We start from the raw sequence: 1,153,433 nt of genomic DNA on the forward strand, positions 1-1,153,433 counted from the left end.
AATTTTGCCCCCTAATCCCTGTCCAGCCCCTGTGCTGAGGTGTGCCCCCTAGGAGTCAGTTTAGTAATGTTATCCTCCAGTCACTGTCCAGCACCTGCCTAGAGGTATTACCCCAGTGGAGTTAGAATAGCAATTATGCCCGCAGTCACTGTCCAGAACAAGCCCCGAGGTAAGCCCCCATGGGAGTTAGAATAGCAATTTTGCCCTCAAGCACTGCCCAGTACATACCTTGAGGTATGCCATAGGTGGATGCAATTTGCTCCCAGTTACTGTCCAGCACCTGCCCTTGGATATGCTCATGGCAGAGTTAGAATAGTAATTTTGCCCCCAGTCACTGTCCAGCACCTGCTCTGAGATATGCCCCTGACAGAGTTACATTCGTAATAATGTCCCTCACTCACTGTCCAGCACCTGCAGTGAGGTATGCCCCCCACTGAGTTAGTTTAGTCATTTTACCCTGTCTCTGTCTAGTACCTATCTTGAGGTATTCCCCCGACAGAGTTAAAATAGCAATTTTGCCCACAGTCACTGTCTCACACCTGCCCTGAGGTATGCCCCCAGTGGAGCTAGAATAGTAATTATGTCCCACAGTCACTCTCCAGAACCTGCCCTGTACTATGCCCCTGATGGAGTTAGAATAGCAATTTGTCCCCAGTCACTGTCCAGCACCTGCCCTAAGGATATGCCTCCAGCGGAGTTAGAATAGTAATTATATCCCCTGTCACTGCCCAGCACCTGCCCTGAGGTATGCCCCCCGCGGAGTTAGAATAGTAGTTATATCCCCTGTCACTGTCCAGCACCTACCCTAAGGATATGCCCCCAGCGGAGTTAGAATAGTAATTATATCCCCTGTCACTGTCCAGCACCTGCCCTGAGGTATGCCCCCCGCGGAGTTAGTTTGCTTTATTTTACATTAACCACACTGTAGCACCTGCCCTGAGGAAAGTCATACATTAAAAAGCACGTCTAAAATAGTTTTGTTTTTTTATTACTATGAAAATGGTCCAGCTAAAATCTGTATTAAAATTAAGCCTTGGCGAAGCACTACGCTACGCTCGCGTAGTTTGCGAAGTTCGCGCTACTTCGCACTATGCGAACTGCACGTAGCACAGTGCGAACACGCGTAGCGTAGTGTTGCGTAGTGCTGCGGTCATTTTTTGCTTGCTCGTGGTCCTCAACGTCAAGTTGGCAACCGCGAGCAAGCAAAATGACATCCCGGCGAGACTTTTTCCTTGTTCGCGATCAGTAACATCAAGTTGGCGATCGCGAGCATGGGAAATAAACGTCCCGGCGAGATTCCCAACGCGAGGAGGTCAGGTTTCTAATTGCGAGGGGTCGCGTATGCTCGCGACCGCTCGCGATGAGAAACTACCAGTTCGCGTTGAGAAAGCTGCCGCTCGAGTAAAAATCTACTCGAGCAGCAGAAAACTACAGCTCGCACTGTGCAGGATGCCATTTTCAATGATTGCACAGTGCCGGTTGCTTGTCCGCACTGTGCAATCATTGAAAACAACATCTTGCACAGTGCGAACATGTTACTACGCAGTTCGCGAAGTGCTACGCGTAGCTCGCGTAGTGCGTACTTCACTTTGCGTAGCTTCGCGAAGTGCTACTTCGCGAACTACGCCCCCCCTTAATTAAAATACTATACAAACGTTTTATCTACTGCCTTACATTAATAGAATTTCAATAAATGTGGCTGGTAGAGGCTCCGGAGAAAATTTTGAATAATCTGTAAATTTAAAAGAAAATGTTAATATATGTTTATGGAATTTAGCTGGTTTATAGTGTAGGTTTTTTGTGTTAACATCATACTTACTTGTACTGATAGATGGCAGTCTCTCATCAACAAACTGTTGTTGGTCTGCAGCGCAGCTCTCGTTGAAGCATGCGTTCAAGAACAAAGTCAGTGAACAACTGATCACAAAATGGTGGACAGTTGAAGTTATAAATTTTTTTAAGTGGTATTACAAACAAAATATGTTTTGGTGATGCATGTTTTTTATGTGAATTAGAATCTGACAGAGTGTATATTTAATTTGTTAGGTGTATTACGATGTTTATTCGCCTTCCACACATACAACAGCCATTTTAATTTGGGAGAAGCTGCAAAAATATGGTTAAAACAAAGGAAGGAATGCTGTAAGAATGGGACACATGAAATGCTTTAATTTAAAAATTTGGTGATTTGCAACATGATTTTTTTATACTGTTCGAATGTGAAATATTTTTTGTGCATTATTACTGGGTGTCTTATTTACCTTTCCTTTTTGTAATTGGAAATATTTTTTCAGACTTTTTTCACTATTAAAGTACATATCTATGCATAATTCAATATATGAATTGTAGATGTATGCGTGGTATTTGAATGCTTGGTTATGGTATGCATGGTAATGGCACTTTCGATGTATTCATATGTATATTCATGGGAGTGACATGCGTGGTTAAGACATGCATTGTACAGGCAGGTTCATTGTTCAGGCCACGTTGCAAAGGAATGTGTGGTAGGGACAGTGCTTTAAATGGGCCGGTAGTCACCGGTACTAAGTACCGGCACTTCTTATTTTTATTACCCTGAGTACCGGCACTTCTCTACGGCCGTGGAGAGTACCGGCACTCATGGAGGGTAGGTGCATTGGCCTTTAGTGTTGGTAGCCTGTCTCTTTGTTCAGCCAAATCACTTTTATAGCCCTGAGCTGAGCCCCCGCTGAACTATCAGTGTGGGCTCATTTGCATGATATCCCAGTGTTCGCCGTCATGCTGTGTTTGTTGCAAGGAATGGAGGCAGCCCAGTGACAGCACAATGAGAAAAGCCATGGGAGGTTAAAAGGGCTTTAGTCCCACCTGATTCTTATGTGTGTCTGTTTGCCTGCTTGTGTGTGTATGTTTTTGTGAAATAAATATTACAAAATAAGGAAAGGTTAAAATACTATTTGACTTTTATTTTGTATAAGGAATTAACCTGATTTGTTTATACAAACACATTTCTCGTGTGTGCTGCAACTATTATATAAGCCAATAAACTTTGCATGTCTTGCCTTTAGCCCCGCCCCTAGCCCCGCCCACTCGCCACATGTAAATGAGTACTTGCACTATTTTTTCCCATTTAAAGCACTGGGTAGGGTATTTGTTGTTCCATCACACATCTGGTCAAGATGGTTGATCCTGCCAACGCCCAGAACCTCTATTGTTTGGCTGTCTGGGAGGAATACACAAAGGCCAACTGCAACTACACCTAGTCATGTGACCCAGAAAGTAGGCTGCAGGCACCAAAGGGTTAGACCACTAAAATGCTAATTTTCTAAAAGTAGCATTTACAGAATTGTGACTGAAAATCCACCTTTACCATTAAAGTTGGTTTTAAATTACAATTCCTGACACCAAACATGACATTTCTAACCGTTACCAAACAAACGTTATCACTTACTAAATGTAATAAGGTAACCAAATGTTATCCTATTGTAGAGGGAGGCTTTGCAGTATTGAAAAGCAAATTTAAGAGCTATTCACTACCAGGACGTGTAAAACTTGAAAGTAAATGTCCAACTTTTTAAATACAACGTACCCTTCCCTATGGTCTGCTTAAGGCCCACACTAAGGGTGAGTTAGATTTATCAAAATGGAAGGTTAAGGCCTGGTAAAAGGTTTTTTTGCCAGGTAGAAATGGCAGTTTCAAAACTGCATACACGTTGCCATGAGAGACCTAAGATGTTTAAAAGGCTACTTAAGTGGGTGGCTCAATAAGTGTTGCTAGCTCACTGGTACTATTTAAAGTGCAGGCCCTGGGTACATGTAGTATTAGTTTACTAGGGAGTTACAAGTAAATTAAGCGTGAAAATTGGATCTAGGAAAATTTCCAATGTTTTAAAGAGTGAGCACAAGCACTTTAGCAGTGGTTAGCAGTTGTAAAGTGCACAAGATCATAAGGCCAACAAAAAAGAATTCAGCAAAACAGGAGGGGAAAAGGCAAAATATTTGGGGTGACCCTGCAGACAGGGCCAAGTCCAATAATGTGTACTAACGGGTGAAATTATATGTGAAGGGCTGCAGGTGTCATAACTGAAGCTGAGTACTATAGCTATATTTTTAGATACACCAGGTGTATTGGTCCTCCGGTGAAGCTGGAACTTTGACCACCCTAGCCACTAGAGGACCCGAGCAGTGAGCAGGAGTGTGGGAAATGTGTGCTGTGATACTAGAGGTGGTCTTGGTGCTGTACAGTGGATGTGAAATTGTGGGAAGTCTTGTGGCTTGGTTGTGTCACCCGAAATAAAGGATGAAATACCTGGAAGAATGGTTGGGACAATGAAGTTGCCAATGTGCTGTGCTGGTAAAATTATTAGCAGTAAGGTATAGCTATTGAAAGCTTTACCTGAAACTACTAAAACCCCTTGTGACCTCTCGTATGAGAAGCCATGTTAGGAGGCTGCCACTGTTTTTGCAGAGGCCACCCCCATAACGGACGCCGGGGCCCTGTAAGGATCAATGTCCAGCCACCGGAAAGTGCCCCAAAGCAGAAGGGGAGCTTCCTTCGCGGTAAACCCGTGCCAGAGAGGCGCCTTGTCACCTGGCCAACGGGGGGGGTCAGGCAATGTTTTGAACCCCCCCAGTCACAGCAGCCGCCCTTCTCGGCGGGAAAATCATGGGATGGGATAGAAGGCGCTGCTCCCCATACTACAGTTCATTACTACATTGTGGAGCTGGGGAGCGGCGCAGAAGGATTTTCAAAACCCACCCACCCACACCTACGCAGCAGTAGTGTCGCAGTGCTGGCGGGTAAAATGGGTACATTGGTTGGTTATGGAGGCACACCAACAGCGCGGTGTGTAGAGGAGGGCCGATAACTTTGGGATGCCTTACGGCAGGGTGAGTAGGCCTGACAAAGGGGGTAGCAAGTGGAGACGGTGCTCGCAGCCCAGACCTGGCCAGCCGTCAGGGCACAAAAAGAGACTAGCAAAGTAGCCAGTTGGGGCCTAACTCTAGGGAGAGGCTACCCCCCTGCCCCACATACCAAGGGGCATGGAAACCGATACAACAATGTTTTACCCCAAAAGTGGCAAGAAAGGAGATACACCTGCAAAACAGTGGAATAACGAACTGCCAGGGTGATTTACGATTCTATGAAATGCAAATTAGTTATTACCAGCATGTGATTTATGACAAACAAACGATTTATGACAAATGATTTATGACAAGTAATGCAAATGATTTATGACACCAATTTATGACTGTTCATGACGCAAATGATGTATTACCCGTGATTTATGATGAGCAACAAAAATGATTTATGACACCCACTTTTATGATGGTTCATGATAACGATTTATGATCCTGGCCATGAAATTATGTCCAGGGGATTGCTAAATGAGTATACCTCTACTTGTATCTTGTATGCTTATGTAACATGTACACTTGTCACTTTTTCCTCTAGTAAGGTATCGTTTGCTACGTCTTCTTGTATCTTGTTTGCTTTTGTTACTTGCACAATTGTCACTTTTGCCTCATGTAACGTAACATTTGCTTTTGTAACATGCCCACTTGTAATTTTCTCCTCATGTAACCTTACTGTTCCTATTGTGAAGCGCTCTGACACCTTCGGGTAAAGTCCGTGCTACAGAAAAACGCAGAAAATAAAATAAATTAAATAAAATAAAAGTAATAAACTGCGGCCAACAACGACCACAAAAACTACAACGCATGTTGGCTGTCTTTTGGTTATACATGTAAGAAAGTGTGCATGCCATCCGGGAGTGGGCACAGTGCGGTTGTTATTGCAGAGGCCGCCGTTCTCCCCCGAAGGGGGGGAGAGGCTCAGAGGCCGGCACCATAACCCACGCCGTGCCAAAAGGTGGTGGGGAAACCGGTTCTGGGCGCCTACGGCGACCGGAAGCGAAAGTTGGTAGCCCCGCCCGGCCTCAGGCCAGCCTAGTGGCGACTAACCCCCCCCCTCCGTCCAATGGGAGGGCGATGCTACATACAAACCCCCCAATGGGGGTGCGTTACCCGGGCAGGCGGGAAACGCAAGGGACGCAAGGGGGGAATATAAGCAACCGCTCTCCCAAGTAGCTCCTAACTTCGTGGAGCGGGGAGAGCGGCGCACTGGCGAATTCTTGGAACCCACACCTACGAAGCAGCAGTGTTGCAGTGCTGGACAGCAACACGAGCGTTGGCGGAAAACTGTACGATGGTTGGCTAAGGAGACACACTGACAGGACGGTGTGTAGGAGGAGGGCCGCTCACCTTGGGATGCCGCACGGCAGGGTGATGTGGCCTGGCCAACAAAAGGGGGGTAGCAAACGGAGACGGCGCTCGCGGCCCAGACCCGGCCTGTCGGCAGGGCACAAAAGGTAGCGAGTTGTGGGCCTAACTCCGGTGAGAAAAAAGCTACCCCTCCCTACACGCAGAGAGCGTGGATGACCAGCCAAATGGTGGTCTCAGCGATAACAGGACAAAAGAGGACTACCAAGGACTAACCACAGAACTGGTTGGGGTGTCATTTACGAACTGGATGTACAACAAATTACGAATGGGTGGGCAGTTCGCAAATAACCCAATGTGACCGAGGTCATGCCAATATGTGTGTAACCATAATAAAATCTGCGGCCAACAACGACCACAACAGTACAATCCTTGTTGGCTAAGTTTCTTGGGTCGCCAGTGGGGCGGGGGCTGGATAATAAGTTCCACCGATTAGGCGCAGTGCGAGGGTTATAAAATTACAGCACAAGAAATACCAGGTTGCTCACGTTTTGCTGTACACGAACACCGAGCCAGCCTGTCCACGCTACTAACGAGCCCCTGTTTAGCAGCAGTGCATCCTGCTCTGCAGCACGTTTAAAGAGAATTTGCAAGAGCGCTGTGTACGTGCTCAAGCCTTCTCCACTGCTAAAGTAATGCTTTCATGGTTTTGCCAGCATGAGCTGTCTAAGAACCCTAACTGGCAACTGTTACTCTGGCCGGCTTCGGCAGCCCCAGGGTTAACCGCTGGAAGAAAAGATTTTCCCTCTGACTGAATACCGAGGCCGCGCTTGTTAGTAGCAGCTGACAGCTCCCAACTCAGCCTAGTAGCGTCTTCCCTCCGTTCATCTCACCAAGGGGGCTGCACTGGCCGCACAAGCCCCGCCAGCTAGAAACACAAGGGGGCGACACGTGTCCCGCCACTTCTGCATCCACTTACTTTCAAGTGCGTGCAAACGCAGAGGGGCTTCCAGTGCCTGATAAGGCGCGCGCGTGAGGGAGACGCTTCTTCAAACTTGTCAAGTTGAGCGCGCAGAGTACACACAGCCTACCTACCCGTCCTCTGGGGCGAGGCGGCAGCCGAGGTGCGGCGGGTGTGCTCGGTTAGGTCGGTCGTGGATTTTAGGAAGGTGTATCAATGTCCAAGGTTCTCCTGAGGTGCTGATACCATTGGCCGGATGCAGAGCGTCACTGCAACCTGAGCACGCGCGGAGGGAGCGCACGTCTCGACCCTTGGACAACTCTTTCCACCTCAACGAGGGCTCATCAGCTTTGCACGACCCCGCGTTCTAAATATCGTTGTTTTTTTTTTTTACCAAGGGACTTGTGGTTGGCAATTTGGGTCAAAACGAAATCATTTATGTAAAAACGAAACTTTCAAATGGAGACGATGGGGATTTTCCTTCTCATCCTGGCTGTGTCCATGTGTTGCCTGGCGCCTGTAAGTATGTCCTAGTTTATACAATCTTGAGAGGATCGCACTTAGCGGGTTGTTGCGCCGTGTGTTTGATGGCGATACGCATTCCTTTTGTAAACATCGGGGAAAATTGATGGCTGGGAATCAAAACTGACAGTTCAGCGAGTTCAAGATAATCTAGGCAGACAATTGTGTCTTCGTTTGCTAAAAACTAAAATGCGATACATTTGCAAAATAATCGGTTATAGCATAGTGATGTCCGTAGAACATTTGCATAAAGATGTATTGTTATCTCTTTGATCCTTATTATGATGTTAATGGTATCTATAGATGCCAATATTCTATGCTAAACATAAATCCGAAATAGGAGTTTAACATTTGTGAATGTTGAACGACCACCTTCAATTAATATACTCATTTTAAAAGTGATTTTAATAAATCAGCAAACTCTTGTGGGAATAACATGTTAATTAAAGTTGAACAGTGGAACAAAACGTGTTTCATTTCGTAAGCCTAATGGAAGTATGCGCATTCAATAATCAATTATCGCAGTTTGTTCTTTTTAATCTATCACACGCGACCACGGAAAGACATGGTTTTAGCAGCACTGAAAAGAACCGTTAGCAATATTCCCCAAATATATTTTATTCATGCTTCCGCCTAGGAAGGAGGAAAGACAGAGGCAACCCTGCCAGGCTTAACTAATATAACACGGCTTTGACTTTGAATTGATGTTGTTATAAGCTAAGCGTTGATGGTATAGTAGCATGGTAAGCTTGTTAAACTTAATTTGACATGTTTTTAGATTCTTCTCTCCGGGTGCTTTAAAATATAAATGAATATGTTATGATGCAGGGACACCTAAAGACATATCCTCGTGTATTCTACGGAAAGTTATGAAAACTCAGTGAGGGAATCGCTTGCTCTAGAGATCTGTGTAAATTTCAGGTCGCGGGGTAAAATTCTGGCAGTCACGTTCAGCCTTTCACTTATCTGGGGCTAATACCCTAAATATGATTGAGTTGGGAAAAGTGGTTCACCAGTGGAGAAGCCTTAAGAAGCATTCTAATTTGTGCATGTAAGGTCGATTTGGTGGCTGGATTAAAATTGCTTCTTTATGAAGGGTGACTTTCAGAAACTGCCTACTAATATTCTAGTGGTACACTGGTAAAAGTGGACGGCAAACCCTCTAGTTTACTCTCGTGAGAATTTCCTTCACAAAAATCTTTCACAGTACAGGGATATTAGGTGTACACAAGGTAAAGTAGAATCGGTGGAAATCGGTTAGTTGCTCATAATCAGGGCCAGTGGAATTATGGGACAGTGGAGGACCAATTTGTGCAACAAGGTTGACTAAATTATGGAGCAAGAAAAGGCAAACTATGCATGTAATGTAGCGCATTTTGTGATAAGATGACTTATCATTTTGAAATTTTTACACATATTAGCACTGCCTGGGCAAAGATTTCACCTTATTGGGACCAGTTTCACATCCAAATACAGCAATAAGCAATTTAAGGATGACCAATGAGCCTTTGCTAAGTTGTGCAAAGGTTGGTCGCACACTGCTCGCCTTTGCTAAGTGCCTTTCACAGAGGAGGAACATGTGTCGCCATGCTCTCAGCAACTTTTGATCTGTTTAAGCCAGAAACAATTTTTTGTTAAAATTTGCAGGTTATGCAGCAGATGATGGATTATGTAGCAAATGCAGCAAAACTATAATTGCACGGCAAATGCAGCGGCAGAAGAAACGCATAGTACCAGTGGCCCTGCTTATAAAATTACATAAACAATCATATTTTGCTTCGTTTGATGTTAATTAATATTAATATCCATTTAATAGCCAATGCAGTCAGTGCCAGTGTTGTGGTTGAGAAGTGCACACTAAGACACTACTTAGTAGTGTAGTTGTTCTGTGTTTAAGTCCCATCTGCCAGGTTAGCCGATAATGGGAGTGAGAAACAAGGTGAAATCGTTAGGTCAAATGTCAGAAAATTAAGAGACAGTTTGGAACCAAGTACTAGAATTTAGCTTTCATATATTGGGGGGCATGGAATACACTAAAGCCCTTATCACGAGTTACACAGGGTTCGGAATTACGAGTTGTGCGATATCACACCCTACCACGGGGCTTTAAGTGGGATGAAAAAACTGGGGGGTGGTCTCTCAAAGGGGTGTGGCCGATATAATGTAAGTCGTCTTGGCTTAAAAACACATAAACTGAAAATCTGTGCTTAGCAGAGTGTGCCACCTGACTGGTATTTTGCTGCTTCTGTCACTGAATCCAGATATATAATACAACAAGTAACATTATACCTACATCAAGCCAGGACTATTGGCTTTGTCAATTGTTGTTAATTGCACAAGATAAACAAGCAACATCTATGGCTGTGTTGTATATAATATTGAAAATGCTTCAGTGCTGAAAGGATGAGACTGTGAAAGAACAATAAAAAGTCTCCTTGAAGTTGCATCAAAGGCAGTAAAGGGTGGTTTGCTGCAGAGTTAAGATTTATTTTTTTCACCAAGGGTGAGGGTGAAACTGGAGAGCCCAATAGGGACCCGTCTCGTCACCTGCTTTTCAGAACTGCCGTTGCTCAGCACCGGCAGAACCCAGCCCACTTAAAGTCCTGCCCCCACAATTTGCAGTATTTCCATGATAAATTCCGACAGGTCAACTCTGGAGAAATGCATCTAGGGAAATACCCCCCAAAATGTGAAACAGGCAGAATTTGTGTTCTTTAAATAGTGATTCTACGTGATATGCCTAATTTCGCTGTTGAAAACTCTGACTAGGAGTTATTTACCACACGTTGTAAATGCCTCACCTTGTGATAATGATTTCATTCATATGTGGCAATCACAATACTATTGTCCAACCAACTTCCAAGGAAGGGCATGCACCCTTCTTATGGGTGGATTAGAGTTTCCTGACCCTTGTGCAAACCCCACACTAAAGTTGGAATTCTGAGTTGTGTGGAAATGACCACACCCGGTACTATAAAGTCCTCACCCTTCTATAGATTTTGGAAGGTCAAAGCTACCAGGATTTAAAAGGGAAAGGGTGCACAATATTTACCAATACTTGCACATTCCGGAGAAGTAGGCACCAAAAACTGCATGTTACTCACCAAAAACTCTGAACAGGTGCTCTCTATCACTACTGATAAAATCTGAACCTCGGGAGTCAAATTTGTCCAGGTGTGATATATTGCACCCTCCCTTCCACACACTCATTTTAAGAATGAAATATGTCCTTGCGTCCATTTTGGACACAGGGATGCGTTTCGCAATCTACAAATAGCACAAAAAATGCAGCGAACAACAGTCGTTCACATTCTGGATATTCGCTTTGTTCCCATGCTCCTGTAGTAACATTTTACAGTGAACACAGCATGGTGCAATGGTATAATTTCAGGAATTTCGCGTAACAAGCACAACATGAAATTCCCAAATTTACACGAGATTATCCTTGCATAATGGAAATCTTATCATGCGTAATCCTGGGACAGCTGTTAACTGGATGAGAAAATATCGGACCTGGAGATACCTCTTCTTCACAGTGTCAGCATTCCATTTTCCACCCTTCACAAGTTTCTGGGACCAGAATGGGGACTACAGTGGGTGGATAGTATTGATAGATCCATTAGTGCATGGGATAGCTAAATCAGTTGACTTTCGCTGCTGAACAAAGTGTTCAATTCCCTGAATGATCGACTCAGCCTTTCATCCTCCTGAAGGTCGGGAAATTAAGCACCATGGTATTAGTAATAATAACATCTCTGACATAACTGCTCTTGGAAACAGTAAAAGAGCCATACAAAGTGCTCTATAAAAACAACTGACCATTGTAATGCGCTTTCCGATTGCAAACTTTCTCCTTTGCAGACTTAGCCCAAGTTTAAATGGAAGGAAAATGTGCATGGAAAAGTATTATGTTTTACCCGGTGTGTTTCAACACCCGATAATAGAATCATCAGTGTCTCCTGCAGAGATACCACGACAAACCACTTTGCACAACTCAGATTGCGGTCCTGGGTCAGAGAGAGAAAAACACTGCAATGTGGAACACTCAGGAAAAGTAATGCACTCATGCTGTGGCTGGAAAGACACTGAAATGTGGACAGTGAAGTAAATTCACTAGAATGGGGCACATGTAGATTTGCGTTCTGTGCAAGGGAATACAGGTTCAGGTTTACTAAGATTTTCCATCGGGGTTGCACCACATTTTTGGTTCAGCCCCAACACAACATCCATGTTGGTATTTGCCAAGCCACGGAAATCAAGATTTGTGTGACTTTGCGCGGAATTTGATCCCAAAAGTAACACAAAGCAGCGTGTAGCACTCCTTTGCATTACTTTTCATCGGGGAGCCGTAACATGGATGGAGCATAGGTGTTCCCGTGCATCCACCCATGTATTTAGATGCACACACATAAATTAAATAAAGTCAGTAAACAAGAGTTTCCACGAACATAGTGCCTCTTCCCGAGGTTTGTGTAACAAGAAGTATCTTTATTTCTCATTGTTAGTTCCATTTTGCATGTGTGCACCCATCCAAAGAGGAAACAGGTCCAAGAACAGTTTTTGTGCAGGTAAGTAGCCATTTTTTGTCAAAACTATTCAAACCACAACACAGGCACCGTTGCATCTTGGAGTAAGGGTGCCAGCATTGTCACTAGACAACCAGAAGTGCGCAAATGCGACGAGAGAGCAAAACTGTGCCATATGGAGTAGATATGGTGCAATTCTGTTCTCCCCCTCTGAAGCAATGCAGGGTAGCATTTTCCCTTGCTTAGTTGCTTTGTGTCAACGTTTAGTAAATCTGGGCAACAGTGTCACAGAAAACGCTGGGTCAAAGAGACTAATTCACTCAACATCACTGAAAAGTAGGCCCTACTTATCACACTCACATGAATTAGATGGAAAGTGGTAGTGCCATGTGGAGTCCCCATTACTGAGATACCCCAAGACCACACGGCAGCATTCTGCATTTCAAAATACAAAATAGCACCAAGAGGCCCCTATATTGGCAAACGCTACTCTATACAAAACCATGTAGCAAAGCAGTCCACAAATTATCCACTAAACCCCATTTCCGCCCTCCTGTGCTGTGTCATCAGTTAACAGCACTCCATGCTACTCCTGACACTAATGTGTTCTGATGAGCACTAGCTTCCGCAGAAGCGTCCTCCCTCTCTCCCCATTGGCTTGCCATAGCAATACACAAAATTGGCGGGTAAGTGGGCTGGGACAAGGAGGCCGTTTCCCGCCATGCCTCAGAGCTCAGCCTCCACCTGTGACAGGCTCAGCTCGCGGAAGAGTAAATGTTGACGTAACCCTAACAGTTCAGGCAGGCAATAAAACGCGCTCGGGCTTCACTCAGATGCCCACCTTGGCTTTGTCCAACTATTTGCACGGTTAACAATATTCCCGCGAAAATTAAGCGAATACCTCTCTTCCACAGAGATGATTTAGAGTCTCACCAGGGGAACAGCTCAGCCAAAAGAATTTCTTCCACTTTTTGTTTATTATTTTTGTTACGAGCTGTTTGGATTTCGCTCGCTCTAAAATCCTTGAATCACCGTCTATACATAGCGCAGTTCAGGTCACTGTTTATTCACCACCCGAAATAATGTAAACTCTGCTCTGGAAGCAAAAGGAGACCCAAGTTCCCGATGGCATGCAGCTGAACCGACCTGCTTTGAGGGAGAAGATAGCATGGCGTAACAGCTTGAAAGAAGGCGCTCGTTCAGCAACAACATTGCCAAGATGGTGTTCCTGGTGGCTAAAAAATATTTTAAAAGCAGTAAAACGTTTCACGCTGGACAAAACACATATACTTTCTTATACCCCTTACCTGTCTCATATCTCCTGCCTGCTCTTACGTCCAAGCTTGAATAGCTTTTTTTCTCGGAGTACTCTCAATATTTTGCACAATTTAGTTCAAATATTTAAAAAATGGCTATAGAAAAAATGATTTACAACTATAGAGAATGATCAGAAAGCTTAAAATGTGTTATTTCCAGCAAAACAAAATGAGTGGAAGAAAGATTTTGACGATGTTGGTATAGGGCCTGGCGTTTGCACTTTGGATAATTTGAGCCAGTGGTTTCCAGTGCTCGGCACTGGCACTTAATTGCCAGCACTGGGGTTTATGAAAGTCTACCACATGGTGGCGCTGTCTGCCTAATTTAGGTATGAGCAGAACTACTGCTGTTTATTAATTCAATTTACATTTACAATGACTAATACCTGCCACCCAAGCCATTATTATAGCTTTGGGGTCTTGGAATAGTATGAATTGTCACACTTGTAACAGTGCGATGGTTAGTTGTTGTGTTGGCACTGTCTTTGGCAGCGCTGATTGGGCAGCCAATGATGAAGGCTGTAGTGTCCTCCTGACGAGGGTCCTGACATAAACTGTTTTTTTTTTTACAAATTAAGCACTGCTTTGTATGAGTGTATTTGTTGTATTTATATATGTGACCTCTCAACACAGTGTTTGATGCTATTAATAGATCAATGTACACAGAGAGGCTGACTGACCACTCTTTTTCAGGAGGAAGTTAGATTTACACATTAAAAAAAATACACAAGGTACGATTCTATATATTTGCACGATTCACGAAAGTGAGATATATGTGTAAGTGGAACATACTTGTGCATAATGTACAAAAAATGTGCACATATTGCTCAAACACATGAGTTCCCATTGGGGGTGGAAAAGTGTTTTTTTCCCCCCGAGGAATAGCAGAGATTTTGCAGGTAGTGTATTCACATAGATGTTGGCGTAAGGTACATACCACAATTATTTCAACATCTAGCTTACCCCCCACCCTAGATTGGTAGAAACACTAAGAAAGTGTGAGGAATTGCAGTGTGTCAGGACATGTGTAGAACGGGGAGCCATTTAAAAATTAAAAATCATAGTAATAAAAGAAACATGGAGTACTATTGATACTAATGTAAGCATAGCAAACATTGTACACACTTGTTGGGTTAGAAAAGTGTCAGGGCATCGCCTTAGGTTTAAAGAGCTTATGCGGAGCTGTATGGCCAATGACGTGACCTCGCACATGAAATCAATTATTCACACAGTCATTATGACATACGTACTTTGCACACCAGATGAAAAAGAATGTGCATGTAGATTTGTGCAGGAGGTGCATTAACCCCCTGACATCATTTATCAGTTTGTTGTCAGCCATACCACACCAATCACATCATATGAAAACCAGTACTGGAATGCATTGAATAGTTCATGCATCTAAATCTATGTTTTTGTAGCTCAGCCTCTGAGTATTTGGTTTTCATGTGGCTCGAGCAGAATCGTAGTGTTCCTATTATTAGCAAAGGTGGTTGTATTTTATAGAATGAATGAATGAATGAATGAATGAATGTAGAGGTATTTGTAGAGCGCTACTGCTACTTCAGAAGAAGCATCCTGGTGCTTCCACAAGTCACTGTCAAGTAGGACTGGTTGTTATAGCTCACCGAACAGCACTGTTTTCAACTGTGTCTTGAACAGGCTTTCGCTAGAGATGGCATGGAGAAAGAGTGGGAAATCTTTCCAGAAGCCAGGAGACAGAACAGAGAAGGACCTGCCTCCAATCTGGTTTCGCAGAACCTGGAGATGCACAGAAGATTGTGGTTAGAAGAGCGGAGTGCACTTGCAGGAGAGTAGTGTTTAAGCTTGGCTCGTATGTAGCTGGGGCCCTCTGGTGGAGTGCTCTGTGGGTGATCATCAGCGTTTTTAATTTAAGCCTGGACGCGATCGGTAGCCAGTGTAGCTCCTGGAGCCCTTGTCTAATAGACTGACGCTTGGGAATATTAAGGATAACCCTAGTTGCAGCATATGGTACATGCTGCAGTCGAGACAGCAGATTCATGGAGGCTCCTAGATGAAGTATGTTGGAGTAATCCAACCTGGAGGAGATTAGTGCATGTGCAACCTCCTTGAGAGTGTCTAGGGAGCTTTCTTTCTTTAAGAGCTTTCTTAAAGATTTTAGCAAACCAAAGCAAGTAGCTGTGGTGGCCTTGATGTGGGGTTTCAAGGAAAGTGCAGTGTCCATCAAGACCCCCAGATTCCAGACGACTGGGGAAGGGGTGGGAGCAGGTCCTAAGTCAGAAGGCCAGAGACGCAGTGCGTCAAGAGGGGAGGAGGAGCCGAATAACAAGATGTTCATTTTGTCAAAATTGAGTTGCAGACAACTGTTATACATCCATTGAGCAATAGATACAAGACAGCCCTGCAAAGTCCCCAATTACAGTGCCATTAAGCTTATGGAAAGATAGCATTACGTGCCTATTGTCCGCGTACGAAACAATGTTCATATCCCAACTTTGTGCTACTAGAGCTTATGAGGCCAGGTAGATGTTAAAAAGGGTTGGGCTCAGTGATGAACCCTGAGGAACACCGTAACTAATTGTTCTAGACTGGGGGCGGTAAAGGGGGAAAAGAAGACTACCTGTTGTCTGTCTGCTAGATAGGAGCAAAGCCATTCAGAGCGCGGCCCGTAATTACCACCAGCTCCAGCCTATGTAGGCCAATTTTGTGTGACACAGTGTCGAAGGTGGTGGAGAAATCTAATATTATGACCACCATCTTCTACCCTGAGTTAGGGTTGCCCCTGATGTAATATGTAACCCCATGAAGGGCTTATTCTGTGCTGAAGCCAGTACGAAAGCCCAACTGCGTGGGATGAAGAATCTTGTTTTAGTCCACATGGCTTGTGATCTGCCGGTTCGCCTGGGATTCTAGCATCTTGCCAAGGTGAGGAAGGAGAGAGAAGGGTCTGTAATTGCTCAAGGTGCGGAGGTCGGCAGTTGCTTTTTTTAATAGGAGAATCACCAGTGCATTCTTCCAATGTATCGGACCATACCACGTTCTAAGGACAGGTTAAAGAGGGCATTGATTCATGGGTTAATGGGAGGGGCCTCCTTGGCCAGCAAAAAAGGGGGATACGGGTCAAGAGGTGAGTCGGAATTAATTTTATGAATTATTTACTCTGAACCAGCTAATAAAATAAGAGTGAAAGACTCAAACTGCGCCACTATCAAGGCTGAGGAGGTGGTGGAAGTTGACTTGGGATGGGGGGATCGAACAGCTTCTTAAAATTAGCATCGGTTTTTTCCACTTCCGTGTGGAAGAATGAAGAGAGATTCTCTTCCACAGACTGGAAAGCAGGGACACTTTGTTTGCAGGTGTCTGGCTCCCAAAGTGTTTTGATGATTTTAAAAACACTTCTGGGGTTGTTATCAGTGGCTGCAATTTGCATAGAAAAGAAAGCAATTTAAATATTTTAAATATTTCTCAAGAACTGTTTTGAAGATTGTCTTTTGAAACATATATGTAGCGCTTTATGTCCCTGGCCAGGCAGAGAAGGGCTTCAATGTTCCTCCATTCCAGGGAGCCCTTTTCAGAGTGCATGGCTTAAAGGGTGTTAGAATTATTACATTCTATGAAGAATATATTGGTTGAGGTGAATGAGGTTCTGAGACGTGGTGTGGCATGCATCATAGTGCTTAAGCATGTTGAATTGCAGAGAGTTGCCCAACTGATGATAGGGGCATGCTACTCCGATGACATCAAACCACATCCTAATAAATCAGCACTGGATTCCCTTAAAACCCAGAGATATTGTTTATCAAGGCCATTTTTGCAAAGCTTTTACTTCAGCTATTCATGCTACACTTCTGCCTTAAGAGTGAATTACACTTTAGTTTCAACACTGAGTGATAAATTATTTTCATTGATTAGCTGTGTCTTACTCCAAGGTTAGACATGTCTACTTCATATATTTCCTAGAGTAAGATGTGGTCATTTGCAAAGAAAAGCTTTGCAGAGCACAATACATTTTTACACCAGTATGCATGTTTTAATTCTGGATTTTAATGAGTTAGACACATCTAAAGCTAGATGGAGAACGACATAACTACTCACAGGAAATGCAATGTGAACTAGGCCTTAATATTGAGGAGTAGTTTAGATATAGGACAGGAGTAAGACACAACTACTCATAGAAAATGTTTGGTAAATCTTATCCGCAGATGACTGCTCTCCCATCCAGGCTATCCAACCTGCATTGTCTAAAATCTAATTGTCTCTGGTGCCTCTCAAACTTCTGTCAGTAAAACTGTACTGCAGTTGGAAAGTGCAAAATTCAATTCAATATAGCCACTTTGCTCCCTATTACAGGGGCTGCGGGAATACTTAAGAGGATTTTCACACCAAGAAATACAGATTCCATGGCCATCTAGGTTGTGGGAATAGCACCCTATTTGTAAGTTGGTCCCTCAGAAATAGGGAGTAACAAGCATCAAACAGTGTTTCCAGACTGATACTTGCATGTTATTCTACATTTGTAGGTCTTTTTGCAACTCAGCATTTCACCTGCTTTGAGCAAGTGAAATGTATTGGTGGAAACCTGCAAGCAACACTATTCCTACAATACTTGAAACTTCTGTTGTGGCTGGTAACTCCCATTACCAGACACATTTGGAATTACAGGCTTCATATATTGAAAGTCTAAGTCAACCATTGGCAAGCTAATTAGCAAAGAGCTTGCTATTCCTCTTTGTTGAGGAATGAGCATTTACATGTGAGAATCTAACTGTAAATTCTGTGTGAATATCTGCCAACTTGCGACATTATGTGTGTTCACCAAATTTTACAAATGAATCCACCCATGCGTGCCAAAGAAGCCACCCTTATAATTTGATTTGCTCACACAGAAATGTGAATTTAAAAGTGGGAAATTTTGCAGGAGCACATATCATTGTCAAGGGCAAAATTCCACCATTGCTGATGCATTGACTGATGAATAGGATTTTCCCAACATGAATATTGTACTTGCATTGTAAAAGGCACTCTAACTGCGATACAGTTGGATCATCATACTGCTGGGTCCCACTGCCACTGTACCTGCAGCAACAAAGCAACCTCTTTTACCTATCAAACATGCTCTATGCAATTAGTGCACTGCATGACCAGTCCCTGTGGCGTCGTAAGAGTTACCAATGACAGAACCCTTGTGGCTCCTGATGGACTCCATAGAACTGTGACGTAAGTGTTCAAGCGTAGTGAAGTGAATGCAGGTTTAGAACATTGAGTTCGCAGGTACACGCATACGAATAGAGGCGTATTCTACTAAGCTCTGTGTGTGGCGTAGTCATTAGCCGGTGCACAGGTTGGGGAGAATGCTACAATTGGTGACTAGATAGCGCATAAGTAACCCGAAGATCAACAGTGCTCTCCCAGAGAGTTTGCCATGGTCCAGAAAACTGCTTGTGCGTCCCACATGTACCTCAGTCGAAGTGCAGAATCCACATTTGTCGTATGTGGAGTCAAAGCACAACTCCAGCCAGTGTAAAACATTTGAAGATGATGAAAACTTCACTGAGAAGTCTAAACATCATTGGTTGAGAGCCTGCTGGGAAGGCCATAAAGATAGGTACTGCGCTACTACACAACTTAAAGCTCTACATCATATGGAGTGATAAGGTTAAGGCGGATACAACCAAGTTTTGAAAGAGCATCAAATCACGATAGCAAATTGCAAGTACATGCTGTGATCAGAAGCACTGTGAGGCAGAGATCAACCAGGTGTCAGACAGGGCAAAGAAATGTCTAAAGGCAAAGCAAGTCAAATACTAGTAACGGTCATCTGCTTACCAAAACTGAGTAAAGAGAGTCATCATACCACAGCGTTGGGGAAATGGCCCCAAAAAGACATGCTCCGGTTAGTGGTTATGGAGCTTCCATCTGTGAAGCGGTACACCACCAAAGCTGCAGAGTGGAGCTCAGAACAACTCCAGAGGTCTTAGAAGATTGACAGCCGAAAGGGGCAAACGGAATAGTGAAAGGTCCACGCTTCCTGTAACTATCTAAGATGACCCAGAGGCCAGCACGTTGAAGGCCTCAGAGATGGTTTGCATAAACAAGATCACCAAGCAGCATCGGAAAGAAAACTACTTTCCACATCAGTAAGCTCTTCCAACGGTTAAAATGCCGCAGCCTTCTTGGAACCACCACCACCATTCGATACCGCCAAAAAGCAAAATATCGGCGACAGATGGACTGCTTGGATAGAGACATTTGATGATTTCCTTGATGTGATAGAAGAAGCAGATACTAAGAAGTCTATCAAGTAACTTAAGAACCTTGCTGGTGAAGGTGTAAAAGAAGTCATAAAGAAAATGCAGCAAGCTGATGAAATCACACACTGTCAAATCAAAGCAGCCTTGAATCTCAAGTTCAATCCAATGCTAAATGTAGATTACGAAAGATAGATTTTCAGTCAAGAATGACAGAAAGTTGTTTAAACCATCGACAAATTTGTTGAGATACTAGATGCACTCACCAAACACTGTAAGTTCAATACATTTAATGATGAATCTATATGTCTTAGAGTTATTGACGGATGCCTGTCAGAATAATTCAGATGACGAATGCTGAAAGAAACTCTTACCCTGGAGCCAGTTCTCCTGGCTGCCAGAGCTGAAGAACATGCTGATCGACAAGCTACTGATATGGAGAACCAAGGTGCCCAGAGTGAGTCAGGCATGAACATGAAAAGTAAGCAAAAGTACAAGGCAGAAGGACACAGAATGATGTCTCCATCTAAAAAAGAAGTAGTTCTTCAGGTGCGGATTTTCTTTTCCACATGAAGGTAAATGTCCTGCCATTGGACAGATCACCAAACGCCTTGGGAATGAGAACCTTTTTGCAATGGTTTGCAAGGTTAAGGAAAAAGTAAGTGCATCACGGTGTGAAGACAAAATGGCTGCCCGACTGTTCCAGAAGTGACATTCTACGCACGTCCACAAGCTCAAGCGACCACACTAGTTGAAGCAGGTCAGCACCAAACAAAGTTGATCGTCACCTAAATCACCATCAAAGAGTTCTTCAGTATCAATGTCAAGTAAAAAGGGAAAGAGATAGTTATGCAATGCCGATGTTTACCTTAGAAAAACATGTGCATGTTGGACTCACCGCATGTGAAGAGAAATGCAGGTCAAGGAAAAGTCAACATGAAAAAGCACCAAAGTCATTCAAACATTGTCTGAAGATTACACTAAATGGTTGCTCTATTCCGTTTATTATTGGCAGTGGTGCGTCCATAAACATTATGCCTGAGGAGAAATACAGTGATCTATTTCCATTGCCCTGATGGTGATTGTTGAGTTCTACCATTTTCCATTGATAGAAGATCTCTCATCTATCACTCAAGAAAGAGTCATCAAGATCTTAGACGGCATCTTTGTGACATGGAGGGTTCCTGTGATTTTAAAATCTGGCAATGGCCCACCTTTCAACAGTTGAGAATTCAGAGACTTTCTCAGTCATTTAAATGTGAAGCATCAGTAGAGCACACCTTTTTGGCCACAGGCCAATGGCCTTGTCGAAGGTTTCATGAGTATTCTTCAGACAGCTGTCTAGTATGCTGTTTTGGAAAAGCTTGAACTTAAAACTATCTTGGATTCTACTCTTCGAGCTTACCGTGCGACCACTCACTCGAACACAGGTGAAATGTTGGACTTGGCCCTTCTGGCAGGTTCACCCCTGAACGTTTTGCTTTTTATTGGTGACTTGGTGTGGTGATTTTTGGTTTCTGCGCACTTTCCCTGTGTCCCAGGGTAAAGTGCGTGCGCGCTCTGAGTGCGTGTGGTGAGATAGGCCTGCCCTCCCATAGGAATGCATGGGGAATGTATGTGTCCCTAGTAGTTCCTGATGCTTGGGGTGTGCAGGCCCGAGTTTGGTATGTGCGGACTCATGTGATTGAATGCTGTGCGATGATGTGTGCGGCGTGCATGTACCTAGTGTGGAAGTGCCACTTCTAGAAGTGGGCACTTCTGTGTGCAGTGTGTCTGGCGCATGATTGGCTGATTGAGGTCATGTGACGGGCTAGGGATTCCCCAGAGTCAGGATGAGTCACCCAGTGGTGAATGGGGAGATCAGCAGCTAGATGGGTGGGAGGAGTACACCTGGGTCCTGAATAGGGCAGGGTTTTCCCCACACAATGCTGGCTCCGCCCCCTGTGGTGCGACTGACGACCCTAGCCCTGCCAGTGAATAGAGTGAGGGGCTGAGCACATCAAGGGTGCTCCCCAACCAGCTGCGACTGGTTTTCTTCCTCACCCTGAACCCAGAACAAAGGGATTTGGTGTATAAAAAGGGGCTGTGTCCCCTTACAAAATGTTCTTGTTCTAACTCGAATCTACCAGGGGCGTGCTGCTGCTGGGGCCCAGGGGAAGGCTTGCCTCCCTGGGCCCTGCCCAGCCCCTGGATGCCAGATGGACTTACTGGACCTTTTTCCTTTGCTGGGAGCTGCTGTGCTCCAGTTTCTTGATGCCTCCAGGACTGCTGGGACCTTTGGCTCTTTTTTTATTGCTTTTGCCCAGGGCTTTGCTATAGTCCTCCAGCGCCTGAGCGCTGTATTCTGTTTTTTAAACTGGCCCAGCGGAGGGAGAGCGTGGGCTTCGCAGCGCCGAGCTACAGCCCCTGTCGGAGGGAACCCCCGTGGTAGGGATTCCCCGTGATACGAGACCAAGCGGGAGCCCACTCCGCTGGTTATGCTGCCAATTACTTTTTATTAATTAGCAGGTGCCCACCCTGCTTTATATTCTAATTCCGAGGGAGCCTACCCCTCATAGTGCCTGTTCGATGTTGTAGCGGGAGCCCACCCCGCGTTTCACCGCCACGGCCGGGGAGAACCGGAAGTCAGGTCGCGGGCTGCCTGACGTGGGGCGGGACTTCCGCTTTCCAAAGGAAGCCCCGCGCCCACGGAGTCCCCCGGAAGCCGGCACAGAGAGGTGCGTCGAACCCCTCAGCGGAGCTCTCGTGAAGTGAGAGCCCCGCGTTCAGAGGAAGCGGAGCGTTGTATGCTCCATCGTCGGCCCCGCAGAAGTTGAGGCGGGAGCCTACCCCGCCGTGAGAGGCGAGTCCAAGAGAGCCGGTGAGTGAGGGCTCTAAGGGGGTCCGGGCCGCCTTTCGCTCCCGCCGAGGAGGGAGCCGATACCATTCTAAAGTGCCTGTAAAGGCACTGAGTGTAAAGTTCTGGGGCGGCCCCGTCTGTTAGCGGGCCGCTCCCATGGGGGCATAGTGGGTTACAGAGCCCCGTGAGGCTCTAACGCGGGGCAGATTTGTTTAGAGCCCAGTGAGGCTCCAACGAGGCGGGCATCCCTTATTTCGAGTCCAGAGGGGACTCCACCGCCAGCTCATATTATTATTTCAGAGCCCTGAGTGGCTCCAGCACGTGTGCCAGTTGTTCTCTGAGCCAGATGGCTCCAACGTTTGGGCCCCCCCCCTCATTACCTTAAGAGCCAGAGAGGCTCCAACTCAGCATTGTTCGCCCAGAGAGCGCCAGTGCGCTCCACAGTACTTTGGGGCAAGCCACTTTTCTATATTGGTGCACCATTATTTTAGGAGCCCGTGCGCTCCAGGGGGACATGTCATTTTCGAGCCTAGTTGGCTCGAACGTTCTGGATATTGTTTCAGGGGCTAGTGAGAGCCCCTGCCTACTATGTGCCTTCCCCAGCTGCGCAGCACTTAGTGCCAGCTGCAGCGTTTAGGCCCTGTGCTTGTCCCCAGCTGCCCAGCAAGTAGTGGGCAGCTGCTACATTTAGGTTTTGGCGCAACCTGGACTATAATGTGATTTTGGTGCTAGGAAATGTACGGTGTAGTATGTTTTGCGCACCCTGTGTTCATGCTTATGGTGCTAGGAAATGTACTGTGTATAGTATGTTTGGCGCACCCTGTGTCTTGTACCTCTAAATGTGGTTAGTTCTGCCTAGGAGGTTGTTTTATCTGCTTAGGTTGATGGTAGGGAGAAGGTACTTCCCTGTGCGATGTGCGCCCCTAGTATAGTTATACTTAGGTGGTTAGGTCTAATGCGTTAGACCAATGAGAATTGCATAATGTGATTTATGCCCCTGTGATAGATGCAGGATAGGTTTTATACCTGATGCTAGTGTGATGACGCTGAGGTCATTATTGCGCCAGTAGTTGCTGGTTGTGCTCTACAGTTACTTTGTGTTATGTTCTACATTTACTATTGGTGATTTGTGCTAAGTTCTAAAAGTTCTAATTCCGGACAGTGGTCCATGTGGCCCTGTCCCCTGTACATATAATCCCTTTTAAATTCCGCCCGTGCCTGTTGGCACATTGTAAAGTGGGTGTTTTTATCTAATGTGTTTTGGCATAATACAAAGGCTATTTTTATAGAACACCTTGTGTGGAGTTTCCTTTGTGGTGGGCCTTGGGTGTTGTTGCTGGGTGCGCGCGCAAACGCTTTACACATCGCCTCAGAGAAAAGCCTGACTGCTCGTGCCAAGCTACCAAGGGGGTGAGCAGGGGTTATCTTTGGCGTGTAACTCCCCAGCCCTGACTAGAGTGGCGGTTTCTGCCTGGCTTTGGCGCAAGCCTCAGCCAACCAGAAATCCCATTTCTAACATTGGTGATCAGCGGTGGGATTTGGACTTGCGTTTGCGCTGTACCGCAGCGGCAACTGGCCGCACTACAAAACTCTGCATTTAGATAATCACATGGTATAGGGATTATTGTTTTAAGTTTGTTTTTAAATGTCATTTCTTTGGAAATGTGTTTCTTGTGCATTGTGAGTTAGGTGTCCCTAGCTCAGGAGGGTGGATCATCCCCCTTAGTGCATTGTGTTTTCTGGATTCACCAGAGGGTGCGATCCAGTGGTGGCAGCAGATGTGTGTCCAGTGCATGAATTCCCATTCCCAGTTCCAGGGGTAGTGGTACCTGTGTCACGTGGTGGTCAGGTTGAGAAATCAGGGGCGGTAGAAACTGTCTTACCAGTCTTGGGAGGGGTTTGGGGATGAATGTGTAATGCGCTGGATGAATGTGAATGTCCCATTCCCAGTTCCCAGAGTAATAGTACCTGTGTCACGTGGTGGTCAGGTTGAGAAATCAGGGGCGGTAGAAACTCTCTTACTAGTCTGGGGGGTGTGTGTATGTGGATGAATGGTGTGAGTTCTCTGAAATAAGGAGCTTGCTGGTTGATTGGGTGTGAGTTCTCTGGGATAGGGAACTTGCATTGGGGAGTGATTCCAAAAGTAGTGGCTGAGGTGTCTTCCAGCCCAGCATGGTGGAAGAGGTTCAGAGTAGCCCAGCTAGGTCTCGGTGTAGGGGCTCACGTCCTGTCTCTGCGGAGAAGGAGTGGGTGGGACTGCGTGTCTCCAGGTGCCCGAAACCCAGTGTCAGGGCCTGGATGGTTTCTTTAGGGAAAATCAGGTCGGGGGCATAGGCTGTACCAATAGGTCATTTGAGGAGGATCTCCCAGTGTTTAGAGGACGTGGAGTGTCTGTAATCAGAGCTCCAGTAGTCCTGGTGTCTGGCGCTACCGCTCCAGTTGGGAGGGTGCAGAAGTCCAGAGGGAGGGGTGAGAGGGGGAGGGATTCCCCAGTGGGAACCAGTAGGTCAGGGACCAGCCGGGAGGGCTGAGTCGCCACTGAGTGACCGTGGTGTTGCCACTTCTGTCCTGGGGGGTCTGCACGCACTGTCAGATGGACAGGAGGTAGTGAGATCAGCGCCAGGCAGACTGTCACACGACCCATTAGTTATGTGTCACCCTCGTTAAGTCCTGGTTCGCCAGGCATCTGACCAAAGGGTACGTCCCTCGGTTGGGGAGCCAGTAGTCGGTGTTTCCGGATCTGGACGTGAGGGCAGCTGTAGTCCTGAGGGCAGGTGGGGCTCATCTTAGGTGAAGAGACCCTGCTCTACAGTGGAAGGGGGTGCAGAGGGAGGGAGTCCTCGCCTCTGACCCCTTGGATCCCAGGTGGTAGACCAGTTGGTGGAGAGAGGTCCTGAACTGGTGGGAGAGTTGTGTTCTGGTGGGTGCTTCCCTGGGAGGGTGCGGTACCCCAGAAGTAGAGGTAGGGTGGGGCATTCTTGCCCGTGACCTCTGGTCAGCCTGAGGGTGCGGACCCTAGGTTGAAGCATCAGTGGTAGTTGGGAACTACACTGAGAGGGAGAGTGGAGAATGGCTTGTACGCCAGGGGTTACTACCCCCCACTCTGGGTTTGGCAAGGACCAGTGGTATCTGGGTGGCCTAGGGCCTGGTCCTGGCCGTGGACAACTAGGTAGTACCAGTGGGGTAGCCTAGTTGGGCCTGAGTTCTTTTCGGTTGTTTTTTTTTCAGATGGAACCATGTTGATTGAGAATGGCGTAGAACCGGAGAGTGTCCCTGCAGTGCGGGCCGGCGTCCGTGTTCTATCGCCCCAAGCAGGGAAGACCATCACGGTGGTGATTGGTCTGCCCTGCGTTTTGGCTGGAAGGGGGTTGTGTTGGACTTGGCCCTTCTGGCAGGTTCACCCCTGAACGTTTTGCTTTTTATTGGTGACTTGGTGTGGTGATTTTTGGTTTCTGCGCACTTTCCCTGTGTCCCAGGGTAAAGTGCGTGCGCGCTCTGAGTGCATGTGGTGAGATAGGCCTGCCCTCCCATAGGAATGCATGGGGAATGTATGTGTCCCTAGTAGTTCCTGATGCGTGGGGTGTGCAGGCCCGAGTTTGGTATGTGCGGACTCGTGTGATTGAATGCTGTGCGATGATGTGTGCGGCGTGCATGTACCTAGTGTGGAAGTGCCACTTCTAGAAGTGGGCACTTCTGTGTGCAGTGTGTCTGGCGCATGATTGGCTGGTTGAGGTCATGTGACGGGCTAGGGATTCCCCAGAGTCAGGATGAGTCACCCAGTGGTGAATGGGGAGATCAGCAGCTAGAAGGGTGGGAGGAGTACACCTGGGTCCTGAATAGGGCAGGGTTTCCCCACACAATGCTGGCTCCGCCCCCTGTGGTGCGACTGACGACCCTAGCCCTGCCAGTGAATAGAGTGAGGGGCTGAGCACATCAAGGGTGCTCCCCAACCAGCTGCGACTGGTTTTCCCCCTCACCCGGAACCCAGAACAAAGGGATTTGGTGTATAAAAAGGGGCTGTGTCCCCTTACAAAATGTTCTTGTTCTAACTCGAATCTACCAGGGGCGTGCTGCTGCTGGGGCCCAGGGGAAGGCTTGCCTCCCTGGGCCCTGCCCAGCCCCTGGATGCCAGATGGACTTACTGGACCTTTTTCCTTTGCTGGGAGCTGCTGTGCTCCAGTTTCTTGATGCCTCCAGGACTGCTGGGACCGTTGGCTCTTTTTTTATTGCTTTTGCCCAGGGCTTTGCTATAGTCCTCCAGCGCCTGAGCGCTGTATTCTGTTTTTTAAACTGGCCCAGCGGAGGGAGAGCGTGGGTTTCGCAGCGCCGAGCTACAGCCCCTGTCGGAGGGAACCCCCGTGGTAGGGATTCCCCGTGATACGAGACCAAGCGGGAGCCCACTCCGCTGGTTATGCTGCCAATTACTTTTTATTAATTAGCAGGTGCCCACCCTGCTTTATATTCTAATTCCGAGGGAGCCTACCCCTCATAGTGCCTGTTCGATGTTGTAGCGGGAGCCCACCCCGCGTTTCACCGCCGCGGCCGGGGAGAACCGGAAGTCAGGTCGCGGGCTGCCTGACATGGGGCGGGACTTCCGCTTTCCAAAGGAAGCCCCGCGCCCACGGAGTCCCCCGGAAGCCGGCACAGAGAGGTGCGTCGAACCCCTCAGCGGAGCTCTCGTGAAGTGAGAGCCCCGCGTTCAGAGGAAGCGGCGCGTTGTATGCTCCATCGTCGGCCCCGCAGAAGTTGAGGCGGGAGCCTACCCCGCCGTGAGAGGCGCGTCCAAGAGAGCCGGTAAATGAGGGCTCTAAGGGGGTCCGGGCCGCCTTTCGCTCCCGCCGACGAGGGAGCCGATACCATTCTAAAGTGCCTGTAAAGGCACTGAGTGTAAAGTTCTGGGGCGGCCCCGTCTGTTAGCGGGCCGCTCCCATGGGGGCATAGTGGGTTACAGAGCCCCGTGAGGCTCTAACGCGGGGCAGATTTGTTTAGAGCCCAGTGAGGCTCCAACGAGGCGGGCATCCCTTATTTCGAGTCCAGAGGGGACTCCACCGGCCAGCTCATATTATTATTTCAGAGCCCTGAGTGGCTCCAGCACGTGTGCCAGTTGTTCTCTGAGCCAGATGGCTCCAACGTTTGGGCCCCCCCCCTCATTACCTTAAGAGCCAGAGAGGCTCCAACTCAGCATTGTTCGCCCAGAGAGCGCCAGTGCGCTCCACAGTACTTTGGGGCAAGCCCCTTTTCTATATTGGCGCACCATTATTTTAGGAGCCCATGCGCTCCAGGGGGACATGTCATTTTCGAGCCTAGGTGGCTCCAACGTTCTGGATATTGTTTCAGGGGCTAGTGAGAGCCCCTGCCTACTATGTGCCTTCCCCAGCTGCGCAGCACTTAGTGCCAGCTGCAGCGTTTAGGCCCTGTGCTTGTCCCCAGCTGCCCAGCAAGTAGTGGGCAGCTGCTACGTTTAGGTTTTGGTGCAACCTGGACTATAATGTGATTTTGGTGCTAGGAAATGTACGGTGTAGTATGTTTTGCGCACCCTGTGTTCATGCTTATGGTGCTAGGAAATGTACTGTGTATAGTATGTTTGGCGCACCCTGTGTCTTGTACCTCTAAATGTGGTTAGTTCTGCCTAGGAGGTTGTTTTACCTGCTTAGGTTGATGGTAGGGAGAAGGTACTTCCCTGTGCGATGTGCGCCCCTAGTATAGTTATACTTAGGTGGTTAGGTCTAATGCGTTAGACCAATGAGAATTGCATAATGTGATTTATGCCCCTGTGATAGATGCAGGATAGGTTTTATACCTGATGCTAGTGTGATGACGCTGAGGTCATTATTGCGCCAGTAGTTGCTGGTTGTGCTCTACAGTTACTTTGTGTTATGTTCTACATTTACTATTGGTGATTTGTGCTAAGTTCTAAAAGTGCTAATTCCGGACAGTGGTCCATGTGGCCCTGTCCCCTGTACATATAATCCCTTGTAAATTCCGCCCGTGCCTGTTGGCACATTGTAAAGTGGGTGTTTTTATCTAATGTGTTTTGGCATAATACAAAGGCTATTTTTATAGAATACCTTGTGTGGAGTTTCCTTTGTGGTGGGCCTTGGGTGTTGTTGCTGGGTGCGCGCGCAAACGCTTTACACATCGCCTCAGAGATAAGCCTGACTGCTCGTGCCAAGCTACCAAGGGGGTGAGCAGGGGTTATCTTTGGCGTGTAACTCCCCAGCCCTGACTAGAGTGGTGGTTTCTGCCTGGCTTTGGCGCAAGCCTCAGCCAACCAGAAATCCCATTTCTAACATGAAAGCCCTGCAACCTTGATGTTTGGGAGAGCCATGATGACCAAGCTACCTCAATGAACCAACAGAAGATCCTGTACTGATGAAGAAATTCATATAAAAGACTTGGATTGCAAAAGAAAAATGAAGGCCTATTCTGACAAGCGCCAACATGCAAAAGAAGTTACTTTCACAAGAGGAGATCGAGTGCTTGTCCAACAGTCTAGAAGGAGAAAATCTGATGCTCCCTTCGATGCTGAGCCATTTCATGTTGTGACCAGCAAAGGACACATCGTGACTGCCTAGCATCCTAGGAACTTCATTATGCGAGATTCCTCGCATTTCAACATGTGGCTCATCCCTCGTCAGGTGCTGATGTCAATCTAGAGACTGGGTCTAAAAGGACAAGTGAAAACCCCCTGACTTATGTTGTTCCTACATCTCCAACGCAGATCACAGATGATTTTACTGCCTGTCCCCAATTTTTGAAGACATGGTCAGGACATGTGATCAGAGAACCACGAAGACTATTTGAAGAGTTATAATTGTATATATGTTTGTACATTTTTAATTTTTTATTTAACAGAGTGGGAGATGTAGTGTTGTGAGAGTTAGTAATGAGGGAACCTTTGTGGCTCCTGATGAAATCTGTAGAACTGTGAAATCAGCGTTAGAGCATAGAGCATAGTGAAGTGAATGCATGTTTAGGATGTTGAGTTTGCGGTTACACGCAGATGAATAAAGACAGGTTATACTAAGCTCCATGTGTGTTGTAGTCATTAGCAGGTGCCCAGGCAGTGAAGGATGCTACACCCCCTTAACAGCTCAATGTATCAGCTTCCCATTATGATGTAGAAGGTAACTGGTATAAATGTATTCATAAACTAATGCACCATGACCTGCTCATGCCTAGATGGCAAACTATGTATAATTTAACATACAGTACCATAGCAGCTGCCTCAGGCCTGTCTCTTGCTAAATAAATATTGCTCTGGTTATGATGGAGCAGGAATGCAGTAAGATATTTTCCACAGCTGTAAAACATTGATGCTGTAGGGTTGGATTTTTCCTGGGTGCAGCGACTACCACTTTTTCTGAGTTTTCCTCTGGAAAATAGGTATTACATGTTAAATGTGGAACAGTAAATTTCAGCAGTTTAGAGCTGTCAAAATTCATAAGGGAAAAATGGTGATGTGTGGTAGTTACCTCAGTACGTGAAATTCAAAGCTTTGCACAAACAGGAGTTTGCTCAGGGGTCAGAATTTAACATTCCACATATTATCAGCACTTACAAGATAAGGAAAGACAGACAGTCTCAAGTAACAAACTGTAATGAAGACATAGATACAGACACAATACACAGGATGAGTACATTATACTAGCAGTTTTGCACTGGTGAGCGGGTGATTTTGCACCAGCATCTGCACTGACCACCCATTTGATAATGTAATGTTTACTTGGTACAAATGTTGCTCTGACACTGATCAGTTAGTCAAATTGTCACTTTACATGCATAGATCATTTACACCTTCCAACTCACATAGTGCCACTGTTTGTCATAGGATATTGGTTCTTTTCACACGGTCACCTGGTGAGGAGCCGATATTACACATAATTAACTTCCACAACTGTATAAAGAATGTCACTGCCTGGATGAAGGAGACCTGTTTGAAGCTCAACACAGACAAAACAGAGGTTCTAATCTTTGTCAGACACACCGCTCTCTGGAATGGCTTCTGGTGGTCGGTGGAGCTCGGACCGACCCCCACAATGAAAGACCACGCCAGCAACCTTGGCATCATCCTGGGCAGCGAACTCTCCATGAAACATCAGGTCAATGCCATTTCTTTAGTTTGCTGCCACAAGCGCCACAAAGTCTTGAGGTGGCTGTCAATCAGCACCAGGCAAACGTTGACGCAGGTCCTCCTCACTAGTCGAGTAGACTACTGCAATGCACTCTATACAGGCACAACCACCAAACTCATTCAAAGACTCCAGATGATCAGGAATGCAACTGCCAGACTGATCCTCAACCTGCCCAAAAGGACACACATTACCCAGCACCTGAAGGACCTTCACTGGCTGCCCGTCCAGAAGAGGTGCCAGTTCAAGCTTCTGATCCACGCTTACAAAGCCCTTTGTGATCAAGGACCATCATACATGAACCACGGCCTGCATTTCCACTGACCAACCAGGAATCTCCTCTCCACACACCTCACCCTTGCACAGATACCATGTATCCGCCGCTCCCGCTCCAGATGATGATCCTTCTCCCACCTATCCGCCAAAGCCTGGAATGCCCTTCCCCTTCACCTCTGCACTGCACCCTCGCTGACCCACTTCAGGAAGGGACTCAAGATGTAGCTCAACTGAAACCTGTTGAACAGCGTCTGGATACCCTCTAGGGTGATAAGTCATGCTATACAAGTACTACTTGCTTGAATTAACTGGAAACCCCTGCAGAGAGCAGATATACAGCCATTTGTTTGGTTTCTGCATAGGTAACGTCCATTACAGGGTGTGAAATCTTCCCAGGACATCAGCAGCATACTTTAAAGCTTTGTGTTTTTTTATGTTTGCGGGGAGTACCTCAGGCTCTGCTCAGCACAAAGCCCCGCCTCCTCAAAGGCCCCACCCACTTCTCACATGGCAAAATTTTTCACAAGGTGGCATTCCGGTCATTGTAAATAGTGTAAGATGCTATGTTAGAATTCAGGGCTGCACCTGACAACGTTCAAAGTGAGCAGGAAGTTAGGGATCGGTGATCCGGAAGTAAAGGCAACCGAAAACACCATGTAACATCCAGCGAATGAACAGATGTTTTGAATCCCCGATAAAGGGATTCTAAAATTGACTACAAACTGTGTCACTGGTTATGAAAATCAGAAAGAAAACCCCATAATCATAATTTATTCAGTTTTTCGTTAGTAAATGAACTGTATAAACACTAAACATTTCTTGACTTCAGTGAAAACGTATCAGCTCTGTTCATTTTACTTCAAATGCAATGGTGGCAGACTCTCAACATGAAACTGCTGTGCACATTCATACACTGGACGCAAATTTGATTTGATAATGAATATGATGCCAAATGCAAACTCAACGACCTCTTGCCGCCTAAAATTTAAAATGCATAATAGAGTGTTCCTTTTTTATAGGGGGATGAGTGGCAGCTCAATTGCGTAATGAAGGTGCTGTAGCTGCAGTTCATAGATTTGAGTACAAGTGAGCTCATGTATTCTTCTTTTGCAAATGTACAAGAAGAACTCAAGACTGGCATTGACTTTGATGGTATAATTTAGTAATAGTATTACGTGCTATTGATCGTGCTACAAACCGCATTACCGTGGTAGGAAAACATCCGTGTTGATACAAATGACGAATCATTCATTCAAATGTTTTTCAGAGAATCCAACAGGTGATACCAATTGAGATGCTCTTTTCGAATCCTGAACTAAATCCTGGAGAAATCCAGCTAGATTCGGTAATTGCGCTGCTGCTTAGTCGTACCAAAGCCTTTAGCGGCATATTTACGGGAATGGTGGTGCAGGGTAGCGCAGCAAGTTACATTTTAGCGCTGCCCTGCACCACCAAGAAAGGCAAGAATGCACCATATGTATCCAATACGGTACAATCCCGTCCTTTCCCCCCTGCACTGGCGCCGTTTTGGCAACCCAGCTCCAACGCAGACACCCTTGCACCATGGTGCAAGTGTGCCTGTGCTGTGCTTGGTGCAGAAAGGGGTACCGTCCTGCACAAAAACAATCCAAAGAGGTGTTTTCCTTTCTATGTGTGCTGTAAAATGAAGCAAACATAGATTGAGGAAAAAACAAGGTGAAATAATATATTTCTTCTCGGTACGCCTCCCGTGGGAAGGCGTCAGATTTTGACGCATTCCCAGGTTTACAAGTCTTTGTTAATCTGGAAATGCATCAAAACCATGGGAGTTGTTTGGGAACATCCACTGCATCGCCCATTAAACTCCTCCCTTGCGCAGATTAAGGCAAAGGAACGATTTGCTCCGCGTTGCATTACTCCATATTTGTGAAGCCATTCAAAGTCACGCAAAGGTGCTTTGCGAGGGTTCATAAATATGCATGAGAGGTTTGTGGCAGGCATAACTCAAAGCCCTCATAAATATGGCCCCTAGTGTTCTGATGTAAAAAATCAGAAATAACATGCAGTACAGAATTTACCACATTTCTTTATTATTTTATAACTTGGCCATCAGAAGCAATTTGCTTCTGGAATACAGTTGCAACATTTTCATGATTTTATGCAAAATTAAGAATAAACGTCTCAAAATTTGAGGTAATGAATACGAATAGTTTCTTATTTCAGCCCTTTCTGCAGCACTCTAAAAGGACATCTGAGTGTAATAAAATGGTTAATCTAGCGGATGAGAGAATCTGTTTAAATCTTTATTCGGATTAAATTTTACTAAAAGTTGCAAAATCTTGTCATTGACAAGTTTTAATTTATCTTTATAGAGCTAAAACACAAGTGTCCTCTTTATGAGAGTATCAGATTTACTGCGAATCTTATGTGTCTCATCTAGGGACTTAAAGCAGGCAAAGTCTCTGCGTGGAACTCCTTAGAAAAATTAGGAATTACTAAGAGAACTATGTGCAGAATTACTGATTGTTGTATAATTCCTCATTTCTGAAGGTCTGCTCGGGGTTAATCTGGTAATTCCCTGGTATTTCTCCCTCCTGGAGTTACAGCTATCCGCATTATCATTAACGTAGTGGAGCAGTGGCGGCTGGGGACATTTGAAAGTGGTGTGGCGTAAAATGATTGGCATACTGCACCGCGGCTTGCGAGAGCAGCAATCGCGCCCGAACAACTTTCCCCCCGAGAATATTTTGAAAAAAAGAGTGGATAAATGGTGCATTTTCAAGCAAATTTGGGGAAGCAGGAAGGTTAACAGAGCAATACCAGCACTTAGAATATCTGCCCCCATCCATGACTTTCTGAACCATGACAGCATGTTTCAAATCAGCCTGCGCCCACCGCATGGCTGTGCCACAAACTGTTGCATCATTACTGCCTGTGCCGGCACCCACTGCATGCTACACCACAGCTGCCTGCACATTAGCCGCTTGCGCCACATCCCACAGATCTACACAAAGTCTGCTTCTATGCACATATCAATTGCAACTAGAGTTAGACCATGCCTGCACCGGAACGTCTCTGCTGTCCTGCCCGGCTTTAACAAACTACGGCATATTCTGAGAATGTTTTTGAATGTCATGGTGTTTCTAGAAACTTGAATGAAATGTGAGCGTCGGGTCGGGTCGTTCATGGTGGACCAGGCATAAACCAGGCACACTAGTCACGGTTCGCTCGTGAACATAAAAAGAGATTTGCCATAGCACAGATTACACTTAGATGGCAGAATAGCAGCAACGCCTCCCCCAAACATTGTCCACACCACATAAAAACGCTCTTTATCACATAAGAAGTATCCATGCCATGTAAACACTGTCTCCGCTCCTCAGAAGTGCCGGTGCCACACAATTGCGCTCTCATAGAAGAATTCGCTACACCATGCACTTGCTGATTGTACAGTATAAGAACTCCCTATGCATACAGGCATTCTCCTTGCCATATAACAATTCCCCATAGATACATTACCTCCTCGTCCAGTCTTCCTCGTCACAGTATTCACATATGAGCCTCCGGCTCCACACAGAACTCCAAGTAAAATTAAAAGAGCAGCGCTCTAGTCTCCCCTCCCTCCTCCAATATGGCCCCCAGTGGCTTCAGCCAATCCCATAAAAGGACACATACCAACCATCTCGACCTGTTCTTTTTTTCTGCAGGGCTACTCTGGGGGATTCGACGACTCTGGGGGTTTGGCCTCAGTCGGTGTTGTCATGTTCCTCCAACTACAAGGAGCTGAAAGCCGTACTTCTGGGTTTGTTGGATTTCTCGGATCTGGTTCAGGGTCACCATGTACAGGTCCGAACGGACAATCAGGTTATGATGTCGTATGTGAACCATCAAGGAGGGTGCAAGGTTCGATCCCTCAGTTGCCTCAGCCGTGGGATTTGTTTTTGGGCAGAGATACATCTGGAGTCCCTATCTGCCATTTATCTACCTGGCACGGAGAACACTGTGGCGGATTGTCTGAGCCGGGTGTTTCCTTCCATGGGATCTTTGTCCCTGACACATGTGATGTTCAGGAGGTTGCGGCGGATGTTTGGTTATCCGATTGTCGACCTCTTTGCTTCCCAGGACAATTTCAAGATCCGTTGCTTTTGCACAATTATGCCTTGCCGGGATGCATGGAGGGTGGATGCCCTGTCGTTCCCTTGGCCGACGGGTCTCTTGTATGCCTTTCCCCCTGTTCCCCTGATTCCGGCGGTCTTGCAGAAGATCAAGAGGGAGGGATCCTTTGTGCTTCTCATTGCTCCGGGTTGGATGCGTCGCCCTTGGTATCCCCTGATGTTGGAATTGGCTGTGTCTCCGGGGTGGGCCTTGCCATTCAGTCCTTATCCTCTGTTGGGTCCTCTTCTTCCTCTGCCTGTGTTCCGTTCCTTGGGTCTGCGGGCCTGGCTCTTGAGAGGGATTCGTTGATGCGAACTGGCTGTTCATTGGCTGTGGCTGGGGTCATTCAGCAATCCAGGAGACCTTCTACTCTTAAATCCTTTTCGAAACACTGGGATAATTTTGTTTCTTGGTGTCTGTGTCGCGATCTGTCGGTGGCTTCTTTGGATCCGGCTCGCATTTTGGATTTTTTGAATGATGGATTTGTGCTGGGCTTGGCCATTTCGACTCATCGGGCTCAGTGGGCTGCGATTCAGGCGTTCCATGTCCTCCCTTTAATTTCTGTTTCGCCATTGGTTGCTAGACTTTTTAAGTCTCTCTCTTTCCAACGCCCCCGTCTTATCATGTGTCCTCCACCTTGGGACCTGCCTTTGGTATTGCGCTCCTTGCAGTTGGCTCCCTTCGAGCCTTTGGAGTCGGTGGGGTTGAAGTTTTTAACACTCAAGGTGGTATTTCTTGTGGCAATTGCTTCTGCCAGACGTATGGGTGAGTTGGGTGCCTTCCTTCGTTCTGCTCCTTTTTTGTTGGTTTTGTCGGACCGTGTGGTGTTGCGCCCTCATCCTACGTTCATTCCGAAAGTGGATTCTTATTTTCACAGGTCTTCTGAGGTGGTGCTTCCATGTCTTTGTCCTGATCCTTCCTCGGATGAGGAATCCATGTTGCACCTCTTGGATGTTCGTCGTGCTTTATTGATATATTTATCGCGCACGTCTTCCTTTTGCAAAGTGGACAACTTGTTTGTCAATTATGGTTTGTCGCGCCAGGGACTGAAACCATCCCTATCGACGATCAGTCGCTGGATTAAGGAGGCCATTTTGTTGGCGTATGCTTCGGTTTCTGAGGTTCCCTCCCTTACTGTTCAGGGACGTTCCACCCGCTCTGTTGCTGTGTCTTGGGCCTCCTTCAAAGGGGTGTCCATGGAGGATGTTTGCCGGGCTGCTACTTGGTCTTCACCTCATACATTCATGTCCCATTACCGCCTCCAGGTTGGGGGTGGGGGTTCTGTTTCATTTGCATCTTCTGTCCTGACTGCGGGGATGCCTTGAGAGGTTGTCTTTGATAGCTGTACCTCTGTATATTAAATTATGTTTTTCACTGCACTTTTGGTGTGATCCTTTCCTTACATGAAGCTGATTGCTTTGGTATTGGCTCATATGTGAATACTGTGGCGAGGAAGACTGGACGAGGAGGTAATGCCCCGATTACTTACCGGTAATCTTCATTACTCCAAGTCCTAGTCTTCCTCGCCACAGTATAGTTTCCCTTCCCTCCCGGCCCTGGTGGTGGCTTCATGTCTACGGCTTTGTTTATCAGGTCGAGATGGTTGGTATGTGTCCCTTTATGGGATTGGCTGAAGCCACTGGGGGCCATATTGGAGGAGGGAGGGGAGACTAGAGCGCTGCTCTTTTAATTTTATTTGGAGTTCTGTGTGGAGCCGGAGGCTCATATGTGAATACTGTGGCGAGGAAGACTAGGACTTGGAGTAATGAAGATTACCGGTAAGTAATCGGGGCAATATTCTTCATACCACGTAAGAACTTGCCATATAATACCACCTCTACAGAACTACAAGCATTCCCCGTGCCAAATAACCACTCCCTGTACATACTTGTATTCTCCATCACGTTAGAACGTCCTATACATACAAGCATCCTCCATGCCATTGCCATATAAGCACTGCCTATACACTCACGCATTCTGCATGTCAAATAAGAACTTTCATGCCAGGTATAAACCGCCTGTGGTTATTTAAAAACTATCCAGACAGTACAAGGACTTTTCCCGCCTTATATGAGCTCTTCCCTTCATGTATGAACTGGCAAGACTTAAGAAATGTCTCACCGCATAGCAATGGTCCTGGCCATATAAATATTCTAGCAGCCATCTCAGACTTGTCACCACAATGTATGAACTGTGCGTACAATTGGTCAATGTTAAATAAAAATAAAAATAAAACTAACTTACCTGACACTCCGCGCCGCCTCTGGTCCCGGGGCTCCGGCGGGCAGGTGTTGACACGGGGGGATGAACGCCCTGAAGCAGCAGAGCTCGGCTGCCATCCGGGCCGAGGTGCGGCACCGCGAGGGCCTCAAGGCGCACCTCAGAAGGCTCTTCTGGCTGGTGGAGCGGGTGGGGGACCCGCAGCTCAAGGGGGCCCTGAAGAGCTCGCTGCTCGGCGTGCGAGGTGAGTGCACCTGGTGCTGCGCGGGGAGTGGCAGCTCTCACAGGGACATGGTCCTACCTTTGTTGCTTGCATTACTTGTACTGTGTTTGTAATCCTGTACTTATCCCTCCCCAGCTGCTCTATGTCACAGACTGGCTTTTTAACTCGTATCACCCTGCCCTGGGTACTTGTAAGTGGTTCAGTATCACAGTCTTGGCTTTTTAACCCACATCACGTTGTATTCTGGGATTTTGTACTGCTGTATTTAGATCTGTGTGGTACTCGGTGCTGCAAGTGGATGAAAAAGGTATGCGGGCTCTCTGTTGGGTGATTGACCCCATCAAGCCCTTCTTACGGAACTAACAGTGCCCCACAATGTGGATTGGAATCCTGAACCTCACAAATTCAGAAATGAAGCTTTTGTTTACAAGGAGAATCTCTGGACTCTGTAAGCATCATCATTTTTACCATTTTATGGCACCCTTGTCCTAGGCCTATAGCAGTAGGTCAACAGACATAGTACGTGTAAAATATATGAAGCGCCACGCAATTACATTATTAACAGTCACTGTTCGGTTGTCATCTTTGAAATCAGGACTTACACGCCCAAGTCAGGCGCGCAACACCCATTGGACTCACAGGGCTTCAGCCCCCCCCCGTCGTGTGTGGCAGCCCGGGATGAGACACTTTCCCGGGCAAAAAAGCAGCCGCACCCGAGCACTTCACAGGTCTTTAAAAGACCATTTGCATGTTAATGAGGCCTCGCTGTTGTTTCACCCCTTCTAAGAGCCCCTGCAGCTCCACTCTGCCTATTGCTTAAAGTTCAGCCCCCCCCGAAATTTTTGCTCAGCCCCCCCCCCGAAATTTTTGCTCAGCCCCCCCCCGAAATTTGGCTCTAGTTGCGCCTCTGGCCCAAGTGCACTAGCACATCGAATAATGCAGCTCAGTGGGTTACGACACCTGCTGAAGAGATGTGGATTCAGCTATCTTTTAATACTTGTACAATACCTCAGAGCTTAATGTATCTGCCAAAGTGCATTGTGTATAATCTGCAGGTTACGGGTTTGAGTCATAGAAGGTTGCTCAGTGGGTTGCTGCAGATATTCAGGTGTGGGTCACAGGACACATTGCAGGCTTGTGAGGTCACATTTCATTTTACACCTAATGCTCAAATGTACGTATGGTGCAAATGGCACAAGCTTGCGACCCTGCAAAATGAACTTAAGCTTTGATTCTTCTAAGCAGTATAACATTTTCTGTTGTGTGCTATAGCCCTGGCCATTATCAGTAGTTGTATTAAGCCCAGTATATATAAATATGCACTATTGGAAAGATGCACACCTTCTCAAAATAACATTTAAAAAGGGTGTTAAGTGCTTGTCAGCAGGTATGCAGTTACTGAAAGGTCCCCTTGCCATATCCGTTTTAAACACAAGAATGAAACGACCTTACTTTCGCTCTCCATCGCCGCTGTGTTTTTTTGTTGTGGTCTCATAGAAATGGAGGGCCCAGTGGGTAGTCCTGCATTCATAGCTGCCAAGATACCCTGGGGAGCCTGTGACATCTTATTACCTCTCATCACATTTCATTCTGGTACATGTGGTCCAGCCCCTATAGGTGACATATAGCACCAAGCCTTATCTGCTGCAATGTGCCAGTCTCGACTATTTGACACAGGTTACACATTTGTTCATGTTTTTATAGCCATCCATTCAGGTCTAGCGACGCTATACATCTGCCAAGTATATTTTTTAAGCTTGCGCTACTTTTCATTGGGGTGCCTAGAGAATCCTACTCTCCCTGCAGACATGGAAGGGCCCTTATCCTGTGTGCCATCTCAGTAGACTTTGGCCTTTCAGACATCAGCACTTTGGAGTCTGTGACACCCAACCATTATAATGACTTGTTAAAAATGCCAAGCTAGCCCATGTGTGCTGTGATCAGCGTACATAGCTCTGCATGCATTTATGTGACATGCAGTCGTGGTGGTCACACCATAATAAAAGAGACACAAGCTAGATGCGCACACGGTGTTCTGTGCAAACTATAAGCAGCTCACCCAGTCTAGGGGACTCCTTTTCACGGTCTTCAGTGTGCCTTTGCCTTACAAAAGGCAGGCCTCTACGCAGCCGAACGCAGTCAACAGCCTGGATTATCTGGCACAGCGGACGTGGCCCAGTTTAAAAACAGAGTTATACCCCCCCGTTTTGTCAGACGTTCACAAGACCTCCCTATAGAGATGCTCCCTTAGTATGACTCAAGAACCATTACTTGAATGAGATGCTAATGTTATGTTTGTATCAAATGACTTCCCCGGTTGCCGAGGTGCATCCCGTCTGCTCTTGTTGCGCGTTACCACAGAGGCTCGAGGGAGGAACTGGCAGTCTTTCTGGAGATACGTTGTCTCTGCATCTCTTGCGATTTATTCGCACCCACACGTTTTTATTCGCTTTGCATTCTGGGACTGGTGGTTTTGTATTGTCCTATTATAAATTTGAAAGTAATGAGTGCCAGAATACAGTGGACCTTGAAAGCAACTCACACCTTTATATACCAACATGTACACACATGTTCTTCGCAGCCCCCGTCATGCGATGTTAATGATGGGAAGTTTGAACACGAGGGCCCGTACCTGCCGCTACAGAAATAGTACAGACGCGCATTACATACCCAAAGGGTTGAGTGGAGGGGGTGTAGAGGGCAGGGGGCTTGGCTTGCCCACTGCTCCTGGGCCGGGGTCCCACGTTGGCACGTACAGGAACAGCCGCATCACAACCCCTCTCAGCAAATACTAACGCTGCTCCAGCAGCGCCAGGATTGGCTTAGCACGGATACTCGCCGCCCGCCTGCCCATTAGGAGACCGAGGGTTATGGCATTGATCAACCCTTGCTCTCCTAATGTGCGGCCACCAGCCAGACTCAACACTAGTGCACATGACTGGGCTGGTCGGAAAAATTATCCAACTTAAACCCAGCATGCGTACTTGTGCTGCTGCCTGCTGTGCCCTCCGCGCCACACCCTGGCCTGACAATGCATGTCAGTCAGCATGAAGCCGGACCGCCCACCTCCTTCAGACTCTGAAGGGGGTGGGCGGTCCGGCCTCATGCTGACTGACATGCATTCTCAGTTTACTTCAGTCAGCCAAGGGAGTGGGCGGCTTGTGGGTCAATGCCCCAGCACCCTAGTGGACGCACCGCCACTGTATAAGTGGAGTGATACCAGGGGTGGTGCCAGGGCACATGTAATGACATCCCACACCCTTTTCAATGCTGCTTTTCTACATCCTCTTGGCTGTGTTCAATAGGGTGTAACCAACTATCCTAGCTCAAATCGAATCGGGCCGTGAGAGACCATTCTCTAAAAAGCTCGTATGAATACTGACACACTGTTACCAAAAGTGTTAACCACTGGAAAAGTTAATAGGTCTTACCATTGACAAGCATTAGCCAATATGGCTTTCCTAATGCTTGTTGCTTATTGTGAACATCATCAGCAAGAAGAAAAACAAGCATTGGTAAATGGATGAGGTTTCACCTATGTGATTAATAATATGTTTTTTTTTTGTTTGTAAATTTGACCTTCCTGAGCAGTTGGGCAATATCTGTTACTCAAGCTTCATAAAAGTGTTATGACTTGTTTATTGAGAAAGGTAGTATGTGCAATAACAACGTTTTTCACACAATTATGGATTTGCCGCATTTGGTACATAATCCATCAAATGCATAAGCTGCAGATAAAAAAATAATTCTAGCCCAAACTGTTCAAAAGTTACTGAAAATGCAGTGCTGTGTTGCCGCGAAGTGAAAAGCCCTTTGCAAAGGTTGTCTTGTCACCTTTCTGGTGTTTATTGCTATATTTGGGTGTTGAACTGGCGCTAATGAGCTGTGACCTATGCCTAGACACTGCTAACAAGTGTAAAAATGAGCAAAACATTACGCAATACTATCATAAACTGTGACACATAATCTGTGTTTTTTGTCGCTTAACTTAGTCAAACCTGCTGCATATTTCTTCTCTGTCGCATAATTCCAGTGGCCCTGATCTTATACTAGCCGCAACTTATTTAAAGAAGCATACTGTATCACACACGATTTGTCTGATGAAAAATATATGTTAATATTAAAATCTGAGGGTTTATGTAAAATTTTTTGAATTCCATTTGAGAAAAGAAAGCAGACTTTCATCCCTATAAGGAACCATTAATTATTCTTTTGGGGGTCACGCAGATTGGGAAATGTGATCTAATGACGAAGTTGAAGATTTTGGCACAAAGACCCATGTTGCAATACCAGCTTCCCAAATTGAACAAACTACGCAAAGCCCGTCTGCTTGTTAGCACGTATAGATTAATCGAACCGCTGTATGTCCGCTGCATGACATGCTTGGCAGATGCGACCCTCCTAGAGATGGGCCGTCGTGCTTACACAGCACTGTAGTATTCCAGGCTTGAGTTGAAGGGGTTCCCCATGACCTCAGAGTTCAGAAAAGGCATCAAGTGTAGACGGTTACTTTTTAGGTCTCGCCTAGCGTTGCAGCACGAATGCGCTGCAATCGCTTTGCGAGGCATGCAGTATATACTGTAGTGTGGAAGGTTCGTGGAAGCTCCGCCTACTCTCTGCCCATTGGCATTTGTCTTAAATGCTGCCTTCTGATTGGTTTGAGGCTTGTTAGTCCCTCTTCATTCATTATTTGTATCCTTCCACGGCTATTGGCCCCTTTACTCCTGACACTATTTTCTTTTAGTCTCACCTAGTGTTGCAGCGCAAATGCGCTGCCATCGCTTTGCGAGACATGCAGTATATACTGTAGTGTGGATGCTTCATGGAAGCTCCGCCCACTCTCTGCCCATTGGCTTTTGTCTTAAAAGCTGCCTTCCGATTGGTTTGAGGCTTGTTAGTTCCGCCTCATTCATCATTTGTATCCTTCCACAGCTATTGGCCACTTTACTCCAAACACTATTTTCTCCCCTGTCGCCCCACCCTACCGCCCCCTCCCTCAGTCTGTGACTTCTCACCCACCCCCGCCCCCCCACTCCTGTTCGTGTTTTCTTGCCTGCCGGCACTTCCGTTTTCATCTTTATTATTGCCACCTTGAAATATGCAAGTTCAAGATGCATGCTGTACAAATACTTCTTGTATTTATGAACTAGATTTTTAATGTTACTCTAAATATAATAAGACTCTAGGCAACATTTGGGGTATGCATGGCAACTGACGCCTCTTAGTTCACAAATGCCATTGTTGTTGGACGGGAGGAGCGGCAGTGTTTTAACTCATGCTTAAAACTAGCACTTTTAATAACTTCCTCTCAATTCAGTGTTATAATCTTGTGTAATGAGGTGACGCGCTAAAGAAATGCACTTTTTTGAATTCTGACAAGACATTATCGCACATTTATATCATGTTTACTGTATGATTAACATGCCGATCATTTTCACGGCTCGCCCACTGGCTCGTATACGCTTGGCTCGCCTCTGGCTGGCTCTACCTGTTAATTAATATATTGGCTAGCGCACCTCTAACAAAGAGAGATGAATGGATACATGACAGTGAGCCCAGTAGATGGTAGAGAAATAGACTGGTGCAGACAAACAGACAAAGACACTCTCCATTGCCTCACGTCAGAATCATCACTTTCAATAACCTGTAAATCTGCCGGCAACTCCTGCTTGCCCCAACCTCATCCCCCTCACCTATTCTTAGCAGAAGCGGCAGATTCTGAGCTGTGCCCTGCTGGGGCAGAGGAGCACGGCAGAGTCTGTAGAAGCGCTGGAATCCCTAGCCTTTCCGGGCGGGCACCTAAACCTTCCAGGTGCCTTTACGCTCAGGATAAATGAATACATTTTGTTCTGTGCTTTAGTCTCCCCTCTGTGAGCACTGTCTGATAGATGAAGCTCTGTGTTAATAAACACATTCAGAGAGGTGGTTGTGTACAAACAAACAACAACCACAATACCGTACAATTTGAACATGTAGTTAAATACCTGCTCACCGAGTACCTCATTGGCTGATCATTCCATGGCACTACCAAAATTAAATTTGGACTCATTTGCTCAACTGTAAAACACTCTCTTCTATGGGTCATTTAACAACTCGGGGCTTTGGGGTTAGGTAACCTACTTTGGATGCTGTGTAAAAGAGTAAATACAAAAATGAATGCAATGAAACTAAGCAACCAGTACTGTCTAAAACACTGTGAAAACTGACACTCATTCTGGAATTTTGTTTAGTTAATGTCGATTTTCTCATAGATGCGAGTAAAGTACTCTTAACCTCTTAATAAAATCTGCACACTTCTAACTAATAGCACTGGGCGACCTTTGATAACTAGGCAATGAATACATTGTCATGTACCCCCGAAGCCCCCCTGCCCCCCGCCCCCTTGGCACATTTCATTGCCTCCCAGTGTTTGGGGGATAACCAAGACGCAGGAGAGTGAGTCAAATAGTCCAGAAAATGAAAGAGAAGCTGGGATGTGGATTCACATGCTCCGATCCCGATCGCGTTGGTTAGTCTGTAAGCACTACTTTTATTAATGAGTTTTGCATTAGTAAAGCACCACGGTGTGCATGTGTGGCGACACTTCACCCATGAGGTATGTGCCAAGCAATTGTTGACACAATCCACACCTTGCATCTTTTTCAATATATTTATTACGAAGTGAAGGACCTTTACAAGGGATTTTGCACACTACATACATTCACTCCAAAAATAAAACGTGTGGGGAAAAAACATTGCCATTTACAATATCAATAGCTCTAACTCACAAATGCGAGACCTATTTCCATTGCAAATGCTTGTTGTTAGAAGCGACAGCTGACCAAAGTATCATTCCTCCCTGAATCAGAGGGACGGTGATTGTGAGCAGTACTCGAGCCTCTGAATGAGTGCACCGGAGTAAGTGATCCAGAGGGGCTGTCTGAGAGGAACAGGGGTCATCCTCAATATGTATATTAAAATGCTGCATGATGTAAAGCACATTTCCTATGTATGCTCGCAAGAGGAATCTGTTTTGAAGATACTTCTGATGTTATGGTAATGCCCTTAGTAAGTGCTGTAACAGTGCTCACCATAAGTATTGTGGGAGAATATAAAGAAAGGGGTAAATAAAATACTGTGGGAAGTAACACCCATCATATAGACTACCAAGAGTAATTTGCCCATCGTGAATACGGAAACGTTTGAGTTCAATCAAGTCAAAGCCTGCCCACGTTATCGTACTCACCAGCATGGGCCCCAGTTGTAGAAATTATGGCTGTCCTTAGCCCTGGACACCACTCACTCGTACAGACTCACTGAGTAACAAGTACTGAAGTAAATGGCTGCTTGTGCGCCGAGGAGACAGTGGAGTGCATGCGGTGATGAACACACTCAAGTGGGTCGTTGCTTGTCCCCGGGGGTACTAGATAGTGTGTGCTCCATCCAGAGCGCAGAGAAGGAATAAAAGGCAAATCGGAGAATCTCCACATAGATAATAAAGCACGCTGAGCCCACGGCACTCGGGCAGTGTTGTAACTCTAAGCAAGGGTGCATCTCTTGTAGTGACAGCAGAGTGAGACACTTAAAAGAACTTCTACTAAAACAGATGAGTACAGTACTTGGCCGATGGGAGACTGAGAAGAGCACATAAAGAAGAACAGGAAATAGTATGCCAAAGCCAATAGAATCAGAGAAAAAGTAAGTGGTGGGTACATGAAGCAATGACAAGCAAGGGGGCGGAATGTAAGCCCCTTTTTAAGATTTATATTGAATTAAAAAAAATCCCAAGCACAGTGATGTGCAGGCAAAACCTCAAAAATAGTCTTCTCAATACTGAAACTAAAAAGCAGAAATGTTCATCCAGAGGGTGGTGATGTATACGTTCACATACATCACCACACATGCTCACATATTTATTACGACAATGCTACTGTCATTTTTTCTCAGTGTGATCACATATATGTGTAAATGCATCATCATATGCAGATATGCCTTATGAAGCTGGAGCAGGGATGAAAAGAGGAGGCGAGCAACGAAGGAGGAAGGGGAGTAACTGAATGCAGCAGTGGGGAACAACGGTGAGCAGGGATGGGTAGAGAAGCAACAGAGGATCTGGGGAACAGAAAAAAGCTGAATGTTACAGGGAGGGAAGCCAGGTTGGGAGCAGCAGGGATAGCTCAGCGGTTTGGGAATGTAATGAATTAGCAGCATACAGGAAATGGAGAGCAAGAAACACTAGAAGAGGAAGGAAAGCCATTGAATAAAAAGCAAGCAAATGAGACAGGTAAGATAGCCAATGAATTATTGGCCCGGCCAACCCAAAGCCCACTCTAAGGAGTGGAATTGTATACAATAGGTCTTTAGTCAACACACAGCGATAGGGGATCTAAAAACGAGGAAAGAGTGTTTCCGCAGGTGCTCGCTTTTGATTAGGATTGCCCTAAGTATATTCACTATTTCCAGTGCTATTACATTTTTATATCATTGTCCATCTAAAAATGAAAACACATGATCTGTTTTGCATTTTTATATTTATAAATGATACACAATTGAAGTAGCAAAAAATATAAAACATTTTAGAATCCTAACTTAATGAAGCGAGGCCACCCAGAAGTTAACCGTGTGTTTTCTCAAAGTACAGGGCATAGGTAGACATCCTCACAATATAATTCAAGTCTCCAGACAGCCAGGAAGAACTTGAGCATAGATGTTGATAAATGTGGTGGACAAAACTGTATTTGTTTGCTAAATGTGTGCAATATTTCAAAAAAATTATATTAAATTGGACATATCATGAAAAATGCTTTTGGCCAGCATCTTGTTTGAAAGTGGATACAAGGGCACATCACACTCAATTCAACTGAGATACCAGCAGGAGACTGGGTCAAGAAACAATGGCTCTCCGCTGCAGTTTTCCAGTTCCTACAAGAATTTTTCTTCTTATACTAATCTTTAGTGGGTAAAAATGACACAAAATAGCAGTAGCGGCCCATGGAGGGAGTGCCACGGGGTGACGGGGCGGGGCGGGGAGGGGCAGGGTGGGGGGTAGTAAACTCCGGCTCACGGCCGATCGGAGTAATGTAAATAAATAAATAAATAAAACGAATTTCATTGCACGCGCTGAAACACCAAATGCATTTTAGCGCTCGCAATGAAATTTGTTTTATTTATTTATTTGCAGGTGGTGGATACCTGCACTCATTTTTCATCAGACTTTGATCCAGAACAAGAGAGAGAAAAGCAGAAAAGAGTGAATGCTCTATTACTTACCGGTAATCTTCATTACTCCGGGTCCCGTTGTCCTCGTCTCATTCATTAACAAAGTGGAGATAACCATCTCCCGATAGAAAAAAAGACCAGAGGAATGCTGGGACCCTAATACACCGGGAGTACATAAGCAGTACTTACCCAGCATCCTGCCCGTACAACCAAGCCCACACAGGAAGGCCGGCCGCCCGGGAGGGAGGTAGGGGCGTATGAATGGGACGAGGACAACAAGACCCAGAGTAATGAAGATTACCGGTAAGTAATAGAGCATTACCTCCAGGTCCCTTACGTCCTCGTCCCATTCATTGACAAAGTGGAGAATACCAAAGCAGAAAACTGGCATTTCTGGACCAGCAAGCACACCCAGAAAATCCCACCAAGGCAGCATTCGAGGGAGCAAAAAAAGAGGGGTGCCACAGGAGGCAGCTGGCCAGCAAGCCAGAACCCGCCAGAAAGGGACACAACTAAGGACCGGAAACCGAGTCAAGGAGAACAGAAGGCCACAAGAAGGAGGCAGCCCACCAGAAAAACCGGAAATAGCCCAGGCTCCAGGAAAGAACGGCCAGTACCACCAGGGCCACCAACGACACCAAGCACCCAGCCCAGAAGGAGAAGCCACAGCGAGATCCCAGGAGCAGACCAAGCCACAAAAAGCTAGGGAGAACAGGAACAGGAACCGGCCACACAAGGCCCAAAGAGCCAGCAGGGCCAAAGCCCCACAAGGAAAAGGCCGCAAAACGAACCAGGGCCTGACACCAAACCACGGCAGGAGCAGCGGAAAGACCCCATGGCGCACAGCACCCCAGACCAGGAGACAACCATGCCCGCCCCACCCAACACTGGAGAGGAGAGCCGGAGACGGCCAGGACGAAAAGGCCACAGGCCAAGAAAACAGCTGGAAGCCAGGGCAGAAGACAAGCAAGACGCCGAAGGGGAGGTCCTCGGACCAACCCGCAACCAGAAGAAGCCTACGCAGAGCACAGGCTGAAGCACAGGGCAGGAGGCAGACAGAGACCCACAGCACACAACCGCCAGGCCACACAGAAGGCCCGGACGAAAGCAAACAGAGGCAACCGCCCAAGCAGAAACTGGAGGAGCAGAGAAGCCAAATGCACAAGCAGCACCAGACTCCGGACAACCAGCATCAAGGTGGTCAGAGCCCCCCCAGAGGCAAGACAAACACCATAGAACCGCACCCCCACAGGGGAAGGGGGAGGGAAAGGGGACACGCCCAAGACCTGACACACACTGGGAACAGCACCCGGGGGAGCCAGGGAAGACAGGAGCGGGACAGAACACCAGCACCAGGAAGGACTGGGACGCCAGGCAAAACACAGCCCAGAGCCAGCACAGAAGACACAGAGCAGCCAGCAAGACCAAGAAGGCGGAGGCGGAGGCCACGCCGAAGCAGTAGCAAGCTGGCAGAGCAGGACAACCGGCGGTAACCCCGGACACGCCAACCCAGAAGCCCAGAACATCAGGGCCCCACACAGGCCTGAAAGGCAAGACGCAGCCCATCGGCACACAGGGCGGAAAGCCCCCAGCAACAAGAAGGGCCAACAAAGGAGGAGAACCGGGGCAACGGGGGGAACCCTGAAGCCCAACCGTAGCCAAGGAAAACCCAGCAGAACCAGGCAACCATAAGTGAAGCAAGCCCAGGAAGACAACAGCCAGCAGGAGCAGGCCCAGAAGGGTGCACAAGGACATGGCTGACACCACCGGGGCGCCACGCCCTAGTACCCAGAGCGCACAGGCATGGAGGCAGGGTTGAAGAAGGTGACCAACAGGTGCCGAAAAAACCCACAGGAGTAGGGAAGTCCAAGCGGCCCCCCACCCAGGCACCAGGCAGGCCCAGACCCTGCCAAACGATGGAGAGCAGGAGCCCACAGGGAGAAACCCCACCAGGAACCCAGGCGGACCCCCAACAAGGAGAACCGCAGCGACATGAACCCCGGACCCCCAGGGACCACCGGAAAGGGAAACCAAAACAGCGAACCACCACACAGAAGGCACCCCAGGGGGGGAACGGGCAAAAGAACAACACCCCCCCAGCCCAAGGCGCGCCACCACTCCAGGACAGCAGGACAACTATTCGGGCGCCAGGCACACCGGGGGCAGAAAACCCAACCGCCAGGCCGCGAGAGGGCCGGAGCAACAAGGCCCCCAACGAACCACCAGAGGCAGACCCCAAGCCGCACCGCACACCAAAGGAAGAGCAGGAGCCCAATCACACCAGCCAGAAAAATCCACAGCACCCGGCAGACCCCAACCAAGCACCAACCAGGCTGGACCCCCCCAAACCCTGAGGCCAGACAAGGACAGAAGCAGGCAGGGAGGGACGACCAGAGGCCACACAAGAAACCCAGGCCACAGACAGCCACAACCAGCCCGAGGACACAACCAGCAAAAGGAAGCGCACAGAGTGGGAACGGGACCGGAAGAGGACCAGAGCCGCACACCAGATCCAGCCGAGAAACAGGACGAGACAGGAAGCAGGCAGACGCTGCCACCAGCGCTCAGGGGGCCACAGGAGGAGCAGCCACCAACTGAGCTGCACCACCAGCGAAACCCGGAGAAAGGCAAACCCAGACCGAATGAGAAGGGCACGGCCAGGACCCACCGAAGCAAGCCAAAGGCCATGAGCGAACCAGAAGTTTCGCCCAGGGCAACCCCGAGAAACAAGCGGAGACCCACAGCACCTGGCAAGCACAGGAGGAGACCCAAGCAGGGACGACCCAGGCCCAACCCCACCGAACAGCCAAGACCAGAGAAGGACAGGGGCAGGGAGAGTGACAGGGCCCCAGGCCACAGCAGCAGCAGGGGAACACAAGGACCAAGCCAAGAAGCCAGGAACAGCACAACAAAAGCGCCTGAGCAACCCCAGCACAGTAGAGACAAGCTGCCAGACACAGCACCAGACAGACCACATGAAACAGCCCAAAGGCAGAGGACAAGGCGCACTCGCAGGACGCCCTGGGATAAAAACAGACAGCCCCACGATACACAAAGGAAGAAATCCAGGGATCCCCAGGCCAAACACCGGCAACCCCAGGCCAAACAGGACCCAAACTAGTAGCACACACAGGGCGCAGCAGGGGAAGCACGCAGCGACAGAGGCTGCAAAACCGCACAGGCCTCAGGAGGACCAGCTACCGGAGCGAGGACCCGGACACCAGCCCACCGCAGGTACAGCGGTCCAAAGAAGGAGCAGCCCGAACCCACAACGAGGAGCAAGCAGGCCAAACACCGCAGCACATGAGCCAAGAGAACGCACTGCCCCGGGAAGGCGGAGGCCAGCACCGAGAGAAGACAAGAACAGGAGCCGCCAGGCTGGAAAGGCTGCAGGCTGAGAGTAGGGGAGGAAAAGGCAGATCAGATGCAGGCACCAACACAGAGCCCACGAGCAAGAGGCAGAGACCCAACCACCAGGCCACAGCGACCCACAGCAAAGAGCCGCAGAAGCAAAAGGGCTGAAGGACGAAGACCCAAGCAGCGAAACAGAACAAGCACAGCCAGCACAAGAACGAAGCAGGCAGCGCCCAGAGGGACTAACCAACGCCCATGACCTCATGTAAAAAATGTGCAATGGCAACACTTCGAACTGAGCACACAGACCCATCGAAAGACCAGGGAATGAACACCACATCCACAGAGCATGAGGCTAAGTCAATAGGCCAGAGAGACCCCACAAGGGGAGCATACAAAACAAGCCCCAGAGGCACCGCAACCTGTGGAAAGAGACGCAGAGCAACACAGAGGAAGCCCGACACTCAGGGAGAAAACACCCCCCCTGGAAGCCGCCCAGAAGCACAGGACCCGAGGCACGAACCCACGGCACCCAGCATCAAGGCCGGCAGGCGAGCTGAAAGCCACAACCACACCCCAGCAGTCAAAGAAGCGCTGAAGGACTGTAGATCCATGGGGCCGAGCGGGCAAAGGCATCGCCACCAAACCCCAACCGGGCGCCGTGACAACACACACGCACCAGGTACCGGCACGCGAGGCACCAGACCAGCGCCGAAGGCAGCGAGGACCCAACAAGGCAAGCCAGGCCAAGAAAGTGCCTCAGAGCGCCCCAGGAAGGAGCACACAAGCACAGCACTCGCCAGAACCCAGGAGCGGAAACCCGCCGCATGGAGCAAGTAGAAACACTGCAAGCTGTCACAGACGCCCCCGAAGCACATGTAGGGGAATGACAGACAGCATCCATCACCTCCATGTCCCAAGAAGAAGAGAGACCAACAGCAAACACAGTGAAAAACAGCAAGCTGCCGTGTTCGTCGGTCTCGCAGAGAAATCGCTAGCAACCAAACAGGGACCCTCTCCACGCATTCCGCCAAGGCTGTGGAGGCAAGGAACAGCTGCATCTGGCACACCCGCTGGGAGAAAGGAAAAAAAAACGCTACGCAGGACTCACCCAGAGTGGGGGCCGGATAGCACCAGCAGCAAGGCCCCCACTCCAACAGTGGGAAGTCAGGAACACTGCAAACGTGGCGTGTCTTCCAACCGGCCCGGCCTTAGGAAGACGCGCACGTGACCCAGAAGCACCCGGGAGGCCATGCACTAGCAGCAAAGGGCCAGCCGTCCAGACGGCTCGTCACTGTCCACAAACAGTCCTGTCACCTAGCAAGCCCAGCACGCCAGGAGACAGACCAGGAACCCCCGCGCCCGCACAGCCAGGCAGCCGGGCGGAGGGAAGGAAAGAAGAACGCTACTCCAGCCCAACAGGAGCAGCACCAGCACACCACGTCCATTCTGTTGACAGACAGAAAAAAGAACAGACGGGATGCTGGGTAAGTACTGCTTATGTACTCCTGGTGGGAGGGGCAGTATTAGGGTCCCAGCATTCCTCTGGACTTTTTTTCTGTCGGGAGATGGTTATCTCCACTTTGTCAATGAATGGGACGAGGACGTAAGGGACCTGGGGGTAATGGAGGAGCAACAGAAAATCAGTAAAACAGTAAGAAAGCAGAAACAAAAAGAGCCTTCAAGACCGAACGAAAGATACATGACCTGCAGTGTGGTGGAAGTAAGAGATATGAGATGAACAGAAAACCAGGCAGACTTCATATTCTGCTATCCTTTGCATTGTGCAGCACAAAAAAATCCTGTGGGATCTTGCACTTATTTTTTCACAAATATGGGGTATATTTAAAAAGGGATAGCACCACAAGAACATCACTTCTAGTGATGTTCTGGTGGAGCTATGCACTTCTCCAATCTCTATATTTTCAAAGCGTCATTAAACCACTTTTTGTGGCTCAATGCCACCTTTTAAATATGGCTCCTTTACACGCGTCACTGTGCATGAAAAGGGGCATGCAATGAGTGTTGCTGTGGGCATGCAATAGCAGGCTCTAGAATGGCACAACGAGGAGAAATAGTTTTACTTCTCCTCGTCTTTGCCTTTTCTATGTGTGCTGCATTATGCAGCACACATAGAAAGGTAAAAACTCCAATAATGAATGTTTAAGTGCAGGAAGGTGTCCCTTCCTGCAGATAAACAATCATTAAATAATGGCAATTTGCTACTTCAGCTTACACAGAAGTAACAAATCGCCTTTATTGATTGTTTATGTGCAGAAAGGGACACCTTCCTGCACATAAACAATCATTCCTTGCAACACAGGCACTCTTTCACTATGGTGCAAGGGGGCCTGTGCTGGCACTAGGCAGCTAATTTTTGCACCAGCACTAGGGAAAACACAGGGGTGTGCCGTATTGTTTTAAGTACGGCCATTCCCAGTGTTTTGGAAAAGTCGGAGCACGGCGCTGCCAAATTTGGGGCAGCTCCCAGCTCTGACACTGCCTTGTAAATATGCCCCTTAATTACTGAGCATGCATTCAGCATCTGAACAAATTAAACATCTAGACCGCCTGCCAATTCTCTGATTGTCCTCTGCTCTTTGGTCTCTAATTGATGTGTGATGTTTGTCCGTGGAAAGAAGCACGTTGTGATAGAGGGCATAGTAAAATGAGAGAATTTCATAATAACATTTCAGTAAAATATAGGACACCATTTTTTAGACAAAAGAAAACTTAGTTACGAAAAATATGTCTTCATCACTTGAGTGTGTCGCTTACCCAACGTGTTTAGACAATCAATGATCTATGTTCCAGGAAACTAACGTCTAGTTACTGATCTAATTTTTTGTGAATATCAAGCGTCATGTGCCCTTTGAATATGTAGTATTTTTATGCACACTTACTTTACTATAAGAAAGTTCCTGCCAAATACTGCCATAAGGTTAACGTTATAATTGGACTGTAGTAAAACACGGGTTTATTCATTTACTCACGCCTGGCCTGCATCTAGTTCACAAATTATGAAGTACTATTATTGTATGGGGAACACACACATGGGTTTATTGTGCCGTTATGAAGTTTTTGAATGCTCCATTTACCCCATGTTTAATGTCGTGCCATACACGCATGGTTTGGGCCATTTAATGTGTGTTGGGTTCCAAATGTGAATGCTCTATGTGAACCAACAACACAGTTGCCAAGTAACGATATGACACGGTTAGGTAGTCCAGGATTGTTAGCCAACAACACATTACTTCGTGGAGCTTTTACTGTTTGCTTTCAACATTACAGGCATCTGGCTTAAAAATCCCTTCTTAAAAAGCGCTGGTTTTAAAAACGAGGACCTGCTGAAGATTTTACATATACCTTCGGTCAACTCGCACATATGCATCAAACAAACAAAGCAGGGCTTATTTACGAGAGCCTTGTGTCACATTTGCGCCACGTAAAGTGGTACAGGCGTGACACAGAGCTCTTATAAGGATTTAAGAAGCTTCGTAAAGCCACCCTGCATGGCTTTGAGTGTCCTCATAAATCATGAGTAATGCAACGCAGTCCAAATCGCTGTGTCTCCTTACTCTGCACCTGGGAGTCATCCCATGGGCATTGCTGTGGGTTTTCCCATGCAACGCCCATGGAATATAATAATAATAAACATGTTAACCTGGGGAAGCACCAAATCCGTACGGCTCCCGAGGTTAGGTGTAACGATGAGTAATAACTTCGTTTCTCCTTGTATTTTCCTCTTTCCATGGGTGCTGCATTCTGCAGCACACATTGGAAGAGGTGAATGTCTCTTAAGATTGTTTTTGTGCAGGAAGGTGCCTCTTCCTACACAAAAACAATCCTGCCTGCAACGGAGGCACCATTGCACCATATCGCAACGGCGCCTATGTTGGCGCTAGACTGCCGGAACGGCACCAGTGCAGTCAGAAAAGACAAGAATGCACTGTATTGCTTAAATACAGTGCACTCCTGCCCTTTCACCTTATTGTAGGCCAGCACTGCGCTGCCCTACGACAAAATGCCACAAATGAGGCCCAAAGCATGTTTAGCAAGAAGAATCAGCATAACTATTTGGCAATATTAAAAAATAAGCTTATGTCAAAGGTAAGCTCAGTGCACAAATGTCCTTGGCATCACTGTGCCCACGCAGGGAAAACACTCACAGGACATTACAATGAGGTGAGAGACAAGCCACTCTCCAGGTCACTCAAGCGCACACAATGTACTAAGGGCTCAATCACAGGCCACTTACTAGGCCCTGTGATCACAAAATCCAGCCACCAGGCAAGAGTTCACAGCTACAGCTGTAGTGACCGGAGGACTGATAGCACCTGACAGTGTGATCCAAAGGGTGTTAACCCCTAAGATGACCCTCCCTGGGCACATCCTCTTGCCCCTCCTGTTAGATTCTAGGGGGGTTAGCACATCCACTCCTAGCTATTAAGCTCATAACCGTTTCCCCAAAATCTCCCATGAGGACCATGCAAGCAACTCCTGACAACCCTATCTCTGAAAATGTTGTTGTCCCTAGGTTATATGCTAAGGGATATCCCTGAAGCCTCTCAGTCCTGCTGGTGCTCCAATGATACGGCTACAGCTTTAAGCTGCAGGCACCCTTCTTCCACTCTCGCCTCCACCGTCTTAGGTGTTATCCTCTGAGAGTTCTTCTTCATCTCAGGTCTGTAGCCTGAGCTTGCCTACTGGCTTGAAAGACAACAAGTTCTCAGGTTAGCAGACAGCTCAAACTTTCAAGTGAGGCAAACTCTGTCTGTGGTAATGTAGAAAGTTGAAGTATAATGTAGTGATGCTTGTTCGTCTTCATTATGCAATACTCTCACAATACCCCAAAGATGGTCTTTCAATTCACAATAATAAATCCTTAGCTCAGTCCTGGTAGAGTGGCAAAGAGCAGTCAGGCTTTACTATAGGAAAATGGGTTAAGCATTTCAGAGTACCAACATGGAAGATAAGTAATTGACATTACTCAAAATAAATCTGTCACCAATTTATAAAAATAGAACAGATTGTTATATAAATGTAGACACCAAAACAAAGTCAAAAGGATAAGTATACTAAAGTTATGGATTTTTAGAAGCAAAACTTTAGCATTGCTGTTAATGGGAAAATCGGTCACTTGCAGTTTGAGTTGCATGGAACCCAAGGAGGGTATGGGCGATGAGGGTCTGGGACCAATCCATGACAGTCAGTTCGATTTCATCTGGCGCAAGAAGCCCGGGTATCAGGGGCGTAACACAGGCCCCCACAGCCCCTGTGGTGTGGGGGTACCCCTGAGCTGCAGGGGGGCCCCCTCAAGTTTCATTACAACACTGCCGGGTTTCTGTGGTGCTGAAGCAGGAGCTGCAGGGGAGCTGGTTTTACCGCTTACATAGTGCTGGTGAGGAAACAGGTGCAAAAAGTGTCTAACAAGGCCACTGCTAGTGTCAGATTAAGGTGTTGCAGTGTTCCCTCAAGTTGCAGTGTTGAGGAATGGTGGTGGGTGCCGAACTGGCCACCAACAAGCATTGGCAGCAGTAAGGTCATTAAGAAGGTATTTCGACGTCCGGAGGAAAACAGCAGCAGCTTGAAACTTGCTGGAGGTCAGGACTACAGTTCTCACAATGCATTAGACCCTCTAATTGTGGGCAATCCATTGGAGGGTTTGATGGCCATCAATTCTTTGGGTCTGGGACGTGGTTTTACCTGTGGACTGCAAGTGACTTGTACCACAGGTCCAAGGGAGTCTAGAGTTGTCTTTGGCACTCAAAGGGGTCCCTCTGTCTGAGGAAAGCAGTGTTTGGTCCAGGAAGAGTCACCGTCATGCAGTTCCAAGAAGTTTGCAATAGGTGCAGAGTATCACGCCTTTGTTTTGTGCAGATCCTGTTGTAGCAGACACAGGTCTCTTCTTTGTCCTTTGTTGCAAGTCAGATCAGAATGGAGGTTCTGGTGCCAGGGGTGCCCCTTAAATCCTAGATTTAGGCGTGAATAGCCTTCTTGGGGTGTACACCTCTCAACTACATAATTTTCTCGCCTGCCTGGTGTGCAAATGTTTCTTGTGGCAGGTCTTATTTTTCTTTTGGGAGTCAACCTGGTTGCATGTCACAGGCGATGTAAGCTTTGAAGCTCACCGCCTTGATGTTCCACTTCACTAGCCATCTTGTCACAGAGGGAGGTGTAACCTCTTTCCCATCCAGGCCATTGTTTCTGACACCTGGGAGAGTTCCCACCTCTGAGCAGGGGTCAGATTCCTGTCTTGGCATCAGCAGCTAAAGGCTGGCAGCCAGAGCACATGAAAGTCTTGGGCAACCAGGTGAGCAAACTCTAAGGTGGCCACCTGGGTGCATGCCACATTGTCCTCGACATGAGAATAGATGTCAGGGTTGAGGTGGCATGATGTTGGATACCAAACATTACATATTTCAGCGGTACCATAATGGAGCTAGTGACCTCAAAGTTGCCCGGGTGCCAGCCTATGCAATCCTATGGACTGCTGATCACTTATAGTAGCCCTTAATAGAAAAGGCTTCTATAGGGACATGTAAGCTTTCAATTATATGTCTTCATCTTTAATATAATGCACCTGGGCTCAGGAGGCCTTCTTTAGGGGTGACTGACATATATTAAAAATAGTTCATTGACCTTGCCACACACGGTGAGGGAAAATTCGAGTTCAAGCTGTTGGCACTACTTCTGCAGTCTGCAACGGCAGGACTGCTGTCATCTTTTCAGGTGGGTCACTTAGGGTGGCACAAACAATGCTAAAGGCCCTGGTGACCTTTTTATCTCCCATGCCCTGGGTTACACGGGTCCCAAATACTAAGGACGTATAAGGGGGTTACCAATTCACATGTATCCATTTTAGGGAGAGAGCACTGGGGCTTGGTTAGCAGACTCCAGTGCACGTTCAGAGTCATAAGCATCAGCATTGGAGCAAAAAGTGGGTGGGAGGTGACTATACAAAAACTGCACTTTCCTACAGGCATGGAGAGGGTCTGTCTGGTGTAGGAAACCTGTTATCTCTCACTCAAACCATTTAAACAACCCCTTGAAGTGATAAGGGGCTTTTTCCTTGTCAGTCTCAGGGCCTTTTTCGGTCAGAGTAGGCGACCCTTGGCACATTCCTTACAACACTGCAGATTGCCCATGCCACCTGCCCCCAACATTCTCCTGGATCATCTCTGATCCTTAAAATCAGAGTCAGTACCCTTAGAACGTCTTTGAGGGGCAACTTAAGTGTTCCCACTCCCAGGTTTTCCTCTTGCCTGTGGGAAATCAATGCTAAGAATGTAGTTTGCAGTCAGACACGTGCAGAGACCTACCTCCCTCTGGACAACTGTCCCTTTCAGTTCAGGATGATTATGACCATAGGAAGATCACACTCCTTTCCTTAAATATTCTTACAGAGCAGACCTTTCTCTGGGGAAACCAACCATTCTACCACCAGGCACTGGTAGCCTTTAGTGCAGTCACAGGGACTCAGTGACTGGAGAGATGCTCTCTGACGTGAATAAAAACTGCATGCTTTCACAAAACCTCTTATCTCCTTCCTTCACACAGCAGCACAGAAGAACCATAACGTTAAAAATCATGCAACTTTCAGCTGAGAAAGAAGCCATTGCAGCCAGGTGTGGTTAAGTCTTGTGGGGGCTGCTGTGAGTGTAAGCTAGCTAAATCGCAGCAGCAGCAGTCTGTGATGTTGGGTGCACATTCAGTGTGATAAAAATGGCTCAGATCACATAAAAATAACGAGGTATCTGTCACGGTGGCAGCTGTGTCAATGGAAGGGCTCCTGGCCTCTGCCAAGGGCCAGCCAACTCAAAACTACGGCAGAGCGGAACTCCGCTGAATTCCACAGAGTTTTTATGCAACTGCAGAATTCTGCATAGTGCAACTCCACGATCTCCGCCTACTTTTATTTATAACTCACAACCCTCAGCCATACACAGTGATGGTTTGAGCAGGGTCTGCCCCCGGGGGATGACCCCTCAGTGACAAAGTCTTTGACTGTGCACGGCATGGGTTAGCCACATGGCCAACCACCCATACTTGGCCAACCCACCACAGACACTCATGGTCCCACTTTTTTGTTATTGGTCTTCTGATCCAATGGAACTCTCATGGGGGCCAACGTGGTCCACTGTGCTTCCACAGAACTTACAGAAGTAAGAGGGCTGCACTGGCTCGAGTGGGAGTCCAGTAAGATTGCAGAATCCCCCAAAAATCTTTTATAAATTTGGTCCAAGGGACTAAGTTGGCTCATGGGAAAAACAGCCTATATAACCAATCAGATCCCTCTATCATTTGAACTTGCATGCCCACAGGGATACCTGTGATACTCCCACATGCCTAACCTTCTAGATATCTATACATTTTGAGCCTTAATTGCTCACAAATCCTGAACAGATTTGCATGGGTAAAGATCTAGATTGCCAAATTCAGTGTAATTCCATTGAGCGAATTTTGGTGACAGCGCTCTTTAACTATCTGTATGAAATTGCATGAAGATATTGCATTTGAAACTCTTCTGTTTTTCAGGTGACTTGACAGATCACCCCTAACTTTTCTAGGAAGGTGGTGAGGTGGATGAACTTAATTATGGAAAGTGTAGTAAAGATTTGCCAAACGGCAAAAAGTTATTAGCAAACCAAAAAATCCACTTCCCATGGTAACTAGGTCCTAACTATACCTACACAAAGTCGCCATGCACAGTGCCGTTATCAATGATGTGATTTCATATGACAATAGAGATGTTATCAATGCAGTGGATGAGCATGTCATGAGTGATATAATGGGTGAGCAATTCATGGCATATTTGCTTGAATTAACAAAATTGCATGTACTAGGTCTGAGGAAGGATACTACCAGTTCTGTATCCTCTAATTCCTACAAGGAGCTTTTCCAGAGTTGGTCTCAGTCAATATCACAAAAACTCCCTTGCTTCCACTCTAGAGCTCTACAACAGCATCCTTTCTTTCCTCAATGACAAAATGGTCTCCCTTAAGGCCTGAACCATGGTCTCCATCAGGATATCCCATGTGCAGGAACTACAATTTTCGACAGACCTAGGTCCTATGATTAATCCACCATTGCGCCCTCTATCTACTATCTGTATCCTATTGGAATTTACATCAGGAAGTAAGAAAAATACTGCTCTCCTTAAAGACATCTTCGCCATCATGGGACATGCCAAAGTACCATTATTGACCAACCGTGTAAATAGCACCCTAACATTTGGAGGAATCTCCAGACCCTCAAACATGCAATCATAACATCCATCCTAAATAAATCAATTGCTGATCCCAGAATTATGATTAACTATAGACCAATCTTGGTCCTTTCCAGCTCTGCTTTGGTAATTGAAACACTCATCTTTCACCAACTATCCTACTATCTGTAGCCCTATGGCCTCCTCAGGGACTTACAATCTGGATCTATGCCTTGAAGGAGCACTGAAACTCTGCATACCCTGCCATTACAGCCATTCCTGTTCTTCGATACTACTTCATTCAAACCCTTTTCTTCCAAGTGGGAATTAATAGTATGGCACTAGCATTGTGCAATTAATCCACACACAGCTCATCCATCAAGTCAAAATGGTCCCTTCCTCTCTAAAACCACCAATATCCACTGCAGAGTACCTCTGATTTCAGCCAGCCTTGTCTTCCATCCTGTTTAGTGTCGACATGGTGTCCCTGACATTGATATTGGCTTTCTATAAAATTGGCACCAAAGTTATGCAGATGAACCCAGCCCCACTAGTGGTCCCTACGTGGTGAAAAAACTGAAATCTTGCTCTTTGGTCCAGGAAGTCTACAATCTGTATCTCTTTCCTGACAAAGGAATTGGGCCATCCACTAACTCCTGGGAACCAATTTCAAAATCTAGAAGTGGTCTTCAGCAGTGAACTCTTTTTCATCCCACAGATAAATGTGCTTTGTAAGTCAACGTTTTCCTTGTGCATCAAATAAAAGGGGTCCTACCAATCCTTCATTTTTCTCAGAAAATCGTCTTTATACTTGCTGTTGTCTTGTGCCTGCTGGATCACTATAGTTGCCTCTACAAATGCCTCTCCAGCAGATTCCTCAGAAAGTTTCAACAAACCCAAAACCTGACTACTCACCTTGTGCTGGGTCAGAAACAGAAACAGGATGGCTCCTAGTAAAGAAAAGGTCATCTTTCCAAAATTTCTGTCCACAGCTCTCTACATCGTGCTCTGAAATACATCTCTTGATAATTCTCTCCTTACTGCCTGACTCGTAAAATCAGGTCAGCTAAAAGATCTGCTGACTACCCATCAATTCAGCTATAAAAGATTCACGGACACTCTCTTTGACATCAGAGCTCCTCCTACTGGAACGCTCTACCCTCCATCTGAGACTTAAAATGACTTTAACAAATTCAGGAAATCCTCGAAAACCCATTTTTTTACCTTGGTACTCGGGTAAGCTCATTAATTAATGAGAAGTATGACACTGATACATAAAGTTATAATGCAGTATGCCAAATGCCAGTTCACCTCCCCAAACAGGGCTCAGACTAAATTATATACAATGCTTTGTCATCTATATTAAATGCCAAAGGGACTATCAGTCTTCACACAGATTGCCCCCCTCATGTTCTCCCACTGGTGTCCAGCTCATTATTTACAGGTCACTAATTTGGGAAGTTTTAGCACTTACAAAACTATAAATAATAATAATAGTCATAATAATTTAATTTGAATACAATTATTTAATTATGAATTTGAAATTTATCAGAATTAATCTATTAACCTATTATTCTAGACTTATACATAGTTTAATTAAACAACTATCCTTCTAATCTCCCTATAAAGCCACAGTCCAAATTGAAAATGCAATACATAATTTAGAAAACATATTTTACATTTAAATATAAATATAGCATTAAAAAAATACCCACCCAATACCCTAATGAATGCAACAACCCAAAATTGAAAATTAAAACATAATTCGAAAATGTATTAAACATTCAAATATATAACAATCACAAATGTATATTAATATATACATTTTAAAAACACACTACCCTCTCAAGTCTCCAATAAATATAACAACCAGAAAAACATTTACATTAAAATAATTAAAATAAATATATAAAAATGTAATGTATTTTATTTTTTAAACATAGTGCAATACATAAAACATTGCAGAAAAAACATAAAAATAAAAATGATTGTGCAGTTCCTATTTTAGCAGGGCCAAGACTGAACTGCATATAACTGAAGTGGCATGGTGTGCAAAATACTGATGGATAGGGAGGCAGTCTGAGCAATTGCCAGTTACAGGGGTTAATTCAAGCATTCTACCTATCATTTTTTTGTATGAGTCCCGTACTGGTGTGCCTCTGTAACAAAGCTACTCCTGACTGAAGAGCCTCAATGATTGAGAAATGGGTCTTAGGTTGCTTGTGTTCCTTTACAGGCTGGACCTGGCTTGACAGTTCAGGCTCGATTGCTCCAACTGGAGCATGGCAAGCCTGATTTGTATATGGATGGGTCCCAACTGTGGTGTCATGGAGTACAAAATAATGATGGACTGGGCTGGGGCCCAAAGCAATTACCAGTGGTTAAGAATAGTACAAGGATTCCACCCCTGTCTTAGTTGTATACTTCAGTGAGACACCCTAAATCTAAAGGGGACACCCAACCCTGAAGTCCTGTGCTCTTTTTGCCACTGGACCCAAGCTACACCCAACTAAAGAGCCCCAACCATGGCAAAACTGGTCTTGGGTTGCTTGTGTTTTGGTGTCAGGAGGACCTAGCCTGGCAGTTCAGGATGCCTGCTCATATTGGAGCAGAGTTTAGACTGATTTAGATAAGGCTGGGTCTAGCCTGAGGTGGCATGGTGTAACAAATAACAATGGACTTTGATACAGTAATCACAGGTGGCTGAACTCACTTCAAGCGTTTCCACCCATCAACTGTTTGTATACTTCGATGATCTTATGATCAAACCATATTTTTGGCTGGGACACTTCAAAGGTTCCTTAAAAAAGTATGGTTAAATTGGCCTTTGTCTGAAATACAAAAACTCATAAATGTTCATTGCTTCCACATCACATCATGGATAACATGAAAAATAGCATTATCAATGATATCACTGATTACATTGCATGTGAAATCACCAATTACATCTACAAGGATTTCACAGATGGTTAGTGCCTTCATTGCAAATTCTTTGGCAACATTATACTGTCTATTTCAACCTATACACAGTCCTTTGTTTAATTCTTTTCAGGTTTTTACTCCACTCTGTGAAGCCTAAAGTAAGTTATTTATCAACTAGAATTTATTGTAGAAAACAATTTTACTCAGTGCGATCTTGCAAGTAAATCCATCAATATGTAATGAAGAATGTGACTTTTGGGTCATAAATCTATACTTTCAAACTAAATACAAAGCACAAATTATACTAGTGTTCTCTAATGTGTAGAGTTGTGAGGGAAGTTGCAAGCCATTAAAAAGTAGCTCTAGGAGGTGGAATTCTCTCCAGTACATAATTCAGAGGATTTAAAGTTTAGTGGCACCTCTCTCAGATTTGATTCATGATGTTCTTGGGCATGAAAAAAAGAATGCTACAAGCATTACAGCTCTAAAATTGGGACTTTAGATGCTAGATTTGAAGTGTACCTGCCGGGTACTGAGGAGGCTGTAAGCTGGGAAGAGTAATGGCCAGGGTGGATATAGATAAGTGACACACGAGCTGCAGAGACATGGATGTGAATGTGTATATGCCTGCATGTGGGGATAAAAGTTTGTTTGTTTATGTATATTCCTTTTTTCTTTTTTAAATTGACAGTCTGATATCATGCCAATAAGGCATTACAAAAATGTCATTGATCAAACTATATCAAGCTTCTTAAAATCTCCATTCATTATAAATACATTTTTGACACCTTTTTAAGCACAGTCATCTCTGTCTTTGTGTTTCCGGTTAATTAATGTGTTTGAGTGAATGTGGCAGCCCCATGTCTTGGTGGCAATCCCTGGCATTTGAGGCCACCAGTGGTATCTGGTACCTCCTGAATAAGAATGTAATTTGTGATAAAATTGTGGAAATATGTAATATTTTACTTAGCATAAGCAACAGCCATTTTGGCTGTGGTGTCTATTTCTTTTTCTTCATAATTCTCCTATCCTCTGCTGCTCGTCTTTTCACTCTGCTTGTGTTTAATTATTTTAGTTGACTTACTAACTCAGCTAAAAGCAATGTGCATGCTGAGGGTTTGTAGCTGCCAGTGCACCTGGTCTTAGATGTTAAATGTCGACCATTTACTGCTGCCATAAGCATTCCTGCTCCCCCTCCCACTTTGCTGACCACGTAGTTATTCATCTGCCCTTGTTTGATGATAACTATTTCTAAAACTTGTTCTTCCTACTTCTGCTCACATGCTTACAGTGCAGAAAACCGGTATAAAAGGGGCACGGTTTGTGAATTCAGTGTACTACCTCATGCAGCACTCGAGAGTGCTGTGTGGAAGTGGTCCTACTCATGAGTGATTAATACACTTGTTATTTATTCCAACTCCAGTGCTGATCTCTATTTTGTTGGTCTCTGGACCTGTGAACAGAAGGGTGACCCTGCACCAGTGTACCCCTAAAAAGGTGCATTTCCACCATTGGCACCCGACTCGTGGGGCCCCATTGAAGAATCGGCCGTCTGAAGGAGTGGTCTTGATGGACGATCGAAATCTTACTGAGGAAATGCACTGCACAAGAAGACCTTTGACTTTGCAGGCCGACGTGACTTTTCCGGTTTCCCCGATTTGACCCTCCAGGTGGAGGCCGTTCTCAACTGGGGTTTTCTTTGGCATAATTTTTAAGTGACCATTAGATCGACTAAGAGACCGGCAGGTGGGAGCTAGAGACTTCTGTTTGGTAAGGTCGCTGAAGCGGCACTCTTGATTTGTTTGACCTGGGCTTTTTGTTTAGATTTGTTGTTCAATCATTGCAAAGTTTGAAGGCAGGTAATGTGGAGATTTTTCCCCTTTTGAAATATTAGTTTGGAGTAGTGATATTTTACAGATATTGATAAAACATGCCTGTTCTCAGCACAGTCCGTAGGTGGTGTTGCTGTTTTGGTAGTACCAAAGTACGCTTGGAAAAATGTCAGCCGGCTCCCCCGAGGGGGGAGACATGTATGTCAAATATGGTATTTCTTTCATAATGTACGGTACACTGAGGAACAAATACACAAAGAAAGATTCTGATCTGCAATGACCAGTGAATGGGTTATTAAATTTTAAAAAGGTTGAATATGTGGAACAGTATTTATTTAAAAGAAAAAGTAGACAGGATATGTTTGATTGTGTGCGTATGTTGGAGAAAGAAGTATGAGAGAGAGCGAAGTGAGCAGAAGCTATAGCAGACAAAGAACAACAAAAAATATATCAAAAAGTGCTAGAATTAAAAAATAAAGAAAAGAAGGAAAAAATAGAAAAAGAAGATAGGGAATGTCGATTAGAGGTAACTGGCCAGTACCCTGTTAGGCGCCCTATTTATCCCATACTTAATAATTCTCAGGATGACTGCATCCTATTAGAACGCCCCCTTACCCCCATATCAATTTCCCATTCCGTGTGCCCCTGACGAGGTTTCTGACGATGATCATTTGTTTTCAGATGACAAAGAGCAAGATAAACAAGATGGACGACAGACTCGTTCCACTTTGACTAAAGCAGAAAAAGATATATTAAAAATTGCTGCTAGGGAGGAGGCTTGTTGGCCTCACACTGCATCTGTCATCGTAGCTATGGTTCAACAGTGGCAAAATATGGAGCAATTTTATTTTTTAGAAAAATTTGCTTGGGAGGTAATATTTGATTATAGACACATTTCTCAGGAACAAGAGCCAGCTGATATAAATACTGATTATAAACGATTAACAGAGGGGACTTTCCCTTTTTCGGCCTTATCTGATATGATTAGACGGGTGGTTAAAATACGAGACACAACATTACTTTTTTGAAAGGAGCGAGAATTAGCTAGAAAACAGAGAGGTATAGAAGCAGTTCAAACTCAAGCACAGGACGTAGATGCTCCGGTGGAGGAGGTTGCACCCAGTAGCACTATAGTGGCTATAAAACCTATGCGTGAAGCTGCAACCCCGTATGTTACTCCGAAGGGTGCGGGCACCAATGATGATAAAACTTCGGATGATGCAAAGGGATATTTTATATATAATTGGGTTTACACTCCTTGGAGTACAGCTGAAGTGATGGCTCTTGAAGCTGCTTTGCCCTACCCCCGGAAAAATCCTGCTGCCTTCTATGAGGAGGTGGAAGGAGCTATTAGCTCCTGAACTATGACCTTGCCAGATATTGATATGTTCTTTGGGCTTATTTTGCCTCCTGATATGTGGAGAACGATACGTAAAATAGATGACAATGTAGCATATGGGGATACCTGGGAACATTTTGAACAAATAAATGCGGAAAGGGAGTCTGCACAGAAACCTCAGAAGGAGATATTAGATCTTCCTAAAGCTATTGTGACTAAGTTAAAAACTCTCATACCCCCTAAGAAAATAGATTGGACTACGTTAGCGTCCTGTAAACAGAAAACAGATGAGTCCATTTCTTATCTCTATTCAAGGTTTGAGGAAACATTCCATGATTTTAGTGGTCAGTCATTGGCCAATGATACGGGTAAGCATTTGTTTGCCGATAAATTTGTCGCTAATATGTTACCAGAAATAGCTAGTCGCTTAAAGGCCAGCGAGAGTTCTTGAACCACGTCTTCCCCAGTTTCCCTTTTGACTATGGCCTAATTTTATGAGTGGCAGGAACAGGAAGCGAAAGGCAGTGAGGATAAGAAGGTTAAAGAATTAAAGACAAAAGTTATGTTGGCTCAAATATATGGTCCACCATTTAGAGTAGGTGGAAGAGGCAGACGTGCATGGTATACACCTGGAGTGCCTCCTCTCCCTCGAGCAAATTTGTCCCCTGATCAATGTGCTTATTATAAACAAACTGGGCATTGGCGTTCTGAGTGCCCTCTTTTGCGAGGTCAGCAGTACCACCAGGGAATGAGAAGACAACCAGGGAATTCAGGAAACAGGGGAGGTACAGGAGCTTGTCCTAGGTTTGAAGCAGTTGAGCAAGGACCACATTACTCTAATACTTTTGATAGACAAAATCAATATATGATGATTGATTATTCTGCTGATGCTCTTGCAGAATCCGATTATGCATAGGGATGCCTAGGATGGGGTAAGTAACTGGTTGAGGTGCCAGTAGATCAAATGGGTCCCTATGTTGACGCAAACATCTTGGGATCTACTGGTCGGTTCCTGGTTGATACAGAAGCTACCCATAGTGCTCTGTCTAAAAAATTGGTTCCTATGGCTCTCCTGTCCGCCACAATGATAACATCGATAGGATCCGATGGGACACCTACACCTAGCCCACTTTCACAGCCACTTGAATTCAGATTTGATAAATTCACTGCAGCATGTCCATTTTTGCTTTCCCCTACTACACACGACAACATTGTGGGTATCGATATGCTTAAATATTTTCGTGCCACAATACGTTGTTCTCCAGAAGGTGTGCGTGTTATTTTGAATGACAATCATCCAATGGTTGAGAGATCTTGTCTTATCAATGAGGTTGTCGCTCTGGCATCATTACCCAGTATTTTGTGGGCTAAATCAGATACCGATGTGGGTCAAATGGTTATTCCACCTGTGCATTTTCAAGTAAAGGAGGGTATTTTGTTGCCTCAACTGTCCCAATACAAAATATCCCGAGAAGGTGATGAAGCATTAGCACACATTGTTCAGGATTTTATTAAAGTAGGGGTAGTGGAAGAAGTCCCCTATAACATTTGCAATAGCCCTATCCTTCCTATTTTGAAAAAAGACACTGACACTAAAATCTACAGATTCATTATTTATTTTCAAGAAGTTAATAACATTTTAGTATCCAGTGGTTTCTGATATCACTTCACTTCTCACTAGGGTCCCTCCTACTGCCACTACATTTTCGGTGATCGATTTGAAGAATGCTTTCTTCTCAATAACCATTCATACTGACAGCCGTTATTTGTTCGGTTTCACCCTGAAAAATAGATCATATTGGTTCTGTAGAGCTCTACGGGGCTATAAAGAAAGTCGTAGTATTTACAGTCAGGCTTTAAAAAGATGGCTTGCTTCCTTTCCTGTACCAACAAGGGTGGTTCTAATCCAGTACGTCGACGACATCTTGTTGGCTGCAGATACCCCTGAGCAGTGTGAAGAAGGAACACTGTTATTGTTATCATTTCTTGCCTCACACAATCACAAAGTCTCACGAAAGAAATTGCAATTTTGTGGACAGCAGGTTACCTATTTAGGTCACCTCCTGTCTAAGGAGGGATGTGCACTTACACCAGACCGCATTCAGACCCTTTTAGAAACTCCCGTGCCCCGTACTCAAAAGGATGTCCATGCACTGATTGGCCTCACTTATTTTTGTAGGCAGTGGATCCCCAGTTTTTCACATATTATTAAACCTTTATTGGCCCTTTTGACTAAAGATACTCCGATGCCCCTCCCATGGACTACTGAATGTCAGAATGACTTCCAACAGTTACGCCAAGCTCTTTGCTCTGCACCAGTATTAGGAACTCCAGACTACACTAAGACTTTCACACTCTATGTCCACGAGAGGGAAGGTTGTGCCTGGCTTGGCTGTTCGGGCTGGATTGTTCCTATGAGGCACGGGGTCAAGACTGATTTGCATATGGCCAGGTCTAAACTATTGTGGCATGATGAGAAAAAGAATGATGGATTTAACCGTGATCTCTTGACTGGGGGTGAATGTTTTGATTTGTTCTGCATTCCGTCCATCAATTGTGTCTTTTGGATGTTTCCGAGCAGTGGCAGCAACGGCTGTATCAATACGTCAGAGTGAAGGAATAGTTTTGTCAAATAAACTGCTTGTGTTAGTACCCCATTCTGTGGATGCTTTGCTAAATCAAACGAAAACACAGCATTTGACTAGTGCCAGCTTGACACTATATGAATCAACACTTTTGGCCCCTCATATTACACTGAAAAGATATCTGACCCTAAACCCTGCTATACTTTTGCCATTTCTAGCTACTCAGTCTCAGTCACAAGAGTTACATGATTGTATATTCCTTACTGAAGAGCAAACAAAGGGCCGCGTTCACTTACAAGATACAACGCTCTCTAGTGTTGATGGGGAGTTGTGGGTTGATGGCTCATGTGTAAAATTGCCTGATGGCACCACATCTGCTGCCTATGTGATTACAACACTTCAGACAGTAGTTGAAACAGCTCGCATTCCATGGAAGTCAGCCCAAGCGGCCGAGCTGATTGCACTGACGAGAGCATGTGAGCTTAGTACAGACTTACTTGTTAACATTTTTACCCACAGCCAGTACGCTTTCGGGGTGGCACACAATTTTGTCCGCTTATGGAAAGGAAGGGGCTTTCTCACCTCACATGGGACACAGATAGTGCATGGAGAATTGGTACATAATCTTCTTACTGCCCTAACCTATCCTAAGAAAGTGACAATTGTCACGTGTAGTGCACACAAGAAAGAGACCAAATGGAAGTAACCTCAGCTTACTTATACCCCATGATTCATATGGCACATGGGCCAGCACATGTTGGTGCATCCTCAATGGCAAAACAACTTATGCAAGTTTGGGATCATCCTGATATTGCCGGCACTGCTAAAAAGATAGTGCAGTCTTGTCTGGTCTGTCTCCAGTATAATCCTGGAAAGGGAACACAAACTCCAACAGGAGGGTTTGCAACACCAACTGCACTTTGAGGTCCTGCAAATGGACTACATTCAGCTTGAGCGCTGTAATAACTTAAATTATGTCCTAGTAGGGGTTTGTGCCTTCAGTAAATGGGTGGAGGCGTATGCTACGAAGGATAATACAGCCCTCACTACAGCGAAAGTACTCCTAAAAGAGTTCTTCCCTCGATTCGGCATTTGTCGGGTCTTATGGAGTGACAACGGACCTCATTTCATTGGGCAAGTTGTCGAATATGTCATGAAGGGGTTAGGAATTAAGCAGAAATTTCATGCCGCTTTTCACCCACAATCAGCAGGCTTGGTGGAGCGTTACAACTCCACCCTGAAATTGAAATTGGCTAAAATACAGGCTTCCATGTATTTGAAATGGCCTGATGCCCTGCCCCTAGCACTACTTTCTATCAGATCAATACCACATAAACGATCTGGCCTTACACCATATGAGGTTGTGTTTGGCAGGCCTATGAATATTTGGGGAATACCTAAGCCTCGCCCTATACATGATGTACCCTATGTGTTGATGAGTGACTATTTGTCCCAGTTAACTGACATCTTGTTTGATATTTATCAGCAGGTACGGGAATCCCTTCCAGACAGGTCGCAGGGTGTGGGCCATGATCTATGGCCTGGTGACTTTGTCTTGACGAAGACCTTCCAGCGGACCAGTTCTTTGGCACCTCGTTGGCGTGGACCGGATAAAGTTCTCCTGGCTACCAGAACTGCGGTGCGAGTGACCAACCGGAAGAACTGGGTGCATGCCACCCACTGTTGTAAAGTTCCACATGCCCTTGTGAGCCCAGCTGCGTTGACAGACCACTGCGACATCCTAGTCACCGAGAAAGAACAAGCTGTGTCACCTGAAATACCTGAGGAAGTGTTCCAGGACTACACGATCCCTGGTACATCTAGATATCTGCTTCGATCCAGAAAGAAAGACATTTCATCACAGAAAGAGACTGTTTGAGCCACTGTCCTGGGTGGTTAAAGACTGACTACAAAGGGGGGTAGCCTATTAGTGACTACTCGTCTCAATGTTGGTGAAGAAACCAACGCCTGCCCAGGACCTTAGGGCACCATCTGTTTTGTTGTTTACCGACAAAATAAACATGCCGGAGGAGAAAAAATCGAACGCTGCAAAAGTCTACAGTAAAAATACGATGTTCATTATTGGACTAACTTTGACTGCTGTCATCATTGCTGTAGTAATGTGGGTTGTAGAGGAAGTAACTCCGGCTCGAAGCTTATTGACTGTTACTACTCCTATCCCCACTGAACATTATTATTTTACTCTTCCCTATCGTGAAAAGAAGCACAGAATGTTGTACCTCAATAACACTTTTATACAAAAGTTGCATTATTATCATAATTCTACAAACACTATCAATGGCTGAGTATGTGGAATGATGCCAGCTCATCAGAAGAAGGGTGGAACGCCTTTCATTCCCTTACCATGCCTGAGCAAATCTTTGTGTGAGAGATTAATAAACTTGTTATTTATTTCAACTCCAGTGCTGATCTCTATTTTTTGGTCTCTGGACCCATTGACAAAATGGTGACCCTGCACCAGTGTACCCCTAAAAAGGTACATTTCCACAAAATGATGGCCGATCTTCCCATAAAAGTGTCCATCCCTGACATATTGATAAGCTTGGCACAAAGGTGATACTTCTTGATAGGTTTTGTGTATATTTTGCATAATTGTGCTACAGTTGGCCTAATGATGCCCATCCTTGATATATTTTCAGCATCCTTAACCTTATTCTGGCCACCCATAATGGTGGCCACTGCTGTCCTAATAACAGTCATCCATCACATATTGTGAACATCCTTCTCAAAAAGCGGGTCCACTTTGGCATAATGGTTTACCTGGACAAAAGGTGGCCACTCTTTGCATTTTGGGGCCACCCATGTGCTAATCATGGCCACCCCTAGTTGTGGTGTGTAAGAGACCTGAAAGTATGCAAAAATCAACAATACAGTAAAGTCTGTGGCACCACAAAAAGCACCATTATAAGACAGCATTTCTTTTTCAGACTCTTCCAGTGTAGATTTTCAGAAACTTCCCTATTGGCACTAACTCTATTCCTAAGAATAGAACTGATACTTTTTTAGACAAGCCCAAAAAAATGAGATTAGAAGAAAATACGTGGAACAGGGAAAAGAAGCATTACCAAGATAAATCTATAAGAGAGGACAGAAGAAGTACAGAAGTGGTCCAGGAGGAGAAAATCCAAACACTAGGGTTCAATTCAAATCCATGACCAAAGAAGGAATGAAAGCCCAGAATCCTCATTAATTGTTAACTTGTCCTCGAGGCACCTTACAGATGATGAGAAGAGGGTTCTTAATAAAGGCTTATCATTCTGACCAATCAGACACTTCGACATCGTCAAACTCAAAGCAGACTTCTATAGATTCATCAGGTTGCTTAAACGTAAGAAATATTTTAATAAAAAACCTGATAGACACACTACTATTGAACTAGAACCTAATATCTCTCAATAACATTACAAGATCTATCTACCACTCACACATTAATGAACCTTGATGATTCATTTACACTTGACATTGAAGATCTAGTATATGAGCTTTTCATTGAAGAATTTATAATTTATGGCAGTGGTTCAACTAGAAAGTCTACATTTATCCCCACCTTTTCAAAGAGAATGTGATAGGTGTATTTCATGATTTGGTTGCAAAAGATTTTGATTTATTACAAAAGATGTCATTTAAAAATAATCTGTCCGATAAAGAAACCAAAGTGATGGATAATCTACCTGATGATGATTCTATTATGATCCGCCAAAGAGATAAATGGGGAAATGTTGGGGTGATGGTTTTTAATAAGTATGAAATTGAAGCGAACAAACAGCTCAATGTTATTACTGATTATGTCAAATGTTCACATAAGGTGAATAATAACGCTCAAGACAAAGATCAGAAAATGTTGCAAAAATGGATTTGATCAAGAAGATTACAGATAATTGGTGGTTAATAACCCAATTATACCTATCATTTATTTTTTGCCGAAGATACACAAAGGTGGACCCAGCCCACCTTGTAGGCCAATCATATCAGGGACTGGCTCATGCACTGAGCAGATGTCAGAATATAAAGCTATCTACTTAGCCCCTATGGGTACAGCATTATCATCGTGTATTAGAGATACTAAGGACCTCCTGTGCAAATTATTTGAAATCCTGTGGGAGAGTTCATATTTGTTAGTATCGATGTATGTGAAAAGCCGCTATACGATCTTTTCTCATAAAGATGGGATAAAATCCCTCCAATACTTCTTCTCGTTTAAACCTGCCAGCCAATACAAACATGCACAGATGATACTAGAAATGACCGAATATGCATTGGAAAACAACTACTTTCTATTTCAAAATGATTTATATCATCAAATGTGTGGTACTGCAATGGGTTCCAGGTTTGCTATCTCTTATGTCAACCTTTTTATGGGTTGGTATGAGAGGGAGCATGCCTGGAATGAGAAACTACACATAGGAGATCAAAAAAGCCCTGGTACGGTTGTTTTATTGATCATATTTTCTGTATATGGAATAGGATGGTAGAAGAATGAAAAGAATACCATATCTTCTTGAATGCTAATACTCTCAATGTAGATTTGTCTTTAGAGTACAATGCGCACAAAATAGCGTTCTTAGATCTTGAACTCTATGTGAAAGACCAAACTTTGCATAGAAAATCTTTTCTTAAACCCACTGCGTGCAATAGTGTATTACATTACAGCTCTGGTCATCCCATGAGACAAAAATCTAATATTTCGTATAGTGAACTACTAAGGCAGAAACGCAACTGTAGGGAACCTGAAAGTTAGAATTCTCAGGCGCAAGTTACTGTTCTTAGGCTTTGTGAACGGGGATATCCTTCTAAGTCATTGACAACAGCTCTGAAAAAAGCAATGAGATTGAAATAGCTTAGCTTCTAATTGATAGAATTGCTACAGTCAAAAAGAAAGCATGTACCACAGGGAGACAGACACGCTTCATTGTTAAATTTTGCGCAGGAAACTGCTAGATCTACAAGATTATGTCTAAACTATTGGGACGTACTCAGACTCGACAAGGTATTATTGCCTGATCACCCTCTGATTACATTTAGAAGAGCCAATAATTTAAAAACTATTCTAAGTCCCAGTGACACGGAACGTTATTCAGAAGTTAAAGCTAAAACTTAGTTTGAAAATAAACCAGCAGGATGTTACAAATGTGGTGGTTGTATATGCTTTAAATATATCAAAAAAACATTTTGAATATTTTTCAATCATGATCAGTCATGAATGTTTTGCATTTATTCCTTTATGAATTATAACACTATCTACTGTGTTAAAATCATCATATGTGTTTCTGCACTGCAATATGTGGGCTCTACCCAGAGACCGCTCACAGAGAGGTGGAAGGAGAACCTTGGTGCAATTAGAAATCAAGATATTAAATCTATTGCTGCACACTTTAAGGAAAAGCATAACAAAAAACACACATTAGTCAAATGTCCTTCATTGGCACTGACCATATACCTATTCACCATAGAGGAGAGGGTAGGGAACTTAGACTGAGATGCAAAGAGAGTTGGTGGTTTAAATGTTTACAATCTGTGAGAATTGGTATGACTATAGATCCTGAACTTTATACTTCTCTTTAATGGAACGTTTCTTGATCCACTGTCCAGAGTTTAAGGTCCTGATTGCGATCTTAACGCACAGGGTTTCTCTGTCATAAACTTAATAGATATCCTGTTCGGCAAATTACTATTCCATTATATCCTATGGAACTTGTAATACGACGGACGGGATATCCCTACATTTGTGATGGTGTATCCCATCCGCCAAGTTCGTAATCAGGCTTTTAGTCTGTTGTATCCAAAAGTTGAGGTCCACATAAGAAATTGACTGGCAATGTAGTGAAGTCAGATGTTTTTCATAAAAATGTTGTCTCTTGTTTTAGTGTTTTGAGAGATATTATGCACCCAAATGTATGTGCAATTTGAGATTAGAATTAAAGGTCTTTGCCCTAATGAATGAAGATGTGGAGCTGGTTGAGAATAAGCAAGAATACAGTTACAGATAGTTTTGTTTCAACTCATAGTTTCATAGGTTCTGCACTCTATATTGGAAGGTATATATTGATCCTACAATTCACATAAATTCTTATATAGGCAGACAGTGTAAGTGTAACAATTTTTAGACTTTTCTGTTGATGTTCAAACATGTTGCAGTTCACCCTCGAATTAACATTAAAAACTGTTGTGTAATGGTATTTGCCTTCAGCATTTTGGATTTACATACATAGTTTGTCACGAGTTCAAAACCCAACGGGATATATGATTGGGTTGATTTTATTTCTTGTTGATTATGGGCTGTTTGGATTCAAGATTGTGACTTGCAGCAGTAGAGACCATGAAGAACCCATTTGATCTGTGTAACTCTATTTAATAGTTCATTTCCTTTTGGTACGCAATAGATTGGTTTTGTGCACTAAATGTGGTGTTCCAATACACACAAGACTTTAGTACATTGGTTTATTCCCACATTGCATGGCTTTTAATGTTCAGCACTTTGCGAGTTTGAGATCCGGGTGGTTCCTATCAGGAATACCTTTATATTTTCCCTTTATTAGATTTCTGCCTCCCACTCAAAGATTTTGTTTTTTGCAGTTTAATGTTTGCTGGCTATATACTTCAATAATTAATTCTGCGCTAAAGTGGTGCATTTTTAAAGGATGGTGAAATCGTGTTATTCAAACACCGTGCTAACCAACTTTGCATTCTGTATGATGGAATTGGTTTATTCAATTTCTTTCATTGCATTGACCCAGCAGGTGTGATTAATTGAAAGATAATGAGGTTAGACCTTGGGACGGTTTTTATGAGTTGTTACGAATCCAGGGAGGTTTGAGAGGAAGCTTTTGAAGGTATGTTCAAACATGATGTTTGAGTTATAATTGTGTCTAAGATAGTTGGTGCTAGTTTATCACATTTCAGTGATATTCTCAAACTTTTTTTTAGTAATTTGACAAGGATTTGGATTTGAGCATGTGACCCCATATGGAATAGGACTTTGATTTACTTCGCATGGAACTTGATTTTACCGGTGAGTGCATGCTTGATGGGTGTGGATACTTGCTGACTGTGTGAGTCTGGAGTTTTTCATTGATATGTATGGTTTCTCTGCATGTGCTTACATTCTCATTGCATTGATGCATATTTATCTTTGCCTAGGTTTCTGTCTGTATTAATATGCAGCTTTTAGACCTCTACTCATTGATTTACGTATATGCTATTCATATTATAGCTTAAGAAGTGGGTATAAAGTGGGAGCCTTTTCGAAGACTTGGGTTTTTGACAATTGCAATTCAGCGGTGAATACCGTGTGTTATAAGTGAGTGTGTGAGTAGCTGTGTGGGTGAGTGGGATGCTGTGAGTGGCTATATTGGTGAGTGGGTGTGTCAGTGGCAGTATGGGTGGGTGAGTGGCAGTGAAAGTAGTCCCTGTAAGTTTTGGTTTTTCAGTGAAAAATAAAATATTTATATATATACTTATAAGGCGGTACAAAAGGGGGTGGTGGTGATGGACGGAGCATCAGAACCAATCAAACACTCACACCCAGTCAACAGATCTGGGTTTGATCCATCACCGCTCTTTAGCCCACTCTGCCACCCCAGTTCAGACATGGCCATATGCAAATCAGTCTGACCCTGTGCCTCATGGGAACAGTTCAGCCTGAACTGCCAAGCCATGCCTTCCCTGGACCGGAAACAAGCTTCCTAGGACCGGTTTCTGGTATTTCACCCTTCTTCAGCCAGGCTTGCTTGAATCCAGTGGCAAAGTGAGCAAGGGACTCACGTCTGAGCATACCCTGCCAACCTATGGCGAACAAGGCTGTACAAAAGGGGGTGGTGATGGACGGAGCATCAGAACCAATCAAACACTCACACCCAGTCAACAGATCTGGGTTTGATCCATCACCGTTCTTTAGCCCAACTAGCCCACCACCTACCTCCAGTAAGCACCACATAACTGCGTTGCAGAGTGATGTAAAAAGGGGATGTGGCCTTGGACCATCTCTCTGCAAGGCAGCTCCCTGGCGCTTACTAGAGGTACCTGGTGGGCTAGTTGGCCCCCAGGGACCCTCAGGATTCAAAGGGACCTAATTCCCCAACTTAAAACGGGCCACGGGGCGCGTTTGCATAGTGGTGCAGGGAGGGGGCGGGGCCTGATGTGACAAGTGTACAAATGCACCCTGTGGCGCATTTTAAGTTAGGGGATTAAGTCCCCTCGAATCGTGAGGGTCCCTGGGGGCCAACTAGCCCACTAGGTACCTCCAGTATGCGTCATTGAGCTGCATTGCAGAGAGGTGTTCAGAGGCCACGCCCCTTTTTACAACTCCCTTTGGCACTTACTGGAGGTACCTGGTGGGCTAGGTGGCCCTCAGGGACACTCAGGATTGACGGGGAATTAATACCCCAATTTACAATGTGTCAGGGAGTGCATTTGCACACTTGGTTTGTCAGGACCCGCCCCCTCCGTGCACCAATGTGCAAATGCGCCCCAAGGTGCGTTGTAAATTAGGGGTTTAATTCACTTTGAGTCCTGAGGGTCCCTGGGGGCCAACTATCCCACCAGGTACCTCCAGTAAGCGCCACAGAGCTGTGTTGCAGAGAGGTGTAAAAAAGGGCGTGGCCTCTGAACACCTCTCTGCAACGCAGCTCCCTGGTGCATACTGGAGGTACCTGGTGGGCTAGTTGGCCCCCAGGGACCGTCAGTTTTCAAGGGAAATTAATTTCCCAAACTACAACGCACCAGGGGGTGTGTTTGCTGAGTGCTGCGGTTAGGGGGCATGGCCTCCACCGTGATGCCGGCTTTTTTATTTATTTATTTTTTATCAAGGGGTCTGTGTGGCCTCCCTCCTTTTAAATTATTTACAGCCCTGGTGACCCTATCCCCCAGTGCCTGCTTAAAAAAAAAATGGGAAGGGGGCTGCGCAGACCTCTCCCGAGACCAATATTGGCCCTGGGGACCCAATCCCCCGGGGCATGGCCACATTTTGCTTTTTAAAAAAAAATCTTTTTAAAGGAGGGGGCTGCGTAGCCCCCCTCCTTAGGCCTCAAGTGGCCCCGGGGACCCCATCCCGTGCCTCATTTTAAATTATTATTTTTTAAATCATTGATGGAGGGGGGCCGCGTGGCCCCCTCAGGCCACTCATAACCCCGGGGACGCCATACTCCGGGGCCTGGCCACTTCATTGAGGACTGTGGGGGGAGCCCTAATTCCCCCACGGTCCAGCCAGCTCTCCGCCTCCTGCGGGAGCCGACATTTCTTTTCCACACGGGGAGCTACTAACATGGAACTCCCTTGTGGAAAAGCAATGTGGTTTGGATTTTGTAAGTGAGAGCAGGAATCCTTGCCTTAAGGAGATTTATTAATGGCGGCTCAGGATATAGACTAAAAAGCAGGGTATGTGATGCAACTACTGAAGAAATAATTATCTACTAGTTGTCTGTGTTGTAGGTCTACATGTTTCAGCTCTCATATAAAAATGTGGAGCTTTCGTCAGGACCAGTGCATTAAGTGAGTGGCAAAGTGTGAAGTGCCACGTGGTAAGTGATTTTTTTTTTAAAAAGGTTGTTTACCTACACACTCGCTAAGGTGTGTGGACACAGTGTCGGCGCAATGGCGGACACTGCAGCGCAAAACACTATGGCTGAGTGAGAGCGCTGTTCAGGAATCGGGAGGGGGGCGCTCCTCACAACAGTTTTGGTTGAGAAGCTACCATCGCCTGGCACCTACTGTGGTCTCCCGAAGTCCCGGATTCTTCAGTAGTTGCATCACATACACTGCTTTTTAGTCTATATCCTGAGCCGCCATTAATAAATCTCCTTAAGGCAAGGATTCTCAGAGATATATGTTTTTAACTTTCACTACATCACACTTTTGCACCACGCCAGCTCCGCTGTAGCCAGGCGTCGCAGCACAACCGGGAGGCATTCGGCCACCCGGTTGGGGCCCCAATGATGAAGCATGACACCAACCAGGTTGGTGTGTGAGGGGTCTTTTAACCTACCTTGTGGGTTTCCAAACACTGCCTCACAGTGATCGTACCACACTAGATTGGGCCCGTCCACCATTGACAAAACTTGAATATATATATACCCACTCTCACTCCTGCTTTGTCGCCTTGAATAGTTTTTAAAGGATTTTTAATTGTTACAGAAGGCACTGACGCGTTTTGTCAGTTTACACCATCTTGTTCCACACAACGTAGATGCCATTTTACATACAATTTAAACTGTCGCGGTTTAACCCACTGAGGCATGGACATGGTAGAAACTCTCTACGTTCCCATTTACATCTGAAGAAGAAGTGCTCTGTGGAAACTATGGTAACATTTTAAATAAATGTGACTATATAATTTAAAAATAGCACATTTGTAAAAATATATACCTAAAATGTATTTAGAAAAATTGTAATACATAAAACTAAGCTAGACTTCTAATCCAGTGTGTCTTTTATATTCATCCCAATTGGTTATAGCCAAAGATACGTCATGACTGTCTGGTGCCAGCTGCGGTCCGTGCAGGTAACAGCGGTGGGGCCGTGTAAGGGGAGATTCCGAGGGACGATGCAGAGGGAAAATTAATTATTTATTTAATTTTCCCTCTGCATCTTCCCTCAAAATCTCCCCTTACACGGCCTCCATGCCCTACCACTGTCACCTGCATGGACCGTGGCTGTCTGGTGCCTTAATTTCATCTGATTTGCTGAGGACATTTGAAGACAATTAGTATTTGAGATCACATCCCAAATGGGTAAGCTATCTGAACATTCAAATAAGAATGCACTAAAGTTATCATATAACATACTGAAATAGATCAAACTGATTCCATAACAAAAGTGGGTTAGTAGTTCAATGTTACAGTTAATAAATAAATAATCTCTGTGTGTTTCACTGAATGTAAATCCCACTCATTCTTTCAGGTCCAACGAATCATTCTAAATGAACCACTGTCATTAATGTAAACACTGGATGACCAAAGAAGTCAACATAAACCCATATTAAAAGTGCCCAAACTAAATGAAAATAAAATAAAATAAATGTGTAGTTGGCTACTATGAGATGTCAAGAGGTCAGCACTGAATCTTGAAACTATCTCACAGATTCACATATAATTCCTCATGGAAATTTATACCATTCAGCATTTTGCTGTTTAAGATAATTATATAGCGATATTCCAATCTCCTTAGCCGGAGTTCCCTGTTGCCTCCTGCGACTACGTCTATGACAAAATAGACCAGTTCTGAAGCATTGCGCTCATGTATCTCATGCACATGATGAGCAACTGGGCAGCTCTTGTCTTTATTTGAAATGGCTCTCGGATGTTGAAGCACTTTAACGTGCGCCATGTGAATTGTGCTGCCTACATACAGTTTCGGGCAGGAACACTGCAGGACATAAACAACAAAATCACACCTGCAGTTATATGCACTGTGAATGTGTAATTGGGTTTTGAGTACGTGTGATGTGAGTTCTTTGGTATACCAGACGTATTTGCAACTTTTGCATCTATGGCAGCTTTGAGACTCAGGACTCCCCCTTAACCCAATTTCTAGCTTGGTAATTTCAGAACTGCTGACTACCAATTCTTGGTGCTTGGAATTCACCTGTCTGAAAGTAAGTAAAGGCTTCCTTGGAACAATATGGCCTATTATTGGGTTACTTTTAATGAGATTCCAGTGTGTGGATAAGATTCCCCTCATTTTTTGATGATATACATTGTACCCTGTGATCATTCTCAATTGCCCCAAGTTGGCTGACTTCTTACTTCCTTTCTTAAACAACAGTGTGTCTCTTAGTTTCAGACTGGTTTTCTTCTTGCGCTGTGTTTTGCACTGCTTGGTTATATCTTCTGTCAAAAAATCTGTCATTCAATTCAGACTGTAGTTCCCCTAACGTTGTTTTTTTATCACTGCAATTCTGCCTCATGCGGAGAGTCTCCGCATAGGGAATGCTGTTTTTGAGATTCGTGTCATGGAAGCTACCAGCATGGAGGATGGAATTTCCTGCCATAGGTTTTCTGAATGTTTTGGAATGTTTTTGGTTACCTTTCAAGTATATGATAAGGTCTAAAAAATGTGCTTCAGTTGTACTGTAAATGGTAGTGAAGGAGAGGTTAGGTTGTTGATGTTTAGTTTATCTGCAAACAACCCAGCTGACTCAGTTGTGCCCTTCCATAGTATAAAGGAGTTGTCTGTAAAAAGACTCCAAATGACCATGTTTTCAGACCATTCCTGAGCATAGTCGACCGCGAGCACTTGCTCCTCCCACCAGCCCATATGCAAATTAGCATAAGTGTGGGTGAAGCAGGTGCCCATAGCTGTTCCTCTGGCTTGCCTGAATGTCTCTTTACCAAATAAGAAACAATTATTTTGTTGGCACCATTGTGTCATTTGAAGGAGCATCTATGTGCTTTGGTGCAGGTGAACAGGCTTTGTGTCTAAAAAGTGTTTCATAGCTCTTATACCATCCTGATGAGAGATACTGGTGCACAACAAGGTGACATCCATAGTCATAAATACATAGGAGTGATCCCATGCAATGTCATAAATTCCTCATAAGAAGTCACCTGTATCCATTAAAAAGGAGAGTAAGTTACGAGCATGTTCCCGTAAAAAATGATTGATGTACTGGGGGCTTCTGTGGATTTTTGAGCACTTTGGGAATGAGGTACAGTATGGGTGTTACTGGGTGATCGACTCGCAGGAACAGATATTCCTCCTGTGAAATTAAGTCCAACCCTCTCTGCCTAGATAGCTCACCATGGTATTGAGGTTTAATTTCTTTTATATTAGTTTGGGAGACCTTACAGTAGCAGTCCTTGTCACTGAGTTGTCACTTAACCTCTGCTAAATACAAGGCCACAAAACAATATTGCCCCCTTTCTCACATTTGCGGACTACCACATCTTTCATGGCTTTTAGTTTATTCATCACCTGTTGGTACCTACTTGATTGAGTTGCATTGTCACTCCTGAATTTCTTACTTGACTCTAAAGCTAACCTTTTGAAGTTTGCAATTACCAACTCCGAAAAAATGTTCAAAGAGTCTCTGGCCAAAATAGGCAAGAATACAGATTCAGTTGTTAATGATGTGAATACACATCCATAAATCTATACACAAATAAAAAGGGCCCCTTTAGTAATAAAGGCAGGAAAGCATGGGCAAATAAGCCATATACTACACATGAGTAACATGCCTGAACTACTAGATTGAACGAGAAATCTCATTGAGCTCTACCATGGAATTGACCAATTCACTAGGGGAGGACATTTGCAGCAGTGTATACTACACAAAAGTAACCTGCCTGAACTACTAGCTAAGTGGAAAATCTCCCTGTAATTAAGGAAAACCTCACAGTCACAAAAGAGCCATGTGATTCAGATAATGTATATCAAAATTATTTCAAGCAGAGAGATAGATCTAATTTAATTTTAATAACTTCAATGTTTAATATGAATACATATCAAATAAATATCACAGAATACATGTCAAGAACAATAGATGATGTCTGACAGAATACAGGCTAAATAGTCATAAATACAGAAGATAAACATTTTTGCTCTGAAAACCTCCAAGAAAATACCCCTCCCCTATGAATAGGCTGATTTTGTGGTAGCGCTCATTGGTCTTTTTCCTTCAATCTCTCTCTCCAATTGATCCAATTCTTGCAAAAATTCCATACCTCCCTTAGTCATGGTTTGAGGTCTAATTGCTTTCTTGGTGGCAAAATACATTTGAAGTATGATGTAGTTTCTATAGGAACAGTGTTGTTTCCTTTGCCAATAACTTTGGCGTTGTTTGATGAATCCTCACAAACTTTAATAAACTGGTTTTCCACTCACTACTGTCTTGTCTGTCAAGGGGGGCTGAGAAAAAGGGGGTTCCCTAAACACGTTTTCCCCATGTTAATTTCCATGGGAAACTTTAGATAAGGCAATAGTGCCTTTTTGTGATTTGGTGTAAATCCTTTCATTAGTTGTGGAGTAATTGAAAGACATTTCCAACTGTATATATAAGAAAGCGGAAGATCCACGACCCCTCCCGATTTCGTGCTGAGATCTTATTGACTGCCAACACTTCAAACCAGGAATTTTGGCAGCCATCTTGTAACTCAGCTTAAACCGAGTTACAGAATTGTTTTTTTTTAAATAAGAAAAGGGGGCAGGGTAGAAATACCCTGACCCCCTGGGAGTCTTGGGGGCATCCCAGAGGGATCCTGCAGTGCCAAAAAAGCATTTTTTTACTTTTATTTCAGCGGGATTGGTGGATCCCGCCAAAACGTTTTTTTAAAAAGAAGCACAGACTCCCATGCTCCATTAATTATCGAGCCATGGGTGGGCCAGGTCCCGGGGGCATTTTTCGAATATAGGAGGGCTGCTGCACTGGCCCCAACTCCTGGGGCTTATTATGGCCTGGGACCACCACCTCCCTGGGGCTTCTTTACAAATCAATGCAGGGGAGGCATCCCCTGCTGCTCCAAGGACCCCCACCTCCCCGGCCCTGGGACTGCCACCACTGAAGGTCGGCTCCTACTATGTCCCGGGGTGGCCAGCCTTGGGAAATGACTGTTTGCTATAGCTTGGCAGAAGCTTTACCGCTACTGCCTAGCCCTAGCAAACGTTCCGCTTCTAGCAAGCGAGAGCACTTTATCTGCTCTCGCTTGCTGGAAGTGTAGCAAAATTGCTTTCACAGTGAGGGAGCTGCATGCTCAGCAGGTCCCTCTCTGTGAAAGCAATGCTAGCTCCTGCAGGAGGCAGGAAGCAATCAGGGACCACACGGGCCTTGAGGCTCCCCCGCAGTTCCCAGCGAAAGTAACTGGGTGCCCTGGGTGGGACCAGGGCATCCAGAAGAGAGGCCTCACTCCTCCTATTTTAAAAATGAAAGCAAAAATGCTGGGCATTGGGGGATGGGGTTCCCGAGGCTGAAATTGTCCTGGGAGGGGGGCCATACCCACCTAAATTTACAAAAATTGAAATAATAAAAAAGCTGGGCCTGGGGAGTTGGGGTCCTCGGGGCTGAGATCAGCCCAGGAAGGAGGCCACATGGCCCCCTCCCCTAATAAATACAAATAACTTCCCGGCAAGTCACTGGAGGCCCTGTTCCCTTTCTCCACCACTTTGCAAACACACCTCCTGGCGCACTGCTGGTTTGGGGATGAAGTCCCCCTGGATGCTGAGGGTACTTGGGGGCCAACAAACCCTCCTGTTACCTTCAGAAAGTCACACACAGTGGGATTGCTGAGAGGTCTTTAGAGGTCACACCCCCTTTCTTCACCACTCTGCAAACAGGACTACTAGTAAAAAAAGCATAGAAATAAACTTAAAGAAACAAAGGTTACAGGGATGTTTATAGTTAGGGAAAATATTTTGAAAAACCTTGGAAATTCACAGAGAAAACCAAAGGTTACAAGGACATTATAGTTAGCAAATAGAATGAAAACAATTTGAAATTCACTGAAAAAAACTAGAGTTGCAAAGACATTATAGCTAGGCTCGAATTTCACTTGTACTAAACCTGGCATTGTTTTTTGCTTTGGTGTGGATCCGTTCAGTAGTTTTTGAAAAATTAAGGTTCAAAATGTATTTATGTTTGGAAGGTTGTTTTGTGGGACTCTCACTGGAGTTGCATTGGCATGCAAATTTAAATAATTAAGCAATCTGATTGGCTGAGATGGTCTCTTTCCCTGTCATTTGCCTCACTTACGCAGGAAGTAGGCGCTCCCTGCAAAAACTGAGACATTTTGAGGCTTCCATTTCAGGACATGGGTACTTGGGCCAGTGTTCTGAAACTTTGTTTTTAAAAAAGGTGTAATGGGCCTGGGTAGGGTAACCCTGACCCCTGTATCAGAGGAACTCCTTCAGGGCCAATTGTAAAAAAAATTGTTTGGGATGCCATGAACCCACGGGACTCACACAGGAGTCAGTGGGACCCCCACTCCGGCAAGAGTACCACAGTGGGGGTGGATGCCAGCGGCAGTAGTGGAGCACCTGCCAGAGGCATTGTGTATGACCACACATATTATATCACGCATGACCTGTTCTATGACGTCATTGATAACATCACTTATGACATCTGAAATGACATAATTGATGACAACACTGTACATGGTGGGGGTGTGAGTTATGTTTACTTAAAATAACTATACCTGATGAATTTCTGTGTTTTATTAGGGTAAAATGTTTCACATAAACTGACATTTTCACCTAACTATACCATCACTCCAAAAAAAAAAAGAAAACAAAATATATATATATACCCATATATACATACATATGCAAATATATATCAAATGCTTATTAAAGACCCAAAATGTAAGGAGCGCCTTGTAAAGTTCAACATGTTCTATTACATACGGGGTAAAGGCAAGCATTGTAATGCCATGCATTGTAAAGGTATACATTTGGTGACTAACTATCAAACTGTGTCTCAGGAGTGTAGCTATATGTAAAAATAATAACATTAGGAAATATCACTAACTAATGTTTTGCCAAAAATGGCATTTCCTTCCTTATACAGTGAACTGAGATGTCAAAAGAATGACTTTACTATTTGCAGTGATTACCGTAAATGCTATTGAAGTGTCCATTTAAGTGAACATGTAAATACAATAGCTTTCACAAATTTAAACCTGCAAATCATTTTGAGAGTTTTAATTTACATTTATATACACCGTTTTGGGCTCTGTAATCAATATATATTTTTTTGCTATATATTGAAGTAATAAATTGTTATAAAACACCCCTTTATCTTGTAAAAGCTATTGATCTGCGTAGTGTGTTATAGTTGTTATGGTCTATTAAAGTTAAACTATGATTTTATGTTCTCTTAGACTATTCGATTTTAATATAATAGTACATTTCTCATCTCTAAAAACACATTTGTGAGTTTTTGATCTACATACGTGTGCCAAACATTGTAAGTGGGTACTTTGGGCCTGATTTAGATCTTGGCGGACAGTTTACTGCGTCACAAGTGACAGATATCCTGTCCGCCGATATATAAATCCCAGTGTATCCTGTGGGGTTTGTTTTTTGGCGGACGGGATATCCATCACCGTTGTGACAGAGTAAACTGCCTTCCAAGATCTAAATCAGGCCCTTTGTAAGTAACAGTATTGATGATGCCATCACAATTATTTTACTTACCTTGGTGGGTATATTATGTTGCATTCTACACAGAAATTTCTGAGCTGTATTCAGCAATTTTATTGTGCTGGTGAACTTCCTAGGAGTTTCTAGTACAACATATTTACTTGCAAAACTTGGCAAATATGACTTTTTGATGATAACTATATTATGCTGATACACTGAAAAAATCTAAGAGGAGACATGTTTATAAGATATCAGCAAATACAATTTTGTGTTCATATAATCAAACTCTAGATTCACAAAATTAATATTTTTGTACTTTTACAAATGGAAATTACTCTTATTGCAGCAGAAAATGATTCCTTCTTGTTGAACATTTCTAAAAGAGTATGTCTGCTTCAAGGAATTTTAAGAAGTCTAAAAGGTTTTACAGGGGGTGTTCTATGTTGTTCTGGCAACCATACCAGCCTATGTAAACCTATAAAGTCAAAACTAAATAAGTACTCATAATAATATCACACCATGGTAACACACTAAAAACTATTCCTGCAAATGTCAACCAGGAATGTGGGTGTTTGCAGGGTGTGAAAGGGAATGAAATACCCTCACATTTAATGAGCGTGTTGGAGAAGGTGTTATTTCAGAGTTAAATAGTACATTTGCTAGCAGAGGGAAAAGAACAGAGTTAAGGCTAAACTGTTAAAATCACTTTAGTCAATTTCAGCAAAATGGAAACCAAAATACATCTTAGAGTAATATCTCATCCCAAAGGTAAGATCAGCAAAAAATGCATGACAGGGGGAAGAATCTCTACAGGAACTCTGCATCATTTGCAGACAAACTGTGTACAATCGTAATTGCTACATTTATGCTGGAAGACCTCAGCAAATATGGAGTTTTGCTGAATCCAACATTATTGTTCACAATGTGGAATTATGTTTGAAGGGTTCACAAAGTTCCCAATATGAACACCATTAGCAGTACATCCTTGGTAAGTTTTTTTATTTTTATTCATTGCCATTTTCAACAATAGAGAGAACCAACAACAACAAGGGAGCACAGCCACAGTTGTCTAACCAATAGATAGTCGAAATAGTTTCAATATCCACAGTGCGCATAACATAAATATTATAAAGATGAGACACAATTTGCAGGGTCCACATATGCTATACATTTGTACATTTCTAACCAGAGACTGATACAGGCTGGTTGAGATAGACATTACCATGCTAGCATTTTAGCCGGATGACAAGGGGGATACAGCCAAATATCTACTCAAGAGGGCTCAAGTGATGTGGCCAGGCATTGACCTGTGTGTTAGAGGCTGTGGCTCCGTTGTACCACATAATGGTACCAAGGAGTCTTGTTGACGAAGGAAGGAGAGAAAGGGTTCCCAGATATCATTGGGGTGAAAGCATATGAGCATTATCTCCCAGTAGTTTGTTCATTGTTTCTGGCAGAATGTCACATCCTGCAGCCATATCTTGTGAGTAGGACCAGGCTTACAACCCCAGTGTACCACAATTCTATGCTTAGCTAATAGTAACAGTTCGGGAGTGAGTCTACAACAGGACTCGGAGGCAGGCATGTCTGACACATGACTGAGGAGCCCAACCAACGGGAAGTAGAGTGGCTGATGACCTGTGATGTTGTGTATGGTCTTGTAGACTTGCCTCCAGAACCGCGCCACCTGGGGGTAAAGCCACGCCAAATGTATATAGTCGGCCCTGGGTAATCCACATCACCGACAGCATGGATCATACACCAATTTAATCTTAAATAGTTGAAGCAGTGTGTGATATAGTTGGTGTAAAATGTTTTAATGTATTAACCTAAGTTTGTAGTTGGGGGAAAGTTAATGTAATTACCAGCTGCAGAATTCCCATTGCTTATCTGTCAATGGGGGGAATCAGTATCTGCTTTCCAAGCCACCCGTGCAGCTGGAGCGGTAATCGGCAAGGTGTTTTGCATGCTGCGGTATAAGCGTGTAATAAGCTTGAGCTGGGAAGGGGAGGTGTGTATAAGTTTAAATGCTGGGAGGGTGGGCGGCTGAGTGGGAAATGTGGCATGGATAGTACGACAAACAGTCCTGAGTTGGTAGTAGAGGACAGTATCAAGTGGGCCCGGCTTAGGTTTGGCCCCAAATGGAGTGATAAAGAATTTCATCAGGATAAAGGTATGAGAAGTTTCTAAGGTGGCGCCTATGCGCCCACAACACGGCACTACTGTGCTGGACTACCTGGATCTGAGGATTATGAGTGATTGAGGCGGAGGGGGCATACAAACACTCTAGCCCCGCATGTCTGAGCAGTCCACCCAAAGCCCAACAGACGCACTCTACCATGTCTAATTTGGCTCTTGGTGCTTTATATGGGGCAAACACTGCTGTTGTCATTGGCAAGGGGAAGCCTTGTCCAGTTCTATGGCCGTGTGGGGTTGAAAAGGCATTGAGTGAAGCCAGCAGTGTAGATAAAATCCTTGGTAAGTTAACATTCTCCAGATCAGTCCATCAACTTGTAACATGTCTGCAATCATGCACCTCCTTTTTTTAAGAAACTCATTTTTTGTGTCCTATGTGGCAAACTTAAATCAATGCAGTTTCCACGGACACAAAGTACAAGGAGGGTGACGGATGTGTCAATGAGCAGAACTTTGCCATTTCATTGGCAGGAAATGGACTAAGGGCCTGATTTAAATGTGGGGGGACGGCCCTGGCGCAACCCGTTGTTCCGCCAGGGGGCCGGAGTAAATTACTCCATCCCCCTGGTGGAAGGACTGCCCAGCACAAAAAGACCCCCAAACATGCGGACATTTATAATTCTTCGGAAGGAACCACCAATAGAGCAGTTCCTGCCAATGCATGTTGCCGTTTAGCATTGGGCTGAGAAATACTGACTTAGCCCTGCACCGAATAGTTTTCTTTTTTTCTTTTAAAAAAGAAAATCCCAAAACGGTTTTTCTTTTTTTAAATAAAAAGTGTAATGCTCCCTTCACCATGGCAATCATCTCCCATGATGGGGGAGCATTATTAGCATTTTGCTGTCCCTCACCGTAAGGATTTGCCGGGCGTTCAAACCCTGGCAGTAATGGACAACAAAAAATGGCTATAAGTCAGCCTATTCTGATTGGTTGGGCAATCATATAGCCATTCCTTCAACGGCCCTTACTTCGTCAGGCTGTCGAAAACCTGAGATCCGCCTGATAATAAATCAGTTGAGCGGACTGTTATGGTGCTGATGCCAACATATAAATGAAGCCCTAGGAGTCTTCTAATAGAAATCATTTGATTAACACATTTGCTAGAATATCAGTCCTTTATGCAGCATATGTGGATAAAATGTCTTTATTGGTTGAAAACATTAAATGCAACATATATTTAAACGATATTCTGAGAAATAAATTACTAATGTATTTCTGGTTCTAGAATATTGTGGGCAAAGTGCTTGTCAAAGAACACAATTTTAACATATTTTTATGTATGATTAAACATAACACTGGTTATTTATACCTTGAAGGGTTACTTTGATGATTTTTGGGAGAAATTTGGTCTCTAAAAAAAGCCTAAAAACCAATGTTTTTCCTTCCGTTTGTCTATCAACTGGTTTACCAAAAAGAATGACACTTCTTTGACTCAATTACATACCCTACTTACTAATTGGTGATATATGTCAAAAGCATCATCTTATTCTGGAACATTTCTGGGATATGTTGATATTTTTGCATGTAGTCTCAAACAAGCATTGGCAAAGCCAATTGGTATCACTTTGCCAGTGTTAAGTAAGCGAAACATGCAGTTTGCCAGTGCTTAAACTGCCATGTTAACAGTATAGAAAGAAATACAAATATTGTTTTTAATACTTTCTTATGGCTTGTTGCACTTTATGATGCACTGTGCATTGTGTCAACACATGTTGCCGCAAGCAACACAGCAACGTTTTAATTGATTTCTATACTTTTAACATGGGCAGTTGTCACGAAAGCCTTTGCCAATGCCGACAAGGTTTAAAAGCCTTCAACATTGGCGAAGTCAATAACCACTATCATCCTAGAGAGGGGAAACACCAGAAAGTGCATCATGGAGGGCATTACCAATGCTGTTATCCACCACTTGCTCTATCCCAGAAGAGGGTGCGTGGTAGGGGCGAGACATAGTAAGGAGAATATCTAGTGCATCACCTAAGCTGCCTAAGTTGTGCCTCTGAGGAGCATCTAGGGGGAGAGATAGCTGAGTCGTGATATCAAAGTGACAAGTGCCCCCTCCAACGGCCTGGGTGGCTGAGAAACCTCCTATCCCCATTTCCAATAGATTTCTCCCCCTGGGAGAATATCGCATTAACTGTACCATCTAGTATTGTAATGCCTATACAGGTCTGTACCCCAAGGCTCCTGTGTTGGAACATCGCTGGCATCAGATCCAAGTAACTGGATTCTGAGTGGTTTAATTTTTCTCCCCGGTTTTTTAAAGCACATATATTGTACAGGACATTCTATAAACTGGTTGTTGCTCATAGCGTGCCTGAGTGATAACATTCCTAATATCGGAATATGTAATTAGTTAAACACATTTATAGGCTAATACATTTATGCAAAGGGCTTCCATATTCTCTTTCTAAACCTCATTTGAATTTTTCAACATATGCCTTTCTAAATGGATGGCAGCCAGCACCTGATCCTGGATATAGGTTGAGGTTCCAGCTCATTTTGATATTGATTCCTCTTCATCTTAAGCATCTATGGTTATTTGAGGCCTTTCTGTACATTGTGAGGCTGCTGTGAGCAACTGAGGCTGCATTTGCTATTTGAGGCTGCACTGACCCCCTCACGCTGTAAACACAACTTGGCAGACATATTGGGACTTTTTTGATCATAGGGCCACCCACTGGCCATTATATGCTAAACCTACACATGAGGGGAGAGCACTGGTAAATTAAGGTTAAATATATGCATTATAAGACTCCTTTGAGTATTTGACACCACAATGAAGCATAATGAGGTTATACCATTGTTGGTTGTGCCTGGGTATATGAAGCTGTAACCATGCAATGAGTTTGTCACCACACATTTGGATCTTTACTTGTGGTCTGTCTGTCTCAACATTAAAGATGTATTTGGGAAGATACACACCGTGCCTGTCACTAGCTGGAATCCTCAGGAGCAGTATTTCCCAGAAGATTATAAGTATGACTAGATGAGGGGAAGGTTTTGAGGGGCAGTACATTGATCTGAAACAAGACAAAAGTATTGGATTACTTCTACAACAAAATCAGCAAGTTAGCACATATAGTGCATACGTTCAAGGTTCTTACACCAGAATAATAACCTTTACCTGAAAGGGAAATTTAAATCATGTAAGCATATGTTGCCCGAACGTAGCTCCTTACTGTGCTCTTGAATTGTTTTCCTTTGAACAAAATGCTATAACTTTCACACTTTGTTTCCAAGGACAACTGAATCTCTTTATGAAAATACAGTGTCTCCTTTCTTTCACACTGGGACCAGTAGCTCAATTAAGGTTTGTCCTTTAAATTAGGGTTCGGCATAACTAGCGTAATTCCTTGTAATATAATCATGTGGAATTACCTGAAAATTCTATGAGATTACGAGGAGTAATTCCACATTTAGCGCTATTTCCTAATGCAAAAAAGCCCCTTGCATCCAAAATGAACACCAGGGGACGTGGCCTGACTGGTGATGTGAGCAACCACGCTCAGCTGAGCTCCTGCCGCTAAACGGACTCCGGAGCTATCTGGGCTCAAAGGGGAGCTGTAGATTCCCCCCTCCTCCCTCTGGGTGGCAGAAGTGCCCCAGAACTGCAACAACGTTGCCACAATTGAGTGGAGCAGCGAAGATGGCAGCATGCACGCCACAAACCAGGTGAGAGATTGGGGGCTTCTTCGAAGGAGTCGGTGCCCTGCAGCGGAGATTCTTGTTGCGCAGCAGTGGTGACAGCCACGCAGTCTCCCCCCCTTTCAAAAATACACTATCACCAATACCAGAGACCTGGACTGTCTGCGACTGCAATGTGCAGTATATTCGAAATGGTGGCCAGTGCATGGAAACGGCACTCGGCGGACCGCCAGTCTGTTGGGGAGTGCTGAGGACTCTGGGCCCCCGCTGCTGTATCCACCCCTGCAGCCTTTAGTGTTGGCCTTGTGGAACTGCTGGCTGGACTGTAACTCTGGGGAGATGGAGCCTGAGTGCTGCTGCAGAAGAGTGCTGTAGAGGCCTGATCCCGGGCACTGTGGGGACAAGTGGAGTGTTGACCTTGCGAGTTCCGAGGACGGCTGCAATTTGGGCGAAGACGCTCAGAGGGAACCACCACAGTCATTGTACAGACAATTTTGCTGATGAGGGGCTGGAGCCTGTCCTGGAAGACATATAAGGTCCCCCCCACCCCCCCCCCCACCCCCCCAGGTGATCTGGGAGTGAGGACTGGGCATTTGGGGAGCCAGTACTAAGCTCGGGCTGGGCTGAAGAGGAGACACAGTGAGTGAGTTCTGCCCATTGAAGCCTGACTCTTCTAGGTGCCATTGGTATCTCCATCCCCCCTGGAGGAATGATGGGGAAGCCCTGAACTACAAAGCAGGGAGCCTCAGACACACATGCAGTCTCATTTGGGGTTGAGCAAACAATGATTGGAGAAAGAGATGCTTCTCTGGCAGTGCAAACAGTGACCATCTTGGAGACTGTAATGGACACAAAGGTGTCATTGGAAACATAGATCGCCACAGTGGTAAGCAAAGTGGGCCTATTACGTGAGGATCATTTTAGGAAATAGAAGACCAACTGGGTACTGCTATGCCGAACATCAAGAAACTCACACAAAGGTGCTCCTCAATGAAAAAGGAGGTAAAGACCCTGGCTAACTGACTAGAAGATGCAGAGAGTAGGTCCTTTTGCCATAAAGTGAGAGTAGTAGAAGTCCCAGAAAGGTCAGAGGGGCACAGTATGGAATTGTTGTGGAGGAATGGCTGGACAAAACTGTTCTGCAGGGGCACCCATCACGGTTCTGCTCAGTGGAACGGGCTCATAAAATACTAGCAATCCCTGGGACAGGTCCATGCCTGATCATAGCCCGACTGATGAACTTCTGGGACAGGGATGTAATCCTGCAGGCAGCACAGAAAAAGGGTCCTTGGCTCATAGAAGGACATGAAGTCAACATATCCCCAGACTATACTAATCTGGTCCAAAGACGGTGAGACACATTTATGCTGGTCAAAAGGGCGCTGCACCAGTTGGATCTAAAATAGGCGCTCACCTTCCCAGTGAGGCTATGAATTGTGCATGGAGACAAGGCTAATTTCATGTCAACGGCAAAGGAAGCCTGGTCATGGCTAGAGCACCAGGGTTTGTGGTCAGGCCCATCTCCACAAGGACAAAGGAAAACTGGTTGGCGGCTGGCACCTTGTTGACTAAGGAATAGCAAATGCCCCACTGCCTTGCTGACAAAGGAACAAATTAAGGCAGCACAGCTGAAAACAGGGATGGAAGTCAAAAACTTCAGTGACATTCTTAGCAACAATACATGGAGGGCTTTTATTTCCAAAGGTGAAAGAAGTAGCTCAGAGCAGACTGAGACAGAGCCAGTCACGGGGAGGAGAGGGTCCCGGCAGTCACACCGATGACAGCGGAGAACCTGTGGTACAGGGTGTGTGTGGTCACTGACTGTTGCATGAGGCTGCCTATGAGATATTGTAAGGTAGAAACATACTTTGGGGCCACGATGGAGGCAGGGAGGGCCGGAGTTCATAAAGAACACTGAGACTAACTGGAGAGAAGCATAGAGCTGTGGATTGCTGTACACATATGGCATCAGCTTGCACCCCTGCAACAGAAGCAAGGACTATTTTTATGTATTTGATGTTGGGTCCAAGCATACAGTGGATTAGGGGGGTCAGTTTCAGGATCACTGCACGATAAGTTAGGGTGGAGGGTAGTTGTAGGGATTGTTCGTAGTGCATCAGGGCACCCAGAGACGTTTTACTACATGGGCAAAGTGGGCTCTGGTCCGGTGCCCCAACCTTTAAGGGGGCCCCTGATAGAGTGAGGACTGTTCTGATGAGTCTTACCTGGATGACCTTAAATAATTCTTAAACAGATTGTTTTAAACACCATTTACTTTAATTTATGTTTAATATGGGTATTGTGTGAGAGTCTATTATAGACATTTTGCACAGACATGTGTTTGTTTCATGCAACAAAACTAATAGTGTTCTTGGAGGAGACGCACCTCACCGGCACTCAGCACTGCACCCTAGGGAGGGTCAAACGTAAGCTGGCCTGATTTTTTATTTATTTATTTATGTGTTTTATAGAGCGCGAACTTGACCCGTTAGGGTATCAGAGCGCTTTACAGGGGAGCAAAGCAATATACAGACAGATTTAGAGTCGACCAGTTACAGCTCAAGTAGCAGTATAGTGCAGGAATATATATACACAAAGCATGTATTTACATATTACATAACCGATTACAAAGAGCGACAAACCATATTTACAGAGTACATTTTCAATAATTCTGACCCGGTCCCAAGATTCTGGTGTTTCGGGAGACCCGGTAGTTAGGGGGGAGGTAGTGGGCCGTCATAGGCTATGCCAAAGAAGTAGTTGAGGTAGTGTTAGACGAGAAATTTGCCCATAAGGAAGATTTTGGCATCCTTTTTGAAGTGAGACAGTGAGGGGATTCTTCTGATGTGGGGTGGGAGAGAGTTCCATATTCGTGGAGCAGCCCCTGAGAAGGCCCGATTGTACGTTTTTTTTTTTCCGAAAACGTGCAGGTTGGAGCAGGAAATCCCTGGCGGATCTGGAGTTTCTGGTTCCTCCGGAGATCGTGAGTTTCTGTGTCAGATATGCGGGGGAGTTAGAGTGTAAAGCTTTGTGCGTGATGCATGCTAGTTTGAGCTGTATTCTTGCCTCCAAGGGAAGCCAGTTGAGAGCTTTCAGGTGTGGGGAAATATGATCGTATTTCCTAGTGCCAGTCAGTAGTCTGGCAGCCGCGTTGAGGCAGGCTTTTAGAGGTGCCAGGGAGATCTTGGGTAAGCCCGAGAGGGTTGAGCAGCCATATTCCAGTCTGGAGATGACGAGTGCTTGAACTGCCATTTTTAGGTCGGGGGCATCAAGGAAGGGTTTTAATTTCCTAAGGTAGCTCAGATGGAATCTGGCTGTTTTAGCCATAGAATTTATGTGGTCCCTCATGTTAAGGTTTGTGTCAAGGGTAATGCCCAGGGATTTAGCCGAATTCACAATGGTCGGTGGGCAATTTAAGGCTGTAATAGCCTTGATCCATGATTGAATCTCTAAGTTGGCATTGGGAGGGGAGATCAGGAGAAATTCTGTTTTCTTTGCATTGAGTTTAAGTTGGTTGGATGCGAGCCATTGTACGGTGAGTATCAGGGCTTCGTTCAGGGAGATAATCTCTTCGAGAGAAGAGGTTTTGATGTAGATCTGGGTGTCATCGGCATACATATGATAGGAGATGTTAGCTGCGCGCAATACTTCGGTAAGCGGTTCTAGGTAGAGGTTGAAGAGGGTGGGGGACAGGGTTGATCCTTGGGGGACTCCAACTGTGACCGGCGATGGTGATGAAAGGTTGCCATCAATCAGGAATCTCTGTGACCGGTTATGGAGGAAGGAGCTAAACCAATCTAGAACAGTGCCATCTAAGCCCATTCTGAGTTTGAGGCGTTCGAGTAATTTTTCATGGTTGACTGTGTCGAAGGCCGAGGATAAGTCCAGGAGGATTAGGAGACAAGTTTTGCCTTGGTCGAGGGCTTGGAGGGCATCATCGACTATGTGAAGCATGGTGGTTTCTGTGCTGTGCCCAGGTCTAAATCCGGATTGAAAGTCATCAAGGAGGTGGAAGTTGTTGATGTGGTGACTAAGCTGCTGTTGCACACATTTCTCCAACACTTTGGCTAAGAGGGGGATGTTGGAGATGGGCCTGAAGTTGTCTGGGGAGGCTGGGTCCAGCGATGGCTTTTTCAGGATGGGGAGGACTTGGCCGGCTTTTAGAGAGTCTGGCATCATTCCCTGCTGAAGGGAGGCATTGATTATTGAAGTCCAGCTGGGAATAATGGATTGGGCGACGACCGTAAGGCAGTTGGCAGGGAGCGGGTCATTGAAATGGTTGTTCGGTTTTAAGGTAGAGAGGATTTTGGAGATGGAGTCTTCATCATAGTCTTTGAAGATGGACCAGTGAGCGTGATTTTTGGGAGTGGCCTGTGGGAGTGTCGATGTGGGAGGAGACGGGTCAGGTGGGGGTTGGGGGTATGTGATGGTGTTGAGTTCGTTTCCAAGGGCCAAGATTTTGTCAGTGAAGAAAGAGGAGAATTCTTCAGAGGATATAAGAGATTTGGGGGTTTCTTTAGAAGATTTGGCCAGTTTGTTAGATTGGTGTTTGACCAATTCGAAGAGCTTGTGGGGTCTGTTCTTAGCTTTCTCAAGTTCGGTTCTGAAGACGTCTTTTTTTGAGTTGAGAATGTTCCTGTTGTAGGTATTTCTGGCCTGGCGGAGGAGTTGTAGGTGTGCAGTAGAGGGGTGTTGGCTCCAGGCTCTTTCAGCTTGCCGGAGGGCTCTCCTCTCGTCGTTAAGGGAACCCGTGAACCAGGGGTTTCTGTCTTTGATTTGGGTTCTTTTCAGTTTTAGTGGGGCTAGATCGTCCAGGATGTTTGAGATGGTCGCAGAGTAGTGATCATTGAGGTCACTGACTGATGAGAGATGCGAAGGGGGTGGGAGGTTGGATTTACAGCGGGCCACCAGTTCATTTCGGTCCAAGTTCTTGGTGTCTCTGATCCAGCGTTTAGGAATCGTTGGTTGCGGGGCTTTTGTCTTGATGGTGCCAGGTAGATGGAAGGTGATGGCGTGGTGGTCAGACCAGTCGCATGGGTCAATAGAGATGAGCTGGACAGATGATTCTTTGGAGATGATCCAGTCAAGGGTTGCCCCTTTTGAATGAGTAGGTAGTGAGCAGGCCTGGGTCAGGGCTTGATCTGCCAGGAGGTCTTTGATGGCGTTGACATGTGGGTCCTTGGGATCGTTCCAGTGTAGGTTAAAATCGCCTAAGAAGATATCTTTGGAGTTGGTGGGAGTCTTAGCTGAGATGATTTCCATGAGGTGGTTGGTGAAATAGTCATTCGTACCTGGGGAGTGGTAAAAGATGTGAAGATTACATAGTAGGGTGGAGTTGTTGCAAATAGCGAGAGCGAGGTATTCGCAGGATTCGGTAGAGTCCGCCAGAAGTTCGGTGACGCGGAGGTTGGAGCTGTAGATGCAGGCGATGCCTCCTCCTTTCTTGTTAGATTGTCTATCCAGTCTTGCGATGTTGTAGTTAGGGGGGACTAGGAGGTCCAGGTATGGGGATGAGGAATCATTGAGCCATGATTCTGTTAGGATTGCTAAGTCGAGTTTTTTGCAAAGGATGAGATCAGCAATATCAGCAGCATGCTTAGCTGCCGATCGGCAGTTGATTAAGAGACCTGACAGGGAGGATTTTGGTGGGATTTCGGGAGTCTGGGCAGACTGGTGGACAGGTGCTAGATTGCTCATGATCACAGCTCTGTTGTGGACGGTGGCTGGCCTGTTGGGGTTGATAGTGACCAAGCGGATGGGATGTTCAGACTTCCGGTCAAAGGGAAGAGGGGTAGCTGTGGTGGGGTTATGATCTCGGAGGATGGCCAGTATTTCAGTTTCAGTGAGGTCTAGTGGACTTAGAGTTGGAGAAGCGGTGTAGGAGAGGGCCAGAGCGAGGCATTCTTCCTCTGAGAGGTGGCAAGGTTGTTTACGGAGACGAAGCTGTCTCAAGACTAGAGGAAGAGGCTGTTTCGGGTGCTCAGTTAAGTGCAGGGATGTGCAGACAGGCAGGGACGTGAGGTTAGCTAGGGCAAGTTCAGCGAGGTGGAGGAGGTTCGTTAATTCCGAGATAGAGATGTGAATGTTCTGGGTAAGTTTGGTAGCTCTGGAGAACAGAGAGGCCATGTCCCTATCTAGTGGGGGCGAAAGAGGGCGGAAGTCCCTATCTAGTGGGGGCGATAGAGGGCAGAAGGGCAATGGTGCCGGGGCAGTTAAGTCAGTATGAGAAGGAGAAAAGGGGGGAGGACTAGTGCGGCCTGTGTTATGGGTCGTAGGATCAGAACTAGGGCTCCTCTGTGGGATGAGTTGCGGGCTTGGAGGGGAAACCCGACTGGTGTCAGCGGGCGTTGGGGACATATCAGTGGCATAGTCTACGTGGGGGGATAGTGGGGGGGGGATCAGGGGTCTAGGGGAGATTCTAGGGGTAAGGCCGGGCACCATGTTGGGGAGGGTGAGGGGGTCTGTGTTGGAAGACCTTTGGGGAGTTTGTGAGTGGTTAGCTACGTTGGGTAGGCTAGATGAGGGCTTGTCGGGACGTGACATGGTTCCCCTGCCTGCGTCATGTGCGTGGTTACGAAGGAGGGTGAACAGGTCGGCAAATTTGTCCAAGTTTTTGGCTGAGGCTTGGATCAGGATAATGCCATTATGCACATTACACCTTGACACTGGTGGAATGGGTACCGATTGACACGAAGACTTGTGGTTTGCCATAGGTTCTGGGTGGTAAGAGTGTATCTCGTTGGCTGTGGGATATTTTCAGAATTTTTGTCAAGCATATCGGCTTTGCCATCAATTGGGAGAAATCCTTACTGTTCCCAATGGGGGCTCTGGGGGACAGACAGAGTACTTCCTCCAGCGGTTACGAGTGGAAACTAGGCAGTTTCATTACCTTGCAATTTGGATCACTAGAGATGCTGACTCACATTACGACTCAAACTTGGAGCCTATTCTCAAAGGACTGGACCTGGACGTAAAATATTGGCATAATTGCCTTTCTCATTAATGGGAAAGGCAAACATGTTTAAAATGGTAACACTTTTCTGACTTTTATTTATTTTAAAAAACAGTATCTACAAGGTACCGGATATTCTACAAAGTGGATGCACTGGTGAGAACACTTCTTTGGGCCGGAGGATAGCCCCACATAGCTATGAAGGTCCCCCAAAGATCCAAATATGAGGGGGATATAGTTCTCCCATTCATCAGAAAATATTATGTAGTGGTGCAGGTTAGTGTGGTCAATGATTTGGCATATGTAGACTGGGAAGACCAGGCATTCTGCCAGGATAGGCTGGGTATGGGGGAGTGAAGCATGCACTCTATGAAGGGAAGCTGGATACTACGGCAGCCCCGGGAACAAAGATGGTAGTGGACACCTGGAATTGATTGACTAGAGAGCTGGGCTGGGGAGGTAGGCTGACCCAAAACATCCTTATGGAAGGGCTCCAGACTCCGGCCAGTGGTGTCACTGAGAGTCTTCCAGGGTTGGGATAATGTTGGTCTCTCTAGTCTGGTGGGTGTCTGGGATGTAATTGGGGTGGTACAGTTTACCTTTCTTAGGAAGGAGCATCAGATGCCAGAGTCGCCATGGCTACAATATGGCCAATTTAGACACACATCCATGAATGTGTACTACAGGAGGAGGAAACCCAGGAGGACTCCACCTTGGAAGGGAGACTGTTAGATCGACGAGTGGGCAGTAAACTCATGTCAATGATGTATGTCATGAACATGAGAAAAACTCAAGCCCCCCTTTTCAGACTATAGAGTAGATGGAAACAGGATCTGGTAGAGGTAGAGAAGACTGTCAGATGGCTCTACATCTCCAGCAGTAGTCCCTATACATGTGAGCTATCGACTGATTAAACTCAAAGTGCTCCATATGACAAACTACACAAGAACACGGCTGCACAGGATCGGGAAGGGGAATACCTCGGCCTCTCTAAGTGGTTGTGGGATGGAGGTCCCACTACTGCATACACTATGGAGCTGCCTGATTATGGGCCTTCTGGTAGGTGGTGGACGGTTCACTAGAGGAATCCTCAGGGACATCTCTGGCATTACAGCATCCATTGGCGTTGCTGGGCATATGGGCCCCTTGAGATCTGTCACTCGGCCCAAAAATGGGGAATTGGAGATCCCTTCCTGTATCAAGATTGGGAGGCAGCCATGGAACATTTTAAGCTGGTGGTAAGAGAGGTCTACAAGCGGTGGTGCTGTCAGCAGAAATATGAGAAAACTTTGGGCAGCTGGGGCTGGAGCATTTAAGGGATTTGATGGGGCAGCACTATTAGAGTGTTCACCTGTGTGACACGGGAGAATATGAGAGACCGAGTAGATCCTGCCTTGTCTCAGTGTTCATACACGTGGGTGATGGGTTGGTTTACTACCAGTTGCAGGTAGCAGTGTGCTCATTGCTTGGTCCTGGACTGTTCTATGCGGGGTGTTGGGGGGGTTTGACGGGTACTTGGCGTGCAATGTAGTATGATGCTTGCATTTGCTTGTTTTGTGACGCATAAAATAATAAACAAATTTAAACAAAATGGACAGAAGGATGCCTTTTGCTCTATGAAATAGTGCCAAACGCAGCAGAAACTGAATAATTAACGCAAGTGACTGATTACTAGATGTGCTCTCAAGTTAGGATTTTTTTCCAAAATTTCTCTTAATTGCGCAAGCAGGAGTAATCACGTTATTATCCATAATTCCTTTTCAAAGAGTACAGAGAATTACTGAAATTACTCAGATTACTCTGATGTAATTGCAATTCTGCAAAGGCATATTTTAAATGCTCCTGCCAAAAGTCACTCACAACTTGCAACTTGTTTTTTAACAATGTCAAAATAAAGTTGCAGGCGTGGCTCACCAGCACTTAGTTTTATTCATTAGACTTTCACCCAGAGCAAGAAAGAGAATAAAGGGAGGAAAGGGGCAGAAAGATGGAAAAACAGTAACTAAAGACGAAACGAAGGATGAAAAAGGCCTTTTAAGGGAGAAATAACGGGAAAGGGAGTGGATGAAAGAGGTAAGAGGTGGATTCCAGACTATGAATCTTTAGTATTCAGCAAGCCTGACACATAGAAAAATCAAAACCGAGGAAAAATAAAATTACTTTTCTTCATTGCCCAATCTAATACCTGCTTTTGCATGGCGTTAGTTTTTAGCGCTGCCTCAGATTTACAGATCCTACAGCATGAAAAAGCAATGGCTGTTGCAGTGAAATGCCCACAGCAACACCCATTGCATGACCCTTTCACTCAGATACCAGTGTAAAACAGTACCTTATTTACAAGGTGGCCTTAAGCCATGCAAAGTGGCTTAACAATGCTTTGTAAATATGGTACAGGGCATTGCAACACTGGAACGTTTAAAAAAGTGACATTGCGGTTACGCAAACCCTCTGTACATATGCCCCCAAGGGATTTAAAATTGGGTAATTCACAAAACAGGTGCAAATTATTCTCTTCTGTATTCTATGTTTGCATATTACCTCTTTTCCAACCTTCTATAAATGAACAATTGAACTGAGGAAAATGTATAGATATTATTCTGAATTATTTTTAAAATATTTGCAAAACAAGGAACACTTGGACTGCTGCTGTTGTGCTCTTGGATTAGTGGAAGGATAACACGTTTTTATCATCACAGTTGGCCATGAAAACTTTCTTTTCATGAGCCCTGTGGATCTGGCTAAGTGTAAAAGGCATACTTCTGTATAATGTGTATGCCTCATCCGTGTGGCATTTATTGTAGACTAAAACAAATGTTATAGATTGTTAGAAATGGGGTCTCTAGTTGGCAGTGGTATACACCCTGTCCAAGTGGGGACCCTTCCTTCTAGTCAGGGTAAGGGATTTACACACTCGGATAACCTCTGCTCACTGCCTTAGCAGCTTGGCATGAGCAGTCAGGCTTATCTCAGAGGCAACGTGTACAGTATTGGTAGATAACACACACAGTAGCGCAATGAAGACACTACAAATGGACACCACACCAGTTAAGAAAAATAAACAATCTTTATCCAAACCAAACAAGAACAGAATGACATAAATCCAACACACACAACTCAAAATATGACTTTTTAAAGGGTTCAAGCACTTCTGTCCATAGAACTCTATGAATGTGTGATGTTTACACAAAATACCTTAAATGTATCAAAATCCACAAGGCAAAACAGCTGCAGAGGTGGGAAACGCCGGAAAACACAGTGATGTTTCAGTTCCTGAGTCCTTGGGGAGGCGCTGCAACAGTTCTGCTTCACACAGGAGAAGTGATGTGTCTAATCCGGACTGTAGGGGGAAGTCATGTGTCAGTTCAAAGACGGTTCTGGTCTGTGGGTGTTACATTGAAAAAACTGGTGCACAAGTAAATCCAGATGCACCGGAGGTCAATGAGGCAGCAGCCAACAGGTGCTGCGTCAATTTCTTCCCAGGATGCGTCGCTTCTTTCAGCCACACATTGGAGTCAGTTCGGGGGGTCTCAGACTTCGGAGACACATTGTGTTGAACTCAGGCTGTGGTGGTTTCTCTAGCCGCTGACAGGTGCTGTGTCGATTTCTTTGCCCACACGGCGGCAGTGCATGGAAATCTCTCCTGCATGGCAGAGCTACATTGGAAAAACAGCCGCTGGGATTGTGATGCATCGATTTTTATGTATTCTTGATGCTTTATGCAGCAGGAACAACTTCCAAGGGCCCAGATGTTGAATTGGCACCAGAGGGCAGGTCCGAACTCCCAGGAGTGCAATTCAAGGATGCTGCAGGTGAAGCCTTGTAGCCCAAGTTCAGCACACTGTGTCTCCAAAGTTTGAGATCCCCGCACTGACTCCGATGCAGGCCCTGCAGTGCTGCTTAAAGAATGGATGCATTGTTGGACAGCGGCTGAAGAAATCGATGGGGCATCTGTTTGCTGCGCAGCATCGACCGCCAGCGCACCTGTGCACCAGGTTTTCTGACGCACCACCCGTAGAACAAAACATTTTTGAATCGACGCATCACTGCCCCCTACAGTCTGGATTTTACGCAGCACTTCTCCTGCATGCAGCAGAACTGTTGCATCACCTCCCAAGGCCTCAGGAACCAACGCATCGCTTTACTTTCCGACGCTTCACTCCCCTGCAGCTGTTTTGCCTTATGGATTTTGAAGCATGTAAGGTACTTTGTGTAAAAGTCCTGCATCCACAGAGTTCTATAGACAGATTGGCTTGAAACCTTTACAAAGTCACATTTTGAGTTGTGTATGTTGGATTTTGTCGTTTTGGTCTTGTTCGGTTTAGATAAAGATTGTTTATTTTCTTAACTGGTATGATGTCCAGCTGCACTGTTTCATTGTGTTAGTGTGTGTGTTATGTACAAATACTTTACACATTGCCTCTGAGATATGCCTGACTGCTCATGCCAAGCTATGAAGGGGGTTAGCAGGCCTTATCTGGGTGTGTAGCTAGATCCCTTATCTTGACTAGAAGAAAAGGTCCCTGCTTGGACAGGGTGTATGCCACTACCAAGTAGAAACCCCATTTTTAACATTGGTGGTCAGCGGTAAAGATAGGACTTGTGTTTGTACTTGACATACAGTGATTGGTGTACTCTATTACTGAGTGAAGACCATTACAAAACCACATACTGTTTTTCTTTGTTTGCCTTTTGGATCTTGTTGGGATACTTGGAACTCTGGTTAGTTGTTGCACCTGTGAGGCCTTCACAGAATGGAACTCAACTTCTGGCACCTGTACATCTATAGAACGAGGGAGCTACACATTTTCTACAAGGAAAGAGGGTTGGCTGTGAAGAGAAGGTCCACAAGGGACGATTCTGAGACAGCCCTGTATCACTATGAGGCAAAGTGCTGGGAAGAAACACTTGCAGATGACTCTGAGGAGGAGGATCCCCAGTCAGAGTACCAAGAGAGCAGTGGCCCTGAGAAGGAAGCATTGTGTAAAAGATTGGTTTGCGAGGAGAAGAGTAGGATTCACACTTGTGACCAAAGGCTGAGAGAGCTAGAAGAGGAGCTTGAGAAGGCTGAGGCTGAGAAAGCCTTAGCCAAGGACAATGAAATGTGTGTAGCTCATGCACTGAGCTTGGGAGAGCTGGAGTTGAAAGCTATGAGGGCAGATGCCAGCTAAGATGGTGGCTGCAAAAGTGTTATGTGTTATGTTGTTATGTTACTTTAATTTATTTAGCACACAGCTACTCGGAAGTGTCCCGGCGCTAACAACAGAAAGGCGGCCCAAAAACACAGATGTCCATTAAAACAGCAGAGTCTTCAAGGACTTCCTAAACAAACAAGGATCACAGATAGCCCTCAAAGTCAGAGGAAGTGAATTCCAGGCGAGGCAGGCTCTACGGGCAAACGAGTTTCCCCCCAACCGTTGACGCTTAAATTTGGGGACCTGCATCAATAGCAAAGAGGACGACCTCAGCTGTCCCCTAGGAATGTATCCAGTACTGAGGAAGAAGTGAGCGCACCCAGAGACTTGGTGCCTGACTTGAAGGAAGGGGTTGAAATACACGTGGTTGTTTAGGTTTATAAGGAAGCTCAAGTGGTGCGCAGGGTCCCTGAGGTGGATGGAGAAACTGGCATGGGAAGTCATATTCCTAGTGGTGGGAGGGACACTCTACTGGTTCTAGGTGTGAGTGACAGGGAGAGGTGTTTCCCCATGGTAGAAGCCCTGGAAGTGAGAGATGGAGACACCCCAGAAGAGTGTGGGTTGAATTGCAGGGACAGCCTGGTGCTATCTCACCAGTCTCAGGAAGGTGATGTGAGGTACTTTTGCAAGGCATTGGACGGTGAGGTGAAGGGTAGCCGGGTTTACACATGTGTGGGGCTGTGTGGTCTGATTGTTGGAGAGCATATGTTTAGTTCCTGTTTTACAGAGCTATACCAACACCTGGTGGAGTGTGAGTTCTCTGACCCAGGGAGCTTGCACTTGAGGCAGACCTTTTGGTGAAGTCCAGAGGGTCTGAGGACGCTTTTGGGAGTGATCCTGAAAGGGATGACTCAGGTTTTCCCCAACCCTGTGAGGTGGTGAAGGTTTGTAGTGGCCCAGATAGGCTTTAGTGTAGTGGGATTGGTGAAGGGACCCATGTCCTGTCCCAGAGGAGAGGTAGTGGGGGTGGGCTGAGTCCCAGGGGGCCCCAAACTCAATCCCAGAGCCTGTTTAGTTTCATGAGTGAGACCAAAAGGGGGCCTTATCTGCACCGAGAGGCCATCCACTGAGGTGGATCCCATTGTGTCAGGAGAACTTGGGGGGCGGCTGTCATGAGTGTCCCACAAGTTTTCATGTCTGGCAGCACCACTCTGGGTGGGATGGTGCAGAAGTCCAGAGGAAGGGGTGAAGGGGTAAACAGTCCCCAATGGGAGGACCAGTGGGTCAGGGCTGGAGACCTGTGCCAGGCAGACTCTCACACTACACATGCGGAAGGTGTTTCCCATGGAGGGGGTGGGTGTACTACCCCAGACGTCCTGGCTTGCCAGGCACGGGTCCAGCCTCAGGTTGCAAACCCTAGGCGGGTGAGCCAGGTTCAGGGTGTCCCACTCCAGGTGGGAGGAAGCAGAGCCCCATGAGGGAGGGCAGGCAGAGGGAGGCCTCACCCCTGACTCATATCCAGCCTAAGGGCACAGACCCTGGAGTGGGATACCAGTTGCAGGATAGCTCCTCTAAACTGGTGGGAGAACTGTCCACAGTGGAAGGTACAGGGTGTGAGAGAGCCCAACCTAGTCTCCTGGTCAATCTCAGGGTACAGACCCTGGGCTGGAGTACCAGTCTCAGAATACCATCCCTAAACTGGGGGGATGGAAATTGGACAGAGGGTGTCATGCACCTGGGGCTATCACCCCCCACTCTTGTCACAGAGGTTAGCGAGCTCTGAGAAGCCTGAGGCCTGGCTCTCATCACTGACAGCTGACAGTGGCCATTGTGGCGTGCGGTCCTGGTGGACAGAGTTTCCCCTGGGAAGGACAGGAGTCACTTCCGAGGGTGGCCTGGTCCATACCACTTTGTTAACCATGTGGTACTGTCTGCCCATGGGATACATATGTGAGCAAAGTAAGGTTAGGTGGTGGCACAGATGGTATCCACAGGTGAGGAGAAGGGTTCCCCATGGGTTAGCTTAGTGGGCCCGAGAGTATGGACAGAGGGATTCAACTGGGGTCAGGAAGGAGTAGAACTGGAGCATGCCCCTGCTGTTGCAGGCCAGGATCCCTGTGATATTGACCCAATCAGGGAAGTCCATCAAGGTATTGATTGGCTTCCTCTGGCTTTAGGCTGGTAGGGGGTTGTGTTGGACCGGGCCCTTTTTGCAGGTTTATCCCCAAACCTTTTGCCCTTTGCCTCCTATTTTTTGACCCTCTTTTTGTTAGCTTTAGTACTCTGGGCACTTTAAGACTGCTAATCAGTACTAAAGTGCATATGCTCTCTATGTAAATTGTTATTATGATTGGTTAGCCATGATTGGCATATTTTATTTACCAGTAAGTCCCTAGTAAAGTACACTTGGTGTGCCCAGGGCCTGTAAATCTAATGCTACTAGTGGGCCTGCAGCACTGGATGTACCACCCACATGAGTAGCCCCGTAAATTTGTCTCTGGCCTGCAATAGCAGTGTCTGTGAGTGCAATTTTAAACTGCCATGTCATCCTGGCAAGTGCACCCAATTGCCAGGCCCTAACCTTCCCTTTTTCTACATTTAAAGTAACTCTAAGGTACACCCAAGGTACTCCCATGGGCAGGATGCAGTGTATGTGAAAGGTAGGCTATGTCCTGGTGTGTTTTACATGTCATGATAGTGAAATGCTCGGGCTACGGCAGTTTCTTCAGCCGCTGACAGACGCTGCATCGATTTCTTCAGCCGCACTGTGGCTGTGCAAGGAAATTTCTCCTGCACGGTGGTGCTGCATCAGAAACACAGGTGCAGGAATGGAGTTCAAGGATGCTGCAGGTGAAGTCTTTGTGTCCCTGACACCTCATAATAGGAGGCAAGCTCTACTTCAGTCCCTTGGAGAATCTTCTCAAACTTCTCAGCAAAGTAAAATTCCAGTCCTTTCCACTGCCCACAGACAGAAGCAGCAACCGCAGGTCAACCCAACAAAACAACACACAGCTAAGGGGCAGTTGTCCTCCTGACAGCTCTTCAGCTCTTCTTCTTGGCTGGGTCCTCTTGATCAGGAAGCGTTCTAACAGTCTGGGGTTTTCGGACCAATACCTATACTCATTTTGTCCTTTAAAGTCTTTGCAGTTTACAACTTCCTGTCTTGCCTGGCCTTGGCTCCAGACACACTCCAGGGGGGTGCAGACAGCATTGTTAGAGGACAGATACAGCCCTATTCAGGTGCCAGTGACAGCTCTTTCATCACTCTCGCTCAGGAAGGCCCATCAGCTTGCTGATTGGCCATCAGCATACACAGGGCACACCTCAACTCCCTTTGTGTGACTGTCTAGACTGAATGCACAAACATGCCCCGTCAGTCTAAATCAGACGTTAATTCCACAGGTAGGCAGAGGCACAGGAGGGTTGCACAAGGAAATGCCTTCTTTCTGAAAGCATTTTCAAACACACAATTTAAAAATCACCTTTGTCAAAAGATGTGTTTTTAAATCCTGAGCTCAGAGGCTAAACTCCAAACCTGTAGCTTTTCCCTATTGAAAGTTACGCTTGTAAATTGTTACTAGGCAGCTCCAATAATAGCCATTGGAAGAGCTAGCACTTGCATTCGTGAAAAAGGAAATTGGCAGTATTTTGTTATCAGAACATGTAAAAAAAAAGCACCAGTACATGTCCTACCTTTCACATTCACTGCACCCAGCCCCTGGGGGTATCTTGGGCCTATATTAGGGGTGCCTTACATGTAGAAAAGGGGCCTGGCAAGTGGGTGCACTTGCCAGGCCGATATGGCAGTTTAAAACTGCACTCACAGACACTACAATGGCAGACCTGAGACATGTTATGCCAATCATGGATAACCAATCAGAATCACAATTTACGCAGACAGCATATGCACTTTAGCACTAATTAGCAGTGGTAAAGTGTTCAGATTCCTAAAGCCAACAAAAAGACGGTAAAAAAAATAGGGTGCAAAAGACAAAACTTTTGGTGTTAAACCTGAAAAAAGAGTGAGGTCCAACCTACATTTCCATGGGTTACCCAGCATTTTTCAAATTCATCCGTAGGTAAATCCTGGCTGCAGGAGGCAAATTATAATTGTGCTTGCCCCACCCTATAATTGTGCTTGCCCCACCCTACTAATAAATCATTCACATTTTTGATTATTTGTAGGAATGCAGGACATGGTGTAGAAATATTTGTCTGTTAATCTATGGGGCAAATACTAGGAAATTTGTGTATAAGTCACTCTTACATTGGGAGTAAGCTAAACTAAGAGAAAAGACTATGAAAACAGCTGGCAAATGGCTGAAATTTAAGTGGTAGCAAGGATCACAAAAAATGTAGTAACCCTAATCTTGGTTACAACAGTTAGATGGGAAATCTAAAATCATATTCAAACCACAGTATTAAAAACATGAGCAATTTGCTGATAGTAAACCAACCTCCAAACATCTCAATGATAAAGATTCATGCTAAATGCAAGAAATGTCTTCTCAAGGGCAACAAAATCCCATATTTCCAAGCAGTGCATAAGCAATAAGCCGTAGTCCAAGTAACCTTTCAAATTATGAACTGAGGAGGCTGCTGCCAGCAGTTGCTGCCAGACACTGGCTAGCAAAACGTATATGTATCTATATTTATTTAGGAGTTTTATGTGTCGAGCTGACGAAAGCGATGTAGGGTCAGAGCCCATAGGTGATGTTCTGAGATTGGGACCTCTAACAATCTGAAATATCTATTAGGAAGTATATTTGAATAGATCAGTTTTCAGGTGCTTCCTGAAGCACATGTGAGTGGGTTTGGACCTCAAGGCGGGGCTGAGAGTGTTTCGCAGTCTCACTCCATGTGCTTCCACTAATCTAGCTCTGTGTTTCTTCAGTCGTTGTTAGATAAGTATAGTCTCAGATAAGTGAAGGTTTCAAGCTGAGCTTCAGCTTTAGAGGATTTTTCAGGTACTTTCTTATTTCCTTGCAGATTTTGTGTTCAGTAGAGATAACCTTGAATATTATCCGGGCCTTGACCAGTAACTTGTGGAGTGCCCGCAGGTGAAGCTGGATAAGGTCATGCTTAAGTAATCAAGGACACAGTGTCTTGCTGCTTAGTTTTGTAGTCTTTGTACCCTTTTAATAAGTATTTTGAAAAGGCCAGTCTAAGATGATGCCATTATGTAGATAGCGGGACATGAAGAAGAGGGCCCAGTTCAGTACCACCATATGGTCTGCTCTGAGTAAACGGATTATTTGAGAAAGAATTGAGATCTGAAGATTGATCCCTGTCACCAATTCACTGAATTCCAGAAAGAACGATAGCTCTGGGTTGAAGAAGCTCATCAGATCCTTTGCTTGTGGGATTGTGAAGTTGGAGTGGAGGGCAATTGAAGTATAATGCATTGACGTCACTTTCTCCCAATACAGTTATCTCAGTATTCGTTCTGTTCATGCAGAGGAAGCTCTACTTCATCCAGTTGAGGACGTATTTTAGGAGTTGATAGTATTGTTAGTTTCTATGTAGCCCAAAATGGATTTGGATATCATCCGCATATGAATGTGAAGGTTTACTTGATAGTGCACAAGAAGCTGAGTCAATGGAGAATGAACAGTAGACAGGGAAGAGATGAGCTTCAGGGTGAGGGGCAGCACCGTAGGAGCAAGTGAAAGACGCATGTATATACCTATGTTTGTGTCTAGTAATGTCCGTGTGATTGGGTAAAATTAGACTGATATTCATCGGAAGGGAGTACCTTCAAGGGTCATGTGTCAGGGTCAGCTTGACATACATTTCACATGTTATGATTTGCAAAGCCACTGGTAATCTAATGGATTTACTGCAGATTGGTGTGGCTTCACAGTAAATGAAAAACGTTTCTTATTTATTATTTAGAGTGAGCCTTCTATGGCTAATCCTTCACCCTGTGTCATTTAGATAATGTTAATGTAGAATTTCCATAAACAAAATCAATTTAAGCCTTCCCTCTCGGATCGTAAAAAGTTTATATATGTTGGGTATTTTCTTCATTTTTGCAACACTCAGAATATTTAAATGAAAAACTGTAAACGATCTGACAAGCTAAAACGCCTGTGCCAAATTCCAATGATCAAATCTGCATTCCTATGTAAAACCTTAAATAGCCCCAAGTGGGAAGCCTGCCCATTTGTACTTCTAGTCAAGTCCAATACATTGCTAACCAGACTGCTTATAGCTCATCAGCAAATAAATATGGAACATTTTTACAAGATTTGCAATCCATTCCTAGTTTAATCTTTTTATCAATGTTGTCATGTTTGTATCTATTACCATATTCAGCTATTATGTGAATAATGTTTAGTAGCTAAAAAGTAAAGCTTGCTACTGGATCAGTCCCAAAGTGATTACATTTATTGTAAGACAGATGTGTTGCAAAGGACTGAAACATTTAGAAATTCAGTTTTCTATATTATCTTTCCAGACCATGGATGTACCTATTCATGCTAAGTGTACCGTCAAAAGGGTAATAAGAAAAAGGGACTGCAAAGTATTTAAAACTAAGGCACCATAACACCTTTCTTGTTTTTTGTTAGACATTAGGTCTCTAGTTGGCAGAGGTATGCACCCTCTCCAAGGAGAGAGCACAAGCCTAGTCAGGGTAAGTTAGATAGACATCCTAAATTAACATGTGGGGGCGTGGCCAAGATGGCGTAGTGAGTGGACGTGTTTTGCTTGCGCTCCATCCCCACCGGGCCTAAGGCATCTGCATAGCACCCGCGGCCCCCGCAAATCATCACCGTAGACCCCCCAGCCGAGGTGCCTCTGTGGCCCATCGGGGGTGGCCCGTCTGCACTCTGGAGTGAAACGCGTCATGCTACAGTGCTTCCCGCGGGCCTGTGATACTGCATGGCCCGGAGCAGGGCACCCTTTGTGGCTGGATTGAATCCCTACCTGCTCCTCTCTGCCCTGGCATCTGGGACATCGAGCCAGCTGGGCATTCCAGTGCCAGAGACCTATGCAACACCCGGGGTGGAGAAGGTGACTACAAGAACACGTTCCCACGAAGGTCCCGGGTTCAGAGAAGTACTTCGGAACTCGTAATATGGACACCTCTCTGTAATTACTGACGAGTGTATAATTGGAGAATCTCCAGTCTTTCAATTGATGCAAACACCCGAGTGGGGGTGACAACATGGAAGATAAGGGATCCATACCCAGACGAAGGCCATTGTGACCCGGATGGGCACGGAGCATTGGCCGAAACATGTTAGTTCCTGCAGCGGGGATATAGGGACATTCTTCTCCCCTAAGTATCCCAATTTTAATTTTTTAATCCTAACAAAGGGGACACAAGAATAAAGGTAAATTGTGGTTATCCACTTAGATAGTTTTAACTATATACATCTGCACCTTCTGGAGGGAATACTTTTTCCTCAGTTTTCTTTTCTTTTTCCTCACTAACTTCCCTCACCACTCTTCCTCAGAAAAATATTGCGCTCCGTTCAAGGTGTTGGTCTGCACCTGGATGTTTGATGCGGCCCTATGATGAAGCATGACACTGCAAAGTGTGAGGGCAGTATTAAGAAAAGCTAAGTCTTTCCCTTTTTAGCTTTGCCTCCTACATTTAACATTTTGAGTTATCCCATTGTAGGGACCCACAGCGGATTTACCTTCTCTAGGTACCGTTGGTTTTGCTATTTGTAGTCCTTCTCTCTTGAGTGAGTTTGTAGCCTTGGAAGGGGAGTCAAATAAGGCTCATTCCCTTGTCTCTTCTTGTTGTGATGTATATTGGTGGAGAAGGCCCAGGCCCGGGTCATCCAAGCTACTCTATAAGGGTTTGGTCGAGCTCGCCCGGAGGACGCGACAAGAGCTCCCTTGGCCTGCGAACTGCCTTTTGTGGCTGGGGCCACGTTGCGGGGGACAGCTGGCTGATTCATTGTTGATTGGGCTTTGAGGGCCGCTGAGCCCCCGACTATTGATTCCGGGCCTGGCAGTGGTGGAGAGGGCCCAGGCCCGGGCTGTCCAAACTTCGCAATCAGGGGGTGACTGAGCCCGCCCAGAAGAGGCAGCAATTGCTCACTTGACTTGCGGACTGCCTTTTATTACTAAGGCCGTGCAAGACGGCTAACTGCACCTCTATCGATTAGGGGTTTGGGCGCCGCCGAGCCTTCTGCTACTGACGATGCGGTTCCACGGTCCACGGTTTGCATCTAACCCTGAAGTGGCAATGGGCTGGGGGTCAGTTGACACGGCAAATTTGCAGCCTTGAGGAGTAGATCCCCCCCAGGTCCGCACATCGCATGGATGAGCAAAACTCCCCCTACCTCGAGAAGAGACAGGCTTGCATTGCTTCTCCACCCTTTGGGTCGCACTGAGAGCACTTGGGGCCCTGTTGCTTCACCAGCAATAAAACAGCTACTTCACACGCAAGGGGCACATACCAAGACCAAATCATGGTGAAGGCGAAAAACAAGAACGAACGATCGGTGCAAGATCTCCAACAATTAAATCTTCAGGTGCACACAGAAGACCTGGAGAAGAGGTCAAGATGAAACAATGTCCGTGGTCACGCATTCCCTACAGGCGCAGAAGGTGAAGATCTAGAGAGATACATCCAAGCGCTATTCCGAGCGGTTCTGAATGCTTCATTGGAGTCCACAGTTATGACCGCTGTCATCGAGTGGGGCCAAGACCATCGCCCTCCGGCAGATATCCTAGTCTGTGTGAATGACATCAAAGTGAAGGAGGAGATTCTTAAGGCGACCCACTCCAACCAAACGCTGCAATTTTGAGATCATATGCCACAGCTCTTCCAAGATCTGGCAGCCAGCACTCTACAAAAGAGGAGAGACTTTCGACCTGTGACCAATTATCTGAGATCTACTGGTGTAGCTTACACCTGGGGCCATAATTTTTTGCATCGATGGGAAACTTCACCAGCTTCGCTTTTTAGCAGAGACCTTTAAACTGTTAAACTTAGATCTTGATAACTTGGCCTCACAGTCTTCAGCTACAGAGTTGGGGGATTCAGCAACACGCCACCGGGATCCACAGTCCAGATCGAGGCAGGACCGCTTACGCACTGAACCTGCAACCATGGTCAAAGAACGATCGGAGGTGCTCCGGACTCTCTCTGGCACAGAAGGGGACTCTCTGAACTCTAATGATTGAGGTACTGTTGGTTGGGTGCGTGTTTTAACCTGATCTGGCCTGGGGGGACCGGGCGGGTTTCTTTATTGATGGGAATTGTCCCTGCTCTATTGGCTGCCCCCATATTTTTTGGCCCCCCTTCAGGATGGACACTACGTACTTATTATTCTTGTTTGTTTGTAGACTATTGTTTTGTTTGAACTGTAGGATCCCTCTCCGGTGAGCGTCTTAGAATATTCTCTCCGGGAATGGTTAATCATGGTGTTCTTGAATGATCAGCACTTTCCTTGGTCTGCTACATTTCAGGCGTTCTATAGCCTAGCATACATAGAATCGTTACCCCCCTTAAGCATATGGAGAATAAAATAGTTAGCATCAATGTACGCTGCCTTAACAACCCTGTCAAGCAGAAGGCGATTCTCTTCCTACTTGAGCAATCGGGGTGATATTTGCCTGCTACAGGAGAATCATTTACTCTCAAAGGATACACACAGGATGCAAGCTAGAAATGTGCCTGTCAGTATTGGTCCCTCAGGAAGGGTAAGAGGGGTGGTGTTACCATTTTGTTTTCCAAGCACTTTACGGGTACAGTGCTGGGCTCTGTGACGGTGATCAAGGGGCGACTGTTAACCCTGAGGGTACGGATAGGCACCTTTTATTACACAGCAGCTTCAATCTACTCCCCTAATGAGCATCAGAAAGAGTTTTTGATTGCAGCTATTGCCAAAGTACTTCACACACCTGATCCTGCAGTAGTGGTGAGCGGAGATTTCAAATGTGGTGATGGATCCGGTGATGGACTGCTCTGGCTCGAGGACCGGGGAAGCGGGGGCTCTGTCTCTGTCTGGTAGGGAGTGGCTGGAGGAATATGGGCTTAAATATGTCTGGCGAGTCATGCACCATAGTGACTGGGACTATAGATATTACTCTGCGGCTCATAAATCGTACGCCCACTTGGGCCACTTTCTTGTCACTTCTTCTGCTTGGGAACATATTCAGGCCTCTTCTATTGAAGCCCGATCACTTTCAGATCATGCACACATTACTCTGACTATGCGTATGTCCTCTTCGGCCCCTTCCCCACCACTGTGGGGCTAGAGGGATTCATTGCTCTCATCCCCGACAGTTGTAAATGCGGTAAGAAATACACTGACGGACTATATCACACTTAAAGATGACGGTTCCACTGCACTATCTTCAGTTTGGGAGGCTCCTAAATTGGTTGCCCGGGGGGCCTTAATCGCTAAAGCTGCATATGAAAATAAAATTCGAAGAGCTAAAAGGGAAGAGCTTGAATCAAAGTGAAGTAACTTGAGGTACTTCACAAACGCTCTGGAACCCCTCGGATTTGGAGGCAGCTTGAGAAGGAGCAAATATTCCTCCGGCGTCTAGATCTTGACAGAGCGGAACACTCTGTGGTGTGATTGAAGCATAAGTACTTTGTAGGGTCAAATAGAGGGGGGCGAATGCTAGCACACTGCCTGTGCAGCAAACAACATGCGCAAGCAGTAAAAACGGTGCAGGGAGCCCAGGGGTTAGGCGTCTCCGAAGACTCTGACATTGCGAAAGCCTTTCAGGCCTTTTACGCAGAACTGTACTCTGCTGAGGCCCTGCTCCCTTCGTATCCACACGCCTATGTTAACGGGGCATTGGTTACCCCTCTACTGCCTAGTGAGGCTGAAAATCTTGACACCCCCATACGTATTGATGAAGTAATAGCCGCTATTCCCCGATTGAAGCCTCTGAAGGCTCCAGGTCCCGACAGGTTTAGCGAGGTCTTTTATAAGACTTTCTGCGCTGAGTTGGCTGCCCTGCTCACCCGGTTGTTCAGCTCATTTGCAGACACCGGTACACTTACTGAATTGATGCTCCAAGCCTCGATTACCGTAATACACAAGCCCGGTAAGGACTCTACGTAGTGCAGCTCATATCGCCCGATCTCATTGTTAAATGTCGATGCTAAGTTATTCGCAAGTATCCTTGCCCAGTGTCTGAACCCCCTTATGCCTGGCCTGGTGGATCCAGACCAGGCTGGATTTATCCCTGGTCGACAGTGTGGGGATAACACTAAGCGGATCTGCCATTTAATTGTTAAGATACAGCGGTCCTGAGAGGAGACTTTGTTTTTAGCTGTCGATGCCGAAAAGGCCTTCGACTGGGTACACCGGCCTTATTTGTTCGCTACATTAGAATGCTTCAAGTTGGGCGAACATTTTCGCAATTGGAATGCGAGCATAGATAGCTTCCCTTGCGCCTCAGTAAGGTGAATGGTGTACACTCGAGTGGCTTCGCAATCGGGAGAGGGACAAGGCAGGGCTGTCCCCCCCCCACCATTGCTTTTTGCTCTTTATATGGAGCCTTTTGCACAGAGACTCCAGGACAACCCCAACGCACAGAGTATTCCTTTTGGAGCTGACCGATATTTGATCAGCCTCTATGCCGACGACGTTATATTTTCCATCACCCATTCCCTGACTTCTCTTCCAGTTATAGTCGCGGACTTGCAAACCTTTGGTCAGGCATCAGGTTTTAAAATCAATCTGCAGAAGTCACAAATATTGAACTTGACTTCTAAACAGTCTACTGTAGATACTCTACGGGCTCAGTTTGACTTTGACTGGGTATCCGAGGAAATAACCTACCTGGGACTGGTCCTCATCAAACACCTAGCAAAACCATCTGAAGTCAACTACTCTAACCTGCTCGCACGCAAACGAAAAGACTTGGCACAATTGCAGGTTCTACCGCTGTTATAGTTAGGCAGGCTTGCTGCAGTGAAGATGAATGTCCTACCAAAGGGCTCTATATATTTTTCAGAGCGTTTTTCTGGGGCCCGGTCTACCCTAGGCTGCAGAAAACTCTGTTGTAGTGCCCCAGAAAGGATGGTGGCCTTGCTTTACCTAATATAAACCACTGCTTTCAGGCATCAGTACTACGCAACGCAACCATTACAACGCACAACACTTACAACGAAATTTTTACAACGCAACATCCACTACAACGCATTCCATTACATCGCATGACACTACAACGCATGTTTAAAAACTACCTTTACAGCGCATTCCATTACATCGCATACTACCTTTACAACGCATACCATTACAACGCAATCCAACACTTACCCTACTGTTGCACCCCCTAGAGTTAGAATAGTAATTTTTACCCCTATACTATCCAATACTTACCTTAAATGCAATTTAATATTATGCGTTGTAATGGTATGCGTTGTAAAGGTAGTATGCGATGTAATGGAATGCGTTGTAAAGGTAATTTTTAAACATGCGTTGTAGTGTCATGCTATGTAATGGAATGCGTTGTAGTGGATGTTGAGTTGTTAAAAATGCGTTGTAAGTGCATGCGTTGTAAAAGTGTGCGTTGTAACGACATACATCCGTACTACGATACCTGGTTGAATGGAACCTCCCGATGATGAAGAAACACTGGGTATTTATGGATCAGACACTAGCTGGTAGGCATATCTGGAGGGAGGCATGGTTGCCTAGAGCCTATCGTGCCTAGGGGCTATACTCTTCTCTGATTACGCGGCCAACCTTGCAGGCCTGGGAAAGGGTGTCCCTGTCAGCGAACCTCACAATGTTCCTGCCGTTTATGTCCCCCATATTCTCTAATCCTGACTTTCCACCTGGTATGGCCAAGGGGGTTGACGCACGCTGGGTGAAGGGTGGATGCAAGCAGCTAGGCTGCCTTTTTGACCGTAATGGCTTTATCCCTTTTACACAACTTGCAGTTGACTATGACCTATCTCCGTCAGACCACTTTTTCCACACACAAATTTTACACTGGGTTTTGGGTGCCTCCATCTGTCCTCTGGCGGGCAGACCAATACTCCTGTTCGAAAAATGGCTATTTCATAAGAAAGATGACCAAAAACTCATTTATGAGATATATTAGCTCCTTTCCCAGGGCATCCACAATTTCAGATCTGCTGGACAAAGGCAGTGGGAGGCGGAAATTGGCCAGACACTATCAAATAAGGAATTGGAGGACATTTATTATAGGGCTCATCACACTGCACACTCCAAGGGACATACGGAAACATCATATAAGATTATTTCATACTGGTATTATACTCCCTCCCGATTAACGAAATGGAACTCCCAATGTGATGGACTATGTAGGGGCCCTGGCACTCTCCTTAATTTGCTGTGGAATTGCCCAAAACTTACCAGATATTGGGATAAAATCCTAGATGACATAGACAAGGCCTTCAAAACTTTTATCCCTAGGTTCCCTGCTTATACTATATTGGGTCTGCTTAACACACTGACCTTTCCCTTATGCTCACTTAAAGATAGACAGATGACCCTCATACTTAATGCCACCCACCGAGTGCTCTTAGCGTGCTGGAAGACTGATAGAATCCCGGAGGATACACAGTGGCTCCACCAATTGTGGTCTCTCTTAGGTATGGAAAGACTATCTATGGCCACCCTGGAGGATAAATCCGAGTAGGCGATGATATGGGCCCCATTTATAACTATACTCTCTTCAGAGTTTCGAGAACTAACTTGACCTGTTTATTTGCATATTTTGAAACTGATACCGGACCAGCAGGGAGAGAATGGAACCGTGGTTTCTGGCTAGGATCCACAGGGGGAATGTTAGCCTGCGGCCCCCAGGTGGGACTGTAACTATGCTCCGAGTATTGAACTAAGGCTCACTTGGAGAGGGGTTGGGAGTGGTGGGTGGGGGTTTCTGAGTCCCTCTAGTGTGGACCCAAAAGTGTTCCTTATGTTGTGTTTTTGTTTATTTGTTTATGAAAAGGCAGATTTTTCGATTCAGTGCCTGATGCTTTTGTTTCAGGTCTTATTATTGGGGCATTTTACACTGCCCGCTGCTGGTCGCTCAATTATTGAAGTTTATATGGATTTGGCACTATCTAGACCTCCTTTTCTCTTTGTTGACGCGGCCGGCCCAAGATGGGTTGTAGGCTACTTGCAGTGTATTTTATTTGCATAAGAAATGCCATATCTACCGGTTCCTTTGATATTATATGTTGACCCTTAACACAGCCGGCACATTGGGTGGTAGGCAATGATATGGTGTAATGTTTTAATATAAGTTCTGCTAATAAATACTGATTTAATCCTGAATTAACCTCTGCTTGCCTTCTGGTAGCGTGGCACGGAGCAGTTTAACTCAAGAGGCAATGTGTAAAGTCTTTGTGTAACACTTAATACTGCAAAAAAGTGAAAAGACCATGAAAATACTCCACACTAGTTTAGAATAATGGAGAATATTCTTATGAGTAAAACAAGATCAAAATGACAGAAATCCAATCAGTAGAAGTCAAGATAAGAATAAACTGTTTTGTAGTGCTTAGAAATAAATAGCGCCAACTGGGGCTATTTATCAGATCATATCCAAATGTCCAGGCCGACCAGAATAGATCGCGGCTAAGATACAGGGACCGGCCTTGGCCCGCTGAACAGTACTTGAGATGTGTCGACATCAAGGGGAATGCGTGGAACAAAGGAGGCAATGCATTGCTGTCGATCTCACAGATGTAGGCGATGCATTGGTTCCAAGCTGTGCAAGGTCGAAGATAAGTCGAGAGTCAAGATGTGATGGACATCGGGATGATGTGTCGTCATCAAACCACTGGGCTGTTGGTTAAGCGAGGAGCACAAAGTGCTGCTTTGGCGCCGAGCCGCATAAAGTCAAAGATGCATCGGAAATAGAGGAAAAGCAGAAGCAGCAATGCATCGGTGATGAGAAGAGTGCGCTGGTACCGATCATTGCAATGCCGTCAATGCATGGATTTTGCTGAAAACAGCCAGAAAACCCACATCCAAGGGCCCAGGACATTATTGGCACCACTTGCCAGGGCAGGACTCACAGTTGGCAGAGTCCAGAGGCTGTAGCACGGTTGTTGGAAGTCTTTGATGTCCCCTGGATTCACTTTAGTTCTGGTATGTAGCGAGTGCAGGTCCAGTCCCTCACACTCCCTCGCAAATAGGACAGCAGGCAGCAGGGCAGGCAGAGTAAATCAGGAGTCCAGCAATGTCCAGCAGAGTGACAGTACTTTCAGCAGTACAGCAGTCCTCTTCCTGGCTGAATGTCCTCAGGTTGAGAAGTATACTGAAGTGGTGGTGTCTGAAGTCCTTTTTTTCTACAGTTGTGCCTGTGAAGTGGGGAGAATTGTCTAGAGACATGCATTTGAAGTGCATAGATGCCCTACCTCCTCTGTTGTGGTTCTAAGGTGTCTTGAGTGAAAATGCATGGTCATTGAGCTCTATTGTATTTGGACATTACACGGTCTATTCAGTTATTAGTGAGGCAGCGCTCAGCTCAGCCCCCCCATCAAGCCAGTTAATGGCCCATTAAGGCCGATCAAGTCACACATTAGCTCCCATTGTGTGTGGCTGTCTAGAAGGAATGCACAAAGCCCAGCGATCACCCATCCCAGACGTGTATTCCGAGACAGGCAGAGGGCACAGAAAGGTCAAAGTAAGAAAATGCCAAATTTCTAATTCCAGAGACACGAAACTCAAAATATCAATATTTTCCCAATTGGGAATTACACTTACAAAATGTAATGAGGTAATCTAAATGTTAACCTATGGGAGTGATAGACCTTGCAGTTGTGAAAAATGAATGTAATATTTTTTTTCTACCAGGACATAAAAGTACATGTACTGCTTTTTAAATACACTGCACCCTTTCCTTAAGGCTGCCCAATGTCTACCTTAGGATGTGACTTATATGTATTAAAAAGGACAGTTGGGGTATGGCAAGTGGGTTAACTTATTGAAAGTATGATAGAGTGCACACCTAAAGTCAATATTTATAAACAATGATGAACAATGCTCATGACAGGATTTTGCCTTGTGAACTCAGTTTATGCTTTTTCCCAGTATTATGTAAACAATTCACAAATTAATTGGTGCGCCGTCGCAAACCAGATCCAAGACGCACAGCCATGTGGACATAAATCAAAATAATCAGGAGACCAAGATCCAATTTGGTATGGTATGGTAAAAGTATTTTTAAAGCGCTAACATTCATCCCAAAAGGATATCATGGCGCTAAAAATTAAACAATGTACAGAGAGCTGACACAGGTCGATGATACTTTTAATGAGTGTTAGGGAACAACGTGGTTTTGAGTTTTTTTCTAAAAGTAAGGTAGCTGTCGGTAAGTCTTAAATCTGTCGGTACATTGTTCCACAGGTTTGCAGCTAAATGTGAGAAGGCACGGCCACCCGTCCTAACCTTCTTTATTCGGGTGGTTACCGCTCTTGCGGTGAATTGGGATCTAAGATTTCTATTTGGTACATAGAAGTTGATTCTATATTTTAGGATAATCGGGCCAGTATCATGCAGTACTCTGTGGGTGATGCACAGCATTTTGAAAGAGGCTCTTTCTCTCATTGGCAGCCAGTGTAAGGCTCTCAAACAGCTTGTAGCGGAGTCATATTTTCTTTTGTTACATATGGCTTTTGCTGCCGCATTCTGAACAAGCTGTAACTTTGAAAATAGATAATCCGCCATGCCAACGAATAGGGAATTCCCGTAATCAAGTCTACTAATTAATAGTGACTGGACTAAGATATTTCTACATTCCAAAGGAATCCAGGGAAACACTCTTCGTAGCATTTTCAGTAGCGCGAAGCCTTTACCACAAATAGTTGTTACGTGGTTTTTCATTGACAGTGCATTGTCAATGTGGACTCCCAAATTCCTCGCCGTCTGAGTTGGTTTGGGGGGTGTGCCAAGACTGTTGGGCCACCAAGTGTCATCCCAAAGCTGTTGGGAACCGCCGAACAATAGAATCTCCGATTTATCGGCATTTAATTTCAGGCAATGATTATGCATCCAACTAGATAATTCGGTGAGGCAGTTGAGCAGTCTGCTTTTGGAGTCTTCTTCACCATTTAAGGCAATCATTAGTTGCGTATCATCTGCGTATGAGCAGATGTTGACACCCCACTTCTTCCCAATAGTGGCTAACGATGATACATAAACATTAAATAGTGTTGGGCTTAATGATGCCCCCTGTGGTACACCATACTTGATCTTTCGAGGTGTGGAAGTATAGCTGCCTAGTCGGACAGATTGCGATCTGTCGGATAGAAAAGAGTTCAACCAAGTCAGGGCTTTTCCCTGTATTCCTTTTGCGGCTAACATTCGTGATAAAAGGTTATGGGATACGGTATCAAAAGCTGCTGATAAATCTAACAATATCAGGGCCACCGTTTTACCCACATCAACCTGATTTCTGATGTCGTCCAGTACTACCAGGAGAGTTGTCTCAGTACTGTTGTTAGACCTAAAGCCTGTCTGCGAAACATCAAGCAAGTTATTAGTTTCCCAAAAATTTGACAGCTGTTTATTCACTAGTTTCTCCAACACTTTTGAAAAATATGGCAACTGCGAGATGGGCCGGTAATTGGCTGGATAGTTTATGTCCGCACCCGCTTTTTTTAATAAGGGAGTCACTACTGCTGTTTTCCAGATAGCTGGGAATTCCGCTTGGTCTAGTGACTGGTTTAATACTTGCGTCACTATTGGACCAATTAAAGGAATTAATTGTAAGAAAATGTGGTGTGGGCATGGGTCCAGTGGGGAGCCCGATTTAATTTCTGACATAACTTTGATTACTTCTTCCTCTGAAAAAGGGCCAAAGACAGGACAGCTGGCCAATGAACAAGGCTCTGCATCAATATGATGCTCTGTCGTTTTCTGGTAATTGCTGAAGAAGGATGAATACATTTTATCTATTTTGTCAAAGAAGAAATTGCTGATTTTATTGCATCCCTCCTGTGAAGGTGACAGGTTTGTTGTAAGGCTAGGGGGATTACAGAGTTCTCTAACAATTTTAAAAAGTTCTTTAGAGGAATGTTTATGTTCTAATATTTGCCGTGAAAAGTAGTCTTTTTTTGCTTTCCGTATGGCTGCATTATAAGCTTTCAATTCCTTTTTATAAATGGATCTGTCATTCATGGTTTTACTTAACCTCCATTTATGTTCCAGCGTAGTGCATTTTCTTTTAAGAGTCTTTAGATCTGGGCCATACCACTTTTCCGACACCGTTCGTCTGGATTTAGATTTAGTAGCGTTTATTGAGCAGTGTTCAAGTGCGTCCCCAATACTTTTTTGTAGATGATAAATTTCTTGTTCAGTAGAGGAGCTCGAATTAGTATTAAAATGAAAGTGCTGTTGGCATTTCTCCAATGAGAATTTTTTCCAATTTCTAGCTGTAGCTGGGGTCTGTATCGTTGGTCTCGTATTTTTTTATAGGTAGGCTGATGTTGAATTCTATCCTAAAATGATCAGTCCATGTAAGAGGCACAATGTTGTTAATAATTGTGGTCTCGATATTCGTAAATATCAGATCCAGCCTGTGTGCCGCTCTGTGTGTGTCCTGGTTGACTATTTGTGTTAATTGCAGGATTTCCATGTTGTCTGCAAGATGCTTAGTAAGTGAGTTAGTATGTGACTCAAAATGTACATTGAAGTCTCCTAATACTAAGATGTTTTTATGTTTTAGACAAGCAGGAAGAATCTGAGAGAGAAGCTGAGTACTAAATTCTACTGTGCTTCCTGGAGGGTTATAGATAATAGCTCCTCCCATCAGTAGATAAGTGCCTAAAAAGACTGAGTAAATCATTACTTCATGTTTGCTATCCTGTGTAGGCACTTCTTGGGTGCAAGTGAACTTCTCTTTAAATAGCAAGGCTACCCCTCCACCCTTCTTTTTGGATCTATTGAGATTTAAGATTTTATACCCTATGGGGAGCGCCGTTGCAATGTCAGGAGTACTGTGGGTGTCAAGCCAGGTCTCCGTAAGGAACACTAAATCCGGGTGCATTTGATGTAAAGTGTCCCAAAGTTCAATAGAATGTTTAGGGAGAGATCTTGTGTTCAGATAAATACAGGATATTTCAAGGTTAGAAGAATTTCTTAGAGTTAGGTCGTCGTTAGGTTTATTGTCCCTTCTGCATCTCCGCCAAATGGGCCCATGATGTTAGCGGGCTCCACTTTGGCACATTGAGGGTGGCCCTGTAGGGGTTTGGTATTAAGTAAAATGAGATTATCTTTAGAATAAGTCAGTTGCGGTGTATCTGACCTATCACTAGTCGGTGAGGCAGAGTTTGTAGCCCCTAGTCCCGTACAGGCGCGGACGGGCTTGTCTTTGGCACGTCTTCGACGCGCCGTCGACGCGCCCGCTGCGCTCGTCCGCTGCGCTTCATGTGAGGGGAGTTCATTGTAGAGGTGGGAGGGGCCGAGCACTGTGCCGCTCGCCTACTCCTCACCAAAGATGGTGGATTCCGTTCTAGTCCCCGGCAGCGCCTAGTCTGCTGCGATGGGGCGGGCAGGGTTCGTGGGGCGGGAACAGGAGGAGTGAAGTTTAATGCCCAGGTGAGCGTTCGCTAAGTTTTCAAACAAGTACACAATTACGCTTTTAAAAATTGGGTCTTTTAAAAGCAATTCACATGCAGTACACAGTAACACTTTTAAAAATTAAAACTTTTAAAAGCTATTAGAAATTAGTAAAATTCGTTGTCTCACTCAAGCAGCAGTCCCGGCTTCCGCCTCAGGACCTCAACAATCACGTGCACACTGTCAATCGGTGCACGCGCTCCAAGTCAACGTTTTTAAAGGATTAGGGGTGGGAGGGGCCGAGCACTGTGCCGCTTGCCTACTCCTCACCAAAGATGGTGGCTTCCGTTCTAGTCCCCGGCAGCGCCTAGTCTGCTGCGATGGGGCGGGCAGGGTTCGTGGGGCGGGAACAGGAGGAGTGAAGTTTAATGCCCAGGTGAGCGTTCGCTAAGTTTTCAAACAAGTACACAATTATGCTTTTAAAAATTGGGTCTTTTAAAAGCAATTCACATGCAGTACACAGTAACACTTTTAAAAATTAAATCTTTTAAAAGCTATTCGAAATTAGTCAAATTCGTTGTCTCACTCAAGCAGCAGTCCCGGCTTCCGCCTCAGGACCTCAACAATCACGTGCACACTGTCAATCGGTGCACGCGCTCCAAGTCAACGTTTTTAAAGGGTTAGGGGTGGGAGGGGCCGAGCACTGTGCCGCTCGCCTACTCCTCACCAAAGATGGTGGCTTCCGTTCTAGTCCCTGGCAGCGCCTAGTCTGCTGCGATGGGGCGGGCAGGGTTCGTGGGGCGGGAACAGGAGGAGTGAAGTTTAATGCCCAGGTGAGCGTTCGCTAAGTTTTCAAACAAGTACACAATTACGCTTTTAAAAATTGGGTCTTTTAAAAGCAATTCACATGCAGTACACAGTAACACTTTTAAAAATTAAATCTTTTAAAAGCTATTCAAAATTAGTAAAATTTGTTGTCTCACTCAAGCAGCAGTCACGGCTTCCGCCTCAGGACCTCAACAATCACGTGCACACTGTCAATCCAGGAATCCAGGAAATCCTTGCTAATCTGTTGTACTGCATTTCTTCTAACATTTCAAACTCTGAACAGAGGCTAAGTGATTCCCATTTTCTCAAAATCACAGAAGTGCCCATCCAGGCTTATTTCAGAAGCAAGTCAGAATACACTTTTCATCTTAGTTAGCCATGCAGATATTCGCCCAATGCATTTCAGGCCAAAGGCCCTTCGTCAGGGGTAACTGTAATATAAAAAAGACCCATCAGCAGCCATCAATGATTACATAAACTGGAACATAAATATAAAATTAGCAAAATATAACTTGTGATACATTAAATGAATACTCAGAAACCATCCCCAACACATGCTGCAAAAGATTTCACCCTTAATTTTGTGCTCAAATTAACCGATGAATATTATGCAACACAAAAGCAGAACAATATTGAAAATTAGTTTGCTGGTATTCCAGGCATAGAAAACACCAAATGTGACAAAGGACTCCAAATGTGATAACCTTGAATATTAAAATATATACGAGCAAACTGCACGTGAAACTTATGATGCATCCAGATGCGTAATCTGATTATACTCAATATGAAACCATTTGTGATCGAGGGTGTGAACACCAGCAACAGCATCCAAAAAAGCAACAGAATTCTGCACCAAAATAGCTGATAATGCTTGCGTAGTGAACCCACAGGTGAAACTGATCCTGTTAACCCATACTGTGCAGTTTAAACTCAAAAACGTGACTTTGACACTAAATAATATGCATAAAGGAAATACTTAAGGCCCTGTGATGTTAGAACATACAGAGCTCACCATGCTGTCAGTCCTTTAAAAACCTTGCTGATAAACACTGTTACTAAAAAATGAAAAAGAAAACCATATAAAAGTGAGAATGCCAATAAAAAACCCAAAATGTAAATGCTATCAAAGTGAATACAAACCTGTGTCACCTTTAAAGTTAAGTGTTACCTATAAGAGAGACAGGCCTAGCAGCAGTGAAAAAATAATGTAATAATTTTCGCTACCAGGACATGTAAAACTTAAAAGTACATGACCTGCTTTATAAACACACTGCACCCTTCTCTTAGGGCTGCCTAGGACCTACCTTAGGGGTGACTTATATGTTTTAAAAAGGAAGGTTTGGACCTGGCAAGTGGGTTAACTTACCAGGTTGACAGTGCAGTTTAAAGCTGCACGTACAAATTCTGCAATAGACATGTTTAAGGGGCTACTGAAGTGGGTGGCACAATCAGTGCTGTGGGCCCACAAGTAGCATCTAATTTACAGGACTCGGGCACAGGTACTGAACTTTGCTAGGGACGTGTAAGTAAATTACATGTGCCAATTGTGTATAAGCTAATGTTACCATGTTTTAAGCAGAGAGCATGTGCACTTCAGCACTGGTAAGCAGTGGTAAAGAGTCCTAAAGCCAACAAAAATGAATTCAGCAAAAAGGGGAGTAGGAAGGTAAAACGTTTGGGGTTACCCCTGCAGAGACGGCAGTGTCCAACATGTTTTATGTAAGGCAGAATTGAATCACTATTTCCAGCACACATTCTTAAGAAGAGCATGGATATACTATGGAAATGTCCTTCATGTTTTAGATCTGAGGGCCAGATGTGCAAAGGCTTTTTGAGATCATAAATGAATCTCAGACTCAGGCCTGTTTGCGACCACAAACAGGTTATTTAACCGTACAAAAAGGCAAATTACGATTAAATAAGCGGCGTGCTTATGGCATCCCTTCCAAATATCAATTTGCAGTAGTGTATAATAATGTGTATCCAATGTTCTGATTGCAAACTATTAATACTTTATCACCAGTTCAAAACCTAAGTTAAAGCATTCGCAAATGGGAAGGGCTACCCGAGGGGAAGTAAAAAATGCACACTCTTAAAAAATGAAACTTAAATGTCAAATTTTTTATTTTTAAACTCATCCGGTATACTTTTAAGGAACATGGGCTGCAATTAAAAGAATAAAAATAAATTGCTTTATTGAAAAGCAATCACAGACATGGTGCTCTCCTGACACCAACAGGCCACGATCTCTGTGATGGCAGTCACTCCTAGTGGATCGCAAATTGCAACCTATTTCATTAATTGTCATGAGGGTGGTTGTTGTGCGACCCACTAGAAATCGCTAATTTAAAAAAAAGTTACATACATTAGGATGAGCGATTTCCTAATTGCAATTCGGAGATGATCGCAATAGGAAATTGCTGTTCGTAATATTAGTACATCTGTCCCGAGTCACGGAATCATCCCTGCAAATAAGCCAGACTTCCTAGGAAGAAAAACTTGCTTTCAACATAATTGTGATTCATAAAATGGAGACAGGTATTTTCACTAGGGTGTTTGAGGAGGCATATGTAATCCAGGACGAAATCTCTGGAATCTTGCTCGTATAGATGTTACATCCACCCAGTGTACAACTTTTTTGTCCAGGCATATATGCAATACATAGGGCGTATTGCGAGTCAGGCGGAACAAAGTTACCTTGTGCTTTCAAGCATTCCGCTTTTTTATTTAGGTTTTTTCACGCCCTATTTTTCTGGGGAGGGGGGAAAAATCAGACTAGATTTTTTTCAGTCAGTAAAGTCGGACGAGAAAATCACGTTCGATTTTGGATGCAGCAGCAACCAATTCTCTTTCCCGTGGTTTGTTCTAAGAGGGAAAATCATGCAATTCTATCCCCTTTTAAACGTTTCCCGTTTCCTACCTCATTCTCCCCACCTACCTCCGTCATCCCCCACCCTATTCAGTCTGCAGCATTAATTTGCCCCCTGCTTAGATCCGATGGTAAATGTATGGTTTAAACACCACAGAATTGTGGATTCGCCATCCCAAGTGGTTTAACTCATAATTGCATGGTACCTGGAGGGTTTACCACATGGTAACAGTACATTTGGATTAATATATACCATGTTGTTAATCTGACCAAAGTACAGATGCAACTTGTAATTAGGGCCCTAGAGGTGAGGTGCCATGTGGTTCCAAAACATTTTCTAGTTCTAGTTGAATGCTGGTAGCCTGTCTTTCATCCAACTGTTCCCCCTCACACCTGCGTTTGTGATTGTTTGCAAATGTACAGCTCAATTTGGCTTTTTTTTTAACTTGCATTTTTTCTTAAACAATAGGTCAATGCCTTTCACCCTGAATGCAGACTCATGCTGGAAATCCGTGAAGAAGAAATCAAATGCAAAAACTTCCTAAACAATCAAGCAATGGAAGGTTTCAAAGGTAAGTGTAACAGTTCATAAACTGTTTGGCCTTACATTATGTAAACTGCAAGATAGACGCATAGAATATTATGGCAGATTAAAGTTACAATGCAAGCCAGTCTGTGTATCTCTATGCTTAATCAAATCACATGGACCATTTAATCTCTCCATCTTCACTCCTGCCTTTTACAGAACCTTACTCATTCACATACCCATCCACTTTTTTAATTAATTGTCCTTTTTTAGGTCGAAGCCTACTAGATAACAGCGCTGTCTGGCTGCAAAGACATATTGGGGACTTACCTGGAAATGCATTTCTTCCATTGCTTACCATTGGCTTTGTCTTTTATACCTCTCATTAGTAGGCTTCCTATTCATGTCCCAGCTGGTCAGTCTTGTCTTTTCCCATCCCATGGATCCATTGTCTCTTTACCATTTGTGTTGTATGCCTGGTGTTTGTGCTCGATTCCAGGGAAATATTTTTTATTTTTGTGTAAGCGCTCACAGAGCTGTCTCTCTTGTGTACTTCTCTCCCCCCCCCACTCATTCTGCTGCCTATCCCCATGTGCTTCGCACCACCCCCATCTGTTGTGCTTGCCTGCCTACTTCTCCATGTTGCATCTATTCCTGCTCTCCCCGTGCTGCTTCGGTTTCCCTCTGCTCTCTCATGTGTTCCTTTCGACCACCCCTGATGCTTCGCCCTCTCATTGCTTCTGTTCCCTGTTGCTTCCACTCCCCCCTTCACACTTCAAAATAATTTTAAAAAACAATTTTGTTTTGTTTTAATATATCGATCTGACTTGGAGTGTGAACTAAAAACAAAAGAAAGGATCTGTGTCATTTTGTAGGTGCACGCCCGCCTAGTGCAGCACCTGCAAAATGACATGGGCAGCTGGGCGAAAGTTTTTTGGTTTGTTTTACTTAACCCATGCTGCACAGCATTAGGGATGGTGTGCAGCGTGGCTAAAAACTATTGGCAAAGCCAATAGGTTTCAAACGTGAGCTTTACATGTGGCTTTACTAATGCTTGTTGTCTCTGTCACTTCTACCAGAAAGATGTATCCTCAATCCTCCTTTTTGTTTGCAAACCGTCCTCTATACCCCATACAGATGTTTGGGACATGTTTGCTATGTGTTCAATTTAAGAATTTGAATATGTCACTCTGTCCTAATGCTTCATGTATACCAATGAGCACATGTTCAGTTTAACATTTAAGGGCCAAAGAGATCCCCTTTCTAGGACTTCAACCAATTGCTGTTTCCAGTCTGGTCTTTTTCACCTCAATATGTGGCTATCAAAATAAAATACAACACTAAAGGGCTTATTTAAGGTTTGGTGGGGTGTATAATGCTACCCTGGTGGAGTAAAAGCCACCATATTTAGAGATCTTCTCCAGGAACCAGTAAACTCTGTGCCTTCAGTAGAGCTGCCACCATGTCTGACAGCACACACAGAGGCTTTGCACTGCAGCCACCATATTCAATGAGCCTCCACAGTAACGTTTTCTTTTAAAATGCAAACTTCCAAAGCTGGAGTTTGTTACTGCAAAACAAAAAAAGCTTATAGCCCTGTCACGCTGGTAGTTTTCTCCCCCCAAATGAGGATCTTTAAATTTCTTCAGTTTGTGACCATGAGGCATTTCCAGGAGGTCCTGAACCTGAAGAACATGACATTGGAATGTCTGCTTTCAAGACGGTGGATGGTCTCATGTCTACTGACCGAAGGTCCAATGTAATTCACCCATCGCTCAAAGGTTTCACTGGCGTAGCTAGCGTAGTTTCCGCTGTTCGAAATCTGTCAGATCCTCCAACTCTAAACAGAGCAGGGGAACGGTGAATTTGTCAAACACGGTACAGCGTCACATTTGTGGCAGAGTACCCTGCCTGCCAAACTCTAGGTAATTCACTTTGCTCCAATAACTGCTTACCAGAGTATATTTAGAATGTCAACACAGTATATCAGTTCTCTTACACAATCATACACATTTACATAAAAAGCAATGAACAGGGCAAATTTACAGTAGTAATAATAACACATGAGGTAGAATGGCCACTTTTTTTAAAATGTGGATGGGGCGTGCCGCCCTCCTCCCCATTAAATAGTTGAGTAACTATAACTCTCCCCCTCGTCATGTACTGCTTATTAATCACATATTACATTACTCATGATGTTCTATGGCATCATTGCTAACATTAATGCAACATCTGAAATTACGTCATTGTTGACAACACTCTTTCTGGTTGGCAGGCAAGTTATAGTTACTACAATTAACTATAACTTGTGCATTCAGTGTTTTTTTTTGTTTAAATTGTTGGCTTTTGTACTGCTGACATTTTCATTTAACAATAACGTCACTTTAACCTTTGTTTTTGCCAGTGTATATATATATAGATATATATATATCATGTCAACAAACAACTCCTTCTGGACTCGAGTGGACCCTAGGAGAGTGGTGTGCACGCCGGCGGAGACAACCGGCTATTCCAATATTCCAATTTTAACTATTCCAATAAGCACGCTCTCAGGAATCGAATGACCCAGAAACAGTATAGGAAAAACTGCTGTTTAATTTACACAACGCGTTTCACCAACAGGCTTGATCACGTGATCAAGCCTGTTGGTGAAACGCGTTGTGTGAATTAAACAGCAGTTTTTCCTATACTGTTTCTGGGTCATTCGAGTCCCGAGAGCGTGCTTATTGGAATAGTTAAAATTGGAATATATATATATATACATATATATATGAGTTTGTGTATATGCGTGCATTTGTGTGTGTGTGTGTAAACCCCCACAAAAAGTGTGGTAAAGATCCATGATGTGATGTCCTGTGTAGTAGAGGTCAAGGCATGGTAAATGAATGTGTTGTAATGGCATGCGTTGTAATGTCACATGTCCCCTTCTGTAAATATGTACTTGAGTGCCTACAGCATGTTGAAAATGTTATGATAATCTGTCACTTGGGTTGTACACCTATGACTTTATATCCCCTCACACAGCTGAAATGTCTCCTTGTCTTTAAGTGCATAGGTTTGGAATCTATATGAATTATACATCAAACTTTCCTCTTTTCTGGCTTAAAATGTTGCACCTGTACATATACTATAGCCATGTCGGGCTCGGGACCCTTTCTGTCAATGAATCCCCAAATCTCAGATAGTCAGATTTGAAGGCAGAGCTTTCAGCCTCACATTGTTGGTATAAGTTGACCTTCTGTCTGAGAATCCCACACATTGTTCTAGCTTTTAGAAAACTTTTGAAAAGCTGCTAATTCTCCTAAATTGATAGCACCGTGAAACTACATGTGTGTGCACTCGATAAGTAAGAGTTTGAACTGGTTTGGATTGAAGTGGATAGGGATCTTACTTGTTTTCGTTGAATTCTCCCATACCCTCAATGTCTAAATCCTGCGGTCCGTTTTTGCTACAGAATAACATCCTCTTATGAGGGGACAGGGCGCAGGTGATAGAACAGCATTTTGCAATCTCTGACATACTTGATGGTACCCCTCCCAGAAGACACCTAAGGCTGGTGAAAGGCTCCAAGGGAAGGACTATGCCTCTGTTTCGCCAATGAGTGATTATAGTATTAGAACAGAGGCTTTTTCTGGCAAAAACCTTGTTAACATGCGCAGTTGTCCTGAGTGCAGCAATGTTTAGAGCTGCAATTATTGTGTGAGAGCATTTTTATGAGTTTATGGCATGACTTCATCTTAGTCTGTTAGATCAAGCTCAAAACTGCAGAGCTGCAGACACCTCCCACTTGGGCAAGTACTTACGCAGGTGTTGCTGTAGCTGAGGAGGTTCGGACATTGGTTTGAATACCCGCCCCTGAAACCATGTGGGAGTGTCTCTACCAATCTGAGTGAGCGCTTTAAAAGTGAACAGTGAATCACATCCGATGAAAGGCATCTGAGGAAGGCTATTATGCTGAAATGCATCATGCCGATCGTTTCTGTGCACTGCAATAAAGGGAGGAACTTTCACTTACCTGTGTGGGCTGACATCCTTTCAAGAAGGGGAAGGACGTTTGGTGTGGTGTTAGGAGCTAGCCACAAGCTCTTTCAAGTCCCCGTCCATAAGAGTTCGGCGGTCAGTGGCAAATTGTGGAAAATCTCAAGGCGCTTGGGAAAACGCCGAACCGCCACACTCCGCAGTGAGTTACAAAGCCAGGATTTGCTGGGCCATGACTGCGTGGCTACGTTCATGCTCACTGTAGCGGTGGATGTCTGGGCTCGCTGTGGTGACTTGCGGCTGGATGAAGGGGTGAAAGTTCCGCTCTTTTCACTTCAAGATCCAGGATTCAGTGGTGTAGCTGCAGACACCGCCCACTTGGGCAAGTACTTACGCAGGTGTTGCTGTAGCTGAGGAGGTTCGGACATTGGTTTGAATATCCGCCCCTGAAACCATGTGGGAGTGTCTCTACCAATCTGAGTGAGCGCTTTAAAAGTGAACAGTGAATCACATCCGATGAAAGGCATCTGAGGAAGGCTATTATGCTGAAATGCATCATGCCGATCGTTTCTGTGCACTGCAATAAAGGGAGGAACTTTCACTTACCTGTGTGGGCTGACATCCTTTCAAGAAGGGGAAGGACGTTTGGTGTGGTGTTAGGAGCTAGCCACAAGCTCTTTCAAGTCCCCGTCCATAAGAGTTCGGCGGTCAGTGGCAAATTGTGGAAAATCTCAAGGCGCTTGGGAAAACGCCAAACCGCCACACTCCGCAGTGAGTTACAAAGCCAGGATTTGCTGGGCCATGACTGCGTGGCTATGTTCATGCTCACTGTAGCGGTGGATGTCTGGGCTCGCTGTGGTGACTTGCGGCTGGATGAAGGGGTGAAAGTCCTGCTCTTTTCACTACAAGATCCAGGATTCAGTGGTGTAGCTGCAGACACCGCCCACTTGGGCAAGTACTTACGCAAGTGTTGCTGTAGCTGAGGAGGTTCGGACATTGGTTTGAATACCCGCCCCTGAAACCATGTGGGAGTGTCTCTACTAATCTGAGTGAGCGCTTTAAAAGTGAACAGTGAATCACATCCGATGAAAGGCATCTGAGGAAGGCTATTATGCTGAAATGCATCATGCCGATCGTTTCTGTGCACTGCAATAAAGGGAGGAACTTTCACTTACCTGTGTGGGCTGACATCCTTTCAAGAAGGGGAAGGACGTTTGGTGTGGTGTTAGGAGCTAGCCACAAGCTCTTTCAAGTCCCCGTCCATAAGAGTTCGGCGGTCAGTGGCAAATTGTGGAAAATCTCAAGGCGCTTGGGAAAACGTCAAACCGCCACACTCCGCAGTGAGTTACAAAGCCAGGATTTGCTGGGCCATGACTGCGTGGCTACGTTCATGCTCACTGTAGCGGTGGATGTCTGGGCTCGCTGTGGTGACTTGCGGCTGGATGAAGGGGTGAAAGTCCTGCTCTTTTCACTACAAGATCCAGGATTCAGTGGTGTAGCTGCAGACACCGCCCACTTGGGTAAGTACTTACGCAGGTGTTGCTGTAGCTGAGGAGGTTCGGACATTGGTTTGAATACCCGCCCCTGAAACCATGTGGGAGTGTCTCTACTAATCTGAGTGAGCGCTTTAAAAGTGAACAGTGAATCACATCCGATGAAAGGCATCTGAGGAAGGCTATTATGCTGAAATGCATCATGCCGATCGTTTCTGTGCACTGCAATAAAGGGAGGAACTTTCACTTACCTGTGTGGGCTGACATCCTTTCAAGAAGGGGAAGGACGTTTGGTGTGATATATATATATATATATATATATATATATATATATATATATATATATATATATATATATATATATATATATATATATATATCATGTCAAAAAACAACTCCTTCCGGACTCGAGTGGACCCTAGGAGAGTAGTGTGCACGCCGGCGGAGACAACCGGCTATTCCAATATTCCAATTTTAACTATTCCAATAAGCACTCTCTCAGGAATCGAATGACCCAGAAACAGTATAGGAAAAACTGCTGTTTAATTCACACAATGCCTTTCACCAACAGGCTTGATCACGTGATCAAGCCTGTTGGTGAAACGCGTTGTGTGAATTAAACAGCAGTTTTTCCTATACTGTTTCTGAGTCATTCGATTCCTGAGAGCGTGCTTATTGGAATAGTTAAAATTGGAATATATATATAAATATATATATATATATATATATACATATATATATATGAGTTTGTGTATATGCGTGCATTTGTGTGTGTGTGTAAACCACCAGAAAAAGTGTGGTAAAGATCCATGATGTGATGTCCTGTGTAGTAGAGGTCAAGGCATGGTAAATGAATGTGTTGTAATGGCATGCGTTTTAATGTCACATGTCCCCTTCTGTAAATATGTACTTGAGTGCCTACAGCATGTTGAAAATGTTATGATAATCTGTCACTTGGGTTGTGCACCTATGACTTTATATCCCCTCACACAGCTGAAATGTCTCCTTGTCTTTAAGTGCATAGGTTTGGAATCTATATGAATTATACATCAAACTTTCCTCTTTTCTGGCTTAAAATGTTGCACCTGTACATATACTATAGCCATGTCGGGCTCGGTACCCTTTCTGGCAATGAATCCCCAAATCTCAGATAGTCAGATTTGAGGGCAGAGCTTTCAGCCTCACATTGTTGGCATAAGTTGACCTTCTGTCTGAGAATCCCACACATTCTTCTAGCTTTTAGAAAACTTTTGAAAAGCTGCTAATTCTCCTAAATTGATAGCACCGTGAAACTACATGTGTGTGCACTCGATAAGTAAGAGTTTGAACTGGTTTGGATTGAAGTGGATAGGGATCTTACTTGTTTTCGTTGAATTCTCCCATACCCTCAATGTCTAAATCCTGCGGTCCGTTTTTGCTACAGAATAACATCCTCTTATGAGGGGACAGGGCGCAGGTGATAGAACAGCATTTTGCAATCTCTGACATACTTGATGGTACCCCTCCCAGAAGACACCTAAGGCTGGTGAAAGGCTCCAAGGGAAGGACTATGCCTCTGTTTCGCCAATGAGTGATTATAGTATTAGAACAGAGGCTTTTTCTGGCAAAATCTTTGTTAACATGCGCAGTTGTCCTGAGTGCAGCAATGTTTAGAGCTGCAATTATTGTGTGAGAGCATTTTTATGAGTTTATGGCATGACTTCATCTTAGTCTGTTAGATCAAGCTCAAAACTGCAGAGAATTTTCTGTAATTTACTTTTAAGGAAAGCTAAGGTCTTTAATTCTTGGAAAGTTATTTATAAATGGTTGTCACATGATGAGATTCCCTAAGCTGAAAAGTGGTTAGACACTTTTGAAATTGTGGAAAGTATGAGACCTGATTGTGAAACATACTGTCATGTAAGTTTACCAATGCACAACAAATACTAACTGCTTAACTAATTGCCCAAAGAAATGTGTTGTGGAATTCTTATGGCCACAGCATACAGATTTGAGTAAACTTGCGCACAGCATTTAATGGTGAAGTAGAGTGGACAGTGTAACTTTCACTGAACTAGTCCATTATATTAAAAAAAGAGTACCCAGAGTTTTAGCACCAGCCCACCTCAACCTTTCTGGTCATCGGGTTCTGAACCACCCGTGAGATGGGCAAAATGGAAGGATTATTTTATGAATTACATTGCTGCCATTGATGATGCGGAGGAAATGCCAGCAGAGCAAAAGAAGAAGATTCTACTGCATTTTCTGGGTGCAATGGCTTTTAAAATGTACCCCGATTATCAAAAATGCTTGTTGTGGGCAATAATAATGTCTTTTTAGCTCTTGTGGAGGAATAAATATAAATATTTTGCTCCTAAGGTGTGTGGGCATCATTAGATGCAAATTCTTTCAACACAAATATACCAGAATTGAAACTACAAATATTAGTGGTTGATTGCAAATTTGGTACCTTGCAAGAAGACTTGATTAGGGATCAGGTCGTAATGCATGCTTGCAATCCTGCAATACATGGAGACTCATCACTAAAGACCATTTTAGCAATAGTACAGAAAGCTGAAATGTTGAAGAAATGTCCAGTGGTATTGAAACAAGACGAGAAGGACACCAATTCAGTAAACAGGATTTTCAAAGGGGGTAGTGACAAACCCTAACCTGAGCAAGGCAAATACAAACCTAGAGGAAAAGAGAAGAGCAGATGTTTTAGATGCGATACCAGGGAATACCTTTCTTAAAGAAAAAGCTGTCTTGCACTAAACCAGAAGTGTAGTAATTGCGGAATCAAAGGTCACTATCCAAAGTGTGTAATAAGAAGAAATGTGTGGAGGGTGTGTATGAGAAATTTGTGGATGCCAAAAGGAATGAATAAGATCAGGATTCAGATAGTGACAGCTTAATATGGTTAGTGATGTGAAAGAGAAATTGATGTTAAATATATATGATGATGCATTCAAGACTAAACCAGAGTGTTAAGTGACAATTGATAGGGTGGGAATAAGCATTTATGTTGATTCAGGTTCACCCTACAACATTGTCAATGATAATGTTTGGAAAGAGAAGTTTGTAGACAAAACAGGGGAATCGTTGCTTGAATCTGATATAAATCCAGAAAGGTATGGGGGAGAAAAAATGGATAGCCTAAGTTTCAGGTGCTTAACATTCATATTTAAACAAAGGATTTCACGCAGTAAATTAAATGCAGCAAAAAAAAATGTCCTTCTGTGCTGGTGGGATCAGGACAATTTACATATCATTCTGTACCTCAATAGTAAGAAGCAAGTCTTGATTGTAGATGAAGGCACAGCAGTGGTAGACCTTTTGTTAAATTATTTTCCAAAAGTCTTTAATAAGCAGGGAACAGCCTAATTGGATTTGAACATAAGATCCGGTTAAAGCAAGTTGCATGTCCCAAGGTACATAAGGTCAGGAATGTACCAATGGCAGTAAGGGAAGAAGTCTCTAACAAATTAGAGAAATTTGTATCTTCTGGGGTGATAGAACCAATAGAGACGTCTTAGTGGATTTCTCCATTGGTCGCAGCAAAAGTAAGATAAGGCTGTGTCGATCTGTGTCATTTGAACAATAATATTATTATGGACAAATTTCCTTTGCGTAAGATCAACGAAATGGTCACATTGTTGAAGGATGCAAAATGGTTCTAGTTAATTGACTTGTCTTCTGCGTACCATCAATTTTTATTAACACCTGATTACATAAAAATGCACAGCCTTCATTCCGCCTGATGGCTGTTTCCAATTTAAAACCATGCCCTTTGGGTTATCATCACCTGTGGCTGTTTTCCAAAGAATAATTTTCAATTTGTTTAGTAAAGAACAAGGAATTACATTTTTTCTGGACGAGATTCTGATTGTCAGCAAGAGCAGGAAAGAACATGACTCTAAATTGATGAAGGTGTTAACAATCCTGGAATCAAAAGGGTTGACGGTGGAATTTAGAAAATGTACATGAGTAGAAAGGAGTGTTACATGATTAGGTCATGTAATGATGAATACGGTGTTAAATTAAAACCATCATTGGTTCAAGCTATTAAGAATGCAGATAAACCAAAAAGCAAGGATGATGTAAGGTCATTTTAGGTATTGCTGAATACTGGCCCAAATGTATACCTAGATTTTCTGAAAGATGTTGTAACATCAGATAGTTATTAAAAAATGGGAGCAAATTGGTGTGGTCACAACAGTGTGAGAAATATTTTTGAGACATAAAAGATTGTATAACTAATGTAACTAAGTTATGCAGTTTTGATCCATGTGACAATTGTGTCATGCCAACCAATGCTAGTAACAAGGGGTTAGGTGCCATGCTGTCTCAAATGAATGGCAAGGGTGAGGAGTGCCTGATAACTTTTTCATCAAGCTCCTTAATGCCTGTTGAAGAAAAGTACCATACTATACAAAAAGAGGCGTTGGCTTGTGCTTGGGCTCTGGAACATTTCGATCATTTGCGTGGGCTAAACTAGTAACTATTCATTCTGATCACAAAGCCCTTGTGAAATTACTGACAACAGAGGGTACGGTCAATGCCATCTGCAAGATTTGCTAAAATATTCATACTTATGTAGGATTTTATTTACAACGTTGTGCATGTGCCTGGGAAAGAAAATGTAGTTGTGGCTTTTCTTTCTAGCATGCCAGTACAGTTACAAGAATGTGAGGATGACAAGTGAAATGAGTTTCACATAGCACTCACACATGAAAATGGATTAGCATCAGTAAAAAAAGAAGAATGGAAGGAAAAATACAACAAGTACGTTGTGTTGCAAGAAGCGGCTAAATACATTGCAGGCAGGCGGCCACACAAGAGGAGTCTATCAGATACTATTAAATCCTTTTGCGTAGTAAGGTCTGGACTATCTTTGGATAATGGAGTGATTTTGAGGGATGAAAGAATTGTATCTTTTCTTAGTCTAAGAAGCAGTATTTTGCATTTATGCCAGGAAGGCTTTTTGTTATTTGATGGAGTAAATCAGTGGTTAAGAAATTATTCTGGAGGCCTGGGGTTTAATTCAGCAATAGAACATATGGTCAGGGAGTGTATGTTATGTTCCAGAGCTGTTAAATCCCTTCAAACATTCCTATGAGTGAAGTCAAAACCCTAAAAATATATGGGAGTCCTTTGCCATTGACTTAATGGGAATGGTGGGATCATCCCAAAAGTATTTCATTGTTCTTATGGATTTGATTCCAAGGTGATCAGTGGTAAAGGTAGTGAAGAATGCAGACATGGATTCAGTACTGATGTTTCTTGATCATGTCTTGTTCTGAGGGAATTCCCATCACTTTGTTGAGTGATGATGGAGTGCAGTTTACATCTCATGCCTTCAAACAGTATTGTGACTGCATTGGTGCGAAACTCCAAACCACTTACTTGTATAATCCCAGTGGCAATGGCATGGTTGAGAGGTTCAACCATCTCATTAAGGGTGTAATACAATCTGCAAGTGCTAAGAATAAGGACTGGGTGGTGCAACTGATGAAAGCTGTAAGGGCTTGTAGGATCACAAGGAATGAAGCTACAGGCTTATCACCATTTTTAATTAGGTAGGGGATGAATGCCAGAACCAAATTTTATCCAGTGTGGTTATTTGGTACACGTATGGTACCTTGGTCGGTAGAATCATTGAGAGAAATGATGATAAGAAATCATCTGAAGAGTAAGCTGTACTAAGATTCCAAAAATAGCACAAAACTAGTGAACATAATTTTTGGAGATAGGGTTTGCATAAGGAAACCTGGGTTAGTGGCCAAGGGTCACAGCAAGTTCTATGACCCAGAGAAAATGGTTGAGGTATTTCACAATGCGGTATGTTTAGGCTAGGTGTATCCAACCAGTCAATCGTGAGCCACCAGTAGCACCCAGACACCTTCAGAGTAGCTCGCAGCCTTAAGTTCATTCCTAAATAAGCACAGGGTCACATTTTCGTTCAAGTTAAGGGAAGGCTGTGTTTGCTTTACTTTATTATCATCAGGCTGGAGATAGCAGGACCTGATACTGAGCAGTGCTCAGTCAGATTTATAACCCAGGCTAGGGCATGGAGGTGAAGAACTCAAGCACTGAAGTATCTAACTCTTAAATAAAAGTCTTTGTCAACTCAATATTGGCGGTGAGAACAAAATGATGTTTCTGAATGCTTTTACATTTCAAAGTTACCTTATGATTAAGTTAATTCTTCATTTTAATTTTCTACCATTTTAGTTTGTAGCATTTACAAAAATCAGGCTTCTTGCTTCTAATGGCTACTAGACACTGTGCCATATGTAGAACTGAAAACTACAGGCAGTTTCTAAATGGGAGAAGTTGAAAGTGCCAAAAAAGTCCATGTTTTGAAAGTGTGGGCAGAACATCTTTGTGCACTTTACATTTTTTCCCTTTAAAAAAAAAAAATGGTTCTATCTTTGTGTTGTACGTGTAATGGTGCCACATATGGCGAAATGAATGACCTGTGCCACAAGTACATATTTTCACTGATCAGAAGTAGCTTTCTCTATGGAAATGGTTGGAGACTCTTGGTTTAGGCAATGGCAAGGTGTGGAAACTCAAGCGAGTGGCTTTGGTTAATAGAGAAATATGGAAGGACATGAGTTAGAGCGACATGAGCCGGTGCAAAATGAGTCAGATTATTATTGGACATCGTTGCCATCTAAATTGTTACGTCTCGGACAGTTTGGGCCCTGCTAATCATTTAGAGATGCATTTTGAACATTCATTGCAGGGTGGTTTTTTGGAGAGCACCTTGGCGGATCATGGCCTATTTTATCCTAATATAATGCATGATGGTGATGATGTCCCCACCTTTAAAGGCAGGGGAATGCATTCCACCATTGATTATATTTTTATTAGTGTAGCTCTGACCCCTCGGGTGATAGGTTACACCACTAAGTGGTCTCAGTATAGTGACCATAATCATAGAAGTTTGATACTGGCGGGAGGTCTTAAGAAAACCCGAAAACCTGATAGATTTGTTTGTATCTCTAATATATGACCCAAAGACCAGGCCCGTAGACTCAAATGGTGCTCGGTAGTGCCGGGGGATTTTCAGGTGAACTTGTCGCATACTGTTGGAAGGGAGATGAACCTTTGTCTAGATGACAACTCAGTGGACAAAGAGGTCCTTATGGCATATACTAAAATTTGTACCCAGCTGGCCTCTGATCTTAAACGCCCTTTTAGGGAACATCAAAACAAAGGGGAGAGATGATTTGATCGTAATTGTTCAGCTGCCCATCGAAAGTTGCTAGTGGCCCTAAAACTTAAACCACAAGATAAATGTGCCATAGCAGCTATAAGGAAAACATATAAATTGGCAATAAATAAACGCAAAAAGGAGATTAAACACGAGGCATGGAACGATCTATTGTCTATTGATGTTATTAAAAATAGTGCCAATTTTTGGGAAATTGTTAACAAACCCTTTTATCAAGAATCTATGGTTTCTCCCCTTGACTGTAACATACAGGAGCAAGATTGGCACAACCATTTTAAATCTATATAAGGCGATCAGGATAATCGAGGATCCTCAGGTACCACATTTGAAGTTGAGGCATACACTCTGACGTTTACGGAGTTAGAAGTAGCGGAGGCCATAACTCAAATGACCAGCAACAAAGCCCCTGGACCAGATGGTGTCCCAGCCGATCTTTTTAAGTTTGATATAATTCTTTGGTCAAAAATATTGGCCCATGTTTTTAATATGGCTTGTAAAATAGGACTACCTAGATCATGGTCAGAGTCAGTGATTGTCCCGATCTTTAAAAAGGGTAATAGAGGGGAGCCAAACTGCTACAGACCAATATCACTCATCGACTCTGCCGTAAAGGTACTTGGAAGGGTGGTACTTAGTAAACTCACAGCCTGGTTAATTGAATCCAATACTCTATCAGATCTGCAATACGGATTCAGGAAAGGAAGAGGCACCACTGATCAGTGCCTTAATCTGCACCTAATAATTGGGAAGTACACCATTGCCAAGAAGGGAACACTCTATCTGGCGTTTATGGACCTTTCCTCGGCCTTTGACCGAGTGAATAGGTCCAAATTATGGGTTATATTTCTCAAGCTAGGTGTGGATAGAAATATTGTTCATTTCTTTGCCGATTTGCATAGGGATCTGATAGCCACTGTGAGGTACGATCAAAGGGGGAATTGCACCCAGGGAATATGCATCGCTAACAGTGTTAGGCAGGGGTGTATTCTGGCCCCCTTACTCTTCGCCCTTTACATTAATAACTTGGATCAAGTTTTAGGAGAAGCCAGCAAAGATATTCCGCGTGTGGGGGAGTGATTGATCCCGGCACTCCTATACGCGGATGACGCTACCCTTTTAGCGAGAACGGCGGTTGGTTTACAACTTCTTTTGAACTCCTTTGCTGCTTTTATGAAATCCTTGGTTTTAAGTGTCAATTTCTCAAAATCTCACACAATGATAATTGGCTTCAAGCCTAAAAGGGTTAAACTCTCCACTGCAAGGGTAATGTGATTACCAGGGTCACCACTTTCCCTTATCGAGGCGTCTTATTTGATGACCGAGGCACATGGATACCGCAATTACATGCAAAGAGAAATGTATTGGCTAGAACCACATCTGCAGTTCTAGGCTTTGCACGCAGGTTAGGCACAAAACCAATGCAAGCTTTGCTCAAAATATATATGGAGCAAAATGCACCTCCATTGCAACTTATGGTGCGGATATATGGGGTTTTAGAGAGGCAAGGGGAATTCAAGTAGTTGAGAATAAATTTTTAAGAAACTTGTTATCGGTGTCACAATCTACGCCAACATATATAATCCATCAAGAGACTGGGACTGGCTTTGTGGAGGATTTAATTGTAATAACACCTCTTTTGAAATGGATTTCAACCTGGTTAACCCCCGAACTAGAACTGAATTGTGAAGTTATGAGAGATTGTTAGGCTCTAGATCAAGCGAGTTGTATCCCCTGGCTGAGTCACGTCAAAAGGCTGGCAGTGAAACTGGGACGGCCAGAGCTATTTAATTCACCAGACAAACTAGTAAAGGGTGATATGCAGTGGGTGAAGCAATCATATTTATATATGGCTTCTACGGAAAGAGAAGAAAGGGAGTTGGTAAAATCAACTGTACGCGCCCACCAATTGCTAAAAACGTCTTGTGCAATTGAACCCTATCTGAATGTGGTATCTAATCCTAACCACCGCTTTCTCCTGGTAAGATTCAGGCTGAATCAGCTACATTTTCTCCTTGCTGATCCTCCGGAATGGAGAAGGGTGGAGGACTTGGGTGTATGTTCATGTGACAACTTTTCCACCCAGGACACATTGCATTTTATTTTCATTTGTGAGCATTTTTTGCACATTTGGAAGCGTTTCATCCTCCCAATTCTAAAAGACAAAGGCTTTCTACAAGTAAAACCAGCACTTAGGTATTTACAGTTGCTGTCCAATGTCTGGGAGATTTTTAGCATAGCAAGTTTTCTTACTGCAGCAGTTAGAATAAGGAGGAAAAAATGAGAGCGATTTTTATGATCTAGCTTATATTAATTGATTTCAACGAATCAAGGTTTTTTATAATGTTACATTTTAGATTTACTGTCCCTGATCATTCAATGTTTATAATTAGTGTAATATCTTTGCTGCTAATTAATGGTATATCAATTTAAATTTTGTGTACGGAATGCTTTTATGGTTTTAATTAACCGAATAAAGCACTTTTGACTGACTGAGTCAGATTAGGATTGGTGGTAACATTGATTAGTTGGAAATACCAGAAACTATTTCTGGTATGGGTGCAAGTGAAGCAGTGGAAGGAAAATGAATGGAAGACTCAAGGAGGAAGTCAGAGGTTTGGGTTCTCCAGTAAATTCTTATGAGTGTGAATCACCTCATGCTTCAAGTAGTATCAGTGGTAGTATGAAGTTGGATTATGAACGTCATAACCTTGCACTTCATGATGTGCTGGGTGGAAGCGAATGTGTTGATGGAAAACAAGCTCTGCAGGCTGATAAGAGTCAGGAGACCACCAAAATAGTCAGAAGAGTACATTTGTGAAGGTAATAAGTGATTTTGTTGTTCATTATTGTTATTGGATTTTTTGTGTTTATTAAAAAGAAGGGAGAGGTGTTATGTGCATATTCTGAGTATTGTTCTTGCATTGCTTTGTGGGTTGTAAAATGGGGGGGCGTAGTGGGCTTGTGGTATGTATTATCTTGGTCTTTAGTGTTCGAATTCTAATGATTTAATAGACGTTCTAAGGGGAACAGTTGAAGAGGCCACAGAGCTGTGTGGACGGTATTCCTGTGGGTCTGTACTTTGGAAATAAAGTGTTACGTAAGCAGCCTGTGTGGATTGTATCCCTGCAGGATGGCATAAAGAGAAATGTTTTGTGCGACAAAGCATTGTAGTAGAATCAGCCAAAACCAGAGAAACTTATTCGTCTCATGTAAACTGGGCCAAACATAGAAAATGTATAATGCTACAGCAATGCACAATTGAATATGCTTGATTATATTTACAGTTTTATTCATATTCTTTCTTCAAGAAAATAATTAAAAGGTTATGTTGTCCAAAAGAGTTCACAATAGGAACATATTACCCATAAATCCTTGAGTAGGTCGCAAAACCCACAGGAAGTTGTTATCAATGGCACCATCCAGGAGAAGGAAGTTAAGACAAATAAACAATTTGGGGGTGTGGCCAACTGTCATGGCCATGTGGATGTGATCCACAGAGGCTCCGTGCTACACCCTGTGGTCCTGAAGTTTAATGTCCTCATATTCCTAACCAAATCCTTCTGCCGACTGTGGTAGGGGCTTCTGATTGCCCCGAGGCTGCTCCAATCCAAACGATTGCTGCCTACAGCTTGCTGAAAGCCTGAATCTTCCCTGTGGCTCTGACAGCATGATGACAACACGGCGGCTCCCGGAAAGACATCGAAGCTTCTGCTGTGAGGTGGGAGCAAGTGGATCCCTTTGCAGCCTCAGTCACTCTTGTGACACTGCAGGAGACCAGGTGAGCCACCTTGGAGGCTTTTGGGGGTTTCTGCAGCTTCCTAGGACCTTGTTCAGAGGTCTGCCTGACCTTAAAATGGTGCCTGCCATCCGGCCTGGATGCCTGCATCGCCCTGGGCACTCTTGCGTGTTGAGCCTTTGACCTTCCATAGGCCCCTGGTTATTAAATGGAAAGCCCACACCCTCTCAACTAAGCACCATTCTACCCTTTCTCCTTTAGCCTCAGGGGTAAGGTCTGGACTGGAAATCGCTGGGTAGGTCTGGTAGGAACCGGACCAGCCTGTCTTTCCCAACTCAGCGGGCCCTAAAGCCCATGATCAGGGTCTTAGTCTAGTTCCCCTTCACTCTGCTGAGATCTACTGATCAACCTACTGGTTACCTGCTGGTCTCCTCTACATACAGCTCTGGGGCCTTTCACTCAACGCAGTCTATATGCCACCAAAAAAACCAAAGCCATTAGGGTCTCTAATTATTTCTCACAGGTGTCCGCAAAGGTTCTGAACGCTGCACCAGATGTTGGAGGAGACATGGCCTTGACGAAGGAGGACATATTGTCCTCTCTTCGAGACTTGAAGAAAGAACTCAGGGATGAACTAAGAGCAGTCTTAACCCCCCCTCCCTTGGAATCCCTGAAGGCAGATATTCATTTCCAGATCTCCTCACTGCAAACTGACATAGACTCTGTGGGTGCCTGCACATCTGATCTCAAAACAAAACACCATTAGCTCACTCAGAGGTTGGACCCATTGGAATCTGAGATGATACAGATGAAGTCACAGCTGCAAACGGCCCTCATTAAATGCGAGGATCTGGAAAATCGATCCAGACATGACAACATCCACATCCGAGGACTGAAAGAGGGGCCAGAGGGGGTGGAGGCTCAGAATCTAGAGAACTTCATTGTGGGCATGCTTTCGAGCTTTCTGGGGTAAGACCATGCTGAAGTGCGGCTGGAAAGGATACACAGTGTTGGTCTGCATTTATTGGGGGAAGGGAAAAGTTCTAGGGGCATTCTCACCAAGTTGCATTCTTTTAGAACTAAGGAGCTAATTCTTGCTACGTGCTCCTTGTTTCAAGATATTGCTCTGGCCACCCTGGTGAGACGTTTACAACTCAAGCCAGACACTGATCAGCTACACAAATAGCATGTCAAATATCGGCATAGCCTTTGACTATAAGAACAAAAATGGCATTGGTGGCAGCCGGTAAGAAACCTGTAGGCCCCTCAATGTCACAGTGGCTTGCTCACCTGTGGCAGGGCCTTAACTTGGAAAGCATGGCGGATATTTTAACGGATCCCTGAAAAAGTTTTGATTACATCTGGGAGACACCTGGTGGGGTTTCTGTCTGTCTGCCTCCCTCTATTCTCCTGTCCTACATGCATGAGGGCGCTATACCTTTTCCAGACTTGCACCTTGACATTTGTTGAAAAACCTCTGAGCCAGATCCCTCTCACAACTTGTTGGAATCGCCCGACGTGCCCAATTCCACCTCGCATAGGTTCGATACCAATTTGATCATTCTATACATGCATATATTTTTTTCTTCTTGTTTTCTCCTTGGTTTGAGGAATGTCGGGGGATGGGGTGACCAGGGGCACTACTGTTGGCTATTATAGTATGCTCTATGACGATACTGTAACAAGATATTCAATTTGCATACGTGTATATAGGCTAACCCATATAATTGATGCTGATCTGAACTTTGGTGTTAATGGTTTGAATGAAGTCCTTTTGCCTTGTCATTCTGTACTGTGTATGTTCTGTGCCCAGAAATCAATAAAGACAGTTTGAGAAAAAAATGAACAATTTAGCCCTGAAAAATGTATTTGAGTCAAAAATGGTTGGCTTACAAAATAATGGTGTAATGTGACCACCAACCTGGAGTGCTTGCTGTGCTGCACCCTCCTTATGCGAAATGGGATCAAATTGATTAACTGAAATTATTTTGGAAACAGGATGTTATGGTTTTTTACTCAGAAACAGAATAACACTTATTAAATTAAGTGAAATTTTCTTTAAACATTTAACACTTCTGTTAAAGCATCAACATGGTTACAATGCAAAACCCCAAAACTGCTTAAGTTCTCCGATAATTGTACACAGCACAGCAGTAACTCTCACAATGCACTGCTCTTGAATGACCTTACAGATGATTTCACAATTGACATTTCAAATGACTTCATCTTTAACATCAGTTAATCTTCCTTGAGGGCTGAAGACATCAGTGAAGGGTCTGGTGCAAAGCAGGCAATACATCTACTATGCACCCACACTGTACTTGGCGGAGAAAAAAAGGACAATTACAGTGAGCATTCGTGATTGCGGTGTTAAGCTTTGTGCTTGAGTTTTTGGCCAGAGCTCAGACCTCACTTACATTCAACCACAATGAGAAAAGGTCCCCGACTATGCACTTGCTGGTGAATTGATGATAAGCAGGTAACCAAGCATACTTTATTTGCTCTGTACAATTACAACAACATCAATAATTTTGCGGAAATACAGCGGTGCTGCAGTTCCTAATAATACTACAAATCACCTGGCAGTTCTCAGATAAGTCTATGGCACTTTTTGCAGTATATCAACTACTGTCTGAAGTTAGTTTGTAGTGAACACTTGCTCTTAATATATATGTTTACTCTGATTCCAGTAGGCTTATTGGGTTACCTTGTTGTGTACTACTACTATAGCAGTTGTTGTTGTAAGACAAAGTTTCCAGAATTACTGTTGGAAATAATATTTCTGCTGATTATTACCCAAATTATTAGGCTGGAATTTTAGTATGACAGAAAGAGATTCTGGTAATGGCATTACCAAATCAACCCTTTCCACACAATCAAGACCCAGATTAGCTAATGAATGCAATGAGCAAGAACGTCTGTGTTGAACAAGTAAAGTTTGAACCTACTACCAGAAATAACTAACTGATGGTAAAAGCAGGATTTACTAAGGCATCTCGAAAAACACAGACATAGAAATTCCCAATGAAGAAGGGAAACAGATGAAGCCACGTGTTTGAAAAAAAGAAGATGTTATGATTAGAGTGCACACTACATGCAGTACGAGGCAGGAATGAACATTGCAAACAACGGAGTTCACAAAACAAGAGAGTAGCACACGCCTCTGTGTACACACCTTCAAAGTTGCACCCTTCACCAATAAAGCCATAGGTTTCCCATACTTCCATCAATCTACCAGCAGAACTAATAAAAATAGATACTAACATCACCATTCACAACCCAAGTAGTCCTTGATAAGAAAATGCCATGAACCATGCAGATGATTAGTTACCATGACACATCATCTGCTTTTTTGCCATATAAATCCAAGATGTTCATATAGTTATAGAAGGCATTAGAAGAAGGAAGGTAGTCTTTTAGAGAACAATATTCATGTAAATGGAAATAATCAATGGCTATGACAACTGTTAATATCTACAGAGATCCAGTTTGGCCAGTTACATCATCAACACTGTGCTCTTCCTGGGCACTTCCCAAGCCACATAATAGAAGAACACATGCTATAAAGTATCAGCTGAGATGAAACTGGTAAGTGACCTGCAATACTACACTACTGCATCCCTTCAGAGAGTTATTGTAGATACTAATTATGTCATCTTCCCCCAGACACCATAACTGATTTGGCAAGCAAGAGAGACTTCTACAAAGCCTGTAGCTTCTACTTTCAATAAGGGCCATCAATTGGGCATACCTTACAATCATAAAGCAACAAAGCACTGTGTACCTTTTGATGCATGGTGCTAAATGGGGAAAGGGGCCTTACCAAATTTAAAGTTCTACAGAAAATATTCAATTTCTTCTGTTTAACAATTTCATTGGATGACATTACTCCAGGTCCTTTTGCAAGTTTGTTTATATAATTGGTGTTAAGCAACCAATGAATGACTTCAATTTGTATACTTCATTGGACAATGAAGATCCATATCTTGATGCAGAGAATAATCAGGAGCTGCTCTGTTTCCATCATTATCAACACCACTACAAAGCATAAAGCTTTACATAGTAGGAACATTGTGTGACCGCCACTGATTAACAGCCTTAAACGTTTTCAGAAAATGTTTTTATATTTTAACAGTGACGTCAATCAGATCCGTCTGCATTTTATTATTTTCAAGAACTTGAAAAGCTTAAAAAGATTTTGGTTACTTGTATAGATATTTCTATTCACCACACTTCATTGATTCATTTTCAGAACAAGGGTTCTCATATTGGAGAGAAAATATTTAATGAAATAATTTTTTGTGCAACTAAAGTTTGGCAAATTCAGAGCTCTCATACAACAGACAAAGGAGGTGTTATTGTCTTACTGTCCAAAGAGAACTACGACAAACAATGCACAGATCTCTTATCAGGCTCCAGGTTCCAGGAAGTTCTGAACACCGACCCCACCCCAAGACTACACCGAACCATTGAATTAATGGTTAACGAAGCTGAAATTAATCTATGGGTATCCGAAATGAAGCAGACTTCTTAAAGACAAAATCTCCCAGAGCACCTTACTTCTACTCTCTACCTAAAACACACAAGAACCATACATCACCACCAGGCTGCCCAATAGTCTCAGGCATTGGCTCAATTCTTGAGCCACTCTCTCAGTTCACCGACCACTATCTGAGACCTACTCAACCTCCTACAAGGACTTATGTTCCAAGTAGGATCAATGTGCCTGGTAGGACTAGATGTGGAGAGTCTATATACTAGCCTGCCACAACAGAGAACACTACAGACAATCGAATACATTCTCTTTAATCAAGAGTGGAAGTACAACACCCCAAGACACTTTGAATTAGAATGCTGCCGGCTGGCTTTCAAGGAGAACGTCTTCGAATATAACGAAACATTGTTCCTACAAACACAGGGGACTTATATGGGCAGTACATTTGCCCCAAGCATAGCAGGCCTCTATGTCAGTGATTTTGAAAGTACACATATACTCTGCAATTCCAATCCATACAGAACAAAGATACTATTCTGGAAGCAATACATAGATGACATCATCATGATCTGGAATCACACCCCAGATAGCTTAACAGAATTCCACAACAGGATCAACAGCAGGGACGAGTTCCTCAAATTCAAATATACAGCAGATGGACGCACCTTGGATTTCCTAGACATCACAATATACATAGAAAATGATACCATACAGACAAAAGCATTCTACAAACCGACAGCCAAAAATAGTCAGTTGTTCTTCAATAGCTTCCACCCACGACCCTTGAGGGAGAACCTCCCATACAGCCAGTTCTTATGGATTAGGAGGAACTGCAGCAAACTAAATGACTACAAAACACAAGCGAAAGAACTGAGTCTGCAACTCAAAGCAAGGGACCACCCAGAAAAAGTCATACACAAATGTCAGAAGAGAGCTAGACATCAAGACAGAGAAAACCTCCTAGAGAATACCATCAAAGAACAAAATGAGGACATACTAACTTGCGTAACTACATACAACACAGTCTCAAACACGGTCAAGAAGATTGTAAACAGAAACTGTCGCATCCTAACATCAGGAGCACTGAAATTGCACAAACCCAGATTCGCAAACAAAAGGACAAGAAACATTTGCGACATACTAGTCCATTCTAGACCACCACTAGTAACTAAAAGAAGAACAGAGTCCGTAAGGGAGGCTTGGAAATGAGCCCCTGTAATTGGCCACTACCCCTGTGGGTCATGCTCAGTCTGTAACCTCACCAAAATGACAAAAACATTACAACTGACCCCTGACCTCAAATGGACCCTAGGACAGTTCACAAACTGTAACACCTCCCATGTAATCTACATGTTTACATGCCCCTGCAAACTGAAATACATAGGGATGACCTGTAGAAAAATCCAACAAAGAATCACTGAACACAAGAGCAATATCAAATGCAAAACACCACTACCAAGATGAGCACCCATTTCGTTAACACCAAACACACAGCTGATGAAATCCAGTGGGTCATTCTGGAAACAGTGACCACAAAAAACAACAATGCAGAACGCATCCTCTTTGAAAAGGAACAACGCTGGGTGCACTGGCTAAAAACGTACGAAGTAGGGCACAACGACAATATACTCCATGACAACTCACAAGTAGAAGACAACAGGCGTATACCCCAGTTACAGCTCGCCCTCCCAAATAAGAATTACAGTACTCAGAGCAACATTCCCATTAAAACCTAAACACAAAATGGGGGGGAGCACCGAACAAGGACACAGACAAACAACAGGTCTCCCACACAAGAACTTGGAACGTTCCAAAAAAATACCCCTTAACAAGAACATTACCATACATTAGCATTCAGCCTGATCACCCAGACTGCTCATAAATATAATTCTAGGAATCTCCCCAATTCTAAATAATTTATTCCTAACCTAACTGCGCAATTTACATTTATTGCAGTGCTCAGGTTGACACTCTTCACAATTGTGTCTGGTCTGTAGAGGGAGTCTCTCTACTATGCCCACATATTCAGGGTACATAATGCCACCAAAACCGTCTTTATTCTAGAAATCACTCCAATTCCAATTAATGTATTTCAATTTCACTGCGCAATCCACATTCATGATAAGCACTCAGGGTAACACTCTTCACCCTTTATTTACGTGAATTGCCTGTAGAGAAAGTCTCTCTACCATGCCCATATGCTAATCAGGGTGCTGAATGCCTCCAATACCAGCCCGCGCCACCGGAGCCCGTCAGACGGAGATGACACGAGCAGCAGGCAAGACTTCTCACTGTAGAAGTACGCTCACTCCGCACGCCCTCCTAGGGAGCCACCGAGCCCTTAATTAAGAGTTATAGGTACAACTGACCCATAACACTACAGCGCACTTCTTGACGCCCTAAGTAGAAAGGGTAAGTGCAATTACTTACCTACGCAGGACACCCAATAGTGACTTGCCAATCCGGTCCTGAAGAAAGCCCTCTGACTCAACTGGGCACCCATAGGGCTGAAACATGTCGACCGCTCGACCACCCATTTCTTGACACAGGTGCTATAGATCAATAGCCCTTCTATTGACGCACCACAATTCTTTTTGATCGTGCCCCACCCCTGACTAAATAAATTTAAACCAGGGGCAAGGAGGTAATTTTAAGTTCACTCCACTCTCACCCTCACCACTCCTGATCACCATCCCTGATCACTACTGTGAGTAACCAGTTGGTCTCCCTCCTGATGGAGGAAACCACAGATAAGACCCAATGATGATGCTTTTCACGTTAGAAACAAATGCGAACAACCAAGATATACCGCTACCACGAATAATATGTGAATGAGGGTTTTTTAGACGGTAAGAACCCCAGACCCTGGTAAAAACAGGACAAGTGATCCATTCTCTCCTGATTACTTGATAACAGATATGGAAACTGAATGGATTAGATCGTCTCTCTCCCCTATTTGATTAGAGAAGTGTAACTATTATATCCGTGTAAAGTTGTGCAAAAGATGGCTGTCATGATCTATTTAGAGTGTTGTGAGGGAATATGTGCCAGAATTAAGTGAATACATGGACCTCTTCCTGTGGAGAATAAAAAGTTTATAGCAACAAAGATGTATGGTGCTATAAGAGAAGAACAGGCATATCTGAGAAATGTCTTTCAGACTCTTTCTAAACACATCAACACAATCTCTACTATGATTCATCTGCTTTAAGTCTTTCACATGGTGATTTAAAATCCTCTACAACACGGGAAAGCCAATAGCGACTGCTACAAGTTAGGGGTGGGGGTTGAAAGGAAAAAAAACAAAAAAAGACTAACCTGTGCCGAGGCGCCGGCCTGATGCTGCCTCTCCTCCGTCCTCTTACTTCTTCCGGTCTCCAGTCCCGGCTGCTAGCAGAAAGCACCCAGGTTTCACTGAGCCAATCATTACACTGCAATGCAGCGTTGTGATTGGTCTGAGCAATGTGGTTCAGCGCTCAGACAAGGACTGGGAGACTTTGCATGTTCCTCACCAGGCTGTGCAATGCAGCCTGGTGGGGAAGATGCAAAGTGCGCAGAACTGTTTGGCCAAGCAGTCCTGCACACCTAAGGACTGCAAGCCACTATTCCCACTGCTCTTGCCTGCCCCACCACTGACTCCAATCGGAAAAATAAAATGGCAATAATGATATGTTATTTTAATTTAATTTTGCCTTTTGAGCAGTATGGCGACGCTCCTCCACCTTAGCCGAGGAGCTGCCACTGGGAAAAGCTCAAACACATGCACTGACTCAAGCCAGTTGGGCGCTACAAATGTTTAAATCACATAAGGTTTCATGGTCCCTCATAAACAATTTTGCAATCATTCTTCGTTACGGTCTTACTGATAGACAGAAAACAATCTCTAAAAAAAGAGGTATTCTATAATTTTCTCGTCTCTACAAAAGAGGTATTCTATAATCTTCTCTCAATCGAAAATATGGAGAGCACACTTTTTTCAGTCACTGAAGATCTTATGAAGCTCTTGCATTAAGTAATTTCTCTTCCTATCGCTGCTTTTAATTTCTATTTATGTCAGAAACATACATCTCCCGAATGGTATAAATGCATGCAGAAAACATTCCTACAACATACTTGGAGTTTCCCTTTGAGTACCATTACTTGACAAAAGACAGTACTAATAAGTTATGCCTCATTGTACTTGACTGACGGGACTACATGGCCCAGAATCCTGGTGGACAAAGGAGAAGGCCCTGGTGTTGGCCAGCGCTATAAAGCACATTTGCTTAACCTGCTGTCCGGGTTGCCTAATTGCACTTGGCTGCAGGGGCCACGCGACCCAGAATTCTGGTGGACAAGTAGGGGGCAGAAGGAGAAGGCCCCAGCATTGACCAACACTATAAAGCTATTTTGCTTCACGTGCTGTGCAGGATGTCTAATTGCACTTGGCTGCAGGGACTACGTAGCCCAGAATCCAAGGAGAGGGCAGAAGGAGGAGGTTCCACCCTTGACCAGTGCTATAAAGCACTTTCACTTCACCCACTGCGTGGAATGTACTCATGCCAAGGCTTCACCTGCTGCCCAGAACGCGCTCCTTCAGCCAAAGTGAGCGTACTTTATTTGCAGTTACAATGAGAAAAAAAGGAAAATTCAACTTCTGTTGTGTATTAACATTATTTACAAAATTTAAAACGTGACTTATGTGACCCGAATGGAGTGACCATAACCAAACAGTGAAAATAGCTGTAGTGACAATATTTAAAACAGGGGACTGGTTATTGGAATGAAAAGAATGTCCTTCGGATATCAGATTAAATCATTCATTCTAAAATATTTTTTTAGTATTCTGGGACTATCCTTTTCTCAATAGTCAACGATGTTTCAACCCTCTCTTGTTACGGGGTCTCTTCAGGACCAGGATTCTGGGGACCTGGGCACCATAAAACTGCGTGATTATTTTCAATCGTTTAATGTTAGAGCGGTGGGGAATCCCATTAGTGGATGCATGGGATATCTAAAGTAGCTGCCGTAGTTACGGTAAATCCCTCAGCATCAGGATAGCAGGAGGCATAAGTATTACAATCATCAATAACTGGTATGTTGAGGATCCAAACAAATTGGGTCCATTGGGTCCCTTCATTTACTTTTATGGAAGGTTGCTGGCCTAATGCAAGAACGTGTTGATCCTGACTGGTAGCAATATATCAACATATATCAATCAGTTTCATGTTTGTATGTTTCAGGAAACCTGGTTAATTTAACCCCCCCCCTATAGTCTAGGTTAAAAACATATTTAGTAAGCCTTGGTGGTGTTCGTGGAGTTCCCAATAGCGAAACTCCACGAATTGACAAAAAAACTCGGAGTTCCTCGAGCAGCGGAGTGCGTTTGGGTCATGCCGTTCATTGTGATTTTGAGTGTTGGGTGTTTGTCCTGTGCTGTGAAATCATCACGAACAGCACCATGTGCAGTGCAAGAGGACTGCGCATGGTGCCATCGTTCTCGAGTAGATTTTCTATTCGAGCTGCAGCTTTCTTAACACGAACAGAAGGTCTCTCATCGTGAGTGATCGTGATCTGTTGTGACCACTTGCATTGAGAAATCCAACCACCCGCATTCCACTCGCATTGCGAAACCTCACCAGGAGGTTGATTTTCCTCACTTGCACCAACTAGACCTTGATGACCACGAGCAAGGAAAAATCTTGCTGGGAGTTGGATTTGCCTTGCTCGTGCTAGCCAACTTGATGTTGGCGAGCGCAAGTTTTTGGGAACTCTGCGTGCTTTGCAGATCGCGGAGTGCGGAAAACTCCACGAACGTAGTGAAGTTCCCCACCCAGGGATACTTGTAAGTAGCCTGCTTGAGGGGAAGTATGATGTCATCCTTCGTTGAAGAGTAAAAGTTAGCATCTCTTTATGGTGCCCATTCGACCTGTAGGAGCTCTTTCTCCACCTCCTAACTCTCTCGTGTTTTGTGTTGTATGAGGGTGGACTTCAAGGAAATACATTTCCCCCTTAAGGGCCTTGAAAGCATCCCAGGATCTCTGCATGCTTCGCTGAGTGCCCAGTTCTAAAAACTATGCAAGCTCTGCGAACGGAGCGGAGTTCACCACCCAGGGTTAATATTTTGTAAGTATTACTCCATCCTCTGGGGGAAGACCTTAGGTGGCTTGCTATTTGGGTCAAAAGTTCTTTGAGTGTCCGTATTGACACCTTTTATGTAAACTCTTTAGATATTTTAGGACTCAAAATACCCACCCTGGAATCCCCAACTCTAGTGCTATTGCAAAACTTCCTAAATAGCTTAAAGTCCAAAGGTTCATTAATCATCGGAGGGGATTTTAACATCACATTTGAGCCTCTTTATGGATTTGATTTGGTAACTGAGGAGGAGGATGAGGTGTGTTGTATTCGATCTCTTGACACTATAACTCACGTACTTGCACTGTGGCTGCCCCACAGATGACCTTTATGGTAGTAGCAAATTGCTTATTTGCCTGTAATATAGCAGGTCAAAATCTGATAAATCCGGCACATGTACATTTAAAAGAGGAAATAGTAGGTCCAAAATTGATTACATCTTGATAGATGTCTCCTTATGGGACAAAATGTTGGACTTTAAGAAAGATGCCAAGACAGGTGGTGAGCATCTTTCACTACATCTCATGATGACAAGCTGTTTTAGCAAAGATCTATATTGTATACTCTAAGGCCTTGGCCCCATATAATGAACTCCGGCTACATGGCATTCCAATTGTACATATCCATAATACCATGGTTGTGAATTTATAATCATATCTTACCAAGGTACCCATAAAGAACCTTGATCATTAAACAAATAACAAATAGAGAAATTCCTGGTATTCGGAGGACTGTCGTTTGTCCAGAAATTAATTAGAGAGGGCTTTAAAATATAAATCTCCATTTGACGTTGGCGAGGCCAGTGTTCATTTGGAAACCATAGCAGCAGGAGCAGGTTTGGCAGGAGTGGGGGAAGAGTCAGAGGGAAGAGTTTAAGAAGGCTTGTTTGGAAATAACAAAAAGAGGTTTGAAATGATGCAAGGGAAGGGTAGAGTAGGGAAGAGTCTAGACCACGGCTTCCCTAAGTGTTAAATGCCTATATTAATGCTTAGTCTATAGAGGACGAATAGCACTCGTTACAACGCATGCATTTTCCAACCATGCCATTACAACGCAAGTTGATACAACGATGTGTTGTTACATCGCATGCCATTACAACGCAAGTCGTTACAACGACTTGCTGTAGGGGGGGCACTGGAGTTTGGAATAGTATAATTTACTATTCCAACTCCAGAGTGTGCAACAGTAGATAAGGTTTTGGATTGAAAATCCAAGAAATCCAATACCTTCTGCCCCCTACAGCAAGTTTGTTGTAACGACTTGCGTTGTAATGACATGCGATGTAACAACGTGACGTTGTAACCACTTGCGTTGTAATGGCATCCGATGTATCGCATTCTTTGTAAACAATGTTTCCCATAAAGGACATGTTCTAACTTTTCCGTCTTAGGAATTGATGCAGATGCTACAGAGAAAAGGCAACAAGCTACTTTTTACTCTGTGGATCCTACAACACATAGTGTGATAAAGGCATCATCTCTAAGTGGTCAATTTTATCATGGCACATGAGTTTAGAGCGAAGACAGCCACCATGATGTCACTACACCCCACGTTTTGTCTCAGAAATCTGAAGACCATACATGATGGTGTCCTACTTGATGCCTTCTTTGATGCCACATTACCTGCATACAATAAGCAATGACTACCGCCCTAGAGGATAGAGTTGTCCTCTCGAAACGCTAAGCAAACGTTTGGTATTCTCAGTGCAAAGATTGCTTTTGAAAGAGCTTCTAGTAAGGTCACTTGATAGAAGCTGTACAAAATGTATGTACTAGCATATCCATTGTCATGACGCCATATCACTGTGACTATAAGTTTAACATCCTCAAAGTAAAAAAAAGTCCATCTCCTTACGTGTTTTATGGAAGAAGTTAACTTGTCAAAGAACATCTTCTGAGATTATCAAGAACTAACAACATCAGCACCATAATCATTATATGTCTTCACCACAGAAATTCATATGAATGGTGTGTGGCTTATTACAGCGGATAAATTAACCCTTTCAACGCAAACATCCACAAGGCTGAAAGATCACATCCAGACTTGTGCATCACAAGTTTTGACTGTTCGCCTTCTCCATCTACACAGCACTTCGGAAGAGCTGAGTAACTAAGAGGATTAATGACTTTAACCTTGGTATAAGCGCAATGGATACGTACAATGCAAAGCCCATTCATCTATGGAACATCACTTTTTTAAAGTTTGCTATCAAATCCCTCTCTGATGTGAAGTTACCAAAAGAGCCTCAGCATGCCATCAACCCCTTCTTCACCCCCCATTAAAATACAAAAGTGATTTCATAAATCCTGGAAAATAATATGTAATTTTTCAACCTCACATACATGAGCAGGCCTCTTGAAATGGGAATATCTTTGTAAATCTATACTCTTATTGAACTCAGCAGTCATTCAGGTAATTTCAATGCAGGCTTCTGCTCAGATAGATATACTCAGACTGCACCTATGAACCTTGAAATGATTCAGAACAATCACCTTACAAAGCCTCCATTCAATTGGATACTGTCCATGAGATTACACCAATAACATCTAGTTCGATCCACATTCTGCGTATCATTTTACGCGAAGGAGGCCTTTGTCCCAAATTGATTACTAATTTGTTCTTCCACCGCTCCCTCTGCAGAATTTCCCATATATTGCAAACACAACACTTTACTGCCTTTAATGCTGCAGTTACTTGATCCAGTATTGGCTACTGGAATGGAGTCCCCAGAGGCCACCCACTGAAAGTAATGGGAAAGATCTAAAAAGCACAGCACAGTATGCGCACACAGTGTGCGCATCAGTGTCCTAAGGTAGAGAAATGCTTACAATGGGTCTTGGCTGAAGTACCTTTAATGGATATTAGTAAAAAAGAGTTTGAATTTAAAACCCTCTCTAACTTGCACTGGACACTGCCCGGCCAAGCACCTTAGTATTTGACAGAGCTGATACTTTCTCTCCTGATCGTGAGGACAGACATCCTAAGAACATCTTTTTCTCCAAAAGAAGAGATACAGATGGTCTATGGGAGATGCCTGCAGTCACACTTTCACCATCTAACACGTAAAAATGAAGTTAACTCATCCAACTACTAGCACCAGATTTACCTCTGAATCTAAATAGGTGCCAGCCTGTGGTATAAATGTACTATTGTTGGGGGATTCTTTGGTTTTCACAGAATCGCTTTTCTAAACACATGGTTAAACGTTATTTGCACATTTCAAATAGGGGTGTTTTTACTATTTTAGCTAGTTTTGCATAGTTCATAAGTGTTGGCCTACCCATAGCTTGCCTGATTTCAGATTTTTTCATGCCTGCATCCTTGCATAGTGTTCTCTCACAATTATTATTTGGTGCAATAACACACAAGCATTGGATAGGCTTGTGCAATCCTTGCTTATGTTTTCCACAATAATTCTATCACAGTGGTAAATCGTGAGTATGCAAGTGCATACTGTTTTTAACTTTTTCTTTCGAGTGACTCAATGAAGAATGATACCTATGTACAAGTGTTTGCAAAATTCAGTTTTTCTCACGGAAACCCCTTTGCACGAACTTTGTGTCTTTACTGTGGTTTCTATAGTTTTCAACCATATGCAATGAAAACTCTACATGACTTCCAAAAGCCCTATCTCCAGTTCCTTAATTCCAAGAGACAAAAAAATTACATAGGTTCTCAAAAAATGTTTATACTTATATAGGTTTTACATTAAAATGGTTACAGTTATGTGCCCAAAAGGGCCATGATGGCGGGCGTCTCTCTGTGAGCTCCCTGCTCTCTGAAATTAGCATCCATCATTATCCTGTTGCAGACAGAAATCTGGGGCCCCTGGGATGCCTTAGAATGGCTCACACACTGTAGGAGACTGTGTGGGACAATATTGTGCCCGAGTAGCACCCTCAAAGCAGTGCAGTCGCTGTTTGATGGGTTGGCAGCACCATTCAAGAAGTTGGCCGATTAATTCATGGCATTATCAGCGACCTCAGACTGAATTGCTGAGGGGCCACTGGATGGGCAAGAGATCCCCCTGCATGGCGACATTGTCCGTGTGCACCTGGAGCCGGCACTGATGAGCTGACAAAGGTGCATTCAACCCGCTGAGTTGACCAGGCGGTACCTTTTCATGTAACTGTAAGCAGAGTAGGACTGCACCATCTTCACACCGAGCCCTAATAAAGCTACAGCTTTTTAAGAGAGCTACCATTTAATAGCATCTTAATTCATTTTGACCATTGGTAGTGCTGGATATGAAAATGTTTTTATCAGCAGCCACAAGAGACAAAAAGCCCTATCCCCCATAATAAGAAGTCCAAACAAAGTAATATCCTACCAAAAAAAAGCCCAACTGATGGGGATGTATGTTGTTACAACGCACACTTTTACAACGCATGCACTTACAACGCATTTTTTACAACGCAACATCCACTACAACGCATTCCATTACATAGCATGACACTACAACGCATGTTTAAAAACTACCTTTACAACGCATTCCATTACAACGCATACTACCTTTACAACGCATACCATTACAACGCATAGTATAGGGGTAAAAATTACTATTCTAACTCCAGAGGGTGCAACAGTAGGGTAAGTGTTGGATTGCATTGTAATGGTATGCGTTGTAAAGGTAGTATGCGATGTAATGGAATGCGTTGTAAAGGTAGTTTTCAAACATGCGTTGTAGTGTCATGCGATGTAATGGAATGCGTTGTAGTGGATGTTGCGTTGTAAAAAATGCGTTGTAAGTGTAGTGCGTTGTAAAAGTTGTGTTGTAAAGGTTGTTCACCAACTGACTGTCGACATCGAAAATTGCAGAAAGGCTAAAAAAATACAACTAATGGAGCGGGAGGCATGGTGTGGGAGGCAGCACTCACACAACTGTAGCATTAAGAGGGGGTGGAAAGGAGACATCCTATAGTTAAATCTAAGCAGCTATTGCACCAAAGCTGAATGCAGGCAAACAGTAACAGAGCAAAAATTGTCCCACAAAGAACAGATAAAGAACCATAGCGTAATGAGACAGTACTTAATCCCTGCTGCATGGGAGGAACAGAATAGAAAAAGTAGGGACAAAGAGGCAGGAATGACCACTAGCAAGCAAGGATTTTAAAAGTACACTGAAATAAACAAATCAAAAGCAGGGGGTGTGGGTTTTTAGCCCACAAGAAAAGTTACAACAGGTTTAGAATGCTCGACCTAAAAAGGACGACAGAAACGAACCTGGCAATTATAGACCTATTAATCTGCTAGATAGCCTACAAAAAGTTTGTGTAAGGCAGATTTGAATAAACTGAATGAGTGGATGGAGGAAACAAAGGTTCTGTCACCATATCAGGCTGAATTTAGAAGAAAGGTCATTCCCATAGACCAGGTATTCAGGATCACCATTATTATTTGGAAGTATATAAAAATAAGAGACAGACATCTATGTATAGCATTTCTTGATATGAGGGCAGCATTTGACCTAGTCCCAAGGCATTTGTTGAGGCACTCTATTAGGTCGTTAGGAGTCCCTGAAGCCATTTTTCACAAATAATAAGACTAAAGCCCTTATTACGAGTTTGGTGATGCAATGAAGTGACAAACCCATATTGGCGGTCTGCCCACTGCATTAGGACTGTGGCGATTTGACCACCACGGGACCGCTGCTGCCATTAGGGATCCACAGTCCCTGGTGGTGGCACAGAGGTCTGAGGCCTCTAATATGCTGGTTGTGTCGCTGTGGTACCGCCAAGCACATTAGGAGTTTCCTCACTGCAACACTTTACTTGGTGGTGCAACCGTCATGAAAAGTGTGGCAAAAAAGGCGGCCCTACAGGGCCACCTGTAGCCTCTGTGCCATGGGGTGAATGCAGGGGGGCACATGCTGTGCCCCCCTGTGTGCATGCACCCCCAGTTTCTGCAGGGCATGGACCTGACAGTCCATGCCCTGCAGGAAAAGGCTTTGACGCTCTCATTGTGGTTTCTTTTTCAAAGGCACTGCAGTAGGATCGCCAAAGAACCTCCCACCAGAGTAAAAATACTCTGGTGGGCTGTCTTTAATGGCTTTGGCAGTCTCGGAGTGGGGTGGCAGCTTTGTGGCCCCTCTCCAAGACTCTTTTGTCACGATCAACAATAGGGCTGCAGCTCTTATTGGACAACTTTAAGACATACTGCGAAAAAAAGGGCTGCAAGTTTAATCTGTCTACGACAAAATATATGGTTATAAGACCTCACAAGTTCTTCAGAGGGAACATATGTCTGGGACAGAAGAAGTTAGAACGTGTACATAAATTCAAATATGTGGATATAGTGTCAGACAGTAAGATGACATGGATCTAACATATACAAAAACGTAGAGCTAGCCTCCAACATAGTGATTTAGCAATATGTAAGAGGCATCAGTCAATGGTTTCTAGAGCTCTCTCTCCTGTTGTTGAAGTTTACAAGGCAAAAGCACAGGTAGCCACTTTATATGGTGCAAGAATTTGGGGCATAGATATTGGAAAAATTTACATTGGGAGAGAACTCTTTTATTAGGTCATTACTTCATCTTTCTAAAGCACTCTGCTTATTCTCTTTTTTTTAAGTAGCTTTGAGAAGGGTAGAACACTTGCCAGTTCCAAGACCTTTGCTTTATTGGGTATTTTGACTGTGCAGGAGCTAGCACCATACAGGGAGGGTTTGAAGGAGCTACTAAAGATCAACAACTCCATTACCTTCCCATGATTCCAGCACGTCAAATTTTGTTTGACATATTAGATCTAGGAACTATTTGGAATTAACCTTTCTCCCTGACAATGGCTTCCAAGCAGAGATTGAAGATATTTTACTGGAAACATGTTATATCTAACCTGCATTTATACTCTAGGTTAAGGAGCTTGTCTGTGCAACTTTTGTCTGGCAAACCCATGCCCTCTTTTGAAAAGTTCTTGAACGTTATACAGACTCCACTAGCCAAGACACTCTACACGAAATACCGCTCTGACATCTCAGAAATTAGATTTTTTACATAAAGATGGAAAAGTGGTGACAACAAACCAGAAGATTGCAACAGTATCTTGTGCCCCGCTCACACTAAAGAGAACATACACATGTATTGGGTTTTTTCCGGCATATGTGAAACCTAGAAAAAAATTGATACATCCACTATGCCTTAAGCTTGGTTTTAGGCAATGTTAGGAAACCTTAAGGATACTGGAAAGTGGTACATCCATGCATATAGTTTTTTGTCTGAGCTGCTATGTATTTACAGTGGGGCTCCTGCGGAAGCAGAGGGGATTGTATTCTTAAATTTTTTGATACTCTTATGGGTGATGCTAATATTGAGAGCAAGGTTTATGCTGTGTTATGTGTCATGTGTTAAGATTGAATTTAAATTCTAAGATGAAGTAAGGCAATAGGCTTGCAATAGGGTCATACTAATGTGCTTTTGGAAAGAACTGTGCACAGTTATACTTTACTCACAAATCGTAATTGTTTAATTACTGCACTACAAATACAACTCTTGCAGCTTTAACAATTGTTTAGGGGAATGGTATATATTGGTGTGTCACCAATTTGGGACAAAATGAATGCCACTTGTGAACATATATATTTGAGAAGATCTTCATGTACTAATCCTTTAGGACATTCAAATTATTTGTGATTCTTTCCCTATCCACTGAGCTTGCAACTCTTTGGATCCCAGCCTTGCTTGTGAACTCCTCACAACACCCACGTCTTTTATTCCTTTTTTATCACAAGCTGTTCAGGAAGGGATCCTGTTTAATCAAACTAATGAATCATGTTGGGGGTAAGCCCAAGGTTTGTATATTTACAAACTGTTCAAAAATAGCAAACTATTGTGCTGTTTCATTTTATCCTTCCCCAAAGAATTTCTTTGAAATTGATTCATGGCTAAAGTTAGAGATGATAAATATGCTCTTCGATAAGTTAAACAACCTTGCAGCAGTTTGAACTCAGAAAGAGATATTTTTAACATCTGCACCAGAGACATTTCACTCTTCAAACAACCCATTCCGCCATATTTTGTATATTCAATTTCAATACATTTAACTGATCTATTGCGCAATGCATTCCATGTTTTGAACACAGCTGGCACTACTCATCTTTTTAAAACCACCATATCTGTTTTACTTAATGACCTTAAAACTATTTTTGCATTCATCCCTTCATTTTGTGGTTCTTTGTTTTCAAACCTATTTGAAATATGAACAACTGTGTCTATTGTAAAGTGTGCAATGTTTGGTTTTCAAGTTGAAAAATTAAATCAACATGAATGTGAACACATCCTAACTGTCTGAATACCAATCCTGCACTGCTATTGCAGTTCTGTTTTGAAGCAGAACTGCTTTACAAACTAAGTGTGGACTGGACTCTAAGTATTTCAAACTGAAACCTCCTCAAGCAAGACCTGTGTTTCAATGCTTGAACTGTTTCAAACACATTTTGAACATTCTGTTGGAACAAAAAGCTGTTTTCTCTGTGGATTGCTGGGAACTGACTTGACCAATCAGAGAACATCAGGGATTCTGCTGTGTAATTGCTAACCATCAAACTATGAATCGTCACCTGTGACATGAGTGGGACTGACAATATCACTGTTTTCCTATACACTCGGTGCCACTTCTCAAAGTGCTTCAACTGCTGCCTCTGCATTTTCACCTTCAACCCTAATACCATACTCATCTACAATTTCAATACCTTCGGACTTCAGCCGCATCCTGGTTTGATCCACAGTTGGCAAGAACCAGTATCAATGCATCTAGTTGCAACATTTCTGGCTTTCTTTATAAAAAATGATACTTTTGAACCCCATCATATACATCTGTGAACTCTCTCTTTAATGCTACAAATTTGAAAGTTACCATCTTTTTTCAAAATGATACAAAGTCAGCAAAATAAGAAAAAGACAATGAAAAGTTGCTACTGTTTACCTGTATAGCTGTCTTAAGTCCGCTTTTTGTGTTTAATCCCTTGTAATTCATTTTTGATTTTTAACCATGCCACATAGACAAATTAGACACCAGTCATTTTGCATTTATCAAAGTGCATAGAAGCATGTACGCTTATAGTCATTAGAATTGGTGCCCTATCATTCTGGGGATGATGAAATATTTGCATTTTTCTGCTAACATACATCAATTGAATTTCATATATTTATATATTCATGTATTTGGGAGAATGTTTTCATTTATAAATGCATGCTTACTGCATTTAGTATTCATTACCATGTGTAATATATAACATGTGCTTTGTAATAGTTTGACAGTGTATCAGTTATTCATGTGTATGTGAAAAACGAACATATCCCGGCACTCAAAACGTTAGATCCCTTCTTATGTAGGTCATTTAAACTTAGTACAGACATATATTAGGCAGAAAGGAATCTTCAAATTCTTGGGAGCCCTGAATTGTGCCAGCTATAGCTATAAACATACTCAGTGAAGGTCATATACTTCTTGGAGCTAGTTTGGGTTATCAACTTGCTTGGGAATTACACAACTAAAAATGCAGAGACAAAAAAAGACCTTCTAGAAATACAGAACAACAAATCTGTTATTTGACTAAGATGTGTGGATTAGAGACCACCTCATAAAACTCATGCAGGTACTTTGGGTAATAAGGCTACTTAGCTAGCGACTAGAAGGGAAGGGTTGGTAAAACAGAGACTAAATACCATTCAATTCAAAGAACTTATGGAATACTAAAACAATGTGACAATTCTTTTTAAAATTATGTTAATTGCATTTATTGCCGCTATATTTTGTTTATTTTCAGAGTTACATTTATACAGATTATCTGTGCTAGAACAGAACCAGAGACATTTTAAGGCATGGACAAATGAGACAATTTCCCAGGGCCCACAGATATATGTTGAAGATCATACCAAATTCATGTATCCCAGGTATGCCATCAAAGAAGCAAGCTTGACAAACCCAGATCTGTGCAAATACCCATTATCGTGGCACTTTGCCATTTAGAAAGATAAGCATGCCACAATCATCCTTGAACCTATACCAAACTTTCAAGTGCCTCGTGGGGCCTTATAGCTCCTTGAAAAAAAAATCTAAAAACCGAGGTCTCGACAGAACAAACCCTAATCAATGCCTCTATACATCACTTTTTTGTTGCTTTAAAAAACTGAAAAAGTCCCATGACTCCATGCAAAAAGCTTTCATCATTTGTAATTGTAGATGTGACTGGCATGAAATATTTGAAAAAAAGAACCCTAAGATAACAATAACCCATTTCCAGCTTTACCCAATGTAAACATCATCCACATGGTGATTTCTGACAGTGCCCACCAAAAACCATAACTTTTCTCTTTTTGTAGATTTTGTAGACATCATTCTTAGCCATCATATCTAATAATCATTGTGGCCCTATTTCAGTGACATCCAGCAACACACAATCATTTGTATACATAATAATAGCTATGGGGGATCCTCCCAACATTCGGGGGGGGGACTTTTCACAGTATTAAGAGACTCAAGCAAATCTACATTCTAAAGGGACAACAACAGGGGAGCTAAAATGCACCTCTGTTGCAATCCATCATTTTTTTTTTTTGTCAAACCATTTTTATTGCAGGACCAAGTACAGCTTACAGCAACCAGGATGCATGTCAATAATGCAGGTTTCCCATCCTCCCCTTAATCATTAATCCGTGTAGTATACACAGCCGTACTGCCCACATCCCAGAGGCCGGGCGGCGTCATATAGAAACATGGCACATTAATACGAAACTGTCAGGAGCATACTTCCGGTGAAGAACCCCGCTGCCCGCTTTTGATCGCTGTCCCTCTGCTCCCCTAACTACCTACAGAACTTACAACCTACTTTCAGCAAACCTTAAACTTGAAAACTCCCCCTCCACCCACCCCTCCCTAGTGCCCTCCCGATTGCGCCTGGTCAGGAACATATAGCATGTGTGGCGGGTAACAGGAAAAATGGAGTAATCCCTAATCGTGCGTGCTTGGCAGGGGGGCCAGTGGTACGACTTCGTCCGCTGCTTCCCCAGAGCTCTCACCCTCCTCCCCACTGGCTGGGCTATCTCGCAGGGCCTGCACCATCACCTCCCATGCCATTGCCGCCGCCTGAGCCCGGTCGTCCGGTTTTCGGTGAGCTAGTTGGTACCTGAGTGTGCTCTCGCTAGCCGCCCATTTGAGAAATTCATTGAGCCATCGCCGGTGTGTAGGCCCCGCCTTCGACTTCCACCCTTTCGTCACCTCTCGCTTAGCTAGGAGAAGGCCCATGTCTATAAACTTGCTGGACATTTTATTCTTGGGCGTGTGCGGGAACCAGTGGAGTATACAAACGGCCGCGTCGTATTGTAGGTCCCTATCTGCTACGTCATTCAACGTGTCGCCGACCCCCTCCCAGTACTCCTGCAGGTTTGGGCAGGTCCTCAGCATATGGACCAGGTCCGCTCCCACTCTATTACATCTAGGGCACGCAGCTTCCGCGGCTCCAAAATATTTCCTAATTTTTCCTGGGGTAAGGTATGCCCTATGGAGCACATAAAAGTGTATCAATTGGAATCGCGCGTTTCTCGTGCTTTTTCTGGCTCTGCGCACCAATTGCGCCCAAGTGGTGTCAGGGATGTCCACCTGCAGATCCAGCTCCCACTTGTTTTTTAATGCAGTTAGGGGCTGGAGTGTCTCCCTCACCATCCGCGAGTAAAGGCACGTCACTGCCTTAAAGGTGCCAGCCGACATCATCGTATATTGGCACACCTGTGTCGTTGTAGGTTCAACTAGGCCCTCGCCCCAGTGCGCCTGTATAGCCCTCACCACCGCCGCATGCAAGAGGTAATCCCCTCTCGGGAGGTCGTAGCGATCCCGCAGAGTCTGGAACGGGGACAGCACGCCATCGTCATACAGGTCCCCCAACATCTGCAGGCCCGCCTCCTCCCATAACTGCAGCCTCGACCAATCACCCCCATGAGGGAGTGCCGTCACCATGCCCAGTGGGATTTCGGGCGCATATGGGTGTCTGACTCCAGCTCTCCTCTGCGAGCTATTCCAGCATAGACGGAAGGTGCGCTCTTCTTGGGTCAGATCCCCAGGTGCCAGCCTCTGCTGGAGGGCGATGTAAGCTAGGATATGGCGGGGAGTTCCAGCGTCCCTCTCACTCTCCGGGCCACGGTATACTCTCGCTATTTCCTGCGTGAAAGACTGCAGCTGCGCGGCCAAGTAGTAGAGCTCGAAGTTTGGGACCGCCAGGCCCCCGTCGTCCTTTGGGCGGGTCAGCGTCGTGAGCGCTACTCTGCGTCTGCCTGAGCCCCACAGAAAGGATATTATTAGAGACCTGAGGTGTTTAAAAATCGCTCCAGGCACCCACACTGGAAGGGTCCGGAAGAAATATAGCAAGCGGGGCAAGGCGATCATCTTCAGTAGAGATACGCGGCCCGCCACTGACAGTGGCAGGGTAGCCCAGAAAGACATGCACCCCTGTAGGGCCCGGATGCAACGCCCTATGTTGCCCTCCAGCAAGTCCGGGGCATCATGATAAATGTGCACCCCCAGATAGACGAGGCAGCGAGGCTCCCATCTAATCGACTGGCAAGCGGGGGGCTGCGCCTCCGCGTGCCGCAGGGGGAACAGGCAGGTCTTGCTCCAGTTAACACGGAGACCAGACACTCTTCCAAAGCGTTCCAGGAGCCTCTCCGCACCCCTCACCGCACTGTCGGAGTCCTCCAGGAAGAGAAGGAGGTCGTCTGCGTATAGCGATATATAGTGGCGGTGCCCTCTAAAATCCAGCCCGCCGAAATGGTTGCCCAGTCTAGCCATAGCCGCCAAGGGCTCTATCGCTAATGCGAACAGCAGGGGGGATAGTGCACAACCCTGCCTGGTGCCGCGATCTACTTCAAACTGCTGCGAGACCAACGTACCCACTTTGACGCGTGCCTTCGCCGAGGAATAGAGCACTTTCGTCCAGTGTATGTACTTATCTCCCAGACCGAATCTCCGCATCACCTTGAACAGGTATTCCCATTCAAGGCTATCGAACGCCTTTTCAATGTCGATCGACAGTACTAGGGGCATCCGCGCCTCAGGCGGGGGATCATTTACCAGTCTGATCAACCGCCGGATGTTGTGGGTGGTATTGCGGGTGGGTATAAACCCAGATTGATCCTTGTGGATCAACTCTTGCATGTGGCGCAACAGTCTGGTCGCCAGGATGGTGCTGAGGATCTTGTAATCGGTAGTGAGCATTGACAGGGGCCGGTAGGACGCGGGGTCAGCGCTCTCTCTGCGTGGTTTCAATAGGGGGATCATTATGGCCTCTCGCATGGAGCGCGGGAGCCGTCCTCTGTCCCTGGCCTCATTGTAGACAGTTTGAAGCCGGGGAGCCAGCTGCTCCAGGTACTGACCGTAAAACTCTATGGGGAGACCGTCTAGGCCCGGAGTTTTATTACGGGCCATCCGCTTTATAGCTCCTTTGATTTCCGCCAATTCGATTTGGCCACCTAGGGTGTCTGCATGCTCCTGGTCCAATCGTGGTAGACGCAACTCGTCCAGGTACGCCTCTACCTCTTCGCCCCGTGCTAGAAGCGCACTCTTGTACAAGCGCACATAATAGGACCGAAAGCCGTCCAAGATGGCTGGTTGCGTGGTACCTACACGGCCCTCCCCGTCCCGCAAAGCTAAGATGGGCTGACTGTGTCGAGTAGGATTCGCCAACCAGGCCAGCAGCGTCCCAGCCTTATCCCCCTCGGCGTGCGTTTTAGTCAGGTACGTTTTATAATCGAAGCTACGAAGCCGCTCGACTTCCACCGCCACTGCCTCGCGCGCCTCACAAAGCCTACCCTGCAGTTCGGGGCGGCCGGGGCGCGCCAGCTCGGCCTCTCTCAGCGCGCGTTCGGCTTTGTCTAGGTCATCCAGCAAGGACTTTCGTATCCCCGCATACTTCCCTATGCAATGGCCCCTCACCACGATCTTAAAGGCGTCCCATTCCGCTGCCCTGGAGGCCGCAGTGCCGACATTCTCAGCGAAGTAGTGCCCAATCCTTTCCCCGAGCGCCACCCGGAACGGTGGATCGTCTAACGTGTCCGGCCGCAGTCGCCACGACGGGATCTGCGGAACTTCGTTCATCCAGCCTAGCATCAGAAGTAGGGGGTTATGGTCGGAGACGGTGCGCGCTAAATATTCCGTCCCAGCCACCGCAGGGAGGACCGAAGAAGAACACAGGAAGGCGTCCAGTCGGACATGAAGGTCGTGGAGGCCGGAGTAGAACGAATAGTCCCTCTCCGCCGGGTGCTGAGCGCGCCAAGCGTCAGTCAGGCCCCATCTGTCTTGCCAATCCGACCTAGTTTTCGCCAGTCGGTGCATCGGGGACGCGGGCAGTGGCGGGTGCGACCTATCTAGTGCGGTATCTGCAATGGAATTGAAGTCACCCCCTAACAGCACCGGGCCCGCAAGGTAGCCAGCCAGCACACCTGAGAGACGCGCAAAGAAAGTCGCCTGGTCCACGTTAGGGGCATAGATGTTCCCTAGGACAATGTGCTTGCCCCTAAGTTTACCCTCCACCGCTACGTACCGCCCCTCTGGGTCTGCTATGTGTCGGGTTACCTGAAAGGGAGTCCCCGCCCGTATCCATATCAGTACCCCTCTAGCGAATGCAGAGTACGTGGTGTAGAACAGTTGGCCCCTCCATCGGCGCTGCAGGGCAATGCCCTCCTTCTTCGTAAGGTGGGTTTCCTGTAGGAACGCTATCTGAACCCCTCTACGGACCAAGTAGGCATGCACTTTATGCCGCCGTGCCATGGAGTGGAGCCCCCGCACATTCCAAGTCACACATTTCAACGATCCCGCATTAGCCATTGTCCCATATCGCACGGCATGTAACACAGGTAAACCAACCCCAGGGGCATACGGTGGCACTATCCCCTCCCCCCCATAACACTATCCCTATCCCCCCTCCCAGTACTTCGCCTTGAGCCCCCCCAACTACTCCAGGCCCCACCCCCCCCAGAACAGGACCTGACTTCACAAAAGCTGTTCCCATCCAAACTGTGCTCGAGCACCCGCGCTCTCGCAAACCCGCTAATCCGCAGTCTACACTACGGAGGCCTTAGGGGCCTTGTGGGGCGACGACTAGTCACACGAGTCCAGCCGCTGGCACTTCCCCCCCCCGCCCCACAATACACATGAGGCACACTAAAGTCCAAGCTTACTGTAGTCTGCTCCGGTGACTGTAGCTGCGGGCCCCGGCCGTCGTAGCACTGCAGGGGACACTGTTCCGACTCTCAGCTCTCGATGATCTCTTCCGATGTTTGCGGCGTAACCACCGGTCCCTTCGTGCTGCTTGAGTCCGAGTGCCCCGACTCCGAGTCTGTGCCCCGGTCCTCTGAGCCGGAGGCCCGTTCCGACGGGATCGACGCCGCGCCTGACAGGACCATCACCGCCTGCAACGCGGCCCTCCTGCCGTCCTCCGTCTGGGAGTCAGTCGGTCGTCTGGGCCCCCGCTTGCGCTCCCGGATCCTCCGCGATGCCCTCGCCGGCCGCTGTGGTTGGTGATCCATGGTGCCGCCGACCCTGGTCCCCGCTGCGTCCACCCTGTATGTGTCCCACCAGGACCATGCCTCCTCCGCCGTGTGGAAGAACAGCGTGTTACCGTCCGCTACCACTCTGAGCCTGGCCGGGAAGAGTAGCGAATATTGGAGGCCCACAGAGCGGAGTACTTTTTTGATAGGCAGAAAAGAGGCGCGCTGCTTTTGAGTCTCGAACGTGTAGTCCGGGAACAGCGTAACCTTGCTGTTTTCTACCTGGAAGGGGCCCGCATCCCTGGCCCGTTGCAACAGCCAGTCTCTGTCCTTGTAGTGCAGGAGTTTAATGATCACGGGGCGTGGTGGCTGACCCGGTCTAGGGGGTCTGGCAGGCACCCGGTGCGCGCGTTCCAGCGTGAAGAAGGGCGATAGGCCCTCCGGGGCCACGACCGTTCGCAGCCAACCGTCCAGGTAGCCCACCATGTCGGAACCCTCTACTTTTTCCGGAAGGCCTACGAGGCGCACATTATTGCGCCTGCTGCGATTTTCGGCATCCTCCGCTCTCCGTTCCAAGGCCTGTATCCGGTCCAACGCCACTGTCAGCCGGCCCTCGACCGATTTTTGCGCCGGTATGAGGTCTGTTAGGGTGGACTCCGCAATCTTGACCCTGTCCGCCAACTTGCCGTGATCAGCCCGCAGGAGACCCAGCCCCGTCGCCACCTGTGCAATGTCTTGGTGTAGTGCGTCCTTCGTGGCCGCGATGGCCTCCAGGATACGGTCCTGCATCAGTTGTAGGTCCGTTGGGCTTTGCGGGGTTCCCGCAGGCACCCCCGTGGGGGGGCCCCCGTCACCCCGTCCCCCTTTTGGTTTTCCCATGGTGAGGCGCTATGCACGATCCAACTGTCCCCAGAGTTCCGAGGCTCACGGTATGCTCCTCCCGCCGAGACAACAGGCCACTGAGTGTGCACCCCCCAGCGGGGTCAGTCGCCCAAGGGCCTCACGGCTGCGTCCCCTCGCTCCCACCGCAAGCTAAGGCTCAGGCCCGTCTCCTCGACCAGTTTGCCGCAGCTCTCCGGCCCTGGTCACAGCCCGCAGCGGGGTCAGGCGCAGTCTCAGGATTCCGCCGCAGTCAGCTTAACAAGCGGCCCAGGCAGGAAGTGCGGCGCCCGTAGCCAGAGCACAGGGTCGTGCCCGGTCCGCAGCGCGCCACGGACCACAGGGCCAGTCCTCCGGTCGCGCTGCCCCCAGTCCGCCAGGCAAGGCGCAGGACAATTGAAAGCACACCCCTGTCGCCGCAGGAGGGACTCCGGGGACCCAGCAGCCTCCAGGAGCGCATGGCCGCCCCGGTCCCCAGGGCAGGTATTCAGCGACTCCCGCAAGGGAGAGAAGGAGTAACGGCCGCCTCACCAGCCTCTCTCGGTCGATCGCCGCCCGCCTCCGTGGCAAGGGGACATGACTGCAGGTCACAGCTCCGGCCTCTCAATGTTCTACCACACCAGCGAGGCCCGGACCGACCACCGCATCTCCCCCTCAGATCATGTCGCAGGCCACACTACTTAGCTGCAGGGCAGCGGTCAATCCCCCAGCCGCCAATGTCACCAAAGGAGCCCGGGCAGCTCACGGCACCCACATGTGAGCCAAAGTTCGGGCGGCCGCTGATGAAGATGCGCCGGGGGGGGGGAGAAGGAGAGAAAGATGGCCTGCTCTGCGTGGAAGGGAGGAAGAAATGAGCAAATGGCGGCTCTCACAGCCCCTCCCCCCGTGGCCCGGCAGTGCCGCCGAACCCCAGCCTCAGCTCTGTGCAGGGGAGGCAGCCGCTGTACAAATCAGTCCAAATGCCCTCTTATCCGACCTCTCCCGCTGCGGAGGCACTCACCGCCCGATAATGTCCCGGCGGCTGGGCAGCTCAATCCCACCTCACCGCGTCCTCCGTCGCCTCCTCAGTCCAGGCCGGCCGCCGCACATCCACTGCCGACCTCACATCGGTCGCTCCGCCGAGCCAGGGGGCAGAGAATAATCCCTCAGCCACCGTCGCCGCCACCTGAAGTCACTGGAGCAGTTCGGGCCCGCTACATCCACAGCGGGTGGGGCCAAGATCTCTGTGCGCCTCGCGGCTCCCCCGGAGTGCTGCAAACCACACACCCCGGCTCCTCTGTCGGCCGCTAAGTCACGCTCCAGACCGGCGTGATCCCTCATTCACCAGCTGTCCCAGGCGCCCCAAAGTCACACCGGACATCGCTGTCGGTGTAGTGACGCTGCGGAGTCGTCTCAAGGATCCCCCGGGGGTCGGGAGAGTCAGGATATATGCAGGATTCAAAGCGGGCTGGACGGAGCTTGCTTAGCACACGTCCGCCATGCTGGCTAACCAAGCCACGCCCCCCTCTGTTGCAATCCATCATGCATCAGTGTTTTTGCAAGTAGATTAATTCTAACAGCCATGGAACACCCAGATCCAATTTCTAAAATGCAAGTCTTTTTAGATATTAACCAAATCATTTGGAATACCCCATGTTTTCAATTTCATCGATACAGTAGTATAGTATACAATATCAAACGCATTCAAAAGTTCTATCATGGAGACTTATAGTCTTTTCTTACACATCCCTGCATATTTCTCCATTAATAATCATAATGAGAGTATGTTATCAATAGTACTGCAGTAGTGTAGAAAATTGATAGGACCAAGAATTTTAGGGACATCTTTTGAACCTTTTCTAAATACCTGATGCATCAAAATTCTATGCCATGACTCAGGAATAAGTGATGTAGACAAACTGTATATGAATGATGTAGGAAATTGGGTTGTTGGTTGAAGGGATGAAACCCTACTCAAGCAGGAGCCACAATCCTTTCCAGGGTAAAGCCACAGACAAACCCTAAATTAACCTGTGCTCAACCCTCGGGTAACTTGGGAGAGAGTAGTGAGGCTTATCTCAGAGGTAATGCGTAAAGTATTTGTGTAACAATTCAGACAGCAACAAATTGAAAACACACCACAAAAAGGATACCACATCAGATTAAACAAATAGAGAATATTTTAATAAATCAAAAAAGACCAAAGTGACAAAAATCCAATCAGTAGTCCTAGAGATGTGCAATTTCTACATTTGAGTGAAATGAGCACCAAAAAGCACAAAGTGGCAACTGTGAATGTCTGGTCGCACCGGACCATGACAAGGTCACATGTTCAGGCCGACACGATGGAGCATGGGCCAGCTACAAGAACCCAGCTAGGCTTACTGAACACAGAGTACCTTAAATCCTGGTTTCAGAGCATTACGAGTTCCCGTGTTGAGGATGCGTCGAGCAGCTGAGGTGACAAGTCGGTTTCGAGAAGCTGAGAAGCTGGGATGTTGGTTCATGCATTGTCATCGAGGCTCCTGTCGATCAAGGCTGGTAATGCGATGTCCAGCATCCAGGATGTATCACACAGCTGAGGTGATGCATCTGTTCCGAGGGGCTATGAGGCAGCAATGAGAAGACCTTGTGCTGGGAAAGTCAAGTCCATGCAGCAGAGGCGACGCTCAGGGTTGCGCAGCAGAGGAGATGTGTCGCTTCTGCTGGATTCACAGATGGGCTTCAGAGCACCTTCAGGTCCAGGAGTGTGGTAGCAACACTTGGCAGTGTTGTACTCACAGTTGCAGAGTCCAGGTGTTGGTTGCAAGAAAGTGCCCCTTGGAGTAACTTTGGAGGTCCTGGGTGCAGGTTGCCGGTTCAGTCCTTCTCACCCAGGCAAGGAGGGCAGCAGGTCAGCAAAGCAGGCAGCAGTCCATCAGGACAGAATTCCAGCAGAGTGGAAGTGCTTTTAGCGGCACAGCAGTCCTTCTTCCTGGCAGAGTCTTCCACAAGTCCAGAAGTGTACTGTAGTGTTGGTGTCTCCTTTGAAGTGGGACAAGCTTCCAGAAGTTTCGCTTTGAAGTGCACAGGGTTCCTGCCTCCTCTGCCCTGGCTCCAGACTAACTACAGGGGGTATGCAATACTTTGTGTGAAGACAGGACACAGCATATTCAGGTGGAAGTGAGGCTGTGCCTAAATCTGCACTCCCATCCTGCCAACACCTAAGCTCTCTATTGTGTGTGGCTGTATAGGAGGAATACAGAAAGACAAACTGCCAATTACACCCAGTCATGTGACCCAGAGACAGGCTGCAGGCACTAAATCGCTATGGTAGAAAAATGCTGACTTTCTAAAAATGACATTTTCAAAATTGTAATCAAAATTTCGACTTCACCATAGAAGAGGATTTTTCATTACAATTCCAAAGACACCAAACGTGAACTATTTACCTGTTCCCATTTGGAACTTACAGCTTATTAAATGGAACAAGGTAACTCCAATGTTATCTTATGGGAGAAGCAGGCAATGCATTAGTAAATAACACATTTAGGAGTTTTTCACTATCAGGACATGTAAAACTGAAGATTACATGCCCTACTTTTTAAATGCATTGCACCCTGCCCTGTCAGCTATTTAGGGAATATAGTAGGAATTACTTATATTTATTAAAAAGGCAGGTTTGAGCCCGGCAAAAGGTTTATTTTGCCAGACCGAAAAGGCAGTTGAAAACTGCACACACGGGCTGCAATGGTAGGCCTGAGACTTGATTAAAGGTCTACTTAAGTGGGTGGGACAATAGGTGCTGCAGGCTCACTGGTAGCATTTAATTTACAGGCCTTGGGTACATATGGTACCATTTTGCCATAGACATATAAGTAAAGTAAATATTACAATTGAGTATGAGCTAATTTTACCATGCTTAGAGAAGAAAGAACATGCATTTTAGCACCTGGTAGCAGTGGTAACATGCACTAAGGTCAACAAAAACAAGATCAGAAAAAGCATGGAGGAGTGAAGCAAAATGTTTGAGAGAAGACCACTTAAGGCTGTCAGGTCTAACAAATAAGTTAGTAAACATTTAGGTCTAAATTGATGTTTAAAAATGTAGACCAGACCTCTGACTGGCTTTGAGCACAAGGTGATTTTGTTTGAGATAAAAGGACATGTACTAGGATCCACTTATTAAGTCCACAGACCAGCAGCTCTATGGAACAGTCTTAGCTTTTGTCCCAATAGTGCCCAAGAGGTGAACACATCATAATTGGCACTGTTCTCATGGTATGAATTGACACAATATCTGTTCTAGACTACTGTAGAGACTGCTTTGGACAAGAGTTTTGTCATTGCATCCATGCCGATGATCCTCAAGTGTGAAAATGGAGCAACATTTGAAGGCAAATAGTTTGTGCCTCTCATCCAGCAGCTAGAATTTGGGCATACATGCATTACACCACACTGGTATTAGGCTACTATGGTCAAACTCTTTATACGAGCATTCAGATAAATAGTCAGTATAGCAGAGGCCACCAGTCAAAGCTTCATGGTAGTCTCCAAATAAGTAACTCCTTTATACTTGAATACACCTCCCTAGACATTAACTTAGGCATCAAACACATGTTCTGTCAATAAACTTTTTAAAGAAATCCACACAAAGAAGATTGCTAGCAGTTAGGCAACAGCTGAGACAAGGACGTAGATGGCAAGCCCACACAAACGACGCAGCATCCTCTGTCAGTGTGTCACAAAAGCACTCTGTGTGAGTAACTTAGTGTTAGGTTGCACTGATTCCCTGCCTACCACACTGCAAATACCATTCAATGTAAGATCATACCTGGTGGTATGTGTAAATAATGCAATGGGCACAGAAATGAAAGGATGAGTGATCCATAGCGAGAAATATCTTGCTTTTGAAGAATATTCCCAGATGGCCAGTGCCATCTGTAAGCATTGTGGCTCACAATCAGATTCCACCATACATGGGCAACAATCAAGACCCATTGGCTTACCTGCGGTATGTGGAGACCACGCAACATTTGTCAAGAGCAACCACCACAGAGCAAGACTGTGAAGGGCCACAGGCAACCCCTTAGCCCTTTCCAAGGGCATGCAAGCATTGCAAAGCAGTATTCACTCTCCCGACAAATGCGCAGAGTCAATCACAGGGCATCCTTAGTTAAGGCCAAGGCATTCCCATGGATCCTATCTGAAGACAAAAAACATACAGACATGGTTAGAGTTGAAAGGTCTGTTGGACTGTGAGGGTTGTAATGTATGACATCATACCAGTGCTTAATTTGAGCCGGTGCTTTCCGGTGCTCAGCACCAGCACCTAATCCTCTGTACTGGTGCTTACAGCACCAGTTAAGGATACACTTATTTAGAGTCCACATGATTTTCCCCAGACTCACAGGATGTTGAGCCAACCCAAGACTCGAACCGGGTTCTCCAGCTCTGAAATCGGCAGCTCTACCCATTCAAGCAAGTCCATTCCAGGTTAATAAGTGCTGGGGCTCTAGTCAAGAGGCAGTATGCACCAGCACATTTCTCCTATCAGCGCTGCCTCCTGAAGAGAGCCCCGGCACTTTTTATTTTACAATTTAACCACTGCATCATACCCCCTGTTGGGCACAGGCATGAGACTTTAGAGAAATAAGGATAAAATCCATGTGTGGATCTTACTTTCACCAACTGAACAGTTCCTCATGCACGTGCACCATGCCCAGCCTAGTATTTTTTCATGAGCACGTCTTTCTAACTTCTTTTAGGGTGAATTACATACAGTAGTAAACATCCTGTTGCTCCACACTCACACGTTTCAACTGGTTACAGTTTGCATTATTCTTGTGTTAGTTGTGCACATTAGTTCTTGTTACTGACTTGAACAAGACTGGGCCGGGGGTGCTGTCAATCTGTGTTAACGACAGCGGCCTCTGACATGCCTTCCTCCAAGGTAAACCTGTTATTTACTGTGCTCTGCTTTTAATCACCCGTCTGTAATTTGATCTTGTCATTATTGTTTTCTCACTGCTTCATAATTTACGGAGGCAATTACCTCTCGGGCTGAATGCGCCACTCTTTGTCAATGTCATCTGCTGTGATGGGCTCTGGGTAGTTAGCTCCTCCGCTGCATTCTGGGTATATTACAAGAACACAGAATTGGAAATTAGACCGGTCACAGGAAAGTGACAGTTCGAGTACTCCGCTGCAATATAAAACAAAAAATAAAAACAAGTGAAACGACTGGTGTTAGACTTCGGGTCTGATGAAGTGATTGATTGCCTCTTGCTTCCACCGGGTCGGGAATAACAGTCAGTTATTCATAGAAACACAACAGATCTTTCAGGAGAGAAGCTATAGCAATTACTGATGCAAAATGAGGAATTACAGGGGGAAATCTGACACACACGATCCCAGTTGTAATTCCCCATTTCTCAGGAGATTCTAATGCTTCAGCTCAGAATCACTGTACATTTTGCACCCCAGAGTTAACGAGAACCCCCCAGCATAGCTAATTTCAGGGTTGTGAAATCAACACCCCAACTGAGGCACTCGCAGTGAGACCTATACTGTTGAGATAAATGAAGTTGTGGCATACACGAGAAGCAATTGTTTCAGGGCAGCAGCTTCCGTTGGTGCAGCAGGTGCAGTGGCACTGGGGCACAGAGGCTTGAGGGGCCCACTGAGCCCTGATTATTGTTGTATTTCACGGTTCTAACATCGGCCACAGGCCCATTTCCTTTCTAGCACTAGGGCCCGTGACACACCACTGTATTGTTTTAGTGTTTTGGAAAACACATTTTTGATAGCTGTATGTCTTGATACTGGTATCAAAGCCGTTTGCTATTTCTCCAATTCACATTCACATAAATGTGCCCGAGGTGTCTGGGTCATATTGATTTAAACATTGCTGCACGGTGGACTGCAAGGGACAACGTGCAACAGAATCAATGTTGGTAATTGGGAAAAGGGATGCTCAGGGAGACCTGTCACAAGTAATTCTTAAAGTACGCATCAAATCTAATCAGTGTGTTGTGATGGGTCAATTGGTGGACAATATACATATGATGTTCAAATATGTCATTTTCTCAGCATAGATAATTTCGCTTGAAGCTTTTTTTAGCATAATGAGAGAATTTGCTGCTATTGTCACAGCGATGTTTCAGAGTTCGAGAAATGTACTTTAATTCAGAAGCTGGAGTATTGATTATTTCAAAAACACTTTATCTGTTAATAAAGAATGGTGTTGGGTCACTAGCGGCTTGATTTAGAGGGACGGGGTATTAGGGAATCCTCTCTGAAATGCACCTCTGCCATCTGTCATCTGCCAAGGTGAGAGTGAACTCTACCAACAATGGCAGTGGTTCAACTGTGTAATGTAAGATGGCTGACCTGCCAAATGCCCTGCAGGTCATTTGCAGGTCAATCTAGGAAGCACCATTCAGAAGGTCCGAACATCTTCCATGTCCCCCATACTGAGGGAAGATCTGCCAGCAGAGGAACAGGGGAGGCTCCTCACTAAGAAAGCCCCAGGCCAGAGCTGAAAGATTAAATGGTAACAAAGTTTATTTCCTACCATTTCATTTTTCAGCAACCAACCCGTCTTGAACTGAGTGACAGCAAGGGGCGGGGCCAGTGCTGCCATGCCGAGTGGCAGCAGCAGGGAGCTGTGTGCTTTAAAATGTGCATGTCCTTTTGGCCAGCCATCTTGCGACGGACAGCCAGACATGCTCATTTTAAGCTTCTCTAACTTAGCTAGGTTAGAGAATGCGCAGGCCTTCATTGCTCTTAGGAGCACTGAGTGAGGTTGCTCCCTCCAATCCTGGTGCTGCTCTCATGCTGGTCCCCAGGAAAAGGATGCCCGTTCTTTCCAATTTGAAAAAAAATGTGTCTAGTTGTGCAGGGAGTCTGGCAAGTGCACTGCGGTTTTTAACGAGTGGGCAGGATGTGCAAAAGTGACAAACCCAATTGCTTTTCTGTTTCACTTCTTTCCCTCCCCGAAAAAGTGTGTTGCATATGAAATGGGGTACATACATGCCCAATCGTCTTCATGTGTCCGCAAGGCGCAGTGAGTCTGAATTTGCAAATCGAGTCTCCTTAGATGGGCTTTGGATGCTATATTGTTTTGAAATGCAGGCTTTTTCCTGGAGGTGAGGTGTCAATTTGCCATGACAGGTCACTTAAACCTATAAAAAGCTTTTATTAGTCAATTTTGAAGTAATGTACTGTGTTCTGCAAAACAAATAAATATACTTTATTTAATATTGTGACTATTACTACTCATCTTTTATTAAAGGCCTGACTGGTGTGTAAAACAAACAAATACCTAGTTTAGGGACTTATATAGAGTTTGGCAGATACGCCATCAAAATGTAGCAGATATGCCGTTCTTTATGTTACAAGTGCAATGAGCTATAATGCACTCATAATATGGAAGACGGAAAATCCACCATGTTTGGTGTATTCAGTCACCCAGAAGGATAACATCTCTTCATTGTGCACAAATCTTTTAATCAAACTGGCCCTGCCATTCTGTCTCCCTTTGTGGTGCCCTACGTCCCTTCTAGATCCCTCCGTTCCGGTTCACTGCACCTAGCAACTATAACAAAGGTCACAAAAGCTCGATGGGGTGGCCGTTCCTTCTCTCACACTGCTGCCAGACTTTGGAACTCCCTTCCCCAGGACATGAGACAGATCAACAATCGGCTGGCATTTAGGAAAGCCCTAAAAACGCATTTGTTCGCCAAAACGTGTTAACGCTCTTGGAGCCGTCATAGGACTCTGCTTAAAGCGCGACGAGGCCTCCGGGCAGTTACGCGCTATATAAATATAATTTTTCATTTCATTTCATTTCAGTCCAACCAATGCAGTTGGACCCATTTCTATAACATGCAGTCTTCTTTAAACCTTATCTGCCACGTGCTGTGTGCCACCTCTTGGTTATAGATACAGCAGAGGGTGCGTAAATAACCCAATATAGGGACTGTGTGATCTGATAGTTATATAGCATGGGAACACCAAGAGACTTGGGATCATGCATGGGAGTGTCAAAGCACGGCAAAGAGGGCCTAGCCTAGTTCTAGGGTAGCACCAAAGCAGTCAGTCTTTAGGTAACAGGGAGGAGGTGGATAGGAAGACAGCAGTGTTGTGTTCTTGAGGCACGGATGAACAGAAGACTCAACAAAAGGTAAATTATAACTGATTATGGATACCTCCCCTTTTGTTCATTGTTCCTCTGCTTCTAGGTGAACTTGTCTGCACCCACGCTGTCCCTGTGCTGGCCTACCATGGAATTCTCACATCCTGTCCAGTCCCTAGATCAGTATGTGGTGTCCAGTGTCCTGGTGTAGGACCTGGGTGTACCTGGGAGGATTTTGTACTTCAGTATATTAGTGTCCTCATGACATGAGAGTTGTCACAGCTTTCTCTCTTTTACCGCTCAACCCCTTGCTCCAAGTCGCTTCATTTTATATTCAGTCTATGTTCTGATTCTAGAACCATTATCTCATACCTTAGGCCCTTGTCCTAATGTCAGTGGGACTGGTCTTCATATACAAAGTCCACACTGTTCCCGCTTGGAAGGAGTGTTTCTCTTTTCATGTGGTGCTCATTCCAGCTTCTGAAGGGGTTGTCTGTCATTTTCACATCTTGCTGTGATAATTTAAGAGGAGATGTCCCTCATTTTAAGAGTAGCCTCATCAGTAAGAGATGCTGTCTCATGTTAGCAGGGTTCTCCTATATACTTCTCTGGAGGGTCTAGCCTGATTTGCAGGACCCTCACTCTCACTAATTCTGGAAGGTGCGTCCCTTATTTACATACAGAGCATGTCCTGGAATAGGAAGGTGCCACATTTGTGGAATAGGGAGATGTCCTTATTTTGCGGTGGGGTGTCTGTTATTTTCAGTGTAATACGTCTTCCAATTTGGAGGGCAGCTCTGTATTTGCAAACATTCAAACTGATCCTGATTAGAAGGCCTTGGATGCTGTATTGCGGCAGGGTCTGTGGGTGTCACTAGTTCAGTGCCAGGTGCTCTGTTTTAGAATGCCCTTTCTTGGTGCTGACCTGATTAGTGTTCTGATTTTAAAGTGACTGGCACTGCCATCCAGCCAATGAATTGACTTCAATTTGGAAGCGATGTCTCTCATCTGTAGGTTACCTTGTCTTAGAGGGTTATGCAAACTCTTTAGTAAAGTGGTGGTAAATTGTACACATTTTATATTGTTTGGCCCATATTTACAGAACTGCATCTGTCACTGATTGTGAAAAGTTTGTTTGGCATGTACTTGTCAACAGCCTAACTAATTTTACAAATGAGAACACTTACATTGACTATAAACAAATTAAAATTGAAAAAATGATTTATTGTGTTCATTATTGTTCTAATTTAAGCAATCAAAAAACCTACCATTCCCAAATCTGTTCAGTAAGCACATGAACTCACTGAGCTAGTTGCCTGTGCGATAGCATATCGGGTACGTACAGGAGCAACTGCACTACTAGTGGAGGGAAGGAGTGTGGGTGATTCTGTAAGCTGCCATCCTAAAATAAACTGTTAGATGTTTCTACTTTTCTGAACACATGGACTATTATGCACTCCTGTAGATCTTGAAGAAAGGAAAGTCATCGACGTCTTAGCTTCCCACCTGCAAGGTGTGTGATCTGTGGCAAGTACCAGAAGGAGCCCCAAAAGCTGAATTCAACACTTTAGCTGTGATCTTTAGAGGTGGAGGTAATATGTAAGAAGAGCCCCCAAACATTATGTAAAATGACAGTGGTAAACTCTAAATTGGACATGAAATGCCAGATGAAGCCTCCATAATTCTACAGCAATTAAGTCGAGGTCTCACAGACTGTACTGAATACTAAAAGAGACCTTATCAGCGATGCGTTGACTTTACACTTACACTTAAGACTCTCCACCAAATTGATGCAGTACCAATTCGATGAGGCCCTCATCCCAGGTGATGAAAACAGCAGAGCTACTTTTCTTTCACTGTTTCCGTGCAAAGGGGATGATGACAGTGATGTAAAGTTGTCTGATTTAATGAATGAAGACTCCGAAGATTGTTTAGTGGCTTCTCTAGAAATTCCTGAAACGTAGGTGTGTTCTGAAGAAGAATGGATGGAAGGTGTGAAGGGTGATCAGGCATAAAAACAGATCATGGACCTAGTTAACGGATGTTGGCCTAGAGAGAAAATGTTGTCTCCTTTGTTGCAACTGTATTGTAAGGTGAGTAATTATATTTCGGTTGAGGATGGTCTTCTTCTAAGATAAGACAAGTTGATCCTTCCAGATTCTGTTAGAAACAGCATAATTAGAAATGCCCATGAGGGACACCTGGGGTCTTCCCTCACCAAGCAACATATTCGCAAATCCTTTTGGTGGGCAAGAATGGACCCTGGAGTTGATGGAATGGTGGAAGAGTGTTTTGTTTGCAGGTCAGCTGACAAGAGTCTGAAGGTGGCTACACCACCACTGAGTGTCCCTCAGGGCCATGGAGCAAGCTTGGTATCGATATTATGGGGCTGTATGTTTCTTTGCCAGGGGTCCAGATTCATCATTGTACTGGTGGATTATGGATCAAAATGGCCTAAACTCAAGATGGGCCAAGAACCTAGTGTGGGCACGATTGTTGAGTTTCTTAGAGAAATTTTCCTGAGACAAGGATTTTCGGAATTCCTTTTTTTGTATAACGGCACGCACTTTGTTAGTAAAGAACTGCAAGCGTTCCTGGAGTCATGTAGGGTCAGACATTTGAGGAGCTCCCTATACCACCCTCAAACCAATGCCCTTATGGAGAGGATGAACCGGGTGGTGAGTGAGTGCATCAAGTGGACCAAGAGTGCAAATCACGATGTGGTGAAGTATGTGTGTGGTATGTTGTGGTTCCATAGAACTACACTATACTCTACCACCAAGTTGTTGTCTCCCTTCGAACTGCTAAAGGGCAGGAAGGTGAATAACAGTTTCTGTCCAGTATGAATGGTAAAATTAGAACAGTTGATGGACTTGGTGAAGAAGAAGGTGAGTCTTACACAAGAAAAGCAGAAAGGCTGGGATGACAAAAAAAGGTGTCAAATTGATCACTATGAAGGTTGGGCACATGGTTCGTGTCAAGTTTTCTGTCCATGTGCTGAAAGGGAGGAGTAAGTTCAGTAGTCCTGTCAAAGTGGAAAAGATTTGTGGTGATGCTATTAAAATTAGTGGTAGGCAATGGTGGAATCTAGACCCAACTGTTAAGGTGGGAAAGGTGCCTGCTAACTGTGAATTTGCCCATCACAATAACTGTGCTCCTTCTGACAGGCATGCACCCAGGCAGGAATGTGAACAGCCAAAATGAGTTCAAGATGACTCTGTGACATTCCAGGTCACATCTAGAAGTTTAAGTTCTAGAACTATAGTTGAATGAATGTATGTCTTCTTTGTGTGGTGTGAGTGTCTTTAATGTTTGTGTTTCATCCTCCAGGCGTCGCTGGGTGTTGTCTTGTGTCATTTTGGGAGAAGGGAAGATGTGCAATACTTAGTCTGCAGCTAGAGACTGGTTTAAAAGAGATTCTGGATAGGAATGTCATGATGGGGGAGGTTTGGAATGTTTATGTTTAAGTTCTGACAGTTGAAATTAAGTTGGCAGTAGAGGAGCTCCTGTGTGTTCGTCCTCTGCTACAGTGTAGCTCTATATGGCAATAAATTAACCTACACACTCCTTATGATCCCTGTGAGATTACTGCATAGTACTACTTTTCAGTTAACTATATAGCTCTCACTGCACCCTAAACATTCATCTTGCTGTCACTATGGGCAATGATGCTTAAGGAGAAGGGAAGCTCACATTGGGGTCAATGCTGTAACTCGTCTGGGTGAGTGAGGGAATCTTTCATTGCTGTGGTCTTTGTTGTAACCAGTTTCTTTGAGAGGTTTCCAGTGTCCTGCTGCTGTTTGTATCACATTGGGGGTGCGTGTGAGCATGTCCATGTGTTTGAATCATGCACTGCTGTTATTAACACTGCTCCTTATTTCTGTGCTTTTGAGTGTGTGTGTTTGGGTGGGCACACATGCGTGATGAATGCACACTGCTTCTGTTTATGTTGCATCTGTTTTCGGTGTGCAGGAACCTTGCTCTGCTTGAGACTATGCGGCACCTGTTTGCTTAAGTTTGTGAAATTCTCTCACATACATAAATGCTAAAACAATTGGCTTTGTTAATGCTTTAGTGCTTTCTTATTTATATAGCTAGAGTCTTTACATATGTATTTGTGGTCAGCTAACAGAAGGTGGACACGTGCATTTCATGTGTGCCTACAGCCTCTTTTCGGTTCTCCATTCTATACATGGATGCTATCTGGCTTTTTTAGGCAATATTAGCAGATTACAGAGCATGCAGATCATAACTCCAAGTTTCTCCTGCGTTTTTTGATGCGCCAGAGTTAAAGGGCGGAGGAGGGTGGGTTGGGGGCTGTATCTCCTCACTTTTATCGCTATCAAAGTGCCAGAAGGTAGCTCCTTTTTAGGTTGAGCCTATAGCAGCGCGCATACGCTCCTCTGGCGAGACTTTTAGTAAGGGGCTTTCAAAAGCTCACCACACGCTTGTGCGTGTGTTTTGTTTTTAGTTACAGGCTATTGGGCTTTGCGTGCGTCTTTCTAAGAAAGACAGCACACAATTGGGCAAAGGCGGGTGCATGTCCCGCCTTTTCTTCGCCCACGGCCTATTGCTTGCGGTTACCCGCACGGGCGACATCTGTTTTGAATTATCGTGCCCAGACACGGGCGCGATAATTGAAAACAGATCGCTCGCCGTGGCGGGCGCGCGCGCACGCACCACTCGCGGGCTTGTTCTTTTTGGCTTTGCTGATGCTGGGGGGGAAGCTGCTAAAAGGATTGCTTTATATATTGAATGCCTATAGGAAATAAAGAAAGGAATGTGACAAGCCTCATGATGATTGAGTGTATTTTAGCTGTAATATAGTGTCTCAGGCATTCCAAAGGAAGCACCTCCTGGAAGGAGGAATGTACCAAATAGCCAATAGCACACGGCGGGAGAGTTAATACTCCTCTGGATAGAGCCAAAATCCACCCTATGTATATTTTAAATATGTTTTCAGCCAGCACTGTCAAGTCAGACCTAAACAGAGAGGAGCCTCTCCTCAAACGGTTGCCTCTTTAGTACCTGCTCTGCGATGTTAAAAAGCTGACTTTCAGGTATGGTTGGGCTGTGTCCTCAGGAGAAATTCCATCCTTGAGCAAGTTTCTGCGCTATATATGGGCAGGGACGGTTCTTTGACGGGGAAATAACACGCATCTGCCCATGGTACCCTCTTCCCTGCATGTAAGAGTGCCCCTAACATCATTTATTCATTACTTAGGTCAGGTTGGGGTCAACAAAACATCACCTCACCGGGACCCCAACATTCTTGCTCCAACCTTTTATTTATTATTGAGGACACTCATTCGTGCATTATTTATTCCTGAGTCTCCCCATGTGTTGGTGTGTGTGTGTGCGTGATTTCTGTCCAGGAAGTGAGAGTGGGGTAGTGTGAGTATTGTGTAAAGCGTGAGGGGGTCTAATGGGTCTGGTTTGTGTCCAGGGTAGAATGTGGGATTCTGTGGGTCTGATATGTGTCCAGTTTGAGGGGGTGGAGTTGTAGAACTCCAGCTCTCAATGACGTGCGCAGGATTAGTCCAGAGTGTGAGGGGAGAGGGGTGTGCATCGAACTGCGGTCCCAGAAGTGAAAGGGAGATATGAGTCCGTTTTCTGGCCGCACCTTGCCGGCCCTCCCACTTAACGATTCCCAGATTCAGGGAAGCTGCGCCAACCTTTCCGGCATGTGTTGGCCCTCTCTACCTTGGCTGTGCTCTGAGGAAGAGGGGTCGGCTGACTCACGGGCCCGCTTATCAGAGGACCCCCGCGGCAGGCGTTGACTCATCCAGATGTGGGCTGCCTCCAGCCAGCTGTGCAGTGCAGTGTGCAGGCTTCCCAAGATTGGGCCAGAGGTGGTGGGTGGGCCTCGCTGGAAGCTCGAGGGAAGCCCGAGGGAGGAGACAAAACTTGGACCAATAAACCAAATACCACCATTTTCTGCAACTCCGTTGGTCTCTTTTCCGTGGCTGCTGGATTTGGGTTTCTCGTTGCTGTTCTCGCGCCAGTCCCTTATATACAACATACTGCCTGGGGCAGCAGGGCGGCCCATTTCAGCCATCAGCTCACTTCACTGTGAGTGGTGGCATTCTGCTCTTTCTCCAGGAACAGATCCTAACAAAAAGTAGTTGCCTTATGTGCAGAGACTAGTATGGCAACAATGTGTACTTTTTGGCACTGAAAATATGTTTACCTTTAGCCATTTTTCTGAGGACAAATATTTGCAATGCAATAGGTCTCGCAGTTACGCGAGTTTAAGCTATTGGCATTGTAAATGACACTGCCTTTTATTTATGTTTTTAAAACGAAAACAAAAATAAAAGGCATTGTTATTTGCAATGTCAATAGCTCAAACTCACGTATGTATGTATGTATGTATGTTCTTATATAGCGCTCGACTTACCCTTGGGCATCTCGGCGCTTGCATTGGGAACCCGTCCTGGTTTTTCCCTGTGAGATAACCCGTACTGGGCATCCCCAAGGTGAAAGCCAGGCATCCCGCCGCGGGGGGGGGGGGGGGGGGGGGGGCGTTGTGGAGATTAAGCAAGCTTGTGTAAATGCGCGACCTATTGCATTGCAAATGCTTGTTTTGCAGAGGAAGGAACAAGGTGTTGTGTTACTTATTTTTATTTATCTGAAGTGCGTAGTTAGTTAAAACCGTTTCACCAGTCGGTAGAGCATGTACAGCAGTTAAATGAAAACGGTAATAATGTACAAATTGTGTAAACTGGCGAACGCTGTAAGTTGTAGATGACAGTGATATAATTGTTACAGTCACTAAAACGTTAATGAACGGTAACGTGGTCCATGAACACCTGGCCAGCGGTGGCCAGTACCGGCACTGTAGAGCACGGAGTTTCAGATCAGGGTTCGATGAAGCATCTGGACTTGTTGCTGATCAGTGTACAATAAGTACCAAGAAGTGATCCTTCGAGGCAAAGGCCCACCGGTTCCAGTTGTAAGATGTCTTTCAGGGTCAAGGTTCATAAAGGGGTCAGAGTTCAACTGATCTTTTGCTTAAAGAGGTCAAGATTGTATTTCCGGCCTGTGTCGGTGGTTATTTTCAGCAGCCAGGGTTCTGAGTTCCTGTTTAACTCTTTCCAGGTATTTTGCCAATCTGCAGTTTAGCCGTATATATATGAAGGGTTCAAACAGGCTATGAGTGCCTGCTTGCAGCGGGGCAGCCCCCTGATGCTGAACACTGGTTTTAGTATAGCTTTTCTATCCTCCTTTGTTGACTTGCTTATGCCAAAATGAAGAATTGTATTTTTCATGAAAATCAGACTACTTGGAAAAAAATACTAGACATAGGCTGATACTCAGTTCCAGTATACACAAAAAATTAAATCATCATATAATTCCTAAAATGATATGAATTGTAAGAGTAATTGATTAAATAAAGATAGGATAAAGGGAAAGACACGAAAAAAGACAAATATTCCCTTTTCTATGTCTACTGCAAACCAGAAAGAAAAGGTGCAGCCAGAAACAACTGTAAATGAAGATGATGGCTACAGAAACAAGCATTGGCATAGCCAATAGGTCTCGCTTTTCGGACCTTAGAAGTATTTAGTTATGCAACTGTTGCATGGCTAAACACTTATAAGGTCCCAAAAGCGAGACCTATTGGTTATGCCAATGCTGGTTTCTTTTTAACAGGGGTTAATTGGATGAAGGAGTATCACTGCACTCTGTTCAACTACTGCATGGGTTCTCCAGGTGAGCAAATGTTACCAATGTCCGTGGATGCATGGATCCCAACCGTTTCATTTTGTTGGACACAAGCAGACAAACTGGTCCCCGCTATTGATAGCCTGCTTTCAGTTCAAGCAATCTCTTTTGTGATCACCCCCACTGCACGCTCCAGGAAAGAATCAATAGTTGCAACAGTAGTTACAGGAGCAAACTACTCAGGTTTTCTCTTTCTCATATTAGCAGGGGGAATAAGCCACTAAAATGACAAACACAAAAGGGGGGTGCCCCAGCCTCTTGCGGGCAATGACTGGCGTAGACGGGCCCACTCTTGGCCTGGTCTTCGCCTGGGCATGCGCCCGGGCACATCCCGTGCAGCGGGAGACAGTCAAGCGCTAAACAGCACATGGAGGATGTGGCCCCTCCTCCTCCAGCAAGCAGGCAGGTCTACTGGGACTCGTAGTCCCTAGGCGGCGGCAGCAGCAGCAGCAGGAATGGATTAGGTGTCCTCCCTGTCCATGGTCAGTTGCCCTTTTCTGTATTTATTTTTGTTTGTCCTTTACAAAATATTTGTCATATTTCATAACAATATTTCTTAACCATTAGGAAGCCCACCTTTCTTAAAAACAGCTGAACAGGGAGTTACTTATCAGATTGTCTCCCAGTGCTTGGCATCGATGACCAGCTGCACTTGGAGATTGTCATCAATCTTTTCACCGGTACTATGGGTGATGACCCTGGTGCTGATATTTTTAATTCTGGCGCTCTTTCTTGCATGTCAGAGCTCCTACAGCTCACGAAATTCCTTTAGTAACAGAATCTCGTCTATCTCAGTTGCAGTGCTTACTTAATTTGAGCAGGTGGGTCACGGTGCTCGGCACCGGCACATAATTGTCAGCCCCGGCGCTTATGACAGTCTGCTTGTGGCGGTGTCTGGCTAATTTAGAGATGACCACAACAACAGTTATTAATTCAATATGCATTAAAAATGCCTATCACCTGCCGCCCAAGCCAGTCTTATAGCTTTAGGGGCCCGAAATAGTCCGAATTGTAACACTTGCAGGAGTGTGATGGTTAGTAGTTGTGCTGTACTGTCATTGGCAGCACTGCCAGGGTCAATGTTTGGTGCATGCTTCAGTGATCTTCTGATCAGAACCCTGGCACTTATTATTTACAAATTAAGCGCTGGGTCAGTTGCTCCTACTGGACTCATCTTTATCCTCTTAGGTACTGTTGCCTTAGATCTTTCAAAGTATGACCAATGTTTTTGGGACTAAAGAGGGCCATTGTACGAAAGCAAAAGTAAACTAGGTGGAGCCTGTAGGGTGACGTCAATACCAAATGCATCTCTCTTCTCCCCTAATCCAATAATACCTTACTTGACTACCCGAATAAAGGTCTTTAATTTTTAAATAACAGCTTTTGAAGGAGTTTGTACTGCTTCAGATAGCGAAGGAAACGCTTGTGTTTCTCTCTCCTCCTTTCACCCTCAGCCCGCCCCCTCACGTGACATTTTACTGTAATCCTTGCACACAGGGCCATGCTGCTGAATATGCGATAAGAAGATGGCCCAGACAGGTGAGCGCTTGGCCACCCACAACTGTGCCAGTCACAAGCTTGAATCCGGAAAGAGTCGACTTATTTCCTTATCTTGAATGCCATTAAGCTGTGAAATATTGTCTAACATTCAAGGGCTTGCAACAATTTACTGATAGGTGCGGTTTGTCATTAACATTACTCATGTGAGTCCAGAAGAAAGGCCCTGAGTGCAGAAGATCCAGATAAAGGCTGCTCACACACAGTAAAAGACACATTTTTTCACCTTCTGAGCCCCACTCATCTGTTATTGACGCCTGGCGGTAGGCAGTGGATGAGCGGTGGGCCAGGCTGGCCTGCCTTGGCTGACTGGGGTCCTTGGGTATATAGCCTGCATGCTATGCCTAGAAGAAAACATGCTTGATAAGATGGCTCAGCACTTTAGTGCACCTTCTTGATCTGCAGGTCATGAGTTCAGAATCCTCCATAGCCAATTCGGTGTTACATGCCCAGCGGCCGTGAAAGGAAAGTGATCGCGATCAAACATCAAAGGTGCCGTGCAGCCGCGAAAGTGAAAGTAATGCCGGTCAAGCGCGGCGCGCGCGCCCGCGCACATGCACTGTAGCTCTAGGCTGGCCTGGTAGCACTTTTTGGAGCCCTCTCAATAAGTCTCGCCAGACCAGCGCATGCGCTGGGTCAGGCGAGACCTAAAAAACAAGAAGAAACATTAGTTCATAAAAAGAGGTGAGGAATAGATAGTAGGTGCCTGGATAGGTAAAGTAATAAAAACAGGGAGACAGCCGGAGCAAGAGCCAGACATTGCAAGAGTCAGGAGGGGAGAGTGAAACTGAAAGGGAAGGTAAAAGAAACACACATTGGCAAAGTAAACAGGTCGTGCCTGCTAGACCTATTCACTATGACAATGCGTTTTGATGATGCTGTGCAGCATCAGCAAAAACTATTCCCGATGCTGTGCCATATCAGCAAAACAAAGGCAAGATGACTATGCGGATCAGATCGCTCTGTAGAGGATGCACATGTGTGATGACCTATATTTGCACAAGTATCATCAAGCATACATGCATCTATAGAAAGATGCAGGCACCATGCTCTTTTTTTATTGACAAATCTAAGATGGCAGAAGCGATTTGTATCTGTGCATAACAAAATGACATTTTAAGTGAGCAAAAGCATTGTTAATGCAGTGGAGGGCATGGCAGCATAAGCCAGCCTCCAAAATAGTGGAAATTACTAAAATGTAAATGTCTGCAAGGGGTGCATGAGCAATTGGGGAGTAGGTGGGGGGAAGCACGCAAGAGAGAAAAAGCAGAATACAATGGAGAAAGTCCTATGGAGCACAGGGAACTGATATATGGTGGGGGAGAAACGCACAAGGAAGAGAGCTATAAAACATATGCATTCTTATGGGCTGTTTAACAAAGAAAGGAAAAATTACTGCCCTAAAGGTCAGCAGTGGAAAGATACAAGTTAACCCATAAAATGTATGCTAAAGAGACTATGCTTCAAGGGAGGGACAAAGATAAGGAGAGACATTGAATAAGAAGTAACAACAATTTCAAACAATTGAAGTAGAGGGTGAGCTCTTAGCCCACTATGAATTCTGGATATAGCCCATAAATGTACACAAATAAATTTGCCCAAACTGGCTCTCATTACAAGCCAGCCCTTTATAAAACAAATAGATAAATCATTACATAAAGACAATGGACTCTATTGCAGCAGTACATGAGCATCCCACATTTAAGTGCTGGCTCATGGTCAATCCTTTCTTGCATCTCATCTAATAATCATCTACAGGGCAAAGCGACTTTGTGCAATTAGGCATGATAGGTATGCATCATAAATATTTACGAGGCATCTCTTGGCTGCACACCTCATTGTGCAGAGCAGAGAAATCAGCACAGACATATATTTCCTAGGGAAATCAAGCGCCCATGGTATTTTCAGAACTTGTATGACAGCACAGCTGTTTACAAAACCTACTGTTACCAATTATTTAAAATACACATACAATAGGCTTTCGATCTATCGAGTGGTGTATATTTCTCTCAAACCGCTTTTGGCTAGATGGTGTATTGTTTCAACTCCTGCAGAGTGTTTGCATTTCAATGCACAAGAAAGTATTTTACATCACAAAAAACAATGAATTATGACACATGGAATTCGTTGTCTCTTTACCTCATGAATGCATTTATATAGAAAGCAATCATTATTTGTTTTATTTCTTCGATAGAACAAGTTTTAACAAAACATATAGTCAGCACTCAAAATGCAAGCCAAGCCTATTGGCTTTGAAAAGGCTTGTTTCAGTTTTACAATATGCTAGCTTTGTCTCTTGTTCTTTTTCCCTCTTAGAGATAGGAGTCACAATGACACAATGGATGGCTCCTTTATGCTGAGTGCCTTTGGTGGTTAGTGCAGACACCAGTCCCAGCCTGCATCTTTGAAACTGTCTCCAACTGCATATTTCTCCACTTTGTGAAGTTTGATTGCTCTGTACATGACCCAGCCTTTAAATGCTGTGCAACAAGATAATGGTCTCTTCAAGCTCCAAACGATACAGAACACTGCCGCCAGACTGGTCCTCAGTATCCCCCGACACGAACACATCAGCCAACACCTACTCAATCTCCAATGGCTCCCCATCGAGAAGTGAGTTACTTTCAAGATTCTCACCCACGCCTACAAAGGCCTCCACAACACCGGACCCCAATACCTCAACGACAGAATCGCCTTCCACGTATCCACAAGAGACCTCCGATCCGCCAACCTTGCCCTCGCCGAGACCCCATGCATCCATAGAGCCAAAACATGGGTAAGAGTCTTCTCCCACATCGCGGCCAAGACATCAGACACGCCCCCTCCCTGGACACCTTCAGGAAGGCGCTCAAGACCTGGCTCTTTCACTGAACGCAACAGCCGATCCCCCCCAGCGCCTAGAGACCCTCATGGGTGAGTAGCGCGCTTACCAATTCCTGATTGATTGATTGATTGTAAGTTGCAAGGAACACATCTGGGGTTAATGCAAGGATTTATGGAGCCCTAGGTGAAAGGATACGTGAAAGCGGCTTACATTGTCTGTCCTGCCCCTGTCGATCGGGCAAGGCTTCAAGCACACAGAGACAAAGGCACATACTTTTCTTGACGTTGCACCTTTGCCCACCTATTAGGCAGAAAGTCAACCACTAGACACACAATTTCAGATGCAGACCCACTACCCAAGCACAACCACACTCCCAGCCTCAGAAAGCATACATGCACACCCACTGTAGCCGACACACATGTCCTAATCAAACGCACAACTTCCAGCAGGCAACACACATGCATCAAACATATACACATCCTCACTATACCCTAAGCAGATAAGCCAACACAAAGTCAAAACACCCTTAGCCTGCATAAACACATTCATCTCAGCAGTCTCACACCCCTAGTAAGACCCACAGTAGAGGGAGTAGTGGCAGGAAAGTCAATGTTGGAATTTGGATGCAATGCACTGTGACATCGGAAAGTGATTGTCTACATACGGAAAAAGACAAAGAGAAGAGGAGACATTTGGTCGCAATAATTAACTTAATAATAGAGATTGGAGAGTACTGGGGTGGTTGAAGAGAATTTGCCTTTGGGCTGAAGGGGTGTGGTGTATCCTTTTTGTTTTACAGCGATCATGAGCAGAGGCTGTCTCTATGCACAGGTAGTGCTGGGAGACCAACTAGAGAGCAGACACTGATATCTGCAGGGTGAGACTGGGACAGAAGATAGGTTTGAGCACCAAAATGAAAGTGTCCTACATTAGTTAATTAGGAAGTTAATAACGTGACCCATGATTACAAATTGGAGCAGTTTTGAAGTTATAAATACATGCTGTATAAGTGTTTTGTAAAGTATGGAAGACTGCATGGATTTAAGAGTGCTGCAGGCGATGTTTGTTTTATTATCAGGGAAAGCAACACTAAAAACCAACCCAGCAGACCATAAACCAAGCCAACAAATGGGCAAAAAACTGGCCCACACATTGATTTTTCAGTCCAGCCCATCAGCTGATGCTGCTCGGGTCTTGCCAACTGCTACCCTGCATCACCCTCCAAGTCGCTCTGCTTGATCACCCACCTCTCTTGCTAAGAACATTTAAATTCCTGGAGTTATTACTACTTAATCTGCGGGATATTGAGAGAGAACATGTGAAGGTAGTTAAGAGTAAGGATTCAAAGGCCCAGGAAAGTATGCTCCTCTCTTTAATTGATGCAAGAATTGCAGTTAAAAAACATTTAAGAGAGAAAATGGCCGCAAAGTACAGTAAGCATCGGTTGGAGAGGTATGAGTATGGGGAGCATATAGGACATGTATTGGCATATCAGACTGCAGAGGCAAAAGCCAGAACTAAGATTGATGTTATTAAGGGAAGAAATGGGGTATTGTATACGGAAACATCGGATATCTTAGATCAGTTTTCGCAGTTCTATCAACAGTTATATTCTTTGACATGGACATCTAACCAAGAAGAGATACTAGGCTATATCAATAACAGTGGCCTCCAGCCTGCAGACAATGAGAAAATTAATACATTAGAAGAAACAATTCTGTCAGAAGAAGTTGAATCTGCATTGTCACTACTGCCAAGTGGGAAGGCGGCTGGTTTTGATTCAATACCCTTAGAGTTTTATAAATCCTTCAAACAGATCATACTTCTACCTCTTATCAGTGCAATCCAATATGTAGCTATTTACGGTGAGGTGCCGGCATCATGGAATAAGACACAGATTGTGTTTTTTTTAAAAAAGGGCAAACCCCCGACTGTGTGTGGTTTATACCGGCCAATTTCGCTTATCAATGCGGACGCGAAGATATTTTCTAAGATTTTGGCAAATCGCTTAGCCCCGATTATGACGGACTTAGTCTCTGAAAGTCAGCATGGATTTATATTAGGGAGGGATACTACCGCCCACATTAACACGGCCATTAGTTCATTTGACTATGCAGAGCAAAAGAAAATTGATTTTGGCATGATCCTATTAGATGCTGAAAAAGCGTTCGATCGTGTCAGATGGGAATTTTTATGGGCTATCCTAGCAAAGATAGGTACCGGTAAGCAGTTCCAGTCCTGTGTAAAAGCTTTATATAGTAATCCTCAAGCTAATCTTTGTTATATGGGCTCTAGGTCAACATCATTCAGGATACTGTGCGGGACCAGGCAAGGTTGTCCGCTGTCACCATTACTTTTTGCTCTATATATAGAGCCATTTTTACATATCCTTCAATCTTGTGTATATATTGATCCGTTGGTTTCCGGCACCTCTCAACTTAAGCTCACAGCATATGCTGATGACATAGCGGTTTATGCTACTAATCCAAGTGAGGCCGTGAATAAGATTATAGATGAAGCTGAGAAATACGGTAATGTCTCAGGATACAAGTTGAACGTGAATAAAACTCAAGTGCTTACTACTTCAGGGATTCATAATGTTATGGTTGGGGCGTGCACTACAGTAACTTATTTGGGGGTAAAAATAACTCCTAATGTTAAACAGATTATAGACATCAATTATCTACCACTCTTGCAGGAAACCGCTAGGTTGTTTAAATTTTGGCACAGGCTCCCTTTGGGGCTACTGGGTAGATCTAACTTAATAAAAATGAAAATACTTCCCAAATTTTTATATTTGTTCCGCTCCATTCCGCTGAAAATTCCTAACAATCTGTTTAAAAAACTTGAGGGTACATGCAGTAGCTTTCTATGGGGTTATAAAAAACCCAGAAGAGCAATCGAGCTACTTAAATCTCCTTATGAACAAGGAGGACTGGGTTTTCCGGATTTTAAAATGTATTTCTGGTCTTCACTTATTGTTCGTTTTCGATGCTTGTTGGGCTTGGACCAGTCAAATTCCCTATTCAAGCTTATTTTAGGTAATCAGAGGGACATGTTTTTGTATGGAATAAATGATCCAAACTACTTTAAGAGAGTTAAGTTTAAGACTCTGAGGGATATTGTGCTCATATGGAGAGATATGGCTATTAAGTGTAAGTTACCCAAAATTCATACTAAATTTCCTTTGTGGGGGAACCCACTGCTCCCTAAGATCTTTCATGATCAGGCAGGCAAATCTTGGAGTCAAAATGGGATCTCATACCTGGGCGAAATTTATAATGAGAGAGGAATCATGTCATTTGAAAATTTGCATATAAGGTATAAGCTACCGGTAAATTTTTTTTACAAGTATTTGCAAATAAGAGACTATTTAACTACAACTCTCGCTCCAACTGAGTTTACACAGTCAAATGTTTGGGATTGTATATATGGTACAAAGACCAAGTCCTTAATAGGTATGATGTATATTCATCTATCTAGCTTTAAACCTGATGGTAGCGTAAAATTAGCTGAACGATGGAGTCAAACGCTGGGTATAGCGGTCTCCCCTAGTATGATCAAACAAGCACTAGTTAATGTAAAGGACTCGGTGCACTCTGTCAACTTGCAACTCCAGCAATTACGTATTACTTGTATGCTATACTACACACCGGCTAGAATTGCAAAATGGGATTCAGGTAGTATGATGGGAGATAAAAAATATTGCCCTAAATGCGGATTATACGCTGCCGACTTGTTGCATATGTTTATCTCATGCCCTTCACTGACGGCTTATTGGCAGAAAATTGAACAGCTACTTCAGTTAAAACTCGGCCTGAATCAACCATTGACTGGTCTTGAGATTATGCTGGGTTGTAAAGAAAATAATTCAGGTTTAGCATGTATCTTCTCAATTTTAATGGCGGCTGCTAGACTAGCTATTGCTAGGGCTTGGATTTCTCCCACACCTCCTCAGGTTGAGGATTTTTGGTCGATAATTAAGGAAACTTATGGCTTGGAGGCTGCCTTAGCAAATACAAGAGGACTTCGCTCCTTGGTTAAATTAGAAGCACTTTGGCGACCAATGTCCTTTTGATTAATCTACTATATATTTTATATTGAATGTGTGGTTATGTAATTTGCGATGTAAATGTTCCTGTGTGTCCTTATGATTATATTGCTTTATATCATTTGGCGATCATCTCTATTTGCGATTATATGGTCCTTTCTGATTACCTGCTTACTTTATTATCGCTGCCTTCCTTCTTCTTATGTTATGTCATGTCATATGCTATTTATTTTATTGCCTTCTTGAATTTATTATACTGTTGATGTATACTACTATATATGCTTTTGTTTTACTGTATTTTGTTTTGTGCCTACTGTGATGATGAAAATAAAAATATTTAATAAAAAAAAAAAATCCTGGAGTTATTTAGGCTTGTTAAGGCATGCGTGGTTCCAACCGTGTTGTAAAGGCTGTTTCCCTCATAGGTCATATTGTACCGGTCTATGCATAGCACACCTGCTCAGGGCCGGGTCAGTCACCAATGAGGGTTCTCTGCCAATCACACCTATAAGCCTCTTCAGTGTGCTTCTCCTAAAATCCAATACTGTGCAAGGATGTTTCTTTCAATTTATGCCATCTATTTTTCTTCTTCGTGATTGTGAGAAGTGGTCCACGGGTTGCACAGATGCAGGGCAGCCAGCCGTTCAAAAAGTGGTAGTGGTGAGGGTCTCAAATAACAGACCTCAAAATGCTAAACCTGCAGTGGAAACTTGTTCTCTCTAAGCATCCTTAATACTAAGGGTGTTTCAAGGGGGGTGGCCTGCACATCCCTCTCTCTAAGATTTCATTAGACATAGAGTCTGTAGCATAGCTCTCCATAACTCTAGGGTCTGTAATCTTTGGGCACATGGCGGTACAGTTTAGGGTGCTGTGATGTGTTATTAGACACACATGGTGAAAGGTAGAATTCCCAGCATCTTGAGCTATGTAGGCGCCACTTTTTTTATTTTTGACATTCAGTCACAATTCAAGATGGCACCTCCGGGAGCAGTCAGGCGGACTTCTCAAGGCAATATGGTGTCAGCTACTTTTTAAGCCCTGGCTGCCTCTTCCTGGTCACATTTAGCTATTAAAGAGGAGTAGGCCAGCGGGAAATTATGTCATACGGCTTCCCCTGTACCTGTAGATAGACCTTTTGTACCCTTAGCTCTTCACCCCTGCAACAACTGCACTTGTTGCCTCCGTTTTTCCATACTCCTATGTGTTTTCATATAGGTGCAGCTTTTCAGCTCCAGTCTCTTGGTCCTCATCTCTAATCCATCTCTTTCCGGGTTGCTGTAGGTGTTTGTGCCACTGGCTATTTCCTCCCCCATTTGCAGTTACTATTGCCTATGTCCGATACAATGACTACAAAAAGGAATCGCCCCTTCTTCGGAGTCAGTATTTCCTGGATCAAGGTATATTCGTCGCAGCCAGCTGTTGACACAGAGTTGATGTGCACATGCAGGGTAAGCCTAGCTGAAGTGAGACGTGTAGGACAAGTCTAGGTACAATACAGGACAACTTTCACATGTGCAGTAAGGATGCGTGATAACCCTACACTTCCACAATGTCTTAGTATAAAGAAATATATTTACAGTTTAAATGGATAAGCCAGAAATTACACAGAATACAATATGCAACACAATGTCAATGAATACAGCAGTGAAGGAATATGGTAGAGAAAACAGGGCCCTTGACTATAAATTCTGTATAATATTATTGGTACTGGAACACACCTGGAAAGAAAAAGGTGTACTTGCATGATCTGAATTTTGCCTTTTACTGCATGAAAACCCAAACCACGCAGTATGACCCCAACTGCCTGCTGGTATATCTCTCAGTTATTATTTTTACCGACTTTTAATTGAAAATTTTGTAGCCTCTCTGCTTATCCCTAACTCCTACAAAGTAAACACAGAGCGGTAATCAAGTAATCTTTTCATTTGCTTTGTGCTTTTTATGACCTCCTTTGTTTCCTGTAACAGTGGTACTGCTCTGTAACTATAATGAAGGTAAAAATTAAATAATAATCGGAACATTTAATAGCTCTCATTAATTCTTTTGTAGTCCATCTTAAACATCAGCTTGTAGTGGTTTCAAAGTTGTCAGCATGTTCCTGCAAAAAATGAGTTAGATATTTAAAACAATGAAACACCAACCTGTCTATGAGTTGTAATTAATGTGCAGCTGTCACAAGATGTACTCCTTAGCACCCTAATATTCAGTATAAATGGAGGAACTAGCCATCCAATAATATTGGGACTCGGTTCTTCTGACATCTACAAATCACTTATGTTAAATATTCTTCTAAAGCACAAACAATTACCCGCACAAACAATTACCCGGAGGTGTCTCTGCGATGCCCTTATACAGAGAATGCAAGCCCAACTATGTTATGTTAAATATTCTTCTAAAGCGCAAACAGAAACCCTAGCTGGCCTTATAGGAGCATAATGCAAAGTATTTGAAGCCAATCTCTCAGTGCTAATTTGACCTTCACAGAGCTTCTTACACAGTGGCAGCTGCCCCCTGGAAGCAGAAGTGGGGCTAGGAGGGGATAAGAGGGGGAGAAGGGGGGGGGGGGTGGCGTGTTAAAACAAAATCACTTACCTGCCAGTCGCTCGGTTGCCGCATCTCCTCTTCCTCTCCGTAGTCTTCCTGATTTCTGCTCTCCAAACATGAAGCAGGAAGCACCCGGGCTCCCAGCCTCCCCGTAGCCAATCACGATGCTGAGCGCCGTGGTTCAGCGCTCAGCCAGGGAATGCAGCCTGGCTGGAGAACATGCAAAGTGTGCACCGGCCAAACATTCATGTGCACCTACACCTGAGATATATGTTCTTACCTTGTTTTAGTAATTGGAGTTGTATTCTGCTTGGCACCCTGCATTTTTTTATGGAACGAAAACTGATATCATATCAGCCGTTTTCAACCCGACCATGCTGGCTCCTCTAAATCACACATATTCATGGGCACTTCAGGGTGTCCTGGTCTTTGCTGTTATCACGTAAGTGGACGGAGAGCAGGCTCATGGAAAGCACTATAAACAAACATTTACAATGCAATAGGTCTTGCATTTGCAAGAGTTTATGCTATTGGCATTGTAAATGACAATACCTTTTATTTATCTGTTTTGATAATTAACACATAAATAAAAGGCATTGTACAATGCCAATAGTTCAAGCTCTTGTTAACATGAGACCTATTTCATTTCAAAGAAGCGGCCTGTTAGACCTGGCATCTTTTGGCGTGGTTACCCCTGACTTTTTGCCTCTACCTCCTGTATTTTTGATGCTATGCTGGATGTCGTTTTTACTGGTATAGATGCTTTGGGCACTTTGCCACTGCTGATCAGTGTCAAAGTGCAAGTGCTCCCTAGGGAAATTGTGATGTAATTGGCTATACATGTTTGGCATATTTGTTCTACCTGCAAGGCCCTAGTAAAGTGCACTGAGAGTGCCAGGGCTGGTAGTACAAATGCTACTAGTGGGCTGCAGCACTGATTGTGCCACCCACAGGAGTAGCGCTAAAATGATGTCTTAGGCCTGCTTGCAGTGCCTATGTGCAGTCCAGGACTTCCATGTCGACCTGGCCAGTGCAACCACTGACCAGGCCTTATCCTTCCCTTTCTGTACATGAAAGGCATCCCTATGGTGGCCCAAGGTACCCCCCTGAGCTGGGTGCAGTGTATCTGAAAGGTAGGGCATGTACTGAGGTGTGTAACATGCCCTGGTAGTGAATTACAGCCATTGTCGTTTTTCACTGCTGAGAGGCTATCTTGCCCATAGGACAGAATGGGGGAGGCTGTTTACATGCCTATCTTCCCCTAAAGGCAAGATAGAAAATCCAAGTTTGGTATCTTTGTGTTCAGAATTTAATTATACATCTTTTTAGAAAGATAGTTTTTAAATTCACTGTGTGAGAATAGCACTTTTTAGAAAGTAGCTATTCTCCTGTTTAACCTTACTGTGTGCCTGTGTGCAGATTGGCTGACTGGTGTCATGTGATGGGCTAGGTGGCTCCAGGAGTCTGGATGAGTCAGCAGCAGGGTGAATAGGGAGATCTGCTCAAGATGGGTGGGAGAAGTAGCCGCTGGGTTTGAATAGGGCTACCTCTGCCTGCACAATGCCGGCTCCACCCCCTGCTGGCCAGGCTGAGGACTCTGCCTCTGCCAGCACAAAGAAGGCTCCACCTCCTGCTGAGCGTCCACCGACCCTGCCCCTCACTCTAAAAGGAACCAGGTGCTCCAGGGCAGAGCACACCCAGGAACCGGTTTGAGCAGGGGAATCCCCCCACTGAAACAAAGAGAGACAAGGAGAGGGGAAGGACTCTGCTGTGTCCCCTTCTTTAAATTCTGATCTCCAAGGGCCTGAGAAGAGCTGGCTCCCTATTAGGAAGTCCCAGGAACAAAAGGACTTCACCACCAGCTCCCCTGGAACTCTGCTGAGGGAGTTCTGACCTGCCTTGGAGTGCTTGCCTAGTCTTGGGGCCTCAGGAGGTCGTTTTGCTGTGTTTAGGTAGCTTGGCCTGAGCAGTCTAGGCTATCAAAGGCAATGTGTAACGTATTTGTACCAACACTCAGTGAAAACACCACAGATTTACTTTACACCAGTTTTAGAAAAATAAGGTATGTGTACTAAAAACTTCACAAGACCAAATACTACAGAAAAACCAACATAAAATTAAAAAGGTTACTTTAAAGGTAGTTCCAGAGTTTGTAGAAAGTACTCCAGGATGTAAAAATCAGTGTCCCGCACAATGCGACTCTCAATCCACAAAATGCGACACTCTCGTGCCCAACAGTAACCAAAGGGGTTATCTTAACAGTGTATCCCCCTTTCCCTGACTAGAAGCAATGGTCCCTACTTGGACAGTGGTACCTACCCTGCCAACTAGAGACCCCCAGATCTAACACGGCTGCTGTACATCCACGCAAGGCTGAGTATATCTGTGAAGGGATTTGTAACTATGTGTAGGTCCATGGCCATGTATAAATGCTTGTGTGTATATACTTCAATCTGTGTAAATATATAAAAGCATGTGTACAGATATATGGAGGTCGGTGTACACCTGTGAGGGCTGTCCATTCCTAAAAGGGTGGTGTGCGCATTTACAAAGGGTTGTGCTTGTGCATGTTTATCTGTTCGCCTCCTTGGAAGGCTTTCTATAGACAAGCAGGGCCATGTACTTCTGTGAATGACTGTGGACCTGTTTTCGGATATGTTTACTCTCTGTGCATGCTCGCACAGTTCTATGAAGGGCTGTAGACCTTTGTGGAGTACTACGTACATCAGCGCGGGTCTTAATTGAGCCTCTCTTTTGGAGGGGTGTAGACCCCGGTATGCGCGTGCGCCTCTGTGGAAGACTACACCCGCTGCAGGTTCGCACAGCTGCATGAAGGGCTGTGTGCACGCGACCAGGGCTGTGTGGCACGTGAACAGGGGCCTATCCAGAGCTGTGCACACCTGTTGACCCCTTGGGACGGTTGTGTCCTGTGGAAGGTTGTTTATCTCATGCACACATTCGCAACGAGCCGTGCAGGGCTTTGGGCAGTGCACCTGTGGGCAGAGGGACGCTCGTGCAACCCCGTGTGCTACGTGCGCAGGTTCTCGCACTCGCAGCTCCGTGGAGGGCTGAGTTACTGTACACCTGTGTTCGACCGCCCGCCTCAGGGCCGTGTACTGTTTGCAGGGTTGCACAGTGCAAGGGGGGCTCTGTGGTTTATGAGAACTGCTGCCTACCCAGAGATGTGCAACTGTGGGGGTCCGTGTACCTCTGCGAAAAGTTGTGCCAGCTCCTTTGCCGGATTGTATGGCATTGCATTGTTACTAATGCAATGTTGGTCAAGCGTGTGCACCCCGTGATAAAATAAGAAACATTTTTACCGACTGGCACGTACAAAAACTACGTTTTCGTGGCCAAGCATTCATATCAGTGTAAATCTCTACCGCCCCCAACCCAATCCCTGGTCATTTAGAAAAGAAAGTATAAGTCCCAATTTCGTTTTTTTACAGGAGCGTAAATTCATTGTAAGGGCTTTTTTGACACCACTGGTTATTGTTCGGTGTCATGGGTAAGAGTGGCGTTAAATACATCAAAATAATCATCATTATAATAATTTGCATCCATGAAATGTGTCTGTTTTAAATCTGTGGTGGCAGACTGACAACGCACAACTCTGCAATCCTCCTGCCCTCCGAGCTCTTCTTCTATCTACATTCTCTCTATTTCTCTATTTTCTTTCTAGGGACAGGATCTATTTAAAGATCGTATATGCTACTTTCGAATTGAATACCCTCAGACCCAATTTTTGCTTTTCATACAATGCACAATTTAGCATGTCCCGGGGCCCATTCCTTCATCTTACATCTAGGTCCTCTCCTGTCACTTTTATTTTTCACATTCATTTACTGGTCTGCCCTTGTCCTCTGTGGGCATTCCTATTAAAACGTCCTTTGTGGTTCCTTGTACATTTCTTGCAATATTATTTATAAAGTACAGTGGTTTTCAAGACGTTCGTGTTTGTTTTGTTACGTGGAGTTTTTCGCTTGAACTCCGGCAAGACAGATCAGCGGGTTGAGGCAGTGGTGTTGCAAGGTCAGGGAGTATCCGGTGCGGAAAATTTCTCGTCACCCCCCACTTTGAAATATCACCCCCCGTGCGGAAAATTTCTTGTCACCCCCACATTGAAATGTCACCCCCCCCGCACCCACAGCACCCCCCTTCCTATGCCACTGGGTTGAAGAAATACAGTAATCTATGCGAAGTATACATTAGGGCTCAAATTTGCGCACATCAAACTCAGTTTTGTATTTCTTCAATAAAATGGGGGCCCTTGATCATATTCATTGTTATCACTAATTTGTATAGCAATTCAAACCCAAATGGCCATCCAAGGGCTTGCGGAAGAAGGTCAAAATATGACAATCAGATGAGTTTTTGCATTCACTTGAAGGCAGCATTCATGTGCTTCAAATCACCAGGTGAACAATTACACATATCAGCTTGATTTGAAATGGCTCTACCCCGTATCCACCCTAATAAGTCTCAGAAATGAAATATAACACTTTTAATTGACAAACCCATCTCACAGATGTGTGGTTTCATAGGACCTAAAGGTGACACCAAAGGGTTTCATTTTGTCTCTCACTGCAAACAAATTTAGAGCCAATGATATCTGATTTATTATTTCTTGAAAATAAGATAATTTGCTGAAAAGTCCAAAGTAGTAAATCTCTTTTGGCCTCATTGAGCAAGGCTTTTATTCGTTGTCTACGTTTACGTCTACCTAACAATTCTATGCATGTTAGTGTGGTCCTCCTGGAAATTATATCAAAGATTTAAAAATAAGCTGTCTCATCAGTGAAAGTTTTAAGCCAAGATGACAAAAAAGACTACTGGATAGCTGTGTGCATATGGCCAATAAAAAATGTGTCTAATGCACCCTGTACTCAAGCCAACAATCCAGCGGGAGACAGGCAGAAGAGAAAAAGTTTATCTTCATTCTCTTCAATCTTTTTTTTTAAAAAACTGTATTCACAGCTAAGTCAGAATCTTCCACCACCTCACTAGCTCAATGTAGAAGAAGTGGATAATCAAGGGTATTGAATTCTACTGAAAGACCAAAAACCATGACTAAGGCCAGAACATTTAGACTGTTTTAGAGCATCTAACAGTGCACTTTCTGGACCTCCAAAATGAGACTCCCACTTTCCCAAGATTGAATAAACGTTCTTGAATGTCTCCTTAATACATAAACAAACAAATATGCTGTTGTTGCGCACTATTTAAATGGATCGCAATATTGAATCATTTATGCAAATAACCACTTATCAAACCAACATTTTGCTGAGTACATAATAACATTGCACAATGTGCTCAATACACATGATCCAGGCTGATCCTCGTATCATGTTAAAGTTGCTCCACTGCTCATCAGTGTCTCTGGTGTTGGGTTTGGGAATGTCCTTGTTATGGCTTCAGTTACAACCCATTTCTGTGTCCATTCTTAGCCAGGTTTTGTTCCACCTATTTCCAACTCTGCTCCTGGTTTCAGTCTGCTGGCAAGCATCATTCTGGTTGAATGTATTTACAGACCCATCAGTGAGCTCAGTGGCCTTCACACTTACTCAGTCTTATAGATACCACATGTTAGAATCTGTGCGGTCTTGGACACTAAATCTTTAAATGTCGATAACATGAGTGCAATTGTGTTATTGGACACTAATACCGATTTGCAGGATGTCTGAGATGCCTAGTTTGGTTTACAGCTGGAAAGAGCTTTGTTAATTTTGTAGCTGATGCAATACATCTTATTAGTGATCTTTGGGGATAGGGGGAGCCTGTGCAATTCTTTCGGAGCTGAAGTGATCCTGTTGAATTTTGGGAGCCCTATCTACAATGTCAAGCTGTAGCACATACGACATTCTTGAAGTGCTTAGATTGGTCTCAATAATGCTGCCCAGTAAGGCATTACCTTAATTATGATAGGACAGGACCAATAGTAGAATTAATCCTGCTTCTCATAAGAAGGCATTCACTCTGTGGAACACAGTCAGGTGTTGCCAAGCTGTCTTTGCCTTTTATGTAATGTCATGTCTGAAAATTATGGTGCTACAATTGGGGAAGGCAGGAAACTGTAAGCTGTTGATGAGTTGTGGAACAAGGCTATCTAAATTCATGTACGTTAGCCACATCTGCACTCACTTTTGTCATTTTATCCCACCAATGTCTTGATTGGCTTCAATTGGAGGTACAACTTGTACATTCAGCCTTGCATGGTGGCAATTCAGTGCTTTTGCGCATCAATATCTTGTGTGTCTTCTGTGTCAATGTGGTCAGACCAGTTGACTTGGGCAAGCAGATGATATGTGAGGTTGGTCAAGGTATGTAGACGAGATCCAGGAAATTATTTTTATTATGGAATGGGAGTGTCAGGAAATGTACAATCTCATGCGATGTCATCAAGACAAGAAAAACATATCTCCGGGTTTTAGTTGCTACACCCCCATGGAGATAGATCTGGTTAATCAAATGGAAAATCAAAAAAATAGAAAAAAACACTAAGGGCCTGTTTTTCAAAAGTAAACTTACATTTTTGTGTGCGTTTACTACTTTTCAGTATTTACAAACGATGAGCAGAGTTTTACAGCTCTGCACTCCCTATACTTATGTTTGCAGAGTTTTTTGCACCCAGAGGACCATAATCAGGGAGGAGAACTCTGCACACACAGTATAGGGAGTATGGATTTGTACACTCTGCACATAGTGTCAGAATTGCATTTTGCAGTAGTAAAAAATGTACTCCAAAGTGCAGTTTGCGAATTAGACCCTAAAGTACCTGATGGAGGTCAGAGTTGAACCATGTGAAAATGGCAAAAATGAGGCTGAGCTGCATGGGAGCACAGCAGTACAGAAACAGGGAGTTGTCGGGTTCACAATTTTAATGTTCGTACATCAAAAACGTGTTTGAATCAAAAATTGGTCCACTGACACAAAGCTGAAGTCTATATGCAAGATGGGAATCAGGGCTCTAGATAAACTGAGTGGAAGACTTTGCAAAGTCGCAGATATCTGATATGCAGCACATTGATGAGGAGGAAGGAAATGTTGTTGGCCGATACCCAGCACAACAGTATCAGATACTTGATAAAGCTTTGTTGTGTTTTGATTTAGATACCCGTATATAGGTTTCCCTGAGTCATGTCCTTATATAGGCACAATTCGCTTTGCCATTATTTAGGCATAGAATCCCAGTCCTTATTTAGGCATTAGCCATGCTAACCAAATGCAGGCATGGTCACCTATATCCGTCGATCCCACGTCACAATGATTTCTTAGAAACCAGACCCATAAGCCGAACAGGACTTTCCCTCGCTAAGATTATTGATTTCTCCAAGAATTCATCTATTATGCATGAACTACTATTCCTTAGGGGTTCATCCATGATGTTTTCCTCTGCCCGACTTTACGTCAATGCTAACATTCCTAAGCACCTTCCAGGTATAAATATGCCTTCCCTTACCATGGCAAACCATGGCACGACTCAACATGACTTGTCTGCACGGTTCGCCACGGCAAGTTCGGAAGAGACCATATCCCGGACTGACGCACTGACCAGACGCTGTCATCCCTGCTCGCAGAGAATCCAGCTTCCAGTGTTCTGACTCTCTTCGCGGGGTGTTAGAGTTTGAGACCCGGATAGAGATTCCCACCTCGCTCGTTCTAAAGGTATGGAGCCATCAAGAACGTAGAGGGACTGTTGGCATACTAAACTTAGTATATACCATACTATAGAAAACAGCACCTACTTCTTACCTCGCACTACACTTAGGTTAGGTACACCGGGGTAGGACTATTTTAGAAGCCTGAGACGAGTATTCACTTTTTAGCCTGTGTTATTTATGTATGTGTATATGTGTATATGAATATATGTCATAGCTAAAAGACAATGCTATTGCAGTATTATTTCTTCTTACTGCTTACGCTGTGCGTATTATATCTTGCTTACTGTCTAATGATTGTAACAGCTCACATCTCTTACATGAGAAACAAGACTGCTCAATAAACCCTTTTATTGAAACGCCCGTCTATCTATTTCTGTGTAACTCTGGAGAAACTAAGCATGCACGATTGACTGAGTGAAACTGTTATCTATTGTTTCCACGATTCTGAGACTGCTCCGATTCTAAGGGAAACAAAGTTGTCATGTTTATGCGGTTGTCAGAAATGAATCCCTTCTTGTTCATTCGAGAAGTTTCTAGTGACCTCTGAGTTAGCTGACACACACAAGTAATTAAGTTTAATGTACTCGATAGAAGTATACTGACCTTAGTCCTATGCAAAAACTATAGTGTATATTATTCCAATGCGCAGAGCCTATAAGGGAAATAGGAACTACACTACAGCTTCTCTTATGTTTTCTTGAAGTTCACTTCAGTAGGTTATGTGGGTGGGATACATCCGACTATGCAAGCTCACAGATACCTGTGGTACAAAACATCACTGAGTGGCAATTTAGAGATTAAAAAGTGGAGCAGCATAAGGCTATTCTTGAGTTATATGAGGATGAGCTTGATTGTAAGAATGCTTCTTGGCCCCCTCATTTTTCCGAAACCCAAAATATGCTTCTTCTTTCTACAAAAAGGCAGTAAGTTTGACAAAGTGGGACTCTGAAGACAAGGAAGTTTCTTATTCCTGGTGCGCCGGCCCAATTTCTTGTTTTCCATTAGTCTACAAGAACCCACTCAGGTCGACTGAACCTTTTTACTTGCCCAATAGCGTGGAGGGAGCAAACACAATTATCAGAGAATATCTTCCACAATTTGACATAATTAAGGACTCGAAACTCAATCTCTATTGCTCTCGGGATTTTATTATCAACATAAACATCTGCAGATATAGGCACCTTAGTACCAGGCACAACGGGTAAATAGGCACTAACACAAATGCTACTCTACGAAGAATCCGCATTCGACTAAATATAAACAAAAGTACAACTTCTAAAAGCATGAGGTAGATAACTACCAAGCCAATGTCGATATTAGGAATCATTAATCCAGAGCATCTCTGTCCCTACTCTATGCTAGATGACATCCCTACTTAGCATTTCCTTAAGACCCAAGAAATTGTGAAAAGGTGTCAGAAGTGAAACTCCCTAAGAAGTCTTCACTTAGAGAGCTTCATCTACCATGTTCCTTCTAGCTCCTCGCCCACCTCTTCTCTCTGCTCCTCTGCTCTCTCTACTCTGCTCTCTACCCTCGGGGCACTGTCCCTAATACGAAACCCCAAAACATAGAATACGCCCTCCGACACACCTCCTCGACCAGGTCTTCTACCAGTAATTTTCCATCCAGCGCTGTCCATCCGCCATCGTCCATCAGCTTGGCCTTGAGTCCCAGACACCGTCCGCGCTAGGAGTTGCGATTGGCACATTCCAAAATACTCCCATGTCTGGCTTCCTCCATAATTCAATTCTTAGACAAAGACCTTTTCTACTAACGAACAAACTGTCCTTGCACCTGTGGTGAGATCATGGGATGGAGAAATACTTTGCATCTTTTAACTTTACAATTTACTGCAGCCCAAAACCTCTACTGGAATAAATCATTGCGGCCTACCGCATTCGGCTAACATAAGAAAATACCAGGCCTATCTCCTCTACAATATATATGGACATTCAGGCCTCAACTCGGTAAAACACACTATTAAATCACATTTTAAGCATTAGTGCTTTTACTTTCACATACATGAGTAAGCGACCTACACGAATAAACTTAATCATGTCACACATTTACCTAATACATTGCATTGAACGAAAACTAATCATCATGCATTTTACTGAATACATTCGCATTATGTTTCACGTCTCTAACATTTCTATGTTGCGATATAGCTGATACATTTCTTAATACATTTCACACGACACATCTAAGTATACATTGATTATATGCGGATGCCAGCTAACAGTGAATAAAATGCACCCCTACAAATTTCAAAACCTTTAAGCGCTACATCACTGGTTTCTTTCTAATCAGCCACTGTGAACCCACTTCTGATGAAAAAAGTTAGGGTCTTCGTCACAACTAACTGCAGTCTACATGGTCCTCACACTAGTACATCAAATAAACTGACCGTACCTTGGTGGAAGCCTTCTAACCATGCAAGTGCACAGGCTTCCAAAAGGCAAGTAGAGAACACCATCTGCAGCAGAGATATACCAGGATGTTCTTGGGGCTATGCTCAGCACAATGTCTCCCACGGCTAATAACGAAAGCCATTAGGGTACAAGTCATAATTCCCAAATCACTCAGTTGTGCACCAGCTCCTGTTCTTCACCTACCTAAATACAACAGGGACTGGGAGCAGTGTCTCAAATCAATCTTCATATAACAAGAATAACTTGTATTTTTATGTAGTGCTTTTTCATGCCCTGAAAATAACAGATTATCATTCAATTTATGGTCCTTACTTTACAGACCTTTGGAAGGATGGAAGGCTGAGTCTACGTGTTTGCGAAATCCAAACCTGTGACCTGGCATTGCAGGGGAAATCCAAAGTACAGAAGACAGAATCTCCCTAGAGCCTAAGCACTACCCTTTATCAAAGCCAGTCCTCTCTCCCAAATAAAGCTATTGCAGCACCTCATGGTGACGTCACCAGCAAAGCACATCATCAGGAAGGCAGCCTGTGCCATTCGAGGTCACTCAGGGATATGCGGAGATAAGCACTGGAAAACAAGGCCAGAGGTTACTGGTGAACAATGCATGGAGTGGGGTGTGTTGCCTTTTAATTGCTTCATTTCCTGCTGACAAAAGGACTGGTGTGGTGGTGTGCTTTCTTGACTCTAGACACCATTAGTTTTGAACTGGTGATGTACACCGTGGACAGACTGCCCTTTCCTATGGCCCATTCATAAAATACAAAATGCCCCCGTGTCCACACTGCCCTCGCACCACAGATGAGGACGGTGACCGTCCTTGCTGAAGAGCTGTGCATGAAGCAGAGGAGAAGGCCTCACTCCGCTGCTTGCTCCACTCCGAATGTCAACTGAATCACGGTGGCCAGACCCAGAAAATATTGGATCCATGACACATGCTCACGCACCTGAGCTGATCGTGCGTGGGGGCCTCCAAATAAAAACACAGTAGTCAATATACGCTCTAAAATGTCAAGCACACGTCTGATCAAAGATAGATGAAAGTGCTAAAAACATATATTTGCTACTTCTTGACAGAGCTGGAGATGTCTAATGAGTGAAGTAATTTCCTCAAAGAAATCGTCACGTTTGCTCTGCAGGGTCATCTCCTTGTAGAGTTTATTTAATACTCTCTTGAACTGCGCGATGATAGCATGCTTTTATTTTCCTTACTGAACTGTAGTCAGTGTACTGTTCAATCAAAGAGGAAACATGGTTTTAACAACACGGGGACAGTCAGCAGCCGCAGTTACATCAACACATGGCAATCATTCCAAAGCGTCCTGACAGGAAGCAGTCAAAGACGCTGTAGCCCTGAGGGTGTTCTTGCAAATTGTGGCTCATATTTTTCTTGAACAATTTACAGAAGGGCGGTGTGCCTAGGGCTCTTATAATTGTCCAGAAAGCCACAAACAGATATATTGTTTTCATTTTCTAGGATTCGAGTTTCTTTGTCTACCCACATAGATATGCCTAAAGTGACGCAATGAAACATAAATTCATTAATTGATGGATTGAGTTATTTACTTATTTTCGATTGCTGTAGTGCTGGCAGAATAGAGTTGTGGTCTCATAGCGCTGTAAAATGAACAGGTTGCCAATCGTACTTTGAAATGTCAATATACTGTGAAATACGTAGGCTTTTGAGTGCACTATGAAGATAATTTAAAGCTATTTTGTAAATAATTATAAACGGTTCAAACTTTTAAATGGTTCACACAGTGCACCATGGAGTTGTAAATAAGCGGATGTTTCGCATTCCATTTCTCTGCCCACTCGATGCTTCCAGTGCTTTGCGTGCATTGCGATTTTGCGATAATTTAGGAATACTTTTATGGAAATCAATGCTTCGCCATACTGAAACAAGGTCTACGTGCTCCCTACCAAAATAGCTATTTATTTTTGCAACACATTTTAATTCTTGAATGAGCACTACATTGTTACTTTATGGTTACTTTGGTGTGCTAAATCGTTAAAGCAAATGTGAAAATCGCGACATGCAAACAAGAGTCTTCTATCCACTATCCTTCAATCACTACCTAAGTGACGTACAGCTCTTCATTCAAATGCCACACTGAACAGCTCTTCATTCAAATGCCACACTGAAAACTTACAGTTTCAGACATTTCTTGAAAGGCAGTATTTTGTATTCAAGTTTAGGATTCTGTATTCCAAAACTTCTGCCTCTTTGTTTCAGTCTTTCTGAAGCCTTGTTGGTTGGTCCAATGTGCAGCAGACAAGCAGAGGTCTAATATAGGGGAGAATCATTTTCTGCAAATAGAACCTATTCCTCAGTACGGTTGGTGTATGGTGCTTAGTGGCATGAATTTATTCATTGACACCACCGAGGTCAAATGGCGTGCCCTCAAGGCATGTTTCACATGATCCTGCTTAATGAGGTTATAGCAAATTCTAGCTGCCTAATTCTGCACCGTTTGATTTGCAAAAGAGCTTCGGCAAAGGGTAAATCAAATCTTTCATTTTCCTGGTTGCTGATGGATTTGGACTTTCATGGTTGCTATCAAAAGTGATGATTCATTTTTGCAAGCTGCAGATGGTCAACAAGAAAGAAGTGGAGGGTCACTAGCTATATCCATGTGACTTATATGCTTGACATTTTTAACACAGTCTGTAAAAAGTGGAACATTAGCAGATTTCCAAAGTCTACATATCTCTCGTCTTGCCAGCAAACCCACATAAAAAAACAAATTTCGTTATCAGAGAGCTTGCCCCAAAACCTGCATCAGGGTTAAGCCCAAAAAGTTGACGGCTTACCTCTATCTGGTATCCTGTGACCCCATAGATGAAGATGCATACAGAAATCCAAAATGGGGCAATGAATGATCGGGCATTGCATAAACATTTGCATGTCATCCGCCGCTGGGGACTTACATTTCGGACGTCCAATGTCTCTCCCAGTGATTTTTGAGAGCTTACTTGGTGACCAGTAGACCCTGTGTACGGTAAACAAATGGCTTCTCTTGAGTGAGGCAGGTTTCACCACCGATATAATGTGGTAAAAGATACATGCCATAACCGCCTTAAATTTCCTTCCACAATTCCCCCTTCCCAAATTGTAGTTACGTCCAGCATGTTCTTGTCGTCGGCCTCCAAAAACGCCCAATACCACAAGGAAACGTCATCGTCCTATTCAGCCCACTCTTGGGTTGCCCACCATGATTGTGACTGATAGTATTTGAATCTTGTTAGCTGACCATTAGTACATGCCCTCAACACTTCCCACTCCACCAAACCCAAATCTGCTCTGAAATCTGCCCAACAACTTAGAACAGCAGACTTTAAGGGGCGATGTAGCTGATCTACCAAGCAGTCTGGAGTGCCCGGGGGATACCAGATTGGTGCCGAAGATGTGTAATATGGTATACTAAACCTTTTTCGGAAATATACCCATGTTCTTAATGCCCTTTTCAAAACTTTTAACCTGATTTTTTTTAAAGAATTCCGGGTCCCCGTATTTAAACAAAAAGTGACTCTGCCCTGGTCCACAAAGCATTGCCTCATATAATCTGCCCATAGAGGATCTATAGGGTTTACTGGCAAACATACGAAAGTTCTTAAAGTGGAAAGCATAGCAATACATCTGGAGATCAGGGAGAGCCAAACCCCCGCCCCAAGCTTTCTCCCTAATGCTTTATCAGGCGATCCTAGATCCCTTAGCGGCCCAGATAAAGCTTCCAATTATACTCTGCAGTTTGGCAATATGAAACATATAAGTCACATGGATATAGCTAGTGACCCTCAATGCCTGGAGAGGGTCTGGGTGTATTACAACAAACTAGTGGGTCCAATGATTAAGCCATGTGTGCTGGCCTTCCCTGTTTTCTCCTTCTGTTTTCTTATGTTTGTGGGAGATAACTGTGGAACAGCATTATCTTTGCGGGGTCAGACCACCCTCTCCTAGAAGGAGATGAGAGCTGCGCCAGCAAGAAAGTGATGCCAGGATGTGGACAAAAAAAAGACGAAATAAGCGGAGAGCAGACAGCCATGCTTGGTTATGTGTCCCATTCTCCCCATCCACTTTTGGCAGCAGCAAAGTTCCAGCTGTATACCCTACACACAGGACAGTTGAGTTTGCTTAGCAGAGGACATGGTAGGCCTGGGCCAGGTGGTGATTGTGGTGATGAGGGCTTTGTTCTTGCTTTGTTTTTAGAGTCTGGGTGATGATGCTGAGCTCTCTGTCAGGATATCCGAATCCAGTTGGAGTGAATAGCAGAAATTGATGGTGTAGCATCCTACCCCAGGGTGGGTACTTGTAAATGATCACACCACACACGGAGCTTGGTATTACACATCTTTATTTATCAGCATTTAACTATGAACTGAACATTCTATATCTCAAATTCTGTGGCCCACACCCAGACACTTACGTCACTGTTCTAAGGAGTCTGTCAGGATCCAAAAGGGTGCTGTTATCTCTAACTCACAAGACATTAAATCTCTCGATGTGTTAAATACAAAGTTACAATAATACATATGTACATTACAACTCATCAATAAGTTATTTTGGTGCTCAAATCAATCGCCTAGATCTGGTCAAAGGAGGCTGAACAGATACTGGAGAAGCGTCCATGACTGACAATGTCGAGAAAGGCATTGGTACAGTCATTGGGTTCTCTGGACTCTCAGGTGGATAAGTCTCACTCCTAACATCTTGGAAGTGGTGAAGGTCAAGGCACGTGCTTGAAATGCTAAGAATCTCACATAAGGGACTTCCCAGGATTGTCAGAAGTCACCATGTGTCTTCACTGGTCACAACAATCCTCAGTGGGTCAGCATCAAAAAGAGCATCAGACTTGCGTTTCCGTTTCTGCATTACCATCACTTGGTCTCCTTTGTTGAATACAGTGTTCCATGCACAGTGGTGCCTGTCCACAAAGGTCTTCATGTGATGTTTGTGAGAAGAGTAAGTCCAGCAAAGTTTATAAATATCAATAGATCCCTCATTAGTCCATTGTGGCACTTTGGTGCCTATGGCTGTCCGAGACAATAAGATGGCAGGGCTTTCACCTAAGGTACAAGGCGGAGTTGACCTGTAGGCACAAAGCATCAACTGGATACCTGATTTGAGTTCAAGCTTTTATAGTGAAGCACGCTAAACGGGTTTCTTGAAGGGACTCATAAATCATTCACCCACACTTTTTGCCTGTGGCCAGAGAGTTGTGCTTTTCTGATGTTTGATATTTAAATGAGTGGGAAAGTCTTTAAATTCCCAACTATTGAAAAGTGGTCCATTGTCAGATTTCAAAATCGAAGGAACACCCCAAGCTGAAGAAATACTTTCTAGTCTTTCATTGACTCTGTCATGAATCGTTGACGACATATCGTCCACCAGAGAAAAATGGGAATATTCATCAACAGTTACTAGTAGATGATGTCCATTGTCAAGACGGGGAAACCATACTTGGTCCAGCAAAACTTGTTTCGTAGCAACAACCCAACGGTGTTCCTCATGGGCAAGTTTAAAAATTGTTGTCTCGGACTCTTGGGTATGGCAATTCTTGATCCTCATTAGATGATGCCTGCTGGAGTAACTGAAATGTCCTATTGCACGTTCTTGAATTTCTGATATTCAAGGTAATCTTGAAGAGGGCAAGTGTGTTTGCCACAATTGGTGTGTAATAATGTCTTTGAGTATTAGCAAATCCTTGTCAGTGTTCGTGGCAGAAATGATTTGTTCTACCAATATGGCAGCAGGGATACTGGATTTCACAATGAAATTAACATAGGTGTCAGCCACTTTAGAAGTAGTGCCATAACACTGTATTGTTGAACAAGAAAAGGGTTTAGGCTCTAGTCAGTAAGGCCGTGCCTTATAACAAAAGTAACAATAAAAATGCCAGTACTGATAAACTTTTTTGACTCCACTTTCTTATGTGGGAACATTTCGAAAGAAAACAAAATGAACGGGGGACCTTTTGTTTAGTCGATTTAATCAATCTGTTTATGCGTTTTGTTTCTAATTTCACAAAAACTTTTTTTGTATTTCCACAATTAACATTGAACTAATAACACAAAATATTTACTGTACATAAGTAGACACATTCAACCACAGTCATATCAACATTCATTCCCATACCACACTGGACAGTCCAGAACCAAACATACTATGTATAGACAAACAATCTGAATTCTCTTTAAAGACACAATTTACAATTTGGCCATAGAAAATGATGGAGTCTGTAGGGAACAATATTGAGGGTTCCGAATGATTCTTTTAATTCATTAGGCCAAAAGATAGAGGTCGACGCGTTTCAAGCCCCTTCTAGTACTGGGGCTCTCATCAGGACCTGGGAGCTGAAAGGAGAACACAAAAGGACTCTTACTAGACTGCTTCCGCCTTTTAAGAGCAACAGCCTTGTTATAAAAAGTGAGTTGTACCTGTGGATGATGTCCACCAGATCTTTTGCCGTGCAAAATCTAAGTAAAAAAGTTAGACCCAAAATTAATCCAACTATGTCGTATTGCCAAACCAAAATTCAAAAACCACCAAACATACAAGTGACATTTATACTGTATGACTTACGTGTATAGATGATGGGACAGAATTAATCTAAAGAGGAATAAAGGAACGATGTCAGGTCGTTGTCTTGACAGGCACGGGATATCACACTCAATTACCTGTGATGTATCAGATGCGCTGTGCACGCGGCTCAGAGGTGAATAGCCTACCTTGAATCTCCGGGTTGTAGGCGAAAATCTATTGCTTTTATCGATTGTCATGCGTCGCGATCAAATCACTGAAAGAACCAAACAAGGAGATTTTTGTCAGCGAAGTTGCCGGCCGCCAGAAGCACAGATGTGCTGAAATTCATTAAAGTCGTTTTCGTACCTATTTTCGTTTCTTCTCACGCTTCAAACTCGGAGGGAATGAGCTTCCGTGTTTGTATTCGGAGTCTCGCGTGAATATGAACTTGTTTACCGCGCTGAGTGAGTTCTGGGAGATGTAGTTTATACTGTGTTTGCCGTTTGTAATGGAACATGTAAATGCACTTATCTTTGCGCAAATTGGGTGTCCATGTGTGTGACGGACGGATAAAAAAGTGCGGCCATGCCGTTTAAAATGGAACATATAAATACACTTCTCTTTACGCAATTTGGGTGTCCATGTGTGTGACGGACGGATGAAAAAAGTGCGGCCAGTCTTGTACTCAGAACAAAACACTGTGTGAACCAACAGCGAACTTAGAATTGGTTGGCAGAGTAAAAATCTTGGGGAAGGAGTGTCGAGCTTTTAGTGGAAAGCGCAAACAGGGGTTTTCAATTGTTCTCCACTGCGGTTTATATCAATTCAAACCTGATGGTGTTTGGTCAAAGATTGTAAATTTCGGATAGTTCATTAAGGCCGTTGATGGCTGAGTTAAATTTGACAATGAGCATTGCTTCACGCTGCGAGAGTTGTCGTTCGAGGTCACCACCTCTTGAATCAGGATCCACTTTGGAAATGACAGTCCATTTTAGATCGGTTACTGGATGGTTGTGCGTTTTCCAATGTTGGACCAACGGAGCATTCTGGACATTTTTATTGATACGCGATTTGTGTTGCGATATTCTCACTCTGATTTCTTGGCTCGTTTTCCCGATATACAAAAGTCCACACGGGCAACGGATCGCATAGATCACATTTTTGCTTTTGCAATTCGTAAAACAGTCATGTTTCCAGTATATTGAGTTGTGTGAAAATAAATCCCCTTCTTCTGTTGACGAACAACAGGCACATGTGCCGCATTTATGGTGGCCAGTTATTGGAGGGAGGCCTACATATTCTCTTAGGGATTTGTTAGTTGTTGATGGCATAGAAGCTCTGACTATTTGATTAGAAATGCTACGATCTTTTTTGAACGCAAAAAGAGGATAGTCACTTAGAGAGGGGTCCAGATTCTTGACCAAGTGCCAATTTTGTCTAATGATCCTTTTCAATGGGTTAGAGTTTGGACAGAATGTTGAAACACATACAATCTTCTGGAGAGGCGATTTTTCTTTCTGTTTTAAGAGATCTTCGCGTGGTGTCCACCACGCTCTTTTCATGGCTCTTTTTAGTAATTTTTTCGGATAACCTCGCATTTTTAGGTTATCAAGCAGATTACTTGCATGAAGGTAATACTCATCTTTAAAGGTGCAGTTTCTTCTAATCCTGAGAAACTGCCCGTAGGGCAAGTTCTCTCTTAAGTTCCTCGGATGGCTGCTGGTGAAGTGTAGTGCTTTATTCCGATCAGTTGGTTTTTTGTACAGAGTTGTCACTAGTCCATTGTTCGCTGGATATACCTCTACATCCAGAAAAGGTATCTTGGTCTTAGAATGGTTCATCAAATTTGATATCCTCCGTGCGATTATTGAGCCAGTCATGGAACAGGACCAAGTCCTGTTCATTACTTGTCCAGATCATAAAAACATCGTCTATATAGCGAACCCATTTACCGATGTAGTGGGAGAAGGGGTTGCTATTATAGACGAATTTCTCTTCATACTTGGCCATGAAAAGGACTGCCAGTTCAGGAGCGAAGGGACAACCCATTGCAACTCCTCTTATTTGGTAATAGAAGTCACCTTTGAACTTAAAATAGTTCTTTTTCAGAGCGAAGCTTGCTAGGTCCATAATGAATTCTGTGGGAACTCTCGTTGGTTTTGGTCTACTCTCCAAATACAATTTGATCACTGCCAGGCCTTCTTCCTGCGGTATTTGAGTGTACAATGAAACGACATCTAGTGTGACTAGATGGTGTTCGTTTTGATCAAAGACTGATTCTTCCAGATGATTGATGAAGTCGGTAGTGTCACGTATGTATGATGGTACTTCTTGAATACATGGTCTGAGAAAAAAGTCCACAAATTTTGAAATCGGTTCTAAAAGCGAATCGCAGCCGGAGACTATCGGTCTTCCTGGTGGTTTTGAAGCATTCTTATGTACTTTGGGAAGGACATAGAAGAGGGGGATCCTTGGATTCTTGTTCCTTAAGAACTCAAATTCTTTCTTGTTAAGGAAACCTTGATGGAAGCCTTCTTCAATTAACGGGAAAAGTAGATTTTGGAGCTCTGTTGTCGGGTCGTTCTTGATTTTCCTGTAGCAATTGGTATCTTCAAGTTGCCTAAGCACTTCTTTAGTGTAGTCTAAGGTATCCCAAACAACAATTGACCCGCCCTTGTCCGCCTGCTTTATTACAATGGACGGATCTTTCTGGAGATTTGAGAGGGCCTGTGTCTGGGGCTTTGAAGTGTTGAATTTCACCCATCTTTTTTTCTTTTCCATTTCAGTGATTGCTGATAGTATTGTTTTTTCAAACGTCACCACTTCTTTAGGAATCTTACTCGTAGGTGGACAAAAGGAGGATTTTCTTTTCAAACCCGTGTTTTCAATTAGTTCGATACATGGGTTGAGGGCAAAGAAGGTTTTTAATCTGATTTTGCGGCAAAATTCAATGACTTCCATTTTTAGTCGTACAAAATTGGTGTTCTTGGCGGGTACGAATGTTAACCCTTTTTCCAGAATGCTTTGTTCTTCTTTGGTTAAAGTTTTTTTGGATAAATTGAACACTAAAGATGGTTCTAGTTTTTGTAGTTTTGCCTTCGGGTGGACATTTCCCATGGTTGGGAATTGAATCTGACCCTTCCTCGCGACTTCTGTTGGCCCCTGCCTAAAAAAGGCGTTTGTTGTTGTTGTTGTTGCGGTACAAAGTTTCCTCGTCTGTTGTTGTTTCTATACTCTTCACTATTATCTCCTTCGCTACCACTCGAGGAGGATGAAGTATTTGAAAAAGTGATGAAGTTCTTCGATGATCTACCTTGGTATTCAGATAGGTATCTGCGTGAGTCAACTCGAGAGTAGAAGTCCGACTGCAGGTAGGGGTACACTTTATCAAGTGAGAAATTCCTTTTATCTTTTTCGAATTTGTTCTCTTTTTGATTGACTGTAAAGTCTCTAAACTCTCCAATTTCCTTTTCTACTTTGTCCAGTAAAGCTTTAGAATCCGTAATGATTTGGTTCGTCTTAATCTCTGAATTTGAGTTCTTAAGGAACAAGAATCCAAGGATCCCCCTCTTCTATGTCCTTCCCAAAGTACATAAGAATGCTTCAAAACCACCAGGAAGACCGATAGTCTCCGGCTGCGATTCGCTTTTAGAACCGATTTCAAAATTTGTGGACTTTTTTCTCAGACCATGTATTCAAGAAGTACCATCATACATACGTGACACTACCGACTTCATCAATCATCTGGAAGAATCAGTCTTTGATCAAAACGAACACCATCTAGTCACACTAGATGTCGTTTCATTGTACACTCAAATACCGCAGGAAGAAGGCCTGGCAGTGATCAAATTGTATTTGGAGAGTAGACCAAAACCAACGAGAGTTCCCACAGAATTCCCACAGAATTCATTATGGACCTAGCAAGCTTCGCTCTGAAAAAGAACTATTTTAAGTTCAAAGGTGACTTCTATTACCAAATAAGAGGAGTTGCTCAATTTATCCAAAAAAACTTTAACCAAAGAAGAACAAAGCATTCTGGAAAAAGGGTTAACATTCGTACCCGCCAAGAACACCAATTTTGTACGACTAAAAATGGAAGTCATTGAATTTTGCCGCAAAATCAGATTAAAAACCTTCTTTGCCCTCAACCCATGTATCGAACTAATTGAAAACACGGGTTTGAAAAGAAAATCCTCCTTTTGTCCACCTACGAGTAAGATTCCTAAAGAAGTGGTGACGTTTGAAAAAACAATACTATCAGCAATCACTGAAATGGAAAAGAAAAAAAGATGGGTGAAATTCAACACTTCAAAGCCCCAGACACAGGCCCTCTCAAATCTCCAGAAAGATCCGTCCATTGTAATAAAGCAGGCGGACAAGGGCGGGTCAATTGTTGTTTGGGATACCTTAGACTACACTAAAGAAGTGCTTAGGCAACTTGAAGATACCAATTGCTACAGGAAAATCAAGAACGACCCGACAACAGAGCTCCAAAATCTACTTTTCCCGTTAATTGAAGAAGGCTTCCATCAAGGTTTCCTTAACAAGAAAGAATTTGAGTTCTTAAGGAACAAGAATCCAAGGATCCCCCTCTTCTATGTCCTTCCCAAAGTACATAAGAATGCTTCAAAACCACCAGGAAGACCGATAGTCTCCGGCTGCGATTCGCTTTTAGAACCGATTTCAAAATTTGTGGACTTTTTTCTCAGACCATGTATTCAAGAAGTACCATCATACATACGTGACACTACCGACTTCATCAATCATCTGGAAGAATCAGTCTTTGATCAAAACGAACACCATCTAGTCACACTAGATGTCGTTTCATTGTACACTCAAATACCGCAGGAAGAAGGCCTGGCAGTGATCAAATTGTATTTGGAGAGTAGACCAAAACCAACGAGAGTTCCCACAGAATTCATTATGGACCTAGCAAGCTTCGCTCTGAAAAAGAACTATTTTAAGTTCAAAGGTGACTTCTATTACCAAATAAGAGGAGTTGCAATGGGTTGTCCCTTCGCTCCTGAACTGGCAGTCCTTTTCATGGCCAAGTATGAAGAGAAATTCGTCTATAATAGCAACCCCTTCTCCCACTACATCGGTAAATGGGTTCGCTATATAGACGATGTTTTTATGATCTGGACAAGTAATGAACAGGACTTGGTCCTGTTCCATGACTGGCTCAATAATCGCACGGAGGATATCAAATTTAGTCTGAACCATTCTAAGACCAAGATACCTTTTCTGGATGTAGAGGTATATCCAGCGAACAATGGACTTGTGACAACTCTGTACAAAAAAACAACTGATCGGAATAAAGCACTACACTTCACCAGCAGCCATCCGAGGAACTTAAGAGAGAACTTGCCCTACGGGCAGTTTCTCAGGATTAGAAGAAACTGCACCTTTAAAGATGAGTATTACCTTCATGCAAGTAATCTGCTTGATAACCTAAAAATGCGAGGTTATCCGAAAAAATTACTAAAAAGAGCCATGAAAAGAGCGTGGTGGACACCACGCGAAGATCTCTTAAAACAGAAAGAAAAATCGCCTCTCCAGAAGATTGTATGTGTTTCAACATTCTGTCCAAACTCTAACCCATTGAAAAGGATCATTAGACAAAATTGGCACTTGGTCAAGAATCTGGACCCCTCTCTAAGTGACTATCCTCTTTTTGCGTTCAAAAAAGATCGTAGCATTTCTAATCAAATAGTCAGAGCTTCTATGCCATCAACAACTAACAAATCCCTAAGAGAATATGTAGGCCTCCCTCCAATAACTGGCCACCATAAATGCGGCACATGTGCCTGTTGTTCGTCAACAGAAGAAGGGGATTTATTTTCACACAAGTCACTATACTGGAAACATGACTGTTTTACGAATTGCAAAAGCAAAAATGTGATCTATGCGATCCGTTGCCCGTGTGGACTTTTGTATATCGGGAAAACGAGCCAAGAAATCAGAGTGAGAATATCGCAACACAAATCGCGTATCAATAAAAATGTCCAGAATGCTCCGTTGGTCCAACATTGGAAAACGCACAACCATCCAGTAACCGATCTAAAATGGACTGTCATTTCCAAAGTGGATCCTGATTCAAGAGGTGGTGACCTCGAACGACAACTCTCGCAGCGTGAAGCAATGCTCATTGTCAAATTTAACTCAGCCATCAACGGCCTTAATGAACTATCCGAAATTTACAATCTTTGACCAAACACCATCAGGTTTGAATTGATATAAACCGCAGTGGAGAACAATTGAAAACCCCTGTTTGCGCTTTCCACTAAAAGCTCGACACTCCTTCCCCAAGATTTTTACTCTGCCAACCAATTCTAAGTTCGCTGTTGGTTCACACAGTGTTTTGTTCTGAGTACAAGACTGGCCGCACTTTTTTCATCCGTCCGTCACACACATGGACACCCAAATTGCGTAAAGAGAAGTGTATTTATATGTTCCATTTTAAACGGCATGGCCGCACTTTTTTATCCGTCCGTCACACACATGGACACCCAATTTGCGCAAAGATAAGTGCATTTACATGTTCCATTACAAACGGCAAACACAGTATAAACTACATCTCCCAGAACTCACTCAGCGCGGTAAACAAGTTCATATTCACGCGAGACTCCGAATACAAACACGGAAGCTCATTCCCTCCGAGTTTGAAGCGTGAGAAGAAACGAAAATAGGTACGAAAACGACTTTAATGAATTTCAGCACATCTGTGCTTCTGGCGGCCGGCAACTTCGCTGACAAAAATCTCCTTGTTTGGTTCTTTCAGTGATTTGATCGCGACGCATGACAATCGATAAAAGCAATAGATTTTCGCCTACAACCCGGAGATTCAAGGTAGGCTATTCACCTCTGAGCCGCGTGCACAGCGCATCTGATACATCACAGGTAATTGAGTGTGATATCCCGTGCCTGTCAAGACAACGACCTGACATCGTTCCTTTATTCCTCTTTAGATTAATTCTGTCCCATCATCTATACACGTAAGTCATACAGTATAAATGTCACTTGTATGTTTGGTGGTTTTTGAATTTTGGTTTGGCAATACGACATAGTTGGATTAATTTTGGGTCTAACTTTTTTACTTAGATTTTGCACGGCAAAAGATCTGGTGGACATCATCCACAGGTACAACTCACTTTTTATAACAAGGCTGTTGCTCTTAAAAGGCGGAAGCAGTCTAGTAAGAGTCCTTTTGTGTTCTCCTTTCAGCTCCCAGGTCCTGATGAGAGCCCCAGTACTAGAAGGGGCTTGAAACGCGTCGACCTCTATCTTTTGGCCTAATGAATTAAAAGAATCATTCGGAACCCTCAATATTGTTCCCTACAGACTCCATCATTTTCTATGGCCAAATTGTAAATTGTGTCTTTAAAGAGAATTCAGATTGTTTGTCTATACATAGTATGTTTGGTTCTGGACTGTCCAGTGTGGTATGGGAATGAATGTTGATATGACTGTGGTTGAATGTGTCTACTTATGTACAGTAAATATTTTGTGTTATTAGTTCAATGTTAATTGTGGAAATACAAAAAAAGTTTTTGTGAAATTAGAAACAAAACGCATAAACAGATTGATTAAATCGACTAAACAAAAGGTCCCCCGTTCATTTTGTTTTCTTTCGAAATGTTCCCACATAAGAAAGTGGAGTCAAAAAAGTTTATCAGTACTGGCATTTTTATTGTTACTTTTGTTATATAACACTGTATTGGCACATGTGAGAAGTAGTCAGCAGGGTTTTGATCTTTTCCTGGATGATGTACAATTGTATAATCATACTCCTGCAATCAAAACCACCACCTCTCAATGCAAGGGGTACATCTTGGTGTTAGGGTTTCCGAAAATGGTGAGCAATGTTTGGCGGTCAGTGACAACTACGAAATGTTTTCCATACAGGAACACAGAAAGTGTTCAAAAGCCCACCCAGCTATGCTTTCTGTTTTGAGTTGTGAATAAACATGTTCTGACATTGACAAACTCCGGCTAGCACAAGCCACAATGTGTCTTGGGGTATTGGGATGTCCAGTGTGATGGGCAAGGATGGATACCATCCCCATTGGGCTTACATCAACAACAACCTCCATCTACAATTTCAGATAAAAGTATGCCATTTCATTTGCGATCTCAATTGCATGCTTGATTTTCTTGGGACTTTGTTCACATTCACTCGACCATTTAAGTGGGAGATTTCATTTCATTAAGTCTTGCGATGAGGCACTTACAGTGGCAACATCACGTATAGACCTTGAACAGTAACTGGCCATACCAAGGAAGGATCTCAGCATAGTTAAATCCTGTGGGAGAGAAGTGGATGACAAAGCTTATACTTTGTTTTGGTCTGAAGTTCTTCCCCCGTCAGAAAAGACATGGCCAAAGAACTTGAGTTTGGTTTGATGAAACTCACATTTTGCCACATTTAAAGTGAGATCTGAATCAGCAGGTATACAACACTCTTGTGTCAGAGCTTTATCATGTTTCTTTCATGTGGCCCTAAAAACTAGTATGTCATTACTGTAATTGAAAGCATTTGTAACTGGCTGTATTGTTCAATGAATGACATCCTGAAACAACTCGGCAGTTGATGACACTCCGAAACGTAACCTTTTATATCGAAACAAACCAACATGAGTTGATAAGGTTGTAATGTATCTGCAATTCTTTTCCAGTTCAAGCTGGTAATACCCTTTGTTCAAATCAAGGCAGGATAAGACTTACCGCCATTAAGCTACATAATCATGTTGGCAATGTGCAGAACTAGCAAGACATGAATTGGTACTTCTGCTTTCGTATTTGTATGCTTCATAATGGCTATGAATGAACCTTGACTCTGTAGTGGTGTCAAAGCAGCCCACAGATTCACATGGGTTTTCAAGGGATTTAAACAGGACAGTGGAGACATTTCATTGTACTTCTCCACCGGCATAATGTTTATTGATGCTCCACTGTCTATGATAAAAGGTACTGAGCACCCATTCACTTTCAGTGCAATCTTCGAATAGTGTCCAAATGAATTTCTCACTTTCAGTTGTTGGCTTATTTTGACTGTCATTCTTCCTTCCAAGAAGCTAATCCTACATGTGCATGTAGCCCGGCAGTCAACATTGACATCTCACACTCATCTTCCTCACTGTCGCTCGACAATGATGATGATAAACGTTTAGACAATTTGATGACAATAGACATCGTTCAGTTTCTTCTTTCCTTAACCAATGTTGCGCTTGGTCTTGAGAATATCCATCTGGAACATTTTGTTTGCTCGACATTTCGCACTTAATCTTGCCTCTATTTTGTTTTCTGGATCTGATGCACTTGATCTTTCACTCACTTGGTAGACTATTAGAAATGTTACAAAATGGTTCTTCTCCCCGCCGCCTTTGCATACCTGTCCAATGGCGGGACATCTACCCTCATGTGGAAAGGAAACGCAACTTCTTTTTCTTTGGAGACATTAGTTTATGGTCTTCAGCTTTGTGTTTTGACCTACTTTTCACACTCTGTGCTGATTTATTTTGGGCCATTCAGCCTCCATGTCAGCTGCCTATCTATCAGCTATCTCCTCCGCTCTGGCAGCCATGATTACTTGCTCCAAGCTGAGTGTCTCTTTCATCATTCATCATCTGCAGGAATTGCAGAAGCAACCATTTATTACTTCGAGATACATAGCCTCTTTGTCGTTAAATCCTTGAGCTTGCAATGCTTTATGAATGATTCAAGTCTTTCTACAAACTCATCCATCGTTTCATCAGCTCTCTGCCTTTCCCGACTGAAAATGTACCTTTCATAGTCAACATTCGGCATTGGATTGACCTTGGTGTTTAAATGCTTTTTTGATTTGACGGTACATCACTTCACTGTATTTTCTTAATCACTTCTTTTACAATGTCACCTTCCAAATTCTTTAAATATTTAATGATCTTCTTCTCATTTGCTTCTCCCAGCGCATCAATGAAATCATCAAATGTTTCAACCCAGACAGTCCATCAGTCACCAATATTTTACTTTTTGTGATATCAAAGAGAGGAGGTAGTTTTAAGAAGGTTATGCCGCCATAATTTCCTCGACTTTCAGCAGCCATTGGAAGATCTCACAATTCAGACTGCTGCTCACTGCCTTTCAGTCGGTCCACCGTGATTCACCAGCCTCTTAAGCACAACCCTGTGCTTTTGCTTGGGTTGCGGTGCCTGGTAACTCAAGTTCTGGTAAGCATGAATGTATTCTCTTTGTTTGGTTGTCGCCACATTCTTATGTTTCTCTGCTTTTATCATTTCTTTGCATTCACCTGCTTCTACACAGCGTTCTCTTGCAACTGGCTTCATCACTCGCTGCACTTTCCTTACCTGGTTGTCACTGCCTTTTAGCATTTCTTGATGTTAGAAATGCCTCCGCATTCAGCGCTTTCTCACACTCAGCTAGCACATCCTCTAGTGCTTCTCTGCACCTGGTTGTCGTTGCCTTTAGCATTATTCTACTGTATGAATGACGATTTGGTGTCTAATTGTTGCACAATACCTCCTGTCTCGACTTTATCAGCAAATGTCGAGCCGACGACAAACACACTTTCTATAAGGCCTCACTGGCCTGGCACTGGCTGGATTGTTGCTATGACTTTACATAGGCAATAGTCGATTTTTACTTTACCTAAGTCACACGTGGCATGCACAGGCAGTTTGCTGCACCACCAAAAACTCTGCGGGAGCGCACTCTCAGTTCTTTGGTAGCATCCTACCCCTGCCTGGGTTCTTGTAAATGATCACGCCAACACTGAGCTTGGTATTACATGTCTCTATTCCTCAGCATGTAACCGTGAACTGAACATTCTATATCAGGAATTCTATGACCCACACTCACACACTTACGTCACTGTTCTATGGAGTCCATCAAGTGCCAAAAGGGTCATGTCATCTCTAACTCAAAAGACACTACAGATGGCATTTTGGCCATGAGGAAAAAAAGGAGGACAAGGAGAGCTTCTAGTGCCTGACATCAGATAACCTAAGATCCGTTCTTCACTCTACTGTACTTCTCCTTGTAGGGATATAGTGAAGTGCCTCATGTCTCTTGATAACTGTCTTTCACCCGTAGTGGCAAGACTGATATTTTCCTGTACCAGCTCTTTTTTCTCTGCCTTATTCCTCTATAAAATTGATCTTTTCCAGTGCAGAGGTTTTGTCAAGTTAGTGCAGGTACAGTGAGGAATGTGCTGGCCTCATAACTCCTCTTTCATGCATGTGCACTCAAACCTTCCCAAAACATGTGTCGTTTATATGGGGGTGTGTATAAAGAAGCACACAACAGAAATGTCACTTGGTGGTCACCAGAAGTCACAGCTGCAACCACTGGCACTGATCCTGCAACCCCTTGCCTCTGTGGAGGCAAGACAGCACCAGGGGGAGGAACAAGGGCCCTTTATTGAGAAAAATACCCTGATGTTCAGAAAACAGGCGCTGCTCACGGCAGCAGCTCACTGAGATTGTAACATTTGCAACTTGCATCTGTTACAGTACAGAATGGGGTGGATTCTCCATAAGACTTGAGTTATAACAGCTGTGCTGCATGCTGATGTATGTATTGTTATAGCAGGACTGAGGAGAACAGCAGAGCTGCTTGTGAGGCGCCGTACTAGCAGATCAGTTGTCATCGCTTTGGGTCAAAAGGTCCATAGATGAGCTGCACATAGATCTCAATACTGGAATAGCAGTAGGTGGGGGCTGTAGGTCAGGAGGTGTATGGTGAAGCTGCGTGTGAGTCCCAGTATTAGAGTAGTGTTTGTGTGATGATAAGGAATAAAAAAGGCAGCCACAGAATCACCTAATTTCAAGAAATTCCTTGTCATTAACATCTGTACCCAGCTGCTTTCCAGTCTACTACTTAAAGTATATCTGTCAGGAAAGGCTGAATGGACAGTAAATAAAGATACTTGCATTCTGCATTACTAGTCCTGTGACACAAGGAAACATGACTCATTCCGCTCCTACCGCTGTTTCGCCTGAGTACACATCATGTACAGTACATAGAACTATACAACTACAAGTATACTGCAAGCATCACTGCCACCACTTTATATGATCAGTAAGAGAGGTGGTAACCAGTCTTCAACTCTACTACAATCATGATAGATCAAAGGTTGTAGCAGCAGATGTTGCTATTGAGGGAGCTGGTTTTCTGTATCTCAATCAATCAGTCGCATTGACCTTTGCTCGTCGACAAGGAGAAGTAAGGAGCGATCATCTACATAGCAATAAAGCATTAAAGACATTCAATTCCGTCGATAAAGAGATTTAGTGTGAGTTAAAAAGGTTTTGTTTTCCATTCTTTTACTTTTTCCTCTGTTTATTGATTAGGTATCAAACTTTAAATTTCATCATTAAAAGTTAATATAATCCATCAATTGGTATTTGATTATAAAATAAAACAAAATGTTTTTTAGAATCACAGTATATATAGTAATAATACAAAATTCCATAAAGGAAACTCCCTAATGAGAGAAAAGGTGTCAGCTCAGAAACCAAATGAAGAGTTCTGACGTGAGAAGGAAATCAATGCTCAAGCATGAAGCCTTTGCATCATGAGCTGGAAAGAATTCTCAGCTCAAAGGCATCGGAAGACAATTCAGTAAAATCTAAGTAAGGCAGCCTCTCATAAAGAAAAGGCATGAGAAACTTAAAGATGAGTCACTAGTCAAAGAGTCGTAGAAGGGATCCGCTAGCTACTCTAGTAACAAACACTAATATAAACATACAAATTCTAAGTTGCAACCTTATTTTCTTCTGTCTTCTTCATCCTCCAACAGAATATCAGCAAACTCCTGGTAATATGCAAACTACCCATTTTCTCAGAGGTGCATAGTAGGCTTTCAGACATTGAACCTTGAAAAGTTACATCGTTGATGTTTTGCGGTCTAGTTTTTCCATGAATCCTTCCTTCGGCCACCTCCTCCTTTCTTGGTGAGAACTCACTATAAGTTGCTTAATACATAACAAATGGCTATTCACTAGGTAACAGAAGGCTTTTGGAAAAATACAGCATTTAAAATAAAAAATAGGGTGCACAAACATCTATTCAATTTAGAAAAACAGGCCTTTCAGTGTTAATTCATATTTTTTCAGTTAGCTTAGCATCAACAGTTAGGGTAACATTTAAGTATGATTAGCCACTACACATTTTTCATTTAGCATATGCTTCATTTAAAGATAAACTTTGCACATGATAGATTTTCTATTTACTTTAACTTTTTATATTAGCTATCCTTTCTTTCTTCCATTTCTAATTCCTCTTTCATCTGTCTCTTTCTTTATTCTTCTTTTTTGTTAATTAATATCTAAATCCTTTATATATAGTATATACGTTTATCAAGCAAATACCAATGATTAGTATAGGTCTCAATACAACTCCAAAAAGTCCTCATCCTACAGTTGCAAACCAGTTGCCAGTGGTAGAGGCTCCTTCCCTAATACACTTAGGATTTCTAAAGGTTCTAATTCAGGTTTCAGGTCAGAAATATTCTTTGCAAATTCTTCTATCTTTTTACTCTGGTCGGGAATGTATGAGCAGCAATATTGAGCTTTCAGCATCTTTTCAGACTCTGTCTTTTTCTGCCAATAAAATAACTAAAGCTAATCAATCAGTAAAACCATTGATCTAATAGCCACTAATTCTGTGTTAACTGCCAGCAAGGTACCAGATATACTAGTAGCTAGTTTATCTACTACTGTTGATAACTTTATAATTCTCCCATCATTTAAAACTACTCCTACAGGTGTGTGATTGCCCAAAAATATCTCCCACTAATCGTGTCCCATCATTAGACCTACAGGTGTGTCTATTGCTTGGGGCCATTGTTAAAGTGTCTATGCTATTCACATGATACATTTTAGGAAACAGCAAAGCTACATAGCAAACCCCCTCCCAATAATCAGGCATTTGAACATAGGCATTGTATCCACACACAAAATAAACTCCTGGAATAACTGACTCTTTCCCTGTTCAAATTTGTACAGGTCCTCCCAAATCATCAAAAGTGTGTTCACAATTACTAATCCCAATGTGTATCTTTCTAAATTGAATTCCCCTTTTGTAAACACATAATTTCCCTTTTTTGTTGTCTATCTAATCTTAATTTTGGATAAACCATTTTCTTGTTGTATTCATCTTCCTCCTTCTTTCAAACATTTGTCAAAACATCTTCCTCTTCATTTGCACTACAACAAATTGGAGCTATTCTCTCCTCTAATGTTAACATGGTGTATTTTTCTAATGGTCTCATTAAACAGGTTATACTCTTCTTATATGCCTTAACGGTGTCTATAACTGTGGGAGATATAAAGAAATACCATGTAATTTCCATCTCTTTTGCTTGTGGATGCTGATTTATTCTTTTCTGAAGGGGAACTTTGGATAGAATCATATCATAATTGAAAAAATAATACTCAAAATGTTCCTGTGTATAAAATAAAGAGAAAAATAATACATGTAACTGCACATAATAGTAGGATATGATGATATGTCACTTCGTCTGCAGCTGAAGAAGGTAAGTGTGCACAATCATAGCAGTCCTTAGTTTCTTAAACTTGAGTGTATTCCTGAACTAATCTAGAATAAACATTGGTCAAAAACTCTTCCTATGAAATGTCTACAAATGAAGTCTTCAATTTTGTCTCATCTATTGTTTGTGCAGGTGTTGTAGATGCCAGTGTAGACCTAAGTGCTTCTATCTCTTGTGTAAAACTCAACCGAACTTAAAGGATTATGACAGCTAATAAAACAACTATTAGTGCCACTACTTTACACTTAGCTTTGGTAAGGATACAAATGTTTGTCTACAGTCCGACCTTGGTAGAATATAGGAGTAGGCAGATTCAATATTCTGCATTGACTTCTACTTGCGTGAACGTGCAAAACATTTGATGATCAACTTGCAGTTATTTTATTAAGCTTATATACAAAAATCTTTGTGAGACATCCCTAGCCTTACTCCATCTTCTTCTAAATGTGTTATCCCTACTCATTTACTGCAACTTTGACCTTAGTGAATTCTTCTTATATCTCTTATTCACTTTCATTAATTGTTTATTGTCAGTTTCATTTATCTAAGTCCTTGATTTTTTTCTGCTTGTAACACAGTTTTTCATTTGTCATCAAGGCATAGTTCAATTTGGAATTCTCTAAATAGTGCTTGCCTAGTTCTTGATAGTAATTTGTGTTTCAGAATTCTTAATTGATCAATGCTGTTTCTCAGTGTGGCATATTATAGAGGTTTAAATGTCTCTGATCTCAGTTCATTAGGATTTTGATCTGACGCATTCGGCACATTCTCTGCATAGTGAGTCCATTCAGGTGCAGAATACCTACAACAAGGTAGTCTCGCTCTTTGGATCTCCTTGGTGTCTGTTGATCTTCTTCTGTTTCACTTATACCCCTAGATTCTGTTTCTTTGATGATGGTTTGTCGTGTATGTTCAACTGACACACCTGATCTCAATTGCCTCCCACAATTTGGCCATGCCTATCTCCTTAGGGGTCTTTCTCTTCTCGCACTTGTTCCTTCATCTGGATCATTTAATTGCTTTCATGATGCTTCAACAAATCCTTTATTCTTAGCTCTCAATTCTTCCTCTTAAGTGTTTGTTCCCACACCACTTTGCAAGATTTCCGGAGCTTCCACTGGTTTGAGATTCTGCTGTACTTCAACCCCCTGTGGTCCTTCTGGACATGCAGGTACAGGATATCTCGGATTTGGCTCAAAGAACATTACTTCTTCATGCAGGCACCTTAATCTCTGAGTGTGTGATACATTCACTTAATGTGGTATTCCAGCACATTTAACAGCAGTGTTGGTAATCATGATGAGCTGGTAGGGTCCTTTCCACCTTGGTTCCTGGCAAGATTTTCACACATGTTGCTTCACCAAAACCCAGTCACCCGATTTAAGGTCGTGGCACTGCTCCTGATGTGGACTGGTAGTGATGGCTCCAACTTGATACAAAATGGAACGCACCACATCAGATAATCCTTTGCAGTAATCGAGTATCATGTCATCTGTGTTGTTTACACATGCATTTGCATGTACAGCATGCAATCTCGTATCACAACCCATGAGACTTTCATGCAGTGATAATTCTGTTCTCCTGTCAGGGGTCCTGCACAGTCTCATCAAAACCAGTGGTAAAGCATTAGGCCATTTCAACAAAGTGGATGCACAGACTTTATCCAATAAACTTTAAGAACCCGTTTAACAGTTTCACATTCCTGAAGCTGAGGACGATAGCTACAGTGTAATCTCTGCTCCACTTGAAGAGCAGCACACAGCATTCTAAGGACCTCATTATTGAAAAAGGTATTGGTATGACTCCAGAGAAACCAGGAATCCTAACCAAAAAATAAGTTCACGCAACAGAAGCTTAGCTACAGTGAGACTGTCATTCCCCTGCACTGGGTAGGCTTCTACCCACTGGGAGAAAATGCACACTATAACAAGGACATACTTCAGCCTGCTGCAAACAGGTATTTCAATAAAGTCCAACTGCATCCTGTTAAAGGGTCCTCCTGATCTTCTAATGTGGCTAAGTATTATATGTGCTCTTCTTTATAAATTCCTCAGCTAAAGCTCTGATTCTGAAATGTATCCAATTTTGCCTAAATAGACTAACCATTGCATCCCTTCCAGTGTTTGCAGGCCCATGGAAAGGTTGTGCCATGGGGAACAATAAGTTGTCTGTAAACCCTATTCTTCCATCTGCTGAACCCAATTGTGATTTGCAATTTTAGCACATCCTGCTCTGATTTATCCTTGCTGTCCTGCCTCTGAAACTTCCTCCCTGTAGTCTTTAGATTTCTTCCCAAGTATCAGCTACTGACAACAAAAACAAAAAAGTAGTGTCCTCTTCAGATTTATTAGTATATTTTCTGTGTTAACTGAGCATGCCTCAAGTGCACAATAGCACGCAACTTCATCAGCATATTGATTTCCAACATTGACATAATCATTGCCACTTCTGTGAGCCGCACTGTTAACTACTGCAATCTCTTGGGGTACCTGCAAAGCTTCCATTAATCTCTTTATATAGTCCCCATTTCTAATAGGGTAACCTGAGGATTTCATAAATCCACTTGCGACCATAAATGCCCAAAATCATGGACCACATCAAAGCCATATTGCCCATCTGTGAACACGCTCCTTCTCAATTGAGCTGAACGATAGCAAGCTCGTGCAATTAATGCTGTAATTTGGGCAGAAAGTAACACCTCAAAGCCAGGAGGCTTCTACTATTTCTTGAATTGTGAAGACTGCATAAGCCGCTGTCAAAGATTAGGTAGTAGAGCTCATTGAGAGGTTCATCTTTAATGTCTTGTCTTGGCTTGGTGCATACATCTGTAACACTAGGCAGCCATGTTTGATGTCTCCCCATCAATTTAATTCTCAAGCAATGGTAATGATGTAGCTGGATTGAGTGTCTAACATCTTTTCAAATCAAAGTTCTCGGCAGCAACTATTTGTGTTCATATTTTCTAAGTCTGCTGCAAATACTGTGTCTTTGTACAGGTGACCAATATATCCACCGAGTGAGGGACCATCACTGTAAGAGGTGTCTCATCACTAAGCTCTCATATATCTCATTACGGGCACCAAATGCAGCAACCACTTTAAGGCAGGCAGTCAAAATATGCCAAAGGTGTTTGCGAGTCTCCATGCATATGAGTAAGCATTGACAGAGTGCTGCCCTCTCGCTCCCCACAAAACAATGTGAATATGTTACTGCAATCAGGCATTCCTAGTGCTGGGGCATGACAGAGACTTTCTCCCAGCTCTAGGAAAGCTTTCAAACAATCTTTGTCCCATGGAAGCAGATCAAGCACATCTTTGTGCGTCAACCTCAGTAGAGGTTTAGGCACTAGGGGACATTTTGGTATCTACTGTCTATGATAGCTAACTATTCTCAGAAACATTCTGACTTCTCTCTGAGTTCTGGGTAGACTAATATTTAGAATTGCCTCTATTATTTCCTGTGACACCTTCCTCATTCCCTTCTCAATGAGATATCCCAAATATAGACTTCTTTTTGACAGTATTGTAATTTGCTCTGCAACACCGTGTACGTTCTTAACTATATGATTTAAAAGAACAATTGTGTCCTGTTTAGAAGCTTTCTGCATACTTGATGTCACAAGTTGGGCATCAATGTACTGCAAAATGAACTGAATTGCAAGGCATCTGTAGAGACTCAAGACTATTTTTCAAGGTCTTATTTAAGATTGGAGGACTTTCTGTACATCCCCGTGGAACTCTGCATCATGCCAGATCTCTATATCTATATCTAAACACAAATTTGAATAGGGTTTGTCTGTCCTCATGCATTTAACTCCTGAGGGATACAAACCTTTATTGCCTGCATAAGTCCTGATGACACCATATTGAGCTGTAGATTTGTTACATTTATCACTAGATTTCAACAAGTCTTGGCCGTAAGGTCAGGAGTTGAGAGGCTCTGTTCATAGGCCTCCATAAGAATGATGGCTGTCTCACCCACTAACAACCTTTTATCATTTTATAACTCATGGTTGAACCTACTTACCTCTTAAGGCACCTGAACCATTCAACAAGTCATGGTTACCCAGCCAAGTCCTAAAGCCCCAAAACTGAACTGTTGAGCTCACAAGGCAAGAACAGGGACTGCCCCGCACACTGAGAAGCTTTTTAAACAACATTCTATTTATTCATTTATAGGTTTTTACCTTTATTGCTATGGTTTTAATTAACTGATGCAAATAAAAATAGATTGAACATTGTTTGTCCACATGCAACGGAATAGATTAGTAGGCCTGACAAAGAGCCACAACAGTAAACCACTCTGCAGTACAGGTAATTTGAAATAGTACGGTTGCTGGATTTGGTACCATGGGACTACATGGGACAACTATGTTAATCTTTCAAACATCCTGTACAATCCTATATTTCCCATTGAGCTTCTGCAAACCCATAATAGGTGAATTGCAAGGACTTATGACAATCTCTGTCAAGACCTCTTGTTTTAACATATTTTCAATCACTGGAATTAGTCCAGCCATTGCCTCGGGTGTTATATTATAAGGTGATGTTCTCGGGAAAACTGCATTAGGTGTTATTGTGATTTGGACTGGTTCTACACCTTTAATTAGTCTGATGTCTTTCCCTGAAAAATCTCATACTTCTGGTTTTACATTTTCTCTCAAATCAGGAGGTAAATCCTCTACCATTCTTTTTTTATAGTCAATTTTATTGATTTTTGAAAAAGAAAACCTACAAAAGAAAAGGGAAATTAATAGTGCAGCACAGATGATCATTATCATTGCTTCGCATAATATGTACGTATGGTATCTGCGTCTACAGCATAGAGACTATGAACCACGTTACATATCTAATGTTGCCAAAGAGAGTGTACAGACATGGAGGTTTTGTCAACTTAGTTGTTGCAACCATTTGCCCCATATCCTTTCATGTTTCTTTGGGCAAACCCTGGCTATGAACAGGGGTTTCTCCTGGGCAGCACACCAGTCCACCCCTCGGTGCCATGTAGCTATTCTCGGGGGATCAGATTGTGACCATGTGGCAGCAATGTCGCATTTGGCCACCATGGTGGCTGTCCCCAGGAATAGTATGTCCACCCAGGACCCATCAAGGCCATCCAAGACTCCCAGGATAAGGTGCAGTGGGTTGTGGTTCATATGCCAACCTTGGACATTTGTGAGTTTAGATTGTACCCTACTCCAGTAAGTTGTCATTCAGGGACAGGACTAGACCCTGTGGAGGAAGCCTGCTGGTAGTTGTCCGCAGCGTGTACACGCTGGTGAAGTGCGTAGGCCTGCCTTATGGAGATGTTCGGGGGTGAGATAGGCGGTATGCAAGTAGTATAATTGAAAATCCTCTACTATTCTTATAGGATATAATCCTTTAGCTGTTCCTTGTCAGGCCATTTTAAATTCAACATCTTCATCATGCATTTGAAATTCCTCACCATTCGGTGTACAGTAAATAATGCAATTTGACTTGCACAAAACATCTCTCCCCAACTGATTTACAAGACGTGTATCATATACCACAAACTGATGATCCTTCTCAAATGCACCTATTTTTACAGGGACTTTCTTTGAAACTGGATTAGTTATTTGTTTATTTGTAACACCTACAATTTGGATCTGCTTTCCCAAGAGGGGTAGGTCTGGGACTTCTGCTGTTCTAACAGCAGAACGGTTAGCTCAGGGTGTCGATAAGAAATGACACTCGGAGGCCATTAACCTCTACTTCTACAAGTGGTCCACTCTGGTCTACCACTATGACTTCTCCAAGTGCGTAATCTTACTCCCTCCTCAGCGCACCGTTATTGTGAATTGTCAGAATCAAAGTTCTCATTTCTAAGCACGGGGAACTGTTGAAATGGGTTCTGATATTGGCACTGATATGAGTTTGGTCTTGATACTTGATTCATATTGAATCTGGGATTACCCATATTCTGTAGGGCCATATGGAACTTGTGGGACCTGTTTCATGGGAACTTGTGATTGCATTGGCATCTGCATTCATGGGACTCAACCTAAATTAGAAAAATATGCATATGCGTTTGATTTACCCCGTGCATTTGCCAATCACCATTCACTGGATTTGGATTATGTCTACACTCTCTCTTCCAATGCCCTAGCCTGTTACAATAGTGACAAAGAGTAGATTTCTTTAACGTTGCAATGTCTATTTCTAAATTTGGAGCAACCAGAACACCTCGACCTCTACCCTGTAAAACACCAACTCCACCCTGTGCAATTTGACTTCTAACCTTAAAACCAACACCTTGCATTCCACCAACATTTCCTCCATGCGATTGATTCTGAAATACTTTTTGAGCCAGTTTAATGTATGCAAGCATAAACGTCTCCTTAAGTCTCTTCTGCTTCATTTCCTGCTCATCACTGCAATATTTAGAATACCTCAGGATCTCATGTAGAGGTTTTGTCTGCCAACAAATCACATTCTGTTGTATATGCATAGTGATCTCTGGTGGCAACACAATAAATAACTATGACACAAAACTCCCCATATCTCCCTTTTCGGGACTTTCTTTTCTGCTATGGTGTTTAAACACTTGCAACAATAGTTGATAATATGCATGCACTATGTCTTTTGCTTCTTGGGTAGTTGTCCCTCGCTGGAACATTTTCTTTTAAAAAGGTAATTACCTCATCATACTCAGTCATTACCACAGGTGAGGTTGCACAAGTACGCTCATCTCTTGAAGGCTCGGTATGTGGCCATTGTACAGCTATCTTGTATTAAGCCCAGAGATCACTCTGTACCACAATATCTAAGAAGGTATCCAAATCTGTCCACAAAACCTTTGTTGAAATCTGTACAAACCTGTCAACTTGTGTAGACCACTGTGAGGGATTCACTCTCAACTTTGGAAAATTGTTCGCAAATGTTGTGAGATCACCTCTACTCCAAGGTACATGAAAATACCTTCCACTTGGTATTTCCTTCATAGCAAAGGTTAAAGCCTCGCTTTCATCGGGGGTGCTAGTGGTAGCTTACTATTTGTTTCAGTGGTATGTGTTTGTTTCTTTTTCTTTCCCTGTTTCTTTGCTCACTTACTCTCTAACCTGTCTAAATGGCTCCATTTACGGATGCACTTTACCAGTTCTGCAATGTTTAATCTCATCGTCGAGGACCTCATTGTCACAATAGCTCCATCATCTAGTTGTGCCCTGAAACTTTTGTGTAAAGATCCACCTCATACTTTCCGGCCAATTCAGATAATTTATCAGCCACACATCTTGTACTCTCTTGTCTTGTAAGACTCAGATATACCTATTTATTCTTCTGATATTGATTCAAATGTGAAATGTCTAGGCATTCTCTAATAATCTCTTCTAATTCCATCTTTAATTTTGATACATCCAAAGGTCTGACTCTTTGCTGACTAGTAGATGGTCTCCCTGTTTCTCCCACCCTTTTGTTTCCTGAGGTTTCTTCAACCCATGGGGGAAAAGTCCATTGTTTAATGGTCCTTTCTCTCCCTGTGCAACTGGTGTTGTAAAGCCAATTATTCTCCCTTCTGTCAAAGATTGAACATTCTGTGGTGGTGTCCAGGCAACAGTTTGTGGATTTAGTGGTCAGTATGAACACTGTTGCAGCTACTCCCCCTACAGCATCTTGAACAACAGCACTCACAATGATATTTATTGGTGTAGTGACAACAGAAATTGCCAATGTCTGGGTTGATTCACCTTGTGTCACTGGGGCAGGAACAGTCACATTAGAAACAGTAACACCCGGAGTAATTACAATAGGGGCTACTTCAACATTTACAATTGTAATCAGAAGTACTGGAAGTGGTCTCTCAATCTCAGTTGTATTTGGGTCAACAGGGGCTGCAGCCACAGTAGCGCTTGCAGTTGTAGCACAGTCTATAATAGTAGTAGGGGCCACATATTGTGGTGGATGTGTGGACAACAAGGCATCTAAAATGTCATCCCCCTCAATCACTATCAGTGTCTGTTTTTTTAGCAGCCACCTCATCATCTTTTCTCTGTTTCCAATTATTTTAAGACTTTTCAGTTATAGCTTGGTGCATCCCAGGTCCCTCGACTATTCATTTACTCCACCTCTGATGCCACTCATTCCATTGAGCATTTGCGTGATTTTGCATTGCTCTCTTTGCTCTATTCTTATACCTTTCTCACTCCTTGAAATGACCTGCTCAGCCTCAAGCATTTCATGCTTCATATTATGTAGGCCTAGAAGGTGGCTTCATTATATAATTTTTCCCTTAAGTTTAAATTATATTTAAATCAAAAGTACTGTGTTGTGGAAATGTGAAAGGTTCTTCATTGTCAGTCATCTTACACCATTGATGAAGCCTCAAACACGTACGGAGCCCTATGCTTGTCACAATATAATGAGCTGGCGTACCTTCTGGTGGAGCTTCTTCACCCTCACTGTAAATCGCACACCACCCCTCATCAAATCTCTAAGTGCTTTGAAACATTTTATTTTTGCGAATATTAAACAGCAAATGAACAGTTATCAATTTCAAAGCTTCAATGTTTTGTTCAGTTTACAATTTTGCATACGTCAGTACTATCCTCCAAACTTGTCACAATTCTTCTTTTACAAACCCATCACAGCTCAATACCTGATGACGCACCAACCAATCTCAGTGCAGTACTTCACACCAACTGACGTAGCTCAGTGTGGCCTGCTCTGACATCATTCTTCACTCCTTGCAACTGTTGTCCCTCCTTTAGAACTTTCTCATAGACAAAACACTACAATTCGGAGCAAGCACAATGAACAAATATCTTTTGTCTGCTCCACTAAAGAATTCAATGTAGGCCCTTAATCCAAGAAATAGTCAGAAATAGGCTTTAACGTTCTCCAACGTTTCAACACACATACACACAAATTAAATATTGATATAGTTTCTCCTTTGTGCAACAGGTTTCACTAACACAAATCAATGTTAGCACAGTCACAACAAATTATCCCTATCTCAATTGTCAGCCGAAGGCACCATATAAATCTGCACCACAAAACCTTAGCAGAAAAATAACACCAAACTTCCAACTGTCAACTTTCTTATTTATCTATTCCAGAATCTTGGACTAGTTTACGTCAGATAACAATTTCACCTGCTCAACATATAAGTATAAACACAACTTATTCTATCGGGCATGCCATAGCACAAAATGCACAAACTTCGACACAATGGCATTTCAGGCAATTGCGATGCATAACCTTATTGATACTCACATCTTCACCACTGCAACCACCTTTGAAACCTCAAACTCTTTCAGTCTTCATGTTTGTGCTTTGTGCTTAAGGGACATGGGCAAAGTAATTCGCCTCCTTTCTCCTGTGGCATAAACCGTCCTCTCTCTACCACCTGAATTTTGAACAGGTCGAAACACCGTCGACCCTTGAGCGCAATTCTCGGCGCTACCTTTATGGTTCCATAAAACTAACTGTACCCTTTAAAAAAATGTACTAATGTCTGGGAACCACCAAGAGTTCTTTGTATATGTTTATGTCTTTCTCTTGTGCCGTTTTATCGCTTTATATATTATTTTCACTTGTCACTCGCGCCGTTCAATTTATCTCTCATGAACTCTGATGTGCACAAGTCTGTACAGGTTAAATGTACATTTAATGTAACTGAGTGCTGTTTTTTTTGTCCTACCTTATTTATGCCAATTATGCATAATACACACCAAATGTTGCATTTACTGGTTACAAGTGCTTTTGTTGTCTCCCTGTCTCCCCCCACTTGCAACTCTTGTGTGCATGCTTCTTTAAAAGTTAAATAGCCCTTTAAATAATACCTGTTGAGACAGCATTGTTTGCTATACATATTATCTACCTGTGTCTGAACTGGGTTTTTACGGGTATCCTCCTGTTGTTTATTTCTAAATACAGTATTTCAATACAGCGTGATGTCATTTCTTGTGATGTTCCAACAGCAGAGTCAAAGGTCATGTGATGTCACTTCTTAAGGTGTCATTAGGGTCAAGTAATGTCACTTCCTCTTATGTCAGAGAGAGTCAAAGGGCACATGATATTACTTCTGCCATTTGGGTGAAGGGATGTCGATAGCCTAAACCATTTCAAAATATGCCTGAGCACTATTTTTGCTGAAGTTCGTTTTAACAGAGGCCTCATTATTGTGTTTGATCAATGTCTTTCCAATATAGTCAGAGGCTTCAGGCATGAGTCATGCTGTACCCCATTGGTGGTGTTGACCTGAATTTGTGGTGTTGAGCTATCGCTGTATGATGCAGTTTGATGGACTTTTGCTTTACTTGTTAGGTGCATCTGCAGGTGATATCAAAAGGTATGTAAATCAGACATGTAATATTCACATCTACCAGTCTTTCATTTTTAAATGATTCCTAGGTGAGGGAGTTTTTTTATTAAAAGGCCTTTATTATAAAATTAGCTTGTTTCTTGGCATTGGCAGAGTGGTTGTTGGATGGTTAATTCAACTTTGACTAGAACATGTTAAATCCTTAAGTTGTTCTTCAGGTTATGCGAAAATAAGTATGTGGACAAAATAACACAGTCCATTTCCAGGTGGATGAAACTTACATCTGCACATAGACTCCTACAAAAGCACACACACAACAGCCTGCACACACACTTGCACACAAGTGTTTTCACATCCACATGCATACCTCCTACACACTCCACACACATACACAAACACCTACACAGCCCTACCAACACCCTGCTAAGGTCATTCTAGCAGTGCTTTGTACATACGTATATGAACATGAGCTGAAAGTGGAACCGATGCTGAAGCAAAAAGAAATGTTTTTACCTGACATAACTCTAATCCTATGAGTCCATAGACTACTTTCCAATGTGAGTGTCAATCCACTATTTTTAGCCTGACTGTGGAAGTTATTCAGGGCTGGAAGAATAAGGTTCATTGTGCAATGCAGAGACGTACTATATGTCTCGTCATCACAGAGTTAGATATGGTTCCCGCAAGAGGAGAAATAATATAGTCCAAAGACTTCATCTCACAGGTGACAATTGCCAAAATCAATGGGTCCGCCTTTCCAAATACTGACATACTGACAAATGCAAACAATATTTGTTGTGGACCTTTTTGCATACATTAGCTCATCAAAGACATTAAAGTTGAGTTTCGAAAATGTTTGTTTTATGTTAGTGTCATTAAAGGTTTTTTTTTACCTTTAGTTCCCAGTAGAGAAATCTGTTCCCCTGCAGCCCCATCAAAGTGTTTCATTTCCCTAAAAACGGTTTTAATACTGGTTTTATAGGGGTAAATCTGCAACCGTTTGCCTTGTTGAAAATTACCTGCAAGTGTATAGTGAATATCCACAAACCTGCAAGTGTGTGGGTGTTCACCAGATTTTGCAGGTGGACTCACTGTCAGATGCCCTCAAATCCCCCTCTGTGAGTAGATTTTCTTGCACAGTAATTATGCAATACTGACAGGAAGTTGGTGTAAAAAATCTAATTTATGAGTGAAGATTTACAAAAAACCTGATTCTGAGTCAGGAATGGAAAATTGCATTCGTAAATAGATGTGTTAATGAGCCATCAGAAAAAAAAGCAAAGAAAATGGAGGAATTATGGGCGTTTGGATATGAAGGGTGCTGGAGGGTTTGGTATAAAGGGAAAGCATACTAAAAGGTGTGCCTACATTGTGTAATGCATACAGAAAAATACCTAATTGAGATATCTGAATGTATTTAACTTTTGCCAAACTGAATTTCATTGCTTTATTACTCTGTAAACACAGGATGTACTAAGTTTCTGAACTTTCTATATCAATACTATCATCAATCAAAAATTATTGCATTAGTATTTACGCAAACAATGACCAGTTCTAGATCACTGAACTAGCACCTCAAGTCAATTTGATATATTTTCTAAATACTTCATACACTGGCATTATGTCTTTCTTTAATCAATTCAGAGGATATGGAATAGTGAAAGAGATGGGTAAGTATTGGGAACAATGTCATGCACATTGCAATGTTTGTTCCAAATGTATCTTACTGGTAATACAGCTCATGAGCAGACCATCCAAGAAGTGATCAATGTGAGGAATGTCTCCAAGATTTTCATGCAGGAGTTTCTTTGCAAACCTCTTTCTGTGTGCATGAAGAAAGCTATTACTACCACATTAGCTGAACATGATTCCTTGGGCAAAAAACCTTTGAAGTGCTGCATACAGAGGTTAGTGTGTAGAAGAGATTAAAGGATTGCATAACTTCTGCAGTTGTAAGCTTTCCATGCATGGGTAGATGCCAGCATTCCTTGGTTGTGTCAGATGAGTGGGCAGGGAAATGCAGTGCATATGAGCTGAATACCCACTCCTACATCAATGTGTGAGTATTGACACACACTTTTAATGTATTATCCATACTTATTTGTACTTATGAATGACCCTGATTGATTCATGTCTAAGTTATTTCAGATTTTTATGGTGGCCTCAGAGTACTTTTGGATATGTGAACATATAAACCTACCAAGTAGCCAGAAAGTGTTTTGCAAGTATCTGGAAATGGAGAGCCTGTAGTTCATCTAGCAAAGGTCTGGTATGCTAAGGGCGCCCTCTGTATAGCAAGACCCCCAAAAAGATGACAAAGTTTAAGAGAAAATAAAAAAGGAGAGTCCTGCAAGCCAAGAGTAGGTAGAGCGTGTCTGTCCTAGGCAACTGACAACTGTGGAGGAATAACTTAAGAATTATAGGAGTATCCAAAAAACAAGGAAAACAGGCGAGACTAAAGGGATCTTCTGAAATGATGGATTAATTTTTCAGTTCGAAATGTAGTGGTAGGAAATTCCACGATGAAGAGCCCAGAATATGACAAATTCAGAATGAATGTGTTGAAATACTTTCAGTAGTTTCTAGTTTTAGAAGCAGTGTGCACAAAAGCAAGAGTTTTCATGGAAAACTACATTTTCTAAAAATAGCAAAGGAAAAGAAACATATTTTATTTTTAAAATAAAATGCAACTAATTTCTTTTTTTTAAAGTTTAATGATGCTTTATTAAATATTGCAAAATGAAATATGATATAACATTTCAAGCATTAGGAATATAACAGAATTTGGCAAATGTAATGTAACAAGCATACTAAGAAAATGCTTAATAATTTGAACAGTACAGTAAATGAACACTCTAATGCTTAACATTAGGAAATTTGAACAAAGAATAGAATAATCACATTTTAATTTTCTAAAATGAAAAGAAGAAAGATGAAGAAAAAGAAGAAATGAGGAAAAGAAAAATTAATTCGTAAAAATTAAGAAAAGCATACATATACAACCATTTCATAATATGTTGAGTAACCCAACAGAGACTATAATTACCTCATGGGGGATCAAATGTGGTATTAATGGATCTGGAAGGAGTAACATTCCTGGACAAGTAGGAAATGAGCAAAAGCCAAAACAAGTCTCCTTTATTTATTAGGGGAAGTGTAGTGGCATGAGCTCTATTTAATCTATGATGGCAAAGTAAATTCCACCACCCCAGGAAAATTAATTTTGAAGTATCTTTCTAATTCAATGTGATAATTTGCAAAGCAGTTGCAATCCACACATCTTATACATTTCCCAATTATCATTTGAGAGTGCCATAATGGGGATGAACCTTCTAAGAAAAGATGTACAATATGAAAAAAATATCAAAAGAGAGAGTTTTGTCTATTCTATCCCAAATGAGTAACCAAATCTTCCTTATCAAGGGCCATTCAAAAAAGAGATAACAATTTTCTTAGGCACAAGACCAACACTTAGTTTCTGTAATAAGTTTAGACTTATGAAGGCACATGGGAGTATCATGCAATCTATTCTAAAAGTAAAACAATGTTTGAGAAGTAGCAGCAGAGCAGGAAGTAGTGTGTATCTTAGCCCATATAGATTTCCAAGTGTGGAGAGAGAATTCTTGATTGAAGTCAGATTCCTATTGTAATGGCGTCTTGGATTTTGGTCTACTTAAGGAGAGATACATAATAATTTGTAAATGTAAGATGCCTTTGCGTGTGAAGAGAAATTCAGGGGGGAAGAAAGAAGTTGGGGATTGAGTGATAAATGAGAGGATTGTGAAAGAAGCTGAAGAAGAATAGGCTTAAAGTGATGATAATGGATAGCATAATGAGAAGAGATACCATATTTAAGTCGTATATCATTAAACTCTAAAGGCTAATCGATTGAGGTTATATGACCAATAATTATAATCCCTTTCTGTATCCATTCTTTCCAGGAAGAACTTGGTTATTTATGCTGATATGCTTATTATACCATAGGGAAGTTTGTGTAATGTTTTCTAATGGAAAAATGGACTTAAGAATTAGAGGTGTGGCAATGGAAATAGAGTGTGTAAGTAGTCATCAGAAGAAGGTCTTAAGAGCTTGGGAAATATGGATTGGCTCCGAAGTGTGAACGGTGCGATTTGCTCATGTTCCAATTGACCCCAAGCTGTAAAATATCAAAGGGAGAATTTGAGAAAGAGGTCCATAATTGATTAAAGGTGAAAGCAGAATGATACTGTCTGAGATTTGAGAACCTAACCCCTCCATTTCCCTTGGATGTTCAAGCATTAATAGCAAAATTATTGGCTTACGCTTATTCCATGAAAAAGATATGAGTAAACGATTGATAGTTTGAAAAAATGTGAGTGAAAGTTTAACTGGAAGATTAGATGGATAGAAATGAATTATTGGTAACATCATCATCTTTGATTGTAGCTGTTCTTCCAGAACAGGATAAATAAAGAGGAGACCAATTATGTGGCATATTTTGAAATGTATTTATATGGCCTCATTAAGATTTAATTGAATAGTTTATTATTATTCAAATATAAGACGCCCAAACATTTGATATGCTTAGAGTTCCGAATGAATCCTGTGTCTTTGAACATTTTGGGAAAATAGTTCTTATTTAATGGCACTACCTCTGATTTCTGTATGTTAAGTTTGTATCCTGACATTACGAAATATTCGTTTAAAAGAGAAAAAATCAGTAAGCATAGTTTGTGGATTGGATATAAAACAGAATATCATCCACATAATCTTTCAGTTTGACTTCCATATGTTTATATTTCTAACCTGAAAAAGCCGAAGATCTATGATTTCTTTCTAAAAAAGGATGAAATGAAAAGAAGAGGGGATAAAGGCCTGCCCTGCCTAGTTCCTCGAAAAAGAGGAAAATATGAAGATTGCTTGCCATTAACAAAAATAGAAGTGATTGGTTGAGAGTATAGGTGATGTGTATGCAAGCTAAAACCATGCCTTTTCAAGGCACTGAACATTAAATCCCAGTTAACACTATTGAAAGGTTTTTCAGCATCTAAGGGTAATGGCAGTATATGGGATATTAGATATGGATGCCATTTGAATAATATTAATTAATGTTCTAGAATTATCAGAGATAAAATGTCCCTTCACAAATACTGATTGGTGTTTACCAATTAAGCCAGGAATTACTTGATTGATATGTAAGGCAAGGACTTTAGCAAATATCTTACACTCAGTATTGAAAAGAGAGATAGGTCTAAAATTCCCACAATTGGATAACCCCATACCTTTTTAAGGAAGTAGACAGAGCATTGCCTGAGAAAAAGTGCCTTACATATGCTCTTGAGTTGAAAAATGGGAAATTAGAGATTAAAAGATGTGCAAATTGAGAGTAGAATTGGGCGAAAAAAAACATTGGGACCAGGTGCTTTATCCTTAGGGAATTTATTATGGCTTTTTTGAGTTCCAGCTCTGTTCTCTCTGTGTCCATTAAGGAAAAGTCTCATTTAAGATCTGAGGATTTGGGGATGGATTGAAAAAAGTTGTCTAATTACTCAGCCATGGGAGAGGACTCGGGGTGTATAAGTTAGTAAAATATTGTGTGAAACAGTCTAATATTTTAGTGTCACTAGTGTGGCTAACCCCATTAGTATCTGTAATAACGTGCATTTTGGACCTTTGCTTCCTTATTTTTAGATAATTAGCCAATAGTTTTCACGCTTTGTTGCGGAAACTAAACAATTTTGCATTAACTTTGAGTAAGGAGCCACAGGCGTTGTCCCAAGATTCTTTAATATATTGTAATTTAGCATGTATTTAGACAGAGTATCTGTTTTGAAAGAGGAAAAATATCCATGTTCCAAAGATTTAATTTGTTTTTAATAATTGTGAGGATTGTGAGACATTTTTTTTTTTATTGCAACAATAATTATAATGAATCCCCTTGGAGTCTCTTTAAAAGTATACCAAATAAAATTCATCTGGGAAGCTGAAATAAGATTATCTGCAAAGAATTCATTACAAAAGTCAGTGAATTTCTCAATATGTTTTTGTCTTGTAATAGGGCATTATGGAATCTTCATGTTTTGGGATGAGAAATGTCAGTAGTGGTATCCAAACCTGGTATGACAGAGGCGTGGTCAGAGATAAGAATTTAACCTATCTCAGCATTTGATAAAAGCTGGAGAATATCCTGTGTGACAAATAAATTATCAATTCTGTAATGTGAAAGGTGAACAGGGGAAAAAGGTGAATTCTAGCACATCTACATGAGAGGTTCTCCATACATCTATTAACTCTCTAGAAAATGTAGCCTTCTGAAAGCTTTTGTGCATTTTATTACAAATAAATCTGGCCACAGAGCAGCGGTCTAAGAAGGGATCCATTCTTTGGTTAAAGTCACCCCCTACTATAAAGTTGTCTGATGTATAAGCAGATAAGAAAGGTGAAAAACGATCCCAAAATTATAGATCCACCCCTGGAAGCCCATAAACATTGCAAAGTGAGAACAGAGTATCATTAATCTTAATATTCAATCAAATCCATCTACCTGCATTATCTTTAACTTCATTCAACAATTGAATTGAATAGGCCCAACCCATTTTCTATGCAGACAACCAATATCCTTTCCTTAAGATGCATCTCCTGCAGGAAATACATTTGGCAGTTCAATTTTGATATGTGAGTTAGCAATCTCTGTTTTTTAACAGGGTTACGGAGACCTTTTATGTTTCAAGAAATAATATGTAAATTAGCCATTGAAGATACGAACAATAACCATTAAACAAGAAGACATATATGAACGTATAACTAAGTAACTTAAAACAACAAAAATTGAGTGTACTATGAATTGGTGGAGTAATAAGTAAACCCGACTGCATGTACAAAAAAAAAATCAGCAAGAAATAAGAGTAGAGAACATGGAGAAGATTGAGAAAGAGAAGTAAAGGAAAGGGAAGAGTGAAAAAGAAAAAGGGAGCTAAAATAACTCCCTCGTGTAAGGAAAAATAAATAGATGAGGAAAAGCCAAAAGACTTTATTCATGGTCATCACTAAAGAAGAAAAAAGGTTATTGATGATGAGAGAGGGAATGAGACAAATAGATGTCCAGTTTGAAGAAAGGATAGCCGAGGAATATGATAGATAGAGAACAATTAACGGTAGGAAAAATTAGTAAAAAGAAAGAATTAAATACTGACTACAAATTGACAAAGGAAAAACAATCAAACTTACCATACAACAAAAATAACAATATATCTCTGACATAACGTGAAGACTAAAAAAAGGTGAATACTGATGGACACTACATCAAATCCATTGGACTGGGGGTAATAGAGGATCTGTAAAGAAACAGTAAAGTAAAAGTTAAGAAATTGTATTAATAGAAGTCAAGTTTTACTAATTTCCATTTCTTTACCCATGTGGGTATGTATGAACAGCTTGAGAACCTTCGGTTTGTCCAATGTAATTGTTTTGTCCTTATATGTGACCTTAAGAAAACAAGGGTGAAGGAGTCCATATCGAGCATTCATAGATCTTAGCGCTGATCCTCAAATCCAAGAATTCTTTCCGTTGGTTGGCAGTGGCTCTAGACACATCTTGGCTGAAGAAAACCTTATTTCCCGACCAGAGCATTTATTTGCGTTGTTTGACCATTGTTAGGACTTCTATGAGATCTGAGTATTGTAAAAGATAAAGCAATAACCCTTCTCGGTCTATTAGAGTTAGAGGGCTGTGTAGGACCAATCAGATGAGCCCTCTGGATTTTCAGTTCAACTGAAGATTTTAGGCCAACAATTTTTGGTGTGTGAAGCTTTCGAAATGTAATCACGTCCTGCTCCCCTGAACCCTCCAGAATGTTGTAAATATGCAAATTGTTGCATCTATTATGATTTTCTTTGTCTTCGGTCAGTTCTTTCAGTTGTGTTACTTCCTTAGTCAATAGGACACTTTAGTAGCAATCTCAGTAAGCCTTGAATGAAGAAGAGACCATTTTTATTGAACCCTCTGGAAGGTTGTGCTTGTCTCAGTAAAGGCTCTCATATACTTAAGCTCCTCCATAATGTCCTTCTTTGTTAAGGGTAGTTGTGCTTTCGTAGGGGTGGAAGGATCTTTCTTGACGCTTTAATGGCTCCACCTCCGGACTCTTCACAAGCATTAACATTTAAAATAGAACAGACCAAAGTCTTGGAAGAAAGTGCATTTTCCATTGTGAATGCTCAGCGATGTACCAAAGCCTCACCTGAAGAGAGGTATTGAACCTGTTGATTGTTAGAGATATGATTAAGAGGTAAGAATCAGAAAAAGGAGCCAGCTGACCTCAAAATATTATATATAAGAAAAGGTTGTTTTGATAAAGAATAAAGCATATTATGGGTAAAATACGTCCATTTGTACATTGTGGTCAACCACACTTTTTTATATTGACTTGAGGGAAAAAAAACAAAGAGCGGTCCGAAGACGGCTCAAGATGGCGCCGCACCTTCTGATGTAACAGAAGCGGCAGGCAAAAACAAAAAAACAAGTGAAAAGACCAAATTCAGGTCTAAAAACTTACCCTGCTGCTTATCAACACTTCTGACATCGGATGTATGTCGTTACAACGCACACTTTTACAACGCATGCACTTACAACGCATTTTTTACAACGCAACATCCACTACAACGCATTCCATTACATCGCATGACACTACAACGCATTTTTAAAAACTACCTTTACAACGTATTCCATTACATCGCATACTACCTTTACAACGCATACCATTAGAACGCATAATATTAAATTGCATTTAAGGTAAGTATTAGATAGTATAGGGTTAAAAATTACTATTCTAACTCCAGGGGGTGCAACAGTAGGGTAATTGTTGGATAGTATAGGGGTAAAAATTACTATTCTAACTCCAGGGGGTGCAACAGTAGGTAAAGTGTTGGATAGTATAGGGGTAAAAATTACTATTCTAACTCCAGGGGGTGCAACAGTAGGGAAAGTGTTGGATAGTATAGGGGTAAAAATTACTATTCTAACTCCAGGGGGTGCAGCAGTAGGGTAAGTGTTGGATAGTATGGGGTAAAAATTACTATTCTACCTCCAGGGGGTGCAACAGTAGGGTAAGTGTTGGATAGTATAGGGGTAAAAATTACTATTCTAACTCCAGGGGGTGCAACAGTAGGGTAAGTGTTGGATAGTATAGGGGTAAAAATTACTATTCTAACTCCAGGGGGTGCAACAGTAGGGTAAGTGTTGGATAGTATAGGGGTAAAAATTACTATTCTAACTCCAGGGGGTGCAACAGTAGGGAAAGTGTTGGATAGTATAGGGGTAAAAATTACTATTCTAACTCCAGGGGGTTCAACAGTAGGGAAAGTGTTGGATAGTATAGGGGTAAAAATTACTATTCTAACTCCAGGGGGTGCAACAGTAGGGTAAGTGTTGGATAGTATAGGGGTAAAAATTACTATTCTAACTCCAGGGGGTGCAACAGTAGGGTAAGTGTTGGATAGTATAGGGGTAAAAATTACTATTCTAACTCCAGGGGGTGCAACAGTAGGGTAAGTGTTGGAGAGTATAGGGGTAAAAATTACTATTCTAACTCCAGGGGGTGCAACAGTAGGGTAAGTGTTGGATAGTATAGGGGTAAAAATTACTATTCTAACTCCAGGGGGTGCAACAGTAGGGTAAGTGTTGGATAGTGTAGTGTAATATTATGCGTTGTAATGGTATGCGTTGTAAAGGTAGTATGCGATGTAATGGAATGCGTTGTAAAGGTAGTTTTTAAAAATGCGTTGTAGTGTCATGCGATGTAATGGAATGCGTTGTAGTGGATGTTGCGTTGTAAAAAATGCGTTGTAAGTGTAGTGCGTTTTAAAAGTTGCGTTGTAAAGGTTGTTCCCCCTGACATCATTTGCAGTAGATGGAGAGTTGATTAAGGTGAAAAGCCTGACCGTGGATTACGGCATTCCTCGGCTCCTCAGGAGAAGCTCTAATGAGTGGTCATCTTGTGCTTCTCCCGGAGTGTGCTCTCTCTAACTAATTTCTTAACTCAATGTATTTACAGTTGAGACAACAGAGAGACACATTTTGGCTTTAGGGGTATGGTATCAGAATATTATAACTACAGAATTGTCATATAAAAATATTTTGTTATAAATAAGATTAGTAAAAATATTGCCCTATAGGACTTAATAATAGAATAGTTAGTAAGGGAAAGTATACATCCACTGGAATAATATTTTTGTAAACAATATTTAGGATACAATGTTTCTTTCTGACAATATTTTTGCTAACTACATTCTGACATGCAACTAAGTTAGGAAACGTGATGTGGACAAGGAATATATTGGAAAACCATATGCACATCCCAAAATGTGTAGATTGCTAATAAATATGATGGGAATGTTATAGGTCAGGTAAACCGTCTACAATATCTACACACTTAGGCATATGCCACATATGAAGAACAGAACCTCAAGTATTTGTGACTGGGTGAGCATCTGCTTAGACATATGTATCAATTCATATAGGTCTGTTGTCATCAACCCAGAAATGATATTGTCATATTTCCTATTAGCAATGTTATGTTTAAATGGAAATACTAGGAGAGTACTCAGGAAATAGATTTCTTAGAGGTAATGTTATTTTTGACAGCACCAGTCCGAACATTATCATCCAAGAAGAGGATGGTGATATGACCAGTATACACTGAATCAGGGATATTTAGCCTGAACCTCACCAGAAACAATTAAGCATTTTTTCATCCATCCATCTGCCTGCTCATATTTCTATTTTAAGGGCATATATTGATGTATGTTAATCTAAATGACAACTCTGCTAATGGCTCTCACAGTTGAGGAAATATACATACAGTTATTTAATGTGACAGAAGACAAGGTCTACTGACTCCCATCTAGATTTCCCATTTTCTTCCTCTGTATGTTACATCGAGTTTAGACGGTCTTGACCATTCCAATTGCTTTGTCAGCATTAATGTTCCCAAGTGTCTTCAGAGGGGCCTTTTTAAGTATAGGTTGTGACTTTACAGCTGCCAAACAGACCCAATTAATTAGACTGGGCTTTGTGTCACGTCATTTTTCTCTATTGGTTTTTTCCTGTTCCTTCTGTTTCATCCCTTTGCTTCAGACTTTGCCAAGCATAGATTGGCATAGTGGAGCATTCATCTCTCAGCTAATGCTAGTTATATGCTTCCACCTTAATTTGTGTGCTTACAGCGAACTGCATGCGGGACTGCTTTACATCTTTAGCAATCTCTGGGCCAGATTTATTATAGGCTTGTGTTGCCCTTGAGTCACACAAGAGGTGACTGAAGGGCAACGCAATCCTTGAGTCAAATGTACCAAGCCATACAAGGCCACCTTGCAAGGCCATGCGTGACTTGGTAAACCTCAAATAACGGAAGGCAGCGCAAGCCACTGCTTTGCGCTAATCTGAGCTGGGAAGGCGTTTCAAGGGTGAAGCGTATGTGTTTCCATACATCTATCCATGTATTTTGGAGCATTTCCAGATTTACCAAGACTGGGAAACCTGGAAATGTATAAGATTGTACACTTTCCTGCTAGAGGTGCAACAGGGACAAATATATTTATTTCTACTCAATGTTTCCTCTTTCTAAGTGTGCTGCATTCTGCAACACACTTATGGCCCAATTACGACTCCGGCGGTCGACAGGCCGCCAGACTTTTGGGGGTGCGTTGGTGGTGGTCTCCCTATGATTCTTGCTGGCAGACTGCCACATTTGAAGAAGTTACAAATAAAGATGGAAGGTGAAATGATGCTGTCTCCGCAGTGTTTTTATAAGGATTGAAAAATTATTGCAAGGAGAGTGTAGAGTATACAAACAAGAGTACGAAGTTCCTCTGTGTTAAAGGTAGGAGTAGGGGGGAACTGGGGTGCGATGTTTGTCAATAGAGACAACTACATGTATGCCAGTAAGGGGAGCTCCCCTTGGTGGAACTAGGGCTCTCACACACCTAGCAAGCTAGGTGTCATGCTCCATCATATGAACCTGCCCCTTGTCAGGTTGGCGCTGCAATACCTGATGGGCACCCAAACTGGGGCTCTTTAACAGGGATCTTTTGTTCCTGCTGGTGGGTGCAGTGGGGGTGAGGGGCCTGGTAAGTGTAGATTTGAAGTGAGTGGGTCTAAAATAGGTCAGTTAGTCCTTAACAAACCTTTATTGTGAAGTTAAACTGCCTAGTTTAAAAGAGTGAGAGGGGCACAGGACTAGTGACAATGTGTCTAGTTGTGGATGCCCTACTCAAGTTATCAACATGTTTCGTGCCTTCGGAGTCATATAGATCAGGGCACTTCCTCAGGATCAAGTGGAACGCTATCTACACTACGAAGGTAAGTGAACTCTACATACCCAAATCACAGGTTGTTGACCTAAGGGTAAAGCAAAGAAAAATGTGACTTATTAAAACATGATGTGTGCAGGCATACTGTGTCCCTACTACTCATGCCTGAAAATTATGCTATTTTAAGAGCCAGACGTACTGGTGAGCACTCGATGTGGTCACTGAATCACAGTGTGTGGGACAGTGAACTATGTACCAAATTCATGGGCTCAATGTGAAGGGTCTCACACAACTATACAATTTAAAACAAGGATAATGACGTGTAGGTAACGGACATAGTCCGGACAATGCTGTGACTCACCTGGGCTGCAAATAAGTTATACTTGCAACAGTGAGTCGGCGGTTTAAAAGGACACTGATTGGGTCTTAGGAAAAAGAAATGAAATATATTTTTTGAAATACATTTTAAGTAGGTATAGGCAGGCTTAATGGCTCACAGACCAATTGTCTGTGGCAGTGTCAATTAAACTCCTGGTGTGCAGGTAGAGCACTGAAGGAACTGTGTGGCCTGAGACCTCTGAGGGACCCCACCAGTGGTGTAGAAAGGGGCGGGCACCCCCCCAGTGCCGCGCGGGACCCCATGGATCACGGGGAGACCCGATGAGCCAGGGAACACCTCGGGACAAGGGAGGACAGGCACAACCCCTAGGGCCACACACAACTGACGGGAGTCACTACAAGAGGATCTGGGAACGAGGATGCAGTGGTTTCAGCATACACTCACCTCCGATAGCATTTGTGACAGCTGTGGGAGAGGGAGAGAGTAAGGATTCACTCACCCACATATGAACGCTCCTTGCTTTAGACCTACCCTGCCACCGACACCGGGATGGTAGCCAGCGGCGGGCAGGAAGTGTAGAAGTAGTGTATGTCCCAGTGACGTAGGTGTGGTCACGTGGGGCCCAAAGTTAATGGTGAAATCACGTGGCACAGTTGGAGCATGTGATAGCCAGCTACAGCGTATTACGTGCTGGTGAAAATGCTAGTCAGTGTGGCGGCCATATTGGAATGTACCAGGATTGTATCAGGATTGGTGCAACTACATGAGGAGATCCGCTTGTTGGTACTAGTAGTAAAAGCAGTGAGAGGAATAAACGTGCGGTGACGAAAAGTGGAGGACATTGTTGGCTATACTGAATCATGTACTCGAGTTGTAATGCTGCATAGCAGCCTTCTCATAATGTGGGCACACATCAGTTAGAGTCATTGGTAACAATAAATGTTAATAAGCCAGGTGATCATTGGCTGTGTCTCATCATAGTGAATGTCCACCAATCGTTCTGCATGATATAACCATGTATACAATGGTGACTATAATCGTTGTAATGGCCAAATACCCACCCCCACAATCAATCAACATAGTGGCAGTCAGTGGAGTTACTGGTATCACTGGCATAACTACATCATGTGGACAAGGTAAGCAAGGCTCCTAATATTGGTGATTCAAGTCAGTGAGCCCCATGGTATATCGTCATTGAGTCCAGTGGTGTGTGTGTGGAGAGTATATGGACCCATCTTTGCTCAGCTTTGAACAATGCAGTCTTGGTAATCTGTGAGTAGGTTTCTAACACGATCCAGCGTAGTGTTTCTGCGGTGTGCTGTGCTTCCTTGAAGTGTGTGTACAGTTTTGTAGTGACCCTTTGGCACCGAATGTTGCTTTTATGTTCGGTTATTCGGACCTTCACAGGTCGCATGGTCATGCCTATGTGTTTAAGACCACAAGGGCAGATTAACAAATAGATGTATTGTTTGGTATTACAATTCGAGTGTCTCTTCAAGTCCATCTAAAATTGCACAACAGGGATATTTCTTTTTTTTTTTATCCAATCTGTTTTTATTATTTCAAGAGTACACTCAGTGATAACAGGCATTGCATACAGAAGTTTGCAATCATGCATAAATTGTTAATCAGTACATGGGCATGGGACCACATTAGTTTAACATGCGTTCAAACTTTGCTGCGAATGAGACAATGAATGCTCACCCAAGAGCTAGCTGCACTGGGTTCTGCCAGTTCTGATGCAGTCTCTAAGGTGCAGTAGAAAAGCAGTGTATTAACCTCCCGGTTACTCGTGTGGTCCAATGCTGATTGTTCAGCTCGAGCAATGAAACAGATGAATTACTTACAAAGCAAAGAAACAATAACAATGGAAGCGTAAACCATTTGTATATGTGTAGCTCCCTCCCCCCTTACTCTTGCCCCCACCCCTCACCCCCCAGGGCCACTAGTGTGCTGCTCAGGCATAACCGCGTTAGTGTAGTTGCACTCGTTCCAGGGTAGGGTAGGAGAAAGTGGGACCATGCTATCCCGTCAGTACAGCAGCCTGTGGCATGCCTCCTCCTGCGTGGTCATTACCAGCTTCCTCTGTGTGTCTCATATGGCCCTCCCTTTCCAGCCACTGTAACGCACAGAACATCTGTTCCCAGCGGGCCGATATAGTCTCCTTCCTCAACCCCAGTGTTTCCTCCCTTCGGATGGCAGTCCCCTCTGCCCTAGCCCATGCCTGAAATGAGGAACTCCATGCCCGTGTGTGCGGCGGGTCGTGTGCCTTCCATCTCCTTGTAAGGAGGCGCTTTGCTACCACGAGCCCCAGATCCAAGAATTGGGACGTTACCTTGTCTTTAGGGGACCTCTTAAAGTGGTGCAAGATGTATTTGGGCCAGTCAAAGGGTATGGTACAACCCGTGCTAAATTTGATACTTGTATAGCGCACTACTCACCTGCAAGGGTCTCAAGGCGCTTGTACGAATACCGCTGTGGAACCCATCCTGGCTTTCCCTGTGAGGCGTCCACTCCTGGGCACCCCCAAGGTGGAGGCTAGGCATCCTTAGCGTTGTGGGGGCCGTTGTGGAGATTAAGCAAGCTATTGCCCAGAGTTGCAGAGTGGGACTCCATGATTGGAATAGGCACCGAGGCGAGAATTATCAGGTCCGTGGAATTTTTGAGCCCAAGACCCGCCGAGGCGGGGAATTGAACCCTGGTCCCGGGCTAGACCTCTGCATCAGGGTCTGCCGCTCTAATCATTGAGCCACACTTCTCCAGAAGTCATCATTGAGCCACATTTCTTTAGATGTGATGGTAAGTGGACAGACCGTGCAGGAGCCACATGGGTACTGTCCAGTAACCGTCGGGAGGCCCCACGGTGTCCGCTGTGTGTCAGTGTTGTTTCTCCTTGGTCTTGTATGTATCAAGGTGTCCTTCAGGTTGCAGGTTCTTTTATATGCAAACCTAGGTTTCGCTAGTTGTAGTTCACCTTACTAGGCCCCTCACCCCCACTGCACCCACCGGCAGGAACAAAAGATCCCTGTTAAAGAGCCCCAGTTTAGGTGCGGGTCAGGTATTGCAGCGCCGACCAGACGAGGGGCAGGCTCATATGATGAAGCATGACACCTAGCTTGCTAGGTGTGTGAGAGCCCTAGTTCTGACAAGGGGAGCTCCCTTTACTGGCATACACATAGTGGTCTCTATTGACACACCACACCCCAGTCCCCCCTACACCTATCTTTAACACAGATGAACTTCGTACCCTCATTTGTATACTAGTCCTTGTGGGGTATGTACGCTAGACCTCGGTAAACGTGGTCCCTCCTTTTGTTAAAAAAAGGAGAGTGTATAATCGTTGGTGTCTCATGATGACATTGGATAAAATTGATGAAGTGGATTAAAAAGAGGGATGACTTTCTCACATCGCAGTGCGACAGATGGGTCGCGTCAATGTGCTGTTAGGTATACTTACAGCTTTGCCACAGCCCCCAGGGAACCGCCATTCCCTGAAGGTGTTGCAATGGCTAGGAGGCCACAATATGCTAGGCAGGACCTCTGTGGTGTCAACAAGTGGACTTTTTAGTCCATGCCATGCAGGAACCGTTTTAGGCATTCCCATTGCGATGCCCATTTTCAGAGCACCACCATAAGAATGTACAAAAAAATCCTGATCTGGTGGGAGGTCTGACCACAGCTTTGGTGTGAGGCAGCGGGGCAGACTCGGTGCCTCATTGCCAAAGTCGTAATCAGGCCCTAAGAAAGACGAAAAAGCATATAAGGAATTTCTTTTTTTTGCTGGAAGCTGTTCCCTTCTTGCACAAACAAAATCCTGCTGCAAAGGAGGCACCTTTGTGCCATAGAGCAAGGGTGAATGTGTTGGTGCTCAGCAGCAACAAGTGCGCCATTGCAAGGGGAAAGCAGGAATGCACCATATCTTGATAGATATAGTGCATTCCTGCCTCTCCATTTGAAGCAGCGCAGCAAGTTGTCTTGCTCCATTGCTCTGCACTGCATCAAATTTTGATAAATCTGGCCGTCTATGTGCTCCTGCTGGCTCCCTCCCATATATCTCACTCTGTTCCCTCTACCCTATTCCTCCTTTGCCTGTGTGCTTCACGTCACAACAGCTGCCCCCCTCTTGCATTCCTCCTTCCTTTTATCCCTTTGTACTCTTCAACCACCCTCTTGCATTCTTCCCTCCAGCTCCCTCTTTCCCCATAGTCAATACCTTGTGAGCCACTCTCCCATGTCCCTCCCTATCTCCCCTCCTCCTCTTTCCTCTTTCTCCATGTTTCTCTTTACCTTGTGCACTTTTCCCTCCATGCCGCATCTCATTAGAGCCACAAGGAGCTGTGTTTTTCTCTTTTTTTTCTTTGTAGCTAGAAATGAAAGGCATATTGCATTAAAGATTCCCTTGCCTTTAAGATGGTCATATTTTCCTTTCTATGGCAAAAGAAGGCCAGAAGACAAGGGAGTAGTTGTTATAGGCAAAGGAAGGAATAAAATGTCATTTAAATATAGCTGGTCTGTCCATTTCCTACCTGTTAGTGGCTCATAGTTCCTACAAAGTCAGAATCCTTAATTTTTCAGCAACATTCTTTGCCTGTGTCTTTATACAGACTCTCAAAATAAATTAATGTGCTGCTATTTCTACCATGCGTTCAGTGAAGCAACAATATGCATTCACTATGATTTCTGTAAATATAGGTGTCATTGTTACTCTTGAGCTCCTCTCTACCTTTGCAGGTTACACTCTGAGTTCCAGGATTATAGTCAAAGTAAAAATGGAGCCATCCCTACTTTACCAATTCCTTAGTAATAATTATCAGTACATTCCTGCATGTGCATTCTATCACTCAACAGTTCTCAGTGACATATATAATCTACCTCCCATAAATGAGCAATTTTCAGGTATGCTCAGATGTGCCACCTATCCTTTGCTAATCTTGCACGGTCTGATGGGGAGTCTCTAGTCTGGAAGTATGGAGTGGGCCCTGGTAAAAGACATATTGGGCCTGATTTACAAAGTGCATCCACTCTCATGGTAGAGGTCCTGAAGTCGGGATTCGCCACACTTGAGGCAGAATCTCCACTATGAGAATTTTCATTCCGTAGATTCCGCTTTGAATGTAAAGACTCCCACACGACTGCGGGGTCTCCACCATGAGCGTGGAGGCCCTTTCTGAATCAGGCTCATTGTGAGGTAGCCCCGTTGATACATTATTTTACACACTCTTCAACCACTTTTCTTTAAACATTGTCCATTGGGTGGGCATCGAGTGGAAGTATTTCTTCATTTATTTACCAAAGAGAAGTCAAGTACCAAATAAGCATGAAAACTTCACAGATTCCTAAACATCAAAATGTATTTCCTTCCCAGAAATAGTAGAGATTTTGTATGTGAAGCCAGTGCTTAATTTGTGGGGGAAAAGTGTTAGGCCCAGGATAATTCTCAGATGCCACTGCAGTTTTCACCACCCACGCTCATGGCCAGCCTGCCAAATTCCAGTACCAATGCTACCTATTTACCATCACACTTCTAAGTTTCAAGGTTTTTCAAGGTTTTTGTTTTAAAGATTTAGATCTTAGAAATTAGATCTACAATAAATGATGATAGTTAGTAGAACTTTGAAAACAAGCTTAAAAAATGTAAAAATGTTACAACAAATTAATTAATTCAAAGGACAAATCATCAACTCTGTAGCAGCCATAGCAGCTGTAATTCCATGTTTTATGAAAAGGGGTTTTAAAAATCTTTGTTGGTAGACCCTTAATGATATGTTGGATAGTCTGTATACCAATCTGACATATAGTGCAAATTATTTCCTCTCAAACTACCTTCTGACATGCATCAGTCACAGTTTTAAATGGTAGGCATTTCAACCTACAAAGCAATATACATCTTTGCACCCCATGTTCAAGGTTCAAATTGAAATACGCTTGGGGTACTGTTACTTGACATGATTGAGTTACACACTGGAGCCGTGGTTTCGCACTACATACAATCATATCATTCTCCATCAAAGAGTTTGCCACAGTAAGTTGAAAAAAGCTTTTAAGATGAACATAACTCATATTCTCATCTCGAATTAGTTAGGGAAAAGTGCTCAAGGGTGGCAAAAATATCAGTTATAACTGAACTAGCCTTATTAGAGAAAGGGAGACATTCCATGGCCATAAGGCTCCTTAACGATTTTGCCTTAGCATGAAGGATACAATGATACCATCTTAGAATGGTGGCAAGTCCTCATATATGTACTCAGCAGTCCAAATTCTAGCCTTAGCGCTACTATTGAGACCATGGAATTTAGAAAACAATCGATCAGAGAATCTTCCCCTTCCATCTTATGCATAAAGTGTAATTCCTTAATATTTTTTGTCTCTGTAGCAGAGATGAGGGTCGACAGGATCTTCATTTTATATACTGTTAAGATGATTAAAGTGCCTATTACCTGTTGCTCCATAAAGTGACTTTAGTGCATTTCGGTGAGCATGTGCCTTATTGGACTTGTGTGCGATAAGTTTAGTGTCTGCCAAATTTGCAGTCAACATTCTTCCTAGATGAGGGTACGACTGTACAACTTCTAAGACAGAGTTATTATGGTACCATTTATATTTTATATCAATATGACGCCTTTTTGTATAGAACCACATAATCTTGGTTTTATTTATATTAACCCTTAGAAACTGAGTGTCGGAATAAGGTGACAGCATAACAAGCCGTTTCTGAAGACCTTTGGGTGTCAAATATAGCAGAACAATATCATCTGCATGAAGCCAAATCCCAATAGGATAGGAACCTAATTTTAGGGCATCGCCTGCAGCCTTACTCAGCACATCAGGCAGGTCCGCCATGTAAAGGGAAAAGAGTAGGGGCGCCAACAGGAATCCCTGCTTCAACCCATTACTAGTTGGAATTTTTGCCATCATACGACACCTACCTCATTACATCACATAACACCAGGTAGCTGTATAAAGCTCAATAATGCGTTTTAGGAGACATCCTCGTATTCCTAAGGCGCACAACTTTTTTGAAAAAGTAGGCCTGTCTAAGCGGTCAAAGACAATTGAGAAATCTATGTAAGCCGTGTACAAGATATATTATTCAAGGTCGAGGGAACCACTCTCAGCCCTGCTTGCACCAAAGGAATAATATTTTCCCCCACCGAATCAAGTAGATTAGTTACAACACATTTGGAAAAATATTTCCTGTGGCATCGTATAGGGTGTTTGTAATTGCCAGGAAGGTTTGAGGGGCCTTTTTATGTACAGCATAATAATACTGCCCCTCCAAGAGCTAGGGACCACCCTGACAGGTAACAAAAATGAAAAAGTGGCACAAAATAGGTGATCCATAAGTCCTGATCTATTTCTATGATAGAGGTAAGCAGTTGATCTGGACCTCTTGCCCCAATAGTCCTAGCAGCTTTAGGATATTAAAACACTTCCTGTCTCATAGAGGGAAGAAGGGAAGCACAACTCCCCATTAAAGCCTCCTCTTGAGACTCAATAGTGCTAATACTAGGGGTCTGTGATTACAGGGCATAGAAGGAGGTGATATTCTTTTGCCATTCCATGCTCGTAATTTTGTTTATCTTAGGTTTGGAGAAGGAGCCGCTATGTTCCTCTATAATTTTCCAAAAGGGTCTTTGATTTTTACATTTTACTGCTTCTATTATTTTCACCCAGACTTTATCGCAGCTACATATTTTTTGGATTCTTGCCCATCTAGATCTTCTTCTTTTTAGGTGAGATATCCACTTATTTCTTTCCTTGGAATAAAAGGTGTGTTGCCTTCTTTGCAGTTGATTAATAAGTTTGTTAAAAACAAACAGCTTTTTAAGATTATTAGACTGATTTATGAGTTTCTTGTGGGAGCTACCTGCAGAATTGGGAGTTATCCTCACCAATTTTCCCATGTCTTCCTCTAATATATTTACAGGTAACCATCCTGATGGGGGAGATTTTCAATGATTTTCCTTAATTCTTCTGAGAATGACTGGTTATATTTCTTGGTCCAAAAAACCTTTCCATTAGCTACGCTAAATAACACATCATCACGTTTGGCAATCTACCATGAATCCTCCTCCTCTGGTAAGCTGTTAATGGTAAAAAGAAGAATATTATGATCATTCAAAATATTCTTTACAAACTTGAAATCAAGTAGATACTGAAAGTGCATATATGAACAAACACCATAAATCGAATATTGTTGCTGAATTTGCTGTAATATGGGTAAAATGAACTGGAATATCACCCATTGAGGACTATTTAAGTGATGTTTCCTACAAGCCCCCAGAAGCTTAGAACCTCTTTTATTTGTCCTGAAAGAAGCGGGGAACATGATGCCCAGAATGTTAACATCCTCTTCCCATTCTTTGTCTGCAAAGAGGTATGAGAATGATTAGAGACAGTTGCATTTAGATCTTCCATTATTAGGACCTAGGTAATGCCCACTTTACACATAATCATGTTAATGAAATGGAAGTACTCAATTAACAAATGAGTATTTTCTTGACCTGGAAGAACATAAAGATTATAGTGGATTGCAGAGGCGGACAACGGCGGACACAATGACCGCACTTCACCTGTAGTGTTCCCTTAGTGTGATCGTGAGTCGTCAATTAGGTTTGGTGTGCACAGACTACTCCAGCACCAGCCGCTGTTTGGTGCTAACTGCAAAGCAGAGAGATACTGAGCCCAAAGTTGGAGTGGTGCACCACCTATTAAATGTGAAGGGAATTGTTTCCAATAAGTATCACAGTCTTTTGAGATTTGTCTTTTAAACAAAGTATACTTTCCATCGGAGCGGACGGCTGCTCTACACTTGTTCATACAGATTCTGCAGCACACTAGCCCTTATCGAGGAGGCCCTCGCAGCTGTTTTGTTCATGATCACTACAACTCAGACGCCATAAATATTTTTGCCCTGAAGAAGTTCATTGCTATGAACGAAACGCGTTGGCTGACATTTTCTACGTTTGGATCTTCACAATAAAAGACTGTCTAAAAGACAAATTCCAAAAGACTGCGATACTTATTGGAAACAACTCCCCTCACATTTAATAGGTGGTGCACCACTCCAACTTTGGGCTGAACATAAAGATTATCCAAAATAAAGGGAAAAACTGAGTGCAACGGTTTCTGCCCTGAGAATATAATACACTGTTATAGGTAAGCGTGACAACAGTGTGGCTATACTACTGCTAGCATGGCCTCTCTTTAATCTAGCAGCAGGCCAGCAAACGGTGTAAAAAAGGTTAACCTCCAAAGCAGACAGACCATGTTTCTTGCAAGCAGATTACAGCAGGTCCCAATATATTTAAATTCTTAATTTTACACAGATTGTTACAACAGCCCGCTATAATCCATGAAACAAATTTAAGGGAAGAAGACCCACTAGTCAACACTCTCCTTTAGTACATTTGGGGGTAGCCTGTTTAGTATTGTTTAACCAACCAGCTAACCAGGCCCATTGAGATACATAGTCATTTTTTGCCATCTCCCCCGGTTTCTAGTTGTTGCATGAAACCACCTTAGAACCAGCTTTACATGAGATTAAGGTTAATTTTACGTTGTTAGCCATCTCTTCCTTAGATACAGAACATTCCTGAATAGGGTAAGACAATGGCAAGTAACTTTTCCCCCTTACTGGCAAAATCTTATTTTTAGAGGGCGAGGGAATAATTTCAAGTCCTTGAGATATAAAACATTTGTAGTTATAATAAAGTCCAGAGTTGTGATTCCTCCATTCTCTTTTGCATTTTCGACTGGAAAGTTTGGAGACCTTGAGGGCCTTTTTCCACATGATCAGTTGATATAAGTGGCGCAAAGGTCCAAATCGTTGGGTTAGGAGCAATTGGTGGAGTTTCTATTTCCTTTCTTAAGACATTGGAGCCCCATTGCAAATGAACAGGTGGAGCAAGGTTGCAAGGTTCTTCAATTCGACAGCCCTTTTAACCCCTCCTTATCTGACATAATACCTTTTTTCGACACAGAATCTGGCTCCCCTGTTGGAAGCACCCTATTTAGACAACTTTGACCATGTAGATTCCCAGAAACAGCCACTATTTCTTCTACAAATGTGACAATATTCCTGGCCAAGCAAAGCCGAAAGGATGGTCTGGAGCTGCTGCCATTATTCTTTTATATGTATTATGTATTGCTAAATCTTCCAATGATGTTTAATTTAAACAGTTATAAATATGTTCTGGTAACAAAAAGTAAGTGCCAGTGCCGAGCATTGGCAAAAATCGGCACAAATTAGGCATGCATGAAGCATGAAACTATATGGTCTCCCATCTGTCAATTCTTTGCTTAATCTGTCCATCCACAATCTTGTTGATCTATGTGAGCCTGCACATGCATTTTGTGACTTTATTTGTGTTTTTTCATAGTGATTGTGTGTGCGCATGTGTGTGTGGGTGCACGGGACAAAGATATATATATGATGATGTGAATTATCAACACGTACACGATAATTGAGATTGATTATGTCATCCCCCCGATGTTATTTAATTCGAGGTTCTGAGTACAACACGTTTAGGAAACAAGATAATTTACCAGATCTAAACAAATTGTTGTGACTGAGGCGTATATAAAGAGAATTCAATTTGTTTTGAAAAATTATGTTGGTTTATACGAATCTATAATTTGGTGATTTTTACAGGACTATAATAAATTGTCCAATATTTTGAATTTCATTATAATGAATTAGGATTGAAAATGTTTAATGATAAAAGAAACAAAAAGCCTTTTGTAAATACAATGTGATTTGCAGATTCTAAGATGGCGACTATAATTATATAAATGAGTCCCTCGTCTATTTTTATGAAATGTTGTGTACATATGAACTTCCGCCTCTTAACGCGAGCCGACACTGACGAAAGCTATGGCTGAAACGTGTCTGTTTTTTCATTTGCACGAATAAAATCCCAACTGGGATTTAAACTAACCCGAGTGCTGGTCCTTCTGTTTTTTCAAACATTGGAGCGTTTTATGTATATATATATATATATATATATATATATATATAGAGAGAGAGAGAGAGAGAGAGAGAGAGAGCGAGAGAGAGAGAGAGAGACAGAGAGATTTAGCCTCACTGTGTTGGTCTGTGTGAGCGTGCATATACCTGAAAAAAACATGATTTTTCCTGTCCTGTGTAATGATGACAGCATTGTTTCTGGTCTGAATGCTTGGATGCTTTCAGCTTTGTGTGGATTGGCACCCGTAAGCCTGGTGGGCTGTAATTGTGTTGCTGTGTGTGCGATCAATGGTCTATTGTTTGTTGCTACAGGTGCATATAGGTGTGATTGTCTTGGTCAATGCATAATGTACTTGGTTTTCTTTGCCCCTCTTTTGCTATACGTCTGATCTGATGGCATAATATTATTGAATGATTCTACCATATTTGCAGAGGCTTCATTTATTTATTTATTTATTTATTGTATATCCATATAGGGGTCTTTCTTCACTGAGCACTTTAGTAGGTTGGTTATTATGTGTAACCCGTGTATTCAATATGAATTGATCCACATACCACCATTGCCAGAACATTGATAAACACACATTTATGGCATATCAGCACTTTTTAGTAAGATGATGAAATTATAGAAATGAATTTTATATGATTTTAACAATGATTATCAGGATTGTATTTTTATTGTTGTCAATATTTATTCATTTTCTTTTAATCTTACTGCTGCATAATATTTGTATATATTTCCTAAGAATTTGCACATTTGCACGGTTTTGCACAATTATTGAAAATGCTGCTATGCACTTTTTTGCACCTTAACAGGTCTTTCGTTTCAATATTTATTGAGAATACATAGGAAACTTATCTGTAAGGCTATGTTTTACCTTTCTTGTTGTTTGGTTCATTATTGAGGATGTATCCTGTTATACCAATGTATTTACACAATGAGTTTGGCTTTTAGCTTTTCCTAAACAGAAAATAATATATTTCCGTATTATGCAATATAATGAAAAACCTATTATTATATTTCTTCGGTTTTTATAAACCATAAAGTAATACGATATAGACGTTTTTCATAATACTCACGAAGTCTGTTTTCTTGGTCTATCATCATGTGATCAGGAAGTGGGTGTACACCTTGCAGCGCTTTAAAAACATTCAGTGTGACCTTATTCCGCATGTGAACAAGGGCTCTCGAGCCCGAAACGCGTCATTTTTGTGCTGAGAGAAATGGTTGAATAAAACATCTTGCCTGAAGATTTCCGTGGTCTCCTTCTTCGCCACTTGGAGGTTGTGGGAGTTCTAACGTACTCAATATATATATATATATATGTATAGAGAGAGAGAGAGAGAGAGAGAGCGAGAGAGAGAGAGAGACAGAGAGATTTAGCCTCACTGTGTTGGTCTGTGTGAGCGTGCATATACCTGAAAAAAACATGATTTTTCCTGTCCTGTGTAATGATGGCAGCATTGTTTCTGGTCTGAATGCTTGGATGCTTTCAGCTTTGTGTGGATTGGCACCCGTAAGCCTGGTGGGCTGTAATTGTGTTGCTGTGTGTGCGATCAATGGTCTATTGTTTGTTGCTACAGGTGCATATAGGTGTGATTGTCTTGGTCAATGCATAATGTACTTGGTTTTCTTTGCCCCTCTTCCGCCATCATTGTCATCTTTCCACTCTCTAGGACCCTCAGTACGAATGCCACAGACAATTTGGCATTTAATATTGAACCTGATAAAATCAGACAATGCTATTTATCAGGTATGATTACAATTGCCTATTACAAGATTAACCTTAAAAATCAGTCATGACATACATATGTTGGTGCTTACCCCACTAAAATATGTATACTCTCGTAGTTGGCCGTGGATTTTTCACGGCAGGTTTTATCTACTGAAATGTAACCGGGGATACGGAATGTATCACTTCAAGTAATTATATAAAACTAGAGCGAGACCCCTTTTAACACAAAGGGACTGGAGTACTATTAAATAGTTATAAAGTCAGCTATCCCTTGGAGTATACTTAGAACACATACAATGATCCCATCATCTTATTCAATCATACAATAATTCTGTCTTCTAAAGAACGCCCTTACTTGCTTCTGGTGATATCTAATTTTCAACTCCAAAATTTTGTCACAAAAACACTGCTTTATTAAAAACACATTGTATACAATTGTAATGACATTAAAAATTTCACAACCTGTGTGTGACACAATTTTTTCAAATAAAAACACAATATTGCATAAAGTGCAATACAATTAAAACATCATACAAAACAACATTTCATATCCAGAACAGCATTTGTTATGCAGAGAGAAAAACATTTCTTTTGACAGCACAATTTGCCATTCAAAAAGCATATCGATTGGGACAAATTTAAAGACTAGGCCTTAATGTACTTAATCTTTACACCATTTACAAGACCAAGAATTCCCATGGATTATGCTATTAGTTGCGTCGACGCGTTTCGATGCTTTCTTGTTAATAGTCCATCTTTTTCAAGACCATATTAAATTCAAGTCTCTCTGTGTGTTTCAAACACGCAGAGAGACTAGAATTTAATATGGTTTTACAGTAATTACCAGGGATAATATGCTCAATTTATAATTATGACCAATACGAAAACGGGATTTGTGCAGGGTTCGCAGTTTTCCATCCCCCTCCTTTGAGGGCCTAGGTGTCTTTTTTCTGATTTAAAGCTTTTGTTTTCCTTCATAGATTTTCAAATGCTGCTTTCTGTGCGTGCTCATGTACATCATCCTTCTGCCTGTTGTTGAGCTGCTTACTCCTATCTAGAAAGATAAAGTACTTAGACTGTGTACAATTCCAATAATTAATGCATTATACTAAGTAAAATGCTTAATGGCGTTTCCTACTGAAAAGAAGATTTAGGGGAGAAGGGAATTCTACAGACACAAGAGTAAAATGTACCCTGAAGGTAGCCTTTCATCCGAGCACATCATTCATAAACACATACAAACCAGTCACCAGCACCCAATATATTGCTCTCAGGACTGCCCTGGAAGAAAACATCTGTGCCTGATTTTCGTTGGGCAAAAAGAACAATATAACTTTTGAAGAGTATCTGCAATTTGCAATATATCTGTACTGGATCCTTGAGCTTCTACTCTTTCTATTTTGACGTTATATCAATGTTGTATGGGTGTATTTGTAACTTCACTGCTTTATCACATTCCACTCATCCCTCTCCCTAGTTTCCTATTATCCTTCAAAGGCCTCATCTTTTGGCTTCTACCCCCCACCCCCGCCCTTTTTTTTCTGCCGTCCGTCCATTTCCCAGACAAATTGGGCTTTCTTTTAATGTGTAAGAACGGAAATAAAATAATGTATTGAATGCAACTGAATTCTAAATTAATCGAATCCATTAACATCTTTCTTGCCAATATATTTTGTCCTTTTGTAAAGCATACTTTCGTACTTTTTTCATCACTTTATATGTGTGTCTTTGTTTCTAAATTATGTACAGCTCTTGCTAGAAAAGTGCTATTTGAATCATAAAAAACGGAAAGAGGATATGGTGGGTTAATAAACAGACACAATGTCTTTAAAACACGTAAGAGGCCAGATGCAAGGCATTAATACAGCTCTGTACACATTGTATATTAAAATGTGCACTTGTGTGAGTGGTGGGCCATAAATCATTCGTGTGTGTGCTATTCGGTTATCTTTATTGAGATCTTCGTGCTCGCCCACCTGCTGCCACACATGGAATGCAAAAACCTCCCAGGTGAAATGGGTGCTCATTAGACATTTTAAGTCCTGGAATTGTTTAAAGGTTGCATGAGTCTATGTGTCTTTTTCTTAAAAGGAGCCTTTTTCCTGCAGTACGTCTTTAATATGTATTTCAGTTTCAATATAATACAACCAGTATTTCAATATTAACGATTGACAATTTTTTATATATATACACACACTCATAGTATTTTTTTCTCAATACCACAACATAGAAATTTCGATTTATTTTTAATTACATATGTTATAATATGTATTAACTTATTGAAGTGTGACTCAATTAGGATGATGAGTTTTATATCTCTGCAATGGTATTTAATGGGTGGTTTATTTGTATACTGTAATTTAAATAAAGATTTTGTAATTATGACGTGTGTGCCTTATTTGTTTTATACACTTTTAACTGTGCTCCTTTAAGCTATCATTATTAAAGAACGAAAAAGATATTGTTAGCTTGACTTTGCGCTGAAATACTGAAAACTGGGTGATAGGTGGTTCTACAGCAATATTGAACACTCAAGAGAGAACACTTGTTTAGAAGCAGTTGCCCTTTTTAAATACCTGAACCTGTGACTAGATGCCCTGTTTGGGCAATAATATCCCATTTCTACCAGAAGTTTTGAGGTAGTTTTAACAAGTCAGTTCTTCCTGCTGAGGGGAGGGGGACGGTCAGAAGACGTGCCCCACCCACTGTGCTCTGACAGTTTGTACACTAAGCAGTGATTGTTTTTTAGAAATTACAGCACTATTTAAATACCTGAACTTGTGACTGTGGACAGCAGGGGCCTAGCTTGGTCAGTGAGATTCAGGGGGTGTGAATCTCAAACTAAAACAGTGGGAAAAACCAACACACACTTAGCAGACCTGACTCTGGGCCCCCAGACCCAGCTACAGAGGCAAGAATGTATTTATTTGTGGTGTGTCACACCACAAACAGCCACTCCCTCTTGAAGCTACTCACCTGGTGGGCCCTTGTTTGGGTAGGCAAACACCACGTTGACCTACTGTTGGCAGAAGCTTTTAAGGCAGTAATGCATGGGATCACCCACCGCAACGCCCATGGAATTCCTCCATGATGCAGAGTAAGGCAATGCAGTAACTTGCACTTGCTTATCTTACTTCATATCTATGATGCCAAACAAAGCCACGCAGGGTGACTTTGCGTCGCCTCTTAGATATGATTGAGGGACTTGCACCGCCGGGTTGGCAAAAAAAGTGATGCTCTGGCGGCGCAAGCGTCTCCTAATTAAGCCCCTCTGTTCTGATTGAAAAGTCAGTAAATAAAAGTCAGATGACTAAAGGAACAGTGCAATGGCATTGTGTGCAAGGTTTGCTAAGCGTTGTGTCATCAAGCAGGAAAGTTTGTAGGCTGTTGGCTGGTGATGGCTCACAATTTAAAACTTAGAACTTAATTCCTTCTACCTGCTGTTGGTTTTGATGGATTTTAGTGGCCTTTTAATGCAACAAATTAAATATGGTTGTAAAGCTGTAAGTATCTCAATAGAAGGGGACAAAGTAAACAAAAAAGATGCTATTATTTATTGTAAAATATTGCTTCTGTGCTGTTTAACGTAACCCTGCTCGCTATATTTTCAATATTTGGACTATTTTTTAGTGAATCCGCTGCAGAAAGAGATGTGACAGATTTAATAATGGGGAAAGAACTAGTGATACATTGATAAAAATTAATGCAAGTTAGTGCACATATTGTCATCCGAAAGCCTGAATAATAAAGACTAACCAGGGTAATTTACCAAAGAGGACAATCTACGCATGTAGCAAGATGAGGCTGATCGAGGTTTTACTTTCTGGAAGTTTATAGAACAATCAGTGGAATAAATTAATACAAGGGATTCTGCAATCCCTCTATAAAAAACTGTCTCTAATTTCTTTATAAACAGAACTGTGGGAGTCAATGGGATGGAGAAGTGTTTGGGGTGGTAGAATGAACGTACTGACACTAAATCATGCACCTGTATCTATAACTGATTCAACATCGAGTCCCTTAGAGCATGTACATGATTATATACTGCACCCGCCTGCAAGGGGATGTCTGGGGGTCCATGGCACCCTCTTTCCCCCCTCAAGAGTGCTGCCATCGGGGGTGCACTGATAGTGTTCTGCCTTTTAGGTGGTGCACTGTCAGTGCGCCTCCTGACGGCTTCTTTGCCTGTGGCCCACGTCTGTAAATATGGCGCAGAACGCAAAGGAAATCCCTCATTTGCATGGGGCCATGCCCCCATGCAAGTAAAAAAATGCTTTCTGATGATAGTGCTGGCTCTTTTTGTGCACCAGCGCTATCGGTATTACAGAAGGGGACGCACAAGCGTCAGCTGCCCTTTCTGTAATACCAAAGTGTCCCGGGGTGCACAGAAATGGCTCAAATACCTGTTGCGCCTCCAGAGCATTTCCGTAATATGGCCCCTGGTGTTCATCCCAAATAACATATGCCAAGTTATGTAATATAACTGTAATATTTAACAATGTTCGTTCAAGAGATTTGTTGTCAGTTGTATTTGTTAGGTCTTAGTCAGAAAAATAACTTGTAAGTCAAGTGAGATCTCAAACTTCATCTAGATTAATAAAATGAATATTCTTGTCCTGTAGCGGAGAACTCATATCTAAAGAAATCATTTAATATACACCTAATGAGCGACAATCAATCTGAAGATCTGAGTTGATTCAAGAGGTAAATCCTCATTGTAAAGATAAAATGGTGCCTATAAGTGGGCTTTCAGATGAAGAAATGTTATGTATATTTTATTTAAGAAATGAGGTTTAAGTAGAATACAGGACTAAGAAAGGATTGATCTTGCTCCTGCAAGCGCAGCTTCTTGATGGCATTCAGGAGATGCAAGCCGGTTCCTGGAGTCTACAGCTGCAGGCAAGGGGAAGCACTCACCTAGGGCTAGTTTTCCAGGAGCTTCCCAGCTCCTTACTGCTTCCGCTGCTGCTGGACACTGCTGGCTTTCATCTAGAGGGCTTTACTGCAGAAGGGCATTCACTTACCTGAAGCTTTACAGATTCGCTTTAAAGGTGCTCCATGGGTAGTCCAGTTTTGTTTTTTCTTTCTTTGCTGTTTTCCTTTCCAGTATGTTGATTTTTCTCTTCTGTTGCTATTGGCTTCCCAATCCATTATGGGGTTGTCATGTGGGGTTTTAATATTTTTCTGTTCTTCTTTATTTCAAATATAAGGGTTCCAGTTTGGTTGGGGTATGTGTTTTCTTTTGGTAGTTATTCACTTCTGCCATTTCCTGGTCCTTGTTTCATAGTTCATCTGGAATTCTATTTCTTGCATCCTGGATTCCTCCATTCTGCCTCCTGGACTTTGTTCATGCTGCAAGGAAGTTTTTTATGCATATTGCTTTTTCCTCCTGAAAATGTGGCAGCTTCTCATGGGCACCAGTATATCACACATTCCACTTGTGTGATTACAACATGGCTTCAGAAAGTAGTCACCCATATCTCAGACAGTCCAAGTCCCAGCTTCAGAAGTTTTCAGCTTGCTGCTCGGAACAGGTTGTGACCTCAATGTTTGCTGACTGCAAGTCCCAAAATGGATCATACTTTAGATCTGCTGACTTCTTCAGCAACAGGCTTTGGAGCAAGACCAGATAAGAACCATGAATACTGCTCTTCACTGAGCAATCTTGTCTAGTACTAGAGACAGTCCTGTCATTAGTCCTTCGACACCTACATTTTCCTGTGATCCCACTAAATTGAAAGAATCTTTAGAAGTTCACTTCTCGTTTCATCCTGAACACTTTTCTACTAATAGAGTAAATGTTTCTTACCTGATTAGTTCATTGTTGGATGCTACTTTCGTCTGGGCCTCTCATCTGGTTCTCGCTGAAGACCCTAACTTGAATATTTATCCCAACGTCTTTGAAAAATTCCAAAAGATGTTCGAGAAATCTGACCGAGAAGCCTCTGCAAAGGAAGCCTTGTATGAAATCCCTCGAGGAGTCTCAAATGTTCTCACATATGTCATCCAGATTTGAGAATTGACAGCTGTAGCTACTTGGGTGGTGTACACTTAGATGACTATGTTTTGGAAAGTGCTAAAGGAAGAACTGAAAGATGAACAAGCTAAAATTCCACATGCTACTTTTCTCTTCAGGCTCTTAGATGAAGTTTTACTGATTCATCTTAGGCCTCTGGAGAAAAGGCTGAAGAGACACAACGGCCAATTCAGTTTTTCAACCTTCCCACCTTGAAGTTTCAAACAACCTGAGCCAAACTCTGACTTTGAATATTTATCCGATTAGGAGTTCATGCAAATCTGTTCCATTAAGGATTTTCTTTCTGACTCTGAAAAGGACAGATGGCACATGAAATGCCTATGTTTGTACTGTGCAGACCCAGGTCCCTTGTTTAGACAATGCCCCGTTCGGCTTTCCTGGCTTCAGGGGAATGCCAAGACACATCCTTAATAATGGAGAATAAGATGGGAGTGTTTTTTCTCCCAAAACTAAAAATCTCGAAGTCCTCCATTGATTCTGGATCTCGCTTATTTGTTTGACAAGTGTTCTTTCAGATCACCCCTGAAAGGTCTGTCCTTCTATATGCCTTACTGGATTCAGGGGCTTCAAGAATGCATATGGATACGAAATGGGCCTCAAAGTAAGGCTACTCCAGGGCATATCCTGGCCATAGATGATTCATCTTGGCTATAGTGGATTGGCACTCCCAACTACCATAAAGGTTACTCAGCGCTTTCTGGTTTTGCCTAATTTCCATAGACAGTCTATAAAGAACTTTTCCTCTATGACCTGCCATATTTCTGCCACTCTGAAGAAAGAAAATCTTTCTAAAGGGCTTTGCTGGACTATGGAAGCAAATAAAGCCTTTTTAGAGCTAATAGGTTTTGTTTACTGAAGATACCAACCTCAGGCACCCTGACTCTACCTGTAAACATACAGAAGAGACTGGTGCTCCAATTCCGCTGTTGGAACTGTTGTAATTCAAATCCATGAAGAAGATAATCTTGAGCATCTATTCTTTTATTTGTCTTCATGCCCTTAATTCCTATGAATGCAATTATTGACTCCTGAAATTAGAAGTTTTGGCAGAGATGCAAAAAAATGATGATTACCCTAGCAGACCTAAGGTCATGAATATTCCAATTTAATATTTTCATTCTATGCTTGCAGGGAGAGTGAGGTAAAGAATAAACCATATTACAGCCTGTGCCTAGTGCAGACAGGCTGGGATGAATATCTGGGAAGACATCAGGAATAAGGCAAGAAGTAGGATATGAGAATATAAAGTTGTTGGTCTGGGCCCTCTGTGCAGCACCACCTCCAAACCTTTTGCCTCCACCCCTGGTTTTTTAACCCATTTTTGTTGACTTTTAGGAGTCTGTGCACTTTACCACTGCTATCTAGTGCTAAAGTGATTGTGTTCTCTCCTTTAAAAATGGCAAATGTTGCTCACATACAATTGCCACATTTAATTTATTTGTAATTCCATGATAAAATGGTACTACATGTACCCAGGGCCTGCAACTTAAATTGAACTAATTGTCCCACTCACTTAAGTAGCTCTTTAAAACATGCCTCGGGCCTGGCATTTCAGCCTGAGTGCAGTTTTAAACTGCCAATTCAACTTGGTAGAATGAACCTTTTGCCAGGCTTAAACCTTCCTTTTTAATACATATAAGTAATCTCTAAGATATGCCCTAAACGTCCCATAGGGCAGGGTGCATTGTAAATAGAAAGTGGGACATGTACTTCTGAGGTTTACATGTCATGGTAGTGAAAAAAACCTCTTACATTAGTTTTTCACCAGTGCAGGTCCTACCTCTCCCATAGGATAACATTCTTTTACCTTATTACATTTAATAAGTGCTATATTTTGATTGAGAACAAGTAGAATAGTCATGTTTGTAATTTAAAATTCTCTTTTATGGTATTGTCAGTTTTTAATTCCCAATTAAAAAAATGGCACTTTTAGAAATTTGACATTTCCATGTCCTAACCATTTGGTGCCTGCAACCTGTGTCTTGGGTCACGTGACTGGCAGTTAACCTTTGTGTACTTCTCCCAAAAAGTGATACAAAGTTGAAGTGGCTGTTAGCAGGATCATGAGTGGCCACACGATTTTACGTTTTTCGCGATGCATGCACACGCATATACAGGACCGCAACACACTTTGGAGAGATGTTCGTGATAAACAGATGGCAAGAAATTATCACGTGAATAGGCATGGTTGCCACGTTTATTTAATTTGTAGCTGTTGGAGATTAGTGAAGAGCCTATAATTATTGCGCACTGTACCTCAATAGACATAAAGCCTAGTTTCTTCTATTTTTGTAGGAGCAAGCCCCTGTTGAAGGGCATGGCCCGAAATGCATTGGGTGCTGCCATGTTAAAGAAAAGAACGTTTATTAATCTATAATCAGGATGCATTCTATGTAATGAAAATGAATAGGATTCACGAAAGAAGATTAAATGAAATAAAATTTCAATTGATTACCGAAATACATATGGGGAATTAATATTTCTTGAGTGAGGTTGGGGACGCTCCCTACTAGTTAGGCATAGCGCTATTATCTCAGTTTCATTTACCTCATACTCAGGAGGGTCTACCGACCCGCACCAACAACTTGGCTTAACAGAGAAATTGGTATAACAGTGAGTCCGTGACTCTCACCAACGGGTCCAATTGTTAGCAGGCTGGGCCATACTCCGAGGATTAGATCTGTTACTGTCCCCACTTACTTTTCAAAGGGCTGCTCCAGCACACTCACAAAACTGTTGACAGCAGCCTTTTGTCACCTTAGTCCCCTTGGAGCCTGGGCAGGGGGAGGAAGGGAATTTCCAGAACCAGATGGGGGAAAGCATGGAAGTTAATGCCACTTCAAAGGCTGTCTCCAGTTATAAATATTTTACCCTCAGACCAACTCTTCAGTACACTCCTGAAGCGGCAGAGGACACTCAGGACAGTCTTATATTCCAGAGGATCGCTCTGCTGCTTGTGGCCTGCTTTGTACCCTCAGAGCACAGCCCTGCTGCTTGAGGCTTGCCTTGCTGCTTGAACCCAGAACTACCAGAGTGATTCCATGGGCTAGTTGGCTGGCCTCCTGTTCCGATCTACAGGGAGGCAACAAGCTCCAGCAACCTTGAACCCTGCACCTGGACCCTGCTGGAAGTGAGTCCTGCCAACCAGTCCTGGACTCTTGAAGAGATTCTAACGGTGCTTCATCAACCTAACCCTCAAAATTTGGACTTAGAAAAATTTCCACCAAAAAGTGGCCTGAAAACTAACAGGAGACCAGGACCTACCTGCTTGCTGATCTGCCCGAGGTGACTCACCAGTCACTCTGACTTTCCGGTAGCTCCGACTTTGTTATTCTCCGCAGAACCAAGTCCTGTTCAGTGGCTCCTCTCAAAAGGGGTTTTTGGCCTCTTGGAGCACTCATCAGCAATCTCCTGCAACTTTGTTCCGATGGAGGTTTTCTAAGTCCAAAAAAGTGACAAAGTTCAAATGTAGAATCTTCAACGCAAATTCATCCAGCAGCTCCCCGACGATGACGCCTCCTCCTTGGACACTGCCAGCTGCTTTGTTTGCTGAACTTTACTTTCTCAGAACGCTTTTCTTGAAATTTCTTCCAAGTCCGAATGTAAGCTGAAACTGGTCCAATTCTACTTCGGGTATCCAAACCACGCGCTATTGCAGTCAAACATAACTTTGACTTTGCCGCAGTTTTGCGCTTTGATTTTTTAGGCACTATTTGTCATTTAAAACGTTATAAATTCATAACTCCCGTTCTATTGATTGGATTTATTTTGCTTTGGCGTCATTTTATTTATGAAATATTACTCTATTTTTTAAAGATAATGAAAGCATGAAAGCTTCACTGAGAAGTCTGCACATCATTGGCCAAGAAGATGCTGGTAAGGCCATACAGAGAGGTACCAGGTAACTACGTAACCTAAAGCTATACATCATACAGAGTGATAACGTTAAAGATGGATACAACGAGGTTTTGAAAGAGCAGCAAATAGTGACAGCAAATTGCAAGATAACGCTGCAATCAGAAACACTGTGAGGCAGGGATCACCCGGTGTCAGACAGTAAGAGATGCCTAAAAGCAAAGTGATCCAGATACAAGAAACAGTCATCTGCTTTCCAGAACCGATTAAAAAGAGGGATCATACCACAGCATAGGGTGAAGTGCCTGAGAAGCAGTGCATGGGGTTGTGCTTATGGAGCACCACCAAAGCTGTGGGGTGGTGCTTCAGAACAACTCCAAAGGCCTTCAAGAAAGTTAAGGGCTTCAATGGGCACCAAGAGGGAGGCCAAGGTTCCCCAGACTGCCCAAGATGACCCAGAGGCCAGCACAGCACAGGTGCTTAGAGATGTCATGGAGGATTCAGGTCCAAGCTGACAGCAGATAGAGTCACATTGAACTCCACTCCGATTCAGCCAATCTCATAAATATTTACAATGCTGCTGCCTTCCAAAAAGCAAAATATTGGCAACAGAAGGACTGCTTGGATAGAGGCATTTGATGATTTCATTGATGCACTGGAAGAAACAGGTAGCAAGAAGATGATCAAATACCTTAAGAATCTAGCTGGTGAAGGTGTAAAAGAAGTCATAAAGAAAATGCTGTCAGCTGACAAAATTACATCACAGAAGCCTTGAATCTCAAGTTCAATCCATTGCCAAATTTAGATAATGGAAGTTACATTCTCAGTCAAGAATGACAAAAGGTTGGTGAAACCATCGACAAATTTGTTGAGAGACTGGATACTCTCTGCAAACACTGTAGGGTCAATGAATTTAATGATGAGCTATACGTCTCAGAGTTATTGACGGACGCCTGTCAGATTCATTCAGACAATGAATGCTGAAAGAAATGCTTAGTCTGGAACGAGTTCCCATGGCTGTCAGAGCTGAAGAGCGTGCTGATTGGCAAGCTGCTGACATGGAGGCTAGAGGTGCCCAGAGTGACTCAGTCATAAAGATGAAGAGTAAGCAAAAGCAGAAGGCAGAGGGACACAGGGTGATGTCTCCATGGAAAAAAATTGTACTTCAGGTGTGGATTTTCATTACCTTATGAAGGTAAATAACCCACCATTGGACAGATTAGCAAAGACTGTGGGAAGGAGAGCCTTTTTGTAATGGTTTGCAAGGTGAAGGAAAAAGTGAGTGAGTCACAGCGTGAAGACAAGATGACTGCTTGAACATTCCAGAAATGATGTTCAACGCACTCCCACAAGGCAAAGCGACAACACAAGCTGAGGCAAATTGACACCAAACCAAGTCGATCATCATCTAAATCATCTTCAAAACGTTCTTCAGTATCAATACCAAGTGAAATTAAAGAAAAAGGTGGTATAATGTCAATGTTTACTTCAGAAAAACATGCACATGTTGGACTGGCCACATGTGTAGAAAAATACAAGTCAAAGAAAAGTTGGCATGAAAAAGCACAAAAATCATTCAAATATTGTCCGATGAGGTCACTAAAAGTAAACAGTTGTTCAGTGCATTTTTTTATCAACAGTGATGCATCAATAAGCATTGTGCCTGAAGAAAAATACAATGAACTATCTCCATTGCCCCAACTTATGGCACAGAAAACTACAGCGTGTACATGGGCTGAATCATCACCATTAAAAAGTCAAGGTTTATTTGTAGCAATGAAGAAACACAAGAAAACAAAAGTTCAAGGTACGGCTTCACGTTTACTCACCTTCAGCACAACAGCTGATATTGGACGGATATCAGTGAACAATAACATGAATGCTCATCATGAAATAATAAGTCAGTTCCCTTTGTTGGTTCATGGGTTAGGAAATCTCAAGCCTATGAAGGTACAATTAAACATAAATGAGGGTGTCCATCCTGTTGCTCAAAGACACAGACAAATTGCATTTAATTTACAGGAAGCAGCTGAAGAAGAGCTTGAATCATTACTCAAACATGATATAATTGAGCGTTTCACTGGTCCAAATCCATTGATTTCTATGATAGTGGTTATACCCAAAGAGGACAGTAATGGAGCTGTATGCATCTGTGTTTGCATGCGTCAAGCAAACAAGGCAATTGAAAGAGAACACCATCCAGGTCCGCACATTGCCGACATGATCACACAATTGAATGGTGCAAAGGTCTTCTCTCGCCTTGAATTAAATAGGATATAATCAGTTGGAACTCAAGGAGAATTGCAGGTACAATACAACCTTTTCTTCACATATCGGTCGGTTTCAATATAGAAAACTGAGTTTGGTTATGATCAGATGCATAGCTTTATCAAGATGCCATTCAACATATCATACAGCACGATGAAGCTCTCATGCAAGTGTGTCGTTTACTTGTTGATTCAGTGTTAACTTTGAATACTGAGATATATGAGTTCCATAAGACAAAGCTAAAATTCTTTGGCTATATCTTCTCTGATGGGGGTATGACACCCGATGTAGCTAAGTGCAACATTGTCAACTGCCCTTCCCCCACAAGATGTTTCCTTGTTACGTTAATTACTTGGCATAGCCAGCTCCTGTTCTAGATACATACAAGACTTTGCCACTGCAAGCGTTCTGTTGAGAGACTTGATGAAAAAGAATGTTTAATTTCATTGGCCACATGAATGCAAGTAAAACTTCAAGAAAATCAGACAAGCTATTGAAAATGCTACTGAAATGGCAAGATTTGATCCAAAGCATCGTACTGATGTTTTTGTTGATGCGAGACCAGTCGGCTTAGGCACAATCATTGCACAGCTTAGCGGTCCCCCAAATGCTAAGCCTGGGCGTAGTTTGCGTAGTAGCGCTACGCTATAATACGCGACGTGCACATCGCACTACGCAAGCTATGCGTAGCTCCGCGAGCTGTGTAGTGCGGTAGGGAAAATGCTGTTCGCACTGATTGCACAGTGCCAGATGCTTGTCCGCACTGTGCAATCATTGCAAACAGCATCTTGCACAGTGCAAGCGGTCGTTTCCGTTTTCTGCCGCTCAAGTAGATTTGTACTCCAGCGGCAGTTTTCTCAACGCGGACTGGTAGTTTCCCATCGCGAGCGGTCACCAGCATACGAGACCACTCGCAATGAGAAACCTGACCTCCCCGTGTTGAGAATCTCGCCGGGAGGTTTATTTTCCACACTCGTGATCGGCAACTTGATGTTGCTGATCGCGAAGGAGGAGAAGTCTCACTGGGATGACATTTTGCTCGCTCTCGACGTTGAGGACCTCAAGCCAGCAAAAAATGCCAGCTACGCGTTTTTGCACTGTGCAACGTGCGATTCGCGTTGTGCGTAGTTACGCAAACTAAGCAAACTAAACGAGCGTAGCGTAGTCCTATGCTGAGGGTTACCAAATGCTTGACGACATATTGTGGCAAAAGCAAGCAGAAGTTTGTCCCAAACTGAATGTGCTCATTCACAACCTGAGAAAGAATGTTTAGCAGTCAACATTACCACGTATTTTTGCATGGAAAGACTTTCATGCTTGTGATGGATCATCAAGCATTATTTACCATCTTTGGCAATACAAAGGCCAAGATGCCTCCTCACATTAAATGCTGGGGTCTACCATTACAAGAGTACAACTACACAATTGTGCACCGTCCAGGGAAAGATCAAAACCCTGGCACCTCTTCAAAGAGGGCTGAAGCCTACATACATTTCATGGTGAAATCAAGCACACAAGCTGCCATTTCATTGTAACAAATTGTCAATGCCAAGATAGTGACATGTTAAAACTAAAAGACATTATTACTCATCAGTCTTGGAACCAGCAACCTTGAACTCTTACCAGTAACAGTGTATACCAGAAGTTTAAAAAATGTTAAAGATTAACTTTCCGTTACTCAAGAAAGCTTTATCCTGAGAGGTTTGAGAATTATTATTCCGGAGCGTCTCCAGCAACAGATAATTGAAAGGCCAATAAAGGACATTGTGGAATTGTTTGCCCCAAGACCCTGTCTTGTTTCCTCATCTGGATGAGAGAGTTGAAAGAGAAATGAAGGCCTGTCATCTATGTAACTGTCTTTCATCAAGAACCACTCAACACATCATAAACATGTCAGAGTTGCCAAAGCATGTAGGGGAAAGAATTGCCATTGACTTCTTCAGTCCTTTTGACAATGGACATCACGTGATGGTGATTGTTGATCGATACTGACATGTCCCATTGACAGAAGATCTCTCATCTATCAATCAACAATGAATCATCTAGAGATTAGACGGTATCTTGGCGACATTGTGTGTTCCTGTGACCACGGGTGAAAGCCCTGCAACCTTGATGTTTGGGTGAGCCATGAAAACAAAGTTACCGACATGGATTAACAAAAGATCAGGTACTGAGGAAGACACCCATATAAAAGGCTTGGATTGTAAAAGGAAAATGAAGGCATGTGCAGACAAGCGCCAACACGCAAAAGACGTTACTTTCACTAGAAGATATTGAGTGCTTGCCCATCAATCTAGAAAACGAAAATCGGATGCTGCCTTCGATAATGAGCCATTTCATGTTGTGATCAGCACTGAACACATGTTGACTGTGCATCATCCTAGGAAGTCCATTCCTCCAGATTCCTCACATATCCAAAATGTGGCTCATCACTTGTCAGGCACTGATGTGAATATAGAGACTGGGTCTGAAAGTACAATTAAGTAACACCTAACTGCTGTTGTTCCTACATCGCGAAAGCATATCACAGGCATTTCTACTGCCTGTCCCCAGTTTCCGAAGACATGATCGGTAAATGTGTTCAGAGCACCATGAAGACTCATCGAAGAGCTATAAGTATATATAATTGTATATATATAGTTGTGATCAAGGCCGCAGGTTGGAGGCCGAAAGGCGTTAAGTGGACCTGTTTATGCTGTGAATAAAGTCACCATTTCACCTGCTGCTGTGGTCTGTGCCCGTGTGTTCTTTGCTGCCTGCAATTGCTACGGGACCTTCTGTTGATATTTATATATATATAAATATATATATATATTTTATTTTTTCTGTAAATGATGTTTATTTGTTATTTAACAGAGGAGGAGATATAGTGTTGTGTGAGTTAGAAATGACGTAACCCTTCTGGCTCCTGAGGGACTCCATAGAACTGTGACGTAAGTGTTGGAGCATAGTGAAGTGAATGCAGGTTTAGAATGTTGAGTTAGCGGTTACCCACAGACAAATAAATAATTGCAATTCCAAGCTCTGTATGTGGCATAGTCATTGGCGGGTGCCCAGGCTGGGGAGGACGCTACAGCCTCTACCACCAAGCAAACTTCAAGCACACCTGGTAAGAAAGGGGAAATTGCAAATGTCCTTTACCACAATGCAACCTAAAAGCACAATTAGCCCTCCCAGGAAAGTTGGCTTCCCAAGCCTCCTATATTTTTAAGGGTAGATTGGTAGATTGGTAGAAGGTGTAGTGAAGTATGTCAAAAGAGTAGATCACATTTATCACAGTTACAATAAAGCTGTAACGTCCTACACTAACTGTTATTTTGGTCAAATTAATTTTAATTACACTTTAAAGTATACAGATATAGGAACCGAAAAATAGGAACCAAATCATAGGATTTAAGCAAATTTATATAGCAACAAAATATTGCAAAAGAAACACAATAGCAACACTCAGCACCCAGGCATCTCACGATCACTAGTCATGTTTCTGTTTGTGATCATAATGGAACAATAAAGAAACCTTGTGCATCCTCGAAGTTATAAATTAAGGGAATGTTAGAGGTTGAGTTATATCATTAGCATAAAGTCAAATCTCAAAGACATTTTGGTACATGAAAAACAGAGTAGTCAATTGTTTCTATCATTAAACTGTTATATGCTGCTTGAAAATATGCTTAGATGATCTATCCCGAGATGTATGTAATAGTTGTGTAAGTTGACTCTAAAATGTCTATGAGTATTGGTGGTCCACACTTTACTGTACTCGTTCTAAATTTCAAAGAGTTGGCCAATGGGGGTGTTTGAAATAATGGAAGATTTTTTAAATTTACAAAACATAAGTCTCAAATACTAGTAACTTGAACCTGGAGCTATTTCAAATGGAAGGCAATAACAACCCATATTTTACCTCTAAATTACTCACACCCAAGCACAAACAGCAGGCTCCCATCCCCATTCCTCCCAGGTTGTATCCAATTCATCAGCAGCACTCCCCGTAAATCATACTTGATACCCTGGAGAATATAAATATAAACAATATAACCAAGTCACAAATCATGGGCCATTGTTCAGAAGCATGTGAAGTCAAGCTGTAGTTTCAAACAAGGAGAGAAGATTCTATTCACCCTTCCAACTCTTTCCACCCTGAACCCCTGTCACCAGGAGGTCTACAACAGTTCAAGATAAGATGCAACAGTGAGGTGAAAACAATTAAATCTTTGTAACCACTTGGCCAGATAACCATCCTGTCATAACACTACCAATTAATTGACCTTGGGCCAGTGGTCAGAAGGGGGAGAGCTACTCATCAGTGCCAGACAGTGTAGAGATAATGATAGGCAATCCTATTAAACCTGCTCTTCTGTGCCCGTGCTGCCAGGAAATCCAAAGTAGTTCAACATATTCCATAGAGATGGCTCACTGTTCTGATCCATATCATTTCTCAATTGAACATGTTGGAGATTCCTCTTTTTTTAAATCACTGTGTCCTCTGGATTTCCTTCTTTGTGTTTTTCTTTACTTTCTGTGCTGTACTTTTTAATCATCTTTAATCTTCATTATAAAATAAGGTTCTTTCTAAATTACAAGACCCCATGCTCTTTTCTCTATACTAAGTCAAAGTGTTCTAGATACCAGATAGAGTTAGTTTACAATGTTTATCATGATAACACCAAAATGATTAAATTAATGGAAAACATTCCCTGTGGAGACTAGGCATATTAAAAAAAAATTATTAATCAGGAGACACACTACTACACAGTAGGTGAAACAATTAGCTATGTATTATAAAACACATATAAAATATCTGTTTCTCATAGAATATTTATGACTTGTTTAAAGTACCTGCATTCCTCAGTATTTTTCAACATGTTACCAAAATATGATTTCCCTCAAAATATTTCGCTTTACTCTTAATATTTGGCTATAAAGTAAGCTTTCAATCTTGTTTTTGACTGAAAACTTCACGCGAATAGCAGACAGTTATGATCAGTTGTCTTTTTTTTTTCCAGAGTTTTATATAGCGCAAACTTGACCCGAAGGTATCGGGTATCAGAGCGCTTTACATGAGCACCAGTTGCACATTCATTTTTTTTTTTTTGTTAGGCATGGGGAGATTAAGTGATTTGCCCAGAATCACAGGATGTTGAGCATCCTTGCCGAAACTTGAACCCGGTTCCCAAGATTTGAGGTTGACCGCCCTAGCCGTAATTTTCTGATATTACAAAATGTATCATTTTCATGTCCAGACATCGAACATTTAGTCATATAATCAGCATTCTTCAAATATTCATGAAAACAACACAATTCTTATTCTCGTCCACTATACAATTCACAGTCATCCATGAAATGCTACCAAAACTTTTTTTTATGTGCTGCCCATTTTGAGCAAAACAATATACATTTTTGGGCCTGTTTTTACTATTATCTCTTTCCACTAAGGCAGGGTTCTCCAAAGTCGGTCCTGGAGGAGGATGAGGATTTTTAGCATTTCCACATTTAGATAAATGTAGTTCTCTTAAAAATCATGGATCCGGCCCTCCAGGACTGACTTTGGAGAACCCTGTACTAAGGCTTCAAAGATTTTTAAAGCATTAAATGAGATTTGGTTAAAAATATATTTTACGTCAACTCTAAACATTCTTGTTAATTAGGCTCTCTCAGTTTCTGTTTTGATATTCAAAAAGTATGTTTTCAAATGCTGATTTAAAATAAAAATCAAAGCTAATTTAACATTTTAATTTATTTTGGTTCTTTATTGGTACATACATCAATCCCACTTTTAATACTTGAAATACTGTTTTTGATAATTGTTTCCAGGGTTAATTCATTACTAGGACTTCCCCTGTGACACCTGATCTGTTACTTGTGATTCAGATCTTTGTTTGCTCATGCCTCCTCTCATTTATCTATCTCTGGGGTCGCATAACGGCCCTTGTCTAAAAGAAAAAACAAAATTCCTTCTCCAAAGTCTACTTTCTTCTATATAAACTTAAATCTGACTGAACTTGACTGATGCTTAAAACTTGATGATGAGGGATATCTATTGGTATTCTTTTTTACCATCTCTACATTTCTTTCTGTGTGCTACATATACCTTTAGCTATTTAAAAACGGTCTCATTACTATAATCAAGTGATTCATGCTTAAAGTTCAATTTTTTCTTTATTAAAGATCATACTGATACTTTTCCAAAGATTCAATTGACCTATATTGTTGTGTGTCTGAATATCAGTAACAAAAAATTGACTGCTATAAATATTGTGGACTCCATATCATTTACAAAATATTGATCCATTGGTTACACATTTTTTTATTATTAACTTCAGTAGGGCAGTATGTATGTAACCACACCATCTATTTAAAAGTATCATCCAGTTCTTGTTTGTCCATTTGTGATAGTAATTTCACTTAGAAACTTGAAGTGTCTTATTCATGTTTTTCTGAGTGGGCTGTTTTGGTAACCTAGTCCCTGTATACAAGGGGTAGGCTAGGCCAGGTTAGGCCTCACATGACATTTATCAGATGTGAAAAAGGACAAAGCACAACATCATGAATTGCCTAGTGGTGTTAGTGGCATGAACCCTGTATGCACTCCAGGAAGGAGATACAAGCTCTCCGATGAGAACCGGGCATCCACTGGCGGACAATTATATGCCTTCTCAGAGATTTATTACCAGCTGGTCTGTGCGTATTACTAGTCTAAACTGTAGGTGAGCATTTTGACTTTACACACTGTAAGGCCAGCATTCTAAGTAGTGACACTACAACCCTTGCAGGTTAATCTTGTAGTAGTACTTCCTTATGGAGCAATCCAATGCATTGTCAGCCACGTGCACCTCTGTAAAAGTATGTCATTATTCAGCATCATCTTCCACTAGATCTTGCCTAGGGCACCCTTCTTGACAGGTTGTAATTACATTGCTATTATTACATCAGGAGTAACTTCACATAGTGGTAATTTACATTTGGAATACTTTATCTAACAGGTAAGATGTTAAGCATTTTTTGTGAATTTCTACATACATATTATACACACATATGTATGGGTATATATATATATATATTCACAGAAAAAAACCATAGGTTTCAGGCACGTTATAGTTAGGAATTAGCATTTAAAAAACCTCAGAAATTCACTGAAAAAACCATAGGTTACAGGGGTGTTATAGTTAGCTGGACTTTTCACTTGTACAAAACCATTGAAATTCCCCCGTTATAGTTAGTTCAGCTAACTATAACTCGCGCGCCCGCAATGCACTGCTGATGACGTCACATATTACATCACTCATGACATGGTCAGTGACATCACTCATGACATCACTGATGACATCTCAAATTACATCACTGACCATGTCATGAGTGATGTAATATGTGACGTCATCAGCAGTGCATTGCGGGCGCGCGAGTTATAGTTAGCTGAACTAACTATAACGGGGGAATTTCAATGGTTTTGTACAAGTGAAAAGTCCAGCTAACTATAACACCCCTGAAACCTATGGTTTTTTCAGTGAAATTCTGAGGTTTTTTAAATGCTAATTCCTAACTATAATGTGCCTGAAACCTATGTTTTTTTCTGTGAATTTCAAAGGTTTTTTAAATAATAATTTCTAACTATGCCTACAGAGATAGGACATGTGAGGAAAGAAGAAAAAATGCACAGAAAGAAAAAAAGAAGTGCAGAAAGAAGCAACAGAAGTCCTCAAAGACGAAGAAAAGTGCAGGAAGAAGGATAAAGTGCAGAAAGAACAAAAAGAAGAGCAGAAAGAATCCTTGTTGCAAAATCATCCTGTACCCTCAACTTTTTCAGACGGATACTGGTGGTAACTGAGCCTGACTAACCAGTCCTAGAGCCAGTGCTATGTTAAAAGACACTTAGAATACAGTGAAAACACCTACATACACTAGGGAACATTATGCGTTGGGGTCCCCCTGTGATTAGCATGACCTCCTCTGTAAGCCCCTAGTATATAATAGGGCAGGGGGATTAAAACTACCTCTTAAAACAGTCCACAGGGCGTTTTTGCACACGTTAACTCAGGCCCCGTCCCCTCCCTTCACCACTGTGTAAACACGCCCTGTGTCCGTTTTTAGTTGGGAGATTAAGTTCATTTGAATCCTGAGGGTCCCTAGGGTCCAACTAGCCCACTAGGTACCTCCAGTAAGTGCCACAGAGCTGTGTTGCAGAGAGGTGTAAAAAGTGGCACAGCCTGGACCACCTCTCTGCAATGCAGCTCAGTGGCGCTTACTGGAAGCACTTGGCGGGCTAGTTAGCCCCCAGGGGCCCTCAGTATTGAAAGGAAATTATATCCCCAATTTAAAACGTGCCATAGTGCGTGTTTGCACACGTCACCTCAGGCCCCGTCCCCTCCCTTCACCACTGTGTAAACGCGCCCTGTGGCTGTTCTAAGTTGAGAGATTAAGTCCCCTTGAATCCTAAGGGTCCCTAGGGTCAAACTACGCCACTAGGTACCTCCAGTAAGCGCCACAGAGCTGCGTTGCAGAAAGGTGTAAAAAGGGGCTTGGCCTCAGAACACCTGTCTGCAGCGCAGCTCCCTGGCGCATACTGGAGATGCCTGTTGGGCTAGTTGGCCCTCAGGGACCATCAGTATTGAAGAGGAATTAATTCCCCAACTTACAACCCGCCAGGGGGCGCGTTTGCAGACTGCTGCAAGGAGGGGGCGTGGCCTCTGGCACGATGCCAGTCTTTTATTTATTTTAATATTTTAAGAAGGGGGGGTGTGTGGTTCCCCTTCTTATTCTAATTTATTGGCCCTGATGACCCCATCCCCCAGGGCCTGTCTCCTAATTATATTTTTTTGACCCCAATCCCCAGTGCCGGCCACTCTTTTTATTATCTTTTAAAAATATATATTTATAGACACACCTAGGACATGCTGGACAAACCGTACGTACCTATCACCATGACAATTTGAGTGATATTCATTAAAAGGTGACTATGCATACAATGAATCCACGTGGAATGTATTTACACCACTAGTGAAGCTCTGACATGTCTGATGCCCTACCGTGCCTAATCCCGGTAGACACCCTTGTCGTTTATTTATACAAACATGGGTACATTTAATACACATGCACACCAAGCCATTCAAAGGGGATTCGACAAAAATTCAACCAAAATTTTTGTAAGAAACCCCCCTCACGGTTAATAAAACACACATCCACTGCCGGATGTGTAATACTTTTTATTTTACTCTCTGGAAAGGGGACGAACATCACTTGAGAGTCACAGCGTGCTCCTGGCAGAGCTCAATGCTGTGTTACACCCATCATTGCCTGCCGAGTGCCACACACCTCTGTGTTGTATTCCACCAGCTAGTGCATATGCTATGACACTCTCTAGCCCATGTGCACTGTAACATCACGCCGTGAATATGTCATGCCACACTTGTCTTCGCACGGGTTATATTGCCCCATCTAACGTGCCTTCCTCGATGCCTATGTTATAACGCACAGTGCTATGCCATACATATTGCAATCTGGGATCCATATCTTTGTCACAGTGCATATGCAACGTTACACTCCCCAGCACATATTTTATATTACAACTTTAGAGACTAGTTAGGTTACACAACACTGCCCTGTGCATATTACACTCCAAGGCGCACATCGCATAGCACGCGCTAGTGCCTGTGCTATCTCGCGCTCTCCAATGAATCTGTCATTGCGCACAATGTATTGCATATTATATTTCACGCCCAGTTCATCTTATATCACACTTTTTAGTGCATAGTTTATACCATACACTATATCTAGTTTTCATTTTCAATCGTGCTCTCAGGACTAAGTTCTATATAACACTGTGTTCACCTACCCTTTTCACGGGCATTACATTTTGCGATAGGGGTGGAGGGTCACGGGGTGTTTCTGCCAAGTGAGCCCAGAGTCACAGTCACAAACGTCCTCTTCTTCCTGAATAAAAGTGAGATTATGCTGCATACTTGTTCATATTTTAAGTAGATCGCACAGACACACGTTTTAAAAACAATAAAGTTCCTAATACCCACCTTCTCTGAACAGTTAGCTTGCTGCCCCATCCCCCTCCTCCCTATCCTCTGTTGTGTGAATCCATGGACTAGCCTCCTCCCTCCTGCCATGCATGGTCTGATGTGCTGCCACTGCCCTCAATTTAGTATGATGTACCAGTCCCCTCCTCCTGCCCTCCATTGCCCAATTCTATGCCCCATCATTGACCTCCTGCTTAAACTCTGAGCTTAGCTTGCTGCCCCTATTCTCCTTCCCCCTGCCCTCCGATGTCTTTGTGCATGCCCCTGCTCCATCCTTTTTGCCCACCATGTTCCATGGACCTGCCACTCCTATCTACTCTGAGTGTTCTGTTGAGCTGCCACTCCCCTCCCACCTGCCTAGCATTGTCAGATGACTGTAACCTGTCCCTGCCACCTCCACCCTGCCTGTCCACATGCCATGCCCCTATCCTCTTCCTCCTGTCCTGCATGGTCCATTGTACTGCCACACCCTTCTGCCCTCCCTGGTCTGTTGTGCTGCAACTGCTCCTCCTGCCTGCCCCGTGCGGTCTGTTGTGAGGCCCCTTCCCCTGAACTTTCTTGTCTGTGCACAGGTCCTGACCCTCCCTTCTATCATCCATCGTCCTTTGTGCATGCCCCTGCACCCTCCTTCTTGCCCATCATAGCCATTGTGCTGCCACTAACCCTCCCACTTGCCATGCATGGGCTTCTGTGCTGCCATGGCCCCTCCCACCTTCCCTGTGTGGTCAGTTAGCTGCCCCTGACCCCCTCCCACCTTCCCTCCATGGTCTGTGTGTATGCCCTCACAGTCTCACTGTTGCTCTTCATGGTGTGTCTTGCTTCTAGTGCCCATCCTGCCTGACCTCCATGGCTATCTTGCTGCTCCTGCCCTGCCCCCTTGCCCCCAGCCCTCTGTTTACATGTGCAGACCCCTACTCCCTCCCTCCTGGCTTGTCTGTTCCATTGTAATGCCCCTGATCCGTCTCTCCTGCCCTTTATGGTCTGTTATGCTGCAGCTTTCTCTCCTGTCTGTCCATTATGGTCAGCTAGCTACCATTGCCCTTGCCCCTCTGTTCTCTGTTGTCCATGTGCATGGTCCTGTCCCCTCCCTCTTGCTTTCTATGGATTGTTGTGCTGCACTCCCGTCCCGCATGCCCTGTGTGGTGTATTGTGCTGCCGCAAACCCTGATGCCTGCCCTGCAGGGTCAGTTTGGTGCACCTCTCCATGTCCCTTCTGTCCTCTGTTATCCAAGTCCATGTCCCTACCCCATTTCCTTCCATGATCCAATGTACCATACTTGCGAACATTTTGAACTTGGTAAGAGGGAGATTTTGAAAAAAAACTGGGGTATTGATTTTCCCCTTTGAGTTACATTGAAAAAGAGGAGATTGTAGACAGGAGACAGATCAAATAAAGCCCATTTGAGCTTAAAAACATTGGACGTTTCCTGGCTGAATCGGATCTGTTGGCATGTATGGTTGTACTACCATTGCCTCTTCCTTCTGCCCACAATGGTCTATTACATTGCCACAGCCTCTCTTGCAAGTCCTGTATTGTTGGTTTGTTGCCCCTGCCCCCCTTTCCACTGCCCTCCATAGTCTGTTGTGCTGCCACGGCCCTTCCTGCCTGCTCAGTGTGGTTAAATTGTTGCCTTTGCACCCTCCTACCTGCCTTCAATTTTCAGAGTCCGTGCCCCTGGCCTCTGCCTCTCAACAGTATCCTAATGAACAGCTAGATTGCTAACATTCTATATTTATTACAAAAGTGTGGAACGCCTGACGTCATCTTGATGTAATCAAAACTGTAATACCTAGAGCATTTCCTTTAGAAATTACATATATGAGAGGGTCTTATTGGCATCAAAATTATGGTTAGTGCTCTAAAAGACTAAAATAAGGACATATTTTCTGAGTTTTCAAATAGCGACAAAGCACTTTTAAATTATTTGTTATCTTTATGTTTTTTTATCCAGTTGACCACTTGATTAAATGTTGCACTTAGGGGAGAGGATGTGGTGTTACTTCCAGAACTGCAGACTTTGCAACTGGGGAACCAGGTTGGAGTTTCTGCTTCAGCTCAACATTCTGTGATTCTGGTCAAATCACTTAGTCTCCCCATGTCTACAACCAAAATGAATTTGTTCTTGTGTGATGTAACCAATGCTCATGTAAAGCACTCCAATACCTAACAAGTCTGCACTATATAACACTGCAAAAACACAAAATAATAAGTGTTTTGCACACTTCTGTCATTGGGCTATATTTGGGCTACATCTGGGTGATTTTGGGCTACATTTGGGCTCTTTTGTCTCCGGTGGCCATCTTGGGAGATTTATTTGTTATGAAATTTCCTAATTTCCTCATGTACTGCAGTCTCCTCAGTAGGAAATGCTTTCAGTTTTTTACTTTGATTCCATCATGAAGGTATTCAGATATGTCACACATTTGCCATAAATTCTGAATGTTAACACTCTAGTTGCTCATTAGATCACTGTAGTAAAACTACTGTTCACCATGGAAGTCTGCTCCTGGTATTAAAAGTGCATGTTTCAGTCTGCATGTCAGAATTTTTTAATGAAATAGAAGAGGATTTGAGAAGTCACTCAAAATGTGCCCTCATTTTCTTTCTTCAGCATTAATCATAATTTCTATGGCAAAATGAACCCCCTCATTGTGTTCCTTTTTAAATTAAATGTTTAAGTGTTACCAGTTTATTCCAATCAAGATGGCTTCAGGTGTGCCATACTTTTGTCATAATGAAGACAGTAAGCGCTCTAGTTGTTTTTAAGAACACTCTGGGACATTCTGTCATTGGGCTATACTTGGGCTACATCTGGGTGATATTTGGGCTACATTTGGGCTCTTTTGTCTCTGGTGGCCATCTTGGGAGACTTACTTGTTATGAAGTTTCCTAATTTCCTCATTTACTGCAGTCTCCTCAGTAGGAAATACTTTCAGTTTTTTACTTTGATTCCATCAAGAAGGCATTCAGATGTGTCACACATTTGCCATAAATTCAGAATGTTAGCACTCTTTTTGCTCATTAGATCACTGTAGTAAAGCTACTGCTCACCAGGGAAAACTGCTGCTGGTATTGAAAGTGCATGTTTCAGTCTGCATGTCAGAATTTTTTTATGAAATAAAAGAGGATTTCAGAAGTCAAAATGTGCCCTAGTTTTTCTTTCTGCAGCACTAATCATACTTGTTATGGAAAAATGAACCCCCTCATTTTGTTCCTTTTTAAATTAAATGTTTTAAGAGTTACCACTTTAACCCAAGCAAGATGGCTTCAGGTGTGCCATACGTTTATCATAATTAGGACTGTTAGCGCTCTAGTTGTTCTTTGGAACACTCTGGGAAGCTGCAGTAGAACACAAAGGAATCAACTGACAGTCTCTGCCCTTGTTGGATGTACATGTTTTACTGAGAATGTCAGACTTCATTCTCACATGACTGAGAAAGATAATGTGAATTTACAGAAAATAAGCTCTCAGTTTAGCTTATAGATCACCTTCCAAACCTCTGTGGGAAAAGCATGAGAAAATATTTTTCTCTCAATCATGATATCCCAGCAGAAGGCTTTTTCACATGGTGAAATCACCTTAGAACATACCACAATTCCTAAAATGAGTATGGTACCATCAACAAATGATTTATAATGTAACTAAAGTCTTAAAACCTTCTATTAACTGCAATGCTTTTTAATGAGGTGCTATCATGTATATTGGTCCCAAGATGGCTGCCAACACTTCTTGGATGAAGTGCTGACAGCCAATCAGATCTCAGGATGAGATGTGTGGTTAGGCTCCGCCCACATATATATATGATTTTACTTTTGATTTTCTCAGGAACTACTGAACAGATTGACACCAGACCTGCAAAAGGCACTTCCCTGACCTGAGGACTACCTCTCTGCCAAATTTCAAGTAATTCTGTTCAGCCGTTCGGGCTGTACCTTGGACTAAAGGTCCCTATGGAAAATTGCATGGGGAAAACGTGTTTTGGGACCGACCTTTTTTCTCAGCCCCCGCTTTACGAATCCCCCCGAGACTTTCAGGGGAGGAGCGGAGCGGAGCGCCCCACCTATTTTGAAAATTTTGCGAGGATTCGCCAACCGGCGCCAAAGTTATTCCAAATCGAATGTTGCGGATTTCCTATGGAAACACGGTCCTAATTATAACTATCTACTGGCGACCGCCAGTAGATAATGTGTGTGTATGTATATAAACACATATATATATATATATACATATAGATACACATCACTACATATTAAAATAAATATATATATATATATATATATATATATATATATATATATATATATATATTCAATATTAAAGTTATTTTTAAATATTCCATTACAAATAATCATTTACTCTAATAATATTGTGCAACTTAGGTAATTAGTATAATGTAATAACATTTACATTTCATTTGATAAAATACCCTTCCCTGATTGTTTAAGACACACATACACTAACCTATCTTGAGCCCTTAAAATACATGTTACTATCCCTATACACTACCTATCTCTGAGCCCTAAAATTCCCTTTCTACCTTAAAACACTGTCCATTCATGAGCCCTAAAAGCTAAATGATGCCTCTATAGACTACCTATCCAAGAGCCCCAAAAACTACATACTACCTCTATGCACTACCCATCCCTGAGCCATAACAACACCTTACTAGCGCCATACACAACCCATCCCTGCACCCTAAAACACCTTACTTCCACTTTTCTCTGCCCATCCCTAAACTCTAAGAACCCGTTACTGCTCCTGTTTATATTTATGAATATTACAATCATTAACCCATGTTTTATTATAACAAGTGATTACTAGTTTTTTTAAATAATTATTTATATTAAGTAACTTAAAATGAAATTAATTGTACTTAATATTAATCACATTTCATTATTTCATTCTGATTAAAGATATGTATTATTTATTAATGTTGACATTTAATTACTTAATACATTAATTCTATTTAACAATTAACTATGTTTATGATTGTGTGTGTGTGTGTGTGTTTTTTTTTCCATGAATAGGAATCAGGCCTGGATATTGAGCCGTAACTCACGTCTAATTCACATCTAAGACAGGAGTAAGACACAACTACTCATAAAAAAGGCTACGTAAACCTGTCCTTCTGTTCATATAGAACCTGCTTTGAGTAACATGCGCTCCTACTGTGATGACTCTGCTCCTAGCGCTGGGAGGCCTTCGGGTAGCCATGCGCTCTATAAATGTAAATTCATTCATTCTAAAGGAAACAATATTGACCAGCAGCATGACTTAAACTATTATTTCTGTAGTAGGCTTAGGCCATACCATACTGCTTTTCCTCTCCTTGCGTACCTTTATGAGAGGATACACTGCTCGCACTCTAGCATTGTATAACTATGAAAATGCAAAAATACATACATAAATTTGATAAATACCACTTGAAAGCAAATAAATAAAATGATATAGGGCGGTGTTTGGAATTGAGTGCTTTCTTACGGTATTAAACATTAAAGTAGCACATGCTCAGAAAAATGTAACAGTTAAGACAAAAAGAACTGGACGAGTTTTAGAAAAGCCACATGTTGACCAGTGTCAGCCTATAAAGAATTCATTTTGGGTCTGTGTCAAAAGGTTCCTCTAGGAACAAGAAAACACAATAAAACATGTGCACATTCACTGTAGTACAAGGCATGTCCATGGGCAGCACTGAAATAATAGAGACAAATGGGCAAGATTACTAAATACTTAGTGGTAACAAGCCAATCCATATTCTTGCCATGTCAAACTCCACTGCAGGGAAAATGGTATTCATATAAATTGTACTCCTTGCCAGTTTTTGCCTAAAGATAATCACTAATTACAAGCTGTAATGCCAGCCACAGACACCTGTGTGTGGCGCAAATCCCACAGAAAAGACAGACTCATTTGTTTTCTCTGTATGTTGTCATCATTGAAGAAGACAAACCAGGCAAAAGCTTCTCTGGGCAGGCATTTCAAAGGTTTTTGAAAGTGAGGTGAGCATAACAAGAAAGTTGTGCTTCAAAATTCTACTTTCTGATTCACAGCCAGGAGTGCTAGAATTTTTAAGCACACTTACAGCATTCGAAAATCTGCCACTGTAGTGGATTTCCCAAAACTTTAAATTCTGGATCATTTCATGGGATGTGAGAAAAATGGGACTTGTGCAAATTGGCAACAACCATTACAACGTGGCCCTTACCACACGATACCTTTACAGCGCGGCTGTTACAAAGTGACTACTGTTACCACACAGGATTCAACAACAAATTTTGCTGCAAAAGTACGAATTGTAAAGGCATATGCACGGTAAAGGTTAGTAGTAGTAGGACAGTCCGGGTGGATCTCAGCGGCCGTTAGAGTTGAAAATAAATGCTGCTGTTTTGGAGGGATACAGAAGTCCTAGCTAACTTGAACTCTTACATATTTAAAAACTCTGACATGTGAACTCCTAGACTAACGGGAACCCTAACTCTAAGGTCGCAAGTTAGCCTTTATCTTATTTCCTACTGCAAAAATGAAATTGCATTCCGCATACGTTACACAACTTCAGTTCTGATGCACATTCTTAAGATTGTGACTGGTGCAAAGTCCTCCTCAGAGTTCACAGGGTTCACAGAGACAGATGGCAAAGGCAAGCTTTTCACTTATCTGCAAATTCAAAATCATTTTCCATTACAAAGTCGGCCAGCTATTGCTATTTTATTTCTGTTCGCTAAACCCACACAGCCTTTTTGTGTTTCTCTGTTTTCATTGCGTTGGGCCCACTCGTGAACCTTAGAGAACCGTTTCTAGGCATTATCTAGGGAACAGTTTCCAGCTTTGTCATCACCTAAATGGGGAAGTAGCCAGTACAACATGGCTATTACCATACATGTAAAACCTTTACTGCACATATGCCTTTCCCATTCATGCCTTTCCAATGAAATTCATTGTAAAGGCATGCATGGTAAAGGCACATTAGTTGTAACATTGTGCGTGCTAAAGGTAGTGCATGGTAACTGTACCCGTGTTGTAACTGCTGCATTCTGAGGGCACCAAAAGACACACAATTGAGGGACGGAATGCAGAACAAATCAAAAAATTCACCCCCAGTCAAGGGATCTGGGTTAAATCCATCATTCTTTTACTCACCATGCCACCCCAGTTCAGACCTGGTCATATGCAAATCAGTCTTGACCTTGTGCCTCATGGGAACAGTCCAGCCCGAACTGCCAAGCCATGTCCTCCCTGGACAGGAAATATGCATCCTAGGACCGGTTTCAGGGTTTCACCCCTCATCAGCAAGGATAGCTTGATTCCAGTGGCACAGTGAGCCCAGGACCCACGTCTGGGCATACCCGGGGCACTTAGGGCAAGGAAGCAAAAGACACACAATTGAGGGACGGAATGCAGAACAAATCAAAACAGTCACTCCCAGTCAAGAGATCTGGGTTAAATCCATAATTCTTTGCTCAACATGCCATCTCAGTTCAGACCTGGCCATATGCAAATCAGTCTTGACCCTGTGCCTTATGGGAACAGTCCAGCCCGAACTGCCAAGCAAGGTCTTCCTTGGAACGGAAACAAGCATCCTAGGACCAGTTTCAGGGTTTCACCCCTCATCAGCCAGGATAGCTTGATTCCAGTGGCACAGTGAGCCAGGGACCCACGACTGGGCATACCCGGGTCACTTAGGGCAAGGAAGCAAAAGACACGCAATTGACGGACAGAATGCAGAACAAATCAAAGCATTCACCCCCAGTCCAGAGATCTAGATTAAATCCATCATTCTTTTGCTCACCATGCCACCCCAGTTCAAACCTGGCCATTTGCAAATCAGTCTTGACCCTGTGCCTCATGGGAACAGTCCAGCCCGAACTGCCAAGCCAGGTCCTTCCTGGAAAGGAAATAAGCAATCTAGGACCGGTTTCAGGGTTTCACTCCTCATCAGCCAGGATAGCTTGATTCCAGTGGCACAGTGAGCCCGGGAACCACGTCTGGGCATACCCGGCACACTTAGGGCAAGGAAGCAAAAGACACACAATTGAGGGACGGAATGCAGAACTAATCAAAACATTCACACCCAGTCAAGAGATCTGGGTTAAATTCATCATTCTTTTGCACACCATGCCACCCCAGTTCAGACCTGGCTAAATGCAAATCATTCTTGACCCTGTGTCTCATGGGAACAGTCCAGACCAAACTGCCAAGCCAGGTCTTCCCTGGACCGGAAACAAGCATCCTAGAACGGGTTTCAGGGTTTCACCCCTCATCAGCCAGGATAGCTTGAGTCCAGTGGCACAGTGAGCCCGGGACCCACGTCTGGGCATACCCGGCGCACTTAGGGCGAGGAAGCAAAAGACACACAATTGAGGGATGGAATGCAGAACAAATCAAAACATTCACCCCCAGTCAAGAGATATGGGTTAAATCCATCATTCTTTTGCTCACCATGCCACCCCAGTTGTAAAGGCATGCATGGTAAACGCATACTTGGTTCCATCATACAACCGTGCAAATGCACTTTTCCAGATCACTTACTCCTGTGTATTTGGGTGGAAAATTAGCAGGAGTACATTTTACATGGAAGGTGGTACTTATGTAAATCTGTGCCTTCCTTGATTTTCCAAGACTACTCATGGATTCTCGGTCAAGTCCACTCCTTACTTTTGTCAGACTAGCTTTCTAACTAACAAAAAAATGTCCTACTTACAATCCAATTGCTAGAAGAAAAAACAGCATATTGTCGAAAGTCAAATGTGTGCGCTTTGGCACTAAATGTGTATAACACCCACTTACGGTATTTTTAACACTTTCCATAGCACTCAATGGAAGGCATCATTCAACTTACTTTGTTTTATTTAAAGTTCCTCTTTTACAGATATGCCAAATTTGGTAACTTATTTTCCTTAAGTCTATTTTCTAGACTATGGGCAAAGGCCAAAAAGAGAGTTATTTAATGTTTGTGTCTCTTTCTATTATGTGCAACAGGAAGTTGTTGACAGGGACAACTGCCCATAACAGAATTTTACACAAAAGCATTTTGGAGGATGTAAAATAGGGGCAGTTGTACTGTTTTACACATTTTCACTTCTAAAATGGAAAGCAATTCCTGATCAGAGCGGAGTAGCTTTTTCATATTTTATATCTTTGGAATAGTAATGATAAATAACTCCTTCTGGTGTAGTTGGATTTAACGTTACTATTTCATAAATATCACTTTTAGAAGGTAGGCATTTCTCTGCACGTATTGCTCTGTGTGCCTGACAGCCTGTCTCCTATACACATCTAGGTTTGGCAGGGTACCAGCTACATTTGTACATTCCCTCTAGACTGCTACAACACAGGTCGCTCAACTGCATCTGCATTCATCTACATTCTGATGGGTTTTCCTGGGCTTGGAGGGATGGGAGGGACTTACACTACACTTGACTAGGTAGTGTCCTGCACACACGCATGGTACTGATAACCCCCACTGGTAGCCTGGCAGACAGGACTGGGTTGAAAGTGATCCTTGTGCACCACAGAGAACTCCTTTGAAGTCACACCCTACCCCAATCCACTTTTGGGTGTAAGTACTGGGGCTCTGACCCCCAAAAATTAGACACTTGTGGCAGTTGTAGCCAAACACTACTAGCTCTACATCTGCACATTGCCAGAAGGACTGCTGTGCTGCCAGGAGGGACAGCAACTTTGCTAACTGCTTTGCTGTGTTGGCCTGCTGTTTGCTAAGTGCTGTGCCACAGGAGGGACTACCACTCTGCAGCCTGGACTTGTTAGCTTACTCCTGTCACTAAAAGTCTCAGGTTCATCAAAGACTTTTGCAGTACCGGGGCTGCAATGGGACTCTGAGTCTGGCATATGAAAACTCCTCAGACTCTGTGCTTCAGTTCTCTAAAGACAAGCGCTCCACCTTGGTAGGCCGACACTTTGTGCCCCTCCCCCATGTCAGCGCCGTGTAAGCGGAGACTCCATTTGAGAGCAGCGCCTCGGGCTGAATGGCGAATGGATCAGCTGTATTCCCTTTGAACACATTGCATGGGCAATGCGGAGTGCAGCAAATTCATCATCCCCGCCCCAGCCGCCCTGGGCCATCTGACGGCGGAGACCTGCTTCCCATGTCTCAGCACCTGGAGCAGGTATTGATTCACAGCAGATCTCAGAGGTCCTGGCAGCTTTTGTGCTCCCTCTGACAGGCGGCAACGTCTGCCTCAGGAGCGGAGCCGTGTTATTCCAACTCCTCTGTTGTTTACGCTTGGTAGTGTAAACTGGTCAGCGATATCGTGACTGCTAGATCCAACATGAGCGTTCTCTCGGCACTCCAGAGTATGCTAATCTTGCATTCTTGCCTACTTTAAACAAAAGGCTTTGAACGTGAGTGTCCCTTCAACACTCAATAACTTTTGAATACTGTGATTTTTGGTATTCTTTAAATGTGCATATCCTGAGAAATATATGTGATATTGTTATCACTTTGGCCTCGTTTTGCTAACAATACAGACAACTATTTTATTAACCTGTGTGGAGTCTTTTTATGGTGTACTCATTGTGTTTATGTGTGTGTGTGTTGCACAATAATTTACACTTTGTCACAAATACGCCTGCTCTGTGCCAAGCTACCAGCAGGTGAGCACAGGTTTTTTTTTAGTGTGTACTTAGCTTATCCTGACTAGAGTGGTGGTCCCTGTCTGACTTGGGTTCATACTTCAGCCAACCAGGAATTCAATTTCTAACACAAGTCAACAGCACAGTAAACTTTAGTAGTCTAAATTACAACTACTACTTCCAGTCCAGTTTTACTTATATCATGAATAGGAGCATTTAATCGTCTGCTAGTAGGATGTATGCACATATTGGTCTGTGATATGGCAGATGTATATTTGACAAAGATTCCTATTCACACTATCTACTGACGATTACGCAGCAGATGGTACATTTTATTACAAGTAAAAATGTCATAATAATTTCATGCACAACCATTTCCGCGAATACCTTCAACCCCAAATTGTGTATATTCATGATTTAACCATCACACATATAATTTGCTGTTGGTGTGGTTGAAACAACATCCTGAAAGGTTTGCCAATTCACACAAGTGCCACTTGAGAAACTTCACACAAACTACAAGTGAAAATAAAACTTTTGCTTACCAATTTTTAAAAATCGTTTTTATAGTTGTATATTACATTATAAACATACAGCATGAGGAAAGGCACATTAAATCTTTTATATGAAGAATGATGTAAAATAAAGCATTATAAGCAAGATAATATTTTAAAATAACTCCTAATTTGAGCCAAAGGACATTTTCAAGAGAGATAAAACGGGCGTGTAAGTACTATAAAAAGTGATAAAAATGGATAAAAGTAGCATCATAAGGGGAACGTGGTGAAACAAAACAGATGCAATGAAGTCAACCATTCTTCTAGATACTGTGAAAATTTGGTTCTTTGTTTATCACTTTGAACGTTTTCCAAGTTGGCTTGGGTTGACATTTTGGAGAGCCTAAAGTTTATGATCAGGTTGTTTCTGTATTTCCTGTTTCTTAAAATAATCGTTTTGACAATGATGAGTCTCTTTGAGATCCAACCCATAGTTGTATAGTTTAAGTTGCTATTACTGGCTAAATAAGTAAGAATGATTGTAACTAGTGGCAAAATAAAAATGGCATTGAGATCAAATCAAACATTCATTTAATTTACTTCAGAGTCTTCCTTCAATAGGTATTTGTTGCCTCTAGGAGAATAGTGTGAGCTGCAAATATTGATATTGCATTTAGTCTCTGGCTTGAAAAGAAGCGGCAAACCTGCTTTCATTTTTTTAACAATAATTGTAATTAATTATGGCCAAACAATTGTCCTGATACACAGCAGATAACGTATTGAAAGAGACACATTGTTAAATGCTTTAGAAGTGAAAAATATTTGACTTTCATATGAGCACGAGAGGAAGGGATTGAACTGTAAATGAAAATCTACTACCACTCTTCCTCAATAGATTTAGTCTGAGAATGCTGGCACAATTTGGGAAATCAAGCAAATGTCTGTTGCTTTTCATATATAGGCCAATGAACATCCTACCATGCAAAACAATAAAAATTTGAAGAGTTCCATGACCACACAGAAGACCCAGGCTGAATAGTAAATTTATGTGTAAAGGTGCAATATCATTTTATCGTTTATCATGACAGTAGTTTATTTCTTATAATAAATCGTCTCCAGGGGTGGCTCATCCACTAGGGTGGAGGAGCATCGCCCCATTGCCTTCTCAAGAATTTAAAGCAGAAACATAAAATAGTAATAACTTTCCGTTATTACCATTTTATGTTTAGTTGCGGGCAGGCAGGTTTCTGCTCTACGAGCAGCCAGGGCAGGGGAGGTGTGGTGTGCCAACTCCTGAGGGCCCTCTGTGGCTGCCCAAACCAGTCATGTGCACTCTGCCCTTTCTCCATGCATGCTGCAATGCAGCCTGCATGGAGAACATGGCCTCCCTGTAAGTCCCTGGCTGGGCGGAGTCCCCACCAATCACAACACTGCCATTACAGCATTGTTATTGGCTGTGGGGAGGGATCCTGGCTGCCTGCTTCCTGTTCGTGCCGGAGGCAGGAGAGCAGGAGCCAAGAAGACGTGGGAACCGGCTGGTGGAAAGTTGTTTGATTTTTTAAAATATTATTATGAAATGCCCCCCCCCCCCCGCGTGGCCCTCCCCTCACCTACAAGCCATGCCAGCCATGACTGATGGTCACATCATTTTTCTTTGTAGGTAATAGTTTTTGTGTACACAGATTGGGCTTTGTGTCAGACCCAGCTCATAATTGGATGGCTTTCTTGTTGTGAATACTTTCTCAGTTCCCTGCTCCTTATCTGATAGTTTTCCTCCCTATTCTTTTGTCTGTCACACCCTGGAGCCTTTCAGCTTTACCAAGTTTCTGGTTGACTTGATTCCCTCCACTGCTGACTCACAAATATTTCTTTTTCACAGTTTTCTATCTGAGTGAAAATCTTTCCTTCCTTTTTTATCCACTCTCACTTATTGTATGCATTTTTATTTAAAGTTATCAAAGGCCTTTAAACTAGAATGTTTTGCCTTATTGCTAGCCCATTACTCTTAGCCCTTTAGCTTGGCCTCTTACCTTTACACCCATAACCTCTTACATTTAACTCCCTATCCTAAACCCCTTACACTTGCCACCTAATCCTTAAACCCTTAACTTTTTACCCCTAACCCACTTTCATTTAACTTCTTACTTCTTTACCTTTAACCCTTACCCATACCCTTAACCCTTTACACTTACCACTTACCTTTAAAAACTCTTATCCTCTCACCCCTTTTCTACTTACGCGTAATACCCTGCCATTTACCTTTAACCATATGTACATAACACTTTACCAATATCCCTTACACATAACTTCTAACCCTAACCACCTACATTTAAGCTTTAACCTCACCCTTACTCCTACCCTCAATCCCTTACCCACACACCCTTACTCCTACCATTCACCCCTTTTCCTTAATCCCACCCCTGAAGCTCTTATCTTTATTCTTAACACCTTACCCGTTATCCGTAACTCCTTACCCTTACCCATAAACCCTTACCCTCCTCTAATTACATTTACCCCTTAGCTTCCTACAATTAACATTTTATTGCCGTAGGGATTACCTCTTGACCGTCCTATTGTTAAGGTTTTATTTTACCCTTGCCCCTTACCCTAAACCCCTGCCTGGCAGTGAGAAATTAAACCCACAATGTTTCATCTAAAAGGGCAGTGCCCTACTCCTTAGGTCAAAATCAATATGTCTTTGTTGATGTAAGTTTTACCAGGGACCAAATAATGAGCTTGCTGTACAAACCATAAAACATCAATAAACTAACACTTTTGAGAGATCCCTCCTTTGACGTTGGAATTAAATGCGGCAATTTGTGTTGTCTTGAAATGCTTTCTACGCTGGGTTTACAGCATCACATGGAGCAACATATTGGGCCCTGAGGCTCATTTTATTTCAGCCAGGCTTTGTTTGAGGCTCTCGCCTCATTAACATTGTTTTAAAGTATATATGCATTTGTGCTGTTTTATGGGTATTCACTGTAGGAAAGTGGGTTTCTGTTGCAGTAACCCCCCCACTTTTTGCCAGATTCTGAAGCACTTTGAATTGATGTGCCCGGGTTCCCTGCAAATCAGGTTTCCAGGGCATGTGTTCTTTCCCAAAACTGTACCTTTGTACCACCAATTGGCACCTCTCTGGCCACATGTAAGTCCCTTGTAAAAGGTACCATGGGTACCAAGGGCACTGTGACCAGGGAAGGCCTCTAAGAGCTGGAGCACATATTGTGCCACCCTTCGAGGTCCTGTACCTTTACACACACACACACTGCCACAGCAGGCTGCATGTTTTGGTGCAGAGAAAAGTGAAGAGTGGGCATGGCACACATACCTGTGTGATATGCCTGCAACCCACTGCCTATTGGTATAGTGAGACACCCCTCTGGCTGGGTACACTATACCACTGGTGTGGGTACAGTTGCATGAGCAATGTCCCCCTCCATTGTCTAAGTCCATGCTTAGATATTTTAAGTGCAGTAAAGACATAAAGAGAATATGGTCTGGGAGTTTGTCATTATGAACTCCACTGCACCATAATGGCTTTACTGAATTCTGGGAAGTTTGGTAGCAAACTTCTCAGTATAATAAGCTCACACTGATGCTAATGTGGGATTTATTATACCCCGCACTCAGAGGGCATCTTAGAGATGCCTCCTGAAAACCGACTAGCCTCTGGTGGGTTCCCTGACTGGTAAACACCAGCCTGCCACTACAAGATATGTTTCTGGACCCCTGGGGTGGGAGCCTTCACTCATGGACACAGAAACAAAGCCTTATCTGGGCGGAGGTGGTCACACCTCCCCAAGGTCAGGAAGATCCATCTGTGGCAGGGGAGTTTTAAAGGCCTTGACGCCTTTGTAACGTGACCCCAGCCTCTGCTGCGATCAGGGGTAGGCCCCCTTCCTGACTCCCCTCCTATTCCGCAGGAAGACAGGTGGGAACAGTTATAACAGCCCAGAAAGTGTGCGCACCTCTGCAAACCCCATCCCTCAGGTAGGAGAGGCGAGCTAAAGCCCACCCTTCAGTGCCCAGCCATTTTGCAGATGGCAGGCACTCTCCCCCACGTGGGGTGAGCACACCAAGAGTGTAGTCACCCTATGGTCAGTAGCCCATTGGCTACTGACCTGAAGACCCCTAAAATGCCACCTAAATACAGTATTTAGGGGGCAGCCCTGAACCAAGAAGGCAGATTCCTACAACCTACAAAGAAGAAGAACGAAAGAAGATACCCCGTGAGGAGACTGTCGAGAAGAACTGACTTGGCCCCAGCCCTACCAGCCCGACTGCAGTTTCCAGAGATCCTGCACCAAAAACAACCTTGTCTTGCAGCCAGCGACCTGCGGAACACCTGGGAGGACTGACTGCCTTCAACAAAGACCAGATCTCCTGTGACCAGCAGCTCTGTTCAAAAGAAATACCAAATAAAGACTGCGAGCCTGCAGAGGACAAAGAAACCCAAAGCCTGGATCCACCACGGCACACAACGCCTACAGCCCGAGTTGCCCACCGGTCCCAGCGCTCCAGAGTCCAAGTCCACCATGGGTTGACCCCTGTAGGACTCCCCGACATCACCTGCAGCCTCTGCAGAGACCCCCCCAACAGGCGAGTGACCCGGTAAGGGGAAATCTGACCTCAAAAGGCACCCCTACATCGATGAGGACCTGAGGTGCACCTACATCCCTGAGCCCTCCAACTTACCTGCTGAGCTGTTGGTTCACCTCGGAAGACTTCCTGTAATGAGCCTGCAGTCCAAACCCAAAACCGGCAACTCCCTTTGAAAACAACAGGGCACCCGATGACAAATCAGCACTCTGCACCCTGCCGCCCCAGTGCTGCTGTGGGTGCACTTTGTGTTCTATCTTTGATCTCCCTCTGCCCTGAGCTAAATCCTAGGAGGTTTGCTCCCACATCCAAGTGGCGTGCCCATGAGCAGCCACCAACCGGAGGTCCCCTATCCCTCATTGGATAACATTGGGCCTCAGTACTCTGCACCCGCCGCCCTAGTGCAGCTGAGGGTGCTTTTGAGTGCATCCTTGACTCTGAGAGGACCCTGGTTCTAACCCCAGAAACCCAACTCTCACAACCAAGTTCTTACCTTTAAACCAATAACTTAATTTCCCATATGATTTTATTGACTGCTTTTCTGTGAAAAAAGTTCCACGTGTGGAGTTGGAAATTGTATGAGAACTTAAGAAACTGCGTGTTTACAAAATCTGACTTACTTAACTTGCATGTAGGAAATGCACCAGTGTGATATCTAGGCATGACGCACAGAGTATAAAAAGTAATCTAAAAACTAATGTAAAAAGTAATCACAAAGTAATTGCAAACTAACTGAAAATTAATTTCAACTGTTTCTGAACATTTGACTTATCTGTATCTACATGTAACTGCATCCAACTGTATTATTAGAAAAGCACTATTTTTACTTACCTGCTCCAAGTCTGGTTTGGTTCTAAAAATAAATTACAACAAAGAAATATTTTTATACAAAACAATTGGTCAGAGTTTAGTCTTTGAGTGTGTGAAATCATTTCTTGCCCCAGTGTGTACAATAGGGTGCCGATTCCGATTCTGGAAACATTTTCCCCGTACGAATCGTATCCGGATTTTTTTCCGTACGAATCGTACAAGTACCGTACAAAGTGGCAAGTACGATTCGTATGGGAAAAAGTCCATACGAATCGCATTGGGAAAATTCCCCCACACGTCCTCGGGTCGGAAAAAGTGTCCGACACGTCCCCGGACGATTATCCATACGAATTGGAAAAATAAAGTCAGAGCACGCAAGTACGATCTGTCCCGTCCGTCCGAATGTACACCCGTATGGAAAAAAGACCGTCCGGAGCGAACTTCAATAGCAACCATGGAGACATGTGCCCGCATACGTACGAGACGTACCCCCACCCGTGTAGTGTATGTACGAGTCGTACCCCCACCCGTGTACCCCCACCCGTGTATGTACGAGTCGTACCCCCACCCGTGTATGTACGAGTCGTACCCCCACCGTGTACCCCCACCCGTGTATGTACGAGACGTACCCCCACCCGTGTATGTACGAGTCGTACCCCCACCCGTGTACCCCCACCCGTGTATGTACAAGATGTACCCCCACCCGTGTATGTACGAGTCGTACCCCCACCCGTGTACCCCCACCCGTGTATGTACGAGACGTACCCCCACCCGTGTATGTACGAGACGTACCCACAACCGTGTATGTACGAGTCGTACCCCCACCCGTGTACCCCCACTCGTGTATGTACGAGACATACCCGCACCCGTGTATGTACGAGCCGTACCCCCACCCGTGTACCCCCACCCTTGTATGTATGAGACGTACCCCCACCCGTGTATGTACGAGTCGTACCCCTGTGGAAATATGGATTTTCATGATCAGTTATGTCCCCTATCTTGGACCCCAACGGTTCTATATGCATGTTACAAGTACATGTATGTTCCCTCCAGTTCCAGTTTTGAAGACGCAAACACATGTGCGTCCACCGTCAACATGTCCTCTGTCAGATCCGCCATGAATGGGCTGGATATTCGATTCCTAAGTATGAAAGGCCACCGACTTTATATGGCTCAGTTACTCCATTTTTGCAGTTCAGGCGAGTAGGCCCCGATTCTGCCATCAAGCTTTTCCTTTTTCTCTGCCTTTAACAGCTTCAGCTTGAGCTCGCATCTGTATCCATGAACTTTGTCCTACTCCCTGTGCAGCTAACGGTGCCTGCCTCGGCCGGTTTTGCCTGCCTGCCAAGAAACCGTATTTCACCTTCGAGTTATCTGCTTCGCTCCTCAGCCGATGCATTCCTGTCTAGTAGTTTAGGTAAACATTTCCTTCAGCTACCGAGCAAAGGGCCCGGCCTCTCTGTCCTCATGCAAGTAATTCATAGCCCTGTTACCATGGAAGGTTTCTGCCCCTTGCATCTCATATAGACACTTAGACGCTTAGACGCTTGTGCACGCACACACAGTCAGTATAGAATAGATTCTGTCCGAGAGTCCTTCCTTTGTGGATAACATAGTTCTTTAAACATAGGATGTTAGATATGATTTGGGATTAGGTTGACTTGACCCCCCAGACTTCTTGTCTCCACATGTAGAGCTAAATGTCAAGTCCCCTTCACCCCCTAGTTGTACGTCAATTACACGTCATGCTGCTGCGCGCGCATCTATGCCAAGTATTATCTTATAGATCCACCTATATGTGACATCATAACCAATTATGTTTCTTTTTACTCCTCATTACGCCCATTTTCGGTTACGCATGTGAATTATCATCTTTCCTATCAATTGTTACGCCTCCTGCATTTGTTTCATTATAATGTACATTCTATAAAAATGATTGTCTGTCAATAAAATATTGTACTTCACTTCCTGAACCCCCGTGGTGACGGAACATGAAGGCCGCGACTCGAGTCGGCCATTTTGGAATAAAGCCCATTCAGAAACCTCTTATACCACGGATTCTGCCTCTTATTTTTCTGAGCTATTTTATTTAGATTCCGTATCAAATTCAGTCCCGGTAATTAAAATATTTACCACATGATTGGCGCCCGAACAGGGACACTTTCTCATCTCACGCGCCGGTGGTGCGTTGCAGGCCCGGTCTCCTGCCACAGCTGGACGGACCATAACGCGTACCAGCAGGATTTCCTGTAGCTCCCTCCGGTCAAGCGGGGGCGACTGAGGCTGCGATCAACCCAGACGAGGCGGTGAGAAGTGCGAAGTATCCCGACCAGAGCCTAGCTGAGAGAGCAAGATCCGAGGTATACAGAGGCCCACCAGATTTCGAAGTCCCGATGTCCAGACAGTTCGATGTCCGCAGTGTCCGAAGTTGTTGAGTCCAGTCCAGTCCCGTTCTGAGGCCTTCCGTTCCGAGCTACCCGGTGAGTACCATTGCTGGGGAGGCGTTCTGACGTGCACATAGGTTGTGCCGGTCAAGACGGATTTGGGTACACAAATCCGGTCTGCACTGTTTTAGCAGTGTATATGTACTGTTTAGCAGTATATCAAGTATTCCGAAGTATCTAGTTATTGTCAAGAATTATGCTTGGTGATTAGTTATGCAGACGATCATCATTGTTGGTCATTTTAAAGGTTAAAAAATGTTTAAATGTTTAATGTTAATGTGTTAAACGTCCTGCATATTGTGGTATGAATGGTTGTTCATTATTGTGCTTTTTGTACTAAGTGTGTTCAAGATTAAGTATCGGATCAGTTGTCAATATGCCGCTCTTTTCGAAACTAAGACAGATCACTACTAGAAAAGGGGTACTCGAAGAAGCCGTTCCTATTCCTCCTAGGGACACTCCAGGGCACTTCATGTATCACAAACATGGCTTAGACGCCATATTATTTCTTGATTTATGGGTGGACTACACCAAAGAATTACCAGAAAGTCAGAGATGGCCCGTAGCTGGGACCTGGGATGCAGAGTGCATTATGAAAGTAGAAGAAGAGTTGTGGAAAAGGAAAGCTAGACAGTCCCAGAAAGACGCTGTTGAATTATGGCGTAAAGAATCGCATAGACGTACCGAAAAAGCATTAAGACAGGAAGAGAGAAGTAAAGAAAGTGCAAATAAAGTCCGAGAAAGTTTGTTGATTGAAGAGGGTATACGAGTAAAAGCAGAACAAACTGATAGACAAAGAAATGCCCTTATGAAAGGTATGTATCCCCTTCTGGCTGAAGGATTACCTAAGGCTACTACGGGGATACCAAAAGACTTGCCACCCCCATTGTTTCCAATAAAAGTACATCCTAAAGGACATCCCAGAACCGCAGAAGATGTTTTTCTTTCCTCATATTTAGATGACGCAGCTCCCGAGTATGCTAACCCCGCACCACATAGACCGTCTGCTGGGGGGGTTCAACGTCAAGATCAGGTGTCTGTATCTGTGCAACAACAAACTCCGGCACAGGCTCCGGCAAGCACATCTGTCTCCGCATCTGTTCCCGCAGCCGATTCTACAGTGGTGTCCACACCTGTAGTTGCTGTGGCACGTTCAACGAATCCTTTTGCGCCCAGTACCCCAGAGGGGGCTATCGGAGGTGCTACCAGCGTGCATTCTACACCACCCAGAGTAAATAAATTTACTTTTCAAGAGCAAGCACATTCACGTACGCCCAAACTTATAAATCCCCGCACGCTTAAGGAGCTTCTAGTAGATTGTAGATATGACCCGGTGCCCGGCAAAGAGGACGAAATGGTCCTGGCATCATTACGTATCAGAAGAGCTGCAACGTTTCTAGGGAGGTTACCAGGAATGACTATGCATCTGGATAACATATATCATTTTGTACAAACAGGGAGAGATCCTGAATGCATTAACAGAGCTATGGAATATCAGAAAGTGGAAATACAGGGGGAATTGTTGCGTTTTCTCGTAAATTGTGTGATCAGAAATCAAGACCGACCGGGGGTAAACCCGGAGGTAATGCAAACCCTTACGAGATGGAGCCAGAATATATCAGACGGGAAACATGATAAACAGGGATGTATAGTAGCAATGTGCCGAAAAATAAAGAAAGAATTAGAACGAATACATGAAGAGAGATTGGAGGTAGACGAGTTTGAGCTAACCGAGGGGGGGGCATCAGAATTTCCCGCAGGACAGTCGGACACCATAGCCTATGTAGGTAGAGGAAGGTCCTGTAATAATACTAGATGTTTTACTGATCCGATACATCCGATATGTCCAGATAATAACAGAACTTATCCGACGCCCATAATAAATATGAGGTCTCCCGAACATTCGTTCCAAGCCGTTGACAAGGTACTCCGAGAACGAAGGGGTTATCACCTCCTCGATTCTATGGATGAACAAGAATTAGCTAGGTCAGCCGTTCACTGGATTGACAGTCCTGGAAAATACGGTGATGAGACAGTAGCACACACGTTCTTGAACCTCAGCCCAGATGAACAGCGTTTAGCTGGAATCTATATGATTCAGCAACTCCTTATATTATATAAGAACCAACATTCCGATCCTGGTCCCTTACCTGATATATTAACTGAACTACTCACGAATAGATGGAGAGGTTCTGGTAATAAGTTAATTAAAGAAATACTAGTATCAAGAAAGCAGTACATTCTTTTTGTAAGCCCAGATCCTTTCTCACTGCCCAACAAGGAAAGAACGCCGTATTATATGGATAGACAGAATCCTTTACGAGAAGTGCACCCGATAAAAGGCGAGGACAATAATTTTCATCGTGTATTTGTATATACACCCATATCTAAAATGGAATTGTTAGAAATGAAGAAAGTGGTACCCAGTCATGACAAAGACCCAGCGGGTTTTCACCGAGAAATTAAAGACATGTTACTGATGGGAGAGTATACCTATCCTGACATTATGACGATATTAAAGGTGTTAATGCCTGCTGGCATTTATGAAAAACTTAAGGAAAAAGAGTGGGAAGTGGGAGACCAAAAGATAGACTGGACAGCATTAGAAACCGAAGAAAGAGGCCGAGCTGCAGGTTCAGGGCTCGGGGATAAAGTTAAAGCATTACCAGGTTTACTAGTACAGGTACTGCCACGTTTATTAACTATGAAAAAGGAAGATTGGGGTGCAATCTCAGCCTGTAAACAAAAACAAGATGAAGACACTAGTGATTTCTATGCCCGATTTGAAAAATGTTTTGGTATAAATAGTGGTATAAAAGCAAATAGCGAGTCATATCCTCATTTATTTGTGACAAAATTAGTGGAAAATTCCTTGCCTCAAGTGAAGAATAGAGTATTGAAATTCGAGAGTACATGGCAGGGTAACACCCCGTCACAAATGTTACAAATGTTACAGTATCATCACAATAGAATTAGAGATGAACAAGAACACGAACAAAGACGTATGAAGGACACTAAAATGAAAATGCTAGTTTCCCAGACAGTTCTAGCGGATGGTCACAAAAAGGGTGTGACACATTCCGGAGATTCAGCAGTTCCCGTAAAAGGGACATGCAATTATTGTAAACAGCCAGGTCATTATGTACACGATTGTCCAGTGCTGAAGCGTAATATAGCTGTAGGTATTGCAAAGGAAAGACCACGATTACTCAGACAGGATCAGAATGAACAAGGAGCTCTGCAGCATGCACAGTCCATGCCAGCTCCGCAGCAGTCCATGCCAGCCTCACAACAGCCCATACAGTTTGTGCCAGCTGCACCAGCGCTGCCTGTTGCTGCCACACAAACAACAACGCGACAAATGTATCAGACCGCACAGTATGAATATCCTGAGTATCAACGTTACGCATGAACAAGCCTAGAGAGGGAAGTTGACTTACCCCTTATTGAGATCCCAGTAGATCAAGAAGGACCTTATGTGCACAGTGAATTATTAGGTCAAGACAGAAAATTTTTACTTGATACAGGGGCAAGTCGAACAACGATAAAACGTATTGAAGTTCCAGGGGCACCCCTCTCAGGCTCTCAAAATGTTTCCCTTGGTTTTTCAGGAAAACCTATTGTTAATGAAGTATCACAGCCACTTCCACTTACAATTGGTCCCTTGACACGAACTACAGATTTATTACTTACCAAATCATGCCCAGAAAACTTGTTAGGTATAAAGACATTGAAAGCTCTAGGGGCTATTATATGTTGTTCTCCGGAAGGAGTAAGATTGTTTTTACGTGATTTCAAAGGTCACTATGTGTCCAGAGACCTGGATCACCGACTGCAGACTTTACCCGCACATTTATGGGCACAAGGCCCTACTGATGTTGGTTGCATGAACATTACACCATATCGAGTCACATTAAAGGCAGGAGTGGTATTACCATGAATGCGACAATACAAGTTACCCCCAGATGCTGTAGTGGCTTTACTGAAAATCATTGATGAGCTCATTGCCCAAGGAGTGGTTGTGGAAACTGACTCCAATGTATGTAATTCCCCGATAATTCCGATTCTTAAACGAACTGATCCAATGGCCCCGCCAGTATATCGATTGGTTATTGATCTGCGCGAACTAAACAAGTGCATTGTGCCACAATTTCCTGTGGTCCCCGATATCTCATCGTTATTGACAGCCATTGATTCACAAGCAACGTTCTTTACTGTAATTGATCTTAAGAATGCCTTTTTCAGCGTCCCAATAGATCCGGAGAGCCAATATCTGTTCGGATTTAGTTTAAATGGACGAAGTTTCAGGAGGCGGCCACATCGACTGTCCTCCCTCAGGAACACACACTAGCTTTTGAAAGCTTAAAGAAAGCTCTATGTCAAGCACCTGTTTTAGCGACACCATGTTACTATAAACATTTTACACTCTTTGTTACAGAACGTGAAGGTACTGCTTTGTCAGTGCTCACTCAGGAACAAGCAGGATCACGCAAGCCATGTGCTTATTTCTCTAGTACATTAGATCCCGTAGCTCAGGCTTTACCTGCGTGCCTGAAATCAGTGGCAGCAACAGCTTTAGCAATCAGACAAAGCGATGCCATAGTGTTAGGACATCCGTTGACAGTACAAGTACCGCATGCAGTAGAGGTTCTTGTGAACCGAACGCAAACACAACACTTGACCATAGCAAGACTTACAGGGTATGAACTGACATTGTTTCAGCCACATATAGAAATCCGACGCTGTAATACATTGAATCCTGCTACACTTTTACCTGTAATCGGAACAGACCCACTAGCTCATGATTGTGTTGAAGTTATTACAATAACGACGAAACCCAGACAAGACTTGACAGACGTTCCATTGTTAGATCCAGACCTGACGTTGTATGTAGATGGATCATGTATGAGAACAAGTACAGGAGAATTGGTGGCCGCGTATGCAGTCACAACAGATACTGAAGTTATTGAAACAAACTGTATAAATACCTTGTCAGCCCAAGCAGCAGAGCTTATTGCTCTGACACAAGCCTGTATTCAAGCCACAAATAAGAAAGTTAACATATACACTGATTCACGTTATGCATTCGGAGTTGTACATGACTTCGGTGTGCTGTGGCGAGAGAGAGGTTATTTAACTTCTCACGGTACCCACATTCAGCACGGGTCCCTCATTCATGCTCTGTTAGACGCAATTCATCTGCCCACTGCTATATCGATTATGAAATGCAAAGCACATACGAAAGTCACTGATATTATTTCTCAAGGCAATGATTTAGCTGACAGAACAGCTAAACAGACTGCTCAGACTCGCACATCCGACATGACAAAGCCAATAGTTCCGACACCAACACATTGTATGACGATTAAGGATCCCGCACTTGACATAATTGACATACAGACACATGCTACAGCAGACGAAATAAAGAAATGGACTGAACTAGGAGGGATCCAAACAGATCAGGGATGGATGACGAAGGAGAAATCTGTATGGTTTCTTCCTGATTCTATGGTCCAAGCTATCATAACTACAATTCACAGTCCGGCGCATTTAGGAGAGAAAGCTATGCTAGACAGCATTCAACACGTTTGGTTCAACAAACATTTACGAGCAGCAGCTAAACAAAAAGTCCGAACCTGTATGATATGTTGTCAGTTTAACCCAGGAAAAAGCATCCCCGTAGAGCAGGGTGGATTTCAGCCTCCTGATCACCCTTTTGAAGTCCTCCAGATGGATTACATCCAGATGGAACGATGTCGAGGATTCAAATATGTTCTCGTAGTTGTCTGTGCTCTTTCCCGTTGGACTGAAGCATACCCAGTATCAGATTACACTGCCCCGACTACTGCCAAACAGTTGGTTCGAGAATTCTTCCCACGGTACGGTTTACCACGTGTTGTCTATTCAGATAACGGCCAGCCATTCTCATCCGAACTGATGAAACATGTTTCACTTTTGCTAGGATATCAGTGGAAGTTTCATTGTGTCCGACACCCCGAGGCAGCAGGTCTCGTGGAACGACATAATCAAACTTTGAAAATAAGATTGTCCAAAATATGTAGAGAGAAAGGTGTTGACTGGGTAGTAGCCTTACCAGTTGCACTCTTTTACATGAGAATGGTAGCACACTCTCGAACAGGGCTATCCCCTTATGAGGTGATCTTTGGCAGACCACCAAATATGTGGGGGACGCCTATACCCCGTAAAATAACTGATGTTGATTGTAATATGCTGACAGATTACCTGGCTTCCTTGATGTCTGCACTACAATCTTGTCGTTCACAGGTAGCTGCAGCCTTTCCCGACAACACTGAGGTGAAACCCCATGACGTAGTTCCGGGGGATCTCGTCCTAGTGAGGAATTTTGACCGAAAGACTCAGCTGGAGCCCAGGTGGAAGACGCCCAAATTGGTCCTGCTCACCACAAGGACAGCCGTGAAGATCGAGGGCAGGAAAGGATGGGTGCATTCAAGTCATCAAGAAATTTCATGGACTTCCTTCGGATGTAAATAGCCCACCTCGTGTGTCTTCACCCATTGACTCAAAACTACCTTTGGCTGAGGCCAACAGTAAGGAACTTTATAAACTGAAACTCAGGCCTAGACCGTCGGACGATTTGATTGTTTAAGTCCTCTCCAAGGTGAAGCGGTTGAATCTGTCTCCGACATGTATCCCTTAGACCTGAATCATGGAAAATCACAAAAAATGTTGAAACGACATGCGTATTGTAAATCACTGCGTAGCCACTGTATAGTGACGTTATTAATTTTGTTTTTCTTGAGTTTTATAATAATAACTGCAAGTATATTGTTGCATATATATTATCCTATTTCTAAACATGTTTTCAATATAACTGATGAACATTCTTTTAGTGACCTACCCCCGCATGAATTGTCCTATAGACTTGCGCTGCGCAATAACACTTTCATTAGTATGTTACATCATTCCCATCAGACTAGTAATGCTACTAATTGTTGGGTATGTGGCCGACTTCCTCCCTATCAGAATTTTAAGGGAGTTCTGCCTTTCTTTCCACATCCGTTTACGCATAATGGCTCCTGTGGAGCATGGTTTAGTTTAATAAATTCCATAGACTCAGACACAGCAGTTTATCAAGACCATTGGATATGGGGAAATCTGAACCTAGTTTTACTCAAAGTCTGTTACCCTGACAAGGAGGGTCGCCCCAAAAGAACAGGAACTGATCTAGAAAATGAAGTATATGGATTAGGTAATTTTTCACCTAATCTCATGTTTCTGAATGTCGAATCCGAAGTTGAACTAATTTTGCCCACCATGTCAGTATTCCCAGTTAAGGGTGAATTGTGTGTAAGAAAGATTGGTTCCATACATATGGGCCATAGTAAATGCACTACTATAGTCGAATTCAGTGATCAAGGCAAATCTTCATTTAGAGCTTCTCGCCATTCCTACTTTATATGTGGTCAGACTGCATATATGCGTTTGCCTCTAGATTGGGATGGTACCTGTTACGTTGCATTCCTTTTGCCACCTGTTTTCCTAGCTCCTCCTGATTATTACAGAAATATTCATTTAGTACACAATAGAAAGCGGAGAGATCTCCCAATTGTCGATTACACTGAGACGGCATGGGACAAGTATGTAGATTTTAATAAAGGCATCTTCCCCTATATAGGTACAATTTCAAATAGTAAGCTAATACGTAGATTAACTAAGACTCTTGAAGCTGTAGTGAATGAAACTATTGCCGCCCTAGGCAACTTGACAGAGGAGCAATCTGCGATGAGGATTGTTGTTCTTCAAAATCGTCTTGTCCTTGACGTCATCCTGGCCGATAGGGGCGGAGCTTGTAGGGTCATCGGATCAAGCTGCTGCGTATTCATACCAGAAAATTCGCCATCTGTATATAAAGCTATAACTCGCCTTCATAAGATTGTGAGCCAGATACACCAGGATCCAGGCACTTGGACTTGGTCCGGGTTGTTTTGGAGCGTGATATCAGCCTGGGGATGGAGAGTTCTATCCTTCCTAGGTATTGGCCTTCTTATACTATTCAGTTGCTGCTTATGTCTGCAATGTGGACCAGCGATTTGCGGCCTGTGTGCCACATCGTGTATTCCACATCAAGGTTTTCACTCACGATCCCGGAAGAAGAAAGAAGAAGAAATGATGCTCCATGAACTAATCGATGGATTAATGAAGATTGATGTCTCTTGATGGGCAAGTAGGGGACAAGGAGGGAATGTGGAAATATGGATTTTCATGATCAGTTATGTCCCCTATCTTGGACCCCAACGGTTCTATATGCATGTTACAAGTACATGTATGTTCCCTCCAGTTCCAGTTTTGAAGACGCAAACACATGTGCGTCCACCGTCAACATGTCCTCTGTCAGATCCGCCATGAATGGGCTGGATATTCGATTCCTAAGTATGAAAGGCCACCGACTTTATATGGCTCAGTTACTCCATTTTTGCAGTTCAGGCGAGTAGGCCCCGATTCTGCCATCAAGCTTTTCCTTTTTCTCTGCCTTTAACAGCTTCAGCTTGAGCTCGCATCTGTATCCATGAACTTTGTCCTACTCCCTGTGCAGCTAACGGTGCCTGCCTCGGCCGGTTTTGCCTGCCTGCCAAGAAACCGTATTTCACCTTCGAGTTATCTGCTTCGCTCCTCAGCCGATGCATTCCTGTCTAGTAGTTTAGGTAAACATTTCCTTCAGCTACCGAGCAAAGGGCCCGGCCTCTCTGTCCTCATGCAAGTAATTCATAGCCCTGTTACCATGGAAGGTTTCTGCCCCTTGCATCTCATATAGACACTTAGACGCTTAGACGCTTGTGCACGCACACACAGTCAGTATAGAATAGATTCTGTCCGAGAGTCCTTCCTTTGTGGATAACATAGTTCTTTAAACATAGGATGTTAGATATGATTTGGGATTAGGTTGACTTGACCCCCCAGACTTCTTGTCTCCACATGTAGAGCTAAATGTCAAGTCCCCTTCACCCCCTAGTTGTACGTCAATTACACGTCATGCTGCTGCGCGCGCATCTATGCCAAGTATTATCTTATAGATCCACCTATATGTGACATCATAACCAATTATGTTTCTTTTTACTCCTCATTACGCCCATTTTCGGTTACGCATGTGAATTATCATCTTTCTTATAAATTGTTACGCCTCCTGCATTTGTTTCATTATAATGTACATTCTATAAAAATGATTGTCTGTCAATAAAATATTGTACTTCACTTCCTGAACCCCCGTGGTGACGGAACATGAAGGCCGCGACTCGAGTCGGCCATTTTGGAATAAAGCCCATTCAGAAACCTCTTATACCACGGATTCTGCCTCTTATTTTTCTGAGCTATTTTATTTAGATTCCGTATCAAATTCAGTCCCGGTAATTAAAATATTTACCACACCCCCACCCGTGTACCCCCACCCATGTATGTATGAGACGTACCCCCACCCGTGTATGTACGAGACGTACCCCCACCCGTGTATGTACGAGTCGTACCCCCACCCGTGTACCCCCACCCATGTATGTACGAGTCATACCCCCACCCGTGTATGTACGAGACGTACCCCCACCCGTGTATGTACGAGTCGTACCCCCACCCGTGTATGTACGAGACGTACCCCCACCCATGTATGTACGGTGCGGACCCCCAGCGCGTAGCTCGTACATACACCGGTGGGGGTACACGGGTGGGGGTACGACTCGTACATACACGGGTGGGGGTACACGGGTGGGGGTACGACTCGTACATACACGGGTAGAGGTACACGGGTGGGGGTACGACTCGTACATACACGGGTGGGGGTACGACTCGTACATACACGGGTGGGGGTACGTCTCATACATACACGGGTGGGGGTACACAGGTGGGGGTACGACTCGTACATACACGGGTGGGGGTACATGGGTGGGGGTACGACTCGTACATACACGGGTGGGGGTATGACTCGTACATACACGGGTGGGGGTACATGGGTGGGGGTACGACTCGTACATACACGGGTGGGGGTATGTCTTGTACATACACGGGTGAGGGTACACGGGTGGGGGTACGACTCATACATACATGGGTGGGGGTACGACTCGTACATACACGGGTGGGGGTACACGGGTGGGGGTATGACTCGTACATACACGGGTGGGGGTATGTCTCATACATACACGGGTGGGGGTACACGGGTGGGGGAACGACTCGTACATACACGGGTGGGGGTATGTCTCGTACATACACGGGTGGGGGTACACGGGTGGGGGTACGACTCGTACATACATGGTGGGGGTACGACTCGTACATACATGGGTGGGGGTACACGGGTGGGGGTACGACTCGTACATACACATGTGGGGGTACGTCTCATACATACACGGGTGGGGGTACACGGGTGGGGGTACGACTCGTACATACATGGGTGGGGGTACGTCTCATACATACACGGGTGGGGGTACACGGGTGGGGGTACAACTCGTACATACACGGATGGGGGTACGTCTCGTACATACACGGGTGGGGATACATGGGTGGGGGTACGACTCATACATACATGGGTGGGGGTACGACTCGTACATACACGGGTGGGGGTATGTCTCGTACATACATGGGTGGGGGTACGTCTCGTACATACACGGGTGGGGGTACGGCACGTACATCCAAGGGGGCAGGGGGGGGGTTCAGCGCGTACCGGGCCCCCAATTCTGCTCGCATCGCGCCGTACTTCGCTTTTCCGGCACTTTTTGGGTGCCGTAAAAATATTGCCGCCCTGACTGGTGTTGGTACGATTCGTACTTCCTGGTTCGTGAAATGCAGCCTGCATGCGTCCCGACGTCACGTCGGCGCTGTCCCGGATCACATTGGTATGTGTTTTTACAGTCGGTCGGTGTTTTTTCCGACTCGTACGGAAATGGTGTTTCCGTACGAATCGTACTTGCAAGTTTGTAGGGTTATTTTACCGGGTACGAGTCGGACGGAGAAAACCCTCCGACCGACGGTTCGTACCCGGTTTTTCCAGGATCGGAATCGGCACCTAAATGTTTACCACTACCCTCTGATAAAGCATTTCTGCTCGCCCACACAACCACAAATAGAGAGTAAGGTATTACCTACTTTAACTTCTGTAAGCCTTTGGGGATCCACTGGACTCAGTACACCCTATACCTTACTTTGGTATACTATATACAGAACCAGCTTCCTACAGTCACAAACCACTCTGCAGCCAATAACACTTTATAGAGCAATAACAGAAATAGATTCAATTAAACCTTTAACCTAAACTAATGAGGTAATATAACACCTGCTAATGGGGAACTACAAAGTCATAACACAGGTGTGATTAGCAGTTTACCCAACTGTGGCACTCATTATATCACAAGAGCAATAATGTATTAACTGTAGAACCTACCACTTACTGTACTTTGAAGCAGCTCACAAATGCATGTGGCAACAAATAAGTCATCCACATAGACAAGGAAAGAAATTAAATTACTTGTCAACATTGAATCTTTTTTTTTGTTATTTCGAATTCGTTTTAGGTCTCAACTTTAGAGACAGCGGTCCTATTGTCTACAATACAACAGAGTGTGTTCTGGGTCATCCCAGGCCTTATCCCGTGGGTCAATCCAAGAGCTCATTGTTGGGTGGTTTCTGGAGTATCTCAGTTCCCAACTCCTTAATTACAATACACAAAGAGTGAGTTTTGGGTTAGCCCCTTGCCTGTGACTGAATGACTTTCTTGCCCATGTTTTACTCTGTTCCTTATTAAATGGCTTGTTTTGCTTATTCTTCTGTTGTCACGCCCCTGGAGTATTTCTGCTTTACAATGTTTCTGATTGGTTGACTTGTATTCTTTCTCTGGTGACTTGTTGGAATTACTTTCTTATTTTCTTGCCACAGTCCTTGGTAGAGCATCACATTTATTTGTCCCTTGCCTGCTATCACTTTCTTATTTTTTTTTTAACATTCTTTTGTTATTTTACTGAGGGCAGCTGCAAACTGCTACTGGGCTGTTTGCTTATGAGACCTCATTCCATGCACCTGCCTCACCAGTGCTTCATTTGTAAAATAATAAGTGCCAGGGCGCTCTTCAGGAGGCCACTCAGCTTGCAACACTTGTTGCCCCTGCTGGAGATGCCATAACAGCACCAACACACTACTTATCTTCACACTGTTAAAAGTGTGGCTATTGAAGGCCCAAAAGCTATGAAACCGGCTAAGGTGATAGGTATTAGTCATTTTTTGTGTGCACTGAATTAATGAACAGCTGTTGTACTTATCTCGAATTCCAACTGATAGCGCCACCGTGGGCAGACTGTCGTAAGTGTAGGTGTTGACAATTAGGTGCCGGTGTCGAGCACCGGCTTAAAATGAGCGCTGTGCCTCACTTTTTAAATTGTTTTTTTAAATGATTCTTTTTTTAGAGGGCCTGGTGGCTGCACATTTGGGCAGTTCCATCATCTTCATCCCTTGCCCCCACTCTTGGTTTTTTAATTACTGTTTATTCGTTTTTTTCTGAGGGCCTGGCTTATGCTCACTGCTATCTAGCTGCTCGTTTTCCCTTGAATTCATAGACTCCCGCCTACATATTTTTTTAATTTTCAGCTCAGCAATTGCTGTCAATCTATGGCTGCTGCATATTCATGCCCATGCACAATCGCAACAGTTGAATTAATTCCAAAGAAGACTTCTGCATAAACATGCACACTTGCAGCAGCCATCTCTGGACACATTTCCTTATGTCTTATAAAAATCCATTCATAGGTGGTTTGTCAAGGATAGATGCACAACCACTGTCAATATCTAGGAAAAAAACATTGGTAAAGTGCTTTCATGGGAGATACCTATTGGCTTTGCCAGTGCTTGTTGTTAATGAGTCTCTTGGCTTGTCGGCACGGGATGTGTAATCAATTGGAAGGGAGTCTATGTGGAAGTAGTAAAAGCTAATTAGGGTCTGATTTTGGACATAGTATGGGACAAAAGTCCACCATTAAATCAATGACATTTACTGATTCAAGATGCTTCAGTAGAACAAGGATTTGTCTCTGACCTGGACCATTCCGTGAACTCGCATGTTGCCCGTGACTGTTTAGCAGCAAATTATGTTTTATAAGTACTTCATTCATTTAGCTGCTCCCCTTAAGACGTGACTTTTAATGAAATTATATATTTTTCAGAATTTTCCGACTTTAAAGTGCAGTTGTTTGACAAAAAGCATTTGACTTAGGCCAGACTAGTTGAGCTACTGGATAGCAACATACAGCCTGGTTTTCAGATCGAATAAAAATATGCAAATAGTATCAGTTGAAATGGATGATCCTTAAGATATATATTTATATTCATTGTGAGTAATGTGAATTTTGATTTTTGTGGTGGATGGACAAGCCCAGCATTGCTTTGAGCATTTGGTATATCATTATATACGTTTTAGTTATGCTAGAAAAACTCAAGATATATTCTGAGATGCCATAACTGTAACATTTAAATTCATAGGTAGTAACGAAGGAGACTTTGTTTAACATTAATAATGCATTCATTTTTTATGTCTCTGAGTAAGTTGATTGTTCTTACAAAGTCCTGGCATTTAGTTTTGCACATTCTAATTTTGGATTAAATGATACTAGAGTTTGAAATGTAATGAGGTAGTTAAGCAAATTATGCATGAGCAGTATCGTGTGACTAAGTTTTGTCTGGCAATACATTTTTTGGTTAAAATATAATTAAACACACTCACTGAAGGCGATAATGTAAATGTTTTTTGTTTTTTTTTAGAAAAAAAGATTTCTTTTGCAACTATTACTTTCTCTCAATCCCTTTGTCCCCTTCCCTACTGACCCAATGATCTCAGACACGTTTTTCCCTGTCCATTAAAATACATGTACTTCACATTCGCTCATACGTTGTTTTGTATTAATGTATATGTGTGTGTAAATCCCTTTAATTATGCTTAAACTGTATTTGAAACACTCTTTCGTGATAACTATGCCATTTTAGGTCTGGCTTGATTGCGTATCTGTTTGTAATATGTGTTGTTTTCAATTAGTTAAAATGTACAGCATGGGCCTTGGCTACACCCACAGCAGTATTAACCTTTCACCTCATTCTATTGACTATGTGGCGTGTCATTCCGACTTTTAGGAAGTTCTCCCATTGATATGCATAAGGGACCATTTTCCATCTCAAAATTGCACTCAATCATCATTTGTCACATTCATTCTTTATTTTGTATTGAAATTGTTACTATGGACACTCCTATATTACATTATATACTGTTTTAGTTTTATAAAGCGCAGACATTCACCAAAGCTTCTTAGTGCTAAGAGACAACATAACAAGGGTAAAAGCTCAAGGACTCAAGCGCTGTGTTTTGTGATATTCCCTAAAAGGTCACAATGATCACATGCAGGAACATGCAGAAACTAGGGGGAAGATTTATCACTGTTTAGCGTCACCCTTGCACCACACTAGGCGACGTAGGGCGATGCAAAACCTAGAATCAGATTTACCCATCCACACAAGACCACCCTGTGTGACCTTGAGTGGCTTGGCAAATCAGGTGTAACACAAGGCAGCTCAAGTCGCTGCCTTGCTTTCCACTGCGTGGTGGGGGCATTACAAGGGTGGAGCGTTGGTGTTCCCACCCATGCATTCTGATGCATTCCCAGATTTTCCAACACTGGTAGACCTGGGAATGCGTCAAATTCATATACCTTCCCACCAGAGGTGCAACAAGTAGAAATATCTTAATTTCTTGTTGTTTTGCAGCACAGTTGGAAAGAGGAAATTGCCTCTAAGGATTGTTTTTGTGAAGGAAGGTGTCCCTTCCTGGTCAGAAACAATCCTGCTTGCAAAGTAGGCACCCTTGCACCATGACGGAAGGGTGCCTGCATTGGCGTTAGGCCGCACTGAGTGTGCCAGCGGAAGATAAGGACAGGAATGTGCCATTTAATAGTAAATATGGTGCATTCCTGACCTCTCCTTTTCACGCAGCACAGCAAGTTGTCTTGCTGCATTGAGTGGTCTGAATTTATTTTAACTATAGCCCTAGATGTTTAGCCAACGCAACATCAACCTCCAAAGCATAATGCTTGCTTTAGGTGCAAGCCCCAATGAGTGAGGAAAATGTGGGTTAAACTGAGCCAAGAACTAGCCTCTAATAATACACTAGCACTTCAACCCTCAACATTTCTCATTAATCACAACATCTCCCATTACACTCAATACTTCCCTGCTCTGGCCTCAGTCTGACACTAAGATGATTGATCCTTATATTTATTGCATCAATTTGTAAAACCTGAACAAGGGGATGTTTTACAAAACTGTACACATATTTTGGGATTATATGCACCACATACAAAATAATAATGGTGCTAACTTTGAGATCCTAACTTTTATTTTTTATTTTTAAATATTGTCATGAGCAGGTCCAAAAAATAATGTTTAAACCGTTTGGAGCTAAATGACACAGCCACTACCAATTTCACCACTCCTAAATCCTATATCAGTTCTTGACCCCTCCACTCTTGAATACAAAGCTGTAAGGCATTAAAATGCAGACTAGACACCTCCTGTGCATTTGCCATTTGCACTACATTGCTGATTGAAAACCTGTACTCAGATTTTATAATACTGCTGAACCTAAGGGAAGGTCCCGACCACCCTAAACCAAGCCCTCATCACTCCAGTACTCTAACTGCTCACTGCCAAAATCGCCGATTGAAGTAAACAATATCCATCCCTAATAACTGCCATTCAAATCTGAGTTTTAATTATGACAGGCCTGCCACTTTCTCTCTCTCTCACACGCACACACAAATGCACAAGTAGTATTGGACTATGAGAATAATTCCGATTTTCCACAGTTTGGTGGGTAGAAAATCTTGATTTTATTAAAGACACATAGGCTGATATTATGCATATCTCTTTAATTGCCAACTCACCGCAGCAACTACACAACAATGTAAAGAACTTAGAATTGGAATGTTTAAGTGTTCCAAAGATTACTAAGTCCCCTGTGTGGCAGCCATCTTCTTTCTTTTTGATGCAAACAACTTCAATAACTAAAACGTTTAGAAAACCAAAAATCCAACCAGCAATCTGTAGAATGTCAGCGCCACCAAATCATTCATCTTTTTTCCTCCAATTACTTCTTGTAGTCTCCTCCTGGAAAGAAACCAAAAAAGACATTATAACGTGGGGAAACAAAGGGAGGGATAATATCAGGCTCTGTGTCTTTGATAAAATCATGATTTTCTACCCACCAAACTGTGAAAAATCTGAATTTTATGGCAAGGCACGGAGGCCAATATTATGCCTTACCATAATACAGTTACTCAAAATAGATGTATCACAGTTGGCTTTTTTCAGAAGTAGCAGTCACGAAGCCTTTTTCCAGGCTAACTGAAAAATTCCTTGTCCAAGTGACAAATTAAGCAAAGCATTAATCAAAACAGTACTTAATCACAAACATGACAGATATTTCATCTGCCTTATTACAAGTGCCAGAGGATGTAATGCACTTGAAATAGGGTGGACTGGATAACCATCACGTTTGTGACAGAGTAACCCATCTGCCAAATTCTAAACCAGGTCCTTGATTGTAGTTGTTAATTTTGGTATGATATTTTTATGAGTGTGTCTGTTTGCATGAGTGTGTGTGTGTGGGCAAGTATAACCCATGCTGTGAGGACCAGATCGGTCCCCATTGCAAGGGTTAGACATACCCACACAACATAATTTTATGGCAAGGCACAGAGGCCAATATTATGCAAATCTCTTTATTTGCCAACTCACAGCAGCAACTACACAACAAAGCCTTGCCATAATATTCCTAACTGAGGAATCCACAGGTTTAAAATAGTATTTCTTAAATACTGAATCTGATGACCAATCGGCTGCAGCCAAAATCATGGTTAGCCATCCCCCCAACAAAAGTGCTTTGGAAGCCATTGCCCCCCTCGTAGAATGAGCCCCAAATATTGTCAAATCTATTTGTGCTTTTCCCATAACTTCTTTGACCCAACGAGTTAGAGTAGTGGTGGACGCAGCCTTATGAGGGCTTTTAAAAGAGATTATCAATTGAGCATTTGAACAGTTTCTGAGTTTCTCAGTCCTTCTCTCACACTCATGTAAGCATCTGACAACACACAACTTTCTACATTCATCTAGGTTTGGATAAAATATTGTCCTCGACATAGTTTTAGTTCTCCTTGTGACATAGAAGTATACCCCTTCTGGCACGAACCTACGCCCCGAAATATCAAGAGCTCTGACGTCTGATACTCTTCTAAAGGATATCAGACACAATAGCATAACCAACTTAAAAGAAAGTTTCTTAAGATTCAAGAATTAATTTTCCGTCCAACTTGCCAACTCTCTCAGAACAAAATCCACATCCCACATGGATGAATACCTAGGTCCCTGACGTGCTTTAATTCTTTTACTTCTTAATAGTCTTTTCATGACATCCGTTGAGGAAGACCTCTGTCAAAAAATTCACCACTTCTACCAAAGGTGCTGATATGGGATCCAAACTCCTCGAAGTACACCAACAAAACCATCTTCCCCAGGCCACCCTGTATCCCTTTGGTGTTCCTGGAGCCCATGACTCTTTGATAAGTTTTGAAGCCTCTAGCGATAGTCCTGACACCTGCCAGACTCTCCAGAAATCAACCACGCCATCAGCCTTAAATGACCCTCCAGAACCAACTCGTGATTGTCCTCTGAAGCATTGGTTAACAAGCCCCGGGTACTCGGAAGAAGTAGAGAGTCTGCAATCGACATTTCCATCGCATATGCATACCAAACCTCGGATGTCCAAAAGGGGGTTACCAATACAATCTCTGCCAACTCCCTTTTTACTTTCATTAAAACTCTTATCCCTGACAAGTATTGTGCCTGAACCATTATGTTCCTGCCCAGACAGAAGTGCAAAAACTCCTTTGCCAAATCTGCTAGGGCCTTTGAACGTGGACCTCCTAACTTGTTTACATATCTAACAGCTGAAATGTTGTCCATTTTCCAAAGTACACAGCACCTAACCTGATCCTTGACAAAACTCTTCACTGCAAATGAACCTGCCGACAACTCCAGGTAGTTGATATGCATCTCCCTTTCCTGTTTTGCCCATTTCCCCCCTGTTGTCAAGGTACCACATCTTGCTCCCCAACCCAGAATGCTGGCATCCGACTCTATGACTAAATCTAGGGTTGGACCAAAAATGGCCCTTCCATTCCATGCCTCCAGATTCTCTAACCACCACCTTAATTCGTCCCTTGTTTCTGTGTCTGATTGAACTCTGTCTGAATATCTCACCCCTCTACTTAAATAAATTGCCTTTAACCTTTGTAGAGCACGATAACGAAGTGGAGCTGGGAATACTGCTTGGATGGATGCAGAGAGGAGACCTAGGATCCTCGCTATTTGTCTCAGTGTTAGCCACTCGCTTACTAAAATACTCTGAACCCCTCTGCAGATCTTCTTCACCTTCTCAATGGGCAAACTCAATACACAATCCAAGATCCAAATCTGAAAACCCGAAAACACAGTCTCCTGTTTTGGTTCTAAGCAAGACTCTATCACTCGAACAGCCAGAGTTGTATGGTTGAGAGCCAGTTCCCTGCTTTGACACATAATTGGAATGAGGTCTAAGTAAAAAATCAACCTCACCCCTCTTGAACACAACCACACTACTATTGGACTCATTACTTTTGTAAAGCACCAAGGAGCCGAACTTAGACCGAAGGGAAGGCTTTTGAATCTCCACATGGTTCCTTTCCATTGGAATTTCAAGCGGTCCCTCTGGCTCAGACAAACAGGAATCGTTAGGTAAGCATATTTTCGATCCAGACGGGTTAACCAATCTCCTTTTCCTAGGAGGTCCCTCAACATGTGTATTAATTCCATCTTGAAATGGTTGTATTCTACCCATTCATTTAATTCTTTAAGATTTAACACGGGTCTCATGCCCTTGTCTTTCTTCTCAACAATAAAAAGATTGTTCACAAACCCTGCAGAGGAATAGTTTGCCTTCTCTATTGCCCCCTTTTCTGTTAACTCTTGAACCTCTTTGTCTACCATATTCTCCTCCTCTTCTGCAAATCTGAAAGGGGTTGGTCATTTTAACGGTACTGGCGTTTCCCCAAAATGAATCTGATAGCCACATCCGGTCTGCAACACCCAAGGGTCGGAGGTTATCTCCTTCCATCTGTCTTCCTCTGTGTCTCTGGGGGTAGAAGCCAGGTGAAAAGCTTCCTGAAGACTGGCATCCACCGGGTCTAAAACCAAGCGAGAAGGAACTCCACGTAATCCCAAAACCTCGACCGGGGCATTGACCCCGCATTCTCCCGGCCGTTCCAAAAACGTTCTTAATATCCTTCTGCACTTTTTGAATTTAGTTAAAGGCTCCTGCATACCGAGCCATTCCCTTCAAAAACTCTTCTCCAAAAAGCAGACCCTTTGCCTCTTAGCCTGATTCCTTCCCTGAACATTTTGCCAGTTTGGGGTCAATTTTCATAAGCAGGCTCTTCCTGCATTCAGAACACAGAGAAGCATTTGCATTTCCTAATAAACAAACCGCTCTCTGTACCCTTTGCCTTAGCTCTAATACATCGACCATGCCTTCTTGAAGGTATGCCTCCACACAAAGATCAAAAATCTTAGTCAGCGGACCAAAGATATCCAGTAGACGATCTTGGCACCCTTTAATCCTTGGGTCTCTTCCCAACTTATTTAGAAAAGTCAGCATCTACCTCAGGGTTATAAGCCACCTTATTTGCTAGGGAAGGCCACGGGCATTTGGAACTGGGTCTAGTCCGAACATCCTTAGGCATCTCCTTCCTTTTCCAGTACTCCACGTACTCAGCCACATGCTTTATTGAGACCCATTGAGGGGATAGTGGATGCTGAATCGTTTTAGGATCAAACATAAGTTCACCCAACGGATCTTTGACCTGGTCCAAATCTTGATCCTCTCTCCTCTCTTTTTTAACTCTCTTTTTGTCAACCTCCTCATTTTCTGAGGAATCAAAATCTGAAGAGCAGGAGATTACAATATCCTCACTCCTAGAGGATTAATCACAGACAATAGCTCTGTGATCCCTTTCTGCGGCCTTTATGGCCTTGCCATATTCCTCCTTTGAGGCTAGTCTGTGTTTGCCTTTCTGATTAAAGGCCCCTTTCTCCTTACTGAGTTTCTCTTTAGTGAGGTGTTTCCTATTTTGGGTGACATTTTTGCCATTACAACTTACCATGGTCACCTCTTCTACAGACCAAAATTGCTCCTCCTCTGCCTTTCTTCCAAATCTACTCTCCAATTTATCTATGCAGTCATCCATTTTTTCCCCTAACTGTGTTGCCAACACAGAGACTGCCTTGTCAACACACTCCTGAACTCTTTCAACAATTCCTCCATCTATGGCTCTATTCTTCTCCATATTCTCTAGCGAACGCTACCACACAATAAATCCCTTCCTCTACTTGCTACACAATAAAACCCTTCTTTTATCTGTCAAATCTACTTAACTGCCTCAAAAATATGAACTCCCTCAAATAAAACGTTGAAAGAACACTCCTGCCGGGTGCATTTTGTCTCAAACGTAGCTAACAGGTAAATTAACCGGTCTACAGGCTCTTTTGACAGTCCAAAAGATGGTTGTCTATGTTCAGACCTTAACTACCTGAATAGGACCAACCCAAGATGGCCGCTGCGTCACGTGACGCTAGTACGGTGGCCTCAAAGGGTTCAACAAGCCGAACTGCAATGAGATGAGGATGTAAGCAGTGAAAATGGTAAGTGCCCAAACTATTTATTTTAATTGTGAGTCGATTGGCTCCTGCTGCACATCTACTGGAATAGTTGTACTTATTTTTAGATTGTGCGCGAGGTTCGTTTGTCGACTGCAGTGTCGGCAGTCCTCTTGCACAGCAATTGCCATTAAAAATATACTCATGCGTACAAGCCCCCAATGCCGAATACGGCATCAAGTAACCTCGAGCGCACCATCTGTTGCACAGATCGAGGCACTCCCTGCCTCAATTGAAGGGAGTCCTCAGAACACACAGACAATTAGACATTCGTGCGCACCGGAGCTTTCATTCCGCACTCTCAAGTCTAGACATTACCAATAAAACCGGGTCCCCTCACAGATTAAAGCGTGTCAGAGCCAGCGCAAAGCCGACCAATGTGCTCTTTATAACCGCCGCATGAAATAGGCCTCATGGGTTAAAACAAATATTCTAGTTAAAAAATAATAAGCCACAGTTGAAAAACATAGTGTTAAAGAGGGTAAGAATGTATCCTACGCAAATTAACCCCATAAAAACCAATGATCAAGCACACAGGCACAAACACATCATTATTCAACATTAAAATGTGGACAAGAATAAAAGCGGACTTATCTGTAGCAGTGAGCAGCAACAAAGAAGGAAGATGGCTGCCACACAGGGAACTAAGTAACCTTTAGAAAACGTAAAGATTCCTATTCTAAGTTCTTTACATTGTTGTGTAGTTGCTGCTGTGAGTTGGCAATTAAAGAGATTTGCATAATATTGGCCTCTGTGCCTTGCCATAAAATTATGTTGTGTGGGTATGTCTAACCCTTGCAATGGGGACCGATCTGGTCCTCACAGCATGGGTTATACATGCCCACACACACACACTCATGCAAACAGGCACACTCATAAAAATATCATACCAAAATTAACAACTACAATCAAGGACCTGGTTTAGAATTTGGCAGATGGGTTACTCTGTCACAAACGTGATGGTTATCCAGTCCACCCTATTTCAAGTGCATTACATCCTCTGGCACTTGTAATAAGGCAGATGAAATATCTGTCATGTTTGTGATTAAGTACTGTTTTGATTAATGCTTTGCTTAATTTGTCACTGGGACAAGGAATTTTTCAGTTAGCCTGGAAAAAGGCTTTGGTACTGCTGCTTCTGAAAAAAGCCAACTGTGATACATCTACTTTGAGTAACTGCAGAAGTATTTCTCTCCTTCCTACAGTTGGCAAAATGTTGGAAACCCTGGTAAACCTTCAGATCACCAGACATGTCGAAATGATTAACATCCTTCATCCTTCTCAGTCTGGTTTCCGCGCAGGTTTTAGCATAGAAACTGCACATTTAGAGGTCACTGACCTTATTAGGTGTAACCTTGATTTAGGAAAAAAAATCAATGGTCAATCTTTTTGTTTTGTACATTCCAAATGCTGTCCCGTGACATCCTCTTGCAGAGATTGGACGAGGCTGGCATTGTGGATAGAGCATGGCATTGGTAAAATCTTTTATTACCAACAGACAATAAGTGATATTTCTAGACACCTTACACTTCTAATGAAATGTGGTGTTCCGCAGGATTTGGCTCTCAGCCCTATCCTTTTTAATATTCCTATGACTCCGCTGGCTCTTGAAATTCAGCTTTGGGATTTAACTGTGTCATACACGGACGATATACAGCTGATGTTCGCTTTTCAACAACTGGACTATATCATGACAGCCAATTTTCAGGGATGTCATTCGGCCATAGCAAGTTGGATGCATAGCAGCTGTTTGCAGCAGAATTCTGAAAAAACAGAAATGTTGGCCTTTGCAGACTCATTACATCAGGAGACTATGACAGACTTAACTGGGGGAATTTCCTATCTCTGCATTAGTGGTTAGAAATGTGGGTGTGCTAGTAGACACTGAACTATCTTTTATACCTTCTGTGCAGTCCACTGCAGCTATTCGCTTTCTCTCCTTAAATCTTTAGAAAAATGTATACAATTTCTGTCATAGTTATGTGAAAATGCATTGTGTCTGCTTTGATTACTTCCAGACTGGATTATGCCAATGTCTTATACCTGGGAGCCCCAATTGAACTGCTTAATAGGCTGCAGCATGTGCAAAACGCAGCAGCATTGTCCTGAACATTCCCAAACAACAATCCATTGGGGACAGTTTGAAGCAATTGCATAGGCTGCCTATCAGACAAAGAATACAATGTAAAGCATAAGTATCACTTATAGGTCCATGCACAAAAATGTCCCTCCTTTATACAGGACACATTAAAAAAACACACACCTCACAGGGCACTTCGCTTAGCAAAGCAAAGTCTCTTATGTTTTCCTAGAACACATAAGGCTAGAACTGGCGGAAGATCCTTCTCTTTCTAGGCTGATAGTCTGTGGAACTCCTTGCCGGATCAGCGACGAGCAGGACTTTAGAAGCCACCTTTAAGGCCAACCTGAAGACTTTATTGTTTAGAAAAAGATAGATATTTCTATTAGCGCATACAGAAGCCTTTTTTATCTGCATAGTGCAGGGATGTTTTCTTTGAAGTAGCTGTTCACACTTCAGAAATTATTTTTCATTCATTCATTCAGAAAGTTGTTGCACTTATTACTAATCCCGGCTGCAATTACATTTCTTATACATGTTATGTTATGACTGGTTTGGGTGGCATCAGGATGTCATGCGACTTTGTATATATGGAGAAATAGACAATATTTAACAGAGTTGTAATAGTCTTGCAAAACTTGTATAGCCACTAAGGTTTTCAGTTCCTTCTGAAATCTCAAATTGGAAGGATTACTTGATTGGATTTAACATCAGCTGTCATCTTGTTCCTGGTGATAATGATGGTTGGGTCTTAGTGGGTGGAAATGAAGGTTCTCGCAATGGAGTGTTTTCCATTCATCAGATTCAACAATGATTACTAAAAGCAGAAACCATGTGGCTCAAAGCCAATGCTGTTGGTATATTGTGGGTTTGATATTTTGTTTGGTTGTGTGAGGAAGTTGGCAGGCTGGTGTTGTAGTAGTTTTGTTCTTCTGGTTTTATCTTGAAGGTTGATGTGTAAGGCGTTGCAATACCTTGAAAGAATAAATGCTCTCATATAGGACTGCGCATTCCAGTGATGACACAGGTGGCCTCATTGCGGAAATGGTGGTTTGGAGTAACAGTCACTCTACAAAGTAATTGCCCTGGGTAATATCACCCTTGGTTTAAGGTATTACCAGCGAAGCAGTAACCACAACAAAGGAATCACTTTCTGCCTGCATTTTACTTAGGAAATTAGGCTGCAACATATTCTCTGAAAGCCTGAGGTGATAGTTGCTTGTTTAACTAACATTGTGGTCGGTGCAGTAGCCATAAAAATCTTTTTTCTGATTAATACAGTAACACTTGTTTTGCGCTATCAAGTGGCTTGCAGGCCTAGGGTGTTTTTAAGGCTGTGTATTTTGTGAGCTAACATTATAAATAATGAAATTAAATTGATGAAGGATATCGAAGAATGTGAGATATAAATAATACAGGATAAAGCAGTCAATAAGGGAAGCAGAAGGTAAACATGCATGTATAATAAATCATTATTTGAACACTGATGATAGGCAATAGTATATTAAAGTATAGGTTGTGGGTGGAGGTCTGTGCCTTCTTATTAGATGCCGTAAGAGGAATAATTTCCAAGACTCATATTCTTTTGTTTGAAAGAGTGTGTCATTTTTAATCACTTGTTCCAAATATGAAAATCACACAAGAAGAACAGTCGACACATGTTTCGCCCGATGGCCAATCGGCCGAGGGCTTTTACAAGGCAGAGTGTCCGATTGGTAGTCCTAATTCCGTTAGTGTTAGCGCTACATGGTCTCTGCATTCTTAGGAAACATTAAAGTAATATTAGGGATAAAGTACCCCATACTGTACATTAGAAGCATACTGCAAGTCACCGCGGATTTCAGTAACCACTTAGAGGAACAAGGCTGAAGACCAAGTTCCTTTAAAAGGTTATGAAACTCCTAGGTGACTTGCAATATACTTATCAGGTATACCACCATGTACTTTATCCCATATAATACATGGTCACACCATCACCTTTCCCACAAACCATTTAAAATCTTGGTGCGTAGCTCTTTCATATGAAAGAGCGCGCTCGTTTGCAAACATGAAGAATAAAAATAAAACCTTTAGTGCTAAATTAAACACATTAAAAACATGTTAGATATTTGTTGTAAACAGATATTAGAAACAGTTCAAAACAAGCCAGTTTAAAAACATAAAACTGCAAGAGCTCGAAATGTGTTAAATAAATGCAGAAAGATTCTAACTTTTCACAATCTAAATGTGCAAAGAATAAACATATTCTCTCTGGTTGTCATTGTAAGATATTAAGATAGATTGCTTTAAACATCTGCTTCAATTATGCTCCGTGACCTGACATGCACCTCGGCTGCTGGCTCAGGCATCCTGACGACAGAACTCGACTGTAATAACGTATAGTATTCAAGTTCTGACGACTTTTCATTTTAATCCATGACTTGCTGCGTCCATAGTCACCTATTACAAAGGAATTAGAGACTGCTGTTTCTACAGTGAATACAGAATCATATGTATTATAATTTAGGTAAAAACAGGGACAGGGTTGGTAACGTATTCCTCAAAATTATTAACAATAGTGATTATCAGTGTCTCACTGCACAATTGAATCTAAAATCTCACACTAGGTATTGCACTTGTGAGTGAGAGACATGAAATTATGATCACCAAATGTAAGACACATGCCACAATTATGGGAGTTCTGCAAGCATAGGATAGATAATGTGTCATAGATGAATCTGGAACGAATAGGCAGATTCCTAGGGTAGACTGTGGTGCTCAAGTGGTTAATAGCCTGCTACTGCTGAGAAAGTATAGAGAAAAGTACACATGCAGACAGGGAGAGGCATGTCAGTATTTAAAGCAAGGTAAGGGTAAACCGGTTCCCAACAGACCTTAAGAGAGGTCACAAGAACTGAGCAAAAAGGAATCCTAATGGATTCTAATCATAAGTGGATTTAATTGGAAAACAGGTGCCTTTAACAGGGTGAGGCTCTCCTAAAGTGTGTAGGAGAAAACACGAAGAAGGCATTGGAAGGGCTTGCCTCTAGATTTCTGGGTAGCTTTGTAATTTTCACAGGTGATCACCAACAAGTTATATTTATGAATTGTGATTTATCGGAGAATAATCTTCAGTGCAATTATGTATATATAATTTCTTGTAAGAGATTATTTTGCTAAAAGTGTAAATACTGTGCATTTAAGAATTCTATGTCAGTTTTAATAAGATCTGAAAAGATATGAAGGGTTGAGAGAGGATCCTTAGTGTTATACTGACTAAAACTATGGACTTAATGTTCTGGTCAACAGATGACTAATCCTCAAAGGAAATCTGAATACATGGTTCAAGGAGACACGGTTGCGGTGTGAGATCATATGAGTAAAAGAAAATAGGATATAAATTGTAAGTGTGGGTGGAGTAAAAAAAACTCAGTGGAACACCAATCTGCACCGCCCCAGTCCCACCGACAATTAAAAAAAAGACAAAAAACCCACTTACCTGCTCTCTGGCAGTTACGGGCCACCCTCGTACTCGCAGCTGTGTCTCCTCCTTACCGCCGTCCTCCTCCTCTTTGCCAGTTGCAAACCCCTATGTTTTACGTCTTGCGTGGACTCGCATGCGCAGTCCACGCAAGACGTAAAACATAGGGGGTTTGCAGCGAGGATGAAAACAGCGGGGAGGAGAGACACCATGGCGAGGAGGAGGGCGGCCCGCAGACACCAGAGAGCAGGTAAGTGGGTTTTTTTGTCTTTTTTGGGGGCGGTGGCGGAGGGGCTAAGGGGTGTTCTCCGCTCCACCACGCAGTTGGATTTTTGCCTCAACTCCGCATTCCTAACGGAGCGCAGAGTTGGTAAAATTCCGTAAACTCCGCTGGCGGAGCAGAGTTCGCTGCCCGGGCTTAATAAATTGGTTACCTGCCAGCAACCATGTTCCGGGGGTATAAGGCTTACCAAAGTGAAACTTACTTGTGCATTCCAGTAACTTTCCTTCATCTGTGTTTGATACAGTCTGATAAATGGATGGCCTGGGAGCAGATATGTACTTGTATGTAGATGGATGGAATACCTCCGGTTCATCCATAATCTTGGATTTGGACATTAATAATATCTGAAAAGGGTTGTCATGTTAATTAGGGGTCCATAGATTAGAAAAGAGTACATTTTGAGAGGTAAAGAGGAAAAACAAGAGTTTCAGGCAAATATAAGAGCCATATTTAAACATGTGTGAGTAATCAGTGGAGAGTTTACCTAGCTGTCCAAGGTGCCAACAGCGAGGGAGACTGTGACAAGTCATAGCAATGCACATCATGTAAAGGGATCCCATTATCAACAATATTTGCTAAAATATTTTTTTATGTGATTCAAGCAATAAATCTATTAGTTAGAGCATGTCTTCTTGTTGGGAACAAGATGTGTGGTATTCTTTGCCTTAGCTTCTAATCAGCCCCAGTATCATCTCATCTTCCCAGTTTGAACTGTCTATTTCACCTTGTCTTTAGACCCTCTTTAAGGCCTTTCTTAATTCTTCAGTCCGTATGAGTGGTGGATAGATGAGGAGTTTTTTATGCAAGAAAAAAATATATTTTATTAACAGTTTATCCCGTGTATTTACTTGAAAGGTATAATCGGTTCCTCGTTTGTACTGAGATTTCTGCCACCAAACTCTAGTTTGAAGTGGTCATCATCATAGATCATGCAATGGCAAAGGCATCATATGTAATGTAAAGTGGATTTGCAAAGCACCGCTTGTCACCTGTCAGGGTATCCAGGCTCTGTGTACGTGATCGAGATGTGTGGTGAGGCAGGGCCTTAATACAGCAGTCTCAATTGAATAGCCGGGTCTTCAGCTTCTTGAAGAATTCAACAAGTTAGGAGGAGGCCCTGATGTGTTGGGGAAGGTCATTCCAGGATTTGGCACCTTGGTAGGTGCATGATCAACCTCCCATTCTGCTTCTGTGGACGCGGGTGTGTACATGAGTGATGGTGATACTTAGCAAATTTGTCTTTTGAGTTGGTGGACGTGAAGCAGGTGATTGAGGTATGTGAGTCCTGTGTTGTGTAGTGATTTGAATGCATGTGTGAGAAGTTTAAACTAGCAGCACCTTTAAATGGGAAGCCAGTGGAGTTCTCTGAGGAGTGGTGTGGTGTGGGATTGACACAGGAGGTTGAGGACGAATCTGGCAGCAGAGTTTCAGATGGTTTGAAGTCTGTGAAGGAGATGGATTGGGAGGCCAACGTAGAGTGTGTTGCTGTTGGCCAATCTGCTTGTGATTAGGACCGGCGTCATGGTACATCTGGTGTCCAGTGGGAGCCACTTGAAGATTCTACATAACATGCAGAGGATGTGGAAGCATGAAGAGGTGACAACATTGACTTGATGGTGATGTTGGTGTACAGGATGAGGCCTAGGTTCCTAGCGAGGTCAGTTTGGGTGGGTGTGGGTCAAAGATCGGTAGGGCACCAGGTGGAGTCCCAAGGTGAGCTCCTATTCACGAAAATCAGCGCTTCGGTTTTGTCGGGGTTGAGCTTGAGGCAGTTTTCTTTCATCCAATTGGCTATACTGGTCATGCATTGTTTGAAATTTGTTTTGGTGTTGATGGTGTCATTTGAGAGGGGAAAGCTAGTAGGGTGTCATCGGCGTAGGAAATGATGTTGATTTTGTGGAATCTGATGATGTTTGCCAGAGGAGTCATGTATGTGTTGAAAAGTGTGGGCTGAGTGATGATCCCTGTGGGAATCAGCAAATGAGGTCCTTAGTTTCTTATGTGATCGGTGAGGGCCTGAGTCGCTGTGTTCTTCTGGAGAGGAAGGAAGCTACACATTTAAGTGCTAGTTCCACTGTGCGTAGTCTGATGATGAGTGTGTGGTGGGAGACGGTGTCAAAAGCGGTGGAGAGGTCAATGAGGATGAGGGTGGCAGTGTGTCCACGGTTGAGGATGGTGCGTATGTCATGGGTAGCAGTGATGAGGGCTGTTTCGGTACTGTGGTTGTTTCGGAATCCTGATTGCAAGTTGTCCAAGAGTTTGTGGCAATCTAAGTGGTCCGAGAGTTGTTTATTGATGGTCTTCTCAATGACTTTGGCTGGGAAAGGGAGCAGCAACATGGGTCTGTAGTTGCTGAGTACTTCAGGGGTCGGCAGATGACGAGGGCGGTAATTTCGGTGTGTTTCCAGCAATCTGAGAAGGTGGCTGTTTTGCAAGGAGAACTAGGTTTTTTTAATACTTGTCATGTCATAGATTCAATGTCTCATAACAGAAGAAAGGAAAAGATTTTTGGTGACAACAGGGAGAGGGACATGTAGAAAGAAGAAGGTATTTACAGTTGCACATCTAAATTGTATGGTTTAGTGTTTCATTACGGGAAATGAGAAAGGAGTATGTTGGAGAGAGACAAAACGGACTCCCATTAAAGAGCCAGAGTGATTATTGTAGCCAATAATACATTTCTGAGTTCAATTCCTTAATACGTTTATCTTTTAATGAAATAATTAGTGTAACCAATAATGCATGTCTGCGCCCAAATCCAGACCCCCTTTCAGGGTATCTGTTCATAAGATCCATTGTTTCATGCTTGCATACATTGTGTATTTATAGTTTGAATTAGTGGAATTTGCCAACAATGTCTCCTAGAATACCTACTTTTGCTACCTGTATGTCAGAATTCTTGGTTGAAATGTCCAGAGGACTGAGATGAGTTATGGGGTCTCTAAATCAAAGCCATGTTCCTGGACCTCTAAATGTACGGGAGAACCAAAAGTAGAATAGAAGGGACATCCAGCAATTTCTTTTTTAATGATGGATGCCAAATTAACAACGTCCGCTGAATGTAACAAAGGGCAATTTTCCTTGTGGTGCTCATTAAATTATCCTACTTTTCTAAAAGACTTTAAACGTTGCTTTATGTGTGCCCACGTTTTTCTTTTTTCATTAAAAGTTCATACATTTTCTATTTTTTTTCTTAAATTGTAAGTTCAAATCTTATGTGAATTTTAGATATTTCTGTGGGATGGTAAATCGGCTAGAAAGTATTTTGGTGTACTTAGACAAGGTCTTTCATCAGTTGCCCAAATCTTCACTGATGTTTTCAGTTTTAAGCGAGGGCCTACTTTAAGTGAATGAACGAGGATGTGTACACAGTGATGGACTAACCACAGCTGGATTCAGAATCAGATTCCGAGAGAGTCTAAGAATCTTGAATGTTTATGTGCGCGTGCTTCACTGCGCAAGGCCACGTGTTTCTTCATCCTATGCTGTAAAATGAGCTTCCACCCAGTGGTGTTTACACAGATGTTAGCTTTACTCCATTTATAGACATGAAGATATGGTAGCCCGTTGAAAGTGATAGAAGGTCTCTTTCGGTATAGATATGAACTCCCTGAATTAATGTTTAACACGCTAGTTTGTGGAAATGACCTTGAAAACAATATGCGGCAATTTCTATTATGAAACGTGCTTAGGCAAGAGATGACTTGAGAAGTGAGAAATGAAAAGTCTGCAGTAAATTCCTGTGTTCTTTTGTTCCTAAGGGGTTCACATTTGAATGTATACCCCCTTAAAAATGTAAGACAGAATAGGGCAATGGTCTCATCCCTTAGGACAGAGCCTTGTTTCTCACTGACCCCCTGCCTGGTGGTGACTGGATGAGGCGGGGGTGTGCCTGGGAAGTTTGAACAGATTTTACACGCCAAAGTAAAGAGCTGTCCTCGAAGGAGAAGGGGCAGTGGGCATTACACCGATCTATACGCTACATACATGTATGGAAGCCGGGATTTGGGCTGATCTTGTGTATAGTTAAAATTCAATTCTTGACTGCCGTGGCAGATACAAATTATTTCAGATGAATGGCGAGGTTGAAAGCATAGTGGTGGTGTTGGGGTGTGTGTGACTTGGGTGGACAAGTAAGTGTGAAGGTGGGTAGAAAATAGATTGCCTTCATTTTACAAAAATTCAACATGTTGGGTTGAAAGTGGGAAATAGATTTCAGTATAACACGCGCATAGATGATAGGAGAATGCACAAGTGATTATGATGTCACCAAGGAGCCGCTATAAAGAGAATGTAGGAGAGGCACAAGACTCAATTTGTGCGACACATATTGGTGTTCAGTTAGTGGTGAGAGTGAATAGTCGTCAGAACCCCAGAGAAGAGGTCAGAGCTCTCTGACTGTACCGACATGGAGAATTCTTAGAATAGGGGACAAAAAAATTAGATGGAGAGTCCTAGAACCGAAGATAACATGGAATAAGACTTGCATTAGCCCACAGAAGGATTGCACCTCTGAGAGCTGGCACCAAGGCGTCCATCCCCTCTACCCCTCGCAGACTCTCGCAGTACTTTGTCTCTCAGCGAACGTGGCATTGCTCAAATGACGCCTGTATGAGGTTTTGTTTCTTTTCTAAATGACCAGGCAATGCAGATTCAACAATCAAAAAGTAATTTCACCAAGGCTGTCGGGTTGTTTCACATTTATTGCAGTCTAGTGAGTAATTAGGAAGTCGATACTATGGCAACTGATCAGTTATCGTCAACAAGTGCTTCTTCTTTCTCTTTGTCAAGAATACCAGATGCTGCTATTTCAGTGTATGTGTGCGTGTGTGTGTGTTTTCAAGTGTGTTAGTGTCCTTGTGCATATTTGGATCTATGTATTTATGCAGAATGAATTTACATCTGTGTCTTTGCACGTTTGTGTGTGTTATGTGTGTGCTTGTATGAGAATATGTGTGCATGTTTGTGGGTGATGTGCGTTTGAGTGTCTATGCATCTTTATATATTTGTGTACTCTTTTGCATTAGTGTCATTGTGTGTTTGTGGGTCTGTATTCGTGTGAAATTACATGTTCTCCTTTACATATTTATCAATATCTAGATATCTATGCTTATTTGTGTGCCTTTTTTTAATCAATTCTTGTATGTGTTCCTGTGTGTGTCGACTTTTCGTTGTATCGATGCGTTCATGTGTATATCAGCCTCTATATGTGACTGGGCAAGTATTAATGTATGTTTACATGGAGACCTTTGCACATTTATCAGTGTGCTTTCTTATCTACAGGCAAATGTGTGTACACCTGGGTGTGTCTGTGAGTGTGCTTATGCGTGTGTCATCTAAGTGCATAGTTGGCAGTGTTTAATTTGAGCCGGTGGTTTCCGATGCTGGGCACCAACACTTTATTGTCAACACCAACACTTATCACAGTCTGCCAGAAGGTGGTGCTGTTTATCTTTTTAGAGACCAGCGCAACAGATGCTTATTAATTCAATATACATTAAAAATGATGAAGACCACCTGCCAGCAAATTCTTATAGCTTTGGTGGCATAGGCTATTCCGAATGGTCACACATGTAGCAATATGATGGTTAGGAGTTGTGTTGTTACTACAATTGGCAGCGCTGACAGCAGCAATAAGTGGAGCAAGTGGAAATGGCCTCCTGATGAGGCCACTGGTGCTCATTTATTTTTTAACATTTTTTTTTTTTTACAAATGGAGCACTGATAGCTGGGCAGAACGAGAATAAGCAGAATGAAGAGAACCTGTCGTGAGCTTTTACTTTTACTGGCTGCAACATAAATGCCAGCACAGAAATGTCTTTCCCGGTATGTAGTCTGTCCTTTGAACTTGTATGCAGTGTATGAAAATGTCATTGCTGCCCCCATACCAATTGCCTGACTCACATTCATCTTTATCAACTCAAATAGGTCACAAGTGGAGCGCACAGACAATGCCAAGATGTTGTGATTAATTTACTTTTGCTATCATAACCAAGGCGAGTGGTTTGTTTGTACACTTATTGCCCTCGCTTGAATGGCAAGGTTGAGTGACTTAATATGGATTTTACAAGCTTTCTGAATAGAAAATCACATATAAAAATATTATTAAAACGCGAATACAATGAGCATATTATTTTTAATTATTGTTTTCAGAAACCAATTAAAAGGTGTTATTGTTTGTGGATGCAAACATACATTTTACAAAAAACACTGGGTATAAAGACTGTCGGGTTAAGCACCAGACCAAGTATGATTCTGAGGACAGCTCACAGTGCACTGTACTATTTTGCTGTCCCAGTGCCTGTATCTCCCAAAGGGGTTGCTGCATATAATGTAATTTACTCTGCGGCTTCCTAGAGAAGCAACCAGTGTCAACTTGTTTGTATTACCCAGAGAGAAGGTGATAAAAAGCATTTTAAAAATTGCTGGCATAAGGGATACGTGTTATACCTGGCCTTCCTCCTGTTTCTGAATTTTGTTTGTTGACATTAGGACTCTGTGCACTTTACCACTGCCAAACAGTGCTAAAGAGCTTGGTCTCATTCTCATTCCTTCAACCATGGTAAGATAATCTTACATCTAATTGGCACATATAATTTAATTGTAAGTCCTGAGTTTGTTGTATCCCATGTACCCAGGGCCTGTGAATTAACAATCACTAGTGGGATTGCATCACTCACTGTGCTACCCATTAAAGTAGCCTTTCAAAGCATATCCCAGACCTGCCACTGAAGCCTGTAGTGCAGTTTTAAACAGTCATTGCAACTTGACAACATAAACCTTTTGCTAAGCCTAAAACCTTCCTTTTAATATGCATTATTCTCTCTTAGATAAGCACTTCAGGCTCATAAGGCAGGACACATTGTATTTAAAAAGTAGCACACATGTAACTAAGTTATGTATGTCCTGGAAAACTCCTTAAGTCATTTTTCACTATCTCTCCCATTGACTAACACTGGGTTACCTTATTTCATTTAATAAGAGATACCTTTGGATTGGGAGCAGATAGAGATTCTGTTTACACACAAATGAATTGTAATTTACAATTTTAAACGATGATGAAGTCAGATTTTAAGTCACAATTCTGAAAAATGCCACTTTTAGAAAGTTGGTATTTTCTTGTCATAACCATTTGTGCCTTCTGCCAGTGTCCTGGGTCACATTACCTTGAATGGCTCTGCTGCTGGGGTTTCTGTATTGCTTCCAGACTGTAACACAAAGGGGCTTAGGTGTGGACAGGATGGGTTATCCGGGCAGGATGGCTGGGGTAGGAGCTGTACCCAGACAAACTTACATTTCAAAGGGCTTTGCCTCCTGCACACACAAAGGAATCTGACACTAGGCCTGCCCTCTCTTTTGGCATCCCAGACTGTTTGAAGCCTTGACAGGGGAAGAAGAAGGCCTTTCCAGAGCCTACTGTGGGGCTACGACAGGAAGCCCCCCACATGCAATGGCTGGCACCAGGTATAAATATTGGACCTCAGGGACTGCCCTACTGCTAGTGGACTGCTCTGCAGCAGGATGACTGCCTTGCTGTCTGTGAAGGAAGGTTCACACTGACAGAATAGTCACCACAAAAATATAGATGAAAAAAATATTGAAGGAAACATTTAGAATAAAAATAATATTGACTCCCTATACTCAAAAAAGTTAGTACAAATATATTGAAAAAAAATATTGTTTACAGTAATATAGTTGTCTTACATATCGATTTTAAAATATATATAATTTAAAATATTAAATAACATAAATTAAATACTAACTTTAATTTATTTAAAAAAATTAAGGTGCCGATTCCGATCCTGTAAAAAACGGGTACGAACCGTCGGTCGGAGCGTTTTCTCCGTCCGACTCGTACCCGGAAAAAAAACCCTACAAACTTGCAAGTACGATTCGTACGGAAACACCATTTCCGTACGAGTCGGAGAAAACACCGACCGACACAAACATACCCACAATTCTGATCCGGGACACCACGGACGTGACGTCCGGACGGAGTTAGGCATGTTTTTATGTACCAGCAAGTACGATTCGTACCGACAGCAGTCCGGACGGCAATATTTTTACGGCACCCAAAAAGTGCCGGAAAAGCGAAGTACGCCGCGATGCGTGAGGAAAAGGGGGCCCGGTACGCGCCAACCCCCCCCAGCCCCCATATGTACACGCCAAACCCCCCCTAACCCCCGTATGTGCGCGCCAAACCCCCCAGCCCCCGTATGTACGCGCCGAACCCCCCCAGCCCCCGTATGTACATGCCGAACCCCCCCCAGCCCCCGTACGGGTGGGGGTACGCTCCGTACATACACGGGTGGGGGTACGCTCCGTACATACACGGGTGGGGGTACGGCGCGTCCATCCGCGGGGGGGCTGGGGGTACGGCGCGTCCATCCGCGGGGGGCTGGGGGTACGGCCCGTCCATCCGCGGGGGGCTGGGGGTACGGCGCGTACATACGGGGGCTGGGGGGGTGTTCGGCGCGTACATACGGGGGCTGGGGGGGGTTTGGCGCGTATGCGGGCACATGTCTCCATGGTTGCTATTGAAGTTCGCTCCGTACGGTGTTTTTTCCATACGGTTGTACAATCGGACACACAGGACGGATCGTACTTGCGCGCTCGGACTTCAGTTTTCCGATTCGTACGTAAAATCGTCCGGGGACGTGTCGGACACTTTTCCCGACCCGAGGACGTGCCGGGGAATTTTCCAAATGCGATTCGTATGTATTTTTTCCCATACGAATCCTACTTGCCAGTTTGTACGGTACTTGTACGATTCGTACGGGAAAAAATCCGGATACGATTCGTACGGGGAAAATTTTTCCAGGATCGGAATCGGCACCTAAATGTATATTTTAACAAAACCAACAAATAAACTTTGTTTTAAAAGTATAACACACGCACACACATATATATCTATCTATATATATATATATATATATATATAAATACATATACATTTATATGTATATATATATAATTATACATATATGAAAAATATCAACTAATATTTTAATTATTAACGTAATTTTTAAAATCTTAACTAGCATAATATTATCAAAAATATATTTAAACAAAATTAAATGTACCAAAAACAAAAAATATTAAAAAAGGGAATCACTTTAATTTAAAATCCTAGTTAAATAACATACATATTTTTTTTAAACAAACGTTATTGCCTTTTATATGCACCTCAGTCATTTCTCCATCGTCCTTACAAGCTGACACTTTACATTCTCAATCTCAATACAACTTGTTGCATGTATTGCAGATACATAAGCTTCCAAATGAATTAGTATTGTTCCCAACTCTATCATACCCATTCAATTCATAGTTATAGACTCTTCTATTCAATGCCCAGGTTCCCTCCCTCCCTAGCCCCCCCACAACAACCGAGACTCAACCATCCCCCCTCCCCCTGCACTGCTGTCTCCTATTGCCGCCTGATGGGCTCTTTTGATCAAATCCACTATTCCTTGTGTTGTGTGTCTGCGTTACTCTTTCGCCTCCTTTCCGGGTCTACTCCCTCACAGTTCTAAGGTTGCTAAGTGTCCTCGCACCGGCACCTGCACTACTACCTCCTCCTAGTTCTGCTTTCGGGGGCTTCCCTGCCATGATGGTCTCTCAGGGGTGGTGGCCCCAGACTCAGGGTCATCACTTCTCATTTCTTCCAGCAATACCTCCCATGCCTGGGGTCTTTCCAACTTGCCCATGTGCCTTCTCGCATTTCTGAGCAAGAGTCTGCCCTCGCACCCCACCTATTTCACTAACTCTCGCTTCCATCTATGGATGCTAGGGCCATTCCGTGCCTTCCATCTGCTAGTGATTTCCCGCTTTGCCAGTATGAAGGCGAGGTCCTGAAACGTGTCCATGGTCCTAGTCTTGGCTGTGTGCGGGACCAGGTTGAGCAGGACGTGCGTTGGTGTACATGGGACTACTCGCTCTGTTATCCTAGCTGTCTCCCCTGTTACTTCCTGCCAATATGATGTCAGGGACTGAGAGTTCCATATCATATGAATAAAAGTCGCCCCTCGTTTTTTACACCACGGGCATGCAGCATCCTCTCTATGAAAGAACCGGTTAATATGTTCCAGTGTTATGTATGCTCGATGAAGCATATAGAAGCTAATTAGGCTAAAATGTGCATTTCTGGATACTTTATTTGTCCGTACTAGTATATTCTCCCCGTCCTTATTTTCCAGTGGCCTGCCTATGTCCTCTATCCACTGATGTCTCAACCGGTCCAGTGACTGAACAGAGTCCCGCCCCATGGCCCTTTATAGGAATACAAAAGCTTTTATGGTACCCCCTGCTAAGCCTATGTATTCGCAGGTGGCATGTCATGGCGGTTCAGTCGTGCCCGTGCCCCAGTGTCGCCGTAGTGCCCCCGTGACTGCCTTGTGAAGTAGAAAGTGCCCCTGTGGGATGTCCCAGTCTGTACTGAACTCTTCAAAGGGGAGTAGCTCCCGGTATAGATCTCCCACTTTCGTGGCTCCTACCTGTGCCCAATCATCTATCCCCCTCCATTGCCCCCCCGTGTGGGAGTGCCCCCAGAAGCATCATTGGTCATTCCGGTGAGTATGGACGTCGTGTCCTAGTCTTCTGTAGGCACCTGCCCCAGCATCGGCGTATCACTTTGTGTTCGTGGCTTTGGGCATGCTGCGGTTTCGCAGTCTCCAGTAGGGCGCAGAGTACATTCAGCCTATCCGGGGTAAAGGGGGGCGATCCCCTGTCCGGTGTCAGGCTCCCTGCCAACCACTGTGTGAATCTTTACAATTGCCCTGCCAAGTAACATGCCTCCATATCAGGCATGGCGAGGCACCCTTCTGACTCCGTCCTTTTTAGCGTGGTTAAGGCCACCCACCTTCTGCCCGTCCCCCATATAAATGCGGAGATGCATGAGTCCAGCTCACGGAACCATGCCCCCGGTATCCATACTGGCAGTGTGGTGAAAGAGTATAGTAGCCTGGGGAGAGCCACCATTTTTAGTAGAGAAATACGGCCCATCGCCGAGAGGGGGAGCTCTCCCCTGAATGTCATGTTGTCCTTGAGCGATCACAGTGCACTCCCTATATTCCCTTCTTGCACATCTGCCATAGAGTGGAACACCTTCATTCTCAGGTATTGAAAGCATAGAGGTTCCCAGCGCAGTTCACCCAAGGCCTCTGGCGGTGACGTGCCCTCTTCTAGTGGGAACAATCCAGACTTCTGTCAATTAACCTGCAGTCCCGAGAGTGTTCCAAACTTTTCCATCATATTCTTTGCCCCCCGCAACTCCCCCTCCGCGTGTTTTAGGAGACGCAAAAGATCATCATTGTACAACGCTATGTGATGCACCTGCCCCCCCAACTGGAGTCCTCTATATTCTCCCCAGACAGTACCCTGCACACTAGTGGCTCTACTGCCAGTGCAAACAGCAATGGGGAGAGGGGGCACCCTTGGCGTGTGCCCCTCTCCACCCAATATTGCTCCGATACCGTGCGTCCTGTGCGGACCCTTGCTACTGGGTCGGCATACAGTAGTTGCATCCATCATAGGAACCGCTGCCCAATTCCCATTTTTGATAGCATGGCGTATAGAAATCCCCGTTCACGGCTGTCAAATGCCTTTTCTATGTCGCCCCATCCTGCTTTTCCATTGCACCTAACTCTATGATGGATAGTAGGCGGTGTATGTTCAGGGTCGTGTTTCTGCTTGGGATGAAGCCCGCCTGAGCCTGGTGTACCAGGGATGTCATATGTGGGAGTAATCTTGTTGCTAATAGTTTGCTTAAGATTTTAAAGTCAAGGTTCAGCATCAACAGGGGCCTATACACCGTGCACTCAAGGGGAGACTTGTCGGGCTTAAGCAGCGAAATGACCACTGCCTCTCAAGTGCTGTTAGGTAAGTGGCCCATGTCCCCCGCCTTCACATACATCTCTGCTAACCTAGGGGCTAACTCCTCCACATATGCTGTGTAAAACTCCTTAGGGAGCCCGTCTGTGCCCGGGGTTTCCCTCGCGCCAGCTCCTTAATAGCCACTCTGATTTTGCTTTCCAATATTTCTGCGCCTAGCTAGTCCGCTTCCTCCTCTGACAGGGTATGGAGAGGAAGCTCTGACAGGTACTCTTCTATTTCTCCTTCCCACCTAGGCCCAGAGCTCTTGCAGAGCTGCTCATAATAACTGCAGAATCTATTGTTGTTGGCATCCTGTCTATATAGAGGATGTCCTGCCAGGTCTGCTATCTCGATTATGGTATTCCCCCTCTGATTGGGGTTGGCAAGCCGGGCCAACAGTCTGCCTGCCTTATCCCTCTCAGCGTGGGTCTTGTCTGTTTATGCCTTAAAGTCATAACACCTCAACCTTTCTTCCTGCACAGCCACCTCTTCTTTCGCCTCCAGCAACTCTTGACAGAGTTCGGGGTGTTTCGGGCGTCTGACTTCAATCTCCCTCAGCTCTCGATCTGCCCTTTCAACATTGGTGAGTAACATTCGCCATACTCCGATGGACACTGCCATGCACCATTATACAATTTCATTAAAATTAAGTTACAAACAAAAAATATTGCAAATTATGATATGATTATTATAATAAATCAAACACATAATTATATAATTTACAACATAAAATAAATTATTACAAATTTAAATAAATACATAAATATTTCCCACCACATTGAAAAGAAAATATTTTTTACTAAATAAATATAAAAATAATTACTCCCACCTAACACAACACAACACAACAAAATATTTTACCCCACACAAAAATATGATTTACTATACTAACTACAATAAATATAAAATTACATAAAATACTACAATTTACTATTCCCACTACAGTTACTACACAACAATAAAATGTATATTTTACAACAAAAAAGCATTTCCGGAAGGGTACAATTTACTATTCCCACTCTAGTCAGTGCAACAGTAGGGAAAGCGTTCAATTGCGAAGGGGTAAAATTAACTATTCCCACTCCAATGAGTGAAACAGTAGGGAAAGTGTTCGATAGCGGAGGGGTAAAATTGACTATTCCCACTCCAGTCAGTAAACAGTAGGGAAAATGTTGGATTGCGAAGGGGTAAAAATTACTATTCCCACTCCAGTGAGTGCAACAGTAGGAAAAGTGTTGGATAGCGGAGGGATAAAATTTACTATTCCCACTCCAGTCAGTACCACAATAGGGAAAGTGTTGGATAGCGGAGAGATAAAATTTACTATTCCCACTACAGTCAGTACAACAGTAGGGAAAGTGCTGGATAGCGGAGGGGTAAAATTTACTATTCCCACTCTAGTCAGCTCAACATTAAAAACAAATAAAAAATCTTCAACTAAATAAAAATATTTTAAAAACAAAGTGAATAAAAAATATATATATGTTAAAACATATTTTTAATATTAAAAATGTAAAAAATAAAAGCATAAAATGTTAAATACATACCACAAATGCTGACAAATATTATTATAAATAAAATACTAAAATGATTTCCATTCAAATAAATATTTTTATTTAGAAATTATTTATTAGCAACAACATTAACTATTACATACATTTTCTTTAGTTACTTCCCTCCATATAACACCCCAAAACTCACAACCGGCACCTAAAAAAATATTTACACTATTGATATAAATATTCATCAGCAAATACATTTTCATTAATACAGTATACATTATTTATAATTAATGTACTTCCCACAGCATACCCCCACAAAACACACAACTCCATTAATTATCAAATTAATAATTATTATTAATTAAAAAATATATATTAATTGCTTAAAATGTATTTACTTCCCCCTCCATACCCCTACAAAACCCACAACTCACATCTAAAATGTAAACAAAAACAATTATTTGCACAATTACAATAATTTATTATCGATTAAAAAAATATTATTAATTAAAAAAATATTAATAATTCATTAAAATTAAATAACTTCCCACCCTTTAACCCCTATAATCCCCACAACCCGCACCTAAAATTTAACTTTAAAAACATTAATTACACAATTAAAATTCACTTTCAATTAAATAACTAATAGTATAACTAATACTAATAGTATTTAACAACTAATTATAAATTAAAGACAATTATTTTACTCCCCCTTTACCCCGATAAACCCAAAACCCACCCAAAAAATGTAAATGAACAATTAACATGATTAATTATCAATTAATTAATATTAAGTAATAACTAATTATTAAATATTTAAAATAAATAAATTACTTCCCAACCTTTACCTCTATAAACCCCACAACCCGCACCTAAAATAATTACACAATTACCATAATTAATTATCAAATAATTAGTATTAATCAACAAATAATAAAAATATTATTGAAAATGAATTCCTTCCCACCCTTTACCCATATAAGCCCCACAACCCGTACCTAAACAAATTACACAATTACCATAATTAATTATCAATTGATTAATTAATATTAATTTACAAGTAATTATTAATTAATGAAAAATAAATGACTTCCCACCTTTTGCCCCTATAAACCTCACAACCCACACATAAAATGTTCCCCCCAAAAATACTAATAAATATCATTTAAATCAGTTCAGTTCAGTTTGAAGCTTTATTGCGGTTGGATTAACCATAAAATCACATAAAAATACACAAGACAACAAATCAAGCAATCCATTTCATACCTGTAATCACCGATTATTTCATGGTTGTTAGACAATTGTTACTTTAAAATTTTATAAATAATTTCAGAATTCTAAAATTGATATATCAAAGTTATTCTTAAAAAGTTAAAATATAGCTATTCTCTCGGTGTTCATTATACTTGATCATGAATAAAAACATCATTGTTAATCAAGTTCCTTCGTAAAAACCACATTGAATGTAAGTATTTAGTCACTGCAAAGACAATCACTGGATCAGTATCTGTTTTTAGTATTCTAAAAAAAACCAAATATTGTTTTATGCCCATATTCTTACACAACTGGATAATCCATTTCTTCCTAATATAGGCGTAAGCAGGACAAAATAGGATAACATGGATAGGGGTCTCATCCTCTAAACGGCAGCCTGGGCAGGGGTGTGCTGTTCCACCTTTCCACCTACCAATATTGTGAAAAAAAGGCAGAGTGCCGTATCTGAATTGCAGGTAAAGCTTCTTTGCTAGTGTTGGTTGGATTAAATCAATCGCAGGCTCAAAGCTATATATGGACTTAACATCCAAAAAAATATCAGTTAAGCTTGAGATTTTTACTGAGCGAAAGAGATTCCTTAGGTTAGTTTCCTTTACAGCATTCGTCATAGTTTTCTTAGAAATAACTTGGCAGGAAACTTCGGGATTTAACCAGAGTTCCTCGAAGCCAGTCAGCACAAGTGACTGTTTGATGAATGCTAGCCAAGGGATCCTACCAGAACCAATTGAAGCCATGACAACTTTAAGCTCCTCCTTATAGGACGCCAGCTCGGGAGTGCTCCAGAGACGCTTCCAAAATAGTAGTGGTCGAATAGAAATAGCGTCTGCAATTGGGCATAGATTTAAGTCGAGTCTTAGCGGGACTAGAGGGGTGCTTTTTGGCAAGTTCAAAAGTTGTCTTAAAAAATTGTTTTCAGTTATTGATAGTTTGCTTGCTGGTGTGTGACCCCAGAGTTCTGCCCCATACAGGGAAGAAGCCCTAGCTTGCACTTTAAAAATTTCAAGAGGAGCACTAATTGTTTTGAGAGTGCAGCTCTTCTCAACCTTGAGGATTCCCCCTACCGCTTGGGTTAGTCTTAGGTTAGCCTTATCGACTTGCGGACCCCAGCCCATTTTGTCATTCAGAGTCAGGCCCAGATATTCGAAAGTTGGGACCCTTTCGAGGGGTCTGCCATCCATCATTGGGTGGGGGCAGTTAACAGTATTTGCGTTAAAAACCATATACTTAGTCTTATTAATGTTAACTACCAGGTTCCTTTTGGTGCAAAATCTGGAGAACTGGTCCAACACGCGCTGCATCCCCATTGGGGATTTTGAAAGCAGAAGCGTGTCATCTGCAAACATTAGGGCGGGAAATCTTCGGGCACCCAATTTGGGGGAGTCTATATCATTTTTGGCTAGAAGATCTTCAATCAACCCATTGAGAAAGAGAGAAAATAAAGTCGGGGCAAGGACACAACCCTGCCTAACACCTTTCTCAATCGGGAAGGTCCCAGTTAACTGGCCTAGTTTGCCAAAACGTACTCTTGCAAAAGTGCCTTCGTGAAGGATTCTGAGCTGGTGGCATAAATACGATGGAACCCCCATTGTTAGTAGAATGGACCATAGTTGTTTCCTGTCCACCATGTCGAAGGCAGATTTTAAATCAACGAAAGTGAGATAGAGACTACCCCCTTCCAGGAACACGTGCTTCCAGTACAGTACTTGTAACCGGAATAATTGGTCGATTGTTGATGTTTTCGCCCTGAATCCCGCCTGTAGCGGCGTTAAAATGTTATTATCACTAGACCAGACCTCCAAACGTTGCAGCAATACCCTGGCATAAATTTTCTGTCGCAGCAATACCCTGGCATAAATTTTCTGTATCATTTAAATAAATATCATCAAATACAAAATAATGATTAATTTGTTATAACTAAATTACTTCCCACCCTATTCCCCTATAGCCCCACAATCAGCTACGGAACTAAAAGATGCAAAATGTAATTAAATTAAATGTAATAACTACTAAAAATTTAACACATTCATTAAAAAACATATACAATACTTATACAAAAAAATGACATCACATACATTTAAAATATATACTAAAATACATAACACTAATTATAATATCGATATTTTAAACAACTATACTCTAGGAAAAGATAATAATGACTTACGTATTTTAAAAATTGATATTACTTACCTTAAAATCAATATTCTTGTTCATGATATTCTTGCTCACGATATTTCTGTGTCACGATATTTCCGTAGTTTCGATAATTGTGTCAGTCGATATTACTGACTCGATATTTTGTCTGAACACCATGAAGAAAAACTGTACCTGCTCACCTTCATCCCAGGGTAACCTGAGGGACTCTATGGGTCAGTTGGTTAATCTGTGTGAGCTACAGGGACGTAACAAGCTCCAGAGGTCCCCCTGCAACTTCCCAGCTGAACTGCTGAACTGGACCGGCAACTGGACCTGTCTGAGCCTCCATTGGATTAAGTTACTGAACCCCAAGAGGTGACACCCAAGTATTAAGCTGGCACCATCCCGATAGGCCTGAGGGTGAGAAATATCCCAGGTCTGTTCATTGAGATCAAACAGTTCCTGGAGAAATGGGCTTTGATCTCAAATAGACGCTCCAGGGACTGGATGATGCTCATCATCGAAACCGCCAGGGAAGTAGTGGCCATTTTGAACAAAGAGATTCTGGAGCTTGAGGAGAAGCTTAAGAATGACAATAGTGTAGAGGAAGGAAAAAGGAAATTGGAAGAAATCTCTATGGAGCTAGACTCCTTCTCTGAGTATTTACTCAAGAGAAAAACAGATAAACTCAGGAAGGATATTCGCCTTTTTTCTCAAAAATGCACATATCCCTACCTGACTGAAAATTTCTATAATTCCAACTGTGAAACGACACCAAGTGGAACTAACTCCAACTGGGGCAATAGACGTGTCATGACCTTTTCAGACACAACATTCTTGGACAGCGAAGGTCCCCAACATTACAAACCCAATTACCAGCAACGTCAGGACCAATTTGGGAGACCCTCTGCTTGCAACCGTTTTTTAGGGAACCCACGGGGCAATTATCGCCCCAGATTCCAGATCCAAGTAGACGAGGGGCTACTACCAAGACCAGGAACCTCAAAAGTACATTCAAACCCGCAATCAACAATATTGGAGGACCAAAAAACCATCCCTGTGTTCAATCTATCCTCTGGCAGTATTGAGCCTAATGCGGCTAATCTTGACAAATTCGAGCTCATGAAAGATTTACATCAGTTCTTTCGTAGAATTAGATTAAAAAAATTATTTATGAACAAACCTATGACTGAGTCTGAAAACAACTTATCTGGCTTGACACCTCCATCTGATTTCACACCAGGACTTGAGGTTCTTGGTAGTGAAGTAGAAATCTTTGAAAAAGCTGTGATAACTAAAATGCAGAATGCAATTAGGTATGTACCCAAACCTCAGCCTAACATTTCTAATGAGGAAAATACAGAACTTGTATCCCTTAAAACGAACAGGGATTTGACGATCAAACCCTGCGATAAGGGAGGCCGTATAGGTATTTTTGACACTGTACACTATGTGGAAAAGAAGAATGCCTTGCTTGGAGCCTCGAGACATTACAAAAAGATTGCCATCAATCAAGAGCCCAAATTGAAATGTAAAATCTTAGGCCTGGTTGAAGCAGCGGTTGAAAGTGGATACATCTGCACTGAGGAAGCAGAATTCCTTACTCCATCTTTCACACGAATGCCCATCATATATGGGGTCCCTAAGACCCACAAAGATGTTGCCAACCCACCTCTCAGACCCATTGTCTCTACCATTGGAGCTGCTACAGAGCCACTATCAAAATATATTGATCGGTTCCTGAAACCATTGGTGTGCAATCTCACTTCATATGTGAAGGACACAGGTCATTTTATATCCAAAATTGAGACCCTTCCGTACAACAGTGAAGGTGAATTATTGGTTACTATGGACCTGGAGTCCTTATATACCAACATCCCCCAAGCTGGGGCCAGGAAAGTCCTTGAAGAAATACTTGAAGCTGATCCTTCCATACTTAATTCGCCCTTCATACTTCAGTGCTTTGAAGTTGTACTAGGAGAAAATGTCTTTGAATTTAACGGTTCGTACTACCAACAAATCCAGGGTGTCAGTATGGGCGCGGCATGGGCACCCAGCATTGCGTGTCTATATATGGGACATTTTGAGGCCTTAAACATCAATAACGAGATGGCCCCATTTTTTGAAAATATCCGTACCTGGTACCGCTTCATTGACGAAATTTTCTTCAACTGGAAGGGGGATCAGAAGACCTTAAATGAATTTAATCTCTGGATAAACGCAGCGGACCCCAATCTTAAATTCATAATCCACTCCAGCAACACTAAACTGGAATTCCTAGAGGTCTGGATCGAACACCAGGAATCCCACTTGATGGTCTTGTTGTTTACTAAACCCACTGCAAGAAACACCCTACTGCACAGCAGTTTTCACCCACGATGCCAAAAAGATCGCATACCCTTCAGCCAGTTTCTCCGCCTTAGGAGAAACTCTACTAATATGGCTGATTTTTTTAAACAAGCTGAAATCCGAAAGAAGAACTCTTCAAGAAGGGGTATCCCATCAGACTGATCAAGGACTCGCCTAAACGCGCTAGATACTATGACCTTCATACCATGTTCAGACCTTGACAGACCTAAAAAAATGAAAAACTTGTATGTGTCACCAAACACTCTAATTTTAACCACAAAGTGAGACAAATTGTAAACTCACAGTGGCATCTACTTAACATCGACAGTAATGAACAAAAACTTCCCAAACCACTGTTTGCCTTCAAACGTAATAAAAATCTGAGCAAAGCCCTGGTCAAAGCCAAATGTTTTGAACCAAACAGCTGATGTCAAAGGTCTATCGTTGGAGATGTACCTATAAAAGGCAACCACCGATGTGGGTCATGCCAGGCTTGCCCCCATGCTGTGGTTAGTGATAAAATACGAGTAACTTACAGAACGGTGTTCTCTCTGAAATGACTAACTGTCATACCGCCAACATTGTGTATCTTATTTTGTATCCCTGCAATCTGCCCTATGTTGGAGAAACAGGGCATGAAGCCAGAAAGAGAATTGGAGAACACAAGTCTAATATTAGACTTTGCAAACAGACAGCCCCCTTGGTAAATCATTGAAGTGAGTTTGCCAACACTGTGAATGATCTTAGGTGGACCATTCTAGAAAGAGTCCGGCCCCAAGCAGGCAAAGAACCCACCGCTGTACACAAGAAAAGAGAGGTCTTTTGGATCTACGCTCTTAATACTAAGGGAATGGATCTTAATGAATCTCTCCCTTGGGAGAATGCTATCTTGCAATAATCACTCAGTTTCACCAGATCGTATGCGCTGTCTGCTCATTACTGTCCCTGTGGACTAATGCATCTTCTCTATGGTCCTGCCGTTTTAATGTTTTTAAATTCTGAATTTAGTCCGGTTTTCCATTGTTCCTTAATTATTTGCTAAAGTTATCCTTTTCTCATTTTTAGTGTCATGTATATCTTTTCATGGTCCATTCCATCATGGAGCCTGTTTATCTGTATTTTTTTTTTCTTTGTCGATTTTGTTCCGGGGAGGATCTTGCGATCAGGCCGTCGTTCGTGCTTGGGCCTCTGCCTGTTCCATTACCATTAAAATGGGGCCTCTGACACTCACGTCCCTGAGCTGCTGGATTCCTGGCTGCCAGATTGCTGTTCCCTCGTCCGAAGGTCCCTTCGACCAGTGAACATCTTTCTAAGGTAAGAGAATCCCTTGTGGACTGTTTCGGTAGCCGCATCTTTTGGTCCTATCTGAATCTTATTGGGCTACTTAACGTTGTTAAGTCTTAGGGTCACCTACCTGCAGTCTTACTATGTTACGTGGCCATTTACTATTAGCCTTAGGCCTGGCCCATTCCCTCACTTTACCTGGCTATATCAGTGCCCCATCCCTTTGGTATATGTATTTACTTTCTCAGGTGAGTTGCGGCTGTGTAACCCTGTCGGGCATGTAGCTGTTTTAGTTTTAATTTTGTCGGGTATGCCGTTTGGCCTCTCTCCATCTGCCCTTTGGCATTGCCTTCTCTACAGGGGCACCTATTTTCGTTACTCTTCTACGGTTTAAACCTACCCCTCCACCAAATTGTTTCCCTTATGTTTTCTCTTGTTACCCTTTATTTATTCTGTACATCCCAACATTATGGCGCTTAAGTCTCTGATGCTTAGCCCCTAAAGATCCATTCTAGATGTCCTTTTTTATGGCCATATGTGTAGATGTTCCTTATCCTACGTGTGCTTTTTGATTATCTAGTCTTTATACATCGCCACATTGGGACTCTTCTACCTGGTCTGGTTTATACCACAAAATAACCGCCCTCCCGGGAAGGTTTCAGGCATCTTGAAAACTCGACTGGGCTAATTTTATCCTGGGTAAGGTGTTGACCCCGTTTCTCTTTTCTATCTTCCTGTGATCCGACCAGTCTGCTATTTTGCTTAGTTTAGTATCTCAGATCTCGTTTTGAATTTTCCATGTATCTTCCTAGATTTTACTGACGGTGCTGACTGCACCTCTGAAGCCCTTGTTCATTATTTTGTATATCCTGTATATGCTCTTGAGTCTGGCTGACGTCCGGGCACTGCTATTCAGGTACAGTCTATTGGGGTGCCTTTCTAGCCCTGTTCGGCTAATCTTATTTATTGTTCACTAAATGTTCTCTATCTTTCAGCACATTTTCCATTTTTGGGTTTGTTTTTCTGGTTATCACTTTTTGAACAATCTTGTGATATATACATCTATCTAGTCACATGGTGCCTTCCGGGCTAACTATCTATTTCCCTACTTGTCAGTGGTCTAAACTGGCATCTCCTATCACGTCTTATTTATGTGTTTTTATATTTTGCGCATAATTCTCACTTTCCTCACTGTGTGGCTCTTCCCCGGGTTAAAAGAGAATTTTTCCATATATCGCTGTACCCAGTCCGCTTGATGGGTACCTTTCTATAACTTTCGAGAACCTATAGTGATGTAGTACTATTCTGCACCGTACTTTATTTTGTGTAAGGAAAATATATATGCTTATGTTCATATTACAATTTTTTCATTGTAGGCTCCATTTATCTCCTTTGCGTGCACACAAACTGTTGCCCTGAAGAAGTTGTAACCAGCACCTGGGTCTGACACCGAAAAGCGCGTCAGCGTTGGGGCCACTCTGCTCCCTTTGTTTGCAATTGTCTCCTGGAGAATCAACTTGATTATGGACCCTATCAGTATCATATAATGAAAAGCAACCAACTCTGGAAGCTCCTTAGCATCAATCATTGTCTAAATGTTCATATGTGACGGAAATTCTGTTTGTACCATAAGATTATGTTTGGTACATTTTAATGTTTTGTTATTGGGTGGAATGTTTGAGTACGTATGAGTCAGTGTTTGCTTGTTTGTCTGAAAGTGTGTATGTGTGCAGCTTAGGATGTTTGTATATTTTTGTGTGAATCATTTTAGTCTGTTATGTTTTTTGCACTATGTTGACTAAATAAATTAAAAGTAATAGGATATCCCTAACGCTAAGGGTCTCTGTACTATCAATGTGAAAGGTACCTCACCTAGGACTGTTTTGCATATATCAGTGACTTGCTGCACTATATAAATAACTTTTAGGCAGAGTGTTCTTTTTTGATTATTTTGTGACTGTTCCCCTGCTCTCTCTTCCTTACATTTGTCTCAGGGGCCCCCTTTCTTTTGAGTGGTTGTACCCCAAGTATTAAGCCCATGGATAGCATCAGTTTGAGCTCCTCCAAAGGAATATATATGAAATCCAGAAGTTCTGGCTCTTTGTGACCATGAACAGGCCAATTATCACTGAGACTTTGCCGCCTGCAGCAATTGGCTCTGGTGAGACCTGCTATTCACACTACAGCGACCACCAGCAATGACCGACAGCACAAGATCTGCACTCTGCACTACAACAAAGACAGCCTGCAGTTACTACCGATGCAGAGCTCCAGCAACAACCGTCCACATGCACGACCAGCTCTTCACGCTACAGTGACAACATCCCGCGATGCCCTGCTTGCTCTTGGCACTACGGTGTTGACCATCTGCAACACTCCTCCTGCTCCTCATGGCCTCCTCCAATGGACTTAGAAGGTGACTCCTCAGAGGAACTAACTTGGTCCCTGTATCTGACCCATGCTTCATTGTGGTAGGCTTAAACCTGTGACATTCCCCATGCCTAGCATGACTAGATGACTGCGAGTGGTGGTTTGTGTCTTTTAGGCACTATTTATACATAAAACTTTGGAATTGCATGTCTCTGGTTCTACAGATTAGGTTTTTGATACTCTGGTATAATTTTATTTATTAAAATTTTGTCGATTTTTCTAGACTAGTTTGGGATTTTTCTTGTGTGTATTGTCACTTCAGTACTGTTTGTGTGTTACATAAATACTTCACAAATTGCCTCTAAGTTATGACTGACTGTTTTTGTGCCAAGCTACCAGAGGGTTAAGCACATTTATGACTTTTATGGTTCAACTTGACAAGGATTGTTGTTGTTACTTGAGTAGGACTTTCACACCCCCATGAACCTATAACCCCATTTCATACAATATGTTGTATTGGCTCTAATATTGCAAAGACTGTATATGGAGATAGGTATTAGGGGTGTGCGAAGTGGTAAAGGTTTACAAAAAAACAGAAAAACTATTCTACTAAAATTGGAATTTGTGAGGAAAACCATACAGTAACTCACTCCTAGCTGGACAATTCTTTCACAAAGAGCTTAATCAGAAAACATCTTATCCAACAGTTTTCCTCCATAGAATTTTTATGGTCTTGTAAAGGTTTCCACAGCTGATTGGCAGGGCCTATTTTTGCATTCTTATGGAGAGGTGTGCGCACCAAATTGTTATCTCTCTGCATGGATTTAACACCAACCCCTCAGGTTTTTCCCCATTTGTTGACCATTTAGCAACTCTGTTTGTGGTATTAAGCTGTAGTAATTAATTTTCATTCTTTAGCTAGGTCCCATTGTTTTTCTATTTTGGTGCAAATCTTTAGTAAAATGTCATAAAATGAAAGGAGTGGTACATGCTGTGTTCTTCTTTGTCTGACCTCCCTTTTCAACAATTCCCTCACATCTGACACACTCCCAATATGTCACAAATGTGTAGTGGTACTACCTCTTCTAAAAACAATTACTGCCTTTCCACTGCCTGCCTGTGATATTAGTCAAGTATCTCCAATACGCTTTTTTTTCAAAGTACTGGGATGAATGATACCTTCAATCACTTCAAAAACTTTCTTTCCTAACAATCTGGTTTACTAATTCCAATTATATTGTCTTCTCTTTATTTTATTGGAGAAGCACTCTCACTGAAATTCAACTTCCTCAATCACCACTGTCCAACACAATTGACATTATTCCATCCCCATACCTTTGGACTTATCTTCCCCTTTCAACTGAGTCAATAATTCTCCTCTCCTAATCTCTCTAGATTCATTAGACATCACAAGCCTAGCAGAACAATGGTTCACTTTATACCTCTCTACCAAATGTGGGTCTTAAAGATATCAACATCCACTACACATTTGTAGGCACATTACAGGGCCCTGTCCTGACCTTTTCCTATTCTCATTTGATGCCATCTCAATTGATGATAATATCTTCTCATTTGGTTTCTTAATTTATATCTATGCTGATGTTACCCAAATCTTTTTCTATTTTATTCCAATTTTACATCCCACCTCCAGTCATACATCCCAGACTGCCTCATTGTCATTCAACACTCGATGGCACTGCAGTCACTCATGCTGTATTGCCCTGAATATGATATCCTATACTTCACCTCTTTCACCGACTATATCCACTATCCCACAGAATCTCAGAACTCTGCTGTTTTGGTCAGACACCTTGGATCTCTGTTCACTCTGTTTACAAAAATTGAAGCAAACAAAACAGCCAATGAAGCACATTTCTAATTATTGAGCCTTCAAAAGATAGTACTCACACATACCATTCAACACAACCAAAATATTTACCAACTCATTAGTATTTAAAAAACTGCTATACTGCCATGGTCTTCTGATGGAGCTCCCCAATCAATGTTTGCAACACTTGACAATATTCTACATCTCTTACATTCAATCGCTATACACAGCTACTCAGGCATGAATCCACCAACTACAACCTTTTGCTCATACGTACCCAAGCCACCCATTGCCGCCTCCAAGTTGTGACTCTTTGGGGCCGATTCTGATCCGGATCGGAAAGCACTCCGACCGAGCCAGATCCGGAGTGTTTTCCGACCGAGCCGGAGGCCTGCAGTCCGACTGAGCGAGTACAATGTGGCCGTATGCTGCCGAACTTGGTTCGGTCGGACTCCCATAGAAGTCAATGGGAGCCGGTCGTACGACGTGTACATGGGCTCTCATTGACTGAATGGGTATGTCGCGGACAAGTGCGCCCCCTACAGTGGGTACGCGTCGGTGCCATCCGGACCGTACATGCCTGTGTTGGGGAGACCCATGGGTTTCCCCCTGTGTCCGAGTCGTAGGGCTGCGGGAGTCACGGGGTCCGACACGGACCCCCAAAGGCAACCACCCAGACGTTTTGCGAGCCGGACACTTCAACTGCTTTTTCTTCAACTTAGATTAGACACCTTACTTTCATTTATATGTGCACTGTCATCATTGCAATGTAAAATGTTATTGTTTTAAATAAATATAAATAAATATCTTCGGTGGCCATTTCGGTGGCCATTTCACCATTGAAAGAGCATGATGTTCTTTCTCTTGTGGTTCATATCGTAGTCCCATTGGGCAATTGTTTTACAATCTCACTTCCCTAAGGTGCAAATTCCAATTCCAGATTAAACTTTAGTGCTGACATGTTAAGGGTAAAGAAATTGTGATTTACAGACATTCAGTATGACATGCTACGGCCAGTGTTGTCACCTGCCTACCACCGCTGCACAGGGTACTGCAGCTAACAGTTAGAGGTGAGGTCGAACTGCGCAAGCAGGGGGATTTCACTGAAAATCACTCTGTGATTGTGTGGATTGTATGTGTGTATGTACTAATAAAATGTATAGAGCACAACATACCAAGCTCAGATTGGCCTATAGGGTAATCCAGCAATGTCCAAAGGGCTGGTCTAACAGTTAAGCATGTGGGCTGTTTTTCTTTATATTTGTGGGTCTATTTTATGGTCTGGTGGACCCTTCATACTGTTGATTTCTTACAAATATGTCTACCTTAAGATTCCCCACCTGTAGAACAAACCCCAGGCAGAGACAATGAGACATCAGCAGTATAGCAGTGCAGTGCAGCAAACTAATTTGAAAGCTTATTAAATGTCCATAACCTTCCTTCAGTACTGGGTGGAGGGTTGGGTCAATGAGGAATCTTCATGTAGAGAGAGCATCCACAAGAAAGATTGTTACCTCAGGTGAGTAACATTTTCTTACCGATATTTCCACAAACATTGCCTGTAGAAAGCACAAATGCATGCAATCTCCCATACCTTGCAAAACATACAGCATGTCTTCACAATTTCAAAATTGTTCTGATTTGCAAATATGGGCCACTTTTCAGATATTTGATACACTAATGGGGGCCACTTTAATTTTGGTGCCTGGGCCTACTTTCTGTCCTAGCCAAACCCTTCTGACCGCACTACTAATCATGCCGCAGGAAACATATTATCTCCCTTCAGAAACTGTACGTTACGATTGTTCTTTTGTTTACATGTTTTATTTCATTCATGCTTCTGTGCTTTTATCATATTAAATGCTCTCATTACTGTTGTTTATTGATACTTTTATGCCGCAAGGCTTTCATGTGCCACCCTTGAGCCCTTTTATGATCCCTTCATGAGGTGTTTTAGTGTACCACATTATATATTGTTGTTTGTGCTCTACATTGTGCAGAGGTTGCACATTTTAATAAGTAGCTCTTGTTGGACCTGGCCCTTTTTGCAGGGTTATCCTAGAACTTTTTGCCTTCCTCCAGAATTTGTTCTGACCTGTTTTGTTAGTTTTATGACCCTGGGCACTTTACCACTGCTGATCCGTGTTAAAGTGCATGTGCTCTCTCCTGTAAACTTGCTTAGATTGGTCTACACCTATTTGACATATTTAATTTACCTGTACGTCCTTTGTACAGTGGTGTCCCATATACCCAGGGCCTGGTAATTAAATGCTACTTTGGGTGGCACTGTTTGCGCCACCCACAGAAGTAGCCTTTCAAATCTGTCTCAGGCTTCTGCTGCTGCAGGGCCTAAAACATCGTGAAATTGGTGTATACACAATTGACATCTTTGATTTACTTGTAAGTCCCTTGTACAGTTTTATACCATATACACAGGGCCTGTAAATTAATGGCTACTAGTGGGCCTGCTGCACTGATTCTGCCACCCACTTAAGTAGCCTGTCTCAGGCCTGCCATTGCAAGGCCTCTGTATGCCATCTACTGCCACTTTGACTTGGCATTTAAAACTCTTTGCCACGCCTTAAACTCCCTAAGGTAGGCCCTAAGTAGCCTACCTTAGGGTATGGCACTGAGTAAGTAAATGGTAGGACACATAATTTTAAGTTTGGTATGTTCTGGCAATGACAAACACCCACATTTGTTTTTCACTACTGTGAGGCCTACACCTCTCATAGGTTAACATTGGAAATGCCTTCATACACTTTTAAGCTGTAATCCCCCATTAGAAAGGAGTTATTGTGTCATGTTTCATATCTTTGGAATGTAATGATAAATCTCCTTTGCTGGTAAAGTTGGATTTCACATTACTATTTTAGAAATGCCACCTTTAGAAAATTAGCACAAACAAACAATGCCAAAACTGACTGCACCTTTACAACCTCAGTTCATTTGAGACCACTATATTCAATAAAAGTGGTCACCATTTATTTTTAGGTCTCGCCAGACCCAGCGCATGCGCTGGTCTGGCGAGACTTATTGAGAGGGCCAAAAAGTGCTACCAGGCCAGCCTAGAGCTACAGTGCATGTGCGCGCGCCGCGCTTTATCGCGATTACTTTCACTTTCGCGGCCGCTTTGCATAGCCAATAGGTCTCGCTTTTGGGACCTTATAAGTATTTAGTTATGCAACTGTTGCATAGCTAAACACTTATAAGGTCCCAAAGGCCAGACCTATTGGCTATGCCAATGCTTGTTTCTAACATCTTATGAATACTTTTGTTTTATGTCACACACAAAGAGCCAATGCAAAAAAAATCATCAATATTTATCCCACCCACCTACATAAATTAATACACAACAGTGGATACAAACAGAAATTTACAAACAAAAATACCCAACAATAATCAAAAACATCAATAAACTATGTAAGATACTACACTCAACTCCTAAGCCTTTCTTTATGGATAGATGCTTGACAAGCAACTGTGTGCCCAACGACTGCAAAAGAGTGACACTGAGAACCAGGAAATTAATAACTGTAAAGTGAAATATTTCTCCTGCATACAGTAGTGTTGGTGTGTTAGGGGTGCACTGTCCATAAATATGAGTTTAGGAGTTTAGAGTTGTATCTTACATAGTTTATTGATGTTCAGCTCTTGTTTTTGACAGCGAAAAAATCATAACTGATTCATTATTGTATTTCATTTTTGTTTTTGAATATTGTTTGGTATTTTTGTTTGTATATTTCTGTTTATATCCACTGTTGTGTATTAATTACGTTTTGGCATTGGCACTCAGCGCTGGGAAGCCCTCCGATAGCTTCGTGCTTAACAAATCAGCATGGCATAGTATAGCATAACTGCCGAAATGTTTGAAAAGGTATAACTGCCCCAAAAAGGACGGCGCTGACATCAGAAAGGCTGTAAAGGGGTATAATTGAAGAATTTACAAGCCTTATAATACAGATTCCATACTGACTCAGGCAAATAGCTGCAATCCATGTTACTAGCAAGGTAAATCATGCTGATGTATTGGGATTAGCAGAAACTTCACAGAAAGGTTTTGCTTTTGTAGCTTTATAACATATATGATGTTTTTAATTCAGCTGTCATAACATCATAGATTAGGTGTCTCCCCCAGATGACATCACTCATGGTAAAAGCATTATTACTTGGGTGGTTCAAATAGGATATACCAAGACCACTCCAGTAAAACCACATCACTAACAAGCAAAAATGTCAATGCTACCTAATTGCACAAAAATGAACGCATATTTCTCATTCAACAGACTAAACAATTGAAGACACAAACTGGGGAGAACCCTTTGATACATCAAACTCTCAGTTTTCATAATTCTTTGATCAACGTGTGCTGTTGCTACTGGCCGGGTTGTTGAATTATACTTTCTCTCCTCTTTGCGACTTTATTCCAAGATTGCTTACTTGTTAAGAGGATAATCAGTTTCGTGTTACTGTGGTTTTTTTTTTTACATTTCTGTCTGTATTTGTCACTACTGGCGTTTTCAGTATTATTGGTATTTACACATGTTTCTTTTTGGTCAGTGAAAAGTTGCAGCTGATGCAGTTCCACATTTATTTAACTGACAAATGTACACATACAATAAAACAATACACTAAGCTTGAAAAGTAGGAGCACTGTAGTGAACAGGGACACACGTAAATATGTAAGCTTCATCACTAAGCTTTATTCCCCCTTTTTTACTTTCCATGATACCAACTTTCTCAACCACAGGCCTGGCGATCTTAACTGGCTTTATGGCAAGGCACTTAAAAGAAGATCCAGTTTCTCTATTCGTCGCTTTTAAAAATAAATACAGCCACGGAAACACTTTTTTCCATTTGTACCAGTAAAAATCAATACATTAAAAAATATATATATCCCTGGCACTACCACACATAGGGCGATAAAATGTTAGCATTTTAGGAAGATTAACATTGTAAAAGGCAAGACCATTCAAAAGAATGTAACTTTTGAACATGGTGGGAAAGATACTGATTCACATCAGAAATGCAACAAGTCTGGATCCACCAGACATCATGCACAACACAGGTGTGCTCATCCCAAACAGTTCAATGCTTTAGGCTGAGCAAGTTTCAAAGCTTTCCCTTCATATAAACTGTGATATTTTTTCAAAACGTAACATCCTTCAAAAAGGTGTCAAAGTTTAGTAAAATTGGCAGGAAAAACATTCCTCAAAAGTAGTGACTGCAGGAAGATTTTTCTGGCAGGCGAATTGCATTAAGAATGTTTACCCACAGGCAAAGTTTTACAAATTTGACATACCTCACACAGACTTCGAAATAATGGGGCTATTTCACTAAAGCTTTTCATAATGGAAGTCATTCAGCAAAGTGCATGTAGACTGAATTTTTATTTAGCACCTCTATTACTAAAGGCCGTATCCTTTCGCAACAACCAGACCAAGAAGCATATCCGTGAATAAACTCATATTAAGTAGATATTATGCTCTTTTATCACTAGTATTGAGGTGCGTAAGAAATGTAATTTCTCTGTAGACATCAATCGCATCAACAACCTATTAAAACTTGAATGCTGTTCAATAACAGTGTTTGGTTGTTATTTACCTTAATGAGAAGAGTGTGTAGTCATTTTTGAGAACTTTATATGATTTGTTTGGTCTAAATTGTCATGTTGAATTCCTGTTTAGATTGGATTCTAATGGGAGATTAAAGTCACCAGCAATGACCGAAGTAGTTTTACCTGGGATTAGTTTAATGTGTTTCTCTAGGTCTTCCCTGAATTCAGGGTCATCTCTCGTGGGGGCATATATATTTGTTACAAAGAGGACAGAGTTTTATTTTTCTAATTTTGAAGTGACCAATCTTCCGTGTTTATTAGTAGAGTGAGAGATTAAATTTATCCTGGCATTTTTGGAAATCAGTGTAATTATTCCGTTTTTCTTACCTGTCGATGCTGAGTAGGCTGCTTCTGAGAATTGGGTACCTTTAAGTGACTCAGCAAGATTTGCATCTGTTTTTGATCCTGTAGAAGGGTGATGTCTGTCTTTTGTTTGTATATATAGTCAAAAATCTTTTTCCTTTTAACCGGGTGGTTAAGGCCTTTTACATTCAATGATATAATTTTATTGTTTTTTGCGGTAGAGCCATCATACTTGTTCTTTAATTGGTACAATGAGTGTCATGTTCACAGGTATGAGGAAATCAGTATGCAAAACAGGCAACGGACAACCATTTGCCATCTAGAACTGGTCACTGTAAGACCAATGTAAATCTTCAGTTAAAGGTAGCTTATTGTTTCCCCTGTGGATCTAGATCCTGGGTGTGTTTACTGTGCGTGTATTCCATTGACCACAGAATAAAAATAAATTCAAGTATAAACAGAGTAAAAGTATAAGGATAAGGAAGTAAGAAAACCAAATGTGAACAGTGACATAATCAGAATCCCTCCCTTCTCCTCCCGCCGCTCTATACCACCCTCCCTCCCCCTATGTGAACAGCAGACATGGCGATAACAAGAAGACGTGTTCCTCTCAGGGACACGTGTCTATATCTTTGAGCTTATCATGTCTGTAACTTCTTATAAACAAATCCTTATGTTCTTCATGCTTGTCTATTCTTGTGGATCAACCAGGGATCCTGTTAGAAAGGCTTATGCTGGCCAAGCATAAGGGAGGAGTGGGTCTGGCAAATTTCGAAAACTTCCAGGTGGCCTACTTATGTAAACAATGGGCAGCATGGTTTTTAGATAGTTTTGACTAAAAAACCCCAATGGCTAGAAGTGGAAAAAAAAGTTGGTAAAACATTCCTACTCCAGCCATTATGACAATGCACAACTCTATTTTACTGCATTCTAAATACATCATTCAAAACACTAAGAAAGCATTGAATCACCTATATACTCTTTCTAAGACCAAAATGTGTGCCTCAAACATGCTGGCAATATGTTACAACCCCAAAATAAAAATAGATAAACAATTAATATTTTGGCAAAATTGGTCACAAGGAGGTATTAACATGCTCAAAGATCTATATGAGGACACCATCCCCTTATCCTTCTCTGACTTAAAAAGGAAGAGAGGACTCGCTGATATAGACCTATATGACTTCCTGAATCTTGAAGTACAGATTTTTAAATTAACCCTGATACCTATTCCCCCCTCGCTTCCTATAAAACGAATCCAGTTGTCATATGCGGGAGATAGGGTATCAAGAATATATAAGATTTTACTCCCAGAACAACGTAAATCTCATACCTCTTTGAAAAAAATGTAAATCTGAACCAAACGCTAAAGCAATAAAGATTGATTGGGAAAAAATTCATATGTGGCCTTTCAAAAATAAAACATCCCCTACACTATCCTGAGCAAAGCAAATGATTATGAATAGGAATTATTGGACTCCAGCCAGACTGCATAAGCTTAATCTTAACCAATATCCCCAGTGCTGGAACTGTAAGACACAAATAGGTGACCTATCACACATGCTACTTCTATGTCAAATATTACAAAACTACTGGGACAGTATCTTCTAATGCATCACCCAGACCTTAATTGTCACCGAATCCAGAGAGTTATCATACATCTGAGTGGGTTTCCAAGATCCGGAAATACAAAATGAAAATGACAGTGGCCTGCTTGACCTGATGCTCACTCTGGCATGTAAAATAATTCTGTGTAACTGGAAATATTTTTAAAAAATATCCTTCGAAATATGACAAAAATGGCTTACCTTCTTGAGGGGTGCAGATAATACGACCCTCCAACTCTTTCCATGGCGTCCTACATATAGGAAAATGTGTGATTCACTGGACTCTGCTTTGCCAGCATTTTAGGCTCCCTGAAGGACTGTCCTCCCTCTCAAAACAAAAAGACCCTTAACCTATTCAAATAAGTCACAAACCGAACCCCTCCATAATACCAGCATAGACATCCAAGGAGTGCCTCTGTTGACCACCCAGATATACCTTTATAATTCCTTTAAGTTATGTTTTGGTCTTTCTTTTTTCCTTTCTTTCTACTTTTCTTTACTCTTGGTTTTCTGTTTATCTAGTATAATAGTACGATGGTAGATGGTACATGAATCAAAAATGTGCTTTAATAAGAATAAATATTGACATGTAATTAATCTACAGCCTATCGATGCTCACTAGATTTTCATCTGCTCTGATAGGTCATATCTGCTGTATCAATATATGCCCTATGTAAAGTGTATCAACTAATCAGCACCTTCCTACCTGCATCACTGATTATTCAATTTTGTTGTTGCTTTCTCTTTGTACTAACTTGCTAAAAACCAATTAAAAATATTTGAAATAAAATGAGGAGAGTCTGTTAAATATCTCATCTGATGTAGAATTTTAAGTCAATAACTTCACTTACATTATCAATTATAGGGGAGAGGATGTGGCCTTACGGCTAGAGCGGTCTACCATGGAGCTGGAAAACCGGGTTCGAGTCTCAGCAGGGACGCTCCACATCCTGTGATTCTGGGCATCACTTAATCTCCCCATGCCCCACAAAAAAATGAATCTGTAACTCCACTGGTGCTTATGTAAAGCGCTCTGATAACTTTGGGTCTAGTTTGCGCTACATAAAACTCCCCCAAAAAAACATGCACTGCCAGGCCCTATTGACAACCCTCCGTAGTATATAAAAATACCTTACACATATTCTTGAAATGAGCAGCATGATGTACACCATTTTAACAATGCTTACAATCATGCTGTGGTTTGAACTGTCTAGTCCTCCATACATAAAAGATTCTACAACAATGTATATCTCAGAAATTTCACTGAACGTTTGAAAATAAATAATTGCAATTTAGAAATCTCCAGTTTTTACAGAAATTGTCTTTAGCTCTATATAACTCTATAACGTCAGCATGTACACGTATATCAACAGGAGAATAATATATTTATTTTTTTCACATATTTTTAGTAACATGCCTCTGAATTAAGGTCCACCCCATTTGAAACGGATGACTCTGCTGTGCTTTAATGAAGTACTGGTTGTACTTAAAACTTCACTGATAGCTAAAGTGTGCACCACATAACTTTTACCATACTGTATGGGACTTTTCTTCAGTACTACACTGTTTATGTTTAAAGGAGCAATAGCTTGGATGATGTTATCAGTGATGTGATGTCATCAATGATCTCATTTAGCATGTTATGAGTGACATAATATGTAAGGTCAGTAGAGTATAACTGGCAAATTTCATTAGTTCTTTTGGTTTTTTTTATACCTTAATTTTTATATTATTACAAGACTTACTGATAACATACCTACGTTGTGTATTGTTCTACAATCTCCAATGCATCATAATCTTCAGCAAAGTTATGGAAATAAACATCTTCATTGCAACTATTCAATATGGGCATATGACCAGATATTTACTGGTGGATAATCTACTCTGAACAGCAGCTTTGGCCTTTCTTGCATATGTTTTGAAACAAACTGACTTTAAGTCACAACCTACTTTCAATCCTACCCTACAGCCCACATCAGGTTCACTCAGCCTTTATCTTGTTTAACATGGAGCACTCCTGCCACCTCAAACTTTAGTGATTTGTAAACAGTGCACCGAATAACTTTCAACATGCACACTTACAATTGCCTCCAAAACTTTCATTATTTCCATTCTACAGATCCAGATGTGTACACTCAGTTGCTCTATGGTTTAGATGACTATTGTGTTATCAGTGATGTCATCAATGATCAACTGAGATGTCATCAATAGTGTCGTCAACAATATAATTTAACATTTATGAGTGATATAATATGTGAGGTCATAAGCAGTGCATGATGGGTGCAAGTTAATATATGCTGAGTAAACCATAGCTAGTGAATTTCTGTGTTTTTTTGGGTTTTAAACATTATCATTTTTATGTTACTTCAACACCTAGGTGACGATTCCGATCCGTAAAAAAAAATTACCGTACGACTCTTATCCGTATTTTTTTACGTACGAATCGTACAAGTCTTGTACAAACGGCGAAGTACGATTCGTACGTGAAAAATACATACGAATGACCTCGGGAAAAGACTACGAGACGTCCTCGGACAGTTTTACGTACGAGTCGTAAAACTGAAGTCCGAGCGCACAAGACCGATCCGTACCGGCGTCCCGAATACACAAGCGTATGGAAAACGTCCCCTAGGGAGCGAACTTTGCATGACCCCTACCCCGGGTACACTTGTGCCCAGGGTACGAGTCGTACGCCCCCCCCAGCCTCCCACCCCTCCCGCATACGTCCGCACCGTACCCCCCAGCCCCCCATATGTACGCGCCGTACCCCCAGCCCCCGTATGTACGTGCTGTACCCCCAGCCCCCCGTATGTATGCGCCGTACCCCCACCCCCGTATGTACGTGCCGTACCCCCAGCCCCCCGTATGTACGTGCCGTACCCCCAGCCCCCGTATGTACACGCCGTACCCCCAGCCCCCGTATGTACACGCTGTACCCCCAGCGCGTAGTGCTGGGGGTACGGCGCATACATACGGGGGGGCTGGGTGTACGGCGCGTACATACGGGGGTGGTGGTACGGCACGTACATATGGGGGGGCTGGGGGTATGAGGCGTACATATGGGAGGCTGGGGGTACGGCGCATACATACGGGGGCTGGGGGTACGGCGCGTACATACGGGGGTGGGGGTACGGCGTGTACATCCGGGGAGGCTGGGGGTACGGCACGCACATATGGAGGTCTGGGGGTATGGCACGTACATACGGGGGGGCTGGGGGTACGGCGCATACATACGGGGTTGGGGGTACAGCGTGTACATACAGGGGGCTGGGGGTAGGGTGCTTACATACGGGGGCTGGGGGTACGGCGCGTACATAAGGGGTTGGGGGTACGGCGCATACCGGGCCCCCTTTTCCTCATGCATCGCGGCGTACTTAGCTTTTCCGGCACTTTTTGGCTCCCGTAAAAATATTGCCGTGCGGAGTGCTGTGGGTACGAATCGTACTTGCTGGTCCGTAAAACGCTGCCTGACTCCTTGCGGACGTCGCGGACGCGCTATCCAGGATCGGAATTGTATGTATTTTTTTGCCGCACAGTGTTTTTTACGATTCGTACGGAAATGGTATTTCTGTACGAATCGTACTTGCTGGTTTGTACGGTGGAATTCCCGGGTACGAGTCGTACGGAACAAACGCTCCGTACGACCATTTGTACCCGGGTTTTACAGGATCGGAATCGGCACCCTAATGTTAGCTCAACACCTAATCTATATCATGACTTTAACCTTTTTTCCAGTGAAAAAAAAAACAAAAAAGAAAAATATATATATATGTATATATATATATGTACATATTTATATTCACACACACACGCACATATAAATATACTGAAAGAGCCAAAGGTGGCAATAACGTTAGAGTTAGGTGAACATTTCAGTAACAAGGCAGTGTTTTCAACTCAAAAAACCACTGAAATGCACCAGTTATAGTTATCTTCAGTCAGTATAATTCATGCCCTAAAGTAACTATAGCCCACGCTCCCACAATGCACTGCTAATGACCTCACATATGTCATGTTCTATGACATCACTGATAAAATCACTGCAACATCTGAAATGACATCATTGATGACAACACTGTAAACTGTCCAATAAATTCTGCACCAGTTTCCACCTCATAATCACAACTTTAGTAGTTCTTTCTTTAAAAAGTATTCTAGAGAATCTAGGAGCAAGGGTTTAGATATGTTTTATTTACTATTAAGATCTGCCAAAACATCTGAAATTTCATTAGTGCTATTAACATATGTATTGGTGTCACAGACATCCTGGCAGATGATCCATCACCCTCAATGCCAAGATACTGATGTCAATATTTGTGTGTAGGGAAAAAAATGTTAGAGAATTTAAAGTGAGTGGGTCTACAGCAGTGTTGAATAAATACGCTATCTAGTGAAAAAGAGAAAAATACAATGACCACACTGTCATTAGAATCACCCAAGTGAAGATTGGGTTCCATATAGTCAGCTTGCTCATGAGTGGTCGCATTGGTCGCATTGTGCTGGGTTGAGTGAGAATTGAAGTACATGTATGCCTGATGCACAACCAGAAGATGTATTAATTTGCTTGCAAAAAGTGCCAATTGAAAAAGGAAAAGGGTTTTGTACATTGGGTCTAAGAAGCTGGATCCTCTTATTGCAAGATAAGTTGGAAACTTATCAGCTCGTGGCTGAAAAAGCAGCGATACGTGTAGCCCTATATAAATGGAAAAAACAGAGAGGAAGGGATAACAATACAAAAGTGCATTTGGCTATTGCTAAGGCTGGTTTAAATTGGAACCCAGAGGAGTGGGATGGTAACATACGGGACTCATCATACTTTTCGTCAGACTTGGGAGAAGAGTGTTTTCAGGATATTAGTCAGAATGGACGGAGGGTCAGAAAAACATCCAAGCACATCACGTTTCACACGTTGCTTTACAAATTTAGCACTGAGAGGATTGGACTGGTGGATCACACTTTATTTGAAAGTAGGATCATTTGAGGATATAATCTCCATGAATAAAGGGTGAAAGGAGAAGCTTTTGACAATGTGTAGCCATTTACTGTGATGGATTTTAACAGGTAGTTAAAACCCCCCACCAGACCTAATCTCATGATCACAATGAATAATCAAGTTAGAAGAGAGTAGCATATCTTTTTAAGAGGGTTCATTGACAAATCCACATCCTCCAATCTGCATTTTATAGCTGATCTTCAGTTCAGCAGAATAGCACTATAGTGGGTAATATTGTATTGCATAAATATCTTGTCCAAAATATCATTACCAAAATATTGCCGTATTTGGAGCATTTTTTATATTATTTACTCCAATAGGGCTATATTTTTGGAAACAACAATTAGGATATTATTTTTATGTCCGACTATTTTCTGACTGTGGTATGATTGGGTACCTCATTGAATTAGACACTGAAGCGAAACATTTACTATGTTATTGGCAGGTATATGACAGGTTCAAGTGAAAAACTGCAAGGATTATAATATTTTTTTAAACGTGAATGTAACAAAGGACATCTTTTTGTTGTGGTTCTCCCACTTTTCCTGTCTGAATTTGCTGACTTTAGTATCTGCACAACATGCCATTGCTAACTAATCTCACAGCATGTGAGCGTTCCCAAAATACATGTACCGTGCATTGGTTTAATCGAATTGGCTTATTTACCTTCCTCTAAAGCCATGGCAAATGGCCAAATACACCACTGATGAAGAAGGTAAATTTCATATATGTACTAAAGTGTGCATTTAAACCACCTAGCTATATGATAAAAATATAGAGTTTCAGGGAGTGCCATTGTAGCCTGACTGAAGTGCAGTAATACATTGCAAGAACGCCAGTACGAAGAATCATCTAAGGGATCTGAAGTATACATGTATAAACTTCGGTCTCCAACAATTAGTCACCTCCTCGACTCATCAGGGAGGTAACATACTTGATCTCCTTTTTGCAAATGAGTCTGAGGTAGAACTCTTAAATATTTTACCCCAAACCTGGACAGACCACTACCTTATCCATTTTAAAATACAATTAGCTGATATTCATGTCCAAGCCAAAACGGCAGTTCGGTATCGGATAGGTAGAAACTGGATTAAACTAGCAAGGACAGGCGCCCTTTTAACTCCACCCACAGAGACCCTATTTCAGGCCTCTAGCACGGTGGAGGCAAATTACAATAACTATCAGGAGTTTATCACTGTTGCTTTAGATTACTTAATCCCGATTACAAAGATAAAAATTAGGAATAAAACCTCAGCGCCCTGGTACAATGAAGACCTGAGACAGCTAAGACTACATTGTATAAGGGCCGAAAGGAAATGGAGGAAGGGATATCTGGACAGGGACAAGCTTGCACTAAAATCAGCACAGAGCAGGTACAAGCTGCTTATCTTGGAAAGTAAGGCCAACTTTTATGCCAAATCCATTATGCAAGCATAAAACGGGGTTAAGGAACTTTTTAAAATCGTAAGAACCATCTCGGCTCCGAATTGCCTGGAGAATAAAGTAGTATCCTCACAAAAGCTGTGTAACGAGATTGCCGCTCATTTCAAAGATAAAGTGGCAAAGATCGTGGACCTTTTCAAGGGCAACGAAGTGGCTGCTCTGGATTCTGATAAAGAGGCGACCAGGGAGTCGTCGGGTCGGCATTGTTCCCTAGATACCTTTCCCATTTTCACGGATCTGACTTTTGATACAATAGCTTATAGTATCTCCTCTGGCTCACCCCTTAACCCCTTGCCTCAGAAGGTGTGGAAGTCTTACGGCCACTTGACCTTTCCTTTGTTGCGTCAGATCTGCAACCAATCTCTGGAAGAGGGCTTAGTCCCAGAGGGCTGGAAACAGGCGGTGGTCTCTCCCCTTATTAAAAAACCCACCCTGGATCCAACTAACCCGGTTAGTTTCCGGCCTATTTCTCTCCTTCCTTTTCCTATTAAAATCCTGGAAAAGGCCGTGAGTAGATCTCTTTCAGATTATTTAGAGGAACATCACCTGCTGGACAGGGACCAGTTTGGCTTCCGTCCCGGTCACGGGACGGAATCAGCCCTGGTTACCATGATGGACAACATGCGAATGCGGGCTGACAACGGGAGCACCGCCGTTTTGGTGCTCCTGGATATGCCAGCCGCATTCGACACAGTGAATCATTCAATCTTGTTGGAACGTCTGGAGGAAATTGGGGTGAGGGGTCGGGCACTGCAGTGGCTCCGCTCCTATTTGGAGGGAAGATATCAAGTGGTGACCCTGGGGTCATTCTCCTCTGAAAAAACCCTCGTAGCTTTTGGAGTACTGCAGGGCTCTAGCATCAGCCCCATTCTATGTAACATATACCTACAGCCACTTTTTTCGATCATCAAGGCGTTTGGGGTTGAGCTAGTCAATTACGCAGATGATACGCAATTGGCGTTCTCACTGGAAGGAAAACAGGCGGTTCCCCTAGAACAATTTAAAAACGGCATGAGTCTGACTATAGACTGGCTACGGAGAAACTGCCTGCAGTTCAATGGAGAAAAAACTGAGCTATTGTATTACTCCCCGATCAGGCAGATTCAACATCCGCCGGTGGATCTCAGGCTTGCTCCGGATGAGGCTCCACTGGCCCCAGCTAATACAATACGTAACCTTGGTTTTCTGTTTGATAGTAATCTCCAGCTGGAATCGCAGGCAAATAAGACAGCCAGCGTATGTTTTGGGGTACTACGGCCTTTACGCCGAATCGTTCCGCTATTGCCCGAAGACACACGTAGTATGGTCGTAAGGAGCATGGTACTAAGCAGAATGGATTACTGTAACTCCTTGTATTTAGGAGCCCCTAAATACATTCTGCAGGGGCTACAGAGAGTTCAGTCAGCTGCAGCGAAGCTGGCGCTAAATCGTAAGCGCGACTCTTCTTCTACTCAGGCGCTGCAAGAGCTTCACCGGCTGCCAGTTAGAGAAAGGGTTCTCTTTAAATCCCTCTGTTTAGTCTATAAAGCAATACACGGGATGGGCCCGGTCCCTCTCCAGGAAAGATTTGTATGGTATTTTCCCCCGAGACAGCTGCGTTCCTCCGACGCTAACTTGCTGGCACAACCCAGATTCAAACGGACAAGGATGGGTGGGAGGGCTTTCAGTGTGGTGGGTGCTCGGATGTGGAACGAGCTCCAATTGCGGATTAGACAGATGAACTCCTTAATGGAATTCAGGAAGAGCCTTAAGACCTGGCTCTTCCCAGCAGCGTGACGGCCCCCGACCTGCCTTCTCCCTCAGCACTGGTGATTCCCGTCTTGTTAGAGCGCCAGGATACCCGTAGGGTGATAGTTTGCGCTATACAAATACCAATACAATACAATAAAATACAATACAAGAAAAAGTGTCTGTGGCATGTAGGACAACCTATACATTAGATACGTTCATTGTATTGAACGGGTTATAGCTTCTCTTATCAACAATCTTAGAATTTTGGTGATTAGCAGACTTTCTGGAATTGTAATACACCTGGATTTATATGGCATGTTCAACACCATCGGCTATCAAATTCTGCCGCAATGGCTTAAAACCTCACAGCTAAAAAATAAAGGCCTTTTATGGTTAGATTCTTTTCTAAACCAACAGAATTCAAAACATTCAAATGGACTGTTTGTCCTCAACTCCTAATTCCCTCTTTTGCGGTGGCCCACAGGGATACTGTTTATCCCATTTGTAATTATGTCTAGCCTTTTGCAACATGCCTCAGTCAATTCAATGTGAGTGTTTATTTATACTCTGATGACACTCATATTCACATTATTATGAGAGAGGACACATTGGACCCTACCACAGACCTACCTTCCATTCTGACAGCAACCTCTGGCTTGATGAACCAAAACAACTTGAAATTAAACCTAGACAAATGAGGTATTCTGCACATACCCAAAAAGATCAGTTGTGGGACAACCCATCACAGCCAAGCCAAGTAGGGGCAGTCCAAACCGAGCTTTATCTGTCAGAAACTTGAGTGTCATTGTAGACTCAGAGCTTAATATGGACCAACAGATAAGCAAGGTTACTCAAGCTTGTTTCCATCAACTTGGATTATTAAGATGCATTTTACCCATCAAATTTCTTTCCCATACGTTTACGGAGATAAAATATTTTTGTTCATTCATAACTAGACTATGTTAACTCTGCCTATCTAGTTTATCTATATAAGCACATTAACCACCATAAACAAATTATAAATGCACCGGTAAGGTTGGTGTTCAATTTTGAGAAATGTAATATGGTCTCTGGCTACCTCTAACAACTCGTTTGGCAACCTTTAGGAATATATTTCTTTTTTCAAAATGTTCTGTATGATGATTAAAATCTACCAAGTTTCTCTCAAGTAAATAAAAACTAAAACAAAATATGTCTAGCACCATAGACCTGCCAACAAAGTTACATTTGAAGTCCCATGTGTTAACTACAAGAAGGAGGATGGCAGAGTACTCAGGATACAGGGGGCCTGACACTTGGGGCCTCCAAGTATAACTCAGTCCTACTTGAGATCCGCTCACAGGCCACATTACTAAAATTCAGGAAAGAGTTAAAGACCAGGATCTGTACCCTTAACATCTAAATGTCAGATCCCAAATAGCAGTAGCAGCTCTTCATTTCAAATCTATTCAGCACCAAGAGACCACTTTGTAGTGATAGATTCACGCCACAAAATACACTAAAAAATCTGTCATCCTTAATATGTGTCTTGTACCCTCAAAGGGCTGAATGCTTAATATATAAAAATGTGGCATACCACATATTAGGAGTAGTAAGCCCTCACAGTGAACAATTATCCAAAAAGTGTTTTTACTGTGTAGGTAAATCTGCATTTTCTAGGACAGGCATTGATAGGATTAAAATCATAATTTCCTCTCTACATGTGCAAAATGCACCAGCAGTAATTAATCTACAGCCTATCGATGCTCACTAGATTTTCATCTGCTCTGATAGGTCATATCTGCTGTATCAATATATGCCCTATGTAAAGTGTATCAACTAATCAGCACCTTCCTACCTGCATCACTGATTATTCAATTTTGTTGTTGCTTTCTCTTTGTACTAACTTGCTAAAAACCAATTAAAAATATTTGAAATAAAATGAGGAGAGTCTGTTAAATATCTCATCTGATGTAGAATTTTAAGTCAATAACTTCACTTACATTATCAATTATAGGGGAGAGGATGTGGCCTTACGGCTAGAGCGGTCTACCATGGAGCTGGAAAACCGGGTTCGAGTCTCAGCAGGGACGCTCCACATCCTGTGATTCTGGGCATCACTTAATCTCCCCATGCCCCACAAAAAAATGAATCTGTAACTCCACTGGTGCTTATGTAAAGCGCTCTGATAACTTTGGGTCTAGATTGCGCTACATAAAACTCCCCCAAAAAAACATGCACTGCCAGGCCCTATTGACAACCCTCCGTAGTATATAAAAATACCTTACACATATTCTTGAAATGAGCAGAATGATGTACACCATTTTAACAATGCTTACAATCATGCTGTGGTTTGAACTGTCTAGTCCTCCATACATAAAAGATTCTACAACAATGTATATCTCAGAAATTTCACTGAACGTTTGAAAATAAATAATTGCAATTTAGAAATCTCCAGTTTTTACAGAAATTGTCTTTAGCTCTATATAACTCTTTAACGTCAGCATGTACACGTATATCAACAGGAGAATAATATATTTATTTTTTTCACATATTTTTAGTAACATGCCTCTGAATTAAGGTCCACCCCATTTGAAACGGATGACTCTGCTGTGCTTTAATGAAGTACTGGTTGTACTTAAAACTTCACTGATAGCTAAAGTGTGCACCACATAACTTTTACCATACTGTATGGGACTTTTCTTCAGTACTACACTGTTTATGTTTAAAGGAGCAATAGCTTGGATGATGTTATCAGTGATGTGATGTCATCAATGATCTCATTTAGCATGTTATGAGTGACATAATATGTAAGGTCAGTAGAGTATAACTGGCAAATTTCATTAGTTCTTTTGGTTTTTTTTATACCTTAATTTTTATATTATTACAAGACTTACTGATAACATACCTACGTTGTGTATTGTTCTACAATCTCCAATGCATCATAATCTTCAGCAAAGTTATGGAAATAAACATCTTCATTGCAACTATTCAATATGGGCATATGACCAGATATTTACTGGTGGATAATCTACTCTGAACAGCAGCTTTGGCCTTTCTTGCATATGTTTTGAAACAAACTGACTTTAAGTCACAAACTACTTTCAATCCTACCCTACAGCCCACATCAGGTTCACTCAGCCTTTATCTTGTTTAACTTGGAGCACTCCTGCCACCTCAAACTTTAGTGATTTGTAAACAGTGCACCGAATAACTTTCAACATGCACACTTACAATTGCCTCCAAAACTTTCATTATTTCCATTCTACAGATCCAGATGTGTACACTCAGTTGCTCTATGGTTTAGATGACTATTGTGTTATCAGTGATGTCATCAATGATCAACTGAGATGTCATCAATAGTGTCGTCAACAATATAATTTAACATTTATGAGTGATATAATATGTGAGGTCATAAGCAGTGCATGATGGGTGCAAGTTAATATATGCTGAGTAAACCATAGCTAGTGAATTTCTGTGTTTTTTTGGGTTTTAAACATTATCATTTTTATGTTACTTCAACACCTAGGTGACGATTCCGATCCGTAAAAAAAATTTACCGTACGACTCTTATCCGTATTTTATACGTACGAATCGTACAAGTCTTGTACAAACGGCGAAGTACGATTCGTACGTGAAAAATACATACGAATGACCTCGGGAAAAGACTACGAGACGTCCTCGGACAGTTTTACGTACGAGTCGTAAAACTGAAGTCCGAGCGCACAAGACCGATCCGTACCGGCGTCCCGAATACACAAGCGTATGGAAAACGTCCCCTACGGAGCGTACTTTGCATGACCCTACCCCGGGTACACTTGTGCCCAGGGTACGAGTCGTACGCCCCCCCCAGCCTCCCACCCCTCCCGCGTACGTCCGCACCGTACCCCCCAGCCCCCCGTATGTACGCGCCGTACCCCCAGCCCCCGTATGTACGTGCTGTACCCCCAGCCCCCCGTATGTATGCGCCGTACCCCCACCCCCGTATGTACGTGCCGTACCCCCAGCCCCCCCGTATGTACGCGCCGTACCCCCAGCCCCCGTATGTACACGCCGTACCCCCAGCCCCCCGTATGTACACGCTGTACCCCCAGCGCGTAGTGCTGGGGGTACGGCGCATACATACGGGGGGGCTGGGTGTACGGCGCGTACATACAGGGGTGGTGGTACGGCACGTACATATGGGGGGGCTGGGGGTAAAGTATTCTAGAGAATCTAGGAGCAAGGGTTTAGATATGTTTTATTTACTATTAAGATCTGCCAAAACATCTGAAATTTCATTAGTGCTATTAACATATGTATTGGTGTCACAGACATCCTGGCAGATGATCCATCACCCTCAATGCCAAGATACTGATGTCAATATTTGTGTGTAGGGAAAAAAATGTTAGAGAATTTAAAGTGAGTGGGTCTACAGCAGTGTTGAATAAATACGCTATCTAGTGAAAAAGAGAAAAATACAAGGACCACACTGTCATTAGAATCACCCAAGTGAAGATTGGGTTCCATATAGTCAGCTTGCTCATGAGTGGTCGCATTGGTCGCATTGTGCTGGGTTGAGTGAGAATTGAAGTACATGTATGCCTGATGCACAACCAGAAGATGTATTAATTTGCTTGCAAAAAGTGCCAATTGAAAAAGGAAAAGGGTTTTGTACATTGGGTCTAAGAAGCTGGATCCTCTTATTGCAAGATAAGTTGGAAACTTATCAGCTCGTGGCTGAAAAAGCAGCGATACGTGTAGCCCTATATAAATGGAAAAAACAGAGAGGAAGGGATAACAATACAAAAGTGCATTTGGCTATTGCTAAGGCTGGTTTAAATTGGAACCCAGAGGAGTGGGATGGTAACATACGGGACTCATCATACTTTTCGTCAGACTTGGGAGAAGAGTGTTTTCAGGATATTAGTCAGAATGGACGGAGGGTCAGAAAAACATCCAAGCACATCACGTTTCACACGTTGCTTTACAAATTTAGCACTGAGAGGATTGGACTGGTGGATCACACTTTATTTGAAAGTAGGATCATTTGAGGATATAATCTCCATGAATAAAGGGTGAAAGGAGAAGCTTTTGACAATGTGTAGCCATTTACTGTGATGGATTTTAACAGGTAGTTAAAACCCCCCACCAGACCTAATCTCATGATCACAATGAATAATCAAGTTAGAAGAGAGTAGCATATCTTTTTAAGAGGGTTCATTGACAAATCCACATCCTCCAATCTGCATTTTATAGCTGATCTTCAGTTCAGCAGAATAGCACTATAGTGGGTAATATTGTATTGCATAAATATCTTGTCCAAAATATCATTACCAAAATATTGCTGTATTTGGAGCATTTTTTATATTATTTACTCCAATAGGGCTATATTTTTGGAAACAACAATTAGGATATTATTTTTATGTCCGACTATTTTCTGACTGTGGTATGATTGGGTACCTCATTGAATTAGACACTGAAGCGAAACATTTACTATGTTATTGGCAGGTATATGACAGGTTCAAGTGAAAAACTGCAAGGATTATAATATTTTTTTAAACGTGAATGTAACAAAGGACATCTTTTTGTTGTGGTTCTCCCACTTTTCCTGTCTGAATTTGCTGACTTTAGTATCTGCACAACATGCCATTGCTAACTAATCTCACAGCATGTGAGCGTTCCCAAAATACATGTACCGTGCATTGGTTTAATCGAATTGGCTTATTTACCTTCCTCTAAAGCCATGGCAAATGGCCAAATACACCACTGATGAAGAAGGTACATTTCATATATGTACTAAAGTGTGCATTTAAACCACCTAGCTATATGATAAAAATATAGAGTTTCAGGGAGTGCCATTGTAGCCTGACTGAAGTGCAGTAATACATTGCAAGAACGCCAGTACGAAGAATCATCTAAGGGATCTGAAGTATACATGTATAAACTTCGGTCTCCAACAATTAGTCACCTCCTCGACTCATCAGGGAGGTAACATACTTGATCTCCTTTTTGCAAATGAGTCTGAGGTAGAACTCTTAAATATTTTACCCCAAACCTGGACAGACCACTACCTTATCCATTTTAAAATACAATTAGCTGATATTCATGTCCAAGCTAAAACGGCAGTTCGGTATCGGATAGGTAGAAACTGGATTAAACTAGCAAGGACAGGCGCCCTTTTAACTCCACCCACAGAGACCCTATTTCAGGCCTCTAGCACGGTGGAGGCAAATTACAATAACTATCAGGAGTTTATCACTGTTGGTTTAGATTACTTAATCCCGATTACAAAGATAAAAATTAGGAATAAAACCTCAGCGCCCTGGTACAATGAAGACCTGAGACAGCTAAGACTACATTGTATAAGGGCCGAAAGGAAATGGAGGAAGGGATATCTGGACAGGGACAAGCTTGCACTAAAATCAGCACAGAGCAGGTACAAGCTGCTTATCTTGGAAAGTAAGGCCAACTTTTATGCCAAATCCATTATGCAAGCATAAAACGGGGTTAAGGAACTTTTTAAAATCGTAAGAACCATCTCAGCTCCGAATTGCCTGGAGAATAAAGTAGTATCCTCACAAAAGCTGTGTAACGAGATTGCCGCTCATTTCAAAGATAAAGTGGCAAAGATCGTGGACCTTTTCAAGGGCAACGAAGTGGCTGCTCTGGATTCTGATAAAGAGGCGACCAGGGAGTCGTCGGGTCGGCATTGTTCCCTAGATACCTTTCCCATTTTCACGGATCTGACTTTTGATACAATGGCTTATAGTATCTCCTCTGGCTCACCCCTTAACCCCTTGCCTCAGAAGGTGTGGAAGTCTTACGGCCACTTGACCTTTCCTTTGTTGCGTCAGATCTGCAACCAATCTCTGGAAGAGGGCTTAGTCCCAGAGGGCTGGAAACAGGCGGTGGTCTCTCCCCTTATTAAAAAACCCACCCTGGATCCAACTAACCCGGTTAGTTTCCGGCCTATTTCTCTCCTTCCTTTTCCTATTAAAATCCTGGAAAAGGCCGTGAGTAGATGTCTTTCAGATTATTTAGAGGAACATCACCTGCTGGACAGGGACCAGTTTGGCTTCCGTCCCGGTCACGGGACGGAATCAGCCCTGGTTACCATGATGGACAACATGCGAATGCGGGCTGACAACGGGAGCACCGCCGTTTTGGTGCTCCTGGATATGCCAGCCGCATTCGACACAGTGAATCATTCAATCTTGTTGGAACGTCTGGAGGAAATTGGGGTGAGGGGTCGGGCACTGCAGTGGCTCCGCTCCTATTTGGAGGGAAGATATCAAGTGGTGACCCTGGGGTCATTCTCCTCTGAAAAACCCCCCGTAGCTTTTGGAGTACTGCAGGGCTCTAGCATCAGCCCCATTCTATGTAACATATACCTACAGCCACTGTTTTCGATCATCAAGGCGTTTGGGGTTGAGCTAGTCAATTACGCAGATGATACGCAATTGGCGTTCTCACTGGAAGGAAAACAGGCGGTTCCCCTAGAACAATTTAAAAACTGCATGAGTCTGACTATAGACTGGCTACGGAGAAACTGCCTGCAGTTCAATGGAGAAAAAACTGAGCTATTGTATTACTCCCCGATCAGGCAGATTCAACATCCGCCGGTGGATCTCAGGCTTGCTCCGGATGAGGCTCCACTGGCCCCAGCTAATACAATACGTAACCTTTGTTTTCTGTTTGATAGTAATCTCCAGCTGGAATCGAAGGCAAATAAGACAGCCAGCGTATGTTTTGGGGTACTACGGCCTTTACGCCGAATCGTTCCGCTATTGCCCGAAGACACACGTAGTATGGTTGTAAGGAACATGGTACTAAGCAGAATGGATTACTGTAACTCCTTGTATTTAGGAGCCCCTAAATACATTCTGCAGGGGCTACAGAGAGTTCAGTCAGCTGCAGCGAAGCTGGCGCTAAATCGTAAGCGCGACTCTTCTTCTACTCAGGCGCTGCAAGAGCTTCACCGGCTGCCAGTTAGAGAAAGGGTTCTCTTTAAATCCCTCTGTTTAGTCTATAAAGCAATACACTGGATGGGCCCGGTCCCTCTTCAGGAAAGATTTGTATGGTATTTTCCCCCGAGACAGCTGCGTTCCTCCAACGCTAACTTGCTGGCACAACCCAGATTCAAACGGACAAGGATGGGTGGGAGGGCTTTCAGTGTGGTGGGTGCTCGGATGTGGAACGAGCTCCAATTGCGGATTAGACAGATGAACTCCTTAATGGAATTCAGGAAGAGCCTTAAGACCTGGCTCTTCCCAGCAGCGTGACGGCCCCCGACCTGCCTTCTCCCTCAGCACTGGTGATACCCGTCTTGTTAGAGCGCCAGGATACCCGTAGGGTGATAGTTTGCGCTATACAAATACCAATACAATACAATAAAATACAATACAAGAAAAAGTGTCTGTGGCATGTAGGACAACCTATACATTAGATACGTTCATTGTATTGAATGGGTTATAGCTTCTCTAATCAACAATCTTAGAATTTTGGTGATTAGCAGACTTTCTGGAATTGTAATACACCTGGACTTATATGGCATGTTCAACACCATCGGCTATCAAATTCTGCCGCAATGGCTTAAAACCTCACAGCTAAAAAATAAAGGCCTTTTATGGTTAGATTCTTTTCTAAACCAACAGAATTCAAAACATTCAAATGGACTGTTTGTCCTCAACTCCTAATTCCCTCTTTTGCGGTGGCCCACAGGGATACTGTTTATCCCATTTGTAATTATGTCTAGCCTTTTGCAACATGCCTCAGTCAATTCAATGTGAGTGTTTATTTATACTCTGATGACATTCATATTCACATTATTATGAGAGAGGACACATTGGACCCTACCACAGACCTACCTTCCATTCTGACAGCAACCTCTGGCTTGATGAACCAAAACAACTTGAAATTAAACCTAGACAAATGAGGTATTCTGCACATACCCAAAAAGATCAGTTGTGGGACAACCCATCACAGCCAAGCCAAGTAGGGGCAGTCCAAACCGAGCTTTATCTGTCAGAAACTTGAGTGTCATTGTAGACTCAGAGCTTAATATGGACCAACAGATAAGCAAGGTTACTCAAGCTTGTTTCCATCAACTTGGATTATTAAGATGCATTTTACCCATCAAATTTCTTTCCCATACGTTTACGGAGATAAAATATTTTTGTTCATTCATAACTAGACTATGTTAACTCTGCCTATCTAGTTTATCTATATAAGCACATTAACCACCATAAACAAATTATAAATGCACCGGTAAGGTTGGTGTTCAATTTTGAGAAATGTAATATGGTCTCTGGCTACCTCTAACAACTCGTTTGGCAACCTTTAGGAATATATTTCTTTTTTCAAAATGTTCTGTATGATGATTAAAATCTACCAAGTTTCTCTCAAGTAAATAAAAACTAAAACAAAATATGTCTAGCACCATAGACCTGCCAACAAAGTTACATTTGAAGTCCCATGTGTTAACTACAAGAAGGAGGATGGCAGAGTACTCAGGATACAGGGGGCCTGACACATGGGGCCTCCGAGTATAACTCAGTCCTACTTGAGATCCGCTCACAGGCCACATTACTAAAATTCAGGAAAGAGTTAAAGACCAGGATCTGTACCCTTAACATCTAAATGTCAGATCCCAAATAGCAGTAGCAGCTCTTCATTTCAAATCTATTCAGCACCAAGAGACCACTTTGTAGTGATAGATTCACGCCACAAAATACACAAAAAAATCTGTCATCCTTAATATGTGTCTTGTACCCTCAAAGGGCTGAATGCTTAATATATAAAAATGTGGCATACCACATATTAGGAGTAGTAAGCCCTCACAGTGAACAATTATCCAAAAAGTGTTTTTACTGTGTAGGTAAATCTGCATTTTCTAGGACAGGCATTGATAGGATTAAAATCATAATTTCCTCTCTACATGTGCAAAATGCACCAGCAATAATTAATCATTATTTTTCACTTAGTATCAACAATTTAATTCAATGGTGAAGTTCGCCTCTCAACTTTGCTCCAGAGGTCCAATGAACATCCTTGCTTGCTTGGTAAGTACATTGCTCCTAAGACAATGGCTTGGAATCTGGGTCCAAGAAGACATTGATGTTGTCAGTAAGTGGTCACTTTTCAGAGCTTAGCTATCTGGTACCGGTACAAGAACAGCTTAAAGTAGCATGGGGAGCTTACACACTTCTGAGTCAGAATGCAAAATGGGGCTGTCAGGAACTGCTACCATTGATTCCCAGGGTCACTCTAGAGTTTCTGGCTTCATCCCTAGAGGGCAGAAAAACCAGCTCTGGCTCCAACAGAAGGACATCCACCTGATCTCCATAAGGAATTGACCATGGAACGAAACATATCTCCTCTAGGTAGGGAATATTGGGAGTTATATAAGTTGAGGGACTCTCTGGAGGTTTGCAGTAAATGAAGAGAGAAAGTGCTGAAAAGGCAGGAGGGGATACTGTTACAAAATAGTCAGGGCTGAGTGTAGGGAATTCTACAATCATTGGCTTGTAAAACATCCCATGCCTTGGAAAGGAAACATTTCGCAAGAAGAAGAAACTGCTTGAAATGTGGAAAAAAGAAAGCCCAAGACTCCTAACTTCTGCTAGCACCCAGGGTCTATACCTGCTCTCTTAGGGCCAATTGCATGGCCTCTTGTTTCCAGCTACAGGTTCACAAAAATCAAACTCCTTTCTACAAGAAGGCCCAGCTGCTCTCTAAATATTGTTGATTCAGTAAGAATGAATGGAAATAGATCTACTGCCTAGTAGTTTGCTGTGGGACCTTAAAAAAACAAAAAACATTTCATTGATTTTATCAAGAACACAAGCCACGTCTGGCACAGACTTACTATATGATACTCTTAGGCCGTTACAGTCAAAATACAAATTCACATTTGTCATGCAGGTGCACTATAGAACAGATTCTAAGCATTAAACCTTTAAACACAGTGTGGTATGGCCTCAAAGGAGCATATCTCACTGTCCATGGACAATGGTCTAGTCGGACAGAGTTTAATATGTATCCCTTGGTGGTCAGCCCAGTTCTTCCAGATTTTGTATTGTTTTTGTGGACGCTCCATGCCCATGTAATAGTCCATACCCTTAGCGCATCCATCTAGAGAGGGTACCTCCATGCCCTTCCATGTTTTTGCAATGTTGGGTTTAGCTATTAGCAGAACCAAAAAGAGCAGCACCCTTTTGCCCCTGTTACCCCCCACTTAATCAGCGATGTGCAGTAGCATCAGTTTCAGATCCCTGGGGATTCTCCAACCCATCATCATTGCCATTTTCTCTAACACCCTCTCCCAGAAGTGTGATACTGCTGGACAGTTTAAGAAGGTGGCATCGATGCATCACAGACAACACGCAGAGCCAATCAGCCCATCCTAAACAGCTGTGTCCTAATAAGATACATGCAATGTAATAATTTGAGTTTTATAAGGCAGAATTGAGAGGCCACCACTGCATCCTTGGGAGTGGCAATGGACTGCCTGCAGTCCTCGTCCTCTAGCTGCCCAATGTAGCGGGACAACACCTCCCTTACTTTTACCAATGGATTTGGTTGATGATGTAGCAGAGTTTGGTAGATAGCAGACAGTTTATGCGTTTGAATATCTGTGAGCATTATTTTTGCCTCGAGGGTTGAGTGTGCTGGTATTTCAACGTTTGATGGGAGGTACTGTGTGAGTGCATTCTGAAGCTGGAGGTAGTGGAGGTAGAGGAAAAACTGAGTAGGGTACATTTGGTACTCTGCCTGCAGCTCCGTAAAGGACTTAATAGACCCGTTTGTGAGCACGTCTCCTAGCATCGCTATGCCTATGGTGTCCCATTTGGCAAAGCTGCGGAGCACGGACACTTGAGGAAGTCTGGTCCCCTTCCATAGCTAGGTAACCAATGTGAGTCTGTTAGTCCATCCCACGGCTTTGGTAACGGGGTTCCAAACGGTCAACTCCACTCGAGTGGAGGTGAGTACAGTGGGTTAGATCGCTGCCGTATAGCAAGTGTGAGAGGCAGTCATGACCCCATTGCCACCCTTCCACCATGTAAGCTGGGCCACCGAATCCCTCAAAACACCAGTCATTGAGCACTAAAAGGTGTGCAGCTCTATAATATGACGTCATGTCCTGAGTGGCTATGCCTCCCTCAAAGTTGGTCCTACATCATTTCTCGAGGTCAGTTTGGGGCACTCCTCCATTCCACAGGAGCTCATGTAAGAAAGTGTTGGCCTTGGCAAAGAAGTCTCTCCGCACCAGAAAGGGGAACTTTTGAAGTTGGTATAACAGTCTCTGCAGTGAGGCCATTTTAAACATGGCCGAGCGGCCAAGCACTATAATGGGAGAGAGGTCCAAAATGTACTGTCTCTGGCCAATCCCACAAACTGAGTGTCGAGGTTAGCCTGGTGTTCCAGGGCTCTGTTCTCTGTGATATACCCCCTCCCAGATATTTGAACCCAGTCAGAAGCACATGCAGCTCTGGGTTCCATGGCATGACCACTGGACACTGGGTAATGGGGTATATGGAGTACTTAGCCTTATTCATACGAAGGCCTGAGTAGATTCCCAATATGTTCAGTATTTGCAGGGCTTGTGGGCACGATTCATTAGGGTAATCAAGGAATAGCAAGACGTTGTCTGCATATAGGATATTTCTGTTAATGGCCTGGCAAGCCAGCACTCATCAATTGGCATTGTTGACTCTTAAAATGTTATGTAGAGTAGCCCTTCAGGGCATAAAATCAGACTGATAGGGACGATCATGTTTCCCAATCACCCCAGATAACCTGTTGGTGAGCACCTTGGTCCACACACTAGCCTCTATGTTCACCAGTGATATTGGTCTATACTCCTCGCACTGTGTACCTCACAAACTTAGCATCGGAAACACTACTATATTTGTTGCACTAAGATCACCCAACTACAGGGCCTCCAGAACATACACCTGAGAACACAGGAGCCTCCAGGATTTCACCAGGGACACGTTGGGTCCCGGCGCTTTGCTTGGCTGAAGTAGTGTGAGGGCCTCCCCCAACTCTTCAGGGGTAATATCAGCCTCAGGCATATACCTGTCCGAAGGTTGCAAGCAGGTCACCAGGACATAAGCAATGAACCAGCACAAGTCTGTGTGCATCCCCACTTGATTAGGGCTGTAGAGCCGCTAATAGTATGCAGGAAAGGTACTAGAAATGTCCGCGCTGCCACTTATGTGCAGGCCCTGGTCAATTTAAGAGTAGGATATGGGATCCCCTGCAGTGCTGGGTGTACACAGCCAATGTATGGTTTTGCTGGCCAACCCCCCATTGATATATCTGCTGCATGTAGCAATCCCTGCCTCTCTGGCTTCCTGTATGTATTCCTGTCTCGGAGGCGGCTGGGTGTGTAAGAAGTCCCTCAGGATACAATCCTCTGCTGTGGCTAAATACTGCCATTCCAACTCGACAATTCAGGACTCCAAATCAGATACCTTTTTTTAGGCTGCCCCATTAATGATCTCCCCCCTCAAGGTGGCCTTTATAGCATCCTTAAAGGACACTGAGGGAATTCACAGATCGATTGTTCTCCTTCAGACATCGCTCTCCCATTTGCCAGCAAGCCTCGTGAAACTCCCAGTACAGCTGGAACCAGTGTACCATGCGCCACCCAGTGGCAGAGCTATCAGGCCCCTAGGCGAGGTCCAGCAGCATTGGTGAATGGTTGAACAATCCTTTCACCATGATTTGGATGAACAGTACCCTATGTCCCTCCTTCTTAGGAAGAAGGAAGTGGTCAAGGGGAGAGAAAAATCCATGCGCTTTTGAAAAGAAGGTGTAGCAGTGCTCCAGTGGGTGATGTGCCATACACACATCCACAAGGGACATATTATGCAGGAATGTTGCCAGTATTGTTGGGCGTGCCCTTGCTGTGGTTGTAGCGGAGGAGTGATCCAGGCCATGGTCATTAACGCCATTAGGATCTCCACCCAGAGCCCATGGGGCCACTGGAAGCTCCAGAAGAAGATGACTCAAGGTCATTGCGAACTCTGATGTTAGAAAAGGGGGAGTGTAGACGCTGATCTGGGATATATAAGCACCCTGTAGAGTTCCAGGAACCGCCACATAGCACCCCCTTCATCATACCATACCTTGGACACCACCAAGAGGATGTGCCTCTGGATTAGTATGGCGACTCCCCTTGAGCTGTGGTGAAAGCCTTATTGTAACACCCTCAAAAAAACCCTGCATGCTTAGACGGGACAGTGATTGCCCATTAGGTGTATCTCCTGTAATAAGAGTATGTCTGGACTGATCTTGTGTGCTGCCCTCAGGACCGACCCGTGCTTGATTTTGTCTAGGAGACCATTGACATTCCACGAGAGGGTGTGAAGCCTACCTGTGAAGGTGGGTTGCTGTGTATCAGTCATTTGTCCAGGTGTGTGTCAGCATAAATAACAGTGTCTGTAATCGGCATGTATGCTCCTTGTGAAACTGCAAAATTAATGTTTATGAATGTGCCAGAGCTAGGTTAAAACAACAAAAAAATGGGATCCCCTCCACCCCATACTTTGCCAAGTAGAAGTACCTGTTGTGATGCAACTAGGTACAGTAGCCAACTGGGCTAGCCTGAAATGTGCATCTCTCCTGTCATGCAGCCCCCTCCCAAACATATCCCAACCCCTCCCTCCATCAATCCCAAACTCAAGAACATAAATGAAAACAGCCCATGTTGTGGATTACCAGCCATCCCCAAGCACCACCACACAGTCTAGTAAGAAAGGATTTGGCACCCATCAGAACTCAGTAGGATGTTTGAAGCCTGAAGCTTGTAGAAGGACAACACGGATTGGATTGCAGTGGTATCATGTGTGATGTCTGTCTCGGAGGTTGACTGCCCCACCGGAGATCCACCCAATCCAAGCGAATGAGCCCTGTGCTTTCATTATCGGTTTTTGTGGCGTGGGCCCATGTTCCATCCACCTGGAATCTCTCCCTCCACTCCACAGCCTTGCAGATGAGGCCACTCCTCCACCTAGTTCCAGGCCATTTCTAGAGTGTCAAAGAATAGGGTGTATCCTTGAAAGATGACGTCCAAGAAAAGAGGAGCATATATTGGATGTTCAAGGATCTCAGCTTCTCTTTTATCTCGCAAAAGGATCTTTGTTGCTGCTGGGCCTTCATCGTTTAGTCTCAGTGGATCATCACAGGGGAGTATCTTCATTGCTGCTAGACCTTCATCATCTAGTTCGGGCAGATTATCATTTGGGATGATTAAAAGGTAAGAGCCCTAAGTGCTACTCGAAGGATGATATAACGATCAGCATTGTTAAGGACTCAGGCAATAAAGGGCTGCAGTGGGGAACCCACAGGAGGTTTTGCAATAAGTGCCCTGTGAGCTTTTTCTTTGAGGCTGAAACCTCAGAGGCCGGTATCCAGCTCTTCATGTAGTCTGAGATAATTTTGGTTGGCATTTTCCACTCCTGCAGGGATGCCCACGATGCATAAGTTGTTACGTCTTGACCTTCCCTCAGTGTCTTCTGCCCTGGCTTCCAGATGGCCAAGCTATCATTGCAGTGAGGCTAGTTAAGACTCCAGCAACTCGATAGTGTCTTTGATCTCAGAGACTCAGTCCTCACCTTCCGTGACTCTGGCTGCTGTGTTCCACAAGTGTTGTCAAATCAGAGACAAGCCTACTTTCAATTTCCCCATTTTGCCTTCTATTGTGTCTTTGAGATCCAAAATAGCCTGTAGGATAGAGGCCATTTGGAGCCCCTTCAACTGATCAACTCCACCACCGCTGCTTTGCCTCATCCTGCGATTATATGCGCTTGGTATACTTTTCTATCTTTTGCTGCACCCTGGGGGCAGAGGACTTGTCACACCCCATGGTGCGGGGTGATTTGTTGTGACTAGAATCTAGTGTCAGGTGGCGTGTGAGTCAGGGGTGTTGAGTTCCACCCCCAGAATGAATGGGTAGCACTGTCTGTTGTCTGAGATTGTGGGGGACAACTCATCCTGTGGGGCTGCCCCCTCACTGCTTTAGCACCTCCCCACAGTGCACCCTTTCTGCCTCGGGCAGGGTGGCTATCCAACCTGCCTCCTCAAGTACCATCATGGGGAGGTAGCCAAGCTGTAGTGCAAGCCCAGGCACCCTAAAGTCAGAAAGTTGCTGTTTCTAGAAAACCTGGTGCTCACAAAGTCAGAGTGTGGGCACCCTGTGGCTCGGTTGTGCTGCCAACCAGGGGTACCTCACTGGGGGTAACAAGGCACCACAGGCATTGAGCTGTGTCAGCAGATCAGGGTCAACTGTAGATGCTGCTGTAGTGTAGTTCCTATTTCCCTTATAGGCTCTGCGCATTGGAATAATATACACTATAGTTGTGGCATAGGACGGAGGTCAATATGCCTCTATCGAGTACATTAAACTTAATTACTTTGTGTGCCAGCTAACTCAGAGGCCACTAGAAACTCCTTGAATAAACAAGAAGGGAGTAGTTTCTGGCAACCGCATAAACATAACAACTTTATTTCCCTTAGAATCGGAACCTGAATCGTGGAAACAACAGATAACAGTTTCACTCGTGCATGCTTAGTTTCTTCAGAGTTACACAGAAATAGATAGACGGGCATTTCAATAAAAGGATTTATTGAACAGTCTTGTTTCTCGTGTAAGAGATGTGAGCTGTTACAATTGCAAGACAGTATGCGAGATATAATACGTACAGCGTAAGCAGTAACAAGAAATAATACTGCAACAGCATTGTCTTCTAGCTATGACATATATTCATATACACATACATAAATAACATAGGCTAAAAAGTGGATACTCGTTTGATACTTCTAAATAGTTCCACACCAGTGTACCTAATCTAAGTGTAGTACAAGGTAAGAAGTAGGTGCCATATTCTATAGTATGGTAAGTTATAGTTTTGCATATGCCAAGAGTCCCTCTAGGTTCTAGTCAGCTCCATACCTTAGAATGAGAGAGGTGGGAATCTCTTTCCTGGTCTCAAACTCTAACACCCCGCGAAGAGAGTCAGAACACTGGAAGCTGGATTCTCTTCAAGCAGGGATCACAGCGTCTGGTCAGTGCGTCAGGCGGGGACTCAAATTCTTCCGAACTTGCCGTGGCGAGCCGTATCGAGCTGTGCAGCTGAGCCGTGGTTTGCCATGGTAAGGGAAGGTATATTTATACCTGAAAGGTGCTTAGGAATGTTAGCATTGACGTAAAGTCGGGCAGAGGAAGACGTCATGAATGAACCCCTAAGGAATAGTAGTTCATGCATAATAGATGAGTTCTTGGAGAAATCAATAATTCTAGCTAGGGAAAGTCCCAATGGCTTACGGGTATGGTTTCTAAGAACTCGTTGTGATGTGGGGATGGACGGATGTAGGTGACCATGCCTGTATTTGGATAGCATGGCTAATGCCTAAATAAGGACTGGGATTCTATGCCTAAAAAAGGGCAATGCGAATTGTGGCTATATAAGGACATGATTTAGGAAAACCTATGTACGGACATCTAAATCGAAACACAACCCTGCGTTTCTAATGCACCTACTCAGTACCGGCACCATTATAGTGGAGAGTTAAATGTTGGCAGACCCTGCCCATGGAGGTTTCACCTCTATGGATGACCTGGGGGCCCTTGCCAGCAGTGGTGTTGATGGAGGCAGGGGCTGTGTGGGATGCCTTCCTGATGGGCCCTTCAGCAAGCTCTTGATAGCCCAAAGTCGAGGTATGCTTCACCAATGGTGGCTTCGCCTGCCACACACCACGGCAAGAGCCAAACCCGGTTTTCACCTTAGGTCCGGGCAGTCGTGAGGGCAGTCTCTGAGGACTAGTGCTGCAGGGACAGTTCTAGGTACCCTCCCCTCCTGCTTTGTGGTGACCACCATGTCCAAAGATCAGGGGCAGCATCCTTGGCAATGGGCCAGCAGCTTTAGGGGTCTTGCAGCAGGCCAGCACTTCTGACTAGCCCACGTTCATCATGGTGGGGCCCAACCGGCAAATGGGCCAAGCCCACGCCCTCAACAGTCAGGCAGGAAAGCAGGGAACCATGCCCGCAGTGGTCACCCTGCAGCGATGCTGGGTCTTGTGGCCCTGCCGCAGGCTCCCCCTGCCAGCAGACACCCTACTCAGGTGCCCTTAGGGAGGTATCAAGAGGCGATCCCGTGGCTCCCAGCCTGAGGAAGAGAGGCCGTCCAATGCTTGTCTCAGGCCTATGGCAGTCAGCCACTCCCTGCGCAGCGACCACCAGTATGATCTGTCGGCAAGCGAGCCCTCCTGCTCCTCAGGTGACCTCCAGCGAGGGTCTCAGTGGTCTTTTTTTACATATCTGAAGGAGTGAGCAGGTGCTGAGGATTCCCCAGGGAGGATGCACCATCAGGAAACAAGAAAACCAGGGCTGTCCCACTCAGAGCATTTTGCCCTGCTGAAAATGTATACAGCTGGACTTCACAGTATAGATATCTGGCCTCACGTAGCATCCCCAGCCATGGACTTCGGCCTTGCCCTGCTGGATGATTATGAAAACAAAAATTGACTAAGTGTGAAGGTAAAATGTTGAACCAGTGTGAGGTGGCAAATCTCCCTTCTAGGTAAAGCAACCAGAATGACTCCAGCATACAGCTTTGTTACACTCACATCCTATGGCACCAAAACCAATGATTTCAGTCAGAATTAGACAACAGAGTATTTTAATTGAGGACCCTCATCAATTTCAGCTTCGGAACTTGCCCTACCCTACTGAAGGACTTGGAAATCCAGCAAAAATAAAGGACCCTAGATAGAGTTGGGTGGATGTGGGATATTTGCCAAAAAGTGCTGGTTGTCCCAAATGCTGTATTAAGACTCCATTGATCAAGGAAAAGGGAGACCTTGCGGACCTGATCTACAACTGCACCAAAGTTAAAAGATTCTGGGAGGAAATATTTACCTTCATAAATAGGGCACTAGGATGCACACTAAAGCCACAATTTTCTACTCTCACCACTGCGTACATTCCCGCAGAGTTAGACTCACAACACGACAGGGACCTGTTAGACCTCCTACTGACAGCGGCTGTAAAAATAATACTCTCCAAATGGAAAGATTCAACCAAGGCGACATTTAAAGGATGGCTCAACTGGGTGACGTACCTCAGAGGCGCCGACAGCACGGCGCTGCAGAACTCACCATGGAGGCCAGCTTCCAGGGGTATGTGGGCTACACTAGATGAGTTCCTGGTCCCCTACGAATCCCTGTGAACAGAACTAGAGAGGGCCCAAAAGCCTCAGATACACCCCCTCACATGACCAAAACTGACTCACATAGGTCATAACCTACTTGTCTACTACTCTTTCTTTCTTCTCTCTTCTTTGTTCTCTAGCAATTCCCGGTTCACGCACTCTTTGCTCTCAACAAGACAGTGGATAGGGGGACAGCCAAACATATATACCATGTACCTGTACTTTTGACAAAGACAGCCAGTTGGGCTGCCACCCTGTAACGAAATAGCGATGATAACTATATGTGTAAAAATCAATCAAAAGTATATTGAAATAAAAAATAAAAAAAAGACTACATTGATGTCAATGGCACTGTACATGAAATTTTTGCTGGATGTCCTCCTCTGTCAAATTCAGAATAAGGAAGTCCCCTTAGAGCTTAGTAGAAGAGTATATTACCCAAATGTTGGCAGGTATCCACTCTCCCATATTAAGTAAGGCCCTAAATCCTTGATCCTTTTTGACACACCTGCCTTAATAGACCACTGGGCCATTGTGGGCAGCCTTAAATAATGGCTAAATCATGGTCAATAGTGAACTGAAATTTTACATTGATACTTTGTGTTTTGTTGGAGCAATTTCCCTTAATGTTTTAAAAATTCATATAATTAGCTGCCCTGATCAGATTACAATCATTTTGGTGTCTTTTTGCTAACTACGTTTTCCTGTATATTTGGTAATTGGTTTAGGAATTTTATAATATTGTTTTCTTGACTTCAAAATTGCTGGTGCTGTTTCAATGTAACAAGCTTTTCTTTGCAGAATTGGTTGCTGCTTGTACCACAGCTACTAGGGGTTAAGCAGATTTTCTCCTAGGACTGGGTTGAGACCTAACTAGCAAGTGATTACTAATTTGGTAAGAGTACCCCTCCCAAAATAAATAACCCATTTTCTGACAAATAATTGTACACAGATATCCATGTTCAGACAACAGGAAAGTATGATGCAAGATCATGGCTGGGAAGCTCAGTGTTAAAGGTGGATTTAAGAAAATCAAAAAACATGTTATGTGTTGTGTTATATGTTGTGGTATATGTTATGTTTTATGTTATGTGTTGTGTTATGTTATCATATGTTGTATTTTATATTATCTTATGTTTTATGTTATATGTTACATTGTGTTATTGTAATTGTATATATATAGAACTTATTACCCCTGATGAGGCATCGAAACGCTTTTCGGCGAGTAGCACGCTACTCCGGAACCCAAAAGGATTAGTGACGGATAAGTATAATGAAATTCGAGTTAATTTGAGCGGTGCACATGTGAATCTGTTAGTTGAATTGAAAAGAATACTGGGGTGATAGAAGACCAAAACTGGAGGAAGATCGTTCTCCTACCTCGCCGCCAAGACATGGAACTCCCTGCCCCTGCCCCCCAAGCAGCAAAAGACACACAATTGATGGACGGAATGCAGAACAAATCCATCATTCTTTTGCTCACCATGCCACCCCAGTTTAGACCTGGCCATATGCAAATCAGTCTTGACCCTGTGCCTCATGGGACCAGTCCAGCCCGAAGTGCCAAGGCAGGTTCTCCCTGGACCGGAAACAAGATGCTAGGACCGGTTTCTGGGTTTCACCCCTCATCAGCCAGGATAGCTTGATTCCAGTGGCGCAGTGAGTCCAGGGCCCACGTCTGGGCATACCTGGCGCACTTAGGGTGAGAAAGCAAAAGACACACAATTGATGGACGGAATGCAGAACAAATCAAAACATTCACCCCCAGTCAAAAGATCTGGGTTAAATCCATCATTCTTTTGCTCATAATGCCACCCCAGTTTAGACCTGGCCATATGCAAATCAGTCTTGACCCTGTGCCTCATGGGAACAGTCCAGCCTGAACTGCCAAGCCAGGTTCCCCCTGGACCGGAAACAAGCATCCTAGGACCAGTTTCGGGGTTTCACCCCTCATCAGCCAGGATAGCTTGATTCCAGTGGCACAGTGAGCCCAGGGCCCACGTCTGGGCATACCTGGTGCACTTAGGGTGAGAAAGCAAAAGACACATAATTGATGGATGGAATGCAGAACAAATCAAAACATTTACCCCCAGTCAAGAGATCTGGGTTAAATCCATCATTCTTTTGCTCAACATGCCACCCCAGTTTAGACCTGGCCATATGCAAATCAGTCTTAACCCTGTGCCTCATGGGAACAGTCCAGCCCGAACTGCCAAGCCAGGTTCCCCTTGGACCGGAAACAAGCATCCTAGGACCGGTTTCGGGGATTCACCCCTCATCAGCCAGGATAGCTTGATTCCACTGGCATAGTGAGCCCAGAGCCCACTTCTGGGCATGCCTGGCGCACTTAGGGCAAGAAAGCAAAAGATACACAATTGATGGATGGAATGCAGAACAAATCAAAACATTCACTCCCAGTCAAGAGATCTGGGTTAAATCCATAATTCTTTTGCTCACCATGTCACCCCAATTTGTACTGGGGTGAATGCATCACATTGTTCTGCATTCTGTCCATCAACTGTTGTTTTTGCACCTGCACCCCTGGCAAGCAGCGCCGCTGACTCAATTCAGGAAGGACTTCAAGACCTAGCTTTTTAAATGATCCGTCACCCAGTCCGACCAGCAGCCCCACCCGCAGCACCTTGAGACTCTCACAGGTGAGTAGCCGATCTTTACAAGCCACTGATTGTTTGATTGATTGAAGAGGGAGGATCCTAGAAATTGTTTATTGGGAGATCATAATAGTAAGATGAGGTTTGGTATGAGTTTAAGGAGAGATGGAGGAGGGGAGAGTCTCAAGAAATGGATTAGGGAGATCACAGTAATAGAATTCGTTTTGGGATGAGTCAAAAGAGGGGTAGGTGAGGGAAGACTTTAGAATTGTTGTATGGGAGACCATAGTATAAACATGAGATTTGGGATGATCCAAGGAGGGCTAGAGAAGGGAAGAGTCTAGAAAGGGCTATTTTGGAGATCATTGTGTAGTAGAATGAAGTTTGAGTTGAGTTTAGGTAAAGGATAAATTGAGAGAGGTATAGGGTGTAATATAGGTACATAAGTACATATTAGTATACATATTTATATTTCAAGAAATACACATATCTAGATGCATACATATAATCAAATTAAATGTTTATATGCACAGGAATATGCTGTACATTTGTGTTTGAGTATGGTGGTTATGTAAGAAAGAGCCAACTCTTCAGTAGTATTCTGAAGATAAGATAGTTATCTGTGGATCTTAGGTTTGGGGGTAATGAATTCCATAGTTTGGCTGCTTGAACAGAGAACGATGTGCCAACTATGTTTTTTTCTTACATGGTGAGATTTTAAGGCAAGGTGCCAATCTGGAGTGGAGGTTCCTTTGTTGAATATATTTGGTGATTTTATTGCTAATAAAAAGTGGTCATGTTCCATGTATTGCTTTGTGCGTGATACGAAGCAGCTTGAATGTGGATCTTCTGGCAACCGGTAACTAATATAAGGCCTTAAAGGCAGGAGAGATGTGAGCTGGTGGGTTTACATGTAGAAGTAGTCTTTCAGCTGAGTTCTGAATCTGTTGTAGTATTTCCATAATTGATAAAGATGATCCATAGTAGATTCAATTGCAAACTTTATTTTGCATTAAAAGAAATGCATAAAAGTACATACAATGTATTTCTTAAACATACTTTCAGCTGCAGTGCTACCTATCTAAGTAAAACTTATATAAAACAATAAATTAGTTCCATGATACAAAGCCAATGGAATGTGAGATGCCTCAATGAAAGCAATTAACATTTAAACTTAGTATGGTGACCTGAATTCTCCTTTTTAACTTCAACTGTTGATAATCACATAACATTTGGGAATGCTCAATATGAGTAAGCAAGTTCCGTCCATCAAATGATATGTCCCAAAATTCAATGGGGAGCTAGGCTATACATTTTCAATTCATTTGCTATCTTTCTGTGCTTTTTATGGCTAAAAGCACAAAAGACAGATGGGAACGGAATAAAGGAAAGGGAACAATAATAAATTATCATGCCGTACCCCTGTGTTGTATGGTTCTCTTTCCTACCTTTGTATCTTGGTATAACAATTTAAAAGAATTTTAGCGTAGTCTGATTTTAAATAATTGTCGTAAAATGAAATTCTCTATGTAACATCGATTGTTTGATGCAGTGCAGGTTCTACCATTCTATTGCATGTTATTTTAAACTAATTTATTGTTTTATATAAATTTTATGTGGATAGGTAGCAGTGCAGCTAAAAGTATGTTTAAAAATGAATTGTATGTACTTTTATGCATTTTTAATGTGAAATACAGTTTTCAATCAATTGATCCAATGGTTGAGGCCATTGGTGTTATCAAATTTAGATAGTATAAGGAAGATAGTGGCTTGGACCTTGTGTGGAAATCCCAGGTGGAGTTTTCATAGTAAGGAAGCTTGATCTTGCTAATTTGCCCACTTGAACATTCATTGATAACTTGGAGTCCATGGCAATTCTGAGGTTTCTTACTTCCTTAGATATTTTAGGAGGTGGTCCCAGATCGCCAGACCAGACGCAAAGTGGGTCATCATTTTTCCAATTTCCTCATGTATTTCCATTTTGGAAGCATTCAATTTCAGATGGCTCCATGTCATCCACTGATCAACGACTCTGAGGCAACTGCAGATTTGTGAGTTTCCAATTTCTTTGGGGCTTTCCAGTTTAGGGAGTATTTATGCGTCATCTGCATAGTTATAGCATGTGAGCTGAAATTCATTGATGATTTTCGGTAATGACCTCATGTAGATGTTAAAAAGCATAGGTGAGATGATAGAGCCTTGAGGGACCCCTGCTTTTGTGAAGTACTGTTTGGATGAGAAAGGTGGAGAATGGATGACATTTGTTCTGTCTTGAAGGTCGGATGTGATCCAGTTGCTGGCTTTGTGGAGTCTTTTTATTAGAGTGTCATTGTCAACTGTGTTGAAGGCAGCTGAGAGGTCCAGGAGAAGTAATGCAGCAACCCCTTTGCGGGCTACTGTGTTTTTAAGATCATTCTGGATGGTGATGAGGGCAGATTTTGTACCTCTTCCTTGATGGACTCCTGTTTGGAAGGTGGAAAGTATGGACTTATCTTCAATGAATTGTGACATATGGGTGAATGCTGCTCTTTCTACTAGTTTGCCCAGGAAAGATCCATTTGTAATCGGTCTGTGGTTGTCAGTGTCAAGAAGGTCCAGGTTAGTTTTCTTTAATAATGGGCGTTTGTATGCCTTTTGTAGGTGTTCCGGAAAGGTTCCCATAGTTAAGGAATTATTGATGATTTTTTTTACTGGTGTGGCAGCAGAGGTAGTTTGAAGAATGTTCTTGTGGTGGACAAGGGTCAGAAGGGCTGCCAGAAGGCCTGCTTGCTGTGACCAGTCCCCTTAATTTCATTTTGTGATATTTGTTTGAAGGAATGGAGAGACTGGGTTAGTCTACTCTTGAAGGGTATTTTTGGAAATGGGTTGGTGCTGGGGGCTTTAATTTTTTTTAAATAGGAGTCTAATGTGTCTGCTTTGGTTGAGTAGTGATTTGCCAGTTTGTCCGCGAATTCTTAAGTAATGGGAAAAATTCTTTCTATGCATTTAGGTTTACAAAATTCTTTATTTGCACATTTAGCATTTTGAATTATGTCTGAATAGTACCTTTTTTCAGATTTTTTGATAGCTGACTTTTGTAATCTGTTACTTTTCTGTAGGTAAAGTTTGTCTTGATTGCCCTTTGTTTTGTGCCAGGTGTGTTGCATCTTTCTAATTTGCTGTTGTATCTCTTTTAGTTCTGTATTTCTCCAAGGTACCTGTTTTCTTTTGCCCTGTTTTGTCGTTCTGAGTGGTATTGGGATATCAAAAGTTTCCTGTAGCCACTCATATAGTTTTTTAACAGAATTAATGGTGTCTAGATCTGTGTTGGATGTTAGTTATATTTCTAAGTATTCAAACTTGAGTTTGCTCCACAATCGACAGATGGATGCATGTAAGGCAGAGGTCTTCCAACTGTTTGGCGCACCCCCCAGGGGGCCATGGCAGTGTTCTCAGGGGGCGCGAATGCCTCAGTAAGAAGTTGTAAATGAAAATAGCCTGGAAGTACGAATTTTTCAATTTACTGCGTTTCCAAGCGGTCTTCATTTACAAACAGCAGCTGAAGAGCAAGGCAGGGTCAAAGACACGATTAAAAAGAACAACATTTCTTTAACTATTTTGTTCTGTTTTTTCACTTGCTGGTAACTGCAAATGAAATAACACACATCGGAAATGAAAAATAATTAATATTTATGAGACCTCAGTTTGTTAATGCAGTCATTGCAGAGGTCTGTGTGAGGTCAAACTGTCACAAAATTGAATCCTGGTGAGCACAGTGGGGAAAATGGAATGTATGTGTATATATAGTGTTACAGGTCCCATCCTCTAACATACAGCACTGTGAATGTGAATATGTAAATCATTATTTTAAAACTGTATACACAGTATAAGATAGGGTGCTGCAGAATGGTTTAGTCAGAGTCACAGGAATTATGTGACAGGGGAGCACCAAATTTTGCAGCTGTGTTAACAAAACTATGCAAGAAGAAAATGCACATAATGCGGCATATTTTCTGGCACTATTACTTCATTATTTTGTACTTTTTATACATAATACTATTTGGGCACATATTTTACCTCATTAGTACCAGTTTACCAAATACAGAAATAAGCAGGTTAAAGGTGGCCAGTTAACCTTCGTGAAGGGCCTTCCACTGTGTGGGAAAAGGGTGCCACATTTTAGTAACTTTTGATCCTTTTGAGCAAGAAATATTGTTTTCTAAAATCTGCAGCTTAAGCACTAGGTGATGGTTTATGTGGCAAATGTGGAAGATCCATAATTATGTGAAAAAAGCCACAGAATCGTACAATTCCAGTGGCTCTGGGTTTAGTGTTTATGATAAAAAAAGGGCTTTCAAAGCATGTTTTTAGTAATAGGTAATCAGACTGTACCCAGTGCAAGCATTTCTATAAGTATCCATTAAAATTATACTTTCCAGAATTCAACACCCTTATGTCACTTGTCATCATGAAACTTCCAGTGACTCCATCAATTAAGGCTTACACTGGGTCCCAAGCAGGCCTTACATTTGGTGATTAACCAATGGCACCCAAGTACATTTCTTTCAGATTGCAGGCACCGTGGTCGCTGTCACACCCTCAGCTTCACAGCACATGAGCCCCACACTCAGCTTTGCTCAGCTTTACTACTTACGCTCGCCCAAGTCTTGCCATAAAGTTTTGGAGGGGGGCCCGACTTAAAAATATTTTCCTTAGGGGGGCTCAGGGCAAAAAAGTTTGAAGACCTCTGATGTAAGGTGTGTTGCTTTGTGGTGTTTTATGTTTGAAAGTTATGGTATGAAATGCTATTCTGTTATGTATGTTATATGTTGTGTTATGTTGTGTTCTATGTTTTTTATATGTTAGGTGATGCTGTGTTATGTTGTGTATTTGTAGAGTGTACAACTTATGTGAAGCAGCAGTTGTATGATGGAGCTAGGGTCAGGACTAGATGAAGCGCATGGCCTTCAGTTTTTTGTGGAACTCAAAAACGGAAGAAAAGGTTCTGATATGCTGTATCCCCCCTCTATTCAGAAAAGGTCTGGCCTGGGGGACAGGGTCCCCCTGCCGAAATGGGCCCAGGAAAAGGGGGCCATGTGGCACCCTCCCCTAATAATAAAAAGAAAATTAAAAAGGGACCGGCAAGTCACCGGAGGCCCCACCCCCTTTTACCACCACTCTGCAAGCACACCTCCTGGTACACTTCTGGTTGGGGGAGGAATTCCCCTTGGCTCCAGAGGGTCCTTGGGGGGCCAACAAGCCCTCCTATTACCTCCGGTAAGTCCCATACAGCCAGATTGCTGAGAGGACTTTGGAGGCCACGCTCCTTTTCTCCACAACTCCGCAAAGGCACCTCCTGGCACACTGCTAATAAGAGGAAGAAGTCCCCCTGGCTTCAAAGGGTCCTTGGGGGCCTACAAGCCCCCCTGTAACCTCCATTAAGTCCCACAGAGCGTGATTGCTGAGAGGATTATAGAGGCCACACCGCCTTTCTTCATCACCCTGCTAAGGCACCTCCTGGCACACTGCTGGCTGGGGGATGAAATCCCCTTGGCTTCAGAGGGTCCTTAGGGGCCAAAAAGCACTCCTGTTACCTCCATTAAATCTCCCAAAGTGCAATTGCTGAGAGGACTTCGGAGGCTACGCTCCCCTTCTCCGCCACTCTGCAAAGGCACCTCCTGGCGCACTGCTGGTTGGGGGATGAAGTCCCCTTGGCTTCAGAGGGTCTGTGGGGGCCAACAAGCCCTCCTGTTACCTCCATTAAGTCCCACAGAGAGGGATTGCTGAGAGGATTTCGGAGGCCACGCCCCCTTTGTCCACCACTCTGCAAAAACACCTCCCAGCGCACTCCTGGTTGGGGGATGAAATCTCCTTGGCTCTAGTTTGTCCTTGGTTGCTGAGAGGACTTTGGAGGTCATGCTCCCTTTCCCCACCACTGTGCAACGTGCCTCCTGCCACATTGCTGGTTGGGGGATGAAGTCCTCTTGGATGTGCTGGTTGGGGGATGAAATCCTCTTGGATGCTTAGGGTTCTTGGGGGCCAGAAGTCCTCCTGTTACCTCCAGTAAGTCCGATATAGCAGGATTCCTGAGAGCTGGTCAGAGGCCCACCCCCATTCTCCACCACTCACGCAACAACTACTTCAAAAACCATAACAAGCCAAAGGTTAGGGGGACGTTATAGTTAGGGAAAATAATTTGAAAAACCTAAGAAGTTCACTTAAAAAAACCAAAGGTTACAGGGACATTATAGTTAGGAAATAGAATTTTTTTAAAAATTAGAAATTCACTGAAAAAAACAAAGGTTATGGGGATGCTATAGTTACACTCAGCTGTTACTAGTACAAAACCAGTGAAATCTGGAAGTTATAGTTACATGAGCTAAATATAACTTACGACCCCTCAATGCACTACTTATGACCTCACATATTACATCACTCATGACATGGTCAGTGACATCACCGATGACATCACTGATGACATCATCCACAGAACCACTCACATATCCATTCACACCCCATCCAGTCTCTCATACACCCACTCGCACACCCACACAATCACTCACATACCCATTCACAGATCCATACCAGTACTCACACATACACTCACTCCTCCATTGATTGGAGTCCTGAGTGCGGGTGGTCTATTATTCTGATGGCACTCATCTCTTCTCAGTTTTATGGGAAAACATGCCCTCAACTCTGAATTCCTTCAAGCTGTGCCGGAAAGGGGTAATAGCATGGATGGAGGGAAGCTGTCTTAAGCTGAACTCAGAAAAAACTAAGATCCTTTTTTTGGCACTAAGACATTCCCTCATGCCAGTCTTTGGTGGCCACCTGAACTGGGTGCTGCCCCCGCCCCTACTCCGATGGCCAGAAACCTTGGGGTAACATGTGACACACACCTTAAGTTTGAGCCCCAAATTAGGTCCCTCTCAGCCTCTTGTTTTACCACCCTCAGATCCCTTAGATGGATGCTCCACCGCATTCCGGTGGACTCCCAAAAAAAGGTTGTCCAAGTTCTGGTTACGGCAAAACTGGACTATGCCAATAGTTTATACTTAGGCCTACTGACTTTCCTTATCCAACAGGTTCAATTCATCTAGGATTCTGCTGCATGCCTCATCTTGAAGATCCCCCCACAAACACCAATTTCTCCTCACTTGCGTCATCTTTACTAGCTTCTTTTTGCTAAAAGAATCCAATTTAAGGTACTTACTTTAGTTTTTAGAGCCTACACTCACAATGGTCTTTTATATCTTAGGCCTAGACTTAAACCTTACGTCCCAGTCCATAGCTCTGAGGTCTAACAACCTCAAGCTCCTGTATGTTCCCCACATACTGAAAGCCAGATGAGGCAGACGCTCCATCACGTATCTGGCTTCCAAATTGTGGAACACATTGCCGCTCAGTCTGTGCCGCAGCCCTTCAGAATCAGTCTTCAGACTCAATCTTAAAAGCTTTTTGCTTGATACCTCTCTTATGGTTATGTAATATTAGTTCCTCCTTTACTTTCATGTGCTTTCTGCCAGCGCCGGGACACCTCCTTGGAGGTAGCTGTATGCTATACAAATTACCATGAATGAAGAATAGAGGCCACTCATAAACCATACTATATCCTGTTTGATGCGCTTTTACTGCTCCCATGAATCAATCTGAGGATACTAACTTAATAGTTAGTCTCCAATTTTTCATTTTGCTTCTCTATTTACACTTTATTATTCTGTTAATATTATTTAATTGTCCAAGCAGCTGTGTACCCCCTTTGGAGGCTTCGTGGACCCTCTGGGGTCCTCAGACCTCCGGTTAAGAATAACCCTGGGCGTAGTTCGCGAAGTAGCACTTCACGAAGCTACGCAAAGTGCAGTTCGCAGTACGCGAGCTACGCGTAGCACTTCGCGAACTGCGTAGTACCTTGTTCGCACTGTGCCAGATGTCGTTTTGAATGATTGCACAGTGCGGACACGCAACCGGCACTGTTCAATCATTGAAAATGGCATCTTGCACAGTGCGAGCTGTAGTTTTCTGCTCCTCGAGTAGATTTTTACTCGAGCGGCAGTTTTCTCAACGCGAACTGGTAGTTTCTCATCGCGAGCGGTCGCGAGCATACGCGACCACACGCAATGAGAAACCTGACCTCCTCGTGTTAGGAATCTCGCCGGGAGGTTTATTTTCCATGCTCGCGATCGCCAACTTGATGTTGCTGATCGCGAACAAGGAAAAAGTCTCGCCGGGATGTCATTTTGCTTGCTCGCGGTTGCCAACTAGACGTTGAAGACCGCGAGCAAGCAAAAAATTACCGCAGCACTACGCAACACTACGCGACACGTGTTCGCACTGTGCTACGTGCAATTCGCGTAGAGCGAAGTAGCGCGAACTTCGCAAACTACGCGAGCGTAGCGTAGTGCTTTGCCCAGGCTTAGTTAAGAACCTCTTCTCTGGAACAATGAAGTTTGCAGAACTTCACAAAGTATGCGGAGGGAATTATTCTTGCATTCGCCAACCAAGTGCTTTGGCAGTAGCTCTAGCAAAATCATTTCCAACCGTCATGAGCCTGGCTTTTAGTCTTATTTCAGGTGAAGTATAAGCAGTTTTTTTAAAGGGATTGCTCTGATTGTGTTTACTATGTTAGAAAAGTTACATTTTTATAGCAGTCTCACTTAAATTCCTATGACAGTAGATGGGAAAAACACGAAAGGCCATGTATACATCGGCATAGTTTAATGGGAGAGAGGATGTGGTCTGACGGCTAGAGCTGCTGACTTTGATGCTGGAAACCAAGGTTCGAACCTCGGGGTCACGTCCACATTCTGTGATTCTGGGCAACTCACTTAATCTCCCGTGCCTACCAAAAAATAAAACAACATGTAAAAAAAAAAATGAATGTGTCCTTTTGTAACGTAACCGGTGCTCATGTAAAGTGCTCCAATACCTTCGGGTCGAGTTTGCGCTATATAAATCTGCCAAAAATAATGGCGGAATATCAGTTCTTATTTTTCCAAATGTGTGTTCACTTTCATTAGTTCTCTGTTCTTCATCCTGTGCCTGTTGCACCATCAATGTGTGTGTAAACTCTCTATTATGACCAATTAAATCTAGTGGAAGGGGGTGATTTGCTTCCCAGGGGCTAACTGTGTTTGCCATGCTTCTCATTTCAAGAACAGTAGTATTTATTTAATATCATAATAGCTTCATTTTTGTCTGCAATCTTGGAATGCACTCCCTTTCATGTTGATGTAAGCTTTCACTGTTTCTAAAAATAAATGACAGTACCTCGGATACATTAACAGGGCCGGACAGGGAACCAAAACCGTCCCTGGCATAGTGCTCGGCCGGCCCCCCAGGGGGATGGGGGTGCGGCCGAGCTGTTTGCCAGGGCCGGTTTCATCCGATTTTGTTACAGGGGTCGATATTGCAGCTATGCTGAAAAATCGGCCCTGTAACAATATCGGCCCCCCAGGGGCCCAAAACCGGCCGCCACCCTGGCGGCCCAAAATGCCCAGTGCCCGCTAAGGGCAGTCCGGCCCTGCACATTAATGAACCAAAGTAGACAGTTGACCCTTAACCAGGAAGAAAAGGATGTGACCTCGTGACATCGCTGCTTTCGGTATCATGGGTGAAGGAGGATAACTGAAATTATCTCAGAGTTGGATAAAGTTCGCCCGCTTTTGCCAACTGAATTTCGTTGAACATATTTATAATGAGTTTCCTGTACCAGATGTATAAGAAGCTATGGCAATAGGCGTCTGGACGGAAATACCCCCACAAGTATATTTAGAGCTTCTGTTCTTTTGTTCTTTGACTTTGGAGTATTTTTCCATTGTTCTACCATGTAAAACTTTAAACTTCATACTATACTTTGTTGAATATATTTTTAAAGCAAATATGTGTTGCTTTTTTAGGTAAATCTTAATGTAGCATTACACATCATAATAAAAATCACAGGTATTCCAAATACTATTAATCACATAGAAATATAATAGCGATTACCAAATAACCATTTTTTGCGAATCGCTATTTTGTAATCCCTATTAACACTGTACAAAAGTAATATCTGGCCCATTAGCTATTCATAACGGATTGCAAATAGACCTACCTCGTGAATATTGAAGAAGTTGGTTGCAATTTGTGACCTACTAGGATTCGCTGCCATCACAGGGATGGTGGCCTGTGGGGCTCAGCAGACCACCATGTCTGGGATTGCTGTTAAATAAAGTAATGATTTTTTTTAAATGCGGCCCATTTTCCTTAAATGAAAATGGAATGTGTTTACAAATAAAAAATGAAAAGCTTCATTTTTAGTTTTTTAAGAGTAGCCTGTGGTCATTGGGATATTTAAAAAAAATTAATATTTTTTTAAACATTCTCAAAGGGGAAAGTGACCGCTTCCCATTTGCAAATGGGAAACCACCAATGTTGAGTTGGTGATAAAGTGCAACTGTTTTGCAAACACATTTCAGTCACAAAACATTCACACATCCCATTCTGATTCGGTATTTGGAAAGGATGCTCTAAACACGGACATTTGGACTGCAAAAATGCTTCTAGCCCATAATTCTGTATGTTTATTGGTTTGCACAGTATAAATTCTGAGAGTTTAAAACTATGGAAACCTTGATCTTATTTGACTTGAAGTTCTTAGAATCTTAATTAGAGTATTAAAAATGTCTTTCTTGTGGGATATAAGAGATTGCTACTGTCAGAGTCCCCCCAAATCATGTTCTGAGTACTCTTGTAGTGCTTCGTATAGTAATGTTGATGCTGAAGGTCTGTTTTGAGTATTGCAGAGTTGTACAGCAAAGATGTTGATGGTGGCAGACAGTCCACAAACACTTACAGGGATATTCCTGTAATCCTCTCAGGGACACACACTGGTCAGAGGGGGTGCGGGATTTCAAGTTGGTCATGGATCTGGATCAGGACACCAGTAACCCTCATGCACACAAATAATTTTGTCTGCAGTTGCCGGCTGCTACCTTAGCCCTGAAGAACGCTTGCCAGCTGTTTTATCATTGGACACAATAATCACCTGACAGATGTGACTCATATAGGCCCATCTCTATACTTAACATGGAGACCAAAACCTTAGCAAAGGTGCTTGCAAACAGGCTTGTGAAAATAATCAGAACTCTGGTTCATTCAGGCCAGAATGGCTTCATTCCCGAACACACTACTTACCACTGCATCTGCCACCTGAATGATACACCTTCTGCTCAGGGACTGAACACAGAGCCATGGTAGCATTTGCAGTTTATATTCTGCTTCCTGGAATGTTTGAATTGTGGCCCTCTTTTCTTAAGGTGCGTCTTGAAACTTTACTATAAACTATGGACCACAGCATGAAGGGAGAGGCATCCCCTATTGTTAATATAGAACGAGGCACTAGAAAGGGAAGCCCCCTGTCACCCCTCCTATATAACTTGGCCATTGAACCTTTGGTGGGCTGGATCAGAAGAGATGCACAGCTCTTCGGGTTTTGCTGGCCAGGGTCCTGAAACACAGGGTATCACTCTATGCTGATGGTCTCCTGGTCTACATTAGTAACCCGGAAACTTTCTTGCCTCAGCTAATGCCGAAGCTTCAAATAGACTCATCAGGACTAATGGTAAATTTGTCCAAATCTACGTATATCCCATGGACATGCATGCAAGATGAAATTTAGGCCACCTCTCCTCTGCACTGGGCACCTCATCATTTCAAATCTTGAGATGCATGTGGCTCTCTCTAAACAACAGGCATGGGACCTTAGCATTACACCCTTGAGAGTCAATACTAGAAGTGATATGGATATGTGGGAGAGTCTTCCACTGACAATAGCGGGTAGGGGTGCCTTGTTTTAGATGATCTCCCTCCGAAACTACTTTATACACTGCAGAACTACCCTTATAGTATACCGTCCACCTTTATCAATACTCTTCAATTGGCCATTGTGAAATTCTAATGTGTGAGAATACAACCGTGAATTGCATACTGGATATGCATTCTGTCTCCGTATGACAGTGGCCTAGGAATTGCGAGTGTTCACCTCTATTACTGGGCCAGCCAAATACTACACATTAATGAGTGGCTGGACACTACTCAGGATTACCCTGCAATAGCGCTAGCACTGCGGGTCCTCAATATGGAATGCTAGACTTGTTCTAAGGCCCTTGTGTACACGCAACCCTTCCCCCAGCGATTCGTACATCTTTAATGTGCTGGCACCTAGCACTACGATGGATCAAGTGTCACGGTGTCCAGATAGCTGAAACTCCACCATGGGGGGGAACCTCGCTGAAAAGCTCAGTGAAACTGAAGAGCTTCAAACCGTGGGACATCATAGGGATATACAAGCTCGAGGGTGTCTTGGAGGGTACCCCTATATGTGCATTGCAACGCCTGTCTGACACATAACAGATATACCAATCACAGTTTTGATTCGTACCAACAGCTTTGACGGACTCTGGATGCCTCTCTCACCCCACTGCAATCTCTCCTGATTTACAACCCCCTAGAGGCACACATCAGGGAATCCTGTATGGAAAACAAACAGATCTCCACTCTATACCTTACACTAGTAAATACAACATCTGATCCTAAGGAGGAGCTGCAGACACATTGAGAATAGATGTAGGCTCTCTGGAGATGAATATTGGGTTGAGGCTATATTGGCCCCCAGGGTGTTGGTGATCTCCATGAGACTGCAATTAACCCAACTTAAATATCTTTACCGGATATACTACAGCCCCACTAGACTACGTAATCATCAATATTGATTTGGAGCCACACTGCCTGAGATGTAAAAAAAGGGATCTTTTACCATACAATCTCGGAATGCCTGATTAGACAGCATTATTGTCACAATATTTAAAAAATACTCATGGAGGTAGTCTACCCAGTGCAGCCGGAACCAAAACTAGTCCTGTTGGGCAGGATGGACAAATGAGGAGAATATGCCACACACTGCTCCTAGTGACAATGGGTCACCTTATAGCTAAGAGGGATGTGACATGCCACTATAGATCGGAAATCCTGCCACTGTTATCTGAATTGGCACACGGGATGGACTACTGTGCTGTAGCAGAACAAGCGGTGTATAAATCACTGGGCTTTCCAGAGAAACACCATGAAATTTGGGACACATGGATGGCCTAACCATAGACTTTTGCAGTACATACTTAGGGGCCGATTACAATGTCAGTCAGAAAACATAACTACCAAATCGGTCTCGCAATAGTTTCCGACCGAATCTGATTCGAGGAGTCCGACCGACTGATTAGAATGTTCCCGAACACCGTTCAGTCAGACACCCATTGACTTCAATGGAAGCCTGTGCTCCGACCGAATACACAGACTCCCATTGAAGAAAGGGGCGGGTGGGGAAAACCGTGCACCCTGTGCATGGTCGTAAAGATGGGTCCCATGGGTATTCCCATGGGCCCCATTCGGAAGGCTCCAGGTGAAGGGGGGCCTGCTATGGGCCCCCAAAGTCAGATTCCGACAGCTGAATCGTGTCGGAACAACCGATTCAGAAAAGCTGTCAGAATCCGAAATCGTAATTGCTCGGTCAGAAACAAGGTCTGTAGACCTGTACGAGTTGGCTCCGAATGACTTGGTTACTCCGAATGCCATTCGGAACCGAGTCGGAAAGTCTGAGCACTTTCTGACTATCGTAATCGGTTGATCAGTAGGCTTTCCGGAATTGGTCAGAAAGACGGGTTCCGAATCGGATATGGACAACCCAAATGCCATTCTAAGTCTTTCTGGCCGACATCATAATCAGACCCTTAGTGTTTATGCAATCATTTTAACTCAGGGAAATATACCAACGGGGGCGCTCTGCAGATGTCATACAGTACTGTTACATGTGAGCATGTGAGCTGTATTATGTTTCTTCAAAATCTAAAAAATAAACTTGATGACAAAAAGGGCAGAGTACAGTTGCATAAACTGAGTTCTTCTATGTAATTAAGGGCCACTGCGCTACCAAAATGTATTGCCTGTAGCCAGTAACATGGACTATTAATACAAAAAATAAAATTGCATAGGTCCACAAATTTTCAATTAAAACCTTGTGTAAGGAAATTGAAAATTATGTTGGTAACATCAGCAAACAGTGAAATTACACATTGTGTTCCTCAAGTCCTACAATCAATTAATAAGGCAGATTCCTCCTGGTGAATAGTGTAGTGTGTAGTTTCATAGAGTGAAGTTGCATACAGTGGAATAGCGTACAGTAGAGCAGCATACAGTGAAAGGGCATATTATGTATTGTGTTCAGTGGGGTGTCATAAAATGGAGTGGTGTAGAATGTAATAACATACAGTGTAGTGGTATAGAGTGGAGTGGTGTTGAGTGGAGTAGGCAGAGTGGAGCAGCGTACAGTGAATTTGCATAGATTGGAGTGGCATATAGTGTAGTCATGTAAAGTGGATTGGCGTAACGTGTAATAGCGTAGTTTGGAGTGGTGTAGAGCAGAGTGGTGTAGAGTGTAGTGGTGTATATGACTTTATGGCTATTGAGACATTTCTTTCTATGATTTGTTAAAATCCAGCAACAAAAGAGAGTGGAATTTTAAATATTACATTTCAATGTATTCTAGTGTTTTGAGTGAGTCCATGGCATAATATTGTTATTTTGTCTGGACTTTGCAGATAATACATTCAATGGCATTTCAGACCTACATGTCATTAGTCGGTGACTCTGATCCCCAAAGTTTCTAATACTGGAGAAACCTATACCTCTGAGCGTGAAACGTTACTGGTGGGTAAATGTTGGATCCCTAGGCTCCAAAGAAACACGGGATTTCTGGGGGAATTGGGAATGCAATCCCAGATTCCTCTTGCTCCTGCGGAGCTTCAACCAGTGATTTTCACTGGTTTCAGCTGCCAGAGTCCATTAGTATAACTTGGAACCTTGTAATTCCAATGGGATTGGTAACTCCTATTACTTGCTGCATCATAAACTTGTAAAGAGATCCTTTGTGAACAGACATTGGTTAGCACAGGTTCCCTTGTGTTGGTGATGTACTGTAGAACTGGTGTAACAAAATTTGAAGGGCCCCCTGCAAAGTACATGGAGGCAGCCCCCCACACTCCTGACCCAATCAGTAGCTCTCAGGCCAGGTTCTTGCCACCTGTGCACAGTGGTCGATTGGCCCCCTGAAGCTCGCGGGCCCTGGCACTGCAGGGGCTTAGGGGGCTATTCGTGCACCACTGTACTGTAGATGACTATAAACAATCATTAAAGCGACTAAAGGACTCAAATAGAGCATTCAAATGATCTACATGAGCGGATTCTCCATGACGTTCTCCGTTCTGCTGCCTCATTTAAAGGTGGAAGAACAGCTCTGTTTCTGACCTCAGAGCCACAGCTGACTCATTCATCACAAACAGCCTCTCCAGTGCCAGGATACCGGCCAGCATGTGAGGGTGGGCTTATAGATGTCATGTGCACAATGTTGTTCCTGCGGGAGACACCATGAAATATATGATGTTTTCGGCCAGGGAAAATATGTTTGCTAGGAGAAAATCCCTGCATAACAGGAACATTGATTTAAACATTTTCAAAGACAAACCTCTACTTTGAGGGTTTGATTTTGAAGATGGATAAAATGCTGACAGGTCCATCATGTGGGCAACATTATGCAGTTTCTCTGAAAGTGCTCCAGCCTTGGCAGGAGAAGCAATTTTGACAAAAACTCCTGGCAAAAAGGCAGGCCAGCCAGCTTTAAATGACTGCCTAAATCTTTGTAACAAGAACAAATCAACCTAGTCACCCTCTATCATATCGGTGGCACTGCAATGTGTTGTTACTGAACTGCATCCTCCCCACCATTTGATTGTTGTTTTCTTCTTCAGCTAAAGTTAGTAACCAGAAAGTGAAAAGTTTGTAAGTTTTCTTATGTTTTTCATAAGACATGTGCTGCATTGATTGTTTACAAATTGTTACTCTGTGCATGACATGTAGACATAAACCTGTGTTTCCTTAATTGTTTCATATTTCAAATCAGAACATTTATTTCTAGGCTGCAGAGGAATTTGGGATAACATTACCTGTTGGCGCCCAGCAGAGATTGGCGAAATTGTCACTGTGGCATGCCCATATGTTTTCAGGCATTTCTTCAAAAAAACAGGTACTGTACATTAAATTGATGTAACTCGCGTTGCAAGGAAATACTTCTTTAGTTTCTGCATGGTACCAAGGAAGCTTTTTGTCCGCACTATTAGCCTCAAGTGATACACAAGTGGCTGTGTTCAGAGACAGCTTCTTCACCCAGGTTTCAAGAGAAAATCTTGAGTTAGCACTATTTATATTTTCATTAATATAACTTTTCTAAAGCGCTTTACATAAATAAAAAAAAATGCTACAGAATAAAAGTAGTGGTGAGCAAGAGAAAAATAGAATTTTATTTTAACCCCTTGGTTTGCGATGCTTACCACCCTGCACTTCAGAGTGCCGAGCTCTTTTTTGTTGTTTAGTACATTTCTTGGTTAATCCTTTATAACTATTCTTCCACAAAAAGTATTCAGGACAACCGTGCATTCTTGTTTCCCATATATTGAGGATTTAAAAGATACGCAGGGTTTATGGATCCAACAGGGAGAACCATGAAATAGACCAAATCTAGCATGTGTTTTTAAGTGGGAGTAAGTGTTGCGCAAGAAAGCATAAGCTTCTTCTATTATTTTTTTCATATTCCCAGGTTTCAGGAACAAGCAGATTTGTAAAAAAAAAAAAAAAAAGAAAAACACCTTAACCACGGTTTTTGCATTCTTTTAAGTGGTGGCAATTATGTCGCTATTTGTATTTGGTTTCTTCATTCTTGCAGTTTGTGGGTGGGTGAGAATCTCATACAGCATACTAAACATTTGTGAAAAGTAGACAAAAAGGGGATTTCTGTTAATTAGTGAAAGCTTCTCCAAAATAACTAATATTTGAAAATAAAAATGAATGAAAATAGGTAGGAAAAAAATATTATAGGAGACATATTCGTCTGTAATGTTTGCCCCCAATTTACAAAAGTAATATACCATTGCATTCCTCGGATCCCTATGGTTTCAGAGATATATATTATTTGTTGCTTGTACAAAAACATTTGAAACCCAGAGCCTAAAACTAAGCTGTAAGTTATAATGATATTTCCTCGTGTATCAACGATGCAACAATTCACGTGGTAACATCTAATAAATGAAAAAAATTATCATAAAGGAAAGCAATTCAGTTTTTAAATGTACTAAATTTAGGAATAGTGGTTATTTATACAGCTGTGATTTTCGAATTACCCGTACTATCTTGTGAATCAGATGTTTTTTGAAAAATGTGAACCTTCTAGCACACTACCTTACATTTAGAAGCAAAAATGGAGAGGAATTCCAATGATAATAACTAGCCCCTGGGCAAAATTCAAATTACGCTGGCATAAATCAACTATCTCAGAAACCTTGCATTACAATTATGAGACAAAATTCCTTAAATTTTGCCATTCTACCACGTTGCATAATCACACCACAAACAACCAAAATGTGAGTGGCTGTTTTTCATGGCAACTGTTTTTTTCCACTTTTTTATACTGCGGAATTAGTCCTCACTTCAAGGATTAGACATTGAATGCTAAAATATAGCACTAAATTATAGATTTTGCATAATTTTACCTATGTCACATAATATTTTTTAAAAATTGCAAATTAATAGAATGTTTCACACCCCTAATAATGGACTATTAGGTATTCCTGCACTTTTGCCAATAGAAACGGTACCCCACTTGTGTGGCTTTACCTTTCGCCTGAGATAGGTAAGGCCTTAAAATGCAACATGAAGATACCAAAATATTTGCTTTGCAAATTGACCCATTTTGGCAATGTGGGTAGCTGCAGTTTTTGTGCCCGGGCTCAGTTGACACCAAAGGAAACCTAAATGCAGACATTTCTGAAGACTGGACACCCATGAGTGTCCGGGAGGTGTGACTAGCATAGATCACACAAAGTTTTAATTCCCAGAAGTTTTGCAAACATTGTCTAAAATCATGCATTTTCCTCAGATGTCTGCGAGGGAAAGTTCCAGAATTTGAGGGACTCCTCCATTAATGACAAACAATTAATTTAAAAATTCTATCTCCCAATGTGTTCTAAGGTTTCAGGCTGGTCAAAAAATTCAGAATTCCCGATATCACTCAAAACTTTTTAAATATAATGTAGCCACAGTTTTGGAACGGCAAAGTAAGATTTAAGGCAATCCCTAATAATCGCACGATTAAGGGTAGTTTGCTTGATGGACCAAACCTTATGCCACAATAAAGTTGGCTTAATCTTGGCTAAATCAGTTAAAAAAGGTATCCCGAGCTCAGCATGAGATACATAGGAGCAACGGCTAGGTACCGCAAGAAAGATACCTAAAAAACGCATTCTCCAGCAATTGCAAAGGTTGACAGTCAAAGTTTCCCGAAACGCCTGCCCCATATAAGGCTGTTGATAAACATTTTGATTTATAGATCATTAATAGTTCTTTAGGCAGTTTTCTGCCAAGTTTTCTTGAGAAATTGCACAGAGCTGTAGTAGTTTTCATGAGTTGGAGCTTCCATACACCAATAGCTTGTCTACACCAGCCCTCCTGGTCAAATAAAATACCCAAATATGAAAAGGACTTGGCAAAGCTAATCTTCGCATCTTCAATGGTTATATACCGGTATTTCAAAGACCTTTTCCCACACTTCATGATAAAAGTCTTATCTTTGTTAATTAACAGGCCTAAATTCTGTATATATTTAGCAAAGCTCGCTAATAATCGTTGGAGCCCTAACTAAGCATGTGCCATGAGGATGGCATTGTCAGCATAGAGGAGGGCAGGAATTGGGTGATCGCCAATTTGTGGGAGATCTCACCACTGGTCTACCAAAAAGCTTCCCAGGCTATTGATGTACAGTGTAAATAGGAAGAGTGCCAGTACGCAGCCCTGCCTTACCTCTCTCTACGTTGAACAATGTAGTACACTCTCCCTTAACACCATAAGACACCCTTGACCTTGTTCCAGAGTATAATTGCCTTAGACACTGTAATAAAGGTGCATCAACTCCTATTTCAACCATAGTGGCCCAAAAATTATCGTGCTCCACACAGTCAAAGGCTGATTTTAAATATACATAGGATAAAAACAAACTACCATGCTATATGGTTGACATCCTTCCTACCGGATCGCTCCCAAGCAGTTTTTCTGTCTCCATTCACCTCCATTTCCAAACCTCTGGTCTGCAGCTTCCCCAGGGCTTGGCACTTAGCCAGTTCTTTTTAATATATATCTGGAGCCTCTGGCTAAACTGGTGGAGTCCTGGGGGGTGAAGGTGGTCTCCAATGCGGATGGCACCCAGCTCTTCTTAGCTGAAAACATGCCCTCAACTTTGAGTTCCTTCAAGCAGTGTCTGAAAGGTGTGGTGACTTGGATAGAGCAAAGTTCTCTTAAACTAAACTCAGAAAAAACTGAGATCATTTTTTTGACACTAAGTCCTTTCCCTGATGCCAGTCTGTGGTGGTCACCGGAACTGGGTCCTGCCCCAGATCCGATGGTCAGAAACCTTGGGGTGAAATATGACATGCATCTGACCTTTGAACCTCAAATTAGGTTCCTCTTCCCTTCTTGTTTTGCCACTCTTGGATCCCTCAAAAGGATGTTCCACCTCCTTTTGGTGGACTTCCGAAAATCATTGTCCACGCTCTGGTTATGTCAAAACTGGACTATGCCAATAGTCTGTACTTAAGCCTACCGACTTTCCTTATCCAATGTCTTCAATATATCCAGAATTCTGCTCCACGTCTCATCTTGAAGATGCCCCCACATTCACCAATTTCTCTGCACTCACTTCCCATTATTAAGAGAATCCAATTTAAGTCACTTACTCTAGTTTTTAGAGCCTACATTTAGTAGGGCCCTTTAGATATCCTATGAGGAGACTAAGTCCTTACTTCCAGTCCAGAGCTTTGAGGTCTAACAACCTTAAGCTTCTGTATGTTCCCTGCATACTTAAAGTCAGATGAAGCAGACACTCCTTCACATATCTGGCTTCCAAATTGTGGAACCCTTTGCAGCTCAATATGCGCTGCAGCCCTTCGGAATCAGTCGTCAGATTCAATGTTAAAACCTTTTTGTTTGATACCTCTCTTATTGCTATGTAATCTTTAGTTCCCTCTTCACTTTAATTTGCTTTCCACTACTGCAGGGACACCTCTTTGGAGGTAACTGTGCGCTATACAAATGGCATGAATTTAATTGAATTCACCTGAGTGTACTTCCCAATTAGAAGTATCAAACTGAGTCCCTGTTCAATTGTCACTAGTCCTGAACAGAAACGGGTACTGCAAATCATAAAGGATTTAATTTGATTCTACCCATTCCTGTAACCTATTCAGAATGACACATCCTGGTACCTTGAAGTGTGAGTCGAATAATGAAATTAGCCGCTAGCAAGCGGAGTTAAGTGGGTCTTCCTTCTTATAGATTGGTACTACAAGTGCCTCTGACCAGGTTTCAAGGAAACCTACACTACAGCACGCTTCTAGCACCTGTGTCAATAGAGGTCCCAAAGACTGAGACTGGCTTTAAAATGGTCCACAGGCATACCATCAGGGCCTGGTGTCTTTCCCCCATTACTCGCTTTTATAAGCAGGATGACTTCATGCATTGTAAATGAAAGTTTATTAGAGCCTTGGGAGGGAGCATCAATGTAAGTAGACACTGTTGAGAGACCTGAATCCCTCCATTGCTCCTTAGGCTTATACATACAAGAGAAATGGGCTACTCATTCCGATTTGTTAATAGTGATCTCTAATCGGAGGCCATCTGCTGGTCTCAGAAAAGTAGCATTTATCACACACCAAAAGGCAGTGTTGTCGTTAAGAGTTGCAAGGACTCCCATGCTTCCACTCTCAAGCCTCGTCTCCGCTAAGTTAAGGCCTGTTTGTACTCCCTTCTACACACCTGTATTTCCTGCCTACACTTAGGTGATTTATGTAGAGCATCTTTTAATTTCTTGTGTGACTTGGTGCATGTCAAGTCAAACCATCCTTTCCTTTTGCATGTTAAATGTCTCTTCACCATGATTAATTCTCCTTATTCCCTTTCGTTATCAACTGGAAAGCTTATAACTTTACCGTGTTCTATTGTATGATCTAAACAGACCCTAAAAGCCTCGCTATGTCTACTAACCAATTGTTCTAAAAATGTATCAGGCTCAATTTGTGTTCATTGCAAGGTATAACCATTTACACTGGTAATGGCAATATCGTTCATTAAATAAGCATTATTATTTGCCGTCTTTTTAACATCGTCAAACAGCGCACAACATACACTCTGGTGGAAATTATCGCTTAATGGATTGTCATGTCTAACAAAAGACTTAACCCTGGCAAAATGTCTATTGGGAAACAACACATAATCGATAAAAGAGTTTGAACCGCTACCATTAAAGATACAACTGAATGGAAATGCTGGATCACATTTAAACAATAAATCATTTAAATGAGCTCCATAGGAGTTATGTGGAAAATTAGTAGGTTCAATTTTATCAATAGATGTTGAGCCACATATTTTTCCGAACAGTTTAAACACAAGCTGGCATTGAAGTCCCCACCCCAAAGTATGATCACTTCCTTCATGGTACCATTAAGAATAAACTCAAGATCCTTTTCCAATTGTCGAAGGGCTAGGCATATTTCCTTACTAGAAGAATTATAAAAATGTGCCACTGCTGACAGGCACTCAAAGGGTAATTCATTGAAAATAGTGTGATCATACACATTGGTCGCTGACATAATTGTAGTAGTAGAAGGCACATTATTCGAGACGTATGTACATAAGCATCCCTTAGATCTCCCAGAGGTGCACAGCAATGCTGGGGTGTGGTATGTTTTGTTATCATTGATGTGTATCGGTTCAACTGGGCACATGAAGACAGAAAATGCTAAAATTGGAAACAAATTTCAACCATTCTGACATTATGGCTTTGTTACACAACCCTGAAACATTCCAGTATAAAACCTCAGTCGAACCATTAACAGGAATATTGTCTGAGCTAGTGCCAATATATGTAGGTAGGGTTAGATTATACGTGGGTGAAGAAAGTTCTTAAAAAGGTGCATTTTCACATGTCTCACTAGTTACCAACGCTTCCCTAATTGGGTCAATGCAGTTTACTGGGCTACAGCAAGAACATTCAAGTGCTATATGGGATTCCGCAGTGAGTCAATCTACACCATCCAGCATTACCAGGCTGTCAAAATGATTTTTAGCCGGTGTAGCATAGTTCACCCTAACAAGTGGACACCTAACATTTGAGACCTGTTTCAGTCTAGATATCTCCATATAATTTAATGGTTGATAGAAATATCCAAGCGGTAACAATGTAACATGTGGTTGAGTCACGATATGAGCACTCACTCTTCTTATGATGGTCCACAAAGTTTTAAATGACAAAACCACCCAGTCTCCTTGTAAAGTTTTTATGCGGCTCCCAGCCAACTTACTCTTCCGGCGATTTTTATATCTGCAAAGAGGACCTGTGTTAACCCTGTTTTACTTCCCACCCAATGCAAGGCTTTGTTCGTCAATGTATCTCATGATTCGTTTTCTGAAGATGATAAAGTTGGGACATTAGCCAGGATCACCACGTAAGGGATCGTGGCTGGTGGCAAATCAAGAAAGTCAGGAATAGATGTAGGATCTGACTGTATGGATTTACCTGCTATAGTGTACTTATTTACTGCAGGACTTAATTCTCCTGTCTTGTACAGCCTCTTTTAGGCACTCAGGGAGATACATTGGAACCGGCTGTACCATTTAAACAACTGTTAGTTGGGCGACCTTTACATGACCCACCTGCAGTCGGTGGATCCCTAATACGGCCCTGTGGAATATTTATATCCTCTCTGTGATCCTCATTGTGAGCCCCAGGTGCCTCAGGATAGCTCTGAGTAGCTACCAGAATATGCCTTGCCTTCAAATTATCCATACAAGCGGTTGTCAATATTTCCATTTGTTTTAGTCGAGAGGTCATGGCATTCATTGTCGTCCTCACAAATGTATGCAGTGAATGTACCAAAGAATTAAAGTTTGTAAACCACCAGCTGGTGATTTAGACGTTACTTTAACAGAGGCCACATTATCTTTCAATTTATCAATGCCTAGGTTGGGGGTTGAGTTCAATTTAGTACCATCATCTGCTTATTTCCTAAACCTATGGCCCCAGGTTTAGGGCTAGTCCTTGGGTTTCTGCGGTGGTTAGATGGTGGTTGCAAATCAGGGACACATTCAGAGATACAGGCAGTAGCATTTTGAGCACAACCGTTTTTACTTCTCTATGTGGTCTTAACCCCTACCATAATTGGGGCCAAATAGAGTCAGCATCATGTACCTGCGGTGGGGGAACTGTAGGTCCCTCAGCAACTCAGAGTCTCCTCCACGTTCAATATTTGTTTTTCTATTGCCCCCATAGCCCCAGTAATATAATTGATCAAAGTTGTACCTGTTTTCTCAGGTGATTTAGTCTTAGCCCCATTGATAGATGCTATTCTCTTACCAATCCCCCGTGGAGCAGATTTAAACGTAACAACAAACCCACATGAAAAATAGATTTTCTTCAATTTGGGTAAATTAATGTTTTATCAAACCAAGGTTCGATCTAAAACAGTCAAAGTAGCCATCCAGAATTAAATAAAATCAGTTAGTCACCAAGATGAAAGATTCACAAAGTCCAGAACATCAGACTCATCCAGAGCTCTTTGAAAGGTGTACCGATCACATGTAAAGAGCCTCAGTAAAGTCAAACCGAGGGGTCCCTTAAAATGAAACCAAGAGAGGTGGCCCTGCCGCTTCCTGGCACTGCCAATCACAGAACAGGCCCGACATTCCCCTGGGCTGTGCCCAGGCAAGGCCCTCACAGCTGGTTGATGGAATGCGCTTTATAGCGTGGTCGTCAGCATTAGGTGTTTTTTATCACAAGAGCCGTCTCCTGGGGCCCCTGTGAATGATGGAACTTGTAGGCTGTAATACCCCCAGTAATCTCAAAAGTGTTCTGCACAGCGGGATGATGGAGTGCGCTTTATAGCACGGTCGTCAGCATCAGGTGCGGGAGATCACAAGAGCCACCTCCTTAGGCCCCTGTGAATGATGGAACTTGTAGGCTGTAATACCCCGGTCATCACAATAGTGTCCCCAGGCTGCATCTGTTATAATTTTCTCAGGTGTGGCGCGTGAAATCTAGTTTAGTGGATCAGGGTTCATTATTTTTGTTTAGTAGTGCAGATAACCGTTAGAATTCATGAATTTTAATATCCTCATACCTCAGTTGTGATAGTATTGAAAACTGAAGAGTAGCATTGTAATGGTAAAATATACAAGTTGTGACATTTTATGAAGTTACTACAATAATGAAATTGCAGCATTCCTTGAAAGATGCTAAGCATGACTATGGTGTTAGATACTAATCTAATCAGGAAATGACGACTTGTTAACCTGAGATCCGTTTTATCATGTGTGTGGATAGTCACTGTTCTTATCCTTAGCCTTGAGAAAGCCCTTGGCTTTATTACGCCACTGGGTGAAACATGCGTTGGCTACCACTATACACACCTCAACCTTTTGTTACTCCATAGAAAGAACAACATGATTTCTAGAGAATGTCTGCTTAAGCAAACAATTAGTGGTAAGTTATGTTTGAAATTAGGTTTGGATTAGGAGTTGAGCGTATTTGACTTGTGATGTCCAGACTGCACAGAAATTGGACTTCATATATATTATCGCTGGACTGAGAATGTTTTATCATCAGAAATATGTTATTCTTTTAGGTGATCTATGGACTGTAAGATTGTTTGGTATTTTGAGCCCTGTTTTCTTACGTTATTTATATTTATCCTGTGGATAGAATGTCTTTCTGTATGTATTTGAAAACAAGTACAACTTTGCGGCAGAGATGAAAGTGAGATCTGCTTAAACTCAGAGCAAAAGTAGAAATGTGTCCTGTTTCTCAGCTGTGGAATAAACTGTGTCGATGTATACGTTTTGAAATCTCACACCTTAGTCAGCAATCCAAAGGTTCATATTTCGTGACTGTCTGACTCAGCAATAGTAACCATATGTTCAGCAATGAGAAATCATTTATTGGATGTGTTTGTGTTTTAGGGAACATCAGCAAAAACTGCACCAGACTAGGTTGGTCTGAAACATATCCATATGTGATAGATGCTTGTGGCTATGACGAGAATGTGACGTCTGAACACCAGGTAGGGATGGTGCTCTTTTGTTCAAGTATAAACAGTGCATTCGTTTTATAATGTGGAACCACTGATTCAGATCATACACCAACAATCATATAGTTTCATCACAATTTTGGACATATTCATTGACTCAGTTGTACTTAAATCATTGAACATTAGTTATATCAACAGCTATTAATATTTGTGTGACACCTATTATTGCGTCAAGGCTTGAATTTGAAGATTAAAGCACATTAAAGTTTACTTCACAAAGAATTAATAAAAAATAAAACACATTCATAACACTGTTTAAAAAAGACATAAGGTGAGAGGGTAGGGATATCCTAACCCTCTAGGCCTGAAAGATCTTGCCTGGGGCGAAACATATTTATTTTAAAATTAATTTTGCCACAAATTCATAGAGAGTCTGTTATTTCGCTGCAAAATGAAAAAAGAAAGCACGGGCTCCCATGGTCATATAAACCCCTATCCCCCCAAGGTGGGCCATGGCCCAGGGGGCAGCACAAAGCATTATTTAGGGGAGAGACCCCATCCCCTGGTGGTATATGAATGGTATGGGTCAGGGGGATGCACAGCGCCACCCCCGAGCATCAATATGCCTCCGGAACACCATCCTCAGGGTCAATGTAACATTAAAGTGGAGGGGGAGTGTGGCCTCCCTCCCCGAGCCTCAAAAGACCCCGGGGACCCCATCCGCTGGGACTGAGTTCCAATAAAAAGGAATGGGGGTGGATGGCCCTCCTCTCGCAGCCCAATAGACTCCCTCGACCCCTTCCCCAGGGGCCGATCTTAAATTGAAGGGAAAGGTGGCAAGCAGTCCCCCATGAGCCTGTAAAGGGCCCAAGGAACCCATCTACTGGGGCCGCTCAATTACTGTATCTCAGGGAGCCCAACCCTGGGACACAGTAGTTTTCTTGCCCACAAGAGTGTGGGCAGGCAAACATATGTCTCACAAGAATGCAGGCGGGGAAGGCATGTCTACTCCCACTCAGCTGGAGCTTTAAAAATGGTCCCGCCATTTGAGAGCAGACTATTGTCTGTGGAAGCAAATGGAACAAACTGCACCCGCTGGGTGAGAACAATGCCTGCTCCCACCGCACCCTTGATGGGTGAATGCACCCAGCTGGCTCAAACCCTGGAGCTCTGTCTATGGCCCAAACATACTTTTTTGTGGGTGCAGCAGGTCGGGAGGACCCACTCAGAAGCACCTGAGACCCCGTGAAGGAAATCCCTAGGGACAGCATTTGCTCGGATAGGGGGGCTGTGTGCCCTGCTCTCCTTCTCCTCAAATATGTTTTGGCGTGCCCTCCTCATCTTAATAAAAAAGAATGTACAAGTACAAGTACATGGGGATGGGGTACCTGAGGCCTAAAGTCTAAAGTGGCTGGGAGGGGGGGGGGTATATGAATATGGTGATCAAATATTACTTTAAAAAAAACTGGAAATTCACAGAAAAAAATTAATTGACAACATAACGTTTCAAACATTCAAAACCACTGGAATTAACCAGTTATAGTTATCTCAAGTAACTATAACTTGTGCCCTAAGGTAACTATAACGTGCACCCTCGCAATGTACTGCTAATTACCCCACATATTACATCACTCATGATATCTTCTATGACCTCATCTACAGTCATAGTTATATCTTTAATTTATCATTCAAGCACAACTTTCAATGGAAAAGTAATATAAATCATATGTATAACTCACACATATACTTACACACCACCTTAAAATTCAGATAACTCGCGGCCCTCCTTATACAGTCTTCTCACCTCACTCATCACACTACATTAACTATAACTCGCCACTGTAACATTCAGTGTATTTAGGCAAATCATCTAATTGTCGATGTAATTAGTGTTGATTTTAATGCAGTGATTTCACCTGCTCTATCTTCTGTAATATGCAAGGGTATAGGTAGGTCATGGAGAAGGGGCAAGTTATAATTAATCTAGTGTGGCGAGTGAGGTGTGAAAACTGTATGAAGGTGAGAAAGTTATCTGAATCTTAAGATGGTGCGTAAGTATAAATATGAGTTATAAGTATAATTAACATTACTTTGAAAGTGGTGCTTGAATAATAAATTAAAGATATAACTATAACTGTAGAATTTCAAATGTGTAGTTTAAGTTGGGTTTCTATACTGGCACTGTGTTCTAGACTTTTTTTGTCCTCATTTTCCATCATACGAGGCCAGGAAGCTCTGAGACTATATTGGGGGCGCCGATCACCCTTCGGGACCGAAACCAGTTTCGGGAAGCCCACGGACCATATACGTCCGACCAAGTCAAGAACCTGAGCCACAAATGCATATAAAGTTGGTAAGAGGGGGGTTCTAGCTGTGAACATCAGCCCGACTTCCCTCCACCTGATATTGAGTTGATGTTTTAATCATTCGACGGGAGAATTTTACAGACAAGATGATAGTTAGGGTCTCCTACTGGCAGAATGGGATTTGTGCCAGTTTTCCCAAATGTCCCAAAATTGTATTCTTTAAGAATGGGGACCACTCCGATTTAAGTTGCATACCCTTTGTGCTGTGCTTAACCATTCCCACACCAAGGGAGATTAGGGAGAATCTACTTAATGCAAATCTCTCTTCGAGCTAGCAAAATTAATACAAAGATGAGTGAGTTCTGTATTTTAAGAAGTTTCAGTGGATACCCCCACCCCCACTAACAACCCCCAAAATAACCAATGAGAGGCGTACCTTAATCTCTTGGCCCGTTATCTTTGAGAGAACCTTACCCACTTCGTACCAGAAGATCTCAGTTGAGGGGCACTGGGAGAACATATGGGCGTCATCTGCTTTTTCCTCACCGCACTTGGGAAAAAGAGGAAAAGCAGCTGGCCCAGATAGCCTTCCAAATGAAACATACATAGTTTTAAAGCATGAATTGACTCCCACTCTGAACTATTTAATTGAGCCTTAGCAAACAGACAGGACTTTCTGCACTCTTGGGATGAGGCTACCATAAATATAACTCTTAAACAAAATAAAGATCCCAAGTTCTGCAAATCTTACAGACCACTCTCCCTTTTAAATTGCAATCATAAAATCTTCACACAGATCTTAACGAAGTGGCTCGAAAAGGTGATCGATGTCCTAATTCATAAAGACCAGAAGGGGTTTTTCAAGGGTAGGCAAATCTTACAGACCGCTCTCCCTTTTAAACTGTGGCGGTGGCATCCTCTATTCCCAGCATTGTGGTGGACGGTGCTCACAGCACTGCCCACCACAATGCTGGGAATGCACGTTGTGCATTGTCATGCATAAGGTGACAGGAACCGCACAGTGCCTGCCACCTTGTCTGTGACAATGTATGGTACCCTCCATGTGCACCCCCCATGCCCCCAATACCCTGGGGGCCTGCAACAGGCCCCCGTAAGCAAAATACGCATGGCTTTCCATGGCGGGGTCTCCGCCATGGAAAGTCCTGCACCGCTGCCCATGCTAATATGGATTGCGAAGTCTAGCAGACACCGCCACCATATCCAGCTCCTTTTCCACCCGGTCAACTGGTCGACCCGCAGAAAACCGGCGCACGGTCTTTCCGTCCGCCGGGGTCCCCCCCTGCCATACTAATATGGTGGGGGGGAAATGGGTGGTGGGCGGGGTATGATGTAGGGCGGATCGCCACCTACATGCGGGTGGTGGCGATCCGCCCTACATCATAATAGACCCCTAAGTATCCAACTGATCACAGCCACAGGGGAACCAGGGAGAACTTCTAGCCCAGTCACAGTGTCTACTCTCAGCAGTTCCATTTTGTAGACCACCAAGATGGTCTAAGTGTTTTTGCCAAGGGATCAACCCTGCCCTTCCATTCTTGTGTAGCATATACAGCAGTGAACAACATGGATCTTGTGACTGGCTTGGGTAGTATCCCTTTCAAGCAACACGCTTGTTGGGATGGAAAAATCTCTCACATTGTGGCAGACGTGCACCCTCACCCAGCGTGCCCCAGCTGCAACAATATCTGGATCCCTGGTGCTCATTTTAAGTCATGGGTGAACATGGGTCATGTATGCGTGCCATGGCCTAGAGTTGTCTTACGGACTGCAGTCTTGTTGGACTGGGAGTGGCGCCTAAAGTGCTACCCTTTCAATAATAAGGTGCTACCGCCCTCACCAGGTGTTAAGTCGTATGACTGTGATGGTGACAGCATACTGTGTGATCAGTTGTGTGAACAGGCCTTTTTACTTGTGTTACTGGAGTGGGGCCTACTGGCTCATGTAAAGTTCCAGTCCTAAGTGTGTAACTTACCCTTGGCCTACATAATATTATTATGTAGCACTGTGAGGGACACGTGTTTAAATGTGTGCTGTGATGTATGTGTGCCTGTGAGTGGTACAATACTTGAAGGTCTGTTGGTTTTATATTGGAAAACCAGGGTCTTAAAAAGGCTTGTGGAGGAGCCACCCAGACAGATTTTTTGATTACTACAAATGTTCTTACTGCGGAGAGTCTGCCCTGAGTGCTGAGACTCCCCCACGAATTCAGGGCCTCCACCACAAGTGCAGAGGCCCTTTGTGAATCAGGCCCACAATACCTATTTTGAGCTGGTGGGGGCCACTGCCACCTATTTTTGGGGATTGGTACTTATTTTCCCATTTCAGCTATATCCTGAGAGCAGGAGAGGGAAAGTCACACAAAGGAGAAAGACATAGGAGAAAGATGGAAAAACCATCACAAAGTGAGAAAGCAGTAACCCGCAAAAGAGAGTTAAAGGGGCAGGGGTTGTCTGGTAGTGGATTAAAGAGGCAGGAGGAGGATTTAAGACTACACAGCCTTGTTATGTAGTGCACTTACATGGCCTCTGATGTGGAGCTATCTGGACTGGTGTTACTTGTGCTGTGAGACTGCTTCCTGGTCAAAGGACAGGACAGAGGGGCGGGCACTATAAAGGAAACAGCTCCCTGAAACACTAACATTAACATCTAACATTAACTAACATCTGCTTCATATACACATACAAAGCATGTACCACATTAGGTCATACACAAACACAAACAACATACAGTTGGAGGCTAGCAGTAGGCAGCTATCATATCTTCTGCTACTCTGCTTTACTGAAAAAACAACCTAGAATGGTATTAGGTTACAAAACAAGGTATAAAACCAACTATGCATTGGTGAGATGCTCTCAGCCACTGCCAAATAACATGTTTTTAGTGAATGAAACAACATTCAATACAGAACAGTGAGGGAAGATCATGTAATGAAACCTTTTCTTTTTTTGCACCACTTCCCAGCGTACAGACCAAGTACCAAGGTTCAGAAACTCCAGTCTATGTTTTAAAAGGGGGCCATTTGCCTGGCACATTGCAGGCTCAGTCTCTTAATGCTTGAATGATGTGTACTCTATGACTCACATGTTTAAGCTGCCTCGGGGCATGGAGCACTGTATATAACATGGTTTCTTTCTGCAGTTTACATCCTCAGATTGCTGACTAGTTCACAAAGCTTTCTCCCACTATACTTCTAAAACACTTCATGAAAAATTGGCTTTGACTTATTTTCAATTAATTCTCTCTTTTCTTCAAAGTGACACTCTCCTTTCTCAAAACCCTATCTCTGCAATCTAACAATAAATAACCTCTGCCAGCCTACTTTTCTCACCAACCATTTACCTGAAAGCAAATAGCACCACTAATGACCGCACCTAACTGTTATTAACTTAATCTACTGCAAAGAAACTGGAGAAAATGCCAGTGTTTTTTTTCTTTGGAGAACACACACCTGAGCCCAATAACCAACAATATCATCCCTAGAGGACAAGGTTGAACATATTTATACCAAATTTGGCCAAAAACTAGATCTTGGTCCAGAAACAGCCCTTTTTGTAATATAGTGTAAATATTTTCAGTGGTTTTGAAGTTATTAACGAAAAAAAACAATATATGTATATCCAGGGACTCAAAACCTCTGAAGATCTGACAGATCTCTTGGGAAGATTCGATTGGCTGTAAATGCAACACAAAACGATGATGGCCGGAATGTTGAACATTGTCAAACATTCACCCCCAGTCACAGATCTTGCTTTAATCCATCGTCATTTACATGCCACGCCATTCCAGTTTAGACCCAGCCTTATGTAAATCAGCCTTGACCCTGTTCCCCATGGGAACAGTCCATCCCAAACTTCCAGGCCAGTTCCTCCCTGGACTGGAAAAATTAGCATCCTGGGACCGGTTGCGGGGCATCACCCCTCATCGGCCAAACTAGCTTGAAACCGATGGTGTAGCAAGCACGGGACCCATGTCTGGGCATAACCTTCCCACTCAAGGTGAAAATGCAACACAAAAAGATGATGGACAGAATGTTGAACATTGTCAAACATTCACCCCCAGTCACAGATCTGGGTTTAATCCATTGTTATTTTGCTCACCATGCCTTTCCAGTTTGGACTCAGCCATATGCAAATCAGCCTTGAACCTGTTCTCCATGGGAACAGTCCAACCCTAACTGCCAGGCCAGGTCTTCCCTGTACCGAAAAACAAGCCTCCTGGGACCGTTTTCAGGACATCACCACTCAACAGCCAGGCTAGGATGGAACTGGTGGCGTAGTGAGCATGGGACCCACGTCTGGGCATACCCTTCCCACTTAGAGTGAAAATGCAACATAAAAAGATAATGGACGGAATGCTGAACATTGTCAAACACTTACTCACAGTCACAGATCTAGGTTTAATCAATCGTTAATTTGCTCTCCACGCCATTCCAGTTTGGACCCAGCCATATGAAAATCCCCCTTGTCCCATGGAAACCGTTCAGCCCGAACTTCCAGACCATGTCCTCCCTGGACAGGAAAACAAGCATCCTGGAACTAGTTTTGAGGCATCACCCCTCATCAGCCAGGCTAGCTTAAAACCGGTGTCATAGCGAGCAACGGACTAAAGTCTGGGAATACCCTTCCCACTTAGGGTGAAGAGGCAACACAAAAAAATTATGGACGGAATGTTAACATTGTCGTACATTCACCCCAAGTCAAAGATCTGACTTTCATACATCGTTATTTTGCTCACCACACCATTCCAGTTTGTACCCAGCAATATGCAAATCAGCTTGACCCTGTTCTCCATGGGAACAGTCCAGCCCAAACTGCCAGGTCAGATCCTCCCTGGACCAGAAAACAAGCACCCTGGGACTGGTTTCAGGGCATCTGATTGGCTGCCAACACTTCAAACAGAAGTTGTTGGCAGGCATCATGGAACTCGTACTCGGCCTAGTCTAAAAAAAAACATTAAAAAAAATACAAGGGGGCAGGGTAGAAATACAGGGAGCCCACCGGGGGTCCAAAAACATTTGTTTAAACTTTTCCTGCGAATTCGTGGAGGGTATGTGGGAATTGTTTGTTATTTTAATTGGTGGGGGACCGCATGCACCACCCCCAGTGCACAGCCGATATTAACACAATTTCTGTCCCAGGAACCTCATATAGCGGGACCAAGCCTTTTGCAATATTGGGAGGGGGGCACAGGACCCCCCCTCCTGGGCCAATTTCATCCACGGGGTCTGCTACCCCCCTCTCTGGGCTATTTGTGGCCCCAGGGACACCAGCCCCGGGGACTGGCCATGCAAACAAATGTGAGGGGCTGCACTGCCCTCTTCCCAGAGCCAATAATGGCCCTGGGAACCCCATCCCCCAATGCCGGCTCCAGTTATGTCCATGGTGGGAGCAATTTTATAGCTCCTGCCATGTGAGAGCAAACACTAGGGGGCCTATTAGAATCACGGGCGGATCGCCACCGCCGGACCCGCCTGCCAAATGTTCCTGTTTCACCCCCGCCATATTAGTATGGCGAGGGGCACCGCAGCGGACGGAAAGACCGTCTGCCGCTTTTCTGCCGGTCGGATTGCTGGCCGGGCGGAAAAGGCACACAATATGGTGGCGGCCATATTATGATGCCTGCCTTTCCATGGCAGAGACTCCGCCATGGAAAGGCATGCGGGAAATCAATGTGGGAGACCATTGCAGGCCCCTGGGGGAATGGGTGTGTGGGTGGCTGCACTGGAGGGTAACATCATTGCCATGCACAAGGTGGCAGGCACCGCACTGTGCCTGTCACGTTGTGCATGGTAATGCACAACATGGGCTTTGACATTGCGGCGGGTGCTGCTAACAGCACCGCCTGCCATAATGTTAAAGTCGAGGATGCGCACCCCAGTGTGGCTGGCGCATCCTAATTGTCCTGGCAGGACCGCCTCACCTCTGGCGGGCGGTCCGGTGTTACATTACGGTGGCGGGCGCCCGCCATCGAAATAGGCCCCCAAGTCCTCTCCCTTAGGTGGGAGTATCAAAAATGGTCTCACCCACTGGGAGCAGACTTTTCATCTGTTTACCTGCCCGCATTTAAGCGGACATGGAAACAGAGGCAAATGTAGTACCCTTCTGCAGCAAGCAGCATTTTTAGCTGCTCTCTGTATGTGCTCCCTGTGTGTGGGAGCAATGCTGGCTCCTGCTGGAGGTGGGAGCCAGCTGGGGCCACAAGCATTGGGGCTATCCTCACGGCCCCCAGCAATGTTACTGTGGGTGCCCCGGGTGGACTCCAGGGCACCCACCCTTTAGTGGCCAGGCCCTGGAGAGTGGGGTGCCTGGGGCGAACCTGGCCCAGGGAGGGGGCTGCATACCACCTTCCCATCATAAAATTAGCCCAGCCCAGGGGATGGGGTCCCAGGGACTGAAATGAGGGCCCCTACTATTAATTCTATAGGACCCGGAGGATGGGTTCCCAGGGGCTAATATTGCCGTGGGGTAAGGGGCTGCATGCCCCCTCCCCCTTTATTTTAGAGCTGGGCCTCGGGAGATGGAGTCCCCTGGGCCAGAAATCAGCCCCCCTCTGGTCTAATGTTGGTCCTGGGGACCCCTTTACCATGATGGGCCACATATGAATAGGGGAGGGGGGCCACAAAGCCTGCCACCCTGGTCTGTTTTCAGTCCCAGAGACCTTATTCCCAAGGCCCCAGCCAAAAAATGAGGGAGGGGGCTGCATGGTCCCCGGGGCTAATATTGACCTGAGAAGGGGGGCTGCTTGCATCCTCTCCCTCTATATTTTATGACTGGGCCCTGGAGATGGAGTCCCCAAGGCCTGAAATCAGCTCCCCTCCCGATCCAATTTTGGCCCCAGGGACCCCATATGCCAGGATGGGCCACATTTGAATAGGGGAGGGTGGCCGCAAAGCCTCCCTCCCTGGTCTGATTTTGACCCCAAAGACCTCATCCCCCAGGGCATAGCCAAAATATAATGAGGAAGGGGGCTGTGTTGCCCACCTTCCCATGCTGATTTTGGCCACGCAGCCCCCTCCCTGAACCTATTTCGGCCATGGGGACCCCATCACCCAGGGCTCACCTTTTGAAGATATATATATATTTCTAGTGGGGAAGGGGGGGCTACGTACCCCACGGACCCCATCCCCCAGGGCCCTCCCATAAACAAATAGGGGAAGGAGCTTTTTTTTTTAATTCTCAGTAATTTTTTTAGAACTTGCAGTGAATGAAAAAAAATGTTTTTATGCCATGGTGCAGTTCAGGAGGTCCCCAAGACCAAGGGAATTGGGTGTTCCTGCTCCATTTCCCTGCATGAGCTCATTATTTTTCACAAATTAGCTGTGATTGTGGATTTACCAATTTGGATTTCCTTACATTTTTCAACAACAACTGAATGGATTTACAACAGATAGCTGAAAGCGTGATCTGCGAAGAAAATCCTGTCTTCTTGCCAAATTTGGTGTAATTCCATCCAGCAGTTCGGACTGCAGTCGTGCTTAAAGCTCCTTTGGCAATTACATGGGAATTGCTCTTCTTTGACCACCCACTATCATACCAATATATTCCACAAAATGATGGTCAAGGAATTGACATCATTGAGAAACAGGATGAATAAAGTACTAGGTAACTTATCCAGTGCACAGAAACAAGCACTGACCATACTTAACTCTGACAACACTATAGTCATCAAACCCCCCAGACAAGCGTGGTGATATTGTTGTACTGGATGTTGCTTTGTATCAAAGCGAGATGTATAGACAGCTTAATAAAATTGAATGCTATGAAATCATCTTGTTTGATATATACAAAAAATCAGTGTGCACATATTATTATCTGTTGCCCGATTGATGCGCAAGGGCATTCTTAACTTTGATGAATACCTTATTCCTTAGAAAGGAGTATGCCAAGACACTTTGTTTCTACCTGCTGCTGAAGGTTCATAAGAGTGTATCCAACCCCCCAGGTAGACCGATTGTTTCCTCTAATGAGGGTTTTTTCGATGAACACCTCCATATTTATTAATATCTTTCTTTTTCCTTTCGTATCTACATTGCCCTCCTATTGCAGAGATAGAAGTGACTTTTTAACCAAGATGCAAGGTATTGAATGGGTGGATACTTTTGTAATGATTACAATGAATGTTAAATCCTTATATATGTGTATCCACCACCACTATGGGATGAAGGTCTGTGAAAACTATCTGAAAAGTAGAGCTCTTTGCATTTTGGATCATAATAAAATATTACTTCAGATGATAAGATGCTGTTTTAAGGAGAACATTTTTATTTTTGACGGAATATATAAGAGGCAGCGAATGGGCACCACGATGAGCATCAGCTTTGCCCCTAGCTTCGCAAATATTATGATGGGCTGGTGGGCGGAGCAGGAGGCCTGGACGGAAAACAATATGGAAGTCACACTACATGTCACAGTGTGGACTCATTATATTGATGGCTTGTTTGTTTTGTGGAATGGGCCTATGGAGAAGGCACAGAGATTTGTTCAGAGGCAAAACAATAACCTCTTTCACCTCAGATTTACAACTAAGATGAGCCAGATAGAAATGGACTTTCTGGATGTGAACCTTTGGGTGGGAGAAGGAAAGGTCTACTCCACCATGTTCCGTAAGGAAACAGCTGGGACCAGTATGTTACATTTTAAAAGCCATCACCCAAGAAATCTGGTCAATAGTATCCCCCCCCCCCGGGGTAATCTTAGGGATTAAGAGGGCATGTAGTATGGAAAAGGAGTTTCAAAATTGAAAAGTCTTTACGAGCAGAAGATTTAGGGAAAGGGACTATGCAACAAAAATAATAAACATCGCTGAAAGAAAAGCAGACTAGGGGACAACACCTTTTTTCTAATACTGCCAAAACCTCCAAAAATGATTGTATACACCTGATCACTGATGGATCGCAAGGGGGCCTTGCCAAATTTTACCATCAGGAACCAATTTCAAAACCTTACCAGTCCCTTCCGCTGTGTAATTTATAACAAATCATTACCAAAACAGGTTACCTATATTCATCATATTCTAAGGCCCTCTCTCCCAGATGGACCTTTGAGAGTTGATAGGGATTTGCAAAAGATAGACAGAATACTAAATTATGAGGACCTAAATAAGAAATACTCAAACACTATAATAAAAATATGACATCAATAATGACAAACTCTGGTTACTTATCTACTTACTTTTATCTAATTTTAAGACAGTTTGAATATTCATCAAGTAAAATACAGCTTGAATTATAGATCATCATACAAGAGAAACATCAATACAGCACTTCATTACACATCTCATTAACGAATCATGAGCGAGTGGATAGGTGAAGAGACAAAAGAACATTTGCAAATAAGATAATGCAAATTTGGATTATCATATGAACCTAGAAATAACTATAGCACAAAATGCTAATTGTCTGAAAAGCCACTCTCCTGCCGGAAGCATAAGCTGGGCACCCTCACGAAGGTATGAAGAGCAAAGTTAAAGAGTCAGGATCAGCAGAACAACAGCCAGCCAGTTAATTAAGGAAATCAGCAACACGTCCCTCTCTTCTCGCATTAGAAGCACAGCAACGCAGCGCAACGCAACGTTCAATAAATTCTAACACTAGTAATTATACCATTATTCACTAAAGATCCAGCCCCCCATGTAACAAAACATAAAATCCAGGATTCCAATTGGACTAGGCTAGGGGATGTCTGGTCTGATCACTCCACTTCCAGTGCACCAGACTCTCAACAGTTCCTTTGTCTTTAGGAAACTCCAATAATTTCTCCCACAGCTTGCACATAGCGTTCTGTAACATTTTATCAAACACGATTGGCCACGGGAACATTTTCTCCGGTCTGCAAGGAAATTCCATTATTAACATTCATTACCTCCTCCGCACAACCATAGTCATCTTCAGGAACTCTTGAAGGACAAAATACATTTCTTTGCAGCCTACGTTTTAGAAAGCAAATTAAACCTAAAAAAGACTTTTGAGGCCTTCTCTGCAGAACAGCAAAGTGGGCTTTTTCTCTAGGAAAAGCAAATACATAAGTAAATATTATAGCACTACAAAACTCCATTATTAATGCCTTGCATTTCTCTCACTCGTTATGTGCACAGTTTTGGACAGTTAATCCAAAGAGAAAATATCTCTTTTAAAACTCACAGCTTCTATAATTATTTTTCTTTTGGCTGTTATTTCTACATTAAGCATTCACGTTTGCGGCCTACTAGAAAAGTACCAGAAATACTAATTCATGTTCTCCCCATTTTTAGTTTTTCACTGTTAATTTTCACACAACTTTTTTTCCACACAATGAGAAGTTAGATCCGAGCAAGTTTTATTTCGCAAAACCCTGCTCCATCAATCCCCCCTTTGATGGTGACTTAAGCCTCATAAACCCAAAAATCTGATTGTCATCAGATGATACTACCTAGAAAGCAGTAGTTTCCTTCTGTTTCAACCTAATCCCATCTATGTCTTTAACTATTTCATTGTAAATTCCTCTTCTATGTTCCAACTCTATTTCTTCTCTCTTTCTCGCTCTTCGTTTGATCTCTATTGTTTGTTTTTTGCACTTACAACACTTATATATAAATATCAGTGTTAATATTCCAGGAGCAATAGAAATTTTTGGCATTAGCATTTTTCCTAAGAAGCTATTATCAAAGCAGAAAACCAGTTACCTACTGAAGAGAACCCCTTACCAAGTTTCTCCCATCACCATCAACCTTCAGTTCAGTTAAATCTTTCCTTAAATGCGTAATATTAGTAATATTCCCTCTAGGTTCTTATTTTGTCAGGAATATATGTGCAACACTGTTGGATTTTCAACATGCTATAGACTCTGCCCTCTTTTGCCATTTATACATCAAGAGCGAGACGATTTTTTACAACCATCGATCTCATAGTCACCATTTCGGTATCAATCATTAAGAACCCACCAGCAGTGTTTGTTGATAAACAATCAACCACTGTGGACAATTTACTAATTTTATGCAAATTCAATATTACTCCAACTGAAGGTCTCAATGCTCCAAAAATATCACCCACAATTTCCGAAGCACTAATTCACCTTTAATTTCGTGTTAGTCCACTCTTCATTTCATTGGTTCCATGACTTTTATCCATATCGTTGATTTTAGGAAAAACAATTCCCATATAACAACACCCATACCAACGTGTGGGCAACCTATAATAGGCATTCTTATCACACACATAATATATTCCAGGGAAAACAGGATCTGTACCACCTTTTATTCCCCAACCCCCTGTAATCAGGAAAGTATGGTCACATTCGCTAGAACCAATGAAAAAATTGTTATAGTCTGTTTTCTGTCTAAGCAAGCACAGCTTTCCCCGATGCCAATCTAGGGTCATTGCAGCATATGTCTCACCCTTTTTGTAATTTCCTTCTCTAAATGCCCAAGGAGGTATATGGGACTTTTGCTTAGCAGCCTTTTCTTTGAAACTTTGTCTCCTATCTTCCACCACATTTATGAATTCAATTTCCTCCTGACACAAACTACATGTTAAGTTATTACGATGTGCATACACAGTATCTATTGTTTTAGTAGTATGAAAAAACTCACCAAAATATTCAGCATCTCTTGCTCTACTCACATTATTAATATTCTTTCTAATAGATATTTCAGAAAAAACAAAATCAAAATTTGAATAAAAGTACTGTAAACTGCCTTTTCATAGAACAGATTTGTTAGTACACCACACGAGATTCTATACGTTAGGGCTAGGTGATGGTAAGTCACCCCTTCAGACACAGACGACGGTAATTGCATGCACACGTAACAGTCTCTTGCATCCATAGTATCCACATATTCCTAAAATAATTTGGTAAAAACATTTTGCGGAAAATCATTAATGAAGTTATCTTGGTGTAAATTATCACCGGTTCATCTCTTAATGTTAGTCTGTGGATCTTCTTTAACATCTTCCACACCTATTTCTACACAAACCAAATCATTAGTGATATTATTCTTAATAGGATACATAAAATAAGGCACAACAACAATTAATGTTAACCAAACAAACATCATTAGTAAAACACTTATAAAGCAAGCATTAATACATCTATGTTTAAAACCTCGATTTTGATATCCAGTCTCTTGCCATTATCTCTTGAGAGCTAAAGAAAAAAAAATATATTTATACAAAAGTATGTGCATCCAAACACCTCTTAAGCCTTCTTGCTTCCCCCTCTCTCTTTTTTTTCTTTTGTCTACAGCCTTTAACTGAGTTCCAGGTTAATTTGTGCACTTTTCAGAACTGCTTTTTGAATTTCTTCTGCACCCTAATTTTTTAACACAGTTCATTTAGGGTGGCTTGTAACTGTTTCTGTAGCTTGATTCTGCAACAGTCTTCTCCTCACAATGATCCGTAGGTTCAACTTCTTCAGTCACCACATATGTCCATTAAGGTGCTGTGTACTTTTTGTGCAGAACTCTTGCTCTGTTTGTTCTCCAAACTGTATCTTCTTCAGAGTCACTTTGTTCAGATTGGCTTGATGCTTCAATTATTGTATTTGGAACCTTCTTATTCAGAGTATATTACAGTCTTGTCATTCCTTTTGGCCATATAACTTCCTTTCTTACCGTTTCACTTGTGCAGAGTAACCAGATTCAAGACTTGACTCAAACCTTCTGTTTGATTCCTTTCTTTCTTTTCCGGTTTGCTCTTGAATCAAACTCTTTTCTGTATTGACATTGACAACAGTCTCATTCGATCCAGTAACTGGTGCCCACTTTACTCAATTCTGTTCTGACTCTCTTTGGCATTCAGTCTGTTCTTCAATTTCATTTGTTTCTGTCCTTTCAAGTGGACTTGGGACTCTTCTTGTGTGACTTGTGTGTATCCAATTCGGTTAGCCACCACACTTCACTGTTGTCGCTGTCACCAGTATCACTTGATATGGTCCATGCCAACGTGGTTCCAAACAAGACTTTCTCACGTGTTTCTTCACTAAGACCCACTCTCCAGGACTTAGATCGTGCGTTTGTTCTTGCTGTGTTGTGGTTGCAGCTTCTCCAACCAGATGAAACACAAAACGCACCACATCAGCCAATCCTATGCAATAATCGAGCACTAGAACTTCAGTTATATTTATCAGTTGATTTGCTGGAACTATTGGCTGTCTCATTGCTCTGTCCATAATGACTCCAAGGGGCGATAATCCAGTCTTTTTATCAGGGATACTTCTCAAACTCATCAAAACTAAAGGTAAAGCATATGTCCATTTTAATGCTGTGGATGCACACACTTTTGAAAGTCTTGATTTAATTGTACCATTTATCTGTTCAACCATACCTGAGGCTTCTGGTCGATGAGCACAATGTAATTTTTGCTCAGTTTGCAATGCTGCACAAATCATTCGAATTATTTCATTGTTTAAATGTGTACCTCTATCCGTTTCTAAAGAGACTGGAAATTCAAACTGTGGTATAATCTCTCTTAACAGCAATTTAGCAACAGTTAGGCTATCAATGTGTCTTGTTGGTAAGCCTCCACCCAACGAGAGAACAGACAAACCACCACCAACACATATTTTTATCCATTACATAGAGGCAGTTCAATAAAATCAGCTTGTAATCTATTAAATGGACCTCCTGCTTTTCCAATTCCCCCCAACTGACAACCGTCTTTCTCCCTGCATTTTGCTGCTGACATGTAATACATCTCTGACAAAGACTTTCTGCAATGATCCTGAATTTAGGGTTGTACCATGTATGTTTAAATAACCTAATCATTGAATCTCTTCCTACATGTGTTATACCATGGTACATTCTGCCCATTGGCCACAACAGGCTGTCTGGCATTATTGGTCTTCCGTCAGTGTAGACCCACACTTCATCTTCAGCCCCACGTGAACAACCTACCTTGATCAAAATGTATTTTCTTCTTCACTTGCTTCCTCCTGCAGTTGCCTAATCTCTTCCCATGTCTCCAGAGAAGAAAACAACAGATGACAATTCACATCAGATTCCTGCATACTTTTATTAATTGAAATTGAATTTTGAGCACAAAAATGTGCAACTTGATCCCCATAACGATTTCCACTTGTAATGTACCCATTTCCCTATTCGTGTGCTGAGCACTTCACAACTCCAATTTCATTGGGCAATTGTAGTGCAACCAATAATACCTTCACATAATTTACATCTCAGATTGGTGAACGAGACGAGGTTAAAAATCCATGTTGCAACAACAATTGTCCAAAGTCATAGACAACTCCAAAACCATATTGACTATCAGTGAATATGGTTATTCTCAATGACTTCCCAATTATGCATGCTCTAGTCAATTCAACCTGCTCAGAAATTTGTGCTGAGCGTACTCCTTTCAAGCATGAAGCTTCAAGGACCAGGGCCCCTGTACAGACTGCATGGTATATCTTTTATATCAGGCCTTGGTTTTTTACACAACTTAGTCACATCCAGACAATCATAATCAACTTCGTGTAGCTGGGTTCTAATTCATGCATCTTGGCACAGTCACATTTTCAGCTCCCAGAATCACTCTTTCCTATTTTGTCAATCGACTGCTTGTAAGGTGCTGTGTTCTAGTTTGTGTCAACAAGATCTCAACAGAATGTGGCACATACACTCTCAAAGGATGTCCAATCACACTCGTTTCACTCGCATCCAAACTCACATAAGTAGCAGCCACTACTTTCAAACATCCTGGTAGAGCTGCAGCCACTGAATCTAGTGTTGCAGAGAAGTATGTCACTGGACGACGTGCTGTTCCATGCATTTGCATAGGAACTGAAAGTAAACAACCGTCTCTTTCGCAGCAGAATAAAGCAAATTCTTTGTTGTAATCTGGCATTCCTAATGCTGGTGCTCTACAAAGGCTGTCTCGCAATTCCACAAATGCCTTCATGCACTCCTCATCCTGTTCAATTGGATCAATCACATCTTTATGTATCAATCTCTGTAATGGCTTGGCTGACAGTGAAAAGCCACTGATCCATTGTCTGCAGTATCCAACCATTCCCAAAAACATTAGAACTTCTTTCTGTGTTCTGGGTGGATTCATTTGCAATATCACAATTATTTAATCTTGTGATACTTTCCTGACTCCTGTCTCAATTGTGTGTCCCAAATATAGAATTTCCTTTTGACAGAATTGCAGTTTTGCTGGTGACACTTCATGCCCACCTATTGCCAAATGGTTCAGTAGAGCAATTGTATCCGTCACACATGCTTCACTAGTCTTTGATGCAACAAGCAAGTCAGCAATATGTTGCACCAAAATAGAGTCTTCTGGCATCACCAATGGCTCTAAGCACTTCTTCAAAATCTGATTGAAGATTGAGGGACTCTCTGTATACCCTTGAGGAACTCAGCACCATGCCAAAACACGGTCTCCGAACCGGAACGCAAACAAATATTAGCTATAGAGATGTAAGGGTATCGAGAAAAATGCTTGGCATATATCAATCACTGTAAACCACTCCGCATCACATGGTATTTGGTAAAGCATCACTGGGGGATTTGGCACTATTGGACGAAAGGGAATCACTATTGTAATAATCTTCTTCAAATCTTGAACTATTCTGTACTTACCACTTGATTTCTTAATCCCCATAATGGGTGAATTACAAGGACTCCCTAGTATCTCTCTCAAAATACTCAATCATCAATTCTGTCACAGGTGTTGCTCCTTCAATGGTCTCAGGACTCATTTTGTACAGTCGCGTGTTTGGAAATTCTGCACCTTGTTTAACTGAAATTTGAATAGGATCAACTCCTTTCATTAGTCCAATGTCTTTCCCTGTAAAATCCCACACATAAGTCAACACTTTATCTCTCAGTTCAACAGGCAAATCATTTACTGTAAATAAAGGATCCAAATCATTCACCTCTGTCCCTTTCCTTGTCATCATCATTTGGAACACTACATCTTCATCCTGTGTCTGAAATGCTATTTCAACCGGTGTACAATAGATGGTGCAATTCATTTTGCATAGTAAATGCCTACCTAGCAAATTAACTGGACTTTGTATCACACACCACAAATTGATGAAAGTCTTGAAAATCTCCAATTTGTACATTCATTGTTTATGTCACCGGATTTTTGATCAATTGATTTGAAACACCTACGACTTGGATAGTATCTCCCGCGACGGGTAGGTTAGGGATTTCCACAGTTCTCACAGTGGAATGGGTAGCACCAGTGTCTACAAGGAATGTAATTACATTACCTTCTACTTCTCCATTCACAAAGGGACTGCACTCATTTACCTATAGAGATGCGCCAAGCACTCACTCTTCATCCCTCCTCAGGCACCGTCATTGAGATGTATCTGAATCACTCTCCTGGCATTGCAACCAATATTGTGGAGCCATTTGTACATTTTTATTAACTGATTCACCCTTATGAAAACCCACATTCGGACTGTATCTTTGTACTTGAGCACTGACATTTTCATTTGGCATCGGGGTTTGTGGTATTTGAACCTGTGGTATCACCTGTTGTGGTTGTTGATTGTTGTTCATTACAACCTGCATCTGCTCATTAAAGTTCTGATTCATTTAATTATTCCCTAAGAAAGCCTTACACTCGCGCTTCCAGTGTTCCAACTTGCCGCACGCATAACACAGATATTTATTTTTCATCTCCTCTTTATTACCTCTACATCTACCTCTTCCTTGAGTAAAAACACTACCATTCACCATGACACATCCCATGGCAGCAATCTGCCCATCCTGAATATTTTGATTCTGATCCTTTCCTTGGAAAACTGTATGAGAAAAATCTACAAAATTACCACCTGTCTGTGCCACTTTCATCTGAGCCCACATTAATTTCTTTTTCAATTTCTTATGTCTTGTTTCAATATCATCATTACAATATTTTGCATAATGCAGTATCTCGTCTATGCTTTTATTTTGCCAACAAATCAAATGCTGCTGAATTATATTACTAATCTCCGGTTTCAATCCAAACACAAACCTGTATACAAAATGTCCCATATCTTTATCCGTAATGTTCTCAAAACCAATATACTGTTTTAATACTTGTAGAAGCCTTTCATAATAAGCATGCACTGTTTCTTTCGTTTCCGGGATCGAGCTATCTATTTTCACCCAATCTGTCTCCTTTGGTGAAATCTTTCCCTTCAAATAGATAATAACCTGACTATATTTTTTCATCACTTCGTCTGATGGTGCTCCAGTCTTTGCATCTGTGGGATAATCTTCTTTTGGCCAATCAATAGCAATCTTACACTCAACCCACAAATCAGCTGGAACCACAATATGAAACAAACCATCTAAATCCTTCCACGAAACTTTTGAAACCTTTACAAACCTCTCTACTTGTTTATAGCACTCAACTGTTTTTTCTTTCAATCTGGGACACTCATTCGTAAAATACTGTTTATCTTGCCTTGATCAAGGGACAGGAACAGAACCACCTCCTGGCACCTCTCTCATTGAATATACCATTTCAGTTGTTATCTCTGTACCTGTCTCTCTCACAGGAAACATTGATGAAGCCCCTTGTTTTGCAACCATTTCTTCTTTCTTTTTAGCACATCTTCCTTTCCATCGTTCCAATTCACCCCATCGTCTCAATGTATGAATCAACTCCTTGAAGCAATCGCTTTCCCGAAGCATTCAAACTCTTCAAGTCCTTGTCACTAAAATCCAAACTATATGTTTTCTGTAAAGCTTTCGACTTCTCTATGCCAACACCATAGGTTTGAGCAAATCTATCATGCAGAATCTTCGCTCTCATTGTAATATTCTTGCACAAAAATAATAATTCTTCCTCCTGAAATTTACTCAAACTTTCAGGACTGATCATACCCATAATCATTTCTTCCAAATCTGCATTCAGTCTACTCACATCCATGCTCTTATCGACTTTATTAGATACCATCCCTCTAATCCATTTATCCAATTCTTCTGGAGCTGGCCCTATTAAACCGCCTGATGTAGGTGTCATTCCCCTCTCATTCTTCACTAGTCTCCTTGGTTCTATTTGCACATTACGCTTTGGGGTTTCCACTGACCTTTCTGAAATGTCAATCATTGATCCTATCTAACATGAACTAGCACCCACACTAGTCCTATTATTAACAGGCACTGTTAATGCATGCACTTGTGAAATATTCTGGCCCTCACTATACAATTGAACTATAGGACCAATAGTCACGGGAACTGACAAAGCCTCTGTATTCAAATTCAATTGAGTAATCATTTTTGACAAATCATCTTTCGTCTGACTCACTACATTCGTATTCTTCCTTTGAGAATACTGAGGAACTTCTACCTGAATCAATAGTGCACTTGGGGTAATTCTTTCTTGTTCTTCCTGATATCATGGAGGTCTATTTAACAATAATTCATCCAACAACTTGTCATCTACCTCATTTGAATCTGGACCTCTTTCCACAACATTTTTCTTTTTCTCTTTACACTTTCCTCCTTCCTGATTCTCTACTAAAACAACTGGATATAATCCTTCGCCTACTGCTATCACGTCTCTCCTACACTTCTTCATTTGAGCATCCCATTTTGCCTCTGAGTATCTACTCACTGTATTTCGGTATTTATTTTCAGACCTGTCTCTATCTCTTTTGTAAGCCTTGTGTTCCCATTCCTCAAGCGCTTCATACTGCATAGGTCTAGGATTTGGTCTCAATTCATATATTTGGTGTCTCCGATTTTCTAAAATCCTTACATTAAAAGTACCATACTCTGGAAATGCCATATTCTCATCTCCTTCGGTATATTTTACCCAATTTTCCAAGCATGTACATGTGTGATATCCTCTTTCTAAGGACATAAAAGAAACAGGCATACCCTCAGGCGGTACAGGAATTCCCTCTCTAATAGATATAGGCTCATCTTTTCTAAACAAGGTCTTCAACAATTTCAATAACTTCATTCTGTTTTGTTCGCTACACTATGAACACTATTCGTTCACACTGACCAATACCAGCGTGACTCACACCAACCAGCCAATAGCAGCACAGCACCTTTGCGTGACTATTCACACTAGCTGACCAATGCCAGCAGGGCTTTCTGTGACGCCAGCATAACTATTGCGAATGACCTTCCTTTTTGCAAAAATAATCGGCAGTAAATAAAACAATTTTCTTATAAGACAAACAAGATTAGAACATCCAAAACAAACCTGATTGTCTGCTCCACTAAGAGAAAAATAGATTCAATCACTCTAAGAATTATTTCGCTACCAGCAGAATATCGACCAGTGTTATTCTTCCCTCGAACAAGTGAAAAGTCTTGGAACTTCTTCAGCTGCGCTTTCTAAAGGTACCCAAATAAATCCTCACTGTACTAACTCCAAAGTTCCCTGTGCAATACTAACAAGGCAACTATTGTTTAGTACTGCATCAACAGTAGATAACGCAATACCGCTTAGTGTATGAACACACTAAGACACGCCCCTTAGGCTAATATCATCCCGGGATCTAAGGCAACTTCAGACCTGTACTAAACTGCATTAAGGGCAATGGCGGACCACAACATATAACAAAAATGTAAATATTAATAACAAAAATAATCAATTCTGTCCTAATCAATTGCCAATTTAATCAAGCTAACCATCAAGTTTGCCACCAAAAACTGATGCAGTGGAAGGTAGCTTTGCCAAATTTACCATCAGGAACCAATTTCACCACCTTACCAGTCCCTTCCGCTGCGTAATTTCATAACGAATCGTTACCAATACAGGTTACCTATATTCGTCATATTCTAAGGTCTTCTCTCCCCAATGGACCTTTGAGAGTTGATAGGGATTGGCAAAAGATAGACAGAATACTAACTTATGAGGACCTAAATAAGAAATACTCAAACACTATAAAAAAAATATGACATCAATAATGACAAACCTTGGTTACTTATCAACTTGTTTTATCTCTAATTTTAAGAAATTTTGAATGCTCATCAAGTACAATACAGCCTGAATCATAGATCGTCACACAAGTGAAACATCAATACGGCAATTCATAACACATCTCATAAAGGAGTCATGAGCCAGTGGATAGGTGAAGAGACAAAAGAACCTTTGCAAATAAGATAAATGCAAATTTGGATTATCATACGAACCTAGAAATAAATATAGCACAAATGCCAATAGTCTGGAAAGCCACTCTCTGGCCAGAAGAGTAAGCTGGGCACCCTCACGCAGGTATGAGGAGCAAAGTTAAAGAGTCAGGATCAGCAGAACAACAGCCAGCCAGTTTAGTAAGGAAATCAGCAACACGGCCCTCTCCTCTCGCAGAAGAAGCATAGCAACGCAGCGCTTAATAAATTCTAACACTAATATTTATACCCTTATTCACTAAAGATCCAGCCCCCCATGTAACAAAACATAAAATCCAGGATTCCAATTGGACAAGGCCAGGGGGTGTCTGATCACTCCACTTCCAGTGCACCTGACTCTCAACAGTTCTTTTGCCTTTAGGAAATGTCTTCATCCTTCAACAGAGGAAACTCCAATAATTTCTCCCGCAGATTTCACATAGCATTCTGTAACATTTTATCAACCATGATTGTCCACAGGAACATTTTCTCTGGTTGGCAAGGAAATTCCATTAATGACATTCATTACTTCCTCCCCACAACCATGGTCATCGTCAGGAACTCTCAAATGACAAAAAACATTTCTTTGCAGCCTACGTTTTAGAAAGCAAATTAAACCTAAAAATGATTTTTGAGGACTTCTCTGCAGAACAGTAAACTGTGCTTTTTCTTTAGGAAAACAAATATATATGTAAATATTTTAGCACAACTGAACTCCATTATTAATGCTTTGCATTTATCTTACTTGTTATTTGCACAGTATTGGACAGTTAATGCAAAGATAAAATATCTCTTTTAAAACTCATAGCTTCTATCATTATTTTCCTTTTGGCTGGTATTTCTACATCAATAATTCACGTTTGCGTCCTAGTAGAAAAGTACCGGAAATACTAATTCATGTTCTCCCCGTTTTTAGTTTTTCACTGTTAATTTTCACACAACTTTTGTTAATAATCCACACAATGAGAAGTTTGATCCAAGCAAGTTCCATCATCACCACATTCAACAAATCATCTCCCACTATAAGGAATATCATGAACAAGCATTGGTCGGTTTTAAGAAATTATGTGGTCATAGGTCCAGGATTACCTATGAGACCCTCTATTAGGTATTGGAGAGGCAAGTCCTGGGGGATATTTTAACACATAGCTATCATGCTAGCAAACCCAAAGGTGATATGTGGCTTGCGAATTCCGCGGGGTTCTTTATAGGCCGCCAATGTAAAGCGTGTAGACACATTGAATTTTCATGAATATATGTCCTCTAGTCGAAGGAAGAAATTTATAACACAATTTATAACATGCTCATCTGATTAAGGTGTATTTCTGCTAAGTTGCCTGTGCAATCTCATGTACGTTGGAAGTACCACTAGTCCACTTAGGAAACATATTTTCGGAAACCAAAGAGCAATTCGTAATGTGGATGCAGACTATCCTGCAGCACAACATTTTTCTGTGGCTCACAAGTATGATATCTCACAGCTTACTTTCTTTGCTATTGACAGGGTTGGCAAAAATGTAAGTGGGTGCATCAGAGTTAGACAGCTGAGACAACTGAAGTCAAGATCTATTCATGATGTGTGGACAAAGTATCCTCTAGGCCTTAGTAAGAATGAGAAGCTTGAAGTGCTTGTTGGTTAAATCGCTGCATTTGTGCTGGTTCCTAGCTCATCTCCTGTAGCTCTGAGGGTATAAGTATCGTACTATGATTACATACCTGATATCTGTAGATTATTGCATAGGTGATTGTTTATATGCTTGTATTATGTTTGGAATTTCGTGCTGGGGGACTTGACACCCTTTTATGTTGTATGGAAAAGTTCATGCATGGCTCTATATAGTATTCAATTCGATTTGACAATATGTCACTATGACAGTATCACAATGTGCTAATTAAGTCGAATAAAGTCGAATTCTGTGATTATATTTTTAGAACAGATCTGACTGCACTATAAATGACTGCCTATTAGGGCTGTATTCAAATGCCCTATACTCCTTAGGAATGGGTACTGCTGTTGATGCTGCCCAGCTGGGCAATATTTATAAAGAAAAATGTTATGTTTGCTATTTGGATCTTATTTTTTTGAGCTATGTTTTATGATGTGATTTGTCTTGTATGTCACTACTTTAAGCGCTGTATTTTCTGGAATTTTCATTGAATCTGAGTCCCACACTATGTGAGTTATGTGCTTTACATATTGTGCTTAATGATCACTACTGACATGAGATATGTGTTGGATTAGAGGCATTATGGACTATGCGCTGCATTCTTATATTTGGTGTTAATATCATGGCACTAAACTGCAATTCGGGGGTTGTTATGAGCATATGAGCTCAAATGGTATTTTCCTGAATCATAGTATTTTCTCTATGTCTATGAATATTTCCATGGACTGGTATATATATGGAATTTTCTCTCATGAACTTTATATTATCTCATGTAGGTCATTATGCTTTTAGTATGATGAAATATGATGTATTACTACCTGGTGTTTTGATTTTTGTGCACACTATATGATCCCATATATGCAAGTAGGAATACTGTTTCTGTGTCTATGCTATGTTGTATATATTTTCTAATGTTGGTGGGGCTCGACACCATGAGAAAGGATCAATTGAGCTGAAACACGTCGGTGATTCCTTACTGCTGAAAATAAAGCATTGTTGCAGTGCTGCCCTGGAGTGCCCATCTTTTTTGGCTTTCCAAAGAGTGTGTGTGTGAGTGTATACATGATTCTGTAGGTCTACTACTACTACTGATAATATATTCAAGTATATAAATATATTTACATTTATTTATATATTAGTTTTCTTGTTATTAAAGCCGTATAATATGAATAAAAAGGGACTGCTGAATAGAAGGTATTTTTTGGAAACAATTACTTGGGGTATCAAACTAAAAGAAGTAACTGAAAATGCAATCTTTGTAATGGTTGTGGACTGAAATAGTTTGAAGTTGTCTGCAGGGTGCCTCACAAACTGTCAACACATTAATTTTGAAAATGTAACACTGCAGGGTGCACTGTGTTCGTGAGTGTAATCCAAAGGCGCCTGGCTGCATCTCATTCATGCCAATTGCTCTTTGCAAGTTGTACTTGCTGCCCAGAGGTCAGGCATGTGCTTCTTTCCTTGGTATGTAACTAGCATGCAGTTCTATAAAAGGAAGATTGGAATACAGTCATCCATGTTGGTTCCGTATTTCGTGGAAAACGCCCCCCTGTTCATCACATTTTACTTTCTGTCGAGGCAGGAGTGTGTTTCCAGGTACTGACATGTAACTAACATACTGATTTATGAAATTAAGACTGTAACTAACTGAATTACCAGGGTTATCTCGCGTTCAGTGTAAAGCATCCTTCCTGATACATTTAACTTTCTGTAAAGAGTGTAGGCGGGTGCTTTCTTTATTTGTAAATTAATTAAATAGTAATCGATCGGATTTGGACTTTAGCTCTTAAAGGAGTTTTGGGCCCTGCTAGGGACAGCAGGATGTGGAATTTAACAGCTAAGGCTGAAGGAAGGCAAGTTTCTAGTTGGGGAATTGGGGCATCATTTTTATTCTGTGGGTTATTTTGGTCTTGATGGGAAGATATTGTGCACTAAAGAATGAAGGCAATTCAATGGCACTTTTGCCTTTCGTGCTGGCACTGAAACCTGTTCAGAATTGGCTCTGTGCGCTGATCAGATGCAATTATTGGACAAGAAAAGACCGAAATCATGCCTCCCGATGACAGCTTTAGGACTGCATGAAGCCATATTGCCACACATTGCAACCTACACTGGATGCATGAAATGTTCAGATAATCGGAAGAAGCATTAAATTACTCAAGTCACTTTATTGCTTTGCTTTTTGTTGGTAAATTCAAACACTGTGACACCAGACACAGAGTTGGGCAATGATATCACCACACATCCACAAAGAATGATAATCAAGTTGTAACAGCAGCAGGATGAGAAAGCGCACTTTGAAATTAGATCTATGAGAAATTAGAAAGCAGGGGCTATGCAGTCATCTGTAAGGTGGACTGAACCTAAACTGCACCAGGCACAGGAGTAGCATTTCCTGCGCCCATACCATGCTGCGGTATTCTATGATATGATACACTTCCTGCGGGTTACAGGCAGGACACACTGTTTGCATGTACCACATCACAATTCTGCACAGCAACACTGGCAACATCACTGGCACTGTATTCTAGACTAGCTGGGCATGTGGTCCTTCCACGTTGTGTGCAGCATGAACTCACCCACAAGGTTCAAAGGGGGCTGTCATTAGTCTTCCCAAAGTGCTATGCATGGAGGACCTGAAATAAAAGAAAAGTGGAAACGGCTCAGTTATCAACCCTCACTCCCCAAAACAACCTTTTGCAGAGTTCAAGTATCAAACTGATCACAGCCACAGGGGAACCAGGGAGAACTTCTAGCCCAGTCACTATGTCTACTGTCGTCAGTCTCATTTTGTAGACCACCAAGATGGTCTAAGTGTTGTTACCATGGAATCAACTCTGCCCTTCCATTCTTATGGAGCATATACAGCAGTGAGCATCATGGATCTTGTGACTGGCTTTGGGATTATCCCTTTGATGTAACATGCTTGTTGGGATGGAAAAGTCACTCACATGGTGACGGACGTACACCCCGAACCCAGCGTGCCCCAGCTGCAACAATATGTGGATCCCTGGTGCTGATTTTTAGTCATGGGTGAACATGGGTCATACATGAGTGCCATGATCTAGTGGTGTCTTATGGATTGTGGTCTTGATGGACTGGGAGTAGCGCCCAAAGTGCAATCCTTGCAGTGATATGGAGCTACCGCCCTTACCAGTTGTTAAGTCGTACGCGGGCAGTGTTGACAGCATGCTGTTTGATCATTCATGTGAACAGGCCTTTTTTACTTGTGTCCCTGGAGTGGGGCCTACTGGGGCGCTCGCGTAAAGTTCCTCTCTTGTGTGCGTAATTCACCCTTGGCTGACATCATGTTAGTGTTTAGCACTGTGCAGTGCACATGTGATTGAATACATGCTGTGATGTATGTGCACCTGTGAGTGGTATGGTCCTTTTAGTCCTGTGGGTTTCCTATTGGAAACCCAGGGTCGGAAAAGGCATTTGGAGGAGCCACCCAGGCATATTTCTTAAATTCTACAAATGATCTCACTGCAGAGATTCCGCCCTCAGTGCTGAGACTCCCCTATGACTTGCAGGGCCTCCACCACGAGTGAGGAGGCCCTTTCTGAATCAGGCCCACAGTACTTATTTTGAGCTGGTGGTTGCTGGTGGGGGCACTGCCACCTATTTTCAGGAATTGGCACTTATTTTTCCATTTCAGATATTTCCTGAGAGCAGGAGAGGGAAACCCACACAAAGCAGAACGATGGAGGAGGAGTAAGACGGATAAGCCATCACAAAGGGAGAAAGCAGAAACCTGCAAGAGATAATTAAAAGGGACAGCGATTGTCAGGTAGTGGATTAATGCGACCGGAGGAGGGTTTAAGACTACACAGCCTTGGTATTCAATGCACTATCTGGACTGGAGTTACTCATGCTGTGACAGACTGCTTCCTGTACAAAGGACAAGACAGAGGAGTGGGCATTATGAAAGAGGCAGCCCCCCGCAACACTAACCTACAACGCATTTCCCACATTGGGTCATACACAAACACAAACAACATAAACAACATACAGTTAGAGGCTAGCAGTACGCACCTTTCATATCTTCGGCTACACTGCTGTTCCAAAGAAATAACCTAGAATGGAATTAGGTTACGAAGCAAGGTTTAAAACAAAATATGAATTGCCGAGATGCTCACAGCCGCTGTCAAATAACACGTTTTTAGTGGGTGAAACAACCTTCAATACAGAATAGTTAGGGAAGTTCATTCAATGAAACTATTTATTTTTCGGCAGCACTTCCCAGTGTACAGACCAAATACCAAAGCTCAGATACTCCAGTCTATCTTTTAAAAGGCGGCCATAGGCTTGGCACACAGCAGGCTCGGGCTCTTAATCCTTGAATGATGTGTACACTCTGACTCACATGTTTAAGCTGTCTGGGGACATGAAGCACTGTGTATAGCATTGTTTCTTTCTACAGTTTACATCCTCGGGTGGCTGGCTACCTCAAAAAGATTTCTCCCACTATAATTCTAAGACACTGCATGAAAAATGTACTTTGACTTATTTCCAATTAAATCTCTCCTTTCTTCAAAGTAACTCTCTCTTTACCTTCCAGTCTCTGCATGCCTTCTATTTCTGAATGTAGTATCCTTTCATTCTCATGCCTGCCTGCCTTAATATCTCATATTGTATTTCTGCAAATGGCTCACACCTCATTTCATAGATCACAACCTCTCCTTTCTTAAAACCCTATTTCTGCAATCTAATAATACCTAACCTCTGCCAGCCTACTTATCTCACTAACCATTTGCCAGGAACCATATAGCCTCGACTAATGGCCACACCTAACTGGTATTAATTTAACCCACCACAAAGAAATTGGAGCAAATGCATGTTTTTTTCTCTCTCTTGGGAACACATACCTAATTGTAATAACCAACAATATCACTAAATTATCAACTAACCTTGGATTTCGGAGTAGGGTACTATTTGCTGTAAAGTACTTCAATGTCTCATCGGGGGTAGTAAGCGTTATATAAATGCAATTATATTTCAAACAAGAGATAAAAAATCACATCTGTGTCTGGAAATGGATTATAAAAATGCGTGCTTGAATCTCCCAAATCAAAACCAAAGGGGATGATGGACAGAGTGTTGAACATTGCAAGCACTCACCCCCAGTCAACTAATCTGGGTTTAATCCATCATCATTCTTTAGCTCACTCCGCCACCCCAGTTCAAACATGGCCAAATGCAAATCAGTCTGACCCTGTGCCTCATGGGAACAGTCCAGCCCGAACTGCCAAGCATGTCTTCCCTGGACCGGAAACAAGCATCCTGGGACCGGTTTCTGGCTAATCAGCCATCATCATCCAGGCTAGCTTGAATCCAGTGGCAAAGTGAGCAAGGGAATCAAGCAAAACTGGCTGAAAAGGGGTGAAACCCCGAAACCGGTCCTAGGATGCTTGTTTCCAGTCCAGGGAGGACCTGGCTTGACAGTTCGGGCTGGACTGTTCCCATGAGGCACAGGGTCAAGGCTGATTTGCATATGGCTGGGTTCAAACTGGAATGGCATGGTGAGCAACAAAACAATGGATTTAGGCCCAGATCTCTGTACTGGGGGGAATGTATGACATTGTTCTGCATTCTGTTCATCAACTGTTGTTTTTGCATGTGTCACCCCGAGTGGAACGGGTATGCTCAGACGTGAGTCCCGTGCTCTCCATGCCACTGGAATCAAGCTATCCTGGCTGAAGAGGGGTGAAACCCCGAAACCGGTCCTAGGATGCTTGTTTCCAGTCCAGGGAGGACCTGGCTTGGCAGTTCGGGCAGGACTGTTCCCATGAGGCACAGGGTCAAGACTGATTTGCATATGGCTGGGTTCAAACTGGAACGGCATGGTGAGCAAAAAAACGATGGATTTAGGCCCAGATCTCTGTACTGGGGTGAATGTATGACATTGTTCTGCATGCTGTCCATCTATTGTTTATGCATTTGTCACCCCAAGTGGGAAGGGTATGCCCAGACGTGGGTCCCTTGCTCTCCATGCCACTGGAATCAAGCTATCCTGGCTGAAGAGGGGTGAAACCCCGAAACCGGTCCTAGGATGCTTGTTTCCAGTCCAGGGAGGACCTGGCTTGGCAGTTCGGGCTGGACTGTTCCCATGAGGCACAGGGTCAAGACTGATTTGCATATGGCTGGGTTCAAACTTGAACGGCATGGTGAGCAAAAAAACGATGGATTTAGGCCCAGATCTCTATACTGGGGTGAATGTATGACATTGTTCTGCATTCTGTCAATCAATTGTTGTTTTTGCATTGGGACTGTTCCCATGAGGCACAGGGTCAAGACTGATTTGCATATGGCTGGGTTCAAACTGGAACGGCATGGTGAGCAAAAAAACTATGGATTTAGGCCCAGATCTCTGTACTGGGGTGAATGTATGACATTGTTCTGCATTATGTCCATCAACTGTTGTTTTTGCATGAATCTCCCAAATGGTCACCCGTCAAACATGGCAGTACTTTGATGTGGGAAGCTCAGCAAGACGTCTGCCTTGTGTGACCAGGACTGGGGATTAAGGCCTGCCAGTCTCCCAGGTGAGGGAAATCAAGACCAGACCATCTGCCCTGTAGCCTGCAGTAACAGCTCCTGCCTGCTGAGTCCAGAGGGCTCTGTGAGGAGTAGAGTGTCTGGGGAGAGTGAGGTACAATGGAGAATCCTGGTGAGTGGGACCCCGGAGCAAGGTGTGAGATAATTTCAGTTGCATTGATCAGCTGTCTGTGTCCTGGGGAAAGTCAGAGACACTGTATGCAGGGTCACACTGATGATATCACTGCTGCTGCCCCAATGTAACTATCCGTCCATGTGCTGAAAAAAGTCGGCAACCCCATTTGACACCGTGAAAATACTGCCAATGTTGTGCCAATTGGGCCATCAGCCCATGTGCTAAGGAAAACTTGTCAACCCCGTATGCCAGAGGGAGTCGCTCTGAAGATAACAATTCTGTCGCACAGATTGGGCTGTCCACTGGAATCCTGACAAAAAGTCAGCAACTTTGTATGTCAAAGGGGAAGCTGTGAAGATATTGGTGCTGTCACCACACCGATCGAGCACTCCACCTGTGTGCTGACCAAAAGTGGGCGACCCCATATGCCAGAGGGATCCACTGTGAAGAGCAAGGTCCATCGTCCTAGTACACCATATGCCACGAGAGAGGGCCATCACCATGTAAAGTGTGTAACCACGAAGAACAGCGGGTGCTGACCCATGTGCATGGAACTCCAGCTGAAGCATTGAAAGCTGAGTGACTGCCCCAGACCTGCCAGCGGTGTCAGAGGAGCTTACAGAATCATCCGAAGAGTGGCACTGACAACTATCCACCTTGCCTGCAGCGACAAGACTACCACTCTATGATGGCAGTCGCTCCTGTCCACCATGATGCTGGAGTGCTGAATGCTCCCTGGGTCTTCCATATCACATCACCAATGGGAGTGGGTAAGAGTGATTGCCAGGCCAGAGAGCCCAGGGGGAACTTGCCCTGCCTTTTATCTCTACAGCGCTGGAACACATTGACTTCTAATATGCCAATGTGGAATTTCTAAGACTATTACCTGTTGTAAATGGGGAACAACCACTGCAGAAAGACAGGCATGTGGGACTTAGGACAATACAACATGTGTTGGCCTCCGCTGTGTATATTGGTAGTGTGTGTCGAATTTCTCTTTGTGTTTGTATAAAAATGCTGCTTTTATCATAAAAGCGAGTAGCTGGCTAGATTTTAATTTATTGAGGTTGCTAAATGAGCGTTCTCAACTTGTACCTACCCCCTCCGGCCCCTCACAAGAAGCCTTGGACTGCTTGATTCATGATACCGCTGATCGTCAAGTGCTAAAGGAGTAGTACTGGGCCACTTGCTCGCACCTCATAGTAGGCAGGGCCCTGGGACATCATGATTAAAAGGAATACATACCCCACAGTTGGGCCATTAGCTCCTGCTTGCCCTGGGGCCCTCTCAACAAGGCTCTGACAATGCTATTTTGAATTTGATGGTACTCTAAAAGGGCCATCCCACTCTGTATTAGAAAACGGGGTGCAAACCCCAGTTTGTAATACCAAGTGAGTAGTGAGTGCACAGACAGAAAGTCACAACAGTCTGCTGTGCATTCTCCATATTGTTATGTACTGTGGTTGTGACTACTATCAAAGGGGCAACACCTTTCATTTGATATTTTATGCAAGTAGAAGCATATGCTGTTTTATTTAACTTCACAATTTTGTCTAAGATCTGTATTTACTTGGTACTTGTGAATCGGTCTTCAGACGCAATCGTTTTCAAAGCACTGTGCACCTAACAGGAGACCACCCTACCCCGGCGGCTGCCCATGCCGTCTCCATCACACCTCCCAAGGGAGGAACGCGCCGAAGTTAGAAAACAGCCCAGAGGCATTCCTTTGAGTAAGATAAAAGTCGGCCGAGTGAAGTTGGCCCACTTCATTGGATTTCAAGGACAAATTAAAAACTGTGCCTCCATGTTTCCACATTTAATGTAAATACACATTCCCAATAAAATTGTTGCTGTTTTCCTTTCAATTTGGAACTTTCTCACTAAAAACACACCTTATGCTTGCCCATATGAAGCCTGTAAGGCCGGTGTTACCACCAAGTGTTACCTTCTTATTAAGAATGGCATTAAGATAGTGGTCTATGAAGAAAATGTGATACCAGTCTATTCTTTTTTCGTATTTTTTTCTTTGCAGAAAAAGCATCAAGGGATCACATTTCAAAGACTAGAGACAATTCTGTACAGTACTTTAGTTAGCTACCGCTGATGCACAAAAGCTGAACCAACCTATCTTCATATAAAGAGCAAATGTAATTTAAATCTATCTATACCAGCCAGCCAGCTGAGTTTTTCAAAATAATGTGCACACTGTGCTGCTATGGAATTTCTGTTTTGAATTGAATTATTTGAAACGTTATGAAACCTAGAGGCCCTTTAAATGACAGAAAGAAAGGTTTTCCCAATACATTTCCAGAAATCAGTGGCGCACTTAGTTATATAAATCCGACCTACTTTAGTTCAGGTAGTTAAGCACCCACACAAAGTTATGGTTTTGTGATATCTTTTAACAGCTGACGTAGTAGCCTGGTTAAAACCTGGTGATGTAAGAGAATGCTTCTTTGTGGCTCTTTTCACTTTGGATCATTCAAACCTGGTCAATTAGCATGACCAACTATTTATAATGTAAATCATAATAACGCATCATCCGACAGCGTCATCGTTGAAATGTAGATAATGCAAGATTGTTTTTAATGGTTACAGATTAGAATTTTGGGTTAGAGAGAAGGTGAGATTTGTATGAGGTAATTTCCACCAGGGTACTGACAGTGAGTGTTGCGTTGAGCTGGAAGGTTGTGGTATTAGCCATACCCCACAATGCGCGAGTCCTAAACAGCACCGGCATGTTTGACGCCCTTAAAGCTTCTTATTGTAAACACAGAAACACTCTTGTGAGTCTAGGGCTTTGTTGGATTTTCATTCTCACAAAGAGTCTCACTTGGACATACTAAGAATACACTGAACGCTAATGTCTCATCTTTGTAGAAAAGCCCCCAAGATACACAACATTTAAAAGGCTGTGAAATGCCAACCAGGCACAATTTAATGATGGACCAAGCTTTGCACTCAGCACAGCTAATCTGATCCCTGGTAGTCCTATATGAACTCCTTTAATATCGCCCTACACTGAAGGAGACTTAAGATCAAATTATCACATTTTGTTTACATTTTGTATGAGTTACATTAGATTTTCTTTTATCTCTGAATCAAATATAGTGCTCTTTGCAGTAGATCGACTGCCCATTACCCTTTTTTCAAAACCACTGTGACATTAACTAATGAAGATCATATGTGAGGTCACACCGCAATACTGTATTGTCCAGCTTGCAAACCCAACTAGCACTTTTTGGGAAATCCCTCTTATGCCTTCTTCTCAGCGTCTGTTTGCCCCCCGCAAGCAATGCCAAGTGATCTTCCAAATGTATGCTATGTGATGGGACAGAAGGACAAACAACTGAAACAACCTCAGTTTATATAACTATAGGTGTTTGACCTACTAGTGCATGAATGCAACGAGACCTGAGATGTTAGTAACGGGGGGAACAAGTTTGACTCATGCCATGCAGCTGGCCTTCAAGCTTCAGAAACCCACCCTACACATCATGAGAAATAAGGAATCTTGGAATTCTTTGCAAAGCCGACCCCCCTTTTTTTAACCAATCCAGGTCAACGCTGTGGCAAAGTGTGCAACTATACAGCTCTTTTTCCTCCTCAATACAATTCTCCCACTTCTCCGCACCAACCACAAAATCAGGCTGACTGAAACAATCATCCTGGCACACCCTGACAACTGTAACACTGTCCATTCCAGCCACCCCAAAAAACTCATTACCAGACTCCAAAATCTCCAGAAGCAGCAGCCAGACTGTGCCTTATCGTTCATACATTGGATGACTTCAAAACCGCTCTCAAAGCACTCCTCTGGTGTCCTGTCTAGCGCAGGGCCAACTCGAAGGTCTTCTGCTTTGTCCATAAAGCATACCGATGCAAAGGCCTGGCATATTTTTAGAAACTGGCTCATCACTATACACCAGTCAGAGTCCTTGGCTCACTGTCACTCATCAGATAAACCAGTGATCCTTCAAGAGGATGAATCACATGAATACACTAAGTGCAAAAAGCCCTAGAGCCTGGAATGCTCTTGGCCCAGATCTGAGATCCAAACCAAACTACACGTGATTCAAAAACCTCTTGAAAACTTAACTGTTCAGACTTGCCTGTAACTAAATCATCACAGCACAGGAGTTGTGATTGAAGAATTTCAGACAATGCTACTCACCCATCTGTCGAAAGTCTAACTCCCTGCCATACTGCATATTCCTTAACACCACTTTCAAGCCCTCTGAAATAACCAGTGTGCGTGCAAAATATCGGAGACAAAATGTTGTGTGGACATAAAATGGTGCCAAGAATATAGAGGACAAAAATATTGTGAAGGTAAGTTTCTATAAGGAAGCAATGTTTTACTATAAATAACTCCACATAGATGTACCTTGACAATATGTATGTGTGTTTACGATATTCTGTCAGTGATCCAAAATAACCAAAAGGAGACACTTAGGGCCTCATGTAGGAAGCCAAATACCGGTCGGTAACGGCCGATTTTCGGTAATTATACCGTTACCGACCGGTATTTTGGCTTTTGAGATGTAGGGGGAGAATTTCATGATTCGGTATTTACCGAATCGGTAATTTTACCGATACCGAATCATGAAATGAGATGTAGGGGGAGTGTGTGGTGGGTGTAGGGATTCGTTATTTACCACCAACTAAAGGTTGGTGGTAAATGACGAATAGGTTAAAAAAAGCATTTTTGTGCACGTTTAAGTGTGCAATGTGGCAGACATACATGCCCTTAGGGCATGTATGTGCGCCACATGTGCACACATGGCCGAATCAGGGGTGCAACAGGGTGTCAATGTGACACCTTGCCACCCTTGCATGTGCTCCCCCATTACCGAATCGGTATTTACCGATTCGGTAATGAGGCATACCTTCCCATCAATGGGAAGGTATGCCTCATTACCGAATCGGTAAATACCGATTCGGTAATTACCGAATTTTTCCGAATCGGTAATATTTACCGACTCATTACCTACATTGCATTTACCACTTCATAAATACCGAATCGGTATGATTCGGTATTTATGAAGTGGTAAATGCCAGGCCACCTACATGAGGCCCTTAGAACTTTATTAAACTATTTAATTAATAAATAAATGAGATCCAGCATACATTTCTTTAAATAAACCAGTTACTTCAATTTCTAATTTAATGCTTGGTAAGGGAGAGTACCTCTATAACTTACATTGGTTGTGATGGTCTTCCAGCATGGTGCAGGTGCTGCTTGTCATTTCTTTTAAACAATGGATTTGGCAGGGATACGCACCCTATTCTTGAGCTAATCTCATACTTCATACCGCATGGTAGATGATCAAGTGCTTCTAGTTTGTTTACATGACAAGTTACATGTCAGTGGAAAGACTGAATAAACATTCATCACTTACTGATGGCTTGAACAACTGTACCTGAGTTCCGCGTATTCATTTTTGTTGCAAAATACAATAAAACTATTACAAATTGTTAAAATAATCAAGTACTTTCAACTTCCAGATTTTACTGCTTCTTCCCATTGTGCCTCATGTTTAAGTTGTGTCACCTGTTGTTCACCTCAAGAAGGAGATCTTTGCAAGAGAGCATTAGAAAACATACATTGAATTTTCTTGAGTGAGCTGGTGAGACAAAAACCTGGCTTTCACGTTTGCTGTTTGTCCTTCAGTTTCTATGTAGGATGCAGTATATGACTGGATTTTCAAAGTGTTGCTTTACATGTATAGAGCAGACCTGGATGAAGGTTATTTTAGACAACTGCCAATGCTTGAAACAGGTCAACGCTGTAATGCATATTGGTATTGAATTCCAAATTTTAAATGCACCGCGTAAAGATCATCTTAACAACTTTTCAATACTTTGTTCATCTCTAAATGATCTTGGGATCAGTACACATAAGTCTTTGGTAGACGATATTATGGATTTTGAGCCAACTTGTATTTTCTACTCTGATTTGATAATGTCAATGTAAGAAACTACCTGATAGTTGCTATTAACTCTATAAGAGGAAATCACTATCTTAGCATGTTTCCTGGTGAGGGTTACGAGGGGCCTGATATGAGATGGCCTGTAGAGGTACAGAGCCCGAAGTTACCATTTCTGGGATATTTCTCCAACCTAGTTATCGGCTCTCACAAGCTTTTGGCCTGGCATGAAGAGTTACATTCTGGATCCTGAATCTCCAGATCTAGTAGTACATGAGATTGCATATTCTGGACTCTTTTTCACCACATATTGTTTTTCTGCTTTCAGGAATAAGAAAATCATAAGGTCGTAGCAAGTGATTTCCTGCAACTGGTCAATTTCAGAAAAACACTGAACAGCTTAGTGTGGCAACATTTGTAAATGGAGTGAGGCATCATGTGGGTGGCCTATGTTGCTCCTAGTAGCCTCTCAGTCCCCAAAACTTAATTTCCAGATGATGTGAGAGCTTCCTGTCCTTTGTAGCCTGTGGCTTTGATGTGAATGACTCCTTTTTTATTTTACTTCTTAAAGCCCCAGCTGGTATGTATCTGTGAAAGTGGGTGCCCCAGCCCCTTCCTGGAGCACTGCACAAGTATAGTAACAACACTTAGATGCCCACGCATAAAACTCTGCCGCATGGGCGGCCGCTCCTTTAGGTTCCTGGGAGCCAAGATGTGGAATGAACTACCACATCATATTCGCTCGATAGACAACTTATCAGCTTTCCGGAAAGCAGTGAAAACTTTTCTATTCCCTTGCCTGTAACCCTTCCTCTGTCCATGGACTCTCCACGCTTAGGATCTGATCTGGGTTCCAGCGCCGGGACGCCTCATTGCCGGGGCAGCTGTAGCGCTTTACCAAAACAATAAGATAAGACAAACAATAAGATAAGATTAAGCCGTGATGGTTACCACTACCTGGCACAGATTCATGAGTGCTGGGTAGAGGAATCAAATATCCCTTACCTCCTCCTTGAGGTCCACTCTAGACTCCTGCAACTGTGGTGGACTGAGTGATCACCAGTTGCGCTCTTCCTGGTAGGGCCCTTCTTCACTGTAGGGTTACCAGCACCGGCCCTGGAACACATCCATTGAGAGGGGCACTCTTGTCTCCAGTACCTCATCTCTAAGGGACAAGGTAGCATAACTGCTGTTAGACCTGGCATCATTGGCATGAGTCTCTCCTCCATTTTTTTCTGTTGGCCTCCGCTGTTTACGATGTTTTTGCTGGAATATTGCTTTGGGCACTGTGCCACTGCTGATCAGTGCCACAGTGCAAGTGCTCCCTATGTTAAATTGATACATTGATTGGTGTTACCATGATTGGCTTGGTTGACTTACTGTTCAGACCCTAGTCTAGTGCACCGCGTGTGCCAAGGGCATGTAAGTTAACTGCTGCTGGTGGGCTTGCAGCACTCGTTGTGCCACCCACAGAAGCAGCTTATCAAATGTGTCCCAGGCCTGCCACCGTAGAGCCTGCGTGCAGTCCCTGACTGCCATGTCGACTTGGCAAGGAAACCTACTTGCCAGTCTCTAAAACCTTCACTTTGCCACATTTCAGACACCCCTATGGTAGGCCCTAGGGCTGGGTGCATTGTTGGTAAAAGGTAGGTCATGCCCTGATGTGTGTGGCATGACCTAATAGTGAATTACAGCCATTTTCGTTTTTCACTATTGAAGGGCTACCTGCCTCCCTTAGGCCAGAATGAGCAGACTGATTATTAACTCCATTATAATCTATCTGACTCAGGGAGCATGGTAGCAGGTCGAGTTTAGTATCCCTGAACTCAGAATTTAATAACACACCCTTTAGGATGGATGGTTTTTAAATTCTGTGTTTGAAAATAGCCCTTTTAGAAAGTGGCTATTTTCTTGTCCAACTATCCACCGGTCTCTGTTGGTTTGGTGTGTGTGTCAGGGGCTGGGTGGCTCCAGAGGTCTGAATGAGTCAGTGTGGGGTGAATGAGGCATCTACACTTAGAGTGGGGGAAGAGTAGTCCCTGATAGCCTGCCCTGCCTGACACAATGCTGGCTCCACCTCCTGCCGGGTGGCTGATGACCCTGCCCTGCTCAGTGAATAGGCCAGGTCCCTTGGCCTGGCAACACCCACAACAAACCTAGGATGGGGGAATTTCCCTGCTTGGACAAAGGGAACAAAGCAGAAAAGGGGTATAAAAGAAGGACCCCTGAACCAAAGAACTGAGACCACTTCTGACAAGGAAACCTCTACCAAGGACAAGAAGCCTGCTGATCCAAGGACTTGCCTCCCCCTTCTGCCAGTGTGCTGTTTGCTGGGGGGAACCTGAAGCTGCTTCTTTATTTTTGCCAAGGGACAAGGAGAGAGGAACTTGGTGTGTACTCTCAAGCTTGCAAGAAAATCTCCAAGGGCTGGAAGAGTGCCAGCCTCCTGTTGAAGTCACAGGGCCAAAGGACTTCACCCTCTACTGAATTGCTGGTTGCTGGAAAGTGTTGTTTCCAGTACACAGGGGAAATCTGCAGTCTCAACGTCGCCGGACGCCGCCGAATCCAGCTCGACATCGTGAGTAACGGCTCCAGTGTTCCGAGCCTTCGACGCCGGCCGCCGGGCCCGATCGACGCCAGTAGCGACGCCAGTGAGTAGTGAGTTCGGCTCCAGCTCCAAGTGACCCCGTCTTGACGCCGGTATCGACGCCAGTGAGTAGTGAGTTCGGCTCCAGCTCCAAGCGACCCCGTCTCGGCGCCGCTGCTGATCGCATCGACGCAACGCGCTTCTCGACGCCGTGAGCGCTGCTCCGGCCCGACACCTCTCGACGCCGCTGTGGATCGTCCCGAATCCGAGGCACGATCGACGCCGACCTCGACGCCGACATCCCGACGCCGTGGATCATCGTTTTCTTCATTTCCAAAGGTACTGTGTTTGTGGGTTCTGTTGCAACTCCAGGCTCGACATAGCGCTCCTCGCTGTCGACGCCGAACCTTGGGAATATCGTAAACTCGACGTCGTGTGACTCCTGTGGGTGTCACATTGTTGCCAAGAACTGTGTTTTCAGAAGAATACTTACTTTTGTTGCTAAAGAACTATTTCCTAAGAAGAAACTTTACCTGAACTATTATTTTTCCTTCCAAAGAGTATTTATTAAGATTGTGGTATATTTTGGTCGTTATTTGGTCTTGTGCTAAGCCTTATATAAAAATACTATTTTTATAATAACTCCTGTGTTGTGTCCATTTGTAGTGTATTCACTTTATTACTGTATGTGGTCATAAATGCTTAACACACTGCCTCTGAGATAAGCCTGTCTGCTCTGCCAAGCTACCAAGGGGGTGAGCAGGGGTTATCTGAGTGTGTAATCCCCTTGCCCTGACTAGAGAAGGTGGGTCCCTATTTGTCAGAAGTGTAGACCTCTGCCAACTAGAGACCGCCGGTTCTAACAACTGCATTTCAAATCATGGGGTTTATTTTCTTCCTAGAGGACTGCTGTTTACACGTGCACATGCAGTGTGGCCAGTTTGGAATGATTTGGCTTTGCAAATGCTTTTGAAGCAATTTAACAAGTGTTGACAAAGCCAAAATGTGATCATCTCAGCAGAAAAAGATGGTCGAGGCAGGGCCTGACTGGGAACTCAAACCAGCCCTGGCAATTTTGAAGAACCATCTACCCTGCTGCTTTTGTTACAGGGGGCCGATGTAGCAGCACCGCTGCAAAACCGGCCCCAAGTAACAACAAGCATTGGCATAGCCAATAGGTCTCGCCTTTGGGACCTTATAAATGTTTAGCCATGATGTTGTTGCACCAAGAATATTTTGCTGCATAACTAAATGCTTATAGGGTCCCAAAAGCGAGACCTATTGGCTATGCCAATGCTTGTTTTAACCCATTAAGACATCATTTTTATTGGCATTTTCTTTAATTAAGTACATCACATCAGTATTGGTGGCACTGACATAAAAAGATGTATCACATACATTTTACACCTTGACATGAGGCTGAATAACATCGTGGTCTATAGTCTCCCGTACAGTCCTATAATTGGTGATATTTCTAAGGAGCGAGTGGTGAGGCAGTATCAGCATTCATGCAAGGCAGTCTGTGTTGTGTGTGGCGGGATGTGAGGCGTACTCTCTCTATTAGCACTATATCGTAGGGGTTGTTTCATGCCAGGGGTAATATGAACTTAAATGAACCCGGGAGGTAGAACTGGGATACACTGTGTCGTATATTGCTCCATTCGGTGGTAGCTGCCTGAGTGTTGCAGTATGGTATGGTGGCTAGTTAGGCATGCTCAGGTGAGGGGGGAGTTTCGAGGTCGCACACGTGGAAGTGTATCTATGGCACGCTCGTTCGTGGTTGCCAGATGTGACCCGCCGGGCATCTGGCCCCTCCAAGAGTCACCTTGAGTTGTCGCAGGGGTCGTGTGTGCCATAGGAGAACTCGTAGTTGGAGACCCCGGTGTCGTCAGTGTTTCCTGTATGAAGGAATGGAGTATCATGACCCATGGCATAGAAATTGGGTGCTTACGGGTTCCCTTAACCTCCTCTGTATGGAGCACTTCCTCCTCTGCTGTGCACCATTTCTTGACTGCACCCACCCATGCCGCTAGAGGGGGACACCCCGGTGCTTTCCAATGCATAGTTATGCATTGCCTAGCCAGTAGGAGCACCAAGGATGCAAAGCGCGTTTCCATCTTCATGTTTTTGCGGAGTTTGCAGATTCCAAGAGCACTAACCTCCCATGTGTTTAGGTCTGGGATTCCCGTGACTGTCCTGAGAGTGGTATGAACTGTGTCCCAGTAGCTGCGGAGCATTGGACAATCCCAAAGCATGTGCTGGAATGAGGCATTGGACTCTGGGCATCTGGGACATGTTTTTAAAAACGATAGTTACGGGACACTTTTTTGGGAAATTCCAAGGCACGAGCCCATTCCTTATCGTGAAGTGGCCTGCGGAAGTCCGTTTCCCATTTCTACCGGAGGGGTGCAAGGGTGGGCTGTTTAAGGGTCCGTATGGCTTTATATATCCAAGTGACTAAATGGCACCCTGGGCCCATCTGCAGTAACACATGAATTACCGGGTGTGTGGGAGGTTCGGTATCTATTGTTTGACACATTTTACGGCAGTCTTCCATTAGCTGCCTATATAAAAGGAATTGTCCTCTAGGGGGGTCGAATTCTTCCATGAGCTTCTCGAAGGTCTGTAGTTGTCCGTTGAGGTAGAGTGTGCCCGCGTCCATCAGTGAATGTTCTGTCCATGTGTGGAGGATCCGCTCTGTGTAGTGTGCCCGACCCTTGGGAAACCCCACCAGCGGCAGGAGAGGGGAGCGCATAGGTGCCATGCGGTCCATTCTGTGGATGTGCCTCAGACAGGCGTGTGCCGTCATCACCTGGAGTGGCTTGGTCCGGGGTGGCGTCGCACCTGGCAGTAGCAGTCGGTTGATGATTGGGGTCTGGATTTGCCCGGCTGTTGTGAACAGTTCCCCCTGTATCCGGCCCACTGTCCAATGTGACACCCATTGCAGCTGGGCAGCTAGAAGGTATGCCTCAAAGGATGGGGCAGCGATTCCCCCCTGATCGAGGGGCAGCTGCAGCTTGGGAAGGGCAATACGCCTGCGTCCGGATCCCAATATAAGGGTCCTGAGGAGGGTGGCAAGCTCTCTAAAAAAGGAACGTGGGGGGACCACAGGAAATTAGAGAAGTAATATAATAGCTGCGGAGTGAGGATCATCTTAGCGACTGCTATTTTCCCCGTGACAGCCAATGGGAGATATTTCCAGAAGTGTATGGAGGATCTGATGCCAGCCATCGCTCTGCGGTAATTGCCCTCGTAGATGTCCTGAGGTGTGTGATATAGCCGGACTCCCAGGTATCGGACCACCTAGGGGCTCCAGGAGATGTTGACGTTACCCAGTCTTATTGGGCATTGGGGTACGGCTTGCACCCGGGGAAATAGAGTTGATTTGGACCAATTTACTTTGAGCCCCGCTACCTCCTCAAATCTTGCAGTATGCGTAATATAGGCGAGAGATCCGCTGCAATATCGTGGACATAGATGAGCACGTCATCCGCGTACATCGATGCCACATGAGTGGAGTCAGCAATTGCGATGCCCCAGCTCTCGCCCGCATTGCGAAGGTGGAATGCTTGTTTTAACCTATAAAGGATAATTGATTTGCCCGTAATCACGGGATGTTGACCAGTCCAAGGCAGGACTCGAAATTGGTTCCTTAGTACCACAGCCCACAGCTCTAGGCGCTAGAATGCATCTCTCCCTCGTGGAACACCTCCCTAAGGATAATCCGTGAAATGGTATTCCGCAAGTGTAGAATTTCCGTATCTCGCTGTGTTACAGAGCTCTGAATGGGGGGGGAATACAGAACAAAACTCTAGCTATTCAATGCGCAAAAAGAGCGAGCTATTCAATGCCCAAAAAGCGTTAGCTATTGCCCGTGCCGTGGTGCTCACGCTTGCAGCGTATGCCGAGACCTGCGCATCTCCAGCTCGACTTATCATCCTTCCGAGGCCCACAAAGGGAGTGTTTTTACGTGGAGTGAAACACCCACTAGTGACAGCGGTGCAGAGTTATGAGCCTGTTGCAGGATTCACACGGTACTGTAGACGAGCATGCAACATTCTTGATATAATCAGGTCGCACGTTGTCCCAATGTATTCCTACAGGTTTCACCCCCTCTGAGCCAACCTGTGGCTTACAGGAGGGCTGAGGGGGCGGGTGGGATTAGGGGGTTCAGCAGAGGAAGTTGATGGGGATTTAAAGGCCCCCCTCCATTATTCTCACGTTAATGCTGCCTAAATTGGGCTTCTCAGGGAGTGGGAAGTGAGGGTAGGTGGCTGGAGGGAGGCAGCCCCTGGGAGAAGAAAAGCCAGGCAGGCAGAGGGTAACGAGCCGAGGGAAGGGGCCGATTATTCATCGCTGGTAATCCCCCCACCCCAGCTCCCCATCCTCGCCCCCTCTCACTGATGCAGGAGGGTGGAACGGGGTGCAAGGAAAAGGCGAGAGGTGGCACGCAGATGGAGAGAGACGGAAGAGAAAAAGGAGGGATGAGGAGATGAGAGAACTATGGAGGGAGTTCGAGAGAGGAGGAGGGAGAGCAGGGGAAGGAGCAAGAGAGAAGTATTTTGGGAGAGCAGAGAGAGAGGGGGGGCACTTCTCTTCATGAAGCCCCACCCCTCCTTACACAGTGAGATTGTTCTTCAAGTTGGCAGGTATGGGGCTGGGAAATTTGCCCCACACGCACCAGGACTCCAGCCCCGGAGAATCTACCCCCACCCATAAATAAAGCACCCCCCCATCGATGGTCAGCCACAGAGTTTACCAGGTTCCCAACTCTGGAAACACGCAAACACCCATCCAGCGACATCGACACCCCGCCCTGGAGTTTTGAAGCGCACAACCCAGAGGGTCCAAACAACACCCCCCATCCCTCCCATCACCAACCAACAGGAGAGGGGGGATCTCCTCTCGATGTGTGCAGTGTCTTCTCTTGTTTGTCACATGATCCGCCCTCCACTTAAAATAGAGCAGAGGAAATGGGATTTGTAAAAGTAACAAAAATAAATAGATAAACTACAGCCCGCTGCTGCTGCGAAACTCGGTGCTTATAAACATACATTCTAGGTGCAGGGAGTCAATATATAGGGGATACTTAGTACAGCCCAAAAACTTAAGGGGCGCTCAGCCTGGGTCGTCTTCTGCCCAGACAGTAACAAGGTCAGGCCCTGCTATCTGGCACACTATGATCTTGGGCAAACCGTTTCTTCTCATATGTCTGTCTAGTCAACAAACTGGCGCACAGTGTGACCTTGAGCAAATCACCTCTTTGCCCCGTTCACTATTTGCACATCACGCAGGATGACGATTGTAGAGTTGGCATGTAAGACAAACAACTTTTCAATATAATATTATCAAAAGTCACAGATTTCTTGCACGTTCTCGCCACCCACTGTCACTGGACAAGTCACTAAGGGCAGGCGACAGAGGTCACAAACTATGACCCGCTGACCTCACTGAGGTGAGTTCTTGCTGCAGGCGTATGTGTGACTCAAGCCACAGGCTCGTGCAGGAGGAAGGGAGAGTGGGAGGAGATTAGAGAGAGCCGTGGAGGGGCAGCGAAGGGGCGAGGCTGAAAGGGAGAGAGAGGAGGTAAGATGGAGAAACAAGACCATGTGTGGTGCACGTGCACTGCAAGGAATGTAAGGTACGCACCTGGCATCCGGCCACGCTGCTGCTCGCTCCTGAGACCCCTAGGCCATGGGAGGTGACATTTAAAGATAAGGCGGGACATACCCGAGCCTTTGGCGATTTGGGTGCTTTCTTTTGTGGAAGCCTTACGCAATGGCCAATGAAATGCGTGGCAGTAAAAAAAAAAACTCAAGCAAAGCTCTGGGAGTTGGAATCCTTTTGGAAGTCCTTACAAAAAGTCTCGCAGAGCAGCGTATGTGCGCTGGCTCAGGCAAGACCTAAAAACGGCCCCCACCGCTACAAAATCGACCCCTACCCTTTCAGCCTCCTGGGGAAACTCCCGATTTCCACTACGGCAAGTCCATCCCAGGGTGGAGGGCAGCAGGACTCAAATCGTGGACTGAAGGGTGGAGATTAAATTATTAGGTGGGGTGGATTACAGAGATAGCGACAGGGGGGTGCAGCTAAACGGTAGAGAGGTTATGAAAGGGGACTTACATGAAGTGCCATGGCTTTATAGAGAGCACCGCCAGCAAATGGCAATTCATTATTAGTGCCAGCTCCATTGTCTAAAGGGGGCTGAGCAAAGCCCATATATGTATGTATGTTGCGCTGTATTAGCAGCAGGCGGTCACCAACTGACATCTACAGCTGCATCTAGGCGAGACGTAAAAAGAGGCACAGAAGAAAAACAATGTCACTAGCTACAACCCTTTTTGAGTCATGATGTTAAACATGTAGGTTAAATGCTCATCCCCAGAGAAAACAATGGAGCATTACTTTCCTCCGTGTCAAATGTTAGTCTAGGAAACAAACTCCGTGCACTTGATCAGAAATGACAGCATAAAGGAAAGGTGCAAGTTATACAATTGCATATTATAGCTATATAAAACAATGGATCACACTTTGCTTTGTAAATACTATAAGTCAAATTTCACGATTAACATCAGAAGACATCCACTCCACTACTTGCATAGTCTCCTTTTGAATGTTTCCTTTATTGCCCATAATTTCTGACATTACTATGGTCCTTTACTTAAAAAAACTTCAGATTGTCACCTCTCTTTTTCCTTTAAAATAGCCCTCTCCTCCCTTCCATCCTCTGCGTGCCTTCTCTCTGAGCACAGCCTTCTCTAAGTCACATGCATGTTTATCCTCATCTCTATGAATGCGGTTTATGCCCACAACTCATTTCAAAGCTCAGAACCTCTTTTTGAAAGTCATACCCCTGCATCTGAGTAATAGCTAATCTCCTCTAGCTTATCTTTTAATGCCACCAATCCTTTTCCACGAACTCACAAACTCCCTCTCCCTACTAATGGTCCCACCGAAACTGAATACATGTATGGACTGATCCCAATAACTAACAATACCAATAGACTAACCTGTAACTTTTGGGTCCGGAGCAGTATGCTGCCCGGTGTAAATTGTTTCAACGCCTCGTCGGTGGTAGTAAGTGCTATATACTTTCAATTATAACTAGAATTGCAATATATTCTCTTAAATACCTTCCTGTCAGTTTCAATAAAAACATATTCTGGCTACACTTTTTCCTATTAAACATAGAAAAATAATTGTAAATGGTGTTATTTTTATAAAGACGTAAATGGCGTGATTGTCTTGTGGATTAACGTTTTTTGCATGGTCAAGCAACATAGCTTCCACTATGTAGACAGAGAAAAATGCTTATGTACGAATGAATTCATTAGCTTTTCATTAGTTTATTAAATTACGACTCAAGCACCCAGAGATATTGAAGACCCTACCCTCTCTACCCCACTTTTACCAGGTCTGGGGGTACAGTGCACTAATGCAGCAAGTGGACAACTCTATTTTCGATCTCAGGGAAACAGATCCTGATTTTCGTGTGTCAAATGACCTTTTCATACTTTGGTAAAATAAACATTTGATTTATGGGTAAATAGGAAAATAAACATAATATTCCCCCTAAAAGTGACCATTTGTTTTACAAATACGCATTATGCTATGTCATTGCTAGGACCATCAGTGCCCGACACAGATTTGGGATGGTACCAAAACTGTTTAAGGAATTGGTACTTACTCCTTTACCCACAAATAGCCAAAGACACATCTGTACCAAGGAATTGTCAATATTCTTGACTGCAATCGCTATTTTGGCATGCAAGTAGAGGGTGAGGACTCAACTTATATTTGTAAGGACTAAGATGAAAAAGATGGAGTAAGTTGTAATACATTTTGATTCTGCCCTCTTACCTTAAAGACTACGACAGCGAGAGTGGACTGAGTGACAGTCTTGTATTTCTTTACCAGAGCCTGGTGGCCTTTATATCAGCCATTGGTCAAGTTGAGTGGTGTCCCCAGGGCGCTCCTCTGCTCGTTTTGCTTTTCATTATGTATATGCAACTACTCCTGGAAACTCAGATCACCCATTTAAGTTTTCTTAAGAAGATGACACACATTTTAATAGTAACTACAAATACCATATAAGCTGGGCATAATAAGTTTACCGGAAAAGGGAAAAATCCTACCAATTTATCCAAAACGTCAAGAGAGGCTCAACCCACCTACCTGAAAAGGCTTATAGTTTAAATTAAACATCACTATGGGCAGAATTGAAACACAAAGAAGCCAGTCCCACCCGCCTTCCTGTCCAACACGTGCACCAGACTGTCGAGGACTAGTGCCCCTGCTAAGTCAGCCAACACAAGACTCTGAAAAATTAAATGCAATATCGCAAGTCATAGAGCTTCGTGCACTTCATTGGAGTCACAGAATCGGGGAAATCCGGGTGGAAGTCAGACTCCTTCAGGTGGATCAATGGAAACTAACAACTAGGGTCACAGAAACTGAGTGTGATTTCTTAGATATAGTACCGCAGCTTACAGACCAGGTAAAGACTTGCAGGATAGAATGCAGCAATTGGAATACCGAGTGGAAGATGCTGCAGGAAGATCCTGGAAAAATAACATCCGCGTCCTAGACATGCCGGAAGGTTCAGAGGGTCATGATCAATGATTGACTTTTTGGAGGAATGTTAGAAGTCCTTTACTCCAACACTAACACTATCCTCTTACAATTCCATGGAAAGGGCACATTGTGTGCCGGCCCGCAGGCCCCAGCCGGTGGCACCTTCCTGCCCTATAGTCACGAGGCTGCTTTATTATAAAGGCCAGGATGCAATCCTACAGGGTGCAAGACATGCTGCTCCTCTGAAATATGAGAATAGCAGAGTCTATTTTCCCCAACTACACACTGCTGACCCAACAACAATGCTCTGCTTTCCTCTCGGTGAAGCAACGCCTTTGAGACTTAATAATAATAATAATAATAATCCACATTTGTAAAGCGCAAACAATCACCCGTAAGGGTCTCTAGGCGCTGGGGGCTGTCGGGAAGATTAAGCAAGCTATTGCCCAGAGTCACATGGTGCTGGGCTAATCTGCCGCCGGCGATCGAACCGTGATCCCCAGATTCCGGCGTCAGTCGCCCTGGCCGCGGCGCCACACCTCTTCCTCTTGAAGATCCAATATCCAATATTCTTTGATGTTCCCTGCAAAACTACAGATTATGTATGAAGACAAGGTCATTTCTTTAAGGATTCAGAATCAGCCAGGGACTGGGTTGAAATTCACTTTTAGGGAAGAAAGCCGCCACCCCACAGCAGCCACTAATCAAACACTTTAGCCTGGCAGAGACCCACCTCCACTCCCCTCAGATAGGCTGATTGCTATATTAGGGGCTGATTGTAAAATCCTCTGTAAGGTGTTACCTACACTGATCCATCAGGATCATAATGTATTTGTCCCAGGATGCAACACATCTAATAACATCAGACTTTTTTCACGTTATGGATTAGGCCTCTCTGTGCTACCCTCTAACAGCTTATCTTATAATAAATATTGAAAAGGCCTTTGATTCCTTATCTTGGGACTACTTATTCAAAGTGCTGAGGGCAATGGGCTTGGGATGGCGCCTCTTAGCTTTTACAAGATTACTATACACAAACTCTATATTTTGAGCACGCATCGGAAGGTTGATTTTGAAGTATTTTACAATAGGCTGTGGAATGTGACAGGGGTGCCCTCTGTCCCCAATTTTATTTACAATTGACATGGACCCACTAGCACAGCAACTTTGGTTGGGGGGTGACAGTAGGGTATCCCACTGGTCAGAGAAATGCATGTGGTGTCCTTGTACACAGACAAAATACTACACTATCTTCACTATGCTTAAACTGGATTGCCCCCCATTTTGGCTATCTTCCATGATTTCGACAGGTGGTGGGACTAACGGTGAACTGAAGGACATCATGCATTTTCCCGCTTAGCTGTGATGCTCCGACTCAGGTAATTCAGTTAGGTGGAGAACCATTGGCATGGGAAACAGGCGCAGTCCAATTTCTTGGGGTACACCTTTACCATTCTCAACAAGATCTAGTTGTTGGTAACTATCAGTGGTCGTTGACGGCCCTTAAATCTCAAATGCAGTTTTGGTAATGATTGCCATTGGCCCTGGCGGGTAGAGTAGCCCTTTCAAAAATTATAGTCCTTCCTCATCAAATGTATTACTTTGTTAAAGTTCCAGTATTTCCCAAGCAGAGATTTACTTGGGACAAAGGGCGACGTAGGGTGGCCCTAAATAAGCTTTAGTTACCAGTGGCAGGCTGGGAGTGCCATCCTTCGAGGCTTATTATATTGCAGCACAGCTGCAATGGGAAGCCAGATGGCTATCTGGAAATAATATTTTTTTAAACCAGCATAGGGGATTGCCCCCTGCTCCCGCATGTGATACAACAAATTCTTCATCCTACTATTAAGCTGCATCGTTCATGGATCCTACATGTTTGGATAGCTCGCAATTGCTAGATACAAGTCTTTCAGCTTCCAAAGAAGACAATCCCTTACAATACAGTCACATCATTACAAGGCCTACCAGGACCCCAGGGGCACTTTACTGCTGATCAATTACCAACCTGGCATGCGCATTCTATCAACCTAGTGGAGGATTTGTTTCAGAGTGCCCACTTGCCTACATTGGATCAGATATATCAGGAAAGTAGCATTCCTCCAACTGAGCTTCTACTACATGAGCAGTTATTAGGAGCCCTCATGATGCTGTGGGGTGTGATGGACTCGCTACACACCTTGGGAACAGGTCGACACCTAATCATGTGGTTTTACAGAGCCATTAGGGATCATACTGAGATCTGTCTGAGCCCACTCCGTCCGTTTTATCGAGTGGCCTGGGGGCATCTTTGGGGGATGCTTAAGTACAAGGGGTTTGGCCTGGGTACATTGAAGGCTTTGAAGACACTATATTATCATCCCTATGCCCAACTTCAAATTATGGGTCAAGAATCAGCAAAGATCCAAATTTTACACGGTACACGACAGAGTTGCCCTTGCTTTCCCATCGATCACTTAATAAGGCAGATGATAAGTGATCAGATGATTCAGCCAGTCAGGGTTAATGGCTTTGAAACTGAAGTATCAGCATATGCGGACGATGTAGCAATGCTAACTCTGGATCCTCAGACAGCTCTCCTAGAGGTGGAAAGACTGGCGGAGGATATTTGGAGCATTGTCAGGGTAATACCTTAACAGAGGGAAAACACAGCTGATTTGTACTGGTAATTTTGATTTGATAGACACCCATAGGCTTGATAATGCCACATATTTGGGAATCAAGATCACGTACCAGTAGAAACCATCTACAAAGTGAATCTAGAGCTGCTGTTAGGTTAGTATAGTCAAGATCTAAGGAGGACTATTGGGCTGCACCTCACTTTACCTTGCAGGTGTGATCTATCGAATATGGGTTTTTTTTGCCCAAGGTGTTACACCTATTTAGAACTATTTCCCTGGAACTGGAAGAGCAATGATTTAAAAAGTTGGAAGCTATGTGCACAAATTTCATATGGCAATACTCAGGGGCTTGATGGACCTTAAAATATATGGTTCTTCCATGATGCATACAAATATATGGTTCTTCCAAACTGCATAAAAATATATGGTTGTTCCAGATGCAGGTGGTGGCCAGTGCCCAACTTTAGGCTATAATACTGGGCTGCACTTTTGCAGCATATGGATATTTTATTTTTAGCTAAAGCTCAGACTCAGCCACCTGGATTAGTACTGGGAGACAGTAGCGGCCGGCACGGATCCGGGGTGGCAGGGCGGGCCGGTGGGGTGGAGTGGGGTGGTGAGGGATGTAAAAAAAAGGAAAAAAACGTACTTCCTCAACACTTTCCCGCTCTCTCCCATGTCATATCAGTATCTCTGGGGCCGGAACAGGAAACAGCCAGGCATCCTCCCCTAAGCCGTGGATTGCCGCTCAGCCAGGGAATGGGGGCCTGGACATGTTCTCCACGTAGGCTGTAATGCAGCCTGCATAAAGAACATGCGAAGTGTGAATGACTGTTTGAACTGCCCGAGACGGCTGGCCGAACAGTCATTGTGCACTTGGAATGGGCAAACCACTCCTCCCCTGCTCTGAGAGCAGAACAGCCCCGCCCTGCACGCCCCACAAAGCTGCGCAGCAGGAACAAATACAATGATAATAACCTTAGGTTATTATCATTTTATTTGTTCTTTCTTTCACTGCTTTGCAGCAGTGGGGCAACGCTCCACCGCCTTAGCGGAGGAGCCATCACTGGGGGAGAGCCCACAAGTATCTACGAGTTTGCCTTTGGTAGGGGGGAGAGGGTGCTTTTTAAGACAAATCGAGCCCAGTTACTACAAGAAGGTTAAGTTTAAATAGTTGGAGAAATGGTGACGATCTGGGGCATGGTTAAAAGAGGAATTAAAATTGCTAAGTACAATCACTATACCCTATTATGGCACTCTGCGCTATTTGCAGCTGTGTTTCAGGATGAGACATGCAGGAGATGGGAAAAGGCAGGGATTACCCATGTGGGAGATTTGTATTATCAAGATCAATTTTGCTCCTTTTTAGATCTACAGCAGGACTTTGGGTTGGAAAAGGTGTCTTTCTGAAAATTATTGCAGATGAAAGATTTCCTAAAACAACTGGCAAAGCATCAGTTTTCACTTGGAAAAATTCCCCTTTTGGATATGCTGTTACGCCAGGGGACCAAGATCCGACAGATTTATACACTCCTGAACAATATAGCAGTGGATGATCTGGAACATCAGGGAGTTAAGTGGGCAGAGAGAAACTGGGGATTCAGGATTTAGGATATCCGGATCTCAATAGAGGTAGGAATGAAAGTGCTGTTCACTGCAAGCCTGAAAACCCGACATTATAAAACAATTTTTGGGCTATACCACCAGCCAAGTTGTTCAGATGGGGCAGAAGGGACTATGATAATTGCCCTTGATGTGTGAAAGGGCTTACTGACATGGAGCATATGTTTTATGATTGTGTGAAGTTAACTCCACTAAGAGATGCTATTTTTAATATGCATGAAAAAATTATTTATTTGGTTTTTCACAACCATAAAGCATAATACTAAAAATTATTAAAATACAAGTTAAAACAATATTTCAAAAAAGACCATCATTTAAAAAAATAATAATAATAATAATTCTGGGTTTATGCAAAGTTTTCCAACTCATTTGTAACCATATTTGCTGGTTCAATGTCCGCTTTTCTTAAAAGCGAGTCAATCAGAGTTAAGAGCTTCGCCCCTCGGCAAATTAAGATGTTTGATGTTTCCCCCGTCCAGCGGGTTATAGTCTGCCTACACGTACGAATATTAAGTTCTTTTAAAATTGGCTTTAAAAGCGTCCTTCTTGCTTGATTAACTGTAGGGCAGACACACAAGAGATACACATAAGAGATGCTATTGAGTATTGTTGGAATAGAATATTTGGAAGGATGGTACATCTTAACCCATCTTAGATATTATGGGGAATTGACTCTTCCTTTGTGGGGGATGTGGGGCAGCTTTATTTTATGTTTATTTCCACATTTTCAGCCTGCTGGCCTTTTCATTCATTATTAGCCGGCCAACACGTTGATTGCATCAACGTCAATGAGGGAGTGTACTTGCTCAGGCGCGATGCAATTCCAATCTGTATTGTTCAGGGAGAATTAATTTTACTGGAGAAAGCCTTTTGGTAGAAGACCATCAGATTGTATCGATACACAAACATAATCTCAAGTTCTTGGTTTCAGTCAAGAATTATTTTAGTATATTGCATCCGGGTGGGAAGTAGAACTGAAAATACAGGAGTAATCCAGAACACACATCTTGGAATTTACAGCCCTGAGGAATTCATGGGGTACGCCCTTGTATGACAAAGCATTTGTTGGCTGGCTAAAAACAAATGAAGAGGCCAGTAGCCCGACAATAAAAAAAACCCATAAAATTGTGAATTGTTAATCTTTGTCTTTTCATATACGATTATTGCATTTCATATATTTGGGTTGCGTGTACTAGAGGCTTGAATGTTGGTTCTTTTAGGTTTTAGTCTGATGAAATCATGTGGAGGGAACAAGGTGGAATGTACTAGCTAATTATTATTTTCTTTAACTCTAGGATGGCTTTCTATATATCCTGATGGCAGATGTTTGAATTAATTATTGGATATTGCATATTGTATTGATTAAATATAATATGCTCAATAAAATAAAAATAAACGGATTGGATTGGCAGGGCAGGGCTTACAGTTGCCAGAGTCCAGAGCCTGTAACAGGGTTAATGAAGTCTTTGATGTTCCTGAGACTTCAGAACAGGAGACATGCCAGTTAGTTCTTGGAGTCACTTGGTCCTGGGTATATAGAGATGCAGGTCCAATCCTTCTCACTACCAGACAAGGAGGGCAGCAGGGCAGGCACTGTTGCAGGGATTCTGCACATACACAGAACTATGCACAGGGAACCAGGACCTCGGTGTATTGTGGTGTACCAAAAACACGCCTCAGTGCCCAGAACCCCTATCCAGCTAGCTATAGTATCCCATACGTTCTCCGTACTACAGCGGAGCTACCAATGATTGGATATCCTAGAACAAGCGACTCAGGGCCTCTCAGAATTCGTGGGAACAAGACACTCTTTCGCTTAGATACTCATACCTGTTCACAATGTGAGTAACCAGATACACTGTATAGTTTAAAATGTTTATTTCAACTAACATGCTCTGTAATGCAGTACACGTGCTCGCATTAGCAAAGAAATGCATAAAAACAATATAATCAGCATAGTTACAATTCCATATAATATGAACGAGGACAGCATATTATAATGACAGTGGATGAAACCTTATAGCGCTTTACCACCCTCTCCCCATGCTACAAGCTATGTTTATTGTATAAGTGGAAGACCTCTGGGCTTGGACAGCGGAACCCCCTACCTCAAGTCTTAGATGATAGGATTTACATCTCCGGACAAGCACAGCTCTTCCTCTGGAAAGGTTTTCTCCAAGTGTCGTTAACTTGCATCTCGTGCCATATTAAAAACACCCAAAAAGTCAGTAGCGCAGATGTGCTCCTTGTTATGTCTATATGTGTGGGGCGGACCAAAGCCGATTAACCAGTGAAGTTGTTTTCTGTCCTTGAACATGGTGTACAGACTAGAACACAGAACACAGCCGAAATGGTGAAAGGCAGACAGTTACCATGTGAAGCAGCACGAGCAAGAGTGTTTACGGGAACCAAGGCATATAGTGTCGTGTGCATAAGCGGCAAGATGGCGGTGATGCAAAGCACGAACTAATGCTAACTTAGCAACATCCGCTGGCAACCCTAAACCCTCACAACAGCACAGCAAAGCAGGAGTCCAGCGGTGTCATCAGGTCCAGAAGTATACTCATTTGGTGGTGTCAGGAGTCCAGTACTTTTACCCAGTTATGTCTTGGAAGTGGGGAAGACTTCAAAGAGAGGCCTTTGAAGTGCACAAGTTCCCTGCCCTTCCTGCCCCGGTTCAAGACTCAATACAGATGGGTATGCAGCTCTTTGTGTGGGGACAGGCACAACCCTATTCAGGTACAAGTGTCAGGTCCTCCCTCCCATCCTGCCCAGGATGATCTATCAGGATGTTAATGGCCCATCAGTGTGTGGCTGTCTAGTGGGAATGTGCAAAGCTCAGTTGTTACCCACCCCAGACGTGTATCTAGAGACAGGCAGAGGCACAGAATGGCTTTCTAAAAGTGTCATTTTTAGACTTACAATTTAAAACCCAGCTTTATCATAAGTTGTGATTTTAAATTGTTAATCCAGAGACACCAAACTTGAAATATATATCTTTTCCTAATAGGAAATTACACTTATGAAATCTAATAAGGTATTTTCAATGTTCACCTAAGGGTGAAATAGGCCTTAAAGTAGTGAAAAACGACTTTAAGAGTTTTTCATTACCAGGATATGTAAAACATAAAAGTACATGTCCAACTTCTTAAATACACTGCATCCTGACCTTGAGGTTGTCCAGGACCTACATTAAGGGTTGACATATATCTATTAAAAGGGAAGGTTTGGGCTTGGCAAGCGGGTTAACTTTCCTCATCATTACAACACTCTGAAGGAATTTTAAGTTAACATACAGTGCTATACCAAACTAACACGTAAATAAGTAAATACCTAACTAAATATATACGTAAATAAATCAAGGGGCTGTTCACAGTTACTGACACTATTCATCTATGATCTTTTCCTTGAGTCAAATTATATGCTGTTCACATTTCATAATAATCTAATTCATAATGCTTCAACTGTTTCTTGATGACCACGCTTTTAGTCAATTGTTGCTAGTTTTTCAACCATTTGTTTTAATGATTCGCATTCAAGCCTTGTGAATAGACCTGACTGGCTTGCACAGTTGGCTTATAACTTACTGACAATTGCTACCCATGTGGCACACTAATAAAGTTCCAAAAGAGGTTAGAAAATCACAATACTGAAATTTATTGCAAATTACTTGAAGAACGGCCTGGAATTTTTAAAGGTGAATCAGACTGAATTTGTGAACAGAACCTTTACTATACTTTCTTTGCACAGAAAGGCTTGTGTCACAATCCCGTTTCCCCACAAACGAACAATACAAGCTGTATACCGGCAGAGGAATGGTGGACCGCCGCCTCTGAATCCGGTCTTTTCCTCTCTCCGCAGCATGATGAGTGGGCTACTATGTCAGAGATGACAGAGGAGGACGAGAGAGCTTTTTCCTTTCCTGGCCCCTTTAACTGGAAAACGGCTTGCGAAGATACCTCCTATCACAGTGACGTCATGTTCCCTGGGCCAATCGAGGAAACGCTGACACGACGGAGCGGGTTGCAAAAACCCGGAAGCCGCCAAGAGAGTTTGTTCGTTGGGACCTCAAGGGAAAACACTGAGATGCCAGCAGCCAACCCGGGGAAGCTGTTGAGAAGTCCGGAAGAAAGGCGAATCCCAGGAGGTCTAGTAGGCCAACGTCCCGGTGCTGCGCCCAGCCACGCTCCAGGAGGAGCGTGGCTCAACCAGGTATGAGACCGCATTGCGGGGTGGGTGGGAAGGAGAGAGAGGGCCAACGATTAGGGCTCAATGCAGTCTGTCTCCTATGGGTGATATCCCTTACTCCCACACGTATTCATGGATGGTCCGCAGAGCACTGGTGATCCCTCACACCCCTCCCCAATGCACCAAGCCTTAAAAGTATACTGACGCCTGCCATATACCTCTCTTCTTTATCCGAGGGACTGACTTACGCCCTCTGATTGAGTGAGAAGGCCTACGAAGCAACAAGGAAGATTCCCAGGAGAGCCAGGATAAGACGGATTATCCTTTGTACTCTTGCTCTGAACTCTGGCTTCACCACGCAGACGTGTTTACAACAAAATAAAACCACGTTTGTTTCAACCTTGTCTCGACCGCGATCCTTGCTCTACGTTACAGCTTGCTTATAGAAAATGCTGGGAATGTTGACAACAGGACATCTGTTTTAGTTACTGCTCTCATAATTTCATCTGGAGCCAAGACAATGTAAGAACTTGATTCAAGAATGTTGCTGGAATACATCATTATCACAATTTCAACATTTTCAGATGTTAGGATGGGAGCCTTTAGGTATATCCTTGAAGTTAGTGTATCCTAAAAGTGCCTTGTCTTTTATCAGCACATTAGACCAGATGGTAGCATTTTCCTTGTACCATATTGTACCTTGTATGCATTAATACAGTGGTACCTATGTCAGAAAAGGTACAGAAAAGCATTTCAACAGGTAGCACACTACTCCGTGGGAGTGGTTTAGATGGAAGAATGAGTGTGTGTGTCATGTAGCCTCTACCAAGGAACTGAAAAAATGAAAAACAATTTCTCGCCCACTCAACCATTGTCCCTTGTCACTTCTGCCAAGATGTCAACTGAATCACTAAGTGTCAATCTCTCTGCCCAATAGAAGGAAGGTATTTGATGTACCCTATGAGGATGGGAGCTTCACTGGCTCTTCCTAAAATGCATGTGGGGTCTCCACGGACCCCCTCTCATGCCTTTGATTCTCAGAGGGACCTACTGGTGACCCTCTTGATAAACCACCCACATTTAGACCAGCAAAGTGGTGCTCTAAATAGGACTGCAGCTATTGCACTCACAGCCCCACCACCATAAAACTAGATTGGAATTTGATGAAGGAGTAAGATGTATTTGCATGGGGAAATGTCAAAGCAAAGAGAACTCTGGCCATCAAGCAACAATGGTGGAAAAAGATTTCCACAACAAAGGTTTTCCCTCTGGTGGAATCTTCTGCATGTCTATTCCCTCTTTTCATAATTGGCAGTCGAGATCACCCACTGGCAGATAGACCTAGCTCCAGGGGGTGCAGGCGAACCACGTACATAATCTGGCCCTCGGTGTTTTATTGAGAGACAAATAAGTCCAGGTATTCACAATTTACAATTGCCTTTTTCTCCTCTGGAATAAAAGACTATCGATGCTACACTAACTAAGTGCCAATTGGGCTTTGTTTGAATAGGACATGTTACAATGCATGCATTCACAACTCGTGCCATTACAACACATTTTCTACAACACAAAATTCATTACAACGAAGGTCATTTAACGAAAGCCATTACAACACATGATTCATTACAACGCAAATTACTCTACTCCCTCTGACGGGGTGTTACTTCCGGAAATGCGTTGTAATAACATGCGTTGTAATTGATTTTGCGTTGTAAAAATTGTGTTGTAATAGCACGCATTGTAACACATGCTTTGTAAACGATGTCTCCCCTTGTGTCTTTTCCACAGTCTGACATGTATATTTTAACGCTGACAACTGAGAGGAAACTGACTGACAGGATTGTCCTGTTTGCAGCAAGAATTATTTGAAATGTTTTAATGTAGGTTTTAATTATTTATGCTGCAGATTTATTACCTACCTCTAACCCCATCACTTTCCCTTTACCCTGATGTAATGTATTGTTTGTTATGCTTTTGGAAGCCAAAAAGTTAATTTAACATAACATAGCATAACATTACATAACATACCATAAAACAAAACAAAATAATGTAACATATCTTACCGGGCTGGTGGGCGCTCCTTCCGCACACTGGCAGCCAAACTCTGGAACTCTCTCCCACTGTCTATCTGCGGCTTGACCAATTATTTGGCATTCCGTAGGGCAATTAAGACACATCTCTTCCCTGCACTGTAGGTTCTTTTGCTTTTTTCAGTGGTTCTCCTTTAGCTGCTATCAGCGCCGGGACGCCCCTTTGCCGGGGCAGCGGTGCGCTCTACAAATAATATAACAATAACATAACAACATGATTGAGTTAGACTTGCATCTGGTGGTGTTCCAGTTCCCCCTGTTCCTATAAGAACGCCCACCATCTTCTTATAGTCCTCCTTCTAATTCTGTATTCGTTCATGAAATACCTGTAAAACTAGGAGCTGTCCACGGGACAATAAAGAAAATAATTGGACTTTTCTACTTTAAGAAAGTAGGGGTTCAGCTCCGAAATTGTGTAAAAACAAGGAAACTCACAGTAAAAACATTCCTTCCTTCGTGTATTTTTTCATTAGCCAACTTATGTAATTTAAATTGCAGAATTTTACCTGTTGGTTGTGTTAAATGTCAGTGCCACTTATTAATCTAATATAAATTAATAATTTGTTTGCAGCCATTTATAAAATTATAACAGGTACTCCCTAATTCATATTTATCTTTTCACACTTTTGATCAGAGCAAATACAAATTTGCCAGCTAGGCCTCCTCTTTATTCTTTGTATTGTCTTTGAAAAGCCAATTGGAGAGATTACATCGAGACGTGAAAATCTAGGTATCTTCTCGGGTCTGTCTTCCTCTCCTAGTGAAGTTTACCCCCGCTATGCTGGCAAGGTTGGCTAGCCTATCTATCCTACCGGTAATACTAAGAAAACTCCCCCTTTCCATTAAAATATCTTACATTAACCTTTTTTGTTCACAGTTTCTCAAAGAAGCGTAGTACTTCCCTATCACGGAAACCATTGAAAACAACCATCTTGGGAGAAAAAGGGTTTTAACCGCTTCAGTGCCCATGACGAGATGGTCTCGTCATGGAGCGCGGTTGCGCTGTGCCCATGACGAGACTATCTCGTCATGAACCCCGCCCGCTAATGCAACGCCCGGCACAGGGCGGGGAAAGGGCGTGGCACTGAAGGGGTTAATGGCTACTAATGGGGATGCATCAGCGCCGCCTCCCAATCTATGTCTTCTAGGTCGCCCACATCTCTCTCCCAGCAGGCCTAGGGTCTCTGGCATATTGTGGTTTATAGCTCTATATGTGGTGGAAACGGCACACCTGTCGAGTTCGTCCAGCAGAATGTGACCCTCTAGGGGAGCATTTTCCTGTATGTCTGGTATATCCCGACTAATCCCTCTGCCCTCCATGTTAAAGTGCCACTCATTTGTAATGTTCATGGTCCATATCCGATTTAGTTAAAAACAAAATCATCAAATCAATGACAGTCTTAGTCGAATAATCATATTGGATGCAGCCTCAGCCTACACGTGTTTCGCTACATACACAACGGCTTATTTAAACCTTCCAATGTAGTAATAATCTTTTCCCTTAATTGATACTCCTGTAAATCCACAGCTAAGTTGAGGTCCATCTCATATCTTCTCAGGATTCCTATCCATCCCTGAAAGCAAAAAGGTGCATGGATCTCTTACATCAATACGACGTCCTGACCTCACTTGATTAATCTAGCTATTTTTTCCAATATTCACGCTCATAATCAGCCTCCCCTCACTTTTTCGCAAAGTCTTTTGGAGATCTGCGACCTCGTATGATTGGCAAAAATGCGGATATTTTGCCACCTTATGAGGCTATTTCATCTATAACGACACTATCACTCTTCAACTCGGCTGAATATGCTATCATTGGGATGTCTGCCAGTGAACACTGTCGCAGTGAGATGCTCTTGCCTATACCTTCATTGTCCCTTCCCTTTCGCTCATTGTAGTCCTTCACTATCACTCACGGTCTTGGCTGTACAATCTGTCGCCGGATTTAATCCCTTCTCAATCATCACCGCCTTGAGGCATTACTTCTGAGCTACACTGCTACACCCTCCACCGCACCATAATGCCTCGTTGCTGTGCACAATGTGAGAGGACACACAAGCTCACCTAATTATTGCTGAATTCTGACTTATGTCAAGTCAAGTGAAGTCAAGAGCATTTGTATCGCGCACACATCACACACAAGAGTCTCATGGCGCTTGCAGACGGCTCTGATAAAAGAGGACTAGATCTAATTTCCAAAACGCCAGGTCTTCAACTTTTTGCGAAAGCAGCTGTGTTCAGAAGTACTGCGCAGGTGAGAAGGCATTTTATAATTCGGTGCCAAACACTTCACTGCTTTCCCTAATCACTGCTGGAGTCTCCTCTGCATACACGGTCACTAGAGTACACACTGCATACTACCACCACTAATGGGCTGTGCATTTCACATGTGCCACACTATCAATATTTCTGATACCAATACTCAGCCATAACTGTGCACAGGTTCACTCGCATTGTATATTGTATCACTTGCGCCCGCTCTCTTCCACAAACTCACTATTAGATTATCTACTGAACACTACATCCCTCTAACCGCAGATGTCCTACCTACACTGTGTGGAGGTCAGTTGCCTCACACTAGTGAAAAAGACAGAAGAACTGCAATACTCTTAAACTGAGCAATTCAGGGCAAGTCACACATGCCCTAGGGTACCCTTGGATCAAATAATGTGACTAGCCCACTGTGAACCTCACTCTCTTCCTGAAGCACAGGGCAGTTTCGCGCCAATGATGGCTCAAAAGAGGCCACAACAGTATCTCATCTGTGTTCTTTTATGTTCAACAGGCTCTTCCCTTCTTCTCTGATGCGAATATTACCTTCACAATAATCGTGCAGTTTAGGTGCTTTGCTAGCACCAACTTTATAGTGTCGGGGGCAGATGCAAAACAAAAACCTTCATTTTCTTTTCCCTTTTTGGCAGTTCAAGGATATATGATGAGATGGGTGCCTCACTGCTTTTGGAACAGGATGAGTCTAAGTCGACCTGAATACTTTGGAAACTTGGACAGCGTTATTTAATAGTGTATATACATTTACACTGGTAACGAGGTGCATGGAATTCATAACACACTGTTTTATTAACCTGGTGACGTTGCTACTTGTACAAGTTGAAATATTTAGGGCCTAAATCAGAGTTTGGCGGACGGGTAACGTGAGCCCTTAGTACAAGTGCGGTAGGAAATAATGCATCTTTAATTACGCGGACAGGACACCCATCAGATCCCCGGTGGATTAACCCGCTTGCCAAACTCTAAATCCGGCCCTTCATTCTCGAGCAGCCTGGTCGGCAAATATATCACGACTAGAATATAAAGGTAGAAATATACCATAAATCGAGATATGCCTACTTTGTTGATCTCTAAATCCAAAAATGTAAAGATGGAGTATACATTTGCAGACCTGATTGACATTTCTGGTATTCAAAGGCTGCATTGCCGTGCACTGGACGTCTCCCTGTGGCCCCAAATATCTTTGTGGAAATGTAAACTCGAAGTAGGAAGCGCGGCTCTCCCCCCCCCCCCTCCCCCCCAGAGAGGAGAAAGGTACCAGGGCTGATGAACGGGACAGTATTTTGGCTGGAAAAGACAAGCGACAAGTCCCCCTTAACGTAGATATGCTCTGGCACTAGTCCATGCGAGACATTAAAGCATAGAAGATCCCATACCCTCTCATTATGAGACGTTATACATTAGAGGACGCGAGACATGAATTATCCCAAACACATCTCCCACGGAGAATGAATGCAATGTATCGGTGGTAGGGGTGGGTGGAATTTGCGAAAGTGACTTTCGCAAATTATCGCGAAAATGTTACAAATCTCCGCAAACACGCGGAAATATCGCGAAGATGCGGACGTTTTTTTCCCGCCCGTTCGCGGTATTTTCTACATGGTCGCGGCTCGCCAACTTACCCATGCGGTTGCTTGCGGGCGCGACCATCTTGTTTTCACTCTTCTCGCGGTGCATGATCGCGAGAAGAAAGACGTGATCGCGCGACCAATGACATTACTGCGGGCGCGAACTGTCCCGAGACAGCACAAATGGCTACCAACAATCCAACATCTTGTGGAGAACGCGACCGGATCGGGAAAACTTGTCGGCGAACGCGGGGATTCAGGTAAGGCGATCGCGCGCGCGCGAGAATGTATTATTTCACAGCGCGAGCAAGAAACAAATTATTGCTAAGCTGCGAAATGCGGAAATTTTGACATTTTCGCGCTCTCCGCGGAACGCGAAAATGTCAAATTATCGCAATTTCCGCGAGCGGAACGGAAATTCAGCCCAGGCCTAATCGGTAGCCCACGACCCGCACGGAATAGAAGTGCTCTGCAATGACTAGCAGCAAACAGAACTCATATATTGTTTTGTTTTCTTTTTCTGTTACAGCTGTATAGAAGTTATTTAATTTATTTGCTAACATATATATATCATGTGATGTAGGTGCCTGCCTCATAAAAATTAGTTCGCGTTCTAAAACCTAAAACATTTTATTTGTAAAAAAAAAGACTAGAACATAAGAACAGAACCGGTAAAGTAAATCGGTGTCCACAGCTCTCCTTGGGGGAAAGGGGAGTAACATTATTTTGTTTATGCTTTAACCAGGCAACGGAACAGTTCAGTCCCCAGACCTCTCCTGAACTTGAACTATATTTACATTCTTTGTACATTGCTGTTTAAGTGAATCATTAATTGGTACTTCAAATTAATTTACTGTTCACCAATTCTTGTTCTCATTCTGAGGCTGAGCTGTGATGAATATGCTTCCTAGCTCTTGGACTTCAGACACCAGGATCATGATTATTAGCTATCGCTCATTATTAAAAAACATTTTCCCCACTGGAGTAGTTTCAGGGGATCTTTCAAAATGCCTTATTCCCTTTTCTGACAAACCAAGACATTAGTGAAACTACACCGTTAGTTTTTGAAACACTTTTAAAAGTCAATAATTTAGCTTCCCCTCTGCCTTTTTCATCATGTACACTACATGAAGTTTTCTGTTGGTTGATACTAGAGGCTTATAGAACCTCTTAATCTGTTAAAACTATTCTTCATTAAACGTGACAGGCTGGGTATCCACAAACCTTCCTTGTATACAATGCCTCTAAGAGCTATATTGCACACTAGTCCTCAGTGCCAGGTTCAGGCCTATTTTGTGGGGCCTGGGACAAAAACGAACTGTGGGGCCTTGATTGTTTTCAACCACAGCCTCTTAGCGTGACCCTGGGCATGTTTTTTTCATTTGTACATGATCATCACATTTGAGAGCCCCTTATAATTATATATTTCAGGATGCACACTGTAAAAGAACCTCTCTCATATATGGTTCAATAGACCATAATGCAGCTCCATATACAACAATAACGGATTTATATAGCATGGCACCCAGGCTTACGACTTGCGTCTTGTCACTAATAAAATCATCATTAGGGCAGGAGGGGGAAAGAAGGCGATATCCATGCAGTGGCTGAATTGCACAATGTGTAATCGGGAAAGGTAATTTCCATCCCAGCTTCCCAGCTTGACCAAACAGGCAAATACTTTTTCCACTGTGCCTGCTTTCCCTTATCATCATATTTGAGAGCACCTTGAAATAATTCAGTTCAGGATGTGCACTGTACAAAAACGTATCTTCTCTGTTGTTTAATAAACCATGATGTTGCTCCATATATAACAGTACATGCTTAAATAGGAGGCACAAGATAACGGGCATGCATTTTTAAGTACTTAGTGACAGTCATCAGCACTTGTAAGGTGCAAGATTTAGGCTAAACAAAGAGCAGTATCTCTTAGCTTCTTAGACTCCCCTTACCTGCTCTTACAAACAGGTTTCCTGTGACAGGATGGAACACAGGTGGGACCCCGCACGGGCTTATTGGACCTGTCACCTCATCACTACCACAGCCCTATTGGTGTTGGAAGGGAGGCAGATGAATCTTGGGTGTCGGACATTTAGTGCAGGAGCGCAAGGCCTATCTGAACCTAGACACAGTCAACTTGGACTGTAGCTTGCCTGGCTCTTACATAATTGGTGCAGCAAATCTCATAGGGTAGGCTAGGTTTACAGTGACCCATGCTGCGAAACATGCTATGCTTGCAGCTTGCTGTCTGGGGACAGCCCTGCCTATAAAGCGGGGCCTCGTGAAGGAGCGGGAATTGGAAACAAGGCCGTACCTCCCATCCCCTTTTTTAACAGTAGTGTCTAGGTTGACAGGTCAAGAGGAACAGTTTGCATGTCAGCAGCAATGTTATTCCCCTTGTTCAAGAGTTCACATCTTCTGGAATCTCTGTGCTTGTGCTGGAAAATTACCTGCCATCTGAGTGTTACCCTAGCTAGCTTTTCCAGAACTGTGCATAGGAAGAGACCACCAGGCCAACTGCTGTCCTCACTGGATAGTTTTCATGAACAACGCACGACTTAGGAAGCTTCAAACAATACATAAACGTTGCACCAACCACTGTTAGTGATAGGAAAACCTCTGTTTTGGATTTTGTTGTCTGGAAGTATTAGGATAATGAAAATTGAATCTGAAAATTTCAGAGTTCTGACCAAGAGTAATTCATGAAACATGGCTAGGTCGTCACAAGTCCACGGAATGTCCTCAGGGATCAGTGACTTGGAGACTATGTCTTCCAAGTAGAACTAGTGAGCGCTGATGGCCACGTCAATCACCATGTCTTGAAATCAGCTTCAGCCACTAAAAGGGCACGAGCCCCCTCAAAACAATGTCATTATTGTCCATGCCCGAAATAATGGCCTGAAATTCAAAATGTTTTACCGATTCTGAGTCTGCGGGAAATGTGTTGATACATAAGGTCCTAAGAAGCTCTCTCGAGGAGCCTAGCTGCAAACATCACCAATTCTCTTGACAGCAGCTACTGTTTTGAGTGGTGCAGCATCCACAGAATAGATCACCAGGAGTGATCACTGCGTCTATAAGAGGACATTGCATCCTTCTTTAGCCTTCATCCTTCTCTTCAAATCAGATCTTCTTCACCATAAGCACCTGCTACCAGCCTGTTCCAGGTATATCAAGCCTTCTCTGGCTACAATCCTGAATCAGAATCTTCTATGAGAACCTTGGACAGATTTGTATTGGTTAAACAATGGGTTTTTTTTTACATTTAAGCAGTGGCGTTCACCACAATGAACAGGTAGTGGGCAGGTGAAGGGTGTGCGGGGAAGAGCGGGAGGAGAAGCACGCGGGAGGCCAATAATTTAAAACAATAAAATAAATGCCTACCTGGAGCTGCCTCTCAACTCCCACGTCGCGCTCGTCCTCGTATTTCCTGGTCCCAGCAAGCACTAGGGCTGAGTCATGGACTCCCTGCAATGCCCACGCTGCTCTCATGTGAGAGCAGCACGGGGATTGGTCAGAGCGGGCTGGAAAGGTGCTCCGCTCAGACCAGGGAGTCTGTGGGGGTTTCTCCAGCCCGGCTGTTCAATGCACCCGGGCTGGAGAAACCTAAGTGTGCATGTGTGCTTTGGTCCACTTGAGATGGCCGACCAAACGCATATGAGCACTTAGGGAGTGCACATGACACTCCTCCTCCCCATGCCCCACCCCTCCCTGCTCCAGCTGGCTCAGAGCCGGCAAACAAAAAATAAACAAGCATTGGCATAGCCAATAGGTCTCGCCTTTGGGACCTTATAAGTGTTTAGCCATGCAACAGTTGCATAACTAAATACTTACAAGGTCCCAAAAGCGAGACCTATTGGCTATGCAAAGCGGCCGTGAAAGTGAAAGTGCCGCGAAAGTGAAAGTAATCGCGGTAAAGCGCAGCGTGCGCGCCCGCGCACATGCACTGTAGCTCTAGGCTGGCCTGGTAGCACTTTTTGGAGCCCTCTCAATAAGTCTCGCCAGACCAGCGCATGCGCTGGGTCAGCCGAGACCTAAACAATGACATTGTGTTATTTTTCATTTGCTGGCTCTGAGCCAGGCAATGGGGAGACGCTCCTCCACCACTGCGTAGGAGCCATCGCTGCATTTAAGTGGTTTCTTATTAACACCGTTTTAGGAATTCTCATTGTCTGGACATTTTACTTTCATGATGTGGTTATTTTGCTTTAGTATATTATATTTCAAATATACCCTAGTTGCTCTTACAGGGTTAAACCATGAGCCTGGCTGAAATATTTTACAGAAAAGACTTGGGCACGTCGAGAGCCACTGGCTTACTTGTGTTTGTGAAAAATGGCATTTGGTGGTGTGAAGCTCACTGGTAAGTGCATCCATCATTTTCCTGACTCCCGCCTCTAAGTGGTCAGTGAATTACTTCCTCACTGAGGATGAATAAATAAACGGAGGGAAAACAAACTTTGCTTTAAAAAAAGAAGGTATTACAGATTGTACCAAAAATATATTTATACGCATGTATTGTAGTTTTGTGGAGTAACAGAACTTTTATATATCAGTGCAGGGTTGGGAGACAAGCTGAGTTCCCGCACACCGTGGGATTTTTAGGAAAACGTTTGCATGTCGTTAGACTCAATCTGTCAGTCTTCTGTTTCAGGTTTCACACCAGACCAAAACTTTCTCCTAATCCAAATTAGATTCCACGCCTAACTATGCAATATTAGCAACCGCTAAAATAATAACTATTGGCTTTATAAACACTAGGGATTTCGGTGAATTTTCAAAAACGTTTGAAACAAATTAAGCCCAAATTGTTCATCTTTAATTTTCAGCTGTCACACATTTCAGTGCTACTTTACAATGTCAGCAGTTGCAAACATTATTGCTGGGGTGCCTCACATTCTCCTCGCAAACTTGCTTCCGTTTGCAAATTGTCCTCTGAATTTAGACATAATTGTGTGGGCTTGCTCCTGGGCTTTCCTCTGGCTGGAGGCATTTCTCTCAGAACAGAGGGAAGAATGCTAGGACAGTGAGTTTGTTATTCATAACAATTTGTACTGGGGAGAGACGGAAAAGTTGAGTCACACTACTGTATATGTAAAAATCTAAACTGACCTCCTTTTAAGCTTATATAATAAAGTGTAGAGATAACGTAGCACAGATGGCGTGATGTCTCGACTGAATTTGCAGATACATGGGGGCAGATTTACAAGCCCCTTGCGTTACATTTGCGTCACTTTTAACATGGGAAAAGTGACGCAAATGTGGCGCAAGGGGCTTGTAAATCTGCCCCACATGGTTTTTGATGCCCGGAGAATTCTTCATAGTAAATATGGCAAGCTAGGAAAGTCGAACAATCGTCTGCAATAATTTAAAGATTAGTTCTACACTCGCATTTTTCAATGTTTATGATGTTGGCTAATTTATCTTTCATCCATTATATTTATTTTGCCTGTTTCTGAAGTACATTGCAAACTTAAGCTCCAGACCTGATGCTGTATTGGGGATACCATAAGGGCTGCCTCATGGAGTCACCATAAATGCCCAGAAAAGGATACACTACTTCAATAAAAGGTCTGAAATGGCCTTTGTAGCCAGGGGAGGAGGAGTGAATAAACAACAAAACATAATTTTTCCTTAGCCTCCGAAAAATTGTGCATTGAAGATCTGGAGCATTTTTCCAGATGTCGGGCTAATGCCATAGCTGCACATTTGCTCTACTTGTTCTTGAACAGAAACTTGTTCTTGCACTGTGCGCTAGAACTTAACTGCACTGCAGCCCAAAGGAAAAGAGATAGACGTGGGCAATATTGGTTTTAAAATCAATTGATTAATCATGATGATCGGTAAGAACAACAATTGGTCCAGATGGTCCAGACATACCTCAATGGAACAACCAAGGAGGAAATTAATATATTAAGTTAATATTAAGTTAATTCTCTTAGTTGTTGAGACATTTATGTATGGACATTCACACACAAGAGTAAATACTCTTCAATAGTGCAGCAGAAAAAAGAGACTAGACAACCTAGGTCATAGGAAAAGAAATTCTTTATATATTCTTTTACTTATGCATATAACATATTCAATAAACCATATGGGAAGATATCGATAAGTGGTTGCTCTCAATAAGAAGTACAAATAAAAGTGCTTATGTGTGAGGTGAGTGAAGGAACGGAAAATCAGATAGAAAACAGTAATAGATTACAATTTTATAATTCCATATAAGCAGTACTGGTTACCATGGTTATAAAAAATGGGTAAACCAGAGTTATTAGTCCCGAGTACAAAGCAATTATGTTTATATCATTCAAAATTCACTTGTCAGAATGATGATGCTATTTTTGAATGCATCATCCGATTTTGAGGATGACCAATAATGTGTATTTCAGGCCCTAAAGTAGGAGGAGTTGATGTTTCGAACCGACTTAGGCGATGAGGGTATCTTTAAACCTCCGCATGCGGGTCTTCATCAGGACAAGGAAAATATAGAGACAACTGTGGTGGTTATTTGACAGGTCATTCGAAAGATGCTACTAGTTTGGAAATCCGTAGTGTTTGTTCACCAATCTCCAGATCAATGAACGATTGCCGAAGTACTGTGGAGAGGTGCTCCTCACTCCATGATCCCTATTTGTATTAAGGGAAGGGTCTTCACTACTAGTCCTGCATGAGTCAGGTATTGTTGTTGTAGTACGAACGAATCTCCAAAGAAACCTTGTTATGCAGCAGCGGCTATAAGCAGAAGATGCTCTCCATGCGGTGGCTCATGCAGGACTAGTAGTGAAGGCCCATCTGTGCTTCCATTTCACTAAAGCAAGCACAAGGAGATGATGGCTGGAGCGCTGAAACTTTTCCGACACTCACCCCCAGTCACAGATTTGGGTTGAATCCATCATCATTCTTTAGTTCACTTCGCCACCCCAATTCAGACCTAGCCATATGCAAATCAGTCTTGACCCTGTTCCTCATGGGATCAGTCCAGCCCGAACTGCCAAGCCAGGACTTCGCTGGACCGAAAGCAATCATCCTGGCACCGGTTTTGGGGTAACACCCGTCATCAGCCAATGCTATCTTGAATCCAGTGGCAAAGTGAGCAAGGGACCCACGTCTGGGCATACCCTACCAGCTTAGGGCAAACAAAGCAAAGACAAGAAGATGATGGATGGAGCACTGAAACTTTTTCAGACACTCAACCCCAGTCACAGATTTGGGTTGAATCCATCACCTTTCTTTAGCTCACTTCGCCACCCCAGTTCAGACCCAGCCATACGCAAATCAGTCTTGGCCCTTTTCCTCATGGGAACAGTCCAGTCCGAACTGCCAAGCCAGGTCATCCCTGGACTGGAAACAAACATCCTAGGACCGGTTTCAGGGTAACACCCCTCATCAGCCAGTCTAGTTTGAATCCAGTGGCAAAGTCAGCAAGGGACCCCAGTCTGGGCATACCCTGCCAACTTAGGGCAAACAAAGCAAACAAAAGGAGATGATGGACGGAGTGCTGAAACTTTCCAGACACTCATCCACAGTCACAGATCTGGGTTGAATCCATCATCGTTTTAGCTCACTTCACCAACTTATTTCAGACCCAGCCATATGCAAATCAGTCTTGACCCTGTTCGTCATGGGAACAGTCCAGCCTGAACTGCCAAGCCAGGTCTGCCCTGGACCGGAAACAACCATCCTGGGGCCGGTGTCGGGGTAACACCCCTCATCAGCCAGGCTAGTTTGAATCCAGGGCAAAGTGAGCAAGGGACTGCCAGTGGATTCAAGCTACCCTGGCTGGTGAGGGGTGTTCTGATGTACAAATCTGGCCCAGGCACTAAATGAGAACTGGCATGATAAGTCAACAAGATAGCTAAAAGAAAGTGCCCCATATTTGCAAATCAGGCCACTTTTGAAGCTGTAATTCTTTATAGGTATTTTACAAGGTGTGGGAGAAAGCATGCATTTATGCCTGCTGCACGCAATGATTGTGGTAATATCAGGGAAATCAACAGTAAAACCCGCCCCCTTTGCCAAGAAACAGGCCCACAAACTGCTAGAAAAGTGGACCCACACACTGACCTGTCAGAACAGCATTTCGGCTGCTGCCAGATCACTCTACAGGCCAGCCCGACCCTGTCTGAAAGCACTTTTAGTGAAGTATGTGGGTGCTTTTTCTTTGTTTTGGGGGGCCTTAGCCAAGGAAATTTGATAAATAAAATAGTATTTAGCAGGTGTGTTCATACCGAGGATTTGGCAAATTCAAGAACTTTTACTTAATTATGTCCGAAACAATTTATCCAAAATGTTGCTTTGGGTGTGAGTTTATCTGCTTCACAGAAGTTGAGGAAACGTAATCAGTGTGGGTCAGGGTTTGCATATCGGATTTTAAGGAGTAATAGAGCGCCCTCTACGTCCAAATAAGGATTCCCTAATTAGAATTGCATTTTGTAATGCTGTGATATATTTTATAGAGTTGTATGGCATTTTGTAATGTTTTTATGAACCTCTGCAATAAAATATTCTTTTTCGTACTTTTCTCTTCTATTCTGAGATTGACAGGATGACTTCTCATGCCGCATACGATCCATTGGTTTGTTAATTTAGGGCTAGAAGAACCCTCTCTGTGTGTTTTCTTTTTGAACATTCACACAAATTGGGTAGGCCGCTGATTATAACCCAAGCCTTTGATCTATTTTAATGACGCCCACTGCCTAACTCATGCCTGGCTCCCTTGTTGTTTCTTACGTTCATCGTTTAAGAAACAAATAACCAATTTGATAATTATAAAAAAAAGATCTTGCCTTCTCCCAGGATTCAAATGTCTCAGTTGTGCAAATGACGAAGGCACCCTTGACCTGCTCAACAACAAGTGGTCAATACATCTGACATTACTTCAACTTAACAATGTGCTGTTCAATTATTGTTACTCTGAGAATGCTGGATTGATTAATTGTGTGCCAAGTGTCACTGGTGTTATGAGACGCCTCGAGCCTTCAGACAGTCATTAAAACTGATCGGATGCTGCATGGTCTGTTCCTCAAATGTCCGAAATCCTCACTAATTAGATCTAATTCCGGGATATATTGATAATACATCAGAGGCTGTAATGGATATACAGATTTCTGCAAATAACAACCTTAGCACAATTAAGACTGAATGCTACTGGGTTACAATTCAGATTTCCATGAAATCCCTTTCTAAATACAAAACAGACACGCACACTCAACCAAACCGGCTGCAATGCAAATGTATGAATTAAAATGAGGAGGGGTGGGCTGCCAAGTATTATAAGAAATAAAGTAGCCTCAAGGAAATTCCTGATCAGGATGCAAGAAAATTACCTTGTAATTTCGTGATTATAAGCACACATGAGCTCGTTTGCCCAATCAGTGTACTGTAATAACATTCGTCACTGGCTTCTAATATTTAGATTGTGTTTGATTGGGGAACATTGATACCACATAATCATTTGTATGATTGTTTCCCATGATCTGTGGTTCATGTATTCTGCTTGTAGAGCACATGTGCTCCTAAGAGTTGACCAATGGTGGAAATTACTGGTTGTATAACAGGTAAGATTTCAGGAGCTTCTTGAACTGAAGAAGATTGGAACAGGGAGAGAGTTCCTAGTTTTGGCAGTGGACGCGGATGAGGCTCTGTCCCAAACTTTGCAGATCGTGATCTGGGGACTCACAGTAAAGATAGCTGTGTGGAGAGCAGTGTTTGCATGGGCAAATACCATTGGAATGTTTTTACCATAAAGCCCGGACAGTGTTAGTACAGCGCTCCATGAAATATAACCAGGGCTGGTTTGTGGCATGGGCAAGCTGGGCCCAGGACCAGGGTGTCATGCAATATGCAGCGTCCTTCTTACTTGGGACCCATGATTTTGTTTAAAGTGCAGCACTTTTAATCACTTATGTGTTATTTTTATATCTATAAATCCCTTTCCTTGCCCTCCCATCTCACTCTGGCCACCTGACGCAGTGGCACCCGTGAATCTGCACAAATAGGGGAGATATGTGAGAACTTAGGAACGTTGACAGTAAGTCAGGCGCTGCATCTTGTCCCAGTTACAGTTGCCTGCAACCTGGGGACGTTTCGTAAGCAGAATTCCCAGAATCAAGTTGTGGTTGAATAAATGTCTTTATGACTGGAATATGAAACTTAGAATTGACAAAGTGTAGTAAGGACCTATACATTGTTATTTGCCTGAAACAGCTTTGGCTACATTGGTTGCCTGAATTTACAGTGACAAGTCTGTGTTAATATGAAAGTCTAGATTGTAATCAGGACACCGATTTGTGGCTTAGTGCGCAAGACTACTAGAGCTTTGGGACACAAATGACCGAAGCAGCGTGGACGCGCCAAAGGCAAGCCCATCTGCGCCCGTCTGTATCCGACAGGGCCAGCCACTATGCCCTAAATACCAGGAGTGGCCATTGCAGGTAAAAGCGATGGGCGGGGTGGGGGGACTCGACAGACGACAAGGGAAAATGTATTATTTATTGAATTTTTCCTCGTCGTCGTCTTTCATGTTCTCCCCCACCCCGCCCCACCGCCCCATCGCTCTCACCTGCTGGTGTGCTCCTGATACATGCCCAGAATCTCACTTACTCCCCTTTCAAAATTAAAAACCTTCATTCAATAAACTACAAAATAGACTCCTCACTCCTGCAAAAATTAGATAAATTAGGAATTTTAAAAAGTATTGTCAACGCACCTGACTTCACAGAAACCAAAAAACTCTTGCCGCCTATTATAACCACCGCCATCAGCCTCAGCACCCATGGCCCCAAAACCAATCAATTACTGTGTATCTACTTAAATACTCGATCTATGGTGAAACCTACAACTTACTATACACCTAATCTCCACGACATTTTACTACTCACTGAAACTAGGCTCACTGATGAGTCCACTCCTGACATCTTCGCCGCCCTGCCCAACATCTATTACATTCTGTATGCCAACAGACCTGCCGGCAAAACAGGACGCGGCGTATCCACACTGATAAAGAATCACATTAGATTCACCAAAATTACATCACTAGACATACGGGCGGTAGATAGTTTCATAATCAAAATGGAGTTGCAAGCTTCTTCCATCCTATGTTTCATCACTTACAGACCACCAGGTTCATATTTTGCTCAGCTTTTGTATGAGCTAATTTCCTCCTTATGTGTTGCCCACGCAAAAATTATTTTGATCAGAGATTTCAATTACTGGGATAATGATGATGAGGGAGGACATTAAGCCATTTAATTAAATGATCACCTTAACAATTTAAATATCCAACAACATGTGTACTCTCCTACACACATCAAGGGTTTTACATTAGACCAAGTCTGGACCATCCACTTATCCCTATCTAATACCACAGTTTGTCCATGTGCAGGGCCCGACCATAGCTCCATTAAATTTTCGTTGACAGAATTGCTCAGGCAAAAACCTCCCTCTGGCCACAACCTTGCCTGAGTCAAATAACAACATCGATCTACATGTGATCCAGTGGGTTACCAACCTCAGGTACTCAACTACCATATACTCACCTGGGCCCATAAACACACACACATTCACATAGGAGGCTAGTAGATACCGCTGGGGTCAATTTGTTGTACCAATACCTGTAAAATGAATTTACCTTATCATTTCTTACCAAACCTTTCTGAACAAATGTACTTTCCTCTGGCCAAAGGACCTTTCAGTTAACTTTTGTAGGTAAAAATTGACATAGAACAAAATCTTTTAAATAACTACAGACTCAGGAAAGTTTTAAATGTTTATCTAGTTAAATTCACGTGAGCCAAGAACCCAAATACAATTCGTACACCGTTTTTCCAAGGAAGAAAATCAGATTTAAGTCAGAATAATCGTTAGACAATGTTATTACGATGACAGTACCTGAATAGGGAGAAACAGAGAGAGCAATACAATGATATACTACACAGAATTAGAGTTACCTAGGATGGTGTGGAAACCAACCCCTTGGCCAAGGAGCTGGAAAGGGTCCCCTGGGACAGATCAGGTGACAAAGGTTCAGGACAGGATTCAGGGACAGGATAGGGACAGGATAGATGACCTCTTCTAGATAAGACACCGGCGTCGCACCCCTTTCTGATACTATCTTCCTCCTCGATTCTTCTGCGATCTTCTTCTATTACGTGCCTCCTCGATTCTTCTGAGATGTTCTTCTAATCAATCAGGGTTTAGGCTCTAAGGGCCTCATGTAGGTAAATAAATTTTACCGGTTCTTAAATACCGAGCCGTACCGAATCGGTAAATTAGAATCGGTAAGTTACATGTAGGTAAAAATTCGGTAACAGTTACCGATTCGGTAACAGTCGGTAAATACGAATCGGAATTCACCGATTCGGTAAATACCGAGGTGATAATTACCGAATCGGAAAATACCGAGGTGGTATCTACCGAATCGGAAAATACCGAGGTGGTATCTACCGAATCGGAAAATACCGAATCGGTACGTACGGATTCGGTAAATAACATCACATGACTTGACGAAACCGCTAATCCTGTGCAACGACAGCCCACCCAACCAGGAACTGCCCACACCCAGGCAGGTGTACACAATTAGCCGAAGTGGCCACACCCAGGCAGGTGTACATAATTAGCCGACCCTGGAGAGGCTCGGAGTGCAGAGGAGAGGCAGGGAGCAGTTGCATGTGCGAGCGGGAAACGAACAGCATGTCCAGCCAGAGCACACAGAAAGACGGAGGGGAAAGGAGGAGGAAGCTCAAATTCAGCCCCAAGGAACTCCAGGTGCTGGTGGAGGAGGTGGTGAAGCAGCACCAGAAGCTGTTTGGGAGGCAATCCCTGCAAGTGCCTGAGGCCGAAAAGCGCAACATATGGCTGGCCATCCAGGCGCAGGTCAATGCTGTGGGAGTGACCCACAGGGAAATTGAGGTCCTCAAAAAGCGCTGGTATGACCTGAGGATTGTGACCAAGAGGAAGATGGGCGACATCCAGAAGGAGGCCAGCCAGACCGGAGGTGGAACCAACAGGGCACCTGCCCTCACCGAACTGGAGGAGCTGGTGGCGGCCACACTCGAGCAAGAGAGCGTCGTGGGTCTTGGGGACGCCGACAGCTCTGCCAGAGCCGCAACACACCAAGGTAAGACGAAAGCACAGCAATGTAGCCGCCCCTACCCCTATCCCACATCCCCCATTGTGACACGAGAATCACACTGCAGTCCACACGTGTCAGTGCAGACAGGCAATGCATTCCGGGAGATGTAGTCAGGGCAACACTAACCATGACGTAAATGTCACAGGGCAACAAGGCATGTCACGCACTCGAGGCACAAGGAGACAGAGGACAGATTGGAATGTGAAATGATTTATTGTGACGCTTGCAATGCAGCCCTTCGGGGACACTGAGCCAATGTTGTTTTTCTGTCCACAGATGTGACATCATGCAGTACAGGGCATGCTGCAGGGGAGACGGCACACCGGCCACAAAAATCACCTCTAGCCAGCACGAGTGCAGACCAGGGAGCAGGCCCACTTGCAGCCGCACCACCTACGCAGCCAGCCTCGCCGCACACAGAGCCAGCATCACCTCACCGGGAGCCAGCATCACCACCACCAGAGCCAGCATCGCCACTCATGTTCGATTCACCGGCCACATCTCCGCTTGCAGGTGTGAGAATGAGGAGGCGTCCAGCAGCCAGGCTACGAGCCTTAGACACCTCGTCAGACGACAGCATGGGCCCAGAAGACCGCACCGGGCCCCAGGAAGGGAGCCATCCCACTGTGCCCCAAACATCACAGGCAGCACAGACGGGAGCAAGAGGGCGCCGCAGGTCGCGTGTCCAGAGTCCACCAGCACCCACTGACGGCCATGGTGTCTTCTTGGGGCTCGAGGGCCAAATGTTGAAGCAACAGCGCCTGCAATCAAAGGCAGTAATGTCAGTCCAGAGGCACATGCGGGTGATGAGGACAAGCTTAGTCAACATGGACACAAACATTGGCGGCATGGCTGCGGGCATTCGGGACATGTCCCAGTCAATCCAGCAGTTGTGCAGCAAATTAGATGCTGACATCGAAGCACGGCGCCGGGAACGCCAGAGAAGGGACACTACCAGCAGGGCACTCAACCGTCTGGCAACTGCGACTTCCCTACTTTGCCGGCGCTCTGTGACGATGCAGGAGGGCCTAACACAGTGCTGCAGCGACCTGTCACGGGGGATGGTGCAGGTGACAAGTGCACTAGGGGTGCTATTGACAAGTCAGGCGTCGACAACTGCTGCAGGGGATGCTGCGGAGAGCATCGACACCAGCAGCAGCATCACACCCCCCGTCCCCGAAGCACGCAGGAGCAGCAGGCGGCTTGGGGCTGGCTCTAGTGAGGATGCACAGGCCGTGCAATCCACCACTGCAGCGCGTATGCGCAAACATTGATGTGGCCCTGCTTATCCACTTGCCATTGGGTGACGTAACCCTGGACATACTCATTGTATAGATGGCATATTGCCAGATTGGCCTGTTCATGTGTTCATGGCGTGGTGCCACATTAAACTACGTCATGACTTCTCACGACTCGCTGTGTCCCCTCACTTACTCAGAAATAGTTGCATGTGATCTCTGCCCGTCTCTCTCTCCCATCGATTGCAGTTGGCACTCTAGCTGCGCTGCCCTCTGGCTGGCCTGACTCATCCTCGTTGTCCTCAAAATATGTTAGTTCCACATCTGTACCTTTTTTCGTGGCAAGGTTGTGCAGCATTGCACAAGTGGCAATTATCTTGCAGAAGGTGATGGGTTTGTACTGGCGTGCGCCTCCGCTCTTGTGGAGGCAGCGGAACCTGCTCTTCAGCAGTCCAAACGTGCGCTCCACCACATTGCGTGTAGATTTGTGGGCCACGTTGTATCGTCTCTCACTCTGGGTTGCTGGGTGTAGGTAGGGAGTGAGGATGAATGAACGGCATGCATATGCACTGTCGCCTGGATGAGTAAAAGGGAACCATCAGTTACATGCCTCTATACACTCTGATTTGCAGGTTTCAAGGGGCGTCACTGTTACTTACCCAGCAGGTATCCCTCTCCGAATTCTCCGGCTCTCAGTCGTGTGTAGATCCCACTATTCTGGAAGATGTAAGAGTCGTGGGTGCTCCCAGGAAACTTTGCAACAATATCTGTGATGATGTTCCCTGCATCACAGATCACCTGCACATTGATGGAGTGGGTGGACTTCCTGTTCCTGTAGATGTGCTCTGTGTCAGCTGGAGGACAGATTGGGATGTGTGTACCATCAATACAGCCGATGACATGGGGGAACTGTGCCATGTGATAAAAGTCTGTTTTTGTTTTCTGCAGTGCAGCCTGTGTGTTTGGGAAGCTGATGTAGTGGTGCATTCTCTGCATCATGGCATCCAGGAACTTCCTGAAGAAACGTGACAGGCAACTCTGGGATACCCCACCCACCGCAGCTATCACCACCTGATAACTGCCGGATGCCAACAGATGTAGGCTGCAGAGCACCTGCACATGTGGGGGTATGGCGTGCGCCCTTCTTATTGGCTGGTCCAGGAGTGGGTGAAGGTCCCTGATTAAGTCCATGATGGTTTCGGGGTGTAGCCTGTACCTCTCATGTATCTCTGCATCGGTCAGCTGAAATAGTGTGATGCGCTGTCTGTAGATTTGTTCCTCCCGTCGCCACACCCTCAGTCCTGCTGCCTGTAGACGTAGGCGCCTTGCAATGACGTACATGGCGGCCATGTTGTCCACGCTGTTGCATTTTGGGATTGCTTATGTGCATTGTTGATGGTTACCACCTGCTTTCCATCCGTGTTAATTACCGACTCTTATTTACCGATTTTCCTGGATTTCTTAATTACCGACTGCTCCTACATGTCATTTTCAATTTTTACCACTTCATATTTACCACTTCATATTTACCGATTCGTTAATAATGTATTCGGTAAATATGAATCGGTATTTTAGAATTCGGTAACTATGAATCGGTATTTACCGCCTCATATTTACCGAAAAGTGGTTTTTGGACTCCTACGTCTCACTTGTCTGAATACCGGTCGGTAACGGCATATTTACCGAAAATCGGCCGTTACCGACCGGTATTTGGCTACCTACATGAGGCCCTAAGTGTGCAATTTTAGTCTTCTTCAATATTTGCTCAGTTCTCGGACAGCATCCCGGTCTCTCAGCATCAAAGCAGTATGAGCGATAACAAACTAACTAAACTACCTCGATTATACCCTTCTAATGGCATGTACCACCCCTAAAGGTTTCAAATTTATGAAACTCCTAATTCTGTTTGGACAGTGAAGGGGGGATGATCATCACACCATGCTAAGTTTTAAAAAATGTCTTTAGTCCATTTTTCTGCGTTCCCGCCCCTTAGATTTATTTTCCCAAGCTTTATTTCCCACTCGCATTTCACATTTTTATCAAAAAATGTATACATTTAATAATTTTCTTATTCATCATTCAGAAAGACAACTTCTTTCCCAGGACATGTAGCGATCGTGGCCTTGGCTGGAGTTCAAGTACATCGTCATGGTTCCTGGCGGGTTACAAGTGCGCATGCATTGGGTATCACATGGTACATAGACTTTAGTATTGCTCTGAGGCCCAAATACCAACTAAATAGAAATAATAAAAGAAACACGTTAGAAATCAAAATAAAATGATTTCACTGTATACCACCTATCTCTGCTCTAATCCCAGTTACTTATAAAAATCTTTCGTATTAGCATTTTAATAAAGTTGCAGGGTTTAGTTTCGGCAAAAGCATGCGCTTTAACATGTGGGTTTCAAGCATCCATCTTAAAAGCGATTGCGCAGCTGCAAAGATTTTCCTCCAAGCAATGACTCGTCATTACTACATAGATGTAGTTGATGCATGCATAGTACAGAATTCTGTGTTAGCAGCCATTTTGAGTCACACTCGGGTTACTTGTTAGTACAACACATATGCAAGCTTCCCCTAAACCTAAATGTGTGAACTGTAATGCACCTTAGTATTCACAAACACAATTATTACGGTATTACGAGTTATTTGGGAACATTGCATCCGAGCAAGTCTCTTTTATATGAGTCCTTGCTCCATCACAAGCAAAAGCCTTTTCTTACTAGCTAATGACAGCCAGCTACACATATGCCCCCCTTTGCATGTCTAAATAGGCTAGATGTCACAATGCCTCTAATTGTATATACAACTTCGAAGCGTGGCTGGGTTAACTTTGCGCACAATCAATAATTGTATTGACAAGGCAGTAAAGTTGCTCAAGGGAAGAAAATGGGAAACGGCCACCCTCGTCCCAATATTCCTCCGGCACCAAGGCACACAGAGAATGAACAGAAAACAATATATTATTCCCGAGCAGTAACAAATGAACGTAGAATGAATAGTCTTAATATTCCAAACCACAATCAGTCCATATATTCAGAGAACATGTTTCTTCTTTTATTTTCTTATCCATTCCTTAGGATCTCTCCATATGATCATAACACAATAGTTCATGAAAGCAGGAAAACATAGATGTTGCAGGCTCTAAATGGTTCACAGACATTCTGAAAGCAACCAAGTTCGAACTTTGATGTCACAACCGGAAATGGCAGAAAAACTACTACTTAGAAGCAAAGGAAACATACAGAAAATATGTCAAAGAATATATAAAACCCTTATTCTTCAAATCAAATCCACCTTCTTTACTAATTAAATTCTCTAATGCATCAATAAATCCAAGGAGATTTTTGGAATTGTTTCTGAATTATCAAATCCAGATAGAGTCCCATTACTCATTACACCTTTCAAGTCTCTCTGTGATTCATTTATCATTTTCTTTATCGAAAAATAAAGACGATTAAAGATAGCATCCCAAAAAGCTCCCTTGAAACTAAGTTGATACACGCAGATATGAGGCCAACAATTCCCTGTTATCAGCTTGTACTGGTTCAAGGATCTGCTGATTTAAGTAAAATCAGAAGCTCCTAATGACATCTGCTCACCAAATTTCAAAAAACGTATTCTCAAAATTCCCAGGCACTGTCCTCTCACACCTTAATCACTCTATTAACACAGGGTCAGTAGCAAGCACCTTCAAAGAAGCTATTTTGGAACCCCTTCAGAAGAAAATAGGAGAGGCTCAATAAACACTAAAAAACAACCTCCCTATACCGTGCTGCCATTTTTGGCTAAGGTATTGGAGGCGCACGTGGCAAAAAATCTCTGAACCTTTGTAGAAGAAACCAAATTCCTGGACCCTTGCCAGAAAGGTTTCCGTCCAGCTCATTCCCCAGAAGCAGCCATCCTTTCTGTGATTGATGATGACCTGCTAAAAAAATGCGACCCAGAGGCCATGCAGGCACTGGTCCTACTGGATCTGTCCACATACTTTGACACAGTAGAACACAACCTCTTACTGGACCCTGTCGAGGCTGCAGGATGTCAGGGCGCAGCATTGAATTGGATCATCTCCTTTCTAAATAACCGCTCTCAGTCGGTCCGCCTAACTCCTCATAACTCGCCTGAGGTTCAGCTTGACTGCAGAGTCCCTCAGAGCTCATCTCTTTCCCCCCATCTTTCAAATCTTTACATCCGCCCACTAATCCACTCTCTCAAAGAGAGGAGTGTATGATCTACAACTATGTGTATAACATGCAGTTGAGTTCAGAATGGATAACTCCCAAAAATCTAAGGAGTTTTTTCAAACCATAATGCTGCTCATCTGCAACTGGATGAACAGAAATCACCTCAAACTAATTCAGATAAAACCGAAATTGTCATTACTAAAAATAACATTGACCATTATCATTATCATTTTTGATTACTGGACAGCATAATTTTGGCCCTCCGAGATGGGAATTCCCCAATCCCAACAAATCAGTTAAGAGACTCTTAGTGATTATTGATACCTCAAATTGGAGCAGTTATTTCTGCATCCTTTTGTATTCTCTGGCAAATTAGGAATATAGTTAAATTTCTATCCCCAGAGGCCCTCGTTCAAGCTGTCATTGCACTTGTTATCCTTGAATTCAATTGCACTTGTTATCTCAATGATAGATTTCTTATACGCTGGCCTCCCTAAATGCCTTATCAATAGGATACAAATTGTCCACAATCAGGCAGCCTGACTTATATATATATAAACAACCCAATCGGTGCCACATTACCCACCTGATGAAAAAACCTAATTGGCTACCAACTGCACAAAGATAAATATTCAAAACAGGCTACATCATCTTTAAAACACTCAACAATAAAAGTCTGGCTTTTATTTACTCCCACCTTTAGAAGTACACCCCCAGCCGTACTCTGCGCACCAAATACCTGAACTACCTGTTGGTACCCAAATTTAAAAAGAAGAGGACTGGTGGAGCCAGATTCTCAGCCAATGTGCTGAACATCTGGAATTCTTTCCCCCAGAAATCAGATCTGTCACTTGTTATCTGAAATTTAGGAAACTGCTAAAAACCTAGTTATTCATCCAAGCATATAACTAAACCTTTGGCTACAGCATTATTACTGTACTCACCCCATTTCAGCACCATGAAACCATCTGGTGTATGTGCGCTCTACAAATAATGCTAATATAAAATAACATAAAGGAATACGTTTTGCTCAGAAGCCTGCAGCCGGTATTATCGGGGTTCAGGGCACCGAACACCAGGCTGCTCAGTCTTGATACCACCTTGTGCCGCTGTTATTCACCACCTGACACTCTGTGCCTGATTATCTCATTCATGCAGGTTCTATTTCACTCTCTTTAGCATTGTTTTCCATCTTTCTCTTCTTGCTTCATTCTTCTTTGTGAGTTTTTCTCTCTCTTGCTCTGAGCAATGCTTGTTGAAGAAAATGTACTGCCAGTCCCTAAAAAGGAGTGCTGTTGGGCCTCACCTGCAACCACCAGCTCAAATTAAACACCGTGCCCCTGGAAACAGTCCAGTAAAGGTAATTACTGTAATTGTAATTTTTGTCCCAAATTATTCTTATTTACTCAAGCTGGTGTAACCTTGTAATTTCAGTAATTTCGCATCACAGGAGTAATGCATAGTTACAGAAATTACTCCCATTACTGCGGCTTTCTACATTTTTTGCCCAGGCCTACGGTTTACCCTATCTGCATGAGGACCGTTATCTTTGTCAGTACACATATTTGTTTACAGAATTCAACTGTAGCACAGAACAGGGTACCTATAAAAATGTCACAAGCCAATAAAACATGCTCACTTAACTTCGAAAAAAGCTGAACCAGATTGAGACAAGTGAGCCATCCAGTGAAACGAGAAGGTAGGGTGGGGTGTTGCTTGACTTACCGAATACCTGCATTAGAAGAAGGAATTAAAAAAAATCTGGTTCTCCACACTAGAATTCTCCACTCTGGTCAATGGAACCTCCACAATAGAACCCTCTTTTCTTCAGAAAGCAAGGATTACTAATCAAGAGTAGAGATTCTTCACTTCACTCTGTAATATATGTTCTAAGATGGCCACTCTGCAGGACTCATGGGAATTGAAGTTTCCAGCTCTCCATTTGTTGGGATTTGAAATGTCAGTCAATCATGCCTGCTACTCTTTGTCATTTTACACTAACCACACTGCTCTGGAATATCATTATAGGGATTCAATTTCTTGTGAACAATAGAATATACAGAAGTGCTGTAAAGGCCTACTGATTTTATGGGTTCCCCAGAGAAGAGGTTCAAGACACAATACTACTCCATGCAATGATAGGTTTTTCAGCACCAGGCTAGGAATTGCTGGGCCTGCAAATATTGGAGCCTGTCATCGCGGGCCCAGAGATAATAGACTTTCTAGACAACGTACAGGGGCAGCTGTAGCAGCTGATTTGGTTGGCTCCCATATGTCCTTGTCCTGCACCATGGATGGGGAACAGCAAATACTACCTCCCTACATTTGGCTCTCCAACCTACCCCCAGCCCTACCACCTGCATCACAGGCCAAAACAAAACCCCTGCATCCATTTATCACCATTTACCACCTGCCAGTTATTTTCCACAGAATAGACAAAACACACGGACATGGACATTCTAATCCCGGGTCAAGAATTATCAAAATAACCAATTAATTATTCTAGAATGCTACAATAATTGGGTGCTTCTGCATTAATTAATTCATTTGCTTTATTGATCCTGAATATGTACTGCAATGTGAGAAAGTAGATTATTAATTGGGGTGGTTGCAAGCCCTCACCAAGTAATAATGTCGCGATTCTAATCTGTATCAGGTCCAGCTAGGTTACTTTAATGCAATCCTTAGCTCAGTACTGGGCAGCTGTGGTACAGAGCAATCAGGCTTAACTCAAAGGAAAGCAAATATAAAGCATTTATCGGTAGCAAAACAGTTAATAAGTTGAAAACACGACACAATTAAAATCCCACTCAAATTTCTTTAAAAAAGTATATATTTTGTATTTTTAAATAGACACCCAAATGACACAAATCTGATGAAGGGAGCCTGAGATATGATTTTTAGGAGTTTTAGAGTTTTCTGGGGCCAAAAAGCACGAAGCGCCGACAGCAGGTACCTAGTGGCACTAGACTGGGTCAAAGTCAATGGGCACACGCCCACCGTGACGTCGGACGGCCGGGGTCATCCGACGCATGGACGAGGTTAACAGCACTAAACAGGGCTGGTAAAAAATAATGCAGTGCAAACAATACTTGTGAGTGAGAATAATTGGTAAATACAATAAATATACTTTTTATTGGGAATGCACATTTGAGCGGGTGGTCTGCCGGATAACATCAGCTGCTGACTAAAATAGATGTGAACATACAATCAGCAGCGTAGCAAGACAATTTGCCGCCCATGGTGGTCGGGCCGTTTTCCGCCCCATGATGGCTGCAGGTAAGAGAGGAGAGGGGAGGGGGAGGTGACAGTCCCTGCGTTTGCCACCACGCGACGGCCGCAGTTAAGAGTGGGGTGGGGGTCATGGGCGTCCGCAGAAATTTTTCCAGGGGGGGGCGAACCTGGCAAATGAAGGGGCGTGGCTAATGTTAATCAATGGGGGCGGGGCTAAAATGGCAGACAATCAGGATCGGGTAATGTTCAGGCCAACCTGAGAAAAACAAGCATTGGCATAGCCAATAGGTCTCGCCTTTGGGACCTTATGACTGATTCACTGACTGAAGAACTTATATAGCTCACTTTTGCCGAGGCGTCTTGGCGCTGGGTAAGTATGATGCCGGCAGTATAAGTATTTAGTTCTGCAGCAGGTCCCAAAGGCGAGACCAATTGGCTATGCCAATGCTTGTTGTTATATCTGGGCATGTTGAGAGGCTAGGGGACTGGGTCTCGATGTCTGGTTGGGAGCACAGCAATGACCTACTCAATTTGAATGCATAGGTAATACAACCGGAGGGGTGAAATGAAAGGTTCGCTACCAGGAATAACAGGAAGGTAGAAAGTTAGGCTGATTAGAAAGATAAGGAGGGGTAGAGACAGGCATGGTGGTGAGGGGAGAAACAGATGCATGCTAGGAGAGCGCTGTGAGGGAGTGAGGCGAAATGGGAAGAGGCACTGAAAGGTGGGTCGGGTAAAGACCGTAGTAAGGCAAACAGAAGGGTAGCGAGGGGTGAAGGGTAAGCAAAGAAGTGAGGTGTAGAAGAAAAAGATTCAGGAGCAGCGACAGGTAAATCAAAGCTGGAGAGGGGAGAATAACGCACTCGTAGAACGTGAGGGGGCCAGGTAGAGAGAGGGAGAGGTGTGTCATAGACATGTAGAGACAGCTGAGGAAGAGGGAATAATAAAGACTGAGGTAGACAGGTGAGGTAGAGGGGTGCGTTGATATAATGGAAGTGCAGAGATGTGCCACAGATGTTACTGAAGAGGAAAAGAAGTAGAGATATTGAGAAAGATGTAAGGCACTAAAAGAAGTAAGGGGGTGAACAGAGGTAGAACGAGTGGAAGGGGAGAGAACACGTAGAAGATGAATGGCAGGGTAAAATGAGCGATCAGGCAGTGAGTGTGAGGAGTGGGATACAGAGGCATATGTGGCAGTGAGCGTGATGTGCGGGGTACAGAGGGATATGTTGTGGCAGTGTGCACAAGGTGCGGGGTACAGAGGGATATGTTGTGGCAGTGCGCACAAGGTGCGGGGTACAGAGGGATATGTTGTGGCAGTTAGCGCAAGGTGTGGGGTACAGAGGGATATGTTGTGGCAGTTAGCGCGAGGTGTGGGGTACAGAGGGATATAAGGCAGTAAGCGCGGGCAGGGCCGGCTTAAGCGCTCGTGGCGCCCAGTGCGACAATGCTTTTTGGCACCCCCAATGACCACCTCCACTACAGGTTCTTCATAACCATCCTTTCACAGCGCCCCTCAAGCCTCCGTAACCATTCAGTCTCAGGTGCATTTAATTCATTTTATAGCGCCGCTCCTATCCGTGTAAGGTGTCAGAACACTTTACATTACACAGATTACATAGAGACAAACAATCATAAGTGTGTAAACAGTGCATAGGAAATGTTACATAAGAGAGAGGACAATAAGGTGTAGGAGTCACAGGTCATCCGTACAGGTAGGCAGGATAGTTTAAGAGGGCTTGGCCAGGAGAATCAGAAACCTAGAATTTAAAACCTAGCACCATGGATGGGGGGTTCCCTTTATTAATAAGAATTGATTTCTACCCAAATTAACCCATTTTGCCACATTAGGATAATGAAAAGCTGGGGGGAAATCATAACGCTCTAGCCCATACCCTACAGTTTGCATGCATCTTTCATAACAGTTACTTGCTCACTGTTCCACATTAGGATTTTAACTCATAAAGAGTTATCAACAATATGGTCTCTCTGACAAAAGTGTGACCCACTGACCTATTTACATTACATTATACGCACTTTGTGAGCTGCACGTTCTTTGCAGCAAGCATAGTAACCCTCTGCACTACCTTAGGATGAGTAGAAACTTCCATTACACAAAACTTCGATCTCTCCCTCTCTAAGAAGTGCATTAATCACTGCAGTCATTTAGACATTTTTATTGGTGGCTGAAAATTTCTAGGAGTCCAGGAAAGAAGCAGGTGCTTTTAAAATCATATTAGCGCCCCCTACACAAAGTCAGCACCCGGGGCGGTGGCACCGGTCGCACCGCCCTAGAGCCGGCCCTGAGCGCGGGGAGTGGGGTACAGGGGGATATGAGGCAGTGGGGAGTGGGGTGCAGGGGGATAGGAGGCAGTGAAACACAGGGTCAGCATGTCCTGCCAGACATGATAGGGTGCATACTGGCAGATAGATATGTTATTGACACGAGTCTGTGTACGTTTTGGTGGGATCTGAAATCTGGGCTATGGCGCAACCTCAATTTTTGACTTGGGAGAATAATGCATCGACCCCCCCAGAACTTCATTCAGAAGACCTCTTGCTCTCAAGCTACACTGTGTTAAAAGCAGTGCTTAATTTGAGCCGGTGCTTTCCGGTGCTCAGCACCGGAACTTATTTCACAGGGCCGGGGCTATGATTTCTGAACCTGCAGGTGGTCGTCTTAATATTAATTATTCCATTCCAAAATATAAAGTATAACATACCTTGCCATGGTGACTGGCTGGTATGTGTTCACAGGCAGGCATACACCGGTTCAGGCAGGCATGATTGTGTATCACCACGTTAGTGATGATGTCATCACACCTGTCACGAATTCAAGAAGTCATCGTCAAAAAATGGCTTGCGTTCGATTCCCCGAGTCTGTTGCACCCTGCCATTGCCTGAGCCTCCCATTGGCTAATTGTAGGTGGGGGCTAGCTCATGACGGATTTCAGGCAAGGAAGCTCCGAGAGCTCATTTGGAACTTGGGAGTGAGGTCGCGAGGAAGAATAAACTAAATTAAGTGTGCATTTTCAAATTGCTTCGTGACCAGAGTGGTATAGATGGCAGCCCTACATTGCTGCTATCCGCAATGTGCTCAATACGGCTGTGGCCGAGCACAACTTTTGTGTGCCATGGAGTCACCTGTTTGTGCGCTGCCCCCCAGCATGCTAATTGTTCAGCGCGTGAGTCCAGCAGGCGCCACAGCCATACACACCGGCATTGGCAGCATTACGGTCGGGGACAATGCTTGTGCTGTAGCAGTCAGGGTCACAGCAAGCTCAGCATTGGATGCCGATGCCGTTGTCACCCCTGGACCTACTAATTGCAGGCAGCACTAGCAGTGACCTAACCTGGTGTGCTGGAGCAGCCGCCTGTTCCGCAATGCACTGATTAATATGTGCAAAAAAGCATTTTATTTTGGTGTGCATTTCTTTTTTTTGCACTCGTGTCGTGTCGGTTTAGATAAAGAATTAAAATACATGTCACCTTGCCCTTCTTTAGGAATGACAAAATAGCAGGGACATGTACAGGCTAGAGACAGGGCTGAGAGCACTAGTAAAGATGAGAGAGAGCAAGAGCAAAGAGGGGAAAGAAACAAGGAGAAGAGAGGGATAAAACACAGCAGAGTAGAAGAAAAGGAGGAGAGCAAATCAGATACAGAGAGAAAGAGAAGGCAGACATGGTGCGCAGCAGACCGTGATAGAAGGGAGAAGATAGATTGAAAGGATGTAGAGGACAGGACATGGCAGAGAGAAAAAAAGAGCAGAGAAAGGATAAAACGGAGATACAGCTAATCACTGCTAGAAGAGTGAAAGTAAAGAGCCAAGATCGAGGGGAGAGAAAGCAGAATATGGATAAAAAGGAAGATGAAAACGGGCATGGGTAGAATGCATAAGGAATAGAGGGCAAATCAGAAATACGGGGAAGTAGGTAACACACCAGGTGTGACAAAGACGATAGAAAATGATTAGAGAGGTGAGAGGATAGACTCTTAGAGAAAAGACCTATGGGACAAACATCAGAGCAAGGTTAGAAGATAGACTGAGGCAGTGCTAGTGTTGAAGGTGGGGCACACCAGAGATAGAAGTGGGCTATGGCCTCCTTGGAAACATTTTCGGCACCGGCACTTCTGCTTTTGCAAATTAAGCACTGGTTAAAAGGAGGTCTTTGTGTCCAGACCTAACCACTCGTGCTTGTGGCGCACAGCTCAAACTGGCCATTGTCATTCTGTTTGTGATAATCAGCCACAGACAGCATGACAATGGGCGGGAGGGGCTGCGAGGAGGAGTGCGAGGCGCCCGATCAGGGAGTTGAGGCCTCTGGCAGGGAACAGCTCTGCTCCCTGCAGGGCCCGTAATTACGGACAAAAGGCGTCCGTAAAAGCATGGATGGCCGCAAGGGGGGCAAGGAGGAGCACTCCAGGGGGGGGGGGGCAAGCGCCCCTCCTTGCCCCCCCCCCCTGCGGACGCCCATGGTGGGGGTGGTGCTGTCCCTGCATTTGCTGCCCCGCGACGTCCGCAGGTAAGAGTGGGGGGGGGGTCTGCTTCCACTCCCAAAACTCGTGCCGCCCGAGGCAGACTTCACCCCTTGCTATGCCACTGCTTATTCTGCAAAATAAACTTATAGAAATGTGTTTTTTAACCATGAAAGTTCGACTTGTCTTTTATGACTTGAAATTAATTCGTTCATTTAACTGATGTCTGACAAGAACTCTCAGGCTTGAGAAAAGAGACCGTAAGGTCAAAACAATCACATTCATTCGAGTTGATAGGAGAAGGAGTAATTTATTTTGAAATCCAGAACAAACTCTATTTTATGATTTCATACTGCTGGATAAACAGTCATGTTGATACAACGGCAAAACACACAGGTATCTGCTTCGCAAGTATGATTTTTATCTATTAGTTTACAGTGTATGATTTTCAATTACTGTATGATGTGCCTTGAATTGGCGCTAACTACCAACAGTTTTAAGCCATGTTTTATTAAGTGCGTAACAGCACTAAACAGGGCTGATAAAAAATAATGGAATTCAAACAACACTTGTGAATGAGATTAATTGGTAAGGACAATAAATATACTTTTTATTGAGAATGCACATTTGAGCAGGTGGTCTGCTGGATAAGATCAGCTGCTGATTGACATAGATGTAAACACATAATCAGTGGCATACCAAGACGTTTTGCCGCCCGTGGTGGTCGGGCCGTTTGCGCCCCGCGACGGCTGCAGGTAACAGCAGAGGGGTGAGGGGCAGGTGACTGTCCCTGTGTTTGCCGCCCCACGAGGGCCGCAGGTAAGGGGGGGGGGGGACGATCCCTGCATTTGCTGCCCCGTGACGGCCGCAGGTAAGAGTGGAGGGGGGGGGGGGGTCTGCTGCCGACCATAAAACTTGTGCTACTCAAGGCAGACCTCCCCCCTTGCTACGCCACTGCTTGTTCTTCAAAATAAACTTATAGCAATGTGCTTCTAACAATGCAATGAAAATTCGACTTACCTTTCATGAATTGAGATGACTTGGTTCATTTAACTGTTGTTTGACAAGAACTCTCAGGCTTGAGGAAAGAGACCATAAGGTCACAACAATCACATTCACTTTGAGTTGATAGGAGATGGAATAATTTATATTGAAATCCAGAACAGACTTTATTTGGTGATTGCATACTGCTGGATAAACAGAGTCATATCCATACAACGGAAAGACACACAGGTATCTGCTTTGCAAGTATGATTTTATCTATTAGTTTACAATGTTATTTCTGAATACTCCCGCTGACCTTCCTGTACATGTCTGAATGGAGGCAGCATGTTTCAATCTTAAAACGAGGAATCAATAGCCCTAAACTGCTAGGTATGTCTCCTAAGTCTTTTTTCGGAGGCTGGACTTGGGGGCACGTGGAAATGAGCTATCTGTCAACCGCGGCTCCGCAACCACATTTAGGGCCATATTTATGGCCAAATCACACAAAGCAGCGCGGAAAATCACCTTGCTGCACTGCATGACAGGAAACGGGTCCATTCGGGTCCATTCGGTGCATTCCACCCTTTGCTGGCGCCCATATGGCTGCCTAGACCAATGCAGGCACCCTTTCACCCAGGTGCAAGGGTGCCTGAGTTGTAAGGAGGATTGTTTTTGTGCAGGAACGGGAACCTTCCTGCTCAAATACAATCCCTTTTGCCTTTTTCCTCTTTCTATGTGTGCTTAGGAATGCAACACATATATAAAGATTTAAAAAGATTTAAAAAATGAGAAGAAATAAACATATTTCTCCTCGTTACACCTCACCTGGGAAGGCCTAGGTTTTTGTCGCCTTTCCAGGTCTACTTCTTCTTGTAAATCTGTAAATGCTTCAAAATCCATGGATGTTGCATGGAAACTCCAGCACAACCCCCCATTAAAATACCTCCGTGGTGCAGAGTAATGCAACACAGGGATTTGCGCTGCGTTGCATTACTCCAGATTTATGAAGCCACTCAGGATCATGCGTGGTGTGGCCTTGCATGGCTTCATAAACCTCATATTTAAGTTGCGTTGTTCCTGCACCACGTTGCATGGTGCAAGAGCGACACAAAGGAGCTAATAAATATGCCCCCAGTGTTCACTGTCAACCTGTCCTGAGAGTATCTTTAGGGAAGCTATTATTTAGCAATTGTAAGGTTGTCCGTATTTTAATATGTACTATTTGTCCGTTTGTAAATCTCTAAGATCATGTTAAGGTATGCAAGTGGCAAACTCTGTGTGCTCCCCTTCCATATTGTCTCACCATAGCAAAGAAATAGATAGATTTTAACTCATTCCTAAATGTCAACAGTGTTTCCTTCAGCTTCAGACTCAATGGCAAATTATTCCAGAAATGTTGGCCTGATTCACAAAGGGCCTCTGCACTTGCAATGGAGCCCCCACCGTCGTGGGGAAGTCTCCGCACTCGGGGAGGAATCTCTGCATTTAGAATTCTCATTGTGGAGATTCTGCCCCTAGTGCAGAGATTCCCGTACCACTGCGGGGCCTCCGCTATGAGGGCAAAGGTCCTTTTTGAATCAGGTCCATTGTTTGTTAACGCAAAGATGACATGCGGATCAAAGAGCTTTGCAGATGAGGAAAGCTGTTTTGCATTTGTATAATCTTCTTAGGGTCTGGGAGAAGTGATTTCACCTCAGGATCAGGCAAATATCTTGGCAGCCAAGTTTTGAATCTTCTGATGCCTATGCAGAAGATCTTTTGGAATACACTGCAGTGCCACATTTCAATAACCCATGTTAGCCCAAAATATTTCTCTATCAAGATTTACTTTGAACACAGAGGGGTCCTGTGAGACTATTTACAGCTTTTGCACTGGATCAATTTGACACCGTTTGATTCAGAATGGTTTGCGTTTCTCTGATAAATGCACTGATACATTTTGTGGCCCTATTATCATTAGGTCTGTTTTGTTAGAATTTTTAACTAACCACTTAGAATCCATCTATTTCTTCATGACCTCATAAAGTAACGATTGTGCATTGTCAGCCTAGTTGTTGTACTCCACCCATCCGCTAAACAACTATTGATGTAATGGTTCCACATAGACATTAAAGATGTGGGGGGATGTCAGGAATCCCTGCAGGGCACCCCTTATTAGAAATAATGCTTTTGCTTCAAATGAGTCAGGCAAATAATGAGATTCAGTCCATTGCTTCTCTTGATATGTCCCTTGTGCCAGCATCCCTGAGAAACTCTATCCCTATGCTATTAGTCTTGCCACACATTGTGGCAAGACTAGTAGCACTGATTCCTACGGTTCCATGCTCCAGACATTGCTGAACCTGGAATCAGCATCCAGTATCCCAAACAGTTGGTCTTTCACACTCTGTAGCTCCAAGTGAGTCAGGCTTCAGGCTGCTGTGCACATGCTCCATCTGGTGGAACACTTCCGCCAGGCCTCCTTTTGTGGCATTCAGTGGAAGTCTCATATGAAGATAAGGCAGAGGCTTCACCTCCTAGCCTAGTTACCAGTTGGCAGACAGGACCGTGGCTTGTGCATGGCTAAAATATCTAAATTGGGAAACGATCTGTACCTAGATGAAGTTTCTACTTATTTGCTTCTATAAACCTCTATCTATACCCAATAATTTGATAATAATTGTTGCTGGACTGCCATGTACCATATCATAGTGTTTTCACCTTCAACTATTGTAATCATTTTTGGAGCTTCCTCATCTTGACTGCGTTGAGGATCCCCATTTCCATCATAGTGCCCACTGCAATTTTTCAAAATAAACAGATAAAAAAAAGAAAAATGTAATTAACAAACATCATCTCAAATTTACAGCAAACACCCTCACTCCCCAATTATTTAAACAATGTAAACTATTTGTATTTCATATATAAATCATAAGCATCAATTTGAAAAAAAAACCTTTATACATATATTTAATAAAAATATTCTTTATAGTTTTAAACATCTTTCTTTCATCAAATTACAGGCATACCAGTTGTGAGGAAATTGCATTTTTCAGGTTCACTCCAACTTTTTCTGCCTCTTTGGTACTTGTGTAGTGGCTCTCGAGTGCATTGGACCCTGCTGTCCAGGACGTAGTGCTTGGCTTCTAACCCTTAAACTATATATTTAATTGGTTTACCTCCAATTGGCATAAGTTTACTTACTTATAAGTCCCTAGTATATAGCACTAGGGATACCCAGGGCTTGTAATTTAAGTGTTCATTGTGGACTGCAGCACTAACTGTACGACCACCACAGAGCGTGACAAAGCAAAGCATGTCTCCCAGTCTGCCACTGCAGACAGGCAGAGCAGTTCTTGAACTGCTGTAGGAAGCTGGCTCTGTATATACTATATCAAAGTAAGGTATAGTGTGCACAGAGTCCAGTGGATCCCCAAAGATAGGCAGAGGTAAAAGTAGATAATAACCTACTCTCTGTGGTGAGCAGTAAGGCTTTAGCAGAGTGTAGTGTTAAGCATTTATTTAAACATGCAGGCAAGACATTCTTTCACACACTCAAAGACTGAACTCTGATAAATGTTTTGTATAAAAATATTATTTAGTTATATTTTATTTTCTAGAACCAAGCCAGGCCTAGTACAGGTAAGTGTAATAGTACTTTACAAGAATAATGCAGTCAAATACAGATTGAATGCAATTGGGTTGGTTACAGGTAAGTCACTTTTCAGTTACTATTGAGATTACTTTGTACGTTACTTTTCAGATTACTTTTTAAGTTACTTTTTCTACTCAGTATTGTATGCCTAGATATCACACTGGGACATTTCAGAGATAATAGGTGAGTAAATCAGCTTTTGTACATGTGCAGTTTCTTAACGTTTCATACAATCCAACTCCACACAAAACAATTTTCATAAGAAAGCAGTCAATGTAGTCCTATGGGAGAAAACCAGGTTATTGTCTTAGCGGTAAGTACTTAGGTTTGGGATATTGGTTTTCTGGGGTTAGAACAAGTTTTCCTCCAGGGTCAATGATGCACTCTCAAAGCACCCTCAGCGGCACTAGGGCAGCTGGCTGCAGAGTGCTGAGGCCCAATGTTATCCAATAGGGATACGGGGCCTCCGGTTGGTGGCTACTCACGAGCAGGCCACAAGGTTGAGGGAGAAAAGCTACTAGGGTTAGGCTCAGGGAAAGTGAGGTTCAAGTTAGCACACAGAGTGCACCCACAGAGGCACAGGGGCAGCTGGGTGCAAGATGCTTTTTTGGCGTCGGGTGCCCTGTGGTTTTCCATGGGAGTTGCTGGTTTTGGGTTTTGGCTGCAGGCTTGTCCAGGAAGGTTTCTGGTAGGAACCAACAGCTGGGCAGGTAAGTTGGAGGGCTCAGGGACATAGGTGCACCTCAGGTCCTCTTCTCTAGGTTGTAGGACGGCTGGATGCAGAGGTGTCTTTTGAGGTCGGATTTCACCTGAAAGGGCCACTTGCGGTTAGGGGGTCTCTGTGCAGAGGGGGAGTCCTGTAGATGTCAACCCACAGTGGACTCGGACTCTGGAGAGCTGGGGGACCTCTCTGGGACTGGTGGGCCACTCAAACTTGGACCGTAGGCGACGGGTGCAGTGTTGGTTCGAGGCGTCGGGTTTCTTTGTCTTCAGCAGGCTCCGAGTCTTGCTTGGAGATGCTTTTGAACAATGCTGCTGTTCACTAGAGATCCCATCTTTGTGGAAGGCAGTCAGTCCTCCCAGGGGTGCTGGAGATTGCTGCCCGCAGGACAAGGTGACTTTTGGCACAGGATCTCTGGAAAATGCAGACGGGCCAGTAGGGCTGGGGCAAAGTCAGTTCTTCTCTGCAGTCTCCTCTGCTGGGCATCATTTTTCGTCCTTCTTCTTCGTAGGAAGCAGGAATCTGCCTTCTGGGTTCAGGGCTGCCCACTAAATAAAGTATTTAGGGGGAGTTTTAGTAGCCAATGGGCTACTGACCTATAGGTGACTACACCCTTGGTGTGCTCACCCCCACGTGGGGTAGTGGGCACAATCCCTCACACTGATTGGAGAGTGCCTGTCATCTGCAAGATGGCAGGCACTGAAGAGGGGGCTTGACCTCGCCTACCCCACATGAGGGGTGGGGTTGGCAGAGGTGGGCACACCTTCTGGGCTGTTCTAATTGTTCCCACCTGTCTTCCTGCCAAAAAGGTGGGAGACAGGAAGGGGGCCTGCCCCTGATAGCAGGAGAGGCTGGGAGTCATGTTACAAATGCGGCAAGGCCTTTGAAGCTCCCCTGCCACCGATGGTGCTTCCTGACCTCCAGGAGTTGTGACCACCTCTGCCCAGGAAAGGCTTTGTTTCTGGGCTCAGGGAGCGAAAGTTCACACCCCAGGGGTCCAGAAACATGTTTTGTGATGGCAGGCTGGTGCTTACCAGTCAGGGAACCCAGCAGTGGCTGGTCCTTTTTCAGGGGGCATCTCTAAGATGCCCTCTGAGTGCATGGTATAATAAATCCCACGCTGGCATCAGTGTGGGTATATTATGCTGAGAGGTTTGCTACCAAACCTCCCAGAATTCAGTAAAGCCATTATGGTGTTGTGGAGATTGTAATGACAAACCCCCAGACCATATACTCTTTATGGCTTTACTGCACTTACAATGTCTAAGAATGGACTTAGACACTGTAGGGGTACAGTTCTCATGCAACTGTAACCTCACCAGTGGTATAGTGCACCCAGCTAGAGGGGTGTCTTACCTATACCATAGGCAGTGGGTTGAAGGCGTGGCACACAGGTATGTGTGCCATGTCGACTCTCCCCTTTTCTCTGCACCAAAACACGCAGCCTGCAATGGAATTGTGTGTGTGTTAAGGTACAGGACCTCTAAGGGTGGCACATTATGTGCTGCAGCCCTCAGAGACCTCACTGGTCACAGTTCCCTTGGTACCCATGGTACCTTTTACAAGGGACTTACTTGTGGCCAGAGAGGTGCCAATTGGGGGTACACATGTACCGTTTTGGGAAAGAACACAGGCCCTGGGAACCTGATTGGCAGGGACCCATGGCACATCAAGTCAATGTGCATTAGAAATCTGGCAAAAAATGAGGGGGGTTACTGCAACAGAAACCCAGCTTCTTACAACTGCCAACACGACTTTGCCATCTAAAGTAATGGCAAAATCCCACACCTTCCTTTTTACTATGTATAAGTCACCCCTATGGCAGGCTACTGAGCCCTAAAGGCAGGGGGCATTATATTCAAAAGTTTGATAAATATTTTTTTAACTTTACATGTCCTGACAGTAAAAACCCTGTAATGTTGTTTTTACTGTAGGAACGATAGAAGACCCATTGGCAAGTACAGGGTTACATGCTGACAACTCACCAGTATTAAACTTTGAATGTAACTACTAAATGTGATACTTCAAGGTATCAAAAGAATCGTTCCATTAAACATGATTTGTTGCTAAAGTAAAATCTAATGTAACTTTTATACAAATGACAACTTTAGAAAGTTGCCAGTTTGTTGCCCAAACTCTCCAGTGACAGTTCACGGTTACATCCGAGCTGCTGTCTTCGAGACAACCTTCTGCCCTCCTGGGGGGACGTGTGAATAACTCTTAGGAAGGAACACGAAGGGGCTGTCATTGGAAGAAGTGTGACCTCCTCCTGGCAGGATGGCAAAACATGGAGTGAGTCCAAAAGGTGAGCTTCAAAGAAGAAGACCCTTTGAAGGGCAAATAGTAGTCAGGTACGAGAAGGGTCGCTCTTGTTATTTTAGCAGGTAGGCTGGCATCTCGAACAGAGAGTGGGAGACCATTGTCAAACAGTTTTCACTGTCGGTGTGTAGCCTCCAGGTAGCCACACTTCTGACTTGGGTTAGGGGGGTCCACACACGAAGAGGAGGGTTCTGTGATGTTGAGAGTGGACAGAATAGTGCACCCTGGGAAAGCTAGATGACACACTTCACAGGAAATGATACATACAAAACAAGGTCCTGTCGGTGCCAGAAACAATTATGGAGAACCTGTATTTCTTCAGATAAACCAGAGGCATAACTCAACACATAATAAAACAAGGGGGAAGGGGGAGAAAAACACATACCCAGGGCAGAGAGTACTGCACACAGTATGTATTATGTCAAAAGTACATGAATCTATGTACATTTCAATGAAGGTTGCTCCAACATGTGATTTTGGTGCTTGTGTAGAGTGACGTGAAAAATAAGGTGACTGAAGGTAAAAACTACAATTTAAAAAAAGGGCATTGTAATGCTTGAGCCACCTACTGGCTGTCTGTTAAATCACATATAGTCCAAAAGACGGAGGGCAACTGGAAAAATTCCTTAGAAGTCCAAAGGAGGAAGTTGAGGTTTTATCTAGACACATAAAGAGCATCAATGTTTTGACCCTATATAACGCAGTTACTAAGAGCCATCAAGGATGGTTTTCATCAAGACTTAGAGGAATGAGCAACCTCTGTGATAATGGCAGAAATAGATTGAAAGCCCGACCTGGCATGTGATAAAAATGGAAAATGTGCTTTATTTCATGCAAAGGCTCACTTTGAGTTGCATGAAACAACTCCTTCCAAAGAGGAAATTGTGAGAAGAAGTGGGACAGAAAACCTGCTCATCTTATCAATATCTGCATGTGACATAATGTGACTTAACATATGATTGTAAACTGCCAGGAATCATAGAGGGAGTGAAAAATGGCAAAGCACTCACTTACCTAAGTGCACCCAGCTCAGGTTATACTATATAATGTAAGAAGTATTTGGAACGATGGACTGGTTTTACTATAAGAAACAAAATTACGATTAAAAAACTGTACCAAAAACGAATCATAGCAGTGTAAAAAACTAATTAAATGAAGTGGGCAGGGAAACACTTTCCAAAAATGACTTAATTTGAGTCCCTTCCCTTGACTTAGATTGGGGTAGGCTGTAAAAAGGACTTTAGACATAATCAAAAAAAGTCCTTTGCCAATCGTGTTCAATAGAATTCCATTGGAGGAAGTAAAATCTCAAGGTTGCGAGCAGGAAACCAGGGTGAACAATTTACCTACACTGGCCGCTTGCCACAAGTGAAAAGTAAGGCCAAGCAGCGAGCACTCCTCACAAGGGAGATAAAAGGATTCCACCAGCATAGTGCGAGCGTGCATGCTGGTGGAAGGTGCAAAGACATACTCACAAGATGGCTGCGAGCAACATTTGCGGTTTAGCATTTCATGAGAGTCGGAGCCAATCACATCATGGTGATCATCCAGCTGCCACTGTGAATGATCTACTGGACAATGTCTGTAGCATTGAGGAAAGCTATATTTACATGGATGAAATGTGTGGAAAGCTGTAAGGGTTACATGAGAAAATAACAAATACAGTGATCCACAATACTCATTAAAAAGGCTTGCTGTTACATGCAAATGTAGCGATAGTACTTGCTGAAAAAATAACAAATACAGCAATACACAATATTTATTAAAAATGCTTGCTGTTGCATGCAAAAGTAGTGGTAGTGGCTAATACAATGAATAACGCCACATGCAGTACAATTCATCATCATACACAATTGAGCATTTGATCTATGTAAATGCAAAGCACCCAAAATATTTCTTGATGTTCACAGGCACATCTCTCAGTTAAGAACTGTGCATTCAATCCTTCAATCCAAATGTACTGAATGCATCTGTACAGTAGGCATGCTATAAGGCGCCCCACTGTGGGGGTACAGTTGTTTAGAATAACATTAACATTGAACAATATAAAGAGATGCTTTCATCAGTAACCCCACAGTCTTTATCGAAGATAATGGATAAGATCACTTGATCATACAGGGGGAGAGACATCAAATTCGCCCACAAGTTGCTATTAACTCAGCCGTTACTTAATGTGGCTGCTTGTCTAGCAATTTCCTCAAACTCATTGAGCCCATTGGAAACTGTATCTAGCTTTATCCACTTACATTCTCACATGTTGAGGATATTGGCGATATCAGCACCTCTAGGGTTGATGGTTATCTTTTCTACTACAAACCACTTAGACTCTCTACAGGGTGGTTCAATTCAGTAAACTGTTCAACTAAAGGGGGACCCTGAATCTTGCACCGTATCCTGCTGCAGTGTTGGAATAATCTTGTCTTGATTTTTTGCCATGTCTGGCCCACATACCATTGGTCGCATGGTCCCTTGATAATGCATATTACAATTGGTATGGGGACTCAGGATGTACTTCTGGCCATTATGTGTGAAATCCTTTAGTGTCAAAGTAAAGGCACCTGCTTTGCATCATCCACAACTGAAATTGCCTGTAATGGGATCAAGGTTCCAGTGTGAAAGCAAATCAGAACTGGTCTGCAATGTTAGTAGAGCATTCACCACATGTTCTTTAATGCTCTTGTCTTTTTTAAAGAGTACATTAGTTTCTTCTTCAGGTCAAGTTTTTGTGACACAACCCCCCAATGCACATTGATGAGCTTTCTTATGCCATTGCTTTTAGTGCAAAAAGTAGTCACATAAATCATTCTTTGGTGTGAGCTATCTGATCTCTGTCTGGGTTTAAGCATTGTGTCACGGGGGAGTACTATGCCCGCTTTCATGATCGCTTAAGAAGTTCCTTAGGGTATCCCCATATTTGTACCATGGCTTCCATGACGTCAGTTTCCTTTAACTATTCCACCCTGCAAAGACATTCTCTCCTAATTCATAAAAATTGTCAGTATGGGAGATTGTTGTGCAGGTTTCTGGAATGATGACTAGAATATTTATGTTAGGTGCTGTGTTCAGTTTCTTTTCTGTACAGAGTGGTGAAAAGTTTATCATCGTCGGCCGTAATCGAAAGATTCAGGAAATTGATTTCTTGTTCACTCTGGCATCTAGTGAACTTAAATTCTCCTGACCTGTTATTGGGCCACTCATGAAAGTGTTCAAGATCGGATTCACTACCTGTCCAAATCATCAACACGCCATTTATGAAACGCTTCCATAAAGTGATATTGGCAGAAAAGTCGTTTGTCACATTATAGAAATGGGTGTTTTCATATTGATCCATGTAGAGAATGGCCAGATCACTAGTGAATGCAGCTCCCATAGCAACTCCATTGGGCAGGAAGTAGTAATCACCCTGGAACACAAAGAAATTCTTTGTCATGGCTATTTTGAGGAGGGTGACAATGAAGTGCGTTGGAACCTTAATCGGATGGTCAATCTGTTCAAGAACCCCTCTGATGGTTTCCAGAGCCGAATATTGGTGTACAATTAGGTTATATCCATTGTCACAGTTAAGGCAGGGAAAAAGGGTAGTTCTCAATGATTTTGATAACCTCCATAGTATCTCTTATGTGGGAATATGTATTTTGAACCCATGGCTTGAGAAAGAGGTCTATGTATTTGGACAAAGGTTCCAAAATAGACCCACACACCAAAATTATGGCTCTTCCTGGTGGTTTGTTCAAATGTTTACCTATTTTTGGTAATGCATAGATCGTGGGCTTTTTTCATTAAGATACTCCTATTCAAGTTCACTCAGAGAGCCCTCAAGGAATCCTTAATCAGTCACCTTTCTTATCAGTTTTCCCACTTCGGTGGTCAGGTCCCCCTCCGTTTCTGGTAATAGTCTTGGATCCCTAGTTATGACAGGATTTCAGTCTTATAGTCATCAACATTCTGCACAACAACTGCTCCCCCTTTGTCGGCTGCTTTGATTATTATCTTGCAAAAACAACAGTTGATGGACAAAATGCAGAACAATGTCATACATTCACCCCAGTACAGAGATCTGGGCCTACATTTTTTTTGCTCACCATGCCATTCCAGTTTGAACCCAGCCATATGGAAATCAGTCTTGACCCTGTGCCTTATGGGAACAGTCCAGCCCGAATTGCCAAGCCAGGTCCTGAACGATGGATTTGACCCAGATCTTTTGACTGGGGGAGAATTTTTGCATTGTCAGCATTCCGTCCATCATTTGTTTATTGTAACACATTGATTATTATCTTGGCATTTAATTTAAGTGTTTCTAGGACCAGTTCTACATTACTGATGTTGTAGCTGACGTATTCCTTATGAGATAGGAGGTTCAAGACATGACTAAGCACAACCAGCGAGAATTTTATGAAACATTGTATGATCAGGTGGCGTACTTGTAGAGGGTGTTCTCAGACCAGTTAGTATTTGCTTGCTCGCAAATAGAGCCTTGTTAAAGTAATGTTTTAGTTATACTTTGCAAAAAAAGCTGGTGTAACACCATCTTGATATTAAAGGAGTTTAGCAGTGTAGTAGGAACACAGGATAAGTCCTTGGATATTATTTGCAATTCTCCTGAAGACAATGGGTGGTCTGAAAAGTTAGTAATAGGGGTTGGCTTATTTATCCTTTTTGACCTGCCCCCTTTTCCTACCACCTGAAGTGCTGCCTCCACATCTAAATTTCTCCATGGCCTGTTGGGGGAAGAAATGCCAGCCCTGTGGCACCTGTTCTTTCCCCTGTTCTACCCTTGGTCTCTGCCCCTGCCCCTGTTCCAGATCTGATTCTGCTCTCGTCCCCTGTGTAGGATCAATTCGCAGTCCCCTAACAAAATCCCTTGTTGGTGATCTAGATAACCCTGCCCCTGCTCATGTGATGCTGTGCTTGCGCTTGGTTGCTCACGTTTACTGTCATATGTATTTACATCTGAAGATTCCGAAACGTTTGTGTATTTTCTGCCAAACGGTCTATCCCTATTGACTGTCCTTTTTACAATATTCCTCCTGCAAGTAGGGGCAGGTCACTTTTTATCATAAAACCTAATGTCTCTTGCCAGTTTGTCCAACTAGTGTGATTGTGTCAAAGTTGTGTGCTGTCTTTTCCAGTTTTTATAAAGCCTCTTTAGTATTTAAAAGAGCTTTTATCATCTAAGATCTCCCCCTTGAGATCTGCAATTTCTTTGATCAATTTCTTTACATACTCTAATGCGGTGTCTATGCCCAGCACCATCCTGTTGCACAAGCAATTATTGGCTACAAAACTGAAGTCTGCACCTTAATTTGGGGTCTCCTATGAAGATGGTGTGCTCATTTTTTGACCTGCAACCTTACTGGTATGATATTGGATTGAAGGTAACTAGTGAGCATGTGCGCATGCAGTCTTGTCCTAATCAATGTCTTTTCCAGTTTTTCAAGTTTGTTTAACTTTTCATTAAGAGTGATATCAACCACCGGGATGGTGATATTCAGAAAACCCACACTGGCCTGGCCTTGTATGAGTTTATTTATATAGTCCTCACTGTAAGAGAGAGTTTCTTTGTCTGAAATGCCTTATTGAACGCAAAGGGTTGCAGTGAGGCAAAGGGTTGCAGTGAGCAAAGGGTTATTCTACAAAACAATCAAAGTTATTGTCAAACCCTCGCAAGAATGCATCTGCTCTCAAAGACCATTACAATCCAAACGGTAATCCAGTGAACCTCAGGACCAGGGTAACAATTGATACACAGAAAACAAGGTCCTGTCGGTACCAGACCAAATTATGGAGAACATATATTTCTTTAGGTAAACCAAAAGCATAATTCAACACATGATAAGACGAAGGAAAAGGGAAAGACAAACACAAAACCAAAACAGAGATTACTGCACACAGCAAGCATTATGTCAAAAGTACATGAAACAATCTATGTACATGGCAATGAAGGTTGCTCCTACATGTGCAATCCTGGCAGGATGGCCAAACAGGATGTGAGTCCAAAAGGTGAGCTTCAAAGAGGAAGCCGTCTTTGAAGGGCAAATAGTAGTCAGATATGAGAAGGGCTTTTTTAGTTTATTTGCAGGCAGGGTGGCATCTTGAACAGAGAGGTGGAGACCATTGACAAACCTATTTTCTGTCAGTGTGTAGCAAAAAGAGGCTGCACCACAGACTGGACTGACCCTGCTGCACATTGAGATAGTAAAGAAAGGACTGTGCCTGTGGTGTCCCGCTCGAGTCAACATCAAGCACCAGACACAGAAGGTGGCTCCAAGAGTTAATTGACAAACTCCCTGTTACAGCCACAGGGCCATAAAGGCTGAAGAAGTCTGATTTGGTGAGTTGGAACCAAGAACACCTGATCGCTTCTGACTGCCGAAATGCAACCTCGGCGGCCAATTACTGACCTTTAAAAGTTGCACCTTTGTCTGCTGGATCTGGGATAGTCATCATTGTGCAGTTCCGTCACCTGGCAAGGAAGTTAGTGCCAGTTAAATGGAATTGCTGGTTTTGCTAACCGGATATTAGTAAACCAGTGGCAAATGGTTTTTTGCTGGACTTCACCCAAGACTTTGTGGGACATCGACCTGTCAGGTCAAAGTTGTTGTTCGTGGACTGAGGGGTGCCCACAGGAAGAACCCCAACACGGGCTCTTTATCCTCCGCATCCTTCAGCATCCTGCATTCCTTGCATCAGGCCATTACCATGATTCCTATGGCAGTTCTCATAAAGACCCTGGTCCTTGATTGGAGACTGTTTTAACTGTTGGATAACTGTTCAACTGGACCTTATTGGTCCATGTGGCTGGCACCCCTTCCAGAGTTGCTCACCAGACGTGTGCCCTAATAGTCATTCTCAAGTTACTTAATTTGGTTAACCCTAAACTGTGACGCGAAGTACATTACAATGATTTATTGTGCTATTCAAAAGCTGTGATTTGGTTTTTTTTAAACATTGCTGTCTCCAGAAACCTCAGGTAGATTATTGTTGTTATGGTGTCTATTTAAAGATAAAAATACAACCTATTTTTATAAATTGGTGATGGATTTTTATAGTGTTGCGTTTCCCTCTTATTCAATTATTTTGGTACATCTAAATGTTTTACACTTGTTCTATTGATAAAGCCTTACTGCTCTGAGCCACAGCTAGCCAGGACTAACCTAAGGTTTTACAAATTAACCTGATTGTATCTAATACGGACTTGTGACTTTATTACGTGGTGAGGCTGCACATTCACAACATATAATAAGGTAGCATCTATTTACCCGGCTGCAAGATCAATAGTGGATTTTATCTGGCATTTACTCGGCCGCTGGCTATATAGTAGAAATGAATTACTATTTTTCCAGCGGATTTGAAAATATCAAAGAAACTTCACTATTTACCCAGCCGCTGACTAAATAATAGAGATTCTACACTGTTTGGTTGATGGCCATCCAAATAGCAGACATACTTCACTATTTACCTGCCCGCTGGCTAAGTAGAAGAGATTCTGGATTGGTTGGCTGGTGGTTGAGCAAATAGCAGAAAGACTTCATGTATTCCCTGGCTACTGGTTAAATAGTAGAGAATATACACTGTTTGGTCGACGACCGTGTAAATAGCAGAAGCATTTCACTATTTACCTGGCCGCTGGCTAAGGGGTAGAGATTCTGCACTGTTTGGCTGGTGGCCATGAACATACCAGAAGAATGTCACTATATACCCGGCCGCTGGCTAAACAGTAGAGATTCTGAACTATTCAGCTGGCGGCCATTCAAGTAGCAGAAAAACTTCACAATTTACCCAGCCCTTGGTTAAATAGTGGAAAGTAGAGATTCTTCATTGTCTGGCTGGCGGCCACACAAATAGCAGGAAAATTTAAATATCTACCCTGCAGCTGACTAAATAGTAGAGATTTTGTGCGGTCTGGCTGGCAGCCGTGCAAATAGCAGAAAAACATCAATATTTACTCGGCCGCTAGCTAAACAGTAGAGATTTGCACCGTTTTGCCGCAGAGATGCAAGTAGCAGAAAAACGTCACTATTTATTCAGTTGCTGTCTAAACAGTAGAGATTTGGCGCTGTTTGGCCGGCAGTTTTTGGATACCTCCTACAACCCCTGAGGCTGCCAGCATCATGTCCTAAGGGGTGCCTTCCCCATTGCAAATTAGTTAGCACCCCAACTTTGGGATCATTAACTCATCAATGGTTTGAGTCAGCAATTGTAGTCACAAACTATCAATAAATTCCTCTCCGAATTGGAAAGGGGACAGAGGAAAACCCTCTCCTGTTTGCATTTCAGAATAATCGCAAAAGTCCTTTATTAGACTTAAGAATTTTCCAAATCATAAAAAGGGTTTTGCACATAAAGATAAGTACTTTTGTGGTCACAAACCTTGTGATTTTGCAACAAGAGGCTCTCAAAGTGCTAAAAGTGACTTAAATGCATGCACTAACTTTTACATCTAAAGGTCCCAAATGTTTAAATGTTTCCAAGTTATTCACAGAATGCCACTCCATTACACCATGGGCCAAGACATGGTGACTTAGGAGGCTATTTATGGAGCTGTCTTGTACTCCACAAATGCTCCTACTCCTTTACATTTACCTGAAGATATGACTAATGATAAAGATGATTAGAAACTTTGCAAGACTAGTTAAAGCTGTTTACTCTTCTAAACGTATATACTCGCTCATATATAAAGCCATGGTAATGTACAAGGGACAGATATAAGATGACCTGTTATGAGAACACCTATTTTTCGGCAGAAAATCAGTGTATTCTGTAATTATTCATTCTGGTTCAGCTGAATTAAACAAATCAGACTAAAACACCTGAAAATAATGATTTGTAAAAGCAAAAACCAGAAATGAAAATGTTGTACCTCAGTAACATTGAGGTATCTAATATTTAGAGTGATTCTATCATAAAAAACACAATTGCATAGGACCCCTTATGAAGTGACCAACACAGTATAATTAAGAGGGTTCATTCCAATCTCATGACAGAAGGAAGAAAAGCTATGGTTCTGATATAGAGTTTCGAGGATGGAGTTAACTCCATCATGATGGCAAAGAACAGATGGCAAAGAACAATGCCTCCGACATCCTGAGGGACATCCATTCACCAAATTTAGAGTTGTCCATTGGTCCTGTCGACATCTCTCTACATTGGCAGGAACAGCAATCAGAATTTTCCCAGCAAATCAGAGAAAGACAAACAGGCATCGAAGAAGGAAGAAAAGAAACTCACAGAGACTTTTAGTCATTTACTTTATTACAAATATTGTAAGAAATTAGATACTTAATAAACGGAGACATTTTGATACCTCCATTCTTGTGACCTACTGATCGATCATTTTGCAGTCCCACTTTAATTCTCATTTACCAGACAGGGGATTTAGATGCACTATTGTGATTTCAAAACTGATTAGGGGTATTTCTCTTTCAAATATATTTTCTGGCTGTTGCTTAGACACAGCCTTTGTGCTAGGTAATGTCTCTCACAGCAGAAGCAATAGTGACGACTCCAAGCAGAAGTATCCAAAACTAGGACACAATGATGCATGAGTACTCAGCACCTGGCTTTTTTTCAGCCTTTCTGAGTAGTCATCAGGAACAGACAAAAGGGCAGCCCTGCTTAGAAGCTTTGACACCTTTAAAAAGAGAAACCGACGACCTATCCCTTACGTCTACCATCTATCCTGTGTAATCACTCAGGAAGAAGTAATCAGCAGCCCTTTGCTAAAAAGGACCTCACAGAATGTTTTTGGTTTGTGCTTTCTCCATTCTCCCTGACTTCGGTTCCTGGGGTCTTCCCCTCTACCTACAGTGATGCAGCCAATACACGTCCACTGTGTAGGGGAGCTGTATCTACTCTCATGTTTCTTCATGTGAAATGCATCTCACTGGTCTATCCACTAAGACTTTCATCACACAAGGAGTCTTACTTCTACACACTTAGGGGCAGACTTACGCCTTTAGTGATACATGGGCAGCGCAAGCCCTTAAATGGAATTTGCTGAGCCATGCAAAAGCCATTTTGTATGGCTCTGCGTGGCTTAGTAAATCCAGAGTAACACAAAGCAGCACAAATCATTTCCTTGTAGTACCCTCTGTTGAGAAGGTGTTCCATGGATGGAGCATCAGCATTTCCATGCATCCACCCCTGGATTTTGACGCACTCCCAGATTTACGAAGTTGAGTAAACCTGGGATTGCATCAAAATGGTACGCCTTCCCAAGTGAGGCGTAACGAGGAAAAATATCTGTATTGCTCCTTGTTACTTCCTCTTCTATGCATGCTGCATTCTCCAGCACATATAGAAAGGGGAAAACACCTCAAAGGATTGTTTTTGTGCAGAAATGTGCCCCTTTCTGCACAAAAACATTCCCAATAGAAATGCAGGCACCGGGTGCCTGCATTGGTGCTAGGCAGTACACAGTGCACCAGCACAAGGAGAACGCCAAAATGCATAGTGTCTTAGTAGATATGGAACATTGCTGCTCTCTCCCTGTCACGTAGCACAGCAAGTTGTCTTGCTGCCTTGCTTTGTATGACTTCTTAGTAAATCTGCCCCTTGCTATATACCCACCTCATATACACACACACACATGGAATGTCAGTACAAAGATCTGGGGGTCACATAGACTCCCTCTTTGGGCCATGTCAGGCAAGCTATCTGAAGCCTCCACCACTCCCTCATCTGCTTATCAGAGCCTTCCTATGATCTTGAGCTTCCCTTTGCTGATTGCCAAATCTCTTTGACCCCTCTGTTAGCCATCAGCCATTTTTCCTGACTTCAGCCATCTGATTTTTTCAAACCCTTTCTGCCATCCACTTTTAAACTCTTCTGCAAAGTTTCAGTCCCTATGCCCTTAGATCCACCCTGAGACTACTTTGCCAGTATCAGACCACATATTTTGCAATCAGAGTTCAGAGCGTAACAGTCCTGGCTTTTTATTCACTTTGCATGCTCTGAGTTTTCAACAAACACTTACCATTTCTATATGTGGGCTGAAGGTGGGGGGTTCTAGGGGTTGGTAGTATAAGAAGCATAAATAAGAACCAGTTACATTTAAATGGATATTCTAATACATGTGGCCTAGACTTACATAGGTGTCCTCCTGCTCCTAGCCTTCTTCCTTGACTTCTTAGTCCTTCTGTACCTTTAGGCGTTGGTCCTCCTCCTAGCCCTGTTCCAAGTCTTCCTATTCTGTTTTTTTTGTTCTTCTGATCCTCAACCTGGCCCTGGTCTAACTAGTTCTGGTCACTTTGCTTTCCTGAATCTGAGGGTCTTGATTGCAGTCCTTCCTGACCCTGGTCTTCCTCGCCCTGCTTTTGGCTCATCCTACATGAGCCTCCTGGTCCTAGTACTACTGATCCTTATTCTGGTCCTGTTGGTCTGCTGGGTCCATATCCACCTAGCCCTGTTATTCTTGTTCTCCTTGGGCTGACAGTCCTAGACTTCCTGGTTTGGGTCATCCTGATTTTCCTTGCCTGGTCTTTGTGGTCCACCTGGTACTGCCTCCACTGGTCCTGGTCCTCCTTATTAGGTCCTCTTGGGCTTGGCCTGGTCTAGACCCATTAATTCTCATTGCTCTGGTCGTCCTGGATCCCCTGATCCTCCCCATTCTGGTCCTAATACCCCAGTTCCTAGTTCTCCTGCTCCTCTTGGAAAATCTGGTTCTGGTCCCTTACTTCTGACTTTTCTGGTCCTACTAGCCCTGTTCCCAGTCCGGCTTATTCTGATCCTTATTGTCCACCTAATCCTCCCACATCTGGTACCTGGTATTATTGGCCTTAGTCCACCTACTCCTGACCGGACTAGTTCTCCGGTTCTTCCTCCAACATGTCATGATACTCTAGACCATGGTCCTACTGATTGTTGTCATCTTGGACTAACTTGTCCACTTGTTCTTGATCCTCCTTGTTCAGGACATCCTGTTCTTATCTGGGCTTAACGACACAGCTTGGTCATCATGGCTCCTGTCATCCTGGCTTTCCTTGGCCTGGTCCTCCTTTTTCTTCTTATTCTGTTCCTGCTTGTCCTGGTATGCCAAGTTGAGCTTCCTTCCCCCCTTGGTGTGGTTCCACTGGTCACCCTTTTCATCGGATTCCCAGTACTTCAGATCCTGGTCCTGCTGGTCCCCTCAATCTACCTGGCCTCTTGTGCCCTTGTCCTCCTTGGCCTTGCCCTCTTAGCTCTTGTCTTCTTACTCTGGATCATATTATCCTGGCCCTGTGTCTTGTCCTCATGGTCCCTCTGGAACTGCGCACAACTTGCTGGGCCCCCTTGGTCCTGGTTCTCTTTGGGTCCTTCTGAGCCTCGTCATTTTGGTCCTAGTGCTTCTGGACCTCCAGGTTCAGCCCCCTTAGTCTTCCTGGATCCTGTTGTTCTGGTCATCTCTTCCTCACCCTGATCTTGCTACTACAAGGTCCTGTTCCACTTGGGCCTCTGGGCCCTAGTCCTATGGTTATGGCCCGCCTGGCACTCCTAAACCCGTTCTTAGTCTGGCATTCTTAGTACCGATCCCCTCATCTTACTTGCATATTCTGGCCCCGATATTATTGGCCTGAATCTTGTCTTCCTGGATCTGGCCCTGATCCTTTTAACCCTGATCTTCTTGCCGCTTGTCCTCGTGCTGCTACACAAACACATAATGGTCCTCCTTTATCTAGTCTTCCTGGGTTTGGCCATCTTGTTGCTCATATTCCTGGTCATCTTGTTCCTAGCTCTGTGGCCTGGACCTCCAAGCTGCGATCATCCTGGTTCTGATGTCTCTGGTCCTGATCATCCTGATCCTCCTTTTCCTCCTCACCCTGGTTCTCCTGATCCTGATACTCAAGGTCCTGATCACCTCTTTCCTGACTTCCTGTTCCCCTTAGTCTTTTGTTTCCTGGTCCTCTTAGAACCTTTCCTTCTGACTCTTGTTGTCTGTGTCCCTGATCTCAGCTACCAAGCACTCCTCCCCTTGTTCCACTTCCTCCTAGCACTCCTGATCGTTTTAACCCTGGCCCCAGTTCCCCTAGTGCTGTTATTCATCGTCCTGTTTCTCATTGTCTATTTGTTCCTTGTCTCATGTGGCATTGGTAAACCTGGTCCTCATATGTTAGGCCTCCCTTGGCCTGGTTCATTTTGTCCTGGTCTTTGTGGCTCTGGTCATCCTAGCCCTCCTAGTGGTTCTATTCTTTTTTTCATCCTCTTCCTCCAACTGGTTCTTTCCCCAGCACCCCTCCACATAGACTTTAGTAAGGTTCAGATTCCAATCCTGTCAAACAGATTTGTTTTTTATTTTGGCTCACAGATTTCTCTTGCTGACACAGCACTGTCAAGTACAGAAAGGAGGGTCCAGTAGAGAAAGGGCCTTACAGTGCTTAACATGTTAAAAATCAAAACTACTATTCTCAAGATGCATTGTGTAGGTGACTAAAATGTCAGTGTGGCTTAAAGAACCACTCATGACATGTGCCCAATGAGCATCAATGCCCTAAACCTACTCTGTTGGGTGAATAGTATGAAAACGTGTGTTTATTCACATGCAGCAGAGTGAACTACTCCTGTGAATTACTCAGATGCATTACTTACTTGTCCCCATGCTTTCACTTCCCTTTTCTACAGGACCCCCATTACAATGTGTCACTCAATTTACTCGTGTGAGTGCCCCAAAGTAATGTGCCCCAAACATCAATTTCCTACTGTATATGTTCCTCCCTCTGGGGCCCAGATACCTCCCATGTGTCTTCATTCCCTGTTTGCTGCTGCTTGATGACTACTGCTGTGTTGCCAGATTTGAAATACTTAGCAAGCACAATCCTCCTTAAACAGAAGCATAAAGCTAGCACAGGGCCTTCCATAAAAAGCCTAAAAAGAGCCCAGACCTCAGAAATCATCAAAAGGAACATCATGAACACTAAAAGAAACAATGTATTCTCATGAGCGAATAAAACATTATGTAACATGCTTTAAAACCACACTTAGAATGCTTTGCTGACAGCCAAATGCTCCTTGACTGAAGCGCAAAATATCTGTGCGCCATATCCTGAAGCTTCTGTTTAATTTCTGCATGCCTTATTTAAATATTAAAATAACATAAATGTTTTTATTAAAAATTGATTTTGCTTTTTTTCATCTGTAAACAATTTAGCTTAATTAATGCATTAATCTTTTTGCAAACTATTCTGCATTTGAATATGCACTTATTTTCAAATGCTTCTCACATGTTGCATTCACATTACAAGATGGCCTCCACACTACCATTGCCTGGAGTCCCTTTTTTCTTTATGGCCAGCTAAATTAAGACCTCCTACCCCACTATTTATCGGGTCGCTGTTCAAATTGTACATCATCTCCACTAATTAGTCTATGGCCAGCTAAACAGTAGAGATAAGGTACTATTTTGACAGCCGATGGCTAAATAGCAGAGATTTTGTAATATTTGGCTAGCGGCCAGTTAAATAGATACATCCATATGATAAAACACTTTCCTCACCCCAGTCTAACCACTCTGTCATTCAACCTGGTTTGTCTCTTATGATTAAGCATACCCAGGGTTGTGTGGTGGAACCACGCATGCCATTACCACGCATTCTGGTTCAATGCAGCCTTAACCACGCAAGTCTCAACCACGTATATACCCTTACCATGCATGCCTTTACAAGAAGAATGCGTAGTTAAGACATCTATGGCAAAGGCATATGCATGGTCAAAACTTGCGACCTCTGCCCTGAGCCCTAAAACGCACCCAGGGAAAAAATCTACTCCGAGCTCATGCACCGCCGACCCCTTACCCCTGCTCTGAACCCTAAAACGGCACCCCACTTCCCAAAAACGAACTCGATCCCTGGCCCCCACCCTAAGCCCCAAAGAAGCACCCAGACCAAACAAATGCACCCTGGACAACTCCCCGGAACCCTAAAACGACCCCAGGGTAAATATCTACTTATTCTTTGTATCACTGTGTTCTTAATTGCAATTTTTATTTTTCTCTCTTTTACAATTACTTGGGCTACAAGATTCTCCACATTCCAAGTGACAATGATGCTCCACTCTCACTCAAATAGTTTTCACATACGTCCTTTAAAACATGCAAAGGGCCTATTCATGAGCTGGATGGTAATTCAGTTTCAGATGAGAACTCCTGTTTTCAGCCGAAAGGGAATTTGAAGTTTACGACACCCAAAACAAGTATGTGGAGTTAAACCAGGACAAGTTCAACCTGCCTAAAGCATGTGGAATATGCACTCATTAAAACATTTTGAAACAGGTGCAGTTACTTCAGACCACACGGTATTCTCCTTTTCATCTCAAAAAAATCGTAATTAAACAGTAATGGTCCAGTGATACTGCAAGGAAATGGTAATTTCAGGTGTGGATTTACCACCCCACCATTACTGTTCAACTCTTCCTTGTATAAGAAGTGAAGTTGATAAACTTGGACTTGTTGACGTATTTAAGGATTACGCTCCTTTAAATCTGCACTATTCCACTTTAAAGGGAGCTTTGATATGAAGTGCATCTAGACAGTGCTTAATTTGTAACAGAATGACTGCTGGTGCCCAAAGTTCTGTTCAGAAACCCTCAGCTGGTCCCTTTAAACATCGGCACGCCTAATACCAAGGTTGTGAAGTCTACATTCGGCCAGATGGCTCTTCCATCCACCATCAGGCACTCCCTAACACTTTACCTCTCTCTTGCAGGTTTCCGCTCTCTCCCTTAGGGACGGTTTCCCATCTTTCTCTTCCTATTCATTTCCTCTTTGTTTGTTTGTCCTTTAAATTAATAACTACATCTAGATCAAAACAAAGAGTCTGGTTTGGAGTTGGGCTTTAATGCAAAATTCATACATACAAAAATAAATGCAAACCCAGCTCATTTGCATATATAGTTTCTAATCAATGAATCATTTTTATTTAGGTATGCGTTTTTTGGTATGCCCACCAATTCCTACTGTGTGTGCATTGATTTCAAATGAGCAATAAACCTCACCATCCTGTAGGAGCATGTGCAGAACGTTTGTCTACAAGTCATTTGTGATCATTTACTTTATTTTGATTGTGTCGACCCTTACTATTGAGTGCTCCTTACTATTGAGTGCTCACTTTTTACAAAACAACTCACCTTTGGGATATTCATCCATTGAATCTATCCAAGTGTATTTAACCCTGTATCATTCTCTTCGAAAACGTCTCAAGCTACTGTGGTAAATATTTCATTACCGGTACTATTTTTTATGCGGTAAAGTCTATTAAGAATAACTCAGTAAATATAAGAGGCAGAATCCGTGGTATTAGAGGTTTTAAAAGGCTTTATTCCTATACAAAGGAATACAATTCGAATTGTAGGCTTTCTATTCCATCACCACGAAAGTTCAGGAAGGAAGGGCATACATTATTGACAGATAGGCAGTTTTATAGAAAATACATTACAGTGAAACAGATGCAAGAGGCGTAACAGCTGATAGTACAGATAAAAGGTGCATACGTAACTAATAGAGGCGGATGTGTGGGCTTAATTTAATAAACGTCATCATACATGATGTCACAAGTGGGTGGATCCATAAGAGAATCCTGCAATGTCAGCAGAAATATTTGGCAGAGATGCGCGCGCAGCCGCATGACGTGTGATTGACGTGCAACTAGAGGGTGAAGGGGACTTGACATTTAGCTCTACATGTGGAGACAGAAGTCTGGGGGTCATGTCAACCTAATCCCAAATCATATCTAATATCCTATGTTTAAAGAACTGTGTTATCCAAAAGGAGAGGTCTCTAGGATAGAATCTATTCTATACTGACTGTTAGTGCGTGTACAAGCGTCTAAGTGTCTACACTAGATGCGAGGGGGTAGGAATATTCCATGGTAACGGGGCTATGAATTACTTGCATGAGGACAGCGAGGCCTGGCCCTTTGCACGGTAGCTGGAGGAATGTTTACCTAAACTACTAGACAGGAATGCATCGGATGAGGAGCGGAGTAGATAATCTTGAAGGTGAAATACAGTTTTTGGCAGGCGACAGGCTGGATCAGGCACCGTTAGCCGCGCAGGGAGTAGGACAAAGTTCATGGATACAGATGCAGGCTCAGACTGGAGCTTTCAGAAGCAGAAGCCAGGAAAAGGCTTGATGACAGAATTCGGGCCTACTCGCCTGAATCTGTAAAATGTGGAAAGTGAACCACATAAAGTCGGTGGCCTTTCATACTTAGGAATGGAATATCTGACCCATTCATGCCGGATCTGAAAGAGGACATGTTGACGGTGGACGCACATATATTTGCGTCTTCAAAACTGGAGCAGGAGGGAACATACATGTACTTATAGCATGCACATGGAGCCGTTGGGGTCTACGATAGGGGACATAACTGATCACAAAATTCATATTTCCTCATTCCCTCCTTGTCCCCTACGGACCCTCAGGAGATATCGATCTTCATTAATCCATCAATCTGTTCATATAGCATCATTTGTTCTTCTTTCTTCTTCCGGGATCTCGAACGAAAACTTGGATGTGGGCTACACGAGGTGGCACACAGACCACAAATCGCTGGCCCACATTGTAGACATAAGCAGCAACTGAATAGTATGAGAAAGCCAATACCTAGGAAGGATAGGATTCTCCATCCCCAGGCTGACAACACGCCCCAGAACCAACCGGACCAAGTCCAGGTGCCTGGACTCTGGTGTATCTGGCTTACAATCTTATGAAGGCGAGTTATGGCTTTATATACTGACGGCGAATTTTCTGGTATGAAAATGCAGCAACTTGATCCGATGACCCTACAAGCTCCGCCCCTATCGGCCAGGATGACGTCAAGGACAAGACGATTTTGAAGCACAACAATCCGCATAGCAGACTGCTCTTCTGTTAAATTGCCTAAGGCGGAAATAGTTTCGTTCACTACTGCTTCAAGGGTTCTGGTTAATCTACGTATCAGCTTACTATTAGTGACTGTACCTATATAGGGAAAGAAACCTTTATTGAAATCTGTGTATTTTTCCCATGCTGTTTCAGTGTAATCGACAATTGGGAGATCTCTCTGCTGTCTATTGTGTACTAAATGGGTATTTCTATGATAATCAGGAGGAGCTAGGAAAACAGGTGGCAGAAGGAATGCTATGTAACAGGTACCATCCCAATCTAGAGGTAGACGTATATATGCGGTCTGGCCACATATAAAGTAGGAATGGCGAGAAGCTCTAAATGTAGACTTGCCTTGATCACTGAATTTTATTACAGTGGTGCATTTACTATGGCCCATGTGTATGGAACCATTCTTTCTTACACATAATTCCCCTTTTACTGGGAATACTGACATGGCGGGCAAGATTGGTGTAGCTTCAGATTCAACGTTCAGGATCATAAGGTTAAGTGTAAAATTACCTAATCCATATACTTCATTTTCTAGATCAGTTCCTGTTCTTCTGGGAAGTCCCTCCTTGTTAGGGTAGCAGACTTTAAGCAAAACTAAGTTCAGGTTTCCCCATACCCAGTTGTCTTGATAAACTGCGGAATTTGAATCTAGGGAATTAATCAAACTAAACCATGCTCCACAGGAGCCATTGTGTGTGAACGGATAGGGAAAGAGGGGCAAAACTCCCTTATAGTTCTGATAGGGAGGGAGTCGGCCACATATCCAACAATTTGTGGCATTGCTGGTTTGATGGGAATGATGTAACATACTAATGAATGTGTTGTTGCGCAGCGCAAATCTATAGGACAACTCATGCGGAGGTAATTCGCTAAAAGAATGTTCTGTAGTTACATTGTAAGCACGCTTAAGAATAGGGTAATACATGTGCAATAATATGCTGACAATGATGATCAGAAGACTTAGAAAAAACAAAATTAATAATGTTACTGTGCAGTGACTACGAAATGATTTACAATACGCATGCTTCTTAAGCTGCATCTGATGATTTCTTTCTCTATTCCGGTCTAGAGGATACATGTCAGAGACAAATTCAACCGATTCACCTTGGAGAGGACTTAAACAATCAAATTGTCTGACTTACTAGACCTTAATTTTAGTTTGTAAAGTTCTGGTTTTGACTGCTCAACCAAGGGGAGCTTTGAGTCTGTCTGTGAGGGAATACAGGGTTGAGTATTCACACTGGATGGTAGTCCATAAAATTTCTTGATATGACTCGAGTGCAACCACCCTTTCCGTCCCTCGATCTTCACGGCTGTCCTTGTAGTCAGTAGAACCAACTTCGGTGACTTCCACCTAGGATCCAGTTGGGTCTTCCGGTCAAAATTCCTGACCAGAACCAGGTCACCAGGGACCACGTCATGGGGCTTCACCTCAGTATTATCGGGAAAAGCTGCGGTTACCTGTGAACGACAAGATTGTAGTGCAGACATCAAGGAAGCCAGGTAATCTGTCAGCATATTACAGTCAACATCAGTGATTTTGCGAGGTATAGGCGTCCCCCACATATTTGGTGGTCTACCGAAGATCACCTCGTACGGGGATAGCCCTGTTCGAGAATGTGCTACCATTCTCATGTAAAAGAGCGCAACTGGTAAGGCTACTATCCAATCGACTCCTTTTTCTCTACATATTTTTGACAATCTAATTTTCAGAGTTTGATTATGGCGTTCCACGAGACCTGCCGCCTCGGGATGTCGGACACAGTGGAATTTCCATTGGTAGCCTAACAAAAGGGAAACGTGTTTCATTAGTTCGGATGAGAACGGCTGGCCGTTATCTGAGTAGACAACACTTGTTAAACCGTACCGTGGGAAGAATTCTCGAACTAACTGTTTGGCAGTAGTCGGGGCAGTGTAATCTGAAACCGGGTAGGCTTCTGTCCAACGGGAAAGAGCACAGACAACTACGAGAACATATTTGAATCCTCGACATCGTTCCATCTGGATATAATCCATCTGGAGGACTTCAAATGCATGATCGGGAGGTTGAAATCCACCCTGCTCTACGGGGATGCTTTTACCTGGATTAAACTGACAACATATCATACAGGTACGAACTTTTTGTTTAGCTGCTGCTCGCAAGTGTTTGTTGAACCAAATGTGTTGAATGCTGTCTAGCATAGCTTTTTCTCCTAGGTGCGCTGGACTATGTATAGTGTTAATGATGACTTGAACCATTGAGTCGGGAAGAAACCATATAGATTTTTCCTTCGTCATCCATCCTTGATCCGTTTGGATCCCTCCTAATTCAGTCCATTTCTTTATTTCTTCTGGTGTAGCATGTGTCTGTATGTCAATTACATCAAGGGCGGGATCCTTAACTGTCATGCAGTGTGTTGGTGTCGGAACTATTGTCTTTGTCATGTCAGTTGTGTGAGTCTGATTCTGAGCAGTCTGTTTAGCTGTTCTGTCAGCTAGGTCATTACCCTGAGAAATGATATCGGTAATTTTTGTGTGGGCTTTGCATTTCATTATCGATATTGCAGTAGGTAGATGAATCGCGTCTAATAGGGCTTGAATGAGGGGTCCGTGTTGGATGTGGGCACCGTGAGAAGTTAAATAACCTCTCTCTCGCCACAGTACGCCGAAGTCATGGACGACTCCGAATGCATAACGTGAATCTGTGTATATATTGACTTTTTTATTTTTGGCTTGAATACAGGCTTGTGTCAGAGCGGTGAGCTCTGCTGCTTGAGCTGACAAAGTGTTAATACAATTTGTTTCAATGACTTCAGTGTCTGTTGTAACTGCGTAAGCGGCCACTAACTCTCCTGTACTTGTTCTCATACATGACCCATCTACATACAATGTCAAGTCTGGATCTGACAAAGGGATGTCTGTCAAATCTTGTCTGGGTTTCGTCGTGATAGTAATGACTTCGACACAATCATGTGCCAATGGATCTGTTCCGCCTACTGGTAACAGTGTGGCAGGATTTAACGTATTACAACGTCTGATTTCTATATGTGGCTGAAACAATGTTAATTCGTAACCGGTGAGTCTTGCTATAGTCAAGTGTTGTGTTTGTGTGCGGTTCAAGAGAACCTCTACTGCGTGTGGTACTTGTACTGTCAATTGGTGTCCTAACACTATGGCATCGCTTTGTCTGATTGCTAAAGCTGTTGCTGCCACCGATTTCAGGCACGCAGGAAGTGCCTGAGCTACTGGATCTAACGTACTAGAGAAATAAGCACATGGTTTGTGTGATCCTGCTTGTTCCTGATTGAGTACTGACAAGGCAGTACCTTCGCGTTCTGTAACAAAGAGTGTAAACTGTTTACTGTAACATGGTGTTGCTAGGACAGGTGCTTGGCATAAAGCTTTCTTTAAGCTTTCAAAGGCATGTGTATGTTCTGGAGTCCAAGGGAGGACAGTCGATGTGGCTGCCTCCTGTGTTGTCAACTGGATGAGTGGTTTTGCTAGAAATGCATATTGAGGGATCCACTGCCTACAGTATGAAGTGAGGCCTATAAAAGCCCGCACCTCCTTTTGTGTCTTGGGTGGTGGCATGTTAGCAATTAACTGGATGCGGTCGGATGTAAGCTGCCTTCCCTCCTTGGACAGCGAGTGCCCAAGGTAAACAACTCGCTGGACACAGAATTGCAGCTTAGAAGGGGACACCTTGTGCCCCTTGTCGGCCAGAAATTTCAAAACCGTCAGTGACGCTGTTTCACATTCAGGTTCGCTTCGGGCGGTGATCAGCAGATCATCGACATATTGAAGCAAGGCAGTGTTAACTGGCATGTGGATACTGTCAAGTTCTCGTTTCAGTGCTTGGCTATAGATGCTGGGGCTTTCTGTAAATCCTTGAGGTGCGCGTGTGAATTTAAAACTTCGTCCATTTAAACTGAATCCGAACAGATATTGACTTTCCGGATCGATTGGGACACTAAAGAAAGCATTCTTGAGATCAATTACAGTGAAGAACGTTGCTTCTGAGTCAATAGCTGTTAGCAATGAAGAGATATCTGGGACCACAGGGTATTGTGGTACAATACATTTATTTAATTCGCGCAGATCAATAACTAATCGATATACTGGTGGTGCTTTTGGATCCGTTCTTTTAAGAATCGGAATTATCGGGGAATTACATACATTGGAGTCTGTTTCGACAACCACTCCTTGTGCAATGAGCTCGTCAATGATTTGCAGTAAAGCCACTACAGCATCTGGTGGTAACTTGTATTGTCGCATTCGTGGTAGTACTATTCCTGTTTTCAGTGTAACTCGATATGGTGTAATGTTCATGCAACCAACATCAGTGGGGCCTTGTGCCCATAAATGTGTAGGTAAGTTCTGCAGTCGGTGATCCATGTCTCTGGATACGTAGTGACCTTTAAAGTCACGTAAAAATAGTCGTACTCCTTCCGGAGAACAACATATTATGGCTCCTAGAGCTTTCAATGTTTTTATGCCTAACAAGTTTTCTGGACATGATTTAGTAAGCAATAAATCTGTAGTACATGTCAATGGACCGACCGTAAGTGGAAGAGGTTGTGTTACGTCATTGATTATAGGTTTTCCTGAGAATCCAAGGGAAATATTCTGTGAGCCCAAGAGGGGTGCCCCTGGAACTTCACTGCGTCTTATAGTTGTTCTGCTTGCCCCTGTATCAAGTAAAAACTTTCTGTCTTCCCCTAATAGTTCACTATGTACATAAGGTCCCTCTTGGTCTACAGGAACCTCAATAAGGGGTAAGCCAACTTCCCTCTCCAGGCTATCTCATGAGTATCGCTGATAATCGGGATAATCTGTTTGTGCGTACTGATACATCTGTTGTGTTGTTGCTTGTGTTGCAGCAATAGGCTGCGCTTGTGGTGGTGCTACGATCTGTCGTGGAGCCGCCTGTTGCGGAGCTAATTGTTGCGGAGCTAACCTAGGTTGTGCATGCTGAGGGATTTGTTGTTGATTCTGATCCTGTCTAGGTGGACGTGGTCTTTCCTGCGTTCTACCTGTGGCAATATTATGTTTCAGGACTGGACAATTGTGTATATAATGACCTTGTTGTTTACAATAGTTGCATGTCCCTTTCGCAGGACCTGTGGAATCACCCTTTTGATGACCATCGGCTGGAACTGACTGTGCAACAAGCATTTTCATTTTTGTATCTTTCATACGTCTTTGTTCGTGCTCTTGTTCTTCTCTAATTCTATTGTGGTGATATTGTAACATCTGTAACATCTGTGATGGGGTATTACCTTGCCAGGTACTTTCGAATTTCAATACTCTATTCTTGACTTGCAGCAGAGAATTCTCAACTAATTTTGTCACAAACAGATGTGGATATGACTCACTACTGGCTTTTATGCCACTATTTATACTAAAACATTTTTCAAATCGGGAATAGAAATCACTAGTGTCTTCATCTGGCTTTTTTTTTCCATAATTCTTCTTCTACTCTCATGATGCAGTCTGCATCCCAGGTCCCCGCTGCGGGCCATCTCTGACTCTCTGGTAATTCTTTGGTGTAGTCCACCCATAAATCAAGAAATAATACGGCATCTAAGCCATGCTTATGATACATAAAGTACCCTGGAGTGTCCCTAGGTGGGATGGGAACAGCTTCTTCGAGTACACCTTTTCTAGTTTTGATCTGTCTTAGTTTCGAAAAGAGCGGCATTTTTAGACCTTATTACTAGAACACACTTTATTCAAGAAAACACAATAATGAACAGTCATTCACACCACAATATATAGAACGTATTTAAAACATTTTAACACTTAACAGTTTTACGAACAATGATAACTAATAGAAAACTAGTTACTGACATAATACTAACACTAGATAGTACTTATTTATATGCAAGACATACTATATATACTGCTAAACAGTACAGATACACTGCTAAAACAGTGCAGACCGGATTTGTGTACCCAAACCCGTCTTGACCGGCACAGACTATGTGCACGTTAAATGCCTCCCCGGTAATGGTACTCACCGGGTAGCTCGGAACGGAAGGCCTCGGAACGGAACTGAAACTGGACCGGACTGGACTCGACTCGACTGGACTCGGAACTTCGGAACCTGGTGGGCCTCTGTATACCTCGGATCTTGCTCTCTCAGCTAGGCTCTGGTCGGGATACTTCGCACTTCTCACCGCCTCGTCTGGGTGTTGATCGCAGCCTCAGTCGTCCCCGCTTGGCTGGAGGGAGATACAGGAAATCCTGCAGGTACGCGTTTTTGTCCGTTCAGCTGTGGCAGGAGACCGGGCCTGCAACGCACCGCCGGCGCGTGAGATGAGAAAGTGTCCCTGTTCGGGCGCCAATTTATGTGATAAATATTTCATTACCGGTACTATTTTTTATGCGGTAAAGTCTATTAAGAATAACTCAGTAAATATAAGAGGCAGAATCCGTGGTATTAGAGGTTTTAAAAGGCTTTATTCCTATACAAAGGAATACAATTCGAATTGTAGGCTTTCTATTCCATCACCACGAAAGTTCAGGAAGGAAGGGCATACATTATTGACAGATAGGCAGTTTTATAGAAAATAAATTACAGTGAAACAGATGCAAGAGGCGTAACAGCTGATAGTACAGATAAAAGGTGCATACGTAACTAATAGAGGCGGATGTGTGGGCGTAATTTAATAAACGTCATCATACATGATGTCACAAGTGGGTGGATCCATAAGAGAATCCTGCAATGTCAGCAGAAATATTTGGCAGAGATGCGCGCGCAGCCGCATGACGTGTGATTGACGTGCAACTAGAGGGTGAAGGGGACTTGACATTTAGCTCTACATGTGGAGACAGAAGTCTGGGGGTCATGTCAACCTAATCCCAAATCATATCTAATATCCTATGTTTAAAGAACTGTGTTATCCAAAAGGAGAGGTCTCTAGGATAGAATCTATTCTATACTGACTGTTAGTGCGTGTACAAGCGTCTAAGTGTCTACACTAGATGCGAGGGGGTAGGAATATTCCATGGTAACGGGGCTATGAATTACTTGCATGAGGACAGCGAGGCCTGGCCCTTTGCACGGTAGCTGGAGGAATGTTTACCTAAACTACTAGACAGGAATGCATCGGATGAGGAGCGGAGTAGATAATCTTGAAGGTGAAATACAGTTTTTGGCAGGCGAAAGGCTGGATCAGGCACCGTTAGCCGCGCAGGGAGTAGGACAAAGTTCATGGATACAGATGCAGGCTCAGACTGGAGCTTTCAGAAGCAGAAGGCAGGAAAAGGCTTGATGACAGAATTCGGGCCTACTCGCCTGAATCTGTAAAATGTGGAAAGTGAACCACATAAAGTCGGTGGCCTTTCATACTTAGGAATGGAATATCTGACCCATTCATGGCGGATCTGAAAGAGGACATGTTGACGGTGGACGCACATATATTTGCGTCTTCAAAACTGGAGCAGGAGGGAACATACATGTACTTATAGCATGCACATGGAGCCGTTGGGGTCTACGATAGGGGACATAACTGATCACAAAATTCATATTTCCTCACTACAACTGCAATAGAAATATCTACACTACTTAAATAGTTTATGGGAAAAAAACAGGTTTAGGTTCGTTCATTTTAATTCACGTTTATTTGGACCATTGGTCCTCAAACATTACATATATTGGATTAAAAATACATTTAAAATAACACATCCTTAAATAATCTAAAACACATCTTAAAACACATACAGTTATAAAACTATATATTAATGAAATCAGTGTGAATTATTTGCTAAAACTTATTTAAAAAAGGATCAGAAGAAGTGCCTTCACTCTTTGCATAAATTTCCCAATAGCAACAGCAATATCTAAATGGCTCATTTCAGTCACCAACCTTACAGCCTGGGCCCTATTTTTAATCTCATATTTCTTAAATATCGTTCTTAAAAACACAATTCGAATATCGAGAAACTTCTGACAATCTATTAAAATATGTAACAAATCACAAGCGGTGCCCATGGTGCAAGTACATCTTCCTGTTTCATCAATCATTGAACTTTTTACCACTTTATTTGCATAACAAGGTTTAGGTGCTCAATGCTTTTCTTAGGAGCCTGCTTCCGGCGCTGCTGCATGCCTGGAAAACCCTAGTTTTAATTCCACCTCATCCCTTTTGCTTCCACCAATTTACACTACCTGTGAACCTGTCTCTTTCTCACACTCTTATAGGTTCTTTTTCTTCCCTATTTTCTCCCTTTGTTACTATTTTCTCTCTTTCTCTTCACGCTCTGGGTCAAAATCTAAGGATGATAAATAAGTTCTGGTCGCCCAAAGGAGCGCTGGCGCCACCACCTGCACCCGCCCTCCCAGATTAAACACTGCATAAGAAAGGTACCACTGGAGAAGGCGCAATTTTATTATACATTGTAATTTATCTGGATTCCTAAACCGTTACTGCATATTAGATGCTTAAGGAGTCACTGAAAAATACTACTTGAAGACAGCAAAACCTAAATCAAAAAACAGATCCAATCTAAGGCCAGAGGTTTTTAAAGATATTTTACAAAGCAATCATTTCTGTAATGCAGTTTGTCACTGAAGTGACCCAATTTTCCATTAGTGACCCAAGTTCGACTGTTGCGACCCTGAACCCGTCATTTTCGACATTTCTTAATGTTAATGACTTATAATCAATTGATCTGGCCCCATCAGGCGACCCGATTACAGCTTTCTTTTGACCCCACTAGAGTTTCTCACCATTTTACTTTTTAGAAAACTGCACTTAATGTGCAAAGACGACTTGGCAGTTACTTGTGGGTGTTTTTAATACTGTTTAAAGTGACACAGTTAACTTTTAGAGTGACAATCACATGAGAAATGCATATTATTAACAGAATATTACACCTACAAATAACATGGAGACCCGACTGATAATAAACATATGTGCCCTTGTCAGATGATGTATGACCAGTTTGTAGCAGATACATTTTCTAAGTTCTGTGAGTTTCAGAAAGGGCGTCTGGTTCATCTATGAACACAAAATAGTGATGGTAATTTTAACAAGCATTGGCAGAGCCAAAATGTCTCGCTTATGGGAGAGCTATTGGCTTTATCCCTTTCTTTTAGCCATGTTCTACAGCAGCATGGCTGAAAAGTTAGAAAGAAAAGTGCTATGACGCGGCCAGTGCGGACTGCGAGGGGGAGTGATCCGTTTTCTTAATATCTGATTGTTCTCTGCCTTCACAAAAAAAACGTTTACATATCTTACATCCAAGCTGAAGCATGCCATTATGGCCCGCATGAAGAAAGCATCAAAAAGGCCATTCGGCGCATGGATCAGATCGATATTTGCATTTTTGGAGCATCTTGATACCCATGGTGTGACTTTTGGGGAAATAAAATTCCAGTAGGAGGGGAGCAACGAAGAGGGAGGGGTTTGGGGTTGACAGGACAAGCAACAATGGGTGAGAGGTGAACTGTACAAGCAACAATGCAGGAAGACGGTGGGGAGCAGGAAAACAAACAATGCATTAGGGGAGGAAAAAGGAACGGGATGCAAGTAAAAGGATAAACTACCTCTGAATGTGGTGCGCAGTGGAAGGACAGTGGGAAAAGGAATCAATACTTTGGTTATGGTCTGGGGTAGGGGTGAACACACAAAGGAGAAGTAAAGTTGACACTTGCTGACCAAAGGGAAGCAAGGAAATGAGTGTAATGATGAAGCCAATTAATGGTAAACAATGGACATTCTTTATACTACCCGGGTCTGGTGGCTCAGTGGACTAAAGCAGCCACTGCAGGGGCCTGTGTTCAACCTCATGGTCACAGGTTCAAATCCCAGCGGGGTACACTTAGCCTTTCATCCATCTGAGGTCGATAAAATGAGTACCATTGAGTTGGGTAACAATAAACGTCTGTTATTCAGCGCCAGGACACCTAAGGGTAATAGTGCGCTTTACAAATACAGCTGTTATGTTACTCTCTATTTAAGCAAAATAGCTCAAAGGCGACAGCACTCACGCTGTCTCAGGCAAGACCTAAAGAATAGGGTATGGAGGCTGATGTGGGGCAGAATGGGACAAACTGTGAAAGAGGTGAAGGTGCCGGACAAACATATTAAAGGGCATAAAACAAACGACAGTGCCCTCAAAATATTTGTGTCCTGCTTGAGGAGAAACTGGCATTACCAGGCAGGACCTTTACCATACAGGTAAATACCACACAGGTAGGTATTTGTACCTTTACTACACAGGACTTTACCAAGCAGGTAAGTATTTATTTCAAGTAACGTACTTTTTATGTTATGTTATAGTATGGTTTGGTATTGTATAATATGGTAGGATATAGTCTTTTATTGTAAAGTATGGCATGGTGTGGTATGGCATGGTCTGCTATTGTATAGTATTATGATATGAGTATAGCATGGTGTGTTATTGAGACAAATAACCTATGTACTGCTAACAGCATGCACACACATGCCATGTGCATTTAGGCAAGTGCCAATATGAGCAGCTGGTATAATTTAAAACCATGTAACTTATGTGGGCTTCCCCAACTTGGGAAGGAAGGCAGCATTACAACCAAAACGAGGATGAGTCATAAACATATGAACTGTAGTGAATGCTGCAAAATGTAGCTTTACTAAAATTTAATAGATTGTGTAGCTGTGTTGTTCTGCGGTTCGGACAAGACTGGCCGGAGAAAAGCAGCTTTTTGGAAAGTGAAGTATTGAAAAATCTGGAAGGCAAACAACGGGTGAGGTGAATGGTGAGCTCAAGACGAAAAAAGCTAAAATCGAATGGACATAAAAGCAGCTAAAAAACACGATGGAGTGGCAGAGAGGCATGTAAAAGGAACATACAATCAATACATGCTTACAAAAAAAAGTATCACAATCCATACTCAAGCCGTGCGGAAGAACACTGATCAAGAAACCAGTCAGTACTTGGTTCATGCTCTAGCGAAAAAAGCAAAAACAGAGAGATGGCGTGAAGCCAACATGCACTGACACCCTCTCACCAATGAAAAGGAAGAAAATAAAGAGTGACAGTGAAGCCAACAAATGGTAAATAATGGGTGGGGGGAAAGAACCTTTTTAGATCATTTTTTTAAAAGAAAAAATATGAAGACCAATTATCAACTGGTGGTGAATTTTATGGAATTTGGTTTAGGTAGTTGTATCACCTCAGTCAAAATGGCTTCTACATGATTAAGGTGCAGAGTTTTGTTTGGACATAAAATATGAAAAACTCTACTGGTTAAAAAATTGCCATCTTAATCCAATTAATATGTTTAGTGAAGAATATTCATTTTATTCGCAGCAGTTCAGTATATATCCAAAACCCCTTTACCTGAACTAGATCTAGTAAGAATCAGTCATAGTTTATCAGCTGGAATTCCCAGCAAAGTAAAAGTGCCATCAAGGATGGTCTTGCGCAAAACCAAATTATGTATTGTTTATAAAATTGAAAAGAGAATGACGTGGACAGTTCCAGCTTTCCACTAAGGCGGACTGGCACTACAGCACCACTGGCATTGGGGTGAAATGTACTTACCATAACAGTAATGGGAAGAGTATTGCGCAACCTGGTCCAAGTAATACTTTTCTACCTCCCCCAAGGCAATACTTTACCCAAAGCAAAGCATCTGTCTCGATGACTACGTATTTCTACAGTCGCAGTATTTTCTGCATAATTATACATTTACCTCACCTCATAATCTACCATCTGCATAATTTTCATATAAAAAAAAGTTTTTTTTTATCTCAAACGTTACAAAAAAAACATAACCACACAGTGACAGGCTCTTTGCACAGATAAATGAGTCGCCTTGTGGTCGCTTACTGCTGCATTTAGGTGTTAAAATGTGTGTGTCAAATATCGACTCCGGAGTATCGTGCTACCGTATTGTCGTCACCAAAATATTGAGGACGTATTCATCGACAAGGTTTGTTTATATAATATGTATAGGTTTATCTTACTTAATTATATCTTTTTATACTTACTTTGTCGATAGTTTAGTCTTCTATATTTTGGCCACAACATTTTGTAAGCATGAAATTCTAGAGTCGATATTAAGGCGAAACCATTAAACTGGTTCTAATAAGATTACACCTTTGCCTACGTACTTATAGTGAGTGTTAAAAGGATAAAATAGTGAAGTAATCCTGACTGGGAATATGCTGCATTATTCGGTTTAATTAGTCTTTATATTGCATAATGTTGTCAACCTGGCAGCATAACTATGGTGAAACAGGGGAAATGGATGCGCGTTCCGGCGGTGCATGGTAGAATGGCAGGCTCCTTTTCAGTGAGCCCCATCCCACACCCTTGCGGGTTGGGACCCTCTGACGCTTCAATGGGCCTCTGCCAGCTGATGACAACAGTGCACAATGAGAACATGTGAGTTGTGAGTGTGTGCACGGGAGTGGACAGCAACGTGTCTGCCTTTCATCCCAAGAGACACTTTGTCTACAGATACCCATCTTATCCCTGACCTTCCACAGCTCTGGATCTCTGGGTTGATGCCCCCCCCCTTCCTCAGAAGCACGGAGGCGGAAATGCACCAAAGGGCACACCGGGCAATTTAAGCGGCAATCTCTCTAGAAGCACAACCTCCAGAGGGAAACGCTTTCCCCCATGATTTCGGGAAGTACAGGACTTTATACATCTAATATGCATTTGCCCGGTGTTAGGATGCCGCCGCCGGGATTTGCTTAGGAGGCAGTTCAATGCAAGAGGTATCCGCACCTGCAGATCAGCAATACTAAAAAGTCTGAACTCAAAGGACCCACAATTAATTTGTCAACTAAGTACATTTTTAACCTAAGTTGAGGAAAAGTAGGTCGCACACCGCTCGTCACACCAGCAAGTTGCCCCAAAGGACTGTGGGAAATGTAGTGGCGACGGCGGGTACGCCTATGCCACAAAAAGTAAATAGAACAGTATGTGTATGCGTTAGCCATCCCTGGACATGTGTTTCGAGGTAGTTGCCTCTCGTCAGCAGGGAGCAGGTCAGTGTAAAGGGGTGCCGCGTGGACTGCCAAATGTAATTAAAAGCAGGTCAAGTACCTCTCCTGGCGCGCAGGTGCAGACTCAAGGCTCGTCAGCCCGTTGGCTTAAGGAAGCCATTTAAATTGAGGAAAAGTAGGTCGCACACCGCTCGTCACACCAGCAAGTTGCCCCAAAGGACTGTGGGAAATGTAGTGGCGACGGCGGGTACGCCTATGCCACAAAAAGTAAATAGAACAGTATGTGTATGCGTTAGCCATCCCTGGACACGTGTTTCGAGGTAGTTGCCTCTCGTCAGCAGGGAGCAGGTCAGTGTAAAGGGGTGCCGCGTGGACTGCCAAATGTAATTAAAAGCAGGTCAAGTACCTCTCCTGGCGCGCAGGTGCAGACTCAAGGCTCGTCAGCCCGTTGGCTTAAGGAAGCCGTTTAAATTGAGGAAAAGTAGGTCGCACACCGCTCGTCACACCAGCAAGTTGCCCCAAAGGACTGTGGGAAATGTAGTGGCGACGGCGGGTACGCCTATGCCACAAAAAGTAAATAGAACAGTATGTGTATGCGTTAGCCATCCCTGGACACGTGTTTCGAGGTAGTTGCCTCTCGTCAGCAGGGAGCAGGTCAGTGTAAAGGGGTGCCGCGTGGACTGCCAAATGTAATTAAAAGCAGGTCAAGTACCTCTCCTGGCGCGCAGGTGCAGACTCAAGGCTCGTCAGCCCGTTGGCTTAAGGAAGCCGTTTAAATTGAGGAAAAGTAGGTCGCACACCGCTCGTCACACCAGCAAGTTGCCCCAAAGGACTGTGGGAAATGTAGTGGCGACGGCGGGTACGCCTATGCCACAAAAAGTAAATAGAACAGTATGTGTATGCGTTAGCCATCCCTGGACACGTGTTTCGAGGTAGTTGCCTCTCGTCAGCAGGGAGCAGGTCAGTGTAAAGGGGTGCCGCGTGGACTGCCAAATGTAATTAAAAGCAGGTCAAGTACCTCTCCTGGCGCGCAGGTGCAGACTCAAGGCTCGTCAGCCCGTTGGCTTAAGGAAGCCGTTTAAATTGAGGAAAAGTAGGTCGCACACCGCTCGTCACACCAGCAAGTTGCCCCAAAGGACTGTGGGAAATGTAGTGGCGACGGCGGGTACGCCTATGCCACAAAAAGTAAATAGAACAGTATGTGTATGCGTTAGCCATCCCTGGACACGTGTTTCGAGGTAGTTGCCTCTCGTCAGCAGGGAGCAGGTCAGTGTAAAGGGGTGCCGCGTGGACTGCCAAATGTAATTAAAAGCAGGTCAAGTACCTCTCCTGGCGCGCAGGTGCAGACTCAAGGCTCGTCAGCCCGTTGGCTTAAGGAAGCCGTTTAAATTGAGGAAAAGTAGGTCGCACACCACTCGTCACACCAGCAAGTTGCCCCAAAGGACTGTGGGAAATGTAGTGGCGACGGCGGGTACGCCTATGCCACAAAAAGTAAATAGAACAGTATGTGTATGCGTCCAGGGATGGCTAACGCATACACATACTGTTCTATTTACATTTTGTGGCATAGGCGTACCCGCCGTCGCCACTACATTTCCCACAGTCCTTTGGGGCAACTTGCTGGTGTGACGAGCGGTGTGCGACCTACTTTTCCTACATTTTTAACCTATTTTGAGAATTTCAACAAAAGAATAATATAGGTTACAACCATAATTCCTGCTTGTTTAAAAAAAAAAAAGTCACACATCTTGTAAATTGAAATCAAATTTTAAATGTGGTACAAATCGTTTATATTTATTCTATGATAGCAGGTGAAGGAAATATATTTTATGCTTTGGAATATTGTAATGGTTTTAATTAACTATACAAAAAAGAATTTCTACTTTCTACTTTACCATTTAGAAATAATATGTTTATTAAGATTTACATCTGCAGTCATTCACATACATGAAAGGTGAAACAGCACTGTATTCAACGCAGATGTTGTCTTGATTGTATAAACAGCATTATTTTTCCCGATAATACTGATACACATCATGCAATAACGTTTATTATTTAGCATTTTCTTGTTCTATTGTATTATTGATAGCAAATGTTTAAGACTATTGGGATCTTCTGAGTAATGCATTACGACTCTCTCGGTAAACATATTGTTACGTAATGCAGTAATTAAAGCTTGTTATATCCTGTTGCTCCCAAGCAATAAGGAAGAAGAAAAACACGGTTTGCTAGTGATAGGAAAGTTTGGTGATCTTTGAACGGTTGGGAGAAATGTAATGGCATGTCTGGAAAACCCCTTGTCATTTGTTGATTGTCCCTGGTGTCTGAAACAGGGACGCTGCCAGTTTATTGGCATTTGTTCCACCCATTGCAGAATAGGGAAGCCCTTACTGGTCCCCTCTGCTTCATGGTGGTAGCAGAGACGTTATGGGCAAAGTAGGCCCTGGCCCAGGACCCCAGACTTTAAGGGGACCCCTGATAGAGCCAGCTCTGAGTCTTGCCCTGATGACCTTGATTAATTCTTAAACAGATTGTTGCAAAGAACATTTTCCTTTAATTTATTTGTAATGTGGGGGATGTGCGAGAGTCTATTACAGACACTGTGCAGAGAAATGTTGTGTTTATGTTTCAAGCAGCAGCCATAAAAATATTCTTTTAGACCAAAAATGGTCCTCATGTATGTGAAATGGGAGGGTGTCACGGAGATTATTTGCAGTAATATTAGTGAGCTGGTGCTGTATTACAATATTGAAAACACATCACTGTCCCTGAATATTAGATATAAATACTTTAGAATTTAAAGGAGCGTTCCTGTGCACTGTCAGTGTCCTGGCCAAAGAGGGCATGAAAGAGCTGAAATTGGATCATAAATTCAAAGCAGTTCCGAACAAGGGGGCCTCAAAATACGTTTGGCCCAAGCAGGGCCGGACTGGGCACCGAATCTGGCCCTGGCAAACTGCCCGGCCGGCCCCCCTGGGGGGAGGGTGGGGGTGCTGCCGAGCTGTTTGCCAGGGCCGGTTTCGGACGATTTTGTTACAGGGGGGCAATATTGCAGGCCCCCGGTAACAAAAACAGCACCAGGGGCCCCTGAACACCTCTCTGCAACGCAGTTCCCTGGCGCATACTGGAGGTACCTGGTGGGCTAGTTGGCCCCCAGGGACCCTCAGGATTCAAGGGGACTTAATCCCCTATCTTAAAATGCGCCACAGGGTGCGTTTGCACACTTGTCACATCAGGGCCCGCCCCCTCCCTGCACCACTGTGCAAACGCACCCCCTGGCGCATTTTAAGTTGGGGAATTAATTTCCCTTCAATCCTGATGGTCCCTGGAAGCCAACTAGCCCAATAGGTACCTCCAGTAAGCACCACAGGGAACTGCGTTGCAGAGAGGTGGTACGAGGCCACGCCCCTTTTTACACCGTTGGAAGAGGAAAATATGAACGTGCTCAGCATTATAGCCCACTGAGGGCAACAAGATATTAAAATGAAATATACGAAACAGAGCCTACTAAAGGTATGAAAATGTAAAATGAATGCTGATGCTCGTTTTTCCCTGTGGATAAACCTGGTGGTCTTCTTCCAAAGTCAAGTGCGCTCTCATTGCTTTGGGCAACTTGGTGAAAAAATAGTTACACGGCAGCCCTGCCGTGAAGAGCTGCAACATTTCAAGACCAACTGAAAGGCTGCGAGTTGGAACTGTGCACTTTGGAAGAGGAATATATGAACGTGCTCAACATCATAGCCCACAGAGGGCAACAATATATTAAAATGAAATATATGAAGCAGAGCCTACTAAAGGTATGAAATGTACTCTGATTTGAACTACAAGTCCTAGCATGCCATGGAACATTTTCACGCACTGCGCAAAGGGTATTTAAATCAGGCATGCTGTGAAGGAGCTAATCAGAGCCATCTGCGGAGCATATGCTAATGATCCATGACTAAGAGGCAGGAGCCTAGAAACGCATCGGAAAGGAAAATGTAAAATGAATGTTGATGCTCGTTTCTCCCTGTGAATAAACCTGGTGGTTTTCTTCCAAAGTCGAGTGCGCTCTCATTGCTTTGGGTAACTTGGTGAAAAAATTGTTACACGGCAGCCCTGCCATGGAGAGCTGCAACATTTCAATAACAACTGAAAGGTTGCGCGTTGGAACTGTGCCAGACTCGGTTTACAGCACTTTGGAAGAGGAAAATATGAACGTGCTCAGCATCATAGCCCACTGAGGGCAACAATATATTAAAATTAAATATATGAAGCAGAGCCTACTAAAGGTATGAAATGTACTCTGATTTGAACTACAAGTCCTAGCATGCAATGGGACATTTTCATGCACTGAGCAAAGGGTATTTAAATCAGGCATGCTGTGAAGGAGCTAATCAGAGCCATCTGCGCGGCATATGCTAACGATCCATGACTAAGAGGCAGATGCGTCGGAAAGGAAAATGTAAAATGAATGCTGATGCTGGTTTTTCCCTGTGAATAAACCTGGTGGTTTTCTTCCAAAGTCGAGTGCGCTCTTATTGCTTTGGGCAATTTGGTGACAAAAAAAATAAATATATATATATATTATCTACTGGCGGTCGCCAGTAGATAGTTATAGTTAGGACCGTGTTTCCATAGGAAATCTGAAAATTCTATTTTGAATAACTTTCGCGCCGGTTGACGAATCCTCGCGAAATTTTCAAAACTAATGGGGCGCTCCGTTCATCTCCTACCCTGAAAGTCTCGGGGTGATTCGTCAAGCGGGGGCCGAAAAAAAAGGGGGGTCCCAAAACACGTTTTCCCCATGCATTTTCCCATAGGACCTTAAGTCGAAGGTACAGCCCGAACGGCTGAACAGAAATACTTGAAATTTGGCAGAGAGGTAGTCCTCAGGTCAGGGAAGTGCCTTTTGCCTATATGGAGTCAATCTGTTCAGTAGTTCCGGAGAAAATTGCAGTTAAAGCACATAAATATCTATAGCCGCGCACAATGCGCGCACCGTGCGCGCACGGTGCTGAAGAACCAGAACCTTTTGGACCTGGCAGCGCAGGGTACGCCCTCTGTCTCCGGGGTTCACCTGCTTTGTTACACAGAGACACGGGACACTCTGTCGGCGTTAGAAGATTGGATTTATTTAGCTGCAGCTAGTACAGTTATCCTAGAAGTACACAAAGTAGGTTCTCAGGAGACTGCCACTTCACTCTGTGGCGCATCAGATTAAATACTATACAATACAGAATTATTAACAAAACACACGCCCCAAGCAAAGAAGAAAAGAGCCAATAGGGTAAGTGGAAAACAAAGCGGAACCAGTAAGAAGGGTTTGAAAATAGAAAGATCAGATGACTCGAAGAGACCTCTCCTCCAACTGTGTTTGTCATCCCACCCCGAACGAATTTATTAACAGATTACAACTGACTTGCAGGTGGTGAGATACGTTTGTGTGTATTGGAGGACAGGCATGACACAAGAGAATGCTAGCAGGAAACAGTGAAGGCCAGTCGATAAGATATGATCGGGAAAGAATGGTGTGAGCCTACAGATAGTTAAAACAGGGATTAGAAAAGCCAGACACGGATTAGTGTACTCGGCTAGTCCAAACACCAGCTTCACAAACAAGGCCGAGGACGTATTTCGACACCAAGCTACGGGAAAAGCAGAATAGACTTTGTTCGCCGTGCTGCCTGAGTGATGGCAACACAAAATGGCGGCGGGTTACAAAATTGCGGGTAGATTCGATCGTGATCGAAAATCGAAGTTCCTCAGACCCTCCTTTTGCCTGAACTCAGGCAAGATAGACTCACGTTAATCTGAGTCCACATCAATAGCCATGAGATCATCAAGCTGTTGTTGTAACATCATCCTTATGTTTTCTGTCACTTGAGGTTTGGGTCTTGAGATGCACATAGTAGCACAAAGATCACAGATAGCGGGACCACAGTGCATACAAAGGCAACAGGAAAATACGATTGTCAAGATTATTCCAAGGAATGTCAATGCTTTCCAACCCCATTTGGACAGTAGTCCCCAAAACCATTCCGTTAAAGACCAGTCTCCTTCGTCCTGATGAATAGACTCGGAGATTATATGCAACTTGGAAATAGCTTGGTATACTGTCGGAGCGTCATTAGGAATGAAAATACAACAGCTTGACCCGATCAATTTACATACTCCACCACGATCGGCAAGAATAAAGTCTAAGGCAACTCGATTTTGCAAGGTCATAAGACGACTGCCTATAGTTCTGCCGTAATATTACTCAAGGCTCCTACAGTGATGTCTATTGTAGTTTCTACGACACGGACCAGTTGCCTTATATTTCTGCTGTTGGCCATTGGACCCAAGAAGGGAAGAAAACCTTTAAGGAAATCTCCTCCTTCTTGTCCCGCGGTGTCTTTTGAGTCAATAATTCCTCGGCTGAGACGGGTTCGGTGATGATTGGCAGAAGCAGTGTAAGGAGGAGGAAGAAGGAAAGCTATGTAGCAGGTACCAGAGAAACCCGTTGGTAACCAGGTATAAGCTCTATCATAACAAATGAAATAGGTGCCTTGAGACGGTACTAGAGGAGGTGAGTTCAGAGAGGAATAAATGTACGTGTAGGAACAGTTACTCTTTGGTGCAGTGTCAGAAGAGCGATCGTTTATTTTTAAACAGAAGTTACCTTGATGCGGTATAGTCCAGATTGGTGAGGATTTCTCCTTTCCCATTTTATTATTAAGACTCGACATGTATTGGGTGACGTTCCAATTGGTGTATGCTTTTCTTTCATCGATGGAAATCTTGCTATTCTCCATGATTTTAGCCATAACTACCATACCCTTAATCAAAGAACTATGACTAAAATCCGGATAATTAATTTGTGAAGCAACAGACCGTCTGAATTTACTTTGATATGCATTGGAGAAAATAACAAAGGATGCCCAAGCAGAACCCTCATAGGAGAAAGGAAGAACTAGATATGGTGTTCCTTTCTCAGTAGTATGGGGCATAAGACCACATACCCAACAATCAGTTGCGTTAACCACTAATTGATGCTGGTGTAATAGCTGGACAAAGGAATTGTTGTAATACTCGGTTCTTCTGAAAAGTTCATGTGAAGGAAAAGTATGAAAGAGGTGTGGAGAGATAGTAGAAGAAGGCAAAGAGGAGGAAGGGGAGGTGTTTCTTGGCTGCAAAACATAAACTATCCAACCAATAATCGCCAAAGCAATACATAATGATATTAAAACACATAGAGTTACACTGTAATGACTGTACATTATTTTACAAGATGCTTTCTTCATTTCATTTCTTCTCTCTTTATTACTTGGTGTAGTTTCCATTTTCACTAGTGGATGCTCACGGCAATCTTCCTCAATCACTGAAGTCACGATGCTCAACCGTCCTATGACACTGAAAATCCTGCAGACCTATTGTCACTACTCAGGTCGTGACCTAGACTCCTACCGTGACCCTGCAACCTAAACAGAACACTACACAAGGGAGAAGAAAGTTCAATTGTTCTTTGGTCTGGGCCTGAGGTTAAAGTGCTCCTTCCCTAGAACACTCTGATCTTGAAACAATGTTCTTGGTTCAGTCGTATTCAAGCGACGATGCAATGGAATTGCTTCCTGTAAAATGTCGTCGTCCTCTTTTTCAGATAATGTCCCATTCAGGTGTGCATCGCTAAAGGGTATACATCGTGGAACTGTTTCGCCTTCACAGTCACCAACCCCTCTACGAACCCACTGATCAAAAGGCAAGGGCAAAGGTACTTTCTTGCAATGCACACCGTGAATCCAATTTTTCTTTCGTTCAACTTTCACCGCTGTCCTTGTCGTGAGTAGGACCATACGAGTCTCCCGCCATCTGGGTTCCAAATTCTTTTTCTTCTGAAATTTCGGGTGCAGACCCAGTCACCTGGCCGGATGGAATGCCCTGGATCTGTGGAAGCCTCCGGCAAAGCACTCTGAACCTGTCGATGAAGGACATGCAATTTAGTTGTAAGGTCATGCAAATAGTCAATCAACATTGGGTAGGGCAAATCTGAGAACTTTTTAGGACGAGGTATTCCCCATATGTTGGCCGGACGGCCAAACACCACTTCGTAAGGGCTAAGTCTCAGACGAGAGTGTACTGCAGTTCTGGTGGATAGCAGAGCTAACGGCAAAGCATCAGGCCAATTAAGTCCCGTACTTGCTTGAATCTTCGCTAATTTTAACTTCAAGGTCCCATTGTAACATTCTACTAAACCCGCTGATTGTGGATGATTTGCCGCGTGGAACTTTTGCTTGATTCCAAGACCTGCACAAACTTTCTGCATGACTTGGCTAACAAATTCGCTCCCATTGTCACTCCAGACAATGCGCGGTAATCCAAACCTGGGAAAGAACTCTTTTAGAAGGATTTTGGCTGTGGATAGAGCTGTGTTGTCTTTCAAAGGGTATGCTTCTATCCACCTCGAAAAGGCACATGCTACCACCAGAACATATTTGAGGTTTTCGCATCGATCCATGTGAATGTAATCGATTTGCAACACTTCAAATGGGTATGTCGGAGGAGCAAAGTGACCTGCTGGAGTGGGGGTTCCCTTTCCTGGATTGTACATCCGACACACAATACAATGCTTTACTACGTTGTCTGCACATTTCGGGATATTTTCATTCTGCCAAACTGGAGCTAGAAGTTTACAAATGCCTTTTGCACTAAGGTGAGCTGGACCATGAGCCATAGTAACCACTGGGAGTACATAAGCATCCGGTAACAACCAACGTTGATGTTCGGATAATTCTACCCAACAACCCATCTCATCTAACATTCCAGTACTTTCTCTCCACTTGCTCAACTCTCTTTCTGTAGCCTCTTTCTGAATCGTTTTCACGCTTTCCACTGTATTCTCACACATTCCTCTCTCTCCGACCCAATTCGCAGGACCTGCCATATACATTCGACTCGTTGAATCTTTCGCTGTTTTCTTTGCTGTTTCATCAGCAAATGCATTTCCTCGTCCAACATCATCCGTAATCTTCTTGTGAGCACTACACTTCACTATCGCTATTTGGACGGGTAAAGCAAGTGACTCAAGGAGATCAGTCACTAACTGACCATGCTGTATCTTAGTGCCATGTGAAGTTAGGAAACCCCTCTCTCTCCAGAGACGCCCAAAATTGAACGCGACACCAAAGGCATACTGACTGTCAGTGTACACGTTCACTCTTTTCCCTTTTGATAATACACAAGCTCTCGTCAGTGCTATCAACTCTGCTGCTTGCGCTGAATTGTGTCTAATACATGCAGTTTCCACAATCGTATGTAAGGTAGTTACAGCATAGGCTGAAACCGTATCTCCATTAGGCATCTTAAAACAAGAACCATCTACCCATAGAGTCCCATCTGGATTCTCTAACGGTGTGTCTCTCAGATCAATTCTTCCTTTTGTCTCTTCCTCAGTACGGAAGAAACAATCATGCTGATCCTCAACACTCTCTTCATTTGGAAGGGGCAACAAAGTAGCTGGATTCAGAGTATTGCATCGTTTGATGTGTACGTGACTAGCCAATAGCGTCAGCTCGTAACCAGTTAAACGTGCACTCGTGAAATGCTGTGTTTTCGTTCTGTTTAGTAAGGTATCCACTGCATGTGGCACCATGACAATGAGAGTGTTATCTAACACTATCCCAGCGGACTGTCGGATAGAAATTGCTGCGGCTGCTGTGGCTTTGAGACAACTAGGCAATGCTTTAGCTACGGGATCTAACGTAGCCGAAAAATAAGCACATGGCCGCTGTCTATCTCCAAATTGCTGTGTCAAGACTGATAATGCACAACCTTCTTTCTCGTGAACATACAGCATAAAAGGCTTAGTGTAATCTGGGGTACCCAGTACAGGAGCAGAACACAGAGCAGTGCGTAAATCAGTGAAACTCTTTTGGCACTCTTCAGTCCAAGGGAGGGGCTGAGGCGTATCTTTTAAAGTGAGCGCCAACAAAGGTTTGGCGATCAAAGAGAAGTTAGGGATCCACTGTCTACAATAAGAAGTGATTCCCAGAAAGGCACATACTTCCCTTTGTGTGGATGGTACAGACATTCGAGCAATCGCCTGAATTCGTTCTGGTGTCAATCGTCGTCCCTCCTTTGATAGGAGATGACCCAAGTAGGTAACCTCTCGACAAACATACTGTAGTTTGGAAGGTGAAACCTTGTGATTCAGTTTAAACAAGTGACGCAACAGTGCAACAGTGACATCCTTGCAGATATTTTCTGAATCGGCGCCGACTAACAAGTCGTCCATATATTGGATAAGGGCGGCACCAGACGGCAAATGAAAAGTATCAAGATGACATTTCAAAGCTTGGCTGTAAATGGAGGGACTTTCACAGTACCCTTGGGGTGCGGGCTTAAATCGGAAGCTTCGGCCTCCAAGAGAAAAACCAAAAATGTCCCTACTCTCTTCTGCAATTGGAATACTGAAGAAGGCATTCTTTAGATCAATAACAGAAAACCAAGTCGCTGTGGAAGGTATCATAGTCAATAAGGCAGTGATATCTGGAACAACAGGAAATTGTGGAATCACAATTTTGTTTACTTCTCGCAGATCAATCACAAACCGGTACACAGGAGGCTGAGAAGGATCAGTACGTTTAAGAACAGGAAGAATAGGACTATTGCATGTGTTACCTCTCGTTTCTTCAACCACATCCTTCCAAATAAGATCATGAATGATTTCCAAAAGCGCTTTTTCACCTTCAGCAGAAATTCGATATTGTGGGATATGTGGTAATTCAACATTGGGCTTGAGAGTAACAACATAGGGCGGTATCTCAAGACAACCCACATCATTCGGACCCGTGGCCCAAAGTGCTGTCGGAAGAGAAAGCAACTCAGGAGGAAACTGATCTTTAGACAGATACATTGGGGAGATTAACTTCTGACCTAGAGTGAGATGTACGCCTGAAGGAAAACAATATATTGTAGCATGCATTCTTTTCAATAGGTCTAGACCCAACAGATTCTCACCACAACCATTCGTCAACAGAAGTGAAGCTTCCAAGTCATAAGGACCAACTGAAATAGGCAAAGGACAAGAAACCGGATTGCGAACAGGGGCGCCAGAGAATCCTACAGAAACATTTGTTAAGCCAGACAAAGGTGCCCCGGGGAGTTTAGAATGAATAATAGAACTTCTCATTGCTCCAGTATCTAGAAGAAATGGTTCTGATATACCTATTGTAGTGACGTTGACATAAAGGCCATTTTGATCTACTGGGATTGGCACAACTCCTCTACTTTGTCCATGGCTGTCCTAGTTGGCATGAAGACTCTCATTCTCGCCTTCAACATAATGGTCTTCATTATAATATTGAGTGGATCTCACATTCTGCTGATCAAAGTAGTTCATGGAATTAGGAGAAGGAAGGGCACGCTGTTCTTGAGTTAACATACCTCGACCTCTACCTCTGTTTGCTGACTGGAGGCCAGCACGACCTCGTGGAGCAGATGACGCTCCATTGCGCTGCAATAAAACCGGACAACTGCTCTTAAAATGACCTTCCTCTCTACAATAGGCATATTGATTAGGACCTAACAAAGGTCGTGGAATGTATGGCTCAGGTTTCTGATACAATCTCTGAAACTGCGGTGGCTGTTGAGTCTGAGGCTGAACATAACGTGGCGGATAAGCTTGCTGCAAGAGAACCTTCGTTTTTAAATCTTTCGTCTTTTTCTCTTGCTTTTCTTTTTCTTCTTTATCCCTATTCTCATAATATTGTGCAGTAGCCAATATCTGGGCAGAAGAAGAAACAGCCCAAGAACTTTCTGAATCCTTTAATTTGTGTGACAGCTGGGGAAGCAAATTGAATACAAATTTGTCCACGAATAGTCGCTGTCCACCCTCGGTAGCCATGTCCTGACCACTGTGATCAATAAATGTCTCCTCGAAACGAGTAAAGAAATCAGAGACACTTTCATCTTTCTTTTGTTTACATGCTGCTAGCTTATCCCAATTCACTCTCAATGCAGGCATCATAGTTTTCATTAACGTAATGATTCTACCAGGAAGCTCCGAGATCAAAGCGTCAGGCTTTGCGCCACCCACTTGGTCTCTATCTGTATCAGCTATAACATCCCAAGTAGCACCCAGTTCCTGTGCATGATCCTCTCTACGAATCTTAGCCCATATTGTCTGTGGGACTACATTACCCATTAACATATCAATATCTGCCAGATTCATAATACAAGCATCGATTGTCTGCGATAATTCTTAGTAATAACCTGCAGGGTTCTTACGAGGATCTGGTAGAGTCTGCTTAAGGGCCAAAACTTCAGATCTCTTCCATGGTACATGTACCCCTATATACGCTGAAAGTGAGCAGGAATAGCTGGATTAGCACCTACTCCCGCAACCTCTTCCTTCCATACTGGCGGAACCTCTCTCATAGGGTAATTTTTCGATGTCAGTTTAACCGACGGATCAGAATCAAGAAAAATCTGAGAGAACAATAAGGTTCTATAAGAGATGAGTGTCCTTACAGCTTCCTCAACTTTGGAACCTACAATAAGTCCTTTTTCAAAATCGGCTTGGACATCTAACAAATCTTGTGAGATCGGACTCGAACTCACATCTTCCCATTCTTTAATGAGAATATCGCACATTACATTAAAAACATACCTTTGCGTAGGTGCATTCTATTGCAAAAAGGTAGGCATAATATCAGACACACTATATTGTGGACCCTTCTTGATCCATCTTCGTGCAAGAGAATCTAGCTTCTCTTGTTCCTCGAAATCTGGGAACTGACTACGAGATTGTCTTCGAGCAAAAGCCGGAGACGCATTAAGAGCTCCAAAGAAAGGAGATAAAATACTAGTGACAGAATCTGTGAGACGCTTACGCATAGACGGTGAATTGGACATCAGAACTGGAGACAGAATATTAGGAGAATTTTCAAGAGAAGAACTAGAAATTACAGGAGGAGCAGAAGGCAAAGAAGAGCTAAGATCAGGAGATGAAGGCTGCGAAGTTGAAACTAATGGTAAAACCGGCAAGGGCGGTAATACTGGAGGAGGCAAATGCTGAAGAGCCGGAACCGGCAAAGGTACTACCAACAACTGAGCAGGCTGTAACGGCTGAGGCACATTAGCATTTTGCGCATAGGGCGGAGGCAACCTTAATAAATGGGACATTAGGGGATCTTCTTCTATATCTTTCTTGTTATCAGAAGGAGAAACAGGCAACACCGGATAGCATTTATCTATCGCCATACGATGTTGTCTTTCTGAAATTTCAGTCACATTGTCAATTTCATCATTCTTGAACTGTTGGGCAGCCTGTATAATCGTCATACCCTGTGCTTTCCTATCTCGTTTTGCTTGTTTAATTTTTTTCTGTTTGGCTTCCTTATGCCAAAGGCGGAGAGAGTCAAACATTGCCGGCCGGGCTTTTCTTTTGAACAAAACTGCTTCTAGATTATCTAGCACATCAGGGTCAAAACTACAGTTTTCTGGCCATTTAAGAACACCATCTTTTTTCGTGTATCGAGTCCATGTCTCGTTAAAAGCAATGGGGCCAATACCATGTTTCGAATAGAGCTCATATGTGGGAGTTTCAACCGAAGGAATCGGACAAGAGTCCTCAAGTCGGGATCAGTGATGTCATGAGTGATGCCACTGACCATGTCATGAGTGCTGAAATATGTGACGTCATGAGCACTGGATTGCGGGCGCGCGAGTTATAGTTATCTGAACTAACTATAACGGTGGAATTTCATTGGTTTTTTATGAGTGAAATGTCCACCTAACTATAACATGTGTGAAACCTATGGTTTTTTAAGTGAATTTGCAAGGTTTTTTAAATGCTAATTCCTAACTATAACGTGTGTGAAACCTATGGTTTTTTAAGTGAATATATATATATATATATATTCACTGAAAAAACCATAGGTTTCACACATGTTATAGTTAGCGGAAATTTTACTGATAAAAAACCAATGAAATTCCCCCGTTATAGTTAGTGCAGGAAACTATAACTCACGCGACCGCAATCCTCTGCTGATGCTAATACTGTATTTAGACACTTATTTGCCCATGTCTTCTTACATAAATTTTTAGCTACACATATATAACAAATATTTTTTTTTCATAAAGACACATATGTCATCAGCAGAAGATTGCGGTCGCGTGAGTTATATTGCGCACATGGAGGACATATTATGCGCTTCCTTGTGATAGGTAATTTGTTGAAATTTTTTGGGGAAATGCTGTGCTCTTATATGCCATGCACAAATGGTGGGCTTCGGCCACCATTTGCACATGGGGTGGAGAAAGTGGGTTTTTTTTTAAAATAATTTTTTACCGTACGCGTACGGTAAGCGTAATCGGCGAAATTTTCAAAAAATAAAAAATTACCGTTTTTTGCCTTGGGGGATCTTTGAAGACTCAACTAACATGGTTATGTGCATGGGCGCTGTCTAAACAGCCCCTTTATATGTTTTTGGCATTTGTTTATCAGCTCCCTCCTCAGAGTGCGAGAGAGAAAATGGCGGCTGCCGCTTCCTGGTTTCGACCGATTCGAATGTTTACTAAGATCTAAGGGCCAATCAGAATCGCGCTCGCACACGCCACCGTACGCGTACGGTAAGCGTACCGTAAGCGCACCGTAAGCTGGCTCAGATATATATATTGATTTAAAGGCTATTTTCTCAGAATCTACTGAACAGATTTACACCAAACCTACAAAAGGCACTTCCTTGACCTGAGGACTACCTCTCTGCCAAATTTCAAGTAATTCTGTTCAGCCGTTCGGGCTGTAGCTGTGTCTAAAGGTCCTATGGAAAAATGCATGGGAAAAACGCATTTTGGGACCCCCCTTTTATCTCAGCCCCCGCTTGACGAATCCCCCCGAGACTTTCAGGGTAGGAGCGGAGCGTAGCGCCCCACCTATTTTGAAAAATTCGCGAGGATTCGTCGACCGGTGCCAAAGTTATTCAAAATAGAATGTTGCGGATTTCCTATGGAAACGTGGTCCTAACTATAACTACCTACTGGCGACCGCCAGTAGGTAATATATATATGTATATATATATATATATATTCACTGAAAAAACCATAGGTTTCACACATGTTATAGTTAGCGGAAATTTTACTGATAAAAAACCAATGAAATTCCCCCGTTATCGTTAGTGCAGGCAACTATAACTCACGCGACCGCAATCCTCTGCTGATGCTAATACTGTATTTAGACACTTATTTGCCCATGTCTTCTTCCATACATTTTTAGCTATACATATATTACAAATATTTTTTTTTCATAAAGACACATATGTCATCAGCAGAAGATTGCGGTCGCGTGAGTTATAGTTGCCTGCACTAACTATAACGGGGGAATTTCATTGGTTTTTTATCAGTAAAATTTCCGCTAACTATAACATGTGTGAAACCTATGGTTTTTTCAGTGAATTTGCAAGGTTTTTTAAATGCTAATTCCTAACTATAACGTGTGTGAAACCTATGGTTTTTTCAGTGAATTTGTACGGTTTTTTAAATGCTAAGTTACTTTACGCCATTCGTGGCGTGCACGCCCACTTAACGCAGTTCGTTCCGTGCGCGCACGGTGCGCTTCGCGCACCGTGCGCGCACAGTGAGCACGCGGTGCGCTTCGCGCACCGCACGCCCACTTTACGCAGTTAGTGCCGTACACGCAAGGTGGGCACGCGTGCGCGTAGCGCACCGTGCGCACATGGAGGACATATTATGCGCTTCCTTGTGATAGGTAATCTGTTAAATTTAATTTGTAAGTGATGACAATAATACACCATGCACAGAGAGTGTTTTTTTTTTTATTAAAATTTTTAGCGTAAGCGCACCGTACGCGTACGGTAAGCGTAATCGGCGAAATTTTCAAAAAATAAAAATTTACCGTTTTTGGCCTTAGGGGATCTTTGAGGACTCAACTAACATGGCTATGTGCATGGGCGCTGTCTAAACAGCCCCTTTATATGTTTTTTGCCTTTGTTTACAGCCCCCCCCTCAGAGTGCGAGAGAGAAAATGGCGGCCGCCGCTTCCTGGTTTCGACCGATTCGAATGTTTACTTAGATGTAACAGCCAATCAGAATCGCACTCGCGCACGCCACCGTACGCGTACGGTAAGCTTACGGTAAGCGTACCGTAAGCTGGCTCAGATATATATATTGATTTAAAGGCTATTTTCTCAGAATCTACTGAACAGATTTACACCAAACCTACAAAAGGCACTTCCTTGACCTGAGGACTACCTCTCTGCCAAATTTCTAGTAATTCTGTTCAGCCGTTCGGGCTGTAGCCCTGTCTAAAGGTCCTATGGAAAAATGCATGGGAAAAACGCGTTTTGGGACCCCCCTTTTATCTCAGCCCCCGCTTGACGAATCCCCCCGAGACTTTCAGGGTAGGAGCGGAGCGTAGCGCCCCACCTATTTTGAGAAATTCGCGAGGATTCGTCGACCGGCGCCAAAGTTATTCAAAATAGAATGTTGCGGATTTCCTATGGAAACAGGGTCCTAACTATAACTACCTACTGGCGACCGCCAGTAGGTAATATATATATATATAATATATATATATATATATATATATATATATATATATATATTCACTTAAAAAACCATAGGTTTCACACATGTTATAGTTAGGTGGATATTTCACTAATAAAAAACCAATGAAATTCCCCCGTTATAATTAGTTCAGATAACTATAACTCGCGCGCCCGCAATCCACTGCACATGATGTCACATATTACATCACTCATGACATGGTCAGTGGCATCACTCATGACATCACTGATGACATCATCCTTGTGATAGAGTGGCGGTCGCGCGAGTTATAGTTATCTGAACTAACTATAACGGGGGAATTTCATTGGTTTTTTATGAGTGAAATATCCACCTAACTATAACATGTGTGAAACCTATGGTTTTTTAAGTGAATTTGCAAGGTTTTTTAAATGCTAATTCCTAACTATAACGTGTGTGAAACCTATGTTTTTTTCAGTGAATTTGTACGGTTTTTTAAATGCTAATTTATTTATGTAATTTTTTTTTTTTTATATATTTATTTTACAATAAACTACGTATTAAAAATTATTTTTTTTTTTTTTGGTTTTCACCCTGCGATTTTTAAAAAAAAAAAAAAAAATTTTTTGGGGGGGTTTTCATGGTGCGCGCACCCCCGTGATTTAAAATAAAAATAAAAAATTCAGGGACCCCCTGACAAAGGCTAGGGGGTCAGGAACTCTCTACCCTGCCCCCTTTTCACGTTCGCCACCTTCCTTTTTCACTCTCGCACTGAAAACAAACAAAATGGCGGCCGACACTTCCTGATTTCGACCGATTCGAACGTTGACTAACATGTAACCACCAATCAGAATTACGCTCGCGCACGTTAGGGTGCTCGCACGGTGCTCGCACGGTGCGCGCACCCTGCGCGCGTATAGATATATATATGCTTTTAAATGCTATTTTCTCCGGAAATACTGAACAGATTTACACCAGACCTACAAAAGGCACTTCCTTGACCTTATGGCTACCTCTCTGCCAAATTTCAAGTAATTCTGTTCAGCCGTTCGGGCTGTAGCTGCGACTAAAGGTCCTATGGAAAAATGCATGGGGAAAACGCGTTTTGGGACCCCCCTTTTTTCTCGGCCCCCGCTTGACGAATCACCCCGAGACTTTCAGGGAAGGAGCTGAACGGAGCACCCCATTAGTTTTAAAAATTTCGCGAGGATTCGTCAACCGGCGCCAAAGTTATTCAAAATAGAATTTTGAGATTTCCTAAGGAAACACGGTCCTAACTATAACTATCTACTGGCGACCGCCAGTAGATAATATATATATAATATATATATATATATATATATATTTTTTTTTTTATTCTCAAAGAAACGACTCCTTCCGGAGATCCGGCGCCCTTAGAGGGGTGGCGTGAAGACAGCGGATAAACCGGTAAAGTCAATGCCAGTAGAACGGGGTTCCAAACGAGCACTCAGGTCCAAAAGATAATCATCGGACTTCAGCGTTATACCAACATAGGAGGTTTATTAATTTCATAAACCTGTCGTGATTCGTTTCGCCCCCGGAAGGGCTTGTTCACACAACATAATCAAAAGTGATCGTTCAATATAACACACTGCCAAGGTGAAGACATAGACATAGGACTATGAAACACGTACAGATTGCAAATCTATGGGCGCCATCATGTAGAGGGTTGTAACAATAGCTAACAAGTTGTCATGTAAATACAGTTAATTCACAACTGAAGGCAACAATATGTTCAAACAGAGAATGTTAGTCAATTGTGTCCCAGAATCAGGAAAAGGTATTACTGTTCTGTTTGATGTTCGAGACAGAGATACATACTTGTACTCATGACGCACGCGGTACGGGTGGAGACTATATATGTCTCCGAGTGTCAAATAGCCTCTCTACCAAAGAGAAGAGACGTAGCGAGCATATCTCGTAAGTTGTAGCAGACCTGGCAATCGTCACTCTGCTGATGTGCCGAAACAGTGTATGCTGGGAAATGTAGGCACACAGTTAACTTTGTATCAGAAGTGCTGATCAAGGAGTGTAAGGTACCTTCTCATATGTGCCTGAAATATTTGATGAGAGAGGGGCTGACATAGTGTGCACACGGGACTTTATGCTCGCGTTTCAGTGTACGTAGAGCTGTTCTCCCTGTATGTATCAACGTGTCGTGTAGTATGTGCATCGTCAAACACCTGTCTCCCTCGTTGGAGGGTAAGTTGGTAGGGCCAAACATGACCGGGTGAAGAACTCCCCGAGGCGATGTGCAAAGTATTTCTGCAACACTTCAAACAGTAACATAGTGAAAACACCACAAAAAGACTCCACACCAGCGTAGGAAATATTGTTATGAACAAAACAGGACAAAAATAACAAAAATCCAATAAGTATAACCGGAGTTCTGAATTTTTAATGATAAAATGAAATTGTAGTGCTTAAAAGCTTAAAGAACCAACCAGGGCTATCTGGTTGCTCTAGACCGGGGTGAATCCAAACGGTCAGGCTGACCGCGATGGAGTGGTTCAGATACGGGGACCAGCCCTGGCCTGCTGAAAAGTGCCTTAGATGTATCGTCAACGGAGTCGAGATGAGGGAACCAAAGAGGTGATGTGTTGTCATCGAATCGTAGGATTGCAGGCGATGCGTCAGCGCCGAGCCATGCAAAGTTGGAGATACGTCGGGAACTGGAGATGATGCAACATGCAGTCAACAGTGCGATATCAGCAGTCCTCGCAGCAGCAGCTAAGCATCCGTGTAGAAGGAAATGTGCAGGTTCCAATCTGCACACCGTCATCGATGCATGTATTCTGGTAGAAGCAGCACTTAATACCCACTTCCAAGGGCCCAGGACTGGATTGGCACTGCTTGGCAGGGCAAGACTTGCAGCAAGCAAAATCCAGGTGCTGGTGCAGGATGGTTTTAAGTCTTTGATATCTCTTAGACTTAGAAAAGACAGCATGTCCTTAGAGTCACTCTGGATTCAAGTGAGATGGAGTCAGTCATTTCTTAGTCAGAGAGTAGCAGACAGGAGGGCAGCACAGAAGAATAGCAGTTCTTCCAAAGCAGCAGTCGAGCAGAGTGGTAGTCCTTGTAGCAGCACAGCAGTCCTTTCCTCCTGGCAGAGTTCTTCACAGGTCCAGTAGTGTACTGAAGTGGTAGGGTCCGAAGTCCAGTTCTCAAGCCCAGTGGTGTCTTTGAAGTGGGGGTGACTTCAAAGAGGGGCTTTGGAGGGAGCGTGGGCCAGACATTGTGGGTCTCCCTGGCGGCCTCCCTCCAGCCCGGGGCCTTCAGTCTGAGACCCTTCATCCGCTTACGCAGCTGCGAGCCCTCCTGATGTCCTTTTCCCCAGCCACAGACTGGGCTCCACTGGACTTGACCCTGAGTGAAACACCTGCGGACCGCCCCTGGCACCTATGCTGTGGCTTGTGCCTGTCCACACCCCATCGAGTGTCCCCCCGGCCCTTGCGCAGAACCCTTAGCTGTACCTTGGTTGGTCACTGGACACTCATGTATGGAGTGCCCCGCGGCCAAGGGCCTGCCCGACTTGGCTCCAGATCTAGGAGTGGCCGAGTTGCTGCTTCCAGGTGGTGCTCCAAGGGGCCTGAGCAGTCGCATGCCCGTGACCTTATATCAGACGTCTACTGCGGGGTGCAGGAGGATTAGCAGGTGGCCCCCTCCCTTTGACCTGGCACTGATGGGCCTCTGCGGAGATTCCTGATGTGGTTCCATCCCCACTTAGGGCACATGAAACTTTGCTGCATATCCTTGGGGGCCTGGGGATCTAGGGACTTCTGAACATCCTGCCCTCCTTCCAGTGGGGACATTGAAAGGAGGAAGCTTCCTGCTCATCTTGTGGCTGTCCCCTGGGCAGCTTTGCCCCCCCTGCCTGGGATCTGGAGCTACACCTGTGTGGGCTTCATCTTTAGATTGGCACAGCACACACGACCTACCTCCACCTGCACACTGCTGGGGCTAAATTTGGGAGGGCCGGCCATAGTTCTGCAGCCCCTGCATGAGGTGATACAGGGGGCCCTGGCTCTCTCTCACCACAGTGGCAGCGGCTTCTCATCCCTTGGCCCGGTTCAGGGCTTGGTCTGCTGCATTTGAGTCCTTGGACTCTGCCTTCTTGCAGGGCAACCTCCATCGCATCCTGATTGCCCATCTATGGGCAACCCATCTTTACCCTCAAGGGGAAATATAGTTGGAACTGCCTGCAGACTGCCCACTGCTGACAGTGGTTTCGCTGCTACATATAAATGCCCCACTTTGGTTGGCTCTCTGCGGTGAAACGTAACTACAACTAGCTAGCTGGATACTGAACCGGATTTACACAGGGCTTGAAGGGGGGGGGGGCCTGACTCACGCTCCCCTTCAGCTGGATCATCGTTGATCAGACACCCACGTCTATCTTCTTTTTCATAGAGGTACACATCTATGTCATCAAGCAGGATGAAGAAAGACTGCTCCCTAAGGGACATGCTGACCAAGCCTGCAGGTGGTGCTACTGGAGACAAAGAACCTGTATCTGGTATGGATCATCTCCCAGAGCCTGATGACACAGAGGGGCCGGTGACTCGATCCTTCCTGAAGGTTCTATTTGTGTCACTACAAGATGATCTGCATGCTGTGAAAAATATCTTTCGGGCGATCTGCACAAAGTTCATCTGGACCTGGAGGAGGTGGGTGACAGGGTCTCTGCTCTGGTGGAAGAAGAGTCCAGACGGATTGAGGAGGTGGAATGACTCCAGCAAGAAGCTCTCCACCTCAAGGAACAACAGCTCTACCTCCAAGCTCTTGCAAAGGATTTGGAGAACCGCTCCCAGCGTAATAATATACGCATCCAAGCAGTTCCAACAAATGCAGAAGGAGCCGACCTAGGAGAGTATACTGGGGACACTCTTTTGACACATCTTGAAAGCCTCAACACATCTTGGGGGCCTCGAGTCCATCGTGTGGGACCACCGAAACTGGAAATAGTCCTTCCTTCAGACACCCTGGTTTGTGTTCACGATTTTCAGCTGAAGGAGAGCATCCGGCGCAAGGCACTAGAACCACACCCAATTCAGTTTTAGAGGGCACACACCCGTGTTGTACCAAGACCTTGTGTCCATAACCCTTCATAAGTGCAGAGATTTCTGCCCTATCGCTGCTCACCTAAGAGATGATGATATATTATATTTGTGGGGACACCATTTCCAGATACGAGAGCAAACTATACCAAATCTGATCCCTTACAGAAGCCTACCATGAACTCGGCCTTGCTGACCCTACGACAGATGAATGACAGCCCAGCCCCCAGGTGGAAGCGATCCAAGTCTTGCCTGCTAGCACGTGGCCTGATCCAGAAACTATGGTGCTGGAGAGGCAATCTGTGCTAAAGACACTGTCAGGTGATGCTGACAAGCTTGAAGCACTTTGGGACCAAGGGGACTCCTGCGCCACTGTCTTGTTCCCTGCGGCAGGTGGGTAAGGGGATGGCAGAGATGGGGGATGAAATGTCTTTCGGACATGCTCCAGCTCCACAGTTCCCCCTCCTTAGGGATGTTTTCTACCTTGGAGAACTTGGCTGATCAAGTCCCCGTCTGCCTAGTCCTTGCTCTGCGACCTGCACCAGCCCACAATGTTTTTTTCTTGTTATTGATTTTATGCTATTTCACTTGGCGCCTGGGGGTTATTTTGTGTGGGTTCTTACTTCTTCTCGGTATCTAGTTGACTTTAGGCTGTTCACTTTGCACCTTCCTTTTGGGTTTACCTATGCTGGGGATGTCTCTTTACCGTGTGTCTTGTCAATCTGGTAGGGGATTCTTCACAGCTTTCCTTCTCCCTGCCCAGTTTTCCAGGATCTTAAGGTCACCAGCCTCAATGTAAGATGCGTGAACAATCCCTCTAAACAGTCCGCCGTTCTCTCACTTTTAGAACAATCTGAGAGGGACATAGGCATCCTTCAGGAGACCCACCTATCTCTGAAAATGTCCCCAGAATGCAATCCCACTAGTTTCCATGCCAACTCTGGTCATCGTGGCCCACTAAGAAAGTGGGGGTGGCCATTCTCTTTTCACAGTGCTTCAAGGGGGAAATACTATCCACAGTTACAGAGGTTAGATGATGCCTCCTACCAGTCTAGCTTATATTGGGAACCTTACAGTTCACCCTGGTAAACATGTATGCCCCTAACAAGTGCCAGGAATATCATATTAGCAGCTCCCTGGAGACTGTACTTAGATCCCCTAATGCAGCTATTATGGTTGGAAGGGCATGAACTTGGTTATGGACAACGACCTGGATCGCTCAGGACAGCATTCTGACCAAACAGGGGCCTTTTCTGAGACCGGGTTGCAGTGGTTGGCGGACTGTGGACTGCAGGACGTCTGGCGATGGCTGCACCCATCTGTCAGAGATTATACATTTCACTTGGCAGTCACAAAACATAATCACGCATTGACCATTTTCTTGCAACCTTGTCCCTATTAGCCCTTATTTCAAAGGCAGATATTGCCTGTTGGTCGCTTTCTGACTATGCCCCCCTCTCCTTGTCCCTCCAGATAGATGTCACCCAACCTCGGGTTTCACGCTGGTGCCTTAGAGACTCCCTGTTGCAGTCCCCCAATACGGTTGATTCTCTCCGAAAGACAATAATGGACTATCACCACACTCACGACACTGAGGAGATATCGGACTGGGAAGCCTTGAAGCTAGTTGTGAGGAGAGAACTCCTGGCGGGCTTCTCAGGGTTAGAACAGAAGACGTCAAGCCAAAAGTCAGCACTTGGAGAAATAGGTCGCAGCACTCGAGGCCATCCAAAAATGTACAGGTGCCCACAGAATATGACAGGAACTTGGAAAAACGCAGCTCCTTCTTAAATGCCTTGGCCTTGACAGTGCAGAATACACCATGATATGCCTTAAGCACAAATTTTATCTTAGGAGTAACAGCTGTGGGTGTATGCTGGCACATCGCTCCCATAGTAAAATCCATTCTGGGACCGTGAAAGCGATACGTATCGGACCCTCTAATGAGGTCCGCTCAGAGGCGGAGATGGCATCGGCCTTCCAGGCCTTTTCTGTTTCCCTGTACTCTACTTCTGATGGCCCCAGCAGGAAACCTTCACGCTATCTGTGTCAGGTCACCCTTACCTCCCTTCTGGATGTAGAAGCTGAGGCCCTGGAACAACCCATATGAATACAGGAGGTGATTTTGGCTATCGCTGGCTAAAAGCTGATGAAATCATCTGGACCTGATGGTTTTAGTGCTCAATTATATAAAGTCTTCTTCCACTAGCTAGCACCCCCTGCTTACACATTTCTAAAACTCCTTTGCTGATTCCGGCTATCCTAATTAACACCATGTTGGAGGCTGCTATTTCGGTTATTCCGAAGCCTGGCAATAAGCTGCCCCTCCGTGGGTCATATAGACTCATCTTACTCTTAAACATAGGCGCCAAGTTGTTCACCAGTATCTTGGCTCAGCGCCTGAACCTACTCATGCTGGGCCTGATAGAACCTGATCAGGTGGAATTCATACCAGCGCAGCAGTGCAGCGATAACACCAAATGCCTTCTACACCTCCTAGATAAGTTCCATAGGAAGCACTGCTTCTTTCCATCAATACCAAGAAGGCCTATGACCATATCCACTGGCCCTATCTTTTTGAGACACTGCGAAATACGGCCTGGGCGAGACATTTTGCAGATGGGTCAGATGCGTCTATAGCGCCCACTGAGATTCACTGAGGGTCAACGGGTTCCCGTCCCCTATCTTTCCTATACAACGGGGCATGCACCAAGGGTGCCCCTTGTCCCCTCTCCTTTTTGCTCTATACATGAAGACTCTGGCTCAACAGCTGAGAGAAAAACCGGCCATCGCCAGTATTACCTAGGAGGAGATCAGTACCCCATCAGCCTCTAACCTGATTATGTCATTCTGTCGATCACTGACCCAATGTCCTCGCTTCCTGCACTGGTTGCAGAGCTCCAGACCTTCAGAGAGACCTTGGGATTTAAAGTAAACCTGCAGAAATCCCATATTCTGAACTTCTCAGTCACTCCCCCTCACGAAAGTGTCCTACACTCCATCTTTCCTTTCAAGTTGGTGAATGACTCTGTGCCCTACTTGGGTATTAAGCTGGCTCGGATACTCCCCAAGACTTTAGCTTCCAACTACTCCATTCTTACCTCTCAGGAACATGGGAATCTGTCTGCATAGAGTCGTCTTGGCCTCTCATGGATGGGTAGGATAGTGGTGCTTAAAATGACCATTCTCCGTGTATACTTTACTTGTTCCACACACTATCGCTGCCCCCCCACCCAATTCCCTTTGTTGCCTTCAATTGTACATTTACAAATTCTTGTCAGACGGCAGAAAACCTTGCCTTCATCAACAAGTGCTTTACAGTTTGAAATGCGATGGAGGCCAAGTGGTTCCTTTGCTAATCCACTACTACCAAGCCGTTCAACTCAGATGTCTGGTAGAGTGGAACCGTTTACTCTCTGGAAACATTGTTCCTTCATGGATCAAGCAGTCGCCGGTTCCAACAAATGGAAAGAAGTCTAGTTATGTTGTGTTATGTTATGTTATGTTACAGGGAATTTATTAAGCGCACGTTCACCAACGGTTTCTTGGCGCTAAGAGAAACATGAGGCGGCAGAGGGAAAGAGGGCTAGTTGTCATAGGCCTGAGAAAACAGCCAAGTCTTCAGAAGTTTCCTGAATGAGGCATAGGTGGTGGTTGTCCTTATCTCCAGTGGGAGTGAGTTCCAGAACTGCGCATCCAGTACTCCAAAACGAGCACCGCCCAATTTTTTGCGTTTAAAGGTGGGGGTGACTAGCAAATTCAGGTGAATAGATCGAAGGAAGCGGTTGGGGACATAACGTATGATTTTAGATGAGATGAAGGCTGGACAGTTCCCGTACAGGGATTTGAAGATAGTGCATCCCAATTTGAAAATACCCCGTTTAGCCACTGGCAGCCAGTGAAGGTCCTTCATTAGAGGCTGAATACGGTGCCATCTGGGCTGATGAAAAATCAGTCTGGCAGCCTGGTTCTGGACAAGTTGGAGGTGTCTAAGCTGGTATGCCGGGATGCCTACATAGAGGCAGTTGGAATAGTCAAGTCGGGAGATGACCAGGGCTAAGATTACTAAGGTCAAGGCTTCCTGGGACAGGAATCTGCTAATTTTCTTGATTCGGCGCAGTTGGAAGAAGCCGGCAGAGACCACTGAACTGATCTGGGCCTTCATCGAGAGGTCGTTGCTGACCAGTATTCAAAGGCTCTTGGCAGAGCTGGCCGGGGTAGGGGGGTTGCCTAAGGAGGATGGCCAAAAATTGGAGTTCCATGGGTTAGCAGGTCCGCCCGTGAGGATTAATTCCGTTTTGCCAGGATTGAGTTTCAGCTGGTTTCCATTCATCCATTCGCTAATGAAGATCATAGTGTCTTGGAAATGAGTTAGCGAGGAGGGGAGGAGACTAATATTGAAAACCAGCTGGAGATCATCCGCATAATTGTAAGTTACGACTTCCCTGTCCCGAAGAGATGAAATTAATGGAAGGAGGTAGAGATTAAAAAGAAGCGGGGAGAGGGAAGAGCTCTGAGGAACTCCGCAAGAGAGTTTCATCTTCTTTGACGAGAGATTGGCGAGACGGACTGATTGAGATCTGTTGCTGAGAAAGGAGGAGAGCCAATCCAGAGCCCGACCCTGGATCCCGGTGTTGTTGACACGGTCCAGAAGGATGTTATGGTCGACCGTGTCAAAAGCCGGAGACAGATCCAGGAGGACCAGGGCCTGAGTAAGCCCTTTATCAGCACTCCCTCTAAGCTCGTCCATGACTGTCAGAATGACAGATTCAGTGGAGTGAGAGGGTCGAAAGCCAGCCTGGTGGGGGTCCAGGATATGATGCAGTTCGACAAAGGAGCTTAATTGTGTAGAGACATAAGCCTCTAAGACCTTTCCAAGGTATGGTAATAATGATATAGGGCGGTAGTTGCCAGGGGTAGAGGGGTCAGCACCCGGTTTCTTCAATATGGGGATGATTTCCGCAGTTTTAAAGAGGTCGGGACTATGCCCTCTTCCAGTTTAGAAGAGAGAGCGGATGGTCAGGGCACCTGGAGAAGGTCTCCTGGAGGACGTAAGGGGGGCAGCAATCTGTTGGGGAACCCGAGCCAACAATTTTTAGTAGCTCCAGAAAGGTTTCCAAGGGGATTTGGGGAAACCGGGTCATCAGGGGTGACAAGTCCCCGGTATTGGGAGGGTTGGCAGGGGTGCTGGAGGGCGAAATGCTGGCTTTAATAGCAGTGATCTTGTCCATAAAGTAAGAGTTAATTGAGTCGCAGAGAGGTTGAGAGGGGGTTAGCTTAGGCACTATTCTATCAGGTTTAGATAGCTCGCTGACTATGGAAAAGATATCTTTATTAGCCGAATCCACAACTTTCTTTGAGAAATAGTCCATTTTGGTTTGGAGAATGGCGGTTTTATATTCTTTTAATAGGTTGGTATAGATATTTTTGTCAACTGAGTAATAGTGGAGTCTCCACTTACGCTCAGCTTGTCTTAGTGCATGTTTCTTAGTTTTTAGGTCCACGGAGAACCATCGCTGAGTTACCATGTAAGCAGAGGGCCTGGGGCCTCTATTCCTCGCCAGTGACAAGCTCTACACTTAAAGTGTGGGACTCTATGGCACTCAGGGCAGGTCTCCCGACCTTCCCCTCCCCGATGACGCCTATCCTGACCAACCCAGACTTTGCCCCAAGGATGGAACCAGAGATGCTTTGGCGATGGCACGATGGGGGTTGCAAACACATGAGGTGCCTCTTTGATTAATAGAGGCTTATCCCCTTTGACCAGCTTCAATCCGGTTACTCTTTGGCAGATTACTACTGCATACAATATTTGCAACTGCAGCACTGGGTGATGACTCCAGAGAACAGGCAAGGGGCAGGGCAACCAATGACTCCTTTTGAGAAATGGAAATTTCTCGAAACTTACAATAAACGCCTCATAACTGAATTATATGCCTCACTGAGTACGGAGGTTTTCCTAGTGAGGTCCAAAGGGCGGACACAATGGTAGGCAGAGTTGGGAAGAGTCCTTACTACCAAAGAGTGGGAGGATATTTTCTACAGAGTACACCACACGGCGCATAACATGGTCAGTACTGAAACCACTCATAAAATTGTCTCTTATTGGTGTCTGACTCCTGCGTAACTCCACAAGTGGAATGAGGGGCACTCAAAGGCATGCTGGCAGGGATGCAGAGACAAGGGGACTCTCCTCCACCTTTTACAGCGTTGTCCAAAACTCAATAGTTACTGGGATCAAGCACTAACTGACATCGGCTCTTCCTTTAATACTCCATTCCAAGGTTCCCCGCAAACACTGTCCTTTGACTCCCAAAACCCCTGACCTATCCTCTATGCTCCAACTGGGGAAGGCAAAGGGGGTGGCTCATCAGGTGAGCTTATCACTTTGGGGTGCCGATAATTTGGTTATAGGCGAACAGCTCTGTATTGTCCTTGCCGGGCTTTAATAAACAGAATTGTTCCACAAACAGGGGCTTTGAAGTGCGCAGAGGTCCTCCCACCCAGTTCTGTCTCCAGACTCACCCCAGGGAGGTATGCAGCCCTTTGTGTGGGGGCAGGACACAGCCTATTCAGGTGTAAGTGTCAGCTCCTGCCTCCGATCCTGCTCAGTCAGGATGACCCATCATTCACACCTAAGCTCCCTTTGTGTGTGGCTGTCTAGAGGAAATACACAAAGTCCAGCTGTCACCCACCCCAGTGTATTGGAGACAGGCTGCAGACACATAGGGCTAAGAGCGGAAAATGCCATCCTTCTAAAAGTGGCATTTCTAAAAGGGCAATGATAAATTCGACTTTACCTGAAAGAGGATTTATCATTACCATTCCAATGATATGAAACATGATAGATCTACTTCTTCTCAATCAGGAATTATAGCTTAAAAGTGTAATAAGGAATTCAAAATGTTAACCTATGAGAGGGGCAGGCCACGCAGTAGTGAAAAATGAATGTGGGTGTTTTTCATTACGAGGACATGCAAAACTTAAAAATGATATGCCCAACCTTTTGATTATGCAGCACTCTGCACTATGGGCTACCTAGGGCCTACCCTAGGGGTGACATATGTAATAAAAGGGGAGTTTAAGGCTTGGCAAGGAGTTTTTAAATGCCAAGTCAACATGGCAGTGTAAACTGCACACACAGGCTCTGCAGTGGCAGGCCTGAGATATGTTCAAAGGGCTACTTGTGTGAGTGGCACAATCAGTGCTGAAGGCCCACTAGTACCTTTTGATTTGCAGGTCCTGGGCACATGTAGTGCACAATACTAGGGACTCATAGGTAAATTAAATATGCCAGTTGTGGATAAGTCAGTCAAACCATGTTTAGGGGAGAGAGCTCATGCACTTTAGCACTGGTTGACCACAGTAAAGTGCTCAAAGTCTGAAGGCTACCTAAAAGTATTCAGCAAAATTGGAGGCAAGCAGGCAAAAAGTTTGGGGAAAGACCACATAAGGCTGACAGGTCTAACAGAATATATCTTGTTGTAAAATACAGCATTGTCCCAGCTTTTCGAATGTTCTTGGGTAGCCAACCATCCCAAACCCACACCACCATGGCCCCACAACTCAACATACACAAAGCATGACTGTCACAAACAAAGATACAACACCATTTACAGCCATTACAACGCACAATCGAAATGCACAAAATAACCCAGACCTATTGGCTAGGCCCTTGGTTGTTAATTGTGTTGTGGTAGTAAAACTGAATCAAAATTAGGAGACTCAACAAAAAAAATATAATTCCTAAAGCCATGAGAAGCCAGTTAGTACCACAGGCATTTGAAATGTATGAGAAAAGAATGTGACAGAGCATAAGGCTATGTAGCATTGAATTATATTTACCTCCAAATCAAGCGATTATCCAAATATTAAAGCTTCAATCTCAATCTCATAATATCAGGGAGGGAGGGCTATGTTTTATTTAGACAATAATTAAACATTCCCAGAAACAAAAAAACGGAGAAAGTTTCAATGGGGGAACAACCTTTACAACGCAACTTTTACAACGCACTACCATTACAACGCATTTTTTACAACGCATAATCCATTACAACGCATGATATTACAACGCATGACACTACAACGCATTTTTAAAAACTACCATTACAACGCATTCCATTACAACGCATACTACCATTACAACGCATACCATTACAACGCATAATATTACACTATACTATCCAACACTTACCCTACTGATGCACCCCCTGGAGTTAGAATAGTAATTTTTACCCCTATACTATCCAACACTTACCCTACTGATGCACCCCCTGGAGTTAGAATAGTAATTTTTACCCCTATACTATCCAACACTTACCCTACTGATGCACTCCCTGGAGTTAGAATAGTAATTTTTACCCCTATACTATCCAACACTTACCCTACTGATGCACCCCCTGGAGTTAGAATAGTAATTTTTACCCCTATACTATCCAACACTTTCCCTACTGATGCACCCCCTGGAGTTAGAATAGTAATTTTTACCCCTATACTATCCAACACTTTCCCTACTGATGCACCCCCTGGAGTTAGAATAGTAATTTTTACCCCTATACTATCCAACAGTTACCCTACTGATGCACCCCCTGGAGTTAGAATAGTAATTTTTACCCCTATACTATCCAACACTTACCCTACTGATGCACCCCCTGGAGTTAGAATAGTAATTTTTACCCCTACACTATCCAACACTTACCCTACTGTTGCACCCCCTGGAGTTAGAATAGTAATTTTTACCCCTACACTATCCAACACTTACCCTACTGTTGCACCCCCTGGAGTTAGAATAGTAATTTTTACCCCTATACTATCTAATACTTACCTTAAATGTAATTTAATATTATGCGCTGTAATGGTATGCGTTGTAAAGGTAGTATGCGTTGTAATGGTAGTGCGTTGTAAAGGTATTTTTTTAAAATGCGTTGTAGTGTCATGCGTTGTAATGTCATGCGTTGTAATGGATTATGCGTTGTAAAAAATGCGTTGTAAGTGCATGCGTTGTAATAGTGTGCGTTGTAACGTCATACATCCGTTTCAATGTGTTCACAGAATGAACGATATAATTCCCGACTGGAATGTAGAAGACACACTCCTGGCAAGAAGCCTTAAACTTGAAAAAAACATAAGTGTTGTGCATAAAGCAATAACACACGCTACAATGAAATGTGTGTCAGCATGGATTAGAGGTAAACAGTTTAATATGGGGTATTTATTAGTAGTTTATTAGTGGATTCCGGCTTTCAAATACAACAGCTGTGCACAATAAAATAAAACATGGAATGATATTAAATATTCATTTGCACAGAGCACGCATTGTCTTGGCTTCAGGATTCAGATGGTGCGGTGTTAAGAAGATGTCTTTCCTCCAAGGAAATACTTGTCTAAAAAAATGAGTATCAATCTTAGATGAGCAGAGTTGGGTTGTTGCGCTGGTGTAGTATTGGCCTTGGAAATTTAGTCAAGGAGGACCATATCCTTGCTGAACTGTGGCTAGTGGAGAGAAGGTACAAGATTAGTGCAGCTTGAAAAGGGAATGTAAAGTACTTGCTGAGGTTGGATTTGGATTTTTTGGTGAAGAATTTTATTCAATAGCACCTTCAGTTGTTTTGAATATTTTCAAGTATGTTGATTGACAGGTTGTCAGTGACAATTTTCGAGGACAATGCGTGGTCACCCTTTTTGTACCTGTTATGGTCGCACTGCTTTTTACTTTTAAGAAACAAGGTCCCATTCAATTTAAAGATAGGTATAATCTCACAATTTTCCAATCAAAAATTGGATTATATGTTTTATTCAAAAAATGATTCAGATATAATACAATTGCTACGAACCAAAATACATGTGGTGAAATAAGTGAGCAGCCCGTGAGTTGTAAAAGGAAATCAGCCGATTTCCTAGCCGCAGGCAAGTGACTTAAAATGTGACTTTTTGTGTTTGTGAGAATAAAGGTTATTGAAAGTCACAATTGAACAACATCTCGTACTCAAATAAAATTTACAATGTATTATTAGGAGATTAGAGATGTGTGTCGACGACGTTTCGATCCCCAAAGTAGTGGTGGGATCTCTTCAGGACTAACCGATTGATGAAATGCCTGGGAAAGTATGCCTGGGTAGGTAGGGAAGGAAGGGGGGGAAAAAAGGGGGTAGAAGAAAAAAGAGAAGAGGGAAAGGGTTATTAAAAATAGAAAGGAAAAGGTAATATCAAAATGAAGCATACCAGGGTAAGGATGCACTGGAGAGGGAGAGCAATGTGCATGCTAGGGATATATACGCAGGAAGGGTGAGAAGGATTGGGGTGGAAGGAAAAATAGAATGTGAGGGAGCAGCAAGGGGAGGAATGATACCAGAATTGGGGTGTGAGTGTAAGAGAGAACGGAGGGAGGAATGGGCAGAGAAAGTGAAGGTGGAGTGGGATAGTGCCTTGGGAAGGGTGGAGGGAAGGGGAAAAGGGAAAAGAACTTACTGTGCAATAAACCGCTGGAGAGCGAGAGTTACAGCAGGTGAATGAGCTAAAAGGATCTCCTGTGCCACAAGGGAATTTCTGTGGGCGAAACAAGGGGGGGAGAGAATGAAGGGGATGAAGTGTCAAGGAGCCGCAAGGGGACCGGAGGAAGTGGAGCACTGCTTTTTACAACACTTGTCCGGTGACAGCCAATCTGGGTTATTCCCCTAGGAATCCGTTACAGTAGTTTATTGCAGAAGTTTACTGGTTTCGCCCACATTTCCAAGATTTGTTGACACCTCATGTTGTAACATCCCACCTATACTGCTCCTATAAGTGATGAACGTAGAAGGGAGTTGGGTATCCTGGGAGACTGACCATGAAACTAAGGGGGATATTCACAAGGACTTATCTCCGATTTATCTCCACCTTAACGCATCAAAAGTGGAGATAGACCTAACACCCCATTCACAAGCTGGTGCAAACTGCAGACATCTCCAGTATTCCCGTGATAACTGTCCCAAAATTTATCACCACGGCGGAGACCACTAACTAACCCTAATGAGATGCAGAGTAGGCGTTCCCGTGCAAAAACACAAGAAAAAACTACAACAACACTTTCACAACAAACTGCCAGATCTGTGAAGCGAACCAAAAACAGGCGATAAGCCGCAGTAGCCGCAGGTATTTAACACCTGCCTCAAGACGGACGACTTCCTGCAGTAGGCAACAGACCCCCGCACACAGCCACACCTGAAAAACAAACGTGGAGCTACTCATCATGCAGCTCGGAGCCCCAAAAGGGCCACAACACCCACCGCCACCACCCCCAGAACCGCCATCACCCACAGGACCTGGACCTGCCCCTCCGGACCACCACAGAGGCAGCACAGAGTAAGACAGCGGACCTACCGAAAACGCACTACTCTCACAGACCTAACGCCTGAGGAAATCATTGCCCACTACAGGCTCAAAAGGGCAACCATCCTCCGCATCATGACCCACATCGCCCACAGTCTGATGGTCCCAACACAGCGGAGAATCAACATCCCTCCACAGACAAAGCTGCTGGCTGTGCTGCACCTGTTGGCATCTGGTACCTTCCAGCCAACAACTGCCAGAGTCGGAGGGGTCTCACAGCCAGCTCTATCAAAGTTCATCACACCTGTCCTGGATGCCATCCTCAGCTTCATACCCCAGTACCTTCACTTCCCCAACACTGCGCAGGAACAGCTGGAGACAAAGCAAGGCATCTATGCCATAGCCATGCTGGCTGTGTTGGGGGCAATCGACTGCACACATGTCCCACTTGTGCCCCCTGCAGATACTGCACACCACTACCGCAACAGAAACCATCATCATTCCATCAATGTGCAGGCAATAGTGGACCACTGGGGACTCTTCACCAATGTCGTCGCCAACTACCCAGGCAGTGTGCATGATTCCTTCATCTTCCAACAGTCCATCATCAACCAGCACTTCCAGGATGGCACATATGGAACGGGACTGCTTGTTGGTAAGTGCCAAATCAACACATCACACACCCCAAAGCCACCAACACACAACTCACGACTGCGGGAATGCACACGTGACCAAATCACATACAACATGCCAAACTACACGACCACCTACCAGACATGACTACACCACTCCATGGTCATCCTGGGCTACCCCTGCACCGAATACAGACATTTCATGGCACCACAGCCACACCACAGCTGAACGTGTGGAGATGCGGAATGCAGCCATGTGCGAGGATGCAAGTGACCCGTGAGTGGGAATGTACACAACGAGAATTGAGGTGTGGATGTGCAGGACAGATATGGGAATGCAAACAACTTATATGTCCATGCAGACCACAACTGCTTGTGACTGGAGAGTAGTGAGCAGTGGACGCAACTATGTCTCCCCAGGCCGTGGGACAGATAGCGGAAGTGTCGCACACTGCGTCCCCCGTGTGCGTGAGCATAGTGGGTTGGCCCTGAGTACGCCAGGGCTGCGCATGGGTGTGGTGACAAACCCCGTTGCGCAGGGCGTGGTCCACTCCCGGGAAGGCCAATGTCACTGACAGTGTGGTGCCACACGGCCTGCCACAAGGCCGATGCCGTGAGCAGCGGGGCCTGTGACCGTATGCGTCTGCTGCACCCCAGGATGCTGATGCACAGACCATGCCTGCCCGCCCCAGCGCACCAGTGCCGCACTGCTCACCTGCTGACACCATTGTGTGTCAAAGAGGGCCCAACACGTGCCGGTGCAAGCACCAAGCCCCAGTCCCGCGACCTTTGCAGCCTCCGCAGACCATCGCCGTCCCCCCGACGCTGGTCCACATCACTCCTTACTAATTCACATGCTCCACCAGCGTCCTCTTCAGCCCAGTAGGTCCCACATGTGGAACAGTGTCCTGAGTCCTGAATGGCAGTGACCCCAAGTCCGTGGCAGCGGCCACAGCACAAGACTTCCTTCGATCAGTGAGACATAATTCCATATCACAGGCCTGCGACACGTGGTGCCACTAACCCTGTTCAACGCAAGCCGTCGACACATGGTGCCACTAACCCTGTGCGCCATGAGTGACCATCATCCTCCGGCAGAACATTGTTGGTGTCTGAGCCTGTGGCCTGGACGTTGTCATCAGCAACGGACAGGTACGGACTTGGTGTCTGGCCTGGGTCTGTGGCATTCATATCCGCCATGTTGCGGGACACAGCTGGCATGTGCCCTCTGCATTATGCCTCCCATTTTCCCCCGTGACACTCCGCGGAAGGCACCCATGACACATGTGAGGCCCTGCTTTGCACCCTACCCCAGTCTCCTGCAGGCCAGCTTCCAGTGGCGGTGGGCCTGTGTCGGCCGCTGTGCATACAGGGCCACTAGCCCTGTGCGACTCGAGTCATTCCCCCTTGTTGTACTGACATTGCCTTTCTGAGTGCCTGATGATTGTTGGAGTTGTTGCCAGCACCAGCTACTCCATGAGGGCTGACCTACACTCACCCCACACACAGCCAGCACAGGCTTCACTGTATTAGTGGACCTGCCATCACATCCTGCCGAACCAAGTATTGACTCTTTTCTCCCTGCACTGTCACAGGTGATTAAGGATATGCACTCTGCCCTTGGATGATGACACCTCTCCGAGACCCGGACACACATGCCCAGAGGCAGTACAATGCGGCCCACATATGCACCAGGGGCATCGTTGAGTGCACATTTGGCATGTTGAAGTCACCTTTCAGGTGCCTGGACGGCACAGGTGGAAATCTCCTGTACAGCCCGGACATCGTGTGCAAGATGATCGTTGCATGTTGTGTGTTGCACAACATCTGTGTTTGCACCAATGCCTCATGGATTCCAGTTCCAGAGGTGCCGGGCGATGATGGTGACAATGGGACAGGTGGCCCACATCCCACTGCAGCTGCGGCAGGAATGGCCCATAGGAACTACATCATTGACACTTACTTCTCATGAGCACATCACGTTGTGGCTGTCCATGGCAATCATGGGACAATAGAAGATGTCCAATTGCCTGCCACTGGTCTCTTTCATGCGGTGTGCCTGTTGGTTCTGTTCTTCCACGGTGCTTGGATGTTGTGGTGTACATGCTGTCCTCTGCAGTCAGTCAGGGCGCATCCGTGGTACTCCGCTGTTGATGTATTTTTTTCGGTGGCATTTTCTGTATGCTGTTCTTGTGCTTTTTCCCGCATTACGCATGAGTATTGCTGCCCTCCCACTGGTTGTGGTTGTATCGCGGGCATTGGCCGCGGTTTCAGCAAACTATCGCATGGGGCCGCCTTGTTGTGAATTCCGCGTTGACACAGGGTTATTTTTCCGCGATAGGCTGCGATGTTGAGAGTTGTGTTAAGCTACTCTTGCTATAGTTATCACACGTTCTTGTGAATATACCCCTAAGTGTCTTCTGGTACATTTGTAAGCAAATCCCTGTCCTGTGCACAAATGAAAATATAAACTAAATTGGTCTCTCCTTAAGTTCTGGAAGTCAGACCCCCATCACAATGCAGATTTGTTGAGAGACTGGTGGTTGTGCCTCATGGTCCGAATATTAGAATAAGGAATACATTTCAAACTTACCAGTCACAGCAGAGATGAAAATCTTGAGACGGTATGGGCATTGCCTAGTAAAAGTAGAGCTGTCTGGCAAAAATACACTTTGAATGGAACAGAAGAAGAAAACTACACACACATATGTTATAGTCAGTGATAGCTACTCAGTAGCAAAGATTAAGGGGTATATTTACAAGAAAAAGCTGGCTCACTGTGTTACGCCAAATTTGGCAAGGCCGCGCTCCAACATTTTTAAAATGCAGGGATGCACCGTATTTACAAAAATAGGGCACACCCCTGCATTTCCCCTAGTGCTAAAAAAGCTACCTAGCGCCAGCACAGGCACACTTGCGTCATGTTGCAAGGGTGCCTGCGTTGCAGGGGCGATTGTTTATGTGCAGCAAGGAACACCTTTCCGCAAATAAACAATCAATAATGGCGATGTGCTCTTTCTACGTGTGCTGCATAATGCAGCACACATAGAAGGAGCAAAAAACAAGGAGAATTAAATAATTTCCCCTCGTATCACCATTTCAAGAATAGGTATTACCTGGATTTTGTTTTTGGTGCTGCCCCTGCCTTGTAAATCTGGGTCAGTGTCAAAAAGCAAAGGGTGTTGTAGTGGAACCCCCATAGCAACACCCATTGCCCGCCCCTTTCCTGCAGCAGACTGCAGCGGAAAGGGGCATATTTACAAGGTGGCGTTAAGCCACATTAAGTGGCTTAGCGCCACTTTGTAAATATGGAGAATGGTGCAACGCCACTGGAGCGTCAGAAGTAGTGACGCTTCTGCGGTGTTAGGGGCTTGTAAAAATGCCTCCAGATCTGAGTTTCCTATGAAATAGCATGTTTCGAATTGCATCTAACTTTGGTACCATTTGACGAATCTGATCCAAACTTACTTTCCAATTAGTGGATGTAGGTAAGTTTCTGCATATCAAGTTTTGCCCAGGTCTGTAAATTCACCACAACTGGGGAATTTCCGGAATGTTTCAGTTTAATTTTAAAACTGTAAGAGCAATTCAGCTGTGCTTTTTAAGCAATATTGGCTGAATATGGAGTTTCTATTTGATTGTGAATTATGCCGAGTGCACATTGTGCTCACTCTTGTTGTGAGCTTTCTCTTACATCAAAATTTTGCAGGCGGTAACAGCAAGCACAAAAATTAGTAATCAAGTTTTGGGACCTCCAATAGGACTTGACTTAGCAAGCAAACACTGTTTAAAAAAAAATATTTAAGCACATTCAATAGACATTACCATTTTAAAAGCAGTAAGAGTAAAAACAAGTGCCGCCCATCTAAAAGTAGTATTTATATATTTGCTGCAAAAAATAAGTAAATAATGAACTGATGCAAAAAATACATTACAAAAACACGAAATGAAAGCAGAGATTGGCCTGCTAGGCTTGACGGTAGAGTGCACTACTTTTAAAGCCGATGCGCATATGTGATAAAAAAAAAATGATACTTGAATGGATGAAGAGGGCTGACCGGAAAGCTATATATGTTTATAGATGTGTTTGTTATTTTGGCACAAGTATTTTAAGGGAACATAAGGCTACGAAGCAGCTCAAGGCCAGGTCTAAAAAGGCGATATTAATGAGCAATCTAGGAGCTAAGAGACTCATTTATGGGATTTTCCGGTAGGGCAGCACAGCACGGCACATTGCTGCACTGACCTACGCCTAAGCTAAAGCAGCAGGAACGTACTGTATTTAAGAAATACGGTGCATTCCTGTCCTTCCCCCCCTGTGCTGGTGCCGTTTCAGTAGCCTAGCATCAATGTAGGCAGACAGGATTGTTCCTGTGCGGGAAGGGCACCTTCTTATACAAAAGCAATCCTAAGAGGCGCTTTCCTCTTTTCATGTGTGCTGCAGATGCAGCACACATGGAAAGAGAAAAAACAAGGAGAAATAAAGAAATTTCTCCTTGTTGCGCCTCACCTCATGAGTAGGGATTTGGCACTTCCCCAGGTTTACATCAATTTGTAAATCTGGGTCAGGGACAAATCCATGGTGTTGCATGGGAAAACCCACCGCAACACCCAGGCCTGGTTCTAGAGGGTGGGCCAGCCCCACCGAAGGAATATCCCTGGCCCACCCAATGCCATTCAGAACTGAAAGACAAGTGTTTTTCACCTTACTGTTTCATTGGAGTGAGGCCCTCTTATCAGTTATTGTCATGATTAACACCATTGACATAGGCTACTTTCAGCCTGGGGAGAGGTGTGAAGTCTGCTGAGTTTATTAGCTGCTATGATGCACAAACGACCAGCATAGATAGCCTGACAACTGAATTATGATTCTGGGCTTATTACATCATATTTTTAAACTTCAATGCTTTGCAAAGTAAAAAGCTGCTAAAGTTCTTTTTAAAACATGAAAAGCTGTACAGTGGTTCCGTAAGGCAGCAGAAACCTGCTGCACATGACCAGGAGCATGCTGCAGTCTTAAAGCTCTGCATCCTAAAGATTTGATAAGCAGCGTCCCTCCTCTTCCCCAAAGCCGGAAAAACATCAAAGAAAGCAAAGTATGTAGCTCTTTGGGTGCTGGTTATTATGTTAAAAATGTTCAATAATGCAAATACCAAAAATATCACAATGATCAAATACATTGGGGTATATTCTCAAGAACGTGTGATAACCATCGCAAAAGTTTCTTAACGCAATCCTCAACATCGCAGTCCATCGCGGGAAAATTACGTTGTGTGAACCAGGTATTCACAACACGGTGGTACCATGCAATAGTCACCAGATAACGTGTCAAATGGCCGCGTTAAAATCAACGGCACGCCGCAAAAATGTGAAAAACCAATGCAAAAAAAGCTGCGATGAGGCCAAGCGTGATACAAAAAGCTGCGAAAACCAGCCACAGGCTTGCAAATCCCAAGCGTCTGGCGGGAAAATGCAACATAAAAGCAGAGTAAACAAACGGTGAGATGACAACCTGCGAGCACAACCCCACAGCTGTGATGCAGAACAAATGACCATTGTCCAAATCAGATAGGCATTTCCCCACAAACAGCCACAATGCGCCAATGTGGAAACAAACATGGGACACACTGTGAAACCGCATCTCCTCCTCACATTGTAGAGGGACAAACAACACCCCCTGCACACTGACATGCCATGTACATGACCAAACAAGAATAAAAGCACAGACTTATGCAGAGGCCGTGACTCCCCCTTACGCACATGTTGCCCATCTCCTGGGCCTTGAGTCACAGGGTGCATCCCTGCATCATGGCGGCACATATCAGAGCACAAAATAATCCCTGTTGTCACCTGTAGGCCACAAATGACAGCCAAAATGGAATGCTATGGGACACATGTGAAACACCGAAGAGTGGGATACCCTAACAACTGTGACACACAGAACTGGCAGTTAGAACATGTGACACCATAAACATCCTCAATACACAGAGGTGACACACCCACCATCCTTCAACAAATCCCTCAATTGACGCCACATGTCGCACCCACACTTGTCTGAGTGAAGTGCCTGTACAGATGAGTGACATGCACGCAGGGAATGTGTATCAGAATGCTTTTATTAGCACATGCAGTGCCTGTGGCAGTCAACGTACTGTGCCATTACTGCGAAGGACCTACACAATCGTCTACCAGAGAAGAAACTGTCAACGATGTAGACCCTACGTGCCATTCCTGCTGTGGCTGTAGTGGGGAGTGGTCCACCTGCCTTATCTTCATCATCATCATCCGGTGCATCTGGCACTCATATCCATGGGGCTTTATTGCGTACACATACGTTGTGCAACACACAACATGCAACGATTATCTTGCACACGTGGTCTGGCTGTACAGGAGCTTACCACCTGTGAGGTCCAAGCACCTGAAACGTGACTTCAACACGCCAAATTTGCATTCCACGATGCCCCTGGTGCATTTGTGTGCTAAATTGTACTGCCTCTGGGCATGTTTGTTCGGGGCTCGGAGGGGTGTCATCATCCAAGCGCGGAGTGCATATCCTTGGTCACCTGTGACAGTGCAGAGAGATATGAGTCACAACTACATACTGCATGATGTGTTGGCAGGCTCAGTGGTTCATTGGTGTGTGATATGTGTGACTTAGTGTATGACATGTACTGCGTGTTGCAAATGAGCTGCATCATTATGTACTACGTAGCACTCACTGCTGCACCTCTCCCCGAGCACATTCACTAGTGTGCGTAGCGCAAGGACATCACATGCACACCTACGGCACACCATTGACATGCCTGTCTGCACATGTCTAACAAGCCAGAGTATGACACTATGATGATGCTGCGCAGAATGTGGCCGGCCACGTGTGTGTTGGCCCTTTGCAAGGACAGTGCTGACACAGATGTAGAGCACCTGGCTGAACTCAACATGCCGTTGAGGGTACATCTTTCGCTCATGCTGTGCTAATAGCGACACACACAACAGTTGGCATGTGTGATCCCTGACCCCGATCGGGGATGCCCTCCCCCATGTACCCCTTCGGCCAACCACGCACACCAGGGACTTGCCACATAGTAACATTGTTGATTGCGTGACGGGTGGCGCAGACACTGTAACAGAGACACACGCATCAGCCACATCCTTGGCAAGGCCCACACTGGACCACACCCAGATTCACGTGTGGAGGAGCCACACCCCTACGCAGTACTGTTGTACGCCTGTCCACCCTGCTTACGCTCACATGAAGATAGAACATGGTTACATGTCCCAGGTCTACACGACTGCCTGCAGTGACATGGTTGCACATGCTGTACACAGCACAATGTACTGTGGAATGGCCCCGGTCCCACATGCATATATAATCACCACATGGACACACTGAGTGAGTTTCTGAGACTGGCTATGGGCACGTGCGCCCAGCCCCTATTATTGCCAGGGTCACATCTCCAGTGATGCCTGTGCTGGATGGGTGTTGGGTAGTGTAAGCCACCACTCAAGGGTTGCTTGGTGCTGGCAAAAAACGCAACAGTGAGCGAACAATCAGCAGTACAAGGTACGGCATCATGGGTCTCTGACTTGTGCAGCACAGATTTTGTGGCCCTGGACGCACAGCGGCCGACACAGGCGCACCGCCACAGGATGGTGACTTGCGGTGCACACTGGCAGGGCCACGCGAGCTGAGCGCGTACTCATCCATGTCCAAGGGGAATGTCGCGGAGGGTTGCGGGGGACAGTGGAAGGTGTCCCTCCAGGGCATGATGCAGAGGGCAGAAGCAAGCAGGAACAGGCAAATTGCGGAGTTGAATGCGACAGACTCCACTTTTCCACCTTGTCAGTATCAGCTACATGTAGAGGAAGACAACCTCCAGCCCATGGGCCCAGACGCCACAGACGTACAGACAGATATCAACCATGAATTTCAGGGCACACACTCAGGCGCAACAGAGCTGAAAGGGGATGCAGTATGCGATGAGGCCTGTACAAATGTGTGACCAAATGTGTGACCTACTAGTAACCCTGGGCGTAGTACTACGCTACGCTCGCGGAGCGTGCGTAGTTTGCACTACTACGCGAATTGCACATAGCACAGTGCAAAAATGCGTAGCGTAGCAGGCATTTTTTGCTTGCTCGCGGTCCTCAATGTCAAGTTGGTGACCGCGAGCGAGCAAAATCAACATCCCGGCGAGACTTTTTCCTCCTTCGCGATCAGCAACATCAAGTTGCAGATCGTGAGCGTGGAAAATAAACCTCCCGGCGAGATTCTCAACGTGGGGAGGTCAGGTTTCTCATTGCGAGTGGTCACATATGCTCGCGACCGCTCGCGATGAGAAACTACCAGTCCGTGTTGAGAAAGCTGCCGCTCGAGTACAAATCTACTTGAGCAGCAGAAAATGACTGCTTGCACTGTGCAAGATGCCGTGTGCAATGATTGCACAGTGCGGACAAGCATCTGGCACTGTACAATCAGTGCGAACAGCATTTCCCTACTGCACTACGCAGTTCATGTAGCTATGCGTAGCATGCGTAGTACAAAGTGCACTTCGTGTAGCTACGCATAGCACTACTACGCAAACTATGCCCAGGGTTACCTACTAGTCCGCTGTGTATGACGGTGGACTATGTCAACGAGAAAGGAGTACTGCGGGCCTGTGTTGCGGAGGCCGTGATGGTCTGAGGAGGCTGCCAAGGTCGCGGGCCTCGGGTTTGGAGCTTGCACCGTCACGTGGGGGCCCTCTTCGGCACACGCTGGTGTCAGCAGCTGGGCATTGAGGGCTGGGTCCACAGGGGTGGGCAAGACTGGTTCGAGAACCAGCTGCTTGGGGTGCATCAGGCCCAGAGGATTGCAGGCAACACTGCTCACGGTGATGACGTCGGCCTCGTGGCAGGGCGAGAGGCGCCGCCCTGGCAGAGATTTTGGGCATTCCGGGACGAGGACCACACCCAGAGTTATGTGCCTTTTAGTCACACCCCTACGCTGGCCTGGCTCACGCTTACAGGGGGGACGTAACAAGCCACATTTCCCGGATCTTCCCCACTGGCTTGGGTGATATGGTTGCATCCACTGTCCACTGTCCACTACACTAGATAAACCAGCGGTGTGTGTCGACATGGATATATGTGTGGTCTGCATACTGCAGTCTGGCCAGCACATCCACGCCACACTTGGCTTGTGTAAATGTTTATTAATGGGTCACTTGCCTCCTTCGCACATGCCTGGTTCCCACCTCTCCCCACAATCTGTTGTTGTGTGGCTGAGGTTTCCATGCCGTTGATGGCTTGTGTACATGGCTAGCCCAGGTTACCACAGTAGGTTGTGCTCTCATGTCTGGTAGGTGGGCATGTTGTTTGGCATGTTGTACGTGAGTTTGTAACGTGTGCATTCCCAGAGTTGTGAGTTGCACGATTGTGGAGTTGAGGTGTGTGGTGTGTTCATTTGGTACTTACCAACGAGCAGGGCATTTCCGTAGGTGCCATCCTGGAAGCGCCAGTTGATGATGGACTGTCGGAAGATGTATGAATCATGCACACTGCCTGGGTAGTTGGCGATGACATTGGTGAAGAGTCCCCGGTGGTACACTATTGCCTGCACATTGATGGAATGCGTGTGCTTTCTGTTGCGGTAGTTGTGTGCAGTGTCGGCAGGGGGCACAAGTAGGACATGTGTGCAGTCAATTGCCCCCAACATGTGCGAGAATACAGCTATGGCGTAGAAGCCTTGCTTGGTCTCCAGCCGTTCCCGCGCAGTGTGTGGGAATTATAGGTACTGGGGTACCAAGTTGATGATGGCATCCAGGACTGGTTTGATGAACTTTGATAGAGCTGGCTGTGAGACCCCTCCGACTCTGGAGGTTGTTGGTTTTAAGGTACCAGAGGCCAACAGGTGCAGCACAGCACGCAGCTTTGTCTGAAGTGGAATGTTGGTTATCTGCTGTGTTGGTACCGTCAGCCTGAGGGCAATGGATGCGGAGGATGGTTGTCCTTTTGAGCCTGTAGTGGGCAATGACATACTCTGATGTCATGTCTGTGAGGCTGGTGCGTTTTCAGTCTGTGTCTGCGCTGCCTCTGTGGTGGTCCGCTGGGATGGTGCGGGTGGGGTCCGGGGGGTGGTGGCGGGCCTGGGGCTGGTGGGGGTGGGTGTTGTGGGCCTGTTGGGGCTCCGAGCTGCATGACGAGTAGCTCCATGGCATCTGTTGTTCTTCAGGTGTGGCTGTGGGCTGGGCTACCTTTTCTGGTGCTGGCTGCCGTCCGACTTTACACCATGTCAGAGCAGGTGTTAGTTTCCTGCTGCTAACGCACATTATCGCATGTTACGTGGTCTTTTCGCAGATGTGGCTGCTCGTTGAGAATGTTGCGGAGTGGTGTTGTCGTGGCTTTTTGCACGGGAACGCCTACTCTGCATCTCACTAGCGATAGTTGCTGGGTCCATCTGTGACAATGTTTTTTGAGGCTGCTATCGCGGATAAACTGGTGTTATGCGCTGTTGACAACAACTTTAGCTGGGATAAAGTGCCCTTAGCTCGGCGATAGCTCCTTGAGAATATGGCCCATTGTTTTTTGGCCAGTACATATTCATCTTCATGGCCCACCCATGCTTCTTTACGGGCCTGTCAATGAAAATATTAGAGAGCCGGGCCTGGCAACAACTATGGAACACCTCCTGGGTACAGAGTAAGGTGACGCAGCGATTTGCACGGCGTCACCTTACGCATGATTTATGAGGCCACTCAAAGCTACACAGGATGGCTTTGCGTGGTGTCAGAAATCTTTATGAGAGCCCTGCGTCACCCAGGTACCACTTTACTTGGTGCAAAAGTGACACAGGCCTCTCATAAATAAGCCCCTAAGTCAATTTCTGCTCCTAACGCCCTATTATCTGGCCCATTATTTAATTTTATGCAAAAAATGTACCAGGTACGCAGTGTAAATATCGTTGGCACTTGCAATTTATATGAAGCATAACTGATACAATTGGAGTTTGCAAATAATCCTGTGATATCGCAGCCCTATTTTTCACACCTCATTTAGGTTGCCATAGAAATGAGCCTCATGCCATGCGTACTTTAATCAAAGAGGATGTGGGTGCAACAGCATTTTGAATAGGCCTCACATTCAGTGCCAGACATGGGGCATCGGTATTTATTTGGTACCTTTGAAAATAATTATTTGCTTAGTTTCGAATGTTCATAAAGTGTGTTTTTAAATGGCTTTGTATGCACATCTGACTGCCTTTTTATTTTAACTGTATTTACAAATGTGAGCGACAAATATTGTGGCATTGCTGACACACTTCCTGCCAGAGATATTTTAAGCTGCTGAATTGATGTTGCGCAATATAACTTTCCAACTAATAACGAAGAAAGTTGATAATAAGGCTAGAAAGATGCATGGCGATAATTTGCACGCCTTCTATTTGTTAGACACATTTACAATTTTTTGTAAGGTTTGTGAAATAATATTGCATTTTTCAGTGTGTGCTAATAAGGCACAGAGGATATGCAGTTGGTGGCGCCTTCCAGTGCACATCATTATTACGCTTCGTGGATCCAGAGAATGAAGGAAATAGAATCTGCTTTGTAAATGTTTGTTTACTTACCATGATCCGTGAAAGGCACTCAGCAGCCATGTATGATGGAACGTTTCCAAGAGGCACTTCACGTAAATGTTGAAAGGAACAGACAGAGAGGAACAGAATACGGTGCCGAAGCGTCTATGTTAATAAATGTCCAACTTTCAGCCAAGATCACATCAATACGGGAAAATCCATGGCTGTGAGAATAACTCCAATGAAATCTATAGGCACGCTGTGACCAAGGGAATGCATAGCAGTTCGTGCTCTTACTCCAAAGTCAAGCCACTGGGCACAACTTCACCACAACAGACCTGAACACTGGCATTCTACAATTACCAGCTTAGGTTCATCCAGAGGGTTGTCTTACAGAAAAATATTGTGTCAAAAATGTAGAGGACCAAAATATCCAGAAGGTAAGTGCAATGCGGTATGTGTCAATTTACTATTCTAAACTCCACATCTCCGTACCGTGAAAAAAAATATATATATAGTCAAGGTACATATATGTGGGGTTAAGTATATTAAAAGTTTGCTTACCCATTGAAACTTACTTTCACAATATTTTTGTCCTTGATATTCTTGACACAATATTTTGTCCACACTAAATTTTTTCTCCAATATTTTATGCAACACCAGGCAGATGGATGTATTTTAGAACACCAAGTACAAAAATATCGATGTACCAATAAGTCGGAAAAAAAGAATATCGTGAAGGTAAGTATGTTACTTAGTATAGTGTACCATTAATTGTAAAACAACATACCTTGAAGATATATATATATATATATATAGATATATATATATATATATATATATATATATATATATATATATATATATATTATCTACTGGCGGTCGCCAGTAGATAGTTATAGTTACAACCTAGTTTCCATAGGAAATCTCAAAATTCTATTTTGAATAACTTTGGCGCCGGTTGACGAATCCTCGCGAAATTCTCAAAACTAATGGGGCGCTCCGTTCAGCTCCTACCCTGAAAGTCTCGGGGTGATTCGTCAAGCAGGGGCCGAGAAAAAAGGGGGGTCCCAATACGCGTTTTCCCCATGCATTTTTCCATAGGACCTTTAGACACAGCTACAGCCCGAACGGCTGAACAGAATTACTTGAAATTTGGCAGAGAGGTAGCCATAAGGTCAAGGAAGTGCCTTTTGCAGGTCTGGTGTAAATCTGTTCAGTATTTCCTGAGAAAATAGCATTTAAAAGCATATATATATGTGGGCGGAGCCTAACCACACATCTCATCCTGAGATCTGATTGGCTGTCAGCACTTCATCCAAGAAGTGTTGGCAGCCATCTTGGGACCAATATACATGATAGCACCTCATTAAAAAGCATTGCAGTTAATAGAAGATTTTAAGACTTTAGTTACATTATAAATCATTTGTTGATGGTGCCATACTCATTTTAGGAATAGTGGTATGTTCTAAGGTGATTTCACCATGTGAAAAAGCCTTCTGCTGGGATATCATGATTGAGAGAAAAATATTTTCTCATGCTTTTACCACAGAGGTTTGGAAGGTGATCTATAAGCTAAGCTGAGAGCTTATTTTCTGTAAATTCACATTATCTTTCTCAGTCATGTGAGAATGAAGTCTGACATTCTCAGTAAAACATGTACATCCAACAAGGGCAGAGACTGTCAGTTGATTCCTTTGTGTTCTACTGCAGCTTCCCAGAGTGTTCCAAAGAACTACTAGAGCGCTAACAGTCCTACTTATGATAAACATATGGCACACCTGAAGCCATCTTGCTTGGATTAAAGTGGTAACTCTTAAAACATTTAATTTAAAAAGGAACAAAATGAGGGGGTTCATTTTTCTATAAAAAGTATGATTAGTGCTGCAGAAAGAAAAATTAGGGCACATTTTGAGTGACTTCTCAAATCCTCTTCTATTTCCTTAAAAAATTCTGACATGCAGACTGAAACATGCACTTTCAATACCAGCAGCAGTTTTCCCTGGTGAGCAGTAGCTTTACTACAGTGATCTAATGAGCAAAAAGAGTGCTAACATTCTGAATTTATGGCAAATGTGTGACACATCTGAATGCCTTCTTGATGGAATCAAAGTAAAAAACTGATGGTTTTTCCTACTGAGGAGACTGCAGTAAATGAGGAAATTAGGAAACTTCATAACAAATAAGTCTCCCAAGATGGCCACCAGAGACAAAAGAGCCCAAATGTAGCCCAAATATCACCCAGATGTAGCCCAAGTATAGCCCAATGACAGAATGTCCCAGAATGTTCTTAAAAACAACTAGAGCGCTTACTGTCTTCATTATGACAAAAGTATGGCACACCTGAAGCTATCTTGATTGGAATAAACTGGTAACACTTAAAACATTTAATTTAAAAAGGAACACAATGAGGGGGTTCATTTTGCCATAGAAATTATGATTAATGCTGAAGAAAGAAAATGAGGGCACATTTTGAGTGACTTCTCAAATCCTCTTCTATTTCATTAAAATATTCTGACATGCAGACTGAAACATGCACTTTTAATACCAGGAGCAGACTTCCATGGTGAACAGTAGTTTTACTACAGTGATCTAATGAGCAACTAGAGTGCTAACATTCAGAATTTATGGCAAATGTGTGACATATCTGAATACCTTCATGATGGAACCAAAGTAAAAAACTGAAAGCATTTCCTACTGAGGAGACTGCAGTACATGAGGAAATTAGGAAACTTCATAACAAATAAATCTCCCAAGATGGCCACCGGAGACAAAAGAGCCCAAATGTAGCCCAAAATCACCCAGATGTAGCCCAAATATAGCCCAATGACAGAAGTGTGCAAAACACTTATTATTTTGTGTTTTTGCAGTGTTATATAGTGCAGACTTGTCAGGTATTGGAGTGCTTTACATGAGCATTGGTTACATCACACAAGAACAAATTCATTTTGGTTGTAGACATGGGGAGACTAAGTGATTTGACCAGAATCACAGAATGTCGAGCTGAATTAGAAACTTCAACCTGGTTCCCCAGTTGCAAAGTCTGCAGTTCTGGAAGTAACAACACATCCTCTCCCTAAGTGCAACATTTAATCAAGTGGTCAACTGGATAAAAAAACATAAAGATAACAAATAATTTAAAAGTGCTTAGTCGCTATTTGAAAACTCAGAAAATATGTCCTTATTTTAGTCTTTTAGAGCACTAACCATCATTTTGATGCCAATAAGACCCTCTCATATATGTAATTTCTAAAGGAAATGCTCTAGGTATTACAGTTTTGATTACATCAAGATGATGTCAGGCGTTCCACACTTTTGTAATAAATATAGAATGTTAGCAATCTAGTTGTTCATTAGGATACTGTTGAGAGGCAGAGGCCAGGGGCACGGACTCTGAAAATTGAAGGCAGGTAGGAGGGTGCAAAGGCAACCATTTAACCACACTGAGCAGGCAGGAAGGGCCGTGGAAGCACAACAGACTATGGAGGGCAGTGGAAAGGGGGGCAGGGGCAACAAACCAACAATACAGGACTTGCAAGAGAGGCTGTGGCAATGTAATAGACCATTGTGGGCAGAAGGAAGAGGCAATGGTAGTACAACCATACATGCCAACAGACCCGATTCAGCCAGGAAACGTCCAATGTTTTTAAGCTCAAATGGGCTTTATTTGATCTGTCTCCTGTCTACAATCTCCTCTTTTTCAATGTAACTCAAAGGGGAAAATCAATACCCCAGTTTTTTTTCAAAATCTCCCTCTTACCAAGTTCAAAATGTTCGCAAGTATGGTACATTGGATCATGGAAGGAAATGGGATAGGGACATGGACTTGGATAACAGAGGACAGGAGGGACATGGAAAGGTGCACCAAACTGACCCTGCAGGGCAGGCATCAGGGTTTGCAGCAGCACAATACACCACACAGGGCATGCAGGACGGGAGTGCAGCACAACAATCCATAGAAAGCAAGAGGGAGGGGACAGGACCATGCACATGGACAACAGAGAACAGAGGGGCAAGAGGCAATGGTAGCTAGCTGACCATAATGGACAGACAGGAGAGAAAGCTGCAGCATAACAGACCATAAAGGGCAGGAGGGACGGATCAGGGGCATTACAATGGAACAGACAAGCCAGGAGGGAGGGAGTAGGGGTCTGCACATGTAAACAGAGGGCTGGGGGCAAGGGGGCAGGGCAGGAGCAGCAAGATAGCCATGGAGGTCAGGCAGGATGGGCACTAGAAGCAAGACACACCATGAAGAGCAACCGTGAGACTGTGATGGCATACACACAGACCATGGAGGAAAGGTGGGAGGGGGTCAGGGGCAGCTAACTGACCACACAGGGAAGGTGGGAGGGGCCTTGGCAGCACAGAAGACCATGCATGGCAAGTGGGAGGGTTAGTGGCAGCACAAGGGCTATGATGGGCAAGAAGGAGGGTGCAGGGGCATGCACAAAGGACGATGGAGGATAGAAGGGAGGGTCAGGACCTGTGCACAGACAAGAAAGTTCAGGGGAAGGGGCCTCACAACAGACCACACGGGGCAGGCAGGAGGAGCAGTTGCAGCACAACAGACCAGGGAGGGCAGAAGGGTGTGGCAGTACAATGGACCATGTAGGACAGGAGGAAGAGGATAGGGGCATGGCATGTGGACAGGCAGGGTGGAGGTGGCAGGGACAGGTTACAGTCATCTGACAATGCTAGGCAGGTGGGAGGGGAGTGGCAGCTCAACAGAACACTCAGAGTAGATAGGAGTGGCAGGTCCATGGGACATGGTGGGCAAAAAGGATGGAGCAGGGGCATGCACAAAGACATCGGATGGCAGGGGGAAGGAGAATAGGGGCAGCAAGCTAAGCACAGAGTTTAAGCAGGAGGTCAATGATGGGGCATAGAATTGGGCAATGGAGGGCAGGAGGAGTGGACTGGTACATCATACTAAATTGAGGGCAGTGGCAGCACATCAGACCATGCATGGCAGGAGGGAGGAGGCTAGTCCATGGATTCACACAACAGAGGATAGGGAGGAGGGGGATGGGGCAGCAAGCTAACTGTTCAGAGAAGGCGGGTATTAGGAACTTTATTGTTTTTAAAACATTGTGTCTGTGCGAACTACTTAAAATATGTACAAGTATGCAGCATAATCTCACTTTTATTCAGGAAGAAGAGGACGTTTGTGACTGTGACTCCGGGCTCACTTGGCAGAAACACCCCCTGACCCTCCACCCCCTATCGCAAAAGGTAATGCCCGTGAAAAGGGTAGGTGAACACAGTGTTATATAGAACATAGTCCTGAGAGCACGATTGAAAATGAAAACTAGATATAGTGTATGGTATAAACTATGCACCAAAAAGTGTGATATAAGATGAACCGGGCGTGAAATATAATATGCAATACATTGTGCGCAATGACAGATTCATTGGAGAGCGCGAGATAGCACAGGCACTAGCGCGTGCTATGCGATATGCGCCTTGGAGTGTAATATGCACAGGGCAGTGTTGTGTAACCTAACTAGTCTCTAAAGTTGTATTATAAAATATGTGCTGGGGAGTGTAACGTTGCATATGCACTGTGACAAAGATATGGATCCCAGATTGTAATATGTATGGCATAGCACTGTGCGTTATAACATAGGCATCGAGGAAGGCACGTTAGATGGGGCAATATAACCCGTGCGAAGACAAGTGTGGCATGACATATTCACGGGGTGGTGTTACAGTGCACATGGGCTAGAGAGTGTCATAGCATATGCACTAGCTAGTGGAATACAACACAGAGGTGTGTGGCACTCGGCAGGCAATGGTGGGTGTAACATAGCATTGGGCTCTGTCAGGAGCGCGCTGTGACTCTCTAGTGATGTTGGTCCCCTTTCCAGAGAGTAAAATAAAAAGTATTACACATCCGGCAGTGGATGTGTGTTTTATTAACCGTGAGGGGGGTTTCTTGCATAGTTTTGGTCGAATTTTTGTCGAATCCCCTTTGAATGGCTTGGTGTGCATGTGTATTAAATGTGCCCGTCAATAGCTACCCATGTTTGTATAAATAAACGACAAGGGTGTCTACCGGGATTAGGCACGGTAGGGCATCAGACATGTCAGAGCTTCACTAGTGGTTTAAATACATTCCACGTGGATTCATTGCATGCATAGTCGCCTTTTAATGAATATCACGCAAATCGTCATGGTGATAGGTATGTACGGTTTGTCCAGCATGTCCTAGGTGTGTCTATAAATATATATATTTTAAAAATAATAAAAAACAGTGGCCTGGGGGCTAACTAGCCCACCAAGTGCTTCCAGTAAGCGCCACTGAGCTGCATTGCAGAGAGGTGGTCCAGGCCGTGCCACTTTTTACACCTCTCTGCAACGCAGCTCTGTGGCACTTACTGGAGGTACCTAGTGGGCTAGTTGGACCCTATGGACCCTCAGGATTGAAATGAACTTAATCTCCCAACTAAAAACGGACACAGGGCGTGTTTACACAGTGGTGAAGGGAGGGGACGGGGCCTGAGTTAACGTGTGCAAAAACGCCCTGTGGCCTGTTTTAAGAGGTAGTTTTAATCCCCATGCCCTATTATATACTAGGGGCTTACAGAGGAGGTCATGCTAATCACAGGGGGACCCCAACGCATAATGTTCCCTAGTGTATGTAGGTGTTTTCACTGTATTCTAAGTGTCTTTTAACATAGCACTGGCTCTAGGACTGGTTAGTCAGACTCAGTTGCCACCAGTATCCGTCTGAAAAAGTTGAGGGTACAGGATGATTTTGCAACAAGGCTTCTTTCTGCTCTTCTTTTTGTTCTTTCTGCACGTTATCCTTCTTCCTGCACTTATCTTCGTATTTGAGGACTTCTGTTGCTTCTTTCTGCACTTCTTTTGTTTCTCTCTGTGCATTTTTTCTTCTTTCTTCCCATGTCCTATCTCTGTAGGCATAGTTAGAAATTAGCATTTAAAAAACCTTTGAAATTCACAGAAAAAAACATAGGTTTCAGGCACGTTATAGTTAGGAATTAGCATTTAAAAAACCTCAGAAATTCACTGAAAAAAATCATAGGTTTCAGGGGTGTTATAGTTAGCTGGACTTTTCACTTGTACAAAACCATTGAAATTCCCCCGTTATAGTTAGTTCAGCTAACTATAACTCGCGCGCCCGCAATGCACTGCTGATGACGTCACATATTACATCACTCATGACATGGTCAGTGACATCACTCATGACATCACTGATGACATCTCAAATGACATCACTGATGACATCACTGATGACATCATCCTTGTGATAGAGTGGCAGACCTCCTCTCACCCTAATATAACCTTTGATACACACATTCAAAAATAGAGACTAAAAATTTCAAAACAATGGACATACCAATACCAGTTACAACAACCTCTTCAGTAATTCTAAGATCCACATACACATCCACTCATTCACCAACAGTCCTATACAGTCACTCATACATGTACTCACTCATCATATGTACTCATACACCTATACATCCTGTTACACAATGCCACTCATCCATAGAGTTACTCACACACATAGTCACTCATGCTAATAAAGAATCAAACATACATTTACTTGCATATACAGTTATACACACACCACCACACTTACTTCTACGGAAACTTACACATACTTAGTCTTTTAAACAATCACTTATGGAAACACATACTTATTCATACAGGAACTCTTTCAATCTCTCACTCTCACATATACTCACTTATATACACCAATAGTCACATATACTAGTTTAAAAAATATGTAGTTACTCATAAAGACACTATTGAGACAGTCATTCACTCACTAACACACCCATACACACACTCATCCACCCATACAGTCCTGCACACATGCTGTCTTCAACACATACAAACAGTGAGTCACTCATTCATGCACCTATGCACTACGTAATACCCCCCACCGAACCATGCAGACACTCAGACTGATACTCAAAAAACCAACTAATAACCTATATAGACACCCATGTAGCTACTCACCAACCCATGCAGCCACTTATACACAAAGTGAGAGACTGATACAGATATTTACATATTTAAACATTACTCACTAAGCCATGTATTCACTATGATACACTTAATCAGTCAGTTACACAATCAATTTTTCAAAAACAAATCATCCATTTAGACACTTATATACCCATTTATTCTTCCATCGACCTTGAGATATACATGTATAAAACATATTTAATTTTCAGAAAAACACACATTCACTGGATGATGTCATCAGTGATGTCATCAGTGATGTCATTTGAGATGTCATCAGTGATGTCATGAGTGATGTCACTGACCATGTCATGAGTGATGTAATATGTGACGTCATCAGCAGTGCATTGCGGGCGCGCGATTTATAGTTAGCTGAACTAACTATAACGGGGGAATTTCGATGGTTTTGTACAAGTGAAAAGTCCAGCTAACTATAACACCCCTGAAACCTATGATTTTTTCAGTGAATATATATATATATATATATATATATATATATATATATATATATATATATATATATATATATATTCACTGAAAAAACCATAGGTTTCACACACGTTATAGTTAGGAATTAGCATTTAAAAAACCTTGCAAATTTACTGAAAAAACCATAGGTTTCACACATGTTATAGTTAGCGGAAATTTTACTGATAAAAAACCAATGAAATTGCCCCGTTATAGTTAGTGCTGGCAACTATAACTCACGCGACCGCAATCCTCTGCTGATGCTAATACTGTATTTAGACACTTATTTGCCCATGTCTTCTTCCATACATTTTTAGCTATACATATATTACAAATATTTTTTTTTATAAAGACACATATGTCATCAGCAGAAGATTGCGGTCGCGTGAGTTATAGTTGCCAGCACTAACTATAACGGGGCAATTTCATTGTTTTTTTATCAGTAAAATTTCCGCTAACTATAACATGTGTGAAACCTATGGTTTTTTCAGTAAATTTGCAAGGTTTTTTAAATGCTAATTCCTAACTATAACGTGTGTGAAACCTATGGTTTTTTCAGTGAATTTGTACGGTTTTTTAAATGCTAAGTTACTTTACGCCATTCGAGGCGTGCGCGCCCACTTAACGCAGTGCGTTCCGTGCACGGTTTTTATCAACTTTAATAAGCCCTGTACATTTGGTGGCCTTCGGCCACCAAAAGCACAGGGGGTGGGGTCAATGTGGATAGTGTTTTTTTTATTTCGATTTTATAATTTCATGTTGCCAAAATATAGTTTTTTTACTGATGTAATAAGCCCTGTATATTTGGTGGCATACGGACACCGAAAGCACAGGGGGTGGGGTAAGTGTGGATAGTGGTTTTTTTATTTCTATTTTTTACCGTACGCTTACGGTAAGCGTACGGTAAGCGTACTCGGCGAAATTGCCGAAAAAAAATAAAACCGTTTTTGCTCTTGGGGGATGTTTGGGGACTCCCTCAACATGACTATGTGGGAGGGAGTTGTCAAAACAGCCCCGTAACATGTTTTTGGGCATCATGTTTGATAAATAACACTCAGTGCGAGAGACAAAATGGCGGACGCCGCTTCCTGGTTTCGGCCAATTCGAATGTTTACTAAGATCTAAGAGCCAATCAGAATCGCGCTCGCGCACGCCACCGTACGCGTACGGTAAGCGTACGGTAAGCGTACCGTAAGCGGGCTCAGATATATATATTGATTTAAAGGCTATTTTCTCAGAATCTACTGAACGGATTTACACCAAACCTACAAAAGGCACTTCCTTGACATAGGGACTACCTCTCTGCCAAATTTCTAGTAATTCTGTTCAGCCGTTCGGGCTGTAGCTCTGTCTAAAGGTCCTATGGAAAAATGCATGGGAAAAACGCGCTTTGGGACCCCCCTTTTATCTCAGCCCCCGCTTGACGAATCCCCCCGAGACTTTCAGGGTAGGAGCGGAGCGTAGCGCCCCACCTATTTTGAGAAATTCGCGAGGATTCATCGACCGGCGCCAAAGTTATTCAAAATAGAATGTTGCGGATTTCCTATGGAAAAGGGGTCCTAACTATAACTACCTACTGGCGACCGCCAGTAGGTAATATATATATATGTGTGTCATCAAGGTACATGTGTGTTGAGCTAAGTATAGTAAACCTATACTCACTCCTATATACTTACCTTTACAGTTTTCGGTATTTTGGCCACAATATTTTGGCATGCCAGTATTTCAGTCTTGAATGCTCTGGTAGTTTACCAGGGCAGAATAGCCATTCACCTATTGTATGAGAGGGTAATATTGACATCGCCAAGAAATCCCTTGGCTAATATACTCTGGGACCCAGTACGTGCGGGCTCCAATGAACTTGAATGCTAACTGAAACTGGTGCTAGCACTGGCACTTTAACAGGCAACTTATCGTGGTCTGCGTGTAGGGTGCAGGAATACCAAACCCTTATATGTGTGTCCCCTAATCAGACAGATGCACACTCAGGGGTCTCTCTACTCTCTATAGAAGTTCAGTGCTGGAACAGTGGAACCTTTCAGGCTGGAGTCTTTAGCTTTCCTCAAGGATCTGTCTCTAAAACTCTCACTAGAATTTGGATGTGCATTATGAAAATGGGTCCAATCCTTTCATGTTTCCTTTATTGAAGTCCCAAAGCAAATGCAGATGTTTAGAGAAAGATAAAAGGACACAAAAGCTTCTCAGAGTGACAGCAAGACATCTAGCTGAGAATAACCAGTGATGCAAGTAATTTTTTATGGTCTGTAGTTTGAAGGCCTCTGCAGAAGAATAGGTTCAGCCTGAGGGAGAGCTAATAGGGCAGAAATCCAGATGCTAAGGGCCTGTTAACGTCTATCTGCCTGATGCTAAATATGTAATGTAAAATTATTTATATTTGCCTGATATGACAGTGGTGAGTAAGAGTTTATTGATATTTTCAAAGCCAGGAGGAAAGATCGTAGTTTCTTGTGTATTTTTTATATCTGCTAAAATCCACACCAACCTACTTTCTGAAACAACATTTTGATTGCTATGAGATATACTTATTATGTAATTAATGTAAAACCTTTGGTGCAGTTGGTTTTGAGTTTGTCTAAATTTTATTCCTTAAACAGGCTAAAATTGTCTTGCTTTGCGATCAACATTTATTATGGAGCCAGGGTATAGAATAGTGGAAAGATAGAATTAATCTCGTCCACTGGTGACCTTTTGAGGTCGCATTCTAGTCCATTGTTTCATCATCTACTGTCTCACCCTAGACAGAGACCAGCCGCATGTAAATCAGCCTTGGTCATTCTCCAGCAGGAATAATCCAGACCAAAATGGCAAATGGAGGGACTGTATTTTCTAGAGCCTGCTGTGTGTAATTGACTCAGCTTGCTTTTGGCCACACAGAATACAAAAATGTTCGCCCCCCCACATTCCGTAACATCCTCCCCAGCACGGGAGCATGTAACAGACCACGCCACAAACTATATCAACAACACCTAGCTTCACCCATCAGATTACGTAATATTTGTAAGGAGGCTGCTAAGGGCAACTAGAGCCTTCATGCTCATAAACCCAGGACACACCATATCCCCTTTTGTTAAATAAAAAGTACAAACAAATATATATATATATATATATATTATCTACTGGCGGTCGCCAGTAGATAGTTATAGTTACAACCTAGTTTCCATAGAAAATCTCAAAATTCTATTTTGAATAACTTTGGCGCTGGTTGACGAATCCTCGCGAAATTTTCAAAACTAATGGGGCGCTCCGCTCAGCTCCTACCCTGAAAGTCTCGGGGTGATTCGTCAAGCGGGGGCCGAGAAAAAGGGGGGTCCCAAAACGCATTTTCCCCATGCATTTTTCAATAGGACCTTTAGTCGCAGCTACAGCCCGAACGGCTGAACAGAATTACGTGAAATTTGGCAGAGAGGTAGCCATAAGGTCAAGGAAGTGCCTTTTGCAGGTCTGGTGTAAATCTGTTCAGTATTTCCTGAGAAAATAGCATTTAAAAGCATATCAATATCTATACGCGTGCACCGTGCGCGCACTGTGCGCGCACCCTGCCGTGCGCGAGCGCAATTCTGATTGGTTGTTAGATGTCGGTAAACATTCGAATCGGTCGAAACCAGGAAGTGTCGGCCGCCATTTTGTCTCTCGCAGTCTGAGGGGGTGAAAAAAAAAGGTGGAGAACCTGAAAATGGGGCAGAGTGGATAGTTCCTGACCCCCTAGCCTTGGTCAGGGGGTCACAGAAGGACCCCCAAGGGAGAAAAAAACAATGTATTTATATTTTTTAAATCGCAAGGTGCGCGCACCACGCGCGCACAGCACGCACTGCGAACCGTGGGCGCTTGGTGCGCGAAGCGCACCGAGCGCCCACAGCACGCGCACAGTGCGCACAGCGCACCGAGCGCGCACGGTGCGCGCACCTCGCGATTTAAAAAAAAAAAACATTTCACGGTGCACGCACGGTGAAAAACCTGAAAAATTTTTTTTTAATAAATACATAACTTAGCATTTAAAAAAACGTACAAATTCACTGAAAAAACCATAGGTTTCACACACGTTATAGTTACGAATTAGCATTTAAAAAACCTTGCAAATTCACTTAAAAAACCATAGGTTTCACACATGTTATAGTTAGCTGGACATTTCACTCGTAAAAAACCAATGAAATTCCTCCGTTATAGTTAGTGCAGGCAACTATAACTCACGCGACCGCAATCCTCTGCTGATGACGTCAGATATTACATCACTGATGACATATGTGTCTTTATGAAAAATAAATATTTGTGATATATGTATAGCTAAAGATTAATGGAAGAAGACATGGGTAAATAAGTGTCTAAATACAGAGATGTAATATCTGACGTCATCAGCAGAGGATTGCGGTCGCGTTGCACTAACTATAACGGGGGAATTTCATTGGTTTTTTACGAGTGAAATGTCCAGCTAACTATAACATGTGTGAAACCTATGGTTTTTTAAGTGAATATATATATATATATATATATATATTACCTACTGGTGGTCGCCAGTAGGTAGTTATAGTTAGGACCACGTTTCCATAGGAAAACCTCAACATTCTATTTTGAATAACTTTGGCGCCGGTCGACGAATCCTCGCGAATTTCTTAAAATAGGTGGGGCGCTACGCTCCGCTCCTACCCTGAAAGTCTCGGGGGGATCTGTCAAGCGGGGGCTGAGATAAAAGGGGGGTCCCAAAACACGTTTTTCCCATGCATTTTTCCATAGGACCTTTAGAACGAGCTACAGCCCGAACGGCTGAACAGAATTACTCAAAATTTGGCAGAGAGGTAGTCCCTAGGTCAAGGAAGTGCCTTTTGTAGGTTTGGTGTAAATCTGTTCAGTAGATTCTGAGAAAATAGCCTTTGAATCAATATATATATCTGTAAGCGCGCAGAGTGCGCGCTGGGTGCGCGCACCTTGCCGTGCGCGAGCGCAATTCTGATTGGTTGTTAGATCTTAGTAAACATTCGAATCGGTGGAAGTCAGGAAGCGGCGGCCGCCATTTTGGCTATCGCATAAAGAGGGGGTGATAAACAAAGGGGGAGCACTTGAAAAGGGGGCAGAGTGGGTAGAAATAGACCCAGTAGGCATTGTAAGGGGGTCAAAGTAGGACCTTGTAGGGCAAAAAAAAAGAATAATATTTTGTAAAAAAATATCGCCGAGTGCGCGCACCCTGCGCGCACCCGGAAAAAAAATAAAAATAAAAGAAATTAAAAAAAAATTGCATTTAAGTGTTTAGATATAAGGTGGCTCTAAAAAGAGCCCTTGTGTTTATTGTTTGTTTTTCGGTACCTACAAGTAAGTACCGACGCAGAGTCTGAGGTTCAAGAGGAAGACTCTGTTCCCTTCATCATTGAAGTGCACACCATCTCCTCTATAAATGTCTTGCATGTCGTAACGCAAGTTGTTGTGGTAAATGGAACCCATACCATAGTCTCTGAGGAAAGCAGAAATAGATTTGTTGACGTGCTTCCTTGCTTTGTCAATCTGCGGACAAAATTGGTTGGACCAGTTCCACTTTTGCCTTTGGCATATGTTAGAATATACAAAGGCAGTTTGTGGAAAAAGCGACATCAATTGCACAAAGGTGTCCTTAATAAGCATTTCCAAACCTACCCCAGTTAAAGTGCCTAGATCATTACCACCACAGTGCACAATAATAAGGTTAGGCTGTGGGAGATGTTGAAAGGTTTTCACCAAAGGCATTAATTGGTGCCACTTTAACCCTCTCTGACCAATCCACTTGATGTCTACATTTGGCAAAGCAAGGTCTCTCACCATACCTCTTTTCTCTGCAAATTTTTCACTCCAGAAGACATAGCTGTGTCCTACAATCCACACTGTGAACATCTTCAAAGGAGATCTGGATGCACTCAGGAGGTGTAATTCAGTAGAATGGTAAAAAGAAATGAAAGACAGTTTGGAAATGGAGGCATACATATTTTTTATAAAAAAAAAAAGAACTGATTGGCTGTTTCATACCATTCTACACTAAAAACTAGGCTGTATGTGTAAAATAATAGAAGCATGTTTTGTATTGGTTCAGAAAAATGTGTTACCAAAGAACAGTACTATGGATTTGCTGTAAGGTTTGAAAAGTCAAGCACTCTTGCTCTGTGGAATTGAAACATTGTGTGGCGAACTTCTGACCTAACTCCACACAGCAGTGTTCCATGAGCTGTTGCTATGGTAGCAGGCAGAAGTCAAGTTGGGGGAAGGGAACTAGGCAGAAGTGAAGTAGGGGGAAGGGTACTTTTGGAAAAGGGTTGGTTTTCAAGCAATAGAAATGTGTGATTACATTTGAAAAAAAGGGGGAAGCAGTGAGATTTGAAATTAACATGTATATGTGTGGAAAAATAGAGGGAAAGATTGCCATTATCTGGTTCTGCTGAGTGGAGAGAGGTGTAGAGAACAGAGGTCCTGGCTCTGATAATGTGCTGTGGGGTTTTGAGGTTTCAGTCTGTAATGCAAATACATTCAGCATCACTAAGGCTGGTTGCCCTTGCTGGAGTGTAGGCAGTCACCCAGCATACACATGGTTTGTGGTCTGAAAAAGCAGTCTGGACATGTGCATTTAAAAAAATCTGAAAAGTGGATTCATAATGTGTCAGTCTGTAAAAGTGATTTTCACTTGCCAACAAAAAAGAGCAGTAAGTGTGCATTCAAATTGGCAAAGATTTTTCGTTTTGTGACTAATGTGAAAACATGACTCTGTGTGCAAATAGGAATTACAGGAAGAGATTTGTTGCGTTTTGCTCTGGTGATTTCACAGTTGCATTAGTAGGAAAAAGGGGGAGTCTCTCAAAAAAAAAAAAAAAAAAAAAAAAACCTTGGGTGCGCGCAGGGTGCGCGCACCTCAAAAAAAATTTTAAAAAAATTTTCAAAAAAAAAATTTGTTTGGTTACGTTTATAAGTGGCTCTTAAAAGAGCCCTTGAGTTAATGGAGGGAAACAGGAAGAGAAAAACGCAAAAAAAGAAAAAACATCTATGGCCTAGTGCATGAATGCGCATCAAATTTTCTCTGAAGGAGATCAAGACTGGTCTCCCCCACAGAAATAAGAGAACCGCAATCAGTGCACCGTGTAGACAACCTCGCCAAACAAGGTGGACCAACAAGAGGTAAAGAAACAGGTGAAGGCACCATCGCAGCTGAAGTGCTCCCCTGAGCTACCGAAGATGTGCTCGGCTGAGCTGCTGCTGATGTCGTCGGCTGAGCAGGTGGAGGGTTTTCTCCAGAAGCTCGACGATAAGATGCTGGGTGCATTTTGTAAACATTTCTCAACATAGTGTGAATGCTAAAAGAATATTTCTTGTTAGGATTCCCACGAGATAAGACTTTTTTACAAAGTACACATGTAACTTTTGGTGCATTTACCTTTTTCTCATTCTCAGGAAAAGTAAAAAACTGCCATACAAAGCTGTCTTTCTGCTTCCTGTTCCTCTGCCTCTCAAGAGTGTCCTGGTCACTGTCTGAAGTAGGTTGCTGTTCAGCCATTGTCTCTCAACAACAGAATAGCTCCTTCTCCAAAGGAATCAGAACTAATAATGAGGGGAGTAGGTGTGGTTTGGGAAGAATCTGGAACTGAAAGTACTTCAAACCAATCAAAAGTGATGATTCTTGATCACATGACTTGCCATGAGGGGATTGGGTGTGGTATTGAAACAATTAGAAACTGAAAGTAATGATAACCAATAAGAAATGTTGTTTTATTATGTATAAACCCGAGGTGCGCGCACTGCGCAAGCGCCGAGCGCGCACCCCGAGATGACGTATGCACGAACGCGTAAACGCGCAGGTGCATACGTCATATACGCGCACCTAGCGCGCATACGTTTAACACGCGTATACGCGACCGTTATTGCGTGTAATTTTAGCGTATGCGAAAGTAAACCGTGTCGAGGGCGTAGGACGCATGCGTACGTACGTACGCATACGTACTGGGTGCGCGCTCCCAGCGCGCACCAATAAGTATATTTGCGTACGTAAATAACGTACGCCGGAATTCATAAAAAACATACGAAATAGTACTAGGTGCGCGCTCAGAGCGCGCACCCCAAGAATTTATAAATAAAAAAAAAAAAAAAAAAAGGACATTAAATAATTAAAAAAATTATAAAAAAAAAAAAAACAAATTGAATTATTTAAAAAAATCATTTAAAAAAAAATACAGATAATATATAAATGAATATAAAGTAATTTTATTTAAATAAAAAAAATATCTTTAATTAAAAATACATAACTTAGCATATAAAAAACCATACAAATTCTCAGAAAAAAACATAGGTTTCAAAAACGAAATATTTAGGGATTAGCATTTAAAAAACCTTGCCAATTCACTGAAAAAACCATAGGTTTCACACACGTTATAGTTAGGAATTAGCATTTAAAAAACCTTGCAAATTCACTGAAAAAACCATGGGTTTCACACACGTTATAGTTAGGAATTAGCATTTAAAAAACCTTAGAAATTCAGCGAAAAAACCATAGGTTTCACACATGTTATAGTTAGCTGGACATTTTACTCGTAAAAAACTAATGAAATTGCCCCGTTATAGTTAGTTCAGCTAACTATAACTCGCACGCGCCCGCAATGCACTGCTGATGACGTCACATATTACATCACTCATGACATGGTCAGTGACATCACTCATGACATCACTGATGACATCTCAAATGACATCACTGATGACATCATCCTTGTGATAGAGTGGCAGACCTCCTCTCACCCTAATATAACCTTTGAAACACACATTCAATAATAGAGACTAAAATTTTTAAAACAATGGACATACCAATACCAGTTACAACAACCTCTTCAGTAATTCTAAGATTCACATACACATTCACTCATTCACCAACAGTCCTATACAGTCACTCATATATGTACTCACTCATCATATGTACTCATACACCTATACATCCAGTTACACAATGCCACTCATCCATAGAGTTACTCACACACATAGTCACTCATACTAATAAAGAATCAAACATACTTTTACTTGCATATACAGTTATACACACACCACCACACTTACTTCTACGGAAACTTACACAATCACTTATAGAAACACATACTTATTCATACAGGAACTCTTTCAATCTCTCACTCTCACATATACTCACTTATATACACCAATAGTCACATATACTAGTTTAAAACATATGTAGTTACTCATAAAGACATTATTGAGACAGTCATTCACTCACTAACACACCCATACACACACTCATCCACCCATACAGTCCTGCACACATGCTGTCTTCAACACATACAAACAGTGAGTGACTCATTCATGCACCTATGCACTACATAATACCCCCCACCGAACCATGCAGACACTCAGACTGACACTCAAAAAACCAACTAATAACCTATATAGACACCCATGTAGCTACTCACCAACCCATGCAGTCACTTATACACAAAGTGAGAGACTGATACAGATATTTACATATTTAAACATTACTCACTAAGCCATGTATTCACTATGATACACTTAATCAGTCAGTTACACAATCAATTTTTCAAAAACAAATCATCCATTTAGACACTTATATACCCATTTATTCTTCCATCGACCTTGAGATATACATATATAAAACATATTTAATTTTCAGAAAAACACACATTCACTGGATGATGTCATCAGTGATGTCATTTGAGATGTCATCAGTGATGTCATGAGTGATGTCACTGACCATGTCATGAGTGATGTAATATGTGACGTCATCAGCAGTGCATTGCGGGCGCGTGCGAGTTATAGTTAGCTGAACTAACTATAACGGGGCAATTTCATTGGTTTTTTACGAGTAAAATGTCCAGCTAACTATAACATGTGTGAAACCTATGGTTTTTTCACTGAATTTCTAAGGTTTTTTAAATGCTAATTCCTAACTATAACGTGTGTGAAACCCATGGTTTTTTCAGTGAATATATATATGTATATATATATTATTAAATATTAGTGGAATCTATTTAATGCTACATTAAAATAAGATAATACAATATTTAACATATACTATTTTAAACTCTGCTTATATTTAAAAAATCAATATTGTTCTCTATTTTTTTGACCATATTGTTCACAATTTTTTTGACAATATTAGTGTCAACGATATTTTTTTCAAAATATTTTTGTACTTACTATAGGATCACAATAGGGCGTAATAACACCGAAGAGGGACTCCACGTCAGCGTATCTGCCAGCATCAACCAACCCGTGAACAAGGAGCACTGGAGCTCTGAAACGTGTAGGGTCTAAGCAACACAAAATGTTCAGAAGCGCTGCTGGTCTGAATAATAAAGAACCCTGCTGACAAAGCCAGGTTTGCCTGTCTCCTTGTGCGCCTTTGTTGTGGGCAACTTTTTTGATGAAAATTTACCGGCCCGTCCCGGTCGGAAAGGCAGCACCACTGTGATATTTAAGCGGACTGTTGTAGTCTAATACACAGACATCGTGTTAACAGGGAGACAGGTTGTATACATTGGACTGGCTGTGTGACCGGAGGCTCTATGGAGAGCCGTGAACAGAATTGATTCTAGGCAGAACCCATCAAAGGGTAATATTTTAACGCCAGACTAGAGTCCCAGAAGGCTAAGGATATTGGGAGCCCATCAAAGTGCGTTATAGCAGCGAAGAGGGACTCCACGTCAGCGTATCTGCCAGCATCAACTGACCCGTGAACAAGGAGCACAGGAGCTCCGAAATGCATAGGGTCTAAGCAATACGAAATGTTCGGAAGCGCTGCTGGTCTGAATAATAAAGAACCCTGCTGACAAAGCCCGGTTTGCCTGTCTCCGTGTGCGCCTTTGTTGTGGGCAACTTTTTGGATGAATATGTACCGGCCCGTCCCGGTCGGAAAGGCAGCACCACTGCGATATTTAAGCGGACTGTTGGAGTCTGATACACAGACCTCGTGTTAACAGGGAGGCAGGTTGTATACATTGGACTGGCTGTGTGACCGGAGGCTCTATGGAGAGCCGTGAACAGAATTGGTTCTAGGCAGATCCCATCAAAGTGTAATATTTTAACGCCAGACTACGAGTCCCAGAAGGCTAAGGATATCGGGAGCCCATCAAAGGGCATTATAACAGCGAAGAGGGACTCCACGTCAGCATATCTGCCAGCATCAACCGACCCATGAACAAGGAGCACAGGAGCTCCAAAACGCGTAGGGTCTAAGCAACACGAAATGTTCGGAAGCACTACTGGTCTGAATAATAAAGAACCCTGTTGATAAAGCCCGGTTTGCCTGTCTCCGTGTGCGCCTTTGTTTTGGGCAACTTTTTGGATGAAAAAAAAAAATATATATATATATATATTCACTTAAAAAAACATAGGTTTCACACATGTTCTAGTTAGGTGGATATTTCACTCGTAAAAAACCAATGAAATTCCCCCGTTATAGTTAGTTGAGATAACTATAACTCGCGCGCCCGCAATCCTCTGCTCATGACGTCACATATTACATCATTCATGACATGGTCAGTGGCATCACTCATGACATCACTGATGACATCATCCTTGTGATAGAGTGGCGGTCGCGCGAGTTATAGTTATCTCAACTAACTATAACGGGGGAATTTCATTGTTTTTTTACGAGTGAAATATCCACCTAACTATAACATGTGTGAAACCTATGGTTTTTTAAGTGAATATATATATATATATATATATATTTATCACACACCAAACTCCCTTGCTTGTTGGCAGAAAGTCGAGCACACACAGGTTTTCAGGCAAGAGCTGCTATTTATTTAAGACCTTCGGCATGACGCGTTTCGTTAATTCAAACTTCCTCAGATGCCGATAATCACAGCTGGTTCTCCTGCCCACCTTTCAAAACAACGAAGCCCTTCTACGATTGGCTAAGGCATCGCGGTCGTAGTAAGACATGGAGTGGCTCGAACTCATCCGTGTAAGTCCGTGTCGAGCAAGCACCATCGTGAGTACTGGCCCCAGTGGGCGGTGTCTGCGCCTTCCCCATGCTCGCCCTTTGATGTTTATGGTGGGTGGTGTGCAGCTTTCCTGATCCCTCACCTCGCCGCTACATTCCTGAGATGACGCCCATTAGCACCGCCTAAGTAAGCGGCAGCCTTCCACGAAGTTGCAGTCCATTGCAAATGGGTTAGGCACTGATTTCAGGTAAGCGGGGTTCAAGCGTTACCAAAAAGTCTTTAGTACACCAAGGATTGCCACCAAAGCCGCCGGAACTCTTTAGAGGTTGGTACTCGTAAAAGTGCTGATGGCCGCACCCAAATATCACACACCAAACTCCCTTGCTTGTTGGCAGAAAGTCGAGCACACACAGGTTTTCAGGCAAGAGCTGCTATTTATTTAAGACCTTCGGCATGACGCGTTTCGTTAATTCAAACTTCCTCAGATGCCGATAATCACAGCTGGTTCTCCCGCCCACCTTTCAAAACAACAAAGCCCTTCTACGATTGGCTAAGGCATCGCGGTCGTAGTAAGACATGGAGTGGCTCGAACTCATCCGCGTAAGTCCGTGTCGAGCAAGCACCATCGTGAGTACTGGCCCCAGTGGGCAGTGTCTGCTCCTTCCCCATGCTCGCCCTTTGATGTTTATGGTGGGTGTTGTGCAGCTTTCCTGATCCCTCACCTCGCCGCTACATTCCTGAGATGACGCCCATTAGCACCGCCTAAGTAAGCGGCAGCCTTCCACGAAGTCGCAGTCCATTGCAAATGGGTTAGGCACTGATTTCAGGTAAGCGGGGTTCCAGCGTTACCAAAAAGTCTTTAGTACACCAAGGATTGCCACCAAAGCCGCCGGAACTCTTTAGAGGTTGGTACTCGTAAAAGTGCTGATGGCCGCACCCAAATATCACACACCAAACTCCCTTGCTTGTTGGCAGAAAGTCGAGCACACACAGGTTTTCAGGCAAGAGCTGCTATTTATTTAAGACCTTCGGCATGACACTTTTCGTTAATTCAAACTTCCTCAGATGCCGATAATCACAGCTGGTTCTCCCGCCCACCTTTCAAAACATATATATATATATACATATACATATTTACAACTCCTCGATGAGTCGTCGAGGTGCTCGCACCAGCCTTCCAGAACTAATTGTTCAAGATAGAGGTGGTACGCCTTCACCTTGCATCTCTGGAGAAGAGTTGGAGGCTTGGCTTGGGCTCCCCGCTGGACTTGCCTCACTCGTAAGGTCTGGAGCTGACGAACATCGAGGCAAAGGCTTAAAGTGTGACGAGTCATTGGTTATGGATTTTCCCAGTCAGTGGGCAGTTTCCACGTGTCCTTTGCTCACCACAACTCTTAGTGGTTCAGCATCAAACAGAGTATCCATCCTGCGTGTCTGCTTTTGCCTAATCAGAACTTGGTCTCCTTACTCGAGAACCATGTCTTGAGCGTGCCTGCACTTGCCAGCATAGGCCTTTATTTTCAATTTGTGAGAGGTTTCAGTGAGACGAATCAGTCAAGGTCTATTAACCAGCTGGTGTTCCATTGAGGTATCTTCGCTCCAAGAGCTCTCCCAAACAGCAAGGTAGCTGAACTTTACCCTGTCATAGAAAGAGGAGTTGAATGGTAGGTAAGAAGGGCTGGGTGCAGAGCAGATTTGAGGTTGATGATTTCCAGTGCAGCATGTTGAGCCACCTTTTTCAAAGTACTCATAAATCGTTCAACAACGCCATTTGCCTGTGGCCAGAGAGGTGCACTTTTCTTATGTTTGATGTTCAAATGATTAAGAAAGTATTTGAACTCTTTGCTATTGAAGGGTGGACCATTGTTAGATTTGAGAATGGAGGGAACACCCCATTTTGTGAAAATATCATCCAGCCTTTCGATGACTTTGTCATGTGTGGTTGATAATAAGTCTTCCACTAGAGGAATCCGTGAGTATTCATCAACAATTATCATGAGATGATGTCTGGTGTTGAGAGGGCTGAAGAAATCAACAGCAATCCTCTTCTGGTATTCAATGTCATCTGCAAGAGGTTGAGTGTGCATCGTCCATGATTGTGTTGTAATGATTTTCTTGAGCTTAAGCATGTCTTTGTCAGTATTAGAAGCTCTCAGAATTTGTTCAATAGAAAGAGCTGCAGGCACACTTTACTTAACTATGAAATTGATGTAGGCCTCAGCCACTTTGGACGTTTCACTATGATGCTGTGGCAGCACTCGTAAAAAGTAGTAGATTTTGATCCTTTCCCTGTTCGGTCCCAATAGTGTAGTCATACTCCTGCGGACGCAACCCCCACCTCTCGATGTGAGGGGGCATCTTGGGTTTTATATTTCTGAAATGGTGATCAATGCTTGATGATCTGTGACATGGGTTAAATGCTTTTTGTACAGAAACAAATGGAAGTGTTCACATGCACATACTACAGCTAAGCTTGCTTTCTCCGATTGAGAATAAGCCTGTTCAGTCTGAGATAGACTCCAGCTAGCATAAGCCACAATGTGTTTCTGAGCATCAGGTTGTCCATTATGTTAGGCAAGGATCACTTCCAACCCCAACGGGCTTGCATCCACCACAATTTCAGATGTAACTTTGGATATAAGTAAGCCATTTCAGTTGCATTTTCAGTTGCATATTCTATTTTCTTGAAACTTCAGTCACATTCAGATGACCATTCCAACAGAACATCTTGCTTTGTTAGTTCTCTTAGAGGGGCACTCACAGTGGCAAATACATGAATATACCTGGAGCAGTTGCTGGCCATGCCCAAGAAGAATTGCAGCATGGTCACATCTTTTGGCAGGCAAATAGATGATAATGCTTGTACCTTTCCGGGGTCAGAGTCATCCCCTTTTCAGAGAAAATATGCCCAAAGAATTTAAGTCTGTTCACATTTCTCTGCATTTATTGTGAGACCTGCATCAGTAAGCAGACAGCACACTTGTGTGAGTGCTTTGTCATGTTCCTTTTGTGTAACTCCAAACACTAGTATACCATCACTGAAGTTAAAAGCTTCTAAAAAGGCTGAATTACTCCACTGATGATATCTTGAAAGAATTCTGCAGCTGACAACACACCAAAACTTTTATATCTGAACAAACCAATATGAGTTGAGAAAGTAGTAATGTACCTACAATTTACTTCCAGTTCAGGTTGATGGTAAACTTTGTTCAGATTAAGGTGGGAGAAGACTTTGGCGCCATTCAGTTGTGTGATCATGTCCATAATGTGTGGACCTGGATGTGTTTCTCTTTCAATTGCTTTGTTGGCATGTCGCATATCAACACAAATGTGCACTGAATCTCCAATGTCCTTTTTTGGCACCACCAACACCCACAGTGCCAGACCAGTAGAGCCCTCAATTATGTCATGCTTTAACAGCGTTTCTAGTTCTTACTCAACAGCTTTCTGTAAGTGAAAAGCAATTCCACTGTATTGCTGTACAACAGGGCGACTATCTTCATTAATGTGAAGCTGCACTTTCATTGTCTTAAGCTTCCCACATCCATGAAACAATGTTGGGAACTGACTCACTATTTCAGCATCGTTTTTCAAGCTGTAGTGAATACAAATCAGTCCCATGTCTGCAGCTGTGTCAAAATTCAATAAGCATGTACTCAATGAAGTACCTGGGTATACATGAATCAGCATTGGCACTGTCGTTTTCTTGTGCCTCATGGTCACCACAAAGGATCCCTTACTCCGCAAGTTTGTAGAAGATGCCCAAGTATACACTTTGGTTCTTGAGACATGATATCAGAGACAGTTCTTTGTACTTTTCTGCCAGCATGATTTTTATTAAAACACCACTGTCTATAATAAAAGTTGTAGGGCACTCACTCACCTGGAACGTGATTTTAGGACAATGTCCAAAGGAACTTTGTTCCTTCATGTGGTAATTATTTTCAGACTTGTTTTTTTTCGTAGAAGCGACTAATCATACATGCGCATGGCGAATTGTGACTGACATCACCATCGCACATCCATTTTCCTCATCGTCACTCGATGATGATTTCAATGAACCATTGGACGATGACTTTGGTAACAATCACCTTTCTTTCATTTTCCACTTGCCTTAGTAGTTATATCCATTTGGCCTGTGGGAGTGGCTTGAATGCTCCTGGAACTTTATGGTGTCCAGCTTCTTGTCTCTTTGGGATGCTCTTATTTCTCATCAACTTAGCAAACCATTATGAAATGGTTTTCTTCCCACAGCCTTTGTATATTTGTCTGCTAGCAGGACATTTATTTTCATGTGGAAAGGAGAATCCACAGCAAAAACACAATTTCTTTTTCTTTGGAGACTTTACTCATTGGGAGTTTCTGCTTTGTATTGTGCTGGCTCCGTGTTATGCTGTGGCACAGTATCTCTTCTTTTGACCCTATCATTAGATTTTTGGCAGGCTCACTGAACTATGCTTCTCTGTAGGGTCTCACCTTCTTCTCTCAAAAGAGAGAATTGCACTTTGACTTCACATACGCCAATTGTAGACTGCTTCTTGATGCGCAAGTGGCATGCATGAGCAGTTTGCTGGATGACGGCAAACTCTCAGGGAGAACAATCTTGCATTGTTGAGGAGCACGTATCCCCTATCTGGTAACCAGTTGTAATGTCCTCTCCAGCCCCGGAGCATGTAATCGATCATGCCAGACACAGAGCTCTCGCTTGCATGTCTTTATTCATAAGCATGTAACACTTAACTGAACTCACTGCGTCACAAACTTTAATCGCCACACCTAGCCACACCCATCAGATTACCTAATACTTGTAAAGAGTCTGCAGAGGGCAATTAGAGTCTTAATGCACATGAAAACAGGACAAGACCTATTTAATAATACATTCTGCAATATTCTTGATATTTGCACTTAGGCAAGGGGGGGCAAGGAAGACAAGGCACAACGTGGGTCTAGCAAACCTCACAATAAGTACAAAAATCCCTGCTACCAACAAACATCACGTTTAGAGTGCTGATGTCCTAAAACCTAAATGCCCACCTAATATTTGGTCCAATCCTTAAACCTCTAATCAATAAACAAGATAGGTAGAGCCAAACACGATGGCCCAAAGACCTAGTAAATGTTCAACCACCACTAAATCCAGTTTTATGGTGGTCTCATTAGATAATTGTTTGGTGCTAGTGCCCTCTCTTTATATTTGAATCACTTACAGTAATTATCACAATCTGACAGAAGAACCTTTCCTTGAGACATGTACAGGATGACCTTAATATACAATCCAAAAACATATACATACAACAATTTGTGCAACCTGATAAAACTAGAACCTAAATATATACCTTGTGGTCCATATTGCAAACATTGTCTTCCCTGTCTTTCATGATCTTAGACTAAAAGGGTGATAATCTGTCCAGCTAGATGAGAGGAAGTAGTGGACATCCACCTCCCCAACCAGGGTAGCCAGCTTGAGTCATTTAAAGGTGCCTAAAATGGTAACTTTAATTCAGCAACCAGTAGTAATCCTCTTTTATTGTTGGCCCCAGGTAGCACATATGGCAGGATGCAATGTAACTAAAAGGTTGGACAGGTACTTTTAAGTTTTACATGCCCTGGTAGTGAAAAACACCTACATTCATTTTTCACTACTGTGAGACCTACCTGTCCGATAGGATAACATTTGGTTGCCTTATTACATTTATTAAGTGCTAACATTTGATTGTAAAAGATACACAATTGATGGATGGAATGCAGAACAAATCAAAACATTCACCCCTAGTCAAGAGATCTGGGTTAAATCCATTATTCTTTTGCTCACCATGCCACCCCAGTTTAGACCTGGCCATATGCAAATCAGTCTTGACCCTGTACCTCATGTGAACAGTCCAGCCTAAACTGCTAAGCCAGGTCCTCCATGGACCAGAAACAAGCATCCTAGGAGCGGTTTCGGGGTTTCACCCCTCTTCAGCCATGATAGCTTGATTCCAGTGGCACAGTGAGCCCAGGATCCACGTCTGGGCATGCCTGGCTCACTTAGGGCGAGAAAGCAAAAGACACACAATTGATTGACGGAATGCAGAACAAATCAAAACATTCACCCCAGTCAAGAGATCTGGGTTAAATCCATCATTCTTTTGCTCACAATGCCACCCCAGTTTAGACCTGGCCATATGCAAATTAGTCTTGACCCTTTACCTCATGGGAACAGTCCAGCCCGAACTGCCAAGCGCAGTCATCCCTGGACCGGAAACAAGCATCCTAGGACCGGTTTCGGGGTTTGACCCCTCTTCATCCAAGATGGCTTGATTCCAGTGGCTTTTGATTGTGAGCATTTTGTGTTTGGCATCTGAGAAATAGCAATTTTTAATGGTAACATCCAGTTTTAAGTTACAATTTTTAAAATGGCACTTTTATAAAGTTGGAATTTTCCTGCCCTATTTGGTGCCTGCAGCCTGCTTCTGGTGCACGTGACTGGGTGTAACTGACAGTTGGACTTTGTTTATTTCTCCTAGGCAGCCATGCAATATTAGGTGTGCCTGGTTGGGCCATCAACCTGCAGGATGGGGGGTGGAGATGAGTACAGCTTATCTTATCTTATCTTAGGTGCAATTTGTAAAGCGCACTGACGCCGAAGTTTCCTGGCGCTGATAAACAGAGTGAGTGAGGAGGGAGCGTGAGTAGCGGAATTCTAACTAAGGGGAGGGAAGAGGTGAGTTTTTAACAATTTTCTGAAATTCAGAAGGGAAGAGGAAGATTTGATTGAAAGAGGAAGGAGGTTCCAAAGCCCGGGAGCTAGATAGGAAAAACGGCGACCGCCGAATTTCTTGGTTTTGTTTTTGGGAGTGACTAGCAGATGACGGTGGGCTGATCGGAGGTTTCGTATTGGGCAGTGCGAGCGGATAAGAGATTTCAGAAACGCGGGGCCGGAACAGCGGAGGGCTTTGAATGTGAGACATGCCACCTTGAAGGCTGCCCTTTGGTCTATTGGGAGCCAATGAAGGCTGTGGAGTAGAGGCTTGGCCGATTGCCATCTGGGGATTTTATGAATTAAGCGGGCCGCTTGATTCTGGACGACTTGGAGACGGTGTAACAGGAAATGTGGGAGACCGTAGTAGATGGAATTAGAAAAGTCCAGACGGGAGAGCACAAGTGAGATGACAGCTTGGGTGAGTGCCGCGGGGGTAAGTAAGTAGCGAACTTTACGGATCCTCCGAAGCTGGTACATGCAGGATGAGACTACCGCTCCCACTTGGGCTCTGAGGGAGAGTTCGGCGTCAATGATCACTCCCAGACTCTTTACTGCTTTTGCCGGGACTGGGGAAGAGCCTAGCTCCGGAGGCCAGAACTGCGGGCCCCAGTGAGCGTGACTGAGTCCAGGGAGGAGGAGCTCAGTTTTCCCGGGGTTTAGCTTCAATTGGTTCTGGTTCATCCAGAGTTGGATGTGAATCATGACTGCGTGGAACGTATTGATAGCATGTGGTGAGTTGAGTGAAAGGATGATCTGTAAGTCGTCGGCGTAGTTGTAGACGATGATGTCCCATTTCTGAAGAGATTGGATCAGTGTCCGGAGGTATAGATTGAAAAGGAGATGTGAAAGGGAGGAGCCCTGAGGGACTCCGCAGGACGTGGGAGTTTTTTTGGCAGTGTAGGGTCCCAGGCGGACCGCCTGTGTTCTTCCAGTGAGGAAGGACTTGACCCACTCAAGAGCAGTACCCTGGATGCCTGCCTGCCCGACACGGTGGAGGAGGATGTTATGGTCCACCGTGTCGAACGCGGCCGACAAGTCCAGGAGAACGAGGGCTTGGGGTGACCCAGCGTCCGCGTTGCTCCTGAGTGTGTCCAGAACTGCCAGGATGACGGCCTCGGTAGAGTGGGCAGGTCTGAAGCCGGCCTGATTAGGCTCAAGATGACGGGAAGATTCAATAAAGTTTGACAGGCACCGGGTGACGTGGGCCTCCATTATTTTTTAAAGGTACGGGAGCAGGGAAATGGGGTGATAATTCGACGGCTCCGCAGGGTCGGCGCCGGGTTTTTTGAGGAGGGGCACTAGGATGGCCTCCTTGAAAGAAGTGGGAAAGATGCCGCTGCTAAGTGACCCGTTAAGTAGAGGTAGGATGCAATCTGGTAGGTTGAGGCATATGCTCCGCAGGACAGATGGTGGGCAGTGGTCGTTCGGGGAGCCAGATTTCACGCGGGTGGCGAGTTCCGCTAGGGAAATGGGGTCTAGAGTGGGGAAAGTGGTGAAAGTCGAGGGGTTGTTAGAGGAAATATCCGGTGGATGTGACTGGGGAGGGGGAGGGATAGACTTTTTAATTTTTGTGATTTTTTCCAAGAAGAAAGAGTTGAGGGTGTTGCATGCCTCTTGAGTGGGGGTCTGGGCTAGGAGGGTTCTGTCATCTGTAGTGAGTTTGTTCAAGACTCTGAACACCTCCTTAGATTTGTCGACCGCCGACGAGATCCTGTTGGAGAAGTGATCCATTTTAGCTAGACTGATGGCTGCTTTATATTCTTTACGCGTGGCCAGATAGGACTGTCTGGCTCAGTCCAGATAGGACTGTCTAAGCTCTACTTACAACTGAATAGGCTGTGCTCTGTGAAGTACATGTCACCCCTGAATTGTTCATGCAGCCAGGGCAGGGACTCAGGAAACTTAAAGGACTACAAAGGGAATTCTGTAGAAACTTCTTCTTCTTCAAAGGAGGCACCAGGTATAAAAAATGGGACCCTAAGACTAACTCTTTGGTTTACTTTGTGGACCTGTGGAAGGACTTTCAGAGGACTGCCTGCTTCTGTGGCCTGCTGTGTACTCCACAAGACTGCTTTTCTGCCACAGGTAAGACTGCTTTGCTGTCTGGAGCCTTCCTCGAATCCTCAGGAGCCTGGCCTGCTGCTAGAGCCCTGGCTTTTCACCTGAACCCAGGACTATCAGAGTGGCTTCAAGAGCTAATTTGCAGGCCTCCGTTTCAGAGCCACAGGGACATAAAAGGCTACCACCATCTTGAACCCGCACCTGGACCCAGCCTAGTAAGTCTTAACCCCCAAGTGGTGCCCCTCCAGTCCTAGACCCTTGGTGGTGGTTCTAAATGTGTTCAAAGTGAACCTGCTCTTCTATCTGCCCAAGATGCACCACCGGGCTGCCAGACTTTGTTGCAGTTCCCACTACATTCTTCTGCACAGCAGCAAATCTTGTTCAGCGGCCCCTCGGCGAAGGGGTATCTGGCCTCCTGTAAATCCCAACAGCTGCAGCCTCCTGCGTCTTGGCACTCGAGATTTTCAGCTTCCAAAATAATTACTATGTCCGAACATAAAAATCTTCATCCAGCCTTCCCGATGACATACTCCCTCCTGGGACACCGCCTGCTGCCTTGCCTTGCACAGCTCAACTTAACCTTCTAATAACATGTTTTTTTAAGAATGTCTTCTAAGTCCAAAATTGAGCGCTGTTGGACATATTTTTTTACTTTAGACGCTAGTTTTTACTATAAACTTAAAAGAATTATTAAAATGTACTCTATATTTCTAAATTGGTGTGGGATTTTTCTGTGCTTTGTTTTTACTTTATTTTTGTTTGCTTGCTGCATAAATACTATACACATTGACTCTAAGGTAAGCTCAACTGCTTTTGTGCCAAGCTGGCTGAGGGTTAAGCACAGGGTAAATCAGTAGATTTTGTGGTTCACCCTGACAGGGATTGTGACTGTTGTTTGAACAGGGGTCACCCCGCCCCCTTCAACCAGCAACCTAATTTCTCACATCCAAATACTATCTTGACAGCCCTACATGAAATAAACATGGATTTAGTGCAGACAATTAGATCTAGCTAAATATCTATGTTATTTTGTTGGTCTCAAATGTCACTGTCTCATCTGCCAACATTATCATTCTCACACCACCTCTCTTCTTTGACCCATTTCTACAAACTGCAACAAAAGAATGGTCGACCATCCAAAATGTGGCTGACCGTTAAATGTGAACTAACTAAATCAAAGACATGAAATCAAAATGCACATAGCAAGACAATACACTTAACTCCTCCCCATCCACACCAAGCAATGGTAGACATTTATTTTCCCTATTCATCAAATGTTTCTCAGGCTTCTGTTATAGCTCACAGAGATTGCTCTAAAGTGGCTTTCTTCTTATCTCTGTGAATAATTATTTTCTCTTTCCTGTAAAATGGTATATCTTATACAAAATAAAATAAACTTCAGCTTTGTGGCGTCCATAAGGATCTTTTCTTGGTCCTTTACTCTTTTTCGATCTATGCCATTCCTTTTTCCTCTGTTATTGCTTCCTCTGGGGTGATAGTACTGAAGGTCCTAGCGACAGTATCCAGTGCAACTCTGCCAATAATTTCATCATGCTGGCTTACATGATATCATCTCTTCTAAATGACTGACTACACATTCTTATTTCTACACTTGCCTCAGTATGTCTTTCAGAAATTTCCAGCAAGTACTTTTCTCCTGAAGATCTAGGGGTTACGTTAAGACATGGAGAGTGACAATATATGGCAAATCAGCTGGAATTTTAATTGAAATCAATGTGAACATTCACTCATGCTACAACTAGTCAATGAGCATTTGTCAATTTACTAAATGAAGGAGTGATGGACAGCTGTGTTTTTAAACCGTCTCTTGACATGGTGGCGATGTTTTTGTTTACAAATGAAAATTAAATGATAGCACACCCGCATGATTTCTGTCTGTTAGGTGTAAAGTTTGGCTGTTGTTATAACCTGTTAAAAGTATATGAATATGCTTGGGACTATTGAGAAAAACCATACTAAATGATCTTTTCGTGCCCCAGCTAGTGCTAAGCTCTCGATCCATTCCTTCAGCCAGGGGCACAGGAAACTTTTTTTAACTTTTGAGCAAATGTCCAAAATAGACCATATACAGATAAAAAGTAAGAATATTGATTGCTTAATGTATATATAGCATAATAATTCATTTAAAATATTAAAGTACTTAATAATCATATTATATAAAATAAATCATTTTGGCAAGTGATATTAAATATGTACATATGTATGTTCTTATTAGCCAGTGGTGGTCGCCACTCGGTAGTTATAGTTAGGTGCTATTCCGTAGGAAAAGAGTTTTTGTGTTGCTTATAACATTGGCCCTTTTGATGACTTACCATGAAACTTTCAAAAAAACATGCGACTTCTTGGTTAGTTTGTGTATGGGAAGTTTCAGGGTGATCTGTCAAGCAGGGGCCAAGATATAAGGAGGTGTCCCAAAACCCCAATGCATTTTCCATAGATGACTTTAGACAGAGCTACAGCAAAAACGGCTTAGCGGAAATTCACCACATTCAGCAGTAAGCTAGATCTTGGTACACAGAATGCGCTTTTTGTGATTTGGTGTATATCCATTGAGTAGTTTTTGAGAAAGTAGGCTTAAAATAAATATAGATATCTGGACTGTTGAGTCCGCAAGAGCCTTTCACCAATTTAAGAATGGAGCTTTCTGATTGGCAAGGAGCTTTTTTTCCCTTGGAGTGAGAGCTCTGATTGGCTACCAGCAACATGAGAAAAATGTTTCTGTCAGCCATTGCAGGACTTGGGACACAGTCCCTTGTCCTGCAGTAGTAAATTAAAACAAATATAAGGGGGAAGGGTAGGGATACCCTTCCCCTCTAGGCCCCATAGGGGGCCAAAAACAAAAATAGTTGACAAAAACAAAATGGTGGCCTGGCTGAATCCTTCAATTATGGGCCCCAGGGAGCCCACCCTTGGGGGTCATATTCGGTAAGGGGAGGGGAGCATTCGCTTCCCTTCCAGAGCAATTATAGGTCCCAGGGAGCCCAGCCCCGGACCGAAATCATGAAAAAAAGGGAGGCGGCTGTGAGGGCTCCTTCCCGCAGCCTCTAAATGCCCCAATGATCCCATCCCCCGGAGCTGCTCTACTTTTTATATGGGAGGGGGCCTGAATGCCAGCTCTCCCTGAGCCTTTAACAGCCAGGGGACCCCATTCCATAAGGCTGCCTCACGCGCTATGTGCCAGGGAGCCCAACCCCAAGACACAGCAGTTCCCTGCCCAGACAGACCAGGGCAGGGATGCCTGTGTTTGCTCCCACTTGGTGGAAGCATTTTTTAATCTCACGGCGCACGGTAGCAAACACAAAGTCTGCTCCCCGCCAGCGGAATCTTTGAAAACGCTCCTTCCAGCTGGGAGACGACTTTTGATCCGTTTCCCTGCCTGCATAAGTAGCTGCTCCCTGCGAGTGGTAGCAATGCCAGCTCCCACTACATGCGGGGAGTCGGCTGGGGCCGCAAGGGCTTTGGGGCTCCACCCATGGCTCCCTTCATCACCGGTGCACCCACCTTTAAGTAATGGAGGCCCTAGGAGATAGGGTCCCCAGTGCCGATAATGGCTTAAAAAGGGGGGGAGGGGGCGCGCAGCCCCCATCCCTTTTTTTTAAGTATGAACCCTGGGGGATGGGGTCCAAAGGACCTCATAACACCCGGAGACGAAGGTCACATGGCCCCCTTCCCATTTAATGAAAGAAAAGCCCTGGGGATGGGGTCAGCATGGCCTAAATAGATACACTGTCCCCCTTCCCTTTAAAAAACAAAAGGCCCTGGGGTCCCCAGGGGTTAAAATGCTTAAAGAGTCTCTGGTAGGGGTACCACGTGGTACTCTCCCCTTTAAAAAACCATAAGGCCCTGTTAGGGGTTTGCCCAACCTCCTGCAGTGCACAACCGGAAGTACACGGTGGGGATTGGCTTTAAGTATGGTAATAAAATATTATTTAACTTTAAAAAAAACTTTGAAATTCACAACAACAAAAAGTAACCCTTACATTAACGTTATAGCTAGATGAATATGTTAATACTGCTTGCACTCAACACTTTGTTGGTAGGTAAATTGTGAACCATATAACTTTTAGCACACTGAACCAGACTTGGCTCAAGGGCTAAACAAGTTCTATTTCATACGCGGACACATGTTCACACAGTAATTCTATGCTGCATATGATTGCAGGCCCTTTATTACCAGCTATGCCTTTTGAAATAATGTGTGGGTTTATGGAGTAAGGTGAATAGCAGTATCGTGGATGATGTCCTCAGTGACCTCTAAATAAGAAGGGTGAAGCGCAAGTTTGGCAGGACAGCAGCCCTGGCTATCTATGGCATGGCTCCCACTCTCGGACAGTGAAGTTCACTGTCCTTTTGTAGCGCATGGTAGAATTGCTATAAACTCAATACATTCTTAATATTCCCCGAAATATTAAGATATGTCAAGCAGGAACAGTCAACTGCTTCCTCTAATGGTGAGAACCAGTTCAGTCCAAAGATAGTGAGATGTATACACAGTTCAGTGCGGAAAACGATGCCCACATATGCATGCATGTCCCTGATTTACAAACAGACAAGAAGTTCATGGCTTTCACATAAAAGCCCATACTGTGTAACCAACCCCTCTAGACAAAGAACTACACAATGGTCTCGGCATTGGTAAAGTTAGAGCTATTGGCATTGCTCATGACATTATTTTTGTTTATGTTTTTAAAACATTTAAAGAAACGGCATTGTCATGAGCAATGACAATAGCTCTAACTTTAACAATGCCGAGACCGTTGCATTGTAAATGCTTGTTGTGCCTTGTTATCGCGGACCTCGGACACACATACGGATCTGGCATCTCGCGCATTTTGTAATTATTCAGTAACATACCATCACCAATCGCATAAGACGCTAGGTAAAACAAGCGTTGGTTGCTAATTTATCACCTCACATCTCAGTGCCAATCTCTTAAGATCTGGGGGCAGCAGTCACAGCTATGCGGCAAACGGAGCACCGGCCCTGGGGCACTGATTGCAGGAAGGGTCGTGATTTAAAAAAAAAATGCTTGTGCTAAGCTTCTTTCGGGTTCTCCGCCCCTCGCTCCATGGCACTCAGATGAGAACTGTGCCTCCGCATAAACCCTCCCCTCCCCGCTCTATCTATGTGGGGCCGCACTTCCAGCTCTGCGCACAAGCTATAACTATAACAAAATAATGTAGGATTGTATCACTGCCGAAGTTCCTGGTGCATTCGGCAAAGAAGGATCACGAGGCAAAACGATCACATCACATGGTCTAGCAAGACCAGGGTGGTGCAAGCTTCACTTCATTAGAGAAAACGCAAAACACATGTTGCAAGTGCAACACCAAGAGGGAGACTTTTGTTTGCTTTTTGACTAACTTGTATCTGTAATGGAGAGATAGTTTGGATGCGCCTATGGTGAAATGACTGTGCACACAACAGACATGCGTAATACTCCAAAACACTGCACGGATACAGTCCATGTTCACGCGCGAGGCACGCAGACCTACATACAGAAAGCTCTCAATACACAACCACGCTCACTGAACACAAACAGTTATTGCAATGCCATGGCACAAGTCCAAAAAAAGGGGGGGGGGGCTAACTAAGTTAACATGCAAGTCACATCACGACGTGTGACGTCACTGCACGCGACATCGACTGTGATATCAAAGGAAGTGACATCACATCATCTGTAAAATAATTTTAAAAAATGAGCATTTAAATGGCTATTCGTGTAAATACTCACACATAACAATACAGCTGACATTCCTTGCAGTACAAGCTCTTATATTTAAGGACTGAACAAAGTGACAAGCTTGCTTCCAAACCGGAGTGTCCCTTGAATGCTTGCTAAGTGATAACAAGCCTTTGTGTCCCCTCCACTGCGCTAGCTCCAGGGTACTCCCACAAAAGGAGAACTGATGGCCTTTAAATTAGCCTTTTGTCTTGGGCTCAGCGAGTGGGGGGATCCACTGCCCCCTGCACGTTGTTACCCCGCGGAAAGCAGTCAACAGCGCAGGCGATCCTGAATATGGCAAGGGGACAACTCACTAGAGCGCAACATCTTAGCAGGGGGGGGGGACGTCTACCCTCTACCAAACTTAGCAAAATTGGTACCTTAGTTAAAGTAACCCAGGTGCATTCGCCGTTCTTTATGTGTTAAAGACGCTGCTCTTGCCGGCGTTACTCATGTTATCGTCCCCGGATAGGTCGGGGTTGCTGTTTTCATCGCTACTAAGCTTCTGCTTCTTGCCCGGCATCTCGCTGTTTCCCACCAGAGCCGCCCCGCTCTCGGACATGTTCCGCTTTCTAGATTGCCTCCCAGACTCGGTTCAACCAATGGCGGCCATGCAGATGCTGCTGCAAACGCTAGCAGTCTATCGAAACAGAAATAAGACAAGGAGGAAGCTGCGAGCTGCAATGGATACAGATAAAACGAGGAGAGCGAGACCAGGGGAAATGGATACCGCTGGAAATAAATGATTCTGGATCGGCAGCGCGCGCAGCGTTCGGTAATCTCAGCAGCAGAGAGATGAGGCACGTGGAGGGGCCGGGATGTTTTTTCATCGCAGTCTGTAAAGAGGGAGAAAACAAGGAGATCAGGTGAGAGAGCAACGCCGGGACACCACCGCCTTTCTCCGAGGCCGAGCAGAAATGCCTCGGAGAAAGGGAACGTCCTTTTCGGATTCGGGGGCGTGTTTTGATGTTGTCTCCTACCTGAGACTTTTCGCAAAAAACACGGTCCCCGATCCGAAAAGGACGGGGCATGATTGGAGTGACGGGACCTCTTCTCCAATGGCTGGCCAGCATTTACTAGGCCAGCCAATGGAGAACAGGGGAGAAGAGGGGCGGGTTCAAGCCCCTCTTCTCCCAAGTCATTATCTCTCGCGAGCGAGACTGAGCAAGCGCAGCCATCGCTAGCCGAGACCTAAAAAGCACTCTTGCTCAATGGCATTGATATGAAGGGTTTCCCTCACATGTCCTTACTCCGAAATGAATGCAGTTGTCAGTCCTCATCAAATCAATATGGTTGTTAGTTGCATGACAACACATGCTTGTGTCAGACTGCTAAACCGACTTAAAGAGCATTGTGAAGTGGGAAGATTTTCATTGAATAATTGATCATACCAGGATGTCTTGTATGCAGAGCTGAACTGAACAGGGCAATGGTCCCGATCAAGAGCGCGGCGAGTATGTTTGCTATCAAACAATTGTTTTGCTGAAAACACATTCATTTTTTACTAGGTTAGACCTGTGTTCTTGTATATTTTCTTTATTGATCCATATGGTATGTTTGGAAAACAGCAGTTTTTAAAAAGCAGTCCCACAACCTATGCATTACATTTGTATGGTGAGAGTAATGTGTACAGACCGCAGGCGATATTAATAGAAGCCTGTACATGTTAAGAGGTACGAGCTGGAAAATACATCAGAACAATATGACTGGAAACACATTTACAACACTCTTGGGGGCAGATTTATATCAGACTTGCGCCACTTTTACGCCGCCGTTGCGTCACTTTTGTAACGCAGCGGCGGCGTAAACCCTGCGCCATGTTGCGCCCCATTTACATCGTGACGCATCTATGGAGATGCGTCACGATGTAAAGCCCTGCGCCACGTGAAACCTGCGTCAGGTTTCATGTGGGCGTTTCTACTCAGGGGTGGCGTTCCGTCGCAGGAACGCCCCTGAAAAGTGACTCAGTGAAATCTATAAGATAAAGATATAGGTCACTTTCCCAACGCTGATGCGTCAAAACCCTGCGCCTGCTTGAAGCAGGCGTAAGGCTTGACGCACCATGTTAGGGATAGGAAAGGTTGGAACAGTGCTGGAGTTGCATCGCGCTTGCGACGCAACTTCAGCACTGCGCCAACCTTACGCCGGCAGATGCGTCACGTATCTGCTTGTCCTTGTGCCACGAGGCACCGGATTGTAAATGCGGCGCATCTGCTGTGGCGCAAGGGCAAACTTGCGTGACGCATCTTCCCTGGCGCATCCATGCTGATTTGCAGGGATGCGCCAGGGAACATAAATCTGCCCCGAAGTCTGTCTATATTTTCCGCTTCTTTAGGCCTCCACTTTATTTATCATAATACCTAGGATTCTAGTTGGACTCGAGAGGGGGAATCACCTCCACATTAGCCTAAACTCTAAATTCACTCAACCATGCCCCCGCCACAGCCAACAGTGGGACGTTTCTCAACTACATGTGCTGCCAGAGCCTGGCAGAAAAATGGATGGGCAGTGGCAGCCATGTGCACTGTTGTGCGAGCACAGCTATGGCGGTGTCCCTGCTCACATGGCAGTCTTCGAAGGCTACCTAGTGAACACCATACCAGAGGGTAAATGGTGGACCACAATACATTAAGAGTGCCACTATTCCCGGGTACAGTGGAATCCCCAGGATTAGCCCTTGCATTGGCATGTCCCGCTTGCTGTGCCTGCATGGCAGAGAAGGGGTGAGTTGCCTTTCCCCTGTGATTAACCCTGCTGCCGTTCTATAACTGAACTTCGCTGCACAGCAGAGAAGAGGGTGAATACCAAGGTTTCTCCAGGGTCAAGGGGTCACAGTTATCCTTTGGATTACTTTCCCTTGTATGCACACATACCAGCTGGAAGGGGAATCCAGTGATTCCCTCGCTGAGACCACATGAATGCATGGTGGAAATGGACTCAGTCCCATGTGGTGGACAAATGTTGAAAAGCCTGTGTAGACCATTTAAAGTGTGGAAAGGGACGCTGTGTTTGATATAAACAAATAAGTTTAGCTTGCAATTCCCAGCTCTTCATAAAATGTGATAACACCCTTGTGTAGTTCATCAAAAATACCTTAAATTAAAAAGTTCAATGCTTTTTTAGGTGGCATTGGCAAAGCAAGGCTGCCATGGTCTCTAATGCAAACAAGAAAATGGGCCCTAATTTTCAGGTATGGTAGTGAAAACAGCTTTCTAAATGGGATGCATTAGCCCCTCATACCCGTGGGCCCCGGTGCCACTGCACATGCTGCATTAATGAGAACTACACCACTGTTAGGTAGGCTAATTTGAATTTGGCCCTCCACTAGGCATTGAAGTAAATCCCCCTCTAAAGTAACTCACCACAAAGCAAATTCTGCTGCATACTACAAGGTGTGAAAGAGCGCTTTCTCTAGTGGTGTATTTTCTTTCTCGCAAGCCCTCACTTTTTCTCTCAGACACACGCATATGCATTCACTGTACGGCCTTGAATACCTATAAGGCACAATATTAGAATGTGTTTGACAGCAGTCACAAACGCCTCTCTCGAATAACAAAGCAGCACAGTAGCACCAACTGGAATATATGTTTAATCATGGCGCCTCTGGGAGCATAGTCAGACACTTTTGAGTAACCTTCACCATCTCAAAATGTCTCAAGGGAATAAATACATCCACGTTACCTACTAGCATTAGTGCCACTTTAACCAGAGCTTTGCATCATAATGAGACCCTCACAGCTAAGTGCTTTTTTATGTTGGATTCATGAAATGTAAAGTTTGATAAAGATGAGCGACTTTTTAAATTAAGCCCATCGCCTAAAAAAACACTCAAATAATGTAATAATCTACTAAAAGATTCAGTTACTTGAAGCAGATTAAATGGCTCACAAAGGAATGTCCGCCTGGCCTAACAGAGAAGGAGAAAATGCAATTCCTATTCCAACTGTATGCCTTTCTTTCATTCTGCATGTGTCTTTTTGGTCAGAATATTAGTTTGCATACAGTGAAATAAACCTCTTCGCCTACTATAGCGTGCACATAGACCAATGGGCTGTTTCATATCCAAAGTGTAAGCAGTGACAGGCTGACAGCTATGAAAGGTGTTTACTCACTGATCCAAATCTTTGGAGATTTGGGACTTAAAATCTGAAGAAGGATTTGGAAAATCAATTAGATCAGGTAGATGAAATGAAAAGGTCGTAAATCATCAGAGCGGTGATGAAAAACAACACACCTGTTTTTTTCGAAGATGATGTGATTATGCATGTAAAGGTAATAGCCACCACATTTGGTTGTTTTGTCTCCAAAGCCTTTTAATTGTTATGTGCTGAAAACTGTGCATTTATACAGGTAAAAATAAACTGAGAAGTTTAAAGAAGGGAAGTAAATTTGGTTGACTTACCGAAAAATTTAAAACAACAATTGCTTTAAGCAGCTTGCAAAAATGCATTGCCTTGTAAATTTTTTAACTTCATGGAAGTAAAAATGTGAATCGTAGTATTGAAACCCATTTCTGCACAATGTGCACACACGAATAACTATACTTACGAGATTCTAATTCAAAAAATGTAGGTTCAGAAGCCCAAATGGGTTTATTCACTTGAAGATATGTGTGACAGTAAATCTGCAACCTGGGTGGTGAGTAGGTGTTACTGCTGGTTCTCAAGTTCGTTTGTGTTTGCCCTGCCGTTTTCTACATGGGGACATCCATATTTGTTATGCAAAAATGTAATTGTCAAAAGAATTGAGAAAAGTAAGAAAATGTGGACGTTACAAGAAGTAACATTGAAAACGTTTGAAAATGACGATTAGCCTGTAATGATACAGTGATAATTTAGTTTTTATTAGACACAGAAGCTAGCATTAAGTATAATATCTTTTAATTGCCACTTTTGCAGTGCCTTTAAAGAACAAATATAACTAATGACGAATCAGAATGCTCCTTCCAGCCTTGATATATGCCCCTACACAACAACATTCTTCCTATTTGATGCTGTGACAACTTCAACCTTCAAAACATAACTTTGAACTATGCCGGCGCAGTAAACTCCGCTCCATTCGTGGAGCTTACGGAATTTTTTGCACTCCGCGCTCCACAGAGCTCGTGGAGTTCTGAAAATCTCTGCTCTGTATTTTTCCCTCGCTATGTTGGCGAGTGAGGAAAATCCAACGCTAGACTGCTTTCCAGCTAGATTTCTCAACGCTGGCAGTCGCGGATGGTCACTACCGCTCACGTTTAGAAACCTTCCATTAGCGTTGAAAGAAACAGCGCCCTCTTGCACTGTGCGGGCTGACGTTCATGCTGATTTTACAGCACGGGACAAACACCCGGCACTAGAAATCAGTGTGAACAGCACGAAATAACGCACTCTGCTGCTCGCAGAACTCCACGTAGCGTGGCAGAATATTTTCGTCACTTGTAGCGGAACTCCAGAAATTTGGCCCAGGCCTACTTTGAACTCATCAGTAAAGTCTCCCCCTCTCAAATTCCTCATGAAAAAGACTGTCATTCCCAAAACAATAGAGGAATATGTATGAAACCTACTGCGTCATGCTTGCAATACGCAACATGGTGCAAACGTGATGCAACTAAAAAATCTGATATATTAAGCCACTCCACCTTGAGTGACCCTGAGTGGCTTCATAAATCACGAGTAAAGAAACACAGTGTAAATTTCTGCATGGCCTTTCTCTGCACCAGGGAGGCGTTTCATGGGTGTTGCGTGTTTCCACGCAACACCCATGGATTTACATGCATTCCCCGAATTACTAGAAGTGGTAGAATTGGGAATGCACCAAAAACCTATGCTCCCGAGGTGAGGCTTAATGAGGAGCAATATGTTTATTTCTCCTTATTTTTTCTTCTTTCCTAGTGTGCTACATTCTGCGGCACACATAGAAAGGGAAAATGCCTCAGGAGATTGTTTTTGTGCAGGAAGGTGCCACGTCCTGCACAAAAACAATCCGTCACAACGCAGGTACGCTAGTACTATGGTGCTTGGGGGCCCATGTTTGTGCTACGCAACCAAAACGGCTCTAGCACCGGTGAAAAGGCGGGAATGGACCATATTCGTTTAAATACAGAGCATTTCTGCCATTTCCCAAGTCACCTTGCTGCGCTGCACTAGTGACAAACTCCTAAATATGCCCCATAGTTTAAACAAAAAACACCTAATATTTTTCAAGAATTTCCCAAATGTCCAATCATGAAATTCAAAATACTTTCAGAACATCTACTATTTCTTAACTGGGAGAGGCAGAACGGATAATGCTTTTTTAATAAAATTCTGATTTTCTCTACATAATAATTGGGCAATCATCAATTTATTTCCAGCATTAAGCATCTCCAAACTCCTCCAAAACTGCACTTGGCAGATGCTCACCTGGTCTCCAGTAAAACCTGGCAATCACTCTCAAATTTGACCTGTCAGATGTTTGACAACTCTTCTTTGCTAGCGTAAACACCCCTTTCAGACGTGCTCCAAACCTATTCCACTCCACACTGACCTCATTCATCACTACTCTCACAATTCATGCAATTGATCCAGATGAACTTGCCTTATAATGCCTCACATATGAAATCAACAGTTGGCCCACATTACTGGGTCTAAATTCCTGCATGATACCCATATACTCTTGCACATACTTCTACATACAACTGCCAGCACTGCTCAAACCTAGTTAAGGATACAGAATCAAACGTACACTTAGTTCTTCTCCACACTTAAAAAACACACAATTTGGATAATAAAACCAACTACTCCCCTACAGATCGTTGGCATTAGAAACCCTTCTGGAGGACAAATCAAACATTCTGCTGAGCTCCCTTAAACCCAGATACCTGCTCCCCAGCTAACAGTCAGTTTCAACACTAAACACACATTACATAAACAATCAGATTATGACTTTATCTGTCTCCTAAGATGTATGCCTGACAAAGTCCTATTGGCGATATCTAGTTGTGTCGGACCGGGACAAGTTCAGGCCAACCATGATGGAGTGCGGGCCGACTACAGCGACCGAATTAGGCCAGCTGAACAGAGTAGCTGAAATCCTGGTTGCAGAGCTTTGCATGGATCTGGTTCGAAGATGTGCCACACAGCTGAAGCACTGCATCGGTCCCAGCATGTGGAAAGGCTGCAGTGCGAGGTCCTGTTGCGTTGTCATCGAGTATAGTGTTGTCAGGGATGTGGGGCACAGCTGGTGATGCATCAGTTCCGGGGAGATGCTAGGCTGCATTGTGGAGTCCAGCGTCGTCGAGGCTGCCATCAACAAGAGTTGCGAGAACTTGGGCTGTGGATGCGCTGCGCCACCAGGGTGATGCAGGTCTTTGCGATGGAGCCTAATCTATGTGACAGCGGCAATGCATCGGTTCTTATTGGGGATGCACTGCTTAGCCGAGAAGATGCATTGCTTCTTCTCGGAAATGCGTCGCTCAGCAGGTAAGATGCATCAGTTTTACTGGCAAGCACCTTAAGCCCACTTCCAAGAGTCCAGAACCGGGGTGCCACCACTTGGCAGGGCAGACTCACAGATGGCAGAGGCCAGGTGCAGATGGAAAATGGTTGGAATCCTGTTATGTCCCTAAGGCTTCAGATCAGGAGGCCAGACAACTAGCACTTGGAGTCACTCTGGGTTCTGGTTTCAGGAGATACAGGTCAGACTTCTCACCTAGACAAGAGGGCAGCCTGGGTGAGAAGACGGCAGGCAACAGGTCAGCAAAGCAAGGGTACAGCAGAGTTCAGTCCAGCGGAGTGGCAGTCCTACAGCAGCATAGCAGAGTATCCGTAGGTCCAGAAGTGTACTGGATTGATAGTATCTCTGAGTTCCTTCTTTTATACACAATTGTGTCTTTGAAGTGGATAGAAGCTTCTAGAGGCATGGCTTTGAAGTGCACAAATGCACTGCCTTCCCTGGCTACAGAATAACTAAAGGGGGTATTCAACCCTTTGTGTGGGGACAGAACACAGCCTATTCAGATGTAAGTGTGACTAGCCTCTGCTTCCCACTCCCATCCTGCCAGTAATGGCCCACTCATTCACACCTAAGCTCCCATTGTGTGTGGCTGTCTAAGAGGAATATACACAAAGCTCAACTGCCAACCACACCAAGTCGGGTGACCAAAGACAGGCTGCAGGCACCACATGGTTAAGGCAAGAAAATGCCGACTTTTTAAAAGTAAAAGACACACAATTGATGGACGGAATGCAGAACAACATTGACACCCAGTCAAGAGATCTGGGTTAAATCCATAATTTTTTTTCTCACCATGCCACCCCAGTTTAGACCTGGCCATATGCAAATCAGTCTTGACCCTGTGCCTCATGGGAACAGTCCAGCCCGAACTCCCAAGCCAGGTCCTCCCTGGATCGGAAACAAGCATCCTAGGACCGGTTTCGGGGTTTCACCTCTCATCAGCCAGTATAGATTGAATCCAGTGGCAAGTGAGCCTGGGACCCACGTCTGGGCATACCCAGTGCACTTGCAAAAGACACACAATTGATGGACGGAATACAGAATAAATCAAAACATTCACCCCCAGTCAAGAGATCTGGGTTAAATCCCTCATCCTTTCGCTCACCATTCCATCCCAGTTTATACCTGGCCATATGCAAATCAGTCTTGACCCTGTGCCTCATGGTAACAGTCCAGCCCAAACTGCCAAGCCAGGTCCTCCCTGAACCGGAAACAAGCATTCTAGGACCGGTTTTGGAGTTTCGTCCCTCATCACCCAGGATAGCTTGAATCCAGTGGCACAGTGATTGCCAGGACCCACGTCTTGGCATACCTGGCGCACTTATGGCGAGAAAGCAAAATACACAGATTTGATGGACGGAATGCAGAACAAATAGAAGTGGCATTTTCAGAATTGTAATTTAAAATTCAGCTTCACCGTAAATTAGTATTTTAAATTAGGATTCAAGAGATACCAAACTTGAACCAGCTACATCTTTCCATTTGGAAATTCATGTATAAAATGTATGTACTCCCGATGTTATCCTATGGCAGATATAGGCCTTGAAGTAGTGAAAAACAAATTTAAGAGTTTTCCACTACCAGGACATGTAAAACTAAAAAGTACATGCCCTGCTTTTTAAATACATTATACCCTGCCCGCAGGGCTGCCCAGGGCCTACCCTAGGGGTGCCTTATATGTATTAAAAGAGAAGGTTTGTGCCAGGCAAAAGGTTGAAGTGCACTTCGCTAGGAATGTATAAGTAAATTAAATATGCTAATAGGCGATAAGCCAGCATTACCATGTTTAGAGAAGAGAGCACAAGCATTTTAGCACTGGTTAGCAGTGATAAAGTGTGCAGAGTCCTAATACCAGCCAACAACAAGGTCAGAAAAGGTGAAGGAGGAATGCAAAAGTTGGGGGGAAGACCACCAGAAGGCTGACAGGTCTAACAGTACCCCTTGTTGTTTGTGCTGTACTTTGTGGACACACGAAAATACCACGAACCTTCAAAATAGACTCACACTCTCTGCACAGCAACGTCCATTGCTTGTGTTCTTCCATGAGGACACCTCAGCCCATTCTGCAAGCCTTCAAGAATAGTCTGCTGCTCCCTGCAATGGCTTGCATCCAAACTGCTAGGGTTTAAATTAGTACAATACCATTTACGTCTACAAATTAGAGCCAAATAGTATTTGCTTTGAATTTCTATAATAAACTTCTTCATCACAACCCATTCCTGACTTAATTCTATCAAACAATAATATAAAAGTAAACATCAGAATTACTACCTATATTTTATACAATTGATCCCAAGGTACTTATCTGAGATGGAATCAGCATATAAAAAAGTATGAACGTGGTTCTGCAAGCATATATATGAGGACTGAAATGACATTCTGATCTGGTTATATTGATTGTTGGGTTATATGTGTTTTGTAAAGAGTCTGCATAAGTAGCAAATAAAAAATATTTTGCATAATGCTAGCATCCGGTCTTGAAATAAAATTCTGAAAAAAGCATAAATACACACACATGCAAGGACATGAAAGTCAGCCTGTATATTTTATTAATCTATTTAGCATTTGAGTATCAACATTTCTGTTATACATTTTTTAGTTTACTCTGGTATGAGTATCAAGCATTCGCTATATACTCAACTGCACTTTGTTTGTTCTTATACTTATGATAAACGTGCACCATAACTTCCAAATAACAAACTCAGTAGCTCTGGATACCCAGTTCCTCTATGAACTCCTGGAACAATTAATAAATTCACCGTTTTTGAATAATGTATAAACCCTTGGTTAGTTAACCAGCCTCTCTCTTATACTCCCAATGGTCTGAGACATTGCTTTCATCATGTTTGGTAGCCATCTTCATTCAACACCCCTCTGTGGGAACTCAGTCACTTGGCTCTACAAAAAATGTAACATTTCCTCTCACAGATCCTCTATGGTATGGCTGTGCCTTCCCCCATCTCTCTCTTTCAGCCTGCAATGCTATGCTCTCAGCTTTTGCCCACCTCACTACCCCACTTTCCTATTTTGTTATAGGGTAGGCCTTCACCTGAGCACCATTGCAAAGGCTGTCTTAGCCAATACCAGTGCAAGGTCCAGGAACTTGTTGTCAACTTATTTGGCCTTTAGTCAGGGTATAGACCCAGTAAGCATTCCTCTAAGCTAGTAAGTTTAGTCCTATTCAAAGTTCTTTCATAATGGAGGTAATCCCCTACAGAAACAAGTTTCAATGGGGCAACTGCAAACCATATGTAGGAAGCCAGCGTCCACTAACTCACACATGGCGCACCTCTTATTTTCAGTACCTGCAATGGTATTCAGTCTGTGGGGTGTTAGGTAAGAAGTGTGTGAACATTTAGCTATGTGTATTTTAATTTAGTATTCCAAAGACCTTATGGGGATATTCCATTATGCATTCTTTATCTCTCAGGTTACTATGTATCGTCCCTTTTACTAGTCAGGCAACATTTAGTCATTGATAGGAAGCTTTTATAGGGCCAAGGTATCAGTCTACATCTTCTCCCAAATTTGAGTCGAACCTGCAACACCTGATTCATTTGTGGCTCCATTGAGCCTGTCCGCCAGGTCTTCCATGATGATTATACAACTGCTTTAAAAAATGGAGTCCCCGGTATTTTTTCTTGTTCAGTCAAAAAAGTCATGCTTTTAATTACCCCAGTTTTGTAGCCATCTCATACGGTAAGTACCCCAGGATCTGTCCTTTCTCTCATTTTGCGGACTGTAAAGAACTTACACCCCAGTGGTTGGGCGGCCTATAAAGGGTAAGGCTGGGTGTATGTCAGGTTTAGTTGCGTTTTCTTAACAACTTTGCAGGATCATTTGAAGGTGCTTAGTTTTCCTCACAAGATCCTTTGAAGCACCCTTCTATCAATGCAATTAGTTCTCCCTCGTATTGTTGTTCACCCATTATCCCTATTTTCCCAACTTCTTCTCACAAGCTACCTAGCCATCCGCTGCATTTTTGCAGAAAGAAAGTATAGCTCATAATCGGGGTTCATAAAAGGGTGCTGTAGTAAATGTGGGGATGATTTCGACTTGCCCTCACTCCAGATTAACTCTCTGAGTAACATGTTGAGTGCCCTGAACTAATTTAGATGGATCTTAATTGGGAGATTTGAAAAATAATAGAATACTCTTGGCACTATTACCATTTTGGACAGGGATATGCTTGCCACTATTTGCAATTTGAGTGTGTGCCAGAATTCCACATTTTCCCTCAGGGATCTCAGAGCACTGCCTATGTTCCACTTCTTGATGTTTTCCTTGCTGAGGTAACTCCTAACTCTCAGATATCAAAGAGGTTCCCAGTTTCTTCCCAAAACAAGTCACCAATTCTGGTGGTTGCTTCATGGTCAGCGACAGTGGAAATGCATAAGTTTTCACCCAGTTCATTTTAAGACCTTACATCATCCCAAGTTCATCCTCATGCTAATTAGCACGCCGGAGGTGCAAGAGCATGATGTCAGCATATAGTTAGATAACATGCACGCCATCACTCATAAAAGTGCACTCTACCCATCCTCATGCTGCTAGCAAAAGATTCTACAGCAAATGTAAAAAAAATTGGTTCGAGAGGACACTCTTGCAAAGTCTCCTGAATATTTTAAATTCCCTGGAGATACAGTGAGCCCTTTCGCACTCACCAGAGAATCCACGTAAAGTATGGTTACCCATTTGTCCCATCCTTCCATCATATTCAAGCATCATATGACAGCCCACAGATAGCCCCAATGTAGTGTGTCAAATGAGTTTTCTAGATTTAACTAGAGGACCATTGCCTCCAGATATCAAGCACATTTTCAAACTATGGATCAATTCCTGGAGGTAGGGGAGGGTATCCGACATGTGTGCTGATGAGAATTTTTTACTTTAAATTTAAGATGGATTATGGTCAGTAACAGGCCATATCCCTATTGTCTCTATGTGGTTCTGCAAAGGACCCTGTTAGAAAGTGGGTTACTGGTTTACTGGGTGTGAGCCCAAGTCAGAAAGCAACCACAATCCTAGACAGAGTATGGCACAAACAAACTTCAAATTAGCCTGTGCTCAACCCCTGGTTGCTTGGCACAGAGCATTCAGATGAACTTAGAGGCAGTGTGTAAAGTACTTGTGCAAAACTTCAAACGGTATAACAGGTCAAACACTACACAATAAGATTCCACATCAGGTTAGACAACAGCACCCAATTGAATGAGTAAAACAAGACCAAACAACAAAAATCCAATCAGTTCAACAGGAGGTATGAGTTTTTAAAGAATAAACTGTAAAATAGCACCTGAAGTAATAAAGCACCAACCAGGGATACCTGGTCGCGAAGGACCGGGTCAAAGTTCTAACCAACCGCAAGGGAACGTGGTTCGAATACAGTCCAATATTAGTCCAGCTGGAGGTTTACCTTCTCAAGTTTTGTGCCAAGAGTCCTGTTCTTGTGGAAGAAGATCACCGAGAGCAGGAAGAGCATTACTGGCGGTGGTTAGCATGGTGCGACGAGCAGGCTGCATGGCACAGATTGGAAGTCTGACTCTTCGCATTGGTGGTCGACTCATGCCATTGAATTGTTGCTGTGCAAAGAAACGAACTTGCGGTGCCTCGTGTTGATGTTCTGTGTGAGCGGCGCAGATCCGATGCTTTTGGGCCTATTTAGGGCCACTTAGAGCCCAAAAGCTTGAACTTAAGAGCTTGAGACCCAAACCAAGGACTCAGGACCTGAGACACACCTCTTGGGAGTCAGGATCTTGCTGAAGACAGGTCCAGGAGCAGTGGGGTGCCTGTCATATCCCTGAGGCTGAAATCAGGAGGCCAGCAGACTAGACTCTCTGGAATCCTGGTTCAAGATGGAGTTGCAGGTCTATTTAGCCTTCCACAAGCAAGAGGGCTGCAGGCAGTAGGTCAGCAGTTCCTTGTAAAGCAGCAGTCCACCAGAGTGGCAGTCCTTGTAGCAGCACAGTGGTCATTCCTCCTGGCAGAGTATCCACAGATCCAGAGGTTTACTGAAGTGGTGGTGTCTTAGGTCCATCTTTTACACATTAGTGTCCCGGGTCTGGAAGGTGGGCGAAGCTTCTAGACAGTGTCTTTGAAGTCCATAAAATTCCCTACCTCCCCTGCCCTGGCTCCAAGCTGGCTGAAGTGACAATGCCGGGCACTTAAGCCCTTTGTGTGGAGACAGGACACAGCCTATTAAGGTATAAGTGAGGCTGGGCCCAGCTCCTTCCTCCTATAATGCCAGTGATGGCCCATTCAGTCCCACGAAAGCTACCCATTTTGTGTGGCTGTCTTAGTGGAACACACAAAGCCCAACTTCTAACTATAACCAGTCATGTGATCAGAGACAGGTTGCAGGCATCAAATGACTAAGGCAAGAAAATGCCAACTTTTTAAAAGTGGTAGTAGTATCAAGTTACAGAGTCAACCGTGTAACCCTAAGAACCAGGGTAATTATATCTCATCAAAAAACTGTGGGTCACTTGGGATAGCTTCAGCCGACAAGGACTAAGGCTATAAACATGAATACGAACACATATTGATTAGAAAAGTAAGTAAGTCCAACGCACAGGTAACCCAATCCATCATACATCTGCAAACAGCAAACAGAGAGGGGCAAACGGAAACCCAATTGCTCCCTTAGTCAAAACTTATGACCATTAGAAAATTATTAACAAAAATTATGCTTTTGGAAAATTAAAAATTGGTCACAAGAGTATTTTAATCGAAGCAACAATTTTTTAAAGCAACACAAATAATGCTAATATGAACCATACAGAGCAATAGGCTGCCATTAATTCAAACAAAAAGACACAATTAATTGAACCTGACAATAAAATGAAATTAGAATGCACAGATCTACCAAATCAATCAGCAGTCCATATTACATAGGTACTGGTCGAAGTTTCAGCCCAAAGGTAAACATGACCAGTGCCATCATCAGGACAATGTGTTGCAAAAACAAAAATGAATTCATACAGTTTTGAACCTAAACAAGACAATGGGAGATAAATCAAAATTCAATACAATTACTAGTATTTTATGTATCATACATAAACACCCTTATGGTGGTGACAGGAAAGAAAAAAAATTGTGATAAGAAAAACTTACCACCACCAAATGTGTAGGCTTATTGAGTTTAAAAATTATTTAGATAAATAGAGTTAAGATAAAAAGCTCACCCGAGAGAGTGGTCACAAGGTAGGAATACAACCAATATCCACAGTTTTGAAAGAACGTAAGTGTGAACTCACAATTAAAAGAAAATAGGTGCTCCTGAAAACAGCGAAGACAATCCAAAAGATATCATCGACAGAATGTAACCAGAAGCCCATCAAGCAAAAGCAAATAGGATGTTCATGCAATAAAGCATTTATGATTGAAGTGTGACCAATTTGAATCAATTGAAAAGCTACATACTAAGGACTTACTTATGACAGGACAAAGCTGAATTGGACAGTAAGGAAATGAGTATAGCTTGAAGGTATACCGGGATATTATTCCTTGCACAACGGTCACCTGAGCAATTATAAATATACAGCATTAGTTTAACTAAACAACCACATGTAGCACTCTCAGTATATTTAATTGATTGAAATTACTTCAAAATCAAATAAACTTCAAGAAAGATATCAGATCACCAGCCAGGTGCCCCAAATGCTTTCAAAGAATGTGGATGCAATAACGACACTCAATTAATTAAGAAGTGAACAGCCTCCAGAACAATGGAACCAAAACCCTTCTGTACCCTATTTAAAAAACCAAGACAATTTATTAGCATAAGTCAAGGGGAGACTAAAAAAAGGTGTAAAAAAAAAGTAGACATGGACGAAGTCTGGAATCTGCAACAGAAACTCACTTGTCGCACATAGCTCACCGAAGCAGAGTTGTGTCATCCGAGATCACTGTCAAACACCACAGCAAGTTGGCATCCAAAACACAGTATGCAACGCGATTACAAAATGTAAATAATGATGGGCGTGTATGGTTTAAGCAAATTGGCCAATCAGCTGATCTTTCCCGTACACCGCAGGCATTCTGGGATCTGTAGTCTCCCGTTATTAAATACCAACAAATAAAGTGTGACAAACATACAGCACACAATTATGAACTAACAAGCAGGGTCATACAAAGATACTGCGTTCATAGGCGAAAACAAACCCAAGAAGTAAAATTAGAGGGAGATATATTTGGTAACACAGATCTTTAGCAGACGATCAGGAACAGCAAACTTCCAAGTGCGTGTCCATGTTTTTTACAGAAAAGACAATTCATAATAAGAGACAATAAAACGACCAAAACAGAAGCCCTGCATTAAGAGTCCTCCAATAAACTTGCATACCGGGGTACTAAATTACAAATTTCGCAGGAACTCACCCCCAGGAAACCGTGGAGAGAATGTATGGAAACAAAGATAACTTTCAAGGATCAGAGACCGCAAAGTATAGCGCGTCTGCATGTTATTTGAACTAACTCAGATATCTTGCAAGGATCAGAGATGGCAAGGTACATCTCGTCTGCCTTTTTTGTTAACTGTCTCGATCCAGTGTCCCTCAAGAATAACACATGACAATAAAAAGTGTGTGTGTCAATAACAGGTGAATTGAAACAAAATGACCTGGTTTGATGCCCTCTCTGTTTGATGTTTACAGATGTATGGTGGTTTGGGTTATCTGTGTGTTAGGCTTACTTACCTTACTAATCAATGCGTTCTCCTTTATGTTTATAGCCTTATTCCTTGTTGGCTGAGGTTATCCCAAGTGAACCATATTTATTTGACAATTTAAATTACTAAAAGTGGCATTTTCAGAATTGCAATTTAAAATCTGACTTCACATAAGTTAGGATTTTAAATTGTGATTCCAGAGACATCAAACATGAAGGGGTTATCTCTTCCCATTTGGAAATGACACTTATGAGATGTGATAAGGTAACCCCTAATGTTATCCTATGGGAGAGATAGAGCGTGCAGTAGTGAATAACAAATGTAAGAGTTTTTCACTAGCACATGTCCAACTTTTTAAGTACACTGCACCCTGCTGTAAGGGCTGTCCAGAGCCTACCTTAGGGGTGACTAATATGTAATAAAAAGGAAGGTTTGGGCCTGGCAAAAGGTTCATCTTGCCAGGTCGACATGGCCCTTTAAAACTGCATACACAGGCTCTGCAATGGCTGGCCTGAGACATGTTGAAAGTGCTACTTTAGTGGGTGGCACAATCCGTGCTGCAGGCCCACTAGTAGCATTTAATATACAGACCCTGGGCACATGTAGTGCACTTTACTAGGGACTTATAAGTAACTTAAATATGCCAATCGGTTAGTCCTGTGGCCTGCAAAAATGAAGTCAGCAAAAACAGAAGGTCTGAAGGCAAAAGGTTAGGGGAAACCACACCAAGGACGCAAGATCTAACAGATCCACATACATCTCTGCAAGACATGTGCAATTAAATTAACATATAAAAATTGAAGAAGCACAACTAGGCAAAAGAGCTTATAGCGTGACAAATGCAGCAATATTCATTCACCTGAGGGAGCTTTACCACCCATAAGTCATGTTGCCCAAATGACCAAATAGTCCAAAGAATAGTTAAATAGGAAGAGGAAGCATGCCTTAAGTAATATTACTATTTCATACCAGTCCATTTGAACAATCTAATTTCCTTCAAACCGATCATTCTTGCAAATTTCATAAGCAATAATCAGGACAAAGTTTTCTCTTTATTTAGAGGACTGGAAACGTTATTCTAGTAGTATATCTTAAAAATCACTTTACCAAACTCGTCAACACTTTTTGGTCTGTCTTCAGAATTTTATCAGGGCATTCATATTGCTGTGGAGCATCTTAAAATAATTATATGGCAAGATCACAGCCGATCCCTCCTAGCTTCACAACCTCCTCTCAAATGTTGGAAAATCCCAAAACTCACAATCCATTACAATCCAAAGGATTTGGATATGCTGCTGGAACTCAATGCGGATCATAATAACTGATGGGAAATCGTCCGTTGGTTCATTTGCATTGTAATGGATCGTAGAAGATGTTTTGAGTTACTGAGAGGAGTTTGATAATAATTGCAGACATTGCAACAGTCAATACAACTGCATTACAATTATTTACATGGCCTATAAACTGGGAAAACTGAAATAGAGCTGTTTTGATCAATTCGTATCACAATAGTTAAGCAGATGGCACTCACCAGTTGTAGTGGTGTCCCTGATGGAAGCGGCTCGCCGGGACTCTGTGTGCCCTCTCCAAGACAAAGAACTGGGCAGGCACCTCAGCAGACACCCAAACCTCCAAGTATGACACTATATCAGTTCTTTTGACATTTTCTGGAAGTCATACCACATAGATATTGTCACTCCTGCAAAGGCCCTAGAAGTCTTTAGCCCTGTGTTCAAGAAGGCACACCCTTTCAGTCAGTTTTACTATTTGCCTCTGTGGTTTGCAGTTGAAGGACATGCATCTCCAAGGGCTTCATCATTGCATTCACTTTGTCCGCCAGTTTGCTGTGGTCCTCTTGTAGCATGCGTATGTCTTTAGTCACCTTATCTATCTTGGTCTCCAGTACTCTTGTGGTAATGCCTTCAGAATTTTGTCCAGTTTATGCTTTGTGTCTCTGCAGAATCTTGTTAGTGCTCTCCATGCAACATTGGGCTGTCTGTAACTTGTTGTATACAAGTGGTCTACTCTTGGGTCTCCTGCTTCTTATCATTGTCATTCGCAGTTATTGTTTCCTTATAGTTTATATGGCTTGCTGGGAAGCCTTCGCTCCTAGATGCTGCCTGAGGTTGAGTTCTAGCTGGGCAGGGCCTGTGTATGCACAGCATGGAGATCTGTCTCAGCCCCTCAGGTGTAGCCGTGACCTTCGACCATAAAGGAGAAGATTAACCAGGTTCATGGAAGAGGGACGAGAGCTAAGTTTATAAACACGTGGTCGTAAAGGAAAGGTTATTCCGTTTCCTGACCGAGGGAGGAAGATGTGAGGTTGTTAGCAGGTAAGGGAATCATTGATTTAGGGGGTAATATGACGGGAGTTAGTAGAGAGGGAAGCGGTTGGAGGGAGAGTTGACCACGCGCTTTTTGACAGTCCTCAGGAAGAAGTTTACGGGCAGCAGTTTATGCTTGGTAGAGGACGTTAATTTTTAAACTTGTGCAGGTTGCTCCATAGAGGTTGCTTATAAATAATTGGGGGTGAAATCGAGCAGCATTAACAAATGTATGAGCAGTGAGGCGCATGAGTCTGTGTTTTTTAAAGTAGGCGCATGGAGATGTAACACACGTTTAACTGTTTATTTTTCAGTTTCCCCTGACGAAGGGCCCTCGAGGCCTGAAATGCATTGGGTTACAAATAAACTGCTATGAAATGGACTGGCTTTGGTACATGTTTTTGCCTAAGAGGTTCGGATGGCCCTGCATCAACATGAGAAACTTTGGAAATAGCTTTTCCTTGCACTAGGATACAAACAACGTTGAACTTAAAAGTGGAAACTGAATAGAGATTAACAGGAGTAAAATGAATTACCAAGTGATAAATATTTAAAACATAGTTGCAAATGCACGAAAAAAGGCTGTGCCTTTGGCTAGGGGCCTGAAGGTGTCCCAATATGATGTACTTTTAGAAAGTTGGCATATTCTTACTTTAACCACTCTGTGCTTCTGCCTGTCTCTGAATACATGTCTGAGTGGGTGACAGCTGGGCTTTGTGCATTCCTTCCAGTCAGGCACACACAAAGGGATCTTAGATGGGTCTGATGAACCATCACCATCCTGATGGGTCATCCTGGGCCGGATGGGAGGGAGGAGCTGACACTTACACCTTAATAGGCTGTGCATGCCCCAACACAAAGGGCTGCATGCCCCCTGCAGTGATTCTGGATTCAGGGCACGGAGGACAGGGACCTTGTGCACTTTAAAGGCCATTCTTTGAAGTCTCCCCAGCTTCAAAGGCACAATTGGGTATCAGTACTGGACCTCTGAAACTTCCAACTCAGTACACTTCTGGACCTGAGGACATTCTGCCAGGAAGAAGGACTTCTGTCCTGCTGAATGGACTGTCACTCTGCTGGATCTTGCTGTACTCCTGCTCTGCCTGCCCTGCTGCCTGATGCCCTACTAGTCTGAGAATGAGAGGGATTGGACCTGCATCTCTACATCCCCAGAACCAAAATGAATCCAAAGGCTTGCCTTCTTGACTCCTGTTCTGAAGTCGCAGGGACATCAAAGTCTTCCAACAACACTGCTACAGCACCTGGACTCTGCCAACTGTGAATCTTGCCCTGCCACGTGGTTTCAATCAAGTTCTGGGCCCTTAGATGTGGGTTTTATGTACTGTTTTTATCAAAATCCAAGCATCGCCGTGGGTGTGCCAGTCGGACTCGACGCATATCCCATCAATGTCAACGCATCGCTGCTGCCGATGAGGTCAAAGACATTGCATCGCCAGCTTGGCGGCTCAACGACGACGCATCGCTTACCTTGTAAGAAGCTGCCAATGACGCATCTCGAATTGCATGGCTTGGAACCGATGCATCACCTACATCCAGAGGGATTGACGCAATGTATAACTTTCCCTCCTCAATGCATCTGGCCCTGTCGATGGTGCAACAAGGTACTATTTCAGTGGGACAAGGTTGGTCGCTGATTTTAACACATTCTCCATTGCAGTTGGCCTGAACTTTCCCTCCTCAACGCAAGTTTTTGACATCTGCAAACACTAAAGTGTTATAGGCATTGAAGCTGAGTTTTCAGAATGGTAGTTGTGCCAAAGTGACATGACACACCATTTCACCCTGGATTACATCACAGATTTAAACCATATATCATCTTTTGCCTATTAACAGACTAAAGTCTACTGAATGTTACCTAGGTGCAATTTCTGGGCACTGCAATGGAGCTGGAAGGGGAAAGTCTAGCGGGTTATAACAGTCAAAGAGTTTACTTTAGGACATGGTCTATTTGATGAAAGTTAAAGTCCATGGGTAGGGCAAAACAAGGCAGTTAATGAGGTGTTCTTTAAAACGGATGCTCATTTTTAGGAGTTCTGAAGTTTTGAACTTTGACACAAAAAGCTCCTAGTGGGTCAAACTTGGAAGTTGTAGGTGCTGACATCCTCTCCTTTTCCCACTCTCAGGTTTTGCCATCAGACATTTTCGGAGACCAAAAAACATCCAGCTGGGCAAGGCAAAATGATGTTGCTGAAGAGGGCTTCACAAGGCCAGATATGTGATTTTAGCAGTCCCACCGTAGCCTTGAAACTCTCACTAAAAGACTATGAGCATGACAACAAAGCAGATCTTGTGGCAGAGGTTGTCTCTTTTACAGGGAACATTGGCATCACATCTCATTTCTCTGTAGATTGAAATTATTAGTATCAAATACTGAAGATGCTGGAGAGCGTCTTCCTGGCCATTCCTGTGGTCCCAAAAGCTGGGGTAGGCATATAGGGTCCTGGCTACTGGTCAGCAATTGAAGGCTGGCTCAGCTTCCCACTAAAGCAGGGGTCCCAGCAAAGTCTAGTCTGGCCCACTCCCAACTTACCCATCCTCAATAAAATAGACACAAAGTAACAACATATATAAGATAAATTAAAAAGAATACAAGTAGAAAAAAAACATGCTGCTTTCTAATCACTGTTGGAGAATGTTTGCAACAAACCAAGTGTACAAGGAGAAGTAGGATCTCACACTCCATTTCTAAGCATACCCCTGAAATCAAAATAGCAATCTCTTGTTCTTCTTTTGCTCGCTCCCAATTTCAATTGTGTTCTGATGCGTTACAGGTAGGAAGCTTTCTTATGGGGCACACTAGTCAGTGATTTTTAACAACTTCCAGTCTAATTTAAAAAAAAGTCCTAGGCTCAAACAAGCCTACTTCTTCAGGACATTATTTTCTGGTAATTTATCTAAGCAGGCCTTCTTCTGAGGGTCTTTCAAAATGCCTCAAACTTCTGAGCCATTGTGTACCAGAAACTGTGGGGAAATACACCTGAAAACCAAGGCTGGCTGGTTCTGAGGCCAGACCAAAGGCTTTCAATTAGAGACAAACAAGGTTTTATTGGATCCTTTATGTAGGACATTTTCTGACCTATATTACATTTATCAACTATACATATATTTTTTAGATTAAGTATCTTTATTAAAAATAAAGATACACAAGCATGAGTAACAGACATAACATATGTGAATATGGAATCATAAATATACAAGCTAAATAAAAGGAAATAAATCTGTTTACAATTTTATGTATAGCAATGGGGAAGGAGAAGGAAGAGAAAGGGAAAGGAGGGGGAGCAGGGAAAAGATAATCTAACAATTGAAGATTGCATAGTAGTATGCATTACTTAATAAAGTTGGAAAAACAAAATATATAAGGAGTGATAAAGGATAAATAAGCAGAAAAAAATGGAGTTGACGGCGGTTTAAAATTTTCAGAGCATATTAAACTAACATGTTGCTTAGCATTAAGATCTAAGAAATCTGTTAATGGACACCAAAATAAGTTTCAGTTAACATGTGGTCTACACGATAAGGCAAAGACAACATCCAAACAATGACAAACATTATACCACCAAGCTTTGAATGAGAGATTAGTGGCACATTTCCAGTTAAGTGTGATTTGCTGAAGAGCTAAGGCCAACCTAAGCTCAAACAATCCTTTTTGTATGTGAACTCAACAGGAAAACATCTGCTAAGCTTCCTAAAAAAGCAAGGAGGGGGATTGAGGACAATATGAATAAAAAATGTATGTAAGTTGTGACCAGACATTCCTCCAAAAAGCAGTAGTAAGGTAAGAGGGCATAAAAAGAGAAGATGCATGAGGTCACTTTGAGAATGCCAACATGACCAACAAGCTTGACTTTGTGTGTGTGAAAAATTGTCTATAGAAACTGGAGTGGGATATAATCTATGATATAAAAAGAACATAGACTGAGTAATAGAAGCTGTTCGGGAAGTTTTTAATGTTCTAGACCAAATTTTGTTCCAGATTGAGATAGACCAGCACATTCCAAATCGTTTCCCAACTAAGCTCTGTCTTAGTTTTAGCCTGAGAAGAATCTGGGGCTAACAAATATTTATAATATATCCTCTTTTGCACCAGAAGCCTGTGCAGTGAGGTTCTAGTAGCTGTTACTGACTGAAACTTCGGGATGTTCTGCACTGTGTGAATTGCTGCATTTTGTGTCATTTAAAGCCTTTGGTGACAGATTTGAGGCTGCCTAGATATAGTGAATTGATGTAGTCTAATCAAGACATGATCAGGCCCTGTATTACTGTTCTAGGTGTGGATCCTGGCAGCCACCTCAGTACTCTCCTGAGGATGCAAAGAAGGCCAAATTAGGTGGCCGCTAATGTCTTTGCTTGTGTAGTCATGGTAAGTTCCTGGTCAATCCAAACCCCAAGACTTTTCACCTCTTCCTAAGGGTGGGTTTTCTGCCCATGCTTGCTGGCCAATTCAGGTCTACCCACTGCGTGGGATTTTTCCCAACTACCAGCACCTCTTTTTACCTCCGTTGAGGTTGAGGCTGCTGGCAGCCATCCAATTAACAACATGATTTAGGCATTGGTCTAGAAAGGGCAGAGGTGGTATCTGTCTGATGCGAAAGACTTATGATAATGTGGGTATCGTCGGCATAAGAAATGTCTGTGAAGCCGTTCTTTTTTATAATCTCAGCCAAAGGATGTACATAAATATTAAAATGTGTCAGGTTGAGGGAAGACTCTTGTGGTACCCCACAATCCCAAGAGAGGGTGATGGAGTGTTTATCCTCCTCAACAACTTGAAAAGCTCTGTTCTGGAGGAAGGCCACTAGCCACTTAAGCACAGTTCCAGATATTCCTATTTGTACCATTCTGTTGTTTAGTGTTGGATGAGAGACCGTATCAAAAGTGGCACTCAAATCCATAAGGATGGAGACTGCAGATCCTCCATTAAATAAAATGGCTCTAAGGTCTTCATAGTCCTCTAAGAGTGCTCTCTCTGTACTATTTTCTACTCTGAAACCAGTTTGAGATGGGTGTAGGATATTATCTTCCTCTAAGTAGGAGGCCAAGGCATGAGTTACATATTTTTCCAGGACTTTACTAGGTCCTGGCAACAGGGAAATCGGGCAGTAATTTTTATTTGTCAATGGGTTGGCATGGGCCTTTTCTAACAGTGACTTTACTATGGCATGTTTCCGTGCTGCAGGTACAGTGAGTGAATTAGAGGAAAAGTTAAAAATATTGGTAAGGGTACATAGGAGTGGTTTGCCTCCTTTTAATACAATGTTTGGGGTTGCTGGATGAACAATTGGTGACCCTGATCTGAGAGCATAGAGACTCATCTTTCTTCTCTAAAAAAGTACACCATTTTCCATGAGCTGCATGGTCCGTAAGTAGAGTCCCTTGGACTTGTCCCAGGGTTAGACGAATATTATTAACCTTTACCAGAAAATGGTTTGCTAATTCATTATAGCAATCCTCCGATGGTAAAGGCCTATTGGTATTCTTGGGAGTTGGCATTAGATTGTTTACTATTCTTCATATTGCTTTTGAAGAGTGTGAGGCAGTCTCGAATTTTGCTGGGAAATATCTAGCTCTGGCATCCCTGATATTTTAATGATATTTCCTAACTGCATCCTTATAAGTGAGTTTCATGGTCCTATCATAGTTTTTCCTCTTTCTAATCTCTTAGTTTCTTTTTTCAATTGCCGGAGTTCTGACATAACCCAGGGGCCTTTCCCTCCTGTGCGGGGTGTCTTGCGTGGTTAAACAGGCAGCACCACGTTAAGTTAAGTATCTATTCAGTGAAAGAACTGTATCTATGTTCTAGATCCCCCTCCAAATCCGGGTTGATATATATATAGTTTTTTAAGTTCTCAAAAACCTTTATTGACAAAGTTGCGTAGACAAATTACATGCTTGCACTGAATCAAAGCACCATGCACAAGAGCATCACTGAAGATCGCAAAAGGGGACCAATAGTTCCAAACATCATAAAACGACAGTCAAGCGAGTGTAATACAGGCACATTTGGACAAAAAACAGACATTGGTATAAAGCGCACAAGTCTCAGGGAAGGGGCGGACCCTGCTGAAAATAAAAAAAGGGACTGAGAGGGGAAGTCGATGTCTATCCTACACTGCGGCCGCTGCGGGTGGGGTGCCGGCATGGGAGCACGGGAGAAGAAGCCAAGCGCTGGGGGGAGTGAGCAAGGAGGTGGGACACAAGGGGCCCCCATATGTCAAGTGGACGAGATCTAGCTGGCATAAGGTCCCAGAATACAGACAATAATGTCTGGCAGCGCGATGCATCTTCAAGCCATTGAGCGAATTTGGCTGCGGGTCGACGACCCCAACACATGGAAACCCTACGCCACGCGAGGACCAGCAGCATGGCGATGAGGTGGCGGGAAGAGTCCGGGCAGAATTTAACAAAGCCGAGGAGGCAGAGTGGGGGGTCAGGCTGAACCGTCGAGGAGGTGATCTCTGATATAGCAGAACAGATCTCGCGCCAGTAATCGGCGACCTTGGGGCACAGCCAGGCAAGATGAGCGAAATCCGCCACAGGGGCTGAACAGCGAAGGCATCTGTCACTTGGGATAAGCACCAGCTTATGTAACTGGACGGGGGTACGGCAGAGCCTATGCAAGTATTTAAAATGGATAAGGCGCAGACGATAGTTAGGGGACAATCACTTAGTTTGCTTACAACAATATAAACAATCCGCTTGAGGGATATCTATGCCAAGCTCCTCGCCCCATGCCACACGAGCGCGATCAGTGGAGATGGAGGTGTCTGCTAGCGTGAGAGCGTATACTTTGATTACCAACTTCTGAGGGGAAGAAGACGAATAAAGGAACTCTAGAGCGGTCATCGAGGGAGGAGGCAGAGGGAACTCAGGGAGCAGCTCCCTGCAGATAGCCCTCAGCTAATAATAAAGCAGAGTGTCCATGGGGCCGAAGTCCACAGCCAAGGAATAAAACGAACTCTCCGGATAAAGATTTGCGACCATATTCAGCCCCAGGCGGGTGGCATATTTAGCCATGCCAGATGGTTGAAGAGGAGAAAAAGCCGGGTGTCGAACTATAGGCACCGAATTTGCCGAAAGCAAGGGGGCACCAGAGAAGCGATGAAGTCCCTCCCAGGCCCAGTGCAAGGTCTCAACTGTTTCTATTTCAGTACGTGGGAGTTTGGCCGGGGCAAACAGGGCAGTGGTGAGTGGCCACGGGGTAGCAAGATCCGCCTCGACTGCCACGTGTGGCTGGAAAGGAGTGGGGTGAAGTCAAAAGTGCAAGAAGCTGACCTGAGCACAGATTGCAAACTGCTTCTAGTTAGGGGCACCGAGGCCGCCACACGACATCGGGTGGGTGAGAACGTGATACGGGAACCTGGGTTGCCTGCCGGCCCAGATAAGAGAGATGATCAACGAGTGAACCCTGCAAAAAAAATGGGCGGTGAGGGGGACCTCCATGTTCAGGAATAAATATAAAAATTTTGGGAGGACGACCATCTTGGCAATGGCTATTCGACCAGCTAACAACAGGGGTCGCTGGCTCCAAAGGGGGATCTTCGACTCAAGCCAGTCCGCCGCATGACTGAAATTAGCCCTCCAGAGTTCGTCCACGTCCCTGCTCAGCCAGACACCTAAATAGCGAGTGGGACCAGACGCCCAAATGAAAGAATAGTCCAGGGTAAAAGGAATGGTGGTGTCCGTGAGAGGGAAGAGGATCGATTTGTTCCAGTTGACCTGTATGCCTGAATAGCCACCAAATCAAATGATCTCGCATACTAAAGGACTAAGATGGTCCTGGGGGTGACGGACATATAGAGTGATGTCGTCCGCATACATAGAAACCAGGAGGGCACGTGCCGTAAACCCGATGCCCCTCTGGGTGTGGTGTTGTCGGAGTCGGGCCGCCAGTGATTCCATCGCGATAGCGAATAGCATAGGGGAGAGCGGGCACCCCTGGCGGGTGCCACGTCCAATAAGGATAGGATCAGTTACCATGCCATTGATCCGTAGACGGGCAGTGGGGAGAGTGCACAGTAAGGAGACTTTACGATTAAAAACTGAACTAAAACCGAGACGTGGGAGGATAGAGAATAGGAAGGGCCATTCCAGGGTATCAAAGGCCTTGGTGGCATCAAGTAGGGCGGCCACCGCCGGAAGCGCTGGGTTGATTTGATGGAGGACGGAGAAGATGGTCCGAAGATTATGGGAGGTCGCCCGGACCGGTATGAAGCCGGACTGATCTGGGCGAGCGATGAGTGGCACCAGAGGAAGAAGACGTGATGCAAGTAGTTTGGTGAAGATTTTGTTATCAATATTAATGAGGGACAGGGGGCGATAAGAGTCGCGCAGTTCAGGGGGTTTGTTCTGCTTTAGAAGAAAGGTCAGCATGGTTTCAGGGAGCGAAGGTGGAAATTGGCCGCTCTCGAAGGATTTGTGGCGGCACCAATAGGGGAGCAAACGTTTTATAGAAAGAAACCTGCAGGCCGTCCAGACCAGGGGCCTTGTCACCAGGCATACCATTGATGGCAGCAAGTATTTCCTCCTTAGAGAATGGCTCATCCAGATATTCCCGATGGTAGTTTTCGAGTCACAGGAGCTCGATGGTATCAAAATACTTAAGACAGATCTCAAATTGTGTTTTAATTTGTACTCGATTTATGTCTTCTTATCTGTTTCTTAAGGCATATGTTTTGTAAATAATGACCGTTGTGTTCATTGCATCTCGATGCATTCATGCGTCTCTACGCAATTGTTAAATTGGCTACGTATGATCCAAGTCCCTTGTAATATCGCTTCACTTCCAAATGCCTTATCAGCACACGATCTGTCAACCCTGCTGTTGGACACATTAATTGTCAGTCCACACCTTCATAACGCGCACTTGACCTCAGCTGACCCGCCTCACCGATGCTACCGAGGTTGCCAAGCAACCCTACTGACACACCACTCTGCTGACTTCGAATAGCGATAGACTAACCTGTAATTCCTTGTAATTGCCCACACTTAATTCTGACCACTGGTACATTCGCTCAATTATTACACGATCTGTTCATTCTCCAAGCAATCGTGCAGATTGACAGTTGTGTCATTCTACGTGGGCGCAGCACACGCCGCGCCCACTGGGCCGCCCCTCCCGGAGGTGGCCTGGGTTGCTAGACAACGCCCCCATAACACATGATCTTCTTAGAGTAAGTAGGCTGATAGGCTCATTCCACGTCAGCGTAGCGCTCCTCGCGCCCCATTGGCCGGAATTCCCAGACGCAGTCATGGTTGCTAGGCAACGCCCTTTACGCGTCACCATGTCGACGTCAGACGGGACAGCGCTTCTCTCCTTCATGTAGCGGCCTGCCTGTCAGTTGCGGCTTCTCCCGACTCTGACAGGAGCTGCTGCAGCGCAAATCTTTACCGCTTTCTTTCCCAAGTAAGACATCGTCCCCGTAACAAGTGCCCAGGGCCCCGCCCGGTTGTGAACTATCCTGATTCAATATTTATCCTTTCAGAACCAAATAGGAAGTATAACCTTGAACGGCTCCGACGCGATTTTTCACCGGAGTTGTCCTCATTTATTTGAACTACGCCTTCTAAGGTGAGCGTCCAAATTAACATTTAAACTGTTTCCCCCTCCCCACACGGTTGATTCAATCGCTATAATTCTTGAACCGGTCCCCTTATAGACCGCCACTTTTAACCATTTTAACCACTTTTGCATACGATTGAATCACCTGTCCTCTGCAACCGGCCAACATAGAGGCCACTACTCTTAACCATTACTCTTAGCCTTTCACCCATTTTCTGTAACTGGTCAATATAGAGACCATTACTTGTAACCATGACTCTTAGCCTTACGACTATACAGGCCCAGACCTTATGTTGTTCACTTACAGCAACACGTACTTTGCCTTACAGAGACCACATTTGATGAGGAGCTCTGTTTCTCTGAACACTTCCTTACCAGGCCCTCCTAGACCGCCGGCTAGGTGAGTGGTGTCCCGTATCTTTCGGGATCACACAACTAAACAATCACAACATATGTCTGACACACACTTTACTTGCTCTTGCAGGTTACCAACGTGTATTTTAATGTCCTGATGAAGACCCTGCGTGACGATTCAAAGTCGCACTTATTGGGTTGAAACGTCGACGGAAAATGTTAGGACCAGTGCGAGACCTGTTTTTCATACAATTTCTGATTTATCCATGAAACAGTGTCATTGTTTGTCCTCGATACTGGCCCTTCCCTTACATATTGTACATATAACAAAGTTCTGCATTCGTTCACTGTATATATTATGCACAATTTGGTCACTTATGTCACTCTGTCACAAATTCACTGACTCACTTTACAGTTTACTACCTTGGTAATCCTGCATTTCCAATGTCATTTGTGCTCCGCTATATAAATGATGTAATTTATATATAAAAAATGACATTACATCCTTCAAAACAAGCCTGTTCCTTGATTTGCACTTTGAGATTGTGTGGTCAACTTGATTGATTCTCCTTTTCTCCTTGATTCATCCCTTCGATAAAGCAATTGTTTTACCTATACCCGACAGAACCACTGTTTTCTTATAATAATCCTACCCAGGTTCTGAGGGACACAGGGTCACCCCATTGTTTATATATAATATTAGAAGAAAGGTCAGCATGGTTTCAGGGAGCGAAGGTGGAAATTGGCCGCTCTCGAAGGATTTGTGGCGGCACCAATAGGGGAGCAAACGTTTTATAGAAAGAAACCTGCAGGCCGTCCAGACCAGGGGCCTTGTCACCAGGCATACCATTGATGGCAGCAAGTATTTCCTCCTTAGAGAATGGCTCATCCAGATATTCCCGATGGTAGTTTTCGAGTCACAGGAGCTCGATGGTATCAAAATACTGGTCGAGGTCCTCACGCGGGGGGACTCCTGCAGTGTACAATTGCGTATAAAAATCTTGTGAAATACGCCTTGATCTCCTCGGAAGAGGTGGTACGAACCGGGCCACCGCCCTGGAGTGCCATTATGTAGGAAGCAAGAAATAACAACAATATCTCAACAGGTATAATTCATGTAAGACAGGTAGACAAGCATGTCAAAAACATTGCAGCAAAGAAGAAGGGAGACTTTTAGGAACAAGATTTTGCTTGAGAGGTGCACTGGGCATCGTATATTTAAAGCATAATTGAGTACAGCTGTAGCAGCACTGTAAGCAAAAAATTGCATATAAACAACCCGAAATTGAACTTCGTGCTAAATTGTGAAAGTGACACAACAAGTGGCGACGCAAGTAACAATGTGTATTCAGTGGAAAACGGCGCGAAGTGAGATAGGTGACTTGATATATACAGTGAATAGTGGTGGTTCCGGTAGTGTTTTAATACATTTAAAATTTTTAAGGCAATTGTTTGAAGGAACCACAGCGTATGGTGCGCTATTATTTGCGCTGAGCGGTCGACGACGTTTCGATCCTATAACTCAGGATCATCTTCAGGACCGGGTTGTTGGTTTTAAAGCGGTGCTGTACAAGGGGGAGAGAGCGAGGGGTGTTAGGAAGGGGGAAAGGGGTGGGTGTAGCGCGTGCAGATCAGAATTGGGCGACTATCGGCAAGGTGGGACATAGGGAGGGGAGGTAAAAACAGCAAGGAGGGGTGCCATGAATGGTAAGCGCAGGGAAGAAAGGGGGAAGCATGGGGGGGTTTAGGGTCATGGTCGTGATGAGAAAGGCAGAAATAACTTGAAGATGGGATGTCCTACAGAAAGGAGGAGCGCATGACTGTTGAAAATGAAGGGTGTTCAACAAACTAGAATGCACGAAGTTCACTAGAAATTACCTGGAGAAACTGCGCCGAGGCACGTGTAAAGGTGGATGCCAAGCGAGGATGAGGCATAAAACAATGGAGCGGGCGAGCAATCAACCCGTAGTGGATGCTTAGATGACATTTTGGGATCTGCAGTTTGTGAGGGTTTTCAGTTTGTAGGTGTGGTTGTTAGTTGTGAAGTCTTTAGTATTGGCTGTGAGATCACAGATGATACATGCTTGGCATTTGTAATGTCCAATGGTGGGGGGAAGGCCCCAGGCGGCTGTGATCGTCTGTCCGCCCGGTCTTTCCATTGGCCATTTGATGGCATGGACAAGATGTGTGGCTAAATTGCTGCCACGTTGATATGAAAAAAGAGGAGCTTCTTTGAATGTTTCGAACGGTTGTAGCAGCTGCCAATTGCGGTTAATGATCTTGTTGACTTTGTTGCTGCACGGGCTAAATTTGTGTCACTTACACAATTTAGCACCAAGTTAAATTTCGGGTATATGCAATTCTTTGCTTACAGTGCTGCTACAACTGCTCAATTATGCTTTAAATATACGATGCCTAGTGCACCTTTCAAACAACATTTTGTTCCCAAGAGTCTCCCTTCTTCTTTGCTGCAATGTTTTTGACATGCTTGTCTACCTATCTTACATGAATTACACCTGTTGAGATATTGTTGTTAATTCTTACGTACCTACCCACTTCTCAACGTGGTATATGGGTTAACTCCTGTCGTATTTTACATGATGTAGGAAGCAGCACGGGCCGGGCAGAGAAGGATGGCCAAGGTCCTACCCGGTCGGTCGCCCTCGCCGAAACGGCGAACCCGAGCCTCCCTGCCAAGGAACGATAGCTCTCTGTTGGCCTCCTCTGTGAATTCAGTATGTTTCTCGCGAAGACGGGCGAGTGTGTCTGGGCTAGGGTGAAGCGCGTGAGAGATGTCCAAGCTTTTAATTTCGGATTCCAGCTTATTAAGAGTATTGCGGATGGAGCGCAGGATCCCGGACTGTATGGAAATACATGCGCCGCGAATGACAACTTTGAAACCCTCCCAGAGTGTGGAGGAAGAGTCCACAGAACCCTCATTGAGCTCAAAGTAGTTAGTGATCGCTATCTGGATCTCGGCACAAAAAACGGAATCACGCAGAGCGTTAGAAGGAAGCCGCCGGGAGAAAGCGCGTCGGGGGGACAGCGGTAGGCAGATCTGAAAGAGTTCACACCATGTGATCAATGGAAGTGAGATCCAAAAGAGTTCAGGCCATGTGATCAATGGAAGTGAGCCAAGAGAGGATGTCAGGAGAGGAGATCCAGAGATCTAGTCAGGACCAACAGCCACCAGTGCTGGTGACGCAAGTGCCCTCGTGGGCCTCGGGATGTGTGTGGCGCCAAGTGTCGTGCAAGGAGTTCTCGGCGAAAATGGAATTTAGAAGTGCCGCGGCACGAGGGTGGGGGACATGCAGGCCAGAGCGATCCAGGATGGGGGATAATGTGACATTAAAGTCCCCAGCCCAGAGGAGCGCAGCGGGGCCAAGGGATGAAATGCGGCGCCATACATCAGCAAAAAAATCTGGGTCATCAGTGTTGGGGCTGTAAACCGCAGCTATCGTGAAGGGCTGGGCCTGAAGGGAGCCGTGAAGGATGACAAATCGCCCTGCGGGGTCGGTTGTGGAGTGGGAGGTTTGCCAAGGGAGCCCCCTACCTCTGAGAATGGTTGGAATAGTAGGAGGAGTGTGACTCTCCCCAGTGTCGGGAGTGCAGTCTGGCAGCAGATGCAGGAAGCAGGTGGGTTTCTTCTAGCAGGCAGATGTCTACCCTGTGCCTGACAAGATGCACATGGACAAGTCGAGCCTTGCGATGGTCGTTTAGTCCCCGGATGTTCCATGACCAACAGGTAATGTCAGTCATTCAGACATGTTGTGGTGAATAATCAAACACAGTGTAGTTAGTATGGCCTGGAACTTTATGCGGGTGCATGTAGCGGTGCTAACCAACTGGGAAAGCAATGTGTGATGCAGCAGCAGAGAGGATAAGCGAAGATAGCTGAAAGCCTGCCACGATAGATAGGTGGGCTGCAAGGGAGAAGCACATATGTCAGCCCCTTGGAGGGGGATGTTGATGAGTGTCGAGCCCAGAAGCAAGGGCTTGGGGTAGTGCACAAAGCAATGCAGAATTTGAAAACAGAGCCAGTAGGGAATGGCATCGCAGGTCAAGTTAAAGGGCAGAACAATACAGAACAACCAAGGCAAACACACCTCAGAAGGAGGCAGCAAATCCTCAGGGACCCCCCATTCCCCATTCACACCAATCCCGCAAACAGGTTGAGAAACCACCCCCAACCACCCCAGGGAACCCCAACTTGGAAAGGGAGAGACTGTGTCCAAAGTGGGAATCATCCCGCAGAGGCATGGCGATGCCCAGCATACACCCCTGCCAGCATGGCAGGGTGACCAAGCCTATGATAATAGCAGGCAACAGTACATACAGAGTCTTACTAGGGAACAATGATATCCAGCCCCTTAGAGTTGTGGTGGAGTTGCAAGGTGTCTTGAAGCCAGGAGATAAAGAAACACTCGAGGGAAAGATGAGGGTCAAGAAACCGAGGGAGTGACAGCATTCCACCAGAACCACTAAAGAGGATCGAGTCAGTCATTGTCACTCAGGTCACCAGGCACAGAATCTTGAGAGTTTACAGGGGAGGAGCTGTGGGAGCTATCAAGCTTCTTGGCGAAGTCGAAGGCGGTCTTGGGATCTGGAAATATGAGAGTCTTGGAGCCCTGCCTGACATGCAGCTTGGCAGGATATGCCAGCAAGTAAGGGATCTTGTGTTTTTGGAGAATATGCTTTTCAGGCAGGAACTCACGGCGGGCCGCCTGAACCGCCAAGGTGTAGTCTGGATACAAGGACAAGGAATTGCCCTGGTGGCGGATCTCGCCTTTTTCCCTGGCCGCTCTGAGGATTGTGTCGTGGTCCCAGAAATGAAGGACTTTGGCTATTATAGGGTGAGCCGGCAGTCGAGGGCCTGGGTGAGGGCCAAGGGATCGGTGGGCTTTCTCCACAGTGAAAACCAGCGAGAGCACGTCGTTGGACAGTTCACGACCAAAGTCTCCACAAAGTCCTCCATGCGTGCAATGTTGGTGGACTCGGGCTCCCCCATAATGCAGAGATTGCTCCTGTGGGAGCGCACTTCCAAATCCTTGTTTTTGGTACGAATCAGTTCCAGGATTTTGTCCATTTGGAGGAGTTTTTGACGATCCTGGCTGGCGGCGTCTTCCGCATCAGAGACCCTGGATTCGACATGTAGTAAGCGGTTGTCGTGGGAGTCCACTTGCGCCTTAACTACATCCAGGCATGAAGACAGCTGATCCAGTTGGGCCGCTATGCCAGAGACCGTGGATTTGACCTCCAACATGATGGCCTTAAGATTGTCCTCCCGGGAGCTGGCTGTCTCCGCGGGGGTAGCAGGGTCGCCTCCATCCGTCACCGCACCATCCTGGTGCGTCTGGCGACTTTGATCGAAAATAAGCCAGGTTTTTTTTGGGTCAGCTTTGCCCATGGCAGGGGTGGACAAGGAGCACAACTGGAAGGCGGAGTGACAACGCACAAGGCTGCGTGGGGACTGATCAGGCAGATGAAGAGGTAGGGCCCAGGGCAGCTCCTGGGTGGGTATCAGGATTCAGGAGGCTGTACACGACCTAGCAGTCTCCCGCTTCTGTGCCAGCAAGAGGAGTCCCAGGGACGGTTGTGCGAGTGACACTGAGAGCGCGCCCCCACGTTGGCAGGCAGAGCCCAGGGAGAGGATCATCGGCAGAGCTACAGGGGGCAGTGTCTGTGACAGCTATGTCGACGCGGTGCCTGAACTGGGGGTACAGCCGCGGGGGGCAGGGCAGTAGGGACGCGTGGCCCACCACACGGGGCCGGGAGTCCCAGGGCCAGATGGCAGTGCACCCTGAGCAGCGTGTGAAGACTGAGGCAGGGGCCCCCGTGAGGCGACACGCTCCCCCTAACCCAGCCGCAGCGTCCTCCCGCAGGAGCTTCATCTACCCCTGTGTGCAACGTGCAGGCTTCAAGAAGGTTGCAGCAGTGACTTGATGGACACATCAAAGGAGGATGAGGACAGCCGGATGATGCCACATGAGGCGGGGCCCCCCGCCGAAGCCCGGAGCGTGGCAGCGCTGACCCAGGAGGAAGGCAGAGGTGGGGTCGAGTGTGGCACTAATTGTAGGTGCCATGCAGAAAGACGTGGTCCCTCCGTCAGAGGCAGCTGGACGGCTGCGTCAGGCTGGGTTCAGGCCCTGAGAGAGGGGCAGGCCACTGAGGAAGTCAGGCCCGCCGTGCACATGCAGCCTTACAGGGAGAGCTCACTCGGGCCGAAGAAAGGGGCAAGCACTGCAATGCCGGAATGCAACCGGCAGCGAGGGGACGCGGGGGCGTGCCGCTCCCGTCGCCCAGCCTGACCGAAGAGGGCTAAATTGTAACGGGCGCCGGATCACGAGATGGCGGCGCCCGTGTGTGGAGACAGGCCCGGCCGGGTGGTGCAGCACGCGCGCCCCCTTCCCTGCCACCAGGAGCCCCCAGCGGTTGCGGCACTCACCAGGGTCCACAGCGTTGCGGGGGGGACGGACCCCGGGCTGGCGGGAGACCCAACCTCGAGGAACAGGCCCGGTAGCAGATCTCATCCCAGAGATGGCGAAGGGGGTTCAAAAGATGTCGGCCTGCGCCCTCGGTCGCGATGAGTGCGGAAATGCAGGAGCTAGGCAGGTAAAATGCTGTTGACTGCAGGATTTTGAGGGATTAAAGGCTTGTCCGGCAGAGCCCACTTAAAGTGCGGCCATCTTGCAGCCGGCTAAGCCACGCCCCAATCCGGGTTGATATTTGCAAGTAAAATTTCCCAATCTCTTAGATTAAGCTTGGACCAGTTGTGCTCAGTATTGGCCTTATGCAATCTGCCGGCTTCAGTATTAGGTTTAAGGAAGCAAAGATGTATTAACTTATGGTCCGACCAGAGAATCTTGATTGGAACTCCTACTGTTAGGTCTGGAGAGTTGGAAAGGATGGGATCTAATAAATGATCTTGATTGTGGGTAGAAGAGTAGAGCCTCAGTGTAAACTGAATGGTTTTGAGATCTAAGATAACGTTTTTGATAGTGTCACTTTTCTTGTTATACAAGTGCACAATTAGCTCTTTTAGGATAGAGAAGTTGGCAGATTTTAAACTGTAGTGTGCAACAATTTCTGGAAGGGCATCCAGAAGCTAAGTGGCGGGATCAGGGGGTGTGATATATGAGGAGCCCTGAGAAGGTGGAGGTAGGTGCCAATTCTAGCATGAAACGTAAACACTTATACCCCTGTAGCATTAAAGGTTAAAAATTAGCCTTTTTTTCCATTATAAATGAGAGGTAGGCTTCCTCCTCTCTTCTCTATCTTTTCTAGTTATCGCATAGCCTGTTAGGGAGGGTCATCACTATGTCTGAATTATGTTCCTCCTGCAACCAATTCTCAGCAAGGAACAGGGCTGTGGGGATTTCTTCACACAAAAAAGTGGAGATTTCCATACTCTATTTGGGGAGGGACCTACAGTTTAAAAGAAAGAATTTCCAAATTGGTTCCTTGTGAACAGCCTTATGTGGGTTATCAGGTTCTATAGGTTTTATGGATTTCATTAGGTCCCATTCACATGCACTAATTATAAACTGCTTGTTGGTGGGGTTCCAACTGTGGGCACATGGCTTACTTGCAGCCAGATTCAATTTTTTCAATTCATTTGTTGTTTATCTGGTTAATCTTTTGCCCGTACAGACAGGGAGCCTGGCCACTGGTACATTACGGGACAGGCGCAGATGGGCTTGCCTATGGCACACTAGGGGTGTTGCCGTTGCACTAGACCTGCCGTGTCCACGCTCCAGGGCATATGAAGTATCCGGGCTGGGCAAATTAACAATTGGATTGGTAACAACGATGGCACCCAAAACTGGAACAGGTGAGACATGAACACTGCCCACCCTGAACTAAAAATTATTTCCCTTTCTCTACAAGTTCATTTAAAATGAGTGAAAAATGTGGTCAGAATAAAAGCAGAATTGAGAGAATAAAATACCAAATATATTAGCAGCAGTACATGAAGGTTTCTCCCCTCTGCTCTTGCTTCGGTACTCCTGGGGTACATTAAGTAACCAGGCCGGGCAAACGAATGACTGGAGCAGTAACAAAGATGGTGTTGAAAATTGGAACAGTTGAGGCACTGAACATGGCCCACCCTGAACTATAAAGTAGTTCCCTTTCCCTACCAGTTCATTTAAAATGAGTAAAACACGAAAAGCGTTCAGAATAAAAGCTTATTAGAATTGGGAGATTAAAATACCAAATGTTTTTGCAGCAGTATACAAAGGTTTCTCCCCTCTGTTCTCGCATCCGCACTCCTGGATACATTAAGTTGCTGGGCCAGGTGAACGAACAGCTGGAGCGGCAACAAAGATGGCACCCAAAATTGAAACAGGTGAGGCACTGAACACAGCCCGCCCTGAACTAAAAAGTATCTCCCTTTCCCTAAAAGTTCATTTAAAATGAGTAAACAAATACGGTCAGAATAACAGCTTTTTAGAATTGGGAGATTATAATAAATGTTTTTGCAGCAGTACACAAAGGTTTCTACCCTCTGTTCTCGCATCTGTGCTCCTGGGCACATTAAGTTGCCAAGCCAGGCGAACGAACGGCTGGAGTGACAGAAAAGATGGCACCCAAAATTGGAACAGGTGAGGCACTGAACACGGCCCGCCCTGAGCGAAAAACTATTTCCCTTTCCCTACAAGTTAATTTAAAATGAGCGAAAAATGCAGTCAGAATAAAAGCTTATTAGTTTGGGAGATTAAAATACCAAATGTTTTAGCAGCAGTACAGAGGTTTCTCTCCACTGCTCTTGGGTCTGTGCTCCTGGGCAAATTAAGTAGCCGGGCTAGGCGAACGAACAACTGGAGCGGTAACAAAGATGGTGCCTAAAATTGGAACAGGTGAGACACTGAACACGGCCCACTCTGAACTAAAAAATATTCCTTAAAATATTCACTTTGCCTACAAGTTCATTTAAAATGAGTCAAAAATGCTGTCGCAAAATGCGATGTAGCACGGGCAACTAAATTCATTTTATTTATTTAAATGTGTACTTTCCTCCGTTCATCCATATTCCGGTGTTTACATTTCCCCACCCTGCCCCTCCCCCGCCCCGCCTCACTGCCCCACCGAACTCCCTCCACGGACCGCTACTGGCCAGCTCATATTCCTGTTGGAGGGACGGAAAGGACTTGACCTCACCCTTCACCCATAGGTCCCCAATGCTTGAGATACCAATCAGATCCCACCTGTCAAATCCCTTCGAAGACCACAGACATCCAAGCAATTCCGAGTCCCATAGCGGAGTAGCCAGAGTCACCCTACGGTCCCACCCCAGAACCCTGGTAGCAGCCTGCCTGATCTGCACTGAGTGTTTAGTAAGGTGTCGTGCTCCGGCTCTAGAATAGAGCGCCCGAGTGTATGTCCCACCCGAGAGCAACCAGCAATCCATAGCGTAGGCCGGATCGTCCACCCGTCGTTACGTACCATGATTAATGGCTACCAAATGCGCTGCCCAGTAGTATTTTTTAAGGTCAGGTAGGGCAATACCCCCATCGTACCAGGAGAGATTCAATTTAGAGAGTGCTATACGTGGCTTCCCTGGCCAGAGCAAGCTGCGTTTGGAGGCTTTCGATTTCTCTAAAATAACTCGCCGGGACCAAATCTAATGAATTCTGTAAGGCATAAAGGAACCGGGGTAGGGACATCATTTTGAACAAGTCTGCTCTGCCGAGAAGGGAAAGCGGGAGCAACCTCCAACGCTCCGAGTCACTCTTCAATCTCCGCAGGGGGGGAGTAAGTTGTGGGCGAATCTATCCGCGGGGTCCGCTGTAATATAGATGCCCAGGTATTTAAAGCCCTGTGTAGTGACCTGTATTGGGCAGTTCCGGGGAAGGCCAGTGAGGGGACCCTTCAAGACGTACAACACTGATTTGGCCCAACTGATCGAGTACTCTGAGTATCTGCCAAAAATTGCGAAAATGTCCAGTACAGCTGTGAGTGAGGCCTTTGGGGATGCTAGGAAGAGTAGTATGTCATCTGCAGACAATGAGATGCGGTCTTCCCACGAATCTGCCAACTGAAGCCCCCGTGTCACCGGATCCCTCCTCACCCAGGAGGCCAAAGGCTCCAGTGCCAAAGAGAACAGGAGGGGAGAGAAAGGACACCCCTGTCTTGTGCCCTTGCCGAGAATGAACATCTCCGACTTCTTGTTGTTTACAACTACCTGGGCTAGTGGTTGCGAATAGAGGAGCCGCACTGTCAGGATCCTCCGTCCTATTCCTCGGGGTCGCGCTGATGCTCAAAGGGGGCCCACCTCTGAACCACCCCAAGTCTGGATTAGAGATATGTACACAGAGTGTAGGGGTAATTGAGCGGGGGAAGGAAAGGGTAGGAACTGTGGGGAGGGAGATCTGTGAAGGAGACAAGAAAACAATGTGAGACCTTTTCTGTCTATTCTTCCCCACAACTGTTATTATCACTATACAGCTTGCTCCTCTATGCAACACCCCCTACCTGAAACAAAGAAAAATGAGGCATAAACATCAGAAGAGAGCAGAGGGCGAAGACACATTCAGACACTTTCTACGCGAAAGAGAAAATAACAGAGAAAACACTTTTAAAGACGACTTCTTGTTCCCCCCCTTAACTCTCACTATAGTCTCTTCGCACTGAGTAACAGCAACCACTTGTCCTGTGTACTGCAAAGCCAGATTCTACCCCCTCTAAATGACCTCTCTCCTGAAGGTACTACAGAAAGAAAGAACAACCAAATAATAATAGTCAGAGGGTTAATCTGCACCCTAGACCAACAAAGTTTGAATACTCAATTCATTTGTGCAAGGCGCCCAGGAATGTCAATAGCACATAGCTCCCAGCATCATGCCGACAAAGTGTAGTTGTCTTACCGGAAGTTCGAAAACTGTGTGATATAGGCCCCAATCACAGTCTTGAAGCTTTATACCAAACAACACAAAAGGCAACGTGTCAAATAATCCCAAGTTATTACAATCATAGCTGGGATTTATCGCGGGTGCCACGTTTTCCCTGCATGAAACCGAATGAATCTCTCGATTTCTCCAACAGGGAAAGAGCAAACACAAGTGCCGTTATAGGCACCTCAGCTCCCCTGCAAGAGACCGCAATTACCGCGTGTCTCATCCAACTGGGGAGTTTTCGGACAGCGCGGGTACTCGCCGCCGTTCATTCTTCGCAGCGAACAGTTCCAAAGATTGGGCGTGAGCACTCACTTAAGCTCCCCTGCAAGAGACCGCGAGTCCCGCGTATCTCGTCCAACAGGGGAGTCCTTTGGTAAACATGGTGAACTCACCACCGTTCAAATAGCTGCAGTTGGCGGTCAAAGGGTAGTGCGCGAGCACTCTTACTGCCTGTTTGGATCTGTAGTGTTTGCCGGAGGAATCCGCTTCCGCGATCCGGGAGGAATAATCGGTGGCGCTTCTAGGCAGCCGCTGCCCTTATTTCCTTTCCGGCGCAACGTCCGAGTCACGTGATACGTGACTCGCGTTGCATGACGGCAAGTGTAGTTCTGGCACGTGTGTCGTAATATGCCTCCGCACATGAAGGGCAGGCAGTGTGTACCGGCTTACGATCCTGACACGCACCCACTGGATGAATCGTGGCCCAAACCCCAGCCTCTCGAGAACCGCAAACAGATACGGCCATGGAAGCATCCAAAGATACCAATACCGCCTCTTCTTGGATGGTTGTCGCCCTTCCCACTACACCGTGTACTCTACGTAATTTCAATGCGGTATTACACTGGGGAATAAAGCCGGATTGGTCCGGTGTACTAAACTATTAATTACCTTGACCAGTCGAGTAGCCAGGAGTTTAGCCAGGATCTTAGGCTCAGTATTCAGGAGGGAGATTGGCCTGTAGGAGGAACAATCCATACAAATCTTCCCCTCCTTGTGGATTGTCACTAACGTCGCTATTCATTCAGTCAAAAATTTTACACAGGGTCCAGAATGTCCGGCCTAAGTTTATAAAGTTCAATAGGCAGACCGTTGGGTCCCGATGCGTTCCCAGAATTAAGTCCCCTGATTGCCTGTGCCACCTCATCCGGAGTGAGTGCCCCTTCCAAGTAATCCATTTCTGACTCTGAGAGTCTCGGCAGTGTGATATCACGTAGGAGGTCCAGGGAATCGTGCACTGTATGAGGGTTTTGTGAACAATATATTTGTTCGAAGTGATCGGCAAAGGTATTTGTTATTTCTTGGGAGTCTGTAATTGTGTGGTCTGCCTTGTCCTTTAGTTCAGGAACCAATCTGCTGGCCAGCTTGTGTTTATCCAACCACGCTATCAATTTCCCTGCTTTATCCCCATGGTCATAAATTCTACCTAGCATTTCTCTACCCAGTGCCTTGGCCCTGTCTGTTACTAAGGCCCTGTAGCTATCCCTCTTCAATTGTAGGACATGCAGGGTCTCTGGGTTGGGTTCCTCAGCTACCTCCTCTTCCATGCTGGAAATCTCTGTTTCTAAGGCTTCCTCCTCCTTAACCTTTTCTTTCCTCACGCCTGCTATTAGGGAGAGAGCCTGGCCTCTGATTACTGTCTTAAATGCTTCCCATAGTGTCGATAAGAGCTCACCGACCCCACATTATCTTCAAAGTATTGTTCAATTGCTGTTTGTAGCGCCTCTCGAACTTCTGGGTTGGGCAGATACCAAGGGTTGATGGGAGCCACCCTTCCCACTCTATGGTGGCCTACCACCAGTTGGGCCCACAGCGGGAAGTGATCGGATATGCCCCTCACCAAATGTTTGACTTCTTGTATATATGCCAACTGATCCGGAGGAACCAATAAGTAGTCTATTCTAGATTGGCTGTTATGTGCACCCGAGTGAAAGGTGAATTGAGTGGTGTCAGGGTGGAATGATCTCCATGTATCCTGCAACCCCAGTGCCCCCAGAAAGTCTGGTAACCAGCGGTTGGAGGAACAGAGTTCCCGTGGAGGGTTTCTATCCTGAGTGCCATTTACCACGGCATTTAAGTCTCCTCCCACTACTAGAGTGCCCTCAGGTGCCTTTAGCAAAATGGAGCCCAGGTCTTTAAAGGCGGGTCCCTGGAGACTCGGTGGTATGTAGACTGACATGAGGGTCAACAGACCACCCTCCCACTGTCCTGTGACACCCGCATATCTTCCCCAAGCGTCTACCCATGTGGACTTGACCGTTTAAGGAAAGGAGTTACGCAGTAAAATACCCGTACCTCTCGACCCCGAGGTGAAGCCTGAATGCACCGCTAGGGAATAACCCCACCTGTTGAGGGCTTTACAAGTGTTCCCCACTGGATGCGTCTCCTGCAATAATACTACATCAGGGGCATGTCTCCTAATATACTGCAGCACTACTGTTCTTTTCACTTTGTCCGTCAGACCACTGACATTGCAGCTCATCAGTCTAAATCCTTTGTCCCCTTGCGTACTCATCATTCACCTTACGCCTGTGTATCTGTGATATCAGATCTCGTTGCCCCGGTGAGTCCATGAAACAAAAAAGAAACAACTCCAAACAACACATCCCCACCCAGAACAACCCCCCAAACCAACTACCCCCCACCCTGCTTACCTGCAATTTGGTCACCCAACTTCCCATTGAAACCTGCATAGCACCTGTCGCCCCAACTGGTTAACTAAAAGAAGAAAAAGATGGGGTACAGCATTCGTCCCGCTGCCCTCCCCCTCTGACAGCTATCATACAGAACCCAATAAGTTCTAGGCCACCTGAGAGTATGCGTCAGTCAATCACAATTGACTGGAGATCCGGAGGAGCACCCTCCAGGTCCCAGTAGGCACAGGGGCCTCGATGAGGAAACTGCCAAACACCAGGTACAGATCCCCGCCATCAAAGAAGGAATCAGTCACCTTGCTGTACCCCTGTGCTATCCTGATGATTAGCCTGTCCAGAGTTACGGGTCTCTTGACCGTCCAGCCACTCTGAGGACACGTCAGGCTGGTCAAAGATCCAGGCTTTCCCTCCCACTTCTAATCTGAGCTTTGCAGGAAAGAGCATGGCATGCTTGAATCCCTTGTCTCTAAGACGCTTCTTCACTGCCAGGAATGACCTTCTCTGCCTCTGGACCATCTGCGTAAAGTCCGGAAAGAAAGTAATATCGGCATTTTCATAGCAGAGGGGTACGGTTGATCGTGCATTTTGTAAGATGACGTCTCTGTCCCTAAAGTTCAAGACTCTTGCTAGTATTGGGCGTGGCGGGGCCCCAGGCCTTGGCCGACCCCTGGGCACCCTATGCGCCCTCTCCACCATGAAGAAATTGCTGAGACCTTTAGGGCGCAGGTGAGTTAGAACAAGGTATTCCACAAATAGGTCAGGTGTGGGCCCCTCCGCCTGCTCAGGAACCCCAAGAATGCGTAGGTTGTTCCGCCTAAGGTGTCCTTCATAATCATCAAGCTTTTGCTCTGTAAACTTGCGGAACGATTGCAGGTCCTGCACATTTCTTTGGAGGTGCGATACGTCATCCTCAAGGCTCGCCATCGTAATCTCCACTTGCTTGACCTTTTCGGTTGCTTTAGTGAGGTCTGCCCTGATAAGGTTCATTTTGATGGAAAGCGAGTCCATTTTGTGCTCCAACGAGGTTCTGATCCCTCCAATGCCCTCCATTACATCCTTAAGCGTCAATTCTAGGGCTCTCACTGCCAGGATCAGGCATGGTGCGGTTTTCAGGACGCGGACCCGGGAGTGAGTCCCTGGAGACTGTGCATCGATCGAGTTTATTAGATTGGATGGCTCTATGGCCCCTCGGACCCGTTGATTTGTTTTTGTCAGAGGTGGCCATCCCACAGATACACGCCTCAGCGACCAGGTCCAGGATCCCCTCCTTCCCCAATCACCACGGGGGTGTTTATGGCTCTACAGGAGGTGAGACAGCAAGTCCAAGGAGATAGGTAGTCCCTGACGACCCAAACTGGGGAGCCTCACTGGGGCAGAGGCCACAACCCAGGAGGTAAGGGTGTCAAGAGCCGGGCACCAGGCTCCCTCCCCAGTGAAGGGGAACCCTCAGTACACCTCAATTCTGTGGCGGCCGTTGGGTGGTAGGGCCGCACCGAGCCCCGGGTATGCGCCGTCTGCCTGCTGCCTCACTCTAAATTCCGGCTGGCCAATGTACCCTAGGCCCCGGCTCTGAAGAATGTTTAGTCCGCACCACGGTGGAGGTCGTGACTTCGTCTCCGAACCTCGGATCTACACGGGAGCACCCGGGGGAGGTTCAGCGTCCCCTCCGATTCAGGATTGTGGGTTGGATCGCCACCTCCGCTCCAGTGTGTCGACGCTCCTTTGGCGCCCCGAGCTGGAAGGAAGCGCCACTCCGTTTCCAGGCTACGGAGACACTCGGCGATTCCTTTCCCAACCAGCCGTCTGCACCCTGCTCGAGCCTCAGGGGGGGGACACCCTCTGTGCGTCTCAGTTCCGTGGCGCCCCTGGGGTGTTAGGGCCGCACCGAGCCCCGGGTCCGTCCGCCTGTCCCCGCCACACACCCAACTCCGGACGGAAGATGTAATCGAGGCCCCGGCTCCGTCCGATGTGTAGGCCTCACTACGACGGAGGCTACAGCTTTGTCACCGGGTGTCCAATCAACACGGGAGCACCCGTGGGGGGGTCCGCGCCCCCTCCGATTCAAAATTACGGATTCATGCAGGGGAGTTAGGGAAGACGGAGCTCTAGGTTTATGCGGCCATCTCCCTGCGCCCCCTTGAGTTTTTTCTTGAATATCATGAAATATCATCAAGGAAGGCTATTATTCCAGACACAGAGAAAGCTAAGGTAGACACTAAATTGCGAGGTAGATGACTGTTAAAGAGGAAAGAAACAACAGGGGCCATATTACAGAAGTGCTGCGAGGGCGCAAACAGGCGCTTGCACCCCCTTTGTGTGCCCCCAGGGCACTCTGGTACTATAAAAGGGGCTGCAGACACTTGTGCATCCCCTACTGTAACACCGATATTGCTTGCACACATAAAGCTCTAGCGCCATCATGAGAGGGCCTTCTCTTATTTGCATGGGGGCATATGTGTACCAGCAGTGTGTGGGCTAAATATACTGGAGAACTGGAAAATACTACTATTTATCAGCTCTGATGCATGCAATTTGGAGGGCTTATGCAAAATGACAATTTTTCAGCTAGCAATCAAGGTCACATTGGAGTCTTAGGTTCCAACCTTGCACCCTCATGTACCTTCAGGTGCTTTTGCCATAAAACAGTTTCCTGCAGTGGCCTCGAGGTGGCACCAGTCCTGCTCTATATACTATTGGGTTGAAATAGACGACTGAAAATATGTGGCTAAAAGACAATGTAATGATTTGAAGGTACACCCATAAGGCACTCATGCTTTTTTTCCTCGAGGTGAGGCGCAATCTGTTAAACTAGGATTGACAAGGCAGTCTATTGCAGTCAGGCAGGTAAAAGCAGTCTCTGTCTGAAGTAATACACTTATTTAATAATATATATATTTTTTGAGTTTTATATAGCGCAAACTAGACCGGAGATAGCAGGTATCAGAGCACTTTACATGAGCACCAGTTGCGTTACAGACGGACACATTCATTTTTGTTGGGCACGGGGAGATTAAGTGATTTGCCTAGAATCACAGAATGTTGAGCATCATTGCCGAGCCACGTACCCGGTTCCTCAGCTTCGAGGTCAACCGCTCTAGCCGTAAGGCTACATCCTCATCATTTTTATTTGATTATAGCTTTGATGACCATAATATTCTGAAGTTCAGTGGTAAGAGGATCTCATGAACTTATCTTTTTCTGCCAGGTGAGATGGAGAATGAACTAGCTAAGTAATTTTATCACACACCATCCCATTAGAGTTTGCCACGTTTCAAAAATGCTTTTTGGTAATTGATGTGCTAATCTGAGGCATTATTCTGATGTCTCTACTCTGAGAATTCTCTGTGGAACCTTCCATCTGGGGTGAAGCAAACTCCCCCCACCATCCCAGGTGGCACTTAAGGAGAGCCACCTGTGCTCCCTGACAGAAAACCTGTTAGTAACAACTGCAAAAGGCTGCTTTTATCCTGAATATTGTTGTAGTTAGTTCTGGAGTCCAAGGACTCACCAAGATCATTTAGATCTTTCTACATACACCCACTTGCAAATGTCACCATGGAGAATGCTAGGGGCACTGGAGAGGTCAATGGACCTTTTCCGCTGTAGGCGAATTAGAGCTTTCCACAGAAAATCATTAAAACATCATAGACATTTAGAATTTGCGATGAGTCAATGATGAGAGGTTGGAACGTTTTAAGACCTTTATTTTATTATAAGGTTAGAATTTCTAATTATCTTTATTCAGTTTAGTGGGTCACAGAAATAAAAAGTAAATGTGTCAGTATTTCATAAAAACAGTGTTCCATAAAGAAACCCAATAATCTAACTCCTAAAGGACCTATTCTAAGATAGAACCCATGAAGAGTTTCATCGGAAAAGAGTAAACAAAGGAGATGAACTTCTCATAAAGCATAGTTCTGGAAATTCAGCCGAGTTCCCCACAGTTGCAATACGAACTATATTTTAGAAGAGCGATCTGTGCAGTAGCATTGATCACAAAATTATTAAAATCAGTCACCTCAAGAATAGCTAAAGGATTTCAACCCTCCATAAAGAAGAGTCTCAGGACAGAAAGAAAATCCAGCAGCAGGGCCACCGGAAAGGGCAAAGGAATAAAGAGGTATGTCTAACTAGCTAGGAACACTCATTAATATAGTTTTCTCACACAAGTAACAACTTGATGCCCAATGAGAGCAGTTCACAAGGTGATACATCTTCCGATTCCTAAAGTCGGCACTAACGTCAGTAGGTTTGATACTATTTCTAATACACGTGTAACATAAGGGAAGGTTCACATGAGAACCCTTTTACCTAAACTAAAAGAAACACCACAAGCTCGTTGTATAGACAAAGGCTAGTCCGCAATATAAAAGCAAACATCAATGTTATTTGCAAGCAACCTTTATAAAGGTCTATGTCACCATTCATTCTACACAATTTTAATAAGTTAATTGTATTCTAGTGGAAATTATCTAACATGGGGTGAGGAACTAAATAAAATGATATTTTAGTAAGAAGCACATTTAAAAATGACATAAACTCCAGGCAGACACACAGAATGGCTTACTGTGAGCAAAGTTTGAAAGGAAAGCTTTTGGGTCACGTTACTGCACAGACTGAAGTATGGTTGCCTGGTGTAAACTTTCGAAAAAACATGCATTTATTAATAAAAGTATTTCTAGTAGCATCCTTCATTTCTACGTTAATGTAATTAAATATGTTTTCTTTTTCACAGCTTGTTTACTAATATTCTAACAAAGTTCATTCACGTTTTTATTTATGAGTCATTTTCTAAAGCGAGCATTTCAACAGCATTTAAACGCGTCCTAAAATGCAAGTCTGACATGGTGATAATTCAGTTTTCTAAATTTGTAATCAGTTGTACATATCATTTATAGTACCAAATAGCTCGTTGATGCCAGTTGACATAGTGGGTGGGAAAGAATTTGCATTAAGGCATGAATCCATCCAAATTTGGGCTCTTCTGGTGTGGAAAATCACCAGAAGATGGCAATGGCAGTTCAGCAGAGCTTTCATATTTGGAAGTCTGTATGGTCCTGTGGTAGCCCCGCCTACTACATGATGATATGAACTAACAAGTTATGTAATGAGAGCCAAAGAAATTTCACCACTGACATGCAAGTTGAGTCAGATACTTCAGTTTGGTGTCAATAATGTATTTTTCTTAGAACTGAAATAAGTTGTTTTCCTGCAACAAAAAAAGCAACATTCTTGCATCAATCTAAATGCCTTGTCCTCAAGCAGGCCTCAATATGGTGCTGCCAGCATACGTTGTTACAAATAAACGTCATCTGATTAATACGCTTTTTAAAATTTTATTTGTAATGTTTATTGTCTACGCTGGCATATTTCCAAGGCAAACCTCAGAAAAAGCAGGTAGTGACCACCTCAGAGAACGCTGCCTTTAACCGGCCTTCTGTGAGTAATATTTGTGCCATGCACATGGTTGGCCGCACCCTGCTGAGTCGCCTCCTACCCAAAGGTATGAAAGGCTGACAATCTAGTAACTTCTCCTCGAAGAACATGGGGGCTCAAGAATGATTGTGATGAGCACAAATAGCACAATTAAAGATTCTATATCCTCACCACGATTATTTCTCTCACATACAGCAAGTGCCCAACTTCATGACACAATAGTTGGAGGCAATTTTGGGTTACAAGTTAACTGCACCTCAGTGATGTGATGATATTCATGGTGATTCCGAACATCAGAACTAAGGACCTTATTATGAGTAGCCCAGGACACAGACCACAACTTTGCCACGGCTGGGGTTACAGATACCATGGGTACCAGTAACTTGGCGTGGAAGGAAAATCTGGCCCTTACAACTTGAACCTTCGTAATCTATGAAGAAATGAGGAATCAGTCATTTCAGTTCACATTCTACAAGTAATTCATCGTTGTGACCCAGTTTAGTACTCTAGGAGAAAGTAAACAACTCATAATTTTGTTGGGCCTGGTAAATTTTGTTACCAGTCTGTAGTATCCTCAGGTCATGGTAATATGTTCCCTTTCATTCTGCACCTAGCTGCTCAGCCAGTGTGAGTGTTCCGCGTAGAATGTTAGTGTGGGTGGAATGCTTGGGTGCCTGTGTGTGTGTGAGACAGTTGGGAAGATGGGCTGAGCAGCTTGGGGCCAGCCCACTACACAGTCCCAATGAAATTAAGTGATCAATTGTAATGAGGCCTAAGATGTAAGAGGTAATGGTAGTATATGGTGCCTTGGATATCAATGGGGAAACAATTCCTACATTTGAAGAAATACACAGCAACTCCACAAACATATGTGATGACTGAAATGCATAAGGACTCTTTAGAAGAAGACACCCAAAGATAGTGCAACTGGAAATTCATTTTTCAAATCGAATGTAAATTTGTTGGAAGCACCTGACAATTTTAAAAATCATTATGACTGATTCTAATAGTTACAATTAAAACCACTGAGCGAAAGCTAACAATTATCTTTCCTTTTACTAGGCATTCCTTTTCGGAATTTTGAAAACAATTTACACATTGGGTCACAGCGTTTCGTTGATTGCCCTCACAACAGGAAGTATCATTCTTTGTGTCTACAGGTAAGCTCAAGAAGTAACATTTATTCAATTTTCCAGTAATACAAGTCACTTTTTCTGTGGATTGCATGGTATTAGCAAGGCAAGTGTGATAAGAGTAAAGTTAATTCAGGTATAATCACCCAGTGTTGGGGCTATCTGTTTGTAAAGCAGTGTGTAGAGGTCCAGTGTGTTAAAATAAAAATAATTGCTATAATTAACTTGTAAATATTTTGAATATTATGTAAGTTTGTAACGTTCATATTTGTTATGCAAATGCTATCCTCCCCCTTTAACATGCTCAATTTTTAATTGCCTCCCTCCCAACACTCCTCCAATGTAGAGAAATCAGATGTGGTCAGCTACAATTGCTCTATATTATTAGCAACATATATTCTTGCGGGAATCATTTTGTTGTGTGATACATTGACCTGTAGTCCACTATAAACATTTCTGTGAAAATAACAACATCTGCCAGTGCAGTGACCCTCATCATTTAAATGTACGCCCTCCAATTTCCTTTCAATCTGAAGCCATTTAGAGAGTATTTTGCTGTCCTCTTTCTCCATGGAGACCTGAGTGGGATTGACCTTTGAGGTTACATGTAGCCATCTGTAAATGTACTGTAGTGACTCACCATTGATTTTATTTTCTACCTGGCTTCCTGCGAAACTGCGTTTTGAATTAGTACTTTCATTCAGTCCTCAGAAATGTAGCAATTTGACATTCAGGGTGACAACCCCGGGCCAGTGGTGCCATTTCTATTATCATTATGTAACTTTAATTGTAGATCAACTAGGACTTCTTTGAAGCGGATGATTGAAATAATATATTCCAAGAAGTATACTTCCACTTCATTTCAGTGATTTGGGATACCATTCAACATGTAATGCGGGTGAGATATATACCGACAAGCGAGGCCGTAACTTCTTCAGTATGGCAATGATTTAAGATGAAAGGTTGATTTAGCTCACTCTGTACTCCCATTAAATAGGCGCCATCTTTGTCTTTTCCTCAGACTTAAATTGTAGAGTTTTGCAGAGCTCTGCAAATGTCCTCAGCATCACTTTTGACATGAATTTAGGAATTTCTTCAGTTTTGTATTTTTTACACAGAGCATTCTTAATTTATTAACCAACAATTACAGCCTCAGCAAACTGACCACGTTTTTCTGGATGAAGTTCTGCGTGAAAAATAACTAATTCTGTGTGCATGAACACTCCCAATTGTATTGGAGTAAGGGTCTGTTGTGGGACTGGGGCGAATGGACGGAGGTAAGTAGGTTGATTGTGGGAAGGGGAGGCTGTTTGCTGTCAGGAGGTTGCAGTCTATGCTCCCTTGGAGCTGTAGACAAGGTTACGGGGATCGGCTGTACTTGCAGCCCAAGTTAGTGTTGTCTAGTTTGCAAGATGAAAAGAGTGTGTGTTAGACCTGTCAGCCCTTTGGGTGGTCCCTCCTCATCATTATTTATTTTGTCCCACTTTTGCCTCAAACCCTGTTAAGATTTTTCCTTTTTGGGAACCACCAGACTTTTTAGTGTTGATGCAGTGTCAGGGAGCCATTTTCCCTACCCCTGGAACTTCTGTCTGAGGGCCTGAGAGACAAAATGGTGACCACCTATTGTCACCTGTGACATCACTGGAACCTACTAGTACCTTCCAGAACATTCTAGAACCCTGTGACAGTGTGAGGCAGGTTTGGAATGTTGGGAAGCCAGCTCAGAGTTGGCAGTTGGCAGTTGGAAGGCAGCAGTTGGCACCTGACTAGTGAAGAGAGAGGACAGAGATTCAGAAGGAGGAAGGAGTGAGGCAGCAGGGGTGGAAACCAGTGCTTGGAGTGGGGTTCAGAAACCCACCCTTGATGCTAGTCCCTACTGACCAAGCCCAGCCTAGTGCCCTGTGTGGGATAAAGACCAGAAGATCATCTTAAGGACCTGAACAGCCGGAACAGGCCTTAAAGGAGAAGAACAGCGAGTTCCTGACCTGTTTGGTGGAATCCTCCTGGAGACCCAACGTCGAGAAGCCTGGAGACCTGGAGCCCGAGGTGGAGAAGCGGCGCTGACAGAAGGCAGACGTCGTACCCGGAGCTGCTAGAGGTCGAGTGAGGGCGCCGACGGAGGTCGTGGAGGGACACCGGAGGTCAAGTAGAAGTCACCTGAGGTTGAGGTGAGGCGTCGACGGGGGAGTGAAGTCCGCCCTCCGGAGTCGCCGGAAGCTGAAGTGAAGCGCGCAGGAGGTCGGGAGTGGAGATCGCACTCCGGAGTCGCCTGAGGTCGAGGCGAAGCGCGCAGGAGGTCGGGAGTGGAGATCGCACTCCGGAGTCGCCTGAGGTCGAGGCGAAGCGCGCCGGAGGTCGGGAGTGGAGATCGCACTCCGGAGTCACCGGAACCCGAAGTGGAGCCTACGGAGGTCGGGAGTGGAGGTCGCACTCCGGAGTCGCCCGGAAACGGGGAGACCGTGACCCTGTGACGCCGGAACCCGACATCGAGCCGAGGCCGCCCAGCGTCATCGATCCGGAGCCGCCTCACGGCATCGACCCGGCGTCAGGTAAAGCGGATCGACCGACATCGAACCGAGGCCGCCCAGCGACATCGAACCGGAACCGGCCGACGGCATCGACACGGTGTCAAGTGGAACCGATCGACTCGACATCGAACCAGAGCCGCCCATCGACGTCGACCCGGCGCCGAGTGGAGCCGAACACCGAGAAAAGGGCAGTAAGTGGTAGAAAGGGCATCTGAGGCCCTGTGGAGCCCTAAAAGACCATTCTAGGGGCTAGTGGGGTGTTAAGACCATTCTAGGTGCTAGGGGGGGTGAACTGAGACTGGTGCAGGGACCTGTGTGAGGGACTGTGTAGTTGGTGAGCCAGAACCTTAGGTTACCCTCATTTTACCTCAGCTTAGGCCCCAGCCTTGACCACTCTAGGTGGGACATCCCCAGGCCACCCCAGTGACCACAAGCTGTATTTGGGCATGGTAAAATCAATCTACCTCATAAATGTGATCTGATTTGCAATTGTTGACTGCTTATATTATTTATTGAAGGAGTGTTATTTATTGTCTGACTGTATTTATTCCTGCCTGGTATTTATTGTCTGACAGTATTTATTTGCCCTATGTATTTATCGCACCTCTATTTATTCCTTGTGTATTTAAGACCTAATCCTATTTATTGCACCTGTAAAGTGTTATTATTTAATTGACCTGCTATTTCTGAAGAAAATCCTTTTGTATTGTATTTGTGACATAACCCTGCAACTAAGAGAAAATTAAGATAAACACAAAGAGATTCTTTCATAATTTTTACGGTGTAGTGTCGTTTTTGGAACGGATGAACGCATGGTTATTGTGAGGGTGTGACATACGCTTAGCACGGTGCCTGACCCCCGACCGCTCGAGCCAAGCTACCCCTTATGCTGGAAAGCACCGGGCGACTGCTAACCCGGTTGCCCGGGGTTTTCTAACATAATTGGTGTTCAGTGGTGGGATAGAGCTGTGCTTGCGTCCACTCGACAATAACTGTGGGTAGTCCATAGGCCTACACCGGGAGTTTTCTCAAAGCGGACTTCCTAATTCTGAGTTTTGTTTTTTCCAAATTTACTCTGGTGGTGGGAGGAGGTATTATAAAAGGTACCCCCCTGCATAGCTTCTGTAAACACCTGTCTTCTAATCTGAGTGGGCAAAATGGAGTTTGTGTTGGAAGATGTGGAAATTTACACTGTGGCCCAACTCAGAGAGTTCTGTCAGAGAGAGGGGGTGTTTTGTCCCCAAGGTGCAAAGAAGGGTGAACTCCAGACCAGCTTGAGGGCTTGGGGGGAGGCACGACGAGAAAGTAAGGCTGAGCAGGAGGACAGGGATGGAGAGCCTGACAGTGAGGGGGCTGGGTTGTACCAACCTGAGGTGGAGAACCTGTTAGCGGGGCCCAAAACTCTTTCCAGGAAGGGCAGCACTGTCTCTAGCGGGGGCTTATCTGAAGCGGAGTTAATTGACCGGAGGGAGAAAAGACAGCTCACATGGAAGTTGGCGGAGCTGGAGAAAGAAAAGGAGGAACGGAGGATGGCTCACGAGTTGAGGCTCAAGGAGATGGATCTCCAGATCCTACAAGTCGGGGCACACACTGTTCCTAATGGTGGCAGCCAAGACCGAGAGATCACCAGGGAACCCAAACCCTATCTGCTGAAAGACATAGTAGCTAGCTATAGTGCAGGGGATGATATTGCCAAGTGGCTAGCGGCCTATGAGGTCTCTTTAAGGGCCCATGGGGTTCCAGAGAAGTACTGGGGAGGGGGATTGTACAAATACATGCCTCCAGCTGGTAGGGATGCCTTATTGGCCCTAGAGCAGGATGAGCAGACCCACTACCCCACCATGAAAGTGGCGCTCGTAAGAAAGTTTGGACTAACACCCGAGAAATACAGACAGAAGTTCCGGGGTAGCCACAAACTGGGCACACAGAATTGGGTGGATTTCCTGGACTATGCGAAGAAGGCATTAGAGGGTTGGATTCAGGGCAGTGAGGTGAGGGACTACGAGGGGTTGTTTGATTTAATGTTGAAGGAACACCTGCTCGAAAAATGTTTCCCCGAACTGCGTCAACACCTGGTGGATAGCAAGCTGACCAATCCCCGGAAGCTTGCTGAGGAGGCGGACATTTGGGCTAGTACCCGGGTGTCCACAAGGGGGACTGGAGGGGATACTCAAAAGGCCGGACAGGGCGCCCCCCAGAAGAAAGAGGGGGGGGAAAAGAAAAAGGAGTTCTCTAAAGGCCCCCAAAATAGTTTCCCAGGGAAGGGAACAGGATTCACCCCTAGGGCTAACCCACCCAGAAACCATAATCCTGGCCAGAGTCAGCAGCCAAGGGTTGTCCATTGCTTCGAGTGCGGTGGTATTGGACACTATAAGGGAGATGCGAAGTGCCCGAAAAGACCACCCCCTCCCATTGGAGGAAAGGCCCCCGGAGTAGTTAGTGCAGTGCTCGGGGAGGAGATGCCCTTAACTAAGGGAAGGGAGTGGGCGGGTGTCACTTTAGTGTCCCTGGGAGAACGGGAGATGGTTCCTAAGATCCAGGTGCCCGCAAATACCGTAAAGTATGGGCAGTGGGTCACCATCAACGGCCAAAGAGGGGAGACTCTGAGAGACACAGGAGCCAGTATGACTATGGTACGTAGCCAACTGGTGTCTCCAGAGCAGGTAATTCCCGATGTACTCCACCCAGCCGCGATGGCTGACGGCAGAACAGGCCACTATCCGGTGGCCGAGGTTCCCTTTGAATGGGAGGGGGTTGCAGGTTCACTTCGAGTTGCCGTAAGCCCTGCCGTGCCAGTCGATTGTCTGCTGGGGAATGACATGGAGCACAATGATTGGAAGGAGGTGGAATACCGGACTCATGCTGAGATGCTGGGTACACCTGACTGGGCCTGTGTCAGCACAAGGTCCGCGACTACCCGGAGAGGGAGTTCGTTTCGGCTGGAGCCTGGAACAAAGGCCCAGCCAGCTGCCGACCAAGGGAAGAACCGAGGACAGGGGGAGCCTGCCTCGGCATCCGCGCCCCGTGTGACGGATAGGCCACCGGAGGTGGTGGACCAGGAGTCAGCGGTGGGGGATGTTACCAAACTGGAGGACCTACCCATCCCGGCCGAGTGGCACGTGGAGGGAGGGCCGACCAGGGAGGAATTCTGCAAGGGCCAGAGGGAGTGCCCTACCCTTGAGGGACTGAGGCGACAGGCCGCGGCCCAGGCAGCAGGGAACGTTGAGGGGATCTACAACGTTTACTGGGAGGATGGCCTCCTCTACAGTGAACCCAAGGCACCCCTACATGGATCGTCACAAGCCTTAGTAGTCCCTCAACGTTATCGAGCCTTCCTACTGGAGTTGGCTCACGAGATCCCCTTGGCAGGACACCTGGGGCAAGACAAGACCTTTGCCCGTCTTGTCCCACACTTTTATTGGCCTCAAATGAAAGTGTCGTCCGACACCTACTGCCGGACATGTGTGTCTTGCCAAGCCAGTGGGAAAACAGGGGTGAAGCTGAAAGCTCCCCTGGAACCACTTCCTGTCGTTAGCACCCCCTTTGAAAGGGTGGGCATCGACATTGTGGGTCCGTTAGATCCACCTACTACAGCTGGTCACAGGTTTATCCTGGTTCTGGTGGATCATGCCACACGGTACCCAGAGGCCATACCTCTGAGGACCATTACTGCACCTGTTGTGGCTAGGGCCCTGATGGGAATCTTTACCCGAGTGGGTTTTCCCAAGGAAGTTGTGTCCGACAGGGGGACCAACTTCATGTCAGCGTACATGCGGGCGATGTGGAAGGAGTGTGGAGTGACCTACCGGTTCACAACTCCTTACCACCCCCAGACCAATGGTCTGGTGGAGAGGTTTAACAAAACCTTGAAAGGCATGATTAGAAGTCTGCCTGAAAGCCTGCGGAGGAAATGGGACGTCCTCCTACCCTGTCTACTCTTTTCTTACAGGGAAGTGCCACAGAAGGGAGTGGGCTTCAGCCCCTTCGAGCTTTTGTATGGGCACCCTGTGCGTGGACCTCTCAGCCTGGTGAGAGACGGATGGGAAAGAACTCCCAGAAAGCTTCCCCAGGACGTGGTGAGCTACATGCTGGCCTTCCGGAGCCAAATGGCTAAGTTGTGGAAGCAAGCTTCTGACAATTTGGAAGCCAGCCAAGCAGTGATGAAGGCGTGGTATGACCACAATGCTCACCCGGTGGAGTTGGAGCCTGGCCAGAAGGTGTGGGTGATCGAACCAGGAGAGCTTAGCTCCCTCCAGGATCGCTGGTCAGGACCCTTTGAGGTATTGGAGAAGAAGGGTAAGGCTACCTACTTGGTGGATCTTAAGACCCCTCGCCAGCCCCTATGGGTGCTGCATGCCAACCGCCTCAAACCCCACCACGAGAGGCCCGAAGTCATATTGATGATGGTGACTGACGGAGCAGAGGACGTGGAAAGCGAGCCTCTCCCCGACTTATTTGCGTCTCAAGAGAAGGATGGGTCGGTGGAGGGAGTGATTCTCTCCCCATCTCTAACTCCTGAACAGCAGGAGGACTGCCGCCAGGTCCTGGGACAGTACTCTTCGTTGTTCTCCCTTGTTCCTGGTAGGACTCACCTGTGCGTCCATGATGTGGACACAGGAGACAGCCCACCTGTGAAGTCCAAGATCTACCGGATGTCAGACAAGGTGAAGGCCAGCATTCACAGTGAAGTCACTAAGATGCTGGAGCTAGGAGTGATCGAACCTTCCAACAGCCCCTGGTCCAGTCCGGTGGTGTTAGTACCAAAAGCTGCACCACCGGGTGCCCAACCGGAACTGAGGTTCTGTGTGGACTACCGGGGACTGAACTCAGTAACCAAGACTGATGCTCATCCGATCCCGAGGGCGGATGAATTGATTGACCGGCTGGGAGCTGCCCAATATCTAAGTACCTTTGACCTTACTTCGGGGTACTGGCAGATCTCTCTGACTGATGGAGCAAGGGAAAGGTCAGCCTTCTCCACGCCCAATGGCCACTACCAGTTCTGTGTGATGCCCTTTGGGCTCAAGAACGCACCTGCCACGTTTCAGCGTCTGGTGAACCAGATCCTCACTGGAATGGAGAGTTTCTCTGCTGCTTATCTGGATGACATAGCCGTCTTCAGTAACAGCTGGGAGGATCACTTGCGTCACCTGCAAGCTGTTCTCCAGGCCCTGAGACAAGCTGGATTAACGATCAAGGCCAGCAAATGCCAGATCGGGCAGGGGTCGGTAGTGTACCTTGGACACTTGGTGGGTAGGGGAGCGGTGCAACCCCTCCAGGCGAAAATCGAGGCTATCATGGCCTGGGAACCCCCCAAGACTCAGACTGAGGTCCGAGCTTTTCTGGGCCTCACGGGATATTACCGCCGCTTCGTGAAGGGATACGGTACCATTGTAGCCCCCCTCACGGAGCTCACGTCCAAGAAACAACCTCGACGAGTAGTCTGGACGGAGGCTTGCCAGCAGGCCTTTGTGAGACTGAAGCAAGCCATGTGCGAGGCCCCGGTCTTAAGGGCCCCAGATTTTTCCAAGGAGTTCATTGTCCAGACGGGAGTGGAGATCGCACTCCGGAGTCGCCTGAGGTCGAGGCGAAGCGCGCAGGAGGTCGGGAGTGGAGATCGCACTCCGGAGTCACCGGAACCCGAAGTGGAGCCGACGGAGGTCGGGAGTGGAGGTCGCACTCCGGAGTCGCCCGGAAACGGGGATACCGTGACCCTGTGACGCCGGAACCCGACATCGAGCCGAGGCCGCCCAGCGTCATCGATCCGGAGCCGCCTCACGGCATCGATCCGGCGTCAGGTAAAGCGGATCGACCCGACATCGAACCGAGGCCGCCCAGCGACATCGAACCGGAACCGGCCGACGGCATCGACACGGCGTCAAGTGGAACCGATCGACTCGACATCGAACCGGAGCCGCCCATCGACGTCGACCCGGCGCCGAGTGGAGCCGAACACCGAGAAAAGGGCAGTAAGTGGTAGAGAGGGCATCTGAGGCCCTGTGGAGCCCTAAAAGACCATTCTAGGGGCTAGTGGGGTGTTAAGACCATTCTAGGTGCTAGGGGGGGTGAACTGAGACTGGTGCAGGGACCTGTGTGAGGGACTGTGTAGTTGGTGAGCCAGAACCTTAGGTTACCCTCATTTTACCTCAGCTTAGGCCCCAGCCTTGACCACTCTAGGTGGGACATCCCCAGGCCACCCCAGTGACCACAAGCTGTATTTGGGCATGGTAAAATCAATCTACCTCATAAATGTGATCTGATTTGCAATTGTTGACTGCTTATATTATTTATTGAAGGAGTGTTATTTATTGTCTGACTGTATTTATTCCTGCCTGGTATTTATTGTCTGACAGTATTTATTTGCCCTATGTATTTATCGCACCTCTATTTATTCCTTGTGTATTTAAGACCTAATCCTATTTATTGCACCTGTAAAGTGTTATTATTTAATTGACCTGCTATTTCTGAAGAAAATCCTTTTGTATTGTATTTGTGACATAACCCTGCAACTAAGAGAAAATTAAGATAAACACAAAGAGATTCTTTCATAATTTTTACGGTGTAGTGTCGTTTTTGGAACGGATGAACGCATGGTTATTGTGAGGGTGTGACGTACGCTTAGCACGGTGCCTGACCCCCGACCGCTCGAGCCAAGCTACCCCTTATGCTGGAAAGCACCGGGCGACTGCTAACCCGGTTGCCCGGGGTTTTCTAACAGTGTGTAACAAGGTGCGCTAACTATAATAATTTGATGGCCGTGGATAAATTGTAAATGAAAGTTATAACTATAAAGTTTGTATAAATTAAGCTTGGTTTGTATAGGGAAAAACGTGTTCCTCACTATAAGAAAGCTTTAACCTCAGAATTTGTATTTGAATTTTAATGTTTTTATTTTTTGATTAATATAAAAATGTGTTTCAAATAGTAAAGTCCAGTGTTGTAAGTGGAAAGTTGTTATGTGGAGTGTCGTACAAGACAGTGGAGGAGAGTGTTGTAAAGTCGATTGTCATAGAGTGGAGTATTTTATATTGGAATAGAGAGGAATAGAGTAAAGTGGTGTATCGGACAGTGTAGTAAAGTGTTAGTTACATAGCGTAGTTGCATGATGTCTTTTATATTTGAGTCAAGTGTCGTAGACTGGAGCAGTGAGTTGTACAGTGGACTGATGTGTCAAACAGTACAGTAGTGTGTCATAGACTGTCATAGAGTAGAGTAGAGCATTTTAGAGGGGAGTAGAGTGAAGTTGCCATGTCATATAGCGGAGTGGCTTATCGCAGAGATAAGTTGTGTGGCATGCTGTTGAGTGTCACACAGTGTAGTACTGTGGCATAGAGTGGAGTAGAGTGTCATAGAGGGGCATAGAGTGCAGTACAGTGTGGTACCGTGGAGTTGCATACAGTAGAAAAGAGTATCAGACAGTGAAGTGGTGTAGAGTGGAGTACTGTATTGTGGCGAAGAGTATGATAAAGTGGAGTGGAGTACCCTGGAGTTGGTTAGTCTAGAGTGGAGTTAGGTGTCATAGATTAGAGTGGAGTGGAGTGGCGTGTTGTGTCAAAGACTATAGTGGAGTGGAGTGCAGTAGAGTGGCATAGCATACAGTCGACTAAAGTGTCATAAATTGGAGTAGCGTGTTGTATAGTTGAGTGTAGTGGCGTGTCGTACAGTATTGGAAAGTGTTGTAGACAACAGTAGATTAGAGTGACATACAGTCCAGTTGATCTTTGTAGAGTGTAGTGGTGTACCGTACAGTGTTACAGAGTGTGGTTGAGTGGATTGCCATACACTATTATAGAGTACAATGGTATAGAATGGTGTAGAGTCGAGTGGCACCGTACAGTGTTACAGAGTGTGGTTGAGTGGATTGGCATACAGTATTATAGAGTACAATGGTATAGAGAGGTGTAGAGTCGAGTGGTGTATAGTGGAGTAGAGTGGGGTACTGTGTCATAGAGCAGAGTAGAGTAAAGGGGTTCAGTGGCATACAAAGAGTTGCAAACTGTGTCTTAGAGTGAAGTAGAGTATAATACAGTGACATACAAAATAATACAGTGTTGTACAGTGGAGTGTAGGGGTATAGAAATGAGTAAATTGACAGAGAGTGGCATACAGTATAGTACAGTGTTTTAGAGTGGAATTGCATGGAGTCCTGTAGTGTGTAAAACAGTGAAGCTGCATAGAGTGAATTGTTGTATATTAGCACTGAGTGAGGTAAAGTCTCATATTGTGAAGTAGAGTTGAATTGAGTGTCGTAACATATAGGATATTGGCGTGTTATAGAGTAGAATGGCATGGAGCGGAGTGTAGTGGCGTAGCATAGCTAGCAAACTCTTACAATTTGAAGTGGGGTCTCATACAGTAAAGTGCAGTGATGGATTGTATAGGAAAGTGTTGAATAGTGGAGTAAGGTGTTGTAAAATGGAATGTACAGACAGAGAGTGGAGTATAGAGCTGGACAGTGGAGTGTACGGGGATATAGTGGAGTACAGTGCCATACAGTGTTGTAGACTTTTATAGAGCTGAGGTACATAGAGTGGAGGTGAGTGTCAGACAGTGGAGCGGTGTAGAGTGGGGGGCATACACTATAGTGGTGTAGAGTGGATTGGCGTAAAGTGGAGTAGCATACAGTGGAATACTGTACTGTGGAGTGTAGAAGAGTGGAGTAGCATAGAATGAATAGAGTACAGGGAGTGGTGTACAGTGGAGTGGCATAGAGTGGAGTAGGGTACAGTGGATTAGCATAAGGTGGGGTGGGGTACATTAAAGTGGCATAGTGTAGAGCCAAGTAAACTGCTATAATTCGGAGAGCTGTGTCGTACAGTGTTGGAAACTGTTGTAGGGTGGAGTAGAGTGGTGTACACCAGAGTGTATGAGCATAAAGTTGATTACAACTTTAGACAGTGGAGTGTACAGAATAGAGTAGAGTAGAGTCTAGCAAAGTGCCATAGAGTGTAGTAGAGTTTTGTAGAGTGGACTTATATAGAGTGGAGGAGAGTACACTGTAGAGGCATAGAGTGGAGAAGTGCACAGTGGAATGGCATACAGTGAAACAGCGTACCGTGGAGTGGCATAGAGTGTAATATTATCTAGTGGAGTAGCGTACAGTGAACTGGCATACAGTGGCGTGGCATAGAGTGAAATAGCATATTGTGTAGTAGCATACAATGGAGTGGCATACAGTAAAGTGTTGTAGCCTGGAGTGGTGTATTATGGGGTGGGGTAGAGTGTAGTAGCATACAGGACGAACAGCAAAGATAGTTGTTGCGTACATTTTAATAGTGTAGAGTGGAGTGGCGTACAGTGGAATAGCATAGAATGGAGTACTGTGGAGTGACATAGAGTAGAATAGAGTAGAGTGGAATAGCATAGAGTGAAATAACATAGAGTCGAGTGGCGTACAGTGGAGTGGTGCTGACTGGAGTGGCGCACAGTGGAGTAAGGTAGAGTGAAAAAGCATATAGTGGCATTGTAGCCAATGGACTAGCGTAGAATGGAGTGGCGTAGACTGGAGTGGCATACACTAGAGTGGCGTAGAGTGAAGTAGCGTATAGTGGAGTAGTATAAAGTGTAATAGCGTAGAATACTCCATTCTACGCTATTCCACTGTATGCTACTCCACTATACACTACTTAACTCTACGCCACTGTAGTGCACAGTGGAGTGGCGTAAATTTGAATGGCGTATAGTGGAGTAGCTTAAAGTGAAGTGGTGTGAAGTGGTTTTGATTGGAGTGGCATACACTGGAGCGGGCTACAGTGTAATAGCATACAATGGAGTGGTGTACGGTGGAGTGGCATCCAATGGAATTGCGTAGAATGGAGTGGCGTAGAGTGGAGTGGAATACAGTGGAGTGGTAGAGAGTGGAGTAGCATACAGTGTAGTGGTATACAGTGAAATAGCATACATTGGAGTGTTGTACAGTGGAGTGGAATACAGTGGAATAGCACGGAGTAGAGTGGCGTACAGTGCAATGGCATAGAGTGGAATAGCATATACTGGAGTAGCATATAGCAGAGTGGCATACAGCGGAGTGGTGTACACTGAACTGGTGTTGAATGTGGAGTGGAGTACACTGAAGTGGTGTTGAATGGAGTTCTGTACAATGTAATAGCGTAGAGTGAATTGGAATAGAGAAGAGTTGTGTACAGTGTAATAGCGTAGAGTGGAGTGGCATAGAATACAATAGTGTATAGTGGAGTAGTGTACAATGAAGTGGCATACAGTGGACTGCTATAGACTGGAGTGGCGTACAATGGAGTGGGGTAGAGTGTAATAGCATACAGTAGAGTGGCAAATATTGGAGTGGCATCCAAGGGAAGAGCGTAGAATGAAGTGGGGTAAAGTGGAATGCCATACACTGGAGTGGAGTAGAGTGGAATAGCTTATAGTGGAATAACATAAAGTGGAATGTTGTAGAGTGGAGTGGCATATAGTAGAATACCATAGGGTGGAGTGGTGTACATTGGAAGGGGGCAGAGTGGAATATCATATAGTGGAGAATCGTCCAGTAGAGTGGAGTACAATGGAATGACATAGACTGGAGTGGCATAGAGTGGAAGTGCGTACAGTGTAATAGTGTAGAGTGAAGTGGCATAAAGTGGATTTTTGTACAGATGGAGTCGCATAAAGTGGAATAGTGTGGCATGTGCATGTATGTGAAATTTAGCAGCAACGCAGATTATGGTGTGCAGAGTAGTGCAAAACAGTGATTTGTGCTGCCTGGCATTTCTCCAAATTTACCAATCAACACAGGGCTTCACGTGGTTGCTGCTAATGAAGGCGGCTGGTTGGTCTTGGCCCTCCTCATTTAAATGTGCTAAGACAGCCCCTATGTCATGTGTATGCACAATAAACTCCTTAGAGAAGTAAGGAGCGTGAGTACCAGTACTGTACACATGACTTCCTTAAGGGTGTAAAGGGCTTTCTGGCAGGCCTCTGTTCGGATCACGTTTTTCAGCTGCTTTTTAGAAGTCAGCTCTGTTAAGTGTGCAATAATGATTTCAGATCCCTAAACATCATGTGAGTCCCTGGAAGGCCCTCACCTCAATCTGTGTTTTAGGAGGTTTCTGGGCCAGCATAGTCTCAATCTTGGCCTAGAGGAGCTGCACCTTCCCCCACCCACTATGTGGCCCAGATATACCACTGAACCCTGCCCTATCTGGAACTTACTGAGCATTATATTCAGTCCCACATGCTTCAGAGTCTGAAGCACCTCCTGGAGGTGGCACAGGTGCTCCCCCCAGCTACAGCTGAAGACGCCTATAGTGTCTAGGTAGGCAGCAAACAATGCCTCCTTTCTAGCTAGAACCCTGTGGACCAACCTCTGAAAGGTGGCAGGGGCATTCTTATAGCCAAAGGGCATCACCCCGAATAGACGCTCTTCAGCTCAGGGGATGTGGTGGGCGTCAGTCTTAGTGACAAAAGTGAGCTCTTGATAGTCCACACAGAACCTGAGTTCTGCAGTGGTGCCTGGTGGGGCAGCCTTGGATACCAGCACCACAGGGCTTGACCAGGGACTGTTGGAGGGCTCAATCACCCCTAACATCAGCATCTTTGAGACCTCCTCCTTGATGTTGGCCCTCACCTTATCAAACAGCCAGTAAAGTTTGATTTTGATCAGCGGACTGTCTCTAGCATCTATGTCATGGGTACATAAATGTGTGAGCTCAGGTGTGAGGGAGAGCAAAGAGGAAAACTATGCCAACAACTTGCAAGAGTCACTCTGCTACTCTGTAGTCAGAGTAGGGGAGAGGTTAACACCTTCTACTAACCCGTCATGCTCTTTGGCAGATAGAAAGTTAGGTAGATATTCACTCTCCTCTCCCACCCCTTCACCTGTCACTAGGAGCATGTTGACTTCAGATTTCTCAAGTGGGCTTTAAGGCAGTTTATGTGGAGCACCCTTAAAGGGTTTCTAGGGTTATTGAGAACCACCAGGTAGGTGGACTCCCTCTTCTACTAGTTTGGGCCTGTCCAGCGATCCTGTAGAGCTCTTGGATCCACAGGCTCCATACCCACACCATCTGGCCAGGTTGAAACTCTACCAGAGTGGCCTTCTCGTCATACCAGAGTTTCATGACTTCTTGACTGGTCTCAATATTGTCTTTCGCCTTTTTCCAGAAGCGATGCATTTGGTCATGGAGCACCAGCATGTAGCTGACCACATCCTGAGGTGCTTTCCTTGGAGCTTGTTCCCATGCCTCCCTTACAAGGCGGGTAGGTCTCCTAAAAAGGTGTCAATAGATGAACTTGCATAGGCTGAACCCATCCCCCTTCTTTGGCACATCCCTGTACTCAAACAGAGGTATTTCAGGAGGATGCCCCACATACACCTCATGGACTCAGGTAGGTCATTATAATGCCTTTAAAGGCCTTGTTGAATCTCTCTGCAAACCCATTTGATAAGTTGTGGAGAACTTGTGTAAGTCCACACTCATTTCACATGGATTTTGTGTACGCTGATATGAAGTTAGTGCCTCTATAAGGCACTACCTCTTTAGAGAACCCACCACTGATAAAATTCCCCACCAGGGCCCTGTCCACCGCAGGTGCAGTCACCGACCTGAATTGGATGGCCTCTGGGAAGCGGGTGACGTGGTCCACCTAGATCAGGATGAACCTGTTGCCTATAGCTGTCTTGGGGTCCAAGGAACCAACAATGTCAATGCCACCCTCTCAGAGGGAGTGTCAATGACACTTAATGAGGTCAGTGGAGTTTTGAGCTTTTTCCCGCACTTACCACTAGCCTGGCAGGACCTACAGAATGCATCATAGGTCGTCTTCATCCGGGGCCAATAGAAGTGGGCAACAGGCCTGGCCGTTTGTGGTGGAGGAGGCAGCGAGGAGCAGGGAGAGTGTCACTGATGGTCTTTGCTGTAGTGTGAAGAGCTGGCCCGGCGTCATGGGTGGTAGTTGCTGAAGTGCGAAAATCTCGTTGGGTGTCACAAACGGTTGTTGCTGGAGATTCATGTTGGCAGTCATAGCAGGTTGTCAATGCTGTAGCACAAACTGCAGATCTCACTTTGCCCATCATTGCTGGTGGTCACTGTAGCACGGAGAGTCAAATTCCATGGAGCTTTACATTGCGGTCAGTACATGTGGCAAGTCCGTTGCACGAATGGGTCCGTTCTCAGTCTCAAAGAGCCCAAAACTTCAGGCTTTTTCCTTTTCTTGAAGAAAGAGCTCAACTGATAAGACACTAAGGGTCCAGGACCTGGGAGGCACCTCTTGCAGATCAGGAACTCGCTCCACCAAAGGCCAGGGGGGCTCAGGCAGGTCAGTAGCAGGTCCAGTTGCAGTAGATCATCTGGGCAGTTACAGAGAGGCCTCTGGAGCTTATTGTGCCCCTGTAGCTCAGAGCAGGAGGTCAGTCAGCTGACCGTTATAGTCACTTCAGTCTGGAATGAAGGGTGCAGGTCCAGTCTTCTCAGACAGCAGGGAATGCCTCAAGCTGCATCACAGACAGTCCTTCTTTTATAGTATCAACAGTTCCAAAAGTGTACTGAAGATTGGGTCTTAGGATTCTAGTTTTAAACCTGGTGCCCCCTTTGAAGTAGGAGAAGCTCTAGGGTTTCCCCCCCCACCCACAGAAGTGTCTGGAATTTTTTGCCTCCCTGCCCTGGTGTCCGTCTGTTTAGAGGCACAAAAAGGATAGTATGAGGTCCTTTGTGGGTTACCTGAGCCAGTGCCTTTGAAGTTCAAGTGTGGTAGGTTACAACTTTTCCCTCCATCAAGCTAAACGGCCTATCAATCAATCAATCAGGCGTTTGTTGAGCACGACTACTCAACCGTAAGGGTCTCAAGGCGCTGGGGGTCAGGGGGTGCAGGTTTCAGTCCATCAAGGGCCACCAACATCCATGCCTCCTATTGTGATACTCTCTGGGAGGAATACACAAAGCCCAACTGTGAAGTACACCTAGTCATGTGACCAGTGAAATAGGCTGCAGGCACCCACTCTTATTGCTTTGAGGAAACAATTAAAACCTGGCTTTTTAAGAAGTAGACTTTTTTCCATACCACGAGCAGTTAGCACCAAGACAACCTTTTGGTATACGTGCACTTTACAAATTGTTTTAAAGTAACATTACACAACAAATGGTTAGGGCAAGAAAATGTCAACTTTCTAAACGTAGCATTTTCAGAATTGTGAGCTAAATTCCGACTTTACCAAAAAAGACGAGTTAAAATTACAATTACTCAGACACCAAACATGATATTCCTACCTGCTCCCAAACAGAAGTTGTCTCCTCTTAAATGTAAGAAGATTATCCTATGGTAAGCCTTACAATAGCGAAAATAAATTTGAGAGTTTTTCACTACCAGGGCACCTAAAAAAAAAAGTACATGTCCAAATTTTTAAATACAATGCACCCTGCCCATGGGCTGTTTAGGGGCTACCCTAGGGGTGACTTATACGTATTAAAAAGGAAGGTTTAGACCTGGCAAAAGATTTATTTTGCCTAGTTTTAATGGCAGTTTAAAACTGTACACGCTGCCTGCAAAGGCAGACCTGAGATGTTTAAAAAAGCTACCTAAGCGGGTGGCACAATATGTCCTGCAGGCCTACTAGAAGGATTTAATTCACAGGCCCTGAGTACATGTAGTACCACTTTACTAGGGACTTTGAAGTAAATTAAATGTGCCAATTGTGTGCAAGCCAAGTTTACAATTTTTAACTCCTTCGATGCGTATGACGGAGCGGTTCCGTCATGCGCGTCGGTCGCGCCGTGCGCATGACGGAACCGCACCGTCATGGCCTCGCCCGCGCACGGAACCTTTAGCACAGCGCGGTAATCCGTGCCGCGCTGAAGGGGTTAAAGGAGAGAGCACAAACACTTTAACACTGGGTAGCAGTGGTAAGGTGCATAGAGTCCTAAAATCAAACAATAACAGGTTTAGAAAACCGGGTGGGGATGGCAAAACATTTGGGGGTGATCCTGCAGAGAGGGCCAGGTCCTACTCAGATTCTCTTATACCAAATCTAACTTAAACAGACTGACCTTGAAACTTACTACAATTAGTCATATATCAAACTAATGCAGTTACCGAAGCAAGCAGCGCTCACCAAAAGACAATATACTAGAAATAATTATAAGCAAACATACAGTTAGGGCATCCATTTCTATAACAATAAGCTGCTTTGACCAACTTCTTCAAAATAATCATTACTGGTATAAAATACTTTAAAGTCAGAAGACAATCACTGCAAAAGGGGAAATATAAAAAGGTGTCCCTAATAAATTAACAACAAAGATCTTTGAGCACGTGTTTAGAACATCATTAACTTTAAATCATTCCTCCAATATACTGGTCATCCCTTACTTAGAATCCTAACCAAAATTGCAAGCTTATCTAAAAAGATCCTGAATATGAGATCGGAAATATAAAAAAATGCAACCCTTCCACAATCACTGGATAAACAGTAAACAGACTTCCATACTTAGGGTCATATTTATAATTTACTGGTCCTATGCACTAAAAGGTGACCTCTTTGCAGTAGTCATGTGGAGCATTGCCTACTCTCAAGGTAACGCTTGCTAACATTCAGAAAAGTAAAGGGGCCTCCAAAGGACCCCTTCATTTCTGCAAATGGGTTAGCACCCCATCTTGGAGGTCGGTAACTTTTCAATGGTTTATAACTGTTATTTCGATCCTAAACTATTGATGCATCTGGATGTATGACGTTACAACGCACACTATTACAACGCATGCACTTACAACGCATTTTTTACAACGCATAATCCATTACAACGCATGACATTACAACGCATGACACTACAACGCATTTTTAAAAAATACCTTTACAACGCACTACCATTACAACGCATACTAACTTTACAACGCATACCATTACAACGCATAATATTAAATTACATTTAAGGTAAGTATTAGATAGTATAGGGGTAAAAATTACTATTCTAACTCCAGGGGGTGCAACAGTAGGGTAAGTGTTGGATAGTGTAGGGGTAAAAATTACTATTCTAACTCCAGGGGGTGCAACAGTAGGGTAAGTGTTGGATAGTGTAGGGGTAAAAATTACTATTCTAACTCCAGGGGGTGCAACAGTAGGGTAAGTGTTGGATAGTGTAGGGGTAAAAATTACTATTCTAACTCCAGGGGGTGCAACAGTAGGGAAAGTGTTGGATAGTATAGGGGTAAAAATTACTATTCTAACTCCAGGGGGTGCATCAGTAGGGTAAGTGTTGGATAGTATAGGGGTAAAAATTACTATTCTAACTCCAGGGGGTGCATCAGTAGGGTAAGTGTTGGATAGTATAGGGGTAAAAATTACTATTCTAACTCCAGGGGGTGCATCAGTAGGGTAAGTGTTGGATAGTATAGGGGTAAAAAATACTATTCTAACTCCAGGGGGTGCATCAGTAGGGTAAGTGTTGGATAGTATAGGGGTAAAAATTACTATTCTAACTCCAGGGGGTGCATCAGTAGGGTAAGTGTTGGATAGTATAGGGGTAAAAATTACTATTCTAACTCCAGGGGGTGCATCAGTAGGGTAAGTGTTGGATAGTATAGGGGTAAAAATTACTATTCTAACTCCAGGGGGTGCATCAGTAGGGTAAGTGTTGGATAGTATAGGGGTAAAAAATACTATTCTAACTCCAGGGGGTGCATCAGTAGGGTAAGTGTTGGATAGTATAGGGGTAAAAATTACTATTCTAACTCCAGGGGGTGCATCAGTAGGGTAAGTGTTGGATAGTATAGGGGTAAAAATTACTATTCTAACTCCAGGGGGTGCATCAGTAGGGTAAGTGTTGGATAGTATAGGGGTAAAAATTACTATTCTAACTCCAGGGGGTGCATCAGTAGTGTAAGTGTTGGATAGTATAGGGGTAAAAATTACTATTCTAACTCCAGGGGGTGCATCAGTAGTGTAAGTGTTGGATAGTATAGGGGTAAAAATTACTATTCTAACTCCAGGGGGTGCATCAGTAGGGTAAGTGTTGGATAGTATAGTGTAATATTATGCGTTGTAATGGTATGCGTTGTAATGGTAGTATGCGTTGTAATGGAATGCGTTGTAAAGGTAGTTTTTAAAAATGCGTTGTAGTGTCCTGCGTTGTAATATCATGCGTTGTAATGGATTATGCGTTGTAAAAAATGCGTTGTAATGGTAGTGCGTTGTAAAAGTTGCGTTGTAAAGGTTGTTCCCCATGCATCTGGATCGGATTCATTATTTGGAAGGGATACCTACAACACGCCCCTTCCAAACAGTGATTTGTTATCCATTTCTAAACCCATTTTCTGAGCTGTTAGTGACTCCAAAAATGTGTTTAGTACATTGCCAAAAGCAGTTTTCATTTGCTTCCGTAAAATTGCTTTGTACAGCCTCCCCTAGTCTTCATATGTGGAGGCAGACCTGGACACAACTATTAGACTTATAGTCAAAATTAAACTTTCTTAATTTCTGGATGGCTCAAACACTATGCCACTGATGTTTACCTTTCAACTTAAAACTCAATGTTTTATTGACTGATAAAGCCTTTCTCACTGCACTATTTGCCAAATTACAATGCTCAAACCAAAAGAACCCAACACCCTTAAGACCTGTTTCATTGCAAAGCTACAATTTATCTTGAAATAATAAATAACATTGCAATCAGCTAATGAGAAAATAATATAAGCTCAGGTAGTCAGTATATTCACAAACAGCAGAAGGTAGCTCACAAGGAGATGGCAACTTAGTATGTTTTGATACAGTTTGAGGATGAAAATGATGTACTCAGCATAGCTAAGGGTGGCTTCATATTGTTTAAGGAGATGGGCTTAATGGACGATTACATGAATTATCTTATGTTTGTTATTCTCACACCCAAAGCCCAGCTTTATTTTATTCCCCAAAAACTCAAAACACATTTGATCTCCATCTGCACAGTTTATTTGCTGTCATGTGCAACACATTTTTGTATCTTCATAAAATTTTCTTTCACTTAGACCTTCCAACGTAAGGTCCTGTCCTTTGTTTTTGTGTTCCTGTTCCCCAACTCTTGCTTTTTGCTTCAACTGAATAATTGGCCTGCATATTAAGGAACTAAAACTATCATCCTTCTTAATTTAGAATCACTAGCTCTTCTTTTGGTGCTTCATATTTCAAGACAATTATCCTTCATCTACTCAGCTGCTTTGGTTCTCTGTGAAACTTATTCTCCTCTTTCCATTGTTTCTATCATTTAAAACCCACAAGATTAGACTTCCAAGATATTACCTGACCCTATCATCTTCTTCCTGCCTGTCCTCCGTTACATCTTATTTAGTACTCCAGTCTCACTACTCTCCGCTTTCTCTAATTTATGCTCGTCATGTTATTTCTGTAGGACACAATATCCATGCCTGTACCCTAGTTCAGTCATGGCCCTATTTTGTTTGTAATGATGTTAAGTTGGATAACTTAAAAAAAGACTTTTCACAATGTATTAGTAGCTTGTAAAGTGAACTGACACCACGTTGGTTAATGCTTTCTATAAATAGATGTAAAATAAGTGAGTAATAAATAAACAAAGAAAAGCTTAATTTAATCAAAGTTATTTAATAGGATAATAAGAATAAAACCAAAACATCAAACTGCACAGCTTTTTAAATTTGGTATCCAATATGCATTTGTGGAATTTCCTTAAAAATTATATACCTTTGAATCTTTGAAAGACCTAAACCGATACAATGGGTTTGATGCATATCCAAATGTAGACTCACTCTCAACCTCCCACAATGCACTCACATCACACCACACTTGAAGGAGCTCAACTGGCTCCCCATTCACAAAAGAGCACAATTCAAACTCAGCAGCCACACTTTCAAGCCACCACATAACACTGGCCTAGCATATCTCAAAAATCACACCTGCTTTCGGAAACCTTCCAGACACCTTTGCTCATCCGGACCCCTACTAACATAAATTTCACTCATATGGAAAACCAGATCTGGTAGTCAAGCCTTCTCCCACATCCCAGATGTGGAATGACCTGCTGCTACACATAAGGGCCCCCTCCTGACTTCTTGAATTCTGCAAGAAGCTGAAGACCTGGCTTTTCAAATTGTCCCACTAGGCCATAGGTGTGGCTACACTCACAACTGCTCAGTGCCCAGATACCCTCCCAGGTGATAGTGTGCATAATATAGTGCATAATATAACATAAAATTGAGAGAACATAGTAAATTAGAGGAACTCATTTTGGACAAACAAAACATGTCATTTCAAATTTAAAGCATGGTTCTTTTCGAGGCCCATTTGACTGCCATATAAACTTTGAAAGGTAACATTCTTTTGGGTTTTTTCAATTATCCCAAAAATATTGGAAAGCTCAAGTAGCTTTAAAATTACCACCATTCCCTCGGGATATCAATGGCCTGGAGTTATATAAGTGTTTCATTCTCAAGCTCCTTCTAGAAGACAGACTGAAAGGTTTTAATCAAATTAATTGTCAAAAGGACTTTAACAATGACATTTAAAGTTATGTTGAAAGAACAGAAATGGTTTATTTCCCAACGTAACCAGCTTTTAATAGGCTCATTTTTGCTGCTCATCTATTGCCATTGCTTCCTGATATTGTCTCTGCGTAGTTTTCATGCAGAGTTTAATGGGCCTCCCTTTGAGAAGCAAAGAAAGTATAGACATTAGGCAATGTTTAGAGTATGAATACAAATGTCTAATAAGCAACAGAAGGGAATATGGGAGTACATCTGATAACTTCAGGTACAAAAGTTACTATTAAGAATAGGTAACAAGACTAGGTTAGTCCTGTGTTTGCTCTTCTTTAGAATCACTAGAATAAAGGCGTATTAATGCTGAGGAATTTAAAGGTTTTTGACACAATGAGGTTACGGTTACAGTGGAATTAGCAGCAGATATGTTTAACAAGTGAAGCTGCACTTGACATGAGGCACCAGTTGTCCCCTTATGCCATAATGATACATATAGTGTTTCCTATTAATACCACCTAATTTGTATTTCAACACTATTTTTAGTTCCAGAAGGTGTTTCCAAATTTCAGAGAGAATACAATATTCAAGTCTAACCCTTCTGCCTATCCATCTACCAGTGCTAAGAGGCAGAGGTTTCTAGCTGTGAGATTATCACATTGGCAGTATGCTCTATCTGTCAAAGTATTCTCTTACATAGTAAGTGTCCTTCTGCTTAACGGTAGGCAAAACTATTTCAGTACTGTTTGACCTGCCCACTACTGTATTTGAAAACATGGATGACTTGATGTTCCAATTATTTGTCAACCACAAGTCTACCATCAAGGGTCCCTCGGGAATGCCATATTTCAGCAACCAACATTACTGATAATACCTGCATTGTACATTTGACTTTTGGGATGCAGAAATACCAGAGGATTCCAAGATGCCTCTCAGGGTTCCTTGAGAAATTAGGAATTGCCATAGGAATCTGGAATATGGCATCCGATTGTTGCCGAGTTTACACATTTTTTGGCCCTGGTGCACCTAGTAATTTCTCCCATAACCAGCTTGTGAAATGACCGTGATGAATACCGGGATCCTGCATTCCATGTAATACCGGATTCAGCTGGCCAAATTAGGGTACCATAGATGAAGCCTAACGGGCAGTTCTCATGTCTCCATAAAGAACAAGATCACATTTTGTTTTAAAACCTCAGTTTTGTTTATAAGAAATGTTATGACCAATCTGGGCTCCAAAGATCCAATTGCAGGTTTTGATTTTTTTTGCTCATAAATTTGGGATGGGTTTAACATAGAAACAATTAAGGTTATTCTCTGAAAATAGTGTTAAAATACGTGTACTATGTAATTTTCAACTGATTGCAGACACATATATCATTTCCACCTGATTAGGCAGCCACAAACACATTACAGTTTGGGAAACAATGAAGGAGGTTGACACAGAGGATTTTGCAGAGTGTATAACTTGTTGGAGGCCATTCTTTCAAGATTAATTGCCAGTAGTATGCCTTAAAGGAAACCTGAGACTAGTGCAGTTTTCCAAGCTTACTTCTGCCAATGTACGTGAATTCTTAAAAGTTGTAAATTTTCACTCATTCAAGGAGTACATCTCCAGGTGCAGATTTCCTACTTTATTGGTAAAACAATTGTTATATATATTTAATTCCCTAATCCAAAAACATGAAGCAAGTTAAAACCTCTTAGTGAAATGAGGACAAGAAAACCGAGAACACACACAGCAGACCCGACACAGTGCTCCCAGACCCAACTACCAACCCAAGCATGCATTTATTTAGCAGGGTGTCATGCCCTACACACACACTACCCTGAAGCTGTGCCTCTGACAATCTGGAATGTTTGAAGAAACTGTTTTGGAACAATAACACTTAAATCCAAATGTCACTATTCGAAGCTGAATGCCATTTTATGAGAGAGCACTAGAAATTTAATGGAAATGTCATGACAGTATTTTAGGTTGCATACCAGTTTGGCACAGATTAGGGTGTCATTGATGGCAGACGTGTCATTTGAAACAGGGCCAATTAAAAATAACATGGGGCCAGGTGTACTTCCTCATTCTGTGGTTGCAAACCTTACAATTCACAAACCTGTCGGGTTTTCAACAGCAAAATGTTTTTTACTATACACTAAAATCGCTTTTGTGGTTCATAAAGGCCGTTCCAAATCGGAAAAGGGGTTTAGAAACACATCCTGTATCACCATTAGGAGGCCCTTAAAAATATGGTCCTCCTCCTCCTGTTTGCAATGATATGTATTAAAGGTTTGTGACCACAACACAAGCAAGAAGAATGTTGCCTTAAAGAAATCCAAGGTACGTTGGTGAAATTATTTGGACGTGATTGTCAAAGTCTGGTCCAGAGCCACTGGTCACCAGTGAAGAGGGAAGACGATGAGCCTGTTAGGATATCTCATCATAATAGGGCTAGTCCTTGAACAGGGAGTCATGAGAGTGAATTGCTGATTAGGACTCTTGTGTGCAAAAGGTATTACTGGATTAAATCGAGATCTCAACTGTACCTGTATTGTTTGCAACATTTCCTGAACATATCGGGTTCAAAGAATAGCCCTAACAAAGTCAAAAATTGCTTTGTGTTCCTTTTCTCAATGTATTATTATTCTTTTCTTTACATCACATATATTAAAATGTAAAAAATAAAATCTTTGTTTATTCATAAATAAATACCATGTAGCTAATGTTTCTCACGTTTTCCTAAAATCACAAAAAAAACAAATAGAACAAACCCAAATGTTGTATGTCATAGTTTACGAAAAACATTACAACCCATGCATAATCCAAATCATCAGTGCTTTTTTTAACGTTTACAGTTCCAGACATTGTCACCATGGACGAATGTGATATAATCCAAACAAATCAGATTCAATTGGCAAACTATCATGGATTTATGTCATCAGCTGGAGCCTGATCTTCTGGCTCAGCAAAGTAATCCCACATCAATAACACCAATAGTGACAATCCTGGCATTACTCCATTTTGTGGCCACAGGATCATTCCAAGACATTGTTGCAGTATCTGGTACAATGTCACAACCAACTTTAATTGGTGTCATACAAGAAGGTCTTTCTACAATGATGAGACACATCTACAGCTTCACACATTTAACACAAAATGCGGATTTAGCCAATGTGACGGGAGAAGAGTATGTTTTGGGTCGAATATCACATGTGATTAGAGCAATTTAAGCAGCAAATTTTAACTTGGTACCAACATTCAACAGAAAACAAGTCTACTGCAATCTTAAGAACTTCAAATCAATAGCTTTGCAAGTTGTCTTTGTAAAAAGATATGCACACCCAAAGTGTGTGTGTGTGTGTGTGTCTTTCACAGGATCAATCCTTGTTCCCTTTGTATTTTGCAACAGCAGCATATAACTGCAAATGTCGCAACTTGGAAATATCCAAATGAAGATGACATGGTGACAAAAACAAAAAGGTTAATTAAATTACATTACAAAATGGACGCCTTACAAATGAATAATTTTGAGGACACATTTTCTTTTTTTAAAACATCTTTTATTGTTTTACACAAAAATAAACGAAAACAATTGGCAGTGGCACAGTCATATTGAGGCAACACAATGGTGACAGCAGCAAAGAAAATTACATGGTTCAAATGGCGACAAATTATCTTTTGAGTTGTGTCAAGGGAATAGCGATTCCTCCCCAGAGGAATGTACAGGTGCTACACAGATTCCTCCCCCGTAGTCATTCCACCCAGCCGACACCACAGAGCACTTTCTGGGGCATCCTCGTGCTACATATACAGTCATTTCCCTGAGCATGCACCAATCGAGACTCTTCTCCCATGAGGCCAGGGTAGGTGGAGCAGCCGCTCCCCACTGCTGGGCTATATCTCGTTTGGCCATCAGTGTGGCCCAGAGCCTTTCCATACTCATTAAGTCAGTGGGACCCCACATGTTGAGGACACATTTTCTAAGAACAATCAAAGATAAACAATGCAAATGAACACAGTAGTCAATGTGCCAAAACTTTGATCAACAAACATCTTTGCCCTGGATTACACTTAACTTGGCCTTCCTAAAAAAAATGTCTAGCAGTGACGTTTATCCTCATTACTAGGGGTGGGCGGAATTTGCGGAATTAACTTCCGCAAATTATCGCGAGAATGCAGAAAATCTCCGCAAACACGCCGGAAATATCGCGAAGACGCGGAAGTTTTTTTGCCGCCTGTTCGCGGTATTTTTTGCGTGTTCGCGGGTCGCCCACTTACCCATGCGGTGGCTCACGGGCGCGGCCATCTTATTTTCACTTGTCCCGCCCTCTGGCGATGTTTACTTCCTGTTCCGGGTCGCGCAATGCATGTTCGCGGTCGATATTTCCTGTTCGCGACCGCTTTTACTTGATCGCGTTGCTTTTTGCTTGCTCAGGGAGAAAATATCGCGCGAACTTGCGCACGTGGTCGCAATGGGCGCGGCCATCTTGTTTTCCACTCTATTGCATGGTTCTGGGGCCTGATTTTCAATCCTCCCTAAATCTTTTCAATCCTTTGTTTATAGCCACTTTTTTTGGATCTTTATTACTTATTATTTCTCTAACTATTTTCCTGCCTCTATATTTTTGGTTTTTGTCTACTTTTTTTTTGTTTTTTAGCTACTTTTTTTCTTTGTATTGCCCGCTATTTATTTCCTTTACTCCTTTATTTATTTTACCTTTTCTTTCCCGCCCCGTTCCCAGAACCATGTCCAAGGGCAGGGCTGTTCGCCGGCGCAGCCAGAGCCGCGACCGCCTTCCTTGCGGAAGGCGGCGCCCACAAGGGGTGCATGCACGGGCCTTATTTGGGGAGGCGGAGTTGGCTGCACTAATTTTCTTTGTGCAGCGCCACCTCCCCTCAACCCTGGCAGCAGGTGGCAGGCCTGGGTCCGGGTACGACCTCCGGGAGCGTCGGCAGCGGTGGGGGAAGGTGCGCCGGGCAGTGTCGCGCATCTCTGGGGTCCGGCGCACCCAGGCACAGCTGACGCACCGGTGGTCCGACATCCTGGACCGTGAGCAGGACCTGCTGGACCTGCTAGGAGTGGAGGTACCGGGGCTTGGTGAGTACCTATTTAATTATTACAACTTTGTGTCTGTTCTTTTGCTCTATGTTATATATTGCAAATATCTTTTTTTCCTTCCAACCAGCTAGAATGTTGCTGCTTACAATACATTCTAGGTTAATAACGTTTAAAAGTCTTCTGTGATTATGACACAGGTGCTCTTCTGCGCTACTACTAATCTTACTTGTTTGCAGCTTTGCGTTTGCGCTTGCTTAGCGTGATTCTTTACGAGTTTATTTTAGAGAAATTAAGTTACGTAATGCTACAGTGACTCACGTCCACTCCTTACTTTGTCCTGTCACTAATAGATAGGGGCGGATTGATACATAGGTTTAGGTACTTTGTATGAGCTTCTAATTGGTTAGTGGTATGCGTGATGCCCCCCCTCACTCAGTTACGTGACGTGCTGCTAGTACGGCAGTCTTTAGAACCTTTTCTAGTTTGTTCAATGAGTGGAGGTAGGCTTTGCAGTTACTTAGCAGTAGCAGATCAGCATCAATCAAATTTAAAATTTGGTGTATACAAAAAATGTAGTCATGTTCATGTGTCCTCCATGATTGGATCATACACATTGTTGAGGAATACAGTGGAAATGCATACTTAATGTACAATTGGCATGCCTGGAATAGGTGGGCTAGGTTGGGTGGTACGTTGTACTAATACTTAGGCTTACTTGTAACTTAGTTTTCTGGAATCAGAATGGAAGAATGGATTACTGTTGATAAATAGTAACTTAAGTAGTCGAACTGCGAATCCCACGATATTACATGTTGACCAGATGAGATCGGTCAATGTAGTTATTGCAATTGTTGTTTACATAAGTGTTTTTTGACCGTTGTTGAAAAATATTGTATTTGTTTGACACCATCCATCAATGTTTGTCTCTTTCTTAATTCTTATATCTCTCCTGTCCATCAGCACCCAGGGGCAGACCGACAGGGACTGGACAGTCGGCGGGACAGGAACACCACCAGGAGGACACCGCTGAGGGCTCCTCTGCTGGCCCCAGTAAGTCTTCTTGTTTTTAATAATATTTCTTATTCCATAACTTTTACTGCCCCATTTCTCCCGAACTATAGTGTGTTTCCAAATGCTATTTTTTTACCACCAATTATCCTTCGATCTGTACGGTTTCAAAAAGCTTATCCCTGCCTCCGCTATGATGACTGAGTACTACTACATACTATCAGTCTGTCTGTCTGTACTGTAGTAGCTAGTCTTGCCCAGTTGGCCAGTGCCACTCTTTGTGAAAGGTTGTAATATAAAACTCATATTCACCAGTAGCTCGTACAATCCGTTGGGTCGTTGTCTTGTACTACTTTTTACTCTTATTGATGTTGAGGCTTTGAAAATTCACAGCAACAACAGCCCTACCAGATTTCTTAATATTTTGATATGATACCCTATAGGACATACCACTGTTGTAGGGATCTTGCACATACATTTGCACCAGAAAATAGGATGTCGGTGATGGTAGGTTGGACCTTCCTTGCACACCTCAATCAGAAATTCCGCACCCACCACAATTCCACTGCTTGACTATAGTACTGTCTTGTCATACCTATTAGGTCTCGGAACCCTCCCCCCAAGATAACCAACAAGTAGACAACCCAGAACATAACACACCCAACCTCTGTCGTGGAAGCAATTCACATGCACACCCTTACTTTAATTTGCTCACTCGTGTAAGTTAGTCCACTCCACACCAAATACCACGAAGTCTATGTAAGTTTAAAATGTTTATTTCAATTTGAGAAGGTCTGTACACTGTTTTCTTAGCAGCACCAACCGGCAAATCAATAACATTAAAACAATATACATTGTTACACTTATACAGTTGGGAATTAAATCATGATAACTGAACAGTGGTGGAAGGCAGCACCACCATCCCATAGCAATTTAGTTTATATACATTTATAAATGAAGATGTGAGTGAAGGGACCCCTCACCTCAGAAGAACCTAGTACTGGTAGTTGGTGCATCGTTCAGAAGCTCTGGTTCGTAGAAGGGAATCTTGCGTCTGTAATGCGAAAAAAGAAATGGTGTGCGTTAGTATATTGCAACTTGCAAGCATTTCTCAGCCGTGCCAAAAAGTGTAGCATCTATGGATAAGCAATATCGACTAACAGTAACAGTAGTACACCAGTTCTTCCTAAAAAAGTGGCTTGTTAATGTTTGTTGACCGCTTGTACGCAGCGCGTAGACTAGACAGTAGCAGTGTGAGGCAGGTCATGTGGGCTCAAAGGTGTCTTAAGAAGCTGCAATGTAAAGGTAACGTCACATGTGCATGGCTAGGGCTAATCAAGCAAATGCTACAATGATCATATAACTTAGTGTCTACTCTACTACTACCTGATTTGTACTAGTGATGTATGTTAGTATTAACTCATTTTTCAACCTTGCTACTGATCAATAGGGGGGAGGTGTATATGTCGCCTAATAAATGTGTAATGTTTTCTAGGCGCACTACCGACCACCATTGCTGGGGCCAGCGAAGGCGACGCCGAGGGCGAGGATGCGGCAGTTGCAGATAGCAACGGAGGGGGAGTGGCAGCACCAGTGGCAGGCGGTGGTAAGTTAGATTCATAATCTTTAACTATTGTTGAACTTGACAGCACACTCACTGCAAAGGTGTACTGTATGTATATGTATACTGTACAGTTGTGAATTAGGGCCCCATTAGGATGGTGGGCGTATTGCCCCCGCCGGGCCGGCTGGAATTCACTGCCGTCACCGCAGGGGCAAACCTCCCACCATCCCTGTAGAAAATATTCAGACATGTCCAGGCGGAAAAGGGTTCAATATGGCGGTGGTGTCTCTCTCACCACACCGGCAGCCATATAATCTGCATTTTGGAATGCCTTTGCGTGGCGGCATTGCCGTCCGCCACGGAAAGGCATGCACACATTGCAGAGTATGCTTGGGGGCCCCCATGGAGGGTACCTACCGATGCTATGGTACCCCCCCGACTTTCAAAGCAAAACGTGACAGGCTCCGTGCGAGGCCCGTCATGTTGTGCTTGGAAAAGCAGCACAACATTTTAGCATTGCTTTCAGCCAAGCCAACCAGAATTTAAATTTAAAAAAACAGGGTGCGCCCGCCACTGTGCCGGGCGCATCATCCTAATTAATTGTCCCCACGGGACCCCCACCCTTTTTAGCAGTCGGATGGCGGGCGGACAAAGTCCGCCCGCTATCCGATGTCGTAAGTAAGTATGAGTTCTTGGGGACGTTTGAAGAGTGAACTAGAAGACTAGAATTCCCTTTAATTGGTATAGGACTAGGAGCCGGAGTATTGAGTAACCAATGTCCTCATCTATCTGATTTCAACTCCGCTTTGAAAGTTTTATGGAGAAGAGCACCTGGTGCACTGTTCAACTAAAAAGTGTAAGACAGGTGGAAGGAAGAAGGACGGGCGACATTTAAAATGTTATGTACTACTGTGCTTTATTTTATAGTGCTACTCTACCATGCCACTATGTGTATAAATAATTACCTTGTCCTACTGTTTTATTAAGACTATATTTTACAATTGTCTTGTTTTTTTCTTTTTGATACACAGTAACTCCGAAACTCAACCGTAAGGAGTTGGCCGCCAAGGCACGGCGCCGGAAGCTAGAGGCAATCCAGCAGGAATACCGGCGGCTGGTGGTCCTAGCCGAGGAGGAGGAGGAGGCTGCTGCAGCTATTGAAGCCTCCTCCAGTGCCCCGGGCCCCAGCCACCGCCCTCCAGCGGTACGGCGCCACCGCCGGACGGCTGCCCGCCGCCACCGTGTCATCTCCGGTGCCCCCCCCCACTGTGGCTGCAACTGCCGCGGCCTTAGACGCCGCGTCGCACATTTAGAGGACCAGATGCGTGTCCTCCTCCAGTCCCGCCCCACCAGTTAGTCCCTGTCACTGCCCCTTTTTTAATTCCTGTTCGTTCTTCACTCGTTTGGGCGTTCTCTACTTCTATGGACAGTCGTTGGTGTTAGGGAGGTGGGTGGGTCAGCTTTTGTGGGTTTAGTTTATTTGTTAGGGTCAATTAAATATATTTTTCTATGTTACATGCAATGTTGTTAATGTTTTGTAGGTGGGGTAACTGTTTTACATCACACTGTTTCCTTGCTGGTGCATGGCCGCCCATAGCGTGTGTTTGATTTCAATAATTTGCTGACTGTATAAGACACAAACAGATAGATGCGACACACCTCACTCATTGACTGGTCCTACTATGCATTATTTGGAGTGGTGTTTGAAACTGAAATCATTGACAACATGTCCATTAATAATTCTGCCTCCCCCAAACTTCTCTCTTACCGGTGCTTGATGTTTATGTCCAACTGTGGCACGGCACTGGCTGCATGGTGAAGATGGTTTCCTTTTTCATACATGCCATGATTGGGGTGGTGGTGGTAGTATAGTAGTAGTATACACTGGCAGGGTGGCAGCATTTCCAAAAAAAGAAAAGGAGATAGTCAATCGCCTTTGAGAGACTGTTAGAGGAGTAGTTGAATGAAGTACATCACAGAATTTACCGAGCAACAATTATATGCTCAAATATTTGACAAAAAAACTGAATGCTGGTTATTATGAGGATAGCCTACTAGACAGAGTTACAAACTATAGTTTTGTCGACTTGACTATGCCTACAGTCTAACAGTTAGTGCTGTATATGAGGAATGACAACAAACAAATCCAATCAATGCCGGCAATTCATGCTGAGGTATATGTTCCTTAGTTAAATAAAATAACCTCTGAAATATCCTACTCATGGGTGGGCAAGCAGAAGAAGATCATCGCTCTGCATTGAAATTGAAGTAGTGTTGCTTTCACCACATCTGCCCCAGCAAGTGTGTGATTAAGTATTGGTGTACATTTAATTTAGTTACACCTCGACAATAAGTCACACAGCCCGGGGGAAGAGGGTTAGGGTCCGTTGATTGGATGGGAAGGGGGATTTTGGGAAAGGTTTGACATAGAAAAACAGTATGCATACATAGACAAACAAACGACAATCATTGAAGACTACCATACCATATCCATTCCATATGTTAAGGTAGAAAAAGGAAATGCATGCATGATGATGAGACCCGGATTACATACACTTCTATTTCTTGTTCTGTTCCGGCCTTAATACTTTAACAGATAGCAAATAGAAATTTTAAATATTGGTAGTGAAGAATCGTAAACACAGAGCAAACGTAATGATGATTGATAATAACAACTCCAAGAACACACTGTTGTAAAGAATGTATACAAGATATTAATCAAATTATTTAAAAGAAGTGAAAAGTGGATACTGTTACTGTCTTATCCTGGTCAAAAATGTGGACTGGTTTTTTGCATCTCGGCATTCCTCTTGCTCCTCTCGTCCATCAATCTTGGGTGTGTCGCCTCACCACTCGCCACTGCCCGGCTGGAATAAAAAGGTGATTGATTGGCAAGGTAATTAATATGCATTGTAATGTTTTACAAAGTTGTGGACAAGGCCCGGCCTGTAATTTTAGATTGAAAACCAAAGGGGATATTCAGAAAGAAAGTGAAAACAAATGCACAAGTGATGGTGTAGTGCAACAAGAACACTTTCCGAGGTGGCATGTATGCATATGCATCATCTCTACTGTAGTCTGTTTCCAGCATAGACCTTCAACAGTAACAGGAGAGATCAGGCCCACAGTGCTTACCATTAGCACATCCTACGTTAACACTTTAGAGTCCTTTTTTTTCTCTCAAAGAGTTGGACAAACGCAAAGCACATTATCCATTCCAGACATAGCATTTTACAGTTAAAGTTAGTAAAATCAATGCACTGCAGTCATCCCACCGCTACACTCTATTCAATTTCTACACAGACATTTGGGTGTGCTGTGGTTGTTGTTGACGTGTTTACCTTTAGGCTTTTCCGTTTTATGCCACTCATGAAACATCCTCCTGACTTCATCATCAGCTCTGATACTTCTACTGACTGAAGATCGGCCTGCAGTACAAGTGTAATTTTTATAACACAACAAGAGTAGAAATATAAATCTTACTGACTTGAGTCATTCTTTGTGTACAGAAAGATAGATTACCACTAGTACACTTTGACATCACTTTGTGCACAACAAACAACGCAAACACAAAGACCAATAGCTCAGAGTCAGGTGTCCAATGCATGCCATTAATTGTCATCATTCATTACCTGTTCCTTCTCATCTTAAGTTAACGGGCCGTCTCTTTCGCCATCATCATGATGGACGGTGCTGTTAAGTCACAGTCATTTGCATTGCGCAGATTGAGTGAGTCCCCTTCCTGTATTGAATTAAAAGCAATGTATCACCAAGATGCAGGAGAAGTACACATTTCTTGTTTGCCAGAAGGGGAAAATTAGTAATTACTAGTGTGTTCTGTAGAACGTTGATTAGTGGCAGTGCACAATTACATCAATTCATGCGCAACACACACCACAAAATCTACATCATTCAGTCTGCCATTCTGCGGCCAATGCATGGCATCAATCATTACCTGTTGCATCTCATCTCGTTAACGCTGCAGGCCGTCTCTTTCGCCATCATCATGATGGACGGTGCTGTTAAGTCACAGTCATTTGCATTGCGCAGATTGAGTGAGTCCCCTTCCTGTATTGAATTAAAAGCAATGTATCACCAAGATGCAGGAGAAGTACACATTTCTTGTTTGCCAGAAGGGGAAAATTAGTAATTACTAGTGTGTTCTGTAGAAAGTTGATTAGTGGCAGTGCACAATTACATCAATTCATGCGCAACACACACCACAAAATCTACATCATTCAGTCTGCCATTCTGCGGCCAATGCATGGCATCAAACATTACCTGTTGCATCTCATCTCGTTAACGCTGCAGGCCGTCTCTTTCGCCATCATCATGATGGACGGTGCTGTTAAGTCACAGTCATTTGCATTGCGCAGATTGAGTGAGTCCCCTTCCTGTATTGAATTAAAAGCAATGTATCACCAAGATGCAGGAGAAGTACACATTTCTTGTTTGCCAGAAGGGGAAAATTAGTGTGTTCTGTAGAATGTTGATTAGTGGCAGTGCACAATTACATCAATTCATTCATGCGCAACACACACAACAAAATCTACATCATTCAGTCTGCTATTCTGCGGCCAATGCATGGCATCAATCATTACCTGTTGCATCTTATTTTCAGTTAATGGCCAGTCTCTCTCGGCTCTGAAGGAGGATAGCTATAGAAGTCATCAGATTCATGGTCCACTTGTTTTGGAAGGACGAGGAAAGTTTGAATTTGTTGTTACCATCATCCAATCATCATTCATGAGGGAAATGGAATTGACCAGGAGATGCAGTATGATCGAGCGGAGGAGCTGGATTCTGAGGACTGTAGTGTCAAATGGCAGACACCTGAAACTTGTATCTTAAATTAGAAGAGTAGAAGACGGTGATAATGCATTGGTTGCGATTCACAAGTTTATAACCGGAACAACAGACACAAACAAAGGGGGAAAAAAGGGAGGAAGACAGTAAGTGCGAGCCTAATTGTCAGGGAAGTATAGCTCGTCCTCAAACTCTGGGGGATCTTCCAGTAGTAGGTAATCATCTGACACAATACTTCCGTCACCTGAGCCGCTGTCCTCATCTTCCTCTGTTGATTCATGCATTGTGTAATTCGGTGGTATGAAGTGCTGATTCATTTTGATCATTGTTAACCTCTCCACGTTTTTGGGAGATAGACTGGTCCTTCTCAAGGTTACAATGGAACCAGCAGCACTGAAAACACGTTCGGAAGAGACACTTGCGACAGGGCAAGCCAGATAGCTTATCGCCAGCCTGCTGAGCTGTGGCCATTCAGACCTTTTCCTATACCAATACTGCACTGGGTTTTGATCAACGTACACCTCTGTTGGGTCGTCCAGATAGGCCTGGACCATCCGCTCAATGTTCAGGGTTGCTGCTGGTAAGCTTTTGTGCTGTTTTTTCTGTGCATCAGCACTGTGCTTACGGCCCATCTTTACATACCAATCTGATAATGATTGTACTCGGCCGAATGATCCAGTTATTGTTTTTGCAGTCGATGGTGATGGTGAGTGTTGCGATTGTGAGCCAACCGCACTGCCCTCAGCCGACGAAGTTGCACTTGATTCTGCATGGCCTGCTTCAGTATCAGTACTTGTTGTGGGTTGATGTGGCGGGCTTTTAATTAGCAGCCCTTCGTTTTCAAACTTGATGGCTGCTTCAGCTATACAACTTTTGTAGTGGGCAACATCATTGTCGGAAAAAGAAAGGAATAGTCCTAATTTTGCACGTGGATCCAGAATTGTGGCACAAATGTAATGTTCTTGTGACAAAATTTTATTTTGTATCCTTACATTTTCTGATAAGCGCCTGGATAAGCTCTCCACCAAGTCATGGGCTTGCCTTCTGTCCTCTACACCTTTGTAGGATTCAGACACATTATTCAGCTCATGCTCTAGCATTTGCAACAATGGGATAGCTTGGCCCATTGTACAGTCCTCCTTGCTGACTTCACGTGTGAAGACCTCAAAAGGAGACAGCATCTCAGTCAGGCATTGAATTAGGGTCCATTGCTCCCTCTGAAGGGTCATGCCTTTAACACTAGCATCACTGCTTCTGTACCAGACATATTCATTGAGTGACCTCTGCTGTTCGTACAGACGATCAAGCATGTAATACGTTGAGTTCCAACGTGTTGCCACCTCCTGGATGAGTGCCTTGACTGGCATCCTACACTCACGTTGGAGGATCCTCAGCTGCTTCCGAGCTTTAAAAGAATGGCTGAAATGAGTGCATATTCTTCGGCAGATGGCCAGTAAATTGCTTACTATGGGTTCTTTTTTCAGAAAGTCTTGCACTATAATGTTTATGCAGTGTGCCAAACACGGAACCCTGAAATAGGAACCAAGTTCCATGGCCTTAAGTACATTACTGCCATTGTCTGTGGCAACAAAACCAATACCAAGCCCTCTGGGCCGCAGCCATTCCAAAACCTTGGTGCGAAACTCTTCTAAAATGTTTTCAGCCGTATGAGATTTCTCCATGGTGAACATGGCTACAGTTACATGTTTCCGAGTACCTTCAAAAATCGCAGCTGTGTCAACAACACCTCGTGCAGATAGTTGATCTCTAACCCCCACAAAAGAGATCCAGTGTGCAGTGATGCACATGTAATCTGTGGCTTGGCAACTGGTCCACATGTCTGTTGTCAGGTGGATATTGTGCACAGCACTCTGCTGCAAACCGTGACCAACCAATTCCAGCACATCATGATGTAGTGCCGGAACAGCAATTCTTGCGTAATAGGACCGGCTGGGAACTTTCCATTTCGGGCAGATGGCAGACACAAATTCAAGGAAACCCACCCCTTCCACAAATGAAAAAGGAAGAAGGTCCAGCGCTAACATTTTAGCCAGCTTCGCATTGTACAATCGTGCCGTTGGGTGGTTGCGTTGGAACTGCCCCTCCAACCTAAACATGCTGTCAATGGTAGGCTGGCTTACTTTCCTTAGTGGTGCTGTTTTCATTAACCCACTAAGGCCCAACGACACAGATTGTCTCATTGAGGTACTCGCCGGTCGCCTTGGTGTCTCACCCACACTCTGAGTATGGCTCTTACTGCGGTGCCACTCTGATGTTACTGAGGAGGATGTGGGCGTTACCACTGCAGTGACTGCACTACTGGAGACAGGGCTAGAAATGCCTCCCTGTTCTTCACCTGCCACCACAATAATATCGCTCCCTGATTCCTGACCAACTTCAAAGGGTTTAGTTTTCCTACTTTCTTTTAACTTACGTAGGTGATCCTCCCACACGATATTGTGGTGTATTTTTAGATGACTTGCTTGTTCTCCGGTACCATAGTTTGTACCAAGCTTACCACGCCGAACACCTTGCCGACAAATTGCGCATATAGCAACGTTCTCCTCCTTGGCGCTAACAGAAAAGAAGTCCCAAACTGGGGAGGAGAACTTTCTGGCACTGCTGGATGTGCCACTTTCAACACCAGATGAACTTGAGGGGGTGCTTGAAAATATGTGACCCTGTCCACCTACACTGTGACTTTTACTACCACTTCCTACTGAGATGGTTGAGCTGGATGTAGGTCCCTGCCGGGCCTTGGAAAATATGGCAGCTGGAGGTAGTGGTGGTGTAACCTGTGTTGGTGAGATCCGTGCTACATCCCGCTCAGTAGCAGCCTTTCTGGATAGGGTGAGAATGTCGGTCTCCAATCCCTTTGGGGCGGGAGTAATGTGCGTGATGACTGGCTCGTCTTCATCAACATCATCACCCCCCTCTTCTACATCTACCTCCATAACTCTAAGTTTTTCTGGGACCTTCCTTTTCAGAAGCAATGTCTTGTGGCGTACTTCACTCTCAGACCGAGCTGGTGGGACCCAAGTGTCATCACGATCATCAGAAGCGGGGCTTGAAGAAGAAGATGATGGACTAAGCCTCCTTTTCCTTGCTGGTGGTCTGGAAGACAATAGATGTTCTGAAACAGTGGTTTGACTTCGCTCCGCTTTGTCTGCAGGAAGCTCGATTTCCTGAAATGCCCCTACGTCAGGAGCAACAACTACTATGGTGGGCTGTTGCGGCGGCTGCTGCTGTTCTGGTTGCGGCGGCTGCTGCTGTTCTGGTTGCGGCGGCTGCTGCTGTTCTGGTTGCGGCGGCTGCTGCTGTTCTGGTTGCGGCGGCTGCTGCTGTTCTGGTTGCGGCGGCTGCTGATGTTCTGGTTGCGGCGGCTGCTGCTGTTCTGGTTGCGGCGGCTGCTGCTGTTCTGGTTGCGGCGGCTTGACACTGATATGCTGAGTTTGCGCCTGCGTTGAACTTGATTGTGTACTACTTTGCGGTAATGACATTTCTTCAACATCGCTGCCCGTTAGTAGACTGGCTACCTCTGCGACAGTAAAGCCCTTGGGCCTAGGTTGGTGGGGTTGCTGGACCGCTGTGCTGGTCCCAGCTTGGTTCCCGGACAACGCTTTGGTGCCAAAAAAAACCTTGGCCGGCACACCACCAGTCGTGGTTAATGGCACTTCCTTTTTCTGTTCCTTCTTCTCACCAGCAACTTTCTTGGTACTGGACCTGGTACCTTTCTTTGGGGCCATCTTATTCCGATGTCAGGCAGGAGGCAGATGCACAACAAGTTCTGGTCACACGTGGGTGTGATGCGCAGCAGGACTTCTTTCTGGCTGGCAGTACAACGGGTAGCCAGGTGATGCCGATGACACCTCCTACTCTGTCTTTTGTGCACCTAAAAGCAAAGAAGACAGGAGAAGAACATCAGTGAAATGTTGCATTTGTTTTTGTGGTTCAGTTACTTAGTACTGTACTAGTGCAAACAAAAGATAGTCTAGCCATTTATGATTTTTTTTTAACTAGAGCTATGTTATACTACTAGTACTGTGTACAGCCACACACTACACTCTCAGGAAGGTGATGTCTAAAAATTCAACAGATCACATAGAAAACACTTGATCAATAAAGCTGTGGCTACCTGCTCTGATCCTAGTGGATGAAAAAGCAGGCCTGTTGGCAGACAAGGCCAGGCAAGCTTGCAGGCCTAGGCCTCAAAATGGCCACTAGCCACATGGCCAGGCCCAACAACATCAGCAAGGCCACCCCAAAAAACACACTTCCCCAACTCAATCCAATGCCATTCATGCCCTAAATGATGTCTAAATTCAACAGAGCAAACAGAAAACAGCAGATTACTAAAGCTGTGGCTACCTGCTCTGGTAGCAGTGGATGAAAGCAGGCCTGTTGGCAGACAAGGCCAGGCAAGCTTGCAGGCCTAGGCCTCAAAATGGCCACCAGCCACATGGCCAGGCCCAACAACATCAGCAAGGCCACCCCAAAAAACACACTTCCCCAACTCAATCCAATGCCATCCATGCCCTAAATGATGTCTAAATTCAACAGAGCACACAGAAAACAGTAGATTACTAAAGCTGTGGCTACCTGCTCTGGTAGCAGTGGATGAAAGCAGGCCTGTTGGCAGACAAGGCCAGGCAAGCTTGCAGGCCTAGGCCTCAAAATGGCCACCAGCCACATGGCCAGGCCCAACAACATCAGCAAGGCCACCCCAAAAAACACACTTCCCCAACTCAATCCAATGCCATCCATGCCCTAAATGATGTCTAAATTCAACAGAGCACACAGAAAACAGTAGATTACTAAAGCTGTGGCTACCTGCTCTGGTAGCAGTGGATGAAAGCAGGCCTGTTGGCAGACAAGGCTAGGCAAGCTTGCAGGCCTAGGCCTCAAAATGGCCACCAGCCACATGGCCAGGCCCAACAACATCAGCAAGGCCAGCCCAAAAACACACTTCCCCAACTCAATCCAATGCCATCCATGCCCTAAATGATGTCTAAATTCAACAGAGCAAACAGAAAACAGTAGATTACTAAAGCGGTGGCTACCTGCTCTGGTAGCAGTGGATGAAAGCAGGCCTGTTGGCAGACAAGGCCAGGCAAGCTTGCAGGCCTAGGCCTCAAAATGGCCACCAGCCACATGGCCAGGCCCAACAACATCAGCAAGGCCACCCCAAAAAACACACTTCCCCAACTCAATCCAATGCCATCCATGCCCTAAATGATGTCTAAATTCAACAGAGCAAACAGAAAACAGTAGATTACTAAAGCTGTGGCTACCTGCTCTGGTAGCAGTGGATGAAAGCAGGCCTGTTGGCAGACAAGGCCAGGCAAGCTTGCAGGCCTAGGCCTCAAAATGGCCACCAGCCACATGGCCAGGCCCAACAACATCAGCAAGGCCAGCCCAAAAAACACACTTCCCCAACTCAATCCAATGCCATCCATGCCCTAAATGATGTCTAAATTCAACAGAGCAAACAGAAAACAGTAGATTACTAAAGCTGTGGCTACCTGCTCTGGTAGCAGTGGATGAAAGCAGGCCTGTTGGCAGACAAGGCCAGGCAAGCTTGCAGGCCTAGGCCTCAAAATGGCCACTAGCCACATGGCCAGGCCCAACAACATCAGCAAGGACACCCCAAAAAACACACTTCCCCAACTCCATGCCATCCATGCCCTAAATGATGTCTAAATTCAACAGAGCAAACAGAAAACAGTAGATTACTAAAGCTGTGGCTACCTGCTCTGGTAGCAGTGGATGAAAGCAGGCCTGTTGGCAGACAAGGCCAGGCAAGCTTGCAGGCCTAGGCCTCAAAATGGCCACCAGCCACATGGCCAGGCCCAACAACATCAGCAAGGCCACCCCAAAAAACACACTTCCCCAACTCAATCCAATGCCATCCATGCCCTAAATGATGTCTAAATTCAACAGAGCACACAGAAAACAGTAGATTACTAAAGCTGTGGCTACCTGCTCTGGTAGCAGTGGATGAAAGCAGGCCTGTTGGCAGACAAGGCTAGGCAAGCTTGCAGGCCTAGGCCTCAAAATGGCCACCAGCCACATGGCCAGGCCCAACAACATCAGCAAGGCCACCCCAAAAAACACACTTCCCCAACTCAATCCAATGCCATCCATGCCCTAAATGATGGCTAAATTCAACAGAGCACACAGAAAACAGTAGATTACTAAAGCTGTGGCTACCTGCTCTGGTAGCAGTGGATGAAAGCAGGCCTGTTGGCAGACAAGGCCAGGCAAGCTTGCAGGCCTAGGCCTCAAAATGGCCACCAGCCACATGGCCAGGCCCAACAACATCAGCAAGGCCACCCCAAAAAACACACTTCCCCAACTCAATCCAATGCCATCCATGCCCTAAATGATGTCTAAATTCAACAGAGCACACAGAAAACAGTAGATTACTAAAGCTGTGGCTACCTGCTCTGGTAGGAGTGGATGAAAGCAGGCCTGTTGGCAGACAAGGCCAGGCAAGCTTGCAGGCCTAGGCCTCAAAATGGCCACCAGCCACATGGCCAGGCCCAACAACATCAGCAAGGCCACCCCAAAAAACACACTTCCCCAACTCAATCCAATGCCATCCATGCCCTAAATGTGCTTGAAAACGAAATATATTCAAAAAACAAAAGGAACAGTTGCTTCATCATGCACACACACACCCATGAGGCCATGCCCATGGCTAGCTCGGGCCTACAACTACAACCCACAAAATTAAAAAAAAGAAAAAAAAAAAAAAAGGAATGATGATAATTAATTTTAAAAAATAAATTGTAGTTACACAACAACTGCAATGCCCACAATCAAACACAACAACCACTTACTTGTAAAATATCCTATTCCAAAAATCCTGAAATCCAATTGCAATGATGCAGCAGACAAAAAGAGTGATCTTTCCAGCTCCAAATCCAAAGGCAGAATGAGCAGGAGATGGACAAAGCACTGGGAGGAGCCTGCTGGACAGGAACAGGAAGTTGGAGATTCTGTGTCACTTCCTCCCTCTCTCCACCTTGTAAAAAAATGACTCCTTGCACAAAAAAGGAAAGCCAAATGTGAATGTAAGGAGTTCTTTTCATCCAAAATCAGTATTTGCAGATGGTTTCATGCTGCTAGAGCCGATATTCCTCTCCAAATTGTAAATTTTACGTTGTTGAGTTCTCGAGCTTCACATTACTTCCGCCGGCGTGTCGAAAACGATATGATCGCGTTCTCTTCTTTGTCCCTGTCGCGTTGGATATGACGTGTTCGCGGTCTCTTTCTCCTGTTCGCGTTCGATTTCACGTGCCCGCGTCCTCATCCTCTGGCTCGCGATGTAGAATGACATGTTCGAGATCTCAATCTTCTCATACTCGCGCGGTGCATGATCGCGAGAAGAAAGACGTGATCGCGCGACAAATGACGTGATCGCGTGAAAAATTACTTTAATGCGGCCGCAAACTCTCGCGAGACAGCGCAAAATGGCTACCAAAATCCAACATCTCGTGGAGAACGCGACCGGGTCAAGAAAACTTGTCGGAGAACGCAGGGATTCAGGTAAGGCGATCGCGCGCGCGCGCGCGAGAATGTATTGTTTTACAGCGCGAGCAAGAAAAAAATTATCGCTAAGCTGCGGAATGCGGAAATTTTTACATTTTCGCGCTTTCCGCGGAACGCGAAAATGCCAAAATATCGCAATTTCCGCGAACGGAACGGAATTTTGGCCCAGGCCTACTCATTACATTAAAAGTTGTTTTAACATTTCATGCAATAAAATGTACTTACACTCATTCGAAGAAGTTCTCAATGACATCTTGACGTATGTCAATGCCTTCCTCTTGACCAGAATCATCTTCATTTGGCATTTCAACATCCTTACTCGGTGGCTTTTCATGGTCTTCTTCATCTGCACTGTATGGGAAGTTCTGTTGCAGGACTATGTTAAGTAACATGCAGCATGCCATGGTCATTTTGCACACCTTATCAGTGAGTAGAGGAGGGCTCTACCAGTCTTGTCCAGACATTGAAATCTGGCCTTTAGGTGCCAAACAGCCTGCTACACTGGCTTCTGTATTCTTCCATAAGTCTCACTTGAAGCGGACTTCCCCTGGCTGAGTCTCCTATATGGAAAACAAAAGAAGGCAACAGAAAATGTAACACAATTTTAGATCATTACACTTTACATTAATCAAACAATGTAATGACAGATAGTACTTATCAAAAAGCCAGGCCCTCTCAGGTCCAAGTCATGACATGGGTTGATCCTGTAAAATGCACACACACACTTGTGATGTACAAATCTGGTAAGCAGACAACTTGCACATCGATTGAATGGAAATTCGATTTAAATACACTTGTTCTCTTGCATGTGGTGGCACTAAGGCAATATGTGTACCATCAACTGCTCCAAATACATGTGGTAGGTGGCCCAAGGCATAAAATTCACCCTTCAAATTGGCAAATTCCTCTTTTCTAGGAATCTGTTGATGTGTCTCATCATTGAAGAAATAACTTCTTGTAGCATACCGCTGAAAGTTGGTTGTGACATTCCATCAGATACTGCGATGGCGCTCGGAATGATCCTTTGGCCACAGAATGGAGTACTGCCATTATTCTGGCTTTTGGTGTTATTGATGTGGGATTACTTTTGTGATGCAGAAGCTCTGGCTGCAGCTGATGCCATAAATCAAAAATTGTTTGCCTATTCTATCTGATTTTTTTGATAATGTCCCATTCTTCCACAGTGGTATGGTCTGGAAATGATCTGAACACGTGAGGCTGTCTTCTTCTCACTCTCCCTGGGTCATATGCCTGCATTTAAAATAAAACAAATGTTGTAAATGTTTGCTTACACAGTTTAAAATTAAACCACACATTTCATCTAGTTTTCAATACATATAAGTTGTCTATACATAATTATGCAGAACCTTATCATGTTTACTATACATATTGATTGTAATTTACATTTATTACATGCTTAAATTATTAATTTTTTAATGTGTAGATAATATTTTGTAAATGTGTAATTTACACATTCTCATATATTTTTTTTAATTTCTCTGCAAAAAGACCGTCAACAGCGATAGAAACAACGCCGTGCTAATATTGCACCAAACCATATTAAGGCAGTACATTACATTTGTTTGTAAAAACAAAGGAACAACATTAGCATTTTCTACATTTAAACAAAGTAGCCATCATTTTGAGTGGTGGTGACTCGCTCAACATTAACATACAAACTATTTCACAATCTAAAATGGCAGCAACCTAACCTCGCCATCAGAACATTTGGAATTAGCGGCATAAGTTGACCGCCTAGTGGGTGTGAAAACTCCACAACAGACCCAGCCATAGGCTAACATTTGTGAAAGCAACGTACGACAGCCCATGGATGTGTCCATCACCATTAACAATCGGTCCATAGGGTACATGTATGCGGCATTTAAAAAAAAGGTCACTTTCCTCCTAACGCTGCAGTCAACAACGCATCCTCAACTTTTGCTGCTGTTTCAGACCTCTGGGAGCCATGATGCCAGGAAGAACAGGTGTACGAGCCCCCGCCTTAAACAGAGGAGCTGGAGTTTCTTGCTACGGAAGTCCTGTCCCTGTACAGTCAACTCTATGGCTCAGCAGAGCAACAGGTATATCTTTAAAATAAAAATGTTATTCTGACTGACTTGTTTTTTAAAACACAGGCTAGAATGTTCCTTTTAGTTCCTGAGTGAAGTGTAGTGATTGATGTGAACTTTCTGTTCTATTTAACATTATGGCGTGGATTTTTAAACAAATATTTAGACAACACCACAACATTAGTACAAGTTGTGTTTGATGCCCTATATTGTATTTGGTGTGTGTGTATATGTATATATATATATATATATATATATATATATATATATATATATATATATATATATATATATATTACCTACTGGCGGTCGCCAGTAGGTAGTTATAGTTAGGACCACGTTTCCATAGGAAAACCTCAACATTCTATTTTGAATAACTTTGGCGCCGGTCGACGAATCCTCGCGAATTTCTCAAAATAGGTGGGGCGCTACGCTCCGCTCCTACCCTGAAAGTCTCGGGGGGATTCGTCAAGCGGGGGCTGAGATAAAAGGGGGGTCCCAAAACGCGTTTTTCCCATGCATTTTTCCATAGGACCTTTAGAACGAGCTACAGCCCGAACGGCTGAACAGAATTACTAGAAATTTGGCAGAGAGGTAGTCCCTAGGTCAAGGAAGTGCCTTTTGTAGGTTTGGTGTAAATCTGTTCAGTAGATTCTGAGAAAATAGCCTTTAAATCAATATATATATCTGAGCCCGCTTACGGTACGCTTACCGTACGCTTACCGTACGCTTACCGTAAGCTTACGGTGGCGTGCGCGAGCGCGATTCTGATTGGCTCTTAGATCTTAGTAAACATTCGAATCGGCCGAAACCAGGAAGCGGCGTCCGCCATTTTGTCTCTCGCACTGAGTGTTGTTTATCAAACATGATGGCCAAAAACATGTTACGGGGCTGTTTTGACAACTCCCTCCCACATAGTCATGTTGAGGGAGTCCCCAAACATCCCCCAAGAGCAAAAACGGTTTTATTTTTTTTTCGGCAATTTCGCGGGGTACGCTTACCGTACGCTTACCGTACGCTTACCGTAAGCTTACCGTACGCTTACGGTAAAAAAATAAAAATAAAAAAAACACTATCCACACTTACCCCACCCCCTGTGCTTTTGGTGGCCGCAGGCCACCAAATGTGCAGGGCTTATTAATAGAGAAAAAAAACGTAATTTTGGCAACATGAAATTATAAAATCGAAATAAAAAAAACACTATCCACATTGACCTCACCCCCTGTGCTTTTGGTGGCCGAAGGCCACCAAATGTACAGGGCTTATTAAAGTTGATAAAAACCGTGCACGGAACGAACTGCGTTAAGTGGGCGCGCACACCACAAATGGCGTAAAGTAACTTAGCATTTAAAAAACCGTACAAATTCACTGAAAAAACCATAGGTTTCACACACGTTATAGTTAGGAAATAGCATTTAAAAAACCTTGCTAATTCACTGAAAAAACCATAGGTTTCACACATGTTATAGTTAGCTGGACATTTTACTGATAAAAAACCAATGAAATTCCCCCGTTATAGTTACTGTAGGCAACTATAACTCACGCGACCGTAATCCTCTGCTGATGACATATGTGTCTTTATGAAAAAAAAATATTTGTAATATATGTATAGCTAAAATTTAATGGAAGAAGATATGGGCAAATAAGTGTCTAAATACAGTATTAGCATCAGCAGAGGATTGCGGTCGCGTGAGTTATAGTTGCCTACAGTAACTATAACGGGGGAATTTCATTGGTTTTTTATCAGTAAAATGTCCAGCTAACTATAACATGTGTGAAACCTATGGTTTTTTCAGTGAATATATATATATATATATATATATCTATATCTATATATATATTCACTGAAAAAACCATAGGTTTCACACACGTTATAGTTACGAATTAGCATTTAAAAAACCTTGCAAATTCACTTAAACAACCATAGTTTTCACACATGTTATAGTTAGCTGGACATTTCACTCGTAAGAAAACAATGAAATTCCCCCGTTATAGTTAGTGCAGGCAACTATAACTCACGCGACCGCAATCCTCTGCTGATGACGTCAGATATTACATCACTGTATTTAGACACTTATTTACCCATGTCTTCTTCCATTAATCTTTAGCTATACATATATTACAAATCTTTATTTTTCATAAAGACACATATGTCATCAGTGATGTAATATCTGACGTCATCAGCAGAGGATTGCGGTCGCGTGAGTTATAGTTGCCTGCACTAACTATAACGGGGGAATTTCATTGGTTTTTTAAGAGTGAAATGTCCAGCTAACTATAAAATGTGTGAAACCTATGGTTTTTTAAGTGAATTTGCAAGGTTTTTTAAATGCTAATTCGTAACTATAACATGTGTGAAACCTATGGTTTTTTCAGTGAATTTGTACGTTCTTTTAAATGCTAAGTTATGTATTATTTTTTTTTTTTTCAGGTTTTTCACCGTGCGCGCACCCTGCGCGCGTATAGATATTGATATGCTTTTAAATGCTATTTTCTCAGGAAATACTGAACAGATTTACTCCAGACCTGCAAAAGGCACTTCCTTGACCTTATGGCTACCTCTCTGCCAAATTTCACGTAATTCTGTTCAGCCGTTCGGGCTGTAGCTGCGACTAAAGGTCCTATGGAAAAATGCATGGGGAAAATTCGTTTTGGGACCCCCCCCCTTTTTTTCGGCCCCCGTTTGATGAATCACCCCGAGACTTTCAGGGTAGGAGCTGAACGGAGCGCCCCATTAGTTTTGAAAATTTCGCGAGGATTCGTCAACCGGCGCCAAAGTTATTCAAAATAGAATTTTGAGATTTCCTATGGAAACTAGGTTGTAACTATAACTATCTACTGGCGACCGCCAGTAGATAATATATATATATATATATATATATATATATATATATATATATATATATATATATATATATATATATATATATATATATATACACACATATATATGTATATATAGGAGATGACAAGGGATAAGGGTACTCAACAGGTTACTACGATTGTGCTTTAGATTTTTTTATCAGAATGAGAAAACAAAATATTGTGTTGTAACTTTTGACCAATGCTTGTGATTGATTTCTGAAACTTGCATTACATCAATACAGACAAACAAAAAGTCACTAAACAAATTTTGTTTCTTTCATTTCTTGTATCTATACAGGTCAACGCCCATCAGAAGAAGACCATATGGAAGGCCATCACCAAGAAGATGCGAACCCTGGGGGTCTACAAGTGGCGCAGCATACACTGTCGCAAGAGGTGGTAGGACCTATGATGCTGGACCAAAAAGTCCTCTGAAGTCCAGCTCAAGCAGACCTCCCAACATGGGAAGGATGTGTGCTGCACCCTGACTCCGCTAATGGACCGTATACTTCCAGTGGCCTATCCGGCGCTTAATGGTCAGTTGAGAGCCCAACAGCAGCATCAAGGGGGTAAGTTCTTGTTTGAGTTTAACATGTCAAAACTATGTTTTGATACAGCAATGAATTACGGCATCAACATTAACGTTGACACATTTCCAATGCACAAGAAGAGGCTTTGAAGGTGTAAGTTTTGCAAAAGGTGTATGATAATGTGTTTTGCTTATTAAATTGTGGAAAATTGATAACACCAGATTTCTAATCACTCCCAAAGGACTGTTTTGAGCAGTTACATGCCTGCCTAAATAACAAATATACATGATTATCTGTGATGTTATAAGGGACAGTTGTACCAAACAGGCCACCAGTTACAATTGTGTCAGGTGTCATGCTCTTTCACTATTGTGAATGATGTTATTAGCCCTATTACAGGTGACATATCATAAAGTGCACTTATGATACAGTGGATGTTCCAAATGTCACATTGTTGATATGGTATTATAGACAAACAATAGATAGTGCACATGTGAGCCAAAAGAACTAGAAACATCAAATTAAATGGCTACATTATTGATTATGAACATATCACATATATGTTTTGCATCAAAAATACATTTTAACTAATGTTAAAAGTGACATATTTGCATGACGTCTTACGGCTTAACAAATATGCATGTGTGCCAGTCTGTTTTAAAAAAAATGTTGATACACATACATTTGTTGATAAAATAGACATGAATGTGTACTCATTGGTGACATACTACACAACATTTTTTATATTTTTATATTTCCATTCTTATATCCAGATGATAGATCAATGATGAACAAAGTGGAGACTTAAAGGGACTTGGCAGATGTAATGTTTCGTATACATCTGGAAAACTCAAAATAATGCTCAACTCAAGACTCACAAAGAATTTGTAGAAATACATCAAGGTTTATTTTGTCACATATTGTGATTTGCTTTATATTTTTTCATTGGTATATTATATATGAATTAATGCATGAAATATTTACTGTGATGTTATACCAATTTGTGCCTAAAGTACAAAGGTAGTTTGGCTTTGAAAGATATTTTGTGACTTAAGCGCACTATTCAGTACAACAAATCTGAACCATTCAGAAGTGTTAAACAGTTCCGAGACAGAATTTTCAAAGGTGAATGGAAAAGATCATAAATTATATAGGAGCTATAAGGGGAAATTACAAACCTGTGAACAAATGGTTTCCGAAGATGTTCCCTACAATGCAGGAGATGATGATAAAAATGAATGAAGCAGGTGAATTTTGATAACTGTAAAAATGTTTTGAGAAAAAAATGAATGATCTGCTCTATTTACAGAGATAGAATAACGTTATTGTATATGTATTTTCAGCATCTTCAGGAGCAGACAAAGGGGACAATGGTCATGAAGGCGGAGGAGCAGCTCGCCACTGTGTTTCGGGTGCTGAGACCACAGACACCATTGGACACAGTGGCACAGAGAGTGAGAGGACTACAATGGAGGCCATCAGCTCATTATCATCATCTTCTAAGGCCTACACTATCCTGCAGTCCCTAGTGGTGGCAGACCCTACAGGAACTGTACCACCTGCATTTTGTCTGCCACCCAGGGACCCATCTCCACCATCCCTCTTGCTCCCCCCAGTTGGCTATACCTAACCCCCTAAAAGGGCTGGGGTCTCTTTCACCAAAGGCACCTCACCCCCTGTCCCTGTCCCCTCAGCTGCACTAAGTGAGGAGGCTATTGACCACCTATGCAGCATCTCTGTAGGCCAGGCTTCACTCCTAAATGCCATTCAGGGCCTGAGTTGCCATACGCAACAAATGGTAGCATACCTGGAAGGCATTCATAGTGCTAAATCGAAGCTGCAGAGATTATTTACAGGACTAGCCTCTTCACTGACCGCAGCCTTCCAACCAGCCCAACCTATGCCCTAACTCAGGTCCCTTCCTCATCCCAATTCCAAACTCCCACCCTTATCCCAAGCACCCTCAAGGCTTTATAGCCACCCACTCCAACACACACACAAGCAGCACACTCACACACACATAAACAAAAACACGCAAAGAAACACAAGAAAACACACACACACAATATACAGACACTATTGACACTACACACACACACACATACCACAACTACCACCACACCCACAACCACCACAATCACCACCACACCCAACAACAGCACACTTTCTACCACCACCACAACCCACCCCACACACTCTCCATCACAACCACCAGTACACCCACCGACAACACAACTGCCCCACCACACAAACACAAGCACACCCAAAAGCACAGCACACCAACAACCACCAGCACACCCACAAGCACTACAACCACCACCACACCCACAAGCACCACACTCATACTAACCATCTCAACAGCACACTCAACTAAACATACACACTCACCCAAAACCATACCTACACCCACAACAACCAAAACCAAATGCACACACTCACTGCCAAAAAGCACACCCAAACATACAAAACACACACCAGACCCACATGCAACTGCACTACAGACATACACATGCACATCACCCACTGCAGCTCCCTCCACCTCCCAAACCCAATCCTCTCCCACCTATTCTTACTTTTCTCCTCGTTCTGATCATTTATTTGCTCTGGCTTTGACCCTTTCCATATCCAAACCCACCCTTCCCAAGCCCAGCCCTCCCAGGAAAGATCATTAGGGTGCCTGCTGTGTGCCCACTAGATGCCCCTTCCTGTGGAGGTTCCCCTTGCTAGTTATATAGGTGGCAATCTACCAACAAGACACACAACAGTGCAATCTGACTATTGTCATTTGTATATATTATTCGTGAAACTTGAGCAATGAGAGAAGTATCTAATAAGATGAATAAATCAAGATTTTTCATTTCACCAAGTTTGTCCTGACATTAATTCTCATTTGCAATTGTTTGATTTCTAGAAATGTTTATGACTAAAACGTGAAGTACATATTTTTATTTACCATTATGGCAGGAAATACAACTGTTTTTTTAATGTCTTCTTTGTTAAGTGCATGCACTGGTAAAAATAGTAAGTGATGGTAATTTGAAAATAGGTGCAATCATTCAGCATGATAATGGACACTTGCACCAACAAATAGATGCTGTTTGTTTCAACTCGATAAGTGACAAGAATAAACACATTCGCATTACACCTTAAAACAATATGTGACAATTGAAATTTGGTAAAATACAGGAATTGCACTTGGCAAGGGGACATGTTACATGGATAACTATGTTAAAAGTCAACATTACACCTTGTCTAGTTCAATTTCTACATAATATTACATTTCATTTATCCCAATGATGTGTAAGTTTTTCATTTGACAATTTACACAGTTTATTTAAATACATCTGTATGGTCACTTTTTGATTGATGTCCTTTTTGTGTAAGTGTCCATTTTGTTGAAGGCAGCTTGCACCAAATTTAAAATACAATGTAATCATACAGGTGAGTTTCTTTAAATTTCTTAAACATCAACGTTACACACATATGCATTGTAGATTGGTATGCTATTGCTTGTGAGAGAGATTTAAAAATGCACGAGTCCAGACCAAATGTAAACTGACAAGTCAAAAGGTAACAGATAAATAAGGAGCTTACCTTCAATTCCGGGCCACGACAGGGTTGATTTTCTTCATCCTCAAGCAGCAGCAGCAGAGCCAGGACTTGGAAGATCGGGTCATGGGGGAAAAGGAAATGTGAAAGTGAGAAAAGGTGGGGTTTTGCCTTATATCCCTTCCAATCCATCAACTCAAGTGTGGAGGTTTTGTCGCCACAGTTGCGTCTGCAGGAAGGTTCCATCGTGATTGGCCCGGTGGACAAAGTGGCTCTACTCCCTCCGACACCGCTTTTCCCTATGGCACCTTCATCACGGTTGAGAAATTCTGATGGAGATGGTGGCACTCTGATGGTCTTTCATCCAAGGACCCGCCAGCATCTAAATAGAGAGGGCGGACCGACTAGTAGGCTTACGGGGAATCTGACCAAAAAGTAACAGTGGGACTATTACCACCAAGATCTAAATCAGGCCATAGGTCTATGCTCCAAAGCTTCAGGTGAGCATGGCGAAACCTACAGTGGTAGGTAGTATACAGAATATGGGACACTCTTTTTTTGTGACCTCACATTAAACCTGCTGGTAGGATTACGAGGCTGTGTGTTTAATTTCAATACACTGCTTGGATGAGGTGTATTTTGGGTTTGTCATAGCCTTAAGAATTTTGTAGTTGAACACGCTTTCCACATCAGTAACTCTAGAATGAACATCCTTTAGCTCAGTTGCCCAGAAGTGCAGTTGGAAGTCACAGTGTCCACCTTACCATACTAGCTTCACTCATCTGAGTGCTTTTACCAGGTATGAAAATCAATAAATTGATGTACTAGAAAATCAGTACGGTACCATTGACAGAGCTTCTATTACAAACCTTGTACATTTCAGAGGTTAGCTTATTAGAAGTCTGTTGACCCCCTCCTTTTCAGGAAGAGCCTTGTTATCTTCTTGACTAAAACCTTCCTATTTTTGATTTACTGCCTTTTGTTCAGATATCAATGTTACAATGAATTCTTGCCTCTATCTCCTGTACTACTAGATTTTCTTTATGCAATGTCACTAAATGATTAAAGAAAACACTCTCAGCTTTGGCTCTGTTTCTCACTGTATTCCTCATACTATAATCTATCACCATTATTATGTATCTTTGGCTGTTTTGTAATTCAGATGGCTAGAATGGTGTTGCTATTCCTGCCTTCCTAGTTACTAAAGCATTCACTAGCCATCTTCTATAATGTAAACTAAATAACCATGCTACGATCCATCAAATGATTAAAGTTCAAAATATTTGCAGTTTGCTACCTTTAATGGTCAGGTGTGAAAGGTACTCCAGGCAGGGACAGATCTAAATTAGATTTTCTGGTTAGCAAATGAGCCTGTAATTAATCTAACTAGAACTCATTTAGATAGTTCCCTATCATCCTGAAAATCCGGCGTATTAAAGACTTCTTATGGGGAAGTTGATTCAACCAATAGAGCAAACTAGGGGGTTTGCATGAAATAACAGTATGCTGTAACCCTTGAAATCTGAAAACAATGAACAGATGAAGCATTTACAGTTACTTCAGTGGAGCAGGTATTCCTCCATGGGCTTCCCTCCGATCGCCAGTATTGTAATACCGCAGTTGGACGGAAACCTCCGATGTCGGGCGGGAAGCCTCAAACGAGCTGTCGGATGGCTTTCCGCCCAACATCATAATGAGGCCCAGAGTCGTAAATTACAAAATCTGCAGTTCAAACAAGAAAACATATGGCTGAGTACATGTGACAGCCATAAGCTTGCCATAAAAAATTCTAAGTAAAAAGATTGCATATATTTTTGGAGGTGAATGCTTTCTAAAAGGTGGATGTTTTAGAACATATTTAGAAATCCTTTTAATGTATTATGCTCATCAAAAAATTGTTGTTAAGAGAAGGTACTTGTAACTTTGAATTGCTGCAACCTAAAAACATACATATTTAAGCACACAAGAATAACTTAAAAGGTAAAAGGTAATAAAAGGATAACAAATGAAAAGATAAAAACATTGACAATGCAAAGTATTGGCCACCCAGCCTTGAGCTGAGGAACACTTATTTTTTCAGTGGAATGTCTCTACACTCACAGTGTAAGAGTGCCAATAGTTGAAGTGGTCTTACCCAATGTCCCATGATTTAGGCTAAACTGGGGGAAGCAAAAAGTGAATGATCGTTGAAGATACATTTTGATGAAAAGCCCCTCTATGTATGTATATATGTATGCACATTTTACTTACGATATTTTTAAACTTAATGATACTGGTAACACATCCAAAGCTATTTCGCTGCCAGTCCTAAAAAGCAAATGACCACAGAGGTTCTCAGGCCTTAGTGGCCCTGAATATGTCCTTAATGGGCGAGTGAAGAAGATAGTTTTTTTTCCTTAACAAAATAGGTATTATCATTTCCATGGACAAATCCACAAATATTGATAGGCGGAAATATTTTCAGTTACTTTATTTTACAACATACAACGGAGTTGAGTTTTAGTCAGCAAAACATAGACTTTTCTCCACATGTATATTCATACCCAATAAAGTTTAAGAAAAGTGATAATTTGTTAAATTAAAGAAAAAATAAATGCAGGCCATAACATGCTATAATGTATTCTAGAAACATGGCAGATTTTTAAACAGATTTTTCTGTAAGTATACTTCTGATGCAACTATCTCCCCAAAAAGTACTAATGGAGAATCTTACAGGAAGATTACTATTTGCCCGAGTACAGAATTGTGCACATTCTTTTAAGGTTAAGTAAAAATTAAAATTGTTACTTATTTTATATGGGATAAAATACCCCTCATTGTACATTATTAGGATATTGGAAATTACTAAGGAGTTATGTGGCCATAAAAAGGAACAATGCAAAAGACTGAGGGCCCCTATATTGCCATTGGACTTAACACTTGGTCATACCATCACAGTTTCCACAAAACTCTTTCATATAAAAGATAGAGTATGGTTGCATACATGAAGCCCCAATGCAGAATCCGAAGAAGAAAATTAACCACACCAAAAAGCAGTTCATACTGTTTTCCAAAAAGGTATAAAAATTTGTTTAATGCATGTATGATAAAAACAATGCTGTAGCTCAGAATCTGAAGAAGCATACAGAGAAACTCTATCTTTCCAAAAATAACCTATAGCTTTAAGAAAATAAGAATGTTGCTATAAATATCTCCTTTCTGCTGCTCATTGTTTATTTTAGAACAGCAGATGAGAAGAATGAGAAGGCCATTGTTTGAAATGCAACTGTACTTATGCTCTTTGACCTCCTTTCAATTTGGCTGCTGGCTCTGGCACCAGACATCATGATATCACAGATCAACTGCAATAAGTTATTACAATTTAGCAGTAATGCCATTTCATTATTAAAGGTGACTTGAGACGTTATAACTCATCACAGAGTAAGGGCCTGAGTTTGGTGGACAGGGTTACTCGGTCACAAACGTGATTGATATCCCGTCTGCCACATTACAATTCCATTATATCCTATGGAACTTGTAATACAGCGGACAGGATATCCGTCAGGTTTATGACAGAGTTTCTTATCCGCCAAACTCTTAATCAGGCCCTAAATTCAGAAACAATTGAAACTGACACTGCCCAATCTAGTGCCATTTCCGCAAACTACTCTAAGCATTTTCCTGCCACAAGCAGCACAGCAGAGCCCACTTCCCCAGGGAATGATGATGAACAGTCTCAATCGAGGGAGAGATCCAATGTAGGAGGGCATCCAATCACCCTAGCAACCACGAGGTACTCAATAGCCCAGCTCATTTGGTGCATGTGCTCCACTGACCACCTGGCTGATGTCGGTCACTGGGTCAGGAGAGCTCTGGTGCAGAGGATAGGAGGAAACACTGGCAAGGCTCCTCTTGTGCACAGGCCAGCGTGTTATGGTTATTTTGCCACCATCAAGGCTATCCACAAAGTCCTCTGTGGCACTGCCATCCATCTATCTATATGGACATTGATGGCCTGTTTGGGTCCTGAGGAGCAACTAAAGCGAGGAGACAGGGGTAGATTTACTGCTGGGGATGGGAGAGGCATCCACCCAAGCCACAGAGAATAAGGCATAGCTTTGCCTGGAAGTTGCTAGTCCACCATCACCAGCTGTGAACAAATACCTTGGTTCCCTACCTCATGTTCTCACACTGTGCTAGCCAATTAATGGTTTATTTGTACTGTAATTTGCAACTGTTATTTGTTTAGAATAGAATTATGGGAAACTCAAAAAGAGAGCCTTAGCAGCAAATAGCCCAAAAATTTAACGTTACAGAGTATAATCTCCATATGTATTCATCATTAACATATATCTTCAATGTGAATAACTAATTTATTTAGCTGTAGCAAACACTGAGCAACAACTTGAGTAGACCGAAGCAAGAAATTGTGGTTTGAATGCCTACAGTGTTGCACCATTGATTAAAAACTTGACAATAAGAGAGTAAGAAGTAAAGCATTTTTCCTGTCACTAAAACATATTCTTGTGTTTTCTGTTTCTCTCTTTAGAAAACTCCACTGCACAAGGAATTACATCCATCTAAATTTGTTCCTCTCTTTCATCATAAAAGCAATCGTTATTTTAGTGAAGGACAACACTTTTTATTCCAACTCGCCGGACTGCCGAGGCATGGGGCAATCATTGGTAAATATCTTCTGTGGCAATTACGCAAAAGTGTACTGTTGTGCTTACCTAACAGAGGTGTTTCACTTGCTTTAGCATGTTATATTCTGGCAGGATATGCCCACGTGCAGTGCTAATGAAGTTTGACTTCTTAAAAAACATTATGAGAAGCAATTGCTAAAGATTATTTCAAAATGTCTTTGAAACAAAGGAAGACACATTGGCAACTGTGTCATATTTTGTAGCCTAATGTATATTTATTCATTTATTAAGCAATTTATGAAACACACCTGGCACTATCTGCATGAGGAGACTTTACATTACAAATGAGCATAATAAATTAGGATCACATTGAAATTGGTGTCGTGTTAAACAACATAGAAACATAGAATGTATCAAATTTAGTGCTTACAATACTTGACCATGTTTATCACCGGTATTTTAGTGACTTGACCTGTCTGACCACAGGTATATTCTGATGAAACAAAATGCATCTGCAGTGCATTTTTATGAATCAATGACAGAATATCGATCACAACAATATCGTGATACAGAAATATTGTGTCAAAAATATAGATTACAAAAATATCGTTTCCCTATGCTTATAATAGTAAATAGAAAAAAATAAAAAAAGTTTCACACTAATATCATTAAACATAATACAAAAATATCGATTTTTATTATATATATGAAGTATAAAATTGTAAATATGAAATATTTTAACATAAAACAATACAATGTAAATTACTTTAAATATATATAAACATATAAACATATACTCATATAAAAACACAAGCATATATATATTCACTGAAAAAACCAAAGGTTTCAGGGGCGTTATAGTTAGGAATTGGCATTTAAAAAACCTTAGAAATTCACTGAAAAAACCATAGGTTTCAGGGGTGTTATAGTTAGCTGGACATTTCCCTTGTACAAAACCCTAGAAATTCCCCTGTTATAGTTAGTTCAGCTAACTATAACTCGCGCCCCCGCAATGCACTGCTGATGATGTCACATATTACATCACTCATGACATGGGCAGTGACATCACTGATGACATCACTGATGACATATCAAATGACATCACTGATGACATCACTGATGACATCATCCATTGAGTATGTGTTTCTGAACAGTTTTAATATGTTTAATATATAAAGGGAAAGGCCTGTTGAAAAATAAGTGGGTGTACAAGTGTGCGAATGGATGATTTTCTAGGTGTGTAACTGACTCTATAAGTGAGTCATTAAATGTATCTTACTGCAGACTAGAGACTAAACTGTGTGAATGTCTGTATGTGTCTGTGTGTTGGTGTATAAGTGGCTGCATGGTTTTGTGAATAGCTATATGAGTGTCTATATGGGTTATTGATTGGTTGTCTGAGTATCTGTATGGGTGCCTGAGTGTTTGTGTGGGTAGGGTGTGTGTGACTCTGTGACTAGATGTGTGAGTGGGTGATTCAGTGGGTGCATGATTTTAAAGTGCATCTGTGATGGACTGTATGCTTGGGTGAGTGTGTGTATGGGTGTGTTAGTGATTGAATGTATATCTCAGCTATACATGTGTCACTAACTACATATGTGAAACGCAGTGCATATGTGTGTAAGAGTATATAACTATCTATATGTGAGAGTGTGTGATTTTGGGAGTGGCTGTATGCGCCATAGTGCAAGGATATCTGTGTCATGTGCTGTATGTTTTTCTGCAGGAAGACACAGAGCGTCAGAATGTGTTAGTATTTTTATGAGTAAGTGAACTTGAGTGTTTTTAGCTGTATAGGTGAGTACATTTTACTGTGATTAATTATTTGCATGACTGACTAGATGTGTCAGTACCTCAATGGATGATTGGCGGAGTGTGAGTGTCTATATAGGTGTATAAATGCACAGAGTGACTGTAAGTATGAGTGACTGTACAGGTGAGTGAGTGGAGATGTATGTAGACCTAAGAGTCAATGAGTGTGTGAGTAGTTATTGGTATTGGAGTATCTATGGTTGTCAAAATGGCCATCTGAAATTTTTAGTCGGTGTATCAAAGGTTATATTAGGGGGTGAGAAGATGCACTAATTTATCACATGGATGACGTCATTAGTGATGTCATCAGTGATGTCATTTGAGATGTCATCAGTGATGTCACTGACCATGTCATGAGTGATGTAATATGTGATGTCATCAGCAGTGCATTGCGGGGGCGCGAGTTATAGTTAGCTGAACTAACTATAACAGGGGAATTTCTAGGGTTTTGTACGAGGGAAATGTCCAGCTAACTATAACACCCCTGAAACCTATGTTTTTTTCAGTGAATTTCTAAGGTTTTTTAAATGCCAATTCCTAACTATAACGCCCCTGAAACCTTTGGTTTTTTCAGTGAATTTCAGAGGTTTTTTAAATGCCAATTCCTAACTATAACGTGCATGAAACCTATGTTTTTTTCAGTGAATTTCAAAGGTTTTTTAAATGCTAATTCCTAACTATATCAGGCCTGAAACCTATGGTTTTTTCAGTGAATTTCAAAGGTTTTTTAAATGCTAATTCCTATCTATAACTTATCTCTGAAGATATCATGTTTAATGATTTTGATTGGATTTCTATATTTTTCAAATTCAGTGTGTCATTTCATTAATTACATTTTTTTTAAATACTTTTTTATCACCAGTTTTTAAACTTATTTTTTCAATTAATACTTTTAAAAATTAAAAAATATTATTTTAACTTAATGGGGTTTTCAAACATATTTTTTTATATTTTTCAGAATATTTTTTTAACTATATGTGCAAAACTTTATTTTATATATATTTTTTCCATGTTTTTGGATCCGCGCACCCAACGCGAGAGTATCCGTGCACCAAACGCGATAGGATGCGCGCACCGTGCGCGCATTTCAACATTTTAAAAAAAAAAAGGGGCCCCAGGGGGTCCTTCTGGGACCCCCTAAGCACCTCTAGAGGGTCAGAGTATTTCCACTCTGCCCCCTTTATATGTTTTACACACTTATTCCCCTTACTTAATCAGCCTCGCTTCTACCGAGGCAGAAAAGGGCCGCCAACAGTTCCTGGTTTCGAATGTAGAGAGACACTCGACAGCCAATTAGCATTCAGCGCGCGATCGGGAGGGTGCGCGCTCGGTTCGGGGAGGGTGCGCTCACGGTGCGGGTACGGTCCGCGGATCCTCCGCAGCCATAGATATCACTAACTTTTTTACCCTAATTTTCTCAGGAACTACTGAACAGATTCACACCATATATGCAAAAGGCACGAGTCCGAACTGAGGACTACCTCTTTGCCAAATTTGGTGTCATTCCGTTCAGCGGTTCGGGCTGTAGCTGCGACAACAGATCCTATGGGAAATTGCATGGGGAAAACACGTTTTGGGACCCCCCTTTTTTCTCGGCCCCCGCTTGACGGATCACCGCAAAACTTTCAGGGTATGAGCGGAGCGGAGCTGGCTAAAAGTTTGGAAAATTTCGCGAGGATTCGTCAACCGGCGCCAACGTTATTCCAAATAGAATGTTGGGGATTTCCTATGGAAAATAGGTCTTAACTATAACTATCTACTGGCAACCTCCAGTAGATAATATATATACATATATACATATATATACATATCTATAATGCAACATGGTTAAGAAAAATATATATATTAATTTATATACCTTTTTTACATTATTTTTTTTAAATGCACTACTATATAAAGCATGAATATATAAATATATATACTTACATATATTTAAATTAAACATGTAAAAGATCAAAACCCAAGTACAAAACAATAAACAAATTACTTAATATAAAACTATAAATAAGAAATATTTCCCAAAAATATTACAAAAATAAAAAACATATCTATATATAAACAAATAACGTAAAATGTATTCAAACAAATAATAATACATGTATTTAAACAATATTAAAAATAAGTATTTGAATTAAAAATAAAAGATACACTATTCCCACTCCTGGCTGTGCAACACGAGCAAAAGCTTTGGACTTAGGATGGGTTAAATGTACTATTACCACTCCAGTCTGCTTTACAGTAGGAAAAGCATTGGACTTCGGAGGGCTTAAATTTACTATTCACACTCCAGTCTATGCAACAGTAGGGAAAGCGTTGGGATTCGAAGGGGTTATATTTACTATTTCTACTTAGGTCTATGCATCAGTAGGGAAAGCGTTGGACTTCATATGGGTTACATCTACTATTCCCACTCCAGTCTATGCAACACTAGTGAAAGCATTAGAATTTGAAGGGTTTAAATGTATTATTTGATTTCCACTCCAGTCTGTGCAAAAGTAGGAAAATCGTTGGAATTCGGAGAGGTAAAATGTACTATTCCCACCCCAGTCTTAGACTTGGAAGGGTTACATTTCCTTTTCCCGTGCCAGTCTATGCAACAGAAGGGAAAGACTTAGGGGCCGATTATGATGTAGGGCAGATCGCCACCACCCGCATGGCGGTGGCAATCCACCCTACATCATAACCCGCCCGCCACCCATTTCCCCCAGCGGATGGAAAGACCGTCTGCCGGTTTTCCGCCGGTCGACCAGTCGACCGGGCGGAAAAGGGGCTGGATATGGTGGCGGTGTCTGCTAGACACCGCCATCCATATTACAATGGGCAGTGGTGCAGGGCTTTCCATGGCAGAGACCCCGCCATGGAAAGCTAGGTGCAGTTTGCGGTCGGGGGCTTGTTGCTGGCCCCCAAGGTATTGGGGGTGCACATAGGGGGTACCTATGGTACCCCCCTACATTGTCATGGAAAAGGTGGCAGGCACCGCGTGCTGCCTGTCACCTTGTGCATGACAATGCACATCGTGCATTCCCAGCATTGTGGCGGGCGGTGCTGTAAGCACCGCCTGCCACAATGCTGGGAATAGAGGATGCCACCGCCATGGTGGCGGTGGCATCCGAATGGCCGGTGCGGGACCCCTGCACCACAGGCGGACGGTCCCTGCACCGCAAGGGTGGCAGGCAGACGGAAGTCCGCCCACCATCCTAATCAGCCCCTTAGAATTCGAAGGGGTTAAATTTACTATCCCATGCCAGTCTGTGCAACAGTAGGGAAAGTGTTGGACTTTGGAAGGGTTAAATCTACTATTCCCACTCCTCTCTGTGCGTCAGTAGGGAAAGCGTTGGGCTTCAGAGGGATTCGATTTACTATTCCTACTCAGGTCTATGCATCAGTAGGGAAAGCGTTGGACTTCATATGGGTTACATCTACTATTCCCACTCCAGTCTATGCAACAGTAGTGAAAGCATTAGAATTTGAAGGGTTTAAATGTATTATTTCCACTCCAGTCTGTGCAAAAGTAGGAAAATCGTTGGAATTCGGAGAGGTAAAATGTACTATTCCCACCCCAGTCTTAGACTTGGAAGGGTTACATTTCCTTTTCCCGTGCCAGTCTATGCAACAGAAGGGAAAGACTTAGGGGCCGATTATGATGTAGGGCGGATCGCCACCACCCGCATGGCGGTGGCAATCCACCCTACATCATAACCCACCCGCCACCCATTTCCCCCAGCCAAATTAGTATGGCGGGGGGACCCGGCGGATGGAAAGACCGTCCGCCGGTTTTCCGCCGGTCGACCAGTCGACCGGACGGAAAAGGGGCTGGATATGGTGGCGGTGTCTGCTAGACACCGCCATCCATATTACAATGGGCAGTGGTGCAGGGCTTTCCATGGCGGAGACCCCGCCATGGAAAGCTAGGCGCAGTTTGCGGTCGGGGGCCTGTTGCTGGCCCCCAAGGTATTGGGGGTGCACATAGGGGGTACCTATGGTACCCCCCTACATTGTCATGGAAAAGGTGGCAGGCACCGCGTGCTGCCTGTCACCTTGTGCATGACAATGCACATCGTGCATTCCCAGCATTGTGGCGGGCGCTGCTGTGAGCACCGCCTGCCACAATGCTGGGAATAGAGGATGCCACCGCCATGGTGACGGTGGCATCCGAATGGCCGGTGCGGAACCCCTGCACCACTGGCGGACGGTCCCTGCACCGCAAGGGTGGCAGGCAGACGGAAGTCCGCCCACCATCCTAATCAGCCCCTTAGAATTCGAAGGGGTTAAATTTACTATCCCATGCCAGTCTGTGCAACAGTAGGGAAAGTGTTGGATGTTGGAGGGTTTACATTTTCCCACTCCAGTCTATGCAACAGTTGGGAAACGTTGGACTTCAGAGAGGTAAAATGTACTATTCCCATTCCAGTCTATGCAACAGTAGGGAAAGTGTTAGAATTCAAAGGGCTTACATTTACTCTTCCCACTTCAGTCTATGCACAGGCGGGAAAGCTTTGACTTCGGAGGGGTTCAATTTACTATTCCAACTCCTGTCTGTGCAACAGGTGTGAAAATGTTGGACTACAGAACGGTAATATTTACTATTCCCACTCTAGTCTGTGTAGCAGTAGAGAAAGCACTTGAATTCAAGTGCATAATATATTTTAAAAACTCTAATAGTTCACCAAAAATATAAAAATCTTATTAGGAAAATTATCATTTACATGATTATTAAAAAAAATATTACTTAATTATGAATTTAAGAATGTTAATAATTGATTATTTAATTAAGTTCCAGCAGTATACTCCCTCAAACACAGCATCCCACACTTGAAATAAAACTAAAATAACAAAATAACACAATTAACATATTTAATAATCAATTAAATAGTTATTAATAAGTGAATAATTAATTATGACTTAAAAACCTTCCTACCCTATGCCCCTCCAAACACAACATCCCACAACTAATATATAAATTAAAAAATATAATTACTACACATTTTACAAAATTAAGAAACAAGTAAAGAATTAATAATAAATGAATAATTAATTATTACTCAATTATTACTCAACTTCCCACCCTATGTCCCTATAAACCCAACAACCCATGCCTAATATATAACTTAACAAATATAATAATTACACAATTTACATAATTACCAATCATTTCAAATAATGTACAATCGATTAATAATTATTTCTTAGTTATTACTTAATTAACTTCCCACTTTATACCCCTACAAACCCAGCAACCCACACCTAATATATAGTTAAAAATATAACTGGACAATTAACATAATTAATATTCAATTAAAAATTAATAATAAATTAATACTTAATTAATTATTACTTAATTAACTTCTAACCCTATACCCCTACAAATCCAGCAACCCCCACCTAATATATAACTAAAAAAATATAACTCCACAATTTACATAATTATTATTCAGTAAATTGAATATTAATAAATTAATAATTAATTGTTAATTAATCATACTCAAATAACTTCCCTTCCTGTACACAATCAAATCTTGCACCCAACTACAACGCTATAAATTTCTATTAGCATAGGCACTGTAAATCACTTAAAATTACAAACTATAAATAAAACAATATTTAATATATAAAATTAATATATGGAGTAAAACACATAAAGATGATTACAAACTTATATTTTCACAACTATATTATTGAAAATTATATTAACAACACAGATAATCTTGAAAACAATATTACGTACCGAAAAAATAGATGTTCTTGTCAACGCATCTTGATATTTCTGGATCACAATATTTGTTTCCAATATTTCTGTGTCTCGATATTTAAAACTCAATATTTTGTACAAATACCCATTTGTATTTGATGTCATCAGTGACTTTGTTGCATGCCATGGCTATTCACATAACATGTACAGATATTGCACAAAGACGCATATTCTCAATAGTGCATTAATTATTGTAGAGACTTCTGTGAATTTATGTATACTGATCCAATTTAACAAACAAAATACAGTGAATGAAAATAGCAGTAAACCACTTTGAATTAAAAACACTAAAGTTATCAAAACAAGCATATGCCACTGCTGAACTATCTCCTTCAACCTTATACAATAGAATAGATATGTTTATGGAAATTCATACCTGCTTGATCGTTTTTGTAACATTTTTAAAGTGTTTCTGCCACTTGTGGTGGTAGCTATACTTATTTTGAACCGTATTATTCAGGACATCTAGTTATCCTTAGAATAATTCATAGTCTATATGGAAAACCCCATGAATGGAGGTGGCATTCAGATTTTCACAGACAGTGCCTGTCAACTGACAGGAGGGGACTCAGGAATAAGATACTATGTGCAAATTAAGCCTTATTGCCCACTGCTAATATCATTAAAAGTGATTAATACCATCAATAAAAGGTGGGAACTAGTCTTACTTGCCCACCCTGCCATTGTGGCCAGAAGGCAAACATTCATAATGAGTGGAAGGCCAATTAACATATTAACACCTGACAACATATTGACAACAAGGCAGCAGTGCTTAATTTGAGCCTATGGTTTCCGGGGCTAGCAACTGCACTTAATTGTCAGCACCAGCATTTAATTGTTGACACTAGCACTTATGACAGCTGGCACATGGTGACGCTGTTTGTATAAATTAAAGATGAGCAGAACAGCAATTATTTATTAATTCAGTGCGCATTAAAAACAACTACTACCTGCCGGCCAAGCTATTTTTATAGCTTTTGGGAAATGGAATAAAATGAATTGTCACACTTGTAGTGTGCTGGTTAGTAGTAGTTGTGTAGGTACTGTCAGTGGCAATGACGGCAGAGGGAAGCTGCAGAGGCCTCCTGACTAGAGCCCTGATCAAGCACTGATAAGGCTATTAGCATTCGTACCACTAACCTGATTCGACACTTGAAGACTAGGAGTCAAAATATCTCCTATCCCACTTGCAATGTTAAGAAGATGTATCTAAGTTCGACCTGGTTTGATCTCTGTAATTTAATCAAGTGAAGAGTGATTTAATTTGTCAAATGTGCCTTTTAACATCTTGAAATTCCATAGATCTGGAACTATTGAGAACCAGTTGTTAGAGACCTGGCTCTGAGGTCTTCTCTTTAAGTGTTTAGTTTTCATGTGATGAGAAAAAACAAATCACTCCATGGAGGGAACAGCCTGAAATGCTATTTTCAAAGTTGTCATTTGTGTGTAATAATAGTTACCATTTTTTTAAACTAAGAAGATACTTATCTGACTGTTTACCTAACCTACTTCTGAAACAATAGTAGGATCACTTGCATATGTAAAAGATCCATGTTGTGCATACTTGCAGAAATGTCTGGCATATTAGCAAACAGCACTTCACATGCAGAGACTGGCATAACACATTTATAATGCAAAAAAGCAAAGCTGCAAATCCCAAAAAGAGTGGCTGGCTGGCTGAAGGAGTTATACATGACATGGAGGCAGTTGGCTGCACTCAATCACATGCCGTTATCATCTCTGAAATATGGGCACGCTAGAGGCAGAGTCCAACACATGCCACCATTACCGCTGGTAGGTTGGCAGTAGTAATGAGTTGTTGGTCAAATGCCAGAATTACCTGTAATCAGTCAGTAGGACTCAGATGGGCCAGTCACATGACAGATTTGCCTCTGAAAAGGTGGTTATGGTGGGTTCAAATTCAGTCAAATATGAAACCTAAATTGGCTTTAGTGCTGGCTACAGTCACCCATGTGCCATTTTGGCTTAGCTGGGGGTGTATTAGTCCTATGTCCGATTTGCATCTGAAAGGACAATCAAGTTGAGTCACTTAGTCTTGTCCCAATCACTCCATCCATCTGAGTGACTCTGCCACAGCATTACTGCATTACATGTCAAAAAGTAAGCTAACATAAAAAAGCACAGCAGGAGTATTTGTCGCATGCACATTCGCCTATGTATATAGACGGATAAAATATGCTTACTTTTTCCATAATCAATGTTTTTTATTTTGTCACCCACCGAAGAATGGGAAAGAGTGAGTGCATCCTCTCAGATATGAATCTGTAACCAATGGGGTATAACACTCCATTGCCTACAGTTGAAGTATTAGTCCAATGATTACCTGGCCTTGTTGTAATGAAATATTTTTGTCACATTAAAGACTTCTACTTATAATATATATCTCACTTTTATTTCATGAAAACAAGTCTGAGTTTAGACCTTGTGGGCCTAGTAATCTTAATGGATTTGTTGACATTTAGGTCTAGTGGTGATTTGATTATTTGCTGATTTTTCAAGCCCTGTAAGAAACAGACCAATTGTTTTTGCTGGTTCTATGTCCCTGCTTCATTCTCCCATTTAACTTAGAATGAAGCCAAACAATAGTGCTTAGAACGGTGAAAGCTCTGAAGATGCAGTATCTTGCATTTTTTCTGGAATTCCAGACTATTCCATTTTAGAATGGGTGAATATATGTCAGTCCATTTCATAGGGTTCATAGGCTTTTGTTAGAATGCTCCTGTGCCTATATGCTCTTCAAATCGATGATGAAGCAACTGGTGCAAGTTAGTGTCAACCTCCATTAGCGGTAAGCAGTTTAGCTTCAGACTTCTCTTTTGGCAGCATCACTTTTACTTTCTAGAACAGCTTGAGCACTGGTCTTCTGCCCCATCCATTCCATCTTGGGACAGCATGAGGGAGAAACCTTGACCAAAATTCTTGAGAAAGCTGAACTAAAGGAAATGTATAAAAAAGAGTATTGAATGGAATTTAATGTCTACAAGGACTGTGATCCTTAACCAAAGAACTTGATGAAGCTCAGATATGGACATGATGGACCTGATTCACTAAGGGCCTCCGCACTCGTTGCGGAGGCCCAGCAGTCATGTGCGAGCCTCTGCACTAGAGGCAGATTCTCCCCAATGAGAATTCTCTTTGCAGAGATTACGCCCTGAGTGTATAGACTCCACCCACAGCTGTGGGGCCTCCACCAAGAGTGCGAAGCCCCTTTGTGAATTAGGCCCTATAACCTTTTCAAATTCTGCCTGAGTAATCCTTTCATGATACTTTAGTACTCATTCAAATCTAGCACATCTCTTGGTGTGAAGGTAACATTTCTAGGAGGCCGACTTATGTGCACATCCTGACTAGATTCCTTTCAAAGCTGTGTGTCAGAGTATTTTCTTGCAATCGACTACGAAGCATGAAAATAAACCTTTTTGTCTTTCCTTAACATTTATTGGTCAGTTAAAAATGTTTTTCTGCTGTGGCTATCTTACTGATTTTTAACAAAGTATATATATTTTTTAACACTTCATTTATTGTAGAGAACGTATCGATACAATTCAAGTTTGTGCATCACATTCAAATAAATGACAGGAGATTACAATCCAATACTGAAAATCCCACCCTTCCTCCCTTTCCCCCAATTTCAGGATTTTGTCAAACACTTGACCAACCGAACCCATGCTTGGAGGGGAAGGAACAAATGCCACCTTAATATGCATTCCATTTCCCCCATTTCTTATCCCATTTTTTGGGGCAGCCTCTGTTCGTATAGACTGCTCGTTCCGCCAACATACACCAATCAACATCCCGTTTTCAATCTGCAATCGTTGGTGGGTCTGGAACTCCCCATTTGCGCGTGATGTTACACTTTCCAATTGTGAAGCTATTGGCCGCCCACAGTTGATCCATACGGTTGAGGTCAGTGGTGTCCCAAATGTTTAGGAGACATGTCTTAGGAGATAATGTTAGAGCATTTCCACTAACCTCCTTCAAAATATGGTTAATTGCCTCCCAGTAACTCTGTATCAAGGGACATTCCCAGAGTATGTGGTAAAACATACCCACCTGCCCACAATGCCTTTTACAGTCTGTCAAGATACTGCAGCCCATTTTGACAAGTGTTGTGCATGTAATATATGTGCGATGTAAAATTTTCAATTGGACCAGTCGCAACCTTTCCGGTACAGCCACCTTGCACAGGAGGATAACGCATTACGCCAGTCCTCGTCCTCTAAATCTCCCACGTCAGACTGCCAACACGTGTACAGGTGAGTCATCGGGTCATTGTGTCTGGTATATTATTAATTATCTTACGATACGTGAGGGAAATTGCCCCCTTACTCAGCATGGGATCTGCCAGTAATCTGTTCTCCAGTGGGGCGGCTTCTGGGATCCCATTTAGTTCTTTAGTTCCCTTCTATTAGGGTATGGTGTATTTGTAGGTATCGGAAGGTTTTGGTTGCGGATAGTTTGTACTCTATTTGTAGTTTAGCGACGGTCAGTATTTTACCCTTCTTAATTAAGTCACTAACTTGCGATATGCCAATGATGTCTCATTGATCAAACCCACTACATCTACTTAAATTGCCCAATATGGTGGTGCCATTTGTGTAAAAAAAAATTCCAGTCCAATTTAGGAGTGGTTGTGTGCCATATTGCGACTATAAGAGCAGTGGGCCTTGTGAGCCGCTTCCCACTTGATTATGTGTACAATGCTTCTTTGTACCCTCCATGGCCCATCAGCCATTTATCCATCCGACATGCTGGGTCCTGTTGTGGTCCATACACCCATTTGTTTATGATTGACAGGTGGGAGGCCCAGTAATAACATCGGATATGCGGAATGGCAATTCCCCCATCATACCACCCACGGACCAGTTTGAGCCCAGAGATACGCGGAGGCTTCCCGTCCCAGAGCAGCTTTCTAATTTCTCCTTCAATTGATTTAAAATATGTTTTGGGAACGCTGTATGGGATGTTTTTTAATGCATATAGGAGCCGGGGAAGGGCCATCATTTTGTAGAGAGCGGCACGTCCTAGTAGAGACAGCGGTAGTGTATGCCAATGTTGCACATCACTTTGTAATCAAGTCAATGGGCCTAGGAGGTTTGGTTCGTAAAAAAGCGAAGGGTCCACTGGTGCAAATACACCTATGTATTTAAATCCATCCTCCACAATTGTGACCTCACAGGTGGCTGGAAGGGCTGGCACAGGCCCATGTAGTACATATAGTACTGACTTTGACCAATTTACATTGTAGCCAGAGTATTTGCCGTGGTTAGTGCAGATTTGGAAGACTCTGTTAATTGAGGCACATGGGGAGGCAACGTAAAGAAGGATGTCATCCACATAAAGCGAGATTCTGCCCTCCCACTCTTTTGCCCACTTCAGCCCACAGATCAATGGATCTCGATGTATCCAACATGCAAGGGGTTCTAGGATGAGAGCAAATATCAGAGGAGATAGTGGGCAACCCTGTCTCGTTCCACGGCGCAGGGTGAACGTGGTGGACCATTCACTACCACCTGAGCGAGTGGTTCAGCATACATAAGTTTCACCCAATCAAGATATTCCTTACCCAGGCCCATTCGCTCGCCACAGCAAACATATATGGCCTCTCCACAGTATCGAAGGCCATACGTGCGTCCAAAGAAAGTATGGCCGCCCCCTCCCTAACGGTGTGTTTCCTGGCAAGTATACCATTTAGACGATGCAAATTCATAGCCGTGTTACGGCCAGGCATGAGCCCGGATTGGTCTGGGTGGACCAATTTTGTAATAACCGGGAGTAACCTATTAGCTAGTACTTTTGCGATAATTTTGGCTTCTACGTTTTACAGGGATATTGGTCGGTATGAAGCCAAGTCTTCTGCTGATTTCCCTGGCTTACGTAAGACAACAATAGACGCCAGTCTCTGGTCTTTGGGGAGTGTGCCAATGTACTTGCTCACAAGGTACATATCAAGTAGATACGGAGCAACCTTAGTCGCTGTTACTTTGAGGAGTTCGATCGGGAGACCATTGGGGCCCCCTGCTTTACCTGACTGTACGTTGAGTATGGCAGTTGTTATCTCCTCGACAGTAATGTCTCCTCCCAGCAGTTGCTGGTCTTCTGGGATTAACATTGGGATTTGAATATTGGTTATTTTCTCCTGTACTTCTTCTATAGTGTCCGCTGCTACCAATGAGTACAGTTGTGTATAATAATCTGCAAATCCATCTGCTATGTGCTGTGGGTCACACAGACAGGTCCCGTTCCGATCATATAATACCCTTATCCAATGGTCTGCCCTTTCCTTCCTATCCAACTATGTAGGAGTTTACTAGCTCTGTCTACCTGCTCGTATATTTTAAATAGCGTGGCACAGTGTCTATCCTTAGTCGTTTCGGTGGACAGGTCTCTATATTCTTTTCTTTCAAGTTCCAAGATGTGATTCTCAGTCTCATCAGAACTGCTTCCCAATGGGCACTCCCGTGCCAGGATGTCCTGCTACAATTCGATAATTTGACTGTCCTTCTCTTTTCTGTGACCAACTGACAGTGACAGCGCCCGACCCTTAATTACTGCCTTTTAAGCTTCCCACAAAATCTGTGCCAACTGAACTGTCCCCACATTTTCTGCAAAGTTGTATTCTGTGTCTTGGATCAGTGCGACTTTGATGTGAGGGATCAGAAGGCACTGTGGATTAATGGTAAGTGTCGTGCGGGTAGGGGTGGCATTTATTGTGTATCGAGCCTTTATGGGAGCATGGTCAGAAATACCCCTCACCAAATGTTGAACCTCAGAGAAGTGGCGTGCGGTGTCAGCTGTCACAATGTAATCAATACGGGAGTGACTTTTGTGAGCAGCCCAAAAATATGTATACTGCCATAAATGCGGGTATGTTGCCCACCATATATTCCTCAGGCCCAGTGATATCCCAAATTCAGCCAATGTGTTTTGTGTTTGTACGGTGCCTCTTGTGTTGTATCTGTCACTTTGGTCGCAAAGCGTCATGTTGAAATCACCACCAACTATTATTTCACCTACCGGAAATGTGAGAGTCATACTGCTCAGTTCTGGCAAAGCCAACTTATGCAAAGCATGGGGTATATACACCGAGAGGACATTCATAGTCCTATCGTCCCAAGACCCGGATATCCCAGCAAAGCATCCATAGTTATCTGTATGTGTCTGAGATACCACAAATGGGAGATTTTTCTTCATGAGTATCCCCACCCCTCTGGATCCAGTGGTGAATCCAGCATGTGCGACAAGCTTGTATCCCCATCTGTCGAGTGCCTTGCAGGTGTTGCCAATATGATGGGTCTCCTGCAACAGGATCATGTCTGCCGCCTGTCGTTTGATATTTTGTAATACTACCCCCCTCTTGATCCTATCTCCCAGCCCATTGATGTTCCAGGAGAGCAGGGTTATTGTTGCCTCGAGTCTCATGTTTCTGGGGGTATTGGCAGTTGTCATTCTGGTTGCATTGGGTGCTCCCTATTCCCCCCACCTCTAAGGCACGGTGCAGTCTAAACCACCCCATGTGTTAACTTAATAGGGTATGGGTTTGTAGGCAGCAGCGTATATATACTGGACAAAATGAACAGGATTCAGAAGCTACTGTGTGTGGTGACGACACAGTAATTTTGAGTTAATTCACTTAGGTGCCATTTGGAATATTCCTTTTATGTATATAGTGGTCTTTGTTTATGTCCCTTTTCTTGCATGGTGTTTGTTGCTTCTAGCATCCATTGTTTATTGCTAGGTTAAGCTCTGAAATCAGCCATGCTACAAAATGGAATAAAACAAATATTAGTGATACATTACAAAGTGGAAATAGAGTTATTCCTGTGCCATATCTAGACCCAAGATAGCTGAATATTCAACACCTCCGCCAATGCTCATGCATGTGAGGTATTGGATTGTTGGATGAGGGGAGTGTGAGCCCTTCCCAAGCAACAACCACAATCCCAGTCAGGGTGAACCAAAATCAATTAATTAACTTGTGCTTAACCCTCTGGTAGCTTGCCACCAGGCCTAACTTAGTGTCAATGTACTAGAAATGGGGTCTCTAGTTGGCAGAGGTATGTACCCTGTCCAAGTAGGTACTGCATTGTGTCCAGAACCCCCGCTTCAGAACCAACCCATCACCGCCACTGCGTAGAGATCAACGCATTGCTCCTCCAGAGTGGATTAACCTGGTGCATCGTCTTCGGAACACCCCACACTCGGAACCGGTGCTCGCTCAATGAATCCGAAGCATCGCCACCAACGCATCACTTCAACTGCAGGCCCAACATTGACACATCGCTCGTCTGCACCCTTCATCTCACAACCAGGATCAAGGTCCTCTGTTCACCAGACCTGCATGTCTTTTCTCCCCGTCCTGCACTCCATCGCAGTCGGCTTGAACTGTTGACTTTGCCGTGGTCCAGCGTGACCAGATAATTCCCATTGGCGCTTATTGCATCTAAGTTCTAGAACTCTTTTTAATCTTTAAAAAAATCATAATTCAACTTCTACTTAATGGATATTTGTCAATTTGGTCTTGAATTATTTATAACATCATAATATATTTTTCTAAACCTGTGTGGAGTATTTTTGCAGTGTTTTCATTGTGTTACTCTGAGTGTGTGTATGTTGCACAACTACCAGACCGTGAGCACAGGTTATCTTTTAGTATGTATCTTACTTACCTTGACTGAAGTGGTGGTCCCCACTTGGACAGGGTGCATAGCTCTACTGACTAGAGACCCCATTTCTAACATTGGTAATCAGCGGTAAGGATAGGACTTGTGTTTGTGCAATACCATAGAGTATCTCATTGTTCACTACAACTCTATACTAAGGCCAATTCTAGCCTTTTCAATTCTCCCTGATTGCCCTTTTAAAAACATTTGTTAAGACATGTCCCTCTCTGGGGAAGCCACACCTGCATCAGAATCTGAAGTCATTGATTTTGAGGTGGCCATCTTAGAATCCTACACTGTGGCCCAACTGAAAGATTTTTTCAAAGAATTTCATGTGTCCATGAGATGCTTCACCCAAAAGCAGAAAGCTTAGAGAGCCTGCTCAGAGGCCCAGAATGAAGGGACTTAGGTCCCAGAGGAGGAGAAGCAGGAAATTCCAGAGGAGGATGATGAACTGATTCTGGAGTCTGAGGTGGCTCTGGAAATGCCTGTGGAGGAGACTGACAATGTGCTGGAAGCCGTGGTGATTCCCAGAGCAGGGAGCAGTGTCTCCTCCAAGAACCTGCCCCTGGAGGTTCTGGCAGACAGGAGTGAGGAAAGGAAACTAACACTGGAGATTACAAAATGGAAGTTAGAGCAGAAAGAGAAACTTGCCAAACTGATATTTGAGAAGGAACAAGCTTTAGAGGAGAAGAGGTCAGCTCTGGAGGAGAGGAAATTAATACAGCAGCTAAACCTCAGAGAGCTGGATATCAGAGCCCCAGTATCTAGCAGTATCAGATATATTAAAAGAGCACCCAACACTGTGGTTGAGCCCACCCTGACTTTTAGGGGTCTGGGTGACCCGATGATGAAGCATGACACCATTAGGGTGTGTGAGGGTAACTTAAAGAAAAACTTTTTTTCCCCCACAATCATGGTTGGGTTAGGTACAACCTTTATTCAAGATTTTTCATATCTCCTCTTCCCCTCAATTCCTCTGACCCCCTTTTATGGGTTTATTAGCACCACCACCCAGTGAGTGGTCAACTAGAGTATCTTTAGTGAATATCAGGACTTTTTCTGCCCTATGCCCCTGGTGTCCCTAGAGTGGGGTGTGGAGTTGACTCAGAGAAGGGTCATAGTTAGTCCCCAGAATGCAGTCAATGGGCATGAGTTGCCCCCGGTGTCAGGTACCCTGACAGTTCAGTTTTCTGGGGCTACGACTCCCAAACAAGGGGTACAGACCCCCAGGTGGGGGGTTAGTGGGAGAAAGGACTCATGCCTGACTCCTGTTCAGACCAAGGGTACAGACCCTGGGTTGAAGGACCAGTTTCACAATACCACCCCATAACTGATGAAAGATGGGATGGAAAAGGGACGCAAGGCACCTTGGGCTATTGCGCCCCACTCTAAGAAACCACAAAGGACAGAGACCCCTGGATGGCCTGGGGCCTGGCTATTAATTCTGACAGCTGTCAGTGGCCTCTGTTGGTTGCAGTCCTTGTTGCCAGAGTTTTCCTTGGGTGAGGAACAGAAGTCAGACGCAAGGGGTGGAATGGGCCACATCACTTTGTTGACCATGGCGGTACTGTCTACCTACAGGGATGCATCTGTGAGAAAATTAAGGTTAGGTGTTGCACAGATGTGGTCCACAGGTAAAGATAAGGATTCCCCATAGGTTAGCTCAGTTTCCCATAGAATATAGACAGAGGGATCCAACTGTGTTCAGAGAGGCGTATAACTGACAAGTACCACTGTAGTATTGGGCCATTGTCCATGTTCTATCACCTTAACCAGGGAAGTCCATCAAGGTATTGATTAGTCTACCCTGAGTTTAGGCTGGAGGTAGGTCATGTTGGAAAATGGCCCTCTCTGAAGGGTCACCTCATACTTTTTGCCTGCCTCCTCCTCTTTTTCTGACCTTGCTTTAGAACTCTGAGCACTTTACCATTGCTAACCAGTGCTAAAGTGCATGTGCTCTATTCTCTAATCATGGTCATTAGTTTACACCTCTTTGGCATATTTAATTCACTCGTAAGTCCCTTGTATAGTGGTATACCATATACCTAGGGCAGTAACCTAAATGCTACTAGTGGGTCTGCAGCACTGATTGTGCCACCCACACATACAGCATTCCAAATATGTCCCAGGCCTCCAATTGCAGTGCCTGTATGTGCAGTTTACTGTCACTTGGACTTGGCATTTAAAACCCTTTGCCAAGCCTTAAACTCTCCTTTTATTACACATGTCACCCCTAAGGTAGGCCCTAAATAGCCCATATGGGCAGGGTGCTGTGTAAGTAAAAGGTAGTCAATGAGCTTTTAAGTTTTGTCTGTCCTGGTAGTGACAAACAACTAAATTCATTTTTCACAACTGTGAAGTCTACTCCTCTCATAGTTGTAATTGTAATTATAAGGGGGTATTTATAGAGCACACTGTGACCAAAAAGAGTATCCTGGCGCTAAAACCACAATGTAAGGCACAGCAGATGGAAGAGCTAAAAGTTGGCCGCTAATGAGGGAATAATTTAACCTTGGGAATTCCGTAAAATACTTTTAAGCTGTAATTCCTGATTAAAAAGGAGTTGCTGCTTCATATTTTATATCTTTGTAATGGTAATGTTAAATCCTCTTGGTAAAGTTGATTTAACATTACTGTTTTAGATATTGCCACAATCGGCATTCTCATGGCCTTTCAGAGAGGGCCATTTTCCAACACAATGTGTATTTATGAAGCATACAAACAGCAATAAAGTGAAAACACACCACAAGACAAATCCCAAATCAATTTATCAAAATAGTGTAGAATTTGATGAAATATCTGACACCAAAACAACAAAAGTCAAATCAGTAGAACTGGAGATATGCAATTTCAATGTTTTAAGTTAAGTATAGTGCCTAAAAGCTAAAAGTGCCACTTGCAGTTATCTTATAGTGCCGGATCAGAAGAAAGTCACATGTTGAGGCAGACCACAATGGAGTGCAGACCAGATACAGGGACTAGGTTAGTCCCACTGAGTTTTGTATCTTATGCCTTTGATTCAGGGCATTGCGTTGCACTGCGACGGTTCAGATGAGGAGCTGCGAGAACTGCAATGCGGGGTTCTTTATCAAGTTGAGCCACACAATGTCAGTTCTGATGAGGAGCTGCTAGGGCTGCAATGTGAGGTCCTGCATAGAGCTGCATCGCATTGTGTCAGTTCCGATGAAGCCGCAGATCAGGTGCTGCGATATGCTACAATGCAAGGTCCTGTGTCACGCTGTATTGAGTTGCATTGCGTTATGCTGCATTGGTTCCTATGGAACCCAGCGTTGGGCCAGGAGGAGTACACTCTGATGTCAGCCAAGGGTCCAGGCCCTGGGGGGCACCTCTTGGGGATCAAGGCTCACTCCAGCAGAGACCATCAGCAGGTCACAGACAGGTCCAGTTGAGCCTTGGCAGCTGGGCAGATGCAGTACAGCTCTCTGGAGCTTGTTATTTCCCTGTAGCTCAGAATAGGAGGCCTGTCAACTAGCCCTTGGAGTCACTCCGATGGCACTGGTTTCAAGGAGGAGGTCCATCCTTCCTTCTTCAGGCAGCGGGGAGCAGGGCAGTCCTTCTTGCAACAGGGTAACAGGGCAGTCCTTTCAGCAACAGGACAGCAGAGCAGTCCTTCTTCCGAGTCCTTCACAGGTCCGTACGGGATCTGAAGAGTGGGTCTGAGAGCCCTATTTTTATATCTGGTGTGGAAGAAATGTCTGGTGTTTTCCTCCACAGAAGTGTTTGGAATTTCCTACCTCCCTGCCCTCGTCTGAGTGCGGTCACAATAGGCTAATGTGAAGTTCTTTATGTGTGAGCTGAGGCAGTGCCTTTGGACTACAAGTGTGACAGGGGACAGCTTGGCCCCCCTCATCAGGGAGGAATACACAAAGTCCAACTGTCAACTACACCTAGCCTTGGGAACCAAGAACAGGCTGTAGGTACCAAATGATTAGAACAAGAAAATTGTCAACATTATAAAACCAGCATTTTCAGAATTGTGACTTAAAATCTGATGTTACTAATAAAGAGGGTTTTACATTACAATTCCTCAGACTCCAAACATGACATTCCAATCTGCTCCCAAACAAAAGTTAGCAAATATTAAATGTAATAAGGTAACCAAATGTTATCCTATGGGTGAGGTAGGCCATGCAATAGTGAAAAATGTATTTGAGAGTTTGCCCTAATCAGGACATGTAAAACGTAAAAGTAGATGTCTCAACTTTTTTAACTCAACGCACCCTGCCTTATGGACTGTTTAGTGCCTACCATAGGGATGATTCATATATATTGAAAAGGAAGGTTTAAGCCTGGCTAAAAGTTTATTTTGCCAGACTGAAATAGCAGTTTCAACTGGCATGGCAGGCCTGAGACATGTTTTTAAAGGGCTACTATTTGCCACAATAAGTGAGCCATGCCCACCAACAGCTTTTAATTTACAGGCCCTGGGTTCATACCACTTTACTAGAGACTTACAAGTAAATCAAATGTGACAATTCGGTGTAAGCCAATTTTACCATGTTTAACGGAGACAACATGAGTACTTTAGCAGTGGTTAGCAGTGGTAAAGTGCACAGACAAAGAGTCCTAAAAGCCTTCAAAAACAGGTCCAAAATACAGAAGGGATGAACGCCAAACGCTTGTGGGTGACCCTGCTGTGAGGGCCAAGTCCAACAATGCCATAATAGAAATTGACCTGCATAAAAACAATGAGCTTAAAAATGCTCATAGAACTTGGAAAAGGATACACCAGTTGGTATCACAGCTAAATGAAGATGAAATCTGAAAGAAATGGAAGGAGAAATGGACTATGAATCCACATGAACCTCCAAACCGTCACAACTAATTAATAATCTTTTATTAGGAATCTTAGATCTAAAAACAAGGAACCTGCAAAACGGATGCTGATGTCTAACCTCAAGCTTTGCAGCATAAACCTGTTCTTGATTCACATGCTATGCATTATTTCACCATCCAGTGCAATGCTTCAAAAAAACATCTACGCATCAATAATTGGAGAGAGGATGTGGCCTAACGGTTTGGGCGATTGACTTCAAATCTGGGGAACGGGATTCCCGGGTTCGAGTCTTGGCAACAACGCTCAACATCCTGTGATTCTGGGCAAATCAGTTAATCTACCCATGCCTAACAAAAATGAATGTGTCCTCATGTAACGCAACTGGTGCTCATGTAAAGCGCTCAAGTTCACACTATATAAAAAGTCGAAAAAATTAAATAAATGATAAAAAAAAAAAAAAGTGCCTAGTAAGTCTTGTGGTAATATAAAGCAGAGGACTAAAATGTCCCTCTGAATGACCACCACCTTGCCTACAATGAGTGTCACATCTCCATTGTCAATGGTTTAGTACAATCACAGCTTCTGAATGCCACATCTATGTACCGTACCATGAAGATGTATACATCTTCAAGATACATAGATGTGGATTTCAGTAAAGTAATTCTATACTTACCTAGATAAATTCCCCATCTCAATATTTTTGTCATCGATATCTTTGACACAATATCCTGGTACAACGATATTTTCAGTCAATATTAAGGGGGAATACCTACTGAATAGGTGTTCAGTCAGGGCAAAAAGCAGCAATGGAAGAACACTGATAAAACATATTTTTATTAATACTCACACCTCATACAAACTTCCAAAAGTAAATACTGCAAAGTTACACATATGCACAGCATTTGGATCTAGAATAGGTTAATGTTGCACAAGAAGCTCACCTGTGCCAATATTTATCTTGCTGAAGGCTAACCTACATTCACATACATGACCCTTTTCCTGGGTGAAAAATACTACTGCACGCACCAAAGATGTACATTAGTCTATGAGCAGGAATAATATACTCATCACATGCAACCATAAATGAAAACATTGATTCTAAAAATGAGGGTTATGCAGTAGGCAATAAGGATTTACGATCAATATCATCGTGAGTTATAGCGACTCTCGATAAGGTTAATTCCCAAAATAAGAAGGTTTTTTTCTACTTTTTCTTCTAGGGCCAACTATTGGATGGCAGAATACTGCACAGTAATATTGTTTCAAGGTACAAAACTATTTTTACAGATAAATAGCTCTTTATTTTTTGAGATACCAGATGGGGTCATGACTAAATTGTTTGGCAGGGTTAATGGAGAAGGCTGAAGGGAAAAGTCCTGTACACCCATTAGATTCCCTTAAACCTCTTAGTATCACACTTTAAAACTTACTTTAAGCCTAAATATTACTCACAGCATGTAATTGGATTTGTGATCACTTTTTGCATTGCATTACAGTAGTGCTCAAATTCTGCTACTCCTAAAAAGAGCATATTTCTCGCACCAAAAGCTTCTTTTCATTTGCTAGGTAATTATGAAGATAGTTGGGTTCAGTGTCCAATTCGTATATGCATAGAAATCATAACTTAAGTTTTTTAGTGTTACTGTTCTAAGAAATAGACACTAAAGGACCGATTCACAAAGTCATATGCACTTGCAACTGGCTTCTTTAACTTCCATGTGCATATGGCTTGATTTACAAGTTGAATTTCACTTTTTCAGTTAAAAATTAATTAATTGGCCCTAGTAAATCGATGTACTCACATTTGATATCACCTCAACATGATATAATATGGAGTTTGAGTTAATACTTCTAACTTGAACGAGGAGTGGATGTCCAGGGTGGAGAATGTTGTGTACACCTTCAGCCCTGCATATTTGTGTATATTCACAAAATGTGTATCCGCTCATTCCCACCTTGCAAACAGTTGAAGATTGTTGGACCTGGCCCTCTCTACAGGGTCACCCCCCAAACTTTTTCCCTTCCTCCTCCATTTTAGCTGATCTTGTTGTTGCTGGTCTTAGGACTCTGTGCACTTTACCACTTCTAATCAGCGCTAAAGTGCATGTGCTCACTCCTTAAAAACATGAACCATTGGCTTATCTCCAATTGGTATATATAGTTTACTCATAAGTCCCTAGTAAAGTGGTGCTATATGTACCCAGGGCATGCAAATTATGCCACTATAAACCTCTCCTAACAAGGGAGCCCTAAGGATTTTTTTTTAAAGGACTCTCACCCACTAGAGTTTCTTCTAGTGGCATGCTTCATCATTGATTCCTCACCCAGAACAAACAGTGTATAGGTGGGCTCAATCTTTCAGGGGAGGGAGCACTTCTAAGATCTTCTAGTGGGGTCTCTCTTCGGTTAATAAAATTGCCTATAACCGGAAAACATTTTTAATAAGTTCTCAACTGGTACTAGGGTAAGTAAGATTAAAAACAGGTGGCATGTCAATGGGGACTGATTAGGAAACATAGGTGTAAACATTGAGTGTAGAATTCTAGTAATTAATTGACTCAAAAATAGTAATTTTAGCTTTTTATGCAGAAATTATACTGGTGCTTCTCATAGAAGGCAACGTTTGAGCACCATTGTAATGCAGTGCAAAAAAGGTGTTGGAAATCCACTTATGTGCTTTGTGCAGCAAACAATTGTGAACATGATGCAGTCCAAGAATTTCCAGGATGTTGTTATTTGGCAAGAATTTGTTATTTTGTTCTATTGCTTTTCGCAGCAAGCAATGGTGTTTCAGTGCAGCAAATGTTTTATTTAATCTACCAAAACAAAAATAGAAATAATGAATGTTACTACACATAACACTAATGTAAGAAACTTGGTTATTGGTAGGGATGGCCATTACTCATGTAAATTGCTATAACATAATTAGGTAGAATTACCACAAAATTATGTAAAAATTTGCGTAATTAATTGAGAAGAGTAATTCAGCATTAAGTCCTATTTTCTTAACCCAAAAATGCTTCCTTGCATTGAAAATGGACACAAGGATGCATTTTGCATTAAGAAATAATGCTAAATGCAGAAGAACACGAATATCAGCTCAATTCTTCCCCCAACTTACTATTGGCATTTAGCTCTATCTTCTTAATGCAAAACAAAACAAACAGAATTGCAAGCAGCTACTTGCGCTTTGTATATGTGCTTGTTATCAGCCCAAATTACTCTCAATTACACAAGCTGGGGTAATCATGTAATTATTGATAATTCCACATCAAAGCGTAACACGGAATTACCACAATTACTCTGATTAGTCAGGTGTAATTAAAGTTACTCCCAGGCCTAGTTATTAGTTGAGAGGAGTGGAATAAACACAGTCCTTGCAAGGGTGAACCACAAATGTCAACAAATACACCTGTGCCTAAGTCTCTGATATTTTGGCGCAAAAGCAGTCAGGCTTAACTTAGAGGTGATGTGTAAAGTATTTATGCAGCCCTCAAACAGCAATAAAATGAAAACACAAATAAAATCCCAAACCAATTTAGAAAATTGACAACATTTTCAAAAATAAAATGACACAAAAAATGACAACCATCCAATTAGTAGAAGTTGAAATATCAGTTATTGACGTTTTAGGTGAAAATAACACCAAAAAGCATAAAGCACCACTTGTGCTTACCTGGTCATGCTGGAACGGAGTAAAGTCACAAGTTCAGGATGACCGCGATGGTGCGTGGGTTGGATACAGAGACCAGGTTTCTCCCACTGAAGAGTTACTTTCTCAAGTCCATGTGAGGAGCTGCCGTTAGCATTAATGGGGGCGAGAGGAGATTGTTGTCAGCCAATGAGCAGGTCGGGCATCGGGAGTGGTCGCTACTGTAGCACGAAGAGCCAGTCATTGCTGAAGCTTTGCATTGGTTGTCAACGTGGGCTGTTGCTGTTGGCGCAAAGTGCTGATCTCGCTGGAGCTTTGTGTCGGTGGTAGTCGCGGGCCATCAAAGTCACCACAAAGAGGTCACTTCGCAGCTATGAGGGACCCAAAACGTCTATCTTTTCTCCTTGAGGTCAGGAGGAGTCTATTTGCTTATGCTAGTCAACTGCCCAGGACCTAGGGAGCTTCACTCCAGCAGAGGCCAGCAGCAGGGCTCAGGCAGATACAGGCTGGTCCAGTTTGTTCTAGTCAGCTGAGGAGTTGCAGGGGGGCTTCTGGAAGCTTGTTGTGTCTTTGTAGCTCAAACAGGAGTTCAACCAACTGACCCTGGTGGTACTCCTGGGGAACCTGAGTTCATGGCAAGCAGGTCCAATCTTCCTTCTTCACAAAGCAGGTCAGTCCTTCCTCTGATTCTCACAAAGTTCCATTAGTTTTCTCATGAGAGGATCTGAAGGTGTCTATTAAATACCTAGTGCCAATGTTTGTGTGTACGAATTCCCTGGCCAACCCGCAAAACTGGTTCTGGTCAGTTCTTCTCCTTCCCCAGGTCCTGGCTCTAAACTGTCTAGGATTACAAAGGCAAGATAATGTCTAGTGTCAGGTTCCTTTGTGTGTGTTGCAGACAGGGCCCTTTCAAGTGCAATCATGGCAGTATACAGCTCCTTGCCAGCCATCCTGTCCGGAATTCCCATTCCCCTGACACTTAGGCCTCTTTTATGCCCATGTTAGGAAATAATGTACAACCCACTATAGGAGAGCCACTCAGAGTCATGTGATCTGGGACACTGGTAAAAAGGCACATTTGGTTTAGGCAGAAAAATGCCAACTTAGTAAAAGTGGGATTTCTAGAATAGCACCTTAAAATCCTGACTTTACCATTAAAGATAATTTTAAATTATAATGTGTTTGAGCAGAAGCATTATTTCTCTGTCTGGTCCCAAACTAAAGTTATCACTTATTAAATGTAATAGGGTAAACCAGTGTTAGTCTAGGGGAGAAATTGCCTTACTACAGTGAAAAACTGCCAGGACATGTACATCTTAAGTAAACATGTCCTAATTTTTAAATAGGATGCACCCTGCCCTATGAGCCATTAGGGCCTACCTCAGGGGTGCCTTACAAGTATTAAAAAGGATGGTTTAGGCCAGGAAAATGTTTATTTTGTCAAGTCGAACTGGTAGTTCAAAACCCAACTTCAGACTGAGTAGCAGGCCTGAGACATGCTTTGCAGGGCTATTTATTGGGTGGCACAGTGAGTGCTCCCACCCACTAGTAGCATTTAGTTTACAGGTCCTGGGTACATGTAGTTCCATTTATTAGGGGGAAATAAGTAAATTAAAAGTGACAATTAGGTAAAGGTATGTTGTAATTATAGTATCTCCCTTTTCTCCCCTTTGATTATCCTTAGTGTATGAAGTTGTCATAAGAATATATGAGGTAGTATGAAATGGTATTAGATATTCCTGAGGACTGTTGAGATAGTCGCACCAGCTGAAAGTACATATTGTTACTGCTTCGCTGGAGTCTAATTATTCAATAAAACTTTTTAACTCTACCAAAGTGCGGATCAAATTACTACAGGGTCATTTTTATCATGTTTTAGGGAGAGAGCACAAGCTATTTGCCTTTGGTTAGCAGGGGTAAAGTGCACATTCCTAATGCCAACAAAAACACTTTCAGTCAAAATAAGGGGTGAAGGCAAACGGTTTGGAGGAATACCATGCCAAGGATGTCAGATCTAACAAATAACTGCTGGAATTTTTTTTATCTACTAGTGACCTACATGTGGCATATTACACGGTGAAAATGTAAAAATAGTTTTTGCAGAAAGGAAAGAGCATTGATCTCTAAATAGAAATGAATAAAAATATCATACCATTCGCAAGATATAATATTCTGCTAGACAGGACCACGTGTACAACTTTACAAACTAGTTCATGTAATCAATCGCTTGTTAAATTGTTTATTGAGATGATTTAGTCAAAAGGTTTTGTTGTCCACTCCAACACAGTGTTCCTGGAAGACCTAAGTGTATTTATTTCAGGTTTGCTTCTGTGAAGTTTCTGTAGGGATTTGGCATGTGGGAATCTGGTTTACAGAGTTTTACACTAATTGAAAAATGTTAACATTCTTGGCAAGCACATATATATATGGATTAAAGATTAAAGCAGCGCGGAATCGGATGTAATCAGTATAAGTCGGAGGACTCGCACAATTGCCTTCTGTACGCGGTAAGCTATAATCCCGCTATATCACAGGTGGGGAGGTGCTGAATATGCCAGTACGGGCTTTAGTTTAGCGATTAAACAGCCCATTACTAATAACTTGAACAACTAATCGGGTGCAATGTCTAACTAACGGGAACGGAAGATGGCGGCAGAGGAACTTTTTCTTAACCTGCCTAAGGTTCCACAGGGAGGAGGAGGTTAAGAGTCTTATGAAGACATTAGAAAAAAATAGCCGCAGCGAGCTCACTAAATGGTGGGAGATAAAATCACTAGAAAATACCACGAAGTGGGAAGAATTCCCAGAGGCCTCAGGAGAATGCTGGCGCCAAGTTTTGACAGCCCTAACCCACTCCGTCTGAAGGAATGGGCTGAGAGTAATTTGGAGGCATCCATGCGCCTGGTGTGTCTGCTGGTGAAATACACCAGGATTGACCGTGAGAAAAGCATGGAAGAAATTGCAAGGATCAATAATGAGCTGAGTAAACCAGAGTTTCTGGACAGTAAGGAATATATTGACAAAAGTATGAAAGAGATGAATGACCGCCTAAGGAAACAAGAAGAAGTGATTAAAACTAGGACGGCATTCAAATTTGCCCGCGACAAGCAGGATTATGAGTCGGGGCACATTTTCACATTTGCACGTAAATTTGACAATTTGCGCAAACAGAAGGGCAGTGGCATCAATAAAGTAGCGGCAAACCTTAGAAAACCAGATATGCCTACTAGCGACTCCAACATGTCCTCGGATGCCAATCTAGCTCCAAGTGAGGAAGAATCAGATGATAGTAACCCGAGTGCAAAGCGAGGGGATCTAGGGCAACTGACATTGGCAGAGGAACTGGACTATATCAGGATGGAGCGCAAACAATCATTACGCCCACGCAAACAAAATGCCTCAACAAACAAAGGCGAAACGCAAGGAGGCGTGAGCGACGGAAATGTTTCAGAAGTAAGGGGAAGGTGGCAGCCAAATCGGTATTGGAAAAAGAACAGACAATAGACGACAATAGCATTGTCAACCTTACCAACATTGACTTGGATCAGGCTGAGAAACAATTGTTATTGTTAGGCCTGTCCTTCTGTCCCGAGAGTAATTTCGGATATTGCAACACTCGTATTGATGTCTTCAAATTTATTAGGAAGATCAAGTTAAGAAAATATTTCACCATTAAAAACAATCTGGAACAAAAGAAGAACTTAGAAAGTAAGACCAACTCCACCCAACAAGGGTTACAAGTTAAAGATATATCTTTGGTTCGTATTCTACATGATCTTAACAATGAAGACATACAAACCAGCAATACGCAAGAGCTAGCAGAGGCAGAAGGCATCAACATATCTAAACCAGGCCAAAGCCCTTTCAAGCCAATCTCCACGTTTTGTCCTAATATGCCACGCGATGCCATCGGCATTTATCATGACCGAGTCGTTGAGGAACTGAAAAAATTACACCATAAAACCAAAACTCAACAAAGGGTACCCAATGAGCAAATGAAGCAATATTCGACTCTGATGAACAAAGTCAAAAAGAACAACACCATAGTAATCAACAAATCAGACAAAGGTGGGAATATTGTGCTCTGGGAAAAGAAAGAATACATTAAAGAAGCATATCGCCACCTCAATGATGAGGTTTGCTACAAGAAAATCAATATGGCATCGGTCAATGCGATCCAAAAAAACTATAAGGATGAACTAAACGAATGGAGAAGGGAAGGACTCATTTCTAGAGACAAATGTATGTTTCTCAATAAAGATTTTCCAACTTTACCAAACATGTATTTCATACCTTAGGTGCATAAAAAGGAAACACCTGTTCCGGGGAGACCTATTGTCTCATCTATAAACAGCACCTTTGAAAACACTTCTAAATATATTGACTACTATCTCCAGGAATTTGTTATGAATTTACCTGCATATATTAAAGACACCACTGACTTTTTGTATCAACTAAATAACTGTGAATGGTCTAAAGATTATCTTTTTTTAACTATGGACATATCAGCTCTGTACACGAGTATTGCCCACCCTGATGGAATGAGAGCAGTGGAATTTTATTTAGGCAAGAGACCTATAGAAATGTACCGCCATAGTCAAATGTTGATTAGGATGATTCATTGGTGTCTCCACAACAATGTTGTTATGTTTGACAACGCGGTTTTTCAACAACTAAAAGGAGTAGCTATAGGGGCATGCTTCTCCCCCAGCTATGCGGGGCTCCACGTTGGCTGGTGGGAGGAGCATGTCCTCAAAGTACAACATGCTACTGTATGGTCTAATCATATCGTCAAATATTGGCGATACATAGATGATGCGTTCATTGTATGGCGAGGCACAGAAGAACAAGCTAAACAATTTGTCGATAACATCACTGATAATGGGCTAAATCTGCACTTTACGGCCAATATTGATTGTGCTATCACAAATTTTCTTGACATTCAGGTATGAATAGCAGATGGTAGGATTGAAACCTGTCTGTACAGAAAGCCTACATCGGGAAACATGGTGATACATGCAGGGAGTTTTCACCCACCACACACTATAGCCAGCATTCCATATGGCGAGTTCATTCGTATACATAGAGCATGCAGCACTCCAGAAGCCAGACAATATCACCAGTTGGAGGCTAAGAAGAGATTGGAAGCCAGAGGCTATTCACCAGGCAGGCTACAAATGGCCATGTGGAAGGCAAATGCCCTCAATCGCACAGCCCTTCTAGACCCTAATAGGAATTTTCAGCAAGAAGCTGGTTACCTAAGTGATAAGAAGGATGGTGAAACTTCAGAAATTAGACTAGTCACAGGTTACAGCAGGCAAGCTAAACGCATTAAAAATATCATCAAGAAAGAATGGCCAATTGTCCTCACTGATCTTACTCTTAAAGAAGTTGTTTCCATCACGCCGACAGTAACCTTTAGGCGTGCATACTCTATGCGTAATGAATTAGTGAAGAACAGTCCAGAAACCAATATTACAACAAGCTGGCTATCACCCCGCAAGGGATTTTTTAGGTGTAGCTCATGTCGAGCTTGCAAGTTTGGTACTTATACTGCCACTTACTTGACACCTTTCTCAGACATACCTATGACTCTGAAGGCCCACTACACCTGTAGAACGGAATTTGCTGTCTAGGTTCTTCAATGTAGTTGTAATCTATGCTACGTAGGCAGCACAATACTACAGGTGTATATGCGAATCCTGCAACATCTCAGGGTGATAGTGAACTCTGACCAAACCTACCCAGTGGCCCGGCATTTTAAAGCCTTACACAATAACAATTTGAACTGTTTACAATATTTTGTTATTGATGCCGTGGCACCATGTAAGAAGGGTGGCAATAGAAAGCGCTGCACCAGTTAGAGTCACGCTATATAGTGGAGCTTGACAGTAAGTCCCCGGCGGGTTTGAATATAGGTGAAGACCTATATAACTTCTTATAATAATTTTTTATAAGTGTGAGACACCATTTTAGACATTTTATCCTATGTGGCATCTATAGTTTTTACTTTGAGTAGCATTTTTCTTCATAATAGTCATGGAAGCATTTGCCCCTGGGAGATCTATTTGTGGATTTTCCTTGCTGTACTTCGTAGGTAGTTTTTTTGCTTTGTTTGGTATTTTTCAATATTTTCTCTCTTTCGTCCATTTTTTGCACTTTATTCAGTATGAAACAATATTTGGATAGAGGAATTGCGTTTTACTCGCATATCTTGATATGGTTTGATCTCTAACCTCCATACGGACCGTAGAGGGTTTTTCTACGACAGCCCCTTATCTAAGAGTAAGATGATATAAGGATTTATCCTAATTATTATTTTTTATTTTACCACCTTAGAATATTGAGGCTGAATATATGAATATCCTTAAGAGAAATTTCTCCTCTTCCTTTTATTTTCTAGGAGTATGGCCGCCATATATCATTTAGTATGTAGCATGAGTTAGCCACTTTTTTATATTAATATTTTTTGAGCACGTAAGCACTATTGCACTGTTCAACATTATAGGCACATTTGCACTTTGGTAAGCATTGTTCTGGCTCTATGACAACTACCCTCTAGCCACTACACTATTTAACAACACTAATGGAACAACTTGTAGACATTGAATATATGTTTAGCTTTGCATTCTATATGAATATAGGTACTGGTCACCCTTATATAGAGTGCCTGGTTTATCTTATTTGTACATTAATATAGCGGCATCTGCACATTTGTATAATGATGGTTTGCAAATAACTTGGTATTTGAACCTATTATAACATTTTATCTTATCTTGCATTTCTTTATTTGCACTATAGTAAAGCTGCGTTTGCACAAATGTATAGCGATATTTTGCACACAATTAGGTATTCGAACCAGTTTTATTATATTCAATGCTGATTTTGCACATTACTTGCATTTTTTGCACACAAGCGCAGTTTGCACATAAGTATTTACCTTTACTAAATTAGGTTTTTATGTGTTATGTTATCATCTATTTATAACATATTATGTATACAGGATGGAATTTGCATTGTGCCCTGTATTTTATACGTCTATTCATTTTAAAAGAAAAACATTTTTTTCTAATGAATACACGTAGACGTTGAGATGAAAGAGCAGAATGTATTAGCTCTCTGTGCAAACTGGCTATATGTAAAAGATCGTACAAACATATGCTAAACAAGATGAAGGCATTGTATGTAGATGTCTCTGCATTATAGATCAGCTTGGCAAGTTCTGCAATACATTGTATTTTTTGTTATTGTAAATGTGGTTTCAGGGAGATGAACAATTTAAATTAAGTATTTTGTCTATGTTCATTAGTATGTCGATCTACGTCACCAGTAGGCGCAATACCTGTGCCTTTAAAAATACGTTCCAGCCTCCCGTTGGTTAAGTGATCAAGGACACAGCCTAGTGTTCGAAACGCGTCTGAGGCAGCACCGTTTGTTCACAGCATGTTCAGCCCATTGAAGTGTCCGTGTTCCTGTCCGTGCGAAGGTGCACTGGGGAGAAGCGGAGTGGATATATATATATATATATATATACAATAGTCAAGTCAGAAAAAACGATGTTTAAAAAGTTTTTATTTTTTGGAAATGCTAGACTGCACTTCAGTTTATTGGTTGCTTATCACGTGCTTTACTTGAAGCACAATAAACATAATGAAAATAATTCCGAAATTCCTTACATTGCTACGGTGGTCAGAGTCATTTCCTTACAAATTCTGGAGTTCTTGGAAAATGTGTGTTTTGACATAGTGCAGGCATTGAGAGACAGTGTTGTAAAATAAGTGTTGCACTAGAGCTGGTGTGCCTGTATATCCAATAACCACCGGTGTTACTTTCCAAGATTCTGTGGCGGCAGATGTTGATTATTCTTTTTCAGACGGTTAGTGGAAAAGAGTGCTTTACCATCTGCTTTGTTGTCATTGAATGCAGCTGGCCGACATTTGATACCTGAGGTGATTACCAAGGTTTAGAAATGAATACCTCCAAAACAAATATCATGGTGCTTCAACCTCTTAAATCGTTTAAAGGGGTTTTCACTAGAGAGGGACAAAACTCTAACTTACATGGGAGTTAGGCTCGACAAATCTGCTAAATAAAAGAACCTAATATTAAAATCTGAAATGTCCCTAATTCATTGTGCTTTTTCAGTCATCAAGCATTACAAAGTCACCACCCCAATATCAGTCGCTCCAATCATCTAGGTATATATAAGGCAAAAGTACAGTCCGCAGCCCTTTAGAGTGCAGACATTTGGGGCTCAGTGAATTTGAGCCGATTTGATATCTAAAGAAAATAGCCTTATAAAAACCTTCTTTAACCTGCCAACAAGTACACCGGCTGTCCCTCTATTTTTTGACACAGGGCTCAAACGGATTGAAGACCTAGCCATACTAAAATCCCTACTGTTCTGGGTAGAATTGTGGTCCACGCCGGAACTAGTAACCTACAGATTGGCATTGGAGGAGGTTATTAATCTAGAGAACAGCATTTCCATCCCCTGATTTTCTCATAACAATTCCCAACTGAGGGCCCGATTCACAAAAGTAATCTGAGAGAAAATCCTAACTTTACGACTTTCGGTATTCACAGAAGGCATTTAGGAGTACTAAAGTTAGGATTCCTAACGTTACTACTCCTAAACTGAGAAAAATCCTAACTTTACGACTTTCGGTATTCACAAAGACATTTAGGTGTAGTAAAGTTAGGAATCTTAACTTTAGTACTGAGTGATCTAGGTTTGGGCATGTATTAGACTAATCCCTCTTTAATAAATAGTAACACAAAAGTCGTTGTTAAAAAGGCATTCTGGGAGTTTATATCCTGCACCTTTGCTTGAATTATATATGGATGCCTGTGTACCACCTTTGGCCCATACCCTGCTTATAAAATTTAGGGTAGGAACACTGTTAGTAAATATATTTACTTCCAAATGGAAATGTAATCCATCTGTATCACAAAATTGTTCATTTTGTAAGCATGTTATAGGGGAAGTAGATCATCTAATATTTCTTTATCCGGAATAAGCACAAGATACTTTAGAGAAGCATTGCAAATTTTACTGACAGATTGTAGTCTTTCTATTGCACTTAAACTTGGTAGCTATTTACATGCTGTTTGGCAAGTTAAGAAACCATTGCGAATTCCGTTGTAGCATTTTTAGTTATTCACTGAACTGTTTAGTGTAGTGCTAATTATATTGCATTTGCAGAGAAATTGTATGAAACTTTCTTTTTAAATATCACTATGTATGACATTTTAACTCTTATTAGGCCATTTTGGTTTTGTAGTGCAATGTAAAGAAATTGCTGTTGTAATGTACTTTGCTTCTACGACTTATGTAGCTATAGATTCTTTAAAAATTTTTATTGTATGATGTGTGTTTTGGGCTTGACCCCCCAAAAATAAAAATTATATATATATGTGTGTATATATATATATATATATGTATAAATTCACTAAAAAACTATACGTTTCAGGGGTGTTATAGTTAGCTGGACATTTCCCTCGTACAAAACCCTTGAAATTCCCCTGTTATAGTTAGTTCAGCTAACTATAACTCACGCCCCCGCAATGCACTACTGATCACGTCACATATTACATCACTCATGACATGGTCAGTGACATCACTGATAACATCACTGATGACATCTCAAATGACATCACTGATGACATCACTGATGATATCATCCAGTCAATGTTTGTTTTTCTGAAAAGTTTAAATATGTTTTATATATTTATAGTGAAAGGCCTATGGAAGAATGAGTGGGTGTATAAGTGTGTGAATGGGTGATTTTCTAGGTGCGTAACTGACTCTATAAGTGAGTCATTAAATGTATCTTACTGCAGACTAGTGACTAAACTGTGTAAATGTCTGTATGTGTCTGTGTGTTGGTGTATAAGTGGCTGCATGGTTTTGTGAATAGCTATATGAGTTATTGATTGGTTGTCTGATTATCTGTATGGGTGCCTGAGTGTTTGTGTGGGTAGGGTGTGTGTGACTCTGTGCATAGATGTGTGAGTGGGTGATTCAGTGGGGGCATGGTTTTAAGAGTGCATCTGTGATGGACTGTATGGTTGGGTGACTGTATGTAAGGGTGTTTTAGTGATTGAATGTATATCTCAGTTGTACATGTGTCAGTAACTACATATGTGAAACACAGTGTATATGTGTGTAAGAGTATATAACTATTTATATGTGAGAGTGTGTGATTTTGGGAGTGGCTGTATGGATGAGTGTATGCTTGTATCAGTAATTGTATAAGAGCATCAGAATTTGTTAGTATTTTTATGAGTAAGTGATCTTGAGTGTGTTTAACTGTATAGGTGAGTAAATTGGACTGTAATTAATTATTTGCATGACTGACTAGGTGTGTCTGTACCTCAATGGATGATTGGCGGTGTGTGAGTGTCTATATAGGTGTATAAATTCATATGATTGTCCTGTACTGAGTGACTGTAAGTATGAGTGACTGTGCAGGTGAGTGAGTGGAGGTGTATGTAGACCTAAGAGTCAATGAGTGGTTATGTAGTTATTGGTATTGGAGTATCTATGGTTTTCAAAATGGCCGTCTGAAATTTTGAGTCGGTGTATCAAAGGTTATATTAGGGTGTGAGAAGATGCACTCATTTATCACATGGATGACGTCATCAGTGATGTCATCAGTGATGTCATTTGAGATGTCATCAGTGATATCATCAGTGATGTCACTGACCATGTCATGAGTGATGTAATATGTGACATCATCAGCAGTGCATTGCGGGGGCGCGAGTTATAGTTAGCTGAACTAACTATAACAGGGGAATTTCTAGGGTTCTGTACGAGGGAAATGTCCAGCTAAGTATAACACCCCTGAAACCTATGTTTTTTTGTGTGAATTTCTAAGGTTTTTTTAAATGCCAATTCCTAAGTATAACGTGCATGAAACCTATGGTTTTTTCAGTGAATTTCAAAGATTTTTAAATGCTAATTCCTATCTATAACTTATCTCTAAAGATATCATGTTTCATGATTTTCATTGGATTTCTAGATTTTTCAAATTCAGTGTGTCAATTTCATTAATTATGTTTTTTTGAAATTCTTTTTTATCACCATTTTTTAAATTAATTTTTTTAATTCATTCTTTTAAAAATTAAAAACTATTATTTGTTTTTATTGGGTTTTTCAAACATATTTTTTATATTTTTTAAACTATTTCTTTAACTATATGTTCAAAACTTTATTTTTTTCCCATGTTTTTGGATCCGCGCACCCTATGCGCACCATTCTCGATCCCTACGCATTAGCATCTGCGCATGGTATGCGTTGGGTACGTGTTTAGTGCGCGATCGCAATGCGACAGGTGCGCGACTCCCAGCATATACGCGACACGTTCGATGTACGTAACGCGACATTTAGGCACTTCCGCGATGCGTCATCTGCGTCTATAATGCGGTAGGTGCGCGGATCCCGCGAAATATTTAACATTTTAAAAAACATATGTATATATGTATTTCATGTGAATATTAGTTGAAGAAAAACTCTAAACTAGTCTTAACACTAATATATTTTTACATCTAATCCTATAATTTTTTTAAATTCAATTTCGCGGATGCGGGCTGGGTGCGTGCTGCCTATGCGCAGGGTGCGCGGATCCCATGTGACCTGCAAAAAAAGAGATTTGGTTGGTTCATTACACTTCCTCTTCTAACTATTAAAAGACCCCACCCAATTCAATCATTCTTCTTTGACCTTCTTTGAAGGAGCATCTCTTTGCAGAGAAGAAGATTTTTTTAGACTAAGTTTACACTTAGCTCTAACTTTTTTCTACTAAAAATGGCTTCAGGGCAGCAGGCATCACCTGCATCTCCTCATACATCTGAGGATGAATTTTTGGAGGAGGCACCACGCAAAGAAAGTTTTTCTTCAGTGGTGTGGAAATTTTTTACTTTTCCCGAGGGGCAGAATAAGACCAATGCCACCTTGGTCACATACAAGATTTGCAAAAAGAGTGCTGTCGCGAGGGGATCCTAACAAGAAATACTCGTGCGGCACGGCTAGTATGATGAAGCACCTAAGGACCCTTCATCCAAACAATCTTGCACGAGAAGAATGCTGACGGATGAGAGACACTCCTGCTCCTGCGCCTTCCACCTCATCGCAGCCGAGCACTTCAAGAGTGCATCCATCAGCCCAAAATTTGGACATCCGTCCTCAATTTGAATTTTTAAAAGTGCTCTGCACTAAGTGTAATGCGACTTTGTGCTACGGTGAGCAGTCGATCGATCTGATCTGCCGCCGGCAAGAAAGTCACATTTGCTAGTTTTTGTTTTTTTATTGTTCCCTGAAGTTCATTGTTTGGTTCCTCCTGTTTTGTTTTTTGTTTGCAGAAAAACCCCCCAAAATTAAAAATTGTTCAGAAAACCCCCCCAAAAATATAAAAGAAGGGAAAAAAAAGTTCTTGTAAGAACTAACTTTCCGGGTTTAAAAAAAGAGCTACATTTCTTTGTTAGTGTGTGAAAGTTTAGCCAATCCAATCCAAAAACAGCTTTATTCGACAAAAGTCATAAAAGCGATACAAAACAGGTACAGGGAGACAGTACATAAATACTATGACAAAAGACAACATTTTAAAATCGAATACCTTATAAAATGTATACAAGATTAAAAATACATATGGTTTTAAAGAAAATCATTGAGGGAATCATCTAGGGCAGCTGACACTTTACTGACCATTACTCTTAATTCTTATGATCCACGCCCACCCCAGAAATTTAGCGACAGCCACAACGATTACCGGGTCAGTACTAGTACGAAGAATTCTTCCTGCTTCGCCACTCAGTCTAGTACCCAATAATTTGCAGACAGGTCTCAACCAAACACGCCTCGAGGCCGTGTAAACAGGGCATGCAAAAAACATATGTGCTATTGTTTCCTCATGGGATTTACACAGAAGACATAAGTTGTTACTATTGGTGTCCCACCGGGCAGTGAATGATTTTAAAGGCAGCGATCCCACCCGCATCTGGAAATATAGTTTCCTATCTAACACTTTTGTAACGAGGTCCCAGAAAGGTTCCAGCCTTAGAGCAGGTTTAATGCTCAAAAAGCCATCAGATAGCGAAAGGGATTTGCTGTCAGAAAACACCTTGGCGTTGACCAGCTCCCAATATTTCTCTTTCAAGAGTGCTTTAGATGGGAAGGTGACACCCGAGGGGTTCTCCCAAAGAGCACTCATCCCCAGAGCCTCAAGAGATTTTCTGAGTTCTTTGAACCAGCCAATATTGCGGGAGCCCACCAAAGACATTATATCAAGGAAACCCTCAGCATACCGAACTAAAGCCGGGGTAGTCCATAATCTACGCCAATAGAGAATGGGTCGTAGCCTAGCTACGTCAGCAATAGAATTCTTGCCCAGGTCGTGCCTCAAAGGAACTATAGGTGTGCTCTGTGGGAGCGAAGTAATGCTACGCAGAAACTTGTTTTCCGAGATGGTTAAGGAAGATAAGTTCTCGTATCCCCACAGTTCAGCACCATAAAGGGCTGAACTCACAGCTTTAGCACTATAGACCTGAAGCACGGGTCTAATTGGTTTCGACAAAGATTTCTTAAATTCGCCAGATAATACTCCTACAAGCTGCCTATGTTTTAGGGTAGACAATTACCTCTGCAATTTCCACGTGAAGTTATTTTGAATATTGACTCCTAAATAGTTAAAAGCCTGTACTTGCTCGAGTGGATTTTTAAACAAAACAAATTGGTTTTTAAAAGATCTGTGTGGCCTAAATGCAATAAGCTTGTTTTTTTTTATATTAACTTTAAGGCCACGTTCCACACATAAATTCTCAAAGATATCTAATGAACGCTGTAGACCGCAAGCTGTTTTAGCAATTAAAAGCTTATCATCCGCGAACAATAGAATTGGGATCTTTGTGTCACCAAGAATAGGGGCGTCAACATGAGCTTTCATTGATATATAGGGAAAATAGGGTTGGGGCCATTGCACAGCCTTGTCTGACCCCCCTTTGGACCGGAAAATCCTCGGTCGTCATGCCCTGACCTCCCCATCTGATTCTAGCAGAATTGTCAGCATGAAGCCTCTGGATTAAGGACAACAAGCCGCCATGAAGCCCCACATCTTTCAGCGTCATCCAAAGTTTAGGACGGGGGACTAAATCAAAGGCGGCCCTTAGATCCACAAACACCACGTACAAATTCCCCTTACCCAGGACCACTGTCTTCCAGTAAAGGAGGACGAAACGGAATACTTGGTCAATAGTACTAATGTGCTGACGAAATCCTGCCTGAAATGGGTACAAGATGTTATTTAGCGCTATCCAGGAGTGAACACGATTTAAAATCAGCCTACCAGTAATCTTCTGGATAGCGTCAATCAGGCTAATAGGCCTATAGTTCTCGGGAAGCGACCGGCCCCCCTTTTTGTAGACCGGTATTATTTCCACCGCTTTCCATGAGCTAGGAATTGGGGCACCCTGCGCCAGCGCATTGGCTATCAGTTAGATATATCTCCCCCATTTAACCTTATCATACAGGAAGACATCCGCAGGTACTCCATCCGGGCCGGGGGCCTTACCAGACGCCACACCAGCAAGCGCTGATTCCACCTCAACACTAATAAAATTGTCTTCTAAATTAAACACCTGGATCACCCCAGGGCATCTGGGGTGGTCAATAGGAGATGCGTATTGGGGTTTAAAGTACTCAACCCACCTCCCCTGTGAGACATTATTTTGTGGACACTCAGGCTGCCCACCGGATCCCCACTTTACAATACTCCAGAATAGTTTGCTATTATTCTGGACACTAGCATCAAGAAGGCCCTGCCACTTTTTTCCATCCCATTGATGTTTTTCCCTAGCAATACAACTTTTGTAGATATTTCTTCTATGTCGTACCAGGCGTGCATCACCTTCCTTCAAGGCTTTCCCAAGTAGTAGCCTTGACTGCCTACATTCCTCGTTGTACCAAGAGGCTTGGTGGTGGACACCTCTTGGGCCAGATTTCACTTTTAAAAGAAAATGGGATTTCAAACTAGCAAATAAACTATCATGAGCAGATGTTACATCCCTCAATTCCCCATTAGAAGAAAGTAATGCTCAATAACATGAATAGAACCATCAACCTCTTTTAAAATATTTGTTAGGGCAATAGGGTTCTCCATTAAACCGGACCATCTCAGCCGTCGCATATCGTTAGATGCAACAACCCCCAGAGGACACAACTCCCTTACCTCGGAAGGACCACCATCTACCTTCCACCATCTGTGAGATAGACAAAGAGGGTTGTGATCACTCTCAGGAAGGGACACTATCTTCATGTCAACGAGGGAGTGCCATAATTTCACATCAGCCAAAATGTAATCAATTCGGCTCTTATTCAGCCCATTATTAAATGTGTAGGCACCCTCCCGGTCACTAGGCATCCTACCATTCAGGGCCCTCAAGCTCTTTTCCATGCAAAGGGAGTTAATCTGAATGGCAACCTCTGGCCACCTTATTATGGGAGGCAACTCCAGGGGAGGAATACCCCAGTGTAAGTCTTCATTGTCCTGGGTATCCCACTCAGTTTCAACAAGTGGTTCAAACGTTACATTAAAATCACCTGCAACAATAATAAAGGTATCATCTGAGTAAAGATCAAACAAACTCATAAGTTCGTCAATGACAGGAGATTTTATACCTCTAGAACCCCTTACATACACATTGTATATATCAATTGAACCCAACGATCCAAGCTCTAACCTCAGCAGTTGGATGTCCCTATTTCCAGTATGAAGGAGCTTACTATTTAAACACAATTCGCTTCTCAACCAAATGGTTAGGCCCCCAGATGGTCGCCCGTGGGGCCCCTTATTTGCCGGAATGTGAAGATTTAGATAACCCACGCAAAAACGTGGTTCTAAAAGCCAAGTCTCCTGGAATATACAGATGTCATTTTTATTGATGAATGTAACCCAATCATCAATGGCTAGCTTAGCATTTAAACCAGCAATATTCCACGAGCATAGGGAACCACCAGCCAAGGGGGGACCAACAGTTTCAGAGATAGTAAATTGTGATTCAAGGGAAAGACCATTGGGAGATGGAACAAGCCCCGGACATAACTCAGGGGCAATGTTGCAATGATGACTGCTAGGATCCTTGTCCACTTGGAGGTCAAGGATAGAGCAGGGGTCAATGCATAGACTCCTGGTACTCAATATCAATCACCCTCTCACCACATTCCCAAAGACCAACACCCCCCACACTATGTAGTCAATCAATGTTTTCCAGGGATGAACCATCCTCCTTCCTAACACTCCATTGACCGCACTTCGTCCCCCCTAAATCATACGAGGAATATCTTCTTAGTTGAATAGAAGAACCCTCCGGGGGGCTAGATCTATACTCCAGGGCAAGAAGATTTTCTGCAAGGGAGTTACTTTTAAGAGTTAGTTCAATACAGTCAGCAGGTACCCTAGGTGAAGTAAGTCTAATAGCTCTGGAGATATCTTCTCTAATTACTGAGCGACATCCCCTGACATGTCTCAACCAATGGATTGCCTTATTTGTCAACGACTCAGGATACTCTTTATCACTATTTAATGACAATTTAGGTACATTGGTCATAAAAATTTTGTTAGAACAGTTGATGGCATTAGCCTTGAGATGGTCTTTACAAGCGCCCGAACCCGCCAAGGCACCTTGAACAAGGGATACAGAGTCTCTTCCCGCATCCACCCTCCTCATACAATTCGTTCTATTCTGCAGAATACTTTCGGAGTTGACTATAGGACGAACCAAAGTTTGGCTGTTGCCAGCCTTTACCACATCACTATAGGTAGCGTTACCTTTGGCACTGGGTTTGGGGAGCCCTGAACAATTAGTCTGTTTACCTAGTAAATTTACAGGGGCAAGGGGAGGGGTAATCATAGAATTACCAGGAGGAGGGCAAGGATCAACAAAACACATCCCTACTTTATTGGACAAAGTCTCTATCACTGCCTTCAGTGTACCAATTTCTTCCCTCAGCAGGTTGACCACTTTTATAAGATCATGTAAGGGATTATCAGAAGGCTCCTCAGGGCTACCTAAGGGAACTGTAGGGGAGCACCTAAAAGTTTCAGGCGATACCACGTTGTTAATATCCTGCTGGCTTATCAAGGGAGAAAACCGATTGGAACAAGGGACCACAGGAACAATGATCGCAGTGGTAGTTTCAGAGTTCAATAGAGAGATATCCCCATCAACCAAAGCATCAGGCACAGCCACTCTGCTAACCCCCTTACAGGCTCTTGATTTAGGTTTAGAACGAAACATTTCCGGAACAATAGGGGATAAAGTAGAGTTAACATGGCCAGAGTCAACAGAGGGTGTAGCAACAACCTCTCTATCTGCCAACGATAGCTGATCAGTCCCCAAAATGGCCTCGAACTCCCCCACCAATTGTCCAATACGTGCTAAGGCCCCCTCCGAGTCGGGCTGCTTGTGCACTTTGGGCAGAGAGCTATTATCCCCAGATCCCCCCACACTTTCAGCAAGCTTTCTCTTACCCATTGGGATGTGGGGTCAACAGAGGTGTAGCAAGAGGATTGAACCAAACAACATACAGGAAATACACACGCGGCAACAATGTCACCTTAGCGCAAACCGCCACTCCCCGACCACTTCTCAGGAACAACCAAGGAAGGTGCCCCAGCCCGGCCTCATCCAGCCCCTGACGGCCACAGACGGTCCGCCCTTTGTCCGGGCTTCGTCCGGCGCCGCCCGCACGCGTCTCGCGACGCGGAGTGAGCCTCTCCCTTTTCAGCGCCTCCGGGCGCGAGAAGACCATAAGTTGGCCGCTAAGCAACCTGGGAGCTGTAGTCTCCCCCTGCAGTGGCCGCGCGATGGTATGAAGCAGGAAGGCAGGTAAGGACGGGAGCAAATAGCAGGTAGCTGGTCCCCAGGTCCGGGCAAGGCAGCAATGAGAAGACTGTGAAAGTTTAGATGAATGTATGTGTAGTACGTAATTGACTGAATGAATGCATTAGTAGCGTATGGTGAATGTATAAGTGCAGAACTATGAGGAAGTGCTGCAGCATCACACAGTAACCTCTTTAACTGCAGTGTGCTGTAGTACTTCCGAAGCACAGGGATACAACATATGTACATAAATATGTTGCAAATCTATGCTTCTATCTGCACGGCTGCTTAAACTGCAGCCATGTGGTGACACAGGCACCCTTGCACCATAGTGCAAGGATATCTGTGTCATGTGCTGTTTGTTTTTGTGCAGGAAGAGACACCTTCCTGCACAAAAACAATCAGTAAAGGCATTTTTCTCCTTCAATGTATGCTGAGCATTGTAGCATGCATTGAAGATATAAAAATGTGGAGAAATTAAAACAATTCTCCTTGTTGTGCTTTCCTACACCAATTTTAGAATGGTGCAGCATTCACACACATATCGAGATTCATGATTTCTGACAAATCTAGACATGTTTCTTGTTCTATGAGTATTCAGTGCAATCATGCACAACACCACTTATAGAACACCCTTTCAACGCAAACTGGTGTGCATAATGAGGTTGTATTTACATGGAGTATAAAAAGTGCACAGAGTGCCTTTTCCTCTCTTTGTAAATATGAAAGAGTGTCTTGCGCAATAACTATGTTACAAAAAGTGACATATTTCCAGTTTTAAAATTCCTTGCGAATGATAGAAGGTACGTACAGAGTTTTGTCTGCAAAGATGTTCAAAGAAGAATGATTGAAATGATTGCGGTCCTTCAATAGCTACAATGGGAAATATTATGAATCCCTCAAATCTCTTTTTTTGCAGGTCATATGATATCTGATTATGGTCAGATTTCAAAACTACATAGGTATAAACAGAGTGTTTTTAGAAACGTGTTTCAACTTTGTAGCTTCTTGCAGACCTCCTCATTCTGCATATTGAGACTTAGTTAAACCTACCTTCACAGTGATAGCAAAAAAAAATGGTATACATTTTTTTCAGATTTTCATTGCAATCTAAATTCATATAAATTGCTTATTTTTAAATTTGGATCTGTGAAAGAAAAGGAAAAAAAAATTATAACATGTAATAATACATTTTTTACAACACAGCATAATTTCCACAAAGTAATTTGTTTGCCTTTTTTGCTGTTCTCTGAATATATTGAATTTCACTAAAAATAGTGATTTCAATCGTACTCATCACTTAACAGCGGGCAAAAAAAAAACAATCAGAAAGATTGTTAAAAAAAAACAACATGCTATTCTCAGCAAAATACCACAAGATACAAATCACAGATATATAAAATGCTTACGGCTAACAAAAGTTTATAAGTTTGACTTACAAAAACTGTAAATGTTGTCGCTTTAAAATATTCACCGAATCTAAGGATGAATTTTTGGAGGAGGCACCACGCCCACAACGTTTTTCTTCAGTGGTGTGGAAATTTTTTACTTTTCCTGAGGGGCAAAGAAAGATCAATGCCTCCTTGGTCACGTGCAAGATTTGCAAAAGAGTTCTGTTGCGAGGGGATCCTAACAAGAAATACTCGTACGGCACGGCAAGTATGATGAAACACCTAAGGACCCTTCATCCAAACAATCTTGCACGAGAAGAGTGCAAACAGATGAAAAAACACTCCTGCTCCTGCGCCTTTCTGAGTTTCTTTTCTTTTTCTTTTTTTTCTGGCATGATTTCTCTATTTGTACGTTGAAAAACAGTATCTGTAAAAAAGAATCACAAATAAATGTATATTAATAACTTTCAAATGTACACTATTCCATTACTGTACAAACACATTTTATATAAAAACTGACTAAGAAACTATAGCCCTGAACCACAAGTGTGACGATGGTTAAAACACTACATGCATGGTGCATACTACTTTGAAGCAGTTCATGCCCTAAAGCCTACCTCACTAAAAGACTACATACTAACTGACTGAATGATTACAGTACTATAAGGAGACACACTGGGTGAGTAACAGGGTGTTTGCTAGAAGTGTATGAATACTGACTGGGGAATTGAAGGTGTGAAAGACAACTGTGTAGGTGGTTAGAGGCCTCCATGCATAGTGAATAGGCATTTGAAGCAGTCTATGTGCTAAGGCCTGGCTCACTGCATAAGTACTTGGGAACTGACGGAATGATTAGAGTACAGCAAAGAGAGTGCCTGGGTGAATTTATAAGTGGTTGGCTTTTGACACAGTGAATGGATTAGTACTTGGTACTGAATGGGTCACTAGAGGAGTGCAAAGGGAGTGACAGGATGTTTGCTGGACTGTATGGATACTGACTAGGGAATTGAAGATGTGAAAGACAAGTGTATAGTATGTTAGAAGACTGCATGCATACTGCATAGACATTTGAAGCAGTCTATGTGGTAATGTATGGTTCACAACATGAGTACTTGGAAACTGACTAAATCATCAGACTACTGCTAGGACAGTGCCTGGGTAAAACTTTTAAATTTTCAGTTCTGGCACAGTGAAGAGAACAGTACATGGTACTGCACTTTAGTGTCAAACCCTGATTCATTTTATCAATGCATAAGCAAAGAATAGCTTCTAAAGCTACTAAAACTTGACAACATGACCGGTTTTAAAACAGTTATCTGTCAGCAAATACACAATGTTACCAAATGCTTCTATCACAATCCTTACCCAAATGTACACAGACTCACAGTGTGATTTTAGACAAGCAACACTATCCTAGGAGTTTACCAAAACTCATTCACTAGTCTAGAAGAGGTAAGGGTACTGCACACAATCTACATATTTAAGTACAGCACATTAGTGTCAAAGCATGACTTATTTTATCAATGCATAAGCAAAGACTGGCTTCTAATGCTACTAAAACTTGACAACATGACAGGTTTTAAAACAGTTATCTGTCAGCAAATACACGATGTTACCAAATGCTTCTCTCACAGTGGTTCCCAAATGCACACATACTCACTGTGTGATTCTAGACAAACAACACTATCCCTTGCACTATACCAAAACACATTTCTTCATCTAGAAGGAGTACTACATTTTAGTATAGAAACATAACTCATTTCACAAATTCATAAACAATTACTGGTTTCTATTTCTACCAAAATATAAAAACAGCACAGTTATCTGTCTGCAAACACATGAAAAACACAAATGTTTATCACAGAATGCTTTCTACATGCACACACACTGTCAATAAGATTTTAGAGAAAAAAAGTACTCCCTACACTTTAGCAGGAGAAATACATTAGTCTGATTAAAACCAAAATAGTCTACATACATCCCCTCACAATTAAATAACTCACCTTTCAAGTTGTTTTTTAGATTAAGAAGTATATCAGTCACACACCAGATATCATTCACACACCAGATTTTCTTTTACAGAGTCTCTGCACTGTGCACCTCTTAGCAAAAACAAAGAATGGCAAAGTTTCCCTTTCATTTTCCACACATATACATGTAAACATTAAATCACAATCCTTCACACATAAATTCAAAAGCAAACACACATTTCTATTGATTAAACATTTCAACCCTTTCCAAATCAAATACATTTCAACCCTACCCCAATCTGCCTTCTGCCTGTTATCACACACAGGTCACAAGTTCAGCACACAATGTTGCTAAACAAGACAACAAGTGTGCTTGACTTTTCAACATATCAGCTTATCATATATAATGTTCCTTACAATCAGTTTTTGTTAACCAATAAGAATCATGCCTTTAAAAAACAGAAATACACACCCTACCTTTCAGTGTAGAAAGTTGTCATACAACCAATGATTTCTTGTCTTTTTTCAATTTTTTTTCCTTGGATCCGCGCACCCAACGCGAGAGGATCCGTGCACCAAACGCGATAGAATGCGCGCACCCTGCGCGCATTTCGCCGTTTAAAAAAAAAAAAGGGGCCCCAGGGGGTCCTTCTGGGACCACCTAAGCACCTCTAAAGGGTCAGAGTATTTCCACTCTGCCCCCTTTATATGTTTTACACACTTATTCCCCTTGCTTCTTCAGCCTCGCTTCTACCGAGGCAGAAAATGGCCACCAACAGTTCCTAGTTTCAAATGTAGACAGACACTCGACAGCCAATTAGCATTCAGCGCACGATCGGGAGGGTGCGCGTTCGATTCGGGGAGGGTGCGCTTACGGTGCGGGTAGGGTCCGCGGATCCTCCCCGGCCATAGATATCACTAACTTTTTTACCCTAATTTTCTCAGGAACTAATGAACAGATTCACACCATTTATGAAAAAGGCACGAGTTTGAACTGAGGACTACCTCTTTGCCAAGTTTGATGTCATTCCATTCAGCGGTTTGGGCTGTAGCTGCGACAATAGATCCTTTGGGAAATTGCATGGGGAAAACATGTTTTGGGACCCCTTGCTGTCATAGGCATGAACTTCGAAGGTAATTTGAAGTCAGTTGTCTCACTTCTTCCAATATCAAGTTGTTCTTCTTGAGCCAACTCTATTACTTTGTTCGATGTACTGGGTGGCTCATGTAAGGTCATTTCATTACTCAATACAGCATTTTCAGTTTGAAGTTCGCGCATTTCGACCATAAGGTTGATATCACTTACTACCAAGCCTACTTCGTTGCATGGATCCTGGGTGTTGACTAATTTAGCTGATTTGGTTGGGGCCAATGCAAAGAACTTTTTCAATTTCAACGACCTAGCAAACTTAAATAGGTCCACTCTGGGAGCTGTGTAGTGTAGTGGACAACTGACTTCAAATTACCTTCGAAGTTCATGCCTATGACAGCAAGGGACTCTGTAGACATTTTCAACGAATTAGTGGTGAATGAGGTCAAAGAACTGTATACTCGAATCAACAATAAGAGACAGCCTTCCACGAAACAAACGAAAGATTACTATGCTTTAGTCGCAAAACTTGCTAATGACAAGGAATGTATTGTCCGCAATGCGGACAAACGTGGGAATGTGGTGCTATGGGGCAGAGATAAATATCTGATGGAGGCCAACAAACAATTGAGTGATAAAAGCAATTATGTTAAAACTCAGAATGCTTTAATGCAGGACAGTTTTGATACTTATAATATCCAGTTGCTTGAATGGCATAGACAAGGTCTGATTAATACAGATGAATATGCTTTTTTGAAAATATCTAATCCTACTACACCAGTATTTTATTTAATCCCCAAGGTGCATAAAGATTTAACAAACCCCCCAGGCCGACCAATTATTTCAGCCATTAATAGCGCTTTTGAACACACATCCAAATTTGTTGATTCTTTTCTGAAACCATTAGTCACCAGGCTCCCTTCCTACATCCAAGACACAGGAGTTTTTTTGCGTAAAATATATGATGTACCCTGGGAACCTGATTTCCTTCTAATGACAATTGATGTGACGACTTTATATACTAGCATACGTCACAAAGATGGGTTAAATGCAGTCAGAAATTTCTTAGGAGAGAGATCTGCAAAAATTTTGGCACCATACAGAGATGCTGCTATCCATGACTACTACATGTTTACAAAATAACTTTTTTCTTTTTGGTGGAGATTTTTATCACCAAAAGTGCGGTACAGCGATGGGCACCTGCTTTGCCCCCAGCTATGCTAATTTGCATATGGGCTGGTGGGAGGAGCAGGTGGTCCAATCGCAGTTTGCTCAAGAATGGCAAAACAATGTGATTCAGTGGAGTCGCTACATTGATGATTTGTTTGTCATATGGAAGGGAGATGTTATCAGTGCCCAAAATTTTGTAAAGAAATTACAAACTAATCAATTGAATTTAAAATTCACCAGTGTCATCAGCAGTGTAGAGGTGAACTTCTTAGATTCGACAGTTTACATGCACCAAGGAAAACTACACACGAAACTATTTCGAAAACCCACTGATGGCAATACGTTGTTGCATGCCACGAGCTTTCACCCAGTGAATTTGGTAAGAAGCATTCCGTATGGAGAATGTCTTCAAGCCGTGAGGAATCGTAGCATTAAGGAAGATCTGGAGGTGGAAATCAAATGTCTTAAAAATAGATTTTCTGCCAGAGGATACTCAGAGGAATGCATTGCATCATCTGTGTATAGAGCCACAAAACAATCAAGAGAAGAATTACTCTTCAAACCCAGCAAGAAGGAGAGTAAGAACAAATTGGGGAATTCCCAGTGTAGAATGATCACCACGTTTAACAACCAGCATAAAGATTTGCGTCAGATTCTACAAAAACATTGGCATATCATTTGGAATGATCCAATCTTAAAAAAGTGTGTTCAGAGAAAACCTCTCATCACTTTTAGAAGGGCGCGTTCGTTAAAGCAAGCATTGGTAAGCAATATGCTACCTACTGACAGAGTATCTAAGATAAAAAACACATGGCTAACCAGGAAAGATGGGGAAGTGCAAGGCCTGTACTTTTGGCAAAAATACCAACAGCTATGTTTCTGGCTTTATGAAGAGTGAACAGAAAATCAAGGGACAGTTCGCTTGTAAAACGGAATTTGCTGTCTACGTGCTTCAGTGCCCTTGTGGCCTGAGATACGTAGGCAGCACAATTCTTCAAGTACACAAGCGGGTGCTGCAACACCTGCGGGCTATAAAGAATGCGGACCAATCATATTCGGTTGCCCGTCATTTCAACCAAATTCACAACAAAGATGTGAGTGGTTTGACATATTTTGTCATAGATGCTGTACCTGTCAACATTAGAGGGGGTGATCGGCTGAAAACCCTACGAAGATTAGAATCCAGTTACATTATCAGGCTTAATACTAAAACCCCTATGGGGTTAAACATGGAAGAATACCTGTATACGTATTTATGAACTATCCTCATGATCCTTTCTCTTTTCTTTTTTGCAATTAATTTTAATTGTTTCTGTATCTGGTTATTCACTTTTCACGTATATTTAACAATGTGAAGACAATTCGGTATGAGGCAATTTGACATATAACAACATACATCTAGGACAATGACAGGACAATGATAGATCTTTTGCGCACTGGCGCGGTAACACACTTAATACAATATGAATAGGAATGATTGGGGCTAATTTATATGAAAACCCACTGGGGAAGTATTGTTAATAATGTTTAATAATGTTTAATAATTCTGATGCACTTGGACAGAGAAGAAAGACTAACTTTGATCCCGTGGCACAAGCGTAGTGACTAGTCTCACTAGAGACATAGAAGAGGGTCAACAATGATTATCGGTACGGCAATGAAATGCGCCATTTGAATTTCATTTAAAGTGTCCCTGTGGTATCAACAATCCAACATCCTATCATTGTATTTGATCCACATTTGTCATTGTATTTTGTGGCACGCGCCAAAAATTGATCTCACCAGAGAAATGAAACATTGTAAATAATGAGGAGTGTTGAAATTTTGAATTTTGAACCTCAGATAGAATAATGCGAATGAATTTAGCATGTGCTATAATTAAGGAACTACGAGTATGTCTTCACTTTTTATGATTGTAGTCTATCATGTGACACGGAACATTTGCACGAATTTAAAAGGTGGTAGAAACCTTTATTGGAGTTGTTGGTGAGCAAGCCTGCTGGGCAGGTGAAACGCGTCTGACTCTTTCCAGCTGATATTAAAACCATTTTCCAAACGACACGGCGTCAACATTCTATTTGCTTTTGGAGCTTGAATCATATTACTGGACCTGGCTTCGGAGGTCTATTAGCGCCGACGCGCCTTGCGCTCAGGAGGTGGTGGGTTGCAGAAGCAAGTTTGAACCCATATATATCTATATATATATATATATATATTCAGTGAAAAAACCATAGGTTTCACACATGTTATAGTTAGCTGGACATTTTACTCGTAAAAAACCAATGAAATTGCCCCGTTATAGTTAGTTCAGCTAACTATAACTCACGCGCCCGCAATGCACTGCTGATGACGTCACATATTACATCACTCATGACATGGTCAGTGACATCACTCATGACATCACTGATGACATCTCAAATGACATCACTGATGACATCACTGATGACATCATCCTTGTGATAGAGTGGCAGACCTCCTCTCACCTTAATATAAGCTTTGATACACACATTCAAAAATAGAGACTAAAATTTTCAAAACAATGGACATACCAATACCAGTTACAACAACCTCTTCAGTAATTCTAAGATCCACATACACATCCACTCATTCACCAACAGTCCTATACAGTCACTCATACATGTACTCACTCATCATATGTACTCATACACCTATACATCCTGTTACATAATGCCACTCATCCATAGAGTTACTCACACACATAGTCACTCATGCTAATAAAGAATCAAACATACATTCACCTGCATATACAGTTATACACACACCACCACACTTACTTCTACGGAAACTTACACATACTTAGTCTTTTAAACAATCACTTATAGAAACACATACTTATTCATACAGGAACTCTTTCAATCTCTCCCTCTCACATATACTCACATATATACACCAATAGTCACATATACTAGTTTAAAACATATGTAGTTACTCCTGAAGACACTATTGGGACAGTCATTCACTCACTAACACACCCATACACACACTCATCCACCCATACAGTCCTGCACACATGCTGTCTTCAACACATACAAACAGTGAGTCACTCATTCATGCACCTATGCACTACGTAATACCCCCCACCGAACCATACAGACACTCAGACTGATACTCAAAAAAACAACTACTAACCTATATAGACACCCATGTAGCTACTCACCAACCCATGCAGCCACTTATACACAAAGTGAGAGATACACTTAATCAGTCAGTTACACAATCAATTTTTTAAAAACAAATCATCCATTTAGACACTTATATACCCATTTATTCTTCCATCGACCTTGAGATATACATATATAAAACATATTTAATTTTCAGAAAAACACACATTCACTGGATGATGTCATCAGTGAGGTCATCAGTGATGTCATTTGAGATGTCATCAGTGATGTCATGAGTGATGTCACTGACCATGTCATGAGTGATGTAATATGTGACGTCATCAGCAGTGCATTGCGGGCGCGTGAGTTATAGTTAGCTGAACTAACTATAACGGGGCAATTTCATTGGTTTTTTACGAGTAAAATGTCCAGCTAACTATAACATGTGTGAAACCTATGGTTTTTTCACTGAATTTCTAAGGTTTTTTAAATGCTAATTCCTAACTATAACGTGTGTGAAACCTATGGTTTTTTCAGTGAATTTCTAAGGTTTTTTAAATGCTAATTCCTAACTATAACGTGTGTGAAACCCATGGTTTTTTCAGTGAATATATATATATATATTTTCTTACAATTAGTCCTAAAACGAAATTTCTTTGCCAATTTGAAAGCACACTTACTGCTCTTTTTTTTTAGGGCCAAGTGAAAATCTCTTTTTACAATTTGAAATCACTTTTACAGACTGACACATTATGAAACCACTATTTTTGATTTATTTAATTGCACGTGTCCAAGCTGTTTTTTTTTCAGACCAACACCATGTGTATTCTCTGTGTCTGCCTACACTCCAGCAAGGGCAACCAGTCTTAGTGATGCTGAATGTATTTGCATTACAGACTTAAACCTGAAAACCCCAGTGGCTTCTAAATACTGTGCATGACTATACATGGCAAGCACATGGGTGTGTGCTAAGCCTCTGCTTCTTCCCCAAAAAATTCGCTCCCCCTTTCCATCTAATGCAACTGTGAAATCACCAGAGCAAGACGCAATAAATCTCTGCCTATAATTCCTCTATGCACACAGAGTCATGTTTTCACATTAGTCCCAAAACGAAATTTCTTTGCCATTTTGAAAGCACACTTACTGCTCTTTTTTTTTCGGGCCGAGTGAAAATCACTTTTACAGACTGACACATTAAGAAACCTTTTTTAAAAATTTATTTAATTGCACATGTCCAAGCTGTTTTTTTTTCAGACCACCACCATGTGTATTCTCTGTGTCTGCCTACACTCCAGCAAGGGCAACCAGCCTTAGTCATGCTGAATGTATTTGCATTACAGACTTAAACCTGAAAACCTCACTGGCTTCTAAATACTGTGCATGACTATACATGGCAAGCACATGGGTGTGTGCTAAGCCTCTGCTTCTTCCCCAAAAAATTCGCTCCCCCTTTCCATCTAATGCAACTGTGAAATCACCAGAGCAAGACGCAATAAATCTCTGCCTATAATTCCTCTATGCACACAGAGTCATGTTTTCACATTAGTCCCAAAACGAAATTTCTTTGCCATTTTGAAAGCACACTTACTGCTCTTTTTTTTTCGGGCCGAGTGAAAATCACTTTTACAGACTGACACATTATGAAACCTTTTTTAAAAATTTATTTAATTGCACATGTCCAAGCTGTTTTTTTTTCAGACCACCACCATGTGTATTCTCTGTGTCTGCCTACACTCCAGCAAGGGCAACCAGCCTTAGTGATGCTGAATGTATTTGCATTACAGACTTAAACCTGAAAACCCCACTGGCTTCTAAATACTGTGCATGACTATACACGGCAAGCACATGGGTGTGTGCTAAGCCTCTGCTTCTTCCCCCAAAAATTCGCTCCCCCTTTCCATCTAATGCAACTGTGAAATCACCAGAGCAAGACGCAATAAATCTCTGCCTATAATTCCTCTATGCACACAGAGTCATGTTTTCACATTAGTCCTAAAACGAAATTTCTTTGCCAATTTGAAAGCACACTTACTGCTCTTTTTTTTTCGGGCCAAGTGAAAATCTCTTTTTACAATTTGAAATCACTTTTACAGACTGACACATTATGAAACCACTTTTTTTTCTTTTATTTAAATGCACATGTCCAAGCTGTTTTTTCAGACCACCACCATGTGCATTCTCTGTGACTGCCTACACTCCACCAAGGGCAACCAGCCTTAGTGATGCTGAATGTATTTGCATTACAGACTTAAACCTGAAAACCCCACTGGCTTCTAAATACTGTGCATGACTATACACGGCAAGCACATGGGTGTGTGCTAAGCCTCTGCTTCTTCCCCCAAAAATTCGCTCCCCCTTTCCATCTAATGCAACTGTGAAATCACCAGAGCAAGACGCAATAAATCTCTGCCTATAATTCCTCTATGCACACAGAGTCATGTTTTCACATTAGTCCTAAAACGAAATTTATTTGCCAATTTGAAAGCACACTTACTACTCTTTTTTTTTAGGGCCAAGTGAAAATCTCTTTTTACAATTTGAAATCACTTTTACAGACTGACACATTATGAAACCACTATTTTTGATTTATTTAATTGCACGTGTACAAACTGTTTTTTTTTCAGACCACCACCATGTGCATTCTCTGTGACTGCCTACACTCCACCAAGGGCAACCAGCCTTAGTGATGCTGAATGTATTTGCATTACAGACTTAAACCTGAAAACCCCACTGGCTTCTAAATACTGTGCATGACTATACATGGCAAGCACATGGGTGTGTGCTAAGCCTCTGCTTCTTCCCCCAAAAATTCGCTCCCCCTTTCCATCTAATGCAACTGTGAAATCACCAGAGCAAGACGCAATAAATCTCTGCCTATAATTCCTCTATGCACACAGAGTCATGTTTTCACATTAGTCCTAAAACGAAATTTCTTTGCCAATTTGAAAGCACACTTACTGCTCTTTTTTTTTAGGGCCAAGTGAAAATCTCTTTTTACAATTTGAAATCACTTTTACAGACTGACACATTATGAAACCACTATTTTTGATTTATTTAATTGCACGTGTACAAACTGTTTTTTTTTCAGACCACCACCATGTGCATTCTCTGTGACTGCCTACACTCCACCAAGGGCAACCAGCCTTAGTGATGCTGAATGTATTTGCATTACAGACTTAAACCTGAAAACCCCACTGGCTTCTAAATACTGTGCATGACTATACATGGCAAGCACATGGGTGTGTGCTAAGCCTCTGCTTCTTCCCCAAAAAATTCGCTCCCCCTTTCCATCTAATGCAACTGTGAAATCACCAGAGCAAGACGCATTAAATCTCTGCCTATAATTCCTCTATGCACACAGAGTCATGTTTTCACATTAGTCCTAAAACGAAATTTCTTTGCCAATTTGAAAGCACACTTACTGCTCTTTTTTTTTTAGGGCCAAGTGAAAATCTCTTTTTACAATTTGAAATCACTTTTACAGACTGACACATTATGAAACCACTATTTTTGATTTATTTAATTGCACGTGTCCAAGCTGTTTTTTTTTCAGACCAACACCATGTGTATTCTCTGTGTCTGCCTACACTCCAGCAAGGGCAACCAGCCTTAGTGATGCTGAATGTATTTGCATTACAGACTTAAACCTGAAAACCCCAGTGGCTTCTAAATACTGTGCATGACTATACATGGCAAGCACATGAGTGTGTGCTAAGCCTCTGCTTCTTCCCCAAAAAATTCGCTCCCCCTTTCCATCTAATGCAACTGTGAAATCACCAGAGCAAGACGCAATAAATCTCTGCCTATAATTCTTCTATGCACACAGAGTCATGTTTTCACATTAGTCCCAAAACGAAATTTCTTTGCCAATTTGAAAGCACACTTACTGCTCTTTTTTTTTCGGGCCAAGTGAAAATCTCTTTTTACAATTTGAAATCACTTTTACAGACTGACACATTATGAAACCACTATTTTTGATTTATTTAATTGCACGTGTCCAAGCTGTTTTTTTTTCAGACCACCACCATGTGCATTCTCTGTGACTGCCTACACTCCACCAAGGGCAACCAGCCTTAGTGATGCTGAATGTATTTGCATTACAGACTTAAACCTGAAAACCCCACTGGCTTCTAAATACTGTGCATGACTATACATGGCAAGCACATGGGTGTGTGCTAAGCCTCTGCTTCTTCCCCAAAAAATTCGCTCCCCCTTTCCATCTAATGCAACTGTGAAATCACCAGAGCAAGACGCAATAAATCTCTGCCTATAATTCTTCTATGCACACAGAGTCATGTTTTCACATTAGTCCCAAAACGAAATTTCTTTGCCAATTTGAAAGCACACTTACTGCTCTTGTTTTTTTTCGGGGCAAGTGTAAATCACTTTTACACACTGTCACATTATGAAACCACCATGTGTAACTACAACAAAAACAATTCCCATTTCTATTATTCATTTCTTAAGTTACCACATACATCCCCTCTCAAACTCTAAACTCACCTTTAAAATTAGTTAGTTGTGAAAGAAATGTGACACTCAAACAGCAGATTATCAGAGCCAGGATCTCTGTTGTGTTCACCTCTCTCCTCTCAGCAGAACCAGATAATGGCAAACTTTCCCTCTATTTTTCCACACATATACATGTAAGTTTCAAATCTCAGTGCTTCCCCCTTTTTTTCAAATGTAATCACACATTTCTATTGGTTGAAATCCAACCATTTTCCAAAAGTACCCTGCCCCCAACTTGACTTCTGCCTAGTACCCTTCCCCCAACTTGACTTCTGCCTGCTACCATAGCAACAGCTCATGGAACACTGCTGTGTGCAGTTAGGTCAGAAGTTCGACACACAATGTTTCAATTCCACAGAGCAAGAGTGCTTGACTTTTCAAACCTTACAGCAAATCCATAGTACTGTTCTTTGGTTACACATTTTTTTGTACCAATACAAAACATGCTTCTATTAATTTTCACATACAGCCTAGTTTTTATTCTAGAATGGTATGAAACAGCCAATCAGTTCTTTTTGTTTTAAAAAAATATGTATGCCTCCATTTCCAAACTGTCTTTCTTTTCATATTGCCATTCTACTGAAAGACACCTCCTGAGTGCATCCAGTTCTCCTTTAAAGATGTTCACAGTGTGGATTGTAGGGCACAGCTATGTCTTCTGGAGTGAAAAGTTTGCAGAGAAAACAGATATGGTGAGAGACCTTGCTTTGCCAAATGTAGACATTAAATGGATTGGTCAGAGAGGGTTAAAGTGGCACCAATTGATGCCATTGGTGAAATCCTTCATTCAAATCCAACACCCTGACCTCATAATAGTGCACTGTGGTGGCAATGACCTAGGCACTTTGACTGGGGTAGGTCTGGAAATGCTTATGAAGGACACCTTTGCACAACTGTTTACACTTTTCCCTAAAACTGCCTTTGTGTTTTCCAACATATGCCAAAGGCAAAAATGGAACTGGTCCAATCATTTCTGTCCACAGATTGACAAAGCAAGAAAGCACGTCAACAAATCTGTTTCTGCTTTCCTCCGTGACTATGGTATGGGTGCCATTTACCACAACAACTTGCGTTATGACATGCAAGACATTTATAGAGGAGATGGTGTGCACTTCAATGATGAAGGGAACAGAGTCTTCCTCTTGAACCTTAGACTCTGCATCGGTACTTACTTGTAGGTACCACTAAAAAAATGACTTCATAAACACAACAGCTCTTTTTAGAGCTCCCTAATTTCTAAACTCTTAAATCTGCTTTTCATTTATCTATTTTTATTTTTTTACCGTACGCTTACCGTAAGCTTACCGTACGCGTACCCCATGAGTTTTTTTTAAAATCAATAAATGTTTTTTTTGTACTTTTCTGTCCTTCTTTGACCCCCTTACAAATGTTAGGGGGTCTGTAACTCTCCTCATTGCCCCCTTTCCTTGTTTTCACTCTTTTTTTTCAGAGTGAAATACACAAAATGGCGGCCGCCGCTTCCTGGTTTCGGCCGATTCGAATGTTTACTAAGATCTAACAGCCAATCAGAATCGCGCTCGCGCACGCCGCCGTACGCTTACCGTAAGCGTACGGTAAGCGTACCGTAAGCGGGCTCAGATATATATATTGATTTAAAGGCTATTTTCTCAGAATCTACTGAACAGATTTACACCAAACCTACAAAAGGCACTTCCTTGACCTAGGGACTACCTCTCTGCCAAATTTTGAGTAATTCTGTTCAGCCGTTCGGGCTGTAGCTCGTTCTAAAGGTCCTATGGAAAAATGCATGGGAAAAACGCGTTTTGGGACCCCCCTTTTATCTCAGCCCCCGCTTGACGGATCCCCCCGAGACTTTCAGGGTAGGAGCGGAGCGTAGCGCCCCACCTATTTTGAGAACTTCGCGAGGATTCGTCGACCGGCGCCAAAGTTATTCAAAATAGAATGTTGAGGTTTTCCTATGGAAACGTGGTCCTAACTATAACTACCTACTGGCGACCGCCAGTAGGTAATATATATATATATATATATATGATATTGCAGACAATGTATTCTCTTGTGAATCACAACAAAGAGGGGATATCAAAGAGACATTCAAGCCTTTCTTGCAATTCACAAGGAAATAAACATATCAATTATTTGGAACTACTCTGGAAGTTACAAAGTACTGAAAGATTACGAGCTGCTGTTGTCAGTCAGTAACCATACACATGGTGTGGCCTGCACTTGAGAAACAGCTCCACTGTACGATTTTCAGGTTTTGGCCAAAGGGGGATTTAGAGGGCAGGGATCCTATGGATAACTCTATGCTTCTCTTTTGCCTTTTTTGTACAAAGAGACTTTTTTGGCATTGAAACATCTTCCATACTGGTAATTTGTTGATGCAAATGCAGTCATCATGGACTGCTGCCCCACCTAGGCCTCAATTTATGAGGTCACAGATAATCACATGGATGCATAGATGGAATCCTGTTTAATGAATACTGATGAATTGGAATATCTGTGAATCCTTGATACCAGTCTCTTTCACTGTACCAGACTGACAAACCCACCACTGCGCAAAGAATCGGACAGATCGCATTGCAGATGACGTGCAAACTCTGTCCTATAATGTGTCTTGGCCAATATAACATTTTGCTTCACATGCTATCTGAAAAGAATGGTTGGCGAAGGTTCAACAGAGATCAGCACCATCGGCGTCTTTGATCAACTGAGTCCATGATTGTTGTCCTTTATCCTCTTTTCCATGAATTGTAGACAATCGAGCACCTGTGAGTATCAACACTGGCTTGTTCTAGGAAGAAAGCAATTTGCAGAAATCCATGTAAATCTCAAGGGAAATTTGATATTGTAGATGGTACCTCCAAAGAAGGTAAACATGTTTTTGTAATCTCAGCTGTATAAAATATTAACAATTTTGCATACAACGATATTCAAGTTTCATTAGGCCTTGCAACCCTCGATCTTTGGCCAGGCCAGAACTGCTGACCCAATTTATTCAATCCAATCCAATCAAATGCTGACCCAGTTTAATGCAAAGGGGCTTTTTCAAATTGTCAAATAAAATCACTTTATATATGAGCCATGACTGAGTATACAGCTCCTTATGCACAAATAAAATATTACAAGGTATACTCCATCAGTGCATTTCCATCTGAAGGTGTGTAAGATTGAACCCACACCATATTAAGATTGGGTCATCTATAAATATACATGAAGGGCCGCTTCCCAGCCATACATTGGGAGGCCCTCCAGAAGTTTCTATGTTGGAACTACTTGTCATCTTTTTGATATAAGGCAAACCCTTTTTAGACAAAGTGAAATTGCTTTGCCATAGTCATCCAGTAGGATGCTAATCTAGAAATAGCATCGCAAACCTGTATTCCTGGACTGGTTACAGAACTTGAAAATTACACACAGACTAAGTACATAGATATTTTTGCGTTTGTGAATGAGCAAAGCCCATTGCTTTGGTCTGGACATACCACGAACAGTACCAAATGCTTATTAAACATTTTGTAGCCTTATGGCACTCGTGGAAGCTATTATATAATATCCATGCATTATAATATCATTATTTTTAGTAGTAGTAGTGTTAACATTAACAATTATTATAAATACTGTTATTTTCTTCTTTTTGATTATTATTGTTTGTACATACCATTAGCTACCACAGATTCTGAATGCCACAGAACATTAAGTAACAGGTGTTTCTATTATATAATTATGTGACATAGATTTTATCAACATTGGAAGAAGAAGAAATGGGTGAACGGTTCTAATAATAATATGATTCTCTGAAATATTGCAATGCATTGTGAATTTGCTTGGAAGATATAAATGTAGTATATTTTTGTTACAGGTTAACCAATTTGTCTAATCAAGCTTTTAATTTATATTTTCCAGGTTGGCTGCCAAGCTATTATGGTCTTTCTCCACTATTCTGTAATGGCAAACTTCTATTGGTTATTAATTGAAGGACTTTATCTGCATACTCTCCTCGTGGTTATATTTTCTCCTAACAGACACCTGATGTTATACCTACTAATTGGATGGGGTAAGATAATCAACATCTTTTTGAGACATATATTTATTGTTCTTTGAAGGTAGTGGTGACACCTCTTTGTACCTAGTGGTTTGAAGAGTCTGGTTATTTTTTTATTGGTCTAGAGTTTTTAAATTAGCAATAGTGTCCAAATACTTTTTTTTAATAGCAACATCATCTTGTTGAATTTCACATTAACTCAACACTGTTGTTTGGGGTTCAGGGGGTTGGAAGTTAAGGACCGAAGGGCTAAGGGTAATTGTTTGGTTCATAGTGTTATGGGTTTGGGAAAAAGAGTTAAGGTTTTGGAATATAGGGTTTGGGCGTCATGGTTTAGGGTGTGGGAGATAAGGATTTATGGGTTAAGGAGTCAAGCTTTGAAATTATAGGGTTAAGGGTATAGGGTGGGTGACTTAAGGCTAGGTTGAAGAGTAAAGGGTACATGGTTAATGATTTGAGGTATAGGGTTAAATCTTTTGTGTGTAGGACTAAGGCTTTTTGGGTTAGGGATTTAGAGTTTAGGGTTACTCTCTTCATTACATTTCTTTAGTGTCACAGTTCACAATTAGTTTATTTAAGATGCATTGATGAGAGTTACAGTTAACATAGCCCTATGTATATTGCTTTACACAATAACACCCCATTTTATTTATTTTCAATGAAGAACACTTCAATTTAGAAGTGATGTAATTAGGATTTTTGAAAACAACTCAATGTTACTTCACAGTAAAAAAGAAGAATTTGGGGTCTGACTATGATAAGGCATGGGTGAGATGTGTCTGCCATCCCTCTGCCTGCTATGCCCTGTTCGCAACTTGTACCTCCCTCTGTAAAACTGTACATTTGTCAGACAACATAAACATCAGGATTGTGCCAGACTGATTCCTTGCGCACCCTAAGGATATGTTGTCATATGTTCCTGCTAGCTATAGTGCACCATCTGTGCCCCTTACCCTAAAGGGCAACAAATGTGTGTGCAACCTTAGAACATGATAACCCTACTCCCCCAAGGAAATCATGGTAACAGATCTAGAACCTTTTTATTTGGACTCTCATGCATACCAAGAGAACTATACCAGAAATATTCGGCAAGTCTTTACAATATTTATTGAAGCATTGTAATTCTTGCATAAAATACGTGTGCAGTGATGATTAGTAGAGTGAAACAGATTAGCATAATTAGCATCACCAGAACAGTGAAAAGAATAAACATTTCTACCATTGCGCTAAGACAGTGAATATATGCAGGCATATAAGTACTGTGTATTGTTGTACTCCTACCTAGTGATTCCTAACCTAGTTTTGCCTAGGACGGGTGATTTGCCAAATCACTGCCAAAGAGGACTAACTTCCTATTACCTGTGCGTATGTGTCATCAGGCTGCCCATCTTGGTGTAGAGCTGGACATCCCTTGTGTTGAGCTGTAATTCCGACATGAAGTGACCTCACTGTGTCATCTGATTGCTCCATTGTCTCAACACGGAAGCGGTTGTGTATTTATAATAACAAACATCATGTGGCTATGTCCCAAACCCTGTCAGGCAGCAAATGTTTATTCTAGTTGGATAGCAGAGTCACCAACCAGACAAAATAACAAATATGACATTTGCGCAGTGAACTTTACCCCTTGTACAGTGCCGTGATATTGTAACCAGAAAATTAGAAATGTAAGCAATGCAGATTCTGAGCATTTTATCCTGCATTGACACGCATGCAAATTTATGGCAAAAGTAATTGTGTGTAAAAGAGAAGGCAACTTAAGAAACGCGACCATGTAAATGGCGGTGTTTCTGCTAGGACTATCCTGACCATGTGACAACTACTCCTTGGATGGAAGTCAAGAAAGTTATCCCTAGACCAATGCTAAAATATGAGAGTCAATCCGTGTAAAAGAACCCTGTTAAAATCTAAAAAAGAATTATGCTTCTTTAAAACAAAGAGTATACTGGAAGTCATTAAAATTGTTAAAATGCTAAAAGCAAATGTAAAACTATTTGAAAAGCAATTTTGTTTTAAAAACTAAAAAGCTGAATTAAAAATTGTCACACGACTCAAAACTTCCAGGTTGTTTTTGTTTTCTGAGAAGTAGACAAAACATTGCTATTCCCAGCAACTGCAGACGATGAACCCAGAAGCACCCTTTCGAATCAAATCCATGGAGCAAACGTGTTCACATCCATCCGCTTCATCAGCTGAAGAAGGAGGAGTAGTCAGTGCGATATCTGCAGTAGGCGAACCAAGACCCAGATCACTAGAAGCAGAAGTATCCCTGGAGGGCTCATAGAATGCATTTAGAAGCACTGGCAAGGACAAGAGACAACAGTGCAAGTAGGCCATTAATGGGCTCACCATTAGGTCAATGTCCAAAGACTGAACTAGTTACGTTCCTAGGCATACATCCAGTGCACACTCGAAAGAGCACAGAAGACAGCAGAATACGCACTACACACAATGTAGCCACACAGGCAAAAAGGATAAGAACCAGTGTTCATTCAGTTCCTGAAGCAAGGGTGCACCAAAACATTGTATCATGCATTCGTGACACAGGAGGCCATGTCGAAGTACTAGTTCCATTTGGCCTCTTAATGGGACATCAATTGAGGAGCACAAAAAATAATAGCACAGTCCTGACAATCAGGAACAGGATCAGTGGAAGACCTCCAAAAGTGCTTCCCTGCACAGAGTGTATGAACGATGGAATAACTCCGGACACTCTCTGGAAAGTACTAACCAAGCCAGAGCCTATTTTCTTTAAAAAGTGGGCCTCTCCTGCAGTACTAGACATGTTAAAAATGCAGAGCACAAGTTCCCCAAAATTTAGCGGGAAATTAGTGTGGAGTAGCGACTGTATCTCCGAAGAAGACCCTTCAACTTGAAGATCAAATGTCTCCTTTGCAGATGTTGAGGCCACATCCTTCTGAAACAGTAAGGCTTTCAGTCTGCTCAAAGCATCAAAGTGCACTTTTGAAAGCTTTATCGAAGGCCAAAGCATTGCCTCCCTAACTGTACAGGCGGGTGGAAATAGCTCTTGTGTGCAATAAGTCACAACTGCAGAAACCGTCACCAGATGGGTGATTCCCAGTTTCATTCCACAGCCCTCTGATTGTTCAACATCAAATAACTCCCATTCAAGAGCAATCTGAAAGCCAAATGTAACACAGCAGCAGGAGAACCCTTCAGATAGCAGAACAATTTTGCCATTGATGCGCTGTGATGCAATACCTCCCTGCACACAAAGAAATGTCTTAAAGTATTCTTGCAGTCCGACTGTTGTGGGCTTTGCTTTAAGGAACCTTGTGGGTTGTGTGTTCCATCTGATGATCCACTGTAGTGTCCATGACAATGAGGGAACCTGGGGCAGTTGGTGGCCGGGAGACGGACAAAGCTGTGTGCTGTTGTGCATCTGTACAGTTGGTGGAAGAAAGAGTCATAGTCATCACCAGTGTGTGAGTTTTCATTGACTTAACAGTGGGCCACTAAGAAAGACCTCAGTCTCGCCATTCCTAAAGTGATATTGAAAAGGTAAATTCCATGATTCGTGCGCATATCCATTTCCTAGCGCTTCATATCTAACTACCTGATAGCATTGTAAACAGTATTAAAAGTGCAATGTCGATATTGGCAGAGAAATAAAGCTGTGGACTATCCAATCTGCTGAAGGTATTTCTGCAACAATATATGGTAATTTCTCAAACTTCACTATGTGTAACATAGTGTACATTGCATCCTTGCTTGCCATGATTGTCTGCTGTTTTGTGAGATTGTAATAGGCTTGTGGCATTAAGATGTTGCCATGTTAAGAGACTGGAACGAAGTGTCTGCAGGGTCCAGCTAAATAACATAATCGATCTAAGATGTGGCTGCCTCCGTTGTGAAGAAGACATGGCATTCTATATGATGCCTATTGCAGATGACACAATGTTACCCAGAGAGTATATCCTAGTGGACAATGTAGTCATACCACTATCCACTACGCAAGAGCCCTTTTTAAATTTGCTCTGTCAATCTTTTGCAGTCTCTCAGCAGCCTCCTGCTGGGAAACCTTCCACACTTCTTTACATATTTCATACAAGAAGGGCTTTTGACGTGGTTTATGAGGACCTAATAAAAAGTCCTGTAGTCCAATGTCATCAGAAAGAAGGGACAATTGTTGTTTCACCTAGGACAATGTTGAGGTTTTTAGCCAACCAAGGCACAACTCCCCAACACTGTAAGTTGTTACCACCCCAAGAGTTGTGTCTAGGCGTAACATGGGTCAGGCCTGTTGATCTTAAACACTTTTGTGTAACCCAGGAAATGTGCATGACAACTGTTAACGTTTAATTGCCACACTAACCACCCCCCTGATCGGATCTTAAAGATTTGTATGAACTGTTGCGAAGCATGGTGTCTAGTGTTTCCTCTGCATGATTTGTGAACCGTTGCCAGTTTGCAAAATGTGCAAATGTGGCAATGTTTGGTGTATTTGAATCTTTTATCTTAGCCATGCAAAAACGTGATGTTTGCAGCACTGTTTCATTCAGGAAAATCATTTGTTGTGGTATATGGCATGCTCTGAATAATGCCTCGCTTCCCTGAACTTGTCAATCCTTTATTCCCCAAATTGATTTTAAATCAACTGAGTCTCTCCAAAAGTCAAACCTTTGTAAAGACAGCTGGAAAAGGAAGTAGTCATAATATATCAGCCTTGTGTCAGTAAGCATGGTTTTCTTTGCTGGTGTTGGTGTGAGCCTAAAATAATATGACCTTGGGTCTGTGACATTATGACCAGAAAAATATGCAAACTTTTGTGCAAACATGTGTGAGCTTCTAACATTTCATACACTGTATCAATGTCCCAATTATCTGAGACAGTACTTGGGGTGATAATATAATTCGAAGCGATGCACAATACATATGGTATTTGTTGAAGTTCAGTAGATCCAAATATATCACACAAAACCCTATCCCAAACAATTCCATCAGGAACTGGAACAGCAGCACTTTGTGTTAAAACCAAGTTCACCATTTGTACAGCAGAGCGTTCTGGGAGACAGTGTCCATTTAGAAGCAAAAAACACACTGTCACAAAACCAATCCACAGGACGAGGAAAAGTAATTAAATTGTAATCTATAGATATAGCCATGGAGGAACAAAGTATATCTTCTTCAGACAAAAGTAGAATACACTCTATTTGCCTCAGAGAGGTGGAATTGGAGGTGGTAGTGGCTCCAATAAATCTGACAAGAAGTCATCAAAATCAACAAAGTAGCCTGAAGTTGTTTGATCTTTTTTTGGCAGCTATGGAGGCTGTATGGAAGTTAGAGCTGAATTGAATTGTGGTACATTGACATAGAAACCATTCATGTCAGGTTTCCAAATAGAAATCTGTGTTTCTTTACAAGTTGTTTGTGTGGTTGTTGTAGATGTGGCAGGAAGAAGAGATACTTCATTATTTGCTATCCCCAGCTGGGGAGTAGAAGCTTAATCGCTGATCAAAACTTCCATTGGGACTTCCTATATGGTAGTGAGAGGAGACAGGTAAATGCTCAGCATCCCAGGTGGCCTACTGGGTAGAGCTGGTCACATGATGTGGTGTTATGAGATGTAGTGACTCAAATCTCTTGTTTTTGCAACAAGCAAGGGGTGGTAGAAGTACAGTTCTGGTACCTTCAACTGCCAGGACTCAAATTCTTTCTTGTTCAATATTTTCTACCGGACCAGTTCACCAATCATTGAGGATTCAGCCGGAAGCTACTGGTGCTTCCTTCACTTCTCTAGTGGCAGTGCCTTTCATGTGAACATTGCTCTGTGCATCCCGGAAATGGTTCAGTTTCTATAAAACAGCCAAACGTTCATTGATATTAACCAGTGTTTCAGCCACCACTGTGCTGGGACTGCTGAGGTCAGGTACCCACATCTTAACCCCATAGAGGGACTCAAAGGGAGTCTGTACACCCAGGTATTTTCTAGGCATATTGTTAAGTGCTTTTTGGACCCTATATAGGGGATGGATCCAACTGAGACCTGATCTAGTCACAACATTGGTGTTAGGAGAAGATAATAACAGGGGATAATTAGCAATCAGGAGACAACAAGAAAATCACATTTCAAGGGGTGGCTCCTCGGCTAAGGGGGAGGAGCGTCGCCCCACTGCTGCTACCCAGCAGAGGCAACAGTGAAAAAGAAAATGATAATCAAATACTTTTATTATCATTTTCTTTTTCACTGTTGCATCTGCTGGGCAGCCAAGTCATGGGCGGGCCGGGTCATCCCCCTGAGCTTCAGGAAGAGGAGTTCTGGATACTGCTAAATGTGCATGACTGGTTTGGCTGGCTGTTTTAGGCCGGCCAAACCACCATGCACACTTAGCATTTCTCCACCCGGCTGTGTTGCACAGCCAGGTGGAGAAAAGCCACAGGCCCCCAGGCACTGTCTGAGCAGCAAACCAAGCTGCTCAGACCAATCCCAGTGCCTTTGTCATGATGCAAATAGTATTCCCAACACAAGAGAAGCACTGGGACTGGCCTCTCGGAGCCTGCGCTGTGTCCACCAGTCCGAGGATCTTGAGAGGAGGAAGATGGAGCAGACAGAGCATCATGTAAGTAATTTTTTAATAGATATATTTTTTTAATGTATTTATGCCCCCCTTGCCGCCCTACCTAGTAGCATTGTGAGCAGCCACCACTTCACCCTTCTCCATTTATTTAAAAAAAGTTAAATAAACAACATCATGAGACAGACCTACTAAAAACATATTTTATTACTTAGTACATACTCATTTATCTTATGTAACTCTTGAATTTTTAATTATCTTAAACTCGCTATCAAGACAAACCAAGCTGAAGAACATGCTCACACATCAAATCAACCATACACAGTCATTGACCAATTATATATATTGGCTAGGTATCCAAGATGTGAATACAGAATATTTCTTCATTAATCATTCAGTACGTATCTTATATGTATCAATATAATCAATCTAATGTTGTTAACAATCGTTTTTAGTAAAAGAAAGCAAGGCTTTTCCCGCAATAGAACAAAAACTGTATAGTATGCTACTGTGAACGTACTAAGAGGAATCCGAGTGAATATATTGAAATACTCTTTTCCAGAAAAGAATCCTACCCTGTATCTTAGCGTGCTAAGGTTATAAATATGAATATTGCTTGACAAACACAGAATAGCAAGCCAGCACGGTTCCACATAATTAATGCTAACATTTTCATTCTTTGTGAAACATACCTGAAAGTGCAAGCAGCAGCATCCCTTCTCAATCTCAAGCACGGCAGAGCGTAAATGCCACGTAAGCGCAGTGAAATAAATACCTAAACGGTCCCTCATGATTCAAGCAATAGGCAGCCCCTGTGTCGGCAAGGGTACAAGGACCCTACCAGAAGGCAAGACCACATAAGTGATAGATCCAAGACCTTCCCCAGGCGTTATATTGGAAGAATATCTATCGATTGTAAAACAAAAGAGGTAATGGGAGGACCGAAAGTAACCAAAAAAATGAGGGCGCCATGAAGACAAGGTTGGTGGGAACCAAACTGCTGTAACCTTCACAAAAGTCGATAATGGTCTCAAGAGGAGAAAATATAGGCATGCTGAGCACATGTCATAATAATACTATTGGACAAGGTATAAATATATATTACAGGAAAAGTCCTACTAGATGAAAATTAAAAAATTGGCTAGAAATATCCAACAAATATTATAATCCCATTATAGGGGACAAAAAAAGTGGAAAGCCTCTATGGAAGAAAAAATGGATTGAAGGGTTCAACAACTGTATGTTACCTAGGAAGGAAAACCCCAAAACCGGTTAAAAATGGATATCGCACACAGTATTGTCCACAGAATAGGATATAGGAGGGTAAATCAAAAACCTGTATTGTAGGCAGGAAAAATCAAAGGGTCCGATCGGACATTAACTATATTGTACCTGAAGGGCCGGCCCCAGATCAAAAGATAAAAGCATATCTGGGGATCCAAAAGAATGACATGGGAAAGAAAATATATATCCTGGGCTCAGAAGGACCTGAGTAAAGAACGGGTTACTGAATGGAGGTATGAATCACATCCTTAATCTTCGAGGATATAAAGAACCAAGATCTGAACTCAACTGAAAGAGCTCGCCCTACAAAGCTCACAAGAGTATGTGACAAAAGCATTTTTCCATGATAGAATTTCTTTAACCAATCAAGATGGACAGGAAAATAGATAAAAACTAAAATAAATGATCGGATCAGAGGAAAGACTAAGGGGGCTCAGTCTACAGGACTCACAAGGGAATTAGATAATAGCATTTTCCCACGGTAGCATTTCATTCAAACCACGGTCAAATGTTCCAAGGAAAAAAATCCAATACACTTCACTCTTTTTCCTTTGGGCATCAGAATCTATACCCCTGGGTCTCTTAATTTTTTCCAGAATGATCCAGGTCAAATTGCCCTCTGTATGGTGTTTGGTAGACCAATGTTCCACCAATCAATCATTTGGTGGACCAATGTTCCACCAATCAATCAATCAAGTAAGTTTTGTAAAGCATGACTGCTCACCTGTTAGGGTCCTAGGTGCTGGGGTGAACGGTTCAGTTGAAGAGCCAGGTCTTGAGGTCCTTCCTGAATTGCGCTGCAATGGGGATTGCCTGAGGTGCAGAGGCAGGGTGTTCCAGGTCTTTGCAGAGAGGTAGGAGAAGGATCTTCCTCCAGTCGTGGTCTTGCAAATCTGCGGAATGGTGGCTAGGGCTAGTTGGGCGAAGCAGAGATGTTTGGTGGAAGTGTAGAAGGAGAGGCAGCGGCTGAGGTATGCAGGCCTGGCATTGTTAAGGGCCTTGTAGGCATGCATGAGGGTCTTGAAGGTAATTATTTTGTTAATAAGTAGCCAGTGAAGTTCTCTCAGGTGGTCGGTGATGTGGCTGTGGCATGGGATGTTCAGGATGAGTCTGGAGGAGGCGTTCTAAATGTTCTGCAGTTTTTTTAGGAGTTTCTGGATGGTGCAGGCATAGAGTGTGTTGCTTTAGTCGAGTCTTATGCTGATGACTCATTGAGGATCCACTTGAAGATCTTGCGAAGCAATCGAAGCGTGTGGAAGCAGGAGGGTGAGACGGCATTGATTTGGCAGTTAATGGAGAGCGAGAAGTCCAGGGTGGTGCAGATGTTTTGTGCATGGTCCGTGGCTGTGGGGAGGGTTCCGAGCGCTACAGGCTATGAGGAGTCATCCCAGGAGAAGGAGGTGGAGCCCAAGATGAGAACTTCAGTCTTGTCTGAATTGAGCTTGAGACAGCTGTCCTTCATCCAGGGGGCAACTGTGTTTATCCAGTCATGGAATGTTCTCTTGGCAGCTGTAGGTTCGTCTGTGAGGGAGAGAATCAGCTGGGTGTCATCTGCCAGCAGGGCCATGAGGATGATAAAGAAGGGCTCCTGTTCTGTTGTTTCTTATGGCCGATTTGTGTTCACTAAAACATATCCTAACTACACAGATGGTTTCCCCAAAATACCCCAAGGAAGAGGGACCTTGACTCAAGTACACAACATTGGAAGTCCTGCAGTTTGTCATTTCGAAAAATTCAGTTTTCTTTTTTTTCCAGGTTAAAGTGTATGTCACAATGGTGCTAGCACAAGCATGGCTGATGCCACATTTATGATTACCAGAGACAGGTTTCAAGCCTGTGATAGATTTCAGAATAAAGTTTCTTTACTCCTCAGAGGCAGCTTTAACCAGTGAATTTCTCAAGTTCCAATTGCATCTAAACCCATATAAGAGTTTGGGAAGTTTTTTGTATGGTCTCCAGTATTTAGGACATGCCACTGCAATCCTATAATCTGTCTGAGTTTGATGTTAAGGTTGGAGTGTTGAGTGACACAGACCAGTTTTTCTTCACTTGCTTTAGATTTATCTCGGAACAAAATTTTCCTGATGTAGTACTTTGCCTTCTTATATGAATCTCAAGGAAGTCACCTAGGAAAGCCTTTAGTCAGCAGCTTGTTCTCAAGATGTTGTGCATTCATTTCAAAGTCTTGAATGCTGTCACAGTTTCTACATAATTGCAGGAACTGACTGAAGTGAATACCTTGTTTTTGAGATCTTGGATAATAACTATCAAAAAGGATTTCTTGACGTAGATTTGGTGAACAAAGAAACATGGATCAAGGGGTTACGGTGGAATATCCAAATATCAAGAAATTCCACTTTTGTTTTGCTGATTTGGGGAATGAACCTCGTATAGGGGTCTCAAAGGTTGATCCACATGAGAAATTCATTTAGTTGATTCTCTCCCACTTCCATACAATGAAATTATCTGCAATGTATCTAGTCTACTGATGGATATTTTCTGACAACGGTGCTATCTCTTTGTTATTTTTGTGTGAGCTGCAATCCCAACATGCAGTGACCTCGCTGTGTTAGCCGAGTGCTCCTCTGTCTCAACACGGAAGTGGTTGTGTATTTATAATAACAAAACCCATGTGGCCATCTCGCAACCCCTGTCAGGCCACAATTGTTTATTCTAGTTGGATAGCGGAGTCACCAACTGGGCAAATAACAAATATCACATATGCGCAGTGAACTTTATCCCTCGTGCTAAATGTTCAAGGTGTCGTGATAATGTACTCACGAAGTACAAATGTACCTCAAAAGTCATTGTGTGTAAAAGAGAGGGCAACTTACAAAATGTGAGCATATAAATGGCGGAGCTTCTGCTAATCCTATCCTAACCAGGTGACAGCCCTTAGTACACCTTTACTGAGGGCTGCTTTCTGGGGATTGGTATGACAGCTGTGCACGAGCATGCACAGCACTTAGCACAATCATAAAAAGTGATGTAAGTGAAGGTGAAAGAATTAAAGTGGGTTTTCTGACTACAGCAGCCCCAAGGTGGTGTAAAGCAAGATGTCACTCAATGCCATGCCTTGAGACTGGTAAAATGAACTGAAAGGGAACTGGAAAGAAAGGCCCAGAGGAGCAGTTATGGGCTTCTTCTCACAGAAGCTGTGGACTAGACCATGATCTAGGACAAGCGGAGAGACTCATCGGGTGTCTACACAGCCATAGGGGATGTGGCAGAGTATCGAAGATCATCAGGCTGGGGTTTATGAGGAGTCTTGAATAAACTTCGTATAGGGGTCTCAAAGGTTGATCCACATGAGAAATTCTTATAGTTGATTCTCTCCCCCTTCCATACAAAGAAATTATCAGCAATGTATCTAGTCTACCGATGGATATTTTCTGACAACGGTGCTATCTCATTGTGTTTTTGAAAATAAATGGAGAACCATGATTTCCTATCGTCTCCTGATTGCTAATTATCCAACTGCGACCTGAGCCTAATACCTCACTGTTAAAGACTGTTTTAAGTCCCGGTTCTTCCTTTCCATTACTGAATTTCCCTAAGGATGGTAGGGGAGGAGTACTGCATGGTCACATCCAATTTTTCCATGGTATTGTTATAAACCTTATAGGCGGACGCCAGCCCCTGGTCCAAATGGAATATGCCAACTGTGTATGCCCCAATGAAGCGCTGCAAGTCTTTAATAACAGGTCAGATGTCAGCCTATTGCTGTAACCAAACCCATAGGAATCGAGAGCAGGAATCCACTGCAACCAAGATATATTTGCAAGCCCCATCCAATTGTAAGGGGCCGCTGTGATCCAGATAAGTACAAGCAAGAGGCTTGCCTGAGATCAAAATAGGTGTCTGTGATGGCCGCACCACAGTGGAACCCTTCATCTGCTGGCAAATGTCACATTTAAGAACAAATTCCCTGGTCAGTTTATACAGACCTGGCCACCAATAGTGTTACTGCAATAGTAAAATTGTAGCCACCACCCCTGCGTGTGCAGATGCTAAGCCCTCATGTGCTGCTAGGATCAAACATAACCTGTGATCTAAATTTAGTATTACTCTATCCCCCACTCCAGGAATACAAGCAAATGGTATGTTTTGCACTTAACTGGTAGGTGTACCTCGCTGGAAAGCCTTTCGGCAAATAAGTGTCTTCACGTGCAGTGTTGACAGTCATCATGATGTCTGTATCTACTGTCGTACTGGAACAAGTAATTGCAGCACGAGCAGCAGTTTCCACTGTTGCTTTTGTGGCTTTACCAGCCATTTAATTCAATGCAACTTGTGTTCCTACACGTTGATGACTCAAGATAGTTCCGTGGCAAGCATTCTTTCAACTTAGCCCCCTGCCCCCAAAGTGTTTTATGCTGTATGGTGTACCATTTTGAATCTCTGAGTCCATTCTGGCTCCAATAGTGTAAGACTGGAAACAATAATACGAATCATACACAATCAGTGTGGGGAGTTCAGGATCCGTATTCTCTAGTGACAGTGTCAGTATTCTGCCACTAGAGCTGTGCAGTCACTAAGTGATTGTGTGTAGGTTTTATTATGGTGGAATTCAGCATCCTGCATTCGCCCCTTCACGGCTGCTCATGCTGCCAAATATTGGTGCTTTGTCCCTACTGCAGATTGTGCAGAACCATCAGTATAAATGATGTAATCATACTGATCAAGAGGCATGGCTTAATTAGGCAGAGGATAGTCATGTTCATATCAAAGTAATGCTTATGTTTGTAGTATAGATCTGTTGCGGTGAGAGATTTGGCCCATTGGTTCCATCTTGGATGTAATGCTTTTGCGTTGGGAATGCTAGCTTTTGTGACAGTCTCTAAGGCCGGCACTGGAGTCACAAAAATTATCAATTTCCCATGAGCCAATGCTCTCTCCCACACCACAGCAGTCTCTACCACCGTCAGAATCTGTTCTGTTGTTGCAAAACTTATCTTAGCATTGGTGCACAAATGTGATTTATATGCAAATGGTACAGTGTCACCTTCATTGAATGTAATATAGGTATACCCTGATGACCCCGCAATGATCTGGATCACAAGGTTTGGGGTGTTTCCCGAGTGTGTAAGTGTTTTAAAGCTAGCATGTCAGCTTGTATTGAACGTAAAATCTGTGTGATCTGTGGTCCAATGCGTACTTGAAAAGTCTGAACGAATTAAGTTTTAGAATGGTTTAACGCATTCTGCGTAATCTGTAATGTATGTTCTGCCAAAATTTAGGAATCCTAATATGGATTGAAGTTTCTTCAGTGAGTTTATTGATTGTAAAAGCGCACACTTCTCTAAGATGTGTGTTGTGAGGCTTTTGCCTTCACTTTACAGCTCATATAACAGAAAGAGGACACTGAGGTGGACAATTTTAGATTTTTTCAAATAAAATTTGTAGCCCATGTGAGCAAATACCAGAATTATACGATCTACTCTTGTCAAGTGTAAAGATAGGTCATCATCTGTCAGATACATTTCTTTGACATAGGACAATGCCTGATCGTCAAATTCTTGTAAAAGTTCTGATACCCGGGCTAAAAACAACCCAAGCTGTTTTTATACCCCTGGAGCAAACAATATAACTGTTTCTGGGAACCAAGCACAAAAAATGCGAACAAATACTTGCTTTCAGGCACTATATGTTGTCAGAAAAATCCATTCAAGATTTCTAATGTTGTTTTGTATTTTTTATGCATTATATTGTTCATTACTACTGCACTATGTGTGTTTTGTACTGCAAATCTATATGTAGCTGTGTTTAGATGTCTGTAATCTAACACTAGACAATATGAATGGTCTGGTTTCATTACTGAAAACATGGGATTATTCGTAGGAGAGGTGCCACTTTCTAACACCCCTTTGTATTCAAATTGTGTAAGGATCTCTCTAACTTGTTTTTAGCATAATTTTTTATGGGGTATTGTCTTTGAAGTTTTGGGGTCTACCTCAATGTTATCTCATGATAGGGGAACCATTATCACACCCCACATGGTTGCAGTGTAATGCAGAAACTAGCGCTAACGCCTACTCCTTGGCATATGAATGTTTTACTGATTCTGGAACAAGATCAGAGAAGGCAGGTGAAATTACCATTTCACCATTTGGCATATCCATTACAAATTCAGGTGGCCAATCCTTTTCGGCCAAAACAATGTCTTAGCTGAATGATAAGTTCTCCCAAAAAAAGAACACTAATGTTTCTAGGTATGCCTCTCTCCAATTGGCGTTACATTTCGTACATACGATGCAGGACACTCACCCTCGTATCCGGTGTTTCCACCTGGATATATGCATTCAATGACAAGGATGAGGGAACTTAGTTATTTATTTAATTTTCCCTCATGGTCGGCTGTTGAATCCCCACAACCCGGCCCACCACTCTTACCTGCACTTGCCGCGGCTGCTCCCACCAGACAATCCATCAGGTTCCGGCAAACTATAATGACTTCTGCTGTGCTGTCCAGTATGGTCAGAGCCCACTCCACCTCTCAGAAGCAGGCGCCTCAATATCTGTGGCATGCTTGACCTTAAGTTCAGCTACCTTCTTCTTTTTGAATTGAGGCTTTGACTGTTTGAGTTTATCATCCTTTTTTATTAAGTAGTCAGACGAGCGTTGTGAGTCCTTCTTTGGTTTCACATACTCCTCTGATCTGTGCTCTTACTGTCCCCCTCTCTCCAATCTTTTATCAAACGTCTCCTGAAAGGCACAAGATAAATGTGTATGAGTATCCTGATACCTGTCAGGTGCTTCAATTTTATTACCGTGACACAGGCTATAGCATTTCTTAGTGGCCTCCTGTTGAGGAGATCCACCCGTAGGTCTTTTCTTTATGCTTCTTATTATCCCACTTCTTCTTTGTAGAAGAGTCGGGCGCTTGCCTAGAGTTATCCTTTTCAGAATTGCTCTTAGTTTGAGATTCACTAGGTCTAGCTCCCAAATTATCTCTACTTCGTTTTAGTTTCTTCAATAATTTTTGGTAATTCGTGGTCCTGTTGTCCCGGAACCAATTAGTGAGTTGCTGGCATATAGCAAACACTGCTGCTGCCCCTTTATTGTTACTGAACATAATGGCAGACACTGCAGCCAAATTGCCCATCAGTTTCATCCCAAAATCCATGGCAGGGTCTGCCCTGTACTAATTTTGAATGTGTTTTAGCACATTTGTCAAAACAGCTAATTAGGGTGTACCATAAGTTCTACAGCAAAGACCATACCCCATGTGGTACAGTCCTCCACAGGGTGAGCCATGCCCATCGGCAATAAGCCTGGGCAAAGCACTACGCTACGCTCGCGTAGTTTGCGAAGTTCGCGCTACTTCGCACTACACGAACTGCACGTAGCACAGTGCGAACACGCGTAGCGTAGTGTTGCGTAGTGCTGCGGTCATTTTTTGCTTGCTCGCGGTCCTCAACGTCAAGTTGGCGGCCGCGAGCAAGCAAAATGACATCCCGGCGAGACTTTTTCCTTGTTCGCGATCAGCAACATCAAGTTGGCGATCGCGAGCATGGAAAATAAACCTACCGGCGAGATTCCCAACGCAAGGAGGTCAGGTTTCTCATTGCGAGTGGTCGCGTATGCTCGCGACTGCTCGCGATGAGAAACTACCAGTTCGCGTTGAGAAAGCTGCCGCTCGAGTAAAAATCTACTCGAGCAGCAGAAAACTACAGCTCGCACTGTGCAAGATGCCATTTTCAATGATTGCACAGTGCCGGTTGCTTGTCCGCACTGTGCAATCATTGAAAACGACATCTGGCACAGTGCGAACAAGTTACTACGCAGTTCGCGAAGTGCTACGCGTAGCTCACGTAGTGCGAACTGCACTTTGCGTAGCTTCGCGAAGTGCTACTTCGCGAACTACGCCCAGGGTTAATCGGCAAGCATATTGTGAGAATTCTGTGTTTTTCCTAAGGTTCCGTATGTGGACACACTGCTTCAAGCTGGCTTGCCTTTTGTGAAATCCAGAACAGAAACTCCTCTGCCTGGTGGGAATTTTACCCATAACGACATTGATAGTCTACGGACTAACACCTGGTGTAGCCATTTGTGGTTGTGCAGCTTGAGCAGTCCCCACAAGATCTATTGTCAGTGTTCGCATGACAAACTGTGTTAAACAGCTATATGTATTTACTGGATCTGTGTATAATATATATATTTCTGCTGCTCCTAGATTAACTAGATATGGTGTGCAACCGGCTAAGACTGACCATGTTGCTATCTCACTGCTTAGGGGACCTAGTCTAACATTGGTATGTGTATGCGGTAGGGCACCTTCAAAGCTTCGTAGTTGTTAGTTACTGTATCTGTATTGTATGTGTGAAGCAGTCTTGTACTTGTATTGAATGCTGGGAAAGTAACCCATGAATAGAATACCTCTGTTCTGAATGCTTTGTGAGCCTCCACCACGAAGGTAACGTCTCCACCCGTCTGGGGCAGACAACAGTGCAACAACATTTGGGTAACCGCATGTCTTCAGTTACCCGGTATGTTGATAACCGTTTTCTCATTTTCAGACATTTGGATATGTAGAATCAGAGAGGGCACTACTATGGGACAATCCTTTGAAAATTTCAAGCTTGAACAACCTACAGCCAATCCTTAGGGTTTGCCTACTCAGCTGAAGAGGATTTTTCCCTAACACCAAGGGCTTCTACTGTTAAGAGGTGAGTAGGGGTCTTTGGGTACACAAAACAAAACTACTCAGGTGATCCATTAAATAAGGGCTCAAAATATAACATTGACGGTGTCATGTTGTACGGCTTATACCTCCCTCTGTAAAACTGTCCGCTTGCCGGACAATATAAGCATCAGGATTGTGCCAGACTAATTCCGTGCACACCCTCAGAATATGTTGTCCTATGTCCCCATTAGTCACAGCGCACCATCTATACCCTAACCCTACAGGGCAATAAATGTGTGTGCAACCTTAGAATGTAACAACCCTGATCCCCCAAGGAAATCGTGGTAACAGATCTAGAACCTATTTGTTTGGTCTCCCATGCATATACAGAGAAGTACATGAGAAATACTTAGCAAGGCTTTACAATATTTATTGAAGTGATTTGATTGTTGCATAAAATACATGTGCTGTGATGATTAGTAGAATTAAACAGATTAGCGTAATTAGCATCACAAGGACAGTGAAAAAAAGGAACATTTCCATCAATGTGCTAAGACAGTGAATATATGCAGGCATATAAATACTGTGTATAGTTGTACTTCTACCTAGCACTCCCTAACCTAGTTTTACCAAGGATTGGTGATCTGCCTAATCCCAACCAGGGTGGACTAACTTGCTTTTGCCTATGGGTAAGTGTCATCAGGCTGCCCATCTTGGTGTAGAGCTAGACGCCCCTCTTGTTGGTACGCAGGATTCAGTTGAGCTGCAATCCAAACATGCAGTGACCTCGCTGTGTTAGCCGAGTGCTCCTCTTTCTCAACACGGAAGTGGTTGTGTATGTTTAATAACAAAACCCATGTGGCTATCTCGCAACCCCTGTCAGGCCACAATTGTTTATTCTAGTTGGATAGAGGAGTCGCCAACTGGGCAAATAACAAATATCACATATGCGCAGTGAACTTTATCCCTTGTGCTAAATGTTTAAGGTGTCTTGATAATGTACTCACAAAGTAGAATTGTAAGCAATACAGATTCAGAGAACTTTATCCCGCATTTAACACTCATGCAAATGTACCTCAAAAGTCATTGTGTGTAAAAGAGAAGGCAACTTACAAAATGTGAGCATATAAATGGTGGAGCTTCTGCTAATCCTATCCTACCCAGGTGACAGCTCCTAGTACACCTTTACTGAGGGCTGCTTCCTGGGGATTGTATGACAGCTGTGCAAGAGCATGCACAGCACTTAGCACAATCATAAAAATTGATGTAAGTGAAGGTGAAAGAATTAAAGTGTGTTTTCTGACTACAGCAGCCCCAAGGTGGTGTAAAGCAAGATGGCACCCAATGCCTTGCCTTGAGACTGGTAAAATGAACTGGAAGGGAACCAGAAAGAAAGGCCCAGAGGAGCAGTTATGGGCTTCTTCCCACAGAAGCTGTGGACTAGACCATGATCTAGGACAAGCGGAGAGACTCATTGGGTGTCTGCACAGCCATAGGGGATGTGGCAGAGTATCGTAGATCATCAGACAGGGGTTTATGAGGAGCCTTTTCTGGAAGGTTCTGGTGAATCTCTACAGGTAAGCGGTACAAACTCCGGGTCATTTGGAGGGAGTTTCCCCATGTGGCAGGACAGCTATGTCCCCCATATCTATTATCATGTATGCTGGCAGACGCCAAGTCCTAAAAAAACGTTAGGGAGGCAGCATAAACATGGCCTGATGGTGCCCGGGTCCCCATACATGACTGGACATGGCGGGCACACAGTAGAGTTGAACATAAGATAAGAATGCACACAGAATGGTCTTCTTGACCTGCACACCAAGTCATTAAGCATGAGCTCTGCTCACCGTTGGCAGGTGAACTTCTGCCTTGGTCACTGGCCTGGCGACCTAGAATGGTTCAATGGTTAGAGAATGGAAAAACAGCTCCAGAAAGGACACCCTCCACTCAAAACAAAGAAACAAATCAGCAGAATAGAACCTGGTATCCCTTGTGTGCAGCACTCTGCCTGCCTCTGGACCCGGCTACTTTGAGGCCACATCATGAAGCAATTTATGGAGAATTTTAAGGAACCTTTGAGAGGACCTAATATGTTTTCATGACTGAACTTAGACAGGAGGTCCAAGGTATCAAAAGAGACACTAGATGAAAGTTTGTTTTCCCTCAAAGAAGTGGAGGAGAACAGGTATGTGGAGTAGGAATTAATTAAACAGGGGATCATCACCATACAAAACCAGAATATTTCCCTCCATGAAAAACCTCAAGACTTGGTAAACAACTCTTGTAGGAACAACATGAGGATATGGGAGGTTCTACGGGGTACAGAGGGAAAGACATAGAAGCATATTTGCACATGTTAATCGGTATTATCTCGGGCCCTGGTGCAGGCCCGGCCATTGAGCTATACCAGACACACAGGATATTGGGTCCCATTGCGATGAGAAATGACCCTTGAACCGTCTCACAAAGATGTATCCTTTTCAGGTCAAAGAACAGATCCTAAAGCCAGCCATGCACAAATGCACATCATTTTTAAGGGTCAAAATGCTCCTTTGCTCCAAGACTTATGAATGATTACAGTGCAAAAAGCTGCACCTTCCGGCAAGTCACAGACTTTCTCAGATCGCAATATGTGGTAAATAGGAGAGGCGACAATACCACATGAAATCCCTGTCTGAGCTGAGAGGAATTCTGAATAGCACTGAGGATGTGAACTCTCTGGAAAACAGTACAGAACAGGCTCAGTTGAGGAAGTCCCAAACACTACAGTGCGGAATGTGGAATCTGCTGACAGGAGGGCTGTAGAGGGCAAGACTGACAATGGAAGCAAGGAGCAAAGATAAAAGAAGCTATTGTTCGTGTATGTGTGAGAAAATTCCTCGCCACTGGCTCTTCTGATGCCGGTAGCAGTGAGGAACCCTACAATGTGAACTATATAGACATTAAATGCAAATAGAGACAGACCTACAAAGTAGTGATATATGCAGATGACATAATGCTTTCACAGATAAACCCTCAAAGCTCTATAATCACTCTTATAACAGAGCTAACAAAATATGGCAGGGTTTCACGCCTCAAACAGCAGATTCAAATAGTCCACCCTATCAATCAATCAATCAAAAAAGGATTTGTAAAGCACAGCAAATCACCAGTGAGGGTCTCAAAGCCCTGGGGTTGCATGCTGCATCATGGTTACCTGTGCACTTGAACAGCCAGGTTCTGAGTTCTTTTCTGAATTGCTGGAGTGCTGAGGCAGTCCTGAGCTGCAGAGGAAGATTTTCTTTTTCTAAGCGTTGGCCACTGGGTATGAGAAGGAGAGTCTTCTGTTGGTGCTTTTAGGAGATTCAGGCGGTGTCAGCGAAAAAGAAGGAGGCAGATTATACGTGTCTGGTCAGTTACTGGAAAGTTATGCATTTGTTGATGTGTGCTGGTCCTTCATTGCGCAGGGCTTTGTATGCGTGGATCAACATCTTGTACTGGTATCTCTTCTGGATCGGGAGCCAGTGTAGCTCCTTGAGGTGGGATGTGATGTGGGTCCATCTGTGGAGGTCGAGTATGATTCTTGCAGCTGAGTTTTAGTTTGAATGTAGACTCTTCAGGAGGCGGTCAGTAATTTCTAAATAGAGGGTGTTCCCGTAATCTAGCCTGCTGGCCATGAGGTGTTGACTGGGAGCCAACTGAAAATCTTGCGGAGTATGTGTAGGGTGTGAAAGCAGGTGGATGAGACTGTGTTTACCTATTTCTTTATGGGTAGCTTGTTGTCCAATATGATGCCGAGGTTGCAGCTGCGGTCTGTCGTGCGGGAGATGGGTCGAGTTCAGCAGGCTAGCATGTGTTGTTCCAGGGTGAGGTGTTGTTCACAAAGTTGAGGACTTCTGTTTCGTCCAAGTTGAGCTTGAGACAATTGTCCTTCATCCAGTTGGTGGCATTCATCATACACCTGTGAAAATTGGTTACGGTGGTCGAGGTGTCGCCTGACAGCGACAGGATGAACTTGGTGTTTTCGGCATAGTCGATGATGTTGTGTTTGTGCAATCTGACGGTGTTGGCTAATGGAATCATGTACATTTTGAAGAGGTGGGGTTAGGAGATGATCCTTGGAGGATGGCGTAGATGATCTTCTTGAGTTTCGGGGTGAGCAGTGGGAGACGGATACTCCAGTGAGGTAAAAAGCAATCCATTGGACGGTGTCTCCCTGAATTGTTATGTGGTGGAGTCTATTGATCAAAATGTGTTGGGAGACAAAGTCAAAGGCAGCTCACAGGTACAGAAGTATGAGGGCTGCTGTTTTGCAACTGTCCGGGAGGGCCCTGATGTCGCCGTTGGCTGTGATCAGTGCTGGCTCTGTGCTGTGGTTGGCTCAAAATCGATACTGGGAGGGGTCCAGGAGGTTGTTGTGTTCCAGGTGTTCTGTGAGCTGCTGGTTGAATGCCTTCTTGAAAACCTTCGCTGGAAAGGGGAGCAGGGAGATGGGCAGTAGTTCAGCCGGGTCAAGGATGCATTTCTAGTCCTTGGGAAGGAGGCCTAGGTGATGGAGGTGTTCAGGACCGTCTTGAGCTCATCACCAATTATCTTGTTCCTGAGGTTGAAGACATGGTGGGGATAGGGGTCCATGGGCGCTCATGATTGCACAGAGTTCATGATGGAGATTGTGGCTTTGGGTTGTGAGGGAGTCCCAGTGGGTGAGCAGGTGTTCAGGGCTAGTGTTTGCGGGTGTGAGCAGACTGATGCTTTCGGCAGTGGTGAGTTAGGGATTGACGTTTTCGTAGATGACTGAGTTCTTGTAGTGGAAGAAATCTGCCAGTGTGTCATAAAGTTCTTGGGAGGGGGTGCTAATGTTCTCAGTGGCTGTGGGGTTGGAGAACTCCTTTACTATGGTGAAAATCTCCATGCTATGGTCTGTGCTGCTTTTGATGTGATCTGCTAGAGCCTTCTTCTTTGTTTCTTTCAGGAGGTGGTGGTACTGGTTGAGTGCTGTCTTGAAGGTGGTATGATCTTGTGTTTCTTTCCTGGTCTGCCATTTCCTTTCTCGTTGCCGGCAGCCACATTTGGTGGATTTCAGTCCTGACGGGATCTTCTGGCAGGTCGTTTAGATTTGGCTGGCTTGGAGGGGGAAATTTTGTCAGTGCATTCTGTGATCCAGTGGAAGAGGTTTTTCATGGCCTGGGTTGGATGTTATGTCTGGGAGGTGTGAGTTGAAAGCATTGTTCCACTGGTCTTCTGATATCCTTTTCCATTTTCTGTGTGTGATGCTGGGGAACATGGTGCGTCTGTTGGCATATCCTGAGGTGATAAAATGGACGCTGTAATGGTCAATCCAGGTGAGCTGTGAGATGTGGTCTTACTTGGCTTTGTTACTGGACTAAAAAATGGGGTTGAGCATGTCCTGCGATGTGGGTGGTGTCTGTGATAAGTTCCTTGAGGCCGATGTTACTCTACAAGATTATTTATTTATTGTTTCAGTTAGTTAAAACCACTACAATACAATTTCTATAATAACACTACGGTAAAAAGCTTGTTTTTGTATAAAGCCTAACAAATCGTAAAAAATATTTTGTTTGTCAATTGTTAACACTCAAACTTGTATAAAAAATATCATAATTCAATTAATTAGTCTCTTAGTAATATACAGATATTTTCAGGGTGCATTATTGACGATTAATAAGTCCGAAACATTGATTAACTCATAGTGTACTTTACAAGAGTGAATATGTCTCCAAACATTCTTACCTTATTCACCATTATATCCCAGAAACAAGTGCAATCTCAAGGGAACAATGCTCCAAATTCATTTTCTTAATGCTTGCGTATGTACAGAAAGGAATTGTATTAGTTGACAGTTCAGTGTAACGTCTGTTGGGTCCAAAGCCGCTATAATTGCAGATCTGCAAGTCCTTATACCTCTGATATTCATGGTGTGTTTTAATAAAGAGATTTGTGCTTGTGAACATTTTGGACATATGCAGACTAGGTGAACAAAATCCTCTTTACTACTTCCACATAGTCTACATTCTTTCGGCCCCACATTGGCTGATCGGCAATAGATGGCAGGTTGCCTAGACGCAAAGCCATTAGTTGCAACTTTTTGTAGACCGAGAACGTGATGTTTAGGTATGGGGCTGGGGTAAGTGTCTTATAATTAATAATTACCATCCAAGCGTGTTTTCTCTTACTGAGGATATTTTTATCGACCAGCAAAGAGTGAAATTTAGCTGGTTTATTTATGGCTTGCTTAAAGGATGGGTAGGGCAAATCGGTTTCCCAGAGCCCACCTGTACTGGTTTCTAGTAGTGCTTTTTTAGATATTGGTTGTATGGGGACTTTTCATCATTCTCTAATTCATCCCACAAAGTCTTGTTCTGTTCCAAATCTGCCGCGTTTTGCTTAAGGGTGTACCATTGCTTAATGGTTGTGTACATTCTCCCCAGTGTTTTGTTGGTAACCACAAGTTCTAGTCTTACCTGTGCTGGGGAGGCAGACTGATGAATTTGAAAGACTCTTTTATAAATTGAAACTTGGGACTTGTTTAGTAGCTCAGCGTCTTTCCCGTGTGATGCCGTAATGCCATATGATAATGTTGGTAACATCTTGGCTTTTATTACTGCTAATAGGGGTTTAAATGATGGCCCCTTCAGTTTTTTTGCTAAAGACCTGAAGGCAAATGATAAAGCGTTTGTCCTCTGAGTCATATATGCTTTTTGGTCCCGATGATTGTGCCTGTTGTCAAAATAGAAGCCCAGATAATTATAGTTGGATACTGCTTCTAATTTTTTGCCCTCTAATTGGAGTTGCTGTTTTGACTTCTGATGTCTACTAATCAGCAATGTTTTGCTTTTTGCGATGTTTATCTCTAGCTTATTGTCGGCTATGTATTCCAGTATTCCTGTAAGTGCTCTACGTAAGCCGATCTTAGTTAGGCTCATCAAAACAACGTCATCTGCATATGATAAATGGGATAGTGATAAAGTACCTAGTTTTGGTGGACCCAGACTTGTTTCAGCCCTTTGGTGGTTACTACCTTTCTTGACAGCCTTGAACCATGTCCCAGTTTTACTGTCATCCATGTATTGGAATATAGTAGCAAAATTCCTCTGAGTATTTTTTCAGGGATGTTCCATGTACGCAGTTTTCGCCATAGAAGATGACGGTCTACACTATCAAAAGTCGCCTTTGGATCAAGAAAACTGAGGTATAGCTGCTGTTTCCTTCTAATATATTTGTCGGCAAGCAACAAGAGCGACAGGATGTTTGTTATAGTCCCGCACCCTTTTCTGAACCCTGTTTGATTAAGTGGTATCCGTTTTGTTTTATCAGACCAGATGATCAGATCTTCCAATAATAGTGAGGTGTAATACCTTGCATCGATGTCCAAAAGGGCTATCAACCTGTAGTTGGACGGGGAGGTTCTGTCGCCTCCTTTGAAAATCGGAGTGATTACTGATCCTTGCCAGCTTATCGGGATTTGCCTTTGTCTCTCCACTTCCATATATATGTTTTTTAGTCTTCTGCTCCAGAAGTCTGGGGCTGTTTTAAAGATTATTGGAGGGATGACATTTGGGCCTGGGGCCCCATTTCCACGACCCTTCAGGATTATTCTTTTAATGTCTTCATTACGATGCCCGAATTTCCAAAGGTAGATCTTAAGCCACCAGCTTTTTTCGATTGTGCCTCGTCTGTGCTTTGCAATTCGGAATGTTGGCAAGTTGGGGTGCTGTTTATGTTTTGTAAGACACTCCTGTCATGGCTCAATGGTACCTCTTGCTCCACGGTGATTGCTAGTGACCTCTCTCTCCATACGGAGTGGTTTGATGGTTCAATGTCTGTGAATCTCTTTATTATTAATGTAATCCACTCATTTTCTTGTACGCTTGAGGTAATTGAGTTAGTAGGCCGCTTTAGACCATTTATTATTCCCCAAAATGCACTTGAGTTGATTTTCTTCGCAGTATGTAATATCTTAACCAAGAAGTTGTCCTCACGTCCTCTTTTGTCTTCCATCTGTTTGTACTTTTTCTGGAGGTTCCGTATTACTTCCCAGTCTTGGCAAGACGTCTCGGTTCTTTTTAGTCTCATTACATTTTTCATCATTTCTCGCTTAAGTTTGACAAGTTCAGTAGATGTTAACCTGTTGTTTTTCAATTCCGAGGCTTGTTTGGGTTTGACAGACATAATTGGTAGTAGTTTGTCCGTGAAACTTACCCACTCTTGTATCTTGTTGCGTTCGCTTGTTTCGCTTTCCATTTTGATTCTCTGTACTGTTACTTGAAGTTCTTCAATGTTCTCTGTTGACCATTTCAGTAGTTTCAAGTCAGTTGAGAGCGTGATTTGAACAATTATCGCGCTATTTTGATGCTTAGGCGGCGTTAGATTGAAGTAGTTATGTTGGTATGAATGGTCACTTTTAGTGGTAAATTTAATTGAGAACTGTATGAGAAAGGGGAATAATGGTAGTGATAGTGCTGTATAGTCGAGCCTTGATTGCGCTTTTCCTCCAAGGTAGGTATTCATTGGAGGGTAAGCCTCTGGTGTTCTCCCATTTATTATTCTCAACCCCAGGTATTTCAGAGTTGTCACCAGCTGTTGTCCTACTGGGTCGGAACGATCCGATTTAAGCTGGTATTGGGGTTGTACCTCCCAGAACTCGTTGTCTGCTGCTAATTTCTCATCGCCTTCCAGAGTGTAGATTAAATTTGAGTTAAAATCACCTGTTATTATAATTTTCCAAGTGGAATTGCTGTTTGGTATGTCATTGATTGTGGTTATTAGCTGCTGAATATGGGCTTTCTTCTCTTTCACAGATGGATGAACGTAGATGTTAACAAATAATAATACAGGTGCCGCCCTATCTGGTAGAGACAGTTTTATTAGTTGCATATTTGGTCCATAAGGAGCTATTTGCTCGGATTTAATATAAATTTCAGTCGAGACATACACTGCCTCCTGTTTTTTTCTGCTGGTGGGCTGAAGTGAGTGTATCCGACAAGCAGCAGCTCCTCTAGCGCCCACGTCTCCTGTAGTGCGATTAAGTCACAAGATGCCCAGTTTTGAAGGGGCCGGCCGTCTTCTAGCCATTTCTTGGCACCGGCTATGTTCCATGAGATAAGGTGGAGGCTGTCTTGACTGTTGTGCCTTGTCTGTTTATGTAGGGGTCAATTGGTTTTCACTTTGTTCAGCGTACCTGCAAGCCAGCTCCAGTGGTCCATTTCGGGTTCTGTGTTTGCTACTTTTCCGGCCTTGTCCATGCTGCTGCTTGCAATTGGTGGACTGAGCCCCCTTGCATTCTGGAGGACTGAATAAGCCTATACCTTTGTTGCCAGGCTGTGCCCAACAATTCCCTTCTCAAAAGGTTTTCCTTTAATGGCATGGGTAACAAAATTTGACCGGTTTCGAAAGCCTAATGCCCCAGGTGTCAAATTGTTGTTTAACTGACATAATTAGCTGGGCGACCTCCTCTGTTTGCCATGTTGTGAGAGTTTGCTTGTTAGAGTTGCCATGTCCTGCCTGGCAAAATTCCACGGAAAGTAGATGGGCTAAGTTTAAATGTTTTAGCCCTGGAATGGTTGCCATCAGTTTAAGTATGTTGCCCCTGTTTAGGGTGTCATGACACTGGTGTTAGAAATAGTTTTTGTGATTGTTGACCATACCGCCTTGTGGAACTGCTGTTGCTGACTTGTTGGTCTGTGCCCGCCAAGGAAGATATTTGTATTCTACGATTGTCGCCATTGGGCTTGTTACTCATTTCAAAGTCTTGTAGCGTAATTGTTAGTGGTGACCTACTTGTCAAGTTGTTCTCTTTCCCAGTTACGCCACAGTCCTGTCTTTGGGGAACCAGTTCCTTTCCAGAAGTTGCTGCCCTTGGCCAGGTCACATGCCCACTTTCCAGAGGGACGGCTTCCACCTTGTTATTTCCACAGACTCTAAGGCTTCCATATGGTGAAACAGTCTTTGTTGCCGGGCTAGGTAGTAAGCTCTTAGTGTTCTGGATTGGGAGGGGGTCTTGCTGTCCTTGCCTCGTGGAGTTGTCTCTACAGGGTCCTTAACCTCTTCAATGCCCGTGACGAGCTGGTCTCGTCATGGGCCGCGGTTGCGCTGTGCCCATGACGAGACCAGCTCGTCATAAACCCCGCCCGCTAATGCAACGGCCGGCACAGGGCGGGGAAAGGGGCGGGCACTGAAGGGGTTAAGGATTCATTTGTTATTTACATTATCCTTTTGATTATTCCCTGTTCGTACCAACTGGCTCCAGTCGTTGTTCCCTGGCTCTTTACTTTGTTTCTTACTTTGTTGGAATTTTAAGCCTTTGTTTCCAGTTGTCATTCCTTTTGTCTCTTCATTCTGCTTCGCCTGTTTGGCGCAGTGTTTGAGGGCATGAGATGTAAGAGTTTTTCCTTGCCCTTCTTTTTTTTCTTGTTGCTTTTTCCTAGTCAATTGAGGACCACCGTGATTTTCACTTCTTTGGTGATTTCCCGTGTTACTTTTTGTTGGACTTGGTTCGTCGTCACTTTCTATTCGGAGGCTGCTTTGTAGGCTTGATGTTGACTTTTTCCATACTGCAAGTTCTATACTCATCCTGATCCCTACTGCTCTTTCCTTTCCACTTTGCCCGGTCTCTACTATACTACTGACGTTAAAGTTTCTTTGTTTCTTAGGGTCGTGTTCCTTCCTTGCTGATGTTGCTCGAGACCACTCTTTTGGGGCCTCAGTTGACATATCCATTGTTACCTTTGAGGAACCTGTGGTGTTTAGTGTATAGTCTATTTCTCTAATTGTACAGAATGTTGGAAACACTTTGATTCCTTGCTCCATGGTGCATACTAATAGTTTGTTTCTTGCTTTCCGTTCCTGTTTTTTTGTCTTTTTGTTAATTTAGTTGTTAATTTGGTTGGTTTAGAGGAAGCAGGCGAATTTAGCGTAGAGCCTGCTTTTTTCTCAGCTGACGTTTTTTTTTTTGTCCTCTACTTTCTTGTCCATCTGTTTAAGGGAGGCTGATTGTGTTTTACTTTCCACCTCTTTGGGCTTAGTACATGGCAAACTTGACTGCCTGAGTGCTATTATTTGTTATAACAGGGTAGGAAGGAGGCTCAGCTTATCGATAATAGGGCCACAAGCGCAGGGACTATGATCTAATGCATATTATGATTGTGCGGCTGTTATTGGGTTGTTAAGTTTATCAAATTTAGTGTCTATCCCTGCTATATGAAGCACAATAATATTCATTAGGTATATTTGGATATCAAGTTTATCCGATTGCCAGTTTAAGTGCCTTTGCAGATGTTTGGAGTGTTTCTATAATGGCCGTGAGAAGCTCCAGGTGAGTTATTGGGACACTAGGTGCTTTCTCTTGCTGCAATGTTTGTTTAGTGCCCGTGTGCTGTTCTAAATCTGCTGCATTTTGCTCTGGGGATTTGTTAGCCTCTGCTATCTCACTATTGGTTGGAACTAGTGATGATTCCTTACTTGACGAAGGGCTTAGGAGCTTCAACCATGAATTTTCTAGATCTTCCCGGCAAGTCGCTTCGTCTGTACTCATCCTGTGTATCTGGGCTTCAGTTCTCAAAGCCAGTTTGAGGGCGTGAGGCTTGGTGGGAGTTGTAGGTTTAAAAGTAATACCTGATGCAGTTGTCGGGCTTGCGTAAGCGTCTAATGGGCTGGCCCCCACCATTTGCATTCCTCCTTCTTCACTCCAATTGCTGCCTTCAACAGGGGAATTTTTAGCTGCTGCCTTAAGGTTGCTCCCATTACCATTGTTTTTCTCTAAATCCAATTCCTCTTTCGGAACCACAGCCTGGTTTTCTGGGACTGATATGTCCCATCGGACCACCCAAGCCATGGTCGCGTCTTTTTTCAAGTTGTTCACTTCCGTCTCTTCTTGTGTGGCTGCCATTTGTTTATACTTAAATCTTGATTTGGGTCTTGACTGCTTGGGTCCATTTGGTCTGGAATGGGGACTATTGGTCTCCAAGGATGCCGAGCAGTTGGACTACCATCTGTTCCCTTGCGCTGTGGCACCCTTGAAGGGAGTTTAAGGGGCACGCAGACCTGGCAGGGGTCGAGGTGTTGAGAAAATCACATCCCCTGGGTCTTCAAGGAAGAAAAAGGCTTTGTTTGTGATTGTTGTGCCTCTAATTTCCTGATTCCTAAATAGGGTTGCGATCGGCTAGATTAGTGGGCTCAGTGGGCTCAGTGGGGTTGTAGCTGTTCCTTTTTTTGCCAGGGTTATTTTGGGGCATTTGTCCCCCTGGTTGATACCAAGCGTTTTCTGTACTTTTTGAATTTTTTGGGACTGCTTTGGGGTCCGCCCAACTTTGCCCGATCTCATCCTTCGCAGCTAATAGTCTTGTGTTCTGTTATCACTGTAGTTGCAATTTAATTTTTCAAATTCAAATTCTGAGTCAAGGCTTAAGACTTGAAGGTATATGCTTTTAATCCTCCTGCTGACTCTGAGTGCCAGTGGCACAGTCCCAACTTAGTTTGTACTGAAGTTGCTATCAAACAGCAATGCGTGTTTTTGGCTGCCTCCCTTGTCTCCTCCTTGCACTCTGACCTGGTTCAGGCCGCCCCTACCGCCTTCTCAGTGCTGCCCCTCTGCTCATCCACCGTTGGCAGTTAGCTGCTGCCTCTGCCCTGGTGTTTCAAGCACAGCTGGGGCCGTTGGTGTGCGATGGTGGTAACCTATTGGCAGGTGTGTGAAGAGGTGGAGGTGGAGGGAGATGGTGGAGGAGATTAGGGAGGGGCAAGGCAGGGCCAGCAAGCGAGGCTGGCAAGCGAGGCACACAGACGGGTTACTCACAGGCAGGTCACCGGCTGCACCCTGGTCTATTCGGCCTCCTCCGCGACCAGACTGTGCCTAAAGGATCTGCCGAGAACTCGCCCCCACTGACCCCCCTGCTCCTGCTCCCGCTAACAGCAGGCCACCACACAGCTCTAACTCCAACTCCAAGGGGCTCGAAGGATTCCACAGTCTCCGTGACTCCTGCGGCTCCCGCAGCGAGAATGTTCCTGTTCCCGGGCCGTTTCTGGGCCGTTGGAGGAGGACTCCCCTGCGGTCCCTGCTGCCACATGCCTCTCTGTGCTGTGCTGCTGCTCTGCTGCTCTGCCGCTCTGCTGTTCGTCGACGATGTTACTCATCATTTCCAGGAGGTCGGTAGTGTTGGAGTCTTTGGGGTCCTCGAAGATAGACTAGGAAAATGTAGGGTTCAGAGTCAATGGCGATTGGGTTGATGAGGTCAGGTATGGCGTTGCAGAAGCTTGGGCGGCTCAAGGTAGTATGTAAGCGAGGGTACCGCAGATGGTGTTTTTCCAGTCTGTGTGGAGTTGAAAGTTGAGATGCTCCATCATCAGGGTTGAGTCATCTGGGAGGGTCATGCAGTAGATAGTGTCCTTGTAGATGATGGCAATTCCACCTCCTTGTTTGTTAGTTCGGTCCCAGTGTGTTATCTTGCAGCCTTCAGGAGGGACGATGGTCATGTCCGGCGCAGAGGCGGGTTTCAGCCAGGTCTATGTGAGGAAGATTACATCCAGGGATAGGGAAAAGATTGTGTCCCAGATATCGACTGCATGTTTGCCGAACAATCGCCCATTGAGTAGAATGTACTGGAGTTTTGTTGTGCCGGTCTCAGTTGGTGAGGTGGACGCAGTCGCTTTTTCATTTTATCCAGCTTTGTTGGTTGTTTTGGTGTGGCAGGTGAAGCAGCAGTGCTTTTAGGGTAATGGTCCTCTGGTGGTACATGGGGAAGTGTGGCAGCAGTTGTTGTTGTAGATACGCCTTGGGTTTAGGGCTTGGCGGTCTGCAGTAGTGTAGCTGCGTGGGGTGGAAGAGCCAGGGTTCCTGGCCGTTGTTCAGGCACGGATGGGTGCAGCCAGACCTGCCTTTGGTGCGCCTTTGCTGATCGCATCCCCTGCGTATCTGCACTGCAACATCGATAAGTATTCTTAGAAGGTGGGAGGGGCTAGATGGAGGTGGGAGGCAGGAGGGCACCGAGCAGGAGAAAATGGCTGGAGTGGCAAAGAAGTTGCCACCCAAAAGAAAACAACAGTAGAAAAATGCAGGATAAAATGCACACAATGCAAATGAAGGAAAACAGAGTTACTGGGTTACTGCCTCAGGCTGGCACAGGAGTCAGCTTGTGATCTACAGCAGTGGAGGAGCGGCACGATGACTCTGAGTTTGTGGAGCACATCCTACAGCAGGCTCTGCATTTAAACTATGAGTCTTGATACAAGCACTTAAACATGACTTGCATTCAAAGCATGTGGGAGACTTGTCCTGGTGTGGCAGAATCCTAGCTGTCAAAATGACTGCCACTCACTGGATTATTTTCCTCTTCCAGGCCCTGAATAATATATACTTGGTTAAGATCTCCTCTAAACTATAGACATATTGGAAGTCAGTACTTGATTTCACTGATTACATTTTTGATATCAACAATTCTTATCATATGATATCCTTGGTCTTTTCAATAACATTTTTTACCCCTTTGACTCGCAGACAAGGTCAAATGTCATTAGCACTGTGGACTGCAAAACAGTCCATCATCTCATTATGAGTAAAGAAACACCACCAGGAGAAAAACCAGAAGAAACTGACTGGCATATACTGGACACGGAAAAATGTTCACCTATATCTGGGAAATTGCTAAGACTCAGATCTGACTGGGTCCCATTTCAGGAATATCTCTCTGCTAAATTTAAAGAGGTTACCTTTCTGTGTAAAGAATCACAGCCTCTACCAACACAGATGGGCACTCCACTGGCAGAAGGTAACCATGCAACTAATTGTGCTGGCACTCATTGCACATTGCAGATCATAACACTGCGGCGATTTAATTGGATTTGGTGTCCATGCATTCTAGTGTAAGACTTGGGAGGAGGGAGGGAGGCATAATTTCAGTTGACACATGGTTGGAGTATTTGTTCCTTGCAGGCATGCAGATGTAGGCAAGTCTAGGATCTTACATGTTACAAATAAAACATATTTTAAGCCATAAGAAGTAGAATTTAAATGGTACAGACATTGCATTAGGTCAGTTAGCTCTTATCACCCACATACTTGTATATGTTTGTGCATATTCCCACTTGAATTAGGGTTTTTTGTCAGAACGAAATGAAGTTTGATGCTGCATGTACAAGCTTTGAAGAGTAGAACGTGTCTTCAAATTTTTCTCATTTTTCATGAATTTTCCTGTTTTCCACTTTTTTATTAAGAGAATCATTATGTAAGAAAGTTATTTACCTTGTATGGCCAGTAGAGGCACAGGACCGCTGAACGTTTTGTAAATACTGTTCAGACTTTTCAGGCTCTAAAGCTCCTGCTGCAGCAAAAATGTTAACTGTAGTTTCCACTGAGCAGTGGCACGCTTATGTACCAATGTAACTCAGGTTACACAGCCACTGCCCTCACAGTAATATTATAGTTTTGAATATATGGAAAAACAAAGATCACATGAAAATGTCTATACGATACCAACAATGGACATTGATTGGTACATGCTTATTTTTCCTAAATTTATTTCTTCGTAGATTTAAATACATTTCTGAAGGAGTACAGTGCAATGTAAAGCCTCAGGAGACAATGCATTAACACAATTATCTTGCTGAAGTGTATTTCAAGAACAATCTGGTTTACGTGAGATTGTAGTTCATAATCATAATTCAAAGAGGGGTGTTTACAAAATTCTGCTTTGCAAATTACTGAAGTATACAAAAAGTGGTAGATGGAATGCTTGAATTAATCTCAGCCACTTCTAAGTACTCTGGCCGCATCCCTATTTTTGTATACTTTAGTACGTCAGCCTAAGTGGGACGAGTATGCCCAGCTGTGGGTCCCATGCACATTGTCTCAAAGGAACCAAACTATACCTGTCTGATGAGCCCATAACAAGGGTGAAATTGGTCCTAGGTTACTTGTGTTCTGGTTCAGGGAGGAACTGTTCCCATTGGAGCAGGGTCAAGACTGATTTGCATTGAGGTAGGTCCAGATTGAGGTGGCATGGTGTGCAAATTGTTGATTGATTGAGATGCAGCCCGCAGTAATTACCAGTGGCTGAAATTAATTCAAGCACTTTGTTGTTTTTTCATTGATTACCTAAGTACACCGGGTATGCTCTGACGTGAGTCCTGGACTCACTGTGCCACTGGAGCCAAGCTATACCTGGCTGAAGATCCCTAACTAAAGCAAAACCGGTCCTGGATTGCTTGTGTTCTGGTTCCGGGAGCACCTAGCCTGGCAGTTCGGGCTGGACTGTCCCAATGAGAACTGTTTTGCCTATGGCCGGATCCTACGTAAGGTGGGATGCTGGTCAAAAAATGAAGGAGTGGGATGTGGCCCTGAGCGATTGCCAGTGACTGAGATAAATTTAAACTTTCCATCCATCACTTTGTAGTTTTTGGTTTGCAAATTACAGCAATAAGTATATTGCACTAAAGTGTTGCTTTAGTAGACATAATTTCTGGACAACTCTGGGAATAATTGGTTTTGGACAATTAGCATTCTGGTAAATAATCAAAAACCAAAGCAAGCCAATCCCTTGCTGTGAAGAGATGTAAATTTAGTTGTTTGAGCCCATTAGCGTACTCACAGAAGTGCTGTGTTCAGCAGACCTAGCAGTCCCTACCCATACTGACAGTCTCTTTACAAAAACCTGGCATCTTATTGTTAGAAATGGTATTCCTGATTCGCTGAGTTATGCACCCAGGCCAGGCAGGAAGCACCACTCTAGTCAGGGTAAGGTAGATACTCAGTAAGCTAACCTGTGCTCACCATATGGTAGCTTGGCACAGAGCAGTCAAGCTTATCTACAAAGGCAATGTGCAAAGTATTTGTGCAGCACACAGACAAAGTAACACCATTCATACATCACAAAAAGACTCCACACTGGTTTAGAATAATAGAGCATTTTTATCTGAGCAAAATACGAACAAGCGACAAAAATCCAATCAGTAGAAGTCGAGATATTCATTTTTACATACTAAATGCAAAAAGAGTGCTTAGAAGTCACTAGCAGTCAAAAGGTAACTTGAGTTTGTGAAGGACTGGTACAAATCCAAAGTTTAGGCTGATTGCAATTAACGGCAGGCCGGTTACAGTACCCAGACAGGTCTCGCTGAAGAAATACCTTGGATGGAGCTTTTGTTGATCTCAAGAGCCTACTGATCTGTCATCAAGCCGCTCAAAGAGGATTCAAATCGTTGTCGAGCTCCGTTAAAGTGACTGAAATGTGTCATGGCCGAGCCATGCAGAGCATTGTCATCGAGGCATGCAGGCTGTGAAACTGCTGTTGTTGAGCAGCCTCTGCCTGTGTGTCGAAGGGCCTTGCGGCAGAATTTCATACACAGTCAATGCATTGCATCTTTGTTTATGAAAACAGCTGCAGAACCCACTTCCGAGGCCCAGCGCTTGGAGGGGGCAACTCAGGCAAGGGCAGAACTCACAGAAGGCAGAATACAGCATCATCCGCAGAATTATAGGAAGTCCTTTGTGTCCCTGAGACTCCAGAAAACAGGAGACACTCCAGCAAACCCTTGGAGATCACTTAGAGGGATGGCAGAGTCCTTCCAGCAGTCAGGAAGCAGCACACATGAGGACAACAAGCAGACAAGTAGTCATTCCAGAAAAGCAGTTCAGTCGAGTCCTTTAAGTAGCACAGCTGTCCTTCTGACAGAGGTTTAGTTCAAGACCCAGAATTGTATGATTTTAGGGGATCAGAGACTTAGTAATTATACCGAAAAGTGCCTTTGATGTAGGGGGTGACTTCAAAGGAACTATCTGAAGTACACAAGGATCCCTTTCAACCCAGTCCTGTCTGTCAGGCTAACCCTGGGGGTAAAACAGTGATTTGTGTGTGGACAGGACATTGCCTATTGAAATAAAATGTTAGCCCCACCCATCACTCCCTGCCCAGGATGACCCATCAGAATGCAGACAAGAGCTCAGAATGCAGATGAGCCTCACCTTCCTGTGTTTGTGGCTGTCTAAAGGGAATGCACAAAATGTGTAGCTGTGAGTCAACACAATAGTTTTCATACTAACCAGGTTTTAAGAGAGTCAAGGAAGAGAGTGTGTATCTATTTGTCAGTGTAAAGATCCAGGGGGAAATTTGACCGATTCATCACCCTGCCAACAGAAAGCACATGTATTTAACTATATACTTCAAAATACATTTTTCAGGGGGTCTAATACCCCAAACTCCCCCCTGAAGCTGTCTGGCAGGACAGAGTATTACACGTTGCTCCTGATACCCTTCTATCAGTTTTAGACTGGCCTATCAGGCAATCTATCCACCTAGCACCGCTAAATGGGTCAGCTTGACATGGCCAGTGTGTGTGTAGTTTTTATATTTGTCTGATGGGTTGTGATGGAAACAAAAAAAACAACCCACAGACAGCCCTTTCAAGCTGGTACATTTAACAACGCTAGAATGCCCGACAGGCCAGTCCAATGCTGTCTGCTCTAGTTCATTAAAGTAGAGCAGAAGTACATTTTTATATTAAGAACTTATCTGATAGACAGTTGCGGCTGTTTCCATGAATCAGTAGTGGGGCGGGGAGGGAGGCGAGAGGGGGAGGACTGCCTGTCAGCCAGCCAGCTGGCCGGCCTCTGCCTCTCTTCAGTCCTCTTCCTGGCTTCTGCTGGAACAGGAAGCAGGATAGGCTCTCCTGAGCCAATCATAACACTGCAATGCAGCATTGTGATTGGTAAGCACCCAGGCTCCCCTAAGCCAATCAAAACGCTACAATGCAGCATTGTGATTGGTCTGAGCTCCCTAGTTCAGTGCTCAAATGGGGAATGGAAGCCGGGCATGTTCTCCACCCAGCTGTAATGCAGCCTGGGTGCAGAAAATGGTAAGTGCGCATGAATGTTTGGCCAGCCCCAGAGGGCTGGCCAAGCATTAATGCACACTTATGTGGGTGTCACCACTCCTCCCCCCTGCGCAGACCAGCCCTGCCCCACAAAACTGCCCCAGTACAGAAAAATGTAATGATAATAACATATCGGTATTATCACTTTATTTTTCCTTTTTTGCCGTGCTGGAAGGCAGTGGGGTGATGCTCCTCCGCCTTTGTGGAGGAGCCGTCCCATAGACAATTCAAAGCCACAGTGTGCACTAGTTTAGATACTGGTTATCGGATGGCTCACCTCTCCTTTTAGCAAAGCGTAATCCGTTTTTCTGTCTACGCCTGTTTTTTTACATTTGTACCAATTCAACCGTAACTCTATCTGGGTTTGACTCCTAATATCAGGTGTGTGCTTATGATGTTCAGGGTGGGGGTTCTTCCTTTTCTTACGATTGCGGTGGGTTTGGACAGACATATAAAAGGCTAGAACGATGTGTCTCTGTGGCAACATCCACAAAATATGGTTTAACCGTGAACTGCCATGGTCTCCAAGGCTTGTGGCATAATCCTATCAAGTAATTTTCATCTGGTCAAGATGTAATAATTGATCATACATGGCATCTCATTTATGAAGCCTTGCCTAACTTATGTTCTCACCAAGTGTTAAATTATTTGAGCTTTTGAATTTAATTGCTTGGGTCATGTTTTGCTGAAGTTTTATTATATGTGTTACTGTTCGTATGGGTTTGCTAAACTGATAACAAACAGCAAATATTTCTAGCATGCTCATTGCACTATAACTTCACTAGTGTGCCCAGATTAAGTGTGTCCGTTATTTGATTTAAATATGTGGCATCAGAGGGTATGTGAGGAAGAGTTCATTATAATACTCTGCTTGAACTTACTATGGCTAGTGCCCGCAAATATGAGATTATATGTGGTGCCCTCAGGTTTGTGCATAGTCTGTCAGCAAGGTCACCATCTTTAAGCAAACTGAATCAATTTTCTTGAATACAGCATAGAAAAATACATGCTTGTCCATATCACATTATTTATTTTCTGTTATGTTTTTATTCTTATGGAATTTCAAAGAATAAATTAAGTTTAGATGTCAACCATGCTGAGAAATTAAAAAATTTGCAAAACAAGTAATTTAAGAGTGTTTATAAGTAAAACAAGTCATTTTTGCAACTGAATTATCCTCTTCTTTGCTGATTCCTGTAACAGCAGTGTAGTGTAAGTGAGCCATTCAGTGATAGTAGAGAGAGGGAAATGATGTCGGGAAGAGGATGGGTGGGATGAGCAAGCAATGAGGAGCAACACACATGGGAGAAAGGAGGAAAGACAAATAGATGAGGGGTGGGAGAGAGCATGCAGGAGAGCACATATCGAAAGTGACGGCAGGGACAAGAACAAGTGGGAGGCAGGTGAAGCTATGGTGGCAATGAGCAACAGGAGCCGACACAGAGGAATGTCCTTGTAAAATAGTCCCTCGTACACTTCAGTGCAAGCATTCCACTGAAGTCAGAAATATACATAACATCAGGTAAGAGGGCTGTGCACCCTAACATGAGACAAAGTTTGACTGACTAAGACACAAGCCAGTGTCTGAAAGAGGCTGATCAAAAAGGTGATGGTAAAAAGGGGTGGACCCAAAGCCCACTTTAAGTATATTAAAATCAATAGATCGGTTTTACAGCTGTGTTGCCAAACCCCATTCATATAAACAGATGTTGAAAAACTCACACGCTCTATGGGAATATTTGCCCAAAAATATATCTGATGACCTGAACTAAGGTTACAGTTAATAAAGTCTCTTGTAATGTAGAAAAGCATAACTGACATAGTATTGACAGGGTTCATATTTGGATAGCCTCAGTGATGTCAATGGTGTGCCTGTGATTATAATCTTAATGCTGTGGAAAGCGTCGGAAGACTTTTGGTAAGATTGATTCAAATGTTTCCCATACTCTGTGGGACGTTCAAACATGAGATACTAGAAAGAGCATGATTTGAAATCTGCTTCCCACACAAAAAGCTTATTCTCACTTGCCGCCACTTGAATGTGAAAATGAAGTAGCATCAATAAATTACCCATGAATGTTCTAAAGAGTTTAGATTCAACTAATTCATATATATAATTTTATATTATGTATGCACATTGTATTCCTTAGTCTTCGATGGGGATGTAAAGAGATGTACACAAGACAGATGTTATCATGAATTTCATAATATGTTGTGAGTATACGGAGTAGTACATAAGATATTTATTTCGCCTTTTTTTAATTTCATGCACATTAGGATTACAAAAAAGAACCCCACACAAATGAGGTCTTGGGCCAGCAGTCTGCATATTCTGTATTAAGAACTCTGCTCTGCCAGTTATGTAACAGTTCAAACTCTAAATTAGTAGGCCACTTCAGTGGCAGTACAAATATTAGGGTGCAACCGTAGAAGGGCCCTTGTGGAGGCATGGAATGGTCTTGTGGTGGAAGTAGTTCATTGAAGTATCCCCTGCTTCACAAATATGTTCATGTGCACCGCACAAAGTTGCAGGGGTAAGCAGGAGAAGTAACTGTAATACACACGTGAAAACCCTCTGGGTAAGCAGGGGCTCTGCTTCAATATTAAATTTACTATATAAGTGAAAACCATCTACAGCCTAGGAGCAATTGGCTTAAGTCATTCTGCTTTGTTCCAGGCCCATATATGCCCAGGACATTTATTTGAGAAAGCCAGTATATGCCAAAATGTGGTTGAGAGGGTGTCCCGATGGTGCAAGTATGCCACACCCAGGTTAGAGGCAGTTCCCTGTGGGCAGGATGATTCTGAGTCCTGCAAAATGTTTTATGTAATTTAGAGTATGATCTTGGTTGGACAGAGAGGACTCCTCACAGATATATCTAACCCATCCAGCTTCACTGACTCTGTGTTTTATGTGACATTTTTCTGCTACATGATAGCACAGATGACTTTAGTGTGGGAAGGGTATTTATATGAGTATATTACAGATGTTTGCTAGGCAGTGGAGTCCTAGAACTCCTGGGGCAACATAATTTGGGAGTGGTAAGGAAAAACCCTGCTACATTACTAATTAGGAACTGAACTGAGAGTGAGCAAGCAGTGAGCAAGCAAAGGACTGAGTGGGGAGCAAGTTAGTGCGTGAGAGCAGTTTTGTCTGTTTGCTGTGGTTGTGGACGGCTTCCCTGAATGCAACAATACCTGCGATATTCTCCTCACACTCTCTGTGCTCATACCACTTTGGCTACACTTCTCTGTTGGTGTGTCCACTGTTTTTGAGTCCAATGGCAGACGGCATGGGTGTTATTCCCAAGGACAGGGATTCAAAAGGGAATCTGAAGAGAGCCAAACAAAACTCACCCACCTCAGAGGTTTTAGCTAAGGGCAATTTGGATGCTGCCTCAACACTAGACACTATTCTTCTCAAACTTAACTCAGTTCATGATATAGCGCAGAGTACCAAAACGAACACAGACCTACTTCAAGTTGAGGTGGCGGCCATTCGGAATGACCTCATGAATCTCTCTTTACGTATCTCCAATGCAGAAACACGAATAAGCACTGTTGAAGACATCACGAATAAACAAGCTAAACAGGCTCAAAGTATGGAGCGCTCTTTGGCTTCTTTGAGAAGAGACCTGACTGAACAGGAAGACCGAAATCGTAGAAGTAACCTTCGAATTTTTGGTCTACCGGAAGACTGCGAGAAAACTGCTCCTTCAGTGATGGATTTTCTACTTACCTGGATTCCTTCTGTCCTGAACATTTCATTTCAAAAGGACTTTGAAATAGAACATGCCCATAGAGTTCCCACTTTTAAACCTAAAACGTGATCTTATCCAAGACCGGTGACTTTTAAACCTCTGCGTCATCAACACCCTGAGCAAATCCTAGCACATATGAGGAAGATTAAAACATTGCAAAGGGAGGGGCACAGAATATCAATATCACAGGACTTTGCTCGAGACACCGTCATTCGTCGTAAAGGTTTCTTGAATTTACATAAACGTCTTACAGACATGAATATTCCATTTTCCTTTGCTGGTCCTTCGTGTTTCAGAATAACGTTTAGAGGTCACCCACAGATTTTTTATGAGCCTGCAGAGCTTTCTACGTTTTTGGGTAATCAGTCTGAGTCACTGATGAACTCCGAATCCCCTCCTGGCACCTCTCAACCTTAATATCCATCTGTCACTGATAGCTTGTCTTATACCCTTGGAGATTTATTGCATTATGCGTGGTTAATAGAGCCTCTCCGTTTTCTTTTTCTTGTAATGATGAATATTCATTGCATCTGATATTGTTGTATATTGGTTGCTCTCTTTTAACCACCCTTTCATTTACAGGTCGCACGGTTGTGCATACCTCTATGCTTGTCTCTTAAGAGTTATATCTGTGTCGTTCTTGTTGTTTTGGTCTTGTCTTTATATTAGTGGATATCACTGTATTTTTCTTTCCCTTCTCCTCATTTTCTTTATCATTTCCTTTCATTTCTGCCTTTTTCTAATTTGCCTTATGGTTGCTATTTTCTCTCATCTTCCTCTTGTGTATTTTTCTTTTCGTTTTGTATTGTATTTCATTTTATTTTGATGAATTTTTGCTGGTGTGTAATCCTAAAATGGTTGGTTTCCTTTGAACTTTTCTTTCTTTCACTCTCTTTTTATGATATTTGTTATATATATTTCCTTACTCTTTTTAGGTCTCTTGTATATTCTTTTTTTCGTTTTGCTTGAATTTGTTTTCCATTCTATTCCTGCTATTTTGCTGGTGTTTATTCTTTTTTCATGTAATTAGGATTCATTTGTATCTTCCTCTCTTATTCTTCCTTCTATATTTATTTGCATTTTGTTTGTACAATTCTTATAATATGAGTATATTCATCAATTCCTTTATTCTTCATGTATTTATGACATGGTTGCTATTTTAGGTAGACATTGTTATTTATTTCTTATTGGTATATATATCTTTGGTTTTTTTAAATGATAAAATGTTAGATACCATTAGATTTGTTCTACTCGATTGATTATCATTTATTTATTGCTCATTGCTTCTAAGTAATTATCTGTTTAATATTCCTTAGTAATTTTTTTCCACAGTTGCTATCAATTTATATAGTGTTGGCCATATTAGTGGGTTATGAATTATAATGTATTATATTGCCATTTTTAATGCTTCACGTTAATATTTTTTGCATCACTTATGATCATTTAACATGCCTTAGTCTAGTATTCATATTAGGAATTACTCTTATGTTTGTGATGCCTTATCCTAGTACTTCCTTAGGCTGTTGTTCATAATATATATTATTATTATTCATGATATCTTAATTTAATATTGCCTTAGACGCCTGTCTATAATATTTATTATTGCTATTTATGATGCCTTACCTTAATACTACCTTAGGCTGTTTCTATATTATCTATTATTGTTCTTACCGTTGTCTTAACTTAATATTGCCTTAATCTGTTCTTTCTGATATTTATTATTGTTATTTATGATGCTTTAATCGAATATTATCTTAGCCTGTTATTTATACTATCTATTGTGGTTTCCTATGATACCTTAATCGATTATTACCTTAATCTGTTATATTTAATATATATTATTGTTATTTATGATGTCTTATTCAAATTTTTGCCTAAGCTTGTTATTTATACATCTCTTATTGGTATTCATGTTACCTAATTATACTATTTCTACTTTTAGATTTAGTAGTCTCTGGAATATCTATTCTCTGAGCCTATTAGAATGTTGTTATTGTAGGATTCATGTGCATTTAAGTTCTGTCGCTTAATGACTTATTTATTTCTTCCCGAGCGGTCTGCACTGGTAGTGCTGGCCTCTGTGGCTGTTCCTCCACGTTTTTTCTCCCCATGCAATTTGTCTATTACAGACATCCCCAGGTGTTTTTTTTTTTTAGATGCTCCTCTTTTCTTTGGAGCCTCTTTTGTCTTTCTTCTTTTTTCTCTCACCATTTCTTCTTCTATTTCTATCTTTTTTCCTTGAGGTCTCCTGCTGCAGTTCATTTTTTATGTTTTTTCTGCTGTTTATTTATTTATGTACCTGTTATCTCGTTGTATAGTCTTCCCTTTTTCTGTTATCAGATGTTCTTATTTGACTGGTGTTAAGTCTTTTTATGTCTGGCCTAAACGTAATCTCTCTTAATGTTCGTGGATTGATTAATCCTGTTAAGAGGTCTAAGATCCTAGACTACTGCAAAAGCTTATCTAGTGATATTGTTATTCTTCAGGAGACTAAGATTGCCTTTAAGGAAGCTTTGCTCTTGCGGAAGGAGTGGGTTCTGGATGTTGTTTGTTCTGAAGCCGCTGGTAAAAAGAAGGGGGTTGTAACCATGATTTCCAAGAATTCTGGCCTGTCTATTGTTACTGCTGAACATGATACGGATGGCTGCTCTCTCGCTTGTCCAGTGGCTCAGATGATTTATATGTTATGAATATTTATGCTCCCAACATTGATGATCAACTCTTTTGGCGTTCAATAAATAAAAAACTCTCTGAGATGAAAATGCTAGAACAATTGCTGGAGTTGATTTTAATTTGCCTTTGGGTCCTATTTTATTTTATTCTGCCATTAAATTTCGCCCTCCTAGGTCACAAAAACAAATGCTCAATATGTGCTCCTCTCATCAGCTTACTGACGTTTGGAGAGTACATAATCCAACGGGTGGCGATTTCACATTTTTCTCTTCTCCACATTCTAGTTTTTCGCGCATTGATTATCTTCTTGTTTGATGCTGCTCTTCTAAAACACTTGAGTAATCCTATCATTCACCCAATAGTTGTTTCTGATCACGCAGCTGTCTCATTACTCTCCTCTCTCTGGCTGATAACAAGCTCCTCGTACATGGTGTCTTAATACAGAGAATTGGATGACAAAGATGAAGTCCAAGAACTATTGGTGGAGATTGATAATTTTTTCAGTGATAACGAGTCTTCAGTGAATTCCCCAATTGTTCTATGGGATGCTTTTTAATGCACGATTAGGGGCCATTTTATCAAAAAAATGCCGATACCAGAAGATCGCTGCAATCTTTGGGGGATGAGATCAAATGTAAAGAGAGATTATATAGAAGCTCTAATGATAAGTCTCTCTTGCAGGACATTAAAAACGTGAAATACTCTTATGACTCACTAAAAGAGCGCATATTGGCGTACAGGCTCAAAAATCTAAACGTCTGTTGCTTCAAAATTGAGCAGGTAAGATGTTGGCTGCCACTTTAAAGAATCAAAATACGAATGTTAAATCCACTCAGATTTCCTATATTAATGACAGCAATGGTGCTAGGAAATTCCATTCTCAAGAAATGTTGCAAGTCTTTCGAGATTTTTATGAAAAACTCTACACCCCCAAGGATCAATGTGACTTATCTGTGTGTCAGCAATTCTTGTCCTCGGTCCCTACACATACTATTTCACAGTCAGAGATGACTGCTCTGGGGCAACCTATTGAGTCTGAAGAGATAATTCAAGCCATTCGGACGACTCGGTCGGGGAAGGCCTGATGGTTATCCTATTGCTTTTTACAAGACTTTCTCATCCTCAATAATAAAATATCTCAAGAGAGTTTTTGATAACTTTGTAATGTCGGGCAAAGTTTCGGGGTCAGCCGCTGAGGCTACTATTGTCGTGATTCCGTAGGAAGGGAAATATCTTTCTGACCCTAAAAATTTCAGTCCAATCTCGCTTCTAAATATGGAAGCTAAGATTTTTGCTAAAATCCTGGCTAAGCGTTTAGAGGGTCATATCCCTAGTCTTATCCATGGCTCTCAGACTGGCTTTGTAAACGAGAGACTTGCTAGAGATAATATCCGAACCTTCTGTCATATATTGGTGAAAGTGAAGTTATCTGTTTTCCAATCGGCTGTGATTGATCTTGATGCCAAAAAGGCTTTTGATAAAGTGTCTTGGCCCTTTTTACAAGCAGTGCTCCACTCTCATAATTTAGGCGATTCTTTTATCAGCATGGTAATGTCCTTATATGCGCAACCTAAAGCTAACATCAGAGTCAATGGGGCTACGTCCTCCTTTTTTAATCTACGCCAGGGTACTAGACAGGGGTGCCCGCTATCACCCCTTCTTTTTCTTTTGCCTATAGACGCACTCCTTCGATTACTCAATCTGAATGAAAATATCAAAGGCTTCCAATTTGGTCCGCATACAATAAAAATGGCTGCGTATGCAGATGATGTTCCCATCTTTTCTGAGGACATCGGTACTGCTATTCCTGCTATCTCTAATACCATCAAAGAGTTTTCACAAGTTTCAGGATATACTCTGACCAGAGATAAGACGGAAATGTTCCTTCTTAATGCGTTGTGTTTCCCTTCTCACATGGGTGAGGCCGGCTTTAAATGGCAGTCGACTCGAATTAAATACTTAGGAATTTGGTTTTCTAATAATCTTTTAGATACTATTTCTTATAATGAATCTCATATACTAGCGAAGGTTAAAGATCTCTTATCCTCCTGGTCTCCGAAATACATCTCCTGGTGGGGACGACTTCAAACTCTTAAAATGATGCTAACCCCGATTATTAATTTCTTATCCTCTATGCTGCCTGTGAAACTCTCTTCATCCTTTTTCTGGGAGATTGATTTACTTACGTCAAAATTTTTTATGGAGTGATAAGCGCACAAGAACTGCATATAAACATCTTAGAAAACCAGCTGTTTTGGGTGGATGTATTCTTCCGCATTGGAACCTATATCAAATTGCCTTTTTTTCATCTCAGTGTGCTCTTTCAATCAATCAATCAATCACGACATTTGTATAGCGCACTACTCACCCGGAAGGGTCTCAAGGCACTGGGGGGGAGGGGTTCGTCACTGCTCGAACAGCCAGGTCTTGAGCTGCTTCCTGAAGGAGAGATGGTCTTGGGTTAGCCGGAGGTGGATGGGGAGGGAGTTCCAAGTCTTGGCTGCCAGGTAGGAGAAGGATCTTCCTCCGGCGGTGGCTCTGCGGATGCGCGGTACGGCGGCGAGGGTGTGGCTGGTCGATCGTAGCTGGCGGGTGGGCGTGTAGAAGGTCATGCGGTCGTTTAGGTACTTAGGGCCCAGGTCGTGGAGAGCCTTGTGTGCGTGGGTGAGGAGTCTGAACGTGATTCTCTTGCTGACGGGGAGCCAGTGCAGGTCTCTCAGGTGTCCGGTGATGTGGCTTTGTCGGGGGATGTTCAGGATGAGTCGTGCGGAGGCGTTCTGGATGCGTTGGAGTCTTTTTTGAAGTTTGGCTGTGGTTCCGGCATAGAGGGTGTTCCCGTAGTCCAGTCGGCTGGTGACGAGAGCCTGGGTGACGGTCTTCCTGGTTTCTGTGGGGATCCATCTGAAGATCTTGCGGAGCATGCGCAGGGTGTTGAACCATGATGAGTTTGGTTTTTATCAGATTCCCTCCATACCCCCCCATGGTTATATATTGAACGTGAGCTGTGTACACCTCTTTCTACCCCTTCCTTTTTAACTGCTTCTAAATTGGTGCTACCCCATTCAAGCCATATTATTTCTGACACAATTAGTGCTCTAAAATGTATTGATAAAAAAGTCTCCAAGCCCATTCATAAATCGAGACGGTCTTCATTATGGTATAATCCTAAAATTGTTACGGATATTGATCCTGTTCCGAAGGCTTCCTGGGCTAATAGAGGTCTGACGTTGGTCAAACATCTTTATGATTCCAGTCATGACCCTCTTCCATTTTCTTCTTTAGCCAGCACATATAATCTTAATAATATGGATTTTTATTCCTTTTTAAAATTAAAGGTTGCTCTTTCTAGAATTGCCCTTTCTAAAGACTAGACTACTATTTCACTTTTGTCTATGTGGTTTCGTGCAGGTCATACTGCCTCGAAGATATACAAGTTTTTATCTGCGCCACCTCCCTCTCAAGCTACTATTACGAAAGATAAATGGTCCCATCATTTTGATAGTGATATTTTCAAACATATCTCACATGAGTCATGGCAATTAATTGGGAAGGCTTTGTTACAGAATAAGATTGCTCCTTCTCTTCTGCAATCTAAATTCTTTTCTATGAATCTCCTACATTGGACACGTGCTCACTTATACAAGATGAAACTAAGGGACAATGATCTTTGTTGGAATTGCAATTTGGTCTCAGGCACTCACCAGCATATGTTTTTTGAATGCTTGTTACTACATTCCTTTTGGGATTTGATTCAGAAAAATCTTTCACTAATCTTTGGTACTCCAAGGGAGCTTTCGTTACCTATGATTTTATTGGGTCCGTGGGCTGCATGCACTCCTCTCCCCTTGGACGATACTGATAAGCAGTTGTTAGATGTCCTCATATCCATTGCTGTTAAAATTATTTTAACCAAGATGAAATCCTTTAATCTCCTGTCCTATCATACTTGGTGGGCCTGGGTATTGCTTCTTCGTGGGGCTCATACTTCTGTTGTAGAGAAACATTGTACTCCTTCCATCTCTAATACTATTTGGAGGTCTTTAGATAAGTATATAAAACTGTCCTCGCAAGGTTTGGTACCCCAATATCCTTTTGTCTCTACTTCTTAATTTATTTTTTCCAATGCAGCAGGTGTCCCCATCTATCAGTTATCACTTATTTATTTATCTATCTAATTATTTCTCTAGCTAGTTATCTATCATTTTATTTATCTATATATCGTCCCCTCTCTCTTTCCTCCTGCTTTCCCTGTTCTTCCTTCTTTCTATTCTATCTTTCTCTCTTCTTTTTCTTCTCCTTATGATATTTTTGGGATTATGTGCAATACAGTTATTTTTTTTTCTTCTGTTATCATTCTAATTTGAAATATTTTTTATATTGTACTATTTGATTTAGTATTGGTTGTAAGTTCGTCATTTTCCTGACATGGATTATATATCAGTGTATATATTTTCCTAACTTCTTTTTTAATTAACTATTGCTTATTTTGCCCTGATGTATTGCATTTCATTATAATTGTATGAACTCTTACTTTTTTTAAATAATAAAGATATTGAACACAAAAAATAATTAAAGAAGCAATGCAATAATCACAGAAAAATATTTGTATATTGCTCACCTGCTTCAAGGCCTGGGGACTGCTGTCCCACAGTAAGAGAAGGAGACTGTTTTTACTGGAAACACCTGGTAAGAGTTATAAGGTACAAACATTAAAACAAATCTAATCCTAGCCAGGACCGACTCAAAGGAAAGATAACGAGTAAAACAATTAACATGAGCAAGGGCAGGCTAGGAGACAAATTGTACAGAATAGCCACTGTCATGCAGTGTTGCCTCACAGTGTGCTTCTCTCACTAAATCTGGCATTTTTTATTGTCACTGCTACTCGTGACCCAATGAAGAAAGGAGGAGGTCAGACCCAATTTAGTGGTTCCTGCCGTTTTGGACGGTGATCAATCTAGGTCTAGAGTTTGTATTGCAAAAAGGAATTGGTTTAAAACTAGTGCAACCCAAAGCTATGTTCTCCACCACCCCAGAACTGGGTGCCTGATTCTCCACCTCCTAACCCTTTAATCTGGATTAACAATATCTCGCCACAACGCCAAACCTGATGTTGACCCACACGCGGTCTTTATGATCCTTCAAGTGGAGCATGAGTGTAAATCCTAACAACTGGGTGAAATGTTTTGAAATGTTGCTTTATGCAATTCTGCGTGATGTTTTGCATGCAGGAGGCTCGTACTGGCAAAAAATGTCTCACCGAGAGCCATATTCTGTTCAAATCACGCTTTTCCTGCTATCTCTCAAGACATTTTTACAGTGTGTGCTCTCGAAAAAAAAAGTCACTTCATATCTCCATAAGCCATATTTCACACTAAAAACTAAATTCTCTCCAATTTTTGATGGAATTTTGGGGAATTTCATGAACAAAAATGTTGAGATTTTGCACACCCCTACGTTGTAATCTAATTTATGTCATGTGGGTATCCTGCCACTCTGGCATGGGTACAGGCACTCCGGATAACTGTTAGATAATACCTAGCTATGGTTAAAAGAAGCAGTGAACAACTTCATTAGTGCACAACTTAACAAAGAATTAACCCATGGTGCTTACCCTGCTAAAGATGTTGTAACAGAAAACAGCTGGAGGAGGAAACCAAAAAGGAGAGGAGAGATATCTAAAAAAGGTTAAAAGAAATTGATATTTTAGATTCTTTAAGAAAATAGGTTTGATGGCAAATCAAAACAAAGCAGCAAAAAAAGGATATCGCATAGTGAAGCGGCACAAAACATTGGTTCTGAGAAAAATATGTCAAGAATAATGAAGACATGGAAAGGATAATAGATTCTAAGTCATAGATAGGGATATAGGCAATAATATGATTGATTAGAGGTTATAGGATAAAGGTAATGACAGGGTTAAAATGGGACTGACATAATGTAGAGGTGAAGAGTGAGAAGGTATTGTAGAATATATGTAAGGCAAAAGGTACTACTTTATTGATATGGTTCGAGGAAATACGGTACAGATTAGGGAAGAGTAATAGGCACGGGCAGAGGTTGGGATACTTGAGTATATGTATGGGTAGATAAACTAACTCATAGGTACTGATAGAGTTACTGGTATGCATGTATATATCGGTATCAGTACATAGTTGGGGTAGAGGTAAAAAGATATAGATAGGGGTTGAGGTACTAGGGAATGAGTAGGGGGAGGGTTACCAGGGTATAGGTAGGGATAGATGTACTCAAGTATAGATAGCAGTATATCTGCAGGGATTGTAGGCGGGGTTAGAAATATTAGTTTAAGTAAGGGGTAGGTGAACTATCTAGATGCAGAGGTAGCAACACTAGTGTAATATCAGGGTTAGGGGTACCAGGGTGTAAGAATTGGTAGAGGAGCTAGGGTGCACATTAAGGAAGGATTCCTAAATTTAGGTAGGAATAGCTACTACCATGTACATAGTCAAAGAGGTACTAGAGAACAAGTAGAGCTACTAGGGTAAGTTAAAAGTAGATGTACTAGGGTATAGACAGAGTTGGAGGTATAACAATTAAAGTGAAGGGGGTGGAGAAACTAGACTGGGGATCACAATAGGGAGGGAGAAATTAAAGAAGCCAGAATGCAAGGGACCTTTGTCCATATCAAGTGGATTAATTAGGATAGACTAATGTCCTCAGAAACATATTCACTTAGAAATGGGTCCCTGGAGAAAGTCTCTCTGGAACCCTTTCCTTAGATTTGTTTGCCCAGAAACAATGGAAACTGTACCATAACGTTTGCATAGATAGAAACATATGTCAATGTAAAATTAAAGAGTTGAAAATTGTAATGAATTTATCCTGAGCTCTTCGATTAAATTATACAGTTCTGACTCTATGTAAAAACAAATAAGGAAGTTCCCTTCCGGACTTCACCTCTCCCCTATATATTATTCCCACTATTAAGCTCTCAAGAATGAAATATATGGAGACGAAGCAAACTTTTCTAAACTTTTCTGCAGTTTTCTCAAATAGCGCTAGAATTATTGACGATTCAAAAATACATTTGAGAGTTCAATGTAAGGAGAACTACATTGCTGGTAGTAACCTATTATTTCACTTCTGGATAGGGAGAGACTTGCAACTTTATCACTCACCAATGTGGAGAGTGGCACCTTTATGTCGTGACCGTATTAGGAGCACACTGTGTGGTGGCCACTAACCTGACTAGAAGGCAGCAGGGACGGCGGCAGATGAAAGTTCCCTACTTCTCGAGGGCGCGTCGTGCCCTAGAGAGAATTACACTACTCTATGAACAGACGTACCCCCAGGAGAGGAGGGTGGAACACGGGATCATTCGGTGTGGTGACGGTGAGGGAATGATTCCTGTGTCAGCAGGCACGTCGGATGGGCGTTTGAACAAACTGAAAATGACAAAAACAGACAGTAAGTAGGCTTCACAGAGTCTCTCCTGTAGAGCATACACTCTTATGGCATCGGAAGGCAATTCCCCCCTTCCTACCTTAAAGGGATTAGATGTACACTGTGAATTCCCCTTTATCGTCTGCCAAGTTGCCCAGAAAGAAACTAACTGTTCGTATGGCGCCAAATCCTCCTTTAACTGGGGGCACCCAGGTTCGCGAGTCTCAACAGTTAAGGCAACGCTGTATCTCTCGCTGTTTTCCTCACAGCGTCAATGCGCAGCCCAACTTCACTGCTGATGGTGGTTCCCTTCGGGGAAGTTCCTGGGAGTGTAAGGGAAGGCGGGTTAATTACCCGTGCAATTTGGCCTAAGTACCTAGCGTAACCGTGGAACCCTGTTGAGTCAGGGAAAGGAAACGAAGAGGGTCTCGCACGAGCGAGAAGCCCTACCTGAGCCGTTCGGGTGGCTGCGGTGAAGTCTCGCTGAAAACGCCCGACCTCCGGCGGGGACACACCATCCGCCTGGCGTCTTACCTTCACGCGGCAAAGTATCTTCTGGGAGTCGGCGCAATGATCGGGATCCCTGAGGGGTGTAGTACGCCCGACCTCCGGCGGGGAAACACCGTCCGCCTGGCATGAGTGGGGGACTTGAATAACAGGAACGATTGTCAAGCCCCGTTTCTCGGCATGGGCGGGGCTATATAGCCTCCCAATCAGGAAGCTCGCTGGTCCTGGTGCTCCGAGACTGCAGAGAAGGGTGTCTTGAGATATGTAGTTTCGTTGTGGCCTGGGGGCGATGTCGATGTGCAACGCAGGTCATGACACTTTATAAACTTGAAGCAATATTTCATTCTACTAAATGCTTTGCTCTCCCATCGGTCGAATAGCAGTAGGTTAAGTGTTGAATAAAGTGTAGAGAGAAGCAAGGACCAGAAGGCTTCAGAAGTCGCAGGCTGTTGTTACATTGGAAATTCTAAATATTTTTAATTCGATTTACAGGGTAATAACCTATGGTCAGTGTGGACAATGGATTGCTCCTTTACTTTAAATTCTCCCACTTTTTGAGCATCAGATTTTGTGGTTGCACTTTCTGGTACAATCGATGGTACCTGATTTGATTTTCTTGTGCTTCATAACAAGAGGTTTCGTTAGGTGGGAATATATCTAGTGGATAGAGACCCATTTGATATTTCAGGTGAGGGGCTTGATTTTATTTTGTTCTTTTGTGGTCCCAACCAATGATTCACTTTGGGCAGGCTTGGTGTGGTTGTATTCCTCTTTGTGTACCCTCTTATCTTTGGGAACCAACTTTATGCTACAGTTTAGTGGCCAGTGGACATGATGACAATGACCTTCATTTTCCTGAATAGCATTAAGTTAGTCCTTTTGTAAGTCCTGGTGTTCACCTGTTTGTTCACATGGGCAACACCAGGTCCCAAAAGATCACTATCACTTGTGGGGTCCCCCAAGATTCCGTAGCGGCCACTGTCATCATCAAACTCTATATGGAATTCCTTGGGGCTCTACTCACAGAGAACAGCATCAAGAGTCATCAATGTGCTGATGATACACAACTGTAAGTGAAAGTCTCCAGACATCCTATGCCTCAAACACTGCCTGTACCTCATCCAAACCTGGATACCCGGTGCCTGCCTGAAGCTCAACCCAACCAAGACAGAATTCCTGTTATTTGTACTTTTACACCTGGAGTGTGGTAACACCTGCTCCATGGCCTCCCAGACTCCCCACTGGCACCTCTTAAGGACATAATATATGCCGTAGCACATATCATCCAAAGCCTGAAGAAATATGATGACATCACCTCCATCCTGATGAAACTCCATTGACGACCTTGCCAGCCCTCATTATCTACAGAACAAGTTGCATCATTTACAAGGCCATCAAGGCCAGCACCTCCACTTGTCTAAAAGATAAGCACTAAACGTTACTTTGGTTCTCAGCACACCTGCAGCAACGTCACAATGAGACTGCAGCTTAGGAAGTGTATAAAAGTAAAACAGGTTAGCAGGGCTTTTCCATTCATGTACCTACGATCTGGAGCAACACCCACGTATCCATCAGGACAACCCTAGCACTGCTTGAATTTAGGATATTATTGAAGATGCACCTCTTTTAAGAATACTATAACACAATGCAGAAACACTGCCCAAAACAGCTACCGATCCTATCACTCATTGATTTTATGCGCCCATTTGAACCTGTACAACCCTCTGCTGCCTTTTATTTAGTTTATCCTATACAACAGCCATATACATACATACATATTATGGCAGGATACCTTCTGTTTGAGCCATATCAGTTAGTTCAGTACTTGGTAGGTATATGATATTCCTCATGCACCCTGCAACTCCTACCAGAGGACACAATAAGATTTTGGATTTTGAGTAGCCAGTGAGATTTTGTTTAATGAACTTCTTTTCTCTCTAGATTACCTTGCAGGACGTTTTTTGTATAGGGAGGAACACAAGCAGAGGCATGGTTATATTAATCTATCTCTGCAAACAAGTAAAAGCATATTATCAAAAACAGTTGCTGAGGGTCTCATTTATGAATAATTTTGAAAAGTCAGGAATCTACTCACCATTGATTTACATCAAGCTATTGCACTCCTTAAATCCTTCCTGACTTCTAGAGTTCAATCAATAAGTCTAGACAGGCACACCTCTGAATCCTATGTCTTACCATGTGGTGTCCATCAGAGTTCATCTTTGAGCCCATCTATTTTCAATGTTTACGTCACCCTGTTGGCAGCACTTATCAAATCCTTTGGGTTCTCGTTGGTATCATATGCCGATGACACCCAGATAGTTGTATCCCTCTTCAATTCCAAACTTGATACTGATGAATCTTTTCGTAACTGTATGTCGGCAGTTAGCGACTGGATGGGCAAGAACTGCCTCAAGCTAAATTTGGCTAAACCTGAGGTGATGCTGTTTGGCCATAACACATCCTTCTGGACTCCCTCATGCTGGCCTCAAGATATGAGGGCTCTTCCCATCCCAAGGATGAAGTCAGGACTTAGGAGCTCTGCTGGACAACAGATTAACTAATAAGAGCCAGGTTAATGTAGTATTCTCTTCCTTCTTTTTCATCTTAAAAATCCTGAAGAAAATTAGACATCTGATTACTAATGACCTGAAAACAGTAGTCATTGTATTGGTACTCTCACGCACTGACTACTGAAAAGACCTTTATCCTAATCTGCAAGTCAATCTCTTGCAGAAACTGCAAACTGTCCAACATTCTGCAGCTAGACTGCTTCAAAATCTGTCTAAATTCCAATCTGCTGCCCGAGCGCTAAATGAACTGCATTGGCTCCCAGTGAGAAAGCGAGCTGCTTTTAAATCTCTTTGCATTGCCTATAAGGCCTGGGCCCGAGTACAGGTCCTGAGTACTTGAAAAACAAATTTAGCTGGTACGCTCCCAATAGACCCCTCCGATACAGCCCTGGGAAAAAAGTTGTCATACCCCGGCACCAACTGACCACCTGGGGTCAGGGCCCACTTTAGGGCGGTGCGACCGGTGCCACCGCACCGGGTGCTGGCTTCCTGGGGGCGTCGTGTTTGAAAGTTTATTATGCTTTTGAAGCACCTGCTGCAGCGTTTCTTTCCCCCGGCAATTACCAGGCCCCACATAAATGTCAAGATAACTCGTGTGATAAATCATCTTCCTGGAGAGAGATGAGCATTTTGTACAGTTGAGGTTTTGACTTTGGTGAAGTTAGTGCAGAGGGTTAATATGCCTGCTGCAAAGAACGTGTACCAAGTAGATTACAGAGTACATATAATGTAAACAGATCAGCAGGTTACTGCTTTCAAAAGAGACATCTTTTTTGTTACTTGCAATTTATAAAGTCCTAATATAGAATAGTGAGCTATTAACTTTCATCCTAGAACTGCATACACACGGCAAAGTATACATTATTAGAACATTGAGTAATGTTGTAAAAACGGTTAATTTGGCTAGAAATCGATTCTTATTATTAAAGAAAACTCCCAACTATGCTGTTTCTTTTTCGACTCTGAGTTTGTGCTTCTCCACACCAACCACTCTTAACCCCTTGCATGCCCGCCCCTTTCCCCGCCCAGTGCCGCGCTTTTTATTAGCGGGCGGAGTTCATGACGAGCTGGACTCGTCATGGGCACAGCGCCACCGCAGCCCATGACGAGTCCAGCTCGTCATGGGCACTGAAGGGGTTAAACAATACTGCCTACCAGTATGGATGACATGTGACTCCTACACTTTTAGGGGCATATTAGCAAGGGCTGGAGATATAATTATCGGCGCTTTAGCGTCCGTTTTCGGGCGATAAGCAGCAATAATTATATCGCATTATCATCAAGGACACGCTAGCGCGTGTTTCTTTGATGTAGAGCCCGTTTTTTCACAGCCTCACCTCGCTAATGAGATGCAAAGGAGGCGTGGCTGTGAAAATAACACATGAAAATATAGGAAGGCAGCTTCGCGATATTAACAAGGAGGTGCAGCTATAAAAAAAATCGCGCTACCTCGCCCTTAACGCTGTAATTTAACGTCTGTTAAATTCCAGACTAAGGCATACTAACAATGGTAGGTGGATGGTCGTATCAGCAATGTTATCGCTGTTTTGCATGGAACAACGCTGGAATACCAGCGATGTTCCATGGTAAACACCGCTATATAGCGTTATCATGGCGATAATTTTCAGCGATAGCCGGCGATAATATTTCTACCGCTATGTGGGGCCAGTTAATATGCCCCCTAGTCCTTTGGCTTATGTAACATTTCCTATACACTGATTTACACAGGTATGATTGATTGTCTTGGTGTAATGTGTGTGTGATGCAAAGTGCTCGGACACCCTACACTGGTATGAGTGGCGCTATATAACTAATTCAATGCATCTGAGAGAATGTGGTTATGGAGACTTGGGGGCATATTATCAAGGATGGCGTTAAAAATTATCGCTGGTTTAGAGGCAGAAAACTTCCGCTAAAGCAGCGATAATGGGCTTGATAATATGCCCTTGAGAATTCCAATAGAAGTCCATGTTCTGGTGTGAACATGGGCTTCTATTGGAATTCTCCAGGGCATATTATCAAGCCCATTATCGCCGCTTTAGCGGAAGTTTTGTGCCGCTAAACCGGCGATAATTTTAACGCCGTCCTTGATAATATGCCCCCGAGTCACTGTTAAAGGGTGCTAGTGAGAGAATCCGTGGTGGAGGTGGTCATTGGGGGGGCGCCAACAAACATTGTCGCACAGGGTACCACCAGCACTAAAGCCGGCCCTGCCTGGGGTGGTAGAGGCTTTGTGAAAAACACTGCACTCCTTTGGAATTAATTTCCTCTGGATTTAAAAATAGCCCCCTCTCTTCTCATCTTTAAAAAAAAACTAAAAACTTGCCTCTACTTCAAATAACATATCCACGGTCAGACATCTGCTGTCACTTCTTGCACAATCTCCTGCTTCAGATCAGCACCAAGACGTCTCAGGGCATAAAAGCGCTTTATAAAACCCAAAATCAAATCAAATCTACAATGTCCGCAGACATAAGTTTTTTGGAGGGATTCACAGGCATCCTGTTGCATCTTCAGCAAGAGATGCAACATTCTGCATGTTTTGGGGGGATGCAGAATGTGGAAAGGCTTTGTAAAATGCTAGAGGGATTAGTGCTGGGCAGCGTCTAACTGTGAATGGCGCATTTTTAGAATAAAGATACTTTCCTTTAACACCATTTTCACCCTGTGATATAACATTATATTGGCGACTGAGGTTAAAAGGCCTTTGGCACCGCCTCGACACTATTGAAACAGGTAATGAGGACTTCATAGTTACTGCTATATTTGCGTGCTGCATGACATGCTTATTACACGAAATGTAATGGAAAATTAATGCGAGAAGCACACGGGCTGTGAGAAGATAGGCGCTACCAAACGTACAATAAAAGAATGTGGTGTTTCCTGCCGGGAGGCAATGAGTCATCGTCCGTTTATCTATAGTTTTGTCATTCTGTAGAGCACATCACGTTTCATCAGTTAAGAGTGCTGATATATTTAGAAACATTGGCACGCCGAAGAAAACAAACTTATCAGATGGCAAACCACACCCTTACCATGCGACCAGCGATCATTATACATTACAGGTTGCTTTGTTGCCGTGTTCATTGCGTGATGGCATTTCCTTCACTGACAGCAGAGACAAAAGTAATTGCGTCAAACGTGTGGTAACATTCACTTACTTTACGGAAAAGGTAAAGGAAAACAATTCAAGTTTATCAACATAGACTTAGAATTGAATATGAAGACAGTTTTTCTTCAATTTCAACGAAAAATGCACTGCTTTTATCCAAAAAGAAAAGCTTGAATTCAAAGTTGCATTCGCATTGGCCACCTTACACTGTTTTCTGTTGAGACATTTTTTATAGCACAGTGGAAGCAATTTGTCTGCTTCCAAGTTGCTGCAGCTTAACCTTTCAGCATAATAATTTAGAAAATGTAAACGGAGATTGGAGATAAAATTGCAACATTTACTTTAATTGTACTTAGGGTAAGTATTGTTGTTTTCTCCTTTTCTTTTTCTTTCTTCTTTTTTATTATTAATAATTTAGATTTCTCTCTTGTAACCTATTTTTTCCTGGTGAGATCTGGCATCAGGTGGGTGCTGGAGTTTACACACAGTATTTTGTATTGTTTAATATGAATATTATCAATATTGTGTGATATTGATATCTCAAAATGTAGCACCTCCTCCATTTGTTTGACAGGAGAACGTAGCATTAGGCCGGAAAAATTGAACAATGTATTTATAGGGTATGCAAGGGTCTGTGGCCCCAGTATCATTTCAGAGTGAAAATCCTCATTGGTGTAAATTGTTTGGGACCTCAAGGCCAACATGTTTTTGATCATTTGAATGAACTCTCAAATAAAGATTCTAATGGGGTAAATGAATATGAAATATGTAAAAAGAAGTTTGATATTCATTATTTGCCAAATGTTTTGATGATTTCGGACAGATTTCATTTTGAGAAAAGGTTATGAAAGGAACAAGAATCTGTAGAAGATTTTATAACCGATTTAAGCAAACTTGCATCTACTTGCAAATTTGGTGCAAATTTAGATGAGCTCATTAGAGATCAAATTATGTTAGGCTGTGATAATGACAAATTTGGGGAAGAACTTTGTCCTTGCGATGATCTATTTTTGAGTGAAATTGTTACTGTGGCAAAAAAGGTTAGATCACAGACTAGCGTGAGTGGTGGACTTTAAAAAAAACATGAAATAACAAAGAGAGTGGGAATATTGTAAATAGAAAATGTGAAAGTGAAGGTATAGTGTATACAATCTTGCCTAAACAAGCAATACAAGGTTCTTATAACTGTAAATCACAACTTTGATCTAATTATTTTGTGGGAAAATGTTACAGGTATGGTGTAAGTGGTCACTATGCTAACAATAATAATTGTAATGTATGGAAAACAGTAGGTAAGATTAGTGAGTACAGAGGCCAGATTTGTACATGTTGTCAAGAGGGTAAATAAATGAAATTGGCAAAGACGATACATGCAAAAGTGAAGAATGTGAGGAAATAGTTTTATAACTTGCAAGTAAGAAGAGTGAGGGTCCACACAATGAAGTTGCAATTAAGGGAAAGAAAGTGAGGCTGCTATTTGGTTCAGGAGCCAAGATCACTATATTCCCTCAAACTTATAAGGCCTACTTGGTATGAAGGTGAACCAATAATATTCAGAGGTTATTCAAAAGGAGAGTTGAAATACAAAGCAAGGTTTACTTCTGGAAAGATTTATGTTGCATTGAAAGGAGATGCGATAATTAGTTGGTTTCATCAAAGAGCTCTTGGTACAATGTTAGATTACAACGCTGATCCTCCAAATTTTTTGAAGAAAATAGAAAATTTGAAAGTGATCGACAACAAAGAAGACGGTTGAATGAAGTTTCAGTAATAACTTCTGGAAGTATTCTATGGAGAGTAGGGGCATTTGAGAGGATATGTTCATAAAATCAAGTTACAGAAAAGAGTGGTGCGTAAAGTGAGGACAATACCAATAGATTTAAGGAAGGCAGTGACAATAGAGTTGAGACCGTTAGAAATATTGGGTGCATTAGAGAGAGTGGAGGCTATAGATGGCTCCATTTGAGTGCAGGTCTCATAGGACTAAATAAGAGCATGGTGGTGGAGAAACGATCCCCGATATAAATGACTTGCTAAATATGTTATGATCCAAAGCATTTTTGGTGCTAGCTTAGTGTCAGTGTATTACTAAATTCAATTACAAGAAGAATCCATAGACTATACAGCATTTGGGACCACTCTTGGCACTTCCGGATTTAGAATGCAATACGGGTTAATATCTACTGCCTCTGTATTTCAGAGGACAATTTCAGAAACACTAAAAAGCATGAAAGATATCAGGATATATCAGGACTATGTGTCAATATTTAGTGCAACCTATTCCCAGATCCTAACAGGAATGAGGAATTTACACAAAAAAGTAGAACATACATGGTATTAGGCATGTGGGAAAATAATTGAATAATTGTTGAACTGAAGAAGGAAATGGAAGGCACTTAGCTTGTACATAGTTTTTGTCTTGATTACAATAGTATCCTATGGACTGATGCCTGTACAAAACGTTTAGGGGCAGTGCTGATGCGAAGGCATGGCAATGTTGAGAATACTGTAAAGTTAGTGCCTCAGGCTTTGAAGGAGGCAGAAAAGAGGTATTTTAATATAAAAGGGAGGTGTTGCTTGTGTTCTGAGCCATCGAAAATGTAAAGGTTTTGTCTGGGGGAATAAACACAGATCTAAAGCCACTCAATGAAGTTTTTTCAAAAAAAGGAATTGATAATGTATCGAGCAGAACAAGCAAATGGGTATTGGTACAGTAAAATTCTGAATAGGTGATTTTTTATGAACCTGGGAAAACTAATATAGTGGCTGATTGTTATTCAAGATTAAAAGATGAGGATGTTATAGTGGATGAAGAGGATGATTAAGAAAAAGATAAAAGTATGTTTCATTAGTGATGGAGCGGTGGACCTTTCTGAATGGAAAAATGAGTTAGCAAAGGATGCTTCTCTGAAAAGGTTAATTGGTTTGTTATGAAAAGCATGGAGGTCAAAAAAGGAATGCGAGAACAAAGACATTTCAGTGTTTGGAATATGAGAGATGAATTATCAGAGAGTCAAGAGTTGATCTATAAGGGACACAGACTAATTTGACCTAATTCTGATAGACAGAAGTTACTGAAAATGGCACATGAACGACACCAAGGGATAATAGTCTGAAAGATCTGCTTTGGTTCGGCTATGCATAGGAATGGGTGGAGTATTGGCAAAGAAAAATGCAGTGCTGGCCTATTTGTTTTGCAGGGTTCACATATGAGGTGACTCTATGATATGTGGCCCAGTTTTGGGGTGAATATACTGTATGTATTCTGTAGAGATGGTGTGCTGTGGCGCTAGGTAGCGCCTCAGCAGGTTCCCCCTCCCACTTTGTTGTTGTGCTTGTAATGCATGCACGTAAGTTGGACGGTTTCCAATTGGTTTGGATGGGGAGTCATTTGCTTCTAGTCCTGGGGTTGGGGAGTTGGGATAATTTAATTGTTTATGTTTTTTTTATAAGGCTACCCCTGCCAGCTGCTTTTGGATACTATTGACAGAAAGAAGGCCTCCTGTCATGCAAGCTGAAATGATCCCTCCCCTTGATACCTTCATGTTGCGTCCCCCGTTAAGTATAACTTCATCTATTAGAAGGTCCAGGGTCTTAATAATATGTCTAAGAGGTACAAAGGCTACTGCTACCTTAAGAGGCAGGAGCAGACATAGCACTATTGCAGGAAGGAAACCCTTCTTACTAAGTCTGAGGGCTTGGCTCTCCATAAAAGATGGCAGGGTCAGGTGTGTGCTACGACTTACTCAGCCTTTGCCAGAGGAGTTTTGTTATGGAAATGACCAGGGATTCCCTTTCACAAAACCTCTGAGATTGTAGACCCGGTGGGTAGATCTGTGGTTATTACCGGGAAGTTGCCTGGGTGCGTCTTCTCAATAGTTGGAATCTACACTCCCAATACTGACCGGGGGGTGGGGTTTGCAGAGATTTCTAGGGCACCTTACCTGACTCAGACCATAATATTGGGTGATGACTTTAATTTTGTTGCTGGCCATGCTCTTGATCGTTCCCATACATCTTTGGGAGAGTCCCCAGTTGCCCGATTGGAATGCACCTTCTCTGGCTAGCTGCCACAATGGGGGCTGGTAGACTCTTGGAGGCGACTTCACACTGACGGTCCGAGACTACTCGTTCTATTCTGGTATGCACAAGCTTCATGTTTGATTTGATACCTGTTTGTGTACTAAGCCTGTGCATGGAATGTTACATGGTGTAGAAAATTTGTGGTGATCAATTTCAGATCATAACCCAGTGTTACTGACTTTGAATTGGGAGCGTGAGTGTGCACGTATCTCTGACTGGCGATTACGGGTAGAGGCATTGGATGATCCGGTCTTGGTGAGGCAATAAGTGATTATTTTGCAGATAATGCTGGGTCTGCTACATCTCCTTTGATTGAGTGGGATGCATCTAAAACTGTGATCAGAGGTCGCTGTATTGCGGAAGTGGTTGAGCTGCGACGTATGAGGTTTGGGACATGGGATTATAGGCTGGGTCAGATTCCTCTATATGGGTCCAACAATGTGGGTACGCATTCGCAGAACTATATCTGATTCATATGAAGTGGGGCGAGGTACTGGGCAGTGGTGTCCACTCTCCCCCTTATTATTTGCCATTGCAATGGTGTCATTGGCCAACAGTGATCATGCAGGGATATTTTACAATGGGTTAGCAGTTCGTGGGCAATCCATTTATGCAGCTTTATATACTGATGATTTGCTTTGTTCCTCAGAGATGTTGGAATAGGCTTGCCTGGCACAATAAATATGCTGGATCGCTTTGGTGCAGTTTCAGGCATACACATTAATTGGCAGAAATCCCATCGATTTCCGTTTTGTGGGGATACTGGCCCTTCTCAGAACCAACTCAGACTTACCTGGAACCCTACATGCGTGAAATATATAGGACTTAACTTATATCATAACCACCAAGATTTATTGGATAGTAATGTTGGGGCAGCAGTTGGAGCGCTTAGAAGTAGTATAAACTTTTGGCCAGCATTACCATTATCTGTGGCTCGTAGAATATTGGTGGCTAAGATGGTGGTGCTTCGAGACTGCTTCATTTTTCTCTACTTTGCTACTATTTTTGCTTCACCAGCTGTTTCAAGAGCTGGAATCACTGCTTTTGAGACAGATTTGGGGACTATAAGATGTAGGGTGTCGCTAGCTAAATTGTAGCGACCTGTAGTGGAGCGTGGGTTGGCTGCACAAGACTTTGAGTCATATTACTTGGCGGCACAGCTGCAGTGGTTCAACCAGTGGATTTACTGTAGGTTGCATCCTGATGAGGGTGTTATTGGTGCACCTCCTCATTTGAGAGACTAATTGCAGGTCCTCTCGGTTCCCCGGAGGTGACTGCATGCACCCTCCTGGGATTTACTGGTGATACAGTGGTGCTGGCAATGTTGTTTGCAGCAAACTCGTGTCCCTAAACACTACTTTCCAGATCTGCCACTAAGGTGGTTGAAGATGGTGGCCCATCAGGGGGATTTGGGGGGATTGCTGGGTGAACTGCTTATGGGTTAAACAACATTGGAGATCTATATCAAGATGCAGAATTATGCTTATTTGCAAACATTCTAACTTCCCTTACAGATCTGAAAGTTATATGGGAAACTAATTTGGAGGCAGAGGTAGACTGTGTCAATGATATCACGCAACAGGTGGTCCCTTGTATAACTCTGGCCTGGCGCCATGAGGGTGACCCATGTCCTAAAAAGTGAAAAACAGTACTAGAATTATTGATTTGGCATTGATACTTGCAAAAAGAGAATTGACAATGCATTGGAAATCTGATGGGGGAAATTGAGTGCTTAAATGGTGAGATGAGCTGGTTAAATGGGCAAGACTTGAGAGTGCTATATTGTTTCGTGGATTGAAAAGAAGGCGGGGAAATATTGATCAGGCTAGAGCATGGGAACATTTAGTAGATAACCTACGGGCTTGGGTGTTGGCTCAGATACATCTGACAGTTCCCAGATTTTGCTGGAGGATTCAGAAGGTGGAAGTAATTCATTTTAGTGAAGGACCTTGGGGTGGGATGAAAACATAAAATCACACAGCTTGGTTAGGGTTAACTAAAGGAGGGTGTATTTGGCGTTGTTGCTTGTTAGTTGCTAGCTGATGAGGAGAAGTGACATGTTTTAATACGTATGCATTTGGGCTGTACGTGTTTGAGAGATGTGCAAATTTTAACCTTCATTTCTCTCTACTACTATGCAAAGATCATTGTCTGTTTCTGATGTGCAATACTACCACAATAGATATACCAGTCTCTGTTTCTGAAGTACTATGTTGTGGCAACTAATGTTCATTGTTTTGTGTTATTTGAAAATCTTAAAATTTTGTTTAAAAGAAACGAAGGACACCAGGGGGATAAGTAGGGCAAAGAAAGGGTTTCAAATGAATTCCCGGTGTTCAGGAATAGACAAACAGGTGGAGAAATTTGTGAGGGAATACATGGAGTATTCTCAAAGTGGCAAGATCTACAAGAACAACCCATGAATAAAAGGTGATTGCCTCAGAAGGCATGGGATGAGCAATGATGTTTATGGGGCTTATATTATTGTAGTGTTGGTAGATATGTTTTCAAGATGTCCTGAAATTAAAATAGTGGATGAGATAAATAGGAGAAGCATCAACAAACTTTCTTTTGGAAACCTTTAGCAAGAAAGGTCTTCCTAAGATATTTCTCACTGGCAATGGAGTACAATTTACCTCTAAGGAAATGACACAGTTTTTTGTGAAAGAGGTATTTATCACAAGAGATGCTCCTTATATCCTGACACCAATGGAATGGTGAAAAGGTTTAATAAAATTCTTAAACCATTTCATTGGCTAAGTATAGTGTGAAATCTTTAGACTGGAAGTTGAGATGGATTGAAGTTACAGGGTCACACCTCATAACACCACAGGTTATGCTCCTTTCAAGTTATGTAGAGGAAGAAAGGCTAACACTGTTATATCCTGCATGGACAAATATTGGAAAGAATGAAGGTGAGTAAAAGAGGAGAGCGGAAAATAAGAGAAAAAGGAAAGTTGAAGACAAAAGAAGAACATGTTAATCACAAGCAAGGTGTAAGAAAATTCAAGGTGGTTGTGGGGACTTTCTGAGAGTCAAAGCTGCAGCAAGTCATGATAAACTTTCAAAGTTTAGTAAACCTATAAGGGTGGTAAGGTATTCAAAAATGCTACAAAGACAGAAGATTCTTGCATTTGAAATCTCAACCGAATGGTGAGATGTAAAATGTAAAAGTGTGGTTCAAGAAGATGATACAATACATTTGGTCACTCAAAGGACAGTATCTGAAAAAGTCACAATATTGGTTGAGAATAAGATCAGATAGAAAAGTAGAGAGATCTGGGAAATATAAAGATGTTGTTCTGTTCAAGTAATATTTAAATATTTAAAATGTGTTCTTTATGGCTTGGATACCATTTTTAAGTTATGAGAAAGGAGGTATGTGGTATTTACAGCAGAGCTGCATGTTCTTCCTGTACTGTGGGGAATGTGAAATGTAGAATGAGGATAAGATTTGTAAGATGCTAGAGGGGTTAGTACTGGGAATAGTTTAAGGAAGATGCACATCTAACTGTGGATGGAGTGTTTTCTGAATAGAAATGCATTATTTTAGCACTATTTTTAATATGTGCTACATCATTATAAATCCTCTGGAGTATGAATGCAAATCTAGCCAAGTTGTACAGATCTATGTGTGCTCCTGCCCACTAAGGCTTAGTACTCCTGTCATCTTCACAGCGAGCAATCCCCTGAAATTGGACAGCAGGAAATTAGTTTTTGACATTTTTATTGTATGTTTTTCTCCACTGAAATATTATTTTCTGTGGATAAACTAATTCCTCACACTCCCAGCTAATAGGGCAGCATTTCCTTCACTTTCCAAGAAGTACAGTAACAAGTGTTTCCAGTATGAAAAAAGCCTATGAAATATTTGTAAATAACAATATATTCACATGTTATTATGTTATTTTATCTTAATTTAATATTGCGCAAAAATTACTCCAGCTGGGTATCTCGGCGCTGAGGATAGTCACAACAGCCGGACCAGAGAGCAAGCTTAAAATAGGTGCATCTTTAGTGCATCTTTAATAATTTCTTGAATGTGGTGTAATCAGTGCACCCATGAAAGTGAAAAAGCAAATGATTCCAGTAGGTGGGGACCAGGTAAGAAAAAGATCTGCCTCCACACCTTAATCGACCAATGCGGGGAATGGTGAGTATCTCTTTATCCACTGATTACAAATTCCCTCCCAGGGAGATAGCGTTGAAACTTCTGGTGTAGGTCAGTTTGAGTGTTCTGATTGACATTTAGCGGGATTCGGTGAGCTCTCTGTATTTCTTGTGCCCAATTCCAACCTGTAAGCTCGGGATCGGCTTTGGCCGATATATCAATCATAAAGAGGCGTAAATCCGTCCCCCCTTATCTTCTGGAAGGCCCAAAAATCTTAAATTGTTCCTCCGTTGGCGGTTTTCCCGATCTTCAATTTTCCAGTGAATATCCACAAATCTTGCCTCTTGCGACTCAACTTGTATTTGGGCTGCCATGACATCCATCTCCAAATTTTCAGTTCTTGTCTCCAGCATTGTAAGCCTATCCGAGATTTCCCCACAGACTTTAGCAATTTTGCGAACTGAGCCTTGCATCTTGCGTATAGCTGTTTGTGTCCGCTTATTTTCTTGCTTACTTTCCTACCGATGAGCCAATACAGGCTGCAATGTGGCATTCATCGTAGTATTTAAACTGTTTTCCAGCCTTGGTAGCTGTTCCCCAGTGAGTTGATTTGTGGGCATATAGCCCCACTGTAGTTCATGCCTTTCCTGATCATGGAGAATAGGTGTCTGGCTGCCCTTCCTTCTGATTATAGCAGAGTCCTGCACAGTAGCATCTGATTTATTTCCCGAATCACTCTCTTCCTCACTTGAACTCAAAATCATGGATGAATCCTCAATTGATGTTGTTCCATCAGAAAGGGAGTAAAAAGGATCTGACATTTCTTTCTCGATATTCGTTATGTGCTGTCTCTCATTAGTTATTAGCTGACCTTCATTAGATTTATTGGTCTTGAGTCCTCGTTGCCTATAACTTTCTGGTAGTTTCTTATTCCAGCTTTTAAGAGCAATATTACTCCTAGATTTTTTTGCTTTTTTATTCTTTATTGCCACCATGCTAGCACTCAAATCTTTCCTTTGTTCCTTCTCCCTTACACCGTTAACAGAGCATACAGTTTGCGGTACTGTTGTTTCCGGATTAGATTGTACCTCACCGTCACCGTCTTTAGTCCCAGCCGTAACATTAATGATAGTATTCTTAATTTGAACCGCACAAGCTGGCATATTCTCAGACTGGTCTAGTTCCCCTCCTTGCCCAGTGCCCCCCCCCCCCCGGTATCATCAGTCATTAAGAGATCTGAAGTCTCCACAAAATTTGATGTTTCATTTAATAAAATTAATGAGCTCCCCCCCTCCGGCATCTGTTCAGCCTGTTCGGTCTGAGTTAACAATATATTTATAGCCTTCCTTTCATGTCTTTTGCAGTCTGTACCTGATCCAGATCCTGTTGCTGAACCAGCAGAGATACATCAGCCACACGGGTTAAAATGTGGGGGTTACTTCTCCAGCCGGGTCTGATTCTGGCCTCTCGCTATCTTGCTGGACCTGTTCTGCAACACCGGCAAGTTTCTTTCTCCCCGAAAACAGCTCCACAATAGTCGGGCCGGTTTTAGGCTGGTAGTTCACCATGGCTTTTCCTTTTCGCCCTTTCTCCTCAGCGGGTTCTTTTCGATTTGTCATCTGTCCACGGCGTCCCTGTTGCCGCAAAACCCCAGGTGTTACACCATCCTCCACCAGCGTCTCCAGCGGCGGATTTCGGACACCCGCCGCAGCCTTCCCTCGAGTCAAGATTGCGGCTGCCGCCGCCGTCACGGGTCCCTTTGGCTTCATGACAGCTTGGGTGTCTCCGTGTATCACAGTGAATCGACAGCTCCCACAAAACTCAGGTTGTTGCACTCCGCGTGTATTCCCACAGGTACGTCTCAACTCCTTTGATTGTCGCTTCAGTATCACGGAGCAGGGGGGGTGCAGATCCAATATAGCATCAATAACCTCTTTTAGCATCCTGCTGATCTAGGATACATTTCTTAATCTTGAGAGGGGTTCTCAGTGGATCAGGGAATTAGCGTCGTAAGCGGTGCCTCAGCGTTGCCTCAGCCTCCCGCCATCTTGCTTCCTCTCCGAGCTATATTGGTTTATTTTGGGAACTATCTTCTCAGGCAGGCTGTATTTGAAAAAGCCAGACCAGATAAGAAGTCTCAGATCGAGGGGTTCGAGTTTTTCACGTGTCCTGATTTTTGCCATGTTACTGTATTACAGATGATAAGTTCATTCCAAGATAAAGGTTCCCAGGCTTATCTTATGAACCCGGCCAAACTGAAAGTAGTGGTTGGGGATAGATCTCGTTTCTTTATCTCGAAAGTTAAGGACAAAGAATTTTTAGATGAGCTAAAGAAGTAAGGGAGGAAGGAACACATGATTCATTACCTTAGCTCAATGATTTGGAAACGGGGGACTGAACGGAGTATAATGCTGGAGGGCAGGATGTGTGTTATATTGAATTATGAAAAACTATGAAAAAGTGCAAAGATAACTAGTTTGGCTGCAATGGAAGAAGGAGAGGGGGGGATGGATTGGGGATATGGCTTCGTATCCATCTGACGCCAGACCTAGGTCTGGAAGCTTCCAAGGGGGAGTGAGGGGGGGGCTTAGGGGTCAGACAGGGTGGGATAGAGGGGGGATGGGAAGGGGGAGAAAAGGAGAGAAAAACTCAAGCAGGGTAGACCAAATAAAGGAGGGAGAGGAAAAACAAAACACGTTAAAAGAGATGGTAGATCATATGAAAGAAACAACAAAGGGGAAAAGCTATGGGTAAAATTAGGATGTGTTCAGTGAATGTGGGAGGATTAATCAATAGGAAAAAAAGAGAAAGGGCGTTTGAAATTTTACGATTTTGGAATCCAGAAGTTATGTGTTTACAAGAGACGCATATTTCATGGGCCAATAAAAAATGTCTGCAGGTAAGGGGATATGAAATGGTAATATGCTCAACACAGACGACAATGATAAGAGGAGTTGCGATATATTTGCGGCATAATGTAGGATCCGTGAAACGTACTTTGGCGGATAAATGGGGCAGATGGGCCATTGTCACATTAGAAACAGGGATAACAATAGCTACGGTGTATGGCTCTAATCAAGATGACCCGAAAATTTGGACAGATCTAGAAATGGAGCTAGCAACCTGGTCGACCCCACTAATAATCTGTGGAGATTTTAATATACATAATGAAAATTCACGACCAACCTTTTCTCAGTATCACAGTAGGAAACCACAGGTCTACCGGGCAATAAAAGCTTGTCGAGAGTCATATGGGTTAACTGATGCCTGGGTATACCAGTATACTAATGACCCGGGGTATACATACTATTCGCATCCACATAAAAAATAAGTGTGTCTAGATTATTTTATGGTCTCTACCTCACTGCTGGAAAATATGGAAATTAAGAAAATACCTCAAATTTTTCCGACCACAATCCATTGATATTAAAAATAGACTGGCACATTTTCAAAAATCAGGGAATACGGCAATGGACATTTGACCGTAAACTATTATCTGATGAGATGTGTAAATGTTATTTAAAAAGTTGGACGAATGAATATTTTGATATGAACAGATATAGTACCTCAAGGATCATGGTATGGGACGCATACAAAGCAGGATTACGCAGGGAGACGATAAAATATGTGGGGCATCAGAAGAAACAGCGACAAAATAAGATTCATGTATTAATGGCTGAATGTGCACAATTAGAGATTACCCACACTGAACAGATTGTACAAGGTGAACAGAGGCTATTGAATGAATTATGGATGAAAATTGCCGTTATTAAAGCTGAAATAAACAAACACTTCCAGGTGCATGCAGCTCAAACATACCAAGCATACCAGAAGGAAATGTATGAGTAGCAAATGGGCTACAGAAAGTGATAGTCCAATTAGTGTCACCATGGCAGCATGGCTTTATCCCAGGCCGTGGAACAACGAATCATATCAGAAGGGCGATATCGCTATTGGATATTGCTGAGGCCAAAAAGGAAAAAATGTCTATAATTTTTTTAGATGACGAGAAGGCTTTTGACCGAATGGCCTGGCAATATCTATGGGATGCTCTATTGGTACGAGGGTTTGGACCACGACTTTTAACAGCTATTCGAGCGATGTATTATAACCCAATAGCTAAATTACAAATTATGGGCAATACTTCAGCAGTCATAAAAATAGCTAAAGGGACAAGACAAGGGGGTCCATGTTCTACGATTCTTTTTGCCATCTATTTAGACCCCTTCATTGAACAACTACTTAGAAATGTTAATATTAGATCTATGAAAACTAGTGGCTATGAAACAAAAGTGCTGGCATATGCAGATTAAATTGTCATCACGACATCTGAGCCAGAGCTGGCAATGAGAGAAGTTGAAAGGATGGCGGAAGAATTTGGAGGTAGATCTGGATATTTACTAAATAAAAATAAGACACAGATCATTTGTTCAAGGAAAGGTAATATTCTAGATCAACGCCAAACTGAATTTGCAACCTATCTGGTGGTAAAGATAGGAGCAGACTTAGAAAAAATATGGACAAATAATCTCGACCAAGCATTATACGAAATTGGGAAAGACCTAAGGCGGATAGACAAAATTCAGCTAACTATAGTTGGGAGGATCAATGTTTTAAAAATGAAGGTCTTCCCAAAAATCTTATATCTATTTCGTTCAATTCCTTTAGAATTACCGGTGCTTGCTAGTCGTAAAATGGAGGCAATATTTTCAAATTTTATATGGCAATATCAGAAAATTAGACGATCACTAAAATATCTAACTGCCCCAAGATAGAGGTGGGTGGGCAGCACCAAATTTACAACTGTATTATTGGGCAGTGTTTTTACAACAAATGGTTCCTCTGTTAAAAGACAAGGCTCCGAGCGAAAATGATCTGCCATCAATATACCATCTAGCTATCGGTAATGAGGCTTCGGGTATATTTTTGAGGAATATAGAACCCAGTTACTACAAAAAAACCCGATTTAAATGTTTAAAATCTGCCTGGGGGGTATGGAGGAAAGTTACAGGCGCATTAAAAATCACAAAATATAATAGATATACCCCACTGTGGGGCTCATCACTGTTTCCAGTTGGGATGGATGATGCTATTGCAAGAGGGTGGGCAATGGTTGGGATCGATAAAATTAGTCATTTGTATAATAATAAATCAGAGATTATAAGATTTTTGGACTTAAGGGAATCGATGAACGATCTCAATTTAAATATATTCAAATCTGGAGCTGGTTGAAGACACTTCCACAAGAGACTTTTAATCTGGATTCTATACCAGTTTTAGAACTGGCTTTTTGGGGGAAAGCTCGGATTGGGGATTACTATAATATTCTGTTGGGAAATCTCCCGGATGATATAGGGAAAATTGAGACCAAATGGGTAGAGAAATTAGGAGATGAAGAAATAGATATAGATAGGACACTAGAATTAGCAAAAAAGAATTTTCTCTCAGCTAATCTCAAATCACAGCGCTACAAAACTATATTTAATTTGTATTATACTCCGGCGAAGATAATTAAGTGGTGGAAATGGGAAAACGATACATGCCCTCGGTGTCAGGATGGACCTGCAGATATAACACATATGTTTTCCACATGTAGTAAACTGATATCCCTTAAAACAGGCATAGAAGAATTTTGGACAAAATCTATTAACAAAAATGTTAATCTAACCTCGACACTAATGTTATTTGGATTTGACTATAGATTAGGTCTATCACCATCACAGATAGATTTTATATTTATGACAGTGGCAGTAGCTAGGCTGTTGATTGCAACATTGGAAATGGGTTACGGTAGGGATGCGTATTGGCCCCCCTGTTGTTCTCCTTGTTCCTGGCAGATCTACCTTCGATTCTAGGGGATCCGATTGGGGCTAGCCCGAAACTAGATGGGAAGCATATTGCCTGCTTACTCTATGCTGACGATCTGGTAATTATGGACCAGACCGAAGTGGGCCTGCAAAGGAAACTGAACTCTTTTAAAGCTTATTGTTTGAAGAAAAAACTGGTGATTAATATGGATAAGACCAAAACTATGACTTTTGGCCGAAAGAAATCCGGTTTTACCTGGTGGATGGGGACCGAGAAAGTGGAAGCAGTTTCCGAATACAGATACCTGGGGTTATGGTTTGAGAAGAGCATGAAGTGGTATACCCATTTAGATGCATTAAAATTGAGATCCTCAACAACAATCAGTGGCCTGAAAATATTTAACAAAGTCTATGGTGAAATGTCGGATGGCCCAGTGCTAAAAGCTTATTCCGCTATGGTACCTCCACAATTTCTGTATGGTGCTGAATTGATATATCTAACTGGGAAGGTGACCTGGGACCTGGAGGAAGGTAAAAATTTAAAAAACGTATTTACGCTCCCTCAATCGTCAATGGTTAAGGCCGTAAGATTGGAATTAGGACTGACTTCATGGGGTATGTTAGCTGGTATGGCCCTGCTTCGCTTCTGGCAACGATTAGGGGCCGATGGAAACATAAAAGTATCCCAATGGTGTAAAATTGAAGTAGAGAAAAGCGAGTTAAGATGGGCAAAAGAGATCAGGGCAACCATGAAGAAGTTATATCGTAGGATGGAGGTTACCCTGGGCCCTAACGATTCTGTGGTAAATATTGACAAAAAGATCCTCAAATCGCTGGGGAAGGAAATATCTATTGCAGAGGATCGAAAGTATCTTGGGAATAAACCATCAGTACATTTCATGACTGTTGCTTGGGAAGATAATCAATGTTTCCCTTATATTGATAGGCTACCAGTTTGTGGATTACGGAGGGAGGTCTTTAGGGTAAGAATTGGGGTAAACCCATGTTATACAAATTATATGATAAAAAGTGCCATGATCAACAAGATGGGAAGAGGTACTTGCACTTTGCACACACATTGTGATCTGTTACATATATTATTAGATTGCCAAAGGCTTTTAGAATTACGATGCATGTTTTTAAAACCATTATTTAGTTATATGAGATAAAAACTAGGACACAGGCTGTCGCACTGATAACCGAAATGACTAATTTAGATATTGCTGTTGCTATGGGGAAGTTTATGCAAAAAGTGAAAGTATTTTTGAATACTTTTATTGAGCTGTAGCAAATAGACTATGTGCAACTTAGGTTATAAAGGTGTTTAAATGAGTTTTTAAGATGTATTTTATTGTTTTAAAAGAAATGAACTTTTTAAGATGTAATTTTAAATATTGTGGGCCCGATTCACAGAACTAACTTAATACAAAATCCTAAACTTACTACCATTTTGGTATTCACAGAAGGCACTTACTCATTTTGGTATTCACAGAAGGCACTTACTCATTTCGGTATTCACAGAAGTTAGGAGTCCTAACTTTAGGACTCCTAAATGCCTTCTGTGAATACCGAAAGCCTTAAAATTAGGATTTTTCTCAGTTTAGTAGTAGTATAGTTAGGACTCCTAACTTTAGGACTCCTAAATGCCTTCTGTGAATACCGAAAGTCTTAAAATAAGGATTTTTCTCAATTTAGTAGTCCTAAAGTTAGGACTCCTAACTTTAGGACTCCTAAATGCCTTCTGTGACTCCCGAAAGCCTTAAAATTAGGATTTTTCTCAGTTTAGCAGTAGTATAGTTAGGACTCCTAACTTTAGGACTCCTAAATGCCTTCTGTGAATACCGAAAGTCTTAAAATAAGGATTTTTCTCAATTTAGTAGTCCTAAAGTTAGGACTCCTAACTTTAGGACTCCTAAATGCCTTCTGTGACTCCTGAAAGCCTTAAAATTAGGATTTTTCTCAGTTTAGTAGTAGTAAAGTTAGGAGTCCTAACTTTAGGACTCCTAAACTGAGAAAAATCCTAATTTTAAGACTTTCGGTATTCACAGACGGCATTTAGGAATCCTAAAGTTAGGACTCCTAACTTCTGTGAATACCGAAGTGAGTTAGTGTCTTCTGTGAATACCAAAATGAGTAAGTGCCTTCTGTGAATACGAAAATGGTAGTAAGTTTAGGATTTTGTCTTAAGTTAGTTCTGTGAATCGGGCCCGGAGTGTTTTGTTTATGGATCTACGGTCCAAATAAACGTGAATTAAAACTGAAAACTGAAACTGATTGCAGCAGCTTGGAAAGAGGTGGAAGCGCCTAGTTATTTAGCATAGTTTTACCGGCTCCTTAATGTACATACTCAAGAAATGGCACTATTTGAGATTAGGGGCTATCGAGTCAGGAAGAAAGGCTATAAGACATGGGCACCTATGATTAAATGGTTGGAAGAAATTAGATAAATAGGGCAAGAATATTTGGGAAATCAAACTGTATTTCATCGATAATGTAAATAATACCAAGGTTGTGTATATATTGTAGTATATTATTCATTGTGAAGGACTTGTTTAGCTCTCTCTCTGGACTGACATTAATAAGGTACCCATAGGATATGTATGACAATGTATGAAACTGATAATATTTGATGTATTAATGTATCTTCCTTTTTTTGTTTTCTGCCCTGCTTAAATAAAAAAAAATAAAAAAAATGAACTTCTGGTGTAGGTATTTTGGTCCTTTACCAACTAAAGCTTTGTGGGTGAGGCAACAGATCTTAAAATATGTTTATGGGTGTTTATTACATTTTTAAAACTCTTCTCGTAGAGCCTCCTTTTCCTCCACTGCATCTAACATAGTTCTATGGACAATCTTCAGTACCAAAGGGATTGTCTCATTTAGGAATGTGCCAGCCCATAGATCTGGACTCTGTGATTCAGGTTTGGAGTATTGACACTTGCAGATGAATGTTTTGCACACGAAGGGCCCAATTCAGAAAGATCTTGTTGTTAGTTACTCCTGGCTTAATAATGAAATGAAGCATTAAGCAAGGAGTACTATAAAAGTAAGTTATGAGTACTCATGCAAATTCTTTGTGCACTGGACCTCTCAGGTTTCATTAAGATGCACTAAATTGACTATGAATCAGATTGCAACGATCTATTGCAGTTGATAATAAACATCACTTGGCACATCTAAAATCACCTCATGATGGAGGTGTTTTTTTCATGTATCCAAGTACTTAGTGCTTTCTGTTTTGTTATAGAAATTAATGTTACCAACCTCATATGACAGTTTCTATTTTACAGGAATCCCAACTATATTCACAAGCGTATGGATCGTGACAAGAGTTTATCTAGAGGACAATGGGTAAGAAGAATTACAAGTGTACATGTTTCTACCTGCTCAGAAACCTCACTGTGTGCCACCTTATAATGTATGTTTTATTATGTTAATGTTTTTGGGCTTTTTTTATATGTTGACGCGTAGTATTTTTCATATCTGAAGTCTAACAGGATGAAGGATTATTGCTCACACAACAGTTTGTGGTCATACTTTTAACCATTGAGTGATTATGGGTGAGACATTCTTGCTAAAAAGATTTACAATAGAATACCAAATTATATTTGCAAGTCGCAAGGCCCATTATTTAAATGTGCTAACTGCTGGTAGCATACATCACCTTTATAATATTATTCACTGCATTTAGGCTGTTGAGTGTGCAGGCAGATTGAAAAAAAATGAAGTAGCACGTTTCTCTTTGGCCACCTGAACAAAGTAATATTTTATTAAATGTTGAACATTATATCTGATTTACCGATGAAGATGCTGAGCTTTGATGCAGTTTTGGGTGGACTTTTAATTTCTTGGTTATTACCTTTCCCTTTTCTTTTTTTCTGGTTTATTGGAAGCAAACGTAGCTTATTAGTTAATTGGCCTAAACAGAAAGGGACAAATTCAGAAGGATTTTGCTGTGCCTTACTCTTATAGTACTGCTTACTGGGGTTTTCAGAATTTAACCAAAAGTATTACAAGAGTAAACAACAGTACAAATAGAAATGTTTTGTGGATTAGAGCCAAATTGTTGATGTTTCTCTGTTCATGAATCAGCTTTATATAGTTTTAAGAACACCAGTTTTCTTGACTTTAATGCTACCTACCTTTCCGTTAGCAGTGACTTTGAGATTTCTTTGTCAACATTTGATGTGCTATATTTGAGCTGCGACAAAAGCAAAAGGCTTGATTCACAAACATTTTGATGTGATTTACATTTAGGTCAATTCACTAAAAAGCTATTGTTGCTTCCAACATAGGGCCTAATTATGAGTCCAACAGTTCAAGGACCACCAGACCCGTGGTGGTGTGGAAGTGGCGGCCCAGCCACTGCTGTACCGGCGGTATGACTGCCCTATTCCGACTTTAGATGTCAGACCATAATTGGACCACCAGCTGTGCCAGGGAAGCGCCATTCCCTGGCGGTGGTGCGGTGGACAGGGGCCATGCAATATGCAGGTGGTGCCGCTGTGGCGCCACCATGCATATTACAAGTTCCAGGACCGCCAGCAGTTTCATGGAGGTCATCCCTCCATGAAAAGGCTGGCAGTGTTGAAACAAAGCCCCCTGAACACCCTCAGCCTGGGGATGCATGCAGGGGCGCACTACATGTGCCCCCTACCGTGCATACTCCCAGGTTCCTGCACGGGATGAACATTCAAGGAACACCACATGACGTTCCCATTGCAGTGCCTCTTTCGAAGGCACCACCGCCTTTGAAAGACTCACCTCAGCGGGACCGCCTAGCCGCCCACCCGCCAGACCAAAAATTGGTCGTAATCTGGCCAAAGGGCGACAGCAACCTTTGGCGGGGCGGTGGCGTGGCAGTTGGCATCGCCGCCACTACTCCGTCAAAAGTCATAAACAGGCCCAGAGTTGGACAAAGAAGGTATATTGCATTGTGTATGAGGAATGTTGCCTATCAAGTTTGAGAAAACAACTGTTCCTGAGTCCAGACTTCATACAATAAGTACACAAACTGTTTTTATAGAGTGAAAAGGATGCTCCAGGAGATCCAGGGAAAATAAATACTGGCTTTTTCTATGCAAATTCATTTAGTAAAAGCCTATATGGTCCACCTGCTATACAGAACTAGAATTTATGTGAGACTGGACAGAGGGATGGCTAAAGTCAGGAGACGGGGTGGAGTCAACATAATGCATGAGGTGGGGACAACAAAGTCTAACAGAATCTAGAAGACAACAAAATCAGAAGAAAATGATTACCCCAGGTATGCATTAAATTGCATAACGCTCATCCACAATGATGGCACACCAGCGACAAAAAGCAGGGAGCTATAGCAAACAGTAGTGCAGTTGAAGAAACGATTTAGAATAAATACAACATGATAGCTAACGGTTCACATATCTCAGAGGACTGATGTTTGAACGAATATAGTGAATAAACTAGTGTAAAAGTAAATGTTATTAAAATAATTAATATAGTGAATAAACTCATGTAACAGTAAATGTTACTAAAAATAACTAAAACAATTCTGTAGATCACATTTAATGTTTATTAATGCAAATAAAAACGTTATTTCAGTGAGAATTTACTTATTTTTCATTTAAAGATGGGAAACAAATTTGTAATTTAACTTTATATATTTCCATTAAGTCAACTTTGAATTCAAAATTATTTTAATAGTGTTGTAACATACTAGACTGATGCAACATTGAAATGCATGATTGATGGGTCAGGGACTAGAAGATGCGTTTATGTGCCTTTTGTAGAGGGCATTTGGAAAGCAATAATCTATTGGCCTTCTCCCTGTTTTCAGTTTGGTGGTGGAAGGCAATGGCCTGTGCGGAACGGTGGCTACATTTTGCTGTGAGACACAGTTGGGATCTATTCTCAATGTTTAGGGTCCTACTAGTACCAGACTTGAACTGTTATGTTGAAGTTTTGTTAATGGGTGACAAAGAGATGGGAATAAAAATACACATGAATTTCTTATGGAAAAAGGTGGCCCTGTATATTATGATGAGGATTATATTGAATGCCCTGGATGGGAAAGAAGTGGTTTGATGTTTGAAGTTATAATTTATGGACACATTTAAAGCAGAAATAGTCTGGTATAAAGCAAGTATATATTTGATTGATTGTCTAGGTAAGCTGAATACTAAAACACATGGATATGGTGCACAATTAACACAATTTATGAAGATAGAGGTTTAAATAAATAACTATATAGAGTAAATTCAATTAAATAACCATGCCAAATACTGTAAATTAGTTACATCAGGGAGGGGAATCTCTTCATGCACCATGCACTACATATGCAAGGGGACTGACTATATGGACTGACTAAATGTATTGTGCCTCACAATATTGACAAGGGTGTTGTCAGGTCCAGATCCTTGGGGAAGATATGTACTGGAGGCAAGTAAATGAGATGGGTGTGATATGTGTTGCTATGTGTACAGTGCGTATATATGCTTCACGTCTTGAGAACAAGAATTGTTTTGCCCTGAGTGAGCAGGAGAATTTGCCCGCTCCCCTTTGGGAGTTTTGTTATGTGGGTTGAAGTTTATAACTATGTCATGAGCTACAATTTAGGGAGGTATCCTTCAGCAACACATAAAGGAGAAAATGTAAAAGTCCTTGAAAATATATTTTTAGGCTTAGATATTGTGTACTAGTCACATGGTCACATGGTTCACTGATGCACCAGATTTGAGAATTTCAAGTACTGTGGTAGAGCATGTCTGACCTTTTGCCTCCAAATGAAACATAATTGAGGGTCAAATATAGAAATACCTGACTAGACCAGAAACACTATCGGATATGTGCTGTTTGGGCTAAATAAAGACGGGTTAGATTTATATTTCAAAGGAAATAACAGGTAGAGTCCTCATGTGTGACTGAAAAGGATGCAATAACATTTGTAATTAAAGGGTCTACATAGGTGAATTTATGGGATGAGTATACAATGCGAGAGGGCCATTAGGAAACTAAGGCGAACAAATTACGCAAGATACCTATCCTGGAGAATAAAAAACTACTAGTAGATGGACATTCGAAGAACCAATGTACCCTGGAGATTTTAGATACATCCATTACAAGAGCCTGACTGCTAAAGAGCGAGATGCCAGGCATAGTCATGGCATCATTACTGGATGATTATGATGCAATGATATATACCCAGATAGTTATGTATGTGTTTTTCTCAGAGTATTGCATTATTTGCATTCAACCACAGTTGTAGAGTATAGATCAAATAGATGAGTGATGGACTTGGACCTTTCTGCAGGGACATTCCCAAACTTTTTGCCTTCACCCTACTGTTTTCTGAACCTGTTTTTGTTGGCTTTTAGGACTCTGTGCACTTTACGACTGCTAATCACTGATAAGGTGGATGTGCTTTCTACATTAAACATGTAAAATTAGCTCATACTCAATTAGCACCTTTAATTTACGTGTAATCCATATTAAAATGGTACTACATGTACATAGGGCCTGTAAATTAAATGCTTTTAGTGGGCCTGCAGCACTCATTGTGCCACTCACTTTAGTAACCTTTGAAACACGTCTCAGGCTTCCTTTGAAGCCTGTGTGTACAGTTTATAAACTGCTATTTCGACCTGGCAAGATAAACCTCTACCAGGTGTAAAACTCCCTTTTTAATACATATGTCGCCCCTAGGTTAAGGTAGGCCAAACACAGCCCAGAGGGCAGTTTGCAGTGTATTTAAAAAATCACAATTTTGGAAATGCTTGTCCAGGGAGGACCTGGCCTGGCAGTTCGGGCTGGACTGGGACTGATTTGCATATGGCTGCGCTTAAACTGGAATGGCATGGAGAGCAAAACAACAATGGATTTAGACCCGGATCTCTGTACTGGGGTGAATGTTTGACATTGTTCAGCATTCTGTCTATCAATTGTACTTTTTACATTTAGACGGTTAGCATTTTACTGCCCTAACTATTTGGAACACAAAAAGAAAATGGACGGAATGTTGAACATTGTCAAACATTCACCCCCAGTCACAGATCTGGGTTTAATCCATCGTTATTTTGGTCACCACGCCACCCAGTTCAGACATAGCCATATGCAAATCAGTCTTGACCCTGTGCCTCATGGGAACAGTCCAGACCGAACTGCCAGCCCATGTCTTCCCTGGACAGGAATCAAGCATCCTAGGACCGGTTTCAGGCTTTTTTGGTGCATGCAGCCTGTTTCTGAATCACATGACTGGGTGTAGGTGGCAATTAGACTTTGTTTATTGCTCCCAGCCAGCCTCACAATAGAGAAATTCAGTGTGTCTGGGTGGGCCATCAACTAGCAGGATGGGTGGTGGCCACACAATAGAGGGAATAGGTGTGCCTGGATGGGCCATCAACTGACCGAATGGGGGAGAAGATGGGCACAGCCCCACTTGCAACTGAATAGGCTATGCCCTGCCTTCCCACACACCACTAATTACCACTACGCTGTTCATGTAGCCAGATTGGAGCCAGGACTGGGGAGGTAGGAAACTTCAAGAACTTCAAAGGAATTCTCTAGAAACTTCTCATACCTAAAAGTTGGCACCAGGTGTAAATATTAGACCATCAGATCCAACTCTTCAGTACACTCCTGGACCTACAGATACTAAAGAAGAAGGACTGTTCTACTGCTTTGGTGCCAGAAGGACTGATACCTAGTGGACCTGCTACTCTAATGCTCTGCTGCCCTGCTTGCAGAGAAGGAAGTTTGGACCTGCACCCTCCATCTCAGGCTGAGGTGACTCCAAGAGTCAGGAGACTGGCCTCCTGTTGAGAGCTAAAGGGACATAACAGCTTCAAAGGTCTCCTTGCAACTACCCAGCTGACCTGCCGCTAGGACCGGCAACTGGACCTGCAAATGAACCTGCCTGTGCCGTGCTGACCTCTGCTGGAGTGAGTTCCTGGCACCCAAGAGGTGCCCCTCAGGTCCTCGACCCATGGTGTGTCCTAAGTTGAGCTCTTCTGCAAAGAAATGAGCAATCCTGAAGCTTTGGGCTCTTTGCGAACATGAACTGGTTAGTTCGCTCCAAGATCTTGCTTCCTGTTCCACCTGCTAACATGAAGTACTGGCAAACCTGACTCTTCGCGCCACAGTGTCCACAAACAATGCCCAGCAGTGCAAGATCTGCACTCTGCACTACACTATCGACATCTTACGGTGACTGCCAATGCAAAGAACCAGCAACGACCATCCACGATGCCTTACAGGATCTTTGCACTACAGCGATGACCATCCATGACACTGAGCCTCGTCTTTACACTACATTCGACGGCCATTGCAACACTATCCGTGCTTCTACGAGACCCTTTCCATCATATGCTGAACTCTTCATGCTGGACTTTGAAGGTAACTCTTTCAGCTGGGCCGAACTGGTTCCTGTACCCAGCCAGTGCTCCATGGCAGTACCCCTGAACTTGTGACTTTCATTCAGTCTCACGCAACCAGATAGCCACAATCAGCTCTTAGTGCTTTTTAGTGCTATTTTCACTCAAATTCACCCTGGCAAGAATTGTAGTTGCTGCTTGAGTAGGGTTTCATCCGCTCTCAACCAGTAGCCCAATTTGCAACAATGAGATATTAGACGATAGTGGCATGTCGGAGCTACTGATGGAAAAAGGCAAACCCTATAAATGGTCTGAGGCAGGGTAGAGTTATTATGTACAATAATCAGACTAGTCACTTTAAAGGATCCTACTGAAAGGTGGCTGTAGATTAAGCGTTACCAAGCTAAAAGTGTCTCTTAGCTAATGGATTGCTGAAGGGCATGGAAGTTCTCAATGAGCTAAGTAGTTTACTGCACTAGATAAACAAAGCTAGCATTGTAATAATGCCAAAGCTAATACATTTTTACAAATTCCCTGTAAATATGTAAGACTTTCCTTGGCCCTCAGAAAAGCAAAACTTCTTGAAGTATAAACACACACTATCTTAAAAGATTAATAAATCAAATCCTGGTTTCACTGCAGAGCATATGCATATGCATAATATCAGTTATAAAAATTATGGAGAATAAAATTATTGTAATACAAGTGACAACAATGAAGATTGGCAATATACCAAATAATAATCATTAGATCAAATCAACAATGGAATCCTTTCTTTGTAGCACTGTGTAGTGCACACATTAGCATCGACACCTTGTCTTAGAAGGAGCTTCCTAAATAGCCCACAACATTCATATCTGCACATAACTCAACACTGTCTCAGTCTGCAGTGTACCTCAAATGAGCAAAGCCAATTTGGAAAATTTATATTTCTGTTCTTATGAGACGATGACTAGTCTCAGTCAGCACCAGTCAGTGACATTACCAAAGACGGTTTATGAATTTGATGTCTTCGGAGTGCCTGAAGCGTCACTCTCACTGTGGAATCTTGCAGTAATCTTGTATGCCATTACCCAACATTAGTAGGTGAAAAATGAGCCTTGTAATTTGTGCTGTAAAGTATGAAAAAGGAGTGAAATCACTCGCACCTTTGCCTAAGTATATCATGTTTCTGCCCAAATAGCATACTGCATGAATGTGTAAAATATGAACCACTGATACACTATCAACAGGTGCGGCTGGCACTGGTAAGAGCGGTGGGCGGGGTGGTAAATAAATAAAACCACTTACCTTGTGCTCGCTACATCGCCGAGTCGAAGATGCGGAGAGCACAAGATAAGTGGTTTTATTTATTTATTTATTTAATTTTACCTATCCCGTCATCTGTCCCCGCCCACCCCACCCCACGGCTCTTACTTGTGCTGGCCACGCCTGACTATCAACCTATCATAAAATATCATAATATTGTGACTACATATAAATAAAAAATCAAATCATGTGTTTTAAATATATGTAAATGCTCATATGCGCACAAGTAAAGGAACGCCACAATGGGACTAAAAAAGCAAGAAATAGACACAGCGTTTGAGAAAACCTAATAAAGACCCAAAGGGCTACCAATGCAACCACCCACTATGCATAACTGATGTAGATGCAAACATATTTACCAAAAGGTTGGTAACCAGTTTGCTGAGTGATATAACAGATTTAATGGATGTTGATCATATGACTTTATACCAAACAGAAAAACTTCTGGGAGACCTAGGAAGACTGGCCGACATGGTGGCTAACGCAAGAGGGAGTAAAGAAGAATGAATAGTAGTGTTTTTTTATATTGAAAAGGCAATCAGCACAAAAAGGTTGCCATCTATATTCAGGGTACTTTAATATATAAACTAGTATATGAACTTCTTCCCAAAAAGGTGGGTCAAGTTATTACAGTTATTATATATGCCACTGCTCCCCACTGTCAAATCTGGGTTGGTGGTTTCCCATAGATGACAGAAGTGCACTTGCAAGAGGGGAAACAGCGTTTAGAACAAGGTTTTTACCACGTTGTACGTTTACCACGCATGGTTTTAGAATGGGGAACAACCTTTACAACGCAACTTTTACAACGCACTACACTTACAATGCATTTTTTACAACGCACAATCCATTACAACGCATGACATTACAACGCATGACACTACAACGCATTTTTAAAAACTACCTTTACAACGCATTCCATTACAACGCATACTACCATTACAACGCATACCATTACAACGCATAATATTAAATTGCATTTAAGGTAAGTATTAGATAGTATAGGGGTAAAAATTACTATTCTAACTCCAGGGTGTGCAACTGTAGGGTAAGTGTTGGATAGTATAGGGGTAAAAATTACTATTCTAACTCCAGGGGGTACAACAGTAGGGTAAGTGTTGGATAGTATAGGGGTAAAAATTACTATTCTAACTCCAAGGGGTGCAACAGTAGGGTAAGTGTTGGATAGTATAGGGGTAAACATTACTATTCTAACTCCAGGGGGTGCAACAGTAGGGTAAGTGTTGGATAGTATAGCGGTAGAAATTACTATTCTAACTCCAGGGGGTGCAACAGTAGGGTAAGTGTTGGATAGTATAGGGGTAAAAATTACTATTCTAACTCCAGGGGGTGCAACAGTAGGGTAAGTGTTGGATAGTATAGGGGTAAAAATTACTATTCTAACTCCAGGGGGTGCAACAGTAGGGTATTTTGATATTTCCTGATTGTCTACAGTTTATAACATAAATAAACAACACCTAAAACATGCTTCTAATCCCTGTATCTTCAATATTTTTGTGACATCCCTAAACAACAAAACTCAAGCAGAATAATGTTACCCTAGGCTTTCTTACTGCTACCTTATATAACAAAGTTACATTGTATTGGCCCCTTCAGGAAGAAATAAAAATTACTATTTCACTCTCCTATTCCTCTCTTTGACTGGCATTCACTTTGTGTTTGTGCAGGTTTTTTTCAGTGATTATATGTTTACACTGGTGAGGGCCATTCCCCTTCCAGTGGGGTTTTATCAGTTATTATAAGTTTAAACCTAAAATCAGACAGGAATAAGATAGGGAGCACATTTTGGGTGAAATATGAAGTGTAACAACAGCACTATGAGGAGTGGAGTTAGAGTTCCTAGACATTGTGGGGCCGATTCCGATCCTGGAAAAATATTCCCCGTACGAATCGTATCTGGATTTTTTACCATACAAATTGTACAAGTCCCGTACAAACTGGCAAGTATGAATCGTATGTGAAAAAGTCCATACGAATCGCATTGGGTAAATTCCCCGACACGTCCTCGGGTCGGAAAAGGTGTCCGACACGTCCCCGGACATTTTTACATCCGAATCTGAAAACTGAAGTCCGAGCGTGCAAGTTCGATTCCTACCGTCCGTCCGATTGTACAACCGTATGGTAAAAAGACCGTCCGGAGCGAACTCCTATAGCAACCATGGCGACGTCCAAACAGGGGCCCGGTACGCGCTGAACAACCCCCCAGCCCCCCGTATGTACGTGCCGTACCCCCCCAGCCCCCATATGTACGACACGTACCCCCAGGCCTGTATGTACGGCACATACCCCCAGGCCCATAGGTACGGCACGTACCCCCACCCGTGTATGTACGGCACATACCCCCAGGCCCGTATGTACGGCACGTACCCCCAGGCCCGTAGGTACGGCACGTACCCCCACCCGTGTATGTACGGCACGTACCCCCACCCGTGTATGTATGGCACGTACCCCCACCCGTGTATGTATGGCACGTACCCCCACCCGTGTATGTACGGCGCGTACCCCCACCCGTGTATGTACGGCATGTACCCCCACCCCCGTAGGTACGGTGCTGGGGGTCCGCACCGTACCTACGGGGGTGGGGGTATGTGCCATACATACACGGGTGGGGGTACGTGCCGTACATACACGGGTGGGGGTATGTGCCGTACCTACGGGCCTGGGGGTACGTGCTGTACATGCGGGCCTGGGGGTACGTGTCGTACATACGGGGGGCTGGGGGGGTACGGCGCGTACATACAGGGGGCTGGGGGGACGGTGCGTACATACGGGGGGCTGGGGGGGAACGGCACGTACATACGGGGGCTGGGGGGGAGACGGCATGTACCGGGCCCCCTATTCCGCTCGCATCGCGGCGTCCTTCCCTTTTCCGGCACTTTTTGGGTGCCGTAAAAATATTGCCGTCCGGACTGCTGTCGGTGCGAATCGTACTTGCTGGGACGTAAAAACATGCCTAACTCCGTCCGGACGTCACGTCCGCGGTGTCCCGGATCACATTCGTATGGATTTTGCTGTCGGTCGGTGTTTTTTCCGACTCGTACGGAAATGGTGTTTCCGTAAGAATCGTACTTGCAAGTTTGTATGGTGTTTTTACCGGGTACGAATTGGACAGAGAAAATGCTCCGACCGACGGTTCGTACCCGGTTTTTCCAGGATCGGAATCGGCCCCTGTGTTTCTATCTTGCAACCCAGCTTCATTCTCAATCAAGACAAGAAAAAACTGGTTGAATGCTGAGTAAAATAGCCTTTTATGTCACTCAGGAGGGGAATGGCTTTTTTCAGTATTCGGGCATGGATTTTCCTGTCCTGGTGAGGTAGGAATCACCTTGTATACTATTGATAGGGATAAGGATGAGCAACGTAGAGATAAGTTGGTAACAACTTGGCAGATAAAGGCTGGGCTCAATGTTAAAGCAAAGCACATACCCAGTAAGAATGGCTTCTGCTACCTCTGACTATACAAAATATGGTATGTGGGGAAAATATCAGCACTCTAACATAACACCATAGTCTTGGTAAAGAGGTGAGGGACATTTGAGGCACAGCTAAGTCTAGATCCGATCAATTTAGTAATTTCTTTAAATATTTGATTCCAAAATATCTGGATTTTACTACACCGATCAAACAAATAAATCAAGTCTGCATCTGATGTGTCACATCTAAAAATATCTGGAATCGTGCCTTGTGCCCCATATCTGAAGTTTAATGGGTATATAAAGAAGATCTTGCATGATTATAAAGTGTTGAACTTTTAAATTTGTGGTATTAGTAAGTTTATGCGTATGCATGATGCTTTTCATGGCATTATCGAAGATCATTACTTCACCCAATTTTCCCAACTGTTTGTTTGCCAAATGCAGTTATCACTCCATTTGTCTAAAAAGAAATTGTATAGTTGTCTGCTGGAACATTTTTCCAATTTTTTGTGAATAAGTCAGACTAGGCATTATGTTCAATGATTGAACCTTCTTTATTCAAATGGTGAGGGTAGTCTCAAAACTGAAGGTAGTTGAAAAACCAAAGATCCAGACATCCCATATCAATGCTGTCATTCTTCAGGGTAGCAAATGACTACACCTTTATGTACATGTGCTTAACATTTTTTCCTATCCTTCCATGTATTTGTAAATACTGCTAATGTTTTATATCATGTACATTTGAAGTATGACGGTTCATAAAACAGGCTACTTTGCCGATTAACATTTTAAAAAGAAACAACATTGCAGATATATTAACAGCAATCACAGTATACAGTAGATAGACAAGGGAGCAGCACCCCACATTGCAATAGGCAGTTTCATACAGTGCCCAAGGGGAATGCCGCAAGTGCACATTACAGGGAAATAGATACACACCCGCACCCTAACCGGGGATCCCATCCAATGAAGGACTACTGTTCTGAGACATCACTATCTCTACTAATAGGGTAAGAGTCTGAGGCCTGGAACTTGTATCCCAGATCCCGCCACACAAGAGTATTGACCCCCACTTTATCATCTTGTATAATAAGCTTCATTTGAATATCTTCTGCTAACGACTATTCAGCCATGTCCCTGTACCAATGGTCTCTCTCCGGGGAGCGCTGTTCCATCCAGGTGATGGCCCCTTGCGCCTAGCAAGAACCAGTGGCAGCTGCAAAATTTATGAACCATCTTGCGACCCTTAGGCCTCTTGATGTCCCTTAGTAAACTGCCCTGTGGAATTACTGTTGCCCGTAATGAAGTTACTCCTGTAAGTTCCCCCACCATTCAGTTTCAAATGTCCTGCACTGCTTGACAGCCCCAGGCCAAATGAAGAATGTTGGCTCCCTGAGTTCCACAACAAGGACAGCTATCAGAGCGAACTTGTGTTATCCACCGAAGAGTCTTTGTGACAGGTAAGTGTGTTGCAAAAAAATATAATGAACCAGTTTTAGGCGAGCGTTACATGACACTGAGGACCAGACATGAACCTAATCATCATCTTTGATTAACTCCCTCAGGTCCTTCTCCCAGGTATCCCGGGTCTTGTAACTGGCCACCCATTACATCCGCTGGCAAGGCTTTATATAACAAAGATATCAGATGCATACCCAATCCATTGGACAGTAGAGTCCCCAAAGCGTCAGAGGCCCCCGACACCGCAAGAAAGGTGGTCCAGGTCTGCTTGGCCATCTTTGCCAAGCCAGCATAGTACAGAAGGTGTCCCGGCCCTAGTGCAAACTCTGCTTGTGCATCCTCAAAAGTAAGCTTCTCATTATGGTACAGGTCCCCCAACAGCTCACAGCCCCCCTCCCTCCACACCTGAAAGGGCACATTTTCAGCCATTTGTCAGACCATCACCAGTATCCACACCAGCAACTCCTGGTGGAAATGAGCACATCTCAACACTACTGTGACTAGCTTTTGCTAAATTTGTACCAGCCGTTCAGGGCCCCAGCACCCTCCATTAATATCACTGGTAGCTATCCTGTATCAACATTCCCCGCCAGCAGGTATTTCTCACAAGTATCTCGAGGTTCCAGCCAGCAAACAGCATGCTGCATGTGCTTGGCATAATGATAAAAGTCAAGTTGCGGCACCTCCAAGCCACCCTCTTCGTATCAACTAGTCAGGGTGGTCAAAGCCACTGTACTAAATTTTCCAGCCCAAACAAGGGAAACAAGGATCGAGTCCAGCTGTCTGAATACCCTGACACACAGAGAGCAAAGAGAGTTCTGAATGACATAGAAATAGCGCAGCAAGAGTAACATCAATGACAGAGGGAGTGTGTTCCAGAAGGCGGCGAGGCACTCAGCGAGCCCCTCAATCTTTCCATATTGAGTCACAGCTGGTGCGCCCTGGAGGGCGCCACCATAATCCCCAGTTACCTGAATTGTGCTAACTCCCAGTGTAGACCAAAGTCCAGTAGTTTCTCCACTGGGCTCCCAACTAGCGCTGCAAGATGAAACAATAGAGGCTTACCATAGGTAATTCACATCCCAGACAAGGTCTCAAAGTCGTCTAGTATGCGTAATAGGATCTTAAGAGATTCCAGAGGGGAACCAAGCTAAAACAGAGCGGCTCTGCATATATTTATATAATATGCTTAACATCACCCAGCTGTATGCCCCAGTCCTATAGCTCATGTCTTGCCCACACTGCCAAAAGTTTCCACTCAAGTACAAAAAGGAGTGGGGACAGGGGCACCCCTGTTGCGTTCCCTGTCCTAGAACCCAACTCTCCGCACAACACTGCTCCACTGGCACTCTGGCACTAGGCTCAGTTTAAAGAAGCCGAATCCAGCCCCGGAATTGAGGTTCGAACCCCATAACCTGCAGCACCTCAAGCAGATAGCCCCAGTCAACAGTGTCGAAGGCCTTTTCTTGATCAATGGAGACCAAGGCCATTTCATCATCACCATGCTCGACCTCGTGCATAACATGTGATAAATGCCTGAGGTTAATCCCGGTGTTATGACTCAGGACAAACCTGTACTGGTCCTCATGAACCACACTGAACATAAAGGTGTTCAAGTGGTTGGCCAACAGCTTGCACACGATCTTCCCATCTGGGTTAATCATGGTAAGCAACCTAAATGCCATGGGGTCTGTCGTGTCCCCGTCTGGTGTAAGCAACATGCATATGTCCCCCTCTCTCCTAGTGGGAGGCAACACCCCAGTGTCCCTTGCCTCAAAGAAAACCTCAAGCAGGCCCTGCTTGACCATAGTGGAGAATTCCTGAAAAAACTCCACATGGAATCCATCAACACAACATACACAATGCTGCACGCAATTCTTCCAGCTCAGTAGCAGAGTCTAGATCTTCAGCCGCTGTTTCCTTAAGTCAAGGAAGTCCCAGACCTTCCAGGAAAACCCTGTATCAGTCTGGTGCAATCCAAGGGTCTGCCTCGTTCACTCGCTCCAGATGATCCCAAAATGCTAACACAATACCCACCCTAGTCGTCTCACTGGCACCGTCACAGGTCACCAGACGTGTAGCTGGGAATGGTGCATGCTATCTGGGCAAGATCCAAGACACCAGTCTGCCCGACTTGTCTCCCTTCCTGTGCAGTTGCTGTCTGTATTGGTTCAATGTGAATTTTTCTAGTCGGGCTCAGATATCGGCTGTGCGCCTGCACACCTCCGTTCCCTCCCTACATGAGTTGGCGTCAGTCGGGACCCTTACCTGCAGTGCAGCCAGGTCCACCTCCCCATCCTAAGCTCTGGCTGTCATTGATCCTGTACCCCACAAGTCAGACCCATACATGTTCCAAATAGAACTGCATTAATTGCCTCTCATTCCGTGGCTCTATGAGCCATGGTGCCCCAAGGCCTTGGACAGAGCTTCCCTCACACCACAGTCCGTAACTATTTCTACCCTCTCTGCACAGACCCCCCCTTTCAATGTGCAGCGGACTGGGGAGTGATCTGAGAGGAAACTATCCACCCACCAGAATACTATCCAGCCTGCTGCATGAGTTATGGTTTAGGGAATACCAAGTATATGCCTGTTTTGTGAGATGAAGTGTACGCCATATATCTGCTAGACCCAAGTTATCCATAACCCCTTTAAGCGTTGCAGTTATGTGGGGTTTATTACCCTCCCTTGGAGGCGCCCTATCAAGAACCACGTCGAGGACGCACTTAAAGTCTCTCAACCAGAAAATAGGAGTGCCCAACTCCTGTGGCACCAAGTCCTGCACTGCTAGAAAAAAGCAAGGGTCATCTGTATTGGGGTCATACATGTTAAGTACAGACACCTGCTTCCCGTCTAGAGCCCCCTGCAGCAGCACATACCTGCTCTCTACATTGGCCTCAACATATGTCAATGAGAACGGTGCACCCAGGACCACCAAAACCAGTACCCCCGGCGTATGCAGAGTGGGAGAAGTGGAAAACCTGATGCTGCCAAATCAGGGCCAGTCGTGAGGCCCCGGCATCATCCAGCTGGGTCTCTTGCAGACAAGCAATGCTAATACCATGATGTTTCAGAAAGGTGAGTATCCTGTACTTTTTTGTGTAGGAGCCTAAGCCTCTGAAATTCCAAGTCAGCTCACTAAAGTTACCTCGCATCATCAGAACATAAGCTCGCTCTCCCCAATGAGCACCTCAGCCCCTAACACCAAAGTATTCTCTGGGGTACCCCATCAGCTTACGGGTGTGCCTGTCGGCAGGCACTTGTGTCCATTATACAAGAGGAGGAGGACGAGTAATGTAGGGCTGACCACCCCTCTCCGCAGAACCAGGCCCAGCAGGGGCTTCACCGACAGTGCACTCCACCTCAGCCGCGTGAGGAGTGAACAACTCTTGGCAAGTGTCTCTGCTCCCAATGCCTCAGTGTCCTTCAGGGGCCCCCTCCCCAGTGCTAATGGGGGTCGGTCCATGAGCTCACGCATTCACCTGCACAGCCACACCTTTTGTTGCTTCACTTTGGGAGCCGGGCTTCAGTCTTTGCCAAATGTCTGCTGGAGCTAGAGCACAGGTTCAGCAGCCGCGCAACCAGTACAGCGGCTGCACCTCCCAGCAAGCCTGCAGAAGCATCCCATGTCGTTCCGCAATGTAACAGGCGCTCCAGCCTCATGGACACATTAGGCCTCAGCTACACGGCCAGGCTGCAGAGCATTGTGGGGAACCCAAAACCACTCATGTCATACCACTTACTTATGGTATGGCCATTTGTCGAGGGGTCCTTTCAGCTAGCTAGTCGAGGTCTAGGTGGCAGGATTTCAAAGGTTTAATGTGGGCTGGCCGGGAGCTCAGAAGATCATGTCCTTTCCTCCATATTGCTTCGATACGTCCCCGCTTAGCAGATTAACATTAAAAAGATCCCAAGTGCCTATACATGTTTTCTCATACCCACAAGCTGAGCTGGCTATCCCCAAATGTGTCTTAGTAATAGAAGTAGACCCAAGACCACCTCTCCTTCAGGAAGAAGCTCAAGACCTGGCTGTTCGAGCAGTAGCGGACCCCCCCCCCCAAGCGCCTTGAGACCCTCCGGGTGAGTAGTGCGCGTTATAAATGCCTTTGATTGATTGAAGTATTTTTGTAAAATGCTCCAGCCTCCATGACTAATAGGTTGCTTCATATAACGTAGGTCACCAATTGGTTTATGATACCCCCATATTAAACTTCTCCATGTTGCTTTCACCATCTTAAAAAATGTAAACGAAATAATTAGCGATATTGACATGAACAAATTACAAGAATTTCAGGAGGATGATCATTTTTATGAAGTTTGCCCAATGGGTAGGTAATCCATTCCATTTACACATAGATTCTACTGCTTCTTTTTGAAATATTTTTATAATTCGCGTCTAACAAATCATTGAATTTTGGGGTGGTCTTGACACTAAGGTAGGCAGCTGATTTTACTAGTCTAGGGTCCTGATCTAGCTAAAATTGGTTACAAAGTACTTGTAAAATGTGACCAATTGCCTGAACACTATGGCTTCATCCTCTATTGCAATTTCTGATGGGTGGGTTTGTGATAAAAGAAGGAATATCGTAAGCACATGCCATGATTTTACGCTCGCCTCTGTTTAATGTGTTTCGGGTATGTCCTCAGCTTTATACAGATGTGATAATCAAGGCTCAAATTATAAAGCAAATAATAATAGTTGCAAGGTGCATTACTGTTGCATCTGTTTTTTTTGTAAGATTAGTATTTAACACATCTGAGACTGTTTTCATACTAATAATGCTTGCCATTAGGTTCTCATATAGGATCTATATTTGGCATAAAAATGTTGGGCAAAATCCCATTTTTCTATGGTTGGTCCACAGAATATTCCAGGAGGCCCTGAAGAATACTTTCACAGCATCCAGAAGGATCATCCCAACCAATACATTTTGCGGTTTGGCACTATAGATAGAATAAAAAACATTTTGCATCATGTCAAAGAAGGTATATGATCCTTTATGCAATTTGCAATTAGCTATTTGCATACATTTTTATGTCAGACTTTATTAATAATATTCATCATTACAACCCACATTGTTTGACATCCCTTTTTTCAGAAAAACAGCAATATTAAGTTTGCCGTAGAAGAAGGAGTAGTAACAGAGGTATTTAGACAAATTATTTAGACAAATTATCGGATAACAATTAATGTGTTGCGGAAATACTGTGCCCAGAATATAGGGATTTCATATATATAATGGACAGGAATATCGATGTCAAAAATATTATTTTAAGTCTTGCGTTGAATACCGAAGTAAAAATTATTGATGTAGTAAATATTGTTGAACATAATATTGTTTATTAGTGTAAAATATTATGTAATATATATTTTATATTTTATGTTTCTATTTTGTTTTTAATGTTTTAATTTTATAAATGTATTTATTTATTACATTGTTTTAATTCGTAATTTGTATTTGTTTTAATGTTTTTTTTATTATTGAATTTTTTTAGTAGCGGGATGTCGGGTTAATAGGGGATAAGGGTTGGGAAATTTTTAAGAAATGTGTATTATAATATTTCATTTTAAGTAAATAAAATTATAAGCAAATTGCTTTATTAATTTTAGAATGAATTTTATTATTTTATATATTTAAAAAATAATGTGAAATAAGATATATATATATTTTTTTAAATAAAACATTAAATATTTACAATTATTAAAAATATCTAGAACCTTTTTATGAAATATTATATTTGTATTTGTTTATACATTTCAATTAAAATAATAATTTGTTTTGTATGCCATTGATATATAACTTTAAAAATTTGTATAAAAAAATTTAGAATGGAAAAAGGTAAAACAAATTGTTATAATGTTAAATGTTTTATAAAAAGTCATGAAATGTTTTAGTAAATTTGTTTATTAGCAAAATAGTAAGATGTACTTTTTGAACATTAATATATGGTCAAAAACATTAATTAAAAATTGGCAAATTTTATTAGCAAATTAGAAATATTTTGTATTTATTTATTTACTTTTTTATATAAATAATAGATGTTTAAATTAGTGTGCGATAATATAACATTTTAGAAAAATGTATAATTTTTTAAAGTATGATGTGTAGTATTAATTGTGTATCCTGCATTTTTTAAACATAATATTGTAGGTAAAAAGATTTACTTTGAATTGGAATTATTTAAGTTGTATTTTTAAGTGTTTTATACCTTCCCCAAGTGTATTTAGATTGGTGTGGGAATAGTAATTAGCACAAAAGAAACCTCTGGGTCTACAAAAAACATAATATTATCAAGACTAATGACCTGGACGTGGTGGAGTATCCCTTTTAAAGGACGATTTCCCTCCCCCACCATAGGTGGCATGCTTCATCATCGGGAACCTCCTCGCACTGTGATACCTAGTCATGGTGTGGGCTACAACCCCTCTCTGAGAGGGAGGAACTCAGGGATGTTTTGAGGGAGGTATAATAAATACCCTTTGCAGATTCTCAAGTCTGATTAAAAGATCCATTTGTGAGAACTGGCACATCTTGAACAAAGGGGACAGGTCAATCCCACGTCCACTTTTTGCCTTCAAATGGAATAGTAATTTGAAGGATAACCTGTTACATACGAGACCTAAATCTACTGACATCACCAGACAGAACACACTCTGGGGATTGCCTCCTGTGAAATGGCATTTCCCTTGTGGGTCTTGCGATTCGTGCACAGACGCACACCCCAATGAGTTTCACATTGGTACAGCCAAACACTGGAAACAGAGACAACATACAAATTGTAACAGTGAGAGACTCATCTACCCTGTCTCTTGCTCTTGTGGTTCAAGGTATGATGGAATGGCGACACAGAAAGTGAAAACTCAGATTATGGAGCACAAGAGTACAGTTAGATGTAGGAAACAGGCAACCAAACTCACTGTTCATTTTATTGAGAAGGGAAATCAAGCCGACAAACTAAGCTTAACAGTTCTAAATAAACTCAGTATAACATCAGCAACGATATATCTTCATGTCTGACTGAGTGGGTAGAGGAGCCTTTACATTGGGAGGATTCAAGCATAGTTGTAGCCTGACACAATAAGATTTTTAAGGGAATCCTCTCATACTTTCTTACTTCGATACCTTCCCCTAACCGATCCCATCATGCACCAAATCCCTGGTTCAACAGGGAATGTAGACAGATGCGCTCCCTGCTGATTAAGTCAATCAAAGATACGGATGTCCATCACTTCCGTGAGGCAAGAAAGAAGTACAAATCCACCCGGGCTCAAGCCAAGAGAGACTGGAATGAGAGGAGGTGGCAGGCTCCTAGGGTAGCTTGCTCTGCTAAGGACTCTCATATATTTTTGGCCTTGGTTACATGGGGCAATTATGGCATTGTGCCTCCTCCCCAAAATCAAATACCCCTGCAGATTGGGCTGATCATTTCACAAATTTATATGCTGAAGGCTCTTCCCTAGTGGATGTCGAACTAGAATTTACTAATTTGGCGCTTGACTACTATGCCCTCCAAAAGGAACCTCTCATTGATTTAACTGATATTCATAAGACACTTGATGCAGTAACTAGAGTTAGAGCCCCTGGACCCGATGGCATTCCCGCAGATGCATTCTTGGAGGATAGACACAATTGTCCACAATACATTTTAAAGTTTGCAAATGCCATTGCTGGTGGTGCTCATGTCCGCATGTTGCTGAAGTAATCCCCATTTATAAAAAGGGCAATCAGGCCTCCCCATTGAATTATCGGCCAATTAGTTTTGCATGATTACTTTCAGCAAAAATCCAGATTAGGATTTCTAACAATAAAATCCTTTCCCCATTTTAAGCGGGATTCTGGAACAAAACTCGCACCTTCGATCGGGTCTTACGTTTTTTCTTTTGTATTAGAAGGTTGTGAAAATTGGAAATGGCTTTATGTACGTGCCTTTTTGTGGATCTAAAGTCAGCGATTGACCTAGTTCCACGCAAGAACTGATGGGGTTTCTTTCTGGCAATGGGGATGCCACCGATCTTGCTGAAACTTGTGATGTACCTCCATGAAGCAACTTTTGCGCAAGTCCAATGGAGCATCCAGGGTGACCTTACCAAGCACTTCCCTATAGAGTGGGGTGTTCCGCAGGTTTGTGTTTTAGCTCCTATGTTATTTTAATTATTTCTTAACCACATTGCAAATGTTATGTCTTAGAGTGCGACCGATGCCCCTGTAATGGCAGGTATCAAAACGCCAATATTGTTGTTTGCGGATGGTACCTTGCTACTTTCTAGGACACCAGGAGGCCTACAGCATTTGCTGCTCCTTTTTGAGGAATTCTGCAAAGCTCGGGCCTCGAGAAAAACACCTCAAAACTAAATATATGTTGTCAAACTAACCCAGAAGTTATATGGGAAGATTAATGCTGGGAGGTATGCCACTAGAGCGCACGTGTGTATTTAACCACCTAGGCGTTACTTTAACGTCTGATATGGCTTGGAAATCTCAAGTGGACGATGCGTCTCTGAAGCTTAGGCAGATTAGTGGGGTCAGTTTGAAGGAGGACAGTCATTCTCATAACAAGCCAATAGGCCCCGCCCTACAAATTTATGATACAAAGGCTTTGGGCTATGCCCTGTATGGTTCAGAATTATGGGGAATTTCTAATATAGTAGCATTAACTACCGCTGAGAATACGTTTCTAAGAATTTCAACTCACCTCCCTGCTTTTAGCCTGCTGAAACCTTCAATGTTAGACTTGGGCAGAAAGAAATTATGCACCTAATGTAAGACTGCGCCCATTTTATACTGGAGAAAGATGTGATCTACCACCAATTTAGAACAGTATGAAATGGTTCTGAGAGATGACGTAGCAGTAGATCAAGTTCATAAGATAACATGGTTACAACAGATTAAAGCACTGCTAATCAACATAGATCCGAGGGGGCTGTGGGAGAATCCATCCTTTAAACCCATACCGTCCTCTGATGTAATTAAGTCAAACTATTGGTTATGGATCTTTCGGAGTGAGGCACGTGCAGTCCAGAGTATATCTCTGACAGACAGGTTTATAGATTCTAAATGCTACAGCCTCCTGCAACTGTTCTGGGATACCATCATGGTACCATTAGACAGGAAGCTGTCTCTCCAGTTCAGTGTTGGTACATTGCCCCTCAGAGCTTTTACAAGTTCTTGGGCTGCTGGTAGGTGTGCATTGTGTCCTGGTTACGAAGCATACTCACAGACAGTTGCCCACAACCTTTTTGTCGACGTCCCCTTTTGACACAAGAAAGCAGGTTTAAGTTTTTTCCTAAACCAAAGAGGATGATGGACTGAGTGTTGAACATTGCAAGCACTCACCCCCAGTCAACTGATCTGGGTTTAATCCATCATCATTCTTTAGCTCACTCTGCCACCCCAGTTCAGACATGGCCATATGCAAATCAGTCTGACCCTGTGCCTCATGGGAACAGTCCAGCCCGAACTGCCAAGCCATGTCTTCCCTGGACCGGAAAGATGCCTCCTGAGACCGGTTTCTGGCTAATCAGCCGTCATCAGCCAGGCTAGCTTGAATCCAGTGGCAAAGTGAGCAAGGGACCCACTTCTGGGCATACCCTGCCAACTTAGGGCAAACAAAGCAAAACCAAAGGAGATGATCAGCCGTCATCAGCCATTTTTTTATTATATAGTTTAAATGTTGTGAAATATGTTTGTAAACCAAAATAATAGCAATTTTAAAGTGAAAGAAATAAAGTAATTTTTTTATTGCAAAAAACAAAACAAAAAATAGATTTTATACATATTTATGTGAAGTGGGAGATAGCGCTCTGTTTTGGCAGGCAATTAACTGCCCTGGTCTTGTTAGTGACAACGATCCTGCTTTATGCCACCATATAACTGAGGGTCAGAGGGTGGTGCATTTTGAGGGGATCTATAAAGGCGAGGTGGTGGCCGTGGATGCCGCCCTGGGAGCATCTTTTGGAGGCAGACCAGATATTGGTTATACCCTTGAGGAGGTGTCCAAGGGGTGGAACAACCTTTACAACGCAACTTTTACAACGCACTACACTTACAACGCATTTTTTACAACGCAAAATCCATTACAACGCATTCCATTACATAGCATGACACTACAACGCATTTTTAAAAACTACCTTTACAACGCATTCCATTACAACGCATACTACCTTTACAACGCATACCATTACAACGCATAATATTACACTACACTATCCAACACTTACCCTACTGTTGCACCCCCTGGAGTTAGAATAGTAATTTTTACCCCTATACTATCCAACACTTACCCTACTGTTGCACCCCCTGGAGTTAGAATAGTAATTTTTACCCCAATACTATCCAACACTTACCGTACTGTTGCACCCCCTGGAGTTAGAATAGTAATTTTTACCCCTATACTATCCAACACTTACCCTACTGTTGCACCCCCTGGAGTTAGAATAGTAATTTTTACCCCTATACTATCCAACACTTACCCTACTGTTGCACCCCCTGGAGTTAGAATAGTAATTTTTACCCCTATACTATCCAACACTTACCCTACTGTTGCACCCCCTGGAGTTAGAATAGTAATTTTTACCCCTATACTATCCAACACTTACCCTACTGTTGCACCCCCTGGAGTTAGAATAGTAATTTTTACCCCTATACTATCCAACACTTACCCTACTGTTGCACCCCCTGGAGTTAGAATAGTAATTTTTACCCCTATACTATCCAACACTTACCCTACTGTTGCACCCCCTGGAGTTAGAATAGTAATTTTTACCCCTATACTATCCAACACTTTCCCTACTGTTGCACCCCTTGGAGTTAGAATAGTAATTTTTACCCCTATACTATCCAACACTTACCCTACTGTTGCACCCCCTGGAGTTAGAATAGCAATTTTTACCCCTATACTATCCAACACTTACCCTACTGTTGCACCCCCTGGAGTTAGAATAGTAATTTTTACCCCTATACTATCCAACACTTACCCTACTGTTGCACCCCCTGGAGTTAGAATAGTAATTTTTACCCCTATACTATCCAACACTTACCCTACTGTTGCACCCCCTGGAGTTAGAATAGTAATTTTTACCCCTATACTATCCAACACTTACCCTACTGTTGCACCCCCTGGAGTTAGAAAAGTAATTTTTACCCCTATACTATCTAATACTTACCTTAAATGCAATTTAATATTATGCGTTGTAATGGTATGCGTTGTAAAGGTAGTATGCGTTGTAATGGAATGCGTTGTAAAGGTAGTTTTTAAAAATGCGTTGTAGTGTCATGCTATGTAATGGAATGCGTTGTAATCGATTTTGCGTTGTAAAAAATGCGTTGTAAGTGCATGCATTGTAAAAGTGTGCGTTGTAACGACATACATCCGTCCAAGGGTATTCGGTCCTTATCATAATAAGGACCCAGGGCTAGATGAGATCCCTCCAGATTTGTTTCAGGATGATATTGAACTGTCGGTCTCCCTCTTGGCAATGTTTTTAAATGTAGCAGTGAAAGTGGGTCCTCCATCAATATCGGCTACTGCAATAATTGTTCCCATCTTTAAGAAGGGGGACAAAGACAACCTCAATGTTATCGGCGTATTACCCTGATCTATGCAGTGGTTAAGGTTATGGGCAGGGTGGTGCTCGATAGGTTGTTGGGGCAGGCGGAAGAGCACAAAGGTATTTCTGATGCCCAATATGGTTTTAGGCAGGGTAGATGGACCAATGCCTTAATCTCTATTTGATAATCAATAAGTATACTGTTGCTAGGTCCGCATCTATTCATCTTGCCTTCATGGACTTAACATCTGTGTTTGACAGGGTCAACCACGGAAGACTCTGGCCCTTGTTGCTCATGTTGGGGGTTGACTCTAACATTGTTAATTTGCTGAGTGATCTACATGCCCACACAACAGCATCTGTGCGAAATTCTTAGGGAGGGGCTTGCACTCGGCCCTTTGGCACTAGCAGAGGGGTGCGCCAGGGATGTATTTCTCAGGGCTCACCTGGTATTTCCACGGGAACGAGAGGCAGGAAGCCGATGCACAGGTCCCAACTTCCCGCTGCCACTGGTCTGCCCAACAGTGTCAAAGCTATGAACCAGTAAGCAGGGGGAAGAGGGGAAAGAAGGGAAGAAAACAACTGCAGTAGAACCCTCGTCTTGACCTTGAATGAGACCTCACGGGAAAGGAACCCTCGGCACGCCCCGGGCAGCAAGAATCCGTCACTGAAGACGTCAAAATCCTGTGAACAGAAATAACATTAGTTACCTGATGAAATATAGTTTCCCAAACTAATATCAACCTTATGCAACTGCGCAGGACAACGACTACCATAAACTAATACCTGTTGGTTTCCCCTCTTCCGCTGGTGTCCACTAATTGCATAAATACTGGATACATAAGCTGTGCCACCTGAACAGAGCAAAAAGGAAATTACTCAATGCCAGAGATTTAGTTATATAAAGAAAACAAGGTAGTGGATTCTTACCAGTGGTGTGGTGTAATAACAAAGATAAATTAGCCCCAAAAATAATAACGACCAACTGCCAATAAGTAGACTGGTTCACAGCGAATCAAAAAAGAAAAAATGAAGCGGGCTCAACTAATCATCCTTTCATCTCTGGATGAATGCAAACTACTGAATATACAGAAGACGTATCGGAGAGTAGGATTCATTTATAACTCATTCACAGCATGAGCTTTGTGCTACTCAGGGAGCCTCTGAACAATTAGAGCCACTACATAGTTAAATCATAAGCGTAGACTAGATATTGACTACTGTATAGAAATGCAGATGCTCAAGTGTTGTTTTCCCCTATCGTGGGAAAAATGCCTTGCGGGAAAAAACACACTCACACAGGTGTCAGCACACATTCTAGCACTAAGCGCGTTACCGCATTGTGCTCGGTGCTCCCAATATTGCCAAACCCGATATTGTGGTAAGCGGAGGAACCAGGAACTGTGGCGTGGTGACACTCAGGAAGGGAGCCCCACGTATCTTTGAGGAGGGACAGCAAAACTCTGGGGAGGAGGAGAGTCGAGTGCTCGCGGCAGCGGCCGTGATGACCCCGGAAGTGACCTGGAAATGCTTCGAAGGAGAACGGGCCAGCTCCGCCCCTTGTGCTGACAGCACCCAGGCAGAGCAATCGTGAAAGTATTCTTGCCCTCTTTCTGTTTACGTTATATGTTAACGGACTGATTCAAACCCTCCTGTCAGTTGGAGCCAACTGCCCGAGGGAGTAGTTGAGATTATTAACAGTTTTACTATATGCAGGTAATGCAGTCCTAATGGAAAGGACCGATACGTTTGATGACTTTCTCTCCTTCCTTAACAACTTTAAGGCTGAGCGCCAGGATACCGGTTTGGTCACAGAGCACATTACAAATACCATAAATAAATAATTAAAATAAACTTTACAGCCAGTTTGGATCTCATGGTTAATTTGACTAAATCTTATGTGATGATTTTGGTGCTGAGAAGTACTTGAGTGAAAACATTTAAGGGGGGCTCAAAATCATGAGCCAAAGTTCCTGTTTTTTGTACCTTGAGGTTCTGTTTGAATGTCATAGTAACTGGAAGCCCTTGATTGAAAGTAAGAAAATGGAGCTCATCAAAGCATCTGCCACTGTTCGTAGATTTGAACAGAGTTTGCGGTCTCGCCCATCAAGTATCCTAAAGTGTATCAGGCCACGTTTGCCTCCTAGGTACTATATGGCAGCGAGGTGTGGGGATACATGAGAGTTGACAGAATTCAGGCCATGGAAAACTTCTTTTTAAGGCGGGTGTTGCAGGTTTCCCATATCTGTGCAGGTTAAATTAAGAGTCCAGTATATAGCTGAAAAGATTGCTCTCTGGCCACTGATATGCGCGATGAAAATGTGGGCGAGAAGGAGATCTCAGCTGTATAGGCCGATTCTGAAGGATTGCTTATTCTCGGGATCATGCCACTAAAATCCCATGGATTGCCTATATTAAGGGAAAACTTTGTAGTCCGGGGAGGAAGGATTTATTCTATAGACCTCATACTCCGAGCACTGCAGAGGTAAAATGGATTAGAGATACATGTTTGTAATGCAAGGACCTTTAGAGAGAACAGACTGAACTATTGAAACCCATAGTGAGGAGGCATATGCTATTAAAAACTTCATGGTCTATGGAGCCATACATGTTTAGTGTGAGGGATTATAGGGACAGATTTTTATTGACAAGATTCAGATTCAACATGATACCTCATCGTTTGACCTCGCCAAGGGCCTGGAGCCTTCCGGACTCCCTTGGTCCTTGTGGCTGCGACCATCAGTCTTCACAGGATACCCTTCACTTCATGTTGTTCTGCAGTTATTTTATTGGGCCTGGGAAAATGTTTATTAAGCCGTTACTGAAGTTCCTTAACTTTAGGTAAGCATGACCGGCCCTGGTGTTTCTCCAGCTATTACCTGATGATCATATTATTTTAAAAGTGGGCTGTTTTTTAAGAGCTGTAGTGAGAGTTATAGACTGTTAGATTAACTGTGCTGCTGGCCTCTGCCTTTTTAGGTTGAGCATTTGAGACCTCTTGTTTATACTTTAGTATATACTTATATACTTTAGTATATACTTATATGTGTATGTACTTTGTGGGCTCTGGAGATCAGCCCTAGGACTTGTCTGCTTCCGCTAAGGGACTTTTTTTCTGTTCAACAGCCTCTATTTAACTGTCTTGATAGAAAACGACCAGATGAGGGCAGTAAAATACCAGAATCACTTTAGCATTCTCTAAATTCCAGTCCATAGAAATTGTCTTCCAAGAGCACCCGCAGACAATATTTTTTTCAAATCTTGTACTTTCATTGATATGACCACCGAAAGCCCTGATTTTATATTAAAAACAGAGCTTTGGACTATACCATTTCCCACTGAAAGGCAATATGTCTCTCCATGTGTTCCCATACCTGGCGTGTCACGCAGTTTGGTGCCTACTTTCCCTCCATGTTAAAGAACAGTAGATTTTCAGCACCCAGGCTAATGTGCTGCATAGCTAAATACATATAAGGTCCCAAATGCGAGACCGATTGCATTGCAAATGCTTGTTATAATCTGAGGGTTGATTTTAAAGTATTTTAGTTTTAGTTTTTATTCACTAATTGTGTAATGTGTATTTTAACTGTTTTGCATGCTCTCTATTTATGCAATATTTTAAATGTGTTTGTATGTGATTTTATGGATATACTATAACCGAATAAAGACTATTTGATTGAAAAAGGTTTTCATAGCAGGGTTGCTTTCACCTATTTACAGGCCGTATCTGGCAGAGATCGCTATTCATTTATACCAGAATACTTTCCAAAAATGCTAAAGATTAGCTAAAGTATACAGACTATAATACGTTGCTACATTTCTAAAACAAATGTCAGACCAGAGGGAGTCCACTACTGATTCAGTAGCCGCAGCCCTATATAAAGATGAAGGTCGGATACATGCAAATGAAGAGGAAAAAAACATAATGATGGCAAGAATGGAAAACTTTTTGTTTGTTAAACTCATGTAACTCTTCCGTTCAAATGTACCATTTTTTGTCGATTTTTTTTATCTCTGAGACCATGTGCGTTCTTTCCAATATGTTCTACTTTTAGCAAACGAATTAAACAATTCAAGAGTACTGCACTTATTCTGAAGTGCTTTAATTCGCCATTCATGTTCCCAAATACAAAAATGTGTGTTCTATTTCTGATTTTTTCATTTTCCTTGCAGGTGCTGGGATGTGAATGACAACAGTGTTCCATGGTGGGTTTTGCAGTTGCCCATTTTAATTTCAATAATAGTAAGTGACATAAAATATTGGGTTACGTGTACCATAAAGGCCATTTCACATCTTTTGAGTCCTTTGATTTATGATAGCATGTAAATGTTATAGAACTAAATGTGTTTGTATCTTTGTGAGACATGTTCATTAGGTCGTCCCTTCAGAGTAACTGAGTGTTGCAGTCACTGTCCCACGTTGTAGCCTCCATCCCCCATGACCCTTGCAACCTGTGTAATTTAACTGATCTGGTTACTTATATTTTTAAAGTAAGTATTTATTTAGTTTTTGTTAGCATTGTTTGAACTGTCAATTTCTGTTTATCAACATGCTGCAGAATAGTAAATTCAATTACCATTATTACCCCTAAACAGTGGAGCGTCGCCTCCCCCGCTAAAAATCGGCAGGAAAGGAAAATAAAACATTAGTTTTATTTCTCCTTTCCTGCTGAAGCATGGGGGCTGGCCCTGGGGGGTGACTGCACTGAGGGAAGTGATAGTGCTCTCCGTCCACTGCGCATGATGGTTTGCCCAGACGCCTCAGATCGGCCAAACCATCATGCGCAGTTAACCGCTCTCCAACCCCAGCTGCATTGCTGGGATTGGAGAGAGCAGGCACCGACTCCCAGTCTGTCCTGGAGCGCCAATTGAGGGTGCTCAGGCCAATCCTGAAGCTGCTCTCATGTGAAAGAAGCTTCAGGATTGGCCGCGGGGCATTCTGGGATCCTGTGCGTGAGGCAGCAGAGCAGAGCAGCGTGATGAGGGATGCAGCCGGCTGAAGGTAAGGTTTTTTACATTATTTTTTATTTTGCCCCATTCCCTTTGTGACCCCTATGCCCCGCTCATCCCGCCCCACCCACCCGACTACCCTCTCATGTAACCTTGAAGCTCTTCTTCAGCCCCTGCTTCTTCTGAGTAGCATTGGAGTCCTCTCAGGCTTTGCCCACCTGTCTCAATAATAAAATTTTGCTTGAATGGTAAATATATAGGTATAGTTCAGTAGTGCCAATCTAAAGATCCCTCTACTCGTAAAATTATCTTAAAATGTGTGTCCCGTGGACCACCAACACAAAAACTATTTTAACTCAGATTGCACCCAACAAGGGTAACACATTTTTTGTTCAATTAAAATCTCAGTAAGAATCATGAATAATACACATAGTAGTTCCATATATATATCAAATCTACGCCCAGATTCTGAAAACTGTCACAGAACACAGCGCAGCTCCCAAAGAGGCTGTGCTACATTGCAAGACAGGGAGAGAGCAGCAGAGTTCCATATTCACAGAGATATGGCACTCTCCTTCCCTCTCCCTTATGCCGGCGTGGATTTCAGCTGCCAGTAATAAAGAGAAACTAGGGTGCCTCAATATGTGAACCTAATGTGGTATGACGTTTAAGAAATCAATGGTTCTGGTGTGGCCAAGAGGCCCATTAGGAAGTGACCCTGTGGGGGGCACTATGGTTAGAATTGAAGGTATAGGTTAATGTTTATAGGGAGTGGTAAGTAATATACAGGGACATGTAGGTCAGTTTATGACAGTTGCTTATTTGCCGGTCCCAGCAAGATTCAGCTTGCTCACCTTCTGTATGTCCTACAAATGATCTCGAGTAGTTGAGATCGAATCGCCATCGACTCACTACAACAGAGACTCCTTACACTCTGTAAAAATCTTTTGAGGAGCTCCCATTATTGTAGTCAATGCAATGTCTTTGTTTTAAAATCACCCTTACTTTTCACGACACGCTTATTGCCACTTACCTGTCTGAGCACCTGAATACTATTGTTTTGCAAATAAACAACAGTCATAAACTGACCTACATGTCCCTGTATATTACTTACCGCTCCCTATAAATATTAACCTATACCTTAAATTCTAACCATAGTGCCCCCAACAGGGTCACTTTCTAATGGACCTTTTGGCCACACCAGAACCATTGTTTTCCTAAACACGAATTCAGCTGCCATGCGCCTGCACAGAGCTTAGTGCCAAGGTGCTAGAGTGCGTGCCTGAGTCTAGCGTAGGTTTTGTAAAGGAAAGGTACTCGCTTTCAGGGCCTTTAACAACTGGTATAGCCCTCAACAGCAGGCTATAAGGCTATAAGATTCAATATCCCTCTACGTTGAAAAAAATTCAGCTGACATGTTTCGTCCCCATGTAATTAGGGCTTTTTCAAAGCTCTTATTAATGCTAAAATAAGAAGAAACAATACAGCACTTGCAGACTTTTAGAATGATAAGTAAATTGACACAGTAGTTTTTTTTTCACCACAGGATTGAATACTCCAAATCTTAGTAAATATCCCCCTCAGTACCAATATGGTGTTTGAAAAATATGACGTTTGTAAAGCATGAAAAATGTGTTCAAGGTGGGCAGAGGACTTCGGCTTTGTGTTCTCAGATGCCAAATAGAGAAAAATGAATATCGAGATTCACTTTCTTTAAATTCTAAACTTATATGGGGTAAATTCCACTCGATTTATCATTAGCATTATACCCCAGTGCATCAGATGCTAATATTCAGTGGAAAGTTAGTACCACAATTCAAGAATGTGAGCACGGTATTTGGAGTGGGACATTTTTTAAGTTGCCAGACTTGCAATCCTGATCCATCCACAGTCTTGCTTGTGTGCTGCTTCGGTGTTTTTTCATTGGTTCCACATTTAAGATATTCAACATTTTTCAGCTCCCTTGTGGGTCTTGTATTGATTACATAACATTAGAGGGTAGAGGAGTCCCTCTTTTACCACTGCTGAACATTACTGTAGAAGATTAGTATGGGCAGACCTTTTCTGAAGCCCAGGTTAAAAACTAATTAAGGTTCTGCGGTTCCAGTTCTCATAAAAATATTTAGAATACATTGTGACAAATTGTGCGCTTTAACATATATTTGACATATAGAAACATTCAAAATATTAGTACTGTGGTTCTGTATTGAAGGACATCTTTGTCTAAAAAAACTTGAAAAAAGCAGCCTTCACAAATTATTGGACCACTACCACCTGTCACAATGTAATAGGATTAGACGGTTTACCTTTGTGACACCTAAAAATAGTAAACTTACACAAAAGTGTAAGTATACCTTTGTGAATCGGGCCCACAGTGTTTGGAAACGTGAGAGTTGTGATGTGATGTTTTGTGATAATCTGTTTGGCAATTCTGTGAACTGTTCAAATTGTGAATTTTTTAGATTTGTATGGAACGCTAACAATTTCACCATATAGAAAGCAGCAAAACTATGTTTTCTGGTCCGTTTTTTTTCATTGAAAAACTTAGACTCTGCCTTAAAGATCTAGGATCGATTTAAAGTGCTTGTATTCCACAGACCAACCTGCCATCAACTTAGTTTACGTTACAAAACAGGAAAAAAGGTTGTTTTAATAAGCTCTGAGAACATGTTAACAAAATGATTTCAATATTATACCTTTTATGGATTGTATCAATAGTTTAAAGTAAATAATTTGCATTTTCACAGGTAAATTTCTTCCTCTTTATCAATATCATAAGAATTTTGCTCCAAAAACTGACATCACCAGATATTGGAGGCAATGAGCAATCACAATATAAGTAAGTACTATTACGGTGTATATGAACTAAATATGTTTTCCATGTAACACAACTTATACAATTAAACTAATAATAAAAAAGTTGTTTACTTATCTTTGGCAGAGGAAAGAGACCATTGCAGATGACATTTATACAGGAATTGTGCTTGTGGGTACAATGATAGCATTATATGCCACTCTCTTTTGATATTTGCATTGTGAAAGTGTCTCTAAAGGTGTGATGCTAAACCTGTCGGAACAAGCCAAAGTCAGGCAGTATTGTGCAGAGAAAGGATACATCAGACACTACTGTGCAGAAGTCCTCTGCCTATCAGAAAGTACAGACTACAATTGGCCTAACCAGCCGGTATGGTGAGATGGCATTCAATATTATTGTTGTGGTACAATCCATTTCCATCAACTACAATGGTGCAGGGCCTCCCATATCCAATATTTTGTAAGAGTCCAAAAGTACCTAGCTTCCTCTCAACCACTACTGTATGAATGGACGAGCATCTGCTCCCAGTTAGCCACCATTGTACAAATACACAACATTGGACAGTATTATGCAGTGTGACTGCTCAGGTTCCACTTAACAACGTTCTTATCAAACATAGGACCACCGCCCTCTAGACTGTAACATCCTCTTGTCCACAGTACAATGCAGGATGCCCATTTACTACAGCCAACACTGGGGCTTCTGACAGCTAATGAACTGAACTACCAGGAACTTGCCTCTGTAAAATGTCACAGATATTCAGGATCCCCACCAGCTGAGGCTTGACATCACCAAGTCCCTATTGTGAATCACACTCTAATTAACCCTCCAAACGCCCACTAAGACCCCAATTCCCCAATAGCACCCCGATGAACAACAGAGGACATAGCTGTCAGATATCAAGCTGTGGATCCATAAGATGTCATCACCAGCCCATTGCCCACTTCCCTTTATTGTTAATCAGTGCTTCCAACAATCAAAGGCCCGCACTGAAGTTCACAAATGAACAATGCTAGCCCAAAAATTCAAAATAATACTGCCTATGTGCAGTATTTCCTTTCTTTCCGGACCACAATCAATCCCTCTATGCCTGCTCAGCGGGTAAAATGAGTCATTGGACCTTCTGTATCTCCCCAGGTTGTGAATTCTGTCAGTTTTGCTGTGGATTTCCATTCAATCCCACTCTTGCTGGTAGGTGATTTGGAATCTGTCTCTTGATTTTCATTGAAGCCCAAAACCACCTAAACTCTCCTGTGTTTCTGGAACAATCATCATCAGCGGCTCCTTTGCTATGGCAGAGGAGCGGCGCCGCACTGCCCGCAGAGGCAAACAAAAAATAAAATGATCTAAATACAAATCCTTTTATTTCTCTTGGGGGGGTGGGTCCACAACACTGCAGCAGTGGGAGGATAAGTTGGGGCACTGCTGTCAGTGGGCATGACGGTTTGGCCGGCCATCTTAGAACGGCCAAACCATCATACACACTGACCTTTCCAACCCAGCTGTGTTGCTGGGTGGAGAGACCAGTAGGCACAGCCTCCCAGCTCCCGATGGAGTGCAAAACAAGCCTGCTCCGCCCAATCCCAACACTTCTCTCATGGGTGTGAGAGCAGTGTCTGGATTGGCCATAGGGGAGGCTGGGAGCTACAGCCTGTGTCCAGAGGAGCAGAAGACCGGCAAGCAGAGTTGCAAGCAGAAGACTGGCAGGCACGCTTACATTAAAAAAAAATTGTTACAGCTCCCCCAAGTTGCTGCCCGCGCTGCCTCACCACATTTTCCTGACACCAGCCGCTACTCACCAACACCACTTATGTGTAGAACAGCAAAGAGCTGGTCTTATGTTGGGAGTGCAAGCCCTGACTCCTCTGGTTCTTTGTTCCTCTGATGAAACACCAGGGGGAACAGTTCAATTGTACACGGTGAGTCTCTTTTCAACTGAGATCCATTGGGGACAATAACACTATGTAAATGGGAACTATACCACCGAAAGCTAGTGAGGGGGTTGTGGATAAGGGACACCAACTTGTCCACGCCATACTCTTCTGATATGAGTCTGCACAACTACTGGAAGAAGCATTCTGTTTCTGCCAGTGCTAACAAAGGGGAAATTACATAAAGAAGGCGCATGGAATTTTTAAATGTCACTTTTTTGAGTTGATATTAGGTATAATCGTGGCCTATAAACATTACAATAAAATTTGCTTGTGAATCATATTAGATAATAAATACATCCAAAAATGTCTATTTATTGTTTGATAACAGTTCAGCACATTACAAAAACATCGGAAAAGGTATTTGTAAATGTTAGAAAATATGCAGCATTTGTCTTATGCATTGCATTATATCCAGTCTATATCAATCTATGCTATATAAAATGAGTTGTTAATATCCCTTCTTTGCTTAAGAGAATCTCGCCTCAAACTGCATGTGCTATTAACACTAATACATTTTTCTACATATATTTTAGTGGCTCTCAGGACCGTCACAAGAGGAAATCACTCCTGTTACAGAATATACTCAAATAATAAAATAAAAAGATGGCCTCACTTGTTCCGTCACAATGAAGTTATCATGGCCATCAGGGCTGGACTGGCCGTACCGGGTACCCGGCGTTTCCCCGGTGGGCCGAAGGGTTCGGGGGCAATTTTGTGGCTGTGGGGGCCAGTTTTGTCACTGGAAGCCTATCAATATTAGCCCCCTGTAAAAAAAGTGGGAGTGGTGTCTTTTACTAGCACCCCCCACCCCCCTCTCCCAGGGCCAGTTGAGCACCAATCTGCCAGGGCTGGTCGCTGTTCCCACTCCGGCCCTAAAGGCCTTGCAACTAGTTGGTGCCAAATACTTTGTTTTCTCTTTGCTCCTCGAAAATGTTATTTTCTAGATTATCCTTGGATTGCAAACCTAAGAGGGCTGAGCAAGAAATGTTGCTGTGGCCCCTACAAAAGTGTGAGACAAGCCTGGCCTTGCTATAGTTCATGGTTGCTGCAGGTACTTTTTAAGGGTAAAAATCAAAAGTTAGCATACATTCTCCTACATGACATTTTAATTTTCAATACTTTATTTTACCTGCTTTGCATATAAATGTTTAACAGGTGTGTTCAAAGAATGTCCTGAATGCCCTGTCTCATGTCAAAGGCACATTTAATCACTCTTCCCTTCACTAGAATCTTGTTCCAATCACTTTAATTAGATACAGTTCTCAATAGATCAAAGTCTAGTTTTGCAAAACCCTTCTAAACTTACATTTCAATTTTCACAGTTCACACCAGAGATTAGATTTGAATCATTAGATTGTTTTTAGTGTCGATTTAGAGCTAGTGGGTTGCTCTGTATCATTCTCCAGATACCAGAGCTGCACTGGATCAAACTGGCAGGTTCTTTGTGCAACAGTTTCAGGGTTCTGCTAAATATCCTCATTGTAGAACTTCTGCAGCTCTCCAAACACATTTTAACAGATCATCAAGTTTTAACCCTCCCCATAACGTGTCTACATGAAATCAAAATAAATGATGCATTATTTAGCATGAAAATGTCAGTAAGATTCATAATTTAGAAAAGTTCATTCAGTTATAAACTAGTATGGATGATGTCTACAAACTATTTTGGGACAGATTCCTTTACATTTATGACTAGTGTAGTCTAAACATAGAGCACAAGTGTTTCTCTAATATATATTTACTTTGTGTTAGCAGTTTTTATTTTTCAGTCATTTCTATGTCATCTAGTCAATGTTTTATTTATGATTGTTATATATATATATATATATATACATATATATATATATATATATATTTATAATTAAATATTTACGTGTGTGTATATATATATTCACTGAAAAAAACAAAGGTTACAAGGATTTTATAGTTAGGTTGACATTTTACCCACACAAAACCATAGAAATTCAGCACCTATAGTTATACTTATAGTTATCCTTATGTTAAGAAAGTATTGGCCAGATGTACAAAGGTCTTTCGCATCACTTAATGGGCCTAATCGTAATTTCGGCCCATTAACAAATGTGAAACAACCTTTTCCTATGTACAAAGGCCTTTATGGAATCGTAAAATGCAATTTCTACCCAGTAGAAATTGCATTGTGTGATTCCCTAAGTAGGAATTCGCAAATGGGAATTTCCTATTTGCGATTTCTTAGCACATGTACAAAGCATTTCCTAAATACAAAATGAGCTTGTAGGAATTGCAATTACCATCAACTCAAAGTCAACGGTAACCATGTGCAATTTTAAAAAAAGCACTCCAAGATGCCTTTTTCAAAGTGCAATAGAGCCCACACATGCCCCTAGGGTATATGTGTGCTCTACATGTGCACCACTAGTTTTGCGCATTACGGGGAACCTTATGCCCATATCCGTCCTTAGTTATAATTTCCTAAATAGCAATTTCCTACTTGGAAATAACGATCTTAGTTTGGTGTGCTCTACTACTCTTATTTACGAAAATGAGCTGGTTGTCTTCTTTGTTGTATCTTTGTGGAACATTTTCTCTTGAGCATTAGAAACTGCTAACAAATTAGGTCACATTTCCTTGCAAGAGTTTGTCCCAGCACCAGCTGTGTATATTCAGAAGACCTGCAATCCTGATGCTCTGTAAAAGGAGTATGAAACTCTTGTCATGCCTATGTACACAATCCCCTAAATTTTGCCTAAAGTTTTTTTTGGGGTTTTGCGGGCACAGGCTAGTGTATGTAAATACTGAAAATGTTTCCACAAATAATTATGTTCTTCTATCTATGTAGCTGCTCTGTAAAAGGAGTAAAGACATTTTGTCATGCCTCTGTCCACAATCCCCTAAATGTGGCCTAAAGTTTTTTTTTATTCGGAAACAGGTTAGTGTATGTTAATTCTGAAGATGGTTCTACAAATAATTCTATGCTTCTGTCTGTGCAGCTGTAAATTTGATTGGGGTGACTTGGTTTGCTTAATGTGGGCTGGACTAGTGTCTAAACAGGCAGCTCCTCCACTGTGAAAAAGAGGATCGGTTCTCTATTGTCTATGTCAAGTACTAAAGTGTTGTGCAAGGAGACCTCAGTGATTGTTAGGCAGTAGGACTCAAATGGTGTCTTGAGAATACCATTAATAGTCCTGTAAACCCCACCGAATCTTAAGAGAGTGGGAGTGTAGGAGGCAGTAATCATTGAAGATAGTTTGGCTGAGATGGAGTGGGAGTCAGTGAGTGTAAGAGAGAGTGACAGAATGTTAGTGAGATGGATCGACCTATGAAAAACACATAAAGGCTGTGATTATCAGAGCCTACAATCAGTTCATTGCACACACAGCCAATGGTTGAACCTTATATATCCAAAAATATTCCTCCCTTAAATGAAATATGAATGTTGTAAAATATACTTCACTAAAAGCATCATGTCCTGTAAACTCTGGCACCCACTATTATGTGTCTCTTTATTTGATGGGCAGGTGATTTTCGAAAGTCAGCAAAAACAGTGGAAAATCACAACAGGAATCCCCAATAAATAAATACTGAAAGCATTACACACCTAGAATATTACAGTAGAATAGCTATGTATTTATTTAAAGCAGGTGAGGAGGGATGGCACAAGTAGGTTGTGTTAGCGTGGGAAGCTTTTACTCTTATGACCTTGATCTCAACACCCCTACTGGGCCTGAGTAGGATTTTACTCAAGCTCAAAACTTCACCTCAAAGGCGATAATCCTCCGATGGAACCTTCTCTGTCATAGTGAGGGATGAAGAACAGGATGCCCAACTGTCAGCTACCCAATGAGGCCCATTAATTGGTTGTCAATGCATAAATTGGTAATCAGATTTAAGTAAATCACTCTCAAGACCATGCTATAGCAATAAAGTATTGCAATTGGTAGACACACCCTACTGAAGAAGTTTAGTCCAGTAAGAATCATGCAAACTAAAAGCTTGGCTGTGGCTACACAGAACAAGAGCAAACAAACCTGATGTTATGACAATAATCTCTAAATGTCTCTATTATACTTTTGGAGATATACACATGCAATGACGTGGTGCACAAATATACAGAAGGAAGTGATTCCAGTAACAGGCGGTGTACACAAGTGAATGCACACAACCAGTGGAGAAATTACAGCAGCCATCAGAAGGTGAGGATTGAGGTGCTGGCAGGCTGTAGATTCCCAGTAAAGTGTGGTGTCTCCAATTGCATGCATGGATCCTCCACAAATACTGGCTGTAATGAACAGGTTAAAAGCAAACATAAAGATACTGCAACAGGTATTGACAGGTTGGAACACTCTACAAGCTGATGTACTGCTCACCAGGGGACAGGTTGGCCTTCATGAAGACACTGCAACAGGTGGAATCTCACTGGAATCAGAATCAGTGTTCTAAAATAAGACAGCATGACCATCTTAACCTAGATAACATTGCTACTAGAAACATTGTGAAGACTCTCTTTTCACAATTGCCCTCTTATAACCGAGCAATGCTGGCAACTTTCCTAGATGACCTTTTCTCATGAAGAACTTTGAATCTTTCCATTGGTGTATTTTTATTTAACTGCTATCTTGGAAAATGTTATCGTTCACATGGAGAATGCAGACCTGTTATTAGATATAAGGCAAATGTGTGTGTGTCTCCAGGAAAGAACCGTCACACACCGCCTTCTAAATACACTAAATACTGCACATTGCCCAAGACCATCCGTTCCATTTTCTTGCCCCCATTTAGCATGGTTCAAATTTTTCATGTGAATATATCTTATTACTCTCTTTGGGGCATATCAACAACAACCGGCGATAATTATCGCTGAGCGCACTTAGCGCTCAGATAATTATCGCCGGCTAGCGCCGATTTTTATCGCTGAGATAGCGTGCTATTAGCAACGCTTATCTCATCAGCGATAAAAATCCTAGCGCTAACTGGCTAACGTGATATTATCGCTGGAAACCCAGCGATGATCTCACATTAGGTAGTTGATAGGGACTCACAAACTTAGCCATGATATCCATCTTCCATAGGATACCATGGCTAAGTCAGTCCTGAAGCAGGTGTTAGGAAAGTAGCGATAACAGGTGTTATCGCTACTTTTCCTGACGCTATGCTTCATAGCGTGGGGCTTGATGATAGGAGAAATGTCGCTTAGCGACATTTCTCCTATCATGTCAGGTCAGGCACGCCCACTTTGCATCTCATTAGAGATGCAAAGCTGGGCGTTAGACATCCCCACGCTAAAGCAAGGTTCCACGCGTTAGCGTGGCCTTGCTAATATAGCGATAAAATTATCACCGCATTTCGGCCGATAATTTTTTATCGCCTCGTTGTAAATATGCCCCTTTGTTTATGTGGCATCAGTCTTGTGTCTATTACGATACACTTGCTGTCATCTCCAATGCTTGTGTCCTTGTGGTGTGTAATCAAATTATGGCAAATTAAATCATGACACTAGGTTGTGTTTTGCACATAGACTTCTCGATTTGCTTTACTGTGTGGCAGTGTTAGTGTGCAGTTCCACAGTTCAGTCAGTGCCAGATTTTATACTGGCACAGCAATGCCTTTATTTTGGTTGGTTTTAAAGTCAAACTACTGTTCCTGGATGGTACCGATTGATGGTTTTTCACTGTCAACACACAGGACAGGCTTTTCTATTTATGTGCTGAGACTTCACACTCGTAAGGATACTACTTGTAATTTCCTTTGTGAATAGCAAACGCACATAAACTTTAACAAAAGTGTAAGTTTACTTTTGTGAATCAGGCATTTTTGCTTAAGATATGAAGGTGTAGAATTTTTGTGAGCTCATTTAAAGTATTTTCTTTTTTGCCTTTGTATACTAGCCACATTTAATCTCTTATCAAACACAAGGAGATGATGGACGGAGTGCTGAACATTGCAAACACTCACCCCCAGTCACAGATCTGAGTTAAATCCATCATCGTTCTTTAGCTCACTTTGCCAGTGCCACCCCAGTTCAGACACAGCTATATGCAAATCAGTCTTGACCCTGTGCCTCATGGGAACAGTCCAGACCGAACTGCCAAGCCCTGTCTTCTCTGGAACAGAAACAAGCATCCTGGGACAGGTTTCGGGCTAACAGCCCTCATCAGCCAAGCTAGCTTGGATCCAGTGGCAAAGTGAGCAAGGGACCCACCACTGGGCATACCCAGCCAACTTAGGGCAAACAAATCAAACACAAGAAGATGATGGACGGAGTGCTGAACATTGCAAACACTCACCCCCAGTCACAGATCTGGGTTGAATCCATCATCGTTCTTTAGCTCACTTTGCCACCCCAGTTCAGACACAGCTATATGCAAATCAGTCTTGACCCTGTGCTTCATGGGAACAGTCCAGACTAAACTGCCAAGCCACGCCTTTCCTGGACTGGAAACAAGCATCCTGGGACCAGTTTCGGGCTAACAGCCCTCATCAGCCAAGCTAGCTTGAATCCAGTGGCAAAGTGAGCAAGGGACTCAAGTCTGGGCATACCCTGCCAACTTAGGGCTTGGAAGTTCGGGCTGGACTGTTCCCATGAGGCACAGGTTCAAGACTGATTTACATATGGCCAGGTCTAAACTGGGGTGGCATGGTGAGCAAAAGAATGATGGATTTAACCCAGATCTCTTGACTGGGGGTGAATGTTTTGATTTGTTCTGCATTCCGTCCATCAATTGTGTGTCTTTTGCTTTCTCACATTTAATTTCTTAACTGTTTATTAGCCACCCATTTTTCTCAGGGAAAACCTTGTGCTCATCCTTGTGCTTCATAAAAAATAAACTGCGTTGACTTGGGGATTCGTTTTTGTGCACATATTTGGTCTACTAGAAAAATTATGGACTATATTCACAAAAGCACATTGAAATATCTACATTAGTACCCCTGTAGATTTATGTTCCTTTCTGAACTGGGCCAAAACATCTAAATTGGGAGCAAAATTTGAAAAGTCCAGGAATTTTCATGTACAGTTAGTACAAACTGAAAGAACTATGTTCTATTTGCACTTTTATTGATAAGGAGTTGGAGATTTGACTAATAAAGTCCTGTACACGTATGTAAATGAGTACTCCTGTAATACTACTTCTCATAAGTGCTTTTGTTAATCAGCCCCAAAAATACCACTGTGGGAGGTGGTAAAAAGTCAATTGTGGGCAGGATTTCTACTTGATCACTTCATTCACTCTTCCTTTCACTGAGGGCCTAGAAAAAAAGTCATAACAATCTACACTTTTAGAAAATAAAAAAGTATCAATGTCACTGGGCATTGTGTGTGATTAGAAAAAATGTGCTGAAAGTTCCAGGTATTTTCTTAGACATGGTGTCTCTAGAAAACGGTGCATGTGTAAGCATGGATACAGCTAAAACATAATACTGTGTTGTTGATGCATCCTGTGGCCTGTTGATCTTAATGATAAGGTGTTAATCAATTAGCTATAACTATATATGGTTTCACATGCATTTCCTCAAATTTCCTAAGGATCATTTATCAAAAGATGGTGCCTTTCATTTACAAGGTATTACGATTTGAAATATATATAGTTATTACACTTTGCTTCACAAATGGCGTACAGCACCCTCGGACTAAAACTGTATTTTATCTTCTCATTTTCCAGGAGACTTGCAAAATCAACACTGCTTTTGATTCCCCTATTTGGAGTCCACTACATAGTGTTTGCTGTACTACCAATCCCCAATTTCAGTGTATATCAGATATGGTTTGAATTGTGCATAGGATCTTTCCAGGTAACTAAAATACTAACTTTTTTCAAGAACTGATTATAATGGTTCATTGTTTTTACTTTTTACTAATGAAAATCTCTTCATGCAGGGGCTGGTTGTTGCAGTGCTCTACTGCTTTTTGAACAGCGAGGTAAGCTATTTCCTCCCCAGTTATGTTTCTTTCTACAAACAAGCCTTTTAAAGTGTGTGAGAACACTAGCACAACAAAACATTGAAACAAGGTTTCCTAAGAGTCTTAACAATCAAACATAATGTCACTAACTATGTTATGACAACAAATATACATGTGTAACACTTACACATGAGTAATAACAATAATATATAAATACAAAATATGAATTACAGCCCCTCAAAAGGGCACAAAGAGAAGGGACGTATTTCATATTTAGTAGAACAATTGTTGATTTTCAGCTAGATGACCTCAATATTAAGCAATTGCCAACATAAACTTTCAGTGCAGATTTCCAATTCTTTCAAAGTATGAAAGCGATATGGCAGATAAAACTCGATTGAACAAGTTCATGGGTGGGTTCATAATTATGTTCCTGCCTAGGATCTGGGAACACCTGCACAGACATCTTCTCAGAAATCTTGCAATGTATAAGAAATGTATATCTTTTGAGAAAGCAAAGATTTTTCACAACTACATCTCCAGGAGGATAGGATATTTGTTAATTTCAATTTAGACATCCTCAACAGCATATATTAATTAGTGAAAACTGTATCACGTGCATGGCTAATCACTGGAATCAGTTTAAGATAGTTCTCTCAGGTTTCATCTGACAGGATCTTCCGAATTCTTTTTCTCAAGGTTGAAGCAGGTTCTGACTATCAAGAAGGAGAATAGTGTGGGTTGGCAATCAGGAGCAGTTTATGTTTAATTAAAAAATAACAGCTGGGAATAGCAGCCACATCTCTTACAGTTGCATGTTTGAATTCAACTTGCATTAGGTACATGGCATGCTTCATACTGCACAACGGGTGCAATAAAGAGAAACCACTCCCATTTTTGGCAGGAAATACTGGTATAGTGGGCCATAAATTTCGTGTTTAGATTCCTGATCCCACTGTGATAGAAGGGGCCATAAATACCAACTGGAGGTCACATTCTGGGGTGGTCCTGGTAGCCAGGTGTGTTGTGTGGGTTATCTAGGTTGATGCTTACTATTGGGCATTGCTTGGGCCTTTCCTGATGAATGCAACCACCCGGCTGTTCTTGTATCACGTCCTTGGGCCGGATGTGCATTTGTTTGTGTATATGAGTGTGTGCCTCTGATTCATTTCTTTAGATATTAAATCCTGGGGCCGTATGTGATTTATTGCTGCAATCCTCCAGGTGTGTTTGAGACTTATTCTGTATCTAATGTTTCCATCACGGGAAGCGCTAATGGCGGACAGAGGACTGCTGGGTTATGGTGATCTGATAAAGGGTCACTCTGAAACTGTAACAAGTGTTTCATTGTGAATTTGGGTAGCCTAAACAACCGTTGCTCTGCGGTGTTCCCGACTCCTAAAAGGGGGACCTTCTTATAAATTGATCTGATGCTAACAGCACTATGGTTTTATTTCTTGGAGGCTTGAAAAACCATTGATCCAAATGCACATTGTATTTCAGGATGGCATGTGGAGTAGAGGAGCGGTCAGTAGAACTAAGAAATGTATCATTAAATTAGCAACTTCAAAGATAGAAGTGGTTGGAACCCTTGACAAATTTGCAGACATTCCATGTATTACTTTTTGGCAGATAAAAAAGATATTGGAGTTTGTTGAAGGACAATGTGGAATTGTCTTGCAGTAGTGCACGGTGCATGACCTCAGTCATATCAGATAAACTGTGGGGCTTGTATTGGTTCCCCGTGCAAGAAGCAACATTTAATTTTAGTAAACAAGTATGCTGGGGAAATCGAAACAACATTATTAGGAGCCCCTAGTGCTTTTGCAGAGATAGCTGTATCACAAAGGAATGGTTCAAGCCTGCGTTTAATTATGTAAATAAGTGTAATACATTAATGGGAATCTAAGCATAGTATATGGGGCAAAGAGCCACAGCTACCCTCTTCTTGAGATGGTCCTACATGGCATCTCTATTATTTCTACAAAGGGACATTACAACTCCAAACGTAATATCATAAGACAACTCCAATTATCCTGATGCTCTATTTTTGGTGCACCATTGCAATGCCAAAAGCATCATCTAATAGAAATAGCTGAACGTCATCTATAATGTAGAAAGTGCTCTTAAAATTCAAACTATTGTCCCTTTGAAGCTCAGTAAATAGAATTAATTGCAGGTGCCTCAGAGTTTATATAATAGAAGCTGTTGGCAACATCCTTTCGATGAATCAGTACAAACATTACATGAAATGACATTAGTCAAATCAAGAGTAAAAAGCAAGAAGAAAAAAAGCAGAAATAAGAAGTAAAAAGAAAAGCAAAAGATAAAATGTTCCTGTTCAGCTCAAAGTGAACTTCTAGCACTAAAGAGATTCTGCATCTTATGGCAGAAGACTTACAAATTATTTTTGAGGGGCTGGGGAATTTTGAGGTTCGCTTGCTACCACATCTGATTATTTTCCTATACCAGTCTTATCTCTAGTGATTATATTCCATGCTCTCATTGCTAAGAGGTGATAAATGTGGGATTCGGTAGGCCAAACCCAAAATGTGTAGCCACGGTTTCATGTTTCTCTATAAGTCTTTATTTGTTCAACTGTCCTGTAATTGACTGTGAGTATGTTGAGAATTTTGCATATCCGTCAGATGGCTTGAGAGCAATTTCCTTTTTTACTTCACATGGCCGTACAACAGTTCTGATCAGAGAATCATATTTCTGTTATTCTTTGCACTCTTCTAAAACATTGTGTTTTAGTCAGCCCTTGACTCCTTATTCTCTGACTCAAAGCATACTTGCTGGTTTCTTCACATTGAGAATGATCAGATTTCTTTTATCACAGGCTTCATCCTAGATACACTTATGTTGTGTTTTCTTTGAAAACATGGCTCACTTTTCTGGCATTGTGCTGGTTTTGCTTCTTCGCGGTTGACTCTTTGTACTGTGGCCAGTTGCTGGTCATCTTTTGCATGGTTTTTGGTATGGTTTCATATAGAATTGCATCAGCTTACAACAAATGCTCCCATGGTTGGCTGGCATTTCTGTCTGTATTATATGAGGTGATTGATAGGAAATGTGCCTTCCAGAACTGTGCAAAAAAGATTCTAGAATGCAGGTTAGGTGACCAAACCTCATCATCTGTCGTCTTCATTTGCTACAACAGCACATAGGCATCACAAGGGCATTATATTTATGAAATGGATCTATTTGTATGGTCCAGACCACTTACTAAGCTGTCTGTAGGTGACTTGTAACTTAAGCCAATAAAAGTGAAAAATTAAATATGACATGAGCCTACTCAATGAAGGATATTCATCACTGATTGATGATGAAAGATTGTATTGCTTTCTTAGAGCACAATACTGGTGGTTTACCCATAATGCCCTTGGACAGAGATTCCCAAAGTCTAAAACTTAAAACAAAAAAGCTCTATACTTCTTTTTATCTTGAGGCTTCATTACCAGTGGCCTGAAGGGAAACGTTATTTATCAGCCCGCTAAAACCCCTCCTATTACAAGTGCCCCATCTGAATGAGGAATAACACACAGAGTGTGCTACTACCCAACATGTCTCAGAGCTTACTAGGTATTTATTACCTGTTATACTTAGGCAGGTTTTTACAAAGCAAAATGTAACTTTAGGAGTTGAACTCTTACTAGTTTATAAATGCAAACTCTATGCAAAGAGGTGTTTGTACAATGGCCGCAATTTATTAGCCGCTTGTAATGAGTGCCTTAGTTATGCTTGTGGAATCACCAGCCGTCTCAGACCATTGAATCGCAATGTACAAGCATAGAGAGTAAATAGTGATGTTTTTATACTGGGCAATTCCTTTGAAATATTTGTGCAGTAGATAAACTAATTTAAATATAGTCTGGTTAAGGATCAGCAAATAATGAAAAGTCATTAGCCCTCATAAACCATGATGACCTTTCACATCATGAGAATTGGCACAATCGACCCTGCTGCTAGGGTAACTTTGGAGTGACCACCCAAAAGATGTTCTCATAATCTAATTTAACTTTCATCAGAGATTTAGGAATTGGCAGGTGCGAGGTCTGCTCAATGCAAGGAAAAAGCTCTCAACAAATGTATGCCTCAGAACCAAGTCAAGCATCATAGATTACTGTTTATTTATTTTTATTAATTCTTTTGCAAATACGTTAACCCATATGTAACATTGATTTTAGTAAACCCCTTTTATTTCACGGTATTGCCTATGACGTAATACAGTGCTGCATTTTGTTTCATGTGCTTCTTTTGTGCTAGTTTTGCCGTTCTATATTAGGTAAGGTTATTGTTTATTGGTTTATTTGATTAATTTGTTGCTGTTGCAATATTTTATTATGCTTTGACTGACTAAACTTGTGACTGTCTTTGACAGCTTCTGTGCATTTGCAAAGTAATGTGAATATTTATGTATTGCTGCATTACAACCACAACAATTAAATCTAATTAAAATAGTTTTCAAACATGCTACAAATATGATAGATAGAACACAGTAAGTAAAAATACTGCTGCATAGCCACACTCAGCTTTTCGTCCTTAGTTCTGATTTCATCTCTTCACTGGCTATTGTTTATGTGGTGTGTTTGTGTGTGTGTCTCTGTGTGTGTGTTTAAGGGCTCTATTACAAGTCTGGTGGTCCATGGACCACCAGACTCGCGGGTGAGACAGTGGCTTAGGGCGGTAGGATCGCCATTGCCCCGTCGCCAGGGAACTGCCATTCTCTGGTGGTGTTGCGGTGGTCAGGAGCCCGCAATATGCTTGGCTGGACTGCCGTGCTCCCGCCAAGCATATTACGAGTTTCCCCTCCACTACGGTTTCGATGGCTGTTCCACCACTATCAAAACTGGGATGTATGTCGTTACAACGCACACTTTTACAACGCATGCACTTACAACGCATTTTTTACAACGCAACATCCACTACAACGCATTCCATTACATAGCATGACACTACAACGCATTTTTAAAAACTACCTTTACAACGCATTCCATTACATCGCATACTACCTTTACAACGCATACCATTACAACGCATAATATTAAATTGCATTTAAGGTAAGTATTGGATAGTATAGGGGTAAAAATTACTATTCTAACTCCAGGGGGTGCAACAATAGGGTAAGTGTTGGATAGTATAGGGGTAAAAATTACTATTCTAACTCCAGGGGGTGCAACAGTAGGGTAAGTGTTGGATAGTATAGGGGTAAAAATTACTATTCTAACTCCAGGGGGTGCAACAGTAGGGTAAGTGTTGGATAGTATAGGGGTAAAAATTACTATTCTAACTCCAGGGGGTGCAACAGTAGGGTAAGTGTTGGATAGTATAGGGGTAAAAATTGCTATTCTAACTCCAGGGGGTGCAACAGTAGGGTAAGTGTTGGATAGTATAGGGGTAAAAATTACTATTCTAACTCCAGGGGGTGCAACAGTAGGGAAAGTGTTGGATAGTATAGGGGTAAAAATTAATATTCTAACTCCAGGGGGTGCAACAGTAGGGTAAGTGTTGGATAGTATAGGGGTAAAAATTACTATTCTAACTCCAGGGGGTGCAACAGTAGGGTAAGTGTTGGATAGTATAGGGGTAAAAATTACTATTCTAACTCCAGGGGGTGCAACAGTAGGGTAAGTGTTGGATAGTATAGGGGTAAAAATTACTATTCTAACTCCAGGGGGTGCAACAGTAGGGTAAGTGTTGGATAGTATAGGAGTAAAAATTACTATTCTAACTCCAGGGGGTGCAACAGTAGGGTAAGTGTTGGATAGTATAGGGGTAAAAATTACTATTCTAACTCCAGGGGGTGCAACAGTAGGGTAAGTGTTGGATAGTGTAGTGTAATATTATGCGTTGTAATGGTATGCGTTGTAAAGGTAGTATGCGATGTAATGGAATGCGTTGTAATGGTAGTTTTTAAAAATGCGTTGTAGTGTCATGCTATGTAATGGAATGCGTTGTAGTGGATGTTGCGTTGTAAAAAATGCGTTGTAAGTGTAGTGTGTTGTAACAGTTGCGTTGTAAACGTTGTTCCCCTCAAAACTGTGGTGTAGAGGAAACAAAGGGGCCCAACAGGGCCCCCTGGTGCCTCACGCCATGTGGATGCATGCAGGGGGGCACAACATGTGCCCCCCTGTATGCATCCACCCCAGTTCCGGCACGGCATAGATTATACAGTCCATGCCATGCAGGAACAGTTTTTGGTATTCCCATTGTGGTGCCCATTTTCAGGGCACCACTGTGGGAATGTAAAACAAAAGCCAGCAAGACATGAGAAATACTCGTAATTTGGCTGGCAGCCCAACCACAGGTTTGGTGGTGCAGCGGTGGAGCAGATCCAGCTCCACACCGCCAAACTCATAATCAGGCCCTGTGTGTGTGTGTGTGTGTGTGTGTGTGCACTTGCATGTGTGTCTGTGTTTGTATATGTGTGTGTGTCTGTGTCTCTGTCAGTGTATGTTTCTGTGTGTTTCTGTGTGTTTCTGTGTGTTTCTGTGTGTGTGTGCGTGTGCATGCACATGCGTGGGTGTTTGTGCCTATAATCTGTGTGTATACTATAGGAATGCAGAGGATACCGTGTCAGAAAAGAAATTAAAGGATTACAATTTAGGTCTTGGTAGCTTTCCTTAATTCAATAATACTTGCTTCAGGTACATTTCAGAGTTTGTGTATTGTAGTACCTCCATTCCCTCTGACATCAGTAGTATATATGTGCTGTGCTTGATTCAGTTGGTTGAGAAAGTGTAATGTTATTACATGGCTGCATTTTCTCACAAACTCACAGACAGGATGCGAAGTGCAAAGCTTACTTTCGAAATCTCCTTGAAATGTCATTGTACAAATCTGAATCCTTAGGAAATTGATATTCTCTAAACATAATATGACCGTACATTTCCTGTGCTGAAAAAGCAACCATTATTTGCAATCCTCTTTATCACCATTGCAGGAGCCCTCAATAGAGTACACAATTACATGTTACCATCTTCAGTGAGGTTCTCTTGCCTGTAGGCTTCAAACTCTCTTTCAGTCTGGCCACTCTGTTTACTTCTGACTTGGGATTAGCGTCTGATTACTATCGTTTATCCTTCACAAAGTGGAGTGGAGACCTGCTCAGTCTCACTCTTCCAATTTTAGAACATCCAATTCAATACATTTTACAGAGTTTATGGGACCCTTAATTTCTGAATCAGTAGTGTCCTCAATCATCACATCATCTGAGCAGCCAGATCAAAGCTCTGCCCATTTGAGCCTGCATCATTTTTGTGGGTACACTCTCTCTACATTTATTCTCCTTGCCCAATTCCTGCTCAGTTCCTTGCCCCAGTCCTACCCAATTTCAAGTGTGTAACGGTTGACATCTTTGTATTTTTCACAGGTGTGCAAAAAACTATTAAATAAAATTTGCGCTACAAATCTGTCATTTCCAACTACATTAAAATCTAATGATCTAAAGAGCTTAACTTTGCAATAAAAGGGATACAACTGAAAATTCGCCAGCAAAACACCTTGAACACTAATAATACAATAAGGCAAGGCAGTATATAATGCATCATTGTATTTTATAAACATGTAGCAATGCAGTAAATGATAAAATGCACATTTATCAAATATCATCTCCATCCTGACTCTAACAACCACATCAACATATTATCTAGATTGATGATCCCACTACTAGTCATACAGATATTAATAAAAGATAGTAATAAAAATAGCTTGGCTGCATGAGAAAGTCCTACTATTTCTAGTTCACCATCAGATGTCCCTTTTCTGTGTTTCATAAAGAAGCCAACATGTTGATTTGCCTTGTCTCAGAAAAATCTGTTGCCTAAAGCAACACGTATGCTAGACAATGTTATGCTGCCTGAGATGCATCCTGCCATGTGTCTGTGAATTGTCTAATAATTGTGACCAAACAACCAGATCTTCTTTTGTAAACTATGTTAAACAATATTATTGGTCTTTTGATTAATTGAGTGATTGATTGATTTTATTAACAGTTTGAAGACATGCCAATAAGGCAATACAAACATTTTCTATTCATACAGATCATTGAACTAAAATACAACGTATTGCTGAAAGAGAACTTCAATCATTCTATAAACATATACATTTTTACTCTGAAAAATCTGTTACATCCAGACACCCTCCACTCCTCATAAAAAGATATTCTAACATATAAGAATCTTGGTTTTACCTACTGTATTACCTATTTCTATTAAATGTGATGAATCACATATTTCAACAAGCTTCAGTCCTCATCAAACATAGTACAATTCCTTTTAAACAAAAATAAAGTCACTATACCTCTAATACAATGAACCACTCCGCTCTGTTGACCATTCGTCCACAATAGACAAATATTTCCCTACCACATAGCACAATGATATATTATCACATCTTAAGTTTACTGTCATTAGATCACTTGTGAGGCGAACCTGTAGCCTTCTTAAAACCGGTACCAGCAATATTCTACTTCTATCAAAGCATGTGCAAAATATAAGTAAATGAAAAAAGGTTAAGGGTGCATTTTGGCAAAAGGGACACTTTACTCTTTCTGCACCTACCTGTCTAGCCCACTTTCATCTCATAAAGGCTGGGACCTGCCCTAGCCTAATCTTCAGGGCCCACGTCCTTATATAACCGTTTTAAAATCCCACAGGTAAGGCTGAATATGCGCCTGTAATATGACTCCTTTAGATGATACAAATTATCTATATTACACATGTCCTCTATATCACTCCTCCTGGAGCACTCCTTTCCTGAGTGCTTTAATGTTTGTTTCTGCTAAACTCCAGACATTTTTTGAAGTTCTACCCCTACTGGAACATCCAGGGAGGCCTTATTATCAAGGAGATTAGTAGCCCATTCACCAGCATGCTTCTCCTGCAGGAAGGATTTTATTATTTGCCATAAGGGGCCCTTATCAGCTTTAGGGAGACTAGACCAATAATTAAGGAACCTCTGTTTGTATTTAAATAGTACACTAGTAAGGCACAGTTCTAACCTCAGGGCACAGTTTACGGATCTCTGGGCAGGCCAAGCCATTTTTTCCAGATATTCCTTTCCATGGTCTGAACCCTCCTCAAATATTTTACAGGCAGAACCTCACAACCGTACAGTAGCAGATTAACAATTTTGCCATTATAGGTCTCTCTGAAAACGTCAATAGACATGTGGCCCAATGCTAAGTCCAGCCTATATAAAGCACCTGCGATGGCCTTAGCATGTGTCTCATGGAGGTCTATATGAGGCGTAAAGTTAAGATTATATCTAAAAAGAAGACCAAGATAATTATATTACTTGACCACCTCCACTGGGACACAACTTAGCCTACATTTAACCTTTTATACTGAACCCTTCCTTTCGGAAAGACCATCACTTTGGTTTTACCCTTATTTATTTTTAGATCGTTGGACCTACAATACTCAGCCAAAACATCTAATTGCGTCTGAAGGCCAACCGGAATAAGATCCAACAAAACCATTTCATTGGCATAAAACATTACTGAGATGGCCTTGTTCTCTAATTTTGATGGAAAAGATCGAACCTGGTTTGATCCTACAATGGCATCCACAATATATATAGAGAACAGGAGCGGGCCAATATACACTTCTGCCTCAATCCATTACGGGTGTAAATGTTTCTAGACAGTGCTCCATTCCCCCTAGTTCAACCCTGGTCCATGAGCTTTTATGCAGTTGGATAATCAACTTTGCTAAACCCGTAGGGTACTTCCATTTCCTCATTTTCTTCCAAAGTACAGGAATATTTATAGTGTCAAATGCTGTTGACAAATCGATGTATGACACATGCAGAGTCTGTTTCTATTTAAAGGCATATTTTTCAGCTAAAAGATTTAGGTGCCGATCACGATCCGGCAAAAACCGGGTACGAACCGTCGGACGGAGCATATTCTCCGTCCGACGCGTACCCGGTCGTCAAAATATACAAACATGGAATTACGATTCGCACGGGTACACCATTACCGTACGAATCGTAAAAAAGACCGACCGAACAAAAAACACCTACCAATGCGATCCGGGAAAGCGCCGACCTGACGTCGGGACGCACGCAGCCAGCCATTCACGACCCAGGAATCACGATTCGCACCGACGTCACCCCGCACGGTGAATATTTTGCGGCAGCCAAAAACTGCCGGGAAATCAGGACGACGCGAACAAGGACCACCAGTACGCGACGGACAGACGGCGACGCGAACAAGGAGGACCAGTACGTGACGGACACACAGGACGACGCCACCAAGGAGGACCCGTACGCGACAGGACGACGCGATCAAGGAGGACCCGTACGCGACAGGACGACGCGAGCAAGGAGTACCAGTACGCGACGGACAGACATGGACCCGAACCTACGAGTCATCCCTGCCCTCATAGCAGTACACCTCCTCTACAGGTTACGACGCAGACGCCGCAGACGCCGCAGAAGGTCAGAATAACTAAGGGAGGGGGGAAAGTGGGGTGGGGTGGGGGTGGCAGGACCAGGGCAGGCCACAAAACAACCACATGAGTGACACACTACACATGGCCTGGACATACCTGACTCCCATGCCCTGGTCACCACGAGGGGGTGGGGGCGTGTCCTGATAAGCCAGCGACCGCCACAACGGAAGTCCGTCACCACGCGAACCGGCAACACAACCAGACAGGTACGTCCCGTACCCACGCCTGAAGAGCGTGGGTACGAGTCGGACCACGCCCACACACGTCACCCCAACAATGGCGGGACGGATCGCACCCACGTGGCAAAGGCCTGGGTACGGGCCGCACAAACATCACATAGCATGGGGACGGATATGTACGGACCCTACCCCCACCCCGTATGCAAGGAGCGTACCCCCCAGCCCAACAGTGCAAGTACGACCCGTACCCCCACCCGCGGACGTACGGAGCGTACCCCCAGCCCAACAGTGTAAGTACGACCCGTACCCCCACCCGCGGACGTACGGAGCGTACCCCCAGCCCAACAGTGTAAGTACGACCCGTACCCCCACCCGCGGACGTACGGAGCGTACCCCCAGCCCAACAGTGTAAGTACGACCCGTACCCCCACCCGCGGACGCACGGAGCGTACCCCCAGCCCAACAGTGTAAGTACGACCCGTACCCCCACCCGCGGACGTACGGAGCGTACCCCCAGCCCAACAGTGTAAGTACGACCCGTACCCCCACCCGCGAATGCAAGGAGCGTACCCCCCTGCCCAACAGTGTAAGTACGACCCGTACCCTCACCCGCGTATGCATGGAGCGTACCCCCCATGCCAACAGTGTAAGTACGACTCGAACCCCCACCCACGAATGCAAGGAGCGTACCCCCCTGCCCAACAGTGTAAGTACGACCCGTACCCACACCCGCGGACATACGGAGCGTACCCCCAGCCCAACAGTGTAAGTACGACCCGTACCCCCACCCGCGGACGTACGGAGCGTACCCCCAGCCCAACAGTGTAAGTACGACCCGTACCCCCACCCGCGTATGCATGGAGCGTACCCCCCATGCCAACAGTGTAAGTACGACTCGAACCCCCACCCACGAATGCAAGGAGCGTACCCCCCTGCCCAACAGTGTAAGTACGACCCGTACCCACACCCGCGGACATACGGAGCGTACCCCCAGCCCAACAGTGTAAGTACGACCCGTACCCCCACCCGCGGACGTACGGAGCGTACCCCCAGCCCAACAGTGTAAGTACGACCCGTACCCCCACCCGCGGACGTACGGAGCGTACCCCCAGCCCAACAGTGTAAGTACGACCCGTACCCCCACCCGCGAATGCAAGGAGCGTACCCCCAGCCCAACAGTGTAAGTACGACCCGTACCCCCACCCGCGGACGCACGGAGCGTACCCCCAGCCCAACAGTGTAAGTACGACCCGTACCCCCACCCGCGGACGTACGGAGCGAACCCCCAGCCCAACAGTGTAAGTACGACCCGTACCCCCACCCGCGAATGCAAGGAGCGTACCCCCCTGCCCAACAGTGTAAGTACGACCCGTACCCACACCCGCGGACGTACGGAGCGTACCCCCAGCCCAACAGTGTAAGTACGACCCGTACCCCCACCCGCGGACGTACGGAGCGTACCCCCAGCCCAACAGTGTAAGTACGACCCGTACCCACACCCGCGGACGTACGGAGCGTACCCCCACCACACCAGTGTCAGTAGACACGTACCCTCACCTCTAATGCAGTGTGCGTAACCCCACCGTGTATGTGCCAAGCGCACATATCCAGAAATCGGAGGTGTGTGTGCAGAGTCCACCCAGCAGTGCCCTGAGACAGGAGGGGTGGGTGCAGAGTCCTCCCAGCAGTGTCCAGACCCAGGAGGGGTGGGTGGTGAGTCCTCCCAGCAGTGCCCAGAGACAGGAGGGGTGGGTGCAGAGACCTCCCAGCAGTGCCCTGAGACAGGAGGGGTGTGTGCAGAGTCCTCCCAGCAGTGTCCAGACCCAGGAGGGGTGGGTGGTGAGTCCTCCCAGCAGTGCCCAGAGACAGGAGGGGTGGGTGCAGAGACCTCCCAGCAGTGCCCTGAGACAGGAGGGGTGTGTGCAGAGTCCTCCCAGCAGTGTCCAGACCCAGGAGGGGTGGGTGCAGAGTCCTCCCAGCAGTGTCCACACCCAGGAGGGGTGTAACACATGTGTGTGATGCCACAATTACCCACATCCATACTGCCTACAAGGGAACATGTCCCCATGAACTCATGTCAACTGACTCCACACACAAGTACAGTGATCACCAAGGATGCCACGATTGTTGCAGGTGGAGACATGGCCATGCATGCATGGCCAAAGTAGAAGGGCTCCGTCACACACACAGCTCATGTACACACAGCTCTGCGCTAAACATTGGGAACACCCTGCAGGGAACAAACTGGGTACACAGAGGAAGGAATACACCCTGGGACAATTGAACCATGCAGTAACTGCTGACATGACCTAAGGAAGTTAGCCAACACCTTGTGATGGCACACAGATCCTAGGGTGGCCCCAAAGAGCAGAACACTACTACAAATCCCACACACCCAAAGCCTTAAACACCACCCAAAACAATGTAGCAGCCCCACCAACACCAATACCACCATAGCAGGAGTGTGAGAATGAAAAAAAAAATAAGCTTTAATCAGCATGAGCACAATGTCCGTGGATCAACGGCAGTTCAAAGTCAACAAAGGCCATAGGGCAGTCAATTATTCCCAGCTGCATGGGGGACACAGTGGGATGTGTGTCCCCTACCTTGCCTGCACAGTCAAATGCCATCGTCTTCCATACTGGTGAGGGCATCAGGGGGGGGGGAAGCCACAGGCACCGCAGGGACATCAGGGCAAAGGGGCGGCGTTGTGGGTGCAGGGATGGAGGACTCAACCACAGGGGGTGTGTCATGGCCAAAGGCGGAGGCCAGGATGGCACTACACACCTTAGCAAGGTCCTCCAGGGAGTCCCCTGCACCCGAAGTGACCTCAGGCCCCAAGGAGGGGGGGGGTTCAGAGGGATGGGTTGCAGCGCCACCGGGGGAGGGTGGAGACAGGGGGGGAGACTCAACCACCCTGACCGAGGACTTCCTTGACCGCTTGCGTGGTGGCGTAACTGTGGGGCTCAGGGACAGAGCGGCCATGAAGGAGTCCTTGGGGGAGATGTGGCCAGGAGAGCTGAGGGGAGGGGATTTGGAGGGAGTGGATTGTGTGGAATGCGGACTCCCACTCTGGCTGCGTGTCACACGTTTGCCCCCCGACCCAGTGGGTGTGCCTATCTCACCCTGTGTGTGCGTGTCAGGAGGAGTGCGGTGGACCTTCCCTGCTGGTGTGGTGCCTGTGTCTGTTGTGGTGGGTGCATGCCGACGTCTGGGTGTACGTGGGACAGGCATGGAAGTGGGAAGTGTGGATGGGGCAGGGGTAGGTGGGGGGAGGTCGCGCTGCAGGAGACCCACTGCTGCAGTCAGTGTGGAGTCTAGGGACCTCAGCAAGTTGCGTTGGTCAGCCTGCAAAGAATGAATGCCCTCCAAGAATGCCTCGATGTTGGTGAGGGTTTTCCCGTGGGAATGGAGGACATTCAGGATCGCAGCCTGACCAACCTGCATTTGCCGCTGGATGTCCATAGACTCAGCATTGGCGGCAGCAGTGGAGACAGGGGCAGGGGGTGCGGTGCCTGGCAGGAATGAGACATGCGGTGACCGGGCACGCTGGGAAGGGACACGAGCAAGTGGGAGGCGGTTGGTGGGAACTGAGGGGGCGGTGGCAGGTGTTGTTCCACTGTCAGCTGCTGGTGCAGCCTCCGCCAACCCTGAGACATCCTCCTCGGACCTGTCAGCTTCGTAGTCTGATGTGCCAGTCGACAGGTCCTCGGCCACACTATCCTCCGCCTCTGTCCCACTCGATGTGCCAGCCCCGATGTCACGGCTGCCACTGGTGCTCGGTCCCTCCGCCTGGTCCGTGTCCATGTCTCCCTCTGTGTCCCCCGACGATGCTGTGGGCAGGGTGGAGAGACAGAAATTAATCAGACACCTGTACACATCTGTCACATGAGTCCAATCTACATAGTCAACATTGCATAGCCTGAAGAGGCAGATCCCTAACATCTGCAAAACAAGGTACCGATGTAGGGCATGAAACACAGTTGGTTGAGCCACCATGCCACTGAAATACCATGGAGAGCATGAGACAATAGCTGATGACAGGAAACGGAGTCTGACATAGCACCCAGGCCCTGGGGACAATCCTGCACTGCCTCTGCACCACACAGCGTTTGTGAAAATACCTATGACCAGGGACAATATCCATGAACTTGAGACACATGCTGCATAGGTAATGCTGCAAACATGCCCAACATAACTCGGTCACTGCACCTTGCGTGTGTGTCCAGTAACATCACACACTGTCCAGACCCAGCAATTAGGAATCAGGATTTGACACATAGGCATTGCCCGCCCCAAGCAACCCCCACACGATGCTAATTGCTGAGACACAGGTGGCACCAACATCTCATAGTCTGGGTGATAAACACAGTGGCAGGCAAAAGGCTAGATTGGACGCAAAACAGCAAAGGTGCGCCTGTACAAATAATGAGGTACCAGTGCCCATCCTCAGATGAGTATAACAAGACACACAGGCACTGGCAACTGTGAGTATGAAGAGGGACAATCAGGTCAGGCTGCACAGTGGACACCTGTACATAATAGCACGTCTATATACATGGTGACAGGGGACAATGGCACAGAGCACAACCTACGCTGTAGACAGTGAGAGTGTCCACGTTGATGATGACACAAACAACACTGAGGATAAGGTGCCCCAGGGGACAGTATTGGGCACGCAACTACATGCTACTGAATGGCTGAATGGGAATGACTGCTACACACGTCACCATCCCTGCACTATGCGTAGCGCACACTCATGCACATCATGTCACAGGCCACTACATAGGACATGCGCGCTGTAAGGCATGACACATGAGAGACCAACTCCCATGTCTGGAGCCAGCATCAGTGCCAACTGACATGGAACCCACATGCAGTGAACTTGACAGTTCACAGGCAAGGTCCCACAACCTGTTACCCACCACCACCACCCATGATGCTACAGTCATTGTTCTCGTGGACAAAGCGCCAGCCTACATTACCTTGTGAAGGAGTGACTACACACAGACCAGGGAACACATTGCAAGGAGGGGAAGGGTGGCAGGGGCGCAGCGCTACACTTGGGCAAACTGGATGGGCACAGCACCTTTAAACCCTGCCAGTGAATTAATGCCACTGTGCCCTTACAAATGCCGGTGACACACAACAAACGCACATGTACCTACCCCCTTCCGCCTGCTGCATCGCCTGTAAGCGCCTCTCCAGGTCTGGAAAGACCACCGGCAGCACACGCCTGTGGAGGTGGGTCAGACGGCGGCGGCCGCGGTTCTTGTGGCTCTCAGGTGAGTCCCCCAGCAGGAGCCGTGCAATCCTCCGCGTCCAGCACCGGATATCCTGCCAGCGTTTCCTCACCTGGGACAGGCTCCGCCTCCGACCATCCACACGCCTCACGGCACTGACGGCGGTCAGCCAGATCTGCTCCTTGGCAGAGGCGCCTACCTGTGAGGAAGTACAAGTGACACCACATCAATACACCAGCCACATGTCACAGAGAGACATATGTGAACATAATAGCTGGTTACTACATGGCATGTAATGCAGACAACGCATTGCACCTCTGTCATAGGGACATCATCCTCTGGTGAGGGAAAAGGCAGTACGTGCCATAGTGGGTACTCAGGTGGAATGATGGCAATGTCACAATCAATGATCAAGGCTCACACTGTGCATCACACCCACCCCTCCTGTCTCAGGGCACTGCTGGGAGGACTCCACACCCACCCCTCCTGTCTCAGGGCACTGCTGGGAGGACTCCACACCCACCCCTCCTGTCTCAGGGCACTGCTGTTAGTGATAGGTCCCCACCCCTCCTGTCTCAGGGCACTGCTGGGAGGACTCTGCACACACCCCTCCTGTCTCAGGGCACTGCTGGGAGACATCAGGCACCCCCCCCCTGGTACCCCCCCGACAGTACATGGCATGTGTGTCACACCGGGTCACAATGCCTGAAGACACAGTCACAACATAGGGACAGTCTGTGGCAGTGGCCTATGCACTCACCTGATACCCTGGTCGCCCATACAGCATGGGGTACTGTGGGAGGATCACATCCAGCAGAGCCATGTTCTCCTCCAGGGTGAATGGCTGTGTCCTCTCCACAGCCCTTGACATGGTTCCAGGGAATCAGTAGCAGCAGCTTGGTCGACAAATGCAAAGATGTGCAGGCAAGTAATCCCTCATGGGACCTGGCTGCCTTATATGTGGCCTTCTGCCCAGTCTCATGCACAGGAGTACAGAGTGATTGGTCACTCACATTTGCATCCTATGTTTCCACCAATCCCTTCAAACCTAGCAGTCTGTGGGTTCTCTATCGGTTTCATTCTCCTGCATGATGTCAGCCCCACAAACACATTGCAACAAAGTAGAAGAATTCCAACTGACTTCTGCTGTGCACCTTCCAGAACAAAATCGAAATTTGAACCTGGTCGCCATGACAACCAGCATGCATGTAGGCCTTAATACTTGTCCCCTATGTAATTAGGAGAATCACACACAGGTACGGTGCGTTTCCGGGCCCTAGGGCACCCCAAATGCATGGCAACGGCCCGTACATGCATGCCGACGTTCAAAATCACTATGGGTCTGCACGCGTATGCGTACACGTAGTGGTACGGACCGTACACACGCATGTACGCTCACTATCACTATGGGTCTGCACGCGTATGCGTACACGTAGTGGTACGGACCGTACAAATGCCTGTACGCTCCCTATCACTATGGTTCTGCACGCGTATGCGTACTCGTCGTGGTACGGACCGTACAAATGCCTGTACGCTCACTATCACTATGGGTCTGTGTACCCGTAGTGATAGTGAGCGTACATGCGAGTGTACGGTCCGTACCACTACGTGTACGCATACGCGTGCAGAACCATAGTGATAGTGAGCGTAGATGCGAGTGTACGGTCCGTACCACTACGTGTACGCATACGCGTGCAGAACCATAGTGATAGTGAGCGTAGATGCGAGTGTACGGTCCGTACCACAACGAGTACGCATACGCGTGCAGAACCATAGTGATAGTGAGCGTAGATGCGAGTGTACGGTCCGTACCACTACGTGTACGCATACGCGTGCAGAACCATAGTGATAGTGAGCGTACAGGCATTTGTACGGTCCGTACCACTACGTGTACGCATACGCGTGCAGACCCATAGTGATAGTGAGCGTAGATGCGAGTGTACGGTCCGTACCACAACGAGTACGCATACGCGTGCAGAACCATAGTGATAGTGAGCGTACAGGCATTTGTACGGTCCGTACCACAACGAGTACGCATACGCGTGCAGACCCATAGTGAGAGGGCCGTACACTCGCATGTACGCTCACTATCACTATGGGTCTGCACGCGTATGCGTACTCGTTGTGGTACGGACCGTACAAATGCCTGTACGCTCGCCATCACGATGGGTACACATACGGCAGCACTCCCACAGTGATTGGGGAACATACACAGGCCCTCTTAGCAGCAGTACGCCGGTTTGTACACATCACTGTGGTGATAGTCGACACACAGGTAGGAATAGGGCGGACATACTTGTCCATGGATGGACATACTTGTCCAGGAATGGACATCAAGGCATCGTCTGTGCATTACTACATGTGTGGGGCACAGGTGTGACAGGCTGTGATGTGGAACATGCCTCCTGAGTGGAGGAGGCACCAGATGTATGATGAGATGTGTACAGGTGTACTGTGTGAGGGTGCAATGTGTGCCAGGCATGCCCTTGACTCCTTTGACATGTGTGCATGTCGTACTGCGCACTTGGGGTGAGCGTCACTGGCATGGCACGGACACCAACACACGGAAGTGTCCCATGATGCCCGGTACAGGGGTCATGACACCTGACTTGTCACTACCCACAGTGCACAATGTGACTATGTCATTTATGTGTCCGGGATTTACATCAGGTTGATGTTGTAGCACCCTCAAAAGATGCAGCCGTTGCAGCAACCAACATGTGTCTGTGTGTAGATTGTCATTGCACACTGTTCCGCACACCATGCCACATGTGGTATCTGATGTGAGGTGCACATGTATGCATGGGACACGGAGTAGCGTGACAAGGCCATGTCAGCATCCTCACAAGGAATGTGTGGTGAGTCATGACATGTGCACCTTCATGGCAAGGTGTGTGGGCAGGCATAGTGTAATGTCATGTGACCTGTGGCTCCGGTGTTCCGCTACCAGTCTCTACAATCGGCATCCTACTTCTGCTGATGTGTGGGTGTATGTCACTTCTGTCTTGCGTCTGGCTGTTCACTTGCACTGGGACACAGCTCTTCCCATGGCGTGGCATGGGGAGGTTCTCAATCACCGTGTGTAGCTGGGTCTTGGAAGGAGTGTCACCTTGCATCCATACGTGTCCTGGGCATGTAGCACATGCCTGACTCCCTATGTGGCATGTGTGTATTGGCAGATTTACATGTGCTCAGTAGACATGAGTTGTTCTCGTAGTGCACTCACTCTTCCTTGTCACTTCCAAATTACTGCAGAGCGCCTCCTGTTGCCCGAAGAATTCCAGACTTGGCCACCATGCAGGAGAATGACAGGATCCGGCTCTACCGCTTCACCCAACCGTTGATTCTGGAGCTGACGGCGAGACTGGCACCACACCTGCAACCGCAGCACAGGTATCCTACGGCACTGACACCCCAGCTGAAGGTAATGGCTGCCCTACATTTCCTTGCCACGGGTACCTTCCAAAATACCATAGCTCATGTTGGTGGCATGTCCCAGAGCATGTTCAGCGGTGTGCTGCATGATTTCTTGGAGGCCATGTTGATTCACCTGGATGACTTCATCAAGTTCCCAACCCCTGAACAGATGACTGAGGTCAAACGTGGTTTCTATGCCCTGGGAGGGATGCCCCATGTCATTGGGTCCATAGATGGGACACATGTAGGTTTGGTACCACCACACGCACGGGAGGTGGCGTACCGCAATCGGAAGCACTACCACTCCATCAATGCCCTTGTGGTGTGTCTGTCCAACATGGTGATTTCACATGTCTGTGCTCGTTTTCCAGGATCAGCACACGATGCCTACATCATGAGGCGTAGCGGGATGCCTGATATGATGATGCAGCTGCGCAACGAACGTGCATGTGTTGTTGGTGGGTACAGTCTGTCTGTCCTGTATTCTGTTTGGCCGAGCAGCACTACCGCTTCGCCAGTTCTAACGATATCCATGTGCTTTCCATTTAGGGGACGCTGGCTATCCCAACATGCCTTGGCTGCTGACACCTCTCCGCAACCCCATCACGCCGGCCCAGCTCCGCTACAACACCGCCCATGGCCGGACAAGGCGAGTGATAGAGAGGACGTTTGGCATGCTGAAGAGCCGATTCCGGTGCCTCCACAAGACCGGCGGCGCACTCCCATATGCCCCGGCGAAGGTCTGCAAGATCTTCATGGTCTGCTGCATGCTGCACAACATGGCAGTTGAAAGAGCTGTGCCCCTCATCCTGGATCAAGATGACGAGGACCATCCACCCGTGGAGGACGAAGGGCTTGGCAATGGGGCTAGTGATGTGGAGGATGTGGAGCCGCAAGAGGACATCCGGACTCGGCTCATACGCGACTTCTTTGCTTAGTGGTGAGTACCAGGGTCTGAGTGTGCACGCATTGGTCCACGTGTGGCATGCGTTGTGATGTGTGTCTCCACCTGCATGTATGGCACGTGGGTCAGAGGTGTGTGTGGGTGTGTCACTGGAGTGATGGTGGCAGTGATGGTAGTATTTCCCCACACATAATTGTGACCTAGCATGTTGTCATACATACATGTGTCGAGTACATGCACATGCAAGTGGCTGTGCTTCTTGTGGCTGACTTCTTGTGTGTCTCTCTTCCCCAGGTACCTGCGCATGCCGTTTGCTGGTTGCATTGTTGTGGCACTGCTATTCCTCATGGACATGGCATCGTGGGCTGACTCAGCGTTACAGGCACGGACACGTTTGGAAGTCTCCATGGGGTAAGGGATGCATCTGGGGTGTATTGGGTGTGGCAGTTGTTCACGATGTGTGCACACTGCCCCGGTCGGGGTTTGGGTCCTCTGCAGACATGTGGCATCCCCATGGGACACGACATGCAGCTGGGTACACCTGAATAGATGGGCTGCCTGGTTGTCAGTCATCAGTGATGGGATGGTGGATTGTGATGAAGGCATCAATGTGTGTGACACTGCCCTCGGACACATACGGTTAACATTGTCTTGACATGGCGTGGGACTTCCACATCAGCGGATGTATGGTGTATGGCAGGCTCTCCGTGAGCAGCTGTGGGTATTTAGCTATTATCCGACACTTGTGTGCCAGTTCCATGGCTATCACGCATTTGTGCTGCAGAGTGGGGTGCCAGTGTTGGAGCCACATGTTACTCCACATGATGTGTTCATGTGTACTTCAAGTTGCCTCTGCAATCCCAAACACATGACTATTAAAGATGTCCCTATGCCTCCAAGGTGCCTCTTCTCAGTCAATGCTGGTGTGTTGGCACGGTGCATCCTGCATGTCTGGCATGGTATTCCCTGATTGTGGCTATGTGTCAATGTGTCGAGTGGCAAGATGCAAGCTGTGTGTGTGTGCTGAGACTGTGTAATGGGCATGATGTCCATGACTGTGTGGGTATTGTGACATGTGCCATCCCCATGCATCCAACGTTGTCCATGACCCCATTCTCTGCATCCACCGGACTCAAGCTTGCAGGACATGGTTCTGCCACCTGTCTACACGTACCTGGGTGCCCCCCAGGACACGGGCCAGGATCCCTGACCTCTGCGCATGACTGTTGCTGTACTCAATGTGTCTGTCAGCACGGTTGTTCGGCCACCCCCTCAGCTGGTTCTGACCATCACGGGTGTGTATGGTGCTCCATGTCTGTCTTGCCTAGAAAACTGTGACCCATGTGTCCTGTGCCAGACTCAGGCCCCAGGGTGTGGATGGTTGAAGTGAACAGATGACTCAGGCATGTTTAGACTGTACAAGACACATGTTAGGTAATAATGCTACCAGCAGGCATCAACTCATAATAGTGTGATTTATTATTGGGGGGGGGGGCCAAGTGAGGGCCTTTCCGGGATTAGGGAATCCAAAGTTCAGTAGGGGAGTTGGTGTCCTTGCCATTGGAAATCCTCAGAGTCCATGCCACAGTCTTTGTCAACATTGGTCAGCCAGTGACCAGCAGGGCCATGTGGCAGAGAATGTCTCTTGATGCTGTGATGCTGTTGCTCCAGTGGGCCAGGTGCCAGGCCAGGTGTCCTGGGAGATGGTGATGTAGCAGCCACCCTCACGGTCCTTTCCGTGGACGACCCGGCTTCCTGCGGGGAACCTCAGCAGCAGGCCGTGACGACGTCTGGGATGCTCCGTCGGATGTTTCCTCCTCCTCCTCATGATCCCTCCCTGTGGGTGGTGATGTTCTCCGCCTTCTGGCACAGGGAGGGTCGGCCATGGTGTCGGCCATCCGACGGAGTTCAGCGTGAATCCCCTGGGACGCCGTCACTTGCTCAGCCTGTCTGTCCTCCATCCTCCGTTGGTGTAGCTGTAGACAGGCTATTAGCTCCGCATGTTGCTGGGCCTGCTGGACCTTGATCCCCTCGAGGACGGACACAACCTGGGCCATGCCCGTGGTGTCCTGCCGGTATGAGTCCAGGATGTTACGGACATGTGAAAATACCGGATCCCCAGCCAACTGGTCAGGCTCGCGCCTCCGCCGCTCTCCACTCCCACCACCCCTGCCCACTTGCGTCTGGCCTGCACTTGTGGGCACATGGGGTCTCCGGGACCCCTGAGGGGTGGCATTGGCGTTGTCGCCTGCCTCCTCCTGGGTGCCCGGGACACCGTGTCCCTCCTGGCGAGCCTGGCTGCATTGTGGTGTTGGGGCAGGGATCCTGGGTGTCTCCTGGGATGTGGCAGGAGTGGGGGTGGTGGTTGGCACGGTTGTACCTGACGCAGGTGCTGCAGGTGGTTGGACACCAGAGGGGCCAGGTCGGTCGGGGTCGTCCGCAGAGTGGTGAGAGTGATCGCTGCCGGTGGGATCGGTCTCCTGCAGATCCGGGTCCTGTGAGTGTTCCCCCCCAGTGTTGGGGGGTGCAGCACGACGTTGACCTGTGTGTGAGAGAGACAATGTTACTTTTGATCCATGCAACATCCATGTTGCATCCGTTAAAAAGTTGGCACATTTCCTCTTGGAATTAGGATCTGTCTTGCATTCCACTCACAGTGCACTTGTGCATGTGTGTGTCCCTTGGGCACCAATTTGGCCCCTTTAACTATGTGTGGCACAGTCTTACTTGCTGCGTCAAGTGTGACTGCAGTCAGCAGTGGAGTGTGCATGTGTGCCGAGCTATGCGTTTGCGCCTTCCTTGTAGCACTGTACATGTGCACATGGAGTGGATCCACACACTCATATGATGCAGGTGGCTGTCCTTGTGCTCGTGTACAGGTTGTGACATGGCCCTGCGTTTTGCCATGATGAAGAGGGGGGGTTCTGGCACTGGGCACCCTTGTCTACATGCACGCAGTCCACCTGCTGACGAGCAGACATTCCCACACACCAAAGGACTGATTTGCTCTCCCTGTGTCTCCCTCCTTCTCTGTCCCCCTCTCCCTCCCTCTCTGTCCCCCTCTCCCTCCCTCTGTGTCCCCCTCTCCCTCCCTCTGTGTGTCAGCCTCCTCCCTCTGTCCATCTTCCTGTGTCTCTCTCCCTCTCTGTCCCCCTCTCCCTCCCTCTCTGTCCCCCTCTCCCTCCCTCTGTGTGTCAGCCTCCTCCCTCTGTCCATCTTCCTGTGTCTCCCTCCCTCTCTGTCCCCCTCTCCCTCCCTCTGTGTGTCAGCCTCCTCCCTCTGTCCATCTCCCTGTGTCCCCCTCCCTCTCTGTCCCCCTCTCCCTCCCTCTGTGTCCCCCTCTCCCTCCCTCTGTGTGTCAGCCTCCTCCCTCTGTCCATCTTCCTGTGTCTCCCTCCCTCTCTGTCCCCCTCTCCCTCCCTCTCTGTCCCCCTCTCCCTCCCTCTGTGTGTCAGCCTCCTCCCTCTGTCCATCTTCCTGTGTCTCCCTCCCTCTCTGTCCCCCTCTCCCTCCCTCTGTGTCCCCCTCTCCCTCCCTCTGTGTGTCAGCCTCCTCCCTCTGTCCATCTTCCTGTGTCTCCCTCCCTCTGTGTCCCCCTCTCCCTCCCTCTGTGTGTCAGCCTCCTCCCTCTGTCCATCTTCCTGTGTCTCCCTCCCTCTCTGTCCCCCTCTCCCTCCCTCTCTGTCCCCCTCTCCCTCCCTCTGTGTGTCAGCCTCCTCCCTCTGTCCATCTTCCTGTGTCTCCCTCCCTCTCAGTCCCCCTCTCCCTCCCTCTGTGTCCCCCTCTCCCTCCCTCCGTGTGTCACCCTCTGTCACCTTGGCCCAGCTTCCTGGGCACACACTGTTAGCAGATCTTTGAGTGGCCCTTGGCCTGTTGATGTGAGTTTGTTTCTGATCTCCAGGCACCCATTTTGTCTGCTGTGTGTCTGTGCGCTGCTGCTGTGGTGGTGTGTGCTGCCACTCTTTCACACTGTTGGCTGTTCATTAGCTGCTGGCATGTGCAAAACAGTGCCTTCACCCCCATGTGTTGATGCAAGGCATCCGCCATTTGCTGGCAAGTCATTCCTGTGTTGGGACACAGTGTTTGTCTGGCTGTGACCTAGGCCATATGGGCAGAGGGCATTGTTGTCTGCTTTGGAGTCGCACTATGTGATTCTTGGTGCCCACACTCCCGCCATCCGGGTTACCGTGTCATGTGTTGTTGTCTTCTGTGGCCTGTGACTTGACATTGTCCAGCTGGGTGCATGGGGCATGGTGGCAGCAGTGGCATGTGCCTGCTCATGGAGTGTGGTTGAGTAATGCGATGGCTTGTGGTGTTTGCGTGCCTGTTAATAATTTTGGTTGTGGTTGCAGTTCCCCCCATGTGAGGTGCGTTGTTTGTGTACTCACCCGGGTCTCGGAGTCCTTCTACTCCTTCAACTGCCTCCACCGGCAGTATGGCCATCACCCTCTCCTCCCAGGGATGGTACTGTACGGGTCTGCGGGAGGGCCCTCCTCCGGTGGCGTTGGCCTGGTCGTGTTCCTCCTGTCTCTTGGCTCTGACCCTCCTCCGCAGATCGTACCACCTGTTCTGGCAATCCTGCTTGGTCCTCCTGGTGTCCGCAACAGCATTCACAGCATCGACGATGGTCTGCCACATGGCTGTTTTGGCTGCCTGGCTGGTGCTTCTGACCAATGTTCCAAAGATCTGTGGCTCGACTCTGAGGATTTGATCAACAAGGACCTCCAACTCTCGGTGACTGAACTTTGGATTCTTGGTAGTGGGCATGGTGAGGGGTGTGGGTGGGGATGGTGTGGGTGTGGGGGGTGTGTGGATGTTGGGGGGGGGTGTGGATGGTTGTGTGTGTGTGTGAATGTGATGAGAGGGTGTTTGTGAGGGTGGTCGTGTGAAGGTGTGCAAGTGTAAGATGTGGTGTCGCTTGTAGTCTGGTTCTGTGGTGTCTGGCAGCAGTGGGTCTGTTGCAAAGGCTCATGGTTTGTGTGTGTGGGCCCTTTTTATTGGTCCATGGGTGGGTGTGGCAGTGTTTGAATTTTGGGTGGGTGTGTTATAAGGAGTGGTGGTGTATTGGGCCTCTGTTTGTTTTTGACAGTTGCAGGTCAGTGATTGTGTTATTGTAGTGGTTGTTGGCCATGTTTAGTGGCTGTGTGCCTTGCGAATGGTGTATTGTTGAGTTGTTTTGTTTTGTCCTTGTTGTGTACGTGCGTTTTGAGCGTGTGTACGGTGTGTACATGGGCAATTTGGTTGTACGATTTGGTCCTTGTGTGTGGCTTTGTACGACTCGTACATGCGGTTGTGATGTTGGGGCATGGGGTGCGCTCCGTACTTAGAAGGTTGTGTTGGGGGTGCGCCAGGAACGTACTGGGGTGGGGGTACGACTGGAACGTACTGGGGTGTTCATAGACGGTGGTACGACACGTACAGGGGTGGGGGGGTGTACATAGACGGTGGTACGACACGTACTGGGGTGGGGGTACGACTGGAACGTACTGGGGTGTACATGGGCGGTGGTACGACACGTACAGGGGTGGGGGGGTGTACATAGACGGTGGTACGACACGTACAGGGGTGGGGGGGTGTACATAGACGGTGGTACGACACGTACTGGGGTGGGGGTACGACTGGAACGTACTGGGGTGTACATGGGCGGTGGTACGACACGTACAGGGGTGGGGGGGTGTACATAGACGGTGGTACGACACGTACAGGGGTGGGGGGGTGTACATAGACGGTGGTACGACACGTACAGGGGTGGGGGGTGTACATTGACGGTGGTACGACACGTACTGGGGTGGGGGTACGACTGGAACGTACTGGGGTGTTCATAGACGGTGGTACGACACGTACAGGGGTGGGGGGGTGTACATGGACGGTGGTACGACACGTACTGGGGTGGGGGTACGACTGGAACGTACTGGGGTGTTCATAGACGGTGGTACGACACGTACAGGGGTGGGGGGTGTACATTGACGGTGGTACGACACGTACTGGGGTGGGGGTACGACTGGAACGTACTGGGGTGTACATGGGCGGTGGTACGACACGTACAGGGGTGGGGGGGTGTACATAGACGGTGGTACGACACGTACTGGGGTGGGGGGGTGTACATAGACGGTGGTACGACACGTACAGGGGTGGGGGGGTGTACATAGACGGTGGTACGACACGTACAGGGGTGGGGGGGTGTACATAGACGGTGGTACGACACGTACTGGGGTGGGGGTACGACTGGAACGTACTGGGGTGTACATGGGCGGTGGTACGACACGTACAGGGGTGGGGGGGTGTACATAGACGGTGGTATGACACGTACAGGGGTGGGGGGGTGTACATAGACGGTGGTACGACACGTACAGGGGTGGGGGGGTGTACATAGACGGTGGTACGACACGTACAGGGGTGGGGGGGTTTACATAGACGGTGGTACGACACGTACTGGGGTGGGGGTACGACTGGAACGTACTGGGGTGTACATGGGCGGTGGTACGACACGTACAGGGGTGGGGGGGTGTACATAGACGGTGGTACGACACGTACAGGGGTGGGGGGGTGTACATTGACGGTGGTACGACACGTTCTGGGGTGGGGGTACGACTGGAACGTACTGGGGTGTTCATAGACGGTGGTACGACACGTACAGGGGTGGGGGGGTTTACATAGACGGTGGTACGACACGTACTGGGGTGGGGGGGTGTACATAGACGGTGGTACGACACGTACTGGGGTGGGGGGGTGTACATAGACGGTGGTACGACACGTACAGGGGTGGGGGGGTGTACATAGACGGTGGTACGACACGTACAGGGGTGGGGGGGTGTACATAGACGGTGGTACGACACGTACTGGGGTGGGGGTACGACTGGAACGTACTGGGGTGTACATGGGCGGTGGTACGACACGTACAGGGGTGGGGGGGTGTACATAGACGGTGGTATGACACGTACAGGGGTGGGGGGGTGTACATAGACGGTGGTACGACACGTACAGGGGTGGGGGGGTGTACATAGACGGTGGTACGACACGTACAGGGGTGGGGGGGTGTACATAGACGGTGGTACGACACGTACTGGGGTGGGGGTACGACTGGAACGTACTGGGGTGTACATAGACGGGTGGGGGTATACATATACGGGGGGTACGTGTCGGACGTACGGGGGCTGGGGGGAGTGTTGGGCGCGTATGCGGGCACATGTCTCCATGGTTGCTATTGGTGTTCGGTGCGGACGGTGTTTTTTCCATACGGTTGTAGGCTCGGACGCACGGGATGGATCGTGATTCCTCGGTCGGACTTGGATTTTTACGTTTGTAAGGTAAATCGTCCGAGGACGTGTCGGACACATTTTCCGACCCGAGGACGTGTGGGGAATGATTCCCGGTGCGGGTCGTATGGACTTTTTACCATGCGAATCGTGATTGCCAGTTCGTACGGCACTTGGACGATTCGTACGGTAAAAAGACCCGATACGAGTCGCACGGGGGAATTTTTTACCGGATCGTGATCGGCACCTTAATATTAAACAGCTGTCCGTCGTTGTATAGCCATTAAAAAAGCCCATTTAGAACTTAGGTAGGATATTAGCATTGCTTACCCAATCTTCTAGCTGCCCAAGGAGATGATTTATATATACCTTGCTGGGGATATCTAGCAGTGTAATCATACGGTAACTTGACAGAAGGTCCCGCTCCCTTGTTTTATACAGCGGGACCCTAATCGTACCTTTCCAGGTTCTCGGTATCACCTGACCGCTGATTATTGCTCCAAATACCAGGGCCAGGTCTTGAGGTTACAAACTAGGGTTGAGTTTAATTATGTGAGAGGAAAGGCCATCAGGGCCCTGGGCCCTAGAGTTTTTTAGGCCTTTTATGATGGATTCAGTACTCCTACTGATGCAGTCAGTTGGCTCTCCACCGCCCCCGTATCTGAGGCGCTAACCTGTGTGCTCCCCAATCCTCCAGCATTTGCCTCTTTAAGTTCATAGAACTCCAGTATATAACTCACCCATGTTTCCTCTGTAACCACTGCTGCTAAAATATTTTCGGTCATTCCCAGCACTCTATTTACTATATTCCAAAAACCCTTAGTACTTCCTGAGCTCGTGGAGACAACTGCTTTCGACCATATGCTTTCCCTATCTTCCCATGCTTATCTTCTAAGCTCTTTCCTATAGTTTTTTCTATAACATTTAATTAGGCGTTCCTTATGATTCCACCTCTTTTTTAAACCTCCCCTATGTTCTTATTTAGTGGAGCCTTGCCTGTGCTTGAGCCAAGCCAAATGGAACCTTGCTGCCCGACGACACTTTAAACCTGTAGTCGCCATATTACTTATAGAAGCAATTAAATTCTCATACTCCTGCACAATGTGTTGATGTGATAAAGTAAACTGATCTTTCAGTAATTTCCTCCATTCTCTTTTGAGTATAAAGTTGTAATTTACCAGTCCATACCAGTCTTCGCTCATTCAGGCAGTGGGTTGGCGTGCTGTTTTGCCAAAGATCTCTTAAATGTGAAGTCCTATGCAGCGTAAGGATTAGGGGCTTGTGACCACTGCCAACTAGATCACCAACAACTACGTTCATAACTATACCAAAGCTTTCTGTAGAGATCATTACATAATCTATCAATGTAGATACCCTTCCATTATCAAAGGTCTACTGAGCAGGCTGATCCCCTATGCATCTACCATTATTAATAGTTAGGTTCAAGCTATCAAGCAACAAACCCAGCTGTCTTCCTTTCACATCCCTACAATGGTGCTCCAGAAGCTGACACGGGATACCCAAAACACTATCTTTCTCCCATTGGAGCTTTTCTAGATTATGGGGAATTTTAGCATTAAAATCACCCGTCAACAAGATTGATACCTTTGGGAAAGATGAATTCACCTTATCCATCAGGACTGCCATCTCCTTCAACTGATTATCTGGCCTTTTCTTCGGTGAAAAATAGGTATTGATTAATGTTGAATTTGGGCAGCCTTTTGTCCCCATTTCACCCTGCTTTTCCGATCACAAGCCAAAAATGTAGATTGTCAAGAAATTAGTAAATTCCTGAAATAAGATGTGCCCCACAGTTTCATATTTGACACCTAGTATTGCGGCTAGTCCTCCCACAAGCCGACTGAATTTCCGCTTAGCTGAGCTCATGCTAAAAACCCTATGGTGGCTCATCAACACATCATTCACTTCCCGGGTCTCTTGCAATGCAATATTCATAGCATTTCTCTGTACAATAACAGCCCGCAAAGAGTCAGAATTCCTTTTCAGACCCACAATGTTCTATGACAAGTTAACCCCAATGTCAACAGGAGCTAGAAAATATTGGTCTAGAAATCACCTTTTTTTATCATTTATTGCCCTGGCAATCCATTCCCATGTGTTGTCATAATGGGTTGATAGTTCTTCACAATTAGCAAAGATCTGCCTACCTTTTTCTTATTTCACTATAAGGATGTTATCAAAGCCAACAAACTCAGGCCCCCCCGATGATGGAAAATTGTTGGACTGATTAATTGAGATCCCCGCACTCTCCCCCTGTGCATTTACTGTCAGGACAGGACAGGTGCTCACCTGTTGATTTCTGCGGAAGCGCCCGGGAACTTATGAGTACGTCCACAACTTCTCCAACCCCGTATCGCGCCTATCAAACTCTAGGCAGCGACAGGAGGTCTGGGGAAGAAGGGAAACAAAACAAGGAAAGTGGGGATCTCTCAGTGTATGGCACCAACCAGGAGTCCTCGCAGAAACGGAACTGAAAAGGAATAACAAACAGTGTATCTCTAAACTCTATGAAAAGAATCTTACTCTAGAAAAAGTACTGCTAGATTGATACCTAAAAGCCACCCTTCTTCCTCTTAGACGGGACGGGCTCCCTCTTACTAGGTGTCTGCACTATGAAGGAATTAAAGAACAGGTCAGTATACAGGGGAACAGTTTACAAAACGGACACTGAGACTACTTAACTATAGAGCTTACTGGGCTAAGTGTGTGGAGCCTCAATGCAGTGGGATCCGGATATAAATAAGAACCAGCGTCAGACTGCTCTTCCTTCAGAGGAATCTGCCTTGGCTTACTTCTTTAACACAAATGAATACTGAAGTCCCCAAATCACAATTGAAAAGGAAAATAAATTAAAGCAGCGAGTACTCGCTGTTACCGTATCCCCTCTGGCAGTTGTCGTGTCCTCACGATTGTCCAAATGAGGGAAATGCGGAGTGTTGAGCATAGGAAACAAGTCTATTCCCTCTGGGAAGTCTCCTCCCCCTTATGGGAAATGAAGGCCAGTTCTAGGAGCTATGGGGGCGGGCTGTCCCTTCGGCCCGTAGTCTCTCTCCAGGATAATGAGCAGCCCCAGTACAGACGCAAGTGCCATCCGGGAATCCAACCGGTCGAGGAACTCCGCTTCACCCGACTAGAGAGACTCCCAATGTACTCGGCCTATTTGTGGAACTGCCCCTCACCCCGGGCTTCGACCAACGGACTTACCGGAAAACCCTCGTAGGCCAGGGAACGGATTGCTAAGGAGGCCGCGGCTCTGACTCTCGGCACCGCTGCAGGCCCTTAAAATCTCAGGACGGAAGGTTCCAAATCGGGTCCGGAATATTCAAAGCAGGAACACGGAAGGCATCAGAGGACTCTGTGGTATCCGGGAACGGAAATGACGCAAAGCGTATTTCCCGGCGGAAGTCAGGCTTTTGTGGACGGCCTGATCTCCTCGCGCATGCGCAGTACACGCCCAGCGGCTGCAGCAGGGTAAAGACGGCAATCCTGACATTTACCTAAGTTGGCAACACCCAGGAGCAGACAGGCCTATGGATAAATGAGTTATAGATGTCAAATCCTGACCTCCGAAGCTCATGCAATGAATTAATGACTTCATCCACCACTATCCTGGAATACAAACAGACCCAAGTGAATGGCCACAATTAAGCTATTTCTCTGGCTTACAGAGGAACAACCCGAGAAATGTCTTTAGAAGAAATTTTGGACAACCTTGGAATTGACTCAAAAAGAAATAAAAAACACGATCCATTAAGAACACATTCGATATCAGCAAAGATACCCATCAATTGCAGAACCCACTCTGTTTCCTCATAGGGGCTAACTACAAATTCCTTGCCCCATCTTTGTTCGGCCTCAGACCTAAACTCAGCTGCGTTTAGGAGGAGTCCGACCTTGCCATGTATGGGCACCAATCTGTCCTGGCTCAACTGCACAGATTAATACCATGGGCCATCAGATGCCCCCGCCCCCTCATGAGAATTAGGGATCAATGAGAGAGGGACTGCATCAGCCAGGGCATCAACAGAACCTTTTACTACTGGTAATTGGCCAACAAGGGCCTCTCATTGCGGAGCCGTCATAGGAAATGTAAGTCTTCTTGCACTTTTCTTTTTTAACCTTAGAATTTTCCTTTTTCTCTTTCTCATACCTGACTTAATAACCAGTTCCTGTACTTTGACTTACTTTTTACCCTTTTTAACTTTTTTAAATCTTTGGAAAACATCACTACTTTTTCCTATATCCCACGCAGGACACGGCAATTCCTCCCCCTTAATGGGGGCAAATTGTCCAGAAAGATCTTGGTCTCTGAAAAGAGATTCCTGCTGGGATAAGCCAACCCACATATCACAGTTGTTAACCCTCCTTTCAAATTCAAACTCGTAAACCACCGCTTGGACTCCCATCTCCCTACAACTAGGGACAGGACTTTTAAAACTCGTTGAACTACTATCACCTACTGGTTTAAAAGGTATTTCTTTCAGTATCACTGACAGAATATCTAAAATATCAATGGACTTCTCCAGTAGGGATTAAATATGTGACAAAACACACTCAAGATTTAGCTATGACTTAGAAAAACACACATAATCCAATGGAATATTAATGGGCAGGTTCAATACAAAACCAGGGTCACTGAAATATTTGATAAAACAGAAGCTGTGAAACTTGGAGTACTAGAAAACATTTCCAAAGATTTTTAAGGCTGCTTGGGCATATCAAACAAGTGTTGCACACCTGTGTTCACTACCTCCACATTTGAATTGGAAGGTGAAATGTTCGGCAAGGTATAGTCGAATACACAATAGAGCCTGTAAAGCCTGTGGGGTGCTATAGCGGTACACATTGAAGAGCGCTCCCTCAAGGATGAATTTTCCCCCTACTTTGGGGCTCTTGAACTGGCTGAGTAGAGTTCTGCAGCACACACACTGCCTCTATTGGCACAGTCTGCTGTTCATTGTCTGCTTGCAGCTTAACATTCATTCTCGATTGCACCGACACTCTACTGGAGGTAGGAGTTTCTTTAGGTAATTTTTTAATGTAGGCCAATATTTTTCTTCTCTCTTTTAAAGCTCCCAAGTACAGCGCTCTATTTCCTAAGTGGTTTGATTTCATTTTTAGTACAATCTCAAAGAAAGAATTCTACCAGATCTGAGTTTTTTGAGTCATAATACTAACCAAAAGCTGTTAGAGGATTCTTAGACCAATGAAGCGAATATGGCTGGGAAAAGAAGAAAAGGATCTAATGCTGAGGAGGGTCATTGTAGAAAATGGGGACCAGGACCTGCAAGCTGCACCCAATCTGAGCCCGGCTGCTTCAACAGGGATAGGCTCCAACTTGTTGAAGGAGTCACTGGTTTGTCCCTTGCTCAGAGTACCAGGGGTAGAGCAGCCTCTCCTTTCTTAGTTGCTGGTTACACAATGACTCTACAGAGAAGGGGCACAAGCACACTTGTAGATGCTTGTAGACCCTCTAGGTTTTACAAAGTAAATTTGCAGACTATTGCAGCACCTGGTTTCCTTGATTCTTCAGCACCAGGACTCGCCCTGCGACTAGGAGAAAAACTCTCCCCAGTCCTCCAACTTGCAGTCTTTCAAATATAGTAGTGAGGTAAAAAATCAAAAGACTGGTTTGAAGACAGGTTATCCAGAAGAACAAAAGAGACTGTAATTCTCCTAGGCTGCAAGCCACACCCAGATCTAGCTGGACCATTTCTGCAACCCCCCCCCCCCGAACACCATCAGGGGCAGTAGGGATCTAACTCAACTGCACCCTCACTATATTCTTCCTCCGTTAAGAGACTGTCCTTACTTCCTTGGTGGCCCGGATGACCATATGGACCAGTGTCTATGACAGGAAGAAAAAAAATATCTATGATTGAGTGATTTAGGCCTTGACAGCAGCTGTGAGCTTTCTTTTACTGATCTGCAGACCTTCTAAGATGACAACTTTAATGTTACTGCAGTTATAGCATTCAAAACAGCACTGACCCCAGCTGCCCCTAGTAGGGTGACTAAAAACAGTGCAGCAAACTGTCAAAAGTTATTGAAAAAAGATTGTGGGAAGTTCTTTTGGGTCTTATCACCCCACAGCTCACTATGGGCCTCATGTAGGTAGCCAAATACCGGTCGGTAACGGCCGATTTTCGGTAAATATGCCGTTACCGACCGGTATTCAGACAAGTGAGATGTAGGAGTCCAAAAACCACTTTCCGGTAAATATGAGGCGGTAAATACCGATTCATATATTCCGAATTCTAAAATACCGATTCAAATTTACCGAATACAAAATTAACGAATCGGTAAACATGAAGTGGTAAATATGAAGTGGTAAAATTTTAAAATGACATGTAGGAGCACTCGGTAATTAAGAAATCCTGTAAATTCGTTAAATAAGAGTCGGTAATTAACACGGATGAAAAGCAGGTGGTAACCATCAACAATGGATAAATGCAAACCCAAAATGCTACAGCGTGGACAACATGGCCGCTATGTACGTCATTGCAAGGCGCCTACGTCTACAGGCAGCAGGACTGAGGGTGTGGCGACGGGAGGAACAAATCTACAGACAGCGCATCACACTATTCCAGCTGACTGATGCAGAGATACATGAGAGGTACAGGCTAGACCCCGAAACCATCATGGACTTAATCAGGGACCTACACCCACGCCTGGACCAGCCAATAAGAAGGGCGCACGCCATACCCCCACATGTGCAGGTGCTCTGCAGCCTACATCTGCTGGCATCCGGCAGTTATCAGGTGGTGATAGCTGCGGTGGGTGGGGTATCCCAGAGTTGCCTGTCACGTTTCTTCAGGAAGTTTCTGGATGCCATGATGCAGAGAATGCACCACTACATCAGCTTCCCCAACACACAGGCTGCACTGCAGAAAACAAAAACAGACTTTTATCACATGGCACAGTTCCCCCATGTCATCGGCTGTATTGATGGTACACACATCCCAATCTGTCCACCAGCTGATACAGAGCACATCTACAGGAACAGGAAGTCCACCCACTCCATCAATGTGCAGGTGATCTGTGATGCAGGGAACATCATCACAGATATTGTTGCAAAGTTTCCTGGGAGCACCCACAACTCTTACATCTTCCAGAATAGTGGGATATACACACGACTGAGTGCCGGAGAATTTGGAGAGGGATACCTGCTAGGTAAGTAACAGTGACGCCCCTTGAAACCTGCAAATCATAGTGTCATGAGGCATGTTACTGATGGTTCCCTTTCACTCATCCAGGCGACAGTGCATATGCATGCCGGTCATTCATCCTCACTCCCTACCTACACCCAGCAACCCAGAGTGAGAGACGATACAACGTGGCACACAAAACAACACGCAATGTGGTGGAGCGCACGTTTGGACTACTGAAGAGCAGGTTCCGCTGCCTGCACAAGAGCGGAGGCGCACGCCAGTACAAACCCATCACCTGCTGCAAGATTATTGCCACTTGTGCAATGCTGCACAACCTTGCCACGAAAAAAGGGACAGATGTGGAACTAACATATCATGAGGACAACGAGGATGAGTCAGGCCAGCCAGAGGGCAACGCAGCTAGAGTGCCAACTGCAATCGATGGGAGAGAGAGACGGGCAGAGATCACAGCCAACTATTTCTGAGTAAGTAAGGGGACACAGCGAGTTGTGAGAAGTCATGACGTAGTTTTAATGTGGCACCACGCCATGAACACATGAACAGGCCAATCTGGCAATATACCATCTATACAAGTAGTATGTCCAGGGTTACGTCACCCAATGGGAAGTGGCAAAGCAGGGCAACATCAATGTTTGCGCATACGCGCTGCAGTGGTGGGTTGCACGGCCTGTGCATCCTCACTAGAGCCAACCCCAAGCCGCCTGCTGCTCCTGCGTGCTTCTGGGACGGGGGGTGTGATGCTGCTGCTGGTGTCGATGCTCTCCGCAGCATCCCCTGCAGCAGTTGTCGACGCCTGACTAGGCAATAGCACCCCTAGTGCACTTGTCACCTGCACCATCCCCCGAGACAGGTCGCTGCAGCACTGTGTGAGGCCCTCCTGCATCGTCACAGAGCGCCGGCACAGTAGAGAAGTCGCAGTTGCCAGACGGTTGAGTGCCCTGCTGGTGGTGTCCCTTCTCTGGCGTTCCCGGCGCCGTGCTTCGATGTCAGCATCTAGTTTGCTGCACAACTGCTGGATAGACTTGGACATGTCCCGAATGCCCGCAGCCATGCCGCTAATGTTAGTGTCCATGTTGACTAATGTTGTCGTCATCACCCGCATGTGCCTCTGGACTGACATGACTGCCTTTGATTGCAGGCGCTGTTGCTTTAACATTTGGCCCTCGAGCCCCAAGAAGACACCATGGCCGTCAGTGGGTGCTGGTGGACTCTGGACACGCGACCTGCGGCGCCCTCTTGCTTCCGTCTGTGCTGCCTGTGAGGTGTGGGGCACAGTGGCATGGCTCCCTTCCTGGGGCCCGGTGCGGTCTTCTGGTCCCATGCTGTCGTCTGACGAGGTGTCTAAGGCTCGTAGCCTGGCTGCTGGACGCCTCCTCATTCTCACGCCTGCAAGCGGGGATGTGGCCGGTGATTCGAACATGAGTGGCGATGCTGGCTCTGGTGGTGGTGATGCTGGCTCTGGGTGAGGTGATGCTGGCTCTGTGTGCGGCGAGGCTGGCTGTGTAGGTGGTGCGGCTGCCAGTGGGCCTGCTCCCTGGTCTGAACATGTGCTGGCTTGCGGCGATATATGTGGCCGGTGTGCCGTCTCTCCTGCAGCATGCCCTGTCCTGCATGGTGTCACATCTGTGGACAGAAATACAACATTGGCTCAGTGTCCCCGAAGGGCTGCATTGCATGCGTCACAATAAATCATTTCACATTCCAATATGTCCCCTGTCTCCTTGTGCCTCGAGTGCGTGACATGCCTTGTTGCCCTGTAACATTTACGTCATGGTTAGTGTTGCCCTGACTACATCTCCCGGAATGCATTGCCTGTCTGCACTGACACGTGTGGACTGCAGTGTGATTCTCGATTCACAATTGGGGGATGTGGGATAGGGGTTGGGGGGGCTACATTGCTGTGCTTTCGTCTTACCTTGGTGTGTTGCGGCTCTGGCAGAGCTGTCGGCGTCCCCAAGTCCCACGACGCTCTCTTGCTCGATTGTGGCCGCCACCAGCTCCTCCAGTTCGGTGAGGGCAGGTGCCCTGTTGGTTCCACCTCCGGTCTGGCTGGCCTCCTTCTGGATGTCGCCCATCTTCCTCTTGGTTACAATCCGGAGGTCATACCAGCGCTTTTTGAGTACCTCAATGTCCCTGTGGGTCACTCCCACAGCATTGACCTGCGCCTGGATGGCCAGCCATATGTTGCGCTTTTCCACCTCAGGCACTTGCAGGGATTGCCTTCCGAACAGCTTGTGGTGCTGCTTCACCACCTCCTCCACCAGCACCTGGAGTTCCTTGGGGCTAAATTTCAGCTTCCTCCTCCTTTCCCCTCCGTCTTTCTGTGTTCTCTGGCTGGACATGCTGTTCGTTTACCCGCTCGCACATGCAACGGCTCCTTGCCTCTCCTCTGCACTCCAAGCCTCTCCAGGGTCGGCTGATTATGTACACCTGCCTGGGTGTGGCCACTTCGGCTAATTTTGTACACCTGCCTGGGTGTGGCCTGTTCCTTGTTGGGTGGGCTGTCGTTGCACTTGATTAGCTGTTTCGTCAAGTCATGTGATTTTCTTTACCGAATCCGTACATGCCGAATCGGTATTTTCCGATTCGGTATATACCACCTCGGTATTTTCCGAGTCGGTATATACCACCTCGGTATTTTCCGATTCGGTATATACCACCTCGGTATTTACCGATTCGGTCATTTCCGATTCTTAATTACCGAATGTTACCGATTCGGTAACTGTTACCGAATTTTTACCTACATGTAACTTACCGATTCTTATTTACCGATTCGGTACGGCTCGGTATTTAAGAACCGGTAAAATTTATTTACCTACATGAGGCCCTATGTCTGCTAAAAATTGTGCAAAGTTTGTTTGGGACTTAGCTCCCTGCAGAAAGCTCCAACTGCAACCTCAGCCTCCCTGTCATAATCAGACTGCCGCAGCTGCAATATCTGCCCTCCCGTTGCTGTCCAACACCACAGCCTTATGTCACCCCCCCCCCCCCGCCCCCCTGCTATCATGTCACTCCTGCCAACAGATATAATATAACCACAATGGGGTGACACTGTGTCCCACAGAACCAGGGTATATATTAGAAGAAACTACAATGGTTCCGTCGGGGTTAGAGCAAGAATATATTTACAATGCAGAATTAATCAAAGGTGGTTGCTTAGTATATCACATAAATGTAACAATCCTTTAGATTCACTAGAGCATACAAATTCTGTAAAGAAGGAACACCAAGATAATAATAATAATATGCAGAACACTTTAGTAGATTCATGTAGCAGTATTGTATTCAAGAGAATTGAAGTCCCCATGGATATTTACAAACATATACAGGGCTGTCAAAGCCAGAAAAAAGGTAAATTGCAGTGATAAGCGATATAGTGACATTAAGTGCTCAGTGATCGTGGTGCAGTGATGATATATAAAGTGAAATAATATATATACAATTGGTCAGAGAAAACACAATATCTCTGGTAGTTAGCGTAATTGCCTAGCGATTTGGACCAAGAGATTTGTTGACACTGAACCAAGAATAGCCGTCTACGTTTCGACCCAGATAACACTTAGTTAAGATATCATACCGGGTCTTCTTCAGGACAAAGTTGGGTGTCAGCCCAACATAGGGGATGGGCTCCCTTAGGTGTCCCTCTCAGAATGAAGGCGGCCAAAAACCTATCCGGTTAGGGAGGCTCTGGTTACATACTGTGAGTTGATTGTCATATCATCTGTAAAGTTGAGTAGAAGCCCAAATGTAGTGAATCAGTATGGGCAGTGAGGAGGAGCACTGTAAATGTGGTTGAGTCACAAGTCAGTTCCTGCTCCTGTCAGCACAACTCTCTGCAGTCTTGATGCCTAAGGGAGCCCACCCCCATGTTGGGCTGTTACCCCCTCAGCAACTTAGTGACTTGACAATTGGCAAGCGGTCTTTTGTAACCACATTAATAAGGTCTACACAATTTAGGCTTCAGTACTCCAAGAAAGGCTCCTAAAATTTACAAACCAGTAATTTTTACATTGAGTTTTCCCCTTAAATCAATATGTAATAGCATCCACTACTTACTTTTTGATAGTATCTTGTTCCGGGAGTTTAACCTGTTCTACAAAACATATAATAGAGACTAACATTTGAGAAGAAAAACAATATTGTGTCTTTTTCAAATAGCAATTGGTAGAAGTAAAAAAAAATAAAGCGTTGCTGTATTTCTTTCTATGGCTACATTTGTAATTAAAACAGTCTCCAGATACTACAGGTAGTTCACTTTTGGGTTGTTTGGTCTTTATATTCCTTTTTCACAATCTTTCAGAAAGTAGTCCAAAGACTTAGTAATGCATGTTATTGTCTTGTCCTATTTAGTTCCCACAATAACATTTCTAAGTTATTTGAAACTATTAGTGTATGGTGTGGAAGAAAAGGGAAAAAGTGTATGCTCTGCCCCTTCGATTTGGTAGAGACACTTGAGTTACACTTTTGGAGTACATTTACACTTGAGTATTGTGAATAGCCAAAATGTACACAACAGTGTATGTTTCTCAAAAGCGGAAGTTATCCTTGTGAAGCAGGCCTGTAATCTTTTGAGGTAAATCCAATGCATTGTAGACCTAATATCCTATATTTTTACTAGAGTCTTGACGTTCTTTAAGGCTAATTATTATGTAACCATGACTCTATATTACTATACATATCTTTTTCTACAGTCCATTTCTGACAAGAGTTTAAACCCAAATGCTTATCGAGGCTATATACATGTATACATATTATAGTTCTATACAATCAGAAAATATGGTCTCCTGATTTTATCTTTCTCTTTGTCATAGAGGTTACATTTACCTCTAATGGAACTTTTATGTGGAGAGTGACATTATTTCAACTGAAAGCAACTTTTCTGACAAATGTGCTCAGGAAAAAGCGGGGTGCCACGATTGAATATCAATGAAATATGTTGGTAACAAGTTCTAAGACTGAGGTGGATGTATTGCAATGAAAAGGAGGGGTTGGAAACTTACCTATTGTTGACTCTTCATTGCTGAACTAGAAAGCCCATATGAAAATTATATAAATTGTGCAGTTATTTTCAAACATACTAATCTCAGACTCACAATAAACGTAGTGAGGATTACTTGTCGCAAAATTGTATTTCTTGCTGAAAGAGAACAACAGGGACTCTGTCAACAGAAATATGATGGTCCTCCTACCAAAATTTGAGCGGGCTGAACATCAGGTTGACAGAGAAAGGGTACTCTGTTGAATTTGAGATGAAGTACCCTGTCCACCAAACTCTAACTCAGGCTGTTGTCTTTGTTCTACAAAGCCTCCTCTATCATTGTTATCTGCATTTGCCAAAATGGCCAATGCACCTGTACAGGTATGTAGATCTGCATGTTGAAGCCTCAATGTTTTGTAAGGTATCTTCAGAGATCTTCTGTGAGTCCACTTCCTCTAACGTGCTGTATTATCTTCAATCAGCTCAAGACTTTTTCTTTTTTTCTCTTGACAACACTTTGTCCAAACAAATGTCTCTCTGATGCATCTTTCACCACAATAGTAATGATGGGCAGCAGAGATGTTAGCCACGCGAAGACAATTGTGGAGCTTTTTCCTCTAAAACTGTCCTCGGAGTTGTTCACCTGTGGCAGAAGTGGATATGTTGGTGGTATCTCCTACACCTCTTACAACAAATTCTGTAGCAGCATGTTTCCTTGAACTGTCTTGTTCTTTTTCCCAGTAGAGTATGTTGGCATAATATAAAGTTTCTAATATTGACCTGCAAAAATATTCATTACAGTTTATAGACTACCACTATATTGTTAAGGTAAGTATAGTATTCTTAACTACAAATCTACTTACCTTGATCATATACACATCTTCAAGTTATGCAGATGTGGAGTGAAAAAATGTAAATCTCTACTTGACCATATGAGGTTTGATGACCTCAACATTTTATAAATCTGATATTGCATCAGCCCTCCATCCACAATGTATTCAAAACCTAATTGCGTTACAATATTTCTTACATGACTTAACCATGGAATGTAATAGGCTGTAGGATGCTTCATTTCCCTCCATACAATTTCCCTCATTAGAGGGTCATACAAATTAAACCAGACCTACAGCCATAAAGAGACAGGAGCACGTTTGATCTTGTCACAAATATCCTGCAACCCAGTTTCAGCATGACTAGCATATCTAGAGATTCCTACTGGTAGGCCCACTGTCTTACTCAAAAGGTCATTTTCTTGGGTCTGGCATTTTTAGGAATTGCTATGTTCCCAAATGCCAGCTTTATATGTTGCAACAGATACAGTCTCGGCTCCGTAAAGGTTTATGGCAGAAGGTATGCGCATAACACCATGCTTAGTGACAAAATAGTATATTTTTATCCTGTCTACTCTAACAATCTTACTAACCAGACATATCATGAGGTGAGACCATTTAATTTAGAGTAAAAGAGAACCCCCCAAATTTTAGGTTAATGATCAGTCCAAGAGACCCCATACAAGACACATACCTAGGCACCAAATATTGTAAACCATTTGGAGTTACAGTAACCTACATGATTTGCATATGTTTCCACAACCTTAGGAGTATAAGCACTTTCATTCAGCATTTCAAACTCCAGCTGGTTAATATTAATACTAAAAGTAAAAAAACAACAGGGTGCTAAAATTCACCCTTGCTTGATACCTCTGCCCTACTTGAAGGATGTCATGTGCTGCTGTCCCTGACTGTGTCTAACTGAAGCATTGAAGTTACCTTGTAAGGCTGATAGAAGAGCTACATCATTGTCCCGTCCTAATGAGATCAAGGACATCCATTGCTTAGACTTGTCGACAGATTAAATGCAAAATAAAGATGCTCTATATGGCAGGCACACTGAAACACTTTACACTTGAGCCGAGGTACATTAGAGTATAGCATATAGGTTCTTATTAAAAATGGGCATTATAATGGAGGAATCTGATGACATTGGAAAGGTAAAGGTGCCACAGATGATATTTAAAACTCAAGTAAGGACAGGGGCCCCAGATACCTTCACTGGCCTTATGGAAGTCCATGGGCATCCCATGTCTGGAATTGGCTTTGATGGATTTCCCAGTCTCATCTAAAGTAATGAGAAAGTTAGAAGAAATGGATAAGTTTGAGGATTCCCACATGTCCTTTTTTCTTCTACACTTCACAGATTGCTATAACATGGAAGCAACTGACTGGCAGGTATCCTAACCTTCAATGGCTGATCTATGCTAATATTATCATTGTGCTCTGTGATAATTTTTGCAAATGCTTTCCAATTCCAATCCTTAAAATCCTCCTGTAATTTGTACTAGGCAGATCTTATATAGGCCTTCTCTCCTTCCCTAAGGATTCTTTACAGTGTTCTCTTAATTTGTTCACCGAACTTGATTGTAAGGTAAAGTTTTAGCTACCACACTCAGTTTTGTTTGTCCTTCTCACATGCCTTATTGACCCATTTCAATTAATAGGAAGCAGGTTGTGATTGTGGGTGGAGCTGGATTGCCTTTGTAAATGAGCGGTTAATGACCTCAACACATCACAGCACCTCCTTATCATGCACCAATAGGCAAGCTACAATATTCTGGTTGGCTTCAATGATAGCCTGTCTGCTCAGGACTGACGGATGAATCCAAGACCATTAAAGTGTCATGCCATTAGTAGCAGTTGGCTGCCAAAAGGCAGTGAAAGAGGTGTCCGGTATTACACTAAAAGAATGATTCATGGTCAGCAATAGAAACTATGGCTGTTTGGGTCGTCCCTCTGTTTCAAAAGAATAAACAAAATTATACAAATTAAAGAATACTAAAATATGATTGCTGATGATTGAAGATTGATGACTTAAGGATTGCCATTATCAACAAAAGAAGGGTGAGTAGGTTGCCAAAAGCTTATCGAATTGTGTTCACTATTAAAATCACTCAAAAAACCTCCCTTGATAGTCAATTCTACCGCCTTCTCTCAGGGTCTGTGGGGTCCCAACATATATCTACAGCTCACAAGCAAGACAGCACATGATGAAATCTGTGCCTCCGGTCCAGACCAGTATTAAAATCACCCATTATAATGAAAAAGAAAATGTCTTATTTGTCAGATTTACTTCAATCTCCATGATAGTTTAATAATAAGATAAGAGGCAGCGACAGATTTGTGCCAAAATAATTCCAATGTTTATTTATAAAAAAGAACTTGAGAACCATTTTGAAAGCCCAGCAATAGGGCAAGACAATTGGTGGATTCAAAGGCTAAATAAATAACACCGCAGCCCTGCAAATAATGCACCACAGGAACACAATCGAACTGAAAGCCATCTCAATGAAAAAAAAAACCCTGCTCCAGTCTTCCTGAAGTTCTACAAGATGAAAACAATTAACTTATGTTAATCACCCTGTGTCTTCTTACCTCAACTCCATACCAGCTATATTCAATGAGAGTAAATTCAATCTGGATAAATCAATCTCCGCCTCACCCAATGTGAGATCTCCATCAACCTGACATACAATCACAAGTATTAAAGGAGCATCGACCTTGGAGAATCATATCTAGATTAGAAAGCGTCTCAAACCTGTTCTGATTTAGAATGCCTTATATGACCTTTTCATTGAGTCTGGGCTCCTAATTTATGTTGGGATAGAATGCCAAGAGTCAGAAGTGCCATAATGGATTTTTGGAAATATGAATGGATACAACACTACTAAAGTCAAAAACATCCTCTCCTGAGGATCTGGTGCCATCTGGTGCCAACTGCCCCCTTTTTATCCACCATGTTAATACTTTAATAGAGCTCTTTGAGACTATGGGCCTGATTTAGATCTTGGTGGTTTAACCGCCAGCCCGCCATGATAGCAGGATTGATTACTCCACCGAGCCCACGTTCTTCCACCCGCCATATTTAGATGTGTACGATATACAGGCAAGACCTCGGCCCCCATGATCTCCTATGCTGGCAAAGGTTCAGCCATCGCCATCCTGATGGCGGGGTACTGCTGAGCCAATTTGGATGTTCCCGATTGGTTGGCGGTGACCTGGAAGCAGAGTACTGATGGGGTGACCGCGGCGGTGGGAAGACAGGTAAGTAACATTTTATTTTTTATGTAAAACATATATATGTTGTGTCTGTGTACTTATGTGTTTGTAGGATATGTGAAGTGAGCATTATGTGTACATACTGATATCAAAAAAGAACTAAAAGGTGACGGACATAAATGGTAGCACCTCACTTTTATAATGCTGCTGCCTTATCGGGCTGTTTATGCACTAAAACTCCAGCACCCTTCACCTAATGGTGCCTCTGTAAACAGATCTGACAATTTATTTAAGACAAATAGAGGTGCACTAAACATAGAATAGAGAGTCCAAAATATTTCTCTTTTTCTTTGTTTGACTTTTATTTCATCATAGATGATAGATACACAACAACAGCCAACACGTTTCGTTCCTGTAAAGACAGTTTTAACGGAACTTCTTCAGGGTTGCAACAAAGAGAAAAAACATTTTTATAACACTAATTGAAAATGACGGACTGACGCATGTTTACAAAAATTTAAAATATTATAGAAATAGTACTCAATTATTTTGAAGGTATTCTAAACTGCACAAAGAAAGAGTCATAGTATGCACAAGACACCATACATTCTTCAATGTTCTTCTTGACAGGTTTGCAAAAATTTGAAAAAATCTAACTTTATTTACTAAGGCTAGAACTCAAAATAAAGACTACTGTCTCACCTTGAATTGATAGCAAGTCAAGTTCAAAATTTATATTGGTGATTCGAGAGTGAAAGATGGACGGCATCTCATACCCGATGTATAAGAGATCCAAATTAACTGAAATATGAGGCAAAAGAAACCAAATAAGCAAGACCCAAATTTGAGTGGCACATTTCAATTAAATCATATAACTATACATATCTCACCTTTAGAAGTCGGTCGGTGATGGTTTAGATATATATAAAGAACCATTAATTCATTTTAATGATGAAAAGCCCTTTGTAAATGGGACTTTCAGATTTATGATAAAAATCTGAAATTAAAAAGAAGAAATTACTCAATCATAATATTGAGGGTACGTTAGATATAAATTATATAACAATTCAGCATTTATTATAATTTTGAGATAATGACATTTATTCTCTCATCTCCACATATTGACACAGAAAAAGAAATATGAAAATCATAAAGTCCAAAAACGATAACCGCTTCAAAGAGAGACCAAGCAGAAAAACCGAAGAATTCATTTTTAGCAAAAAGAAACAGTGCATAACCCAGTTTTTTAATAGATTATACCACTTTAAATTGTTAGCTTGGGTCTCACCTGTTGAATAGCTCCTACAAGTTTTAATGGAGTTGCTAATTTGCATTGATAGTCGCTCAGCTTAATAAATGCGAAGCATCGATCATTCACCTAAAATATTATATAATAAAATATCAAATCAGCAAATCGCTATCTGAAACCTGTGTATATATATACAGATTCATAAAGAAACATTTGTAGCATGGAAATGGCTAGTGTAACAAGATAGATGGGAAAGATGCATGAATTTGTTACTATGTACATATAACGTAATCAAATTCATCCTATTAACCGAATAAGTTATTATCGATATCTCTTATAGTAGGTAAGTATACAGGAATCATCAATAGATATCTAAACTAAAATTAAGGGTTAATTTGTACATGCATATTATACACTAAACAATAACCACAAGCTTAATATTATACAAGTTAATAGAACGAGCGCAAAATATACTGACTGATAAAGAAAGCGTTATTCTATTTTAATTCTTGAAGGGCATTAGTAACCACATTAAGCAGTACCAAAAGCCCTCACCGGAAATGAAAATATATAGATGCATGTATAATAAAATCTCGGTTTCCCAAAATGAAAACTCAAATATAACATGACAATCTAAAATATTTGATAAACAGTAGCCTCAAAACTTATTATACTAATTAATAAAACAAACGCAAAATATACTGACCGATAGAGGAAGGGTCATCCTTTTTTCATTCTTAAAGGGCATTAATAACCACTTTGAGCAATACCAAAACACGCAATGAGAGTAAAAATATATAGATACATTGATGGTAGAGACAAGATTTCCCAAAATAACAACACAAATGTAACATGACACTCCGAAATATTTAAGGCTATTTCACCCCTAGATACGTACTTTCACAAGCGGAACAAGTAACTAAACTTCTATTTAAAAAATACCTTGATAAGCGATTCCTTCTCACTCTCCAATTTACCGACAAACACCATGACCGTTTAGCGCTGTTTAAATACAACTCGTCTATGTTGTCAAAATTAGAAACACCTGGTCTCACGTCTTAGACGCATGCTGAATGACATCATAGAGAAGAGACGTTCACATTGAGACAGCCTCGCTGATATGGAAGACCATATGTAAAAAGATTCGGCCATTTTAAAATATCTGTAATTCAAATATATAGAGACCCGCAGAATATAGTATTAGATCCTATATTAATCCAATATCATATAGATGATTATTAAAATGGAAAAATAATCAGAACTTAAGAATATAAACCAATGTTGTAATATAAACAATACGTTTAGCACTATTTACGACTGAAAGATCGGCAATTTAGAGATGTCTGTTTTACATATAACGAGACTCACAAAATGTAGTATTTAATCCTATGATCCTACAGTAACAGAAAAAGTGAATATTTTGGGTAAAGAAACAGGTAATTTAAACCTTTAAAGTATAAGCCGATATAATAATATCAGCTATACGGTAAACGCTCTTTGTAAGTAAAAAGTCGGCCATTTTGAAATGTCTGTTCTGCATATATAAAAACAAACATAATTTCATTTATAAGCCTCTATTTAGGCATTGACAGGTCATTGATTAATGAGGAGGAAGAAGAGTGAATACACCGTTAGAAATGTAAATTCAAAAAATCACAAGTGGTAATTTTAAACATCAAACTAGAGTTCGTGTAACTAGTATTGATGAAATATATTCATGTTAGCAGAGCGGACTATATTGTTATATAAAATAGAAATGTCTACGAGGAAATGACTCGTTACCACTATAATTGACGCGTAAAGCTGGCCAAGCCTGCAAAATGATACTTGATAGCCACACATTTTGTGCCAGTTCAAGTAAAATAGCATTACCCTAATGAGACTATAGATATAATGTCCTATATATGGACTAATTAAAAAGACAACGTTGAAGACAAGCACAAACATTAAACTCCCATGAGGGAGTAGTTAATTTTTGCTCTATTTGAAGTAAGCAGAAGTAGCTTAACACTCATAAAACTGCCCCACTTTTCATGCTATCAGATTGGGTAAGACAGCATTTTTCTAGTATTACATTTAATTATAAATTCTGTACAATCAACTTGGTGCAGGTTATTAATGTATTTTTAGCGGACAAAAAGAGGACAAGCACAATCATTAGTAAATTAAGTTATTTCTAGACAAGTTTATAATAAAAGTAGATACTAAACTGAGCATCTACTTAATTCAACTTAACAAGAGACAAGACATTGTCTAGACAATTACTTAGTTATAATGTATCTTAATTTAAAAAATAATGAAATTCCTTGTCGGTGTAATGGCCATATTTAATTGCTTGTAATCTACAAATCCATTTAGCCTCTCGTTGCCTCAAGGTGAGTGCTCTGTCACCTCCTCTTTTACATGCTGCCACATGTTCAATTCCAAAAAAACAAAAAGTATGGTCATTAGCACGAGTGTGTTTATAATGCTCGGCCATAGGGTACCTAGGGTCCCCCTCAACTATGGCTCTTTTGTGCTCTTGAATTCTAAGTTTTAAGCTGCTTGTTGTGCTTCCTACATATATTTGGTTGCATGTACAACCCAAAATATATACCACGCAACAGGTTTTACAATTAATGAATTCTCTAATCCTATATTGTTTCTGAGTGTTAAAAACAAATTCCTTCGTCTTGTTCTTACCAAAATCACACATGTTGCAAGAGCTACATGTGAAAAATCCCACCGGTTTTGAAGGTAACCATGTTACAGGATTTCTTGATGAGGTCAAATAACTAGGGCATAGTCTATCTTTCAGTGTTGTCCCTTTCTTATAGGTGACACTTGGATTTTTAGTAAGAGTTGTTTGAAAGCGGGTATTTCCAGCAACATATGCCAGCTATTTTTCAGAATTCTAAAAATCCTATTACTGTGTGAGGTGTACGTAGTTATAAATCGAGGTTTCTCATTATGAGTTTGCCTCTTCGTAGTACATATCTCCAATGTGGAGTCTCGACTTAGTTGTTGTGCTCTTGAAATAGCTGATTTCACATCTCCTTTATCATATCCACTTTGCAAAAATCTAGTGCTGGTCTCTGAAATATTTTTTTCAAAGACTGTTGTTTCTGAGCAATTCCTTCTTACCCTTACCATCTCTCCATAAGGGATATTCTGAATAACAGATCTCGAATGAGCGCTCGTGGCATGGAGTACTCCATTACAAGACGTCTCTTTTCGATATAAAGCACTTTGTACTGTTCCATCTTTCACATACAGATGTAAGTCCCAAAAATCTATTTTATCTCTGTTGTAAGTCATTGTGAACGTCCCATTGTACGAATTATCATTAAGGTAATGAAAATAGTCTTGTAGACAATTTTCTGAACCAGACCAGAGGTATATGATGTCGTCTATATACCTCCCCCAGAACACTATATGCTGTGTCCAGGGGGAAGCATCTCGTCCCCATTCATGGAGCCTCTCGAACCATCCCATAAATGGCATGCGTATGAGGGGGCAAATTTGGTGCCCATTGCTGTACCGCACAGCTGTCGATACCACTTGCCATCATGAAGAAAAACATTAGTTGTCAATATCAGTTCCATCATATTTAAGATCATCCTGTTGTGCTTAAAGGTATCAGCTCCATCTTTGTCTAAAAAAGACTGTGTTGCCAAAAGACCAAATTTATGCTCAATACAGGTGTAAAGGCTAACACTGTCTCACACCCCACCAGCATACACACACCATGCAATGTATACCCGCATACACCACAGACACCTACACCACAAATACCTACCTTTGATCCCATTAAAACGGGGTACCGGTTCGCCATGATCATGGTGCAACTGGATGGGGGGACCTGGACAAAGGAGAAGAGAACAAAACTGCATCTTGTACCCCGTAAAAAGGAGAGTTTCACACTTTTTTGTCCCATTCCACTGTCTCAAAGTGGGTCAGATTCCTGTTGGAATTCCCTTAGAAACAGCCCACATCCAAATACTGATGGTGGGAATCCTGGCTGGACTCCTGTTGCCCCCACCTGCAACCCATCCCGCTGTCAGGGTGGGAAGTCCTGGCAGAGTCGGCCGGACCACAGCGCTCTTCCCTCCCATTGAAATCCATCATCGTAATCGGGCGGGCAGACCGCCAGGTAGGCAGGTGGGAAGACCGTCAAAAAAGCTCACTCTGTTACGGTCCAGCCAAGATCTAATTCAGGCCCTATATATCTAAAAAATAAAGCTAGAGATAAAATGTCAGTGCTATTAAGATGAAAGGGGGGGATCTAATTTGCAAAGCTATCCTCATAACACATGGGGAGCAGAATATTAGAACAATGCAGTCAACAGGTTCACTTTTCCCACAGGAGCCCACCAAGGAAATTCAGTGAGCCATACGTGAAAGGAATCAGCTGGGATCCGTGATTCTATGAGGATTATGAGAACAGCAGTGAGATGTTTTCCTTTCAAGCTGTGGCATAGCGATCTATGGTAGCTGTGGTGCATTGAATAGGTATTGAGCTTAGGACAAGGTTATGACTTCTAAGTCATGACAGGCAGACGCTTCATTTAAACTTCATAAAGGCTCAAGGAAGCTGCCTGGAAAGCTGCCTAGTAAATTCATGGTGTATTGGCTCTGTGCTGCCACTAGTTCATCCACTGTGTCCATCCCTTGCCTTTATGATTTTCTGCTTTTATGGTTTCTTGATTCCTCGGTTCCTTGATGTCCTTGCATGTTTACCCTGATCTTGCTCCTTGGCTTCTGCCTTGGTTTTGGAGTTTACCACTCCATAAAACTCTATGACCCATTTTTTCTGTGAGACTGACATTTGTCTCTGGGCTCTGTTTTGACCTTCTTGTCTAGCTTCCCTGCCCCCACCACCCCACTCAGAAATATCCCAAATCTGTGCTTGAGTTGGCGCTTACTGGCTTCACTTCCTCTGGGCTAAGGTTCACTGTGACTCACCTATTGAAAGCCAGTGAGTCTAAATGCTTACTATATGTTTGTTGGTAACATCATGTATTTTAGAATAATACTAAAACTCCGCACGCACCTTTGTCCACTAGGGGATTACTCTACCTCCTGAGTGTCTCCTTGAATTCTTGCAGTGTTACCAGACAAATTCCACCAAAGAGAGCCATCCTGAGAAGAGTTGGATGTGCCAGTTATCGCTCTCCCTCTCTTTCTCTCTTTCTCTCTCTCTCTCTTTCTCTTTCATTCCTCTACCCTGCTGGTGTTTGACCATGTCTGGTTAATGCTCATTCATCTGGTCGGGGACACACTCCGAGGAGTGAGGTGGATTGTTGTCAGAAGTAATCAGAAAACACTCGCAAATCTTGACACATAAGTAAATTAGAATTGCTTAATCTATGTACTCGAGGTTGCATCTCGACCTCGTTTAGTGCAATGGAATATCTTTATAAGCCTTCTTCCCCAAAAAATATGCCCCTACTTTATTCACCACATAGGGGATTGTCTGTGTAGGAATGCTTTGCACAGAAGATGGTACCAATGCTGGATGGCAATTGCCATCCAGAGTCGGTGGTTGATGCCAAATGAACTTCCATTTTTCAAATGTCCATTACTCACAGTACACCCTTAGTCTCTAACCCTTGGCCAAATAAAACCTGAACCTTCAAAGTGCCATTAACCAAAGATGGGGATGATGAATCAGTCATAGTAGCACAGACACATACAGTAAAAACAATTGTTACAAGCAGCGGACCCATCCTCCAGGTGATCCTTACTGTCTGAAAGGATGTTCACAAGTCTTTGAAAAGCCTTTTAAAAAGTCTCCAAATTATCAGATAAGCAATTCTCCATTGTATCCTTAAATTGATTTTCTTTTTTTTTAAATTGGTATTATCCATACAGAAAAACAAAATAAGCACATAACATCTAAGAACGTTGTATCAGCAGAATTAGGGATATACAGGTGGTAATATAGCATAATAATAGCAAAGGAAGCATCATAAAACAAATAATTTAAAGGCAGAGAGAGAAAAATAAATCTAAGAAAATACACAGAGATCGATTCACAAAGGACCTCTGCATTCGTAGCAAGGTCCCACACTCTTGGCGGGACCTCCGTCTTGCAATTTTTCATTGCGGAGGTCCTACCATGAGTGGGGACCACCACGAGTTGCCGAGGTCTTTTGTGAATCGGGCCTTTGTGACTTGGCCAACCAATGTTTGCCCCATCCAGAGCCTAACTGGATCCCAGACCCTTCTCAACTTCCTTCTACGAGAATCATTTCCTAGCAGGACATTTTCAAAAAGCATGTATTAATAAATTCATACCACCACACCCAGAGACTGGAGACTTTCACAACAGCCAATATCATGCCAAGTCTTGCCAGGGCAAAAGAAAAAATATATAACCCAGCAAAATTTTGGGGAATAGCAGCTGAATGCCCCAGCATAATTATTTTCGAATCCCATGCAAGAAGCAGATGTAAAATGCTGTTAACTTTCCAAAAGACAAAAGACCAGTAATTGTGTAGGACTGGACAGGTCGCAAAAATAAAGATGTGATGGACCTTGATTCGAGAACCATTGAGGACAGTCAGCGCAAGGCAATAACTGAACTTCATATCATCAGCAGTTACTATTGGCCCAAGGTGCCTACACAATTTACCTGCCCTTAGCTAGAAAAGATCGACCTGTCGCTCCAGTTCAGCCATCAGAATTAACTTATAGGCCAGATGCTTTGGCCAGCACTTGGGAGAAGTGAGGGGTGCCCTGAAGTCTCATTGAGCCCACTTTGAACCTACAAGCTATTGAAAGGGACTCCAAGTTCCGAAAGACCGCAGCGTCCAGCAGACGCCAACGAGCCTCAGAAGCAAGGGGGCGGGGAAAACCTTGTTTTGTGCTACAAAGCACTCTTCAAATCCCACTGTGCATGACGCTTTGCTTGTGACTCAGGAGCATTGAGGGATGCTCTGAAGCCCCATTGAGCCCACTTTGAGCTCACAAGCTATTAGCAGGGACTCCAAGTCCCAAACGTCAGCAGCACCAGGCAGGCGCCAACAAGCCTCTGAAGCAAGGGGCGTGGCTAGCCCTCATTTGGCTCTGCAAATGTGCTCTGCATATCCCTGCTGTGCAGGATGTGCTTGGGCGATGCACATGTCAAAAGCAGGCCTGTCCTGTGCCGATCAGCGACAGGAAGAGACAGGGCAGGGCCACCCCCCCTTAACTCTGGATAAAGGATTAAGCCAGGTCCTTCTACATCCCTTGGTAATCAGGGTGCATCATTATTTGAAAAGAAGTGTTTGGAGTCAGTAAAGAATTTTTTTTAAGGAACCAAGGAGTGTTTCATCTACACACATTATATTAAATGGGAATGATTCTATTGTCCTTGATGCTATCGGGGGTTGTGGAGGGACTACAAGCCCCACCCTGCCTTGTGTCAGAAGACACCACATCATCATGCGCCAACCATCACGTGCTCTGAAGTGCTTGCTCTAGGCCACCAGTGATAGGAAGAGGCAGGCCTGAGCCACACCCACTAGTATTTTTTTTAATCAAGTTTTATATAGCCCAAATTTGACCCGAAGGTATCGGGTATCAGAGCGCTTTACATAGTACCAGTGGTGTTACATGAGGACACATTCATTTTTGTTAGGCACAGGGAAATTAAGTGATTTACTCAGAATCACAGGATGTTCAGCATCATTGCCGAGGTTCGAACCCGGTTCCCCAGATTCGAGGTATACCGCCCTAGCCGTTAGGCCAACTCCTTTCCCTCAGAGCTCCGAATGACAACCCTCACAGCTGTATTTGTAAGTAAATGGGGTCATTTTATATAAAGTGGATATGGGCAAAAGGAAGGCCCAAGATAATGCTAGCGGTCCAAGGCCGGTGGGGAAATATGCCAAGAGACATGCGGCTGCTAACTGTACACTGGACGCAATATACTTAATAGAGGTGGTGGAGAACATGCTGAAAGTTGGGAAACATCATTCTGGGCTTTCTACCCCAGAATGATTACTACTATTTTAAGGACAAAAACAAAAGCGGTACTTTGACTAAAGCGGTCCCAAGTGGAATCACCAAAACGGCTTCTGCAAATGACTCAAAAGTAGCAGTCTCGAGTGCGTCTGGCCCTTCTATTGTCCCTAACCCTGTTCTGAGCCCCCAAATTGTTATTACTGATCCAGAATCCAGTCTGACATGCTCAAACCATTATACCCCACTCACACATATGGTAGAAGAACTTCCTGGGTCATGCACCGGAAACCTAGCCACTATGTGTCAGCCTTAGAAACTGTACAATTAAAGATGGCTTGATGATATGAACAGGATTGTCTAGTCCTTACATTTACAAGTTCAGGAACTCACAAAGGCTATCAAAACCCTATCCAGCAAATATGAGACACATATGGCTGATTGTCGAACAAAAACCCAAAACTACTCTAACCTCCAATTGGCCCCCAGAAGTGCTATCAAATAGAGCTAAATTCATACAGCGTCTACTAACTGCTGCTCAAAGTGGCCCATGCCCATTACTGAGGGCACCTCCTCATCCAAAAGTGGTTGTCTCACAGAGGAAGGGGGCACTAGCAATTCACAAAAGGTCACACAGTGTAAACATGGAACAACTGCAAGATCTCAGTGAGCTAAACCACCCGGTCCATATGTTTCCTTTCCAAACAACATTCCCATCTTGCCGCAAGCTGGCATTAGGTATCATATATATCTGCCAAGGCTCGACCCGCCAGCTGGCAACTTTCAATCTCCAAGCATGGACCAAACAAAATTGCCATGGTCAGTCAAACCTAGCATACTTTTTATGACAAAGATTCCCAGACTACCGGCAGGCCAAAGGGAGGCAGCAGAATCGCTGATCAACAAAGTGACGCATTGGAGCCGATACTAACGAAAATGTCCCTCAATGATAGATTTAGACATTGTCTTTACCCAATGCTTGACCAACAGCACTGTCTCCTATGACAATATAAAACTGACCATGAGAAAAGATGGGCTGTTGGCCCTAGAGGTATAGACTTTTCCTCCCGGCAAAACAGACATCCAATTCAAAACCGCTCTCGAGCCTGTCAACATTTGCACTAGCCCTACCCTATGCAGCAGGTCGCTCTTGACCCAGAGTTGGAGCAGTCAATCGCTGTTAGGCCCACTGAAAGAGAGTGTGAAGCCTACTCCAGTAAATCCATCAAACTACACAAAAAATGTGAATCAACCGTCTTCTCAGCTTAAGGAGAATGACTGCCACCCAGCACTCTTCTATGCATTTCTGGCTCTCCTCGCCCAACCAAAGGTAGTGCCCCCACTTTACACCTGGAAGCAGGATCAGATTTGAGATCAAAGGGCCTGATTACAAGTGCGGCGGTCTTCAGACTGCCGCACCCACGGTGGCACAGCAGTGGCGGTCCACCATCTGCTGGGTTATGACTTTCAGTGTCATACCAGCAGTGTACCATGACTGTGCTAGAGAACAGTGGTGGTGGAGCTGTGCCACAATGTAAAATGCTCAGTGGGACTGCACCAGTCCTGCTGAGCATATTACCAGTTCCTGCATCGCCAGCCATTTCATGGCAGAAGCCCTGCCATGAAAAGGCTGGCGGTTCTGGAACAAAGGGGGCCCTACAGGGCCCCCATGCCCCCTGCCATAGGGATACATTCAGGGGGGGACAACATGTGCCCCACTTGTCTGTTTCCACCCAAAGTTCCAGCACGACATGCACGTCACCATCCATGCCGTACTGGAACTTATTTTGCCGTTCTCATTGCAGTGCCTGTTTTTCAGGCACCACCATGGGAAAGGCAAAGAACCATCAACCTTACACAAGTTCAACTCGTAAAAGGGCGGGCGGTCCTTGAGTGTCTTTGGTGCAGCTGTGCCAGCGGAGAGCCGGCGCCACTGTGCCAAAGTCGTAATTGGGTCCTAAGTATCCACAAGATGTTTCTGTTATAAGCCCAAGAGCTCAAGAGTTGGTCTCATGCTGCGTTCTTCCTTGGAACCTTGCTGGGTTAAAAACCATAGCTCCTCTATCCTATTTTGTTAATAAATTCGAAATTTGTGTGTTTCAAGAAACATGGTGTATTGATCCCTCCCTTAGGTCAGGTTGTTCTAATTTCTTCTGTCCAGCTATCGCCTAACGTAGAGTTCAGCCCGTGAGAGGTCTGGTCATCTGGATTAAAAACTCACTGCAATGAAAAATTAAGAGGCTCACAGAGAATGCACCCAACATACATGGACTCTCAATTACAAAAGAAAACGTAGATGTTTGTGTATTCAATGTATAGAACAGGCCAGTGGGTGCAAACAAAAAGTCAGCTATCTTAAATTCTCTTGAGTCTCTTTTCGAGGCTCTACCTGCCGATGCCCTCCTGATAATGGCAGGTGACTTCAATGTGACATTCGAACCGCTTGATAATTTCTCCCAAGATATAGAGGAGGATGAGGATGCCCTATAGCACATAACGAAGCAAGGCATCCCAAAGGTCAAAACAGGTTTGACCCAAGCAAGACAACCTCTGGGTATGATATTGGAGCTAGGGTTTAGAGCCTGCAATGGCAGATCACAGTAAGATCAAGATGGTACCCACACTTTTAAAAGGCTAAAACACAAATCTTGCATTGCCTACATCCTCCTACCTCTTCAGATATGGCCCAACCTGAAAGATATGAACATTTTAGAGAGACAGGATAGCAATCACAACGCATTAAAATTAGAGTTGAAGGGCCTTAAGTTTGGTCCTGCAGAAGTTATAGCTACCCCGCACGGCAATATTACTCTATAATAATAAAAAGCGCTGAAATGGAAGTATGTGGTGGATCACCCTAATATACTAAGCCAGGTGCATTCAAAGGTGACTGGAACCCTGGAAATAATGAGCACTCTGATGCACAAAGCAAGTAACCCACATCTAATCATCGCTTACCATGATGATCTGTTCAGACAGCTAAAAGAGTTGCTCTCCAGAGAGCTCCTCAATCAAAAATCTAAATCCCCTTCACACCCTTGGTACACTGACCAATGCAGAGAAGCAAAAAGCTTTTTACATAGCTCCTTAAAAAAGAAAGACCAGAGTGATATTTCCTTGGAACATAGGAATTATAGAGGAGCCCTAGCCTGCTTGGAGGATGAGGTCTAGATTGACTTGGCCAGAGCAGCAAAAGAAAGAATCTCAAGAGCCTTCTGAGGCATAATAGTGCCTAACAGCCATCCACAGTCCTATCTGTGGACTTCTATGTCCAGCTCCATGTTTGGGTGGACCACTTTAAGAAGCTTTACTCAGATAGCAGAACCAGACAGGGCAATATCTTAAGGCAGGGTCACATTGACCATCCAAAACAATCAGGGATCCTGAGGTCTCTATTACCGCCTCATTAAAGACCCTCAAACCCATTGTTCCTAAAAAGGCCCCTGGTCCTGACCATATACCGGCAGATCTGTATGCATCAGAGCCTGTTATCTTGGCCCCCTATTTAAATGCAATTACAAGAGCTATTTTCGATGGTGCCCCTATCCCAAGTTCTTGGCAGGATGCTAGGATTGTTCCAATATTTAAAATCACCTGCCAAGACAATCCCAGCAATTAGAAACCAATCAGCCTTATCGGTGGTCTTCTGAAGTTATTTTGCCTGCAGGTTCTTGGGAAGTTGCTAGACTGGATCTCAGAGAACCAAATGCTTCCTGGGTACCAGTCAGGGTTCAGGCCAAAAACAAGTTTACAAGATCAACTTCTGTGGTGTAGCCTTTGTTGATATAAAATCAGAATTCAACCTGGTCCCTCGCCACAAACTTTGGGAGGTACTCAATAGCATGGGAGTCCTGACCCATCTCTTAGATGTGATTATAAGGATCCATTCTGGAAACCAAGCACGAGTTAGGTATGGGAATAAGGGGGAGCTTACTGATTCCTTCAAATTCGAAAAGGGGTATGCCAGGGATCTGTCCTGGCTCCCGCACTCTATTCCCTGTATATCAAGGACTTGCCCCATTATTTAGATCTCCCTGGTAGTGATGCCTCAAAAGTTGGTGCAGCCAAGAATTCTACCTTGCTATTTGCTGACAACACCCTCCTCATTTAAAAAACTCCAGGGGGCTTCCAGGCCATATTAAATCACTTCCTGAAGTTTTGCAATGTAAGAGGGTTGGATATTAACTTCGCCAAAACTAAGTTCATGGCACTAAATGTGTATAAAGACGAGTTCTCAAATTACAGTACAGGGTACACCACTTGAGCAAGTCCAAAACTTTCTCTATCTGGTAGTGCACATATTTCATAACTTTGGCTGGAGAGCCCAGATATTAAAGTGTGCTCCCAAACTACACCAGGAAGTTGGGACAGTTATTAAGATAGTTTAGAGAACAAAACCTAGGAACCTTTTGCCAGCAGTCGCAATTTACCAAGTAAAATCAAATAACTCAGTTCTATATGCCGCAAAGCTTTGATGCCATACAGGTGTTAATGAGCTCACCATGGTTGAAAACAAGTTTTTTAGAGCTCTAGTTAGCTTACCCCAAAATAGACCCAGGCTTCCACTTCTGATGGACATGGGCCTCTATACGATTTCATTCACTGCCTAATTAAAACCGCTAACGTACTGGCACAGTCTCTTGTCTACTGTGATACTTGAATCTTATAGATGTCCACTCAGGGATCTACTAGCCTCTAAGGGTCACCAAAGAATTGCTTGTCTGGGCTATATAAAGAACATGTTCTGCACCGTGGATCTTCACACCATGTGGGACAACCAAAATGGAGCTGCCCACACACTGAAGTAACTGTTCAAGGACAGGTTTAGAGATCATTACTAGAGAGAGGAGCTAAAGTGCTGCAAGCCAATTAGCCTGAAAAATAGATTCATTGATCACAAACCATGCCCAGCATACGAGACCTCCATTGATAAGTTACTGGGTCTTCTACTGAGGCAACATTATCTAAAATTTAGATATTGCTCCCTACCCTTTGTTAGTCAAACTGCTACCTGCATGCAACCAGGGTCTGCCCCGGCTCTGTCCATCTTGTGGGCTGTCCCCAGAGAGCACACGTCACTTTTTCGTTTTTTGGAAGACATACAAGCTTCCCTGGAAGAAGTGGCTACTTCCTCTGTGCAGACAATTAGGGATTAAGCAGTATGAGGTGGGCCTACGAATTTTACAGTCTGACACTAGGGAAGCAGCAGTACTCAGTGTTGCCAAATACCTGAATGCTGCATGGCTTATACGGAAAAGACATCTGAAGGGCTCGTAGGCACTCCCAAGAGCACTGCACGAAGTTAGCTGCTAGTTCAGAACAGTACGCTGTTAGAGCATTCAGGTAGGCTGGCCATTTTTCTTTCTTGTACCAAATTTCAAATGTCATATTACAGCATGAAAATCGAACTGCATTTTACATCAACGACCAACCTGTATGTTTCTCCTTTTACTTTTGTATTGAAGTTCTAAAGTCCTATAGCATCGCCTTACTAACTTTGACTGGTTAGCTATTTGCTTATTTTGAGTTGTGTCTTCAATGATACAATATCAAGCCGACTGGCCCTTATTCCCTCATAGAACTAAAATCTTATCTGCCATTCTATTGTAAGGGATTTGTACTGCACCCTATCTTGAATGGCCTATTTGTGTTTACCATTTTGCACACAAGCACTGATGTTCTACAGAACTTAAGCATTGCTCTGCCTGTTTAAAACATGGTTGGTCTTTTATCCCTTGCCTTGTACTATTAACAGCACATTTGGAATGTACTTTTCCTGTCTGCCCACCCTCCACTCGTAAGCATTGCACACTTGACAAAACAGCACTTGGTTGCCATTTCAAGAATCAATTGACTACTTTCATCTTTTCATTGCTGTGTTTTAAAATCCGATGCGTGTTTTATGAAACAAACTTCTGAAGTAAACATTCATTGAATCAGGATCCGAGGTCTAGCACTTAGGTAATGAGCCGATAGCTGTTTCTACCTCAGACAATGTTATAGGCTCTTCTATTATTGCCTGTTGAGTCTTGTTCAGTTTATGAGGAAAATGCTCCCTATGAATTGTTCTATGGACGCGGTGAATGCAAGACAATCCTCCTGATTGAGGTTCTTATAAAAGAGCCAGAATACCTCCCTGATGCCTGCTGGGTCTTCCACATATTCCCTCTTTTAATTTCTAATATGCTGAATCGTATTGGTGCTAGTAATATCCTTGACTCTAAAGGAGAGTAGCCGGCCCATCTTCTCTCTGTTTTCAGAACTTAACAGCGGCCTAGCGCTGCCCTTTTTGACTGCCCAATCCCAAACACTCTTCCTAAGAAAAGCTCGTAAAATGGCTAGTTCCTCAGAGAAAGATAGCATCCACTGCCCATTCTTGGTGATTATACAATGCTCCAAGCTAGCCTCTAAAGAGTTGAGGTTAAGCATGTTTGAGTTTCCTTCATAGTGGCTACCCTCCACTGATCGCCATCAAACTTCAGCTTCCATCCCCATCAGCAGGCCTTAAGAGCATCCAAGACAACAGTAGTAACTGCTAAACCAACATTGACCCTCCCAGGTACTCTCTCAAAAGCAAGTTTAATGAGTGAATGTAATAATCTTCCAGAAGCAGTCTGCGCAAAATGTCCAACCTTGTGACCATGGAGACTGGAGAAACCTTCCAAGAGAGAGATTTGTGGATGGCATAGTAAAAAAGTAAATTCAGGTTTGCTAACTCTCCCATGTCGCCAAACATCGACCAGTGCATAGGAGGCCAAAAGCTGTTTCAATGCTCCCCTGAGATGCTGCTTCCCCCAAAGAACTGGATTCAGTTTCCCCAGCCACGGATGTGAGGAATAGATTTTATGGCACAGTTTAACATTAAAATCGCCACAAGTAATATGGAGTGATGGCCAAAGGTGAGGTTCAGCCAATTACCAATCAACAATTGTTGGGTCACAAAGCTTTCTCCATTTTATACCCCCAAACCTTTCACACCCTTCAGTCATAGAGCAAACCCACCCAGCCATGCTGGCACCAAGTGATCTCCCCTCCATTTCTCACCTCACTAAATCTATGCCCTAAAGGAAGGGCCATCAACCACAAAACCTAACCACCAAGCAGCATAGCTTAAGTTCCCGAATAGGCACATAGCGTAACCACTCTTAAAGTGCATCCCAGTCTAAAAAAAGAGGTAACACCCACCAATATTCCATGCAGAGCATTTAACACAAAAATGGTACCACCCCACGAGGGGAAACCCCCATACAGGTAATTTTTTTACCAAATAAGGGAGCAGCAATCCTGCATACCAAACAAGATAGCAGAGATAGGAAATAAACTACATGTAAATAGGCAGAGCAAAGCTAATCAGAGATAGGAGAGAAAGGGGAAAAAAACTAATTTAGGAGTTGCCATTTAGCTAACAGTTCCAAGACCTTTGGGCCACTATTTACAATCTTCTCCTGTAACATAGCGAGGAATACAGGAAAGATTTTCTCACATTGAAAACATTTCTTCTGATAGCTCCGGGTGTTCTGAAAAAGTTGTCAAAGAATATAGACATTATTCAAACCTGCCTTGGAATGTGGAGACATCCAAGGCTGCCCGTCATAAAGCAGTTAGAGAAAATGAATCATCTACTCTCCAGCATGAATCTCAGGTTTTTAGTCTCTCATCCAAGGTGGAAGATCTGGGTAATAGATTGCGTAGAAACAACCTTAAAGTCCTGGGCATCCTGGAGGGGGGCGTAAGGAGATGATCCTAGAGGCTATGTTGTCCGTCTTTTCAGAGAATCTTTTCCTGCACCAAGGGATTAGGACTTGGACAGCAGGATACAGAGGGCACATCGTTTCCCATTCTGTCTTCCCAGCAAGGGCCAGCCATCCCGCTAACCCCACGCCATCATAATATACGTCGGTAATTTCATACTGCGACTAGAGATCCATCGAGCAGCTCACTCCAGGTCAACAATCAAGGCTTGTGGGATTTACATTTTTTGTATGGTCTGGCTTCAAACAGTGCTGTGGCGGTGGCAGCTCTGGGAACATATTCTGGACTTACAGTAAATTGTCTCTCATTGAGCCAGCAACACTGCTGAGCTCGGTCATACCTACCTGTGCTTGTCCCACGTAGCAGAAGTTGTTTTTGTCAAAAATCAGCTGCTGTGTGTCTGTGGGTGGTGCTTGGGCGAATGTGGTATCCCTGGTACTGAAAGTCCCCTGGCTTATCCTGGTCTCCATTGTAGACCCTAAACTGCTGAAGATCTACCCCATACAACAGGAGTTGTTGGCAACCTAAATTCACTGACGCGATGTTGGCCAACTACACTTGGGTGAGCAGGGGGCTCTGGTCCTTCAAGTCCCCGCGAGTCCTCGTCTCCAATGTAGCCCCCAATTTGTAAGAAGTTATCAAACATTTTCCTGGTCCAGCTTGACAGCAGAGGTGTCACCAGGCTAATTATGTGAGCATCACTATAGAAGTGCTTTGGCTCCGCCCACGTGCTGGGATCCAGGAGTACATGTTTTGATTGTGCAAATGTTATGTACTTCAACAAAATAGTGCTTGTCCTTCTCACAGTTGTGATCATTTTATTTATCCAGCAACATTAGGTGGAATGTTGAGGGGCACACACATGGTATTGTATACCTACTAAAGTGTCCTTTGATAATAAAATCATGTACGGTGTTTGTCTTTCTCTTGCAGCAGCACAGATGGGAGGATGGCAATCATTAATCTACATGGATTTTTAAGATCTTGCATACCAATGCAACTGTCACATGAACTTTTAACTACATATTCCACAGTTGTTTGCTTTCACACAAATGCATATTAACTCCTACACTATTTACTTGTAATGTTTCACATTACCATGAAACATTTATTTACAGCTAGACCTATTAACATCGCCAATGCTTGTTCATTATTCACCAAACAGCTGGTAGAACATATGTACATGTTTACTTGTATTGCCATCCATTCTAATGTCTGCGTTTAAATCACGTGCCTTAGTTTTCACATCTATTACGCCATTTGTTCTCAGTGAACTGCTTATTCTTAACACCAGTGCTTTAATTGGGCCAATATTTTACGGTACTGAGTACCAGCACTTTTTTTATTTTGAGATGGAGAGTACCGGCACTTCTCAGAAATAAACTGGTACTCTGGTACAGGTTACCTTCACTTCTATTTTTCCAATTCAAGCACTGATTAACACAATTGTTTAGTTCCAATATGTCCCTTTTGATTTGCTTTCAGTGTAAACGTTTAATGTTCTTTTCCTTTGGGGTGATGTCCAAAATGATTTTCACTGAAGATAGTTACTCCTAACCAGGCCAGCTACTAAAAGCTGGCCCTTATACTCGGTTGATAGATCATTTTTGTTCCTTCAGCCATAAAGATAATGGTGTTAAATGTCACTCAGTCTCTCTCTGAACTTCCCTTACAGGTGCAAGGGGAGTTGAAAAGAAAATGGCAAAGTTTATTCTTGAACAGGTATTTGGATCGAAATTACAGACTATACAGCTGTTCAAATTCCCGTAATGGATCAGAGAGCGTCTCACACTTCCGGCGGGACTCACGCGCTCAGTCCTTTCTGCAAACGGAGACCACCGTTATATAAACCCCATCAACCCACAAGAGAAAGGTCAACTCGAAAAAGACTGCTATGAACGAGATTGTATGCATTCGACAAGATGTGTGCACGGCAATTCATCCTTAGGACAGACAGTTCTATGAACGAGTCAAGGTAGACAGCGGACATCTTGAACTCATCGACTCAGAGTTCACTTTTGCATTCAACATCTATGTTTTATTGTTGTTTTATTAAACGTATCGTAGTGATATATAAATTATTGTACCAATGCAGCTCTCTGTTTTATGGACTTCAGACATGGCTGTACGCTAAACCTGAGTGCTTTTCTATGTTTGCTGTGCCATTTCTATTTCGCGAATAATGTGATGAGTTGTTTCTGTAAATATTATTAAGGACATTTTGCAAAATGCAACCATTACGTAGTGCATTTGTATAAAGAACGAGCAATTTTGGGCTTGGAGACTGTGGTCAAAGGGCAAGCGCACCAGGTCGAATTTAATGGTATTAAAGGCATGGGTTTTCTTAAGGAAGTCATGGATGCTCGCTCATCTTCAAACTTCTAGCTATGGACTTAAAGCTGTTGCATCACATCATGAGCCTAAAAGTGCTAAGAAGGACACGGAGTTCACATCAACATATCGAGCTCGGTCTTTTGGTCACAACAGGGCACTAAAGTCAAAGGTTCCAGAGCCGCGGAAACAAGATAGTCCGAATTCCCAAGCCCTCGAGCTCTGTCTTTGTAAAATTGAATACCATATTTGAAAGCAATTTTTTTTTTTTTGCACAGTAATATTTGTGCAGCAAGAATAAAAAGCAGCAGTTTCTAACCTCAAATTATTAAGGTGGGGCTCGCAGGCTATGCTTACTGGGCTTCTATTGCATGCATAATTTGTGAAAATCTTAATTGAAGGTTCCCGACTCCAAGTTTCACCTTTCCTGACTGGAATGTTTCTCAGTTTGTAATTGGTGAAACCATTATTCTACTTCAATGTTTCTGACATCAAGTAGGTATAGTGAGGGCCTACACTAGGAGGAGACACAATGCTAGAAAATATTTAAGTGCTCTTGGAACTGTGTTGTCCACACTGCTAAACATCTCACACGTTGTGATAAAACAACATTCTAACACCACAATTGTTAAGAAACTGTTAGGGTTTGATTGGGGTTCCTGGAAGCATAGAACCAGGATCTACTGTTGCAGGTTGTATGCCTACTATCTAGACACTCAAGGAAAGCACCTTAATATTAAGATGCCTTTCATATACTAGATAGGAATTTCTGCACACAACTACATTTATAGCCCAGTCTAATTTGAACACGAAAGACCTGGCAAAGCTAAACCCAGAGGTAACCAGAATAGACAGAGTGTGCCATCACACCAGCAATCGAGCCTTTGTAAATAAAGTCCTCTCGCTGGTCCACAAGTATATTCAGAGTACAGCCAGACTTAACTTACTTTAACCATGTCTCAATTGAAACCATCCCTGGCTTGAAGGTCAGTCAGATTGGGAGTTGCCCTGGCCTAAGTTCAATAAACACTTGACAAATTCCACTGACTCCATAATCCCATAGTTCTTTTCCATGCAGAACTGTAGAAGTGATATAGATTGTGGATGCTATTTTAGGAGAATTTCCCCCCACCTTGACCACAGCTTTGTCCTATTTATTGATAGATCTCTGTCGCCACAGCACTGAAAGAAGGTATCTACGGCTTATGCATAAAAGGTTCAGTCAGAGTCCAGAAGATATTCCCCTAGGTTATCTATCAAGCAACTGGAAATAGTGGCCACCAGCTCACAGCCTTGCTTAAGACCCAGGCCGGGGAGGGGAAGCCGGACCTCATAGAGGCCCAGGCAAAATGCCGCCCCCCACATGCATTTACATATAGGCTAGGATTGGCCCCCATCGGTCAAGGGGAACCCCCCCAATCAGGGGGCGAGCCAAGAGAGCTAGAGGGAGGGATAAAAACGGGCATACAGCCCAGCAAATCTCACACATTCCCCCTCTCGGATAAGGAGAAGATATCCATCACTTTCAGTAGCATAGCGGTCCTGATTTCCAAAATTCATTTCAAGAATTTAGTAGGTATCCAGTCTGGGCTTCTGAACCTATTTAGTTTTTCGTCACACATAAGTGATTGTATTTACATGAAAGTAAATAAAGATATGCCAGGCTCCATCAGATCTATCTGAGCTACTGAGGAAACGTATTCTCCCGTTATTAGCCTTCTAATACAGTTTAGTGCAGTCCTGCACCTGTATGTTTGGAAAGAAATTAGTAAATAGTCTCTGCTCCCTCTTTGACATTTAGTTTCAGCTAATCTCCTCTTACATTAGACTTGCTTTTATCATTACACTTATTGGAACATTGGAATGTTGGGAGCTCCATTGAAGACAATGGAGTGCTCCCTGCTTCTACTGGCCGGTAAAGGCCCGCAGAGCAACATTCCAATGTTTTACAAAGGCCTCTCGGAGCTTGATGGGATTTAATTCCCCTCGAGCTTCGAGAGGCCTTTATTTTATTTGTCAGAACATTCTGCCCTCTAGTGGCAGAATGTTCTAATAGCCTTATAGCCCTTCGTAGCAGGGCTATACCGGCTAATAAAGTCACACTACCTTGTTAAAGTCCCTCACCTTCGGCTCGGGCCTTTAACGCGGTAGCGGGCCTTTAACAGCCGGTATAGCCCGCTACGGCGGGCTATTGTATATTTTGAAGTCTTGCCATCACACCATAGCTTTTTCATACAAACAACATAATTGATTCCAAGACACTAAAATATTGCACATTGTAAAATAGTATACAGTTGTAATGAATGCAAAACAATGTGGGGAAGGAGAAAGGAAAATGATTCTCCATGTGGATGAATGTATCCAAGAGCTTCCCACTAAGTAAAGATTACTAATGAAAAGCATTCTATGTATAAAAACATGTTATATACTGTAAATATGTAAACATATATAAATAAATGTATGCCTTTATAAATAGTTACATATCAATGCGTTAATGTGGGGGACGGGTCTTTGTGTGTATATGTGTGTGAGCGTGTGCCTAAGAGACCCTGAATGCATGCATGCAAGCTTGTACATGCCTCACTCTGTTTGTGTACAAATGACTGGAAATGACTTTTGAAGAAAGGTTTATGTGTATTTTATTTTACTTATAAAATTGTGTGAGCACACACATGCAAGGATGTGTGTATAACTTCAGATGATATCTTTGAACTGATATACCAGCCCTTTTGTGAAAGAATAAGTGCTGGGGCCCAAAGTCATTTCTCAAAAGCCAGCAACCAGTGCTTTTGAATGTCAGTATTCCAAATACCAAGGATGCGTAGTCTTGATATCACCTCATGCCTCACCCACCAACAGGTATTCCCTGCCTTTTTATCTCTTGCAGGTTATTTTTCATTCTTGCTCCTCCTATTGTCACAAATTGTCTGTCTTTCTCTTCCTATTTCATTCCCTCTCATCGTCATTAATTGTCTGTCTTTCTCTTTCCTTCCCCCTTTTGGATTTTTCTCTCTTAAAGTCTTAAAGTCTGTGAAGAAAAATAAGCGCCAGTCCCCAAAAATGAGTGCCGGTGTGCCCCAACTGCAACCAACAGCTCAAATTATGAACTGGTCACAGATATTTCTTAAAGAACCATCACTCAGAATTATGAATGATAAACTAGAAACAACTCACTTATTTCTCTCTCTCTCTCTCTTCCTCTACTTTCACCATCTATCTCGCCCTCTTTCTGCCTGTTTTTTGCTCACTCACCTATTCTCTATTTTACTCTTACCCCTCTATCTTTCTCTCTTCGCCCTCTACCTTTCTCTCCCTCCCTATATCTCATTCTCACTCTATCACCCACTTTCTCTCTCAGCCTCTTCCGCTCAATGCTTCTCATTTTCTCTCACCAATGTGTCTTAGCATTTCTCCTGATGTTAGGGGTTAGAAGGAGAAGAAGCCATCTACAGTGGGACAGGATCACATCTAGGAAAATTCAGTTACATTTTGTATATAGTATTCAACTGTTCACAACAGTAGTTTTGGAAAATTACTGATCTAAAGTAGGTAGAAATGCCCATCTGGTCTTGCAAGTGAAATCTATTGTTTTCTAATGGTATTTTAATTTCCCGAACAGAATTCCTCGTTTATTTGTTTGTGTTTGGGAAGATATGGTTCATTATCGTATCTATTGGTTTCTAATGATATTTTTATTTCACAAATATAATTCCCGTACGCTTGTTTTTGGGCAAATTTGCTTCATTTGGGGTATCTATTGATTTCTAATAGTATTTTTATTTCATATATAGAGTCCCTGTTTGTTAGTTTTGGGCACCTATGGCTCATTCTCCATACCCTGTATATAACAGGTCAAATCATTTGTCAATGGTCAAATGGATCAAAATCATGAACAAGGAATCACTGAAATGTCAAAGGTAGCAAAGTGCCTCTTGACCCTAATAGTGTATTAGAAAGTGACATGCCATGGCCTTTAACTCTTCAATGACATCACATGAAATTATATCACATGAACTCTGGTAGGAATGAGATTATAGACAAGGTGGAAGTGAAACATTGTGGCCGACTGGTCCCAGTCTGGGCACTTGTTTGATGACCATCAAGTTGAAATCTTGCAAATGTTCAAACATTAGAGATTGCAAAACTCCCATTGGTTTAAGTTGCAGAGAGAGCTACTGCTTCAATATCAATATTTTCAGAAGTTATTATTTTCATGTTACGCAATGTTAGACATTTTTTAACATACAGTACTCCAAATATCAATGTCTTGTAGTAGTTTTTTTACACACTAGGTACATTCTGGTGGTAGAGCATATGTTTTGGGAAATTTATATACATTCACACAATATATGAAATACTCTTATTCTTTCTCAAACCCCTGGCTCTCCATTATATCCTTGTCCCTTATGTATAATAAATTCATATAGGATTGTCTAAAGGAAGCAACTCCACGAATTCACCTACAGACTTGATGGCTTGGGCACAATTCATAAATAAGTAGGATAATCATTGAACAGTAAAACAAAGGGGTATATTCACAAGAACATGTGATAACTACCGCAAGAGTAGCGTAACACAACTTTTAATATCGTGGCCCATCGCGCGAAAATAACCCCGTGACAACGTGGGATTCACAACAAGGCGGTAGCATGCGATAGTCACCAGACAACGAGCCAAATGTCCGCCTCAAAATCAACGCCACACAGCATAAATGTGACACACGAACGCAAAAAAACATGTGATGAGGCCAACCGCGGTACAAAAAGTAGCAAAAACCAGCCACAGGCCTGCGAATCCCACGCGTCTGGCAGATCTATGCCCCAAAGAAAAAATACACCAAAAACAATCCAAAGTGTGCAGCAACATGGATGCACCCTGACACAACGCAGGGGCCAACTCGAAACCCACAACCCCCACAGACTACCAGCAAGGAACAACGGGGTCGGGGAAGGCCAAGGAGAAGAGGGAGAGGAAGACGGGGTGCAGACCACAGGAAAACTAGACCAGCGCCACGGAGGTGACAGAACACTACCAGCAACTGACCCACAAGCAGACCACCTGGATTGTAGGCGGAGTGCCCAGGAGGCCAATAGGCGCCGGCATGACGTGACTACCTAAACCCAAACCCGCTGCCAACAGGAAGGCAGCAACGGTGACAGGAGGTGGCAGTCTAGCGCCACCGGAGGAGCTGCAGGAAACCCAGGCCACAGTCATCAGTGTGGAGACGGTGCAAGGAGTAGGAAGTACGGACACAGCTCGAGAGGACCTGACACAACATCAAGAGGGAATGGGGGGACGGGGGGAGTGGGCACAATGGCATACATGCACAACGAGGTGTAGCACACTGCACACCCACAATCACCCTGGTCCATGGGCCCCATCCCCTCGGCACACTACAGCACACACACATAGCGCGAACAGCACACCCACATTGACGACAACGAGGAACAATGCGCATAGCCGACACTGCAGAACAGAGGACACAACTGGCTCCGCACATGCACAGAAACATGCCTACTACTTCTGACGGAGCCGGAAACTGTGAAATAGAAATGTACGCGTACGACCTCACATCCATCATGTCGACCAAATGTACTCTGTCCCGCAGAAGAATCCAGCACCCCTCAAACAGTCACAATGTACATTGCCATACAGTCAGCATGCAAACCTGCACAATGCGCCAACATATATGTCAATGCACAGTCAATACGCACCTCCCCAACACATCACAGAGGGGCACACAACACCTTCAGCAGAGCACAGAATACAACACATCAGTGATGCCGGAGAGGACCACCACACCGTCGACACCGATACCCTACAACAGCACATGGATATCCCATGCAACCCCCCACCAGGACCCGGACAGCCAAGCTACTCAGAGGAGAACACCCAGCCTGCAACAAACCACACAGCAGGAAGCACCCGCGTGAGCACAGCTGGCTCACGACACTTCCCCCACCCACACATCGTACCCCAACGCCATGTTCCTATACACCAAAAGGAGGTGGCCCAACAGGTGTAGGTGGGGCAGAACCCATGGAAGGCGAACCAGGACACATACATAGGTGTCCATCACCCTTCAGGGGCCACCAACACCCCACTAAGGAGACCCACATTGCCATAGAGACACATGCAGTTGCACATTCACAGTACAGAACCACGGGCAGGGGTGCTTAAATATCAGTTATACACCCATGTTGGCACTGCGTACGACGGCCCTGGCCACTCCCCTTACAAATTGAGTGTGTGATGACAAAGCTACATGTCCAAGCTCCACCCCGCTGCCTGCGGTGACACGTCTGCATCCAATGTACTGAGCACAATGTAATGGCGTAGGGCCCAGGGCCCTCATGCATACAACAAGACCACAGGGACACACGCAGATATCATGTTGAACTGGCTACGGGCACGTGCGCCCGGCCACTTTATTGGCAGGGCCACAAGTACAGTGACGCCTGTGCTGGATTTGTGTGGGGTGAGTATAAGCCCGCTCGCACAGAATGTCTGGTGCTGGCAACCACCTGAACATTAGACTCCAGTGCAACGTAAACAGAAAACACATGCATAAAAGAGTCAACTGCTGAGCAACATGGAGGGAGCCGGAGAAAGTCCAGAGGACAGCCAACATGCAAATAGAAGTTTCGGGAGTTGCAGTGCACTGGGGATGGGACACTAGAGATGAGCACGCCCATGTGAAGAAAAAGTCTTGGATTGTGTCCCTCCAACAGATACCTGATGCATATGCAGTGGGGTGTGTCATATCTGCATCATCTTCCCCATCAACGTCTCAGGGCCCCACACTGTTTGAGGTGACATAGCTGCGCAACCACTCCACAGCTCAAAACTGAACCAGTAACGGACAATGGCTTGTGGTGCACTGAGTCACTGGCACCTGGAGTGCTGAGCAGGGTATCAGGCCGATGATGGCATCCATGACAGATCTGAGCAACTCCACAAGTATGTCAGGACCACCGTTTTGACTCTGGCAGATGGCTGTTGGAGGTGGTCCTTGCGGTAGTTGCATGTGCCTCCTGCGATGATGCCACGTCCGGGCCGGTCATGACTCGATTGGGTGTGTGAGCCCTGGTGGGATGCTGTTGGGCCCGGAGGCTGCGTACAGCGCAGGGCCACAGAAAAATGGCGTTGATGACCCCAAGGCCAACGCTTCAGGGGAAATTCAATATCTCAGAAGAAGGGGTCCCAAACCAGACCAGCACAGAGTTAGTGGCCCCGGATGCACTGCAGCCAGCACAAGCACCTAGCCACGGGACGGTGACTCGCGGTGCAGTCAGATGGGCCATGGGACCTGAGCGGGTCACCATCAGTGTCCAAGGTGTATGTTGCGGAGGGTTTCGGGGGGACAGTGGAAGGTGTCCTCCAGGGCATGACGCCGAAAGGTTTGATTTTATCAGAAAACAGCAAATGGAGGAGTGGAATGCGACAGCCTCGTTGCCACCACCAATTCGGTATCAGCTACATGAGGATGAAAACTGCCCCCTAGTCCATAGACTCAGACGCCACCAAAGTTCGACCAGAGAGTGTCCATGATTGTCGAGGAACAGACTTAGTGGCACAGGTGCTGAGAGGGGATGCAGTCTGCGATGATGATGCCGGTACACTGATATGAACTCCACCATTGCTAAATCAAGACTCTGCGACCTAGTGGACCGCAGTGTAGGCCGGAGGCAGCGGTCAGCATGGGCCATTCACCGAGTATCGCCAACCTAGGTTGGATGGCCCCACCGGCCTGCGTAGTGGCCTGCGTAGTTCAGGTTCAGTGGCACCATGTGTCGAGGGCTGGTGTTGAACAGGGTTAGTGGCACCACGTGTCGCTGGCTGGTGTTGGATGGCCCCGCAGGCCTACAAAGTGCAGGTTCAGTGGCGCCACGTGTTGCCGGCTGGCGTTGAACAGGGTTAGTGGCACCACGTGTCACAAGAAGCCCATATGGAACTATGCCTCACTGGTTGAAGGGAGTCTGGTGCTGTTGCCGGTGGCCCGAGTTTGGGGTCACTGCCATTCATGACTCAGGACACAGTTTCACACATGGGACCTACTAGGCCGAGGAGTAGGCCTAAGGCAGCAGTAGAGTACATCAACGAAAAAGGAGTAAAGCGGGCCCACGTTGTGGAGGCCGTGATGGTCTGAGAAGGCTGCCAAGGTCGCGGGACTCGGGCCTGGAGCTTGAGCCGAAACGTGGTGGGCCCTCCTTGACACACACTGGTGTCAGCAGGTGATCAGTGGGGCCTGGCTGCGCAGGCGCGGGCTTGACTTGTTCGTGGTCCCGCAGATGCACAGCTTCGCAGGCAACTCCACTCTAGAGGACATCGTTGGCCTCGTGGTGGGGTGAGAGGCACCGCCCTGGCAGAGACGTTGGGCTTTCTGGAAGAGGACCACGCCCAGGGCTACGTGCTACTTATTCACACACTACGCAGGCGTGGTGTACGCCGGGCCATCCCAACCCGGTCACGCTTAGGGGGGGCGTAACAGGCAAGATTTCCTTGAGGTCCCCCACTGGCTGTGGTGACATGGTTGTGTCCACTGCCCACTGCACTCCATACACCAGAGGTGTACGTCGCCATGGATATGGGTGTGTGCTGCATACTGCGGTCTGTCCAGCACATCTCCGCCACTCTTGGTATTGTGTACTTTCCCAATCAAGGTACTACTGCATCCTTCACACATGCCTGTTTGCCACCTCTCCCCACATTCAGCTGTTGTGTGGCTGAGGTACCGTGCCATTGCAGGCTCATGTTCACGGCTTGGCCAGGTAGCCATTGTGAGTTGTTCTGTCGTGTCTGGTGGGTGGGCATGTTGTTGTGCATGTTGGTTGTGATTTTGTGACGTGTGCATTGCCGGAGTTGTGAATTGCATGGTTGTGGAGTTGAGGTGAGTGGGGTATTCATTTGGAACTTGCCAAGGGGCTGTGCTTTTCCCTTTGTGCCATCCTGGGAACGCTGGTTGCTGATTGACTGTCGGAGGATGGAGGAATGGAGGAATCATGCACACTGGCTGTGTATTTGATGGCGACATTGTTGGAGGTTCCACAGTGTTCTGGTGTTGCCTGCACATTGGGGTATGCTGTGTGCTTTCTGTTGCGGTGATTGTGTGCTGCGTCACCAGGGGGCACAGGTGGGACATGCGTGCTGTGGATTGCCCCCAACACGTGAGTGCATCCTGCTATGGCGTATGATCCTTGTTTGGTCTCCAGCATGACCTGCGCATTGTGTTGGACGTATGGGGACTGGGGTACCAGGGTGATGGTGATGTCCAGGGCAGGTGTGGGGGGGACTTGGATGTGGCTGGCAGTGAGACTCCTCTGACTATGGCGGGTGTTGGTTGGGGGTACCAGGGGCCAACAGGTGCAGCCAAGCCTAAAGCTTGGTGTGGGGTGGGATGTGGGTTGTCCGCTGTGTTGGTGCCGTAGGCTTGTTGGGCGATGATGGTCAGGTCAGGTCAGGTCAGAGCAGGTGTAGATTTCCTGGTGCTAACGCGCCTTATCGCCTGTTTTGTGTTTTTATCACCGATCTGTCTGGTTGTTGAGAATGTTGAGGTGTGATGTTGTCACAGCTTTTGGCATGGGAACGCCCACTCTGCATCTCATTAGCGATGATGGTCAGGATGCGCAGGGCAGTTGTCCCTTTCAGCCTGTGGTGGAAGGTGACATAGTAAGAGGTTGGGTCTGGGTGGCTGGTACACTTCCTGGGGTTCCGCTGTCTTTGTCTGCGCTGCCTCTGTGGTTGTCCGGGGGAGGTGTTCCAGGGTTGGGGTGGGCTCCTGGGGTAGTGTTGGTGGGTGTTGTGGCCCTCTTGGGAGTCCGGGCTGCATGATGGGTGGCTCCTTGACATCTGTTGCCCTTCCGATGTGTCTGTGGGCTGGTCTTTCTTTTGTGGTGCTGGGTGTCATCCGACTTAACACCAGGTCAGAGCAGGTGTAGATTTCCTGGTGCTAACGCGCCTTATCGCCTGTTTTATGTTTTATCACCGATCTGTCTGGTCGTTGAGAATGTTGAGGTGTGATGTTGTCACAGCTTTTGGCATGGGAACGCCCACTCTGCATCTCATTAGCGATAGTTGGGGTGATCAACTGTGCCGATGTTTTTTGCGGCTGCTATCGCGGGTAAACTGGTGCTGTGGGCTGTTAGCACCAGCTTGTGCCGATGACTCGGCGATAAATCCTTGTGAATATGCCCCAAAGATTTGAATCCATGCATCACCACGGCACATCCCCCTGCTAAAATTTAGAATTTGCCCATTGAGATAATTTTTCCTTTTCAACTTCATGAAGTCTTAAAAAATATTGTGTTCTTCATTAACATATCCAAGTAGATACAATTCAAGAGAAATTATCCACTAAATGTAGACGTGCTGAACAACACTTGTCACTGGAGAATTAAATTGCAAATCAGGTTTCCTAATAAAACCTTTATGTTGGTGAAAACCATCCCCAGGGCAGAGTTCAGAAACTTATTAAACTTTACAAACCTTGTAAACGTTGCTCTTCTAAATTTCTCCCGCCACTATTTAAAACGTCATTAGTTCATTCATGCCAGAAAAATCCAATGATACAGTGTGTATTCCCATAAAACATGCCCTTAAATATTTTGAAATTATGACACTTAGGTGGAATTATTGTTTCAATCTCAGGTTCAAACAATTATGTTTTGACTGTTATTACAGGACCCAGATATTCTTGGTGCAGGAAAACCAGACCTGATTTCACCTGTTAGAAATTCTGACTGATAAACTTGTTTTGAGGGTGGGCTGAATTACAGCATGGACCTCTTTCTCTGCCTCTGCATGACCCTCAGCTATGACACCGGGGAACATGTAATGCTCCCCCACCAGGCAACATGCTGCCCATTTCCTCAAGTAGGTGATAAATGTTAAACCCCATGGATTCAGGTATTCCATGTGGGATACCAATCCCAAAACAAAGTTCCACAGAATGATTTCCCATTTCTTTGAGTTTAACTCGTAATGGTATCATGTGCCACTGGATTCGATCTAGCCTGGCTGATGAGGGGTGAAACCCCAAAACCCCTCACAGGATGCTTGTTTCTAGTCCAGGGAAGGCCTGACCTGGCAATTCAGGCTAGACTGTTCCCATGAGGAGCAGGGTCAAGACCTATTTGCATATGGCTGTGTCCAAACTGGGGTGGCATAGTGAGCAAAAGAATGATGGATTAAACCCAGATCTGTTGAATCTGGTGAGTGGTTGAAAAGTTTCAGCACTCCGTCCATCATCTTTTTGTATTTGCTATGTTCGCCCTAAGTGGTCAAGGGTATGCCCACACGTGGGTCCCTTGCTCGCTGTGCCATAAGATTCAAGCTACCCTGGCTGATGAGAGGAGAAACCCCAAAACCATTCCTAGGATACTTGCTTCCAGACCAGGGAGGACCTGGCCTGGCAGTTTGGGCTGGACTGTTACCATGAGGAGCAAGGTTAAGACTGATTTGCATATGGATGGGTTAAAACTGGGTTGGCATAGTGGGCAAAAGAACAATGGATGAATCCCAGATCTGTTGACTGTGGTTGAGTGGTTGAAAAGTTTCAGCACTCCGTCCATCATCTTGTTGTGTTTGCTATGTTCGCCCTAAGTGGTCAAGGGTATGCCCAAACGTAGGTCCCTAGCTCGCTGTGCTACTGGATTCAAGCTGGCCTGGCTGATGGGAGGTGAAACCTCGAAACCGGTCCCAGGATACTTGTTTCCAAACCAGGGAGAACCTGGCCTGGCAGTTTGGGCCGGACTGTTCCCATGAGGAGCAGGGTCAAGACTAATTTGCATATGGCTGGGTCCAAACTGGAGTGGCATAGTGGGAAAAAGAATGATGGATTAAACCCAGATCTGTTGATTCTGGGTGAATGGTTGAAAAGTTTCAGCACTCTGTCCATCATCTTGTTGTGTTTGCTATGTGCACCCTAAGTGGTCAAGGGCATGCCAAAACGTGGGTCCCTTGCTTGCTGTGCCACTGGATTCAAGCTAGCCTGGCTGATGAGAGGTGAAACCAGTCCCAGGATGCTTGTTTCCGGTACTAGGAGGACTAGGCCTGGCAGTTCGGACTGGACTGCTCCCATGAGGAGCAGGGTCAACCCTGATTTGCATATGGCTGGGTCCACACTGGGGTGGGATAGGGAGCAAGAAAATGATGGATTAAACCCAGATCTGTTGACTAGGGGGAAATGGTTGAAAAGATTTAGCACTCCATCCATCATCTTGTTGTGTTTGCTATGTTCGCCCTAAGTGGCCAAGGGTATGCACAGACATGGGTCCCTTGCTCACTGTGCCACTGGATTCAAGCTAGCCTGGCTGATGAGGGGTAAAAGCCTGAAACCGGTCTCAGGATGCTTGTTTCCGGTCCAAGGAGTACCTGGCCTGGCAGTTTGGGGTTAATTGTTAACAGGCAACACCTCACCATAGTCACACTGGCTCTGGTGTCCCACAGAGCCTCCACCCTCTGTCCATTGATGGTCACCCACTGCAAGTACTTCTTAGTGTTTTCAGGCACATGGGTCCTCTGGACCATCTCACTGTCACCTAGTGAGACAAGGGTAATCTAAGCTGGCTCCTACCCATCACCTGGAACCAACTCTTCCCCAAGCTCTATACTGACCAACCCCATGACTGCACACCAGTGGGTGCCGGTGTCCACTTGGGACACTTGGAATTCCCTCTCATGTGACCCTCCTGATCACATGCACAGCACTAGCAGGGACTCCTCTCTGTTGGCTTCCCTGTAGATTTCCATGGCTTTTTCTCAACTGGGGGATAGGAATCTTTACCCTGTGAACAAGACTGGGGCCCTTTAGAGAACTGCCTCTGTTTTCCATTATTCCTCCCACTCTTTTGCTGGGGACCCTGCCCACCCTTGGCTGAGTCTCCCATATACCCCTTCAGGACCCTGGCACTCATCCTGCAGTCAACCTCCTGAGCAAGCTTCCTGGGGTCAGTCAACTTGCTATCAATCAGATGCTGGCACAGCTCTGGAAAACAAACACTATACAAGTGCTACCACACAATCAAACACTACAACCCTTGATAGTCATTTACCTGGCTGCCCTCTATCCAGCCATCCAGTGCTCCGCAAAAACACATTGCAACCATGTATGAGAATCAGTTTTCTTAAAAGATCTAAACCTTTCCTTATACTGTTCAGGAGTGAGACCATACCCGGTGATCAAGACATCCTTCATGATAGTGTAGGTGAGACCTGAGGCTGGCCCTAGGGCTCTCAAATTGTCCATCCCCTCTACCTCAGAGTGTTTCCACAGACCCCTCCCCCATGGGCATTAGGGACCTCATTCATGTGGAGTGCTGCCTCATATGCCAAGTATGGAATCTTTTACTAGATCCTTTGGGCTGTGCACACTGCCACCATTTGAACTGGGCTTTGCCTACTTGGCCTTGATGTCCAACTCCCTTAGTCTCAACTCATGAGCCAAAGCCAATTTCCTCTCCTCAAGAGCATGGGGCTTCTCCCTATCAAACGTTTGACTCTCCAACCAGAGCTTCTCAAACTAACTCTCATGCTCTCCGGCCTGTCACCTGTCTTCCAACACCTCTGGGGACAGATTCCTGGATGACACACTGCTGCCACCCCTTGAAGATGCTCCTACAGGCAGATAGAACCTCAGCCAGTGGCAGCTCCTCAGCTAAGGCGGAGAAACCTGGCCCCACTGTTTTTCAGCAATGTTAAAAAAGGAAAAATAAAATGATAATAAATTGACGTTATTATCATTTTATGTGTTCCTGCTGCAGCAGCTTTGTGTGGCGGGGTGGGGCTGCTCTGCTCACAGAGCAGGGGGAGGAGTGGTGGTACTCTGTAAGTAAGCATGAATGATTGGCCGGCTGTCTTGGGCAGGCCAAACAGTCATGCGCACTTTTCATGTTCTCCACCCAGGCTGCATTACAGCCTGGGTGGAAAACATGTCCATGTCCCCAGTCCCTGTCTGAGCGCTGAACCACGGTGCTCAGACCAGTCACAACACTGCATTGCAGCATTGTGATTGGCTTAGGGGAGCCTGGGTGCTTCCTGTTTCCGGCCGGTTTGTAGAGACGGCGGAGGAGAGACACAGCGATAAGGTAAGTTTGTTCTTATTTTTTTACACACCCCGCCCCCTTCTATCCATGTCAGTCACCACTGTCCTCAGCTCCAAAATCCTCTTGCTGGCTCTGAACCTCCAGATCCACATTCTCATCCTCAACCCACCAGCTTCTTTTGCTGCCTACCAGGCTCTCAGCTCCTTTTGCAGCTCCTCCCTCCTAGCAGAGCTTCTAATGGTACCTCCAAAATCCTTGCAAAACTGTTTGAGCTGATCCACTTTGTAAGACTGCAACTTCTCAATCTCAAAGACCAGTTTTGCAACCTCTCTTAGTGGCTCACCAGACAAAGACATGATTTGTGAATACCTCAAGGGTTATCAAAAAACAGGAAAAATCAAAAAGCAGTATGTGGTTGTGTAATGGTCTGCACTATGCAGTAGTGTACACTAATCACTGTATATCAATTACAAACACAAGTCCAATCCTGACCGCCAGGGTTTGAAATGGGGGTCTCCAGTTGGCAGTGGCTTGCACCCTGTCCAAGTAGGGACCCTTCCTTCTAATCAGGATAAGGGAGTTACACACCCGGATGACCCCTGCTTACCCCCTTGGTGGCTTGGCATGAGCAGTCAGGCTTATCTCAGAGGCATTGGGTAAAGTATTTGTACATAACACACAGTAGCACAGTGAAAACACTACAAATGAACACAACACCAGTTTAGAAAAATAAAGTATCTGTAGCTTAACCAACCAAGCCAAAACTACAAAAAGCTAACATACACAACTCAAAATATTACTTTTAAAAGGTTTCAAGCAATTCTGTCCATAGAGCTCAATGGATGCGCTGATTTTACACAAAGTACCTCAAATGTGTCAAAATCCACAAGGTAAAACAGCTGCTGAGTAGGGAAGCATTAGAAAACACAGCGATTCATCGGACTGTAGGGGAAAGCGATGTGTCGAAATCCAAAACGGAGTTCAGGGATGCTGCAGGTGAAGTCTTTTCTGGCACCGAGACTTCTTAACAGGAAGCAATAACACACACGCCCTTCGAGAAACTTTACAAGTAGGATACAACAGCAAAGTCCAGTCCTTTTCCTCTCCAAAGCAGAAGCAGCAATGGCAGGCCAACCCAGCAAAGCAGCACACAAAAAAGAGGCAGTACACCTCATAGCTCTTCAGCTCTTCTCCTTGGCAGAGGATCCTCTTGATCCAGAAGTGTTCTAAAAGTCAGGGGTTTTAGGTCCAATACTTATACCTCTTTTGGCCTTTCAAGTAGGCATTCTTCATAGAATTGTCTTTGTAGTGCACAAGCTCTTGTCCTGCCAGTTCTTGGCTCCAGACACACTCCAGTGGTGTGAAGACAGCATTGTTAGAGGCCAGACACAGCCCAAATCAGGTGCAGGGAACTGTTCCTCCCACCACTCTAGCTCAGGAAGGCCCATCAGCCTGGTAATGGGCCATCACGATATGCTGGGCACACCTTAGCTCCCTTTGTGTGATTGTCTAGAGTGAATGTACCAACAGGCCCATGTCAGTTTAAACCCGACGTTGATTCCACAGGCAGCAGAGGCACAAGATGGTTAAACAAGAAAATGGCCACTTTCTGAAAGTGGCATTATCAAACACACAGTTTAAAAACCACCTTCACTAAAAGATGTGTTTTTAAGTTCTGAGCTCAGAGAGCCCAATCTCCAAATCTCTAGCTGTTCCCAATTGAAAGTTACATTTGTAGAATGTTACACGACAGTTCTATCATTAGCCTATGGGATAGCTAGTCCTTGCAATAGTAAAAAATGAAATTGGCAGTATTTCACTATCAGAACATGTAAAACACACCAGACATGTCTTACCTTTCACATACACTGCAGCCTGACCATTGGGCCTACCTTAGGGGTGCCTTACATGTAGTCAGGTTTCATGTGGGGGTTCCGGCAGAGGGGGGGGAGCATTCCGTCGCAGGAACGCCTCAGAAAAATGCCTGAGTGAAATCTACAAGATTTCACTCAGTCACTTTTCTGACGCCGCTGCGTCCAAACCTTGTGTGACGCACCATGTTGAGGATAGGCAAGGTTGGAACAGTGCTGGAGTTGCGTTGCGCCCGGGACATAACTCCAGCACTGCGTCAACCTTACGCCGGCAGATGCGACACGCATCTGTTTATCCTTGCGCCATGATGCGCCGTATTGTAAATGCGGCGCATTTGTGGTGGCACAAGGGTAAACTTGCATCACGCATCTTTCCTGGCGCATCCCTGCTGATTTGCAGGAATGTACCAGGAAACGTAAATCTGCCCCTATGGATTTAGGCCCAGATCTCTGCACTGGGATGAATGTATGACATTGTTCTGCATTCTGTCCATCAATTGTCTTTTTGCATTTGTCACCCTGAGTGGGACGGGTAGGCCCAGACATGAGTCTTGTGCTCTCCATGCCACTGGAGTCAAGCTATCCTGGCTGATGAGGGCTGAAACCCCAAAACCGGTCCTGGGATGCTTGTTTCCAGTCCAGGGAGGACCTGGCCTTGCAGTTCAGGCTGAACTGTTCCCTTTGAGGGCAGGGTCAAGACTGATTTGCATATGGCTGGGTTCAAACTGGAATGGCATGGGGAGCAAAAAAGGATGGATTTAAGCCCAGATCTCTGTACTTGGGTGAATGTATACCATTGTTGTTCATTCTGTCCATCAATTGTTCTTTTTGTATGTAATATATTTTCAGCTGTTAAACACCGCAGTGAAATAGCTGAACTACCTGCAACTTATGTTGCCTGGCCAAAAACATGAATCTGTGAAGCTGCCAAACTCTGCATTGATACATTGGTTCCATCCAATTATTCCATGCTGTAATTTAAACAAATTATTTTCCCTTAAGTTTATCCCTTTCAAGAAAATATTTGATTGTGAACTCCACACTTGTCAATTTGAACTCAGGACATATTTTTCACTAGCCTACATCCCTCTGCAAGCAGGTGCTGAAAGCTCCACTGCCCTACAAAATAGACATTAATCACACCTAAGTTTTAGGTGACTTTAATAGCCGACTTGGCTCTCCCAAAACAGCTTTCTAAACTATCCTTTGCAACATAGAAGTCTATCATTTGGCGCTACTTAATTCTGAGCCCAGAGATCAAGAAGGTTGCCTGCTTGACACGCTGTTCTTCTCTGCAGATATGTGCTGTGTTCCTAGTTCATGTGTACCTTTGGTCATCATTTGGGGATGCCATTGATGATCCTAGCTGGCAAACAATTTCAGACCTCATGCCTCAAATACACACCCTATGAGAGATGCTGGAGTTCTTTCTCCCCCACCAAGATAATGAGCTGTATACAATTTGCATTCCAAATGTTGCAAACCACAGTCGAAGATCATAATGTTAAACAACTTCTTACTAGTTTTAACTCAAAATTAACTCAATTTATGGACACTATACTACCTGCGCAGACAATACCTCGTTCCATTAAATCTATATTGAGATGTAGTCATTGGTGTTCTCCAAACTGACTTTGTTCAAGTTATACACTAGGAAAGCCGAATGGCATTTAATGCTGAACTACTCTCAGGGGTCCAAATGGTGCCAAACAGTGTCTGTAGTATTTACTAACACATATGCCATACTAAGCAGAAATACTATTCTCAATGCATCAGTCAGACTCCCAATTTAGACAGATAACTATTTAAAGTCATTGATGATCTCTGAGCCCCATTGGCCAGGCAGATCAGCTGCATCAATTTTCTTCATTATGACACCCAGTTAATATTCATGCTCCATCGATCTCACTAGGAAACCTTGCCTAATTGTGTGTCTACCAGTGGGGCTCTTGCTTTTGTTTTAATGACAGTTTTTCATTGGATTGCAGTCAACTTTCTACAAAACCTACAGAAACTGAGCTATTGAATACAAAATGACTCAATACGTTAAGCTTCATCAAGTCAATTGGACCGTCTGTTCAGTCCAGTCACCCTACTCCACTAGTCTAGGCCTTAGACTATCCCTGCCTAGACCCTGGTAATGTCTGCTATCAGGTCTCCCTCAGAAGCTTACCAAACATTTCCAACTGGAGCAAAATGCAGCTGATTAACTTATTTAAGGCATCTCCCAGCAAGAGTAGTGTAGGGAGACTGTGTGCATAATCATACAGATGTCTTAACTAACTTTGCCATCTTGACCCAGCACACATAATCCCTCTCTTAGGTGCTCAGGGGCCACATCTTGATTTTGCGGAGTATGAGCTCCTGATGAATACCAAACACCCGTGAGGAACAATTCTCATTTTCTGTGCACACAATATGGCGTGCAAATAGTTAACACTTGTCCAATGAGTATTTGGGTATCATCAAAGCGTCCTATTTCGGTTACTAAAATAAGCTGCATAGATGAGAAAAAATGCAGGAAGGTGTCCTCGCTCACCCCATGCAAATCCCACAGCAGGGGAGAAGGGCAGAAGTTGGATAAATTCATGTTTCACCGGTCAGACCCACTCTTATACCTGCAGGGTAAACTGCTTTCACCCTTAGGAAGGCAGACAGCAAGAGAAGTTGAAATAATGCCTGTTCTTTTGCACCATGACTATATCCATGGGACAAGCAACTACCCAGGCTGGAATGAATACATGAAAGCTATAAATAAAGTAAAAAAGCAGGCTCTCCAAAGAAATTGTTTTTTTGTTTGTTGCACTCACCCTGAAAATTGCAGGCATCATGCACCTTGGTTATTTTCATCAGAAATTAGTGGCCTATCTATAAAAAAGTAACACCGCTGTACAGCATATCACCATACTGTGCTGCGCTACAGGGAAAGGGCAAGAATACACCGTATTTTACACAATAAGGCACATTCCCACCTTTTCTCCAGCACTGGCGCACAATGGGCTGCCTAGCACAAATGCAGGTACCCTTGCACCATGATGCAAGGGTGCGAACATTGCACGCAGTATTGTTTTTGAGCAGGAAGAGGTACCTTCCTACAAAAAAAATCCCCTGAGGATTATTACTCTTTCTACACATAAAAAGAAGAAGTTACATGGACTAATAAAGGTTTTTCTCCTCGCTATGCCTCACCTGGGAAGGGGTAGCATTTGGTGCATTTCCAGGTCTACCAGTAATGGTAAATCTGGGAATGCCTCAAAATCCATGGGTGTTGCATGGGAACACACTCACAACGGCCATAGAACACCTCCCTGGAGCAGAGTAACGCAAAACAGCAATTTACACTGTGTTGTCTTACTCCAGATTCATCAATCCACTCAGGGCTGCTAAAGCGGCCTTGCGTGGCTTGATAAATTGCTTCTAGGTTTGCATCATGCATGCCCCATATTGTGCGGTGCAACCATGACACAAGCCCTAAATAAATATGCCCCTTAGTGCTTTGCAAAATTGCTTTACACTGTCGGTCTGATCATCACAATTATTAAAGAATTTAGAATGCATTAGCTTCTTAGCCACTGCCAGCTCCATCATTTGTGTTGTCTACCTTATCTGTCTCTCTTAATTTAAATAGCCAAAAACAAGGGTACTGCAACCAGCCCACTACAACAAATATGTTGGGAATGGAATTTAATAGATAATGACCACCTCGAGAATCAATAAAGGATTAATAAAGGGAAGGATTACTAAAGGTGATAAATCCTTGGGTATTTCTTCTTGAATGTTGCTCATTTGGCCATGAAATATAGAATTTTTCTTCACCTCAAAGATTAGATAATAATTTATTTTTTTGGAATTGAAAGAACTGGGTTCCATGTTCTAGATCCACCCTGGAACCTCAGGTCGATGGTATTTTTCATCAGCATGAAAGCGTGGAGGTGAGAGAAATTCTCAATCATTTCAGTTTCAATTTACTGTGACTCCTAAGAATCACAGACTCCCAATTAGGTTTAGTTTGTTTATTACAAAGCCAAGAACAGCTTGACATACAAACACTACAAGATGAGAGTGCAGAAATACACAGGTACTAATACAAACCAAATCAATGGATGAAGTTAAGGTGGTGCAACACACACAGGATAATTAGTTTGAGAATCAGGATGGAAAAGATGGTTGAGCAGACTTCACGATTCCTCTTCATTGGAAGTTTGTGGGTGCAAAGATGTTTCCAAGTCACAGTAAGTTGAAATTAGACTTTATTTCAGGAGCTTCTTAGGAATTGACTGGCAGGAAAGAAGGCTCACAACAACTGCCTTTCCCTGTTTAAAAGCAAACATTCTCAACATGCTCTAGAGAATGAAGAAACATTCTACATTCCACACAATGAAGGAAAACTAGGTGCCAACAGTGGGTATAATGCATTAATCTGTCCCTACACTACCACTAGCGTAACATCCCTACCTAGCATTTCCAAAGCAAGATTAATTAAGGTGTCAGCGTGTGAAGCCTTCACAAAAAGTCTCTTCACATCAGTTGGGTCAAGTAGCATACAGCCACAGAGCTTGTTCTAACATGCTCTTTCACTCAAGGCAAGACAGAAGTCCCGGACACTTTCCCCAGTTACGATACATCAATACCACAGGTAGTATACCATAATGCTTTGCAACATCACACCATCCAGTCAGGCCACCTCCTCCTAGGTAACTTTCAATTAGGCAGCGATGCTCACAAGCTTTGGCAAGATGAGCTTGATTTCCAGGCCTGCTCCAATGAGAAAGTACAACAGTTCTCTATTATCAGTATCAACGCTCATTGTAACCTCTTCTCCATAATCCTAGCTCGTAAAACAAAGACATTATTCTAACTAACAAGGATGAATCTTCCACCTGCAACAGAAACGTGAGAGAGAACAAATCCAGTGTGCACATGAAATTCAACTTTCAAATCCAATATGAGCGCTTCCAAGGAAAATGCATTTCAGGCCTATAGAAATTAGCCAACATAAGAGAATAGTACACAGGCCTCACGAATATTACATATAAAATGAACACTCTTTACTGAGCACTTCTAAATTAGCACATTACATAGGCATATCAAATACGTGAATATTTGTCAGCAGCATGTGCAAATTCTACACGTTAATGTCTTCAGCTAAACACGTGATTTCAACGTTAATCTTTGCACGTTTACATGAAAATATCCCTAACACACCAGAGTTCACGTTATTACATTCATGTTCTGTCACACGTTAATACGACAAAGGAATATATGTGGGTGCAGACTACTTGTGATTATGACACACCCCTACAAATGAAAGAGCTACATTTGAGCTACATCAGTCCCCCTCTGATGACAAGTGTGATCACACCCACATCACAACTTCCTGTATTAAGAACTGACCTAAACAGATGTTGTAGCCAGTCTTCACTGCTGAAACCTCTCTTATCTCTTAAGATTCTCATAGTGACTGTCCTGCAGTCTTTCCATTCTCTTTTCTCTTTCCCTACAACAGGATGACACAGATTACAACTATCACTATTGGTTTCAAGATATAACCAATGATTCCTTTCTGACAACTTGCAAACCAGCTTCCACATTTTTCAAAACCTTTTCCAACCTCATCCAAAATTCCCTCAGTTGCCAAGTCATGTATCTCATGATGTAGCTCAGTGATGTTACTTATCTATTTCCTCAGATCCTTACTATGGTTTGGGATGTAAGTACAGCACTGTTGGACCGTCAATATTTTACAGACTCTGCCATCTTTTGCTAATAACACCTCCATAGCAAGATGCTGCATTACCATAACTCTTATCGAAACCATCTCTCCATCTACAAGTAACAATAACTGTGCTGTTGACTGCCAACTTATCTACTATGGTTGACAACCTTCTAATCTTGACATCATTTAAGACCACTCTCAAACTAGGTATCATTGCTCCAAACATGTCTCCTACAATCTCTCCTGCACTGGTACCTTATTCCTCCTTGTGCGATGACTTCCCTTCCAGACTCTTCAAATCCTCTGCGTAGTATATCTTAGGAAACACAACAGCTGCATAGCAAGTACCATATCAGTTGTTCGGCAGTCGGACATATGCATTTTGTCAACACACAAAGTACATATTTGGCACAACTTATACTGCATCCTGCAAGAACTTCTTCGAAAGGAGCATCCATCAGGAATGTGTGTTCACATGCACTCTGTCCCACAAAGATGGTGTCATAACGGGTCTGTACTTGTCAAATGCAGAGTTTATCTTGCTGCTACCAATCTAAAGATATTGGACCATAACTTCCCTTAGCCTTATAAGCTAACTCTTCCTTGGTCCATTTGAAAACATTTCCCTTACTGTCAAGTTTATCTGTTAATCCCCGATGTCTATCTTCTACTTGATCTATGAACTTCTTCTCTGTCTCAGTTAGTGTACAGGTTAAATTGTGTTTCTGTGCAACGCTGTAATCATGTCCCGTACCCAGATTGGCCTACAAAAGACCCTAAACAACTTTTTTAACTTCATGAAGGAGCTGGATTTTAGGATTAACATCTCTAAAACTTTTGTAATGAGATGTGGTCATGGGATTAAGAACATTTTTGTGGAGTGGAAACCGATAGCCTTAACTAATAGTTTCTCTTACCTAGGCATCTTATTTAGCCACAATGACACTTGGGCCCAAGCTGTTATAGCAAATAAGCTGGGTCTAATTAGAACAACATCTGCTCTAGCCAGCTTCGTGAAAAGATTAGGTCATAAACCACCTTTGGAACTCCTAAAAATGTATAAAGCCAAGTGTGTTGCAACTGTTATCTATGGGGCCGGGATTTGGGGTTTTGTCAATACAAACTCAATACAATTATTGGAGAATTATTTTATTAAATATATTTTGTCAGCATCCTCCAGTACCCCCACCTTTGTTTGCCATGCCCAGCTGGGCCTCTCATACATATCTGATCTCATAAAAATGGAACCAATCCTTCTTTGACACAGGATTTGGTCAAGGGATGAGACTAAATTTAATCGGGACCTACTACAGGATAGTTTGAGCATGGAGGGTGTGTTAAGGATACTGTGGTTCAAGTTTATACGAGACTTTACAAAAGATATGGGTAACCCGGAATACTTCACTAACCCCAGTACTATCACCCTGGTTTCCAGGAAAAACCTTAGAAAGGAGGTCATCTCGTTCCTGGAAAGTAAAAGGCTATCTGTAGAAATCAATAAGCCTAGTGTTTTGAACCATCAGATGGTCTTCTCAACCTTCGGTTTGCAGCCATATTTAGCTTTCGTGCCATCTGTCTTTGACAGGTTCTTACTATTCAGATTCAGATTGGGGATAATACATAGATTTGTTTCCTTCCCCATGATAAATAATAGGGCAAACAAGTTACATCTATGTCCATATGATAACCTGTCGCCTCAATCATCAATGCACTTGGTTTTATTCTGTACATTTTATACGGAGGCAAGAAAGTTCTGGTTAGTTCCAATTTCACAGAACTGGGGCCTGAGACAATGTCGCCCTGCTTTTATTAGGCTCCAGCTTCTAGAAAACGAACACATTGCCTGGAGGATACCCATGTTTTTAAAAAAAACTCTCCACCATAGAAAAAGCATTGTTATTTAGGATCGTGGGGGAGGTCCTTCCCAAACGCTTTCTTCATAAATTTTAATCTGTTTTAACTTGTGTAAATATTCATGAACTGTATTTTAATATTGAATTATTATATGTGCAAACTAGTTCCTTTTTAACGTTTCAATTTTTTATTGAAATTTACAAAAGAATACATATAGTATAATAACTGTTTGCATTATCATACAATAAATATATAAGAAAATTGTTATATATATGCATATAATAAAACTTTCTGAATAATTAATCATATTATATAATTTAATAAATACATAAACAGATACATGCAAAGACAAATATTTGACTTTATATTGAGGCCATAAAAGATGGAATTACGGGAAGGGGGGGAGGCGAGAGAAAGGGAAGGCAAAGAAGGGATCACAAAAGAAAACGATAAATGAAAATGTACACAAATATAAGACATAATGCTATATAAAGCTATATAAATATGTTCCTGAGAAAAGAAGACACTAGAAAACCAATAAGAATAGAGAAAAGATGAATATAAGGGATAATAATTTCACTTGATGTACGAGAGGACATTCTAAGTGATAGATAGCAGAAGGTAAGATAAGATACGATATGATAAATACTTACCATAACATAAAGTAATTATGCTGATTCGAAGAAAGAGAAAGAATAATATTCTTTGAAATGGACAAAATGAAATAAATTAAATTATACTACATGCATATTTATATATTGTTACGGAGCCAAGGGAGATAAAGTAGGGAAAGGAATTGAAAGGATAATGAAATGGACAATATAGAAAATGTGCAAACAATAAATTAAGACAATGGGTATATTGTGCAAGATGAAAGTGTAAGCAGAGAAACCCTCATTTATAAATATATATATTAAAAGATACAGAATTATATGTAAGTGTTCTGGTGAGTAGCTATTAAAAACAACAACAAATAATAGGTAGACACAATATGTATTAAGATTTATTAACCACCAATAATGAAAAATGAATGAGAATGAAAAGGGATAAGAATTAAATTACTGCGTAGATGGGTCATTAATATTAGCATCGGTATTTAACGCTAGAAAAGGTGACCATACTCGAAGAAAGAGATCAGATTGATCATGTATGTTGTATATAATACGTTCGTAGGAAGCTGTTTGAATCATGGCCACCATCCATATTTCTTGTGATGGTGGTTGAGGCGACTTCCATTGCCGTAGTATACAAATTTTGGCTGTAGCTAAGGCTGTGTGTAAGAGTCGGGCTTGTGGTTTAGAAAGTGATTGTGATTGACGTGTATCATGCAGAAGAATGGTAGCATGTGAAAGTGGAGTTTGTAGAGGCATCGTGGAATGTAAGGTTTTACCTATATAATTCCAAAAGGGTTGGATCACTGGACATCCGCAAATGATATGAGAAATGTTACAAGACGTACTATCACATCTCCAGCAGTTAGAATGGGGAAGCAAGCCAGCTTTATGCAGTTTTGTTGGTGACCAATTCCAATCATGTAAAATCTTGAATATGCAAAATTTCAATCGTGCTTCACGTGCACCCTTGTAGAGATTGTTAGGCATGTCAGACCATTCATCGTCAGTATAAGAGACTGATAATAAGGTTTGCCATTTAGTACATAAAGTTTGCGATAAGGGTTGAGAAAAAAGATGCGAAGTGAGAGTTTGGTAAAAGCCAGATGTAGCTCCTTTCATCTTACCCCATGTGTGGAGATATGTTACAATTGGTGAGTCAGGCAAGAGCCATGGTGGAGGTCCTAGACTCCTCCTTAAGGATTGTCGTAACTGGTTGTATTTTGAGACTTGTATATCAGGCAAATGGAATTCTTCCTGCAGTTGGGCAAATGATTTAATATCTCCGTTTGAAAAAAGTTGATCTAAGGTGGAAACACCTGCTGTTTCCCAAATAGGCCAAGATATTGATTGTCTATTAATACGAATTGCAGAATTATTCCATAATGGGGCTTTTCTATGGAGACGAGGATGTGAGCCCAGTAAGCGGTGTGCCCTTTGCCAAGCAGCACGCATAGCCGACAAAATAGGATTAGTGGTGGAGTCTCGGGGACGAAATTCCGAGCCGTATAAAACAGAAAGACCTGCGTTTGTTAATGAAAGGTGGCATTCAAGATGTACCCACTGTGGCGCATCCGATGAATGTGAAAGCATATATGACATTTAAGAAAGCTGTAATGCCAAAGCATAATGCTCCACCGAGGGTAGACCTATTCCTCCATAGGAGCGATGAGCCTTTAGTTTTGAAGCTGAGACACGGGGTTTGGCAGAGTTCCATATAAAGGATTTTATCTTAGAATCAATTGAACGTAGCGTGGTTAAAGGGATTTGAATAGGAAGCATCCCGAGGACATAAAGAAAACGAGAGAGTAACCATTTCCACGGCTTGAACCCTGCCCCACATTGAGAGACCCAGTGCCTTCCATTTTTCAAAATCACGTTGCATTTGAGCAATGAGGGGATTGAGATTATCCGTAACCATACTCTCTAGGCCTTTGTTCACTAGTATGCCCAAATACTTGAGATGAGAAGATTTCCATTCAAAGGGAAAACCTTGAATGGCCGCCATTGTGGTCCCATTCGAGATGGGCAGTGCTTCGCTTTTGTTCCAATTAATTTTGTACCCAGAAATGGAGGAGAAGTCATCTATTATATTTAACACAGATGTTAAAGAGATGGAGAGATCTGTGAGTGTAAGGAGAATATCATCTGCGTAGAGATACATTTTGGATTCTCCTGTCGGAAGAGAAATGCCCTTAATATAAGTACATTGTTTTAAGGAGGCAGCCAACGGTTCCATGGCTAGAAGAAAGAGTAATGGGGAGAGGGGGAAACCCTGATGAGTACCTCAATTGATAGAGAATGGATCTGAGATAAAGCCCCCACAATTTACCTGTGCCGAAGGATTTTTGTACAACAAGCGTATTTTGTTTATGAATTGATCTCCCAGGCCGAATTTTTGTAACACCCTAAAAAGATAATCCCATTCAATTCGATCAAACGCCTTTTCCGCGTCAAGCGACAAGGCCAAAGCGTCATCCGGTAGATTCTTGGCATACCAAGAGTGCGAAGATGGTTCCTAGAGGAACGCCCCGGAACAAATCCTACTTGGGTATGATGTATGAGAGATGGGATAACCTTACGCAAGCGAGAGGCCAGAATGCTAGCTAGAATTTTGATGTCACAATTCAATAACGATATGGGACGATAGCTGCTACATAATAAAGGGTCTTTGCCAGGTTTAGGTAACACAGCAATAATAGCTTTATTAGATATAAGGCCCAAGGAGGCCTCACCCTCTGCCTCTTGGAACGCGAGTAAAGGAGAGTCAAGCACATGCACTCCTGCCCAACAATAAAACTCTGCAGGAAAGCCATCCTCTCCTGGGGCCTTATGAGATGGCAATCCAGCAATTGCATGCGAAATTTCTTCCCTGGTAATTTCACCTTCCAATAAGATTCTATCTTCATCCGACAAACAGGGTAAGTTTACGTTTGTAAGAAAAGAATCCAATTTGTCAGTATCAAGTTGAGTTTCAGCAGTGTAAAGAGACTGATAATACTGGGCAAATTCGTTAACAATATCTTGGGTTTTTTGTTAGAGTAACACCGTTCATTGACTTAATGGCCGGTATGGCCATAGCTGCTTGCTGCTGACGTAGCTGGGCTGCTAATAATCTTCCCGCTTTTTCCCCCTGCTCATAATGTCTCCCTTTCATTCTATGCAGGGCGTATTCTGCCTTAGAGGTAAAAAGGTTATTTAAAGCCATACAAGCTTTTTCCAGTGACTTACGATGTGGTATAGTTGGATTAAGTGTATATAATGGAGTGTAAGACACAATATCTTGCTCCAATTCTTTTTGCCTCTTAGCATTTTGTTTATTAAACTGCGCTGCATCTCTCATAAGCTGCCCGCGGATAGTAGCTTTTGCGGCCGCCCAAAGAGTTCTGTTGGAGTCAACGGACCCTTGATTGACTGACATAAAGGCTTGAAAATGGGATTGTAATAACATTTTGTTTTTGGGTATCCTATATCGTTGAATGTTTAGACGCCAGGGTTTGCGACCTGGCTTAGATAAACCAGTTTGTAAGGAAAGTAGAACTGGAGAATGATCAGAGATCGCTGCCTCCAGTATCTGAGAGTCCTGTGTTATTTGAACTACATTCTGGGAGATTAAAAAGTAGTCCAAGCAAGAGAGCGTGCCATGCATAGGGGAAGTGAAGGTATAGTCCTTATCCATCGGGTGAGAAAATCGCCAATGGTCTACCAAACCATTATCTGCCACCACATCGTTCATTAGAGCTCTATCTGTCGCATTTGTTTTATCTAGAGGGCCTGTCTTGTCAAGGACTGGATCACGTACTAGGTTCCAATCTCCACCGATGAGAAACTGGGAAGCACCTATTTCAGTTAAAAGGCGGTTTAGTTGAAGGAGAAATGATCCTTTTGCCCCCGTGGGAGCGTAAATTGAGCCAACACATATATGTGTTTCACCGATGCAAAGTTTTGCAAAGACATATCGTCCATCTGGATCTATCCAGGATTTCAAGACTATCACTGGTAAGGATTTACGGATAAGAATCGCAACTCCATATTTGCGGGTAGGTGTCACATCTGGATCTGTTCTCTTCTGTATGCTGCTGTGTATAACCTTTCCCACCCAGTCTCTTCTTAATTTTTCAGACTCTTTAGCGTCAAGGTGGGTTTCTTGAAGGAGAGCTATATCCACATGTTTGGACTGTAAATAAGAGAGTGTATTTTTTCTTTTAATATAATGTGTCAATCCATGAACATTCCATGTTATTACTCGGAGATCGTGTGAAGTGGCCATGTCAGATAAGAATAGGAAAGATTAGCGATACGAATTTAATAAAGATGCCAGAATGTGATATAGTAAATTAAGAAATTGATATAATGTTGCTGTATATGTGAAAGGAGAGAAATAAGATATGAAGAAAGGAAAAAACAAAAACAAAAAAAGGAGGGAAAGGAAAATAGAAGAGGGGAAAGAAAGAGAAGAAAAGAAAAGGAAAAGAGAGGTAAGGGAATAAAAAGAGGGAGAAAAAGAGAAGAAAAAAAAAATACCTCGGACCGTAACAAAGATCAGGTATATAATAAATGAAACCAAATGGGTAATGCTATTTGATGATGAGAGAATATATGTGTGGAGATAGCTAGAGGTGTGTTCAACAGAAAGAATAGTATGTAGTATAAATGACAAAGGGAGAGGTAGGGAGGAAAGAGTGCCAAATATAAAAAATGGCACAAGGGATCTCAGGACTTTTAACCATGGGTCCAAACACTAATGGACTGCTGCCACGAGGAGGGGCCCCATTAGGAGAGTGAAACAGTGGTTGACAAATATAGATCCAAATATGTCCTTAAAATGTATATAATAACAGATATTCTTATTATTAATAAGATATAACAATATATTGTAATATTGTAGCATTAAAATCTATGGATGATCTCTTGAATTAAGGAGGATTAGCACGCTTATAAATAAATAAATAAATAAATAATACATAGAGGTAAAAAAAGGTAACACTACTAGCGATTAAAAATAATTATTTGATTGAAAAGTATAATAATAACAATCTTAAAAAGCATTAATAAATTCAGAGAATATTTACTATATGTATGGGAAAAGGTATAACAGTAAATTTGGATTTAAAAACAGTATTACTAACATTACGGAATCAATAAAAGAGAAGAACGAAACAATATAGACCTATCATTAATCATAAGGCTCACGTATCGAATGAAAAATGTAGAAGCAGGAAAATTATTATAATTCATATGAAGACATATCAAAGTATTATTAAAGAACATAACTTCATAGTATAATTGTGAGACATATTATTGAACCATTAGAATATTGAATTGAAAGTAAAAAATAAAATAAAGATGAAATAAGGGAAGAGGGTGTTGTAACCTTGTAGATAAATAGGTAATATGTGAGGAATTAAGAGATTGAGATAGTCAGCATGAAGAGCTGTAAAGTAAATTAATAAGTACCAAGAATATCAATCAAATATTTGTAAAACAGTGAGAGGGATAGACCCAATGTTTAAAGGCAATATAATTAATATAATAAATGTGATGGAAACAAAATAGAGAAAAAAGAAAGGAAGAGCAATAACAATAAAGAACAGTACAATAACTGTATTACTAAACAAACTGATGACGATATACCTTCTGTTCCCTATTTGTATCATGAGTTCTTTAAATTTGATCTAACACCTAAAAGAAAATGGGTGTGCAGACAAAGCTAAATCTGAACAAAAGTATATTTAAACATTAAATCATCCACATTCTGCGTCTTAAGTAGATTTTAATACTCATCTGTCCACAGGCGAGGTTTCTTGTATGTTATGAGTTCATTAAGGATGATTAATCATCTAAAAGGATGCAAGTATGAGCATAGTTTAATGTTGATCAAAATTGTAGAGAGGTACTGAATCACCCACATTCTGCATCCAAAGTAGATTTTAATGGCGCATGTAGTTTCCTTTAAGTCTCACATCAGTGAGCACAGGTATTAAGGCAGTGTTGTCGGCAGAAATAAGCTTCAGTTTATAAATAGTGTTGTCCGGGGTTCCTCTCAGCACGGAGCTCTGGAGCTCCGGTGTCAGTTTACATTCCTCAGGAACCGAGTCACTCCTACTGAAGAAAACCGGCTCATCTGCTCCTGGTTGACTTTATGACCTCCAGAATGCTGAAATAATGTCGAAGGTCTTGCATTTACTGGGTGCCAACTCCTTTTGAAGCCCCACTCACAGCAGAGCTCACAGGTTAGGCGGCCATCTTCAGTCGTGGCCAGATAACTGTTTAAACATGATTACTATTTTGTCACATGTGCTTTTTATGATTGCTATACTACAATCGAAATAAAGCTTTGTTTCATGATGATGATGGTGTCTCTGTGAATAAGCTGTGTCTAACGTAACGTAAAAGTAGTTACAAAATACTTTACCATTCTCTCCTCTTCCTTGTAATAATCATATTTGTTCAGATGCTTGCAGACTGGAATTTCTGAAAGCACCAAATCATAATATCTGAAATAGTACTCGTAGTGACCTTTTCCATAAAACATCCTAAGAAAGAAATTAATGCCCTACGTCAAGGGCAGATGATGGCATCTAATGCCCTCCTCAACCGAGGCAGGCAATTACATGCACACATAACAATCTCTCACATCCATGGTATTCACATACTCATACAGCAACTTTACAAAAGCATTAAGCATATAATCACCTTTAGATAAATCTACATGCAATAAGCAATTAGTCTGTTATATTAAAGCATTATCAGCTCCTAATATACCCTCTTTTGGGCTAGAAGTGATAGGCATGAATGTCCAATGTACTTCCTCTCCCTTAACTTTCGCTTCATGTGAACTTATAGTGGACTTACTATGATTATTCCTACAATAAGTGCACCTATTATACATTTGTGCATGCATTTGGGATTCCCAGACTCCATTTTCAACCGATTCAGATTGTAGCTGTAAAGGGATTGTGGCAAAGTCTCTTTCTCTGCCTCTCACTGGTGCCAAATAAAATTTGTAAACATTTCCTTGAAATTGTGGAAGTTTTTGGCATAATATTTACACAAGTTGAAAGACTTCCTTGGCCCTCTTTCTTCTTTTACAGAAAAGTCTCTAAACGTATTCTTCTTCCACTCAGGCCTAGGTTATCTTCATTGAGCAAAAGGAATTTGTATTTACTTTTCAAAGTTTAATTTACATCCCTTGTGAGATCAGAGCCAATTTCTTCAACGACACACTTCAAAAGTTCAATGCAAAATGCTGCAATCTCCTGAGCTGATGACTGATTCGCAAAGGTTGGAAACGTGAGATCTTCCAAAATCAAACTCCGCAAGTCACACAGTCTTGTTGAATATGCTAGTGAATGTCAGAATCCCATCAACCTCTACTCCAGGGACTATTGGTTTGATCTCCATTATCAGTACCAAGGTACTCTTGCTCTCCTTGATCTCCTCACACTACCCTGAGCTTGTTTTGACTCACATTGATCAGATTCAAATGATTCGGTTATGGGAGCAAGATCTCTTTCTGATGCAAGTCTCAGATTTTGTATTTTCTTTCTCACTGGCCACGATTCACTTGAAACCTCAGCTTTCTTTTGCAGCACCCGACTGCTTTCCACACCAGTCTCTTCAGCTGAGTCAGACTCTATACCACCCGCAAAGTTACCGTCTCCCTCTGAGTCTTTACCTGAGCCTTGTGTAGCGTGACCCCCCTCAGCTCGACTTGGTGGGTATCAATCCCCTTCAGGAAACTCCACAGCTTGGCTTGCCCTCTCCGGTGTTCTTGCAACCATGGCTGGAGTCACTTGAGGGAGAGGAGCTGTCTCTTCCCAGGGTCCTGAAACTCGTTGGGTGCGTGAGGCATGTATCCAGTTTGGAAACCCTGCACAGTGTTCGTCACCAAGACCACCGGTTATGGACCTCACCAACGTGCATCGAGACAGTTCTTCCTCACATGTTTTCAGACCAGGACTCAATCCCCCGTTCCCAGGTCATGACAGAGGTCCTTCGAGGTTGTTGCAGTCGCAGCTACAACCTGGTGAGACAGAGAACGAACCACATCAGCCAATCCTTCGAAGAAATCAAGAACCAAATCATCGGTGATGTTTATCCTCCTTCTTTACAATCAAAATTAATTCGCTAGGTATCAAATTTAATGCCACCTCCTCCTCTTGCCAGGAACCATCTTTCCTCTCCTCCCCCCAGGCAACACCCAAAACCAATGCTCACTGGTCCGACTTCGAACTATATGATGACCATTCCATATCGAAAATTCTTTCCTCCTTAAAACCAAATACCCACTTCAACGACCCTCTCCCCGCCAACTGCTTGGCAGCGACCTCCCTACTCATCGCTCCCATTTGGACTACAATTATCGACACTCCCCTTCTTCAAGGGTCTATACCTGACTCCCTGAAAACCGGGCAAGTCATCCTCATCCTAAACAAACCCACTCTGAATCCGGCAATTTCAGACAGCTTCAGACCAATTTCCAATATTCCCCTTCTTGCAAAAGTGCAGGAGAAATGTGTGCAGCTACAACTTAGCCAACATATCGCTAATTTCAATTTACTTGACGATTTCCAATCTGGGTTCAGGCCTGGGCATAGCACTGAAACTACTATTCTTCACATTGTAGATGATGCTCTCCAAGCTCTTGACCAAGGCAAAATCTGTCTCCTGATCCTCCTGGATCTTTCTTTGGCATTCGACACCATCAACCATGAGTAAATTCTGTGTTCAATTCCCTAATGCCCATTCCTTGTATTTTGCCTATGCCCAACCTGTACGTAACGTGTTTATCCCTGTAAAGCACTCTGATACCCTAACAGGTCATGTTCGCACCCTAAAAGATGGCACTGCAGGTAAGTGCATCGCCCTCCCCATGTGAATTTTATGAGGGGATAGCCCAGTTCTCCTGTCTGGAATAATGCACAAGCTCATCAAAACCAAAGGCAACGCCTCAGGCCAGTTCAGGTATGTTGAGGAACACACCTTTGCTATTCTCATCTTTAAAGTCCCATTTATCTGCTCCACCATTCCTGATGTGTCTGGCCTGTAGCTAAAGTGCAGTCTCTGATCAATGTTCAAGGCAGTGCACAACAGCTTCATGATCTCATTGTGAAAGTGAGTTCCTCTATCCGGCTCCAATGTAGTTGGAAACCCAAAGCATGCGATAAGCTCCTATAACTTGGCTACTGTGAGGCTATCACAGCTTCTAGCCGGATAAGCTTCACACCCACCATGAAAAGATGCACACAACAACCAGAATGTATCTCAAACAATCACATCAAGACAACTTAACAAAGTCCGGCTGTATTCAGTTGAAAGGACATTCCGACCTTCCAATTTGACTCAAAGCAACCGCTGTTTTCTTTCTAGCATTCATCTGTTGACATGTGATACATCGATGGCACACTGCATCAGTAATCACACGGAATCTAGGGTTGAACCACTTTTGCCTGAACACTCGTATCATTGCATCCCTCCCAATATGAACTGCTCCATGAATCTGTCTCGCCATAGGACTCAGCAAATAATCTGGCAACACTGCTCTACTGTCAGTTGAAACCCAAATGTCATCTTCCCTCTTTTCAAACCTTGCTCTGATCCAACCAGCCTGTTCTTGATCTGGCGCTTCTCCCTGCAGATGCCTGACCTCATCCCAGGTATTTTCAATGGCTTGCATTATGCTGAGATCGGTTCTCTCTGTGGTCTTGCCAGAATAGCTCCATTAAAAATACATGCATGATTTGCACAAAAGCTGACAACTTTGTCCGCATACCGATTGCCCACAGTCATAAAATGTTCCCCTTTCCCATGTGCAGTGTGTTTTACAATCACCACTTCTTTTGGTCGCTACAAGGCTTCCAACAGCTGTCTCACATACTCCCTGTTTCTGATGGTAGATCCTGATTCCAGTAAGAACTCCGTCTGTGACCATAGCTGTCCGAAGTTATGAACTACACCGAAACCGTACTGGCTATCGGTATAGATGGGTGCTCGGATTTGATTAGAAGCAAGACATGCAAATGTCAAGGCAATGATTTCAGATACTTGTGCGAAGTATACTCCCTGTAGACAAGCAGCTTCCACAACTCCGGAAATGGTACAGACAAGCAAAAGCTACTCTCATGTAACCTTCATTGTCTTGAACATGAACCGTCAGCAAAAAGGATTTGATCAGACTCAGGCAGAGGTTCATCAACAATGTCAGGTCTCGGTTTGGTGTGAAGTTCAGTCACATCCAGACAGTCATCGTCCTCACAATCTTCCCCATCAACGTTTGGAATAGGCAACAAGATAGCAGGATTTAACACAGAACACCGCTTTAGGGTGATATTCTCAGGGGCCAGCAAAATTTGCTCATGCCTTGTCATCCTATAATTCTTCAAATGCTGTGTCTTGGTTCTCATCATCAGAAGCTCAACTGAGTGTGGGCTATAAACAGTAAGAGGATGACCCATTACAATACTTTCACATCTTTCAATGCTGATACCTGTTGCAGCAACGGATCTAAGACATTCGGGCAACGCTGAAGCTGCAGGATCTAATGTAGCTGAGAAGTAGGCCACTGGTCTACGGACACCCCCATGTGTCTGGGTGAGTACAGATAGAGCACAACCCTCCCTCTTGCAGCAGAATGGTAAAAATGCTTTGTTGCAATCAGGCATTCCCAAAGCTGGAGCATGACAAAGGCACTCTCTCTGCTCTAAGAGGCAACCAAGCCATCGCTCTCCAGAAGTACCGGATCGTTCACATCCATGTGTGTCAGCCTCTGTAGGGTCTTCGCCTTCAAAGAGAAATTTGAGATCTATTGTCAGCAGTAGCCAACCATTCCTAAAAACATCCTGACTTCCTTTTGAGTGGTAGGCATATTAATTTTCATGATCGCCTCAATGTGGTCTGGTGACACCTTTCTCTTGCCTGTCTCAATGCGATGACCCAATTGCTGAACTTTTGTCAAGCAGTACTCAAGCTTGCTCGGCAACACCTTATGTCCATTTTCAGCTAAATGGTTCAATAAGGCAATGGTATCAATTCTGCAACACTCTTCTGTCTCCAGCCTGAAAGCGAACAAAAATTGTCTCTCCTTGTGCACTGGGATAGAGCAAAATGCTTGGTACAGGTCAATCACAGTAAACCAAACAGCTTCCCAAGGGATCTGGAACAGGATTACAGATGGATTCGGTACCATGGGACAACATGGAATCACAATTGCATTATCTTTTCTAAGGTCCTGAACTAATCAATATTTGCCAATTGGCTTCTGTAACCCCATGATAGGTTGATTGCACGGACTCCCTATTATCTCCTTCAATAGACCCTGCAAAATCATGGAATCAATCACAGGTGTTATTCCTGCCACCGTTTCAGGGGTTAGGTTGTTCTCGGAAATTCTGCATTTGGCTTGATCTGTATGCGAACTGGCTCAAATACATCGAATCATCCCTATCTCTTCTCCTCTGAAACCCCATACCACTGGAGGGACAGTGTCTCGCAAATCCTATGGCATGTCATCCACTGTTAGTACGGGAAACATGTCTATGCAAAGGTTCTAATTTGCTAATTTGAATGCAAAGTCATCATCATTTGTCTGTAGCTCTACTCCTTTTGGCATACAATAGATGGTACAGTTCAGTTTATATAAGAGATCACGCCATAACACACAGTCTGGGCTCAAACCACACCCCACAAATTGGTGTTGATACTGAAAGATTCCTATTTTCACCGGTATTTCTTCTGTCAATGGGTTTGTAATTTTCCTATTGGCAACTCCTACAACTTGGATTGATTGTCCAGAGAAGGGTAGGTTTGGGACTACTGCAGACAGTAAAACGGATAGCACCATTATCAATTAAGAATGTGATGACAACCTACATCTGCTTCCACATACGGTCCACTCTGGTCTACCTCTAAGTCTGTTTCAAGGGTACAGTCTTCCTCCCTCCTCAGGCACCATCATTGCGACAGTTCCTGATCGAATCCGTCCAGTGTTTCCATAAAAGGCATTTGATGGTACCCTCAATTACTCTGTGGAACTCTCTGAGGTTGTGGCACTTGACCTAACTGATTCTGACTTCCCCCATTACACGATCTGGCCGTGTCACAGTGTTTATCACATCAGGCACTTGCACTAACTCTCCCTCTTGAATCTGATTAGCTGGATTTGATTGACACTTGTGCTTCCAATGCCTGATTTTGTGACAGTATTGACAAGCAGTCGTTTTCTTTACCGTGGCAATGTCTGCACCTGTTTTGGGGTCTATAGGCCCACCTTTCCCTTTTACCTGTCCAGTATTATTCAAAGCGTTCTGAACCCCCCCCCCCCGCCTTGGTTATTTCCCGGATTCAGACCTATAGTTCTCCCATTTGTCTATACCTGATCTACTCTTTGTGCATTCCTCATTGTAGGAGAATAGGATCTGCTTCTTATGGTTACCCCCACTTTTTGCTGATGTATCACTGTTTTCGACTTAGACTGACTGGGATCCTGCTATCCAGGACCCCAGTCTAACTGCTTTCTCCTATAAATTGATTGCATGTACTTTAGGTACACTCCAGATTGGATACTGGGGTACCCTTATAAGTCCCTAGTATATGGTACACCATGTACCCAGGGCATAGGTACCCCCGAGGCCTCCCAGGGGCTGCAGCATGTATTGTGCCACCCCTGAGAGACCATTCAAAATGGCACCACAGGTCTGCTACTACAGCCTGTGTAAGGTGGTGCATGCACAGCTTACTTAGATATAGGTTACCTATATCTATTCTAATCAATACACATATAAACATACCAGTCATTCCTATGGCAGGCCATATCAATCCTGAAGGCAGGGTGCTGGGTTTTATGTGAGAGGGTGCCCCTGCATGAGCAGAGCCCATCTGAAGCCTTCAGAACCTATTTTCCGGGTAGTCTGTAATGCAGCCAACCCTATATATTTAAGTGCATTATACCCTCGGTGTAAATGCTAACTTTAAAACGGCTGCTTAAAAACATGTCGTGCTTGGTGTCAAACACCTTGGAATCATACCTCCCCACAAGTAACTGGTGGGGGAGGTATGATACCACCCTTCTAGAGGGACTTATATGAAACACTGGTACACCCGGTACCACCTTTCTCGACCTGGGCATCATAAAATGGATGCTGCCAGCCACAGACACGAGTCTGCCTTCCTGCAGCTGAGCCAAGCCCGAGCAGAGGAAGGCCTGACAATAGGTTTGCTGTCACAGGGAGGTGTGACCACCTCCCAGACAGGCTTTAGTGTATTGGGGTTGGGTGGGTGCACTCTGAGAGTGCCAGAAAGTTTGCACTGGGGGCACATTTGGTGGCCCTGTGCATAGTCCAAATCAAACCGGTTGTAGGAGCCATTTGCTCCTGCTCTGGTGCGAAACTGGACAAAGGACATGGGTGTAGCCACCCCTCAGTCCTTACCCTCCGATAGGTGGGTCCCCAGAGTTTGTCCAACCCCTTCCTTGGCTATAGAGTAGGAACCCTGACTAGAGAACTTTAGATTTTACCTGGACTGAACTCTGCTACAGAAACCAAGTACTTCGACGGTCTACACTTCGTTGAACAACAGAATAATCTCCCTTGGAGTAAAGGAGTTACTCCCCTGCAGCAGCAGGCACCTTAAAGCATCTGCCCAGTTTGCATCTCCCAAGCTCCTGAGGACTCCAAAGATTTCTGCAACACAGGAGGTGGGTTCCCGAGCGTCTCTGAGGTCAATCTGCTCTCTCAGCAATTCTGAGACCAGTATCCCTCGTGGGGACCGTGCAACCCAAACCCCTGTGCACCGTGTACTTTTGCAGCAGCATATGCTTTTTGGCAATCCCTGAGTCTGTGCTTTGGTCTACGTGTAGTCCTGACCCAGAGCAGTATTTCCACTGAAGATTTCCGGCCTACACTCCACGGGTGTTCCCTGGGCTGGTATTTTGTGATTCAGCTCAAGGTCCCTTCGCAATCCCTGGTCTGTTGGCCTGTGGGTCTCTGTGAAGGTAACTTTGACTTTTCCTGGGCTTCCCTGGTTGCTACATACGTGCCCTGACTCTCCATTGCTTGAAGAGTCCCCAGAACCTTGCTGGTCCTCACCGTAACTTGTTTCCTCTGCCCGCGTGGGTTGCATTTGCCAAGGCTGTTGGTGTTCGATCCGGATACTGACCCCCCAGCACCCGACATCCTTCATGGGACAGCTCACCTCCAGACTTTGGTCGTCATTGATGTCTCCTGGTACCCGTGGCTGCAGAGTCAAGAATCCAATCTTCTCACCTGTAGCACCCGACATCGGTGGGCATTCGTCTACTGAGCCCCTGGTCACCCTGAAGTGACCCAGACTCTGTCCCCTCTGCTTTCAGGTTATTCTCACCTTGGATCCAGGCTTGGATTCCACCGGACACTTTTCATCTTCCCAGCAGCAGCACTTCTTCGCATCACGCCATTGAAAACGAGGAGGGTTTCCGACACCACTTGACCCCTATGCACCCGGCTCCTCTGGGATAGGTAACACGGGTACCCCAGTACTCACAAGGGTGCTGGCTTTAGAACCTTCTATGTTCCAAAGGATTGGCTTGAAGTCCTCGCCGAAGTGTCCTTAACCTGTAATTTTCCAACTGCGACTTTCCCATAGAGTTGTACGGAGCGAGCGTCTGTGTTCTCACACAGCACCCATCCTCTGTGGGTTCCCTATGTCACTCCTTTGGGTCGTTCCTTGGGGTCCCAGCGATTCTACGTGCTCTAGGCACTGTGTCTAGTAAAGTTGTTGTTGTTATACCATTTTTTTAATATATGGTTCGGTCTCCCCCTGGAGCCCGCTGTGTTTTGTGCTATTTACTATCGTTATATTGATTCAGTATTGTGTATCTTGTGCTCTAATCTCATAAAGAGGTTAGTAGAGAGTGTTTAGTAATAAATACATATATTTTATATAACACTTGTGTGGTTCTTCTTTCATTTGGTCATTCAGGAGGTTCTGATCTTGTAAAACAAGCTGCTTTACATTCCTTCGAGACTTAGCCTGAAGGCTGCTCTCCACAGCTACCACTAGGATAGCTTTCTATAAAGGTTGTCTTAAACCTAATCATCAATAAGGGTTGTTTGGACTGGTACATGGTGCACACTTTAATTAATGGACAGTATATACCAGTCCAATTTCTCACATTGGTGTGCAGCGGTTGGGATTCAAGCTTGCTATTGTTCTACCAGATAACTCTCATTGAGTGATTAACTGAAAACCACTAAAGGTGTTAGGTACATATAATACATCAAGACTAGAATAAGTAAGTTCTACTGAACTTGGAGTTGGTAAGTTAAGGGTCTAGCACACCCTTTTTCCATCCCAAGAGAGTTTAGTTCCCACTAGTTTAGGTAAGTGCCTACACCATATAACACTAGTATGTCTTCTAAAGGAGAAGCCAGTGTCTCTCTGCCAACTAGATATAATCATCTCTCATTTCAGGAATTGAGAAATATGTGTACATCTAGGAAGCTGAGGACAGGGAGAAGTGCAAGCACCCAACGACTCATAGCGATGTTGCTCTTAGATGACCTCAGAAAGACCCCAGGGTCTAATGAAGTAGAAAGACTGGGTGGGACAGGAGGTGAGGACAGACCAGGAAGTGAACACTTCTTTGACATGGACTGTTACCCTGGCCAGGAGGATCAAAACGATTCCAGCCTGGAAAATCCAACTCTTCCTTGTGGTGGAGGAGAAGGCCCCAGTGGCCCTCTCTTTACTCCACCAGGGAGGGTACAAAGTTTACCTAGAAGATCAAGATCTCCTTCTGAGGAATCTAATTATTCAGGTACTTCTGTAGGGACCTCTGCTTCTCATAAAAAGACTGTTTTAAGATAAGAAGTGCCAATTACTAGAGTATGAGAGAATCAAACTCAGGCTCAAAAGAGAGCAATTGGCCTTAGACAAGGAATCCCTAGAGCTTCAGAAAGCTTCCAGAAGGTTGGGGCTAGAGTCCCATGGTGGCAGCAACAGTGTCCCTAGAAGTAGAAAGTATACTCATGATCATAGGAACCTGAACAAGATAGTCTCTCCCTATGAGAGTGGGGATGACATCCACAAATGGATAACTGCACTAGAGAGGGCCTGTAAAGTACAGAGGGTCCCTCAAGAGCAGTGGACTCTTGTGGCTCTCCTTTGCTGACAAAGGTAGAGATACGCTCCTCACTGTAAGAGAATAGGATGCTGATAATTACACAGTCTTGAAGAGTGCTCTCATTGATGGGTTTGGCTTAACCACTGAGCAATACAGGATTACGTTCAGAGACACCCTGAAGACACAGACTCAGGACTGGGCTGACTTTGTAGATTGTGCTACTAAGGCTCTGGAAGGCTGGTTACTTGGCAATAAAGTGTGTGATTTTAAAGGATTGTACAATTTAATTATGAGGGAGCAGCTCCTTAACAATTGTCAAAACCAGTTGTTGCATTAGTACCTGGTGGAATCTGATCTGACCTCTCCCCAAGAATTGGGAAAGAAGGCAGACAAATGAGTCAGAACCAGGGTGAAGCAGAAAGCTCAGAACCAAGGTGGTGACTCTAAGAAGCAAGATTCTAAAACCTGAGATAAGGGGGGGGGGGAGAAAGGTAAAGACCAGAAGTCTTCACAAGGGCCCCAAAAGTCTTCATCTGTGGGGGAGTCACAATCCAACAAGGGTAAAGGCAAAAAGAAACCTTGGTGTTATTTCTGTAAACAGAAAACCCATTGGAAAAATGATGCTGAGTGTCCAAGGGCCAAGGAATCTACTCCAGCCACCACTGCCCCTAAGGCAACTGTTCCCCCTAGTTCAGCTCAAAGTGGTGGTACACAGAATAAGGGTGTAGTAGGGTTAACCCTGGGATCTGAGATGGACTCTGGCCTAGTCAGATTTCCAACTCAGGCTGTGTTAGTCTGTAATGGAGGCATGGATAGTGCCTCCTTATTTGTCAGTTCCAGTAATCTGCGCAAATACAGACACTAGCCTTTGATCAATGGTAAGGAGGCCATGGCATTCAGGGACACGGGTGCAAGTGTCACAATGGTGACAAAAGATCTTGTGGCCCCTGAATATATCATACTTGGTGAGAAGTACCAAGTGGCCAATGCAAGCAATGTCAGGACAGACCATTCCTTGGAAGTTGTGAATTTCACCTGGGGAGGGGTAACTGCCCCTAAGAAGGTTGTGGTTAAGTGCAGACCTCCCTGTTGAATGCTTATTGGGCAATGATTTGAAAACTTCAGCTTGGGCTGAGGTGGAACTCAGGACCCATGCAGAAATGCTGGGCATCCCTGCAGATGTGTTTGCCATGACTAGGTCACAGGCAAAAATGTCTTCCACTGAACAGGCACTAGATCCTGGAATAATGGACCAGGTGTCTTCCAAGAGAAGGAGCAGTAGGGGTAAGGCAGTATCTTCCCCCCTGCCTCAGAGTACAGATCAGTTTCTTGAGGGAGATGATTTTAGTCCTGAAGAAGGAACTGTCTCCAAGGAACTTGAACCTGATCAGCTTGAGTTCTTGGGGACAGGGGGCCCTTCTAGGGCAGATCTGAGCCAGGAGCAGCTGAGCTGCCCCTCCCTTCAACACCGCAGACAGAAAGCTGCTGCTGAGGCTGCTGGGAGTGCCTATAGGTCCCACGGGATCTACTGGGATGATGGTCTCTTATACTCAGAGGGTAGAGACCCCAAACCTGGTGCCACAAGGAGGTTGGTTATACCTCTGAAGTTTAGGGGCTTCCTATTGACACTGGCACATGATATCCCATTAGCAGGACACTTAGGCCAAAACAAGACCTGGGACAGACTTGTTTCTCACTTTCATTGGCCTCACATGTCAGCGGACACAAAGGAGTTTTGTCGCTCCTGTATCACTTGTCAAGCCAGTGGTAAGGCAGTTGGTACTACAAAGGCCCTTCTGATACCACTACCTGTGGTGGGGGTTCCCATTGAGAGGGTTGAGATTGACATTGTTGGTCCCATAGATCCTCAAACTGCATCTGGGCACAGGTTCATACTAGTGGTGGTGGACCATGCCACTAGGTATCCAGAAGCAATTCCACTTAGGACTACCACAGCTCCTGTTGTGGCTAGAGCCCTACTGGGAATATTTTCCAGAGTGGGTTTTCCTAAGGAGGTAGTATCAGACAGAGGTACAAACTTTATGTTTGGTTACTTGACTGATATGTGGAAGGAGTGTGGAGTAAATTACAAATTTACCACCACTTATCACCCATAATGCAATGGGTTAGTTAAGAGATTCAACAAAACCCCCAAGGGCATGATTAAAGGTCTACCTGAAAAGCTCAGGTGTAGAGGGAACATACTTTTCCCCTTCCTTCTCTCTGCCAACAGAGAGGTTCCTCAGAAAGGGGGTGGTTACAGCCCTTTTGAACTTCTATTTAGACATCCAGTTAGGGGTCCTTTATGTCTAGTGAAGGAGGGATGGGAGTTACCTCTCAAACCCCCTAAACAGGATATTGTGGACTATGTACTTTTTCTCCGCTCCCGGATGGCTGAGTACATGAAGAAGGCATCCAAAAACCTTGAGGCTAGCCAGGAATTGCAAAAGGCCTGGCATACCAAAAGGCTGTGTTGACTGTTTATCAGTCGGGACAGAGAGTATGGGTATTGGAGCCTGTGGCCCCAGCAGCCCTCCAAGGCACGTGGAGTGGCCCTCATACAATCATTGAGCAAAAGGAAGAGGTTACCTACCTGGTGGACCTTGGAACTCCCAGGAGCCCCCATAGGGTGCTCCATGTGAACAGGCTCAAACCATATGTTGACAGGGCAAACATGACCTTGCTCATGGCTCCTGATGAGGGTCAGGAGGAAGAGAGTGATCCACTCCCTGACCTGCTCTCACAGAACCCTGCTGATGGTTCAGTTGATGGTGTAGTCTTGGCAGGTAGCCTCACTGACCAGCAGCAAACTAATTGTAGGCAAGTCCTGAATCAGTTCAGAAATATGTTCTCTCTGACTCCAAGTCAGACTACCTGGTGCACTCATGAAGTGGACACAGGTGACAGATTGCCTGTTAAAAATAAGATTTACTGGCAACCTGACCATGTCAGGGACTGCATCAGGACTGAAGTCCAGTAAATGTTGGATTTGGGAGTAATTGAGCCCTCAGATAGCCCTTGGGCTAGCCCAGTAGTCTGGGTTCCAAAACCTCACACCCAGAATGGTAAGAGAGAGATGAGGTTCTGTGTTGACTACAGGGTTCTCAATGCAGTCACTAGGACTGATGCTCATCCAATGCCCAGGGCAGATGAACTCATAGATACTTTGGCCTCAGCCAAGTTTCTGAGCACATTTGACCTGACAACTGGCTACTGGCAATTCAGATTAGCTGAGGAAGACAAAAACAGCATTTTCAACCCCTAGTGGGCCCTACCAATTTGTGGTGATGCCCTTTGGCTTGAAGAATGCATCTGTCACTTTTCAAAGGTTGGTGAACAAAGTCCTTACAGGCTTGGAAGCCTATAGTGCAGCTTATCTAGATGATATTGCTGTATTTAGCTCCACCTGGGAGGATTACCTGGTCCACCTGATAAATGTTTTGTAGACCCTGCAAAAAGCAGGCCTCACTATCAAGGCCACCAAGTGCTAGATAGGGCAGAGTCAGGTTGTATACCAAGGCCACCTTGTGCGTGGAGGTCAGATTTACCCATTGCAGAGCAACATCCAGACCATCATAGACTAGGTTGCTCCAACTACCCAGACTGAGGTCAGAGCTTTCTTGGGCCTGACTGGGTACTACAGGAGGTTTGTCAAAGGTTATGGGTGCATAGTGACCCCTTTGAATGACTTAACTTCCAAAAGAATGCCTAAAAGGTTCAGTGGACAGTTAGCTGTCAAAAGGCATTTAATGACTTGAAGCAGGCCATGTGCACTGCTCCCATTCTGCAAAGTCCAGACTATTCCAAACAATTCATTGTTCAAACTGATGCATCTGAGTTGGGGGTAGGGGCTGTGTTATCACAACTGAATGAAAGGGTCAGGATCAGCCAGTTGCTTTTATTAGCAGAAGGCTGAGCCCCAGAGAGAAACGTTGGTCAGCTATTGAGAGGGAAGCCTTTGCTGTGGTTTGGGCCCTGAAGAAGCTGAGGCCATACTTGTTTGGCACTCACTTCATTGTTCAGACAGACCATAAGCCGCTCTTATGGCTAAAACAGATGAAGGGTGAACACCTCAAACCTTTGAGGTGGTCCATTTCCGTACTGGGGATGGTCTATACAGTGGAGCATAGACCTGGGAGTAACCATGCAAATGCAAATGGACTCTCAAGATATCTCCACTTAGAACATGAAGACTCAACTGGTCAAGGTTAGTTTAATGTCTCTGTGTTTGGGGGGTTGTGTAGGAGAGTAGGATCTGCTTCTTATGGTTACCCCCACTTTTTGCTGATGTATCACTGTTTTCGACTTTGACTGGGATCCTGCTATCCAGGACCCCAGTCTAGCTGTTTTCTCCTCTAAATTGATTGCATGTACTTTAGGTACCCTGCAGATTGGATACTGGGGTACCCTTATCAGTCCCTAGTATATGGTGCACCATGTACCCAGGGCATAGGTACCCCAGAGGCCTCCCAGGGGCTGCAGCATGTATTGTGCCAACCCTGAGACCATGCAAAATGGCACCACAAGTCTGCTACTGCAGCCTGTGTAAGGTGGTGCATGCACCCCTTACTTAGATATAGGTTACCTATATCTATTCTAAATCACTACACATATAAACATATCAGTCATTCCTATGGCAGGCCTTATCAATCCTGAAGGCAGGGTGCTGGGTTTTATGTGAGAGGGTGCCCCTGCATGAGCAGAGCCCATCTGCACCCTTCAGAACCTATTTTCTGGGATTTTCTTTGATGCAGCCAACCGTATATATATATGTGCATTATGCCCTCGCTGTAAATGCTAACTTTAAAAGGGCTGCTTAGAAACATGTTGTGTTTGGTGTCAAACACCTTGGAATCATACCTCCCCACAAGTAACTGGCGGCGGAGGTATGATTCCACCCTTCTATGTGAAACATCAGTACACCCGGTACCAACTTTCTCGACCTGGGCATCACAAAATAGATGCTGTCTGCCACAGACACGAGTCGGCTCTCCTGCTGCTGAGCCAAGCTCGAGCAGAGGAAGGCCTGCCAATAGGCTTCCTGTTGCAGGGAGGTGTGACCACCTCCCAGGCAGGGTTTAGTGTTTTGGGGCTGGGTGGGTGCACTCTGAGAGTGCCAGAAAGTCTGCACTGAGGGCACATTTGGTGTCCCTGTGCATAGTCCAGCTCAAACCGGTTGCAGGAGTCATTTTCTCCTGCTCTGGTGTGAAACGGGACAATGGACATGAGTGTAGCCACCCCTCTGTCCTGACCCTCCCACAGGTGGGTCCCCAGAGTTTGTCCAACCCCTTCCTTGGGTATAAAGTAAGAACCCTGATTACAGGACTTTTCGATTTTACTTGGACTAAACTCTGCTACAGAAACTAAGTACTTCGACAGTCTACACTTCGATGGAAGACAGAAGAATCTCCCTTGGAGTAAAGGGGTTATACCCCTGCAGCAGCAGGCACCTTAACGCATCTGACCGGTTTGCATCTCCCGAGGACTCCGAAGATTTCTGCAACACAGGAGGTAGGTTTCTGAGCGTCTCTGAGGTTGATCTGCTCTCTCAGCAACTCTGAGACCAGTATCCCTCGTGGGGACCGTGCAACCCGAACCCCTGTGCACCGTGTACTTTTGCAGTAGGATATGCTTTTTGGCGATCCCTGAGGCTGTGCTTTGGGCTACATGTAGTCCTGACCCGAGCAGTATTTCCACTGAAGATTTCTGGCCTACACTCCACGAGTGTTCCGTGGGCTGGTATTTCGTGATTCAGCTCAAGGTCCCTTCACGATCCCTGGTCCATTGGCCTGTGGGTCCCTGTGAAGGTAACTTGGACTTTCCTTGGGCTTCCCTGGTTGCTCCAGACGTGCCCTGACTCTCCATTGCTTGGAGAGTCCCCAGCACCGCAACTTGTTTCCTCTGCCCGCGTGGGTTGCATTTGGCAAGGCTGTTGGTGTTCAATCCAGATACTGACCCCCCAGCACTCGACATCCTTTGTGGGACAGCTCACCAACAGACTTTGTTCATCGTCGACATCTCCTGGTCCCCGTGGCTGCAGAGTCAAGCATCCAATCTTCTCACCTGAAGCACCCGACATCGGTGGGCATTCGTCTACCGCGCCCCTGGTCACCCTGAACTGACACAGACTCAGTCCCCTCTGCTTTCAGGTTCTTCTCACCTCTGATACAGGCCTGGATTCCACCGGACACTTTTCATCTTCCCGGCAGCAGCCCTTTTTCCGCATCACGCCATTGAAAACAACGAGGGTTTCCGACACCACTTGACCCCTATGCACCCGGCTCCTCTGGGATAGGTAACACAGGTACCTCAGTACTCACAAGGGTGCTGCCCTTAGAACCTTCTATGTTCCAAAGGGTTGGCTTGAAGTCCTCTCCGAAGTGTCCTTAAACTGTAATTTTCCAACCACGACTTTCCCATAGAGTTGTACGGAGCTCATGAGTGCAGTGTTCTCACACTGCACACGTCCCCCATGGGTTCCATGGGTTCCCTGTGTCACTCCTTTGGGTGTTTCCTTGGGGTCCCAGTGATTTTACGTGCTCTAGGCACTGTGTCTAGTGAAGTCATTGTTGTTATACCATTTGTTTAGTATATGGTTCGGTCTCCCCCTGTAGCCCGCTGTGTTTTGTTCTATTTACTATTGTTCTATTGATTCAGTATTGTGTAGCTTGTGCTCTAATCTCATAAAGAGGTTAGTAGAGAGTGTTTAGTAATAAATACATATATTTTATATAACACTTGTGTGGCTCTCCTTTCATTTGGTCATTCAGGAGGTTCTGATCTGTTAAAACACGCTGCTTTACATTCCTTCGAGACTTAGCCTGAAGGCTGCTCTCCACAGATACCACTAGGATAGCTTTCTATAAAGGTTGTCTTAAACCTAATCATCAATAAGGGTTGTTTGAACTGGTACAAGGTGCCCACTTTAATTAGTAGACAGCATATAGCAGGCTAACTTGTCACACTCATTTGGACCGGCATCAACTTGTCCTTAATTCTCCTGTGCTTTGAATCCACCTCATCAATGCAATACCTGGCACAGAGTAGAATTTCATCCACTGACTTGTTTTGCCAGCAGATTAAATGTTGCTGGATCATAACGCTAATTTCTGGTCTCAACACCATCACAAATTTGGAAACAAACTATCCCATGCCTTTCAGATCAAGAGTATCAAACCCACTGTATTTCTTGATGGCTTGCAAAAGCTGTTCTTAGTAAGCATGTATTGATTGTTTAGGTTCCGGTGTTGTTCAATCTTTTTTAACCCAATCGATATCTTGTGCGGCTATTTTGGATTGCAATCATGTAATCACCTGTTCAAACTTTTTCATAACCAAAGGTGAGAGACTGTGAGTTTTAGGATCTCTGTCTGGTTCAGCAGAAGGCCAATCAGTAGCAATTTTACAAGCGGACCAAAAATCACTTGGAACCACAATCTCAAACAACTTGTTCATATCAATCCACAACACCTTTGAAATGTTCACAAAGTGATCAACTTGCTTGTACCATTCAGAAGGCTTCTCCCTCAACCGAGGAAAATCATTTGTGAACGCAGCTAAATTACTCCTGTTCCACTGAACATGCATATACCCTCCGCTAGGCACTTCTCGCAATGGGTATGCCTCAACACCTGATGTTCCTCCTCCTGGAGTCGGCGTTTCTCCTGTCACCTTCCTAATGCTCTTTTTCTTTGACCGCCTTTCCTCCCACTTGTCAAGCATACTCCATGCGCATATCCCTATGATCATTTCTCAAATGTGTGTTTTCAAACCTGGTACTCTTTTCTCCTCAAGTTCCTGATCACTGTAGTTCAACCTATGATTTTGTCTTACATAGATCCACATCATATTTGTGAGCCAATTTTGTCAATTCTCATGTGCTCATTTTGCCTTAAGGGTGACATCCTTCGCCACCAATAGCCCGTCTTGCTCATAAGTCTCTATCCTCTCCAAAGGCAAGTTCCCACTTATTATTTTATCCCCCTCAGCCTTCAACCTCACTACATCTAATAACTTTGCCTTTACCCCAGCCTTAATCATGCCCTGACTCAACGGACTATTCTGTCCTTCTCTATCACTATTTTGATTTCCCAGCCAATTCTCTAAATTTGTGGTCTGTAAGAAATGCTGGTTCCAGAGACCCCCTGACCTGCATTTGCTTGCGGAATTCTTCCCATGGGTCCTCTGACTGGGTCTTCCCACATCCTCAAATCTGAATTTGAGTTTTCTAATGACACAGATCATATGGTACTAGACCCAACACGTACTATCGAAGGATCTGCAGACGTCGACAAAGGGGTACTAGATTATAAAAGGCAGCAGAGACGGACCGTTTCCGTTCATGGTCTCATTCCCTCCTGAGCCGATCCTCTCCTCCGACCCTGACTGTTGCTGACTAGAATTTCCCACTAAGCTTGGGTCATTCACAGAGACTACAGGTCCAGTGGAGACTGGTACCATAAGGGCTTCTGGAAATGGTAAAGCAGATTTGACTCCACTTAACTCTGCACCTCCTAAAGCAGGTATTCCTGTTCCTTCTATTCCCGTTGAAAACTTTCCCACCACCCCTGCACTATGGGCTGTCTGTGATGTTGCCAATCTTTCTGAATTTGCAGCATTTGCCAGTTCTTGCCTTACTTCCACTGAATGTGGATTGTAAGGTGGAAGAAACAACGACAAGAACCTGTCCAACAAGCTGTCATCCGCATCACTCCCATCATTTCCATTGTCTCCTCCACTCCCACCCTGACTATCATCCTCTCTCACCAGTGTTGGGTACAACCTATCTCCCTCAATGGTATCTACTCTCCGTGTCTTAAGCTGTGCGTCCATTCGTGCATCCTGATATGCCTTCATTGCCTTTTTAATCTTTCCATGGTATCTCTCCCTTTGTTGGTCTGGGCAGAGGCCGTATTGAAGACATCACTCCCCTCATTTGATACAACACCTCCAACCTGAAATAGCCATCATGTCAAATGCCAAATCCTCCTCTTTTTTAGTGATTTTATGCCAATTTTGAAGCCAAACTGTAGTATGGAGTCCTACATTTGTTGCCATATAGTGTGCTGGAGTATCCTCGGCGGTGCTTTCTCACCCACTCATGTGACCACTCCCGGATCACCCCTGAACAGATTTCGTAACATCCTAAAACATCATGGTTGGATCAAAATTTCCTTTTTAAAAAAAATTCTTCTGGTTATTAAAAAAAAAAAAAATCTTTATTTGTTTTTTTATTCATATGCACCCCCCCACCCCTGGTCCATATCCCTCCCCCTCCCCTTCTCAGACATATCCAGAAAACAAAAATAAAATAATTTTCACTTTGTTACACATTTCATTATTAACACGAAAACATATCTTAAATCTACTGGTGCAAAATAATTTATCACAATCAATATCTATGGTCTATCGTTAGCTTCTATTATCCATTCTCTGCCTGTCTTTGTATCCACTGCATTAACGGGTCACAAATTGCCAGCCCCTTTTTGCGTTTACTACGCCCCTTTCTTTTATATTTGGCTACCTCTAAGCTGCAAGTCGCCAACAATCGAGATCTCCATTGTTGGAACACCGGCGGATTCGGATCAAGCCAAGCTGAAGCTATACACATTCTTAGGACAGCCATTGCCACAAAGATCAACACTTGCATATATTTTGGTTGATTTATATTAGCTGTACCTAGCATTATTTCATCAACTGAAATTTCTATTCTTGCTTCTAATACCTCTGATAAAAAAACTGAAATTTCGTTAACTAACTTCATTAATACATCACATGAGGCAAATATATGTACGCTGTCAGCTTCAAATGGTGTGTATCGAGGACATGATGTTCCTTTACCGATCCCCCATTTGGCAATTTTGTTTGGAGTGTAATATAATTAAAAAAAAGTTTTGTAATATTGAGCTTGCAGTTTTGTAGACATTAGACAAGACTGAAATAGTTCGTAGGAGAGGTGGAGACTTTCAGCCGAAACCCCTATCTAATCTGCCATTTTAACACATATTTATCTCTATCGTCCGGGTAGCAGACGTTCATCAATTTATAAACTTATCCTATCGTTATAGTTATTTTTTTAGACAGGTTCTCCATAATTTGAATTGCTTGAAATTTTGCTCCGCCTCCACCTTTCTTCCATAGAAAGTCTCTAACTTGTAGAAATTTTAAAAAGTCCCCATGATCTAGTTTATAATCCATCTGTAATTCCTCAAAAGACTTCAGTCCTATAGTGGAGTAGAAACAACCTAATTGTGTGATCCCTCTCTGTACCCATCTATCCATACAAGTATCCCTGAAGATCCCTGGGAGGTTGTTGTTTTTAAGGATTGGCGCAGTAGTGAGATAGCCGTCCAATACCCAGTAATTTATGTATATTATTCCACCTTATAAATGCCAAAAATAGTCTTAAATCTAACTTTCTCAAAATAACTATCGTGTACATGACGCCATAGGCACCCTCTAATTTCATCACCCAGTCAGAGTTCTTGTGGTGTTGGGATACTACCTTTGATTCTGTTATCTGTCCTAAATAGTAATTCAACACAATATTTCAATGTGGTGTCCCAATAATACAGTTTAAAATTAGGTAGCGCCATTCCCCCTCTATCCTTAGGTAGGGTAATGAATCTTAATGCTCGGCGCGGCCTCTTGTACCCCCATATAAACTTAGAAAACATGTTATCTATAGATTTAAACAGTTGTGGTGGGAATTCCAGACAAATTGTTCTAAAAAAATATAAAAATCTAGGTAGAAAAAGCATTTTAATCAAGTTACACCTACCCCCGATGGACAGATGTAGATTATTTAACCTGATCATATCCTTTTTTGTGTGTTGTATTAGTGGTTCAATATAATTATTAACTACATTCTCCAATTTTGCCGTTATACTAACACCCAAACAAGTAGCTTTCTCCATTACCCGTTCATCTCTCATCTTGATTTTACTATTGAGGATAATCTGCGTTTTGTCTTGATTCAATTTATATCCAGACAGCCCTCCGAAGATCTTAGCCTCCTCTTCTATTATGCCGATTGCGTTGATAGGATCACTCGTAACTAGGGCAATGTTATCCGCATACGCCAGTGTTTTTGTAGGCTGGTTTTGTGCCCATATAGGTGGAATTAGTATATTGTTTTCAAGTCTACAGATAAAAGGGTCAATATACATTGCAAATAAAAGAGGAGGACACAGGCACTCCCTGTCTTGTTCCTCTAGTGAGAGCTAACTGTTCAGATACTGACCCATTAACCATTACAACAGCCGATGGATCAATATAAAGCATTTGTACTGCTTTAATGAATGGTTCCCTAATGCCACTTCTTGACATGACCATCCAAAGATATTTCCAGGAGACCCTATTGAAGGCCTTTTTGGCGTCTAATAATAAAAGTGCAGTAGGGTCCCCTGTTACATCTGTCCAGTCAAACAATGAGATAACCCTTTGAACATGATCAGTTGTGGATCTCCCTGGGATGAACCTATGCTGACGTTCGGATGCAATTTTATGTATAATCGGTGCCAGGTGGGCAGCTAGTAGTTTAGAATAAATTTTGGAGTCCCCATTTATCAATGAAATAGGGCGATAAGACCCAATTTCTGTAGGGTCTTTGTGTTTTTTTAAGAAAACCACAATTTTGGCCAAAGACCATGGTCCCGGAGGTCGTCCCCCCTGAAAAATATGTACAAATAAATCAGATAACATTTTTTTTAACTGTGAAGAAAATTTAGCCTAAAACTCAGTGGGAATCCCATCCATACCCGCCGCTTTACCTATAGCTAAACTATTTATTGAGAGAAGGATTTCCTCCCACTGCGGAATACCATCCAAACTTTCTTGATCCTCTATCTCTAATTTTAGAGATGAATTTTGGTCCATATATTCTTCAATTATATCCTGTTGTATATCTGTATCCCCATATAGTTTTTGATCAAATCTTTGAAATGCAGCTCCTATTGCATAGGGATCTGTCCTTAGCCCGAGTTCTGGATCCCTAATTGCCCTTATTAAATTGGCTCTACTTTGTTCTCAGGTATGTACCGCTAGCTGATGTCCCACCTGTTCACTTAGTCCGTAAAAAAATTCTTTATGCATTGTTGCTTTAGTTATGGCTTTTGTCGGTAGAATATCGATAATACCATTTTTAGCTGTTGCAAACCGCCTTAGTTCATTTTCAGCTTCCCTTTCATCCTGGACAGCTTTTATCAGTCCTTCCTCGGCTGTAGCCACATTGTTCCGATGTACCACCAATTTTTATTTCGCCTTTTTATTAGAGTTTAATGAAAATCGTAGTGTTTCCCCTCTAATCCCGGCTTTCAGGCCATCCCAGACCATATCAATTGGCGCGCTGCCTATATTATCCTCCAAAAACCAGGGTATCCAATTCCTCATATGGTGAAAGTATTCCTCATTTACCAATAATGCCCTTTCGAACGTCCATGTTTTCACATTAGATTTTGTTACTCCGTATTCTATGGTTAGGACAGGAAGATTATGGTCAGACAGCACTCTTGGTAACTTTTCTATTGTGCAGCTAGATATTAACGTATTAGAGACCAGAATATAATCCAGTCTTGCATGCCTAGCATGTGGATGGGAATAGTGGGTAAAGCCGGGATCACTCGTATGTTCTACTTGCCAGCAATCTGTCAGACCATGAGTTTGACATACATTTTTAAAAGCTTGAAACACTCTTGGCTTCCTGCCTCGATATAGAAAACCAGAATCTGCCGACCAGTCACATGGAAGATTTAATTTAAGGTCGCCACACACTATCAATGGAAGGGGCCAGTGAACAAGCTCATTAGAGATATAATCCAGTACTTCCGGGTCATCAGTAATATTACCATAGATCGTGCATAAAGTCATTTTTCTACCATTGCTATGCTGGCAGTCTGTAATTGACCACCGCCCATATTTATCAGATGACGAACGGGTAAATTGCATCCCTCCACCTTCCGCCAATATTGCCACACCCCTGGTCCTTACTCCTTGATTTGAGGCAGTGACCACTCTGTACCCCAGTGTGTTAAGTAAATAGATTTGTGACCCCTCGATATGTGTCTCTTGTATACAGATAATATTGACCCCTGTCAGTTGTAATCCAATAGACACTCTTTGTCTTTTTTTTAAGTCATTGAGGCCACAAATATTAACGGTAAGAATTTTCAAACTAGCCAAACTGGTGCTTTTCCATCCCTACCTATAGATTTTTTTACCCCCTCTAATCCGATTCCAGTTATACGGCTTTTACCATTATTTCTCATTTCTATATCAAAATTGATTCCTATTTGCACCACCCTTACCCCAAGTCTGAGATTCTCCCCTTCCTCCCCCACCCCACCCTTCCGCCCCCCCCACCATTATATAGGCCGTCAGGCTCAGTCCTGAGCCTGTGTGATAACGTCTGTCCCATCCTCACCCACACTCCGCCTCCCTCCCTCCCATTGTGTTTAAAGCATATTGCTAACCTTTATAATAATATTTCATCTCAGGTGTTTCCCTATCCTGCCAAGGGATAACAGAAAAATCAGAAAATATTATCAACCATAGCAAAACATAGCCATATAACATATCCAGGAAACGGGGGATATACCACATCAGTTCATGTGTAAGGATTAAAATGCCCATCAGATCATCACCCCAATTCAATTATATTAATACCTAATGATTATTCTCAACAGTCCCAGGTTTCCCCGCTACAATTTCCTCCAATAGTTTCTGAGCTTGTATTTCAGAGGTAAAATAATAATTCTGGCCTTGCGAGATGACTTTTAGCTTAGCAGGATTTTGTAAAAAAACTGTTGCTCCTGTTTCTTTAAATGGTGCAATCAGTTGCCTGAGCCTCCATCTTCTCTCCACTGTGGCATGTCCAAAGTCTTGTTTAACGAAATATGAGAAATTCTCCCAGTTTCTTTTCTTATTGGGTCTCGCCAGGTCAAACATAGCCTGTCGAAGCAGAAAGTTTCCAAAAAAGATGAAGATTGCTCTTGGATACGACTGATCATTTGGATTACGTCTAGATATTGTGAAGGTTAATCTATGTACACGTTGGATTTCTTTGTCCCAATCCTATTGTGCTAGTTCAGGCAGAGAGTTCCTCAGCAAATTTATCGTGAAATTCCTGATATCGCTGCCTTTGCTGTTCTCTGGTATTCCGAGCAATCTTAAATTATTGCGGTGTTGTCTATTTTCTGCCTCTTCTAGTTTCCACATCACGTCCTTAAAAAGTGCTTTCTTGAGAGGTTGATTGTTTTTTTCAAGATATCCACCGTGGTTTCAAGAGCTTCTGTCCAATTATCCACCATACTTAGCCTCTCTACAATCTCAGTACACTTTTTCCCAATTTTCCGGATTGAACCTTGTAATTTCTTTGAGGCCAGTCGGGCTTGTCGATTTTCCGATTTGACTTCGTCTTGAAATGATCTAAGGGATTGTAGGATCAAAGACAGGGATGGTTCACCAGGCTGTTCAGAATCTTTCTGTCCAGACATATCCCTTAATTGTTTCCTAGATAGTCTCTCCGTCTCCATTACAGGGTAGCGGCTGTCTATCCGAGTAACCCCATCCAAGTTCACCCTCTCCCCCATTCCGCCTGTAGCCACTCTTTTTCCCATCTGATAGTCTCTTCATTTTCCTGGATACCCTTTTCTCTCCTTGTTGACTGCAGTTGCTTGTAGAAGTATCCCCACCCCCTTCATCATTACTACTGGTGTTTGATAACGCAATGTCAGACTCACCAAATTCCTCATTCAGAGAGTAAAAGTTCCCCATGGGGTCCGGAGATAGATATCCCATCTCATGCCTTTTTTCTTGTTTATCCTTTTCTATAGGAGGTGTTTGGCTATTTATATTAGTCACCTCTGCATTTTTTGTCTCTTTCACCATTATTGCTAATTTGGTAATATCTTCTGTGGTGGGGCCACCCAAATTCAGGATATTCTCCTTGACTTTATTTTTTCCTGGTGAGCACTGGAGTGTATCCCTGGCGTTCCCAGCATGGTGTTTTCGCAGTTTGACCCCCATGAAAGTCACCCCGTGTTTGCTTCTAACATCATATCTGGGCTAATAGTAATAGTCTGTGGGTCTACTTCATGCATTTCTGCGCCAGTAGGGGTTTTAGTAAGGGTATTGGTTGTATCAATCATCTGTTCTTTCTCTTTCTCATTATCATTTGAGCTCATAACTGGAAACAAACTCATTATGGCAACCTGCTTTTTACCTTGTTCGCCATTTATTATACCTCTCTGGACAGAGTTTTTATTAACTTCGGATTTTGCCCCCTTACCGTTAAGCGGCTCACATTTCTTCGGGTCCGTGTCCGATTTGATGTCAGTTTCTCGGCGCGTTGACATCGGCGGCGCCTGCACAGTCGAGCATGTCTTGTTACGAGCTCCTCTGTAGTGAAGATCGTTATCTACATATGTACAATGCTAAGTTAGCATAACCGCGTTAGATGTTGGAAAACCATCTTGCCGCTTTTGCTGCTTTTGCACACGACACTGTAGTCACATGTTATTAAATTGAGAAATGCTTGCTCGACTTTGCTTCACATGAGAACTGTCTGTTGTTAACATCCCAAACAGTGAGCAGCGACCTTGGTCTGTACACAGTGTAAAAGAAACAGTCTGGGTCGCTAGATGGTGCATGTTGTTGAGTTCAGGTTGATCGGCCCACTAGTTTAGCCATAACACGCACGCAGCTGCAAATACCTGAAAGTCGAGTGCTTTTAATATTGCAGTGTTACATGTTTTCATTACATTCGGAAGAAGAGCGTTCCTAGGAGCAGAGCATAGCTGATCCTGTGATGTGAACTCTCTGAGCTGATCTTTACGGTATGGGGTTCCCCATTCAAGCCGAGAGACCTTTTATTAGTCTAATAATACTATTAGTGTGTTAGAGAAAGGAAGGTGGCCTAGAGCCACTGTCATTTTAGTATGATTACTCCTTTCATTTTCTATGGTATTGTAACTATGTTGATGGTTTTGATTTTAATCGTTTGTCTGCTAATGTTAGCCAAACTGCTGCATCTTAGGACACGAGGTTTATAAAATAAACTCTTTAAACTTTTACCGTGTCTCTGTTTACTCTGTTGTGGACTGGTACGAGAATAGTTCCGAAAAGGTATTTCTGATTCCCACCATTCCTCAGAAATATACTAAGTCCCTTGTTCTGGGTTGTCTATACATTGGGACCGCCGAGCTAAACTTCGGATAACGAATGGGACACTGATGCTGGCCGGATGAGGGGTTCTGGGTTCTGAGGTGAGTTTTTGGTACACCGCAATTCACTGAGGGCCTGGGTTCCTGCGCATAGTTCTGCGCATAAGCAGAATCCCTGCAACATGGCGCACCTAACGTTTGGTCTATTGATTTGAGACGCCTTAGTAGTGCTTGTATTAGTCCACAACACCCTCACTCTGGTTTCCAGAAGACGGGAGTGACGGTTTAACCTACCTGTGTTTCGACTAAATAGGTTCCTTCAAGCTTGATCATTAAAAAGGTTATTTAATCTGAACCCTAGTGCTACTAATATTCTGTAGATTTACTGTTTGTGTCCTAATGGCGGTCGATATTCCGGCTCATAGCCGGGCACCCCTGAAACGTCATCTGGCGCAGTATGGGGTGCCGGACAATGGTATGGCTGTGATTTTTGTGGTAAGTGCCGATGCGTTGTTTCCGTTTGAGTTGTTCTACTCTTGGGTTACTTTGCCGTCGGTGAGTGAGGACCATGATACGTTCCACACCTATACTGCCACGCAGCTACCAGCCAACTATACGCCGTATAGGACTCAGGAAATTCCTATTTCTGCCTGGCAGCATAGCATTTGGTTCAATGGCGCCGTTCCCCATGCGGTTATACTGGCGAGAATGGGCCCTTTGTCGATTGCAGGGGCCACATGGCCGGTATTAGCCGGATATACGCCTCATCCCCGCTACCTACAGGTGACAGTGGCTGAGTTGCGTGTACTGCACACTGCCCTTATTACGGTACATAGGGCTTTAGTGCAGTACGTGTCACGCAACGTGCAGGTGGTCGCTACTGCTGTTGCGGGACAACCGACGGACCACCACGCGGTGGTTATTAGTCCTGTTATGGTCAATTCGGTTGTGGGCAAGCGACCCCAAAATAGGGATGATTTCCCTTATTGGCTTGCTGAGAAATTTGATCAGATAGAAGCGGTCTATCCGCGTACGACTCCTGTGGAGAAACACACGATCCTTACCATCGCTTTGCCGAAAGACTTAGTCCCAGATATGACCGATTGTGAGAACTGGGGTAAGGTCTTTGCAGCGACATACTCGAAGTGCTTTGGCACTCCGTCTCTGTCGGTACTGCCCTCCGTTATAAAACGTGTACAGGAGAATCACGGTGCGGAGGCTGCTATTGAATTGGGAATGCGGCTTGTCCGTGTGTACGATGTAGTTGCTACCATGATACTGGGCAACCTCAAAGGAGATGCTATGCAATTCCAAGTGCTTAATAAATTAGAGACAGTGAACGAAGACGACAAGCCGAGGGAATTCCCGAAGATTATCGCGAACGCCTATAGACAAGTTGGTCGTAGCGCCTTAGGTGTTAAACCAACTGTGAAGAATCCTGATTTGATACAGCAGACGAAGGCAAACTCGTCTGGTAAGGACGAACGCCCTAATTTTCCAAAACAGAGTTGGAGGGCGAAAAAACAGAAGAAGCAGCAACAGAAACAGGGGTCTCGTCCTGCCTCTCCAGTACAGTCAAGTAGTGAACGCACTTATGATCTGCGTGATCGTGCTACTATTAAGTCACCTGATCGATTTCAGGTTTCTGACCAACGTTCTCCTCGTTCTTCACAGGAAACATCGGCTTCACAGTCCGGTGGCGGAGGCGGTGGCAAAAGTCGGGGTGCACCGCAACCACGTGAGCAATCCCGACAGACTGAAGGCAAAGGCAAGCAAGAAGACTCTGCACGTCAACGACCCCCGTTTCAGAAGAAGAAAGTTGCTGCACTGACAGCGAGGTATGCCTCAGATGGTACGGACGCAGCTTCAGAACCTGACATGGGCGCTAACGCTGCTAGACAGCGCAGCGGAAGTTACAGTAGTGCGACAAGCACTGCGTCCATATCTGGTGGCGACAGCAACTGATATATTTGTGAATATTGAAACTGCTGACACTCGGTTGTCTCCCCCTGATAGACTGTATAATATAGTCATTCAAATTGAAGGTGACATACAACGTACAATTCAAGGTTTTTTTTGGGATAATCTGACCACAACCTATGATATTCTGTTGGCGGAGGCAGATTGGCCCCCGGCTTTCGTTTTAGATGCTCCTAGAGGGGAGGAGGTAATCCTCCCGTCCTTTGCGCACACAGTGCCTAAGGTCCTAGCTAAAAAGTACGCTGGGGAATGGCTTCAGGTGCAAGCGCCTGCGTTATATCGAAATCAGGTTGGCTGGGATAAATTGTCTCCCGGCCATGAGATTCCGTTGCGGACTACGACCCAACCTCAACCCCAATACCCCTTGCGTCGTGAAGCTAGACCTCACGTCGCGTCAATCCTTGAACAATTGGAATATCAGGGAGTAATCGAAACATGTGTGTCACCTAAGAATAATCCCTTGTTCACTGTGACGAAGCCTGACGGGTCGTACCGCCTAGTTTTGGATTACCGGCACCTAAACTCTCATTGCCGGACCTGTGCAGTACAGATCAACCACAGTTCGGCTCTCGTCGATAGTCTCGTGAGAAAAAGGTTTAAAACCACACTCGACATTTCCAATGGCTTTTACCGTCATAACCTGTCCTCTCTTAGTAGTGAGTGGACGGCGTTCACCTCTGGTGGCAAACAAAAACAATTCAAAAGATTACCAATGGGCTACAAGAACAGCCCAGGAGTCTTTGCCGCTCGCGTGGTCTCCCTCTTGGAGGGTATAGACCCTGATGCGTACTCGTATGTGGATGACATTTATCTCACAGATGACGAGTTGGACCCGCATCTCCGTCGCGTTGATCGCATTATTGTTTTGTTTGCAGACTTCTGTTACAAATTCAACTTTGCGAAGTCACACATTGCGGAATATACAGTGTTGTTCTTGGGGTACGAACTCAACAATGAAGGTCGAGGATTGGCTCCGCACTTTCTAGAGAAGTGCGCATGCCTCCGTGCTCCTACTTGACTGAAGAAATTACAATCCCTGCTGGGTTTTCTGAATTTCGGGCGAACTTACATCCCGGATTATGCCCAGCGTATCAAGCCGCTTTATGCCTTGGTACAACCTACTTTTTCCAAATCTTGTTGGCTGCCAGAGCATTCAGCTATATTGCAGTTATTGCAAGCTGATCTTCTTGCTTCTAAGTACTTACTGACACGTGATAACCACACTAACCTGGTCATAAGAATAGTGCCCGGCGCGGTTGGTTTCACATACTTAACGTTCAATGAGGGCGACACCGTCCACATTGCTTACAAATCTCACTTGACACTTCAGCCGAACTGGGCTTTTCCGCTGTCGAGAAGGTTCTGACAGCAGTGCAGATGGCGATTCTGAAAGAACGAGCGCTGTCGCAAGGAAAACGCATGTTGGTGGTAACACCCTATCCTGCCATTGAGGCGGTGACAAAGGCGAGTGTACCGAATTTAAAGCTTTGCATCCAAGGTGGATACAATGGGCCACTTCCTTGACCTCGCCGGACGTCACTTTTATCTTTGACGTGGCACTTCAGACTCAGGAGTTTTTGCAGTATGAATTCGTTCATCCGGCTCCTCTGTCCTTGCGCCCGCTCGAGGATTACCATTGTGTCATATACACTGACAGTTCTGCACAACCCGCAACTGGATCAAAGCACGCCTATTCAGCGGCTTGCGCAATTGTGGTCGGTACTTTCGTGAATAGTGAATTCCAGTCCGATGTCGTGCATATGCAGTCATTGGGTGATTGTACCGCTCAGTTGGCGGAGCTTCGTGCTCTAGTGCTTGCACTGGAGTTTGCTGATCCCCGAGTCACTACACTTATAGTGAGTGACTCCTTTTATTGTGTTCAATCTTACAACGACAATCTACATTTTTAGTCTCAGAATGACTACCATGATTCCAAAGGTAGCACTATTAAGCATATATTGCTTTGGGTTTGAGTGGCAGATCTTAAAGAACGTCTGCCTCTCGTGAATGTAATTCACACTCTTGGTCACCAACGAGTTGGTGTCCATGCTGTCGGCAACAGCCTAGCTGACGAGGCAGCAAAAACAGCAGTGGCGACATATTTAGTAGCAGCAGTTACAAGATCCAAAAGTAAGATCGATGATGACATCTTGGCAGCTATTGCTGCTACAGAGGAGGGAACGAAGCCACCGAGAGGTTTCCCTGCTCGTTACCATTATCGCTTAAGTCCTGATAAAGTCCCATTAGTGAGGATTAATGACGTTGGTTACAGATTGATTCCCAACGCGGACTGCAGACCTTCTTTGATATTAGCGGCTCACGAGGGCATGGCGTCTGCGCATGCCGGCGTTGCAGCTACTGTATCCCTGCTACAACAACGTTACTGGTGGTGCAGTTTGTATAAACAAGCCAGAGCTTATGTTCTTAATTGTGACATTTGCCGGCAGATTAAACCTTTGACTGCGGCGCGCCCACCACAAACTCAGTTGTACATATCTAATAAACCATTGGGTTGTGTTTATTTAGATCACTGCGGTCCTTTTACCTCTGATACTGCGTACAAATACATCTTGGTTGCAGTTGATTCGTGCACACGTTTTCTGTGGGTGTGGCCACAAAGGAGTGCTGATTCTCGCACTGTCATAAAAGATTTGCGTGTCTTTGTTGGGAGTTTTGCATGTGGTACCTTTCATTCTGATCAGGGCCCGGCATTCGCCTCTAAGGCGTACAAAGAGGCCATGAGAAATTTGGGGGTCCAAGTCAAATTTTCGTCTCCATACCGGCCTGAGGGTAATAGTGTAGTGGAGCGAATGAACCGTGACTTAAAGCAATCTTTGACAGCCAGAGTTTTGGGTACTGGCCGGAACAGGCTTGCCCACTTGTATGACGTGCAACGTGCACTTAATAATCTCCCTAGAAGGTCTCTGGGTGGGCGGACCCCATACATGATGCTCTTTGGTGTTCGAATGTTTGTTCCTGACCTTGATGGTCTAGACATGGCGGCGTCAGCCGCACCCTTTGACATAGATGAACACTGTGCTGTATTGCAAACTCTTCAAGAAGCCAGAAACAGTCTACCGAAGGAACACGTACCCTCCTCGTCTGAAGCTGAGCTTCAGATTCTAGTAGTCGGCTGGCTCCCTCAAGTTGGTGATCTGGTCCGTGAGAAGGTGGAGAACAAGAAGTAGTTCGGCCCCTCTTATCGTGCACCGGTTCCAGTGCTTGGAGTGCCGGCTACTAGAACAGTCATTTTACCTCCACTTCCTGGTCGAAAGGATAACAGGTACATTTCGATCGACAATGTCAAACTACAGCGAGTGGCCGATTCTTCTTAGTATGACTCCGGCGGTTTCCTGCCCTTCGATGCTGAGAAATTCTGTTGTGGCCCGAGTTTCTGACACAGTGCCTGATATTGCCATCGAGATGCATGCCGTTACTGGTCCCCTGTTGCCACAAACACCTAGTGGTGTGCTTGAAGAAGTTGAGTATGCGTATCCTGCGGATGTTACCTTGCCTGTTTTACAATCCACCACAGTTGCCCTCTCACAAGACTCTTTTGATTCTCGTTCAATGACTTCCATTGCCCCGTCCAAGGTTTCGATTTTTGTGGCTTGGTTCAAAAGACACTTTTTAATACCCCCTTGGACTTACATTTGGCTGGTGCTCATATGTGTTTTTTTGTTTATGTCCATTGGCTTTGTGGTAGTGTTTTTTAGACTTATCAATGGACACTACCTGAATGAACGGTCTACGATTCGACTAATTAATGGAACTTTGGCCCCCCACTCCTCATCACACATTATGAAGAGGGACCAGACTTTTGTGAACATTACTGCCTGGCCTGTACGTGATGGGATCGCTTGGGATGCCGTTAAATTTCATATTCATGGCCCCACTGAAGTGATTAATGTGCCAAATGTATTTCGGCTTTCTATGGGTGATGTCGTTAAGCAGAACATTCACTCAGATGATTGGGATGTTCAAGCCATAGAAGCACTGTTTTCTGATTTGAAATATTATGCTGCATTTGATGCTGAGGATTTGTATTTAGATACTGCTAATTATGATGAGGAATTTTGTTATCAACATTATGGCACGCATTTCCTACACAAAGCGAATACGTTTAGAAATTTTGTAAATTTTACACAATGGGAACACTGCCCCGCCCCTAGGATGGGCAGCTCTGCCACGTTAGTGGAAAAGTTCACTTATGTTAGTGTGTCCAATCCGGCCGCCTTTTATTTTAAAGTTGCGCCTGAGTCTGCTTCTAAAGTTAGGCTGACACACACCAAATTGTTGTATTCCAAGTCCTTTATGGACGAGTTGGCAATTGGCGGGTATGATCTGTGGAAAGCTACAGTTGATCCTAAATCGGTTTGGGGCTCCAAACGATGGCAATTACAGGGAACAGAGGCTTTGCATCGTGCCTGTCTTATCCCAAATCATATGTTATTTTTAAATTCCTCAATTTTTCAGACAACCTGTTTTGGATTGGCTACGTCTAAAAAATTAAATTCTCCCTCCGTTCCGGGTTTGGGTGCTTATCCCAATTGGGGTAATCATACGGATCTATCCCTTGATCTGTTGCAGACACAGGTTTCCAACACATCCTTCAATATTTCTGAATTGGATCTGGAAGGGTGGTTGGTGTGGCAAACGAGTTCGGACTCCTGTCAACATAGGTTTCTGGGATTAAAGCAGGGGTATACACAGGTTCGTGTGGACCCCCATTTTGAATCCTCTCACACTGTAACTACCTACTTAGTAGGGAAGTTATGCCAGTCTTGGCTGCAACATTCCACTTTAGCGCCTGTTAAACTTCATTTAGCATGATTAAATGACTAAATAGATTTGAATGATTTTGTTAAGGGTCCTGCAGTTGGCAGGCCCAAACTATGGGTGTATGCTGTTTATAACGAAGTCTGGAAGTTATCACAAATTGAGGCTGCAACCAGATTACGTGCTATTGATCAAGCCAATATGGAAAAAGTGTTGGCTGTAATCGATAATAGTACTAACACCCTATCTTCAAGAATTTATACCTTAGATAATATTGTATCATCTGTGGTAGACATTGTGCAGGATGATTTGTCTGTATTGTATCATGGTCAAAATCAGTTGCGTTCTATTATGCAGTTTGCATGGATGTTGCAAACTTTAAAGGCAGGGAAAGTCCCTTGGGATTACATGAATACTTCATCTTTGTTCCTTCCTTTTAATTTAACTGCGATACAGCAATTCATGTCCATGAAAGATGCTACATATTCATTGCTACACATTGAAAAGTTAGAACCTTTGCCTTTCTCTGTTGCCGAATTGAATTCTGCTGTGTGGCTTGTACATGGGTTGATCACGTTACCGTTTCCCCTGTTTAAGTTTAGTTCGTGCATGAAACATTATGCTCTAGGCAGATACGAACAATTAGGTACTGCCTTCTTGCATGAAGTTTGGTCGCTCCCTTTCACATACAGATGTGTGAGGGATGGCAAGGAGGTTTACTTGAAAGGTGAAGAGTGCACTTCCACTCCGGATCACTCTGTTGTGTGTAGGCACATTCAATTGCATGGTGCATGTAATGTGCACGCCCCTAATTTAGCTTGCGTCCTGAAAGGGATTCCTGTGCCAGTTATTACTCCATCTTTTACGCTGCTTGCTAACGGTAGTTATTTGCTGTTAAATAATGAAGCTTGCTGTGGGATGTTAGTGGGAATTCCCTACATAGTGACTGTATCACAGAGAGCAGTTTGCTGTAATAACGTCCTGTTCCCACCCCCGCATGGCCAGCTTGATGTATCCATCTGGCCTTCCATTCCAACCTTGAAAGCAGAGTTCAACAAGATGAGCAGAATAAGGGCTCTATTGTCTCAAAAAGAAGTCGCGTTGACTTTGTCCCGGGAAACATTTGTCCTTCACGTAGCAAACACGCGCACTGAGGTACAAGCGCTTTTAAATACTGATCTACCGCTTCATTTTGGGACTCTGATACAGACTATCTTTAATGCCTCATCCACAAGCGGCATAGCTCATTTTTAAAAAAAATTGTGGGCTCCGGCCTCGTGATCTCTTTTCAAACTATTTTTGGAGTGATCCTGGCCTTTTTTCATTCTATTTTTTCCAGTGTCTTCGGAGGTCTCCCTTTACTTCTCGCCCTCATAGCTGGGATACTGTTGTTGATCTGCGCCCTGCGCTATGGATGCACAACTTGCGTCACACGACAACATGTCCCAGCTGCTCCATCTTCGTAACCGGATGCTTGAATTCTATGGCACTTTACCGCTGGCAACTCTGAGCATAGCCTATGGATTGTCTTTCCGGTTTGCCTAATTTTCTTGTGTGCAGCCAGTCTTTCATTGCCTAGATTGTCCGTTCCAATGGGCTCTGGATTTGTGTCTGTCAAACTCGGTGTCTCCTGACCCGGATTATGATCGGCTAATGAGCCCCTTAGTGGCTCATGAGTTGGACTGTTCTGGTGTCGGGGTTATGGCCTGTGCAGCAGCGCATGGAGTTCTTGGAAATTGGGACATCGGAATGGCTGCGATTGACTTCTTAGCAAGAAGTTATCTTGAAGAACACGCCAGTTGTCCTCGTCTGGTGCTGGAGGCTCCGGTGGTTGAGGAGCATGTATGTTCCTTCCCCGTCCTGAACTGGATGGCAGGTAATTTTGTGGAACGTTCCAATGATTTTCTCTTGGAAGCTGTTGCAACTTATTGTGCCTATACATTGATGGATTGACTTTTGTACTTTCATTTCGTCCTACGTCCTTAAATGATGTTTTTTTATCCTCTACATGGTTTTTTTTACTCCGTTTTAACTTTTTTCTTTTTTTCTCTTCGAACTTTTTCACTTACCTTATATGGACTTACAGTTCATGCCCTTGGTTCCGTTCTATCAAACTTGAACTCTGCGTTCTTGCAAGTGCGCCCCTACTGGTTAGTGGTCCGATTAAGGGAGGGTGTAGTGAAGATCGTTATCTACATATGTACAATGCTAAGTTAGCATAACCACGTTAGATGTTGGAAAGCCATCTTGCCGCTTTTGCTGCTTTTGCACACGACACTGTAGTCACATGTTATTAAATTGAGAAATGCTTGCTCGACTTTGCTTCACATGAGAACTGTCTGTTGTTAACATCCCAAACAGTGAGCAGCGACCTTGGTCTATACACAGTGTAAAAGAAACAGTCTGGGTCGCTAGACGGTGCATGTTGTTGAGTTCAGGTTGATCGGCCCACTAGTTTAGCCATAACACGAACGCAGCTGCAAATACCTGAAAGTCGAGTGCTTTTAATATTGCAGTGTTCCATGTTTTCATTACATTCGGAAGAAGAGCGTTCCTAGGAGCAGAGCATAGCTGATCCTGTGATGTGAACTATCTGAGCTGATCTTTACGGTATGGGGTTCCCCATTCAAGCCTAGAGACCTTTTATTAGTCTAATAATACTATTAGTGTGTTAGAGAAAGGAAGGTGGCCTAGAGCCACTGTCATTTTAGTATGATTACTCCTTTCATTTTCTATGGTATTGTAACTATGCTGATGGTTTTGATTTTAATCGTTTGTCTGCTAACGTTAGCCAAACTGCTGCATCTTAGGACACGAGGTTTATAAAATAAACTCTTTAACCTTTTACCGTGTCTCTGTTTACTCTGTTGTGGACTGGTACGAGAATAATTACGAAAAGGTATTTCTGATTCCCACCATTCCTGAGAAATATACTAAGTCGCTTGTTCTGGGTTGTCTATACATTGGGACCGCCGAGCTATACCTCGGATAGCGAATGGGACACTGATGCTGGCCGGATGAGGGGTTCTGGGTTCTGAGGTGAGTTTTTGGTACACCGCAATTCACTGAGGGCCTGGGTTCCTGCGCATAGTTCTGCGCATAAGCAGAATCCCTGCAACACCTCGAGCCGCCATGATTTCTCTAGTCTGCACTCTGGAATCTCCAGCGTCCACGTTGCCAGGAGACTCCAACCGGCATCTATCGATAGTCCCCCAGCTGGAACCCGCCGTCAACAGTAGCCGGGCAAGAGACTCTCACCGTGCATAACAGCCCTTGCCTTGTTCGTTTCTCCCCTCGGACCGCCGAACACACAATCTCCGACAACCCCTGCACCATCCAGTCCACGAATACCAATGGTTGCCTTCCCTTCGCATAACCAGCTCTGCTTGGAAGAAAACCTCGTCGAAGCTGGCAGAGACACGGAGGTGAGTGTCAGTGGACTTTACTCAGATGCCATCTTGCATGTATAACAGAGTTTCAATTAAAATACGCTCAGAAAATTTCCTTTTTAATGGACAGTTTTTCAATTGCAGCTTCCTGATGACTATCACCCAATCCCAGTGCAGAATTACACCAACTGACCTATCGCAGCAAGGCACACTGTGACGGCACCTTTTTCCACCTCACAGCGCTTCACCCTCCTTCTCAATTTCTCCATCCACGTTCACTCACACAATCACAACTCCGTAATTGTCTGCCTTTCTAAATGATTGATAGAATTCAATCACTTAAGAACATTCACAAACAGCGACCCTCCACCTGCACTTGTCACTTGAATCAGTATAGTCCACTCTTGTACACAAGGTTTACCATACGATCGCCACCGGTCCAATTCACTCAAAGTTCCCTGTGTTAGATGGAACTGCCGATGACGTCTCACAACAACTCCTCAAATCTGCAGTCAGACAATCACAATAACTCAGTGTCTTCTACACTATTTAATACATCCCGGGATCTCAGGCCACTTCGGGTCCTGAAACTCAAATATCAATCCTTGGACCACGTACGTCCAAAAACCACATTCACTCAACTTTCACATAACTCCGCCAGACATCATACAATCATACTCCCACAATCTAACCCACGATGCACCCCCATTGAAACGCACTCCTCGTCGCAGTTCTCGCCACACCATCAAACTCTGTCGGTCTCCGCCAAAGACAGTTGCTCTCTGAGCTCTATTTTGGGGCTTTAGGAGTCTCGATCTTTTCTAGATATTTCTGGATTCTCCCCCCCACTTCATGTGATAACCATCCAACTCTGCTACCAACTGAAGGGCCTGGGTTCCATGTTCTAGATCCACTATGGAACCTTAGTTCTATGGTACTTTTTATCAGCATGAAATCTTGGAGGGGAGAGAAATTGTAAGCCAATCAATCATTTCAGTCTCAATTTGCTATGACTCCTAAGTATCACAGACTCCCAATTAGGTTTAGGTAGTTTATTACAAAGCCAAGAGCAACTGGACATAAAGACACCTCAAGGTGAGGATGTAGAAATATATAGGTACTAATTCAAAGCCAAATCTACGGATGAAGTTAAGGCGGTGCAACACACAAAGGATAATTAGTTCAAGAATCAGGATGCAAAAGATGATCAAGCAGACTTCAAGATTCCCCTTCATTGGAAGTTCATGGGTATGAAGCATTAATCTGTCCCTACACTACCACTAGTGTGACATCCCTACCTAGCATTTCCCAAGGCAAGACCCATTAAGGTGTCAGCGTGTGAAGTCTTCGTTAGAAGTCTCTTCACATCAGTTGGGTCAAGTAGCATAAAGCCACAGAGCTCGTTCTAAGATGCTCTCTCTATCAAGGCAATGCAAAAGTCCCCCGACACTTTCCCTAGCTAGGATAGATCAATAACACAGTTAATGTCCCATGATGCTTTGTAACATCACACCATCCAGTCAGGCCACATTCTCGTAGGTAACCTTAATTAGGCGGCGATACTCCCAAGCTTTGGCGAAATTATCTTGATTCCCAGGCCTGCTCCGATAACAAAAGTACAACAATTCTCCATTATCAGTATCAACGCGCAATGTATCCTCTTCCCCCTAAGCCTCGCTCCTAAAACAAAGACATTATCCTAACTAAGAAGGGTGAATCTTCCACCTGCAACATACACGTGAGGAAGAACAAATCCAATATGCACATGAAATTCAACTATTAAATCTAATGCAAGAGTTTCCAGGGAAAATGCATTTCAGGCCTACAGAAATCGGCCAACATAAGAGAATACAACACAGGCTTCATGAATATTACATATAAATTGGACACTTTTTACTGAAAACTTCTAACACATCAAATACATGAATAATTGTCAGCAGCATGTGAGAATTCTACACGTTAAACACATGATTTCAACATTAATCTTTGCACGTTTACATGAAAATATTCCTAACACACCACAATTCACGTTATTACTATTCACATTCTAATGTCACACATTAATACGACAAAGGAATTTATGCGGGTGCGGCCTACTTCTGATTATGATGCACCCCTACAAATGAAAGAGCAAAATTTGCGCTACATCAGGCTTTTTATAGAACCGCACGTTTACTGTATGTGTTATTCAAGAGATTGTCCTATGCCAGCTAGACTTTAAAAATGTGGTGGTGGTGGGCCTTTTGTAAATGTCTCCTTCGTCTCAGAAGGTAGTGCTACAGTCCACTGCAAGCCTATTTACTGGGGAGCAGATTGACCAATATTTCACGCACTGCAACACAGCAAGACATCTTGCTGCACTGCGTGAAAGGGCAGGAATGAACCATATTTAATATTATATGGCGCATTCCTGTCTTCTCTTTGCACTGCTCTACTTTTGGCTTCCAACCGCCAGTGCAGGTACCCTTGCGTCTTGGTGCAAGGGTGCCCGCACTGCAAGGCAAGTTGGATTGTTTTTGTGAAGGAAGGGGCACCATCCTGCACAAAAACAATCCTGAGAGGCATTTTCCTCTTTCTATGCATGCTGCAAGTGCAGCACATGTAGAAAGCAGAAAAACGAGGAGAAATAAAGATATTTCTCCCTGTTGCATCGCCCCTGGGAAGCCATAGCATTTTGATGCATTCCCAGGTCTACCACTCATGGTCAATAGGTTGTGGATCCCACACTCCGTAGGTAATCCTAAATTTGAATTCACTTTGTATAACAAGTTTGATAAAGTAATGGGAATGCAGTAAGTTGTCGTCCTCTGAGCCGGGACGTGGAATTCGATAAAACTGTTGCGTTTCCCCACTGGAAAGCTTCTCTCAGGTGCACTGCCTTTGTCCAATTGGAAGTGCTTTAAATCAACTTAGTTCAAAACTCAGCTGTATAGATTCCATGAAACTTATTTATTTTTATTCACCATGATTGTCTTTCAATTTCATGAACTAACCACATCATTCATGTCGAAAACGTATTCCTTACTGATGAAGCATCAAGAATAGGGTGCAAGACATCCCCAATGCATTTCGGGATTAATGAATGCCGTTCGTCAGGGGGTATGCTCTTTGTTCGATCTCAAGTGTTGGCGCGTCTAACTCCGATCAGGAACGCCAGTGGGAAGGCGCCAAAATCCATGGGTGGATATGTGGGAACATGTCCACCATGCTCCATCCATGGAAAGTCTTCAGTACGCAGAGTAATGCAAGGCAGCGACTGGTGCTGCTTTGCGTTACTCCAGATTTACCAATGGTGGCCTTGCATGACTTGGTAAATCTGACTTTATGGTTGCGTTGCCCTTGCGTCACCCTGCACGAAGACAAACCAATGCAACACTTTGATAAATCATGCCTCCGGTCTGGAAGGTTTCATCAAATTACGCCAATACTTTGAGGCTTGCACAGGCACGAACTTGGGAATAGGCTGAAGTTAAAAACGATCTGCACAACTTTTAAAGTGTTCCTGCTAGCATATCTCACCAACCTCAGTTTCGCAGATAGAACTCAGAGCTCTAGGTCAGTTGACATATTGAGGTTGGAGGCTACAAGGTGTGAAACGTCCAAATTCGTTAACTAGTGCTGCTGATGTTTTGGCTATGAGGGTTTGAAAAAAATCAGCAAACCTAGATGTTCGTCATTCATTTATGTTAAGCTACTTTCTCTCTCTAGCTGTTGTCTTAACTATGTTTCATTCTTCGGTAAGACTGATACGTTTTTGTGTTAGACTAAGTTGTATTGGTTGTGTTTAGTGTTTTTCCTATACACACACACACACAGACACACCACAGCACTGTACACTTTAGCTAATATGGACATGGAGTAGTTAAAGCAGAAAAGTTTATTTCTGTTTATAGGCTAATTCGATATATTGCGTAACATAAAAACTTCACACTTTATCTATTGACCTTTCAAGTAATTCATATTAAGATATTAAAAAAATATATACACTCGCTTGCTAAAATCAGTATATTACTTATATACTGAGACTCATATATTAGCTGAAGCATTAACAATTATTAACACAATGAAGATAGAGTCAATATCCTACTTAAAGTAATCACAACACAATGGTCCAGCACTCAAATTTCAATCAAAGTATACAAGAAAATATTTGAGTACAAATATACATTAATGTATCATATTTCATAAGAACAGATAGTAGTTCAGCAGAATTGTTTTCATCAGATCCTTTATTCAAAAACTTCTTTCCAGAGAAGATAAAAAGACCGTAGCCAACGCGTTTCATCCTCGCGGACTTCTTCAGGGCACAAAAAACAACTTTTTTTCTTGCGGTCTGCGCTGAATTCATAAAAAAATTAGGATTTCTCCTTTCTAAAACCTCATAAAATCTGAAAGTATCTGAAAATTATATGTAGTGATTTTTTATAGATTCAATTGTTGTTTTTCACACGACATGGGATTAGTCAATATCAACCATCCTTCATTCTGATTTCCAACTTGTTGTAGAGTTCGGTCAGCCGGCACGGTAGTGTGGCGTCAGTCAGGTTTAACCTAATTCTAATTTTTGAATGAATTCAGCGCAGACCGCAAGAATTTTTTTGGGTTTTTGTGCCCTGAAGAAGTGCGCGAGGATGAAACGCCTTGGCTACGGTCTTTTTATCTTGCTGGAAAGAAGTTTTTGAATAAAGGATCTGATGAAAACAATTCTGCTGAACTACTATCTGTTCATATGAAATATGATTCATTAATGTATATTTGTACTCAAATATTTTCTTGTATACTTTTATTGAAATTTGAGTGCTGGACCATTGTGTTGTGTTTATAGTCATTTGAGGCATTTTGTCTCAGGAGATTTAGGGGTTTTGGATCTCCGGTCCTTAGCACCTTGCTTATGTAAATAAAAATTAATCTCACTAAGGATAGGTGCAATTGTGTTTTGCCCCAAACCTCGTTCTTTTGTATAACAACCTACTTAAAGTAATGTATGGGCCACTCTAAAGTGGTTGCCTGTGATTTTTTTTTTTATCAACATGCAATAATATTTTGTTTAGAAAATTGACTACCAGCATATCGAAAATGTAATTATATACAGCTAAGTGTAGATGTAATATTCTTGACTCCATATCTACTTACTTTGACAATACATTTCCACATCTTCTTATTGTGATATGTATATAATCAAAAGAAGCAGATGTGGAGTTATGAACCGTAAATTTACGCTTACATCTATGTACTTACCTTGACGATATGTTGATCTTGATATTCTGGATACATTAGTGCAAGTCGCTAAGGTAATTTTGATATATTGGAAGTGCATCATCTCCAATTAGGACAGTCATCTTATACACACACTGCTACTTTTACTAGCCTAATGGTTGGGCTTGATCATTCTAGTGGGTCCATGCACCTCATGGAATATTGCTAGTGCACTGCTGTCCTTCTTCGAGGCATCATTACCTTGGCACTGACATCTCACATCTGGCCCACAGACTCCCTTCGAATTTGTTTTATCCAGTCGCCTGAATTAGCCCAATCCCTCTTTCATATTTCCTCAGCCTTTGATAAAAATATAGCAACAAAAAGCCTGTCTCGGGCAAGTGTTACGGATAAGCACAGAGGAGAAGTTTGAGCAAGTACCAAGGCACTAACATTAAGGCCAACATGGTTTCCAGAGTTATAACCTGTTTTGACAGATTTACTAGTTTCGCCTCGAGAGCAAAGGCTATGTGTGTTCTGTTCAGAAAAACACAGATGTGGAATTAAGGCTGCAATTATTATGACAGTACAGGTGTATACATATTTTGTTGTTGTATTAAAAGAGACGGTACTTAGAAATTTCAGAAAAAGACGCCATCTCACCTTTGCAGCATTTAAGGGAATTTAGATATGTGGACAGACTGCTCAGCGAGGCACTCGCAGTAAGACACAAAACTGGGCAATGCTTTCAAAACCACTTACACTCATCTTCAAAACAGTAAAACAAGTAAGAGCTTCGAGTGTTATAGAGAATAAACCGCGTAATAAACATTTTAGATTCTAGGATTCTGCTCAGCCGAGCTAAGTGTACTCTTACCAAAATCAAAGGAAGCGGAAGTGACGTCGGGTGTACCGATAAACTGTTGCTGAAAACTGCCACCTACCAAATTAGGAAAGGCTAAATGTTTTCGATTTTTTTTTTTTTTTTTTTAATGTTCAATAGTCATATTGAATAATTATTATTGTTATAGCGGTTCAGTTGTATTGCAGAAGCAGCAAAAGGTTGATTTACACAAAATGATAGCTGGATCTACTTCGGTGCTAATTACAGTTAGATGCACCCTTTTTTCAGCTAAATGACTCATTTTGAAAATGTGTATAATTAAAAGCTTTATTAACATTCTGGGCGAGTTTGTTTTGTAGTGCATAATTAGAAATAATGAAACGGACACAAAGCAATAGACACTGGGTCAGATCACAGAAAAAGCTGAGACGTTCATAATTTGCAATAAGGTGATTTTCTGCAGCGAGCAAAAACTATAGTCCGCAAGCCCGTTCACACAAAAAATGGTGTTAATACATTCGGATATTTTCTCTCCCATTCGAACAGATCTCTGCAGTGCTAGAAATTCACATTTATTGTGTGGTACGTCTGGAATTCTATGCATGTGTGCCAGTGAGAAAGTTGGGTTACTTTTTATGACAGTGGATTTTTCGATGTGCAACTGAAAATCAAAATGTTTTCTTTTTTTTCCCATGGGAAAACCTTAACCCCTTCCCCTGCTCCCCCTCGGTGATCGTTTTGTTCTGTTCCCATTTACTGCAGCCCTTTGCAAGGGTCAATCTCCAACCATTTCCAAGGTGGGAAAGATTGGGAGAGAGGTTTGTGATCACTCACAAGCACATACATGTATATTTGTGGATCAACTCTCAAGGCTAGCCATGCATGGGGAAGCCTACTTCTCGCCTCCTGCTTTGGAGTACTCCTGCATCATTGTACTCAGTCGTGGCATGCAATTATGAAGGAGTAAATTATTGTGAATACCTAGTAGGCATACATTGAGCAATTTTCATGCATTTTCCACCATTGATTTGTAAAACTAATTGGAATAAAGAAACATACAGGGGCATGCACTATTGTCTTCTTTAATGTCTACGTGGTAATATTTATGGTCATTTTCTACAGCTAAAACGTGGATGCCAACAACACTGAAAACAAATCAAAGAACAAGTCCTGGCTTGACTAGAAAAGGTCCTAAACTAAAGCCACCAGAACTACCTGAGTCTTAATGCCACTGAGACCAAGATCTTTGTCTCAGGTCCAAGTGATCTCACTGCACTCCTGTTGGAGTAGAATCCCCCCTTAGGTCAGCTACTTTAATGCCCTCCTAATATCTACCTCCTGAGAGCTATCCTAGACAACAATTTGTTAATGATGTCATGGGTGAATCGCAGAGAAAATTACAATTGACCCTCTACAGGACATTCAAGGAATCCTGCAAGTACTGCTTCTGCCCAAGGCTCTCCCTTGTGCTGGGGATGGTACTCTTGAGATGTCATTACTGCGACAGATGTGGGCCCTCCAATGAAAACACGGGCTCAGGACCAAAGAGAATAAAATTACATTTCACTCCTCATCTCACATCTGTCCCACACTTATGTGACTCCAGCAGCTCTTGATCAAATGAAAGTATTGACCTAAAGACCTTACGTTTTATGCAAAAAGGTCTTCATAGACAGACACCTTCCTATTGGCCCAACCTGTTGATGCCATGTGGCTAAGGTCAGTCTCCAGAATTCGAGTCAGTGGACACCCAGTGAGGTATAAGTGTTTCTAGTAGTTGTGAAAGATTACTTCATGCTCCCTGTTTGCCCTTTTTTTTGTTGTTGATTTTTTTAAATTGTTTTCCTTTGAACAAAACATAGTGACATTTGATTGTACAGTTTTCCCCGTATCACTTGGCAGTACAGCACACGATTTTACATCCAGCCAGTTGAAACCATTTCTACACAGTTTTACATTTCCGATAGTGACGCCCCACACTCCCGCCCCCAAGCCTTTCCCATCAGTCTGAGTCAGAGGTATCATCATCCTGCAATGGCGGTGGATCGCATATGCCTCCTCTAAATTTATTCAATTCCCCCCATACCTTATCCCATTTACGGGGGCATCCCTGCCTGATGAATGTTGATCGCTCAGCCAGCATGGCTGCATCCATGTCCCTTCCCCATGCGGCCAGCGACGGTGCCTCCACCGCCCCTCATTTTTGGGCTATGTTCCACTTAGCTGTCACCATCCCCAACGTGGCCCAGCTCTGAGCCTGGCGGTTGAGGTCATTAGGTTCCCACACGTTTAACAAACAGTGCCTGGGCTCTGGCACCAACGACACCCCCCCCCCCCCGACTGTGACATCGTCCGCATCACCCGCCTCCAATAGTCTTGAATTATAGGGCAATCCCAGATGGTGTGGAAGAAGGTACCCTCCTCCCCGCAGCCGCGCAGACAGAATGGGTGCGGTGCTCTACCCATTTTATGCAGCGTGTGTCTGGTGTAGTATGAGCAGTGCAGAATCCAGAGCTGTACCAGCCGTAGCCTCGAGGGTATACTTGCCTCACGCGGCGAAACTAGCGCCTCCCGCAATTCCGGATCATCAAACTCTCCTACATCACTGGCCCATTTCTCCCGCAGGGGTCCCATTGGGTCTGGCAGGTTGTTTACTAGCTTGCGGTATGTGAGTGACGTGGCCTTCTTTGGCATATAATCCGTCAGCAACCTGTCCTCCAGGGGAGATGCCTCCGGAACCTCCTTGCCGGGTGCCAACTTTGATACCAAGGCATGTTTAATCTGCGTATACCGAAACCATTCCGAGGGCGCTAGTTCGTATTGTTGTTGCAGGCGTGTGAATGGGACCTCTGCACCTTTCTGCCACATGTCGCCTACCACCGAGATCCTGATGCTGTCCCAGCTATCAAAGCCCCTGCTATTCCTAAGCCGCCCCAACCGCTTTGCGTCCCATAGAGGCGTGAGCTGGGTCAGAACCCCCTGCAACCCCAGTTTGGCCTGGGCCGCATGCCAGATGACTACGGTCTGTCTCAGAGGGCCAATTAACTCCGGGGCCAGTCTTCCGTCGTATAAGGGCGGCAGCATACCCCTTGTGCCCAATATGTCCCTGTCCGCCTTAAATGCTGGGTCGGACTGTGGCGCGTGGAGCCATTGATTGACTACCTTTAGCTGTGCCGCCCAGTAATAAAGTTGGACATTGGGGAGCGCAATCCCCCCGTCATACCAACCGCGGACTAGTTTAGACTGCGCAATTCGTGCCGGCCCATTACTCCATAGGAGGCTAGTGACCTGTGCCGCAATTGCACGAAAGTAGGCCGGTGGCACTTGATACTGCGTATTTTCCAGCACATATAAAAACCGAGGCAGGGCCATCATTTTGAAGAGCGACGCCCTCCTCAACAGCATTAGCGGCAGCGCTCCCCAGTGACGTACATCTCGTTTGAGGCGGTCCATAGGAGGCCGTAAATTCCGCTGGAAAAAGTCCGCCTGATCCGCCGTGATGTATATGCCTAAGTATTTAAACGACCCTTCTGTCATCCGGAGCGGACAATCCATGGGTAGCCGCGGTGGAGGGCCATTTAGTACGTGCAAAACCGATTTGGACCAGTTTATCGTATATCCCGACGCTATGCCAAAGACCTCGCAGATGTTGAGTAGTGCTAATATAGAGCGTCTAGGGGAGGACAGGTACAGCAACACGTCATCCGCGTATAGGGAGACTCGGTCCTCCCAGCCGTCAGACCATTTAAGGCACCGTATCATGGGCTCCCAGCGTATCCAAGCCGCTAGCGGCTCCAGCGCCAGGGCGAAAAGTAATGGCGATAAGGGACAACCCTGACGCGTGCCACGCATCAAGGGGAAATCTTCCGACATATGTCCATTGGCAGTAACGTGGGCCAGTGGTTTGGTGTAAAGGAGGCGGATCCAGGCACAGACTTTGGGCCCAAAGCCCAGGTGTAACAGTACTGCAAATAGAAAGGGCCATTCGACCATGTCGAACGCCATTCGCGCATCCAGTGAGAGGAGCACCGCTGGTTCCCGCAAACGGTCCGTCCGAGCCATCACACCGTGTAATCGCCTCAAATTATGGGATGTACTTCTGCCGGGCATAAAGCCAGACTGATCTGGGTGTACGGTTTCCGACAGGTGCGGTGTCAGCTTGGTTGCTCGCAATTTTGCGAGGATCTTAGCCTCCGCATTAAGCAGCGATATGGGACGATAGGAGGTACATTTATCAGCTGGTTTACCCGATTTCGGTATCACCACTATGGTGTCTGTGCGCTGATCGGGCGGGAGTACGCCCTTCTGCAAACTGTCAGTGAACATACTCAGTAAATGTGGGGCAAGCGTCCCAGCCGCCCTCTTGTAGAGGTCAACCGGTATGCCGTTTGGCCCTAACGCTTTACCGGATTGCAGCTCGCCGATTGCCGCCTGTATCTCTTCTACTGTGGGCCCGGCTTCCAGGGTGTCCTTAGCCTCAGGAGAGAGTTTGGGCATGTCAAGGTCTCTGACATATGTCAGCGCCTCTTCCACTGTCATGGATGAAGCGGGAGAGTAGACAGCCTGAAAGTGTCATGCCAGGACGCGTACTATTTCATGCGGGTCAGTCGTCATCTGTCCCCCATCAGTGCTAAGCTGCGCAATCCACCTAGCGCCTCTATCCCTGCTATCAAGCCACGCTAGCAGCTTTCCAGTTTTATCACTGACGTCGTAAATTTTGTTCCTCGTGGCTTCCAATCGCTGTCTGGTGCGCTCCGTGAGGTGCTCCTTGTACCGTGCCTGCGCTACTCGCAGGCTGTGAGAAGCTTCAGGAGTTGGGTTTTGGGCCTGGTGAACCTCCGCTGCGTGTAGCTCAAGCTCTAATGACTGTAGCTCTAAGTGTTTTCCGCGCTTGTATGCCGCAATGGAGGCCATAGCCTGCCCCCTAAGGACTGTTTTATATGCCTCCCAAAGGACAATTGGGGAGTCAAAAGAGGCAGCATTTTCCTGAAAATAAAGGCTCGTCGCCTTCGCGATTGATTTGTGGACAGCAGGGAGCTGGAGATAGCCTGGGTGTATTGGGTAGATGCGGCGTCTCGTTAGGTGGCAGCGTGTGTATTGTAGGAGTATCGGGGAGTGGTCATATATGCCCCTGGGTCTGATTTCTACACTGTCTACATTCTTGAGACTGCCAGCCGAACCCAGGAAGTAGTCTATCCGAGTTAAACTATTGTGTACCCCCGAGTGGTATGTGAACTGTTGCGCTGTTGGGTGATATAGCCGCCATAAATCCGTTAGCCCGAGTGCTTCGATAAAGTTCCCGAGGCGGGATACTCCCGCGCCACCCGCCCGTGCAGGGTATCGATCAGTTAGGTCGTCTATAACAGCGTTAAAGTCACCGCCCAGTATTACCTCCCCCTCCGGCAGAACCAGCAGAAACCCGCTGGGCGCCGGGAGCGCTGTGGCATGCAGTGCTGGAGGAATATAAACAGAGACTATATTTAGGGGCCGCCCCTCTCATTGGGTGACTATCGCTGCAAACCGCCCCGATCCATCAGTTTTAACTTTGTGTACTATTAAAGGGGACTGTCGTCGCACCATTATGCCCACCCCCCGAGACCCTGAGGAGAATTCGGAGTGTGCTAGCATCTTTTACCCCCATCTATCCATCACTCTACTAGTAGTGCCGGTAAGGTGAGTCTCCTGCAGCAAGACCACCGCCGGGGCGCACCTCTTAATACCATGCAGGACCAGACCTCGCTTAATTTTGTCTCCCAAGAGTTAGATTATTCCTAGCTGGCATCCCATGCGTTATATCAGTCATTACAGTGGCTGGGGCAGAAGGTAACAAACGTTACGGATATACCTGTGTAGGTCGAGTATGCTATATTTAGTGCGTGTACTGCATGTTCTAAGTGTCATTGTCACCATGAACGGAAACTTTTGGAAAAAACATTGAAACAACCCCTTTCCCCCCAACCCCCTTCCTGCCTCCCTGCCATATGGACCTTGAACTGCCCGCCACCCCAACTCAGCAGAGTGCTCAGAACACAAATCCCCGAACATTACTTGCATGCAAAGGAGCGGGAGGCCCAAGGAAGACCAAGAACATCCCCTGTCCCAAGGTCCAATTGTCTGTGCGATATAGTAAAATTAAGTGGGCCACTCCAGTCCCGATAGTCCTCAAAGTTCTCTACACACCTCTAGTCCAGGAGAGGCGCCAATCAGAGCTCTATCCGGCCTCTCCCTACGGCTGCTCCGCCTCCTCCGCCCTTCGGTCTTGATCAGCGAGGTCCTCTGACCCCCCAGGCTGTCGCCTTCGCCTGTCCGAGCGCCCAACACTTTTCACCTGTTGCCATCCCTCGAGCCAGTCGTGAGCATCCTCTGGCATCTCAAAGAACCACGTCTTCCCATCCGCTACCACACATAGCCGCGCTGGGAAGAGCATAGAGTAGGGTAGTTCACAGGCTCGCAGTTTCTTCTTGATTTCCAGGAAGCTCCTCTGCTGTGCCGACACCATCGCCGTATAGTCCGGGAAAAAGGACACCGTTGAATTCTGGATACCGAGGGGCGGTGCCACTCGAGCCGTCTGGAGAATGGCATCCCTGTCGCGGAAGTTGAATATGCGAGCCAGGACCGGCCTGGGGGGCGCCCCAACTTTAGGCCGGCCACCAGGTATTCTGTGGGCGCGTTCAACCGAGAAGAAGGTTGAGAGTCCCCTGGGTTGCAATCTGGTTTTTATCAGGTCTTCCACATATAAGTCCATGGCGGGGTGACCCTCACTTTCGGGAATTCCCATAATACGCACGTTATTGCGATGGGAGCGCCCCTCCTGATCATCCAACTTTGTCGCCATGCGCTTGTTGTCCGCCTCCAGTTGCGACACTTTTTGGAGTAGATAGGTAGTGTCTTTCGTCAGGGTAGATGTCACTTGCCCAACGTCTGTGACCCTGGCCGACATTTTCTGAAAATCAGCTCTGAGGAGGGACACATCTGTAGTAATCGACCCCACAGTAGTTTGCACTTTAGTCAGGGCAGCCATAATGTCCTCCAGCGTCACTTTAGGTGCCCCAGCTTCCGCTGCCACCCTTTCGGTGCGCCCGTTTCGCTCCGGCATTGGGGAAGGGTCTTTACTGTATGCTAATTTTTCCAACGTGCCCTGCTGGTTCGCACGATTTCCTTTCCCACTCATATTTGCGGAGGTAGGTATAGTTGAAGGTGACCCTTGTCTACTCTAGGCCAGTTGGTGGAGCAGGGAGCCCTGGTTAAACGCAGTAGTTCCCCAGCCAGTACAAAATTGACCGCCGTCTCAGCCCACAGCAGTTGGCTCCGTTCCCCGGCACAAAACAGATCGTCAGGCACACCCCCAAATAGTGAAGGGCCCCAGCGCCGAACTCGCTGCAGCCCGCAGCACACCTTACTGGACTCGCCCAAGGGAGGCAGCGCAGGAGGCCCTCAATACCACTGTCCGGCGGCACCACCAGTCGTCTCTTGTCCTCCTCACGAAATCTCCGAGGCAATATGGGCAGTCAGGCCTCCCCCGTAGCGTGTCAGGGACGCCTCCTGCAGCTCGCGTTGCCAGGCGGGGGAGGGTTTCCACCGCCAGACCCTTGGCCGACACTGTTGCCGTCCCCCGGTGTGCCACCTCAGCGCCGTGTCTCCCCTGCCTTGTTTTCACTGTGGCCGTGCAGGAGCAACCAGACCAGGGCGCGGATGTCTCGGGCGACCGCCAGGCCCTCAGCAAAGCGCCAGCGCCTCCGGTGCGCTACTCGGGCGGGTCCGGGCCTCCCGCACGTCGCCTGGGCCACTTCACTAAATCTAGGCCCCGGTCTCGGCCGCCGACTCAGGCCGCGACTGTCGGGGCGGCGCCGATCGTGTTCCGGGCCGCGGGGAGACCTGAAACTTGGATCAGGCGGAGTCGCTTCCTCTAGACTCTCAGCCTGCGGACCTTGGGCACAGTTTCTGCCGCGGATTAATGAACGGATGAGAGGGGAGTCGGCCTCACCCTCGGAGCTCCTTCAAGCTGCGGCCTGGCAGCTAGCCACGCCCCCCCCCCTGTTTGCCCTTTTGAACCTCCCTTTCTTCACCTCATTGCACCGAAGAAAACTTTCTGAGACTCAATAAGTCCCTAAAGACACACACTGGCATTTGGTCTGCGCCACAGTTGATAACCCTGTTCCATTGCTATTACTACCAACATTTTGTCTAATGCTACTGTGATTACTTCAGTCTTTGCCTTTGACCCAACCCCCCTTTCTTTGAAAAGAATTGCTAAGCCATAGTTGGTGATGCTGTAGCGCCATTAAAAAATAACAAAAATAAAATAAAATACATGATTTGCACAAAGCTCTTAAATGTAATCACATTAAATTTGCCACTTTGCCATTCGTGAATAGTGACATTATTTTCTGCTTACCTCAGGCATCTCTGAAATGCTTGTAAACAGTTAGAATGAGGGCCTTATTTAGAGTTCGGCGGATGGGTTACCCCACCACAGAAGTTAAGGATATCCCGTCTGCCATATTACAAGTGCATTATATCCAGCGGTACTTGCAATACTGCGGACAGGAGATCCAGCACGTTTGTGACGGTGTAACACATCCTCCGAACTCTAAATCAGACCCTGAGGGACTCATTTATGACGTTTTGGCGCAGGGCAGCGATTCTTGCTGCACTGCCCTGCGTCAAGACAAAAGTGCAGGAATGCGCATTATCTATGAGATATGACACATTCATTTCCTTTTCCCCTGAGCCGGCGCACAGTGGGCTGCCATGTGCCAGTGCAGGCACCCTTGCATGGTGCAAGGGTGCTTGTGTTGCAGAGATGATTAATTTTGTGCAGGAAAGGACACCTTCCTGCACAAAATCAATCAATTCAGACAATTTCCTCGTTCATTGTGTGCTGCAGAATGCATCACACATAGAAAAAGGAAAAAACAAGGCAAAATGAAAACATTTCTCCTCGATGTGCCTCCCTAACACCACCCTTGGGGTGGCGTTAGATTCTGATGCATTCCCAGGTTTGCAATTTCTCGTAAATCTGGGAATGCTTCAGATTCCATGGGAACACCCACAGCAACACCCATGGAACGTCCCTTTCACGCAGTGTTCTGCATGAAAGGGGCACATATTTACAAGGCCATGAAAAGCCACGTAAAGTGGCTTTAGGTGGGCTTGAAAATATGCAGTGGCACATTGCGCCACCGGAACATCAAGTAAGTGACATTCTTGTGGCGCAAAAGTGCCTCAAGGGGCCTCGTTTGCCCAGAGTATGTTTCGAAAACTCAAATCCCTAATATGAACGATAGGATTTACAAGTACTACTTGGGGGTGTTTTATCCTATACAACATGATGCAGAGTAAGGCGTCATAATTGTACATGCCGGTAGAAGCCAGTAGGTTAAGTACAATGTTTGAAATGATGTATTTTGTTTTTGCAAAGTGCAACTGAATCTATGTTAATGTGCACCATTGGTATTAATAATTAGATTTCAGGATGACCTGTGCTCCATTGTTTCAATTTACATCCCATTTTTTTGCCTTGAGGAACCACAAGAAGTACTCAAAAGTAATTTTCCACCTCCCATTTTGTTCTCGAAAGATATAAAACAAGAGCATTCATTACTCCGTCCACATTCTATGATCAGACACTAACTGAGACATTTCAAATCTTCATAGCTAAAACGGGAAACCCCCCTTATACTCACAAAGAATTACTCATAGAGGTTTGCAGATTTAACATTGGAAATTAGTTTGAATTGTACATTGTTGCACTGCAGGTTAATTGAGGCATAGGATTCCCGCAATAAATTTTACGTGTTTCCCATGCCACATACAATTGAATCATTATGCCCTCCCTCTGAGGGGGAACAAGCTCCTGCAGGGTAGCGCAGGGCACTTTCCCGAGCCATTTGATGGGCTAGGAGGAGGGAAGGCCGTTATTTTATCTTTCTCATGTTTTGTGGGTAGATCTGCCAGCAAATATCCCTTAGAATGAATTAGAAGCCTCTGTGATTTATAGTAAATGGAAGGTTCACGGCCCTTTTTGGTTTATACATAATTGTTTAAAAAATTATATAAATGAAAGAAAATGGAAAACTTGCTTACACTGCCTCTGTTTAGAATTGCTAGTCTCTTAGGTAGCTTTGTAGTCTGCTACATATATTTATCATAAACATAACATAACATGAGATCATAAAATATCGTTCTTCTGATTGTAATCAAACTTTCTTAATTTTGCCTGTTTGGGAGAATTGGGGTCGGATTTACAAGGAGATTGTGCCACCGGAACGTCACTTTTTTCAGCATTCTGGTGGCGCAATGCCCTGCACCATATCTACAAAGTGGCGTTAATCTACTTTGCATGGCCTAATTTTGCATTTGTAAATATGGTACCCTTTCACTCAGGTATCTGCTTGAAAGGGGAGTGCAGTGGGTGTTGCTGTGGGTGTTCAACCGCAACACCCATTGCTTTTTGACGCTGCACCAGATTTACAACGATGTGTAACTCGAGGTAGCGCCAAAAACTAATGCCATGCAAAAGCAGGTGTTAGATTGGCACAATGAAGAGAACTACTTTTATTTCTCCTTGTTTTTGCTTTTTCTATGTGTGCTGCATTCTGCAGCACACTTAGAAAGAGCAAAACACCATTAATTATTGTTTTTGCCCAAGAAGGTATCCCTTCCTGCACAAAAACAATCATTAAATAATGGCAATTTGCTATTTTTATGTGTGCTGCAGAATGTGTCACAGCATTGCCTTACTCTGACCAGGGAGGTGTTCCATGGGTGGGATTTCCCATGCAACGTTCATGGATTTTGACGCTGTACGCCTCCCCAGAGCAGGTGTAATGAGGAGAAATATTTTTATTTCTCCTAGTTTTTGCCTCTTTGTTGGAAGGTAGATTATTAGTAGGGGTAAGTATGCACCTGCCACTAGCAATAAGGCCCCCAAACACAATATAAGGCCCAATCAAGGTCTCAATAAATTAGTCCCTTGCTCAACCCTGGGAAGCTGGCTGCGAGCAGGCAGGCTTAACTTAGGAGACAGGTGTGTAAAGCATTTCAAAACACCAGTACATAAAATAAGTAAGACACAACACACAATAATAATCCACAATCAATTTATATAAATAGGAAATATTTTTATGAATAAATTTACACCAAAATGTATAAAGTCTAAAGTGGGGAACCGCAGATATGAATTTTAAAATAATATAATAATATATGCTTTATAGTGCCTAAAATCGAAAAGCGTGACCAGGACAAAGTCAAAGTTTAAGGCCGACCACTATGGAGCGCAGGTTGGATACACTGCTCAGTAAGGCCTGGTCAAGTTTTTACTTTCTCACTTAGTTGTTTTTCTGGAGCTTTTTCTCTCATCGTCGAGCAGGGCACTTTGTCAGGCTAGGATTTGGATAGATGATGGCAGCTTGGATTTGCGCGAGGCGTCTGTGAAATCCTGGAAGACTTGAGCTCCGGAGCTTTCAACAGGATGAATTTGAAATCCAGCGTGAGTCACGATTTGACGTTGGCATATTGACTCTCGCCGTCGGGTCGCTCAACTGATGGAGCTTTTTCACAAAAGTTCCTTTTGGGGGTTCGAAGTGTCCAGAAACAGAATCCAAGGTTCCAGAGTCTCTGAGTTGCTCCTCGGAAGTTGGGACTACAGTTTCGACAATGCGTCTGGCCAAATCCTTTAAAGTCCAGCTGAAGGTGATCAGCTATGTTCTTCCTACTGGAGATGATGCAATTGGAGCTCTTTTACCCAGTTCTTTTCAGGGAGTCCACTCCTTAGTGAGCAGGAGGTACAATTATTTAGTCCTGTTGGTGCCTGCCAGGGTTCCAGCAGGGCAGTCCTTCTTCTTCTTGTAGTTTCAGGCAGGGGATCTGAGTAGCTATGCAGCGTTCCCATATGTTCCAATGTTCTGGAGCCACAAGTGCGGGGTATTCTTGACCGATGGGGTACAGGGTACGACCCAATACATGACAGCTTCCTCCAAAGTGTGGCATATTCTTGTCCCACAAAGCATTGCACTTTAAAATTCAAGACGGAGAAGCTTTCTTCTTGGGGTTAAGATCTGGCTAAGCTAAACTACTTGTGTGATTCATTTCCCTTAACACTCTCCTTGAAGGACTTCTGCAAATTCCATTCCTGGGGCTACCATCGGGATAGGGGGTATTGGAAAAGTGGGTAGGCCTGGCTTGCATCCTTAGTGCCCAGCTGTCTTCAAAGACTAGTTTGTTTACCCAGCCCCCATCCTGGCCTGTTCTCTGCAGCTGCAGATCTCCCCCAACCAAATATCCTTTGTCTCTGTGCAGAACACTTATAACCTCATCAGAGAAATTTGGCTAAGCCTTTCAAGGCTGGCTAATCAGGAGAGGCTGCTAGAAGGTTGGATTTTGGCTCACAGAAAAGAAAGTGCTATAACTTATTTTCTGTATTACTTATGATAAATTCAACCATGGCAAGTTGTTGGGTTTATCATTACTAATCTTTTAATTCCTTGAAATATTATTTAAGCTCACTCCTGTCAACAGTTACACTTTATTACAGTATTCCCATGTTAGCCTTTGGAACTAAAATGCTACAATGGGAAAAACCAAGGGCCATATTATTAAGGAACGGCCGCTTTAGCGGCAGGAAACTGCCGCTAAAGCGGCGATAATGGTCTTGATAATATGCCTTTGTGAATTCCCATAGAAGCCCAGGTTCACACCAGAGTTCACAAGGGCATATTATCAAGCCCATTATCGCCACTTTAGCGGCAGTTTCCTGCCGCTAAAGCGGCGATAATATTATCGCCGTTCCTTGATAATATGGCCCCAAAATTGGTAGTTTTTCCCTCACAAGGGCACATCAAACATCTTTTTAAATGTCCCTGCTCATTTTTACATGGCACCTGTTGGAAACGGCCCTTTTTGCAGGGTTATCCCCAAACTTTTTGCTTCTTCCTCCTTTATTTTTTCTGACCCGTGGTTGTTGGCAATAGGACCCTGGGCGCTTTACCACTGCTGATCAGTGCTAAAGTGCATATGCTCTCTGTATAAATTGTGATATTGATTGGTTATCCATGATTGGTATATTTGTTTCACCTGTTAGCCCCTAGTAAAGTGCACTGCGTGTGCCAGGGCTGGTGATTCAAATACTACTAGTGGGCTGCAGCACTGATTGTGCCACCCACAGGAGTAGCGCTAAAATGATGTCTTAGGCCTGCTTGCAGTACCTATGTGCAGTCCAGGACTGCCATGTCTACCTGGCCAGTGCACCCACTGACCAGGCCTTATCCTTCCCTTTCTGTACATGTCAGGCATCCCTATGGTGGCCCTAGGTACCCCCCTGGGCTGGGTGCAGTGTATCTGAAAGGTAGGGCATGTACTGAGGTGTGTAACATGCCCTGGTAGTGAATTACAGCCATTTTCGTTTTTCACTGCTGAGAGGCTATCTTGCCCATAGGATAGAATGGGGAAGGCTGTTTACATGCCTATCTTCCCATAAGGGCAAGATAGAAAATCCAAGTTTGGTATCTTTGTGTTCAGAATTTAATTATACATCTTTTTAGCAAGATGGTTTTTAAATTCACTGTGTGAGAATAGCACTTTTTAGAAAGTAGCTATTCTCCTGTTTAACCTTCCTGTGTGCCTGTGTGCTGGTTGGCTGACTGGTGTCATGTGATGGGCTAGGTGGCTCCAGGAATCTGGATGAGTCAGCAGCAGGGTGAATAGGGAGATCTGCTTTAGATGGGTGGGAGGAGTAGCCCCTGGGTTTGAGTAGGGCTGCCCCTGCCAGCACAATGCTGGCTCCACCCCCTGCTGGCCAGGCTGAGGACTCTGCCTCTGCCAGCACAAAGAAGGCTCCACCTCCTGCCGAGCTTCTAACGACCCTGCCCCTCACTCTGAAAGGAACCAGGTGCTCCAGAGCAGAGCACACCCAGGAACCGGTTTGAGCAGGGGAATCCCCCCACTGAAACACAGAGAGACAAAGACTTGGAGGGGTATAAGAAGAGGACCCCAGACACCTAAACTTTAGATCACTTTGGAACTAAGAAGAAACCTCTGCCAAGGAGAAAGCCGAAAAGAACTGAAGAGGAGAAGACTGCCTGCTTGCTGTTTTGCTTTGCTGCCAAGGAGAGGGGAAGGACTTTGCTGTGTCCCCTTCTTTTGATTCTGATCTCTAAGGGCCTGAGAAGAGCTGGCTCCCTGTTAAGAAGTCCCAGGAACAAAAGGACTTCACCACCAGCTCCCCTGGAACTCTGCTGAAGGAGTTCTGACCTGCCTTGGAGTGCTTGCCCAGTCTTGGGGCCTCAGGAGGTCGTTTTGCTGTGTTTGGGAGCTGGGAAGCAGAAGCGTGAAAAAGAGTAACTGGTACCCAACGCATCATCCGATTGCGTGACGCAAGAACGAGAGTGCGAGGAGAATTTCATCGCGGCGTCATCGCAGCACCCGGAGTCCCCGCATCGCCGAGTGCGTCGAGCATCGTTCCGGTGCGTGAAGATTCCTGACGCTGCGAGGGTCGTCGCAGAACCAGTTTGCGGGCCGCACCACTGCCGGTGCATGAAAGTATCCAGTCGCTGCGTGTGTCGACGCAGAGTCCCGGCCCGTGACGCATCGAGGGTTGCGGCGCCAGAAGTCAGCGCTGCGCCGCGCATCGCGCCGCACCGAAGATCGTCGCATCGTACCTGTGCGTGAAGCTTCCCCCTAAGAAACCTACGCAAAGAAAGCCAATGTCATCGCATCCTTCCCCTACAGATCGGAGCCGGCGCATCCACCTCTGCTGCGTGAAGCAGGGCTGCTGCAAAGCCTCCCCAAGGTCTCAGGAGTATCGCATCGCCTTTGCCATCTTCCTTGTTATAGCTTTTGGGAACCTTATCGCAACTACAGGTACTGTTGGGCACGAGAGTGTCGCATTTTGTGCATTGAGAGTCGCATTCTGCAGGACACTGACTTTTACATCCTGGAGTACTTTCTGCAAACTCTTGAACTATCTTTAAAGTAACCTTTTTAATTGTATGTTGGTTTTTCTGTAGTATTTGGTCTTGTGAAGTTTTTAGTAAAGATACCTTATTTTTCTAAAACTGGTGTGGAGTAAATCTGTGGTGTTTTCACTGTGTTACTGTGAGTGTTGGTACAAATACTTTACACATTGCCTTTGATAGCCTAGACGGCTCAGGCCAAGCTACCTAGAGGGTGAGCAGGGGTTATCTTAACAGTGTATCCCCCTTTCCCTGACTAGAAGCAAGGGTCCCTACTTGGACATTGGTACCTACCCTGCCAACTAGAGACCCCCAGATCTAACAGCACCCTACCTTGGAGGCACCTAGGGTAGACCTTAGGGGTGACTTCGGTATAAAAATAAGGTAGTTTAATACTTTGGAAGTACCTTTAAATCCAAAGTCAAATGTGCATATAAATTCAATTTAACAGCAGCTTGCAAAACAGGGTTGACTGTTACAGGCAACACAGCAGTGCACACTTAAGTGCATTAAATCTGCTGGGCCTCTAAACCTACATGCCCTACCATATACTAAGGCCTTACAGGGAGGATGTCAGTACCAATTGTAATTACACCTAATTACCATATACATTTTAATCAGGGCCCTGTCAATTACTACCAGTATGAGTCATAAAATGGGATCGATCAATGCCAAAAGGCTGACTTCCTCACACTCTTTCCATGTGTGCTGCATTGTGCACCGCACATAGAAAGAGGAAAATGCCTCTCTGGATTGTTTTTGTGCAGAAAGGTGGCTCTTCCTGCACTAAAACAATCCTGCATGCAACAACACAGGCACCCTTGCACTATGGTGCAAGGTTGCCTGCATTGGCGCTAGGCAGCAAATTGTGCCCCTGTGCAGGGGGAAATGGCAGGAATGTACTGTATTTCATAAATATGGTGCATTCGTGCCCTTTCACATTGGCGTAGGGCAGCACAGCAAGAAGACTTGTGGTGCTGCCTATTCCAGTTCCCCATAAATGAGTCCCTCAGTTCACAGGTGAAGTTGTGATATAGATGATAAACTTTCAGCTTCCCGCAAAGGTTAACTTCCCACAACGTCTTCAGCACAAATTTAGTTTCTTAGACCACTTATCACTTACCCTGAATTTCACAGTCATTACCAAGCAAGAATATATATTTTGTAATTGTCGGTGTGATGCATGTGGGAATTGAGCACAAGAAAGCTTAAATCCAAGTATACACTGGTGATCATGTAAAGCGCTCTGATACCTGATAGCTTCGGGTCTAGTTCGCACTATATAAATCTCTAAAAAAAGTTTTTAAATACAATATCATACGTTTTATATATGAAAGCAGGTTTTAGAAAATACTTACAGTATATAATTCTTCAAATATTTGTTTGCTACAAATTGTGAGCTGAAAATTAATGGATTTATTCCCAAAAGAAAAAGTTTCGTATTTCTTCGGTGTCTGCAAGTAGAACATATTTGACATCAGAAAAGGCAAGAGCCAACATTTTGGACGGGGAGGGGGGTATGTGATGCTTGTACTGTGTAATGAGAAATAAAGTACCTCTGCTACTTAAAAAGAGGGTATTGCAAATATGACTGGAGTTATGTTAGCTTAAAAACAATGTGGTCTTAGATTTTGTTCCTCTAGTTGGTCATAGAACTCATTGGTGAACTGCAGCATCCTCACATTTGTGTGCCCCATGGTGGAGCCAAGTGTCACGGAGCACATCCAGATCTTTTTCCTTGATTTCTGTTTTTTTTTCTTTCATTTGTGTTTTTCTTGGCTTCTGTATTATTTTGCCCTAAAGAAATCACCGTCAACTTACTGGTCTTAAGCCCTTGCTGACAATAGCATTCCCATTTCCAGAGAGAAGCCAGATCTGTTCATAAAATTAATGGTTCCTACTTTTCCACCATGACAGAAACACATGGCAAACTTACCTCTAAACCAGTCAAGGATTCATTTAAGACAAAGGGATCTGATGTTCAAGCCAGTGAGACAGCAGCATCGAATGGCATTCATAAACTGAAATATGAGATATCTGGGTGAGTTCCATGATCATTGCTGTCATCTGTTATGAACTGCACACTGAGAGTTGAATCCTCATAATCTCTAGCTTTTCATTGTTCCAAGATTCATAATTTCATAAACATTAAATTAGTTAATAGTAGCACTTGTTATTGACAGCGATTAAAGATGGTGGAATGAAGAGATATATGCAAGGATGTTATTATCATTAAAGCTTCACTTTGCATCTCAGTCAGATCCTAACACTGAGGGGCATATTCTCAAGGCAATATCGCCGCTTTAGCGTCACTTTTCTGCCGATATTTTTATCGCAATATTCACAAGCTGTCGCTAACAGCCTTTAGCGACAGCTTTTAGGCAAAATGGACCACTTTCATCATCGCAACTTCTGTCAGCGATAATAATCGCTAATGAAATGCAAGGGAGGCGTTCCTTTGCAAAATCTGACATTAAAGATTACCCTGTTCAGAAGGGGAATCCTTAATTCCAGAGGAAGAAAAAAGTGGCTCTAACTGCAACTAGAGGCAGTTTTTTAAGACCAGAAAATATCTGGTCTTAAAATGGAGATAACCATTGGGGCCTCATTTCAGCAGGTTTTGTTGCTGGACAGCGCTGCAAGCAATGTTACTGCGCTGCCCTGCTACAAAATTACAGGGCAGGACTGTGCACCATCAATAAGATAGTGCGCATTCCTGTGCCCCAGTCATGAAAAGTGTTGCAGCGCTGCAACAAGACAGCGTTGCAACACTTCTCACTAAGCCTTTCTTGAAACAGCATGGATGCGCTGTACTCACTGGACAGCGCTCCATGATGCAAGTAATTACAGTTGCGTCAGGAATCCTGACGTATCTGTCTCTGTCTGCGCTAAAGTCATGCATTGCTACAGTTGTGTCACAAGCATGATGCAACTCCAGCAATGCATGGGGCCAGCCTATCCCTATGGCACTACCTCACCCTTACGCCTGCCATCAGGCAGGCGGAAGGTACTGACACAGTGCAGTTCATGAGGGGTGCCCGAATGTCGGTGATATTGGAGATCCATCGGTGGTGGTTGTGCGCTGCGGTGTCAATGTTTGGAAGTATTAGTGAAGTGTTGGTGCGGAAGGAATTGACCAAGACGTTCTATGGTGGCCTTGATCCAGGTGCAACGGGGTGAGATGATGGCACTGGCGTCCGGTGGGTAAGGTGAAGACGTGATTCATCCAATGATGTTAGTGCCAGGAGAGTCCGGTGTTGTGGCTGTAGTTGAAGTACCCGCTGGCGGAGGTGACATGCCCGACGGTGTGTCCTGCTATGTGGCCTATTGAGGTGACTTGCTGCTTGCGTCTGATGTCGGTGACCTTCCCCAGGAGGGGGTGGTGCTCTGGTCACTGGGGTTGTCCAGTGGAACTTGAGTTCACCAAGTTGGATCTAGTCGGTGAATGGGAGACCCTGGGGTGCCACAAGGTCTACAATGGGATTGGAGAATGGTGGGCTATGGCCCGGGGTGCTGCACATGAGTGTGCTGCAGAGGATGTTCTTGGGCTTGGTCCGGATCTGGGAGTTGACGTGGTCCATGGTCATCCTTGGTACATTAGAGTGTGTGGTCAGTTGGAGTGTGCCTCTGTAGGTGTTGGCAATGCCTCCTCCTTGACCGTCGTGGTGCTCCTTGCGGGTGATACTGCAGCCATCAGTGATGGCAAAGGCGATGTCCGTTATGGAGCAGAGGTTGGTCCTGGCAGGCAATGTGGTGTCCAGGGTTGATGGCGAGGAGGGTGCTGGCGTCCTAGTGGTGGAGTGTCCAATAGGAATGCTCCTTGGTGCTGAGCGCGGTCCAGGGGCAGACGGACGCAAGCGGCTTAGCCTATGGGTTGCCTTTGGCACGGGAGACGACCATTATAAAATGGGGTGTTTTGTGGGGTTTAATATGAAAGTTGGGGGGGGGGTTGGGGTTGAATATGAAAAATGTGGTGTTGTGGGGTAAGATATGAAATTTGGGGTGTGCAATTGTCTCAAATGTGATTTTTGTGTGTGTTTTGGGGGTTGAAAAAGGAATTCCAGGGTACACACGTTTGGCTTTGTTGTGCATAGGTTAGTTTTGGGTTGCACTCACTGAAGTGGGAACAGTGATCTTCTTGTCTCCACTATGCAACACCTACTCTACTGTTGCAATGTGCCTAGTATTAGTGTGCATTGGAATGGAATGTGATGTTGTGGCATGTGTCGCAACTAGGTATGTGCCTTTGGCACACGACTGGTATGCCCGCTGTGCATGGGCGCACAGCGGCCAACATTGAGAAGTGCGGGGGTCTGGACAGCTGTGAGGTGGTAAACGCCATAAAGAACATTGGATGGTGCATGGACGTGGGGATGTGTGCGTGAGCGGGTGTTGTTAAAAATGTATTGAGGGAAGTCTTACCTCTCAGCCATGTCCCGTGTCTTCATAGCTCCTGCTCTCCTGCGTCTGCTTCCATGAAAAGGAAGTAGCCAGCCAGGCTCCCTCCCCTGAGTCAATCACAACGCTGTGATGCGGCGGTGGGATTGGTAATTGGCAACAGGACAAGTTATGCAGCCAGGGGCCGGAGGGGTGGGCATGTTCTCCTTGCAGGCTGTAATGTAGCCTGCATTGAGAACAGGGACGTGCGCATGACTGCTTTGGACAGCCTGAGTGGGCCGACCAAACAGTCATTGCGCACTTGAGTGTGCATGCCATTCCGCCCATGCCCTGCTCCATGTTTGGAGTAGTCCTACACACCCTCCCACCCCCTGAGGATACATAGCATGATTTCATCAGTTAGTTATCCCATGTATTTCCCTTTTTAAACCTTTTTTTGGCTTCTCTGAGCCTGCACTTCCCGCTTCCTGCCACTGCTGCCCCTGCGCCCCCCCCCCCTCAGTGCCTTGAGACCCTCATGGCTAATAGATTGTTTATTGAGTTATCATCATGTGATGATTGTTCCTCTTCTGCACTGCTTGAGGCGGTGGGGCAACCCTCTTCCACCATAGAGCATAGAGGTAGTGCCGCTCCTGAGGGTGCATCATCTACGTGTGATAGGCATGAGCGACAAACCCCCCCGGCCCTCCTGCGCTACGCATCCCACCTTCTCCTTACCTGGACATTGACATTGTGGCGCAATCCACTGCACTCTCTCCAAAACTGTGACTCAGCCAGCAGGAGCCTCAGCCAGGTGTGCTTTCACTGGGCTGGGTACAGCAGTCACCGCCTAGTACGCTGGTGGACCTCACAATGCTGTTGATGCAGCACAGCTCCCTTAGGCGTGTAGTTGCAGCGCTCAGACCACACAAGTTTACCCTCCACAGCTTACGGCCAGCCCAACATCATCCGGCCTGTGAAGCAGGGAGTCGGCACCCACCATTGGTAATCCCCTCCATTCACCCCGGAGTAGTGGTGGATTGTAGTATGCGCTGCAGACCTTACTACGTTGGTGCGCATGAGCGCCTCTACTATTGACTGCTCCAAGGTGCTCAAAGCGGACCTCTCACACAGGTCAGCAACATGTCTCCATGCGACCTGCCAGACTTCACCACCAGGTACGGGCGATCGTCTTCACCACCAGGTACGGGCGATCGTCGCACATCAATGTCTCCTGCCACAGCTCATTGACTCCACAGCTCCTCCACATCTCACTCCAGGCTCCAGACACAGGTCCAGCGAGGCATCCAGGCTCCAGACGCAGGTCCAGTGAGGCATCCAGGATGCAGACGCAGGTCCAGCGAGGTTTCCAGGCACCAGACGCAGGTCCAGCGAGGCATCCAGGCTCCAGACGCAGGTCCAGCGAGGCATCCAGTCTCCAGACGCAGGTCCAGCGAGGCATCCAGGCTCCAAGCGCAGGTCCAGTGAGGCATCCAAGCTCTCATCCTGGTCATCCTGGATGTTAGGTGGCTTGAGGGGGTGGTTGATGTGTGCTGCACTTGGCCCTGGCTGCTCAAATCTGCATTAAACTATATTTTTGGGCATCTTTTCTATGGGAGGTGGTCTGATAGGCTATTTTTTCTCAGTCCACACTTGCTGCCTGGCGTGCGTTTTTTTATCGCTAATGGCTTATTGCTAGATTCCACCCGCTATCACCTGTTTTCCCATCGCCATCACGCTGAAGTTAGCGGCAGTTTTCGCCGATGATCCCTGAAGCTATTGCCGATTAGCTATGTGTTGGTAATACGTCGCTAACAAGGCGATAACTTTCAGGGATAGACGACGATAAAAAAACTGCCTCTAACTTGCGTTAGCGATAGTTATCGCCAGTCCTTGATAATATTCCCCTGAATTTTTAAATTTAAAGATTATAATAGTAATTGTACTAAATATATAAGATCTTAAGGGCCAGATGTATCAAGCCTTCTACCGTTCGCAAACAGGCCGATTCGCAGAATCGTCCCGTTTTTGAACGGTAAAAAGCCTTTTGGGATGTATCATGCCAAAAGGCATTCGCAAAATAGGGAATTGGAATTTTTGCGATTACCTATTTTGCAAATGCATTTAGGGAACTGCAATTTGAGATTCCCTAAATGCAATGCAGGAAGCATTTGAAAATTGCGACCTTGCTCGCAAAATTTTCAAATCGTTAGAAAAATGCAAATTGTTGCATTTTTGTAAGTGCCATGTGGTGCACACACATGCCCTTAGGGGGTGCATCATGGTGTGATTTTGGCCCCGTATCACCCTTGAAATTGCATTCGCAATTTGCGAGTACCTATTTGGTAATCGCAAATTGCGAATGTCTTCCCATTCATTCCTATGGACCTTTAGGCCCATAGGAATAAATGAGAAAGCATTCCTTAATAGCGAATAGCAATTTGCGATTCGCTATTAAGGAATATGTAGGAATCGCAATTTTTTGGGCGAAACCTACATACATTGCATTTTGCGATTCTATAATAGCGAATCAATAAAATTTGCTATTATAGAATCGCAAAATTCAATATTGATACATCTGGCCCTAAATCACCTATCCATTCCTTGGTTTAAATTTTTTTATATCAAGCAATTCCCTTAAATTCCCCTAAGTAAAAGTAATCCGACTTATGCCATTTTATATCTCATCACTAAAACATTTGCCATAAATTGAAGTAAGCATGCCTTTAAATAGCCATATATAATTATAAATGTCTTGAGTTTCCACTTGGAGTTGTACTCTTTTATTCTTCTCTTTGATAGGGCTCAGCGAAATTCCTTTTCTTTTGGTGCTTACATACTGCCACGCTGATGTAATTATCTTGTGTGCGCCTTTTCTCTATCTTACTTTGCTAGATGTCAATCTACAGTGATTATTACAACTATAATAATAATGCAATACCTCCCGTTTTCCATCGCACCTAATACATTATTTTTCCACTAAACTTATTTAGTTGTTTTCTTCCTTTACTTTTTTCGGCGTTCCTTCTTTTTTCTTTACTATCCCTTTAAACGTTTTTCATTTCTTTGTATTTTTTCTTGTTTCAAATCTTCCTTTTCTTTTTCTTCATCTGCTTTATTTCTACACTTCTGTGTCCAGTTCATTGATGCTATTTTAGCTGACATGTTTAAGTAAACACAAGGATGCTGAAATGTGTTTTAATATATGTTGTTTGATTATGTAAACATGTTACTCTAATTTTTGTTAGAATCATTCCTTTAGCAGTGTGCTATTTTTATTCAGTGGATGGGTCAAAGCTCAGTTATTCCCCAGAGCTAAAGTGAAGAATGTTAGCATCTGCTGTACATCACGTCATTTTAAACATGCCACAAAAAAGATCAGTTTTTTGGATAACAGCCACACTTTTCAGTTCTCTTGAGCAGAACCGAGGTGCAATGCAACTTATTTGATGTATGAAATGCTATGTCTCCCCTGTGGATATTCCTTCGTACATTATATAATGTGTGCCTGTAAATACAAAGATATCCACAGAACAAAGTGCAATCATATGTCTTTTCCCTTCAGGTTATGTTTTTTATCTCTTCCCTGTAAAAATGTACAGCATTTTGTTATCTCTTTGGAACTGGTATATCTAAGAGGCTCTTTTAGATCCATGTTATCCTTGAACTATGGTGCCCTGGAGGAAAAATCATAATGCAAAGAACAAAACTCAGGATAAAAGGCGATCTTCATTCAAACAGCAAACCAGCATAAACAGGATAATTGGCACAGATCACAGCATTTTCACCAATCAGAACAGTTAAGTTAATTCATGTTTAGGTGTCATGCTGGAACAGGGATGCTTGACTGGCACTGGTGTATTTCTACATGATTTTACAACTCTTTTCCTATACCTCAAAGAATGCCGGAGATATCCACATTTGGACAATTCAGTTATACATGTTTTGATCACATGATGACCACTTTGTTTTTTATGGGGACACCCTCCAAAGTAACTTCATATACCTTCAGCAAGGAGTGAAAGGGCTTGGCCCTGATTTTAAAATGAAAATAAAGTGTTTTTTTCCAATTATTGAATGTTTATTGTATACATGATTTGGGGTTTATTGAAAGAAACGTGAATTATGATGAAGCTTTCATATTCTTTTGTGCTATATAGACACAATTATGTATATATTTAGACTCAATGCTGTGCAAGTTGTTTATATATAACAGAATACCCTCCTACAATCAAAACGTAAGTTTGGAATTTATTTGAAATTGATATTCTTTATTAAGGAAAAGAGTTGAGGTTTGAGTTGCTTCTATACATATATAGGATATACATTTACACTCTTTTGTAAAATGTTATGACCACTATTGTAACCATCATTGTAAATAGGCTGCAACCCTACAGAACGCACCAGGAAAGTATTATTCAAGCATATCTTAATGTCAGCAAAACATATCCCAATGTTCTTGTTATAGGGGCTATCACAGGTTGCATCCAAAAGTAAAGTGTTCCACTTCATCTATACACCCACGTGAAGAATACTAGCTAAAGGTTTTCAAATGCTGATACATTAAAAAGAATATCCCTTCATTAAAAAAAAACAGAAGTTTATAAATTGAAATCTAACATCACTGCCCCCTCCTGGGTCAAGGTACTGTGACCAGAATTCGTCACGGTCTCACAGTCCTCCTGTAACACATGTGCATCAGGGACCTGTGTCTCGAGATGGATGCTATGCAGCTCCTTCCGTAGCATCAGCTCTAGGGAACCATTGGAGGCCAAAAGCAACCTGTTCTCACCATCCCACACAGGAGTCGAAAAAGGTCATTGCAATGGGTTTTAAATGAAGGCACTTCTAAAAAAGAAATCAAAATATGGTCTGGATTTGATGCTTTATGGTATTTTGATGTAAATAGCGGCAATATGCATTATATGGTAGAACAAGGGTTTCTGTACTTCTAGTATAGTAAATGTCCACCTGGCTTTCAAACTTATTGTAACCATATTGGTATTTAACCGAATACTTGGCTGCACATTTTATATGCAGCTGAACATACCATTTTGCTATTCAATGTATTATTATATTTTATTTGCGGTATCTATATGGTGCTGAACTGGACCTACAGGGCAGTGTAGCGCTTTTCATAGAACCCACCATTACCTGTCAAGATGTGCTACATTACAGATGGCTACTGATGCATGACAGACTTTCACAAAAGAGTGCATACAAAACAGCATTGCTTGAGTAACAGCAGTCACATGTTCATAGAATAGTGAAAAATGCATGTAAGAGCTGGATGGGAGGTTATTCAATCACATGACCCATTTGTCTATTCATTTAGTGCAGGTGGCAGATTTGCATTAGTATTATGTTAAAATCATAAATCGTATACTATTGCAAAAATATGAGATTTTTTAAATACTTGCTAGTGGACCTGCGAAAAACACAATGTTAGCACATTCAATCTATTGAAATGAAAAATGAATGAAATTAAATTAAATGAAAAATGTTTTTGTATAGCGCATGGCTACCCGGAGGCATCCCAGTGCTGCGGAGGCGGATAGTGGAGCAGGTGGAATTATGGGAATAGCCATGTCTTCAGATGTTTGCGGAATGTTGAGTGATTAGCTTCCTTGTGGATAGAAAGAGGAAGGGAGTTCCAGAGTCTGGAGGCGTTATAGGAAAGAAGGCGGCCCCCTGTCCGGGCCTTCATGATTCTGGGGACCTCTGCCAGGTGGAGTTCGTCTGAACGGAGGCTTCTAGTGGCTTTGTATGGCTTGATGAGCTTTTTGATGATGGGGGGACCCTTGCCCTGAAGGCTTTTGTGTGCGATGCAAAGGGCTTTGAAATGTATTCTTTCCTGTATTGGGAACCAGTGAAGTACTCTTAAGGCAGGCTTGGCTGAGCAGCAGGTATTTGTGCCCGTAAGGAGCCTTGCTGCCGAGTTTTGGACCACCTGTAGTATGGAAATAACTGAATTGGGCGTGTGCTAATAGAGGACATTACCGTAGTCCAGCCTGGAGAGAATAAGTGCCTGAATTAGGAGCTTTCTAGAGTGTAAGGGTAGAAGAGGGAGTACATTCTGTGCGGTTCGGAGCAAATCATAGCAGGTGGCGGTGGTTTTCCTGGCTTGGGTTCTAAAGGTAAGATCATGGTCGAGCCAGATACCCAAGCTTTTTATTTCCTGTTTTGGCGTCGGTGCAGGCCCCATGCAGGACAGCCACAGGATGTTAGAATTAAAAATTGCTTGGTTGCGCAGCAGCATGAGCTCAGTCTTGTCACCGTTGAGTTTGAGATGGGAAGAGCTCATCCAGCTGGCAACTTCTTTGAGACAAGAGCAGAGGTTCATGGGGAGCTGCTCTTCCTGGTTCAATGCCACGATAAGCTGGGTGTCATCCGCGTAGGTGACTAGTTGGATTCCGAAAGGGGCTCCTATCTCTGCTAGTGGGGACACGGACACGTTAAAAAGTGTGGGGCTCAAGGAACAGCCCTGGGGGACCCCACATTGGATTGGCACTGGGTGGGACTGGGTGTTGCCTTCGAATACCTGGAATGATTTCAACCAGAACAGGGCCTTGCCTGTCACTCCCACTTTTTTGAGACGGTGTATCAGGGTGCGGTGGTTCACCGTGTCGAAGGCTGCACTGAGGTCCAAAAGGATGATGACTGAGGACCCTTCGAAGTTAAGAATCTTTCTTGACTCCTCTACCACCGCTATCAGTGCAGTCTCAGTGCCCTGGTCGGGATGAAAGCCAGTCTGGGAGGAGTGGAGCAGTTTAAAGGTTTTGAGGTGCGCGGAAAGTAGGCGATTAACGTATTTTTCTACGACCTTGCTAATTCCAGGGAGTAGGGAGATGGGGCGGTAATTGCCCAACTCCGTGGGATGTCGGTGTTTTTTTTTTGTAGCGCCTTCACCATGGCTTTCTTCCAGTCCTGGGGGACTATACCCGATGCTAGAGAGGCGTTGATTAAATTAGCGATGGGAGAGATGATAGTGGGTGTTGCCAGCTTCAAAATATTGAAGGGGGCTGGGTCAGTCGGAGAGCCACTCTTAATCCAGTCTAAAATGGAAGGGAGGAGTTCGTCAGTGAGTGTAGCATATGACTCTAGATGGAAGGCGCTATTCTGAGGTTCTACTTCGAGGGGCTCCAGAAGGTGTTCATTGTTAGCAGGTGGGAGGAGATTAAGGATATTTTGAATTTTGATGGAAAAAAAACCTGCTAATTCCTCAGAGCGGGAGCCAGTCAAGTCAGGGGCTGGGGGGGATCGGGAATTTTCAAAAGTGTTTTTGCGATCCGAAATATTTCTTTAGAGGAGTTGGAGGACGATAAAAAAAATTCACGTAGTAGGCAGCTTGTGCTGTTTTTAGTGCTGCTTTGTAGGAGGTAATGGATGCCCTGTAGTCTAATTTTTTCTCGCTTACAAAGTCTTTCCTCCATACTCTTTCTAATCTCTTGCATTGTTGTTTCAATTTGTGAAGATCAGGGGTGAACCAGGGGGATTTATTGGGTCCGATTTTTTGTAGTCTGGTTTTTCTGGGCAGTACTACAGCTAGTGAATTCTCAATCCACAAGGAGATCTTTCTGTTGGTGATTGAAGGGTCGGGGCCGTGTGTGGGTATGGTAGATTTCAATTCACGGGTCCAGGCCTCTATGCTTAATTTGGGCCAGTGGCGGGCTTGGATGCGTGATGCCAACATATGAGTGCGTGGGAGGGATGGGTGCCATGAAAAAAGGACTAGGAAGTGGTCTTACCAAGGGAAGGGGATGGGCTCCTTCCCTTTTAATTCTACTATGCTTGAAAAAATAGGGTCAAGAAGATGACCCTTCGTATGAGTGGCTTGATGAATCTTTAGGTGCAGCTGGTAGACTGCAAGATCATGGGCGAGGTCATCAGCCACTTTGTCTAAAGCGTCATCAAAATGCAAACTAAAATCTCCACGAAGGTTAAAATTGGGCGACACACTAACTAGGTTTAGGACAGTTTCCAGTAGCGAGCTACAGAATTGTCCATGTGCTCCTGGGGGGCGATAAAGAAGAATGCCAGCAAAAGTAAGTGAGGAGGTAAATTCGATAGAAAATTAGGTGTTTTCGCAATCTAGAAGGGGGCTATCTAGAATGCGGCACACTAAATGATCTTTGTAGACGATAGCGATCCCTCCGCCCCTACTGCATGTTCTATCTAAGAGCTGAATCAGGTAGCCAGGGGGGAGAGCTTGAACAACGTCTGGGTCTGAACTTGGCGATAACCAGGTCTCCGTGAGGAACAGAACATCTAGTGCTGTATCTTGTAATAATAAAGAAATTTCCATGGCGTGTTTAGGCATGGATCTTCAATTCAGCAGAGCCATGTTGAACTGGTTCCCTGCTGGTGGGTGGCGACTTGCCATTAGAGGCAGTTTATATGGGCAGTGTGGACATTTGTCTTGCAGTGTCACCACAGAAATGGAGTGATTGCAGATTGGGTTAGAGGTTTACCTCATTTGGAACAGCTTTTCCCTAGAGTATTGAAGGGTGGCTGGAGGGGATGATGCAGAGGTTCTGGGCCCTGGGCCCGGTCTGGCGCGGACGGGTGCAGACGGGCTTGTCTTTGGCACGCCGCCGGCGCGCCCGCTGCGAGCGTCTGCTGCGCGCCCTTCTCTGCATATGGTTTTATGTGGTGGGGAGGGGTGGGGACTAGACCACCAACCCTCGCATTACCAGAAGTAGCTTCCCTCCACTCAATCGGTATTGGGACCCGTGGTGAACCGGGGAACCGACCGGAAGAGTTTGTGCAGAAGAGGCTCAGTGAAACAGGCAGGTATTTACTCGTCGTAATTGCAAGTTTAAAATGATTTATTTTTGTTAAAAAGGTTAAGTGCACAGCATTGAAAATGGTGACAATCAAAGGTAAAGGGGCATATCAGCAAGGGCCTGTGATAATTATCGCTCAGCGCTTTTAGCGCAAGGATAATTATCGCAGGCTAACGCTGGGTTCTATCGTGTACATAGCGTGCTATCAGCAACGCTTATCTCCCAAGCGATAGAAATCCATGCGTTAGCTGGAAAACAGTGTGATTATCGCAGGAAATCCAGCGATAATCGCACTGCGACCAGCGATACCTTGCTGATAGGGCAGGGTGGTTTTAGCCATGTAATCCACCTCCCATTGGATTACATGGCTAAATCAGATTACAAGCAGGCATAAGGAGAGTAGCGAGAACTGTGGTTAGCTCTACTTTTCTTATCGCTCTGCTTGTTTGCATGCAGCTTGATATTTGGAGAAATGTCGGTTAGCGACATTTCTCCAGTTATGTTGGCACGGAACACCCACTTTGCATCTCATTAGAGATGCAAAGCTGGGCGTTGTTGTAAGGGGCGCTAAATCAGCAAAACACGCGATAGCTTGTCTTTGCTGATAAGGCGATAAAATTATCACCGCTTTTCGCCCGAAAACGGACGCAAAAGCGGCGATAATTTCATACCGCCGCCTTGCTGATATTCCCCTAAAATCGGGGAAAGCAAGCATCAGCAACTAGCGCTAGGCAGTACAGCAGCATAACACAAGTACCACAGTACAGCTACCTCACGCCAGCCTAAAACTGTTTAGCCTTTATACCAAACATGCAAAACACATTTAATAAGGTACATTTGTTTAGTATTTGTTCTGCATGTTCACATTGCATTTTGGGAGTATAAAGGTAAATATTGGATTGCTCAGTTGCTAAACTAGAAAGGCAATGTAGAACCAGTCTAATTGACCTTTGATGAAATCAATTTTGGCAATGCTTTGCTAAAATTCTAAATCACATTACTCAAGAGGTTCCGGTGTGAACATGGGCTTCTATGGGAATTCACAAGTGCATTTTATCAAGCCCATTATCGCCGCTTTAGCAGCAGTTTCCTGCCGCTAATGCAGACGATAACGCCGTCCTTGATAATATGGCCCATGGTTGTTTTCCTCCAATCAAATAGCGCACTTTTAGTATGCCTCCTGCAGAGAAGTTAAAGTCTGTAAAAAAATAATGGATATTGTATTTTTTTTTAAAAGATTATACAAGAGACATTTTTTACATAAAATACACAAAACGTTTCAAAATGAATATTGCAGACTAACACTATGTTCCCTGTGCTGAAACATTTGCTGTTTTTCACATTATTTACACAAGATTAAACTACAGTCACTTGTTCGCACAACTTTGTGCAGATGTCAAAAATATGTATAATATTTGAATTTACACAGATTTTATGCACAAGCAAATGTGCGCATTTAGATAATTAATATGAACAACCACAGAGCTGTAACTCATGTAAATATTGTGTTATAGACTAGCTTTTGAGACTGTTTTTCAAACACATAAAGTTAAATATTTGTGGTCAAGTAAATCAAACATTTTGTGTAAAATGATGTGTAGTTTTAATAAAATGAACATATTTTGATATCAAAGATGTGTGTGTGTGTGCGTGTTTCATAAAGATTTTGAACTGTGTTGTATCATAAATTTCCTTATGCTACTTTAAATTTATGGCATAACAAGGGTGTCATCTGCCCTTATATGCACAATGAAAATGAGCCTCCTGTGGGTAACTAGTAAAACACTGCCATAAGTGAAGGGCAGATGGAGCCTCAAGGCTCTTGACCAGAACATTCAGTCTCCTGCTCGCCACACGTTGTGCTACCAATTATTCTAAAATATTACAGCCTACATAAAAGTCAGGATTTATCAATATATTACTATATATTGAAATTAACTGGTTACTTACCGGTGATATTCATTACTCTGAGCCAAGGTCTTCCTCATCATACTCCTTACACCATGAGTTTTTCTCCAATCTCAAAGACGTTGTATACCTAGCGCAATCTCAATCATCCATCCAACATGGCCCCCATTGCCCATAAATTACACACCACCTGCTTTTCTCTTCTGTTGTAGCTGAAGGTTTAGCTTCCCAACCATAAAGTTAAGAAATTAGTAATTTATATTTTTTATTTATTGATTATATATATTAAAAAGGTTCTATTTGTTTTAGAGATGAGCTATAGCTGTCTCAGCAGGTTTATGGTCTTCACAGTTCTTTATGGCTCGCTGAGTAGTCATTTTTTTCTTGAGCCATATTTCTCAATGTTCAGCTATAGTGAACTTCCACATGACAAGTGATTAATATTATTGCCATACCGTTGAGCGGTTTATGAATCCTTTTCTGTGCCTGGTTCAAGCATGGCAGCCTCCACAAAACTTTGTGAGCCACAATATATGTTTGCTAGGTAACCAGTCAAAGTGTAAAGTTTTGACTGGATTCTGCACTGATGAAGAAGTGGAGGAGCAAGCATCTGAATCCACAGAGAAGCACCTCCATTGTAAGGCATCAGCCCATTCTCCTGAGGAGTCGTCAGCCTCTTTAAAAAGCTCCCCATGATGCAGATGTTATTAAAGGTGATTGAGTCTGCTATAAAGATGGCTTTTTAGAACTAGAGACTGTCCTGTTAAAGTGCCATGGCTGGGTTACCATGAGGAACATGTTGGGGATCCTGATGAAGAGGATTTCTGGGAGCTTTTTGAACAAGGCTCAGAACTGGCTGAGCCGTTCAACATTCTAGGGACAATTTGGGTTTCCCTACTGCAGCTCCAGTGGGAAATGCTGATGACCTTTTCATGCAATATCAGAAAATTTAACCCAAGTGCCCTACTGTTACATGGTGTTGTTCGGAGGGTTTTAATGCACAAATTGAAACCGGTGGATAAATAATCCTCATAGAGATTTTTGACCAGACAATACCCTCGAGAAAACTTTGCAGAGGAGTTCCTAGCTTCAGTGAAAGTTGTCAGTCTCATCCTGAGCTTTTCATTACTGAGTATGGTGATATCTGAGAAAGCTTTACCATCCAACCCTATTGACAAGAACATAGCGTACACTGTTAAAAGATCCTATGCAGCATTTAATTTTGCTATCTGGGCAAGCGCGTATGCTACCTACACAGTTCTTTCCTTCTTAAATGACTTCCAGGTGCTAGCGTTAGATGCATGAGGGAATCAAATATTCTTCCTCCCTTTCATTGGTGGAGCAGTATGTCCATTTCCTTTCAACAGTCTGTGTGCATCAGTACCATCCTCTGGTGCATCCATTGCAGCCTGTGGACACATCTGGATGTGAAGCTGAATAACTGACAATTCACAGAAAAAAGTCCTGATGAAATTACCTTTTGAAGAGTCCAAACTCTTTGGACAGCAATTGGTGGGCATGGTTAAGATATCAGTTGAAAACCAAAAATTTCTGACCCCAGTTTGTACTTTTTCTGGAGGCCCTTGCTTTGGAGCCAGAAAAGCTTTTCAACCAGAAATTTCCAAATCCATTAACCAGCCTTTTTGGGGTAGAGGTTGTACATGAGGGACCTCTGACAGACAAGTCCCAGTATCAGCCTGCAGCCACCTCAACAGCTCCAGCTCTGCGTAAGGCATGACTATGCCAGATGTGTACAAGTGGATGGGGATGCATTCTTTTCTTTCAATAGGACTGGACATCTTTAATTGTGAGTGTTTGGGCTCTAGAATTTGTAAGTATGGCCTATTAGATTCACTTTCAAGGGCCTCATCACCAACATTTTTGTCAATCACCTCTTCCTTGGTGTGCAACTTGACAGCATGCTCTTCTGAATTGGGTTCAGGATTTGCTGGCTTCCCCTAATCAAACTGGAAGAGTTCCTTACTTCCAATTATATCCATAATGTTAGGCTCCAATTCATCCAAACTTTCTAAAACTCCTTTGATTTGCTATAATGGGGAACCGTTATCAGTTCAGATAATTACCCTTTGATATTACTTCAGTTCTGAGAGTTTTTATGAAGCTCTTAGCACTACTGGTGGGCATTGCACATGCACAGGGAATTCAGGTTTACCCATACTTTGATGATTGGCTTTTTAATTCTTTTTCGTTCTCACAGGCAAAGGAGGAACAGCAAGTCTGAAATGTTCTGCATGACCATGGGCTCTTCATGAACTTCAAGAAGTGTCACTGCAATTCATCGCAGACTCTCCAGTTTATGGGAGCCCTGCTTCACACAGGTTGGAGACAAGTATTTCTTCCAGAGGACAGAAAAAGAGGCTTATGTTCCATTTGTCCAGTGTTCTAAATAAAGAATAGGTGACAGCGAGAGAATTTGCTAAGCCTTCCCTGGGATTATCTCCATCTTCAACATCTGGTTAAACACTTTCCGAATTTTAGGGTCCAATACACCAAGCTTACGAGATTCTGGTTCCCATGTCTAGTGGGACCTCCAATGATGCTTCAACTCTGCAAATCTGAGCAGGGTATTGAAGCTTGTGTCTCCTACTCTGTTGGTTCTCACAACGTAGGCAAGCAAATAGGATGGAGGCAATCTTGAAAGACACCATAGCCAAGGATTGTTGGAGCAGACAGAAAAGAAATACACTTTCCAATTGGAAAAAATTGCCAGAAGTTCAGAAGGCTTTCCTTCCTGTTGTAAGAAATTGGGTTATTAATTGAGAGGGGTGGGGACCCACCTCAAATAATAATCACAATCCTTGTCAGGGTTAATGTGAGAGACTGGCCTGGTATATGATGTACACTTATGTAAGTGGACACCCTGCATCAGTACAGACAACCCTTATGGTGATTTAGAAGGTCTTAGACAACCTTAGAAAGCTCTCTAATTAGTAGCTGTGGATAGCAGCATTCAGCCTTAGTCCGGAAGGAGTGTAAAGCAGCTTGTTTTACCAGAATGCAATCTTATAGGTATGGATTAAGTGAAAAAGAACCACACAATGTTTTTATAAAAATATGTATTTATTAAATAATACTCACTAACACATACAGATATCTCCTACCCGGAGGTATGCACAATGCACACAATACTTTGCATGGAAATCACGTAAATAGTACAGAATACACAGTGGACTCCAAAGGGGGACCAACCATATACTGAGAAAGTGGTATAAGAACCTCAACTCGTGTCAGGACAATGCCCAGGGAATGTAGAAGTGTTGAGGACCCAATGAACCACCCAAGGTGAGCGACTAGGAACCCCACAGAGACCATGTGCAGTGTGGGAACATGACCGCATTTTCTGTACAAATCAATGTGTAAGTCGTGGTTGCAGTTTTAAAGATTAAGGACGGACGACATGAGGTTGGAGAGCTACCCCACCCGTGGATACCCTAGTGCCCACGTTACCCGGGAAGCCGGGTGCATAGTTGTGAAGTGGTGTCGGAACCCGCCGTCGAACCCAATGGAGGACTTCAGGAAAGTGCCACTGCTGGAGAACGAGAAAGAGTCTGGGGGAATCCAAAGGTGGATTTAAGTTGAAGAGTACCTGCAAGCAGAGGGGACAGAGTCTATGCCACTCAGGAGTGACCATGAGACCTGAAAGACAAATGCCCACCGATATCGGGAGTTGCAAGAGAGTTGACGGTGATCTTCACTCTGCAGCTGTGAGGACCAGGCAATGCTGTGGAAGACCAGGAGCCGTGCACGAGCTGTCCCATGTCCGATGTTGAAAGTTGAGGGGTCTGTGTCTGTCCGGAGCACTAACAAGCCTTAGTAACTGCAAACAATGTGGATGTTGAAGAAGGTGCAATGTCAGGACCAACAAGGTTCAGGGGACTCACCACAAGCAGAGGAGTCAGGGCAGGCCCCAAGCAATCAGGGGAGCCCAAAAGAAACAAAGGTGACCCTCAACAAGACCCACAGGCTGGAACACTGGAGTTACAAGAGGACCTCGAGCAGCTCACCAAAAGATGCAGGCCACGGTGCAGGCGATGCAATGTGGACAGAGATTCTGGTCACTGGAGATGCTTGAGGTTGGGGCTACTTGGAGCCCGAAGATCTTGGCGGAAGAAAGCCAACAAGCCTTTGCAACGGCAAGTTGATGCAGTGCACAGGGGTTCAGATCCTGCGGCTCCTACGGGGCACACTGACCTCAAACTTGGTGAGAGGGCAGGGCAAGCCTCGAGAGCTATGAAGAACCACCACCTGTGTTGCTGAGCCTTTCGGAGTCTGTGGGAGCTCAGGATCAGCAGATCGGTCAGCTTGGTTGGGGTGCCTGCACCAGAAGGAGATTCCTTCAGGTGTCTTGGATGCCCACAGGCCTTGGAAGGTTCATTTACGGTGCACAGGAACAGACAATGCAGCAGACTGGAAAGGAGACAAAGTCGAGCCCAAACGAAGTCCAGCAAAGTCCAGAGTGCCCAGAAGGTAGAAGTTGAAGTGGTGTCTGAATTGAATCGTGTCTCATGAGGAACCTAGGGACCTACACCCAGGTAAGCCCTAAAGTACCCTAAGGAAAGGGTTGGGACTATTAAGAATACCCTCCCAGGGGAGGGTTTGGACAGGAGGGAGGATACTCCCATGTCATTTGTCCAGTTTCGCGCCAGAGCAGGAGCCAACGGCTCCCAGAGCTGGTTTGAACTTGACTATGCAAGGAGGCACCAAATGGGCCCCTTATGCAAACTGAGTGGTGCTGGCAAGAGCACCCACCCAGCCCCAATACACTAAATCCTGTCTGGGAGGTGGTCATACCTCCCTGTGACAGGATACCTACTGTTCTGCCTTTCCCTGCTCAAGCTTGGCTCAGGAGCAGGAGGCCAGAATCATGCCTCTGGTCAGCAGCAGTCATGATGTGCTGTCCAGGTCTAGAAGACTGGTACCGGGAGCACTGAGAGCCTAACGGAGGCCCATTCCAGTGCTTAGAATCATACCTCCCACATTGTTTACGGTGTGGGGGTATGATTCCAACATGTTTGATACGAAACATGATAATATTCGTTGCAGACGATTTCGAGATGGCCATTGCGTAATTACACAGTGCCCCTCTATATGGTATATGGCTGCTTCACTTACAACCCGGTAGAATGGACTCCAGAGGCTGTAGGGGCGTCCTGCTCATGCATGGGCAGCGTCACACTTACAACCATGCACCCTGCCCTCAGGATTGTAAAGTCCTACTATAGGGGTGACTTATAGGTTTTAAGTGCAGTGACCCTAGATATAGTGAGAAAATTCGATTTTCGATCGTGATCGAATTGACCCGCCATTTTGTGCTCCGCCGCCATTTTGTGTTGCCCTCACTCAGGCAGCACGACGATCAAAGTCTTTTCTGCTTTTCCTGCAATATTGTGTCGAAATAGCCTTATGCCTCTGTTTACAAAGCTGGTGTTAGAGACTGGCCGAGTACACTAATCCCTGTCTGGTTTTTCTAATCCCTGTCTTGACTATCTGTTGGTTCACACTATTCTCTTCTGACTTTATCTCATCGTCTGGCCTTTGCTGTCCTCCGCTCGTATTCTCTTGTTTCACAACTGTCCTCCAAAACACACAAACGTATCTCGCCACCTGCAAACCAGTTACAGTCATGTTAATACCTTAACCTGTGGGAGGGGTGGCAAACACAGTTGGAGGAGAGGCTTCTTCGAGTTACTCGATACTTTGTTTTCCAACTTTTCCTATTGGCTCTATCCTATTTTCGAACTATTCTTATTGGCTCCTTTTATTTGTTTTAGGTGTGTTCTTAGTTAATGTATATGTCACCTATGTACTATATAAGATTGTGCGCCACAGAGTGAAGTGGCAGTCTCCTGAGAACATACCGTGTGTACTTCTAGGACAACTGTACTAGCTGCAGCTAATAAAATCTGATCTTTTACGCCGACAGAGTGTCCCCGTGTCTCTGTGTAGCTAAGCAGGAGAACCCAGGAGATTAAGGCGTACCCTGCGCCGCCAGGCCCAAAAGGTTCTGGTTCTTCAACTGGCGCCCACGTGGGGCGGCTTCAGTGGTAGTGGTTCTGCCTGAAGGTCGTGAGGAACCCCGCAAGAAAATTCTGGAGGAATCGCGAGCCACGTCAAGCGACCCCTGTATGTCGAAGTGGTCCGAAGGTCTTTTTCAGCGCGGTTACTCTTTCCTGACGGCTACTGACGACTGCTGCCCTGACTGCCTCCCTGCTTTGGCCCTTCCTTTGGTGATGTATGGTAAGGCGAGACGATAGACGGGCCTCTGTTGGCGTAAGAAGACGTCCTTAGTTAAGTATTTGGTGGGTCGCTCCCACAATCTTTGTCCTTTGGTTCTTTGTTCCTTTGTTTCTTTGGTCCTTAGATTCGACTATTACAATAGCCGAAGCCGAGGGGTAAGTGCATTTGTGCTGCATAAACTGAGTTTTACCCCCTTGATGTTTGTGAACAATCCGGTGAAATCACAAGATGCCTGGTCTGACTAAGTTTGGAAAACTTTGTTGCTTTGGTTGTAATAGGGATTCCCGGCTTGAGGACTCTTGTCCGATTCCTTCGGTTGGACTCCCACATATGAGCTCTATTCAAAACATGGTGTTGGCCCCATTGCCTTTAACGAGACGTGGACCCGATACACGAAGAAAGATGGTGTTTTAAAATGGCCAGAAAATGGTAGTTTCGGTTCTGATGTGCTAGATAATTTGGAAGCAGTTTTATTCAAAAGAAAAGCCCGGCCGGCAATGTTTGACTCTTTCCGCCTTTGACGTAAGGAAGCCAAACAGAGAGAGATTAAACAAGCAAAACGGGATAGGAAAGCACAGGGTATGACAATTATACAGGCTGCCCAACAATTCAAAGATGACGAAATTAAGAATGCAATGGAAATTTCAGAAAGACAGCATCGTATGGCGATAGATAAATGCTATCCTGTGTTGCCTGTTTCCCCTTCCGATAACAAGAAAGATTTAGAAGAAGATCCCCTAATGTCTCATTTATTGAGATTGCCTCCGCCCTATGCACAAGGTGCTAATACACCCCAGTTGATACAGCCTGTTCAGCTGCCAGTAGTACCTTCGCCTATTCCGGCTCTTCCGCCTTTGCCCCTTTCAGTATTACCGCCTCTACCAGTTTTGCCTTTAACTTCAACTTCTTTGCCCTCATCTCCTGATCTTCGATCTCCTTTGCCTTCTGCTCCTCCTACAATTACCAGTTCTCTCTCCGTTAGTTCGCCTAATACCTTGTCCCCTATTCTTATGTCCAATTCTCCGTCTGTGCGTAAGCGACTCACGGACACTGTCACTGATATTTTATCTCCTTTCTTTGAAGCTTTAAATGTGTCTCCGGCTTTTGCTCGAAGACAGTCTCGTAGTCAGTTCCCAGATTCTGAAGAACGAGAAAGGTTGGACTCTCTCGCACGTAAATGGATCAAGAGGGGTCCCCAGTATAGTGTGTCCGATATTATGTCTACCTTCTCACAATGGAATGCGCCTACGCAAAGATATGTTTTTAATGTAATGTGTGATACTCTCATTAAAGAATGTAGGATGTGAATTTGAGTTCGATTCCACAGGGTCTGTTAGATGTTCAGGCTGACTTCGATAACGGACTTGTTGTGGGTTCTAAGGTTGTAAACGCTGTAAGGACACTTATTACCTTTAGATCCTTATTGTCCTCTCAGACTTTCCTTGATTCCGATCCGTCGGTTAGACTGACACTGAAAAATTATCCCATGAGAGAGGTTCCTCCAGTGTGGAAGGAGGAAGTTGCGGCTCAAGGTAATAATCCAGCTATTCCTGCTCATTTCCAACGTATATGGGTACATGTCCCTTGGAAACGATCTGAAGTTTTAGCACTTAAACAGACTCTATCGGATCCTCGTAAGAATCCTGCGGGTTATTATAAAGAATTATCACAGACGGTTGATGCTTGCATCATGAATCTGGCTGATATCGATATGTTGATGGGAAATGTAGTCCCACAAGCATTATGGGCTAAGATTCGTAGAGAGAATCATGTTCAAGCATTAGGTGGTGATTGGGCTGCCGCGGATGCAGCTCAAGTGGGTGGTGATAAGCCTGATGCTTTGGTTTCAGAACACTCTGGTAGGATTATTACATTAATGAAAACGATGATGCCTGCCTTGAGAGTTAACTGGGATAAATTAGCAGCATGCAAACAAAAGAAAGATGAGAGTATCTCTGATTTCTTTACTCGTTTCGAGGAGACATTTATTGATCACAGTGGTCAAGATATGGCTACAGAGGGTGAACAGCGATTATTTGTGGACAAATTTGTATTCAATTTGCTTCCCGAGTTGTCACACAAATTGAAATATTCTGAAAGTTCATGGGCTGTTTCTTCTTCTGCCCAGATATTGGCTACTGCACAATATTATGAAAATAGAGATAAAGAAGAAAAAGAAAAGCAAGAGAAAAAGACGAAAGAATTGAAAACGAAGGTTCTCTTGCAACAAGCTTATCCTCCTCGCTATGTTCAGCCTCAGTTTCAACAGCCTCTGCAGTTTCAGAGGTTGTATCAAAAACCTGAGCCATATATTCTGCGACCTTTGTTAGAACCTAATCAATGTGCTTATTGTAGAGAGGAAGGTCATTTTAAGAATAGTTGTCCGGTTTTATTGCAGCGCAATGGAGCATTATCTGCTCCACGAGGTCGTGGTGGCCTCCAGTCAGCAAACAGAGGTAGAGGTCGAGGTGTGTTGACCCAAGAACAGCGTGCCTTTCCTTCTCCTAATTCTGTGAACTACTTTGATCAGCAAAATGTTAGGTATACACAGTAATACAATGAAGACCATTATGTTGAAGGCAAGAATGAAAGTCTTCATGCTAACAAGGACAGCCTTGGACAAAGTAAGGGAGTTGTGTCGATCCCAGTAGATCAGAATGGACCTTATGTTAATGTCACTACAATGGGTGTTTCAGAGCCATTTCTCCTAGATACTGGTGCGATGAGAAGTTCTATCATTCATTCTAAACTCCCTGGGGCACCTTTGTCTGGCTTAACGAATGAATCTGTAGGATTTTCTGGCGCCCCTGTTCGTAATCCGGTTTCTTGCCCCTTGCCTATTTCAATTGGCCCTTATGATTTGGAAGCTCCGCTTCTTTTGACGAATGGTTGCGGTGAAAATCTGCTGGGTTTGAACTTATTGAAAAGAATGCATGCTACGATATATTGTTCTCCTTCTGGTGCACATCTTACTTTAGGACAGAAACTGACTTCTCCAATGTATTTGTCCAAAGATCAGTTTCCACCTGAATTGCTTTCTCTTCCGGCAACGCTTTGGGCCACGGGTCCGAACGATGTGGGTTGTCTTGAGATTCCACCTTATGTTGTCACTCTTAAGCCTAATGTTGAATTGCCACGTATTCCGCAGTATAGAATTTCCACTGAAGGTGAAAAAGCGCTTCTGGAAATCATTCATGATTTGATTCAGTAGGATGTGGTTGAGGAAACGAGAGGTAACATATGCAATAGTCCAATTCTTCCTGTTCTTAAACGCACTGATCCTTCTCAGCCTCCTGTATACCGTTTCGTAATTGATCTTCGGGAGGTAAACAAAATTGTTGTACCACAATTTCCTGTTGTCCCAGATATCACTGATCTGTTGACAATGATACCTTTCACAGCGACTTGGTTTTCTGTTATCGATCTAAAGAATGCCTTCTTTAGTATTCCCATTGCAGAAGAAAGTAGGGATATTTTTGGCTTCTCTCTTGGAGGCCGAAGCTTCCGGTTTAAGCGCGCACCTCAGGGCTATTGTGAAAGTCCCTCTATTTACAGTCAAGCTTTAAAATGTCATCTTGATGCTTTTCATTTGCCATCTGGTGCTGCTCTTATTCAGTACATGGACGACTTGTTGATCGCCGCTGATTCAGAAGATATTTGCAAAAATGTGACTGTTGCATTGTTACGCCATTTGTTTAATCTGAATCATAAGGTTTCACCTTCTAAAGTACAATATGTTCGTCGAGAGGTTACCTACTTGGGTCATCTCCTATCAAAGGAGGGACGACGATTAACCCCAGAACGAATTCAGGCGATTGCGCAAATGTCTGTGCCATCCACACAAAGGGAGGTACATGCCTTTCTAGGTAGTACTTCTTATTATAGACAGTGGATTCCGAACTTTTCTTTGTTAGCTAAACCTCTGTTGGCACTCACTTTGAAAGATACACCTCAGCCCCTTCCATGGACTGACGAATGTCAGAAGAGTTTCACTGACTTGCGTGCTGCTCTGTGTTCTGCTCCTGTATTGGGTACTCCCGATTACAGTAAGTTCACGCTCTATGTCCATGAGAGAGAGGGTTGTGCGTTGTCAGTTTTAACACAGCGTTTTGGAGACAAACAGCGACCATGTGCATATTTTTCGGCTACGTTAGATCCAGTAGCCAAAGCATTGCCTAGTTGTCTTAGAGCGACAGCAGCAGCAGCAATTTCTATTCGACAGTCTGCTGGAGTAGTGCTAGATAACACACTTATTGTTATGGTGCCGCATGCAGTTGATACTTTACTAAATAGGACAAAAACACAACATCTTACGAGTGCTCGTTTGTCTGGATATGAGCTGACGCTTTTGGCTAGTCACGTGCACATCAAACGATGTAACATTTTAAATCCAGCTACTTTGTTGCCTCTTCCAGAAGAGAAAAGTGTTAAAGAACAACATGATTGTTTCCTCCGTACTGAGGAAGAGACAAAAGGAAGAATTGACTTGAAAGATACGCCGCTAGAAAATCCGGATGGAATTCTATGGGTGGATGGTTCTTGTTTCAAGCTTCCTAATGGAGATACAGTTTCAGCCTATGCTGTTACTACTTTACATACAGTCGTGGAAACAGCACGTATCAGACACAATTCAGCTCAAGCAGCAGAACTGATAGCTTTAACGAGAGCATGTGTGTTGTCAAAAGGAAAAAGAGTGAATGTGTATACTGACAGCCAGTATGCGTGCGGTGTAGCGTTCAATTTTGGGCGTCTTTGGAAAGAGAGGGGATTCCTTACTTCCCATGGCACTAAAATACAACTTGGTCAGTTGGTGACTGATCATCTTGAGTCACTTTCTTTACCTGCCCAAATAGCAATTGTGAAGTGTAGTGCGCACAAAAAGATTACTGACGATGTTGGTCGAGGAAATGCATTTGCAGATGAAGTAGCGAAAAAGACAGCAAGAGATGCTACAAGTCGAATGTATGTTGCGGGTCCTGCGAATTGAGTTAGAGAGAGAGGAATGTATGAGAATACAGTAGAAAGTGTAAGGTCGATTCAGAAAGAGGCTACAGAGAAAGAATTGAGCAAGTGGAAAGAAAGTACAGGAATGTTAGATGAGATGGGATGTTGGGTGGAATTATCTGAATACCAGCGTCGGCTGTTACCAGACGCTTATGTACTACCAGTAGTTACTATGGCGCATGGTCCAGCCCACTTAAGTGCGAAAGGTATATGCAAGCTTCTGCCTCCAGTGTGGCAAAACGAAGGAATCCCAAAGTGTGCAGACAATGTAGTGAAACATTGTATTGTTTGTTTGATGTACAATCCGGGAAAGGGAACCCCAACTCCGGCAGGTCACTTTGCCCCTCCGACATATCCATTTGAGGTATTGCAAATCGATTACATTCATATGGAACGATGCAACAACCTCAAATATGTTCTGGTGGTAGTATGCGCCTTTTCTAGATGGATAGAAGCATACCCTCTAAAAGACGATACAGCCTTATCCACAGCCAAAGTTCTACTAAAATAATTTTTCCCCAGGTTTGGTTTGCCGCGCATTGTCCGGAGTGACAATGGGAGCGAATTTGTGGGCCAAGTAATGCTAAAAGTTTGTGCGGGTCTTGGTATTAAGCAAAAGTTCCATGCGGCAAACCATCCACAGTCAGCGGGTTTAGTGGAATGCTACAATGGAACTTTAAAACTAAAACTAGCGAAAGTACAGGCTAATACAGGACTTAATTGGCCCGATGCTTTACCATTGGCTCTACTATCCACCAGAACTACAGTACACTCTTGTTTGGGACTTAGCCCTTATGAAGTGGTTTTTGTGCGCCCAGCTAATATATGGGGAGTCCCTCGCCCTAAGAAATACTCAGACTTGCCATATCCAATGTTGATTGATTACTTGTATGAACTTACAACTAAATTGCGCGTTCTCCATCAACAGGTTCAGAGTGCTTTGCCAGAGGCTTCCACAGACCCAGGTCATTCCATCCAACCAGGTGACTGGGTTTGCATAAAAGATTTCCAAAGGACGAAAAATTTGGAGCCCCGGTGGAAGGAACCTCTTCAGGTTTTGCTCACTACGAGAACAACAGTGAAAGTCGAAGGAAAGAAAAATTGGATTCACGGCGTGCATTGCAAGAAAGTGCCTTTGCCCCTACCGTTTGATCAGTGGGTACGTAAGGGCATTAGAGACTCTGAGAGCGAAAAGGTTCCACGATTTGTACCTTTTAGTGATGCACGCCTGAGTGGAACATTGTCTGAGAAAGAGGACGACGACATTCTTCAGGAAGGGATAACACCACATCGTCGCTTGAATACGACAAATCCGCGAACATTGTTCCAAGACCAAACTGTACCTGATAAAGAACACTATAACCTAAGACCTAGACTAAAGAACACTTAAGATTTTTCTCTCCTATGTAGTTTTTCTATCCCGGTTGCAGGGTCACGGTAGGAGTCTTGGTTGCGACCTTAGTAGTGGCAATAGGCCTGCAGGACTTGCAGTGTCATAGGACAGCAGACAATCGTGACTAAGTGATTGAGGAAGATTGCCGTGAGCATCCACTTAGAAAGATGGAGACTACATTAGGCAAAAGAGAAAGAAAGGATAAAATGAATCATTGTAAAGAAATGTATAGTCGTTGTGGTATTACTTTATGTATTTTTATATTATTGTGTATTCTTTTTGGCGTGTATAAGTTGGATTATTTATGCTCTGCAGCAAAAAGTTGTCTCTCCTTCTACCTCTCCGTCTCCTTCTACTGTCTCTCCACATCTATTTCATACACTTCCTCAACATGAACTCATTAGAGGAACCGAATATTACAACAATTCATTTGTCCAGTTATTACATCAACATCAATTAGTGATAAATACAACAAACTGTTGGGTGTGTGGACTTATGCCACATACCACAGAAAAAGGAATGCCATATTTAGTTCTTCCGTTCTCCTATGAAGGTTCTGCTTGGGCTTATTTTGTTATCTTCTCCAATGCCTATCAAAGCAAATTCAGACGATCCGTTAGTTCATATATTGGTGGTCCGGATTTTAGTCATAGTTCATTGATAAAAGGAATGGTAGCTATGGCTAAAATCATGGAAAATAGTAAGATCTCCGCTGACGAAAGAAAAGCGTACACTAACTGGAACGTCACCCATTATGTCACTAGCCTTAGTGATAAGGTTAAACAAGGAAAATCTCCACCGATTTGGACTATACCACATTAGGGCAATTTCTGTCTACAAATAAATGGTCAGTCTGCTTATATCGTACAAAGAAACAGCTGTTCCCACACATACGTCTACTCCTCTCAGAATTCGCCGCCTCTAGTACCATCTCAGGGTACATATTTCATCTGTTACGATAGGGCTTACACGTGGTTGCCAACTGGGTTTTCTGGTACCTGTTATATAGCTTTCCTTCTTCCCCCTACATACACTGCTTTTTTCAATCATCATCGAAACAGATATGGCAGAGGGATTATTAATTCCAAGGACACAGCAGGACAAGAGGGAGGAGATTTCCTCAAAGGATTTCATCCTTTTTGGGGTCCAATGGCCAACAGCAGAAATATAAGGCAACTGGTTCGTGTCGTAGAAACCACTATAGACATCACTGTAGGAGCCTTAAGTAATATCACGGCAGAACTACAGGCGGATCGTCTTATGACTTTACAAAACCGAGTTGCCTTAGACTTTACTCTTGCGGACCGTGCTGGAGTGTGCAAATTGATCGGGTCAAGTTGCTGTATTTTCATACCTGATTACGCTCCGACAGTATACCAAGCTATCTCTAAGTTACATATAATCTCTGAGTCGATTCATCAGGACAAAGGAGATTGGTCATTATTGGAGTGGTTTTGGGGACTACTGTCCAAATGGGGTTGGAAGGTATTGACATTCCTTGGAATAGTTTTGACCATCATTTTGTCTTGTTGCCTTTGTATGCACTGTGGTCCCGCTATCTGCGATCTTTGTGCTACTATGTGCATCCCTAAACCCAAGTCACAAAGAATAGAAAATATCAACATGATGGTACAGCAACAACTCGATGACCTCATGGCCATCGACATTGACTCAGATTAACGTGAGTCTATCTTGCCTGAGTTCTGGCAAAAGGAGGGTCTAAGAAAATTCGATTTTCGATCGTGATCGAATTGACCCGCCAATTTGTGCTCCGCCGCCATTTTGTGTTGCCCTCACTCAGGCAGCACGACGATCGAAGTCTTTTCTGCTTTTCCTGCAATATTGTGTCGAAATAGCCTTGTGCCTCTGTTTACAAAGCTGGCTGAGTACACTAATCCCTGTCTGGTTTTTCTAATCCCTGTCTTGACTATCTGTTGGTTCACACTATTCTCTTCTGACTTTATCTCATCTTCTGGCCTTCGCTGTCCTCCGCTCGTATTCTCTTGTTTCACAACTGTCCTCCAAAACACACAAACGTATCTCGCCACCTGCAAACCAGTTACAGACATGTTAATACCTTAACCTGTGGGAGGGGTGGCAAACACAGTTGGAGGAGAGGCTTCTTCGAGTTACTCGATACTTTGTTTTCCAACTTTTCCTATTGGCTCTATCCTATTTTCGAACTATTCTTATTGGCTCCTTTTATATGTTTTAGGTGTGTTCTTAGTTAATGTATATGTCACCTATGTACTATATAAGATTGTGCGCCATGGAGTGAAGTGGCAGTCTCCTGAGAACATACCGTGTGTACTTCTAGGACAACTGTACTAGCTGCAGCTAATAAAATCTGAACTTTTACGCCGACAGAGTGTCCCCGTGTCTCTGTGTAGCTAAGCAGGAGGACCCAGGAGATTAAGGCGTACCCTGCGCCGCCAGGCCCAAAAGGTTCTGGTTCTTCAACAGGAGACCTATATCTTTTGTAAGTGGTGCTAGCACCAGCTTATGTAGGCTGCAATGGCAGGCCTGTAGGTACAGTTTGAATGGTTTCCCACGAGTGACATTATACATGCTTCAGCCCATGGGGGACCACTAGGGTACCTATGCCCTGGGTACCTTTCTACCATATACTAGGGACTGATAAGGGTACCTCAGTATCCAATCTGGGATGTACCTAAGTACTGAACATAACAATTTAGGCAAGAAAGCAGAGAGACTGGGGTCCTAATTAGCAGGATCCCAGTCAATAACAGCTTAGCACCAGGCAAAAAGTGGGGGTAACCATGAAAGCAGATCCTACTTTCCTACAGTTAACCACTAAAGTCACTAAATAAACCCATGCTTAACCCACTACTAGCTTGACACAGAACAGTCAGGCTTATCTTAGAGGCAATATGCAAAGTATTTATGCAGTACTAAAGTAAGAGTAATAAAGTGGAAACACAACACAAGGAAAACAGCAAATCAAAATGACAAAAATCTAATAAATAGCACCAGAGATATGAATTTTCAAAGTGTAAATCAAAAATAGCTCAAAAAAGCACAAAACGGAGGCGTGGCCAAGTAAGATGGCTGACTGGTAGTGCACCGAGTCAGCTCCGGCCCCACGGACTCCTAAAAGCGGCCAGGCGGGGGCTCTGGACCGGCGCAATCTGGGCGAAACGCCCGCGGAACACCTGTGGGGGCAGATGGCGAGGCGGTGAGGCGATAGCGACCCCGGAGAGGTTGGAATGCGAGCTCTGACTTGGGAGCAGCGAGCGGACAAAATGGCGGCCGCGCGCCGTGGCCGATCGCCGTGCAGTGATCCCCGAGGGCTCGGGGGTGTGACCGGAGGCTGGCCGAGCGATGCGCTGGGCAGGAGTGTCCATGTCAACTGAGGTGGTGCCGGCCTGGCTGGTGATGGGAGAGGGGACAGCGCGCTGCTCGACGACATCGTAGGGCACTCAAGGAGAGGCGGCGTCCAGGGCCACTGTGGAGACCACGAGGAGAGGAGGCTGGCGGCCGGGATTCGGGCCGTTCTCCCTGGCGGCGGTCACTGCAGGTTCGAGGGTGCGGAGATCGGGGGGGGCAGTCACCGTTCGTGCCTGCCTTGGGCGGTGCCTGACTCCAAGATGGCGGCCAAGTGAGACGCTTCTGGGCTCGAGAGAATCGCCATCACGCTGGCCCCCTAGAGCGCCTGGTTTGGAGGACACATGGAGGTAAAGGGGATGGCTGGCGCTGGTGAGGACTGAACCATAGCGGTGCACGTGTGGACAGCGGAGCGGCTAGGGGCGGAGTCTACCGGCGGCGACGGGGCGGCCCCCGTCTCGGCGCCCAGGGTCCAGGTGGTCAAGCGGTGGAGAATTGTCACTGCGGGGCCATAGGATTGTTGGCGGCGACTTATTGCACGGAGGGGATGGACTGATGGGGAGGACGTCCCGCACACCCTCGACAAAAAAGACGCCGAAGCCACAGGAAAACCACGTGGCAAAGTACTTCCAGACACTGTCCAGCGCCACTGACGAGGGAGCCACGGGCGGAGGAGATGGTATGGCCTTGACGAAGGATGACCTGGTGGCCACGCTCCGGGACTTCAAGAAAGATCTCTGTGGGGAGCTCAAACGGGACCTTCACGCTAGCCTGGACCAACTGCGTGGGGACCTCACGGAGAAGCTCGGCGATCTGCACGGGGATGTGGACGCCGTGGGGTCTCGAGTTTTGGAGGTGGAGGAGAAGGTACAAGCCTTGGACGGCGCCTCCCTGGCTTCCCGGGCGGAGTGTACAGAGCTTCGTACTCTGCTGGCGCAGTCCGCCCTGAAGTTGGAGGATATGGAAAACCGTACCCGGAGAGAGAATAAACGGGTGAGAGACCTGGCAGAAGGCGCGGAGGGCCCGGACCTGGAGGCGTTCATAGTCGGCCTCTTTGGGGAGGTGGTGAACCGGCCAGACCTGAAAATAAAGCTGGAGCGGGTGCACAGGGTTGGACCGCCGGTCCACGGAGAACGCAGGAGACCGAGTGACGTCCTGGCGAAGCTGCATGCCTTCCCGGGCAAATGCATCCAACTGCAGGCCTCGCTGCGGAGACAACAGGCATTGGAACGGGAGGCGTTGGAGGACGAACTCCAGGGGTTGGAGGTTAGACACAAAGCTAAGCCCACTCGCGATTTACAGCGAAAACTTACGGCGGTGAGGGGTAAATTGCGGGCGCTTTACAACGCCAGGGCGGAATATACTCTGCTGAGGCTTAGACGCGCCGGGTACGAACAGGGCGACAAAGTGGGGTCGCAGTTGGCGCGCAAGCTTAGAGTCCAGCGCATGAAATCATATGTGGGAGGCATCCGGGTGGGGCCGGCACAGGTCACGCATGAGGAGGCGGCCAAGACCAGAGCCTTTCGGGATTTTTATGGCGCTCTATATAGTGGGGACCTGCTTGCGCAGGACCTCCAAACGGCGTATTTGGATGGGGTGGAGTGCCCCCAGCTTTCGACGCCGGAACGGGAGAGGCTGGAAGAACCCATCTCTGGGGAGGAAGTGCGGGCGGCCATAAAGCGTCTCAAGCTCCATAAGGCGCCTGGTCCGGACGGCTACACTGCACATTTTTATAAACACTTCGCAGACGAACTGGTCCTGCATCTGACAGCCCTGTTTCGGGCGGTGGCGAAAGAAGCACGAGTTTCCAATTCTATGGCGGAGGCGGTGATTACGGTTCTGAATAAACCGGGCAAGGATCCGCAGTCGTGTGCGTCCTATCGCCCCATAGCCCTTCTGAACCTGGACGCCAAGCTATATTCCATGATCTTAGCTAGACGCCTGGACGACCTGCTACCCCGGTTGATCCACCCGGACCAATCTGGCTTCATTAAAGGGCGCCAAACACACGATAATATACGGCGTACGATCCACATTAGCGAAAAAACATCTAGATTCAAAATTCCAGCTGTGCTGGTCGGGTTAGACGCCGAAAAAGCGTTTGATCGCGTGAATTGGCCCTTTCTATTCATGACCCTACGGAAATTTGGTTTCGGGGACGCCTTCATAGACATGGTGCGTGCTAACTACTGCCTTCCTTCCGCGAGAGTGGTGGTCAACGGGACGACCTCCGAGCCCTTCCAACTGACTAGGGGTACTAGACAGGGGTGTCCGCTGTCCCCTCTGCTCTTCACTCTAAGCATAGAGCCACTTGCCATTCGGGTGAGAGCGAATGCATCTATCAAAGAGATAAGGTTTGGCGGGGACAACCACAAAATCTCCCTCTTCGCGGATGATGTTCTGCTGACCCTGGGGGAGCCTCGCCTCTCTCTCCCCGCGGTGCGGGGGGAACTGCAGGACTTTGAGAAGGTGGCGGGCTTTAAAGTCAACATGGCCAAGTCCTATATACTCAATCTCACACTCTCACAAGCGGAGGTGGCCTCGCTGAAATCCCAGACGTCGCTCTCATGGGCACGGCACTCGCTACAATACTTGGGGGTGCAGCTTACGCCGAAGGTTTCGGGGCTGTACGGCGCCAACTTCACCGCAGTTTTACCGCGCTTGAGACAGGAACTGAGGCGGTGGAAACCTTTTTATATATCCTGGATGGGGCGAATCAATGCGGTGAAGATGATGGTGCTGCCCCAGGTCCTCTATCTGTTTCAGGCTTTGCCGATCCCGCTGGAGAAAGTGTTTCTTCCGCAGCTGAAGACAATGATCACGGGGTTTGTGTGGCAGGGAGGGAGGGCTCGGCTTCCCTTTATGGTGCTTCGGAAACAGAGGGCGGAAGGAGGGATGGGTCTGCCGGATTTCGAGCTCTACTATCAAGCGGCCCAATTGCGGGTCGCGTTAGAATGGACGGCGCGCGAATCGGAGAAGCATTGACTCCATATGGACCGCGCGATCGCTGGCAGGTCTATCTGGGATCTGCTGTGGAAACCGAGGAGAGACAGGCCACCGAATGCCTATCTTAGCACGCCGACCCGCACTACGCTGGAGGTATGGGATAGGGTCACGCGGAGAGAGGGGTGGACGACATTCCCTTCGCCATACACCCCGATACACTTTAATCCGGCCTTCCCGCCGGCCACTGACGAGGGTCCCTTTGATGGGTGGCGTGAAGGGGGTTGTCTAAAGTTGGCGGACCTATTTGACAAGGGAGCGTTCCGCCCGTTTCAGAACTGTAAGGGAGAGTTTGGGGTTCCCGATAGTGAGCACTACCACTATTTGCAATTAAAACACTGGGCCACGTCGACACCGATGAAGGAGCCGGGATGCCGGGATCTCACTGCTATGGAGAAACTGGTGCTGACTCAGGCGGGTTCTATGAAGGGGGCAATTTTGACTCTTTATGGGATGCTGCTGACTACATTACAAACGCCCAGGGCCAGGTACATGGGGTTCTGGGAGCACCTCCTGGGGAGAGAGATAACAGAAGCGGAGTGGAGGGGACTGTGGCGCGACATACCTAGACATAACTTGTCGGTGGGCCTGAGGGAGGCACACTACAAAACCATATTTGACTGGTACTTATACCCCACGAAATTGGCTAGGATCTTCCCGGGGACCTCTGCACTCTGCTGGCGGGGATGCGGCCTCCTAGGGGATTTCAAACATATTTGGTGGGACTGCCCCAGCATACGTCCTTTTTGGGACGAGATTCTAGCGCAGATTAAAGAGATCTTGGGCTTTTCACCCCCCGGGGAGATCGCCCACGTGATACTAGGGCTTCGTGGGGAGGATTGGGAGGGAGTGTCCAGGGATGACAAGGCTATATGGTGGCTCTGCGTGGGGGCGGCTAAACTTACAGTGGCGGCGGCGTGGAAAAAACAGGGTGCTCCAGCCCTGTCGCTGTGGCACGCCCGCTTGTGGCGCCTGCTCTCGTTGGAGCGCCTGGCGTTGTGCTTCAGGGATGATCCCTCAGCCTTTGAGGAGTCGTGGGGTGCCCTGCTGTCTTATCTATCAAAGGGCCTACCTGCAGCAGTCTATCCGCCCACTTTGAGAGCTCTACGTCTCTTCCAGACCTGACGGGGCCCGGGCGTGGGGAGGGGCGGGGCTCCGCAGCAACACTGGTGGTGACCCGGGGGGGCCCGGCGCTCCCCAGCATGGTATTGACTTTTTCGGTCGCTTTGCAGCTGCCAAGGGGGGGGGGGGAGTGGTGGAGGGGGGTGTGGGGGGAGGGGGGGGGATTTTGGAGGGGTGGGGGTGTGATTCCCGGGGGCTGGACATGGAGCAGCTGTACCACCTATGGAGCGTCATATGGACGCTTACGGCCGGGGACACCCTGCAGTTACTAGTTATTGTATGGTTATAACTGTGCACTGATAATGATGCTACGAAAATCAATAAAAATGATTGGTATAAAAAAAAAAAAGCACAAAACATCAACCGTTGTTATCTAGTCATGCTAGACTGGATCAAATCCAAATGTCAAGGCTGACCGCAGTTCGGATACCATGACTAGGTTTGTCTGAAGATAATACTCACCTTCTGTCTAAGAAATTTTAAAAGCAAAAGTGGGCATCTAAGGGGTAAGCTTCAATCTGAAGCGGGGCCCAACAACGGCGGGTTGATGGAAAGCGGGGTCCTGGTGCGGTCGTCTATGAAGGCAGAAAAACTTTGAATGGGTGAAGTTCATGCCCATGGAGCCCTCGGTGTGAATCGAATGCTGCTCGGCATCGCTATTGATGAAGCCCTTTACTTTTGGAGTTAGAAACTTTTCTGGAAGTCAGATCTCCTTTAGAGGGGAGAGCCTGCAAGTTGAGGCTGAACAGCGAGACAATGTCAATGGCTGCAGCTTTATTAGGGACCCCAGTCTCTGTCGTTCTCTATGCAGAAAGTTGTCAAAAAGTTCTTAAGTCTCACTTTTGGCAATTTGGAGACATGAGGAGTACGTTCTAAAACCAAGGGTCTGAGACCTGGGGGCACAATTTTCGGTTAGGACTCACTCAGCAGAGGCCAGTAGCAGGTTCCAAGGCAGACTGAGTTAGAACTGGTCAGCTGGACAGTTGCAGGGAGAGAGCGGAGCAGTCTCTCTTCTGATGCTTCACAGGTCCAGGAGTGTTCTGAGGATAGGTTGGTGGGATCCACATTTATGGCCAGTGCCAGTCTGTGAGTAGAGGGCTAGCAATTTTACACCCCCCTAAACCAGTTCTGGTCAGTTCCTCCCCTTCCGCTGGGTTTGGAGGCAACCTGACTAGAGGCACTAAAGGGAGGCATGCCTGGGTATGAACTTCATCTACCAGTAACAAGGTAGGCATCCTTTGAAGCTCAGGAAGGGGCTGGGCTTACCCACCAGGTTTTTCTGTCAATGGAGGCATCCCCCTTCTCACACTCGAAGCCCTTTGCCCACTGTCTGGTAGCAATATACATCTCAGCAAAGGAGATCCATCAGGAGTCAGGTGACAGCTGGACACTGGAAGGAAAGTCTTTTGAGTTTTAGGCAGAAAAATGCCAACTTTCTAAAAGTGTAATTACCAGAATAGTAATATAAATCCGACTTGATCATTGAGTTGGGTTTTAAATTAAAAACGAGTCATTGGACCATTTTTCTAGCTATTTCCAAACTTAATTTAGCACTTATTAAGAGTAATAGTCCAAATCAGTGTTAACCTTCGGGAGAACCAGCTTTGCAACAGTGAGAAACAACTGGAGGTTTTTCACTGCAAGGGCATGTAGCACATAAAATATACATGTCCTACTTGTAAGAAATTGGGTTATTGGTTGACTGGGGTGCAAGCCCTGGTCAAGCAGAAACCACAATCTGAGTCAGGATAAGCACAACCAAACCCCAAATTAACTAGTGCTCACCCCCTTCGTAGCTTGGCACAGAGGAGTCAGGCTTAACTCAGAAGCAATGTGTAAAGTATTTGTGCAACAGTAAAACAGTGAAGACACAAAACAAAAGGGGCCCATAACAATTTTAGGAAAATATAGTATTTTTTAACCCCTTCGACGCGCATGACGGAGCGGTTCCGTCATGCACGTCGGTTGCGCTGTGCGCATGACGGAACCACTCCGTCATGGCCCCGCCCGCGCACAGAACCTTCAGCATGGCACGGAAATCCGCGCCGCGCTGAAGGGGTTAATAAATAAAACAAGATCAAAACAACAAATCCAATTTGTTGGACCAGAGATATTGAATTTTAAAGGTTTTCGTGAAAAAAGCAGCAAAAAGTACAAAGCGCCAATTGAGGATATCTGGTTGCGCCGTACCAGGATGAAGTCACAAGTTCAGGCTGCCTGCGATGGAGTACGGGCCAGCTGAATGGACCCAGTTAGGCCCGCTAAACAGAGTACCTTAAATCCTGGTGCAATGCGTCAGTTCCAAGATGCGGCAAGGCTGCAATGTGAGGTCCTGTTGCATCGTGGCTCTCGTCGACAGGGCTTACAATTCAAAGTCTGGCATTGGGGATGCGGCATGCGATGGACAATGCAGTAGTTCCGAAGACCTGCATGGCCGCGATGGGGAGTCTGGTGCTGTCATCAAGGCTGCGGCAATGAGAGATGTGAGCACCTGCTCTGTGGATGCATCTCGCCTTTGGTGTGATGCTTTGGTTTCGAGATCTACAAAGGCGGAGCAGGTCCTTGAGATGGGTCCAATCCTTGCAGCAGCCTTCCCTGCCCTGGCTACAGACTAACTACAGGGGGTATGCAGCCCTTTTTTGGAGACAGGACACAGCCTATTCAGGTGTAAATGAGGCTGGGCCCAACTCCTACCGCCCATCCTGCCGGTGATGGCCCATTCAGTCACACAACTCCAGCAATGCGCTGCCTTTACAGCACAGCTGCGTCATGCATCTGTCCGTTTTTTGCCCCATGGTGCGCCGCAGTGCAAATGCGGCGCATCCATGGAGGCGGAGCCGTGACGCTCAATAACTGGTGCATCCCTGCTGATATGCAGGGATGCGCCAGTTATTGTAAATCTGGCCCCGAATGGCTAAGGCAAGAAAATGCCAACTTTCTAAAAGTTGCAATGCAAATGTACAGTTAGCGATTGCACACCTGCTCTTAAAGAATTGTTTAATTCACCGTCCCAAACGTGAGGTTGCACACCAGAAGCTTACCGTTCATTGAATAAACTGAGTTATTATCACTCTGGAGACAGCACAACATCGAAGGACTTTGGGATCGTCTATCAAGTCATCAAGTTTGGACTGCACTTCTTTGATTTAAACGGAAGTCAACTTGACATCTCAAAGGCAGTAGTACACAGCATGGAGTTTGATTTCAGTAGAAAGTGATTGATTTAAGGCATGGCATTGTAATGTTTTATGCACTTTGATGGATTTTTCATGTTGGTAATATGTTGCGCACAATTTTTTGTTCATATTGATTTGCTTGACTTTTTTCATTCATTATTCATTGTTTATAACGATTTATTTTGTTTCTTTTAGTTGGGTTCACTTTTTCCAACATTTAGGACATTGCATTATGGGAACGTTAGGCATTAGTTGTTTCACGAGGTAACACAGGACATCTCAGGTCACTGGGTTTTGTTTTAATTAAGGTCTTATTGGGAAAACGTGCATGAGCAGGTCTTAAGTAAGGGTTTGGCTGGAGGAAAGTTGATGGTTTTAGTTTGAAAATCGAGGAAGACACGTACACTTTAGGCTGTCGGGTGTGATTTCACGAGGTAGAAGAGTATTGTTTGTCAATAATAAGGGGGTTGGGGAGAGTATCTCATTGCTCCTTTGTTTTTGGTTTATTTCATGAGCACGAGCACTGATGTGAGGAGCAAAGGAGGGATGATCATGGGTAGTATTTGGGAATAGCTCTTTTTGACTTTACTGTTTTTAAACAGCAAATGCTTTATGTTTAAAATATTGTTGATGCAGTTTGTTTTGTTTTATTGCAGTACCCCTGATGAAGAACTAAACATGTTCGAAATGCATTGGGGTTTTTTACTGTGTCGATTCGAAAGAAGGTTGACAGCACGTGTCTATGTTTAAGCTCATGGCAGAATAAGGCATCTGAAAATGCGGAATAAAAAATTCCAGTTCAACCTGGCTGTCTCTGGAGTGATTTCATAAGCACGGAATAAATGGTTTACCTGACTTGTTGAAATTAATTGGATCACTGGATTACTCTGGATAAACGTGGTAAATTTGGTTCACTTTAAGAGGAACGTTTCCTCATTTCAGCAGTGCAGCAGATGTAGGTGCAAGTGTCACCCTCTTGGCAATTAACTTTCTAAAAGTGGCATTTTCAGAATTGTAATTTAAAATCTGACTTCACCATAAATTAAGATTTTAAAATGTGATTCCAGAGACACCAAACTTGAAGGGGTTATTTCTTCCCATTTGGAAATTACACTTATAAAATATAACAAGGGAACTCCAAAGTTATACTATGGGAGAGATAGGCCTTGCAGTAGTGAAAAACGAATGTAAGAGTTTTTCCCTACCAGGACATGTAAAACCTAAAGGTACATGTCCAACTGTTTAAAAAAACTGCAACCTGCACTCTGGGCTGTCCAGAGTCTACCATAAGGGTGACTTATATGTTTTAAAAAAGAATGCTTGAGCCTGGCAAAAGGTTTATTTTGCCAGGTCATCATGGCAGGTTAAACTGCACACACTGGCACTTTAATTGGCAGGCCTAGACATGTTTAAAGGGCTACTTAAGTGGGTGGCACAATCACTGCTGCAGGTCAACTAGAAGCATTTAATTTGCAGGCTCTGGGCACATGTAGTGCACTTTACTAGTGACTTATAAGTAAATTAAATATGCCAATTGGGTATAAGCCAATTCTACATTGTTTTAGGGCGAGAGCACTAGCATTTTACCAGTAGTTCTAAACCCAACTAAAATTATTTCAGCAAAAAGTAGGAGAAGGAAGGCAAAACGTTTGGAGGTGACCCCGCAAAAAGGCCCATTTCCAACACTAGTTCTTAAATACAATGTGCCCTGCCCAATGAACTTTTAAGACCCAGCTCAGGGGTAACTTATCATTAATAAAAAGGAAGGGTTACGCCTGGCAAAAGGTTTATTCTGCAAAAAGAACTATTGATGGACAGAATGCAGAACAATGTCATATATTCACTCCAGTACAGAGATCTGTGCCTAAATCCATAGTTTTTTTGCTCACCATGCCATTCCAGTTTGGACCCAGCCATATGCAAATCAGTCTTGACCCTGTGCCCTATGGGAACAGTCCAGCCCGCACTGCCAGGCCAGGTCCTCTCTGGACTGGAAACAAGCATCCTAGGTCTGGTTTTGGGGTTTCACCCCTCTTCAGCCAGGAAAGCTTGATTCCAGTGGCATGGAGAGCACGGGACTCACGTCTGGGCATACACTTCCCACATGTTTATCAGGCAGAGCACAAGCACTTTATGTCTGATAAGCTGGCGTAAAGTGCAGAGAGCTCTACAGCAAAGAAAAAATAGGTTAAAAGGCAAGGCAAAATGGGGGCGTGGCCAAGATGGCGGGGTGAGCGGACGCTTCCTCCCGTAGCTCCTCCGGCCCGGCCAAGCTAGAGCCCCTTTTCTTATGCTTTTCTCCCCCCGCTGAGGCTCAGCGCGGGAGAGGAGCGTGGCGGAACATCAGGGGCACACATCGGTGCTGTTTTGGTCCGGATCGCCCCGGGGGAACCCCCCCAAAAGTTCGACCGAGATCAAGGGACGACGGCGGCGAGCCCGAGGGGCGGAGCGTATTGGAGAGCTGTCCGGGCGCCTCGGCTGGGCCTGGTGCTGACAGTTGCGATCTGGAGGGGATCTGGCCCGCCGTTCGACGGTGACTGAAAGAGCCTTGCGGGAAGGGGCCCGACGGTGTGGAAGGCTTGGGACGGGTGCCCCGGCACTCGGACTGGTGACGGCGACACCTTGCACTGCGGAGGCCCTGACCCCTAGCCGAGGTACGGCGGACTCTCTGATGGGGTTGGACCATCTGGGCCCCTGTGCGTGACAAACGGGGGCCGGTGGTGGAACTTATTTTACTGCGGGGTGCCTCGGAGGCCCCGGTGGTGTCGCCGGGCCTAGTCGTTTTGGCCTGCTCCGCCCGGCCGCCATTTTGTCCCCGAAGGAGCAGTGGTGGCAGCCTCCGCTGGAGTCCTGGCTGCTGGATGCAGGCGACCCCCCGCTATTGCTGGGCTGACTACCGGAGGGATGAGCTGTTGGGACCCCTCCGCTGCGGCCCCCTTGGTTGTCTCACACTAGCTCTTGCGGTTGACGGTGACCGGACTGGGCCGCCATTTTGTCACCTGTGACGCAGCGACCTCACTCGTGGGGGATACCCGGGCCGAGTGCTTGCCGGCGGCTGAGCATCCCTGGGGCGCCTGGATCGGTGCCCGACTGCGGAGCTAGCGATGTCTGGAAAAGGAGGCCCGAAGAAAGGGGACCGTACCCTGCCGGACATGCTTGGCAGGGCCCAGCACTTACGGGACAGGACGCAGCCCTCACCGGGGCCCTCCCGGGCTCCGGCGGATGTGACTGGAGGAGAGCCACCCGTCACGAGGGCCTTTATGGAGGAACTGTTTAGCTCCCTCAGGGAGGACTTCCAGACACTGAAGCGGGAGGTGGCCAGCGAGGTCCGAGAAGTGCGCAGAGAGGTGGAGGGCCTTGGTGAGCGTGTGGAAGCGGTGGAGACGGAGGGCCAACAGCGAGCGGAGGAGATAGTCCACCTCCAGCAGGACGTTCTTCGCCTCCGGGAACAGTGTGTGGAGCTCCAGGCCCACTCTGAGGACCTTGAGAACAGATCTCGGAGGAACAACATCCGAGTGCGTGGCGTGCCGACTGCGGATGAGGGGTCCGATCTGGGGGGCTACCTGCGGGCCCTGTTCCGAGAGATCCTGGGGGAGGCTGCGGACTTTCCCATCAGCATCGACAGGGCGCATAGGGTTGGCCGTCAGCGCCAGCCATCGGCACCTCCACCGGACATTCTGGCCTTCCTGCCCGACTTTCCACTAAAGGAGCGCATCATGGCTGAAGCCCGCAGGAAACAGCCCCTGACCTTTCGGGATCGGCCGGTGGCGCTTTACCAGGACCTCTCCGCCATCACTCTGCAGAAACGCAGGTCCTTTAGGATTGCCACTGACTTTTTGCGTGAGCATGAGACGCCGTACTCTTGGGGTCACCCCTTCCGCCTGATTTTTCGGTGGAACGGAGTATTACACCAGCTACGCTCCTTGCAAGACATTTGTGGTGTCCTGGGGCTCACGGCGGCGGAGGAGGAGGGAGCTACGCCGTCGTGGAGGTCCTCGGAGAGACGGAATCGGCGGAGGTCATCGAGGCGGCGCTCAGCGACCAGTGCAGGGCGCCCGGACTCCCCTACCATTAGGGCGGACATGGCCGACGCCCTGAGGGCGGCGGCCGGGGACTCGACCGGCTCCTCTAGCGTGGCCTTGACGGCCTAACACACACTCCGGGGGGAGATGTCTTTAGCTTCTTAACATGCTTGGCACGGGGCGGGGGGGTTGGGGGGGAGCGGGTGGAGGTGAGTGGCTGGACGTCCACTTTGCTCTTTTCTACGGACTTGCCCGTTTTGGGGCTTGACTGAGACTATGGGGTGTTTGAGTTTGGGGGTGGCTAGTTGCCAGGGTTGTGTTTTGGGTGGGGGAGGGGGTTGTTTTGGGGTTGGGAAGGTCCCGTCCGATGTTGTCTATGCCCGCTTTGTTTTGGCTTGTCCTGCGCTGCGGCCCCGCGCGCCCCACCCGCTGATTCCCTACCCATTGCATGGCGCTCCCGATCCCTGCGAGGAATGCCGGGCCTAAAGGTAGTGACCCTTAATGTTCAGGGTCTGAATAACCCGGTGAAGCGCAGAGCGATCCTGTCGTTGCTGGAGGGGACGCAGGCGGACATTTGCCTTTTGCAGGAGACACACTTATTGCCCCGAGACTGCCATAGGATGCGCTCTGCTAAGTTCCCCACCCAGTTCTTTTCCTCGGCAGCGAACAAGACGGCGGGGGTAGCCATTCTCCTAGCGAGCTCCTTTCGGGGGGAGGTGTTGCATAAGTGTGCTGAACAGAAGGGGAGGCTCCTTGCGTATCGCATGCGCCTGGGAGGCATAGCATTTACGGTCGGCTCCGTTTATAGCCCAAACGAGCACCAAGAGCGCTTCCTAGATTCCGCGCTGGTGGATGTCACTGCTTCCCCAGACCGACACATTATCTTGGGGGAGACCTCAACATTGTCTTTGACTCTGGGATGGACAGATCGGCGCAGCGCTTCCCGCAGACGGGGGAACTGTCCCAGGCTGGGAGGGCCCGGATTGCGGAAATGGACTTGCACGACCTCTGGCGCTCCCTGCACCCCACGGATAGGGACTACTCTTTCTTCTCGCACGCACACCGCACCTACTCACGGCTGGACTACCTCCTGGTGAGTGGACCGATGCGTGCCGCAGCCACGGCGGCGGACATCGGGGTCCTGACCCTGTCTGACCACTCTCCAGTCACCGGCGTTTTCCAGTGGCCGGCGGCCTCCCCCTCTCGGGGGGTGTGGCGCCTCCGGGATACACTTCTACACAAAAAGTCGGTGGTGCAACGCGTCGGGGAGGTCATACAGGACTATCTCACTCACAACAGCAACACTGACACCTCGCAGGCGACACAGTGGGCGGCATTGAAGGCCGTCCTCCGGGGGGAATTCATCTCTATCTCTGCAGCCGAGAATAAGGAGCGGCAACTGAAGAGGGATGAGTTGACAGCTCAAGTCCGGGAGCTTGAGCAGGTCCACCGCCGTACGGGGGCGCCGAGGGTGTGGAGGCAGTTGAAGGCAGCGAGGAAGCTCCTCTCGGCTCTGGATCTTGACAGGGCGGAGTACGCCGCCTTACGCTTGAAACATGCCTATTACACTGGGGGGGACAGATGTGGCAAGCTCCTAGCACACCGGCTCCGGGTCGCGCAATAGCGCAGCGTTGTGAAAGAATTGGTGGGTGCGGACAGGGGGGTTGTCTCCGGGGACGCGGAGGTAGCGGAGTCTTTCCGCGGCTTCTACGAGGCGCTGTATGCTGAGGAGCCCTCCTCGCCACGGGATGCCGACAGCTATTTGGAGTCGGTGACCCTCCCGGTACTGGACCCGGCTCAGGCTGACCACCTGGAGCGGGACATCCATGTTGAGGAAGTGATTTCAGCTATCGCGCGGCTGAAACATGGCAAGGCCCCGGGCCCGGACGGGTACACGTCGCTATTTTACAAGACTTTTTGCACGGCCGTGGCCCCTGTCCTTACTCGGCTGTTTAACTCTTTCTCCGAACCGGGAGCCATCCCTCCGGATCTCCTGAGGGCGACGGTCGCGGTAATCCCGAAGCCTGGGAAGGACCGGGCCCTCTGCGGCTCGTACCGGCCCATCTCGCTCCTAAATGTCGACCTCAAGTTGTACACGGGGATTCTCGCATCCAGGCTGGGTCCACACCTCCCCGACCTGGTGGAGGCGGACCAGGCTGGTTTTGTGCCCGGTAGACAGACGCTTGACAACACCAAGAGGGTGACGCATGTTCTGGAGAAGGCCTCAAGGATCTCGGGGGAGCGGATGTTGTTGTCCGTTGATGCGGAGAAGGCCTTCGACAGAGTTCACTGGCCGTATCTTGAGCGGGTCCTCAAGAAACTGGGAATCGGCGATAAGTTCCGCACCATGGTATTTAATTGCTATAAGCATCCTTCAGCGTCGGTGCGGGTAAACGGGTGTAGCTCCGGTGGCTTTGCCATCGAGCGCGGCACGCGGCAGGGCTGCCCTCTCTCGCCGCTCTTGTTTGCCCTCTACATGGAGCCGTTTGCTCAGAGGATTCGTAATAATCCGGATGCTGTCGGGGTCCGGATGGGCCAGTACGTCCACACCGTCAGTCTCTACGCGGATGATGTCCTGCTGACTTTGGACGACCCTAGGAGGTCGCTGCCTGCTTGCCTCCGAGAGTTGGACGCCTTTGCGGGGGTAGCCGGCTTCAAAATGAATATGAGCAAGTCGATGGCCTTAGACGTGTCCCTGGCTGCGGAAACCAGGAGGGATCTTCAACGGCTCTTCCCCATGCAGTGGTCCTCGTCCACGGTGCCGTATCTGGGGATTCTGCTGGCGCCTACATTACCGGAGATGGTTACGGCCAATTATGCCTCCCTCAGCAGGAAGATCAAGGACGAGCTTGGCCGCTGGAACAAAGGCCTGCTGTCCTGGCTGGGGCGAATCGCGGCGGTCAAAATGACGGTGCTGCCCCAGATACTATATCTTTTCCGGGCCCTTCCGCTCCAACCCCCGGTGGGCTGGATACGACAAATGCAGGCTGACATCTCCCGCTTTGTCTGGCAGGGCCGCAGGCCACGCATGAAGAGGGTCCTCTCCACGCTTGCTCCGGAAGCGGGGGGCCTCGGCATTCCGGACCTCCGTAAGTACTTTCAGGCGGCACAGCTTCGCTATCTGGTGGAGTGGAGCAGGTGGGAGTCCGACAAACATTGGCTCTTCCAAGACCAGGCAGTGGCGGGCCGCACCTTACAAGAGGTTCCATTCTTGCGCCGCACGCATCGCCCCCCTAATCTTTACGCTTCCTTTGTTACGCGGGTCCCCCTGCGTGTGTGGGACGCGGTCTGCGAGACCCGGGGCCTCACCACCTTCCCTTCGCCGCTCACGCCCATTACGGGCAACCCGGACTTCTCCCCAGGGATGGAGCCGGGGGTTTTCTCCCACTGGGTGCAGGCGGGCTGCAGGGCACTCTTCCAGATCTATGGCCCGGAAGGCGTGGTTCCTTTTCAGCAACTCCGCCAGGAGTTCGGCCTGACGGAGCTGGACAGATTGCGCTACATGCAAGTTCGGCATTGGGCCCTCCAGCCTCAGGTGCGTGCCACCGCTGCCCGTCCAATTACACCGTATGAGCGGTGGTTGGCTACTCGGACCTCCGACGCCAAACTGATCACTGATCTGTACAAACACCTACAACCCCCGCCGTTTCACTACTACAATCCGGGGAGGGAGCGTTGGCACAGGGAATTGGGTAGGACACTCAGCCACAAGGAATGGGACAAAATTGCGTATCGGGCGCGGCACTCTGCATATCACACGGGCCTTACGGAGACCTTTACTAAGGTGTCCACATACTGGTACTACACCCCGGAGAGACTGTATGAAATGCATAAACACACTGACAAGGGGTGCTGGCGGAGCTGCGGGCAGGAAGGTACCCTTACACACATTCTATGGGATTGCCCAGTGCTGACCGCCTACTGGAAGGAAGTCTTTGACGAGGTGGATAAGCACTTTGGGATAGAGCTGCCGCGACTCCCGGCGTATGTCCTGCTGGGCCTCCCCAATGACCTAATGTACCCACTGAAGTCCCGTAGGGGTAGGCAGATCGCAATAGCGCTGGGGTCTGCGGTTCAGAACATTCTAATCCACTGGCGCACATCCACCGTCCCCTCCATCACCGGTTGGTTGCATAGGCTCTGGCATGTGCTGGGGATGGAGAAGCTGTCGCTTACGGTTGCGGGGGAGATAGACCAATTTGAAGAGCTATGGCAACCCTTTCTAGCGCTGCTGTCCACTGAATTCCGGGAGCTCACCTGCCCGAGGTATCTTAGGCTTCTCAGGCTGAGGCCGCCGGTGACCCCGGCGGACTAGCTTACATGTGAGATGGGGACCCCCGGGGAGGGGGGGGGGTGCGGGGCTTCCTGGTTAGGATTACTCTGATGCGGGACCATAGGACGGGGGGGAGGGGGGAGTGTTGCTGTTTTGTTACTGGGAGGATGGGGGATGGGAGGGGGGGGATTGTGTTCTGTTGAGGTGTTGATGGGGGGGGGTTTTATTGCTCAGCTCTGGGGTGTCGGATACGCGCGTGGGGATTCCACAGCTTGTACTTCTAGCTTTCATTTACTGTGTTCTTCCCTCTGATCCACCGCGCCACCTATTGCCAACCCTCTGGAGGTGCACCCCTTCTTCTTTGACTGTATTCCATGTATCCTTCCTCCTATCCCCCTCCCCCATGGTTTGTTTTGTCTCAATAAAAAACGTTTTAAACATAAAAGGCAAGGCAAAAAAGCATGGGTTATCCTGCAGAAAGGTCACATTTCCAACACTTGACATTCATTCTCCAGTGTCTTCATGGGATCTCCCTCTAGTCTTTTAGCTTTTACATGGTTCCCCTTTCAAACTGCTGGAGATGGCTGAATTGAAGTTTCTTTCAGCAAAAGTCATTTTCCAGTTATTATTTGTTCTGGAAGAAAGATAGGAGAGATTGGAACTCTTCTATCAATCAAATAGTATTTGTAGAGCGTGACTTGTCAACTGAGAGGGTATCCAGGCACTATTGCCAAAGCCTCTTCTAAGATTGTTTTCAAATAAATGGTTCCTAGAATAAGTCCCCAAATTTTTTCTAAAGTCTCTTCTAAATTTCATTATTTATAGGGTATCTCTCACCAGTTGTTTCCCAAATCCTATTTCAGAAGATCAAATTCATCTACACACCATAGATATTCATAGGGCCCTTTCTTTTTAATTAAATAGGACAGCTTCCTTTCAGAAGTGTGATTCACTATTTGCAATAGCTGGTCTTTCAGGCAGAGGTCCCTGTCTTTCTTCTTCGACCCTTTTAGATGGGTCAACATGGAAACCTCCAAGGCTCATGAAGTGCCAGGTTTAGATCTTCCAGGTACTATGTATTGAAGATCAACTAGAGTTATGGCTACTTCAAAGAGGCTTCTCTCAAAGAAATGTGTTGTGCTGCTACCTGGTCATCTCCTCACACATTCATGATTCATTATTTTCTTTGGTTGGCTAGTGGATTTTCTGTGAATTTTGGCACTCACGTATTATCCTCAGTTCCAAAAAGAAGGTGTAAATTAATTCTATTCTTGTTTTGATATAAAATCCTCAGGTGTTGCCTTGACTTGGTGTATCTCTATAGTTTTTTGAGGGGGAGGGGTGGTTGAACCAATAAATAAATTGAAATTTCTGCTTAGGTACTGCCTCATGGCGTAAGGATGGTGCGAGAAAGATGGACACAAAGGTAATAATCCAGTTACCCCATGTCCAGGACTTTTTTCTGACAATCGTGAAACCCTCCCATCCCTCTGAGGCTTTTCGTTATGTATTGATTGATTTTTTGTTCACTTCCTTTTATTAACCTTGACGATTACAAGAAGTAGGAAGAGTAATTTCCTCTTTTAATGGATGATGGAGTAATTATTTTGGTTGAGCTCGATACACAATACCTGTGAGATCATAGAAACACTCTCAAGATGTAAGGACTGTGTGGGGAAGATGGATAAGACGATGATGTGCTGTGTCGCTCGCTGAGAAATGAAGCAAGTCAGCAAGAAGTTTGTACTAACTTCTTCTGTGCCAATGCCCATACAATTAGCCTAAGCACTAAGGGGCAGATTTATCAATGAGTTTCTTTGCCCTTGCCCTGCACAGGGGGCGCAAGGGTGACGCAACTAGTAAGTCAGATTTATCAAGCTACGCAAGGCCACCTTGCACGGCCCTGCATGACTTGATAAATCTAGAGTAATGCAACGCTAGCGCGTAACTGTCATGCCTACTGTGATCCATTGTCCAGGTGCCGCAGGGGCGGAGCACATCAGGAATAAAATGTGCAATGATGGAGAGGAAACTGCTTGGCGTTGTTCTCCCCCTGCAGCTTCCTGCTGTTGGTTTACCTTCCTTTACTTCTGGTTTGTCCTCACTGTTACAGCGTCCTCAGTCGGCTCTTCAACGGGGTCCTTAGTGGTTGGGCATCGGTACAATTCCCGCATCCTCTAATCTTGTTGTTGTCACTCCTGCTTTCTGACTGTGTAAACCTGCAAAAGAAAAGGACATAAAAACAAGAATCCAGATATACCAAAATCCAGTTTGGGTAATGTGCTATGCTTGTTTGAAAACCAATACTTGGCTGACTTTCAGCTACTTTCACATCTCGCTGTGGATATGGTATAGATGTGATGCCTCTGGAAAAATTCTAAAAACAAGAATCTGAAACTTACAGACTTTACTTTTGAACCTATCAAAATTAATTCTCATGCGTTGATATATTGAACTTACTGCATTATTTTTGGCTGTTACTTTAGGCTCAATATATTTTTATTGTTTTTGACATGGTCCTGTGATTACATCTGAGATACATGGAGTAATGCACATTATATGTAAATGCTTTTTTCTTTCATTATGTTTTTAATTTTCTAGTCATGACCCTTGAGCCTACTACAATAAGATAAAAGTATTCTATAAGGTATGTTATAATCTGTGCTGATTAATGTTTCATGACATTTCATTTTGACCGCTACTACATACATATACACCTGTTCTCTTTCCCCTTTATCTTTAGATATAGAATTACACCAGCTGACATTTATATCCATCTACTAGTAGATGGAAGAGGGGAATTATTCGGGTATTTAGAAATATGTAACAAGACACACGTAATAGGGAACTACACAGGGGTTAGTAGTTTTTTTTATAAACTCTTTTCTTCTTCATATAGGAGGACTCTGATAGGCACGTGCATTACAGCACAGTCTTCGTGGGACATTCTCGTTTTTTCTCCTCCCCTTCCGCCTGGGTTAGCTTTGATTAATGTTTGGTTACCTAGGTCGATAAGGAGGTTGGGGCCCAGCTTTGTGACCTCCTATCACTCCTGAGGAAGCAGGTGAGAAACTGACAGTAACTACGTTGCAATTCTCTGCCCCAGAGATGCCCTCCATATGTGAAGTGTGGGTTTCCCATGCATCCAACCATGGATTTTGGTGGCTCCCCACATCTACCATTACTAGTAGACTCTGCAGGTAAGACATAAGGAGGAGAAATATCTTTAGTTCTCCTCATTCTTTCCTCTTTCTATATGTGCTGCATTCTTCAGCACATGTAGAAAGAGGAAAATGCCTCAGAGCATTGTTTATGTGCAGGAAGGTGTCCTTTCCTGCACAAACACCATCCTGTCTGTAATGCAGACACCTGTGCATCACGGGGCAAGGGTGCTTGCATAGCCACTAGGCAGCACATTGTGCGCCAGAGCAAGAAAGGACAGGAATGCGCTGTATGATGTTAAATGCTCTGCATTCGTACCCTGCTGCTCTCCAAATCTCTGCTGTGTGCCAGGAAGTGACTACAATATAAGAAAACCTTTCAGCACCACTACTGCACTCATACCTGACTCTGTCTGACCCATGGAGGCTGTAAAATTTATAGGCGAAGGCAGCCAAACAGAGCATGTGTCCATGGTAATGTGTGAAAGCCAAGCCTTTGGGTGCTCCCCCTCTCCATCTGAGCTGCAAACTCAGCAAGTACCAATGACTCTTTTGATGTTCTTGTTGGGGCCCATCAGGCCGTGGAGACCTCACCACCCCACCTACATCCCCTCACTACCCACCTGGCCACTTCATAAATGTGTAGCTTGATGGGTATTCTGCATCTACAGATGCAAGCACTCACTGTTCCAAAGGATGCAGATCAGCGAGTATCAAGTCCTGTATTTCTATCGTTTTCATGTCCTTTTGTCTTTCTTATCTCCGGGGATCCAGGGTAGGGGATATCTCTGCTAAAAAAGGAGGGGAAAGGACTCCTGCTTAATGTCTTTTTGGCTTCTGGTCCTTGCCTGGAAAACATTTCCAAATGTTTTTCAAGTAGGTTCTTCAACACCTGTGTTTTAGGATAGGGGTGTTCCTGTAAAGCTTGAGTCCCCGCCAAGGGTAGCCTTTAGACTCCCAGCGCCGAACGCAGGCTGTTACAAACAACCCATCCATCCTCAGTTGTTCTCATGTAGTGCTCAGGGTTGTCCAGTTCATACTACCACATTCTGGGTTGTGTAGAATTACCGGAGTGCAGCCAAATCACCGGTGATGCAGGTTGTTTGTTACAGCGTTGTTCAGCGAGGGACTGTTTCAACAATCTGCTCCTAAGAGGGATGAAAAGCAGCCCATACAGGGTATGATTATATGGGAGGATGAGGTTATTGAAACCATGTGCATGCCACTTTAATTCACCGTACTCGAACTCTTTTATAATGCACCTGCTGAATCTGTTAACTTATTGATATGAAATAATTACAAAGGGAAGAATGCTGATATTGCCATTTGGCATAGATTGAAATATGACACACATTGCGAAGGTGATGGCCAACCCCCCTAAAGGCAGTCAACCCAACAGGGGGGCATGCAGCCCCCTACCCCCAGCCAATTTTGGCCCCAGGCACCCCATCCCCTGTGGACTGCCACATGTCTTTATGGGAGGGTTAAGTAGCCCCCTCTCTGGGCTGTACTTCCACCAGGTGCCAATTGTTTAATATATGGGGGAGGGGGTACACAGCCCTAGTCCCTGGGACAATTTTGGCCTCAGGGACCCTATCTCTAGGGGCCCGGCCATATTAATAAGTGGGAGGGGAGCACGCAGCCCCCCTCTCCGGGCCAATATTGACTCTGGGGAACCCATCTCCTGGGGCCTATATAATAATTAATTGTGTGGGGGGCTGTACAGCACCCCCTCCCTGTGCTGATTGTAGACCCAGGGACCCCATCTCCCATGGTCCTAGCCACATTATGAAGTGGGTGTGGGGCATGCATCCCCCCTTCCTGGGCCAATGTTTTCCCTGGGGATCCCATTCCCAGGGGCACTGCCAGTAAAGCGTGGGTGCCCTGGAGCCCAACCAGGGCACCCACTACATAATTGTTGGAGTCTGCTGGGGGAGCCCCCATGCCCCCACAGCCCCAGCTGTCTCCCTGCCTCCAGTGGGAGCAGGCTATGCTCCTGCCCATAGGGAGCAACTAAACATGTTGCTCCCTGCAGGTGGGAGCAATGTTTTCATCTGTTTCGCTGCCCGCCCAGGGTTGTGGAATCCCTGGGGCCAAAATTGGCCCAGGAAGGGGTACTGCACATCTCACTCCCCCTGTTTTTCATGGCCAGGCCAGGAGGGGGGGGGGGGGGGGGTTGCAGTCGCCAGGGCTGCTTGCCCTTCCCCTTAGTTTTTTGGGTCGGACCTGGGGGTGCCAGTCACCAGGGTTGAAATAGGAAAAAGAGAGGGGCAGTTGCCACGTCCCAATATTAGAAGGAGCTGAAGTCTTGGGGAATGTAGTCCCTTGAGCCAAAATCGGCCTACAGAGTCGAGCCGCGTGAGTCCCCCACCCCAGTTAAAATCACAAAAAATTCGCCCTCCCGGGCCATGTCCCACCTGGGGGTCTAATAACAGATCTGTGGATCCTCAGTGAATTCACAGGAAATTTTGAAATAAAGGTTTTCGCCCCTGGCGCGGTCCCTGTGAGACCCCACCACCAGCCCTTGTGAGTCAGCGTATTCCTACCCTGCCCCCTTTACTTTTTTCGAGTCCAAGTCCCAAGATGGCTCCCATCACTTCCTGGTTGAAGTGAAGGCAGCCAATCATAATTAGATGTGTCAGATCTGCAGAGGGTCCGCATTCCTAGTGTACATAAATCTTTCTTTAACAAATCCAAAACTACTGAAAGGATTTGCACAAAATTACAAACCGGCTCCTTTCTGGACCAACATATAGCTGTCTGCCAAATTTGGTGCAGTTCAGTCGTGTTCAAAATCCCTTTGGGAAACTCCCCTTTTTCTCTGCCCCGCTTGACAAATCACCCCAAAACTTTCCAAATAGCAGCTGAATTCTAAAAATGTAATTATTTGCACGTTTTGTCACTTTATTATATATTTTTTGTTCCCTGTTAAAGCTGCCACAATAATATGGAATCAGCCCATTTAGGGCTTAATAGTGCAACTTAGTATTGAGAACTCATGGTTTACAATCAAGATTGTGATTAGATTAGGAACAACCACAACAGTAAAATGTCTTCCTAATGAATTACATAAAGTTGCTGTTCTATATTTATAACTTATATATTCTTTGTATTACCGTGTTATTACAAGTTGCACCATGGTGGCGCTTTCACTCGTGTTTTACACTTTGGAGTCTGTCTTTCATGTCCATTCGACGTGAACCAGAAACACTAGGAGTAAACCGGATATAATAGTATCGCATGTACTGCACTTTGTAAACAGTCGATAAAGGCGCGAACGCCGAAACGCGTCCTGGCAAACATTCTCGGTAAATAAATTGATAACCGAGAACCTTGATTGAGTGCGGTACCTTCATTTCGTGAGTGGAGTGAAGTTTTCGAGCCGAATATATATATATATATATATATATATATATATATATATATATATATATACATATATATATATATTCACTTAAAAAACCATAGGTTTCACACATGTTATAGTTAGCTGGACATTTCACTCGTGAAAAACCATTGAAATTCCCCTGTTATAGTTAGTGCAGGCAACTATAACTCACGCGACCGCAATCCTCTGCTGATGACGTCAGATATTACATCACTGTATTTAGACACTTATTTACCCATGTCTTCTTCCATTAATTTTTAGCTATACATATATTACAAATATTTTTTTTTCAGAAAGACACATATGTCATCAGTGATGTAATATCTGACGTCATCAGCAGAGGATTGCGGTCGCGTGAGTTATAGTTGCCTGCACTAACTATAACGGGGGAATTTCAATGGTTTTTCACGAGTGAAATGTCCAGCTAACTATAACATGTGTGAAACCTATGGTTTTTAAAGTGAATTTGCAAGGTTTTTTAAATGCTAATTCCTAACTATAACGTGTGTGAAACCTATGTTTTTTTCAGTGAATTTGTACGGTTTTTTAAATGCTAAGTTATGTATTTATTGTATTTATTTTTTTGGAGGTTTTTCACCGTGCGCGTACAGTACGTGCACGGTGCGCTTCACGCACCGCGCACCCACGTTACACAGTTCGCTGAATTTTTCCGTTTCTACTGTATGCGCAGGCTACGCGTACTCCGCGATTTTTCGCAAAAAAATTAAAGGAAATTTTGGCCCTTGGGGGTCCTTCTGGGACCCCCTGACTAAGGCTAGGGGGTCAGGAACTGTCCACCCTGCCCCCTTTTCACGTTCTCCACCTTTGTTTTTCACCCCCTCAGACTGCGAGAGACAAAATGGCGGCCGACACTTCCTGGTTTCGACCGATTCGAATGTTTACTAAGATCTAACAACCAATCAGAATCGCGCTCGCGCACGTCAGCGTGCGCGTATGGTAAGTTTTACCGTACGCGCACGGTGCGCGCTTATAGATATATATATGCTTTTAAATGCTATTTTCTCAGGAAATACTGAACAGATTTACACCAGACCTGCAAAGGGCACATCCCTGACCTGAGGACTACCTCTCTGCCAAATTTCAAGTAATTCTGTTCAGCCCTTCGGGCTGTAGCTTGGACTAAAGGTCCTATGGAAAAATGCATGGGGAAAACGCGTTTTGGGACCCCCCCTTTTTCTCAGCCCCCGCTTGACGAATCCCCCCGAGACTTTTAGGGAAGGAGGGGAGCGGAGCGCTCCACCTATTTTGATAATTTCGCGAGGATTCGTCAATCGGCGCCAAAGTTATTCCAAATAGAATGTTGCGGCTTTCCTATGGAAACACGATCCTAACTATAACTATCTACTGGCGACCGCCAGTAGATAATATATATATATATATATATATATATATTAGTTACTGGCGGTCGCCCGTAGGTAGTTATAGTTAGAATGTGTTTTCCATTCGAAAAGTGTTGGACTTGGCCCTTTTTGCAGGGTCATCCCTAAACTTTTTGCCTTCCTCCTGTATTTTTTCTGACCTGTTGTTGGCTGTTTTATGACTCTGGGCACCTTACCACTGCTGACCAGTGCTAAGGTGCATATGCTCTCCCTATGGTAAAATGTATACATTGATTGGTGTCCATGTTTGGCTTATTCGGTTTACTATCAGCCCCTAGTAAAGTGCACCAGGAGTGCCAGGGCTTGTAAATGCGAATGCTGCTGGTGGGCCTGCAGCGCTGGTTGCGCCACCCACAGAAGCGGCCTTGTAAAATGTGTCTAGGGTCTGCCACCGCAGACCCTGTGCGCGGTCTGGGACCGTCGCGCTGACTGCGCAAGTGCCCCCACTTGCCAGTCCCTAAACCTTCCCTTACCTACATATTAGCCACCCCTCTGGTAGGCCCAAGGGCAGGGTGCATTGTAGGCATAAGGTAGGACATGCCCTGATGTGTGTGGCATGTCTTAGTAGTGAATTACAGCCATTTTCGTTCTTCACTATTGAAGGCTACCTGCTCTCCATAGGCCAGAATGGGCTGCTGGAGTCACTACACGCTGTGACCCCAGTGGACTCAGAGAGCATGGTAGAATGTCAAGTTTAGTATGCCTGAACTCAGAATAATAAAATACTTCTTGTAGTCAAGTTTATTTTAATATCCTGGGTTTGTAAATACTACTTTTAGAAAGTTAGTTTTTACTGACCTGACCATCTCAGTCCGCCTCTGCTGTGTGTGTGTGTTCTGCCTAGCAACAGTAAGGAGCAGGGTGGGGGGATCCCCAGAGACAGGTTGGCTGCCAGGTGGTGGGTAGGGAGATGACACCAGGATGGGTGGGAGGAGTACACCTTGACTCTTGAATAGACCTGTGCTCTGCCACCACAAAGCCGGCGCCGCCCCCTGCGGGGCGGCTGATGTCTCTGCCCTGCTGCTGAAAGGAAAGAGCAGAGTCACCATAACAGAGTGCTCCAGAACTGGACTGAGCCAGGCCTAGGCCCCCTGGCGCTAAAGAACAAAAGAATCATGGTATAAAAGTAGGAGCCTGGCTCCTAAGAAATCAGAATCCTGTTTTACCACAAAGAACCTCTGCCCGACTAGAAGGAGAAGGAGACGCTGGAGGAGCTGGCCTGCTGCTTGCCTTGCTGAGAAAGGAGAGGAAGAGACTACTGAAAAGACTTTGCTGCTTTGTGCTTTAAATATTCTCCAAGGGCTTGATCTGAGCTTGCCCCCTGAACTGAACCCCAGGACCAGTGGGTTCTCTGTGCTTTTGCTCGTCCTCCGATTCGAGCCGTGTGTGCATCCCGCTGGAAAAGAGACTGCGCCCCTCAACGCCCCTCCTAGGGTCGTGACACTCAGGAGCTCGCCTGCCGCAACCCCGTGAGAGCCCCGCTCCGTCCGGAGCCGCTCTCTGTCCCCGGGCTAGGCCGCCTGCACCCCTGTCACCGCCTGCCACTGGAGCGCGCTGAACGCGCTATCACCCCTCCCGCCGGAAACCGTCCGACGACTGTGATCTACGCCGGGTCATCCAGCTGCACTGACTGTGCCCTGTGACCCCGCTTCGCTATCCCCGGACATCTCAGGCCGCGCCGCCCCCGCTGTGGAGACCCCCCCTGCACCGCCGTGCTGAGGGTCGCGGGCCGCGCTTGCCTACCTGCCCACACCCGCTGATCGAGGACCCAAGACCACTTCTTAAGCTGAAAGTCGCACCGACCTGTGCCGACTCTCCACATCACGAAAGAAGTTCCAGTATCGGGCTCGGGGCCCGCAACGCCTTATTTCCCCGTTCGCAGGAGCCGATCTCCGTGAGTACTGGAACTACAAGTAACATTTGCGAGAGACTACAAAGTATCCATTTGAAACTACGAACAAAGAACATTTGCCTGCTTTATAACCTGGTGGCCTAACGAAAACGTTATTGGTCTTGTGATAAGTCTGCTGAGATATATATACCTATTTTTACATAAAGAAGCGTATTTTTATATATATCCAAGTCTGGTGTCCGTTTCTGGGGGGATTGATGTATTTACTGTGTGTGTGATTGTACGCACTGTGGGGGACGCACTGCAGAACGGACGCTGCATTTGGGACCTTGCAGATTACCTTTCTGGCTGATCACCTTTCTCTCCACCCCTCGCGGTACCCGCTCCGCGGGTCCCGCATCGCAAGGGGAGTTTGACCAACACCGGGGGCCACTGCTGAGGGACGTGCAAGGCGGAGTGGACTGAGCGAGGCGGGGCTGCGAGCGCGGGTGCTGGGACTCTGTTTCCCAGGAGCACCCGCCTGCCTGATTGTGACCACCTGGGCTGCTCTCCCCGACCCCTCCCCCCCCTAGCCAGTGATTACCATATCTGGAGGCCAGTTCTCCCGTGGCGCGGGAGCGCGCGGGAGGGCGCCGGGAGAAGCCCAGGACAAGGGCGGGACCGTCCTAGGCCGTCAGTGGCCGAAGGAGGCCGGGCTGGGCCCTCTCTCTTGATTCCTTCCCGCGCCATAATCAAGGAAATGCCCTCGCCTACACACCGGGAAACCCCCTCAAGGGATGGAGCCTCCAGCTCCGGGACTTTGGATAACTATTTCAAACCCAATAAAGGTGAGGCGGACATGGACGGTTCACTTGAGAAACGCAGGGCGGACCGTAGGCGCTCCATTGAATCTATAAAAAACAGGCCCTTGATCGACATCAGCCCCTTCCCCACCACTCAAGAGGGAGGCGTGCTATCCAGCAGTCTAAATATTTCGACACTAGAGGACTCCCCTGTCCTATTAAGGGAAATCCCCCCCACCCCAGGGATAGCGCTTGTACAAAACATAGAGCTAGTCCCCCCAGAGACCTCTCATTCTCCCGTCAACCTGGTAACCCAAATTCCACCTATCCAATTGGCCAATAAGAGTAAGCCCAAAATAAACGTAGTGGTGGAGTTACATAGGCCCCCACCCAGTAAACGTGCTCGGAAATCAACGGGGGGGCGGGGGAAACCTAAAATATCCCATCTGGATTTTGGCAAGAAACGGCCAAATATTGCTCTACCGGGGAAGTACACGGAGATAGTGCCTCCTTCTAAGCTCTCAAACACCGGAACCACTGCCACCACCAAAGAACAAGAGGGTACTACGCCAAATCCAAATAATCCACTCTCTGCTAAGGGGAACATTGAATTCCTACTCCGCTCCCTTCTACAGCCCATCACCGACAGCTTAAAAAAGGTCGAGATTAGGCTCACCTTACTAGAAACTTCTCTTACCACCCTGAGCACTCTAGTAAGTAAGCAGACAAAGTTAGTGGAAATCCCTCCCCCGGCTGAGGAACCTTCCAAAGAAGATGCCGCAATTAGTGCCAATAGAGCCCCCCCCAGAAGCATGCCATCTGCTCCCCCTCTGCAACCCCTTATGGCCACTCAAATTCAGGCACGGCACAACAACCAAAGCCCCAGACCTACTCATCATGCGGCTTTAAACTCACATAGCTCACAAATAGAGTCCTCTGGAATGCATCAAGGCCAGGTCAATGTTCCCCCACTCACGCCCGTTTGTCCAACTCCCAGACCCCGGAGGCCAGACCTTCCACCTGAGGCCAATAGATTAATGGTGGTTCTAGCGGGTGCCCCTCACTTAAGATCAGGGGAAAACGAGGATTACCAGTCTCTTAAGAAAAAGGTAATCAAATGGCTCAATTGGAACCGACCTTTGCCTCCCCAGTATAATAATGAAATCATCATGGTGAGAAGGGTCTCATGGCTAGGGAAGACTAGGAAAACTATAGTGGGGGACTGTATCATGGTAACCTTTAAGGATCCAGGCACGGTTCGACATATTTGCAGAGGAATGAACCGTTCCCTGGATTCCACCATACAGACCCTCCCAGTATCTTTTTTCTTTCCCCCGATTCCTAAGCGTCAGGCCCCAATATACGATGACTGGACAAGGGTGGAACATAGACGTAATCACAAAGGCTCTGCACAACCCCTGTATTTTCAACCACCGGATACACCTTTTTGCGATTTCAATCGCTTCAACTGTCTGGACGGCTTGGATGGGGTCGACTGACTTACTGCCTGTAAGACAGCGCCAGGGGTTTTGGGTTCTCGTGGGTCGTTGGAGCATTTCACTTTGTCCTCCGGCCCAAGTTTTGGCCTATTGAATGACCCACCTGCCATAGATCATGGCAGAATCGAATTCTCTCACCTAGCCACTGATGGAGTAGTTGCTGCCGAGGGGATAACTTTGGTTCCCCTCCCTGTTGGCGAGGGGGAGAGGGGAGCCATGGTGCCATATGAAACTTACGTTGCTCTCGCTCCAGGCTTTGCAACACAAGAGGAGTCAGGACCTACCTCTTCCAACCCTTGCGCTTTGACACCTCCCACTTCTGAACATCTGAGGATAATCTCCTGGAACATCGCGGGATTAGCAAACAAATTGGAAGAGCCGACTTGGGAAAAGTATATAGAAACTGGCGACATATGCATGTTCCAGGAAACCTGGGCTAGAGAGGACCAAGGACACCAAGGCTACATATCATTCTTTATTCCAGCTAGGTGGGAAGGCAAAGGCCGCCCTTCAGGGGGCCTTGTGATATGGGTTGCTGTCCATCTGGGCTGTATGGCATCACGGCTCCCATGTAACTCTGATGACATCCTGGTGGTCTCACTAACATGGCCAAACAAAGCAAACCTCTTGTTGGTTAACATCTATTCCAGGCCGATGGGAAAGGCAAAAGAATCACCGACTTTTAATGAACTCTCGAACCTTTTATTTGAACTGTCGACTGATTCATACTATGTGGTGGGTGGGGATTTTAATTCTCACTTTGAGCCACTCCCCGGGCTTCAGGAAGGGTTTTTATCAGATGAAGAAGCTAGTTGGGCAGTACCAGGGGTTGATGTTCCATCTCCGAAAGCTTGGACCCCATTAGCGTTGCAAATCACTGCCCTTACCTTAAGGTATGGACTTAGAGCGTGTAATGGGAGAGTTAAATCGGACACACCAGGCAAAAATACCTACAACCGCCGGGGAAGAGAGTCACACTTGGACTACATTCTGGTCCAATTAACGAGGTGGTCAACTATACAGGATTTTAGGGTAATAGATAGGTTGGATAGTGACCATAATGCCCTCGAGTTAGATCTTGTTCATCCAGCACCTCAGGGCTTAGTGACCCAGGAAGAAGGGAACCACCCCACGCTCCTCATAGACAACAGTAGGAGAAGAATTAGGTGGGAGCATCTGGTCACAAAAAAGGACAAACTCCCACTGCTCTATGCAGAGATTACCCCTATCCTGGAAATTGTTGGGGACCTTGATAGTGTAGCAAGAAAAATAGACATAAGGAGCAAATTGTCTGATGCCCACAAGTACCTTATAAAAGTTGCGGCACCCCACTTCACATGTAAGGTACGAAAGCCAAGAGAGAGGTGCCAAGGCAAAACCGAATGGTACAATGTGGCCTGCAGACGGGCCAAAACAGAACTCCTAGGTGTAATAAAGGAGGGCAAAGGAGGGGAACGCCTTAAGCAATATAGGCAAGCCTATAAGAAACTTCTCGCCCAGGCTAAAATAGAATGGGAGGAAAACCAGTGGGAAGAACTCACTAAGGCACTAGCAGTGCAAGATCAACGCCTGTTCTGGAGAATGGTGAACGGGGGATCAGGGAGTTTACATTCGGCAGTGGAGCCTAACATAGCTCCTGGAGTGTGGCAGGCCCACTTCCAGTCCTTATACAGCGCTGAGTCCGGAGAACTTCCTGTGTCAATTGAACCAGAAAGGCAGGGCTCTCAGGTGGACCAAATAACACTGAGTGAGGTCACTGCTGCCATTTCAGGACTGGCTTCGGGGAAGGCCCCTGGGCTGGATGGGCTACCGGGTGACCTGTACAAGCAGGAGCCCACCGTCTGGGCGCCCTACCTCGCTGCTCTGTTTAATGGTATCCTCGGCGGGATGGAAATCCCTAGTACTTGGCTGGGGGCTGAGGTGGTCCCGATTTTTAAAAAGGGATCCCCCCTCCTCCCAGCCAACTACAGACCGATCAGCCTGATAGATGTAGCGCAGAAGTTGTTCGGCAGGGTTCTCCTGAATAGGCTTCAGGAATGGATCGAGGAGGCAGGCGCCCTCAGTCCATACCAGGCAGGCTTTAGGAAAGGGGTATCGACTGTGGACCAGGTCTTTAGATTGAACCTGGTGTACTGGAAGACAGTGAGGTTCGAGGGTGGCAGTTTGTACACGATTTTCGTGGACCTACGAGCCGCCTTCGACCTCGTGCCCAGGGGAAAACTCTGGGTCATTCTGGCAGGGATGGGCATACCACCAGACATCTTACTGACCTTCCAGTCCTTATACAGCGCTGAGTCCGGAGAACTTCCTGTGTCAATTGAACCAGAAAGGCAGGGCTCTCAGGTGGACCAAATAACACTGAGTGAGGTCACTGCTGCCATTTTAGGACTGGCTTCGGGGAAGGCCCCTGGGCTGGATGGGCTACCGGGTGACCTGTACAAGCAGGAGCCCACCGTCTGGGCGCCCTACCTCGCTGCTCTGTTTAATGGTATCCTCGGCGGGATGGAAATCCCTAGTACTTGGCTGGGGGCTGAGGTGGTCCCGATTTTTAAAAAGGAATCCCCCCTCCTCCCAGCCAACTACAGACCGATCAGCCTGATAGATGTAGCGCAGAAGTTGTTCGGCAGGGTTCTCCTGAATAGGCTTCAGGAATGGATCGAGGAGGCAGGCGCCCTCAGTCCATACCAGGCAGGCTTTAGGAAAGGGGTATCGACTGTGGACCAGGTCTTTAGATTGAACCTGGTGTACTGGAAGACAGTGAGGTTCGAGGGTGGCAGTTTGTACACGATTTTCGTGGACCTACGAGCCGCCTTCGACCTCGTGCCCAGGGGAAAACTCTGGGTCATTCTGGCAGGGATGGGCGTACCACCAGACATCTTACTGACCTTCCAGAGGCTGCACCATAACAATTATGCCCAGGTGAGGTGTGGGAGGTCGGGGGAGCTGACTGACAGATTCCCCGTGGGCAGAGGGGTAAGACAGGGCTGTGTGCTGGCGCCGACCCTGTTTTGCCTCTTTGTCAACGGGGTAATCGCTCATCTGAACGCCACCGACTACACAGATGCCCCCAAACTCAATGGCAACAGTGTGCCCGCAATAATGTTTGCGGACGACACACTGTTGGTATCTAAAAGTCCCATGGGCATTCAAAGGATACTTGATGCCTTTGTGGCCTTCTGTCAGGACAGAGGACTGGAAATCAATGCCACAAAAACCAAATATATGGTATTGAATCCAAGCCCCAAACAGCGCCCGAATCCCCTGCTGGGAGCAGCACGGCTGGAAAGAGTAGCCACGTTTGAATATCTCGGCGTGACACTCAACGAAAATATGACCTGGGGGACCCATCAAACCAGGGCTAACCTTAAACTAGTACAAATTACCGGGGGTATCTCCCGGATGATGACCGGTTCGACCTATCGCACATTGGGGGCCCTAATTCAGATATATAAAGCACAGGCCAGGGGGGCAATCCTGTATGGGGCTGAACTGTGGGGCCATACCCCATGTCGGAATCTGTCATCCACGGAAAACAGATTCATAAGACAAATTACCGCACTTCCTTCTAGCACCCCACTTCTCCCTTTGAGGCTTGATCTAGGGCTACGGCCTCTCGCCGACGAGATAAGTCTAAGACCCATTGCCTTCTGGCGCAGGCTTTGGAGCAGCGACGATCTCGCCGACTATAGGGCGGAACTGGTCGAACTATTAAAACACCCCAAGGCGCTCAGTATCCCCTGGGTCCAAAATATCCAGTCAACCTGCACAGATCTGGGGCTCCCCGAACTGTGGACTAAACCAGCAGATACAGCACCTAGAATCTCTAAGAGATTTTTGGCGAATCTGTATCATGAATACAAAAGGGTAAGGGCTTTAGCTACCCAGATAGAGGGGTCCCTTTCTTCTAAATTCCTGCAAAATAAGGATCTCTATGCACTTGAAAAGGCTTTTGATCCCATATATCCCCTACTCACTAGAAAGTTATTTCTCCAGTGGAGATACGGTACATTGCCTTTGCGCTCCTTTTCTAGCACCTGGTCGCAAGTCCCTTCCACTAAGTATTGCCCCCTTTGCGCTGACAAAGAGGAAAATGACTTACATGTGATCTTTTTCTGCCCAGCATATAAGGCAGCCAGAAAGTACTGGCTGCTGCCTCTGATTAAGAACTTGGGTGGCAGGGAATATATACCTATGTACAGGATTTTAAAATGTGATGTTTCCGGCCCAACCGTTTTTGCGCTTGCCAAATTTTTTACAAATGTATGGCATACGCGTAATCGTCTTTTAAAAAATGCTGGGTAGTCTGTAGATTGCTCTATTTTTAACATTGTTAATAATGTTTGAAGTGGATTTTTAAATCACGCACTGACGTTTTATCAAATGTGACAGAATTTTTGTGATTCTAATGTATGTGTATCTTTTATGACCAAATGGTCGAAATAAAGATTGAAAAATGAAAAAATGAAATGATTGTAAGTGCTTAACCAACAACGCCTGAGGAATCGCCTTGGCTGCTCACGCCACGCACCTAGAGGGTGAGCAAGGGTCATTCGCAAGGGGTTATCCTGCGCCCTGACGTGGAGGAGAGGGTTCCTGCTTGACACAAGGGCAACCTTGCGCCAACCAGAGATCCCCGACTCTAACATTGTTGGCAGCGGCTGGGATTTCGGATTTGCACTTGTAATTTGCATACAGTGAATTGTTAATCACCAGATAGTGAGAGCAGACCAGATAACGCAGCCACAGGTTTTTATTTGTTGAACTTTGTTGAGACATCTGCCGTTACTGCAACCATGCCTAGCTCACTCTCCGCTGGAAGAGCACTCTCTGTGATTTCTGGAATAGATGAGGTGGATTGGGAGAGACTGAAAGGCTACACGATGGAGCAATTGAAAGGCTACAGTGTAAAATTCAGAGTCCCCCATGCTGGATTCAAGAGGAAGACCCAGTACACCAAGGCGTTGAGAGCCTGGAAGGAGTCACGAGACCCACGGAATGCGGGGGACATCGTCCCACCCGACAACCTTGTGGAGCCCAGCAGAGTCCTGTCCCCAGAGGAGCTGGCAGACAGGGCAGCAGACAGGGCGCATGCAATGGAGATGGCAAAGTTGGCAGGACAAATGGAAATGGAGATGCAGAAGTTGGCCTTGGAGGCACAACAACGCCAAATGGATCATGACCTAAAAATGAGGGAGTTGGATCGCAAGATCAAGAGTTTAGACCGCTCTCCCTCTGGTGGCAGCAATATTGAGTTTTACAGTGCTGAGAGAGTAGTACGCACACCCAGAGATGTGGCGCCTGACTTGAAGGAGGGGGTTAACATACACCAGGAGGTTCAAGGGCATGAGGTAGCTCCAGTAGTGCACAGTATCCCTGAAGGGAATAGGGTAACTGGCGCAGGGGTTCATAGTCCTAGGGGAGGGAGGGACACTCTACTGACTCTAGCTGAGAGGTACAGGGAGAGGGGTTCCCCCAAAATTGAAGTCCTGGTGGGTGAGTGTGAAGACCGCCCAGAAGAGTGTGGGTTGTGGGACAGAGACAGTTAGATACTGTCTTGCCAGTCTCAGGAGAGTGGTGTGGAGTACATGTGTGAGGCACTGGATGGTAAGGTGAAGGATAGTTTGGTTAACCCTGCTAGGGGGCTGTGTGATCCAATTGTGGGAGAGCATATTGTAAGTCCCTGTTTTCCAGAGCTATGCCAACACCTGTTGGAGAGTGAGTTCTCTGACCGCAGAGAACTCACATTGGAGGCAGACCTTTTGGTGGATTCCAGAGGGTCTGGAGAGGCATTGGGGAGTGACCCTGTGGGGAGTGGCTCAGGTATCTTCCAACCCAGAGTGGTGGAAGTGGTGCAGAGTAGCCCAGCTAGGTCCCATGGTAGTGGGAGGGGTGTAGGGGCTCACGTCCTGTCTCAGTGGAGAAGGAGTGAGTGTGGGGCTGCGTGCCCCCAGGTGCCCGAAACCCAGTCTCAGAGCCTGAATGGTTCTTTAAGGGAACACCAGGCGGGGAGCCTAGGCTGTCCTGATGGGCCGCCCGTTGAGGGGGATCCCCTAGTGTCTGGTGAGCTGGGAGTGTCTGTAAGCAGGCCTCCATCAGTTCTGGTGTCTGGCAGTACCGCTCCAGTTGGGAGGGTGCAGAGGTCCAGATTGAGGGGTGAGAGGGGGAAAGAGTCCCCAGTGGAAGAACCAGTGGGTCAGGGGCCAGCCAGAAGGGCTGCGTCCCCCGTGAGTGACCATGGTGACACCACTTCTGTCCTGGGGGACCTTCAGGCACTGTCATATGGACAGGGGTCGGGAGATCAGCACCAGGCAGACTGTCGCACGACACAGGAGTTATGTGTCACCCTCAGGGGGGACATGCGTGCTCCCCGGGAAGTCCTTGTGCGCCAGGCGAGCGTTCAACCGCATGGGTTGGTCCCAGGGTTGGGAAGCCAGGTTTAGGTGTTGTCTGACCTGGAGGGTGGGACTACTGTAATCAGTGTCCTGACCCATGTTGTTTCTGGGGGTACCATGCCAGTTGGGAGTGGGCAGTACTCTGGAAGGGGGTGCAGAGGGAGGGAGTCCTCGCCTCTGACCCCGGCCCAACTGACGGGTTTAGACCCTAGGTTGGAGGGCCAGGTTCAGGGTGTCCCCCCGGACCTGGATGCCCAGTTGCAGGATAGAACACCTGAACTGGTGGGCGAATTGCGCAGGACACCTGCCCCAGGTGCCCTGGCAATTCTGGAAGGGGGTACCACTCCAGGTGGGAGGGTACAGAGCCCCAAGGAGGAGGACCAGGTGTGGGAGAGGCCACCCCAGTCTTGGGTCCAGCCGCCGGGTACAGTCCTGGGGCTGGTGGGTCAGTGCCAGGATGTCATACCTGACCTGACAAGGGGGAGAATGGACAAAGGGTGCCAAGCACCTGGGGCTACTGCCCCCCGCTCCCTGGCGCCACAGAGGATTGAGAGCCCTGAGAGGCATACGGCCTGGGTCTCATCCCTGACTACTGTCAGTGGCCACTGTAGCATTTTGCTGTCTGTCTGTTGGGACACACCTGTGGGCCAGTTAAGGTTAGGTGCTGCACAGGTGGTGTCCACAGGTGAGGAGAAGGGTTCCCCATGGATTGGCTTGGTGGGCCCTGAGAGTATGGACAGAGGGAGTCCGATAGGTTCAGATTGGCGTAGAAATGGAGTCTGCCCCTGCAGTTGCGGGCCAGGTCCTTGTTCTATCGCCCCAAGCAGGGAAGACCATCATGGTGGTGATTGGTCTACCCTGCATTTTGGCTGGAAGGGGGTTGTGTTGGACTTGGCCCTTTTTGCAGGGTCATCCCTAAACTTTTTGCCTTCCTCCTGTATTTTTTCTGACCTGTTGTTGGCTGTTTTATGACTCTGGGCACCTTACCACTGCTGACCAGTGCTAAGGTGCATATGCTCTCCCTATGGTAAAATGTATACATTGATTGGTGTCCATGTTTGGCTTATTCGGTTTACTATCAGCCCCTAGTAAAGTGCACCAGGAGTGCCAGGGCTTGTAAATGCGAATGCTGCTGGTGGGCCTGCAGCGCTGGTTGCGCCACCCACAGAAGCGGCCTTGTAAAATGTGTCTAGGGTCTGCCACCGCAGACCCTGTGCACGGTCTGGGACCGTCACGCTGACTGCGCAAGTGCCCCCACTTGCCAGTCCCTAAACCTTCCCTTACCTACATATTAGCCACCCCTCTGGTAGGCCCAAGGGCAGGGTGCATTGTAGGCATAAGGTAGGACATGCCCTGATGTGTGTGGCATGTCTTAGTAGTGAATTACAGCCATTTTCGTTCTTCACTATTGAAGGCTACCTGCTCTCCATAGGCCAGAATGGGCTGCTGGAGTCACTACACGCTGTGACCCCAGTGGACTCAGAGAGCATGGTAGAATGTCAAGTTTAGTATGCCTGAACTCAGAATAATAAAATACTTCTTGCAGTCAAATTTATTTTAATATCCTGGGTTTGTAAATACTACTTTTAGAAAGTTAGTATTTACTGACCTGACCATCTCAGTCCGCCTCTGCTGTGTGTGTGTGTTCTGCCTAGCAACAGTAAGGAGCAGGGTGGGGGGATCCCCAGAGACAGGTTGGCTGCCAGGTGGTGGGTAGGGAGATGACACCAGGATGGGTGGGAGGAGTACACCTTGACTCTTGAATAGACCTGTGCTCTGCCACCACAAAGCCGGCGCCGCCCCCTGCGGGGCGGCTGATGTCTCTGCCCTGCTGCTGAAAGGAAAGAGCAAAGTCACCATAACAGAGTGCTCCAGAACTGGACTGAGCCAGGCCTAGGCCCCCTGGCGCTAAAGAACAAAAGAATCATGGTATAAAAGTAGGAGCCTGGCTCCTAAGAAATCAGAATCCTGTTTTACCACAAAGAACCTCTGCCCGACTAGAAGGAGAAGGAGACGCTGGAGGAGCTGGCCTGCTGCTTGCCTTGCTGAGAAAGGAGAGGAAGAGACTACTGAAAAGACTTTGCTGCTTTGTGCTTTAAATATTCTCCAAGGGCTTGATCTGAGCTTGCCCCCTGAACTGAACCCCAGGACCAGTGGGTTCTCTGTGCTTTTGCTCGTCCTCCGATTCGAGCCGTGTGTGCATCCCGCTGGAAAAGAGACTGCGCCCCTCAACGCCCCTCCTAGGGTCGTGACACTCAGGAGCTCGCCTGCCGCAACCCCGTGAGAGCCCCGCTCCGTCCGGAGCCGCTCTCTGTCCCCGGGCTAGGCCGCCTGCACCCCTGTCACCGCCTGCCACTGGAGCGCGCTGAACGCGCTATCACCCCTCCCGCCGGAAACCGTCCGACGACTGTGATCTACGCCGGGTCATCCAGCTGCACTGACTGTGCACTGTGACCCCGCTTCGCTATCCCCGGACATCTCAGGCCGCGCCGCCCCCGCTGTGGAGACCCCCCCTGCACCGCCGTGCTGAGGGTCGCGGGCCGCGCTTGCCTACCTGCCCACACCCGCTGATCGAGGACCCAAGACCACTTCTTAAGCTGAAAGTCGCACCGACCTGTGCCGACTCTCCACATCACGAAAGAAGTTCCAGTATCGGGCTCGGGGCCCGCAACGCCTTATTTCCCCGTTCGCAGGAGCCGATCTCCGTGAGTACTGGAACTACAAGTAACATTTGCGAGAGACTACAAAGTATCCATTTGAAACTACGAACAAAGAACATTTGCCTGCTTTATAACCTGGTGGCCTAACGAAAACGTTATTGGTCTTGTGATAAGTCTGCTGAGATATATATACCTATTTTTACATAAAGAAGCGTATTTTTATATATATCCAAGTCTGGTGTCCGTTTCTGGGGGGATTGATGTATTTACTGTGTGTGTGATTGTAAGTGCTTAACCAACAACGCCTGAGGAATCGCCTTGGCTGCTCACGCCACGCACCTAGAGGGTGAGCAAGGGTCATTCGCAAGGGGTTATCCTGCGCCCTGACGTGGAGGAGAGGGTTCCTGCTTGACACAAGGGCAACCTTGCGCCAACCAGAGATCCCCGACTCTAACATTGTTGGCAGCGGCTGGGATTTCGGATTTGCACTTGTAATTTGCATACAGTGAATTGTTAATCACCAGATAGTGAGAGCAGACCAGATAACGCAGCCACAGGTTTTTATTTGTTGAACTTTGTTGAGACATCTGCCGTTACTGCAACCATGCCTAGCTCACTCTCCGCTGGAAGAGCACTCTCTGTGATTTCTGGAATAGATGAGGTGGATTGGGAGAGACTGAAAGGCTACACGATGGAGCAATTGAAAGGCTACAGTGTAAAATTCAGAGTCCCCCATGCTGGATTCAAGAGGAAGACCCAGTACACCAAGGCGTTGAGAGCCTGGAAGGAGTCACGAGACCCACGGAATGCGGGGGACATCGTCCCACCCGACAACCTTGTGGAGCCCAGCAGAGTCCTGTCCCCAGAGGAGCTGGCAGACAGGGCAGCAGACAGGGCGCATGCAATGGAGATGGCAAAGTTGGCAGGACAAATGGAAATGGAGATGCAGAAGTTGGCCTTGGAGGCACAACAACGCCAAATGGATCATGACCTAAAAATGAGGGAGTTGGATCGCAAGATCAAGAGTTTAGACCGCTCTCCCTCTGGTGGCAGCAATATTGAGTTTTACAGTGCTGAGAGAGTAGTACGCACACCCAGAGATGTGGCGCCTGACTTGAAGGAGGGGGTTAACATACACCAGGAGGTTCAAGGGCATGAGGTAGCTCCAGTAGTGCACAGTATCCCTGAAGGTAATAGGGTAACTGGCGCAGGGGTTCATAGTCCTAGGGGAGGGAGGGACACTCTACTGACTCTAGCTGAGAGGTACAGGGAGAGGGGTTCCCCCAAAATTGAAGTCCTGGTGGGTGAGTGTGAAGACCGCCCAGAAGAGTGTGGGTTGTGGGACAGAGACAGTTAGATACTGTCTTGCCAGTCTCAGGAGAGTGGTGTGGAGTACATGTGTGAGGCACTGGATGGTAAGGTGAAGGATAGTTTGGTTAACCCTGCTAGGGGGCTGTGTGATCCAATTGTGGGAGAGCATATTGTAAGTCCCTGTTTTCCAGAGCTATGCCAACACCTGTTGGAGAGTGAGTTCTCTGACCGCAGAGAACTCACATTGGAGGCAGACCTTTTGGTGGATTCCAGAGGGTCTGGAGAGGCATTGGGGAGTGACCCTGTGGGGAGTGGCTCAGGTATCTTCCAACCCAGAGTGGTGGAAGTGGTGCAGAGTAGCCCAGCTAGGTCCCATGGTAGTGGGAGGGGTGTAGGGGCTCACGTCCTGTCTCAGTGGAGAAGGAGTGAGTGTGGGGCTGCGTGCCCCCAGGTGCCCGAAACCCAGTCTCAGAGCCTGAATGGTTCTTTAAGGGAACACCAGGCGAGGAGCCTAGGCTGTCCTGATGGGCCGCCCGTTGAGGGGGATCCCCTAGTGTCTGGTGAGCTGGGAGTGTCTGTAAGCAGGCCTCCATCAGTTCTGGTGTCTGGCAGTACCGCTCCAGTTGGGAGGGTGCAGAGGTCCAGATTGAGGGGTGAGAGGGGGAAAGAGTCCCTAGTGGAAGAACCAGTGGGTCAGGGGCCAGCCAGAAGGGCTGCGTCCCCCGTGAGTGACCATGGTGACACCACTTCTGTCCTGGGGGACCTTCAGGCACTGTCAGATGGACAGGGGTCGGGAGATCAGCACCAGGCAGACTGTCGCACGACACAGGAGTTATGTGTCACCCTCAGGGGGGACATGCGTGCTCCCCGGGAAGTCCTTGTGCGCCAGGCGAGCGTTCAACCGCATGGGTTGGTCCCAGGGTTGGGAAGCCAGGTTCAGGTGTTGTCTGACCTGGAGGGTGGGACTACTGTAATCAGTGTCCTGACCCATGTTGTTTCTGGGGGTACCATGCCAGTTGGGAGTGGGCAGTACTCTGGAAGGGGGTGCAGAGGGAGGGAGTCCTCGCCTCTGACCCCGGCCCAACTGACGGGTTTAGACCCTAGGTTGGAGGGCCAGGTTCAGGGTGTCCCCCCGGACCTGGACGCCCAGTTGCAGGATAGAACACCTGAACTGGTGGGCGAATTGCGCAGGACACCTGCCCCAGGTGCCCTGGCAATGCTGGAAGGGGGTACCACTCCAGGTGGGAGGGTACAGAGCCCCAAGGAGGAGGACCAGGTGTGGGAGAGGCCACCCCAGTCTTGGGTCCAGCCGCCGGGTACAGTCCTGGGGCTGGTGGGTCAGTGCCAGGATGTCATACCTGACCCGAAAAGGGGGAGAATGGACAAAGGGTGCCAAGCACCTGGGGCTACTGCCCCCCGCTCCCTGGCGCCACAGAGGATTGAGAGCCCTGAGAGGCATACGGCCTGGGTCTCATCCCTGACTACTGTCAGTGGCCACTGTAGCATTTTGCTGTCTGTCTGTTGGGACACACCTGTGGGCCAGTTAAGGTTAGGTGCTGCACAGGTGGTGTCCACAGGTGAGGAGAAGGGTTCCCCATGGATTGGCTTGGTGGGCCCTGAGAGTATGGACAGAGGGTGTCCGATAGGTTCAGATTGGCGTAGAAATGGAGTCTGCCCCTGCAGTTGCGGGCCAGGTCCTTGTTCTATCGCCCCAAGCAGGGAAGACCATCATGGTGGTGATTGGTCTACCCTGCATTTTGGCTGGAAGGGGGTTGTGTTGGACTTGGCCCTTTTTGCAGGGTCATCCCTAAACTTTTTGCCTTCCTCCTGTATTTTTTCTGACCTGTTGTTGGCTGTTTTATGACTCTGGGCACCTTACCACTGCTGACCAGTGCTAAGGTGCATATGCTCTCCCTATGGTAAAATGTATACATTGATTGGTGTCCATGTTTGGCTTATTCGGTTTACTATCAGCCCCTAGTAAAGTGCACCAGGAGTGCCAGGGCTTGTAAATGCGAATGCTGCTGGTGGGCCTGCAGCGCTGGTTGCGCCACCCACAGAAGCGGCCTTGTAAAATGTGTCTAGGGTCTGCCACCGCAGACCCTGTGCGCGGTCTGGGACCGTCGCGCTGACTGCGCAAGTGCCCCCACTTGCCAGTCCCTAAACCTTCCCTTACCTACATATTAGCCACCCCTCTGGTAGGCCCAAGGGCAGGGTGCATTGTAGGCATAAGGTAGGACATGCCCTGATGTGTGTGGCATGTCTTAGTAGTGAATTACAGCCATTTTCGTTCTTCACTATTGAAGGCTACCTGCTCTCCATAGGCCAGAATGGGCTGCTGGAGTCACTACACGCTGTGACCCCAGTGGACTCAGAGAGCATGGTAGAATGTCAAGTTTAGTATGCCTGAACTCAGAATAATAAAATACTTCTTGTAGTCAAGTTTATTTTAATATCCTGGGTTTGTAAATACTACTTTTAGAAAGTTAGTATTTACTGACCTGACCATCTCAGTCCGCCTCTGCTGTGTGTGTGTGTTCTGCCTAGCAACAGTAAGGAGCAGGGTGGGGGGATCCCCAGAGACAGGTTGGCTGCCAGGTGGTGGGTAGGGAGATGACACCAGGATGGGTGGGAGGAGTACACCTTGACTCTTGAATAGACCTGTGCTCTGCCACCACAAAGCCGGCGCCGCCCCCTGCGGGGCGGCTGATGTCTCTGCCCTGCTGCTGAAAGGAAAGAGCAGAGTCACCATAACAGAGTGCTCCAGAACTGGACTGAGCCAGGCCTAGGCCCCCTGGCGCTAAAGAACAAAAGAATCATGGTATAAAAGTAGGAGCCTGGCTCCTAAGAAATCAGAATCCTGTTTTACCACAAAGAACCTCTGCCCGACTAGAAGGAGAAGGAGACGCTGGAGGAGCTGGCCTGCTGCTTGCCTTGCTGAGAAAGGAGAGGAAGAGACAACTGAAAAGACTTTGCTGCTTTGTGCTTTAAATATTCTCCAAGGGCTTGATCTGAGCTTGCCCCCTGAACTGAACCCCAGGACCAGTGGGTTCTCTGTGCTTTTGCTCGTCCTTCGATTCGAGCCGTGTGTGCATCCCGCTGGAAAAGAGACTGCGCCCCTCAACGCCCCTCCTAGGGTCGTGACACTCAGGAGCTCGCCTGCCGCAACCCCGTGAGAGCCCCGCTCCGTCCGGAGCCGCTCTCTGTCCCCGGGCTAGGCCGCCTGCACCCCTGTCACCGCCTGCCACTGGAGCGCGCTGAACGCGCTATCACCCCTCCCGCCGGAAACCGTCCGACGACTGTGATCTACGCCGAGTCATCCAGCTGCACTGACTGTGCCCTGTGACCCCGCTTCGCTATCCCCGGACATCTCAGGCCGCGCCGCCCCCGCTGTGGAGACCCCCCCTGCACCGCCGTGCTGAGGGTCGCGGGCCGCGCTTGCCTACCTGCCCACACCCGCTGATCGAGGACCCAAGACCACTTCTTAAGCTGAAAGTCGCACCGACCTGTGCCAACTCTCCACATCACGAAAGAAGTTCCAGTATCGGGCTCGGGGCCCGCAACGCCTTATTTCCCCGTTCGCAGGAGCCGATCTCCGTGAGTACTGGAACTACAAGTAACATTTGCGAGAGACTACAAAGTATCCATTTGAAACTACGAACAAAGAACATTTGCCTGCTTTATAACCTGGTGGCCTAACGAAAACGTTATTGGTCTTGTGATAAGTCTGCTGAGATATATATTCCTATTTTTACATAAAGAAGCGTATTTTTATATATATCCAAGTCTGGTGTCCGTTTCTGGGGGGATTGATGTATTTACTGTGTGTGTGATTGTAAGTGCTTAACCAACAACGCCTGAGGAATCGCCTTGGCTGCTCACGCCACGCACCTAGAGGGTGAGCAAGGGTCATTCGCAAGGGGTTATCCTGCGCCCTGACGTGGAGGAGAGGGTTCCTGCTTGACACAAGGGCAACCTTGCGCCAACCAGAGATCCCCGACTCTAACATTGTTGGCAGCGGCTGGGATTTCGGATTTGCACTTGTAATTTGCATACAGTGAATTGTTAATCACCAGATAGTGAGAGCAGACCAGATAACGCAGCCACAGGTTTTTATTTGTTGAACTTTGTTGAGACATCTGCCGTTACTGCAACCATGCCTAGCTCACTCTCCGCTGGAAGAGCACTCTCTGTGATTTCTGGAATAGATGAGGTGGATTGGGAGAGACTGAAAGGCTACACGATGGAGCAATTGAAAGGCTACAGTGTAAAATTCAGAGTCCCCCATGCTGGATTCAAGAGGAAGACCCAGTACACCAAGGCGTTGAGAGCCTGGAAGGAGTCACGAGACCCACGGAATGCGGGGGACATCGTCCCACCCGACAACCTTGTGGAGCCCAGCAGAGTCCTGTCCCCAGAGGAGCTGGCAGACAGGGCAGCAGACAGGGCGCATGCAATGGAGATGGCAAAGTTGGCAGGACAAATGGAAATGGAGATGCAGAAGTTGGCCTTTGAGGCACAACAACGCCAAATGGATCATGACCTAAAAATGAGGGAGTTGGATCGCAAGATCAAGAGTTTAGACCGCTCTCCCTCTGGTGGCAGCAATATTGAGTTTTACAGTGCTGAGAGAGTAGTACGCACACCCAGAGATGTGGCGCCTGACTTGAAGGAGGGGGTTAACATACACCAGGAGGTTCAAGGGCATGAGGTAGCTCCAGTAGTGCACAGTATCCCTGAAGGGAATAGGGTAACTGGCGCAGGGGTTCATAGTCCTAGGGGAGGGAGGGACACTCTACTGACTCTAGCTGAGAGGTACAGGGAGAGGGGTTCCCCCAAAATTGAAGTCCTGGTGGGTGAGTGTGAAGACCGCCCAGAAGAGTGTGGGTTGTGGGACAGAGACAGTTAGATACTGACTTGCCAGTCTCAGGAGAGTGGTGTGGAGTACATGTGTGAGGCACTGGATGGTAAGGTGAAGGATAGTTTGGTTAACCCTGCTAGGGGGCTGTGTGATCCAATTGTGGGAGAGCATATTGTAAGTCCCTGTTTTCCAGAGCTATGCCAACACCTGTTGGAGAGTGAGTTCTCTGACCGCAGAGAACTCACATTGGAGGCAGACCTTTTGGTGGATTCCAGAGGGTCTGGAGAGGCATTGGGGAGTGACCCTGTGGGGAGTGGCTCAGGTATCTTCCAACCCAGAGTGGTGGAAGTGGTGCAGAGTAGCCCAGCTAGGTCCCATGGTAGTGGGAGGGGTGTAGGGGCTCACGTCCTGTCTCAGTGGAGAAGGAGTGAGTGTGGGGCTGCGTGCCCCCAGGTGCCCGAAACCCAGTCTCAGAGCCTGAATGGTTCTTTAAGGGAACACCAGGCGGGGAGCCTAGGCTGTCCTGATGGGCCGCCCGTTGAGGGGGATCCCCTAGTGTCTGGTGAGCTGGGAGTGTCTGTAAGCAGGCCTCCATCAGTTCTGGTGTCTGGCAGTACCGCTCCAGTTGGGAGGGTGCAGAGGTCCAGATTGAGGGGTGAGAGGGGGAAAGAGTCCCCAGTGGAAGAACCAGTGGGTCAGGGGCCAGCCAGAAGGGCTGCGTCCCCCGTGAGTGACCATGGTGACACCACTTCTGTCCTGGGGGACTTTCAGGCACTGTCAGATGGACAGGGGTCGGGAGATCAGCACCAGGCAGACTGTCGCACGACACAGGAGTTATGTGTCACCCTCAGGGGGGACATGCGTGCTCCCCGGGAAGTCCTTGTGCGCCAGGCGAGCGTTCAACCGCATGGGTTGGTCCCAGGGTTGGGAAGCCAGGTTCAGGTGTTGTCTGACCTGGAGGGTGGGACTACTGTAATCAGTGTCCTGACCCATGTTGTTTCTGGGGGTACCATGCCAGTTGGGAGTGGGCAGTACTCTGGAAGGGGGTGCAGAGGGAGGGAGTCCTCGCCTCTGACCCCGGCCCAACTGACGGGTTTAGACCCTAGGTTGGAGGGCCAGGTTCAGGGTGTCCCCCCGGACCTGGACGCCCAGTTGCAGGATAGAACACCTGAACTGGTGGGCGAATTGCGCAGGACACCTGCCCCAGGTGCCCTGGCAATTCTGGAAGGGGGTACCACTCCAGGTGGGAGGGTACAGAGCCCCAAGGAGGAGGACCAGGTGTCGGAGAGGCCACCCCAGTCTTGGGTCCAGCCGCCGGGTACAGTCCTGGGGCTGGTGGGTCAGTGCCAGGATGTCATACCTGACCTGACAAGGGGGAGAATGGACAAAGGGTGCCAAGCACCTGGGGCTACTGCCCCCCGCTCCCTGGCGCCACAGAGGATTGAGAGCCCTGAGAGGCATACGGCCTGGGTCTCATCCCTGACTACTGTCAGTGGCCACTGTAGCATTTTGCTGTCTGTCTGTTGGGACACACCTGTGGGCCAGTTAAGGTTAGGTGCTGCACAGGTGGTGTCCACAGGTGAGGAGAAGGGTTCCCCATGGATTGGCTTGGTGGGCCCTGAGAGTATGGACAGAGGGAGTCCGATAGGTTCAGATTGGCGTAGAAATGGAGTCTGCCCCTGCAGTTGCGGGCCAGGTCCTTGTTCTATCGCCCCAAGCAGGGAAGACCATCATGGTGGTGATTGGTCTACCCTGCATTTTGGCTGGAAGGGGGTTGTGTTGGACTTGGCCCTTTTTGCAGGGTCATCCCTAAACTTTTTGCCTTCCTCCTGTATTTTTTCTGACCTGTTGTTTGCTGTTTTATGACTCTGGGCACCTTACCACTGCTGACCAGTGCTAAGGTGCATATGCTCTCCCTATGGTAAAATGTATATGTTGATTGGTGTCCATGTTTGGCTTATTCGGTTTACTATCAGCCCCTAGTAAAGTGCACCAGGAGTGCCAGGGCTTGTAAATGCGAATGCTGCTGGTGGGCCTGCAGCGCTGGTTGCGCCACCCACAGAAGCGGCCTTGTAAAATGTGTCTAGGGTCTGCCACCGCAGACCCTGTGCGCGGTCTGGGACCGTCGCGCTGACTGCGCAAGTGCCCCCACTTGCCAGTCCCTAAACCTTCCCTTACCTACATATTAGCCACCCCTCTGGTAGGCCCAAGGGCAGGGTGCATTGTAGGCATAAGGTAGGACATGCCCTGATGTGTGTGGCATGTCTTAGTAGTGAATTACAGCCATTTTCGTTCTTCACTATTGAAGGCTACCTGCTCTCCATAGGCCAGAATGGGCTGCTGGAGTCACTACACGCTGTGACCCCAGTGGACTCAGAGAGCATGGTAGAATGTCAAGTTTAGTATGCCTGAACTCAGAATAATAAAATACTTCTTGTAGTCAAGTTTATTTCAATATCCTGGGTTTGTAAATACTACTTTTAGAAAGTTAGTATTTACTGACCTGACCATCTCAGTCCGCCTCTGCTGTGTGTGTGTGTTCTGCCTAGCAACAGTAAGGAGCAGGGTGGGGGGATCCCCAGAGACAGGTTGGCTGCCAGGTGGTGGGTAGGGAGATGACACCAGGATGGGTGGGAGGAGTACACCTTGACTCTTGAATAGACCTGTGCTCTGCCACCACAAAGCCGGCGCCGCCCCCTGCGGGGCGGCTGATGTCTCTGCCCTGCTGCTGAAAGGAAAGAGCAGAGTCACCATAACAGAGTGCTCCAGAACTGGACTGAGCCAGGCCTAGGCCCCCTGGCGCTAAAGAACAAAAGAATCATGGTATAAAAGTAGGAGCCTGGCTCCTAAGAAATCAGAATCCTGTTTTACCACAAAGAACCTCTGCCCGACTAGAAGGAGAAGGAGACGCTGGAGGAGCTGGCCTGCTGCTTGCCTTGCTGAGAAAGGAGAGGAAGAGACAACTGAAAAGACTTTGCTGCTTTGTGCTTTAAATATTCTCCAAGGGCTTGATCTGAGCTTGCCCCCTGAACTGAACCCCAGGACCAGTGGGTTCTCTGTGCTTTTGCTCGTCCTTCGATTCGAGCCGTGTGTGCATCCCGCTGGAAAAGAGACTGCGCCCCTCAACGCCCCTCCTAGGGTCGTGACACTCAGGAGCTCGCCTGCCGCAACCCCGTGAGAGCCCCGCTCCGTCCGGAGCCGCTCTCTGTCCCCGGGCTAGGCCGCCTGCACCCCTGTCACCGCCTGCCACTGGAGCGCGCTGAACGCGCTATCACCCCTCCCGCCGGAAACCGTCCGACGACTGTGATCTACGCCGAGTCATCCAGCTGCACTGACTGTGCCCTGTGACCCCGCTTCGCTATCCCCGGACATCTCAGGCCGCGCCGCCCCCGCTGTGGAGACCCCCCCTGCACCGCCGTGCTGAGGGTCGCGGGCCGCGCTTGCCTACCTGCCCACACCCGCTGATCGAGGACCCAAGACCACTTCTTAAGCTGAAAGTCGCACCGACCTGTGCCAACTCTCCACATCACGAAAGAAGTTCCAGTATCGGGCTCGGGGCCCGCAACGCCTTATTTCCCCGTTCGCAGGAGCCGATCTCCGTGAGTACTGGAACTACAAGTAACATTTGCGAGAGACTACAAAGTATCCATTTGAAACTACGAACAAAGAACATTTGCCTGCTTTATAACCTGGTGGCCTAACGAAAACGTTATTGGTCTTGTGATAAGTCTGCTGAGATATATATTCCTATTTTTACATAAAGAAGCGTATTTTTATATATATCCAAGTCTGGTGTCCGTTTCTGGGGGGATTGATGTATTTACTGTGTGTGTGATTGTAAGTGCTTAACCAACAACGCCTGAGGAATCGCCTAGGCTGCTCACGCCACGCACCTAGAGGGTGAGCAAGGGTCATTCGCAAGGGGTTATCCTGCGCCCTGACGTGGAGGAGAGGGTTCCTGCTTGACACAAGGGCAACCTTGCGCCAACCAGAGATCCCCGACTCTAACATTGTTGGCAGCGGCTGGGATTTCGGATTTGCACTTGTAATTTGCATACAGTGAATTGTTAATCACCAGATAGTGAGAGCAGACCAGATAACGCAGCCACAGGTTTTTATTTGTTGAACTTTGTTGAGACATCTGCCGTTACTGCAACCATGCCTAGCTCACTCTCCGCTGGAAGAGCACTCTCTGTGATTTCTGGAATAGATGAGGTGGATTGGGAGAGACTGAAAGGCTACACGATGGAGCAATTGAAAGGCTACAGTGTAAAATTCAGAGTCCCCCATGCTGGATTCAAGAGGAAGACCCAGTACACCAAGGCGTTGAGAGCCTGGAAGGAGTCACGAGACCCACGGAATGCGGGGGACATCGTCCCACCCGACAACCTTGTGGAGCCCAGCAGAGTCCTGTCCCCAGAGGAGCTGGCAGACAGGGCAGCAGACAGGGCGCATGCAATGGAGATGGCAAAGTTGGCAGGACAAATGGAAATGGAGATGCAGAAGTTGGCCTTTGAGGCACAACAACGCCAAATGGATCATGACCTAAAAATGAGGGAGTTGGATCGCAAGATCAAGAGTTTAGACCGCTCTCCCTCTGGTGGCAGCAATATTGAGTTTTACAGTGCTGAGAGAGTAGTACGCACACCCAGAGATGTGGCGCCTGACTTGAAGGAGGGGGTTAACATACACCAGGAGGTTCAAGGGCATGAGGTAGCTCCAGTAGTGCACAGTATCCCTGAAGGGAATAGGGTAACTGGCGCAGGGGTTCATAGTCCTAGGGGAGGGAGGGACACTCTACTGACTCTAGCTGAGAGGTACAGGGAGAGGGGTTCCCCCAAAATTGAAGTCCTGGTGGGTGAGTGTGAAGACCGCCCAGAAGAGTGTGGGTTGTGGGACAGAGACAGTTAGATACTGACTTGCCAGTCTCAGGAGAGTGGTGTGGAGTACATGTGTGAGGCACTGGATGGTAAGGTGAAGGATAGTTTGGTTAACCCTGCTAGGGGGCTGTGTGATCCAATTGTGGGAGAGCATATTGTAAGTCCCTGTTTTCCAGAGCTATGCCAACACCTGTTGGAGAGTGAGTTCTCTGACCGCAGAGAACTCACATTGGAGGCAGACCTTTTGGTGGATTCCAGAGGGTCTGGAGAGGCATTGGGGAGTGACCCTGTGGGGAGTGGCTCAGGTATCTTCCAACCCAGAGTGGTGGAAGTGGTGCAGAGTAGCCCAGCTAGGTCCCATGGTAGTGGGAGGGGTGTAGGGGCTCACGTCCTGTCTCAGTGGAGAAGGAGTGAGTGTGGGGCTGCGTGCCCCCAGGTGCCCGAAACCCAGTCTCAGAGCCTGAATGGTTCTTTAAGGGAACACCAGGCGGGGAGCCTAGGCTGTCCTGATGGGCCGCCCGTTGAGGGGGATCCCCTAGTGTCTGGTGAGCTGGGAGTGTCTGTAAGCAGGCCTCCATCAGTTCTGGTGTCTGGCAGTACCGCTCCAGTTGGGAGGGTGCAGAGGTCCAGATTGAGGGGTGAGAGGGGGAAAGAGTCCCCAGTGGAAGAACCAGTGGGTCAGGGGCCAGCCAGAAGGGCTGCGTCCCCCGTGAGTGACCATGGTGACACCACTTCTGTCCTGGGGGACTTTCAGGCACTGTCAGATGGACAGGGGTCGGGAGATCAGCACCAGGCAGACTGTCGCACGACACAGGAGTTATGTGTCACCCTCAGGGGGGACATGCGTGCTCCCCGGGAAGTCCTTGTGCGCCAGGCGAGCGTTCAACCGCATGGGTTGGTCCCAGGGTTGGGAAGCCAGGTTCAGGTGTTGTCTGACCTGGAGGGTGGGACTACTGTAATCAGTGTCCTGACCCATGTTGTTTCTGGGGGTACCATGCCAGTTGGGAGTGGGCAGTACTCTGGAAGGGGGTGCAGAGGGAGGGAGTCCTCGCCTCTGACCCCGGCCCAACTGACGGGTTTAGACCCTAGGTTGGAGGGCCAGGTTCAGGGTGTCCCCCCGGACCTGGACGCCCAGTTGCAGGATAGAACACCTGAACTGGTGGGCGAATTGCGCAGGACACCTGCCCCAGGTGCCCTGGCAATTCTGGAAGGGGGTACCACTCCAGGTGGGAGGGTACAGAGCCCCAAGGAGGAGGACCAGGTGTCGGAGAGGCCACCCCAGTCTTGGGTCCAGCCGCCGGGTACAGTCCTGGGGCTGGTGGGTCAGTGCCAGGATGTCATACCTGACCTGACAAGGGGGAGAATGGACAAAGGGTGCCAAGCACCTGGGGCTACTGCCCCCCGCTCCCTGGCGCCACAGAGGATTGAGAGCCCTGAGAGGCATACGGCCTGGGTCTCATCCCTGACTACTGTCAGTGGCCACTGTAGCATTTTGCTGTCTGTCTGTTGGGACACACCTGTGGGCCAGTTAAGGTTAGGTGCTGCACAGGTGGTGTCCACAGGTGAGGAGAAGGGTTCCCCATGGATTGGCTTGGTGGGCCCTGAGAGTATGGACAGAGGGAGTCCGATAGGTTCAGATTGGCGTAGAAATGGAGTCTGCCCCTGCAGTTGCGGGCCAGGTCCTTGTTCTATCGCCCCAAGCAGGGAAGACCATCATGGTGGTGATTGGTCTACCCTGCATTTTGGCTGGAAGGGGGTTGTGTTGGACTTGGCCCTTTTTGCAGGGTCATCCCTAAACTTTTTGCCTTCCTCCTGTATTTTTTCTGACCTGTTGTTTGCTGTTTTATGACTCTGGGCACCTTACCACTGCTGACCAGTGCTAAGGTGCATATGCTCTCCCTATGGTAAAATGTATATGTTGATTGGTGTCCATGTTTGGCTTATTCGGTTTACTATCAGCCCCTAGTAAAGTGCACCAGGAGTGCCAGGGCTTGTAAATGCGAATGCTGCTGGTGGGCCTGCAGCGCTGGTTGCGCCACCCACAGAAGCGGCCTTGTAAAATGTGTCTAGGGTCTGCCACCGCAGACCCTGTGCGCGGTCTGGGACCGTCGCGCTGACTGCGCAAGTGCCCCCACTTGCCAGTCCCTAAACCTTCCCTTACCTACATATTAGCCACCCCTCTGGTAGGCCCAAGGGCAGGGTGCATTGTAGGCATAAGGTAGGACATGCCCTGATGTGTGTGGCATGTCTTAGTAGTGAATTACAGCCATTTTCGTTCTTCACTATTGAAGGCTACCTGCTCTCCATAGGCCAGAATGGGCTGCTGGAGTCACTACACGCTGTGACCCCAGTGGACTCAGAGAGCATGGTAGAATGTCAAGTTTAGTATGCCTGAACTCAGAATAATAAAATACTTCTTGTAGTCAAGTTTATTTCAATATCCTGGGTTTGTAAATACTACTTTTAGAAAGTTAGTATTTACTGACCTGACCATCTCAGTCCGCCTCTGCTGTGTGTGTGTGTTCTGCCTAGCAACAGTAAGGAGCAGGGTGGGGGGATCCCCAGAGACAGGTTGGCTGCCAGGTGGTGGGTAGGGAGATGACACCAGGATGGGTGGGAGGAGTACACCTTGACTCTTGAATAGACCTGTGCTCTGCCACCACAAAGCCGGCGCCGCCCCCTGCGGGTCGGCTGATGTCTCTGCCCTGCTGCTGAAAGGAAAGAGCAGAGTCACCATAACAGAGTGCTCCAGAACTGGACTGAGCCAGGCCTAGGCCCCCTGGCGCTAAAGAACAAAAGAATCATGGTATAAAAGTAGGAGCCTGGCTCCTAAGAAATCAGAATCCTGTTTTACCACAAAGAACCTCTGCCCGACTAGAAGGAGAAGGAGACGCTGGAGGAGCTGGCCTGCTGCTTGCCTTGCTGAGAAAGGAGAGGAAGAGACTACTGAAAAGACTTTGCTGCTTTGTGCTTTAAACATTCTCCAAGGGCTTGATCTGAGCTTGCCCCCTGAACTGAACCCCAGGACCAGTGGGTTCTCTGTGCTTTTGCTCGTCCTCCGATTCGAGCCGTGTGTGCATCCCGCTGGAAAAGAGACTGCGCCCCTCAACGCCCCTCCTAGGGTCGTGACACTCAGGAGCTCGCCTGCCGCAACCCCGTGAGAGCCCCGCTCCGTCCGGAGCCGCTCTCTGTCCCCGGGCTAGGCCGCCTGCACCCCTGTCACCGCCTGCCACTGGAGCGCGCTGAACGCGCTATCACCCCTCCCGCCGGAAACCGTCCGACGACTGTGATCTACGCCGGGTCATCCAGCTGCACTGACTGTGCCCTGTGACCCCGCTTCGCTATCCCCGGACATCTCAGGCCGCGCTGCCCCCGCTGTGGAGACCCCCCTGCACCGCCGTGCTGAGGGTCGCGGGCCGCGCATGCCTACCTGCCCACACCCGCTGATCGAGGACCCAAGACCACTTCTTAAGCTGAGAGTCGCACCGACCTGTGCCGACTCTCCCCATCACGAAAGAAGTTCCAGTATCGGGCTCGGGGCCCGCAACGCCTTATTTCCCCGTTCGCAGGAGCCGATCTCCGTGAGTACTGGAACTACAAGTAACATTTGCGAGAGACTACAAAGTATCCATTCGAAACTACGAACAAAGAACATTTGCCTGCTTTATAACCTGGTGGCCTAACGAAAACGTTATTGGTCTTGTGATAAGTCTGCTGAGATATATATACCTATTTTTACATAAAGAAGCGTATTTTTAAATATATCCAAGTCTGGTGTCCGTTTCTGGGGGGATTGATGTATTTACTGTGTGTGTGATTGTAAGTGCTTAACCAACAACGCCTGAGGAATCGCCTTGGCTGCTCACGCCACGCACCTAGAGGGTGAGCAAGGGTCATTCGCAAGGGGTTATCCTGCGCCCTGACGTGGAGGAGAGGGTTCCTGCTTGACACAAGGGCAACCTTGCGCCAACCAGAGATCCCCGACTCTAACAAAAAGCCTTTTTTTTTTAGTTGCCAATATCTTTGGCGCTGTTTGACGGATCTTTGGGAAGTTTTCAGAACTAATGGGGCGCTCCAGTCAGCTCCTGTATTGAAAGTTTCGGGATAATTAGGCAAGCAGGGGTCGAGAAAAAAGGGGGGTCCCAAAACGCGTTTTCTCCATGTTCATTTCCACAGGAAATTTAGACAAAGCTACAACCCGAACTGCTGACCAGAATTACACCAAATTTGGCAAAAAGGTAGGGCTTGGTCCAGAAAGCTTTCCTTTTTTAAATGGTGTAAATCAGTTCAGTAGTTCCTAAGAAATTATTAAAAGAAAACTTTCAATATCTGAGCACCGAGGACCCCCAGGGCCAAAGAAAGCATTTTATTTTTTTAAATCGGGCAAATTTGCGCTGGGTGCGCGAAAACGGCCGACAAAATAAAAAACAAAAAAAGCGCGGGCTCCTGTGTTTATTGTATTTAAGACCCCGGGTGGGCTAAGTCCCGGGGCATGCCAAATAATGTTGCAGGGGCCAGCGGGGGCCCCAGCAGCGCCAGGAACCGCCACCTCCCTGGGGCTTCATTTATGATGTGTGGGGGGCAGGCAGCCCCCCGCAGCCCTGGGGACCACCACCTCCCGGGGCATAATGAAATAAGTGTGGGGGGGCTTGCAGGCCCCCCAAACCCCAGGGACAGCCACCTCCCTAGGGCTTTCTTAAAATTAGGGTGGGGGCCTCGTGGCCCCCCAAGCCCCAGGGACCACAACCTCCATGGGGCTTTGAAAATAATTAGTGTGTGGGGCTCGAGCACCCCCACACTGACCAGAGGGACCACCACCTCCCCGGGGCATTGATTATGCTATTATGGGGGTCCGTTACGGACCCCCGGCCCCGGGGACCACCACCTCCCCGGGGCTATGTGAATGAAGGGAGGGGGGTCACATGGCCCCCCTCCTGGAGCCCTTGATTGCCCTGGGGACCGCCACCCCCCATGACCAGCACCTGCAATGTCCCTGGGTGCCCACCCCCAGGACATTGCTGTTTGCTATGACAGGGTGGGATCACTGCTCCCGCCCTGTCATAACAAACACTGCTTTGGTTCTCGCTTCCAAAAGCCAAAGCAGAATTGCTTTTGCAGAAGGGAAGCTGCATGTCAGCAGCTCACGGTGCGCAAAAGCAATGGCAGCTCCCGCAGGAGGCGGCGAACCGGCGAGACTGTGGGGACATTGGGGCTCCCCCCACGGTCCCCAACGGTGAGGCCAGGCCCCGGGGGATGGGGTTCCCAGGGCCAGAAGTGGCCCTGGATGGGGGCCATGAGGCCCCCCTCCCCTCTAATTAAAAAAATAATAAATTTTTAAAAACCAGAAAGTCCCCGGGGCCATAATTGGCCTGAGGAGGTTGGCCACACAGTCCCCCTCCAAATAATTAAATAATTAACTTTTTTAAAATGTCTGGCCCTGCCCCAGGGGATGGGGTCCCCGGGGCTGCAATTGGCCTCGGGAGGAGGACCACGCGGCACCCTTCCCGATTTAAAAAAAATAATAATAAAAAGAAGTCAGGGCCTGGGGGATGGGGTCCCCAGGGCCCCAAAATGTAAAAGAAGAGAGGCCACACAGCCCCCCTTGTATAAAAAAATTACAAGAAAAGCTGGCATCTCGCCAGAGGCCATACCCCCTTTCTCCACCACTCCACAAATGCGCCCCCTGGTGCGTTGCTATTCGGGGAATTAATTCCCCTTAAATACTGAGGGTCCCTGGGAGCGAACTAGCCCACCAGGTACCTCCAGTAAGTGCCACACAGCTGGATTGCAGGGAGGTGGTCTGAGGCCACGCCCCTTTTTACACCACTCTGCAAACGCGCCTCTTGGTGCACTGCTGGTGGGGTGATGAGGTCCTTTTGTGTCCTGAGGACCTCAGGACACAAGTGGACTTCATCCCCCGAGCAGCAGTGCACCAAGAGGTGCGTTTGCAGAGTGGTGAAAAAGAGTGTGTTGCCTCAGACCACCTCTCTGTAATCCAGCTGTGTGGCGCTTACTGGACGTACCTATTGGGCTAGTTGGCCCCCAGGGACCCTCAGTATTCAAGGGGACTTAATCCCCCAATTTAGAATGTGCCAGGGGGCACGTTTGCAGAGTGGTGGAGAAAGGGAGCGTGGCCTGTGTCCACCTCTCAGCAATCCCACTGTGTGAGACTTACTGGAGGTAAGAGGTAGGCTAGTTGGCCCCTAAAGGATCCCCAGCAGCGAAAGGGACTTTAATCCCCACCCAAAAGCACCAGGGATCGTGTGGTGGGCAAAGGGGGCATTTCCTGCTCTGAGAATTTAGCAATCCTGCTGTGTGGGACTTACTGGAGGTAATAGGAGGGGTAGTTAGCCCCCAAGGACATCCTTGGGGGCCAACTACCCCTCTTGTTACCTTCAGTAAGTCCCTTACAGTGAGATTGCTAAGACGTCTTCGGAGGCCATGCCCCCCCTTTCTCCACCACTCGGCAAACGTGCCTCCTGGCAGACTATGAGATGGGGGATGAAGTCCAATCTACTCCTGAAGGACTTTGGGGGCCAAGAAGCCCTACTGGTACCTCCTGTAAGCCCTACGCAGCGGAAATCCTGAGTGCTGGTCAGAGGCCCAGCACCCTTTCCACACCACTCTGCAAACGCGACTACTAGTTAAAGAAGTGTTTGCAATGTAATATGTTTCGCATTAGTGAGAATTAGAGCTATTGGCATTGTAAATGCAAAAGTTTTTTACTAATGTTTTTTGGCGTGGAGTGGATGTACATTGTGTGTAGTGGAATTATGTGGTATGTTGTGCAGTGAAATTATGTTGATGGAATGTATGTGGTATTTAGTGTATAGGAATTATGTAGAGTGGGATTATGTGTTATGGAGAGTAATTATGTGGTATGGTAGTCTGTGTTTTGGAGTGGTAACCTCAGGTTTAGTCTTCCTCGTTTCCATAGAAGCGCAACTATGAACTCAGTGAGACAAAAAAAGATGGAATCACTGAGGAGCACTTGTGGACCTAATCAGAGGTATGAGCAGGGCCACTGGAATTATGTGACTGTTTGGCTGCACCGACTTTCGCACAATTATACATTTTCTGCATTAGTCACATAATTCATCATCTGCACCCTAATCTGCAGATTTGAACAAAGAAAGCCTTGTTTCTAGCTCAAACGGCTCAAACATTACCAAAAATGCAGCGACAGTGTTACAGCGTGGTGGAAGGCCCTTTGCAAACCTAGAATGGTCACTTGTTACTTATTGCTAAATGTGGGTGTTAAATTGGTACTAATGGTGTGCAAGCCACTCTTGCTTCCCTCTGTGGCTCTCTTGCCTCTTTCTGCATTTCTGTTGCTTCTTTCTGCACATTTCTTTCTTTTTCTGCACTTCTCTTGACCTCATTCTGCAAATCTCTTGTACTTTCTGTACCTCTCTTCCCTCTTTCTGCACGTCTGTCGCCTCTTTCTGCACCTCATTTGCTTCTTTCTGTACCCCTCTTATATCTTTCTACACCCTTTTTGCCTCTTTCTGCACCTCTATTCCTTCTTTCTGAACTTCTTTTGTTTTTTTCTGCACCTGTCTTGCTTCTTTCTGCACCCCTCTTGCCTCTCTCTCCACCCCTCTACCCTCTTTCTGCACTTCTGTTGCTTCTTTCTGCAGTTCTCTTGCCTCCTTCTGCACTTTTAGGTTTAATCTTTAGTGACAGAGGCTATGTGAATTCATACAAAGGTTTGATGATATTAGTAGATGAGATACAGGAGGTTAGATATTATTAGGTTCAAGGGATATGACAATATAGTACAAGGCCTTAAGGATGCATCAACTAGCTCTACTGAACATAAGAATTGTATACCTGTCCCAAGATATACAATTGTTTAAAACAATATCATGGAAGTCCACAACTTAATTGAAGCAGCAGCTAATATATTTGTAATGAGTAGAACAGCACATGTCTTACGGGAAGTGTTCTTTGAGGAAACACTTGCATTAAACATTAAACATTGAATAGGTAGTTATATTGTGCATCAAAATACAAAGAATTATCGCATAAATTAGTTTTTTTTTTAAAGTTCAATACTCACCACTCTGTGAAAAAAGTGATTGTGATTTCTTAAATTTGAATATTACTATTGTCATTAAACATTTTTCAGAGGTAGTCCCATTCTTTTAATAATAGTGAGGAACAAATGTGGAGTAATTTCTGTGAATATAAGGATGGCTATGTAAAGGTAAAATAGGGCCCAGTTTCCTTCAGTATCACTTTGAGGTCTTGCATTTCATGTCTTGTTATGTCATAGTCTCTCCTTGGTCAGTCTTGGCATGATTTGACCACTTCTAGCTTTGAGAGTTTCATCAGGACTGGAATGTGACCAAAATCTTAATAATCTTCTATCTGTAGTCTAGAAGAAAGCCGCCTTTGGAAGGATACTGTGGAGGTCACATTGCTTAGGATTCCTTCTACATGGGCAGATATTGTTCACTTGTCTTGTTATGGAGCTGTTATGATTCACAATGTACCCCAATATAGTCCCGGGTAGTCACCTAACCTTTCACCTACATTTACCCTGCCATTGTACTACATAACAGGTTTGGTGCTGACCTTTTACTTAGTTAGGTGCTGCATAAATGTTGTGTGGCTGTCTCTGAAAACTAGCCTCATTTTCTCAGAATCACAGCAGGATTACCACCTTTTGCATAATAACTATAAGGTTCATCACTATCGTCATCCTCGGCCGACATGACACAATAAGGTAGAACCCCTGATGGTACCTCTTGGGTATATAAACACCATATCTTTGCTGGGGTAGGCAGAGAAAAAAGTCTTCCATGCTGACACGCTGACATGAGACGCTGAGGTTCCTGCGCGCAGACACTCCAGCACACAGTGGTCTGACATCCCTCGCGGGGTGTCCATTTTGAGATCAAGACGGGGTCCTTCATTCTCTCACATCAGGTAATGGGGTTGGCTTTATCCTAGGGGTTCTTGGCTATACACCTACATACATGCTAAGTACATTTAGGTACATCTAGTTACTGTTAGCATCGTAGGAGTACGCATGTATTTTTATGGCCGGATATATTCATTGTTTTAGCACTATGGTAGAATTCTACCATCTATGTACTCTGTTGGTGCTTATAACAGTATATATCTGTTTCTGTCTTATGGTTGTTGCAGCACACATATTTTACACTCGAATGACGCTGGTTCAATAAATGCTTATTGAAAATGTCACCATTGTTTATTCTGTGTATCTCTCAGAGACAAAGTGAGTATGAGTGACTGAGCGAAAAGTACTGTGATGTTTCCACGATCCCAAAGGGGACAGGGCTGTCATGTTCGATAGTTGCCAGAAACTATTTGCTCCTTGGTAAAAGGGGCTCATAGGGGCACTGTGAGCTAGCTGGTATACAGGCAAACATATCCAGTGGGGGTGTCTGGAATCAGTCTGAACACCAACCCCACAGTCTAAATACACAGATCCTAAATAGATTTAAGGGAACTACACGACAGAGTGCACACTCTATTTTTAGAGATGGTGACTGAAGATTATGACCAACAGGGGTATTACCTAGTGGTATTCACTTCTTTACTGTGATATGTTGTTCCACCATCCTGATTATGAAACAGCTATGCCAGATCTCAGGTAATGAGCGTCTTTACTCACACCCTTAAGGCATTAAGGTCATAGAGACAACTTACACTTACCTTGTGTGTCCATTTAATATTTCAATGCTTTACTATTACAGTTGCATCAAGTAGGACTAGTGGTCCACTCATTCAAGCTAGCATAACAATATTAGATGGCAGTTACCATTTTGTATAGCTAAGCATATATTTATACTGACCTTAATAAGTAATGAGCCTGAACTTATTTTCCCAACAATACTGCTATGAGTCACTGTGTTATTTGGACAAGTGCATTAATTTGTATACTGCGATGTAAATCCTATGCTCTTGCACACTTAAACATGCATTTGGTATAACAGACAACAAGGGTAGCGACCTCTATAGATTTTTAAGCATTAGGATCTAGTTGTGACATACAATAATTTCAGCAATGAGCGTTTAATACTCTAAACAGGGACCTGCTACTTGAGTGAAAATGAGAAAAGTGATAGCATGTCAATGCCACAATATAGAACGCAATAGTGAAGAATGACCATAACACATTAATCAAAAATTAGAAAGAAAAAAGGTCCAAACCGAAGCATTTTTATGAGAAAGAGCATGTCTCCTGAGAACAACAAGCCTCAAGCATTAGTGAGAAGAAGATTAGGATGGGCACAGGAACTGAAGGTGTGAGTTTATTAAAATAATGCTTAAATAACAATAAGATGAATGAGCATGAGAACAACAAGATTTAAAAATAAATGATTTAACCTCAACTGTAGAGTTTAATGGGAAAAGCTACAGAAGAAGGTAACATTTTGAACTTCGAAGAAAGAGATAATCCAAAGTCAGTTTAGAAATATTGGTTCTTTTTATTCAATATCTTTATTCAGTCTGATTAAAAATAGACCATAAAAGTACATAAAATATTGTACATAATGTGCAGTGTCTCAAAAGTTAAAAGACAATCTTGCATTAGATTAAGAACAGGTAAAAATATATATGCATATAAGTTTAAAATTTTAGTTAATAAGTAAGAGAAGCACAGACGGACAAAAACTGATGACTGCTTATTGAGGTTATAAGTGAGAAAGAGCCCTAAAAACTCTGGGCTTTGGTAAGGAAGACTACAAACTGCCTACCTGCGAACATCAAAACACAAAAATTACAGTAGACAAATATATACCGCATCATAAAGTAATCTCAACGAATGAGTATGCAATAAAATATACAACCAAATTATAGGTAAGTACCTAAATCAAAGAACAATGAATAATACTGGAATGCCCAGATGATATATGATTGAATAAAAAGTAGAGTAAAATAGCTGATTCAAAATATGGTCACAGGTTTAAATATGTTACCCTTAGAATGCCTCGAAGACCTTGCAAACAAATGAGTATGTATACTCATTAGGATGATAAATAACATTAAAAAAAACAAAATCCCGGAGCCCTGGAGAAATGTGCTGGTTGTTACAATTTGCAAATAGGAAGGCAAATGTAACCTTAATTCGCTTAGACCAATATGCAGCTAGTTATTAATCACAGTTAACTTTCTAATTGCATTTTATTGGTGTTTCAGGAATAGCAATGGGTCAATAAAATTGTCTCAGAAGTGCAGGCCCAATTCAGAAAAAGCCTTTTAACAACAGACCAGGATTTTACCCTGACATTTTCATCAACCACAAAGTGCCATAAAGAAGCAGATGCCTCCATGTTCTTTCTGGGGATGAGTGAAACCTTGACATTGTCCCACCAGACAATCTTATGAAAAAAACTAGAAAAGCTCAAGATGGTGCCATCCCTGGACAATGTAATTAACTGCCTGAAAAATAAAAACTCCTATGCAGTAAAGAAGCACAAAGATAAACATGGGGTAAGACTGGGGTTGCCACATTTGCAAGAGAATAATACTGGTCATTTGTATTTGTTTTAAGAGTCTGCAACATGATACTAAGTAGGACTATAAAAACAAAATTGTATTCGTTCACGTGTAACATGACGTTTCTGTCTTTGTTTACTTTCATTTTTAGTCATGGGTCATTAACACAGCTCTAAAACATGTTTAACAGTGCTTTATATTTACTGTTTTAAGAATTCACAGGTAAAGGCTAAAAATACTGACTTTAAGTAATTTAACTAATTTTTGTCTTGGATGTGACATCATCATACCGGTGGTACTGGTAAAAAACCAATCAGGTGTCAACCCTTGGTAGTTAAGACAGGGATACCTGCTAGCAACTGTTCCTTTTAATTTATCCAAAAAACACTCCTTTGAAAACCTTGATTTAAGAGAAATTGACAATCAAAGGCACCAAACTACCCACCCCCGTAAAATCAGATGATTCCATACTGATTGCCAGTATATTCGCTGCATTACATAGCGTAAGGAAAACAGTTTAACCATTAAATACAACAAATCCAAGATGAAGATCACAAGCTCAGGAAAAAAGGTTAAAACACCAGATTTCAGGAAAAATTATTAATGCTTAGAAATAGTGAAATCTTACACATGTTATGTTCCAAGCTTATATGGTCTCCTCAAAGGAATTAATGTTGATAAATATAAGAAATAAAACACCTTCAGGAACCCCTAACAAAAACACTTTCTATCACATTCACAGGGCCTAGTGGAGCAAAGTTTAGGGGGGATTTTTTACTACCTGAAGGCTTCTGAATTGGGCTAACAGTATGCATGCTCAATCTAGTCATGGAAGGCCAAATCTAGGCAAAAGATTTCTGCATATCTACCCATGATAAATGCACATACTGAAGTCAGTGTCAGTTCTTTTCCGATAACACAAGCATGATACATAGAAATCAGGCCTAATTTTATAGCAATGTCAGGGCTCGGGTTGCAAGAAACCATGTGCTTCCCTGCATCAGCGAGACTCCAGTAAAACTCTGTGTCAACTTACCGGAGACCACGGGTGATTGTGACCAGATGCCGAGCGATTGGTCGGGTACGCCTAGGATGGAGGCGTGCCAGTACAATCGCTGGTCAAGTCTCTCGCGTCTGGTTGCGGGCGCGAGGACAGGACCTGCTGTGAAGTGCAGTGGCAGCGTTCTAAGCCGTGCACTTCACCAACGCTTTCTTTGTGACAGGACCTGTGCCCGTTCTGTTTGAGTTAATTTAGATTTCAGTTTTCTTGCCAGTCTTAGGCGTAGGGTAGCTTCTGTTTTGCACGTCTGTCGGACAGTTAGTTAGGCTATTGAGAAGTCAAGGTATAAAAAAAGCATTTATGCCAGCATTCTCACTGGAGTTTCCGAGTGACATTTCGGAGGCTGGTTTTTCACTCAGCGGGTTCAGCTGAATTCCGAGAGGCCATCTCCCACCCCCCAGGCAGAGGTCTTCAGAACTGCAAGTATTCACCTGTTGAAGAAAAGTTTAAATATTAGTACTTAGGATATTTGCTAAAGGAAAAGACATTGTATCTAAAAGAGAGTCAGTATAGACTTGTATACTTACCGCAAATCTTTTTCAAGAATAGAGCCTTCTAGGAATACCTGTGAATAAAGAATAGATATTAGTAACAGTACAGAAGGCTCGTATCTTTAAATACATGAAGAGGAGCTAATGCCTTTCGCTTAGAGGGTAAGAAAGTTTAGAGCACAGCAGACAAAATAAGAGAGAGTTTAGGAGGAAGGTTCTTGGAAGTTTTTGATGTTATTATCTGTTTTCCAGTTCACCACGAAAAAGAGAGATTAGAGAGAAAATCGAGTGACAGAAAGAAAAGCTAAGAAGGAAAAAAGAGAGAGAGTGGAGAACCGAAGAAAAGGGAGGCAATCTCTTCTTTGTCCCCTACCCCTTTCCCCCTGCAGGTTTCATGTAACCTCCAGTGCAACTGGAGTTCGTTGGAAGGCCTGTAGGGAGAATTGGGAATTCTCGACATTCTGCTCCCGCGAGTACTGGAATTTGAAGTGAGTACACATTGAGCATCATGACAAGCAAACATGAATTCACTGACCCATTAGAGTTCTTTATGAGCAAGACTTAAATCATAGAAAATGAATTGTTTTGAATAGTAATAATAACTAACAGTGTGTGCGAGATCACCAGTTCAGTTCAGTTATTCTTTATTTCGATGGTTAAAAATCATCATAAAAAATCCATATTATAAAAAGCAAAACAACACACATGATTTTACATTAAATTAGCATAAAAACAACCATCAACCAAACTGATACAATTCATGTAAGGTGCAATGTTACATACATAATTGCTTAATCTCTTGTGTTCCTTAATCTTACTGCTACTTTTAAAAAACTTATTACTGAGCATAAAGTGTGCATGTCACTTGCTCTTTGAAGGAACAACAGAGCTGATTTAGCATGGCAGAATTTTCCATCTTTTAAGATGTCAACCAAAAACATACGCCTAGTGAAACGGTAAAATGGACACAATAATACAAAATGAAGGGTGTCCTGCGGAGACTTATTGTCGCAGCCGCAGGCACCCTTCTGCTCAATAGTTACAGTAAAACCAGATGGATAAGATAAAATATTAGGTAACAAATTGAGCCTAAAACGACACATTAAAAACCTATCCTGCTGATTATACATCAAAAATAGGTAGGGTTCCATTCCCTCTACGTCTTTAACTAAACAATGCACTACTACTGACCGTTTTAATGTTAAAGCTTTAGTTGCTCTGACCATTTCCAATTTTTCCAGCAGCAATTTTTTAACTTGTGTTTTGCTGTTCCTGGAAATTAGAGCCGGATTGCTGAAGAGGATATGCTGATCTATAGCCTCTAAAGTTGTCTTAACATATTTCAGCCAAGGGATTTGCATCCCTTTATCCCTTTGGATACAGTCAGTGAAAATTTCTCTACTTAGTTCCGCCTCAGGATTGGCCCAAATACTGAGCCAAGCCATAACCGGCCTAATCTTCACCTGATCTGTTATAAATGGGATCCCGAGTTCTGAATGTGCAATTTCTGCTGGGATTGACTGTGGGATCTTTAGGATTCTACGGAGAAATTTGTATTCCTCTTGTTGTAAATGTTTAGCATCCCTAAAGCCCCACACCTCGGCTCCATATAATGCCTTGGCGGTACTTATTGAACTGTATAAGCTCATTATTTGTTCTGGGGACCAGCGTCCCAACCTTTGGGCAAAATTTATAATTGCACCACATGAGGAAACCAGTTTAGTACAGTGTTCCTCAATCAATGCATCAAACTGAATTTTACCATCAAACAGAAGGCCTAAATAGGGAAAGGTGCTTACAGTCCCCATTGTGTGAGTCCCGATTTTAAACACAGATTTCTTAGTGGGTTTTTTGCCTGCAATCAACGTAAAGGATTTGCTCAGATTGACTGACAAATCTAAATTTTCCATAAATTCTACAAATCCATTGATTAGTGATTGGAGGCTTCTCGGGGTCCGTGCAAGCAGGACCGCGTCATCCGCGTACAAGAGTACCAGTATTTGACGCTTCCCTACTTTGGGACAGTCTACAGCCTGAGCAATGAGGCTTGTCTCCAGATCGTTAATATATAATGAGAACAAAAAGGGAGCAAGGATGCACCCCTGCCTTACTCCACTAGTGCATGGGAAAGAGTCAGTTTGCCCCCCCTCCGTGCTAAAGCGGACCCTAGCTGTGGTGTTCCAATGCAACTCTCTCAAGATGTTTAGAAGGCCCGGGTCTATACCCAAGGTGTTCATCCTTTCCCACAATTTATTTCTGTTCACGTTGCCAAAGGCCGCCGCCAGGTCCATAAAACCCATATAGATGGTGCCATTGCTTGCTTTAGTATACTTGGCAACCAATAAATATAGATTTAGACATTGGTCACTGGTCGATTTTCCCGCTCTAAAACCATACTGTGTGTCGGCTATTGTATGGTGCTCTTCAGTCTAAGTCATAAGACGATTCAGAACCACCCACCCAAGTATTTTGGCTGAAACATCGATCAGTGATATTGGTCTGTAACATTGGGGATTGTCCCTATTTCCTTTCTTAAAAATGGGCACAATCAGAGCGGTAGACCATGATCTCGGGAGTCCTGTTTTAATAGCCGCATTTAGCACCCGCGTTAAAATTGGCGCCCACAGGTCAATGTTACTTCGATACAAGTCTGGGGGAGTACCATCGGGCCCTGGAGCTTTATTTGGTGTCATCCCTTTAATTGCCTGTATAATCTCAGTAAGTGTAAAATCTGATACCAGACTCCTTATGCCATCCCAGCCCCCTTCTTGCTTTGTGTCTTTAGAATGATTATAGAGACTCTCAAAATGGGTCACCCATTGCTGCGGGAGGATGTTTGTGCTAAGGACCGGAGCACTACTATCATGAAAACAGGGCCTATTAATAATCCTCCAGGATTCTGTAAAATCCCTGTTTTCTCCTGCCTCTCTTAAATCGGCCCAGACTTCTGCTTGTAAGGTGGCCTTCCTTTCTTTAATCTTAATTTTATTAATTTGTCTATGTTTTGCCACTTCCAACTTATCTGTTGGGTTAGCCTTGAGGCTTGATTTTAAATTTCTTAATGCTCGAGAGCAATTGGTATCAAACCATCTTGGCTGTGTCCCTAACTTCCTAGGACCTTTTGCTTCTAATAATTTTTCGGCTAATTTGGTTAGTTCCCTGAAAGCAGCAACTAGGTCAACTCCCTCTATCTTAAAATCTAAACAGTCCTCAACGTACTTTTTCCCCTTTACAAGTAGTGTGGTATAAAATTCAGGGGCATTGATTTTCGCCCACCTTAAACGCCTTCCCTGGGTTGTTGGCAGTAAGATAATATCCACTTGCTTATTCATTTCGGAATGGCCATTATAGGGTAATTCTATAATCAGGGGATTGTGATCACTAAAGGTACTCCATTTGGTGCTAACCTCTATGATCCATTGTTTTGCAAAGGGGGATATCAATATATAGTCTATAATAGACGAACATCCTCTTCCTTTAAAAGTTGGTACAAGAGTACCCTCTGGCCCTGGAATCACCAAATCAATGGTGTGTACTAGTGCATGAGTACCTATTAATTTGGTTAGTGATGTGCCCTCAGTGCTATGCTCCAAGTGTGGCCCCTTCCTAACTGGGCATAGATCCCAGTCTGCAGTTACCGGTATCAGATTTGAACAAAGGTGACAATTTAAATCACTCATTAATAGCACAAATGGGTCTCCCCCCCCTTTCCTTAGATCCGTTTCCTGGTTCAGTCTGACATCTAGTTCCTCAAAAACGGCATTTCTGCCGTTTACGGAACCTGAGTTATAAATGTTAAATATCTGTACCCTCAACCCTTGTCCTTGGAATGTTACTGCTTGCAGATTATATGAGGTCCAAGATGGCAATGTCCATCTCCCCTTAAGGTTAATATCAACATACAGTGTTAGGCCTCCTTTTGCCCTTCCTGCCCTACTGGAATTTGAAGTGAGTACACATTGAGCATCATGACAAGCAAACATGAATTCACTGACCCATTAGAGTTCTTTATGAGCAAGACTTAAATCATAGAAAACGAATTGTTTTGAATAGTAATAATAACTAACAGTGTGTGCGAGATCACCATATTATCTTACAAGCAGTTTGGCATATATTGCGCTACCAAAACAAACTTAAAATGAAGCTAAGTGGAAACTTCCATCCTGCTGTTTAGAAAGCTTTGTGTGGTGAGTAGCATTGCAAGTCAATTTGGCCGATGCAAAGCAAGTGTGAAAAGAACCATTCTTCAGTACATTTGCCTGCTTGCAAGAGTCTCTGACTGAGACATTGTTCACTTCGTGATGAAGATACAAGGGACATCACAATGGCTTCCACCTCCTGTCTTTTGTCCGATTGGAGACCTGAAAGATTTCTAAGATATGCAAGGATGGTACATGGCTTGAAATAAATAGTTCGAAAAAGTACAAACCATGCAGCAACCACATTACCTATGTGGCTGATAATAATGTAGATATAATGTTAGGTTGGTAGGTTGGGTAGGTTGTAGGTCACATAAATACTGTTAGCAAGGATTTAAGATATCAAATATGCTATGTTTTTGTAATGTTCATCTTATTCTAGATCATGGCTGCTGTGATTACTACATTATCATACACAAATTCCATGTGCAGATTGTATATAACATATAACCTGTCATTCTAAAACACCAATAACTGTGTGTCTCTACTGCTTTCAGGGGCTTATGTGAAGGTCCATGCATCTATAAATAATCACTGCCGACAAGAGCTTCTCTGACAGGGATGTCTGACTATAAAACCTCTGAATCTAGATGAGCCTAATTCGTTGTAGAGAGAAGTGAGTGACAGCTGTCTGTTTTCCATTTTATCCAAAAGGGGGTGGGAGGGGGTGCAATAAGCAAGATACCCTTGAGGTTAAAGAAATCTCTGTGAGTGTACTCCACTAGTTGAGGGTTAATGGCCAAGAACAGGCATTGGACAAAGTAGGTTCCAGTTCATAGAATCAAATATTTGTATTAGATAAGAAGCCACTGACCTATATTAATGCATCTCAACACTATTGGAAGACTGAAGGCTTTTCTTCTAAGCAAGGTACAATTCCCTTCCTCTAGTAGAACAAATAAAAGGTGGATAATAGACTATGCTACAATCCAGGGCAAAAATAAATATACAGTATGTTATTGTCTTATGTCCATTGGATGAGGCCCAGATAAAATGCAAACTAATGGGATTGCTGAAAAAAACCAAGGAAGCAATGTTTATATTATTTTATTGATCGACCAATAGCATGATCATATACAGCATAAAAATGTAATATGCAATTTTACACAAAATCCATTAAAACAGATTCCTAAAACATAATTAAAACAGTGATTTAAAACATAGATTAAAAACAACTGCCAGCTACACTCAAGAGAAATTACGATTAATTAACAGACTTTGAGACATGGGTATATGTTAAAAGACACGTATATTAAAATCAATCTAACCTCCTGAGTTGATCATAATACAGCTTTCGATCTGTGCCACCAAGCATATAACAGGTATCTGGTTATTTAAAAAACAAGCCACTTTGTAGTATCAGACCTGAATACATGTAGAGCTTCAGAGGGGCGTGTGAAAGAGAGCAGTCTACAAGCTGGAAAGATCCATGACTTCCTTAGTTATGTATACACAGGACTGAAAAAATAAAGTGTTCTGTGGTCTCGGCAGTAGAATGACAGGACGGGCACGAGGGTGATGAAGTAACATTTGCCCAGCCGTTTTTCAACGCATTTAGTGGCAGAGTCACTGTCCTGAACTGTATGTAAAGTACTCGTGCCTGAGGGGGTTCAATATCGTCCATATACATGTCAAACTTAAAACAACTTTTAACATTTAAAAAGTGGACTGTTAAAGTGCCTAGTGCCGCAGTTTCAATACAAAAAGAGTTTACAAATTCCCACTATCTCTTTTTTAGCAAGGGGGCCATTTTTTTGTAATGGACTGTGGAACTTTCCACATTTCTTCCAGGCCCAATCTAAAAAGCCACTCCCTGATCCCATTAAACCAGGCTAACTGGCCTTTCTATCTTTGAAGGGTTAACAATTGCACCACTGCATCTTTCACCGGGATCTGGGTATTATGACTCCATATTCTGATCCAAAACATAAGGGCTTTGAGGACAGCAAAATGTCTGATTGACTTGAGCCCTAGGTCAAGGCGTAGCGGCAGTATGGGTATATTGGTTGGGAGATTGAGAATTACCCTTAAAAATGTATTTGCCGCTACCTCTGTTTCACATTCTCCAACCCCCACAATTCGGCCCCATAAAGGGTCGCACCTAGGGCTTTGGTCCCATGTATTTCAAGAACGGGAGCGATTGAGCGGCAAGTGGAGCGTTTTACCCTCTTTGCTATTGCAGAGACCACATGTTGAAGCGCCAGCACACTTTTCTGAATTTGGGGTGACCATGCTAAATTATCACTGATACTAACTCCCAAATAGTGGAAAGCCCTGACCTTTTCTAGGAGTTGGGTACCCACCATCCCTTGGTGGACCTATAAGGGTTAAAGACCATGTAT

General features: G+C 44.0%; 1 protein-coding gene across 1 annotated transcript; it reads left to right on the forward strand.

Moving 5' to 3' along the window:
• The first annotated feature begins 7,403 nt into the window (after positions 1 to 7,403).
• On the forward strand, positions 7,404 to 968,652 carry VIPR2 (vasoactive intestinal peptide receptor 2). Its single transcript, XM_085631945.1, has 13 exons — positions 7,404 to 7,678; positions 126,670 to 126,772; positions 410,521 to 410,628; positions 419,658 to 419,758; positions 675,066 to 675,163; positions 730,620 to 730,755; positions 790,432 to 790,582; positions 863,196 to 863,256; positions 891,180 to 891,249; positions 894,704 to 894,795; positions 904,343 to 904,472; positions 904,558 to 904,599; positions 966,866 to 968,652. Exons 1-13 carry the CDS (start codon positions 7,619 to 7,621, stop codon positions 967,037 to 967,039), a joined length of 1,326 nt encoding a protein of 441 aa, XP_085488071.1. The 5' UTR covers positions 7,404 to 7,618; the 3' UTR covers positions 967,040 to 968,652.
• The last annotated feature ends 184,781 nt before the right edge of the window (positions 968,653 to 1,153,433 follow it).

Source organism: Triturus cristatus, chromosome 10 (assembly GCF_964204655.1).
Source record: "Triturus cristatus chromosome 10, aTriCri1.1, whole genome shotgun sequence".
In the NCBI taxonomy this organism is placed as follows: Eukaryota; Metazoa; Chordata; class Amphibia; order Caudata; family Salamandridae; genus Triturus; species Triturus cristatus.

Coding starts and splice junctions, on each gene's coding strand:
- VIPR2 (XM_085631945.1), top strand. CDS start 7,619: ATGGAGACGATGGGGATTTTCCTTCTCATCCTGGCTGTGTCCATGTGT. Junction 790,583..863,195: donor ATACCTACTAATTGGATGGG/GTAAGATAATCA, acceptor TCTATTTTACAG/GAATCCCAACTATATTCACA. Junction 904,600..966,865: donor ACTGCTTTTTGAACAGCGAG/GTAAGCTATTTC, acceptor CTTCCCTTACAG/GTGCAAGGGGAGTTGAAAAG.